The sequence below is a fragment of the Lipomyces tetrasporus genome (genome assembly GCF_029532465.1).
Source record: "Lipomyces tetrasporus strain NRRL Y-64009 chromosome Unknown POJ06scaffold_3, whole genome shotgun sequence".
Taxonomy (NCBI): Eukaryota; Fungi; Ascomycota; class Lipomycetes; order Lipomycetales; family Lipomycetaceae; genus Lipomyces; species Lipomyces tetrasporus.
Genome location: NW_026611598.1, coordinates 980,428 through 1,997,337, shown reverse-complemented (window position 1 = coordinate 1,997,337; position 1,016,910 = coordinate 980,428). Strand labels below are relative to the sequence as shown.

General features: G+C 48.3%; 378 protein-coding genes and 7 non-coding genes across 385 annotated transcripts; 197 read left to right on the top strand and 188 right to left on the bottom strand.

The window, feature by feature from the left end:
* Nucleotides 1-5,721: 5,721 nt before the first annotated feature.
* On the bottom strand, nt 5,722-7,821 carry POJ06DRAFT_249567 (uncharacterized protein). The gene is made up of 4 exons (XM_056187178.1): nt 7,177-7,821; nt 6,686-7,110; nt 6,505-6,628; nt 5,722-6,419 (listed from the first exon to the last, which is right to left on the bottom strand). Exons 1-4 carry the CDS (start codon nt 7,729-7,731, stop codon nt 6,039-6,041), a joined length of 1,485 nt encoding a protein of 494 aa, XP_056045836.1. The 5' UTR covers nt 7,732-7,821; the 3' UTR covers nt 5,722-6,038.
* Nucleotides 7,822-8,181: 360 nt separating this feature from the next.
* Nucleotides 8,182-9,209, bottom strand: POJ06DRAFT_82609 (uncharacterized protein). The gene is made up of 2 exons (XM_056191620.1): nt 8,826-9,209; nt 8,182-8,763 (listed from the first exon to the last, which is right to left on the bottom strand). Exons 1-2 carry the CDS (start codon nt 9,172-9,174, stop codon nt 8,573-8,575), a joined length of 540 nt encoding a protein of 179 aa, XP_056045835.1. The 5' UTR covers nt 9,175-9,209; the 3' UTR covers nt 8,182-8,572.
* Nucleotides 9,210-10,889: 1,680 nt separating this feature from the next.
* Nucleotides 10,890-12,040, bottom strand: POJ06DRAFT_266989 (uncharacterized protein; the record flags this gene model as incomplete). Its single annotated transcript, XM_056189201.1, has 3 exons — nt 10,890-11,608; nt 11,671-11,826; nt 11,881-12,040. The coding sequence occupies 3 exons, from the start codon at nt 12,038-12,040 to the stop codon at nt 10,890-10,892; spliced, it is 1,035 nt and encodes a 344-aa protein (XP_056045834.1).
* A 432-nt stretch (nt 12,041-12,472) lies between these two features.
* Nucleotides 12,473-13,218, top strand: POJ06DRAFT_220848 (uncharacterized protein). Its single transcript, XM_056185616.1, has 3 exons — nt 12,473-12,674; nt 12,728-12,812; nt 12,876-13,218. Exons 1-3 carry the CDS (start codon nt 12,653-12,655, stop codon nt 13,087-13,089), a joined length of 321 nt encoding a protein of 106 aa, XP_056045833.1. The 5' UTR covers nt 12,473-12,652; the 3' UTR covers nt 13,090-13,218.
* A 217-nt stretch (nt 13,219-13,435) lies between these two features.
* Nucleotides 13,436-13,789, bottom strand: POJ06DRAFT_236990 (uncharacterized protein; the record flags this gene model as incomplete). Its single annotated transcript, XM_056185931.1, has 1 exon — nt 13,436-13,789. One exon carries the CDS (start codon nt 13,787-13,789, stop codon nt 13,436-13,438), a length of 354 nt encoding a protein of 117 aa, XP_056045832.1.
* An 850-nt stretch (nt 13,790-14,639) lies between these two features.
* Nucleotides 14,640-15,563, top strand: POJ06DRAFT_294847 (uncharacterized protein; the record flags this gene model as incomplete). Its single annotated transcript, XM_056190485.1, has 3 exons — nt 14,640-14,923; nt 14,979-15,147; nt 15,197-15,563. 3 exons carry the CDS (start codon nt 14,640-14,642, stop codon nt 15,251-15,253), a joined length of 510 nt encoding a protein of 169 aa, XP_056045831.1. The 3' UTR covers nt 15,254-15,563.
* A 4,403-nt stretch (nt 15,564-19,966) lies between these two features.
* On the bottom strand, nt 19,967-21,679 carry POJ06DRAFT_266985 (uncharacterized protein; the record flags this gene model as incomplete). The annotated part of the gene is made up of 4 exons (XM_056189200.1): nt 19,967-20,077; nt 21,291-21,377; nt 21,448-21,560; nt 21,628-21,679. 4 exons carry the CDS (start codon nt 21,677-21,679, stop codon nt 19,967-19,969), a joined length of 363 nt encoding a protein of 120 aa, XP_056045830.1.
* Nucleotides 21,680-22,063: 384 nt separating this feature from the next.
* POJ06DRAFT_236988 (uncharacterized protein) lies at nt 22,064-22,528 on the bottom strand (the record flags this gene model as incomplete). Its single annotated transcript, XM_056185930.1, has 1 exon — nt 22,064-22,528. One exon carries the CDS (start codon nt 22,526-22,528, stop codon nt 22,064-22,066), a length of 465 nt encoding a protein of 154 aa, XP_056045829.1.
* Nucleotides 22,529-22,924: 396 nt separating this feature from the next.
* On the bottom strand, nt 22,925-24,226 carry POJ06DRAFT_194416 (uncharacterized protein; the record flags this gene model as incomplete). The annotated part of the gene is made up of 1 exon (XM_056184951.1): nt 22,925-24,226. One exon carries the CDS (start codon nt 24,224-24,226, stop codon nt 22,925-22,927), a length of 1,302 nt encoding a protein of 433 aa, XP_056045828.1.
* Nucleotides 24,227-24,925: 699 nt separating this feature from the next.
* POJ06DRAFT_194452 (Homogentisate 1,2-dioxygenase) lies at nt 24,926-25,420 on the bottom strand (the record flags this gene model as incomplete). Its single annotated transcript, XM_056184954.1, has 1 exon — nt 24,926-25,420. A coding segment is annotated over one exon (495 nt), but the record flags the coding sequence as incomplete, so codon positions are not given.
* Nucleotides 25,421-25,510: 90 nt separating this feature from the next.
* POJ06DRAFT_266981 (uncharacterized protein) lies at nt 25,511-25,962 on the bottom strand (the record flags this gene model as incomplete). Its single annotated transcript, XM_056189199.1, has 3 exons — nt 25,511-25,629; nt 25,686-25,765; nt 25,868-25,962. The coding sequence occupies 3 exons, from the start codon at nt 25,960-25,962 to the stop codon at nt 25,511-25,513; spliced, it is 294 nt and encodes a 97-aa protein (XP_056045826.1).
* Nucleotides 25,963-27,168: 1,206 nt separating this feature from the next.
* Nucleotides 27,169-28,599, top strand: POJ06DRAFT_266980 (protein kinase; the record flags this gene model as incomplete). The annotated part of the gene is made up of 2 exons (XM_056189198.1): nt 27,169-27,694; nt 27,746-28,599. The coding sequence occupies 2 exons, from the start codon at nt 27,169-27,171 to the stop codon at nt 28,597-28,599; spliced, it is 1,380 nt and encodes a 459-aa protein (XP_056045825.1).
* A 638-nt stretch (nt 28,600-29,237) lies between these two features.
* Nucleotides 29,238-29,823, top strand: POJ06DRAFT_289294 (uncharacterized protein; the record flags this gene model as incomplete). Its single annotated transcript, XM_056190312.1, has 2 exons — nt 29,238-29,560; nt 29,600-29,823. The coding sequence occupies exons 1-2, from the start codon at nt 29,332-29,334 to the stop codon at nt 29,821-29,823; spliced, it is 453 nt and encodes a 150-aa protein (XP_056045824.1). The 5' UTR covers nt 29,238-29,331.
* A 698-nt stretch (nt 29,824-30,521) lies between these two features.
* On the top strand, nt 30,522-31,193 carry POJ06DRAFT_266978 (OPT oligopeptide transporter protein-domain-containing protein; the record flags this gene model as incomplete). Its single annotated transcript, XM_056189197.1, has 2 exons — nt 30,522-30,694; nt 30,773-31,193. The coding sequence occupies 2 exons, from the start codon at nt 30,522-30,524 to the stop codon at nt 31,191-31,193; spliced, it is 594 nt and encodes a 197-aa protein (XP_056045823.1).
* Nucleotides 31,194-31,403: 210 nt separating this feature from the next.
* Nucleotides 31,404-32,025, bottom strand: POJ06DRAFT_274590 (Isocitrate/Isopropylmalate dehydrogenase-like protein; the record flags this gene model as incomplete). The annotated part of the gene is made up of 2 exons (XM_056189622.1): nt 31,404-31,905; nt 31,940-32,025. 2 exons carry the CDS (start codon nt 32,023-32,025, stop codon nt 31,404-31,406), a joined length of 588 nt encoding a protein of 195 aa, XP_056045822.1.
* Nucleotides 32,026-34,790: 2,765 nt separating this feature from the next.
* Nucleotides 34,791-36,167, bottom strand: POJ06DRAFT_274589 (Homogentisate 1,2-dioxygenase; the record flags this gene model as incomplete). The annotated part of the gene is made up of 5 exons (XM_056189621.1): nt 34,791-34,875; nt 34,917-35,465; nt 35,515-35,640; nt 35,700-35,780; nt 36,157-36,167. The coding sequence occupies 5 exons, from the start codon at nt 36,165-36,167 to the stop codon at nt 34,791-34,793; spliced, it is 852 nt and encodes a 283-aa protein (XP_056045821.1).
* A 242-nt stretch (nt 36,168-36,409) lies between these two features.
* POJ06DRAFT_249530 (cytochrome P450) lies at nt 36,410-38,604 on the bottom strand. Its single transcript, XM_056187177.1, has 2 exons — nt 38,023-38,604; nt 36,410-37,972 (listed from the first exon to the last, which is right to left on the bottom strand). The coding sequence occupies exons 1-2, from the start codon at nt 38,389-38,391 to the stop codon at nt 36,767-36,769; spliced, it is 1,575 nt and encodes a 524-aa protein (XP_056045820.1). The 5' UTR covers nt 38,392-38,604; the 3' UTR covers nt 36,410-36,766.
* A 279-nt stretch (nt 38,605-38,883) lies between these two features.
* On the bottom strand, nt 38,884-42,246 carry POJ06DRAFT_220834 (fungal-specific transcription factor domain-containing protein; the record flags this gene model as incomplete). The annotated part of the gene is made up of 6 exons (XM_056185615.1): nt 38,884-39,201; nt 39,244-41,357; nt 41,412-41,668; nt 41,723-41,826; nt 41,884-41,911; nt 41,963-42,246. The coding sequence occupies 6 exons, from the start codon at nt 42,244-42,246 to the stop codon at nt 39,019-39,021; spliced, it is 2,970 nt and encodes a 989-aa protein (XP_056045819.1). The 3' UTR covers nt 38,884-39,018.
* Nucleotides 42,247-43,302: 1,056 nt separating this feature from the next.
* Nucleotides 43,303-43,967, top strand: POJ06DRAFT_249528 (uncharacterized protein). Its single transcript, XM_056187176.1, has one exon. The coding sequence runs from the start codon at nt 43,483-43,485 to the stop codon at nt 43,711-43,713; it is 231 nt and encodes a 76-aa protein (XP_056045818.1). The 5' UTR covers nt 43,303-43,482; the 3' UTR covers nt 43,714-43,967.
* Nucleotides 43,968-46,353: 2,386 nt separating this feature from the next.
* Nucleotides 46,354-47,595, bottom strand: POJ06DRAFT_249522 (uncharacterized protein). Its single transcript, XM_056187175.1, has 3 exons — nt 47,406-47,595; nt 47,025-47,351; nt 46,354-46,962 (listed from the first exon to the last, which is right to left on the bottom strand). Exons 1-3 carry the CDS (start codon nt 47,448-47,450, stop codon nt 46,498-46,500), a joined length of 837 nt encoding a protein of 278 aa, XP_056045817.1. The 5' UTR covers nt 47,451-47,595; the 3' UTR covers nt 46,354-46,497.
* Nucleotides 47,596-48,306: 711 nt separating this feature from the next.
* Nucleotides 48,307-50,454, bottom strand: POJ06DRAFT_280844 (HCO3 transporter family-domain-containing protein; the record flags this gene model as incomplete). The annotated part of the gene is made up of 10 exons (XM_056189907.1): nt 48,307-48,551; nt 48,614-48,687; nt 48,708-48,769; nt 48,824-49,063; nt 49,130-49,273; nt 49,457-49,493; nt 49,583-49,736; nt 49,813-49,972; nt 50,033-50,168; nt 50,225-50,454. The coding sequence occupies 10 exons, from the start codon at nt 50,452-50,454 to the stop codon at nt 48,307-48,309; spliced, it is 1,482 nt and encodes a 493-aa protein (XP_056045816.1).
* A 2,392-nt stretch (nt 50,455-52,846) lies between these two features.
* POJ06DRAFT_82325 (S-adenosyl-L-methionine-dependent methyltransferase) lies at nt 52,847-54,553 on the top strand. The gene is made up of 5 exons (XM_056191619.1): nt 52,847-53,321; nt 53,375-53,479; nt 53,534-53,876; nt 53,934-54,146; nt 54,221-54,553. The coding sequence occupies exons 1-5, from the start codon at nt 53,115-53,117 to the stop codon at nt 54,289-54,291; spliced, it is 939 nt and encodes a 312-aa protein (XP_056045815.1). The 5' UTR covers nt 52,847-53,114; the 3' UTR covers nt 54,292-54,553.
* A 1-nt stretch (nt 54,554) lies between these two features.
* On the bottom strand, nt 54,555-56,226 carry POJ06DRAFT_82319 (sodium bile acid symporter family-domain-containing protein). The gene is made up of 4 exons (XM_056191618.1): nt 55,858-56,226; nt 55,655-55,797; nt 55,509-55,595; nt 54,555-55,438 (listed from the first exon to the last, which is right to left on the bottom strand). The coding sequence occupies exons 1-4, from the start codon at nt 56,141-56,143 to the stop codon at nt 54,782-54,784; spliced, it is 1,173 nt and encodes a 390-aa protein (XP_056045814.1). The 5' UTR covers nt 56,144-56,226; the 3' UTR covers nt 54,555-54,781.
* A 283-nt stretch (nt 56,227-56,509) lies between these two features.
* POJ06DRAFT_82296 (Rhodanese-like domain-containing protein) lies at nt 56,510-57,575 on the top strand. The gene is made up of 3 exons (XM_056191617.1): nt 56,510-56,871; nt 56,934-57,048; nt 57,117-57,575. Exons 1-3 carry the CDS (start codon nt 56,671-56,673, stop codon nt 57,293-57,295), a joined length of 495 nt encoding a protein of 164 aa, XP_056045813.1. The 5' UTR covers nt 56,510-56,670; the 3' UTR covers nt 57,296-57,575.
* Nucleotides 57,576-57,987: 412 nt separating this feature from the next.
* On the bottom strand, nt 57,988-59,638 carry POJ06DRAFT_249504 (arsenate resistance ArsH). The gene is made up of 3 exons (XM_056187174.1): nt 58,950-59,638; nt 58,650-58,848; nt 57,988-58,587 (listed from the first exon to the last, which is right to left on the bottom strand). Exons 1-3 carry the CDS (start codon nt 59,348-59,350, stop codon nt 58,099-58,101), a joined length of 1,089 nt encoding a protein of 362 aa, XP_056045812.1. The 5' UTR covers nt 59,351-59,638; the 3' UTR covers nt 57,988-58,098.
* Nucleotides 59,639-60,932: 1,294 nt separating this feature from the next.
* On the top strand, nt 60,933-64,365 carry POJ06DRAFT_82273 (uncharacterized protein). Its single transcript, XM_056191615.1, has 3 exons — nt 60,933-61,469; nt 61,520-62,136; nt 62,190-64,365. Exons 1-3 carry the CDS (start codon nt 61,219-61,221, stop codon nt 64,289-64,291), a joined length of 2,970 nt encoding a protein of 989 aa, XP_056045811.1. The 5' UTR covers nt 60,933-61,218; the 3' UTR covers nt 64,292-64,365.
* Nucleotides 64,366-64,576: 211 nt separating this feature from the next.
* POJ06DRAFT_249500 (uncharacterized protein) lies at nt 64,577-65,176 on the bottom strand. Its single transcript, XM_056187173.1, has one exon. It carries the CDS (start codon nt 65,105-65,107, stop codon nt 64,802-64,804), a length of 306 nt encoding a protein of 101 aa, XP_056045810.1. The 5' UTR covers nt 65,108-65,176; the 3' UTR covers nt 64,577-64,801.
* Nucleotides 65,177-65,323: 147 nt separating this feature from the next.
* On the bottom strand, nt 65,324-66,181 carry POJ06DRAFT_82259 (uncharacterized protein). Its single transcript, XM_056191614.1, has one exon. It carries the CDS (start codon nt 65,822-65,824, stop codon nt 65,495-65,497), a length of 330 nt encoding a protein of 109 aa, XP_056045809.1. The 5' UTR covers nt 65,825-66,181; the 3' UTR covers nt 65,324-65,494.
* Nucleotides 66,182-66,690: 509 nt separating this feature from the next.
* On the bottom strand, nt 66,691-67,310 carry POJ06DRAFT_249498 (uncharacterized protein; the record flags this gene model as incomplete). Its single annotated transcript, XM_056187172.1, has 1 exon — nt 66,691-67,310. A coding segment is annotated over exon 1 (230 nt), but the record flags the coding sequence as incomplete, so codon positions are not given.
* Nucleotides 67,311-68,911: 1,601 nt separating this feature from the next.
* Nucleotides 68,912-69,955, bottom strand: POJ06DRAFT_82236 (uncharacterized protein). The gene is made up of 2 exons (XM_056191613.1): nt 69,821-69,955; nt 68,912-69,768 (listed from the first exon to the last, which is right to left on the bottom strand). The coding sequence occupies exons 1-2, from the start codon at nt 69,866-69,868 to the stop codon at nt 69,034-69,036; spliced, it is 783 nt and encodes a 260-aa protein (XP_056045807.1). The 5' UTR covers nt 69,869-69,955; the 3' UTR covers nt 68,912-69,033.
* A 77-nt stretch (nt 69,956-70,032) lies between these two features.
* Nucleotides 70,033-72,277, bottom strand: POJ06DRAFT_274575 (phosphate transporter; the record flags this gene model as incomplete). The annotated part of the gene is made up of 3 exons (XM_056189620.1): nt 70,033-71,543; nt 71,599-72,115; nt 72,180-72,277. 3 exons carry the CDS (start codon nt 72,275-72,277, stop codon nt 70,428-70,430), a joined length of 1,731 nt encoding a protein of 576 aa, XP_056045806.1. The 3' UTR covers nt 70,033-70,427.
* Nucleotides 72,278-77,427: 5,150 nt separating this feature from the next.
* Nucleotides 77,428-78,428, bottom strand: POJ06DRAFT_236968 (nucleotide-diphospho-sugar transferase; the record flags this gene model as incomplete). The annotated part of the gene is made up of 2 exons (XM_056185929.1): nt 77,428-78,075; nt 78,132-78,428. The coding sequence occupies 2 exons, from the start codon at nt 78,426-78,428 to the stop codon at nt 77,428-77,430; spliced, it is 945 nt and encodes a 314-aa protein (XP_056045805.1).
* Nucleotides 78,429-79,118: 690 nt separating this feature from the next.
* POJ06DRAFT_294834 (uncharacterized protein) lies at nt 79,119-80,768 on the bottom strand (the record flags this gene model as incomplete). Its single annotated transcript, XM_056190484.1, has 3 exons — nt 79,119-79,847; nt 79,906-80,519; nt 80,741-80,768. 3 exons carry the CDS (start codon nt 80,766-80,768, stop codon nt 79,536-79,538), a joined length of 954 nt encoding a protein of 317 aa, XP_056045804.1. The 3' UTR covers nt 79,119-79,535.
* A 936-nt stretch (nt 80,769-81,704) lies between these two features.
* POJ06DRAFT_294833 (general substrate transporter) lies at nt 81,705-83,844 on the top strand. Its single transcript, XM_056190483.1, has 2 exons — nt 81,705-82,511; nt 82,568-83,844. The coding sequence occupies exons 1-2, from the start codon at nt 81,991-81,993 to the stop codon at nt 83,688-83,690; spliced, it is 1,644 nt and encodes a 547-aa protein (XP_056045803.1). The 5' UTR covers nt 81,705-81,990; the 3' UTR covers nt 83,691-83,844.
* Nucleotides 83,845-84,473: 629 nt separating this feature from the next.
* POJ06DRAFT_274571 (uncharacterized protein) lies at nt 84,474-86,628 on the bottom strand (the record flags this gene model as incomplete). Its single annotated transcript, XM_056189619.1, has 2 exons — nt 84,474-86,328; nt 86,388-86,628. The coding sequence occupies 2 exons, from the start codon at nt 86,626-86,628 to the stop codon at nt 84,734-84,736; spliced, it is 1,836 nt and encodes a 611-aa protein (XP_056045802.1). The 3' UTR covers nt 84,474-84,733.
* Nucleotides 86,629-86,791: 163 nt separating this feature from the next.
* On the top strand, nt 86,792-88,535 carry POJ06DRAFT_82156 (uncharacterized protein). Its single transcript, XM_056191611.1, has 4 exons — nt 86,792-87,052; nt 87,105-87,305; nt 87,368-87,600; nt 87,654-88,535. Exons 2-4 carry the CDS (start codon nt 87,133-87,135, stop codon nt 88,208-88,210), a joined length of 963 nt encoding a protein of 320 aa, XP_056045801.1. The 5' UTR covers nt 86,792-87,052; nt 87,105-87,132; the 3' UTR covers nt 88,211-88,535.
* On the top strand, nt 88,536-90,767 carry POJ06DRAFT_82157 (putative pantothenate transporter). Its single transcript, XM_056191612.1, has 6 exons — nt 88,536-89,079; nt 89,137-89,339; nt 89,399-89,655; nt 89,720-89,917; nt 89,977-90,331; nt 90,405-90,767. Exons 1-6 carry the CDS (start codon nt 88,861-88,863, stop codon nt 90,679-90,681), a joined length of 1,509 nt encoding a protein of 502 aa, XP_056045800.1. The 5' UTR covers nt 88,536-88,860; the 3' UTR covers nt 90,682-90,767.
* Nucleotides 90,768-94,993: 4,226 nt separating this feature from the next.
* Nucleotides 94,994-97,514, top strand: POJ06DRAFT_82055 (uncharacterized protein). Its single transcript, XM_056191609.1, has 5 exons — nt 94,994-95,211; nt 95,266-95,372; nt 95,423-95,656; nt 95,713-96,147; nt 96,202-97,514. The coding sequence occupies exons 1-5, from the start codon at nt 95,152-95,154 to the stop codon at nt 97,268-97,270; spliced, it is 1,905 nt and encodes a 634-aa protein (XP_056045799.1). The 5' UTR covers nt 94,994-95,151; the 3' UTR covers nt 97,271-97,514.
* A 1,946-nt stretch (nt 97,515-99,460) lies between these two features.
* On the top strand, nt 99,461-101,271 carry POJ06DRAFT_194084 (Dak1 domain-containing protein; the record flags this gene model as incomplete). Its single annotated transcript, XM_056184940.1, has 2 exons — nt 99,461-99,932; nt 99,980-101,271. The coding sequence occupies 2 exons, from the start codon at nt 99,461-99,463 to the stop codon at nt 101,269-101,271; spliced, it is 1,764 nt and encodes a 587-aa protein (XP_056045798.1).
* A 352-nt stretch (nt 101,272-101,623) lies between these two features.
* Nucleotides 101,624-104,604, top strand: POJ06DRAFT_82060 (fungal-specific transcription factor domain-containing protein). Its single transcript, XM_056191610.1, has 3 exons — nt 101,624-102,118; nt 102,172-103,308; nt 103,364-104,604. Exons 1-3 carry the CDS (start codon nt 101,975-101,977, stop codon nt 104,528-104,530), a joined length of 2,448 nt encoding a protein of 815 aa, XP_056045797.1. The 5' UTR covers nt 101,624-101,974; the 3' UTR covers nt 104,531-104,604.
* On the bottom strand, nt 104,603-105,566 carry POJ06DRAFT_249451 (Triosephosphate isomerase). Its single transcript, XM_056187171.1, has one exon. It carries the CDS (start codon nt 105,446-105,448, stop codon nt 104,639-104,641), a length of 810 nt encoding a protein of 269 aa, XP_056045796.1. The 5' UTR covers nt 105,449-105,566; the 3' UTR covers nt 104,603-104,638.
* A 2,928-nt stretch (nt 105,567-108,494) lies between these two features.
* Nucleotides 108,495-108,747, top strand: POJ06DRAFT_249448 (uncharacterized protein). The gene has a single exon (XM_056187170.1). It carries the CDS (start codon nt 108,509-108,511, stop codon nt 108,716-108,718), a length of 210 nt encoding a protein of 69 aa, XP_056045795.1. The 5' UTR covers nt 108,495-108,508; the 3' UTR covers nt 108,719-108,747.
* Nucleotides 108,748-109,643: 896 nt separating this feature from the next.
* POJ06DRAFT_82004 (uncharacterized protein) lies at nt 109,644-111,255 on the top strand. The gene is made up of 4 exons (XM_056191608.1): nt 109,644-109,971; nt 110,030-110,618; nt 110,680-111,189; nt 111,242-111,255. Exons 1-3 carry the CDS (start codon nt 109,775-109,777, stop codon nt 110,896-110,898), a joined length of 1,005 nt encoding a protein of 334 aa, XP_056045794.1. The 5' UTR covers nt 109,644-109,774; the 3' UTR covers nt 110,899-111,189; nt 111,242-111,255.
* A 1,150-nt stretch (nt 111,256-112,405) lies between these two features.
* POJ06DRAFT_280823 (uncharacterized protein) lies at nt 112,406-113,514 on the top strand (the record flags this gene model as incomplete). The annotated part of the gene is made up of 2 exons (XM_056189906.1): nt 112,406-113,002; nt 113,086-113,514. The coding sequence occupies 2 exons, from the start codon at nt 112,406-112,408 to the stop codon at nt 113,512-113,514; spliced, it is 1,026 nt and encodes a 341-aa protein (XP_056045793.1).
* A 1,958-nt stretch (nt 113,515-115,472) lies between these two features.
* POJ06DRAFT_280822 (uncharacterized protein) lies at nt 115,473-116,211 on the bottom strand (the record flags this gene model as incomplete). The annotated part of the gene is made up of 3 exons (XM_056189905.1): nt 115,473-115,580; nt 115,954-116,089; nt 116,153-116,211. The coding sequence occupies 3 exons, from the start codon at nt 116,209-116,211 to the stop codon at nt 115,473-115,475; spliced, it is 303 nt and encodes a 100-aa protein (XP_056045792.1).
* Nucleotides 116,212-123,390: 7,179 nt separating this feature from the next.
* Nucleotides 123,391-125,094, top strand: POJ06DRAFT_236955 (Alpha/Beta hydrolase protein; the record flags this gene model as incomplete). Its single annotated transcript, XM_056185928.1, has 2 exons — nt 123,391-123,563; nt 123,627-125,094. The coding sequence occupies 2 exons, from the start codon at nt 123,391-123,393 to the stop codon at nt 125,092-125,094; spliced, it is 1,641 nt and encodes a 546-aa protein (XP_056045791.1).
* Nucleotides 125,095-128,245: 3,151 nt separating this feature from the next.
* Nucleotides 128,246-130,465, top strand: POJ06DRAFT_249424 (uncharacterized protein). The gene is made up of 2 exons (XM_056187168.1): nt 128,246-129,391; nt 129,441-130,465. Exons 1-2 carry the CDS (start codon nt 128,355-128,357, stop codon nt 129,976-129,978), a joined length of 1,575 nt encoding a protein of 524 aa, XP_056045790.1. The 5' UTR covers nt 128,246-128,354; the 3' UTR covers nt 129,979-130,465.
* A 2,161-nt stretch (nt 130,466-132,626) lies between these two features.
* On the top strand, nt 132,627-134,666 carry POJ06DRAFT_81849 (general substrate transporter). Its single transcript, XM_056191607.1, has 3 exons — nt 132,627-133,024; nt 133,077-133,282; nt 133,331-134,666. Exons 1-3 carry the CDS (start codon nt 132,781-132,783, stop codon nt 134,579-134,581), a joined length of 1,701 nt encoding a protein of 566 aa, XP_056045789.1. The 5' UTR covers nt 132,627-132,780; the 3' UTR covers nt 134,582-134,666.
* Nucleotides 134,637-137,577, bottom strand: POJ06DRAFT_249420 (fungal-specific transcription factor domain-containing protein). The gene is made up of 2 exons (XM_056187167.1): nt 137,100-137,577; nt 134,637-137,036 (listed from the first exon to the last, which is right to left on the bottom strand). The coding sequence occupies exons 1-2, from the start codon at nt 137,151-137,153 to the stop codon at nt 134,751-134,753; spliced, it is 2,340 nt and encodes a 779-aa protein (XP_056045788.1). The 5' UTR covers nt 137,154-137,577; the 3' UTR covers nt 134,637-134,750.
* A 1,142-nt stretch (nt 137,578-138,719) lies between these two features.
* On the top strand, nt 138,720-139,806 carry POJ06DRAFT_193545 (uracil-DNA glycosylase-like protein; the record flags this gene model as incomplete). Its single annotated transcript, XM_056184915.1, has 3 exons — nt 138,720-139,015; nt 139,066-139,606; nt 139,660-139,806. The coding sequence occupies 3 exons, from the start codon at nt 138,720-138,722 to the stop codon at nt 139,804-139,806; spliced, it is 984 nt and encodes a 327-aa protein (XP_056045787.1).
* Nucleotides 139,807-141,062: 1,256 nt separating this feature from the next.
* Nucleotides 141,063-141,633, bottom strand: POJ06DRAFT_81663 (uncharacterized protein). Its single transcript, XM_056191604.1, has one exon. The coding sequence runs from the start codon at nt 141,550-141,552 to the stop codon at nt 141,202-141,204; it is 351 nt and encodes a 116-aa protein (XP_056045786.1). The 5' UTR covers nt 141,553-141,633; the 3' UTR covers nt 141,063-141,201.
* Nucleotides 141,634-143,296, bottom strand: POJ06DRAFT_81737 (uncharacterized protein). The gene is made up of 2 exons (XM_056191606.1): nt 143,098-143,296; nt 141,634-143,046 (listed from the first exon to the last, which is right to left on the bottom strand). The coding sequence occupies exons 1-2, from the start codon at nt 143,155-143,157 to the stop codon at nt 141,715-141,717; spliced, it is 1,392 nt and encodes a 463-aa protein (XP_056045785.1). The 5' UTR covers nt 143,158-143,296; the 3' UTR covers nt 141,634-141,714.
* Nucleotides 143,297-144,600: 1,304 nt separating this feature from the next.
* POJ06DRAFT_249413 (uncharacterized protein) lies at nt 144,601-147,362 on the bottom strand. The gene is made up of 2 exons (XM_056187166.1): nt 147,035-147,362; nt 144,601-146,982 (listed from the first exon to the last, which is right to left on the bottom strand). The coding sequence occupies exons 1-2, from the start codon at nt 147,092-147,094 to the stop codon at nt 145,087-145,089; spliced, it is 1,956 nt and encodes a 651-aa protein (XP_056045784.1). The 5' UTR covers nt 147,095-147,362; the 3' UTR covers nt 144,601-145,086.
* A 798-nt stretch (nt 147,363-148,160) lies between these two features.
* On the bottom strand, nt 148,161-149,451 carry POJ06DRAFT_194205 (phosphatidate cytidylyltransferase; the record flags this gene model as incomplete). Its single annotated transcript, XM_056184943.1, has 3 exons — nt 148,161-148,640; nt 148,693-149,039; nt 149,091-149,451. Coding segments are annotated over 3 exons (1,188 nt in total), but the record flags the coding sequence as incomplete, so codon positions are not given.
* A 467-nt stretch (nt 149,452-149,918) lies between these two features.
* On the bottom strand, nt 149,919-151,171 carry POJ06DRAFT_81719 (NADP-dependent oxidoreductase domain-containing protein). The gene is made up of 2 exons (XM_056191605.1): nt 150,907-151,171; nt 149,919-150,853 (listed from the first exon to the last, which is right to left on the bottom strand). The coding sequence occupies exons 1-2, from the start codon at nt 151,034-151,036 to the stop codon at nt 150,150-150,152; spliced, it is 834 nt and encodes a 277-aa protein (XP_056045782.1). The 5' UTR covers nt 151,037-151,171; the 3' UTR covers nt 149,919-150,149.
* A 788-nt stretch (nt 151,172-151,959) lies between these two features.
* On the top strand, nt 151,960-158,019 carry POJ06DRAFT_249401 (nucleoporin Nup186/Nup192/Nup205). Its single transcript, XM_056187165.1, has 4 exons — nt 151,960-152,016; nt 152,080-152,335; nt 152,387-157,390; nt 157,446-158,019. Exons 2-4 carry the CDS (start codon nt 152,161-152,163, stop codon nt 157,967-157,969), a joined length of 5,703 nt encoding a protein of 1,900 aa, XP_056045781.1. The 5' UTR covers nt 151,960-152,016; nt 152,080-152,160; the 3' UTR covers nt 157,970-158,019.
* Nucleotides 158,020-160,070, bottom strand: POJ06DRAFT_249399 (uncharacterized protein). Its single transcript, XM_056187164.1, has one exon. It carries the CDS (start codon nt 159,930-159,932, stop codon nt 158,232-158,234), a length of 1,701 nt encoding a protein of 566 aa, XP_056045780.1. The 5' UTR covers nt 159,933-160,070; the 3' UTR covers nt 158,020-158,231.
* A 468-nt stretch (nt 160,071-160,538) lies between these two features.
* POJ06DRAFT_236944 (uncharacterized protein) lies at nt 160,539-162,059 on the bottom strand (the record flags this gene model as incomplete). The annotated part of the gene is made up of 1 exon (XM_056185927.1): nt 160,539-162,059. One exon carries the CDS (start codon nt 162,057-162,059, stop codon nt 160,539-160,541), a length of 1,521 nt encoding a protein of 506 aa, XP_056045779.1.
* Nucleotides 162,060-163,542: 1,483 nt separating this feature from the next.
* POJ06DRAFT_249394 (uncharacterized protein) lies at nt 163,543-163,716 on the bottom strand (the record flags this gene model as incomplete). The annotated part of the gene is made up of 1 exon (XM_056187163.1): nt 163,543-163,716. A coding segment is annotated over one exon (174 nt), but the record flags the coding sequence as incomplete, so codon positions are not given.
* A 718-nt stretch (nt 163,717-164,434) lies between these two features.
* On the top strand, nt 164,435-173,600 carry POJ06DRAFT_289214 (uncharacterized protein; the record flags this gene model as incomplete). The annotated part of the gene is made up of 9 exons (XM_056190311.1): nt 164,435-164,517; nt 164,573-164,633; nt 164,687-165,761; nt 165,812-170,777; nt 170,835-171,225; nt 171,273-172,343; nt 172,401-173,134; nt 173,188-173,408; nt 173,463-173,600. The coding sequence occupies 9 exons, from the start codon at nt 164,435-164,437 to the stop codon at nt 173,480-173,482; spliced, it is 8,622 nt and encodes a 2,873-aa protein (XP_056045777.1). The 3' UTR covers nt 173,483-173,600.
* Nucleotides 173,601-174,110: 510 nt separating this feature from the next.
* On the top strand, nt 174,111-175,428 carry POJ06DRAFT_81463 (Triosephosphate isomerase). The gene is made up of 6 exons (XM_056191602.1): nt 174,111-174,367; nt 174,425-174,551; nt 174,606-174,690; nt 174,744-174,818; nt 174,871-175,014; nt 175,076-175,428. The coding sequence occupies exons 1-6, from the start codon at nt 174,223-174,225 to the stop codon at nt 175,280-175,282; spliced, it is 783 nt and encodes a 260-aa protein (XP_056045776.1). The 5' UTR covers nt 174,111-174,222; the 3' UTR covers nt 175,283-175,428.
* Nucleotides 175,429-175,573: 145 nt separating this feature from the next.
* Nucleotides 175,574-177,123, bottom strand: POJ06DRAFT_266927 (Metalloenzyme, LuxS/M16 peptidase-like protein; the record flags this gene model as incomplete). Its single annotated transcript, XM_056189196.1, has 3 exons — nt 175,574-176,776; nt 176,831-177,001; nt 177,064-177,123. 3 exons carry the CDS (start codon nt 177,121-177,123, stop codon nt 175,574-175,576), a joined length of 1,434 nt encoding a protein of 477 aa, XP_056045775.1.
* Nucleotides 177,124-177,346: 223 nt separating this feature from the next.
* Nucleotides 177,347-178,723, top strand: POJ06DRAFT_249385 (uncharacterized protein). Its single transcript, XM_056187162.1, has 2 exons — nt 177,347-177,995; nt 178,047-178,723. The coding sequence occupies exons 1-2, from the start codon at nt 177,491-177,493 to the stop codon at nt 178,232-178,234; spliced, it is 693 nt and encodes a 230-aa protein (XP_056045774.1). The 5' UTR covers nt 177,347-177,490; the 3' UTR covers nt 178,235-178,723.
* On the bottom strand, nt 178,724-180,604 carry POJ06DRAFT_249382 (uncharacterized protein). The gene is made up of 2 exons (XM_056187161.1): nt 179,990-180,604; nt 178,724-179,930 (listed from the first exon to the last, which is right to left on the bottom strand). Exons 1-2 carry the CDS (start codon nt 180,560-180,562, stop codon nt 179,166-179,168), a joined length of 1,338 nt encoding a protein of 445 aa, XP_056045773.1. The 5' UTR covers nt 180,563-180,604; the 3' UTR covers nt 178,724-179,165.
* A 727-nt stretch (nt 180,605-181,331) lies between these two features.
* POJ06DRAFT_249380 (uncharacterized protein) lies at nt 181,332-184,498 on the bottom strand. The gene is made up of 3 exons (XM_056187160.1): nt 184,156-184,498; nt 181,971-184,100; nt 181,332-181,918 (listed from the first exon to the last, which is right to left on the bottom strand). Exons 1-3 carry the CDS (start codon nt 184,388-184,390, stop codon nt 181,530-181,532), a joined length of 2,754 nt encoding a protein of 917 aa, XP_056045772.1. The 5' UTR covers nt 184,391-184,498; the 3' UTR covers nt 181,332-181,529.
* Nucleotides 184,499-185,171: 673 nt separating this feature from the next.
* On the bottom strand, nt 185,172-186,688 carry POJ06DRAFT_81378 (nucleophile aminohydrolase). The gene is made up of 5 exons (XM_056191601.1): nt 186,585-186,688; nt 186,465-186,522; nt 186,380-186,415; nt 185,608-186,329; nt 185,172-185,558 (listed from the first exon to the last, which is right to left on the bottom strand). The coding sequence occupies exons 1-5, from the start codon at nt 186,607-186,609 to the stop codon at nt 185,326-185,328; spliced, it is 1,074 nt and encodes a 357-aa protein (XP_056045771.1). The 5' UTR covers nt 186,610-186,688; the 3' UTR covers nt 185,172-185,325.
* Nucleotides 186,689-187,009: 321 nt separating this feature from the next.
* POJ06DRAFT_266922 (chaperonin 10-like protein) lies at nt 187,010-188,095 on the bottom strand (the record flags this gene model as incomplete). Its single annotated transcript, XM_056189195.1, has 1 exon — nt 187,010-188,095. One exon carries the CDS (start codon nt 188,093-188,095, stop codon nt 187,010-187,012), a length of 1,086 nt encoding a protein of 361 aa, XP_056045770.1.
* Nucleotides 188,096-188,356: 261 nt separating this feature from the next.
* Nucleotides 188,357-190,134, bottom strand: POJ06DRAFT_249370 (uncharacterized protein). The gene is made up of 4 exons (XM_056187159.1): nt 189,929-190,134; nt 189,292-189,864; nt 188,910-189,236; nt 188,357-188,854 (listed from the first exon to the last, which is right to left on the bottom strand). The coding sequence occupies exons 2-4, from the start codon at nt 189,845-189,847 to the stop codon at nt 188,616-188,618; spliced, it is 1,122 nt and encodes a 373-aa protein (XP_056045769.1). The 5' UTR covers nt 189,848-189,864; nt 189,929-190,134; the 3' UTR covers nt 188,357-188,615.
* Nucleotides 190,135-190,149: 15 nt separating this feature from the next.
* On the top strand, nt 190,150-194,787 carry POJ06DRAFT_220744 (NUC185 domain-containing protein). Its single transcript, XM_056185614.1, has 12 exons — nt 190,150-190,471; nt 190,531-191,361; nt 191,410-191,641; nt 191,694-192,431; nt 192,489-192,554; nt 192,609-192,785; nt 192,833-193,322; nt 193,380-193,504; nt 193,555-193,764; nt 193,812-193,991; nt 194,050-194,205; nt 194,267-194,787. The coding sequence occupies exons 1-12, from the start codon at nt 190,242-190,244 to the stop codon at nt 194,615-194,617; spliced, it is 3,786 nt and encodes a 1,261-aa protein (XP_056045768.1). The 5' UTR covers nt 190,150-190,241; the 3' UTR covers nt 194,618-194,787.
* A 43-nt stretch (nt 194,788-194,830) lies between these two features.
* Nucleotides 194,831-198,730, top strand: POJ06DRAFT_249363 (armadillo-type protein). Its single transcript, XM_056187158.1, has 7 exons — nt 194,831-195,243; nt 195,324-195,402; nt 195,458-195,915; nt 195,972-196,342; nt 196,395-197,407; nt 197,463-197,594; nt 197,645-198,730. The coding sequence occupies exons 1-7, from the start codon at nt 195,154-195,156 to the stop codon at nt 198,613-198,615; spliced, it is 3,114 nt and encodes a 1,037-aa protein (XP_056045767.1). The 5' UTR covers nt 194,831-195,153; the 3' UTR covers nt 198,616-198,730.
* Nucleotides 198,731-200,285, bottom strand: POJ06DRAFT_220738 (WD40-repeat-containing domain protein). The gene is made up of 3 exons (XM_056185613.1): nt 200,026-200,285; nt 199,870-199,970; nt 198,731-199,818 (listed from the first exon to the last, which is right to left on the bottom strand). Exons 1-3 carry the CDS (start codon nt 200,177-200,179, stop codon nt 198,934-198,936), a joined length of 1,140 nt encoding a protein of 379 aa, XP_056045766.1. The 5' UTR covers nt 200,180-200,285; the 3' UTR covers nt 198,731-198,933.
* A 90-nt stretch (nt 200,286-200,375) lies between these two features.
* On the top strand, nt 200,376-202,031 carry POJ06DRAFT_249355 (dynein light intermediate chain-domain-containing protein). Its single transcript, XM_056187157.1, has 5 exons — nt 200,376-200,521; nt 200,579-200,731; nt 200,778-201,017; nt 201,069-201,308; nt 201,371-202,031. The coding sequence occupies exons 1-5, from the start codon at nt 200,446-200,448 to the stop codon at nt 201,811-201,813; spliced, it is 1,152 nt and encodes a 383-aa protein (XP_056045765.1). The 5' UTR covers nt 200,376-200,445; the 3' UTR covers nt 201,814-202,031.
* Nucleotides 202,032-202,368: 337 nt separating this feature from the next.
* POJ06DRAFT_280804 (P-loop containing nucleoside triphosphate hydrolase protein) lies at nt 202,369-204,982 on the top strand (the record flags this gene model as incomplete). Its single annotated transcript, XM_056189904.1, has 3 exons — nt 202,369-202,414; nt 202,471-202,538; nt 202,604-204,982. 3 exons carry the CDS (start codon nt 202,369-202,371, stop codon nt 204,980-204,982), a joined length of 2,493 nt encoding a protein of 830 aa, XP_056045764.1.
* Nucleotides 204,983-205,393: 411 nt separating this feature from the next.
* Nucleotides 205,394-206,215, bottom strand: POJ06DRAFT_194633 (Spo7-like protein-domain-containing protein; the record flags this gene model as incomplete). Its single annotated transcript, XM_056184958.1, has 2 exons — nt 205,394-205,587; nt 205,828-206,215. 2 exons carry the CDS (start codon nt 206,213-206,215, stop codon nt 205,394-205,396), a joined length of 582 nt encoding a protein of 193 aa, XP_056045763.1.
* Nucleotides 206,216-206,465: 250 nt separating this feature from the next.
* POJ06DRAFT_81239 (histone-fold-containing protein) lies at nt 206,466-207,364 on the top strand. Its single transcript, XM_056191600.1, has 3 exons — nt 206,466-206,696; nt 206,753-207,006; nt 207,067-207,364. The coding sequence occupies exons 1-3, from the start codon at nt 206,648-206,650 to the stop codon at nt 207,193-207,195; spliced, it is 432 nt and encodes a 143-aa protein (XP_056045762.1). The 5' UTR covers nt 206,466-206,647; the 3' UTR covers nt 207,196-207,364.
* A 753-nt stretch (nt 207,365-208,117) lies between these two features.
* POJ06DRAFT_81198 (uncharacterized protein) lies at nt 208,118-209,288 on the bottom strand. Its single transcript, XM_056191599.1, has 6 exons — nt 209,170-209,288; nt 208,942-209,070; nt 208,832-208,879; nt 208,732-208,769; nt 208,596-208,677; nt 208,118-208,521 (listed from the first exon to the last, which is right to left on the bottom strand). The coding sequence occupies exons 1-6, from the start codon at nt 209,210-209,212 to the stop codon at nt 208,445-208,447; spliced, it is 417 nt and encodes a 138-aa protein (XP_056045761.1). The 5' UTR covers nt 209,213-209,288; the 3' UTR covers nt 208,118-208,444.
* Nucleotides 209,289-209,473: 185 nt separating this feature from the next.
* POJ06DRAFT_249342 (uncharacterized protein) lies at nt 209,474-212,066 on the bottom strand. The gene is made up of 2 exons (XM_056187156.1): nt 210,064-212,066; nt 209,474-210,010 (listed from the first exon to the last, which is right to left on the bottom strand). The coding sequence occupies exons 1-2, from the start codon at nt 211,647-211,649 to the stop codon at nt 209,890-209,892; spliced, it is 1,707 nt and encodes a 568-aa protein (XP_056045760.1). The 5' UTR covers nt 211,650-212,066; the 3' UTR covers nt 209,474-209,889.
* A 605-nt stretch (nt 212,067-212,671) lies between these two features.
* Nucleotides 212,672-214,855, bottom strand: POJ06DRAFT_249340 (glycoside hydrolase superfamily). Its single transcript, XM_056187155.1, has 2 exons — nt 212,843-214,855; nt 212,672-212,771 (listed from the first exon to the last, which is right to left on the bottom strand). Exon 1 carries the CDS (start codon nt 214,478-214,480, stop codon nt 213,020-213,022), a length of 1,461 nt encoding a protein of 486 aa, XP_056045759.1. The 5' UTR covers nt 214,481-214,855; the 3' UTR covers nt 212,672-212,771; nt 212,843-213,019.
* On the bottom strand, nt 214,834-216,079 carry POJ06DRAFT_249338 (ADP-ribosylation factor family-domain-containing protein). Its single transcript, XM_056187154.1, has 4 exons — nt 215,909-216,079; nt 215,816-215,859; nt 215,668-215,752; nt 214,834-215,613 (listed from the first exon to the last, which is right to left on the bottom strand). Exons 1-4 carry the CDS (start codon nt 215,955-215,957, stop codon nt 215,195-215,197), a joined length of 597 nt encoding a protein of 198 aa, XP_056045758.1. The 5' UTR covers nt 215,958-216,079; the 3' UTR covers nt 214,834-215,194.
* Nucleotides 216,080-216,145: 66 nt separating this feature from the next.
* Nucleotides 216,146-218,125, top strand: POJ06DRAFT_81140 (S-adenosyl-L-methionine-dependent methyltransferase). The gene is made up of 3 exons (XM_056191597.1): nt 216,146-216,487; nt 216,549-216,735; nt 216,788-218,125. Exons 1-3 carry the CDS (start codon nt 216,266-216,268, stop codon nt 217,879-217,881), a joined length of 1,503 nt encoding a protein of 500 aa, XP_056045757.1. The 5' UTR covers nt 216,146-216,265; the 3' UTR covers nt 217,882-218,125.
* Nucleotides 218,126-218,967: 842 nt separating this feature from the next.
* Nucleotides 218,968-219,535, bottom strand: POJ06DRAFT_81120 (uncharacterized protein). The gene has a single exon (XM_056191596.1). The coding sequence runs from the start codon at nt 219,321-219,323 to the stop codon at nt 219,027-219,029; it is 297 nt and encodes a 98-aa protein (XP_056045756.1). The 5' UTR covers nt 219,324-219,535; the 3' UTR covers nt 218,968-219,026.
* Nucleotides 219,536-219,643: 108 nt separating this feature from the next.
* POJ06DRAFT_193939 (14-3-3 domain-containing protein) lies at nt 219,644-220,393 on the top strand (the record flags this gene model as incomplete). The annotated part of the gene is made up of 2 exons (XM_056184934.1): nt 219,644-219,924; nt 219,991-220,393. The coding sequence occupies 2 exons, from the start codon at nt 219,644-219,646 to the stop codon at nt 220,391-220,393; spliced, it is 684 nt and encodes a 227-aa protein (XP_056045755.1).
* A 140-nt stretch (nt 220,394-220,533) lies between these two features.
* Nucleotides 220,534-221,665, bottom strand: POJ06DRAFT_249331 (uncharacterized protein). The gene is made up of 2 exons (XM_056187153.1): nt 221,304-221,665; nt 220,534-221,254 (listed from the first exon to the last, which is right to left on the bottom strand). Exons 1-2 carry the CDS (start codon nt 221,391-221,393, stop codon nt 220,613-220,615), a joined length of 732 nt encoding a protein of 243 aa, XP_056045754.1. The 5' UTR covers nt 221,394-221,665; the 3' UTR covers nt 220,534-220,612.
* A 24-nt stretch (nt 221,666-221,689) lies between these two features.
* On the top strand, nt 221,690-223,746 carry POJ06DRAFT_249329 (major facilitator superfamily domain-containing protein). The gene has a single exon (XM_056187152.1). The coding sequence runs from the start codon at nt 221,955-221,957 to the stop codon at nt 223,587-223,589; it is 1,635 nt and encodes a 544-aa protein (XP_056045753.1). The 5' UTR covers nt 221,690-221,954; the 3' UTR covers nt 223,590-223,746.
* Nucleotides 223,747-224,543: 797 nt separating this feature from the next.
* POJ06DRAFT_81082 (uncharacterized protein) lies at nt 224,544-225,745 on the top strand. Its single transcript, XM_056191595.1, has one exon. It carries the CDS (start codon nt 224,689-224,691, stop codon nt 225,520-225,522), a length of 834 nt encoding a protein of 277 aa, XP_056045752.1. The 5' UTR covers nt 224,544-224,688; the 3' UTR covers nt 225,523-225,745.
* Nucleotides 225,746-226,041: 296 nt separating this feature from the next.
* On the top strand, nt 226,042-229,747 carry POJ06DRAFT_207975 (SNF2 family N-terminal domain-containing protein). The gene is made up of 4 exons (XM_056185398.1): nt 226,042-226,601; nt 226,665-226,931; nt 226,986-228,732; nt 228,788-229,747. The coding sequence occupies exons 1-4, from the start codon at nt 226,062-226,064 to the stop codon at nt 229,633-229,635; spliced, it is 3,402 nt and encodes a 1,133-aa protein (XP_056045751.1). The 5' UTR covers nt 226,042-226,061; the 3' UTR covers nt 229,636-229,747.
* Nucleotides 229,748-230,224: 477 nt separating this feature from the next.
* On the bottom strand, nt 230,225-231,704 carry POJ06DRAFT_81059 (ligand-effect modulator 3 family). Its single transcript, XM_056191594.1, has 3 exons — nt 231,516-231,704; nt 231,405-231,441; nt 230,225-231,335 (listed from the first exon to the last, which is right to left on the bottom strand). The coding sequence occupies exons 1-3, from the start codon at nt 231,616-231,618 to the stop codon at nt 230,273-230,275; spliced, it is 1,203 nt and encodes a 400-aa protein (XP_056045750.1). The 5' UTR covers nt 231,619-231,704; the 3' UTR covers nt 230,225-230,272.
* Nucleotides 231,705-232,665: 961 nt separating this feature from the next.
* POJ06DRAFT_81039 (uncharacterized protein) lies at nt 232,666-234,021 on the top strand. The gene is made up of 3 exons (XM_056191593.1): nt 232,666-232,866; nt 232,933-232,966; nt 233,049-234,021. The coding sequence occupies exons 1-3, from the start codon at nt 232,806-232,808 to the stop codon at nt 233,539-233,541; spliced, it is 588 nt and encodes a 195-aa protein (XP_056045749.1). The 5' UTR covers nt 232,666-232,805; the 3' UTR covers nt 233,542-234,021.
* Nucleotides 234,022-234,529: 508 nt separating this feature from the next.
* POJ06DRAFT_266904 (uncharacterized protein) lies at nt 234,530-235,921 on the bottom strand (the record flags this gene model as incomplete). The annotated part of the gene is made up of 1 exon (XM_056189194.1): nt 234,530-235,921. One exon carries the CDS (start codon nt 235,919-235,921, stop codon nt 234,530-234,532), a length of 1,392 nt encoding a protein of 463 aa, XP_056045748.1.
* A 2,913-nt stretch (nt 235,922-238,834) lies between these two features.
* POJ06DRAFT_294799 (uncharacterized protein) lies at nt 238,835-241,271 on the top strand (the record flags this gene model as incomplete). The annotated part of the gene is made up of 3 exons (XM_056190482.1): nt 238,835-238,904; nt 238,928-239,011; nt 239,100-241,271. 3 exons carry the CDS (start codon nt 238,835-238,837, stop codon nt 240,893-240,895), a joined length of 1,950 nt encoding a protein of 649 aa, XP_056045747.1. The 3' UTR covers nt 240,896-241,271.
* A 564-nt stretch (nt 241,272-241,835) lies between these two features.
* POJ06DRAFT_249305 (uncharacterized protein) lies at nt 241,836-243,891 on the top strand (the record flags this gene model as incomplete). The annotated part of the gene is made up of 5 exons (XM_056187151.1): nt 241,836-242,244; nt 242,317-242,362; nt 242,434-242,556; nt 242,612-242,884; nt 242,947-243,891. Coding segments are annotated over exons 1-5 (1,013 nt in total), but the record flags the coding sequence as incomplete, so codon positions are not given.
* Nucleotides 243,892-244,100: 209 nt separating this feature from the next.
* POJ06DRAFT_80892 (ribosomal protein L19/L19e domain-containing protein) lies at nt 244,101-245,523 on the top strand. The gene is made up of 4 exons (XM_056191591.1): nt 244,101-244,234; nt 244,576-244,685; nt 244,780-244,939; nt 244,994-245,523. Coding segments are annotated over exons 1-4 (573 nt in total). The 5' UTR covers nt 244,101-244,232; the 3' UTR covers nt 245,295-245,523.
* POJ06DRAFT_80906 (cyanuric acid hydrolase/Barbiturase) lies at nt 245,414-246,978 on the bottom strand. The gene has a single exon (XM_056191592.1). The coding sequence runs from the start codon at nt 246,787-246,789 to the stop codon at nt 245,752-245,754; it is 1,038 nt and encodes a 345-aa protein (XP_056045744.1). The 5' UTR covers nt 246,790-246,978; the 3' UTR covers nt 245,414-245,751.
* A 238-nt stretch (nt 246,979-247,216) lies between these two features.
* On the bottom strand, nt 247,217-250,360 carry POJ06DRAFT_280794 (uncharacterized protein; the record flags this gene model as incomplete). Its single annotated transcript, XM_056189903.1, has 7 exons — nt 247,217-248,548; nt 248,608-248,817; nt 248,867-249,055; nt 249,113-249,457; nt 249,518-249,764; nt 249,833-249,836; nt 249,874-250,360. 7 exons carry the CDS (start codon nt 250,358-250,360, stop codon nt 247,217-247,219), a joined length of 2,814 nt encoding a protein of 937 aa, XP_056045743.1.
* Nucleotides 250,361-250,569: 209 nt separating this feature from the next.
* POJ06DRAFT_249291 (uncharacterized protein) lies at nt 250,570-251,922 on the bottom strand. The gene has a single exon (XM_056187150.1). The coding sequence runs from the start codon at nt 251,773-251,775 to the stop codon at nt 250,843-250,845; it is 933 nt and encodes a 310-aa protein (XP_056045742.1). The 5' UTR covers nt 251,776-251,922; the 3' UTR covers nt 250,570-250,842.
* A 107-nt stretch (nt 251,923-252,029) lies between these two features.
* On the top strand, nt 252,030-253,338 carry POJ06DRAFT_249290 (WLM domain-containing protein). Its single transcript, XM_056187149.1, has one exon. It carries the CDS (start codon nt 252,119-252,121, stop codon nt 253,160-253,162), a length of 1,044 nt encoding a protein of 347 aa, XP_056045741.1. The 5' UTR covers nt 252,030-252,118; the 3' UTR covers nt 253,163-253,338.
* POJ06DRAFT_249287 (nucleophile aminohydrolase) lies at nt 253,339-254,486 on the bottom strand. Its single transcript, XM_056187148.1, has 3 exons — nt 254,280-254,486; nt 254,104-254,174; nt 253,339-254,040 (listed from the first exon to the last, which is right to left on the bottom strand). Exons 1-3 carry the CDS (start codon nt 254,321-254,323, stop codon nt 253,403-253,405), a joined length of 753 nt encoding a protein of 250 aa, XP_056045740.1. The 5' UTR covers nt 254,324-254,486; the 3' UTR covers nt 253,339-253,402.
* Nucleotides 254,487-255,719: 1,233 nt separating this feature from the next.
* On the top strand, nt 255,720-255,807 carry POJ06DRAFT_t28. The gene has a single exon. It is a non-coding gene; the product is annotated as a tRNA-Asp (tRNA).
* Nucleotides 255,808-255,883: 76 nt separating this feature from the next.
* On the bottom strand, nt 255,884-260,479 carry POJ06DRAFT_249285 (Hydantoinase B/oxoprolinase-domain-containing protein). Its single transcript, XM_056187147.1, has 6 exons — nt 260,233-260,479; nt 259,986-260,169; nt 259,925-259,929; nt 258,878-259,860; nt 257,502-258,829; nt 255,884-257,451 (listed from the first exon to the last, which is right to left on the bottom strand). The coding sequence occupies exons 1-6, from the start codon at nt 260,326-260,328 to the stop codon at nt 256,031-256,033; spliced, it is 4,017 nt and encodes a 1,338-aa protein (XP_056045739.1). The 5' UTR covers nt 260,329-260,479; the 3' UTR covers nt 255,884-256,030.
* Nucleotides 260,480-260,924: 445 nt separating this feature from the next.
* On the top strand, nt 260,925-265,251 carry POJ06DRAFT_289161 (uncharacterized protein; the record flags this gene model as incomplete). Its single annotated transcript, XM_056190310.1, has 10 exons — nt 260,925-261,758; nt 261,818-262,141; nt 262,196-262,414; nt 262,481-262,842; nt 262,891-262,990; nt 263,070-263,225; nt 263,300-263,431; nt 263,484-264,056; nt 264,112-264,489; nt 264,539-265,251. 10 exons carry the CDS (start codon nt 260,925-260,927, stop codon nt 265,010-265,012), a joined length of 3,552 nt encoding a protein of 1,183 aa, XP_056045738.1. The 3' UTR covers nt 265,013-265,251.
* POJ06DRAFT_236905 (uncharacterized protein) lies at nt 265,247-265,784 on the bottom strand (the record flags this gene model as incomplete). The annotated part of the gene is made up of 3 exons (XM_056185926.1): nt 265,247-265,303; nt 265,349-265,573; nt 265,659-265,784. 3 exons carry the CDS (start codon nt 265,782-265,784, stop codon nt 265,247-265,249), a joined length of 408 nt encoding a protein of 135 aa, XP_056045737.1.
* Nucleotides 265,785-266,120: 336 nt separating this feature from the next.
* POJ06DRAFT_80684 (SNF2 family N-terminal domain-containing protein) lies at nt 266,121-270,983 on the top strand. Its single transcript, XM_056191589.1, has 4 exons — nt 266,121-266,451; nt 266,516-267,450; nt 267,501-268,165; nt 268,216-270,983. Exons 1-4 carry the CDS (start codon nt 266,376-266,378, stop codon nt 270,662-270,664), a joined length of 4,125 nt encoding a protein of 1,374 aa, XP_056045736.1. The 5' UTR covers nt 266,121-266,375; the 3' UTR covers nt 270,665-270,983.
* On the top strand, nt 270,984-271,778 carry POJ06DRAFT_80685 (ribosome maturation protein). Its single transcript, XM_056191590.1, has 2 exons — nt 270,984-271,311; nt 271,364-271,778. The coding sequence occupies exons 1-2, from the start codon at nt 271,303-271,305 to the stop codon at nt 271,691-271,693; spliced, it is 339 nt and encodes a 112-aa protein (XP_056045735.1). The 5' UTR covers nt 270,984-271,302; the 3' UTR covers nt 271,694-271,778.
* A 1,706-nt stretch (nt 271,779-273,484) lies between these two features.
* Nucleotides 273,485-274,011, bottom strand: POJ06DRAFT_266891 (complex proteins associated with Set1p component shg1-domain-containing protein; the record flags this gene model as incomplete). Its single annotated transcript, XM_056189193.1, has 2 exons — nt 273,485-273,811; nt 273,874-274,011. 2 exons carry the CDS (start codon nt 274,009-274,011, stop codon nt 273,485-273,487), a joined length of 465 nt encoding a protein of 154 aa, XP_056045734.1.
* A 108-nt stretch (nt 274,012-274,119) lies between these two features.
* Nucleotides 274,120-278,066, top strand: POJ06DRAFT_220692 (DNA polymerase family A-domain-containing protein). Its single transcript, XM_056185612.1, has 2 exons — nt 274,120-274,496; nt 274,558-278,066. The coding sequence occupies exons 1-2, from the start codon at nt 274,397-274,399 to the stop codon at nt 277,908-277,910; spliced, it is 3,453 nt and encodes a 1,150-aa protein (XP_056045733.1). The 5' UTR covers nt 274,120-274,396; the 3' UTR covers nt 277,911-278,066.
* A 683-nt stretch (nt 278,067-278,749) lies between these two features.
* Nucleotides 278,750-279,918, bottom strand: POJ06DRAFT_249259 (uncharacterized protein). The gene has a single exon (XM_056187146.1). The coding sequence runs from the start codon at nt 279,780-279,782 to the stop codon at nt 279,081-279,083; it is 702 nt and encodes a 233-aa protein (XP_056045732.1). The 5' UTR covers nt 279,783-279,918; the 3' UTR covers nt 278,750-279,080.
* A 1,240-nt stretch (nt 279,919-281,158) lies between these two features.
* On the top strand, nt 281,159-282,053 carry POJ06DRAFT_194741 (Frag1/DRAM/Sfk1 family-domain-containing protein; the record flags this gene model as incomplete). The annotated part of the gene is made up of 2 exons (XM_056184965.1): nt 281,159-281,299; nt 281,358-282,053. 2 exons carry the CDS (start codon nt 281,159-281,161, stop codon nt 282,051-282,053), a joined length of 837 nt encoding a protein of 278 aa, XP_056045731.1.
* Nucleotides 282,054-282,592: 539 nt separating this feature from the next.
* Nucleotides 282,593-282,675, top strand: POJ06DRAFT_t29. Its single transcript has one exon. It is a non-coding gene; the product is annotated as a tRNA-Leu (tRNA).
* Nucleotides 282,676-283,722: 1,047 nt separating this feature from the next.
* POJ06DRAFT_249255 (uncharacterized protein) lies at nt 283,723-286,857 on the top strand. Its single transcript, XM_056187145.1, has 2 exons — nt 283,723-284,262; nt 284,322-286,857. The coding sequence occupies exons 1-2, from the start codon at nt 283,863-283,865 to the stop codon at nt 286,601-286,603; spliced, it is 2,682 nt and encodes an 893-aa protein (XP_056045730.1). The 5' UTR covers nt 283,723-283,862; the 3' UTR covers nt 286,604-286,857.
* On the bottom strand, nt 286,858-289,215 carry POJ06DRAFT_249254 (uncharacterized protein). Its single transcript, XM_056187144.1, has one exon. It carries the CDS (start codon nt 288,750-288,752, stop codon nt 287,064-287,066), a length of 1,689 nt encoding a protein of 562 aa, XP_056045729.1. The 5' UTR covers nt 288,753-289,215; the 3' UTR covers nt 286,858-287,063.
* A 37-nt stretch (nt 289,216-289,252) lies between these two features.
* POJ06DRAFT_249250 (nucleophile aminohydrolase) lies at nt 289,253-290,597 on the top strand. The gene is made up of 7 exons (XM_056187143.1): nt 289,253-289,343; nt 289,500-289,662; nt 289,752-289,859; nt 289,932-290,018; nt 290,077-290,167; nt 290,216-290,310; nt 290,367-290,597. The coding sequence occupies exons 1-7, from the start codon at nt 289,319-289,321 to the stop codon at nt 290,413-290,415; spliced, it is 618 nt and encodes a 205-aa protein (XP_056045728.1). The 5' UTR covers nt 289,253-289,318; the 3' UTR covers nt 290,416-290,597.
* A 604-nt stretch (nt 290,598-291,201) lies between these two features.
* Nucleotides 291,202-291,275, top strand: POJ06DRAFT_t30. The gene has a single exon. It is a non-coding gene; the product is annotated as a tRNA-Val (tRNA).
* On the top strand, nt 291,262-292,432 carry POJ06DRAFT_249248 (uncharacterized protein). The gene is made up of 3 exons (XM_056187142.1): nt 291,262-291,712; nt 291,768-291,936; nt 291,992-292,432. The coding sequence occupies exons 1-3, from the start codon at nt 291,416-291,418 to the stop codon at nt 292,237-292,239; spliced, it is 714 nt and encodes a 237-aa protein (XP_056045727.1). The 5' UTR covers nt 291,262-291,415; the 3' UTR covers nt 292,240-292,432.
* Nucleotides 292,433-294,477, bottom strand: POJ06DRAFT_249246 (uncharacterized protein). Its single transcript, XM_056187141.1, has one exon. The coding sequence runs from the start codon at nt 294,152-294,154 to the stop codon at nt 292,562-292,564; it is 1,593 nt and encodes a 530-aa protein (XP_056045726.1). The 5' UTR covers nt 294,155-294,477; the 3' UTR covers nt 292,433-292,561.
* A 265-nt stretch (nt 294,478-294,742) lies between these two features.
* Nucleotides 294,743-297,826, top strand: POJ06DRAFT_280785 (uncharacterized protein; the record flags this gene model as incomplete). Its single annotated transcript, XM_056189902.1, has 3 exons — nt 294,743-295,060; nt 295,118-295,799; nt 295,848-297,826. 3 exons carry the CDS (start codon nt 294,743-294,745, stop codon nt 297,824-297,826), a joined length of 2,979 nt encoding a protein of 992 aa, XP_056045725.1.
* A 238-nt stretch (nt 297,827-298,064) lies between these two features.
* Nucleotides 298,065-298,619, top strand: POJ06DRAFT_236891 (uncharacterized protein; the record flags this gene model as incomplete). Its single annotated transcript, XM_056185925.1, has 1 exon — nt 298,065-298,619. The coding sequence occupies one exon, from the start codon at nt 298,065-298,067 to the stop codon at nt 298,617-298,619; it is 555 nt and encodes a 184-aa protein (XP_056045724.1).
* A 95-nt stretch (nt 298,620-298,714) lies between these two features.
* POJ06DRAFT_80600 (uncharacterized protein) lies at nt 298,715-300,102 on the top strand. The gene has a single exon (XM_056191588.1). It carries the CDS (start codon nt 298,809-298,811, stop codon nt 299,706-299,708), a length of 900 nt encoding a protein of 299 aa, XP_056045723.1. The 5' UTR covers nt 298,715-298,808; the 3' UTR covers nt 299,709-300,102.
* A 657-nt stretch (nt 300,103-300,759) lies between these two features.
* On the top strand, nt 300,760-302,440 carry POJ06DRAFT_289147 (MFS general substrate transporter; the record flags this gene model as incomplete). Its single annotated transcript, XM_056190309.1, is given in 5 exon segments — nt 300,760-300,856; nt 300,941-301,361; nt 301,391-301,488; nt 301,541-301,902; nt 301,922-302,440. The coding sequence occupies 5 exon segments, from the start codon at nt 300,760-300,762 to the stop codon at nt 302,438-302,440; spliced, it is 1,497 nt and encodes a 498-aa protein (XP_056045722.1).
* Nucleotides 302,441-302,861: 421 nt separating this feature from the next.
* On the bottom strand, nt 302,862-304,274 carry POJ06DRAFT_80548 (uncharacterized protein). The gene is made up of 3 exons (XM_056191587.1): nt 303,847-304,274; nt 303,592-303,749; nt 302,862-303,528 (listed from the first exon to the last, which is right to left on the bottom strand). Exons 1-3 carry the CDS (start codon nt 304,091-304,093, stop codon nt 303,019-303,021), a joined length of 915 nt encoding a protein of 304 aa, XP_056045721.1. The 5' UTR covers nt 304,094-304,274; the 3' UTR covers nt 302,862-303,018.
* A 607-nt stretch (nt 304,275-304,881) lies between these two features.
* Nucleotides 304,882-306,594, top strand: POJ06DRAFT_236887 (uncharacterized protein; the record flags this gene model as incomplete). The annotated part of the gene is made up of 2 exons (XM_056185924.1): nt 304,882-305,350; nt 305,405-306,594. The coding sequence occupies 2 exons, from the start codon at nt 304,882-304,884 to the stop codon at nt 306,592-306,594; spliced, it is 1,659 nt and encodes a 552-aa protein (XP_056045720.1).
* A 144-nt stretch (nt 306,595-306,738) lies between these two features.
* POJ06DRAFT_266877 (Isoprenylcysteine carboxyl methyltransferase family-domain-containing protein) lies at nt 306,739-307,751 on the bottom strand (the record flags this gene model as incomplete). The annotated part of the gene is made up of 3 exons (XM_056189192.1): nt 306,739-306,827; nt 306,903-307,283; nt 307,349-307,751. The coding sequence occupies 3 exons, from the start codon at nt 307,749-307,751 to the stop codon at nt 306,739-306,741; spliced, it is 873 nt and encodes a 290-aa protein (XP_056045719.1).
* Nucleotides 307,752-308,781: 1,030 nt separating this feature from the next.
* On the top strand, nt 308,782-312,229 carry POJ06DRAFT_80515 (uncharacterized protein). The gene is made up of 5 exons (XM_056191585.1): nt 308,782-309,058; nt 309,128-311,323; nt 311,369-311,580; nt 311,638-312,011; nt 312,061-312,229. Exons 1-5 carry the CDS (start codon nt 308,941-308,943, stop codon nt 312,134-312,136), a joined length of 2,976 nt encoding a protein of 991 aa, XP_056045718.1. The 5' UTR covers nt 308,782-308,940; the 3' UTR covers nt 312,137-312,229.
* A 320-nt stretch (nt 312,230-312,549) lies between these two features.
* Nucleotides 312,550-314,594, top strand: POJ06DRAFT_80530 (ergosterol biosynthesis ERG4/ERG24). Its single transcript, XM_056191586.1, has one exon. It carries the CDS (start codon nt 312,798-312,800, stop codon nt 314,316-314,318), a length of 1,521 nt encoding a protein of 506 aa, XP_056045717.1. The 5' UTR covers nt 312,550-312,797; the 3' UTR covers nt 314,319-314,594.
* A 167-nt stretch (nt 314,595-314,761) lies between these two features.
* On the top strand, nt 314,762-315,872 carry POJ06DRAFT_249230 (uncharacterized protein). The gene has a single exon (XM_056187140.1). The coding sequence runs from the start codon at nt 314,871-314,873 to the stop codon at nt 315,618-315,620; it is 750 nt and encodes a 249-aa protein (XP_056045716.1). The 5' UTR covers nt 314,762-314,870; the 3' UTR covers nt 315,621-315,872.
* Nucleotides 315,873-315,961: 89 nt separating this feature from the next.
* POJ06DRAFT_80478 (uncharacterized protein) lies at nt 315,962-318,738 on the top strand. The gene is made up of 3 exons (XM_056191584.1): nt 315,962-316,553; nt 316,615-317,730; nt 317,787-318,738. The coding sequence occupies exons 1-3, from the start codon at nt 316,152-316,154 to the stop codon at nt 318,447-318,449; spliced, it is 2,181 nt and encodes a 726-aa protein (XP_056045715.1). The 5' UTR covers nt 315,962-316,151; the 3' UTR covers nt 318,450-318,738.
* A 289-nt stretch (nt 318,739-319,027) lies between these two features.
* POJ06DRAFT_236881 (FACT complex subunit-domain-containing protein) lies at nt 319,028-320,784 on the bottom strand (the record flags this gene model as incomplete). The annotated part of the gene is made up of 3 exons (XM_056185923.1): nt 319,028-320,212; nt 320,286-320,645; nt 320,737-320,784. 3 exons carry the CDS (start codon nt 320,782-320,784, stop codon nt 319,028-319,030), a joined length of 1,593 nt encoding a protein of 530 aa, XP_056045714.1.
* A 558-nt stretch (nt 320,785-321,342) lies between these two features.
* POJ06DRAFT_249225 (ras family-domain-containing protein) lies at nt 321,343-322,956 on the top strand. Its single transcript, XM_056187139.1, has 3 exons — nt 321,343-321,535; nt 321,892-322,281; nt 322,352-322,956. The coding sequence occupies exons 1-3, from the start codon at nt 321,502-321,504 to the stop codon at nt 322,564-322,566; spliced, it is 639 nt and encodes a 212-aa protein (XP_056045713.1). The 5' UTR covers nt 321,343-321,501; the 3' UTR covers nt 322,567-322,956.
* Nucleotides 322,957-324,925, bottom strand: POJ06DRAFT_249221 (uncharacterized protein). Its single transcript, XM_056187138.1, has 3 exons — nt 324,507-324,925; nt 324,107-324,445; nt 322,957-324,041 (listed from the first exon to the last, which is right to left on the bottom strand). The coding sequence occupies exons 1-3, from the start codon at nt 324,567-324,569 to the stop codon at nt 323,127-323,129; spliced, it is 1,317 nt and encodes a 438-aa protein (XP_056045712.1). The 5' UTR covers nt 324,570-324,925; the 3' UTR covers nt 322,957-323,126.
* Nucleotides 324,926-325,345: 420 nt separating this feature from the next.
* On the top strand, nt 325,346-327,385 carry POJ06DRAFT_249219 (DHHC palmitoyltransferase-domain-containing protein). Its single transcript, XM_056187137.1, has 2 exons — nt 325,346-326,784; nt 326,843-327,385. The coding sequence occupies exons 1-2, from the start codon at nt 325,700-325,702 to the stop codon at nt 327,264-327,266; spliced, it is 1,509 nt and encodes a 502-aa protein (XP_056045711.1). The 5' UTR covers nt 325,346-325,699; the 3' UTR covers nt 327,267-327,385.
* A 467-nt stretch (nt 327,386-327,852) lies between these two features.
* On the top strand, nt 327,853-330,282 carry POJ06DRAFT_289143 (calponin homology domain-containing protein; the record flags this gene model as incomplete). Its single annotated transcript, XM_056190308.1, has 5 exons — nt 327,853-327,873; nt 327,964-328,019; nt 328,159-328,318; nt 328,376-328,533; nt 328,555-330,282. The coding sequence occupies 5 exons, from the start codon at nt 327,853-327,855 to the stop codon at nt 330,053-330,055; spliced, it is 1,896 nt and encodes a 631-aa protein (XP_056045710.1). The 3' UTR covers nt 330,056-330,282.
* Nucleotides 330,283-330,405: 123 nt separating this feature from the next.
* Nucleotides 330,406-333,836, bottom strand: POJ06DRAFT_80415 (PXA domain-containing protein). Its single transcript, XM_056191583.1, has 3 exons — nt 333,356-333,836; nt 333,154-333,296; nt 330,406-333,099 (listed from the first exon to the last, which is right to left on the bottom strand). The coding sequence occupies exons 1-3, from the start codon at nt 333,719-333,721 to the stop codon at nt 330,510-330,512; spliced, it is 3,099 nt and encodes a 1,032-aa protein (XP_056045709.1). The 5' UTR covers nt 333,722-333,836; the 3' UTR covers nt 330,406-330,509.
* Nucleotides 333,837-335,511: 1,675 nt separating this feature from the next.
* Nucleotides 335,512-336,331, top strand: POJ06DRAFT_249214 (uncharacterized protein). The gene has a single exon (XM_056187136.1). It carries the CDS (start codon nt 335,852-335,854, stop codon nt 336,125-336,127), a length of 276 nt encoding a protein of 91 aa, XP_056045708.1. The 5' UTR covers nt 335,512-335,851; the 3' UTR covers nt 336,128-336,331.
* A 1,015-nt stretch (nt 336,332-337,346) lies between these two features.
* Nucleotides 337,347-339,142, top strand: POJ06DRAFT_249213 (kinase-like domain-containing protein). Its single transcript, XM_056187135.1, has one exon. The coding sequence runs from the start codon at nt 337,453-337,455 to the stop codon at nt 338,950-338,952; it is 1,500 nt and encodes a 499-aa protein (XP_056045707.1). The 5' UTR covers nt 337,347-337,452; the 3' UTR covers nt 338,953-339,142.
* Nucleotides 339,143-343,593, bottom strand: POJ06DRAFT_294777 (mediator complex subunit 13 C-terminal-domain-containing protein). The gene is made up of 5 exons (XM_056190481.1): nt 343,337-343,593; nt 343,085-343,280; nt 340,738-343,035; nt 339,960-340,652; nt 339,143-339,898 (listed from the first exon to the last, which is right to left on the bottom strand). Exons 1-5 carry the CDS (start codon nt 343,379-343,381, stop codon nt 339,249-339,251), a joined length of 3,882 nt encoding a protein of 1,293 aa, XP_056045706.1. The 5' UTR covers nt 343,382-343,593; the 3' UTR covers nt 339,143-339,248.
* Nucleotides 343,594-343,725: 132 nt separating this feature from the next.
* On the bottom strand, nt 343,726-346,699 carry POJ06DRAFT_249208 (P-loop containing nucleoside triphosphate hydrolase protein). The gene is made up of 3 exons (XM_056187134.1): nt 346,322-346,699; nt 344,667-346,260; nt 343,726-344,614 (listed from the first exon to the last, which is right to left on the bottom strand). The coding sequence occupies exons 1-3, from the start codon at nt 346,413-346,415 to the stop codon at nt 343,855-343,857; spliced, it is 2,448 nt and encodes an 815-aa protein (XP_056045705.1). The 5' UTR covers nt 346,416-346,699; the 3' UTR covers nt 343,726-343,854.
* A 764-nt stretch (nt 346,700-347,463) lies between these two features.
* Nucleotides 347,464-348,789, bottom strand: POJ06DRAFT_249203 (uncharacterized protein). Its single transcript, XM_056187133.1, has 6 exons — nt 348,485-348,789; nt 348,018-348,433; nt 347,851-347,952; nt 347,749-347,796; nt 347,607-347,690; nt 347,464-347,553 (listed from the first exon to the last, which is right to left on the bottom strand). Exons 1-6 carry the CDS (start codon nt 348,675-348,677, stop codon nt 347,503-347,505), a joined length of 894 nt encoding a protein of 297 aa, XP_056045704.1. The 5' UTR covers nt 348,678-348,789; the 3' UTR covers nt 347,464-347,502.
* A 199-nt stretch (nt 348,790-348,988) lies between these two features.
* Nucleotides 348,989-352,537, top strand: POJ06DRAFT_249202 (uncharacterized protein). The gene is made up of 7 exons (XM_056187132.1): nt 348,989-349,165; nt 349,220-349,286; nt 349,367-349,485; nt 349,545-349,910; nt 349,961-350,928; nt 351,010-351,096; nt 351,414-352,537. The coding sequence occupies exons 1-7, from the start codon at nt 349,113-349,115 to the stop codon at nt 352,445-352,447; spliced, it is 2,694 nt and encodes an 897-aa protein (XP_056045703.1). The 5' UTR covers nt 348,989-349,112; the 3' UTR covers nt 352,448-352,537.
* On the bottom strand, nt 352,538-354,069 carry POJ06DRAFT_249198 (uncharacterized protein). Its single transcript, XM_056187131.1, has 3 exons — nt 353,101-354,069; nt 352,960-353,043; nt 352,538-352,899 (listed from the first exon to the last, which is right to left on the bottom strand). Exons 1-3 carry the CDS (start codon nt 353,867-353,869, stop codon nt 352,811-352,813), a joined length of 942 nt encoding a protein of 313 aa, XP_056045702.1. The 5' UTR covers nt 353,870-354,069; the 3' UTR covers nt 352,538-352,810.
* Nucleotides 354,070-355,020, top strand: POJ06DRAFT_249197 (uncharacterized protein). The gene has a single exon (XM_056187130.1). It carries the CDS (start codon nt 354,257-354,259, stop codon nt 354,854-354,856), a length of 600 nt encoding a protein of 199 aa, XP_056045701.1. The 5' UTR covers nt 354,070-354,256; the 3' UTR covers nt 354,857-355,020.
* A 228-nt stretch (nt 355,021-355,248) lies between these two features.
* On the top strand, nt 355,249-359,276 carry POJ06DRAFT_194265 (sterol-sensing domain of SREBP cleavage-activation-domain-containing protein; the record flags this gene model as incomplete). Its single annotated transcript, XM_056184946.1, has 5 exons — nt 355,249-355,323; nt 355,382-355,528; nt 355,586-357,815; nt 357,866-358,902; nt 358,959-359,276. The coding sequence occupies 5 exons, from the start codon at nt 355,249-355,251 to the stop codon at nt 359,274-359,276; spliced, it is 3,807 nt and encodes a 1,268-aa protein (XP_056045700.1).
* An 862-nt stretch (nt 359,277-360,138) lies between these two features.
* Nucleotides 360,139-362,961, top strand: POJ06DRAFT_266859 (uncharacterized protein; the record flags this gene model as incomplete). The annotated part of the gene is made up of 5 exons (XM_056189191.1): nt 360,139-360,146; nt 360,202-360,303; nt 360,357-360,486; nt 360,537-360,705; nt 360,755-362,961. 5 exons carry the CDS (start codon nt 360,139-360,141, stop codon nt 362,959-362,961), a joined length of 2,616 nt encoding a protein of 871 aa, XP_056045699.1.
* Nucleotides 362,962-363,229: 268 nt separating this feature from the next.
* POJ06DRAFT_80179 (Ribokinase-like protein) lies at nt 363,230-365,027 on the bottom strand. The gene is made up of 8 exons (XM_056191582.1): nt 364,920-365,027; nt 364,851-364,866; nt 364,608-364,758; nt 364,201-364,542; nt 364,016-364,153; nt 363,762-363,961; nt 363,593-363,706; nt 363,230-363,532 (listed from the first exon to the last, which is right to left on the bottom strand). Exons 1-8 carry the CDS (start codon nt 364,957-364,959, stop codon nt 363,499-363,501), a joined length of 1,035 nt encoding a protein of 344 aa, XP_056045698.1. The 5' UTR covers nt 364,960-365,027; the 3' UTR covers nt 363,230-363,498.
* A 563-nt stretch (nt 365,028-365,590) lies between these two features.
* Nucleotides 365,591-368,092, bottom strand: POJ06DRAFT_249187 (major facilitator superfamily domain-containing protein). Its single transcript, XM_056187129.1, has 5 exons — nt 367,648-368,092; nt 367,493-367,591; nt 367,309-367,427; nt 366,527-367,244; nt 365,591-366,471 (listed from the first exon to the last, which is right to left on the bottom strand). The coding sequence occupies exons 1-5, from the start codon at nt 367,813-367,815 to the stop codon at nt 365,797-365,799; spliced, it is 1,779 nt and encodes a 592-aa protein (XP_056045697.1). The 5' UTR covers nt 367,816-368,092; the 3' UTR covers nt 365,591-365,796.
* POJ06DRAFT_249183 (uncharacterized protein) lies at nt 368,087-372,283 on the bottom strand. The gene is made up of 2 exons (XM_056187128.1): nt 368,663-372,283; nt 368,087-368,604 (listed from the first exon to the last, which is right to left on the bottom strand). Exons 1-2 carry the CDS (start codon nt 372,176-372,178, stop codon nt 368,539-368,541), a joined length of 3,582 nt encoding a protein of 1,193 aa, XP_056045696.1. The 5' UTR covers nt 372,179-372,283; the 3' UTR covers nt 368,087-368,538.
* Nucleotides 372,284-373,872: 1,589 nt separating this feature from the next.
* On the top strand, nt 373,873-374,244 carry POJ06DRAFT_187763 (uncharacterized protein; the record flags this gene model as incomplete). The annotated part of the gene is made up of 1 exon (XM_056184781.1): nt 373,873-374,244. A coding segment is annotated over one exon (372 nt), but the record flags the coding sequence as incomplete, so codon positions are not given.
* A 310-nt stretch (nt 374,245-374,554) lies between these two features.
* On the bottom strand, nt 374,555-379,816 carry POJ06DRAFT_80107 (uncharacterized protein). Its single transcript, XM_056191581.1, has 6 exons — nt 379,639-379,816; nt 379,432-379,462; nt 377,166-379,366; nt 375,078-377,085; nt 374,888-375,021; nt 374,555-374,826 (listed from the first exon to the last, which is right to left on the bottom strand). The coding sequence occupies exons 1-6, from the start codon at nt 379,705-379,707 to the stop codon at nt 374,668-374,670; spliced, it is 4,602 nt and encodes a 1,533-aa protein (XP_056045694.1). The 5' UTR covers nt 379,708-379,816; the 3' UTR covers nt 374,555-374,667.
* A 740-nt stretch (nt 379,817-380,556) lies between these two features.
* Nucleotides 380,557-382,560, bottom strand: POJ06DRAFT_249178 (uncharacterized protein). The gene is made up of 2 exons (XM_056187127.1): nt 381,766-382,560; nt 380,557-381,711 (listed from the first exon to the last, which is right to left on the bottom strand). Exons 1-2 carry the CDS (start codon nt 382,464-382,466, stop codon nt 380,736-380,738), a joined length of 1,677 nt encoding a protein of 558 aa, XP_056045693.1. The 5' UTR covers nt 382,467-382,560; the 3' UTR covers nt 380,557-380,735.
* Nucleotides 382,561-382,684: 124 nt separating this feature from the next.
* On the bottom strand, nt 382,685-386,160 carry POJ06DRAFT_249176 (P-loop containing nucleoside triphosphate hydrolase protein). The gene is made up of 7 exons (XM_056187126.1): nt 386,031-386,160; nt 385,807-385,973; nt 385,012-385,738; nt 384,827-384,951; nt 384,620-384,774; nt 384,371-384,565; nt 382,685-384,320 (listed from the first exon to the last, which is right to left on the bottom strand). The coding sequence occupies exons 1-7, from the start codon at nt 386,051-386,053 to the stop codon at nt 382,806-382,808; spliced, it is 2,907 nt and encodes a 968-aa protein (XP_056045692.1). The 5' UTR covers nt 386,054-386,160; the 3' UTR covers nt 382,685-382,805.
* Nucleotides 386,161-386,390: 230 nt separating this feature from the next.
* POJ06DRAFT_266851 (uncharacterized protein) lies at nt 386,391-386,732 on the top strand (the record flags this gene model as incomplete). Its single annotated transcript, XM_056189190.1, has 3 exons — nt 386,391-386,432; nt 386,487-386,571; nt 386,629-386,732. The coding sequence occupies 3 exons, from the start codon at nt 386,391-386,393 to the stop codon at nt 386,730-386,732; spliced, it is 231 nt and encodes a 76-aa protein (XP_056045691.1).
* POJ06DRAFT_80058 (TIP-1 family-domain-containing protein) lies at nt 386,650-389,424 on the bottom strand. Its single transcript, XM_056191580.1, has 7 exons — nt 389,263-389,424; nt 388,952-389,196; nt 388,707-388,895; nt 388,413-388,656; nt 388,006-388,363; nt 387,550-387,956; nt 386,650-387,499 (listed from the first exon to the last, which is right to left on the bottom strand). Exons 1-7 carry the CDS (start codon nt 389,374-389,376, stop codon nt 387,110-387,112), a joined length of 1,947 nt encoding a protein of 648 aa, XP_056045690.1. The 5' UTR covers nt 389,377-389,424; the 3' UTR covers nt 386,650-387,109.
* Nucleotides 389,425-389,553: 129 nt separating this feature from the next.
* Nucleotides 389,554-392,461, top strand: POJ06DRAFT_249165 (uncharacterized protein). Its single transcript, XM_056187125.1, has 7 exons — nt 389,554-390,666; nt 390,719-391,035; nt 391,096-391,168; nt 391,222-391,455; nt 391,520-392,084; nt 392,145-392,259; nt 392,326-392,461. Exons 1-7 carry the CDS (start codon nt 389,632-389,634, stop codon nt 392,435-392,437), a joined length of 2,451 nt encoding a protein of 816 aa, XP_056045689.1. The 5' UTR covers nt 389,554-389,631; the 3' UTR covers nt 392,438-392,461.
* Nucleotides 392,462-393,873: 1,412 nt separating this feature from the next.
* On the bottom strand, nt 393,874-395,483 carry POJ06DRAFT_79993 (uncharacterized protein). The gene is made up of 2 exons (XM_056191579.1): nt 395,165-395,483; nt 393,874-395,105 (listed from the first exon to the last, which is right to left on the bottom strand). Exons 1-2 carry the CDS (start codon nt 395,258-395,260, stop codon nt 393,954-393,956), a joined length of 1,248 nt encoding a protein of 415 aa, XP_056045688.1. The 5' UTR covers nt 395,261-395,483; the 3' UTR covers nt 393,874-393,953.
* Nucleotides 395,484-396,784: 1,301 nt separating this feature from the next.
* Nucleotides 396,785-398,524, bottom strand: POJ06DRAFT_249159 (Thiolase, N-terminal domain-containing protein). Its single transcript, XM_056187124.1, has 2 exons — nt 398,168-398,524; nt 396,785-398,115 (listed from the first exon to the last, which is right to left on the bottom strand). Exons 1-2 carry the CDS (start codon nt 398,274-398,276, stop codon nt 397,031-397,033), a joined length of 1,194 nt encoding a protein of 397 aa, XP_056045687.1. The 5' UTR covers nt 398,277-398,524; the 3' UTR covers nt 396,785-397,030.
* Nucleotides 398,525-398,942: 418 nt separating this feature from the next.
* On the bottom strand, nt 398,943-402,974 carry POJ06DRAFT_274478 (GNAT acetyltransferase 2-domain-containing protein). Its single transcript, XM_056189618.1, has 3 exons — nt 402,791-402,974; nt 402,576-402,721; nt 398,943-402,523 (listed from the first exon to the last, which is right to left on the bottom strand). The coding sequence occupies exons 1-3, from the start codon at nt 402,845-402,847 to the stop codon at nt 399,412-399,414; spliced, it is 3,315 nt and encodes a 1,104-aa protein (XP_056045686.1). The 5' UTR covers nt 402,848-402,974; the 3' UTR covers nt 398,943-399,411.
* Nucleotides 402,975-403,088: 114 nt separating this feature from the next.
* POJ06DRAFT_274477 (uncharacterized protein) lies at nt 403,089-403,915 on the top strand (the record flags this gene model as incomplete). The annotated part of the gene is made up of 2 exons (XM_056189617.1): nt 403,089-403,298; nt 403,355-403,915. Exons 1-2 carry the CDS (start codon nt 403,209-403,211, stop codon nt 403,913-403,915), a joined length of 651 nt encoding a protein of 216 aa, XP_056045685.1. The 5' UTR covers nt 403,089-403,208.
* On the bottom strand, nt 403,914-404,959 carry POJ06DRAFT_207860 (ribonuclease H-like domain-containing protein). The gene is made up of 2 exons (XM_056185397.1): nt 404,732-404,959; nt 403,914-404,675 (listed from the first exon to the last, which is right to left on the bottom strand). Exons 1-2 carry the CDS (start codon nt 404,914-404,916, stop codon nt 403,985-403,987), a joined length of 876 nt encoding a protein of 291 aa, XP_056045684.1. The 5' UTR covers nt 404,917-404,959; the 3' UTR covers nt 403,914-403,984.
* Nucleotides 404,960-405,003: 44 nt separating this feature from the next.
* Nucleotides 405,004-407,956, top strand: POJ06DRAFT_79963 (WD40-repeat-containing domain protein). The gene is made up of 3 exons (XM_056191578.1): nt 405,004-405,258; nt 405,308-406,530; nt 406,585-407,956. Exons 1-3 carry the CDS (start codon nt 405,130-405,132, stop codon nt 407,810-407,812), a joined length of 2,580 nt encoding a protein of 859 aa, XP_056045683.1. The 5' UTR covers nt 405,004-405,129; the 3' UTR covers nt 407,813-407,956.
* Nucleotides 407,957-409,081: 1,125 nt separating this feature from the next.
* On the top strand, nt 409,082-410,437 carry POJ06DRAFT_207854 (uncharacterized protein). Its single transcript, XM_056185396.1, has 3 exons — nt 409,082-409,547; nt 409,614-409,719; nt 409,817-410,437. The coding sequence occupies exons 1-3, from the start codon at nt 409,253-409,255 to the stop codon at nt 410,178-410,180; spliced, it is 765 nt and encodes a 254-aa protein (XP_056045682.1). The 5' UTR covers nt 409,082-409,252; the 3' UTR covers nt 410,181-410,437.
* A 198-nt stretch (nt 410,438-410,635) lies between these two features.
* On the top strand, nt 410,636-413,104 carry POJ06DRAFT_79826 (uncharacterized protein). Its single transcript, XM_056191576.1, has 6 exons — nt 410,636-410,885; nt 410,943-411,021; nt 411,094-411,114; nt 411,168-411,235; nt 411,284-411,723; nt 411,773-413,104. The coding sequence occupies exons 1-6, from the start codon at nt 410,829-410,831 to the stop codon at nt 412,890-412,892; spliced, it is 1,785 nt and encodes a 594-aa protein (XP_056045681.1). The 5' UTR covers nt 410,636-410,828; the 3' UTR covers nt 412,893-413,104.
* Nucleotides 413,105-414,345, top strand: POJ06DRAFT_79835 (uncharacterized protein). Its single transcript, XM_056191577.1, has 3 exons — nt 413,105-413,441; nt 413,511-413,753; nt 413,809-414,345. Exons 1-3 carry the CDS (start codon nt 413,317-413,319, stop codon nt 414,110-414,112), a joined length of 672 nt encoding a protein of 223 aa, XP_056045680.1. The 5' UTR covers nt 413,105-413,316; the 3' UTR covers nt 414,113-414,345.
* Nucleotides 414,346-414,440: 95 nt separating this feature from the next.
* Nucleotides 414,441-416,330, top strand: POJ06DRAFT_207848 (caspase domain-containing protein). The gene is made up of 3 exons (XM_056185395.1): nt 414,441-415,152; nt 415,203-415,469; nt 415,526-416,330. Exons 1-3 carry the CDS (start codon nt 414,579-414,581, stop codon nt 416,050-416,052), a joined length of 1,368 nt encoding a protein of 455 aa, XP_056045679.1. The 5' UTR covers nt 414,441-414,578; the 3' UTR covers nt 416,053-416,330.
* On the top strand, nt 416,331-418,797 carry POJ06DRAFT_207845 (SGT1 protein-domain-containing protein). Its single transcript, XM_056185394.1, has 7 exons — nt 416,331-416,647; nt 416,703-416,814; nt 416,872-416,959; nt 417,006-417,542; nt 417,596-418,056; nt 418,109-418,230; nt 418,279-418,797. Exons 1-7 carry the CDS (start codon nt 416,434-416,436, stop codon nt 418,551-418,553), a joined length of 1,809 nt encoding a protein of 602 aa, XP_056045678.1. The 5' UTR covers nt 416,331-416,433; the 3' UTR covers nt 418,554-418,797.
* Nucleotides 418,798-419,287: 490 nt separating this feature from the next.
* Nucleotides 419,288-420,881, top strand: POJ06DRAFT_249136 (histidine phosphatase superfamily). The gene is made up of 3 exons (XM_056187123.1): nt 419,288-419,526; nt 419,594-419,633; nt 419,703-420,881. The coding sequence occupies exons 1-3, from the start codon at nt 419,512-419,514 to the stop codon at nt 420,635-420,637; spliced, it is 990 nt and encodes a 329-aa protein (XP_056045677.1). The 5' UTR covers nt 419,288-419,511; the 3' UTR covers nt 420,638-420,881.
* Nucleotides 420,882-423,547, bottom strand: POJ06DRAFT_207844 (CRT10-domain-containing protein). The gene is made up of 2 exons (XM_056185393.1): nt 422,988-423,547; nt 420,882-422,934 (listed from the first exon to the last, which is right to left on the bottom strand). The coding sequence occupies exons 1-2, from the start codon at nt 423,444-423,446 to the stop codon at nt 421,228-421,230; spliced, it is 2,166 nt and encodes a 721-aa protein (XP_056045676.1). The 5' UTR covers nt 423,447-423,547; the 3' UTR covers nt 420,882-421,227.
* A 1,135-nt stretch (nt 423,548-424,682) lies between these two features.
* POJ06DRAFT_79727 (uncharacterized protein) lies at nt 424,683-426,679 on the top strand. The gene has a single exon (XM_056191575.1). The coding sequence runs from the start codon at nt 424,908-424,910 to the stop codon at nt 426,390-426,392; it is 1,485 nt and encodes a 494-aa protein (XP_056045675.1). The 5' UTR covers nt 424,683-424,907; the 3' UTR covers nt 426,393-426,679.
* Nucleotides 426,680-427,880: 1,201 nt separating this feature from the next.
* POJ06DRAFT_266834 (glutathione S-transferase) lies at nt 427,881-428,641 on the top strand (the record flags this gene model as incomplete). Its single annotated transcript, XM_056189189.1, has 2 exons — nt 427,881-428,217; nt 428,271-428,641. The coding sequence occupies 2 exons, from the start codon at nt 427,881-427,883 to the stop codon at nt 428,639-428,641; spliced, it is 708 nt and encodes a 235-aa protein (XP_056045674.1).
* Nucleotides 428,642-429,459: 818 nt separating this feature from the next.
* On the bottom strand, nt 429,460-431,675 carry POJ06DRAFT_249129 (aspartic peptidase domain-containing protein). Its single transcript, XM_056187122.1, has 4 exons — nt 431,522-431,675; nt 431,397-431,439; nt 431,216-431,336; nt 429,460-430,849 (listed from the first exon to the last, which is right to left on the bottom strand). The coding sequence occupies exons 1-4, from the start codon at nt 431,584-431,586 to the stop codon at nt 429,903-429,905; spliced, it is 1,176 nt and encodes a 391-aa protein (XP_056045673.1). The 5' UTR covers nt 431,587-431,675; the 3' UTR covers nt 429,460-429,902.
* A 1,011-nt stretch (nt 431,676-432,686) lies between these two features.
* Nucleotides 432,687-434,730, bottom strand: POJ06DRAFT_79715 (uncharacterized protein). The gene is made up of 2 exons (XM_056191574.1): nt 434,491-434,730; nt 432,687-434,428 (listed from the first exon to the last, which is right to left on the bottom strand). The coding sequence occupies exon 2, from the start codon at nt 434,266-434,268 to the stop codon at nt 432,778-432,780; it is 1,491 nt and encodes a 496-aa protein (XP_056045672.1). The 5' UTR covers nt 434,269-434,428; nt 434,491-434,730; the 3' UTR covers nt 432,687-432,777.
* A 1,304-nt stretch (nt 434,731-436,034) lies between these two features.
* Nucleotides 436,035-437,880, top strand: POJ06DRAFT_274463 (uncharacterized protein). Its single transcript, XM_056189616.1, has 2 exons — nt 436,035-436,544; nt 436,596-437,880. The coding sequence occupies exons 1-2, from the start codon at nt 436,518-436,520 to the stop codon at nt 437,538-437,540; spliced, it is 972 nt and encodes a 323-aa protein (XP_056045671.1). The 5' UTR covers nt 436,035-436,517; the 3' UTR covers nt 437,541-437,880.
* Nucleotides 437,881-437,883: 3 nt separating this feature from the next.
* On the bottom strand, nt 437,884-439,732 carry POJ06DRAFT_249120 (triose-phosphate transporter family-domain-containing protein). The gene is made up of 4 exons (XM_056187121.1): nt 439,487-439,732; nt 439,370-439,437; nt 439,306-439,311; nt 437,884-439,255 (listed from the first exon to the last, which is right to left on the bottom strand). Exons 1-4 carry the CDS (start codon nt 439,588-439,590, stop codon nt 438,168-438,170), a joined length of 1,266 nt encoding a protein of 421 aa, XP_056045670.1. The 5' UTR covers nt 439,591-439,732; the 3' UTR covers nt 437,884-438,167.
* A 1,471-nt stretch (nt 439,733-441,203) lies between these two features.
* On the bottom strand, nt 441,204-442,121 carry POJ06DRAFT_280753 (alpha/beta-hydrolase; the record flags this gene model as incomplete). The annotated part of the gene is made up of 2 exons (XM_056189901.1): nt 441,204-442,036; nt 442,094-442,121. The coding sequence occupies 2 exons, from the start codon at nt 442,119-442,121 to the stop codon at nt 441,204-441,206; spliced, it is 861 nt and encodes a 286-aa protein (XP_056045669.1).
* A 4,949-nt stretch (nt 442,122-447,070) lies between these two features.
* On the top strand, nt 447,071-447,650 carry POJ06DRAFT_249110 (uncharacterized protein; the record flags this gene model as incomplete). The annotated part of the gene is given in 3 exon segments (XM_056187120.1): nt 447,071-447,156; nt 447,159-447,265; nt 447,316-447,650. Coding segments are annotated over 2 exon segments (159 nt in total), but the record flags the coding sequence as incomplete, so codon positions are not given.
* On the bottom strand, nt 447,484-448,006 carry POJ06DRAFT_236839 (uncharacterized protein; the record flags this gene model as incomplete). The annotated part of the gene is made up of 3 exons (XM_056185922.1): nt 447,484-447,738; nt 447,779-447,904; nt 447,935-448,006. 3 exons carry the CDS (start codon nt 448,004-448,006, stop codon nt 447,484-447,486), a joined length of 453 nt encoding a protein of 150 aa, XP_056045667.1.
* Nucleotides 448,007-448,022: 16 nt separating this feature from the next.
* On the top strand, nt 448,023-448,858 carry POJ06DRAFT_79547 (uncharacterized protein). Its single transcript, XM_056191573.1, has 3 exons — nt 448,023-448,058; nt 448,115-448,313; nt 448,371-448,858. The coding sequence occupies exon 3, from the start codon at nt 448,381-448,383 to the stop codon at nt 448,675-448,677; it is 297 nt and encodes a 98-aa protein (XP_056045666.1). The 5' UTR covers nt 448,023-448,058; nt 448,115-448,313; nt 448,371-448,380; the 3' UTR covers nt 448,678-448,858.
* Nucleotides 448,859-449,721: 863 nt separating this feature from the next.
* Nucleotides 449,722-451,876, bottom strand: POJ06DRAFT_79518 (pyridoxal phosphate-dependent transferase). Its single transcript, XM_056191571.1, has 4 exons — nt 451,705-451,876; nt 451,487-451,649; nt 450,474-451,422; nt 449,722-450,410 (listed from the first exon to the last, which is right to left on the bottom strand). The coding sequence occupies exons 1-4, from the start codon at nt 451,751-451,753 to the stop codon at nt 450,096-450,098; spliced, it is 1,476 nt and encodes a 491-aa protein (XP_056045665.1). The 5' UTR covers nt 451,754-451,876; the 3' UTR covers nt 449,722-450,095.
* Nucleotides 451,877-452,199: 323 nt separating this feature from the next.
* POJ06DRAFT_79537 (uncharacterized protein) lies at nt 452,200-453,048 on the top strand. Its single transcript, XM_056191572.1, has 2 exons — nt 452,200-452,655; nt 452,715-453,048. The coding sequence occupies exons 1-2, from the start codon at nt 452,286-452,288 to the stop codon at nt 452,903-452,905; spliced, it is 561 nt and encodes a 186-aa protein (XP_056045664.1). The 5' UTR covers nt 452,200-452,285; the 3' UTR covers nt 452,906-453,048.
* A 143-nt stretch (nt 453,049-453,191) lies between these two features.
* On the bottom strand, nt 453,192-455,035 carry POJ06DRAFT_194646 (uncharacterized protein; the record flags this gene model as incomplete). The annotated part of the gene is made up of 2 exons (XM_056184961.1): nt 453,192-454,776; nt 454,812-455,035. The coding sequence occupies 2 exons, from the start codon at nt 455,033-455,035 to the stop codon at nt 453,192-453,194; spliced, it is 1,809 nt and encodes a 602-aa protein (XP_056045663.1).
* Nucleotides 455,036-458,732: 3,697 nt separating this feature from the next.
* On the top strand, nt 458,733-459,813 carry POJ06DRAFT_266820 (triose-phosphate transporter family-domain-containing protein; the record flags this gene model as incomplete). The annotated part of the gene is made up of 2 exons (XM_056189188.1): nt 458,733-459,664; nt 459,726-459,813. The coding sequence occupies 2 exons, from the start codon at nt 458,733-458,735 to the stop codon at nt 459,811-459,813; spliced, it is 1,020 nt and encodes a 339-aa protein (XP_056045662.1).
* A 415-nt stretch (nt 459,814-460,228) lies between these two features.
* POJ06DRAFT_79497 (tyrosyl-DNA phosphodiesterase-domain-containing protein) lies at nt 460,229-462,848 on the top strand. The gene is made up of 5 exons (XM_056191570.1): nt 460,229-461,152; nt 461,208-461,880; nt 461,938-462,274; nt 462,329-462,379; nt 462,436-462,848. Exons 1-5 carry the CDS (start codon nt 460,652-460,654, stop codon nt 462,617-462,619), a joined length of 1,746 nt encoding a protein of 581 aa, XP_056045661.1. The 5' UTR covers nt 460,229-460,651; the 3' UTR covers nt 462,620-462,848.
* Nucleotides 462,849-463,065: 217 nt separating this feature from the next.
* On the top strand, nt 463,066-474,148 carry POJ06DRAFT_300095 (uncharacterized protein). Its single transcript, XM_056190708.1, is given in 17 exon segments — nt 463,066-463,214; nt 463,319-463,327; nt 463,354-463,413; nt 463,433-463,516; nt 463,568-463,720; nt 463,772-463,921; nt 463,975-464,046; nt 464,101-465,894; nt 465,961-469,830; nt 469,888-470,176; nt 470,232-470,300; nt 470,350-470,836; nt 470,889-471,034; nt 471,090-471,295; nt 471,345-471,541; nt 471,594-471,789; nt 471,838-474,148. The coding sequence occupies 17 exon segments, from the start codon at nt 463,173-463,175 to the stop codon at nt 473,953-473,955; spliced, it is 9,942 nt and encodes a 3,313-aa protein (XP_056045660.1). The 5' UTR covers nt 463,066-463,172; the 3' UTR covers nt 473,956-474,148.
* A 112-nt stretch (nt 474,149-474,260) lies between these two features.
* On the top strand, nt 474,261-477,870 carry POJ06DRAFT_249084 (uncharacterized protein). Its single transcript, XM_056187119.1, has 3 exons — nt 474,261-475,569; nt 475,639-476,753; nt 476,949-477,870. Exons 1-3 carry the CDS (start codon nt 474,407-474,409, stop codon nt 477,482-477,484), a joined length of 2,814 nt encoding a protein of 937 aa, XP_056045659.1. The 5' UTR covers nt 474,261-474,406; the 3' UTR covers nt 477,485-477,870.
* A 2,058-nt stretch (nt 477,871-479,928) lies between these two features.
* Nucleotides 479,929-481,329, top strand: POJ06DRAFT_249083 (regulator of G protein signaling domain-containing protein). Its single transcript, XM_056187118.1, has one exon. The coding sequence runs from the start codon at nt 480,035-480,037 to the stop codon at nt 481,229-481,231; it is 1,197 nt and encodes a 398-aa protein (XP_056045658.1). The 5' UTR covers nt 479,929-480,034; the 3' UTR covers nt 481,232-481,329.
* A 308-nt stretch (nt 481,330-481,637) lies between these two features.
* POJ06DRAFT_79439 (PPPDE putative peptidase domain-containing protein) lies at nt 481,638-483,989 on the top strand. The gene is made up of 3 exons (XM_056191569.1): nt 481,638-481,884; nt 481,946-483,062; nt 483,121-483,989. Exons 1-3 carry the CDS (start codon nt 481,825-481,827, stop codon nt 483,648-483,650), a joined length of 1,707 nt encoding a protein of 568 aa, XP_056045657.1. The 5' UTR covers nt 481,638-481,824; the 3' UTR covers nt 483,651-483,989.
* A 327-nt stretch (nt 483,990-484,316) lies between these two features.
* On the top strand, nt 484,317-486,031 carry POJ06DRAFT_280745 (nucleoside phosphatase family-domain-containing protein; the record flags this gene model as incomplete). Its single annotated transcript, XM_056189900.1, has 2 exons — nt 484,317-484,599; nt 484,653-486,031. 2 exons carry the CDS (start codon nt 484,317-484,319, stop codon nt 486,029-486,031), a joined length of 1,662 nt encoding a protein of 553 aa, XP_056045656.1.
* A 397-nt stretch (nt 486,032-486,428) lies between these two features.
* Nucleotides 486,429-487,699, bottom strand: POJ06DRAFT_193982 (ATP-NAD kinase-like domain-containing protein; the record flags this gene model as incomplete). The annotated part of the gene is made up of 2 exons (XM_056184936.1): nt 486,429-487,205; nt 487,256-487,699. 2 exons carry the CDS (start codon nt 487,697-487,699, stop codon nt 486,429-486,431), a joined length of 1,221 nt encoding a protein of 406 aa, XP_056045655.1.
* A 656-nt stretch (nt 487,700-488,355) lies between these two features.
* On the top strand, nt 488,356-490,070 carry POJ06DRAFT_79418 (Las1-like-domain-containing protein). Its single transcript, XM_056191568.1, has 2 exons — nt 488,356-488,530; nt 488,583-490,070. The coding sequence occupies exons 1-2, from the start codon at nt 488,423-488,425 to the stop codon at nt 489,933-489,935; spliced, it is 1,461 nt and encodes a 486-aa protein (XP_056045654.1). The 5' UTR covers nt 488,356-488,422; the 3' UTR covers nt 489,936-490,070.
* Nucleotides 490,071-490,205: 135 nt separating this feature from the next.
* Nucleotides 490,206-491,884, bottom strand: POJ06DRAFT_236827 (uncharacterized protein; the record flags this gene model as incomplete). Its single annotated transcript, XM_056185921.1, has 2 exons — nt 490,206-491,618; nt 491,678-491,884. The coding sequence occupies 2 exons, from the start codon at nt 491,882-491,884 to the stop codon at nt 490,206-490,208; spliced, it is 1,620 nt and encodes a 539-aa protein (XP_056045653.1).
* A 249-nt stretch (nt 491,885-492,133) lies between these two features.
* Nucleotides 492,134-493,933, bottom strand: POJ06DRAFT_249074 (peptidase M24, structural domain-containing protein). The gene is made up of 5 exons (XM_056187117.1): nt 493,681-493,933; nt 493,425-493,619; nt 492,853-493,343; nt 492,567-492,792; nt 492,134-492,512 (listed from the first exon to the last, which is right to left on the bottom strand). The coding sequence occupies exons 1-5, from the start codon at nt 493,697-493,699 to the stop codon at nt 492,274-492,276; spliced, it is 1,170 nt and encodes a 389-aa protein (XP_056045652.1). The 5' UTR covers nt 493,700-493,933; the 3' UTR covers nt 492,134-492,273.
* POJ06DRAFT_300087 (uncharacterized protein) lies at nt 493,934-495,608 on the top strand. Its single transcript, XM_056190707.1, has 2 exons — nt 493,934-494,454; nt 494,503-495,608. Exons 1-2 carry the CDS (start codon nt 494,051-494,053, stop codon nt 495,587-495,589), a joined length of 1,491 nt encoding a protein of 496 aa, XP_056045651.1. The 5' UTR covers nt 493,934-494,050; the 3' UTR covers nt 495,590-495,608.
* A 283-nt stretch (nt 495,609-495,891) lies between these two features.
* POJ06DRAFT_79396 (uncharacterized protein) lies at nt 495,892-498,019 on the bottom strand. The gene is made up of 2 exons (XM_056191567.1): nt 497,611-498,019; nt 495,892-497,530 (listed from the first exon to the last, which is right to left on the bottom strand). The coding sequence occupies exons 1-2, from the start codon at nt 497,828-497,830 to the stop codon at nt 496,194-496,196; spliced, it is 1,557 nt and encodes a 518-aa protein (XP_056045650.1). The 5' UTR covers nt 497,831-498,019; the 3' UTR covers nt 495,892-496,193.
* Nucleotides 498,020-499,119: 1,100 nt separating this feature from the next.
* On the top strand, nt 499,120-500,564 carry POJ06DRAFT_79272 (NADH ubiquinone oxidoreductase subunit NDUFA12-domain-containing protein). The gene is made up of 6 exons (XM_056191565.1): nt 499,120-499,519; nt 499,578-499,593; nt 499,652-499,700; nt 499,763-499,826; nt 499,876-500,171; nt 500,250-500,564. The coding sequence occupies exons 1-5, from the start codon at nt 499,419-499,421 to the stop codon at nt 500,066-500,068; spliced, it is 423 nt and encodes a 140-aa protein (XP_056045649.1). The 5' UTR covers nt 499,120-499,418; the 3' UTR covers nt 500,069-500,171; nt 500,250-500,564.
* A 2,069-nt stretch (nt 500,565-502,633) lies between these two features.
* Nucleotides 502,634-508,508, top strand: POJ06DRAFT_249057 (uncharacterized protein). The gene is made up of 7 exons (XM_056187116.1): nt 502,634-502,885; nt 503,069-503,558; nt 503,606-504,039; nt 504,097-505,320; nt 505,373-505,468; nt 505,530-506,339; nt 506,390-508,508. Exons 1-7 carry the CDS (start codon nt 502,818-502,820, stop codon nt 508,254-508,256), a joined length of 4,989 nt encoding a protein of 1,662 aa, XP_056045648.1. The 5' UTR covers nt 502,634-502,817; the 3' UTR covers nt 508,257-508,508.
* On the bottom strand, nt 508,509-509,968 carry POJ06DRAFT_249056 (origin recognition complex subunit 2-domain-containing protein). The gene has a single exon (XM_056187115.1). The coding sequence runs from the start codon at nt 509,915-509,917 to the stop codon at nt 508,607-508,609; it is 1,311 nt and encodes a 436-aa protein (XP_056045647.1). The 5' UTR covers nt 509,918-509,968; the 3' UTR covers nt 508,509-508,606.
* A 133-nt stretch (nt 509,969-510,101) lies between these two features.
* On the top strand, nt 510,102-511,755 carry POJ06DRAFT_79232 (arginine biosynthesis protein ArgJ). The gene is made up of 3 exons (XM_056191563.1): nt 510,102-511,088; nt 511,145-511,482; nt 511,544-511,755. The coding sequence occupies exons 1-3, from the start codon at nt 510,117-510,119 to the stop codon at nt 511,575-511,577; spliced, it is 1,344 nt and encodes a 447-aa protein (XP_056045646.1). The 5' UTR covers nt 510,102-510,116; the 3' UTR covers nt 511,578-511,755.
* Nucleotides 511,756-512,323: 568 nt separating this feature from the next.
* POJ06DRAFT_266803 (SecY subunit domain-containing protein) lies at nt 512,324-514,198 on the top strand (the record flags this gene model as incomplete). Its single annotated transcript, XM_056189187.1, has 8 exons — nt 512,324-512,333; nt 512,392-512,459; nt 512,588-512,658; nt 512,712-512,750; nt 512,803-512,893; nt 512,945-513,023; nt 513,075-513,339; nt 513,394-514,198. The coding sequence occupies 8 exons, from the start codon at nt 512,324-512,326 to the stop codon at nt 514,196-514,198; spliced, it is 1,428 nt and encodes a 475-aa protein (XP_056045645.1).
* A 1,014-nt stretch (nt 514,199-515,212) lies between these two features.
* On the bottom strand, nt 515,213-515,295 carry POJ06DRAFT_t27. The gene has a single exon. It is a non-coding gene; the product is annotated as a tRNA-Gln (tRNA).
* A 386-nt stretch (nt 515,296-515,681) lies between these two features.
* POJ06DRAFT_194292 (CTLH/CRA C-terminal to lish motif domain-containing protein) lies at nt 515,682-517,046 on the top strand (the record flags this gene model as incomplete). Its single annotated transcript, XM_056184948.1, has 4 exons — nt 515,682-515,720; nt 515,778-516,194; nt 516,252-516,374; nt 516,432-517,046. The coding sequence occupies 4 exons, from the start codon at nt 515,682-515,684 to the stop codon at nt 517,044-517,046; spliced, it is 1,194 nt and encodes a 397-aa protein (XP_056045644.1).
* An 84-nt stretch (nt 517,047-517,130) lies between these two features.
* Nucleotides 517,131-518,493, bottom strand: POJ06DRAFT_79159 (uncharacterized protein). The gene is made up of 3 exons (XM_056191562.1): nt 518,145-518,493; nt 517,655-518,083; nt 517,131-517,604 (listed from the first exon to the last, which is right to left on the bottom strand). Exons 1-3 carry the CDS (start codon nt 518,302-518,304, stop codon nt 517,216-517,218), a joined length of 978 nt encoding a protein of 325 aa, XP_056045643.1. The 5' UTR covers nt 518,305-518,493; the 3' UTR covers nt 517,131-517,215.
* A 127-nt stretch (nt 518,494-518,620) lies between these two features.
* POJ06DRAFT_249043 (uncharacterized protein) lies at nt 518,621-519,729 on the bottom strand. The gene is made up of 2 exons (XM_056187114.1): nt 519,142-519,729; nt 518,621-519,092 (listed from the first exon to the last, which is right to left on the bottom strand). The coding sequence occupies exons 1-2, from the start codon at nt 519,660-519,662 to the stop codon at nt 518,684-518,686; spliced, it is 930 nt and encodes a 309-aa protein (XP_056045642.1). The 5' UTR covers nt 519,663-519,729; the 3' UTR covers nt 518,621-518,683.
* Nucleotides 519,730-519,814: 85 nt separating this feature from the next.
* POJ06DRAFT_249040 (uncharacterized protein) lies at nt 519,815-521,371 on the top strand. The gene is made up of 2 exons (XM_056187113.1): nt 519,815-521,186; nt 521,239-521,371. The coding sequence occupies exons 1-2, from the start codon at nt 520,230-520,232 to the stop codon at nt 521,344-521,346; spliced, it is 1,065 nt and encodes a 354-aa protein (XP_056045641.1). The 5' UTR covers nt 519,815-520,229; the 3' UTR covers nt 521,347-521,371.
* Nucleotides 521,372-521,999, bottom strand: POJ06DRAFT_249039 (uncharacterized protein). The gene is made up of 2 exons (XM_056187112.1): nt 521,632-521,999; nt 521,372-521,574 (listed from the first exon to the last, which is right to left on the bottom strand). Exons 1-2 carry the CDS (start codon nt 521,899-521,901, stop codon nt 521,512-521,514), a joined length of 333 nt encoding a protein of 110 aa, XP_056045640.1. The 5' UTR covers nt 521,902-521,999; the 3' UTR covers nt 521,372-521,511.
* A 310-nt stretch (nt 522,000-522,309) lies between these two features.
* POJ06DRAFT_79109 (uncharacterized protein) lies at nt 522,310-525,061 on the top strand. The gene is made up of 4 exons (XM_056191560.1): nt 522,310-522,624; nt 522,687-523,126; nt 523,175-524,568; nt 524,626-525,061. Exons 1-4 carry the CDS (start codon nt 522,481-522,483, stop codon nt 524,880-524,882), a joined length of 2,235 nt encoding a protein of 744 aa, XP_056045639.1. The 5' UTR covers nt 522,310-522,480; the 3' UTR covers nt 524,883-525,061.
* On the bottom strand, nt 525,061-527,069 carry POJ06DRAFT_79118 (uncharacterized protein). Its single transcript, XM_056191561.1, has 2 exons — nt 526,764-527,069; nt 525,061-526,706 (listed from the first exon to the last, which is right to left on the bottom strand). The coding sequence occupies exons 1-2, from the start codon at nt 526,992-526,994 to the stop codon at nt 525,240-525,242; spliced, it is 1,698 nt and encodes a 565-aa protein (XP_056045638.1). The 5' UTR covers nt 526,995-527,069; the 3' UTR covers nt 525,061-525,239.
* A 1-nt stretch (nt 527,070) lies between these two features.
* Nucleotides 527,071-528,391, top strand: POJ06DRAFT_79106 (putative methyltransferase-domain-containing protein). Its single transcript, XM_056191559.1, has 5 exons — nt 527,071-527,390; nt 527,458-527,516; nt 527,576-527,900; nt 527,964-528,034; nt 528,087-528,391. The coding sequence occupies exons 1-5, from the start codon at nt 527,214-527,216 to the stop codon at nt 528,346-528,348; spliced, it is 894 nt and encodes a 297-aa protein (XP_056045637.1). The 5' UTR covers nt 527,071-527,213; the 3' UTR covers nt 528,349-528,391.
* A 43-nt stretch (nt 528,392-528,434) lies between these two features.
* Nucleotides 528,435-529,802, bottom strand: POJ06DRAFT_266793 (uncharacterized protein; the record flags this gene model as incomplete). Its single annotated transcript, XM_056189186.1, has 1 exon — nt 528,435-529,802. One exon carries the CDS (start codon nt 529,800-529,802, stop codon nt 528,435-528,437), a length of 1,368 nt encoding a protein of 455 aa, XP_056045636.1.
* Nucleotides 529,803-530,114: 312 nt separating this feature from the next.
* On the top strand, nt 530,115-531,314 carry POJ06DRAFT_249033 (ATP synthase subunit H-domain-containing protein). The gene is made up of 5 exons (XM_056187111.1): nt 530,115-530,272; nt 530,544-530,627; nt 530,688-530,735; nt 530,787-530,806; nt 530,874-531,314. The coding sequence occupies exons 1-5, from the start codon at nt 530,262-530,264 to the stop codon at nt 530,960-530,962; spliced, it is 252 nt and encodes an 83-aa protein (XP_056045635.1). The 5' UTR covers nt 530,115-530,261; the 3' UTR covers nt 530,963-531,314.
* Nucleotides 531,315-531,822: 508 nt separating this feature from the next.
* Nucleotides 531,823-532,329, bottom strand: POJ06DRAFT_79082 (uncharacterized protein). Its single transcript, XM_056191558.1, has 2 exons — nt 532,290-532,329; nt 531,823-532,232 (listed from the first exon to the last, which is right to left on the bottom strand). Exon 2 carries the CDS (start codon nt 532,124-532,126, stop codon nt 531,875-531,877), a length of 252 nt encoding a protein of 83 aa, XP_056045634.1. The 5' UTR covers nt 532,127-532,232; nt 532,290-532,329; the 3' UTR covers nt 531,823-531,874.
* A 1,705-nt stretch (nt 532,330-534,034) lies between these two features.
* On the top strand, nt 534,035-537,171 carry POJ06DRAFT_249027 (uncharacterized protein). Its single transcript, XM_056187110.1, has 2 exons — nt 534,035-534,442; nt 534,509-537,171. The coding sequence occupies exons 1-2, from the start codon at nt 534,323-534,325 to the stop codon at nt 536,879-536,881; spliced, it is 2,493 nt and encodes an 830-aa protein (XP_056045633.1). The 5' UTR covers nt 534,035-534,322; the 3' UTR covers nt 536,882-537,171.
* Nucleotides 537,172-539,255, bottom strand: POJ06DRAFT_249019 (uncharacterized protein). Its single transcript, XM_056187109.1, has 5 exons — nt 539,031-539,255; nt 538,863-538,973; nt 538,717-538,802; nt 537,723-538,664; nt 537,172-537,646 (listed from the first exon to the last, which is right to left on the bottom strand). Exons 1-5 carry the CDS (start codon nt 539,053-539,055, stop codon nt 537,299-537,301), a joined length of 1,512 nt encoding a protein of 503 aa, XP_056045632.1. The 5' UTR covers nt 539,056-539,255; the 3' UTR covers nt 537,172-537,298.
* A 560-nt stretch (nt 539,256-539,815) lies between these two features.
* Nucleotides 539,816-540,260, bottom strand: POJ06DRAFT_280730 (40S ribosomal protein S24-A; the record flags this gene model as incomplete). Its single annotated transcript, XM_056189899.1, has 2 exons — nt 539,816-539,871; nt 539,933-540,260. The coding sequence occupies 2 exons, from the start codon at nt 540,258-540,260 to the stop codon at nt 539,816-539,818; spliced, it is 384 nt and encodes a 127-aa protein (XP_056045631.1).
* Nucleotides 540,261-542,188: 1,928 nt separating this feature from the next.
* Nucleotides 542,189-544,105, top strand: POJ06DRAFT_249013 (hydroxymethylglutaryl-coenzyme A synthase C terminal-domain-containing protein). Its single transcript, XM_056187108.1, has 4 exons — nt 542,189-542,358; nt 542,439-542,541; nt 542,596-543,009; nt 543,068-544,105. Exons 1-4 carry the CDS (start codon nt 542,302-542,304, stop codon nt 543,838-543,840), a joined length of 1,347 nt encoding a protein of 448 aa, XP_056045630.1. The 5' UTR covers nt 542,189-542,301; the 3' UTR covers nt 543,841-544,105.
* On the bottom strand, nt 543,957-545,201 carry POJ06DRAFT_78984 (uncharacterized protein). Its single transcript, XM_056191556.1, has one exon. The coding sequence runs from the start codon at nt 545,178-545,180 to the stop codon at nt 544,185-544,187; it is 996 nt and encodes a 331-aa protein (XP_056045629.1). The 5' UTR covers nt 545,181-545,201; the 3' UTR covers nt 543,957-544,184.
* A 210-nt stretch (nt 545,202-545,411) lies between these two features.
* On the top strand, nt 545,412-546,779 carry POJ06DRAFT_236805 (homoserine dehydrogenase-domain-containing protein; the record flags this gene model as incomplete). Its single annotated transcript, XM_056185920.1, has 5 exons — nt 545,412-545,442; nt 545,504-546,114; nt 546,171-546,469; nt 546,529-546,633; nt 546,707-546,779. 5 exons carry the CDS (start codon nt 545,412-545,414, stop codon nt 546,777-546,779), a joined length of 1,119 nt encoding a protein of 372 aa, XP_056045628.1.
* Nucleotides 546,780-547,406: 627 nt separating this feature from the next.
* Nucleotides 547,407-549,069, bottom strand: POJ06DRAFT_280727 (uncharacterized protein; the record flags this gene model as incomplete). Its single annotated transcript, XM_056189898.1, has 2 exons — nt 547,407-548,819; nt 548,920-549,069. The coding sequence occupies 2 exons, from the start codon at nt 549,067-549,069 to the stop codon at nt 547,407-547,409; spliced, it is 1,563 nt and encodes a 520-aa protein (XP_056045627.1).
* A 1,813-nt stretch (nt 549,070-550,882) lies between these two features.
* Nucleotides 550,883-553,053, bottom strand: POJ06DRAFT_78916 (uncharacterized protein). Its single transcript, XM_056191554.1, has 2 exons — nt 553,044-553,053; nt 550,883-552,931 (listed from the first exon to the last, which is right to left on the bottom strand). Exon 2 carries the CDS (start codon nt 552,855-552,857, stop codon nt 550,947-550,949), a length of 1,911 nt encoding a protein of 636 aa, XP_056045626.1. The 5' UTR covers nt 552,858-552,931; nt 553,044-553,053; the 3' UTR covers nt 550,883-550,946.
* A 1,173-nt stretch (nt 553,054-554,226) lies between these two features.
* POJ06DRAFT_207762 (uncharacterized protein) lies at nt 554,227-557,497 on the top strand. Its single transcript, XM_056185392.1, has 3 exons — nt 554,227-555,510; nt 555,564-556,661; nt 556,721-557,497. Exons 1-3 carry the CDS (start codon nt 554,439-554,441, stop codon nt 557,026-557,028), a joined length of 2,478 nt encoding a protein of 825 aa, XP_056045625.1. The 5' UTR covers nt 554,227-554,438; the 3' UTR covers nt 557,029-557,497.
* Nucleotides 557,498-560,039: 2,542 nt separating this feature from the next.
* POJ06DRAFT_266782 (uncharacterized protein) lies at nt 560,040-560,520 on the bottom strand (the record flags this gene model as incomplete). Its single annotated transcript, XM_056189185.1, has 2 exons — nt 560,040-560,405; nt 560,452-560,520. The coding sequence occupies 2 exons, from the start codon at nt 560,518-560,520 to the stop codon at nt 560,040-560,042; spliced, it is 435 nt and encodes a 144-aa protein (XP_056045624.1).
* A 389-nt stretch (nt 560,521-560,909) lies between these two features.
* On the top strand, nt 560,910-561,960 carry POJ06DRAFT_78904 (dihydrofolate reductase-like domain-containing protein). Its single transcript, XM_056191553.1, has 2 exons — nt 560,910-561,380; nt 561,443-561,960. Exons 1-2 carry the CDS (start codon nt 561,091-561,093, stop codon nt 561,822-561,824), a joined length of 672 nt encoding a protein of 223 aa, XP_056045623.1. The 5' UTR covers nt 560,910-561,090; the 3' UTR covers nt 561,825-561,960.
* A 635-nt stretch (nt 561,961-562,595) lies between these two features.
* Nucleotides 562,596-562,668, bottom strand: POJ06DRAFT_t26. Its single transcript has one exon. It is a non-coding gene; the product is annotated as a tRNA-Thr (tRNA).
* Nucleotides 562,669-563,365: 697 nt separating this feature from the next.
* On the top strand, nt 563,366-566,534 carry POJ06DRAFT_248999 (uncharacterized protein). The gene is made up of 11 exons (XM_056187107.1): nt 563,366-563,856; nt 563,911-564,040; nt 564,090-564,148; nt 564,207-564,265; nt 564,320-564,348; nt 564,407-564,531; nt 564,588-564,812; nt 564,872-565,369; nt 565,423-565,475; nt 565,527-565,732; nt 565,785-566,534. Exons 1-11 carry the CDS (start codon nt 563,475-563,477, stop codon nt 566,419-566,421), a joined length of 2,403 nt encoding a protein of 800 aa, XP_056045622.1. The 5' UTR covers nt 563,366-563,474; the 3' UTR covers nt 566,422-566,534.
* Nucleotides 566,535-568,751, bottom strand: POJ06DRAFT_248997 (major facilitator superfamily domain-containing protein). The gene is made up of 3 exons (XM_056187106.1): nt 567,969-568,751; nt 567,898-567,912; nt 566,535-567,844 (listed from the first exon to the last, which is right to left on the bottom strand). Exons 1-3 carry the CDS (start codon nt 568,272-568,274, stop codon nt 566,687-566,689), a joined length of 1,479 nt encoding a protein of 492 aa, XP_056045621.1. The 5' UTR covers nt 568,275-568,751; the 3' UTR covers nt 566,535-566,686.
* A 999-nt stretch (nt 568,752-569,750) lies between these two features.
* Nucleotides 569,751-571,483, bottom strand: POJ06DRAFT_193751 (WD40-repeat-containing domain protein; the record flags this gene model as incomplete). The annotated part of the gene is made up of 5 exons (XM_056184924.1): nt 569,751-569,799; nt 569,853-570,696; nt 570,755-570,914; nt 570,973-571,073; nt 571,315-571,483. 5 exons carry the CDS (start codon nt 571,481-571,483, stop codon nt 569,751-569,753), a joined length of 1,323 nt encoding a protein of 440 aa, XP_056045620.1.
* A 698-nt stretch (nt 571,484-572,181) lies between these two features.
* POJ06DRAFT_194740 (S-adenosyl-L-methionine-dependent methyltransferase) lies at nt 572,182-575,489 on the top strand (the record flags this gene model as incomplete). The annotated part of the gene is made up of 5 exons (XM_056184964.1): nt 572,182-572,510; nt 572,559-572,588; nt 572,639-573,015; nt 573,071-574,995; nt 575,046-575,489. 5 exons carry the CDS (start codon nt 572,182-572,184, stop codon nt 575,487-575,489), a joined length of 3,105 nt encoding a protein of 1,034 aa, XP_056045619.1.
* A 67-nt stretch (nt 575,490-575,556) lies between these two features.
* POJ06DRAFT_248981 (ATP synthase subunit C-domain-containing protein) lies at nt 575,557-577,160 on the bottom strand. Its single transcript, XM_056187105.1, has 4 exons — nt 576,981-577,160; nt 576,572-576,698; nt 575,989-576,350; nt 575,557-575,931 (listed from the first exon to the last, which is right to left on the bottom strand). Exons 1-4 carry the CDS (start codon nt 577,039-577,041, stop codon nt 575,882-575,884), a joined length of 600 nt encoding a protein of 199 aa, XP_056045618.1. The 5' UTR covers nt 577,042-577,160; the 3' UTR covers nt 575,557-575,881.
* A 353-nt stretch (nt 577,161-577,513) lies between these two features.
* Nucleotides 577,514-579,859, bottom strand: POJ06DRAFT_207744 (chaperonin Cpn60/TCP-1 family). The gene is made up of 8 exons (XM_056185391.1): nt 579,772-579,859; nt 579,639-579,686; nt 579,494-579,579; nt 579,328-579,442; nt 579,048-579,270; nt 578,340-578,995; nt 578,137-578,282; nt 577,514-578,082 (listed from the first exon to the last, which is right to left on the bottom strand). Exons 1-8 carry the CDS (start codon nt 579,809-579,811, stop codon nt 577,720-577,722), a joined length of 1,677 nt encoding a protein of 558 aa, XP_056045617.1. The 5' UTR covers nt 579,812-579,859; the 3' UTR covers nt 577,514-577,719.
* Nucleotides 579,860-580,032: 173 nt separating this feature from the next.
* Nucleotides 580,033-582,060, top strand: POJ06DRAFT_248976 (uncharacterized protein). The gene is made up of 5 exons (XM_056187103.1): nt 580,033-580,135; nt 580,199-580,360; nt 580,418-580,553; nt 580,614-580,741; nt 580,807-582,060. The coding sequence occupies exons 1-5, from the start codon at nt 580,108-580,110 to the stop codon at nt 581,907-581,909; spliced, it is 1,557 nt and encodes a 518-aa protein (XP_056045616.1). The 5' UTR covers nt 580,033-580,107; the 3' UTR covers nt 581,910-582,060.
* On the bottom strand, nt 582,061-583,754 carry POJ06DRAFT_248973 (uncharacterized protein). Its single transcript, XM_056187102.1, has 3 exons — nt 583,388-583,754; nt 582,964-583,324; nt 582,061-582,875 (listed from the first exon to the last, which is right to left on the bottom strand). The coding sequence occupies exons 1-3, from the start codon at nt 583,525-583,527 to the stop codon at nt 582,183-582,185; spliced, it is 1,194 nt and encodes a 397-aa protein (XP_056045615.1). The 5' UTR covers nt 583,528-583,754; the 3' UTR covers nt 582,061-582,182.
* A 2,770-nt stretch (nt 583,755-586,524) lies between these two features.
* Nucleotides 586,525-587,816, top strand: POJ06DRAFT_274411 (uncharacterized protein; the record flags this gene model as incomplete). Its single annotated transcript, XM_056189615.1, has 5 exons — nt 586,525-586,886; nt 586,957-587,136; nt 587,183-587,556; nt 587,619-587,681; nt 587,758-587,816. The coding sequence occupies exons 1-5, from the start codon at nt 586,672-586,674 to the stop codon at nt 587,814-587,816; spliced, it is 891 nt and encodes a 296-aa protein (XP_056045614.1). The 5' UTR covers nt 586,525-586,671.
* A 1,008-nt stretch (nt 587,817-588,824) lies between these two features.
* On the bottom strand, nt 588,825-589,244 carry POJ06DRAFT_266771 (uncharacterized protein; the record flags this gene model as incomplete). Its single annotated transcript, XM_056189184.1, has 1 exon — nt 588,825-589,244. The coding sequence occupies one exon, from the start codon at nt 589,242-589,244 to the stop codon at nt 588,825-588,827; it is 420 nt and encodes a 139-aa protein (XP_056045613.1).
* Nucleotides 589,245-590,625: 1,381 nt separating this feature from the next.
* On the bottom strand, nt 590,626-593,485 carry POJ06DRAFT_193854 (uncharacterized protein; the record flags this gene model as incomplete). The annotated part of the gene is made up of 4 exons (XM_056184928.1): nt 590,626-590,774; nt 590,832-591,351; nt 591,406-592,744; nt 592,821-593,485. 4 exons carry the CDS (start codon nt 593,483-593,485, stop codon nt 590,626-590,628), a joined length of 2,673 nt encoding a protein of 890 aa, XP_056045612.1.
* Nucleotides 593,486-594,036: 551 nt separating this feature from the next.
* Nucleotides 594,037-597,077, bottom strand: POJ06DRAFT_248960 (uncharacterized protein). The gene is made up of 5 exons (XM_056187101.1): nt 595,353-597,077; nt 594,790-595,300; nt 594,592-594,737; nt 594,442-594,541; nt 594,037-594,391 (listed from the first exon to the last, which is right to left on the bottom strand). Exons 1-5 carry the CDS (start codon nt 596,898-596,900, stop codon nt 594,321-594,323), a joined length of 2,376 nt encoding a protein of 791 aa, XP_056045611.1. The 5' UTR covers nt 596,901-597,077; the 3' UTR covers nt 594,037-594,320.
* A 55-nt stretch (nt 597,078-597,132) lies between these two features.
* POJ06DRAFT_248957 (uncharacterized protein) lies at nt 597,133-599,233 on the bottom strand. Its single transcript, XM_056187100.1, has 4 exons — nt 598,934-599,233; nt 598,365-598,746; nt 597,654-598,313; nt 597,133-597,602 (listed from the first exon to the last, which is right to left on the bottom strand). The coding sequence occupies exons 1-4, from the start codon at nt 598,999-599,001 to the stop codon at nt 597,507-597,509; spliced, it is 1,206 nt and encodes a 401-aa protein (XP_056045610.1). The 5' UTR covers nt 599,002-599,233; the 3' UTR covers nt 597,133-597,506.
* Nucleotides 599,234-599,362: 129 nt separating this feature from the next.
* On the bottom strand, nt 599,363-602,135 carry POJ06DRAFT_248953 (uncharacterized protein). The gene is made up of 6 exons (XM_056187099.1): nt 601,936-602,135; nt 601,799-601,872; nt 601,714-601,746; nt 600,855-601,084; nt 600,471-600,800; nt 599,363-600,414 (listed from the first exon to the last, which is right to left on the bottom strand). Exons 1-6 carry the CDS (start codon nt 601,995-601,997, stop codon nt 599,545-599,547), a joined length of 1,599 nt encoding a protein of 532 aa, XP_056045609.1. The 5' UTR covers nt 601,998-602,135; the 3' UTR covers nt 599,363-599,544.
* Nucleotides 602,136-603,078: 943 nt separating this feature from the next.
* Nucleotides 603,079-606,455, bottom strand: POJ06DRAFT_194640 (uncharacterized protein; the record flags this gene model as incomplete). The annotated part of the gene is made up of 3 exons (XM_056184960.1): nt 603,079-604,541; nt 604,578-606,246; nt 606,303-606,455. The coding sequence occupies 3 exons, from the start codon at nt 606,453-606,455 to the stop codon at nt 603,079-603,081; spliced, it is 3,285 nt and encodes a 1,094-aa protein (XP_056045608.1).
* A 358-nt stretch (nt 606,456-606,813) lies between these two features.
* On the bottom strand, nt 606,814-609,088 carry POJ06DRAFT_248943 (kinase-like domain-containing protein). Its single transcript, XM_056187098.1, has 5 exons — nt 608,736-609,088; nt 608,545-608,680; nt 607,826-608,473; nt 607,634-607,777; nt 606,814-607,581 (listed from the first exon to the last, which is right to left on the bottom strand). The coding sequence occupies exons 1-5, from the start codon at nt 608,858-608,860 to the stop codon at nt 607,105-607,107; spliced, it is 1,530 nt and encodes a 509-aa protein (XP_056045607.1). The 5' UTR covers nt 608,861-609,088; the 3' UTR covers nt 606,814-607,104.
* POJ06DRAFT_248935 (uncharacterized protein) lies at nt 609,089-610,444 on the top strand. The gene is made up of 4 exons (XM_056187097.1): nt 609,089-609,268; nt 609,339-609,434; nt 609,497-609,628; nt 609,687-610,444. The coding sequence occupies exons 1-4, from the start codon at nt 609,193-609,195 to the stop codon at nt 610,229-610,231; spliced, it is 849 nt and encodes a 282-aa protein (XP_056045606.1). The 5' UTR covers nt 609,089-609,192; the 3' UTR covers nt 610,232-610,444.
* A 44-nt stretch (nt 610,445-610,488) lies between these two features.
* On the bottom strand, nt 610,489-610,560 carry POJ06DRAFT_t25. The gene has a single exon. It is a non-coding gene; the product is annotated as a tRNA-Arg (tRNA).
* A 1,483-nt stretch (nt 610,561-612,043) lies between these two features.
* POJ06DRAFT_280710 (uncharacterized protein) lies at nt 612,044-614,038 on the top strand (the record flags this gene model as incomplete). Its single annotated transcript, XM_056189897.1, has 3 exons — nt 612,044-612,194; nt 612,593-612,799; nt 612,852-614,038. 3 exons carry the CDS (start codon nt 612,044-612,046, stop codon nt 614,036-614,038), a joined length of 1,545 nt encoding a protein of 514 aa, XP_056045605.1.
* A 634-nt stretch (nt 614,039-614,672) lies between these two features.
* POJ06DRAFT_248930 (ubiquitin-related domain-containing protein) lies at nt 614,673-616,060 on the bottom strand. The gene is made up of 6 exons (XM_056187096.1): nt 615,934-616,060; nt 615,703-615,752; nt 615,604-615,621; nt 615,510-615,539; nt 615,350-615,432; nt 614,673-615,251 (listed from the first exon to the last, which is right to left on the bottom strand). Exons 2-6 carry the CDS (start codon nt 615,718-615,720, stop codon nt 615,164-615,166), a joined length of 237 nt encoding a protein of 78 aa, XP_056045604.1. The 5' UTR covers nt 615,721-615,752; nt 615,934-616,060; the 3' UTR covers nt 614,673-615,163.
* A 515-nt stretch (nt 616,061-616,575) lies between these two features.
* On the bottom strand, nt 616,576-618,745 carry POJ06DRAFT_266761 (glycoside hydrolase superfamily; the record flags this gene model as incomplete). The annotated part of the gene is made up of 4 exons (XM_056189183.1): nt 616,576-618,164; nt 618,221-618,334; nt 618,391-618,585; nt 618,643-618,745. 4 exons carry the CDS (start codon nt 618,743-618,745, stop codon nt 616,576-616,578), a joined length of 2,001 nt encoding a protein of 666 aa, XP_056045603.1.
* A 1,386-nt stretch (nt 618,746-620,131) lies between these two features.
* POJ06DRAFT_78273 (mitochondrial inner membrane protein Mba1) lies at nt 620,132-621,505 on the bottom strand. The gene is made up of 6 exons (XM_056191552.1): nt 621,175-621,505; nt 621,012-621,123; nt 620,864-620,965; nt 620,599-620,812; nt 620,405-620,537; nt 620,132-620,350 (listed from the first exon to the last, which is right to left on the bottom strand). Exons 1-6 carry the CDS (start codon nt 621,365-621,367, stop codon nt 620,238-620,240), a joined length of 867 nt encoding a protein of 288 aa, XP_056045602.1. The 5' UTR covers nt 621,368-621,505; the 3' UTR covers nt 620,132-620,237.
* Nucleotides 621,506-621,575: 70 nt separating this feature from the next.
* Nucleotides 621,576-622,918, bottom strand: POJ06DRAFT_78229 (uncharacterized protein). The gene is made up of 3 exons (XM_056191551.1): nt 622,344-622,918; nt 622,003-622,278; nt 621,576-621,946 (listed from the first exon to the last, which is right to left on the bottom strand). The coding sequence occupies exons 1-3, from the start codon at nt 622,599-622,601 to the stop codon at nt 621,650-621,652; spliced, it is 831 nt and encodes a 276-aa protein (XP_056045601.1). The 5' UTR covers nt 622,602-622,918; the 3' UTR covers nt 621,576-621,649.
* A 97-nt stretch (nt 622,919-623,015) lies between these two features.
* POJ06DRAFT_236778 (uncharacterized protein) lies at nt 623,016-624,398 on the bottom strand (the record flags this gene model as incomplete). The annotated part of the gene is made up of 6 exons (XM_056185919.1): nt 623,016-623,379; nt 623,437-623,688; nt 623,748-623,789; nt 623,840-623,880; nt 623,940-624,157; nt 624,251-624,398. 6 exons carry the CDS (start codon nt 624,396-624,398, stop codon nt 623,016-623,018), a joined length of 1,065 nt encoding a protein of 354 aa, XP_056045600.1.
* Nucleotides 624,399-624,753: 355 nt separating this feature from the next.
* POJ06DRAFT_248919 (uncharacterized protein) lies at nt 624,754-626,239 on the top strand. The gene is made up of 2 exons (XM_056187095.1): nt 624,754-624,994; nt 625,057-626,239. Exons 1-2 carry the CDS (start codon nt 624,852-624,854, stop codon nt 625,856-625,858), a joined length of 945 nt encoding a protein of 314 aa, XP_056045599.1. The 5' UTR covers nt 624,754-624,851; the 3' UTR covers nt 625,859-626,239.
* A 112-nt stretch (nt 626,240-626,351) lies between these two features.
* Nucleotides 626,352-627,298, top strand: POJ06DRAFT_236776 (uncharacterized protein; the record flags this gene model as incomplete). Its single annotated transcript, XM_056185918.1, has 2 exons — nt 626,352-626,859; nt 626,913-627,298. 2 exons carry the CDS (start codon nt 626,352-626,354, stop codon nt 627,296-627,298), a joined length of 894 nt encoding a protein of 297 aa, XP_056045598.1.
* A 416-nt stretch (nt 627,299-627,714) lies between these two features.
* POJ06DRAFT_266755 (type II pantothenate kinase) lies at nt 627,715-629,393 on the bottom strand (the record flags this gene model as incomplete). The annotated part of the gene is made up of 8 exons (XM_056189182.1): nt 627,715-627,766; nt 627,823-628,023; nt 628,076-628,370; nt 628,420-628,480; nt 628,530-628,607; nt 628,664-628,767; nt 628,819-629,125; nt 629,187-629,393. The coding sequence occupies 8 exons, from the start codon at nt 629,391-629,393 to the stop codon at nt 627,715-627,717; spliced, it is 1,305 nt and encodes a 434-aa protein (XP_056045597.1).
* Nucleotides 629,394-629,849: 456 nt separating this feature from the next.
* Nucleotides 629,850-632,481, top strand: POJ06DRAFT_78156 (uncharacterized protein). Its single transcript, XM_056191550.1, has 2 exons — nt 629,850-630,767; nt 630,821-632,481. The coding sequence occupies exons 1-2, from the start codon at nt 630,031-630,033 to the stop codon at nt 632,271-632,273; spliced, it is 2,190 nt and encodes a 729-aa protein (XP_056045596.1). The 5' UTR covers nt 629,850-630,030; the 3' UTR covers nt 632,274-632,481.
* Nucleotides 632,482-632,514: 33 nt separating this feature from the next.
* On the top strand, nt 632,515-635,320 carry POJ06DRAFT_248908 (Nup85 nucleoporin-domain-containing protein). Its single transcript, XM_056187094.1, has 5 exons — nt 632,515-633,155; nt 633,210-633,998; nt 634,054-634,157; nt 634,206-634,341; nt 634,396-635,320. The coding sequence occupies exons 1-5, from the start codon at nt 632,685-632,687 to the stop codon at nt 635,116-635,118; spliced, it is 2,223 nt and encodes a 740-aa protein (XP_056045595.1). The 5' UTR covers nt 632,515-632,684; the 3' UTR covers nt 635,119-635,320.
* A 21-nt stretch (nt 635,321-635,341) lies between these two features.
* Nucleotides 635,342-637,932, top strand: POJ06DRAFT_77971 (uncharacterized protein). The gene is made up of 8 exons (XM_056191548.1): nt 635,342-635,559; nt 635,633-635,936; nt 636,000-636,099; nt 636,149-636,252; nt 636,306-636,757; nt 636,806-636,887; nt 636,938-637,013; nt 637,063-637,932. The coding sequence occupies exons 1-8, from the start codon at nt 635,487-635,489 to the stop codon at nt 637,750-637,752; spliced, it is 1,881 nt and encodes a 626-aa protein (XP_056045594.1). The 5' UTR covers nt 635,342-635,486; the 3' UTR covers nt 637,753-637,932.
* A 1,365-nt stretch (nt 637,933-639,297) lies between these two features.
* POJ06DRAFT_274392 (uncharacterized protein) lies at nt 639,298-641,449 on the top strand. The gene is made up of 2 exons (XM_056189614.1): nt 639,298-639,870; nt 639,928-641,449. The coding sequence occupies exons 1-2, from the start codon at nt 639,520-639,522 to the stop codon at nt 641,188-641,190; spliced, it is 1,614 nt and encodes a 537-aa protein (XP_056045593.1). The 5' UTR covers nt 639,298-639,519; the 3' UTR covers nt 641,191-641,449.
* POJ06DRAFT_248897 (beta-lactamase superfamily domain-containing protein) lies at nt 641,450-643,817 on the bottom strand. Its single transcript, XM_056187093.1, has 4 exons — nt 643,413-643,817; nt 642,682-643,347; nt 642,338-642,632; nt 641,450-642,285 (listed from the first exon to the last, which is right to left on the bottom strand). The coding sequence occupies exons 1-4, from the start codon at nt 643,553-643,555 to the stop codon at nt 641,749-641,751; spliced, it is 1,641 nt and encodes a 546-aa protein (XP_056045592.1). The 5' UTR covers nt 643,556-643,817; the 3' UTR covers nt 641,450-641,748.
* Nucleotides 643,818-644,120: 303 nt separating this feature from the next.
* POJ06DRAFT_248895 (DNA polymerase delta, subunit 4-domain-containing protein) lies at nt 644,121-645,440 on the top strand. Its single transcript, XM_056187092.1, has 2 exons — nt 644,121-644,775; nt 644,836-645,440. The coding sequence occupies exons 1-2, from the start codon at nt 644,373-644,375 to the stop codon at nt 645,051-645,053; spliced, it is 621 nt and encodes a 206-aa protein (XP_056045591.1). The 5' UTR covers nt 644,121-644,372; the 3' UTR covers nt 645,054-645,440.
* Nucleotides 645,441-645,612: 172 nt separating this feature from the next.
* POJ06DRAFT_77849 (uncharacterized protein) lies at nt 645,613-649,601 on the top strand. The gene is made up of 5 exons (XM_056191547.1): nt 645,613-646,035; nt 646,100-646,206; nt 646,296-646,556; nt 646,608-647,588; nt 647,645-649,601. Exons 1-5 carry the CDS (start codon nt 645,812-645,814, stop codon nt 649,348-649,350), a joined length of 3,279 nt encoding a protein of 1,092 aa, XP_056045590.1. The 5' UTR covers nt 645,613-645,811; the 3' UTR covers nt 649,351-649,601.
* Nucleotides 649,602-652,842: 3,241 nt separating this feature from the next.
* Nucleotides 652,843-655,552, top strand: POJ06DRAFT_77837 (uncharacterized protein). Its single transcript, XM_056191546.1, has 2 exons — nt 652,843-653,119; nt 653,173-655,552. The coding sequence occupies exons 1-2, from the start codon at nt 652,994-652,996 to the stop codon at nt 655,420-655,422; spliced, it is 2,376 nt and encodes a 791-aa protein (XP_056045589.1). The 5' UTR covers nt 652,843-652,993; the 3' UTR covers nt 655,423-655,552.
* Nucleotides 655,553-656,742: 1,190 nt separating this feature from the next.
* On the top strand, nt 656,743-658,862 carry POJ06DRAFT_220438 (uncharacterized protein). The gene is made up of 2 exons (XM_056185611.1): nt 656,743-658,337; nt 658,393-658,862. The coding sequence occupies exons 1-2, from the start codon at nt 657,047-657,049 to the stop codon at nt 658,725-658,727; spliced, it is 1,626 nt and encodes a 541-aa protein (XP_056045588.1). The 5' UTR covers nt 656,743-657,046; the 3' UTR covers nt 658,728-658,862.
* Nucleotides 658,863-659,079: 217 nt separating this feature from the next.
* POJ06DRAFT_248882 (SOR/SNZ family-domain-containing protein) lies at nt 659,080-661,179 on the top strand. The gene is made up of 9 exons (XM_056187091.1): nt 659,080-659,503; nt 659,562-659,577; nt 659,638-659,784; nt 659,844-659,857; nt 659,921-660,001; nt 660,054-660,176; nt 660,228-660,426; nt 660,492-660,633; nt 660,688-661,179. The coding sequence occupies exons 1-9, from the start codon at nt 659,383-659,385 to the stop codon at nt 660,793-660,795; spliced, it is 951 nt and encodes a 316-aa protein (XP_056045587.1). The 5' UTR covers nt 659,080-659,382; the 3' UTR covers nt 660,796-661,179.
* A 1,599-nt stretch (nt 661,180-662,778) lies between these two features.
* Nucleotides 662,779-664,780, top strand: POJ06DRAFT_77650 (RNA polymerase I associated factor, A49-like protein). Its single transcript, XM_056191545.1, has 7 exons — nt 662,779-663,159; nt 663,234-663,366; nt 663,426-663,558; nt 663,618-663,783; nt 663,833-664,016; nt 664,063-664,299; nt 664,363-664,780. Exons 1-7 carry the CDS (start codon nt 663,024-663,026, stop codon nt 664,664-664,666), a joined length of 1,293 nt encoding a protein of 430 aa, XP_056045586.1. The 5' UTR covers nt 662,779-663,023; the 3' UTR covers nt 664,667-664,780.
* Nucleotides 664,781-664,837: 57 nt separating this feature from the next.
* On the bottom strand, nt 664,838-665,614 carry POJ06DRAFT_248877 (TPR-like protein). Its single transcript, XM_056187090.1, has one exon. It carries the CDS (start codon nt 665,491-665,493, stop codon nt 664,894-664,896), a length of 600 nt encoding a protein of 199 aa, XP_056045585.1. The 5' UTR covers nt 665,494-665,614; the 3' UTR covers nt 664,838-664,893.
* An 87-nt stretch (nt 665,615-665,701) lies between these two features.
* On the top strand, nt 665,702-668,194 carry POJ06DRAFT_207686 (kinase-like domain-containing protein). Its single transcript, XM_056185389.1, has 12 exons — nt 665,702-665,936; nt 665,997-666,081; nt 666,138-666,189; nt 666,244-666,425; nt 666,483-666,565; nt 666,620-666,802; nt 666,851-666,897; nt 666,956-666,973; nt 667,028-667,175; nt 667,240-667,477; nt 667,541-667,651; nt 667,712-668,194. Exons 1-12 carry the CDS (start codon nt 665,856-665,858, stop codon nt 667,993-667,995), a joined length of 1,512 nt encoding a protein of 503 aa, XP_056045584.1. The 5' UTR covers nt 665,702-665,855; the 3' UTR covers nt 667,996-668,194.
* A 372-nt stretch (nt 668,195-668,566) lies between these two features.
* On the top strand, nt 668,567-671,131 carry POJ06DRAFT_280698 (uncharacterized protein; the record flags this gene model as incomplete). Its single annotated transcript, XM_056189896.1, has 6 exons — nt 668,567-668,569; nt 668,625-668,824; nt 668,881-668,912; nt 668,974-669,236; nt 669,292-669,470; nt 669,520-671,131. The coding sequence occupies 6 exons, from the start codon at nt 668,567-668,569 to the stop codon at nt 671,129-671,131; spliced, it is 2,289 nt and encodes a 762-aa protein (XP_056045583.1).
* A 223-nt stretch (nt 671,132-671,354) lies between these two features.
* Nucleotides 671,355-672,737, top strand: POJ06DRAFT_77543 (uncharacterized protein). Its single transcript, XM_056191544.1, has 3 exons — nt 671,355-672,116; nt 672,180-672,309; nt 672,377-672,737. Exons 1-3 carry the CDS (start codon nt 671,577-671,579, stop codon nt 672,568-672,570), a joined length of 864 nt encoding a protein of 287 aa, XP_056045582.1. The 5' UTR covers nt 671,355-671,576; the 3' UTR covers nt 672,571-672,737.
* Nucleotides 672,738-673,984: 1,247 nt separating this feature from the next.
* POJ06DRAFT_248845 (P-loop containing nucleoside triphosphate hydrolase protein) lies at nt 673,985-679,019 on the top strand. The gene is made up of 3 exons (XM_056187089.1): nt 673,985-674,648; nt 674,702-676,969; nt 677,020-679,019. Exons 1-3 carry the CDS (start codon nt 674,060-674,062, stop codon nt 678,705-678,707), a joined length of 4,545 nt encoding a protein of 1,514 aa, XP_056045581.1. The 5' UTR covers nt 673,985-674,059; the 3' UTR covers nt 678,708-679,019.
* Nucleotides 679,020-681,419, bottom strand: POJ06DRAFT_248844 (uncharacterized protein). The gene is made up of 4 exons (XM_056187088.1): nt 681,246-681,419; nt 680,951-681,055; nt 680,617-680,862; nt 679,020-680,561 (listed from the first exon to the last, which is right to left on the bottom strand). Exons 1-4 carry the CDS (start codon nt 681,267-681,269, stop codon nt 679,236-679,238), a joined length of 1,701 nt encoding a protein of 566 aa, XP_056045580.1. The 5' UTR covers nt 681,270-681,419; the 3' UTR covers nt 679,020-679,235.
* A 2,073-nt stretch (nt 681,420-683,492) lies between these two features.
* On the bottom strand, nt 683,493-688,470 carry POJ06DRAFT_77443 (P-loop containing nucleoside triphosphate hydrolase protein). Its single transcript, XM_056191543.1, has 3 exons — nt 687,757-688,470; nt 685,434-687,701; nt 683,493-685,379 (listed from the first exon to the last, which is right to left on the bottom strand). The coding sequence occupies exons 1-3, from the start codon at nt 688,346-688,348 to the stop codon at nt 683,686-683,688; spliced, it is 4,554 nt and encodes a 1,517-aa protein (XP_056045579.1). The 5' UTR covers nt 688,349-688,470; the 3' UTR covers nt 683,493-683,685.
* A 4,325-nt stretch (nt 688,471-692,795) lies between these two features.
* Nucleotides 692,796-695,264, top strand: POJ06DRAFT_248836 (uncharacterized protein). Its single transcript, XM_056187087.1, has one exon. The coding sequence runs from the start codon at nt 693,007-693,009 to the stop codon at nt 694,906-694,908; it is 1,902 nt and encodes a 633-aa protein (XP_056045578.1). The 5' UTR covers nt 692,796-693,006; the 3' UTR covers nt 694,909-695,264.
* On the bottom strand, nt 695,265-697,910 carry POJ06DRAFT_220413 (PHD-zinc-finger like domain-containing protein). The gene is made up of 4 exons (XM_056185610.1): nt 697,000-697,910; nt 696,600-696,943; nt 695,769-696,545; nt 695,265-695,709 (listed from the first exon to the last, which is right to left on the bottom strand). Exons 1-4 carry the CDS (start codon nt 697,643-697,645, stop codon nt 695,464-695,466), a joined length of 2,013 nt encoding a protein of 670 aa, XP_056045577.1. The 5' UTR covers nt 697,646-697,910; the 3' UTR covers nt 695,265-695,463.
* A 258-nt stretch (nt 697,911-698,168) lies between these two features.
* POJ06DRAFT_248834 (uncharacterized protein) lies at nt 698,169-700,086 on the top strand. The gene is made up of 3 exons (XM_056187086.1): nt 698,169-698,853; nt 698,908-699,257; nt 699,309-700,086. Exons 1-3 carry the CDS (start codon nt 698,308-698,310, stop codon nt 699,985-699,987), a joined length of 1,575 nt encoding a protein of 524 aa, XP_056045576.1. The 5' UTR covers nt 698,169-698,307; the 3' UTR covers nt 699,988-700,086.
* On the bottom strand, nt 700,087-702,147 carry POJ06DRAFT_248831 (CwfJ C-terminus 1-domain-containing protein-like protein). Its single transcript, XM_056187085.1, has 2 exons — nt 700,705-702,147; nt 700,087-700,652 (listed from the first exon to the last, which is right to left on the bottom strand). The coding sequence occupies exons 1-2, from the start codon at nt 702,037-702,039 to the stop codon at nt 700,122-700,124; spliced, it is 1,866 nt and encodes a 621-aa protein (XP_056045575.1). The 5' UTR covers nt 702,040-702,147; the 3' UTR covers nt 700,087-700,121.
* A 38-nt stretch (nt 702,148-702,185) lies between these two features.
* Nucleotides 702,186-703,136, top strand: POJ06DRAFT_300022 (uncharacterized protein). The gene is made up of 2 exons (XM_056190705.1): nt 702,186-702,294; nt 702,359-703,136. The coding sequence occupies exons 1-2, from the start codon at nt 702,262-702,264 to the stop codon at nt 702,824-702,826; spliced, it is 501 nt and encodes a 166-aa protein (XP_056045574.1). The 5' UTR covers nt 702,186-702,261; the 3' UTR covers nt 702,827-703,136.
* POJ06DRAFT_248828 (PLC-like phosphodiesterase) lies at nt 703,137-704,155 on the bottom strand. The gene is made up of 2 exons (XM_056187084.1): nt 704,020-704,155; nt 703,137-703,957 (listed from the first exon to the last, which is right to left on the bottom strand). The coding sequence occupies exons 1-2, from the start codon at nt 704,144-704,146 to the stop codon at nt 703,149-703,151; spliced, it is 936 nt and encodes a 311-aa protein (XP_056045573.1). The 5' UTR covers nt 704,147-704,155; the 3' UTR covers nt 703,137-703,148.
* Nucleotides 704,156-717,055: 12,900 nt separating this feature from the next.
* POJ06DRAFT_248819 (uncharacterized protein) lies at nt 717,056-718,337 on the top strand. Its single transcript, XM_056187083.1, has 2 exons — nt 717,056-717,236; nt 717,300-718,337. The coding sequence occupies exons 1-2, from the start codon at nt 717,211-717,213 to the stop codon at nt 718,186-718,188; spliced, it is 915 nt and encodes a 304-aa protein (XP_056045572.1). The 5' UTR covers nt 717,056-717,210; the 3' UTR covers nt 718,189-718,337.
* A 37-nt stretch (nt 718,338-718,374) lies between these two features.
* POJ06DRAFT_77339 (uncharacterized protein) lies at nt 718,375-719,801 on the bottom strand. The gene is made up of 3 exons (XM_056191542.1): nt 719,392-719,801; nt 718,973-719,336; nt 718,375-718,918 (listed from the first exon to the last, which is right to left on the bottom strand). The coding sequence occupies exons 1-3, from the start codon at nt 719,519-719,521 to the stop codon at nt 718,561-718,563; spliced, it is 852 nt and encodes a 283-aa protein (XP_056045571.1). The 5' UTR covers nt 719,522-719,801; the 3' UTR covers nt 718,375-718,560.
* Nucleotides 719,800-721,574, top strand: POJ06DRAFT_77280 (metal-dependent protein hydrolase). Its single transcript, XM_056191541.1, has 6 exons — nt 719,800-719,965; nt 720,026-720,096; nt 720,171-720,232; nt 720,296-720,402; nt 720,481-721,115; nt 721,175-721,574. The coding sequence occupies exons 1-6, from the start codon at nt 719,898-719,900 to the stop codon at nt 721,240-721,242; spliced, it is 1,011 nt and encodes a 336-aa protein (XP_056045570.1). The 5' UTR covers nt 719,800-719,897; the 3' UTR covers nt 721,243-721,574.
* Nucleotides 721,334-722,226, bottom strand: POJ06DRAFT_248816 (cytochrome b-c1 complex subunit 7). The gene is made up of 2 exons (XM_056187082.1): nt 721,879-722,226; nt 721,334-721,755 (listed from the first exon to the last, which is right to left on the bottom strand). The coding sequence occupies exons 1-2, from the start codon at nt 722,010-722,012 to the stop codon at nt 721,500-721,502; spliced, it is 390 nt and encodes a 129-aa protein (XP_056045569.1). The 5' UTR covers nt 722,013-722,226; the 3' UTR covers nt 721,334-721,499.
* A 206-nt stretch (nt 722,227-722,432) lies between these two features.
* On the top strand, nt 722,433-724,007 carry POJ06DRAFT_248814 (uncharacterized protein). The gene is made up of 3 exons (XM_056187081.1): nt 722,433-722,785; nt 722,866-723,195; nt 723,247-724,007. Exons 1-3 carry the CDS (start codon nt 722,528-722,530, stop codon nt 723,520-723,522), a joined length of 864 nt encoding a protein of 287 aa, XP_056045568.1. The 5' UTR covers nt 722,433-722,527; the 3' UTR covers nt 723,523-724,007.
* POJ06DRAFT_248812 (mitochondrial carrier domain-containing protein) lies at nt 723,989-726,083 on the top strand. The gene is made up of 4 exons (XM_056187080.1): nt 723,989-724,662; nt 724,718-724,861; nt 725,083-725,189; nt 725,251-726,083. The coding sequence occupies exons 1-4, from the start codon at nt 724,395-724,397 to the stop codon at nt 725,776-725,778; spliced, it is 1,047 nt and encodes a 348-aa protein (XP_056045567.1). The 5' UTR covers nt 723,989-724,394; the 3' UTR covers nt 725,779-726,083.
* Nucleotides 726,084-729,673: 3,590 nt separating this feature from the next.
* POJ06DRAFT_77157 (uncharacterized protein) lies at nt 729,674-730,943 on the bottom strand. Its single transcript, XM_056191540.1, has 2 exons — nt 729,961-730,943; nt 729,674-729,900 (listed from the first exon to the last, which is right to left on the bottom strand). Exons 1-2 carry the CDS (start codon nt 730,656-730,658, stop codon nt 729,744-729,746), a joined length of 855 nt encoding a protein of 284 aa, XP_056045566.1. The 5' UTR covers nt 730,659-730,943; the 3' UTR covers nt 729,674-729,743.
* A 5,026-nt stretch (nt 730,944-735,969) lies between these two features.
* On the top strand, nt 735,970-736,041 carry POJ06DRAFT_t31. Its single transcript has one exon. It is a non-coding gene; the product is annotated as a tRNA-Glu (tRNA).
* A 1,609-nt stretch (nt 736,042-737,650) lies between these two features.
* Nucleotides 737,651-740,230, top strand: POJ06DRAFT_77105 (uncharacterized protein). Its single transcript, XM_056191539.1, has 3 exons — nt 737,651-738,450; nt 738,502-739,660; nt 739,719-740,230. Exons 1-3 carry the CDS (start codon nt 737,778-737,780, stop codon nt 740,134-740,136), a joined length of 2,250 nt encoding a protein of 749 aa, XP_056045565.1. The 5' UTR covers nt 737,651-737,777; the 3' UTR covers nt 740,137-740,230.
* Nucleotides 740,231-740,746: 516 nt separating this feature from the next.
* POJ06DRAFT_248790 (carbohydrate-binding module family 1 protein) lies at nt 740,747-742,414 on the bottom strand. Its single transcript, XM_056187079.1, has 4 exons — nt 741,920-742,414; nt 741,708-741,864; nt 740,858-741,653; nt 740,747-740,804 (listed from the first exon to the last, which is right to left on the bottom strand). Exons 1-4 carry the CDS (start codon nt 742,045-742,047, stop codon nt 740,770-740,772), a joined length of 1,116 nt encoding a protein of 371 aa, XP_056045564.1. The 5' UTR covers nt 742,048-742,414; the 3' UTR covers nt 740,747-740,769.
* A 996-nt stretch (nt 742,415-743,410) lies between these two features.
* POJ06DRAFT_266721 (ATP10 protein-domain-containing protein) lies at nt 743,411-744,495 on the top strand (the record flags this gene model as incomplete). Its single annotated transcript, XM_056189181.1, has 2 exons — nt 743,411-743,841; nt 743,892-744,495. The coding sequence occupies 2 exons, from the start codon at nt 743,411-743,413 to the stop codon at nt 744,493-744,495; spliced, it is 1,035 nt and encodes a 344-aa protein (XP_056045563.1).
* Nucleotides 744,496-744,727: 232 nt separating this feature from the next.
* POJ06DRAFT_266720 (CWC16 protein) lies at nt 744,728-745,564 on the top strand (the record flags this gene model as incomplete). The annotated part of the gene is made up of 4 exons (XM_056189180.1): nt 744,728-744,734; nt 744,788-744,817; nt 744,868-744,940; nt 745,000-745,564. 4 exons carry the CDS (start codon nt 744,728-744,730, stop codon nt 745,562-745,564), a joined length of 675 nt encoding a protein of 224 aa, XP_056045562.1.
* Nucleotides 745,565-745,678: 114 nt separating this feature from the next.
* On the bottom strand, nt 745,679-750,099 carry POJ06DRAFT_77045 (ubiquitin carboxyl-terminal hydrolase-domain-containing protein). Its single transcript, XM_056191538.1, has 11 exons — nt 749,743-750,099; nt 749,573-749,671; nt 749,349-749,515; nt 749,165-749,294; nt 748,917-749,110; nt 748,472-748,864; nt 748,049-748,420; nt 747,035-747,990; nt 746,769-746,982; nt 746,296-746,717; nt 745,679-746,238 (listed from the first exon to the last, which is right to left on the bottom strand). Exons 1-11 carry the CDS (start codon nt 749,758-749,760, stop codon nt 745,793-745,795), a joined length of 3,411 nt encoding a protein of 1,136 aa, XP_056045561.1. The 5' UTR covers nt 749,761-750,099; the 3' UTR covers nt 745,679-745,792.
* Nucleotides 750,100-751,384: 1,285 nt separating this feature from the next.
* POJ06DRAFT_76994 (Bestrophin, RFP-TM, chloride channel-domain-containing protein) lies at nt 751,385-754,538 on the top strand. Its single transcript, XM_056191537.1, has 3 exons — nt 751,385-751,426; nt 751,486-752,904; nt 752,959-754,538. The coding sequence occupies exons 2-3, from the start codon at nt 751,550-751,552 to the stop codon at nt 754,241-754,243; spliced, it is 2,640 nt and encodes an 879-aa protein (XP_056045560.1). The 5' UTR covers nt 751,385-751,426; nt 751,486-751,549; the 3' UTR covers nt 754,244-754,538.
* A 528-nt stretch (nt 754,539-755,066) lies between these two features.
* On the top strand, nt 755,067-758,541 carry POJ06DRAFT_248775 (Sodium/hydrogen exchanger family-domain-containing protein). The gene is made up of 3 exons (XM_056187077.1): nt 755,067-755,627; nt 755,692-756,752; nt 756,808-758,541. The coding sequence occupies exons 1-3, from the start codon at nt 755,538-755,540 to the stop codon at nt 758,162-758,164; spliced, it is 2,508 nt and encodes an 835-aa protein (XP_056045559.1). The 5' UTR covers nt 755,067-755,537; the 3' UTR covers nt 758,165-758,541.
* Nucleotides 758,542-760,046: 1,505 nt separating this feature from the next.
* On the top strand, nt 760,047-761,745 carry POJ06DRAFT_236735 (uncharacterized protein; the record flags this gene model as incomplete). The annotated part of the gene is made up of 2 exons (XM_056185917.1): nt 760,047-760,484; nt 760,543-761,745. 2 exons carry the CDS (start codon nt 760,047-760,049, stop codon nt 761,743-761,745), a joined length of 1,641 nt encoding a protein of 546 aa, XP_056045558.1.
* Nucleotides 761,746-762,313: 568 nt separating this feature from the next.
* Nucleotides 762,314-763,978, top strand: POJ06DRAFT_76954 (DHS-like NAD/FAD-binding domain-containing protein). The gene is made up of 2 exons (XM_056191536.1): nt 762,314-763,121; nt 763,189-763,978. The coding sequence occupies exons 1-2, from the start codon at nt 762,578-762,580 to the stop codon at nt 763,749-763,751; spliced, it is 1,107 nt and encodes a 368-aa protein (XP_056045557.1). The 5' UTR covers nt 762,314-762,577; the 3' UTR covers nt 763,752-763,978.
* Nucleotides 763,979-764,382: 404 nt separating this feature from the next.
* Nucleotides 764,383-767,410, top strand: POJ06DRAFT_76927 (peptidase S8/S53 domain-containing protein). The gene is made up of 3 exons (XM_056191535.1): nt 764,383-765,170; nt 765,221-765,300; nt 765,351-767,410. The coding sequence occupies exons 1-3, from the start codon at nt 764,513-764,515 to the stop codon at nt 767,268-767,270; spliced, it is 2,658 nt and encodes an 885-aa protein (XP_056045556.1). The 5' UTR covers nt 764,383-764,512; the 3' UTR covers nt 767,271-767,410.
* Nucleotides 767,411-767,549: 139 nt separating this feature from the next.
* Nucleotides 767,550-769,222, bottom strand: POJ06DRAFT_266713 (uncharacterized protein; the record flags this gene model as incomplete). Its single annotated transcript, XM_056189179.1, has 2 exons — nt 767,550-768,449; nt 768,500-769,222. 2 exons carry the CDS (start codon nt 769,220-769,222, stop codon nt 767,550-767,552), a joined length of 1,623 nt encoding a protein of 540 aa, XP_056045555.1.
* Nucleotides 769,223-770,663: 1,441 nt separating this feature from the next.
* Nucleotides 770,664-771,955, top strand: POJ06DRAFT_248768 (uncharacterized protein). The gene has a single exon (XM_056187076.1). The coding sequence runs from the start codon at nt 770,968-770,970 to the stop codon at nt 771,691-771,693; it is 726 nt and encodes a 241-aa protein (XP_056045554.1). The 5' UTR covers nt 770,664-770,967; the 3' UTR covers nt 771,694-771,955.
* A 1,010-nt stretch (nt 771,956-772,965) lies between these two features.
* Nucleotides 772,966-775,308, top strand: POJ06DRAFT_76909 (quinon protein alcohol dehydrogenase-like superfamily). The gene is made up of 2 exons (XM_056191534.1): nt 772,966-773,239; nt 773,340-775,308. Exons 1-2 carry the CDS (start codon nt 773,021-773,023, stop codon nt 775,152-775,154), a joined length of 2,034 nt encoding a protein of 677 aa, XP_056045553.1. The 5' UTR covers nt 772,966-773,020; the 3' UTR covers nt 775,155-775,308.
* Nucleotides 775,309-776,020: 712 nt separating this feature from the next.
* Nucleotides 776,021-777,417, top strand: POJ06DRAFT_266711 (autophagy-related protein 17; the record flags this gene model as incomplete). The annotated part of the gene is made up of 3 exons (XM_056189178.1): nt 776,021-776,446; nt 776,499-777,171; nt 777,221-777,417. 3 exons carry the CDS (start codon nt 776,021-776,023, stop codon nt 777,415-777,417), a joined length of 1,296 nt encoding a protein of 431 aa, XP_056045552.1.
* On the bottom strand, nt 777,390-779,247 carry POJ06DRAFT_76887 (RIO1 family-domain-containing protein). The gene is made up of 3 exons (XM_056191533.1): nt 778,803-779,247; nt 777,658-778,744; nt 777,390-777,605 (listed from the first exon to the last, which is right to left on the bottom strand). The coding sequence occupies exons 1-3, from the start codon at nt 779,129-779,131 to the stop codon at nt 777,504-777,506; spliced, it is 1,518 nt and encodes a 505-aa protein (XP_056045551.1). The 5' UTR covers nt 779,132-779,247; the 3' UTR covers nt 777,390-777,503.
* An 893-nt stretch (nt 779,248-780,140) lies between these two features.
* Nucleotides 780,141-780,669, bottom strand: POJ06DRAFT_294687 (uncharacterized protein; the record flags this gene model as incomplete). The annotated part of the gene is made up of 2 exons (XM_056190480.1): nt 780,352-780,669; nt 780,141-780,326 (listed from the first exon to the last, which is right to left on the bottom strand). Exons 1-2 carry the CDS (start codon nt 780,643-780,645, stop codon nt 780,141-780,143), a joined length of 480 nt encoding a protein of 159 aa, XP_056045550.1. The 5' UTR covers nt 780,646-780,669.
* Nucleotides 780,670-781,779: 1,110 nt separating this feature from the next.
* POJ06DRAFT_76826 (uncharacterized protein) lies at nt 781,780-783,449 on the top strand. The gene is made up of 5 exons (XM_056191531.1): nt 781,780-781,977; nt 782,026-782,051; nt 782,110-782,269; nt 782,326-782,591; nt 782,653-783,449. Exons 1-5 carry the CDS (start codon nt 781,950-781,952, stop codon nt 782,992-782,994), a joined length of 822 nt encoding a protein of 273 aa, XP_056045549.1. The 5' UTR covers nt 781,780-781,949; the 3' UTR covers nt 782,995-783,449.
* On the bottom strand, nt 783,246-784,689 carry POJ06DRAFT_76877 (uncharacterized protein). The gene is made up of 3 exons (XM_056191532.1): nt 784,494-784,689; nt 783,934-784,431; nt 783,246-783,871 (listed from the first exon to the last, which is right to left on the bottom strand). The coding sequence occupies exons 1-3, from the start codon at nt 784,603-784,605 to the stop codon at nt 783,498-783,500; spliced, it is 984 nt and encodes a 327-aa protein (XP_056045548.1). The 5' UTR covers nt 784,606-784,689; the 3' UTR covers nt 783,246-783,497.
* Nucleotides 784,690-785,406: 717 nt separating this feature from the next.
* On the top strand, nt 785,407-786,884 carry POJ06DRAFT_236725 (uncharacterized protein; the record flags this gene model as incomplete). The annotated part of the gene is made up of 3 exons (XM_056185916.1): nt 785,407-786,120; nt 786,172-786,543; nt 786,600-786,884. The coding sequence occupies 3 exons, from the start codon at nt 785,407-785,409 to the stop codon at nt 786,882-786,884; spliced, it is 1,371 nt and encodes a 456-aa protein (XP_056045547.1).
* Nucleotides 786,885-787,092: 208 nt separating this feature from the next.
* POJ06DRAFT_76777 (Cupredoxin) lies at nt 787,093-788,448 on the bottom strand. The gene is made up of 4 exons (XM_056191530.1): nt 788,078-788,448; nt 787,901-788,017; nt 787,782-787,846; nt 787,093-787,730 (listed from the first exon to the last, which is right to left on the bottom strand). Exons 1-4 carry the CDS (start codon nt 788,234-788,236, stop codon nt 787,301-787,303), a joined length of 771 nt encoding a protein of 256 aa, XP_056045546.1. The 5' UTR covers nt 788,237-788,448; the 3' UTR covers nt 787,093-787,300.
* Nucleotides 788,449-790,257: 1,809 nt separating this feature from the next.
* Nucleotides 790,258-791,760, bottom strand: POJ06DRAFT_248745 (Cupredoxin). Its single transcript, XM_056187075.1, has 3 exons — nt 791,140-791,760; nt 790,907-791,085; nt 790,258-790,850 (listed from the first exon to the last, which is right to left on the bottom strand). Exons 1-3 carry the CDS (start codon nt 791,293-791,295, stop codon nt 790,451-790,453), a joined length of 735 nt encoding a protein of 244 aa, XP_056045545.1. The 5' UTR covers nt 791,296-791,760; the 3' UTR covers nt 790,258-790,450.
* Nucleotides 791,761-792,016: 256 nt separating this feature from the next.
* On the bottom strand, nt 792,017-795,571 carry POJ06DRAFT_248741 (fungal-specific transcription factor domain-containing protein). Its single transcript, XM_056187074.1, has 4 exons — nt 795,140-795,571; nt 795,053-795,070; nt 794,499-794,919; nt 792,017-794,447 (listed from the first exon to the last, which is right to left on the bottom strand). The coding sequence occupies exons 1-4, from the start codon at nt 795,464-795,466 to the stop codon at nt 792,256-792,258; spliced, it is 2,958 nt and encodes a 985-aa protein (XP_056045544.1). The 5' UTR covers nt 795,467-795,571; the 3' UTR covers nt 792,017-792,255.
* Nucleotides 795,572-797,413: 1,842 nt separating this feature from the next.
* Nucleotides 797,414-801,588, top strand: POJ06DRAFT_76708 (Retinoic acid induced 16-like protein-domain-containing protein). The gene is made up of 4 exons (XM_056191529.1): nt 797,414-797,616; nt 797,673-798,587; nt 798,636-798,832; nt 798,881-801,588. Exons 1-4 carry the CDS (start codon nt 797,524-797,526, stop codon nt 801,312-801,314), a joined length of 3,639 nt encoding a protein of 1,212 aa, XP_056045543.1. The 5' UTR covers nt 797,414-797,523; the 3' UTR covers nt 801,315-801,588.
* Nucleotides 801,589-802,391: 803 nt separating this feature from the next.
* On the bottom strand, nt 802,392-802,939 carry POJ06DRAFT_76702 (uncharacterized protein). Its single transcript, XM_056191528.1, has one exon. It carries the CDS (start codon nt 802,833-802,835, stop codon nt 802,548-802,550), a length of 288 nt encoding a protein of 95 aa, XP_056045542.1. The 5' UTR covers nt 802,836-802,939; the 3' UTR covers nt 802,392-802,547.
* A 1,433-nt stretch (nt 802,940-804,372) lies between these two features.
* On the top strand, nt 804,373-807,996 carry POJ06DRAFT_299994 (uncharacterized protein). The gene is made up of 2 exons (XM_056190704.1): nt 804,373-805,142; nt 805,194-807,996. The coding sequence occupies exons 1-2, from the start codon at nt 804,867-804,869 to the stop codon at nt 807,672-807,674; spliced, it is 2,757 nt and encodes a 918-aa protein (XP_056045541.1). The 5' UTR covers nt 804,373-804,866; the 3' UTR covers nt 807,675-807,996.
* POJ06DRAFT_220360 (C2 domain-containing protein) lies at nt 807,997-812,263 on the bottom strand. The gene is made up of 5 exons (XM_056185609.1): nt 811,972-812,263; nt 811,871-811,915; nt 811,264-811,814; nt 809,257-811,214; nt 807,997-809,198 (listed from the first exon to the last, which is right to left on the bottom strand). Exons 1-5 carry the CDS (start codon nt 812,113-812,115, stop codon nt 808,204-808,206), a joined length of 3,693 nt encoding a protein of 1,230 aa, XP_056045540.1. The 5' UTR covers nt 812,116-812,263; the 3' UTR covers nt 807,997-808,203.
* Nucleotides 812,264-813,544: 1,281 nt separating this feature from the next.
* POJ06DRAFT_248733 (kinase binding protein CGI-121-domain-containing protein) lies at nt 813,545-814,241 on the top strand. The gene is made up of 2 exons (XM_056187073.1): nt 813,545-814,059; nt 814,114-814,241. Exons 1-2 carry the CDS (start codon nt 813,592-813,594, stop codon nt 814,204-814,206), a joined length of 561 nt encoding a protein of 186 aa, XP_056045539.1. The 5' UTR covers nt 813,545-813,591; the 3' UTR covers nt 814,207-814,241.
* On the bottom strand, nt 814,242-815,817 carry POJ06DRAFT_248731 (uncharacterized protein). Its single transcript, XM_056187072.1, has one exon. It carries the CDS (start codon nt 815,527-815,529, stop codon nt 814,357-814,359), a length of 1,173 nt encoding a protein of 390 aa, XP_056045538.1. The 5' UTR covers nt 815,530-815,817; the 3' UTR covers nt 814,242-814,356.
* Nucleotides 815,818-816,334: 517 nt separating this feature from the next.
* On the top strand, nt 816,335-818,784 carry POJ06DRAFT_248730 (uncharacterized protein). The gene has a single exon (XM_056187071.1). It carries the CDS (start codon nt 816,749-816,751, stop codon nt 818,741-818,743), a length of 1,995 nt encoding a protein of 664 aa, XP_056045537.1. The 5' UTR covers nt 816,335-816,748; the 3' UTR covers nt 818,744-818,784.
* POJ06DRAFT_248727 (uncharacterized protein) lies at nt 818,785-820,972 on the bottom strand. The gene is made up of 2 exons (XM_056187070.1): nt 819,981-820,972; nt 818,785-819,925 (listed from the first exon to the last, which is right to left on the bottom strand). Exons 1-2 carry the CDS (start codon nt 820,892-820,894, stop codon nt 818,842-818,844), a joined length of 1,998 nt encoding a protein of 665 aa, XP_056045536.1. The 5' UTR covers nt 820,895-820,972; the 3' UTR covers nt 818,785-818,841.
* A 174-nt stretch (nt 820,973-821,146) lies between these two features.
* POJ06DRAFT_220352 (RNA 3'-terminal phosphate cyclase/enolpyruvate transferase) lies at nt 821,147-822,490 on the top strand. Its single transcript, XM_056185608.1, has 3 exons — nt 821,147-821,361; nt 821,416-821,487; nt 821,539-822,490. The coding sequence occupies exons 1-3, from the start codon at nt 821,232-821,234 to the stop codon at nt 822,453-822,455; spliced, it is 1,119 nt and encodes a 372-aa protein (XP_056045535.1). The 5' UTR covers nt 821,147-821,231; the 3' UTR covers nt 822,456-822,490.
* Nucleotides 822,491-825,655: 3,165 nt separating this feature from the next.
* Nucleotides 825,656-826,291, top strand: POJ06DRAFT_248721 (uncharacterized protein; the record flags this gene model as incomplete). Its single annotated transcript, XM_056187069.1, has 2 exons — nt 825,656-825,769; nt 825,790-826,291. Coding segments are annotated over 2 exons (204 nt in total), but the record flags the coding sequence as incomplete, so codon positions are not given.
* A 567-nt stretch (nt 826,292-826,858) lies between these two features.
* On the top strand, nt 826,859-827,231 carry POJ06DRAFT_266694 (uncharacterized protein; the record flags this gene model as incomplete). The annotated part of the gene is made up of 2 exons (XM_056189177.1): nt 826,859-826,888; nt 826,950-827,231. The coding sequence occupies 2 exons, from the start codon at nt 826,859-826,861 to the stop codon at nt 827,229-827,231; spliced, it is 312 nt and encodes a 103-aa protein (XP_056045533.1).
* Nucleotides 827,232-827,316: 85 nt separating this feature from the next.
* POJ06DRAFT_76614 (uncharacterized protein) lies at nt 827,317-828,244 on the top strand. Its single transcript, XM_056191527.1, has one exon. It carries the CDS (start codon nt 827,657-827,659, stop codon nt 828,185-828,187), a length of 531 nt encoding a protein of 176 aa, XP_056045532.1. The 5' UTR covers nt 827,317-827,656; the 3' UTR covers nt 828,188-828,244.
* Nucleotides 828,244-829,295, bottom strand: POJ06DRAFT_76591 (FtsJ-like methyltransferase-domain-containing protein). Its single transcript, XM_056191526.1, has 2 exons — nt 828,874-829,295; nt 828,244-828,815 (listed from the first exon to the last, which is right to left on the bottom strand). The coding sequence occupies exons 1-2, from the start codon at nt 829,214-829,216 to the stop codon at nt 828,301-828,303; spliced, it is 858 nt and encodes a 285-aa protein (XP_056045531.1). The 5' UTR covers nt 829,217-829,295; the 3' UTR covers nt 828,244-828,300.
* Nucleotides 829,296-829,356: 61 nt separating this feature from the next.
* Nucleotides 829,357-830,402, bottom strand: POJ06DRAFT_248716 (Rtf2 RING-finger-domain-containing protein). The gene is made up of 2 exons (XM_056187068.1): nt 830,262-830,402; nt 829,357-830,212 (listed from the first exon to the last, which is right to left on the bottom strand). The coding sequence occupies exons 1-2, from the start codon at nt 830,265-830,267 to the stop codon at nt 829,454-829,456; spliced, it is 765 nt and encodes a 254-aa protein (XP_056045530.1). The 5' UTR covers nt 830,268-830,402; the 3' UTR covers nt 829,357-829,453.
* A 66-nt stretch (nt 830,403-830,468) lies between these two features.
* On the top strand, nt 830,469-831,537 carry POJ06DRAFT_248714 (uncharacterized protein). The gene is made up of 4 exons (XM_056187067.1): nt 830,469-830,649; nt 830,706-830,953; nt 831,008-831,247; nt 831,301-831,537. The coding sequence occupies exons 1-4, from the start codon at nt 830,597-830,599 to the stop codon at nt 831,387-831,389; spliced, it is 630 nt and encodes a 209-aa protein (XP_056045529.1). The 5' UTR covers nt 830,469-830,596; the 3' UTR covers nt 831,390-831,537.
* POJ06DRAFT_248711 (mitochondrial 54S ribosomal protein YmL27) lies at nt 831,538-832,287 on the bottom strand. The gene is made up of 2 exons (XM_056187066.1): nt 831,815-832,287; nt 831,538-831,744 (listed from the first exon to the last, which is right to left on the bottom strand). Exons 1-2 carry the CDS (start codon nt 832,046-832,048, stop codon nt 831,571-831,573), a joined length of 408 nt encoding a protein of 135 aa, XP_056045528.1. The 5' UTR covers nt 832,049-832,287; the 3' UTR covers nt 831,538-831,570.
* On the top strand, nt 832,288-833,188 carry POJ06DRAFT_248710 (multi protein bridging factor 1-domain-containing protein). Its single transcript, XM_056187065.1, has one exon. It carries the CDS (start codon nt 832,463-832,465, stop codon nt 832,913-832,915), a length of 453 nt encoding a protein of 150 aa, XP_056045527.1. The 5' UTR covers nt 832,288-832,462; the 3' UTR covers nt 832,916-833,188.
* On the bottom strand, nt 833,189-835,019 carry POJ06DRAFT_248709 (WD40-repeat-containing domain protein). The gene is made up of 5 exons (XM_056187064.1): nt 834,446-835,019; nt 834,023-834,391; nt 833,590-833,975; nt 833,350-833,533; nt 833,189-833,294 (listed from the first exon to the last, which is right to left on the bottom strand). The coding sequence occupies exons 1-5, from the start codon at nt 834,971-834,973 to the stop codon at nt 833,244-833,246; spliced, it is 1,518 nt and encodes a 505-aa protein (XP_056045526.1). The 5' UTR covers nt 834,974-835,019; the 3' UTR covers nt 833,189-833,243.
* Nucleotides 835,020-835,279: 260 nt separating this feature from the next.
* On the bottom strand, nt 835,280-836,064 carry POJ06DRAFT_248706 (uncharacterized protein). Its single transcript, XM_056187063.1, has 3 exons — nt 835,922-836,064; nt 835,746-835,873; nt 835,280-835,692 (listed from the first exon to the last, which is right to left on the bottom strand). Exons 1-3 carry the CDS (start codon nt 835,936-835,938, stop codon nt 835,574-835,576), a joined length of 264 nt encoding a protein of 87 aa, XP_056045525.1. The 5' UTR covers nt 835,939-836,064; the 3' UTR covers nt 835,280-835,573.
* An 838-nt stretch (nt 836,065-836,902) lies between these two features.
* On the top strand, nt 836,903-838,481 carry POJ06DRAFT_299978 (uncharacterized protein). Its single transcript, XM_056190703.1, has 2 exons — nt 836,903-837,341; nt 837,463-838,481. Exons 1-2 carry the CDS (start codon nt 836,991-836,993, stop codon nt 838,078-838,080), a joined length of 969 nt encoding a protein of 322 aa, XP_056045524.1. The 5' UTR covers nt 836,903-836,990; the 3' UTR covers nt 838,081-838,481.
* A 78-nt stretch (nt 838,482-838,559) lies between these two features.
* Nucleotides 838,560-840,242, top strand: POJ06DRAFT_76399 (Clp protease-domain-containing protein). Its single transcript, XM_056191523.1, has 4 exons — nt 838,560-839,000; nt 839,062-839,099; nt 839,151-839,187; nt 839,236-840,242. Exons 1-4 carry the CDS (start codon nt 838,794-838,796, stop codon nt 840,115-840,117), a joined length of 1,164 nt encoding a protein of 387 aa, XP_056045523.1. The 5' UTR covers nt 838,560-838,793; the 3' UTR covers nt 840,118-840,242.
* An 8-nt stretch (nt 840,243-840,250) lies between these two features.
* Nucleotides 840,251-842,151, bottom strand: POJ06DRAFT_266684 (uncharacterized protein; the record flags this gene model as incomplete). The annotated part of the gene is made up of 5 exons (XM_056189176.1): nt 840,251-840,752; nt 840,953-841,761; nt 841,829-841,908; nt 841,962-842,009; nt 842,064-842,151. The coding sequence occupies 5 exons, from the start codon at nt 842,149-842,151 to the stop codon at nt 840,251-840,253; spliced, it is 1,527 nt and encodes a 508-aa protein (XP_056045522.1).
* A 502-nt stretch (nt 842,152-842,653) lies between these two features.
* Nucleotides 842,654-844,048, bottom strand: POJ06DRAFT_248689 (recf/recn/smc domain-containing protein). Its single transcript, XM_056187062.1, has one exon. The coding sequence runs from the start codon at nt 843,767-843,769 to the stop codon at nt 842,858-842,860; it is 912 nt and encodes a 303-aa protein (XP_056045521.1). The 5' UTR covers nt 843,770-844,048; the 3' UTR covers nt 842,654-842,857.
* Nucleotides 844,049-844,578: 530 nt separating this feature from the next.
* Nucleotides 844,579-844,829, top strand: POJ06DRAFT_248684 (uncharacterized protein; the record flags this gene model as incomplete). Its single annotated transcript, XM_056187061.1, has 1 exon — nt 844,579-844,829. A coding segment is annotated over one exon (251 nt), but the record flags the coding sequence as incomplete, so codon positions are not given.
* A 1,070-nt stretch (nt 844,830-845,899) lies between these two features.
* On the top strand, nt 845,900-847,521 carry POJ06DRAFT_193830 (major facilitator superfamily domain-containing protein; the record flags this gene model as incomplete). Its single annotated transcript, XM_056184927.1, has 3 exons — nt 845,900-846,111; nt 846,167-846,501; nt 846,563-847,521. 3 exons carry the CDS (start codon nt 845,900-845,902, stop codon nt 847,519-847,521), a joined length of 1,506 nt encoding a protein of 501 aa, XP_056045519.1.
* Nucleotides 847,522-848,115: 594 nt separating this feature from the next.
* POJ06DRAFT_76406 (thioredoxin-like domain-containing protein) lies at nt 848,116-850,008 on the top strand. Its single transcript, XM_056191524.1, has 2 exons — nt 848,116-848,399; nt 848,463-850,008. Exons 1-2 carry the CDS (start codon nt 848,257-848,259, stop codon nt 849,799-849,801), a joined length of 1,482 nt encoding a protein of 493 aa, XP_056045518.1. The 5' UTR covers nt 848,116-848,256; the 3' UTR covers nt 849,802-850,008.
* Nucleotides 850,009-850,214: 206 nt separating this feature from the next.
* Nucleotides 850,215-850,803, top strand: POJ06DRAFT_266679 (ribonuclease P/MRP protein subunit; the record flags this gene model as incomplete). The annotated part of the gene is made up of 2 exons (XM_056189175.1): nt 850,215-850,536; nt 850,595-850,803. The coding sequence occupies 2 exons, from the start codon at nt 850,215-850,217 to the stop codon at nt 850,801-850,803; spliced, it is 531 nt and encodes a 176-aa protein (XP_056045517.1).
* A 606-nt stretch (nt 850,804-851,409) lies between these two features.
* POJ06DRAFT_299972 (uncharacterized protein) lies at nt 851,410-852,486 on the bottom strand (the record flags this gene model as incomplete). The annotated part of the gene is made up of 1 exon (XM_056190702.1): nt 851,410-852,486. One exon carries the CDS (start codon nt 852,484-852,486, stop codon nt 851,593-851,595), a length of 894 nt encoding a protein of 297 aa, XP_056045516.1. The 3' UTR covers nt 851,410-851,592.
* Nucleotides 852,487-852,627: 141 nt separating this feature from the next.
* On the bottom strand, nt 852,628-853,525 carry POJ06DRAFT_76308 (uncharacterized protein). Its single transcript, XM_056191522.1, has one exon. It carries the CDS (start codon nt 853,189-853,191, stop codon nt 852,706-852,708), a length of 486 nt encoding a protein of 161 aa, XP_056045515.1. The 5' UTR covers nt 853,192-853,525; the 3' UTR covers nt 852,628-852,705.
* A 4,512-nt stretch (nt 853,526-858,037) lies between these two features.
* Nucleotides 858,038-859,377, top strand: POJ06DRAFT_236697 (inhibitor of growth proteins N-terminal histone-binding-domain-containing protein; the record flags this gene model as incomplete). Its single annotated transcript, XM_056185915.1, has 3 exons — nt 858,038-858,083; nt 858,182-858,429; nt 858,508-859,377. The coding sequence occupies 3 exons, from the start codon at nt 858,038-858,040 to the stop codon at nt 859,375-859,377; spliced, it is 1,164 nt and encodes a 387-aa protein (XP_056045514.1).
* Nucleotides 859,378-860,439: 1,062 nt separating this feature from the next.
* POJ06DRAFT_248668 (major facilitator superfamily domain-containing protein) lies at nt 860,440-862,425 on the top strand. The gene is made up of 2 exons (XM_056187060.1): nt 860,440-860,689; nt 860,749-862,425. Exons 1-2 carry the CDS (start codon nt 860,597-860,599, stop codon nt 862,255-862,257), a joined length of 1,602 nt encoding a protein of 533 aa, XP_056045513.1. The 5' UTR covers nt 860,440-860,596; the 3' UTR covers nt 862,258-862,425.
* POJ06DRAFT_76237 (pyridoxal phosphate-dependent transferase) lies at nt 862,394-864,585 on the bottom strand. Its single transcript, XM_056191520.1, has one exon. The coding sequence runs from the start codon at nt 864,167-864,169 to the stop codon at nt 862,529-862,531; it is 1,641 nt and encodes a 546-aa protein (XP_056045512.1). The 5' UTR covers nt 864,170-864,585; the 3' UTR covers nt 862,394-862,528.
* Nucleotides 864,586-865,211: 626 nt separating this feature from the next.
* POJ06DRAFT_220317 (RPAP1-like protein) lies at nt 865,212-866,266 on the top strand (the record flags this gene model as incomplete). The annotated part of the gene is made up of 2 exons (XM_056185607.1): nt 865,212-865,398; nt 865,486-866,266. 2 exons carry the CDS (start codon nt 865,212-865,214, stop codon nt 866,160-866,162), a joined length of 864 nt encoding a protein of 287 aa, XP_056045511.1. The 3' UTR covers nt 866,163-866,266.
* On the bottom strand, nt 866,267-867,004 carry POJ06DRAFT_248664 (uncharacterized protein). Its single transcript, XM_056187059.1, has 2 exons — nt 866,636-867,004; nt 866,267-866,566 (listed from the first exon to the last, which is right to left on the bottom strand). The coding sequence occupies exons 1-2, from the start codon at nt 866,825-866,827 to the stop codon at nt 866,435-866,437; spliced, it is 324 nt and encodes a 107-aa protein (XP_056045510.1). The 5' UTR covers nt 866,828-867,004; the 3' UTR covers nt 866,267-866,434.
* Nucleotides 867,005-867,017: 13 nt separating this feature from the next.
* On the top strand, nt 867,018-868,667 carry POJ06DRAFT_76240 (uncharacterized protein). Its single transcript, XM_056191521.1, has one exon. It carries the CDS (start codon nt 867,206-867,208, stop codon nt 868,496-868,498), a length of 1,293 nt encoding a protein of 430 aa, XP_056045509.1. The 5' UTR covers nt 867,018-867,205; the 3' UTR covers nt 868,499-868,667.
* A 278-nt stretch (nt 868,668-868,945) lies between these two features.
* Nucleotides 868,946-870,390, bottom strand: POJ06DRAFT_76217 (uncharacterized protein). The gene is made up of 4 exons (XM_056191519.1): nt 870,094-870,390; nt 869,891-870,039; nt 869,284-869,820; nt 868,946-869,226 (listed from the first exon to the last, which is right to left on the bottom strand). The coding sequence occupies exons 1-4, from the start codon at nt 870,152-870,154 to the stop codon at nt 868,966-868,968; spliced, it is 1,008 nt and encodes a 335-aa protein (XP_056045508.1). The 5' UTR covers nt 870,155-870,390; the 3' UTR covers nt 868,946-868,965.
* A 40-nt stretch (nt 870,391-870,430) lies between these two features.
* On the bottom strand, nt 870,431-871,638 carry POJ06DRAFT_248661 (uncharacterized protein). The gene is made up of 3 exons (XM_056187058.1): nt 871,159-871,638; nt 870,990-871,109; nt 870,431-870,932 (listed from the first exon to the last, which is right to left on the bottom strand). Exons 1-3 carry the CDS (start codon nt 871,361-871,363, stop codon nt 870,673-870,675), a joined length of 585 nt encoding a protein of 194 aa, XP_056045507.1. The 5' UTR covers nt 871,364-871,638; the 3' UTR covers nt 870,431-870,672.
* Nucleotides 871,639-871,903: 265 nt separating this feature from the next.
* POJ06DRAFT_248660 (uncharacterized protein) lies at nt 871,904-876,848 on the top strand. Its single transcript, XM_056187057.1, has 6 exons — nt 871,904-873,204; nt 873,257-873,371; nt 873,428-873,508; nt 873,556-873,610; nt 873,664-874,454; nt 874,507-876,848. The coding sequence occupies exons 1-6, from the start codon at nt 872,317-872,319 to the stop codon at nt 876,705-876,707; spliced, it is 4,131 nt and encodes a 1,376-aa protein (XP_056045506.1). The 5' UTR covers nt 871,904-872,316; the 3' UTR covers nt 876,708-876,848.
* On the bottom strand, nt 876,849-878,688 carry POJ06DRAFT_248657 (Golgi phosphoprotein 3-domain-containing protein). The gene is made up of 3 exons (XM_056187056.1): nt 878,334-878,688; nt 877,321-878,075; nt 876,849-877,260 (listed from the first exon to the last, which is right to left on the bottom strand). The coding sequence occupies exons 1-3, from the start codon at nt 878,607-878,609 to the stop codon at nt 877,224-877,226; spliced, it is 1,068 nt and encodes a 355-aa protein (XP_056045505.1). The 5' UTR covers nt 878,610-878,688; the 3' UTR covers nt 876,849-877,223.
* Nucleotides 878,689-879,636: 948 nt separating this feature from the next.
* POJ06DRAFT_280661 (uncharacterized protein) lies at nt 879,637-881,307 on the bottom strand (the record flags this gene model as incomplete). The annotated part of the gene is made up of 4 exons (XM_056189895.1): nt 879,637-880,653; nt 880,704-880,759; nt 880,978-881,049; nt 881,109-881,307. 4 exons carry the CDS (start codon nt 881,305-881,307, stop codon nt 879,637-879,639), a joined length of 1,344 nt encoding a protein of 447 aa, XP_056045504.1.
* A 526-nt stretch (nt 881,308-881,833) lies between these two features.
* POJ06DRAFT_266665 (uncharacterized protein) lies at nt 881,834-882,363 on the top strand (the record flags this gene model as incomplete). The annotated part of the gene is made up of 3 exons (XM_056189174.1): nt 881,834-882,004; nt 882,071-882,284; nt 882,344-882,363. The coding sequence occupies 3 exons, from the start codon at nt 881,834-881,836 to the stop codon at nt 882,361-882,363; spliced, it is 405 nt and encodes a 134-aa protein (XP_056045503.1).
* Nucleotides 882,364-882,767: 404 nt separating this feature from the next.
* POJ06DRAFT_76094 (uncharacterized protein) lies at nt 882,768-884,379 on the top strand. The gene is made up of 5 exons (XM_056191518.1): nt 882,768-883,213; nt 883,262-883,279; nt 883,328-883,430; nt 883,488-884,139; nt 884,188-884,379. Exons 1-5 carry the CDS (start codon nt 882,852-882,854, stop codon nt 884,223-884,225), a joined length of 1,173 nt encoding a protein of 390 aa, XP_056045502.1. The 5' UTR covers nt 882,768-882,851; the 3' UTR covers nt 884,226-884,379.
* POJ06DRAFT_248642 (DUF2407 C-terminal domain-containing protein) lies at nt 884,301-885,375 on the bottom strand. The gene is made up of 2 exons (XM_056187055.1): nt 884,957-885,375; nt 884,301-884,900 (listed from the first exon to the last, which is right to left on the bottom strand). Exons 1-2 carry the CDS (start codon nt 885,296-885,298, stop codon nt 884,514-884,516), a joined length of 729 nt encoding a protein of 242 aa, XP_056045501.1. The 5' UTR covers nt 885,299-885,375; the 3' UTR covers nt 884,301-884,513.
* Nucleotides 885,376-886,392: 1,017 nt separating this feature from the next.
* On the top strand, nt 886,393-887,524 carry POJ06DRAFT_194153 (mitochondrial branched-chain alpha-ketoacid dehydrogenase kinase-domain-containing protein; the record flags this gene model as incomplete). Its single annotated transcript, XM_056184942.1, has 2 exons — nt 886,393-887,408; nt 887,461-887,524. 2 exons carry the CDS (start codon nt 886,393-886,395, stop codon nt 887,522-887,524), a joined length of 1,080 nt encoding a protein of 359 aa, XP_056045500.1.
* Nucleotides 887,525-887,910: 386 nt separating this feature from the next.
* Nucleotides 887,911-888,750, bottom strand: POJ06DRAFT_248638 (uncharacterized protein). The gene is made up of 2 exons (XM_056187054.1): nt 888,482-888,750; nt 887,911-888,416 (listed from the first exon to the last, which is right to left on the bottom strand). Exons 1-2 carry the CDS (start codon nt 888,659-888,661, stop codon nt 888,342-888,344), a joined length of 255 nt encoding a protein of 84 aa, XP_056045499.1. The 5' UTR covers nt 888,662-888,750; the 3' UTR covers nt 887,911-888,341.
* A 127-nt stretch (nt 888,751-888,877) lies between these two features.
* On the top strand, nt 888,878-893,521 carry POJ06DRAFT_248637 (RecF/RecN/SMC). The gene is made up of 11 exons (XM_056187053.1): nt 888,878-889,048; nt 889,108-889,183; nt 889,237-889,275; nt 889,347-889,486; nt 889,548-889,627; nt 889,679-889,757; nt 889,810-890,184; nt 890,238-890,524; nt 890,575-891,129; nt 891,185-891,776; nt 891,827-893,521. The coding sequence occupies exons 1-11, from the start codon at nt 889,034-889,036 to the stop codon at nt 893,192-893,194; spliced, it is 3,606 nt and encodes a 1,201-aa protein (XP_056045498.1). The 5' UTR covers nt 888,878-889,033; the 3' UTR covers nt 893,195-893,521.
* Nucleotides 893,522-893,687: 166 nt separating this feature from the next.
* Nucleotides 893,688-895,448, top strand: POJ06DRAFT_248633 (NADP-dependent oxidoreductase domain-containing protein). Its single transcript, XM_056187052.1, has 5 exons — nt 893,688-893,914; nt 893,970-894,131; nt 894,185-894,511; nt 894,566-894,785; nt 894,836-895,448. The coding sequence occupies exons 1-5, from the start codon at nt 893,744-893,746 to the stop codon at nt 894,982-894,984; spliced, it is 1,029 nt and encodes a 342-aa protein (XP_056045497.1). The 5' UTR covers nt 893,688-893,743; the 3' UTR covers nt 894,985-895,448.
* A 595-nt stretch (nt 895,449-896,043) lies between these two features.
* POJ06DRAFT_266659 (zinc-binding loop region of homing endonuclease-domain-containing protein) lies at nt 896,044-897,738 on the top strand (the record flags this gene model as incomplete). The annotated part of the gene is made up of 1 exon (XM_056189173.1): nt 896,044-897,738. The coding sequence occupies one exon, from the start codon at nt 896,044-896,046 to the stop codon at nt 897,736-897,738; it is 1,695 nt and encodes a 564-aa protein (XP_056045496.1).
* Nucleotides 897,739-898,009: 271 nt separating this feature from the next.
* On the top strand, nt 898,010-899,086 carry POJ06DRAFT_75909 (aldo keto reductase). The gene is made up of 3 exons (XM_056191515.1): nt 898,010-898,356; nt 898,411-898,630; nt 898,681-899,086. The coding sequence occupies exons 1-3, from the start codon at nt 898,273-898,275 to the stop codon at nt 898,827-898,829; spliced, it is 453 nt and encodes a 150-aa protein (XP_056045495.1). The 5' UTR covers nt 898,010-898,272; the 3' UTR covers nt 898,830-899,086.
* POJ06DRAFT_266657 (uncharacterized protein) lies at nt 898,884-899,867 on the bottom strand (the record flags this gene model as incomplete). Its single annotated transcript, XM_056189172.1, has 3 exons — nt 898,884-899,317; nt 899,383-899,543; nt 899,605-899,867. The coding sequence occupies 3 exons, from the start codon at nt 899,865-899,867 to the stop codon at nt 898,884-898,886; spliced, it is 858 nt and encodes a 285-aa protein (XP_056045494.1).
* Nucleotides 899,868-900,288: 421 nt separating this feature from the next.
* POJ06DRAFT_236678 (AFG1-like ATPase-domain-containing protein) lies at nt 900,289-902,652 on the top strand (the record flags this gene model as incomplete). The annotated part of the gene is made up of 6 exons (XM_056185914.1): nt 900,289-900,608; nt 900,672-900,747; nt 900,796-900,929; nt 900,991-901,260; nt 901,315-901,403; nt 901,451-902,652. 6 exons carry the CDS (start codon nt 900,289-900,291, stop codon nt 902,650-902,652), a joined length of 2,091 nt encoding a protein of 696 aa, XP_056045493.1.
* Nucleotides 902,653-903,981: 1,329 nt separating this feature from the next.
* POJ06DRAFT_248610 (uncharacterized protein) lies at nt 903,982-905,440 on the top strand. Its single transcript, XM_056187051.1, has one exon. The coding sequence runs from the start codon at nt 904,187-904,189 to the stop codon at nt 905,063-905,065; it is 879 nt and encodes a 292-aa protein (XP_056045492.1). The 5' UTR covers nt 903,982-904,186; the 3' UTR covers nt 905,066-905,440.
* An 836-nt stretch (nt 905,441-906,276) lies between these two features.
* Nucleotides 906,277-908,082, top strand: POJ06DRAFT_236676 (hexokinase-domain-containing protein; the record flags this gene model as incomplete). Its single annotated transcript, XM_056185913.1, has 7 exons — nt 906,277-906,315; nt 906,361-906,493; nt 906,551-906,576; nt 906,630-906,698; nt 906,759-906,982; nt 907,033-907,259; nt 907,310-908,082. 7 exons carry the CDS (start codon nt 906,277-906,279, stop codon nt 908,080-908,082), a joined length of 1,491 nt encoding a protein of 496 aa, XP_056045491.1.
* A 2,457-nt stretch (nt 908,083-910,539) lies between these two features.
* On the top strand, nt 910,540-913,101 carry POJ06DRAFT_75857 (uncharacterized protein). The gene is made up of 2 exons (XM_056191514.1): nt 910,540-910,693; nt 910,752-913,101. Exon 2 carries the CDS (start codon nt 910,753-910,755, stop codon nt 912,748-912,750), a length of 1,998 nt encoding a protein of 665 aa, XP_056045490.1. The 5' UTR covers nt 910,540-910,693; nt 910,752; the 3' UTR covers nt 912,751-913,101.
* A 259-nt stretch (nt 913,102-913,360) lies between these two features.
* POJ06DRAFT_248596 (putative diphthamide synthesis protein-domain-containing protein) lies at nt 913,361-914,848 on the bottom strand. The gene is made up of 2 exons (XM_056187050.1): nt 914,687-914,848; nt 913,361-914,633 (listed from the first exon to the last, which is right to left on the bottom strand). Exons 1-2 carry the CDS (start codon nt 914,808-914,810, stop codon nt 913,453-913,455), a joined length of 1,305 nt encoding a protein of 434 aa, XP_056045489.1. The 5' UTR covers nt 914,811-914,848; the 3' UTR covers nt 913,361-913,452.
* Nucleotides 914,849-915,212: 364 nt separating this feature from the next.
* Nucleotides 915,213-917,802, top strand: POJ06DRAFT_274299 (uncharacterized protein). The gene is made up of 2 exons (XM_056189612.1): nt 915,213-917,240; nt 917,290-917,802. Exons 1-2 carry the CDS (start codon nt 915,471-915,473, stop codon nt 917,431-917,433), a joined length of 1,914 nt encoding a protein of 637 aa, XP_056045488.1. The 5' UTR covers nt 915,213-915,470; the 3' UTR covers nt 917,434-917,802.
* Nucleotides 917,803-917,836: 34 nt separating this feature from the next.
* POJ06DRAFT_248593 (pyridoxal phosphate-dependent transferase) lies at nt 917,837-919,715 on the top strand. The gene is made up of 3 exons (XM_056187049.1): nt 917,837-918,755; nt 918,804-918,980; nt 919,037-919,715. The coding sequence occupies exons 1-3, from the start codon at nt 917,919-917,921 to the stop codon at nt 919,484-919,486; spliced, it is 1,464 nt and encodes a 487-aa protein (XP_056045487.1). The 5' UTR covers nt 917,837-917,918; the 3' UTR covers nt 919,487-919,715.
* POJ06DRAFT_299946 (PAPA-1-like conserved region-domain-containing protein) lies at nt 919,716-921,481 on the bottom strand. The gene is made up of 3 exons (XM_056190701.1): nt 920,170-921,481; nt 920,012-920,118; nt 919,716-919,954 (listed from the first exon to the last, which is right to left on the bottom strand). Exons 1-3 carry the CDS (start codon nt 921,392-921,394, stop codon nt 919,742-919,744), a joined length of 1,545 nt encoding a protein of 514 aa, XP_056045486.1. The 5' UTR covers nt 921,395-921,481; the 3' UTR covers nt 919,716-919,741.
* Nucleotides 921,482-927,220: 5,739 nt separating this feature from the next.
* POJ06DRAFT_248577 (uncharacterized protein) lies at nt 927,221-927,817 on the bottom strand. The gene has a single exon (XM_056187048.1). It carries the CDS (start codon nt 927,711-927,713, stop codon nt 927,261-927,263), a length of 453 nt encoding a protein of 150 aa, XP_056045485.1. The 5' UTR covers nt 927,714-927,817; the 3' UTR covers nt 927,221-927,260.
* Nucleotides 927,818-936,294: 8,477 nt separating this feature from the next.
* On the bottom strand, nt 936,295-937,115 carry POJ06DRAFT_294661 (uncharacterized protein; the record flags this gene model as incomplete). The annotated part of the gene is made up of 2 exons (XM_056190479.1): nt 936,458-937,115; nt 936,295-936,428 (listed from the first exon to the last, which is right to left on the bottom strand). Exons 1-2 carry the CDS (start codon nt 936,963-936,965, stop codon nt 936,295-936,297), a joined length of 642 nt encoding a protein of 213 aa, XP_056045484.1. The 5' UTR covers nt 936,966-937,115.
* Nucleotides 937,116-937,308: 193 nt separating this feature from the next.
* Nucleotides 937,309-937,942, bottom strand: POJ06DRAFT_280652 (uncharacterized protein; the record flags this gene model as incomplete). Its single annotated transcript, XM_056189894.1, has 3 exons — nt 937,309-937,705; nt 937,762-937,858; nt 937,885-937,942. 3 exons carry the CDS (start codon nt 937,940-937,942, stop codon nt 937,309-937,311), a joined length of 552 nt encoding a protein of 183 aa, XP_056045483.1.
* A 3,238-nt stretch (nt 937,943-941,180) lies between these two features.
* Nucleotides 941,181-945,175, bottom strand: POJ06DRAFT_75760 (uncharacterized protein). Its single transcript, XM_056191513.1, has 2 exons — nt 944,869-945,175; nt 941,181-944,766 (listed from the first exon to the last, which is right to left on the bottom strand). Exons 1-2 carry the CDS (start codon nt 945,027-945,029, stop codon nt 941,412-941,414), a joined length of 3,516 nt encoding a protein of 1,171 aa, XP_056045482.1. The 5' UTR covers nt 945,030-945,175; the 3' UTR covers nt 941,181-941,411.
* A 1,455-nt stretch (nt 945,176-946,630) lies between these two features.
* On the top strand, nt 946,631-948,876 carry POJ06DRAFT_248563 (stress-activated map kinase interacting protein 1-domain-containing protein). Its single transcript, XM_056187047.1, has one exon. The coding sequence runs from the start codon at nt 947,054-947,056 to the stop codon at nt 948,542-948,544; it is 1,491 nt and encodes a 496-aa protein (XP_056045481.1). The 5' UTR covers nt 946,631-947,053; the 3' UTR covers nt 948,545-948,876.
* Nucleotide 948,877: 1 nt separating this feature from the next.
* On the top strand, nt 948,878-951,421 carry POJ06DRAFT_75732 (YL1 nuclear protein-domain-containing protein). The gene is made up of 2 exons (XM_056191512.1): nt 948,878-949,821; nt 949,871-951,421. The coding sequence occupies exons 1-2, from the start codon at nt 949,018-949,020 to the stop codon at nt 951,275-951,277; spliced, it is 2,211 nt and encodes a 736-aa protein (XP_056045480.1). The 5' UTR covers nt 948,878-949,017; the 3' UTR covers nt 951,278-951,421.
* Nucleotides 951,422-953,333: 1,912 nt separating this feature from the next.
* On the top strand, nt 953,334-955,524 carry POJ06DRAFT_248558 (uncharacterized protein). The gene is made up of 4 exons (XM_056187046.1): nt 953,334-953,565; nt 953,631-953,943; nt 953,992-954,069; nt 954,152-955,524. The coding sequence occupies exons 2-4, from the start codon at nt 953,679-953,681 to the stop codon at nt 955,441-955,443; spliced, it is 1,635 nt and encodes a 544-aa protein (XP_056045479.1). The 5' UTR covers nt 953,334-953,565; nt 953,631-953,678; the 3' UTR covers nt 955,444-955,524.
* On the bottom strand, nt 955,525-956,753 carry POJ06DRAFT_248557 (uncharacterized protein). Its single transcript, XM_056187045.1, has one exon. It carries the CDS (start codon nt 956,580-956,582, stop codon nt 955,575-955,577), a length of 1,008 nt encoding a protein of 335 aa, XP_056045478.1. The 5' UTR covers nt 956,583-956,753; the 3' UTR covers nt 955,525-955,574.
* Nucleotides 956,754-959,280: 2,527 nt separating this feature from the next.
* On the bottom strand, nt 959,281-960,688 carry POJ06DRAFT_248553 (uncharacterized protein). Its single transcript, XM_056187044.1, has 2 exons — nt 960,151-960,688; nt 959,281-960,097 (listed from the first exon to the last, which is right to left on the bottom strand). The coding sequence occupies exons 1-2, from the start codon at nt 960,624-960,626 to the stop codon at nt 959,416-959,418; spliced, it is 1,158 nt and encodes a 385-aa protein (XP_056045477.1). The 5' UTR covers nt 960,627-960,688; the 3' UTR covers nt 959,281-959,415.
* Nucleotides 960,689-960,840: 152 nt separating this feature from the next.
* Nucleotides 960,841-963,065, top strand: POJ06DRAFT_220273 (ribonuclease H-like domain-containing protein; the record flags this gene model as incomplete). Its single annotated transcript, XM_056185606.1, has 8 exons — nt 960,841-960,965; nt 961,035-961,171; nt 961,275-961,548; nt 961,602-961,635; nt 961,695-962,062; nt 962,119-962,161; nt 962,216-962,288; nt 962,336-963,065. 8 exons carry the CDS (start codon nt 960,841-960,843, stop codon nt 962,995-962,997), a joined length of 1,716 nt encoding a protein of 571 aa, XP_056045476.1. The 3' UTR covers nt 962,998-963,065.
* A 130-nt stretch (nt 963,066-963,195) lies between these two features.
* POJ06DRAFT_248543 (actin-domain-containing protein) lies at nt 963,196-965,248 on the top strand. Its single transcript, XM_056187043.1, has 3 exons — nt 963,196-963,425; nt 963,524-963,732; nt 963,788-965,248. The coding sequence occupies exons 1-3, from the start codon at nt 963,396-963,398 to the stop codon at nt 964,908-964,910; spliced, it is 1,362 nt and encodes a 453-aa protein (XP_056045475.1). The 5' UTR covers nt 963,196-963,395; the 3' UTR covers nt 964,911-965,248.
* A 1,573-nt stretch (nt 965,249-966,821) lies between these two features.
* Nucleotides 966,822-967,899, bottom strand: POJ06DRAFT_266635 (uncharacterized protein; the record flags this gene model as incomplete). Its single annotated transcript, XM_056189171.1, has 4 exons — nt 966,822-967,469; nt 967,518-967,726; nt 967,781-967,832; nt 967,888-967,899. 4 exons carry the CDS (start codon nt 967,897-967,899, stop codon nt 966,822-966,824), a joined length of 921 nt encoding a protein of 306 aa, XP_056045474.1.
* Nucleotides 967,900-968,138: 239 nt separating this feature from the next.
* On the top strand, nt 968,139-969,187 carry POJ06DRAFT_266634 (Translin; the record flags this gene model as incomplete). Its single annotated transcript, XM_056189170.1, has 6 exons — nt 968,139-968,185; nt 968,251-968,266; nt 968,327-968,417; nt 968,464-968,781; nt 968,832-968,917; nt 968,969-969,187. 6 exons carry the CDS (start codon nt 968,139-968,141, stop codon nt 969,185-969,187), a joined length of 777 nt encoding a protein of 258 aa, XP_056045473.1.
* Nucleotides 969,188-969,250: 63 nt separating this feature from the next.
* POJ06DRAFT_266633 (uncharacterized protein) lies at nt 969,251-972,826 on the bottom strand (the record flags this gene model as incomplete). The annotated part of the gene is made up of 4 exons (XM_056189169.1): nt 969,251-970,212; nt 970,266-971,563; nt 971,633-972,407; nt 972,460-972,826. 4 exons carry the CDS (start codon nt 972,824-972,826, stop codon nt 969,251-969,253), a joined length of 3,402 nt encoding a protein of 1,133 aa, XP_056045472.1.
* Nucleotides 972,827-973,308: 482 nt separating this feature from the next.
* POJ06DRAFT_220267 (uncharacterized protein) lies at nt 973,309-981,818 on the bottom strand (the record flags this gene model as incomplete). Its single annotated transcript, XM_056185605.1, has 14 exons — nt 973,309-973,397; nt 973,459-975,842; nt 975,889-975,940; nt 975,987-976,556; nt 976,607-976,833; nt 976,890-976,993; nt 977,044-977,721; nt 977,768-978,549; nt 978,600-978,696; nt 978,754-978,885; nt 978,947-979,066; nt 979,123-979,451; nt 979,511-981,054; nt 981,109-981,818. 14 exons carry the CDS (start codon nt 981,816-981,818, stop codon nt 973,309-973,311), a joined length of 7,818 nt encoding a protein of 2,605 aa, XP_056045471.1.
* A 937-nt stretch (nt 981,819-982,755) lies between these two features.
* POJ06DRAFT_266631 (uncharacterized protein) lies at nt 982,756-984,456 on the bottom strand (the record flags this gene model as incomplete). Its single annotated transcript, XM_056189168.1, has 1 exon — nt 982,756-984,456. The coding sequence occupies one exon, from the start codon at nt 984,454-984,456 to the stop codon at nt 982,756-982,758; it is 1,701 nt and encodes a 566-aa protein (XP_056045470.1).
* A 227-nt stretch (nt 984,457-984,683) lies between these two features.
* POJ06DRAFT_75480 (chloride channel) lies at nt 984,684-987,909 on the top strand. Its single transcript, XM_056191510.1, has 3 exons — nt 984,684-985,852; nt 985,902-986,410; nt 986,459-987,909. The coding sequence occupies exons 1-3, from the start codon at nt 984,839-984,841 to the stop codon at nt 987,780-987,782; spliced, it is 2,847 nt and encodes a 948-aa protein (XP_056045469.1). The 5' UTR covers nt 984,684-984,838; the 3' UTR covers nt 987,783-987,909.
* A 167-nt stretch (nt 987,910-988,076) lies between these two features.
* Nucleotides 988,077-988,968, bottom strand: POJ06DRAFT_248527 (Pre-mRNA-splicing factor Cwf15/Cwc15). Its single transcript, XM_056187042.1, has one exon. It carries the CDS (start codon nt 988,872-988,874, stop codon nt 988,089-988,091), a length of 786 nt encoding a protein of 261 aa, XP_056045468.1. The 5' UTR covers nt 988,875-988,968; the 3' UTR covers nt 988,077-988,088.
* POJ06DRAFT_248526 (ribosomal protein S5 domain 2-type protein) lies at nt 988,969-990,084 on the top strand. The gene has a single exon (XM_056187041.1). It carries the CDS (start codon nt 989,060-989,062, stop codon nt 990,041-990,043), a length of 984 nt encoding a protein of 327 aa, XP_056045467.1. The 5' UTR covers nt 988,969-989,059; the 3' UTR covers nt 990,044-990,084.
* Nucleotides 990,085-990,248: 164 nt separating this feature from the next.
* On the bottom strand, nt 990,249-991,076 carry POJ06DRAFT_236652 (pinin/SDK/memA/ protein conserved region-domain-containing protein; the record flags this gene model as incomplete). The annotated part of the gene is made up of 1 exon (XM_056185912.1): nt 990,249-991,076. The coding sequence occupies one exon, from the start codon at nt 991,074-991,076 to the stop codon at nt 990,249-990,251; it is 828 nt and encodes a 275-aa protein (XP_056045466.1).
* An 897-nt stretch (nt 991,077-991,973) lies between these two features.
* POJ06DRAFT_194638 (uncharacterized protein) lies at nt 991,974-996,552 on the top strand (the record flags this gene model as incomplete). The annotated part of the gene is made up of 5 exons (XM_056184959.1): nt 991,974-992,576; nt 992,636-994,583; nt 994,637-995,992; nt 996,043-996,368; nt 996,424-996,552. The coding sequence occupies 5 exons, from the start codon at nt 991,974-991,976 to the stop codon at nt 996,550-996,552; spliced, it is 4,362 nt and encodes a 1,453-aa protein (XP_056045465.1).
* Nucleotides 996,553-996,699: 147 nt separating this feature from the next.
* POJ06DRAFT_194433 (inositol monophosphatase) lies at nt 996,700-997,763 on the bottom strand (the record flags this gene model as incomplete). Its single annotated transcript, XM_056184952.1, has 5 exons — nt 996,700-996,900; nt 996,952-997,334; nt 997,385-997,396; nt 997,444-997,593; nt 997,646-997,763. The coding sequence occupies 5 exons, from the start codon at nt 997,761-997,763 to the stop codon at nt 996,700-996,702; spliced, it is 864 nt and encodes a 287-aa protein (XP_056045464.1).
* Nucleotides 997,764-998,740: 977 nt separating this feature from the next.
* POJ06DRAFT_75347 (WD40-repeat-containing domain protein) lies at nt 998,741-1,000,996 on the bottom strand. Its single transcript, XM_056191509.1, has 2 exons — nt 1,000,282-1,000,996; nt 998,741-1,000,229 (listed from the first exon to the last, which is right to left on the bottom strand). Exons 1-2 carry the CDS (start codon nt 1,000,772-1,000,774, stop codon nt 998,884-998,886), a joined length of 1,839 nt encoding a protein of 612 aa, XP_056045463.1. The 5' UTR covers nt 1,000,775-1,000,996; the 3' UTR covers nt 998,741-998,883.
* POJ06DRAFT_248517 (uncharacterized protein) lies at nt 1,000,989-1,002,725 on the bottom strand. The gene is made up of 2 exons (XM_056187040.1): nt 1,001,845-1,002,725; nt 1,000,989-1,001,794 (listed from the first exon to the last, which is right to left on the bottom strand). Exons 1-2 carry the CDS (start codon nt 1,002,685-1,002,687, stop codon nt 1,001,279-1,001,281), a joined length of 1,359 nt encoding a protein of 452 aa, XP_056045462.1. The 5' UTR covers nt 1,002,688-1,002,725; the 3' UTR covers nt 1,000,989-1,001,278.
* Nucleotides 1,002,726-1,003,438: 713 nt separating this feature from the next.
* Nucleotides 1,003,439-1,005,214, top strand: POJ06DRAFT_75309 (uncharacterized protein). Its single transcript, XM_056191508.1, has one exon. The coding sequence runs from the start codon at nt 1,003,519-1,003,521 to the stop codon at nt 1,005,007-1,005,009; it is 1,491 nt and encodes a 496-aa protein (XP_056045461.1). The 5' UTR covers nt 1,003,439-1,003,518; the 3' UTR covers nt 1,005,010-1,005,214.
* Nucleotides 1,005,157-1,007,679, bottom strand: POJ06DRAFT_266621 (mitochondrial inner-membrane-bound regulator-domain-containing protein; the record flags this gene model as incomplete). The annotated part of the gene is made up of 2 exons (XM_056189167.1): nt 1,005,157-1,006,042; nt 1,006,094-1,007,679. The coding sequence occupies 2 exons, from the start codon at nt 1,007,677-1,007,679 to the stop codon at nt 1,005,157-1,005,159; spliced, it is 2,472 nt and encodes an 823-aa protein (XP_056045460.1).
* A 1,280-nt stretch (nt 1,007,680-1,008,959) lies between these two features.
* On the bottom strand, nt 1,008,960-1,010,474 carry POJ06DRAFT_248514 (uncharacterized protein). The gene is made up of 2 exons (XM_056187039.1): nt 1,009,374-1,010,474; nt 1,008,960-1,009,321 (listed from the first exon to the last, which is right to left on the bottom strand). The coding sequence occupies exons 1-2, from the start codon at nt 1,010,180-1,010,182 to the stop codon at nt 1,009,234-1,009,236; spliced, it is 897 nt and encodes a 298-aa protein (XP_056045459.1). The 5' UTR covers nt 1,010,183-1,010,474; the 3' UTR covers nt 1,008,960-1,009,233.
* Nucleotides 1,010,475-1,016,910: the final 6,436 nt, after the last annotated feature.

The window sequence follows — 1,016,910 nt, the reverse complement described above, 5'->3', positions numbered from 1 at the left end:
CCGCCGTGGAATGCAAAAAAAAAAAAAAAAAGGTTCTAAGAATAGTCAATTAGACTAATTGGTTTGGTTTACTGGGGAGAGGTCTGCAAGTGTACTCACGCATTTGTGATTTTGGAGCCCATGCGCCGTCTTTAAAAGTCCATCCACAAACATATATTCGTTACATTCGCAAACACCGTTAGGGTTTGTTGCCTATACAATTTCTATTGGAAGAACTCTTTGTGGAGTTGCCAATAGGCTCCGCTTTTGACTTGATTTTGTGCTCAGGGATTCGCATACAGACTGATTATTGCTCAGGCGGATCGATAAACAAAAATTGCTGATCCCCCCACGGCCGACGCGGTTATCTTCCTCCCGCGTCTCCTTTTCCACACTAACACACGCAAGCCGTTTCTATGTGTCCGGTTTATTGAGTCTTATCATTTACTGCACTATTAACAGGACCTTAATGATTAATTCTTGTTTAGTATGTATACGTACGCGACAGCTTTGCGGAAACCGGGTTGGGATCGCCGGACGAAGAGAAGTTTGAGAGTGTCCTCGCGTTCCAAGATGTGGAGTCTCTTTCCGGGAAGAATTGATGGCTGCGTCCTCACTATCATTAATGGTTTCCCGCATGTTTTAAGTATGATGGATGCGTTCGCACTATCTGTTTAGCCAAGCCGTCCTGTTTCGTTCGCAGGAAGGCTCGATCAGATTCCATAACAAACTCGTCGCGGGTGTGTCTGGAACTGCACTTCTCAGCCTGACAATGCAGCAACCCAGAGTGTCCACCTCCTGGACAATGGCTAACGCCCGGCTCCGGCCGCCGTTTCCGCTACCACCACCGTGATCCCGGCAGACAGGGCTCCGACAATCAGCTCGCGGCTGCTGGCGCATGAGCATGACCGGTAGGGAACTATGGCGCGTGATGATGCGACTGGATGAGTGAACGTCAAACGAGATGGTGGAGGTCAAGGCTGTGAAGCAGGTGTCGCTGGTAACAATAACGCCGACTGGCCAAGCTAGCAGAGAGAGCAACACCGCGAACGCCAGCACTCTTGTGCCCAGATAATCTGCCGCATTCCCCTCGTTCTGCGACTATACCTACCTCTCACTTGCATTGCACCTAGGTCCAAGCACGGCAAACACACAAACGCAATGCAAGCGGAACATTTTTCGGCCCCTGGACTTTTTGACATTTGCGCTCGCGAATTGCCAAAGCCGGTCAAGCACGAGCGACCACCCGTAGCTGTGTATTCGAGCCGTTGTATCTGACACCTGATACGACGAGGCCGCGTGCGGGCTTTCGAGCGGGCTCAGTCCTGTGTGCGATTGGACTGGCAGTGGATGGAAGCTATTTCGTCGAGTTTCGAGATCTTGATGCAGACCGGAATACATGTTGAATCCCATGGATGGGAGGACGGCGCTTTTTTGAATATCACCGTTAAAAAGCTGCGCCTGCTTGTGGCTAGGGAGTTGTTGGTGTGAAGATCTGGCAGGAAACGTGTTTGCGTGCGGGTGTGCACAGCACGCAGGCAGGGATGACCCCAACCACATTGCTGAGCTGGAGGAGCGGCCAGGATGAAGCCACAAGGCTGGTAGAGTTAATTGCAATTGCCGCCGTTACGCCGGAAATAGAGAACCCTGACCCTGATTACTTCTGCAGAAGGTCATAGTCCCGCAGTTTTCTAACGTGATAAGCTATGATGGCTGCGCCAATTGGATGTCGCCTGAACAGACGCTCGCAAAACCATGCAAACGTCGTCCGGCTATATGATGGAAACGAAGACAGGCTATATAATTATAAGACCTTGTGGCAATTAAAGCGAATTTTCTTGCCCCTTGTTGCCCGCAAAGGTTATAGCTCCTTGAGGGTGATGTTCGCGCTACGGGAGGGCGGGAGTCCAGGAGGTCGGAAGTTCAGGGACCACTCATCCGCTGCGCTGTTCACGCATCCGCGGTACACATAATGGAAGTAAGTATATTGTGCGGCCACCACCGACATTCGCTCCTGGCCTATTTCAGGAGCGTTTGCCGCTCATCCAGTGTGTTCTTTTTTTTCCAAATTTTTGTGGTGCTAAATTGGAGGGTGTCCGATCCCGTTCGTGGTAGTTAGCCGGCTGACCTTGCAGTATGGGTTATGGATGCGGCGCATTAACTAGCGTTGACGTTGCCCCTGGTCTGCCGACGGCATTCGTACGTCTCTTTGACAGTTAAGGTCGCGCGGACAGCCGCAAAGGGTACGCTACCCTTATAGCTACGCTCATGAACTTAGCCCTTCGCCTCACCATCCACGCAGCAGCTGTAGGCGCTCACTGTGTCGCTATTACGTCATAACAAACATAAGTAAATGTATCATTCGAACCGTCTGATTTTTCTGATTCCAATGCTGTGATTTTTATTTAATTTCAGGGACCCTAACTTTCGGTGATGTTTCTCTCGCCAGGGTTCAGGGCTCTGGCGACGCGTTTTCGGCACCAAGCTAAGCTTCGGCCGGGTTTTTGGTAACCAACACAGTGTGGAGGCCAGAAAGTCTAAAATTCAGACCTGTTCAGACCTCGATTTGTATAGTGATCACTAGCCCCTGGTCAATAATCGGCCCTCGCCTCCGACCATGCGGCTCATTACTACGACAATTCAGACCTTTCAGACCTTGATCAGGGCCCTGATCACCGACTTATATGTCTAGGGAGTATCCATCTCAATTAGAGCCGAAGCCAGCTCACAATGCATTGGAGAGACAGTCCAATTTAGAGGCTAGAATGTTGCAACGACTGCAACCTAAAAGAGAGCCGCAATCCGATATCGATCGGTACTTTAAAGGTGAAACCATTGACCTTACAGGAGAAGTGTCCAATGAAAAGAGCTGGCTCTGTGCTTGGTGGAAAGCGCATCGAGATGAATTCCCCCGGATGGCATTAGCCGCCCGGGATTACCTTGCAATTCCGGCGTCCGAAGTTGCGGTGGAGAGAGTGTTTAGCAAAGGACGAGACTTATTGGGTCTCAGAAGGCATTCTATGAGTCCGGAAACTATGAGGATGCTCATGTTGCTGAGAGACGGGTATGCCTTTGAGGACGCTTCGCGCCTGTCGTCGATGCCAACAGTACACGAAGGGTTGGCAACATTTCCGTCTTCTTCTTTTCTTCTTTTCTTCTTTTCTTTTTTTTTTTTGTTTGTCTTTCTATACGTACATATGGGAATCTTTCCCTCCTTTTATTCTCTTTTCTTTTCTTTTACTTTTTCGTAGGCAACAGAAACAGAAATAGACAGGGCCATGACTTGCGTGATGCAGTTTTCGGTAGAGTTTCCAACATTATGTAACCTAAGCCAATTAATTCGTTGTTTTCAAGGTGCAAAGTGGCAAAGTGAAAGTCTTAAGTAGCCGAACCCCGTACAGGAAGAGAGTCACGTGCGCTTTGAGGCGATACGATACGATATTCACCCATCATATCGTATAACGTATCGCCTTAAGCGATATTTTAGGCGATATTGATAATATCGCCAGGAATTTTCCTCTGGCGATATCGTATCGCGGACGATACAATATGGCGATATCGTCTTGTTATCGTGTCCAGCCCTAGGCGTATGCAGCAGGATTCAGGGCGCGCGGCTTTGATAAATCAACATAGACAATTCAAGTCTATGCGTTTTTGATTTCGCCCATTGTGTCACTCTCATTCCTCGGGTTCCGGAATCCCACTTTCCGAACTATGAACGCGGGCTGTCTGCTTGCCAACTACCGCTTGATATATAAACTCCGGAATTTCGAATCATCTTTCCGGAACAGGTATAGGACCAAAATTACCTTATAGGTCGTCGATTACTGAACATGAAACCGACCTTGAAGAAGGCTGTCAAAAGCTGGCTTGGAACTGTCAGTTTCCTGGATGTGAATTTTTGTACGAACTAGTATGAGGCTCAGGGACAAAAGATTAGTAAGGATTATGGATGAACAAACAAGTTGAATACTACGTATTACTATTAATTGCATGCAGCCCGGTATTACCAACAATTTGAATTGACTTTGATTGCCTACTGAAGTCGACTACTTGATCATTTAACAGAATGATTGACGACACTCTTAATTCATCACCTAAAGTACCATGAAGTACATGGAAATACTACAAATGTTTCTCTATGTTGAGGGCCTTAACTAACTACGAAGCAGGTGTAAAGGCGTGTATTGCACAACTAGCTATAACCACCGGCACAAGAATATCAAATATGGGGAAAAGGAAAGAAAAGGAAGAGCTTTGCGTACATCCTTTATGCTAAAGTCAAGTGACTTCTCAATACAGGGCCGATGAGAGAATTCCCAAATTTGGCACTACTTATTAGGGCTACAACCCTGCGTCCGCATAGAGCCGCGCTCGCCGTCACAGCAGGCATCAATTACTTACTTGCCTCAATTCTGCCTCAACGAAATCTCGATGATCGAGTCGGTACTATTATGAGGCGACTGCGCAATCATGAAGTCAGTATTGCCTATTATGTATGTCCCTGGGGTTGGTTCATGAGTTGAGACATTATATTTCGAGCAATAATGTCCTCTAAAGACCATGTCTCAACTTGTGAGTCAATCGGATTAGGGTGCTTACGATAATGCGGGTCAGCTCGAGATGGGAATCTGCCGCGCTGATGATTTCCCTCCACTCAGACTCACTTCGCTCCTGTGCATTTAGCAGTTGAACCATATTAAGGTCCCTGATTCTAGTAAAGCATCAGCAAAGAATAGTTGACTGCGAAGTGGAAAAGTTACCGCAGGTACCGCTCTGCGAAATTCGACATCGGTCTATCTGATGGCGAAACAACAATTTCGACCAGCAGAATCTTGCTCCCAGGCTTCATGGCCGGTACAATCTGGCGAATGATCTTGACGCTGTTTTCTGCCGACCAGTCGTGGCAGATGTGACGCAAAATGTAGACTTCTGCATCTGCCACCGGTTGGGGATCAAAGAAGTTATGTGGCACAAACTTCACCCGACTGGTCAATTCGGTGGCAATTGTGCAGCTCCCTGCTCAACGTTCTTGTTTTAAGAACTTGATCTCTTCCTTGTACATGAACAAATTCCTAACTCTTCGGTGACCTAAGGAGGCAGCCCACCAGAAATATCAGCGAGAGTAGGTATCCGTACGCTTTGTATCAATCGCGTCACTATCGAGGAATAGACTAACAACTGCCTCGCGGCAGTATGCTTACAACAATACTATCAATATATTTCGCTCTCTGGTACCAAATTATGGCTCCACTCTCTTCGTACCAAGCATCCATCTCTCAAAACCCTAACATAACAGGGAATTCCGGCGTAGCATTTACACGATATCTTGATAACGATTTGGTGGTATCCATACCGGGTTAGTGGTAAAATGCTGTCCGTCACCTCATTGGGCAGGAACAAACTCCTTCCGGTTTTTCCGGATCACTGTCAATCTGGATAGCAATCGTCAGTCATGGTTGCAAAAAAACGCGCGAGACGCGATGTTTGTGGTGTAACAAGAGGGCCTCGGAGTCGGAGAAATACAGGAACTCCTCTTCGAAGAGAAAATGCGCGTCTGTTATTCTTTAGATAATGAGAATTATATGGGGAAAATTCTTAATTGTCCATTTTATCTACTGGGGAGAATGTCCCCTTTATATTCTACGCTCTCCCTCCCTTCGACAGCCAGGCCGTCCTGGCTTCCCGCTGCTTTACACCAGTGGCGTTATTTGATGAAGCAGACAAATCTACTTAAAAGACCGGTGTCAGAACGCGAAATATACATTGCTTAGCTATTACATAGATTCTTGTCATAGTTGTCGACCCACATAGCTAATAAGTACAAATATTTAATTTTCACAGCAAGTATGTTGAAAGTCATGTTTGCTAGTGATTTATGTGCCAAACTCAGAACAGATACACAGACACACTCTCCTTGCATCCGCCGAACCCTCAGGGTACCCAGCAACGTAATTATCCTCTCACCCGTGCTTCCAATTCATTCAAATCGCAAAATGTGGACGCGAATGATGGCTGTTGTGGTCCATGAAGTGATGTAAGCAAACGACGACGTGAACTCATTGGGACTTATGATTATGGTAGGTTTGTGCCGAGTGTTCAAGCACTTCATCGATCAAACGCTTTCTCCAGACCTTTGTATCGAAAACATGCCCGTGATGAATATTTTCGCACCAGATCACTTTCAGGTGACTTCTCTCCATCTTTTGGTTGCTCAACTTGGTGCAGGACTTCAGCAGATACGTTCTCACTTGCTCCGTATTGACAATATTGTCTTTTTCGGCGAGAAAAATTGTAGCGTGACGGTCGCCAAAGTCCTCCTTCCAAAGAATATTTTCCGACCAAAAGAAGCGGCGACCCAGTGTATGAGCCACGCCAATATCCATTGAGCCAAAATACCACAATAACCACTCGTTGGCGGATTTGGGTTTGCGGAAAACCTAAACATGCGTAACTTGAATCAGTAGATGCTCTCGGCAAACAGAAGCATAAGAGCAAAAAAAAGACTGGATTTGGATCTCTTACGAAGTTATATGCCACATCAGCGTGGTGTAACTGTATTATTATTGGGTCAATTAAAACGACGGACGCGATACTGCCGAATACTACAGGATTGTGCAGAAGATGCGAAGCGATCACAGATCCATATCTGGCAAAGGTGCGGGATTAGCGAACGCTGCCACATTCCAAACGGAGCTATACTTACGAATGTGTTAACAATACGACTTTCTTAAGTCCATGATGGTCTAGAATAGATTTAATTTGATTGCATATCTCCTCCCTTGCCAGTACCGGCTCTGTGATCCTAGAGGACACCTGCAAGATTTCTATCGCAATAATTCCAATATCCCCTTCCTCTCCAGGTCGCCTTTGGTTCAGTTCCGCTAGGAAGTTCACGTAAGGATACAGACCGACCCCAATGCCATGTATGAGGAGTATTGGAAGCTTGTCACGAGCTGTATGGGGACGATGATAGTAGGTGAAATTCTTGACCGGCGAACGATGTGCACTGATTAAGGTCTGAAGTCGAGGTGGAAAGACGGCAAGGCAGCGCAAAGGAGAGCTGTGGTGAAAATGGAATCCATGGAACAGCATAGAAAAAAAGGTGATATTGTCGACCACAATGATGCACTGCATAATAAAAGTGTGTTAGCTTTATGGTAGCATTCTATGCCATTCCACCGGGAAAATCCTCACCATGTACCACACAAGACTTCGGTGAAGTGCTTTCACTTCGTCGATGGTCAACCTCATACACTTGACATTATCAGCCCGCCCTGGGGAGAGCTCCACATTCAACTTTCTTTCAAAAATCGCCAGGTATTCGTCCAGCTCTTCCTCATGAGTAGAATCGGGCGCAGCATTATTCAAGAATGCCCACCGGAGGAAGTCCTTCACGTTCTCCTTGTGGATATTCGTGATTGGGGTATCCATGAACCATTTGGATATGTATCGCTCGTGATCCGAAATACTTTCCTCACATCGAGTGAACAGTTGAAGACGCTTTTCTCTGGACGGTAGAGGTGGATGTATAGCTGGGCTTTGAAGATAGTAAGTCCTGAACAGTAGTGTGAGGAAGTAGAAAATAGTCTCCGCTAGTGCCCAACCCTCTAGGATGTAAGGAAGACGGTAGGAATCAAGAACTCCTGCGAGGATAAGACCGCAATGTAATACGCTGAGAGGAGCAATAGAGCTTAATACAATAATCCAGAACCTTACCCGAATATAGTCATACAGCGAGCTATCTCTCATGTTGAAGTTATGCGAGTAATGCGACTGTAAACCTGCCGTAGAATTCCACCTTATTAGCACAATATCTTTCTGAAAAAAGGAACGATGAATGATGCGGCTTTGCGGCTCGATGGGCTGGCCGTTGTAGCTGGGCCGGTGCATCGTATTTATGTAGGCGACTTACATGTGATAGCTTGCCAAAATGGGCTTGCGGCTCAGTCCACGCAACACTCGGTCAATTCTTGCCATTTTAGAGTCCCTCCCAACTGCGTTCACTATCCAGCCCACGTGGCCTGTCAGAAGTGACGGGCAAGTTTTCTATCGAGCGCATAACAGGGACGAGCAGCTAAAGTCAGCATCCTGTAATGGTGTTGTGCGGCAGGTGACGGTGTATGTGCCGATGGCCAGGGATCTGCGCCCGCCTTAAGTGCTCGAACTGTCAATGAACTCTAAGCAGCTCAAACGCAATGATCAGCATTGCATACGACGTCATACAACTTCGGTCGCCCCGTAATTATCAATGTTTCTTTGTCATGAAGAAGATATTAGTTAACAGGTCTAGACATACAAACGAGCTGCCGGGAATATGCAAACAGACATCGCTCTCCTGCTCTAGCTAGGCGATCGTGCTTGGCTGCTAAGAAATATAATTACCATACGACCTTCTCGTAAACTAAAACCCAAGAAAACAACCACGGCCATCCAGAGTCACACCGCCGATGAGGCGGTCCAGTCTACTGATGGGAATATCCTCAAGGGCTTTGGACCCCGGTCGAAACGCCGGTTCAGTGAACAATGCATGGCCCTGGTCCTCATCGTCAGATCATCTAGCTCATGTTGACAGTGTCGTTCCAGATGACGGCTAGATGCGGCCCAAGTGGTACATCCGTAGCACTAGCAGTACAGCGTTAGCATTAGGGACGACGAGCCTGTGCACACTCTTCAAGTGCTCAACGACCATGGCTTTGTCGACAACAAAGTGACAAAGCTTGCAAATCGCAACCTGCCACGTATTCTCGTACGCCAACCCAATGTCGTCGAGGGTGCGCGGTTCTATAATTGTTAGCTTATCCAGTCGACCTAATAAGAGTTGCGTAAGTCATAGAAAATTTTACCCTCAAGGTTAAGAGTAAGTGACACCGTATCTTGATCCTGCGGTGCGCTATCGTCGGCTTGAGCAGGGGCAGGGCTAGCCGCGGAGTGCACTGGCTCATGATCGGAAGCTCTACAGAATTGAGCCATATGACGCTTCAAACTACCCAATAAATTTATCTGCGCATCGCACTTGGGAGACAAGTACTTGCTGCCGTCTTCAGTAAGAGCGAGGGGATGAGTCTGGCCATCAAAGTCAACAGATGTGACTCTGCGATGATTGCTGGATATGTGCTTCGAGAGTGCACTTCTACTGTCAAATGCCGCACGATTACACTCCGGACAAAAGAATTCAGCAGCTCGTTGAGACATGGCCAAGGACAGAATGTGCAGTTGGAATTATTTGCAGTATGGGAAGGCGGGGTGGTTGTGGATGGTGGATAGTGGGGAGGGCGAGAAGGGGCACTCCCACTGACTTGTATTGCCGTATTCAGTTCTCACATGCTGCGCGACATCGCCATATTTTAACACCTCGATTTACGAGATTGAAAAAAGCAGAAAAGGAGATTAATATTTTTTAATTAATTACAGCAGCCCATTGGGCAATTTATTATTGCGACCCTTTCACTTATTTACTGCTAATTTCTTATTTTATTTTTTGGACCCTTTAAGTTTTTGCTGTTCCAAATTCAACTTCGATTGCTAACACGCCTCCACTATTGAAATTGCGACGTGCTTCTTTCTAATTAACTCTCCGTTTTGTTTATTGCGCAATGTTACACTAATTTTATTGATTTGTAATTTTAATTTGTATCATTTTGTACAGTCTTAAAAAAATCTGGATCTTTCTGACGGTGGTTTGAATTCCCCGCGCTTGATCAGCGGCGTCTTCGATATTTTGGCAATCCGCTCACCTTCCTCGCTGTCCGAAATTTAAGCTTCTAAAAAAGCAGAATAGATTACATTTTCTATTGCATACAAAGTCCAATTTTGTTTGTCCTTTTGACAGTGCTAATTGACGATCAAGTGCATACGGTTACTTGGGCGACCGGCACCCGTGTAATTTGTTCACTTCCGGTATTGGTTGTGCTGTATGTAGATTTCACCTAACCCACCATTGTTTGCCCTTCCGCGCATGCTATCCGGTCGTGCTGAAAGTGGCCTACGTGTCACCCAATTTCGCGCACACACTAAAGAATTTCGTGCACACATTAAAGAATTTCGTGCACACACTGAAGATTTTCGTGCACACATAAAGATTTTCGTGCACAGAGCCCTAACCCTCTCAAACTGCTTCGACAACACTAGAAAATAACTCGCTCAGTTTGTATGATAAAATTGTGGGCTAAATTTATAAAATTCTTAGAAAAATTAGCAATTTAAACCGTACTCTTATTTTATTGAAATTCCCTGATTTGAAAATTCGTGCACAGATTAGTATACAGAACCGCCACCCCTGAACCATGCACGAAAAGTACATGTCGGGCTGCGGCTCATTACTATGAGAATTCGTGCATTCGCGCATGGTTCAGCCCCCTGAACGCCAGCTTATATCTATAGGGCAAGGGTTAGAGCGAGCGCGTCATTGGGTCGCCAGGTAATACCTTGGAATGTGGGGTTAGGGTAGTTCGTAGGCTAGACCTAAAATGGCATAGCTGCGAAAGAGAAGACTTCGGTACCACGGATACGGTACGATCTCGAGTACCACCTCAAAATTTCCGGGCAAGGGTTTTCCTTACCGTTTGTACCGAAATAAGCTAGAATGCCGTTTTTGTTTGCATCACGTATACAAATTGACCCAAATGGAAAGGCGCGGTGTTACCCGGGCGAAGGGGTGTAGCTTTAGTAGTAATGTGGGGGTTGTAGCTTTATTCTGGGCCTTTTTGATTTCCCAATTCGTGTTCAAAACAAACCAACAAAGTTGTACGCTCTTACGGGAGCGAAATTGAATACATTCGATTTTCAATTACCTCAAGCTATTAGTTACGCGTTTACAAGTACATCATTGCTATTTGTGACCTAGACTAAGCTCCCAACTGGAAATTACCACGTACACAGGTTTCAAATATCATTGGAGAAAACCTGAATTACGAGTTTGTGATCGTACCGCCATTTGGATGAAGAACACTGCCAGAAATATAGGAACTATCATTGCTCGCCAAGAAGACTGCCGGTGCAGCAACCTCGCTAGGCTGTCCCGGGCGCTGCATCGGCGCGCTGTGGCCGAAACTCGGAATTTTGTCCTTTGGAATCGTTGCTGCGATTAACGGCGTCCAGATTGGTCCAGGCGCGATAGCGTTTACACGAATCCCACGGCCAATTAACTGGTTGGATAGCGCCCTTGTGAAGGTCACGATCGCTCCCTTCGTAGAGGAGTAATCAAGGAATGATGGACCTCCTTGATATGCATGGACGGACGTCATATTGATGATACTGCCACCTCTATGCATGTGAGGAACGGCAAATTTCGCAAAGTAGAAATAGGAATAAATGTTCGTTTTGAAAGTCAAGTCCCACTGGTCAATATCCAGGTTCTCGATCTCGCCGACCAGATTCTGATACGCCGCGTTATTGACGAGAATATCGATGCAGCCATATTTTCGGGCAAACGAGTCGACGCAAGTTTTTGCAAAGTTGGCATCTTTGACATCTCCAGCGTAGAGCTCGGTTCCTCGACCGGAGTCACGCTCTATAATCTCTTTGGTCGCTTGTGCGTCCTCCTGTTCTTGGGGCAGATACACGATGCCGACATTCGAACCCTCGCGCGCAAAGAGTATAGCGATGGAACGACCGATTCCACTGTCACCTGCAGGAAAAAAGTTGTTAGTGGACACAGTACAGGACGTACTTCGCCTGGGTTTTGCGTACCACCAGTAATCAGCGCGTTGCATGCAGTAAGCTTGCCTGATGCTTTATACTGTGCCAATCGCCCATCCTCTGTCGGAAGTTCCGTCTCAATAGGATGTGGGTGCAAGTGGGATTGCAAACCCGGTCTCTCTTGCTGCTGCTCCGGAATCGCATGGCCTGCCACGTCAATTAGTAGAGGTGATGAATGATATGAACTGGAATGACACTTGCCTCTCTCAAACTGCCCTGGTTGTTGGCCGCTGAATCCAAACTTTCTCTCCAACTTTTTGTACTGTTTCCATAATGAATCCAATGTCAAATCACTGAACAAGCTATGCCTACTTCGATGGCTGAGACTGTAGCAGCATTTCGTACTTATAGACACTGGCATTGTTGATGCCGCTCCTTGACGTATTCTGCAAATCATTTCCTTGAATACGATCCCGGGTCCTGACGTTTGCATAGGATACATAAATGTCATGGTGGGCAAAAAGGCAACCATCATTCATTACATAACGTAATGGTGGGCAGAACTGCAAACCGTCACTCATTCGTTCATCGTGTGGTCATCGGTTGCTGCACAACCATTTTACCACTTGATCGCGTCGAATAGAAGCTTTCAAAAAAACGCGATTTACGAATAATACATTGCTTCCTTTTTGACACTTAAGGCAAAGTGCAATAAATCGGCTTTGATCGACGGCATATTGCGTAACGAAACCTTCGAATTAGACCTTAGTTCGAATTTACAGCAACGATCGTTTCAAGGTTTTCAGTGAGTACTGTCGTTGGGAAGTTTGCCCACTACCTCGACAATCATACCCCACATTCAAAATGTGCCTTTCGTCGATACTCGTCATCACGTCATCATAATCACTGCCTGCCTGGCAATGGATGCCCACCAACGTGTATATATATGTATGAGGACACCGTAAGACCAATCTAAATCAACAAACCAACAGAATACTAAGTCTCGCAAATAAGTACTATTGCAAAGTGAAAAATGGCTGAGAACCGCAACCCAGGTGTGGAGCGACTACGATACCATCCGATCTTACGCTGACTAACTGTCCTACAGGCAGCTTTAGCAACCGTCCCGATGAGGACGTAGTCGAGGCAGCGCGAAAAGGTGGGCAGGCCAGTCATTCGGGAGGCTTCGCCAGGTAAAGGGACATGCCGTTGCAGGAATTTGTCTATTCATAAAATCTAATACGCTCTCTGTTTAGCATGGACCCCGACAAGCAGCACGAGATCGCTTCAAAGGGTGGACGTGCATCGTCTGGCAGCTTTGACCAACGCCCTCGAGAGGAAGTGCAAGAGGCTGGTCGACGTGGTGGCCAGGCTTCGTCTGGAAGTTTTGACCAACGTCCTCGAGAGGAAGTGCAAGAGGCCGGCCGTCGTGGCGGTCATGCCTCTAGCAAATATACTGAGTCCGAATGAAGGGACTTTTTTTTTCTTTAGTGACCGATCGAAAATTGTGAACAAAACTATGAGATACGAAAGGGATCTGGATTATTGTGTATATTTCTCTGGCCCAGTGAATATAGTGTAAAATAAGATATTGTGAATGAATATTCGTATTGAAAATAAAATATAGTTCTGATTGCTTGTGACCTTCTTGGGCCAAGATAAACAGCCATATTTCACATTGTAACATAGCAATTATAGCCGTAATTTATATCATGGAAATTATCAAACCCATACCAATGCTTAGCCAGTAAGCTAGAAGTACAAAATCACCCAGTCAAAAATAGAATAACTGGCGCTCATGAATCCTCAATGTCGATTACGAGACTGCTCTCGGTCGCGATCTGCCTGTCTCTTGAGACTCTTGTGGTAGATCAGATTCTTCGGGACCTTCCGAGTAGCCAGGACCTTTTGGCTTTGCATGACGAAGACGCTCACCTCCAAGTATGTTTTTGGGGTCGACGTCGACATCATCACGTCTTAGTTGTTCTTCAGTATCTGCACTTTCTTCTTTATAAGGGCTTTCCACCGGAGCTTCGTCACTTTGTACAGGCACTGGACCCCCAGAAGTTTGCGATCCCATTGTGTAGCTGTCGTCGCGGACCTCACCGCTGGGGACGTTCTCGCCTCTCTCCATCTGGCGCCTTTCCTCTTCGGTTACTTGTTGCGACATGGTAAATAGTTATTGATATTGAAGCAAGTCAAATGTGAGGGGAAAACGTGAAGTTGGTCAAATCACTCCAGTTGCGGGGGGGGGGGCAAATTGTAGATCATACTCCACAAAGTTATATAGGTCCTTTATTCCTATGACGTCTGCGAGATACAGTGATACTGATTTCATATTGAGTCATGCTAAGACGTTGTAAGGACAGTCCAGGCGAAGATCCGCAAAACTGGCAACACATGGATACAATATGGTACGATCATTTGCGGCGCGCAAGTTGGGATGTTGCAGATCATAGTACAGCTCTGACGGACGGACGAAACCTTAACAAAGTAGTCTGCGAGAGATCGCGGGTCCAAGACTGGTGGGCAAAGTTCAACGCCCGTGGCAATGGACCAATTGCCCTTATCTGGGACTCTAAAGGGAAAATGTGGGTTTAGGATAGACACAAAGTTCGCCGCCTTCCGTTGCGTTGCGTTTGAGTGAGTAGAGGCCCGGATTATTTTGAGATACGGACTGTGGTCAGTGGACTATGTGGTGCCACGTATTTTGAATTGCCATGAAGTTCGATGTGCAGATGTATGGTATTTAGGGCTGTTGACGATACGATATCGGCGATTTTTTACGCTGCGAATACGATATCGGCGAAATAAAAAGTCTGCCGATATTTATTCGTAATTTTATTGGCAGATTTTAGAGCCTGCCGATATCGGATCCGTACCGATAAAAATCATGTGATTATATCACCTGCCCTGCATGCTCCATTGTCCTATCAAAAGCTGTTGATTTCTAGCCAGGGGTACAGAAGTCCATATCCAACTCGCTGATATTTGCTTGTGTAATTGTTTAGGCAACGAATATGGATCGTAGTCCTCGACCCAGCCGCCAGAGGGGCCTGGATTACCGTCTTCTGAATGACGGAAGTGATGAAGAAGCTTCATTCGAAGATCGTATACAGGAATTACATTCTGTCCCCTCGGATGAATTGATTTTTGGCGCTAATAGTCCAGATTGCGAAATCCTTTCTTCTCAATCAATTTCTCAGAATCCTACAAGTCCAGTAACCGTGGATTCCAGTTCTTCCATTATCTCGGAAGATAGTTGCACGATTCAACCTCGCAATATAGCGGCCCGGGCTACTGAGTGGATGTGGGCGTATTTCGAGACCACAGAGTACAATCGGTCGTGGATAATGAAGAGGACCAAAAGCAAGAGGCTCACAGACCGTGATATCCGTTGCATTTATATCGATGAACAGACTGGGATCCGATGTAATTGGAAGATTACAGATTCGGCAAGGCAAACTTCAACTTCAAACATGGCAAGACATCTGGAGAAGCATTCAATCTACGCTCCCGAATCTAGCCGTGGAGCTTCAGGCGCAAAGAAACAGCCTTCTATCTACCTTTTACAAAGGGAAACAGAATCTTACAGTCCAGCAACTTCTCGAAAGGAACCTTTTACGCTGGATAGTTACGGAGAAACAAGCATTTACGACTATTGAATCTCCAGCGTTTCAGCAAATTTTTTGTGATATCCCAGGGATAACCCTCCCTCTCTCCTCACGCCATACAGTTTGGCAGCGACTTGTTGAGGATTTTACAGCACAACGTCTCCAATTAAGAGAAGAACTTGATTCTACTTGCAAGACCATCGCATTATCCCCGATATTTGGACTAGCAAAAACCATCTCCCATTCTTAGGAATTATTGGCTATTGGCTTACCGAGGACTTTGAATACCGAAAGAAGGTACTGGAATTCACTGAGCTCCGTGGTTTACACAGTGGGGATGTTGAAATATATGACTATATTGATGCGCACGAACACACACACATAAACTACAGGTTCCTATGACCTCTATATATACTGGGGACGCTGTCTTCTGCAGTGTGGCGATCCATTCCATCCATTCCACTGAACCCCTCCGTGGAATGGAAGTGGACGGTAAGGGGCAATTTCGCGATGGAATGGATCCACGAAGGGTATCAGTGGAGTGGATGGACAGTGGAATGGACGAATGGATACATTCAAGCTATCTATCTAGCATCTACACCTCGATAACCTCGTTAGCCCCTGAAACCTCCTTTTCTCCCTCCTGACCACCTGTCAACTTCTTCCATTCCTTCAGCGACCTCTCATACGACTCCGGCAGCTGTAGAAAATGGTCCTTAGTTTGAACTAGACCAGCCTTTTGCCAAGAGCGCAGAGTCTGCACAATACCTATTGTATTGGCCTCAAGACGATTGCGCGAACTGTCTAACATTCCACCGCAAGAGGAGAACAATCTCTCGACATCTGCGCTCATGGGCGGAACGGAGAGAACGTCGAGGGCCATTTGAGCTAGCCGGGGATAAAGACTTCGTTTCTCGTGCCAATATGATAACGGATCAACAACATCCTGGTCCGAGTCCAGGTGCAAACGTTGCCGCTCCTCGTATTCGTCTATTGTAGGGTACACCTGTTGAGAAGGCAGTGGTGCCTGGCGACTTTCTTCACGATTTTTGTTAAATTTCGTATGGAAGAACTTCCGCCGTTTGATATCTGACGGCAAGCTGCGTACAGAAGAGATGCTAAGATGCCTGTATTCTGAGTCCCATAGTTCCTGAACGAGTTTCTTTGCTGTATCAATCCATGAAGCTTCACTGGACCACCAATTCTCGAAGTATGCCCATCGATACGCAGGATGAAGGGCAACAGCAGCATAATAAACGGGCGTCTCATCTAACTTCTCGTAATATTCATTCAGCTTCTTCCATGCAAGATTAATGTTGATTTTGAAGTGTTCAGCATCAGGATATCGCATAGCCATTGCCTTCCAATGCTCGAAACGGGTGAGGAGGTGTTCATATGCGAAGACCACGTCCCATATAGTGCCATATGCTTCTGAGAAGCCATTCTTACGGGCCCTGAATTGTCCGTCGCCTTCAAGGACAAGGAGTACATCTTCAATTTCGGTCAGGACGTCATGATATAGTTGAGCCACGATCCAGTCCTTCTCCGTTATTTCGCTTTCATCCCGAATATAAAGGGGCATATCCTCCTTCCGCTTCGATCGCTTGCGAATCGAAGCGTCGAATTCAGCCCGTTGGTTAGCCCAAAGCTCCTCCAGGAACGGCCTCAACTCAAGACAACGGCGTAGCATGTACAACTGAGACAGCCATCGCGTCAGGTTATCCATCACGGTGTCCTTCGGACGGCTAGCTTTAATCTTAGGGTCCTTCGATATATCGAACTCCTTCTGCTGTAAATCCCGTAACAACTGCGTCAAGACATCCGATTTGTGAATAACGACAACGAGGTTATGAAGCTTCCCAATGGGCCCTTTCCGTCTCCAAGCTTCATGGCGAGAGGCATCAACAGTCGAATCGGCGGAAATCTCATCTTCAAACGCATCTGCGTCGTGGCCAAATAGCAGTTGCTTACAAACAAGGTTGAGAATATGACCAAAGCATCGGACTCGGCGACTTCTGCCCTTGAATTCAAGCGCTGTACCAATCGTATCCATCGCCGTATCGTTGTGAGCTGCGTTATCCAGTGTGAAGTACCCAAGTTTTGAGGAAATCTCATAGCTGGCAATAATATCAAGTACGTGGACGGCAATATTCTTGCCTGTATGCCGTTCCACGATTTCTGGGATTCCTAAAACCAGCTTTTGCGCTCGGCTTTCGCTGTCAAGGAAAAAGCAGACGATCCCGTACATTGCGTGTCGATTTCGCGACCGCCAGCCGTCAAACGCTATATGGACCTTGCCTTCAACTCCTCCAAGGACCTCGACCACATGCGCCTTATTGGTATTATATACTTCGAGAATTCGACTGCGGACGGTATCGTGGCAAATATGCGCGTCAGTGATACTGACGAGTGGGTTAAGGTATTCAAGGAGGTCGCGAAAGCGCTGGTTTTCGATCTGGCGGAACGAGCCCTGAGAGTCAATAACCCATGCGACAAGCAACTGCTGGAATTTCTCTCTGCTAAAGCCACCAATCAAAGTACTTGCAATCTGCTGTTCTCGAGGATTGTTTGGGTTTAAATTGAAAAACGACGTGATACTCTTAGACGGCGTCTTCTCCTTAACCTTCACTGGGGCCCTGCGTTTGCCTGTTGGGTCCCATATATTGTGCTCGAAGAAAAGGTGGTTCTCCGCATTCTGGGTTCCAGTTGCAACCGTATTATGAGGTCGGCGCCTCTTCTTGTCGATACAAGGCCGGCAGACCCATCGTCTTTTTGAATCGTCGTCGCTATGTTGAATGTCGAAGCCGTGGCTCCACACCCAGGACGACGTGCTGGCAGCACGCACTGACCTCACATATCCTGGAAACTCCTTCCAAGGGAAGCTGTCCCAGACATCCTGAATATCTTCTAAGGTAGTTGAAGGCGTATTTTCAGTCGTCTCGCTGTCAGTTCTGTATGTTTCTGCCATATTGATGTCTTAGAGTAAGAGTGTTTACATGCAAAGATACAAGAATTACTACGTAGACGCGTGCTGAAACGTCCCAGGGCTAGCCCCTGCCTTCACCCCTGAGGCGTGCTTAACCTCTAAAATCCTGTCCATCCGTCCATTCATCCATTCCACGCCGACTTTAAATGGATGGATGGATTACGTAACAGCAAACAGATGGAATGGATGGGAATGGATGCACGGACCTCCATTTCCATCCATCCATTCCATTTGACCAAATCAGTGGAGTGGATCGCCACACTGCAAAATACAGAAAATATTATTCGTTCATGGATGAAACGGATACGCATTACATCGCTCTAATCTTAGATCCCCGAGTGAAGCAAAATCTCATCTTGAAAGAGCTTGAGGCAGATGAGAACTCTGGCGCCCTCATAATTAATGCCATCCGCCAAAAGCTGCGTTTGATGTACGAATCAATTGATGAGGACTCCCCTGCAAATCTGCCACTCTCGGCGGATTGCAGTAGAAACAATCTGGAGTCTCGGATGCTTCAGAAAGTGCAGCCCCGAAGCCAGACTACACTTTCCGACATAGACCGCTACTTCGATAGCCCGATAGTCACTGTCATCGATACAGTCGATCCGAATTGTGTTGTGCAAGTGGTGGCATGCACATAGAGAGGAATATCCTAGGATGGCGTCTGCGGCTAGAACTTTTCTAGCCATCCCAGCGTCAGAAGTTCAAGTTGAAAGGTTGTTTAATGCAGGACGAGACGTGCTAGGAGTGAGAAGGCATTCGATGAAGGCCAACACAATGCGCATGTTAATGCTCATGAACGACTACTATAAGCATTGATGAGCAAATATATCTATAGTTAACAGTTTCGCATGATATGTCAATAGACGCTGACATCTTTATAAATCGGCCAGACTGCTCGCCCGTTCAAGGAGCACGAAGTTCTGTCAAGTTTGTGGTCTCATCACGTTGATTTCTACATATTGCGATGCAAACCTCCTGACGGTCAATCGGCGAGTAATTGATATCTCCCAGATCACCTGGTGACATTTTGAATACCAGTTAGTCCTAATTGAAGAGATTTTCTGCCGATAACCGATATCGGCGCCTATATGCCGATACTATATCGGCTAACTCCTATGCCGGCCGATATTTATTCGTAATTTTATTCGCAAGATTTGAGGCTGCCGATATGGTATCGGATCGGATATTTTCCGATACGATATCGGCAAACCGGCAAATCGTCAACAGCCCTATTTGGACAGACAAGACACTTTTCTCTGTTGCCATAAATTAATGGATAAGTGTGATCTCCGACCTTGATGGTTTATCGGCTTCTGGGTGGTAGTTGGATACATGTTTACTGAGTTTGGCCTTCGCTGAGAGGACTTTGACCACCTGTAAGAGTCGCATCCGGACGACATGGCTAATAACTTTTCAGTGTTCGTAATTGCTACGACTGGCAGTGCTCATTCAGGTGGATGCGAGCAACTTGTACGAAAGTCCGCAGGTGCCGGTCCTCGACAGTGGCATTGACGTTTTTGTTTGAGCGTGTTCTGTGCTGCCTGCGTATAAGTTTGCTTGCGAACCCTTGCTTTCCAGCCCTAACCCTCAATTAGGTGTTCTGGCTCGCTAATTAGACGTACTAATGATATCCACTTGGCAGTTTGTAAATGTTTTGAAATGTTTAGCCCCGTGGAAATAATTGAATATATCAAAGAATATTTCTGTTGTTTCTGCTTGACAGCACCCGGACATTGAAAGCGAGTTAATTTTGCAGGAAGCTCTTCCGCGACAATCCATTGCCAGCTTCCTCTGGATCTTCTCTCCTCATTCCCATGGACGATTCTTCTGCCTTTGTTGAAATTGCTAGTTGCACCTCACCAAAGGTCAGAGAAGCCAGTCCAGAGGCACGTGACCATTAAGCAAACTTTCCTCCGCATATTCTCTCTAAGCTAGAGTGCCTCGGTGAGGAGCGTATCCATGTGAGAGATCGGTGTTTTCCGAGGTAGATCAGTCTCCACTTCCAGTGTGGTGGGTTTCTTTCTCGGTTTCCTTCCGAGGTGGAGCTACCCCGTTTTTCTGGTCACTGGAGATTGGTTGATCCTGGAGTTGGGTTTGCGGAGAGCTGGCCACTCTCCACTTTCCTGTCCGATCTGGTTAGCGGCTCTGCCGTAGCTCCACTTCTCAAGATCATGAGCTCTGATCTTGTGTCTCTCTGTGTTCTGAGTTAGCCAAATGAGGAAGTTCATTCGGCTGTGTTGGCGGGCGAGCGGGGGAGTTCTGAGTTTAGTTTGTCACCTCGGTTCGAGGTGTTGTTCGTGTATATATAGACTAGAAGACTGGTCATCATTGAGATCAGACTCTCAGCCTCCCTTCTCATCGTCCATTCAGTCCATATAGTCTTTCTCACAATAACCAACTCGATTACTGTATTGCAAGATGGGGAATAAGTGGTTTTGTAGAGATGGGAACGTAAATGACGTCACAATTCACTAGTTAAATGAAACAAACTCTATTATTCAGAAGGGCCAGAATCATGGCGGCCCACACAGCGAGCCATTAATACCACTCCCAGCAAGCAAAATTCTTCGTCCTCTCAGAGTAATAAGCAATGAAATTACCACTCAAGTTTTCGGAATGATTCGAGAACTGATTGCGCTGTTGGATCGCGCGTTCTGGTTGGTTGGTTCCACGTAGGCGAGGTGTTGATCCTACGACAGCTGTGGTTTAGGCAAATTTTTCTAAATTATGTTGCAGCTCGAATGATGGGATGCATAGATGTGCTTCGCGCTCTATTGTCGACGGGAACTCGGACAAGTTGAACGGTATCAAACCTCCCCAACCATTGTCTTACAATTCTAAGGAATTTCCATCGTACCAAATGCGAATCTAATATGCTCGACCGAACAACATGATGATTGATACTACGCAGTGGTTGATATACATACTTAAAAAGAATAAATCTTATTTTAGTATTGAAAAGCTGGCCTCATGGTTTGTAACAGGCCGTAAGGATAGTAGATCATTCCCAGGCTAAGCCTTACTAGGAACACCTCAGGTCACCTAACTATTGAGCGATGTCCGCATACCTGCCTTGACCAACGACGATTCTCTATCTTATCCTGCGTCTTCTTGAAAATGGGATCCTTATTCACCTCTCCCCGATCTGCTTTGACCTAAATAGAATCAGAAACCTTCTGGAGAGCATGCCAAATACATAAAGTGGAGAGAGACAACTCCTCTTACATCCGATTCACTGTTGCTGGCAAGTACCTCGTTCCATTTTGCTTTTCCTTGCCTGGCGAGCTTCAGCTGGGCTTCTTTCTCTTGTTCGTAGATATCCTGTAGGTGGTCGCGGTCTGGTAGAAGTAATCATTAGTCGAGGGAACAGAAATGTTACTAATTACCATATGAACTGAGACGAACTTGTATCATTCTCGTTCAATGCCAGACGCACTGGCAACGAATGAAAGGACATCGTGGCGATAGTGCTCGTCGCCGCGTATGCCGATCGCAGTGTGGTACAAACTGCTACACGGCCTGGGGAAGTAACAAATGCCATCTGATGTTACTGAATGGAGGAATTCCGATTTGGGTGAATTTCTGAGTTAGATATAGAGGTTTTCGCGGTTAACAGTAGGACCAAGATCAAGTACGTTGATTTCATGTGGGCCGAAGTAAAAGGTGTCGATGTGGCACAAGTCGAAACTGGTTGGTGCTCTTGAGCTGGCAGGATGGAAACCTTATAATGAGGGCTGGAGACGGATCGATGAAGGCGTGGTAGGGCTAGGGTTTGCGTGACGACAGGAACTCGAGCTTGCCTGGAGGCCCACGATAATTCTACAAGGCCGGTAGTCAAACTTTAATTCAGCCAATCGTGACGCGTCAATGAGTAACGCATCAATGAATAACTGATGATATTGCTGGGGAATTCGCAGAGGATGTACGGAATAAAAAATGCGACTAGGGCGATGTTGTAGTCGTTGCCAGTCATGCGCAGGTCGTCTTCCAAGCCCTCAATCTTTGCATTTCCAATATTTACACGGTCGATGAAAGCACAGAGATACAGTAAAAACAGCCACGGAACGACGTGCATGTCGACCTTCCACACCAGTCTCTGTTCGAAGATCTTGGCGCTTAGCCAGGCGCTGGAAAAGCCTAGTCCTGAATCGCAGGACTCTGATTCAGGTGGGATGGCCTCGGCACCTCTCTCAAACGTCGAGTTTTCGAGATAGGCGCAAAAGCGTCCGTCATCCGGGTCTTTCGCTATCGCGGTTTCTGTCATGTCCGTAAGGGGGTGAGTGAACCATCTGCTCAGTAAAGCCATCTCACCGAAGGGAAAAATTGCAGTATTAATGGGCATCATGCTTTGTTGAAGCGTGGTATGGACAAGTGGGGTATCCGATGCTTTCACTGCACGCGGTAGTTCCGCGAGTGGATTGTTCGCAGAACACAAGGTGACAGCTCCACCGGCGGCCGAAGCGGATGCAGAGAGATCGACGTTCGATAGCGTGTGCGTGTTCTATCACACTCGGTCCGCCACACGGAGGTTTAGGAGTGTTACCACAACCCATACCCTTTCTTCTCAGCATGTGGGCATCAAGCCGATCCGTAAATTGTAACTACAGCGTCGTCTTAACGACCTTATTTTCCTAACAGTAGAGTATTTCATTGATTACTCCATTATACAGTCACTCAACAGAATAACCTTGCGCGATCCCGATCAATAATCAGGCGCCAGAATAGTCCCAGTCACTTTGCCAAATCCAACCAACCCGGCGCCAGAGCCGTCATCAGCGGCAGCAGTAAACGTTATTGTATCGCCATCCTGCAAAAAAGTTCTGGTCGATTGACCGATAGCAATGTGAACCTTGCCAGCTTGAGACTTCTCCAGAAGCGAACCCAAGGAGCCTGAGTCCTCTCCTGATATTGTTCCTGAAGCAATCAAGTCGCCCGGTCGCAGATTTGCACCTGTCACTGTATGATGCGCAATCATCTGCGCAAATGAGAAAAGCAAATACTTTGTAGATCCTTTCGAGATAACTGCCTTGTCGCCGTCAGTAGTCTGGTAAAAGACCTGGAGTTCAATATCATACACGGATTCCTCGTTCTTCTCCTTCAGATACGGCAGCACGTCGCCCGCGTCTGCAGGTCTCGCCAGAGGTTTTGTCCTAAACGGCTCCAACGCATCTGAGAGGACAACCCAAGCAGAAATGGATGTACCAAAATTCTTGGCGGTAAACGGACCAAGAGGAACATATTCCCAAGCCTGCACATCGCGAGCGCTCCAATCGTTCATCAGCACGTACCCAAAGATATGCTGTTCGGCGTCATTGACATTGATCCGTTCACTCATGTTATTACCCGTCGCGATAAATGCCGCAAACTCAAGTTCATAGTCTAGTCGCTGGGTTGGTGCCAAAACCGGGATCTTAGGAACTGCAGTCGGATCTGGCAAAATCTGGCCGACAGGGCGTTTGATAGGAGTTCCCGAGATCACAATTGACGATGCACGACCGTGGTAACCAACCGGAACATGGTAATAATTCGGATTCAATGCGTTATCTGGTCCACGAAAGATAACGCCGCAGTTGTAAGCGTGATTGCGTCCGACAAAGAAGTCTGTATAATCTCCGATTTCGAGCGGCAAGTGATTTTGAACTGAGGAAAGCGGCAAAAGCGTGCGCTCACGTAACGGATGGTTCCTTTCGAGGAGATCTGGATACGGCCCACTGGCAGCGAGGATATCCTGAATGTAGGTCCTCACCAGGCGATGAGCTGCGCGGCCTAAGGCTCCGAATGCGTTGAGAGTCGGGTTCTCGAAAACAGATGTATTGGTGAATCCGGACTGCCTGAATCCACCTGAGTTGCTGAATTCAAGCAGATCCAGCGCATAGTTGCCGATCGCGACAGCAGGACGACGGTGAGGATCAGCCGCGGTGGAGATGATACCGAAAGGGATATTCCGCAGCGAAAAGTGCGAGTCAACTGGAATATCCAGCCATGATTGTCGAATACTGGTCATTACCATAAATCACAATAGAAATAACGTTCGGCTAACAATTAGACGAGTTCATGGACCAAGAAAGGGGTGCAGAGATGTGATATAATATATGCTAGAAATATATTTTCACGCTGGGACCGGGCCATTTGACAGGAACTTGAAAATGCCCAACAAAATCAATGCGGATTAACGATTAATCCATTGCGGGATACGTTTGGGCGAGAAACTGTTTGATGACGGAATCCTCCGCGATTCAAATAAGTTATACGAATTCACGACATCTAACAGGCCAAGATGTGACGCAAGTGTGGGAATCGAAGCAACTATAAAAAGTGGAGATCGTATGAGTCAGGATTTGGGTTAGCCATGCTTCGCGGCGACGAAGCGGGGAAGCTTTACTTTGGTTCAAAAATCAAAACCCAGAATTGACACATATACGTAGCCGCTAACGCAGCAAGGTCATTATACAAGCACAATAACGTCTTTGTTCTAGCATTCTGCTACGTTAACCACTCTACTTACTTTTCTGCATCTCGTCTTATGCATGAAATCAGCTGAGAATTCAGTTGCTGAAATGACACGCAGACTTAACATCAATCGGAATCAGGTGCAACCAATCGCGTCACTGCACTTACAAATAATCGACAACAGCAGAATCGGTAATATCTGCCAAACCACAATCATTTCAATTTCACTCCGAGGTCGATTGAGCCAGCGCAACTAATGAATGCAGTTTCCAGTTCCATTTCCATTATTCAACAGCGACAGATCTGCTCGTCCATGTTTCGGGCCAGTAAAAAACCTCTTCAAAGGCACCCAGCTATCCTGATTATACGTTTTCTGCACTTTTCTGCACTCCTCCAAGCCCCAGTCAGTCAAGCCAAGCATCATGCAACTTTCAAACATAAAGGCGATAGACCCGGTGCCGACCTTTATCGACCTCAACTCCATGTTGGAAGCCTTTTCGTGGGTTGATGCATCCGCGCCATGGGCGGCCATAACGTTGTGCAGGGAAGCGCCGGCCGGTTGGAACCCTCCACCCTCTTTCGCATCGTAACTGCCGCAAATTAAACCCATAAACTCCGACATCGCGTTGCGGTGATACCATGGCGGGCGGAAAGTATCTTCTTGAACCAGCCATCGTGGTGGAAAAATAACAAAGTCGGCAATTGCAGTTCCGGGATGATCGCTGGGAGCTGTAAGGACTGTGTAGATCACTAAAGAATTGCAACCCTCTCTCTATACAGCAATTGCTCCTAACAAAATATAAATCTTGATTATAATACCCCGGTTGTCGAAGATAGTTCAATATTTCTTCTTCAATCGCCAAATCGTCGGATTTGGACTATGTTCAGTCTGATCCAACATCCTGGTGTTGTCGTCATCGACATAAATGTGTGCGGCAAAGCCATCGCCAGACGTACCTTAACGGACAGCGGTGTCAGCACATGCTAGAAATAGAGTGATCATAATTACGTACTGTCAATCAAGTCGGCTGTTAGATGATTTTTGTCTTTAACATACTGACCGGCGACCTTAGTAGACTTATGCGGGAGTGCACTAACGAGGTTGATTAGTTGAGGCTGCATCGGAAGTGGTGAAGAAATAGAGAAAGTGATAAATGTGACATGCTAGGATTGGGTATTTTCTCATGGACCGTACCGAATGATAGCTTGATCCTTGTCAAGAGTCTGCGCAACCGATATAACTGTGTTCTCACAGAAATCGACAAAGCCTTTGTCCTTTGGCTTAGCCATTTTCCAGATTACTGTTACAGGCAGGCATCATAGTTTGTGGGGACATAATGATATGACTGTGAAATATCAATTACGATAATCTATAAATGAGACGATATAGAAAGTTGGAGCTGGACTAGAACTGCTTAGGGCCGACATTTATAGGTTGGAACTGCTGTCTGAAACGCGACGGTGTGACAATTTTGTTGACAGAGCGTGCCACAAGGCAAATCTCCCCGAAACTGTCTTCAGGAAAGAAGGAGGTCCATGTACTTATATGTAACTAAGAAACACATCGCAGTATATACCAAAGCTCAAGTCATAGCTGCTCTTGGTCCTTGATGTGAGCCGTATCTGGTTTGCCAATGTTTCACAAATGCCCCCTTGTTGCCAACCCGTAGATTACATTCAGTCCAAACATCCATTGCTATAGGGGAAAGCAGGGTGTCAGAAGACACCAAAGTTTAGTGCACATGATCGTAGCGCATCATATACCTGAACGTCACAATGAAACGCATTGCAGGGCCTTGTTATCTGGTCAAGCCACAGCGACGCTGATGGAATCCCACCAAGTTGTAGGTTGTACCCGAAGCTAAGTTAGTTCTGGCTGGATACCTTTCGGTCGAGAAATAGAATATAGTAAGAATAAATAACGCGGACCGTCCTTTCGCTAACGGCTCAATGGTGTCAGTAATTCCCAATTCGGAATAATTTCGTAAACTATAGCTTGCGACGAAATTTTCTTGGTTGATCGATAAGGGTAAGTTTTCGTAGCTGGTTTGTTCTTGATAATTCATTCATAATACATGCCATGTGTCGTATATATATGTGTAGTTGGATATAAGAAAACGACAACACATAAAATATTCAAAGCATAGTACTTGGCATGGAGTGCCCACCTACTTTCAAAATAAACACGCAGTGTACAATCAAGTTGGTGCAAGAACCGACGAACTGGAATTAGGGTAAAATGGGGCAGGAAACAATATTAGGTGCTGTTGTGGCTTGCTACGCCTGCGGCGGTCGAGTGATATCACAGGTTGGCGGCGGCTGTGATTATATTGAATTTGGCCTCAAACACGCGCCTTGACCGAGTGTTTTCGCCACCAACTAATCGAATCTGCGAGAGAGAGGTCAGTGATTACTAAGCTCTATACCTGCATGAGAGCGATTATCCATAGACGATTGGTGTTTGCATTTATCAGTTTACGAAGTTGTAGCACGGTCATGACGACGACACAATCGTCTTACATATTTCGGCCTCCATCGCTGGACAATATTGAGCAAATAGAAGGTTATCGAAAAGGTGGATTTCATCCTGTTTCCATAGGAGACAGCTTTTCTGGAGGAAGATATCGAGTACTTCATAAACTTGGTTTCGGAGGGTTCTCGACTGTCTGGCTAGCTCGAGACGAGCTCAGTCATCGACTTGTCTCCCTTAAAATCATCACCGCAGAGGCTTCGAGCACATGCAATGAACTGAAGATTCTCAAGCATCTCAATGAAATCGCAACATACCACCCTGCGCGTGATCACATTCTGTCCGTTTTCGACGATTTTACAATCGAAGGTCCCAATGGCTTCCATACATGTCTGGTGTCTCTGTTCGCCGGTCCTGATATTGCCCAGATATGTTACAGTCCAGGTCGACGAGCTGGTAGCCGCAGGCTGCGTGGATCTCTAGCTCGAAAATTCGCCAAACAGGTGACACTAGTAGTAGGATACCTGCACTCTGCAGGAGTCGCACACGGAGGTATTGTATATTCTAGCCGTTTGCTTTGACCTTGCGCTGATGCGGCATTAGATCTTAATACCTCGAATGTTCTGATCCAACTTGCACATGCCGACTTGTGGTCGGATCAAGATGTTTATGAACTACTCGGTTTCCCCGTAACTGACGAAGTCCGACTTTGGTCAGGAGAACTCAACAACATGGTGTCTGCACCGGAGTATCTGGTTGAGCCTGCTAATCTGTCAAGCCTTGAATCGAAATGTTTTACTAAGAAGATTCTACTGGTCGACTTCGGCCAATCTTTCATGTTACATTCACCGCCTCCACAGAACGAAGTAGGATACACGATGTCCTACTGCGCACCAGAGCTCTATTTCGAAGGGCACGCAAGTGTTTGGTCGGATATCTGGGCATTAGGCTGCACGATATTCGAGATTCGCGCCGGATGTCAACTGTTTGAAACATTTCTTGGCGGCCCACATGATGTGATTCGGCAGATGGTACAAACTCTAGGCAAACTCCCAGAGCCGTGGTGGAGTTCTTGGGAGAAGCACGATGTCTACTTCGACGAGGGTGGAAAACCGAAAAATTATGGGCCGAATAATACTCGTATGCTGACCGAGCATCCGCTTATTGAACAGCTCAAGGATATAGGCTCAGCAGACAATGAATCGATCACAGATGAGACGAACATCGTGAGCACCAACAATGTTCGTACTGAGCCTGTCAGAGATTCTATCCTCGAGCATCCAGGGGTGAGGCTCACGGAGGAGGAAGTGGAAGTTTTCGAGGACCTCTTGCGCAAAATGCTAAGGTACAACCCAGAGCAGCGTCTAACTCCCTCAGAAATCCTAAAAGATGCATGGTTTACCACGTCATTTGACGACTCCGCCGCGATCAGTGGATCCAACGGGTTGGCCAAATAAAGCACCGATACATTCTTAAGGATTGAGGGTTTGGGCGACGCCATATTGGGCTATGATACCCCACGGCTTGTCAGATACGTGTCATTTAGCATATTTTTGTCTACAAAAAGTCCTATGGCCAAGTGACCAGACTGGGGCTGAATTTTAGACAACGGTGTTTTGAAGATTCTGCTCATTTGTATCGGACTACTTTGAAATCCACTCATAGCGGCCACTCATAGCACGCCGCATGAGCCGCCGCGTTGTTATTCCATGCATGGCTGACATGTACGCAGTATTGAAGTCTAAGCTCGAAGATCATCGTCGCACTTATTTCTATTGACAAACAGAAAGCCAAGATCATGTGTGCAGTCTCGACGTGTTCATCGTACGTTTCGGCGGAAGGGAGGATAACGACTGTACTTTAGAATATTTTCTTGGAGCACTCCGTGAGCAATATGAAGTCGTTTACGCTATGCTTTCTACTTTCACCCCAATTCTCTGCAAACGGACAAGTTTTTTACGTATCGTTGACCCAAACCCTGACCCTGACCCATTGAAAATGGGTGAGCTTGCGGACATGTCGACCCTGACCCTAAGCTAGTAACTCGAAAGAGGCCACGTCGCCAAGGCTTCCTCCGCCACATACTCTATTTTGGCTTGCATTCTGATACTTTCTGGTATTATGTCCTGTCATAGAAGATTATCCCTCCTTTTCTGCATCTCTATTAACAATGGTCTAGTCTGGGAGTTATGGTACACGATGATTTCATGAACGAGAAAAAAATTGAGGTGGATATCACGGCTCATGCTATTGAGCAGCAAGAGTCTAATGGCACGGCAGACGAAGTTGCCCACATGAAGATCGTCAACCTCTTCAAGGCTATGAACAAAACTGGCGACACCGGTGATGAAGACCCGTTGGCCGACCAAGCCTCGGAGTTTCTTTACAAGAAGCTACTGGAGACGAGCCTGGAAGACAGTATCGCAATTTTGTGAGCTCTATTGGACCATTATGGAGATGTAAATTTCGATAACGAGATATACGACAAAATTCAGCTCATGGTTAATGGACCGGAGGCCTACGGAGAAGATATTGATAATTATGAGCTTGACTGCCTACTGGAAGCCGTCGTGATTAGATATCACTCTCCGTACCCAGAAGTTCGAGCAGTCACTGATCCGTTTGATACGGACATGCCAGTCGAAATCATTGTGCATACGTCCTTGGTGCTATTTGGGTAGCGGTTGGCAGTTTCATCAACGAATTCTTTACCTTCCGTCAACCATCGCTTTCTCTCGGTGCAACTGTTATCCAACTCTTTCTCTACCCCTGCGGCAAGTTCACGCAGTTGCTTCCTGATCATGGTTAATGCCGGCGCGTAGGCTTCAAACTGGATGTCGATGACTGTCGCTCTGCGACATAAATTGTTCTTTGGATACGAATGAGTAGATTTTGGATTTGTCTGGCTTATGAGTTTATTTTTCGGCTATGGTCTTGCCGGTATCATGCGCAAGCTGGTGATTTTTCCGGTGAAAGCTGTGTTTCCAAACGTGCTGCCCATTCTCGCTCTCAGCAGGGCTTTAGTTGTCAACGAAACAAAGACGTCGGTTAGCGGCTGGACGCTCAGTCGACAAAAGTTCTTTTCCATGTCTTTGGTTTATCCTTCAGCTATTTCTGTGTGCCCGACTTGCTTTTTAATACATTCAATTGGATGACATGGATTGCGCCCAAGAACGTGACTTTAGCGATGGTTACCGGCTCTTTTATTGGATTCGGAGTTAACCCTGTCCCCACATTTGATTGGGCGGTAATCAACTACGGAGCTCCTCTCGTTTACCCTTTTTTTGCATTTATGAATAAGTTTATCGGCGTTCTCATATCCGGAATTATCATGGTCATTTTGTATTGGAGAAATTAGAAGTTTACCGCATACTTGCCTATGAATACGAACGCAGTCTACGACAGGTATGGAAACACTTACAACGTCTCCAGAATTGTGGTCAACAACAATGTGGTCGAGGATTTGTATCAAAATTACACTCCGCCGTACATGTCAGCCGGCAATTTGGTGGGCAAAGATGGCCTTTGGGCTGTCTGCACTTGTACATTTGTGTATGTCGTGATTAGCGAGCACAGATTGCTGTAGGAGACGCTAAAGAGGTTGGCCGTATCAATACGACATCCTTTCAGAGACTCGCTGGATGACTTTGATGACCCCCACTCACGCATGATGTCCCGTTATCCAGAGGTCCCTGATTGGTGGTATATCACCATCTTTTTCATCGGCATGGGTACAGGATTGGCAGCTATTTTAGCGTGGCCAACTACAGTACCGATTTGGACGGTCGTTATGATCTTTTTATTCAATATTGTTATGTTCATGCCCACTTTGGTGGTTATGTCGCGGACGGGTTATTCAATGGGATTTGGCGCATTCTCTGTCATTCTTGCCAGTTTCAAGGACCCCGGAAATGCCGCAACGAACGTTATTATTCGAATGTGGGGCTACAATATTGACGATCAATCCGAGACTTTTTTCGGGCCCCCTGCCACCGGGCGACATTTTCCCGGCCCAGCTGCTAGCGACTCTGATAGAATGTTGCTGCGCTAATATATGCCTTTTAGAAACCATTTCCTCTAGCAAAAATTTGCGAAAAGGCGCAAAGCAACGCCCTAGCTATATATTTGGCGTGATCGGAGGGTAGGCTGCAATTTGGAGCGTCGGCCCGCCATTCACAACGCAAGAGCTCGTTAACTGAAATTGATTGTGCCGTAGAGGCATATACAAACTAGTCTAACTGGGTAATTGCGGGTATGATATCTAGCAGCATGAAGCAATTTCTACAACGGTGGATTTAGGCAATAAGTCCTTTTTCAAAGGGACGCTATCCGCAACCTGGGCTTCGCAACCCTCTCTAGAAATCCTTCTTTCGGCCATGGTGACGGCGACGTTGAAGGCATTCTGTGTGCTGGCGACGGAGGCGAGGTTCTTTCCTGCAATGTCGAACGCGGTTCCGTGAGCGGGTGTTGCTACCGGGATAGGAAGACCACCCTGGACCGTCACGCCACCGTCGAACGAAAGTGGTTTCATGGCGATCTGACCCTGGTCATGATACATTGTAACTATGCCATCAAAGTGCTCTCGCTTAAGGAAGATGGTGTCGCACGGAAATGGGCCTTGGACGTCGATACCTTTCTCCCGAGCAGCCGCAACTGCGGGGCGTATATGGTCAATCTCTTGACGACCGAACGCTCCGTTCTCGCCATTGTGGGGGTTCAATGCGCAGACTCCTAGGCGCGGGGACTCGATACCGGACTCCCACCTGCGTCCGATTCACGTCAGTATTAACCCTGTACAGTGTGGCGATCCACTCCACTGATTTGGTCAAATGGAATGGATGGATGGAAATGGAGGTCCGTGCATCCATTCCCATCCATTCCATCTGTTTGCTGTTACGTAATCCATCCATCCATTTAAAGTCGGCGTGGAATGGATGAATGGACGGATGGACAGGATTTTAGAGGTTAAGCACGCCTCAGGGGTGAAGGCAGGGGCTAGCCCTGGGACGTTTCAGCACGCGTCTACGTAGTAATTCTTGTATCTTTGCATGTAAACACTCTTACTCTAAGACATCAATATGGCAGAAACATACAGAACTGACAGCGAGACGACTGAAAATACGCCTTCAACTACCTTAGAAGATATTCAGGATGTCTGGGACAGCTTCCCTTGGAAGGAGTTTCCAGGATATGTGAGGTCAGTGCGTGCTGCCAGCACGTCGTCCTGGGTGTGGAGCCACGGCTTCGACATTCAACATAGCGACGACGATTCAAAAAGACGATGGGTCTGCCGGCCTTGTATCGACAAGAAGAGGCGCCGACCTCATAATACGGTTGCAACTGGAACCCAGAATGCGGAGAACCACCTTTTCTTCGAGCACAATATATGGGACCCAACAGGCAAACGCAGGGCCCCAGTGAAGGTTAAGGAGAAGACGCCGTCTAAGAGTATCACGTCGTTTTTCAATTTAAACCCAAACAATCCTCGAGAACAGCAGATTGCAAGTACTTTGATTGGTGGCTTTAGCAGAGAGAAATTCCAGCAGTTGCTTGTCGCATGGGTTATTGACTCTCAGGGCTCGTTCCGCCAGATCGAAAACCAGCGCTTTCGCGACCTCCTTGAATACCTTAACCCACTCGTCAGTATCACTGACGCGCATATTTGCCACGATACCGTCCGCAGTCGAATTCTCGAAGTATATAATACCAATAAGGCGCATGTGGTCGAGGTCCTTGGAGGAGTTGAAGGCAAGGTCCATATAGCGTTTGACGGCTGGCGGTCGCGAAATCGACACGCAATGTACGGGATCGTCTGCTTTTTCCTTGACAGCGAAAGCCGAGCGCAAAAGCTGGTTTTAGGAATCCCAGAAATCGTGGAACGGCATACAGGCAAGAATATTGCCGTCCACGTACTTGATATTATTGCCAGCTATGAGATTTCCTCAAAACTTGGGTACTTCACACTGGATAACGCAGCTCACAACGATACGGCGATGGATACGATTGGTACAGCGCTTGAATTCAAGGGCAGAAGTCGCCGAGTCCGATGCTTTGGTCATATTCTCAACCTTGTTTGTAAGCAACTGCTATTTGGCCACGACGCAGATGCGTTTGAAGATGAGATTTCCGCCGATTCGACTGTTGATGCCTCTCGCCATGAAGCTTGGAGACGGAAAGGGCCCATTGGGAAGCTTCATAACCTCGTTGTCGTTATTCACAAATCGGATGTCTTGACGCAGTTGTTACGGGATTTACAGCAGAAGGAGTTCGATATATCGAAGGACCCTAAGATTAAAGCTAGCCGTCCGAAGGACACCGTGATGGATAACCTGACGCGATGGCTGTCTCAGTTGTACATGCTACGCCGTTGTCTTGAGTTGAGGCCGTTCCTGGAGGAGCTTTGGGCTAACCAACGGGCTGAATTCGACGCTTCGATTCGCAAGCGATCGAAGCGGAAGGAGGATATGCCCCTTTATATTCGGGATGAAAGCGAAATAACGGAGAAGGACTGGATCGTGGCTCAACTATATCATGACGTCCTGACCGAAATTGAAGATGTACTCCTTGTCCTTGAAGGCGACGGACAATTCAGGGCCCGTAAGAATGGCTTCTCAGAAGCATATGGCACTATATGGGACGTGGTCTTCGCATATGAACACCTCCTCACCCGTTTCGAGCATTGGAAGGCAATGGCTATGCGATATCCTGATGCTGAACACTTCAAAATCAACATTAATCTTGCATGGAAGAAGCTGAATGAATATTACGAGAAGTTAGATGAGACGCCCGTTTATTATGCTGCTGTTGCCCTTCATCCTGCGTATCGATGGGCATACTTCGAGAATTGGTGGTCCAGTGAAGCTTCATGGATTGATACAGCAAAGAAACTCGTTCAGGAACTATGGGACTCAGAATACAGGCATCTTAGCATCTCTTCTGTACGCAGCTTGCCGTCAGATATCAAACGGCGGAAGTTCTTCCATACGAAATTTAACAAAAATCGTGAAGAAAGTCGCCAGGCACCACTGCCTTCTCAACAGGTGTACCCTACAATAGACGAATACGAGGAGCGGCAACGTTTGCACCTGGACTCGGACCAGGATGTTGTTGATCCGTTATCATATTGGCACGAGAAACGAAGTCTTTATCCCCGGCTAGCTCAAATGGCCCTCGACGTTCTCTCCGTTCCGCCCATGAGCGCAGATGTCGAGAGATTGTTCTCCTCTTGCGGTGGAATGTTAGACAGTTCGCGCAATCGTCTTGAGGCCAATACAATAGGTATTGTGCAGACTCTGCGCTCTTGGCAAAAGGCTGGTCTAGTTCAAACTAAGGACCATTTTCTACAGCTGCCGGAGTCGTATGAGAGGTCGCTGAAGGAATGGAAGAAGTTGACAGGTGGTCAGGAGGGAGAAAAGGAGGTTTCAGGGGCTAACGAGGTTATCGAGGTGTAGATGCTAGATAGATAGCTTGAATGTATCCATTCGTCCATTCCACTGTCCATCCACTCCACTGATACCCTTCGTGGATCCATTCCATCGCGAAATTGCCCCTTACCGTCCACTTCCATTCCACGGAGGGGTTCAGTGGAATGGATGGAATGGATCGCCACACTGGTGTAGATCTACGGATCAGGGTGATCGAAAGAAACTTAACCAATGGTATTGAATTTGCCGAGATCATACTTGTACGGATAGTTTGTTCCATGCCACGCCACAACGTCAAACGGTGAATGGCTTTGAATTGTCGAAAAAGTTGGCCGTCGAACTTGCAGTACACAGTGTAATCTTCTTCAACGTCTTCGTATGCAGCAACAGGCGCCTCGAAATCGCGTCCATTGGCAAGGCAATTGGATCCAATTGGCCCCAATTCAGGGAGGTTAAAATGCCCTGTGTGGAGCTCGAGAATATACCCGCGAATAGGTCCGGTAGGACATTTGATGCAAAATCGAACACCACGAGGAATCACAACAACCTCCTCCGGGCGCACGTATAAATATCCCATTTCAGTCTGAATATCCATATCACCATGTTGAGGCACAATCAAAAAGTCACCGTCCGCTGAGTATATCGCTTCGTTCTCCATACTCTTACCTGCAGCATAAATGTAGATACCGAGGCCTGTTTTCGTAACAATATCGCCAGCTCCAGCGACCATTCGTAGGCCGTTAATGAACGTGGCGCCCTCGTCAAGATCAAATGGGTTCCAACGGATCTGGTTTGGGATCACATGGAGGTTTGTGGCGCGAGATTTGAAATTGAAGTTCCCTCTGTCTTCAAGTTTGAAATCAGGATGAGAAGCTCCGGGTAGAATGCGATAAAACCATCTATGCCATTTTAGTTCCGGCTTCCAGTCATTGAATATATTGGTCATGCGTCTGCTTGTTCTCATTTCGTGGAGCTGTAAATGCAGTGCCGGACAACTTCTCCGCATAGAGACCATGAGGTGGTTTTTGAGGACTGTTCTGCCCGATGGGAATTGCGCCTTTCACAGCCTCAGTCCTAGGTAGCGTTAGCAACAATTCAACCAGATCATTTAATACCAATGCCAAACAACATACGCATGATAGGAATTGAAGCCAGTTTGGTACGAATACGGATCTAGGGTCTCGAACTTGGTTCCAACCAATTTGAGGGCTGTCCTAAGGATTTGCACTTAGCATATGCACAGTTTGTGCGGAATATAATGCTCAGCGCAGAGCTCAAGTTAATGTCTGTCTATTAAGGCCGACAGACACGAGATGAAATCATTACAGTGCTGAATCAAGTATGTTTAGAGGAAAACAGCTAGTCTGTCGCTGAGACCTTAAGTGCGTTGGAGGCTCTGTTGAAAACACGTCATAGCCTGGCAACTTCGGCCGACAGCGGACTCGTCTAATAGTTGGAATTCCAGATCTACATCAGTGACAAAAGTGCCCCGTGCAGGTAACTGCGCCGTTCGTTTTGCTGGATCGCTGTGACCGGTGATGTCAATCAATATTTCGTATATTAAACGCTGAATAAAGCGCAGGAGCGTACGCGTTAGCCATAGTCGGACAAGGCCTCGTCGTGACTCTTCGGTGGTGGGATGTGTTGTACCAAAAGGCCAATTGGATTCAAGAGCGTTGTCGTGCAACGCGCCGAGGCGCCGAGAAACCATCAATCTCGCGGTGACGGCGCTTCCCCGCTATTTTTTGCCCTTGGCCCACATCGAGAGACATCGCCTCGGACCTTTCCCTTGTCGTACTAAAAGCTGAGTATAACGCTCTGCTTTCTGTTGGAACTTCGAAGACCTGATTCTGAATTGTACTACAATAAAATTAAAGACGTCGAGAACGAGTGTGAGATAATCAATCAATTCTGCTGCAATACAGTTCTTCATCAGCTGCTCTGCTTTAAATCCTAACAACGCAACAAATCGATACTTCTTAATCGTCGGGCGCGCAACTCTTTGATGCCCAACTGGTAGCGATTCCCTATCAACTTCAAGCGCGTGTTTACATCCAAAAAAGGCTCTAACCACTTGACTTTACTTCTTCTTTTACTAACCTGAAGTAGCTCTCATGACCCGATATTATCCGACCCAAGTACACAAGATCACCATTTTCTCACAATCCCAAGACAGACTATTATAGACAAGTATACCCCACTAGTTGGCCGTCACGGGAACATGATTTTTCAATGCCTTCTCCAATGTGTCGGTCTGTCGCGGTCGGAAAACTACTTTATACCTATTCGGCGTGCTGACTAAACTCGTGGGATCGGACAATCCGGTCAAAGGGTCAGTGTCCACCGCCTCGTGCTCAATAATCTCAAATCCGGCGATTATTCTCATGAAGAGCAAGTAGAGCTCGCGACTTCCTAACATATAGCCGGCACACATACGCGACCCTTGACCAAATGTGAAGATCGGCGCGCCGGATTTCTCCAAGAACCTCTCGGGACGGAACTCTTCTGGGTCAGGCCACAAGTCGTTATCCATATTGCAGGCCCACGAGTTCAAGAATATGGCGGTGCCCTTTGGAACCAGCTTTCCATCGACGTAGAAGTCGCGCTCAGCAGCGCGTGGAAGGGCAAGGCGGAGCGGTGTGTACATGCGCAGGAGCTCGCGGACCAGAGCGACCATGTATGCACATTTCTGATCATCAAGAGGATCGCAAAGGGGTTCCTGCTCCGTGAAATACTCTCGGACTGCACCGTACGCCTTCTTCTGAATATCTGGCCGTCGAGCGAGAAGGGCCAGAGCCCACGCCACCAGGGTAGTGATTGTGTCAAGACCGCCAGAAACCATGGTAAGAGAAATAGACATCAGTTCAGTGGCACTGAGTTTTGCCTCCGGGTCAAGAAGGACGTTGGCCTGAATGCAAGGCTTATAGGTCTTATTCGCGATACGCTCGTCCAGTTCACGATTCATGCGGCTAAGATAAACGTCACGGCGGGCACGCATATTCTTGGCCAGAGCAGATTGTCCACTGAATGGGTTCAATCGGAGCAGTGGAATGTAGTCCTGCTTATTGCCCGTGGTACTTCTGAATCGAGACACGTATTCTTCGACTTCTGTAATCTCTTCAAATAGTGGGTCATGAACGCTGTCGATTCTGGTGCCCCAGTTGAGTGTCAAGCTGAGATTGAGACTGAGGTGCTGTATGAGCGGAAGCGGGTCGATGGCAAGCTGGCCCTTGCGTCCAATTTCGAACGCATCTTTGATAAACTCCTTAGTCTCAAGATCGATATGAGGAGTGTAGGTCTGGACGGCAGATTTATTAAGGGCAGTCGCAGCAGCCTTGCGGCGGCGCTTGAGAGACTCATCAAACGGTGATGTTCCAATAGTAAACCCAGCGGTCGTAGAAACGACCTAATTCCGTTAGTCATCGATCCCAATCCTTGGCACCTGTCAGCACGCACCTTGTGGAAAGTATAAAACATAGGTCTCGAAATTGTGGCCTGCGAGTTCGCAACAAGCACCTTCTGTGCCGCCGCCGACGAGTTCAGAACTAAGACCGGGATGTTACCAAGCTGGATTTGGAAAATGGGTCCGAACTTCTTTGCCCAGTTTCTGTACTTTTCCGATGCGTTGTATCTAATCTGTGGGATATTTCCGACAAGCGGATAACCACGCGGTCCATCAAAGCCCCGAACTCGAACGCTTGCGCGTATAAACTCGTTAATGATAATGTACAATAACAGGGACAGCGGGAGGAGTGATATAAGAGAAATGTAAGGGTGATGCAGGACATGAGTCTGGATCACTAATATAAACTCGCCGAAATTCATGGTGAAGGTGCCGTCTGTTAGTTCAGTGACTATGGTAATGAGCTCAATGATCGGAATGCACAGGCAGAGGGAAACCAGTCGGATAACAGGAGAAAAATGAGCAGAACCAGATCTACAGGACTTAAATGCAATATCCCCGACTGACCATACCGGGGTCTCCTGTCGCTGACAGGGCAGTGATTCCCAGGCGGCGGACTTCGGTTCAGCTTTGTGTGATTACTATGAAAAAACGCGGATACGATTCCGCACAACAGATTTCCGCGGCAAGCGTGCGGCGACGTGCGGCTCGAAAAAAGCGTCAACCCTGTCGACAAACTACCCTAACCTGCATCAGATGGACAGCGGAACTTCGTTCACGTGCGTAATCGTCAATCACTTCGCACCAAATCGGGATCGTCGGCGGAAGCTCGTTCTCTTCGCCGACGTCAATACTGTCACAGATCGCATGATAATAGGTATCGTATGATTCGCCATGCACGTCAAACTAAGAGCGTTCCATAAAATAAAATACTTGTGAGATATTTAGAGCACCAAACAAACAAGTACAAAACCCTCAATATATACTTTACAAACATGACGCCCGCAAATTGATGATAACAAAGCTCTTCCGCAAACTAATAAACAGCGTTAAAATAAGTTGTCAATCAGTCTAAACAGTTCATCATCCCATGTAGATTCACCCTTGGCACTCTGAGCTAGCATCTGCGCGATTTGTGCAGCTTCCATACCTAACGGCGTGTATCCACAGCTTATCTGCTCTGGCCTGACCGGCATTTGCGTTACTCGGGCGGACGATGCATGTGCTCCGGACTCCCATGGTTGCCTCGTGTCGGCCAATTCCATGACAGGAACAGTCGAGACGCTCGAAACACTATAGGACGTCTCGGTTTGCGGGTCTGCAGCCATGAAATTAAACAGGTCCGAGATCTCAGTCGACAGATTATGCCCATCAATGGATGATGTAGACGCAGATACGGCGAGAGGACTTACGTAGCCACCTTGTACATATTGCTGATCCTGGTCATCAAGTTGATGCGTCTTTTGGACCGTCTGATTGCCAATCATTCCATCGAACATCGGAGTCTTTGGTGTGGGGGTTTGTGAAGTACGAGCTACATCAGCGGGCATCATCATATGCGGGTCAACAGTAGATGGCTCAACAGAATAGCCACCTGACTGATGAGTAGACACAGGAGCAGCGACTGGTCGGCTAGTGGTCTTAGAATGCACGTGTGCCGGTACACTGGCGGGGGCAGCATTCCGAACCTCCTGATTACCGGAACCATCAATCGGAACCGATGAAGGACCGCCTGCGACAGATGTCCCGATACCATATGCGGTCGTGACTGATCGCAGTTTCTTCACCGTGGCCCACAGCCGGCGTCCAACACGGGAGACCTTTGAAAACAGCTTGATCAAATCGAGAGCCATGTTAAACTCCTGCTTGCAGGGAGCCGCAAAAACGGTCGGCGCATGAATGATCGCAGTAAATAGTACCCCGAGAGCGGACACGAGAAAGTAATTGTAGTGGATCTGGCATGACGCGTACAAATCAGTTTCAAAATGCAGTCGGGAGAGCACGCGAATAGAGTCTAGCGCGATTTCGACGGCACGTAGTGCGTATTGCATATGCTCAGCTATAGTTCTTGTCGAAAACAATACTGGGCGATAGAGATGTAAGAACATTAGATTATGTCGTAAGTAAAGAATAGTCTGTAGTTTGCTAGAAAACTGCGGTGGCGGCGGATGTTGGTGTCCATCATTCGCACTATGCAGCCTTAGTTCAGGTGGCAATGAGTGCTTCCATCGGTGGATGAGAAATTCAATATAGTCAATCTCGTCAGTATTAATTGTGAAGTGGCGAGGCGGATTGAAAGCGCTGACTGTTTTCCACACACGGCCGGCGACTTGGCTGTACTTGATCATTGCGTTAAGGTAAAACGCCCTGACACGCTTATCGTCTGAAATTTCTTCATCGCGCGTGTACGTTTGTGGAAGTTCCTGATCGATGTCTTCGTCACGTAGCGTAAATGGCCTACCGGTGCTAAACGCCATCCGGCGGTCGACCACATAGACACACCAAAATAATGCCCGACACCGCTCTCTCTGCATGGGATCCGGGAACATCTGGAACATCTTACTGGACCGATGCAGACCCAGTTCAATTGCGAGTATCGCGCAGAAGCATATCGTGCGATAGGCAAGCGATTCCAAGTCAGTATGAAACTGATAGTTGTGAATCAGCCATAGTGAGATGAGTGTGTAGAGATCTGCAGTGCCGGCAACTATCTTGCGTTCCGTCATTTTGAGCACTTCTTCGTACAGTTTCCGGCCTTCTGTTACATGGGTCTCGGTCACACTAGTTGCTATCGCCAGTATTATCTTGACAACGGATAAATCCTCCGCATTCGGAAAGTTCAGACCGTGATGTTCGTAATACTGTCGGAAGTCCTCGTACTTTGTGTCCAGCTCCTGTACCTCAAATATTGGATACATGCAGTTAATTTCGGACTCGTAGACCTGAATTAACCTTCTGGCTTCCAGATGGTCGATGTACAAGAATTTCTTATCTTTACTCTTCGACGCAGACAATTTTCTCCTCGCTGTGGTAGACTGATCGTCGTCTTCGACTTCAGACTCTTCCGCCTGCTCCTCGTCGTCGTCCTCATCAGATTCCTTATTAACTCTTGCCTGACCTATCCTCTCCGAGTCCAGCATCCGCGTAGCTTGCTGGAACGGGAATGACGACGATGTCGGACCGCTGAAACTTTTTGCTTCATCCTCACCCCATGCACGTGCAGGCTTCGGCAGAGACGCAGCTCGGCGATTCATGTCCGACGCAGCCGGTGATAGTGTCGACAAGGAACCATATCCTACTGACGTTGACCTAGAGGACCGGCCTGACGGGGTAGAGACACCTGACAATGACTGATCACTAGCAGGCTTCAATAAATTGGGCGGCCGGACTGATGTGCCATGATTCGGTGACATCTGGATATGAGTTTGCTCAAACTGGTGACTTCCAGGTAGTGGAGCTCGTAGAGATGTGAATTGTGCCATCGGTGGCAGTGTGAGATGGGCGGCGGACGTCGTTGGTAAATTTTGGTGAGGAAGTACCAGGCCCGGACTAGACGACGGAGCAGATCCATACACGCCGTTTGCTGCACCATTATTGGGGTCCGAGTACTGTGAGTTTGAGGAGGTGGCGGGCATATTTGTCGAATTATCCTCATCCAGGACCTTAGAGAGCTGCTCTTGCCTATTTTCCGGGTCCCCACTCGGTCAGGTCAGCATCTTACATTAGGGAAAACGGCACGTTCGATGGACTTACACTCCATTCCAAACAATCCTTCGCTGCGTATACTCTTCCAGACCACGATATACGCATTCGAGATTCATTTTAGTACACCGGTCGCATTTGCTCTCGCCGTTACACTACTCAAAACGTCAACGACGGAGTGGAATCGCCGCGTCACGTATCATTTTACACACCTTGACTTTCCGCCTCTTGCACTCAGCACTGTAGCAGCTGTTAGCATGTCACATCGATTAAGCGCCGGCCAACGGAGACTACACGTACCAGGCCATGGCAACGTATTTAGCTCGCTTGCGCTTTCTCCCAGAACCGTCCGGTGTAGTCCCGATCTGACAGTTATGTCCATGTTGTATTTGAGGCGCGGGCGGAAGTCGTTGCAGTGGGGGATTTTGCTGGAGCTGGCCTTGCAGAAAGGGTAGTTGCTGAACCGTCACAGGCGGAGGATGTAGTTGGTGCGGTTTATTGTCGTACTCTTGATGGTGATGAGGTTGCTGCGGCACAGTCGTCGTGTCGATCATGCTATTGATATGCGGCAGCATTATCGTTGCTGTTCCGACCACCCTAGGGGGCAGCTTGTTGGTGGTGCTATCAACTTCCTTTGTGTGGGTACGCGAATGTGATGGAGTTTAATGGCAGGTCAGCGGCGACGATGTTGGACAAAGGCGACAAACAATGGATGCGGCCCTAGGGTGGCTTGTGCACAATGGAGCGATTATCGCAAATTATTCCTCCCACCGTTGCGCTCAAACTGTCCCTCCTCAAGCTTTATTTACATAATAAGTATAGGTCTCTTGAAATTTATCATCTTTATCACGGAACGATCGAAGTTTACACTGACGGAACTGCATCGTTGTGCATGGATTAATCCGCATGAATTTGCCACTGGCTATACTTGGCCAGTAGGGAATTGCACCAATTATTGCCATCGACTTGGATTCGATTATGCCGTTGTACTAAATATGTACTAGACCCTTCTGTAAAGACTATTTACCCAAAGAGGAAACTACTTCTTTTGTGGTGCGTTGAAGTGTGAACAGTCGTCGTCACATGCTTGTACCGCGGAAAATATAACCCTATCCCTTAAGCCACACGTATATGGGCCATCGAGACTTGTATAGTACGTTGAAAGACGCTGATAGTATATTGTGGGAATGGTTGCATTTAGGTTGCCTCACTTCATGAGATATTGCTGGCCGTACTTCATGAGCTACTGAGGCAATAGCTTCTCCGGCGTCGTTACATTTCTTGCAAAAAATGCTCTCGTTCGCGATCGACGGTAGTTGAGCTACTGCATCCGTCAGCGAACTATCAGATGAGTGGACACAGCTTTAGGCTGAACACCACCGGAAACTGAGTTCATAGTCGACATGTCGAAAGCGATGCCAATTGTTGCCCTGAGCTCTCTATCGAACGACGAGATTGCTCGTTCTGCTTTGATAGAGCCAGGCTTGTAAATAATAACCCTGTATCGCGATACTATGCGATAATAAACGATATGCGATACGATAAAGGAGGTAGCGATATCGCAGGGTAAACTTTAAATAATCGCGCGCGCGTGTATTTCTCCTCTTATAAACTCCGAAGTTCTCCTTGTACTTAACTGTCCATGGATCATAACACTCAACCATTTAATATTTATAGATTATAATGGATAAGTTTGACCACGAGTTCTCTGAGTCGACTTCATCGCTTGATAGCGATGTCTTTCTTCTGGAGAACCCACTCCTTCAGAGGGGTCATCAGTCTCGTACAGTCGAAAACGCAAGCTGACTGCGATGACTACTTGGGATTATTCGCGACCAGCAAAGCCTAACGAATCCGAGCGGTCTACGGATGGCCGCAATAAGATCTTCTACTGCAAGTTATGTCTCAATCCATCTTACAGCTGCCAAAGCCTCACCTCGGCGCGATATCATCTCAGTCATTCGCATCAAATTAAAGTTACTGATACGGAAACCAAGGCCAAAAGGCTTCGGAAAATCGTCTACAGAATATATAGGCCATAGCCGAAGAAAAGAACCTAGCACATGCTCGAGAGCAAGAAGCCAATGGACTGCAGGCTGTGCTGAACAAGCGGGTTTTCAGGAGACTCTGGTTCAATTGATTGTCCTGCGAAACTTGCAATATAATGCCGTTGAATGGCCCGAACTCCAGGCTCTATTGATGACGGTCAGTTACACCGTCGAGCCTCTCCTTAGACAGTCACATGGTGACGTGCCTCGAATGATTAAAAATTCTTTCATTGTACATAAGGACACCCTCAAACAGAGACTTCAAAATGCTCTGTCAAAGATTCATTTTTCCGTCGATGTCTGGACCTCTACTAATCACAAAGCTTTTCAAGCAATCTGTGCACACTTTGTCGATGATCATAAAAAACAACTTCAGAAAGCTCTGATTGCGTTGCCTGAACTTCAATCCGACGGTGGCGAGGAGCAAGCGGCAAAGTTTCTCCAAGTAGCGCATGACTACAATCTTTTAGATCGAATTGGGTATTTCACTGGCGACAATCACGGTTCGAATGACAAAATGTGTCGATTCATCGCCAGTGGTTTACAAGAGCGGGGAATTGTGGAGTGGGATCCCGTGCATCATCGAGTTCGCTGTCAGGGACACGTTATTAACCTGGCAGCGCAAGCCTTCCTATTCTCGAAAGATAGGGAGGCCATTGACGAGGCGCTGCGACAGGCAGAACAAGACGAGACTATCGAGATTGATGACAGTCTGGCTAATCGCATAAAGTTAGCAAAAGCAGCGGGTTGGCGCCAGATGGGCGCTCTGGGAAAACTACACAATCTTGCTGTCCATATTCGAGCATCCGAACGCCGATCCAATTGGTTCAAAGGAGTCGCTGGTCAAGCTCTCGGTGTGGACAATGACACCAGATGGAATTCTTGGTATCTGATGCTTGTTACGGCGTTGAAATCAAACGTCCGAACAGCACTTCACCAATACGTTGATAACTGGTATACGGAAGTCAAGGAAGACTACCTGTCTCCGGATGACTGGCAAACCTTGGAGGAGACTGCAACTTTTCTGCAGCCCTTCTATCGCGCAACGTTAGAAACAGAAGGAGATAAAGCAACACTTGATAGGACATTGTATACAATGGATATCTTGGTCAGACACTTTAGGAGGTCTAAGGTTAAACAACAAAGACATAATTCCTAAAATAAGCTAATGAAATTTATAGGAGAAATATCTAAGAAATCCGTTGCTACTTTGTTGTGTTATGACCGCCTGGTATACTTTCGACAAATATTACAGTATGACAGATGTGACTTCAGTATATGCTGCGGCGATTATCCTTCATCCTTCCCGTCGAAAACACTACATCAGGCAGAATTGGGACAGCATATATCACCAGAGTGCATTTGATGCAGTTGAAAACCTCTGGAAAATTGAGTATAAAGATATGGCCACTGTTAACGTCTCAACCATAAGTGCCTCTAACGATCCAGATGTGTTCGATGAATTTGCACGCGACCTCGACGTGACGGCAAGCACTATTACTAGTGATGAGTATGAAGCCTTCGCCAACGATACACCTTTCTGAATTTCTACAACGGCGCTCGAATGGTGGCTGGAAGAGCGCCAAAAAAAACTTTATCCTTCGCTTCAGAGGATGGCTATCGATATTTTATCGATACCAGCAATGTCTTCCGAGCCTGAGCGAGTGTTCTCCGGCGCTCGGCGAACGATCTCTTGGGATCGAGCGAGGCTTGGCGCTGCAAATATTGAGCGCACTGAGTGTTTAAAGAGCTGGCTCCGGAGTAACATAACGTCGGGGCTTGGAATTATCCATGAGGAAACGATGGAAGATGGGCAGAGTGATATAGATACAGATACTTGTTTGTAAATATAGATTTCCGTTATGCGTATCGTTTTATCGCGATACGTTGCGATATCGCGCGATAATGGATAAACAGGCTATGCGATATGCAATAAAGCTGTTATCGCGTATCGCATATCGTTTACAACACTGGCCGAGTCCTCGTAGTTAACATTCTAAAATATATTATTATAAGCTATCCAGTTTAACGTAAATGTATAACGAGCGGCGCATCCAAACGAGCGGCGCACTTTCCACTCGACGCTAACCCCTCCACACTTTACCCTTTTTCCCTCCACATCAAACATGGAATCTTCTTCTAATGAAAGCAAGATCATCCTTGCCATCGAAGCACTCCAAAGGTTCAAAAAACTAAGCGTTAGGACTGCAGCAAAGATATATGGTATTAGTGAAACGACAATACGTCACCGACGTGCCGCCCGACAACCACGACGCGATGCTCCAGCCAATTTGCGGAAATTGACCGACCTAGAAGAATCAGTCCTTGTGCAATACATCCTCGACTTAGCTGCCAAAGGATTTCCTCCTCGGCTGTCTGTTGTGGGAGATATAGCAAATCGACTTCACGCGACACGCGACGCGCCAAGCGTCGGGACGCGTTGGGCTTCGAACTTCGTCAAGCGCCGCCCAGAGCTCCGGACGCGTTTACAGGTAAAGCAGGAAAAACAGGCAAGTAGTGGTCGGAAGCCAAGGGAAGACGCTGTGGCAACTGCGGCGAGACCGGACACAACGCGCGCACCTGTCAGATTGTAATAGAGACGTCTGAGGAAGAGGATTCCGAGTAGTTTCAATTGATTTTAAGCGTTTTGGTGGAATTGTCGCGATGTTTTATAACGTGGGTGTGGGTAAGTGCGTCGCTCGTTTGGATGCGCCGCTCGTTATACATGTACGTTATATGACCCTTGTGTAACATACAGTACAAATCCCTGTCAGTTCCTCACATGATCTCGGCCAGAACAGTGAACAGTACTTTGCTGTCGACCCGGCACCCGTCCCATTGCGTGTGGCCCATCCTGAATCCGCGACGAAGCCTGATATCTAGCTCCATTTTGCTGTATCCTTTTCTATTATGATGGACAATCATTGCAAAAGCGGTAGAGCACGGGATCGTGGATTCTCTGGTAGAAGCACCAATAGCGGTGTACAGCGAAGAGAATTCTGAAAGGTGAGGAGTAGAATCCAAACAATTCTGTGGACATGCGGTGTCTGCCCCTGGCGCCGTCAGTGGCAGTAATGCCGCAGTACCCTGGTTTGGACTCGCCAGATTTGAAATGGGTGAATAATGAGAGAGAGTGGGCGAGCCAAGATGAGGTTCAAGAGACAAGCCAAGGTTTGCCTCGTACAACCAATCATTAAACGGCAAGGTGTCCGCGAGATTGCTGTATGGTTGCGAGCCGGCGGTCTGCAATTATTGTTAGCTGGCACGATGTAACGAATCTGAGATTGTAAAAACCATTTCTTTACCCCGTACTGCGGTGCCTCTGAACCGGGAAACTGTGGGCCCGCCGATGACTGCTCGTGTCCTTGGATTCTAAGCGAGATATTCGAAGCACTAAGTTCGGCATTCATATACATAGCCAGAAACTGTTCATCGAGTCCGAGAGTCTTCAGTAGTTTCCGTAAGATTTCGTTCTCGCGCATGAGCGCTCCTGCGCTAGGCAGGTCCACAGTATTCGGCTGCGTACTCGATGCCTCGAAGTCCCTCACTTTCCGTTCCAGTTCTGCAACATACTCCCGACGGCGTGCTCGACACCTCCGCTGGTTGTCGCGCACTCGAGCTAGGTCATCGGCCTGTCATGTATTACTTCAACGCGAACCTTACGAATATTCTCTGCGGTTACCGACCTTTGATCTTCGATGCCTTGAAGCCATGCCCGACGTCGATGACATGGTAAGAGGCACTTCCGCGCCTGAGCTTTCAGAAAATTCTAAATGAACAGTGAAGCCTCTTTTCTTGATACGAATCGGTTCAGGCGCAGATTGCGCTGACCTGTTGGAGTCGTTGTGGAGACTTATACTCTCCTTGAGTTTGCACGGATTCCAGCAATGACGTACGGAAAACTCAAATGGCCGTCGCTGACGCATTCTCAACCCGCCGCAATCCGCTATGCAACCTTAGGGTTACATTATTTTTTCGACGTTGTTTGCTACAGTAGTCGAGTTGCTGTGCAGCTGTTTCATCGATTGTCCAGCTGTCAGCTGTCCTCATCGGTCGTTTTTATTTTCTCAGAGATCCAAAAGTAAAACACATGCATACGACAAAAACTTAGCAATTACTTGCTTGTGGCTTTAATGTTATTCGTAAATGTGGCTGGGCAGTGAAAGTAGTATCGCCCGCAAATTCCAGATACAGAGGAATACTTCAGCTAGTCCTAGAAGGGACTAGCGAGTAAGGCTCCAAATGTTTTCACTAGGGACAATAATGAGGCTTAAACCAACAATTACTCTTTGGTGCTAGCGTAGATTACGTTTCGGAGACAGCCTCTACGATCCTGAACCCCATTCCCGCGAACACCAGACAACAAATATATACTCCTATACTCCAATCAATCAACACTTTGTAAGTCTTTTGACCCTGTTACTCTACGTCACTGTGGTCAAGGCGCATGGATCTTACAACCCGAGTGTAGCATTCGAAGAACATGAAATTGGAAAACCTTGTCGGAAATCCTTCTCCCTACACGCGCCATGCTTCATCCGTCTCCTATCTGTAATCACCATAACTGCACTGAAATCAGCAATCAAATCACCGATGGATACTTCCCGCCCGCTGTCGCGGAACGCCCCTCTTGTGCTCTGAATATCTGCGTTCGAGTCCGTAATCTTCAGCCTCCACGCCATCGGGCAAGCGGGGAGCGTCGCCTAGACTCGCCAGGACAGCCTTGTTGTTCGCAATAAGATCATCCATGACTTCGAGTTCCTTCTGTGTGAACCATTTCGGGAGGCATAACACCCGGAGCGGGATCAGGAGACAAATGAGTATTGGGAAGCCTTTAGGTGACTTAGTAATCTATGATAGGAAACAGCACCACTCTCGTGTCAGCCACACTCACCTATCGCTGCGATGGTTTCGGAGATGGCGACACAGGCCGCCACTCCGACCAATTGTTGAGATGGTGAGCAAGGGCTCGTCACGCTGGATGAAACGATTCTTCCCTAAAAAGGAAAAACAACTTCCCTACGATCCCATTCGACTCGATCGAGCCCCACTGGTTTAAATGATCTTACTATGCTGTCACGTAACCATGAATCGGATTACATACCCCTAACACGAAGAACACTCCTGCTAGAACCGCTGCAGGTATAGTATGGAAGACTATAAGTAGCGGTCCTGTCATGGTTCCAATAAGAGCCAGACCCATAAGGAAGTGAGAGACTCGCTGTTCCACAACTGCGACAGCATTCACAATAGGTCTCCTTACTTCAGCCCCTTCTCCTTCATCTGTTGCTATGATTGCCAATTCAGTTTCATACACTGTCAACGAGTCGGTATGCACGGGCGCCTAGAAATGCGATTGTCAGCTATCGACGGTCGATAACGGAGGTTGTCGCGACGACTGGGTACGCACCTGAGGCGCAAGTCCATTTGGCATGAGGAGGCCCAAAATTCCTGCAATGAACGTAGTGCAGCCTAGCAGAAAAAAATCCCAGTGGAAGCCTCCAGGTTTCTTCAAGGGAAATTCTCTAGCATGGGCAGTCAGGCTGCTGACATTCTGGCTATGTTGTCAGCACTGGGTCTGTTTAATGTATAGGACGAGTTAACATGGTCATAGTAGAAGAGCAGCATGATGAGGAATCCAAATGGTTGCAACCAAGACCCACTTGACATCCAACTCTCAAAAGTCGAGCAGCCAGCCCCGAGGCTGCGTAGGATAAAAGGCTTTGGTTATAGGTACTCGGCCGATATTTGCGGCTTTCAGATTGCCAGGGATACTTGAAAAGCCCATCCAGAATATGGTGCCGATCTGCGGGAGACGTGTCAAATGCTACCAACTGCCCATTAGACAACACATCTAACTCACAAATCTGCCAGTATGCTTCGGCACCAAGGTTTCCAGATGGTGCTTGATCCCAACTTCTCGAGAGCATATATAGTCGCGAAGTACAAGATTGCAATCATGCAGCTCAGATAGCCAGCAGCCGTCCCTTTTGTCGAAAATTCACTGACACGCTCCTCTACACCCTTGATTATATGTGGCGTCAACAGTTCCATCCACTGAACGACCAAAAAGGACAGCTCAAGCACGCATACCAATATAGATGATGCCGACATACATGCCAAAGGATTCGCTAGAGAATTCAGTCGCATAGCGCATGTAATCACACATGTTCCACAGGGCGACCAGCCAGTGGAAGATGGCTGCCCATATTGCCGTCCAGCACATGAACTGGGGGTAGATTGAAGGATCGTACTATGTGATAATATCGTAGATAGTGTAGTTGAACAACGAGATCAAACCGGTGATACCGACGATGGTAAGGGGTTGGGCTCCAAGTATACTGACGACCATGGCAGCAAGCGCAGAAGAGAAGATTGCCTCGTTGACCCCGAAGAACTCGCCGGTACGGCGATACATGTCGAGAGTGTAGGCCAGAGCAGGAAGAAGGCTGAACTAGTTAGACACCCTTCGGAAAGGATTTGATTGGACCCATCAGGCACTGACTTAACAAAGTACATCCTGACCGTGCTGGCAAACGTTTTATACGTGAACGCGTCAGTGATGTCGCTCCAGTAGTAAGGCAAACGCCTTTTAACGTCGTGATACATGCCCCATCCAGGCCTGAACGGTCGATAGCTCCTCCAGCCTCGAAGGCCATCATATATGTAGGAGTCATGTGTTTTCTCTGGAGTCATCGCCGACCTCGCGCGAGACCCGGCAGAAGGTGACGGCATAACGTAGTGACTGTCGTAAATGACAAAAGATTACGAATAATAGGAAGAAGCGCAAACCCACAGAGGCCCAGCTAAGCTGAACGCAAAAGAGCACCCTTAAGAAGTACCGGCCCGAACAGTTCTGAGTGGTTCAGGGTTAGCCTAAACAACAATCGTCTGCTACTAGCGACGTTCTAAGTCTGTGCGCCTCAAGGAGTTGTCACGCTCGGATTTAAAATCATTTCCCCTGGACTAGCGTATTTAATTGATCTAAGATGCATGGCTTTCGGAGAGGCGGGTGGGTAAGTTACCCGGCCGGGGCGGAGGGCTTGGCCAGAAAAATAAATGACAGTCGTGGTGCGTCGAAGCAGATTAGCTAACATGTTGGAATCCATCATGTAAGGCACTTGCCATTCCAGTGTTGTTCCTGTTTCAGGGTAGAGAGATTCGTCAATGCGCATAGTAAGTATAGCGATTGTGATCGATGGCTCAGCCTCTCCAGTGTGCAATTTATATGAGTTACTGTACAATTTCGTCCTGTTGGATGACGTCGTAAGTTCGTTTTTAACTATCTCATAGGAATGATCGGTACAGAACTGGCCCTAAAGCGCACTGCTCTTGCTTGCTCACGTCAGGTTCATGGAAAACCCCGTAAAAAAGTCAAGACGATGGAAAACATGAGCACACTCAAATTCTTGAGCAATCTTAATTCAACACGCCTCCCAAACATATATATGTGCAGCTAATCTCAGTTCTTACATCATCACTAAGGATCTGAGATCAACCCATGACGTATGGTCAATAGGTTCTTTGGCCTTGTCCCATTCCATTGGACAAATCTCCGACTGAATCTTTGACTGGTCGTCTCCGGCTTCCTTCTCGAGTTCAACTCTAGCATGCGGCTGGGGTTCTGGCAAAAACTTACTCACCATCAGTGACGTATCTCTTGCTGCTACGTGACATTTCCTTCGTGTTTTCTCTACGCCTTCGCTGTTCTAGCATCACAGTTTAACTACTGCAGTATGTCATGGGGCCGTATTTATCCCTCCCTGAAAGTCCCAGATCACAAACAATTAGCTAAGCCACCCTTCGCCGCGTCGAGAAGCAAACTCAGTGACATATCAGCTGCGTGGATGGTGACATATCATTTACTTACTGCGGCGCACTACTCAGGATAACAAAGACTACCCTCGCAAGGACTGCCAAGAGAAAGTGATAATACAGTAGCCTGCCAACTTGGAGTTTCAGGGCAAGAGAGAGAGCCGTTCTAACTGTTCGACATATCCGAACAAGGGCCCTTGTTAACTCACTCGACACTACCACCCATTTTGCGTTCATATAACCATGATCTACCCTGGTACTGTAGTGAGCACCGGTAGCACACATTCAACGCCGTGACAATTGCCAAGGATGTTCTCCCGGCCGGCTCATTGCAACATTGGGTTGTCGAGCTGACTGCAAACAGATTTTTAAATCACATAGCGCTTTACTGCTAATAGTGTTGCGATCTAATATAAAGACATCATATGGAAGCTACTGATGTCCATCTAGCCTAAGCCAGTGAGATCAGAGTCCATATCATGCTTGATGATGACCGTCGCCCGCAATTATGGCCGTAAGGGAAAGTACTTCCACATCCACAGGAATTGACCGCTGTTGTCAGTGTCATTGCATTATTCCAGTGTTAATCAGCTCTTCTATATACCTACCTCCTACATTCGGCAGTGTTCTTATTGCACTTCTCTACACGGTAATTGTCTGTGTCAAACCAAGGGCCCTTGGGCGAAGCCATTCGACTTGGAAGTTCCTGAGTTCCTTTGCAGGTTGTTCATCCTCGGCAGTGGAAAGAATCTGCAATTGAAGCAGACTCCGATGAGCAGATCAATCTGACGGTAAGCCTTAGCTCTACGCAATTCCTGGACAGTGGACATTTTTAGAACAGCAAGCTAAACGAAGATATGCCATAGATAATGCCTCCAAAATATAGTCAATCATAACTTGGCCAGTAGATGTCTTTTTCAAAGTTGATTTTTGTCTTGACTTCAGTTGCTGTTCGTCAGTTGACTGAAGGATTTCTTTGTAAGCGATCTGTCAGTAACAGAATTTGGCAAGAAGGACAAAGTAGAGGAGTGCGCTGCAGGAGTAACTACCGTGCGATATATGGCGGAATCTGATGGAAAACTTCCATTGAGCTTCAACATGACAATAGTGAATTCGCTCAAAATGTACTTGAGATGCTATACATGCAACTCCAGAACGAATAGAGGAAGAACTGGAGACTCTATTCATATAGCAAAATAGAGAAGCACTGTGCATAGTGGTTTTGTAGTGTAGTACAAACGTTCTTGGTCAGTTTGCGGCGTAAGCCCCTCTGCAGTCCTAGAAAACGCAGCTACAATTTGACGACTAAGGATATGATGCCAAGCGATTTAGGTGGTCATGCTACAATGACATTAGAGATATTTTGCGGCTCAGACCAGATACGGCTTCATCATTCTATGACCGAATCAGCGACATATCGGATGACATATCGATGATCAAACTCTGCCGAGGAGCGAACGACCCGGCCGAGCTGAAGCTTTCATTCTGGAATCCAAGGTATAAATTCACAGGTCCGCCTCAAGGTATTGCATAACGCTGAAATCAACAGCCGGGTCTACTTAATTGATCAGAGTCAAAACATGGATTCTGCGGAGACCTACGCTAACGTCAAAGACCACTATGCAGAGATCGCGCGATGTACAGCTGTCGCAGATCACGCAGAGGACTATCAAGAGAAAGTTGCCACCGCTTTTGGATACAAGCTGGAAGACCTTCGGTCCTTACCCAGAAATGCGAATCTAGGAGTTGGTTGCGGAAATCCCCTGGCCACCGCAAATGTTGAGAAGGTATGCTTTACGGCAATGCATTCAGGCGAATGGAAGTTTGACCACACTGATAGGGTGAAACAGTCATCGACTTGGGCTGCGGCGGTGGCATCGATGTCTTGCTTGCGGCATCAAAGGTCGGTCTTGGAGGAAAAGCGGTGGGTGTTGATATGACCAAGGTAAGATACTGTCTCCCTGCTGATTACGGGAATGACAGGGACTAACCTCCACAGGATATGTTGGACCTTGCTCGCCGAAATGCGGAAAAAGCTGGACTCTCCAATGTATCTTTTATTGAGGCTTCCATTACATCTATTCCATTGGATTCCTCTGTGGCAGATTGCATTATCAGTAACTGTGTCGGCAATCTTGTACCCGAACTGGATAAGCCTCTGGTGTTTCGTGAAATGTTCAGACTTCTTAAGCCAGGAGGAAGGATAGCTATTAGCGATATCCTCGCAAAGAAGGCGTTCCCAAGCGAAGTCAAGGAGAATATTTCGCTATATGTTGGATGTGTTGCAGGCGCTAGTGAAGTTCGTGATTATGAGCGGTACCTCAAAGATGCTGGATTTGAAGGCACGCTCGCAGTTTTTTTTTCGTCATTGAGTAACCCAAACTGACCACAATGTTCAGGTGTATTGATTTTCAACACGAACAGCGATCTCAATGTTTACAAGGAAATGTTGCAGGCGGAACAGCCTAAATACAATGGTAGCCCAAGTCGCCCGCAATCACAGAACAGTTCCTGTTCATGCTGCAATGCCGGTTCATGTTGCAGTTTGCAAAAAGGCGAATTCCAAGGGCGTGCAGAGTCTATACTGAAACTCAACTTCAATAATTGGGCAGGTGAGCATACATGATACGCAAAGCTTACAAGCTTAAAGCAATAGTATACAATATATATAACTAACCTGTTCAAGGCTCCTTCCGAGTGTATGCCATCAAGCCTAAGTTCGAGATCGAGCCCGCTATCGCACCCAGCAAGGAGTAAGCTGTCAGGGTTGATCTCTTCGGCGAACGCTGTGTGAATTCGGTGGCAGACATTGTTAGTGATTTAGGAACTGCGTATTTTTCTGACGTTTCGTTTCTGAAGTTCTTGGTGTTGTCTTTGTAATAAGGCTAGGAGCCGACAAGGATACTATAGTGGCATATATCGCAACGCAGACTTTCTAATAAAGTAGTTTAAAAGGTGTTATCGGTACATAATGATATGTTGTGGTGGCTATACCATTCATGTGACTGATTGCGTGACATTGATGCTTGAACAAGTAGGATGTGGTACCAAGAGCATTGGAGGTGCGGACGACATTTATTCCTACTGCCCTAACAGAGACATCTTTTCAGCATCTATTTTCTAACAACACGATGAGTTCCTTCTAAACACGATGAGTTCCTTCTATCACGAACATCCAAACTTAAAAGACTTTGAACCTATGACAACCAATACTCCAAATGAACATCAATACAAAACCTTTAATATTTCAATCCTTCCATCCTATTCGTTTGGCAATGGCTTTGACAACATACACGAGCCCAAGCAGCACTGGAACCTCAATCAATGGCCCGACTGTGGATGCTAGGGCTTGGTCGCTGTTAGGACCAAACGTCGCGACGGCAACAGCGATGGCGAGCTCAAAGTTATTGCTAGCAGCTGTGAAACTTTGGGTCGCGGAGAGCTTGTAGCCAAAGCCGAATCGGTAGGTGACGTAAAGAGTCGCAAAAAAAACAATGATGAAGTACACCATAAGCGGAGCTGCAACCCGGACAACGGACACAATTTGATGAACCACCTGTCGGCCTTGTGAGGCAAACAGTACCAGAATCGTGAAGAGGAGTCCAATGAGAGACCACGGACTCACCCACTTTAGGAAGACTTTGTCATACCAGTTAGGGCCAGCAATCTTTCGGAGAGTGAACCTAGTTATTATCGCCGCTCCAAGGGGTATGCCAAGGAATACGGCAACGCTCTTGGCCGCAGTAGAATATGATAACGGGATCTGACCACTTGAATGGCTTATAACCTTTATGAAAAGGACTGCGAGGGGGGCAAATAGCACCATCTGAAGAAGTGAATTGATAGCGACGAGAATCGCACAGTATTCATTATCGCCGCCAGCGAGGCTAGTCCATATCAGGACCTGTTTGCATCCGCTTGTCAGTTACCACAAATAGAGAATGGGATTAATACGACATGCAAAGCGTACGTACCATGGCGATGCATCTCGCCAATCCGACAATGATAAGGCCCTCTCTGAGCTCGGGCTTGTCCGGTAAGAAAGCCCAGGCTAAAGCCATCTAAGATAGAATTAGCTGCAGATCCTAATTTTCATACAAAGGATCCAAAATTGGCTTACCATGAGAAACGGAGCAATGATCCAGTTGACGAATATACTGAAGGCGATCTGAATCCAGACCTCACGTTTTTTGAAGACATGGTGGAGAGACTCATATCGCACTTTGCAGAGAATAGGATACATCATGACCAGTAGGCCAATCGCTACGGCCTGTTAGCAGATGATAACGAACAGTCTCAGCAACTAAATATCCAGACACCTACCGATTGGAATAGACACGCCCACGAACGTTCCCTTCTGCAATGCGGGACCTGTATTCGGTACGAAGTTACCCAGTATGATACCTATGGCCATGGCGAGGAATATCCATGCTGCCAGGAAGCGATCCAAGATACCAAGGCTTTGGAATACCGACTTTTTAATGACTGGTCCTTCGGTCTCATTGTCTGGTTGCTTCTCCACGTCGCTGGAAGATGGACGGCATTTCTGTGTGGAGACGCGGTCATGCCGGGATTCGTTGTCTAGCGGACAACTAGCGTCAGATGCCATGATCAAGGACAGTATTTTGTGATGCTTGCAGTTCGTGAAATGTCGTGAGGATTGATGAGAAACGGATAACGGTCTATCTTGTACGAGGAGCGGTGGTGCTTTTTATAAAACGAACCGCTGCCGAGCCTGTGCGAACACAAAACACGCAGGTCGCATGAGTAATATGTCACAAGTACAACATGGTCAAAGTTGTGGAAGAGAATACTGCAGAGCTTTTCGTTGCGTCGTCATCGGCAATGGCAACTGCTGTCAAGTTTATAGAATGTCACCGAGAAGCGGGAGACATGTCACTGTGAGGCCGCGATTTGGGCTCCGCCACAAGTGGGGCGGCTCAGGACACTACACCACAAGTTCAGCCAATCGTGTCAGGTTAGTGCCAAGGCTGGATTCGCCGACGGGGCGCCGTGACGTCAAAAATTAATGAATGGTTCGACATTGTTGATGCAACAATGGGTGCTATTTAAAAGACTGATTTCAGATCTTCACCGGATGAGCTTTCTGCCATCTCTGTCACGTCCGATTCATCGATGACATCAGCTTCATCAGAAAATAAGAATGACCCTGGCAAGGTAAAGTCGCAGGCAGAAACTCCTTGGTACGCCGCTTACCCCGAGGCAAGGACTGCGGCCGCCTCCATCTCGCGTGCGGGGCTTCTTGAATGGTTTCGACAGGGCAAGCAGCCAGGTAGAGACTTTCTACTCGTGGACCTGCGTCGGACCGACCACGACGTATGTGTCTTCCCAGCATAATTTGATGCTGATGACGGGGCCGAACTAACACAAAATCATAGGGCGGCACAATTCGCGGCTCCCTGAACCTTCCAGCACAGAGCCTGTATCCAACCTTTCCGACACTCTACTCTCTACTTGCCAATGCCAAAGTGTCCCAGGTGGTGTGGTATTGCGGTAAGTCGGGCACGATATCTGTAATGTTCAGCTGAATGGGTTGGCTGAGTTCTAATGTGCGACAACAGGTTCCTCTCGAGGGCGAGGTACACGAGCGGCCAGTTGGTTTGCAGACTACATCGAGGAACAGAACGATTCGACGTTGAAGAGCCTGGTGTTGGAGGGTGGCATCAAGGGTTGGGCCACTGCTGGCAAAGAGTACACTCAACTGATGGATGAATATGAAGCGTCGGTCTGGGGAAAGTAATGGTGCTAAACAAAGTGCCGAGATGGGCAGCTTGTTAAACACTGACATTCTCTATTCAGTGCCTTTGTATTATAGAGAGTTCTTATATTACTCAAATCGAGAGAGTGCACATTCGCTAAGGGAGGAGGAAGTAAACAATAGCCTTTTCGGACGACTGCTGCGAGCGTATCAACTTCACTTTTGACAACTGAGCCATTTCGCGGTAATCATTTAAATAATAATTTCCCGGGAGCAGCTCGCGAATCTGTATTCTGCTCAACGTCGGACACTTATGTCCTTCTTGGCATAGAGTAAGAGCATTCGGCCCATGGAACAAAAAGGTCTTGCAAAAGTCAATCCTATATCACGCGAAGAACTCGACATTGCTGATCGCAGATAGGAAATCGGCAAAGTTCGAAAGGAATATGATACAATCCTTATCGCATTAGAAAGCCACGGCCCTTAATGCCAACTAAAATGCCTCGTCCAAGTGAAATTTGATAACTGACTTTATTCAGCGTCATGTCCTTATCATGGCAGTAATGCGTCAACAGGACTATACGTGCAAAGCCGCATTCTTTTCAAACGAGGCAAGCTATTGTACGTATTCTTCGCTCATTCCATTGTCCGCAAGTCCCTGAATCGGTGACTACAAATATGTAAACTACGCAGAATTTTCTGCGCTTGAAGCTGGACATATAATCAACCCGCATTTAGCACGAATCATAAACTTTTATTCTACGGTCCCGTACCATTCGACGAAACATATCTGTTTACTGAGTACAGACAATTTAGGCCAACAGTTTCCCCATTGCACGAAATACTCAAATGCCATTGATATCTACACCATTGACAACGTCACTACTGTTCACTGCTCTCGCATTGTCTTCACTCGCAAAGAGCATCTTTTGCTCCCTTAACCTCTGTTCCTCGCGCTCCCTTTTTCCAATACGCTCAGTGCGTTCGCTGAACCGATCTCCGAAAAGTTCAAAATGGGGCCTCATAATAATTGTGTACTTAACCAATTCCTCCATGCAATCCACAAGGCGGTCCCTGTTTCCGCTTGGCATGAGCCTACTCCCCCCTTTTGCGGCATCCGCATCGGTGAATTGCGTGTAGGCTTTGGGGATGGAACTCTGATTTGGGATAGTGAACATGCGCATCCAACGACCTAGGACCCGCAGAGAGTTTACAGTGTTAAACGATTGAGATCCACCGGAAACTTGGGCGATTGCCAGGGTGCGGCCTTGTGTAGGCCGAACACTGCCGGTGCTCAGCGGAATCCAGTCAATCTGGTTCTTGAAGACGGCAGTCTGGCAGACGTCCGATCAGTTAGTGTCTTGAAATTAGTCAGCAAGCATTCACGATAACTCACGAGATTCCCATGCTGTTCTGGTGAGACCCAAACATGGCCGTCGCTCCATTTGCTAAGAGATCTAAGCTCTTGCACTTTCGGGTGGTCGTGTTGCACGTCATCCTTAACTGGCAGTCCCGCAGGATTGAATATGCGGACGTCGCAGCCAAGCCTGAACAATATTCGCGCGGCTTCGAAAGCGAGGAGGCGGGAGTATGACCTGTTCATCGTCAGCGTTAGATATAGCCCACTGTCTAATGGTCTATGTCCCAGAAGTGTAGTTCTTCAGCCCTCTCCGAAAGAAAGATGAAGCGTACTCACCGGCTCCTCATGCTGCCATACAACACTAGAATTTTTAGTCTATCAGTCCTCTTCATCTCGTCTTCGGCCATCTTCATGGCCGTGCTGAGCTCAAGCTGGGCAATCCAGTCGTTATTGGCAGTCTCACACCCCAAGAGAAACGGTCTATAGGCGCTCCGAACTTCTGAATCATCTTCCACAGCCGGAATTGCAAGTGTACGTCCAAGATACGCCAAATCAGGTTCAATCTCCCCGACCAAGCGGGCTGCATTTGTGCTGTTCAAATCGCCACCTGACGAAATGATATCTCCGGCGAGGCCAGATGCCATGGTGCTGCTTCGCGAATGGGAAGAAATCGAACGACTCTGGCTTAGAAGGCGGTGTGAAAGCGCACGCTGGGTGACTCGGACGACGTTGCACATAGCGACGATCCTGGCGAGGTTGACATCTTAACGCGGAACAGATTGACATTGAGCGGCAAAGAGTTATCTTGTCATCCCTGAAATTTGATTGGCCAGTCTAGTGCGAATGGTTGACACTGTGTCGGAGGTTGTTCATGGAATTCAATTGCGCAGACGAATATTTTTTGTATGTCATCGCCAACCATGGGGATGTCACCGCCCGCCCTAACCCTGCCAACGGCATCCCGGCTCCCTTTGGTTGCCTCGAGTGGTTTTGCCGTTTTGACCCGTTCAAGCAGCGACCGATTGCGGTCACATGTGGAACGAAAGCCTTTGGACTGCGGCTTTTCTCCGATGTGATGAATTCGGCTTAGCCTGATCGGGCGGGATTTGCCTATCAGATTAGTTATGAGATGGCTATCCCAACCGATGGCACTAACAGTTAGTCAGTTACTCTGCATTTCAAATTATTCTGGATTTAATGTCTGTTGACGGGGAAAGCGACATTCGGTAATGAATTCATATGATATTGCGGCGCCAGATTGCGACATGCTTGAAGTATTACCCTTTCTGGTTTAAGTTTGCCTGAACTAAGCCGCAAAAGGAATTGCTAAAAGTTTATCAATTGGGACAAACTTAAAATTTGAAAAGTGGAGAATCGGACTTTGTCGACCGCTATACTAGGTCCGCCGCTGGTCAAGTGCAAAACAATAAAGATCGAGTGAATCAAGTATTCTGTTGATTATGCGACATGTTTTCTTGACGAGTTATTGGCGCTAGGGGTCCAGTTCCCAATTCAGTTTACGCTTGTAAATTAGTGTGATAAACAAGGAATTCATCTCGGTGGTTCGAATCATCCGTATGTCACGTCGTAGTATGAACTGGCGATCAATGATTATCTCTCATAGAAATATTCTTTGAACTAACTTTGTATTGCGCACTGGTTGCCACTATGCATTCACGATCGTGGCCCACTTAATTCCTTGGCTGGCTTTCCGGCTGCGATTTTTGCCGGGATGCAACGACTAAGTAGAACCGGCAACGTGCGTGATGATTCGCTGCGAGAGGTGCTCGTCAGGATGAACCAATAGACTTCGGATTTGGAATCCTCAGTTAAGGAAAGACTCTGTGGTGAATGTCTCGGTGCCAAGCGTTGTCTGTTGGTCGGAAGGCATCCATATTTGCACCAGGACAAAAAAAACCGGCCTTTTTTGTAAGTGTAGGTCCATGACTTCAAATACCCACTTCTCCGGTTCATGCCTCTCACTAGCCATTCCACTGACAAGGGAAAACAACACAGCTAAAAATAAGGTAAATCAATTCTCGGACCCTATTATTCCTGCTTAACATATAATAGTTACTGGAAAAGTTCGGCATCGACTGTTACCCGGCGCCTCCATACACTTTCGTCACACCCACACCCTACACACCGCCAAGATGGCTGGATTCTGGGCAATGCACTGTCACGGGCGACCACAACGAGGACTCGCGTTTTTCTGTCTATAAAATGACTTGCCCGCCATCCGACAATGGAAAAAGACTTCCCTCTCAATTTATTTTCAAACCACTACAATGACTGAAAAGGTTGAAGACGTGAATCACGTCTCCGGCCAATCCAACGTACCACTCTCCCGTCCACCCCACTCACTCTCGCACGAGGCAGTCACCGCAGAATTAGGCGGCAATGAAGACGACGGTCTTAGTGAAGCCGAAGCACGGACTCGGCTCGAGCTATACGGCGGCAACGAGCTCGATGACGGTCCTGGCGTCCAACCCGTGAAGATCCTCATCCGGCAGGTAGCCAACGCCATGATGCTAGTTAAGCGCTCCACCCTCTCTCATTGCATTGATTACTTTCTGATCTGTACCTCTAGGTTCTGATACTGGCAATGGCAGTCAGTTTTGGCATCAGGTCGTGGATTGAAGGAGGAGTGGTAACAGCCGTCATCATCCTCAACATTATTGTTGGTTTTTTCCAGGAGTTCAATGCCGAGAAGACTATGGATTCGTTGAGATCTCTGAGCTCTCCTACTGCCAGTGCAGTCAGAGAGGGCAAGGTCGACGTTATCCCTACCTGTGAATTGGTGCCCGGTGATATGGTCGAGCTAAAGACAGGAGACACTGTTCCCGCCGATATCAGGTGAGTGAAGATTTTTTGCGACTAAAGTGACATATCCTCATAGATTATAGACTGATCGAGGCTGTTAACTTCGAAACCGACGAAGCACTTCTTACCGGTGAGTCCCTACCAGTCCAAAAGAATGCAGACGCTCTGTTCAAGGAAGACACCGGCCCCGGAGATCGTTTGAATGTTGCATTCAGCTCTTCCGTGGTCACGAAGGGTCGCGCTCGCGGTATCGTGTTCGCTACCGGAATGAAAACCGAAATTGGCTGCATTGCCTCTGCTCTCCGAGCTTCAACCAAAAAGCGCCGCGCCGTCAAGCGCCAGCCGGACGGCACGGCCCTGCCTCATCGCTACCTAGAAGCGTGGAGTTTGACTGCAGCTGACTTCATTGGGCATTTCCTGGGCGTTAATGTAGGTACGCCGCTTCAAAGGAAGTTATCAAAGCTGGCAATATTGCTCTTCGGTATCGCAGTCATTTGTGCGATTATTGTTCTGGCGGCAAACAGTTTCTCCAACAACTCGGAGGTTATCATCTACGCTGTAGCCACTGGCTTAAGTATGATTCCAGCATCACTTGTTGTCGTTTTGACGATTACAATGGCTGCGGGCACGAAGAGAATGGTGCAGAGGCACGTCATTGTACGCAAGTTGGATTCGCTAGAAGCGTTGGGTGCAGTGACAAGTATGTACCCTCCTCTGTGTTTCCAAGCACTATTGAACTGACGGTTATGACAGATATCTGCTCTGACAAAACGGGGACTCTCACGCAAGGAAGAATGATGGTCAAGAGGGCTTGGATTCCCAGCAAAGGGACGTACTCGGTTGGCAGCTCGGGTGATCCCTTCAATCCCACGCTCGGCGATCTTACCCATACATCTCTTTCTCCGGATCAACTTGGAAAAGAGGACTCTGAAGCTGATGGGGCCGCATCAACTTATGAGGACCTACTTAGAGACAACTTGCCCTTGGAGCAATATCTTAATATTGCTTCCTTTGCCAACCTTGCTCATGTTCATCATTCCCCTGAAGGCAAATGGGTCGCCCGTGGTGACCCCACCGAAATCGCCATCCAAGTGTTTGCCTCGCGATTCAATTGGAATCGGGAACGATTCACCAAGGGTGACAATCCTGCGTTTTCACAGGTTGCCGAGTTTCCCTTCGACTCGAATGTCAAAAGAATGAGCGTGATTTTCACGCAAAAAGACATTGGAAAGCACATGGTTTTCACGAAAGGTGCCGTTGAAAGAGTCCTTGAATCCTGTGTTAGCGTTGGTTGGGATGACCCGTGGCAGCCGACAGAGTTGACAGACGGTCTTTGCGACCGAATTTTGCACAATATGGAGGCATTGGCTTCCCAGGGTCTTCGCGTGCTTGCACTCGCCGGCCGGGAGTACAATGGCCCAACTGACGGCAACGTTAAGCTCGAGCGGGCCGACATTGAGAAGGACCTCATCTTTCACGGCCTCATAGGCATCTATGACCCTCCTCGTCCGGAATCCGAGAGTGCTGTCAAAGAGTGTCATCGAGCTGGCATCTCTGTGCACATGCTAACTGGTGATCACCCTGGAACTGCGAGAGCCATTGCTGCCCAAGTAGGCATTCTGCCGGCCCAACTGAGGCATCTGGCAAAGGATGTGGTCGACGCAACGGTCATGGTCGCCAGCAAGTTCGACAAGCTCTCTGACGATGAAATTGATAAGCTTCCAGTTCTCCCTCTAGTTATCGCGAGATGTACGCCAAACACCAAAGTTCGCATGATTGAAGCTCTGCATAGGCGCAAATGTTTCGCGGCTATGACAGGTGACGGTGTTAATGATTCTCCTTCTCTCAAGCGCGCCGACGTCGGAATTGCTATGGGCCTGGCTGGTTCCGACGTGGCCAAAGATGCCTCGGACATTGTCCTGACAGATGACAACTTTGCCTCGATTTTGAATGCTGTTGAAGAAGGCCGGCGCATGTTCGACAACATCCAGAAATTCGTCCTCCACCTGCTCGCTGAAAACATTGCCCAGGCTTGTACCCTCCTTATTGGACTGGCCTTCAAGGACAGCACTGGCCTTTCCGTCTTCCCACTCGCCCCAGTCGAGATCCTCTGGGTCATCATGATCACTTCAGGAATGCCAGATATGGGTCTTGGTATCGAGGTGGCCGCGCCGGATATCATGGATCGACCGCCTCAAAGTCTTAAAACGGGAATTTTCACTTTAGAAGTCATGCTTGACATGGTCGTTTACGGGTTCTGGATGGCGTGTCTCTGCCTGGCGGCCTTCTCACTCGTCCTCTTCGGCTTCGGCGATGGCAATCTCGGTCAGGGCTGCAATGATTCATACAGCGAGGAGTGCGACACAGTCTTCCGCGCGCGTGCGACTACGTTCGTCTGTCTAACTTGGTTTGCATTGTTCCTTGCATGGGAGATGGTGAATATGCGTCGGTCGTTCTTCCGTATGCAGCCCAAGAGCAAGAAATACTTGACCCAGTGGATGCACGATATCTGGCGGAACCAGTTCTTGTTCTGGGCGATCATTGCCGGGTTTGTTACCATTTTCCCGACGCTGTATATCCCGGTCATCAATCGCGTTGTATTCAAGCACGTAGGAATTACTTGGGAATGGGGTGTTGTGTTCGTAGAGTCGTTTTTATTTTTCTTGGGCGTGGAAGCGTGGAAGTGGGCAAAGAGGGTCTATTTCAGAATGCGCGCAGCACGCAAACGAGGCGGGAGCGACGTGGATCCGGAATTGTCTGTGTTTTCAAGGTATCTGACGCTGAGCACTCAGGCAACAATTGCAGTTGCCGATGAGGAGAAATTTTTCCAGAGAAATTTTTCTAAGGCGGTGTAGTCATATGTAGTGAAAGCATGGAATTTTGACTAATGGGTTGTTGTGCGGTTTTAGTGCGTATTATACTCTTGTGCCTGCTGCTGGCAAGCATTTAAAATGAATAAACATATACTTCTGAATTCTTGCTTCAGAGGGTTCGGCGAGGGTTCAATCATTCATTAATGGTCGAATTGTGGTCCGCCTCTCAATCCTGTTAAAGTTCAAGCAGGAGCATGATCGTTTGGGGATATACACGATTATACATAAGTTAGTTATAGATAAGATAAGATTGTAAATCAAATATCTAAATAAGCTAACACTACGCGATACAACGTTATTTCTCCGACAGTTTCATTCCTATTGAGATGCGTTCCCGATCATCACGTCGGGGCTCTCTAGCATCGTAATCGGTAACAACCTACCAGATTGCCATGGGTTCCGCGACGCCACTGCAGTCTGCACATTTACCCCTCTCTGCGGGTAATAAATGCTGTGATAGGATTTCCAAAATTTCTGTTCAGTTGTCGGATGTTACGATGGTGATCGACCGTATGCCAACTTGATGCTCTCTTGATGCTTCGCAAGAAGGAAAAATTTATAGAAACCGGCACCCAGCAACAGCGGCGCACAGGGACTTGTGACAGCTGCAAGCTTTATGGCGACCTCAAGCTCGATTCCTACACCCCTGAATATCATGATCATGGAGCTGATAATCTGATCTAAAGTGATAGCAGAAAAGCTCTCAATTGCACCGGAATCTTTTGAAATCGCAAAAGTAAGCGCACCATTGTCAAAGAAGCTGATGTCTTGCAGACGAGCAATCCGCAGTGTGCACATCCGAATGCGCCGAACAAAACGTTGACCAAGCTTAAATTTATAGTTTGATTAAGAGATGTTTTCTGAAGCTGCGAATATAAAATATGGTATCATCATATCAGAGACGAGAAGTTGCATTATTTTAGCATCACGTGATTAGACTTAGGGTGCATAGCTTTTGCAAGGGGGTGTAGCTTTATTTTGCCCCTTAATAATATTCGTTAACAGGCGCCGATTCATACGATCCATATCGGGTAGCTCACCAAGAGCGTCAGCACCTGAGTAGACTATACTGTTGTATGGGTATCCAGTAGGCAGCAGCAATGATGATCATACAAACTAGGGCAGCAATATTATTTTCCTTTCCGGCAAGCTAAGTTCGTAGAGAAAGTTGCCGATATCAACGATCTAGTATTTCATCTCCTCATATTCTTCGATATTGGAGGCAATAACACTAGATATTGACTTCGCAGTCTTAGTGCGAGATAAGAGCAGTTGCGAGGCTTCTTTGTCGTCATCCCAAATTGAGTAAATCATCTTATTCGAGCTGACATTCGCGCCTTCTAGGATATCTTCAATACTGTCAGCATCATCTGTATCATTCGCAGAAGTTTTATCTTTAATGTCCTGCTTAACGTTCTGCGTCTTGACAAGCCCATAGTAGTCTCCCCGCCTTGCAATCAATTCTTCATGGGTTCCTTTTTCTAGAATAACGCCACGCTTCATGACAACAATCATGTCGCATTCGCAATGATGGAAACAGCATTCGCAACGATGGAAACACGGTGAGCTATCACAACTGTAATTCTGTTCTTCGACAATTGGTCAAGTGAAACCTAGTACGATTCTCGGGTTCGATACTTTGGCGCGAGCGATAGCAGCTCTCTGCTACTGGCCATGGTGACTTCATAGAAGGAGTTTAGGGTTCAGGGTTTCTTTGCCACTTTCGGCTATCCCATCTAATGAAAACTCTGAAAACTTCTGCTCCGACAGGTATGACCGAGGTTCAAGATCAAACAACATGTGCAAATTCATCTCATAAAACTGTAGCTCGCCATCGAGCTTGGGTGATTAGCTATGGCTGGTTCCGACGACTGCGCGACTTACATGATTCGGGAATACAGCCGCCCGAGCACTTCCATAAGTCAGACATTACTGAGGCCCTTGGACACGCCTATATTGATTAGAGTTTTCACTGCGCACGTCGCGAAATCGCATTCAAACTTACTCAGCCGCAGACCCGGCCCATAAAAATACGGTTGATGTAGCGTCGCCCATTTCGGGGTCCCAAATTTTTACATCCTGTTCGGAGTAGTAGGCCAGCATACCAAAGAGGATCGTATGGTTCGGGCGAGTAATAGTGGACGGTTACAAGTGCTAGTTGGCCTCGTTGCGGAAACCATCGCTGTCAGATACGGCTTGTCTGTAGTCCTCGCCACCGTGGGATTGAAGTTCAGGCAACGCAATCAGAGCTTTCTGAAGATGGTTTGTATGATCATCGACAAAGTGTGCACAGATTGCTTGAAAAGCTTTGTGATCAGTAGAGGTCCAGACATCGACGGAAAAATGAATCTTTGACAGAGCATTTTGAAGTCTCTGCTTGAGGGTGTCCTTATGTACAATAAAATAATTTTTAATCATTCGAGGCACGTCACCATGTGACTGTCTAAGGAGAGGCTCGACGGGGTAATTGACCGTCATCAATAGAGCCTGGAGTTGGGGCCATTCAACGGCATTATATGGCAAGTTTCGCATGACAATCAATTGAACCAGAGCCTCCTGAAAAACCCGCTTGTTCAGCACAGCCTGCAGTCCATTGGCTTCTTGCTCTCGAGCACGTGCTAGGTTCTTTTCTTCGGCCATGGCCCATTTATTCTGTAGACGGTTTTCCCGAAGCCTTTTGGCCTTGGTTTCCGTATCAGTAACTTTAATTTGATGCGAATGACTGAGATGATATCGCGCCAAAATGAGGTTTTGGCAGCTGTAAGATGGATTGAGACATAACTTGCAGTAGAAGATCTTATTGCGGCCATCCGTAGACCGCTCGGATTCGTTAGGCTTTGCTGGTCGCGAATAATCCCAAGTAGTCATCGCAGTAAGCTTGCGTTTTCGACTGTACGAGACTGATGACCCCTCTGAAGGAGTGGGCGTCTCCGGAAGAAAGACATCGCTATCAAGCGATGAAGTCGACTCAGACAACTCGTGGTCAAAGTTATCCATTATATTAATTGGTTGAGTGTTATGATCCATGGACAGTTAAGTACAAGGAGAACTTCGGAGGTTATAAGAGGAGAAATACACGCGCGCGCGATTATTTAAGGTTTACCCTGCGATATCGCGATACGCGATATCGCTACCTCCTTTATCGTATCGCATATCGTTTATTATCGCATAGTATCGCGATACTGTATCGCGATAGGGTTATTATCTCAGAACTGGACTAAGATATGGTACAAGAATGTATTCGAGAATACAAGACTTCTTAACTGATCTTGTACCGAGGACAAGCCCCTCCTTTTATAACTACCAGATCGCTACTACATGTATAAAGGCACGGCAAGGATAAGCATAATCATTACACATAAAACAGGCGTACAAGACAGGATACACGCGTATTGCGTGCGCCTCGTGCGCCGCATAAAATTCCGCATGACGCGGCACCAGGCGTATCCTGCATGACTCAGGGTTAGACATACAAATACCATTTTTTTCAGCGTGAAAACGGTTTTACCACCCGGGCCGAGGGGAGAAGCACAGACAAACCACTGGTCCCGGAGCAACGCTTGAGCGGCGTTTGCTCCTGGATGGAATGAGTGACCCGAAGAGTTAGACATTTTGGAAGATGTTCAACTTTTTAGCTTCGGGAGAGAAGATAAGAGAAGAAACTGGGCACTGATTTGGACGTCAGGGTCAAGGTAGAATAAACAAAGAGGGAGAAAATCCGTCTTTCTCAAGAGATCCACTAGAGCACTAAGCAGGCTGAGCAAACTTTTCGTTAATTATACACGAACATCCCAGCAATTTGGTACAGGTCCCATTATTCCAAGGACGTTTCGCGATCGGAAGGTTCCCCCGTTGCGTACCAAGTCCATTTGAACCCTGACCCGGGAAAGCCGGGGTAGGATCTCAATGTAGGATTCGACCATGCATAAGTCCTGACCCTGATTATGACCCGGCCAACGCAGGTGCCAGATTCAACTAATGGAATTGATGTCGAGTTTTAGATCAACTCAAGCCGCCAATTCGTTTACTACTTTCTTTTTCGTTTTCTTTTGATGTAAATTCATAACTATACAAAATATTGAATACAAACTTATTACGACGCAAAACGAGCAATAAAAGCAAAGCTGTCTAACAATAAACAATCAAACCAAGATCAGCCCAACTAAAAGAACAACGACCTTTCAGAAAACCACAACCGTACAAGCAGAACAATGAGAAAACAAGCTAGCACGGTAATATTTCTCCATAAGAACATTTTGCGACATCCCATGACGAAATAACACAACAGGAGTTATACGGAAAAACGAAACGAACCCGGATGAATAAGCCAAACGGACAAATCCGGAACCCGGCTGACGGGAAGGATATGATCCCAATCATAATCAGGCACGGCATATATATCTTCTAGAGTTAAAAATTTGTCAACAGCACACGCGTCAGGGTCGTCAGGTCGAGTCATGGGTAGGCGGGTATGAGACATCTAACAGAGCGTTGATCAGATTACGAATATTTATTCAAATTTATTAGTTACGAATAGACGGCCCTCGAGTACTGTTACTACACAACGCAATTAGGGTTACTTTTATGTTCAGGGAGTACTACCCAGCATCCTGTAATCACTATTTGTTACTTAAACGATCGGATAATCATGCCGTTCATGTACGTGAAAGCAAACCGCGCAAACCGCGTGCCCAGCCATTATTTCCAGAACCGCAATTAAGCATTTACGGGCGCGCAACAACAGAGTAAGATGGTGGGTCATCGGACGGCGTCGCTTGCTCAACCGCAGCAGTCAAGGCCGGCATCATCTTGCTGGACTCGTCCGGCTCGCGAGTGTCATCAACGTACGGCTCGTCGTCCTCACTACCGGCGTCGAGCCCGCTCAACTGCTTCTTTGTCTTGTACGCACGGATCCATCGGAAAAGGCAGACAAAACTAGCGAGCAAGACCATGAAGAACACGAACATGCACGACTTGGCCACCATCTCGGTCTTGGCCGCCCACTTGCCGGCGCAAGCGTCGGCAAAGCCATATTCTTGCACGCACAAGTCCGACTCGGACGCGTCGTTTTCGGCAAACGGGAACGCTCTGTCGTACGGGGTCGAGAACCCGCAGCACTGAAGCGCCCGCTCGATCTTTCCGATCTTGCAAGACTTGTGCTCAAACCAGTGCTGCCATCTGGCCTCGTAGCACTTGGTTCCGTTCGACCGGACAAACCGACCACACAGACGGCCCAGGACATGACCGGTGAAGACAATATTGCCCGCAACCACAACCGGATAAACAAATCGTCGCTCGGCAAAACCGCGCTGACAGGCAACAGGGACGAGCGCCAGGAAAAGCGTAACGACGGGCAAGAAGACAGCCAGGATCGGGACGACGGGGTGAATGGGCAACCGAAGGCGGATGACGTTAGACAGCTGCAGCAAACCAATTAACTGGAGCAGGATCGTGAGCAGCTAACTTGTCAGCACGCTTTGAATATAACTCCATTCATCGGAGTGCACATACCGCGGACACGGCAAACACCATGCGTTTTCTTTTGCTGGCATCCATCATTACTCGTAAGCTAATCAAGGATATAACAGAAGGAATCTGAGGAGAAACAGCAAATGTCAGACAGATCAGATCTGGCGGGTTTGAGCCCTATATTAATTGCCAGCAAGCTTGCTCCCGCTGCGACATGCAAAACGCGTAATTCAAGTTACGAGCCCTTGCCCACACCATAATTTGCGCACATGGCGGCGCAGTGTCGGAAACCTTGTCGCAGAATCACGTGGAGGTCATCATCATTTACAGCAGATCAGATTCACACCTGCATGAACGTGAAGATTCATACCGATTAAGCAAGTTATCCTACGCGCCAACTGAACCAGTAAACATATCCATGATATAATATCCTTCATATTCATAATTCTCATTAAATTCATAGAAATTTGATTAAATTACCAATCAGACAATTATATTAAGTAAAACTGCTTCCATACCCAGAACCTAATTTTTTGGGGAACCAAATATCCAAGCAAACACATCTATATGTAATCTCGTTGCCAATGATTTACAATACCACAAGGACTAATAAACAGAACGCGAAACCAAAAAGCGAAGAATTATTTCCTTAATTCATGAGCTCGTACTGAGCCTCAAAGTGAGGAGCATTGATAATGATGCCCATCAAAATGCCAGAGATAAGACCAGCGCAAGGCAGGGTGAGAATCCAGCCAGCGTAGCACCATGCGACCATGCGGTAGTTGATGGCCTTGAGGTCATTGTTGCAGAGACCGACGAAAACAGTAGCACCGACAATGCACTGGGTAGTGGAGATGGGGAGACCGAGCTTGGTGGCGAAAATAACCGTGATGGCGGCGCCCAGCTCCATAGAGAAACCACGCGAAGGAGAGTGGAGAGTGAGACGGTTACCAAGGTTGCGCATAATGTTGTAGCCATAAGTCCAGAGACCAATAACAATGGCCACACCTCCATAGACGAGAATCCAGACGGGGACATTGGCCTTGGAGGCGATGGTGTTCGTAGTCCAGACAAGGTAGATAGTGGTGAGAGGACCAATGGCATTGGCGACGTCGTTGGAACCGTGAGCAAAAGAAGCGGTACCGGCGGTCAAAGCCTGGAGGAAAGAGTACAAATGCTCGACCTTGTTGTCATAGTGAGGGACGTTCTTGTTCCGTCGCTTAACATCGCCAGCCAAGAAACCACCACTGCCAGACTGCTGGTAGGTAACAACGTCCTGTCGAATACCGTGAGTCAAGACTCGGTAGACCTTGTACAAAACTCCGAGCGGGTGCCAGATGGGATATTTGGCAAGGCCAGTCTTCTCCTCGGCAGCAAGCTGGGACTGCTCAACGTCGGTAGCGGCGGCAACATTGGACGACTCAGACTCGGACAGGTTCATACCGACCTCAACATCCTTGTTGTCAAGTCCACCCTTCTCGATCGAGCCCGCCGACTGCTCACTCTCCTCAACACGGTGGCCACGGTAGTAGTCTTGGACGACGGAAGTGCCGGGAGGAGCCGGAGGAATCTCACCACGGTTCCACAAGAGAGGGCCAATAAAAATGTGGTACCATTTGATGGTCCAGTCCTCCTTGACGATACGGCGTTGAAGGTAGGGAAGGAAGAAGACGAGATAGATGAGGAGCGTTGCACCGGCAACACCAAGAACGGCTGCAGCAATTCCAGCGGGGGTAAGTTTTGAAACATTCAGCTGAGCACCGGACTGAAATAACAGTTAGTATTAATCTGGCAGTACAACAACAATGGCGAAAACATACCTTCCAGACAATGACGAGAGTCAAGACGGAGGTAGTGAAGCAGAAGTAGACAGGAAGAACAAAAAAAGCATTGCGGAGAGCCTTGTCCCCACGCTCCAAGACAAGAAACTTGGTTATCAAGAACAGGATCGCGGCAAAGCAACCAGCAACACCTGGGGCTATGAACCAGGAGGCAACAATCTGAGAAAATCCCTTCCAGCCCCAGACGACACCATCACCACCATAGGTGGCAATACCTACACCGATAATCGCACCGACGATCGAGTGGGTAGTGGATACGGGTGCACCGATTCTTGTGGCGATCGTCAACCAGGTCGAAGAGCCGACGACGGCGCAGACCATGCCCAACATAAGAGTGGCAGGAGAATCTTCGAAAAGCTTGACAGAGATAATCTTGTTACGAATAGTGTCGGCGACACGGTTACCGAGGAGCACCGCACCAAGGAACTCACACATGGCGGCGAGAATCATAGCTTGCATATAAGTGAGCGACCGCGAAGAAACCGAGGTAGCGAAACTGGCGTGCCAAGTTAGTACAACTGACAGACAGATGATAGCTTGAACAACGGAACTATACTTACGAGTTTGCGACATCATTGGCACCGATATTCCAGGCGTCCAAGAAGGCAAAGATCATGCCAATGGCAAAGAGGTAGTCGAACTGATGTAGGGCCAACATCTTGGGTAATGTGGGGGCGAGCACGAAGAGGCAGGAGTAACAGACGACTACGTGTAGAGCAACAGAAAGAAACCAGAGCATACACGGAAGGCAGACAGGGTATTAAATGAACAAGCGACTGACAGAGCAGAGAGCCAGCCAGAAGGGTCCACAGCGCAAAATTCGATCTGACCATACACATGCACGATGGCGGTCACTTGTGTCGTTGGCTGCCAGTGAGAAAATTTCCTCAGTATTAGACTGGAGTGCCGAGCCCGAGGTGGTGTGGCCTTGCCCAGGCTCGAAGGCTCGGCAGGTCAGGTTCGACAAACCAAATCCAAAGCGAGAACAGGCTGCGATCACGAGTTAATTCAAATACGGCAGGGATTGTGCGGCGCGGTAGCGTTGGCCGCCGGCCACTGAGCGACACCAAACCCGAGGCGCTGACAATTCCCGGGGCAAGACCCCGCTGCGCCGCTCAAAATCATTGCTTGTGGATTCCCCGGTCATCGGCACGTGCGCTTTCGATGGGTCGCGATTGGCTCCTGTGCCGGTCAGATAAGATACAGTGCCAAGTAGAAGCCATTGGGAAAGTTGTCACTAGACCAACACCAACCACCGCGAGTATGTGACCGCGACCGCGACCGTGCGACTGCGGATCTCGATTTGCCAGCGCAAGGGTTTGTAGTTATGTAGCGTTTATTGCCAAACTATGGGTTAAAGGACCAACCTAGGCAGAGAAAGAATTGATGTTGGTGGCGATAGTTGCCCCACTCCTTGCGCCCGAGCAAGTTCTACCAATATCCTGCTGCGGCTCGACCCACGCCCCTAAGCTACAGGTTCTGATTGGTCTAACTTTGAACTTGGCGCCAGGACAACCGGGGGCCCGCTAGTAACAGGGTATGGGTAATTAGAGCTTGGCGCGTGGCCGTTGCACTACTATTAATAATAAGGAATGGGCTTGTCCGATGAGTGCGTGCGAGTTACGCGCGCACACGTGCGCTCTCTTCTCTTCGGCCAAACATCCGTCCAATCTGTCCACATGGTCTGGTTGTATTCGTTCCTTTCGGCGGACGATAACCCTGTCTCGTGATGATCAGCCGTCACATGTTGTGGTGGTGGATCGGACATCATTGCCGAGCGAGGGCGGCGGCTGTGGGCCTGCATTCACGAAACCTGTCAAATTCACAAACATTCGTGACAGATGAAACCTCTTTTTGTTAACATTTTTTCGGTCAAGGACCGGCCAGCACCGTATTCCAATAGCGGCATGACATCACTCTCAGTATCGTAGTCATCGTTGAAGTTGCAAATCAACGAAATCGGCGCCTGTTTCTTCGTACGTGTCACTAGTTCGTATTCTGGTTAAGTCCGACACCAACACACCACCCTGCTAGAAACAAAATTCACTCCAGAGTCCAGACAAATACTGTGATTGATGACGCTTCTATATATGGCGTAACAAGTAGACATGATGGAAATCCGTGCTTCATGTTTCACACTTGACATCTCAAGCCATCACGGCTCGTCCCGCTGCCCGCTGTCCGCCTACGTAAACTTGCCGCTAAGGGTTCACGGCTCCTCGTCCACTCTCCGGCGATGGGATCGGCGAAATCCGCTGTGAGTGAGTGGGACGGGAAGTTGCTACTACTCTACTACTCTAAGTAAGAGTACGTACTGTACCAGCAAACATCCAAGGAAAAACGGCGATAAGCCACGTTAGAAGCGAGCGGGTCGCCTAGTCACATGCTGATCCCTTGTGTTGGTCCGCCTGTCATCAAAGTCCGAAATGATAAGGATCCAACAGAATTATTAATTTAACCGTTGGCGAGTCATGCACGTTTCTGCTGATCGCGGCCGGGCTGATTCAAGGTTGGGGGGGTTAGTGGAGTGCCTGAGGCCGCGCGAAACACAATTCGAAGTAGTCCCACGTGCGGGTTGGTCGCATAGTAACGTGTCCAAACCAAGTTTTTGAGCGCAAATTCGCCATAACATTTGCGCTAAACCCGTTATTGTTCACAAGATATCCAACAGCTGCTGTTTCCTGCTTATTATTTGGTAGTTCTTTTCAATATTTTCTTTTTGCCCACCTCAAAATTTATTGAGATCATTCGGCTTCTTTGCCTAAAGTCCATCCTGCATCGCTCACTCTCCGGCCTATCGCCAAATTATCAAGCTAGACTATCCCCACTCGAATCGCGCTGAACAATACCTGCTGGTACAGGATCGGACAATTCCGGGACCTGGTATCGTCATATTGTAGCTACTGCATATGGACATCGGCATAGAGTTCGATTGCCCTTATGCGCACTGCTTAGCTTATTCGGCGACAACAACATGTGCAAATAATTCAATATTTCGGACTATCATTGCTCAAACGTATGTATAGACGGACAATGAGGCCGAGGTATGAGTCATCGTGTCAGTCATGAGCCTCGGTAATCCTTGAAAGTTCGGAGCCGATGTCGCCGGGGTCCAATGTCATCGCCGACGTCCCGTCTCCGGTGGGTCTCTTATACATCTACGCTAATTAGAGCATCTTTTTGCCTTAGGAATATGCGCGTTCATGGTTTAGTCACTTTGCTCGTCAATTCCGGCCAGGATAATCTCTGAAAGTTGGGTACTTCCGACCAAACAAATGACTGCATGATAATTAGGGTGGCGGACAATAATGCAATTAGCACAGACCAAAGTGGTCGTCGTGTCGAGATTCTCAGGACGTCCTAGGGCGCCGACGACGACAACGAGGAGGAACAGCTTCCATTCTCTCAAGGCGATGGAGCGGCAACAACCGTCCAAAGTTGCGCGTAGGGCCATTAAGGTATTGCATGGGCGTCTCCTTATCTTATAGAGCGCCGTGGGCTTCCGAGGCTAGGAAAGTGATGGAGTTCTTTGACCACTAATCGAACCAACGAAAGTTCTCCATGACATGCTCGACTAATGCGCTAAGGCTGTTGACCGGTATGCAAGGTTTAACAACAGGCAAGAGCTAATCTCGGTGTTCATTCCGTGGACACGTAGAGTCTGCAAACGCCTATGGAAGACGACTTATTCAGCTCAGTCCTCATCTGAGCAGTGCAAACGATCTTACAAAGACGACGCGAAAGGGTATCCTGCAATCTGTCTGGCTTGCTTGATCCCTAATTATGGTCCTTCCTGTACTGTGTTTATTTGCTCGCAATTCTACTGGCACACAGTGCAAACATCAGGGGCGGATTGGCGTCCAAAAAAATGACGGCCTTTTACAATGCCAAAGGTCGTCCAATATGTGTAAGCACCTGATGCAGGTCTGTCACCGGCAAATGCTGAGGGTGAAGGAGCACTAGAGCTCATCCCCACCGTAAGGCAACGAGAAAAAGAACTAAAGAGGATCGATTGAGGCTGCCTGTTGTCGTCACAATTACTACGCACTCGGAGTAGGTCTCCGAGTTGGATTAACAACTACTTCAGCGAGTTCGAGGACCGACGGCTGGATTAGCTTACAATGATGGACTCCAACCGCCCTATATTGGCAAGAACGACATCGTCCGTGCAGCTGCGACAACGCGATTGCTACTGGTCTCGTCAGTTTGCTTCTCAAACGTAACTATTTGGTCAATTGTCGATTTGAGGATTTGAGGCTCTAGTCTGTTTCCTTTCCAAGGTGATGCTGTGCAAGTCATGGAAGTTTTATGACCGGTACTTTTATAAAGCCGATGAATAGTTACCACCGAATTTCCGGAAATGTTTATCTGACTGGATTGTTCAATCACGGACATAGTACTCTTCTTTAGCACCTTGTCACAGTTAATAATTCGAAAATTCGTGTTGTTTAATGCGCCCTAATGTCCGCGGTCAAAATGCTTTGACCTTTGGTGAAAGACTGGATTTTTGGCTTGTGCTTATGACCAGTTCGAAGTCCTACGTGAATAGAAAATACTCTTCTAGTCGGCACAAATAATGAAGTCAGTCCGATGCGTCCGACCTCGCAATAGAACCCACAAACACGTTAACGGCTACTTGGCGGGTCAAGTGTGGTAGGTAGGCGTATGAGCTGGCTCATTTCGCCAAGCTGCAGTATGTGATGAAAAAGCCGATGGCACGCGTGACTCCATTTCGTTTGTAGGGTGCTGAGCAGTGACGACGACAACGAAGATGAAGTCGGCAGCAAAAATCACTGAATAGCGTTTGCGCATTATGAACTCGTTACGAGCAGGGTGAGGTCTAAGAACAACCTTACTCCGCATATTCTGCAGTTCCAGAGGGTTAGTTCGTTGAGTGGTTACGATTTTATTATCTCAAAAATGGGAAATTGTGCTGTTCAAGGCCGGGCTAATTTCGACCTCGTGATACTCAAGCATGGGGTTTTATTGCCGTCTTGCATCCCAGCACAAATCAGACGACGTGGGATACTAGTATGTCTGTAGTCCAAGAGCAAACGGAGGCTGCCGACGCGCCCATGATGCGACGCGACATTAAGGGCCGGAAAGTCACCCGCGTCCCACACGTGAGTGAATAAATCTCTATATTCGACGGTGTATTTAATTGCTCGTTCGGGCCGCAATCGCGACTCGTCAGGATCTCTAAGAATTAACGGGAAACATATATTAGACAAGTAATCCGCAAACTATATATACACGTAACAAATCCATAAGCAACACAAAAAAACCATCATACCGAACCCTCAACACAGCCATCCGTGACGAACACAAACAAAACTCATCCCGGGCGAACTTTTTTTTTTCATTTCCGTGCGCAAACTGCTAACCAAAACGAAATTTCAATGGTCGAAACGATATTGCCGTCCTGGACGCAGTCACGTCACCAAACACAAAACCAAAGCGCGAGACAAAAAAACCCGTAGAAACAAACGAACAAACCCCCCAAGGGAACAAAAAGCCCGACTATCTGACTGTATAATCTGACTGTATTTAAGCACTGGCGTGCTGTATTCTTCGTATTCGTAGTTAAACATCCGTGAGATGATCGGAAGTGTTGTTCTAGACATTATGTTGCCGCCCGCATAGGTCCAATCTAACACGACAGGCGAGGACAGAACTATACAAAAAAAAGCGTGAATATACTGTATAAATTCCCAAGCAATACGAATCCCGATATGCGAAACTCCCTACCAACCAACTAAAACAAAATCACAGGGTTTATTTGCATGCTGATCACTCTGTTGTCACACGCTATTCGCCATATTCGAGATATTTGTAGTTCAACGACGTTCGCGGGTAGTACACCCGTCTGACAACGAGATAGGATGTGAGTCCGACGACAGCAGCGAGCACGAACCCGAGCACAGTGAACAAGAGCCAGTGGCCGCCGAGATACATGATCCATTTGGCATCGTCCTCGTGCCAGCTCGAGCCGTGCAAGTCGTTGAAGTACGCGGCACCGGGCTCTGGCGGCATCAAGATCCAGACCTGCTCGGCGTCAGAGACGGCCCAGCGCTTGTGCTGCTTCCAGATGACGGACAGGAACAGCGGACCGGTCGCGTACATGACGGTGATGTATGGCACGCGCCAGTTGAAGTTGTAGTTTTTAAGCTCGAGCATGACGCGCATGAAGAATGGATGACGCGGGGTCGAGCCCATGACACTGTTTGACACACCAGTGGGATCGGCCTGGCGCACCCACGCCGGATAGGTCAACAGTGGGTCCAGTCGGGACTGGCAGCCCTCGTCGAGGTCGATGTAGATGCCACCGAAATGGTGCAGAACAAAGTAACGGATGGCATCTGCCCTCATGATATTAAACGGATAGCTGTCGTATGTGTCGAGAAACCACGGATACTCGTCAGCAATAAACTGTCTTGCAGACTCGTCAGTCCATAACTGGAAGAATGAGTTAGCATGGGCACGTAGGTGTGTTTTCCACCAGACATATGCACCTTATATTCAAAGTCAGGGTGGCTCTGCAGACAGCTTTCCTGGGCAGCCCTCCACTTCTCGGGGACAGTTTCGTTCTTCCATGTCTGGTGGAGAATCTTAGGAATGAGTTGCGGGTGAGAAGTGACTGGCTGGCCAGTGTCTTTGTCAGTCGCTGGGACCTCGAAGTCGATCGCGTTGTCGTTGACGGAATCGAACAGGAGAGTGATGTAGTCGAAAGTAACGACGACGCCGATGATGACAATGAGACCAAGAATGACCAGTGGGATGGCGAAGGGCCTGCGTATGGCGAACCGCATAGGTGAAGCGGCGAATGTGGCGGAGCGGGGGAGTTGGTTGGGTTGAGATAAGGAAATTCACGCGACGACTAGAACGCAGAAGACGCGGGGCATTCCTTGTAGAGGACAGTCGAGGGTAACAGCTGAGAGTCGAATGAAATATAGGCGATTGTTCGACAGGAAGAGAGTGCACGACACGATGTAAGAGTTGGAAGATGGAGACCGAGGTTGCTGGAGGTGGAAGGCAAAATGAGGCTTTTTTGGCAGCCAGGCAGACAGGCTGGCTCTGTAGTTGCGGGCCGCGTCAGTTCAAGAACGAAATGCGCGGTTTTACCAGCTCAGGAACGGGTGGCGCAGGCCGTACCAGCCTCAGTCGGGCACTCGACGCACGTGACCTCAAACCACCCACCACACAAGACCAACCAAGCCCGTCATCACACATTGCACTATGCCGTATTCAGCAGCTGGACTACCGCTTTTGTACGCTGTGCGGCGCAGTATGGTGGCCAAACTAAGTCAGAAGGGCTGTGTCGCAGTATTCACAAGCACGGTCGAAGGTCCCATCCCGGATCCTCGGGGCGATTGATTTCGCCGCCTCGGTCCGGTTCCAGTTCAGTTCCGGTTTTGGTTCCGGTTGCACCCTGGATCGGCCGTCACGGCCGCCGATCGAGCGATGTCACACAAACCAGCCCCTTAAAGGAATTGCCCACACAGGTCACCGCACAAAAAACAACCAACCAACGCAAAAGTCGAAAAGCCACGGAGACATTCGTGGGCGTGCGGTTGTTTACTGATGGTCGTGTTGTCTACGGTTACTGGCCATGCATGCCCTGGATGTCGATTGCCGACGCATGCATGAATGTCACTGTGGGTCAGCATTGGCTGCTGATGCCTGTATGTGGCCCTACTCGTCATGTTATCGTTATCATTCATATACCCAAGCCACCCCAAGAATGACGTCAAGCTTGACCTCCGATGACAGCTGTTGTCTGCCTTGGGCTCAATCTTCAATGGAAAGAATCAACAACAAAGTTTTATTACATCAATAGGTAGATCTACATTGAACGAATGTACGCTAGCCACATTCCAATAACCGCTTATGACACTGTCGCCGGTGCCTCCTCCTCGCTACCAGATAGTGTGTCCGCCGCTCACAACGATATCACTACCAGTGCAGAACGTCGACGCGTCGCTCGCCAACCAGGCAATAACACCTCTCAACTCATGCACAGCACCAATCCGGCCCAACGGGTTCAAGCTCGCCCAGAATGCTTCCATCTCCGGCTGGTCGTCAAGTACAGCAGCCGTCATCTTCGTGCGGATGTGACCGGGCGAGACCGAATTGACCCGGATGCCGGCTGGACCAAGTTCGCATGCCAGCGAGCGGGCCATCTGGATAACGGCTGATTTGGACGTGTTGTACGCAATCCAGTTCATTTCCTATCAGGTGTTAATGTCCGATGCAAAAAAAAAATCGCTCTATTTTTGACTAGCATACTCTGTTGGTGACGCTGCCGGACATGCTGGCAATCAAAATGAGGCTGCCTGGGATTTCCTGTTGCTTCATCTGCTTGGCAACCGCCTGTGCAGTGAAAAATACGCCGTTGCAGTTAACGTCCATAACCTTCTCGAACATCTCGGCAGGATAATCCGTGCAGTCGAATTCCCTTCCCAAAATTCCCGCCGCCGCTACACACACGTGGATCTTGCCGTCGTTCTCGGCGGCAATCTCGCGGACGGTCGCGCTGATGACTTCCTGTTTGCTCACATCGGACGGCCGATAGTGCAGGGACGAACCGAGTCGCTTGACGTACTTGACCGCGGCAGCAAAGTCGACCGACGGCGTAGCGGGCAAGTCGATCGCGTACACCTTCGCGCCCTGTTCGGCGAGCACGATCGCAAACTCGAGCCCTAGTCCGCCGTTGCCGCCCGTGACAATCGCGACCTGGCCCGGCAGCGCAAACTCGTCGAAAATGCGCGACTTGACTTCGAACGACGGATCCGTCTCGGCCTTGAGCGCAGCATTGACGCCGATGTCTTTGCTGGGCACAGCCACGAGCTTGAGCGGAAATCGAACACCAGACGTGCTGAGCTGCGCTGAGTTGCCATTGGCTCCATTGGTTCCATTGGTTCCGTTGGTTCCGTTGGCAGAAGGCATAGTGATGATTGTTGAAGTGGTAGAATGGTTTATTGTGAAGCAGGAGTTGGGCAGATGAAGTGATGCAGAGCGGGGTCGTAACGTCACGGTCGGTGATCGATATTTATTTTCGGCTACGCAATGCATAATCCATAACAACTGCGCTCGTCCCAACCCACCCTCCAAATTGCATTACAGTTCCGTTCCGGCTCGCAGGCAGTCATGCCGGAAACGTTCTGTCAACAGCATGACCCGGCCAGATTTCGTCTATCCTAGTCCACATTGCGCAAAGTTGTCACGAACCATCTCAACTCCAACAGGCATCGCGCCAGCAGATAGTCGGCATTCCCTTGTTTGGACTGCGCACCCCGCATTGCAGTCAATGTGGAGACGACGAGACTGTGACGTCATCTTCATGCCTCGGCGCCTGGGTGCCACCAAACCCCGTTGCTCCCGTAAGCATTGCCCGGAATTGCCGTTTCTGATTGAACGTTCGATCGAGTCCGAGTTCGATTAAGTGCTCACGCGACATCGACGTTACTCGCTAAGCAGAGAAAATTACTGCGGTAACGATATTGCTGTTCGGTTATTTTGCTAATCGAATCCGTGCGTGTTTTGTGCATGCCGCGTTAATATCAAACTGTCTTAACGGCTGTGCAGGGCCGTGGTAATTGTCCACGCGATGCGCAGACCCGCAGCACTGTATGCACTCCTATTCTTGAGCCTTGGGCCAGCGGACGACGAGAAGCTTGCTCGACCTCTCCATGCCGTGTGCATGCGGGCATATGTACGTTAGCTCTACGTCTGCCAACTTTCAGAATCTATCGGCCGTTTTTTCTGCTCGATCCGACAACCGTTTAGGTAATCGCGAGTGGCAAATCGAATCGTAGACTGCTCCTCGTAGAATTTCATCACCGTCAACGGGTTAGGGATGTCCCAAGTCCGGGGCGGACGATCGCTTCATGGTTAAGCTTTAGACTTTGCGGGGTGCGCGCGCCGCTGCCAACTCAAACCGGGCCAAGCGCGGAATTACTTGCCCCGAGACACAATTCGGAATGTCCAAACTAGGAAGTGCCGAGGTTCGCCTGTGCGGACACTGCTTGGCTCGAGCCTTGTCCTCGGGCGCAAAATCTGGGGGATTCGCCTGCGACCTTGAGTCAGCTCGACAAATCTCAGTCACAGACTTTATTCACGCACCTTTTGTTTGCTTTTATCCTCGTTTGCTAATTCCGGTCGTCCCTCTTCGATCCTTAACATTCACGCTGTAAATTCTGCTATGGTCAAACCCTGATCTCCATATTTCGTCATCGTCATTCGGTGAATCGCTCCATGTTGCCATACCCCGCGTTCGTTTTCGACGCTATATAAACGTCGTCGAATAGCATTTAAATTGCGTCTTCACGGCTTCGGACTTGGCTTGTTTAGGCTACACTTCTCAACTTCGACATGCCTCAGCGATACCACGGATTACGGGGCCACAAACTCAATAGAGCTGTTGCCGCAATCGCGGGCATCGGTTTCTTGCTATTCGGCTATGATCAGGGCGTCATGGGGGGATTGCTCACGCTCCCGGAATTTATCGAGACCTTCCCGGCCATGAGCACCAGTAGCAGCCTCCCGGCTGACGTCCGCGCACACAACTCTACGATCCAGGGAACCGCGGTCGCACTATACGAAATTGGTTGCATGATGGGCGCGATAACGACTATGTGGCTTGGCGACAAGTTGGGCCGACGCAAGATGATCTTTATCGGCGCGTGTATTATGATTGCTGGCGCCGCGATCCAGTGCTCCTCGTTTTCATTGGCACAGTTTATTGTTGCTCGAGTAATTACTGGGTACGGAAATGGCTACATTACCGCAACTGTGCCCATGTGGCAGTCCGAGTGCGCAAAGGCAGAGGCTCGCGGAAAGTTAGTCATGATTCAAGGCGCATTGATTACTGGTGGCATTGCAATATCCTATTGGTATGATCCGCCATATGATCCCTCAATTTCAACTAATTCTCTAACAAATTTTGCAGGGTTGATTTTGGCTTCTATTTTGTTGATAACCAGGTCAACTGGCGATTTCCCGTCGCATTCCAGTGCGTTTTCGCAATCATTCTCGTCTGCACTGTTCTTCAGTTGCCAGAGTCTCCGCGATGGTTGATCCGCCATGGCAACGAGCAGGAGGCAAAGAGCGTCTTTTCCGCCCTCGCGGACATCGACATCAACCATCCTGTTATTGACGAGCAGGTCCGCGAAATCAAGGCCACCATCTCGGCCGAGCACCAGGGCCGAATTCGGGACATTTTCACCTTCAAGCGGGAGAAGCACTTTCATCGCGCCATGCTTGCGTTCTGGAACCAGGCTATGCAACAAGTGACCGGCATCAACCTCATTACGTACTACGCCGCGACAATTTACGAGAATTCGATCGGGCTCTCGCCGCTCAACTCGAAAATCTTGGCCGCAGCAAATGGGACAGAGTACTTCATCGCGTCGTGGATCGCGTTCTTCACCATCGAACGAATTGGTCGCCGCAAGCTGATGCTGTTTGGAGCAGTCGGCCAGGCCGCGACCATGGCCGTGCTCACGGGCACCGCACATGCCGCCGATAACGGGAACACCAGCGCCGGCATTGCCGCCGCGACATTCCTCTTTGTCTTCAACACGTTCTTTGCGATCGGCTGGCTCGGCATGACCTGGCTCTACCCGGCCGAGATCGTGTCGCTGCAAATTCGCGCGCCAGCCAACGGTCTCTCGACGGCCGCGAACTGGATTTTTAACTTCATGGTCGTCATGATCACGCCTGTCGCGTTCAACAACATCGGCGCGTACACGTACCTCGTATTCGCCGTCATCAACGCCATAATGGTGCCGTGCGTATACTTCTTCTATCCCGAAACCGCTGGCCGGTCGCTCGAAGAGATCGACGAGATTTTCGAGAAGAGCAACCCTTGGACACCTTGGGATGTGGTCGGCATTGCAGCCAGACTACCGCGCCATCACGTTGACGTTCTCGAAATCGCCGATGAGGAGAATGATATGGAGGCCGGTGCCAGGAGAAGGCACGCTGGATGGCAGCAAGAGGACGAGGAGGGGGAGAAGCCGGCTGCGTCGCATTCCGATCAAGGCAGTAGCGGAACAACTGACAAAGCTTGATTGTTTATTACGCGAAAGCAAACATATGATGTGGTTAGGTAAAATGATTGAATAAGTCATATCTCAGTCTTTGAATACAGTTGCATTCTTGTCAAGTCCTATAACCCCTGTAAGTATGCGTATATGGCCATGCTGTTCCCACTTCCCCCTTGTCATTGTCCTCTTAGTAAGATTTGGATCCTACCGTCTGTAGTCCAAGTAATCCAGCAGACCACCCCCCCTTGGCCTACTTCGTCAACTAATAAGTAAGAGTTTTAGCTTCTCTGGTGTGAATTGCACAACGCCGTCAACCCAACCCTGAACGGATCTACCATTTACCAGCGCGGGGGGACTAATCGTGTAACTCCACGTGCTCGGTTTTACAGCTACGAGGTCAGAAGAATATTACCCACGTCACCCAAGCCCACAGCAGACCTTCGACATTGATTTATTCAAACAACATAATCCTCTAACTTAAATCAATGCGGTCCCCTGACATATACATTAATATGTAGACATGAACGAACATGAGCGACAGATCCGTCGTGATATTTGTTGACTTTGCCTTTGAGAGAGAAGAGCGACAACGGATCAGTCGACATTGCGGTTGTGTGGGCTTCTGCTGTGAAAGGCAAGTGAGAGCGGCTGGTGACAATAATAATGTTGTCCACAAAGTGTCCGGGTCTGTCCCGCTGGACTCTCAACTATTGCGCCGTTCTCGCCTTAGCCTCTCGACAGCTAATTTAAAAATTCTGGGAATTGCAACTCTGCGAAAAAAAAAAATACTCTATGACCAGATTATGTGGCATGCGACAACTGGTTTTATATAAACTAGTAAATATTTCTACATGAATTCTTTTTACAACACACCGATACCGCTAGGCCAATGAAGTGCTCGATCAGCTTGCCGATCGATTCAAAGACATTTCCGATTACCCTCAGTTAAACGATTCATCTTCCCACCGCAATATCCAAGTTTAGTTCATAAATTAACCATATATGTCTGTCAGATATGTATACTACATATTCGGGGGGTCCAGCAAGGCAATTGTAACGAAAGAAACCTATTTCTCGCCCTCTGAGTTGGTTTTCGGAATTTGCAGATACATCAATGGCGCATGCTGGGCACTCCCGTGCGTATCCGTTTCGCCAAAACTTGCACTGACAGTCGGTCGTTTGATTGTCGCCTTGTATGCTAGGGCAGGTTCCCACCACATACTGACGAGCACCTCCTCTAGCGGGATGCCGTACAAGTGCGATATAGTCTCGGCCGTCAAGACGTTTGATTCTTTGACTTGGTCGTAGATTTGTTGGTTAGGAAACATGATGTCAAATGTGAGCTCATATGGCCCTGCATTTTTGCTTCGAAGCACACTGGCTAGCGACGCAAGGTAGACGAATCCAGACGATGGAGATTGCCCCAGCAAATGTGTGCTCGGTAATTCTGCAAACGTGCCATTGTGTGCTCCATTGGTAGTCTTTGTCTCAGTCTCCAAAGGAGTCGTAGGAGATTTGCGACCAGGAGCGGCGTTTGTTCCAACGACACTATCAACCGTTATTGTGAAAAGAGAGGTTGGGTCTGAAACTGGCATAATATGGTAGATGCAAAATTCCGAGTACGGTCCTAGCGGGATATCGAAAGGCGAGAAAGGCATAGCAAAGTTACCAGCCGTTGCGATCTGATGAGGGTAGTCTCCATGTAGACACCAGATTCTTGCCATACTTGCGACATGGGTCGCCTGTTCTTGTGTCTCTGCCCATGCTTCTCCTACCAGGCAGAGTTCTTTGGATGTGGGATTTGGATCAGGTTCCAAAGACTTCATGATAGCGTTTTTGCCGTAAACGTGTGCCTCAAATTTGAAAGGAAACGCTATGAAATCCTTGAGACGTCTTCTGCCGCGTTCAAGAAAGTCGTCTAGTTGAGAGGTCAGAATCGGATCACGGAACCCGCCAATGAATGCACTTCGATAGCCTCTCGCCCTCGCAGCTTCAAGCTTGATTGTATATTGGGTCTCTGGAATAAATACGGATCCTCGAACACGAACAGTCCGCTGGTCGGGGAGCTCGTTATAGGTAGCTTTGGTCAAGTCCAAAGCTCCACCAGGACCTAGCAAGACGTCCGGACGGCTCTTCTCATAGAGTGTGTGGGCAGCGACTGAATTCTTTGTGCATTTTGCTGCTTTGTTCAAAGGTCTTATGTCGAAGCTATCTCTCCTGACAATGGCCAATGCTTCCTTGCTCTTGGGCTTTGCGCATAATGCACCACACTCCATGATCTTCCCCATGTGATAGGCAATCCCCAGATCGCTGAAGCCTTTCCACATGCAGAACGCCGCGTAAGGTGATGGGTCGTATGATCTGCCGCCAATAATAATATCGAAGTTAGGGTGCTCATTCATGGCTTTTAAGTATGGCTCTAGGCCCATCTGTGCGACGATTCGAGAGGCGTCGTCGATGTCTTCGCGCTGCAGTTCTGGAACAGCAGGCGTACATGGAGTCACTAAGCCATGCTCTAATTTTTCTCTGACTGTATCCTTGTCTACTTCAGCATATATACGGACAATTTCCATAGACCGGTATCCTTCACGCTCGATGCATGCCTCAATGATGTTGAATAATAAATCAACGTGGGAATTAGCACCATCCCCACCTGCTGATCCTGTTAAGAGTCAACACAAGTCCACTACCAACGTACTGATTGAAATGGGCTCTCCATACCAATAAGCAACGGCACCTTGTGAGAATGGCATGCTGCAACCAGGATACTCAGGTCACGCTCATACGACTGGCGCGAGACAGTTGTGGTACCTAGAGCGAGCTTTGATGGCCCACTGTCTGTTGAGCCACTGTCGAGAATGACTGCGTCGACGCCATCCTCGACTGCAGCCCAAAATAACGCTTCGCTGAAGCCGTATCCCAGCATGCCAATCGGCGTCAGGATTCTCAGATCGTCTCTCATCTTTGCAATCAATTGAAAGTGCGTGCGATTTATGCCTGACTGAACGAAAGAGGTTAATTGTCTAAAATCAACGAATGATGATGTATCAATTCAATTACTATGTAAGAGATTTTTGATAGCATACAGCAATCATGAACATCCATGGTTAATTATATATCTTCTATACAAAGTGTTGTGAAGCATCACAAGCAGACGCCGAGGCTCCCGAGGTCGGCTCGAGACCGAATGCGGCCCGATCGCCGACTTAGGTTTCGTCATTCAATGCCCTCCAACTGCGAGAATGGATTGGATCTTGTGTAAATTAAATTGTTATTACTTTCCATACCTCATTTGGCCTCGCCACGTTTGATTGGAAACTCTATTTGACCGAAATTAGGAGCTAGACATTGTCTGATTGGAACACCCTTGTACGGAAGTATTTGATGTATCCTCTTTTGTATTGATATCTCTCCGCTGCATCTCCTGACAATTTCCAGTTTCAACCGCCAGATTAAGAATTGCATCATGTCCACTCGTCCCGCATTCGAAGCTCTTCCTTTGAAGGAAGACCACCCCCCTTATTCCGCATGGGGTTTGTACGGTGAACATGATGAGCTAGGGTCTCTGAACTTGTTAACACAGGAGACTGTGCTTGCCGCCAAGTCAGAGATTGAAACAGGAACTACCATCAGCCTGAAGTATGCATCAATATGCCCCTTACGTCGTGAAATGCATTTTAACCCCTCTCTCTCCCTCTTAGCCTTCCGCTGAACGTTCCAATTGCACCAATGAACCCAGACAGGGGGGCTTTTAAGCATCGCTTTATTGTGAAGCCATTTTCAAACGACGACGAAGCGGTTGTCAATACCCAGAGCTCCAGTCAATGGGATGGTCTGAGACACTTGCCATATCAAGCAAGTAAGACGTTCTACGGCGGTTTCACTCAAGACGACATCAGCGGTCCCGCACCAACGACACGCGGAGGAGTACATAGTTCGTGTGAAATGACCCGCTAAGAGTGCATGGCGGTAGCTGACTGATTATAGACCTCGCGCGAAAAGCAATAGCGGGCAGAGGGGTGCTCCTAGATTTTCGCTCTTGGGCAAACAATCACGGGATTCACTATGACGCCTTCAGCACGTATCGTATAACTCTGGACCAGCTGTTGAAGTGCGCAGAAGAGCAGGGCACTGAGTTTAGGGTTGGCGACATCCTCCTCATTCGGTCCGGTTGGGTCGAAGATTACTATCGTCGATCCCATGAGGAGAGGCTTGCCTTGGGGGATAGAGCCGAGCGAACCTTTGCGGGTGTTGAAAACTCGCTTGAGATCGCCAAATGGCACTGGGAGACTGGATTTGCCGCTGTCGCTGGCGATACCAACGCTTATGAGGCCTGGCCTCCTGAGCGATCAAGCTCCTTGAAGCATGCTTTGCATGAAGTATTCTTGTCCGGATGGGGTATGCCGATCGGGGAACTATGGAATATGGAAGAATTGGCCGCCGAGTGCAAGCGTAGACAGAAATGGTCATTCTTTTTGACCAGTCAACCTTTGGATATCCCTGGTGGAGTTGCCAGCCCGTGCAATGCCATGGCAGTGGTTTAGAAGACGCTTTAATGCAGTGTGCCGATAGTGTTTTAGAAGACTACCTAGGTAGCTAGAGAATTTAGAAGACCCTTGTGCTCTCGAATGTTTTTCGTTCTACGTACGTACTTACTTTATTTGCCCAAGAATTCAGGGCACTGGCGAAGTGAAAACCTAGATATGTCATGACTCATAGGTCTGGCGATCGCGATCAAAGGGAGGAAGACCAAGGTTGTGTGACGTGTGCTCTACTGTATACCACTGACGCGGATCGGGAGAAGCTTCTCGGCTCCGGCCGGCATTAGTTTGCCGTGACGTATCAAGAGTGCCAGCAAGTTTGGGACTCGATGCTTCGACATTTAGATATTTTGATCAGATACTTTTAGGTGTCTAGGACGGACCGACTTCGCAAACACGCCGACTCGCTCCCGACTCGCGGCCGACTCGCTGCCGACTCGCTACCTAAGACTCCGATCCCCGCATGGGCAGAGCAAGGGCTGCCAAGATGTCTACCCCGGAATTTAGATCCTAGTATCAATCAATGCGGGGCCCCACATTGTCAAAATGCTATTAATACGAATAGGTAAACTGTTTCTAATTTGGGTCCCTCTCAAAGATAGTTGAAGTTGAGTTGCTCAGCAGAAAGAAGTTAGTCTCTCTTGACCGCAAACATGGATCATCCTAAAGAAAAGCCGGATGATGCAAGGATTGAGGATATCGAACGTGCAAGTAACACAAGAAGGATATCAGTATCCGAAAAGAATGGCCTTGGGATGCATGAAATGGCAGTCCTCACTGCTGAGGAAATCAAAGCCGAGAAACGATATGTCCTTAAGCTTGACCTTATCGTCTTACCGCTCATAGCGGTCATGTACTTTCTGGCTACACTAGTAAGTCGTTGCACATTCCCATAGCCGACTTTACTGTATTTTCTGACTGTGTTCAAGGACCGTGGAGATATTGGCAATGCAGCCATTGCAGGAATGGATGCTGAATTACGCATAACCCCCAAGCAGCTGAGCCAATGTGTTGCCTTCTTTTACATTGGATACATTGTCTGCCAAATTCCCGGGAATATTTTGATGCGAGCGATTGGCCCGAACATCCAGCTAGGCAGTGCAATGATCGGATGGGGACTGGTAACTACTGTGTAAGACTGTTGTTGCACATTGTTGGCGTGTCTAAAACTAACTCGCTGTATTATTTTAGGATGTGCGAAGCTAAGAACTGGCAGGCGATCGGTGGTCTTCGGGTGCTGATTGGTGCCATTGAGGCATTCATACAAGCCGGTCCATTATACCTGACGCTGTGGTATCGAAGAGAAGAACTTGCAACTCGGGGAGCCATCTTTTTCTCGATGATGGCGGTCGCAGGTAGTATGAATGGTTTGATCGCGTACGGTGTTGAGCATAATCTGAATGGCGTCCACGGTTGGGGAGCCTGGCGATGGATCTTTCTCATCGAAGGTGAGCGTGGCCATATATCGAAACTTACTACTATTGGACATCAATTTTTATACTGGACTCATAGGAATTATGTCTGTGGGCATGGGCTTCGTTGTCTTGGCACTGCTTCCTGCCACACCCGAGACCGCCGGATGGCAATTTACAGAGAAAGAAAAGGAGATCGGTATGCGCAGGTCTAGAGAAGCCTTTAACACACCTCATGCCAAGATTCAGCCGAAACAGCTGATTGCTGTGATTAAAGATCCCAAAGTGTGGTTTTATGGTATGAATCTGTGACGAACGTTATATACCTAGGTAAATTTGGCTAACATGATGATGCAGCCTTTGTATATTCATGCATGAATATCAGCCTGGCGTGCTTCTCCAGCTTCTTGCCCATAATCATCCACCTGCTCGGATACTCGACACTGAAGACGCAACTACTGACAATCCCTGTCTATGTTGTGACTGGAGTATTCACCATTATTGTGTGCATTTGTTCAGACAGATTGCGAAAACGAGGCATCTTCCTGATCGGATCATTTTTGCTGGCGGCGGTAGGTTGGGTGTTACTCATCGTCAGTGACTCCAGGAATCTATCTTTCGGCGGTACATTCTTGGTTGGAATGGGAACGTACCCCTCTGTAGTTCTGATCCAGAGTTGGATGAATTCCAATGTCATTGGATTTACGAAGAGGTATGAAACGTGAATCTGTCCCAGTGGTATATATATTATTTAGGTGTGAAAAATATGCTGACCCCAAGAACAGAGCAGGATCGCTGGCTTTTATTATGGTCTTCGGACAAAGTTTTACGCTCCTCGGTGCGGAAATTTTTAATGATGCCCCGAAATATTACAGAGGTAAAGTGCTCTCGCTTTGTAGTTTGGTTGTTGGGGCTCTTGTTACGATTGTGTTCTTGTTCTACTTAAGACATGTGAATGATTGGAAGAGGCGGAATCAAGACAGTGAGGACGCATCTGAGAAGAGAGCTCTAGGTATGGAGGAGATATGCGACGACCACCCGGACTTCATGTTCTGGTACTAACCTCGCTGTCTTGTACTTATGATATCGACGCGTCGTTGGCCTGATAAAAATTAGGTAGCTGTTTGAGGTTGATTATATAGTTTCGGCATAGGCGCAGAATGCAAGCCAAAAAAAAATCACCTAGTAAATTGATGCTATGAAAATGGACGTTAGTTCGTATGGCCAGTAGTACATGGAGACCAGGGGCTCTTGGTTCTACTTAGGGCTAGGGCTTTGTACAAAACGGCAAACAGGACAAAAGAAACAAACAATGCAAATAATACCCGGCGTTCCGATAAATGCCACCATCCATCAGTCTTTAAACATCAAAAAAGCGTTTTGGATAGAGACAAAAGGCTTTGTTTCTGGCCTGATTGGCCGCCATCTGGACAGGGGCGTTAGTACCAATTCGGCTAAGCGAGACCCTGCAGACCCTCGGGCCTCCAGAACCGTATACAAAGTCCGAGTCCACGAGAAACACGTCAGTCGGCAGTCTCCGGCAGGTCTCCTTGCAGTTATTGGATAGAGAAATAATGATACAGAATAAATTAATAGTCCGTATTTGCAGTGGCAATATGCCGTGTCCGGTATTAAATGAATAATAAACCGTGCGCATATGATATATAATAACTTATAATACTAATGTGTAATATAACGTACATGTATAACGAGCGGCGCATTTTCTCCTCGACGGCCCCCCTCCACACTTGACACTCTTTCCCTCCACATCAAAGCATGGAATTTTCTTCTAATGAAAGCAAGATCATCCTTGCCATCGAAGCACTCCAAAGGTCCAAAAAACTAAGCGTTAGGGCTCCAGCAAAGATATATGGTATTAGTGAAACGACACTACGTCACCGACGGGCCGTTGCCGACAACCACGACGCGATGTTCCAGCCAATTTGAGGAGATTGACCGACCTAGAAGAATCAGTTCTTGTTAAATACATCCTCGACTTAGGCGCCAAAGGATTTCCTCCTCGGCTGTCTATTGTGGGAGATATGGCAAATCGACTTCTCGCGAGTCGCGTCACGCGACGCGCCTCGCGTTGGGACGCGTTGGGCTTCGAAGTTCGTCAAGCGCCGCCCAGAGCTCCGGACGCGTTTCCAGCGAAAGTACGACTACCAGAGGGCCAAATGCGAAGATCAAGTTATTATTCGTAGCTGGTTTGAGCTTGTACGCAATATGTACGCGAAGTATGGCATCGTGGATACGGATATCTATATCTTCGACGAGACTGGGTTTATGATGGGCGTTATCTCGACCGCAACGGTTGTCACAAGCTCAGACGGGCGTGCAAAGGCAAAAAAGGTACAGCCTGGCAATCGGGAATGGGTTACGGTAATCCAGGGCGTCAATTCCCAGGGCTGGACGGTGCCGCCGTTCGTCATTGTTGCAGGGAAAAACCACCTCGCGTCTTGGTATCAAAACAGCGGATTTTCACCCGACTGGGTAATCGCTGTTACTGAGAACGGCTGGACGACGGAATGAGAAATGCATGGATTGGATTCGGCATTTTGAGAAGCATACCAAGCCCCGAACTGATATATATATATATATAAAATAGTCTTGAACATTAACATAGACATTAGTATATAATATATATAACTAATAAGTTAGTCTTTAATATTAATATAAAATAATAACGTGCGTGATAAGCGAGCCGCGCACATTCTACGGCCCTTCCAACGTTTAAGCCCAGCTACGACACAATAACAAAGTCAAGCAATTAAAACTAATCGGAACTATGCATAGTAGACGTTTCTTTATCTCCGTCGCAAGTCCGGGCGTTATGTCCGGGCTTACTGCACTTACTGCAGCGCCGTTGAGCTGGCTCTGACCTCTTCTTCCGACCACCACTCTCACGCGTTTCACGCTCCAGCTGCCCAACAACGTCTTTTTGTGAAGGTCTTGCCCATCTTGTACTGTAAGGGATCCTCCAAGCCTGATGCGTGTCCTTTTGCCCGCCGGCGCTTGCTTAATGATTCATTTGCCTTTTGAAGTGTACGGACTTGTTCGCTGAGGAGGGTGACCGTGCGAGCTAATGCTTGCGTCCGTTTGCAAGCCGATCGACGGCATTATAAATCGGTGTCGGTGAGCTATTTTGATGACAGGCAATGCGACCTTTGATGAATTCAGACTGTGAGACAGCCTCTGTCGGGTTGTGCGGCGTCTGAGAGATCCAAGGGTTGGTGGTAGGGAATGGAAGACGCGGAGGTGTTGGAGTTCGTATCCTGACATCCAATTTGGATAGGACAACTTCAGGGTCCATAGGCACTAAACCTGACCCTCTGAATCCCGCCTTAATATTCTTTTAGTTTATACACGTGTAAAATGCGGCTCGAAAACACTATACGATTACGAGTTACGATTACTCGCAAATCGTATCCATCCCTAAGTCAAGTTCAAGCCACTCCGCGATCTTTTTAGGATCTTCGAAGAGCGCTCTCTGGTAGTCGTACGCGCGATTAAGCTGTGTCTTAAGCATTGGTTGCTGTTTGACGAAGTTCATTGCCCAATGCTTGCCCACGGATCCCGCGTCGCGCTCTGCGAGCAGCAGATTAGCCATTAACGTCGCGTCGTGACGGTCGCCCATCTATTCGATCGCGTAAGGTGGATTCGGGTACATTGTAGATCGTTGCAGCCTGTCGTATGCTTAGCTGAGCGCGTTTTTGGGTTGCTTTGAGGGCTAATAAAAGTCTACGTTCTTTAGAAGCGGATTCCATTTTTTGTGGTGGAAAAATGTCGTGTCAAAATTGATAGATATACGTTGAGTAGAAAAGGGCGGGGCTCGCTTATCACACACGTTATATGATATATAATAAACATATTTAATGCTTCCCCGCGCTGTTGGTTCCAGGCGGATTTTTCTTTGTCTAAAGCGGCCTATCAGAGCCAGCGCTCTCGGTGAAGGCAGCGTGTGAGAAGTAAATATATGAGCTGAATGAACAGTCGAAAAGGGGGCTGAGAGTCTACTTCTCGATATCGACCAGTCTCACGGACAATTCAGGTCTATATATACATGAACACCTCAAATGAGGAGAAACAAACAAACAACTCCTCAAGCTCCCCCGCTCGCCTATCACTACTACCGAATGTACACTACTAATTCGGCTACCTAAGAACAGATCTGAGCTCTAGAGCGGGGTCGTGGCACAGCCAACGATCAGATCAGAATTTGAAGCCTATGGCCGAAGCCGCTCCTGAGGGTTTCGTACCTTCGGCCTTCGGCGAGCTCCAAGGCTCCACCGAGTCTAGGTCGACACGTCGTCCGAGGATGAAGAGTTTTGTTTATTTGTTTTGTAATCAGTTAATGGTTGTAGAGACTCGGACAGAGCCGAGGGAGGCGCGCTAATAAGAAACGCCCGCTCCCCGTCCGCGACCTCATACATAATATTCTAAAATATATTGTTACAAGCAATCCAGCTAGCGTAGCATATAGGGCGATTCTGCCGACTCCTAATAGCGGAGATCGATCGGATCTCCGACAATCTGAAAGCGGGGCTGGCCAATCTCCAGCATCCAGGAAGCGAGGACGGCTCGGCTACGAGGTCTAGAAGCGAAGATTAGCTTCAGCAACCAACCAAATGAAGCTCGACCGAACAACCTGGAAGTGGAGACTACCTCTAGAAACGTATCTTAGGTAAACCCTTAGTGAATACGTCCGCGAGCATATCCTCTGTTGGCTTGTAGACCAATGAAATTTCCTTTGACTCTAGGCGCTCCTGAACAACACGATATCTGATATCAATATGCTTTGACCTGGCATGTAGGGCTGTTACGAATATTCGTAATTGCGAATATTATTCATCTGCTATCTATAAAATGAGATGATAACTGTATACCATGATTTTACTAGCTCTTACGCAACCTGACCCTAACTCTGACCCAGTTGGACGCTACTGTATGTACTCATTGCCTAATTAGTCAATTTTCTAGCTTCTTTAAGCATGTCACGTGATAACTTGCGAATAACGAATAATTATTCGTATTCGCATACTTCTTTAAGCCTGCGAATAAAATTAGCGAATATTATTCGCACTGTATTGAATTGCGAATACGAATAACGAATATAGCAGATATCTGCGAATATTCGCATTCGCAAGCCCTATTGGCATGAAACGTCGGCCATAGATACGCAACTTTATTATCTTCGAAAATAGTCATCGGCTGGAGTTGCGGATAATCGAGTTCCCTGAGCAACTGTCTTGGATGTCACAAGACCCCTTAAGTGTCCACCGGGATGGCACTCAAAGCGACAAAGCTCTGTGGCGTTGTCTACGCGGAGGCCGAGTACATGGCTCTGAGTGCGGCGGTGAAGGAGGCTCTATTACCTCTCGCTAGTTACATCATCGAAACGCGCGGCCCAAGAAAAAGGGCTTGCAGACTTCCGTGCTTGTTCGCCTCCCTCTCGAATGAAGTAAATCCCTGTGGTTGTTCATTGATTTGTATTATATAGTATTCATTCTTTTCTGACCCCCCATCGACACAATGAACCCGCCAGCCAAGAGATATAAAGGAGTGGCGTGCGTGCACTGCCGACAAATGAAGGTAGGCATTGTGTGAATCAAGGAGGACTCGGCAAACAGAAACTCATGCTCTTAGCTTCGATGTGATTCGGGAGACAGATTCCCAGCTCCGTGTTCGCGATGCCACAAGTCTGGCCGTGACTGTTCCATTAATCCGTCTTACAAAAGGACTGCAAGAAGAGAGTACGCCGCAACCGATAATCATCGACCAGGGACGTTGTTGACAGTTGTAGCCGTCTAGATGAACTGGAGCGAGAAATACACGTGCTCCGAAGTAATTTATGGGAGTCATCGACGAGCGTGAATCGTGTAAACGACCCCGTGGATACACCGTCAGTGGCGAACGAGGAGCAGAATGCACGCGGCGCGCCGTCTTCTACTGATACGAGCCCATCGCCAATCTCGGACATTCAAATCTTAGAGCAGACCATGGTGTCTAGGGACCTATTTATTAATATCTTAGATGAGTACGCTGTGTTCAAAAGCTTCTACTGTGTTGGACGACCGTGCTTACTCGTGGTAGATATTACCGATATTACCATCCAAGATTTCAATTTCTACCTCCAAAGGAAAGAGTGCTACAAGAATGTGGTTCCTGTCGCCTACTATTCTGGGCAGTGGTCGCCGTCGCGTCAAGATCCGTCCAGGGATGTACGGAGTTCCGGAAAAGTCTCATCTGGCCGATCAGACGTCTGGCTATGGAGAGTGTTATCCGAGAAACCCCTTCGCTGTCTCTCGTACAAGCGTATTTACTGCTGTGCGTCTGGCCAATGCCCTTCGGGGCGGTCACTGACGACCCTTCCTGGACATACTGCGGGATAGCTACACACAAAGCACAGCATCTGGGGCTTCATCGACCGGATCATCTCAATGAATTTGTGCAGGGGGCAGCTTTTGACCACGAATTGCTCGTGTCGATGAGAAATACATGGCTTGCTTGCTTCATCGTAAATCAAAAGTCCATTTACCCCATCGTTTTATCATATGATCAATTTGCTAATACCCAATGTAGCATCAGCGCCAGACTCGGAATCCCCGCCACGATCAGGCCAGACCACGCAGTTATGCAAGCTTTAAACAGTGACGACTTTTGCAATCCTACATTCCGCCATCTATTGGAATTAGCACACAAGGAAGCCACGTTTTCGGAATTGCTAGGCCAAAATGTCGCTACTGCAGACGGACTCACATCTGACCCACTACCTGTAATCCAAGCCACTGACTTGGAGATTGAGCAATTCGAAATGAGACACAAGTCAACCTGGACGACTGGGGTGGAACGGAGCCTTCTTGGTACCAAGCTTAGACTTTATTCATATGCATTTCTCCGATCTGATAGCACGGTGGACTGTCGAACGGAAGACAGAGCCATAAACAGGACGAGGAGCTTGACGACTTGCTCTTCGCGGATATCTTTCTTTTCGTATCTATCCAAGTGTTATGTGGCAGCTCTGCGGCTGATAGAAATTTCATGTCCAACCGAGGCGACCAATTTGACGGCTCCTGATGAAGACCTACATTTATTAGGACTGTCCAGCGCATCAGCAGCAGCAGCATCGAATTCAACGCTCTTTTGGACTTCTTCAGACGTTTCCAATATTATTTTGGCCACTTTTGTATTATTACAATTCACGAGAAGATGGAATTTGAACGTTGATGACACAGAAGCGGAGAATGCGATAAGTCGAGCTTGGAATCTACTTTCGTCTCTTTCGATTGCCGAGGGGGATCACTACAACCGAATTTGCGACATTATCGAATATATCGGCAAGTTAAAGTGGCCTTCTTCATCAAAATCGGAACAACACCAACAACAACCAACCTTACTTATGAGATCTCGAATGGGTGCGAGCATTGGATGGGATCTAATACATAGCGCGCGTCGGAGATTTGATAGCGGGGGCGCAACTTATAGCAAACAACTGCCCGAAATGCAGCAGTCAGGAGTTTCGTTAAACAGTAATATCAGTGTGGATGCCATGATAGGCTTCCCGGAAATGCCCGGTGAGCGCTCAGCTGCCTTTGACGATATTTTATGGCCCATGTGGGATTCAAATTCGAGACCAAATCATTTATCTTAGGTAACTTGCTAGGCGAGTGGGCGTTAATGATATAACGATTTAAAACAAGACACACACTCGCTCCACAAAGGTCTCGATCATAAACTTGCTAACACCTCGTTCCATACCTCCGCAAGCGAAGGTTCTCTTGCGACATGTTGCGCATCATTCCTCACCATCTACACGTGCTGCAAGGCTATCAAAATATTTCCGACAGTTTTTGAGGTTGTTTTGCAACACAAGGGACATCGTTAGAGCTGGTTAAGCATCGGTGTCGGCGCTTCTACGCAGACGATTCCGTTCATGATCTTGTCTGTCAACGAGATCGATCTCACGTTCCAGTTCCGGTACGCGAACCAGTGGCCCAAAGCGATTCGACTCATGAATGGTGATTTGGTCGACGGCATCGAGACACTTATTACTCACAAGTTTGCTCTCGATGGAAACGTTAAGGCGTTTGAAACAACAGCGGATCCCCAGACAGGGAGCGTAAAGGTCATGATATTGGATGAGGCTTAGTTTAACGTGTATAGATGATTATGCATTTGGCCTTTGTATATTTCAATACGCGTGGTTATTGCCGCCTTTGATAGTCCTAATTAATGACGCCGAAAGTTATGTGCATCGATTAACCCTGAGCCACTTTCATCTCCGAACGTATGGTGCGCGCCGTCTGTCCGAAAGAACCCATTTTTCAGTCATTTGTCTCTCTAGATACGACGTTCTATATACAACTATTCTCTGTGTGCGCCAAGGTTAAGATGCTGGGCTAGTCAAACGATCAGCAATGGAATTCCAGAGTTGCACAAGTAAATGATGTCATGCTGAATGGCCGACAATTCGCTTAGTCATATTTAACGGGACTTGAGTGTGGCGCAATCATTGATAAGTTTCCTGCATGTATATAGAGACTGTGCTTCGATCTGGGGATCTGACCCATAAGCGAAAGTCCAACATTGTCGAGACTGTGCATGACTTTGAATAATAGCCAGCGAACACTCTCCGGCTTCCTTCGATGATACAAGTCGAACTGCATTCCTCGTTAGCCTACAGCCAGTATTTCTATGTGAGAATTACGACCTTTCGGGCGTCCTTGTGAGTGCACATCTGATAAGGTAACTGTAGCTGACGGTTGAACAGCTGAAATGAAAGTCAGCGCTGAAAGTCATGAAGTCTCAATTTAATGTACCATTATTGTTTGTATCCTTCAACATCCATATCCAAGATATCTCTCTCTTCATCACCAGAAAGTCCATCACTAGTACTTGCGCTCTCCAGACCAGTAGGCTCTACCTCGTCATTTTCACCGCCATTGTCGACGCTGTCATCTTCCCCAGTGTACTGGTCATCGCCACAATCATCACAGGGTTAGAAGGCCACAAGCTGGCCAAATTAGCGCGAAAGCAGTTTTGAGGCTGCTCGGTCTGTCTCAAGACATTAATATTAGTCGAGCAGAAAAACACATTCAGTGTAACTATAATTGCTGTGGATTATGAGATGAGTGTTTCTAATTCGACTGTTAGAGTTACCTGACAGGCTACGCAGAACTAATATATCAGAAGATTTTAGACGCCGACATGCCCTCTGCTTCCCCTAATACAATAAAGACGCTAGGTTATCGCAACTTTTGCAAAGGGTCTTTATGGTGTTACTACAGAAAATGGGGTAACGTGACCCTAACCCTGAGATGTAGTCTCCAGTTTCTCTCAATGGCAAGGAACCAAGTGGGCGTCGGTCGCTTTCTTCTCCGCATATTTCGGGTATAATGCGACAACAACTGTCACGACCTCACAGGAAGTCCCTATTTTTGATCGAGAAGAGCAAAATTGCGACGTTCCAGCAGGGACGGTTCCGACCCGGATTCGCAGTGCATGTGCGGCTCAGATTCCCTAAGCGGGGTTGGGTATTCGGCACGGTCGCCGAAGCCGCGCGGATCTTTTCCGGCGGCCCGGCATCTCCTAACGCGGTAACTCCAGTGCCATTGAATTTGGGCATCGGAGGAGCGCCCGCGCTGCCCGCCCCGGATCAAGTTCCTCTGAACTGCACACGTCCCCAAGAGTCGCACATGAGCCGATCGATATCGGAAGTTCGTGCGAATGAACTCGGGGCGCGGAATACCATGTGCTGGGCAACGTATAAGTGCCGCAGTGCGTCATATTTAGATATCTCTATGCAGTCCTTTTCTCTGGTGTCCAACCTCATCGGCAAGATATGGCGACGAAACACTTTTTCCCAGAGGCAGATGGACTGGTTGAGCAGGCGCTGCTCGGTACGGTGGCTTCACACGCGGACCTCGGTCTGCTCTACAAAGATAAAGTCATCTACCACAAATCGCACCAGCGCAACCAGGTCTCCGTAATCTGTGGCGGCGGATCAGGCCACGAGCCAGCACACGCGGGATATGTCGGCGCTGGCATGCTCGCGGCTGCCATTTGCGGCGACTTGTTTGCTAGTCCGTCTGCAAAGCAGGTGCAAAAGGGGTGCATGGCTGTGCCGAGTGACCAAGGACACGTTCTGATTGTTACAAACTACACCGGCGATATGCTGCACTTTGGGCTGGCGTGTGAGAAATTGAAGGCCGAGGGCTACAAGGTCGGTGTCGTCAAGGCTGCGGATGACGTTTCGGTAGGGCGCAAGAACGGCGGAATGGTCGGACGACGCGGTTTAGCCGGGACAATTATATGTAAGTTGTCGCCTCTACCGATATCGTATACCGACTAACGGATCCAGTGAACAAATTACTTGGAAGCATGTCTGCGACCGGCGCTTCCTTTGAAGAAGTTCTCGCACTTGGTGCAGCCGCCGGTTCGAGCCTTGTTACTATCAGCGCCGGCCTCGATCACTGCCACGTCCCCGGACGACCGGCAGCGTACGGCGAGCTCGACTGCACGACCGTCGAAATCGGCATGGGCATCCACAACGAGCCCGGTGTGCGAAGGTTGTCCCCAATCCCGCCTATCGACCGTCTCATCGACGAACTGCTACGGTATATGATCGATCCAACCGACAGCGACCGCGCTTATGTCCCGTTTGATCCAGCAGATGAGGTCGTTTTACTTGTCAACAATCTCGGAGGCATGTCGACGCTCGAGATGCGCGCAGTCACACAGGTTGCAGTCGCACAGGTTAAAAAGACCTACAGCATCACACCGAGTCGAGTAGTGGCCGGTACGTTTATGACATCACTCAACGCACCCGCATTCTCGCTCACGCTGTTCAATTCGACGTATGCTTCCAAACGATGCGGCGTTCCAGTCTTCAAGATTCTGGAATACTTTGACGCCGAAACTGACGCACTGAACTGGCCAAAGACGCATTCCTACAACGAAGACGCAACGATATCTATGGACATCAAACCCGCGTCAGAGGACTCGAATTCGTATGCCACAGACATCCTCGTCGACCCCGATACACTTGACCGCAAACTGCGCAAAGCGGCAGAAAACATCATTGCCAGCGAACCCAAGTTGACGGAGTGGGACACGGAGATGGGCGACGGCGATTGTGGCACTACGATTGAGGCCGGTGTTCTTGCTCTTCTACAAGCCATGGACGAAGAAGGTCTAGCCCGGTCCGGCTCGGTTCTGAAAGTTGTTGACGCTATTGTCGGAATCACTGAGGATCGTATGGGCGGCACACTTGGAGCTGTGTTTGGGATATTCTTTGCCGCACTGTTCAATTCGCTTGTAGCGGCATCGAGTGCCGCACCAAAAGGAACTCCTGTCGAAAAAGTCATTGCGACTGCAACTGTTGAAGCATTAGCTTCTCTCCGTGTCCACACGCCGGCGAAAGAAGGTGACCGTACCGTAATGGACGTCATGATTCCATTTGTTGACGCGTTCAAGGACGGCGACATTGCCGAGGCTGCCAAGGTCGCGAAGGCTGCAGCGGAGGGCACGATGAAGCTGCGGCCGAAGCTTGGACGAGCCACTTATGTTGGTGGACTGCAAAATCGCGAACTGCTTCCACCAGACCCTGGCGCGTGGGGAGTGCATGAACTCATTCAGGGGCTCGCTGAGTAATATAATTGTTATGTTTCTAATGTAATGGCATTCCTAGATTGCATTTCCATAAGCTGTCGTCGTGCTTATCAAGGCGGAAGTCGTCGTAGCATCGATAAAAGATAAACTTTCGTTTATCGCGTACTCGACGCGATTGTGGACAGCAGATAGTGAATTGTGCCATATCCTATGAAAACATTTCCGTATGAGCCATAAGTGTATCAACTATTGCACAATAACCCGGTTTATTACTAAACTTGCACTTGCTCGACGTCCAAGATTTCCTGTGACAGACAAGGTGAAGTAAAGTGAGAATTGAGTTGACTTCGAGTTGACGTCGACCGCTAATAAATTTGACGGGTTTCAGGGTTTAGTAGGGTTTCCGTGCGGAATCTTAAAGACCGCCATTAAGGTCAGGGTAATCCTGTCCAATAAATTGGGGGCTCGCTCGAGCGAGACGACGAAATTTTGTTCTGACCCGAACATTTCGTTTCTTCGGGCAGTCGCAAGGTAGAAACGCCGAGATTCTCCGCAATATTAATGCGGGGTTGACCGCTCGGTCTACCGCCCGCCGTTATGTTCGCAAGTAGCGGCGCGCAGGCCGATGATAGGGTTCGCTTCTCGTCGGCCTGCCTAACAATGACCACCTGCTCGGGTTATCCTTTCTCATCTTCTCTCGGCCCATTCCGATCCTTACCAATTTCCAAGCTAGAAGTCGGGAAAAATGGAGACGAAAATCCGCTTCGTGGTCGACGGTGCGCTGGACCAGTTTGACGATCTTGCCCGCGCTGGGGGCGACAATCTCTCGAACATCGTCCACCGCCAGAAAAGAGTTTCTCGCGCTTGCGGGACGTGCAAACTGAAGAAGGTAAGTATCCTTTATACCAACAGAGCACACAAGCTCCTTCTAAACGATCACAGATCCGCTGTTCAGGAACGCAGCCGTGTGCGGTTTGTTCGGCGCGAAAGATCGACTGCGTGTACCAAGACAAGCGAGGACTCTTCAATCCTGCTGCCAAACGACACAGGCGCGGCACGAGTGTGTCCACGGCTAGTTCGACCGTCAGTCCATCTCCGGACGAATCGACAAAGGCGTCCTCTGAACTTCATGTTACGACGCCGACAGGAGATTGCAATGCACCAGCATCTGATGAACACCTTGTCAGGAACTCAACGACGGGTAGCAGCGACGTAATCCTCTCAAACAAACCCCAAGACGTGATTGAACCGCGTAAAACAGGTCTGCTGATACGACAACCATACTTCCGCTGGCTTGGGCCGACCTCTGTCGCACCCCCAGTCTCTGGCAGCTTTCGTCTCCTCTCAGTCAACGTGAGCACGTCCGGCGCCGGAAAGCCAGTATCATCAGTAATGCCGAGCAACAATGTCGTCGTCGGCCGACATGAGTTCACTCGTCCCCCCGCTGCTGGCGATTCTGATACCGACTTTGCCGCGTCTACGCCCACGACCACTGCGCCGACACGGTCACCATCACCAGGAACGGAGCCAAAACATCCGACGGCGGATCGGAGGCGGTGGAAAGTTGTTGCTGTTCCGTCTAAAGAGACAATTGACACCTTCTACGAGAACATGGGTAGCTTTTTGCCTTTTTTGCAGCGTAAGGACCTCGATGATCGAATATCCGACGGGGTAGCGGGCGAGTGCCTGTTATGTTCCATGGCGGCTATTGCTGAACGCCTCAAGCCCTCGCTGCCGGGTTCGAACGGTGACGAACTATCAGAGATGTATGCCGAACGGGCCAAGATGCTGCTAATCCCACATCTCGCTCTACCTTCCGTCGAGATAGTGTTCGCATTACTTCTCATCGCCTACCACGAATTTGGCGAGGACCGGGATTCGGGCTTATGGTCCTGGTCCGGTCTCGCAATCCGGATGAGTTATGATCTCGGACTGCATAAAGTCTCTGACGGGATTGGCGACGAAGAGCAAATTGCACAGCGGCGGAGGGTGTTCTGGTCGGTTGTTTGTCTTGACCGGTTTATTTCGTGCGGAACAGGACGTGTCGCGACGATTCTGATGGAGCATATAGAGCATGAGGTCAGCCGAGTCGGAGTTTCTGTGCTGAAGTATTGCTAACGAGATCCTTGGATAGGTTGGGCACTTGACCACTGGAGAGCTCATTCAAGTGATGGATGGCAAGCCATTGACAGATCCGTTCCCATATTTATGCCGTCTGATCCTGCTTCTTGGCAAGGTATCCGACACACTGAACCAGTACGCCGGCAATAAACAACGGCGAATGAGCACGTCCTCTGAATTGAGCAATAGCAGTGATCCGGCAGCTGACGACGACATTCAATCTGCACTCGCCGGTTTCCAGAAGGAAATCTCGGATTTCCACGCATCTCTGCCAGCTGATTTGGTTTTCGACGTGCACAATTTCCAAGCGTTTGCACGTACTAATCACGCACAATGTTTTCTTCTAATGCACACTTGGAACCACGCGATTATTCTGGCCGTCTATCATCCCAAGTTAGTCTATCCCCGGAGCTCGGTCGACATTCCCGGCTGGCTATCCAACCCAAACTCAGACCTAACTCGGACGTCGGCAATCAGCATAGCCGACATAATCGCGTTCGCTGACCTCATCGCGCCCAACGCATTTTTGTCCAATCCGTTCACGTCCCAGCCGCTCCTGATGGCCGGCTCCGCGTCCCTGACATTGTGGCACTCGCTCACACTCGCAGCACCAAACAGCCACCATGCCGCCGCCGCGACCGTCCACCGCGCGTTCTCCGCGTGCCAGGACGGACTGAAACGGCTGCAAAAGCGATGGAAGGGGGTAAGCTGGCTGTGCCAAGTGCTCGACTCTCTCGAGAAGTTTGAGCCTGATGTCGACTTGACCCGGGTTTCGGGCCCCAAGATCAAGACCAAAGACATGGGGTTCATTAAACGCGCGTCGATCGACGGCGCGACTAGGCAATGGATTGCAGACGAATTGGGCGGAGAGAGCTTTTTGGGAGTAGTGATCGCGGGCATGACGACGGAGACGACTGGTCATAATTCTCCAGCAAGCATAAAGCAGGAACAGAAGGTTTCGCACCAAGCTAGTATTCCATCAATCGCGTCGTTATTGCACTTCGAAACACCGGCGTTGCGACAGTATGGTGTGTATGCAGATATTAGTCCCAGTGGTTTGATTCCGCAGCAGGAGCAGTTGGGTCCTCCGGATGGGTCGTCGCTATATTGGGGGACTGATGATCCGTTCAAGAGTTTGCTTGCAGGTAACATGAGTTTAGACGAGTTTTTGGGACAGTAATGTGTACAATTCAATGGGTGTATAGTAGATGTATAATACTGGATGTTTAAATCAACGCGAATAATAATCTTACTATTTTAGCGCGAAAGGCGTCCTATTCTTTTGACTCTATATACAACCTAAGTTTTTCTCGCCAAACTTCTTAGATGCAATCTCGCGAACTATGATTTCGAAATTCTCGGGATCATGTCCAAATCTGCCAATAAACATCCCATCAACAGTTTCACTATCCAGCTCGGTAAACAATCCCGGCCCTGCGCTGCCACCGTATATTATCCTGGCCGAGTTTTTCCGTCCGTCCGAATCGAGATATGACCGCAGCCCAGCACACACGGCATTTATATACGCCGTCGGCGCAGGCGCCGGCTGTCCGATAGCCCAGACCGGTTCGTACGCAAACACGACCTGTGAGTCCACCGGGACAGATCTCACTGCAGCCGCCATCTGCTTCACCGAAAACTGTACGGCACAGTCAATGTCGGACTCGTTCCGGTCGACCTCGCCAATGCAAACTACGGGAATCAAACCATGCTTAGCTGCTGCAGCCGCCTTCTTCGCAACATCATCATCGGATTCATGGAATATTCTCCGTCGCTCAGCATGTCCAATCTCGACATACCCAACCCCTAATTCCCGCAAATGCCACGGGGAAATCTCCCCGGTGTAGGCACCGCTGTCTTCCCAAAAGCAGTCCTGTGCGCCGACGCCAGTCGTGTACCGTCGATCTTCTGTGGTAACCAGGGCGGTGCATGCCGCTGCGAGGGAGAGGAAATCGGGAATGAGGAACGTCGTGACGCCGAAGGAGTTGGCCGCTCGTGAGATAGACACGAATGACGAGAGGTATTGTTTCGTTCGAGCGGGAGTAAAGTACATTTTCAGCGACATGCCGATTAGTGGTGTGCGATTTGGAGGCGCCATTTGTCGCTTTGGCTCAGTTCAAGACCTGGTCTGCTGACGAAGCCAGAATTTTTTGAGATAGCTGGTTGATAATGATAATGTGGGGTTCCGCTAGTTTTAATCCCGCGATGAGGCTCAGTCTGACCCGGACAAGTAGATTCTGGGTCAACTGTCCTGTCTAGCTTTCTCATAACCAACTGGCTCGGCTTCTGCCCGATGCGCCAGACCCGAGGGAAGAGTCAATTGACGTAGTCGTCGTAGCCAACGGACCCGGGTCGGTTTCGATGCGTCGGCTTGACTTATTTCAGAAGTGCCGAATGCTCAGCAGATCTGGTCAAGTCCAGCACTTAGGGCCCGATTCTTTTTTTAAATGGTCCCTCCATTTACTTTTTAAATGGGAACTCCATTTAAGGTGGCGCCATTATTTCCTTCTAATGGAAGTCCTTAGATCCGCTTTAAATGCGAGCTCCATTTATACGCTAGTAAAATGGGAGCTCCATTTAACGTTACCTGATTCTTTTTGGGTATTATGGGAGTACCATTACAAGGGGCGATTCGTTTTTTTTCCGAATTTAAATGGGAGGGCCATTAAAAAAAAGAATCAGGCCTTAACAATTTAACTGTGCTCCACTCAACGAAGATTCCTTTAATGTCCCTACTCGGATCGATGCTGGACCACCGAACGCTGTCCAAACTCCTCTCGACTCCCATCAGTGTCTACTAAGGTCGCGTTCAACTCTATCCCACAACCTAAGTCTATTTCCTCAACTGTCTGCTCGTTCTCGAGTTATATTCTCATCCGGCACCTATAATCTACTGTCGATTGGGCCAGAGTTCAACTGTTCAGCTCCCACGATACCTCCCCAGAACCTGTCGATCATCTGTTGCTGTAGTGCTGTTACTCCTCTGTTGCTTTACTCGTCCTCGTGCGGCTGGTGCAGAGGTCGACGGCTGCTCGAACTGCCTGGCGCGACGGCGAGGTAGTGGATGGACGGTCACCATGTGACGGGGCACTCTGGTGGTGTCGGTAAATGCTTTCGCGCACAGCTGGCAAGTCAGACATCCAGCCGGAACAATCACCCGGCCTTGGTTATCAGCTGGGACCAGCCCCGTCCCTGATCGCGGGCTGCAGCCGACCGCGTGGAGAAATTGGTGCAGACGAACGCGAGCGTGAAGTCGTGAGAGCTGAATATCTCATTAGTAGTTAGCAACCTACAAGTGCTTACTGTCCATCACATTACCGTAGCGTATGCCGGTAAAAGTGTAATACAAGATGCAACAGGTCTCGGCCACTATAAGAGAGAGGATAATACATGCTATTAAGTGCATCATAGTGAAATTCCTGTAAAGAACTAACGACGACGTACCATGAAATGAGTCGGTTATATTTTGGCCCTGGATGAGACTGCGTGATTTGCACGATCCTGCCTACATGTGCACCGCCTGGACGGCATCGGACAACATCGGACAACGAATATATTCATCAGCCATTAAACATCCAATGATATGGTATATAATTGGAATAATGCGTTAAAGTAGGCACGCTTAACGACTTCATCCTATAGTGACTGACCTAAGACTCAAGACCCTCTCCCTTCGGCCGAATGGCACATTTGCCCACTATGGTCAGATCACCCACATCGCAGCTGCAATTACATACTGTATTCGTAGCACATTTATGTACGCCGTGGCTAGGGTGATTGATCCGGCGTCACGCTCAGGGTATGTATATACCAGGGGAGTAAAGAGAGCTCAGGTCGAGCATTGTACTTGGTCAATTAACGTTGGACAGGGAAGCTATAGACAATGACATTGAGAGGTCCTCAACCCTGCCGGACCTATCCCTTACGGCTACTGCATACAGGTTCACGGCGCATGCAGCATCTATGGCTCGAAACATGTCTTATCCACCATTACCTGGGCGAATAGTCAGTACACAGCTCTGAGACTGGCGAGCGGTGAGTTGCTCACTGCCGCCATTCTCAAGGCCTTTGTGCATGAATTGCTGTCTCAATGCAGGAATGTAGTCACTGATCTGAGCTCTGGCGTTGAACTGCCGCGACAGTTCGGGAGAGACATGGCGGACGACTATGGGAACAGTACTCCGGTACAGCTTCGTAACCGAGAATAGGAATAAGCTGAACACTCGGCTCCTTCTCGGGATACTTCAGAATAGACCGGAGCTGCAAGGTGAGTATGTCCGAGGAGGCGTAATTGTCAGGGCGAGGTGGAAGCATACGCAAAGAAAGCAGCCAGGCTCTTGGAGAAGCTGTTCATGCTAATGCTGGCGATGCATCTTACCTAAGGATCGCCGGCTAGAACAACAGAGGTGGAAACATGGCTGCTCAGTAACTCAGTCCATAGCACGAGAAGCGTGTACTGTCATCCACGTGGACTTATCTTTCTTGGCCGCTACAACAAGACAACATCGATGACAGGTCACGAGAGGATGATTATTCATCTTGTCCCCCAAGAACTAGAGGTCCTATTTTCAATACTTTGTATACAATGATACATCAGAACATTAGCTCGGTATGTCTTGCAACATGACAACAACTCTTGCTGATATTATATAGAGACCTCATCTATGCCATTTACAAGGCCAAAAATGCCATCATCATGAGTTATAACCAGTATATCTTCACAGAGCCAAGTGGAAGATGGCATGCTGAAAGCTTATGCCGAATCATAAGAGAGCAATCAGGTCAGTCGGAAACCCTGCTAACATCATTGACTACACAATCGCTTCGGCAGGCTTTGGTTGCCTTGCTGGATCGTCACGCATCTGAGCGCGGTTACGAACGCTGGCCTGAATTATGTGGAAGACATTCAAGGCGGACATACGAGCCATGTGGCACTACGTACTATGCAATTGGGACCGACGACCTTCCCGAGACAAACAGAAATGACGTTCATGAGTTCATGAACGTCTCAGATGGCTGGATCGCAGTCCTTGGCTTGACAGCTAGCACGGCAGTAGCTGACAGTACCACTAGAGTCTCAGATGACAGTCAGTGTGGAATCACAAGTCCGTCTGCAATTGGTCAATCGATAACTCAGCCAATTCCAGCAACAACAGCTATGAACCCTGGCGTGACCCAGCAGACAACGACCATCATTAGAGAAACCACTGAGATTGCGGAAGTTTCGAATGCCGATCTTTTCCCTGTCGCACCTGCGACATTCAGGCTACTTCATGATCTGAGAGGTGGCAACGCAAAATTCCGAGATCCCTACCAAGCTGCCGCAGTCCAGACAGTCATCTCAAACCGGGGTGCTCTTATCTTATAGTATTACCAACCGGAGGTGGCAAATCGGACATACACTTTCTTAGTGCACTATATGAAAGGCAGAATGGGCGAACTACTCTCTTGGTAGTGCCGTTTGTTGCTTTAAGGTAATATCTATTGGATCGTGGCAGGGAACTCAATGGTCCGCCAACGTTAAAAGGGAGAGTATTGTTAAATCAGACATTATTTTGGTCTCTGTTGAAAGCATAGACTCAGGTATATTCCGAGTCCTGTTCACGGAGCTTCTGATTAGCAAGCAGGGAAATTCCCTTCTGGCACGCATCTTTTTTGATGATGCCCACACGATTTTAGGACATTGGGACTTTCGTCTAAGCTTTCAGGCCATAACTAACTTGACAAGCCTTTCAATACCGGTTGTGCTCCTTAGTGCGACCGTGCCACCGTGCAAGGTTACAACCGTCCTGATCTCAGAACTATTAGGGCTGCATCAACGATGCGACTGAATATCACATATGCAAATGCTAATGCTTAGTCTAACGTTCATGAATTTGCCGGGTGGAGTGGAGTGCGCTGCGCTGGAAGTGTCCACAGCGCGATATCACCATTTCGTTATTGTGTACGATAATGATGGTGCCCAAAACGCCCAAAACCCTAAACCTGAAAATGGTTGGAGCCCAAACTCTTGGCACACTACCCTAGCCCATCCAGGATAGTCGCGATGTCCCCAGATTTTACCTGATCCAAAACTACGGTGGTAGAGCTCGGCTTAAGAACGCGTTAGCATAAATAGATAGCAGTCCGCTCAGCAACGTGGCAACTTGATAGTTCTCCATTACCTAAGTGTGTACATCTCGCTCTCATATTGTTAACTGCTTAGGAATATGGACGCAGTTTCTCTGGGACGTCCCCGATCTCCTACGGTTATACGTCGCGTGCAAGATCGGCAAACGCGTGCAACAGCGATACGCCCAGATCGACAACCGTGAACAAAAGTCCTTCGCCGGTGAGCGATCTATCAAATGGACACTCGGGTAAGTATTTTAAGCTTGCGCGTTCGCCGGTATCCACAGCATCGAAAGCGGATATATCGAGCGCGATGTCAGTTACACCGTCAAAGGAAAAGTCTCCAGTGCCAGACGAGGAATCGCTTTCGAAATTTGACAAAGCACTAGACCTTTTGAAGAGCAATCCACCAGAGCAGAGACTAGATATTCAGATGCCGTATTCCCAGTTTTTGGAATTAGACGAAAGCTGGTCTAAGATAAAGGCTGAGAGCTCTTTGGACGGCAAGAGGTATTAGCGTGTGAGATGTGATTGTTTCCAGACATTAGCTGATGATTTCGAATTGTAGCTATCCACGTTTGTCATACAACAGTGTCACTGAGACAGTGACTGTGGTGACTGTTCCAAAAGACTTGCATGAAGTTGCAGCTTCTGAGCTTAGACTCCAGATCATGAGCAGTATTCGGGAATACCTCTCTCATCACAGTCCTGAAAGCATAGGCAGAATTGTGGACGCTGGATCTACCGATACACGGGGATCTGATGGCGGCTATGAGCATAGCGTCAAACAGGCAGACGGACTATTTAAATATCGCGGTCGTGGTGCAGAGCCTGTGACTGTGGCATTTGAGGTCGGGTTTAGTGAGAACCATAAGGACCTTCTCGATGACAAGGACATTTGGATCCAAGGTTGTCATGCTAAAGCCTGTGTATTGATATGCCTTACCGAGTCTCCACGATTCCGAAACCCTGCTGATCCCTTTGAGAATATCGGAGACGTCGCAGCAGAAAAAGAAGCTATGAATCTTCATGCGGATGCAACTGTACCCTTGGACGGCTCATACTTCCCTCAGATTATTTACCGCGATCACGTGTGGGCCGGAGGGGTGACAAAGGCATTCATTGAAGTTTGGCGAGCAGACGCCCATGAGACGTTCGTGAGTAATAGCAGCAATGCAGGATTTCGTGAGGCTAGTGCTCACAGAAATGCTATTTTAGCCGCTGATTGAAGAGAGGAGGCCACATCACAATCTCAATCATATCACAACACTTCGCCTTCATGTCAGTGATTTTTTCCAGGATGATGCGTGGCAAGCCCTGGGAATCGAGGATTTCGACATCCCATTTAATAGCCGTATCTACTTGACTCAGCTTCAGAGCGCACTGGTCACTCTGGCCGAAGGGAGGTTTGGCGACTTCATTACAAGGCCACGGTGACAATTCTGTGGTTTAGAGTTGTCCTCCTCGTTGCTCTGTTGCATATTTCTCCTTGCTGCTTTGTGGCTTTGTTCTCTTTTCTATTGTATACGTATAATCCGGTATCGTTAGCATATCTTAGTGATGGAAACTGACCCTACCTTACAATCTCACTATTGAACTTGACAGCGTGAACGCAGCAAGAGCCCTACCATTCAAGGTGGACGTATAGGTAGGAAGATCGCTTTGTAATTATTGCATGCAAAAACCCCGAACAGGCCACAACTTCCGATGTTTGACTGACTTCAAATTGTATGTGACTAGCCGAAACATGTTCACACAAATCTACTAACGTGTAAGTTAGATGATCAACGGTCAACTGTAGCAAGACAAAAAATCCTTTGAGACCCTTCTCCTTGGAGCTACTAACACTCCTTCACATTCCGCAATAAACCTCAAAAGGGATCATAAAGTGTTGACAGAAATAGTTACTCGATTACAGTACAGCTTGACATTTTTCATGGCCTTGACATTCTTGCAAGTACTAATCATCGACTGTAACTCGAGGTACATAGTTGCTAATCCGTCTATTTCAGGGAAGGTAATTTGAAACTCTCCAACAGGGGTTTATTATTGACACCAAGTGGCAACTGGTCGAAGACCCGTTTCGGAGTAAGTTTTCGGACTCCTTTATGTGTGGATCCTTGATAATCGCTAATGATATTCATAGCTTTTAAGTGTACCAACTCGGTTACTTTGATTCTGTGGAAAACTAGCATCATACTTTGCCTTAACAATGAAGAATTGTTGCAATTTCACTGACCCAGTTACCCTGGTTACGACATATGCATGTGCTGACTTACCGCCAGGTAGGAAGGTTATATGCAACGAAGGCGCTATTTTTCAAAATGTTACAGGCATTATTTCATCAGGTGTTTCATCAGTGAATCAAGGTCTTAGCCGTAAGCTCGGTTGGGTTATCACATTTATAGTATTGTTGAACCTAGTGTTAGGCGTATCTGCCAACACTTTTCATTACTTCTATTGGGTGTGTGATGAGGCAGCGACACAGTGAGCGACGGCAACTGCTGCGTGGATGAGTGAGGTTAGGGCTTTGTTAGATCACGAGGAAACGTGGGTGACCAGCTTGGTCAGGGTCAGAGTATGTGATCTAATTGAAGTTTAGTTTTAGCAAGCTTTTAATAAGGGCGGCTATATACTCCGTAATTAACTGTCTTTCTTGGTGAAGCCCCCAGTGGCCGAGCCGCGATTTTTTTGACTTAACCATACAAAAACAGGTGGGGCGGCAAAATATAGTCTAAAACTGCAGGGCGGAGCAAGTTCATCCGAGCAATTCGGCACTTATCGCTCTCTTCCTGTTAATCCCAGTATTTCCCTGCTCTTGTCGAACCGCCTTCCTTACCACAATTGCCATCCATAACCCCCAGAGCTCTTGAAACACACGTTCACTAGCTCACCCCACCCCCAATCCACCCCAGACATGGCATCTCCTTCACTTCCGCCTACAATGCACGCCTGGCTCCGCCGGCGGCGCGGCCCGGCCCACACCGCGCTGGAGCTGGCAACCTCCTACCCCACACCCTCGCTCCCAAGCGCGTCCTCCGCCGAAGTTTTAATCCGCGTATCGCACGTGGCGTTGCAATTCAGCAGCGAGACGCTATTTAAAACCCTTCCCATGATGCCCTTCACAGCGCCGTCCATCCCCGAGCTCGAGTTCACCGGCACCGTGGTAGCCGCCGGCTCCGCGGCCTCGTCCGACGTGCGAGAGGTCGGGACGCGCGTGGTGGCGTACCAGAATATCCCGGATATGGTGTTTGGTCGGGGTGCGCTGGCGGAGTATGTGCGGATTCCGAGCAGCCAGGCTGCGAGGCTGCCGGAGGGGTCAGATATGGTGGCCATGGGAGGCGTGCTTGGGAGTGGGTCGACGGCGCTCAAGATGGCACGCACAGGCGGGGTGAAACAGGGGCATCGCGTGCTGGTTAATGGGGCAAGCGGGTCTGTGGGGAAGGTGCTCATGCAGGTGTGCAAGATGAGGGGGGCAACAGTCGTGGGTGTTGCGAGTGGGGGGAATGAGGAGATGGTGCGCGGGTTGGGCGCGGATGAGGTCTGTTTTCTGCTGCTTGCTGCATGGAGAGTTGATCTACGTCAGGTTCTGGAAGAGGGTGGAGAGCTAACCTTGGGGAACAGTTCATCGACTACCGCAAGCACGACCCGCTGCCGGCCTACCTGGCGTCGCAGTATGCGGCGGAGCCTTTCGACTTTGTGCTTGACTGCGTCGGTTTGCAGGCCCTGTATGTCAACTCGCCAGCGTACCTCAAACCGGACGGCATGGTGATCAACATCGGCTCCATGGAGGGCGTGGGCGCCATGCTCAAGAACTGCATCTTCAACATCTGGTGGCCCACGTGGCTGGGCGGCGTGCCGCGCCGCTATGTCATGTTCTTCACGCCGCCTTCCAAGGACGACGCCGTCGTGCTGGTGAAGCTGGTGGAAGAGGGCAAGCTCAAGATCTCTGTCGACTCGGTGTTTAGTATGGAGGACGCCATCAGCGCCTACGAGCGCATAGCCACCATGAGGGCGCGTGGGAGGGTCATCGTAAAGGTTGAGAGAGACTGAATATGGATGCACCGGTTAGGGATGGTTATGATGGTTGAAGTGGGCCAGATTGCGTGGGATTCAACTGCAAACAGACCTAATAATATGGATGATACATGTACTGACGCAAATAACAAAAACATTAAAAATTCCAATCTACTAGGCAGCAATGACTATCCATGATTCAATACATTTAATAGGATAAAATCGACAGGAGTTAAGTGACTCACAGCCTCTAAACGGACCCCAGTGCTTTGCCACCTAGCAGTCAAGCCGATCCACCTTGTCATTCGTATAAAGCCATGGAAAATGGTATCTGTTGACATCAGCAGATGTTGGAGCGGAATGGGGAGAGCATGTGATTGGTGAATAAAACAGCAATATATTTCCTATGTGCTTCTATAACTATCGATGACTTGTTGACGAGACCCATATTGGGGTACGCGTGATGTGGAGTCCGACTATTGCGCTCGTCTGTCGTGGCGCGGCACGCCGCACTACGTGCCGCAGGACGAGCGGCTCCCACGTCCACTCCTTCGGTGTCGCGTCAGTACTAACACCCGTCGAAGCGTCCAGGGTGTATTCGGGGGCATTTTGGTGGAAACGGTGGCAAAGATTGAGTGAAGTCAAGGGTTAGAATTACTGGCAACGACAGTGCCAACCGATATAGGACGACAGCGCAAGCAAGATATTACAAGTAGCAATGATTATATGTGATATAGAATAATTTTATATAGCGGGGAATATAATTTTAAGTCCGGAAAGGTATAGGCAAGTGCAAATGGAGCGGATTGTACAGGATTACGGGCATCCCAGTTTCTGTACTTCCTCGGCCCACAAATATTGCTCTTGACAGGTGCCGATCGTGAGTGGACTATCGGCAGAATTATATGGACGTGAGAATGACGCAAGTACGCTTGCTTTCAGCCCTTGCCCTTTGGCTCAGTGCGCATTACCCTAGCCCTCTCGGGTCGAGCTCGACTTCTCCACGTTATTACCGTTGCTTACCGCTAATTGTTTCCCGTCCGCTCGAAATGAAATCCAGAACCAACCAAGTTTTCTTGTCGACCGCTCCTTGACTTTTGCTTGTAATTTAGTTTAGCTTCGTCTTCTGTTTCAAGAGCCGTGAGGTTATTATGGACTTCAAGCCCTTGTTGGATGCTCTCCGTCTTGCAAAGTGACCATAACGCGTTCTAAAAGCTGTCTTCCATTCGTCGCCTGGGCATATGCGAAGCCGATAATATGCATCCTTTAAGTCCAGCTTGCTAAACCATTGTGCGCCCGAGACTCAATTCATTATTTCGCCAATCAACAATAAGGGATGTTGAAATATCAACTATATACTCAATATAGTAATATAGGTGCACAAAAGGAAAGTAACACTCTGCAGAGACCAGAGTATAACTCGGCACAGCAAAAGACAGATCTGACGATCGAAGCTTTGCTGATAGCTTGTGGCTAAACCTTGAACAGACATGTGGGAAAGCACGAGTTAGGCCTTTGAAGCCTATTGAGCATTAACTCTGAACCACACTTGAGCCGCACCATCGTAAAAAGGCGATGGCCTTACAAACAATGACCGAGACAATTCTGCAGAACGATGGGATATTACAGTTACCATCCGGGTCTCATGATAATGTGCTCTTGGACATGAGACTCCATCTTTCTTCTGACTGACGTCAGCAAGAGTCTGATGATTGATCATCGTTAACCGATACATTGCGTGGTAACATCACCTGCTGATGTAACTGAAAATCACTACTAGTTAAAGATCAGCAGTTACGACATGAATTTGTCAAATGATCAATCATCGGCGACGTTCAGATTTGGGTCACAGAAAGGCTATTTCCCAGAGTGCGAATTCTTGTATATTTAAAGACCTCTTAATTCCCTTGGGACCGGATGATCAAGAAGTAAGATCAACGGATTACCACAACACCCTTATTATTGTTCACTTCCACTTGCTCATATAAAATTTATCACATCGCAAAACTTGCTAACTCTCCTTTGAGCTGCATTCTTAAACCTGCTGTACTCTGGTCGTACAGCTTAATCAAACGATCCCATATGTAATGGACAGTGCCGCGCTTGCGGTGTGCGGCGTGCGGCGTGCGGGGGAGCGGCGAGGGAGATCGTGTTGGGGGGTTGGGTTGTTGGTTGGTGCCCCTCGTCGGGTGGTGTGTTCTTTGTTGGTCTCTTGCTTGTACGTTGTTGTCTTGGTTTTGTTGGTCTCTTGCTTGCGTTGCGCGTTTGTTGTCCTTGGGTTTGCGTGCTTTTGCGTGTGTTCTACGTGTACATAGGTTAGTAGACGCCTGACAGAGCATAAAAGGAGGGGTTTGTCCTCGCTGTCAGGTCAAGCACGAAGTCTTGTATTCTTGTAATAAATTTGTTTATTCAAGTTTGCCTTCTAGTCCAGTCTGTCCCTCCTCGAGTCCGTGCCCTCGAGTCATCCCGTTACACTTTCGGCGTGGGACTGTCGCCAGGGATCTGGGGCTGAACCTTGATGCTCAGGCTCCCCATTATGGTCGCGGAGGCTTTCATCTCCTCCCGTTCGTCCTTCTGCTGTTCTTCTGGGTTCTTCCCTTCCTTGGCGGGACTGCCCTCGAGGAATTTGAAAAAACCTTTACCCTTCAAGATAAGGGTCATCTGCCGCTTCCACGGCACCCAGTCTTCGGCTCCGTAGAGCTTCCACACTCGAATGTCTCTATCTTTTGACATTCCTCAGGTTTCTTTTGTTTCGCTATTCTTTCCAATAATTGCGCTCAAACAGGGCTCATAACCTGTTGAAATATATGACTATATAAAGCACACACAAAACGAACACTCATTAACTACAGGTTCCTATGACCTATATATATACTTGGGACCTTGTCTTCTGGAACCTTCTAGACATACCATTGGAATCTTCCAGACACTCCATGAATACCCAATTGGCCTTGCGTCCGGCATGAGTCTTCTTCGTCGACAGAATGTTGGCCTCCCTAAACATTCGATGGGTCCATTTCATTTGTGTGTTCTTATAATCTATCGGTGTTGTTCGGTCAGTACCACTCCTTCGTGGGGCTTAGCCTGACGATGCGAAAGTTAGCTGAGTTCTCCTTCACGATAGGGGGACTATCACAATAATTCGACTGACATACTGTAACGACGCTGGGCTGGGCTGGAGCTGGACTAAAGTATAACACACTGGACTGGACTGGACTGGACTAGACTAGACTGGACTGGAACTATTCTTATTGATACAAGAATACAAGACTTGTTCCTTGACTTGGTCTTAGAGGACAAACCCCTCCTTATATACTCGACCAGAACTAAAAATAGACAAACTAACTATAGAACAAAACTAAACATAGGAGCAAGACCAAAACTAAACATAGAAACAAGACCAAAACTAAACATAGAAACAAGACCAAAACTAAACATAGCAGCAAACGCGCCTGGTGAGGCGCAGCGGTTACGACACTGCGGCTCACGCGAAGCGGCTGATGCTCATCGGGTCCATTACAGGAGCCCCCCCGCAAGGGCCAACACTCCGGGTTGGCCGTCAGTGGTTGTTGGTATTTCGCTTTTGCCGGATTCCGCGACTAATGCTATCATGCTTTTGCCTGGCCCTGAATTCGGCGACTAATTCCGGGGAATGGACAAGATCGATCTCGGGCTGCCAAGTCGGGTCGTGATAACCCACCCATTTCACCAAGTATTGTAATCCGCCTCGTTTTCTGACACGAGAATCAAGGATAGCTTCAACCTCATATTCTAAATCATCGTCGACAACGACGGGTGGAGGTGGTTCCTGAATGTGTCCTGGAATTGCATTCTCTGAGGAGACCGGTTCAAGAAGAGAGACGTGGAACACAGGATGGACCTTCATGGACGGTGGTAAATCAAGGCGATAAGCATTGCGGCCAATCTTGTCGAGTATGTGGAACTTTCCGAGCTTCTTGTAGTCGAGCTTAGCCGAAGGTCGGTTCGTTCGAATATGGCGACGCAGAAGCCAGACTTCTTGGCCGACTTGAAAATTGGGAGCCGGACGGTGTCGCTTATTGTACTGTTCCGCTTGACTGTCCTGGGCAAAGAGAATTTCCGCGCGGAGATAATCATGAAGCTGTTGTAAACGTTTGACAAATCTAGAGGTCCGATGTGGCGTAACTTCCGCATTAGCGGGTATAGGAGTCTGAAAATCCAGACGAGGGTGGTAAGCATAGTTGAAATAAAAAGGTGATACGGTTGTGGACGCGGACTGATGGTTATTGTAACAGAATTCGGCGACTGCCAACCAAAATGCCCAATCATCTTGCTGATAATTGACATATGCTCTGAGGTAAGTCTCCAATGTCGAGTTGGTGCGTTCGGTTTGTCCATCCGACTGTGGATGAAATGCCGTGCTGAGACCCTGACTGATGTGAAGCATTCTGCACAAGGCACGCCACCATTGCGATGTAAAAACTGTTCCTCGATCGGAAACGAGCGAACTGGGAAGGCCGTGTAATCGCCAAATATTATCACGAAATAGGCGAGCTAATCCTTCGGCATTAACGGTGTCGCGTGTCCCGATAAAATGAGCCATCTTTGACATTCGATCTACCACGACGAGGATAGAATTATAATTCTCGGATTCGGGAAGGCCCACAATGAAATCAAGAGAGAGATCACTCCATGGTCTGTACGGTACTTCGAGGGACTGCAAGTGTCCAAAAGGAGCGTGTCTGACTGGTTTGATTCGTGAGCACATTGCGCAATTGGCCACATATCTGATAACGAAACGTCGCATAGCCGGCCAATAATAGTATCTGGAAATCAATTCGAAAGTTTTCGCTCGGCCGGGGTGACCTGCCGTTGGGTGGTCGTGGTACGCCTTCAGGATTGACAACTGCAACTCGGTCTCGTTCGGGACATAAATCAGGCCTTGGAACATTAACAGTCCGTCGGAGTTAATTTCATAATCGGCTAAGGAAAACCTATCCGACGACTGACGATCCGAACGTAATAGCTGCATTATCTCGGTTGCTTCTGGATCTTTGTGTAACGCGTCCTTGATGCGCTTGAGGAAATCAGGATCCTGGGGAACTATTGTCACCGGAGCTAGGAAGACATGTGGGTGCAGCACAGTTTGTGCTTGACGGTCGGTCCCTCCCGGAGGGCGATCTCCAGAGCGCCTTGTCAAGGCGTCGGGTTTGACACCCTGTTGACCAGGACGGAAAGAAATTTGGAACTGGAAGCGAGAGAGAAACTCAGCCCAACGCGCTTGGCGACGGTTCAATGTACGTTTCGTCATGAAGTATTCCAGATTTCGATGATCAGTAAGTACCAGAACTCGATGAAGAGATCCTTCAAGATAATGACGCCATTCGGTAAAGGCTTTGACGACAGCGAGCAACTCTTTATCGTGGATGTCGTAGTTGCGCTCGGCGGAGGACATCTTGGAGGAATAAAACGCAACGGGATGCAGAACGTTATTATCATCACGCTGGGACAGTATAGCAGCGACGACAAAATCGGAAGCGTCGGTTTCCACGATGCAGGGACGAGAAGGGTCAAAATGAACAAGGATAGGGGCCGATGTGAAGGCTGAACGCAGGGAGTCAAAAACTTGTTGACATTCATTATTCCACAGGAAATCACCGTTAACGAGTCGAAATAGAGGAGCGGCGAGCTTGGAATAATTGCGGATAAAGCGACGGTAGAAGTTAGCGAAGCCCAAAAAGGACTGCACGTCGCGAGTGCACTGTGGCTGTGGCCAGTCGAGGATAGTCTGAATTTTGGCGGGGTCCATTTGAATACCGGAGGTCGAGACAATATAACCAAGGAAAACGGTGGAGTCTGTAAAGAAGGTGCATTTCTCTAACTTTGCATAGAGCTGAGCTGACCGAAGAGCAGACAAGACAGAACGGACATGTTCGACATGTTCCTCACGAGACGCGCTGAAAATAAGGATATCATCGAGGTAAACGACGACGTAGACATCGAGAAATGGTCCAAGTACATCATTGATTAATTGCTGAAACGTAGCCGGAGCATTGGTCAAACCAAACGGCATGACGAGGTACTCATAATGGCCATATCGAGTTCGGAACGCAGTTTTCCATTCGTCCCCTGCGCGAATTCGGACCAGGTGGTAAGCACCGCGGAGATCGAGCTTAGAGAAATAAGTAGCACCAATGAAACGATCCAGCGTTTCGGAGATGAGCGGCAAGGGACAACGATTGGGAATGGTAATGGCATTCAGTCCTCTGTAATCCACACAGAGACGGAGAGAGCCATCCTTTTTCTTCACAAAGAGGACGGGAGCGCCAGCGGGGGAAGTGGATCGGCGGATGAAGCCTTTTGCAAGGTTTTCGTCGATGTACTCCTTGAGGGCCAGCAACTCGGGCTGGGACATGCTGTAAGTCTTGGAAAATGGTGGTGAAGTTCCAGGAAGTAATTCTATGGCATGATCATGGACACGAGAAGGAGGTAACTGATTCGCAGCTGCTTTGCTAAAAACGTCGATGAAATCTGCAAACTCAGGAGGTAGTGCGGTAGTTTGCTCAGATGTTGAGGGCAAGTGCTCAGAGGAGGGTACGGCGGTGATGGCTGCGATAGCGGCGTCCATTGCTGGAGTATCGAGGATATCAGAGGAGTCGGGACTGGGGAATTCGTCCTCAAGTTCAGACAGAGAGCTTTCACTGGAATCCGAGTCCGAATCCGAATTGGAGGACATGTCTAGACAATGTTCATAGCAATATTGCGACCATTCGACGATCCTGCGCCCCTTCCAATCAATGGTTGGGGGATGATGTCGAGTGAGCCACGGAGCCCCGAGGATTATCTGGTGCTGTCCAAGCGATGTGACATTGAGAATCAGACGTTCCTGATGGTCACCGATGGCAAGACCGATTTCGACTTCACGATCAATCATACCGTTCAAGATTTCGCGACCATCCGCGACTCTGGCCAATATCGGGCGATTCTTAGGTCGGGTTGGAATATTGTGTTCCTGAACAAATGCCTCGGATATAAATTCCGTAGCTGAGCCAGAATCCAACAATACCTGGGCTGGAACAGACTCATTGCCGAAGTTCACTTGAGCGCTCAGGACTGGTCGAGGGTCCTCGGCTTCGTCGGCAACAGAGGCAATGGTAGAGATGGCGGCTGATGATATATAGCTCGAGCGGGAGCCGCTTAGGCACGAGCTTGATCGTTTCCCGACGGGGACAGAGAGTAGAGAACAGAGGTGTTCGCGGGTTCATCGATTGTCAACGCGGCAGACTGAATCTGAAGAGGCTGACGATGGGACTTTGGCTTGTTCTTAGTTGGACATCCGTTTGCGAAGTGACCCGGTTGACCACAATAGAGACACAAGCCTTCTTGGCGTCGGCGGTTCTTCTCGGCTTGCGTGTAACGACGCTGGGCTGGACTGGAGCTGGACTAAAGTATAACACACTGGACTGGACTGGACTGGACTAGACTAGACTGGACTGGAACTATTCTTATTGATACAAGAATACAAGACTTGTTCCTTGACTTGGTCTTAGAGGACAAACCCCTCCTTATATACTCGACCAGAACTAAAAATAGACAAACTAACTATAGAACAAAACTAAACATAGGAGCAAGACCAAAACTAAACATAGAAACAAGACCAAAACTAAACATAGAAACAAGACCAAAACTAAACATAGCAGCAAACGCGCCTGGTGAGGCGCAGCGGTTACGACACTGCGGCTCACGCGAAGCGGCTGATGCTCATCGGGTCCATTACACATACCGTACTGAATCAATAATTTGTGTCAAACCAGGTCTCATTGGACCGGAGCACTGGGAAAGTCTCCTGGTCAATATGGAACCGGTAAAACAAGTTTAACGCCAGAATAAACATGGGGCACACCAGGAAATCCTGATTCCTCATAGCTCCGGCATGATCTACTCGACCATGCTGGTTAGTCTTGCCGTTGCAAAGCAAAACCACAAGAAGCTTGCACTTCGTGGGACCCTCATTTTCTAACGGCAGCAGATATAAATCCGCCAAGTCTATCTGCCGCCTGTTGCTCCCACGTAAGAGCAAATAGTTGCGAAGGAGGAAATCTAGGAGACCCTGTACGCGATCTCCGTAGTTATCTGGTCGCGAAAGTGTCGTATGGGCAACCTTTCTCATTCCTTCGGCGTTGTAACCGTCAAAAATGGAAACCGCACCTCGATCCGCGTAGCTTTCTCGATTTCTTTGATATGCATTAATGGAATATGTCCTGAGAATTGCCTGTACGTTCGCGGTGCGGGGACTTGGATGCGGATTTATGCCGAAGTCAACTTGCTGCTTCCACAAATCTGTGATGGCAGCAACATGAAGTTTTAAGGTGCTCACGGAACACGGCTCTTGTCGATTTCGAGAGCCCTTCTCAATCAGCTTAATCCAATGAGCTTGGACTCAGTTGCCAGTTGCGCATCAACAAACTGGCGTTCGTCGCACCATTCCCGAAGTTGTGCAGTGAGCGCGCTGCTATCTAAACAGTTTTTGGATTCACATTCACTTACGGTAAAGCGACGCTGAATCGGCTCATAGGCTTGGGACGTCCCTACTGGACGAAGAGCATATTTCTGTCGGACAGCGTGCATCTGTGTATATGCAAAAATATTTCATTCTGTAGTGTGAGATCCCCACCAATAGCCGAAAGTTGAGGAGGCACAATAAGGGAACCCTCCATGTTTGGCGTGCTTTCCTCTGAGATGCCGACGCTGGCACTTGATGAAGTCATAACTACTGGTTGAGCCATTTACTAAATCCTTAGATGTGTATGAGTATAGAGTCGTTTTCAATATTGAAAGAAATTGATGTGGTTTTGGTGACTGTTGAAGAGTTGTAACCGGGACGCGACTCACGACTATTTTTTTTAATTGTTAACTATCTGTCTGCGCCTGACAGCGCACTGTCTCGGATATGGGAAAATTTGGCGGATATCCGCATCCGCCACAGCCCGGGACTTGTGCACCTATAAACTAAATTGCTCATCTACTAGCTGTCCGTCTTAACTGACGCAATAATCTAATTGCCAAAAGCATTAACTTGGGATGTGTCTATCTATAGAAGTTTGCGCTATTTACCATAGTCCATTGCGGTGTTTTCTCTTCAAGGCAGTGTTGTTATTTTTAACCTTCGAGGCTGATGCTAGGCAGATCCGTTCAAAGTTTCAACTTCGATATATAATTTTGCATATGTTCGGCAGCTCATCTTTTATGAACATAATTAGTGCATCCGGATTGGCTGAATAGTGGGCATAGCTCGTCTGAGTGTGACCTATTGAATTGTGATGAGGGTTATATATCATACCAGCCGAAGTGAACATAATTAGTTACGCCACATTATTTGAAACTCATATTACGGTGTTTTAGTGCGTTTTGCATTCCGTGCCGGGATCGGCACGTGATAGACGTCAGTTGCCGGCGTCGACGGACAACTGGCCACAAGGTGTCTTTGCTGAATTTTATTGCTGTGTGATTCGCATCGTATCCTAAGAATTTCAATGCATCTTAGTCTGTAGCAGCTAAAATATAATGTCTCGTATTTTCGGCAAGAGAATCATACACGGCGAGTTATATATATGCCTCCGGCGATAAGCCTCGTTGCTTGGCGGGTGTGGAAACGGCACCAGATATCGCGTTGGGCGGAACTGCCGACATCCCGGATCACCGAGACCACCTGCGCCATTACTTGAAGACCTATCCCTTGCACCAATGCATCGCGAGCCACGGTAGGGATTGAATCAGACATTCAACGGCCATCGCCGACCCCGTAGAGACAATCGATCTCCTTATGCGCCCGCCCTTTCCTGACCAATCTTGCTTGTCACGCAATGCCGCATTAAATGTCCAAATACATAGAACTCAGCTTACGTGTCTCACAGTCCTAGAGAATTATCTGCAATGGAGCAAACGATCGATTACAACCATCCGGTCCTGGGTCCGATGACTGGTGTCCTCAAATGTGGGGGCAGAGTTACCCAATTCAGAGCGATTAAATTTGCCACAATACCTGGTCGATTTAGACAATCTGTTCTTCTGCCGACGCTTCCAAAGCGGGACTTTACGACATGGGGGTACGCGATTGAATTGAATGGTGTGATTGACGATTAATTGACGCTGATTGTTGCTCTGTGTAGTCCCGTGTGCCCACAAGCATGGACACCAAACTTCGTCGGCGGCCTAGCGATGGGTGGCCAACTACAGCCCGAACAACGAACCTACGACGAATTCGAGTGCTTGAACCTAACACTGACTGTCCCAACATATCTTCTCACCCAACCGAATCAGGACCCGGTCCCAGTCGTGGCATGGGTTCACGGCGGAGCGTTCAGAAACGGCGGCGGGGCAAATTACGGCCTCGAAGACCCGTACGATTTTGTGGACTGGTCCATCACGATTGGGAAGCCTGTTGTGTTTGTCGGGCTACAATACCGGCTTAACGTGTTTGGCTTCATTTCGTCGTTAGAACTAGCCGAGTTCGCAAGCTTGAATAATGAGCCGATCGGAAATTGGGGATTACGCGATTTGATTGTCGGGTACAGCTGGATCAAAAAATTCGTCCGTGGCTTTGGCGGAGACGAACGTGAAGTTATGACATGTGGCGAGAGTGCGGGCGCGATTGCGATATCTTTGCTTGTTGCCGCGGACGGATTAGACTCGGATCCGCCATTTAAACGGGCGATTTATCAGTCCGGAATTGCAAGTTTGCTTGGACCGGCTTTAGTCCAAACAGAACAGCGCGTCTTTGATGGTATCATAAAGACCATAAGCGGGGATGTCCCGCCGGAGAAAAGGCTGGAGACAATGCTGACGCTTCCCTGGCAGGCGTTCATGTGGGACGCTCTTCCATCAAGTTACAGACCTGTTGTCGACCATGATCTGTTTAAGGAGCCGTTATCTGTTGGAATGACGTGTGAGAGGACGTACAATTGTGCTTGGCTGGAATCATTTATGGCGGGCGATTGTGGGGAGGAAGGCCACTCCTTTAGAGGGGCACTGGGGCTCGACACGGGCAAAGTGATTGACAACTTGAAGAATCGTCTCCAATTAACATTTGGTCCCCAGATCTTTAATCGACTAACCGAAATCGCGACCGAGTTTGGTTGTCCCTCGCTTTCAATCCCTGGTGCGACTACGCTGGTGTCAAAGCAGGAGATAGAAAATGCTGTACATTTACTCGGTGCAATCATGTTCCACGCGTTGCAGTACGCGATTGTGCGCGTGCCTGGATGCGACAAGAGGGGGAAGAAAGCATATCTTTACCATCTTGACAAGAAAAATCCAATATTCACGCCGCAAACGCATTACAGTGGAGTTTCGCACCACTTCGTTGACAACATTTACCTTTTCCAGAGCATGGTCAAAAAAATCGCCGATCAGCCGACAGTTAGGAACGATCCTGCCAAGTTGCTGCGGGAGTGCAACACGGCGCGAAGCATGGCGACAAAGTGGATCGATTTTGCCTATGGAATTGAGCCCTGGGATGAAAATCTGGTCGGCGTTATTACGGAGTTTGGTGAAGGGACATGGGAAGTTTATTCGGATGAGGAAGACGTCCGGCGAAACGGACGCAAGATCAAGGCATGGCTGACGTTAGTTGGATGATTTAAGCCAGTGTGTATGTTACGAGTTAGGTGTTTACAGGTTACTTGCTTAACGTTAGTTTATAACTTTTCACTCAGTCATCTGACAAGTCCTAATGAGCTTCTGGGCTCATAGCTTAATCGCAGGCGTCTGATTGAAGTCCCTCTGTCCGGGGTCCGATTGCTTTGCGGCTCACGAGGCAAAGTAGGGCGGCGTTACAGCAATGAATCTGAGAAGGACGGTCATATGCGAAATTGCTTATCATTGCCGCCCCGCCACCATGCACTACTTGCAATTGGCTCGAATGGTCGTATGATCCCCAGTTACGCGAGTGATGCGTCACAGCAACCAGCCCATCCCTCCTGAGCGGTAGATAGAACATAGCTCAGGTCCCTGCTGCAACACACCGCAAGGTATGCTTGATATCAGTAATCCCACTAGATTTAGAGAGTTACTGTATTTTATGACAAATTCAGAATTAAAAGTGCACAATTGACTGCGAAAGCTAACCCTGAATTAGCTGGCAGAGACAAGGCACAACACAAAACACAACTCGTTGCCAGTCACGATAAGATGATGTCAGTAGCAGCAGCAACTCCACAGTCAAGGACCGCTGAACAGGGTTCGCTGGTTCTTTGTATTGTATATGTCAATTAAATTCTCAGGCGATGGGACATGATTTACCCTTCGATGACGCAGTATGACGTGCGGCTTTTCGCACGCAAATTGTGACGTCGATAGCGTCATATCTCTGTTGCTCAATGCGTCAATACCGACTTCGTTATAAGCAGGCCAAAGTCACAAATATAGACATAGAAAAGTGTAAATAGGATAACTCGAACTCAGACGGATATGAATTGGGTTACATGCTCATGATTCGTCCGCCATCCCGTCTCTTCTCTGCATTGGGTTTCGTACCTCGCGAGCCGCACGAAGTTTATGACAGCCGGATCAAGATTGCCAATGAGGAAGGTGGGATAAATGGATTAGGGTTGTTAGGAGCTTTAAACTCTAACTGTGATAGAGTTTGCAAAGCAATGAATCTACAGTTGTCTAGCAATCGGCACCGTCCGAACTAGCAAAATACATGGTATTTGATATCCATGAGATAAGGAATACAGCGTCAAATATTTTACAATCGTACGAGTCCGGACAGCACGCGACATCATAAAGGTTATCGCAATGTTCAAAATTTAGAGGATGAGAGACCTATTTCAGATCAGTTATATAACCAGCAATCATTAGTCTTAGTAGTCGTACTAGATAAGCGCAAGTGCGAATCTCATTGATAAATGCTCAAATGTGAATCGAATGATGGACACGACCTTGCATAGCAGAGATAAGAGGTATAAGAAAGAGGATGAAAAATATAGCAGCTACATAATCGCAAGTGGATAAGAAGAATATTAATGGGTCGAACAGGACTGATACAAAATAGCATGGGATTAACCCAACTGTTCTCAAATATATGAACTCATAATCATCTAGATGTTAAATACCCTCAGCAGGCATTATCGTCCCCACCGCGACATATGCTAGATAATGTTGAAATATACAAGACCGCACAAAAACCGCGACGGTCTGCCGAAAAATAGAATCGGGAATTATTAGCGCATGCTGTTAAAGTCCTGAATTAATAGCAATCACACGACTTACGGCGAATTCGGCGCTAGCCGGCCCTGGGAACTGTGCCCTGTATGCCGGAAAGTGGCTTCCCATATCTAATGAGCCACAATTCCTCTATCGGCCATCACCGGGTTTAGCTGCAATTAGCAGCATATACGGCATATAAGCCACGACTTTTATATTTCCAGCCGGTAGGAGTGATATGGTTGAAGGTGCTTGCGCCACAGCAGCAAAGATTTGAGTTTAGAGACCGCGATTAGCTTCCGCAAGGAGATAACGCGCCCAGGACGGAAATACTTAAATGCTGATTGGTCAAGTCATATCTTGTACCCTAACCGCTCTGATTGAGTTTGGCATATTGGCATGTTGGAGCTAACCCCGAGCAAGACGAACCCGCGAATTTAACTTGCCATGACGTTTAGCTGCTAATTCGAGCCAACCAGGCATTTGTTGTTCAGACTCTTGGCATGCGTTGATCATGTGAAGACTAGTCTGTAAATCACGCTGAAATTGCTTTTATGTCGGGTTAGCTATGTCGGTTATTTACTATAAGTTTACAAATTCGCGAAACTCTGAGGGGTACAGAATACGTGAGCGGAAACTACAACGTAGATCGCTGCGTGTCTTGATCCAGGACGCGTCGACTGCAGCAGTGTTGGCAAGTCCCATTTGCATCGCACCGTAGATCACCATGGGCTTAAAGGCTCGTAGCAAATTTAACAAGGAATGGGAGTCCTTCAACTTTCTTCTCCAGTTCGGAGCAGATTGCATGGCCCATTGAACCGTTCCGCCCTGTCGATTATCAATCTGGGAGCAGAGCGGGAAAGCCTAGAGAACATCCGGATTGGGTGAATAGAGGGCATAGCTCGCTGAGTGTGACCTACTGAATTGTGATGTGGGTTATATATCATACCAGCCGAAGCCCGGTCAAATAATAGATGGGCGGGGCTATGCTTCTTCGAACCGAAGATGAACTCAACTGGTCGTGACGGAAAGGGCTCGTTATTTGCTTCGATGTTATTTGCCAGTTATGAAGGCGGAGAGGGGGATCTGCAAGGTTTTTTTGTTGTGTTTATGGATAAAAGGCATTATGTCGGCGGCAGTTACGTAGAAATGATGCCGCGACATAACGTTTAGACTATGCCAGAGACAGGATAGTGAAACGATAAGCGGTGAAGATGCAGCTTTGCCGTGTTCGGGAAGCCCGACACTTCGAACGCCCCCTTTCCTCGAGCGGCGATGTGCTTATGTGACACTACTGAACCGCAACCGAAATCGGAAGCAGCTCGCGTATGATATTATTATGATATTTAATTGTGTATTTCTAGACTGCAATGAGCTGCGCGGAGGCAGCGATAACGTCAGTGGGAGCAGGGCTGCTAAAAAACCGGCGGACTGACAAAGCACGAGGGTTTATTGCACGCCGATACGCAGCGCGCTGCCTGTTCTGGCAGCGTGGTGTGAGCGCTCTGATATGAGCCACCCGACTTATCGGCCGCCAGACCCTAAACCTGGCTCTCCCTCAGGTCAGCGCCATCCTGCCAGACGCACCGCCATCATCTTCTTTTATTCCTGCTAATTCCTCTTCCACTTGGCTCTTCTACCCCTCTCTTTATCGTCCTTCATCCCTCCACACGTCCGATCACATCCCAACCATGTCGGAGTACTACAACGAGGCCGATAACATGACCTACACTCCTGACGAGTGGGCCGCCATGAAGCAGGAAGAGTTCGACGATCGAGGACGGGACTGGTCGCGCCAGTTCTACCTATCCTACAACATCATTGTCGTCGCCTTTTTCGCCATCGCCGTCGTCGCTCACTTCTACACTGTTCAGTTCAAGAAGACCATTCGACGAGCAACAAACGAAAAGACGCCATTGATTCCTACTAACAATGGTGCTCCACGACCAGTCTCAATGATTTCAAAGGCTCTTCGCAAAACCACCTCAGTTCTTATTTACCAGCCGCCGGGTCGCTACGCAGAGTCATATGGCACCATGCTCATTATCGCTGGCTACCTAGGGCTCAACATTCTCTACACATTTGTGCACGGTGGTGCCTCGTCTACTCAGATTTTCGGAAATCGAGTTGGTCTCGTCTCAATTGTCAACATGCCCATCCTCTTCTTGCTCGGCTCCAAGACTGGTTTATTGGTCGAGTGGACTGGATGGTCGCATGAGGGTTACATCATTCTTCACAAGCATGTCGGCCGTGTCGTCTGCATCACTGCCATTGCTCACGTTTTCGCCTATTGCGCTGTTATTCCCATCAGCACTCGTGTCCAGGTGAACAATGAGGCTATTGTTGGCTTGATTGCGACTACCTGCTTTGGCATCATCCTTGCCACGTCGCTTGCTCCTCTCCGTGCTCGCCTCTATGAGCTCTTTCTCTATTTCCACGTCTGGTTCTTGGTTCTCCCTCTTCCATTCCTCTTCTTCCACTGGCAGCGCACTAAGCCTTATGTCATCACCTGCGCTGTCATATTTGCCTGGGACCGATTCACGCGCTTCAAGAATGTTCATCACGTCGTAGGTGTTTCAAAAAACCTTTCTGGTGATACGGTCAAGCTTTGCATGAGCCCCAAAACTACTTTCTCAGAAATTCATTGGACCACCGGTCAGTACGTGTACATTTCCATCACCAATCTTGCCAAATTCCAGTACCATCCATTCACGATTGCGTCTCCTCCGTATGTATTATCTTGTTTATTACTCTGGAAGGCTACTTACAATAATTAGTGGAGCTGACACTCTTGATCTCATTATTCGTGCTCGCAAGGGATTCTCCCGGACTTTGTTCAATCACGAAGGCGAGCATCTTGTTAATGTTCATGGCCCGTATGGAAACCAACACTCTTTCGATGGCGTTCGCAAGGTCGTTCTTATCGCTGGTGGTGCCGGCGTTTCCTACACTTATCCAGAGGCAATAGAGATTGTTCGAAGCTTTGAGGCAATTGGTGATATTGCTCCAGAAATCGACTTCCTCTGGGTTGTTCCAGATCGATCGTTTGCCTCCTGGGCTGACCTCGACAATGAGAAATACGGTGTCAACTTCAAGCTATGGGTTACTCAGGAACAAGGTCGCCCTAACGTTCGGGAATACGTGAAGGACAGCCTGCGTAAGGCCGTCGAGGAGTATGGTGGTGACAAGAACATTGCACTCGCTGCCGCGGTCTGTGGACCGTCTGCTATCGTTCGGGAGACCCGCAACGCTTGCTCGGATCTGCTGTGGGAAGAGTACAATGTTGATTTCCACGCTGAGTCTTTCGGTTGGTAAATAGTTTCTTGGGTCTTTAATTTTTTCGCCTGGGTGTTGTCTTTTCTTTTTGATAAAGTTGGGACGGTGTTACTAGATGGTGAATTTTTTGCATTTCGATTCTTAGAGTATCATGCTACTTAGCTGGGTGCCCTGGTATACTTGTTACCTTATTGCCAAAGCAGATGGGCGCGAAGATAAGTTTGCGCATTGCTTTAGGTATCTCACGAACATTTCTCCTCGCATTACGGACGATATATTGTCTATCCTCATATTCCTCACCACATTATTTTTAATGTCAGGCATTATTTGAATTTCTTTGGGATGGTTTTTATTCATTTATCAGGGGTTTCTATTTATTGACCTTGTTATTAGATTTGGTTATACATTACATGGTTTCACATATGGAGTTGTTAATATAGTTTAGAAGTGGAAGGGTTGGCTATTGTGTAGTAGTAGCTTGAGGGATACAGATGCATAATGGATGAAAAGATTTATCATGTCTGCTATTGGTTATTACTACTTGTTCATTATCGTAATTGAGCCACTAGCTATAGGGTATGCTTTGATGGTGGAATAGGGTAACCTCCTGGCTTTGTTGTTATCGCCGGAGGAAATGCGAGCGGTGCACTTGGACGGCTTTTCCGCCGGCCATATCAAATTTGTTGGGCACGTGCTACATGTGGTGTGGCGCATAACTTGTGAGATCACTCACAACTTTGAAATTGCTAAATAAAAGTAATAAAATGGTTTACTGTGCCGGACAGTAAAACCGAACAGTTTGGGAGAGTTAATCCTTACTGAAATACTCAATCTCACGACTAGGGCGGTCTTCGACGTGATTATATTTCTTTTATTATAAAAAAAAGCCGCGAATTGGCCCTCAAATCCACGGCTGCGTACCGCCATGACTTTAGCAACATTCCGAACACTTGATACCGCTCAGGATTTTCGGAATCCGTTGCTGCAGGGAACGGAAGGAACAGTGGCTTTCAGCCCTGGTGATTCTTTCGACCTCACCCTGGACTCGTTCTATGAGGTTGCACTCTCAGTGAAATGAATGACAATCAATCCAAGTTAAAATAGTGTTTGGTTCCCCCCTTTTCCACGCGTTCGAGGTAACGAATCGTTTCGTGATTTATGGCATAACTGTGTGATAGGTTGCATTTTTTGCATGATATGGCTCAGTTCCAAAAATTTCCCGATAGTAAAAGTGCCATCTAATCAAGCAGGCCTCGGCAACTTTTTACTTTCATTTACTGAAATATTGTAAAACTCATATTTTAGGTAAATCTATCGAGCGATTTACGTTTTAGGAGTATATCGATTGGGTGGCGTGCTGTGATGATCCGTGTGTTGATTCTTGCTGTCCCATTCCGCTGCGATAAGATACTGACGGCGTCTGAACCCACAACTGGATTAGGGGGTTTCGCGATCATGGACTGCCTGCCATCCGTGATTCTAAGCTGTCTGGGCCCAGAGACTCAATACTCTCGCCAGTTTCCTTGAACCTGAGGCAGTTTGGCTGTAATTGTGCTGGCTTAGAGGAAATGGTCAAATCCTCTGTTGCTGTGAGTCGATAGTTGCTTACTCGATGATATGAAGTTTCTTTTGTCTGTGAATGCCTTATTATTCAGGGCATTGCTGTTCACGTGTTAGCAGGCACATTAACTGATCAAAATGTTTGCTGCTCTCTTGAAACCTTGCGGTGACCGAATCCATTGACTGACAGCGTCGGACAAATCCCGCTATCGACTTTGTCCTTAAGCTGATCCCTGCCAAAGTCAGAAATGTGCGGCGATGGACGTGCTGATGTTCGCAGACACTATTGGACGCCAAAACCGTGGTGGCTTATCATACAGCGGGAATGCCCAATATCTGGGATCGTAATCTCCTGTCGAGATTAAGGTCAGTGCGCCTGTTAATATTGAATTCGTTCGGAGATTGGAGTCACTATTTTGACATTGCATGCGTTCCTTCTTATCGCCGGTGCTTCTCAATGTGAACTCCATTCGAGTACATCATGGCTGTTGCGACTTTGCCATATCCGTAAATTCACCTAAAACAGCATGCGGAATCAGTAAAAAATCGTCGAGATCATTGATGCATTGTAAAAAGACTCATATTCTGAGCGCTAGTAACCTGTCGCCTTTCAAGCCCATGTTCAGGTGCTGGGAGGTAGAACAGAAGACACATCTCTGGGGCCATATGTAGACAGACAAATGTCGCCCTATCCTTAATACTGAACGCTGCCTTAACTAGGTTCTTGGTCTGCACTGTAACATGTTGCATTCACTTTCAGTTTGAAGTCGACTGTTATTGCCTGCGTGAATGCCCGTTAACCTATTCACAGACCACGATCAATATTTTCCCCAAGCAGTTCGAATGTTTCATCTTCGACACGCCAACGATCCTTGCGTACATAAAATGTAACAATATTTCTTCACTAGCTAAATGGCAAGTGCTGAGTTAAAAGGAAGCACCTTCGGCCAGCTCACCCTAGCTGCTCACATTTTGACGCGAAATTCATTGCGCACAATAACTACTGCTCATGAAGCAAAGACGTGAAATTGCATATTACTTCATTGAAATACAATTACACTCAAATAACCCATTCCGTGCTGGCTTCGTCTTTCGTGCATTGCGAAGTTTTGGGAGTAAGCTCCTAGCGTTTACCAGGGGCTAAGCCGCATGTGATATAGAATCGCGTAAGCTCGTCGTCTTAGTCACCTTCAATAAAGTACGCCTATCTGAATCGAGAGTGTCCAGTACGCTAGTTGATATAGTTCTGCTTGCCGTCAGAGGACAGTGCTATTAAGCAAAATGGCGAGAGGAGCGGCAATAGCGGTCGATCCCAACTTGGAGCAGCGCAGCCTCTTAGCTGTCGCGAACGAGAACTCGTTCGTTATATATGTAGTGATATTCATTTCACTCGGCGGGTTATTGTTCGGATATGATCAGGGGGTCATCTCAGGTATCATAACCATGGAAAATTTTGCCTATCATTTTCCTAGAATATACACGGATGCGTCTGTGAAGGGCTGGTTCGTCTCGACGTTCTTGCTAAGTATGTCGCGTGCCGGGTATATGAGCTTGTAATGAATGCTGACCTGATGCAGCTGCGTGGTATGGATCCTTACTGAATGGACAGATAACAGACCGAATTGGGCGGAAGAATTCAATGATAGTTGCGGTCGTAATCTTTCTAATTGGTTCGTCGTTTCAGACTGTAGCCTTGAATGCCACAATGATGTTCATGGGAAGAGCGATTGCGGGTCTGTCAGTTGGCATGCTTACAATGGTTGTTCCGTTATACATGGCCGAGGTATGCCGCTACAATTTCTTCGATCTTCTAGCTGTTGACATTGTCCAGATATCACCTCCGGAGATCCGAGGCGGATTAGTCGTCCTGCAGCAGCTCTCTATCACAATCGGCATTCTAATTGCATTCTGGATCGACTATTTCTCAAACTACATTGGCGGCACACGTTGCGCACCCGACATCCCCTACGAGAACGGTGTCTCGTTTTCACCATATACTGACATTGGGTCAGACGGATGCCGGCAATCTTCCGCATCATGGCGTCTGCCGCTCGGCGCTCAACTTGTACCGGCAGCGATTCTTGGTGTCGGTATGACATTCATGCCATATTCACCTCGGTGGCTACTAATGCGTGGTCGCGAAGAAGATGCGATATTCTCGTTATCACAAATCCGTCAGAAACCTGTTGACCACCCTGACATAAAATCAGAGTATATAAGCATCAAATCCGAAGTTGTTTTCGAGCAATTGCGACATGCAGAGAAATTTGGCGACGCAAAGGGATGGAAGCTGGAGGTGCTGCAATATGAAGATATCTTATCTAATAAGTCGTCTTTCAGACGGGTGTTTATTGGGTCTACGATGATGTTTCTGGGCCAATTCATGGGTTGCAATGCACTAATCTACTACGCGCCAACTATTTTCGGACAACTGGGTTTAGACGGGAATACCACGTCTCTCCTCGCTACAGGGGTGTACGGCATTATCAACTGTTCGTCGACGTTCATTGCCTTATTCTTGATCGACAAGGTCGGCAGACGAGTTTTGTTGATGTGGGGCGCCATCGGGACAGGTCTTTCGCTCCTCTTCGTCGCCGCCATAATTGGCACACATCATAACAATTTGTCAGAAAGCTCTCTGGCGGGATGGATAGGAATCATTCTTATTTACATCTACGATGTGAATTTTTCGTATTCATGGGCGGCCGTATGCTGGGTTTTGCCGTCCGAGATATTCCCGCTCGCAATCAGGTCAAAGGGAATCTCACTAACAACATCAGCTACTTGGATCAACAATTTCATCGTCGGGTTGGTATCACCGAAAATGCTCGAAACGATCACGTACGGTACATATATTTTCTTTGCGGCGTTTTGTTTCATTGCATATGTGTTTGCACTGTGGTTTGTTCCAGAGACGCGGATGAAGACGTTGGAGGAAATGGATGACGTGTTTGGCGATAGCACGGCAGTGGAAGATAAGCGGCGGTTGCAACAGATCACGCTCGGTTTGGAGAATGAGATTCTGGAATCGGAACTCTTCGGCGTTGAAAGACCCGACCGAGTAGAATTACTGGCCGTGTAGAGTTTTTGTTGTAATGGGCCATTTTGGAGTTGGTAACTTGATTTAGATGTTTGCATATTAATTAACTATTATACAACAGTATCTCATATTAGTCATCAAGCTCTACACTAATCGTACTACGTGTCCCTCGCGGAGGCAGTCCAGTCGCATACATGTACTATTAATCAGCTTAAGTCCAACTATCAAAATTCCCAAAATTAACGCCAGCGCCGGTTCCCGAGCCCCCAAAACTAAACGCATCGTCAAACACACTAGAAGCATCACCACCATCTTTCTCATCCCGGTCCATCTTCGTGAAACTGCCCATAAGCCCCGCGTTGGGATCCTCAAACAAAAGGGAATACACATCGTTTAACCAGTCTGTGCGTTTCTCAAAACCGCCCATAGTGGCAGCTGTCTCGCCGTCTACAGCGGCGCCAGGGGAGACAATCGGTCCAATCAAGCCGTTTATCAATGCAAGGAATTTGTCGGCGAGACCGTTCCGCGACGATACAGCTGCCAATGCAGCCTTCGTGCGCTCAATGTCTTCCATCCATTCTACCGCCCGCGGTGAGTTCGGTTCGGAACAGAAACACAAAAGTGGGATCAATCCTGCCTGGAACAAGAAATACAAAGCGTACCAGACAGCGATTGTCGAAAGCGGCCGATTGGCGATATAATCTTCAACCGACAGAATCGTCTCATGCGCGTTGAGCATGCACTTTTCTCGACATTCCAGCTCAGCCGCTGTTTCCTCGAAGGCAAGGCTTTTCGGGTCATCAAAAAAAGACGAGGCCTGCTCGTCGCCTATCTGAGATTCGGACTTGATGGTCGCTTCTGGTGCCACAGTGGTGTGGGGAGACACAGCTTCGGTAGTGAGTGCAGAAAGGGCAGATTTCTCAGTGGCGTTGCTGATGGTGAGAGCCCGCTGCAGGACAAAAGGACGGTACGCCAAGATGCGGAGGTTCCGGTACCTCCAGAACAGCCTATACCTGCAAAACACGAACCAGTCAAACGTTGGATCAATAGGTGTCGATTCTTTGAACTGATGCGGAAGATCGTTCACGAAAGTATCGACACGAGCCGTCAACGCTAATGATTGTTCTGCGGTAAGGCCTGGTTTGGAGATAAGTCTATTATAGAGCCCGCTTGTCACTCTGTGAAACCGGCACTGAACTATCATGCCAGAGTAGATTGTGATGTCAGTCTCGCGCCCCTTAGGCATCATCCTGGTCTCGAACGTGAGCTCAGAATCGTGAATGTTAGATACTTCATTCACATCGACCCCGCCCACATCTGGCCAGCTGACTGGACGCCCGAAAGTAATTGCCGCACCCGCATCGAACATGTATAATCCCCACCATGCGCGCCTTCGCATTTCTTGCTTCAACGGACTGCTTGACCATCCCGGAAACTCGCGATGTAATCCCAATCCTGTTGCCATACGATGTGCAAGGCCAATAAAATTCCATCCAGAGTTTGGTCGGTTGCGCTTCTGAACATAGTTGCTAAGCAAAATTAGAGCCTGTACCAACGGCAAACTTCCAGTCTCAAACACGTCGGCAGTTAAATGCATTTTCACATTCTGATAGAATGCCATATCCGCGCACGAGGACTCATTCACGAGACACCATGCGCCCAGTGCCAGGACTGTGTTGAACAAGATCTCCCAAACGTTGTCGGCGGGTCGAGCGATATGGCCTGAGTATTGGCCCCTAAACGACTCTTCATGTATAAATGGATAGGAAGTGTGGTATATTGAGAAATACGCGTTAATCAGTGCGTCCGCCACATGTCGCGGGGCTGGAGAAGAATATAAAGGGAGAACTGGAACCCCATAGAGTTCGGTGCTACCATCCGGACCCAATGCTGTGCCAGTCCAGGGATTAATTCGCAAAGCTCGAAGCAACACCGCACTGGATGCAGAACCGAAATATCCGGACCCATGTGGGTTGATCGATAAAGCCGCCATACCGTCCGACAGATCCTTATTCACGAAATCCTGCTCGACCCAGTCAAAACCATCTGCCTCGTCCGGGACTGACTCCTGAATTGGGAGCGGTTGGTGATTGTTCTTTTCCACCTCTTCGCCAAGATCAACTTCCAGACCGCCAGGACTCAAGTCGAGTAAATCATCCAGGTCACTTTTGACAGTCGACCTTCGACGGCTGAGTAGCTCAGGCGACCGGTCACTACTGGACTCCGATATGCTTCCACAAGCGAGCGCAGCCTGAGGGATAGAATTTCCGCTTGTGTTATTCGACAGCAGCTCCTCAATGTCGGCATTAGGTACAAGGTCTGAGATCAGGGCTTCGAGACGTTCGACACGAGTCTCCACCTGAGTGAGGTACTTTCTAGTCAATGGCGACCGGACAGCTCGCGGTGAATAAATACACTCTCGCCTATGTCTGCGACAGTGACCGCAAATAGGGTAGTCCTTTGTGCATTTCAGCTTCCTTCTTCGGCAGGAATCGCACTAGTTCCGAAAACCGAATTAGCTCTTTAGTATGCCTTCCTTGGCAAGTTGCATAATACTTACAGCTTGCTCGATCTCATCCTGCTGTAACCTGCGTCTCTGTGCCGTACCCATCATTGCTCAATTGCACTAGAGTCCAAGTTCCGAGACGACCGAGATATCAGAACCAGCTGGTAACAAGACGGGTCAGACGCGGATTCAATTTTCTACTGCAACAGCGTTGTGTCGGCGTTAGCAATTGGGTGATGATTGTGGCAAGCAGAGCATCACAACGGACGTCCAAAATCGTCGTTTAACTTGAGAATAGTCCGAACGTCAAACCGCGAAAACGATGGACCCCGTAGATTCTACGAGACTCGTGAATGGAAAGGACAAAACTCGACGAGCCCGAGGATGTGTTCAGGTGAAGAGGGTTTTATCCGAGAGAGTGTCGCCGCACCAGGCGCGAGCGGCTAACACAATATTATTGGTGCTCATAATTCTGAGCACTAGCCGCAAACTTCCGTCAGAGACGTAGTCATAAGCAGAACTTGGTTAAAATGTACCACCAGTTGGGTTAGGTCTTTGTGTATAAATACCCAAATGCAGGATTTGACTGGGGCGGTGGGGACGTCTCGTTGGATCGGCCCGGGAAAAAGGGTTAATCCGGCAACATCCTTCCTGTCTTGTCAGGATTAGTTCTCGTCCAGCAGCTGTTTCCATAATATTGCGGCCATCGACACAGTAAGCGAGTTGCGCAATTTTATGGAGTTAACAAGGCATCGCTATGGAACTATTCTTGGAGCAGGATTCTTTCTTACCGGTGACGATAAATATTGGTCAGCCATACCCTACAATTTAGCCTGACCCACGTGGACGTTATAACAGGACACACCGCAATTCCTCCACTTGTCCCTCCAGTAACGCCTGCATTTATGCGCGACAATTGATTCTTCAGAGCAGGTAATACGTATTACGACTTAGGAGCCGTATAGAAAGGCATTTAGTGATTGTTGGACCGGTATCGTTTGTTAATGTCAGAGCTTACGACGATGTTAATTGTCTCTCCAGGCTCGTACCTTCTCTGCCCAACTACAGGCCAATCCTGTTCGTCGTACCGGCTGAATCGTAATTTGCACCCGGTGATTGCGATTCCATAGCCTTGATTGTCGTACCTCAACCCTTGTCGTAGCTGTACGGGGTCCACGACATTGTTGGGGAAGTACAGGGAATGCGACGAAGGGCGGCCAATTGTAATTCTGAACATTATTCTGGAAATATCTCAGCTTGGTACCACAGTGACTTGTCAGTAATACAGGCATGAACTTATTATACATCCTGAAATGGTCAGATTTCACCCTGTGTGGATAACAGAGGCGGCTCCTTTCTTACTCTTTCGTCGATCAGTTGTCAATATATACCTATCATCTGAATTCGACTGACATGTACAGGTTCTATTGTTGAATTTAGGTTTTATTGACGATTGAAATTCTGGAACAATGTAGCATCGGCTGTTAGTAAATGTGCTTGCAGACGCGTCGCGTTGAAGTGAATTCTTAGGCAAAGGTCGAGCCGCACGACCCCATCTTCATTCCAGTTAGAAACTAAGGAAGCCCACATACTCATATGCCGTCGTATCTTGCCCTGGATCGCTGTCCAGTGTCTCTTGTCCTATACTCAAGAATAATCACATCAACGCGTCTAATGTCCGCTGAAATCGCCAAACGAAAAGCCTCTGCTCCGGCGCTCGGTGGTGATACGGTTAAAAAGACGCGTCCTCTTACCCATTTCTTCACGCCCAAGTCTGCCGCAATCTCAACAGAGATAACCAAGGCGGCTTTTAAGGAAATCACTGCTACGAACGATAAAGAGAGCGATGCTGAGTTTGCAAGCGGATCGGTTACTCTTCAGTCAAAAGTGCAACTAGGAATTACAACATCCGGTTTCGACAAGCAGAAGTGGATCGCCAGCTTAATCCCAGAGCAGCGGGACCTATTGCAGTATGATTGCTCATATGTGTTGGTAGTCAAATTATGACTAATTAGACCAGACTGGAAATTTCAACTATGGACGAAAGTTGGCTCGCCGCTCTGAGCTCTGAAATGACTAAGCCATACTTTCTCACCCTCAAGCGTTTCCTCGTCCAAGAACACCGTTCCAATCAGAAGATTCTACCGCTAGCTGCCGACGTGTACTCTTGGTCGCGATTAACTCCGCTCGACAAAGTCAAGGTAGTTGTCATTGGTCAAGACCCGTACCACAACTTCAACCAGGCTCATGGTCTAGCGTTCTCAGTCATTCCGCCTACTCCCGCGCCGCCGTCGTTACGGAATATTTTCATTGCATTGAAGAATGACTACCCAGAATTTGAGATCCCAAAAGCTGGTCTGTTAACGAAGTGGGCGGAACAGGGCGTTTTGCTGCTCAATACGTGTCTCACAGTTCGTGCCCACAATGCGAATTCGCATGCAGGGAAGGGATGGGAACAATTTACAGAGAAAGTCATCTCCATCATCGCTGAGCGACGAAAAACGGGCGTCGTGTTTTTGGCATGGGGAAACCCTGCTGGGAAAAGAGTTGACAAGATTAGTGTGAGTGCCATACTCCCTTGTGCAGTGAGTCACAATGCTAACGGCTGACGCAGAAATCCGTTCATAATGTGCTGAGGTCCGTGCATCCTAGCCCTCTTTCAGCTTCGCGAGGATTTTTCGATTGCGGACACTTTAAGAAGACGAACGAGTGGTTGAAGGAACGCTATGGTGAGGACGCGTTAATTGACTGGAGGTTGTGAGTTGCAATGATACACGCACGAATGGCATTCCGCGAGCATGTACATATAAGCATTTATTGTAGAAAGAGGTTTTGCTAATCATAAGAGACATGTAACATGGTCGCCGTGTAAATCTTAATTAATAGCACCATGGTGATCTGCGTCAGACCATCTTTGAGCCGCAGGTCCACATTAGCCGTCTGGCTTTATCTTTCTTAGCTCACTTCTTGCAGTTGACCAAGTATGGCCCAGACGCGGCCATTCACGACTTCTATTTCAGCATTTGCATTGCAAGAGCTTCTAGTGGAATAGTATGTACGGTACAGCCCATTTTCCTACAACCTCCTAACAAATTCAGTGCCAACATCCGCAGTTTGTGTCCATCGGGCGTCTATGTCTCAGTATCCCCAACGACACCTCAAATATGGTATGGAGTGATATTTGTCCGCAAGGGACCATACGCGGGCGGAATTTTCCGGTTTATACTCTTCTTCCCGGATCTCTACCCATTTGCATTGCCAATTCTCAAAGTAATATCGTCGCTGTCGTCCCATCCACTCGTGCATCCATTGACGTCTGAATTCGATTTCTCGCACGGGGAGAAAAGTTATGAACAGCAATTAATGTACAGGGAGGGCGATCCAGAGCGCGAGTCGATATTTCGAGTTAATGGGCGTGTATTAGCGGGTCGCGTTTTAAGCTATTTCAAGCGATCGTTCAAGTCTGCCGGGTTAGACCAAGCGCCAGGATTGTAAGACAGTACCTGTGAATAGCTGGCCCGTCGCATCACTGACCAGAGACTAGGTATCAGCGGGATCCACAAAGGTTTTGCAAGCTAGCGGCACAAGACGTGGCACTATCCAGAGCGACTCATGTTCTCTACGAAGAAGACGAAAATGGGGATCCTTATGCTGGCGATGAGAACGGGAACGTCATGAACCTGGCTCTAGAAGAGAATACAGTAAAATTCGTGCGCCTAGATCCCGGCATGGCATCGCTTCCATCAACTAATAGTGGCAACATCGCGACCAGTCCAGATAGCTTGGTGTTGTCTGAGAAGGGAAGCGTGATTAGTAGTTTGGGGGAAGTCGGACGTGGCGTTTGGGAAATTTTGATCAGAGAGTCGCACGTGTCTTGAGGGACAGCAGCTCACAAAGGGTATGCGAGTTTCCCGTCAAGTCCTATGATCGTAAGAACATATACGCCATCTATAAACGCAATGTATCGAAATCTTGCGACAAAGCATTGGCGAACCGCTCCAAGAAGGCATGGCACAGTGACTGCAGAATTCCTGAGCTCACACGAAGGAGTATTCGCAGATATGAGTGGACAAATACAAATAGATTAATCGACCGAATTCCATGCTTAGCTCGACACAACTTCCGTACTTGGATACTCAAATGGCACGTTGACCTTTCATGAGCCAGCGTCTTGCCCACTTGCGCGTATCTTCTCCCCACAATGCGGGCATGTAGGTAACAAACCTAGCATCTGTTCGACCATCTTATTGTCGCTGCCGTCTTGTGCGAGAGATATTATTGAGATACCAAATCCGAATCGCTTGTCCAGTTTTTCACATATTCTAAACGCGCAATACTTTTCAAGCGGATCCTCCAACAAGATTTGAGCTTTCATTAAAGGATATACGATATTGGCGGTGCCTATCGCATTTTGAATGCCCATCACATACTCAGCCGACTGACAAACCAGGCGGTTATATCGAGCAACTCGAAGCGCGGTAAGCTTTTCAAACTCCTCGAGAGGCATATTCACGACATCTTCACGCCCGCCTGGAAACTCCTGTGCGCAATCATATGCCGCGCATAGAACTCTCTGGATTCTCGCTAGAGATGCGTAATAGAGTGGAATCACATTCGCCACAGAGTTATTCGCAAATACTAGAGGTGGCTTGAAAAAGTGGGTAGACGACTACTGCTCGTTCGTCGCATTCGGATCGCACTTCTTGTTGTAATCTTCTATATATAATACACTGTCCGGTAAGCAGTCACTATCAATGCCTGAGATGGTCCGCTTGTAATCAATCAGCCACTTGTCCAGTCTGGTTCGCAATTCGACTAAGCCAAAAAATGCAGCTGCAGCCGTCATGCGCTGTTCCAGAGACAGCTTCCCTCTTCCGCGAGCTCTTGGGCGAAATGTCAATATGATATGCTGATACCGAGGAATGCAGAGTAAAATGTCATTCAACGTCTGATGAGGCGGCTTTTGCGGCAATCTCTCAAATGGAACAGTTATCCACTCCGGTTCAGCTAGGAACGAAGGAGCAATGCGGGAGAGGACATAGATTGTGAGCATTGTTCGTGCCGACTGGAACAGAACAGCGGACAAGCCGGTCTTAAATGCGTGTGGACCTCGTCTTTGGAACAGGTCAAGACAACCCTTAATGAGACCGCCCCATGATTCTATAGTACTGCAATAGAAGGCCTCATATAGCCCAAGAAGTAAGCCAGCGGATATTAAATCATCATTTAGCGGCGGCCATATCATGGACCGTGATATCTCGTGGTTTTGGTGACGAAGGGCTTGCACGTAAAGCTGCGTGCCGAAAAGCTGCAAATCACGATTAGACCTAACACGCGAAAAGTGTCCCACCACAACGGCTCTGGAAGCGAATGTCAGTGCGGGAGTTGCGGAGGATATGAAATTGGGCATGGAGGAAATCCATGGGTTGAAAACAGCACCGTCAAATCGCGTTGAAGCCATGAGACAAAAGTGGTCCATAAAATTGGATAGTAATACTTGAAAGTATGCGCTTCCCAATGGGGGACCGGTGGACATGGCGGTGGAGCTGCTGCAAATTTCTGTAGAGGCATCGTCGACATATGCCGATATGGGCTCGCGTACGCCGAATAATGCTCTATCGAGACCTAGAAGAGACTCTTCAACTGGTGTACCATCGGAAGTCGGTGATGATGAAGATGACGAAGCATATGGCCATATATACTCGCTTGTTGCAGATGAAGATGTCGCGCACACAAACGATGTCAATAATTGACTGTCCTGGAAAGGATCCAAAAACTCCTCGCTGCTGTCTACCTTGAGCTGATCTGGAGTGGCCGAAACAATGATGAATTTGTGCTCCATAGAATTGCATTTCCGTCTGTCGTTTTGAGTCGCATCCAATGGCGAGCCAGACCACCTGGAACGTCTATATTGAACATAGCCTCCCGTTCTCAGATTTGGAGCAGAGCACTGCCGCCGCGATCTGATACATTGCCCGCAGACTGGTGCTTGGAGATCACACTAATCTAGAGTTAAAGTCGGAGAAAAATGTGAGGCATAGTGGTGCTTTACCTTGATCTTGCGTTTACGACAAGTCGAGCATCCTCTACTTCCACCAGCGACACCGACCATCACAGAAACAACTCTGATTGCAATTCACCGACTAGATGGCGCAGCGCCGAAGGTCAAGAAATGGGATTGCCAAACGAAAGCAATTCTAAATAGCGCCACGCATTCATGACAACGATAGAACATATCGATATAGGATTTGGTATACGAGGCGACGCCAGCGTACGCGTGTATTGAACTAACTAATGATCGCTTTAGAATGTATGGCTTACCAAGCCGCACCATGCTAGTCCTGATTAGGGAGTTTCTCGGTGGGCTAAAGCCAAATTATTGACTGAGCTGCGGCCATGCTCGTCCACTACCAGTGACATATTTTGATTGAAAGGCAGTGTATTAATATTCGAATTTCAAATTCTCTGGCGAAATACAGCTACAAAGGAAACAAATACCGAAATACGGACGTAAATTGGACAACACGCTTTCATTACAAGAATTGCGCTATATATTTACATATGTACATTGCTTCACTTCAAAATATTACGCTGTATATTTATACATATGATCATCGTGCACAACAGTGCAACGTATTCGGTCTGGCCACGATTGAACCGCTTCAGCTTCAAGCCAAATTGCCGCATGACGTTGTGGACTTCGGCTTTCACTGGTATTTTCTCCTGCTAGCCCAAGCGTCAGGGGGTCTTGTCCTGGAGTGCTCCAAACTGACCGCGAAACGGGGCTATGTACCGTCCACAGAATTCTTCCCTAGTCAACGGGCAGTTGTAGTTCTGTTGGAAAAAGTGCACCTTCAGGATCGGCGTTGAGGAATCCAAGGCCGTCTACCATAAGGCAGTATTCTACGTCGAGATCCGATCTGGGTGTGAGGGACGGTAAGTACGCACCTTTCGGCGATTCAAGAAGTCTGCGTCAAGTATACCTTTTGCGTGACGGCCGCAACATAGCAACATAGCAGTATATCATGTCCGAACTCCCTGTCTGGCTGGTTGTGACGAGAGAGGACAAGACTGGCGTAGGTATACGGACCCGACCGTCAACAAAGCCTCGCCAAAGAACATGACGGCCGAGATCGTCGACGGTTTTCAGACCACTCTTGGATATGAGTCTGGCGGTGAACCTGTCAGAAAAGCCGTATCTTCATTGACGGTTATAGAGCGGATGTGGGGGCCCTGTGACGTCCGTGACTCCGTGAGGCTCAGGTAGGCACGATGCTGACAATAATAGCCACACCCAGCATTCCGGTGGCCGGTGGAGATAACCGAGCTGCAAGCAGTGAAAGGGGTTGGCAGCCCTGAGCCAACGGGAACCCCGGGGACAAACGCGCGGTCACAGGGAGAAGAAAGTGCGCCGTTAGTGGACTCTTGGTGTCCGGCTTGCGACCAATTGAAAGTTACGGGACCCGGTGCAGCCCCGTGAAGAACTTGACGGGTCGGATATGTTCAGCACATTGTAAAGAACTTACCGCGAGCATCTCGACTTTCTCGTCACGGACCGAAGGCCCAAAGCTGGCTCGCAGAGCGTCTTGCATCAGGGTCTAACTCTAACCCTGACATGAGGGCGCGAGGGCGCGAGGGTCAACGTGAGGACGGTCAGGGCCCTTTTGACTGAGCTGACAGGTCGAAGAGACCTATGCGAGGATACAGTCATTATGCAATATCAAGATGGTTTCGCTGGATTCCAAGTGTCCACTAGTTAAACTGGTGCCGCTCGTGTTCCAACCTGAACAAGGTCACCGTATATGGCAATCTTCTTACTGACATAAACGTCTACGTCGTTGTCGTCCCCCAATGATTGCCAGAAAATAACTTTCCGTAGGACTGACGAACGATTGTATTCTATCAACGAGTGGCTCCAAGGCACGCAGAAAAACGTCGCAATGACTCTTGAACTCAAGAGAGCCTGACAAAAGGGGAACAAATATGACATATATACACCAAAGTGCCGAACTCCAAACTCAACATACCACAGATTCTATATTTACATACACCAATTGAACGGAGCTTGCGAGTGCCCAATCAGCTTTCGTCCATTCGGGCGTACCTTCTCCCCACAATGCGGGCAGTTAGGTAACAAATCCACCAACTGCGGGATCATCGTATTGTCGCTGCCGTCTTCTTCAATAGGTATTAGCGAAATAGCCAGTCCGAACCACTTGTCCAGTTTCTCACACCATTTGAACGCCCAATACTTTTCAAGTGGATCTTCCAGGAAGACTTGCGCTAACTTTAATGGGTACACAATATTCAATGAGAAAACGGCGGGGTGAATGCCCACCACATATTCAACCGACTGACAAACCAGGCGGTTATATCGAGCAACTCGAAGCGCGGTAAGCTTTTCAAACTCCTCGAGAGGCATATTCACGACATCTTCACGCCCGCCTGGAAACTCCTGTGCGCAATCATATGCCGCGCATAGAACTCTCTGGATAATCGCTAGCGCTGTGTAATAGAGGGGAACCACGTTCGCGACAGCATTACTGGCAAAGAGCAGCGGTGGCTTGAAAAGGTGGGTAGACGACCACTGCTCGTTCGTCGCATTTGGATCGCACTTCTTGTTGTAATCTTCTATATATAATACACTGTCTGGAAAGCAGTCACTGTCAATGCCTGAGATGGTCCGCTTGTAATCAATCAGCCACTTGTCCAGTCTGGTTCGCAATTCGACTAAGCCAAAAAATGCAGCTGCAGCCGTCATGCGCTGTTCCAGAGACAGCTTCCCTCTTCCGCGAGCTCTTGGGCGAAATGTCAATATGATATGCTGATACCGAGGAATGCAGAGTAAAATGTCATTCAACGTCTGATGAGGCGGCTTTTGCGGCAATCTCTCAAATGGAACAGTTATCCACTCCGGTTCAGCTAGGAACGAAGGAGCAATGCGGGAGAGGACATAGATTGTGAGCATTGTTCGTGCCGACTGGAACAGAACAGCGGACAAGCCAGTCTTAAATGCGTGTGGACCTCGTCTTTGGAACAGGTCAAGACAACCCTTAATGAGACCGCCCCATGATTCTATAGTTGTACAATAGAAGATCTCATATAGCCCAAGAAGTAAGCCAGCGGATATTAAATCATCATTTAGCGGCGGCCGTATCATGGACCGCGATATCTCGTGGTTTTGGTGACGAAGGGCTTGCACGTAAAGCTGCGTGCCGAAAAGCTGCAAATCACGATTAGACCTAACACGCGAAAAGTGTCCCACCACAACGGCTCTGGAAGCGTACGTCAGTGCGGGAGTTGCGGAGGATATGAAATTGGGCATGGAGGAAATCCATGGGTCGAGAACTGCACCGTCGAAGCGCGTTGGCGACATTAAACAAAAGTGGTACATAAAGCTAGACAATAATACTTGGAAGTACGCGTTGTCCAACACCGGGTTGGCATACATGATGTTGGACCGAACTATCGCCTCAATCGGGGCATCATCCACGTCTTCTGCTACAGCCTCGTCTTTCTCGACTTCTGATTTATCAAGAACCTGTATGAACTCGTCGACCGGTGTCCCAAGTAAACTCAACGACGACGACGACGACGACGACGACGACGGACAAGCAGATGACCGAGCGCAATCACAAGCAGAAGTCAATGTCAAGCTCGGACTATTCTGCAAATGCGTAACCTCCTGGCTGTTATCCACCTTGAGTTGATCTGGTGTGGCTGACATGATAACAAACTTGTGTTCCATCGTCTTGTACGCCCGGGTGGCCGTCCGCCGCGCCTCCGAATCCGATTTGTTGTCATACTGAACAGTTGGCGAGATAGGCCGCTTTTCGCGTTTCTTGTGACCGACATGGCTGCCCGTGGTCAGATTTGGACCCGAACACTGTCTCCGCGATCTTAGGCACTGTCCGCAGACTGGAGTTTGAAGATCACACTAACCTAGCGTTAGCGCCGGAATATGCGGCGAGGCAAATAAATGCATTTACCTTGATCTTGCGCTTGCGGCAAGTCGAGCATCCTCTGCTTCCACCAGCGACACCGACCATGACAGGAACAATCTGCAAGTCGCCAACGGAGCGTAGTTCCGCAGATCAAAGACACGAGCTGTATGAACCAGTCGGACATATTCGGCTGTTCTTAAGACCTGACATGCCGAGTCGTGTGAACGGCCATGTTACTATTACAGTATTACTGTAAGCCATGCCAACTGAAGGTCAACGTCAGCCAGCATGAGGCTAGTCTAGATTAGGAAGGTTTTCGGTTTATTGAGTTGTCGACACGAGAGAGATAGGAAACCCTAAACCACAAGTACGAGGACACAAGTACGGTGTTCACGGCACGGCACCCGATACGCAGCGTTCCCCGATTTCCCACCAGGCTTATGGGTTGGGAAGCAGAGTTAAAAGAAATTGCAGCATGTGAGTAGGTCCATCAGGTTCGTTGTGGAGGCTCGAATGCGGGTTTTAACGACTGTTTGATTAGGGGAAATGTCGAAGCGAGTGAACCCTCTCCCTGCACCTATCGGTGTATTTTATTGTCTGTGATTTTATCCGGATCATGCATGGACAAATGCTGACATATTCCAATGCTTGGCATCGGTACATGAAGGTTCTTAACAGCATTGAAAAATGGAAGTAGGAGAGTATCGATCGCGTCAGAAGTCAAAATTTCCGACCAGATCGACGATGATGTATTGGTTGGAACGGAAATTTGACTAGGCTTGCGCTTGCTTACTCGCCGACACAGCCAACATTGTCGGCTGAATTTGTTGCAACCAGTCGGGCTCACATCTAGAAATTACAGAAACCGTTCAAGGAGACCAGCACGAAATGCAATCCATTTTCAAGCAAATGAGATCAAATACGCTTATGAAGTTCAACGGAGCTAACCCATACAGATACCTACTGTACGCAATATGAATCGTATCCAGATCCCCAGGTAGACGAAATTATGGATCCTGATTACTATGTAGTGAACATATTGTACAATCCGTACAATCCGTCATATTCAGCTTCATATTTGCTTCTAATTTTTGATCTTACATCGCACGTGAGACATCGACAACGACTTATTCGTACATATTCCATTGCTTTCCAGCTTACACTTAGACACCTAGACACCTAGACACCTGGATGCATCGGTTGGCGTGTAGCCTTGATTATATAAATATTTGTGCATCGACGACACCAGCTGCAATTGTTCCTCCTTGTTAAGGCTGCTAATGGCGGTATTGAGCACACGCTCGATAGTTATGGGGTGAACGGCAATGAAACTCGTATAGTACATATATGCAAAGAAACCCATCATGTACTGACAATCCATGCGATCGGTGATGCCGCCATGACCTGGAATTGTGTCGCCAAAGTCCTTGATATTGAATGTTCGCTTAAGCCCCGAGGCGAAGAATCCGCCGAATGGAGCCATTAACGACGCAAAGGTTGCCATAATAACAACATGATAGTGGATTGGTTCGATTTCGTATGTTACCTGATTCACAAGTGGAACAAGGAAACGGGGAACATTGAACGTTTGCTTCAGAAAGACGGGACTCGGATCACAAGTCAAGTTGGAAAATGCATTTTCCGAAAAATCCTATTGTCTGTCAGAGCCGATTGCAGAAACGTGCAACAATTTTTGTCCATACAGTAATCGGGCAGATCAAATACTGCCATTTGATCAAGAAATAGCTGAGTAGCATGCCGAAAATAACCGTTGAGATCCAAGCGCCTATGAAGCCCTCTACTGTCTTTTTGGGAGAGATTTTGATAAGGGGAGTGCGGCCGAATGTAATTCCGCATAAATAAGCAAATATATCATTGATGATCACCAGCGAAGCAGGGAGGCAAAACCAGAACATGCCAGACATGATGTTGTTCATCACGAAGTGTGCCTGGACGACAACAAGTAGAAGGGTCATATGAGTGAAGGCAAACTGCGTAAATTGGTATTGATAGTGGCCTTTCTCAAGTGACGAAACGAATATAACAAAGCCTGCGACCGTTAGCATTACGTCCGCTACGGTTGCATGACACGTGTCCATACCCATAATGTAGAGCATGTATGAGATAAACCGATGATGAGTCGCAAACGGTAGCAGGAAAGCGTCAACCAGTAGCACCTCTCGAAAGTAATAAATAACGCTCTCTCCATACAACAAATATATCGTAGATGCTAACAAGTACCAGGTAAGTACCTTTCCGTATGGCAGCTTCCTTTGGCGCGATTTGTCATGCGCCAAGGCAATTACTTCCTTGTAGGTGAGAATTTGCAGCGCAGCGACTAATGCGATCATCCATATGTGGCCAGCAGCTAGCAACGCAGCAAAGCCTCCAATCATAACGACTGTCCATATTGTCCTCACTATGAAGTTTTGCCGCTTTTTTTCCTTTTCATTCTGCTTCAAATAAAGTCAGATATGACTTGGCACGCGACCACGTCGAGAAGTTGCACTGGCGGTTGAAAACAAAGTACCACTATAACTGCACATACCATAACATCCAGACCTCTTTCTTCTCTGTTGGCCGTTGATATCGATTGACCATTTCTCGGACTATTGCCCTTCGGCTTTGTGCTCCGTGGTGATTTGGGCATCAATAATGCTGACGCTGATGATAACGGAGTCGATCGTTTAACCGTCATAGGAGGTTACGAAGTAATAATTTCCAAGATATATTCACGTATTCAAAATTTCTGCTATTCCCAATCCAGATAATGTGGAATGAATGCTCGTGTGTTTGGTTGACTGATCCCGCTGTTACTGGATGTATTTTGCATTGATGAAGAGGGCTCGCACCTGACAAGTGGCTGACCGTTGTAGATTGGCCACTGACCGAGTTCAGGGGTTAATTTGCGGAATCATAATCGTCCCGTCTCCCGATAAGCCCCTAAATAGCAAGTGGACACAGCCAAAGTACGACAAAGGGTGCATATTCTTAGCTAACCGAGACAATCGCAATAAGTTACGAAGAATTAGCTTGACTGCCAATTTACCTTGCACTGCACCCTTCATCCAGGCGGCTGGTATTTCCTATTTCGCCATTTCATATTTCATATATGCTCATTTACCTGCGAGAAAACCCCTACGGCTGCTAACTTAACTATTTACAACCCTGACCTTGTAGGATCCCACGTAACTGGTGCATAGCTTTCAATGTCTAACTTAGTCATATCCTCTTCACTAATAGAATATCCGAATACGTCAAGATTGGTTTTAATTCTTTCTTGGTTGTTCGACTTGGGTATCGGCACTAACCCTTGCTGTAAACTCCATCGTATCAAGATCTGAGCCGGGGTCTTATTGTACTTCTTACACAGCTCTTGAACAACTGGCTCTTTAAACCTTTCACCTCGCGTCAGCGGGCTATATGCTTCCACCACAATATCATGCTCGTTGCAAAACGACACAATATCTTTCCGAGGGAGCCAAGGATGAACCTCCAGCTGGTTCACAGAAGGTTTAATTTCGAGGTCCGGCCAATCAAGTAGCTCTTGAAGGTGGTGAATCCCATAATTAGATACCCCGATTGACTTGATTTTTCCAGCCTTTACAGCTTCCTGCATAACTTTCCACGTCTCGAGCCGCAACTTGCGAGACGACAATGGCGAATGAATTAGATACAGGTCAATGTAATCCAAGTTCGCACGCCTCAATGAATCATTAATAGCATTGGCTGCTAATTCCCCGTGATGGCTGTTCCACAACTTGGTGACGTAGTAGACGTCCTCGCGCTTCGATCCGGTCTCAGAAAGCCATCGGGCAAGCGCACTACCACACTCGGCTTCGTTGTGGTAAAATTCAGCTGTATCTAATTTAAATTATTAATTGTACATATGTTAGCGAGATAGATTAATTCATTACCGATCATTCGATAGCCCGCATGAAGGGCATTGTAAACGGCCTCTTCATTAGCGAGATACGCCCCGAATTCAATTCGAGGGATCGCGGCTTCTGAAGAGAGCTTCAAAGTCGACTGAACCGTGAGAGACATTGTGGAGCTCAAAACTATAGATTGCAAGTAACCAAATGTATTATAAAGAAGTCGACTTGATTTCAAAGAAACCAGCGTTGAAAATCATCGCGAAGTTATCAATCTGTCTCGGACTAAGTCTTCGAGCCTTAGCTCCGGAGTCCGCGTATATAATCATTGAGCTTCATCTGTATGTTTTGATCACCAGCCCAGTCTAGCGTTCTCATACTCTCAATTACATCGCTGACAACATAATCTACAATGGCAAGCTAGTGATATCTTAAAATGGGTTAATTAAGGATAAGAGTCAATTGCAGTGCATTAACGCAGATTCATTATCATTCAACCTTTAACCCGATGATGCGATGGCACCCTTCGAGCTGTATATTGGAAGTTCTCCATATTATGATTAAACTCAACAATGGCAATTTAGCAGTTGTTCTCTCTTTGATAAGATACCTCATACTATTTATGGATTCAGCAACCGTAGTTCCATGGACACGATGACGCTGCAACGCCATTAGCATATATTGCGGAGTTGTAGGATCCCACAATTAAGACGAGTTTAAGTAATCCCAAGACGGCCATGAACTTGTCAGTAATTGCCAATTAGTACACGTCCATGTGCTGCGCTCCGTGGTTCGTACATTCCCCCTGTGAATCACTGGTGAGTGGTGACGCGCGATGGTGTGGGTTATAGTGCTTTTCTCACTTCAAGTTTGCAGTAGGGATTTCGTCTTTTGCAACATAATGAGGATGATATCAACCTTTCGTGTCATTTTCCTGGGCTACAGGCCCGTTCGTGCAAGGTAAGGGGCTCGTACTGAGCCAACCCAATATGGGTTAGGGCAAAATCTCGATGTGGAAATCGTGAACCTAAACAAAAATTCGTTGCCAATGAAGGAGGAATCGAAGTGTCAAACAGGCGGGGTGGAGAGAGTATACGCATTGCATTCACAATAAACGAAACGCCGACAAGTTCGAGTGCGATTACTAGATAAGTGAGTTTGGTAATTGTGAAAATGACCGTCGATGCGCAACTAATTTTGCTAACGAATTCGTAGTTGATCCGCCGTCTGATGGGAAGACGCGCCTCGATCTCGGCCTAGATCGCTTGATAGAAAGAACATTTCGGGAGCGCTGCAATGGCGCAATTGAAATGGTCTACTGCGCCATTGATTGAGCTTCAAGCGCGATTGTCTGTATATGACGGTAGCGATGATACCATTGAGGCTGCAATCGATGAGCGCATGCTTGATCTCAAGAATCTTCTTGCTGTCCCGGGAAAGACTGATGAAAGCAGAAATTCTTTGAATACTGGTATGAATAACTGTCAGTTGGCGAGTAATGGGGGTATGCTAACAACACTAGGGAAGTTGAATATTGACGGCGTCGAATACAGCGTGAATGCGGAGTTCATAAACGAGTCCTGCTTATTGGCCGATGAGCTGTCAATCGACGAAAAAATTGCTGCTCAGTATCTCCAGTATGGAACAGAATACCAGGCAGAGCTTGATCGACAACCACTCCAATGTGCAGTTGTGCTATTTCATACCCGGAGAGCGTTTGTTCTCGATATCGTGAGGATGATCTTGGAGAACGCGGTGCAGGTCGACTTAAGCACGAGACAGATATTCGTCGATATTACGAAGAAGTTGGCTACGAAGGAATTTGTGACGTCGGTCGTCAAAACCATGACAGATATACGGGCCAATCTGCAAGTTTTACAGGAGAAAGAGATCAGTGGGCATTTCTTGGGTCGCGATCAAGATGAATCGTTTGTGGAGAACATCAAATTTCGACGAGATCATGCATATCAAGAGCATGAATCCTTGACTCAAATTCTGGTGCTTCTATGCCAGCTTGGGTTAGTGTCTGTCGATCAAATGAAATCAATACTAGAAGCTGCTGTAATGCTCGAGAATTACGACCAAATTCTGCTTCACTACGCCACTTGTATCGCCGCCTGTTTTGACTCGTTATGCGTACCATTGGATGAAGGCAATAATACAATAGAGAAAGAGGCATTCACAAACGCCCTGAGAATCCAGTCGTACATTTCGGAGAAGCGCCGAAGGCCACCATCAAAACTTGCATACTTTCATGCTGCCATTGATCTGTGGTGGTACGTTTACTTCGGTGGCTTATGCTCTAGGGAGCGGGAGATTGCCTCGGACCCCGCGTCTAAAATAGACTACAGTGTTGATATTTATCGGCCGGCGCTAGAGAGCGTCATGAAGGGAGGAGCCTTGGAATTCATGATGGTTCTCGCTTATGATACATCGGTTGGGTCCGAGTTGTTGACGGATCATGTGGAGATGAGACATCGACTATCGTCAAGGACACTACAGCCTACGTCAATTCATCACGATCCATATGGACCATCGCCATCAAGCCGACCACTATCAATTGAAGTCGCATATAACGTGACGTCCAATTTTGAAAAGAAATTTCTAGCGGTGATGTCAAACTTAGTGGACGCAGTCATTTCAAACTTTGCCGATTTACTGAAAGAGCTTCGGTTTCGAGAGGAAGAACTTGCATTCGGCAACCTTATAATGGAGCAGCCTGAGGCAGATGGCCAGTCTCAACAAAGTGACGAACTTGGAGTTGTCGACTATGAACTAGAGAGATTTTTCATGTTTATTTCATATCTCTATACGGAGCGTCCTGACAGCGCGCTTCCATTTTGGTCAGATGCCGAAGGGAATCTATACGGTTTCATTGTTTGGGCGTCACAGTCCCAGACTCCGCTGATGATTGCCACGTACTGTGATATGCTGGCTTCTATCTCGACGGGAGAAGAATCTGCTTTAGCCGCCCACACTTTCATGAAGGACGATGAGTCAACTGCTGGTAGCGCTATTTCGCGAGATCAGATGACGCATCGCATAAGCTGGGACTACATCTCTGAAGTGTTGGCGTACTACATCATGCAGTTGCAAAACTTCAATCCAGAGCACAATATGTTTGCCTCATCAGCCATCTCCCGTTCACTCATCGGCATTGCTGATAAACCAGAGCTCGACAATGACGAGCGAATGGTTATCTCCAGTTATCTTCGGTTACTGGAGAAAGTTGCAATGTCGAACTCGATTGTTCGTACCGAGCTAACTGCCCGAAATCTGCCTGACTCGTTATTTCACCTTTTGGATTGTCACACACCACTCACTGGAGCCATTCTTAATACAATTCGAGCGTTTTTGGAGGATGCCACTGCCCCTGCGCGACATGCAGTGTGGAAACATTTGGACGCCTATCTACTACATAATCCGATAGTCGTGACTCGAGCGCCCTCTATACTAGCCGGTGCACCAGGTGGATTACATCACATCTCCTTTAACGATAGGTTAACTATTCTGCTTCCGAAGTATGAAGATGTTCTGGCGCTCGTCTCTATGGTCGAATGTCTGACCAAAGTCGCTGCGGGAGACACAATTAATGATCTTCAGTTTCCGGAGATGTTAGGTGCCGCGTATCGTGCTCCATCTGGCCTTCAGCCTTACATCGACTTCGTTATTGATAATGTATTTCTCTCCACACGGGCAGCAGAGTTCAATCCTCATCAGCAACTCGCTTTGCAGTCTGTTTGCCTAAAATTCATCAGAAATTGCATAGAGAACTTTAATACAGACCTCGTGGCCCTGGCGTCAATGCAGTCCGGCGCAGACGTCGGCAGTGGTGGAGTCAATGTTGAAATTGCGATTAAGCCACAGGGGCTCGTGAATTATCTACGCATGCATCCCTGTATATGGGTTATGGAAAAGCTATTCGAAGAACGCATATATACAGTATTGTTCAAGCTGGCAGGATTGGGTATCGATATCATCACTGAGCCGGGGCAATACAAGGTTCGAGCAGCAGAAGTAGTCCGGGTTGCTTTGCAGGTGATCCATAGAATACTTCTGACAGAAGATGTGTATCTCGATGTGATGGAGAGATTCTCGAAAGCAGATGATGCACCAGCTCATATCAGTGGGGGAGTCGGCCCGAGAAGCATGGTTGGACCTGGATCATCACGGGTGCTTATGGGAATGAGAAATTTCGAAGATGCCATTTTATTTCATCTTTACATCGTCACTCAGTTTGCTCTGTATGTGAATGCAGAACAGGTGGCTATTGCATCTGTGGCGATAAAAATTCTCGATATAATAGCTCAGGCGCCTCAGTTTTTGAATCTCGAATATGATATTCCAGCTCCCGGATCGTATGCAAACGGTGCTATTCCAGAGATCGCCGTCAAAACAACGTTTGATTCAGTCGAGTCAGGACGACGGATAGGCGTTAACAGACTTGTTAGCGCGTTGGACACGGTCGAGGAATCAAGGCGTGTCATGTTCGGCTTCATTACGCAACTTGAGCGGCCGGCAGTTCAGTATTCAGGCTGGGACGATGTGGAGGACGATTCGGACACAGCAATCAGTAACCTAAAGCTGGAAATTCTTGAGTTCTTATCACGAAATTTATGCGGTGCTTCGAGCAGAGCTTCTGCTGCAAAGTCAGAACTTTCGTCGATAGACGCAGATCCCTCAATGTTGTCCGATGTTCCGACGATTTCACATTTCCTGCTTGGTTTTAGGATTCGAGACGGTGCAACGGCGGCTAGCACGACGTCTCTTGAACATAATCATGCTCACGGCGGCGTGGACTCACCTGTTTCCCTATTTAGGACCGTGGTGAACATGCTTGATGAAAGTATACTTAGTGTGGCCTCGAGCGGCAAGTACACCAGGCGGACGGCAGCGTATGCTCGAGCAGCTGCGGATATTGTGTATAAACTTTGCGCTGCTAAGATTTCCTCTCCAGTCACTCTCTCGCTCTTGCGATCATCGGAGTTCGACTTTTTCAGGACAAGAGTCGCTGCGGAACCATTGGTCACATTTACTGGCACTCAGTGGGAAGGCTTTACATTCAGAGAGATGCTCTCATTGCCAAATAGTCGAAGTTATGGCAACTTTGACAATGATGGCGCGGAATCGAAACCAGAGTTTGTGCCCGCCGACTCATATGAGGATAAGGCTAGTGATACTCTCTTACAGTTTCTTGCTGGTCGGACATTCTTGCTGGAATACTTTGCAGTAGAGTTACACAGTGTAAGCGATCCGCCGACGTCGGTCTTCGAGAAATATGTACAGATGTTAATCACGATGCGTGGGGTTGAGGGTGGCCAGGCTTCGGTTGACGACTGGATCGCTCCTAGTTTATTTGCTTGTGAGACGGCAAAAGCGTTGGAGTTACTTGATTTTCTCGAAATTGACATTGAGAGATTGGCAACACGTTGGAATATTTCCACTACTTCGGGCCGAGTGCAGGATATTATTGGGAGTCTGAATCAGAATACAGCTTCGGGCCCCAGCGACGTATTGGTTGTGAGCAATGAAGTCAACATGTTCAATGACATTAGGTTGAGCGATACATGCTGCTATCCGCTACCACCGTTGGCTGCAGCAACTCCAGGATCTTCCGACTCATTAGCACCTACGGATAATCTGTACGATTTGGATCGTGTCCGTGTCATACTTGAGCTCAAAGTTCGAGAACAGCAATACCTGGGCCATTTATCGGAGCCAGCGCCAGAGGGTGTGACCCAGCAGATCGAGCGGATTGTCAGCTGTTGTCGACGACACAACGCGATTATATGCCTCCGTCGGGCACAGAGCCAGTGCTTGGCAGCGTGGTGCCGACTTTTACGAATAATTCTGATCGATACTGCGGCTCTTGCGACCAAGCCAGATCGCGTACCCGGACGGGACACGTTCATTCTCGAAACGATGCAGGTTCTCGCTCCGAAACTGCTACACTACGCGCATGTATGGGAGTCGCGAGTTGCGGAGCATTTAGCGTCCGCTTCTGCGGCGCTTGTTTCATCAATCTCGCCGTATCTCGGCCTCAATGACGCCGCGCACCCGGATACTACTTCGTCTGATGAGGAGGAGGAGGACGCGGCAACCGACATTGCTCATACTGTTTTCCGGGTGTCACTTATTGCCGTGCAAAGTCCTCATGCTTCACCGTCAGTTAGAGCAGATTTGTACACGCTGATCAACATTTTCATCTGCAATCACCCTCCGCGCCGACGCGGTAAGCTGTCGCAGCTGCAGCGCACCATTCAAAGCTGCGCCAACGGGTCCGCAGCGTCGGATTCTACTTCGCCAGCCAAGGAAAACAGACTGATTGAACGCGTGGCGACAGATACGGTTTCCGGCGAGGGTGTGACAAGGATTATGGCCATGACCGTACTTCGCGCATTTGCGGCTGTTGAGAATGCTACAGGCCGGTACTTTGTATTGGACGCGTTGGTGCGGTACAATTTATTGCTGTTATTGGTCCGGTCAATTAAGCGGATTGATGAGGATTTGGATTACGAAAATAGAGGTATGTTTGCTAACGATGATTCACATATGGAAATGCGGTAACTGACCAGGAAAAGTGTCAAACTACGAAGTCACGGCCTTCAAAGAAACGCTTGTGTTCCTGATCGAACTTGCACAGTCTCGGGCTGGCGCAGCACAAATCATACAGTCCGGACTTTTCACAGTCATCCAGAACGCAAAGTTCCTAAGCATTGATCCCGACGTGGGAATATTCGCGTACGCATCGTCATCAGCCACGGCAACGCCCGAAGCTGGATCAGCCTGGTTCTGGCCGGCTAGCAGCGTGACTGGGCCAGGCCGCAATGTCTTCTTTGAGCTCGTGGCACCGACGATGCGATTGTTGACGTGTTGCGTGCTGAGCATGGGTCAGCGGAATTTGGGTGTGCTGAGGTTGGTCAAAGACGTGCTTAGCAAGCGGATATTACTTGTGCGTGCGGTGTTGCGACGCGTTGTCGGCCAGGACATTAGCAGTGAGAAGGTCAGTGACGACGAGGACGCCGCTGTTACAGAGGCCGGCAGACTTGTCGTTTTGGTGTCGACTTTGACGGGCGTTTTGGATGACGATGCTGCTACTGTATGATAGAGGGCATGTTGATATTATGTGATTGGTATAGATTGTAAATATTGCCTGTAATTTTATGTATAATATTGCATTGTTTGATGTAGGGATAATCCAAGAAAACAAACTAAACTGGATACCTTATAGTAGCAATGGTTGCGCGACAACTGTGGTCGGTCTCGTTCAAATGCACCAAATTCGCAGCTTAACCAATCCAATCCAAAGCAGCAAAACTCTTTTCTGAAATCTACATGCAATGCCATAAATACTGCCTCGATCTACCCTACCGCCCACCCCAATGAACATTATACTCATGGCACTCGGCCCAGAACTTGTCGACCGACGTGTCGGGGTTCTTCTTAACCTGGATCGTCGGTGCGCCGCTGACCCCGTCGCCATCAAACACGTACTGCTTGACCGAATCTGGGAACCTCACTATCGTGCCGTTGTATTCCACTCCACCGGTCGCGCGGAAGAGATAGTAGAAGAGCATGTTGGACCAGGTGTACGACAATGGGCCTTGGCCGATGTGCATGTAGTCCATGTACATGGGGGAGAACGCGGCACCCATTCTCGACCACTCGAATATCTCGATGCCATGTTTCGTGACCAGGGCCCGTGTGACGCGGTCCATGTTGATCCCGGCCAGGTCCATCGAAGCTGACTCCTTGCGCGCGGTCAACGCCCGGTACATGAGCGGCGTGTCGGCGCCGAACCGGTCGCGAATTAACTTGATGAGTTTTTCCATTCGGGATTTGAAAAAGACAAGTTCGCTCCAGACCAACTGGCGGCCGCCGCGGCCGAGGCCGACCTTGGAAAGCTGATCGTACTTCTTCTTTTTCTGGTCGGCTGGTAGTTCGAGGTCGCCGTCTTCGACGCGGCCAGCTTCGCGGAACACGCGCTCGTCCCATAACCCGGACTGGAAAAGAATCAAATCCGGGCTCTGGCCGTTCATTCCGATGATCTTGTGAAAGACCGGTTGGAAAAGCTTCTCGAACCGTTCCTCGAACGCGACATACTTGACGTGGGGCAACCAGAACCAATCCGGCCGATACGTGTAAAGCGACGCGACGTGCCAGTGGTACATTGTGAAGTTCATGATCGGGACATGGCACGACATTGTCGTATGCTGACCGCCGTACTCTGGGTGATTTGTGATTTCGGCTTGGCTGCCCAAATCGCTACAAAAGAACTTAATCATAAATCTGTCGATCGAGTCACCAAGAATCAGCACTCGGCGGTTGTGGGCCCAATTCATGCGGCTGATGAGGTCTTTGTGCTCATCCTTGAGGTCAAACCGGTCAGAATTCTTGTCCTGGACAAATCTCTGTAGGCGCCGCAGAAGTTTGGTGTAATTGACCAGATCTTTATGCCATTTATGAGGCGAGCGGTTGATGACATCCGTTGGTGGGCCACCTTCGGTGAATTTCACCGGCTTGTCGGTCGGGTAGCGTGCGGAGCTGGGCTCGGGGATATCGAGGAAGTCGGTCTCGAAGTACGGGATCCATTGAACGTTGAGCTCGTACGTTTTCGGTATGTGGAGGAAGCCGGGCTGGCGGTAGGGGTCACTGCATTGTGGGGGCATGACGGGTACTGGCTCTGACTCTGGCTCTGACTCTGGCTCTGACTCTGTGTCTTCGGCTTCGGCTTCGTCGTCGTCTTTTGGCGTCCAGGCTGCTGGTTTCCACGACAGGAGAGACCCAATCTTAGATGCGACGTTGTCGGCCTCTTCTTCGTCTTCGGCAGTGACTTCGGTCTTGCCAGTCGCGGCCACAGCACCCTCCATAGGAGCACCTCCAACTTCTCCTGTCGCGGACACAGGTCGATTCGCATTCGCCAAGGTCGGGGGCTGGAGGGTCTTGCTTTTATTGTCGACTCTGGACGACGACGGCACCACGACCATGAGGAACGTGGCAGCAGCAAACGCGACGAGCGCGATTGCGAACAGTCGCGGCGAAAAGCGCGCGTTCAAAATGCTGCCCATTGGTCCGTCTGCGGCAAATAGAAATCGTATAGGTGAGGCCGAGTGCAATTGCGCTGCCGTTCGTTGTCACGGGAATCCGATTATTATTATTTCCTGCTGTGACTGGGTGCGGCGCGTAGAGGGAGTAGGCCATGGAATTAATCATAACTATAACCTGCAGCCACCATAGCGCGATGCAGCACAAGCCGGGCGGCAACAAGTTGGCTTGCTGCGTCGCATCGCCGTGCCGGGATCGCCAGGGGCGTTGAGACTTGCCGAAACTCAGCCCACTCGCGGTCAATTTTTGGCAGGTTGCAGCAATCAATTTATTTTTATTTACGAAATTTGTGTGTGGCTGTTTAGAACTGTGCAAATGTTATGATTGTGTGCTACGTGCTGATCTTAAGGAAGCGCCTCGAGATACAACGCAAGCTGAATTTGTTCGCAAGTCCAGTAGGCTTTAGGGAGAAGAACAAGATATTTTGTTAGTTCCACAGTTTAGTCACTCTTGGGCGCGCATTTTTGACATTTTACATATTCTGTGTCTAGATCTACCCAAACCAACGCCGATATCCAACTAGAACGAAAGCAAATACACGATATGCCCACATCTCTACTCCCATGGTTTTACCGCCCGCCCAAGTGAATATTGTACTCGTGGCACTCGGTCCAGAACTTGTCGACAGTAGTATCGGGATGCTCCGGTATGTTTATGGTTGGCGCGTTGAGAATGGTTTTGCCGTCCTTGACGTACTGGCCCACAGGATCGGGGAACCTGAGAAATGTGCCGTTGTGGTCGACGCCGCCGGCCGCACGGAAGAGGTAATACAGTGCCATGTTGGCCCAAGTCACCGACAGGGGGCCGTGGCCGATGTGTAAGTAGTCCTGGTACTGGTTCGAAAACCCGCTCGCAAGTCGCGCCCACTCGAAAACCTCAACCCCATGTCTGTCCATCAACGCACGCGATACGCGGTCCATGTTTATGGTCGGCAGATCCGCCTTGTTGGAGTCCCGGCGCGTCGTCAGACTCCGGTACATCATCGGCGTACTCTGTCCGAACTTCTCGCGCAGGTATATTATAAACTTATTCATGCGGGCCCTAAAAAATTCGAGCTCTTCCCACACAAGCTGGCGTCCTTCGCGGCCAAGCCCGGTTTCTTTCCGCTCCGCCGCTTTCTTTTTCCGCGTTTCAGGGTCTAGCTTGTCTTCATCCGGCTCGTTCATATTGCGATAGCTCTCTCTTAACGCGCGCTCGTCCCAGAGCCCCGACTCGAACAAGACCAAGTCAGGCGTATGTCCGTTCATGCCAACCGCATCGTGCCAGACCGGCTTGAACAAGTTCTCGAACCGGTCTTCAAAGGCGACGTACTTGACATGCGGTAGCCACCACCACTGCGGACGAGTGGGGTACATGGAAGCGACGTGCCAGTGATAAATAGTGAAATTTAGATACGGAATCTGGCACGAGAATGTCGTGTGCTGGCCGCCATATTTCTGATTTTGCGTGTTCTGATATTTGCCGTGGAGGTCCTCGCAAAAGAACTGAATCAAAAATCTATCGATCGAGTCGCCGAGGACTAGCAGACGGCGGTTGTGGATCCAGTTTACACGCCGGATGAGGTCCTGTTGGTCGGCCGACAGATCGAGGATGTCGGCAGATTCCGAGGTTCTTCTCGCACGCTCCACGATTGGTTCGTACCGGCGGAGATCAAGTAGCCAGTTGTGCGGGGCATGGGCGAGGATATCTGCAGGTGGGGCCGCGTCGGAAAACGTCGGTTCCTTGTTAGTCGGGTAGTCTGCAGTTGATGGCGGCGGCCTGTCCAGAAACTGGTCGTCAAAGACGACCCACTGCGTCTTGCTGACGTCTTTCGGCACGTGGAGATATCCGGGTTCACGATACGGATCCCTGCAGTGTGGAGGGGACGACTTGATATGCTGGCGGAGACCACTGACGTCTGTGTCCCAGTAGAGAAGAGTCGATAGATCTGAGTCCCTTAAAGTGCCTATCGTGTCTGAGAATCGTGAACCATGAAAATATAGAGATTGGAAAGGGGCCGATCGCGAGATGAAGAAGAGAATAGCCGCCACGAGGACGGCGGCTGGGGCGAGTGTGCGCACACGGGACGACCGGCGGGCGCGGGAGTGCATGGCGAAATGACTGACAGCTTCACTTGGCAGAGAGCTGGAAAAGAGTAAGTTGTGAAGAAGCGGCCATGAAGTGGATTAGGGACGGGCGGCATTGTCGACTAATATTGACATTGACTTGGGCGGAAGCGCTGGCCCGTCCGGTAGTTAGACGCGAATCATAGTAGGAGGAGGCGAGTGTACGCTAAAAAAAGACCCGTGGCAGGGTGAAGTTGAGTATATCCCGCGTGGGGTAAGCGCGACTCACGTCGAAGGATTTGATTGATCCGCCTGTACAAAGGGCCACACAGCTCAATTGTGCACGCCTGCCTCATGTACCATCACTGTGCGTGAAATAGTTGACGCGGCTTTAGCCAGACATGGTACTAACCTGGTCGATGGCTGAAACCAAAGTTAGCAGCGAGAATGCTGTCAAAAGGCGTAATAAGAATAACAGGGTGAGGCTGTGCCGCACAAAGGGTTTCATCCACAACTCCGGCGATCGTTCGGTTAACGTTAGCGCCCAAAAGCTTAATTTCGCAGAATGTCGATCTCGGGCAATTTTGGAAATCAGGGGAACGCCCCCCTGTCCTATAAATTATAACCTGCTGCTTCTTCCAAACACTTGCGCCGGCAGTCCGGCACTATCTCGTCGGAGATAGTGTATACTGAACAAACCGGTCTGATGTCATCGAAAACTATAAATCGCTCGATCAATCGTTACAAAAAGTCGCGCATCTCCTGGCGCCGCGGTCCACTTGGACAATTTTTGTCTAGCCTTGTTGGCCCCATGTCGCTAAGTATATTCTATTCTTAGCAACAGAATCACATCCGTAGTCTTCTGCGACTGCTTAATAGAACATTTCACGGCATCATGGAGTATAGACCAGCAGTTCATGGAAGCATCAAGATATGGCAGCATTTCACACCGGTGAGAGGTATGTATGAGCTAGATCGTGAGCGGCTTATGTTGATGAACACAACTTCAACGGGTTCAGGCGTGAGACCAATTGCCGGTCCGTCGAAAAGTCTAGACACGGGATGTCGCCGCTAAGCGGATTCGCTGTAAGCCAATATCTCCCCAGTTGTAAGAATTCGTGTCTCCCCACTGATGTTCCCTTTATGAGCCGATATGAATTAGCTGCGAACATTGCATCGGCTTATCGGGGCTTTAACTGCTGTACGTAGACTCTGCACTCACTGCCATTATGTGTCCTAACCTTGATATCAGGGCCATCACCATTCACGAATAATTTGCGCCGGCAAACAGTCGTTACTAGTCTCATCCGTAGAACCATTTACTAGGGGTGGACACGAATGACGAATATATTCGCATTCGTACGAATATTCGCAATTCGAATGCGAATATTTGGAAATTTCATTCTTACGAATGCGAATGCGAATAAAAATAAATTATTCGCAATTATTCGCAATATTCGCACATATTAATAAATACATTAAAAATCTCCATCGTTGGCGTACATATCCCTTAACAAAACAAGCGTCCTCATGGTGTCCGGATTAGGGAGTGTCTACGTAGGCCCAGCAAATCCGTTCCGCTGTTGTACAGTCTGTAGGTTGCTACTTCTGATGCAGGAATGGCTAGATAGTCTGGGTTGGTGAAACCCCAGGGCTGTAGGCGGATAGGCGGATTTGGCGGATATGGCGCATAATCCGTATATTCTTAATTAAATTGAAAAAACGGTCAAAATCGAACAGGGTTAGGGTTATAGTTAGCCCTAACCCTTAACTTGCATAGTCCGACAAGAGGTTATTCTAGCACTGTCGTACCGGCTCACATGTAGCGGGGATCACCGACCATATACGTTGCGTCCGCTAAAGCGAGTCCATTTAGAAAATTCAAATATCATGTTAGAGAACTTTGCGAAATTTTTGAGGAAATTAGATATATAATAACTATTAATGAATTTGCAAATTTTTAAAGACGGATGGCGGATCCGTATTCGCCATGCTGTCGAAAAGCGGATAAAAAGGCGGATGGCGGATGCGGATATGGGAAAATTTGGCGGATATCCGCATCCGCCACAGCCCTGTGAAACCCTGCGAATATACGAATATTATTCGCATTCGCATTCGTAGCTGACATTTTATTCGCTGCCAATAAAAGCTCATGCTGCGAATTGCGAATACGAATGCGAATAGAGAAAACCGTATTCGTGTCCACCCCTACCATTTACCATTAGTCCTATATCACGTAGTTGTAACTATCGACTTATATTATCAATCTAGCTGCACTGCCTTTTTGGGGACACACGGTCATCTTCTGTAGCCTGATTCGAAATTCGGCCATTTCGTCGGCTATATTGCTATCTTTGTCATTCGTCAAATCACGTGAATTGAAACTTTAATTTTAGACGTTCGCCGCATTGTCTGTGGATATGGCTCGAAGGACCAACAATTGCCATAGCGTTCCTGTCAAGTCGAGGGTCATATACATGCTGATAGCCTATGAAATTCATGGGTATACGGCTGTTGTCTTATTCTTCTGCGTGACAGATTGCTAATATTGGTGGCAGGATCTGGGACGCTCTCAATGCTAAGCATGCAAGATGCAATCAGAATACTTTCGCGTCTATGGTATGTGTTCAACGCGTCGCGTTTTCGCATTTGATGGCCAAAACGCTGATCAGTTAGAAAATCTCATAAGTGATAAAGTCAAGAGCCGGGTGGACGGACTCCAGACGCTCCGTCGTCTGGTTCTGAATCCCGCAACCTCGGTCAGCCAGGACAAAGGTTACCACAAAATGATCGAGGGCGTGTTCCAGGTTGTCATAAAGGAGAAACAATTATACGCCCGGTCAAATGGGATCAAGTCAGGACAAATTGTCGAGCGGCTGTCACTCGCGGCGTCGGTCTTTCGGACCATGGTCGAGCAGGGAGTCGAGATTTTTAGGTCCAAGACTTTCAATGCGCTGACGAATCACATTGTGCAAGTCACTATGCAGGATAACGAGTTCTTAGAACCAATTGCGTTGGATTATCTGAAGTCGCTCAAGACATTGTGTGGGTACACGGCGCATGTTGAGCATCTGTCTGCCGAAGACTGGACAGATCTGGCGAGCTACATGGCGGCAGGCGTTGCAGTTCAGATCCAAGCCGCCGAGAAAGAGCCGACGCGAAGGTTACGATCAGAGGCGTTTGAATTAGTCGCCTGTTTAGAGAACATGATGACGGCCGCAAACGCGCCGATCGCGTCGTGTGCGCGATTCATCTACACGGCGTTACGCGAGTTATTGTTTTTCTTGACTGTCGAAACCGGTATTCATCGCAACCTGTTGTGGTGTGTGAATAAGATCCTGACGTATACTATCATCAACGATCGCGGTCTCTACGCTGAAATGGTGATGGATTTGACCCCACTTGTCGCGTCGCTGTGGAATGGCAAGACGGTCGCCCTGAAAGAACAGCTAATTGCCACGACTGCGTATATGTACCCCGGCATCCAAACTCTCGCAACAGACCGCATTCGCGAATCGATGCGGAATTTGGTGTATGTTATCTTCACGGAGTATCTTGGCAGGCTACCGCGGGAGATGCTACAACTAGACGACGTCACATTGGCCTCACGTGAGACGATCGGGTGGTTAAGCACGTCGAATTTCTATTTATCGTCCGAGAAGAACATTGTTCCGTGGATGATTCTGATGATTCTTGCCCGCTGCAACGAGTTCATCGAGCCGGAGTCGTTCCAATCGATCTCTTCCGGTGCGTCTGTTTGCTTCTCCATATACTCTTACTTGCTAACAATTTTACAGCAAACTATGTCTCTCCAGCATCCGACTCAGCCCGCAAACGCCGCCGTGTAATTGACTCCGACGCTCATATGATGTCAGAAGACTCAACCTCGAGCACCCACATCGACCAACTCTTCAACAAACTGCAATATTCTCCCGAATCGCAGCGACTCGCACTCCTGCAACTTATCTCGTTCATATTCCATCTCGATCCACGGTCGCGAAATATTCGCAGTTATGTACCGCGCTTGAACACGTTCGTGGCGTCAGATAACAGCAGCATTGCGTCTTGGGCAATGATATCCCTCGCGGCACTGGCAACGTCTGACGATTCCCGGAATGTCGAATTCGAGAGCGACTGGTTTGAATCGTGGGAGTTATGTAGTCGTCGCGTGGCGTCTCATGGGACTTGTCAGGCTAGCTGTCATCTTTTGCGCAAGTTACTCATCTCCGGGGCAGTACCCTACGGCAAAGTGGCAGGAATAATCGATTCCCTGATCCCGTCTGTCGAAACGATCGGGCCAGCAATCGTATGTGACTCGTCGCTTGGATTCTGGGAGACGTGTCTGCGTACGCGGCAGCAGGCCTCGCCAAAGCAGAGTATCGACGCCGCGGATAGGATCGTCAAGTGGCTCTTCGCGAGGATCATGGCGGGCGAGAGTTCGCTGCGAAGGTCAGGGCGTATCTTCAGGAACACGGATATATGTTCTGTCGCGAACTTCTTGCTGAGATGTTGTGGGCGCGAGGTACTACCGACTGTCAAACGGCGCGGTTGGCCCTGTAAGCTCGAGTCTGGAATTATCGAGTTCCTCGATCAATTGGAGAACGATAAGGATGTCATAGATTACATGGTCCTTATCGGCGAAGAAGATTCTGGCGACCCTCGGACGGCTGAAGGCGATTCGTTTGTGGGCCAGTACTCGGTTGCCGTGGAGGACACAATTGTCGAGTCGTTGGCCATGATTCTCGACGACTACGTCTCTATCACAGACACTCAGACGGGTTCTGACGTTGCCGAGAATCAGCTTGATACTCTCATGCTCGCTGTGCTGATTGACTCCAGGATCGGCAAGCTTCATTCCGTTCTGCGCTCGGGAAGTTCGCTCATTCAGACACTCTTCCGCGACATGGCCGGCAGAATCTACACCGCAGATTCAAGACCAGAATATGTCTCGACTGTCGTCAAGTCACTCGTACTAATTGACGAGAGCATGAACTTTCGTAATTCAGGTGACTTGTTTGCCTCGGCTTTGGATCCGATATGTACCGCATTGGAAGGAAAGCTGTATGCTTCGCCTGACAAGCCTGAGGGTAACAACACATCTGGTAGCCCTGACGCGGACTTTGAAATGACATCGCACAAGAGTAGACAGAATATGCTCGAGCTCGGTGACGCGCCGCGAAGGTGGAAAGCGGTTGAGTGGATGGCACGACGGTACAACACAGTCACGCGCTTGCGATCGCAGATTATCCTTGCGTCGTCGAGGGATAAGTACGCAGACATATTGAAATACTTTAAGCGCATGCCGTTGCTCATTTTCAGCATCAATCTGCCAGACTTTTTGGAAGTGCTAGAAGCCGAGTTCATTCCGAATGGGGACACTAATGCGATCGAAATGGCTTTCCGCCTGGTTGGCTCCCGCCTCCTGCCTCGCTACGAATACGAACGCTCAGAAGCCACGGTGGTTTTCTGCGCAAAAGCGCTTAGTGCTACCGCTCATTTGTGGGTTCTGCCCACGGCGAACAATATCGGATTACGCACGATGGCGACTGACATTTATAAATGGACAGTTCGTCTAGCACTCGATAAAATGACCACGTCTTATTTCGTACGATGGAATCTGGCAGTGCTATTGCTTGACATTCGAAGGCTTGATCGCAGTTTCAGAGCAGAGGCGGACATGCCGTCCCCTAGGGCATATTTCCTGCAACTGCTCAAAGACAGCGATTGTCGCGTGCGTTACGAGCTTGCGATGGTGATGTCGGACTTTGTCAAGGAATACAACATCGCGGACCACGCGGCTGTATACGCCGACATTCACGAGTCATTGGATGACTCTGCCGAACATGCAGAGGGCATGATACTCCGTGGTCTGACAATCGCAAAGTTGTTGTCCGCGTCACCGGCAATGGTACGTTCAGCTGTCTTCAATCTCGTGGAAATGGCGGAGCTGCCCGAAATTGAGGAATATGTCGCATATTGCTTTCGGACGGCGGCGTCGGAGCAAGGATTACCAGACGCGCGGACGCTGTTTAATATATTTAGTGCTCAGATCATATACACGCGTTTCGAAACGAACGAGTCTTTTGATGAATTCGGGTTTACGATATTTGGGTATAAATCCAAGAAAGAGTTCTTTGAAAGCAACTATCAAGAGTATGTCGCGCAGCTCGTGACGAGTTTACGGCCCGGACTATTGAATGAAGTCGAGGATCTCGCGCGCTTGCTTGGTATGGACACGTCCAAAGTCATTTTGCAGTCTCTTGCGAGGATAATGTCGTATGCATGCGGTGGGTTTCTGAACGACAGAGAGAAAGTGGCGCGTGTGGTGGCTGTCTTAAAAACGTTCTTTACGGCGGAGGCATTGTCGGAGGTGTGTCGCGCGCGACTGTCAACTGCATCAGCAATCTTGTTGAATATAATGGACGTCAGGAGTATATCGGCTAAAGACTTTCTGGCTGCTGGACTGGAAGGTGCCGCGAAGAGATGGACCGAGTTGAATCGGTTCTCCATCAGAGTCGACTTAGCAGATCAGAACCAGCCTTCGTACGACCCGCGACGAATACTCGCGGCCATGGGACAACTAGGCGAGTTCGGAAACTTTGATCAGAAAGCCCAAGCAGCTAAGAATCAGGTCGGATCGTTTGTATATATGACTCGGCTGATTCTAGACATGCTTTGCAAATGCACGAACGGCGTTCAAAAGTGCAGGGTTATTAGAACTTTGAAGGTCCACATGGCGCTCAAGGATATGACGGCAAAGCGATACCCCGCGCGGATGATCTTGCATGCCGTTGTCCCTCTCATGTTAGTTCCAGAATGCACGAGTGAAATATTCGACATTGTGCATACGCTACTTAGGTCAGAAGGGCTTGTCTACACGAAGCGTCCTGCTCGTCCAGTCTGGAGAGAAGACCTTTTGATGCGGTTTGTGCTCGAGGTCACGTTTTACTTGGAAAGCCTCGAAAGACGTCCGGATTTGAGCGACTTCGTGCCTAGAGATTTAATACGTCGGTTCAGGTCGGATGTAGCAGCAGCAATCCACAAGCACGCGAGTCAAAATAAAAGTATTCAAAAGCACGAACGGTGGCTTCGATCGATGTTAGTTGACGATCCAGACGAAACTACCTGGACGAAAGTGGAGATCATTCCAGTTGTTCTTGATGAGGATAAAGTCTTTGGCGATTCGGGTAGGAAATATGCGTTGAACCTATTAGCGTTAGAACTAGGTCGGTCAGATAGGTCTAGCGATAGTCTACTATCGGATGATGACGATTGCAAACAAATTGCGCCGTCATTCTTGCGTATCTGTGAGGAACATGCCATGCCAGACGACTTCATACTTTGGGCGGCCCGTGTATGCGGACGAGCGTACGCATCAAGTGGGATTGTACCCACCCAGTGGCATGACGACATCCCGATACATCCCACAGACAACGCTTTTCTCGCACATGAAGACCAATATCAGATATTTTCGATTGTGTCTTGCGTACTGGATCTTCTGGATTCCGATGATTCTACGATAGTCAGGCTTGCAGAGGCGACACTGAGACGGATTTTCTTGTATCTAAGAAGTCGACGTGAAATGCAACAAGCGCTTCCTGATTATATTCTAGAGGCAGTATTGTTTGAAGAAACGGATTTGTCACTCGATCGGGAATCAACTAGTCAACCCTCCGAGCTGCCAACAGATATGAAGTTTGACGCTTGGGCGCGGCGCATAGCTACGACTGTATGCTCGGCATTGCAGACTCCACACAGGGCATTTTATGCTAATCTTCCAGTGGTGATCAAAGCCGTTGACGGATTCGCGGCGAAAATATTTCCGCATCTAATGCACGAATTCGTCCTGAATAAAATGAAATCAAAAGAAGTGACAGCTATTTTCAATGACTGCTTCCGCTCAGTGTCTGATGACACAGTAGAGCACGCTTCACTGCTCATTAGAGCTTTTATATATCTCCAAAATCAGCCATTCATCCCGGATCAGAACCAATTGCTTAGGTTTCATTGTATAGATGGACTTGATTACGTCGCATTTCTAAATGCTGCGTTGGTCTGTAAGATGTACAGCGCAGCGTTCTTGATATGTGAATGTGTGTGGAGTACAGGAGGGAGTGAAGCCACACTGTCCAAATATCTTGTACAAATTTACAAAGGCATCGACGATCCTGATGCACTCTATGGTGTTTCGACAGAACCAACTGTACAATCAATTATCGACTTCTCGGAGTTTGAGCATGATGGGTGGAAATCTCTGTCTTATCGGGGTGCCATGCTAGACAACGATATACATCAGGCATCGCGCAACCCTGCCAATCTCCTCGGTGTGTTCAATGCGTTCTCGAACTTGGGCCTTAATGGGCTATCAATGGGAATATCAAACTCGGACATTTTGGGTATGAACGCTTCTGAGCAGATATACGAAGCTTCTTGGAAACTTGGGCAATGGGATATTCCAGTCGTCAATCATGCCAGTTCGCGCCACTCAGTAATCTATGAAGTTCTTCAAAAAGTGAATAAGGCCGCCCTGGACCCTGTTATCGCAGAAAGTCTCACGGCCGATAATTTGGTACGAGATCCGAGTATCGCGATTTTCAATGGCCTAGCGAATGGCTTGAATACCGCGCACAGTGTTCGCGAGGCAATGTATTCTTTGGCTGTGCTTACCGAGGCTTGGGAAATGTGGTCTGTCAACCATCCCAATGATATATATCATATTTTGGATAAGTTTCACAACCGTATGAAATGGACAGAGGAGACGAGGTAAGGAGTGATAAGGAGTGAGCTCAATGCCATTATGGACTTGTCTGATATTGTCAGATTCGCGCACTCAGAGGACCTTTTGCTTGCTCGTCAGATGATGTTCAACGCATTGTCGCGGATAGGGATCGATTCGTTTAAAATGAAGACGGTAGAATTTTTACTTGCAGAGACAGTGTCATTGAAGAACATGACGAGTGCGGCACGAAAGCATGGAGAGCTTCAGAAAGCGCTGTCATTTACTGTTAAGTTCGACAACCTTGCAGAAGACTCGTTCGATGATAGGAATTTAATCCTACGCACGCGAGTGCTGGAAACATCCAACGTGTTGTGCGCGAAGGGAGAGAGATCTGTGGCGATCAGATTGTTGAAGTCATTAGTTGACGAGGACGGGGTTCAAGATCGGTTTCATGCACTTCAGGTTGCCCCTACTACTGTGTTGGCTACATTGGTATGTGATTGAACTCTTCATGTCAACTGCACATACTAACTGCTTAGGCTCAATGGATTTCGACTGCACGGCAAGAACGACCTGACGATATTCTGATGAATTATTTAGATCCAGCTGTAGAAATCGCGGCGGGCCTCTTGGGAGAGGGCACACTCAAGTCCCATGTATATCACGAGTATGCGATATTTTGCGACAGCCAGCTAAAGAATAAGTCCACTCTGGAGGACTTCAGTCGTGTGGATCGCATGAGGGCAGACAAGGTGACTGAGAGAGCACGTCTGAAGGAGATGATCAACTGCACAGATAGTGAAAAGCAGAAAAAGATGTGCAGGTCTCATCTTGCAAAAGTAGAAAAAATGCTAGCAATCGATGATGCGGAGTACCATCGGCTGTTGTCGAACAGGCAGACTTTTTTGGAGAAAAGCATTACTTTCTACTTAATGAGTCTCGCGGCATCTGACGAGTTTGATGAGGATAGTTTCAGGTTTTGTTCCCTTTGGCTGGCGAATTCGGCAGATGACATTGCAAATAGGGCAACAGAGACCCTGATTGATACAATTCCTACTGGCAAAATGGTTAATTGGATTAATCAGCTGTCCTCGCGTTTGTTGCATGAAGACACGCGTTTTCAGAGAGTTTTGCAGAAACTGGTTACCAAGATATGTCGCAGCCATCCGTATCACAGTCTCTATCAGATTTCTGCTCTTACAATGACGAAAAGCGGTAGTGGAGGTGCATCTGCCAGGAATGCCGCTCTGAGAGCTAAGGCTGGGAAAGAGATCTGGTCTACTCTGAAGACATCGCACACATATTGGTCTAGGTACCTACAACCTATTGATGAATTCTGCCAGAAAGCGATACCGTTGTCCAAGTTTCAATTGAAAAACCGCAGTGGGTACAGGCCTGAAATGTTACCTGATCGGTCATGGTGGGACAGGGCAATAAATGGCCTCCAACTGCCGCCACCAACGATGAATATTGCTGTTCGCCCAGATGGCGATTATTCCGCTGTTCCCAAGATGGTCAGTGTGGATAAAGATGTCGGCCTAGCGTCGGGATTAAACATGCCCAAAATCGTGAAAGCGAACACAAACGACGGAAATGTGTATACTATGCTTGTAGGCATCTATCTTTGATTCTCTTAGCATTTTATCGTTCTAACTGTGCTGTACTAGATGAAGGGCGGAAACGATGATCTCCGGCAAGATGCCATTATGGAGCAAGTATTTGAACAAGTGAACAGTTTTCTCTGCAAAAATGAGTCTACAAAGCAGCGAAATATGCATGTTCGTACTTACAAGGTAATCCCTCTCAACCCGTCGTCCGGTATTATCGAGTTTGTTCAGCACACCGTTGCTTTTCTAAACGCAGTTCAGCCACTACATGAGGCTTATTATCCGGACGACTGGAATCATACACGTGCCAGAAACGTTATCAGAGCCGCGCTGGAGAGGAAGGACTGGACAGTTGCTGACCGAGTAAGGGCATACAAAGAAGTAGTAAGACACGTCCATCCAGCTCTGCGCTTCTTTTTCCTGCAGAGGTTTCGAACGCCTCACGAATGGGTTCAAAGCAAGACAGTTTATACTCGTGGAACCGCAGCCATGTCGATTCTGGGTTATGTCCTCGGACTGGGAGATCGTCATTGCAATAATATCCTGCTGGACACGTCTACAGGAGAACCAGTTCATATTGACTTGGGTATTGCGTTCGAACAGGGCCGGCTGCTTCCGATTCCAGAAACTGTTCCGTTTAGGCTGACTCGAGACGTCGTTGACGGAATGGGTATAAGCGGAACGGAAGGTGTTTTCCGGAGATGTTGCGAGTTTATGCTTGATGTGCTACGGCAAGAGGCGGAAAATATCATGACGGTGCTGGAGGTCTTGAAATATGATCCCCTCTATTCTTGGTACTCGTTCCTATTGACCTTTCTGCTTGTATCGCAACTAACTCAGTTACCAGGACCATCTCGCCGCTTCGCATGAAACGATTCGAGGATGTCGAAGATACTGATACGCAATCTAAAGAAGAGACTGCAAGTCCTAAACGAGATGAGTCGGAAGCCGAGCGAGCGCTGCTCGGAACGAGCCAAAAATTGTCAAAAACTTTGAGTGTGGATGCTGTGGTGAACCAGTTGATTCAGCAAGCTTCGGATCCTCAAAATTTGGCGATGCTCTACTCTGGTAAGTGCGGCCTTCCACTTTCTAGTGATAGTTGCATGTTAACCGTTTCCAAAGGATGGACCGCATTTTATTAACTTGTTCCACTGGAGGAACCGTTTGGAATTCGGTCTGAGTTTGTATATATTGAGAATGATCCCCGCGTTAATGCTGGTCCGTTATTCTGTGGCCCTGAGAAAGTGCAAAAGATGCCTCCTGCGCGGGTACAGATTCCTGCTATAGATTAATGGTTGGCTTTGCGATTTTGTATAAGTGTATTATGTCATTTGGGAACTCAGGAGTCTGGGGGTGCATTATCTGCAATTTGGTGTATTCATCTGACACTTAAAAGAAGATTGGTGAACCAACCAACGCCTTCAGATTTCGAGAGGTTTTGAGGTCGTGATTCATCCACCTTTCCGTGTGTTTATTGTATCGGGCTCAAAGGCACTTTCCTCTTACAGCTGGTAGCTGAACTAAGGACTACTATTTCGAGACAAGAGTCGTCAGTCCGTAGCAAATTACTAGTGGATGGGGTTAGGGTGTTTAGTATTGCCGGGTCGGATCCACGTTCCATGTGCGGCACATCTCCGATTTTCATTCCCGTTGAGTTGATTCCAACTGCACACCAATTTCTGCACTTATCAAATAAATTTAAATATATTACAGCTAGTCACAATGGTAAGGTTGTATTTATTAAAATTATATTGGTGGCATTGTGCTCGCTGCGGGGTCCCTGTTAGTGCGATCTCGGGGCCCCGCAACATCGGTTGTTGCTGCGTGGTCGCCTCTCCCTGCTTGCTCGATCAATCGATCTTGTTTTAACATTGCATTTTCTATGAAATACGGGATTAAATGCGCTGACGAACTTTTTCAGGCACGCACATTCTTCGTTGGTGGTAACTTCAAAATGAACGGAACGAATGCTTCGATCAAGAAGATTGTCGAAGACCTGAACGCGGTCGATTTGCCCTCTGACGTCGGTGTGTATGCTGTTTACAGTTCCTTATTTTGTGCTCGATGCTGAGTTGATGTTGCAGAGGTCGTCATCTCCCCTCCTGCTCTCTACATCTGTTGGGCTAAGGAGCTCCTTACAAACCCAACAGTTAAGATTGCTGCTCAGAACGCGTTCCCCAAGTCTAGCGGCGCGTATACTGGCGAAATTGCGTATGTATAATGTGAGACAGTACTGTAACTATGATCTTGACTGACGTTTACTAGCGCTCCTCAGATCAAGGACGCCGGCGCTGACTGGGTTATTCTTGGTCACAGTGAACGTCGTACTATCATTAAGGAGAGCAACGAGGTCTGTATTTTTCCGCTTGCTTGCATTTGCTTTGGTCACTAACAATGTTCCAGTTCATTGCTGAGAAGACTGCTCATGCTCTTGAAAATGGACTAGGGGTTATCCTCTGCATTGGTGAGCTCTTGGAGGTATGCGGCGCATGAAACCTGGGTTAGTGCAATTTGTTGACGAAGAACCTAGGAGCGGGACGGCGGTCAAACTCTCGTAGTTTGCAACCGCCAACTTGATGCTGTCATTGAAAAGGTTAAGGATTGGTCCAACATTGTTATTGCCTACGAGCCTGTTTGGGCTATCGGCACCGGTCTCGCGGCTACTCCCGAGGATGTAAGTGTTCAAAATGCAGATGTGCTTGGAGTTCAAGTGCTGATATAGACATTACGTGCAGGCCCAGGCAACCCACTCTGAGATCCGCAAGTATCTTGCTGAGAAGCTCGGTGAAGATCAGGCCTCGAAAATCCGCATTCTCTATGGCGGTAGTGTCAACGGCAAGAACGCCAAGTCGTTCAGCGCCTGTCCGGACATTGACGGTTACCTCGTCGGTGGTGCGAGCTTGAAGCCCGAATTCGTCGATATCATCAAGAGTCGCGAGTAATTCGGCGGGCCGTCTTTTGCGGCATTTGAATTGGTCGCATCATGGATATATGCTCTAGAGTTAGTCTATTTGTTTTTAGTATAGTAAAGATTGCATGCTTGCAAGCGCGTGGATTTCTGCTAGTAAAAGTAAAATTCATGCCCACTCCTTCCGTTTCGTTATGTACAACAAACGCAACCAAATCGACCTGACTGGTTCTATAGATACAAATACAATGGTATACGTTAGACTGTCAATATGGCAACCATGATATAGTTAATATGCCTACCCAGATCCTGTAATCTGTATATCTTACTTTCCACCGAGACCATACTTTCTGCATTCATCCAACACGTCGCCAAAGCTACCCTCTGGACCCTGCATGATGATGGTTGGGCCATTCTTCGACGTACCAACATTATGGACCTGGCCCCTGAAAACTCTTCGCGCAACATTGACAATGTCCGCCACGGTCAACCTATCAATCTTTTCGCACATCTCGTCAACTGTGACTTTCTTCCCAGTGACCTGAACCTGTCTCCCCAGGTCCTCCAACTCGACCATTTTCGATTCCAAATTCATCAGCAGCGAACTTCTGAGCTGGTTCTTCGCACGCTGGACCTCGACTTTGGACAAACCGCCCGTGAATTTCGACATGCAGTACGCGAGCTGGGAGCAAATGATTGCGGGGACCATTGACGCGTGCGACGGGAGACAGGCGACCATTACGCCAAATAATCCGGAATCAGTGTACGAATGATTAAAGGCCGCGCATGTCTCTAGGAAGCCGTAGCGGTTCAGAACGCTGGTGTACAGACGAGAATACATGCCCTTACCAGGGCCACCGGCCGAGAACGACCCGCCGCCTCCTAGTAAGGTCTGAAGAGTCGCGAGAGCGTAGATATCAGGGTCAGTTATAGAGAGGCCCTCAAATGCGAGATAAATGTGTGCAAGGTCAGGTTGATTCGGTACGTGCTCGACCTCCATTTCGCCTACTGACATAACACCACCAGTGTACTGTGAGACCTCCGTCTGGACTGGGAGAGTACCTCTAGGCATATCTCCAAACTGCTTCATTGCAAGCTCGACGGCGAAGTCGTGGTCAACGCCTACAAATGCCGCTACCATCCGGTCCGGTGTGTAAAACTTCGCTCTGTAATCCTGGACGTCTTCCTTTCGGATACCTGGCAACCGGTCCTCGGGACACAATAATGGTAACCCGAGCGTATTATTCTCATACGCGGCGGTATGCAGCAGTTCAGGCAGAATGAGATCTGGTTTCCGCCAAATCTCGCCAATTTCGTACTCGGCGGTTTCTTTCTGGATTTGGAGTTCCTCGGGTGTGACTTCGGCCCATCGAGCGGTCGCAGACAGGAGCTCGAACATAGAGGCGACGTCTTTATTGAATACTGCTGCTTGATATATTATTGATTCACGCGAGGAAACGCACATGTAGTTGCCTCCCAATTGGCTCAATTTGGATTGCAGGTCGTCGGCAGAATATCCTTTCGTCGCCTAAAATCTCGTAAGCCTCCTCTCTGAAATGCTCCGGAGGAGTAGATATCTAACCTGATATGCTAACCGGTCCATAATATGACTTAATCCGGTATGCGAAGTGCCCTCATACCGCGAACCGGCATCGACATATAAACCTAATGCGGAGAAATGGCCGGGTGGGCCATCACTGGCGACCCGCAAACCATTCGGCAAAGTAGTGATCTTGAACAATGACCGTCGTCCCTATATATCCAGAAATCAGTATCTGATCCAGTTTATTATTTGCGTGCTTAACACGGACTTACATCGCTCGATCCCGATAACCCTCTCCTATTCCCACCGACAACACCTCGTGATGCCGCCATGCTCGGCCATTTTCTCAGTTGCCGATACATATGCCCGCGATCTCGAATAATCTAAACAATATGTTCTATATCTCTAATACCGGCTTCTTAGCCGAGATGTATAACGTGTATTGTCTATTAAGGCTCAAGGATTGAGTCTTCGAAATTAAAATTTTGGTGATCTGGGTTTGGTATCGATTTGTGTGTGGTTCAGCCGCAACTCGCACCTTAACGCTTCCGAGCCGAATCCCCGTCTCTCAGTTCCCGCGTGCTTTTAACATCACATAATTATTTAGAAAGATCTAACTATTTTTTTCTGCATTTGGCTCGTTTCACAAGACGTATAGTTTTGCAGCTGAAGCAAATACTTCACCACTAGTTTAGCGGTATGGCAGCCACAGCTCGCCGAACCAGTCAAATATTGTCCTCTGATTCGCCACCATTATCATCACATTATTCCGGTTCAGTCTTACCGCAAGCCAGGAGACTGGAGACAATGAATCACGAGAGAATTAGGCGGGACGGATATACGGACAATAGGAATGCTAGTGCCACCGCTGGTACTAGCTCCGCGGCATCGCGACGGCGACGTTCCAGGGCCGAGGTGGAGAATGTTGTTGATCTGGATGAGGTCCAGTGTTCTGGATCGCAGCCGAAGCGACGTCGCGTTGTCATTGATGCTGAGACGGAGGATGTGATTGAGTTGAACGATGACTCGTCGCTAGCAAGTGACGAAGATGGATTGGAGGAAATAGATGAGGATGAAGATATTCAGTTTTGGGGGCACCATCAGCCACGAATAGAGAAACCGGCAGAAAGCTCGTCATTACTGAGTGATTTTGCTTGCGTTATCTGCTTTGATCAGCCTGATATCTTGGCTGCTACTACTTGTGGTGAGTCTATCTATTAGCGATTTCTGACCGAGGTGTTAATCGTTGCGAAAGGCCACTTATATTGCTACGACTGCATATTTCGTGCATTAAGCGCCGGCGCGAAAGCAACTGCAACGACAGGAGAGTGCAGCGTCTGTCGACGAAAAGTTTTATATAAGCGCGTTCTGCCATTAGAAATGAAGCTCGGTGAAGGAGAGTTAGACGAGGTCGAGGAAGCTGAGGCTCCAGAAGTCACCTAGTGAATAGGACATATTCGTTCGGAGCAACTATTTGTACATACTTGTATAGCATAGCATTTAACGGATGGGAATTTATGTTTTTTTAGTCGGAATGTACTATACCTGGCTGAAGGGTAAATTGAGAGTCTCAGTGACATTTGGGTATTCTCTTGTGTCATGAGCGTATGTCTAGTCATGCTGCACTTCCTCGAAATGCACTCGTTGTTGGACCGATGATCTCAAGCACTACTCCTGAAGCGGACCGTTCACATGAACCAACAATTGCCACTGACAAAGGATAATGCCAATACAGTCCTATACCTCACACTTAAAGGGAAATGGAAACACCAAGATTCAACGGTCCGTTTCATGGATAGCCTTGTTCTGTACTAACATATTATTGCAGGATCCAACTCAGGCTGAAATACAAGGTAGGGTATAGATATTCAGAAGCTAAATTTGTCTACTAACTTGAATCTGCCATACTATCGACATGCAGTTGTGGCATGCAATCTGCTGTCGGCAGATTCAAAACATATCCATTAATAATATAATGCGTTCAAATCTATATACTATCATCTCTGCCGCAACCATCTGCACACGCCTAGAACAACCATAGAACTGAACCTGAAACATGGGACATGGGACATAACAGAAAATACATATCGGCGCAATGAGGAAAGAAACACAAACACAAGCAAAAGGCATAGATAACGTAACGGGATCACCGTCCATCCAAAATATGACCATCAGCAGAATAACAACAACATAAAAAAGAGTAAACACATAACGCGAAAGCTTGTAACAACCAGAAAACTTAACCCCGAAGACGCCATAACGATATCACTATGTATAAATATATAGAATATATGTAAAATATCTCACGTCCCTCCACTACCCGATCAATAATTCTTTTGTACAATGCCAATGCAAGATCAAGTTCCTTTGGACTTTATACAGTTGTAGGTGTCGAAGAGCCAGTTCCGGCTCCAAGTGAACGAGATTGAATGACCTCAGCCAGGGGCGGCCCAAAGCTATTGGAAACAATCATTCCGTCAAAAACAAAGGGACCAGCTTCATTGGGAGGCGTCATCACGTTCATTCTCGACGTCACGCTCGCAGCGAGATCTTCGCCATCGTTAGCGGCCTCGCCGCTGCTACTACCGCTTCCTTCGTCGCTCGTACTGTTGGCCAGCACTTCGTCGACAACGTCTTCAGGAGACTTTCCTGATCGGTCACTGGCTTCGCTGACTGCGGGCTGGTCTGGAATCTCAACGTCGGCTTCCAAATCGCAAACCGCTCTGCAGTTTGGACACAAAAATTGTGGGTAGTTGCGAATAATAATAGGGCGAATGCACTTATAATGCCAAACATGAGAACACGGCGCGACAAATAATGATTGGCAAGGTGCAACAGAGACAAGGCATATGCTGCACTCTTGCTGTTGTGTCTGAGTAGGTTGGGATTGTGTAAGAGAGCGCAAGCGGGTGTGTGCGGAAACGTTGAAATTGTTGATGCGCTTTTGCCACGATCGGTTAATTTCGAGACGCATTTTGACGCATTTGTAGACCTCCTCGGAGCCGCCTCGGAAATCCATACCGAGCTGGAGGATGTCGCCGTCCTTAATTGGGAAAGCTTGGGATATTTGGCATGCTGGCGACAAACGAATGTGATTCAGAAACGTGCCAGAGGAAGACTTGATATCTTTGACGAACCACTGGTTTGAAAAGGGTGAGAATGTGTCTTACTCGCAATTGACCGTCTTGGTACACATACCTGTCCATTCTCAACCCAAATTTCGGCATGGGTCCTCGAGACAACTTTGCTCTTGAAGACGACAGGCGCATATGCTGCCTCTAGCTTCGATATCTCTTTCTTGTCGGTGTAGCGACCGAGACGAATGACGTTACCAAACTTGCCACGACGCTCGATAGGCTCAAAATACAAAGCCGGGGTTGTGGACGAATGGTCGATGAACGGCGTCATTCTTATCGAAGGTTCTTCGTCCTCAGTTTTGGTACTTGTCTGTGGAGACACAAGCCCCACCGAGCTTGATGGACCGGCAACATCGGCGGCTAAATTAAACGGAGTCGTTGAACCCGAAGCTGGAAGTGAAGCCGAAAGGGACGACTGCTCGGTACCGACGGTCGTCGCACCCGGAGTCGCGAGAGTATGCGATCGCGGACGGGAGGGAGCCCGGGCCGGTACGAGAGTGGGCTGAGACGAATTTGCTGACGAACCTGCGGAAGACCCTGCCGAGGCGCGTTGAAGACGAGAGTTCGAGTATGACCGGAAGGCCGCGGACAATCGCGGTCGACGAGGAGTCGAGTCCGCGGCAACAGATGACATGGCGGTGCTGCTTTGTGGAGTGTATTGAGACTTAGGCGTCTGGAGCCGTCCTGAAACGAGAAACTGCGATAGCAAACATGGAACGACGATGGCGAGACGCGAGGGCAGTAGTTGTGGCGGATGTGGCCCTATCTGCGCCGTCAGTCGGTGGTTACGCCACATGAATGCGCGGGTGCGGCCGCCCCATAGCGACTCTACCTATAGTTAGTGAAGGGGCCGAATTGTTTGTCTGCATTCCGGTAAAACGCAGAAGTAGCTTCAAGTACGCATAGGGAATAAGTGTGTAACATAATTCTCCGGGGATTGGCTGGGGCTGTACAACGACCAAACAAATTAGAACTACATGTATTTCGCACTGCTGGTGCAATTGGTGACCTGACACGCGCTACCTCACTAAGCTGTCTCCTTACCATCTGTCCAATTCACTTATTACAGACTGATTCTGTAAGGCTGCCCCTTCATAATAACCGGCCAGTTCGCCGGTACGTTTGGTTGTCAAAGCTAGCGAAAGCAGACGTATTGGACGACACTATAGGAGATAACTCTTATTTGTTCTCCCGACGCACGTCACGGGGCACCGGTGTGTTTTTAAGCCTCTTAACGCTTCTTATCCCAAGTATTCTGTATAGTGGATATAATCACTCTAATATGCTCTTGGATGTTCAGCCTACAATATCGTTTAGAGCCGCCTTATCGGCATTGGCCGATATTCTCCGACACCAGAAATCCAAGTTAGCTATTACACGAGCCAGGTTACCCCTGAAATAGTCGTAAACCTCGACCCACTGCAGTATACCTTGTTAGTCCACTGCGGAGTCATTGGCCCTCGTTGCAATTCCTTGGAAACATGATTTGACAATTAAATAAGACAGTATATACATTACTAGCAATCCAGAAGAAAGGAGAAATCCACCACGCCTAACCCAAATCCACCCCATGCCAATTGCAAAATCCCATAATAGCACACTCAGGCCGGCTGAAGTCTCGTTGTCTTCTGCATCGCGATCACACTTTCTATTTTCTCAGTAGCCAACTCAAGTTTCTGCTTGCGTTCTTGTAGCTCGAGATGTCGCCGTACTTTCGCGTTTTCCTTGGCAAAATTCTCCATTTGCTGAGGACCGAGACCGTGGCCCAGTCGAGCGTCAAGCTCGCGCGGAAGATGATAGTAGAAATCGGAGAGCAACTCGACATTGAGGAAGAGAACTGCAGTTTGCGTGAGTTTGTCGGCGACGACGTCGAGAAAGATTTCAGGACAGTAATATTTATTATCCTTGCTCTTGCACTGTTTTGATTTGAGAGCCTGCATCCGTAGACGTATGACATCCGCTCTTTTTGTCAGGAAAAGACCTTCCCGACCTGCTATCATGTTAGGAATTCCAAATTATTTCCTAATTGCAGCTATGCTCACCTTTCTCGATCAATGCTTGACTGAATCCGTAAACCTCGTTCGCATCTTCCATCTTCACTACTCCCTTCCGATTCCTTTCCACGAACTTCTCAACCTGCGATAGCTTCTTGCCACCCCCCACGCTCCGCTGTAGCTTGTAATACGCTGCCTCACACTGCCGCAGTTCATCTTTAAGTAATGCAAACGCGTGCTCCCGGGACCTACTCCATTCCCGGTCTTCTACTTCAACTTCATACTTGTACGGCTTTATACAATTCTCTACCTGATCAGCAGTAGAATAAAACCTCGAACTCAAGATCTCCATTGTCGCATCTTGGACAATCGTCTTAACGTATGGATGAGTCTTGAACGCTCCAGAATTGACAAGGTGCTCCATTTCACCTGATAAGGCATTCGAAACCAACGTCGTCGACGTCCGACCGACACCAGACTTTGTTAAATTTGAAACGCACGCGTCGAGTTGTCGATGCCAGTATACGTCATCCGGCAGCGCATTTGGCAACTCCGACACCGGTCGAAGAATAGCCTTAATCGCAATATCGTCTAAGGGAGAGAACGCTGAAGTCGACTCTTCGTCTAGTCTGTTCCAATAACGCTGTGCGAGCAAGTCTAATACACGCTGATCCAGCTCACTCTTCAACATCGCCCGGACTTGCTCACGACCAAACTTGCCAGTAAATTCCTTGAAGCTGAGTTTAAAAGAATCCAGGGACTGCGCAAGATACGACTCAGCAGTAATCGGACGGTCATTGTATTCAACTTTGAATTGATACGCAGTTTCCTCGAGTTCCTGATGGATCGCATCGCATGTTGGCTGCAGATTCTTCGCCATTGTCCGTTCCAATATGCGCATTAGCTTATTTCGGAGATTGATGACGCCAAGAGTGACTTGCTGCTGACCAGTTCGATCATCAGTATCAGTTAGAGCACGCGTAAACGCTGGATGCCGACCAAAATACAATTCCTCGTTCTTAGCGATCACAGACCCAATGTCGCTACTATCACCGCTTCCGCTAAAACGAGAGAGCAACCCGCTACTGGCGCGAGTTGTTAATGATGTCGGCACTTTGCTGACAACCCCGACATACCCCATCTGCAGCGGATAATTTCTGTTCTGAAGCAGATCGACCGCACGACTAGGATCTACCAGATCCAGTTTCGTGATGACGCCGATAGTCCGCTCGCCCCGTGGATCTATTCGCTTAGCCGCACGGAGCGCCGTGGAGTTGGCCAAATCTACATCAGCTGCAGAAATCGCAAGAATGATGTTTGGAGCTGCAATGTACTTGTCACACAAGGACGCGATCTTCGATTTCAGAGACTCTGGTTGGTCTGCTGCAGCTATTTGAATGTAGCCAGGCAAATCTATGAGCGTCAAGTCAGGAACGTGTGGAGAATAGATATTGAGTCGTATCGGATCGTCAGACACGGCTTCAGAGTCGGGAATAGCAAGATTGAGATCTGTCAAAGTCTTTTGAATTTGTGCAAAATCGGTGATCTTTCCCAGCTTCAGCGCAGGAAACTCGCCGTACTCGGCCGCAGCATCAGGCGAATTTACAAGAGTCAGTTCGATTGGTCTCCGCGTCACCATATTGTTGCCCTTCGGCAAAAATTCATGGCCAACGATCGCTTCAAGGACTGACGACTTTCCAGAACTTTGCGAGCCGACGACGACAATAGACGGTAGTTGGACCCGAGTGAGGGACTGACCACCACCACTGGTACTAATTTCCTGCAAGATATTCCGGATCTCAATCATTTTACGCGTAAGGAGCATCATCTGCGCGTTTGTAGCCGCGACTCGTTCTTCCGCATCTTCGTCACTCAGTGCAGCTGTTGCTGCCGCTGCGGCCGCGCCCGCCAATGCAGCCTCTTCCCCACCTCCTCCACCGTCACCATTCTCGTTGTTGCTGCTTTGCTTCACAATACCCTTATTTCGTGTGTCATGACTTGACCCCTCATCGTGTTCGCTCCGGCTACTGTGCTGGCCATCTGACGTAGAACTGTCGAAAAGTCCTTTCAGCCACCTTGGCGTGCTCAAGTTCTCGATCCCATCCTTCACTGACGATGCAGTACTCGTTACCCAATCAGTCGCCTGTTCAATCTTCTTTTGAGTGTAATTCGCAGCCTCTGCACTTGCGTTAGCGGTCATCATCGGGAATCATATGCAAAACAAACAACTCACCTTGAACTTGGTAGTTCACATATGCGATTCCAGCAACAACAGCACCGCCAGCTGCCGCAGGAACACGCACAATCTTACCAAAAAACTTCGTACCAGATGCAAACGAGATTCCGCGAGTCATGGCCGCGTCACCTATCTGTCTGTAGAGGTAGATATTGTGCATGCTTGGTCGCAAACGCGCGTAGAATGGCAACAATGGACGCCGCCGCGCTGCGTAGCGCATCATGCGATACATGATGTGCTATATGACTGATTCGATACAAGTGTGGGGTCCACGACTATTGAGATAATAATCAGAGGAGAACAAAATTAGTCCAGGTGGACTTCGATCTGCTGATGTTGGTCGACAGCGCTGTTGGGAACACTTCCAACACTACGTTCGTATCTGAGTTCCCGTGACTTTGGTTCGACATATATTGCGAAACCATATAGACGGCCCGGCCCCCAATTTATTTTCGCATGTTAAATCCTCTGCACGGCGAAAAGTAAGAGCTCGCTTCTATTATCATTGCGGGATTGATTTGTGATGCTTTATTAAGTAACTTCAAATTTTAAGAGGAATGCAGTGAGAAAGTCCAACTAAATTAGCACTTGAGTCTGTGTATGTGTGATCCCGGCCCGTCTATCCCTGCATCTGCGGCCTAGTGGTCATGTCCGTTCACGAACTCCAGTGTCGATCTTTCATGATGTTCGAGCAAGTGTACAAGGGCGAAGAGATTGTTTGGCCCGGTAAAAGTTGGAGTTACGCGGTATGCTACCATTCACCTTGGATGATCTTGCGCGGTTGTACGTTTTTGTCGCCGAGAGGGTGGATCACAAGCGCTTCAGGACATTTTGCACGCGCTTGTCATAGCTGCTGGTGAAGGCAAGTCATTCAAGTTGCGCGAACAGAAGAATGATTTTGAAGTCGGTTGTGCACAACAGCGAGAAACAGGTATGCTTTGGCAAAATGGACTCAACAAAAACCTGGTCTTTTTGACGGCATGCAGAGATACTACGAGACATGGAAAGCGTACCAAGTGTAATTGTCGTCGTAATAGCTTGTAGTGCTTATATGATTAGCCTCACTAGACTTATAATACATTGTCTTGCCAAACAACAATTACACCCAACGCCAACAACATAAACAATATTACCTCAACCAATTTACCTCGCAGCCGTATCAATAGCTTATACGGTAATGCTGAGTCTCCGTCTGCCCTCTCTCTCGAGTGGTGGTAAATTGACATTAGTGTTTGCTTGCGGCTCGACAATAGGTGACACAAGACCACGGCTTGCAGCAAAGTTGCTGCTACGAGGTACAGATGGATCAGCCTGGTAGTATTCGTCCATTATGGGATGAAGAAGGACGGTTTGCTTATTGATTGTGAGAATTGAATTGGTGGGCACAGTCACCCAGTCACCTAACGAGTCAGAGAACATCGCAAATAAATAAATTACACTGTAGCATACTTCTCTCAAATGTCAATGGCTCGGAAGCAACCAGAATGACGTCTTGACGTCTATCTCGTCGCTCCATCTTGTATTGCCCGGGCTCGTACTCGATGAATTTTGAGCCAGTCGAGAAATGCAGACTGGCTGCTTCCTCAGTTCGAGAAGTGATGTACCTTGTAACTATGACAGACTTGCCATCCGTAACGGCGAAGTTCAATAGAGAAGGCTCGTCATCGGGATCACCCTCGGAGCATTGCTTAGACCAATCCTTGATGTATTGAATCGTGCGTAGCATTGCCTTTCTGATTATCTCATGGCCAAAGCCATTGACGCCGGCTGGCCGAGAGGGGTCGACGCCGAGTTTATCAAGACAGTCAAGGAATAACGCAAATGCCCACTCGGAATCCGTTCCGCCTTGCACGAATAGGAAATACTCGTCCTTCATATGAGACGCAAATTTTCTCTTTATCCGGTGGAAATTTGCGATCTGACCGTTATGCATAAACATGAGCGAGTGGAATGTAAATGGGTGACAATTAGTTTCTGAGAGTACACCAGCTGTAGAGGCGCGGACATGTGCGAACACCATCGACGATTTGGTCTTCTCGGCCAACCGGGCAAGATTCATATTGTTCCATGCAGGGGTAGTAGCGCAGAACACACATGGACCGTCGCCTAGCTCTGGATCTGCCTCTCGGGTATAGTAGCCAACGCCAAAACCGTCACCATTGATTGGGCGTCTCTCAACATGTTAGCATTCGGATCAGTGGAAATGGCAGGATCCACTTACCTAGTGTCTATTCGTAACCTGGAGTCGTATGACTGACTACAACTCCGTTAGCATCCTTAGCTCAATACGAAAATATATATAGTACTTTATAATAGAATGCTCAGGTCTGGTCAGTAAATGAGCAAGCAATATAGGATCCCGTCCTGGAACAGTCAGTTTTATCCACCACGCTCGAGGCCATTACAAAGAATCCCGTAGATCATACCCTTGAAGATAAGAAACCTGCACATTTTTGGGTTCTGTCGTAATAACAGTGCTGCCGTTTGTATAGCGATATGGAAATAGAAGTAGTCGAGCGCACGAGCGACGGCTCTTGACAGGCGACATCACCACTCCGCGGCTCAATTTTAACCGCCATTAAACATGGAGACCCATCATAATAGCGCGGTTTGTCGTATTTCTAGAAACTACAAAATAATAGCAGCCGATTCTATATGCTAGTAAAACCGAATAGTCCTAGTGAAGATTCCTGGCTACAGGAATACATATCTCTGCAAACCCATTCATTATTATGCTACGAACAAACACACCAAAGAGCTACTCTTTCAACGCCATACTCTAAATGCTATGCATTGGTGCAGTGCCAATCGTGCTTTTCTGCAGACGAGGGTCTCCTGGAGAGGCTTATCACTACTGTAACAATTCAGGATGCGGGGTACAGATGATCTTAATGTGTTCATCCTTGTGATGGATTAGCCGACTAAATCCACCGGAAACAGTCTCTGCGATTGGCAATTTCGCCGTAATCATTTTTTCGAAATTCCTGATCTTCCCCTGCTCAAACGCTTTAATCACATCTGCAAAGTCCTGACCAACATACCCAATGGAGCCCATAATCTTTTTCTCCATCAGCAGACATTCATTGGGATGGTATGAACAAGGCTTGCCCCAGATGGCAATATTGAACGCGATACCGCCAGATTTGACGGCATGTAAGCCAGTGGTGAAGGTTGCTTGTACGCCTGAACAGTCGTAGGACACATCGACGCCCTCACCGCAGGTCATTTCGCGGGTCTTCGCGACGACATCATCAACTTGCGGATTGAGGAGCGCATGAACTCCAAACTGAGCTGACTGCTTCCGTCGGATCTCAGCCGGTTCAGAGACAATGATTTTGGCCGCGTCGTGCGCTTGTAGAGCGAGAATGGTCGCGATACCTATTGGACCAGAACCGAGAACTAGTGCGGTTTGGCCAGCCTTGAAACCGCTAAGACGAACCGCGTGCCACGCGACTGAAAGTGGCTCGACCAGAGCGCCAGCTTCGAGTGGAAGATCATCGGGCAACTTGAAGACTTGTTCGGAGGGGACGATGACTAGCTCGGATAAGCCGCCTCCCCATCCTGATAGACCGAAGAAGCCACCGTCGGAGCAGCAATTGGTTCGGCCTTCGCGGCACTGGGGACAGCCAGTGTTACATCGAATCGTCGCCTCGACACAGACGTGGTCGCCTGGCTTGACGCTAGAGACGCTGGAGCCGACTGCCTTCACGATGCCTGAAAATTCGTGGCCCATAACGACTGGGACAGTTTCGTGAGTGAGCGGATGAGGCTTGACAGGACAGAATATAGGACCATCGAGAAATTCGTGGAGATCAGTTCCACAGATTCCGCACCATTGGGGGCAAATTAGCACATCGTTTGGGCCAGTGATCTCCGGCACTTTGACGTCGTTATCAAGTCGCACGTCGTGGGGACCGTAATATCTTAGAGCTTTCATGGTGGTTATCAATTAGCCGTCGTATGGTATACCCAGCAAGACCGTGCCAGTACCACAGAGACAGAAGCGGCACTTATATGTTAATTACATCGAAGCGGGTAAACAATCTCGGTCGACAGGAAGGTTATTTGTCGGGCATCGGTGACACGGCCGTGTTCCGGGGCCAATCAACTGCAGTTTCACGGAAGTCTAGTCTACGTCGAAGTTAGCCCAGTTCATCTCACTCCTCCAATCAATTCGCGTGTTATTTTGCGATGTGCTAGTAGTGGCTGACCAACTTCTAGGGCAAAAGTGGAATGATTCTGAGCTTTGCACCGTACCCAACACGTGATTCTGACGCTAATTTGTTAGCCTACCGCCATTAGCTCTAGTCTGTCGCAATTCTCATGAACGCTATGGTGATTTAAAGTAATTATTAGATGACGCAACGCAGTAATCTGATAATCATTCAATTGTCTACAAAATATGTACTGTGTTTAGAGTTATTCCATTGGTATCCATATTAACCAAATATTTCCAGCTAACTTCGAAATAGGCCCCTGAGATTCTCCAGCTCTTTTTGCCGGTCCGGTTTAATCTCCATGAGATAGTTATATAGCTTTTCAGTTATCCTTTCCCTTGCATTCTTCTTTCCAAAGATGTTTGAAAGACGAAATAGTTGGTTGTTGACCATTGCTTCCACATCGTACCAGGCAGGCATGTCCACTACTTCCACATATCGGAACTGAGGCCGCGGGATCCGAAGAGAGTCACAGAGATCTGTTTACAAAGTAAGTTTGATTCAGCTGGCAGTTAGAGGAAATCGTCAACTTACCGTTTATTACAGAGATCGTGGGGACCTCGCGATGTCGATCTATTGGTATTCCAGCGATTCCAATTTCCTTGACTAACTCATCTTCAACTTGTTTGTGTTTCTCTTGATTCCCTTGCGATTGCCCCGAATTATTGATAGTACTGTCAGTACATAGCGCCTCTAGCGCCAGCCGTGCGGCTTCATTCCTTGCTATTCGTTTCGATTTGTATGAAGCGGACATATCGCCATATGGATGCCCATTCACTCGAATAATACACGCAAATGTGTTTGGAACGTTCACAATATACTCCGGTCTGTCCATGGTCCATTGCTGCAACCCACACAACTCTGGACAAGGAAAAGTCAATCGACCATGCTTAGAAATTTCATTCCAAATGCTTACCATTGAGGTACTTCATCCAACAGGGGCCTCCGTCTTGCTGCATATCCTCTTGCAAAGCAGTAACATAACTTAAGCCCATCTTCGCCACCTCAAACTTCGCCTCCTTCTTTGATTTATATGGGCCCCTTGCAACAAATTCCTCTCTATTAATGACCAATAATGCTGAAAATCCAGACGGTCTAACTGGATCAAATTGGAACAGCGGGGTATATCCCGGGCCCAACTTTGCGCACAATTCATGAAGTTGGGACGTGGCGGCTCCGGGCTCAAGAGTCTCGCTTTCGTTCAAGTCATCGCCTGCATACCCAGACGGTATCGACCTGTAATTGGAAATGTTAAATGAAGCACCTAAGCTATCCAGTGCGTCAGCATTATAGCTGTCGTATTCCCTATGTTCGCCGGAGTCAGAGTCCCCAGCACTGATCTGCGTCACGAAAGGAATGACGCGGCGACGATTCAAATGCACTAAGTTATTATCGTTCTGGCGTTCGGATTTAGTTCCACAGGGCCGAGTCTCATAGATAGCTGGATTCTCTTGTGAATTCTGTGAAGACATTTCTACGACTTTGATACCTGAATCAATCTGGTAAGTCTTACAATACCCTGATAGCCGCACCTTCATTTCATCACGCCTTACCGTATGAAGCCGGCCATAAAAATACAAGAGACGTTCATTTCATCATGCAATATTGTATGAAACTCGCACTAAGACACAAAGGGGAGAAGTCAGAGGAAAAAGTCAGGCGTAAGTTCAATGCTGAGCCCAGGTCATTGCCGAGCCGCACTTCGGCGGCGAACCCGGCCCTAAACTCACAGTGTCAGATTAGCCAATTCAGCTCTGTGGGTCAGACTGTTGAGGTTGTGAGGGCTTGAATCGCATCAACAATCATCGGTAGTTGGATTTGCAGTCGACAGTTGCATGCCTGAGGTTTCTACTTGGAATTACAGAAATGAAATCTTCGGATATAATTGCTTCACCAAGCGGATTTCGCGAGTGGGCTTGTTCGAATTCAGGGGACTTGCTAGATGATGAGATCAGCCAGTGCAACGCACCGACAGTTGATGGAAGTCGAACTAGAACTAAGCCAACACAAGAGGAGCTAGTCAAGGAACTGGAAGAATGCTTCTTTACACCGTCGTTGACGTCGTTCTCGGATTTTTGGGTCAATCTTCTTCAGGAGTATGTTGTTCTTTCTACTCATTTATCTTCTGCATTTAGAAGGTCTAACGATCACGTAGATCCCCGTCATTTCCGCACCAGTCACTGTATACAGATTTATATGGCGTACCAAATAGTATAACCCGCTCAACGACGCGGTTTGTTCGATCAGGTTTAGAAGGTGCGATCATTGGATATGAGGACTACACGAGCCCGGCGCCATTATCCGGCGAAAACTCGAAGAACTCCAGCTCATTTGCCCGACAACCGGCTCCAAAATCAGACTTCGTTCGTGGCAGGGCAGGATTTGTACCGTTTGCTCCAGGAGGTTTGGACGGAATTGCATCTGCGTCATCGTCACTAGAAGGCATTGGAATTGGTGGGATCGTTAAGAGAGACGAGAACGGATTGCTGAATACTGCTCCAGGTTTGCCCAGAGGTATGAACGTCACGGACGACGGGCGACAGAAGGACAATCTTGAAGACTTGGAGGAGTCATACGAAAACGAAATTTCAAAGGTTGAAGATATCCAGCCAGTGCTAATTGTCACGCATCCGACAACCGGAACCGTCGTGGTGAAAGAGAAGATCGATTCGGATCTGATCGATGATCTTTTGCCGACGGAGAGTATTAAATCTTTATTTGAGTCGCCGTTTGGGAAGCCCGGCGATAGCAGGCTACGGGGGAAGGAGTGGGCGCACGTCGTAGATGTCAACACTGACATTGTCAACTTCCATGAACTTGTACCGAAGATGGCAAAAGAATGGCATTTCGAACTGGACACTTTCCAGAAGGAAGCCGTATATCACTTGGAACAAGGAGACAGTGTATTTGTTGCGGCGCACACTTCCGCCGGAAAGACTGTTGTGGCTGAGTACGCAATTGCTATGGCCAATCGAAATATGACTAAGTATGGAATCGGCGTTAACGTTAGATTGCAATTACTAACCTCACCAAGAGCTATATATACTTCTCCAATTAAAGCTCTAAGTAACCAGAAATTCCGTGATTTCCGTCAAATCTTTGATGATGTCGGTATTCTGACAGGAGATGTCCAAATTAATCCTCACGCGAGTTGCGTCATCATGACGACTGAAATTTTGCGAAGTATGCTATACAAGGGCGCAGATTTGATCCGAGATGTTGAGTTCGTTATATTCGATGAGGTTCATTACGTCAATGATCTAGAAGTAAGTTGCTAGAATAATGCTGATAGTCCATACTGACTTCCATCGAAATCAGCGCGGTGTAGTGTGGGAAGAGGTCATCATCATGCTACCTGACCACGTCAAATTAATTCTGTTATCCGCTACGGTTCCGAACACCTATGAGTTCGCCAGCTGGGTTGGTCGAACCAAAAAGAAAGATATTTACGTCATTTCTACCCCTAAACGGCCTGTTCCTCTGGAGCATTTCTTGTGGGCAAACAATCAAATGTTTAAGATCGTCGATTCACAGAAAAAATTCCTAATGCAGGGATGGTCTGACGCCGAACGTGCGGTTAACCCAGTTAAAGAATTCACGGCCACGCAAGGGCAACGAGGCGGTCGCGGCGGTGCATCTGGTGGCCGTGGCCGTGGCCAGCAGATGACTAGAGGTGGTGGTCGTGGCGGATCTGCTAGTGGTCGCGGTAGCGGCCGCGGTAGTAGCTACTTGAACAACAAAGGCGGATTCAGGACAAACAACTCTTTTGACCGCAATATCTGGATAAGAATCGTTCAGACCCTGCATAAAGCAAAGCTTCAGCCTGTTGTCATCTTCGTATTCTCCAAGAGACGGTGCGAGGAGTACGCTAATTCATTGCAGGGGCTTGATTATTGTACGTCCAGTGAAAAATCGCAGATTCATATTTTCATTGAAAGTGCAGTTAGTAGACTGAAGAAGGAGGACCAAGTATTACCGCAGATTTTACGCATTAGAGAGCTTCTTGCCCGTGGCATTGCAGTTCATCATGGCGGATTGCTGCCTATAGTGAAAGAGGTGAGTGTCAATGCTATTCTATGCGGGTCAGCATGAACAATAGCTAACTATATCAAGGTTGTGGAAATTCTTTTCGCGAAGTCATTGGTTAAAGTGCTTTTCGCAACAGAAACATTTGCAATGGTACGAGCTTTGGTTGATCTTCCAATATTATGGTCAAATTCTAACTTGAACCAGGGGCTCAATTTGCCGACTAGAACTGTTGTATTCGCCGGAATTCGCAAGCACGACGGTCGCAGTTTCAGAGATTTGCTTGCTGGTGAATATACACAAATGGCTGGCCGAGCCGGGCGACGAGGCTTGGATACGACCGGCACAGTTATTATCGCATTTGCAGGAGATCAACCCCCTGAGGTACTTCTTGGTTTCTTCGATTTGGTTATCTTTCTAATATAATCCAGGTTTCTATACTTAACAAAATGACTCTTGGTCCGCCTACAAAGCTTCAGAGTCAATTCCGTCTGACCTACAATATGATTCTTAATCTCCTACGCGTCGAGGCACTGAAGGTTGAAGAAATGATCAAGCGCTCATTCAGTGAAAATGCTACACAGAGCCTGATTCCAGAACATGAGAACACGGTCAAAGCTTCTGAGGCCAGTCTGCGCAATTTCAAGCGAGAACAGTGCAGCATATGCGACACAGACTTAGAGACCTGTCATGCTGCGCTTGTCGAGGCTAAGGAGCTAATGACTACCATGATTGAACGTGCCTGTGAGACGTCGTTTGGAACCAGAATGTTGACTGCAAAGCGGCTAGCTGTTGTTCAGACCGAAGAATCATCGAGGACCGTCTGCTTGATCGTGGGTGCAAACGTGCAGCGTCGCACATTTCACTGTTATGGAATGTTCCCGTCAGGTGGAATTGTGGAGCGGAAGCAGAAAGAAGCTAGTGAGTAACTCGGTCACTGTGCATCGGCGTAAACGCTAGCAGACTAACGGTTAGTAGGCGACATGGTCCCGTTCTTACCGGAAGTCAGAAGCGTCCTAGGAGCATTGAAGCTCGACGGTGTGCTCGTTGAGCGAAATATTCCGTTCTCTGCTGTTGAATTCTTCTGCAAGTCTTCGGTTGACGTATGTCCAATTCTTCAACAACCTAAACGTGCCAACGCTAATGTTAATAGATTGATACCTACGGACTTCAGCGCAAGGAGCGTCGCGATATTGTGGCTCTTCGAAACTTTTTATTGACCTGCGAGGATAGAATTTGGGAAGAAGTAGAATGGATTAAAATGAAGAACTATCAATTCGTAGAGCTCTCGAAAAGACGAAATGAATTGAGATTGAAGATCGCTAAGTGTCAGAGCCTTAGGTGTCCACAATTTATCAAACACGTACGTGTTTAATAATTTTAGGTATATGTCCATTGCTAACTAGTCAGTTTACGCAACTGCATGAAGAATCATTGTTGAAGAAGAACATCGCCGAATTGAAGCAGGTGATCTCTGATCAAAATCTTGAGCTTTTACCAGACTATGAACAGCGCATCGAAGTCCTGAAAGACCTGGGCTTTATTGATGAAAATCTCAATGTCGAGCTTAAGGGTCGTGTCGCTTGCGAGGTATGGTCGACAGATCTAATTCGGTCGCTATAGTTGATGTCTAATTTATTCTTTGTAGATTAATTCCGGACATGAACTTATCATGACAGAACTAATTTTGGAGAACTTCTTAGCGGATTATGAGCCTGAGGAGATTGTCGCACTTTTGTCTTGTTTCATATTTCAGGAGAAGACGCAAGTGGAGATTGGCATGGTCACTCCAAGGTTAGATGAGGTACGGCGAACTAACTTCAATTTCTTCAGGTGTGTGAAGTATGCTAACAATTGCGTTATAGGGTAGGAGTAAGATTGTCCAGATTGCTGCTCGTGTTAACGAGGTACAAAGTCAGCATCAGATCTCTATACCCGACGAAAGCGCGTTTGATCCTGAAACTGTAGAGCAGCGATTCGGTCTTATGGAAGTTGTCTACGAATGGGCGCGAGGAATGCCGTTCAATCGGATTACGGATCTAACTGATGTACTGGAAGGTACCATTGTTCGAGTAATCACGCGGTTAGACGAGGTTTGTCGAGAGGTCAAGAGTGCAGCAAGAATCATTGGAGATCCAACATTGCATGCAAAGATGGAATTATCGCAGGAGAAAATTAAAAGGGATATTGTTTTCTGTACCAGTTTGTATCTCTAAATAACAAGTGGAATTTATTCAAGGTATTTGTAGAATCATTTCTGTATAACTAATAGTTCGTTGTGTACATAGCACTGCCCCGTCGCAAATAGATGAAGGTAGATCATCAAAGCTGCGAGGAAGTGCTGGGAAACGTGTCTTCGGATGTAAAATTTTCCATATGTGGGAACAGAAACGAGTTTTGGCAACATTTGACTGCGCGTCATCATCATCTGAGGTTTCAATTTGCGCATAGGCTTGCAAATAACGCACAACTACCTAACGTTTGGCTTTATGCTAGGGTTTTACGAATTTTCTTCCAATCGTTACTGCGGCGGTATACTCGGAATTCGCAAATTCAACCCTTTAAAAAGTAGTTCGATCTCCTGCAGTTGGTGAATTTAGAGGACCTAAATATATATTATTTACTGTCTAGGGCTCCACATCGGTTGGTCTAGCTGCCTGAAAACCTTTACACGGCTTAGGTGCTTTCGCAGCTGGGAATCTTGTTCCAGGAGAGTGAGCAAGTTGCATCCAGGTAGTCAAATTATTGTAATATGGATGTGAATGCTCTACACCATTGTTTTGCGTGCACTCTTGATGCAAATCCTAATATTCGCCGAGAAGCCGAATTACAACTTAGCGAGGTATGGCAGCATATATACTTTTCGCACCAGTTTTAGAATTGGGCGTTCTGTTGAGAGTATGATTTAAATGGGTTCATTAGGCCAGCAAAGCATCTGGATTTATTGGAGCATGTTTGGATATCGTTCAGTCTCAACCTCTGGGAACGGTTCAAATCTCGGGTATGTATACTGGTAGCAGTTGGAATCAAGGTAGTTCTAAAATTTTTAATTGCAGCTGTCGTTTACTTGAAGAACAAAGTTGTCAAAAACTGGGAGTTCGATGATTTCAATAAATCGACAGCCATCCCAGAAGCGGAGAAGCCTGCTTTCCGAGAACGATTGATTCCTGCGATCATTACTGCGCCTGCCCAGACACGACATCATTTGATATCAGTGCTCAACAAAGTCATCGCTTACGATTATCCAGAGAAATGGCCGGAATTTTTAGATCACACGCTCCAGTTATTACATTCTCAAGATGTCCAGCATGTATACGCCGGCCTTGTTTGTTTGAACGAAATTACGAAGACATATCGATGGCGTAACCATGAGATACGGATTTCGTTGGATCGCGTTCTGGAATTGGCGTTCCCGATAGCATTGCAGATAGCGAACTCACTCTTGGCAGAGAATAGTCCATCTGCGGGTGATATGATGCGGTTGGTCATGAAGAGTTACAGGTCTGCTATTTGGGTGAGACCGTGCAACAAATTACGAACATGGAGGCTTGAGAGGTTAACTGTCAGTAGATCGAGCTATCGCCACGGCTGCAAGATCCATCCGCTCTCTTGCCGTGGGGTAATTTATTGCTCCAAGTCGTTGCGAAGGATATACCAGCGGCAGACCTTCCAGAGGATGAACAAGATCGAGAGCTTCACCCTTGGTGGAAGTCGAAGAAATGGGCCTACCGCAATCTGAATAGACTCTTTTCGCGATATGGCGATCCTGCGTCGTTGACCGATAGCATGCAAGACTACAAGGAATTTTCGAAGAATTTTGCTGTCAACTTCGCACCTGAGATCCTGAAAGCGTATCTGCATCAGACTCAGCTGTGGATACAGAATAATCTGTGGCTAAGCCGGCCCGCATTAAACTGTATTCTGGAATATTTCGAACAGTGGTACGTGGATGTCATTCACCTCTTAAACAAGGCATAAGCTTATTAGATCCAGTGTGAAAACGAAGACTACTTGGGAGATAATGAAGCAGCATGTTGAGAGTTTAATTTCTCAAGTGGTATTCCCCTTACTTTGTCTGACTGACGACGATATCGAGCTTTTCGAGAATGAGCCAGTCGAATATATTCACAAGCGCATAGATATATTCGACGAGAGCCCGACAGCGGATATTGCTGCAACAAACTTTTTAGTTACCTTGGCTGACCGCCGACGAAAATCTACATTCAATAGTATATTGTCCTTTATCAATAACGTCGTTGTCTCACAGCAGCAGCATGTCGATAATGAAAGCTATGCCCGAAAGAAGGAAGGCGCTTTGCGGATGATTGGTTCTTTGTCGCATATCATACTTGGCAAGAAAAGTCCAGTCGCTGGAATGATGGAGACATTCTTTGTTCAGTACATCTTCCCAGATTTCCACAGCCCATACGGTTTCTTACGTGTTCGTGCTTGTGAGCTTATTAACAGGTTCTCCGATGCCGAATTCCAAGACTTGAACAATATCAGCTTTATTTACTCCAGTATCACGGCTTGTCTCAATGATAAATACTTGCCTGTGCAAGTAGAAGCTGCCTTGGCTTTGCAGCCCCTCGCTAGACACGAATCAATCCGAAACGCTTTGTCCGAAAACATTAAAGCTACTATGGAAAAGCTTATGCAGCTCACCAAACAGATAGATATGGACTCTCTTCTCGGAGTCATGGAGGACTTCGTTGATATGTTTTCTGCACAGCTGGCGCCTTTTGCGGTTGAGCTAGCAGAGCAACTTCGAGATCAATTTTTGCACATGCTTGGCGAGATCATAGAAAAGCAGAGCGTTGACCCGGATAACTATGATGATAGTATTGAATTTAGTGATCTTGATGAGAAGGCCATGGCGGCATTAGGTATAGTGAATACTCTGGGGACATTACTTCTGAGTTTAGACAATTCTCCGGATATTGTTGCTAGGATAGAGCATGCTATTTTGCCGGTAATCTCGGCTGTATTGGAAAACGAACAGAGTGGTGAGTCCGACCCAATACCGGCATTTTCTTATGCGTATATTAAATGAGACTTTAGATATGTATGGGGAAGTGTTTGAACTCATTGATTCAAGCAGTTTCTGTCTGAAGAGAATCACGCCTAGTCTCTGGAGCCTGTTCGGTCTGTTACACAGAGCCTTTAAGACGACAGCAATTGATTATTTCGATGGTATTTGATGTTGCTTAGTATTGGCAAATTGTATTTACTAAAGTTACTAGAACTCCTACCAGCACTCGAGAATTATATCATTTACGGCGCTGACGAAATGAAAGCTAATCCTAGCTATATCGCGGCAATGATTGACATCATAAACACGGTTTTTGCAAGCGACGAGCGCCTTGGCGCTATCGACCGAACAGACGCGTGCAGACTCGTTCAAACACTGCTCCTCAATTTACGTGGAAGTATGGACAGCTATATCTCATATTTGGTTAGTCTCGCTTTGGGCCGACTGCGAGATGAAACCGAGGCATTGAAGAATAAAGCATATTTGGTTAGCCTGATCGAAATTACAGTGAACTGCATGTACTATAATCCTCTGCTTACCTTCAGGGTGTTGGAAGAAAGCTCTCAGACAGCAAATTTCTTCAACATTTGGTTCAGCAATATGCAGAGTTTCTCCAGAGTCCACGATAAGAAGCTGTCTGTGATGGCAATTCTCGGCATTATAACATTACCCGACGATCATATTCCAGGTAGTATTCGCCCTGGATTCCCGCAATTGCTCCATGGCCTTTTGCAGCTTCTAAAGACCCTTCCCGAGGCGCTGAAGCGAAGAGAGGAATTGTCCAAGGAGTTTGAGGGCGGTGATACCGGATATTACGACGGTGTGGATAGTCTCAATACGGGTGACTGGGATGACGAAGATGAAGACGGCGACCAGGATGATTCTCAGGCGAATGAATATCTTGACTTCCTGAACAAAGAAGCGGCGCGAATGGAAAGTAAGGCGAAATATCAGTATGATGATGAATATGAGGACGAAGCGCTCGAAGAGGAGCCGTTGTACGAGTCGCCGCTTGACAAGTTGAACGTATATATTGCATTCAAGGATGCGTTTGTTGCTCTCCAGCACAGTGCCTCTCGCAGCGAGTTCCTTTCGAAGGAATTGAATGATGATGAGCGACATGTTGTGGAATCTATTGTCCAGCAGGCACAGCGGGATGAGAGCGGACAAGCGCCGCAATGATCTATTAATTCTCGGAGTTCAAATTTGTCGATTATTTCATTACATAGCATTTTACTAGGTCTTAGATATGGGCCGCAAGCATTTGTGATTAGTCTTAACGACCCTCAATGAATCTTATACTTGATTAGTCGGCAGGTCACCTTGAAACTGGATGATGCGGGTTACTAGCAGTAGCTGTAGCCTATGCCGGGATTTCAAAATGCTGCCCAACCCTTCACCACTTATGTGACTGACAATGCTACCTGTCAAAATAAATTCTGACTACATCCGGAAATTATCCTATTATAATACAGTGGTCATAATATCCCCTTGATTTCATTATATCCCTTCAAAACTTTGCCAGCTCTCCCGTACTAGTTCCCACTGTTCATTTGAGGGATCGCCAAGGCCACCAATTGTAACATTTCCTGTGCTTCCGTTAGATGCAAGCCCTTTTGCAACTTTCCGGGCATGCTGGTCCTTCTTTTCTCTGATAGCGTACTTCTCCAACATTCCTTCCGAAGTCCAAATTATTACAATACAATCATCAGAGGCCCACCCTAGTATTCCTCTTCCGATCCGTTGGTCTGATATTCTGGTTGACACAAAACTCCATTCACCAGAAAAATACCGCGGAAGAAGTGGCACTTTAGATAATATATGTCTGCGATTGTTGGACTCAGACAACGGAGATGTATCAAATACATGAAGTGTGTCTTTGTCTGAAATCAATGCAAGCCTGTTGGATGATGGTGAGAACGAAAGAGAATGGACCACAGCCCGATCGATACCCCTGCGAAACTCGTGAAGCAGGGCGGTGTTTGAAGTAGCATGAATGCGAATAATTGTTCCCGTTTCAGATGCACTCGCAATTAGCGACCCGTCGTGGCTTACTGCGACGCATTTTATCCGCCCTTTGTGTGCGCGTACGATGGATACGAGACTGCGTTCTTGCCCTTGTGGAGAAAGATCTACAATCTGAATATGACCTTCTGTTAAGCCGGGGAAAACCAAGCGATTATTTTGTAGCGCGCATATTCCCGAAGGGTTATCTGCTGTTTCGTATACTGAAAGTCTCACAGGCGGTGAAGAGAAGATGTAAACGTAAATCTTACTTCGCAAGCATACAACGATCCTGGTTCGGGATAGGAGCACTTGGAGCACCGGTGACAGAAATTCAAGCGAAAGAGCAGCCATGTTCTTAAGGTCGTCCCATATTATGACCTAAGTTATTAGATTCCGCATTGTATCGATCGTCGAAGTCGTCAAACTCACTTTATTTTGTGGATATTTCGGCGTACGTCCTCCGCCTACTAATGCCAAATAGTTTGTGCGATGCAGCATCTGAACAATACCGATTCCGCCATCCGAAAACTCTTTAAGTCTATATTAGAACTGACGTAATCTAAACCGTAGCAACATTCCACCGACCTCGCTTGACACGACGCTCCATGGGATCAGTGTTAAAAACCTGGAAACCATGCTCGTGGCCGATGGCGAAGCACTCTTGGTCCTGGTTGAAGGCCGAGCAGAGCAACTTCGCCCCCGATGACGCGTTGGCATTCAGTGGCTTATGAAGATTCATTTCTGGCAGTTATGAGCCTGCAAATGGCTTTGAGCACCGTAAATTAAACTGGAAAGCGGCGATGGTCGTGGTGGATGCCCGTCTCATATCAAACCGTCGCAATCCGTCCGTCGGGTTCACACGTTCGGACAGCAGACGCGGTGTAAACTTACAAACGCCGCGCTAAGGCTTACACCCCTTCGCGTCACAATTAAGTCCATAACACAAAATAAACAATAGGGAAGTTACAATTTACAAAACCAGCAAACTTTGCATAATAGAGATCCATGGACATTTGGTCGTCTCTTCTGGTGTCAGCCTCGATATCTAAGACAACCACCTCTAGAACGCTATTACTTCTAGGTAAGGCGCGTGAACAGTCCGTCAGGATTGTCCGGAACTAATTGGCAACTGTACCAGGTGGATCGCCAACTGCACAGAAGTCGTTTATTCAACAAATTGTAACGTCAGCTGGATCAGGGCCATACAGCATCAAAGGACGGCCGTCCCAAATAGCTAACGACTTCGCTCTCGGATACACTTACCTCGATGTCTTCGATCGTGATCAAGAAGGTATAATAAGCCATGGTTCTAAGTGACCTTAGTTAATTAGAATCAGATGTTGTTTTACGATTAAATATATATACATTATCATCAATATATGACCCATATGCAAGGCTGATAGTGGACTTATGGGAACGAGACGAAGTGACTTTCGAGAGTTTATTAGTGACGATTCTGTTAGACTGGGAGGAACCACGACGGTGGGTTCGCGATCTCGCTCAACATATCAGATTTTTGAATAAGCTGGCGTTAAAGCATTTGGATCAGGATGTTTTTGCATCTGGGCTGCGGAAATGTGCGGCGACGACTTTCGCGTTTGTCTGATCTATGGCTAATGATTCCGTAGGTTCTCAGCGATACAGACAGCTATCCAGTATATCATTCACAGAGGCATTGAATTTACCGAGTCGGTCTGCAGAAATTGAAATTCCTCTTGGAAAGGGAGAGTACGATGCGCCTTTAGGAGTAGAGCTGCTGGTTGCTGTCCTGAATTCGGAAAGGATAGAAGTGCTAGAGCGACAGTTTGGTAGGAGAGATGACGAGTTCGACTTCATACAGCAATTTTTGAGGACTGTATTGCTCAAACGTAAGTGAAGGAACAAACCTACGAGGTGATGTGTCTCGGTGCCATAGCTAATGCCATACAAGATGGCGCAGCCATAATATACCTAAGCGCCGACTCGAAGTCGCTATTTCCTTTCCTTTTCTATCTCCTTTCACCGTCACTGCTTTCAGAACATTCCAGAACTATATTAATCGAAGCATCTAAGAATATACAACCAAATGTGGTTGATAGGGACGCCCTGCTTATTCCTTCAGGATGGGACTCGTGGTCAAAAATACTACTCATTAAGGAAGGCTTTGACGTTGATGGGGTCTCATCAGGATGGTCAACCGATGTGCTTATTAATGAGGGTGATATGGAAGGTATAATTGAGGTTTATGAGGACGTCGTACATGCTTTTGGAGGTCCTCCTGCTGGTGGAACCCACAGGGAAATGTCGCACCCAGAGCTTGAGATTCGTACTACGAGTGATCGAGAGTTCTTGAAAGGTCAGTTGGCTGACCTCAATAGCATAGAAGTCAGCTAGGAGAACATAGTAATTGATACTCTAATATACAAAGTTTCGGCGATACGCTCTGCCCTTTCTGCCGCAATTGCAGCTTACGACCGAACAGCAGCAGATTAACCCTAACCTCACAGACATTACCGGCATCGGTCTGCAGAGAGCTCATGCTGAAAAGTACCCGATGTAGCACTTTCTTATCACGCTTTTCCACTTTTTTTTCTTCTCTCCCCGAATCAGCTCACGGCTCAGGATCACCGTGTCTTCGTTCCACATATACATCCATCTGTTTGTTTGTTCCTGACCGATTCGAATTAATTCACAATGGGTACGTTTGCTTTTTTGAATTCTTTCGTGTACTTGGCCGTCAATTAGTGATTTTTTTTGGCGCAAAATCCGATGATGACAATAGCTAACTGGTTCTTTTCCGCAGTTAACTTCACAATTGACGTATGTTACCTTGTACTGAACTTCCGCCGAAATATTACGGGACAAGAAATAGCCTGAATTTTCTCTCGGAGACTGTGAATCATAACGGAAGATCGATACTAATATAGACGATAGCAAATCCGAGGTCTTATGAACAAGGTCACCAATGTACGGAATATGTCCGTCATTGCCCATGGTTTGTACTCCATTTTGAGTCGTCTTCGAAATATATATATTAATGTGTGAGCGTAGTCGATCACGGAAAATCTACCCTTACCGACTCCCTTGTCCAACGTGCCGGTATTATCTCCGCCGCTAAGGTTAGTATTGGCGAAGGAAACGGCGAGCATATTTCAAAAGCGTTATGCTGACTTGAATTCTATAGGCTGGCGAGGCTCGATTCACTGATACCCGTCAGGATGAGCAGGACCGTGGCATCACAATTAAGTCCACTGCAATCTCACTTTTCGCCGCGATGAACGATGATGATGTCAAGGACATTAAGCAGAAGACCAACGGCAATGAGTTCTTGATCAATTTGATTGACTCCCCCGGTCACGTTGACTTTTCATCTGAGGTTACTGCTGCTCTTCGCGTCACTGACGGCGCTCTCGTTGTCGTCGACTGCGTTGAGGGTGTCTGCGTTCAGACCGAGACTGTCCTTCGCCAGGCTCTTGGTGAGCGTATCAAGCCAGTTTGTATTATCAACAAGGTTGATCGTGCATTGCTTGAGCTCCAGGTCACGAAGGAGGATTTGTACCAGTCTTTCGCCCGTACTGTCGAGTCGGTTAACGTGATCATTGCCACGTACTTCGATAAGGCTCTTGGTGACGTTCAGGTCTACCCTGACAAGGGCACCATTGCTTTTGGCTCCGGTCTCCATGGCTGGGCTTTCACGGTTCGTCAGTTCGCTGTCAAGTACTCCAAGAAGTTCGGTGTCGACCGAAACAAGATGATGGAGAGATTGTGGGGTGACAACTACTTCAATCCTGCTACCAAGAAGTGGACGAAGAATGGTACTGATGCCAAGGGCAAGCCATTGGAGCGTGCTTTTAACATGTTCATTCTCGACCCCATTTTCAGAATCTTCGACGCTATCATGAATTACAAAAAGGATCAGATTCCCACTCTCTTAGAGAAGCTGGAGATCTCCCTGAAAGGTGACGAGAAGGAGCTCGAGGGCAAAGCTCTTCTCAAGGTTGTCATGCGCAAGTTCTTGCCTGCTGCCGATGCTTTATTGGAAATGATGGTGCTTCACCTTCCGTCTCCAGTTACTGCGCAGGCCTACCGTGCCGAGTCACTCTATGAAGGTCCTGCCGATGATGAGTGTGCTATTGGCATTCGTGACTGCGATCCTAACGGACCTCTTATGCTTTATGTCTCTAAGATGGTTCCTACCTCCGACAAGGGTCGTTTCTATGCTTTCGGACGTGTCTTCTCTGGTACCGTCAAATCTGGCATGAAGGTCAGAATTCAGGGTCCTAACTACCAGCCTGGTAAGAAGGAGGATCTCTTCATCAAAGCTATCCAGCGAACTGTTCTTATGATGGGACGTTTCATCGAGCCTATTGATGATGTCCCTGCTGGCAATATCGTCGGTTTGGTCGGTGTTGATCAGTTTTTGCTCAAGTCTGGTACTTTGACCACCTCAGAGAGCGCCCACAACCTTAAGGTCATGAAATTCTCCGTCTCTCCTGTCGTCGAGGTTGCCGTCGAGGTTAAGAACGCCAACGACCTTCCCAAGCTTGTTGAGGGTCTCAAGCGTTTGTCTAAGTCTGACCCATGCGTGTTGACGAAGATGTCCGAGTCTGGTGAGCACATTGTTGCCGGTACTGGAGAGCTCCATTTGGAGATTTGCTTGAAGGACTTGGAGGAGGACCACGCTGGTATTCCTCTCAAGATCTCTCCTCCTGTGGTCGCTTACCGTGAAACTGTTAGCGCCGAATCAAGTATGACTGCTCTTTCCAAATCTCCTAATAAGCACAACCGTATCTTCGTCAAAGCTGCTCCTCTAGATGAGGAAGTCAACATGGCAATCGAGACTGGAAAGGTCTCGCCAAGAGATGATTTCAAGGCCCGTGCTAGAATTTTGGCTGATGAGTTCGGTTGGGATGTGACTGATGGACGAAAGATCTGGTGTTTCGGTCCCGACGGCACTGGTGCTAACCTTGTCGTTGATCAGACCAAGGCCGTTCAGTACCTTAATGAAATCAAGGACAGTTGTGTTGCTGCTTTCCAGTGGGCTACCAAGGAGGGTCCTATTTTTGGCGAAAACTTGCGTGGTGTCCGTGTCAACATCCTTGATGTTGTTCTGCACGCTGATGCTATTCACAGAGGTGGTGGTCAGATCATCCCCACCATGCGACGAGTTGTTTACGCTGCTACTCTCCTCGCCGAGCCACGTATCCAGGAGCCTGTCTTCTTGGTTGAGATTCAGTGCCCTGAATCTGCCATCGGCGGTATCTACAGTGTTTTGAACAAGAAGCGTGGCCAGGTCTTATCTGAGGAACAGCGGCCGGGTACTCCTCTCTTTACTGTCAAGGCATACTTGCCCGTGAATGAGTCTTTTGGTTTCACGGGTGAGCTCAGACAAGCTACTGGTGGGCAGGCATTCCCTCAGATGGTGTTCGACCACTGGGCCACTATGGGAGGCTCTCCACTTGACCCGTCGACCAAGCCTGGTCAGATCGTCGCGGAGGCCCGAAAGAGACACGGATCGAAGGAGGCTGTTCCAGGATACGAGGAGTACTACGACAAACTCTAAACAGTTTCGGTTGTATTGTCTTTTTGTTTCCTCATTTAATGTCCGTGCCTTGGGTGTACAAGTTAAGGATCTTTTATTGCCATGGAATTGTAAAGGGGTGACCAAAATTTTATTGAGTGATTTTTCTTGTTATTTCAAATATTTTATAACTCAATACATAATATTTTATGTTGACTTATGTGAATTAGCGTGCTATTCGCGAGTTCTTTTGTAAGTGTCGCCGAATTACTTCAGCATGTCAATGATGATTTCAACGGCTATCAGTCATGCCTATGCATATGCCTATTAGAATTTCATTGCACTCAAGTCATTTAACAAGCTAGCATTGTAGACAAGGGACAATATATTACAAGCAGCCAATAACCGTATGCATTCAACCGATCCGAACCCAAATCCCATGTTAAACAATAATCATTTGCCGTTACCGCTACTACTACCATTAGTTTCGTCATTATATGTACATGAGCAAGGGACTAAACCACTTGCACGAGCCGCCCTCTTGTCATTTTCCCTTTCCCAGTACTCTTGCCTGTACACCTCCCAGCCTTCTCGAAACTCGGCACTAAAGGCCTTTGGCAGCAAGACCAATTTGACTACATCCCCTCCTGGTGGCTTATAATGATAGTAATAGTAGTGATAATATGGCAGCCTTGTAGCGGCGGTCTTTGATGCTAGCGGCGGTTTACTACTGGACGAAATTGATGAGGATCGTCGTCGATGAGAAGCTGTTTGATTGTGATGTGCCTGCGCACTATGCGTCTTTGAAGACGCCGAAACTGCGTGATGAGATGGCGGTGGCGGTTGCGGTCGATACCAAATTCTGTAGAATGCGATATTTAGCGCACGCGTTGCCGCTGCCAGGAGAGCTTTTGAACTGCTGGAATGCGTTGAGACGAGCTTAAGATTGAACTGTCGTAGGCCCTTGTTTGAGTTCGAGATGAACCTGCGAGGAAAGACCATCGTCTTAGAGTATAGACCAGATAAATAAAATAGACTGAGCGTGACGACGCCGATCATGAGGCACAGCTTGTGGATAAGATGTACGTAGGCATAGACTGAGTACCAAATAAACACACCATAGTAGAAATACACTGTCCAAGTCACTAACAATGCGCAGAACAAGGTATATTTATACCGGCGAACACGGAGTGTTATATACTGTGACCGCAACGACTCTTCGAGGATCAACATGTTGCGGTAGATCTGTGTCGGAGAAGATGGAATCGTGTCCATTGGATCAGGCATTGTCATTGAGGTTTTCATGGTCAGTCTCGCGCACCCTAGTCGTGTTAGACTATACAATCGTGACTATAGCCTGAACATGTGCGCGCATGCAACCGTATGATTCTGGTTGATATATTTAGCGATATGAGGTGGGTGCAGTGCTTATTATATGGACTGCTTTACCGCTTGAGCAGATCGCATCGCCTCTCCAGGTTTTCAATTTGCCATGCGACGCAGCTAGTGGGAGTGCGTGCTGACACTTACGTACGCACAGTTTCACAACTACGCAGCAGGCAATCCCACGTGCGGACGGACGAAATCAAACAACGTACGGCGACATAAGTGAAGGTTTCTCGCCTTGATGGCAACCACGCTTCGGAATTGACGTATCTTGCAAATATCTAACTAAAGAACTGATTGGCTGATTGATTCGGGTACATCATGTCTGATCGCGAGGCACCCAGTTCGGATGATCTTTCGTTGCCAAAAGGTAATAACGACTTGTAAGTCATCTTCCGACGCTTTTCTAATATATGCCTTATTTAGCAACTGTGCAGAAAATTGTGTCAGAAATTATCCCCGCTGATCTTGTTTTCTCGCGAGAGACGCGTGATGCCTTGATTGAATGCTGCGTTGAGTTTATAGGATTAATCTCTACACAGGCAAATGATATTGCCGAAGGAGAGGCGAAAAAGACGATTGCCTCTGAACATGTGATTAAGGCATTACAGGAGCTTGGATTTGCGGATTATATCGAACCGATACGGGACGTTATTCAAGAGCATAAGGAAACCCAGAAGGTATTTGTTGACACCATGGTTATAGTCTATTGACGAGTTTGCTGACAGAGTTTGTAGCAGGGACGTGAACGAAAAGTTGGCAAATTCGAAGCGTCGGGTATGACCGAAGAAGAATTGCTCCGGAAACAGGAAGAACTATTTGGTCTTGCTCGATCAAAATTGAACCAAGAGGGAGGGACTAGTGGGTAGTCGGCCGACATCTACTGGGGTGTTTATGCATATTTGAGTTGTTTGCTCTTTAAATTGATATCTGAATGTTATAGATATGTGGCGTACGGGCACTTGTACTGGGATTGTTTTGCCATAGTTTGTTCGAATAATTTTTTAGTGCATGCACGTACAATTTACCCCGCTAAGTACGGATTCTAGGCGCGTATGTGACGATAAATTGCTGGTCTATAGGTCGCGACATATTTATTGATAGGGTGCGTGTACTAAAGCTGACGCGGGAGAGTGTACATATACATGTATAGCAATATTCTGATTGTCTGCATGACTGGCCGGCTTTGTAGTCAGATACATCTCGAATGAGAGACATCTTCGGCTTGTCCAGAAGTTGCCTACCCGTTGCGCGAATGCAACGTCGGGGTGTTTGTATCGTTACAAAAGCCGTGTCCCAATTGGAATCGATTTACTACGGGCTATGTCAACTCAGGTCTGCTGCATTGGCGGCAAATAAGCAAACTGGAGAGTGCGACGTACCGGATGCGTTCCATCTGTATCTACTGTTAATTCTGCCTGTAATTCAGTGACATCCTACTATCTGCGCCTGGGCAATAAGTAGTTTCTCGACAACCGCAATCGTGCGTGGGACGAAATGGTACCTATCACCGTCACATCTCTGTAACTCATTAAGCCGTCTACAATATCAATATAATTTTGGCTGTTTTTCACAACCGGCAGCCCAGTCTCCGCATGGTCATAACTTAGCTGTCACCAAGCGGTCATCATCATTTGCCCTCAAACAGTCAGTCGATTACTCCGCTGAACTGACTACATACGGGCGGTAAGGCACCAGTCTTTAGGATACCCGGCTAAGAGTTATGTAATGAACATGGATAGGCTCACCATCGCGAATGGGCGTTCACGGCGCTGGCCGATCGTGCCGCTTTCATTTGAAAATATTCTTGGCAATTGCCGCTGAGAACGAGCATCATCTTGTATGGTAGTCACATAAAAGATTGCAAATTATGTGCTACACAAAGTCGGACCTGCTAATAGCACCACAAGAAGTAAATGCTTTCGTAACTTTGATAGGTGCATGAGCCAGGATCCCTACTTTCGAACAGTGCGGATCGACTGAGGGCGTGACATTGCGCATAATAGTGGCTTCTCAGTTCATGCTAGGTGTTACATGATTGGTCGCAATTGCAATTCCATCGAATACTCTTAACGTTCACCGCACATACCAGTTTGACTCCGCTCTTTCGCGCCATCATCACCATTTCTCGATGGGATTCAATTTATACGCCTCATACAGCTCGCGATTGAACAACGATATCTCAGTCTCATTCTCTATCGTATTCACGTTACTAAAATTCCACCAACTATATTCGGTAGTAGACGAAGGGGAACGCGGGCATTCATACCTATACCGCATTGTTGCAAAGTTTTGCTGTGATCTGACAGTATCCAATCGTCGTTATCAAGATTTATTATGAGATTGGTAGTCTATTTGTCGTAAGCTCCAAGTCGTCTGCAGAAAAGTGGAAGAAGGAAGAACACCTTTGATCCATGGGCTTTTGTGTACAGCTTTAGCGTATCTAAATGACAGTTTAGTTACACTTCAAAGGTCACGTCACTCAACCCAAATTCTTTAACATACCATACTCAACATTCCGAAGTGCCCGAAACGCGCCTTGCGTCATAATATCTACAATCACCGTCAGCTCCATCCTTCCTTCTCCCATCCACTCTCTCACAGAGGCAACTGACCTTTCTTCGCAAGATCGAGTAATTCACCAACCGTAGTCTTTGTCAGATCAATATCCTTCAGAATCAAGTTCCGTTCAGTGCGGTATTCAAACGATTTGATGACCCGCAGTGTTATAATTGCGTCCGTTGCTACATCATTATTTCCTCGTTAAGTCTTCTATGCAAATTGCACGAACATGTGCAGTTGAAGATATATGTCGGTCATACGAATGCGAATGGGTAACATACCTGGCCGCAATGTCGACGTCAACGGATCGAATTCAGCTGACATTTCTTTCTTGCCAATATTACGCTAGCAGCTCGATACTGAATATGTCAGTGTTGAGGGTCGCTAGGAGAAGGCGCTTAGGAGAAGGTTCACTTCTCTCCCGGAAGTTTGCCCTAACCAAACTGTGTGCCATCCACCGGCCAAATGACCTAACCCTAAGCGGGAAAAATTTAGAGTTTGTAAAAAGACCTAACCCAATGACCGTGCCCCTGAAACCGTAAAACCTTGTTGTCGGACTTCAGCGAACCACTTAGAGAATACATAGAATGTAAAATAATTTGTTATACAATCAATCAGTGCAATAAATTCACCCCAATGCTAGTCATAAGCACATGCAAGATAACGAAATCTCCACATTTGAAAACCGCTCTGCTTCTTAAGATTTCCAACCTTTCCGCACCGTTCAAGTTGAGCAAAATACAAAATGCCAAGTTGCAAAAAGGATGAAATTTCATCGATAATTTAAACGTTAAATCGCTTGAACGACGTACCACTGAAATTGATTGGAATAGCAAAGATGTAACGCCGCAAATTTACGAAAACAGAAAGCTAACCAAAACCCAAGAATGCTACCGATGACACATACTTTTGAATCACATACAAGTGAGTTAACTACTACGAAAATTGAAGATAGCGTACGTTATGATACTCTAACAAAGTGCGGATAAGAAATTAACATTCTAGTAGTTTGCTCGGGCTGGAACGCCGCACGTGCATAGCGGACAATACCACGCGCCGACAATCCGGAGTCGAGGATCTAAGTTGACGCACGACATATGTAACCAGCACGTACATGAGTCACTAAATCATCAGTACGACTGTTGTTTTTGAAAACACGATCGAAAATGACATACCATTGAACCATGGGCGTGCCAAACCAATCATTATAGCCGCACACGCATCTTGTGACACCATCGCCGTCCTTTCCCTTATATTGCAGCTCCTGCTTCTTTGGCGGGCGCCCACGTTTCCTTTTGGGGGGGTCTTTTGGTGTGTCTTCGGCTGGCGAATGCCACATCTGCAGCTGCTGCGCCTGGGACTGCTGCAGTTGTGGCTGATCGTGCAGGGCCCCCAACGGTTGCGTATGTAGACGCTGCACTTTGCCGGCTCGAAGCGGCTGTGACGCAAACGACTCCTGGTGCATTATCCCTGGAGTAAACTGAGTCGGATGAACAGCCATTAAGCTGGACTTCGGAAAATCCATCGAGGAGGCAGGAGACTTTTCACGTGACACAATCTCTCCACTGCTGTCATGGAGCTTCAATTTCCTATGGTGGTGACCAGTACGGGGATGTTTCCTTTTACGTTCGCTGCTATCCACCTTCTGTTGCTCTTGACCGGCCAGTTGTTCGCGGTACTGCTGTAGAAGCGATTGCTGGCGCCGGATAACTTTCGCCATTGCGACACGGGCGTCATTGTGCAGTATACCATCACCTTTAGAATTGAAAATCTCCGTCTCCGCTTCCGAAACCTCGTCAGCTTCGTGATCATCGGACAATGACGGGGAGGTAGACGAGGATAGCGTCGAGATTGATGTCGACGACGACAACATTCTAGAGTGTAATCCAGGCGTTGCAGGCATTGCAGGAGACTCCTTGCACTCAATGATGGCTTGTCCTGTTTCCGACACTGTAAAGCAGATAATTGAGGCGGGGGTAGGAGGCTGGGTGGCAGTAGTTGGCGACAATGACTTGCAGTACTCATCGGTCTGTGACCGAGTCCGTGCGCTAGCCCGTTTCCGTTCTTTGGTGCCGTACATTGCGCTGCTTGACAAAGCTGCAAAGTCGCTCAGAGATCTTTTACCGAGATACGGCGGATACTGGATTGGGGAGCGGAAAAGGGTGGTATAGGTGCTGTGCATGTTGGCCGCCTGCACCTCTTTCTGATCCGGGTAGATCATCGATGGGTCGACGTCGTGCGGCGGCTGGATACCCTGATTCACAAATATTCCAAGTCCGTTTTCCCCTGGGGACGTAAGCGGGGACGAGGACGACCAAGGTCTGTTGGACGAAAGCGAGAGATCGAGCGTGTGTGGTCTCGAGGACGACTGCGGCGTGATGAACGGTCGAGGGACAGTCTTGCTGCCGGTTGTCCGACGCTGATTTGACTGAGGCGTGACCGGGATCTGAGAACGCGGAAGGTCGTGATGTTCCCGGGACGCGGTCGGAGGTGGCGTCTGCGGACCGCTGGCGGCAGGAAGGGGAATGGTCGAGTCAGACGGGGGTACAATGGCGATAACGCCGGCCCTGTTCTTGCGCGGGCGGCCCACTTTGCGTGTCGGCGTGGGCAAGTGTGACGCGGTCGTGGACAGAGACATGGAGGATATGTAGGTATAGTCGTCGAGAGGCTGCTTCATATAGTACTCAATCTGCCCGGGCGATGACGAGGGCAGGACAATCTTCTGAGGAGGCGACGCCGTGGGACCAAGAACTTGGAACATCAGTATGGGTCGAGCGCACGAGGTGAAGCGGACATGGAAGTGAGAAAAGAAAGAAGCAGGGAACCCTCGAGGAATAGAAATGATGATCGAGGTGGTCACCAGCTCTGCTCAAGCAAGGGAATGACTGAACAATCAAGCAGACGCACCGACCAGTTAAGGCTGCCTCAAAAAACTCTCAGCTAGTCGGATCAGAAGGTTCGGGGCACGATTTCGATCCTATGGGAAAGCTACCGCTAGTTTCAATGCGGCACAACGTGAGCTGGCTGATACCTATCCGATGTATATCGCAGTTATTGTACTGTTGACTGAGTAGGCGCGGCTGGAATTGGAAGGATAAAGTGTGCCGATATCACACTGTGACAGAGTTAGTAGTTCCACATTCCTCAAAAGTTTGATGGTAGTGCTCTGGAGAGTTTGTTCAGTTACCCACAATGTCAAAGAACAATCGGAGCCTTCTCAATGCCAGGGGTCGTTGATTGCAGCACTAGCGCCAACTCAATCTGCTCTAGGTGGTGTAACTGTTGTCAGCCTCAAGCGACGTATTGCGATAAATAATATGCAAATTGCTACTGCATTTTACTACAGCCGAAGAATAGCAGACGCTGAAGATAGGCGAAGGCGATTGACGGACATTCTGCAATGTGCGATCGGATGAATTGCGAGTGTTACACAGATCCATTGAGTTTGGCAGAAGCAAGGGACCAGCGAGTCCAAAGTTTATCCCTTCACCCAGTTGCTCTCCCTGGATGGGTTGCCAGCCACCACCAGGATTCTTAGCTGTGACTAGCATAGTACAATGTAAGATATAGTTGTGACAAGGCTGACCTATTCATCGGCGAAAACGTGATGATTTATGGTGACCAGCGACTTGCAAGTCGCAACATGGGAGTCGGTTTTGTGAATTCCAGTTTGTTGGCCATATTTGACGTCATGTTGGCACTGCTAGTTGGTAGCATAGATGGAATTTACAAAGACTGAATTTCCTTGCCGTCCGCCGCAGAGAACGACAGATCCAATTTGCGCTGGCATATAAAAGATACTATTCCTCAATTTGGATATATATGTAGTATTACTGTCTGTATATTGTATTGAAATGTGCGCAACGGGGATATGAGTCTGTGTCTGTCAAACAGTCGTCGGTTAGCTCAGCCTCGCGATGGTCGCAGGGGTCGATTACGTCAAACCGGGCGTACCTTACCCTTGCCGTACCCAGGCATGAATTGCATTGATGATACGCTGACATTGTTCCACTTTGTTCATGTCGAACACAATACTTAGCCACATTACTTCACAATCAAACAGACAAGAGAGCGTTTCATGGTTATAATGTATACTAAAAAAATCACAAGCCACGACGCAAAGTAAGGGTCTTACTGAACAGATTGAAGCAGGGCCTGCGTCCCAGTATCGAATCCCTGCTCAAACTCCCACAAGTACTTGCTGGTCCCATTCCTCTGAACATGCTGCTGTACACGAGCACTCTTCCAGCTGGCCCGCTGTCCGATCCTACTCTCGTCTTCCGCCCAAAACTGCGCGGCGTCCCTCCATCCCGTAAGAAAACCGTCCTGATAGCGCGAGTGCTCCATCTTCTCGCCCTTGGCGTGATCGTGCCAGTAAGCAGCATGCGCCTGAACGGCGAGACGCGCTTCCTGCTCCCCATTCGAAGTTACCTTATGCTTCGTGCGCTCGTGTATCGGTATGCACCCCGAGTTGACCATCTCTCGGTAGTCCCATTCGCCGCCACTTCCCTGCTCAAATTTGTACGTCCAGAAGTAGAATCCGGCCGATTGTTGCGCAAAGCAGTTAAACTGCGCTCTTCCGTATTCGGCACGGAATTTTACCCGATCCGATTTGCTCACGCGGTTCCAAGTCTGCGTATCCAGGGTGCAGCTGAATTCGCCCACTATCATGGTTGTGTCCAGCCATTCCATCTCGGCAGCTGCGACCAGCTGATTCGGAGCCTTACACCTGTCTGCTTCCGAGAAGCATTTATAGACGTGCGTGTCGACTAGCATGCCCGGTTTGTCTTTCACAAACTCTGCGTACTTTCCTCGATCCCATCCGTCCGAGATGACTATAATCTGCGTCGGGTCAATCTCCCTGATTTTCTTGGCGGCTTGTACGTAGTACTTTTCTGCTTCAGCCCCATAACTCGCTTCATTCACCACCTGAATCCCAATAACATTGTCGTAATCTTTCACTTCCCTCGCAATGTATTCGATGCATTCAATAGCCAATGACACATGCAACGACGAACTGAAAAATTTGCCGCCGCCTGAGACTCCAGAATGCGAGTCCGCGTTCGCGCCACCTGGAACTGCGTGCAAGTCGACCAAAACGCCAATGTTATGTGCCTTCGCGAGCTCAAGCATGCGTTTGTATTTCGTCCACGCATTTTCGTATACTCCCGCTACGTCCACAAAGGGAGTACCTCTCACGAAATCAGGACCGAGAACATAATACCCTAACGGCACTCGAATCGCGTTCACATGTTTCTTAACCAGCCAAGTCCAATCCTCGCCGTTCAGGAACGAGTCATAGTGGTGATCCCATTTCGCCCGCGTGCGGTCAAGTCCGATGTCTTTCACGCTGGCAGACACAGCCGCCAGTTCAGAGTCGTCGGACGATTTGTTGGACGAGTGGAGTGATGGCGCGAGCCACTTCTCCAGCATAAACCACCCACCAATATTCGTGCCGACTTGCAGTCGATATTTGAAGATCTCGCGTCGCGAAGCCGGCTGTGAGGGGTATGGAGGAGGACGAATAGACGATCCTCCGATCGCTTTCTCAAACTTCGACTCAAACTTCGACTTTAGCTTGTCCAGAACCATCTTATTACCGCTGAGAGAAATCAATCTGCGGAAGTAGTGTCGAACCTGATTAGAGTGTTCCCCCAGTGATTATATTCGCTGCTGAGCCCACTCTCTGGCTTCTTAGCGACGCCATGTTGTGCTTGAACGACGCTGCGCAACGATGACGTCTCTGGGAGATCTTCGCGTGGAGGTTGAGTACAATAGCAGTCCCACTAATTATGGCCGTGCTGGACTGCACGTGATGCCCATTCGCTGGACATTGAAGCTGCTTCCTCGACCGATTGTATTGTTTCTTTCAGGTTACAGTTTAAGCCGAATGTGAGTATTCATTGGGTGTTTGAAAACTGATTATGGATGGGAGCAAGATGGAACCTGCTATCCGAAGGGTTAGGCCTGAAACGGCTGAACCAACAATGGAGTTATTGATCATGTTTCCCTCGTCGTAGTGTAAATTTATATATGGCCGCTTAGCAAACTTTCGAGTTGGAGTTAGCTAATTTCAATATGATTGGTCACGTCGTGCTCTTTCAATTCATAGCGATGCCATCTGGAAACTAAGCATGGGGTTGTTTGCTTATTGCAATGAAGTACTTAGATGAAATAGTTGAACCAACGATAGATCGACAAACGATGCAAAATCACAAACAACGCCGTTCCGTATACTACTTGTGTCACATAATTAACCTCTAACAAAAATGCCAACATAAACAAAACATTACACGACAGACAGAACTACCGTTTATCTGGCGGCCTGTACTGCTTATTTCTCGCCAGTCGAATCGTAAGCCAGTCGGCTGCTTCCTTAACACCGGTGCCTTTCAATGCCGAAATTGGCAACACACGACTGTCCCTCGCACCCAAATGTTCTGCGATTTTATTAAAAATCTCCTTGATGTCTTCGACCTCAAGACTATCGTCTCGGTCTTGCTTATTCGCGAGCATGAGAACGGGTATGCCTTCCGTATCCTGATGCGTGACGATAGTGCGTAATGTATCCCTGCATTCTTCAATCCGCGCGCGATCGGTCGAGTCCACGACGAAGACTATGGCGTGACATTCTGCATAATACGCTTTCCACAGGGTTCGGAGATTCTCCTGGCCGCCAACGTCCCATATCTTGAGATTCATGTTGTTAATTGTTATATGGCCGACTTGTTCCATGATTAGTAGATATCTAAGACTAAAGCATCACGACGTATACCTACCATTTTGGCCTACTGTGGGAACAATTTTCTCAGGAGAGAGGCTTCGGCCGTCGTTATAGATGCTCTTCAGTTTCTCTAGTAATGTCTAATCGTAACGTCAATATATCTGTGACACGAACAATCCTGCTCCTGTCTACTCTCCACATACCGTTTTACCAGCGTTATCCAATCCCAGTATTAAAACTGAGTATTCTGTAGAAGCTTAGTATCATTCCAGCCAGAGACATTAAGGAGGATATACCTTCTTTCCTGGTTAGTACCAGGTATAAACCTTTCGTTAAATGATACATTATTGTATGTTCCCTTCTTCGCTTGATCGCAGAAGATCAAATACCTTACAATGCCGTCAAATAGCTACTCGCCGTCTCTATATAGTCAGGTTCCTGCGGCTTAAGCTGCCTTGCTGGCGAACGGTGCACGGCAACGCTGATTGTTGCTGTGCGGCTCGATGGGAACCCATCTCACACCATCGATTTTTTTTAAGACTGGAAATTACTTTACGAGGTCTGTTCAAACCTAAAGGGGTAGTGACACGCTGATTTGACTATCGAAATATAATTATGATATATTTGCTTGAGATCTAAGCTCACGATCCGTCATGAACCTCTATCTCGATGCCTCGAAGTTCATTAAGCCGAAAACCTCGTTTGCCAAATCGTCCGCATCCAACTTCTCTGACCTCCAATCCGCAATACAGACGTCGCTGCCGTCACTCAAATCCGACCCGAAGCGCATTTACGCATTGCTACGGTCAACGATTCGGTATAAAGAAATTATAGATGACGTGTTGAACCAGGCTGAGTTATTAAAGCATGAGAAGGTTAGTGTTTTGCTTATTTGCGTGTGTTGTGGAGAGAACGCGAAAAGTGGTAATAGGGTAGATATCGTATAGCCTGGCCATTGTCCTGGTCCACGACTTTTTGATCTCAAAGACGGGTATAACGGCCGGTAAAGGTCCCCTGAAAGACGCGATATTGCGGCACAAGACACGACTGAAAGGAGAATTTACCAAGGTAAAGATTAAACGAGGAATCAGAGATTTGGCGGAGTTCAACTCGAGTAGTAGTGGTATGTATCAAACGAGGGTGTACTGGGTCACAGTGGATTGACAATGAGTCAGATCGGACTATACGTTGGATTCGTGTTAACAAGATACTGTCGTCCTCGCTTCCTGCTTCCCTTCCGTTCACGGAAACGTCAGAATTTCCGCCGCCGCCGGGGACTATTTTCACGGACAAGTACATCCCGCATCTTTACGCGGTCGCTAACTCACACACCCGCAAACTTACCTCAACACAAGCATATCAACGCGGCGAATTAATTGTCCAAGACCGCGCGTCCTGCTTCCCTGCCCACATCCTCTCTCCAGAGCCTGGGGAAATCGTCGTCGATGCGTGCGCGGCGCCGGGGAATAAAACCTCGCATTTGGCCGCGATAATGGGCAATATCGGCAAAGTGATTGCGTACGAATTGAATTCCGATCGGGCAAAGGTATTGCAACGCATGGTTAAGCGCGCCGGCGCGAGCATTGTGCGAGTGGAGAATAGGGACTTTACGGACGGTACGCCGGAGGAGTGGCAGGAGGTTACGAAGGTATTGTGTGATCCATCGTGCTCAGGGTCGGGTATTTTTAGGAAAGAAGGGTTTGTTGTTGCAGCTAGTGGCGACGAGACAGAGGAGCACGAAGAGAATGGTGAGGATACAAGTGGTGACGCACTGAAGAAGCGGTTATTGCATTTGTCGATTTTCCAGACCAAGATAATGAAGCATGCACTGACGAAGTTTCCAAAGGCGACGAGGGTTGTGTATTCTACCTGTTCTATATACTCTGAAGAGAACGAAGATGTCGTCCGGAACTTACTGACCGATCCCGAGATTGCGAAGCTGGGATGGCGGGCCATGACTCGGGACAACGTCATTCCGACTTGGCATCGACGAGGGTTGACGGAACGGTTTGAAGGGATGCGGGGGCAGCAGAGTCCGGAAGAGATAGCGGACGGATGTGTGCGGGCTGACCCGATTGTGGACGGTGGCATTGGCTTCTTTGTCGCAGGGCTCGAGCGTGACGATGCACATAGTCATAAACGAGTGGCTGATGGCGACCATGATGCTGACGAGTGGAATGGGTTTGACGATGCAGTTGACAGTATTCTGATTGAGACTGCGCGAAAGAAGAGAAATAAGAGGAGGAAGAGGAATGTGAAGGGCGTGTGAGATTGTTGCGGATATGCATGATAAGGCGTTTCATACTTTTCGTATTTTCTAAATGATAAACCACCACATACGAGTCTCCAATCACACTCTGTACCGTCGAGGTTCACCACACTAGAACCAGATTCTGACAGCGCATAGTATAAAAGTAAAATACTAATCTACGTTCGGCTGGCCACAAATGAATTCCAGAGTTATCGCGATAGTTGCACGACCGCTGTGCACATGACTTGCTAATTATTGACAGAGTTCTGCTTCAAAATTTCTTGCTGACTATTATAGTATACGGGCGTGAGGTCTTGTCGAACGATCTCTTCTGCATTCGCATCCGCATGCTCATCCTCAGTTAACAAGGCACTACGGAAACAATACTCCTGCAGATCTTGTCCCTAAAGCCAATAAGATAACCAAAATTTAAGCTGACAGAGACAGTTTATAAATCATGAAACAGTTATTCTTAGCAAAGGAATGATTAAATTGAATTGTATATACTACGCTGGTATGGGGATCGAGCAATATTTATCACACCACAGTGCGATCAAGCAGCGTCGCGTAGACGAACGAGAGCGGCTGTGATCTGTAATTTTGCGAATTGTTAATTCTATTATTGTGTATTTGATGATTTGCTGGTAGAAAGAGGATACATTTAGAAAGTAGAAGTAGCCTATCTAGATAAAGAGTGGCACGCAGGCCAGGCGGGGCGATTCGCAGCAGCAAGCAAAAATGGGCGCCAACACTACTCCCCGTTTTAGCTGCGTTTTGCGTTGAGCCCAGCGAAGAGCGCGCGCACGCTTGCACTTAGCGACAGTCCCAGGCAGCCCGGTCTCGCACACATTAACTACGCTCAACGCTTGCTTGCATCCGCAGTTTTCCATCCCCCAATACTCCCTCGACAACCCACCCCCAATAACACGTGGCGCTGCTACTCCTCTTTCGTTGGATCTCGTTTCCCTTAGACCTTTGCCCTTCGCACGCCTCAATCCGGTACGGTCCCTCCCACCCCACGCTCAACCTTAAGTCGCAGCGGAGAAAACATTCGAACGATCACCCTCATCACTCCCTCTATCCACCATGACTTCTGAAGTAAGTGTCAACTGCATTATTTTCTCTATTTCCTTCCCGCCGATCATTCTGGTTGTCCGCAACGCCTACTGTTTGCGCGGCGTTGTGCGATCTGATGGGTCGTCGATCACCGAATAGCGCGCCAAAGACGCGCACATGCTAGCCTGCTGCTTGCGCATGTTTGCAACTATTGATAAAGTCGTCGCCATAGCGTTTGATTTACGGAAACGAAACACTTGATAGAAGTACTTCAGTCCGCAGAAGTTATTGTTTGGATTTTCTGTGTGGTGCTTCGAACTCTGTGTGCATGTGCGAGACATCGCGAATGATGCCGCGTACGTAATTATACATAGAAAGCGAACCAGCGAAACAAATAAGAACATAATGAGGATGACATGGGCGCGGTGCGATTGCAGATGTCGCGCGTGCTCGGCGCTTGCCGAGGCTTAGGATATATGGAGTCTGATCTGTGGAGTTGTGCAATTAAGTCGAATAATACTGACTGTACTTGCAGAGAGAAACAAAGACCTTTCTTGCCAGGCTTTGCGAGCAGGCCGAACGATATGATGGTATGCAAATGGAATGCATTGTATTCAGAAGAGATTATACTAAAATGCAGCAGAGATGGTCACGTACATGAAGGACGTCGCCAAGGTGAGTGACAGTCTTGCTACAGTTCTACTATTATTGTAGGTCCTAACGAATGAAGCTCGGCGCGGAACTGTCTGTGGACGAGCGTAATCTTCTCTCGGTTGCCTACAAGAACGTGATTGGCACCCGCCGCGCGAGCTGGCGAATTATTTCGTCGATCGAGCAGAAGGAAGAGGCCAAGGGCTCTGAGCACCATGTTTCGCAGATCCGAGAGTACCGCTCCAAGATCGAGAGCGAGCTCGAGGACGTATGCGGGGATGTTTTGGCAGTGCTGAGCGAGTACCTGATCCCGCAGGCTGAGAGCGGAGAGTCCAAGGTGTTCTACTATAAGATGTACGTTCGAGTATTATTATTTTGTCCGTTCACTATTGTGATGTATGATGCTGATATCGTGGTCAGGAAAGGAGACTATCACCGCTATCTGGCCGAGTTTGCGTCCGGCGAGAAGCGGAAAGAGGCAGCTACTGCCGCGCACGATGCGTACAAGACCGCGACCGACATTGCGCAGACGGACCTGACGCCCACGCACCCGATCCGTCTCGGCCTCGCGCTCAACTTTTCTGTGTTCTACTACGAGATTCTGAACTCGCCGGACCGCGCGTGCCATCTCGCGAAGCAGGCGTTCGACGACGCTATCGCCGAGCTGGACTCATTGTCTGAGGAGAGCTACCGAGACTCTACGCTGATCATGCAGTTGCTTAGGGATAACCTGACGCTCTGGACTAGTGATCTGGAGGAATCAGCGCCAGCGGAGTCAGAGGCTAAGAAGGATGCGGACGGCGATGAGGAGCTCAAGGATTAAAGATAAAGAATCGTAACTTGTTCGTCGTTTCGTAAGTTATTTGTTCCGCTTGTTATAGTTATGTCGTATGTGCGTTGTGGTCGTATGTTATAGTGGATATTTCATATATATTTATAAAATAATGATAAGAGCTTATTTTTATTTGTGCAATTATAATCCATGGTATTCGCCTACACCGACATACGTTCGATTTCGCACTTAATTACACACTAAAAGCGCTTAGAAAAACATAGCTGCGATTAGGCCCGCAAGCGAGAGAGAGCCGAGACTAACGGGGGCGAGGAGGCTGGCAGCGCCGGTAGAAGTCGCGGCGGCGGCGGCGACCGAAGCCGACGTGGATGCCGTGGACGATCCCACGGTTGAGCTCGAGGCTGGGGAGGACGAAGACCGCATGGTCGACATGGTCGACGCGGACGAGGTGGGCGCGGCCGACGATGACATCCTGGAAGAGGACATCATGGAGGACGACATCATCATTGAGGAAGACATCATGGAGGACGACACCATGGAAGAAGAAGTAGAAGACATCATCGAGGAGGACGACTCAGTCGAGGACGGGGAAGCCGAAGTGGAGACCTCGGACGAAGTGACTGGCGCAGACGAAGATGTCTCGACAGAAGACGTCGCGGGAGCAGAAGACGACGTCGCGGCGGCCGTGAGCAAGGACTCGACGCCGGAAAGAGTGACGCCGGCAGACTGGCACAAACTCTCTGCGAAAGCGACGGTTGTTTGTTGATCAGCTGAGTCGCATGCAGCCGAAACACAGGACGCGATAGTCCTTATGAACGCATCGGCCCTACAGAAGCAGGCGATGTCGAACCCATTACAGCCAGTGGATGAAATGGCGGTGCCGGCGCAGGACTGTTTTGTTAGCGATATCTTAATTGGCTCAGATGGAGACGGGACATACTTGAGCGCATTGCGGGAGATCGGACAAACTTTGGGCAGAAACGACGGCGATGAGGCCGGAGATAGCGGCGGCGACAGTTAGGAATCGCATTGTAACGGTATACAGGCAATTAATTGACTAGAGCTAAGTGGAGTAGAACAAAGAGTAGATATATATTAGAGCAGAGGGAAGAGGAACTCGAGGAGGAAACAAGAGTGGGGCAAACCATGGCATTCGGCCAAGCGAAACATTTGACATGCCAGACGAACAGAGTTCAATAACACTGGGGAGGAAATAGCAGCATGGAGGAGACAGTAACCTAAGCCATTCCTATAGATAGCTAGTGGTTATGTCGACCTCGAGCTTAGCAAAACTGCTTATGGCTAGCCGCGTTGCTACGTTGCAGCCGCATGGCCCCATCGAGCCAACGCCCGACACTTATCGCAAACAATCGCATGGGTCAGCCACTTCGCCTACTTAGCAACGCACCCAAAATAGAAGCCGTAACTAATGTTGGCATTGACCCGAATTACTACTAGTGCTCGGGTTTCTTTATGTCCGACCGAACGATCTCTGTCAAAAAGGCTTGTTTGTCACCAATAAATATGTGTCTGCTGCAATCACTACTGCTTTACCGACCTGCCTACACTGCTCATTAGCGCCATACAAACAATGCCATTCGGGATCCTTGATCCAAAGCTCGCTGCACATGAGCGTGTGCCTGGCACTGTCCACCTCTACGAAGCCATCCATGGCATTGACCAGTTCCCGTCCGCGAACCTCAAGCGTCAGGGAAATATAATCCTCGTTCCGCAGCCATCAGATTCGCCCAATGACCCACTCAATTGGACCACCAGAAAGAAAGACTTTGTCCTCTTCATCATATGTCTCGAGTCTATCATGGCATCAACCGTCTCTCCCATTCTGGCTTCCTCCACAATCGTGCTCGTGCTTTACTTTAAGGAGAACTTCCAGCGGATCGCACTCCTCACGGGCTGGCATCTGGTCGGCGCCGCAATCGCATCCGTCTTCGTCACCGCAATCTTCGTGAAGTACGGCAAGCGCTTCCCCTACGTGTTTGCGTCCGCTGTCCTCGTCGGTTCTTCGGCCTGGGCCGCGGTTGCCACGTCCTACAAATCCTTGCTGGGGGCACGCATCTTGCAGGGCGTCGCCCTCGCCCCATTCGAAGTCGCCGTCTTCGCGTCCGTCGGCGACATGTACTTTGTTCACCAGCGCGGTGTCCGACTCGCGCTCGTCAGCTTGTCTATCTTTGGAACCACGTTCCTGACTCCGATCATTACGGGTACCATTACGAAGCGCATGGGATGGCACTGGATGTTCTGGTTCGTCGTCATCTTCTCGTCTGTCACACTGGTTCTCGTGATTTTGTTTGTCCCTGAACACGTGTATAACCGCGACAAACGGCTCGACACCGATGTTGTCGGAGAAGATGTTGCCGCGGAGGCTGCTCCAGAATCGATCACCAACTCCGACGTGGCCGACGACGACAAGGAAAAAACAGCTTCGGCCGGGCAGCACGAGCAAAAAGAGTCTTACTTGTATTCGCTGAGGCTTTTTTCCGGCAGTAAAACCGCTCGCCCTCTGTGGAAAATATTCTTGCGGCCGTTCGCACTCTTCTTGCATCCAGCTATAATCTGGGGATGCTTGACGCAGGGCACCTTGATCGCCTGGACCGCCTTGATTGGCGTCGTTTTGGCCGCTGTATTCATGGGGCCGCCATTATGGTTCGACGAAGTAGAGGTCGGGTACATGTACACGGGCGCGTTCGTCGGTGCCATCGTCGGATTCGTGCTGGCCGGCGTCCTGTCCGATTTCTGCGCGAAATGGCTCTCGCGACACAACAACAACATCTACGAGCCGGAATTCCGCATCCTTCTTGTCATCCCACAGATGATCTGCGGTTGTATCGGCGTCTGGGGCTTCGGCTACATTTCGTCAGATATGTACAAATACTCGCTGTACCTGCCGCCTTTCTTCTTTGGTCTCGAGACATGCGGCATGATCCTCGGCGCGGTCGCGTCAGCTTCGTACATCACAGACGCCCACCGGGATATTCAGATTGAAGCTTTTGTCAGCATGCTCTTGTTCAAGAACCTGTTCAGTTTTGCACTCACGGACCGAGCGTACCCGTGGCTCCTTGAGTCAGGAGTCAAGAAAGTTTTTACCATTATAGGAGCCGTCCAGCTTGCCGTCAGCGTCGTGACTCTTTCCTTTTGGATTGTTGGGAAGTGGAACCGGTACATCATGCATCGGTACGATCTCCTGCGTATTCTACATTTGGAGTAGGGTGGTATGTAATATAAATTGGGATCTGGTCTGGAGTTTTTTTATTGGGATATGATAATGATTGGCAGATTTTTGGAATGGTTAACAGTTGTGCACTTTTGATTATACAGTAATAGAATGGGTTGATGTCGGTGCATATTATAAGCTTGAATAATCCCGGACCACCGACCCGAGGCGCGCCCGGGTCACGACCCATAACAAATAGAAAATCCCTGCGCATATTTGTACATTACGTCGACAAAAGTATAACACACGTGGGGCCCATTTTAGTAGCCGAAACCCTTGCTCATAGTCTTTCGCCCCACCCAACAAGTCCTAACCCGAATCTGCAGGGTCGAGGCTCAGTCACCTGCCAAGCGCACTGTGATGTTTCTTTCTTCCCCGCCTCGCCTAATTGCACGAATCAGATGGCGCGTGTCTGCGGTCTATTCGTGGTTGAAGGTGGCCATCGCATACAAACGAGAGGTTATACCAGGCATTGCAGTTGCCTCGATTGGTCGCGGACGCGTCAAGTCGAGCAGGATCCGAATACGAGGAGTCGAGGACAACTTCGGATTTCCACTTGCGCCACAACTGACGTGACTGCGGTGCAACTGCACCAAAACCGGTTTAGCGGCGCAACGCTCTCAACATTAAGTCACATGCGGCACAATCGCGAGTGGGCCTCGGCCGTAGGCGGCCTATCAGGGCTCGGTGGGGCGCGGCAGAAAATGCCCAAACTGCATGGTTCCGACGCACGGATAACGCATCAACTGCAGAGTCAGTTTGCCAGTTGCGCCACCATCACGACCGGCCCAAGACGATCATAAAAGCCCGTCCGCCCCTCCTCTGGCATGTTTTGCCAGTTAAGCCATTTTCGCCGCGACGGTTCCAAACACAATACCACATCCGCGCCAACTCTCCCTCATCGTCTATTTTTTCTACAGACGGATAGCATCCTAACTGTCTTGACGTTTTTCTTGGGTTTCTGTCTGGGTTTACGCGTTTGAAGAGTGCGACGATTGTTTTGATGTAAGTTCTTCATCCGGGGAGACACCGCGATCTTTGTCTTCCCCCGTTTGTTCGACGGACACAGTATCTGACATGCCGCAGCTAGACTATGGACGTCGACTCTGCCCTCGCCGCGAACCTCGCCGGCATCGGCGGTCCCCAAGACCCGACCGCAGGCATGCACCATCACCATCATCCGCACCACATGAACATGTCGGCTGCAGTCGCTGCCGCTGCTGCAATCGACCCGGCCATTGGCCTTAACGCCGGCGCGCAGGACGAGATTGACCCTAAGAAAACGTGCATTTTCTGCCACAAGACGTTCTCGCACCCTGGCTCGCTTGGCCGCCATCTCGACCTCAAGCGGGGCACAAGATTGCACCCGGCTGAGCAAGTCGACCAGCTTAGAGGCGATGTAAAGCGGCGCGGCGATATCGTTGAGATTAAAGCTCGACGTGCGCGCCGTGCAAAGGAGTACAATGCTCGCGATGAAGTCAAGGAACGCGCGAAGCTCCGTCGGAAAGAGAAAGAGCGCACAGGCCGTGCGAGGGAAGAGGCCAAGGGGAACTTTCTAAACAGACTAGGTTTGCCTGCGTTGCCGCCCCACCCGTCGTTTCCGTACATGGTCCTGTACTTTTTGCCGCCATCGCAGTGGCCGCATGATCCGCCGACCCAGGAGACGTATAATCAGTTATACTTGAACTTGGACCCGTCGATGCATATTGATGATGATCGATATCTCGACTGGGCATCTAAGGCCAAAGTCGCTTACGATAATTGGGTTGGCCTTCCCAAGAGTAAGAGAGTCGACGTGTGGAACCGCGAGCAGCGGTCGGCAGCAGAAGCAGCATTGGGTACGTTGACGTTGTTTGATCTGGGGCGACGGGAGGAGTGGTTGACGGATGAAGAGAAGAGGATTACTGCCATGGAGGCTATGATGTAGTGTCAAATCGGGATATGGTGGAGTTTACTACTTAGTTTGAGATAAGTTTGATGGTTGGGCTGGCTTTTGTATTTCTATCGTTCGTTTCGTGTAATGTATAGCAAGGAATCCTGTATTTGAATTGACATCTGCTCGTAGTCACCAGCTGGACCATTGCAATTGCTCGCAACTGTGACCTTAAGCGGTTTTCAATGAATGCCATACGAGTTGAATGTGGTCGTCGATTGAGTTAATCTGTCTCTGCACCATCAACTACGTGGATTTTAGTCCAAATAGTCAATTCTGAATTTACCGACCGTTTTCACAGCCATATATTACGATATGCTTAGATGGTGGCGCCTCAGTCGACTATTGTCTGCGCTAGATAAGCGGATATCAGTAGAAAGACTCAAAACGCTTTAAGCTCTGGAATTCAGCTTTGTTGATGCTCTGCGTTGTGGGTTAGGGCCTAAATGCGGGCGGCTCGTGGCGAGATGTTACTTCCTAGAAGCAGGAACGCGCCGCCCAAACACTTGTCCACCAACACACACAACAAGACCATGACTGGCACCTCCTCCCCGACATCAACTGCGTCGAGTACCTCGCAAAGTGTATCGTCGCCATCCACGCCATTGGGGATGCCCAGCACGCCTGGTCCGCGCGTGGTGGACGTGCCGGGACCGGCCGCGACGTCTGTTGCCGCTGCTGCTGGTGGTGATGACGGCGTTATGAACGAGAAGCGGCGGCCGTTGCCGTTCGACACGTCGGTGTTTAAGAGTTCGAAGCGGTCGAAAGCGGCGCCGGTAATTGTTATTGAAGATGATCCGCCGGAGTTGATTAGCTTGCTGAGCGACGACGAGGATACGGACACCCAGTTAATTGCTATATCGCCTGTGAAAAAGAAACAACCACCCACGTCGTCAGTCCAGAAACAGGAACTGCAGAGGCCGAAGTATTCGTTTGCTGATATGTTGAAGCTAAATGATCCAGTGAAGAAGGCGGGGACTGGTCCACGTCGACATGACGCGTTACTGGGGGTGCTTGAAACCAAGATCGTGGGGTTGCAACATTACAACGGGGCTATTATGAGTGGCGATATGGTGAGTGTTCTTTCTCTGTCTGCGCGGGGCAGAGCGATGCCGAGTGTTAACACGGTTCGATAGGTCAATGTGGCCCGCGATAAATATAATCAGTACGACAGCAACGCGTTTCGCGTTGATAACATGAGCGGCCAGCAAGTTGGTCATCTTCCACGCGACATGGCACGCAAGCTCGCGAAATACGGCGACAGCGGGGCTATTCAGCTCAAGGGACGGGTCGTCGGATATCCCGGTGGGTTCGATGTTGCGCTTGATTTGGAAGTTTACACGTACCGGGATAACCTGATTCCTCTCTCTCTCGAGTTCGCTAATGACAGAACCAAATTTGTGGTGAGTATTGTCTAAATTCTCTACACGTAAATAGTGAGGTGCTAATCCTGCTAGTCCCGCGAAGTCGCGGCTATTCGTCAAAACCTCGGGTTTGGCGATCGACGTTCGATCGCCAGCCCAGTGCCTGGTCCGGGCATATCTGGACTTAGTGGGCTTAATGGCCAACCGCCGATGTACGCCAACGAACCCTTGGCGGCCATCCACGGTCCCGTCGACGTCGAAAATCCATACGGACTTCCTCTGGAGCTAATTGGCGAAGTAGGAGAAGCCAACGCTCGTGGCTTCTCAAACGCACGGTACGGTCACACCGAGGACACGTTGAAGAACCTGCCCAAGGCGTCCCAACCACCCCGCATCGCGACCAAGATGCTTGATTATCAGTTACAAGGACTTGGATGGCTATTACAGCACGAACATCCACATTTATCCAAAAAGACGCCGACACAATTCTGGACGTGGGTCCGTGGAAACAGGTTTTGGAACCGCATGACGAATTTCCAGACCGAATCGCCGCAACTGTTCAGCGGCGGGTGTCTGGCGGACGATATGGGTCTCGGCAAAACTCTTCAGCTTATATCGCTTATCTGCAATGATCCGCAAGTCGCAGTGCGAAAGGGGCTTATCAAGACTGACACTACGCCGCAAAAGTACGTTGGCCTGCCATCGTTGATTCTCGCGCCGGTTGGATTAATGTCAAACTGGTCGGGCCAGATTCGCGCCCATGTGGATCCAGATAGTCCGTTGAGGGTGCTGGTGTGGCACGGCAACAAAAAGATTCCGAATGTCAGGTTTGCAGACTACGATGTCGTTATTACATCCTACGGTAGCGTCACGTCAGAGTATAAAGAGATGGAAGCGTTGGCGGATCCCGAGAACCTTAGGCCGGTCAAACGAACACCAAAGAACATGCGCATATTTGAGCAAGCCTGGCGCCGCGTGATTCTTGACGAAGCACACATCATCCGGAACCCTACGACCAAGGTCGCTTTGGGCGTTCTCCGCATCGACGCATACTCTCGGTGGGCACTTACAGGTACGCCGATTATGAACTCCCTGCAAGATTTATTCTCGCTTGTCAGGTTTTTCAAGATGTCGGGTGGTCTTACAGATCGCGCTGTGTTTGAAAGGGTTATAACCCGCGGATTTAATCTCAAGGATGGCGAGTCAGAGACGCGGTTACAGGCGCTCATGATGACACTCTGCCTCCGCCGTCTCAAGTCCATGCATACAATAGTCAACTTGAACCTCCCTCCATTAAATGAATACATGCATACAATCGAATGGACAAAGGCCGAGCGACAAGTCTATGACGCCATGGAACGCGAAGCGCAAGGCGTCATGGAAAAGTATCGAGACGCCAGGGAAGGCGAAGGCAGAACAAAGTACATCTATCTCCTCGAAGCTCTTCTCCGTCTCCGTCAGATCTGCAACCACAAAGCACTGTGCGGTGAGCGAATACGCGGTGTTGCTGACATCGCGGACAAGCCGGTCGTGGAGGCTACACACGACGGTGTCTTGGCATTGCAACTTCTGTTGCAGGCCGCCATCGATAATGAAGAGGAATGTCCTATTTGTTTCGAGACACTGCATGACCCGAGAATTACGCTATGCAAGCATATATTTGGGAAGGATTGCATTGAGGATGTCATCAAAGCTGGGCAGCCGTGCCCAATGTGCCGTGCACAGCTCGGCGACCCTAGGCACTGGCTGGTGGCGCCCATGGACGAGACAAAGTCGAATGATACAGTAGTTGCTGAGGATAGCAGTAGCAAAGTTGAGGCAATTATGAGGATTCTGAAAAGTATGGGCTCTTTGTCTATAGTTTGTAGGTTAGGTCACGACTAACGATATTGCAGAGACCAAAGAGCAAAACGACTCAGCGGCTCGGGACGACAAACCCGTCAAGACAATCGTATTCTCGCAATGGACTTCGTTCCTCGATATAATTCAAGTTCGCCTCGTCGAAGCTGGCATCGGGTTCACTCGAATCGACGGCCAGATGACAGTTCCCGAGCGTGACAACGCGATCCTGACGCTCAACCAAGACAAGCGCATTACGGTCATGCTCGCCTCCCTCGCGGTCTCGTCCACGGGCTTGAACTTGACTGTCGCGAGCCAGATCATTATTAGTGACCTGTGGTGGAACGTTGCCCAGGAGCGCCAGGCTGTCGATCGGTGTTATCGGTTGGGGCAGACGAGGCCGGTGAACGTGTTTCGGCTTGTGATGCAGAACAGTATTGAGCAGCGGGTTATTGCGATTCAGGATGAGAAGGTCGAGCTGGTTGAACGAGCGTTGAACGACGGACGCAAGGCAACGAAGAGCAAGGAGGCGCGGCTGGCGGATATTGAGCGGTTACTAACCTCGACTGAGCAGCGGCAACATCATGCGCCTGCTGCATTGATGAATCCAGCTGAAGAACGACAGAGGCGAGAGAGGCGGCGTCGGGCGCGGGAGGAGATAAGGAGAAGAGAGGCGGAGGAGGAAGATGATTTAGGTGGGTTTATCGTCCGGGATGGAGAAGGTGAGGAAGAGGACGAAGACGAAGACGATGGAGAAGATGACGGTGCTGCAATCCTTACGACTCGACCGGATTCTAGCAGTGATATCGAGGACGATGACGACGACGACGACAACAATACGCGAGGGTCGTCGGATTTATTAAAGAGGTTGACTGCTAAACGGAAAGACCGCATGGGTTCATAGATATAGGTTGCTTACAGCGTGGCTCTTGTACTTTTAGATTTGTGATGGTTTTGTCGTATGTTTCTTAGACATATAATTCGGGGAGGTTGGCAATACAGTTGGCATAAACAGCAGTATTATCTTGACATCAATCAAACGCGTTCGGTCAGGTACGCAATTATATATAGTTAAGAACTTAGCCTGCCCTGGGCAATTCCATAAGTGTCCATCTGCTTGTCCGCTTACATCTATCTATTACTATTTCGAATGCCCGGCTCGCGCACTGCGCAACGTCAAGTACCACCCAAAATCAGTAAGTAACTAGGCCCAGAGTCCGTGACTTCGGCAGTTAAAAAAATCACTTCAAATGCATGCGATAAATAATTTCCAACTGCTTTTTAACTGCCATCTAATTAATATATACGACGCTTGGAAAAAAAAACCATACAATGAACACTACAAAAAGCACAAAAAGAGTCGTTACATTATAATGATAGTGCAGTGGTACTGTAACCGGAAAGTAACTGCGAAAAAAATTTCAGGGAATACGAGCCAAACATAGTCGCAAAGCCAATTGATGAATCGTCACAAATATTACAAAATAGAAATAAACAAAGGTAACCATGGACGACAGATCATGCGTGGGGAAATCACTTTTCTAGTTTCCGTTCTCGTTGTTCCACGACAAGTAAGTATGGTCGCCGAGCTTTCGAGGCTTGATGAGGTGCCGGAGCGTGAACAATAGTCCAAGGACGACACATAATCCGCCGACGACCAGATACGCGATGCCCAAGAACGGGTTTCGGCCACCGACGACGGAGCGAGTGGATATGACGAGGGTCTTGGTGCCTCCGTAGACGGTGGTTGGGAAACGCAAGCCAATGTCCATTTCGTAGATGCCGACCTGCATTGGCGTGCTGTCATTTCGCAGAACAAGTTTGCTGAACGTCGGCAGGCCCGCCGTTCTGATCCAGTTCTGGAGGGACTCCCACTGGGAAATATCGGGCAGGTTCTCGTCGGTGTATCCGTCAGGATAAGATAATACCCAGTTTGGTGGCGGAACAACTTCGGATGCATTGTACTGGGTCTTTTTGAAGCGCTTCTTGTCATTCGACCACGCAATGCCCTCGTCCGTCATCTCATACGTCACATTATCGGTTGTAAAGGGCGAGCCAATGTCGACATTTCCCATGAAAACCGGTGACGAGAAAGTATCGTTGAAATACGAATTGGCGATCAGCCCGCACGGATAGTACGGCTTGCCCTCATCATTGACAATTAACGGCTTACACAAATCATCACTCTTTAAATCCGCCGCACTCTTGGCTTTGCCTTCAATCTGGTCCTCGTCAATGGACTGTACATATCGTCTGTGGTTCTGGTAAAAATTCGTGAGACGATAGTATACCAAGATTGGCGAGGACATTTCGGACTCGACCGCGAATCGTATGCGGCAATAACTTTGCTGGCCTGTTGGCGCACTCTCGTTCACGTAGGTTCGCCACTGGGCGGCTTGCTCCGGTGCGCCGCTGCGAAAGTGCGAGCTCACGTACGGGGTTGGGATCGGTGCAAAGTCTGGGCCGGCGTCGGCGCAGTAGGTGTAGTCTATGTTTATTTCCTGGATTCTATAGCTCGCCCATAGAAGCAGAGCGCCAATTGGTGCGAATATGATGCCGACAGCGAAGAAAATCGGCAAGACAGTCTTTGGCGTCAGAATCGGCCTGGTCGCACGGTTAGTCGTCTCTACTACCAGAGCACAGAGCGATTCTAAAGACACAAAGTCTACTTACTGCCATGCTTTTAATCGTTGCTGTCTAAATGCAGTGTCTATCGAAATGCGCTATTAGAATCCGTGACAACCAGTATTCCAGCTTGCCAACAAACAACTAGGTGCAACATACTCGGCGGCCGCCGTGACTTTGGCTTCTTCTCCGTTGTCCGCACTTGCGTCTCCTCCAAGCTATCCGCGTCGTCGTCAGAATGGTGGCGGTGGATCAACGGCATGGTGTGGTACTATCTGTCCGCGTGAGTATTGATCGAGCTGTGGTTGCTATTTCGGTCGTGCTGATCTATATGTAGAATAGCCGGTATTGCGCGGCTCCGCAGTTATAAACCCCACGTCTCGTGAATGAATTGCAGTTGCGGGGTGGTAAAGGAACAGGTTCTATGCGCGAACTTAGGATTGTGGAGTTAATCCAGAGCGCGTATAAGGGGTGCTGATTGATGAGGTGAGGACGGGCCGACTTGGACGATGCTGCCGTCGTCCCAAGGCGGCGATGCGTTGCGCGTTGCGGCTGCGCCTCCCATAACTTGCTCGCACTAAACACTGAGGTGGTTGAGGGTGTAGGTGGCTCGCCACGCGACGAATAGGGTTGCAGGCAAATAAGCGGTCAGTCGCCAATTAGTTAACTCGCGACGAAGCGAATCTTGATTCATATACTAAAAGATATCCTGCCGACAAGCATACTTGCAGAGTTATTATCTGCCAATGAACCAACAATAGTCTGCGGTACCCAGCAATAAGATGCGACAGGTTGGCATTACTAATATGTAGTTATGTACGACATATATATTGTTTATGGAGACTATTAAGGATATTATCAATCTGAGTTAACTGACAGGTATAGTGATTTTTAACTAGACATGGCTGGTCTACATATCTATCGAGATTGATCAGAGCGTGCGTCGAAAAACACGAACTGCGATACCATGACTGTAAATCCAGACAGCGCAGCAGCAGTTAACAACACTAGAGGTAGACGATGCCAATACCACACTGACTACAGTGGCTGTGCAGGTAGCGGATGCCTAGGCCCATGAAATTGCCGACCGTGGCCTTAATAACTTGCTCCAAGTCTTGTGGTCCGAGGAATAATATCACCGATATTTTCGAGGACCAGTTCGTCGACATATTGGTCGGTTTATGGTAGGAAGCCAGTGCAAAATGGTGGTAGTTAACTGATAACTATGACCAGTAGATTGTGGGCGGATAGAACTTAAAAACGTGACGCAGGGCCAAAGTCAGCGCACCAACTAACGCCGACGGCTGTGTAAATACAAATCCAACACCCGCCCCGCTTCCGCTCGCCATTCACGACTACCACTAGTGCGAAATAACTTGCTATCGTCCGTCTCCCAATTAACTGTTTCTGCTTCTTATCGTTAATAGTCAACCCCTCAAGTCCAACAACATGAGTTCCGGAGGTGCACCTCCCGGTCCACCCCCTTCTGCCGCTCCGCAAGTGCCCGAAGGTACGTACAGGTTATCATACCGCCGCTCTTGGCGATAATCGTGCTGACTGATCCTCGCGATTACAGGCTGGCTTGCAAAGTACGACACAAACTACAACACGTAAGCAATCCCAATTTGTTTGTCTATGGTTTGGCTATGATTAGTTAGGTGCATGGGACTGCGGCTGATGATGGATGGTTAGGTATTACTATGTTAATTTGGCAACCGGCAAGTCGCAGTGGGAAAAGCCGGCCGGTGCAGACGCGCCGCCAGCATATTCATCCGCTCCTCAGGCACACCAGCAACAACATCCACAACAGGTCCAGCAGAATCGAGGCGACCACGGCGCCTATGGTGGTGGCGGGTACGGACAACAGCCATATCCGCAGCAGCATTATCCCCAGCAATATCCGCCGCAGCAGGGATACTATCCACAGCAAGGATACTACCCGCAACAAGGATACTATCCGCAGCAGCAGCAACAACCTATGTACGCACAGCAACAACAACAACAGCAACAACACCAACGATCGGGAATGGGTGGAATGGGTGCCGGAACCGGCATGGCGCTCGGTGCGGCCGGCGGTTTAGTGGGCGGCATGTTGCTCGCCGACGCCATGAGCCCCGACGTCGTTGTCGTGGATCAGGGTGGCGGCGAAGACTATGGCGGCGGTGATTTTGGCGGCGATTTCTAAGCGTTAGCCATATGGCGATCTTTCGGGTTGGGATTTTCGTTGGTTGCCTGTGTCGAGCGCATTTTGCTCTTCATATTCGTTTCAGAGAGCGATCGGAACATTTTGCGCTTCTAGTCCTCACTAGACGTACGTCGCGAGCGCGGGGCTGTCTTGTAACGACAACGCCGGCGTCGCCTTCTCTTTGCCCGCATTACCTACACTGCATCTTTGCTATCTTACAAACGTCGGAATTTTTGGCACAAGTTCATTCTTTTGATGACTTCGAGTTTCATGGTTGTCGTATCATGTTTGCTGCAGTAATTATTTCTTCTTCGTCCTGTCCACCAGTCTTTTAAGCCTCGACTTTCTTGTGATTTCTTTATGTATAGCGGATAACGGGGTAAAATACAAATAGTGTTATACCGTAGATATGCAGCAGCGTGCACAAGCCGCTGATTAAACTTTAACGTTAATTGTCTGACAGGACCGCCGCACGTTTCGCGTGGTGAGTCGGCCACATCAAACCAGCTGGCTTTACCTGCTCACATATTCGTTTTAACCAAGCTTTGGGAATTCGCGACGCCCCGGTAATGACTACTGCCGGGTTGGTAACACGGAGCTGTGATTGCGCTCATGTGATTTCGTCTGGGAGTCGTTCACCCGGTCCAACTACTGCATACAATCTATGGTAAGTGACTGGTTCATCGAAAAAAAAAAAACTGACTATAACAAATGAGTAAACTCTTAAAAATTAAAGCAGACCTTATAGGAAACACCCAGTTAAACAGCAAAACATAAACAAACGGACGCTAATAACTCAGATATAACACAAAAACCTCAGGCAAAAAAAGAGTCCATCATCGATCTAAATTATACCAGGAACGCAAATTAAACATAGGATTAAGAGATGCAAGAATGTACAATGAATCAATATGGATTGCCGTTGTTGTGTGGACTGTAAACAGCCTAGGCTAAGCGATCGGAGTGGCGTATGTACGGGTCGAGCGAGTTAGTCATCATCAAGGTTGATGCTAGGGAATAATTCCCGCCGGGGCACGTCGCTGAGCGGCGACACGACGAGCACGTCTCGATCATCATACTGCCGGACCTGCCGTACTGCTTTGTGCGGCAGGTCGTATGTTGTCGACGGAGTCCGGCCCCGCGCGAAGTCGCCGCCTTCGTCGGAAACGTCGTCGTCGGCGTCGTCGTCTTCATCGGCTTCGTATTCTGATTCCCGGGCCGACGCGACGGAAGACTGCGACTCGCGATGACGAGCATTGTCGGGCCGGTCTTCGTCAAGCGGCTCGTCGTCGATACATCCGCCGTCGCCGAATAGCATTTCCTCCCGGAATTGGACTCGCAGAGCGACAGGTGTTTCGGTAGCAGTCCCTAGGCAGCCCGCCAGGCAAGCCGGGGCGGTAGCTGTGGCGAGAATTCCGACCTGTTCTATCGGTTGCGGCCGGGGTCGTGGGGATCCGTGCCGCGACGACAGCGCCGGACTTGCGGTGCGAGCCCGTGATCTGTAGAGGTACTCGTGGAAGCTTTCTTCGCGCGCCATACCACTAGAAGGTGAAGGCGAGCGTGACGGAGTAGCTGTCGATGGCGAGAGGGAGTGGGCACGGTATTTGCCTTTCGACCGACTGGCGAGCTCTTCGGTCATGCTTTCCTGTGCGCCCGCGCCATTGAAAAAAAAGAATGCTGGGTCTGACAGCGGTGAAGGGTCCGGCAGCATGGGTATGCGCAGGTCGAGCTCTGTAGCTTGCAAGAACAGGTCCCGCTCACTCGCTGCTGCTGCTGCTGCGGCGGCGGCGGCCGACGCCGACGCGGCCGATGCAAATGACGAGGGAGGCGATATCGATGCCGACGACGACATGGACGACTGCACGGACGAGCTGCCATCAGACGACAATGATGTCCGTGGATACTGTGCGTAGTAGTTCAGTTGATGCGTTGCGGAGAAATGCGACTGGTCTGGGGACGGGACGATCGTGGGGTCGATCGAAGCAGTTCCCAAGTACTGCGCTTCGTGACTGAGCGACGAAGACTGTTGAGGTATGAATAGCGGTCGCGCATGTGGATGCGGTCGACGCAATGCGGAAGGCGATAGTGGCGACGGAAAATGGTTTGGCGGCGGTCTGCTCGGACAAGTGGTCGGGATCTGCACTTTTGCGTGCTGCTGAGACCCGGTCGCGAGCGAGGACGACGATGGCGGGGGCGGCGGGTCGGTCGCTATTTGACCCCGGCCACGGTTTGCGGACTCGAGATCGAGATTGTGCAAGCTATGGGCAAGGATATCATGCAGCGTGGCCGAATCTTGTTTGGTGCTCGTGGTTGGTCTTGGAGCTGCCCTGCGAGGTTCTCCCGGCGGAGATTCGGGGAAGAGCTCGCGGTCGACGGGCATGCTGTCGTACCGCAGCTTCTGAGTCCAGCCGAGGCTGTAAGACGAGTGGGACAGAATCTTGACGACGACGACGACGAGGAGATGGAGTTGAAGTTTGCGCGGTTAAACAGTGCGGAGGAGCAGACCTGCATGTAGACGACAAGTGTAGTATATTGGCCGGTCTTGTGAGGCGGTTGGAGCGATTGCCGAGCGCGAGAAGAGGAGGTGGAGAATTATTCTAGGCTAAGAAACGGGATCGAGTAGAGATGAGTGCGAGCGTCTGGCGGTCAGGCCAAGGGATTCACCGTTCGCCACGTAGTCGCAGCAGCAACATCAGCATCAGCAGAGTCAGAGCCAGAGGAGGTAGTGTTTGGCCGGTAATGGAGGACGTCGAAAAGCGTAAGCGAGTGGAGTGGAAACGGACAAATTAATTCAGGAGGCTGGGGGCGCTCTCACGGCTGCAGCTGCTTCCTCTTACAAGCAAGCGTCCAACAGGCCACCGGCACTCCAATTCCAATTTACGCTACCATTTACTGTAGTGGAGTTTTCACTCGCTGTCGATCACTGTCGATCAGAGCCCTGTTGCTATCCATGATGCATTTATTATAATTGCTGGTGGTGCTGCTGGTCGTAATGGCGGAGGGCTGCAAGGTGTAGTAGTGCCTGAATCTCGGCTGCGACGAGTCTTGGAATGCCGCACGCGGGTCTCAGAACAAAGTTGGAGCCGCACGAGGCACTGATGTCCGTGCCAGCTCAATCCGGACTAGCGCGAGAGATTTCACGCCGTGTGCGTCTGCCGTCGTTCTGCATCTTCTCGCAAGTGGAGTCTAGGATATATATATCTGGTTATCCATATACCAGGCCAAACACCTGTGGTCCTGAGGTATCTGATGCACAAGAATCCCACACGATATTTTTTGTGTGCGCAAATCTTGTCCATATTGGTCGCGAGAGTCGTATCCCAGTGGGCCTGGTCCGATTCCGTAAATTCGTCACCTCGCTAACTGCCGACCCAGACCTACGGATATCACCGACAGTGCAGGCGTCGCAATTGCGCGATATATTGCTGTTCACAAGACGTTTCGACGATATGGAACTTTTACTGACTGTCGCGTCATATTTGGTACGCAAAATAGCGGGAAAACGCGCGGGTGGATTCGACTGGCGACGCGTGCCCGCCGTATAACAAACGTTGCCGTGACTGCAGAATCCCATCTCTGATAGCAAGAGTAACTACTTTTTTGTTTTTGTCTATAAAGTCATCTGCGGTATACAAATATTGACTAAACAAGAGCACTGAAAATTCAGAAGTAAAAAAGTGACAAACCGACTGGACATACCGACTGGACATCCAATGGGCCCAATGGCTGACGACCATGTATTCATGTATTCCGAAAACCCGCTCAAAAATATGAGTGTATTGCGTGCGTGCGCCAGGATACTATTACAAAGGACTCAGCTCTTCACGGCTTAAGCCGCTCAACGGTTTGGTCGTGTGGCAGGATCAGAGAGAATAAAGAGCGGGCACTTGATTGCGCCGAAGGGTAGGGATTCGAACAAATATCGGCTAATGCCCAATTCGATAGACAAGATTAGGGCAAGACTGTTCCGTCATCTAGCCCATGTAGAGCACGAGTTAAGTCAAGCCCAAATGCCTCCCAAGGGTCCATCAGCTGCGGCGCCATGTATCCGCTGTACACGGAAGCAGCTCGATGAGACAAATATAGGCGAGACCGAAATCTGAGTCAGGCCACGCACTGAGACATGTCATGGCAAGCCTGAAACGCTGACGACAGAATTTACGGGGTGACGGAGTTGTATTACAATAACGTCACGATGTGGTACTTGCGGGGAGATTGCCCGTGATCCACACATGTTGAATTGTAAGCCGTATTTGATCCTGCCTTGGCACTCATTCGCCAATCCTATTGTTAGCCTATGACTGACCAAGAAGATCACCATGTCCGAATACGAGAAACGCAGATAGCATATGAATCACATGGTTGACGGTCGATGGCGAAGTCCAAGGAATCAGCTTGCGTATGCTATCATAGCCGGAAAGGCGAATCGAAAATTACTCGAGACCATTATTGTTAATAAATTGATGTTATTAATATGATCTCACTTGGACGTCATTTCCTTTCGCGCCGTGCTTCAAGCGCCTCATCGCCTCAAGCATGACAGACGCACCAGCAGATTAGGATCACGACATATGTACAAGCACGAGCGTTCATGACCTCCGTCTTAGAATACAGCGTCGTGATATGGGGGATGGATAGTTATCAGATTATTCTGGGGCCCCGCATTCGTCGGACTCGGATCTATAATGAGCGGATATCGTCTAACAAAAATGCAGCAGAATTGAATTTGTGCCTGGCTGGAATTAGCTTTAAACTGTGGCCGTAAATCGCCTCGTCACCCATACATTTCTTAGAATAGGCTCAATCCGGAAATCTCGCGACTTGCCGAGCGTCGCTAAAAACGCACGGCACCGCACGTGACTGCAAACACATGTGCAGGTCTCATATGCGCCGTAACCGCAATAAGTATGCGGCAAGTACTCCGCAAGTGCACTGTACCACATCTGCTGAGGCGCGTTTTTTCGGACGAATCCATTTCCGGTATTATTCTGGTGCCACTTTTCGTATGTTTGTGTGCTTTATCACCTAACAGTTATTCGGTTATTTGCACCATGGCAGTCGGATCCATCATGGCGGGCAAAGCCCCAACCCTAGTGCTTCGTCCCCCGCTGGACGTGGTGGTTGCTGTTCATCAGCATGGCTGAAGTTGCTCGTCCATCGCGGCCTTTGTCACGCATCGTCACTCTTGTCCCTTTTCGTTCCCCTCGACACCCTCAACTCAAGCGCAACAGCACAGCAACCCGCAACTCGCTGCTCTTCGGCACGCTTGTCCAGCAGCCGCTCCCTTTGCGCGATGTCCGCCGCTCCGCCAACCCACTGGTCCTCGCTGTGGGCCAGTTTCGTCTCGATTTTCATCGCCAGCGGTCCAACTAATCCACCAGCTAAGCTAGTCCCGTCGCGACCTCAACCTCTTCACAAGCCAACCTTGTCCGCACCTACGCATTTCCGCGTTTCGGCGTCTTCTCACTCTGTATGTACTGCTCAATTGAAAATCCGGTTTAATAGACCTGGGAATGAAGGAATTTGTGCTGGGAAAAGCTGTCTAATTGTCACAACAGTCTCACCTCTTTCGACCGGTGGTCTTCTCGCGTCTCTCTTCTCCGGACCCAAGTACTTAGTGTCCTCGTTCTTGAGTGTGATCTTTCCTGCATCTAAGCGCATCGATTCGAAACATGAGCCTGCACCCCTCGTCACCCCGGCTGAGGTCGCCCGTACGAAGTCTACCTCTAATGGGGCCGACTCCGGGTCGCCTGCGACTACACGAACTGCAAACCTGTTCCCTCAGATCATTCTCGACTTCCGCTTAACAGCCACGAGCCCTGACCGCGCCAGCTCAACAAGTCTGTCGAACGTACAGACCGCCACGCCCTGCGCTACTGACCCGTCCGCGACTCTTCTCCAGGTCCACAACGCTGGCGGCGAACTTGTAGGGTTCGACCTCTCAGACGCCGGTATGATGCAGTCGTCCTCCTCGTACATGCTTCAGTTTGCCCCCCAGGTCCAGTTCCAGCCCCAGCAGCAGTTTGTTCCCCAGCTTGTCCCTCTTGACCAGCCGTTACTGAACGCGCCGCCTGCAACCGCTGCCGATCAAGGCGATTTCTTGAACAAACTTGACGAGCTCGAAGTGTACATCGCCGAGATGCGGAATAAGCTCGCCGCCTCTGGGACTGGTCGCACTTCCATTGGCTACGCCGACGATGCCACGTCCCCAGGCTCTGTGCCCCGCGTTGTCCGTCGCCGCAACGAGCGCCAGTCAGTCGCGGCGCCGTACAGCCGTCCGATTTACGCCCCTGTCCCGTCGTATGGGCTTGAAGCCAACGACACCTCCAGCTTTGTTGTCCCGAGTCCGGATCCGACTGTGCAGACCTCGTCTGTGATCCTGCCTCCTAGAACCGTCAACCAGCCCTTGCCGTCGCCGTCTGCGTCTGTAGGTTCGTCTACGTATTCGCCTGCTGAATCGACGACCTGGTCCCCACCTTCGCTCGTCGACGATAGTTCGCCTGCCAGCGGGTCCATTGATGATAACTACACATTCTCTGGCAGCTTTTCCGACCATGTCGACTTCCATCCCGATGTCAAGTTCTTTGACGGCAACGCCAGTCTTGACTTTTCGGTCGCTAACTCGACCGGCACTGGCGAACACGAGCAGTTGGAAGGCGACTCTAAGTTTGTCCCGCAGTTTCAGCCCGAGCAGATGATGCCTTTTAGCACTATGCCTGTGTTCCAGCCGCCGTTTGGTCCGCCGCAGGCGCACAATCACTCATATCCGCATGGTGCGCACCCGCATTTCATGTTCGACGACACCCAGATGTCAGTCGCGCAGGCTCCAGTGCCACACATAGCAGATGTTTCCTCCACGGCATCGTCCTCACCGCGCTCGTCAATGGGCTCGCCACAGGTGTCGTCGCCGACGTCATCAAACAGCTCGCCGTCGTCTTCGCCAGGCAAGCGACATGCACTAGTGCATTCCCGATCGGCATCCCCAAGCCAACCTACGTCTGCACCAACATTCCAATGTCCGCACTGCCCGTCAAAATTCAGAATCAAGGGCTATCTAACCCGGCACCTGAAGAAGCACGCCGTTAACAAAGCTTACACTTGCCCCTTCTTTGATCCAACATCCTCGACACCATGCCACTCAACAGGCGGCTTCTCAAGACGGGATACGTACAAAACCCACTTGAAGTCGAGGCACTTTGTCTACCCGGCCGGCACACGGTCTGACCAGCGGGCTGGTATGCGCGGCTGGTGTGCTGCGTGCGGGATGTTGTTCGCTTGCAATGAGAACTGGGTAGAGAATCACGTCGAAGGCGGAGAATGCCGTGCTTTTCATGGCATTCCCATGTATGGCTGACGAGCAACGTAAATTTGGCATGTGCGGTAATGTTTTTGGTTTATAGGATAAAATATGGTGTTCGTGTTTTTTGTAGGGTTTCCGGGTGGTTTAAATCGTTGCTCTTGTATTACTGTGCTTTGATCTTCCTTGCCACTTCGAATATTAGCTTCTATTCCGTTATGGTTGATATACGTTTAAATGGGATTGTGCTGTACTATTTGCTAAAGTATTTCGGGTTATTGTACTTGTTCTTGCCGCGATAATAATGGTAGTATTTATTATTCTATATTTCGATTGGGGTATATGTACACATTGTTCTGTTTTGAACTTATAGGGTGATTTTATAGGGTGGTAGTGTGATAAATTTTAGTGTGAACCAAGATTTTCCCTCATGGTCGGCAGTGCTCTGTCACTGTGTCCTCGATCGTTAAGTTATGCATTAAATTTTGCTATTAATTAATGACGCATGAGACGCCTTAGCAAAGTTTAGATTTCGCTCCGGATTCTACTTGACACACGTGCTTTGTTGCTCTAAAGCCCAATGGGATCTTCAATTAATGGCTGAGTCCGATCGTGAGACAGGCTCCGTTGCGCCAGCCTGCTCTTTATGAGTACGGCAAAATCATGCAACCACCAAAAACGCTGGATGATGACGTTTTATGTACACATCGTTCGAGCATATTCTGACGATAGTCTGACCGGTATTACAACAGTGTACCTGTCGAACGATTGTAGCCCATTAGATACCTAGAGAAATAGGTACCAATAATTATCGGTTAATTTAAATTCTCCGTCGAGGCCTAGATTTGACCTGAACTTCTCAATCAGCACACGTAATGAGATCGTCCCATATACAAATTACAATGAGGATTATTATATCCCATGGAGACGCCCGTCTGGAACAAGGTGACTAAGCCGTGCTTTTTTTGAGGACTGCAGCCCGCGTCTAATTTCAACTCAAGTGAAGCATCCCTCGAATCCGTGAAAGAGACGGTTTCTTCGTAGTCGACTCCCTCTACTGGCGAGAACCCATTGCACGACGACATCGAAAAAAAGGTACTTTATTAAGAACACTATTTACAGGATATGTCTTCTCCGCTTTGGCAGTTCCGCGAGAGTAATGTTCGGAGCATTGATACAAGTCCCTACACGCCGGGAGGACGTCGAAGGTTAGGGTGAAACGCGAATTGAACGCGTCCGGCAACAAACACAAACAATCCTCGAATGCGGCAAAGTGTTAAAACCTGCGAATTCGTATGTGACCTATACTTGATAGCAGTAAGTCAACAACCATGTGGATAGCGCGATAGACGCTAAGTAACGCGCGGAAAGTTATGATACCGCCGGATTATTTTAAGTTGGCGCTGGTAATTGAATTTTTGTTTAGGACTCCGGATCGTGTGTGTAAGTTCGAAGTCGTGGACATTGACCGAATCTAGGCTATTGCTATTGTTCGAACAAAACCGGCCCATGTCAGTATTTCCGGTATGTTGTTACCGTTGCGGTGACGCGAGTTCTGCAGTGGGCAGTGGGCGTTTGTTTATCATGAATATTAGATTACAAGTTACGCGTCCTCGCGAGCGTGGATCCGGCAGAATTTTGGAAAACGAGATATGACGACACGATACGTGAATTGCGTTACCTAAAGGAGCAGGTTGATATGTTGAAGACGGACACTGGTAAGTGTGTCATTGGCCCCGAGATAGGCGGAAGACGCGTGCTAACTCGGACTAGCAAAAAAACGAAAGGTGAAACAGGGAAACGAGGACAACAAAAGCAGAAAGAAGACAACATCTGTGCAAGACGAGCCTGCAACAGCGTCGCTGACGTTGCTAAGTCCTGTTAGCGGTCCTCAGAATGAGATGTCGTTGACTACCATAGAGCCAATCGAGGATAGCAACGAGAATGTTGACCACAACACTAAGCACAGCCCAAGCAATAGTATTGTCAAACTTGATAGCACACCTGATAGTTCTCCTGCCCTCTACAGTAATGTTTTCGCTTCCGGTAGCGTTTGTTGAAAGCCTGGTTTCATTGGTTGAAATGCTGACGATTCGTGACGCATATAGAAACGCTTCGAGAATCGACGAGAGTACTATTGATGGACGGATACAGTTCCGCATCACGCATCATTGAGCATATCGATATTTTGGAACAATATATTACACCATCCGACGACGATCCGCAGAAAGTGTTGACGCCGCCGTATGTTGTTAAGGTTTTCGGGCTCATTATATCGCGCCTGGAACAGGTCTCATTTCGTACTGCCTATGCAGCGGAAGACCGAGGGTCTGAGGAACCCTCGGGATCTATAGAGAGGATCAAGTTCCAGGAATGCCTGACAAGGGTATTACGTGGTATTCTCCGCGGAATTGCAGTATTCTCCCGCCGTGAGCATTATGGCATGGACGACGGACACGACAACAAATGTCCGGCAGCTGCCGGGTTTGATACATTGCCTGGCGCATACGCTGAAGTATTATTGTCTACCGCGGCCCGGTCTTCCGGTCTCCGCAAAGGTAAGCAATCACAATTCAATACAACATGGCCGTGCTCACTATACAGGGATAATTATGCTCGTCTTGGACCATTTCCTAACCATAATGACTGACCCACACTCTCTTCTCTTTGGATTATCCACGCCGTCAGCCAATATATCTAAAGATCCTCTACTGGAAGTAGCGGCATGTAACACGGCCAGACGATATCTGTTTCTACTCCAGCAGACGACCCCGCATGAAACGGTTTCAGAGTATGCTACGATTCTGTACGAAATTGAACGTGTTTTGTTCGCAGATGATGGAGTGGGTGAGGCTAGTCTTGGAGCGCTTGGGTTTAGGGAAGTTGTTAGAACTTATTGCCTGCTGAGGTGGCTGGATGAAAAGCAACTTGGTTCATAGCCGTATCGTCGCAGGTAGTTTGACTAGCAATGATGACTATCAAAGTTTAAATCAGTCAGAACGTTGAAAGTAACCGGTTGTGTTGTGCAGCGGTTGCAAATATCCGCGTAGGCCTCAAGTTTACGTGCTTCCTAAATAATGCCTAGTGAGCGTAGCAAAACTTAACATTTCAAGGGCAACCTAATCCTTAGAGGTTGAAAGCAGTCACAGCCACTTGTTCACACAAACCCTACATTACACATACACACATCACACCCGTCTTCTAAAACTCGCACCCTAACCCATACCTAATTGTTCCCAGCGTCAGTGTAGATTGTGTGAGACTTTGTGTGTGTGCGCGCAGTCAGCCTAACGCCCAACGCTGCCCTTCTTGCCGTTCTTTTCTTCGTTACGATAGTGTCTCAGCAACTCCGGCCACCCCGTTCATACAGCAACACTTCCGGAAGTAAATCGAAATGTACGTATTGCGCTTTGTGGTTACCGAATTTGAGGGGAATGCTTCAGTGAAAGTGATGTGATGATTGGGCGTGTGTGTGGTGAGACGGACGGAGCTAGGAGATTGCAGGGATACTTTGTGAGAGTGAATAGATGCATTCTGGCCGGGACGAGGCTCGAATTGAATCGTACTGGATTGGTTTTGGCTGGATGCGTTCCAACGAACGATATGGTGTTTGGCACGTTAAGTGGGAGGAGTAGACACGCACAACCAATCATTGCACCATTTTGCCGATCCAATATCTCCGTCTGCTCGGAGCAACATTTATGCGTGAGAATAAGAATGCTAATACGACATGCCAGGTCCAATCTCGTCTCACAGAAGCGTCTCGCCGCCAGAGTGCTCGGCGTCGGAAAGAGAAAAATCTGGCTCGATCCCAACGAGACCACCGCGATTACCAACGCTAACAGCCGTACGTGCCTTTTTAATACATTCATCTGCAGTGCATACATGGACATGGGTTGGGAAATGCAATAGGTCCAGGTGATGTGACTGACACTCCGTAGGTGAGGGAATCCGCAAACTCATTAGCGATGGTTTGATCATCAAGAAGCCCGTCACTGTCCACTCCCGCGCTAGCACTCGTACGCTCCATGAGGCCAAGCGTGCCGGCCGACACACCGGTTTCGGTAAGAGAAAGGGTACCAAGGATGCCCGTATGCCCAGGTATGCACGTTCCTGTTTCTGCGGTGCTCGAGCGAGATATTAACTCCGATCCAGCCAAATCGTCTGGCTTCGTCGCCAGCGTGTCCTCCGCCGTCTGCTCGCCAAGTACCGCGCGGCGGGCAAGATCGACAAGCATTTATACCACGAACTCTACCAGCTCGCCAAGGGTAATACCTTCAAGCACAAGCGCCAGGTTATTGAGCACGTTATTAAGGCTAAGGCTGAAAAGGCCCGTGAGCGCGCGTTGAAGGACGAGGCCGAGGCTCGTCGTGTCAGAAACCGTGCTGCCCGTGAGAGACGGCAGCAGCGTGTTAACGAGAAGCGGGAGGCGCTTCTCCGGGAGGCTGAGGAGTAAGTTTGTGACGTTGAGCAGTAAAAATTGGATGGATATCGATCTAGCGGTAGATGGGATATGTAAAATGAAATGCGTTTTAGGATATATCATATAATATAGTTCTTTAAGCAGTCTTAGTTTGCGTTAGTATTTTGATGTGATTGTAATTCCATGGCATTTGATGTACTGTTCGTAAGGCTCCTGGTGCTTACTGGTGGCACTCTTATCAAAGACCGCTCAGTTTGTGTATTTAAAGCTCTTTGCATTTACGTGGAATGCCATTTTCTTGTCTAAGTCTAGTCAAATACCGAGTCCGAACCAGATCTGTGTCTCATAACATTGAATGCGGATAGATCGCTTGGGTGGTGGCTGATATTAAACGGGAATGCAATATTCAGCGTGTACTCCTACCATGCAATGTACGTAACCACTTGAACATGCAATGTCAACATCTTTCCAGTACATATTTACACACTACTTAGACCCTGTAGACGACGCAAACACTGCCACCGCCCATAGGTCCCTGTCCTTCAGCACCACCACTAACGTACACATCTGTCTCGCCCCAAACGCCGGCGACTAGACCGCCAACAGCAGCTCTAGCATGTCGGGTTCCCTGAATATCGCTGTCCGTCATCATAGTATGTCTTTTGCCTCTCACAAGACCGTCAGTAGAAGGCTCTGCTTTTACAAAAATTTGAACTCGCTCGGCCCCTTCGGGGATTTTCGACGTTAGTTCCAACAGGACCTTTAAATCGATAGCATCCGACATGTACCCGTGAACGGCACGATAAGGGTTGCTAGCCTTCCTCGACGACGCCAAAACAACAACATGGCAGTTCTCAAGCTCAGCACCAGACGAGCAAGACGCACGAGAGGACCAACCCCGTTGCCCATATGATGCCAACGCATCCTCGATTCCATCTTCAGCAACTTCGCCCAATGCCAAAGCAATGCCAACAGCAGTCGCAAGCCGGGAATATCCCATCGACTTGTACGTATCAGACGTAACGCATTCCTTCGTACTCGCGACAACCTTTGCCGTCGTCAACAACGGACACTTAACGAGCACCATGTGTACATCATCTTCCTCGACCTCCAATTCCTCCATTAGCTTCTTGATCGTCTCAGCCGTGACTTTGGCTTGAATTGCCGTACCCATTTCCCACGGCTCAAAGTCTCGAGTACCGCCGACCTTGGCAACAAGACCTTCTTCATACTGCTTGGATCCATCTTCATTGACGTAGTCATTCTCTTTGACGATTAACGACACGTGCGGAGACAGAACACCCTCAGTGCCGCCGGAGAACACGGAAATACCGCCGGAAGCCTCAAGATGCGGATCCCACACTGTAGAAGACAGCATTCGGGTGAAGTCGTTCACACAACCATTACCTTCTGTCTTGCCAATAACAGCCACAAGATCTTCCGGCTTGGTGGATGCAGGTAGTGCTTTGAGCGCCGACACGTCGCCGGGATGCGCGGTCGTGGCTTTGTAAATCGCAATACCTGACATTTATGTTCCTTTCAGAGTCTCCAGTTATGACTCGATCTGGTAGATTGACGATATTTGATGGTCTCTGAAGACAATACCTTAATCAGAAGGGAGGATCCGGTGATGTCGTCCGAGATCCTCTACGAATTTGATTAGCGATAGCGAATTGAGTTTTGACTCAAAAATACAGGCCTGAGGCAGCCCCTGGCCTAATTCGGCCGGGCCGGCGGCCGATTATTTAGGGTTTAGGGCGCTATTAAGTTTTCAATCGCTTCCATCGAATGATGACTTAATGCTTAAAATCGTACTATAATTATGACTATGATGGTACAAACTCAGCCAAAAACAGAAACTCTTCGATTGCGTGACATCTAGTGCCTCACTAGAACTGAACATTGACAGGGGTGGTGTGGTCACGCTCGAGGTCCTCGCACTCGTCGCGCAATTATTACCTGGTCGCAATCATACCTCCAAATCCAGAAACAGACTGTCTGCTTTTCTTATACACTATCGATTCAGATGGCTGTTTGACAATCAGTCTCCCTTCTTGATTCTTTTCACAGTGCCTACTCCCAATTGCAAGTGGATCTAATTCGTCCTGATCTTCCTCGTTCAACACATCGTCGTGTAAATCGAATCGCGGCTTCTTGCTATCGTTAGAGATTGAAATGTCAGTCATGATGGTATCAGAATAAGTTGGCAAAGTTTTTCCCGATGCACGCCGACTTAATCCAGTCTTGAAGCTACCGGAGAATTTCCGCGCCAGAATCCTAGTCCCCAATGAAAGTGACAGTTTCGATAAGGACACCGATATTTCTTCAACCGGTGGAGTGTGTGGCAATTCTTCGCTCCAAATAAAACCTATTGCTGACTCAGCTGATATCCTATCAGATCTCTTTATATTCAAAATGAACATGTGAGGTCCATTGCATAAACATCGTTTGTCTGTAATAGGCGAGTTGGGTGAGCTTGGACGTAGAGACGACAGAATTGGGCTGCATGTCGTGTCTGTCATCGACGTGGCACGTCTGAATGCCCGGTTCAATATTGGTGATCTTGCTGACATCGCAAACTCGCAGCTATGTGGCACTGAAGGCATCCGGGCATCCGGTTCCGAAATCTTGGAGGTAATCGAAGAAGCAGATGCAGGAGAATTGGCAGAAGTCAATAGTTCATCTGCAGACATCAAGAAATGGTCCACATGAATCTGTATAGGTTCTCTAGAATAAACAATGCTAGCTTGACGCCTCAATGACCCAGAAAATCGTCTAGGAGATCGCGGTACAGCTGGCACACCACTACTTCCGCGAGCATCCACAAACAACGGACGCGCAGTAGCTGGAACCAGTGCCGTTGGACCATGGCCGCTAGCCTTGCGACGAGAAGCTTCAAAATCCCAAAGATAGCTTTCCGCACCGTTATTCGCACAAATTAGAGCAAGTAGCTGATCCTGCCAGGTTTCCTTCTCCGCAGCGGATATCGCCGTCAACAGAATTTCGTAGACTGCAAAATCACACTCAAACATAAGCTTCCATGATCTCTGCGACGTTGTTTGCATGCCTACTCCGTTACCTGTTGGCTGTAAATAGGAACTGCATAATGGAATAAGAAATTTCACCGGATATTTGTCGCTCTTCTGACAGTGTGCTAAAACGAGATAGGACTTGAACAGAAAGGCGCCTAGGTAATGAGAACGGGAACTGCTATCCTTCCCTATCCAAGCAACGTGAAGTGCGCCACATAGTGAGGCTCGACCTAAATATTGTGCCTCGAATGCAGGCTTGCTTGTTAGAAACAAACAGCAAGACCAGATATACGACCCTGTAACCTGTAACCTACTGGTTGCTCAAACTCAAGGCGTTTCCACAGCTCAGAGGACGTTGCGCGGCTTCTTTCAGCTCCAAATTCGCTGTTAAGGCGCTTAAGGCTTTCTTTGACTGATGCAAGTGTTGATACCAGAGTTCCATGCGCTTCCGTACTATCCTCAGGCGAAGTGTGCTTACACAGTTCCTGTATTAGCAACCGATATTTCATGACTCTAATAGTCGGCTATAGGTGCGTCAGAGAGCTCATAATACCAAAAGCAACAGAGTAGTACATTTGTAGCAAGGGCGTCCAATGACAAATCTGCTCTTCGGCTCTCCGATTGCGTTGCTAGAGCAGCATTCTCACATCCACGGCTCCAATTTCGCAGCGGCTTCGACTTAGACTCGCGATAGTCTTTCAGGATATGAATGACATTGTTGTAATTCAGACAGTATTGCTCATATATTACGAGATCGGATACCTGCTTGGTCAAAACTGGATCCCATCGCCAAGAAGGTTCACAAAGTGCCAAAAATACCTTCTTTTGTATCAGCTGCGCAATTGTCGCAGCTACCATTGGCGAGGAAACTGATATATTCGGCCTTGTCCAGGTCCATTTGGAAGACTCCTGGCCACCGTTAAATGCCGAAATGATTTCTTTCTCAAACACGGATACATCTGGTTGTTCTTTTCGGGTGATACCAAAATCTGAAATGGCGGACTCTGTGTATGCCGTGCTTGGCGCATACAACGTTGGATAGCTAGCGTATATGGAAGATATGATGTCCTGGTGAAATTCAATCAAAGCATTCGCGCTGTCACGAATATCTGCTGACACGTCCAGATACTTCTTGTCGCAAGATTCCAGTGTCGCCAAGTATGTCTAGCAAAACCCAATAAGAACGCATAGACAGTAAAGATATTGAAACTAGCCTTTACTTACGTTTACCAACAAACGTAGGCCGCTAAGGTAGGATTGTTCCGTGCTTATAAACTCTTCAATACACATCCTCCGTCGTTGCGCCCTCAGGGATTCCGTTGAAGTAAAATCGATTCCAATGCTCGACTGAGGCGTACTCATGAGTGAAGGCAGTGAGTTGCTTGTTTGTGAGTTGACCCGACGTATGATATGCAGATTCGAAATGCTGGTTGCCTCAGACGCATACCCGGCCGGACAACCAGTCTTGTCGCTCACCAGAGATAATGCGATTGAGAAGGTGTCTGATCGCGCGTCGTCTTCGGTTTCTCCTAATCGTACACTACTGGGAATACAGCTTTGGATAAGAAATTCGTCAATACTTTGAGCGGGTAAAATATCGCTTAAGTCTTTATAGTCCGGGAGCCTTGATTCCAAGTCCTTGTCATTATTAGCTGAACTGGACGTTTGAGAGCCCACTGAGCCAGCGGGCGTGAACACTGCATCAGGACTTGAGCCTGATGAACTGTCGGGAGCATTCGGCGAACCTTTCCGCACAACCGCCTGCGTGTCTTGATCCGCAGTATTCTCAACTCGTGGAAACGACGACGACGCCGGCGAAGGTATTGCTATTGATTCAGTTATGGCTAGTTTCGGTATCGCCGGAGGCCACTGGCCAACATCTGGATTAGCAATACAAGTGTCGATATCAGACTTCGGCGACTTGGAATTCTCCGCAACAACCAGCTGTTTATCTGCTTTGATGTAGTCAACGCTGCTGCCATTCTTCTGCAGATTTGTCGGTAGATTCGCCTTGTGCCCAATGGGATTTTCCTGGTAATTGTCAGATTCAAAGTGATATGATAGCATGACCCTAGCATACGTTCGCAATCACTTTCAGCGCGATCACGGGAACATCTGCCAGATTGTTAAGATCAGTGTCGATCTGGTTTGCAAGCAGATATTGCGCTTGCGCATCGCTAACGTTGACAGACAGCGATGCTATGAGTGCTTCGAGATCAGCGGCGACAGGAGAACGATGATCTTCATGTAGGTCTGGTTTCCTGCTGATAGCGTGGACAACGATATCCGTGTTGTGGATCAGTGGGTCGATAGTTTTACTGTCCATTATCAAATATAAAATATATATTCCCGATGCTCGCAGGAAAATAATAATATAAGTGATATGATTGAGATGTAGAGGCCCGACTCTAGTTTTGTTGAGCCAACCCATAAATAACCGGGCCGAATCTCAACGTCGCCTCAGCGATGAGCATGGAATTTGGCATACAAGCCTAATAACTACTACCTTACAAGACAAAAAATTAAGGAGTAGTATATCTATATCACAATCACCGACTTATTTCTCCAGGCTGGCCAAGTCCAAGGCTCTCTAACCATTGTTCGCCATCTTTCTCCGCCTTTGCTCTGGCTATTTGTCTCCTGCGTTCCTGTCGTCTTTCAGTCCACTGATTTCGCACTTCCCTGCTTTTTGCAAGCATTTTCTTTGTTTCCTCCCTCATATTTTTAAGCGCTTCCATTTCCCGATTTCTCTCAGTCTCGTCGTTGCTAAAATTGTAAAACCCCACACCTTTGGTCCGAATCTCCTTGCTAGCATCGTAATGGACCATCAAGTCCTGTGTATCATCTCTTTCTAGAATCGCACGCATAGCCTCTTCGTCACCTCGAAATGCGTTGTACTGGATCACGTCACCATATATCAGATTTTGTGGTTTTTGTGGTTTCACGTCTGAGTCGGAGAGCAGCTTTGGTACCAGGTATTTTGACACCATCCGGCTCCTACCAAACTCATCTGTATACTCCACCAATTCGTCGTCATCTGGTTCCTCACTATCGTATTCCGATACATCCTGGGGCATCAGATCAACGTCCAACACACTGTCAACGAGATTTAGGCCCTTGGTCCGGCCCTTCTTTATTGCCTCATACTGCCTCGCCTTCTTTTCAAGTACGGTAGTAGCATACTTGTCCGATCCCTTTACCTGTTCCTCTGCATGTCGTACTAGGTCCCGTGCATTACGAGCTTCCACGCCTTTATTTGCATCCTGAACTTTCCACGAGGCCCTTGTCCCACTGGTAGCCAGTGGCGTATGCTTCGTCTTGCCGACGGCCGCCTTTTCACGGTCAAACTTTTCCCGTAGGATAGTAAGTTCATTAGATAATCCCAGAGCTGATGACGATGAAATTGTTATAGGGAACTTCCTCCCCTTAGCTGTGTCCGTAGAGTTGTGCGCATTAGTGGGTCTGCTGGGGCTGGAAGTCATGCCGGAATTCGATTGTACGCAGTAATCGACATTTGAGGGAAGCACAAATGAAGTGAGATCTTAATCAAAGACGCTCAACCTGCACTTATTCCAATGATGTATCGGTAAATAGCAGCACCTAAATTGCCTTAAATTGCCTGACTCCCGACTCGTGCGAACACACTAGAACACTTTGTTGATGGCACGTGCAGTGCGCCGCACGACATCGGCGATGCTGACCATTTGTAATTGCGTAACTCATCATCATTCTATAAAGCCACCTTGATTGTGTTCATTCTTGTCAACATACTATTGAAGCAATACCTACTCAACATTAATTTTCTGGTATAGGCTATAGCCAGTAATGTCTTTGACCACAAATAGCGACAACAGCGACGTCGTGCGACTCATAGTGTCTCACAGTGGCACGCATCATGAGATTGTGCTTCCAGTGACATCGACACTTGGGGAACTACAATTGGAACTGGAAGATCTAACCGAGATCCCGCCGTCATATCAGAAATTAATGCTACCGAAATATGGTCTCGCTAAACCCGAGGACTCCGACCGACAACTTGGTGAAATCCTACTCCCGGCAGTGTCGTCAGCGAAACCTACTAGACTGATGCTTATTGGAACAAAGCCGGCGCTGGCAGACATTGTCAAGTCATTGGCACCAAAGCCGTCGCTAGTGCGACAGCCTCGAATATCAGCACCTGGCCGTTCAGGCAAAAGGGGACCGCAGTCTGATCCCGAGTCACAGCATTACACGTTTGATAAGCTTATACCGCTCCCGTTTCTTCCGAATCCAGAAAAGTCACTAGAGTTCCTCGAACGCCTGAAGTCAGATCGAGGTGTCCAGGCCATAATGAAGAAATATAAATGGTCAATTCCGGTCCTGACTGAATTGGATCCCGCTTCGAATACATCCCACGACTCTAAGCTACTCGGCCTTAATAGGAATAAAGGTCAAGTCATTGAATTACGACTGAGAATGGATGAATATGATGGTTGGAGAGATTTTAAGTCTGTGAGGAAAGTCTTATGCCATGAGTTGGCGCATAATGTGTACTCTGGTCATGATCGATCGTTTTGGGAGCTGACCAAGACCCTTGAAAGAGAAGTGGTCGAACTGGATCCGTTTGGCAGACGCGGTCACAAAATGACCGATGAGGAGTTTTATAATCCTCCAGATGAAGATGAGTATCAAGATAGTGGCGGTTGGGAAGGAGGTTCATTTGTCCTTGGCTCCGGTGCAACTGGTGCTAACTCTAATGGGGAAGGAACCACGATTGAAGAAATCCGTCGCTTGTCTCCTCGTGAATTGATGCTCAGAGCAGCAGAGCAGAGGGTTAATAAAAAGAAACGAGGGGGAAGCACGCCGTCACCCGAACAAAGGGCATGCTGAGAGTGATCATAGTTGTACATCATTCTGTTTTGTCTACAACCTAGTATTGGCATGGGTTGGGAAATGGCACTTATTAATCATGGATTAGCATGGAGTAAATTTTTTTTTTTGGCATTTCAGCAACGTAATTTGGAATTTGGCTTGGCTATACTTTGTACTCATGATTGAAATCAAATAACCTGATACATACGTGCTTAACATACAATGCACTAAAACTTCATCTACTCAAGCAGAGGCCATTTAAAGTGCATCCAATCGATCGTCTATTTCCTGTGGGCTCAACTTCCGAAACCTAGGCCCTTGGACATTTTTCACACCTTCAAATCCCAGTAAGTGGTCTGAAACTGGTCCAATCACGCCGATTTCCACCGTATTTCCATTCATCTCACCCTCCACTGACTCCTTCAGCGTCAATAATGCAATGTGAATGGCATCTTCTAGTTCAAGGTCTTCTGTCCACCGTTTCTCCAGGAACGTCTTCGCCGAAGTACTGCCTTTGCCAATAGCCGTCGCCTTCCATGGAAAATAAGTGCCTGACGGATCCACTTGGTACAAGGAGAATCCATTATCGACATCGTGCCCACCTACAAGAAGCGAAACACCATAGGGACGAACACCACCAGATTGTGTGGCTTCTTGCATGGTACGAGCAACATCCTCAACAAGAATACGTGTCGGCGGGTACTCATTGTAAATACGCTTATAATTGGTATGAGACGACTTTCGGGCTTTGTCGACTAAAACACGAAAGTCTGGGCCCATGCCACTGTAGACCATTCCGATGTCGGGTGTGATATTCGAAATCTTGGAAAGCGACGAGGCATCGATTAGATCGGAAGTTGACTTCTTTTCGGTAGCGAGAACCACCCCATTCGAGGCTACGTCAGAGATGTGTTAGATAGACGCGCATTTACAAGATACCTGACTTTAAATATACATACCCTTTATTCCTAATGAAGTAACACCCTGATTTACTGCTTGAAACGCGTATTCGATCTGAACAAGCTTCCCACTAGCCAGCATTAATCAGCATCTTCCGAATCTCAATCACAATCCAAGCCCGAACAGCCTAGTAACGTATCATCTGCTATGTGTAGACTAATAAAACCATGCATACCTTGGAGAGAAAGTTGTCAGTGAGAATGAATATCGATCGGCCATGATGACTATTTCGCAGTACTATAGAGCGCAGGCTATCTTTGCAGGCAGAGAATCCGATAGTAGCACGGTCTAGAAATACGGAACTAGACTTCTAAGTATCTAGCTATGTGATGTATCTTCGTATCTAATGCTGCAAATAGCCGGTGCTGTGTCGGGGTGAAGCTGACAGAGCGCGCGGCTGAGGCTAGCAGTCTTCCCACCAACCTTGCCTCGATCACTGGGTACTTGTGCTTACTTTGGACCTTTGCATCCACTGGTTATTCGTCAGTGGCTCAGTGCATGGTAAGTTAACTAAATATCATTTTCATTTTCCTTAATTGCAGCATTTACGTGGAAGTTGTGGTCTCTACGCTGGATAATTTTGACACTATTATGGCTAGTTATTTTATTCACAGACGTGGAGCAACAAATGTGGAATATTTTACTAACCCTACAACAGATAAGGAAGAACATAAGAATCATTCATTGTATTAACGTTAACAGAATCCTGCCAAGAGCACACAGATAATATATATTGTATAAAAGTAATATCTCACCACCCACTGTCTTAACCCAGCGTGCACTGATCACGAGACCAGATCTGGTCTGCAAAAACAAACCCAGCTAAACGGGAAAGAATATGTAAAAGTAGTGATATAGCTCTCTGCGTAATGACTAACTGACAAGCCATGGCAATTCAAGAAGCAAGTGAAGGTTGCTTCCCCCCGCTGTCAAAACAGTAGGCGACCGGGCAGTTTAAAGCATACGCACGAACATCTAAGACAAAACTAGGAGACCGAGATTGATCATCCACATGTATGTCAGGGTTGGTAATCAGGTGTCGAGTACCACGACAGACACCACACAGAGAAGCCACATATTGGTCATTCTGCTCCTTACAACCAAGTGGTGAAAAATGATACACATATCAAACAAATTTATTTACTGCAGAAGAGTGTACGTATACCAATTCAACAATGGCTAAATATCTATGTGTTAATCCATACCAAGGGATACTTTTATACCTCATCAACTTACCAAAGATTGAAGTCATGGACCAAAATCAGTACTGGACTAATGAAGTGAAAGGCTATTGCCAACACTCGATCAGTGAGACCTATATTGACTAAACTGCTGACGGTAAGCCAATTTTCCATCCGAATTGCTTAAGTGAGCCACTGCGCTGAAGTCAAGAGAAAAATTTTGAAAGTCAGCCGATGATGGTATGATACTTTATCCTTGGTTGGTGTATAACCATATCTAATATCTAGTTGGAAATGCCATATACACCTATTTACTGTTTTATCTAAGTATTTATTTATGTTATTCTTTTGCAGATAACCCCTTAAAGTGCTGGCTGTTTTGACGATTATGCTTTGGCATTCAAGTAGCACGGCCCAATCGTGGATTGTAATTATCGGCAATAGTTTAGTGGCTAGAATTTCCGCCTGTCAGGTACTCGTATCAGCGCGCGGGGGACCGGGGTTCAATTCCCCGTTGCCGAGGTATATTTTTTTTGCGGTCGGCATCGATGTACTTAGAATGGATTCATTTTGCTGTTCTCGATTACTTGTTAATAATTTTGCATTGATTGAGAATACTACTTAGGGTCACTATGTCTTCTCCACATGTTTTACCATGCAGCCAACCTGTGAATTATATTGCTACATAAACTATCCAGGTTCAGCTTGTATATATCATCGTAAAAGCGACGTAGTCGAATTCTATCTAGTTAGATTCCTGAATAGCATTGTATATCGCAACGCTTCCCTGACCACGCCAGTTCGCCCTGGGATCCTTCTTTCTGCCACCGATATCTGCATCTAGATGTGCGGGACCATATCCACCGCCTCCAGGAGTACAAATAATAATCCTCTCCCCAGACTGCATTGAAGCCGTGTTCTTACCACCCAAATTGATAATTCGTTCCTTCTTGCCCCCGTTCCCATCATCGATAAGGCGAACCCATAGATTCAGGCCGCAGTGAGCATCCTCACCCCCTGCGAGGCCGTAAGGGTGATATACACGGCGTTCGGACAAAATTGAGCATTGAACCGGTACTCGGAACTCGATGTCTCTGACGACACCGTCTCCGCCACGATATTGACCATTACCGCCAGAGCCTTTTCTAATTGAAAACTCACGCAGTAAAACTGGGTACCGTCTCTCAAATATCTCGGCATCAGTAATACGAGTATTCGTCATATGGGTATGGACGCCAGAAGTGCCGTGCCAATTCGGCCCTGCACCGCTGCCACCGGCAATGGTTTCGTAATATCCCCAACCACGCACTTGCTCTTCCTGACCATCTAGTTTACCTCCGATTCCAAATGTGAGATTGTTGCAATCGCCTTGAGAAGCCGCACAGGCTTCAAATGCATGGAAGATAACGTCAGTGATGCGTTGGCTGGTCAACACATTCCCACCAACGACTGCTGCGGTAGCTGACGGACTTAAAAAAGAACCCTTCGGGATGACAACCTTAACAGGCTTTAGACAACCTTGATTGAGAGGAATATCTTCGGTGATTAAGCACCGCAAGCAGTAGATGATGGCACTATAGGTCACAGCTTCAGGCGCGTTCATATTGCCGTATATTTCTGGGCCAGTGCCGGTAAAGTCAAAGACTGCAGTACCGTCATTTCCATTTATGTCAATTGTGAGACAGATTAGTGATCCATCGTCCATATGGTCTTTGGCCTGCAGAACCCTGCCCTCGAAGCGCTTACTAAGTTGTTTCAACATACTTTTGACTGAAAGCTCGGCGTTGTCTTGAATGGCCAACATGTAAAATTGGACCACGGACTCAGAATACTCATTAATTAAACTTTCGATCAAGCTAATGCCTTTCTGGTTCGCTGCCACCTGCGCCTTTAAGTCATTGATGTTGTCTGGCAAGCAGCGAGTACCAGAGCAACCGGGGTACTGAGCAGGCTCATGCAGTAGTAGCTCTGTAATCCGCTGCTCATCGAAATGACCTTCAGACACCAATTTCTCGCTGAGAATGGCCGCGCCTTCTTGGTAGAGTTCTCGAGAGTGAGGAGGCATAGATCCGGGAAGGATACCGCCAATGTCCGCATGATGTGCACGTGAAGCAACATAAAAAACAATTTTGTCGCCGTGGAATGCGGGAGTTATGACAGTGATGTCTATCTTGTTAGTAGACATAATGATTATACATTGGACAAACAGAGCATACCTGGAAGATGAGTACCACCAGTCTGAGGGTGATTAGACACAATCACATCACCTTTCTTTAATTTTCCTTTCCATATACTTGCTTGTGTTCGAACCGCAGTAGACATCGACCCAAGATGAACTGGAAGGTGTGGTGCATTAGCAACTAATCCGCCTTGAGCATCAAATAGTGCGCATGAATAGTCCAATCGCTCCTTTACGTTTGTGGAAACACTCGTCTTTTGGAGGGCACGACCCATCTGCTCGGCAATCGCCATAAACCGATGACCAAAAATAGAAAGCGTGATGGGGTCAATCTGTTCAGAATTCGCAGCCTTCTTTGTAGTTTCGTCGCCGATGTGGATAATCACGTGCGTCTCGAGAATAATAGCTGCAGAACCTGGTGGAACAAGTATGGTCTGAGTACCATCTGCAAGAATTGCGGGTCCCACAACCTTTTCGCCCACATCCAGGTTTCCGATCTTATAAATGGGTGTTTGCTGACGACCACCCTCGAAATACACTGTCTTCGTGCTGACCACTTTAGCTTCATTGACAGGGCTCACTTTTAAAGTCTTCAGTTGCTCATCAACACTTCTCTCTTTGAGCTGATAGCTTTTGCCTATACCGCGCACTCTAATGTCATCAACAATAATATCTCTATTCGGCAAAATGAAACCAAATTCTTGTAGATGATGATTAACAAATGCCTTCTCAAAGTCCCATCCTACAGGCTTAATGATCATCAATGCCGATTCTGTACCTTGATACCGCATGTTCAAGTATAATTCGAAGTCTATACGGCCGTCGTCAAATCCTTGGTCATGCAACGATGCACTTGCCTTCTTTTGCAGCTCATCAAATCGCTCAACAAATATTTTTTGAGTCTCGGGTGTGAATATATATGAGCTAGGCTCCTGTACCTCTTGCACTACATCAGCCAACGCCATACCGTAAGCGGAAAGAACTGATGAGTACTTGTGGATTAGTATCTGTGAAATACCAAGGGCCTCGGCTATAGCTACTGCGTGCTGACCACCTGCACCACCAAATGTAGCAAGTCTATGAGTCGATGTATCATAACCCTTAGCTTCAGTGAGAGCTCGGATTGGTCGAACCATGGCCTCGTTGGCGACCTTTATAAACCCATATGCAACCTCATCTTCAGTCATTTTACTTGCATCATCAATCTCGGAGTTAATCTGTTCGGTGAGCATAGCGAAGAGTCTTTTGGACGCCTGGGTATCGACAGGCTCATTCTCTTGAGGTCCGAAAATTGTGGGGAAAAATTCGGGAAGCAAGCGTCCAAGGAGCAGGTTAGCGTCCGTAACAGTCAATGGACCACCTTTCCTGCACTGTATGTTAGGCGATTTCTCTTCTTAGCATAACTTGGATTACCTATAGCAAGCGGGTCCAGGATGAGCCCCTGCACTTTCCGGGCCAACGACAAACAACCCATTTCTCCAGAACAGTTGACTTCCGCCGCCAGCAGCCACAGTGTTGATGTCTAACTGGGGACTCTGGATAGTGACACCGGCTGTTGTGGTCTCAAAGACATGCTCGTAGTGACCCTCCCCATAGCGCGAAACGTCCGTAGAGGTGCCACCCATGTCAAAACCGATAACAGGAATCTTGGTGTTGAGGTCATAGGACGTGAGAGCATATCCTACAACACCTCCTGCAGGTCCAGATAAGATCGCCCGTAAGCCAGAGAATGACTTCACATCAACAAGACCACCGTCCGACTGCATAAACTCGCACCGCGCTCCCTTGCCTGTCTTAGCGGATGCATTTCCTAAGCCACCTTCGAACCCCTTTTCGAAACCAGAAATATACTTTTTGATCTCAGGAGTCAGATATGCGTCAGCCGTAGCAGAAGTTGCACGCGGAACTAGTTTAATCATCGGCATTAACTGGCTTGACAGAGAAATATGTTCAAATCCTACTTTACTGGCAATTTTTCCCACCAATTTCTCATGATCCGGAAACGTGTATGAGTGTGTTAAGCACACCGCAATGCTTCGGAATCCCTCTGCGTAGAGCTCTAACAGAGCAGATTCGATTTCTGTCGACTCTGGACGCTTCAGAAGTCTTACAATCTCTCCTGAAAGCCCAACAACGAGATTTTCGTCATGAGAGACATCAACGGTCTTAAACTTCTCCGGATGCTCGGTATAATCTTCGAGAGTGACACGTTCATCGATCTCAATCACTTTGTGATACAGAACTTCGGGCTTATGGATAGCGATATCGAAGATTTTCGGTCTACTCTGATTGCCGATGATTAGGCAGTCAGCAAAGCCTTTCGTTGTAACCAATGCACATCTTTGACCTTTCCGCTCCAGTAACGCATTTGTTGCCACGGTTGTACCCATTCTAATCTGTGTCAATAGTTAGTAATCCCTAAAACCTCGTCGTCGCCCCTTCCAATAGAAAGTTACTGACTGATTCTAGATATCGCAAAATAATGTTAGCGACTGAAAACAGCGAGAGAGAGAGTCCTCACCAATTAGTCCAGTGTCTAATCTCTCATTGCGTCCAATTGCTTGCCCGGTGTAAGCTTCCAAAACCCGCCTGATTGCCTCCCGAGGTGCATCTTCATAATTCTGCGGATCTACGGATAGAAGTTTGATAACTACTGGAGGATGACCAGGGCGCGAGCCAATACAATCCGTAAACGTTCCACCGCGCTAAATTTATCGATCAGCTTGCTCTACTTTGGATTAATAATTATACACTAAATGTATACTCACATCGATTGCAATCTTAATTCCGCCGGAACCTGCTGGGTTCCTGAAATCAGGCCCCTCGTCTGCAATACGATTACTGCCTTCGAGTGCGAATACCATAATTTCAAATTCCCATTACCGACCAATACTCTTGATCTCCCTTGGCAATATTACAATAGCGACTGGAAAATCGAAGATATCGAAGATAAGAAGCCCTTAACTGACAAATGTGCTATAATAATGTCAATTGCGTCTCAGCCTGTTGATCATGCTTTCCCGGAAGCTGCCCAAACGCGGCCAGTTGAGGCTTACCACAACGATAGCCATTCTTACGTAACTCTTGTGACACAAGACAAAGCTACACCTCAAATTTTTTACAACCGAAACCACGATAATATGATGACTTAGTGACAAACTTATTCTATTAATATGAATTATATTATAAGAGGTTTTGAGCATTGCATTTTGCTTTCTTGGGACGCGGAGTTCTTGATACAGGCCATTCATTATATATTCCAGGGGTTGTGAGGCGAAGTCCCAACTCCAAAGATTAGCCTAACGCGACTGCAATCTAGATTTGAATTCAACACAATAATCGCGACTACTAAAGGCGTTGATCGCATTCAAAGTGGACGTTAGTATAAGCAGTTTGCGATCAACGTGAAAGACGCCTGCGAAGAACTAGCTTAATCCCGGCGCTGGACCAGCACAGAAACATGTCGATAAGCCTAGCACGCGCGGCCAACAGCCAACGTGCCCGCAAGCCAGTTGTGACCAGTGTTACAGATACGAGTGCTTATAACTACGTTGTAAAGTCGTGTTTTTTGGAGTACATTCGCACACCGCGCTCACAGAATCTGTTCCAATGGACCGCCGGCGGCGACACTGTCCCAGTGACTGAGATACAGCTTCATACTTCCTTGCTACGGTGTATTCGCAAAGAGGTCGACAGTTATCCATACTCTTCGCTGCATAAAGGTCGCATTCTGCATGAGATGTTTAGTAGATTTCGTGATGAAGCTGAGAAAAGGGATGTCAAAGAGAGTCTCAAAGACGGGATGTCGCTGCAGAAGATATACGGGCTATTTATGCAATGCTGTGGCAGCAAGAAACTGGAGCCAATGCAAGTCAAGGAATGTACTCTAGCCTTTTTGGCATTCATTGAGTATTGTATAAATAAGGTTCGCAGCCCCGACAAAACTGAAAATGTTCGCAGGATTATATCAGATGTCAAACGATACTACAGCGCACCAGTACAACCGCCTCTGTATCAGGAGGTAGCCTACGTGTTTGCCAAGCCAGAAGGTGCTGTTCGGGAAGATATATTGAATTATGCGGGAAAGTTGACGGAACTGGAGTACATGGACGATGTCAAAAAGTTGCTTACTGACATCTGCACCGACAATGATCGAACAAGCAGCTTCGAGTTAGACAAGGACAGGCAAATCTGGAAGAATGCTGAATCAGAAGCATTGAATCAGATACTTAAGCTTCACCTTGCCAGCAATGTCGGTCAGGTGGATCGTCGAAATAGTGGGTTTCTACGGGAGGTACGCGTCCTCTTCATACACTTTAGTCTTTAGTTGGCGCATCATTCTGATAGTTTAAGGCGGCTTACAATTTTATCCCATCGGATGCAACGACCTACTACCGCCGCGTTTTGATGCTGGCATGTCTACGTGATTTACAACTTGCCAATTCGTTGGACTCGGTAGACTACTTGTCAAAAGAGTCACGGAGTGTACTCATTATGCTATCTACTAACTGGCGCGTGAAAAAGTCTACGAGGGATATAATGGAGCTTGACGTTGCACGAGAACTATACGTAACTAAAAGCATGAATATTTGGGTCATGGTCCATATCTTTCAATTCGTCGAGTCTCAGATGATGAGGGTCCGTATAGATATTAAGGATCCATGGACCGTCCAAGATGTATGTCTACCATTGCTGCATATAATTCTTTTAGCCGTCTATTGACATGTTCAGAAAATCATGTATCGAAACAGCCTGATGACTATTTATAAGTACATGATAGGAACTATCGTCGAACAGTACTCGTCTCTCTTTTTGCCCCCTGATGGACTGGATGCAGACGTCGCAGAAAAGTTTGCATTTATCGATTCATATATCGCTTCCAACGACTTATTCCAAGGAACCGAAAAGGAGTTCAGGGACACCATCACGGTGATACGAGAGAGTGTAAAGGTCGGTTCGCGTCTTCCACTCTGATTAGTCTCGAGTTAGAAAATCGGGAACTGACATTTGCTCTAGTTTGCCGCATACAATCACTTCTTGGGTCTGATCAATGAAAGTAACAACAACTATTTGGTAATTGATAAGTGGCGTGACGTCGTCCGGCAGGCAATCGAAGCAACTAAGCGAGTCAAGGCGCGGTACACGTTGCCGACGGAAGTGGAGGGGATCGACATAACGAGATGGGCCGCAGAGCTACAGGTCGGATCGTGGTGCGCTGCTCAGCTTGCTAACATGGCAGCCGAGTTTTCCAAGGAACAGATTGTGCATTTGAGAACAGAACTGGATAGGGAAGGCACAGATTTGGCGATCGAAGATATTAAGGATATCTATTCCTGGCAGTGCCGCTTACGCAGGATCTTCCTAGCTGAAATGCCAAAGTAAGTGCGTGCCCTGGAGTACGGTCTTACAAACTAATTGAACTGAAGGGCTGTATATCCACTTGATGTTGAAGGCGCGTTATTTAACTATGTGTACCTCTGGTTTGATAAGCGATCTAGTCTGCCGAACGAATGGGTGGACGGCATTGTGAAAGCTGAGAAGGAATGTTTCCATTCGATTGCATTTCGTTGCTGTGTCTGGTCGAAGTAGTCTAACCTTGTTATAGTTTGTTCCCAAGTTCATGGACTCGCAGCCGCAGCAGCGTCATAGCACCTCAGTATTTGATATGTTCCAGATTTTCCATCAACAGATGAGTTTAATCAAGGAATTCAAGTGGCAAAACGAGTATCAGGTCGCAAAACTGTATAATGTTGTCATGCGGGTATGCCTTTCGTTGTTTATTGCTCCAAGTTATTCCTACTTCAGATACAGACACTAACGGTCATGATCTAATAGTCAATCTCTAAAGCAATTAGGCTGTATCTCCAAAATCTTCAAACCAAATTCGTCGCAGACGTTAAACCTGTATCAGGAGAATACAGTGGAAAGAAACAAAAGGGAGATGTTGAGTTGAAATTCTCGTCGGAAGTAAGTTACTAATATGGTTAGATTTAAGGTCGTCTCTGATAATGTGCTGCAGACTTGTGTTAAAATGAACAACGTGGAATACATCAAAAGCAACCTTGACCAGCTTGAGAAGTCCATTAATGCAGAAGCACTGGCTAATCTAATCGCCACGAAGGAACGATCTACGGCTACCTCAAATTTTGTTTTCACTATCGAAGTTGTGGAGGCGGAAGGCTTGCAAGCGTGCGATGCGAATGGTCTGAGTGATCCATATGTTGAACTGTTCGATCAGTCTCAAAAGAGAAGTATCGGACGTACACGCACTATATACAAGGATCTGAATCCGCGATGGAACGAAAGCTTTGAGTATTCAGTTACACATGCAGTTAATATTGGTGCCAATATTTGGGATGAAGATTTGTTTGGGCAACGAGATCACTGTGGTAGTTGCTTATTCTCGTTAAATCCCAAGGAACATCATGATTTTGAGCCTAAGGAGACCTGGATTGATATTCAGCCACAAGGGCGACTGAAGGTGGTTACTGTTATGGAACGTGATCGTGATGATATCATGTTTCATCTCGGAAAGGCATTTAAAGAAATCCAAAGGATTGAAGATTTCATGGTGAAGTCTATTCCCGGCCAGGTGCGTTGCATACCATTAACAGAGGAAGCATAGATGCTAACAGAACCTATTTTAGTTTCGAATGGCAATAAGCGATGAGCTATGCCTGGATACTATCCGTAACGTGATCAAACCTTCGGGTTTTCTCTCATCCATGGCCAAGCGTATACTCCGTCCTAGTGGCTCTGAGGCAGTGTCTACTACGTCGCAGGGGAGCCTCGAAGAACGGATCGGCGACGCGATAGATCCTTTTCTGAATAACTATCTTTTGCCAATTTTCAAAACGCTCGAGTCAACGCTGACCGATATGTTAAAAGTCACAGTCATGCTTGAAACTTGGAATGTGATTCTAGAGCATCTGGAACTGCTTGTAATCCCCCCGCTAACAGCCAAGGCTGTGCAACAGAAGCCGTTATCCGATGACGAAATGACAGTCATAATGAGCTGGGTTAATGTGCGCAACCACTTTCGTTTATATGTAGTATATGGCTGATAAAGCTTAGGTTGAACTTCTCGAATTTTTCCACGGTGAAGGTCACGGGCCATCAATCGAGGCACTGAAAAGCTCTGAGCATTTCAAAATTATAACTTTGGCGAAGCATTACTATCAATATACGGCACAACAGTTGGAGACCGACTATAATGATATGGCAATCCGCAACTTTGAGAGACGTAGCCAAATGAAGCTGCATCCAGGTATCATTGGACGGATGCGCACTGTCCTGGCCCATAAAAATCTGGGCACAATGCGACAGACCGCGAAGCAATTACGGGATGCTAGGGATGTAGACAATACGGAAGAAGTCATTCTGCGTGTGCTCGCGCTTAAAGATGTGGACCGTCGTTTACCGAGGATATTAAGGACAAGAAGACAACAAGCCGACATACGTGCTGTCCAGGCTGCCAGTCGAAGATCAGGACCGGTATTTGATCGCATGCAGAATATGCCTGCTTACAATAGGAATAACGGTGCCTGATGCATTAGCAATATTGAGTTTAAACTGGCTTTGATGGTCACGCATTCATAACTTGCTTTGTTTGGATATTGCGCCATTGTAGTTATATCAGTGGCTTTGTTTGGTCTCACAGGCAATTTGATGTATATAATGTACTATAGCATAACGGTGACCGCACACACCCGTCAAATCAGATCTTAAACGGTGATTATGTAACTATGGTAAGTACAGCTACAATCAATAATTCCAACAATCTCAATCCCTTTCTGATCTAGTTCCTGTAATACGTTCCGTCGTCAACTTTGGCCTATACTATCGGTTAGAGAGATCACAATACCACAACAAAGGAAGACTTACTGCATAGATCTCTTTGAAATCGTCCGAGCCACCTAACTCTTTGAAGAGACCGTTCGGGTACACTCTAGAGGCAGCTGGCTTCTCCGGCATAAAGTATGTGCATATGTAGCTGCCTATTCCAACTGTTGCAAAGAAATAAAGTATTGATCTAAATGCCTGGCCATCTGAAACGAAGTCGTGAATATCTGGAGACCACATATTAAGCACATCGTCATCCTCATGTAGCTGTGCGTAGTAAGTTAGCCGAGTTGGAACAATATTGATGAAACGTGCCAAAGAAATCGTTTGCCAAGAAGTCAGAAAAACTCACTGGATCGTTATAGTTGCGTCGCAATTGCTGGTCGTCGTATTTTTCGTAGGGATCGCGGCTCTGGTTGCTCACGTACGGATACTCGGGATAATCGCCGACCTGTGATGGAGTCAGCAGCGAGTTCATTGAAGAATGAGAGAAATCCCAAACAAACTCTCTCTCGTCCAAGCAATCAGAGTAATTACCAATCGGTCGTCTTCCTCTGCCGACTTAGTCGCGTAGTTTGCACGGTGGAATACCTGTTGTATCCGTTCAGTCCGTTGTACAGTTATCAGGTTCGCGAGAGCAGGTCTGCGAAGAGCATGTGACGCCCGTAAAATTGCTCGTTTTGTAAACATAGCCCAACTAACTGGATTTGTCCCCGACAATCGGTTGCTAATATATATATAACCTGGAGTTGAACGCGACCTCGACTGAAATTACAACATATTCGTCGACGAAGTTCGCTATTGCGTGTGTATGCTTGTTGATTGGTTGTGCAAGGGAACCCTAGCCCTTACGAACTCTAATCGGGTTTAGCGCCTTCCATTCGCCGGTCCCCTAGCAACCCAGCCGCCTGAGCTCAACAACTTTGCATTCCCACGTTATTTTCTGCTTTAGTATGTCCAAAAATATCGCCACAATTGTATAATTTCATGTGTGGATCTGTCACAAAGAGACGCATCTGTTCATGTACTGAACATCGATATTGCGACGCTTTGGACTTCTTAATCGCGAATGGCGCGCTCTGGAGTTACTAGAACTAGTATGCCCCGGTTAAGAACTACACTGCCTAATGGGGCGAGTAAAGTGGGTATGGTTGCCACCTTTCAATGTGTCTACGATATACAATGATTTATATTAATATTTTGCTTTAGAAAGTGGAAATTTAGTAAATGATGGGAGCCCGAAGAGTAGTGGCGACAGTGTCATTGCGTCCGAACGAGTCTTACGGCACACTCCAGCAAGAGGTCCAGCGCCGTCAATTCTCAGACCTCAGAAGAGATCACCATCTTCGCCACTCAAGAATTCTAATGCTGCTACGAATGTGTCATCAAAATCAGAAATGCCACGACGACCTGTCGGACGCCCCCGAAAGAAACACAGTTTGCAACCATCATCCACCGTGAAAAGTAAGCCCGATTCGGTTGAGCCATCACCAAAGCGACTGCGTTCACTTCGTGGTAAATATGCGGCCAACACCGACAAGGCTCGGCATGATCATGCAGAAGGTGATAACACAGTATCAAGTGGAGAGAGTAAACAAGAAGATCAGGAGGACCATGTGCCGCGCATAAAAATCAAATACAGCATTCCCAAACCAATAATCGCACAACCGGCACATATTCCGGCACCTCCAGTGTTCAATTCGCTGGACTTATATCTCGATTCGTTTCGCTCTCTAGAAGCCGATGACGTTACAGAAGAAGTCTTTCATCGTCGTGTGGACGAGGAAGCCAAACTTCGACAGTCAATTGACGAGGCTATAGCTCTAGGTAAACTAAACGTTGACATCGACAGTTCTTCTCAAGGCATTACAGCAAATACATTGAAACGGCCATTTGATCCACCTCGAACCCGTTCGCATCGGGATCATATTCTTTCTCATGCGATTTATCTTTCGAAGCTTGCAGCGGACGAGCGTAAAAATCATAATTCTCGCGCAAAAAAGGTGGCTTCTATGGTGCAGTTGCATTTCAAACGGCTGTCCGGTGCCGATGAGAAAGAGCGCAGGCTAGAAGAAAAGCGCTTGAGGCAGTTGGCAAAACGGACGGCAATGGAGGTTAAGCGGAAATGGCGCTTGGCTGAGAAGGTTTGTCTACTTCAAGTTAACGATACATAAACGAGCTAATAAAGTTACAGGTTGTTCGTCAAAAGTTCGTACAAAGACAACAAGAGCAGCAGCGGTTGGCTGGAAGACTGCAATTAAATTCCATCTTAGACCACTCGACACAACTTCTCGAAGCTCGCAAAGATCAATTACGTGCAAAGAACGAAATTGACAATGATGACAACTCTATATTTGACGAAAGCGAGTCTGACATTGTTCTGGATTCCGAGTTAGATACAACCAGCGTTGAAGATTCTGAGGATGAGCGTATGGACGATTCTCAATCTCAGGTGGAAGTTGAAACTGAGGATACTAAGGAGTTTGTTGTCGACGAAAGTCAGACATCCCGTCGAAGTCTAGGACTCGCAGATCTTTACGGAGCTAGTGAATTGCAGCAATCTCACGAAACAGTTAGTGCTGAAGCTCACGACTTGATTTCTGATGCCATACCGGATGCCGAAAATGAGCCCAAGATGGTGGAGGCGAATGACAGTCATGATACAGAAGCTTCAATTTCCTATCCTGTGACAAGCGAGAACAGGATGACTCCGTCTACTCCCTCCGGCGCTGCTAGAACAAAGATCCCGTTTTTGTTGCGTGGTACATTACGCGAATACCAGCATTCGGGTCTGGATTGGTTGGCTGGATTGTACAACAGTGGTACCAATGGCATCTTGGCCGATGAAATGGGCTTAGGGTATGCATACGACTCGAAATCGACGAAAACCTTCATCTAACACGTTTTAGAAAAACCATTCAAACCATTGCACTACTTTCCTATCTTGCATGTGAAAAGGAAATATGGGGTCCTCACTTGATAGTCGTTCCTACTAGTGTCATGCTGAACTGGGAAATGGAATTTAAGAGATTTGCTCCAGGATTCAGGATTCTCACATATTATGGCAATCCCATTCAACGCAAGGAGAAACGCCGGGGATGGAATAACGACGACTCATGGGACGTCTGCATCACTTCCTATCAACTGGTCATCCATGATCAAAATGCGTTTCGGCGAAAGCAGTGGCAGTATATGATCTTGGACGAGGCCCATAACATCAAGAATTTCCGATCTCAACGGTGGCAAGCGCTTCTCAATTTTAAGGCGAATAGGCGATTATTATTGACTGGTACGCCACTGCAGAACAGTTTGATTGAATTGTGGTCATTGCTTTATTTCTTGATGCCTTCCTCGAAGGACGCATCGTCAGTTATGGCAAATGGATTTGCGAGTCTTTCCGACTTCCAGGACTGGTTTTCACATCCGGTAGATAAGCTCATTGAAGGAAATTACTCTAAACAGAATGATGAAGCGTGGAGTACGATATCAAAGTTGCATAAAGTTTTGCGGCCATACTTACTTCGCCGACTCAAAGCCGATGTTGAGAAGCAAATGCCCGCGAAATTTGAGCATATCGTTTACTGCAAGCTGTCTAAACGACAACGTTATTTATACGACGACTTCATGTCACGTGCCCAAACAAAGGAGACACTCGCGTCTGGAAATTTTCTGAGCATTATCAATTGTTTGATGCAGTTGCGAAAAGTGTGCAACCATCCAGATTTATTCGAGGTTCGGCCGATCGTCACGTCATTCGCTATGGAAAGATCCGCCATCGCTAGTTACGAAATCAAGGAATTGTTAATCCGGAAACGGCTTTTGGCAGAGATGTCTGAAAATGAGGTTAATCTTGAGTTTTTGAATTTGGTCCCCGCAAAAAACGAGCAACTGTCTACAACTCAGGCTAATAGTTCTCGTGTTCTGTGTGCGAATGATGATATTGAGCGGGACTGGGGTACTTTGACGTCCTCCGTTGATCTAGAGTTCAGCACGGACTTCACCTCAATCAGTGGGTACCGCGAGTCTGTTCTCTATCACAGGAAGATTGCAAACGCTGAACGCCTGCGTCAAATATTATACAAGAACCATTATCGATGCGCCAAGGCTCCACTTTACGGCAAAAATCTTATAGAAACGTGCCGGATCAGTGTTCCAAAAGGGAAACGCGAGCCATGGTTGCGGGAATATCCATGTGACAAGCTGGTCTTGTCTGTATGTGACAGAGCACACCTAATGAGAGACGCAATTGAGCATTTCGCTTTTGTTACGCCTAACGTTGTCACGCTGGATCTATGGCGACTAGTATTTCCCGGCATTTCAACCACTATGTATTCTGACATTCGTCAGAAATATGACAATCCGATGCATCAGGCTCAAGTGAAACTGTCGATCGCGTTTCCAGATAAGCGATTACTACAGTACGATTGCGGTAAATTACAGCGACTCGCAATTTTACTTCGAGATCTTAATGCTGGTGGCCATCGGGCCCTAATTTTCACGCAAATGACTCGTGTGCTGGACATACTGGAGCAGTTTCTTAATATTCATGGGTATCGATACTTGCGATTAGATGGTGCCACGAAGATCGAGCAACGCCAGATCATGACCGAGAGGTTTAATAGCGATCCGAAAATTACAGTGTTTATACTATCTACGCGGTCTGGCGGACTTGGTATTAACTTGACCGGTGCCGATACTGTGATATTTTATGACTCGGATTGGAATCCATCAATGGATAAGCAGTGTCAGGACCGATGCCATCGAATTGGTCAGACTCGAGATGTCCATATCTACAGATTCGTATCGGAGTACACAATCGAATCTAATATTTTACGAAAAGCTAATCAAAAGCGGATGTTAGATGACATCGTTATCCAAGAGGGCGACTTCACGACGGACTATTTTACAAAGCTTTCGCTTAGTGATATGCTAGGTAGTGAAAGTGATGAAAGAACGACAGCTGCACTTGATCTGCAGGTCCGCGGTCTCAAGGGCGGTCTTGAAAAGGCACTGGCGCAGGCTGAAGATGAGGACGATGCTATTGCAGCTCGAGTCGCCATGAAGGAGGCGCGCGTTGATGCCAATGATTTCTATGAGCCGGATGCTGGAACTAGCGTTGATCGCGATACCGCTGAAACAACGCCGGTACCCACGGTACCCAAAGGCTCTGCAATCGGATCCAGTGCGGCTACCCCTTCTCGCATGGCAGTTGATGTCAATGGAGAGGATAAGTCGGTTGAAGTTAGTGATAATCAATCAGATCGTGAAGGAGACGAAGACGACGAGGAAGATGATGGTATTGGTAGCGTAGATGATTATATGATACGGTTTATTGAAATGGGCTACTATTGGGATTAGTCTACGATATTCATATGTGCTTAGGGAGTTATGGCGTTTGCGGAGGATTATTTGTGTTCTAGACGATGTGTGTATTTATGTAATATTCATAACGATTTTGTATATAGCATTCTGGCTTGTGCATTAGGGGTACGGCGGATGTATGATAGCGAGTCTAGCAATAATGAAATCTGACGTCATATTCAGGAAGCTTCAGCAGTTAACAAGGCGCCACACAGCGCGTGACGGTTTTTCGAAGGAGATGGCTATGACGTCAACACAGTCCATTACGTCCCTTCAACTCCAACTGCGTAGAAATCTCAGCCTACCGAGGGTACCACAATGATGCTACCGAACTGCGATTATATTGCAAGGGTATCGCACAAGCTAAGGGGATTCGCCTGGTTCTCGGGAGTGTTTTACGCGAGCATCGAACTTGGCGGGGGTTTTGGTTGCTGATCTGCACGCCCACGCCACCTAAGACTGACCATATGACGTGACCGCCCCCCGATTGCGATCTCACTCGGGGCTAGCCGGAGCTCAGTTGTATTTAGAAGGCTAGTTGGTTCCGTTCAGACTCTGCATTTCAAAGCTACTCTCCAGCGCTGGGTTGCTTTATTGATCAGTAGTAAATATCCCGCGACGTCCCCCAAGACAACATGAGTCAAGTAAGTAGAGTAAAGATGTATCCTGTCAGGATAGTCTTTTAACATGTTCTAGGTTTCAAAAGTATTTTATCGTGGTGAAAATGATGAATTTATGGTCGTGATCCAATCGCCTGAGGAATACCGGCGATACAAGAAGGACCCTTCAATCCCACTGATAGATGTCGTTGATTCCTTTAAGGTGTTCGTTACACGGAAATCTGGCACACAGGGTATAATTGATGAGGCGTCACGAGCGATGCTAGAGAATGAATTTGGAACTAGGAAACCTGATCAGGCAATTGAAAAGATACTGAGAGACGGCGAATTCCAAGAGCAGAAATATACCTACAAGTCAAATTACGATTCGACTAATGATACAATGGGAGCGAGAGTTGCGCATTAAGAATACTTGATTGCGGCTACTCAAGATGGTACGAGCGATTAGAATCTCAGAATTTTTGTTGCTGCTGTTGTGGATCTCATAATCAGTATATGTACACATGAGTCAAGGCAATGATCTAGTACTCAGCGCACTGCACCTTAATATAGTTGCACCTGCTGGAAATGACCATATCATGCTCTACGGCCCCTAGCTTGTAGAGCGCCAAGATTCGCTAATCTGTCGGCATTCTCATTACCCATAACTCCAGAATGCCCAGCCACATACGTAAGCTTAACTCGCGCTCCACGTTGTTTGCGAACTTCAATTTCATCGAGAATCTGTTTGATCAAATCTGCGTTTTCTACTGGCTGTCCTTTTGCATTTCGCCATCCATTCTTCTTCCATTTGATGCTCCATTCGTCCACGCATTTAATCGAATATGTGGAATCTGTTCGAATCTCAATATGGCGGAACTTTGGTCCGTCTTTGACTGCAAGGAGGACAGCAGTTAGCTCTGCACGTTGATTTGTCTGCCGCTCGCCAGGCAGATAGGTTGAGACATTTTGGGGATCGTCGGGTCCGTAGTATACGCCAACGCCAGCCAATGCCCCAGAGTTACCATTATTAAGAGCACATCCGTCTGTGTAAATAATTTGAGATGGCTGGTCGAGTCCGTATTCCTCTGTAAACTCCTTGGGCCGTTGTGTTCGCACTCCTGCTCGCGGTGGTACCAAAACGGCATGCTGTCGTTTCTCTTGGTGATACCATTGATGTGCGTCTGCCCAGTTGTCGAATGCCTGGTAGACAGCACCGTCGTACCCCGCGACCTGTTCAACGAAGGTCTCGTAATTGTGATATATGCCTGGTTTATATCCGATAGCCACGACCCACCATTTACTTACTTCCATTACTTCGTACTTCTCAACCTCAGTGCAATACCACACATATGCATCCTCAAATGTTTTGAATGATTTGTACACAGCGCCGGGAAACTTGTCAACTTGCTCTTTGCATTCGTCCCACGTATAGAAGATTCCCCGCTGACGACCATGTACAACCGCGTAGCGTTTGCCTTTAGGAAGCTCGTTGTCTTCGAAGTCGGATAGGTCGTCACAGGATGATGATGAAAACCCCTCCATCCAGTCACGAGCCTTGTCGATATCGTCGAATACTTTCGCTTTTGAGTCATAGTATTCCTCGACCTGAAGCTTAGCGTCCTCGATCTGATCGTAGATACCGGGATTGAACCCTGGCCACTCATTTGTTAAATTCAATAAAGTGTCAGATTGCTAGCTAATCATGTAATACCTTCGCGAACGCAGAAATATTGGACTTTCCGAGGCATAGGTGATGCCGTTGATCTCGATATAGAGCGCACTTGAGCGACGAGGAATGGACGCACCTGACGGGACCAAATAATTAAATCCTGCAAACGCGATACCAACCAAACCACCTCTTCTTGCTGTAGGTTATTGGCTAGAGTGGGGTTAGATGTGATCAGGCTTGAAATGAGGACTATGACTGCAGGGTAATATGTCCCAAGCATTAATTCGATGCCACACGAGGAAGGTAGATGAACGGAACATCATGGACTATATTGAATATTTTCGCACTGTGCCGGCATATAGTATTGAAATGTATAGGAAGCGCGAAATACGGTAGATTACACAGAATACACTTCTACATATAACTAGTATTAATTAACACCCAGTTGGTTTTTTTTAGATACATCTAAATACAAAACAGAGACTTGTCCCAAACACCAAAATATGATACACCAATACAGTACATGACCTCATCATTTCCACCTAGTTAATATTCGTTCCCACTAGGACTGCTTTTCCCATTTGTTTCCGATTTCGTTGAATCCTTTTGAGGCTCGGTACCTGTCTCCGTTGCCTCCTTCAATTCACTGTATATCTGTTGGACCATATCCTCAAGTTTCTTCCTTAAGTCATCATTTCGTATAGAAACATGGTCGTCAATAAATTTGTTCACGTTTCCAAAAGCCTCAGATCTGTTAACTGAGCCTTCTAATAGCGCGGCAGCTTTTCCGCGGCTCCGAGTAGCCAGAGAAGTCGCAGATGAATTAGACTCAACCAGAGATTCGATAGCTGCTATAAGAGATTCATGTGTAGACTAGTCAAACATCATTAATTACCGATGTTCCTTGCCATCGCACCAATATTCAAGACACATACGTTTTCTTTGAAGTCGGTGAACAACGATTTCCGAAGCGAATCAAACAATCCCCGGCGTTTGAAAATCGTTAAAATCTCCTCTGTTGTCGCCGGGGCGCTTTGCTGGGATTTTGCTTGATTTGGCACCTGATCTGCCATTGCCTACCGCGCCTACTATTTTCCTGTATATTTCGAACAGCGAGGTGGACGGCCACAGGGGCTTCAAGAGAAAAGAGACCACTGATTGTATGTGGGGTGCCCAAATGACTCGTATAAACGCTAATCTAGTTTAGTCCTGGAAGACCGGGTAAAAACGACATCGACATCTCATCGGGCCCCCTGATCTCAATTTCCTGACCTCCTCCCGCGTGCCTACTAGTTACGTCGTGGGCCCTCCTACTGTTAGACGATCCTTCGGTTGCGTCAAATCTGTCAGACGGCTTCACGAAGTTTTGAGATTAGATAGATCAATCTTGCGTGCAGTAGCACAAAAGTACGAGTATTAGGACGGCCCTTCATGACTTGACTTCATTACTCTTCGCTTATGATAAAGCCCAGCACAAGTCGCCGCATATCGCGGTACCTGTCAAAGCAATGTACACGTCGACATGTGTGGACGGACAAATCAGGCTCAGCCGGCCACCGTATGTTGTGATCTGATTTTGCTTTCGTAGCTTAGATTAACCAATGATGTTCGCGAGACAGGTGGTACACATGACTATCGTCGATATACGTTGACCAACGATGCCGGCCAAGACTTCCTGCAGTCGCCAGATATTTCACAGGATAGCTTTTTGTCGGAATTGGCATGGCAGAAGCGCATGGATCCGCTCTTGGATGATTTCATGATCGACAGGCTGGCAGAGAGGATAGAGGCCGAAGAAAAGCACAAAAAGTCAGCCAGCGCGCCGAAACGAAAACGAGCACGGAAGCTCAAGGCCAATGTCGAAATAGATCTAAAATCTTTGTCAAAAGCGGAAGCCGAAGAAAAGAAAGTCCCAAAAGCTGATCCAACCGGCGAGCAGCGATTCAATGAGGTCGGCATTCAACAGTTGGCAAACTCATTGCATCGTCAGCTGTTTCCGAATGGTCCGACTGCGCCGTATCCGGACTTAGTCAAATTGTCAAGACAGCATCTGGAGCAGCATGAGTTACTAGGAAAGCAGACTGATACACAACCGCCGCTGACGATGGACCTGCCACCGTTACAAGGGCAAAGCTTGGATGAGCATTTTCATCGAGTCGGAATGCACGTTGCTGAACCCTATTTGAACATGTCGAAAGAATTTGCAAGACTAAATGCTATTCCGCCAATGCCAGAAAGGTGGGTTATTAGGTCAGGGTGGACAAAATATGAAGCAAGCAAGAAACCGGTCAAGGTTTCCCACCCAGATGCAGACTGTTTGGTATTTGACACAGAAGTGATATATAAGGAGTCACCGTTTGCGGTTATGGCGACTGCAGTGTCGAAGGACGCATGGTATTGCTGGATATCACCATGGCTATTGGAGGAATCGGAGAACGACAGGCACCTCATTCCGCTTGGCACGCACTCTTCACCGAAGGTCATTGTTGGCCACAATGTGGGATATGATAGAGTGCGAGTAAAGGAGGAATACAACTTTCGCGCGTCGAAGGCAATGTTTTTGGATACTATGTCTCTCCATGTTGCAACCAACGGCATGTGCAGTCAGCAACGACCAACTTGGATAAAATACCAGAAAAGACTGGCCATGATTGACAAGTTTATCGACACGTCGACGGACATGGAGATGCAGGATAACCTTAGTCAGCTCAAAGAAGAAGAGACGGGCGAACCATGGCTGCGAAGGAGCGCGGTCAACGGCCTTGCAGACGTTGCCAAATTTCATTGTAATATTGACGCCGACAAAGCCGAACGAGATTACTTCGGAATCCTCGATCGGCAGGGTATCCGCGATATGATTCAAAATCTGATAAACTACTGCGCACGTGATGTGCGGACAACATATCTGGTGTACCAGAAGGTACTGCCGTCGTTTCTGGAGGTGTGCCCTCATCCGGTTTCGTTTGCAGCTTTGCGGCATCTTGCGTCGGTCTTTCTGCCGGTCGACCGCACATGGAATGACTACGTCGCAAATGCGGAGAATAAATACCAAGAACTTTTGTCCGAAGTGGAGACGCGTCTGAAAGCCCTGGTGGAGCAGGCCGTTACTCAGAGAGACAATCCAGAGCAGAAGTACAAGCAAGACCCATGGCTCAAGCAACTAGACTGGACAATCAAGGAAGTCCGGATGGTGAAGCCGAAAAGAAAAGGCGAAGTACCGCGACTCGCGAAGAACCAGAAATTGCCGGGATATCCAGAGTGGTACAAAACGCTGTTCGCAACAGCGGACTCGGAAATGAATGTATCTGTCCGGACAAGGATCGCGCCGCTCATGTTCCGACTTTCGTGGGATGGTCATCCACTTGTGTGGACGGACGCGCACGGCTGGACGTTCCGTGTGCAAAAGGACGAAGCAGAGCAGTATCTTAGCAAGAATTTCTGCAAATGCGATGTGTCGGCAGAAGACAAGCTGCATCTTCAGGATGACAATGACGGGGTGTACTTCAAGGTTCCGCACAAGGAAGGTCCGTCCGCACGATGCGCATCACCACTAGCCAAGGGATATCTACAGCATTTCGAGTCTGGCGTGTTGTCATCCGAGTATTCTTATGCGCGTGAAGCGTTGGAAATGAATGCCGCGTGCTCATACTGGATCAGTGCGCGGGAGCGAATTTCATCGCAGGTAACTGTGTGGAAAGAAGATACGAATCTCGGCATAAGCCCTTCGTCGGCGGAAGAAAAGGGCCTCGGCATGATCCTACCGACCATCATTCCCATGGGCACGATAACGCGCCGGGCAGTAGAAGCTACGTGGTTGACGGCGAGCAATGCGAAGAAGAACCGCGTGGGCTCGGAATTGAAGGCCATGATCCGCGCACCGGAAGGGTACAAATTTGTTGGCGCGGACGTCGATTCTGAGGAGCTTTGGATCGCGAGCTTGGTTGGTGATTCGCAGTTTGGGATTCATGGCGGGACCGCGATCGGGTGGATGACGCTGGAAGGCACGAAATCTCTCGGCACCGATCTACATTCAAAAACGGCTAGTATTTTAAATATCTCAAGAAATGACGCGAAGGTGTTCAATTACGGCCGTATATACGGTGCGGGTTTGAAGTTTGCGATTCAGCTTCTACGGCAGTTTAATCCCACGATCTCGGATGCTGATGCTAACAAAACGGCGACAATGCTATACGAGTCGACCAAAGGCGCGAAAGCAAAGCGAGCGCCAAAGAAGTTCCGACGGGGTCCATTTTGGTTTGGTGGTACAGAATCGCTTATGTTCAACAAGCTGGAAGAAATTGCCAACCAGGAGATCCCGCGCACGCCGGTGCTTGGGTGCGCAATTACCGAGGCGCTCATGCAGACTAATCTAGAGAGCTCGTTGTTTATGACATCGAGAATCAACTGGGCGATTCAGTCTAGCGGTGTCGACTACCTACACCTCCTGATTGTGGCGATGGATTACCTGATCGAGCGGTTCAAGCTGGACGCCCGATTGTGCATTACTGTGCACGACGAAATTCGGTACCTAGTCAAGGACAAGGACCGGTACAAGGTAGCCATGGCGCTGCAGATCAGCAATCTCTGGACCCGGGCGATGTTCTGCGAGCAGCTCGGCATACATGACATCCCGCAGTCGTGCGCGTTCTTCTCCGCCATCGACATTGACCACGTCATTCGCAAGGAAGTCGACATGCCGTGCGTGACGCCGTCCCACCCGACAGCAATCGCTACTGGCGAATCGCTCGACATCACGACGTTACTCAGCCAGACTGGGGCAAAGCTGAAAACGAAGAAAGACGTCGATCTGTCGCACTGGGAGTATACGCCGCGCACGCCGGTATTCGACCAGATGGAGCAGCATCAGCAGTTGTTAGTCAGACAGTTGAAGGACAACGCGCCGATTCCGAGTAGTGATTTGAGTTATTTGAGTGCACAAATCAGTAAAGACGGAAAGCCGACGTATAGATAGCTGTGGTTTAATTTTTTTTGCCATTCAATTCTGTTCGTCATTGTTTGGGGGGGAGGGGCCTGTTTTGAATTTGCTCGGTTGTACATTAGACGTTTCGGTGTGCGGTGTGTAAATAAATTAGATTTCAGGCAATTGCTGTCTTCCGACTTGACGATGATGAAACTTCTGGCCGGCACTTGCGTCAGCCCGAGTGGCAGTAGTTGGTCAAGCTGTGCACAGGGAATGTGGAGACGCTTGCTTGTAAGATTACTCGAAGAATTGGCAATAATAGATGATTATTGCTCATGTACACGTCAAGTTATTAGGCCATAACCTGGGAATCGTGATATCGGACCAGCCGCAACCGTTTTAATAGTCTTTCGTACGTTGGAATATCTAACGCTTAGTAATATTCAATTGGCCGCCCGGATAATTAATCGTATAATGTAGCCCATCCCTGCGTTCATGTGACTCAACACCCCCCCCACCCCCGTTTTGGAGCTCGCGTAAGCAGAGTACTTGAGGAATAATGCGTGCCTGCCCGCACCGTCGCCGGGCGAATCATCATTTCCAATGCGATCCAGATCGTGCTCAGAGTCGATCCGACGACGAGAAAGACCAAAAAAAAAAAAAGTAACGTGGCCTGGATGCATGTAAAGCTTATGAAGTTTTTATTCGGCCGGCGGGCGTCTGGAGGGGCGTGAGCGAATGCAGCGGGGTTTTGAGTCAGATGACGATTAGCTGGACATTCTTTGTCTGATTTTCCTGAAACGACGGCGGATGATGCAAGCGATTAAGTCGTCGCGTTTCAGCCCGGCGCCGGACTCTGAGACAGGATGCTACGAAAGACAAAAAAAAAACAAATGAAAAGAATGACAACAATTTATATTATCATGAGTGACTCGTTTAAGCGAAAGAATTGGAAACAATAAAAGCAAAACTCCACGATGCCCATTCCCATCCCTATTTAACCGTTTACGAAAACCACAAACTAATAATCGAAACTAAACTCCAAAGTCCAAAGCCAGCAACGCAGAACAGCAGCCAAATATAAGCGCAAATCATAACCCAATCCTGTAGCTATTCTTTTCATGCACCGATAGTCCGAACCCAAGTTCCATTTTTGCAGATGCTAAGCAAGAAATCATATGTACGTACGATATATACAAATTTTTCCGCTTTATAATTGGTTCAAAACGACACTTCGCCTTGAAGGATTCGCTCACCGGTCGGTGACGGCGGCCGCGCAAACCCCCCTGATAGCCGCCGATCGCGGGGTCGGGTCTCGTTGTTCGCGGCTGGACGTGAGTCGTCGACTGCAGAATCGTTGGTGTTATCCTGGGGCCGGAATCGGACGGCGATAGATTGGCGCCTGTGGTGGTGGTGGTCGCAGACGACGTAGCCTGGGGCGACAGACGACGTCGGTGACTGGTTTGGAGACGTCGGTCCCGCGGACGACGGTGGTGACGGCGGGAATCCACGCGGCTGGGCCGGTTTGGCGGTGCCAGCGCCAGCGGCGCTGGCCAGACTGAAGTTGGCGGCAAACGGGTACTGAAACCGTTGGAAGCCGGCCGGGCTGTGCTGGTCGGGGGAGCAGCCATAGAGGCTCGGCGAGAACTGCATGACGCCGGCATTGGTGGTAGTTGCCCGTCGGTTGTCGATGCGGAAGGATGGGCCGGGTTGGGGTGGAGAGTTTGGCGGCGGCCAGCAGGGGAGCGAAGCGCGTCTGTGGATCTGGGTCGGCGAAATGATCGCACCTTGGGTGAGGGCGGTCTTGGAACCGGTCGGGATTGGGATCGGGATCGGCATTGACTTCTTCGAGGAAGGTGACGACGGGGATGACCGAGGTGGCGACGGGGACGACGACGACATGTTTGAATTGGTATTCTGCATTATTATGATGGCAAGGCAGCAAGCAGAGTACGACTTAGCGATTGGAGAGTGGAAGATAACGCAGAAACAGAGCGAGCGGGCGGAGAGAGATTATATATAAGAATGGGTTAGATATTATTGTATTGGACGATCGGGTCGCACGCGGGGCGAGAGCAAGGCGAGGAACGCGGAGAGCGCGTGCATGAATGAGGTTTATTTCCACCAAACGACAGCGTGATCAAGTGCGGCGGCGGCGTGATCTGCCAAGTCCGTGGGCGGTCTGCGTCGGTGGGTGTGGAACCCTGGCGCCCATAGTGAAGCTGAAGGCCAATGGCAGCAAGCGCCGACTGCAGACACACCGCTGCGGCCTAACTAAAGTTATCTACCACCGTAGCCGAGCACTCAACGCGCGCGCGCACACAAACTCAATTGCTCTGACGTGACCCCGTGCCAAATACTTACTCAATCCGGAGATCGTAGCCATTTCACTAGATGGTCTACTACTAATTGCACCGAGCGTGGTCCGTTCAAGCAATCAGTAGCTAGTGCAGACGATCAATAAATTACTATGTTACCCCCGGGGGGGAAACCCTGCTGTTTGCGATCTCGGCACCGTTCCCCGCAAAACTGCGATGCGGCTTCCCCTGTCGTCGACTCGCAAAACGGCTTTGTCGCGGCCCCGTCACACAAGTCACGTGATGGCCGGGTAACAGCATCAAATGCCATGACGTCAGATTGCCTGGCCGGGATTTTGTTTTGTCCGGTAGCCGGTGGCTTATTCATGTTAATTATTAGGGCACTCGGCAGACGTGTTGCCGGGTCGAGCCGGGCTTACGACGTCTGCGCCGAGCAAACCAACTTCTCCCACATCATCAACCTCAACTAGTAGCATCATCCTTCATTTGGAATTGTCGTTCCGCGTCACGTTGCGCACAACAACTACTATATCATTGAAACCCGCCGGAATTCCGAGTGTGGAGATTTGCGCATGCCGACATTTCCGGGCACGCGACTGGCACGCGAGCTCAGTGTAGACCACAAGTTCGCCGAGAATTGTCAGCCTATGACTAGGTTTTGTCGTCGTACTTCTGGCGCACCGTAGACTTGTTTAACTGCCACACCGCCGCCGCCCGTGCTGATCCGCTAACTCTTTGCCGTTGCTGACTTATCCTGCAGGGTCCAACAACGTCGTCGTCGGCCAAGCTTAACCGCGCCACTCCGCGCACTAGGATAACAAGGACGTCGGGTCTGATAAATCCTTCCTGCTCACCCGACTTGCCTCTGTTTTCTTTACCATCTGCCATATAAATCGCATCGCGCGGTCGCGTTCCCAAACAGCTGATCCCCTATTCTGCTACTTCGTCCACCCTGGATACACCGGCTGAACCGGCTTCACGATGGGAGACGAAAAGGGACCGAATAAGTCGACGTTCTCTATCCTCGAGCATTTTCGGTTTTACTGGATTCTTCCGCTGGCGTCACTGATCGTCTGGTGGGCCATGCTGGTTACGTTAATGGGAGTTTGGGCCAGCGACGGGGTAGGTATTTTCGACATCCCTAGAGACGTGACTGGACCTTGCTGATCTTCTGCCACAGCATCGCCGCTACCCGGGACAGGACGCAGACTCCCACCTCCCCTACATTTCGGACATTGGGGCGTCAGGAGTCAAGCCGTTGTTCATCGCTGGCGACGCAGTTCAAGGCACGCTCTTTGTTCTGGCGCTCATATCTGAGCGGTACCTTCGCCACAAGGGCCGTCTCGAGCGCAACAGATACAAGGCCGAGAAAATAATGTCGACGTTCGCAATCATCTTCGCGATAATAGGCCAAATCGGATTGGTCCTGCTCTCGATCCTCGACACTGACCGACACCACCACGCCCACGTCATCTGTCTCGGCATTTTCGTGGTCGGCATAGGCATTGCGTCGGCGTGCTCGTTTTGCGAATTTGCGATGCTGCGCAAGAAGTACTACGAAGTTCGTTGGCTCCGGTTCTCGTACATTGCCAAACTGGCCTGGTTCATTGTCGCGCTTGGCCTGGCAATCGCGTTTTTGGCGCTCTTGCGCGGCTCGAACCCGAATCCAGGCGCCATTGTCGAATGGACGCTGGCATACTGGTACGGGCTGTTCAGCATCATCCTCGTGTTTGATCTCCTTCCCGCGTCAAAGCGATCTCAGCAGCGGGAGCGGACAGGCGGTTATTTGTTCGGCCTCGATGTTGGCGCCGCCAACAACACCGGGCCCTCCGTCGAGGTGAGCCGCATATTGGGAAACGGCAGCGACTCAGAATAGAGGCAATTCCGACCCGGTCGTGCTCTGATAATGTTACCTTACTCCCTATCTATCGTAAGCCGCATGTATATATAACACCGTCTACATGTTTTGCAAAGTTTCGGGTTGCATCATTGGAAATAACGTTCCACATTTTTGGCGTTTATTTTATTATTGATGGGATTTATTCGGTGCATTTAGCAATTGTCGGCTATATTAGCTGGTGGTCATTTATTACCAATGAATGTATTATGACTTTACGGTTCTGTATATACGCGATATCTAATGTTGCCTGCACTTTTTCATTTTCTTGTCAGGTTTTCGGGGGAACAAAGACAAGTCACCAAATTTTTTAACTTCGACCCTCTTATTGGCGGTAAAACCAAAACTCCTCAATGACCGAAACATCCCATTATCCTCTTTCATCGCATAAACTACAAAGAAAATAACGATTTAACAATTGGAAAATGAACCCGATAAAAAGTCCTGGGTTAGGGCTGCACTAGCCTATATTAACTAGCGCAGGCAGCGTAGCACAGAAGAAGTTCTTGTCTTCGCAAGGCAATCTGGCCGAGTTGGTCTAAGGCGTGAGATTAAGGTTCTCATCTCTTCGGAGGCCTGGGTTCGAATCCCAGGGTTGTCACCATTTTTTTTTTTGGCTTTTGGTGTCGCAATTCACTTCAGAGGTATTGAGCTGGCTTCTTATAGACTGTCAAGTGTCCAGTCGGAACTTGATCTTGAAGCTAGACGACTGGTCTTGTCGACCGTCATCTTGGTAGAGTTTTTCGTACGGAGGAATAATTGAACTTTGTGTTCAGGGTATTAATCACGAGTTCGAAAGCTGCTTCGTTGTTCGCGTCTCGGGTTGGCATCGAACTCGCCCGGGAAATACGTCATTAAATATGTACTGCAGGTATGACAACTGGATGGTTTGGTCGATGGCGTTGTGATAGCACTAATGAGCGCTCTGGAGTGAGACAATCCCGAATCGCCAAAGTCGTCGGCCCCTGCGTCCTTGCCGACGTCCTTTTTTTTTCCAGTAAGACGGTAAGTAATATGTACTAATTTTCAGAGCTGGAGCTCTGTGCTCCCCAGGCTATCCCGAAATGCGAATTGATAGAACAATGGCCAAGGTCGCGATCATTATCCCCAGTGGACTCAGCCGCAGTCTTGCCGTACGTTACACTTGCTGGTAAAAATCGTCATCACACTCAGTGAGGCACTGCCAGATTGCCGGTCTGCACATCTTGTTCGTCTGTTCCGCCTGTGTCGCCACAGCGCTCCTGATATCGCCTTTGGTTACCTGGATGGAATATCGGGTATGCGAAGTCCAGAGTTAAGATTTCGATGCCGGGCCCGACCTTGCGTCATTCCGCATCAAACGCTTGTGTGTGCTCTCCTGGGGATGCTATGGAGGAATATTAGCCCTAACCCCACAAAACCGATGTACTAGTTACAGCGAATTTGTGCCGCTGAATATTAAAATGTAAGAGCCAGAAAATCAACTGTGCCACTATATATATATATATGCTGCCGATCATGACTCGCTAGACTCCTTACAAAAGGGTTTGGTTTGGTTAAACAGCCAAGGATGTGGTTTGCTGGCTAAAATTGCGCCTTCGCCAAATAACACCAAGAAATCCATGGGCTGGATCAGCGATGGCCCTGCGTCTGTCGAGACTTTGTCAGGCGCCGCGCCGATCGCTGGGTTGAGCCTGAGGTAATGCTCAGTTAGTCTAATTAAATCCCCAGATTTCCCACTCCGTAGGATGCTCTAGTCCAACTCGCTCTTTCTTTCTCTCATATTCATTTCTGTCTCTCCAATCCGCAATGCTAGCCACAGGTCCGAATCGTTCAAACGCAACCCAAGAGTGGGTCAACTCGACCACGCCGCCCGCCCGGCGCCCGTCTGCCAACAGACTACCGTCAACCGAGCTCACGACGGACGACCAGCTTCGCAACAGCGCCGCGTCGGCCGCGATTGTTTCCACATCTCAGTCGGCGAGCATGCCTTCCACGTCTTCGGGAAAGCGCGCGTCCGGGAAGCACATGCACGGCAGTTCGCGAGGTAGTAATGCCAGCGAAGGGCCGCAGTCCATGACGTCGTCCAGCAGCAAAGACCTCGCGGCAGCGGGGGCAAAGACGTCGCTGAGGACTCCGCGGGCGCGGTACGCCAATCCGACTGACTTGCCCAGCCATCCTATTGTCGGTGTCGATTTGTCTGCCTCGAGTAAGTCGAATACTATGCGATTAACCGCCCAACCATGGCGAGAGCTAACAGCGAGCCAGACAAGGCTGCCGTGCTAGCGCGCAATGCCGAGGTAAAGTCAATGTGGAAGCCAACCGGAACATCGTCCACCGCTGCATCCGCCGCCATGCTCGCGCACTCGTCGCCCAAGAGCCCCGAGATCTGGAAGCCGGATCCGTCACTTTCTGCCGGCCTCGCAGCGATCCTGTCCAAAGATCCAAAGTACACCATCACGTCGCAGACTGGCAGTGGTACAAAATCGCAAATGTCGAGTTCGCAGCCGTCTCGTCTGTCGGCCGCTGCCGCACAGAAACAGTACGCTGCCAGCCGGCCGAACCAGCCAGGACACCACACGCCGCCATTATCACCCAAGATGGATGCCGTCGGTGCAGGCAAGTACGCAATGGGTCACGCACCTTCGGCAGTAGTGTCTGCACCCCAGTCCCAAGAATCTTATTCGCTGTCCGCCTCGGCTGCGCGCAACGTACCACCGACACCGCCCTCGCCCGTCGAAGTTGATGACTCCCAACTAAGCCGCGGTGCAGCAGGCACTGCTCTCTACGGCAAACAGCCCCGCCCGTCCCACGCCGAGTCTGCGGCCACGCCGTTGATTCAGGTCGGTAGCATGGCAGCTCTGGAGCACGCAGCTAAACGGGCGGCCGCCGCCCGCCTGTCGAAAATCGGCGAACCGCAGCCTGCCTACATCCTCCCGCCGTCACCACGCACAAGCACTCATCGTCCGGTGACAGCGGTCAGCGGCGCCGAGTCCGCGAGCCGAAGAGTGCAACTCGAGCACCAGGCCCAGGTCGACCGCGCCCTGCGTGAGAACGACAAGTCCGACGCCGCAACGAGGCACGAGATGCTGCTTGGCGCCGCGCAGCGGAATGTGCAGGCGAAGCTCGTTGCAATGGACAAGGAGGTCGCGACGGCATCTTTGTTTGGGAATAAAGAGTTTAACGCCATGGCGCTTGCCGTGGCCGAGCAGGAATTTAAAGGCAAACAAACGGCTGATCAGGGCAAGTTTGACGTGGGCGGAGGGGTGCTTCTGACTCGAGAAGAGGTGCACGAGATCGCCCAGAGACATGTTCAACCTGTTTTGGCAGAGTTGAATGAAAAGGCGTTTGAGCAGCGTGAGAGGGATGAAATTGCTAGGCAGGAGAAGGAGCAGATAAAGGCAGAGAAAGCCGAAGAGAAAGCTCGCAAGAAAGAAGAGAAGGCGGAAAAGAAGATGCGCAAAGAGGTTGAGAAGCAGATTCGGAAAGAAGGGAAAGAGGAAGAGAAGCAGCGAAAGCGGGAGGAAAAGCAGCGAAAGAAAGAGGAAAGAGACCACGAGAAGGAGCTTAAACTACTTAACAAGGAAGACAAGAAGAAGGAGAAGAAGGCCAAGCGTGCATCAGCGACTCTCGCCGAGATCTCCGCGGCTGTGGCCGTTCCTATCGCGCCTGTTGGCGTCGGTGAGGTTTCAACGCCAGCTGCACCTACCGAGCACGTTAATGTTGCCGGCGAGGCCCCAACCGGTCCGACCGTCGAGCCCGGCTACTATGCGACACAACAGCCGAGTGGTGAGGGGTACGAGACTCCCATTGAGGGATGCACCACTGCCGCGCCCCCGATGCAAAGGCCGTGTGATGAGGGGTACGAGACTCCCATTGAAGCGTGCCCCACTAGCGCTACAACCGCCGTGCCAGAGTCGAGCGGCGAGGGGTACGAGACTCCAATCGAGGGATGTACCGCTGCTGTAACCGCGGCTCCCGTCTCCGAATCTACTGGTCTCGAATCTGCGATCCCGGCTTTCCCGGACTCGTCGTTCCGAACTGAGGGATACGAGACTCCCATTGAGGCATGCCCGACTACAGCTGCTGCAACCGTTCCGGAAGTTGGGTGCCTCCAGACCGTAAGCACCCAGCCCGCGTTCCCGGAGTCTCCAGTCCGAGACTCGGCATTCCGTGAAGAAGGGTACGAGACACCCATTGACGCATGCCCCGCTGCAGGTCCGGCAGCGGTACCTCTCTCCGAACCTTCTGGCCTGGAGTCTGCGACCCTATTCCCAGACTCACCTGTCCCGGAATGTTCGTTCCCCGGTTCCTCAGTCCGCGGCACAGATGCGGAAGAGCCCTCCAGCGCGGCAACAGAAGAAGATGGTTTCGCTAGTCAGGAGACAGATGAGCCTGAAGTCGAGGACGACATTGAAACAGGGTACGAGTATGTCCGACCAGAGGACATCGTTGACGAAACTTCCGAGCGAGAGGAAGTCGACGAGCCGAACGGAGGTGCTTCTACCCTCGGTTGGAAGCCGAAGGAAACGATCAACCGGGCCCTATAACGTGCTTCTATGTGCAGAGAATAAATAAAGTAATGTAAATTTAACTGTCCTTTTACTTAATTTGGCCTAGTTTGTTTTTCTTTCGTTTGTAACTATACTGGAATGCCATGGTACATTGCTTCATCATTTATGCTTTTATTCAGTGTATTATATGTTTTTATGGCGACGTTGCGTTTGTCATTATGTCGTTCTGTTATCAATCGCGTGTATCACTACTAAGGTGTCTATTTCTGGGATTGATTCTTGGAGATGGAAAATATATGAATTATTATATTAAAGTTAACTTACTGTAAAATTTTTCCCACTAAAATTACAACATTCACATAATACATGACGCCGATGTGAGAATTAGAACGCGAACACAACCAGCCAAACGAACACCATAAGCCAAACGCAAAGTAAACATGACAAATCAAAACGGTCACCTGGCCATACCCATTTTCCCAAGATACTGCAATTTTCATACCCAGTCCTCCTCCGGCCTGATACTGCGTGTCGGTGGCACCGTGCCAATATCCATCTCTCGAATCCACCGCAATCCGTTTTCGGTGACATCCGGCGATCCGACCGCGACCAGCGTTTTCAAGTTGGACTTCTTCAGATTGAGAAACTCGCGGAGCCCGTTATCAGTCACGCTAGTGCCTGACAGATCGAGGTACTCGAGATAGGGTAGATCAGCGATCGCAGCGACGTCGCCGTCGCTTACTGAACTGTTCTTGCTGAGTTTCAGGCACCGCAAGTTCGGGCACAAAAGAACAATGTGCTCCATGAGCTCGGACAGATACTTCCCAAATTCCAAACGAAGACATGATTGCAAAATAAGCGTAGTGAGTTTGTCCTTGTTGCACAGGGTCAGAAGTCCGATTAACAGATTGTTCGTCAACACTGCACCGCAACTGGACATGTCCAGAACCTCGATTCCTTTATACTGCTCGTGAATTTTCTCCAGTCCATGTGCAGACACGGCGTCTGCAGCCGGACCTAAATCGGGCCCGTTCAACATACTGTTCGACAGGTCCACCGCGCCGAATCCTGCCCCCCTCAGAACCAGTCGCCGACAAGTTGGGGGAATAAACGGCACGATCCACATTTTCGTGTACGAGAAGTCCAACTCGACGAGGTTTCGTGACCGGCGCATATCTACTCTGTGCACGAAATCACGCCGGGGATATCGACTTGGCCTGATATTCACGCCCTTGCATGTTAGCACCTCAAGTTTTGGCATCCATGTCGGGATAATATCCAAGCAGTATTGGTCCAGATCCTGTTCGCGTTCATGACCTTTCGGGATCCCCCCAATTCGAAACTCAAGCAACTCGGGAAACGCAATTAAAGATTCAGATTTAGGAGCCCCATACAACCAGTGCGGAACCTCGAGTCGTCGGCGAGCTTCATAGTCTGATCCGCATATCAGGATTCGCAGGTTGGGAAACAGTGGCTCAGAACGTTTAGTCCTGATGAACGCAAACAGCATTGGGATCGCGTGAGCAGATATATGCAGTTCTTCTAATCGGTCTAAAGCTGTTGTGTCGTTAATTCCAGACTCACTCCACTGTCGAATGACAAAGTACAAATTGTCGATCGCGAGACCGCGCAAGGACCACAGATTCGCCGTAGCCGCACCAATTAGCGCTTTCTGATAGGTAGTGCCGATTGCAGTTGACGGTGTTTCGGTAAGGAGTCGCAAGCGCTGGTTTATTACCATATTCTTAAGACGCAGATACGACTTGTCCAGTAATGTCTCGTGCAGGAAAATCATGGCCCGGAGTGTACCGTAGTGGGCGTTCTTGGTCGAATGGCACGGGTACAACACAGACGTCGTCAAGCCTCTGGATTTATGAATGCATGACAGTAATAGATCCGGCGTAACTCTGTCGAGATCGTATCTGCGGAAATCCAAATACTTGTACGTAGCGGGGTTGTTATCGACAAACTCCGATACAGCGAAGTACCAGGATTTGCTAACGGACAGTAACGAGCAGACTAGGGGATATGAGACATATTCAAGAATCTTCTCAAAGACCTCTGGAGGCAGGTATTTCACGGGATCGATTCGAGACGCATGGTCCTTCAGGGCAGTCATTAGCCTGTCGGGGCCCCCTACAAGGTCTGCCGGTCGAGGATGCTCGCAGCTAGGCAAATTGTTCATCCGTAAATTTGGGAACCAAAAAATAGCGCCTTTGCATCCTCTCAGTATTTCACAATACCATTGGCCGCTTGGCGTAGGCTAGATATCGAAGCTTGTGCAAGCTGTACCAGGCTTGAGCGGGGTATCCTCGCCCTTCTCACCACCAGTGCTTCAAACGATTAACTCGGCTGATCTCAATATCAGTGAGACTTGAGAAGGCCGAGGAGAAGGCCGAGCCTTGTACGCACCAATCAGTGTCCGGCTACAACGAACTAGACTGATCCGTAATTGAGAGCCTCAATATCCGAATTCCGACCCACTGAGATACCTGCTACTCATATTCGTAATGGTAATAGCGTGTCTGCAGTCTGGACTTTCGCCCTCGTAATCGCATTGAGTGACATAACGTGCGGCTCATGGCCTCTGCACAGTGACAGATATAGCCTTAAACGCGAAACTGATTCTCCAGATACGCGAACTGGGTTTCAAGCTTCCATCGATCAATCGTAGCCTTCGACTACACCTGAGCGATCAAGGTAATACTAGTCAACGACTAACTTATCCATTTGAATGATCAAACAATAGTCATGTCCGATCCATCATCAATTAACGGTATGATTTGCTTTTTCACTACGCTGATACGATACGTGCGGATACACCAGATCAGTCATTCTTCTGTCATCATGAGTGTCAGCCGCGGGTACCACTATTAGCCTCGATTCGTTGTCCATTTATATATAGAGCAGATCTAACATAGTGAGAATTCAGGTGGCTCTGTTGTTGCCATGGTCGGCAAAGACTGCGTCGCAATCGGTTGCGATATGCGTCTCGGCATGCAAGCGCTGACAGTCTCCAACGACTTCCCGAAGATCTTCCAATTCAACAATGCATTTCTCGGACTAACCGGACTTGCTACTGATGTTATCACTTTGTACGCATAATCGTTTTTGCACTGTGATTACAAGGAGTAATGATTGTGAATTACGGTTATGCAGGTGCTAATTCGTGGATGACGTCTAGGTCCGAAGTGTTTCGATATAAAGTCAACCTCTACAATCTCCGAGAAGAGCGAAAAATCGAGCCAGAAACGTTTGCGAATTTGGTGTCATCCTCTCTATATGAAAAGCGGTATGTTTGTGTGTTGTGGTTGTGGATGTTAACTGGTGATGGGAACTTGCTGACTCCGGGTGGCCGGAGCAGATTCGGACCATATTTCGTCGGCCCAGTCGTTGCAGGAATAAACTCGAAAAGTGGGAAGCCATACATCTGTGGCTTTGATTTGATCGGGTAAGTGTTTTATCAAAACTTGCAGCGCATAGAAGAACTAGCCTAACTGTTATCAAAGATGCATCAATTTTGCTAAGGACTTTGTCGTCGGTGGAACGTCAAGCGAACAATTATTCGGCATGTGTGAGAGTTTATGGGAGCCTGACTTGGTACGTGCTAGTATCGTCGGGACCATGAGGGAGTGCTGACCCGACTAGGAACCGGATGATTTGTTTGAGACTATATCGCAATCCCTACTGAATGCTCAAGATCGAGATGCCTTGAGTGGCTGGGGTGCAATTGTGTATATCATGTGCGTACCTTTGAGTTCCATATTTTTCGATGAGACTGTGCTGATGCCGCGTATAGAACTAAGGACAAGGTGGTTAAGCGGTTGCTGAAGACTCGGCAAGATTAACTGGCTGTGACTTGCTGTGCAGTTTGAGCGGCAAATGGAATTGCTTCGTTACAAGTGATTGGATTGCATGAGTTATGTTAATGGGTTCTTTGTAAGTGTAGATGTTTAAAGGCTAGCATAATAAAATATCGTTGGTTCCCTGGCCAAGGATATAATCGTTGCTATAATATTACTTATAATTCTGGCTTTGTTATGGCAGTACTCCTCCTACGTCGCCATTCTTGCAATGCCTCCTAACGGTCGTAATTCACATGAATGTAGTAAGTGATGTAGTTTCGACTCCAGCATGACCATACCCCATACGCTTCGGTAATCAACTTGACCAGAATATTGTAGTCACCAGCTGCCGGAATACGTAGTAATGCAACTCATTGAACCAATTTTGGAAAAAGAACCGACTGGACTAAGAGTGGAGCTCGACAATGCGGACTGGACTCGAACTCAAAACTTTGAATCTTGATAATCACAAGCTGACTGCAAGACTTCACCAACGATGAGACAGGCCGATAGAGACCCCGTTACATACTCTGGTCACATTTACAGCAGAAATCATAGAGTAAGTTCCTGTTCCTCAATTATTATGTGAGACATTGACTACATTTATGTGTACAAAACATGCAACAAAACGTAAGGATGCAGAGAATTCGTATTTCATTTGTTCAACTGACATACTACTTCACAAAACATAAATCTCACTTCGTATTAATATATACGTCATATTCGTCTCAATGTTGTGCGCACTAAATATGGGATATAAGCGGTTAACGATGTTAATGATCGCAGCTTGGTTCGATGGTCTAGTTGGTCATGGCATCTGCTTAACACGCAGAACGTCCCCAGTTCGATCCTGGGTCGAATCAGTAGCTTTGATTAATTTTTTTTTGGTTACGCTTACTGATTTCGTTTCTAACGACGGGTGCGAAGAATTTTCGTACAGTTAGAAATAGTTTCCGTCTTCTCGAGAGGTGGGCGTTTATAATTATGAACAGTATAGTCCGCCATGGATACAGAGAACGACGACCTGGAGAGCTCGTACGAGTATGACGAAGATGAAGGTGACCAATTGTTGGGATACCAACAAGTCATACGACGTGTTGGCAAACCTGAAGTTAGTGAAGAGGAGTGGGAGGTAGATGGTGATGATGACGATGACTATGACGCTATTGAAGAGGATGAAGTTGAAGTTGAGGAAGAGGAGGAGGAGGAGGAGGAGGAGGAGGAGGAGCAAACCGGTGTCGATCCTGCCGCTGCAGCTGAGCAGCCGGTAGATGACGACAGTATTGAAAAAGATGAGGAGGTACATTCAAACTGTTCTATTTTACTGTCCTAGGCAAGCGCTAATTAAAGCGCAGGTGTTTTACATACCACTCGATCTCTCTGCTGCGCCGCAGTCATTGGACAATATTTCCGATTGTCAAGTTGTTGATCTGCACACCGGACGCCCTCTGATCTCGGTTGGATCACGCGTGTACGAAGGACAATGGGAAGATCTAGTCGGCACAGATATGTTTTTTAGCCAGGGTTAGTGAGCGCATCATACAGTTGCATTATCTAATGTGCTGACAATTTGCAATAGAAGCAGAATTGATTGGAATAAGTCGGCAGCAAGTCAAGCTGTTTCCCGGGAAGCTGGTCAAGAAGGAAGACGCAGACGCGGTTAATCAGGGTAGATTGCACGGTATCGACTGGAGGAACCCAGTAAAGACCAAGAACCGGAAGACAACATTAAACGATAAAATCGCAGAGATTGACCGCAAGAAGGGAAAAGATACGAAGAAGTCTAAAGAGGAAGATGTCGAGATGGCCGAAGCATGCGGAAGTTGAGCTTTGTCCTAGTGCACCTTCATGCCTACCAGTTGAAAAGTACGTGACTATAGTTATGTGGCACCAGACTGCTCGTGCTAGGATCCCGCTGAAAGTCGAGAGGCGACTTCCTGCTTCGCACATATCCTTGTATGCAAGGTGCCAAGGTACCAGTATCCGACCAGGAGTCACTTTTTGATATAAAGTTATCGGTATCGCTGTTCAAAATGACGAGAGTCTATTTACCATTGATACCTTTACATGTAAGGATTACATCATGCAATATACGACTAACACAAATTCAAGTATAGCCCAAGATAATAGCGGCATCACTATATTGTCCTTAGTCCGCACATTTCTTTATACATTCAACCAAGTCCGACGCCCGCACGTCTAAAACTGCGGCTTCCCGATCCTCGATGCCAAATCCAATCAAAACCACGTCGTTAAGATACCCATGATAATAATCACTTTCTATGCCACTCAACTGTGGGTTCTCGATTGTGTAGTCTCGGAATATATTCTTGTCAGCAAGTTCCTGCTGTTTCTCGTGTAGCTTTCTCATCTTCTTCTCCTGCGCGGTTTCCCGCTTCTCAATCTTTTCCTTCTTTGGCTCTTCCGGAGCCTCTTGCTCATCTGACGAGACGTCGTCTTCAGTCATCTGTGACTTCACGGCATACTTCGATTTGTCCATTGAATACACATCTTCCCGGTCTTTACGCGGTCCCTGTCGTGAATCCCATGTCAGCGACATAGTATACAGCACATCCTGCTCATCAGTGCCAGTGTATACCAGCGACGGCGAAATACCGATGACATCGAACGGGAACTGGGCGGTAGTAACTAACACCCGTCGCTCGTAGTACGGTCGATAACCCTCCGCATGCTTGACGTGGATTATAGAGATCAAGACTGTGTTCTCGGCTGTAGCCGTACACGGCCAATTGCATAGAGACAAACGCAAGGTATTGGTCGCTTGTCGCAACGCCACAGCTTCACGATTCTGGGTGAGGGCATTGACACATTTGAATGATCTAGGTGCAAGGTTCCGGTTCTGCCAGCCAATCGATGAATACGTACGTGGATACAAATCCTGTTGAATAAATGTCTGGTTCCGTTCGAACATGAACGTCCAGTTCTGTTCCCTCTCAAGCTTCTTTCCGGGACGTTGCAGCTCGATGGGTTGGAGATGCTGTAGCGGCGGATTTGGGAACCACTCCATCAGTGGCGGATACGCGACCCGAGCATCGACCATCCAGACGCCGATACAGTCAGTTTCGGAGTTGCCAGAATAGGTCAAAATAGGTGTACCGTCTGGCGCAAAGAAAACACGAGGAGTTTGGGGCCCCTTCCGAAGACTAAGGAACAAATGCTCTCTGCATTCTCCAGACTCTACAGTCGTGATCTCAATTCGCTCAGGCTCGGTTGCGCATTGCAATCCCAGACGCTTTGAGATCTTCTTTTGTCCTCGCACAAGGAAACAAGCGTATAAATCGAATGTATTTCCCTTGGCCTCAGCTGCAAAGCCAATGTATGGATACGGCGCTTTCGGCGGAAGCGGAAGAATACTAGGATTGAATTTATAACTCATGGCGTCCTGTCGCGCAGCAGCTGTCTTATCGAGTGTATTGAAACTGATTCGCATAGCAGTCATGAACGGATTGGACACAGATGACAAGATCTTCCTCTTGTCGGCGTTATTGGAAGGACAAAGTCGCGATGGAGTTTCGAGAAATGCTGGATCCAAATCACCAGGGAGAAGCATCTGCGTGCCAGTATGGTGCGCGGGCGCCAGCACCGACAAGAGGAACACAAACATGCCGACTATGACGAGAATAATGATCCCACGAGCTGCTCGAGGCAGTCGCGAAAATCGGAACGATCGTACCGACTTCTGTAATTTCTTTGAGAACTTCTCCTTGGTTGCCTTGTCCATACTGCCGATTTTTAGAAGAAGCGCGAAATCTGATCCAGCCGCCGACGGGTCAATAAACTTCAATTGACTGTTATGTGCCGAATAATTTGCAAATTTATGTTGACTCAGCGTCACTTCGAGCCACTAGCAATCCCGGATCAATCGCTTGACAACATATATACCCGGCCCTAATATCGATCACGAAAATGACAAGTGCACCAGTGAAGAAAAGTTAAATTCGAGCGGGTACCCAAATTCAATATATGCTATACCACAGTGCGAGATGCTGAGTTGAAGTTTAGTCAATGAATTGCGATACTGCAGCGACGGCGGCAGCAAGCCCATATGCTGCAGTTTTCGCAGAAAGGGGCTGCTGCCCCGCACTTATTTAGGTACCGGCGAGACCAATAACTCTTTAGGACCCGTGCTCTCCTTTGTGGCCAGGTTTTCCCAATAAGCACCAGAATAGTGCCGGCATGCGACACAAGACCCTCATTGCGATAAGCAATTTGTAGTAACCTCCCAACCTCAGGGGCTAGCACCAAAAAAAAGTTCCTTCCAAATTTTTACAGACGGTAACGCACTTTATGAAACATTCGATACTGCATAATGCCGGCGGTCAAACGAAAACAAGATGGCACATCTTCAAAACCGGGCTCTAAGTCCAAGTCAAAGACTAAGGGAGCGATCACAACGCCCAGCAGTTTCAGTAAACGACCGTTCTCTATCAAAGGCAGTAAGAAGCAATCTAGTAATGGGAAGTCTACTTCGACACTGAAAACGAAAGACGCGGAACATGTCGCGATGAAGTCTTCGTTAAAACGGCACGACGAAGTTGCAGATTTCCCTAGGGGTGGAGCATCGGTTTTGACACCATTGGAGTATAAAGAAGCAGCAAATGAAGCCGTTAGGGATGTGTTGTTCGAGGTATTTGAATAGCTGCTCATGCGCGTAATTAGTTCGCGAGAACTAACATTGACATAGTCCTCAATACAAGAGCAGCCGTCCAAGAAAGCAAAGACGGATGATAAATCTGATAAAGATACTCGTCGACGTCAAAGACAGATCCGAAAGCAGCAGAAGAGTCAGATACCGAAGGGGGACTCCAAGACTCCATGCATCAAGATTGAGGGTCTTACGTTTAAGAAGCTTGTCCCCGGTACGTTTGTGCTGGGTCAGGTCAGTGAGATCAATGCCTATGACATCGCACTTTCCTTGCCAAACAGTTTGACTGGTTATATCCCAATCACCAATATATCAGAGCAAATCTCAACTAAATTGGAGGCACTCGAAAAGGACTCAGATGCTGAACTGTCTGCAAACGACGATGAGAACGTCGATGATCAAAAATCCGAGGAGACGAAGGAAATCAACGAGGACCAGATTCCGGATCTCAAGACGATGTTCACAGTCGGACAATGGCTGCGCGCTATCGTCACAGAGCGGCAATCCAGTGCCAGTGAAAAGGGCAAGAAGAAGCACATTGAGCTATCAATCAAACCTGCAGCTGTGAATGCATTCGTCGATAAGGAGGATCTAACGAAGGGTCTAGCGCTTCAGGCGTCTATTAAGAGTTTGGAGGATCATGGCGTCATTATGGATGTCGGATTGCCCGAATTATCAGGTTTCATGTCTAACAAAGAACTAGAATACGCCAATTACAAGCGTAAGCGAATTGGAAGCATTTTACTAAAATCAAACTGACGTGATGTAGCCGACCAAGTTGTTGAAGGGCAAACCCTGCTGCTGACTGTTTTGAACAAGCCGGCCAACGGCCGAACATTGACTCTCACTGCTACTGCTTTCGCAAAGCATCTTCCGGCTATGAGTGCCGTTCAAAATGTCGATTCTCTCCTTCCAGGTACACTCGTCGATTTTGTTCCGTCCCAGGTTTCAGCTGGTGGTATGGCGGGTCAGGTTGCTGGTTTAATTGGCGCCACAGTTGACTTCTTCCATGCTGCGTCGTACGGCAGCGAGAAGCTCTCAGACAAGTACCATGAGGGCCAAAAGATTAAAGCTCGAGTGATCTCCTATTTGCCATCTGCTGATGAGAAAAGACTTCGACTCTCACTCTTACCACACGTCGTTTCTCTCTCAATTGTTGGTACCGGCCAGACGGATGACAGTTCAGCAATCAAGATTGCGGCGCCGTTCGAATCTCTTCCTGTGGGCCATATTATCCCTGATGCAAAGATAACGTTTGTTGAACCTGGCATTGGTGCTTTTCTTGAGACTGGGGTTGAACATGTCCGCGGTTTCGCCCACATTTCGCGGCTGTCCGACGGTCATGTCGACGAAATTTCACCGTTATTCGGCCAGTACAAAGTAGGTACGGTTCACGCTGCCCGCATTATCGGCTTTTCGCATGCCGACGGTCTCTTTCAAGCTTCTTTGCAGCCAAAAGTTCTCGAACAACGATATCTCAGATTTGAAGACGTCAAGCCGGGTGACGTTGTTGAAGGTGAAGTTTTCCAGATCGTGGCATCAGGTGGCTTACTCGTTACCCTATCCGACGGCATCGTGGGCCACGTCAATGAGCTTCATCTATCAGACGTCAAAATCTCTCAGCCGGAGCGCCGGTTCCGGCCCGGAATGAAGGTCAAGACCCGTGTGTTGTCCGTGCAGCCAGACAGCAGGCGCATACGCTTGACACTCAAGAAGTCCATCGTGAACTCAGAGCTCGACATCGTAACTTCATACGAGCAAGTCATTCGCGGTCAGACTCTTCTCGGCTCGATCATCAATATTGTATCCAAAGGAGCCATTGTTGAGTTTTTCGGATATGTGACTGCTTTCTTACCGCTTTCAGAGATGAGCGAAGTGAAGATTCAGAATCCAAATGAAAAGTTCATGGTTGGCCAGACTGTCAACGTTAGAGTCGTCTCTGTGCATCCCGAGTTTAGAAAAATGCGGGTTAGTTGCAAGGAGTCTAAGAAGACGAAGAAGGAGAAAAAAGAGCAAAGAGAAAGAAAACTAGCTGCGAAGATGGCCGAGGCGCCTCAGGCTGAACGGACTGTAGCTCCTGTAGAGGAAGAAAAGGATATGAAAGATAGTGAGCAAGAGGATGCCAGTGATGATGAACTAGAGAGAAAGGGTAGTGATGACGAGATGAAGTTTGACGATGACTCTGACGAAGAGTACGAAGATCACGCGGACGAGAATAATACGAGCGATGATGATGCAGAGAGACCAGTTGCAGCGCTCAATGTCAACGGTTTCGACTGGGAAGCGAAAACTCTTGACGAAGCCGACAGCGAGGAAGAGTCCGAGGGAGAAAGTGTCTCAGACGAAGAAAACGTTGAAAAGAGGAAGAAAAGACGGAAACGCAACGCCGTGCAGATAGACGTCACTGGCGAATTGAGCACGAAAGAACCTGAATCAATATCGGATTTTGAGCGGATGCTTCTCGGTAGCCCAAATTCATCTGCGTTGTGGATTCGATATATGGCATTCCAGATCCAGCTTGGTGAAGTTGAGAGAGCGCGAGAGGTCGCGAAACGAGCTCTCAAGACGATAAGCTTCCGAGAGGAGAAGGAGAAATTGAATATTTGGGTTGCATTGCTGAACCTCGAGAATAGTTTTGGTACAAAAGAAACACTGGAGGATACATTTAAAGAGTCATGTGTTTATATGGATTCCGAGGTTATGAAAACGAAGTTGAAGGTAATTCAGAAGCAGCGAGGAAGGAAGTAAAGATCATTCGCCGCTCATGGAAGCGTATTGTACGGTAGCATTAAAAGTTTATTGTGTTCGCAAATCTGTTGGGCTTATTATTATGATAATATTTCGGGTCGATGGGGTTAGGGATGCGACTTTGACCGCGCCTCGCTGTAAACAGAAACGCGTTGCATGGAGTCGTTTTGCGAAACCATGTCTGATATTTTACTGATTGAGCAAGTCTTATCAATTTCCATTGAATGAGTATTTCAAAATGAATTGGACAGGAGGGCGATTGACAAATACTGCCACGAAATTTGGTATATCCCGCAAGAAATCTCTTGATTGCGTGCTGGATCCCATCGGGGTCGGCCATAACGAACGTGCAACAGCGATTGCGCGGTGCAAGCGTCAACAGCGGCATCATTTCCAGCAAATGGCAAGGCTGAAGAAGTCGTATAAGCCTGAATTGTTATCTAGTCGTGGAGCCGGCGGTTCGTCCTCGCCATTGGTCGGACATAGCGGCCGGAAGATTGTCGGTTCTGTAGAATTCAGTATTAATCAGCGCATAAACCACGCAAAGAATGATTCCACTACGAAGGAAGGCTTGCAACGCCTATCAAATAAGGAACTGAGGAGCAAAGTTAGTGATAGTGCCGAGGAAAGAGGACCGACGCAATTGAATGTGGCCCCCGTCATTACCTCCCATTTGGAGACGAGTCCTACACCGACAGAGTCCTTAGCTGACAGAAAACGAGCATTGCTGGAACGGAATGACTGGAGTTCTATATTCCTGGCTGATCCGGTACAGTGTTTAACTTCAACGTGAGATTCAGTCTACTAACCGTATCCAGAAACGACGACGCGTAGAGTATTGTCTTGGGTTTAAATGCCGACAATGGCTTGACCATTTGTAACAGTTCTAACCAGGCGGGTACTTAGGTCTCAAGAAATCCCACACGCATCTAAGAAAGATCGCGCTGCGGAGGCAGATGCCAATGCCAACATATCCAAGTCGATGAGCCCGACTTGCTGTCGGACAGGGGACCCTCACGAAATCAAAAATCGAAGGCTCTCTTCTGGAACCTACGCGCCATCTACGCCGTTCAAAATGGACTACACAGCACGCGGCGTCGCGTCCACTTCGTCGTCTCCATACTCAGCCCTGGCATCCTCCCCTATAAAATATCGGGGACTTGGGGTAGGTAGCACTGTTCAGTTACGCACCGTGATGGAAGACGAGGATAAAGAAAGAGAATATGCGATGCAATTTGGCGAAAGAGGAGGTGTTCTCGACTTGGATGAAGATAGTAGCGATCGCACCCGAGCTTATGACGACGGAAAATACGGAGTTTACGAAGAGGTCAGTAGTGGCATCATTTCAGGTAGTGTTAAACTAGAAAATAGCTTCGGTGAGTTTGGGGGTCTGAAGTCCAGTTTCTCACATTCGCACAATGTGCCAGTCCGCGATACAAGTTTTGAGAGCTTGCATACATCCGGTAGTTTTGACCATGGTGACGACCACGACGACGGGTGGAAGGTAGCCATGACCAGCACAAGTGTCGCAGATGACACCAAGAGCACCAGCATTGCGAATCATGACAGCGAATGCAAGATTTCCGAGGACGTCGCTCGTGAGTGGCGAGAGCTCATTGGCAAGCGTACACAATTCGATAGTAGTACAAGCCCGGCCCTCGATGTCAATATTACTACCGGTGTCCGCGTCGAGTCGTCGGAGACAGACTCTGCAAACGGTGCCAAGCTATATTTGATCGAAGCTTATCATAAGGAGACAGCTGACAGGGAAAACTGGCAAATGTTCCCAGAAATCAGTGATCCGGTGTTGAGCGGCGGCGGAAGCTGCGAAGTGGACTTACCGTCCAGTGCGGTAGAGCGCCAGATGTTGCACAAATTTTAGTATCGGTATAGTGGCAAGGTCCCCTGCCGAGTCATGTTTCGCCTCGGGATCTGGCTATTCATTTCATGGTGCGGCATACTCAACAATCGTAGTGTGAGCCACGCTACATTAATTGCTTCGACTTGCTATGATGGGTATTATTTTCATTCTGAATGGCGATACGAAAAGACGGAAGAACTCGATGATAGATTACTTTTCGTAACACAAGATATATTTACATGCCAATAAACATCACGTACGCGGAAGCAACCGACTCAAGTAGGGGCACTGGCGAGAACACTAAGAATAACGTTATTTTAGCGCGACGTAGTGTCAGGTAAATTACAATGTCAGGCGATTTTTACCTAAGGGCGCCAGAAAATAAACTAATTATCCGAAGACGGATGGCCTGAGCAGCCCGCAAGTGGGGCGCCCTAAAACTACAAGCCACAACTTTATATCGTCGTTCCTTGGCGACCATGATCTAGGTGGGATGGCATCTGTGGCGCATATGGCCAGCACTACGACAATTATGCAGGAGGGCAGATACGATTTACTGCTGGCATCTTCACAAGCGCCGCACACCGGCTGTGCGGATCCTGGGCCAGTTATTCGACATGCTAAATTTTAGTACACCAGTTCCGAAATTTATAGCGAGTTGGTACGACGAGGCTGCAACATGCCCGTTCTTGTACATACATGCTGGCCTTGCTATCCATCGACGTCTTTGAGTGCAATGGAAAGCCGCATCCAAGGTTGTCAGTGCAATGACTTTCCACATGCAACAAAAACAAGAGTGAGACTGGCAAACTGCAATGCGGCGCATTTCATAGTGAAATCTGAATCAAGAAACCATGCCACTGGCGACGGATGCCCAGTCCTGAGAGTCACCTCCTGCGAATGGGCTGGGGTCTTGGGATTCTACATATAAATAGCCCTTCTGGTCTGTTAATATCTTCTCAATGGCAGCAATTGCATTTACAGCTTGCCGATTATGTCTAGTGTGCACACTCGCTCAACTGAGTAATTGCATCAGTTGCTATCATCTAAAACTGTGCTTTTGTTGATTACAATGGCTGATTCATCATTATCTCGCAGTACCACGGTCGGTGAAGACCAACAGGCTCTGGAACTCACGGACACCGATTCGTCCGTTACAAAAGACCGCGGTGTCGCCCAGAGCGATGATCCAATCGCAGTCGTCGAGAAGGAGAAAGCTACTCATGTTCTTGCTCTCGACGATCGGCCGAAAGCTTTCTCAAGCATCGACCTTGGGAAGCTACTTCACAAAATTGATCTCCGATTTCTACCAGTTCTTTCGGTTCTATATCTTTTGTCGTTCCTGTGTCGAGGTACTATTGGTAACGCAAAGACTTTCGGTTTATCCAAAAATCTGCATCTTACAGATAAGGAGTATGCGCTGGCGCTGACCGTATTTTTCTTCTCCTACGCCCTATTCGACGTTCCAGCCAACATGATCCTCAAGAAATTGCGTCCGTCAATCTGGCTTCCATCTGTCATGGTCGCTACATCCATTGTAATGACGCTGACCGGCATAGTTCAATCTGGCGGTGGCTTGATCGCAGCTCGATTCTTCCTTGGTCTCGTCGAAGCGGGATTGTTTCCTGGCGTTACATACTGCATTAGTTGCTGGTACTGCAGGAACGAGGCTCAGTTTCGCAATTGTTTTTCTGCGCTGCTAGTATGGCTGGTGCGTTTGCCGGTTTGTTAGCCTATGGCCTTCACTATATGGATGGCGTCGGCGGGCTCGAGGGATGGCGCTGGATCATGATCATTGAGGGTATGTTTTCTGGAATGGAATGGCCTCGACGCAGCACCTAATGCAATTCTAGGTCTTTTAACTTTCGTCGTCGCTGTTCCATCGTACTTTCTAGTGCAGGACTATCCCCACACAGCAAAATTCTTGACCGCCGAGGAGAGAGCCTTTGTTGAATATCGTCTTCGCCACGATGGCGAGAAAGCCCACTCTGGTGCGGAAATGCCTGAGACTTCCGAGGAGATCGATGCTGAAAATGATGCAGCTGATACAAAGCCCAGATTGTCGTATCTAAAGGACATTTTATTGGACTACAGAATCTATCTCCATATCGTCATCTTCTGGGGTATTGCATGCCCGCTTTACTCGATTTCGCTTTTCCTTCCTACGATCATCCTCAATCTTGGTTACACATCTGCGAAGGCAAACTTGTTGACAGTGCCGATCTACATCGCAGCATGTATATTGGCACTTAATTGTCGCTTACTTTTCGGATAAGTTCCAAAAGCGGGCCATCTTTGTCTTAGTGTCGTGCTGCATCATGATCGTTGGGTTCATCATTGCTGCGGCTGCTCCGGTTTCAATGCCTAGTCTATCTTATGCTGGTGTGTTTATCGCTGCTTCAGGCGTTTATCCCGGCTTTCCAGGTATGGTTGCCTGGTGCTCAAATAACTTATTAGGCTACAAGCGCGTCCTCGGCGTAGGAATGCAAGTTGGTGTCGGGTCATTTGGCGGCGCCATGGCTATGAATTTCTACCGTCCACAGGACGCACCACAATACGTCCTGGGCCACTGCATAAATATCATGTTTGTTTCTCTGGCAATGATTGCCATTGGCATATTATATTGGGATTACTCCTGTGAGAACCGAATCAGAGACAGACTTACGGACGAGGATATTGCCAAGATGGGCAAGACGGAGGAGGAGTTGAGAGCATTGGGCGAGAAGAGCCCCTACTTTAGATACCTGATGTAGTCGTTTTGCCTAATTAACTACTGTTACATACATTTCGGATGAAGCGTTATCTGGGTTTTACATATAGGCTTGGTGGGCTGTCTGATGGGTGATGGTTAGTACATATACTGTTGTTGGTTGCGCTGTTGTGTCTCCTAATCCGCCTGAATCGAAGCTGGACACTTGGTGTATCTCAATGAGCTGTGGACGAATGGTTTCTGCTACTGCAGGCTTTCGATCTCCTGGAATAATCGGCTGTATCCACTTCCATACGCTAAGGATCATGAATTACCATTACACCCTAACCCGATGACATTCTGGTTATATAACTTTATTTGCACTCGTGATAGATGACGGGACAGCTAGTGCGTGGCCATATTACGACAATCAATTCACAGCTATGCGAAATAATTTGTCTGTTTGCCTGGTATCACCTGAATGCTTCGAGGAAGCATCTTTATTCGACATGTATATATTTGAGTTCCACAACCAACCCATAGTTCCACCCACAACCAACCTGAACTTGTATCAACATTAAATATTAAAGAGTCTATAAAGCAAACCACTTATCAGTCAATATCTAGTGATACCAAAACCCTTCACTTTCGTCCCAGTTTCATCCATGCAGGTGGTTTAGTCAGTTTTGAACTACCCGGTACTGGGCTGCCGTTCTGACTGCCGCCCAGTGTTCGTCCAGCGTCGCCCGTACCGCCCAAGGTTCTACTTTTTCCTTTTGTCGCATCTTCGTTGTCGTCTTCCTTCTGCTCACTCTCAAACGTCCGCATTTTTGAAACATCCAGCGCGTCCTTTAATACTTCTTCCCGCAATGGCTTCTTAGGGGGCTCATACCCTTCTCCCAGCTGTTCCATAATTTTTGTCAGGTCCCACACGAAATAGAGAATCTCTCGAGATCCGAACCCTAAATCATCGACTAGAGTCTTAGATGGATCGGCAAGTACCCGTCGCGGCGGTGTGATAAATAAATAAAACGGAATCATAGGATCAACGAGCGCAAAGCGAACAAAGGTCATGATATCCCCAATTGTTTCTGTTGCTTTAAACGTACTGAGTAACTGTGTCTGGTCCGGGAATCGGATTCGAACTTCGCACTTTTAATCAATTTTCATTAGCTGGATTTGCCTCTTTGATCTGATAGAACGCCGAGCATATACCTTTTCTATTTTCGTCCGCTTCTCAGCTTCTTGTTTCCGTCGAAGTTCTTTGGTAAGTATGGGCCCGCCTTCCGTTAGCTTCCGTGACTTGGTCGTCAGGAGAGATTGATACGCTTTAGCGCGGACAGTCGTCATTTCATAAATTGACTCGTCATAATCTGTCAATCCCATTCAGCTATTATGCACAAGGAGTCGCACTAATATATGCAAATAAAGCAAACCGTGTAACAATGTAATCCAATTTGGTCAACTTACCATTAACAGGTTCTGGGGTCTTTTGTGGCGGTAAGTACACTGCCACGTTTCGGTCCCCCGGGGCAGATGTCGTTGCTGACGATGACACTCTGGCAGCATTGGCAAGGCTGCTGGATTGTGAGGTACCTGGTTCTGGTACTGACGCATCCGCTGGTTCGCTCACGTTATTATCCGATGCCGTCGACGATGAGGCGACAGCATTGACTTCCGTCTCATGTTCGTTGGCTGTAGAATCAGAATGCGACATGATCGGCGATCGCTTACTTATCTATCAACAAACCGCGTCAAATTCTATTAAATATCTGCCACTTGTTCTTTGCAGCGGAACGAGAAGAGATCGGGATTGACGATGTAGAGATTTGATCGTGGTGAGGTCCACGATGTCTTAGGGTCTTCCAGAAGTTTAATGCCGGCGGAGGACTGTGGAGAAGCCATCGAGCGGCTCCGCGACCATGAAAACTCGCAGTTTTTATGTGCAATAGCTCTCAACGCGCTGTTCGTTCGATTTCATTAGATTTTATTTAACAGCATAACATGTACATTACGAGAATATTAGTATGCCACTCTTTAAAGCGCGTAATAATGCTTCATTGACAATTACATAATTGCTCACAAGAGATGCAGTGCGGCTGTCGGATTGCCGGATTGACCTGTTACAGGTGACAAGCCATCAGGACGGCAATCTTTCATACCGTAAGTCCAATACTAGGTATCTGTCGCTGCCTGTCGCATCTCTATGCAGTATCCGATATGCCCTTCCAAAACTAGACTTAACGTAACGAAAGTTGGTTTTGCGACCTGTTCGTGCACACACCTCCGTAACCTTCCCAACTACCCCTTCAACCCTTCGAAGCCTTTTCGCAATCCCTCATCATAATGGTGTCCTACACGAGCTACAGTGCACTATATCTCACCCTGAGAATGTAGCCTTCTCACAATAGGACCTCTGAACTTTACGTATTCACATTTCCCAGGGAAATTTTTATGAACGAGGAGACGAGCGCTGGGGGTTCCAGCGGTACTTGGGCGACCGGCATGGCGCACCCAGATTCGCTTCCACACCTAGTCGCCGAGCTGAACACTCTATTCTCGCAATACCGTATTCCAGCGTCAATCCCGGTATATGAACAGGATGATCAAATAGCAACGTGGCAACCAAGTGTCCAGGTCCACCCTAACTCGCTGCTTGATTTATATAATGCGTTGTTCGATCCAGTCATCCCGTTGATGCGTCCGGTTCAGGATACTGTCACCTCCCGCGTCAAGAGTATCAAGTTGTTGATCGGTACTATTGCCCAGGAGATCTTAAGAATGGACCTGAGCTACATTGACCCGTTGGCCGTCATTACTGGGGATGAAGATGCAGTTAGGGAATTACTGCAGGTGGTGGTTGCGGTTGGAAAGATTATGAGAAAGAAGAGTCGGGCTGCACAGATGCAGGAGTATGCGCAGGCCGTGGGCGATGATGCGGACGAGTCGGACGTTAGCATAGAGCCGAATAGTGGTATGGCTGTTGTGCGCAGCTAGTTGTCGCGAAATCTAATGACAGTGAATATAGAATACTCGGATGATCTGGACTCAGATCAAGGCCATGCCAGCGACTTCTCCTCGGGAGTGTCGATAACACAGTGGAAATCTAGAGCAGAGTCCTCAATTAAGAAAATTTCCCCGCTCCATCGATCGTGGCCATCCACTCCAGTAAACAACGATAGTCAACACTCAATGTCGGAAAAGAGATTTGCGAAGATGCTTAGGGAATACTCGCCATTTGGACGTGCACGCTCGCCATCATCATTGTCGATACCCAGGTCTCATCGTCGTACACGATCATTTCCAACTAAAAGTGGTCAGGTCCTGGCGCACGTTTCCACAGGAACAAATAGGATCCATAAGATCCAGCCGTCTCGACAGGATATTCTGCACCACTCATCTGGCCATTTGAGCCGCCCGTTACATTATCTACATATGGCATCGAGAGCTTATCCGACGAGCGTCCCAGTAACGATCGTGACTCCAAAACGATTTCGTTCGACACCGTTGTTTGACAGCATCCGTCAGCACAATTTAAGTCAAAATTTATGGGGAAGTGCCCAGAAACCCACGCTCAGTGACCGCAATGACGAATGGGTGACAGATGATGAAGAGGAAGGAAGTCATCGCGGCACTCCGGACTTCGACGGGGACATTGATCTTTCGGAGACTTCGAACGAGCCGATCCGGCTTCCCCCGTATTACTTGGAGTTGCAGTCACTCTCGCAACCAAACTTATCTGGGCTCTCTTCGTCATATGCAGTTCCGCCTTCATCGGCGAGCAGAGGGGCATATCGCAATCTACGTAGTGTTAACGAATTTAGTGATGTACACTTCGGTTTTACGCGGAACTCTGACTACGTAAAGGAATACAAGCTCGGCGCAGATCTACCGAGTAGGTCGTACCATCACCTTGCGAATTTTCACCAAAAGCCATTGCGATCCCATGCGAATACTGTGATCACACGAAATGAGAATTTCGTGTCCCCCAAAAAACGTTCAAAGCTTTTCCATCTCAAGATTTATTCTACAACTTCGACACCAGAGGACGATGATGTCCAGGACGACGACACCGAGGACGAGAATAGAAGTCTAAGTAGCACAGTGGCGCAGTTTAGGGAAAGTCGAAGGCGGATGACGAGATTAGATGAATCGCGAAGTATGCATGCCAAACGGGAGCGAGAACTACGGCGCAAGTTTATGGGATTGTCTGTTTGATGAGCCAGATTTACGATTTTATTATAGCATTGGGGTGGACTTATATTATGGCGTTAGAATCCGCAAATTACAATTTGTTTGGTGCCATTTTTCATCAATTCATAGCATACCAGTTAACTAGCATCCAATAACAGAAATTGTCCACTATTTGATGAATGGTATAAGCGTACCTGTCGTCTTCTTATAGTCGATGTACTTGTCACCAAAAAATTCTGTCAAGAACTTTTCTTCGTCTGCGTAACTAGTTAGCAATGAAGTTCAACAAAAGGGCAGAAACTCATCCAAAAGAAAATAATTAGCAATCTTACATCGAATCCGATTGTTAAAGAATCGCCAGAGAATGATAGTAAATCCAACAGTCGCGACAGGATTCATCAGGAACAACTGTGTTCCTATCGCCCACCAAAAATATCCAAGATACGATGGATGTCGGGTAAAACTGTACACTCCTGTCGTAACTAGCTGATGCGAATCCGCCTTTTGGTGGACAATAATGTGTGAAAAATTGGACGATGCGTGGATCATCGCCACGGATCGGAGAGTCTGACCGAACACCATGAGGGCGAAGCCTATAGCTGGTAAAATTATGTGTTTCTTAAGATCTCCAAAGAAGGTCCATTCGATAGATGCTTCCACAATGGCGGAGGCATGTGCGATGAAGTACGATGTGCCATTTCGGAATAGGAATGCTGAAGAATTGAGATTAGTATCCCGCACCCTGAAAATTAGCCATGAACTTCACCGACACACATACAATCAATTGTGACTTTAGTAGGATTATATCTCGCGGTAATCCAATACTCCAAGAAATGGAATGCTGTAAGCGAGGCGATGTAGCCAGGTAACTGAAAGTAGGATCCAGCCTTCCACAGTCTAGCCATTGCGGCCAAGCTGAGTGCTAGCACGATTCCCAATATAGCGGAGTGAAGAGCCACCTGGTCCGGTTGGTGGTTCACGTAATTGTAAATATATCTTTCGGCTTGCATTTTCTGCTGCTGCTGTTTGTCATGCAGTCGTTGCCTTAGAAAGTTCTCTCGCTGATAATTGTTGGCGGAAATCTCGGCCGCAATATTCGAGATGTTGGCAGAAAAATGTGACGAGTAGTCACCTGCCGGCACAGTCTTTTCTTGACTGGTCGACGAAATTGTAGAAGTCATATATGTTGAACGTGCGGAAGTCGCCTTCGTGGAGCAATTATCTCGGAATAAGTAAAGCGACAAAGCGATGAATGTTGTGCAATGAGTGGAAACCGCTGCCGTTTGGTGGGATTCATCAGGGATTTAATTCGGGAGCCATAAGTACTTGTGCCATTGGTGGAAATAGCCTTTGTAGGGTCAGGAGATGATGCTGATGTGTGGACCTACATTTGATATCGCATATTGTTAGACGTTATGGGGAACAATACGATGGCGAGGCGAGTGCGTCATCGAATAAAGTGTCTCGAGCCGATTTTATCTTCGCGTTTACGTCAAAGCTAAAGTGACCACGCATCCAATTTAATCGCCTCCGACACCCAGGTGCCTTGTTTCTTAACGCGGCCAATGTGAGATGGATGTAAGAACGTAAATTTTCGTTAATTGGATTCTCCAGACATAATAACCTCGAATGGATTGTAATTTCGACGAATCATGTGTGTTATTCGAAACGATGGCGGATAATACCTCGAAAGACTAAACCGGTACAATTGTGGTGAAATATCAACTTAAGTTGGAGGAGAACCCGCTGACCGGAATTTCGAAGTTCAACCACATCACTTTCTTATATCAGGTGCTCATATCTTATCTGCAATCATTTTGTCATAATTGTTAGGGACTCGCTGTTCTGCTCTATTGAGATTTGCGGTACCACCGACGAGATTATGGTTGAGGCATAAATGCGGCGCCCAGTCTCGAATACATCACTAGCCGACACAGTTCAATGGTGCCAGCCGCAGTCGAGACGGCGCGTTGCCCCATCATTGGGTTGAAGAACAAGTGATGAAAGCCGTCCGAAATATCAAGCGTTCGTACCTTTTGTGCCTTTCTGGTGGCAAGCGCCACACACTTCAGCCGCACGTGCTATTCCAGCGAATGCTACCCTGGCCTGTTGATACTTTTGACAAGAAGCTACGTCTCCTTAAGTCAACAGGGTAAGTACCTGCCCTGCCCTCGAGCTTCCAGAAATCTGGAAGTTTTCACGGCTTCTGGTCGTCGCCCGCTTCTGACATCTCAACAGTAATTGTGTCAGTCGCTCGACATTCCAGTACTTTTTCTATAAAGCGGCAAGCATAGCCGCGTAATAGAATTTCTAAGCACGTATTACACCTTTTTGTAAGCGCTAGCTTCGAAAGGAGCATACCACTCGACTATGGATGACGCCTACGTGCGGTCCGTCGAGGAAGTTGTCAAGGCCTTCGACACCAGCTTAGAGCATGGTCTCACCGAGACTCAAGTCGAGGCATTGAGATTACAATATGGGACAAATTGTAAGTTATTTGAACCGCAATCGTTGCTAATGGTAATCGAATTGCTAATCTTATCTGCTCCACCCACAGCGCTACCCGAAGATCCACCGACGCCACTGTGGCAGCTGGTTCTTGCCCAATTTAAGGACCAACTTGTTATCATCTTACTTGTCTCCGCTGCCATTTCTTTCCTTCTTGCGATATTCGACGATGGCGACGATTTCACGGCTTTTGTTGACCCAGCCGTTATCCTCATCATTCTGATACTCAACGCCGTCGTTGGCGTCCAACAAGAGAGTAGCGCAGAGAAAGCCATTGCAGCGCTTAGCGAATACTCTCCAGCCGAAGCTAAGGTTATCCGAAGTGGCGCTGTTCACCGTATCAAGGCGGAGGATCTTGTTCCTGGTGACATTGTGGACGTTGCAGTTGGCGACAGAGTCCCAGCAGACTGCCGTGTTTTTACCATCACCAGCAATGCTTTCCGCGTTGACCAGGCCCTCTTGACTGGCGAAAGTGAAAGTGTTAGCAAGGATACGGTACCTATTGCAGATCCTCGAGCGGTTAAGCAGGACCAAGTCAACATGCTCTTTTCCGGCACTACTGTGACGGTCGGTCACTGCAGCGCTATTGTCGTCCTTACGGGACCAGCTACCGCGATTGGCGATATTCACACTAGCATCATCTCTCAGATAAGCGAGCCTACTCCCTTGAAGCAGAAACTTGACGATTTCGGCGATATGTTGGCGAAAGTTATCATGGTTATTTGTATTCTAGTGTGGGTCATCAACATTCGCAACTTCAACGATCCTGCTCACAAGGGCTGGCTCAAGGGTGCTATATACTACTTCAAGATTGCAGTAGCTCTGGCTGTCGCAGCTATTCCTGAAGGTCTTGCGGTTGTTATTACAACTTGCTTAGCCCTGGGAACCAGAAAAATGGCGCAGAAGAATGCTATTGTTAGGAGCTTACCCAGTGTTGAGACCTTGGGGAGCACCAGCGTAATTTGCTCGGATAAAACAGGTACCTTGACCACCAATCAAATGAGTGTTCAGAAGGCTGTTTATTTTTCAGACGGCTTGATTGAGTTATCTGTGGAAGGCACCAGCTTTGCTCCTCTTGGACTCGTTAAAGACTCCGTCGGCAAGGTCTTGTCTACTCCCATCAGGCAATCGGCTACGATCTTGCGATTGGCTGAGGTGTGCAGCCTTTGCAATGACGCTGAGATTGTGTACGATGATAAGAGCGACACTTACTCGCATGTGGGCGAGCCTACTGAAGCTGCGCTCCGGGTTTTGGCAGCTAAGCTTGGACTCAATGATGCGAAGTACAAGGGCAATCATAGTCGATCTGCTACGTTTGAGTTTTCTCGTGACAGGAAGAGTATGTCTGTCATAATATCGTCATCAGAGAGCGGTACAAGTGAATTGTTCGTCAAGGGTGCCCCAGAGTCCGTCATTGAGCGATGCACATCGATCTACACTGATTCAACTAAGGTTCCTTTGGTGCCCGAGGTCGTTGCAGAATTCAACAAGAAAGTGGTTTCGTACGGAAAGCAAGGACTACGAGTCATGGCTCTCGCTATTAGAGAAGATATTGGATCTGATCCTCTAGCGCTAACAGCTGAGTCATCGGAGGACTACATTAAGCTTGAACAAAATATGACTCTGATTGGTCTTGTTGGTATGCTGGACCCTCCTCGTCCTGAGGTCCGTGAATCTATTCAAAAGTGCTACGATGCGGGCATCCGAGTTGTCGTGATTACTGGCGACAATAAGCAGACTGCGGAGACCATCTGCCGGCAAATTGGTGTTTTCGGAGCTGATGAAGACGTATCCAAGAAAAGTTATACCGGACGTGAATTTGACGATCTCTCTGAAGCTGAGAAGCTCGAAGCGGCCAGAACAGCTAAACTCTTCTCTCGGGCGGAACCGGCTCACAAGAGCAAGCTAGTCGATCTTCTTCAAAGTACCGGTGCTATTGTAGCCATGACTGGTGACGGTGTTAACGATGCACCCGCTTTGAAGAAGGCTGATATTGGTATTGCTATGGGCTCTGGAACCGATGTGGCTAAGTTGGCAGCGGACATGGTTCTCGCTGATGACAATTTCGCTACCATTGAAACTGCAATCGAAGAAGGTCGATCGATCTACAACAACACTCAGCAGTTCATTCGGTACTTAATTTCTTCCAACATTGGTGAAGTGGTGTCTATCTTCTTGACCGTTCTTCTTGGTATGCCGGAGGCCTTGATTCCTGTGCAGCTTCTGTGGGTGAATTTGGTTACAGGTAAGTTTTGAGATGGCACTGTCTGGGTAACGCTGACGCCTGTAGATGGTCTTCCCGCTACTGCTCTTGGATTCAACCCCCCTGACAACGAGATTATGCACCGTAAGCCACGTGCTCGTGACGAGCCTATGGTTGGCAAGTGGCTATTCTTTAGATACATGGTTATCGGTACTTACGTCGGCTGTGCCACTGTCTTTGGCTATGCCTGGTGGTTTTGTTTTAACTCTGACGGACCTCAAATTTCTTTCTCTCACTTGGTATGCTCTACGTAAGTTATTATTGCTTTGCGAATGGAGCTTACGTGCTTGTCTTAGTCAAACTTCCATAGCTGCCCTGTGTCGTTCCCCGAAATTGGATGCGAGATTTTCTCCAACGAGATGTCTAAGCGGGCGTCTACGGTATCTCTCTCGATGTATGTCAAGTACTACTTTTCATTGACAGGATCTCTAATGCGCTCTTATAGTCTTGTCGTGATCGAAATGTTCAACGCCATGAATGGCCTGAGCTCAACTGACAGTCTACTGGTGCTTCCCCTGTGGAAGAATATGACACTTGTGTATGCCATCATGCTCTCCATGATCTTGCACTGTGGAATTGTCTATATTCCATTCTTTCAGACTCTATTTTCTGTGGCCCCGCTTTCTTTGAATGAGTGGCAGGCTGTATTCTTTATCAGTTTCCCGGTCATGTAGGTCGTTGGTCTTCATAGTCTATGGCTGGCTGCTGACAGGATTTAGTGTGATCGATGAAGTCTTGAAGTTCTTTGAGCGAACAATAGTCGAAACTAGACGGCAAAAGGAGAAACAGCAGTAGAGTTGCTCCATACAGATAGACCCCTAGATGCATTACGGTACATAGAGATTACGATTTCCGGACTGGATGAGCGGACATCGTTGCAGAACGATGATTGGGACAGACATCGGTAACGGGCATAATGGCGAGAGTACAATAGAAGAATTTTGGTGTCCGTTGTAAAGAAAATTTCCATATAATGTCTGTTAGTACTTGATTACGACAATGGTGTGTGCATACTGTTGTATCTCTTTATAGCGCGAGCTATCTTGTTGTTTATATTTATCGTATGTACATTTGCTAATAGATCTGACTACCTGGGATCGCTCCAGGTTGCTCAAACTATGCCGACTGCCGCTGTTGCTCGGCATCGTGGGTGCCGGAGGTTACAGCCAATAGGTGAACTCGAAATTTAAAACTACTGTATCATACTACGAAAATTCCTGCACCATTAAGCGATAAATCTCGGACCGCATCGCCTCATTTGGAGAATTCCGAGTTCTCGGCAATCTTCCTCAGTTTCACCGCATTGAGTGGGGCATCGAGTCTCCGAATCCGAATCCGAATACGAGAGCGAATCCGAGGTCGGTTTCGGTTGTTGACACTTACATGACCGCCTACAATTGTTTTGGTTTCCATTCCTGCCCAGCTGTACTGTACTTAAGGCTCTCCCTCGCCAACTATGGTCACCACGCGTTCTGCTACAGGGAAGACCCCAAAGAAGGTCACGCAACCAGACTTTGTCGAAACTGTGAAGCGCCGCAGATCCATGAAGACAGTCGCGAAAGAGGATGTCGAGAAGCCATTGCTTGCAAACTCCGAAACCAATGGTGCCTCGACCAATGGAAAAGAAGAACATGCAAAAATAGCACCAGTGGACGATAAGCATGTCGAATTCGATTTTGGTGGCCCAATTGGTGTGTCCTGCATGATGGTGTGTTTCCCGTTGTTGATGTGGTATCTCTGGATTTGCACGACGTATTACCAGGGCCAGCTTACTTTCCCAACCGGCAATGAGACTATGCAGGACTTCCTGACGCGTCTTTATGGCCACTTTCTCCATGGCGCATTCCCTGACCTCCAATCCTGGGTAATGGTGTGGGGCTTTCTTATATTCGAGGCTGTCCTTTATGTAACCCTCCCTGGTATTTGGACGAAAGGCTTACCTCTTCCTCACCTTAACAACGAGCGCCTGCCATATTTTTGCAATGCTGTCTGGTCGTTCTACGTTACCATAATTGTTGCTGCAGTCTTGCACATCACCGGCATTTTTCCAGTTACTACGATCGTCGACAAGTTGGGCAGCATCATGTCCGTCTCCATAATTTCTGGTCTCATTCTTCCCTTCATCCTCTACCTTTACGCATACATGACGAACACTCAGCACCGTATGTCTGGCTCGTTTATCTATGACGTATTCATGGGCGCTATTCTAAACCCGCGTATTGGTATCATCGACCTGAAGATGTTCTACGAAGTTCGCCTTCCTTGGTTCATTTTATTTTTCATCAGTGTTTCGACCGCCGTTAGACAGTATGAGAGTTACGGTTACGTCTCCCCACAGGTCGCATTTGTTGTTCTTGCTCACTGGCTCTACGCGAACGCATGCAGCAAAGGTGAAGAGTTGATTGTTCCTACATGGGATATGTTCTACGAGAAGTTCGGATTTATGTTGTTGTTTTGGAATATGGCGGGTGTGCCATTCACCTACTGCCACTGCACCTTGTTTCTCGCTAACCACGCTCCGTCCGAGTATCAATGGAGCATTTACTACAATATCTTCGTGTACTTCCTTCTCCTTGGTGCCTACTATATCTTCGATACGACCAACTCGCAGAAGAACAGTTTCAGACAGCAGATGTACGGCACGTTCACCCAGCGCAAGACCTTCCCACAGTTGCCGTGGCAGGTCATCAAGAATCCCACTTACATCAAGTGCAAGAATGGCGGCACTCTGCTTACCTCGGGTTGGTATAAGTACGCTCGCAAGATCCACTACACTGTCGACTTCATCCAGAGCTTGTCGTGGGCTTTGGTTACTGGATTCGCCAGCCCTTTGCCTTACTTCTATCCGGTTTTCTTCTTCTGCGTATTGAGTCATCGGGCGTACAGAGATATTCAGAGATGCAAGATCAAATATGGAGATGACTGGAAGGAGTATGAGCGTCAGTGCCCCTACTTGTTCATTCCATTCGTGCTTTAAGCATGTCGATTGAGTATGGTATAGCAACAGCCAATAAATGAAGAAAGTATTTGGGACAGCAGATATAAATCACAAGAGTTACCGGGATTGTAATTAGTTTTTGGAAGGCAGGATGTGGCCGTTAACTTGTTATGTCTAGTTGTACCTGATATGTGGTGGGACTGGGAAGTGTTGATAGAGCATAACGGACATAGATTTGTGACGGTTTTGCGATGGGGTCAGTTGTTGTGGTATCTGTTTTTGTACTATCTCTTTTTTGTACTATCTCTTATTGTACTATCTGTTTTTGTACTACTATTAAGTTGTCCTGTTTGTGTTTTGATATTGAGTATTGGTGCGGTATTGGTGCGGTATTGGGAAGTGCTGCTGGAAGGGTTGTTGTAGCGTGGCTACGTCCCACGGAAAACGCGTCGAATTTCTGCGAGAAATCGCAACACTCCATATCAATCTTCACGCACCGGCACGCTTCAGTGCTTGAAATCTGGTACTCTGCGTGCACCTCTACAGTAAGAGCAGGATGAAATAAGGTATACTCTACGGTTCTGAATCCTTATGGACGAGCAGAATCCTGTCCAAGTTAAGCAGGTTCTCGTCCGCAGCCTCATCCGCCAGCTTTCTGAAGTCCTCGATCGCAAGTCTCATATTTTAAGCCTTCCAAACAGTACACAACCAACTACCTGTTCGAATAAGAGAGATGCATCGCACGATATACCACAAGAAAGGAGTGACCCGGGAATTTCGGTGATGGATGTGATGCAGTCATTAAGCAGCGAGGAGCAATCCGTCTTCGTAACGCTGCATTACCTACTCCCGTTCACGTTTATTCCAGCTCTAGATCTTTTAGATAAGGGCGCCGTCGAATTTATTGAGCCTGGTTTCTCCGGCTCATTGACAGAAGAGAAAGACGATTTTGGACCAGTGGGCATGTATCGCGTTAAGTCATCACTTGACGACTACGATCCTCCATATGAGCGAGTACGGACGGGTACATGGACATGTTCCTGTGTGCAGTTTTTCAAGTACGCTGTCAAGATTTCCGAAGTTATGGACGAGCTCGAGGCGTTCTCACATGATCCTGGCGCTCCCCCAGGCGAGAGTGAAGAGAGCGCAGGCGAAATTGAGGATGAGTGGTTTTTAAAGGTAGGTGAATGTGCACATGTTGTTGCCTGCTACATCGCCATGCGCTGCGGAGATAAGGTCAAGAAGTTCGTAAAAAGGATGAGGGCGCGCTCCCTTGATGAGTGGCTCGAGATGTGTGGGATTGCGAACGTCCCGCGTCCCACACATCCTACCCCTATTTAGCATGTGTAGGTCTCTAAGAGACTAGCTATGTACTATAGTAAACTAATAGTGTCTGTGAATAATATCAATCTTGCGATAGCACGTTGTATGCAATCCAGCAGTCTGGTCTGGAGCGGTGCTGGAAGGTCGTAACACCCACCGCGCCGCCCGGACAGACGAAGGTGAGGTAGGGATCGAGTGGAGAAAAGGAGGTGAATATGTGAAAAGTAAAAAGTGAAAGGTGTTAGCATAGTGGAGATAACCGGGATGGACAAAACGGGATGTGTTAAAGGGTAACAGGGTTAGGGCTATACGAAGAAAGAAAAAATTACACTCTCTCCATATCGAGCTGAGCGCTATCTACAACGCAGCACTACACGACAACTACATCGCAGTTGTGGTTATGTGAACCATACCTGCCGGATCTTGCAGCATATTTAATTGTATATATAACTTTTTGTCACCGTTCTTGGGAAATTCTGGGCCTAGTGTACCCGGCTAATTGCCGGAACATCATCTCGGCACGCGCCATCTATCAGCATCCAGAATTAGATGTCGAATCATCCAGCCAATTCTCCGGTCGGCCATCATTCTACTCCACAAGCAAACACACATAAGAAGTCAAGATCTGTAACGCCCTTATCACCGGTAACTACGTCGATTACGGCAGCGCCGACGACGTCGTCGTCGTCGTCGTCGTCATCGCCCTCGTCGTGGCACCCAACTCGACAGGCAGACGGTTCGAATAGCGCCTCATATAGTGGTCCAATAACACCGACGCCTACTTCGCCTGCTTCTTCAACAGTGGGAAATTCGTGGTCGTCAACTGGAGGTAATGTTTCGGCCAATACGACGGTTCAATCTATCGAAAGCAATGTGTCCGAGTCGGTTAATATAAGCACGCCAAGAACGGATTACAGAAGTCAGTCGCTCTATCCGCTGCCTCAGCCAACCGTACGTATCTGTTTTCCTGTGATAGGCATATATCGCCGAAGGATATCTAACGATGGGATAGTGGCCATGGTTTTCAGATCCAAGCGAGCCTTTCCCTCTTCGCCGCGGACGACGGAGGAATCGTGCGCATTCACGAGCTCGACTACAACAGCTTGGAATATTATATGCCAAGTCGATTCCAGAATTGATCGAATTACGAGATGCTCTTGGAATAAAGCTTGAGAATCATATACAACGGCCGGGACAGCAGAAGTCGGATCAGTTAGTGGGGCCATCGCGTACGAGATCGCCCCTGCCTCACGAACAACTGAATGGAGTTACGTCGCTTCCATCGACTCCTATGAAAACTCCTCCTGAGCCAGGAGTACATTTGCGCGCACAGTCAGCGAAATCGTGGGCGGATATTGTTAAGCCCGTGAAACTCTCTTTCCCTGTCACTGCACAGTCAGTCGCACGCACCTCTCCAGCCGTACGTCCTATACAACCACACACAGCATCAGCATCTAGTATACCGACTGAACCCGCATCGCCATCATCCGCATCCTCATTGTCAGCTACAACGCAAATATCTGACGCCACCGAACTAGAGCCCCCTCCTGTCCCAGAAGAAGACTTCGACGGAAAGCCACCGGTTCTCATACCACGAGGCCTCGTAAATACGGGGAATATGTGTTTCATGAACTCAATCCTTCAGATCCTATTATATTGTGTGCCATTCTATTCATTCGTCGATACAATGGGAAAAGAGCTTACACAGAGGTTCAATTCTGAGACACCAATATTGGACTCGTTGATTCTTTTCGTCCAAGAGTTTGATCCGAAGATTGTCGCGCGATTTGGAAATAACAACACGAAGTCGTCGCCATTCGGAGAACCCTTCATTCCAGAATTTGTGTACGATGCGCTGCGGGCGAATACTTTATTCGCTAACATGCGAAGAGGCCACCAGGAGGATGCTGAGGAGTTTCTAGGATTCTTACTGGACGGATTGCATGAGGAGTTCCTTGCTGCGACGCGACAACTGCAAAAGAAACAGGCTAATGGTATCAACGGCGCTAGAAGCCATCGCAATTTTGTCCAGAGGGCTATTGTGGATTTAAAGATTGACGAGGACAATGATGCAGGCGATGGATGGCTAGAGGTTGGTAAAAAGCACAAAGTAGTAGTCACCCGAACTGTAAGTTTGAATTCTTGTGGAGCATAGTACTGGAGCATGGTAACTAATACCGGCAGACTGCTGTGGCACTATCACCGATTACCAAAATCTTTGGCGGTCAGTTCCGCTCAGTTATCTATGCAGCGCATCAGAAACCTTCTGTCACTCTCGATCCCTTTCAGCATGTACAACTGGACATTTCAGATCCCCAAATTCATACGCTTGAAGACGCCCTGGCGAAAATGTCGCAGACAGAAGTCATCAGCCATTACAAGAGTGACAACGGTGACATGGTTGAAGCCACGAAGCAGACATTCTTCGAAAAACTTCCTAGAGTCCTTATTCTGCATCTGAAACGATTCCACTTTGCTGTGGAAGAAGGGTCGGGCTACCCGTCGGTCCAGAAAATTAGCAAGACTATTGGATACAAGCGTGATCTTGTGATTCCTCCTGAGTGCGTTTCGCCCCAGCAGCGGGGAGTACATGGCAGTTACAAGCTCTTCGGGGTAGTGTATCATCATGGGAAGTCAACCGAAGGTGGACATTATACGGTCGACTTGCATTACAAACACAGTGACACTTGGATTAATTTTGACGATGTAAGTATTAAGGAGATCCAACCAGAAGACATCGAGACTGTATACGAAGACGAGTCGGCTATGCGGCGGCGGATAATTATGGGTGGCTCTGGTGACTTGGATGAGCGGACGGCATATTTGCTGTTCTATGAGAGGGTATAGAGCATCTAATTGCCGGATATTTGCGAAATTCGCATTACATTACGTTACATCAGTTTTGTGTTATATATAAGTTATTTTGATTTGCATTTTAGGCAATATTGGGAGCTGCAGGGACTAAAAGCAGGGCTGTGATTTATATATCATGTTTTATTCTTTCTACCGAGAGTAGCTACAAAAAGTACAACAAGAAGACTCTACAGCTGGCATAATCTATATACTACAGGTTTATTGGCTAGGTATTCTCTGGTTTATCAAATGTATTCATGGATGGGATGGATCGGATGCGGAAAGTAGCACTTGTATTGTTGCATATAGTATTCAAGAGTAGGCTTACGATAGTATGTTATACAATTCCGCTTGTTCTTAGCATCAGATCCTGACAGTTGATTAAATAAGCTATCCGAATCGTCACCAAAAACATTCGTACAAAGATCGTACACTATTGTCGCACCTTTCTCGATCACTTCCTATGACAGACATGGTTCCACATTATCCAATTACAAAGACATATTAGTTGACTTTGGTATCCAGCATGATATAGAAGTCCGTAAATGTTCATAATTTCTGATGTTCCTGCACTAATCTGACATATCCTCATCTTCTTCGTCACCCTCATCTGATCCGCCGGAAGCAGATCCCTCATCATCGTCAAACTCAGATTCAGCTTCAGATTCGTCCGACGGATCCAAATCGGAAGCCTCAAATTCGGACTCCTGCTCGGACTCCTCACTACGCTCTGACTCTGACTCGTTGTCCAAGAAACTCCAGCCGCCCTCTTCAAAAAACGAGTGCGGATCCGAAGTAACTGTCTTCATGATCGTAGCCCAGTTCAAGTTTAATGGTCCTTCGGAGTACGGAATCTCAACTTCGTCTAGCCAGTCTTTGACACTGTCTAACTGATCCATAGGAATGGAATTAATGTGTGCAACAGGCCGACTAAAGTCCTTAAACACGAATACCAGATCGAAATTCTTGAGGCCGAACTGAACACGCTCCAGATGCGCTATCTCAATTTCTGCGAGCGTGATCACTAAGAATGGCGGATCAATAAGCTGTACGAGACAGTCTGTAGTTGGTTGGCAAAGAACATTTGCGCGGAATGGGACACCATTGAAGCCAAGCTCTCGAAAGGGAATATCGACATCGAAGCTATCGTTCGAGGCCTCTGAAATCTTTTCGCTGAAGTTGCGAAATTCCTTATTCAAAGCGTTTCTCCGCTTGCGCTCTTCTTGCTCTGCCTCCAGTTCATCCTCATCACCGTATCGGTACTTTCGCTTTCTATTTCCAGTTTCGTCAAACTGTATATCGGAAGCTTCACGGTAAAACTGCACGTCCTTGGTTTTCCGCTTGCCGATCATTATTGGGTTTTTAAGATGTACGTGAATAAGGACGATCAACTCGTGATCACAAGGCTGGAAAAAGAGATGCTTGATATTGCTGAAGACCAAATCGATCTTGTGTTCGGATCGGATAGGTGACTGATAACGCAAACCGTTCTGATGGATCTCAAGTGCTCCAGCGACACGCTTTCCATCCGGCGCAGGCCGCACGAAGATATTGTCTAATCGGATCGCCCGACGGTTCTTAACTTCTATCAGATTATTCTGCTCCACAACGTCTTCCAATTCCTTTTGTTCCAATTCCTTCTTGACAGCATTCTTCTTCATTTCCTGAATACTCCTGAAAATGTCGGTAATACGTTCCGTATCGCGACTCCTGTATGTCAAGCTGTGAACAAAGTGAGCGCTCGCATCCTCGAATGGCTATCACGCGCGTTAGATAACAATTCCACTAACTATAGATAGCTTTGCCATCAAAACTATCAAGAACACGTACCAGGTCGTCCTTCTTTCCCACACCTTGACCAGGAGTCAACAGATTCAATCGAATGTAAACGTACTCGCCCTCGTCGTTCTTGCTGGCATTCTTAAGCGTCGAGATATGAAATGGAACTGGTCGACCACAAATGGGAACAACGACGACCTGATTTTTGGGATCAACTGCGATCTTGAGGTCTTTCACGCCAACAGGAAACTGCGACTCGCGCTTATAGGCTTCGAATCGTCTGAAGACCGCGCGTTTCTGATCATCTTCTGCCTTTAGTTCACCCGCAAATCGTGCAAGGCCCTCTTCTTGTCTTTTTCGATGAAGTTCTTTTTGATGCTCGCGACGCTTGAGTTCGGCGCCTTCATTAACCTATCATTGGACGCGTCAGATTGCTGTATTAAGTTGACAACGCACTATCCATTCTTTGAAGATACATCCGAAAGCGATAAGTTAAACTTACAATCTTCGTCTCATTTCTGAGCTTTGACTTGAGAGTCCTGTCGGCCATTGCGGATCGATTACTGTTGATGGCGCTGATGGCACTGATGGTTTGAATAATGGGTTCTCCCTTATTAAGAGTGGTCAAGTTTTCCGGTGCCAGGTGGTCGACGCGGCTGTGGCGTATTTGGCGACTCGCTTTGAACATATGCGCTGTGCACTTAGATTTACGCGTTTAATTCCCCGAATACGAGCGGCAGCGCTAACGACTAGAAGTAACACCATATTTAGTAGTGGCGGATTACAGTCGCACTGCGCCAGCGTACGCAGCAATTCATGACGCGTCTGCTTTGAATATAGCAAATATACGCATTGTTGCGTACCAATGAGAAAAGTAGGTGTCCTGCAGCGTTCGGTAGTTATCAGTTAAACGCTAGTAGAATCTGCATCCCTGCAGATGCTTCGGTGCAGTCGCCTCCAGGACGCGTTGACCTTGGTTGCGTTGTGGCCCTGGATCCTTGGTGTCGTCCCAATTCCCATGTGCGTATCAGCCGCATCTGTAGCATGTGGTGCTCGCTTAATACTGTAAATAAGATTTTCGAGTGCGCTTATGCCACAAGCACGTCAACCGGACACTTGTCAACAGTGTCAATGTCCCTTCCTGCATTTGACTGCTTTCACGCTGCCCGTCCGTCCCAATCTCGCTTCTTAAACCATATACTCCGCCTCAACCTCATCTAACCTCCTCGCATTCTTACACTTCGCATACATTTAGTAGACTATAGCAATGGCTCAAGACGAATACGACTATTTATTCAAAGGTGAGTAGCAATGTGGGCGAAATCTGGTCCTACGTTGGTGGTGCGTGCCCGCAAGGGGCCAATTGTGCTCCTGAATGCTGGCTTGATATAGGTCAATCAGGGTTGGGTAGCAACCCATAAATCCTTGAATGAACGGCCTACATGGCGGGGAGAATCTAAATTGCTATATAAGGTTATTTGTGGATCGAGTCTACCGATTCAGGCCCCGATTCGATGACTGATGGCAAAGGCATCCCGCTGTGTCTGAAGCTCACCGGGCAATCCTTGTGAATAATATGGACTGTTGACTGGCACGCACTGCCATATGAGCACCGGAGCTTTGAGTGGGATTGTTCGTGGTCTAATGTCTGTCATAGTTGTCCTTATCGGTGACTCTGGTGTCGGAAAGTCGAATCTTTTGAGCCGTTTCACTCGTGACGAATTCAACTTAGAGTCCAAGAGTACCATTGGTGTTGAGTTTGCCACTCGGTCAATTTCCGTAGACGGTAAGACCATTAAGGCTCAGATTTGGGATACCGCTGGTCAAGAGCGTTACCGGGCTATCACCAGTGCCTACTACCGTGGTGCCGTCGGTGCGCTGCTTGTCTATGATATCTCGAAGAACGGCACATATGAGAACGTCAACCGATGGCTGAAGGAATTGCGTGATCATGCCGACAGTAATATTGTGATTATGTTGGTCGGAAATAAGAGTGATTTGCGACACCTAAGGGCCGTCCCTACCGATGAGGCCAAAAAGTTTGCGGGTATGTTTGCATTACCCTTTGGGATTCACATGCGCCGACAAGGATGGTTCTAACATCGTGTTACGTGCAGCCGAGAACAACCTTTCCTTCATTGAGACCTCTGCCCTTGATGCATCCAATGTCGAGCTGGCTTTCCAGAACATTTTGACAGAAATCTATCGCATTGTTTCTGCAAAGCAATTAGACCAAGGCAACGAGACCGGTCCAAGACCAGGTGAGGGTACTACCATTTCCTTCACGAGTTCTCCAGATGAGATTAAGAAGGAAAAGTCGAACTGCTGTTGAAGAGCTGGGTGGTGATGTACGAATGTCTATGTAGGTTTGAATAAACGAGTGTAGTATACGCCACATGATGTTGAAGTAATGAAGCAAGGAAACATTATGAGAAAAACTCAAACGAATGAGTCATTCAGCTCATATGCATCGATGGAGAGAGACTCTGGCAAGGAGCGAAGTTCATGATGAGGATTGTATTTGTTGTGTGTTTCAACGTGTGTAAATGTCAATGACGACTTTGATGACAACATTATAATTACAGATGTCGCGCGAATAGTTTAGGCAATCGAAGCTGTCGCCAATATGGTTGTTTGTCTGGTGCGCTTTGTATTATGTATGTGGGCTTGCTCTGTAATAGGTTCGCCCTTGTCTCATGATTTTCATTCTGTATCCATGGTTCCCCTTATTATAAATGCACCATTATTTATTATCAAATTAAACATAGCTACGACATCTTCTTATCTATGCACAGTTTTATACTAAGGAGACCAGTCCCAGACGATCACGCATGCCAGTAAGCAAAGGCTATTATATCCACAAAAATAACTGACATTGACCTCCATTTGATTCTATTCTGATCGGAATGTACGGTGTCTACCCAGCCCATCGGCTCTGCCAAGGCCCTCCAACTGCGTCGCAAGTTTGTCGACAGCCGCTGCCATCGGGTCATATTCTTGGTCGTTGGAAACTTGTACCAGTCGATCCTGTAATCTCAGTGGTGAATGATGCGTCGACGTCGTAGCATAACTTCTTGCCTTGCCGTTAAGTTGCTGGCGACGATAATTGTCTTCCAAAGTGTCTTCCAAATAGCCATCGCACTGCGGCGACATTTCGTAATAATTATTGCCATATTCTTTTGGCTGTCCGACCTCGCTGTTGTACACTGAGTATGAGTATCTGGAATCTTCAGTCCAACGCGGCGCGTCAAATTGAATCGGGTTAATCACTTGTTGCTGCGGCACAATACTCGGGGGAACAGGAAGCGGTCGGCGACCAGACACCTGCGGTCGGACGGGTGAAGTTGTGTCATCGTAGTCATCATGAGCAAATGCACGACTACTGTAATACTGATCCGGAACGTCTTGGAGGACTGAAGGATCATATCTGTACAGGACTTCGTGGCGCGAAGGAGTTCTGGAAACGTAGTTTTCGCCATCGCAGTCAGTGGAGTGTGACGACAACGGAGCAGTGATCGCAATTCCAGCCCTAGAGTTTGTGCCTGTCGGAGATAATGGAGATGGACCATGTAAGTTGCTTTGTTGAGATGATGAATGCCGGCGATGTGCTGCATTGTAATCAAGTGGCGGTGGACTAGAAGCGACTGATTTGGGCGACGAGTGTGGCGACGACAAGGGTGGCGAGTTCACCACACCAGGGCTTGCTGGCAAAGGACGCCTTTTTGGATGAGGAGGAGGAGCAGGAGGAGACGACAGCTGTTTCTCTTGTTTATGGTATTTCGCCAGCATATTCTTTGCGTGCTCCTTCTATTTTGTCAAAGTAGGATTAGCAATAAGTTTGGCTGACACGAAAAATACCCCAAAACACTTACATTGGGGTAGAACGTCATTTCAATGTATACTTCTCCGGCATATTTCTGACGATAGTGAATTTCATGCCATTTATCTGATATACCTTTCGCAGCACTCTGAAGTATCGATTTCAGATCAATTATGCTATCTCCAATCAACTCGGGCCGAGAGTCGTTGTCGTCGAGAATAGTGAGCTTCATATGCTCGTCCGATTCCAGTACAGGGAATCGCAACTCGTGATTCCACATGGGCCTCTGACCGCCGCGCTTGTCGATTTTCGTAGATTGAGCATTTTGGCCAATTCGTAACGTGCAGTAAGGATCCTGTTTACCAAGTCTACGGCGATTCGGTAAGTTTTTCTGAACGTGTTAGTGAGTTGATCGTTCCTCTTAAATCCAAACACTATATCATACTACATACGGCCTTAATAAGTACTGCAATTAAAGTACCGATTTCATGTGGCGTAGGGATAGAAACCGACATTATTCGTCCCGTGAGTGATGCTCCTCCGGCACATAAAAGGCATACACAGACCTGGACTGGCCCCCAATACAAACACAACCAAGGAAGTCTCTGTTCTCTAGTTCCTGAGTTGCCCGCACTTATTCCGAATTTTTATGCTTTCGTTTCCCATGAAAGTGAAGAATTTGCTGAAATATATCGCGGACGCGAAATAAGATGTTCCAGGTTGATTCCTATTCGTGTTGTGAGCCGAGAAGCTCCCTCGAGCGTTTACGTGAAACAACTTCCCGCGAGTTTCGTTTAGGCTCACTAGTCCAGATCGAGGTAGACATAAACAGAGGGCTGACGCAAAAACCCTTGCCCACAACGCAACCCTGTCGCATACAGTAATCAGTACTAGACTTCTGACGGAAGCACGCATGGCGAGAATAGTAGGCGTTATATACTATTTATGGAATTATCACGATGACTTAATCACGTTAGTCGTTAACTGAGACGACGCATTTACAAACTCGAATGCCAGCTAAAGAAAATATATACGGAATCCTTGAAATTAACTCCATATCTGCACAATCAAAAGCATGAAATACCCAGCTATATATAGCAATAGCTGCATATTGCAGTCTTGCTTTAATATATTATATATGAGCGGGTCCTAAATGGTCCGAAATGAACGAATCTGAAGGGGTTAGGTCTGTCGCAATTGCTCTGGTTAACGAGAGCCGCACGGCTTGCGACTCGCAAGAGGTGTACAAATGCCTTTGGGATCAAACTTCCGGAGTACGTGGGTCTGACATTTTGCTGATTGAATTAAATATTGCAACACGTGCCTTTCCAAACCTGCAAGAATAAGTGCCCGGAAGAAGTTCACCATTCTATGCACGTACATGATATTTTCGATCGCTAACTATAACATCCATAACAGACGAGCGCTCGGCATATGATGCCAAGATTCTGGTGCTGACTGGCGCTGACAGATTGTCTGCTGTATCATCATTGAAGAGAGCTGCGTTTTTATTTTCGACACGACACTGCCAGTTAGTACGCTGCAAGTTTGTCATGAAGCCCCGATATATTTGGTCGGTTTTGCGTTCTGTATAAGCTGTGGTGCATTGCAAGCTTATTGATATATTTATCACCGTTACATCAGCATGCCCTCAAATGCCTCGCAGCCAATACCTCAAGCTGAGAGGTTGCAAATGGGCAGCCCTCGCCAGCTCGAGACGCCTTCTCCTATGATTGTGGCTCAATCTCGTACGCACTCTTTAACTGACAATGGCAACGACTTTAGACTGGCCCGTCTCTCGTCTGAAGCTTCACGTCAACCTCAGGATCGATATTTTCCGCAATCGAGTTCAGACCCTACTCAATCTACTATTGGCAGACAATATACATCGCCGTCGGATAATATTGATCATTCGAATACGCACATACCGAAGCGGAAGGGCATCAGACGATTATTACCACGCCGAGGAGACGAATTATCAGATGAGGAATGGCGGCGTCGAAAAAGACGGCGGTATCGAATGACAAAGATGGTACCGGTCGTGTTAGGTGGCACCATCGGGTATGCCACTTATGTCTACTGCTTTTTGTTTGCACACAACAAGTTGATTTCTGGTGATAGCGGTGGCAGGAAAAGACAAGGCATTGCATTCATGGTAGTGTTTTTATATCTTACAACTACTTTACTTGTTTACTGTACCGCTATAAATTTTATTGGACCAGGACTTGTCCCGAAGGGCTGGGGAAAAATTAAAGAACGGGATTTGGCAGCCAAAGAGATTGGACCAGGGGGGAACGATGGACTAGACCCTGGCCCAATCGAGCTTGCTACAGGTACTTATGGACAGACCCAAGAACGGACAAATGGACCAACTCCGGAGGCGGACCTGGAGAAACAAGCGGTCAGACCAGCAGTCATTGGGAATGACGTTCCGGAAGCGTTTACGTGCGAGTCAGATGGGTATCCACTATGGTGTTCACGGTGCCAGTCAATGAAACCCGATCGTTCCCACCATTCCTCTGAACTCGACCGGTGCGTCGTTAAGATGGATCACTATTGTCCCTGGGTGGGAACGATTATTGGCTTCAAGAACTACAAGCTGTTTTATCTCTTCGTTTTAACATGCTTCTCATTCACAATATTTGTGTTTGTCACTCTCACGGTCTACACTGTTAAATATGCGCACGAACGAGGAGAGGTCATAGTACAGTTCGTCGTGGTAGACGCTTTGTAAGGGTGGCTTTAATATATGGACACCGCCGAGAATTATCTGCTAACAGATAGTTAGGTCTGGCATATTCACAGCTCTGTTGGTCCCATTCGTATCTATGCATACGTACTACATTCTTCAAAATATTACCACCATTGAATATCTCAGCAGACATTACCGACTACAGCTCGTGAGCATTGCAGTCGACGAGAAACACCCGGAATTGCGGGGAATAACTGAGACCGAACTTGGCATGAGACTCTGGGATCGGGGGCCATGGCAGAATTGGAAGTCTGTAATGGGAAATTATGTGTGGGAATGGGTGCTGCCGTGGAATACAACGAACGCGGATGGCTACTCCTTCCAGGTCAATCCGAAGGCAATTGCTGCACTCCGAGAGAAAATTGAGCGCGCAAGGGAATCGAACAATGGAGACGGCCCAGATAGCGCATATGGACAAAATGGCGGGAGGTTCATGGTCATGAGGAGTTTTCGCACATAGCATTGGCGTTTGATGTAGAGCAACGTTAGAGCCAGCCTGGTTTTTGTTGGGTGTTTACCTGTATTCGGGGCACAATGCATTGGAGTTGTGTATCCGGAATGTATTTGTATAATATACATGACATATTCAGGACCCGCGGCAACACCCGAAGGAGTACGGATGGTTGCCCCTGTAGAAAGAGTACAGTTCTCAAAAGGCCGCGCAATACATTTTGCGTCTAACTAATCAAACCTACCGTCAAAATGTACCTCTAATTCTTGATATTTCTGCAAAAATTTCTTGCAAATCAGAATATGGAGAATTACGCTCCATCTTCAAGTGATCTTATCGTGTACAACGATGACGACGACTCAATAAGCAATGTTGCCCTAACCCTTGGAGTAGTGGCTGTGAGTGAACTGTACAGCCACATATTCTCGATGCGGTAATCCTGCCAATCTGTGTTTAGCTGTAAGCAAAGTCGTCATCGCCGGCGGCATCCGTGATTCGAACTTCTCGCGCATACTCATAATAAAGCCGGAGCTGCTGCTCAAGTCCGTTTCCCACCCTTGCCTAAAGATATTCGAAATTCTTAGAACTCTTCGAAATGAATGCCATTAAATTACAGGTACGTTGATTGAATATGGTGTGGGGTGGCTTGGTCATAAAGTATTGTTCTGAGCTCTGCCTTGTTGCTAACACGATTGCAATTGTTTAGCGCAAATTTCCCGACCTGAAGCAGGAGGATATATTTCAGCTGATAAATAACTTTCAGTATGATTTGTTTTTCCTTAATTGAATTTGCATGCCAATTCTGGTTCATGCGTAATTATCGCATATCCGAATCGTGCGACCCAGAGACTTACCGCTTCTCTGCCAAATTGCATGGAAATATCTAACGGTTTGATTTCAGAAAAATTGATATCGATGACAAGGGATATGTCGACAAGCAGACGATTGTGAAGGCTGTTCAAGAGTCTGGTGAGAATGCCAGTTATGATCAGATCAGAGAAACATTGAAGGACGTCGGAGTTGATGCTAGCGGTCGTGTCGAATTGGATGATTACGTTGAGGTGCGCTAATGGCGAACAGTGTACGTGGCGAGGATCAAAATACTAACAATTGCATAGCTTATTTCGAAGATAAGATCTGGTGTCTCCAAGAATCTAGGTGTCACCAAGTCCAAGATTATTGTCCAGGGCTCGACTGCGGGTGTTACACACACTATCAACGATGAAGAGAGAACAGAGTTCACAAGGTCTGAGAGTGATGCGTACTCATTTGATAAGTAGGTTCTGACAGTCATTAGACACATAAACTCGGTCCTCCTAGGCGATGCGGATATTGGAGACCGACTTCCGTTCCCAACGGATACCTTTCAAATCTTCGATGAGTGCAAGGATGGCCTTGTTCTCTCCAAGCTTATAAACGACTCGGTGCCCGACACTATAGATGAGCGTGTCCTTAATAAGGCCAAAGGCAACAAGCGGCTGAATAACTTCACAATGACCGAGAACGCGAACATTGTTATCAATTCGGCGAAGGCAATTGGCTGTGTCGTTGTCAACGTTCATGCGGAGGATATCATTGACGGTCGTGAGCATCTTATTCTTGGTTTGATTTGGCAGATTATTCGACGTGGTTTACTTGGCAAGATCGATATTAAGTTGCACCCTGAATTGTATCGTCTACTGGAAGAAGATGAGACTCTTGAGCAATTCCTCCGTCTTCCGCCGGAGCAGATCCTTCTTCGGTGGTTCAATTACCATTTAAAGGCCGCCAACTGGCCAAGACGGGTGAGTAACTTCTCCAAGGATGTCTCCGACGCCGAGAACTACACTGTCCTACTGCATCAACTCAAGCCAGAGTCTTGCTCGCTCGCGCCTCTACAAACGCGTGATCTCCTCCAACGTGCGGAGCAGGTGCTGCAGAACGCCGACAAGATTGGTTGCAGAAAGTACTTGACTCCCACTTCGCTGGTGGCAGGAAACCCGAAGCTTAACCTTGCATTTGTTGCTCACCTGTTCAACACCCATCCTGGCCTGGAGCCCTTCACGGAGGAGGAGAAGCCGGAGATTGAGGATTTCGATGCCGAGGGCGAACGAGAGGCCCGCGTTTTCACTCTTTGGCTTAACTCGCTTGACGTCGATCCGCCAGTTGTTAGCTTCTTTGAGGACGTCAAGGATGGTGTTATTCTACTCCAGGCCTACGACAAAGTAATCCCCGGGTCAGTCAACCTGCGCCACGTCAACAAGCGTCCTGTGTCTGGAGCTGAAATGTCTCGCTTTAAAGCTGTCGAGAACACCAACTACGCAGTCGATATTGGCAAGCAGAACCGGTTCTCCTTGGTCGGTATTCAAGGCGCTGATATCACTGACGGCAGCCGCACTCTCACTCTCGGTCTCGTGTGGCAGCTTATGCGTCGCAACATCGTTCAGACTTTGAAGAGCTTGTCTAAGGGTGGCCGTGAGATTTCTGACATGGATATCCTGAGATGGGCACAGGACACTGTCAAGAAGGGCGGCAAGTCGTCGACCGTCCGATCGCTCAAGGATCCGTCTATTGCGTCTGGCATTTTCTTGCTCGATGTGTTGCACGGTCTGAAGCCAGGCTACGTCGACTACGACCTCGTGACTGCTGGTGGCAATGACGAGGACAAGTACTTGAACGCCAAGCTTGCCATTTCGATTGCCAGGAAGTTGGGTGCCTTGATCTGGCTTGTGCCTGAGGACATCTGTGAGGTCAGAAGTCGGTTGATTTTGACGTTTATTGGCAGTCTGATGAGCTTGTCGTACAGCGGCGCTTTATAGGCCGCGCAATAGTGCCGATCTTGTTGTCATTATATTTTACCTGTATTGTGTATCTGCTATCGTGTTTGTTTATTATCTTTTTGTGTATTGTAGAACCTGTACCAGTTCAGCGATTTTTTTTTGAATTTGTGTGCTTGTAGCGGGGAGTTTGAATATGCCAATAAGGACGGGTTGGTTCTGTGTGACTACTACCTCAGTAGGTACGGCTCGATGAATAGTCGCAATTAAAATCCTCTCGTTGTGCATACAAATTGCTCTATCTACAGTACAAATACAAATTGGAACAAAGAACCCCTCCGGACGCCAAAGAACATATATCTAGACCAAAATGACACGGAAATCAGTGATTGATGCGCTTCATACCCAGTCCAAAATAATAAAAAAAAACCAAACGAAAAATTCACAACTACGTCGTGCAAGAACGTCAAACGACCGCCATCGAGAAAACGAAAAATTACATTAGTGCGGTCGTGATGCAATCCATGAGTAAGTTGAGCACGAGGCCGCGGGCAATGTTCCGGTCCTGCAGCACGTCGAACACGAACTCGAGCGCCTGGGCCGACGCTCCGGCACCCATGACGCTCTTGATCGCGTCTGGCACGGCGCGAGAGACAAACATTTTCTTTGCCTCGTTCTTGAGCTCACGCGATGATTGCGGTGTTGGTTGTGGCGACGGGTCGCCGGGTGGCGGCCACACCGCGTTCGCGAGGTCGTTTAGTTTGCGTGCAATCTCGTCTTCCTCGGTATACTTGTCGATGATATCCTTTTGGATAGCGAGACGGATGCCTTCGACTGACGAGCTGCCGTTTCGGAGGAATAAGCCCCGCAGGACGGTCAGCAGCGACCGGCGTACGGTCCATGCGTTCGAGAGGAGATATAGTTCAGAAATGGCGAGGAAGATTGTGTCGATAAGCGAATTCGTCTCGCCCTGGGATAGAGGCTGATGGGACGCGATTATGGCTGACCGCCGGGCGTCCTGGTCGAGTCCTGTCCGGGGGCGAGGCTCATCTGCTATACTCTCACGACGGTCGATCGCAACTGACGTCCGCGACGATCCGTAGTCGTTGTAGTCGGGTTCGGACGAAGTAAAAGAATCAGTGCGCGACACGACTGGCGAAATTCCGCGCGTGGACGACGTTCTTCCCAGTGCGGGCGTAGACGCAGACGCAGCGCGGTCAATACTCTTGTGCCGCTGCAGATTAGGATTGTAGTTGTCTGCAATTTCTGATGGCGGTGGTGGTAGATAATATCCGTCAGTTTGCACCAACGTTGTCGTCGACTGCGTGCTCGCTACATCCGACACGCTGGCCAAGCTGTTTGAGCTATAGTTCAACTCAGCATTATACCCTTGAAGTGTGCTGTCTGTATTCGCGTGCCCGTTGGTGATTTGCCGCATGCCAGCCGCCAACCCTGCCAAATCCGGTCCGCTGTTGAGGAACGATTGCCGCTGTCGGAAAGCGTTGTCCTTTGTCCGACTGATGGTGTCAACGGACTGCCTTTTTGCGGCCGCCAAGACGCCCAAGATCGCCTTTCTTGACTCTTTCGCGGACGCGGTTGCCGTGGTGGCCTTTGAGATGGCGTCGAGAACGCCTTCGCCGGCGTGCTTGAGCAGCGGGTTCTTCTGCCACCGCTTTTCGGTCGCCGTGGCTGTCTCCTTCTTGTCGACGAATTTTTTCATTGCCTCGCAATCAGCCAATTCGCGAGTATTGACGACTAATTGCAGGTATGACTGCAGCGTCAGACAGTAATCGGCGCGGGTAATGCTCTGCCACGGCGGGAAAATGTCAGGAAAAGTAGTGAGGCCCGCCAGTGCGGCCAGTTTCTGCAAGACTGCGTGCAGACGCTCAAAGTCAGATATGTTGCGCATGGCCATCCAGCCGGGGGCAGTGCCGGCCGGCTCGATCACGAGCGTGTAAAAGCCGAGCGGCTTGGACGTCAGGAATTTCGTGCTCTGGTTGTTGTCGGCGGACGAGTCGATCAGCATAATGTTGGATTGGAATAATGTAGATGCCGGCAGTTCGACCGGTTTGCGGTTATACTGTGAGTTGACGGGTGGCTGGGACTGTGCCAAGGAAGATTGTGAGGATGACGAGGATGAATTCGCATGAGCCATGTCGGACGACTGGAGAATTTCGTCAAACGTGGTAGCCGGCCGACGGGGCGGTTCGGTATGCGAATTCGAAAAGGGCGGCGAAGACGACGACGACGACGACGTGGTGCCGACCGGTTTTCGCGCGGGCTTATGCGGGGCAAAGCTGCCGGCGGACGACAAGGTCGGCGTCCTTTGATCTTCAGCCGACGACGACAAAAACTCGTCATACTCGGGATCAAACTCGGCCTCGTCGAGGCCGTACGACGCGATATCGGCTTCGTCGGACGCATACGACTGCTGTCTCTGGTTCTTTGGCTGGTCGAGCGGGACGCCGTCCGCGTAACCGTTTTTAGTTATTTCCTCTTTCTGTGGCGGCGGGCCGGGAGCAACTCGGTCCGCGTATCCGTTATTCATGACCGGTTCTTTAACCGGCGAAGGCGTCCGCGTGCGTTTGACCGGCGACAGCGGTCTCTGGTTGTCGTTTTTGCGCGCATTCATTTCGTCGGCCAGGGCCTTGATATTTTCTTCCTTTTGCAAGAAATAAATGATCCAGCGATTGACCGTGTCCGGGTCCGAGAACGACTCGACAGCAGGCTCGAGGACCTGTTTGGCGATGATCTCGCGGGCAAGCAGCGCGACCGGCGACCGCTTCATGTCGAGCACGGGCAGGAGTGTCTGCACGAGGTTGTTTGCCGCATTGCGCAGCTTTGCTTTCTGGATCTCGGCGTCGACCATCTGGGCGAGCGCAGACTCTGGGTTGGCGACAATGTAGTCGTGGATGCCACCGGCGCGGGTCGAGTATGTGGCGGAGACGGTGCGCAGTTCGCGGATGAAGACGACGAAGCTGTTGCATGTCGAGAACAGCAGGACGAGGAAGAGGTCGGCTGGGCGTTTCAGGGCTTGTTGGCCAGCGAAAGCGGTTGCGGTATCGAGCAGGGTTTGTCGACACGCGCTGCACAGGCCCAGTTAGAAGACTATTATAACTGCAAAAATCAAAGGCTCGTACTTTACAAACGTCATGTCGTCGGGTGAGAGATCGCGATACCACGACTCGACGTATTGATCGATAATAATCTCCACGACTCGCCTGATGACCTCGTCGACCGGCGCGGAAACCGTGTATGAGCTTTGGATTAGCGGTCTGAAGTCCTATCGTCAAGTCAGCTTCGGCGGGCGACTGCGGGATTTCGACGTCGTGGCGAACTCACATCATTGAACATCTCAGCTTTCAATTTGCCGTCCTTCTTCCACGGCAATGGTTCCAGATCGAGATCTTTTCCCGGATTAATCGCCATGAACGCGACGTAAATGCCAATCAGCACACCTAGCAGCATGGCGAATAAGGGCACACCGAACAGGCCGAGCAGCAGCGGCACGGCGACCGACGCCCCAACCACGAGCTGTGTGGTGGTCGCGTTGGCCAGGATCTGCTCGGCCTGCTTGTAGTAGTACTGCAAATTTGGACCCGCGCCGTCGTCTGAATTTGCCTCGACCAGACTGCCGTGGCCATTACTGTGGCCCTGCGGCGCCGGCGATGACTTTGCGGCGGTCGCTTGCGCGTCAGTCCCGCTCATGTTGGGGGTGTTGTCGTTTGGCCAAAATGACAAGCAAGGATTTCCAGCTGCAGAGATAGTCAGAAGATAATATATCCAGCTGGAGTGCTGGGCAGTGATGAACAGAACTTACGGCGGAATTTAATTCCAACGGTCCGTCGTCGCGACGCTGCGCGCGTTGCAAAGGCGTAACTGTTATTACGCCGGGACATTAGGGTTCCGCTATTGTTTTATGGCGGGAACGACGACGTCATTATTGTCCCCAGTTCTGCCCAATTCGCTCGAATGATTTAACTATATTAATATAAATTGATTAAAACTAATTATCGTGTTATTTGACCGCGGCAGCACGTAGCAAACTACATGCAAGCTAACTGCTATTCTTAGTAAACTAATACCAGCCGGGAATAGTCTCCGCAATGGAAACCTTAGCTTATGCTCGGTATAAATAGCGCTGAGCAGGGGGGGGCCGGGTTATTTCGTCGCCTGGTTCGACCGAGATCAGCGTGAGGCCGGTTTGCGATGTCGCGTGTAGATCGCGCGCATCGCGTTGGCGAAATAAGCAGAGTAAGAAGCCGCCATTGTGCAGCCGACAGCCTAATTCGGCATTGGTCGAGCTGAAAACTACAATACGATTTAATTTCCGAAGGCTGCAGATCTGTGCGGCCAGAATTGAGAACTATTATCTGTTCGCGACAATTTCTTAATCTGGTCGATGCCATATCGAAGCGACGACTATAGACATTTGGGCTCGCGGCGTCGGTGTCATAATATTTAACGGGTCACGTCGTGGATCGTCACTGCATTATGGCCGCCTGAGTCGCACATAAATTTGCTTGCTATCAATAACTCAGTAATGAGTGTAGATGTGTGCATACGGAGTGATAAGTGCCCGGCAACACACCGAGGAAATGCTATGTATATACCGGGAGGTTTGTCCAGCCTCTAAGAAGAATTGTACAACACCAATAAGGCAGCCGCTTGCCCACTGCTACTTGCATCGAATAAGACCGCATATCATCGCTTCCAAAGTTTAAGCTACCTTTACTGTTCTTTTGACTTCCACACTATCCGAGGAGTCCTTCACGGAAAAGATAGGACGAATGGGGTTGTCTATTATGGTTAGGACGAGATTATAATCCTGTGTAGATCGAGAAAAGGATTGATGCTAGGCGTTGTGCACAGGCTGGACGGAAGGAAGGATATGGAGCGGACCGGCGCCGGTTCTTCGTCGCGTTCAGAAAGCCCCGATCGTTTGGGGCTGGCAGTGGTTGTTTTATTGCCTTTCGGATAATGGTCGTGCGCAGTTTGGATAGCAGGATCGCGGGCGGGGCTGCACTTCTCAGGCTGACGGCAATATCTGAGATCCTGGACCGCTCCTGGCAATATATCAACGGGGTCCTCGTCCCTATGCTATGACGACGTTAATCCCACCAGGTAGATCTAGATGCACAAACGTAGAATGCTCACGTCTTCAACTGTCCTCTGAGCATCAGATGCCGGCTATATCTTCCTCTTACGCCGCCTTTTAGCGTTTAGCAAGGCGCGCGCTTCCTCCTGGGTCATCGGAAATGTCTGCTCCCCTCGCCGCAAGTCATCGAGAGTGTTTATGGTACTTCCTTCAAAAGAATACGGTGCTCGTGTATTTTGCCTTTTCCTCCTTGTAGGTGCTCTGGAATTGTCCTCGTCGTGAGTGATGATCGAGATCCCGAATTAGCGACGCGTACTGAATTCGGCAGTTGGATAACAGTGTGGTACGCGTCAGTCCATACCCGTGAACATGAGTCTCTTAAGGGTGTGGTACTTTGCAACGCGAACACTCGGCCTGGCCGTCTGTCACAGAAAGAAATTTTTTATTTATGCTTGATATTCTCATTGTTGCGTCTGATCCGTATAGCGTATCGTTGCGAGGTACAGATACAATCCTGACGCCATCCGACGAGCCTCTTAAGCCGGGCCGCTATGACATCAGATCAAATTCTCCAATATCCATTTGAGCCGTGCATAACACGTGTATACTCAGGCGCTCGCCCTAATACTCATGGTGCCAGTTATCACGCACTTTCGGTCCCTCTTGGTTCCGGAACTCCTTTGTCGTGAGAGGATTAGGGCGGACATGGTTAGTCTGTTAGTTCAGGGCTGTCTAAGTGTATGACGAATGGAGAGAGAGGGTCTGACTCGTGGATTGACTCTTGCCAGAATGGATTGCTCATGCAGTCAAATATCCACGAAGACTTTGATAGGTTTTGTTTCTCCATCAATCCGGATGATAATTACAAAATAGTTAGTTTTGTTCCCGACGTTTTCGGGCCCACTTGTCGAGCTCCGGACGATGACAGAAGCGTGCGAGATGAGCTCAACGGACCGCAAGCAGCGAAAAGGACGGAGACGGAACTGTTGTTAAGGCTGAATAGTCTGTCCCACTGAATGAAGATCCAGTGATATTGGTGGCTAAACTTCGCCTCCGTTGAACTGCCCTAGACTAACTTTTCGTGATAATGTTTCAATAATGTTTGGCCCGAAACACACAATCTTCTTGGTTCGACTGGACCTGTGTATAGTATAATGATGAATCCCGCAAGTGGTTTCCCCCAGCGCCAGATGCATGTAGAATCATGATTAAGAATATCAACAACGACGTTCATTTTTTTACCGTTAGATTGGAGCGAGGCTAAGCAAGCTTAGGCGGCTCGTGTCCCGTGCCGTCTGCCAGAGTCCAGGTGGTTGTCAATGACGCACTACTGATACGGTCCAGCAGCAATGTGCCATCAATTGTCTCTCACCACCAACGGGGGGCAGGCCATCGTGACTTTGTCGACCGCGCATGTCCCCGAAACCAACGCAATGATGCAGGCGGCGCCTCGCTAGCGTTTACTTTGTCACTGCACAGTGCACACGTGTCCATGGTCGCCGACAGCTCGCAGCTTGCTCATTTGTTTAGCGGCGGGGAGCAGATTGACACGAGGATGGCTTATGCACGGGTCCGCTTTAGTGCAAGCTTATCGCCTCCCGGTTGGCCGGCGAATCAGACGGCGCGGCAGCACTGCTCGGGCCAAACTCTGCATGCTTCTGGAACACGACAACTCTATTGTCAGACCGGACGGAAAATGGTCTACTCCGACAAGTCTGGATTTAATAAACCCCCCGCAGTCGGCTAATCCAGACTCAGTGACACTAATCTGGTCCGCAATCTGCACATAACCGATTAGTGCTGAATACCAATAACTGGGGGGCCGATTGCGCTTGAAGGCGTCGAATCCTGTTCGCCTGTTCGATTAGCCGCGAACAGGACTAAAGCAGAAGGACAAGCCCGGGGCGCGGCAACCGGCAGAAAGGGGCTTGTGACCACGGGCCACGCATACTTTAGCGACTCCGACTTTGACTACGCCGAGTGTGCTATATATATAGATAGATATTAGATATCTTAGACAGATATATAAGCAGTATATTATAATAGTGTATATAATACCACAAAATATGCCTAAGGTGGAAGCACCATACTCCCGCTCGGTTCGCGGTTCGACACCTGTCAGACACGACATCACATGTCCACATGTCGCGGCTAGCCTGATCCGGTCTAGCGTGTGCTGTGGCTTGCATTTGCATGTGCATATGCGCCCGACAACAAATGGCAGCAACTCGGTCCGCTCGATTATACGCTACATACTAGCCAGCTTACATCTATAACATGTGTATATCAGGCTCATGGCGCCCGCTTGCCTCCTCTCCGCCTATCCAATGGAAAAATTCCAATGGTCGCGTCCTCTTCCACTCCGCTTACACTGACTGACAGGTTCGAGCTTCTCGGACCGCTGGGCGACGGCAGTTTTGGCACTGTCACTCGTGCCCGCGTCAGAGCATCCGCTCTCGCCTCGTCGCCGGCACCGTCCCATCTCCAGCCAAACGCGGTCGTCGCCATAAAATCAATGAAAAAGTCGTTCGCCAACCCAGCCGACTATCTGCGTCTGCGCGAGGTCCTCTTTCTGCGCGCCTTGCCGCCTCACGACTGTCTTGTCCGCGCCCACGAAATATTTCTCGACCTGTCGACCTGCCAGCTGCACATAGTCATGGAGTGCCTCGACATGAACCTCTACCAGTACCTTCACGCCCGCAACGGCGTCCGGTTCGACCCGCCCGTCGTCCGCGGCATGCTCAACCAGGTCCTCACCGGCCTGCATCACATCCACTCCCACGGCTACTTCCACCGCGACATTAAGCCCGAGAACATGCTCGTCTCCGTCTCGCCCGGGTCGTCGGTCCCCACTGTCAAGCTCTCCGACTTTGGTCTCGTCCGCGACGTGCGCTCGACCGCCGCACCCTACACCACATATGTCTCGACAAGATGGTACCGCGCACCCGAGATCTTGCTCAAGACCGGCAAGTACGGGCCCGAGGTCGACGTTTGGGCGTTCGGCGCCATGGCTGTCGAAATCATGATGCTCCGTCCCCTGTTCCCCGGCCAGAACGAGTGGGACCAGATCTGGAAAGTGTGCGACGTAATGGGCACGCCTGAGCGCGCCAGCGCTCGCGGGGGCGTGTGGGACGATGCCGACGTCTATGCTGAGCGACAGGGGTTCATGATGCCGACCGGCAAGCTCGGCACCGACCTCTACCACGTCATGACCGCCAACGTCGATACCTCCATCACTGTGGCCGACGAAGTCTCGCTCATCGCTTTCGCCGAATTCGCGACAGCGTGTCTGCAGTGGAACGCCAGCAAGCGGCCGACTGTCGCCCAGGCCCTGAATCACAGGTACTTCAGCGGCAATCCGCCGGCTGCTGCTGTGCGCCAACGCACGGCCTCGGACTCGTCGGCTTATACGACTGCGTCTTTGCTCTCGTCCGGCGACTCGGTATCATCATCAAACTCGTGTTCTTCTGCTGGTACCACGTCCTCGGATTCGTCCAAATCGTCGTCGTCGCTTGACTCGTGCGACACAATCGACTACAGGTTCAGGCCCCAGCAGTACCTGGGCTCGAAATACCGCGTCCGCACCGCCCGCCATCTATTCTCCAAGTCCCGCGACCACCACCAAAACGCGCCCGCCTCGGCGTCCGCAACCGTGGCGCCAAAAGAGCAGACCGCGCTGCCGTCCCCATTCAAGCGCCGTCAGGCACGCTCCGAGTCGCCAGACTCACCCCAGCACCCCCGCCACCACGGCGGCGACATGTCCCAGTTCGGCAAGACGCTCGGCGATGTCATCCATGTCGCCGACGACTCGATCGGCCTAGACGACCATCGCCCGTGGTGACGAATGTGAAGAGAAACGTTTGCTTATCTGCTTTGTTTATTGCATGTATATATACATCTGGCTTGTTGATTTCATCTGGCCAAAGGGATAAAAGGTTTCGGTGTTACGGTTTGCTTTGTGCGGGAAAGTGGGAACGTGTACAAGAGGCTCGGGGAGTTGCGTTTATGGATTATTAGACTTGCATCTGTGATTGTACTGTATTCCCAAAAATGCTTATATACAAATTTTTTGCCAAACCAAAACCGACCTGTACTCTACATTTAACTGATCCCAAACACAATTTTCAAACGGAAACCCTAGAGCAAAAAGCACAGCACCCGCTGCATTTTCTCAACCGCCGCGACATGCCACGGCAGCACGCCGTTGCGCCCATCGCACACGCCTGCCGCCGCGCCGTACGCTGCCAGTCGACGGTACTCGCGTAACAAGTCCTCGACCACCGCCGGCGTCGTGGCACCGCCGCTGTCGAACCCGGCCGACGCGGGCGCGGGCGCAGGCGCAGCGTGCAGGACCGACAGTTCAAGCACGGACATGACCGCGCTGTCGTCTGTGCCGGGCTTGACAAGGTACCCGCTCGCGACCGAGAACCGGACCGATAGCACGTCGAGCGGGTCGAGCCGGAGCTTGTGGTTCATGACCACGCCGTACGTCTCGTCCTTGAGATCCACGAGCCGGCCGGGATCCGGGTCCGTCGCTGTCACTGTTGTCGTCGTGAAGCCGGACGACGTCGGCGTGCCGCTGGTGTCCAGTGCAGCCGGCGTTGTAGACGCCGCCATGTCGGTGCTCGGGGACTCGTTCCTGGGCCGCTGCGGCGTGGCCGCCGGCGTCGAGTAGATCGCCGTGGCGTCTGACGCCTGGTTCTGGACCGACAGACTGGGGTTCGTGTCCACGCACACGAACGTCGCCGTGACGTTGTCTGGCGCGTGCGAGGCAAGATTCATCCACACTAAATTTCAGTCAATCCCGCGCCCGGTTCCTTTTCCCACTCAACCAGAGAAAAAACTCACCATCGAACTCGTCCTGGTCCATCGTGCCGACCTTGGCGAAAACCAGCCGCCACCGAATCCCGACCCGGGGCAACAGCCCAATCGTGCGCTCCCAAATCTCGCCGCAGATATCCTCCCACGACCGCGGAGGCCTTCCCGCGCCGCCGCCGCCGCCGCCGCCGCCGTCCTTGCGCGGCCCGACCAGCGCAAACGGCTTGACCCGCGCCAGCTCGCCGTGCTGGTCGGCCCAGGCAACCGTCACGAACCGGCGGTCGCGAGACCGCCCGTACGCGATGTGCACGCACGTGTTTTCCGCGAACAGCCACGGCGACGGCGTCGGCGTCAGCTTGAAATCGATCCTGGCCGGCCGCGCCCGCGCCAGCGTATACGCCGGATACCGATTCGCGCTCGCGTTGTCCTCGATCGCTTGCGGACGGCACTTGTCGTACACCCCCAACGCAAACTTCACGAGCTCGTACTGCGACGGCACCACCAGCGCGTCCTTCGCGGCGAAAAAACCCGCCGGCAAAACCTCAAACACGACGTTCGAGCCCGCATTCGCATGCGTCCCGCTGCCGAGCCGGTCCACATACTCCTGCTTTAACTGAAACACACTGTGGCTGATGTGTAGGAGCGACGATGGGTCGCTGAAGGGCGAGGCGACGAAAATCACAATGTTCGGCAACCCGTCGACAAAGTCCGGCAATGAGCGTCCTACAACCTATTAGCGCCCGAGACAAACGAAAAAAAAAAAAAAAAAAAAAAAAAAAACCGCCGACACATTCGACCACGCTCGTACCTAGCAAAACACACGTCCTACGTACGTCCTCCAACGCTTCCTCTGTGGTCCGCGCCGTTGACATGACAGGCACTAACCCATTCTTATACTCTCCCGCGTCACCAAAAACAAAATTTCCCAAACTCGACCCCTCATACACTGGCTTCAGCCGCCCAAGGAAGGCCGACGCGGCAGATGTCATGCCCTGACTGCCGGGATATATCATAAAACTGATCACGTCCTTGCGTCCACTCTGCGGCGCGAAGCCAAATATCTGCCAAAATCTTAGTGCCGGCGGGCGAACTTCCAAGACCGAGTTCATCCGCATAAACGAGAAATGCGGCGGGTCGATGTAGAATACGGACTTGGGCGGCTCTGCAACAATAATCGGGTTGTCGGCAGCCGGTACACTGGCCGGCAACGGTGAGCCGGGCAGTCCCACGTCGAATATATCCACTTGTAGCATGAAATTCTGCAACACCTCCTGGTCTTGTGTTGACTCTTTCTCCCCAAAAAATTCACTCGCGGGCGTGCTCGACGTATCTGAAACTAGTGCGTATTCTTGTAGTGAAAGTGGCTGGATCTGGCCGAATATGGCCCTCAAGACACTCACGAACTCAGAGCCACACACGCCTCGAGACTCTATCGGTGGCATGAACGAATCCAGCAATGCACTGTCCCACACCACAAACTCACACAATGTCTGCAAAACATGCTCGATATCCACCCGCGAGCTATCCGCATACTTCTGCAGAAATGATTGCGTCAACCAAGAAGAAGACCGGACGGCAGAGAGCAAGTAGCCATCCCGGGACACCGTCGAATTCGATAGCAATGTCCACCACAGCTGCCGCGCGACATACGTGTCGGACGTAAAATCCTCTGCTGGCTGGTCTCTCCTAGAGTCCGGGCTATCGTGCCTTTTGTCGGGTCGATCCGACCACGCCGTCTTGGAATCTTGGTAATCGTAATAGTCTTTGTCGGATCCATCGTCGCTCTCGTCTTCGCTGTCGGAGCTGTCGCTACGTTCTGCCGGCACATAGAACCTACCACCAAGACTGTATTTGTTGTCAAGCGCGCTTTCCAGATTTGGCCAAAACGTAAGAGGCGCAAATACACTCTTGCGTTTCAGCGGAACAACACCCGCGTTTGTTTGAGCAATAACTTTAAGCGGCGATAGAGGAGGCGTTATGATTTTATTAGCCGGCTCCTTCGAGTCATTTGCGTCTGTGTTGCGTGTTATCGTCTGATTTCGTTCCTGATTCATCTCCAGCTCATCCGTCGTGGCCTCCATAATATGGCCGATATTAAACTCGTTCATGTCGTGATTCAAGAAGTCTGCGTCATCAGCCATGTTCAGCTCATTGTCCGACGTATCGCCAAATAAATTTGAACCGTGATCGTCGTCAAAGAAATTAAAGTCAGCTTCGGTAACCTCCTCCGCGTCTCCAAGCAGTAGTCCATCATCCTCCTCAGCAAGGCCTATCTCTCGGATAGCAGTCTCACCATCATCATCATCAACGGCATTCCACTTGGACGACAACGGATACTCGCCATTTTCAACATCAGCACCAGTCGGCGCTGTCTGCGGACGATTTTGAATCTGAGCTGGATCGGGTGGAGTAGGGTACACTGCGGCCGGATTCTTATGAGTAGCTACGTTTCCCGCGGCATCCTTTTGGCTGAAGGCGCTCGGCGACGAATCAGTAGACTGATACCTCCGCGAAAATGACAGCACAAATTCTTCAACTTCATCTAAAGGATCGCCCATTCGAAACCACTCCATGTCCGCCGCATCTCCGTACGTCTTACATGGCGGCAACATGAAGCACAACTCGGATGGCCAACAACACGTCACAGAGCTCCCGTCGATCCGCACCTTGCACCAGCTTTCCTCGTTCAGCACACGATATCCGGACGACATGTACATACATGACAATATTGTCGATGCGTCTACTGGCAATTCGGTCGATTTACCCGCAAAACTGGCATGAATGCCATTCGGAGCCAGTATCAGTTTCGTGTCCACGTTCGGTTCGGCTTCTGCGGAGGATAGTCTGCAAAGTGTCGTCTGTTGATAATGAGGTACGAGCAATAACGTGCCAGAGGATATTAGACGGAGGTTAAAGTGCAGAAGCGATTGCGTTGGTGATAGCAGAACTGAACCCATGGGGATGTAGTCGTAGTCCGCGGTAAGGTGGCGCGATACCAGACCAGTGAATGCTAGCATTAATGGTACATATGCCGCTGGAAATGCTTGAGGTGACGTAGAATCCGAAATCGTTAGCGTAGATGGTAGAAATGACCCAGTCGATATTTCTAATTCAAGACATTAACTTGAGAAAGCTTACCGCGGAACCGCACGCACCTTTTAGTCCAAACGAACTGTCCGGAACTGCCGGATTCGTCTCGTCGTTCAATGAGAACGTCCATAGCTCCTTATTATGATATGCGACCAGCGATGTCCGTAATTTCTGCCGTAACGACCATTCTGCCAGAAGTATCTTCAATGGCCTCGACAGCGGATCCACGAACACGCAGTACCGAATTTGATCAAACGTACCCTCCTGGTATTTAGCACATGTCGTCCTGAATTTCGATGCTATTGTCCGCAACTTACCACCTTGAACACGTTTGAGAAATTCTTCTCTGGTGATGCTGTCATGTTCGCCGTACTTTGAAACTGCGGATGGTCCAAGTCCAATCTTGCACCCTCATATATCCCGCGAACCTTGGTCAGCAAACTACAGCGTACAATTTATTCTATATCCCATGCCGAGTCTCGATTGTCACTCTTTCTATTGTTTCTTGTCAGCGAACCAAATAGGGTCCTGTATCTTCGACCGTTCCTCCTGATACAGGCACCTATTCTCCGCATTGACCACGAGGTCGGACGCTGTCGCCGCCAAGTTCATAAAACCCGAACCCTAGATACACTCAATCCACAGCACGTAATAGAGCTCGTCCATTAGTCATAAACATAGTAATAGCAATCTAATTGTTCAATGATGTGATCAATATTTATCCTCTATTATAGCTACCAACCAGATCCCATACCAATACCAACCATAATTCCAACTATGTACAATGTAAAATTTAAATTGCAGCCTCCTGATCCTATCTGATGCCACTTCCTCACTACTTCTTACTGTAATACAACTTCTTAATGAGAGGATTCCTTGTCTTCTCCTTATTCTTACTCTTGTTGTACTCAACATATGCCATATCATCACCACCCGCCAAACTAGACAGCGATCCCATTGTTCGTTTCGCCTTTTTGATGCTCTTAACGTACCCACCACCGCGGCCCACGAAATTCTCCGCATCGTCGCCATTCTCGATACCAGCTGCTTCTTCGTTCTGCAACAACACAGACTGTAGCAATTCACGTCGTTCACCGACAGTAGCATACGCCAAATCGGGTAAGTTTTCCATACCCTGCAAGTGCGTAATTACTTTGAACGCGTATCCCTGATCGACAAGGAACGCTTGTCGCTTGGTCGAGTAATACATCTCCTGAGTGTCCTTCGAGACCAAACTGTAAAAAAATGCATTAAATCCTTCGTCGTTGCGTCTCTTCGCTCTCAATATCCGACCAAGTCTCTGTGCTTCTTGGCGTCGGGATCCATAGTGCGACGAAATCTGGATCAAACACGTTGCTTCGGGTAAATCAATACTTGTATCGCCAACCTTGGACAGGAAAATTGTGTTAACTTCTGGATTTAGCTGGAAATTCTGGAGAATATTCATACGTTCACCTTGCGGCGTGCCACCGTAGATGAAAAATTTCTTGAGCTTTTGAGCGTACGCCTGTAATGCGTAAACGTTGTCTGAGAACACAATGATTTTGTCACCGCGCTTCTCGTGATAGTTGATCAAGAATTGACACGCTTGGAATCTGGAACCTGTTAGCACCGGCAGTAATGTTCGATAAATGCTCAACAACTTACTTTTTTGGATTCATAATATACAGTAGTCGTCGCTTTCGTGGAGTTTCATGAAGATACTCATTATAAAACTCAGTAGTCATGGGACACCACACTTCAGCACATTGCACATTGGCAATATGACCTTTGTTGGCAAGGTCCATCCAATTTGCCTCATACAACTTTGGACCAATCAAAAAGTTCAAATCGTCAATTTTATCGTCTTCACGAACCAACGTCGCGGTCAGCCCAAGCTTAGCGTGTGCGGCAATTGTAGTAACAACACGCCTGAACATGGCCGCCGGAACTACGTGTACTTCATCCAAGATAACAAACCCCCACTCGCGTGACGTCAAAAAGTCCATCATTTTCTGCGACTCGTGTGATCGGTTCCTAGTGTTGGCGACCATCGAGTAGGTGGACACGACCAAACCGGCTTCGTTCCTGAACTTCTCTTTGTTCTCCGACGTGAACACTGCAATGTTTTCAGGCTGAATAGTACACCATTGCAGAAACTGCTGCCGCCATTGCATGACAGACACCGAGGACGTGCAGAGCACGATTACACTCTTCTTGATAGTACAAGCTGCAGTAATACCGACCAAGGTCTTACCCGCACCACAAGGCAAGACGATAATGCCAGATCTTGCACGGCCGTTACCAAACATCTTGCTGAGCGACTTTTCTTGGTACGGGCGAATCTGAGTCGACGGCTTGAGATCAATGTCGAGATTTGGATTGCGAGTGTCGTTCCGAAAATCATACTCCTCCAGCACAGGATAATCAATTTCTTGACATCTCTTTTTCACTGGTTCAACTGACTCGTGCGCAATCTCGAAGGAATGAACCGCATCCATGTCGTCATCATCTTCCCGGTCCAGACCGACAACAGACGTAAACAGGTCCTCAACACTTTGGTGCTGCCGATCGCCTTCGGCCTGCCCACCTGCTACAGCGGAAGAATTGCTCCCTTTGTTTGTACCTGGAATAGTCAACTCTCCCATACTGGGCGCCTTCTCTCTAACCAAGCCCTCAACGATTGTTGTGCTGGTCGCATTGTAATCATCGCCCTCGATTCTTAGTGGCCCGATCTCAGGATCTTTTAGTAGCATCTGCAATGTGTCCGCTTGAGGGCTCTCCACGAAATACCGATTATACTTCAAAACAAGCTTCACTTTTCCATAAGATACCGTGCAATTGTTGATGAAATCGATTATATTCTGCGGTACAGCAACTTTGGATAATCTGTTCAAGACTGAAATGATGTCATTCGTTTCCAAACCCACAGACACTGCCGCATAAAGCGAATACGGAGTTAGTTTGTACTCATGGATATGGGTAGGCCGACTGACGGGTTCTGCAATGGTAACGAGAAAATCTTGCGCTTGTTCAGCAAGTGGCGAATAGCTCTCGAGAATGATTCGACCGTCTAAGGGGTTAATCCACAGTGGTCGCGAGGTATGATCGGGCTTGAGCATTAGGTAAGAGAATTCAGCTCTACCAAATACGCGAGATATGCTATCTCCCTTCACGGTGCTGGACGGATCAAACGAAGTCGAGTCGCCTGCATTTGGTTTCTGGGGTGGCGCCGGCTTCACTCGAAGGTGCACTGAGGGAACTATAACTCCGCACTGATTAGCAACCACATCTATTCAATTCCCACATAAATTAGCACTTACGCGAAGGTCTTCCTGTATACTCGTCATCATCGTCCCCAGTTGCTGCGGATTCTGAGCTGTTGTACTGGTCCGAATACTCGTCCTGGCTCAGCATAGCTTCATCATCGTCATCAATGATCAGCGCGCGCGATCTCTTGGCTGCTTGGCGCACTTTTGCCAAACCGAACGGTTAACAAATCCTATACAATTATAACAAATAAATATAAATACTTACCTGGCCTCGAGGAAGTTGCGGCCGAGGACATGATGATAACTCCGTGACAAATGTGAGCGTCGATGAGACTGAACCGCAAGAAGTCGTGTTGCGCAAATGGCGTATAGCTAGCTGAGTTCCACACTTGTGTCATTTTCTAAGGTTCAAAGTTAGTCGCGGTCTCGCGGAGTTCCTACAAGTACAATTAAGTTTAGGTATTTCTCCGAAATGACTTTAAATGTCTGTGCAAGTGAAAAAGAACTGTTACTAAACGGGGTACACTATTTACACTATTCAAGAGCAGAACTCAGCTTATACTAGTCGGCGAGAGGAATTGGAGGCAGCAATGTCTGCAATAGCTCCTGCAGGTAGAGGGGCATAGCTAGCAGTACATGCTCATACTGTGGCCTGGGCCTCGGACAGTGATTCGGCAACAACTAGATAGTTCTAAATATTGGGTAAACCTTGACTCGTTGTTTTGTATGTTCTTGCGTGATATGTGATTATTGAAATATTTGCTGACAATGGCTTAGTGCAGTTAAGTACCAATAATGTCGAAGCTGGCATTAGACAGGGTATTATGACGCACTACAGCTTCCCGTATAGTCGGATGTCACTAATGTGTCAAATGTTCAGAGATCAGCGTTATCGATTCAGAAATTCAGCGTTTGGGAAAACAACTACGTGGCTTAGCTGATGATAGCCACATTCTTCTCATGTATTGTAATGAGTTGGCCGGCCATCTTGTTTGACACTTTCCGGAAATTGCCATTCTGCCGCACAAGTTATATCGATAGGCTATTATGAATCGGGGGATAATCGCATCATGTTGCAGTGGATTGCTTGGGCATACGGAGTGCGCACGCGTGCTATGATCACAATACAGGTTACAGAAGTGATCTACGATGTCAACCAAAAGCATCAGGCAGTCTATATTGTAAATGGAACATTGCATGCGAAATTCATTCATCCGTCCCCTTTTAAACCTCTACTTCTTCTCTTCAGGTGGGTCCTCTGGCTCCGGCGTCGGCAGGACGAACTGCAATGCAAGTCAGCCGAAATTCACTTCCTAAATATACGTAGGAAACATACGTTCTTGGGTCTTTCGTCCTTACCAGGACCAACAGGTTCCCAGACGGTAGAGCCAACCGAGAAATTTCGGAAAGCTTGCGTTAGCTATAGTCAAATTAGTTGGATGTCATGTGGTGATAAACTATTCGACCAGATGACGTACCTGCAAAGGCTCGTAAACAATCCTCTTCTTCTCTTCGTCGTATCGGACCTATTTGCAGATGTCAATGCCAATTTAACGGCCAAACTCTCAATATAATCTAACCTCGGTGTAACCTGTAAGTGGGAAGTCTTTGCGGAGGGGATGGCCCTCGAACCCGTAGTCCGTCATTATTCGTCGCAAATCAGGATGGTTGACGAAAAATACCTACAAATCCGACAGGGTCAGAATTTACTCCTTCCTTCGTTCCGCTGTAATATACAGGCACTTACACCGAACAGGTCGTACGTCTCTCTCTCGTACCAGTTAGCACCTTCGAACAATGGTGTCGCACTGGGAACTGGGGTTGTCTCGGAAGCGTATGTCTTGACTCGGATGCGCGAGCTGTGTCTCACTGACAGAAGATTGTAAACAACATCGAATCGGTGCGATCGTGTTGGGTAATCAGCGGCTGTGATGTCCATCACGGCCTTGAACTGGGCAGCTGTGTGGTCCTTCAGAAATGTCAATACCGGAATGACCGCACTTGGCCCAATATATAGCGTCAGTTCGTCCTTCCACACTGAGAATTTCTGTACAAATTTAGGCAATGCCGCCATCACATAACGGCCGTACTCGTGCAAGCCTTCAACGGTCTCGGTATAGTTGTGCGCAGGGTTGATGACGGGTCTTCGAAGCACGCCAGGATCTGAACTCTTGTTAGTCCCGCGATGCATCCCAATTAATCACAGTAAAGCACCTTCTCGAGGAAGCGTCTTCAAATCCACGGGATAGAGTGGTTCTCCATCATCATTAGTATTGCTGTCGGCAAACTCCTTCGCCTTCGTAAGGACAGATGCTGGACCAGTAGAGGCTAAGCGTCGCTGCACAATGACTCGGGGTCGAGCAATAGGCACGAAAACCGCCGCGTGGGAACGGAGAGATCGAATCATGGATATTCTCAGAAGAAGATGTCGGTGTCGTGGTGCGGCACCTGCTTCCAGATTCACTTCGCGATAAATTCAGAGACCGCGACTCTGCGGGCATGGACAGGCCAATCAATAGAGATGATTTGTGGACACCTAATGATCTGTGATCTGCATGGGTGACAATTTGTGACCACGATATAGACCCTAACCTTGAGGTCACGAATACTACTGTTACAAATTGTTTCTGGGGCAACACAGGCGCTATTCTGGATGTAGTTAGCGCGGAGCTTAAACTACCACGAAGCGCTCCTTACGAATATTTCTTCGCCGCGTTACTTGAGTGCCTTAAATCACAGAGGATCACGTCAGACGAGACACCATTGATATTTCAGATTTACATAATTGTAGAAGTATTTTCGAGAAGCTGTCTTGGTCTTTATCGCATAAAAACTTTCGAACATGTCGCGTCTTGCCCAAGATTCGTTTATTTCCGATGATGAAGAGGAAGTTTGGTACGGGATTGTCCTATCATTATTTGCCTCTGGGGTATTACTAACAATCTTCAGTCCTCTTTGCGTCGAGGAATTTGATATATCCGATAAGGGATTTAAGCCATGTCCATGTGGATATCAGGTATGAATGATTAAATATTTACGCTGCTAGTTGTGGCGAATAGTCAGGGGTGGACGGTTGTGCTGATTTGCATCATCGAGGTCTGTCAATTCTGCTACAACAATATTCGACAAAATCCTCATCTGAATGGCCGTTGCCCTGGCTGTCGAAGGCCGTATGACGACGAATCCGTCGAATATAAAGTTGTCACAACTGAGGAGTACGTAGACGCTCCGCTCTCGTTAAAATCAGGTGACAGGAGCTAATGTATGTCTACAGGTGGCGCCAAGATCATCAAAAGCAGACTCGTCGTGAGAAAGAGAAGAGACAGAAGGAAAGGGAGAGAAAGGAGATTGAACAAGCTTCTCGGAAGCATTTATCGGGAATGCGTGTGATTCAGAAGAATCTAGTGTATGTTGTCGGTCTCAATCCACATATTCCTCACGAAGAGCTTCACAACACACTTCGTGGCGACCAGTTTTTTGGCCAATACGGCAAAATTCAGAAAATTGTGGTTAATCGTCGTAACAACGGAGGAGCTGGAAATGGTGGCATAGGTGTCTATGTTACATACTACAAGAAAGAGGATGCTGCGAAATGTATTGCGGCCGTTGATGGTTCTATGAACGACGGAAAGATTCTGAGGTGCGTTCCATTACGTATAATGAACATTTCTTACTCTAACGGGCATCTAGAGCTGCCTACGGTACAACGAAGTATTGCTCATCGTATTTGAGAAATCAGTCATGCCCGAATCCAAACTGTATGTTTCTGCACGAGCCCGGAGAAGAGGCCGATTCCTATACTCGCCAGGATCTATCAACAATTCAGCACGCCGCCCGTCAAGCGGATATGAAGCCGGGATTGCCGAGAGCTCCAACTATTGTTAAGCCAGCTGTTGCCCCTAAGGCAAACGAGGAATCGCATCCTGACACACCGGAACAGTCGGCTCTGCCGCCAACGGCTTCATGGGCGACCAAGGCATCCCCTACATTCCAAAATTCGAAGCCAAGTCGTCCTCCTACTGTAGCTGGGTCACCACTGAGACCAGTTGCAGTGGTTAATCAAAGTACAGCACCGCAGGCCCAGTCAGAATCGCACTTGCAGTCTCAGAATAAAGCAGTTCAGCAATTGCAGCCTCAAGAGAACTCTGCTGCACGGTCACCTCAGCCTCCAATTCCACAAGAACAACGGCAATCTGTCGCAAATGCGACATCTCAGTCCAAGGTTATTATCGCTAATCCTACATTGTCGCTATTCGAAAACGCTATAAAAATTCTTTCAAATTCTTCTTCGATTAAATTCTCTTTTTCAGCGCAAATGTTGACTAAAGAGGACATGGCTAGCGTCCAAGCTATGCCCCCGCTGTTTGCATTTGTTGGTGATAAGAATCAAAATGGTACAGCGACTGATAAGCAGTCCGAACCTGAGCAAGAGAGACTGCGAACTGCCAGCCATGCTCGCCAAGGCTCGCGGTACAATTTCTCGGCGAAATTGAACAATTCGGAGCACTTACTGGAGCAGCAACAGATGATGCAAGGGGGGTCTATATTAGGCATCCGTCCAGGGAGCACTCCTCCTCCTCCTGGCCTCTTTGGAAACGGGCAGGTGAAAGATGGTCAAGACCTAATTTCTCAATTAGTGTCTGGTGGAAGACTGAAAGGTACTATTTAAAATTGAGATGCACCACTTTGGTGCTCTCGCTTTAATTCGTCTCAAGTGGCTGATGTTCTTGTCCTTTCAGTGTCTCTGCCAAATATTGAACCCTCAGTCGTGGACGAACCATTACGAATTCCACAACCGCATCCGCAAGCTCAATCCCAACTTCAAGGTGTGTATAATAAGGCGTGGTGAGGGATAGGCAATATCTGGTCATGTTATAGGGTCCTTTACTATTCGATTTTGTATTATTTTAGTTTCATTGGGGTTGCAACTTTGCATCACAACAAGTATCCTGTTGTCATTAGTCGATTATTGTATTGTCATTTTCAAGAATTTCAATATATTTGAAGTTAATGATAATTGCTTTGTTTATCGACACTCCAGTATCATAACAAGGACCTTAAAAGTGGCTACATGTTGCCTATCTCTCATACTGAATTCGATGACTTTCATCGTTGCCTGTATGCTTATAATGGTTGACTTTAGGTAGCGGCTCTATCCTCACCGAACCGCAGTCCGCAATTCGCAAGCATTCAGACGACTCAGTGCCTTCACCGAGCGAAGTATATTCGAATACGACTCAAATTGCAATCATTTCTTCCTCTCCATCATCTATCGTGCGGAGTGCGAGTCGCGAATCTCCAGTTCCATCCGGTAGCCACATATCGCTAGCCACTATTCGAACGCCACGAATACCTTCAAGTCCGTGTCCTACTGGGTTGTCTTCAGCGATTACGAAGGGAACAGTTGCACCATCTACAAGATCGAATCTCCCACAAGATGCTTCAAGTCTTGAAATTTTTCAGTCCAGCGCGAGTTTGACGAAGGAGCCCCTATCGGTAGCAAAGATAGAAGTCAATACCTCCAATGCGCTTGCCCTAGCAGACAGACCGGGTTTAAACATGGAAACAACAAACCCACCTCCGCAACAAGCAGTGATGGCTGAATCGTCTGCATCTCCGGTGATAGAAACACCTCTGATAGAATCTCCACCTGAGCGCCCATCGCGACCGACTTCGCCCGCCCCTTCTACAGCGTCGCAAGATGCCGTGAAGAGTAAGAAGAAAGACAAAAGGTCCAAGCGAGTGAAGAAGGGGATAGCTCGTCCTGCCTCATTGGCAGCTGAAGTTCCTGGCGCATCGGATAGTGTCGATGACACCAGGAGCCAAGCAGACACTTCTGAACCTGATTCCACCGTAACTCAACAAGAGAAGTCGGGAGTTGATCCGTTAGAGTTAATGAAAGTTGTCGTCGAAGACTTGGATGGGTCCAACAATCTGACTTTCTTTAAGCAAATTATCACAGGATCTGTGTCTACACCACATTTCGCATTTTCACAGAGCGAAGTAGATCAGGCTGAGGAGAATTGTGCGGACGAAATTACTAGTGAGATGCTGAGCGGTAAGAAGTTAGAACAACTGGAAAGGGAATGGCATGCCTCGAAAAAGGACTGCGAGGCTTTGGAGAAGAAATTGTTGAAGCTGATTAAACGAAACAAAAAGCTTATTTTCGAAGTGTGAGTTTATACTATTTTCACGGTGTTAGGTTTGGTCTTAGTCGCATTCGCCAGGTGTTTCTCTTTATGTCATAGCATGGTCTAGATGGTGTACATAATAATGTGCATTACTACCGTTTGTTCCGTAATCTGTAAAGCTAGCCAGAAATCACGACTACATATGTCTAAGATAATTTTAGTCCCGAACACGACAACAAAGAGAAGTCGAAAGGGAAAAACCACAAAGCAATGCATTCGATCGCCGAATGCGTCCAGACGTAATTTACCGAGTCCGGTCTCATCATGTGACAGATCGAGTATCTGGCGATTGTTTCAACATATGAGAGTTTTAAGCAAGCTCAAAGCAAAGGTGTCAACTCATCTCAAGTCAGTTCTCATTCGCGTGGTCGACGTTATACACATGTTTCGACCGCTTGTAATCTTTCGTCATAGGTCTTCCGGAGTTTATAATTCCGACTATATCTCACATCAGCTCGTTGCATTCATCAAAACGTCTGCTGTAAGTGTAGTAATTACCTCGCCCACCGACATCATCCGGCGACTTAAACATTGACGATTCTCCAATTCTTTTCGCCTTCCCGAACTTCGAACTTTTTAACCCTTTCAGATGTCAGCCGAATACATACTGAAATGTGTATCTGGATACACTGCACATACCTTTACTAGAAAACTCTTGCCATTTGGCTTTTCCTTGGTCAAATGCTTTCTTCTCTACAACTTTGACTGCCTTGGCCGGTCTCTCAAGAGTCATCGCCTTCACACCGCTCAGAGGACCATCAGACAGTTCTGGGGCTTTCCGTTTTGACTCTGCACCGCTCAGTGGCCGCACGCAGCTCAGTGGCATCGTATCCGTAGACGCATGGTCGAAAAATTTCACCGTATACATGGGTTGCATGGATGAACCCGTGATACCGGTGATCTTTGCTCGATGATACTGTTTGTCTCCGGAGAGCCACCGCGCAAGAACAACAGCTCCCGTCTTGAATGTATCTCGTGGTTGAGGTGGTGGGGGAGGTGGTGGCGATACGTTGTGAGAGGAGTCTGGCGGTGGTGGTGGCGGTGGTGACGGCGGCAATGGAGGTTGGGCTTGTCTGGCCTTGGGCAATGATGAAGCAGCCGAGGGCGGTAACGACGACGCATTATCTTGAGATTCATTTGGAGAGCTTTTTAATAGAGCCTTTTGAGCAACTGCCAGGGATTTTGATGGAGCTGTTCTTGGCAGTTTGCTTGATGCAGAAGTGGTCTTTGTGCTCGGCGTAGAAGTAAAGTGCGCCTCCGCCTCGCCCCGGGCCTGCTTCAGCAAAGCTATCAGATCTGTCAGCTCGGATCTCAATGTAAGAAGAGATTCATTATTTGGATCAGACTCTAGTGACTCGTTCACAGCCGCAAGCTGAAATTGATACTCTTCCAGTTCGCGTCTGTCCATGCTGCTGAAACGCTGGATACTACCAATGGTGTTGCGATGCTGTATTTGGTGCCGATCCAGAGCACAGTATGCCCAAATACTCGATAGATAAATTCGTACACTGCCGATTGCTCGCGTTGATTGTGTTGGCTCAAATTCGGCTTATGGCACTAACATCGATCGTCAATTTGCTCGATGCCCTACGCCCTAATTGATGGGTTACACCGCCCTGCTAATATATACTTTTAGGATTCTCCGCGTGTATACAGCTCCATATGAATATCACCCACGAGCTCGAGTAGCTGCGAAAGGTTATGAACCGTTAGTCGCAAATCATGTTTACGCATCAATGCTACTAGTCAGATCTCGTCACTAAATACGTCTTCATAATATGCATATGCTGGAGTCATGGCAGGGAAAGGGACTCCAGTGCAAAGCAACAACCTTTCACGGCGCGCTTTGAGGAAGAACCTGACGTTTAGACTAAACCAGCTACACAGCAAGTTCAAAATCGACAGGAGTCTCGCTGTGGGCAATCAGTTTGAATATATACCAGTGGCTGACGATGAACAGCTCGTTTCGGAATCAGCGGGCTTTATTGCCTATAATGTATGGCGAAAACACGCGGATTCGTTGAAATCAATCTTCCATCTCCCAAGAGCACAAGCATTGATGGCACCCGGTGTGCGCGTTACTGGCGTGTTTCGGAGTCCTGCATTCAATTGGCTTGACATGAATCGGATGAGCATGCAGCAGACATACGATTTCCTGCGAAGGACATCCCATAAGGTATCTCGTGGTCAATTCATTCTGAACTCGGATATTTACAAATTGCTCACAAATTTCAACCATATTCAAGAAATGGATGATGAGGCTATAAGACAATATAATCTTATTCGAGCGAAATGGTTTGCGCAGTTGATGGAAGAGCATGCTAGACAAGATAATTCGCGCGGTAAGAATATTTTGTCTTCAGTGGAAAATGGAACTCCGCAAGGGGGAATATAATGCGAGATGACGACTAAACGATAACATCATTGCGGAAGATAATATCAATCGGAAATGACTTCACATTCACTGAGACGAGACTCGAGAGACTAAGTGGCATTGACTAAGGTCACACGAAGGGCTTGGACGTCAGGGTGCCACAGGAATATATTTCAATTCGTGGCTAGTAATAAAACTTTTGAAGTTGATCATTTTGATAATTCTTTTTATAATCAATATATTTTACCTGAAAATGTTAAAAATATTAAAAATAATATAAATTATTCAGATAACTTTAATATATTTAAATCTAATTCTAATTTTGGTTTATATATCTTTGATCCTATCTGTTTAATTATAGCTTTTAATACTTCTTTATTAATTTTCTTCTGCAAGTACTTCTAGTATTACTTATGACATGCGCGTACCCCGGTAGTGGAGCAATTACCGAGATTCATGAGGCAGGCACATGTGCCATGTACAAGAATGTACGTTGAAGTTGACACCTATTTCGTGGCAATTAAGGAGCTTAATCGTGGGATATAGTGTGGTAAAAAGAGCTTCTTTGGTGCGCAGCTGCCGTGCCCTTATAACGGTCCTGCCGTTCCACCGGATAAAACTACGAGAGCGAAGCTGATTGACGTTTGTGGGTCGAGCTGGGCGTCGTCAGATGTGTGCTGTGATATCGACCAGGTATGTTGAATATTATTTGCGTACACACGACCTTTTAGTGCTAATGGAACAATATAGTTAGAAAACTTACAGACTAACTTGAAGAAAGCTGAGAATCTCATCTCTTCTTGCCCAGCTTGCCAGGCCAACTTCGTCGAGTTCTTTTGCTCCTTCACCTGTTCATCAAATCAGTCAAAATTCGTTAATGTTACAGGTCTCGGAAGAGCAACGTCAGGGAAGGACATAGTGACTGAGCTAGACTATTATGTACAGCCGGACACAGCCATCAAGTTCTTTGATTCGTGCAAGGATGTTAAATTCTCTGCGACGAATGGCTATGTGATGGACTTGATTGGTGGGGGTGCAACTGATTTTCAAGGATTCTTGAAATTTTTAGGCGATGAAAAGCCACTACTGGGCGGGTCGCCGTTTCAAATTAATTTCCCGTGGGACGAGACGCCAAGTGAATTAACACGACTTGAATACTCGGCTAAAATTTGCTCAGATCCAGATGAGCGGTATCGTTGTGCTTGCGTGGACTGTCCTGGGGCATGCCCATCGTTGCCACCAACCAAAGCCGAGAAAATATGCAAAGTTGGAATTATGCCATGCTTCTCGTTCGCCATCATTATTCTGTATTCGTTGGTTTTGATTGTCTTCGTGTTGACCTACAAGTCGATCATCCAATTTCGGAGAGGTCCGTTCTACAAACCAGAACGGTTGAGGTTGCTTCAAGGTAACGGAGGAGACTCAGACGACGAAGAAGAGGGCGACATTGTTGAATCATCCGAGATGGTCGAGGGACCATCGACAAGTACATATTGGTTGCACAGAGCCCTTCAGTCTCGATTCACAACTATCGGCCTATTCTGTGCGCAATTTCCTGGTCTTGTAATCGGACTATCGTTACTTATTGTAGGAATCATGTCTCTCGGTTGGTTTCACTTTACCATTGAGACAAATCCCGTGAGACTGTGGGTGAGTCCTACCTCTGCGCCATACAAAGAAAAGGAATTCTATGACAGCAACTTTGGTCCGTTTTACAGAGCCGAGCAAGCGTTTGTGGTTAATGAAACTGGTCCTGTACTAAGCTACGAAACATTGAAGTGGTGGTTTGAAGTCGAGAGCAATATCGCCGCCCTGAAGTCGCCGATATATGGCATTGCGTTCGATGATATCTGCCTGAAGCCTACCGGTGAGGCTTGCGTAATTCAGTCGGTAACCCAGTATTTTGCCGGCGAGTTTGACAATGTGGACGAAGATGGATGGAAAGAACAAGTCAACATTTGCACGGAGAACCCCGTTGATTGTTTACCACCATTCCAACAGCCGCTCAAGCCTAGCATGATTCTTGGCGGGGTCGAGTCCGGTTATACTGAAGCGCATGCTATGATAATATCCTGGGTGGTCAACAATGGACAAGACGGATCAGCTCTTGCGGAGCATGCGATAGACTGGGAACAAGCATTCGAAGCATATCTCCTCGAAGTCCAGGATCAGGCTGCAGCTCGAGGTCTCAGAGTGAGCTTCAACGCAGAAATTTCGCTAGAAAAGGAACTCAATAAGTCTACCAACACTGACGCAAAGATTGTTGTTATTTCTTACCTATTCATGTTTTTCTATGCTTCTTATGCCTTGGGCAGGATCTCATTCCGCGATCGCTTGCGGTCATTGATCGAGTCCAAGTTCACTCTTGGACTGTTCGGCATCATTATAGTTTTATTATCAGTATCGGCGTCTGTCGGCCTGTTTTCTCTCTTTGGTGTTAAAGTCACTCTGATCATTGCCGAAGTGATTCCGTTTCTAGTTTTGGCTGTTGGGGTTGACAATATTTTTCTGCTCTCTCATGAACTGGAGTTAGTGAACAGCAAGCATTCAGGGGAGCCAGTTGAGCATCGAATTGCAAGGGCTGTCGGAAGGATGGGACCAAGTATATTATTATCGGCTTGCTGCGAGACCATTGCATTTGCTCTGGGCGCTGTAGTATCTATGCCTGCCGTACGCAACTTCGCCATATATGCTGCGGGCGCTGTATTCATAAATGCATTGCTTCAGATGACGATGTTTGTCTCGGCGCTGACGTTGGACCAAATCAGATTTGAGGCGAACCGCGTGGACTGCCTCCCGTGCCTGACGATCGAGGTACCGAGTCCGTCGCAGAAGGGGGAAGGACTTTTAACCACCTGGATCCGCGAGAACTATGCACCTTCAATATTGAAAAAGGAGGCTAAGGCGGTCATACTGATGGTGTTCTGCGGATTGTGCGCTATTGCGTTAGCACTTGTTCCTAAAATCCAACTTGGTCTTGGTATTGATAATTATGCTATCTCTACTAAATAGGTACTAATATTGTTACAGATCAGCGAATAGCAATTCCAAGCGATTCATACTTAGTGGAGTACTTCGATGATCTCTACACCTACTTTGACTCTGGACCACCAGTATACTTTGTTACACGCGAATACAATCTCACTGAACGCGCTGCACAGAAATCATTATGCGGTCGATTCTCAACTTGCAACGAATATTCACTCGCGAATATTCTAGAGCAAGAACGCAAGCGATCTGAGGTGTCTTATATAGCCGAGCCGGCGGCGAGCTGGATAGACGACTACCTTCATTGGCTGAATCCTGCCTTGGAGGAGTGCTGCAGGTTCAAGAAGGGTTCCAAGGATGAAATGTGCTCTCCGTATGCTAGGGAGTGGCAGTGTGACGTATGCTACGCAGATCGGGATCCACCGTGGAATATTACGATGAATGGACTGCCGGAAGGCTCGGAATTTATGAATTTCTTCTCCTTCTGGATTGAGTCACCATCGGACCCGTGTCCACTAGGAGGAAAAGCACCATATTCCAATGCTGTTGTTCCAGATTATGATCGCCTGACTATTAACGCATCGTCATTCCGTACGTCGCATGTCCCACTGCGATCGCAAAACGATTTCATCAGCGCGTATGCTGCTGCGAGACGCATTGCAGAATCGATATCTAGAGAAACCGGGGTGGATGTTTTCCCGTACTCCGTATTCTATATTTTCTTTGACCAGTACGGATCCATTTTCACCCTCACAACGACACTCATTATGGCTGCTGAGGCTGCTATATTTGTGATTTTTTCCGTCCTTCTCGGATCGCTTAGAACTGGTGTAGTTGTAACAGCTACTGTGGCAATGATAGTGATTGACATAATGGGCGTGATGGCTCTGTGGGGTATCAGTCTCAACGCGGTTAGTCTTGTCAATCTCGTCATTTGCGTCGGGATTGGTGTTGAATTCTGCAGTCACATAGCGAGAGCTTATATGGTTCCTAACGTCGACGTCTTGGAATTGAGCCGTTCGCGGTTGAAAGATCGTGACGAGCGTGTGTGGGCGGCACTTGTGAGTGTCGGAGGATCCGTAAGTCCTGACTATTTGATGTGAATATCGGATATCTTAGTTCTCACATTGTTTAGGTGCTTTGCGGAATTACGTTGACGAAGCTCATAGGCGTTACCGTCTTGGCTTTCACGAGATCCAAAATCTTCGAGATCTACTACTTCCGAATGTGGCTGACACTCGTCGTTGTCGCTGCCTCGCATGGCCTGATCTTCCTGCCCGTGGCGCTGTCATACTTTGGCGGCTCCGAGTATAGCATTGAGGATGAGAATGGAGTCTACAGCGATGTCACCACGAGACGGTACCGCTCACTCTTTGAAGAGCCCGAAACAGCTGACAGCGAAGACGACGAAGAGGAGGAAGAGGAGGAAGCGGAGCAAGAAATGCGACATTGAAGCCATATTTGAATGTGAAATTAGAGGTAAATGGCGCTGGTGTTGTCGTAGGTGCGGTCTATCTCACGGAGCATTGATTGATCAATATGGTTTAGCATGTCATGTATGGTGGGCGTTCATAGGGATAATGAGGCAGATTTATATCGATATGTCATACCATTAGCTATGTGTTACCTGCATCACTATGGGTGTACCATCATACATTTAAGCAAATTCTAGCGCGCTCACGCACGTCCAACGGTCTACGACGATCGTGCATTATGCAAGAGTAACTACCTGCGCACCGTCGCCCACTTATGAATTGGAATTAACTATTTGGCATAGATACATTTCCCCATAGATGTATTGAACCGTAGAATATATTGAGCTCTAGATCATACAATCTAATCCTGGTTATATCGTGGATTCATACTCTACCCTTGATTTGATAAAAAGAACATACGGTATCATAGTGGGCAGTTTGGCTTGGTTGCGATGGTGTAAGATGTAAGCCAGGTAAGATATGTGGAGCATGATATGCCCTGCGGCTTTTGACAGTCTGAACTTTGAGTCGCGCTTGAGATTCCAATAACCCACCGACCATCAACATATTTCCTACAACCGTTGGTATGATTCGACTGATAGCCAAAGTTCCCTTTAATCATGGTTATAGCCTGGTCTAATATCTAAGAACTTGGACGAGAGACTACGGTATTATTGACCCCCCAATCTGTCATTGCGACGGCGCTGGTGCTCCCGAGTTGAGCACTTAGAATAGAAGCGATCGAACGTGGGAAAGGCGGCAGGTCTCCTCGTACGGAGACATAGTTGCCGCATTGTCATACATCTAGTTGTATTATCTTGATAGGAAGCTGCAATAGCCATGTCAACGTCAGTATTTAGAAGGCCAGTCAATCATGGTGACGATAGCTAATGGCGATTTCAGAAATTCTCTTCCGGGTGAGATAGTGGTCCTCGAGAAGAAACTAAAGACTCTTTTGAAAGTACGCCCGCCATACCACAAGGATGTCGACACTCTCGTGACTGAGTAAGCCAAGCCAACCTTTTTTCGATCTGCAGCTATTAATGAGCACTCTTCAGATTTCGCGAAACTGTTGAACGCATCATCCTGCAGGACATAACAGCTGCGCATGCGGCTGATCTTGACACAGTACTATGGATCAGAGTGCATCACCCTGTGATCGAACTGTACAAGAAACTGTTGCAGAAGGTTAGTCTTGGAGGCCGAGGATGGAAGAACAGGAGCTAATTAGATCAAAGATCCAGCCCCAGATCAAGGCGAAGCCAACAGAAGCCAGGAAGTTGCAGGACTTTTTTGTAAAGTTTTTAAAGTCCGCGGCACAGTTCTATCGCTTATACATTCAGCATTTGGTTGGCCAGTTTGGTGTTAGGGAAATTGAGCCAATCGTCGTGCGTTTTCATATGGAAGGTACGTGAATATACTTGTGCTGCATAGATTCGCTCTGACATTACTTAAGCGATTCGCTCACCTCGTGCTTTAAAGAAACCCAATGATAAATTGAGGATCCTTGTCGTGCGATCATGCCATCGGGCTCTAGTTTGCCTCGGTGATCTTTCACGCTATAGGGAAATGCACTCTTTTGATTCCGCCGAGAAAGAATGGAGGCATGCACAAAATTATTACATCCTTGCCAAACAGCTCTACCCCAGTCTTGGATTCCCACATAACCAGCTAGCAGTGATTTCGATATTTGAAGGCAGCGTACTATCATCGCAGTATCACTTCTACAGAGCAATCTGCGTGAAAGAACCATTTCCTACTGCGGAAGGAAATCTGGGTCTAGGGTTCAAAAAGTTTATGAATAGCCCAAAGATTGCAAAAGCAGATGGATCTCAAAAGAGGGACGAGAATGCCGTCAACCAGTTACTTGAATCATTTTTGATCTGGCATGCGATCGCCTACAAGACTGGGAGAGCTCCAGGGGATGACACCCTGGAGATACATATTTTGCAGCAACTGCGGGCTGATATCGTCGACCGCAAGGTGACGACAGATACCTTAACAAAGATGGTCTTAATCAATATCTGCGCCTACTACAAAGCCATGCAAGATCCAACGAGAGAGGATCTCGCGACGGAAATGTTGAAATTTAACGTGGCCATGCTATCGTGTCTTCTGAAGGTTCTCAATGGGGAGCTTGAGGCGGTCAGATCGAATGCAACGCCGCTCGACATTCAGACGGAAGGGATTTCTGCCGTCGCGCGTCGCGTATTGTACGGATTGCGGATATATTCTGCCTGGCTGATGGTTAACGCTCAATCAATGACTCGAGCCAACAACGACGGCGAGCAAATTCCGATGTTGTCAGCGCAAGTTAGCGATTTATGGACGGACTACGCAGACGCACTATCCTCGATTGCGGTTTTATTTGGCAACTTAAATCTTGAGAAGACGGATGTACTCCTCAAAGAGGATATCGATCTAATTGGATGCGAGCCCTTGAATGGCGGGTTTCATGGCATAAGAGCGAGGGCAGAAGAGTTGACGTTTGCCGAGATAGAAGAGGTTACAAGTAGGTTGCATCCCATGGAAGAGACACTATTGCGTATTTCCGATCTTCTCACCGACGCGGTCACTCTCAGCAATCGCGAAGAGGTCCCTCTTGTGTTCGAGGAGGAAAAGTTCACATATTATCCTCTACGGATAATGTCTACGCCAGCAGGAACAGGAGCCGTTCCATTGCCTGAATTCAGTTCACAGTCGTTTTACAGCATGAATCAGAGCCAGCTCGAAAGATCTCAAGCAAAGTCCGACCCCGCCATTACTGCCTTTGGAGAAAAGAGAAGCGTAGCGGGATCGGTTGGATCAGAGCCATCTGTGTCGTACATGATGAATGCAATGGTGGATTATCTAGTTCAAGATGACGAGTTGGAAAGTGTTCGAAGGGCAAAAGCAGTCGAACCTGCTGGCCGGACGAATCTGGACGAGGTGGTTTTCGCAAGGTCTCGGCGGGCCAAGAAAGACGCGAATCCGAAAGCTGAGAATGTCCCCGCGGACGTCCCAGACCTCTCCTCTCAGCAGCCACGCGCATTCTCTCCGTGGAATCCGTTAGCGACAAGCACCCAAGCACTGCCACATTACGCGGCACCGAACCCTTCCACGTTTAGTCCGTTTTCGGATGATGGGTTTCATCCCGGTTCTAATGCGTTTCAATTCTCAAATCAGGGGTTCGACCCATTTGCGGCAAGTATTGGCATTCAGCATTCAGTGTCTGCATCGACTTTCGCGAGATCTCCAGTTGTGAGTAGTGCAATTGGTGGAGATGTTCTAAATTCGTTTTCTGTATTCCAACCTTCCTCGGTGCCGTCTTCGGTGAATGAACTAGACCCTTCCTTCCAAGCAATGAGCGTCAAGACATCTCTACCGGAACCAGCCGTACAGCAGCTTAGAAATTCCACTTCGACGAGCTCGTTTGATTCTTCCCGTGGACCTCCATCTGCTACCGTACAACCGGGACAGGTTCGTTTTTTCCCTCCTCAAGTACGACTGCACAAATCGATTGGGGCAACGTCTAAGCGGGCGAGTATCTCACCAATTGAAAGGGTATCTTCATCATCTCCGTCTAGACACGAGCCGAGCCCCCTGCAGCAAAATAATGGTGCTGGACGTTGGTATAGCGAGCCTGCACGACGTTTAGACGAGAACCGGTCACGGGATACCTGACTACAATGCCATCGAGTTCGTGCCCACTCAGTCACGAACACGAGGGTGACAACGACAGATGAGCTAAGATAGTGCATGTATTTTACCTGCTGTGAGCGTCGTGAGAGGGAGTTACACGCGTCATAATAGGGACGTAATGGTTGGATTCCCTAGCAACGACGTCGCTGGGGTTTTTGTGGGACTTGGTTGCCGAGACGTTTACGCAGGATGTATTTTAAATCATGCCTCTTGCAACCGTCGCAAGAATATTTGTGCGCAAAGTAATTTAGATTAGGTGCCTCGCATGTATTAATGGAAGATGGAGTAGCGGATCATCTTTACTTCTTCTCTTCTATTTAAATCTGCGTTGGTTGCCAAGAGCTGTACTTCTTTTGACGTCCTTACGCTTCTTCTATGTCTTACACAAATACACTGCTGTACTACCTACTGTACACCATATAACATCCAATATGCATAACTATTCGGCTAGGAAACGACAAACTAACGCATATATTATCAGTGATCATAGGTGAACTACGGAGTCTTCTTATATGTACTTTAAGCGGAATACTCGATCTTGGGATAAGGATACCTTTGGCACCAATGTTAGATATTTCCCCATATTCTTGAATTACAATAAAGGACCACTTACGCAGGACCACTGAGACGAACAGTCCAGCTCGCGAGCCAGTGACCGACCTCGACAGCCTCGTCAATTGATTTGCCAGCGACAATTGAACCGATGAAGCCACCAGCAAACGAGTCACTACGTAAACGGTTAGGATATACAAGCTCACACATAGTACTCTGTAGATGCGTACCCAGCGCCGTTGGTGTCGACGATCTCAGATGCGGCGATGGGTCGGATGGGGTAGACCTTGGTGCTGGTGACACCGGTCGTATCAGCGGAGACAACAATGGTGGACTCAGCGCCCTGGGTGATAACGACGTAGCGAGGACGCTTAGTGTTGGCCTTAGGGAGCGTTGCGATGGCCTTGGCGATTTCGGTAACGTCAGTGATCTGGTGATTGTCAATTCTACTTCTCCAGAAAAGGGTGCGCGATATGTGACATACACCAAGACCGTGGGATTCGGCGTAAGCAGCGGCTTCGCTCTCGTTGCCGATGAGGATATCCCAGTAAGGGGCAACAGAGTCCATCTGGTCCTTGAAGAACTGGGCAAGGAAAGGAGCGGACAAGTTCATGGAGAACACCTGAACCGCGTCAGCTCGGAGTCAACCCGTAAGTGGCAACAATTTACCTTGTTAGTTTCCGCAGCGTGCTGCCCAAGAGCAAGGATGGCTGGAACGCAGACGGTCAAGTGGTAACCTCCGACATAGTAGAACTGGCAATCCTCAACAAATTTCCAAATTTCGGGGCTCTTGAGGTGATCGATTTTGTAGTGGTTCGCAGCCGAAAGATCGGTAACAAGCGATCGATCTGTACCGGTGACAATGACAGCACATTTGCCGGTCGGCTGGTCTTTCTCGACAAGGTAGGCAGAGTAGAGGCCCTCCTTCTGGTTGGCCTCACGGAGGAGGTCAGAGAATTTGTCCTCTCCCACACACCCGCAGTAAACGACAGAGTCCGGGGGAAGGACGTACTGATGCAATAGTTAGTGACACTCGTAAACATAAAAAGAATTACATATGCAAATTCAAAACTCACCTGAGCGCCACGAGCAGTGTTCTGTGCAGCACCGCCAGCGAGGAACTTAGCGTCGTACTTTAAGATCTCATCGTAAATGGGCATATGCTTCTCCTCGGCGAGGATAGCATCGTTGGCGTTAAGGCCATACTTCTCCAGGAACTCAGTAGGACTATTCGAGAGTTAACCGTATTTCACATATGCCATTCGCTCACCCATTTAGTGGACGTGAACAATTAGCATAAAAGCAAGAACCGAACTAACCACACTGCCTGAATATCTATGGACAATCATTAGCAACCGGTTCTACTCTACAGCACAAACAAAGCGTACCCAAAAGAGGATTTCCTAAGCAAAGAAGAGAAAATGGCATCTTCGATGACAACGGCTGGTTCAATTGACAATTCGGACTGAATTGATTTTATATAGTCTCGTTCTCGAGACCAAGTTTATTTTATTAAAGTTTGGGTCCCTGCAAGCCAATTTAAAGTTCTGCATAAACGTTATAGATGGTGCAAATAAGCCTGTAACATCACAGCAACTCTGGCACCCGCAAGTTTTCTTCATTTTCGAGCTTTAAAATTTTTGCAATTCACTAAACGTTCATCCGTGAATTGCATATAGTATACTCTCAATCGGTTAGTAGGTTTTCATTCCTTTGTCGTTCTATACTTCTTTACGGTCTCTTGGCTTAATGATGTAACATGTTTTTTGAATTTCTTCACCTGAATTTTCATGTGGAATAAATAACATACGAGCTTTTTAATTCTGATTCGTGGCACAAGAGACAAATTTTGTTAGGTTATTGTCCTTCTGATTGTGCAATTGTCATCTAACAGTTCAGTAGGTTTAGTTTCAACTGATTGAGAATTTCTGTGGTAATTGTTGATGTCTTGCTTTCTGTACATTGCATACATTGATGGATGGCGGTTACCGACGTTTGTCTTTCGTCACTTCCCTAGTGACGACGTCAAACGTTTCAGTATTGCATTCTGAACGTGATGTACTGTGTATAGACGCTATTGCAAATTTTCCGTCTCGAATCATTATGTACAATGCACAATGTCAAACTCCGCATTTCGCGGCTCTCTATAAACCATACCCCGATAACCCATGCCCCTCTATGATCTAGAATATGTCCAACTAACCAACAATACATCATCTTACTTAAAACAGCGACGCAAGCCCGGACCTAAAACGAAAAAAAAAATCACGAAGATGGAGCAGTAGCATGTTCATCATCACTCTCATTGCCATCCTCGAAGACGTTGTCAACCGTGTACGATATCCGCTGTCCTAAATTCTCCCTCTCCCGGGACGTCAACCTGTCGCCACCCCATAACCTGACTGCGGCAACCCCGCCTTCGAAAGACATAACCCATACCGCGCAAATAAATAAAATAATATTAAACACTGCCATCAAGATGAACGGTGCTCCGCGGGACCTATCGGACGTCCAGCCGCCTAACTTTGTTAAGATGAGAATGCCAGCCGCGCCTGTGACTGAGTACACGCCCGCGATGGAGCCAGAGTATTCCACCCGCCGTTCGGTGCATAACGACAACGAGCATACGATCGCGCCTATCTGGCCTATGCCTATGAATGTCGCCCACAGGAACGAGATACCGACTCGCGGGTCGTCCAGGCTCGCGAACCCGAAGAACCCGATCGTGCCGATAACGGCTGTTATTGCCAGAGACTTTGTCTTGCCGATTTTGTCGCACGCAATGCCCCATATTGGCGCCGCTACCAGTGCACAGGTTTCAGCAACTCCGGTGAGCATCGCAGAGCGGATGTATGCATCTCGACAGCTGTCTTTGACATCGGTTGTGATTGCGCAGATTCCTTCGCTGTAAAAGTACTGGTTGACGAAAAGAGGAATGAACTAGATCCTGTCAGCCAAAGGTGACTACGTGCGATGATCTTATAATGGGACTTACCAGTGACACGGCAACACTAGCAGCACGAGCAATCAACCCGCCAACATAGGCAAGGAAAATATCTGGCTCAGAAGCAGCCGTGAACCCCTTCAACAGTAACCTAAAATAGCTATTCTTCTTTTCAAGATACTGCTGGCCAAACTCGTGCTCATGTTCGCTAAGCCACTCGTCGTCGTCGAAAGCCGTGTTCTGAAGGACACCTTCATTCGATTCTGTCGACGCCTGGGAGTCCACGCTTTGTCTCCTACTTGACTGCTGGCGGAGCTGGTTTAATCGCTTTCGTCGACGATTGAATCGTATACTTCTTATCCACAATGACAAACTCCTGCTCGGATCCTGGCGTAAGCCGACAAACAAGACTGCACCAACCACAATCGCAACAATGCCGACGATATAAAATGCGCTCTTCAGGGACTCCTCCGGCGACAAATCATACTGTGCTTCTAAGCGCGTCGGAATCGGCAGCAATACTGTCACTGCCATCACGGCCCCCAATCCCGTGCACAATCCGACCAAACCCGACAGTGTCCCGTTTCGCACTGGCGGTGCGGCGGTGCGGCGGTGCGGTGCTTGTTGCTGCTGTCGCTGCTGCTGTTCGAACCATTGTGCGGTACCTGGTTCTTCTGGCGCGAACTCGGCGTCAGCTTCGGTTCCGAATGACCGTTTCGGTAAACGGTAGCTGCTGACTTCGGATAGCAACGCCGTGACCATTGCCGCTCTATGTAAAGATTACAATTAGCTGGCAGCACTTGTGTCTGTAGTAAACTATATCATCACCATACGTTCCAGATCCACCGATCGCAAAACACATTCTAAGCAGGAGAAGATCCGGGTACACGTTCTTCGCTTGTACAAAGAACACCAGGCCAATGCCAACGAGCACATATGCCACCGAGCATACCTTAAAAAACCCCCACAGTTAGTCTCAATTGCAAATCATGATCGCGGCTAGAACCATAGTAGTACCGTTCTGGTGCCGATCTTATCAGACAGGGTGCCCCATAGAGGGCACATGATCACACTGACGAGTTCATCGATAAACCCCAACGTGCCGACATAATCGCCCTTTTGCCTAAAGTCAGCATCTGCACTGAGCCACATACCGACTGTCTTTATCTCACGATATTATCTTTCATCCGCAACAAGACGGTAATGACAAACGACTGCGTAGCATTGAGGTATACTAGAAACGCAATGGAACAGAAACATGATAATAGATAAGCGACGATATTCACGATCGTAACTCCGGACGTGTTTGCGTGTGGCACCGACATTCTTAGCGGGTGCATTATCTTGTTGCACGATTAAGTACAACAATGCGAACCGACACTTGCTGTGGAGAGCTGCGATGGCGGGCGAGGTTGGTCGTGCGTTGACGTTTTGCCGAGTTCTCGCATCGCGGCCGTAAAGTCCGAGGCCGGACCGAATTCGACGGATGGCCGAAGTTGGTCAGCCGCACATGTGCTGCGCTAAGTATCCCTCCCATGCATGCGTCCAGGATAGTTAACCGACGGATATAAAGTGGACGCATCGTATAATTAACCTATGGATATTAAGAAGTCGGGATCAAATATTACTTGTTATTACCGATGTGGTTGCTAAAATATTAAACACATTCCAATTCGCGCCGGCGAACTATATATCTCTACGTACAAGTACCCTTCGCAAGCAACCATCGCGTATTCAAACTAGCCAATCGCTTAACAAAGCAGAACACGGAAAACCACATCAAAGAGAGAACCAACCGCAGATAATACACAAACAATCGTATTCAAAGCAAAAGGTGGAGGAAAACAAAACCAATAATACAGATGGCCAAAACACACGTACTTTGAAAAAATATAACCAATGTAACAGTAAGACAACGACAATTCCCAACACTTAAACCACTTTTGTTACATCCCCTCCGACTGAAATCGATCTGACATGACAAGCATATGACAAGACAAAGCAACTAAAGGAACTCCAGCGCCGAATGCAAGGAAATACTACCATAATACAAACAAGTACATTTATCGGCGAACACCATTTGACGCGGATGCCGGCAGCGCCCGATGCTTATGGAGCTGGTGCACACACTTTAAACCAGCATTAGTCTCCCGAATCCATACACACGCGGGTTCAAAGCGAACTCACCTTATTAATTGTCTGCACTAGCAACGCTGGCTTCAACGGCTTAGACAAGTACTCGTCCATTTGGGCTTGCATGCACCTCTCCCGATCACCCAACATCGCATGCGCCGTCAACGCGACAATCGGCGTCCGCGCGCGCACACCAATGTGCTGCTTCTCCCACTCCCTGATCTTAGTCGTGGCTTCAAAGCCGCCCATGACCGGCATCTGGACGTCCATAAGCACAATGTCGTATCGCTTCTTGCGGACGGCCTCGAACGCCTCGAGACCATTCTCGACAACTTCAACCCGGTGCTTGTATTTCTCGAGGATTCGGACTGCTAGTTTTTGGTTGACGACATTGTCTTCTGCCAATAGAATCTCATACGTCTTTGCGCCGTCGGAGTTGAGCGGCGCGGCACGGGACTCGAGTGCCGGCCGTAGCGCGTTGCCCATATCTTGAATCGAGCACGGCGTGTTGCCGTATGACGTAATCCCGAGATCCAAGCACAACTTGAGATTGACTTGTGGAATGCACGGGTTGAGCAAGACAAGAGGAATGTACTTCAAGTGGTTAAGGGTGCGCAATTTGGCCGCGACGTCGAGACTGTCGACGATGATCGTGTCGAACTTGGGACCAGAATGGTCGACAGGCAGCGGCGCTTCCTCGACAGAGTTGACGACCCACGGTTTGAGCTTGAGCTGACGGACGGCATCCATGAGGTCCTCGGTCACAGACTTTTCGTGGACAGTGTCGATGAAGAGCACGTAGTGATCTCTAAATGGTGCAAGGTTCTCAAGCAATGGGTTCAGTCCACCTTCAGCTTGCTTGACACGGAGCGTAAAGTAAAACTGCGATCCCTTGCCGTACTCAGACTGGACCCAGACATCACCACCCATCAAATTAATCAGCTGTTTCGAAATCGACAGTCCAAGACCCGTACCGCCGAATTTTCGAGTCGTGGACCCATCAGCCTGGCAGAATGTGTCGAAAATGATGTCCAGCTTGTCGTTCTGGATACCGATACCGGTGTCAGACACGCAAAACTCTATCAGCATCTCATCGGGCCCGCAATTGGACGACGGGTGCGTTGCCGGATCCGCGCGGCAAATGCTCAAGGCAACTTCGCCGCTCTCAGTGAATTTGATGGCGTTGCCGACGAGGTTCAAGATGACTTGTCGCAGACGGAACGAGTCGCCGATGAGGTTATCCGGGAACGTGTTGTCGATCTTGTACACCAGGTCAAGATGCTTCTCATTCGCTTTGACTGCCAGCGTTTTCAACGCACCGAATACAGTACCGCGCAGAGAAAACGCAATCTTCTCAATCGTCATGCGATTGGCTTCAATCTTGGAGATATCGAGAATGTCGTCGATAATTGTCAGCAAAGAGTTGGCAAGATTATGCACGATCGACAACATCTCCCGTTGGTACTGGGTAAGTTCTGTATCAAGCGACAGCTGGGTCATGCCGATAATACCGTTCATTGGCGTGCGGATTTCGTGCGACATATTTGCCAGGAATTCCGACTTTGTTCTGTTTGCGAGTTCGGCTGCTTCACGAGCTGCAGTGTTACGCTGGATCGATTCGCGCAGATTGAGAACCATCAGGTTGATCTTAGTCTTGAGCGCGTCCATCTCGCCTGACGCCTCGACCGTAATGAAGCGTGTAAAGTCACCGTCAGTGGCGGAATCGGTGATTTGCGCGAACGCTCGGACTTGTGTTGTGAGATTAGCTGCCATTATGTTGACATTTGTCGTAATTTCTCTCCACAATCCATCAACGTCCGAGACCTGGGCCTGGACACCGAGTTTGCCGTCAATACCGACATCCTTGGCAACACGCGTGACTTCGGACGCGAAAACTTGCAGTCGGTCAACCATCTTGTTGATTGTCGATTTGAGGGCCAGCATTTCTCCCTGAGCATGCACATCAATCTTTCGAGACAAATCGCCCTGCGCGACAGCGGTAGTGACGTCGGCGATGGAACGCACTTGGGTTGTCAGATTAGAAGCCATGACATTCACATTCTCGGTGATCTCTTTCCAAGCACCTTCGACGTCCTCGACCTTTGCTTGGCCGCCGAGAATACCTTCCGTGCCGACAGCGCGCGCGACTTTGGTGACTTCGAGCGCGAAATTTTGCAGACGGTCGACCATCTTGTTTATTGTCGACTTGAGATCGAGCATCTCTCCGCGACAGTTGGCTGATACTTTTTGCGAGAGATCGCCTCCGGCGACAGCGGTCGTGACCTTTGCGATATTTCGCACTTGGTCTGTGAGATTTGATGCCATGGCGTTGACATTGTCCGTCAACTCTCGCCAGATGCCCTCGACGCCTTCGATCTGGGCCTGGCCTCCGAGTCGACCCTCGACACCAGTTTCGCGCGCGACGCGGGTGACTTCGAACGCGAACGTGCGTAGCTGGTCAACCATAGAATTGATTGTTTTTTGCAACTCAAGAATCTCGCCCTGAGCGTGGACGTTAATCTTGCGGGACAAATCGCCTTGAGCGACAGCGCGAGTAACGTCCGCGATCTCACGCACCTGGTTCGTGAGGTTGGACGCCATCACATTGACGTTGTCGGTCAACTCCCGCCACACACCTTCGGTCCCCTCGCCCTCGGCCTGGCCACCGAGCGTGCCGCCAGCGACCTCAGTAGCGACCCTAGTGACTTCGGACGCGAACCGCTGGAGCTGGTCCATCATGCGATTAATCGTCTCCTTAAACTTGACAATCTCGGGATCGAGCTCTTCTTTGTGAACAATAACCTTCTTCGACAAGTCACCTTGGGCGACCGCAATGACAACCTCGCCGATCTCCATCAGCGCCCGTTGGAAAGCGCGGTTCGCGTTCTGGGATCTTCGCAGTTCGCGGTCCAAAATATTTGTATCGACTACCCGTCGCTCATGGGGTTCAAATGACTCTGTGAAGTCGCGGATCATTTCGTGAGCCTGGGCGAGATCGAGCTCGAGCGCGATGACGGTCGTTTTGCGCTCGAGCAGCTCACGCTCCTGGGCCTTGACTTTTGCATTGAGTTTTTCGAGCTCGACGGCCTGTTGGTCGTATTTGAGTGCCAGGTTGCCGTTCACGCAATCGTTCGTAGCGGTCGAAGCACGGGATGTGACGGACCCAGCCTTCGTAGTGCTAGGGATCGGGTATGAGTCTGACACAGCCCGATCTGGTGCGTTCGGGTTACTAGCCATGGGAGCTGGTAGCGGAGAGGTGACGGTTAGAGTAGCCAACGACGATAGCGGAGTCGTGACAGCCGACGATGTGCCAGACGAAGGCGCGGTAGGAGGCGCCCCCGACGGGGTCGACGAGGCCGGAAGTGCAACTGCGGCAGACGCAATCTGTTCAAGGTCACGGACACGATAGAGGACGGCGGCGAGCTCCTTCTCGAGCTGGTCCTTAATGTCGCATGGCGCGCCGGGAAGGACGATAGGCTTGGTCGAGGTGAAGAGAAAGGAGTCAGCGGCAGCCACATTGTGGAGAACAGAAACAACCGCCTGGCAGGTGACGTCGTCGCAGGAACCCATGGCTGAAGCTGCGACTGCTGCTGATTGCAGCGGGCGGAAGAAGAAGAAAAGGAGTGTTGGAAGTGGTTGGTAGAGTTAGTGGGAGGACGTTTGGTCAAGGCCACCAGCGGGGCGACTAAGCGACTAACCAGCTAGCTAGCCATCGACACGCATTTTAGCCAGCGACGAGCGAACCGTGCCACCGGGTCACTTAAGGTTTACACCTGTGGCAAAGCCAGCTGGTTGGCACCACAACAACGAGGGCCCGAATCCGATGCGAGAAAAGAGAAATGTCGCGTGTGCACACAATGCATGACACTATAATTGTAGATTATTCCAATGCAAATGAATGCTGGCCATGGCAGCACTGCCGGCAGTGTTTTCACTGCGAGATCAAAGTTCCATTTCGGTCATGGCACGAACTTTAATGGACCCTGAGGCAGCGGGCGGTACGGTTGAACACCGCCGCATCTGCAGCAATAATTCCATCACGAGCTTCAGTCGCGGATACGTTAAGGTCTGAGTATCAGGAGCAACGTGCTCGCGTGTCTGTCGCAAGTGGGGCCCCGTGAACAGAAGATCACTTAGCCGCTCGTTCGAGGTTCTTCTACCCGTCGGTCAGTCTGCTGCTACTCGGAGTACTCGCGGTAATCTACTGCAATGGTTCTTGTCTGGTGCCTGTGTTGTCCAGCCCGGGTACTTTGGCAGATGAGAAAACCCACACCCGCGATGCAAATATTCCATATTCCACATGCGCCCAGTCACACACAGATGACGCCATGGCAGATTAATTTTTAATACTACGGAAATGAGATCCGGGTGCGCTCGAGCACCGGTCAAGTTTGGTAGGGCTCTCGACCTTTGCGAGGATTGACGACCTTGCACAGGACCGGTTTAATGATACCAGCTACTATTCGCTATAGAATACTACAATATTAATGCATAGTTAATAAAGAATAAAATGAACCCTAGATTGATATTGACGGCCACTTTGCCGACATGGGCCCTGTGCCCAGGAAGTTGCGGCGACACTGCGGCGTCTAGTGGCTGGTGTCGAGCACAATGTGCCCACCAAACTTGCCTGCTGCAACCTGTGCCGATCTCGGTTGGCTATAATATTACGAGAGATAGTTACTTGGATTACTGTACATGAGGGCTACTTTACTGTGTTCTCTCTAAGATGTTATCGCCTTTGTTGCACTGCAGATACGGCTATTTTTAGCCCTGTTGAACGACACTTGCTACCCTATGGATGTCTGACGGCTGACAGCTCTGAGGCCAATAAGGTCCCTAGTTTTCACAAGATCCGGATCGACAAAGTCGCGTCGCTACGGCCGGTCGGCCCCCGAAACACGCTACTGCAATCCCCGCATACAGCAGCCCTGCAGCTCGCGTATTGTGACGGGATATCCTGGCAGAGGTGGGCAGCACGACACAAAACCCTCAGTAGAGACAGCTGAGAACTCCCCGCCGAATTCGTCTCAGGGGACGAAAACGGACAATTATTTACAACTTGAGTCCGTATGCTGCACTCATCGTTGCGTTCTGAAGTTGCTGGCTAGGGATTACATAGATTCGACTGACAGATGTCAAAACGCGCATGTCCGCTGCCGTCATCCGACTCTGGTTCCGAGTCCGACAGCAACGCCTCTGGCCAGTCCGATCCAGCGGCCCACAAGATCTCCCGCTCGTCTCCGTCGCCACAGCAACCGCTCATCCAATGCACCCTCCCACCCCGCTGCACCCGCTCTCCGCAGTCATTCGCATCCTACGCCGCGTTTGAAAGACACTACGCCGCGTCCCACACGCTGGTCTGCACTTCCTGCGCCGCCCGCTCATTCCCGTCACAGCATTTTCTGGACCTGCACTTGTCCGAACTCCACGACCCGTTCGTCGCCGCGAGACGGGACAGGGGTGACAAGGTCTACAGGTGCTTTGTGCAAGGGTGTGACAAGGTCTGTGCGGACACGAGGAAACGCCGGTTGCATCTGATTGACAAGCATGGGTTCCCGAGGGAGTTTATGTTCGGCATTGTCGCCCACGGCCTCAGGCGTAACCAGGCCTCGTTATTGTATCCTGCCAGGAAACCGAGAAATGTCGTCGACAACGACGACGGCGACGACCGCAACGATACTGGCGAAGAGATGTTTCACAACGCAGATCCAAGCATCGACTGTGATGGAGAACCTGACATCGACGAAGCCGTCGCGGCCGTCGAACGTGAATTCGGCGGCATCAAGCTAGTCCCCGACAAGATCAGATTCGGTCGAAAGAGAGGCATTTAGCACGCGTTACCACAAAACCATGCATTTCTGGCGTTGTTGGCTGTCGTGTATCATAAAATTACCTAATCTAATCTTACATGCATATCATGCCGGTGCGGTCGGTACTAAAAAACATTCAAAATCAAAATATGCGCCCGTCCAAAAATGAGTCTGCTGGTATAACAAAGCATTAAAACGTGCAATCCTGTACTAACCCTAAAACCCACTGCATAACATTATGTCAATCTATACCAAACCAACATCCGTCGCAAAAATCCGATCCGAATTCTCAATCATAAACTGAATCACCTGGCTGCGCTTGTGTGCGTCCACCATTTCCCGCGTGCCAGAGTAATCCCGGGCCAACGTAGGCGCAAACACGACTGCAATGTTAAGCGACGTCATCTACTTAGATGTTAGCCCAATCCGACAATGTGCGGTTGAAAAACCCCGACCGTCAACCTACCAAATTCTTGTCACTGTGAGACACCACCCGAGCAAGATGACGCACAATGCATTCTAGGCAGCTCTGATGCGGGCTAGGCAGCGACTTCAGAACCTGCGCAAGCCTGTATATCCTCGTCTCAACATTATCTTGGTCTGCCAAAACAATCAGTATCACCCACAATGTCTACGCAATCAATCCGTGCACCCACCAGCAACTGCAATAAACGCCGTGTACGCGTCATACGTCACGAGTGGAACGGGCAGATACCGGAGATATTGCTTCAGCGCGCTTGTCACACCACAAATATCCCCCTGCATAAGCTCGTTAAATTCATCCTGCCACTTTATCATCTCCGGCGTCAAAATCACGCCCACGGCTGGACTCGCACTTGCTAGCTTATCCTTCTCATCCAGAGACGCGGACGACAAGGACGCCGTCGACGAAGAAGACGACAATCCTTCGTTCGTGAGAGGAGTTAGCGCCCTTCCCAACGACGCTTCGCACTTTTCAAACATGGCTTGGAGCATATCGCTTTGGCTCTTGACACCAGACTTGCGGTATATGCCCTCGAAATCCATCCCCCGGCTTTCAACTTCCTGGATACACCTCGTCACGATAAACGGCACCCGCCGCCCTTCCATCTCCGCTCGTTTCACGATATCAACGCCGAATAAACTAGCTGTCGGTTCATCCGAGACCTTTTCGTTACTGCTGCCTGACACCTTGAACTTCATACTCCGCATTATGCTGACGGACTTGGCAGGATTGTGGCTAATAGTGCTCAACCCGCTACTGGCGCTGCCGCTTGCCGGTATCATAATGTTCAAACCGCCTGTCGTCACGGAATCGGGATCGACACCGTTGGCAGAGCTAGATGACTGGCTGCTCGAGTTCGCTCCATCACCCGCAAACATCTTATTAAATCCCTTCACTGCCCCTTTCGCAACGGCGGCGCCCCCTCGGTGCCAGAACTTCTTCTTGCCGCCACCGTTCGGGATGGAATTATCCGGGTTCACCAAAGACGGCTGAAGCGAGTACACAGGTTGCGCGACCTCCTCCGTCGAGCCATTTGCCAACGCATCTTCAAGTACGGTTGAGATACTTCCAGTAGCACTCAGATCTCGCGGCATATTCTGTGATGCAATCGCAGGCGAAGCAGACGCCGACGACTCCGGCAAAAGAGTGGTCCCAGGCGACGCATTTCCCACAGCCTTTGATCGTCCAAAGTACGTCGGTTTCGAGAGGCCGTCCCTGTCAACCCAAAACTGCTCGCGCGACGGATGCGAGCGCAAGCTGCCAAACAGCCCGCCTCCAGCGCTTGACGACGCAATACTCGGCGATTCTTTGTGTGTCTTGAACCGCTCTTGAATCTGTCGCGTGAGCTCGTTGTTCAAGTCTGCGAGCTGCTGATTCTTGACGTTCAAGTGTTCTGCTTGTTGCACTGCGTCCTCTCGCAACTTTGTCAATCGCAAGTTCTCGTCCAATAACTCGTTCCGCTGAGAAATAAGTTCCTGAATTTCGGCCTGAAGACCATCCTTTGTAGCTTCCATCTCGTCTCGGAACCTCCGAAGCACTTCGTTCGGCATCTCGTCGTGTTCCTCCACCGTGGTGCGACCGCGCATCACCTCGAACTCCTTCCTTACAACAGTCGTCTGCGCTTCCAAATCCGCAATGGTCCGTCTTCGCTCCTCTATCGTTTTCTCCAGTGCGCTAGTATCAGGCTCGCCGATTTTTAACAGCGCCTCAAGCTCCACAATCCGCTGGGACGCACGCGCAAGCTCGTACTTCAACTTGGTAGTCTCGTCATTAACAGACAGCGTCGTCTTCCGCGGCGGAGATAACTCCAATTCGTCGCTGTCGCGAGCACCAAGCACGCTACTTCCCTCGTTCGCAACTATCATGAACGTCGGCACATCTTCCGGCGAGATATACGGCGACGATCGCGTCCATTTATGCGTCGAGTCCGGCGATCCGGGAGTCTGATATGTTGTCGCAGGCGAGGACCCGCCGCCAGTCACGAAACTGCGTAGCGTCGATCTGCTTGGCCTGCGGAGCAGATTCTGAAAGTGCTGCGCCCTAACGCCGATGCCACGACCGGGCGACCGGGGCGACCGTGGCGACGACTGCGCGAGCTGATCTTGGCTGTTGAGAATGTGTTTGAAGTCTTCTTCTAGACTGAAATCCGTGTTGCCTTGAAACGCGGGGAGTGGAATATACTATGCACAGTTAGCACCTATGTAAGCGAAACCACCACCACCACAACAGCAACAACAACAACAAGAAGTGGAGTACACACGTTTGAATCGTCCTCGTCCCTCGGTCGGAACTTGGATCCGGTGTGTGCCGCGCTCCCAACCACAAGCCCCGATGATATTTCCACTGCAGGAGCAAGGCTCTTCGGTGTCTCAGACGACGAGCTATTCGGCGTCTTCTCTGGTGTTCGCGGCGGAGATTTTGTTGATCCCGACTTCGGAGACTTTGCAATGACCCCAAACTTCTTGAATGTAGAGCTTCCGATCAAAGGCTTATCCTTCGCCGCAGAGTCCTTCAGCTTACTACTAAATTGTCCCGAGACGAAGAAGGGGGACCGCTTTTGTTGAGTGCTGGCCTCCGAACCGTTGATCGCCGCAGAATTTTCAGTGCTGCTCTGGCTCAAAGACACGCTATGCGACCGACCAAAGGCCTTTTTGGAATTCGAGAAAAGAGCACTTGCAGCTGTCGAGGCAGATGATATCGATCTCTTCGGTTCGTGCCCTTGGCGCTGTTTGACATTAAGTGATGGAGACGGATCCGTGCTCTCCTCTATAAGCATCGATGAATAGGAGAAATTGCCCTTATATATCGCAGTCTGATTGATTGATTCCATAGGTGGTGCGTTGCCACCATTCGTGCTACTCCGCGACGCAGGCGGGTCGGATGTGGCTGATGTGGCCCCATTAGCGGGTATTTTCAACGACAGAGACGTAGGCGTCGGAACAAGTGACAAGGCATCATTATCGTCACGTTGCTCCTGCTGTCCCAGCCGTGGCTTAGATGATAGTGGCTGCTGGGGAATTGCGGGTGACTGAGACTCTCGACGGGGCGGGAACGAGAAATCTGAAGGAGCACTGGCAACCGATAACGGCGTTGTGCCTGTAGTGAGCGATGCGTCGGTCACTGCGGTCATGCCGCTATGACCGACACTCGCATATGACGTGTCAATGGTGATCGAGCGCGAGATCCGTCTAACTTTAGATGTCAAAAAATTTGCCTTCGACCGTCGGCTACTGAGATCAGACAAGAACCCCTTGGACGAGCGCGTGAAACTCGCCAGTGTTGATGTGGACGCAATTGACGATACCGATGCGCGACGATTTCCATCTTTTGTTGATCCCGCTGAGGAGGAAGATGTGGTCGACGCTGTAAATCCAGCCTGACCCCCATCCTCACTATCCGCAGATATCTTCTCCACATTTGTCTTTGAAGCAGAAGCTACGGAGTCTCGCCGCGTTACGTCAACTGCAGATTCTGTAATTTCCAGAGCGTGATTGTTATCCATTTCATCAATGTCCGTAGGTACATCATCATCATCGGCCGGAACGGCCCGGATCGTCCTCTCTGAATGCAAGTCTGTAGTGCTCGAGGCAGAGGTGACGAAGGAGTCCCGATACGTTTCCAAAATTGCAGACGTCGTAATACTACGTCGTGTGCTGCCCTTTGTACTATCGGTCGATGAGCCACCTGCCGTGAACCTGGGAATTATCTCCGATGGCAATGACGAAGTGACAGCAGCCGCGGCAGATGAAGTTTCTTCGTCCTTAACTTCGGTTGCGATCAACGATTGAGAGTGCGTGCCAGCTGATTGAGTAACAGGTTGATCTGGATCCTTATCAATTGACGCTGCGACGTGAGTAGACGAGGCACCAGTATTTTTCGTACCCTCGGCAGCAACTGCTTCTGCCGTGCTCTGCCGCGGCTCGTCCTTCGGCACTGGGGGGAGCAACTTGTCAAGCACAGGTGGAGAAATTGACCTCCGACCATGGCTAGAGTCCTTTGAAGGTGTGATAGCCATCTTTGCACTTTTCGGCTCCATCTCGGTAGTAGGTATGCTTATTGAGTAGTCGTTGGCCGTATCAGTCGTAACAGTAGATATCGACGGCGTCTTGCTTCTGTTCCGCCTCGATGCGCTCTGCTGCTCCTTCATCTTATTTCTTCTCCGTCTCTCAATCAATTTCTCGTTGCAGCTCATACAGAATATCCCCTGGCTTGTGCGGGCGTACCGTAGATTCTCAATCGGGCGCTTGCAATTCCGGCACTTGAAACACTTCGCACAGAAGGCTGTGTCTTTTCCAGTCAAAATGGCAAGGTCGTCGATCTTCTTGCCGCAAACGCAACATGAATAGCAGCAGTTCCCGCAGATAAGGTCTCCGTTCCCAAGGACGAGTAGATTAGTGTCGCAATCTAACTGCGCGTCGCAGCTGGAGCAACGGAAGCATTCGACGTGCCAGCGGTTGCCGCCTACAGAAATTGCACAAGTTAGCCCATTACACGAAACAGAAGACTATTAGAGAAGCAGAATTTACCAAGCTCAAATGCTCGACCTTCTTCCAGAACCTAGAGCAGGGTCAGTATCCTATAACACTCCAATGCAAACAACTTCTTGTCGTTCCGAGCTGCCAGCCATAAGTCCAATTCACTGCCGCAAATATATCTCGCGCAAATAGTGCGTCATGTGAATATGTGACAGAGGGAGTGTGCCCGGATCAACGACGCACACGAACACCGCTTACCTTGTCGCACCTCTTGCACAGATAGACCTCATCGTCGGCCTCCAGGTACGAATCAGAAGACGAGTCCATGGCTATAGCACGCTGGTCTATGGAAGGCACGAAGACGCGTGGTGAGAATCTCCGGCTGGCGGCGTCTGGCGGCGTATGGCGGAGTCGGTGCTCTTCCTGAATGTAGCTGTGAAGTCCATGAGCTCCAGGAGCGGCATGCGAAGGGCTGTAGCCAATTTAGTTTCGAACCGGTACCTCTTTTGTGCGCAGGGGTAGTTCGGTAAATTGCATCTGCGTTAAGGTTTGAATATGTATAGGATAATCGGCAAAACTGCGGTATGTTTCATTAAAGTGAGAACTTTATCTGTTCAACGATTTTCCGGATGTCCGTGCGCCTGAATAATTGCAACCGTTGAACCGGACAAAATTAGAAACTGCCCAAACAATGCTTGAACCGATGGGCGCTAGAGTTCGCTGCAGCAAACTACTGGTGGACGCGGGGGATGCCGCGCAGTATTAAGCTCAGTACAGTACTAGGCAGGCTAGAGCACATGTATAGCGAGTTTGATATTTACGGAGCTACGAGTATACACATTGTTTACACAGAAAGAGCCCATGTAGTTAGTAGTTTATGTCAAGGGGTTACATTTACTCGGCGGAGGTTCCATTGTGATAAAGTTCGCAACAAGTGTCTCAGAAAAAGAGCATCTCGACTGGATTCGCCGACTTTTACGCGATAATCAAGTCTTGACCCTAGACTTCAACTGCGCCTGACAGATATTGTTTCTCCTCCTGCTGTGACTCGCACTTAGCCACATTCCAGCAGTTCTATTTCCGATCGTTGCAATTGTGGGCGCCGCTGCTACAATGAACTACTAACTTTGTCCAGCGAACAACCAAACAAGCATACCGCTGACCCCGCTTTGCGAACGGCATACTGGTCCAAGCGGCTACAATCCACGTCAGGACAATAGATACAAAAATCGGTCACTGTCTGTCAATAATCGCCATTCTGTCGTTAAACGCCCGATCTATAATCATCTATATACAAAATTATCTAGCCAAATGCACGCCACCACATAATTCATACACGCATACAGTTTAGTACTTTACAACATGCCTCCTAGCACGGCCAATGCAGCCTTAACGCCCCATCCAACCCGTCTATCGTTCGACTTAAAATTTTCCTCGTTCATTTCCCGCGTAAATTGTTTTAAGTGCTGTATCTCATTGTACATCTTCGACCGTAACTCCTCGTCGCGTGTAATAATGATAACATTAGACTCCAGATCTAATGCATGTGACCTACGCGTAAAATTTGACGATCCTATAACAGTGATGCAAGGCCTCTCCTGACTGGGGTCAGCCTCAGGCGGAGAAATCCAAATTCCCTTCGCGTGGTATGTCCACCCGCCTGGCTGATTTAGCACTCCATTTTGCCACTCAAGCAGGTGTATTTTATCGGATTTATGTCTCCTCGCCACCTCCTTCACGAAGTCCTTGGCAAGTACAGTATATGCTGGTGGAAGATATCCCGAAATTCCTGCAGATTTGTAAAAGCCATTCGCTTCTGGTGCGGCCGTAATGATCGTGCCTTCCCTTGGCATGGAGCTGAGAAGCTTGTCACGGTAGTCTGGATGGATATTGAAATACCCCGCCGTAAAGGTCCATGAAAAATGATCTGTTTTAACAACATCTAGCAAATGCTGGATCGCAGGCGATTCTGTAGAAGTATTCGGTGACAATAAAGGGGTAAACTGAGAAACGGGGTACAGAACTGTCACAGTCGATGCATCTTCTAGCCCTAGCTCTCCAGAAGTATCTGTACGTGAGGACCGGATCAGCGGTGTGAGGATCCTCGTAGCGACTTTGACAAACTTGAGAGCACGCTTCGTGGGCTCTGGAGCTGGATTTGTCGATGGCCAGCTCAATCGGAATCCACTTTGCGAATCATCCGCGGAGAGTGCATAACTCAAGGAGCCGACGGCGTCGTATATTCTTTTGTAGTAATTGGTGATATCCGCAGATCTGAAGAGAAAATATCGATCTTGCCGATTAGTGAAGTAGTCATGCGACAAATTCGCCCTAGCACCAGATCAACTCGCTATCACCATTACGTCGAGCCAATAGTATGCCTACCCGGACAGAATAATCTCATCATCAAATCCATAAAGCTTCATATGCTGTAATCCCCAGCCCTCATTGATCCGCTGTGGAATCATTGCCTTCTTCATCCCTCTCAGATTAGGCGTATGAAATAGCCTGACCTCGACACGGTCGCCAAACTCTGCCACTAGGTTGGCCATAAGTGACGCACTTGAGGCATTCGGCGCTTCTCTTGTCCCTCGCAGCGCGTCCATGAGTAGAAACACCTGCAAGTCTGGATTGTTCAACAAAGCCGTGCGCAAAACATCAATTAGCTCATGCTCAGTAGTACCAATATAAAGCGTCGCAAGAAACACCCTTTTCTTCGCCGACGCGATTTTCTGTTTTAGCACCGTGTAAAATTCATCGGGAGTTTTTAATATATCGATTTGCCCACGTTTCAAAAAGAATCGCGGTGCCAGGTCATCCAAGTTCTTCATCAACTTCCGAATGCCGGGATGGAGCGTCGCAACAGCCATCCCCGCAGTCGACAGCGCCAGCGAGGCCGCTGCTCCCGACGTCGCACTTGCTGATGAACTAAATAGGGACATTCCTCGCGCGCGGACTGCAGTTAATGCCGGGGTCACGAATCGCGACGACCGCGGTATTGCCGAAGATGGATGATAGCGATAAATTCGTGAGGCAAGTCCAGACGTCGATCTCGTAAATGGCAGAGGAGCCGGACGAGCAAACATTACCAATTACCGTACAGCGCTCCAGGGTTGACATCTAATTGAGCCTACCAGTTCATCCCGTTCAATTGCGGTCAAGAATCAAATTGTCTGCGAGTGTTGGCCACAAATACTGAATCACAGAATTCACAACTCACAACTCGCTTAAGAGAGTTTACTTCACGATTTGACAATCCTGGTGTCACGTGCAGTGAACTCTGCCACGTTTGTTAACGCAGAATGTCGTTCATCGCTAAATATACTCAGCTTTTCCATAGCTCTTTTATATTACACCCTGATATCATACAAACGTAATAAACGTGCAATTCTACAACCCGTTACTTTTAAACTGTTATACAGGACCTACATCGTGTAAAACGTGGGCTCGTCGCTCAACCCCTTCCTTCTCCGCGTCTTCAAAACAAAGTCTCTGGCAAGCGCTTGTCCACTTGCTGACTGAAGTGGTGGCACAGTCATGTCCTTATCTAGCGGATCGCCAGGAACGGCTTGCCACTTTTCGAACACCAACGAGCAAATCGCCTGACCCTGAGTGGCCACTCGGAGATCAGTCTCAAATCCAAACGAATCGATCACAGGGATGCGACCTTCAATATGCAATAAAGGTGTGCCTGCAATCTGGTCCTCCTTAAGCACATATCCTCGTCTCCGCTGAAGAACAGTGTACAGAGCCGCAGAGCATTCTGCTGGTCCGGTCACAAAGACAGAATACAATGGCTCCATCAACCTTGGGGATGCAGTCATAAAAGAGGAGTAGCACACTCGACGTGCGGTTGGAATAATTTGGCCACCACCACGATAAATGGGTTCGCTAGCAAGTTGCACGTCCATGATACGAAATTTCGTATTGCGGATAGGCTCTTCGCACAAGGGGCCCTCACGAACTGCCCATTGGAAGCCCTGCTTGATCGAATCGCGAACTGAGTTGAGTAATTTCTTATCGACTTCATTTGGCAATGTGTCGTCTAACAAAATATTCGGGCCAGTATCTTCAGGTCCAAAGGCCCAAATGGATCGAGATGCAAGTACGTCCCAATCATATTTCTCTTGAAAGAACTTGCCAATCTTCCGAACAGGCCACTCGATACTGACTGTCCCATTCTCAATATCGTCACCAATATCAGGATCAAGCGGTTCTGCAATGATCGAAATTCTGTTTTTCTTATTTGGTGTTTCGCCGTATGGCTTGATCGACGACTGATCCACAACGGTTTCACAAAATCGCGTCACAGGATCTGAAACCTTGATCTCAATCTCCGAATATAACCGACGAAGATCGTGCAGAACACAGTCCATATATAACTCTCCCGTGCCCAGAATTATATGTTCTCCAGACTCTTCAACCTTGGTTTGCAACAGCGGATAACTCTTGTTCACTTTTCGCAGGCCGTCAAGCATCTTTGGGAGCTCTGAAGGATTAACGGGCTCGACCGCAACTTTAAACACCGATTGTGTAAAATGCTTGATTGGCTTAAAAATGTACGTGTCGTCCGCTAGGTTCCGTGGTACAACTGTGGCAGTCTTCACTATAGACATGTCGATTCCGGCGATCAGGACCCAATTTCCAGCCGGCACGCCAGAAACTGGAATCTTGTACCTGGCTTCGGGTATCCACATCTCAGTGACCGTAGCATGCACCATGTCTTCCTCATCGTCCAGAGAGTAACCTTCACCGAGAACGCGGATCTGTTGTCCACTTCGCAGAGTGCCGCTGAATATGCGGCCAAAACTGTAAAATCCCGTGGCGTCAGTCGTGTTGAACAGCTTGGTGATATGTACAACTACGGGCCCATCCTGGTCACAATTCAGTAGCGACTTTCCGAGTTCTGAGTCCAGTGGCCCGGTATATGTAGTCTCGATCTATCATGGTTTAGTGCCATAAATCCAGGACTTAATGAAGTTGCACAAACCTTTGTCGCCGCATTATCTACCGGTGATGGGACATTGTCCAATATCATGTCCACCAGGCCAGTCGATGAACCAAAAAATTCCTGGCAGACTATCTTCAAAAGAGATTTCGGGTCCAGTTTGTATTGTGAGGGCGTCAGGTATATGCCAAGTCCACCGAGAGTCTTCTTTAGGCTGTCACCGCTCTCACTGAGCGTCTACCGTGAGTGTCAGAAGAATACTCACCAACAAAGCACACCATGTTAACATACGTGTCCGATTAGCTTGTAGAGGGGTTCTAGAATGAAATAAATGAATGTCCGCTTAGTATGAGCTTCCAGACCACGTCGAGTGAACTTTCTGGTGGAAGCATTGAAGTAAATATCTCCCCATAATCGCAATGCAAAATCATCTACACTGACACCACCTGATAATTGTCAGATAATTTGACCGCCTTATTTATAATTTGGCGCACCTACCGTAGACGGCACTATACATCTGGGCAAACGACTTGAGGCTGAAGCACCATCCAAGGCTGGTCGAGGCAAAGCAAACATTGCCTTTCTCTGGCGACAGCCGAACATCTGACCCAGGGGCATATTTTCTCAAGCCTTAGTCAGTATGCAAGGACGAACATATTCTAAGGAAGCCATAGCGCGCATACCTGATGCTCTTATTTACTTGTTCAATGCAGTATCGTAGCTTATAAAATGCGTCCGCCGGAGGTAACTTGAGCTCCAAAATCAGCCGATCTACCTTGTTCACTACCAAAACTAAAGGCAACCGTTCTGACATGGCATGCTGAATTATTTGTTCGGTGTTAACCATAACTCCTTCCACTGCATCCACCACCAACACAACGCCGTCAACAAGCCTCATAGAGGATGCGACCTCATCGACAAAGTTAACATGTCCTGGGGTATCAACAATATTAAACAAATGTGACTTTCCCTTTCCATTTGGCAGAAGTAGCGTCGTCGGTGAACTCTTGATACTGATACCCCGGTCCCGTTCTAGCATATGTGTATCTGTATATCGGATCTGTTCACCGAGACGCTTCCCACCAAGATCTTTGACGTCATGAGTCTCCTGGACCAGCATATCCATTAATGCCGTTTTTCCGTGATGCAAGTGTCCTACTATTGCCACGTTTCTTATCTGTTCGGGAAAGTTCATGAGGTCCATCATATACTCTCTAGAAAAGGTCACCTCGGGTAGATCGGTTTGTTCGACTGCAAACTTCTTCACTTTAATTGGCGCAATTATAGGCTCCGATAGAGGTTGTGTATCTTCTTCCTGGACCATGGCTTCAACATCTGGACCATAAACTTCTTCGGCTGTAGGATAGTACTGTTTATCTTCATGCAGCACAACCGCCGTTGTAGGCTCGTCTAAATTCATTAGACATGTTTCAACAATACGTTACAATCCCTACTAGATTGTGTCCATCAAAACATACTGTCAAGTTCCATTAACTGATTGTCTCCGCCATACTCGTCCGGCTCCGAATATCCATCGTCCTGGTTGAGGTACGCTTGCTCATTGTACTGGTCCTCTTCTTGTTCTTGTCCTTGTCCTTGCGACTCAGCGTCAGAATCACCTGCGTCACCAATAAAATTTCCGAATCTTGTAGAAGGATTAATATAAGCCCTGATTTTATAACCTACACCACAAAGAACATACTCGTCGTATAAATTGTCATCCATCTTGTACTATTTCCCAGTTCCGAAAGTATGCAAGGAGTCTTACAGCTAATCGAATATGTGAAGGCGACTGCCAATAAATGCCTGTATTTGGGATCAAAATACGGCTATTGTTATGCAAGTGAAGTAGTAGGTTTCTTCAAAGACGAGAGCGTGAGGCTGGGAATTGATGTGGCGCGGATTGAAGTTGTGGCTTAGCAGAAGGGTTTGTCAAGGTTGGGTGTGCGCCGCCAGTCATATGGTCGTCAGCAACTTCTAATTACTTTCGACATTCGCGAATTGTCCCCAGCTCCCAATCTGTCTGTAACGTCTGTATTCTTAGTCGAACTGACGATTGACAATGCCATGGAGGGTTATGCTGCAAAGGTATTTAACGCAGAAGGTGAGAATCGGATGTATTTACGGGACCGAGATTCTTGTACTGAACTTCCTTCAGTTACTTGAGAGCGAGGCTTTTCATCAAGCTGTGCGCACTATTCATCGGAGTATAAATGGCGGTCCAGGATTTAGTCAGAATTTAAGTATGTGTCATCTGTCTAATACTTGACCCTCTATGACAAAAATTTAACAGCTTACAGAGACTAGCGCTGCCGAGAATGAAAAGGTCAGCAAGGCCCTAAAATTCGTCCAGATAGTACTTGATGAAATCAAGCAGGCTGCGCGAGGCAAATTGCCCAAATGAGCGTTGCGGTGAATTTTGCTTATTTTAGCGGTTCTTTAGGGAGAACTACAGGCATCGGAGTATACTTCATCAACTGGCGTTCAATGGATCTTGGCAGTAAATATTGTACATAGGTAATATAACAATCTTTGCGATTGACGGAACGCAGCTATTAGTATTGGTGTCACCCATTCAAATTGGGTTGAGAGGAACATATGCCATTTCTCTTAGCTCTCATTAGGTGGGAAGATAGAGACTTCGTAAGCGCGTGCGAAGCAGTAATCTGTCAGTTGGTCATAGATTTAAGTTGTGAGTGATATCGCGGTTTTCATACATGCAAACATTACATGTATCTGTTATTCAGCTTTGGTACATTACTCCACTGTACATAACTCGGTTTAGAGGTTAAAAGAGCGATACAAGGCTCTGGAAACTCTCGTAAAAGATGGCTGTGATAGGGCCCTGGAAAGGTACGCAATCATTTCTGCAATAGTTGCCGATGAATTGAATAAGTCCGCTGCCAAGCCATCTTTGGACTTGACCGACTGTCGGAAGGCGCTGTCGTTTTTATAAGCCTTCTGTACTTCGCGCGACAGATGCTTAGTAATCAAATTTTCAGCTCTAGTCCGCAATGCATCATATGCCTTGATAATTTCGTCGAAAATCGTTCCGTCCTCTTCAAGCCCATCAGGGAGCCTAGATGAGATACCTTCGAGTTCCATGGGAATCTTTTTCTTCTTGCCTTGTGATGCTCTCAGGTTTAACTCATGGTAGAGCTCAAGGAAAAACTAATATCCATCAGCATAATACTCGCATCTGGAATACAAGCAATACGTACAATGTCGTCACCCCAATCATTCAGAGCGTCTCGAATCGTATACGCACTTCCGTACGCACGACATAATCGCTCTATCCCAGCCAGGCCATCTACCATCTTCTTTCGTTCCTCTTCATGGACACCTGACACTGCTCGGACGATCGACGACGTCAAGGACTCGAACGCATCCAATGAAGAAGATATTCTATTGTGGTAGCTGTCGAGAATCGCTATCTGAATATCCATTAAAAATCGAATACGGTGAACAAACGACTTCAGCGGTCTATAGCGTTCACTGATTGTTTCCAGTAGATCACGTAATCGTAACGCTGACTTCGTAGGTTTGGATTCGCTCTCGCCGACCGAGTCGAAGTCGATAACCCAAGCGTCTGGGGTCGTGATGATTTCCTGATACCTAGCCAGAGCAACTAATTGAGGTCAACAAGCAAAAACCTTACAAATCCAAAGCAGACCTACATTCTTTCTCAACTGATAGCCAGCCCTCAAACCATTCGGGCTTCGACATTATATCGCCATAGATGCCATGCCACTCGTCGTGACCGTAAGGAGCAAAAAGATATGTGTCGCGAAGGTGATCGTCAAATTTCATTGTTTCTAGCATTAAATGACTAAACAGCTGAGGTTCATGCATGACCGCTGGAATGAGCGTCTTGAGTTTCCGTCGAACCGACGGCAAATATGCGTATATGAGTTCATGAAGAGCTTCCCGATTTGATAAGTAAAATGATTGTTCCAGGATCCCCTGAACAATCGTTTCCATAAACTGCTCGTGATCTTCGACGGTGGATGTGAAGTGTGAGAAAAACCACTCCGGCTAAATAGGTAATAAGTCACCGTCAAACGTCATCCCAGGGAATACATACTCGGTCGACTTTATTCGTTTCTCGATTTCCCTCAAAATGATATCGGAATCGCAAATCCAGAGGTTCTGTCATAATTTCGAGTGCAATAATTACATCGGGTGGGTCGTTATCACCTACTTTCCCTGAGGCACTGGAAAATTGAAACTGCAGTAGTTTATTGAAAGCTCTGATAAACTCCTCAAAGTCAGCTTCCAGTGACACACGTCTTGGCCAGCCAATTCCGTCGAGTGAGCCACGGAATTCACTAGTGAATTAGTCGGACTATACAGTGACGAAGCTGAATACAGAACTTACGTAGCAAGTTGTTCTCGCAACTCCAACCAAAGAAAATCCTTTGACTGGCACAAGAAGTCGACAAGATGAACAGCCGAGTCCTCTGCTTCGCGATTTTTCTCATATACATCATCCACGAGTTTCACCAGCTCGTTGTACGTCTGGAGCGCTAACTCGGGATCATCCAGGATTGTCGCTTTTGCTGACTCGCTATATAGCTCAAATAAATATACTACACGCCAAATTGGCCTGCTCCGGGTGCTCACCTTATTCTCTGGACTTCACCGAGGACTACAAAATAATCCCTAGCCAGTTCAAATTTCTCCAATTTTGTAACCAAGCCTTGTAGATCATCCATAAACTTCGGTCGCGACCGATAGCTCGCATTGAGCAGCCTATCCTTTAATTTTCCATGACTTGCTCTGAATTCGGTCACTTGGTTGAGTATTGCGTCGGAAGACCTGAACAACGCATCGTGCTCAGCTGCAATCTTTGCCTGAATATCTTGGATCTAATTATGGATTAGCTTTATGAAGACCTTTCTATTTCCAGAAATAGATAGTTGTCGAGAACATGCCTGAGTATTCAGGATGGCCTGCTGGTCCTCTAGACTGGACACAAGGTTATCGAGATCTCCCAAGGCATCAACACTGGGAAGCTTTTCATTGATATATTCTGTTACTGTCCCCATGCTTGTGCGTAATCTTTCAGTCCGTTGTCATTATGGCACATCGTCAGCATAGAACGTTTTGAATAATGACCGCGAGACACGCACTACTTGGAACCAGACCGCCAAACCTTAATTGGACCCCTGATTTCAATCTGATGATTCGGTTGAGCACTCTGGCGTGATTAATCATGCATTTGCCGTCAGACCGAAATGTCAGGCAGCGATACGCAATATAGCGTTTAAACGGCATCTCAAGCAAATAAATGACATTGAATTATGCCCAAACGGACATCAGATGGCGGTAGTGGGACTCCAAAACGCAAGAGAACATCAACAATTGCGACGTCCCCATCATCACCTAGCTCAAAGAGAACGTTAGACTTCTTCTTCGCGAATAAGTCTTCGAAAATTTCACCGGTAGATCATACAAGTGCATTACCGGGATCCTCCCACTCAGAAGCTGAGAATGTGAATGGAAACGCTGACGAAGTATTCGCAAGGAAGTTGCAGGCTCAGTTCGACGCTGAATACCAAGAGCTCAATGTCGCTATAGATAATACCGGCAGGGACGTCGTACAGGATCCTGGAGATTTAACTATACGCGATAAGACTGAATTGCCTGATATCGAGACTGATGCGCTGAAGGTATCTGAGAACAATATCGCCCTTGCCGACCCTAGAGACTATGGAATCCTACCAGCATCACCAGCCAAAGAGATTACGGCCGCAACATATGACTCGATCACTACTGTTGACTTCACAGTGGGCTCTCCAGAGTTTGATCCCTTTGAGAATTTGTCTGCTTTGAAAAGTTTGGCCCCAGCCCCATACGCCCTCCTTACTCATCTTTTCACCCAAGTGGATGCCACTCGGTCACGAATTAAGATCATTAATGGCCTCACCAACTTCATACGTCTACTCATACTACTGGACAAGTCGGCTCTCATAGCTGCTGTATGGCTTTCTACTAATGCCATTGGCCCACCTTACACAGACTTGGAACTGGGCATCGGGGGATCCATATTATCCAAAGCACTAAAAACTGTCTCGGGAATATCAGGGCCAGCACTAAAGACGTTGTACGACAAATACGGGGACATTGGCGATGTTGCATTTGAGGCAAAGGTGTCTGTCCGTACCCTTGTTGATCCGCCTCGATTGAGCATCAAAGGTGTATACGACACCTTAGTGCAGATAGCAGTTGCAAAAGGGAACAAGAGCCAGGATCTGAAACAGAAGCTGGTGGAAAAACTTCTTATTAGAGGGAGAGGCGAAGAAGTCAGGTACCTCACGAGAACATTTGTGCAACACGTATGTACATATCTCTATAAATTGTCAACTTGTACTAACTGTGGACTCGTAGCTAAGAATAGGCGCCGTTCGGACAACCATGTTGACAGCTTTAGCTCGAGCTTTCACATTTGCAGAATATGGCCCGGGATGTGCTCAAGATAAGCTCCAAAAAGCAGAAGAGGTGGTGCGTCAGTGCTACGCACGACATCCTAATTATAACGATATAGTAGCTGCTTTGCTGGAGTCTGGCGTCGAAAAATTGGTAGAAACATGTCCTATGACACTGCATATACCAATTCTACCGATGCTTGGAAGTATTACGAAGGACATGTCTGAAATGTTGTTAAAGGTTGGTAATGAGAACACGGAATTTGCCTGCGAATTCAAGTATGTAACGTCCGTGGTGCTCTACGATGGAAATTTGGAAAGCTAACACTAATGATTCAGATACGACGGCCAGCGAGCACAGATTCACTATGATGAGAGTGGGAAGTTGTCAATTTTTAGTCGGCATCTCGAAGTATGATTCCACTATCGTCTCACGTGGGTGACTGATTTACTAAGCTATAGCAGCTCATGACAGACAAGTATCCTGATCTTGTTGATGTGTTGCGATCGCACAGGGTTATTTTGGACAGCACCAGATCTTTCATCCTGGAGGGCGAAATTGTCGCGGTCGACCAATCCACGGGTGCATTGCGTTCCTTCCAAAGTTTGTCAAACCGTGGTCGAAAGGACGTCCAGATAGCCAGTATATCTGTGACGGTCTGTTTATTCGTTTTCGACCTGATGTATCTGAATGGCGAAGTATGTATAAACATTAATAGATGGATAAGTTTAGGTGGAGTGTAAGTTCTGACTGATATTGTAGTCTTTGTTGAACCGTCCGTTTCGAACCCGACGTGAACTTCTGCGTGGTTCGTTTACTCCCACTCCCCATAAGTTCGCATACGCAGAAAGTATCGACGCTACCCCTCTTGACCAAGATGCGATATCTACGTTTTTCCATTCGTCAATCCAATCAAAATGTGAAGGAATAATGGTGAAATTGCTCGACTCCATTACGCCAACGACGACCGCCACAAATAAGCGGACAAAACCACTTTTGTCTACATATACTCCCGATCTTCGCCATGAGTCGTGGCTGAAAGTGAAGAAAGATTACGATTCTGCCGCAGACTCGCTAGATTTGGTTCCAATAGGCGGATGGCATGGGAACGGACGAAAATCGAATTTCTGGTCGCCAGTGTTGCTGGCTGTCCGCGATCCCGATACAGGCATCTTTCAGGCAGTGTGTAAATGCATGACAGGATTTACAGATGCGATGTACAAAGAGGTTAGGGCGAAGTATGACGAGGATAGTATTAATGTAATGCGTGTAAAACCGGGTGATTTTGAAACACCACTCATACCGGAGTATTTTTGGGTGCCACAAGGTTATTTGTCTTTGTCGTGGACTCTAGATGCATTAGGCTAACATACAGCTTGAATTTTAGAAGTTTGGGAGATTAGATTTGCGGACGTTACGTTAAGTCCTCTCTACTCTGCTGCACAGGGAATCGTATCAGACCGCGGATTGAGTATTAGATTTCCCAGATTTATTCGGAAGAGGTAAGCGTCGTGGGTACTAGGGGACTGATTTTTGTTTGTACTTAGGCTAATGTACAACATACACAGGGATGATAAAGGTATTGAAGAAGCAAGTAGTCCGGCTTTTCTTGCTGAGCTCTACAAACGGCAGCAATCGAGGGGACCTGAGCCCCAGGCACAGGAGCAAGCTGCGGACTAATTGTACGAGAAGTTTTATTAGATAATAATATATATAGTTATGTAATGCTTGGCTTGATATCAACACCACGGAGCTTGTTTCAATCCATAGAGCTTCTGTGCAACTCACAACAAACGCTCCTTCTGATAATCCCGGTGGCCGATTCATATAAATCTCCTCATCAAGCTTTCTATTCAAAAATGCCGTCTGTACATCCATTTGATGTAGATGCTTTTTGCGTTGCCGCTATTGCCACTATTGTTCTGATAGATTCTGCACGCGCTACTGGTGAAGAAGTTTCGTCATAATAAATTCAGGACGGTGTGTGAAACCGAGAGAAGGTACCCTTGAGATACTTAATGATTTGCTTAACTGCTTCGAAATATGTTGAATCAGGACTTTCTGTCAAAGCTAGCCAACTTAGCAAGACTTGGTCCCGCGTAAAGAAGTTTCAACTTGCTCATATATTTGCTGACATCTCCAGCAGCGATGCATATGTCCGGTCACGCAGTCACTCATATATCAATCTAGCCAGTACCGACGACGTAGTGTTGCAAGACCTTAGTGATGCGAACTGGCTGGGTCGGTGCTGTATCTACCAGAGGCATGCGTTTAGGGGATCGTGTGAGATATACAGGGACCACTATAATCATATGCTAACCTGAGCCGCGTGTTCTGCGGCCTGTAGGTCGCCTACGCCTAAATGCAGGCCTGTTATACGAATAGAGCACTGTAATCAGAGGACGTTAATTAACTATCTAATTGTGAAGGATATGGTCATTCACTGTCATTGTTCCAACATGAAGACCACGATTGATTAAAATTGAAGATCAATTTAGTCACTCATTGACCCCGTTATCACAGCAAATATAAGACGCAACATATAGCCAAGGTTATGGCTCACACTTCATTATACCCGCCTCCCTTTCAGCTGCTTTCTAGCCTTGCAAGAGGAGGCACATAAACGCTACGACGAGGAAAGGTCTATTGCCACGAAATCTAACTGCTGACGGCAGGACTGATTCTACTAGCAGTTATCCCCGTGTCGAATACTCTTCCAAAGACTCAACGGTGACAGTAATTACTTGTCAGTCATCGTTGCTGCGAAAGCAGCACAATTTCTACAGGAGTGGATTTTAAACGGGGCACGCAGAGAACTCACTAATGGATCATCACACGAAATAAAATTATTACATTGCAGGACAGGAGACAATAAATCTGTGGTCTATGACAAGAAAACGGAGAAACCCATAGGAAGCAATACAAAACACATGGCCAGGCCATGCCAATGAAACCTGTATTATATGCGACGTAGATGAGAAAAGTCAGACAATAGACCCAATTCGCAACAAAATGACGACAGAAACACAAAAACATGCATGATAAGACAACAAGACCCTAAATTAAAGCTCTATAGAAAAAATATAAAATGGAATTCCCAAAAAGCAACTTTAAGTGTTAACAATAGATACACGCGTCATGGCTATAGATATTGCCGACGACGAACCTAGAACTTTTTCCTTCCAACCACTCATCGTTAATTTTCTGGCTTCCACGGTGGCGGGTTATGAACGTCCTGAGTGCCGCAGAGATCATACCAAGACAAGAACTCGCCGTTAATAGTATAGGCACCGCCAGACTGATACACCTTTCGACTCTTCTCGAGGACTTCTGGGTTTTCACGCTCGCGCGACCACCACATCTGCGGCCACCAAGCATCCATGGCCTTCTTTGGACCATTGAAGTGCAATACGGGTGGAAGTGCCCCCGAGACCTTGTTGAAAGCAAGCATGCGACGCTGTGATGGTGGTTTCCGGGGATACGTGAGAAGATCATCTTCAACAAACATGACGTCGGCATGAGAGAAAGTCATTGTCTGGAACAGGTCGGACTTGTAGTCCACCGTCATATTGAGATTTTGCTGGCCATATACCTCAGCGATATACATCTGGTCAGAGTATACCTCCTCTGGAGGAGCATGAGAGATAGAGTAGTTTGCACGGTCGTAGATTTCACGGAGAATAGATACCGGACCAATCATGTTGCCAGAGTTTAGCCAACGGGGGCGATTGTAGTTGAATCTCTCCCTCGGGTTCGCGACAGGCTTGCGGCCGTCAGTCCAAGGCCCATATGCGTCAGTCGGAAGTGTAGATTCAGGGATGTTGATACAAGCTGGAGAGTTTATCTCGTTCGGCCAGCATTTCTTGTCTGCACCGAAGACAGCAACATCGTAATTGTTCGACTCGGATAACTCGAGGAAGTGCGAAATCAAGTCGTGATACGAAAGCTGATACCAGACATCGAAGCCATCCATAATCAGGGCATATTGGTTGGGTCGCATTCGATGTAAATATTCATCGATACCATTGATCTTTCTGACACGCGCCTGAGGAGCATCGGCATAAACTTTGCCCCAGTTGATAAGTGTGGGCTTTGGATAGTCATTTATCAAAGCAGTGTACAAAGATCGGCAGAAGTTGAAATGGCTGGAAGTCAACGGAATAAGAAACTCAAGCTCCAGTGGCTTTCCGTTCACCGTCGGCTTCTCGTCAGTGATAATCGATTCCCCTGCAGGAGCTGGAGTTTTGCTAGCATTCGCGTCTGCTACAGTGGCTACAGTAGCAGTACTAGAGAGCTTCTCTCGCGCAGAAGCGGCTATAACCGTTGCAGATTGTCTTAAAGAATTGTCCTGTAGCGGCGGTCAGTATTGTCACTGGCTTGCGGTCGCCTAACTTCGCTGACCCGTACCTTGCCTGCCGACAGAAGTAGTATCAGAAATGCAGCCACTGCTGTGCACACGACTACCTTCTTCATAGTATTCGACTTCCTAGCGATGCCGGACATGTTTGGCTGCAACTGGCTGACCTGATCCAACCCGTAACTTTGCTTCTCGAACCGAGGGAGGGATAAGTCCTTTCACGTATAGCCAAGGCAATGGCAGGACGAGGTCGGCTACGGACAAGTACTAGGAGGCTCGGAATAACGACTAGAAGGTGGACGTGTCAAATACAGAGAAGAGGACGAGAGTAGACGACGTGCGGGTTGCAGAGTGAGCGTAGCAGTGCAGTGCAGGGAGGAGAGCCGCGAAGCAGCACGCGGGTCCAAGGCGACCATGCCCGCCTGAGTTTGTCTTTTGCTGCACACTTACTATTCCGGGGTTGTTCGTACGTTGCCCTGTGTCAGTGAAAGCCAAAGGTCCTGTCAGTGATGTGGCATTGCGAGCCGCACCGCCGCACCCTGCGAACCAAAATAGCAATTGTGCAGCACTGTTTGCATCGGCCAAGCCAAGGAAGTAATGTCACCAGCAGTGAGCCGATCTCATGCTCATGGCCACATGCTCATGGCCGATCTATGAAGCAGTGAGGTCCAATTTTTGACAATAATAATGTGTGACATGGCCACTGAAATTTTCGTGCTGCCTTTCAGATGGACGACGCTCACGCTTCCGAAGTAAAATGCCTTTTTCCTTCGCGCTTCCCATCTTTTATGCCCTGCCAACGCTGCGACTGGTCATTCGCGGAACATTGTGAAGTAGAACCACCCACACATTTAAATCAACATTCAACAGCACAACCAACAGTTCAGAGGGGTGTCAAATGTGACACATTCAGCCAGTCCGTACTATATCTCAGTCATGCACGTGCCTACAGTCCAATAACCGAACCGCATACATCCGCGCGCTGGAAGTACACTGCCCCTAAGATAATGACTCTCAAAAGTCTGCCTTCGATGCTATCTGTAGGTTTGTTGATACCTTTCCTGTTGGCTCTCTCCCGCTGATGGACATTGAAAAGAGCATTTGTTGAAATTCTTTTTGCTCTAAGGTGACTATCAACTGTCTTGACGACACAAATCACCTCACGGGACAACTTGCAGCCACGCGGCCCACGCCAGAACGAGAATCTCGATAAATGTAGACATAGGCTGCCCTCATCTGACAAATGAATCAATCACATTTACTGAGTTGACTTCGTTGATTCATGACAACTGTGCAGCAGAGCGGGGCGGGTTACTGATGAACACCACATATCAGAGTGCCAGTGATTGCACACTGCATACGAGTGGTACTGCTCTACGCAGCTGCCATTTGCCGTAGTGTATACTAAGTCTATTGTTTATATGGCAATTTAACTTAATCTAATCTAGATTTGCATCGAAGATCAAATTGATTGACGTTGGTTTAGGGGGCAGTCGTCCTTCCCAAGAAGCCGCCGGCCGTGCGGCATCTTGAGCACTTACACCTTGGATTGCGGAAAAGGTTTGTGCCATAGAAGGATACTATTCTCTATGGAATCGTTCAAAACACCTGCTCTAGTCGCAAAAACTTGAATAGTTGTGGCGACGACATGAAGTTCATCGTGATTCATACTTGCCGATTATTTAATTTTGCTCAAGATAGTTAACTATCTCCCTAAAATCTATTGTGACAATTGTATACTAGCCTAGCAATACAAGACAGAATAAAATGAATAATAGCATTCCAGCATCATGCAATTAAGCCATATCCCACAATACAGTAGTTTTCCGATCTCAACAATCGCGCTTATTTACTCCATTAACGAAAATGTACATCAATGCTATTTACTTCTTTCACCACGCCAGTGTGCCAATCTCCTACATGACCTCGATAGCAACAGCGCTAGCACCACCACCACCATTGCAAATTGCAGCAACACCTATTTTACCGCCCTCCTGTCTCAAAACTGACGTAAGCGTGATAAGAACACGAGCGCCAGAGCAGCCGAGCGGGTGGCCGAGAGCGACAGCTCCACCGTAGACATTGACCTTGTCAGCGGAAAGACCGAGGATTTTTGTGTTGGCGCAGCCAACAACAGAGAATGCTTCGTTAAATTCAAAAAAGTCGACGTCTGAGAGCTCAAGGCCGGCATGTTTGAGAGCCTTGGGGACAGCCAGAGCGGGCGAAGTAGTGAACTTGACAGGAGCCTGAGCGGCTTCACCCCATCCTCGGAGTTTAGCGATCGGCGTCAATCCGAGCTCTGCAACTTTCCTAGCAGAAACGAGTAAAATGGCAGCAGCACCGTCATTGAGTGGTGAGGCGTTCGGTGCGGTAACGGTGCCGTCTTTCTTGAACACAGTCCGTGCAGCCTTCAACTTCTCGACATTCAAGTTGTTAGCCTCTTCATCGACGCTAATGGTCTTGCCAGGTTTTCCACGGAAACCAGGGATCTCAACCGGGGCAATCTCAGCAGCGAACTTGCCGTCTGCGTGCGCCTTCTGTGCTCGGGTGTAACTCTCAATGGCAAAGTTATCCTGGTCTTCGCGAGTAATACTGTGAGTCTCAGCACAAACCTCAGCAGCGTCGCCCATAAATGTGTTGTCGTATGCGTCCTGCAGACCATCCCGCTGGAGACCGTCAATGAGCTGACCACCGCCATATTTGATACCATTGCGGACAGAAACGTAGTGAGGAACGTTGCTCATGGATTCGGTACCACCAACGACAACGATATCAGCATTTCCGGTCATAATAGTCTGAGCGCCAAAGATGAAAGCCTTCATGCCGGAGGCGCAGACCTTGTTAATCGTAGCAGCGACGACGTGCTCACCAAGGCCCGACTTCAGAGCGACCTGTCGAGCGGGCGCCTGTCCCAGGTTTGCGCTCATGACGTTACCAAAGTAGAGCTCTTCAACTGCAGAAGGATCCAAACTGGGGACCTTCGCAAGAGCAGCTTGGCCATGTTAGATTAAAGCCCGAGAGTACGCAATAGCAAGGTCACCTACCTTTAACAGCATGCGCACCGAGATCAGTGGCTGACAGCGAAGACAAGCTGCCTAGCAAGCTACCTATTGGAGAACGGGCAACGGAAACAATATAGACGTCGTTCGGGTTGGTAACCATTGTGAATGTTGTGACGTGGAATGAGATATATAGACTATACCTCGAGACTCCAACCTAAACGTAGAAGTACAAAATAAGGAGATCTCGTTGACGCAGAAAGAATTCGAGACCGACGATATTTTATAACCAAAGTACTGTACAAGCTAGCCAGCTGTGCCTGCGAACTGCAAGTGGCCTTGCGTGGTAAAATGATTTATCTGCTCGTGCGGCGCGTCTTAATATGACTCGGGTCCTGTAAAATTCTGTGATGAGATACTCGCGGGTAATTACTGGCGCGCGCCGTTTTCAGCACAGATGGCGTCGGTAGCAGCCAGCACGATGCCTAGCTGAACTGGATCATTATGCGTATATCTCAGCTCGCACTCCCCAACATGGCTAACACCTAAGTTTGCATCGCAATGCCGGGTCAGCGTATGAATGCATGACTGCATCGGGCATAACATTTTTTTTGCCGCCAGTAAAGCAGCTTTGATTCCCGATAGTTGATTAGTAGTGATTAATATTCTCGGCGATTTCCAGCTAGTGTCTGTTCTTGTGTAAATACTAGCTGGGGTGGACCCGAATACGAACAGTTGGCGACTTCTTGCTTACTATTGCGAATCCGAATACGAAAACAACTCGTTATATTTGTAACTTAAACATTTGTACATTCAAAAATTTTAAAGCCCTTAGGCATGCTCGTTGTTATATAAGCTTTCATCAGAATCCTGCTCGTAGGCGCTAGTAATTCTGTCAGATTCCTAAGGACATTTGAATAAACCAACGAACAAGCACAATCACTATCAGATATATTGATATTGAGGCAATGTCAAGTCCCTCAAACAGGTCATACTATAGTCTATATGTCAGAACGCGATATGATGGACCGAATTAACGTTTAACCACCATAGCGTCTTGGCAAAACTTCGATATTCGTACCGTGACGAATTAGTCGAAATCCTGGAATAACTTGAAGGAAATTTTAAATTTTACTCGTGTGCATCTTAGTAAATAGATATCTGACGGGCATATGAAGCGAATTTGGTCATTTGTACTATTGCCAATTAGAGAGAGGCCCATTAACTCTTATTAACTAATATAAAATAGCCAACCTACATGAAGCGTTTTAAACATGCCAGTCCTCTTTTCACAATATCTAATGCTTCCTGCTCTTCTTACCCTTCTTACCGCTCTTCTCTAACTTCCTCATTTCCTGTTCGTAAACCTCCGTAGCGGTAGAATCGCCTCCCTTTCGCTTCTTGTCCTTTATGCTCTTTACGCTGACCACGCCTTTACCCTCACTCTCAATCCTGCCCTTCAATCTATTCGACAATTCCCATTCCGCAGGATCGGTATCGATAGCATATTGCGACAAGTCCAGAGAATTGATAAGCTCTCTCTGCTTCTCCTTCAACGCGTCCAATACTTCCGCACCAGCATCTGCCAAGTCGTCGGCTAGTCGCTGCGTCAGAGGTGTGAATCCGGAGACCAATTCGCCATTAATAATCTCTTCATCCTCCTCCGCAGGAGCAACGACATCATCCACTTCCCTATTCTCAACAACCCGCTTGCCGCCATCGAACAAGGTAGCTTCTACTTCCCTTTCTAAGATACTTCGGACGAACGACGAGATCTTCCGCACACTCTTAGCAAACATAGCAAGAACCTGGTTACTAGGTAGATTAAGCTCCTTCTCTAATGCAGTGACATCCTTCTTCTGCAAGCCTATGCCCAGCAGAATAGTGCTTTGAATAGCTGACAGCTTCACCTCCTCTTCCTCCTGGTCTTGTAACTCGGTGCCTTCGGATATAATTGCGCGGAACTTGTTTTGGAAATAAAGCTGCGCGATAGGAGGAAGTAAATCGACAATGACGTGATAATCAAGTAGGTTGTTGGCGTAGGATTCCAACCGTTTCAAGTCGTACGGGGAAAACAATGCGTCAAGATCGTTTTTACTGATATATGAATTCTCCTTGACTCCAGTCGATTCTAACACAGACAATCCTGTCACGGCTGAAAAATCTCTAAACTCATAAGCTAACAGCTGAATAAAACGTTTTCTGAAGTCCGATGTGAAATCATCTAACCACTCGACCTCGCTTTCTGCACCACCTGACGGCAAAACCTTGATCATAACGCTGGTATGCTCGCCTGTCAACTCATTCGCGGTCTGGCGAAGGTACACGGGTCTGAATCCTGCCTTCTTCCAAAACTTCAACAACTGCGAGGTTAAGCCATACGAGACACCCATGTAATCCAGTCGCGTCGGTCGCTTCTCGCTTAGTTTCAGTAACAACGGAGGCATGGTCTTTGAATCTCGAATTTTGATTTGTTCAGTCTGTAGGGAGGAAGTAGCTTCCAACTGCTCGTCGGTAATTCTCTGCAACGTTGATTCCCCGTCGCTATCTCGTGTATCTGCCAATGGCGCAAATTTACCCTCGTAGTACTCCGTCAGAAGCTCAAGTGCGCGAGATCCGTATCCCATTTTCGTGTACTCAGGATGCGTGGCAATTCGGACAACTCGAGCACCTGATAGAGTACCGAATTCAGAGTCCTGGAACTGCTGTGACACAATCCATGGGATCAAATCACCGCCTGCTCGCTGTCCGCGGTTAAGGTTGTTCATGATACTCTGCTTCGAGATTTCACCTTCAAGTGCGAGTTGGACGACGCAAAGCGGTTCCGGCAATCGATTATCATTCTCTTCTGTCGGCGGTAGCAGTACAAAGAGCTGATGCGCAGGAGCGTCACTGAGAAGCTGTAGATCATTTGGCGTGTTCTTGTAATGGCTTGCGACGTAGAGGGCCATCATGCGGTGCAAAAACGCCTCAGAAACCGGGTGATACGAAAACAGAGTGTCTCTGTTAACGTAGTAAAGCTGGCATTCTCTGGGATGGGGGAATCTCTTCTTACCACCGGCGGATGAGATACTGTGAGGGATAGTCGCATCAAGGCACAACAACTTGTTCAACCATTTCTCAACAGGATCTCCCGGGGCGTAGCGTATGGGCTCGTTCAGCTCGATTTCACGGAGAGTGCGACTGCCAATACCAGATGCATTGTCCTTGAAACGTGTAGACTCTTTTCCTGAGCGGTCGACGATTGCAGGTCCGTTGGCAGAGGAAATTTCTTTCTTAACTGAAACAGTTCGTGACTGTTCACGGAGCTGACGAATCAGCTTGAGAGAAAGCGATCGTCCCGTGCCTTCGTAGCCATTAATAGTAGATGCCATGAATACCAGATAGGGACCAATAAGCTTTCGAACTAGAGGCAGAGGAATAGCCGCTGCCTCATCAATGACGACAAGTTCGGCCTGACCAAGAACTTGGGCATCAGAAGGGCCAATGTACTGGATAGTCTGCCGGTGTGACCTAAAGACGTTGACACGGACAATTGCCTTATTGAACTCTGGATCTGTAGACTGAAGAATATCATAATCCAAATGCTCGTCGTATCCAAGAGCATCAAATCCTTTAAAAATAAACTCGAATAGTGTCTTCAAGTTCTCTGGACTGGGTGATGTTATGAAAATATTGGAATAACCGTGAGAAACGGCAGCCGCGACAGCTAGTCCCATAGCAGCTGACTTTCCTCGACCTCTACCAGCCGTGAGTGTCACGGTACTTCTGAGCGTCTTCTCTGCTATGGCATCGATGAACGTGGTCACCGCCTTGGCCTGATCAACGGTTCGCGTGACAGAGACTAGCGCTCCGGTTGGCTGAACGTCCTCCAAACTAGCCTTGATTTCTTTCAGCTCGCGAGCCTCTTTCGAGAGATTTTTATCACTATCTTCATCATCCTCGTACACAGGCGGCAATGGTTTAACATTCTTTGCTCCCGAAATTGGTAGTACGTTCAATTCGTCGTCGACTACGAGACAAGTCTCGCATGAACCAAGCGACAATATAAACCTCTCATTAAATCGAGCGACAACGTCATCGTGAGCCTCTGTCCGATATCGTGAGTGAATATCCATAGTCATAGTATACAGTTGCTTCAAGCTAGTCATAGTTTTAAGCAAAATGACGACCATGCCTCCACCTTCAACTGTTTCAATCGTTCGGGCGAGCAGGTTTGGCGTTAACGCTTCAAAATCTTGAAGAATACACATTCCGAAAGTGTTACCGAGGATCTTTTCCGTCTCTTTATAATACACGTATCTGATGTTCTGGAGACTCACAAAAAGCTCAAATGGATCTTCCGAGTTAGCTTCGCGGACTCCCCTCTTTATCTCCTTCTTGAGCTTATTCTCGCGTTTCTTTCGATGACTATCATAATAATTCATTAGAGAGTCCTAAACCAAAAATAATATTGAAGCACCTTGTAAATCCGAGTAGCTTGTTCTTGTACGCCCAGAGCACGGACTTATTCATCTTGATATCAACCGAACTTATGAGGTAATGCAAATTCGGTAACTGGTCACGCGCATGATCTCCAATAATGACGAAGAAACTTCTTTTCCGCTCCTACATTTAAGTAGTCAATTGTTACCAACCGGCCAGACCAAAGAGTCCTAATGCACACTTGGGACTCACTTGAACGCCATTTCTGATCAGTGCGGGAATCCGCGCGTCGATTGCTTTCTTGACCATTTTCGGAACGCGCAGATAATATGACTGTCTGATAAAGTAAATGCAGCAATAATATGCCTAGCAATGATTAGCAAGCTGGTATGGACCCGCTAAGGTATATGCAGGACGGCCTTTTTTTTTAATGACAATTCAAATATAAAGCTTCTCAGAAAATTTATCACGCCTTTTCCCGTTGGGAGGAATAAATTTAAAGTTTGAGTTCACAAAGCCCAAGGTTCTGGAAATCTCACGACGAATAACAAAAGATCCAAAATCAACTTCCACGAGACTTTTTTTTTATGGATAATTTATCGAAATTGAGAATCAACGGGCGCCGAATTGTATATCTCTATTTATCATATACTAATCTCTTATATACGTGATGTCAGGCCGACCACCAACAGAAGCTGAACGAAATCAGGAGGCGACAGTATATATCGGCAACATTGACGACCAAGTGGGAGACTCTTTAGTAAGTTGAACTAGATTCCTGGTACTTATGGATATGGGCTAACGGGTATGAATTAGATATGGGAGCTTATGTTGCAGGCTGGTCCGGTTATCAATGTTTATCTTCCCAAAGATCGTATAACGCAGCAGCACCAAGGCTTCGGATTTTGCGAGTTTCAGAGCGAGCAAGACGCAGATTATGCTTCGAAAATTATGAATCAGATACGCCTCTTTGGCAAGCCGATACGAGTAAACAAGGCAAGCGCGAATAAGCAACGGTCACTGGATGTTGGTGCGGAAATCTTCGTCGGTAATCTGGATCCGTTAGTTGACGAGAGAATGCTGTATGAAACCTTCTCTAGATTTGGTCCATTGATCTCCCAACCAAAGATCGCGAGGGATGACCAATTTCAGTCTAAGGGATATGGTTTCGTATCATTTGACTCCTTTGAGGCATCAGATGCTGCTGTCGAAGGGATGAACGGACAGTTTCTGATGACGAAGCCTTGTACGGTCACATACGCGTTCAAGAAGGATGGCAAAGGAGAACGACATGGCGATGCCGCAGAAAGATTACTGGCCTCTCAGGCGAAGAAAAATAACTACTCGTTGCAAGTCGCGATGGCAAATGGATTTTAGTTTACATTTGTAGTATATACAGTTCGTTGTACAAAAGTCAAATTCGATCTGAATCAATTTGCAAGTTTGCTATAGTCGCCGCGCCGTAAACGACAAATTCTGGCCCATCACAATCGACCTGTTACAATTCAACTCCACCCCTTCATTTTGGACCATTAAGAGCATAATCCTCGCAACTTGTCTGGCGTCTTGTAAACCAGAATGCTCTCTGCCCTCGAACTTTAGACCCCACTTTGCGAGCATTTCTGGTATCCTTCTGAAGGATCTTTCCCTAAAATGAGTCTTGAATAATAGTTTCATATCAATGTACTGTCCGGCCATGTATGCTGGCAGTCGAACTCTGTTGATGCGGCACGACCTTAAGCATAAGAATCTCTCAATATCTGCATGGCCGTCCGTGACCCAGGCGTAATTGCGAGGTCCCAAACGTGACCAGCCATTTGGTGGTGGAGTTCCAACTTGTGGCGGAGGATGGAGCTTATCGGAATGCTTCTTCATAAAGCCATCCAGCAGATGAATCGCTTCTGCGAACGTAGGTGCATGATCAACATCTTCCTGATGGATCCCGGTTAGAGCAACGCATTTTTCCGTCAGCTGGGACTCAAGTGTCGGCTTCACAAATGTGTGGAACTCGTCAATGATTGCTCGTTCCTTTATATCTATTAATATGCACGGCAACTCTATGACTTCATGGGTTTCTTGGCTGAAACTTTTGTCGCCATCGAACGTTGCCTCAATATCCAAACACAGTATGTACCGTCTAAGACCGTTAAGATTAACAATCACTTCATAACACAACGTAGAGCAGACACGTACATCCTAGTGTTCAGATCACTGACAGTCAAATTCGCGATGTTTTGCACCAGCTCATCTGCGTTAGGATCCACTTCTAGAGGAGATAATTCGCTATTACTGGCGCCGTCATCATTGCCGATTGACGAGGATAAGTCGTCCTTTTTGTCGGTATTTATCTTCCGGTGAATTCTCTTTTTCTTTGGCATATCATAACGGTCTAACTCTCTTTCATGACCGTGTCATGAGATCCGCATTGTTCGGAACCGGAAGTTCGTGCGGCTCCAAAAAATCTACAAAAAAACCCACGATCGCAAAACAACCCTTTCATTATTGTCAACGGGCACCGATAGATCGCGGGTCATACAGGAGCTCACCCACACAATCAGAAGTGTACGACAGTGCTGTAGCCGCATTCAGTAATGACGGCTACGGTTAAACACACTGCCATCGGAGCGAATCGAACGCCTGATGCAGCTGCTGCGAGCCCAGATGGTAGCGGTCTGGTCGCATTTGCAGCGGATCGGTATATTGCACTATGGAGGCCGGAGGTAGGGAATCTGTTCATTCGATCGGTAGTTGATTGCTAATAATGAGCAGGACGAAACACATGGTGTACGGAGACTATTAAAGGGTCATGTTGCACCAGTTTCTGCGGTTTTATTTGTAGCCCGAGGACTCATTGCTTCAGGAAGTACAGATGGTGTTGTTAAAATATGGTTAAAAGAAAGAGAAGGAGACGAATTCGACTATATTTGCACGGCAACCCTGCAGTATCACTCACGAGCAGTCAACGCGCTGGCTAGTACACCGGACAGCCGCTATTTGATCGTTGGCGGAGGTGATGCTATATTGTCAATATGGAGCCTGGCAGACATGTCTAATGTGGGTGTACAGCTGCAGCAAGCAATTCAGTTGGATCCTGGACAATTTCCTTTATGTCTAGCGGTGGATTCTATAAATCCAACGCATGGTCGTTCTGCAGTTATATTAGCCATTGGAGCTACGAGCTCACGGATACAAGTGTACGTCTCACAAGAAAATCAACCACCAAATTTCACAAAAGCCGTAATTTTAAAAGGGCACGAAGACTGGGTGCACGGACTGGCGTTCAAGCATTTCAAAGAGTCCGACGGTAGCGACGTTCTATATTTGGCGTCCGGAAGTCAAGATCGATATATTCGTCTCTGGAAGATTCGTCCGATGGACCAGTATCGAAAAGCTCATGAGAGCCATTCTTTTGTAATCTCCGACCCCCTACTTTCGAATACGATATATCAATTCTTTCTGGCACCTAGATCGGAACCCCAGACGGATATTTCGAGCGATTCATATACCTCTTCGCCACTGTCACGTACGCCATCAAAGAATTCCGGGAATGAAAACTGCACAGATGATAATCCCGAGTACGCTATCGTGTTTGATGCATTGCTAATGGGACATGATGATTGGATCTTTTCATTGGCATGGCACCCCTATCCGAGCGATAAGCGTCTGCTCTCTTCATCAGCGGACTCAACGCTTATGATCTGGATCCCGGATGAGACATCTGGCATTTGGACGTCGCAAGCCAGACTTGGCGATTTAAGTATTAAGGGTGCGAGCTCCGCAACGGGTTCGTCTGGTGGGTTTTGGGTGGCATTATGGGACCAACAGCCAGTCCCTCGGTGGATCGCGACAATCGGCAAGTCTGGTGGCTGGAGGGTTTGGACTGCTGAGAGTGAGATTGAGCGGTGGACACCTAAAGTAGCGATAACAGGACATGCGAGAGAAGCAACCGGGCTTGCGTGGGCTCCGGGAGGAGAATATCTGCTGACGACAAGGTATTTACTATACAACGTGCAAGGCGTGTTAGATTATTGACGCAATTTATGTAGTCTCGATCAAACAACTCGATTGTTAGCAGAGTGGAAGCCACCAGGTTCAGAACAGTCCAAGGGTTGGCACGAGTTTGCTAGACCTCAGATCCACGGATACGATATGATAGCAATCACTAGTCTCTCTTTAATCAAATTTGTTAGTGCAGGGGACGAAAAGGTCCTTCGGGTGTTTGAGATGCCGCGGAGCGTCGCCCAAGTGCTCGACAGTTTATGCGGCTTTAATGCGTTGAGATCTAAGGAAATTGACGACGACCAATTGCTTCCGGATGCGGCCAGTGTTCCATCACTCGGATTGTCCAACAAGGCTGTCGCCGTATCGTCAGCTTCTAGTAATCAGGAGGATGACGAGGAGCAAGACGATATGCTAAAGGACTCTTCATCTCATAATTCTCTTCGTACACTGACAACACCTCCGCTGGAATCACATCTTCAGAGGCACACATTATTCCCAGAGATTGAAAAGCTCTATGGACATGGCTATGAAATTTCGTCGGTTGCAGTGTCACATAATGGGAACTTGCTTGCTACGACGTGCCGAGCGAATAGTACAACGCATGCAGTGATACGACTTTTTGACACCACTACCTGGCATGAAATTAAACCGCCACTTGCTGAAGCACATGCTCTTACAGTCACTGCCCTTATGTTTTCTCATGACGACCGATATTTGCTTTCCGTTGGTCGTGACCGATTATTTGTGGTATGGGAAGTCACCGACGAGAGCGCGCGAGAAGTGATGGGCTATTATCAGACGCAGTACAAGGCATTGCGGGGGCATACTAGAATTATCTGGGATGGGGCCTGGGCTCCTCCTGGCCTTGCAGATGGAGCATTGGAGTATGTCTTCGCTACTGCGTCGCGGGATAAGACGGTTAAAATTTGGACAAGTGATGGTCCATCATCCTGGGCACCTAGATTGGTTCAAAGGTTCGAAGATGCTGTCACAGCGGTTGATTTTTGGCCGACGCTAGTGTCTGGAGAAACGCGAGCACTGCTGGCTCTTGGGTTGGACAACGGCCGTATATTCGTGTACACATTGTCAGCTGGGCCAGAAAGAGTGCTAAAGTTGGAGCAACTCGTTGCGCTTGACGAGAAGCTAACACCGTCACTAAGTATATCGCAGATATCTTGGCGGCCACGACTCTCAGGGGCAGAGGAATCAGTGTACGATATGGCTGTCTCGAGTGATGATTCATCAATTCGAATATACTCGATATCAATGTAAATAAGTGCAATTTTGGCTGTAATTATATGGGTTCCGGATGTTGACCAATTGCAATCGTCGCAAATTGGCGATAGTCGTGATCACAAAGATAGTTAATATTGGCAAATTAGATCATGAAATTGAGCACCGGCGGATCCGTACGCTTCCAAAGAGAGGTATCAACCTGACAAACGTTAGTTACCGTTTAGAGTTTCAACATCGTGCGGCTCACCGGTCGGCCGTCAGGCGTCAATAGTCCTGCTTCATACACATTGGTTTATCTAAAGGGTTACTTATATAAGAACATATCACCGCATGGATCTTGACTTTCCACAATCCAGTTCCTTACTACCAGACATCAGCTAAGTAATGTTCTTACTTCGCGGTCAAGTGCGCTGTAGGCGAGAGCATTCTCTCGAGGGGGAGTCGGCGGGAAGGATGCTGTTTTCCCGATGCAATTGTGTTGAAGAAGTTTGCGATATATATCTTTGACTATCTATCACATTGGCCTTCGGATGGCTTCAACCACCGCCCAAATCAGAGTCATTATCTCGCAGAATGGCAACGCTTATGGTCCCAATTTGGATTCCTGCCCACAAGTATCTGAGGAGATCCCGGGAGGTTGTTCGTCAAGGACCGAACGAATCGAAGCGTTAGAACCAACGAAATGGCACATCAACTTGTGAGCCGAGGCAGGATCAGTTTGTACGGAAATCTATAAAATTACCTAAATCATTACCTCATCTCTCAGCATCGAGGTCCCACTTTTACGACTAGGAAGACTGATCTGGACTTATATCTTAAGGAATCATGAGCACTCTACAAGGCTCGGGCGTGAAAGTGCTGGCTGTGACACGGTGGCTTATACGCATGATGTTAATGACGCCGATTCGATTTAACTGAGCAGTCCCCCCATTGTAAATTTGAACCGGACTGTGTGCAATGCAAAGCGAATCAGTGAGTTTGTAAGAGCGCGCGTTATCTAGGCCTATAGTCCATGTTGTGTAACGTATTGCCAATGAACAATCAGTATCCGTGCAACAGATAGTAGATGTAGTCCACAATTTCTCAGGCTACAAAGGTTGAAATAACCCTAATATAAGACTAATATATACTCTTTGTCGGTGCGGTGATCAGGGGCGGCCAAATCTCGCTCTTTTAAACGAGATGCGATGCAAATAATATCTAAGAATAAGGTTATCATCTCATGTCGGCTCGCTCGCTTGCCCGTCCCAGTCCGCACGCAAACCGTCGTGGAACCCCGATCGTTTCACGTTAAGTCTTTGGTGTTGTGGGTTCGGGTTAGGGAGCGTTTTTGCTGTCGGGATCGTGAAGGTCGTAGATTAATTCCGGCGCGCCCAAGTTACATTACAGCTGCACTCGATTTCATCGGCACAGTGCCACTCAACAAGTTCACTGCCCTGCGTCCTGTAACAACTGAGGGATTGTGCATGTTCGAGAATGGCGTCAGTAATTCCGTCCGTGACAACAGCATGCACGAGTGTCCAGACCGTGATTGATTGCCTGCGGCCTCCAGCGTCCCTTCGGTTTACACATGTATACTACAATGACGCGGATCCATGGGCCCATGTGATGGCATGGATATCACTTGCACCTCAGACAATCTGCATTGTTTACCTAACTCTCATTTTTTCGAGGCGGGAAATCGAAACTATCATTTTGTTTGCGGGCCAGCTTGCATCCGAAGTGGCCAATCATCTTCTCAAGAGAATATTACGAGAAGAGAGACCCAAATGCAAGTCCCTATTTTTTTGTGCATACTATAGTATGTTGGCCAGTTCAATAGCTAATGGTGCTTTAGACGGAAGTGTGGGCGACCGCGACAATCTCGGCTATGGACTCCCATCCGCGCACGCGCAATTCATGGCCTTCTACACCACATACCTATGCCTTTGGATGTTCCTACGGTGCGTACATTGCACGGCGATGTCTACTTGATATCTCGAGAGACTTTCGTGGTGGGTTCTGCTCAAATTGTTGCAGCAAGCACTGACTTCTCTCCAGGGCACATCATTTCTCTGCTCAAAAACGCACGTCTCGTACCATTGGACTCGTATCTCTGACAGCGGTCGTCTCATATTCACGTGTCTATCTATTCTATCACACTTGGAAGCAGGTTCTACTGGGATTATTTGTCGGCACTATAACTGGGACGGCATGGTTTGTCGTGTGTGTCGCCATGCGTGAGCTTGGAATTTTGGATAAGATATTGGATTCAGTGCCATTTCGGTCGTTCTATGTTAAGGATACTTCGCACTACCGCTCATTCGTACGAGATGAATTTGCGCAGTGGAGTGTAGGCAGGATCAGTTATCTCACGTATTTTTCATCTCAGAGATTTTATGTCGTGGAACGGAAACTGAGGTAGGCCGATATAAATCGGACTACGAAGTCCAGTCAATTTCCCTGTGATCTGTGTACGATATTTTTTTATACACGTGGTTAGAATGTAAAAGATGTCCGTCGATTGCTAGTAAGTGACAGGGAGTACAAAATTATGGGATCATCGAATTTGTATATAGCTTGAGTTAGGTTGTAGATTTTTGCGTCTCTCGACTGAGTGTTTACGCATGAATAGAAGGGGCCAATGATATAGACAATCGATACGTGAAAATTAAACCTGGGAAAGTAATTTACAGTTGACGGGGAATCAGGCGGTGAAGCCAGTACAAACGACATCGACCTACTGCATCCAAATGCAGCCGTTCGAAGCATTTAACAGCAAGTTGCATAAGTTATCAGAACTGACCTTGGAAATTCATTCCTTAGACCATGGGCAGAGTATGAAATACACATCGTTGTGCTGTTTTTTTCAGAGCACGTGGGCATATTGGCAGTATTCAAAGTTTAACGGGGCAAGTCAACTTAAGTGTCTTGGTAACTCTTTCTCGGGAGCGATAGCGCGGTCGACTCCACACCTACTCTACCGGGCTTGGCTCACGTTCGGGTGCCTGCCACCTCTCAATCGTCTTGCAACTTCTCGACCAGCAATTCCTACGCGCTGTTGAACTGCACGATGGCTTCACAGAAGTCTATCAATGAGCTAGCTGAAGATTGGCTGTCGCTAGACCAGGTAGGACCAAGTTACAATGTATGCCAAGGTCATTGCTGATCTGGGGTCAAACTAAAGAACCCTGACACTAGAAAGGAAATTGAAGATCTTATAGCCGGGAGCAACGTTGCGGAACTAGAAAGGCGATTGAGGAAACGTAAGTAGAATGTTATATATATGTTTCTGCCAATGATTGGTTTTGAAATTTGGACTAACATTACGGTTGTAGGTATCCAATTTGGAACGGCTGGTACAGCTTTTGATCACACTGGAAGCGAGCACATGAACTGACAGTGACTACAGGACTTCGAGCGAAATTGCAAGCCGGCTTTAGCCGTATGAATGATCTCACCGTCCTCCAAGCGTCCCAAGTATGTTCTTTACTCCAACTGTGCGCAAATGTGCTAATGCGTGAGTAGGGTCTAGCTGTGTACGTGGCCCATACTGTGCCGGACGCATTGGAGAGAGGAATTGTTATCGGACATGACCACCGACACCATTCATGCGACTTTGCTCGGCTGACAGCCTGCGCGTTTATCACAAAAGGATTCAAGGTTCATTATTTTGACAGATTAGTGCACACACCGCTCGTACCATTTGGCGTGCAGACATTAGGTGCCGCATGCGGTGTCATGATCACAGCGAGCCACAACCCTGGTCCCGACAATGGATATAAAGTGTACTGGAGCAACGGATGTCAAATAATACCGCCACATGATATAGGTATTGCGGCCTCCATCGAACAAAACCTGGCTCCGTGGGTATGGGATAAAGATCTGGTCAACATCTCCCCACTGGTGAACCGTCCACTGGAATGTGTTGCGGACCAGTACTACAAGGTCCTTGGTAATTTAGTAGAGTGCGTTACACTTTAAATATACGGATGAGATGTGCTAATTTGTACATAGGGGTACGCCGTTTAATCCAGCAATGCGCTTTATGTACACACCGATGCATGGCGTGGGCTTGCCATATGCCATCCGCGCGGCCGCATTAATAGGTGCAAAGCCTCATGTCAACATGTTTACCGTTGCTGAGCAAGCCAATCCAGATCCCGACTTCCCCACTGTCCAGTTTCCCAACCCCGAGGAGCACGGTGCACTTGATTTAGCTATGAAGACATCCGATGGACTGGGTATATCGTTAGTTCTCGCCAGCGACCCTGACGCTGATCGATTCAGTGCGGCGGTGAAGGGTGCAGATGGAAAGTGGATGCAGCTGACTGGGAACGAGCTTGGTATTCTCTTCGCGTACTTTATTTTTCAGACAGAACTAGACAAGTCTAGAATTGCAATGCTTAACTCTACTGCGTCGTCACAAATACTGCGTTCATTTGCGGATATTGAAGGCTTTTACTACGAGGAAACGTTGACTGGTTTTAAATGGCTTGGAAACCGCGCTCTGGAGCTTGAGAAACAAGGATACAAAGTTCCCTTTGCGTTCGAAGAGGCAATCGGATACATGTTCCACGGCTTACACGACAAGGATGGTATTGGAGCGATGCTAATGTTTATTAAGCTGCTGTGTTGGATCGAGGAAACTATTTCAGGCAGTAGCATGACCAGAGCACAGGGTATTATCCTGTGTTTGGAGGAGATATACTCGAAGTACGGCTACTTCGAGGATAAGAACTCATATTACGTGTCACTAGATCCAGCAGTGACTGCAAGCGTATTTCAGTCAATAAGAACTATGAATCCGTCTGTGACTGGAGAATATAGATATCCCGAAACGGTTGGAAATAGAAATGTCACATATTGGAGAGATTTGACCGTCGGATATGACTCATCAACCCCAGATCACGTGCCGCTGCTACCGGTTTCGAAAGGTTCGGAAATGATTACATGTATACTAGATAACAGTGTGCGGGTGACAATTCGGGGAAGTGGAACTGAGCCGAAATTAAAGGTTTATGTAGAGGCAAAATCGACGTCTAGAGAGAAATCGAAACAGCTTGCCGAGGAGGTATGGGATGATCTAGATAGGGAGTGGTTTAAACCGCGTGAGACTGGATTATTAAGGCCATAGCATTTCAATTAGTTCTTGCCGCTTTGCATAGTAATTTTTCACTTCCCGTTGTTTTAAGTTGGCATTTGGCGGCTCATTTTGTTATAGAGGTGCATGCTAGATTATGGGCCCTATATTGTACATATATGGATTCATTGTCCTATACACTGAATGATCTTAATATTTATGTATATTTATAAATTTCCTACACTATTTCATATCAAACCTATAGGGGAACCGAGGCTGGTTGCGACGGACGCGGCTATTGAGACACGTCTGATGGAGTTTGGAAGACCTTTGTTGCGTCGCCTCAGGGGCTGGTCACCTGCACAGTATCGCGCTGATTCGTAGCACTTCGGACGACTCCACGAGAGATAGTTGGTCTTGTCCATTTCCCACAATATCTCACCACTCATTACTCTCTTAATCATAGACGTTCAATATCATGGTTTCGTATTCTCAGGTTCTCCAAGAAGCAGAGGCAAGAGTGAACTTACCAGAATTTAATCCGGTTGGGCTCTTCGGTGACTCTATTAAAGTACAACTACCGGAAGGATTTGTCGATGCTAGGTATGCTGTAATTTTCGCTGTTATTGCGACAGGTCGGGCGCAAGGTCTAATTTTTGATTTGCGCACTAGCGATTTTCGGCAAATTCCTGACAATCAGGAGGTTTTCGTGGCCGCCGACTCGTCCGAATCGTCAGACAACTCGATTATTATTGAACTTGTTGAACGATTGGAATCTGACGACCCCGGCGCTACACCAGCAACTGCGGACATAAATGCAGTGAGGGCGCATTACGACGAAATAAGCTCAATTAATTCCAGTATATCAAGGGCAAAAGTGCTGGGACTGGTCCCGCTGGACGTGTCGACTCTACCGTAGGCCGAGTGGATTGATTTCTTACATGATCTGGACCTAACATGTCATAATTAGACGAACTACTACGGCCTACATGATCACAGGAACTCAAATCGCAGAGAAATGGGGTAAAAACCACAATGCGGATCTGATGTACTTAGTACTCACCCTTGCAGTTGTTCGACTGCCGGACAATAGTACAGATGTGTTGATCTCGTTTAATTCCGCCGTCAAGTGTTCTGAACAGGCTGTGCGACTATTTACAGAGAACGATGATATCGACTCGATTGTGCTATTGCGCATCGGTTTACTACAGGCGCTGTGCCGCAAAGTTGTAGAATCGCTTGAAGTTGTGCACTGGGGTCTCTTCGCCGACTAAACCATTTATTTCATTCGCTCCGGCCCAGGCGTGTAAGTGGCTCAGCCACTGCCCGCCACATGACGCGAGGCTCGTTCAAGCCTTCTTCAGAACGATTTGGTACAGCCGCAGCTGCGCCTCACTGCGGCTCTGGTTGCGTACTTTAGGTGATAGATTTCGGTGTCGCGTGGACTCTACGCGGTTGGTCTATATGTATAGCTATTTTTGGTCTACATAACGGTTGTAAATACTCTGAAATTTTAGCCTAATGCGGACATATGAGTTCCGTGGAGACGACGTATACTTTCTTGCCGCTGGTGGTGAGCCTCATGCGGCGCCACAATTGTGCAGGGCTTGTCGGCCCGCCGGCTCATTTATGAACTTGACAATGCCCAGTTACGCCATTCTCTTCTCTGATTTGGGACTGCGCTTCGTTTATATCAACCAATCGACTTATACAATATAAATATCTATACTGACAGGAACGATGTCTTATCCCGGCAACAATCACTACAGCTACCAGAACCAGGGCGGAGGCGGCTACGGGGGGCAGCAGCCGTTGTACGGGAACTATGAACCTCCTCAGGATCCATCTGCAGGATATTTTGGCGCTCCTCCATCTGGGCCGGCTCCATATGGCGCTCCACCTGGAAATCCTGACGGATACAATTATGGCAGCTATAATCAAGGCGGATATGAGCAGAACAGCGGATACGACCCCCAGGGACCGTATAACCAAGGAGGGTACAGTCAAACCCACGGCCGCTACAACCAGGACAGTTTTACTCCATATCATCAAAGCTATAATCAGGGATATAGTCAGGGAGGTTATGGACAAGGAGAACATCAGCGATACACCTATGCCGGGCCACAGAATCTTCAGCGACCACCAACCGGATATCAGCAGTTTGGAAATGGCGCCCCAAGTGGATATGGCTTCCAGTATTCCAATTGTCAGGGCCGCAAAAAGGCATTGCTTATCGGCATAAACTATATTGGGCAGAAGAATGAGCTGAAGGGCTGCATCAACGATGTGAAAAACATTTCCAATTTCCTGACCCGTATGTACATCATGCTCTTAGTAATTAAAGCATACGCTAACTTAGTACAGAACGCTACGGCTACAAGTATGAGGATATGGTTATCCTGACTGATGATCAAATGAACCCAAGGTCAATTCCCACCAAGGCCAACATGATCAGTGCCATGCAATGGCTCGTCAGGAACGCGCAGCCTAATGATTCGTTGTTTTTCCACTATTCCGGTCATGGTGGTCAGACTGAGGATCGTCATGGTGATGAGGATGATGCATTCGATGAAGTTGTCTATCCTGTTGACTACAAAGTTGCTGGACAGTTGGTTGATGATGAGATGCATGGTATGTGCTCTGATCGTCTATACTCCTATCGATATGCTAATATTTACTGCGTCTAGAAATTATAGTCCGTCCTCTGCAGCCGGGTGTCCGACTAACAGCGATATTTGATAGTTGCCACTCCGGAACTGCACTCGATCTGCCCTATGTCTACTCCACGCAAGGTGTTCTCAAGGAGCCCAACTTGGCGAAGGAAGCTGGTATGGGTCTTCTTTCTGCGTTTAAGTCTTATTCTAGGGGTGACTTAGGCGGCGCCATTTCCTCCATCACTGGAGTCTTGAGGCAAGCCACCAGCGGGGGTGGTTCGCAAGCCGCAGAGTTGACAAAGAGAACAAAAACCTCGCCAGCAGACGTTGTCATGTTCTCTGGCTGTAAAGATTCACAAACCTCAGCTGATTCATTTGAAGCCGGAAGGGCTACTGGCGCAATGTCTTGGGCATTTATCGAAGTCCTCAATCAGAATCCACAGCAAAGCTATATTACATTGCTGCAAAATATGCGTCAACTTATGGCTGCTAAGTACTCACAAAAGCCACAACTAAGCTCTTCACATCCCATTGATACAAACCTCCAGTTCATTCTTTGAGATGCAGAGATGAAATCAACCATTGCAATTTTGATCTTGAGAGCGGTTGGAGTCCGCCATGGTTAATCGTATTATGTAAAGGCGTTTTTGAATGTGTTGTTATGTAATAGGACGGATCTGAATGGGTAACTTGCTATGGTAAGACAAACGCTCGTCGGTAACCATTAGCCTCGTTCTCAAAAAGATGATGTAATTACAAGATGGAACAATTAGCCGCTTTGCGGCCTCATAGGCTATAGTGCCAAGTATATGTGGGGTTAGGGCTAAAATTCCAGACCTTAAAACTCCAATTACGTCTTCATCTATTTGGTCTAATTCGATTCTCCGCCATGGTGAGATCCTTTCCCCCGATATCAGGTTGGTGTGGTAGTAGCTAGTAGCATGGATATATTCTCTGCAGTTTCAGAACTTCCTGATGACTGTGTCGAGTACACTATATTTCTACTCAACACAGAGGATAGTGCTTCCTCTAAGCTTGAGAGGAAAGAGAAGTTAGAGGAAATTGCTTCCGCAGCGAGCGCACTATCGGAACCATGGGTGAGAAAGTATATTTGGCAACGTCAGGAGTTTAAATTGAAAGTTGTGGAACTGTTCGGTGCGTGCGGTATACCCTTGGTTAGTTTTGGAGCCGTGGCTTATGCTCGAATCAGGTGAACCGTGTCTACATGGGGTGACTGAGTTTGGAGAATGCATTGACGACGAGTGGTTCATTGTCTTTATACTACGAGAATTGAGCAAGACAGTTCCTGATATTGTTGTAAAGTAAGTGGAGTGTTGCAACATCGAGGTATTATCGGAACCTAACTTGCGCGCCCGTAGGATCGCGGATAATGACGGCGAGTTTTTACTCATCGAGGCCGCGAATGCGATTCCAAAGTGGCTGAGTCCCGAAAATGCAGATAATAGGGTATGGACATATCAAATAATATCGATCTTGAGACTAATTCTTTTAGGTATGGATATTTAACGGCAATCTCTGCATCATCCCAGCACATAATCCAGATTCGGCAACATCGTATACTCTCTCCGATGCCCTCCAATTCTTGAACAGCAACACAAGCATGCTATATCGACCACAAATCCTTCAGAAAGAAGCATTTGCAAGACTGGAGGAATATCCTCAGGCAGCCAAAGACCATATACAGAGGGCCAAAGTCACCGTGCCGCGTCGCGTCGCCCAGATATTACATCACCATCCTAAGTACATTGCACCTGCATCCGAAGCATTCCTTTTGCGTGATCCAATCAGCATGAAAGTCTGTTCTACGATGCGAAATTTTCCGCCTGAAGATAGCGTTACGTGTGTAGTGAAGTTCACAAGGCTTTTATACGCGCAGTTAAAATCGCAACGGATAATTCCGCCTGCCAAGTTCAAGATGCCAAAGCCGAATGAAGATGGCTATAATGAAGCTGAGTTGGGTATGAAAGTTGCGTGCGGATTTGAATTGCTATGCGCTGGGTCTGGAAAGTCCAAGGTGCGGAAAAATAAGGTGAGCCATCCTGGGTTGTGTCCTACGCGTAGAATATTAATGACCCCGCGCAGGATTATTCTACCGATCCACGGTTTAGGCAGTACGTGCGCATGCTAGAGAAAGAAGGCTTTTTCAAGCGCGAAGCGCCGGGGACACCGCTCTACCAGCAGCTAGTATCACAAGCAAAGGAGACATTTGCAGAATTTTCCGGCGACTCGTACAATGCGTCAGACATTGGTGCAGAAATCGTCAATGAGTTGGACGCAATGGATGAACTGTCTGACGAAGAAATAGCAACTTGGGACAAAACTGTCGACGATGACAAGTGGATGGATATAGATTTCAAGGAGTTTGAGAATTTGCTTGATGGCAGAGCCAGAGCTGGAGTTCAGGACGACGACCGGCCGGAGGATAGTGAAGAAGCAAACCAGGAGATATTGGAGTCACAGCAGAAGGTCAAGTCCATGGTTGATCGTCTACGGAAATTTATGGATGATGAGAAGGCTGGATTTGATGGGGTTGAGTTCGATGAGTGAGTGATTGCTGTGGGCGACTGTAGTGCTTAGTTGCTGACTACACTGTAGTGATATGTCAGATAGTGAGGACGACGAAGAAGATGTTCCATCTTCGCGAATCGAAGAGCTCGACGAAGACGACGAAGTTAACGAAGACGATTTTCTCGAATTTTTCTTGAAGGAGGCTCTGAGTAAGTGCTGCCACACTTGATCCTAAATTCCAACTAACTCGGATGAAGAGCTTTCGCCGGAAGAAATCGAGCAATTTCGAGCCGAACCGTCTCAAGATGTACCTAAAGCAGTCAACAAAGGTAAGATGATGGCCGGCAGCGAAGACGAAAACGAGTTTGACGACGATATCGCTGAGGAATTGTTATCCAAAGGCATCATAAACGAAGGCGAGAATGACGATTTTGAGATTATGAGGAATTTATTGGAAAGTATCAAGCACCAGGAAGGCGGTGCGGGTCCTGGCAGCAATTTACTTGCTGGCCTGGGATATGGAAGTAATTGAGAGTCCAGCATGTATGATATTATAGCTGTACATATTTTAGCTATTCACTTCACTACTTTATATGTTCGATGTGCCAGTATCGTTTGCGGCCATCAATCTATTTTAGGAGCGTATTTCATCTTAATCAAGATAGTTTATGGTAGCCTTTGAAGAGATAAAGCGAAGCGGGCCTGGAGTATCACCGTTAAACGGGTGCTGGTGTAGTTTTCAACATTGGAGTTCTTTAATTCTTCATCCAGAGTGACGCTCTCGATTCCTCGCAGCCTTGGACTGGCTATACAGCTGGATGGGCGGAAGAGAGTGCAAATTGGGTTCTTTAATCCCCAAGGATACCTACAGCGAATCTTCCTTAAGTCTTCACGACTAAGATTCATGCCCCCGACATATCCTCCAGGATGGATAGATCAAGTAATTCTCAAAGACCTCTGACTTTGGTCGAAGGATGTATACAATGCATTGATATGGACTGATCTATGACAAAATACTTGAATCTATCAACGATTCAACTTTGAAACTACACTTCGTAGCTTACAGGTTTTACTGGGTGCTAAAGTTCAGTAGAGCTTAAAACCGAGGCGACAATCAGTCGCACGGGATGAAGTTCCCAAGCATAATAATAATGTCACAGAATTGAGAATAAGTAATTGGGGACAAGTCCCTGTCGGTTAAGGGTTAGCTGACCCAAATGCCTGGGTCGACACGACTTTGCGACGCCAGATTCTCGTGACGTGATGCCCTAACGGAACGCTTGCGGGGAGCACTCCATTTCGCTCAACACTTCTGCGATTTATTTGAAGGTCTGTTCCGAGAACTGTGGCTGCTACTGAATGCGGAATTGAGCAAAATTTCCGGCGACTTGAAGAACTCGGTGCCACGAGCGACACACCACTAACACGGAGCATTCAAGTTCGTGAATTCGCCCGCAGTGGACCACTCAACCGACGAATATAGTAATCAGATGGGGAGGCCGAGAGTATGCACCTACTTGCAGCCGACTAGTTCTTTCGTGGCCAGGGGAGTGGATGCTAACGCTAAAGCAGTTGATTATCCTGGTCCGCCACGGTGAATCAGAGAGCAATTGTACGTCCACATCTCGACACTCAAAGGCTGAAATTATTTCATGTAGAAAGGTACTAAATTTCAGGATAGGCGATAAATCAATAAACCGATACGTCCCAAATCACAAAGTCCCACTCACCGTCCGTGGCCACGAACAGGCCGCCGGAGCAGGCAAACGGCTACGCGAAGTCCTTCTCCCCGGCGAAAATGTCCTAATTTACACCTCGCCTTACCGACGCACGCGAGAGACGACACAAGAGATCGTGTCCCAGCTCGACGGCGTGGATTACAGAGTATACGAAGAGCCGCGACTCCGGGAGCAGGACTTTGGCAATTTCCAGTTCGACGAGGCAGAGATGGCCCGGATCTGGAAAGAGCGGGCGCGGTACGGGCATTTCTTCTACAGGATTCCGAACGGCGAGTCTGCGGCGGATGTGTACGACCGGTGCGCGGGGTTCAACGAGACGTTGTTCAGACAGTTTAGTTCGGATAGGTTTGCAAAGGTGTTGGTTCTTGTTACGCATGGACTTATGACGCGGGTATTTTTGATGAAGTGGTATCGGTGGACAGTTGAGCGGTTTGAGAGTCTGAAGAATGTGAATTACTGCGAGTTCGTGGTAATGGAGCGGCAAGAGAACGGGAAGTATCTCCTTAAGAATAAGATGCGGACGTGGAACGATCCGCTGCCTGATCCGATCATCACGTCGACCACGACATCTCCCGGGACAGACGGGAATTCGATAGAGGAAAAGCAGAATCAGATTCGCAATTTATATGAGCAAGTTCGGAAACAAGAGGAACAGCGCGAAGCGACCGAGCCGGTTCCGTTGATGCAAGAAATTGAGGAACATGCACTGAACGAATATGACATGGCGTCTAGTGGCCGCTTTGATGGAGGCCATGCGTTTGATAGCGATGTCGAAGATGTGCTTGATGACGCCGGCGAAGCAGCAGAAAACGGGATATGTTTGTTGAAGACGAGTCGGGCTAGCACAGCCACTACGGAGACAGAGGTCACTCCATAGGTTATCCATGCTGCCAATTTATGTATTCAGCGTGTAATGGTCATTGGGCGTATAAGATTGGCAATGGTCGGGACTATATAGATGTTTTTGTTGTTCGGTTGGGAACTATTAATTTGCATATTTCGACTTATACTGAATTTAATTTGATGGTTCTTGTGGTTATCACGCTTGTGCATTTTCCGTAGAGAGGCAAAGGTGATGTAGTTGAGATTAGGTATTCGCCATAGAGGCTGGTCACGTAATGATTAATATATCAGATATATAAGATGCAAAAGAAAGGTGTCAAAACCGTTATTCCAAACAATAAAACTCCTGCGCGATATTATTACAGACTGAAAGTATGATTGGTGTTACACACGACAATGACAAAAATGGCAATTGAAAAGAGAATGAGGATCCAAAAACTGCCCAACCATGAATGAAATGTATACTGTACAAGTTAATTTCACCGAAACCGAACGGTGAAGAGAGAGAAAAAAAAGAATGATTCAATTCGTAACTAAAATCGAGAGGACTGTTTTGCAACAGTGTCAAAAGATTTGACCCAAAAGATAGAAAACCTCGAAACGTGGAACAATACATGCGTGCATTTAGAAAACCAAGTCCTCGACGTCTTGTACGTCTTCAATCACGCCGACATCGTTTCGTCGGAGTTGGTAGGTAACGACCGTGCCATTTAGATACATCAAAAACAGCATGAACCTGCGCGACAGGTCCGAGCCATCCGTTTCGACTGCACAGATGTCGAGACCGAGTAACGTGTTGTTTGACGAGAACTTCTTACGCTCAGCTATGACGAATTCTTGCTTGAGACCGAGATCTCCGTTTTCTGTCTTGCAGAGCTTGAAGATAGAGACAAGACCTTCTTGGCTAGCTACGATGACGCATGCAAGCTCTCGAACAACGAGCGAGACGTTCAATCGGTCAAACGAGGCTGTGAAGTTCTCTATTGGTATGCGCTTGCCAAAAACTGCAGGGCAGATATTCGCCAAATATTGTTCTCCGTCTTTAAACGCGACTAACCTAGCCTGGTAGAGAGTCGAGTGGAACAAGACCAGATCGTCCAAGATATACCCGGCCTTGCGTTCCTCGGTCGTAAGCATGGGATTATCGTCATATGACGACGGCGTGTCCGGTGCGGGCTGGCCCGGTCGCGGATCCAAGATGCTGTGCTCATAATTTCTTCGGTTCATTGACGTAACATAGATCCGCGCTTCGTAGTCTTCCAGTGCATCCGTGACTTCTTCGTACATCATGTACGGATACTCATCGTCACCATCGGCATCTTCGCGTCTCTTTCTTCTTGTCGTAGTCATGTACGGACTCCGTGACTTAACTGGGTACGAAATTATCGTGTTCGAGTCCGGCTTATGCAGAGTGCGTCCTGTAGTCGGGTCGACGTCGTCTGTAAGAGGTTTCATGCCGGAGATGACATTAGTATTCGGCACCAATGCAAAATCGTGCTTCCATAACGGTTGACATGACCAGCCTTTCTTATCCAAAAACAGCGAGCCAGAAATGCAGCGCATGGTGCTGATATCCCAAAGCTTGACGTCGCCGTCGATAGATGCGCTCAGCACGCAAACTTGGGTCGTCATGACGTCAGTTGCTGGATCCCGGACCGGCACATCGACAAACCGGATATTTGGGACATTGTTGTCATGAGCGTTGTGTACGACACGGGTGAATGCCTCCGAGTCTCGGGCTCGCTTGGTTTGTGGTGCGGAGGATCTGTACGATGGCTTATTTGGATGAAAGCGGTGTTGTTTCTGTCGTTGGCGTCCGTTGGCGTCAGATGCGTGTTCAGATGCGTCATTGTCTGACGATCCTGGTTCACGCTGGCGCTTCTGACGTCTCTGGGCCCGGCGCTGCTCTTCCCGTGGATCCCACTTGTCGGAGAATCCAAGCTTGAAGACAGTAATGGAGTGGCTGTTGTCTGAAACCGCAATCAACCTCTCGCGGTCATAAAGATCAACACCCCAAGCAGATCGCTCGACCTGCAGGACGAACACTGGCATCGTATCCTTGGCAATGTCACCGGCATTTTCCTCGTCGTGATGTCGCAGTATGCTAGAGGTAGAATACACGATTGCCTGACCAGCATCCGTGAGAATGACTAAATGCTCCTCGCCACCAAGGGTACCAATCTTAAGAGCATTGATAGAGAATAAATTCATCGGATTGTTGGCTCCGAGGATTTGGCTGATCGTCGGTGGATTAGGCTTAGGTGGCGTGATCTGGGTGAACAAGACGAGTTCTGGCCGCGCGGCAGATGCTATCCGAAATACTTTAATTTTCTGGGGAAATGTTAGCTTCCACAGCAGTCGGTAACCAACCTCCTAATAGTTACCTCGCCATCGGCAATGAAGAGAAATCCATAGCGGGAGATTGACAACAAGTTAACACGCCACGTCTCCGGACTATGGAACATGACTTTTTGGCGACCGATTGGCTGTAGATCCAGCATCGCCGGAACATCCTCTTTCTGCGGCGCCCTTGGTGGCGGTGGGACCTGCAGTGGACTGGAGGTGTCGAAGTCGGCAATGACACCGGGCTGGAAACCATGTACTGTCTGTCGAACACGTCGCGCCTCGTCATCTTCCTCATCGTCATCGTCATCGTCGTTGAAGTCATCGTCTTCGTCATCATCCTCAGAGTAGCTGTCTTCGCTATCGTCGTCATCGCCCTCGTCGTTGTTATTGTAGTGGTTGGAGCTGTAGTATGGCCGCGTGCTAGAGGGTTGTTCTTCCAGGGTTTCGGGACTCACGAGCTGCGCCGGTTCCGTCCGCGAGACTACTGTTGATTCCATAATTTTAACACGCGCTCAGGGGGGAGCGAGATGCTTTGCAGAACGACGGACACACCGCATTGGCGAAGAGAGTGCGCAGCTGGAGGAGGGCAAGGTAGGCGATAGGCAGTTTATGGGTTTGGTCCCCATATCGCAAGCGGTTGGGTCGGTGAACTGTCCGGTCTGTTTTGGGGGCGAAAGTCAAAACTGCTTTTCAGCACAAGGCGGTCCGCGCTCGGCAGATTCCAGGGTTAGGTCATTGATTCTGTAATCCTGTTCCTAGGATAGCGCGCTAATGACATCGCGATGATTTTGCTTTTGAGTCCAGAGTCAGACCAGAACTCTAAATACGGTACCACTTCTGGGTCTTATCATGTTCTCTATTCGCACAAAGTTTGTCCACTTTACACGCATGAGACTCCCGGGAATAATGCTAGAAGTGCCTCTGCCGAAGAATGCAGTATCACCGACGTTGTCGTTTGCCTGTCGCGGCCCCGCGGCTTGTGAGGAAGCGCGGGGTCCAGACACGGATCTCGCCGAACTGATCGACGTCAACTTTGTTCGGTGCTAGGCCGCGAACTCTCGGCATGCAGGGCAGCTAAGCGAACTTTAAATAAAGAGCGGCTGCAGTTCTGCGGAACCCAACATAGCAATCTTGCTGCGAGGTAGGAGGACATGCTATTATGGATACGCTGTTCACCAAATCAATGAGCTACATTCAGAAGCCGATACTATGATATGATACGCACTGCGGCTGTCAGCTATCATATCGTATGCAGCCCATCTGATTTTCTGCCTAAGCCACCCACACATATCTCCGCTCAGCCCAACCCGGATGCCTCGGCACACCAGCCGGACGACATGACCAAAAACTTCGCAGCCCCTGCACACTTCTGCAGGGGGTCGAACTGGCACGCTCGTGCGTCGTCCACACAGATCAGTCCATGTACGCTCTACAGGCAATGAATGTTGAGTGCTTGTGTCGTTGTGCCGCTAAGTCCGGCTCGGGATAGACTTAAGCAATCGGCTAACAGGCGAGGAAACTCGTTACGGAAAGTTAATGATATGACTGACTCGTTAGACTTTGCGCTAGTCAATGCAGCTTGTGGCCCACGTGAAAACCCGTACCCTGAGTTTACTTCCGGGCGACCGCACGCATGCTCCAGGGTATGTATCTGCCAGATCCGACTAGTTACAGTATTCTTGTCCAGTATATACTATATAGATTTAAAAGAATTTGTTTCAAGTGATGCGTAGAGCCGTCGTAGTCTGCACTGCCAAATTCACGTGAGCTGGCGCCTAAAAAGCACAATTTCGCCAAAGTCCGAACGTTGTGCCAACCGCGGGAACCCAACGCGACGGATACTACAATAACTTCTACAGCCCGTTTCTCATCATCCCATTTTGGCTCATCCGTGATGTCGCCTTCACGCTGAACCATGCACGCATTTTGACGATACGAATTTTCTAGCAGGATCCAGGATGGAAAAATGCGACAGAATCGAGGCCATTACAGTTTTTGACTATCTGACAACGAGGGCAAAGCTCGAGTTATCTGACGATGGTCCGATGTTGCTAGTCTCAGCGACTTCTTCTGTCTCAGAGATAAACTCGACCGGGGCGACTGCGACGAGTTTTAGCGATCTGCCTGGTTGCTACGAGTATCCTACCGACTTTCTGGAAACCGCCTTGGAGCAAGATGAATTCGATTGGACCTTCCTGAGCATGGTCTCAGCAACCCCGGTCACACAGGCCGAATTTGACTTAGCAGACGAATCTAACCACGTCTCTCGAAACGATTTGAACGACAGCTGGGAACCAGCGATTATCGCGATGGAGGCTGCAGTGAAACGGGATCCAGCAGCCGTTGCCAGCACTGGTGTGGATCGCGCCGCACAACTGACCGGGATCTATCCGAGGTTCAGTGTTCTTTCGCCGTCCCCCAGTGACCACGAGGGTTCTCTGAATGGAATTACCCCACCGAGAGAGAGTGCATTGCAAGAAGAAAGCTTACTTCTCACCCCAAATGCGTCGCCTAGCCATCGCATCTCAACCCCGCTGTCACCAGCCTCGCAAACTGTACGAAACGCTTCCCTGGTGAATACGACCGTCGACGAACGTCTGCAGCCTGACGTCAGGTGGTCACCGATACGCTCTCGTCGGAAAAGGTCAGCAACGACAAAAAAACCGAAACAGAAGGGATATTCCCGGCACATTTCTTTTAACAAACGCGCCGACGCCCACCCGCTGCTGTTACTGGGCGATCGACTTGACCAATTCCTGTCGGTCGAATATCCAAGCCGCATCGATTTCGATAAATGGGCGCATCTTATCATCTGCCACGACTCAGGTCCCTGCTACCCCAATTACTGCAAGCTTTTCGGCGACGTCTTTGGCAACAGTCAACTCGATAATCGATTCGAGAAGCATATCGCGGCAATTAGTCGCTACTATGTCGTCGATATGAGGGATGTTGATGATGACTTCACGGACAAAGATCTCCAGCGGTCCACCAAGGACGGAGAAATGCTGTCTACTCTCGACCGCAGTATTATGGACTTCACATTGTCATATCTCTTTCCTGATCGCAAAAAGAAACTGGAGATTCTTATCAGCCCCATGCCATATTTTGTCGTTCGCTCCAACCAGAACGGGTCCTCTGTCGGCCTCCAAGGAAAACGACTTGCGGAATCACCGAAGAGGCCGTTGAACGTGCATCGATTGTTCGCTACTGCCGCGCTCCACCAAGTTATGCGCAACTCAGCGTCAGCCGATGCACGGATGGTCAGCACGGCGAAGATCCAGTCCGCCATCGCCATGATTTGGCGTAGAATACAACCCGAGTTGAAGTCTCTATTAATTCTCATGCAGCAAGAGTCGGCGGCACTGCATGCTAGTATTTTCCCTGATTATAAGTACAGTCCGAATCGATCGAAGCAAAAGAGAAAGGCCGATGCCATGGAATAAGATACCCCTTAATATTCGATATCATATCTTGCACGGCTTACAATCATTACTAATTTCATATAAGTTTACACTGGATTCTGTTCTTGCTGCACCTCTGATATTTTCTCTTGATGGGCACACTCGATTCGATTATACAGCGTCGTGTAACGCTGTTGGTATTATTGTCATTCCAATTTTCTGAGCTGTATTACTGATTGACTTGAGCGTGTCTCGTTAAGTTAACTGATGCGCGGATTCGGGAGCGGGCAGATGGTTTACCAAGACTTGAATAAAAGAATAAAGAGTTTATTAACGTGACATTATAAGTCAACCCAATGGCTAACCCTCGCGAACTCAAATTAGGTTGGGAAGCAGCCGTTGGCAGCCAAACTTCACCTTATCCCATTGCTACTCGATTCTTCGGACCGATACAATGATTTTTGTCTCTCTAATGCTCGTCCGGCCGTTCCGGGGCGTCGTTGCCGTAGGAATCGTGTATCACCACAGCCACGAGAGACCAAGAGGAAGGGTATATCTTGCAAGAGGCGCGCGGTACGCACAGAAATCTTGCCTGTGCTACCGTGCCGCCTGTGAGAAGGATTGCCATAGGCGTAGACGAGCGATTACGGCATCTGAGACCATGAGGACGCGCTGGGTTTTAAGATTGGGTGAGTCTCAGTTCAGTCCTAGTGAGCCTCATACGTCCGAAAACAGAACACCGCCGATTTTTTAGTGGTTTACTCCGGGATCGGTCAAGCATGGCCGTCTCCGTGTAGGCTCATGTGATGATGACATCACCAAAAATGCGCAAGGCTGACTACAGAACTCACAATTGTTCGAGTCCTCAGACTCGCCCAGAGGTTTAATTAGACCTGAAGTACCGCTCCGACACTCACTTTCAAACTTCTAGGAGCCGGCCTGCTACCTCAGTTGTTCCCGTAGTCGTCAGCCGGAGTACGACCGTACTACCCTACCGTCCTAATTAAGTTAAGTTAATTTCCTCTTTAGGCAATTTAGAAACGCTGTATTGTAGTATTTTGGTATTGTGGTTGGTGTTCTATTCAATTGGTGTTCGCGCTGGGTTTATTCTTTTGATTGGTTTCGTGTTTGCGCTTCGTTTGTCTCTGCTCTATATTCAGGATTTAATGTAACTGATTGTGTACTGATGACACTTTAAGATAATGACGTTTGCTGTAAACATTCGTCCACCTAGCAATTTAAGGTTTCAGGTTTAGGAACATTTTAACTTATGACATTAGGGTTAGGGTTATTCATAATTCGGCCACGATATCATAGCATCGCTTATGTGATACCGTAGGTTGGCCGCCTATTGTGACGGCCCGTCCCTGCTGACTGATGCGGCTCCGGCATAAGACGGGGACCGATGAATGGGCAGATCCTCAGCCACGCCCTTATATTTCCCGTATGAATTCCAGGTTTGCATTCTCTTCAGCTTATAGGCTTAACACTCTTGCGCGTCAACTCTCGTCCACTCCACTGAGAAACAACATGGCAAACAACTTGACTCTTTACACCTGGGGCACGCCGAATGGCCACAAGGCATCCATTACGCTCGAGGAACTTGGCCTCACTTACAAGACCGAGAAACTCAATATCATGACAGACATCCAAAAGGAGCCGTGGTTCCTCGAGATCAACCCCAATGGAAGGATCCCGGCCATTAAAGACGGCGATCTTCGCGTATTCGAGAGCGGAGCTATAATGCTCTACCTCGTTGACAAATACGACAAGGATCACAAAATATCCTACCCGCACGGCTCGGATCTCTACTACGAGATGGTCAGCTGGCTGATGTTCCAGATGGGCGGCATCGGGCCCATGCAAGGTAGGCTGGTACGGTTGAAAGTACATCGTAACGTCACTAACACACGAGTTCAGGCCAAGCAAACCACTTCGTTGCGTTTGCAAAAGCGCGCTCGGATTATGCTATTGAGCGCTACGTGACTGAAACTAAGCGACTCTACTCCGTGCTCGAGATTCGCTTATCGTCTCACGACTGGCTGGCTGGCGACAAGTTCACGCTAGCTGACATTGCCAATTTCTCCTGGGTGCGCGCTGGACCGAACTTGCTAATAGATCTGGGCGAGTGGCCCGGCGTGCAGAAGTGGGTAGACCGGATCGCTGCAAGGGAAGGAGTGCAGAGAGGTCTCAATGTTCCGCCCCCGACAAGGACACCTGAGGAGACGAAAGCGGCGTGGGCGGGTATGAGGAACAGGGTTGCTTCGATGGAGAATACCGACAAGCATTGAGCAATGATATATGCCTAGCATGCTGTCCAGCAGCTGGCCTTGGCTATGGGTCTTGATTCTTTTGTGACTGTGCCCCTCGTTGTTGTGATAGTCGTAGAAATTGCGATGTGGTTGATATTTCAGTACTTTCCCGCCCTTGCTTCATCGAATGGTTATAATCATCCTCAAGACGCATAATCGTCGCTCAGAAGCCACAAGTGTAGAAATGGTCCCCAGTTCTGTATAGAAAACTTATCTACTTTCCTTGTCTAAGGTCAGCTACTGTCAGCCAGCTCAAAAGGGTAACCAGTATTCAGGCAGGTGGATTGCCCCGTCTCTGTTGGTCTCTTGTCTAGTCTGTCTCATCTTGGTTATTTTTCGTTCGTAGACTAAACATGTCTTTCATTTTGCTTTCTGCTTCACATTTCTCACTTAGTTGTTTGTGCTATTGATTTCGTTCGCCTGTGAAGCAAACCTGTTTGTAGGAGGGTTTGGGAATTTGCCGACCAGTGAGAGTGCGGCGGTCCGTCAATCCGTCAATTTCATCAATCAACCAGCTCTTCCAATTGATTGATTGATTTACTAAAGTCGGCCCGATTGGATTGATTGAATTGACGGATTGTCCGTCAATATTGAATTGACGGATTGTCCTGGTGCGAAAAGTCTGCGCCAAAAGCAGAGTACTGATTTTGAGCAATTGATTACGGATCCCAGTTCAGACTGAGAATAAGACGAGTGCAGGAAGTTGGCTGTCCTGTTAATCGGCGTTGACAGCTTGTAGGGCTTTGCTTTGTTGGACGCAACTGACCGAATCTTCCTGTGCTCGATCGACTTGACGTGTGGTCGTGTCAATGATTTCTGCATAATATTGCACGTTATATAAGAACGCTTGCACGTCGCAAGACTTGTAACAAGGTAATTTTCATAATTATGTATATTAGCACGAAACAGAACCGACAAATGAGCAACAAACTAATAAAACCAACAAGATGTCCACACCACTCCCCTGCCTATAATTTACCCCCCAGATACAGCAAACAACAAGAAAATATAAATACGGATATACAAAAGTAATCATTCCTAATGTGAATACTTTCCCGTCTATTCGAAAATTGATAATTTAATAACAGCAAATAACAACGTGATTACCAACACCGTGGATGATCCGTCCCAAAAATAACCCCGACTGTATAATCGTCAGAAAGTCTTATAATCAACGACATAAAACCCGACACGCCAGATGGACTAAACTAAGCGCATAAATTATGAGATATTAATACGTTTACTTAGCCTTGGCCAAGCCGACAGTGTTGTGGCCGATATCGTAGATGGAGTACCATCTGCGGAGGAAGGCATCGCCAAGGATGACAAGAGGGCCGATAGGCTCAGGGAAGTCCATGCCCATGAATGCAGAGATACAAGAGCCCTGAACCTCCATGACGTAATCATTAGCGGAGATGGCGAAGTCATAGCCGCCAAGGTTGAACGAAATGTCGGGGAGCTTGCTGCGGACGTCGCAATCGACGGTGTACTGTCCCTGCCAGTTCTTCGTAGCGCCAATCTCCATGTTGAGGATCTCAGCAAGACCAGTAGGGAGAGCAATGAGAGAGGTACCGGTGTCAACAATGGCACCAGTGTTCTCAAAGTCAGCAACCTCGTCGCCGAACTTGATGCTCTTAAGCTCAACCTCCCAGTAAGCCTTGCGGCGGACAGGGAGAGTGATGATATCACCCTCATAGTAAGACTTATCAACACCGCCGAAGGTAGCAATGCCACCCATCTCCTCATCGACAGCAGTGTCACCGAGATAGAACGAGAAAAGGGGCTCATCAAGAAGGCCCTGGGCAATAGCATTGTAGACGGGAGGCACCATCTTGTTAACGGAGATGGTGTCGTAGCCCAGACCAAGGATGCCATCGAAGCGGCCAAACGCGAAAGCAAGGCCAGGCTCTTGGGTAGCCTCAGCGAAGTCCTGGTTGCTGATGCTAAGGTCGCCAATGGTCAGGACATCGTTGGAGACGAATCCAGACATCGATCCAGAGCCATACTGGATCTCAAAGGCAGTGCCATTCTTCTTATAAGTGGACGACGCAGAAGAGTCGTACTTAGTGTGAAGGTAGCAGGCAATAGAGCCGCAGCTGACGGAAGGAACCCACAAGTTGGACGAACCAGTGTCAAGGATGACCTTGAACGTCTGAGCTGGACTACCGAGAGAGATCTCAGTGAAGTCTATAATTACAATTAGCCTGACATCTAAAATACTCGCTCTGGATAGATAGATGGACGCGCAAGGACGATCCCAAGATGGGCTTTCTCATATCGCCCTTTAGCGCACTGGATCTAGACTCGGTCGTAGCCCTAACCCAACAATGATTACTCACTCCAGCGGCTCTGCATCTTCTCGCATTCGAGTCTCGTGCTAGTGGAATCATATCCGGAACTCAGACAAGAAGATGCTGCACTGATAATCTCTCACCGCATTCAAACCATCGATCCCATAGTGTACAGGTAATAGACGACCAAGCGAGGTTGCCTGTACGTTGCACCACTCTCCTATCCATCCATCCATCCAGTTCTGTCACCAAATGAACTTACACTGCGCATTCAAGAAGTTGGTAAGGGGAACGTTGTGAGCAGCCTCAGCATCGAACTCCTCGCCCTTGTAGCTACCAAGATACTTCTGGCCGAGTGCCTGCATGTGGGAGGTCATGTCGAGCTATACAGTCAAATTCGTCAGAATAGTCGTAAGACCACTATTGGTTTGATGCTTAACTACCTTCGTGAGCTGCTCGGTGAGAGGGATCTTCTTCACATTAAGCCTAGATAGCAGCCTTCGTTAGCTAACCACTCATCACACGACGGAAGTCACGCATTCAGAAACGGAATACCGGGGGAACGTACTTGTGAACAGCGGCCTCGGAAGAGCCCAAGAGGGCACCGAGAAGCAAAAGAGCGGAAACTTTCATTATGTGGGTGTCGTGTGGATGAAAACGAAAGAGAGTGAAAATGGGGCGACAGGGAGGAGAAGGAAAGGAAGCAGCGAGTCGAAGTGCGGTCAGGCGTGGCAGGGCGATTACGACAGCGGCCCGCCTGAGCGGCAAACCCATACCGAGCGGAGTTAGCACTGCCACATAATGAGCCACACTTCGTTGCATCATTGGTGGCTGTGCACTACTTCTCTTATCTTCAGTTGCGTCTAGCCTCTGTCTTGGAGGCGACCATGCGTAGTGCTGAGAGAGCACCCTAAACCAGAGCTATCTCTTATCTGGTGGCGCACTACATTTGTGGGCTTTGCACGTTCATGGTGTATTTGCCGTGTACCAGCCCCTTGTATACCATAATGCTTTAGTCAACTTGGTGCTTACACCACAAACTCGTAATTATGCAAAACGGAACTTCTCAACTGGACGCAGTTTGTCGGTCTCCCCGGCAACCACAACACACACATTGGAACACAGCGTAACATGCGGAAATTCTCCTCCTGTGGCTTTGGAGAATCTAGAAAAAGAGCCTAAGCAGAGACAACGTCGCGTGAAGGAGAAATTGCGATCCAGCCCCTTGGAAGAGATTGTAAAACAGGGACCTGTCCCGTCGCACGCCCTAGGCGAGTCTCCATCGAGTCTAGGTAACTACATATCAATAGGTGGTCGCAATTCTGAGGCGCGCCCCGTCTAACCAGACGACCTGGAGATATCTTAACCGCCAGATAGCTTGACGGAGAAAAATTCTTGATGATATAACTTTCATAATATAAACAATCCCCAAATACTAATCAAAATGATAGATACAAACGTAATTCGTTATCATGACATCATTACAAATAAAAGCAGATATTTCGTAAGGAGATCATAACGGTCATCATAGAAAGTACACGCAATAAATCTTAACACTGCCAATTGTATAAACCTTGAGGCACTCAAAATTGAGAACTTTTTCAACATATGTTTTTGATGTCCCTTCATTATTGTAGATCCTGATGGTGGTCTTCCGTTGAAAACGCCAAAATTACCAAAAAAAAGGTCACCAATCCAAAAAAAAAAAAAAAAAAAAAAAAGAAACAAAAGAAGATCAACGCCCCCTTTCCAAGCCCCCTTTCCGAAGTCCATCCAGTTCGCATTTCACCTTTCTCACAACCACTGTCACAAATCCTGCGTCGCCTACTCGCGTTGTGTCCGGTCCGTGCTACCATGATGAGCCATCATCTCTTTTTGGAGTTCACTCTCTGCAGCAGCTGCCAGGACACCAACAGAGCCAACATCCCACGCAGGGTCGATACCCCGGTGACCACCCCTTGGGGTTGATGCCGCAGAAGAAGAGGAACTTGGATTTAAAATCGGAGGTCCGGTTAGCTGATGATGGGCTTGTGGCCGGGCATAAGGTTCATAACCATGCAGAGTGGCCTCAGAACGATGCCTCGAATGGCCACCGACTCGTTTCCGTGGAATATTAGTTCCTGAACTAAGGGACGATATCGGTGGAAGAGCACCATGACTCAACGAAGGCGAACCGGGGCTCGTGACCGATTGTGTAGGATTGAGCTGTTGTGTAGGTTTCGATGTGCCGGTTTCAAATACTGATGTCGGACGACGCCGCTTGGGCGAGATCGCATCTTCGGGAGCTGGATTCAGTATAGATCGCGTTGGTGACCGAGGAATACCATTTCCTAGTGGCGGCGGGGCCGTAGCTGGAGTAGACGACGATGCCGCAGAGGAGCTTGAAACAGATGTCTGGCCATCTTTTTGGCCACTCGGTCCTTTGTCTTTCTGGCCGCCTGCACTATTTGGTTGCCAATGGTGAAATTGGATGGTAGGCTGAGTTGGTGGGGGCGACGGAGATTTAACGCTCTGAGGCGGTGAGCGATGATGACGGGGTATAATGGCACCAGAGGGAAACTCAACTTGCCGCCCCTGCAGCGGCGGTGTCACCGCAGCACCCGACGAACGATGCTGATATTGAGGATGCTGATGCTGCTGCGTCACAGGAGACTGTTCCTGTGGAGAAAACGTAGGCCCTGCCTGCCCGACAATACCTGTCACTAGTGATGGAAGAGCCGGAACAGGAAGGGGTGGTGGCGGCGGTGGTGGGGGTGCTTGTGCGAGTGCCTGCCCGCCGTGGTGTGCTGACAGTGCCGGTATAGCCTGCGCGCTCTGACTTCGATGGTGGTGTTGATGATATCTTAGATCCGCGCCGGCCGCCGAGGCTTGGAGTTGAGCACGAGCTACTTCAAATTCGTTCTGCTGCTGGAATATCCGAGCCGCATACTCTCTCAGCCACTCGGGCGTCTCTTCAGAGACACCACTACCTATGAATAATAACGGCATCAATGGTGGAGGGACGCCATACCGCATCGCCTCTCTAAACAGCTCCAAATCCTTCTTGCGAATTTCTAACCGATGCTCCTCCTGCTTTGTGCGCTCTTCTTCGGCCCGCCGCCGTTCTTCCTCAGCACGATATGCAAGTGCATGACGGAGTGATTCGTCAGACCCTTGCCAAGGCGTGGGCAAGAAGCCCGGAAGACCGATAATGTTGTCGGCAGCGGTAGACGGACGCGCCACGGGTGCAGAAGACGAGGACTGTGACTGCTGCTGTTGCATATGGTGAGCGACAGGTTGATGGGAATGTGGATCGTGAAGGCTCTGAACGTTCATGATATTATCCCTATATTGCTCCTATAGGCAAGGATGTAGAGATAAATGCGACGAACTAATCACTGGGCCAGAACTGGAATGCTGGAGGACAAGAACTCAAGGGGAACCGTAGATGAGGTAAAAGAGATAAACAATATTACTGAGATAAACATAAGGAGACCTTCAGAAAGATGTTAGCAAGCCTAGAGTCAACGGACTCTCCGGAAGGAGTGGTAGACGCACACGATACAAAACGTTCCGTAGACAACAATAAGATGGAATTTAACACCTGAAGCGCAAATTTGAATCTCGAGAACCAGCTGATAACGAACCAGTCGGTCAGATCAAGAACGGCAACTAGTGGCGGTGCCGGTCAGCAACCAATCCTAAATGCACAACAGCGAAGAATGCGATTGGCAAAACCAGGGCGGCAGTTTACCAGCACGAACTTTTTTGAACAAATGGCGCAAGTTTGGAAGGGATTTAGAATGAAGCTGGTTATTCGGCTGAGTGTCGGCAACGAGCAGAACACTCACCGAAGACAGGATTGAAACACGAACAGATCACACGCGTCCCTAGGAAATCACGAGCAAAAGGCAGAAGAGTGGCTAGCGGCGAAGGTGGGACACACGGCCGAGAATAGTCCTACGTCGAAAGAATTGCGTGCTGAACGGCTTCGGAGGTAACAAATAGACTGCAGGCGGCGGAGGAGGAACTTTTCAAGCCGTTCATGGCTTTGTGATGTGTGCATGCGGAGGGCGGTTGACAATTACCCAAATCGGCGCTTATTGCTTTTTGTCGCTCTAAAGTTACTAGGAGACGACCGCCCCAGCAAGCAGAAGTGCCTTCCCGATCGCCTACGAGCCACCACCTGAGATTATATGCCGTCCTTGGACTACGTGGCTCCAAGCAAGCACTCCGAAGTCTGCCAAAGTTTTTTTTGCTCTTTGTCATGCGTCCGCTCATCACAGAGTTTGCCTATCGTTATTGAATTACCGACAATTGTCTGGATATGTTGCTGGGTTAGTGGGCTTTAGACTGTCGACGACGGAAGGTTCACAGGCGAGGCCCAGCGGCAGATGTTTTCCGCTTGCTCTTTTTGTCGAGGATAATTAGACTTTCCAGTCTGCCAGAGTTCAATCAAGTTCACTGGCGACACCAGATTACATCAGAACACGTCATTCGCATTATCAAATGCCACGCTCGCGTCTCGGGCCGCTCATCAAGTTCACCTGTGACCTATCGCGGTCATGAGCTGGCAAGTAGATGCAGAAGCAAGCCAGGGGCTGCTGAATCGCCGCCTTTCGAGCTGGACAACACGAGAGCAGAACGTGTTGCCGTGCCTTGAACACATTGTGGCACGTGCGGGCCATCACGCTTGCCCAATGCAGACTGACTGCTTCCAGATATGGCCTAGTCCACCCTGACTAGTGCTTGTTTGGGCTGGCCAATTTTCTTCTACACCCCTTGCATCATTAACCTACCCAATTCGGTAGGCGCACCCCATTTTGGCAGACTTGACGTCGTTCCTTTCTATATGAACCCTTGTATTAATACTTCGATCGCGCGGTTGCCTGATTCAGCTCTCAAACATTATTCTACAGGCTGGCAGTTCTCGCAAGGGAAGTCTCCAATTGTCTGACTTGTCACAGCCGAAGTAGTAAGAATATTCCATATTGAGTAATTAGCAGCTCCCGTTGTCTACTTAAACATTCGGTTGCCCATTCACCCATCTAGACCTGAAGCTGGAGGGCCCGAAACGATTATTAAACTCAAGCTAATGCAGACAATTGTTCGGGGAAAGGAAACCCAATTGCCGGTGGCTGAGCGGTCAGATATACAGTCGCCCGAGATGGCCCACCGATTAACATTTATCTTTGCACATCCGGTGAGGAATGAACATGACCTCCTGAATGCTCTTTGTCGATATCGTAATGCGTTCCGCGGTGGCTCTCGGCGTTTGAGGTCGATGTACAAGCTGCACTGTGCGCAAGGCAATTAATTGTAACTCGCGCCGGCTTGCTGGACCCTTTCGATTCTGCCGGGCTGAGCAACCGCCCTTACGTCCACACTCACCACTAACTCCCCAACATCATTGACTGTTAATTACTACCAACTACCGATCCGAGCCATCACTTGCAAACTATATTGAGCTTCTCTTCCATCGCCCTCGGGCTGTGACAAGAAAACTGATATCATCGATCTCATCTTCAATGAATTCAACTATCGAACATATCTTCGACCTTTCTGTGGCTCTTTACTAAATTATCATGCGTCAAAGATCCAGACTTTTGGGGGTATGTCCACTCGGGCTTGATCGGGCAATCTTTTGCTAATTTGTTCCCTAGACCTCCAGATATCGCTTCTTCACACGTCCGAGCCTACCGTCCCCCGACACGATCACAGCGCATGAGCTGGACTCGAATACGACATTGTCGTCGCCGATGCGATTGTCTGATACAGACTTGTTCAAGGATTCTGCCAGACAATCTCCAGTCTCCGATGTAGGACCCTTGACGTCGGTCAGCACAAGCTGCCGTGCTCCGTATTTTCCACCGCTCGAGCTTGCCGAACCGCTTGATGCTGAAACAATGCTTGCGACGATAAGCACCCACATTGAAAATGACGAATCTTTCTGGCGGGCCTCTGACGAGCTAGCGCAGACTATACGGCAGACTATGCGTACTAGATGCCAGGGCACCATTGTCACCAGCGTCTATGCCTCTGACGATTACTACGTTCCTAGTGCCTCAGCTGATGTTTCGATGGGCAAGATTATAGACGCGTCTGGTCTGGACGTTGCTAATGCTAGCGTTTCAACAGTCATAGTCCATCCTGTTAATACCGCTGCTGACTGTACCAAGCAACTAGACACGGCCCTGGTGCAGCCTGTTGAAAATCACTATCCGTCCTCTCCTACGCTGTCGTCTCCTACTGGATCTCTGTTTTCTACCACACCCGAAGAGCTCAGCTCGCCAGACACAGACCAGCATGATTCCGAAAGACTCGACACTTCGTCTTCGTCGCCGGCGCCATCGCCACCCCGCGTATCGCGGCGAATACATTGTTTCCACCATAACCAGTTCGAGCCATACTGCGCCGCGTGCCTCATGGAGCAAAAACAGTCCGTGATCCTTGAGCGGAAACGATTGCAAATCATGGACGCGCTGTTACAATCCGTCGAGGACGAGAATCGCGCGACAACCTCCGCAAAGGCGCGATATTTAGGGTTTGAAGCAGCCAGAATTGTGACGGACATGGTGAGGGGAAAGAAACTCCATGGGGAAAAATAAAATCGTACTGCTCTTTAACTATACCATTTTGATTCGAATAACTGAACCCTGATAACCGCTGATTCCACTGTGCTGGTTCGACTGACAATCAACTACTCACATCGATGTTACTGTATACAATAAACAATGGGTTAAATGTGTTCTTAATAGGCAATCATCAAAACTGTCTGCACCGAGCTATGATCTTGAAAAGCTGTCGATGATTCTGCTGTCTAGCTTGGTTGTGGCCAATATTGGAAACCCTAATTTGTCTAAGCTTAAACCCCACGTGCAGTGATAAACTACAAGTTCGCTCTAGAATTGAAAAGCTTATGATCCAAGCACTATCTTTCGTGAGAGGCGGTATGATCAATGACAGGTAGCATTAAAGAAAAACTTATATCAGTTTATAACTATAGAGAAGCCGCATGCTAAGCCGCCCGACCCATGTAAAATTCGTCACAACACATTTGTAGTCTAACGTTAAATATCATCATGTAACGCTTCCTCGGGTGAAAAGCCTTTAACCAACCTTTATCTATAATTGTGATAACAATATTAACTAACCCAGGATCCCAATTATTTTTACCCATGCCAAACAAATGCAAGATACACGAACCCAACCGTCCGGCGCAGATTAACTCTGCGTCACTTCTTAATCTCGACGCCTCGAACGTAGCCATTCGGCTGCTCGAGACCAACCGCCGACCGTACGTCGTCGAACGCACCATCAGCCACTCCGCCGCCTATCCGCAGCAACTGTGAGTAATAGAACACGACGGCGGCAAGCAATGACAGTAATAGGCATGCTGTGGCGACGCGCTTGCGCGCCCGCTGGGTCATGCTGGAGTAATATTTCTTATATCCATGCTTGTCGGTGGCCTGTGCCAGCACTAGTAGCGGTGAATATCCAAATTTGTAACCAAAAAGTCCCACAAGTGTAATGAGGTATCCAACAACTTGGATCCGCGAGATTGCCGTCCGCCAGAGAAGCGCAGAGACAAGCACAAGAATAATATCTTTGAGGATCCCACACAAAGTCAGCACGAGCGACGAAGTACGCCCGATCAAGAACACAACGGATACATTCAGCATGAAAGCGACAAACGCATTCATAAACAAAGTGCCAACACCCACCTGTGCGAGCGCGGCAAAGGTGAGCTGCTTGCGTTCGTCGGACAGTAGAAACAGGAGCATATTGGCGACAGCGCAGATCGGCGAGAAGTAATAAAGACAGACTAACGGATCCATAGCCTGTCCTTGACCCTTCTTACTGTTGTACACTGTCGTGTCTTTGGCGCCGGATGAATGTAGCAGCCGATTCATCATGACGAGGCGTAGTGCTTCGAACAGAATACCAGCTAACTCAATCGCCACGCCCTTGACCGAAAAGTTAATTTCCCCAAACGATGCGACAAACACTCCAAATACGATTATCCAAATATTCACTAGTAAGTCTAGTCGGAACGATTCTTGCCGCAGAATATATGACACTATGAACACCGCAACTGGCGTGGTCGCCTTGAGCATCTGGATAAATGAAATGTTAAGATACATGTATGCTTGGTTGCTGCAGACTAGCGCAAGTGAATAAAAGATCGCTATTGGCACTATTCGCCGGAAATACACTGTCTGCGATATCTCGAGAGACTGCGGACTGTACACGTTTGTCGTCTTTGACAATATCTGCGTCGCAAGCGCAGAGAACACCAGATGGCATGTGGTCAAAAAAATTGCTGTAACTGTTAGCTTAACTTCGGCAATTAATAGTTTTATATAGACATACGGAAGGCTAAATGCGTGCTGGTTAGCTTTTGACCGCAGATCGCCAGAACAAGCGTAGAACTTACGAAATCGAGAATTGTACAAAATGGCCTTATTAAATAAAATCACAGACGATGAGATCGCAATCCAGACACTACCTTTCGTATTAGCTTGCATTTTCTGTTTCGAATTGCCCTACTTACAGCACAATTGCAGTCGAACTCGTATTCGACTGACTCCTTGACGTCGACAATAAGGGCAGTCCCGCACCGCGGGTCGTTGGCTTTACTTCGTCTCCAGCTCCCATATCTACAATCTAATTCGACAAGATATAAGTCATTAGATGTAGTATGTGAATAAGAATATGCTACCAACGAGCGCGGGAAGTTTTGGGTGGAACTTTATATCAGTCACAGCGATATTCCTTCAAAGAGATCGGGCCGTGTTCGCGGCTTGTCAGGAGGCGATTGTAACCTTCGTAGCTGAGGCTCACGCCAGGAACATGAAAGCGGCGCATTTGTCACGTGATCTAGAGTATTGATAACCCCGGGAGCTGGGTCACAAGCCGAGCCGCACTTAACCTTAACGAGGAGTTGAACCTCTGACAAACCACTTTTATATGATGATGACCACAGTTAAGATATGCGTCAAACCACCTGCGATAATTTGTAGTATGGCGACGTAGCTATATATTTATAGGTTTATACTTATTACTTAATTGTCAAGACTGTAAAATTTCTAATCGTTTAACATTTACTGCCGACGTGAACAATATCCATCCAGTCGATAACAAGGAATATACCGCGGGCGATTTTTGGATTCTTGTATTCTAGTCTAGAATTGTACGCACTGGGTGTTGTTATGACCTTCTATCGAATCTATGTTACAGGCACCCGCCTCCGTCCACGAACCCAAAGCTCGTACTGACAGCACTTACTTCTGCCTTTCTTCTTCTGAAATTGCCAATATATAGTCGAACGCGTCCGTCATAGCTTTGTCCGTAACCCATGGGCTTCCAGTAACGACATCCTTCCATCCACAGCCGACGTCATGAGGAACAGCACTTTCCCGTTATTTATTCGATCTGCGACTTTCTTTGTCAGGTCGTCGGCTGTCTCATCAGAATTTGATGGGACAACTTGGAATACTGTTAGACCGAATCGCGGAGGCGATACAATATTGAATAAATCCGATCGTCGCTTACACTTCACACTTATAGGATTACTGTTAACTGTATTATGTAGGACCTGCTAGTCGACTAACCATTCGGCTCTTGATCATTCATATCATTAGTGTTCGAGCCACTGGAAGTCGCAAAATTGTAATCTAGCAACGATTCCATGCGAACATTTGATTTCAACTTCGCCTTCCAAAGTCGTAGAGCTCTTTCGGAGCCCCGTGGACGTGTCGAGTGTTTGAGATTTTTTCTCGCCTTCCGGTAAATTAAACGTCTTTCGCAAGCGTATTCTGCTGCTCAGCTATCGTTCTATGGTGCGACGGCACTTCCTCCACGTATATCTCTTCCGTAATAACGATACTGTCGTCTACGAAAGTGTCGTCATCTTCATTTTCGATCTCTTCATCGATTTCTACAGCGCCATCCATTAAAGGGTTGCTTGTTTCATTGCTAATTTTGCTGCTGATCAATTATATTATTACGAAATCTCTTTCTCGCATTCTCTTGATTGATCCTGACATCCATATCTCCCTCCCTTGAATCTTGTCTGTTCCATCGCGTACGTAAAAGCACCATCGTCTTCTCGTGTAGCTGAACTTCACCGCCGGCCGCCCTATCGCTCCACGAGGAGCAGATCTCTCCCCGCACCGCGCGTTATGCAGGTAACCCCAATAGTATGAACCAGCAGGCGTATCAGATGTGACGATCAAGAACCACCTGCCCATAAGAAGTCTTCATGCTCTCTACAGCACTTCAAACTCCTTTGGCATCTCACTTCCATCGACCCAGGCTCCCACGCCTTGGGCGAATAGTTCTGGAAGTTGCAAGTCCCACAAGTGAACCGCGTCTCTCACCACAATTGTCTTGCACTCTGGATTCTTGCTACTGAGCACCCTCCCAGCTTCCCTCGTGTCCCTAACACTATCCCGCTTCCCGCCCGCTACGATAGCGATCCTCACGCCGTCAATCTTGGCAAGATCCTCCAAGCTCACTGCGTGCACTGCAGTGTACCCCGCCGTTAGTAGTGCCATGGACTGATTCTTTCGAAACTCCGCCCTGAGGCCTGGGAGCGGTTTCACGCCGATGGGCCACCAGAACATCGTGTCAGTGGCCAGCCTGCCTAACACGATGCTGACCCCACCCAACAGGCGTGGTTGGGACATGACCCATCGTCTGAGCCCGCTATACGGCGCGCACCCGGTGCAGAACAGACTGAGCACCAGCTCCGGATACCGTCGCGCAAATTCCAAACCTACGAAGCCGCCCAGTGACAGACCGACGATGTGCGCTCTGCCTCCCGCGACCTTTGTTGAGATAAGATGGAAGAGCGCGTTGGCAGCGTTTTCGAGGGTCAAGGGAAGGATGTCCTTGGACCCTGAGTGCCCCGGTAGATCGACGAGAATAAGTTCGTAGTCTTTGGAGAGAAAGGGGGTGGTGCGGGAGAATTCTATATGGCAGGTTTCGAGGCCATGGAGGAAGACGATAGGCTTGTCAGAGGAAACACTGCCGTCGGGGTGCGGCGAGGGGGAGAGACGGATGTAGGAGAGTTCTAGATTTGATTGCTTGGAATTGGATTCTTGCGAGGTTATTGTTCTGTTTCAGGGGATCGGATGATGTGGAGGAGTACAGTTACGCCTGGGGCTTAGGAGAGAGTCATGCATTTCCATGCGACAAACGGCATAGGCCACAAGTGTTGAGCTATGGATAACTCCACCGGAGGCTAGACATTTTCAGGGAACCCCTGATCAATGTGGCGCACTAGAACTTATCTGCGTGCAGTAAAGGTGAAGCCGGTTTTGCAAGCGATTGTAGTCAGAGAGGCCTGTGCGACGATCTGTAGAGCCAAGAAGAGTCACGATGGAGCTGTGGTGGCGCGTCGAGGCGGTTGCCAGGTCTCGCCAGCCTGTCCTCCGGCGAAGCGAAGGCGCCTCAGAACAGAGGACTACCATCAAAATGGGTATCAAAACCATCCGACGGACGAGTACTCGTGTAGGGATCGAGCCTCCAGCGGAATGCTGGTGGAACCCGTGCCTATTCGGACGACTCTGGGGTAGCGATGCAGAGTTTTCACTGGAGGGTATTCGGAACGCGAAGCAGAAAGAGTCACCCAACAGACCTACGAATCGATGTCGAAGCTCTTGTTAATCGATAATATTCGCAGCTCCTGTTAAGTGGAGGGGATCCGCGCAGTGGGTATGGGAAAGGGACAAGCTGAGGATGGTTGGGGAGGACGCCGACGTACGAGAGGGAAGAGGAATTCTAGGGGGGACGACACATCTGCCACAGCCTCCATAGGCCCTGCCTCCTGGTATATAGGGAAGCAGACCCTACGGAGCCTCCGAGTGCAGCGAACGGATGAACTCTACCGTAGAGACGGGCCCGAGGACACACCAGGACTACACCGGCGGCGAACCAGCGGCTCCTCAGCGAGAAGCTGGACCAGATACAAGGCGGGCTGGATTTCCAGAACACAGGCAAAGCAGGATATTTGAGAGCAGGCCAAGCGGGCAGAAGAGGAAGAGGGAAGACGGCTGCTCTACTTGGTTAGTGGGAGGGAAAAGCTCTCCTGTGCTGCCTGGCTAGGGGTGCAACGAGAGTAACTCCCGCGAGACGTGGGCGACCTTACGGTGAGGCGAGACCCGGTAAGGCAGTGCGAAGTGGTTCATACGCAGTGTATAATGGAGGCGACGGAGCTGGTTGGCAGCTTGAGACACCTTCTATACGGCTTGAGAGGACGGATGCGCACGTCGGTCTTTAGGGAGAGCATATAGGGCAGTTGGCATGGTGTGCTGATATAGGCTTAAGGAGCAAACAGGGCAGAGGGCGTGAGGGAAGGTTGTGCTCCGGACCGACCCTCCGAACCAGGGGATATATAGTGAGCCTCATGGCAAGAGTCTTGATCACTGGGGGAACGCGTGGTAGGGAGGTTGCTGGCCCTACTTGCATTGTAGTCTACGTGTAGATTTGCAATACAATTCTGTGCCTGCCTGGAAAGCGCCTGGAGAGGATGGCCTACCAGTAGCTGTCTGGAAGGAGATCTGGCCAGTTGTTAAGCATCATGTTCTAGCATTGTTCCGCGCTTCGTTAGTGGAAGGGTTACTGCCTAGTCAATGGCGGCATGCCAAGATCATTCCGCTCAAAAAGCCAGGCAAGGAGAACTATACCATTGCGAAGGCATGGAGGCTAGGCAAAGTACTGGAATCTGTAATTGCGGAACGGATCTCACACACCGTCGAGACGCATGGCCTGCTCCCTACAAACCACTTTGGCGCCCGCAAGCAACGGTCAGCGGAGCAAGCACTCGTATTCTTACAAGAGCAGATCTACACCACCTGGCGGGGAAGGAGGATTCTGGTTAGCTTTGACGTGAAAGGTGCATACAACGGAGTCTGTAAGGAGAGATTGATCCAAAGGATGAGAGCGCGAGGCATACCAGAAGAACTGTGCCGATGGACGGAAGCCTTCTGCTCAGACCGCACAGCGTCGATTCAGATCAACGGACAAAGTTCTGAATGCAAAACCTTCCTCAGGCTGGCTTACCCCAGGGCTCGCCACTCTCTCCAATTCTTTTTCTCTTCTTTAATGCAGATTTGGTACCATCGACAGTCGTGGTGGCGCGATAGCCTTCGTTGATGATTTCACGGCCTGGGTCACAGGACCAACAGCGGAGAGTAACCGGGAAGGCATTGAAGCAGTCAGTGCCATATTCGCTAGCAAATTACACTTACGGGAAAATCCTAAATTCTTACAAGCAAGGGATCATTGTAGACAAATCCATCTGTCGAGGACGCGTCACGTTCGCGTCGCGCAAACCACGCCAATCCGGATTAAAGTGCACGCTATTCTTTTTTAGACAGTCTAAATTTCAAATATAGGATAGTGTTTAGTAGTGTAAACCTTATTTGTGCTGGTACCCACCTGTCATAAGTTTGTTGTTGTGATAATGAGCCCCAAGTACCGCCCGAGTTGATTCAAGCGATAACTCTAGCAATTTTTTAAACAAATTGTAGCGGCAGGCTACAGCACTCATATTTACTAATAATTTAATGTACCTTTCAATCTCAATAAAGGCGATGAGGAGGCGTGGATTTAAACTGGTTGGAACGGGGATGTTTTTGACCGGAATAGGCGAGCCACCGCACGAGAAGGTTAGGGTTATGCAGCGTAACAAGCCACAAAAGTTCGGTGCACATGTAGGACGTCCTCCCCTAACTCTGGGGGCGAATGGCGGACAGCGGCACGGGGCCGGATTTTGACGAAACGGGCATGCAAAAGTGGTACAACACCCTTGATTCTTGTGCCTCCTGGGCAGAAGCGAATCGCGTCCAATAAATTATCCAAAGCTACACTAAACTTCCACAGTGGCCCAGCTGATATGGAGTCCTGGAGACAGCGCTTTTTCAGATTCTCTAGAGGGATAAGAGTTGAGCTACCATATATCAGCCCATATGGCACCATTAGTGTATCTCATCACTTTGGATTTTTACGACATAAAAAGTTACATCCATGTGTCTGATTGAATAATTAAATTTCATACATCTACAACCGTTACGCTCATTTTATAATGGCTCAGTTTAATTGGTAGCATTACCGTCACGTTCAGTCTTGTTGTTGGCAGCTGCACGCCGCTCTTGGTCATACCTACGGCTCTTTAATGGCCCATACACCCCAACATCAAGTGGCTGAAGTAAATGCGAACAATGAGGAGGTAGGATAAGAAGGTCAATACCACTCTCCATACATAGAGCAATCATATCGCTGGTGATGTGGCTAGAATGGCCATCCATAATCAGTAACCGTGGCCGATTTTTAAACTTCTTGCGTGACTCTGGCCCAAATACGTGACTCTGGCTCAAATACTTTCCGTAACCACTCATAACCATGGTTATTAGTCGTCCAGCCGCTAGTACTCGTTGAGAAGCGCCAATCGGAAGGTGTATTCTGCGGAATCCATGCTGCATTGGTATTCTGGGCCATAAAAATAACATTAGTAGTATGGCGCCGCCGGCTCCGTCAACACATTCCAGCACAGTTACCCACTCTTGCTTCCCTGCAGTAACCTTCCAATTCGATTTCTGAGTAGAATCGACAATTATACGCGTAGATTGAGTGTCGCCAACTGCAAATCCTGTCTCATCCATGCTGATCCTGGTCCCCCTCCTCGAGCCCATCGAGCGGCAATTTGAACTCAGGGTGGACCTCAGCACCAGAAGACCAGGTCCGGCAGGTACCCCAACCACGGCCAAGTTCCTTCCACTCACCTGGGGGAATAGAGGCGGGCGGTAGCCATAGTTGGCGGCTGATCCTCGCCGAAATCTCATTCCAGAACGGCATGATTTGTTGCATATTGGAAGGATGCGAAGTGTTGAGAAGAAGGTAAAAGTAAGGATGCGAAGTGTTATAGAGAATCAGACAGAACAGTGGCGGCGGAAACGGGCCCTGTATAATCACAGGCACAGAACAGAAATCAAAGACGCGAGTGTGGTACGTGCTTTAGTGAGCGATCGTTTAGTTGATCTGTCCGATCTCTGCTACGCATTCTCAGACCGCGCTATATTGGCAAAATGTGCATGTGAACTCGTTGTCTAGCTTTGTCCGATCTGCGCTACTCCGCCAAAGCGGAAGACGGGCGAGTGCGGAACGTGGTCTAGTTGTCGCGTTGCTTTTGCTTTTGCTCGTCTTTTTTTGCGTTTGAGACGGCAGGATGGGTGATCTGTCTGATTTGTGCTGCTCGGCTTAATCGGCGCCGAGCTTGGTAGGATTATTGTCACGTTCAGTCTCGTTGTCTCATTTACGCGCGCTGAGAATTGAGTGATTTGTTTATTCGAAATTGCCTGTCCGTGCGCATCGCGAGTGCGGCTCCAGCGGTGAGTCCGGAACGGGATGCAAATCTAACACGCTCGAACGCGTCGCAAACACGCGTCGTGTTCTTCCTGTAATAATACAGAAGTCTGGTGACTTTGACTTTTGGGAGTTTTTTAAGTATATGCGAGTGCTGTGCCAGGAATTGGACTTCGCAGTGAAGTCTATAGACCAGCATGGGCTGGCAGTTGCCGCAGTTCATCTGTCGGGTTTGTTTGATCGCTGTCGACCAGCAATTAATTTATCGGGGCTGGCAGTTCCTCGTGATTTTGTTTAATTATTTAGTTCACGTGTCGGCTCGGCTTCATGCAATTAATTAATATTTCACATTCGAGCCGATGATTGTCTTGCCAAGACTCTGGCGTTACACAGATCGGATGCTGTTGCGCGCTCGCCGACGCGTCCGTCGCAGCGTTTCCGCGACGCGTCAACAACGCGTCCCTGTCTCATCCACAATTCGCGAAACACTAAACGTCCACAGTGGCCCAGCTGATATGGAATCCTGGAGACAGCGTTTTTTCCTCCTCTAGAGGGTTTTGCCAATAGTGAGTGGTTGTTCGCGTCATTGCGGATCAGGAATCCGACACTGCCGGCTGCAAGACGTCTCTGTACTCCAATTCAGTGTAACACGATCGCGCTCGGACGTGGATCGCGCCGTAGACAATAAATTAATTAATTAATTCGAATGCTGACGGCGCTTGCCAAGACTCTGGAGTCGGCCAGATCGGATGCTCGCCCTGGTCGCAGCTTCTGTGCTTCTCGTCTGGTTGTAAATACGGCCATCTTTCCCCGCTGCTGCTGCCCCCCTTCCTCGTCATCGTCTTACGCGAACATAGATTTTCAACTTGACAACGAGAACTAAGTCGCCTGGCAAGCGACACAGTCTGCGGAGAGCCAACAGGGGAGCCTGTAACTGGCTGAGATCCTCTTCGATCACAAGCGAGTATACTTCAGAATTCCTACAACCTGGTCATTTGGCTAACATTAATGTAGGCAGACAGTGTTCTCAAGTGTGGGCAAGAGGACAGCATGGAACCCGGGGTGAGTCTGAGTGGCCAGAGGCAAGCCACTTGGTACACTGCCGGTTCTAGCAGTTCGTCCTCTACTGGGGGCAATACGAGTACGCTGATTCGTTCGCCAGTTCGGGCGATGCGTACTCGACTATGGGTACGGGGGATAAAGTATGGGCACGGGGGATTCGATATGCTGATCGCCTCGAGCAAGGTGAGTCCAAGGATGGCGAGATCCAAGCCACTTGGTCACTACCAGTTCGGGGACGCGTACTCGAATGTGGGCGAGGACAGCCTGGATCCAGCTGACCAATACGGTGAGATCCAAGCCGCGGTAGCACAACTGGTCCGGCAATACGTTCTCATCTGGGGGCATGAGGGGAGTCCTGACGGACTGAGATCCTCTCTAATTCGAGTGCGCTCATTCGCCCTGGAGCAAGGCTAACCAAGGATGGCGAGATCCAAGCCACTTGGACACTACCAGTTCCGGGGACGCGTACTCGACTGTGGGCACGGGGGATAAGGAACGGTGTTAGAATTTTCTCTATCACCATTATATTCCTGTTATTTGTCTATGTATATGTATATGAATATATACATACATATGAGAGGCCAGTTTCTTGGAGCTGGCCGTTGTTACTTGTGACCCATGGCAGGGCGTAACCACCAGACATTTTTGTTGTATTTCTTGCTAACTTTGTATGTCTGGTCGGCCGTCTAATACAAGTAAGTGTGCATTCCTGACGGGTAAATTGGATAACCCTAACCTTCTCGTGCTATAGGTGGAATAGGCGAATAGCTTAATGCACCAAGAGCATTCAAGGTCAAGGGTTAGGCGCGCTAGTTACGCGACGCAAAATCTCACCCCCACGAGACGCTAGATTCAAGGATCGCATTGCACAGCAGGACACACGTTCGTTATCGGAAATGAGCGACAAAGCCAACAAGTGTCCATGCAGCGCAAGAAAGAGCGCCCAATTCGTCAGTCATTATTGTGTCCTTACTATGTCTGCCATCTTACTTAACTATTCATTCTAGTTAGTTCACCATGTCAGATCAACCGTTCACTGAGATTAGTCCCGACGATGCTCCTCACCCGCCGTCGTCTCGTCTGGAGAGAGAGCTCTTGCAGCTTTTCATCAACCTGCATGCTACTCATCCCAACCATGAGATATTTGGGCAACCTGCCAAATCCAGGCCAACCGACCAGAGTTGGGCAATGGCGTGCAAGAGGATCGCCTTCTGGGTTTCTGATGAGATGAAGTCCGACTTTACACTAAATGGATGCTGGATGTCACGAACCAGCAGTTTCGGATCGCTAAGAGGTCTAACCGCAATTATTTGATACATAAGTAGTTGCATGTAGTTAGGCTGATTGCTTTTCTCGCCGATCCAAGTCCACTTCACTGGGCGTATCTATCTGAGAATGGCTTCCAAGCATTTGACACGCCATTCATTCACTCTTGCAATCGAGGAAAGAAAATTGAAGACGGACGCGTAGCCTACTGCATCAATGGTTTGTACCATGGTAGATTTGCAACTAGGCTTGAAAATGTGTTTTCAAAATTGTAACGTGCGCTACACGGCGAAAGACATAGGCACGGAAATAGAGAAAGGGTGAGGGAAGGTGTACGATAGCTTTTAGTGTGGCCAAATATTTATTGATACGAAGCACCTTTACTTATCAATAACGCTGAACTTCAGCAGATGAGTATTCAAATCCGTCTCTTACCTGATCAGCAGAATCATTGGCATTTTGTTTTAAACCGTGACAAACCTTTTGTGAAGGAGGAAAGTGCCCGTCGATTCCGCAAGCGGCTACTTAAAAATCCTAAGGTCTACGCGTTGGTTCCAGTGAATCACCTAATCGAAAACGTCGCTAACAAGGCAGTGACAATCTGGACCCACGGCTGGAAACCTACAGAGACTTTTCGGTTACCAAGGCGGCGCAGTTACCACCACATCGGCCCGGCGTCGACCTGGCTATTGAGCTTCAGTGTGATGAATCAAACATAGCTTGTTTCCTTGTCTTTCCTTGTCTTTCCTTGTCTTTTGTTGTCTTTTCTTATTTGCCTTGTTTGTCCCCGCTACCAGTATACGATCGGTAGCAGGTCAGGCGGAATATAAAAGGAGGGGCTTTGTCCTCGCCGCCAGATCAAGGGAAATATCTCGTCTTCTAGTAATCTAGCCTTGTTCCTTGACTTGCCTAGTTCCTTGCCCAGTTCCTAGCTCAGTACATTGCCCTAAAGTGTTGTCCAGTCCTTGCCCAGCCCAGCCCTGTGACAGGGATGCAATTATGTTTCTTGTTTGAAATACTTACTGATACTCTGAGGTTTACGCAGAGTCATGCTTAAGTTAATGCAAGTAGTTAATGCAGACCACCTGATATTAGTAATGACATAATATACAAAAACTATCCAGCATCGACGTCACTCGAGTATTCCAGAATATACGAGCGGTCACGAGAACAGGTACCAGTATCCTTGAAGATTCCAGCATTTTCCTTTATTCTTTAATATTCCATTTCCAGAACATTCTACATCCGTTTCATGTACGTAAAAGAGCTCGTAGTGCTGTTGAGCCTAGGAACAAGTTGAAGATGAATAACTTTAACTGATCCTGGAAGCTCGCCAACCCCCTTCAAAATTGTCACCAAAGCACTCGCACATCGCTTAAACCTTTCAGTTTTTATGTCGGGAGCGGCAGGGGTGATGTTACAGACACCCCTTCCATGTGCCAGCCTGAGACTCATATTGACGACACTCACTTCTGCCTTTCTTCTTCCGACAGTCTCAAAATATACTCAAATGCCTCTGTCACAGCTTTAACAGTAGCCCACGGACTTCCAGTAACCACACGAATACATGTCTTTCCATCCACAGTCGAGGCCGTCAGAAACAACACTTTCTCGTTATTTATCCGATCTGCCACTTTCCTTGTAAGGTCGTTGGCGGTTTCTTCAGAATTTGATGGGACGACTTGGAAAACTGTTAAACCGAATCGCGGAGGAGCGACAACACTGAACACGTGACTGAATGACTGAATGAGCTTGGTGAAGTGCACGCCAATACCGAGAGTCTGTATCAAGCATTAATATCGCGGACTCACATCTCTGACTGATATTCCGCACACACTACTTACCTTTCGAATATGCTCCTGCATGCCCTTTGCACCATATGTCCGCATGACGAACCAAATTTTCAAAGACCTGAATCTCCGACCCAATGGAATTTGCCAATCCCTATAATCTATAACCAATCCTGAATCAGACGCCTCGTTCCTCAGATACGACGGCGTGATGGACAGCGCATCCGTCAAGTACCTGCGTTTGCGCACATACAAACAGCTCGCGTCAAAATTGACGAGAAGCCATTTATGCATGTTCATATCGAACGAGTCAAAAAATTCCACGCCCGCGAGATAATGCTGGAATTCAGGACATATCAATGCTGCGCCGCTGTATGCTGCGTCGATGTGTTTCCACGTATGCGGGTAGTCTTTCATGGCTTTTCCGATCTCGACAAATTTGTCTACTGCGCAAATAGCAGTCGTACCAAGCGACGCAGTCAAGAAAAATGGTAACAGTCCATTGTCTTCAGCCTCTTTTAACGCCTTGGTAAGAGAATCACCGGTCAGAGCATAGTCGTCTTCAGGATACGTCTTGATGGCGATGAACTTGACGCCAGCAATCAGCGCTGCTTTCTGCGTGGACGAATGCGTCTGATCAGATGCGAAGGCAACGAGTTTTCCTCGCGCAGCAGCAATTGAAGCTTCCTTCTCCTCTTCAGTTAGATACTTTGAGGCAATGGCATCACGCAGATATCTATCCCTTGCAGCAACCATTGTAGTCACTACAGCCTCAGATGCCGAACCCTGAATGACACCGCCGCCTTCCCCATCAGATAAGAACTCTGAGGGCAAGCCCATTTGCTTCGCAAGCCAGTCCAAGACAATAGTCTCCAGCTCAGTGACTGCAGGACTGCAAATCCAGTTGAATGCCGGGGCGGAAAATGCTGCCGAGTAGAGCTCTCCTAGAATAGACGGAAATGAAATATTTGCAGGAAAGAACGCAAGGAAGTTCGGCGATTGCCTGTCATTCTCCGCATTAGTTACTACTCAAGCTCTTAGGGTATATGTTAAAATGGGATACAAACCAGTGCGTTAAACCGGGAACTATTTTACTGTCAAAGTCTTTCTGAATATCATCCCAACTCTCTGGCTCCTCTGGCATTTCAGATGGAAGAAGCCGACGAAGGTAACCTGGTTTGACATCTGAAACGACTTGCCGCTCTGTTATGGTCTTGTAGTAATCGACAACTATAGATATTTGTCAAGATTAAGTAATGACTTGAATAGGCTTTGCTAGGCTTACTGTAATCTATGGATGCATACGCGGCCCTTCTATACTCTTCTGGATCCATGCTGAGTTTCAGATATAATACCTTAACTCCAAAATCGTTGTCTTCTCGTCCCCGTTCACTGGCTGCTTACAGGCATTGATTGGGACGGACGAGGCAATTGCCCGGCATTTAAGGCGTTTTGAAGGTTTGACCTAACCCGATAGTTCCGAAGCCAGTTGTAGGACCTTAATGCAATCGAACAATAGAACTAACACCAAAGCGATACTAAATTCCCTGATTTCATCATCCGTACTGGATGATAATTACATCGTCAGATTAATAATCTTTCAACTGCCACGATTCCACTTTTCGACCTCCCTCAGAAGGGCTTTAACAATCAACGTAGAGGGTTGCGGCTATCGATCCCGGTTTCGCTGTTAGGCTAGCTTAGCCCTACACGTAGCGGCTAACGATCTCAAAACCCGACGAGTCAACCGAAATTCATAGCTACCATGCCTGTATCCGCTACAATTGCGTCTCCGTCGATGGTTTGCTAGGGTCATGACGCGTGCCCGTTAGACCAACAACTTGCGTACAACCTTAGCTACCCAGAATGAATGACGAATCACAAAAAGGTGTGAACGCGCCAGCACCAAGGGCTAAACGCACATCAGGACCGGATGTTACAGACAGTATAGTCACCACAGCAGACGAATTCCTAGAGAAATCGAGTCCGCAGGGTTTTCAGCGACCGTCATGGATGGATGACGAGGCCGTGCAAGAAAAGGTCAAACTTGCACGGCGTCTCGATCGGGGGTTCATAAACGAGAGTATAGTGAAGATCGTGATTCAAGAGTCTATGAAGGGCATGTTTGAACCGTATGAAATGGTGAATATATTCTCGGTCCCGTGCATACGAGAATGCGTCGTGTCGTCATTGTCTGTGGCGAGTATAGCGGGTGCAATTTCGTGGGTTTCATCGCGTAAGGCAGATCTTGCAGTACAAGTAGTCACTGTTTAAACGGCTAATGACTGATGATAGGAAATATTCGACGGTCAAATCTCATCTTTCTTACTTCCGCTATGTTCGTCTCAATTCCATCATATTTCGCTTGTAAACGCCGACTGGGGCAGTTAGAAGTACTTCGGAGCGCGGCTGATTTGGCAAGAGCAAAGGAGCAAGCATTGGCATTACAACAGCAGCAGAACAATCTCACATCTGCTTCAAGATAGTTGGACTAGGTGGCAAGGTTGTGGAATGCCAAACATGTGTCCTGATTTACATCTCCACAATGCAACGTGACGGGTATTGTACATAGACCTCATACACCGATATATCCCCTAATATAATCACAACTGCTCATCATCGTCCATGCTCCTTCTGCGGTGTCTCTTGTGCACTTAATGATACTCGCAAAATCGCTACATATCGTCGATACTTTTCCAGCTCTCTCTTAAGATACAGATTTTTCCGGTGCCAATTGGACGTAGCTCTATGAGTAATTAGGCCGTTCGGTAACTATGTGCAAGTTAGACCAGTTATCACGGAAGATTCCCCACGACAGTTGCATACCTTGTCGATAACGTCCTTCTTTGCCTGAGAATGCTCCTCGATATCGCGCTCCAGAACCTCAATATACATTAACAACGAATTTAGTTGACTACATTCATTAAGTCCACTGAGGACCAAATTCAAAGGCGGCTCTCTCCATTGTCTGATTACACGTGATCGCTGTTTCCTTGATGACCCAACCGTATTCAGCGCATTGCTGCCCCATCCATACTCAATGTTGCCGATACCTCCCTGTAATGGCTCCTTGGAGAGCCTTGCTGCCCAGTAATTACACGTATCCACAAATTCTTCCGCAACCTCGGCGGTGCCGGACTCAAAAATATGTTCAGCGCCACCAGGCAAGGAAAGTATCCAGGTCTGTGTATCGTCTCCATCTTTCCGTTTCCAACTTATTTTACCACTTCCAGAAATATACGAGGCGACAGACTGATTTAGTCGGATGCAGTCTCTCATACTCGCATTCTCGGTCCAGTTGCCACCGCCAAACACACCGTTCCGATGGCTCTGGCTGGGATAGAACTTAAATGTTTTCAGATATCCTCGTTGAACGACAACAAAGATATCTTCCCACGACTGGTTTTTGGCCCTTTGATTGTGCCGATCAAGTCGCCGCCGATGCTTAAGAAGCCCTTCCTTAGCCCACGGTGCCCCTCTGACTTCTGACTCCACGTCAATTAATTTGTCGCTTTGCGCCGCGACTCCTACACTCGACAAACTAGTTGCCGAAGTTGTAGTTCCTATAATCGATTCTGATCCATCAGGAGAAGTTGTCTCGTTCAATTGTAGAGCGCTCTCTTCTTTAATTATCATCTCGCTGACAACACCAGCCAGGCCCACCGGTACGCTGTGAGCACTGTCTTGGTAACTCCATACACTGGAGAGTGAAGTTGCGTTGGAAGAACGCCTGTATGCTCTGGAGTCGTCGATCGATTCATAAACATATGACAGCGAGTTACTAGTAATTGATGCGTGTATGTCGGTTAATGATGAGTGGTGGTGAACCGTTAGTTTTGGGCGAGAGGACGATGATGAAGATGCAGTCCTGTGTTTTCGGAGAACGGAAGGGGACCGGAATGACGATGTTGCGGACTGAGTTATGTATGGCGAGGCGATATTGGCGTCTAGTATACTGCTATCGGCAACACAGTCTAGAGGCATTGCGTAGGCCGCATTGAGCGGGAGGGGTTGCCTGCTGATTGTCAAGTAAAGATTTCGCAGCAACCCTTCCATCCTCGATATCCACACCTTACGGTCGGAAAGATGTGGGCCTCCAGAGACAAACGACTTGTCATCGGGAACACTGCTGACTGAAAGAGCACGCTGGATGTCGTACGGACCTGACATTCGAGCCTGAATAACATTTATCTCCGAAGCGTCATGAGATACCTGCAACTGGTGCAGGATTGTGCTTAGCGTGTTGGTGACAAACTGTTGTCTGGTCAATTTCTTTTGACTGCTGATGTCCGTCCAGTGGTGGTCTGTGTTTAATAGTAAAATGGAGTATGCGAGCGTATACACGACATCTTGAAATCTTAACAGTTGTCCACAAGCGAGTAAGATTGAGACTCACCCTTTGAGTGAAATCCGTGACTTGGATTACATTCGCACCACCGCGTAACAAAGGCGTCCAAAATCCTGTCAATTTGCTGTGCCTCTCCTCGGAGATATATTCGCTCGCATAAGGACCGCAATGACGAAATAATGCTCCTCTCGGTCCAATGGAAATTTGACATATACGCAGTCCGGGCCTCTAAGCGACCGCTATATCCAATTAGCTCCGCATCATACATATTGAATGACACAGGGACTACTTACGGATCGCCAAGCCATTTGGTGAAGGCAGCAGGAGCGATCAAAGTCTCGTGACCGACGAACATGTTTTGAGCGATCTTCACATCGGTCAAGTGTGGTGCAGAATCGGGGGCTGAAGTACCACCGATTAGGTTTGCTTCCGGCGAACATGCTCCTCCTACTGATGAGTTCACAGTCTTTGACAATAACGTCGAAGGCACGAATGCTTCATTTTCTGGTATTAGAGATGTCGGCGTTGGAGGGAGGACCTGGCGGAATAAGCCTTGTTGACTACAAGTAGCACGGAAATCTTACCTTCTTCTTATGTCTAATAAATAAGAATGCTATCTTTGAGGCGAGACTCAACTCCTTGCGCTCACCACGTGCACTACTTTCGCAAAGATCCCCTTCGTCCCGTAGCCTAAGTACCAGTCGTCTGAGCACCATGGCGAAAAATGACTTTGACGAAGACGTAGGACTGACGGTACAGTCATCCTGCGGCGATGCAGGACCTGCTGGCGCATTGCCATTCATATTGGAAAAACCTCAAAGCCAGCAGCTGCCGCTTACTATATTTTGTGGATACATATAGCCTGGACGAGTATTATTCTCATGATGAACTCCAAATTCTAGACACCGGAGACACTTTGTCGGAATGGCAAATAATTGGAAATGCAGTGCATGATGGGTGATGAAACAGGCTTTGGGTGATGGCAAGTCCATAAAAGTCATACCCCTGAATCACATTTCCATTGTGGCAATATGCGTGTTCGATCGCCCAGCCCAAGACTCGACTGGACAATACATCCTTATCACTCTGAAAGCTGATGTAGCACGTTACGATTAACGATTTCGATCTGTTGTATGATGGAAAAGTATAATTACGCTGAAGGGAACTATTACGATAAGAATAACATAGGGACAGGACCGGACCTGACAAATCGGGGAATATGTGTAGAGACACAGCCTAAATTGGTGCAACAGGCATCGTCCACAACAGTGGAAACGGCAGCAACTGAGGCGCAGACAGTGAAATTGACACGAACCAGAATTTCGGAATAAAAATAAAAAAATTTAACAAGTAAGTTAACTACAAAAACTTAATAATATTAGTATACAACTTCTCAATCTGCAGCAGCCAGCATCAGCTAACACCTATTGACATTTTGCGAGTGCACATAACAGAAGCTTAATCTGTGCCCCGGTCGGAAATTACCCTTGTTGTCGCCTCACACTTGGGAGATTTATTTCCAGAGGTCAAGCTGATGCGGCGTGATGCCGCCGACGTCAGATCTGTCGTTGTAAGATTAAGCACAGAGGACAATCAAAGAATTGCTTATTGCTGGTGACTCGAGCAAGGCGGACGGCAACCAGGTTGCATTGGGTTCAAAAGCCAAGGTGATAGTCGTCGAAGATTTCAGGAGGGAGCATACCTCGCTTTTGAGGAGTGAGGATTTTTGAGCGTTGGTACGGCAATGCATGCCGTGTACCCGGTTCCCCATATGCCTTCAGCCTTCGGCGAGCTCTGTCTTATTGTGCCGTTTAAGTTCGACAGCTGCAGCCTAGTAGACTTTGGTCTGCAAGTGTGCGGAGATCATTCCATGTAGCGACGAAGAGGCGGTATATATTATTACCGTTGACGTGTCGAGGCAATAGTCGACGAACGGTTATCTGTCGGTACGTTCGTCGCTGAATAAAACATGAACCTCCCTGTTGCTACTTTTTTCGCGCGCCATATTTGCTTTGAGCATGACGCTCCAGCTCTTCCTACATATCGAAAGGCGGTTGAACTGGAAGACATTGCTCTGGCGCGTTTGTCTCCAGAGAGTCTAGAGCACGCTGATATAGCCGCGTCCGAGAACTTGATATCGATGGCATAATCGCAGTTTGTGCAGTCTCAGCAGACACCGCCGAAGTTTCTTCGTTTGCCCGATCTTTATATCTTTTTTTAGCCGGTGGTGCTAAGGCTTCGTCGGTGACGAGGTGTGGGCTCTGTGCAAGTGTAATGAGGTTCCCGTAAGTGCGCTAGGATATCTCGATATCGTGACTACGATCCCTCGTTGTAGTCGAGGTCCAATCTGGGTACTGCGCGTAGAGAAGGATACAGGGGGTAGCTAATCTATGGTGAGAGAGTTGGTGGAGAGCTAGTATCTGGATTGCGGCCACCAGAATGCGGCATGGTGACTGTTCTGCTGAAAATGACTGGAGAATGCGTTATGACAAAGGGAACAAGTAATTGATTATTGTCGACTGTATATATTTCCTTTTTATGCTTCTACGATATCGCAAATTAATATTCCAATTCAGTTTATCAGCACCGCTGTACAAGCAGTATGCCGTGCCTTTGACAGTTCACGGATGCGGCCGCTCTGAAGGCACTGTTCGGGCGCAAAATAGCCCTTACCCGATATGTCTCACTGAAGCGATGTCGGGACTTGATGAAATCTCATCCCAGTAGCGCTCCAACAATTTAGGAAATCGTTTACTTTGCCAGCCTTTTTCCACTGGACGCAAATGCCACGATTTGATTTACCATTCTCTGCGTAATGCTTTGCTTGACTGCACGATAGCTAACTTTCCAGACGACTCGACCACCTATTTTCAGAGTCGGTCTGATCAATAACTGCGTAGCCACTCGCATAAAGTTTGCGATCGCAACAAGAGCGAGTCACTTAACGAATAAAGTGGCAGAAAAAGCTATCTGATTTGACCCACTCCGACAAAGTGACTTTGTCGGTTTGTTAGGCCTTCTACATTATCATCTGCATAGCGAAAGGACCTTTTAGCTGATGCCAAGGACGTTAGTGACTATCCCAGTTTACTAGAGCAGCTACTTCATGCGAGATATCATAGCTGCTGTTACCCTTGAGTAGCGGTGAGTTCATCACGTCAATTAGTTGCAACAAGAGCAAGCCGGTACGCAACGCCAGACATTGAGTTTGTGGCCGTCGACGTATCTGTCCGATAGATTCGCTAAAGTGTAGCCATCTTTGGTTAGTGCTTTCCTAGACTACCAGCGTCCCAGAGTCCTAGGTGACGAGGTAATAGGAATTGATGAGCTGGTGCGCCATCATGAGCGTAATTTGGTCAAGTTTATTTGCACCACTATTAACCGTAGCTAGACCATCGATGAATTGCTCTCTGAGATCTCGATCAGATGCTGTAGTTGATGCCACGATAGGTTCCTCATTGGCTGCATTTCGTTGATGCTCAGTGTAATAAATAGTCCGACTGTTACAGAATATAGTGGAAGTAGGCGAGAGCGTTACGGGAAACCTCACCAAGGTTAACAGCTGCACTGTCATGGGTGTGGAATAGGAGTAAGATTAGGTGACTCTGGTCGCCGACCTGAGCGTGTGGCAGGGCTAGGGTACGTCTAACTCCTGTGCCTGGCTCCCTCGGCCGCCTGAGCGGTTAGGGTTTTGCTGAGGTCACAGGAGCGCCAAATTAGAGCGGAGCGAGCGTTGCACTCTCGTGTGGTAGCGCACAGGGCAACTTCCGGAGCTATGGTAACCCGGTGCAGTGCTGCGCGGTCAGTCTGAAGCGTGGCTGCTCGCTCCGCTTGCTGCTGCCGCTACTGTTGCTGCTGCTGCTGCTGCCCCCGTCACTCCTGGTTGACCTCACTCTCTCTACGTTATAAATCTACTATCCATTTTTCTCTTCTCAGTCCAACCATTTTGTGCCTCGTCGAAAATAATGGCGTCCGATCAGCCTGTCCTGCCAATTCACAATGCGCCGGCGACAGACAGTCAACAGGATTCGCTTCGTGTCAAGTACCAGTGGTTGGCGGTCTACTTCTTCTTCAACCTCGCGTTAACAATCTATAACAAAGCTGTTCTTGGAAACTTCCCATTCCCATACATTCTCACAGGTATCCATACTTTATGCGGGACTATCGGATGTCTATATTTTTATATGCAGGGTGCATTCACTCTGACTACCCTGTCGGACCGAGAGAACATCACGCTGTTTCTGTTCTCGCTTCTCTACACTATCAACATCGCAATTTCGAACGTCTCGCTTAACCTCGTTACCGTTCCGTTCCATCAAATAGTGCGTGCAATGACTCCGTTCTTCACTGTCATTATCTACGTCATTGGTTACCGAAAGGTCTACTCTACCATGACTTACATTTCGCTCATCCCTGTCGTCGCGGGTGTCGGTTTCGCGACCGCGGGCGATTACTACTTCACCGCGATGGGGTTCATCCTCACTCTTCTTGGCGCGTTCCTTGCCGCCCTCAAGACAGTTGTCACAAATCGTGTCCAGACTGGCCGACTGCGGTTGTCGCCTTTAGAATTGCTCTTCCGCATGTCCCCCCTGGCTTTCGTACAGTGTCTCGTCTACGCATACTTCACCGGCGAGGCCGCTTCTCTGCGGGACTACTGGTACAATTCAATGACAAGCACTATGATGATCAAGCTCCTCTTGAATGGTGCAATTGCCTTTGGGTTGAACGTGGTCTCCTTTACCGCAAATAAGAAGACTGGCGCTCTCACCATGACCGTTGCTGCCAATGTCAAGCAGATCCTCACCATCGTTCTCGCGATTCTCTTCTTCCATTTGGCTGTCACCCCAATGAACGCTATTGGTATCATTCTCACCCTCGTTGGTGGTGCGTGGTACGCGTATGTATTCCCTTTGGTTCACAGCTTGACAGAAGCGCTAGCGCTAACACTGTATGTATAGTAAGGTCGAACTGGAGAACAAGCAGCGAAACTCTGCTGCGTCTGTCAGCCACCCCAAGGACGAAGGCGCTGTGCCATTGAAGGCCTAATTGAAGTCTCTAACAGGTATCATATGCGAATTGGCAGAGACCTGCCGGGTCGCCCCAGACGGGCAAAAAAACCGAAGGCGATTCAGATGAGCTTTAGAAAGATGCAGGATAGCTGGAGGGTTTTGTGGCGTTTATTCTTTCTGCATCATTTTTTTTTGAAATATAGTTTGTAATGTAATATAGCAAACGCTTCCTTGACCTTTTATCTTCCGAATTGTCATTGCCATCACATATGTCTCCACCATGTTCGTTTTATGAATTGGGAGTCATGTTCTTTGCATTCATGTTGTCAGACTTGATTTCTACAACATGAGGGTGTGAAATCATCATTGTTGTTGGCCTGAAGGTACTATGGTTCCTTCAGAACATCCTACTTATGGTACCGAATCTAGCGAAAAATTGGACACATGTTGCAGTGATTGAGAAATCGATTTAATACGGCGAACCACCTACACAGGATCATATGAGGAGTCGTGAAGGCTGGACCAGCCATTATTTTCCCCCTGACAATCGCGCGCATGCGGCGTAAGCGAGGTCCGAATGCACTAATCTCACGTGAATGTAAGAATCGTCATCTGTAGCTCGCGTCCTGTTTAGACGCAATAATTATTGGAAATATTCCATATGTCGAGCTACGAGTTTGCTTGGTGTTGCTGGTGTTGCTATAGGTGATAGATCGGTACACTTGAAGACTGAAGCGACTCGGTTGATGCAGTTAGACTATACGCGAGAACAAGCCAAACCCCGACCCATGAACATCAATTCAAATCACAATCCATAAATTTCGTTCTATAACGCATTACCCGCGACAAATTCTTCGGGCATTATTACCAGCGAAATGCCATTGAAGACAGGCGTAATAGATCTTTCTTCACCTCCTCCCCACGGCGAGTCATCTGGACCTGCGCAATCATCGACGGTTATTGATCTAGACACCCAAGACAAGACCTCTGTGACAAGCACAGCGAATATGCAGCAGCCGCATTATCTCGCCACTCTTGACAGGGCAGCTATGGAGCGGGAACGACTGTTGCGGGTGTCAAAGTCTCTTGGTGGCGGACGGCCGAAACGGGAACGAGAAATGAGCGACGATGACAACGACCTGAATTTGAATGATGCGAGTGTTGACGGTGATGATGGGTCTGCGCAGAAGAATATGCATGTTGATAATGCATTTCCCGCAGTGGTCGCTGATGCCACGAATGGAGGGCCCAGCAAACGCGTCAGGGAGGACAATTCTCTACAACTGCCATATCCCCTGGGTATTGTAAAGAAAACCGCAGTGAACGGATATCCAAGAAAAGGAGACGACATCACGATCGAAGAAGTACTACAACCGGTACGTATTTGATGCCGTTAGCAATAAAGGATCGTTTCCTGACAAGCACGGACAGGCCAAACTGCGAGCGGCAGTTCTTTCAGCATTCCAGTGGCACTACGAATGGATACTGGATAAGGTATTTCTAGGACGCACCCAGCTAGTATTAGTGGTTCCAGCAAAAGGCCATGAAGCTCGGGAGGCTCTCAGATCAATGCTTTCATCTGTTCCTAATACGCGGATATGCACACCCAACATGGACGGTCTAATCAACTGCATGCATTCCAAACTACAGCTTCTATTCTACGACACGTACCTGAGGGTTTGTGTACCTTCGGCAAATTTGACAAATTATGACTGGGGCGAGGGTGATGGTGTCATCGAGAATATTATGTACATTCACGATTTCCCATTACGTGAGAAGAGACATTCTGCTGGTGCCGAAATTGGCCGGTTTGCGAAGGAGTTGATATACTTTGTGGAGGCACAGGGTATGTTTCCGGATATCGTAGATCGTCTGAGAACAGAGGTGCTCTGGCAGAATACAGACAGTGTACGATTTGTGCACTCGATCGGTGGTGAGCACCGAGAGGAGTCGCGGATATGGAGGACTGGATACCCTGGGTTATCCAAGGCTGTAAAAGAGTTGGGCGGGAATGGGCGCACCGAAGCTCAGATTGACTATGTCGTCTCCTCAATGGGTAGTATCACCCCTGTACTTGTCGAGGCCATCTATAAGGCTGCTACTGGTTAGTTTTGATGGTTTTCATTCTTCCGAGGAGTTTCTGTTTAACATGATCTGCCAGGAAAGCAATTGTCGATATCAACATATCCTCGGTCCTCAGAATCTAGCTTTGCACCCATAAAGTCCCGCATACGGGTGTATTTTCCTACTCACGACACGGTTGCTACGTCGAAGGGTGGTTTCATGAGTGCTGGAACTATTTGCTTCTCGAGATCATACTGGAACAAGCCAGCCTTTCCAAGACAGATTATCCGAGATGGAAGATCCGTAAGGCGCGGGTGTCTTATGCATGATAAGATTATGTTTGTTCGATTTGAACATCCTGCCGACTTATCTGATGGGACCCGAGTCGCAGGAGTAGTGTATATCGGGAGCGCGAACATGTCTGAATCTGCTTGGTACGTTGATGCCTCCGTATGTGAGTTGCCGATGAGGTCTAACCGATCGCACAGGGGTAAGCTCGTAAATGACTCTGCTACGAAGCGATTGAAGTTGAACCTAAGGTATTTGAAACTTGTAGTCAACAGCACACGATGACTAATACTAACGGAATCGTTAGGAACTGGGAATGTGGAGTAGTAATTCAGATACCTAAGAGCGGGCGATCAGAAAGCTCCCAAATGAAGAGTGTAGAGGAAACATTTACTGGACTCGTGCCCACGCCGATGGAAACGACTCTGACGGAGTATAACAATAAGCTACCTTGGTTTTTCACAGAAGCTGAGTGGAGGAAATATCACTAGAATAAGCATGGTTGGATTTTGCATTACCACTGGATAGGAAGGGAATTTACGAGCTGCGAACTGATATACGATTTTGAGCACTATTGCGAATTCGCGTCCAATGTACTTTAGGTGAATATTGTGTTGGAGGCTCACAAATATGTACGATGTAAAGACAATTAGTCAGAAGAAAGGTCTATAATGTCCATGCAGTCAGATTGCTGAAAAATACGTAATTCAAAACTCTTGGTAGCGGTTGTGTAGCAAAAACGATCTACAAAGAAACTCCTCATAAGCTGCTAACTAAATATAATCCAGTTTCTGAAGAAGAACAGCCAGGACACCGAGCTGGGTTTGGGCGGTGCGGAAATTTGTGCGACGTCATTACGCATATCGTGTCCCTCTGGTTAGGGTAGGACCCGATGACGGCTCGCGCCGCTGCCCTGAATTGATCAGCCTCGCCCAGTTGAAGATCCGTCTCTCACAATTTCTCGCTTTTTTTTGCTTGCATAGATCGCCGAATCAGTAATTGGGAGACTGGTAACTATATAATCCAGCATAGCTAGTAGCCATTATGCTAGAAGGACTAGTTGCTTCACTGTTGAACCGGTTCTTGGTAAGTTGACATTAGGATCGGCGACGGTTCTCGGAGTTGCTGGTGGCACGTTCGGGCGCACAACACAAGTTACTGTCTATGAGATAAATACTAATGGATACTAGGGAGCCTACGTACGTCGAATTTTTTACTATCGCAGAATTCTGACCTCCTGGTCACTAAACGGTATTGGTTTGAGGTGGTTTCAGACGCTGATAGCGTGTGTCTTGCCCTTTTAGGTCAAAAATTTCGACCCCAAGCAGCTGAACATCGGAATATGGAGCGGAGATGTGAAATTGAGAAAGCTAGAGTTGAAGCGAGAGGTGAGATGTGGCTGGATATAGGCGTAGATGGAAATTGCTGACTCCGTCGAGGCTCTGGACAAGTTTCGGTTACCAATCGACGTCGTTGAGGGTCACCTTGGAGAATTGACTTTGCAGATCCCATGGTCTAATTTGAAGAACAAGCCTGTAAAGATATTCATCGAAAATGTCTATTTGCTGGCGATTCCAAAGGCGAATCAAGAAGTAGGGATCTATAGGCTTCGTTGTTAGAGCGATATTAATTGAGAATTCTAGTACGACGAGGCAGAGGAAGAAAGGCGGAAGCAGATGCTGAAGCTAGAGAGATTAGAAGATGCCGAATTGCTATTACAAGCTCAACCATCGACGATGACTGCTGAGGAACAGAAGAAGAACCAAAGTTTCACAGAGTCGTTGGTGACGAAGGCACGTCCGGATGAACCGTGTCAAAAGAAATTGCGAATCTGACTGACGTTTAGATCATTGACAATCTTCAAATCACTGTTAAAAATATTCATTTCAGATATGAAGACACAATATCTGCGCCAGGGGTATGTTCGCATTGTTGCTCTCATGCATATCAGACCGATTAACCGCCAATGCAGCACCCGTTCGCCCTCGGTATTACTCTTGCTGAATTTTCTGCAGTATCGGCTGACGAAGCTTGGAACCCGATATTCATTCAAGACAACGTTCTCACCACACACAAGCTTTCTAAACTTGAAAATCTCGCAATGTACTGGAATACTGACTCAGAAATGCTCAGTGAACGGTCTGAGTTACAGTCAATACTAGATGCATTCTCAACACTAATTCCACACGACAAGATATTGTCTGGTAAGGCGCCTCCACATCAGTATGTTCTCAAACCCGTTTCAGGTCAGGGCCGTATCACTATACACAAGGGCTCTATATCCTCGATTGCCAACTCGAAGGCTGAGCTGTTTTTCGATGAAATTGGGTTCGTGTTGGACGAATACCAGTATCGAGACGCACTTATGATGGTTGATCTCTTCCATTTTTATATTCGCACGGAGCAATTTAAGAACTTGCGCCCAAAGGTGTCGGTTGAGGACGGTCCAAAGCAATGGTTCAGATTTGCGGGGAATGTTGTTCTGCGAGAAATACATGAAAAACGGCGGCAGTGGTCTTGGGCTTTTTTCAAAGAACGGCGAGATGATAGAAAACGTTACATCGAACTGTACAAGATCAAAGTGCTGGCGGACCCAGCGAATCCGCTAACGTCAGCAAGGGCAGACGAGCTTAAGGCGTTGGAATGGAAATTGTCATTGGAGGATATTCGATTCTATCGAACATTAGCGAAGAGTCAACTTCGAAAGGAACGCAGGAAGCCGAAGATGATTGCTGGCGCGAAGGCGGCGGACACGAATCAGCAAGCCCCTGCTAAGCGCGGATGGTGGGATTGGGCTTGGGGCTCGGCTCCTATCAATGCTGAGCAGTCAAGCAGACCGTCATCGCCTACGAAGGAAATGCCAGAAGATTCAGCTGTTATGACTGATCAACAGCGTAAAGAGCTATACGACGCAATCGAATGGGATGAAGAGCGGAAGCCTTCGGCGGACGTGCTGGAGTTACCTCGTGATGCCGTCAAGCTACAGCTTAAAGTCTCGCTCACCATGGGTAGTTTCGCGCTGAAAAATGATCCGCATGGCGCGGCCACCGAGATCCTGAAATTGCTGTTTGATACATTTTCAATGAATTTCTTACAGAGACCAGATTCCTTCTTGGTCGACCTCAGCTTGCAGGAATTGAAGGTACACGATGGTACCACGCAAGGATCGTTATACCCAGACATTGTCCGATCGAAGACCGCTCGTCCAGGAATTGGTCATCCGCAGTTGCTGGACATCGAACCGGCCGAGGATGACGGGCAACCTGAAAATAATCCAGTTTTCTTCCTCACATTCGAAAGCAATCCACTTGACGAGTCCGCGGACTCCAGATTGACTCTGAAGATGGGAAGCATGGAGATCTATTACAATAAGACGTTCATCGAGGAGATTGTACAGTTTTTCAAGCCTCCAAAGACACATATGGAGAGTTTCGGCGCACTATTGTATGCAGCTGGCGCCACTGTCGAAGGTATCACGAACCAGACCCGGGCGGGCTTGGAATATGCGTTACAGGAGCATAAGACCCTGAATGCCAAGCTGGATCTTCAGGCCCCATTGCTCATTTTGCCGTCAAGTGTGATTGAGCATGACGCACCTTGTCTTGTGCTTGATGCGGGTCACATTAGTATGGTATCTAATTTGGTCGACAAGTCGACCATCAGAGAAGTTCAGAACAAGCAATCAACTCAGTACCGAGAGGACGATTACAAGGCTCTGATGGCCCTTATGTATGATAAGTTTCAGCTTAATCTGGAATCGACCCAGGTATGAACTTAATATTGTACTGTGCGAAAAAGTGATCGTTTCTACGTTACTAACTGGGAGATCCAGGTCCTTGTTGGCCCGAGTGTTGAAGAAACCATAGATCAATTATACAACACGTCAAATACCGTCAAACACTTCCACATTGTCGATCGGATCAATATGACTTTGTTAGTCGAGATATCAATTCTTCCGAACGCGTCGAATCTCACCAAATTCAGAGTGTCTGGTCATCTGCCTGTCCTCCATGTGTCCATGTCAGATGTGAAGTACAAGATCTTGATGCACCTCATCAATTCCAGCATTCCAAATTTATCATTCTCCGACCCAGATGTCGATAGCCGAATAGAGGAGTTGGAGATGGATTTCGGGTCTCCTGCGCGACCGAAGGCTTCTCGTGAGGGCAGTAATAATAGTTCGCAACCGTCACGGCCAAGCGCGTTTACGTTCAGGTCGCAGCCGGATCTCGAGAGGGTAGTTGAGATCAATGATTTCATCGACGCTGACGACGAAGACGATGACGATGATGACACATTCGTTGAAGCTGAAGAAGGATCAAGTGGTTCGGTGGTCAAGAGCGATAACCGGCGAACCCGAAACGGCAGCGCTGATATCAGCTACGAACAGCGTACATTTGAGTTTAACTTTACGGTGGATAGAGTTCAGGGGTCCCTATATCGGGGTGGACCATTTGCTGGAGGCATGTCTGGCGAAATTGACGACGACTTCTCGAAGAGCCATCTGCTTGTCGATGTTATTCTTGATCACTTTGAGCTTATGTTCTATAGCCGAGCGTTTGATATGCATGCTGAGGTTATTCTTGGAAAGTTGAACGTCGAAGATAGAATCGAAGAGAACCCCAATCCGGAGTTCGGTCGATTGATCTCGTCTGATTCTTACTACGACACGAAGACGAGCCAGACTGACCTGGTCAGTAAGGAGTCAAATCTGTTCCACATCAAGTACTCTAAGGTGGCCAAGGAATCTCCAGAGTATTTGACGGTCTTCGAAGGCATCGATCAGAACGTCGAAGTGTCGATTTCCACATTAAATTTTGTCATCACACGGAAGTCAATCCTTACTTTACTTGACTTCCTGGCCTCCACGTTTTCCTCGCCGAATGATGCCGATGACGAAGATCAGATCATTGAAGTAGACGAGTCAAGCGACAGCGAGACCGAGATAGCGTCAACGGTCCATTCGGGCAGTGCTCCAGATAAAATGAAATTAAAGTTGAATTTGTCTAGTATCGTGCTTGTGCTCAATGACGACGGCGTGCGTTTAGCGACAGTAAGGTTCGACCAGGCGGACGTTGGAATATTCTCGATGGGCAAGACAATGCGGGTCGGAGCTCGGCTTGGAAATTTCACGTTGCATGATCACATGAGTGATGAATTCGGCGAGTCGGTGTCGAATCAGTTAGTCTCTATTCAAGGTGAAGAGCTGGCAGATTTCAGATATGAAACTTTTGATCCAAACTCGTTTACAGTGGCTTATCCAGGATATAACGCTTCTGTCTACTTCCGCTCGGGCTCTATCAAGGTCAACTTTGTTGATGAGTCAGTCAAACGGATTTTGCAATTTTTGGCCAAGTTCGCGGAAATGAAGACGCTTTATGACTCGGCCAGAGAAGTGGCTGTGAATCAGGCATCGCAAATGAAAGATCCGGATAAAATCCGCTTCGACGTTATTGTGCGGACTCCTATTCTTGTCTTTTCACGAGATTGTCTGTTTGACAATCCTGAAAAATGCAGCAATGTCCGGACTGATGTTGTCACTGTTCATCTAGGTGAGATGTACATTCAGAACTCTTTCAGCACGCTGGAGAATGGTGTAACGGGACGCTCTACGCCAGTCAACAAGATCCATGCCGGTATTCGACAGACTAGAATCACGTCTGTATTCCACTTCCCTGAAGACGTTGTTCAAGAGCTGCAAATGATCGAGAATCTGGATATCACCTTTAAGATGGTGTATGTTGAGCATACGCCTGGTGTCGACAGACCGGCGCTAGAGATTGTCGGCTCGATGTCAGATGTCAATCTTATCCTGACTGAGTCGCAGTATATATTTTTCATTAGCCTCATGAAGTCATTTTCCACTACATTCCAAGCTCCTCCCCCACAGGAGGATGAAGCTGCGATGAACATGCGCCGCGCAGCTGTATCATACAGCAAGGATATAGACGCTCATACGCGACCCCGAGTGCACTCCAAAGCGTCGGGAACTAAGGTAGCGGTGGGAAGGACCAAAGAAGAAAAGAATAGCAAAATAGCTAGTACCGATGAATTATTCACAAAGATGGATTTTGTATTCCGACTACAGACACTCGCGCTTGAATTGTTCAATGATACGGATGGAGAAACTATCACTTCGACGCCGGCCAGTCTATCGAAGCTTGCGCTTACTGGCACTGATACTAAGATGCGAATGAAATCTGATGATTCAATTGAGGCAGAGTTCCACATCAAGTCTTTCACGATTTATGATAGCAGACAGAGTCAGAAGAATAAGTTCCGCAAGATAGTGCCACCGATTCAACATGATGGTTATCAGTTCATGGCAAGTATTTCGGCAATAAAAAATGATAGCGGGGCGCAGGATGTTACCGCAATATTATCCATAGATAGTCCGCGTTTTATCTTTGCGATCGACTATATTTTTGCATTGAAAGCTTATTTCTTGGACTCTCTGCAGACGGAAGATGACGATGTGAATCGCGATGTTGACGACTTGACTGATTCAGACTCTACTCTGGTTGAGCGAAGCAGCGATAACCGGGATGTGGCGACAGAAAACGAGGAAAGTGCGGTTGCCAATGTTGGAACCGTTTCTCTCGATGTGGATGAGACACCTGCCTTGAATATATCTTTCCGCGTCAATGTCGTTGACGCCTCTGTTATCTTGATCGCAAATCCTCTAACACCAAGTTCCGAGGCTATTGTCCTGCGTATCAAGGAGATCATGATGGCGCAGCAGAATGTGTTCACTCTAATAACCAGACAAGTTGGCATTTATCTTTGCAGGATGGATTTATTCGAAGAGAATCGGTTGAGAATTCTGGATGATTTCAATCTCATCTTGTCCATTGACAACAATTCGGGAGGAATACAGCATAAGATGAGTATCAACATTGGTGTCGATTCACTTGTGCTGCGATTATCACTGCGCGATATCCTGCTTGCCTTGTCGATCGTGCACAGAGCTGCAGAATTGTCGCCGGAGCAGCGAAAGCCGATCCAGAAGCGGTCATATTCTCGATTCTCGTCCAATAAGCGCCTGAAGCTGCAAGCAAGGCGGTCTAACAAGTCGGTTTATAGTTCAAGCCGTGCGCTTGTTTCAGGTGATAACCGCAGCGACAAGCGTGCCAAGACTGAGACCGCAGGAACCTATTCAGCATTATTGAAGAACGAGGAACTAACTGCAGATTTTGATGGGTTAAGACTCGTCTTGATCGGTGGCGTCCACGAGTTGCCATTATTGGATATGTGCATTAAGCAGTTCCCATTCCATTTCCGCAATTGGTCAACGGAGATGGATGCTGATACGAGTGTCGAGATGTTCATCAACGTTTACAACTACTCCAAGTCTGCATGGGAGCCGCTCATGGAGCCCTGGTACCTTGGCTTCCATATGACGCGCACTGTTGAACCAGAGAATCTATCTATTAATTTCAGCTCTCGCAAGACCCTCGAATTGACGGTCACTTCTCAGACTATAGCAATGCTGTCAAATTCTATCGAAATGATGTCCGGTGACAGTGATTTATTGTCTCGACCGCCAGATGCAAACGCCCCATATCGAATCAAGAATCAGACAGGATACACTCTCCAAGTCTGGGTCGACAATGTTGATAACACGGAGTATGCGATGGCCAAGGAGATTGCAGATGGTGAGGAAGTGCCGTGGCGATTTGATGACTGGCGTAAACTTCGTGAAGTATGCACTATTCTGACCATCACTGATATATGCACATCAACTCTAACAATGTTGTAGAATCTCAACGAAGACTCCCAACATGGAACGGTTGGTGTGCGCTTGAAGGACACAAACTTCGACGCAGTTACGCGTATCCAGGCTAATAAGGAAGGCGAGGCGCTCTACGTTCTTCAGCCAAAGACCATGAAAGTTGCCCATAGACTTATTTGCGAGGTCAAGTTGCGAGAAGATAAGGTGAAGCATATCACGTTCCGATCTGCAATGCTCGTGGAAAACAATACGCAAATTCCCATTGATATGCTGGTCGGAGATCCCAATGTAACGAACACGAAGATAATGACAATTGGTAGGACGATCCTTCATTCTCGCCATCCGGTCAGGGCATGCTAATGATCTACCAGTTCCCGGAGAAAGCCAAGCAGTCCCGATAGAACAGTTGTTCGATCAGACGTTCAAGATTCGTCCAGGAGGTAAGTGAAGCGCAAGGACCTTATAAAGAAACAGCGCTGACAGGCTTAGTTGGTCTCGGATTTCAATGGTGTGAAGAGACGCTGTATTGGCGAACATTTATGCAGAAGTACTCGCCTTACTTGACATGCAAGAGCGAGGTGGACGATGGTCAAGAAGATCCTGCATTTTATTTTCAAGTTCATGCGATTTATGACGTATCGGAACCTCTTACGCGTCTTTATCCTCACATGAGAATTCGGATTTCAGCTCCTATAGAAGTTCAGAACCTGCTTCCATATGATTTCACATACAAGATTTACGACAAGAATATACGTCAAGAGTGGTCCAATTTCCTTCGAAAGGGACTTCTCAGTCCAATTCATGTGGTGAAACTCTCGCATTTATTGTTACTTAGCGTTCATATGAAGGACAGCGGTTTTGAACGTACCGACTTCGCGGTCATCAATTCTCGCATTCAGGACGAATTCCAGAAGGAAAACTCATTCGCTACTAGACATCAAGGCGGACAGAAGTTGCATTTGCGGCTACATTATTAGTAAGACAGTCGAAATATTTAATGATATTGAACCCTGCTTACATTGCTGCAGCACCATACCAGAAAGCGGAGGGGCTTTCCGTGTTTCAATCTACAGTCCTTACATTATACTGAATAAGACCGGTATGGATATTCAAATCAAGGCCGGGTCTGTAATTGCGTCTTCGCAGTTTTCATCAGAGGAAGTTGAGGGTGATGGTATGTTGACACATGCTGGGTAAAGGTTGCAGAAGCTGACGATATTGTTCTATAGCCTCGAAAAAGCGAGCCATTCCTAAAATGTTCTCATATGTCTCTGACGACCGGTCTAATCGGGCATCTCTAAGAGTTGGCAATTCAATGTGGAGCAGACCACAAAGCTTTGAGGCAATAGGTGGGAACACTGATGCAGTTATCACATCTAATGATAGGAACAGAGAGATCCATGTTGGCATTCACGTCTCGGAAGGCCAAGGAAAGGTACGTCTTACTGGGTATTATCGTCCATTCCACATTCTAAATTGTGTAGTATAAAATGACGAAGATTGTCTCTATCAGTCCACGATTTATCTTGAAGAACAAACTATCGGAGGATCTGAATATTCGCGAACCTGGATCGTCAATGGTTATGGCCATCAAAGCTGGCGAAGTGCTGCCGCTTCACTTTATGCAGCAAGTTCCTGAGAAGCAACTGACGTTAAGCTTCCCAATGACGGGAGCGCCATGGTATACTAATTTCATGTTGAAGCAGCGAAGGCTATTCTAACTGTGGAAATAGGTCAGCGCCGTTCAATATTTCTGATCTTGGAAGGACTCACGTCAAGGTCGTCAAACCTGGTGAAGGACAGAAGTTGCTGAAGATTGAGATTCTGATTGAGCAGGCGACAATTTTCCTTCATATTGATGTGCAAACAAGCAACTGGCCGTACTCAATACGAAATTTCAGTAACACTGAGTTCACTTTCTATCAGGCGGTAAGTCTAGTTTACTAAGTCTAATGGTGGCAAGTCTAATATTCGAAGAACCCTTACATCACGTACGATGACGATGAAGACATGACCCACCTCAACAACGGCAAGCGATTCCGGCCAATCGTGTATCGCCTACCACGCAAGAGCGTCATGCCCTATGCATGGGATTATCCTGCGGCAAGTCAAAAGGAGCTTGTTATTTGTGCACACGGCGCGGAGCGACATGTACCTTTGGCTGAAATTGGCAATCTGGTGCCCATGAAGCTTCCAGTTATGCAAAATGGCCAGCCTGTGACAATCGACATCAATGTCGTGGCAGATGGACCAATTCAGACTCTGGTACTATCGGACTATGACCCTAGTCGCAGTTTATACAAGCCTAAGTACAATATGTCTCAAAGCAGCTTCTCAAGCTCAACCGGGTCCACCTCAAGTCTTGGAGGATTTGAGGTAGTCGAGGATGATGGTGATATCACGTTCCGTGCTGTGGTCAATCTGGAAGGTATAGGTATTTCATTGGTTAACACACGAATGCAAGAATTGTGTTACATCACCTTCCGTGGGTTTGAGGTCAAATACAACGAGTCCGCCATTTACCAGACGTTAAGCACAAAACTCAAATGGATTCAGATCGATAACGAACTGTTTGGTGGTATATATCCGATTATCTTGTATCCTAGCGTTCTCCCACAAACCGCGAAGGAAATGGAGAATCACCCTACATTGTCGGCATCCATTACTCGAGTTAAAGATGATTCTCACGGTGTGCTCTATGTTAAGTACGCCACAATATTATTACAGCAGATGACTGTAGAAATAGATGAGGATTTCTTGTTTGCATTGCTGGACTTTTCTAAGGTGCCAGGCGCTAGCTGGACTTCTATCGTTGAAGACAAATTGTGCGATGATGAGCTTAATGTCCCCGAACCTGAGCAGTCACCAGCTGGAAGAGACGTGTATTTTGAGGTTCTGCATATTCAGCCAGCACAGATGGATCTGTCCTTTGTCCGCACTGAACGCGTGAACGTCGAAGACAAGACTTCATCGCAAAACGCTATCATGTTTTTCCTCAATATTTTGACTATGGCAATTGGTAATATCAACGATGCGCCGGTGCAACTAAACGCCTTAGTGCTAGAGAACGCTCGAGTATCGTTGCCAATGCTTGCACAGTTGATGGCGACGCATTATGGGCAGCAGTTCTTATTTCAAGTGCATAACATTTTGGGATCAGCTGATTTCTTGGGTAATCCTGTTGGCTTATTCAATAACTTAAGTTCCGGAGTTATGGATATATTCTACGAGCCATATCAAGGGTTTATCATGACAGACCGACCTCAGGAACTTGGTATCGGTTTGGCGAAGGGCGGCTTGAGTTTCCTCAAAAAGTCCGTTTTCGGTGTTTCAGATAGTATTGCCAAAGTGACAGGCAGTATTTCGAAAGGTCTTGCAGTCGCAACTCTGGATAAGCAGTTTCAAGATAGACGACGAATTAGTAGAGTAAGAAACCGCCCGAAACATGCGCTATATGGTGTTACTGCCGGGGCCAACTCATTCGTCGAGGGCCTAGCTAGTGGTATTTCAGGTATGGCTTTAGCGCCTATGAAGGGTGCTTCAGAGGAAGGAGCGGCTGGGTTCTTTAAGGGTCTCGGAAAGGGTCTTGTGGGCCTGCCGACGAAGACAGCTATTGGCTTGTTTGACCTAGCGAGTAATGTCAGCGAGGGAATTCGCAATACGACGACGGTTTTCGATGCGCAGGGTATCGATCGTGTCCGTCTGCCAAGATTCATCGGACGCGACAAGGTGGTTAAGCCGTATAATCAGCGCGAAGCTATAGGCCAAGCTTGGCTGAAGCAGCTGAATGAGGGTGACTACTTCAACGAAGAATACGTTGCACATATGTCTCTCCCTGGTGAAGAACTTGTTGTGATTGTGACATACACTAGGATTCTTCTTATGCACACTCGTCGAATGACTGCACAGTGGGACGTTCAGTTCGATAAATTACAGACAGTTTCCATGGAAAAGGGTGGTATTGCGTTAATTTTATGGGGAGGCATTCAGGGACCGTTTATTCCAATTGCCGATGACTCGGCGAGGCAGTTCTTGTACAATAAGATTGGTCTTGCGGTGGAAGAGTATAATCAGTACAGACAGGCACAGTTGTAGGGATACGTTGACAGAAGACTGTTGTGTTCTATCGTACTTGGACAATTTGCTTGATATTGTAGGAAACTAGAGTAGTTTTTATGGCTTATGCGCAGGAAACTTTGGGCGGTTTCTGGAGGAATTATTTTTGATGGTGACTAGTTGTTGTAGAATTATATTTAGGATAGATTAGCAATAGTATGTTTACCTAAGGAATTTTTTGTTGCCGCTGATGGTCTAGGTTCGGGGGTCCGGTTCGCCGTCATAGATGTTCGACGAGGGATGTCTACCCCTGAGCAAGTGAATTTTAATGGCCCTGTCCTTAATCGCCTATCGTAATCGGCAATCCAATAATATGCTGCACCTGTACACGCACCTATTGAACAGAACTTGATGCCCTGACAGTATATTATAATAGTACTCTTCGAATCGAAGCGGGACCGCGATATTCCAGATAACTGCTTCGTATGCAATGATGAACTGGCTCGCAGCAAAAATGGGCTTACCCGCGAACTCAACTGGGTCATCTAGAGAACGAACATCAGAACAAAACCTGGCACGAAAACCTCATTCTCGAGCTACTAGATCTAATTCGGATTTCAACACAGCAGCCGATTCGAATAGTCATAATAAACACCGCGTGAGTGATGATGACGTGGATGAGATCGCCTTTTCCGGAACACATCAGCCCCGAAAGCGAGGAAGACCACCTACGAAGGTTACGTCAATGGCTTCATCTGCGAATGAATTCAGTAAGAAGTCAAGTGTCGTACGAAATGCTACAACGAGATCAACTCCTGCATCTGCCCCACTTGCAAGAAATGCGTGCTCGACTACAGCGAAGAGATCAGCACCATCTTCACCGACAACTGGGTCTCGGCCAACTGGGTCTCGGCGGCCTGCACGTAATGCACGAACAGTATACACAAGGTGCCCGGTAGCCCAGGAAAATGAGTCACCTTCGTCAGTACGGATAATCCCACCACTTACACGCCAGCATGTTGCCAGTGATGAAGCCGACTACGATGTCGACGGAGCACAAGAAGGTGCCTTACAGGTCACATTGGAAAGGACTAAAGACTTCGATAATGCAGAAGGTGAAGAGACGGTTAGGCATGAGATTGTGTGTGCCCCGTCGAGATTAGCAAGAGTCGTTCGAACAAAGGGTAGTCGGAGTGTGAGCCCGCCAACGCAGACCACTAATGATATGCAGCACTTGATACGAGTTAAGAAGGAGGAAATGACTGAAAGTCAAGATGCTGTACTAGGAACTTCTGGTCCTGAGGGACAAGATCAAGTAGAGCACGATCACAAGTACATCGCCAGCCCAGATCAGGAAAGAGCAGCCGAAAGCTTAATAGAGAATGGAGCAGAAGAGATATCATCAGCATCATCCTCACGGAAACTTCCAGCCACCGTCGACAAGCCGTCCGCTCAGTCGCCATCAAATGAACTACCCACTGCTGCGCCAGAATCTGCAATGTCAGAAACGCCAACTCCGAAAGTTGATGAGTCTATTACTACAACTCGTACCTCTATAAGTGTAACGTCAATGGACAAGATCAAAAGGCGCGTGCTAGCACAATTAAACAGGAAGCTCCCAGTTCCAATTGTTGGTCTAGATGATGCTTATAGGTACGTTATACTCTGCAATAAAATTTGCTAGGCAAGTTATAAGGAATGCAATACGCTGACATTTCATAGAAAAATATATACCCTTCTTGAACAAACCGTCCTAGCACCAACCCTTGATATTGCACTCGGCTCGTCTAAGTTAGACTCACCGTCGTCGTTGCCTTCAAGTACTAAATTTCATGGTGGCAATTCTGCTCTCCTACTTGGTCCACGTGCATCCGGAAAATCTTTGATTATCTCGACTGCGTTGGCTGAACTAGAGCGAAAATACAGGGGTCAGTTTATTGTCGTACGACTGTCAGGTTTTGCTCAAACGGATGACAAACAGGCGCTGCAGGAAATTGCGGCGCAGATCGAGTACGGAAGGAGAGCGTTGGATGACGATGACACTCTGTACGATAGCTTGGATGATGAAGCAAACGAAGATCCAACGAGAATCAGATATAAGCGACAGAGTTCTAGAGTGGTTCTGGAAAGATTGCTGTCACTATTTTCTGGGCGGGCGGGAGTCCGCGATGACAATGACGAACCGTCAAGCAATCAACAGTCACAAATGCAACAGCCCGTCGTTTCTGTGCTAATTATTCTTGATGAATTTGAGCAATTTGCGACGATGCAGAATCGTCAGACGCTACTATACAATCTGCTCGATGTGGCTCAGTCGCCCAGATACTCCTTGAAAACAGATAACCCAGCACCAAATATCTGTATAATCGGCGTGTCCAGTCGCATGAATGCCCCGGAAATGCTAGAAAAACGTGTCAGGAGTAGGTTTAGCCATCGGGTGATAGTTCTTCCGCATGCCGACGACCTAGAATCATTCTGGAGAATTTGCAGCTCAAGCTTAAAGGTGACGAGCACTCCTACGATTGCTATGACGAGGGCGATGGTGAATGCAAGAAGAAACAAAACGGTCCCGCTGAAGAAGTCTGAATATACTATTGACCGGCGCGCGACGGAAGTGTGGAACTCTTATATCGACGATATATACTCATCGTCACCAGAAATACGAAGGTTGATAGCCCGCGCATTTGCCACGTCTAAAGATCCCCGGCAGGTCCACATGCAATTTTTAAGCGCTGTCAGGAAAGCGGGCCAGACAATTCCATTTCTAGCGATTAGTCAAATCGTTGGTCGCGAGATCGATGTTTTGGAGAACGCTGGCATTATGGAGAAAGTTACGGGTATGTGCTATCTTTTTCTCCCGAGACGGAATAACATGAATTGAAACTTTGCCTGCTTTGATGCGCGAGAGGCTTTGATATTGGAAAATTCGGCAGTCGAGAGCCCAATCTTGATGGGAGGGGACTTAGCTGAGCAATAATCAAAATTAGCATTAAATAGACAGGAGATTCGCGGATGCTAACTTCTCCTTTAAGGTCTTTCGGAGTTAAGTTTGATGCTTTTGATATGTGCTGCGCGGGCGGAGATCAAATATTCGACGACGGCCAGCGTGCCGGCGACATTGTCTCCAACGAAACCAGGTGCGATATCGAATACAGAAGGGCCGCAGGAGACAACCACAGAGCGTATTCTACCGGCCTCAAGCAAATCGCTGACATATGTCTCGCGACCTGTTGTCACAAGGATGGCACCCATCTCGTTCACGATTGCATACGAAGAGTACCTGTCACAAGCTGGCAAGACGCGTCTAGCTGAAGCATCTGCTGGTGCGTTAATCACTATGCCGTTCAGAGTTTGGTCTCGCGAGCAGGCTGTTGCGGCATGGGAAGTGCTTGAACGTCGAGGACTGCTTGTCAATGCCAGTGAGACATTAGGCACCGGCAGCACGGGAGGTGGCAGCGCGACGAGTGAAATGCAGGTGCCAGAAGTTGGGTTAATGGAGCTAGGTGAGATTGTTAAAGATATGCGTGGTGCCACAGGTGTCGTGAGGCAGTGGTGTGCGCATTTGTGAGTGCACATCAATACGCCGACCAAAGTAGCACTCGATTACAGATATAAGCACAAACCTGTCTAAGTTAATGAGATCTATGTATAATATGTATGGTGTAGAAATTTATGTGATTCATATTCGTGTGATATGGGTCATCAGTACGACTGGCAATCGAAACATAAACCAATTCCAACTATTGAGGACGGCATTTTGTGTGGAGGAATTTCTGCCCACAGGCAACATGGAACTATTGTCAATTGCCGACCTGATTTTTATGAATGAACCAGATCGTCGCCGACAAACCGACTTCGGATCACCTACGTGTTGAGGCATGTGCCACTTGGATCTCCAATATTGTTTAAGCCTAGAGTCAATAGCAATATGCCATGGGTTCTGACAGACCGAGCGCATCAATGCTGTAGTTGTAATTACCCCTAAACTGGTAGATATATACTTTTCGGCTATGCATATGTTCCCAGCTCTGTTTAGGCGTATCGGACTGTTGGCGAACAGAACATATAACAACAGGACCACAAGCTGGATATGAATCACAGTGTCACAGCAATCTGTCTTGGCATGTGCTTCCAACCTGAACGAGGATTCCTGAATGCCATATATACTGGATCCGGACGACGGTTCACATGTACTGTAGGTGAAGAGATCAAGAGGACAAGGGGGGAGTCAAGCCGGATAACGCCGGAGGGTTATACGGGGGCCAGCAGCTACGGCTTGGCAGCGCACTCTATCTGCGGAACTGTTGGGCAGACTGGCTGTCACAGTACATACACTGTAGCAGACCGAGATGAGGCACGTTTGTCTCTAACCAGCGGCGTAAGTCTGCAATTACAGTTGGGTCGCTGCGAGAGCCGTAAGGATTACTACAGTCAAACCTCTATAACGATACTCGAACCCCGATATAGCGATAAAATAAATATCCGGTGCCGTAATTCTAAAAATTTTGGTGAAAAATCAGTTTGTTATAAGGATTGCCTTCCTAAACAAGATTAGTGCCCCGCTAAGCCGATACGAGGTAGCTGTAAACATTACATTGTACTAACGGGGTTCTAGTGTATTGGGAGAAGTAGCTGCTAGTCCGGAAGCGGTCTAGCGTATCAACAAAGAAGCAAGCTTATGTGCGCGTGGCAGCCTCGTGGTGCGCACGTGCGCAGGGCCTGGCGCCGCACTAGTTACCTATCTGCTGCCAATGCCTGGTGATCGGGAGTCGAAACAAGGGAATCGATATCAGCCCCAATCGCGTGGCGCTCATGGATTCCTACAAGCGACATGCGAAAGTGTACCCCGCCGGATATTTGTAGTGTGGCCTTGTCAGTTCTCCGCTCCTGTCTTCCCGTGTCGTCCACCGCAATCCCCTTGCTGTACGGAAAACGCGCGCAGTGCCTCAATTCGCGCTTACAAGACTCAGGACACGACGGTTAGCGCTGCTCCGGCATTTAGTAGCTCAACTCGGATAGCGCGAACTACTTAAGTCACGCTCTCCGGCGATCCGACAAGATATTACGCATCTTACCGCGTCATAGCGCCTCTAAGACCTCATCTGCTGGTGCAAGTGTGAGACGTACGCTCTCATGGAGCTCCTGCAGCATCCGCCTGTAGCTGCCGCACCGACTTCAAGTGACTCTGTATGCGCGGTCGCAGCAAAAAGCAATAACTACAAGGCCCTGTCTCCAGTCAATATTGAGTCCGACCCTGCCTCCAGTCAATATTGAGTCCGACTCGGCAACGCCTTTCCCCCCCACGATATCATATCCTTCTCCCTCAGTCTCTCCTAAGGGAGACTAGTGGCTGTGGATATCTCCATCACGGTCACTGCCATCAATACAACAATCATTATCACAGCGATCGAGAGTACTGCCAGCGAAATCAGGTCGACGATTTCAAGCACAGTGACCATACATATCATCATCGTGAGCATAAACACCATAGTCATCCTAGCATCATAGCTCGAACGACCATCACAGCGAACGTCGCAGTCACAATAGCTATCGTACTCAACACCATAGCTATCATAGCGAGTTTCTGACGCTGCATTGCCATCATCTTCACCACGTCATCATAGCCATCATCAAGTGTTCTAAGATGCTGCTCCAGGCCGCTCGACTATTGCGTTGCACCGAAGATGGGCGTCCGTTTTATGACGAGTTCACCGCCGTATTCGCGACTCTAATTTCGTCGTTGCCCCTCGAGACACATACTGTCGGCCTGTTTCATGCACGATACGACTTCTCCTTTAGCTCTGAGGAGGCCATGAGCAATCTTACGGAGCTTAAGTTGCAGCAGCAAAACAAGACAATCGATGTCACGGGCCGACTCGTCACGTCTACTACAATTACAACTTATCAAATTGACGCACGCAGCGGTGCCGAGCTAATGCAGCTGTTCCTGAACGCTCGGCTCATTAGGTGCGCTAATGATCCTGAAAAGGGCAAGTTCAAGCATGAAATGCTCTTTCAGTTGACACCAAAAGGCATTGCAATCGTCGATGCATTTAGCCAGCGTCATGGTGTGGCATCTCCAAATGTGGTGGATTTATTGAAGTCGAAAAACAATAGCATGAAGCTTATGTACTTGGAGAGAGACCCGCTCTCGGATCAAATCAGTAGTTCAGAAAGCGTCATACAGATCGTCTTCCAACGATTTGCTGGACATAAGCCAAACACGACGCCAATGCGCCGTGCGTACTCTCACCGCTCGCAGTCGCAACCTCTTGGGGGACATTCCAGTCCGCCATTTGGAGGTCCATCGAGCTCAACTACAACTGTGGCGTTGGGCCCCGGGCACCATCAGACTCATTATGGCACTCCCACTGCCCACTATGACACAGTGTCGTCCATCCTCACGCGAGAATCCATTGATACTGATGACTCCTCTGTCTCTGACATGTATGTCGAGTCTTCAGCTGGAGTGCATGTACATGATTCAAAGCGGGTACATCTGAAAGAGTACAACAACTGCTTCTCCGGCATTGCGGGCAAATTGTGGCTAATGGATTGTACGTCGATCATATTTGTAGCCGAAGCGCAAATGATTCTGGCAGGGTTTCTCAAATACGGTCTTATCACTCCAGCGGATTCTCGATTAATGGCAATGGGAGAGAAATTTGTGATGGAGAAGAACGCATATTACTGCATGTCGGAAAAAGGCAAGAGTTTGGCTGGATGGCCGTCAAGTGGGTCCGGACGACATCATAGGAATGGCTATAAATTCCCAACCAGCAACGATAGCCGTAGTCCGCACCGTCATTCATCTGCCATAGTAGGAGACAATAAACAATCGCGACTGGAATATATTCTTGGGGATCCCGCACTTCGACTGCTCTTCCGAGAACACTTGGCTGAGAACTTCTGTGATGAGAATTTGACGTTCTACTTGGAGAGCGAGAAGCTGCTAGCGCAGTTCCATGACTTGGAGAAAACCCAGATTCCTACGCTGCAGAAAGTCAACGTCTGCCTGTCGGAAGCGTGGGTAGTGTATCACGCGTTCTTGGCCCCCGGATCGGCGTCGGAAGTCAACATTGATGACTTACTACGGCAGCGCGTTCGCGAGCGTATGACTTCAGAGGAGGTAGACACATTATCTATTTCTGGTCTGCAATACGCAGCTTTGATCCCCACCTCGGTCAATAAGCTGACTGAAATAGTGAAATTGCTGAACGAAGTAAGAATGCAGGTCTTCAGGCTCATGGCGTCAGATTCCGTACCGAAATTCATGCGCACAGCGAAGTTTTTGGAATTGGGCATAGAGATTTAGTTGATTTGTTGCTGGGTTGGGAGATACACATTATATGTATAACGTGTAGTTCAGTCCTCGCTGTGAAATGCCTTAATAAATGTATTTATTAATGTGATCTATTACGAAAACTCTTGACAGATCCACTGCTTCAAGGTTCGTTGGTTGCGATCAATGGCCATCATTCGATTTCAAGTCCGTTGCCGACTTCTAGCCAAAAATTAACTAAATTTACTATCCGGAATGTCAACCTTCGCAGCCCATGCTGCTCCCACACGTGTTATACACAGAGCTAAGAGCTGTAACCTTGATCTTCCAAATGTATCGGGGAGTGAAATTGGCGCCGCATACTTCGTGGCGCTCTAGTCTAGGGATATTTTGTGAGTCTGTGAGTCCTGTTAGCGCACGGCTACAGCAGCGCCGTCGCCATCGACGCTCGTGGAAGCCGAGTAAGTCCGGCAACGTCAGCACTCGCCGCAAATTGAACCACCTTCGCTCCTTTCCGTTAGACGTGATCCATAGGCGATTTTGGTTGTAGAGATATCTCTCGGTCTACATAGCATAATTTCCTAGTTTCAGTGATCCTAGGCAGGGCTTGTTAATAGATAGCCAAAATGACCGGATTCCCAGTTAAGCTATATGTTTACGACCTGTCGAGAGGCCTTGCCCGACAAGTACGTATCTTATTGGTCAATATATCAGAGGTGACTAGGCTCCGACTAATTCATTACATAGATGTCGATGCAATTTATTGGCAAGCAAATAGATGGAGTTTGGCACACGAGCGTGACCTATCAGGGAGTTGAATATTACTACGGAGCGGGCGTACAAACGTCAGTTCCTGGAGGCACTCATCATGGACAGCCGCTTGAGGTTGTCGATATGGGCGAGAGCTCACTTCCAGAAGATGTACTATCGGAATACATCGAGTCGTTGAAGGATATCTATCGTCCTGAGAACTACGACTTATTCATGCACAACTGCAACAATTTCTCGCAAGATTTGTGCCAATTTTTGGTGGGCAAGGATATTCCAGCTCATATTACTGGGCTCCCTCAGGAGGTTCTGCAGACTCCGTTTGGACAAATAATGAAGCCAATGATTGAGCAGTCATTGCGGCCCATCACTACCGCTCCTTCAGCTCCGGCTCCCGTTCGGCAACCTCCGCTGAAGCCGCAACCTCGTCATCACGTACTGTACGTTACCTCTGCCAGTCATCTAGAGGAGCTGATTAAGAGGAAGCGCTGTGTGTCGGTTTTCTTTACATCGTCGACGTGTGCGCCCTGCCGGATTGCGTATCCGAAATATGATGAACTGGCGGAGATGTACGGCGACAAATGCGTCTTCGTCAAAGTCGACATAAACCAAGCTTATGATATTTCACAACAATGGCAAATCACAGCGACGCCGACGTTCCAAAATTATGTCGACGGCGAGAAGGTCGATGACTGGAAGGGCGCTTCGCCTCTTACACTGGAGGGTAACATCAATATGTTGATCCAAATCGCATATCCACCGCATTCCCACAGAAAGTTATCGCTGCCGAATATTCTGGGCACTTCGAGTCACCCGATTACATATACCCGCATCCCTCCGCTCGATAAGATCATCGCAAAGCTAGAGATAGCAGGGATTAAAGATCAGATTTTACCGCGCGTTATCACGTTCATAAAAGAACGCGAGGCACATGGGGCACGTGAGGCTGCGCTACCAGATCTGCATTTATGGGCAGCTTTCATACAGGAACAGATCCAGAGAGGAGCAAACAGCGATGCTTTATTCCCAATCATAGATTTATTCCGTGTTGCGGCTATCGACGTTAGGGTCGGCTCATGGTTTGCGGAAGAGTCAGGCAAGTACTCCAGATTAAGAACTATGATAAGACTTGTTCTAATTATTTCCACGAATAGAGCATAAGACTCTACGAAGTGTTATAGAATTTGCGAGTGACGACGAGAAGTCGTACCAGGTCCGCCTTGTTACATTACAGCTTCTATGCAATCTGTTCACGTCTCATTTGTTCGTCCCCCATCTATGCCAGGAGCTGGGGGGCGAACTCTCGCAGTTAACTACGAGCTCGCTGTTAGATGTGCATTCAAATGTAAGATTGGCAGCTTCATCACTAGCTTTCAACATTACGGCGCACGGACAACGACGTCGTGCAGAAGGCGCCGAAGAAGTTCTCGGGGAGATCAGTATCGAGTTAGTTGTTGCCCTGATTGAAGGGATTGACAGAGAAACCGAGTCAGGGCAGACTTTGAGTCGATTATTGACGGCACTCGGGTTATTGCTTTATTGTGCGCCGAACATCCGGGATTCGGAGCTGTTTGCGATTTGCGATAGTCTCGAGGCGAGAGATGTTGTCAAGCGGAAAAAGAATGAGCCGATTGCGGTGAAGGGATTGTGCGATGAAGTTTTGTTACTGCTGGCACCTGAATAGTTTAAAGAGCTAGTGGTTTGGCTGGACAATAGGAGTTAATTTGGATTGGTAGACCCAGGGTCAATAGATATTATTTGACTTGTTCCCGGACACGCTGCTGTACTTGTCACTTTGGATATCAGAAGTCGAATTTGTAGGATACTTGAATTCCTAAGTTGTAGGGCTCATCGACTGCAACAACTTCCAAGATATCGGTTGAACCACATTTCTGTGAACCTGCCTGAGGAATCGTATCTAATAAACACGCATGACTACTCACACGACCGCAGCAAAGGAGACAGATAAGACAGTGAAATGAAAGGTAAAATCCAAATTCCATGTGGCGGTGACACAGGGGCATGTGGCTGTGACGTGCGGCAGCAGATGTGGCTGCGGATGCTGCACAGATATAGTTTCAGCGGCTCATAAATGTGCACTGTGGTCTGCCGTTTAAAGCAGGTGATAGGCGTCCCGCGATTGGTGGTCACATTACTGCGGTGGCTACACAATCCGGTTCGGGCCTGAGCAGCGCTGCGCGTGCGACTACGGGGCGAACCTCCTGACCATAATCGTGCTCCGTAATTTTTCCATACTGCCAGCGCTACAGTTCGTTCGTTAGTCTGTTAGTCCTGTGTCCCATACCATAAGCACGTAGACAAGTTGTCGCCTGCTGCGCGGTCTTCGGCAATGTCTTTCCCGCCTTCTGCTACCGACGCCGATGGTATTAGGCGTCGGCCCAATCTCTTCTCCTTCCTATCCTTCAGATCCAATTCCGAAGACTCGGTCAATACCACGGCGTTCAGCTACGACAAATCGTCTACGCCACCAACAAGACACCAAACTCCACAGGTATCGGTTGTCCAGGCAGCTAAGAGCCGTCTAGGCAAGACTCTCATCATTTGCGTCCTTGTCTTAGTCGGATTGATCGTGTTTCTCAACCCATCAGAATCCGTCACCAAATTCGTTGAAGGTACATTTTCTTTTCTTTGATTATATAGGCGACTATCTCTAATAGAGTAATAGACCATTCACTGTCAAATCTTAAGTCTGGTTCCAGCGCTGTCACCGATGGGGGAGCACCGGGCACCTGTTTGCGGTCGCATGATGGCAAGAAACCAGTTACACAGTATGCTCTAATGGTCGACGCCGGCTCGACTGGTTCACGCATCCATGTCTATGAATTCAGCAATTGCCAAAGCTCGCCCCAACTCGTTCGGGAAGTCTTCGAGATGACCAAGCCTGGTCTTTCGAGCTATCCTGACAATCCCCAGGCAGCCGCGGAAAGTTTGGATCCTCTGCTTGCAGTCGCAATGAAGGAGGTTCCGGACGACATGAAGGCGTGCACTCCAATCGCGGTTAAGGCCACAGCTGGCTTGCGTATTCTCGGAGCTGTCGCCAGCGAGAAGATTCTGATGGCTGTTAAAACTCACCTTGAGAAGAAGTATCCCTTTGCCGTTGTGTCCGGCGATGGTGTCTCCATTATGGACGGCAGTGACGAGGGCGTGTACGCTTGGATCACCACCAACTTTTTGCTAGGCAATATTGGCAGTAAGGAGGATCTTCGAACTGCGGCCATTTTCGACCTGGGCGGTGGTTCGACTCAAATTGTTTTCGAGCCTACATTCCCCGTTTCAAGTTCTGGTGTTCCAGAGCAGATGACCGCAGGAGACCACAAGTACGACCTCAACTTTGGTGGCCGCCACTTTACACTTTATCAACACTCACATCTTGGCTACGGCCTCATGGAGGCTCGCAAGAAAGTCCACGACATTGTTCTCAAAAACGCCATGGCAAATTCAAAGACGGTACCAACGAGCATCGTCAATCCATGCTTGCCCCCCAGCATGCGCCGAGAAGTCGAGGTTGAAATTACTGAAGGTACCAAGGTCCTTGTCAACATGACTGGTCCCAGCGAGCCATCAGCCACCCAGTGCCGCTTCTTGACTGAGCAGGTACTCCAAAAGGATGCTGAATGCCCGGTGCCGCCATGCAGTTTCAATGGTGTCCACCAACCTTCACTGTCCCGAACATTCGCTCGTGAGGATATTTACATCTTTTCCTACTTCTACGATCGGACATATCCTCTCGGCATGCCACACAGCTTCTCGCTCAGTGAGCTTCGAGACCTGACCGGTAAAGTCTGCAAGGGTCAGCCCGGGTGGGACGGATTCGCTGCCATCCCTGGAGCGCTGGAGGATCTGGAAGACAGACCCGAGTGGTGTCTTGATCTCAACTTCATGGTCTCCATTCTTCACAGCGGATACGACATCCCGCTTGATCGCGAAGTCAAGATTGCGAAGAAGCTTAAAGGAAACGAGCTTGGGTGGTGTCTTGGTGCTTCACTTCCCCTTCTCGACCAGGGCTCGTCCGGTTGGGAATGCAAGGTCAAGCAGATCAGCTAGATTGATAGATAGTGGTTGCTTTCGTTATTTTGCTTGCATATAATTCTATTTTTCATTTGGCAGCACGTTGTGCAGAATGACATAGAAAATTGGGTCTTGTTTGATATGAGCAATGCTTTACTAGATATGTGATGAATTTTGGTGTTATATGCTGACCCCCTGCTACTTGTAACTATACAACCAATTTCTATTATACATTATTGATAACGCGGGGACTATTACAATGGGGTTCGCAATAGTTAATCAACAAAGAATACATACATAGAGAATTCACCATCATTCACAGAATGTTATTCCCACCCCTGCCGGTTCCATTAGTTCGACAGCCGCCCTAGCCAACTAATTTTAGTACATAACCAGGCAAAGGCCCTTACCTTGGTAACAATTCGTATTTTCGTCATATATTAGTATACGCCTTCTGCTGTTGCCGTTGGTTCCAGTTCAATGTTTCCCGCAAACTCTCAAACCAGTCACTTCCTATCCGCTTGTTCTGAATCATCGGGAACGGAAACCTTGATGCGCTAATTGTGACGTAATCACCCTCATTGAGTTCGATTCGATCCTTTCCGTCAAAGCTGCACCACACTGTTGTTCGTGCTCCGTATGGAACGCCGACTCGGAGGACAGCGTTGTCGGGCACAACCAGCGGTCTGAATGATAGTGAATGCGCGCAGATGGGAGATACCAGCATTCCCTGGATATCAGGGTGCACCAACGATCCACCAGCCGAAAGTGAATACGCAGTCGATCCTGTGGGCGTCGCGATCACTACACCATCTGCCTCAACGGTCGTCAAGTGGTCGTCATCAACATACAGCTCAGCCCTGCACATCGTGCCTTTGGGACCTCGATCTACAACCACGTCGTTGAGGATACTATAGGTATTTCCTGGTTCATGCGTGACCTCGGATTCGACCGTATCTAGAATCTCGCAGCCAAGATTCCTGGTCGTTGACTTGTCCTTGTCTTCGATTGCCTTCATGACAGTGCATTCGAAGCGCATGCGCAAAGAGACTATGACACCCTCGTCGATCATCTTGCGCACTATATTCTGGTGGTTCGCAAAGTCAAATTTAGTTAAGAAGCCTAGACTTCCGAGATTAAAACTGAGAACTGGGGGTACGATGCGCTGGAATAGCCGGCTAGTGTATAGAACAGTACCATCTCCTCCAAGCTGTAGACCAATTAGCTTATATTCCATCAAATTAAAGACATCGTTCATACCGTAATGACAAGATCAAACATTTGAGGATGCTCCTCACAAAGATCCGAAGTCCAATATTTCAGTCTATCATGACGAGATTTGTCCGCCGATAGCAATTGCTTCTCATTGAACAGCTCGTTCTCCTTTAGCACGTCTTCCACGTATATTGTAAAATTTGGCATCGCTTCACGTATTGCCAAAAGCCAGTCCACAAGGTGGTTTGTGTAAATGATAGTTGATTTATCCCAGATCTTGGTGATAATTAGGATTTTTCGCACGCGCATCTTAATCTTCACGGTACCTAGATACTTGCTCAAATCGCGAACACTAAACGCCATGTCCGCCAATTGTTTCTTGGTCAATAGCCGCGAATATCCCGTACTGGGCGGAAGCTCTCGAACTGGCACGCGATTGCTGGTACTCTTGTTATTCACTTTCGCGAACAACTCCGGCGGCGGGGACATACTCCGACTCAGACGCTTCTGTGGCCCCAATCTCCGGGGGGGTAGGCGGCTCTGCTGTTCGTTTAGTTCATCCGCCGCGGACGCATACCCGCCATCTTCACCCTCTTCTCCAATTCCCATTGTACTTCCAAACAAATCCTGCGACTTTCGCCTCGTTTCGCGCTGCGTATCAAGCAAGGTATGCAGCAGACATCCCCCGTGGGACTTCATTCCAGAGATCTCGTTTTTATTCACCATGGACGCCCGCCTGCGCCGCGCCATGCGATGTCGGGGGTCGACGATGAGTTCAAAGCCTCGTGAGTCGCCTTCCGACGAGGTCGACCTGTTGTCTTCATCGATCGCTTCGCATTGTCCAAGTCCGATTGCGACCGACGGGTCTGGCAATTCGTGTGGCCCGATATCTGCAGCGGCCATGCCACTTGTAGACGATGTAGCTGAATTTTTGGAATGGTTACGATAGTCTCTGATCGCTGTTGCGGACCAGGAGATCAGGACGCGAAGATGGGGAGATTAACAGGAATAAGAGGATGTGGTGGGCTGCCGCAGTGCATTGTCATCTCCACTAATTTGTGTCGATGTCGTCACAGCCGTTACCCGGTGTGTAGTGCGCGTCTAAACTCCCAATTCTCGGTTCCAAAAATTGGCGCAAGAATACATGGAACCCAAGAATACGTGAAAGTTGCAATATTCACATTTACAATACTGCTTGCTGTCTGTCTCGGGATGTCGAGACATCCCAGGTCGGTAGCATACCGTGATTTAGCAGAACTTCAGCAATTATACACCTGGATTTACGATTCCCTTGATGAACGGCCGAAAGCTATATCGCTGGTCAGTCAGTCTGCGCTTGATTATTAATTAGTTGCCCAGTTGACTCTTTCAGGTGAAAGCGTATAACACTCGTGGTCACGTTCCCTACGGAATAGAATGCACGGCCTTATTAATCTCGTCGATTTTACTCGATGCTGCATCTGCAGCCCAAGAGGAAACACTAGCGATTCGACTGTCGTACTCGGCGTCCATAATTCGATTCGTGAATGGGTTTCTTGATCCGCACCAGACTACACAATTCGCGATGCCGCTACACGCGCTTGCTCTGAAAATTGGCATGCCTACAATGTTTGTGGAGTTACGGCATGCGTGCACTCACGAAAGCTTGCCGAGTTTAGATGCTCTTCGACATGCGGCGAAGCAGGCGGTGGAGTGGCTGAGGTCTAGGTATTGGATCCCCGAAATAGAGCGGTTGCAAGATGCTCAGAATGGAGGACCAACGAGAGTTGTCGAGTGTATCGAGGAGTGGATCAAAACGTTTGGCACGGAGGACACTGATATGAGCGACGGCGAGGATGATGACGGCGCCCTTGAGGTTACGCTACCGAACTTTGCAGAAGTGAAGTATAAATCGAATGCTTCATCCGCCAATGGGCGAGCATACTGGCGTATTCTAAAAGTCCTGGCGCAATTATCCGAGCAAAAGCTTGAAGCCTTTAGCACAGTGGGCGTCGATATAATATTTTCACATGGTATCCGCAAAGATACAACGTCATGGAGAAGCTTGAAACTATTTTCACCACTTCTTCAGTACATAGCGCCAACAGTAACGGAAGCATTACTTCAGCGATGTCTGCAAGAAGTTGTGAAATCATACAAGACCACGGACGAATCAGGTTACGTTCCATCACTGCAGCAATCGACATCAGAAGAATCTGCATCGATCATATACCTCGGCAGAGACAAGAGCGAACCTCCGATATTATCTCACGCGCGAAATTGGATTCAGCATATCTTGTCACATACATCCTCAATGTCTGCTGAGCAGTCTGGCAATGCTATCCACGGGTTTTCAATTTCTTACGCCAGATTCGTGACGTTGTGCCTACGACTGAGTCCTCCGACGCCTACTTTACTTGACTTCCTCAAACTCGCCAAAAAGCATTGTTCAAGCGGACGCAATGATCCGATAAATGCATTAGTCGACACCTATGCTAATCAAGTTGGGATTCTATGTACGAAAGTCGTAAGTGGAAATCCCGAGAAGAAGAGAAAAGGAGCGGATGTGGACAAACTAGACAGGACGATTGAGATCATCGAAAACAACGCGGAGAAAATTGCACAATACAAAAGGAAACTTAAATGTGCTAGAACCGCGACAATTGCACATGATGGAGACAAGGAGATCAGCTCTTGGACGCTGTTAGATGGGTCTTGGTCCGCGCGACCTATTGGTGTTTTGTAATCATGCTGGCTGCATGCATTGTTCTTCATCAGTAGCTGTAAAATATGGTACGAAAAGGGGTGGTTTGTAAGCAGGCACAATCTATTCTGATGCTCACGGTATTCCCGCTTTTTCCCTTTATCCTAACAGTACCCGTTAGAAGGATCGCTCATTCACTTCGTATAGATCTAAGGGTCTGTTATTGAGCAGGTGCTAGGGGCAAGTTAACGTCCCAGTACAATAATCTGCGTACTGACAATCATATATTCAGCTGGAGAACATATTTATTCGTCACGTGAAATCATACAACATAATTGTCCTTCCTTGCCTTTTCTCTTGCTCAACGACCACCTTCTCGTCATCAAACCCAAAGAACTCGCCCAACCTAATACCCTCTACATCTTCTTCCACTTCGGATATGTCTTCTTCTCCAATCCGTAACTTCACACTCTCAACAGATTCGTACCGACCCAACGGATATGACTCCAAGTCCCATACCCTAATCTCGGATCCGTTGCTCGAAATGCTGACAGCCTTCCCACGATCTTTCACTTCCACGTGAGCGATTCCAGAGGTGTGGCCCCAGAGCCTCTTTCCTTCGCCTATCGTCAACTCTAAATTTGTACTCTTGACAAGATACGAGATGAGTGTGTTATCTGCGTGCGAAGCTAGTAAAAACGGATGTGAATATGACAGCGACGTAGGCGGCGACAAAGTCTCGTTGAAACCCCAGTCAAGCTCAAACAGGCCCGACGAATGAGCCCTTCTTGATCTAAAAGACCCAGAATTCGTCCCAATTATTGGAGACTCTTTTGGCAGCGAGCTGGCAGCACGAAGATTCACGAGTCCGCGATCGGGATCTAATTCAATTTCTTGTATAGCCACGGTCCAGCTGGATGATAGAAATGGGTGTGAGTACGCAATGGTCGCAAATACACGTTTGTTATAGGCAGCCTTGCGCATCGATAGAGATACTGGACCATGGATAGTTTGTGACTTCAGCGAGCTGACTAAGGTCGCACTTGCAACAGATTTGTGTTCATTTCGATCGGCCGACTGCTGAAACCAGTATATATTCATTATCTGGTTGCGGGAAAGTGTCACCAGAAATGGATACTCATAGACTATTGCAGTGATTGGATCATGATGGCTTACTGGCGAATGCGTGTACAGGAGGCCGAAATTTCGGTAGTCGTCATCTCGAGTTGTAAATATTGCAAAGCCACCGCGCGTAAATCCAACTATTACTGTCACATCTGACTGTCCGGCAGACGAAGGGATTGATTGCGTATGAATATACAGTGCAGAAGGAGGGCCGTAGGCTGCCGCATGACCATGTGCGTCCACATGCGCCCTCGGGATCGCCACCGTCGATTGCAAGACGCCCCTGGCATCCCACGCCCGTAGTCCAAAGTCACTATCAACCGTAAATATTGACCGTCCCCTGAATCTAACAATCAGATTCTCATTCCCGTCGAATTTCGCATCTCGCTTATCAGATGGCATAGATGATACGTAGATCGTCCCAACTGAGCAGCGACCTTTGTGCCAGTTGTATCGTAGCCTGTACAGCGATTTCCATTCACTGTCAGGTTCATGTTCGCGCGTACGATGAAACCATTTATCCTCAGAGAATTGTCGATTCCAGACCCTTTTTGGCAATCGCGGCTCCACAAAATGGGAGTAGAATAGCCGCTTCCAAACCTATAAGGCGGTCAGTGTTTATTCTCCACAGCGGCAGCCGAATAAATTATGAAGCATACCAGTGAATCGCTTGATAGTGTATTCCATTTCTTGGAAACACTGGCACACGTAGCAAGGTCTCCACTAGATAGATACGAGAAGATGAGCAGTAGCGCTTCGTCACTTAGTTTGCAGAAGTAGTCGCTATGCCTAAGGCGCTGCTGCTTACTAGACGGCCCTATATCTTGAGTATCATCCTCAACAGATGATACCTTCCGCTTCGCCATTAGAAGCAGCGAGCCCGAACGTACTACACCGAAGTTGGAGTCAGGATAGCCGCGATGCTATTGTAGGCAATTCAGCGTCGGAAAGGGAACACTGTTGCTCATTGCCTGGCCGTGCGGCGCAGAACTCGAGCCACAGAGTTTGCGTGTATTACTCCGCATGCGTCATAGTGTTTAGTGCGCTTTGTATAATAAGCGATGCAAGAGGTAATACTGATCGCTGCCACTAATAGAGGCCAATTCAGAGAAGTATTTTCTATGATGCATGCATCTGTAACTCCGTTATGCTATAACCAAAAATAGTTCCAGAAGTATCTGAATTTGTTTATTACAATGGCTATTCAACTTTTAAATATAAACAAATTTAATAGAAAAGATCATGCTTCCGCTATTTATTCGGCATCGTTAGCCGTGGCAGCCTCATCACCGTTAGCAGCCGCTTTCGACTTCTTCTTATTTTTCTTCTTTGAGCTGGGTTTCAGCGATGACGCAATAACCTTTAGCAAGTTCTCGTCGGTAATGCTCTTCTCGCTCTTAAACCTGGACAAATCCGGGGTGGCAGGGCCGGAAATCTTGATGATTCCATTCTTGGTGACGGCAATGGTCGTAAAAAACTGGACGACTATCTCGCCTATGCATCAGTTAGCATCGAGCACAGAACATAGTCAGAGGACAATCCTCGTACCCTTCTTGTCTTCGTAGACGTCATATGGTATCAAAAGCTCGTGCTGAGTACACTCCTGAATTCCCATGCGAGCCTTCTTCTCATCCTCTAATGCTCGAGTCGTGAATGGGAAAGGGCCGAACCTCTTCTGAATATCGGAGTAGATGGTTCGGGAGGCTTTAAGCTTCAAGCTGTAAGTATTATCTGTCTTTTTGTAGATGGTAGTTCTAGATTCGGACTTCTTGACCTGAAGTGTTGCCATGTTAGCAAGATCTTGACGCAATCTGAGCATGTTAGGAGGAAATACCTTGCCCTCGCCGGTGGTAATGAGAATGTCAATACCGTAAACCTCCCCCTCCTCGAACGTGACAGTATCTACGCCTTTCTTTTTTCCTTCGCTAGGATTCAAGATAATGCGTTTGGCGCCATCAATGACATTTCGCGTCTGCTGGTGGGACAACATGTCCTCCAAAGGCTTGGTTCCGTAGGACTCCGCAACAGACAAGACGGCATCGGAGACATCCCAGTTCTTGTTACCAGGCTTGACGAGTCGAATGGCAGACTCCGAGGCGTACCAGGCGGCGTTGATGGCATCGGCGACGGGGCCGGTGATTTCTGCAGCGGTGCCGACGACAACGGTGTCAGCCAAAATACCGGCGAAGCCGTCGATGTGGGCACCGAGACTGATCTTCACCACATCACCATCCTTGAGAGTTATTTCAGACTCGGGCTCGGTAGGGAGAGGAGACAAGTGGGTTGCGATGTGATTGGGAGAGACCGCAGTGGGGAAAGCAATGCCTATTCACGGACAGTCAGGACGTTACTAAGAAGATCAAGTGATATTGACCAGATAGCAAACTAGGCCTCAATGTTACGCACCCTTTGCGATGCCCTTCTTGCCCTTGTAAACCTTGGCGGTCTCTTCCTCGATCAGCTTGTCACCAAGAATGCTGATTTCCATCACATTGGCGCCATCGACACAGGCGGCCTTCACCTTCTCCAGGACCTTGGCTGAGATCTCGCCCGCAAGCTTGTACTTTGTAAGTGTATCCGGGTTGGCCAAACTGTAGTCGACTGTGATATTGAGATGAGTTAGCAGTGCAACTGACCGGTCCGTCACAATTCGTATGCGCACCTTCTTCTGAATCTGCCATTGCGAAATCTGTGCTACGGGATGAGGAGTGGATCTGTCGTCCTTAGTTTACGAAAGATCTGCCACTGTGCAGATTCCCGTCACCTTCACGAGTCTCGTGGCAAGTGACGATTGACGAAATAGCCCTAAGTGTAGGGTTGAAGGTGTGGTGCGGCGTCTGTTCGACGTATTGAGTTAGGTTAGGCGCGGAAGTCGGTCGGCTCACGAAGATCGAGAAAGCAATCTCATCGCTTGCGCTCCGAGCTCGCTTCATACCCCACGGCGCATCCGCTTCGTTTCGTCATCGTCCTTCATTTTTGCGGCTCAGAACCCCAGCTCCAGTGTTCTTGTCCCTCAGTCGGTGACCCCCAAGATGGCAGCCCCACCGGGCACCAGCCTTGACCGTTCCTACTCCTCAGCGCGTGCTGTGGCCACCCCTTCCACTGCGGCAAAAACACCTCCAGTGGGGGACCCTTCTTCGACCTCGGACAAACGCAAAACGACAGAGCAGCTCAACTACGAGCAGTACGTCGCCCGCGATGCTCTCCAGGCCGCTGCTTTCAAAGACCACACTGACCGCCACATTTCCTTTCTCCGCCAAAAGCGCCAGGAGATCGAGTACTACGAGGGCCTACGGTTACTCCGTCAGACAAATCCTGGCGCCGTCTTTGGCCAGGGTTATGCCGGCTTTGGCAACGGCCATACCAACTTCAAGGCCGGTATTGTTGGGCCAAGGGATCGGCGGCCGGTGGGAAGAATGTCGCGGGAACTGAGAATGTGCGTGGATGAATTGAGTCTTCGGAGTGACCACTAACTGTCATTTAGAAGTCGGGAAGATATGAAACGACAATCAGAAGCAGACGAGCATCTTGTACCTGTCCGTTTGGACCTGGAATTCGATAAAGAGAAGCTGCGCGATACCTTCACGTGGAATCTTCACGAGCGCACGATTCCGCTGGACATATTTGCCGAAAATCTATGCGAAGACTACACGTTCCCGCTGCACCATGCTCCGCAAATAGCAAGGGCCATCTCGGAGCAAGTCAACGAGTTTCACCCGCATATTTTCGACCCGAATTTTGCGAGGACAGTCGACCCATCACTACCTTATACTGCATACAAAGATGACGACATGCGCGTCATTATCAAACTTGACATCACTGTTGGACAGCACAACCTGGTTGATCAATTCGAATGGGACATAAACGATCCTCATAATAATCCGGAAGAATTTGCACTAAAGTTATGTCAGGAACTCAGTCTGCCTAGTGAATTTATAACCGCAATTGCACACTCCATAAGAGAGCAGACACAGCTGTTCACAAAGTCGCTTTTGCTGGTTGGGCACCCATTTGATGGCCGGCCTGTTGAAGATGACGAAATTCGACGTGAAATGTGTCCTTCGGTTACTGAACTCATTCGGCCAAGGCATCTTCTACGCGACTTTACTCCTGTACTTTACGAGTTATCGGATGCCGAGCTGGGCAAGGCCGATAAAGATAGTGAACGTGAAAATAGATGGAAGAGAAGACAAGGCCGAACTGTTGGCCGACGGGGAGGCGTAGTGCTGCCAGACCTACGTGAGCCAATGCGGACCTTCAGGACACCAATAGTATCATCCGTCCTTCCTGGTGCGGTAGAACGAGCAAAACCGCCGCCACAGCCAGTATCCTTAGACGATGAGCGGCAGGAAACACAGTATCACTCCAGCAGACGAACACGACATAACACCATGGCATCACAACCACCGCAATTCGCACCGCCTGCACCACCACCACCGCCACCTCCCGTCCGCGTCAGTCCGACACCAGGAATCGATGAAGGAAGGTTGATAGTCCGGCTGAAGGGTCCGAAGTTAAAAGAATGGATGATAGCGAACATATCAAAGTTGGGCCCAAATGCGGGCAAATAGATGTAAGATTATGTTTTTGAGTCTGTAACTACCTATTGTATTATTATGGTTATACTGTGCAACATTGTACCTATACATTTGAATAAATTTGTCTGCCAGACGACCATACACTCCATTCAAACGAGTACAGGAGATGAGTACAATGCTATTAGCTGTTTAAACCGCTTTGTGCACCTGTTAGATTGATTCTCAAACATTTTCTAGAACAATAGTCATATCGCTTCAAAATGCACAAGCTCATTACAACAGTAGTACAAAATATATAAATTGAAATGCGATAAATGAGTGACTAGGGTGAGTAGACTAGGAAAAATAAAGAAAAATTACATATTAATTTTGCAAAGATCGCAAAGAGAATAAGAAAGGGAGAAATAGCAACCAAATATTAATACACAATCCAATCCAAAATTAGGCACAATTAAACAACACATAAATCGTGAAACATCTGAAGATTATCACTCTCCAGTTATGTCGCAAGAAGTAGAAATTATATCAAAAAAAACCTTTCTAAAACACAAAATCCAAATGTTGGGAATCACAAACAAAGGCTTCTAAATATCTTATTCTGAAAGCAAACTTTTATACTGGTCTAGCTCTTGATTTTCTACGCGCTTCTATTGAAGATTGAGAACACGTACTGGAACAGCTTGCCGAGAATAGATGTCGAAATGAATTCGTAGATCCGGTCGAAAAGACCGGGCTGTTTTGACTTGGTCGCAGTGTCATATCCCGGTGCTGGAGCAGCGGACGCTGGGGCTGATTCTGGTTCAGCTGGAGTGCCAGCTGGTATTGAGATTGCGGTGTCCATACCGGTGCTGATTTCTCCGGGAGCAGCAGGGTCATTCGGAGATTCGGTTGATGGCTCGGCCGGAGTAGCGGGAGTAGCTGATGCGGACGTCTCAGCTGGCACCTCTGGGACGGAAGAGGGGATTATCGCATCTGGAACAAACTTCTTGTTCGCATCCTCCTTCACCGGCGTAGTCATTTCAGGGGTTGTAATGGTAGTGTTGGCTGTGACAACACGTTCTATGCTAGACATATCGGAAGGAGCGGTCGTATGATCTGGAATGTGAGGAGTCGCTTGCGAACATTCCGCCTCCGACTCCGTTTTGACATCCTCAGGAATATCAGATGGTTTTTGGACAGCAATATCGGGAACGGAATCAGAAATAGTACTTGACTTTAACGCCTCTATTCCGGCGATGATACCGCCGGACGCAATTTCCTTGGCTGCATCAGCAGTCTCTGCGACTTTCGTCGCAGCACTGCTGGCCACCTCAGAGGCCGTGACAATCGCGCTCTCCACAGTCTTGGTAACAGTCTCGGTAATCGATGAACCTGTCTGTTCCGCAGTTGCAGCAACCCCATTAGCCTTAGCCTCCACCGGTGCTTTAGCTTCTTTGGATTCTCCTTCAACCGCAGCGGCAACCTCCTCAGCCTTAGCCTCGATATGTTTAGCAACGTCCTCGACCTTCCCCTCAATTGGAGCGGCTCCTTCTTCGCCATTGGTCTCACCGGCCATCTCAGTATTGGCGGCGTTGGCTACCACGCCATTAGTTTTTTGGACCAGAACATAACCCTCACTAGTAATAACGGACGCGGAAATTTCTGGTCCGCTGGGAGCGGCCTCAGGTTGAGCAACTGGAGCGGTAGGAGCCTCCGGCTCAGCCGAGGGGCCTTCTGACTCAGTGACGGGTGCTTCCGACTCAGCGAAAGCTGCCTCCGGCTCAGCGGCCGGTGCTTTGTGCTCAGTGGCTGGTGCTTCTGGCGCGGTAGCGGGTGTTTCGGATTCGGTAGCGACTGCCTCTGACTCATGGACGGGAACTTCTGGTTCCGTGGTAGCAGCTTCAGATTCAGCTGCGGTTTCAGACTCGGACTCAGACTTCAGAAACTTATCGGAAGTAACTCGGACGACGCTGTTCTCAATGCCATTGTCCCACGCTAAACCACACAATTGCGCCCGGGTTAGCATTTCTGTCGCAACGAATGCAATTCAGCATCAGCTCTGGGGAATTTCTTACCAGTCTCAGCATCGGGAGCCAGCAGCCAGGTACCGTCAACAACATACTTGTAACAGTAGCTCTTGCCTTCGTCCAGTATCACCGTCGTCTCAAACCTGCCGGACGCATCAGTGTACAAAAGAGGAGCCGGGGACCAGCTGTTGAATTCGCCTGCGATGCAGACAGAGTTGGGCAACGGCTGTTGCGCTTCATAGAAAAATAGGACCGGGCCCTGGGACATCTGTGCGGTTGTTGCCGTAAATGTTGCAATGGCGAGACCGGGAAACGAGCTGGCAAGCGAAGAGATTGGGAAATTAGTAACGAGGAGTGCGGAGCAATGAACTCTGATGTGCAGGTCAGGTTGCGGAAACTACGTCGACAAAGAGTAGGAAACGTCACAAGAGCAAAGAGCGATGGTCTTCGCGACGGGAACTTTGTTTACACAAAGTTCGGGTATAAGCGTTCACTGGTAATGTGTACACCGCCAAAGTCGTCCGATAACCCCACTCCACTTCGACGCCGCTTTCACAGGCAGAATATTCCGAGTTCCATTGGTATGTACAGAGCTGTGTATGCACTCGCTTTGACCCGAATAACTTTTGGATTTCCTATCTTGAACTATAATTACAAATCAGACTTATTTAATTGATACGAAAATTGTCATGGCTTCGTATTAGAGACACATTCCACGTGCGTATTGTTCCTGAGCAGCCGGAGATATTGTCCCAGAATAAGTAAGTGATCGCTTCGTAAGGTTTAGCGTCCATCCAAGCCACGCTAATACTAATTATACTATGAACTATCTGAGTTTGGCACCGTCATCGGAAGGCGGCTAAACTCAATCCGGCTTGGTTAGCAGCGAGCTTTATAGCATGCGGCCCAATCTGGACGACGATATAATGTTGCTAGTCGACCCTGTTACACATGGCTAAAGTGAAACATGGGCCTGTGAAGGTACTCGTAAGTATATGGCATATCTTTTGCTCAATCTATCAGTTTCCTTCCTGGCATCTGGCCAACGACAGTCCTAGTAGGTATGTGATTCTAATCTGTATTCTTAGCCGCCCACGCGTCAAGTCTGATCAGTATAATCAGAACGCACGCCTAAAATTTCGTCTTGTTTATAGCATTTGTTTAGTGGACAAACTGGAGAATGAACCCTTCCTCTGCAACAGCAAACGCGGCAATCTCTCTTGCTCTACACTCCATCAACATTATAATCGTAATTAATGAATAGGCTTTACCTTGTTGGCAATCGTCGGAAACGTCGCGTTTCGCCATCATAATCTGCCAGTCTCGAGACAAACGTTCTCTCTTGCATTTATAATGTCTGCAGCTACAAAATTTCCGTACGATCATGTGAATATACTCTCCGTATGCCATTGGCAGGCATTGTATATACACTATCGACCAATCTCGGGAACGATCATTAATGTTATAGTAAGACAATAGTGAAGTTAGAGCTAGCCTTGCGTCAAAGGTTATGCGCTTACTCAGAGCCGCTACATATCAACTGGTAGCATCTATGCATAGTACAGTATTTTCAATATTAGTTAAGTTAACTAGTGGAGTTATCAGAGAATATGGCAAGTGCCATTAGTCCTGAGACGCACGTGATTACTCGCATATTGTTAAGGTAATATTGCCAATATTGTCACCGACAATATGAGCCAATCGCAACCCTCGGGCAACGGGCAACTCTTTGCATTAACGGGCAATCCACCTAAACGAAGGTATAGAACTCACGTCGGTAATAATCTTGCTACCGACCGGGAGAATAATATATCCCGACTACCAAATTTGTCACTAGTAGTTGGGATTAGTCTACAATGTCGTCGAGTTTGATTCGTGTTATTCGCAACATTCGCCGAGTTGGCCTCAAGGATTATTTCCGCCAGCTTAATGCTATCGGTGATACCAAATACGGAAGGTTAGTTTGTTGCGGGGTTCGTTGATTTATGCTTGAAATGCTGACTTTGGGATTGTAGGCTTGTTGGTGTCGATGTAAGTTCAAGTATCCGCAGATTAGCAGTTGTTGGCAGCGCTGAGACTCGACCTCCAGAGATATGGAAACAAGTTTTTCGAGAATACCACGGAAGACGAAATTCACAGTATGTTTGTTGAGGCAGGGGATCGCAGATATTGCCATACGGAAACGCTAACGTCGTGGTAGTGAGAACACGTTGGGTCCAATATAAGGAGTGGTATTACGACGTCTCCCAGATCGAGCCAGGCTGGTACGTACAAGTGTGCAGGACTATAGAGGTCGTAAACTGATTTGAAAAGGCACGGCTGGTTGGGATATCTTGTCGACACTCCTCCTAATCAACTCAGCCCCGAGCAGAAAACTGTCCGAAAGTACCCGACGCCCGAAGTTGTGCCAAATGGTACCGGCACCAGGAACGCATACGTGCCATACTCGACAGTCAAACCCAAGGTCTCGATGTGGTCACCGACAGTGAAGGAGCGGACGGCGTAAATGCATATGGCTGGGATTAATTGTAATTAGATTAGGGTGTTTATGTCAATTTAATTCGATTTAGATTGAGCATAGACTTTGTCTTCCGGGAATTCTTCTAGCGGTAATATGCGTCTGATTCGAAGTGCTGAATTCCGGCCGAGACTGTGATTCCTAGGGGGCTGATAAGTACGCGCTTCAGATATATACTGCTTTCGTATTGATGCGATCTACGGCAACGGCCACATAGTGAACACGAGATGATCGTTTGAGTACCCAATGCCCTGAGAAGTGGTGTCATGCGAATTAATGCGATTCGATTAGGGACATTGCATTCTCAAGCCGCGGTCGGATTTGTCCTATTCATTGTAAAGTCTGGACTAATCTGGAATTAAAAAAATCGGAAAAGTGTCATTCGTCCGCGTCGAGCAGTTGCTTTCGTAGGTCGTGTTTAACAACGGATGCGATTCCACGAAATGCACATATTATGCTCCTTTAGTCAGCACTGGAGTCTATATATTTCTTGTCGCTGACAGTCCCATAGTAAACGCTCGACTCGTCCACAACGCTGACTAGTGTCCAGCGTGTATATAGGATTTATAATTGAGCATTTTTGTATAGGAATATAAGCCCATTGTCAAGGATTATCGGGCCGCTGTCTTCACAGCCGAATATATACCTAACTTGTTCACTAGATAAGTAGAACCCGGGCACGGGCAGCCAATCAGCTGGAGTCTTATCTAGACAGGTATAACAACGAAGTTCGTTCAGATGGATTCGATTGATAGTATCAAAAGCCCCGAAAACTTGTGTTCCATCGGGAAGAATGAGGTGGTCGGAAGTCGGATAAAGGCTCAACAAATATCAATCTTACAGGGCACCTATCAGTTTAAAGGATCCTTATTCATTCGCAATTAATAATTGAAATTCAGTCTCACGTCAAATAGCGCTGCCAGGCTAGCATCAACTCCTTTGTACTGGCCGGACCCGTTGGGACCTGGGACCGAGCGGTAGGTGCACATGGTCCGTGAGCAGATGCAATTGCATTTGAAATATCTTCTGCACTATTTGCAACTCGAATCTCACTCATTATACACGTCCGGAATATCTCACAGATACCCATCACAATTAACGCTTTGCAATCAATTGGCAACAGCACAGCATAGCTAATACGAACGCGTCTTATTTCCGCGGACTACCGGACGCAGCGAGGGAACTGATTGAGGCAGAAGAACGAATTATTGGAGAAATATCTAAACCTAGTTCCAGCTTGTCTCGGCTGTTGATCGTGGTTCTTATCGCAGGAAGTCTTAGCGAGCTACGTATTATGATACGTGGCCGAAGTAGCGATGCAATGCAACGGCGGCTTTCGGGGTGCAGGACGAAGGTTTTGGATTTATCTCCCACCGAACTAGACTTGCATACTGCTAGAGTCATCCGCAGAACAAGCCGTGCATCGCCGCGCCTCCAAGGAAGGTGATGAGTCACAGCTTCGGCGATCGACAATTGAATGTGCCATTTGCCGTCCGGTCACCGCTTGTCGCTACAAGAGAGCTGGGCCGGCCACTTCGCCGCTATACTATGATACTTATTATGTTTGTCCCAAGAGAGCGCATAAGCTCCTTACGCATTCAGCGCATTGGTCGGTGGAGCTATGAGCAGCTATGTTTGGCGACCGGGTCCGAGCTTAAAGCACACAGTTATCTGTCGGCCCTTTATGGCTCCTTGTTATCAGCGAAGTTTTTAATCAACAGATTCGAGCTCCGACCACATTTTGGACGAGCATATATACACTCGCAGGAAATTGAAAAACTTGTTTCTGGAGATAGGACTATATATATGTAATATTGCGTAGTCTAGCTAGGAAGTCTCGGAAGCCGGAGGGTAGAGTCCTTGCTTTTTGCCATGGCTGATTTAGATAACGGGGCGGCATGGGCTTCCAATTACGGGAATTATCTCCCAAAATGGCCTCCAGACTCCGTCGCGTGCCTCGTGTTGCGCCTCACGTACTATGACTAATTTGATCACTTCTAGAGGTAGAATTTTCAATATTGGCCATTGTTCCGGCGTTATTGCAGGCACTGTCAGTCATGGCATAGGGTTCATTGGCATTGAATTGTTCGATACCGGATAGTTCTTATTTCAAGTCAGACCGAATGAGTGTGGGAAATGGTGGGTTGGGTACCTGAGCAGGAGCAGCAATGCATCGCGAGCGGCTCGAGATAACAGGTACGCCGCTCTAGCGGCGTTTCGGAAGTAGCCACCGCGATTGGTGCAGAGAATGACATAACCTTTCTACTCACGCTGGGTCGGACGGGGCGTAACAAAAGACCTGCATTCAAGCATCCAAATTAACTGACAGATTTCTTACAAGAACATGGTTGAGAATATGGAGACTCTGAGTCTTCTATCTGCGTCGTCTGGTGTAGATAGCAAAATATGACCAAGCGGGGAACAGGAACAAGGAAGGACTAGCGACCTATGGGCCGGGTCAGTGGGGTTGTGTTATCAACATTGTCGCAAAGGCCTGACCTGCCAGGAATGTCCCGCTGTAGCCATGATCGTACCTAATCGCAACCCAACTCCCAACTACAAAGCCAAGTCCAGCTCATCCGGGTTCAACCTGAGTCAGAGTCAAGGGCTTTGCAAATTTCCTCGGTCTTCTTATTCAGAAAGCGGTTTGGACTCTGCTCTCTGATTGTCACTCCTTCACGTCGTTCGAAGACGGCCATTGTATTCGCATTCTTTCAGCATTGCGTGGTCGTCGAATATGGACGCTCTAGAATGCCCATCTCCCATCTGGGAAGTGGACGACCTCAACCTGTGCTTCAGGCAAAAGTAAGTGGAATTCTGCGCCATTTCATTGATTGCGATAAGCAATGTCGTCTGCGGTCTGGATTAGTTTAAATATGGGGATCCTGTCCGTATTTTGTACTACATTACGCTGGCTGTGCAAGTTGCATAATCATGCACATTTCATGTACAGGTGTATGTCGGCTAACCGATCCTGCACTGATATAGATACTTGCGGGTGTTATTTCCTCTTGTTGCTGTCGGTCTCTCGGCGGGTCTCCTTTTCTCGGACACGATAAAAAAATGGTGGACACGTTCCAATCGTAATGGGTACATTTCGTTGGACGACGACGAGCGTCACAACCCGTTTCATGGCACCGACGATGGCCCTGAAGCTGCTTTGCTCGAAGATGACGAAGACGCGGATGACTACCAGATTTACAGATTGGCTACGGCCGATCCTAGTCGTCATGACTATGAAGAATATGGGACCCAGCATCCTCACCCGTTGAACAACGAGACCATCGAGGCAGATGATTATAAGGTGACAATTGTCAATCCGAGGGGCGGAAGAATTCGCATTGCTACGGAAGAAGTGCTCCTCTTCTCTGAAGTGGCGCTACACCTTATCGCTATCGCCAGTTTGATATGGTATGCCCCCGCAAGAGAGGACTGGGAGCACTATGGTTTGCGTGCGTTGATTGGAACGCTCTTCTGGGTAAGCACTACCTTGCCGGAAGGATATTGGAATGCTAACATATGCAGTGTTATACGATCTTTCTCGCTAATTTGAGACTGTCAAAGTCATCGGTGTTCATTCCATCTTTCATATGGGCACATATCCTCTTCATCTATATATTCGCTTGGATGTCGGCAGTCATTTCGGTTAGATCGGCGATTATCCATCCTTATAATTGGATCATCGACTACTCTGCGGCAGTTGACTTCGTTCTTACATCTTGCCTGTTAATCATCGGTTTGTGCATGAACCCAACGAGCAAGCCGATATACATTGAATCGCGACACGGCTATGATCCCAACTTGGAACCTCTTGCGGGAATTGCTTCACTGCTGTCGTTTAGCTGGGCCAATGCTATTGTCTGGAAGGGCTACTTCAAGATTTTGACCATTGATGATGTTTGGGACCTCAAGGAAGAGGACCGATCTGGCAAGATATTGAAGGCCTTCCGAAAGGAAATGTAGGTGCATCTTACGTCTATTCTTATCAAACATCCGGTGTAACTCTTTCCTTATAGGAGAAATGCGTCCTTCGTGGTTGGTCTCCTCCGCTACTTCAAATGGCAGCTTACTCTTGGTATCTCGTGGTCGGTTTTCCATTCCTTCTTTGCGTTCGTGCCTAGTATTGTCGTCCGAGTTATTTTAGAATACGTCGAAGAGCCGGAATTGACTCCGCGCAATGTTGCCTGGCTTTATATCTTCTTCCTCATTAGCAGTTCTTTTCTGAATGCCATGGGTAACGGTCAGGCCCTTTGGAATGGTCGACAGATTTGCATTCGAATCAGAGCTATTATCATTGGCGAATTGTACTCGAAGGCATTGAAGCGAAAAGCTGGTGCTGCTCATACCGAAAAGACTGACGGTAGCGAAGACGAAAAGAAGGAAGAGACTGATATCGGTGGTATTATCAATTTGATGGCTGTTGACGCTTTCAAGGTGGGTGAGGTCTGTGCGTACTTGCATTTCTTGGTTGGCGGATTCGTTATGATTGTTCTCTCACTCGTACTTCTTTATCAAACGTTGGGACCCAGTGCCATTGCTGGAGCTATCACTATGCTGTCGATGCTTCCAATCCATTGGTACGTCTCAAAAATCTTTGGTATTTGTCAGACCGATCTCATGAAAACAACCGATCGTCGTGTCCACAAGACGAATGAGGTTTTGAACAGCATCAAGATCATCAAGTTCTTCGCTTGGGAATCACGCTTCTACGATATGGTCAATGAAGCACGTGCCGACGAGCTTCGGATGCTTGCCAGACGATTTCTCATCTGGGCGGCGTCGTCTATCATTTGGTATGGCGCACCAACGATAATCACTTTCGTTACATTTGGATTCTACACAGTTGTTGCTGGTCAGACCTTGACTACTCCTATTGCTTTCAGTTCTCTTGCCTTGTTCAACTTGATGAGAATTCCACTTGACCAGCTCGCCGAAATCTTCACGAACATGCTTCAGTCCAAAACCTCTGTTGAGCGTATCCAAGAATTCTTGGCCGAGGGTGAGACCGAGAAGTACGAACAACTACGAAATGCGAAGCGTACTCCGAACTCTCCATATATGGGATTTGAGAACGCCACTCTTACTTGGGGAAGCGGCACGTCTGCTCGTGAATTCAAGCTTGAAAATATCAACATCGACTTCAAGATCGGTGCTCTTAACTTAATCGTTGGCCCTACCGGTGCCGGAAAGACGTCATTGCTTATGGCTCTTTTGGGTGAAATGAAGCTCTTGAGCGGAAAGTAAGTTTGCGTTAACTGTCATGGCACGAATTATTCTAACACTCGATTGAAGCGTCTTGCTTCCGGGAGCTCGAGTTTTCGGAGAAGAGGCCGAGATTGATCACGAGACTGGATTATCCGAGTCAGTAGCCTACTGTGCCCAGCAAGCGTATGTGCTATTCTTGTTCGTGTATCATATTGACGAGGACATTCTAACACAGTTTATGCAGTTGGCTCCTCAATGACACTGTTAAGAATAACATTCTTTTTGGTAATGAATATGACGAAAGCCGCTATAAGGCGGCTGTGGAGGCTTGCGGTCTCAAGCGCGATTTCGAAATCCTTGAAGGCGGAGATCAGACTGAAGTCGGTGAACGAGGTATTGCTTTGTCTGGTGGCCAGAAGCAGAGAATTTCTCTTGCTCGCGCGTTGTATTCTCCCGCTCGCCACCTTCTTCTTGATGACTGTCTCAGCGCTGTGGATTCGCACACTGCCGTTTGGATCTACGAGAACTGTATCATGGGTCCCATGATGTTCGGACGAACGGTTATCCTCGTTTCCCACAATGTCGCTCTTACCCTTTCTGGCGCTAGTCATGTAATTTACATAGACAAGGGCGCGATTGTTCAACAGGGAAGTGCTGAGGAGATTGTTAGCTCTGGTCTCTTTGGCGACGACGAGCTGATCAAGACATCCGCGTCGAAGGCTGCTTCGCGAAGTATCTCTCGTACGACTTCCGTGGCAAATTTGCAGAAGCAGGTTGATATTGCTGCTGCTGTCCATGCCGCTGAAGAAGCCGAAGCCGAAGTAGCTGCCGTCGAAGCTACCAATGGAACAGCTAACGCCCCACCCGGAAAGGCTGACAAGAAGAAGTACAAGTTAGTTTTGGCGGAGACTCAGCAGACAGGTACTGTGCGGTGGAGCGTTTATCTAGTTTACTTGAAGGCTCTTGGCGGGGTCGGATTTTGGATGAAGACTGCAATTGCTTTCGGTATCTTCGAGTATCTCATCGTTGGCCAATCTTGGTGGATTCGATCTTGGTGAGTTGCCAGCCATATTTTCTCTTGCAATTGATTCTGACTCGTTCCAGGGCTGCTGGTATGTCGGACTTGCAAGATGTCGAGGGTGTCACAACGTCTTTCACTGATAATATCAACGCGCCTGTTAGTGCCTTGTTCTCCGCTGGTGTTGCCGGAGTGATGTCCTTCAAAGATCAAGCCGTTGCTGCTCGGTCAGAAGTTATTGCTCAGGCCTCCGGACGATCGATTTACTACTACCTTGCTGTCTATGGTTTATTTACGATTGGTTATCTCGTCATGTGTTTTCTGCGCGAAGGCGTTGTTTTCATTGGCAGTCTTTCGGCTTCCAAGGATTTGTTTGAAAGCTTGCTGCACCGAGTTATGAGATCAAAACTGCGCTTCTTCGATGCTACTCCTGTCGGCCGAATCATGAACAGATTCTCCAAGGATATGGAAATTACCGACCAAGAAATCGCTCCTGTATTCGTGAGTTTGGGACACGCTATGTTGGCCATTGCTATCATTATCGTTATCGTGACATTCATTATTCCGACTTTCTTGATCGCGGCCATTGTTATTTGCTTGATGTTCTACGGGGTTGTCACGTTTTTCTTGAGTGCGTCGCGAGAATTGAAGCGTATGGAGGCAGTTACTCGCAGTCCAATTTACCAGCACTTCGGCGAGACTCTGGTCGGTGTCACCACGATTCGGGCATACGGATATGAGGACCGATTCCTTCGTGAGAACGAGGAACGCATTGACAATAACAATCGGCCGTTCTGGTCGGTGTGGGCGTGCAATCGATGGATGAGTTTCCGTGTCGACGTGGTCGGCAGTCTCGTCTCCTTCGTTACAGGTATCTTCGTTGTCCTCTCTGTTGGAAAAATTGATAGTGGTTTGGCTGGTTTGTCAATGACGTATGCGGTTACTTTCACGGATGCCTTACTCTGGTTCGTCTGGCTATACGCTATGAATGAGATGAACATGAACTCGGTCGAGCGTATTGATGAATATCTCTACATTGAGGAAGAGCCTCCGGAGATCATTCCGGACAGTCGACCACCCTCCGGATGGCCCAACAAGGGTGCCATCACAGTGGACGACTTGTCGTTGAGATATGCACCAGGTTTGCCAAAGGTTATCAAGGGCGTCACATTCGATGTCAAACCCACGCACAAGATCGGAATTGTAGGACGAACCGGTGCAGGAAAGTCTACAATCGCTTCCGCGTTCTTCCGATTCTTGGAAGCCGAGACGGGAAGAATTGTTATCGATGGCATTGATATCTCGAAGATTGGTCTAAAAGATTTGCGATCGTCTATCACAATTATTCCGCAAGACCCAACCCTGTTCACTGGTACCGTACGTTCTAACTTGGATCCGTTTGGCAATTACTCAGATGAAGAGGTTTACCGTTCACTTCTGCGCGTGCATCTCATCGACGAGATTCCGATCGGTGACGACAGCAACCTTAGTGTGACTGAGCGTCATAAGAGACGCATCGTTCCGTTCTACGATTTGGAAAGCCCTGTTACCGAAGGCGGTGGCAATTTGTCACAGGGTCAGAGGCAGCTCATGTGTCTCGCCCGATCACTACTACGATCACCAAAAGTGATTCTTTTGGATGAGGCTACTGCTTCCATCGACTATAACACCGATGCTCAAATTCAGGAAACTATCCGTGAAGAATTTGCGGACACTACAATCATCACCATTGCTCATCGTCTGCGGTCTATAATTGATTACGATAGAATCTTAGTTTTGGATGCAGGCATGGTGAAGGAATACGACAAGCCTCATACTCTTCTGCAGAAGCCAGACTCAATCTTCAGAAGCATGTGCGCTAACAGTGGTGAGCTGGAGCAGCTGGAAGAGCTGGCCTCGGCGGCGTTCACCGAGCAGGCAGCGCGGGAGGCTCCTTTGGCTGATTTCTCGTAAATTGTTAGAAGGAGGCTCTACATTCTTTGTATTTATTAGTTGTGGCATATAATCGGCTTTTAACTAGCGTATACTGAATGGTTCGGTTTTTGGTTTATTTTGTATGAAATTTGGTCGTACAGAAATCTCTTGCATATGTTCTTATCGCAATGGTCATTTGTCTGCAAACTTATACTTTTTTGTATCAAAATTGGCTCGTTAAATTGTACAGGTTTTGCTTTTCCGAGTGTTTGCGTTCTACAAGCTTGTTCATAAAATTTGTATGTAATTAAGTACATGGTTTACTGTAAAAGCTATCCAACCAACGTATCTTACAAGTTCTTGAGCATATCAGTCAGGTATTGGTCACACTATTCGTTCAAAATATCATCCTCCAGCAATCTCTCTAAGACCTCTTTATCATATGGAGCATATATGACTTCTGTCCCAACCAAATCTTTCGTTGAGTTCAGCATCTCGTGCTCGTAAAACTCAGTCAGCATTGTCCGGAAGTTCAGTTCATTAGTGACGATGAATTCCTCAGAGCATCGTTGGTAAAGCGTCTTGAACTCCATACCAAAGCGTGACGAGTCGTTCCTGCTCTCTTGCGTTTGGCCGAAGTCGTCTTCAATAGATTGTAGCTGATGTGAAATCAAAACACGGTAGAGACCTCTGGCATTCGACGTCAGGCTTTCCAGAACATAACGAATACCGCCATGTCCTCGTCCGCTGTTCCCACGGTTTACATTTCGTCCAGTACCACCTCCCAACATTAGCGGGTCGGAGAATGACGTCTCAGCGGTATACGATGCAAATGTCGTCGCATCGTGCCAAATGAACTTGAAAGAGGATAATTTTGCAGAATCCCATAAAATCGGCGTGTTGATGTGGTCAACGGTCGCGAACACGCTTACTTGATTATGCGTGGCTAATCTAGACAAGGCTGACTGACTTCTGTCGTTCCGAAATGCTTCTCCATCGATATTGTGTATCAAAAGGACTAATTTCGGTTTGTAAGTGTCGTAAGGGAATGGCTTCAGTTCCTGCGATGTAAAAATAAGCGATAAGATATCTGGGATTGCTTTTGGAACTTTGACGTTAGGATCGTCCAGTAAGATCGCAGCCGAACTCGCAACCACCTCTCGTATAGTTGTTGACGGATTATACCCGTTGATAACCAGTACGTTAACGTCGTCGAGGTATTCTCGTGCAAATGACAGGGCAAGTTCCCTCTTCGATCCGAGCCCGTAGAGAACAAGATTGAATCCTTGCGACAGTTCGAATGCCCATTGCGCGAATAATGTCTCGTGCAGTTCGACAAGCGCTTCTCGGTTTGATTTGTAGTATTTTTCGGCCTCTTGAACGTATGTAATATATTCCTGGGAAGTCAGAAGTGGAAGATTTGAAATCGAGTTGGTCGAGAGCACCGGCTTGGTTAGATGCTGATCAAAATATCCGTCCGAGCCGTCCAAGACTATAATTGGAGTATTCCCATGGCCTTGCGCTTTCACAGGCGACTTTTCGGCAATATGGTCTGTTTTTTGCCTCTTAGTAGCCGTCCCTAATTGTTCACTATCACTATACGGCTCTTGATCGCTCAGGTCGGCCGTGACTTGGGGCCCATCGTCCTCCTCGTCACTTCCATTCCCACTCGTTCCAGGGGTGACCGTTCGTGAGACCATTTACGGCCACCGTGAATGGACTTTCCAGGATCTATGGCTATCTCTATGTGGACGTCGACATAATTCTCCATCATCAAATTACCCCTGGCATCCAAACGTTAAATATTGATCACGTGATTTAGTGGGTTAGGGCTTCTTGTTTAGCTTCTCGGTGAATCATTTTTCATTCCCAGTTGGCATTTATCGGTGGACTTTAAAAATGGCTCGGAAATCAATTTTGGAAAGCTTTCGGGCAGTAATATCTCCCGTTCGGCAATACAGTATCAAGCGGAAAGTGCCTGATAAGACCAGATTCATTGCAACTTCTGGGACCTATCCCGAAGGATTCATTGTTAGCGGAACTCATGTCGGTGTCAAGAAAGACCCAACCGCATTTGATCTCGCTTTGATTTTCTCAGAGAAACCGTGTTCTGCGGCGGCGGTTTTTACGCAGAATGCGTTCAAGGCAGCGCCGGTCCAAGTTTCGCAAAGAATTCTGAAGAATACATCTGGATATGGTATTACAGGTATTGTAGCCAACAGTGGGTGTGCAAATGCTGTTACAGGTCAACGCGGCATGGAAGATGCGTGGTCTATGAGCGCTGCTCTGGATCGGTCTGTATTGGGCACTGGGTCGCAATCGAACGAGGGTAAAGCCCTGGTTATGTCGACTGGTGTTATCGGACAGAATCTTCCAATTGACAAGATCGTTAATGGTGTGCCGAATGGGGTTGCAACTGGTGGAAAGAGTCATGAAGCCTGGATGAATGCTGCCAAGGCGATATGTACAACAGACACTTTCCCGAAATTGATCTCAAAAGAGTTTACAGTGAATGGAAAATCGTATCGTGTGGCTGGTCTTGCAAAAGGCGCTGGTATGATTCATCCGAATATGGCTACCCTTCTAGGAATGTTTGCGACTGATGCGCCCGTTGCTCCAAATGCCTTGAGTTCAATCTTGACGTACGCCGTCGAGCGCAGCTTCAACTCGATCTCGGTCGATGGAGATATGTCAACAAATGATACTATCGCGGCGCTCGCAAATGGAGCGGCCGGCGGTGATCTCATTGAGATCGGCACTGATGGCTACGAAATATTGAAATCTGAGATTACAAGCTTCTCAGAGAGCCTAGCACAGCTTGTCGTTCGCGATGGCGAGGGTGCGACCAAGTTTGTTACTATTAATGTTGAGGCATGTATTACGCGTAGTGTGTCCGCAGATGGGGCTAGCTAACGCGAGCATGATAGGACGCTGAAAGTTTTGAGGATGCAAAGAAGGTTGCATCGACGATTGCGACATCGTCGCTAGTCAAAACGGCACTATACGGAGAGGACGCCAACTGGGGCCGAATTACGTGCGCTATTGGATATTCTGACGTCCCTGTCAATCCTCTGAAAACCAGCGTTTCTTTTGTACCAGCAGATGGGTCAGAGGAACTCAAATTGTTGGTTAACGGAGAGCCGGAAAACGTGGACGAGGAGCGGGCTAGTCAGATCCTATCTAGTGAGGATCTCATTATTCACGTCCAGCTGGGAACTGGCGGTGGACAGAGTGCGCGTTTTTGGACTTGCGATCTCTCGCATGAGTAAGTTCCGGCGCTTTTTTGTTACGATCAGGGTAGAGTGGTGTTGCTAATGTCTTGCTAGGTATGTTACCATTAATGGCGACTATAGATCATGAGGCGTCTCTCGAATGCAGGAATCCCCTATGACAACGAAGATGACACGATCTATGTAGATTATGATTGTAATTGTGCAAGCAATGATCGCTATAATTTCTACTAGCATGCATGTCATTCAGTCAAACCACGCTATAGCGATACTCGATCCCGGATATAGCGATAAAATCCGGTGCCGTAATTCTAAAAGTTTGGTGAAAAATCAGTTTATTATAACGATTGCCTTCCTAAAACAAGTTTAGTGCCCCGCTAAGCCGATACGTGGTAGCTGTAAACATTACATCGTACTAACGGGGTTCTACTGTATAAGTTTAAATATATAACTACCTATGTTATATATATATATCCGCTTCTCTAGTCACGCGATGCCACAGATGGTATATTGAACAGTTTCCTGTCCATGCATAAATACGTGAGCTGAGATGATATGATACAAAATCATTTTCCAATCAAGTATTAGATGGTGTGTACAACTGGTCTGATGGTTAACTAGTTCTGAGTGGACCCCACTATCATTTTGTATGTGTGTCCTTTTCAGACGTGGGTACCTCCAATTTGGCGTGGCTCTACGCGCAATTTTGGATGTACCCTTGCGCGCAGTCACATCGCTTCGAAATTGCCGTGACCCAGTCTACACTTGAACTCGAGAGAACCATATATCGCAACACAGTCAGACTAGTATTGATTTCGGCTTCAATCCTTCGCCTTACCTCGGTTTGAGAGTTACCATATTAGTACTGTTATAGATATGAGTGGCTGTATGCAACAATTTGCGTGAGACAGTTGACTTGTATGGCCGCTAACTTGTCGTTTCAGTACGATTCCTCGACCTCGTGAAGCCGTTCTTGCCCATCCTCCCTGAGGTTGCGGCTCCGGAGCGAAAGGTACGCGCATTTGCTTTTCTTTGATGGAATATATGCGCGTGGGCAATCAATCTCCGTTCTTTGGCGCCATCATCATATTTTCGTTGAGTCGGTAGCTCGTTAATGGGTACTAATGGGTTCTTTTCCAGGTCCCTTTCGACCAACGAATCATGTGGACTGGCGTTACACTGCTCATTTTCCTGGTCATGAGCGAGATTCCGTATGCATTTGTGAATAATCTTAATTGAGGCGCAATTGGCTGACAAGGATCAGATTATACGGAATCGTTTCGTCAGATAGCTCTGATCCACTGTAAGTTGACAACAGAAGGGACAATAATGAACCAGTGGCTAACGTCAATTAGTTTCTGGTTGCGAATGATGTTAGCGAGTAATCGTGGAACACTAATGGAGCTTGGAATTTCGCCAATTATCTCCTCTGGAATGGTTTTCCAGGTATGTTTCTATTGTGGAATGTAAAAAGATTGGGTTCTCACAGTATCTCAGCTTCTCGGTGGGACCCATATCATCGATGTCAATTTAGATCTTAAGAGCGACCGTGAACTTTACCAGACTGCTCAGAAGCGTGAGTCCAATATTTGACGTATATGTGGATTCAATCCTAACTATTTCATAGTGCTTGCAATCATTCTCTCTGTTGGACAGGCCACTGTTTACGTCCTCACTGGCATGTATGGTCCTCCCAAAGATCTCGGTGCTGGCGTCTGCTTGCTGTTGATACTCCAGCTTGTTCTTGCCGGCGTTGTGGTTATTCTACTCGACGAATTGTTGCAGAAGGGATATGGTCTTGGCTCCGGCATCTCTCTCTTCATCGCCACAAACATTTGTGAGCAGATTGTCTGGAAGGCTTTCTCACCTACCACTGTTAACACTGGCCGAGGGTAAGTCATGGCTTTGAGGTGAGGCAAATATTCCTAGTTGCTAATATGCTACAGCACTGAGTTCGAGGGCGCCGTAGTGGGTATGGTACACCTCCTATTCACTCGTAAGGATAAGAGACGGGCTCTGAAGGAGGCTTTCTACAGACAGAATCTTCCCAACATGATGCAGTTGTTGTCCACAGTTTTTGTTTTTCTCGTTGTTATCTACCTTCAAGGCTTCAGAGTAGAGATCCCTGTCAAGTCAAACAGAGCGAGGGGACCATACGGAACCTACCCTGTTCGATTGTTCTACACCAGCAATCTTCCCATTATGTTGCAGTCTGCTCTTACCTCGAACATTTTTATCATCAGTCAGATATTGTTCAACAGATTTCCGGATAACTTCTTGGTTCGTCTTCTTGGCACTTGGGAGGCCACTTCGGGCTCAGCTCAGCTTCATGCCGTTTCCGGTCTGGCTTACTACATGCAACCGCCGTTGAACGTCGCGGAGGCTCTTGTTGATCCGATCAAAACTGTCATATATGTCGCATTTATCCTCACGGCTTGTGCAGTCTTTTCCAAGACCTGGATCGAAATTTCCGGCTCTAGCCCAAGAGACGTTGCTAAGCAGCTCAAGGACCAGGGCTTGGTCATGGCAGGTCATCGTGAAGCGTCCATGTACAAGGAGCTTAAGAAAATTATCCCCACTGCTGCCGCTTTCGGTGGCGCATGCATTGGGGCGCTCTCGGTTACTTCTGACTTATTGGGAACTCTCGGAAGTGGTACTGCTATTCTTTTGGCGGTTACCACCATCTATGGATACTTCGAAATCGCTGCTAAAGAGGGTGGCGTAATGCAGGGAATGGGTGATCTGATGTAATATCTAAGTGACGCGAATGTCGATGGGGTACCGAATACGAGCAGCAAGTGTGTGATTGTAGAGCTGCTTCAACCAGGGAGTGTATGTATAAAATAGTATGACGACCAAGCATTGTACTCAAAATGTGACCCGAAATATATAACTAACTTATGAAAAGTCATTTGAATTTTAAAATATAGTTAGAGATTCAGTGCAACGTGGAAAATTGCTGAAAAATTAACACGCAATTAAAAGAAATATGTATTAAAAGCCATTTGAGTTTTAAATATAGGTTGAGCGCAAGCTGGAAAATCGTTGAATAATTAGTTAACTAATTCGTTAGTTAGTGTATGGGGAACCTGTCATATGGGGAACCCGGTCACTAAATTCAAACTCCTAACTTTGACCTTGTCCTACGCGCCAACAATTAACCAAATCCAACACCGACTCGCTCGAACTATTCTTCACTTCTTCCTCCTATTTTAATTACTTCTTCGATTGGGGGCTTACGTGGCCGCCCACGCGGTCGTTTTTCGGTAGGGTTCTTCTCCGCCTCGCGAAAGATTTTCTACACTTCCTCTGTACTAAACACAAATTCGCCAATTTGACCCTCTTACCCTTGGTTCGTTCCTTACGGGTCTGAAGCAACTTCCTACGCTCTTGAAGCTCCTTCCGTAGAATCGTTAGTTCAGCATTCTGACTTTCGACCAGCTGTCCTTCGCTTCGCATATCGCCGAGTTGGTGAAGCAGGGCATTCAATTCATTCTTTTCTAAGGCCCGAATAGCCTTTTAGATATTTCTTCATAGTCCATGTTATACGTTATAGAGTTCGCAAAGTAGTAGTTGGGAATTTTGTGACCGGGTTCACCATATGACCGGTTTCCCCATACGTTACGTTATAATAATTAATTACGTTATAATAACTAATAAAACGTTTTTCGCCAATAGCTTGTAAAATACATTGGTTTCAAACAAAAAAAAAAGGGCGGTAGCCGCGAAATTACGAAAAATATGAGAAGCAAAATATAATGCACAAGGTCCTGCCCGGATTCGAACCGGGGTTAGCGGAAAAACCTTCTATCAGAATCCGCTGTGATAACCGACTACACTACAGAACCTTTGTTAGATTCAGCACGCCCCTCCAAATCATGGCATCAGCTTTGCAAACCCTAACCCTGAAGAGGGCTAGGGTATTTCAATATATGGCGCAGTTCATTATCTTTTCAACCAAAAGAAAATTTAATACATGAATTAAATATAGTTAGTGTTACACTACAGCAAAGTTAGCATAATTGCATTCTGAATGCCAGTGTCGGGTTGTGGCTACATTTGAGTGTACGCATTGTGCTGCATATCCGCACGGTTTCGCGGGGAAGCGCGTAGTCCGGCCTGTCTGAGGATCAATCGTCTGATTAATCAGTACTACCCGTCCACCGATCAGTGGAAAGGAGTAATTGACATAGCCCTACAGCAGAATCTATTACGTTAAGTTTGTATATGCATTATGTCGAAGGACTTCAATCCCGAAAATTATATCTTGCTGGTTAGTACTAAAAGAACAATCAGTCTGAACCTGGTCATCCCACCTAACGCGCAATAGGAGCAAGCCTTATTGCGGCTTCCACAGCAACTTATGAGGCAGAATTTCAAGTCATCTCAAAAGTTCATTGAGCGAGATGTGAACTACATAAGCGGTGCTGCAACAGAGGTGTTAAGTAGTGGCATGAACGGAACGAGACCCGAAGAATCGGTAAAGCAAGTCGACGCTATGATTGGACGGCTTCAAGGATTAAAACGCAAATTGGAGGGACTCAGAGATGAAGAGAACGCGCTTATGGCAAAGTCGAAGGCGAGGTTGAATCATTTACAGGATCTGTACAAGATCAAGTGTGTGGATGATAAAGAGTATGAGCGTTGGAACCGTGTGAGATTGCACCGTCTGCTGGTGGACAATCTACTTCGAAATGGTTATTCCGAGAGTGCGGAAGCTTTGATTGAAGCAAACGAAAGTATTCGAGTAAGTATTTTGGTGGACATGCCTCCGACGAATAGGAACTAATGAGCCTGGAACTAGGATCTTGTTGATGTAGATATCTTGATGCAATGTAAGAAAATCGAGGAGAGTCTACGAAACGGAAGCACGGCAGAATGTCTCGCCTGGTGTCAAGATAACAAGAGTTATCTCAAGAAGGCTAAGGTATATCATTGACGTACTGTTGCAAATGAAAACCATCGCCCGGCTAACAGGATATAGAACGGCCTGGAGTTTGACGTCAGACTGCAGCAGTATATCGAGTACGTACGGCACGGTCGATCCCTCGAAGCCATTGCATACTCTCAGAAGTATTTGGTTCCCAACGCGGATACCAATTTAGATGCTATTCTCCGATCATCGGCACTGCTTGTATTCCCGGCCTCAGATGACGACGACAATCCTTACAAGGACTTGTATTCGCAAGAGCGCTGGAATCAACTTGCGGACTCATTTGTGGCGACGCATCACACGCTTCATGGGCTATCCATGCCGTCATTGCTGCAGATCTCATTGTCAGCAGGTCTATCGGCACTGAAGACTCCATCTTGCAAGACCGGTACTCATCCGATATCATTCGTCAGTAACTACAACTCTTCACTCTGTCCGATCTGCTCGCCGGAGTTGAACGAATTGTCTAAACCGTTACCTTATGCTCATCATGTGCGTAGTTCAGTAGAACCGGATCCAGTAATGTTGCCTAACGGTCGTATTTATGGGCGACACACTCTCCTGCAATTCTCCGAAAAGGCGGGCCTACCCGAGGGCAAGGTGAGAGACCCGACGACTGGAGATGAATGGGACGAGTCTGCTATTCGAAGAGTCTTCCCCAGTTAAGAGGGTCGATGTACATTTTATTTTGGGTTAGATATTATCCACTTGTTGCAGGTTGTTGGCAAAGTCAGGCGTTTGTGTTTTGGGGGCAATTGTGGTATGTGAGATAGAGACGGTTTGTACATGTTCGGCAATGACCTGATCTGCACACTAGAAACACAATGTATAACAATTAGTCATCGTCAGCACTATCTGAGCTCTCGTCTTTCCTTCGTTTTGCTCTTTTGGCATCTTTTCTGTTTCGTCCCTGCTTTCGCTTCAGGTTAGCAGGAGGTGCATTGTCCTTATTGGCAGAATCGATTAACCTAAAGATGTATAACCTCGCGTCTCGCTCTTGCGATTTTTTTGTCGTTTCGCCTATTCCCGATGTTTTTCTATGCTTATAGCCTTCGTAATGGTCCCAGACAAACTTTCCGCTACGAACAGTCTCGAATCCAGCTGCTTTGGCTAACTCTTTGAGGTTCCAAAGCGAATACGGAGGTCCGTCGAACAATGTCACAACAACAGTTCCTCTGGGGTCTAGAATCGATATCACTGATTTGAAAAATCCGGCAAGAAGCTCTAGTTAATTATTAAAATACAGAACACAATGAGTAAATTGGCCCTAATACCTTGATTCTTCAGAATATTGCGGTCTTGATCCGTGATACCGCTTCCAGTATGTGGAAAATTAAAGACACAGCAGTCAAATTTTCGCTTTCGGAGATACTTTGTCTTTGCAAGGGCCGTTGCGTCGACTTTGAACAAAAGTTTTACCTTCTTGGGTACGTCGCTGTGTCCATCGGTTGCAGCATCAGCGTTATATTGTTCCTGCTCTTCGTCGATGTCCGGGTAGTCCTCTTCGCCCTCGCTCTTGTCGTTGTTGCGTTTGGCTGGGTTCTCTGATAATGTGTATTCTTCCAAAAACACAATATTTGTCTCGGCGGTATCTGGGTATTTCTCGCGCAGGTCGTCTCGTGAGTCGAACACGGTCGCGGTAATCCGGTCGGGTGAGCATGAATGCGGTGGTAGAAGTAGAGCTTTTGTGAACGAGAAGTCGCCTGCTCTCCAGTTAGCATACGGTTTGCATGATCACTATGGTGGTAATAGGCATTAAAGTACCTTCGCCGACAAGTAGGATGTCATCGGAGTCGTCGTAAAATTTTAATAATTTGTTAGAGTACGAGGGGCCGCCGCCCCCACGTTCCTTGCCCATGTTCGTTGCTATGATTGGTAGTGGCCTACCTCTTTGATTTCGAATTTTCTTTGATTTCGGTTTCATGTTCTCGGTCAATTAGTGGTATGCATTCAGACACCCGGTGTATGTGCTGGAGTCGTCGGCTGATATTGGTTAGATGAAGGTGAACGGAAGAGTCCATTCACCACGCCCTTAAATTTGTCGTCCAAGCATTTACGCCGATACTTCCATTCCACAAATATACAACATATCAAATATATCCCGGTCGCAGAATGATAGTAATATACCGGGGCAGCAGTGTGGAATATCAGAATGTCCTTGGGCAACAACGACGCAAGATCTAGCAATCATCTAGGCAATAGCATTCTCATGCCAGTCATGAAGTCATGGAAACATAATATCTATTGTACACAACTACATAGCGCCACCACTCCTAGTAATATAAATCCGAACCACTCCAAAATTATTGACTCTTCTCGCTTTTTAGAAATTGTTCATCAACCGGTAATCTTCTATTCAATGCCATATGGACTCGAGTCGGATTCTTCCTCTCTTCCGAGTTAAATTTATTCTTAATCTGACGCCTACTTCGGCCCCCAAACATTTGAGCAATTAACCCAAAATCGGTACCCCACATCGACAGCGCGTCATAAAACCTCATGGTCTCCGCAACGTTCCATCTTTCGACCCGTTCTCGCCGGGACCAAGACGCACTATTTACTCGTCTCTTGTACTCGTCTGCAGTTTCAATGTCTTCCGGCCGAGCCTCAGCGCGAGCATCCCGCTCGTGGCGATCAACTTGCAGTGACTCCTCGTCGACAATAATCTTGCCACCAACAACACGCAGCTTAGGTCCATCAACGGCCGCATCACTAAATCAAGTCAGAAAGCGTAAATCCAGCCAAGTAAGATATGACCTACCCAATGCCCCTTTCCATTAAAGTGGCAGCGTTTTTCTTCCGCTCTTTTTCCTCGGTCTCTTCCCGCTTTAACCGTTTTTGTCGCTCCTCCTCGGTCTCATGTACTGCATTCCGCTTCCGTTCTTTCTCTGCCTGCCTAAATTCCAGGATTTTATCGTACACTTTGCTTTTACGGCCAATGTGTATATCCCGGCACAATTCCGCCATAGTAATCTTCTCCGCATCGATCACTCTCTCTTCGCTGTCCTCAGGCGAAAGAGACCGCTCTCGCCGTCCACGGTGTGTGCCCCGCCCCGGCGGAGGCGACGGCGTGGCTGATAATACTCGTGCTTCATCGACTCCGTCGCTAATAGTATCACTGAGAGGTGTTGAGGGAGCTGACTGTTCCGCGGAAATTTGTCGGGTTTGCTCGAGAGCGACTTCGACCGGCGCAGAGTGTGATGTTGGCGGATGGATAGAGACGGGCGCATGGGCCCTGAACCGCGGTATCCGTGCAATTGGAGTAGGTCCCGGAGGTGCCATTTAGACCGGTTGTCGTGTGAACAGAGAGTTGGAGATGGTCGGAACGAAAAATTGATCTTTAGCAGTCGCCGTTCGCGACTAAGTGGGACGCATGCAGAAATGTAGCGTTGGTTTTTGGGTTCCGCCACGCGCCGACGCCGACGCCATCACCAAACTAGTTCAATCGCATCGATGTATCAACATTCACAGTCTCCCCCGCACATGATTCCGCCACTACCAGATCCGACACCCGTATCCTTGTAACCATTACCTCCCGGAAAGCTACAGGCCATCCACGGATCTTACAATTGTGCATAGACCCCAACCGAATGGCAAATGCTGCGTTCCACAACGACAGTGCTTCGTGCTGCCCGCGCGACCAGACGGTTCGCCGCATACAGGCCCAGAACTGATCCGGAAACTGTGTGTAGATACAGACTGCCAGTGGCGCAAATAGCCATCCACAGAGGCTATAAGTACAATGGGATCATTGTGTCGCCGAACGTCATGGCAGGTCAGTCCGACGTCAGTTAGGGTCAGGTGGATCTAGAGGCTTACGTTGAACTAGGATACAAAATTACGTCCGCAATGCTTTTGGCGGCCATTATAGTTACAGTTAGTGCAGTGTTTATTCCACAAGCTGTGACGGCGGTCGAGGGCGAGAGGATTGACGAGTCACCGGCGGATTGGCCATCATCATGGCGGAAGGAATACAGAATTCTTTTATATTCAGAAAAACATGGGAGCAAAATTGAGGATGTCCTGAAGGGATATAAATCGCTACTTGTAGAAATATTGAAGTCGGAAGGCATTGACGTCAGCCAGAATAATGTGTTAGATTGTCCACCGATGAAATTCACCGGAAAAAGCGATCAATGGGTTTCGGCAGTGGCATACCTGTTCACTAGATGTGCCGACAACTTAGTGACTTTGAACCAGGACACGAAGGCGCTTGATCTGTATCAAAAGAGCCTGGATATATACGGTGGATTGGACAAGCACGTGTCGTTGGCCTATTCCGGTATTGCACAGCTATACACGGATAAGGGAGACCTGAAGGAAGCTGAGAGATTTCGGAAACTGGCCGTGATTGCGGCATGTGAAAAGCCAATTCTTTCGACGTTCGATGTCCAAACTGGAGAGAATGGGTTAAAGGTAATCGATGATCTTGCAGTTGCCAGGATCGACTCTAGCCCCACTGACGTATTTGTCGATGCTGCGACCGAGCTGGCCCTCATATACGTTCAAGACCACCAGAGCGCAAGGGCATTGAGAATATTTTTGTCGTTGGTGAGATTAATCGCAGAAAAGAAAGAGTCGCATTTAGCAAACAACGACAAGTATCCTCATTATAACCCCCAGCTGGCCGACGAGGCGAGGTTGAAATACTACGTATCAGAGACATTATGGGCGCTAGGATTAAGGCACGAGGCACTGGAATGGACACAGATGGCCTACAACGAAGCGGTTCTGTTCTACATGAGAGACAACGCCTCGGTGGAGGTAGCCAGAATCGCCATGCAAAACTTGGCCAAGATTTACAAGGTACGATTAAATTCCAACACGCTTTGCATAACTGGCATCTAAACTTTAGTAGCATTTTGGCCGAGAGGAGGATGCGAAGGAAGCCGCGTTGCAGGCATCGAGAATTAGTCCGGATCCGGCGAAGAATGAGGTTCAATGGGTCATCGGCCACCGACTATAGGACATGACAGAGAAGTATGAAGACATTAGTTACTCTCAAAAGTAGATGCCACATGGAAGTATATATGTACAATTAACCGCGAATACATGACAAAAAATATACCCAGGATCCTAAATATGCCGTCGTGATCTATACAACACCGTAGTCGAACCAAGTCTTAGTCCACTACCAAGTAGCACGCTTCACACCAGGAAGCTCTCCATTCTGCGCCGCCATCCTAAATTGGTGCTGGCATTTGTCAGAACTTCATTCGCAACGTCACCCGACTCAATACTCAATACTCACCCTTGACATTTTAAAATCGCTCAGAACAGCACGACCTCTACCGCTAACGACGCATCGGTTCTTAGGCTGATTCATCCTGGTGTAGTTTGGCATTGTGGCCAATTTGAGTTGGGCTTGGATCCGCGCTCGCACGGGAACGGTCATGTTGTAGGCAATGTACTTCAGTGCTTTTCGCTCGGCTTCGGCCTCGGCAGCCATGTGCCGCTTGAAGTTATCTCGAATAATCCTGGTGTTTACAAAACATCCCGGGGTTGGAATTTTCATGACCATGAAGGCTATCAGCAGTCGCGTTGTGAGGATCGCAGCGGTGATGGGTCGGCTGTAGGATGGAGCCGGAAGAAATCGTGAAAACGTCGAACGACAAGACTGAGGCGACACAACCTTTGTCGTGTCGTGAGGTCGACACAGTCACGTGCTTTGAGCCAAATTCAGTGCGCCAAGCATCAAACGCGGAATGCGCCCTTCAGCAGTTTGTTTCAGTTAGGCATTATAATGGGGTGCAATGCACAGGGAGCTCTACGGACGACAAGGCTTCTGCGGCGCACACCTGCGCTTACACGATGGCGCTGGCTATACCATTTGTATGCGCCGCGTCTAGCGGGCCGTACAGAGGACACCAGAATAATCTATTCTTATCCCCAAATGTTCATTGTTGCTGCTGCCTACGCTTTCTAACTCGTTTGCTTTGTTTCCCATCCTCAGCAGTTGCCGTCCATTCACTCTGTTGCCTGATTGCGCTGCAGTTGAAATCTTCTCCTAACTCTGTTCTATTTGTCATCGTCGTGTGCTCGCTAAGTTTGGCATCTCATCTGTGCGGCGTGACGTGCTCGCCTCAATCGAACGCTCAACATGGACAAGCCGTTTGAGGGGCCCAGATTCCTCGTGGCTGTCCACGACTTCAACAGACGAACTGTCGACGAACTCACTCTTAGAAAGGGCGACCGCATCGAGGTACTCGAAACTGACGACGGCTTCAGCGATGGTTGGTACATGGTATGTCAGCTTCGCATCCAAGAAGATTCGTTGAGCCCTTCTGACGACTTTATTCGCTTTAGGGACGAAATCTCGTCACAGACCGCACAGGACTATTTCCGTATGTATATACTGCCGTTACATCTTCGTCAGAATACATCAACGTGAGGGCCAGTCAGGAGCAGGCGGCTTCACCACCGACTGCCGACGATGATGGCACTTCTGTGTCCCAAAAACACGCGTCCATATACGAGGCATTCAATGATATTGAGCATGCGCTTTCTGGTTTGGGTCCACCGCCAATCAATGGTAATGCAACCACAACGTCAAACGTGCTACTATGGACGTCTCTTGAAGTATCACAATATTTGTCGCAGGAAGGCTTTGAACCCGACGTCTGTGCCAAGTTCGTGGAACATAAGATCACTGGCACGATCTTGTTGGAACTGGAGCTATCACTTCTAAAAGAGTTGGATATAACAAGTTTCGGAACTCGATTCGAGCTGAATAAGGTTATCGAAAAGTACGTGTCCTGCTCTCTTGACCGCTGGTGTTTACTGAACGATTGAAGGTTACGAAAATCTGCTGAATCTGCCCCACAAACAGACGTCAGAGCGGCGTCTTACGGACAAGCTACTCAGTATAAGCATCAGTCTGTACAACCCTTAGATCCAGATAATAGATCACGGCTCTCCGTTCGGGTTCCTGCGCACAATCGACAGCGATCCCGCTCGTTAGACATTCCTCAGGACAGTCGTCACAAGTCAGGCATGCCATCCTTTGATCGCAACTGGCAGCTCCCTCAGTCTCCCAATTTGGCACAGTCTCCGCCACTACCTTCATCGTCCGCAACGTCGCCATTGGGATCGGTTCCAGGTCTAGCACCTACATCTCCAGAGTCACCTGTAGCAATCAGTTACCGACGTGAAGAAGACGCTCAGGATATGGTTGGCTCTATACCTGACAATCAAGAAGGACTTCAGTCGCCAGTATTGGATAGCATTGCTGCAATGAAGACCCATCGATCCACCAGTACGGTTTCGCAGAGCTCCTACGACGAATCGAGGTCGAGTTCCCAGTATCAGCCCAGGACAAAGAGTATCGATGTGCCGATTTCAGAACACGAACGAGAGTCGCTCCAGAATTATCGAAATTCCAGCGCACTATCTGGAGTTACCGATAATGCATTTGACTCTCCGATTTCTAGTGCCTACACAAGTCCCGCCATTGCACAGACGGAAATTCCTCCACGGCACTCACTGATGGCGGCGCCCAATATAGTATCATCTACTCCTTCAGACGTTAATCGAGCAGGGGAAGAACAGCTTGACTCAATTAAGTTAAAAGGTCGTACAGGAGATAGCACTGTCCAAGGACAGATATCACCAAAAAGAAGAATCACTGAGCCACTAAATGGGACATCGACGGCTCAGTATTTTGGACGATCCGAGACTGCCCCTGTTTCGAACACTAGCACGCCGCGGTCGGTCTCATCTGCGTCATTCAAGCCGAAGAAACTGACTAAGCAGAATACTTCAGCGTTCACAGAAGGAAGGCAGACGATTAGTCCGGATCAGTCTGCTGCCAGTGGGGAGTATTCTGGGTGGATGTCTAAGCGCGGTGGAAGCGGTGTCGGAGCGTGGAAGACTCGATTTTTTGTTCTTCATGGAATGAGATTATCCTATTTTGCGTCGGGTGCTGATCGCAAAGAGAGGGGACTTATTGATATCACCGCACATCGAGTAGTGCCAATCAAAGCTAATGAAGACAAGTTGGTCGCGCTATATGCCGCGTCCACCGGATACGGTCGGTATTGTTTCAAGTTAGTGCCACCGGCCCCTGGGTCTCGAAAAGGCGTTACATTCACAGCCCCAAGGGTGCATTATTTTGCGGTCGATAACCGAGAAGATATGCGTGGATGGATGAATGCTTTGATGAAGGCAACAATTGACCGTGACGACAGCGGTAGGTGTTATTTTTTTGTTCGCTTTTGCTCCACATTCATATCTCTAATGGATTTAGTACCCGTCATATCGTCATGTACCACGCCAACTGTGTCCCTTAGCAAAGCTCGGGAGTTGAATGCACTTGCAATGGAAGCAAGAGCAGAAGAGCTTCGAATGAATCTGGCGGGAGCTAGCAGTGATTCAGTCTCATCGGTATCGACTCCCGATCTTTCAGTCTCCAAGGAGTCTGATACTAGCGAACAGGCAGACGCTACTTTCAATTTAGATAGTTTAAAGGGATTGTCACTTGAGGAGAACAAGACAGCGAGTTAAGCATATGTGATTTATGTATACAAGTAATTCGAATTGGATTGTATTATTAGTATTTGTCCTTTTTAACTCCTTACTTGAATAACGAGGCGGTTGCGATGTTTAATGCTTCATGTTCAGCTTTGGGATGGATTGGTATTGGGATTGGTTATAATTTTAATTGGTTTAGGTCGCTTATAGCTTCCTGAGCAAATCGTAACCGATTGTTTTAATATCATGTCGCGTTAGACGACACAACTCGCTGTTCTCTGTAGATTTTCTGTACTGCGTCTTGACGTACTATACGCGGTAATGTTACTGTAACTGTATATACACATCCCGCCGTACAATAACGAGTTCCGCCAAGTAACACCATATAGTCTATGCGCACACGTTCTCATCCGTCTCTGTAGATGCTGGCGAAATTTCTGTCCGCTTGTTTCGAATATTGTCAATCTTCATGATCTCCACCAAAACTGCATCTGTAGCAAACTCCGCCAATGACGCACTTTCAGCATACAAAAACTGCCAATCGCCTGTCATCGTCGTGGCTCTTATCAAATGATGGAAGTTGGTAGTCCAATTAGACCTGTCCGGATCGTCATACTGCTTTTGTAGATCCACTAATTTCAGCCAATATGTTCGTACCTTCTCTAGCTCTCCGACGGAGGAGTAGACAGTAATTAGGATTCGATATGTCACGATGCTCGGCGCAATCTTAGCGGCGCCAATGCCTTGGACCACCGCGTCGACAATGTCGACTCTGTTCCACACGGTAGACAGCTTGCCGATTATTGTGTTGAATGCGGCAATGTGGAACTGGTATTTCAGAGCCTGATTGTAGAGCAGTTGTATCAATTCGTACAACTTTTCTACAGTCTCAGGAGTTGCGAGGGGATATACCTCGAAAAAGTTCTCAATGCAACGGACCATGAACGCATGGTACTGGTTGTTCCCAAACACAGGAGACGTGGTGTATTCCTTCGCCAGCTCAAGAATAGCTGCGTGGTCCATCCGTGCTGCGGCAGCGTTGGTGAAAAATTTGGAAACAGAACTCGCAGGCAATGTTATGCCCTTGCTAAGCGCCTCCCGGAAGTATCCGGTCGCCAGTGCCATGTCGAATGGACACGTTATCATGTACTTGTAAAATAATACCTCCATTGCTTCCATGTGAACGCTGCCGCTGCTACCGCCGCCGAGTTCGCCTTTTTCTACCTTTTTCTTAAACTCTTCCCAAATCGCAAGAGCTCCCTCGGGATTTCCTAGCATACTTCGTGCATAAACCATCGAAACGTACACGCGAGCGAGAGAGTCTTGGCAATTTTGCCGATATTCCTGCAGCAGCATTTCGCAAACTTGCAACTTCTTTTGGCGCACGTCGGCCACAGCCTGGCCGGGTTCGTTCTTAACTTGAGCGTTGACGTACACTTCGATCATTGCGGCATAGGGAAGACCTCCCTTGAGGTCTGATGGCCTGTCTTCCACCAGCCAGTTCCATAAAACGACCGCATCCCGTTGCATGTCCATCTCGTCGTACATTGTCAATATCCGAGCATATATTGTACTGTTATTGTCTCGGTATGGTAACGTGCCCGCCTTCATATCTTCCACTAATTCATTAAGTAACATCGAAAACCCCTGAAAATCTTTATTCCTTGCCCTGCGATTTCCTCGATCTAGTGACTTCTTCTGTGTCACGCGCTTCGAAGATCGTATCGACTGCTGCAGTGCGTGAACCAGATTGTAAATGTCTTTGTACTCAAACACATTCGCAGCTTTCAGATCCCTATATAGCGGCCACACGGCCTGTAAATTATTCACTCGTGCTTCTTGTCGAAATGCATCAAGCTATACACAGTTAGTAACTCGTGCATATGGCTCGACAGACCCAATTGCATGTAATACCTTTGCTCCATATTTCTCTGGCACTTCCCGCAGAATTGGAGAACTCTGAATTCCTCTCGGCGTACGTGTATGCCTTCGTTCCGTTATATTCAACTTCTTACGGGACAGTTCGGTGTAGCTATGTGGGGTCGCATAGAACGTCCGCGCATGCCGCAGTATCGTGGCTCTAATTGAGTGACACCCACACCTGGCGACACCCGCAATGCGCTGCGATATTGTAGATGTGGCCATGGTGTCAGTCCCAGGTTGTGGATCGCATCCGATACAAATTAACGCCTCTTATGTGTCCATTCGCCGCAAGTTTTATTTTTCGGCAAAATTTTCGTTAGTGCGGCTCAAGATTCACGTAGGAACCTAAATGCACAATATCAGACAGCTCAAATTCGACTCGACAACAGTACTGCCGCAGTATCAATTTCAAATATTATACAGACAGTTTTCAAATACAAAATGGCTGACGACCAGAATTCGCAGCTAGTCCGGGAAGGCAGCTCGACTCCTGGTTCGACGAGTAACAAGCGCAAACGCGCAGATTATCGGCAAACGCAACAAGAAAGGCGACAAGAACTGAAAACGGTTGTATTCGAAGGGAACGATAAATCCCAGGACAATATAAAGCTTCCAAAGGTATTAAGCTTAGAGCCGGAATATCTGGGTTGAGTAGTGAAGAATGGGCATTAATATAGCGATCTAGAAGAAGTATTACAGGCAACGTGCGCATTCGAACCCGTTCTCGGATCACTTGCTGGAATAGTATGCCCTCACCAGGTACTCACTGTAATTCTGAGACGTCAGACTAAATTTTCATACAGCCCTATCAGCCCGGGTCATATGGACTGGCACAAGCTCTACCCCGCTCTAATTCCAACAAAGCCAGGGACAGCGACTGAAATAGTCAAGAAAGTCGAGATTGTGGACGTCGGCTGTGGCTTCGGTGGATTACTAGTTTCACTGGCGACCGAATTCCCTGATAAACTGATCTTGGGAATGGAGATCAGAGTGCAGGTCACTCACTATGTCGAGGACCGGATTATTGCTCTGCGGCAGCAACATGCGATCCAAGGGACATATAATAATATTGCAGTCCTTCGAGCGAATGCCATGAAATTCTTGCCTAATTTCTTCGAGAAGGGACAGGTATGTCGAGGCTTTGTCCTAGTAATTGCTGGGATAAATGACAAACTAATCGTTGGGCTATAGTTGTCGAAGATGTTCTTCTGCTTCCCAGATCCCCATTTCAAGCTTCGCAAACACAAAGCTCGCATTGTGACGTAAGGCAGGATTTATAGCGCTATTCAAAGTGTGATCGCTAAATTTGAATAGGTCCACACTTACGTCAGAGTATGCTTTTCTTCTCCGCCCAGGTGGGATAGTATACACCATCACCGACGTTCTCGACCTACATCAATGGATGGTTAAGCATCTGGAAGCTCATGCGCTCTTCAAACGACTCTCAAAAGAATGGGAAGACGAGGATCCTTGTGTCAAGATTATGCGAAAGGACACAGAGGAAGGAAAGAAAGTCGAGCGGAATAAAGGCGATAAATGGGTCGCCTGTTTTGTGCGTCTGGACGATCCCGAGTAGATCCGTTGTATTACACACCGTTTACATTTGACCGGGCGTTGATTCGTAATGAATTAACGCCAGTAATAGACGCACCATAAACACCGTTAGCTGTTCCTTAACGCCATACCCAATTCATACAATTCAATCTGATTTACACTGGTCATATTTCTCCTGTACGTCTCCAATTTCTTCACATTTGGACTAGAGGTCGCACTATTCGATAGTACATGCTGCCGAAACTTGTGACTTTGCAATGCCAAGTTCAATAAATCGTGAGCATTATACATTGCTGTCCTCTCCATTCCTCTAAAATGTGAAACATCTGACCTATAGAGTTTCTGCACGGTAATACTCTTGCTGAGTACATTCAAATGCAGCACACACGTTATGTATAAAGCATTACTACTATCCAAAGCCCCGAACACGACTTCGTACCCATGTGCTACGGCTTTCATCGACATAGTCGCAAACTCATTAAAGTTGACGCTATTCAAGTTGGTAGCTGTAGACTCATTGTCGTCTTTCTTGGTGAATTTGAAATGCTGAGGGTACGTATCGCTGACAAAGTAATCCAATTCCACAATCGAAATAGTGGACCGTTGCCCGCACTCGGAGCTCTGAAATTCTATCTCAGATTCGGGAATCGGATGCCAGTACTTTCCGTTGACAGGTCTGACTGCCGGCGTGTATGTCCTCTGATATATGAAAACCCTGGAATTCAAAGACAGTGCTATTATGCCGAACTTGTCCAACAACTCAAAACTCACGTGGGACTTCGCACGGTCAAATTCTCCTGTTCCAGCGCATACAATGACTCGCTCCAATGTGCTGCATTTGAACTCGATTGATTCACGATCATAGCGTACGTTGCGACAGCTGACAACAGGATCGCCTCCGAGCCTCCAGGAGAACGAGGAAGATGTTTTAACAGGTGATATCTCCTCGCTTCGCAGAAGTACTTGGATGAGCGAGTTATCCGATAACGACCATGCCGAAAATGCTGCTAGGACGGGGAGCTCCGTGCATTCTCCCATGCGTGGGAATGGCTGTTGCGGCGGACTAGCATAGTCAATCGTTCCGGAGGATCGCTTTATTCTCCACAGAAATGCCAAGCCGGATGCATTCACTGTATTGTTTTCCAATTCACGTGGATCGTCCATGGAGCTCGAGAAGAACGATTCATCCACTGAATATTTACTTTTCGGGACATATAGCGATATCAAGTAGAATGGGTATGTTGCTGAACACCCCAGTACCACATGATCCACAAGTTTTCGCCGAGGATCGATATCGCACAGAGTAATACCCTTGAGCTTAGGATCCGGAGTTCGCAGTGCGGAGGATGAGCTGGTCTTTCGGCGGTTGAGGTTTGTAGGCTGGAGAAATTGAATGGTGTTAGATTGCTTTCGCCGCTGCCGATCGCGATACTTGGATCGCGGGTCATAGAGGGAACGACTTGTCAAGTAGTTCATCGAAAGCTACGAATTCTGTTTCGCAGTTCATCTGTCGCGTTCGCGTAAACAAACGACTAAGGCGTCGCTCTGAGTTGGGAGTAAACTATTGATGACTACGACCTGACATAACCGTTCCCTAGTATTCGCAGAAGCGACTAGTTCTGCGAAATATTGGTACCATGACTGTGCGATAAGCGGGCGGTAACGCGACCAATAAACGCACTCTCTTTTGAGACACTAGTCCTAATATAGCCTAGGGCAGCCCACTAAACTGCATCACGTTAGCGCGATTACCCGAAATTTCTGTGGGTGCACAGCACTCTGGCGATTGTAGCGAGAGGTTTAGCTTGACCAGGCTAGGGAAGTCGTGAACAGACTCGACACTTGCGAATTGCACCCCTTTGTACCATCAGCCTTCTTCCACAGAAACATCCTCGTCTTCTTCTGTTCAATTTACAGATTCATCTGAGTATCAAAATGGCTAACGGGTAAGTTGCGATTTAATTTAGGACTTTTGAAGTGATTGTGATATGGAACGATAAGATGGCGACATGGTGATGAAGTCTCGAAGACCTTAAAAGAGTAACAAGTAATCGGCGAAACAACAAATGGCCGTCGATAAAGTGCGAGTCAGCATTTCTCACAATATTTGGGAGGAAATTTTCGGTTATTTGATTATTGTCGATGATTCAGCCATGGATGGAAGAGATAGCGGGGATAGTTCAGACGGGAAGAATACGTGCTGACAGTTCGACCTAGTGCTGAGGTTCTCTACGTTTTGGCGGCCGTTATCGGTCTTTCTCTGGCTACCTGGTTCTTGACTCCTAAGGGCGACAATCAGACGTATGTGTTGAAAATAACTTAGTGCGACTGGAATAGATTAATGAGCTAACGTACTGGAAGCGTCTGGAGGAGTAGCGTTATTTTGACCTTGGCTATGTGCTATATTATGTATGGTTAACCTAAGTTTGATGGTGTTGGAATGTTCTAACTGATAATTAGGTGGGCCCTTACCTACTTGAGTATGTACCGGCACTTGAACTGAAGCTCTGCCCACGACATTGTGAAGATGACTAACGCTAAGTGCAGGCCAACTTCACCCTCTTATTCAGCCCATGCGAAGTGATCTTCGCCCCGAGTTCGCCGAGGGCTACAGTGAGTACTACGGCACCGAGTAAAGTACGGACTTGAAGAAGGGGGCAATATTGTGAGGGATGTTCATTTCAAGCATAGTTTAATGTCATTTAGGGGGGTTATATATTTTATATTTTACATCGCTGGTATTTTCTTTTGTTTCCTACGGCTCGATGGGTGTGAGGTTGGTTTTCGTTTCGTTGGGTTGGTAGAGAAAACAGTTTAGTTGAGTAAGGCGCATTTGCTACGATGAATAGTTTTACGTTGTCAATATAGAATTGTTAAGGGCCTGATTCTTTTTTTTAATGGCCCTCCCATTTACTTTTTTAAATGGGAGCTCCGTTTAGGTGCGGCCATTTTTTTCCTTCTAATGGAGGTCCCATTTAGGGCTCAGGGTGTCATGCGCTTATATTGGAGCTCCATTTTACCTCCATTTAAATGTAAACGGAGCGCCCATTTGAATCCGCACATGGCCCGGATCGGACACGACATTTACGCGTTAATTTGAGGAGAGCATAAAGTTACCCTACAACCGCGTAAACGGGACTCCAGTATATTTAATACTAAAGCTATAGTTACACGCTTCTAATTCTCTCCCTCTAACTTCTCTTTCGTATCAATATTTGATATTCTTGAAATGACCCGTACTAATAAGAAGAGAAGTCACGTTGAGGCTACATGGCCTTCACAGTTTATGGAGCCTCTTGAAGAAGATACAATTACTGTCTCTTCCCCTCCCCCGCCACTGCCGCGAGAAGAGCGTTTGGATACCCCCCTCGTCGTCGTTCAGAAGACCCTTTCGATACTCCGCTACCTATCGCATCTGACTTCGAATCCGGACCAGAGTCTATAGAGATTGGACTTACCGCTGGCTAGAAAGACATGCAGGTGTTAAAATCCTTTATGGATGAGTGTCTTGTTTTACCGTGTTTTTATATAGTTTTTATTAGATTTTTTTAAAACCCCCTTCCAATATGCTGACAGTACGCTACCCACATCTCTTGAGCAATCTTATCCCTAAACTCATTCATAGCTTTAGAGCCTTGAGATTGAGACCCTGTTGTAGCCACCAAAGAAGTTGAATCCCCTGCATTGTCACCAATATCATCACTCAAGTCAACACCTTCCCTTTGACGAATAAAGTTAAACAGGCCAAGGAGGCCAAAAAGTACTAGCCGAATCTGCGTTTGTATTGAATACTCCCCCATCACCGCTAGTATTTTAAATCTCCTCTTTATAACTCCGAATATCCGTTCAATAACGTTGCGTAATGACGCGTGGCGGAGGTTAAACAGCTCCTTGGCGTTCTCTGGCCTAATAATTCCCATATAAATTAGTATGTAAAAGAAGACAAGATAGATAGAAAAGTACTTTAAATTGGCCGGCCGTTGCTCTTTCAAATGGTACCGCACCGATCGATAGGGTGCAAGTACAAACACACTATTTCCATAGCCAGCATCACCTAACCAGTACTTGCATGGCGGCCTAACAAAGCCTTGGGAAGCCTAGCATCTGAGAGTACTCGCTTCTACACCTACATCCTCGAACATTACACAAGATGCTAATTACAAATCGTGACAAACGATTTGTAAGGTATGAACATATGACTCAGATTCGTCATCTTATGACGTGTCGCTGTAGCTTGAAGGTTGATTCTCAAAAGTGGTCAGAAGTGTGGTGTTCGGTAGGCTTCACTAGCGTAAATGGAGTTGAAATGGAGGTCAGACCTCCATTAGCTTTTTGTATGGGAAAAGGTTGACCTCCATTTGAACTCCATTTACGCTAGTAAAATGGGAGCTCCATTTAACGGTACCTGATTCTTTTTGTGTATAATGGGAGTACCATTAGAAGAGGTGATTCTTTTTGTGTATAATGGGAGCGCCATTAGAAGGGGTGATTCGTTTTAGGTTTAATGGGAGTACCATTACAAGGGGCGATTCTTTTTTTTTACGAATTTAAATGGGAGGGCCATTAAAAAAAAGAATCAGGCCCTAGGTCTCGACAAGTAATGATTAGTCCGAACAGGAAAACGAGTACGGAGAAATGGGTGGAACTTTGCTAAGTAGTTGAATCAATTGTTCTCACCGTAGTAATATGCTCATCTATATCATTCAACGGAAAAAGTGATGCCTATGTGTATGCGTGTATAATTCTTCAAATTCATATGACATTGTCACTCTGTGCCTAAGAATGGCTTCCTAGTTAAATCCTATTATATGTGAGAACGAAAATTTCTGCATGCTGACAGTCTAAGCACACTCTGGCGAGTGCCTGGCGACTTTAACACGATGTCAGCCTGCTATTGTTTTTTTGATGTCTACAGATACATATTTCCACGCGGGGCTACGCCATCTTACTACGTTTTTCAAAGCGACCAACATATCTGTACCAAACGGCGTGGAAAATGAATACAAATTTTGTACCGCTTCGCTGTCATATGGCTCTACGCAACGTATATGCCAAACTCGGAGAGTGAGGGACTTGCTTTGACATAACCGCTACAACGCTTAGTCACTCCAAGGAATTTTTTGGTTCGAACGTTCAACTAGACGGTCATTCATTCTAACACAAAAACTTGTAAAACTGGCTTTCATATGTATTTACTAATGCATGTCTCGGATGGGTTGGACCGGGCGCATATATAATATGTACGTGATTAATTCAAATTCAAATACGAAGGGCAGTTCCGGATGAGGGAATATGCGCACCAACTCTGCTGCAGATGGCAAGCTCCATGATGCGCAGTGTTTTGACATTCCGAGGATGACTCTGGATTGCCCGGCCGCGAACACTACAGATAAAGTTTAACATGGCACGTGCACTGCCCGAAATAGCGAAGTGTAAACATGGGCGGCGCGTACACCGCCGAAACGAAATTTGCTTGCATTCCTGACTGACCAAACCGGTCCTAGACTGCTTGCAGGCCCACAGCACTTGGAACCGTGTTTACACCACGCCTGAACTTGCTCCAGGGTCTGCGGCGCTTGACTGCCTAGGCTTTGCTGGTCTAGCCATGAAGAGCTAGTGCGGCTAAATCGTCATAAGCCTGCGTCTGTCTTGAGACTCCTCTACAGGCGCCTCCATGCAAAACACTTGCGCCTAACAGCAGCCAAGAGCCAGCCTGCCTTGCTCCACCATCTGCACCGGTTTACCTTTGCTCGGTCATTGGCGGTTCCATTCCATACACAAACAAGCAAAAGAACCGCTCGTCTGATTCGCGGCTGCCTTCCCTTGTACTCCAGCGCGACCCCACCTCTCACCAGATTACGCGAGACTGGTTCATTCTACGACTCAGGTTCTAACCTGTCCGCGGTGTTTCTTGTCGGCTGTCATACGATCTCGGAGCTGCAGTGGCTTATGATCGAGCTCTAGCAACGGCGGACAAGAAAGCTCTCTCCGCAACAATGTCTCGAGAGCGCGAAACGAGGGCAATGTTGGATCGCATAAATGTATTAGAAAGGAGAGCTTCTCTTCTGCATGCGGAAAACATTGCGGCGTTTGGGGCTAATAGAGAGCTCTTCAAGGTGTGTTTGTTTTAGTTGCACAGCTAAACGCAAACGTAGTTGAAGCTAACGAATCTGCATTTTCAGCGCATACAAGATCTCAATTCGAGCTTGATTGCTTCCGAGAGTTTGGTTGAGCGGCTTCTGAACGGGACCGAAGAGGACGACGAGTCCGACGAAGAATACCATGACGACGACGCCTTCTCCGAATTTGATCCTCAAGAGTCTCGACCACAAAATTTTCAGGCTAAGGGCCACCCCCGCGCCGCAAGACCAAATGCTAACAAAAGAACAACTAGCATAGGGAGTATTACCAGTCGCTTGAATCGGTTTGAAATCTTGCTGGATGAGTTCTGTTCGGAATTTGAAAAGTCGGGCGATGAGTTTTCTCACGGACAAAAGTATCGCCCGAAGGGTAGTCCTCAGTTTTCTATTCGGCTTGATCCTAAAGGACAATCACGACGTACTCGACGAACAGACAACAAAGCAAGAACGCTCAGTCCAATTAATGTTTTGCGCGATATTGGGCAAGCTAGTTCGTCGCCCAAGCCTATTAGTCGCAAGACCGCATCGAACCATTTGTCGCCAACTATTCGGTCACCGACTTGCCTGAAACTGTCGCTGGGAAGCGCACTGGATCAAGGAGTAACGCCTCCCAGTTTTGTCTCTAATAAACCTCGACCGGCTCGCTTGCCGCTTGAGCGGTCCCGCTTTCAACTAGACCAACGTCTTTTACCACTGACGCCTTCTTCTCCCAGCGCTCCGTCGCTTAAATCACCGACCGACTATCACTATCGGAACTCCGTCTCCTCATGTGATACACCAATTACACCTATCTGCCTAACTAAACATCGGCGAAATTCTTCTCAATTCTCGTTTTCAGTAGAAGGGATTTCCGAGAAAGAAGGGCATCGTCAGTCACCACTCAGTCATGCGGAAAAGTCGCCGGTGGAAAAGACGTCAACTTCGGTATCCCCGCTATTGGAATCCGTGGCCGCAACTACGCCAATCCATCCTCCATTATCATCTGTGTGCGCGCGATCGCGTTCCCCCACACAGAAATACAAATTCACATCTGATGAAGACTTCTATCGCTCACCGCCACCTCCTCACAATCTCCAACCTCGCATTATCACCCCTACCGGTGCGAGCACTGCAACCGCCCGCAATGTAAGCGATGATTTCTCGCACTCCCTTACCCAACCGTTTCTGCGAGGTCGGAAATCGATTCCTAGTCTGAATCGGAAGACGTCGACGCTATCGTTATTGAACGGGACTTGCACGAGTCCTTCACCAGCGAGCGCGACGAGCGCGTTGGATACCGATGCAGATATCTTTGCTGTTTGTTCGTCGCCGTCTGGGCGTGGCAAGACAATGTCGGACGCGTTGAAGAGGACGATGAAGAAATATGAGATTCCAGATCGCGTAGTGCACGGAGAAGAGGAGACACATGATGAAACGTGGCAGACAAATACGCAGCCGCACTTTTCGTTACCAATACCGCAAGTGCCGCCGGATGAGCGATGCTCGTCTGAAGAGCGTGCAGAAGTATTATCTGGATCCTCAGAAGGGCAGTCTAATCAGCAACGAGGCATTCGCTTAATATATGCTCGTCTTTGGCATGCGCTCTGGGGACCTCGGAGCCAACCCGACAGTGATCAGCAGACGGACAGTACCGGACCGACTCTGGAGTGTGCTGAGAACGCTGACATGCCCACCCGTGAAGCGGAACAAGTCACTGATTCCAGCTGCACCGCGCAGAATTCTGAACGTGATTTGGGATGCTATACGGAACAATGTGCACCGTACAAAGTTGGAGAGGATATGTCAATCGTGGATGCTTCGTCGCTGGTGCAGCGCATCCTAACTGAATGTGACCCGACGTCCACTGAAGCTGATGAGGAGTCTAATACGTTACAAAATAATGAAACACTGGTCGACGACGTGACAACTTCGCCGAAAGATCCAAACTGCGCTGACGCAGCCGAAATAAGGGAATCCGTCGCGCACCGGTCACTCACGAAACGCGCCTCGTGGATCTTCTCGTACTCAGTACCCACAACGCTATCGACAGATACGGACAGTCAAATGACAGTTACACGCAGGCTAAGTCTGACTTGGATGAACATATTCAAGAGGCCGCGGACTTCAGAGGACTACGTTTCCTTCCCTTCATTTTCCACCTCCCAAGGTATCAGAGGATTGCGCAGCATGACGAACTTAGACAGAGCGAACGCCGACTCGCAAAGCTCATGGCCCAGTACCGCAACAACAATCGTCGGCGGTGGCGGCAGCAACAGAAACTCAATGATTGACGAGTTAAATGCCTATTATACAAGCTTATACGGTACACAGTACGGGAATAGCAGAATGTCGCGAAATTGCAAGGACGCGGTATATTGCACTGCAGTAGATGCAGACCTTTTGCGTGACGCGCTGAATCACCACATTTTCGACTGACCGAGCGCTGAACGTAGGTCGGTAGCGTAACAATTAACAATATCGTGTGCATGGGATCGGTGGGTGGCTTTTTCTGCATAATGGCTTTTGCCTGCTTTTTACACTTTTTGCATTACGATTTGCTCTCATTTGTTCCCGGTGTCAGTTTGCTTTCCTTTCATTTCACGGTACGATATTATTCATCCTTTCAGACTATATTGAATTCTAGCATGGCATTGTATTAAAGTTTTGGTACGCAAAGCAAATTTGCATGCACTTAATGGCGCTGCTTGCGTCTCGGTGTCGTTGGTATGTAAATATATTTTAGTAATTAATCTATCCCAGCATATCATTTCTGTATCCAAATGTGCGGATTCAAGAGCGTATAAATCAATCTACGTATACCTCCACTTTGATACGCGCCGTCATCGGCAAAACCTACTTTTCATCACGATCTATATCATCCATATTCGCGTAATAATTCGGACTCTGCTGGAAATTCCGCCGTGGTCCTGAAACTGGCATGACTTTACTAGCGATCGCCTCGTCGTAGGTCGGCAATGAGTCTGCTGGTGGAGCCGACGACGATTCCGCTGGCCTGGACTTGCCGTTCGCGCTCGTGGATGCGGTCGGCTGTGTTGTTGATAGAGTGCGCTCGACGGCAGGGCCGATTTGGTAGGGGTTCGGGATTGCGGCTTGCAGACGGGCCTCTTCTGTTGCGCGGAGAAGGGCTTCTGGTGGTGAGATGCCCGAGTATACGTTGACATCAAAAGCAAGCGCAACGGTCTACCTCGTCAGCACTACTTCCGTAACCCCAAATGCAATGTAAAGTTCACTCATGAATCAATAAATAAATTCTTACATCAGTGTCGCCATACGGGCCATGGGACACAACTAGAAATATCTCCATCGAATAGTGTCTCCCGATATTGCAAGTCTTAAATGTCGGCGGCACCGTACTTGGCAAAAACGCATTCGACCACTTATTTTTGTCAAACTCCGCCTCGTACACTTGTGGTGCAGGATTCGTCATAGTTGTCATCGGTAGCTTCATATTCTGCAATTTGACGATCGTGACCGCAAAGGCGATGTCTTTGTTGTGTTCTTGCGCAGCCACGAGCGTGTGTGAGACTAGATTGATTTGGAGACTGTGGAGGTAGATTGGTGCAGTGAATTGTTGTTCGGATCGGACGAATAAGCGGAGGGGAATCTTTTCTGTTGGCACAACGATTGGAGGATCTGGCATTCGGGCTTCGACGTAGAATTCTGGACCTGCTTCCCTGAGAAATGACGGACGAGCAGTACTTGTCAGTGACGAGAAGAATCCCTTCTTCTTCTGCGACGGAATCGAGCCGTTAACACGTCCACTGACAGGCGTGTAATTGAATCTGTGCTTACGGCGCACAAAAAACTGTTGACCCGTCGTAGACGGACGTGGTGGTTCGAAGGGGAGAAAAATAAACGGATTATATTGCCGCATATTGATCTTATAGAATGCTGCTTTCTTCACTGTAACTTTGAAGAAATATTTAATTGTAGCTTCGTTCATATCCGACAAGGATGGCGGAAGGGTTGTCTTGATATGTTGCCGAGGGTCCTTGTTAAAATTCGCGCCGTCCGAGAACGTGAACTTCGATATGAAGCTGGATGATTGTAGACAGTTGTTGTTGATCGGGATCCGGAATTCAAAGGGGTAGTAGTATTGTCCTGGAGCGAGCGTAAAACCGTCTTTGCCCGTGCCTTTGGCGTCAGGGAGGTTACGGACGTCCTCTGGTGGGAAAAGGATTTGTGTCACGTACAGCAGCTGGAGGATTAGCCGGTCACTGTACCTGAAGAAAATAGACTATATATACTACCTTATGTGACTCAGTGACGGTCTTCTTAGAATTCTGCTTGTCTCTACCTGGATGCTTGGGAACCACAAGGGACGACCTGGATACGGCTGATCAGACGGTATTAACCATCTTTTCACAACATATCCCACCATCTGCACAGAACGTACCTTCCATTTTGACTTGAATATGCGTTAATGTCTCCTCAGAAGACAAATAGAGGCGTACGTTTCCCTTAACGACGTCCAGGCAGGTAAACGTGTCTCCATGCCGGCGATCTACTACAGTGACATCTTCGTCAGCCTCCAGAATACAAAAAAAAACAAGCTAATACATACACTCAATCGCAACTGAGTTTGGCATACCGTGTTGTGGTGTTACGGTTGATAACAGGATGTTTGACCGGTCGGTGCCTGGCAGTGAGCATTTATGTGGATTGTTCACTGTGAAGATAGCCGAGCGCCATCGTCGGAGACTTGGGCGATCAGCCACCAAGCCTCGAGGCTGTGCGGCTCCGGTGACGCGTCGCTACTCAGGTTAACTGCCTCGAGGCGCTACTACCTTCTGGTCTGGATAGGCTGCAGAAGTGACATATAAATTAAGCTATTTACTATATAGAGGATGGTCGAGTCGTCAGGGCAATGAACGTCGGAATGGAGGCTGGGGCGGCTGCAAAATACGTGCCGTGATGCACAGAGTACATGAGCCACTGCCAATTTGCAACGACTAATACGTTCGCCCTGGAGCAAATATGTGGACGAGTAAGCAATCCAACAAATGACAAGAGCCCAGGCTACCATACATGCCCTCGCGCGTTCATGGAGATGAGACTTTCATACCACTTGCACTCGATAATGGTTTGCAGTCTGATAACTCGTGATGGCGACATCATATATGTGAAATTATGTCAACATCAGCAACACCGAGGACACCTCATCGAATGTCCCTCGCATCCAAAGGTATGCAAAATGTTATCCTCTGCAATATATTGGTTACTACATTGCAAACCTGGATGGCGAAAATGTGAAACCCGGGTTAATAGTTGCTAACAATAACAATTACAATATTTACTTGAGAAACACATTCTACTCAAACAATCCATCAAAACATAAAACAAATGCTTTTACTCCTTGTTTCTCTTGGAAACCTTCTTTCCTGTGCCTCGAGTCTTTTTGTCACCTGAAAGGACATGTTAGTCACCTGTTAAAAGATATCGGATATCGACTGCAGCGCCACTTACGGTTCTTTCTCTGTTTCCTCTGCTGTCTGCTGGCCTTCTCAACCTTAGTGGCCTGACCAATCCTAACGAGACGGTACGCAGGCTCGAACTTCTTCAAATCATCAACGCTGTCGTAGATCAAGGCGAAGCCAGTGGACTTGCCACCACCGAACTGGGTGCGGAAGCCAAAAACCGACACAGCATCCTTCTCGGTCTTGTATAGGGTCGCGAGTCTGTCTCGAATCTCGTCCTTGGAAACATTAGCCCGGCTGGGGTGCAGGACGTCGACGACCATCTGGCGGCGGGCGAGGAGTGCGTTTCGGAGAAATCTGATTCGCTTTATCAGCATATCGTTCTAATTTACACTAATTCCCCCTCTTTTGGCACATAGTTTCACTTGCGAAAAGTCGAAATCAAATCTTACTTTCTCGTGCGGATAGTAACGGAATCGCTCTGCGAAATACATTAGCAGCAAGCCACCAAAAGAATATCCCCAGCTATCCGGTATTGCAATTCCTAATACTTTCTTTCTGATTTGATAAAACTTACCATTTTGCCTTTGTGTATTCGTAGAACGCGTGAGCGAGTGCTATCGATATCAAGCGAGGGGACTCTACACCTGCTGTGGTGAACGGTCGTCCAAACTTTGGACGAGTGGCTTGTGTAGCCTCTTACCGTAGTCGTGACTGCTAAAAAAGTATTATGGAGGGAGGAAGTTTGTAGGGTTAAAAATGTGCCCTAATGCACCGCCGCAACCCACCGTGGCTGGTGAAATTGCACCGCCCAACCCCTGAATCTTACCCTCCGTTTAGGATAATCCCGCATCAGTTTCCATATTCTAGGCTAGAACGTGGACACGAAATGCTCATATTGTGAATTATTTCTCTTGGATGGAAATGGGCTCTATAGCATACTACAAGGACATGCGAGAACGACGTAAAACATATACGAAGACCAGACACAACTTAGAGCTGCACGTTGCGTCGTGTTGACTGCCAAAGTCGTATATATCAACACATTGTCATTGCGGCAGTGGCAGTGGGGTCACTGTCATCGGCACTACGCTAGTATGGTGCTTCCACTTTAGTCGCGACACTTTTCGGCAATTGTACCACCACGTCCAACAAAACTTTCACCGCCACCAGAAATTGTTCAAATACAAAATAAAATAAATCATCGTGTTAATCGTGCCTTTACTTACATTACTGATATTTTCTTACTCTTACATCCGCTATGCTAGATCTGGAGTAGTGTTGTATTATATTTTGCGCGTTGTATGTGTTTTATTTGTGCCTTGTACGTATTTTATGTAATCTTATTACGTATATTCTGCCTAATTCCCACCCTTTGCCATAAGATAAGACTAAAGTGGAAGCACCATACTGTATAGGGTGCGCTGGTGTATTATCTGTATACTCGGTTATGATGTGACGCCCAACATCTAAGATAGCCGAGTACGTGCCCGACGGCGACCATCGTACTTCCACCGGACGAACTGAACAAGAACACGAGTCGTATTCGGCGAGAGGGCGACTAGGCCCGAAACGGCTGCGTGTACTGGCACATACCGTGGAAGGCAAAAGTAAGTCGGCGAGTTCTCTAGAGAAACGTAATATTCTTAAGCACGAACTCCCTAAGTCAAGCCGCTTCCGAGGAAGTGCATTGTATCGGTACGCTTATTGCTGATAATCCGACAGCGTGCTACACATTCTAGGGGTAACATCAATCAGCTAGGAGCAGAGAAATCGCCCGGATATGCTCGGTGCGGATTCTAGAATGTATGCTATCTACTCGTGAAAAATTGTATCTGTGGACATAAAACATACGGGACGACTTCTGTGTACTGGTACGGGTGACGAGACGTACGGCCGTTCTGCAGGTCGCCGGCTCAACAGTCTGGAATCTACGCTCTGGAGAGCTCCCTCCGTGGCTTGCAGCACGCTCTCCATAGTGACCGGAATCCCTGTATAAACCTTATCTGAACACTATCTAATGCTAGATGGATTGATATTTTGGGCAAACATTGCTCGCAAATGCCAAAGTTCGCCCGGATTACTAAATTTATCTGTATCTAATTATATTCTTTGCCTTCATTGACAAAAATCGGGAGAAATGGCTCCGGAATACGGCGTCAAAAATCACACAAAGTTTGCGCTAATGCCTGTCACCTAACACTGGTGAAGTTAGTGCGTGCCTTAGCGTTGACTGGATGCTTGGTGTAACGCAAACTTAACAACACGACCACAAAACTGTAAGCAACTTCATTTGCACACCCAGCTGGAATCCGTGCCGCGCGCCTCGTCCCATATAAGCCTGACCGTTGTCCGTCCGCCGAGTCAACTTAGTTACCAACTCCTCCTCGACTCCTTATCCTCATCCAAGCACACAGAATGACTCGACCTACGGATATCGGCATCAAAGCTATCGAAATTTACATTCCCTCCCAGGTATGTTGCCAGGGGCATGTGACGCGGCGACTTTTGTTTTCTTCAGTGAGCAAGTTGCTAACGACATTTTCGCTCTGAAGTACGTTGACCAGGCTGAGTTGGAAAAGTACGATGGTGTTGCTGCTGGCAAATACACAATTGGCTTAGGCCAAACCAAGATGGCCTTCCCTGACGACCGCGAAGGTACGCAAATTTGGTTGCCCTGTGGATGTACAACTTGACCTAACAACTTGATAGACATCTATTCCATGACCTTGACAGTCCTCTCCTCTCTTATCAAGAAGTACAACATTGACACTAAGAACGTCGGCCGTCTCGAGGTTGGTACCGAGACCCTTCTCGACAAGTCAAAGTCGGTCAAGTCCGTACTCATGCAGCTCTTTGGCGACAACACTGACATCGAAGGCATCGACACTGTCAACGCTTGTTATGGTGGCACCAATGCACTTTTCAACTCCATCAGCTGGATTGAGTCTTCAGCTTGGGATGGCAGAGATGCTATCGTCGTGGCTGGTGACATTGCCCTGTATGCTAAGGGCAATGCCCGGCCCACCGGTGGCGCTGGGGCCGTCGCTATGCTCATCGGACCTGATGCTCCCCTTGTTTTCGACCACGTCCGCGGAACTTACATGCAGCACGCTTATGATTTCTGTGAGTCATAATATACGTTATACGTGCTGGTCGAGTCATCTTTGCTAAACCGACGTAGACAAACCTGACTTCACAAGCGAGTATCCTTACGTCGATGGTCACTTCTCCCTCACCTGCTACACCCGAGCGCTCGACAGCTCCTACCAGACCTATACCAAGAAAGCCGCCAAGAAGGTTCTGTCGCAGCTTAATGGCCATGTCCCCACAGGTATTGACAGGTTCGCTTACGCCATCTTCCATTCACCAACGTGCAAGCTTGTCACGAAATCGTTTGCGCGATTGCTGTACAACGACTATCTCCTCAATCCCGAGAGCATTGACTTTGAGGTCCCGGAGGAAATTAAGGGCCTTGACTACGAGACGTCCCTTACGGACAAGAACGTCGAGAAGTTCTTCCTTGCTCTAGCCAAGAAGAAATCTCAGGAGCGACTCACGCCATCCATGACTGGTCCGACAATGTGCGGCAACATGTATACCGCGAGTGTGTACTCTGGCCTCGTTTCTCTTCTTTCGAACGTTGAGCCCGAGAAGCTACTGAACACCCGTGTGGCGGCTTTCTCGTACGGATCCGGCCTAGCGGCCAGTTTCTTCAGCTTCGTGGTCAAGGGCGACACTTCCGAGATGCGAGAAAAGCTGAACTTTTTGGAGAGACTGGAGAAGCGAAAAGCTTCGTCTCCTGCTGACTACGAGCATTCTATTGAACTCCGAGAAAAGGCCCATCTCGCCAAAGACTACGCTCCTGAGGGAAGCTTGGAAAATCTTGTCGCTGGTACTTACTACCTGACCAAGATCGATAATATGTACAGGCGCGAGTATGCCATTAAGGAGTAATGAAAACTACTTTCTTGACGGGTCTACATATTTTCTTTGCGCATCCAAAATTTGCTATATAGTGACTTTAGACGGGCGGGATCATTTGTACATTTGTTTCGTTTCGTTGGGATTATTCGGTTGAGTTTTGTTTGCGTTTTGCTGTTATGTATGTTCTGCATATCGTCATTAATGCGCCCGGGTACGTATGCCTCCGAAGTTCTGGGGGTCGGGGATGGAGTTACTTTGCTACGTTTAGGACTTAGTGATCGTTAATATATTGGGTAGCTTGCTATACCACAACTACTTGTGTCGTCTATTGTACAAAAGACTAATCGTTATATATCGTCCAACCGTGATGTAGATTAATCCCTCCACCGCCGCTTCGGTTTCTGGGCAGTCTCCCGGGCTTCCAGCGCTCGCCTGTGGTTGGTAGCGGTCCGCCACATGTTCGACAACTTGGCCACACTCTGACTAAAGTCGACATGAATCCGACAATCGTCAATCAAAGCACCCTGCATTTTTAAATATGCGTTCTCACAATCTTGTTTCCTCTCATACTCAATAAATGCATATTGCAGTGAATTTCCAGTCTTTTTATCCCGTATGACCTCGCATGATACGATTTTGCCGCATTGTGAGAAGAATGTGTGTAAGTCCTCGTCTTCTGTGATAGGGTTGAGTTTGCACACGAAAAGGACATTTTCGGGTGGTTTGACTTCCGCATATGGTAAATCGCCGATGATTTCAAGCGTCAGCGCCTGCGCTCTAGCGTCCCGTTCACGTCTTTCGCGTTCTTTTCTTTGCTCTTCTTCCTCCGTGTCTATTGCGTCGGGATTATCGTCGGAGTTGGCGGGCTCCTCGGTTGGAAGGTGCTTGTCAATGTCGGATTCCTGGTCTTCGGTGAGCAGGATTTTGCGCTCGAGGTCGGTTGTTGGCGACTGCGGACGGCGGGCGAGGACGCGGTCTTTAACATTGTCACGTTCATCGCGGTCACGATCGCGTCTGGTATACCGGTCTCGAGATCGATACTCGCGGTCCCTGTCTCGAGCTCGCTCGGAAAATATATGCTCCCTATTGCTATCCCTATGCCTATAGCTCTCCCGATCCCGATCTCGGTCTCGATCTCTATTTCGGTCCAATGACCGATACGACGATTCATACTTTGAAGAACGATACCCGTGCGAGGACGACGCTGAGTCGTGATGTCCTTTGGATGAAGCTTGGTGGCGATCCGAGGAACTATGATGTCGTGACGAGTACCTCTCCCGATCCTTGTCTCTGTCTCCGTGTCGCTCCCGACGTCGATCTCGGTCGCGGGCACGCATATCTGGCGAGCGCGAACGTGTTCTTGAGCTCATGTTGCCAAATTATATCTAGCGGTATTGTCAACTGTCAAGTCATAATGAACTCTTTTCAAGCTAACAATACTAGCCAAGTCACGTGCCACAGTGGTTAGGGCAACGCTTACTTTGGTCTGAATTCGTTAATTTTTGGAGACGCATATTGACCTCGAATATCAATAGTCGCATCTATTCACGTCTATTACGTGTTTTCTGCAACTAATTGATTAGTGTGGTATAGAATCATTCATGTCTCGCGCTGTTAATATTGCAATCGTTGGTATGTACACGATTCTCAAGACTCAACAATCTTAAGAACAAATTCTAACCCATTAATCAAGGTGCCGGCCTTGTCGGCTCTGCCTTTATCAACTCACTACAATCCCTCCGTTCGTCCTCAATAGCATATAATATCATTCTAATTGCACGTTCCTCAAAAGCACTGGTCTCGAAGCAATACACTCCGCTGCCACTCAAAACATGGTCGTCAGACCTGGCGGCCGCGTCCTCCGCATCTGCACTCTCGCCCGGAGATTTAGCTGCCTACCTCGAGAAATCGCCTCTCCCTGTCATTTTAGTTGACAATACGTCCAATGAGGCGTTGGCTCGCGTTTACCCGCTCTTCCTGCAACAAGGCGTGAGCATCGCGACTCCTAACAAGAAGGCTTTTTCGTCTGAACTCGGACTTTGGACGGCTATTTTCAAAGCAGCGGCAAATTTAACCGGCACGGAAAAACGAGGACTTGTGTACCATGAGTCCACGGTCGGTGCTGGATTGCCAATTATCAGCACACTGAAGGATTTAATCGCGACCGGGGACGAGATTGTGAAGATTGAGGGAATCGTGTCGGGTACTTTGTCCTACATTTTCAATGAGTTTTCGACTGCTGGGGAGGGCGAAGTTAAGAAGTTCTCGGAAGTCGTTTTCAAGGCTAAAGAGTTGGGATATACCGTACGTCCATTCCTTGGTCCATTCGTTTCAGTTTAGTAATACTCATAGCGAAATAGGAACCTGATCCAAGAGAAGATCTCAACGGTCTTGACGTGGCGCGCAAGTTGACTATCCTCGCACGACTATCCGGCCTTGAAGTCCAGTCCGCGACCTCATTCCCAGTGCAGTCGCTCATCCCCAAAGCCCTTGACTCAGTCGAAGAAGTCTCCGAATTCCTGGCACGGCTCCCCGAGTACGACGCCGAGACCGAGGAATTGCGAAGCGATGCGGCTGCGCAAGGAAAGGTTCTGCGGTTCGTGGGCAAAGTTGACTTGGGTGACGGTGTTTCTGACCGTGTTAAAGTTGGTATCGAAAAGTATGATCGACGTCTGTGGAGTGACGATTTGCTGTGATGAACGTGCTAATGCGGGATAGGTACGATGGGTCCCATCCGTTCGCGTCATTGAAAGGCTCCGATAACGTTATCGCGTTCTACACGAAGCGTTACGGCAAGAATCCGTTGATCGTGCAGGGTGCGGGGTATGTACTGTTTTCATCTTCGCCGCATTTTCTTTCCTTCACGAGTGGTATAATGCTGACAATGCCATCATAGTGCTGGCGCGGACGTCACGGCTATGGGTGTCCTTGCAGATGTCATCAAGATCGCAGAACGGATAGCAAAGTGACTAGTGGACCACCCCGATTGTGATGCGTTGGAACGGCGATTTGACGCGGGTGGCTGACAATATCGTCGGGAAGTGCACATGTTTTGTTAGACTATGCATAATAAAACTCCGATGCGTACATGGCGGATATACAATATACATGTGGTATCATCTCTAGATCTCGAGTAATTACTTGGCAGAGAATTACAACGTCCAACCGCGATGTCGTGCATGGTTCAGTCGAGGCGTGCGGCGTAAAACCTGTAACCTAACCCACAGCCGAGCGATCGGCGACTGAAACATTTAATCCGCGGGCTAATTGGCTCGATTACGTGCTACATGAGCTGCGGTATTCTACTTGCTATGACTCGGAGATGCTCGTCACGAACTCACGATGTCTTGGAAGAGGAATCAACCGTTGCTGGGGTATGTTGATGACATAAAATTTGGAGTGTCTCATTTTAAGGTTACTGCGAACCGGATGCGTCGAGCAGTCCGAGAGGCAGAGTCGGAATGAGCTAAATCCAACAATATATTTATACACTATGCCAAAATGCATCTATTCATTACTCAAAAATCGTTAAATCCCGTCCCAGCACCCACACGTCTAAACTGTAAGATAATAATGCGTGAAATCTAAGTAGAAATTTACCAGCTGTCTATTCTCATAGTGCCCTTCTCCTGTAAGTTAATATGCAGCTTAAACGCGTCTTTGAGGATATGTGGCTCGTGACCGGATCCATTTCTGAGTGCCTCACTCTCTGCACGGTCAAGGTATTCGGTCAGGATAGGCTTGTAAACGGGATGGGCACACTTGTCGATCATGACTCTGGCGCGTTCACGGGGCGCAAGACCCCGGAGGTCGGCCAGACCTTGTTCGGTGACGACAACGTCGAGATCGTGTTCGGTCTGGTCGATGTGTGTTGCAAATGGGACGACGCAGGACAAGCCAGCAGGATCGACCTTTGTAGGCCGAGCAGACGGGGTGTGCATCACTGAAAGCTTCGCGTTGCGCAAAAAGTCAGCCGAGCCGCCAAGACCGTGGAGCATGCGCGAACCCATAACATTTGTCGAGTTTGCATGGGCGTAGATGTCGACCTCGACGGGGGTGTTCATTGCGATGACGCCGAGGCGGCGGATGATCTCGGGCGAATTGGAGATCTGCTGCGAGCGGAGGAGGAGTTTCTTGCTGTATGTGTCCCAGTTTTTGAAGAAACGGTCGAATCCGTCGGGCGAGAGACGAATCGATGTCGCGGTCGCGAAGTCGAGGTTGCCAGAGTCAAAAAAGTCGAGAAAAGAATCCTGCAGTACCTCAGTCCAGACTGTGAGGTTCTTGAAATTAGCATCGGCAAGGCCGCCGACGACCGCGTTCGCAATGTTACCAATGCCTGATTGCAGCGGATGTAAGCTCTCGGGGATGCGGCCCATCTTGACCTCGTGCTCGAGAAACTCGACCAAATGGTCCGCGATCGCCTTGGACATGTCGTCCGCGGGCGAGTTCGGGCCGGTCATTTCCATGTACTCAGACTCGACAACACCTACGACCTTGTCGAAATCCACCGGGATATACGGCAGGCCGATCTTGTCACTAACGGTCTCGACCAGGAACGGCTTACGGTGGGGCGGAGCTTCGGGTACGTTGATGTCGTGGAGCCCCTCAAAGTTGGGGAGCTTCGTATTGACCTCGATGATAACTTTGTCGGCAACCTGGATGAGCTCTGGAGTGGCACCCACACTCGCGCCGGGAACAATTCCGCCATCTTCGGTAATTGCGGAGGCTTCAATGATCGCGACGTCGAGCGTCGGCTTGTCCTGCTTAAGTGTGTAATATCCATACGTGAGATCCTGAGGCCACATGGACAAATGCTTGTCGAAGAAGAGCATACGGCCGTCGTTGATGGACTTTGAGATGCGCTTGCCGACCTGGTGGGGCGAGCGGCGGAGGATCATATCGAGCTCGGCCCATTTGCCCTCAATTGCGTCGGGGGCAGACGCGCCGACGTAGAGGTTAAACCGGAGCTTACCCTGGAGGTTGTTCTGCTCGACATAGTTCTGCAGGGCCTGTGGTTTTGTTAACGGCCAACTGATCAGACAACACACGAGGACCCTCGCCCCAACAAAAATTCGGCTATCACCAGCAAGCAATTGGGGGGTTACATACGACCGGGACAGCTTTGGGGCCGCCTACACCGGTGAACCCACTCATGCCAATGTGGTCACCGGACTTGAAGAGCGGGATCATGTCCTCAGCCTTGACGAGCTTCTCGAGGAACTTGGGGTTGCGGATACGCGACCTGAGAATGCTGGACATGGCGGGCAGGTGAAAGGTGCGACGAGACGAGCGGAGCGTAAAGGAAACGACCACCCTTTAGACGGAGTCGAGGACCGAAAACAATATTGGAGAGTGTGGAGAGAGCAATGAGGAAAAAGGAATTGTCGGTCGTGGACGGGGCGGTTGGGTGCGCGGTCCGAGAACTGTTCGCCTGAATTTAATTGTCGGCGACGCGACCGGCCAAGGCCGGCGGTTCACGTGATTTAACGCTGTTGTTCTGGGGTCCGGCTTACGGCTCGTCTCTCATGCCGTCGGTAATTCGATTGATCATATACCTGCCACAACCACCTATAGTAGTCATTGCCGCTGCCTCTGCAGCAGAAACGACACTTCCGCGCCCTTTCCGAGTAGTTGCGGGCATTTCTGTGCCTGCCGCTGCATCCGACTGGAGAAGGTAATTTTCTACCAACGTGGGTTAGGGCTTATGTCATGTTGCGGGCGCCCCACAACATAGGCAGACATGTAACAGCTGTGTCCGGTGACGGCCAAGCGTGCCGTGAGCACTGGAGACACGAGGAAAAGCAGAGTCTCTTGCGGGGGGCTGATGAATGTTAGAGGCGTGCCGAATGCCCGGATGACAAACAGAATGGTCGCCGAGTAGTCGCGAGAGACGGATCACCGGGCTGGGGGGCTCATGAACTGTGTGACGCGAGCATTGGCTCCGAGGCGGCTCCGGTGGCTCTCTAACAGTGGGGCAAAAATTACCTTCGCTGCTCGCGATTGGTACACGTTCGGAACCGCGCAGTGTATGTGGCCCAGCTAGTTCGGATCTGGGGGCCGGTTATCAGCGGAACTGTGGAAGCGTTTACTTGTATCCATCCGACGGCCTCTTCGTCCGTCGTCCGACCTTCCACCGGATCGTCCGGCAACGTTGTCTCACTCGCTTCCCCGCACCCCTTGTACGGCCTTCTTCCTGCTGAATAATATCACCGCGCGCGGAGAAGTCGGATCTCCGTACTCACCCGTCGTGCTCGTCAACATCGTCGTATTTATTGCTGTCGTAACGCCAAAATGCGGCAGGAACATGATGCGCGGCGCCGCACCCTTCTTCGCCACTCGGAATTCCGACGCGTAGGCTTTGTCTCCTCGTAATCGGCCCTAACACTCACAATTGGCACAGCTGATGCGTTTGACCGTTCCGATTGACCTGAATAGAAAAGGGCAAGATTGCGACTGGTCTCTGGCCAACTACTAATTTCTGACCTGTTAGTGTAGTCGAGTCATGCACGAATACTGCTGCACTTGGAGTGCCACTCTGCACGACAAATGTTGAATTGGTTCTTGTCATCATATGCTATCTAATAAATCGGCTAGGCCATTCTTCACGCGAACGACTCGGAGCGCCGGTCACCCCATGGTCAGTCTCATTGTGGGGGGTGGGGCTTCCTCGACAGCCAAGAGCCTCATTGGCTACTGAGCTTGGGTATGACGACATAACACATGCGTGGGGAATTAAAGGTATTTGAAAAACCTCAGATGCGGGATATCAACTATACTGGTGTTCACTCGGCATTCAACATTCGCGATCCCTATATTGAGCTGCGCAATATATTACAAGCCAAAAATTCCATTAATCTCGACAATCACAGCCGATATCCCAATCTATTCTCAACACCGAACCCTTTTATCGGCAGCCAAACAAATATATCAAAACCCAGTTACCTGTTATTTTCACCCTATGAACGAATAGAATTATGCAGAACAAGGAATTCGACTATCCCAAACTAAAACACGCAATGTTTTAACCTGACCCAACCGAAACAGACATACCCATAGCGCCATATAACAATAGTGATATAAATGCAAATTACCAAAATCAAACTAAGCCTGGATATCAAGGTGAGCGAAATGGAAAATCAGGCGAATGCTTTCGTCGCTCCGATCCCGACCGCCAGAGTGCCGACCGCCAGTGCAAGACCAGCAAAGATTTTCTGTCGCTTATTCGGATGGTGGAAGTTGTGTTGACACCGGCTGCTCTCGGTTTTATTGTCGCTGTTCTCGATGCCGTGCTCCTTGATGACGATCGCGAATGACGACGGCTGCTGAGAAAGTCTCGATCCTGAACGGTCCATGCCGACAGAGATATCTGGCCCGTTTGTTTTCGCTGTATTGACATTCACAACAGGCTCGTAACCGGGCTCAGATAGCTCGACCAAACCCGGTTCTGACAGCTTTCTCTTTTGCGGGAACGAGGCGACGAATATAGAGTCACCATCGTATTCCGGTCGCGCCGTATTTGCGTTTGCACATGCAAATTTCGGCGATGACGGCTTCCCCAGACATTTCTTTGTCTGCCCAGAACTCAAGTTTGTAGACTCGCTCTGTCGCAGATTGGCGGCCTTTTTAGTAGCCTTCCCTGAGTCAATCGTCGGAAATACGACGGCAAAATTTGGCCCCCCCGTGGCCGCACTCCGCGTGTCGTCCATCAGACCGGGTTGCACAACATTCTGGCATACCATAGACTTTGTGCGGCCCCTCTCGTCTTTCTTGGCACTCTGCATCCTCCCTATAGCGCGCTGTAAAATATCTACGGGAACGACAGGATACTGTCGCGGCAGAAGTGCTTCACGTTGTAGGGTTCTCCGGTCGTCAGTTTTCACCACATCAAAGATGGATCGAGATGGCCAGTCGGCCGCGTAATCGAAGGATCGCTCATCTGGAGTTGGCGCCGGAGATTCAGGCGAGAAAACTGTCGTCTCCGCTTCTGGCGTCGATGTTCCATCCGGAGACATCAACGGCGCAAGCAGTGACGGCCCCTGCTCCGCCTCGTTTCTTGGGCCAGGCGTCATCTCTATATCAGCGGCATGTACATACATTGTCGCAGTCGCATGCGATGAAGAAGATAAGAGCGCTGGTGCAATTGTCGCGCAAGACTGTGTGATTGTCGGTGCGGTCGACGAAATTGATCGTTGTACCAGGAATTCTTCGTCTAACGGTCGCTCGGGTTCCTGCTCGCCGGGGAATAGAAACACACTCGCGTCGCTCCCAGGTGCCATCATGGGTGGGCCGTCCGTAGCTATTGATACTGGCGCTGTCACGGACGGAGCGAGAGGAGGCGGCGTAAGTCTTTGCCGCCCAGGTTCTTCTCTTGTAGCCGTAAGTTGCATCAGTCTTCGTTCTTCCGATGCAGCAGACGACAGAAGGGGCGCAGATTCTGCCCCAACAATACTGTTGCTTGCAAATTTAAATGGCGTTGTAGACGGCGCCAAGGTGTCCATGAGCATGTCTGACATTGTGCGGTCAGATTCATCCATCATCTGCCAATCGAAGCCAACGCTCCCAACATCAACGCCATCCATCATGCCCACTCCAAGGTTGACGTTATCATTTTTCATACTGGTCACGTCGGCGTCGACATCCCACATTCCGTAGCTTGCACATTCATCGTCAAACGGCGACGAGAATTCTGAGCCAGAGGGTGAGACTGGCGATGGTGCGAGAGAAGAGTTTGCTGATGGGTATGCATATAGCGGCGTGGTCGGTTGAGCCACGTTATTTATCGCATGCGCATGCACTGTGGCCGTGAACGGTGGTTGTGGCACTCTTGCCGGACGCTGCTGCCGCGTCTCTCGACATGGACTCTGCATTGATATCGACTGCTGTTGCAGTAAAGACTGGTACGGCTGTATGAGACCTTGCTGTACATGCGACTGTAGCGGCATCGGGAGTTGGACTTGCGTCGGGTCGAATGCATAGCCATATGACTCTGGCTGGAAGACGTAGTGGCCGTCCTTGTTCACCTGCGATTTGGGAGTACTATGACTCATTTCCGGCACATGCGGCGATGCCGATGCAGACGAAGAAGAAGATGAACAAAGGGAATACGAAGTGCGGGAGTTGTCTGCATAGATAGTTAGCGATATATTCAGATCGGAGATCACAATGCCCTCCTAATGTGCACCAGATACGGCTATGCGTCCATGACACTGATAAAACAATCGTGCGCAACATACAGGTATCGGGCAGGCCGGAGTCGTACTGGGGAGGCGCTGGCGCCAATTTCAGGCCGGTAGTGAGTGCAGCAACGCGGCTGTCGTCTCACGGAGGACTAAGCAGCGATAATTGTCAACTGGCCGGATCGATCGGGCGATTGTACGTGTGAGGAGCTCAGCAATGAGATCCCCAGTAGGCCGGCGATCGGCGGTCGGGCAGTCTGACAGTAGCTATGGGAAACAGCAAGTTCAATGACTGTTTTACATTGACACAGCTCAGAGTAGGAAGAGATAAATCGAGATGAACGGTGCCGGAGCCGCCGAGCAAGCTTACAATCAGACCCTGACCCTGACCAGTTAATCTTGGCCCTAACCCAGATACATGTTGCTAGAGCAACGGACGCATGCCCGTCCCGCTGATTGACTTTTTAGGGCTAGGGTAAATCTGCAGTGGCCTCACCGGCACATGTGGCTTGCGGTACAGTTATGGCCTGCCTGTCCGTAATCTCGGCCCGGCGAATGCGTCTGTGCAGTCTGGGGCCGCATTGTCACTATTATGGGCCTCACCACTGCAAGACAGGACACTAAACCCGAAGCGAACGACAGATGGATTGTGAGCTTTTGCCCGTGTGCTCATCGTAATCCGGAGCGACAATGTATCCGTCAAGCGTGCAGGACAGACACGACCACAATTGCTCAGGCGCTTGCGCAGATGCGCGTCGTCACACATACCGCCGCAGCCAACTGGCATCGGTCGGTACATAGTACGAAACCTGCAATAGTTCGCGGGCGCAATTGAGTTTGGAGTCACCGCACCGCTGTCGTCGGTCACCGCCGTCCCTGGATCGCGAATATACAGTGACGCACAGTCAAGCCGTCCATGTCGAATCGGCCAGCGCGGCGTTCCACTCGCAGTGCCAGTGGATAATTGCCGCCGCAGTTATAAATGAATATCGTGTACAAAAATAACTGTTTTGCGGCGCTGTCTCGGTAATACAAGCAACCATCGACATGATACGCCGACTATCGATTCCCGCGATCAGCCGACGTCGTTTGTGGGCCGCGCTAAGTTGCGGCGCCTTTGGGCCACATGCTGAACTCTATTGGCCTCGCAGCGTATTGGATTCAATACACGCGCGCGTCGCAACTGTGCGCGCGATGGGCCTGGTCCGCCCCGCCCCTAATCACTGCTCAATTAAGGCAAGCAATAATCGCTTGCCGGGCCCTCTCGCTCGTCCGTTCCAAGATCCCACCCCCCCCGTCTTCACATACTTACTTCTCTCCCTGCTTCTATTTCTCCTCTTCTCGATTTCTCTACTTACTCTCTTTCTGCTGGCACATCACTCGTCTCGATCCATCTAAATTCACAACTGCTTGCTCGATTTGGCTTAGCCAGTCCGCGTTGGATTTCCCGCCATGGCTGCTCTGGCCGTCCCCCGGCCAGCGTCTCCGGATCCATCATCCATGCTCGGGACCGCAAGGTCTCCTGTCCAGTCAGCACCCGCAACTCCGCCCGCCAGTCCGCCTCTATCGTCACTCGAGAACCGCGACCCACTCGATCTGTCCATGTCGTCCTTCTCGGTCGCTTCCCACGACTTTGACGGCTCTATCCACGCCCCTCAGGCTCAGGCCTCGCTGGTTCTGCCTGATCAGCTGCCACGCCAGCAGCCTGCCATAACTGTACAGTTCCAGCACTTACTGGAATTCCAGCATCAGCAGCACCAGCAGCAGCACCATCACCATCACCATCACCACCATCACCACCAGAAGCATGCGAATGACCAGCAACGCACGGTCGACTCGAGCAGCGATTTAGCATTCTCAAAGTCTCAGAGTCTGGTCTCCGTCGTCGTTGGGTCGCCCTGTCTGGCCCCACAGTCTCCGTCGCGATCGCTGTCTCCAATCTCGCTGTCTCCTCGCCTGCCTCCGTCGCCGCCTTTGTCACTCCTGTTTCCTGCTGTGCAATACCCCGTCATTAGCACAGCACCGCCCGTGCGGGGCATACGAGCCAGTCAGCTCGCAGACGCCATTTCCTATGCCGCTCACCAGCCTCTTCCTCACGCCCAGCACGTGTTTCCATGGCTGCATGGATTGCATCCCGAGAACGAGCTCCAGCTTACGTTCCTCGATCCGTCATGGTCGCATGTGAACGCATGCCCATCGTCGTTCCGCAATATCACTCTCGTCAAGCTCGGCGGTCTAGGGTCATGCAAGCTCCGGGGCACGGTCTCCCATAAAGAGTTCCTGCCTGACGTTTCGTCCGGCCAGGAGGGCTTCCTCAATCTCGATCCCTTACGTGGCGTGGGCCTGAGAAACTTCGACATCCAGGTCGCCAAAGTCGCAACACTGTCCGACATTGTCGTATATTCAAAGAAGGGCCAGCCTACGGATGGATTACTTGGTCTCGCCAAGCGAATCTCGCAGGCGCAGTTGTACCATCGGTCAATCACGCCTGGATGTCCAGAGTTCAACACCTTTATCGTTTTAGGTTGGTTCATTTCGGTCTCACTATCTAATACCTGTTATTCTAACCGCCGCTAGATCCGTTTGAAGTGTTCGAACAGCAGTATCCGGAACTCGTGGCCGTCGCCTCGAACGGGAAATGTCACGAGTTCGCCCGCGATTTTCTGTACCATGAACGGCGCGAGATGAGCGCCATGTCTGCCGCCTCAGAGGTCACCGCTGGTGTGTATCTAGGCAATGTGGCAGACATGGTAACTGAAGATGAATCATGTGATTATGGCAAAGACGACATTGATATCGACGACGAGTCAGGAAAGTGGGATATCTACATCGAATGCATCAGTCAGGCGCGTATCCCGACCACGCAGGACCTGGCCAAGATTGATGAGAACCTGTTTGATGGTTCCTCACAGAACAGGTACAACAGACGGGCCGTGCATCTTTATTTCCCGTCGTCTGGCAGTCTTGCGCTCGGTAACATGTCCGATCGCGATTTGGATGCATTCGTCGACTTTTGCGAGTGGGTATTGCGTCACGCGACCGTCAATCGCCGGAGGATCCTTTTGTTCTGCCAGGATGGCTACACGGAAACAAGTCTCCTTGGTCTGGCATATCTCATGTACACGACCGGCGTGTCTGCCGCGCAGGCCTACGTCGACATGCATGTCAAGTACAAGCGCGCGTTTTTCACATTTCCGGCCGATCTTATCGTGTTGAACCACTTGCAGACGCGATTGCTCCTGCGGTCGCCGGTGGAGAACAGCTGCCAAGCCGGCATTGCGCCCGAGCTCCCGCAGTGGTTCATGCTTATGGACGGAAGCTTGCCGTCCAAGATATTCCCGCACATGTATCTCGGCAATCTCGGACACGCGAACAATCCGGGGCTGTTGAAGCAGCTCGGGATTAAGCGTATCTTGAGCATCGGCGAGGTCATTGAGTGGCGCGCCGTTACTGACGAGGAGTACGAGATGGAGAAGAAAGGTGGCGGCGAATGCGACTCGGACGAGATGGCCGATTGTGGGTCTGGGCGGTCTAGTCGCGAGAGCACGGTCTCGTGTGCTGGACGGGAACGTGAGCCTGTGCCCGGGTTTTCCAAAATGATGTACGTCGACCAAATCCAAGACGACGGCATCGATTCGTTGAGTAGGAGCATTGAGGATTGCCTTGCATTTATCGGTGAGTAGGTCTGGTTACGCAATGTGCCGGAATGTTGCTGCTAACGTGAATAATCACAGACGAAGGACACAGGCTCAACGAGCCGACGCTTGTACACTGTCGTGTTGGTGTGTCGCGATCGGCGACAATCTGCATTGCCGAGGTCATGCGTCGCGAACGCATGTCGCTTCCACGCGCGTACTTGTTTGTTCGGGCCCGTCGTCTGAACGTGATCATCCAGCCGAACTTGCGGTTTATGTATGAGCTCATGAAATGGGAGGAAGAGGAGGCGGCACGGCGAGGCGCGAGCAGACATCGCCGGGACATGGAATGGGCGTTGTTGTGTAAGGAGATTGCGGCAATGAACAAAGCATATATTCCGGGATAATTTGGAGTTCTTGTGGAATAGGCAATATGGCACAAACGGGGTTGCATTAGCATTATTGCGGTCGCTTTGGATTTAGGTGTTGCATTTATGCTATGATTGGAATTGATATAGGCCGGCAGCATATCCTCTCCTTTGCGCTGATTTGGGTTTTGAGTGGACGGTGTTCAGGTACACAAACTATGGATTGGAAATATGACGAGACTCGAGGTTAGGATCATGACTGGATTCGCGGTTGGGTTTGTGATAGCCTTGTCGCTCATTTGTTTCGTCTTGTTCAACGTTGTTTATTCGTCGGCGTGTGTGGGTGGGATATATGTATTGAGATTAAACGGAGTATAATACGGAGTATGTGTTTTGGGGTTTTTTGTTTGCGTTTTGCTTTTAATTCCGTTGTGGGTTGAGGTTTGGAAATAATGGTGCAATGTGGAATTTTTGCATGTTTGTTTAGTTTTGGCTGGTATCTGTTGAGTATATATATGATTAGTTAGCAGATTGTTATAGTACAACCCGATACGATATAATGATATATAATTGCAATCACGATCTTCAGCACATTGTTTACCCCGATCAGAATGCGGCCCCGCCCCGGTCGGCCGGGTGAGATTTGGGCACTAAATAATCATTGCGAGGTGCTTCCGACGCCATCGGTCCCCTGTCGTTGGCATAGACAAAAAACATAAAAAGCAAAAGAATGTTTGAGAAAGATGAAACGTGATGAAACATATTTCTTAGACTTTTGCTTAACCGTGTTGCGGTCTTTTGCAAGACAGATTATTTCCCGATTCGAGACCGGTTTGACGTGTGAGGCGCGGCGCAGCGACTTTCTGCGCTCATGCAGAGATCGATTTATTTTGCTCGGGTGGTATATTCTCTTTTTGGAATTTTTTGGGAAGATACCGTGTAATCGAGTCATGTGGATCGAATGAATTAGCCGCTTAGCTCGCTGCTGCTGCTGCTGCCGCTGACGGATAGCACTCCAACTGGTCAGTCAGAGACACATCGATATGGATCCCGAGTTTATTCCGGCGTCGGCCAAGCGTGACCGAAGGCGATCGATCAGATGTTTCAGGGACAAAATGATGGCCGCCGAGGGTTTTTGGATAAGGCCGCTGATGAAAATTATTGGATATTTATGACACTTGTGATAACTTATTAAATGACAAAAAAAAAAAAGATGGACCCGGCAAAGCCGCTCCTGTATTCCCGCACATTTTCACATGACAATGCTACCTCCGTAAGCGAAGCGGGCAGGCCAGGTTTTCCTTTGACGGGTGGCTTGTGCGCCGCCCGGCTCCAGCCGTATTAGCGGCAAGTTCCACTTCGTGTTGAGCAGCGCAATTCACATTCTCCCGACCGACAAATGTGTTTGGTTTACTCTGAAAAGTGGCAAAACGCAGCGATATATTGATTGGCTCCGGTGGCAGGATCATTGTCGGGCCTGAATCCGCGACTGCGACTGCCGCTGCAGGTTTGTCGCCAGCGTCTTGGACGGACAGGGGTTGGCAGTGTAGTTTGGGAGCTTTTGCGTCTGGCCTGCGACTTGGGACACGAACTGCCAATCGCAGCTAGCGTGACCTCATCATCGTCAGACTAACCAGTAACTACTGCTATAATCACGATATCATTCGACCCGGATCATCCTCACGACCGTCCTAATTATAGAGCCAGAATTAGTCAATCCGCGCGAAACGCGACTACCACCACCGCAACGAAACCTTATTGCCGTCATTGCCGGCTACAAAATGTGCGGTATATTTTTATTAATTGCGAAAGCTTAGTGTCGACTGTCGAGCTACGGCAACGCGGCGCAGAGCGCGTCAGATGCCGCAAGTCCAGTTCGTCGGCCCATGCACACGCTCGTGGGGGCCGCACTGACGCCAGCGTACACCGATAAAGGCCAGCTTGTCATGTTGATGTAATCAGTGGACGTCATTACTATTTCTCGGTATTGACCGACGGGTGACCGTGACCGGGCGGCGACCTAGATCCGTGTGGTAAATTACGCGAGCTTGCCTTGCGGCCCATGTGGTGGTAAGATTTAATTCCCCAACTGTATGATGGAATCTTGCCCGCGAGGCCTCAATCGCCGCCACCGGGCGTGGTCAGCGTGGCCCGCGTTCGTTGGTTCGTCGTTATCGACCACCTCCAGCCTAAGGTTTGATTTTATCGCCGCCATTCCGACGGAACCAGAACTGATCGACATGCTCAGGATCTCGCCTAAGCCGATAAAAGAAAAGCCTGCGTCAATGCACGCTGCACTCACATGTCTCAGTCACCACAAACCCACCCGGGAACAAGTGGGTCGCAGCAATGACGCTTACTTGCTTGGCTTGGACCTGGTTGTGATTTGATCAGTCCATCGTATTGGTTGGTTGATTCGTGGAGCAAAACCGCACATTTGTTTTTCTTGTTCGAAGGCGGGGCTGTATTGATGCACTGAATAGCTTAAGCAATACGACATCTGACGTAGACCGAAAGAATGGCGCCTGTGGATCTGTACCTCGTGTTTATTTCTTCATACCTGGCAACATCTTACCAACCCAGTACAAAAATGTCAAGCGCAGCATGAAATGACCAAACTAATCAGATCATGTCGTCGTAATATCCCGAAACACCACAAACAAACGAATGAACAAACAAGTACCAAAAACAACCCGCCGCCGAACTAATGCTTTCCGTAAACCACTGGCTTTCCTATACCACATGGTGTCTTCCTTCCGCTGTACACAATGAAACACTTTCTGACTTAGTTCAACAGTCCGCGATTGTTATGGTATACAAAGGACATGGCGTTATCCTCAACCGTCTCTTACTCGCCACAATCCTCCAATTTTGAACATGAATCAAAACCATTTTAAAAACCATTTATACCAAATAAAAGTCTAAAACCAAAAACCTTGGCCCAACCAAATCCTAGAGACAAAACCCGAGTTCAAAACCAATGCGAGTAATCGAGAAAACATGCGCGTAAAGCCAGATTATGTACTGGCAACCGGCCAGAATCCAGACCGCTAGCAACCGCCGCCGACAGTGGCCTTGGCTAGCTTTGGAGTCGGCGATCTGACGATTTCCGCACCTGCTTGACATTGCGATCGTTGCTTCCAGACCAGCCGGCGGTAAAACAGGAGCGGTCCTTTCTTTGACGGCAGTGGCGACTGCATCCCGACCGAACTGGTCGTCGTCGTATTCGTGGCCGGCTTCTTTGACGCCACTGACGCCGCCTCGCGGACCGGCGACGACGGCAGGATTGCCGACTTATCTTTCAGCTTCAGCACTAACTCGGCCGCTGAGTGGTCGGCCGTCCGCCAAACGTAGAGCGCAATATCGTACGCGATCAGCATAGCAGTTGGGCCCATTAGCAAAAAGGCAATGACAATCTGGACTAGTTAGCTTGCGCAAAAAACCGTAGACAACTGATCATACCGATATCCGACATATCCACAACTCGATTCCGAACAGAACGTCCAAAAGAATGCTCGCAACTGACAACATCGCCGCTGTACAGAATCTAACCAAACAAGCTCGGAGAGTGTGTGCTGGCAAACAATGACGCAATAAATCAGCAAGCAGCGATCTGAGGATGCCGGAACGGATCTGGTCGTAACAAAGGGAAGGGCGAGTCGAACTTGGGGATACGCTAGAGCTTTATAGGATCCACCGGCCAGGGGATACCACTCAGTTTGTTTACTAGGCCCGCCGTTGGTGTGGTCAGCTACCTTAGTAGGAGTAATGTACCAAGGAGAGGTGTCTGATAAATTAGAATTATTGGCGTACCATGTCGATCCTACCAAAGCCCACGCAACGTGCTTGTTCCGCTTACCCGGCCGACAACCTGCCACTCGGAAGGTGCATATCGACAACCACCCGCGTGCGCCGCTCACACTCCACATTTTAATATCCACTCCACGCCTGCATTAGTAGTATATGGCAAGTTACGTTCCGCCGCAAAGCTGCAAATAAAAGTCTGTTCGCACCGCCAGGATTACTACTCATTGTGCCTGTGCGTAGTATCATGTCTTGTCACAGTCTCCGCCACAAACACTCCATTCACAACCCGCTAGCATGACAGGACCGACTCCACAAACCGCCGCGTCTGCAGCAGTCCAGCTCCCGGTCGCGCTCATTGTAGCCGCAACTCACGGATCACTCGGCATCGGCCGCGCTGGCACGCTGCCATGGCGATTACCCACCGACATGACCTTCTTCCGCCTCGTTTCGTCCGCGCCAGGCGAATCCTCGTGCCAGCCGGCAGTCGTCATGGGCCGCAAGTCGTGGGAGTCAATCCCAAACAAGTTCAGACCGCTCAAGAATAGAGTCAACGTTGTTTTGTCTAGGACCGTGACTGATTTTGGGTAACTGTCAACCTAACCTGCGGCCACACAGCCCGCTGCCGACGCTAACTTGAGCCTTGCAGGTCTGGAACTCATACATTCTCGTCCCTGGCCCAGGCGCTGTCCGCATTGTCCCGCGCCCCACATCCTGCATCCACAATCCCGCCCGTGTCATCCATATACATCATCGGCGGCGCAGAAATATACACCGAGGCTCTCAAACACCCGGCCACGTCGCGCGTCATCCTGACAACCGTCTACGCCGACGAAGACGCCGTCCGATGCGACACTTTCCTTCCTGACTTTCGCCGCACCGGGGAGTGGGAGCAAAAACCGACCGCTGACCTGCGGCGCCTGCTGTGCGAGATCAAGTGTCGTGAGGCCGTCGACCTAATTCCCGAGGACGGCGACAGAGTGAGGGAGAACGGATTGGAGTATGAATTTACGTTGTGGGAAAAGCGGTGAAATGCCAGGCGGCATTATACGATAGCCGTGTATATTATTGTAACTAAGTTTGTCATGGTGTAAATATCTTACATCGTAGGCTGCGGTCGTCGTTGTGTATAGGTCTTACATTCCTAGACTGATTCACAATGACAAGAGCAACACAGGTCAGTAGAGGTACATGAATAACGAATAACGAATACGAATCAAGGGCGATTTCTTGCTTACGAATGCGAATACGTAAGTCGATCCTAATATTCTTAAACATTTGTACATTCTTAAGCTCCAGGGCATGCTCGTTGTGTTATATTTTGTTCGAACGGCTTTTCAAAATCCGCCGTCACCGCCATCATGGATCAGGCGGATCTTATGTCAGATCGCTGACGACGTTTTGAATAAAGTCAATGAACAAAAACCATCCACTATCTGCCTTGTATTACAGCGGCACATCTCCCAAGACCTGAAAATGTCAAGTACTAAGACGCGTTATATGTCAGAAACGCGACATGATCCGACTGATTTAGAGTTGACTGGTGTCTTGGCAAAACTACAAAGTATTATTCGCTTTTCGTATTGCACATTTACGGATTGTTACGAATAAGAATCCTGCGAATACGAATAAGAAAATTTCGTGTACACCCCCACACAGATGTCGTCGTCATCCAAGAGAAGACGATTCGGTGATTGGAAATGTTCACAAACTTATAGCAAAAAAACTGCTACACAGACGTCGTCTTCATCCAAGAGAAGACAGTTCGGTGATTGAATTATAGCAAAAAAAGCGTGCGAAACTGCCTTGAAACGGATTTGAACCGATGATCTCAGCATTACTAGTGCTGCGCCTTACCAACTTGGCCATCAAGGCTTACGAGCTGACTTTCCTATTCGGCAGGTCGGATCTAGTTGGCAAATAGGCCGGGTAAAGCCGGGTAAGCATGGACAGCGAAGGTGACGTCAATCCGAAAGCGTTGCTGGTATTAAGCCGATGAGGAGTAGCAAATAAAAATGTACAAAATATCTAATAACTATACGGTATGCGCCTTGCAAACGAACATTTTTACTGTAACTTGGGCTTGGTATTAAATAGGATCAAAAAGTTCAATATGGATTTTACCCGCGAGGCCGCAAGTAAGGTTCATTGCGAAAGTCAGGGGATATCGTCGCTCCGGATCGTCGTTGCGTGAGTTGGCCGTGGATTGCCTTTGTAGATCGCATACTCGCGGACGGTATGTTAATAAATAATAATTAATTGAAACAGTCTTAAGTGGACCAAGAGGGTGAGAGTGAAGTATGGAGGTGCAATAGTTTGTATAGATGCGTATTGCCGCCATTGGTACCTCTGTTGGATACATCAGGGTCGAAAGAGCAGTAGCAACGATCTTAAAGCATGAGTTGTCATATATACGCAGTTACTGCTATTATTCCTATTGTCATGTCAGAATTAACAGTATCGCTCCATATACGTAGAAAATTCAAAGTTCTTCACACAGGAACCATTGCCGTAGCGGTGCAGCGTCGTCACCGAACGCCCCTGGAAACCCTGGTCAATCAATCAATAATCCCTGGACACTTTCCTGGACACTGATCCGCAAGGCATCCCTCCATCGCGCCCATTTCCGAGCGCGAGATGTAGCAGCCAGATCTCTCAATAATACTGCAATACATAGGATAATGTCGTCTTCGTCGTTAACTTCGCTCTCTGCGCAGCCGACCACGGTGCCAGATCAATCACAGCAGCGACAGACTGGGCCTGTCATTTTTGACTCGGCAGCACACCCCGTAGGGCCACCAATTGCGTCAAATACCCAGTATCGACTACAGCCTCAGTCAGCGGCCCTACCATCCGCGAGACTAGTGCCGAACAGGTCATTGTATAGTCTCCAGACCCTCGGCGGCGATTCCCGGTTGAATACGAGCGATACTCCATGGAGCAGGAACTCGAGCGCCGTGAATTTGCCAAACCAGGCGTATGAGCACGCCGGGCCGGATACAGTTGGTAACGGCGGTGGGCCTGCTGGAAAGACGAACAATGCTACGACTGCTGCGTCAAAGAGTAGGCTGATGCAATCTTGTGTTCGTGCTCTGCCGATCCTAACTCTTGAGATAGGTGGACTCCGCGCCAGGCAAATAAACCAACTGCTGAAACGAGAATGGAAGGACTGGGGAAAGAAACGGAACTACAAATCCCCTACAACAGATAGAGGCGAAGTGGGTTGGGAGCCTGGTATTGACGTGCGGTAAGGAGAGTCGACCTCAACTGCGGCCATTGCGCTCTAACATACTCAGGCATACCGAAGTAGAACTAGGTGAAAACTCGATCGTTACGATCATAGACTATAGTTCAGGTATGTTGAATCATTGGCCGCCTAAATTAAGCGAAAACGGAAGCACTAATTGTGGTAGATCGGTATCGAGTTGTGAACAAGGTCGACAAGTATTCTATTGACGAGTTTCTTAAAGATGTATGTACAAGCGGTACCACCTATCTTCATATCGCCGATACTAACAGAAACCAGACGCAGCCATGGGCGAGCGTCAGGTGGATGTATGTTAACTCTTACATTCGACGACATTGCTGACATTGCGGACTAACACTGGCGCAGCAACGTGAATTCTCTGTCATGGGAAGTCGTTCGATCAATAGCAGCCTTCTACAATCTGCATCCATTAGCCATTGAAGACATGGTTGATATTCCAAAGCGCGCAAAAGCTGACAATTACAAGAATCGTACGTTCGATCGTGCAGCCAATCTTGAAGCTTGATCCACTGACCATGCTATATAGAAACATTCTGTACATTGCCTTTGCATAAAATCGTTAATACCGCCGCAATTGATGCATATTTCGAGGGTTTGCATAAATACTCCTTTATATCGCGAGTGCTAGGCAAAAAGAACAAAACCGAGTCGCTCAAGTCCTTGAACTTGAATTTAGCGAAAGTCATGGCTGAACAGAATATGATGACAATGCAGGAATGGAACAATCCTACCTTGGGCAACAAGTACCTAGGTATGATTATATCTTTTTAATGCCGATTGGGGATTAAGTGTCCTGACTAGACAAACCAGATTCGAAACGAACTCTAGGCAAATATCATGAAGTCGTCGCGATCGAACAGGTCTCAATATTTCTTGTCGATGATCACACAGTGATCTCGTTTTTCGAAAACTCAGCCGATGACATCGAGGGCCCAATATTGTCGCGCATTGCATCGCCTAGTACGCTTCTCAGGGAATACCCAGAAGCTTCGCTCTTACTGCAAGCAATTCTCGATAGCATCGTCGATATCGTACTCAAGATTATATTCGAGTATCAAAAGTACATCGCAGAATTACAGATCGACGTTTTGGCGAGTCCGTCCATGGCGCATACCCGTGATTTGCATATATTATCAGAAGAGCTATCTATGCTGCGCGGAACACTTATGCCGATACACGGTCTGGTCCAGAGTCTACGTGATTACGCAAGTATTAGTAAAGACGTGTATAATGACAGATTTACAGGCGGATATATTTCTGAGTTTGCAAAGCTCTATCTGGCGGATGTTTCTGACCACGTTTTGTCATGTACGTTTGCCGCTCTGATGTTGCGTTTGGGTGAAGCTAATTACTTGAGTTAGTTACTGATAACTTGGATTTGATGCGACACACAACCGAGAATATGATTAACTTGGTATGATCCGTGCGGATAGATATGGAGTACGCCCTCACTCACACGGTCTAGATTTTCAACACAATGTCAGTGCAAGAAAATTCAGCAATGCATCAGCTGACGCTCGTAACCATTGTTTTCCTGCCATTGACTTTCTTAACTGGCTTTTTCGGAATGAATTTCCAGCATTTCGGCGCACTCGAGCATTCGACGATGTACTTCTGGTCCATCGCGATTCCGGTTACTGTAGTTGTTGTTGGTCTGATATCATGGTCGCTGTATGTAGTGGATTGGGTTTTCTTATTCGGGCTTACCTGTTAACCTTTGTAGCATTAAATCGCAAGTGGCCAGGCTAGGACGGTATTACGAGAAACGCGCAATCCGGCAGAAGCATTCGCATCAGCAGTTTATTCTACGCAGGCTCGTGGACGAGGAAAAAAGGAATCAGTCCACCAGCGCGGGATTCAGCGCAAATACCCCGCCGACATATAAGATGTCAGAGTCAAGCAACGGATCTCAGCCTCCGACTACTTCTCAAGACAGTACAGCGTATAGTCGGCATGGCTCTCCGGGTGGTCCACAGCCAAATGGGAATAAGTTGTCGGACATCCCTCTGGAAATGCTCCCCCCCAGATCTGATGGCACCCCGCAGCGAGTTACACCGAATCGGTTCCGCGCACGTTCGCCAAGTCCAACGATCGAGTTTACGCCAGCTTCTCCTAGTACTGGTTTACCGCCTGTGGCGTCCGCGCCGGTCGCAGTACATAGTGATGTGCCTGGAAGTTACGCGTTTCAGAGCGGAAATAGGTCGCCTTCTCCGTATGGCAGACGGCAGCCTATGCAACAAGCTCAGTCGCCGAGTAAATACGCCGTTTTGCACGAAGCTGGGAAATATTTGAATGCGCGTCCAAATGCCTCGAATGACATTGAGAAGGCAGCGTATGAAGATGATCGGGATAGCTCATAATGCACAATAAATGAACTTTTTGGTTTTGGGAACGTATAAGGTTTGGTGTCATTTGGAGTCGAATGTTTGGTTTTCTGTTAGATACTTGCTAACATGGCGACTTTGAACGATGAACGCTTTTTAAGATCTTAGAATTTACTAGGTGTGCGTACACATTTACCCCCTGTCTAAACCACGTACCAAACTCAGCAATTAAACGACACCACATGCCTCTAAAATGCAATCCCTCATCCATGAATACCACATTTAACACAACCAGAAATAATTAATTACTTTCGGTGTCATTGTTACGCCCCTTGCGTCTAATGAACTTACCAAGAATTCTATCCCACAGTCCTGTCTCCTCGACTGTGGGAATCGTAATCCAAATCAAGATCATCGCGCCGATCAGGGCCACGACAAGAGGCTGCAGGACCCAGGCACCTTTGGCTTGCGCCATGGCACCCGTGATGAATGGAAACACGGCCGCGCCGCCTCCTCCGATTGAGGCAGCGAAGCCAATACCAGTGACGTGCAACCGCTTCGGCAGCAGGCGCGTGAGCGCGACCATAACGGTCGGGAACACGGGTCCGAAGAACACACCGACGAGAGCGACGCCAATGGCCGAAGCGACGATGGATGGAGCAAGCCAAAACACGAGCTCAAATACAATTGACAAAAGTAAATAAATCGTTGCCATCGTGTTCTCGCCGATTCTGCCCGTCACGAAGCCTAGGATCATCCTACCAGCTGTCAAGCCGGCCCAGTATCCCGATGCGACAGCACCCATGCTTGCCGGGTCTCCGTGACGCTCGGTGACCATGAAAGTAACAATCCAACTGCCCAGTCCGACTTCGGCGCCCATGTAGAAAAATAAGACGCAAGCCAGCGATATTGTGTACCGGTTCTTCAACGCCTCTGTCAATCGACCTTGCGATTCGCCATCTTCACCAACGCCTGGCGGATGGTCCTTAAGATATTTTGCTGGCGTCTCACCCCAAAACGCATATCCATTGAGACAAAGGATAACTACGCCTATTGCCAGCATGATGAAATAGTAGTAACTCCACAGAAGACCCGACGCTGCCATTGCTGTGGAGACAAGTGGGCTGATTGTCGCGCCGACGCCGTACAATCCATGCATCAGTCCCATAATTTCATTCACATTTTGCAAATCAGCAGCAAATGCGTTCCACGCCGCATCCAATGTACCGATGCCGAGGCCGGCAATACCGTATGCGATGACAGTTACCGGAAGCGGAGGAGCCCAGCAGATGACTGCGTATGCCACACACATAAGCGCCATTCCCAATATTACAGTTCCCCGTCGACCGAACATAATGTGCATATTTGAATTTAAAAATGCCGACGTCATATAACCAAATGCAGGTGCAAGAAAACATAAGGAAATAATGGTGTAATTCTGGTGGTAGTACGACTCTATCTACATTGGTTAGCCAACTAGTTTTCTCGTGAAATTGAGTGAAAAGCGTATACATATAGTAACAATGCCTATGATATAGTTAGATTAGCGTCATTCACAACAGCCAGTGGACATTCAGACTCACGCCAGTCGTCGCGTCGTTCATTCCCATCAGGACGAACCCGAGAAGGATAGCTATCACTCGCCATTTGTTGGCAGGTGGATTATTCCAGGTTTGCAGGTGTTCTGCTCCGTCGTTGTTCCGGCTCTCGGTGAACTCGGTATCAACTACAGATAATTGGCCCGTGACGGTTCCAGGAAGGATGTCAATCACAGCAGGCGACTTCACCGAGGCCAGCTCAGTCATGTCTGCGTCGAGCTCTTCGACATTCTGGTCTCCTTCGTAAAGCGTTATAGGATCATTCGCGGCAGTAGTTTGTTGTCTAGCCATTGTTTGCTCGTTCTGAGGTGGTGTAGCTCCACTAGCAGGAATTGGATAAGTATACGAGCAGCTGATTATTTGTATGTTCCTCGCGGGCCAAAAGTCGGCGCTCGCTGCTGTTGACAGTTCCACTTGGCGCTCGTATCGATCTGCTATTAGCTACTGAGTCCTCAATCCGTCATCTGCCTGTGGTCTGTGCTCGCGCGAGCCAACAAAGGTGAAGTATAAGTACTTTTGGTCGATGCAAGTTCTTATCTGTTCTTCGTGCCACCGTTCGGCTAGAAGAGAGAGCAAACTTTTTCTTCTTCTACACTAACTCAACTAGTAAATGCTTTCCGGCAACACTAATTGGGTAATTTTACACAATCTATAGATTGAGATTGACTAGGCCATAGTGTTATTAGACACAAGCATTGTCCTTCCCGGAGTGCGTGGGCCCGACTCTTGGCGGGCCAATGCCTTGGTAGATTTGTCCCCTCTATCGCGCTTGCGCCAATCGGCCCGAGATTTTGCCCGTTTGTGGTTCTCGGGCCGAGTTGTGTTTAGGTACCCAACTTAAACTGCAATTTTTCTATTAACTAGAGTCTTTTTATCTTGGTCACGCCGTGGCCAAGAGCTGTCGTACCCAGGGGGTCCTAATTCTAGCTACTCAACTACTTTCTCCCCGCGATTTCTTCATGACGCTCGGGTTGTGCAAGCTTCTGGATTACAAATAAACGTTATTAAACGATGTGAAAACAGTCAACAGACGTATCTTGATACGGATCCAATAATAACTCTTTCGATCCAACTGGGCCTCGACGAGACTGCACTTGCTGGTTATCCCATGGTGCTATCGGCGCCAGCTGTACACAGCTTTTGGCCAGCGCAGCCACCAAGTTCAAAAGTCATGGTCCAATTTGCCACTGTATAGCGAATCCTCTGACTTCTTGAAACTCTCCGGACGCACTGGGCACCTATGATCTGACAGTCGCACTGGAAGAAATCCGACTGCCAGCTGTCAAACTTTCGGACGTTTTTAGGCAAGCGCTGGGGTCCCAACGTGACAACGGAAAATTCGTCGACGGTTTATTCCTGGGATTAAATTGGCTCGTGATACCTCAGCAATAACTTTCAATCAATATCCTGGATTCTGCGCAATAAACCCGATTCTATTTACAAACGAAGACAATCGGCAAGAAACTACAAGTACTCCAGTGGAACGATAAAACTTAATGAAATTTCGCGAGAGAATAAGCGGCCTCTCGGGCGGCCAATCCTGCACTATCCGGCAAAGCGCGCGAGACCTAGATAAGCAAGGTTGTAGGATATGTGGATATCATGACAAATAGAAGATCGGATCTGTGCTCTAGCCCTGATTAGTCATTGTATAATATACAATCCACCCTGTGGCACATACAAACGACACGCTCGCAACGCTGGTGCAGTATAAGCTATCGATAATACATATGAATGTATAGGGTGCTATATTTAATATACGAGCTACTAGTCGGCCAGTAACGACTGATTCATTTGCTCGCTGTTGTCCAGTAATCTAATCAGCCAATTAGAACCAATCAAATGCAGAGACGTTGGTCAGATACTTACGAATACTGTTTTATTAGGGTGCATTCACCACCCTTCTCCATATCGATGGCATACTGATAGAAGTAGCCCTCGGACGTAACTACTATGACGTGAGGCGAATTTGGGCTGATGGCTACGACACTCTTCATGCCTTTCGTGGGGAGCTTCACAAATGCAAAATCACGAGCAGGTTCCCACATCTCCGTAACGGCCGTCGGCAAATATCCACCAACCCGGCCAGCTACACTCCGTCCCAATGTCTGTGAAGACCGCCGTATTAGATTCCTCATAGCGCCATTTCTGGTTTTGCCATCCATCATCGCGTCGAAAATGCCCCCGTTCATTCCAGGCGGAGAACTGGAATCTGAACCCATTGAGGAGGAAAAGCTCTTTCGCCTTTCTTCGCCTGACGATGAAAGTGATGGATCTTCTGCGTCCGACAATTTGAAAATATGGACTGTCTCAGTAGCAGAACTTACGCAAAGAAGTGTCGACGAGACATTAAAAGTAATTGAGTATATCCTCGAAGGGTACGAGCCCCTTCGGAACTGATACAACTTCGCTCCTCCCGGGACGGAGAATACTCTCACAATCGTTCCTTTATCAGATGCAGTGGCCAGTAGAGTGCCATCCTGATTCAATGCCACACATGACAGTGGTGCTTTGTGTGCTTCGATGACATTAATGAGCTGCAATGACAAGGCATCGAATATGAGCACGTCACCGGTGCCTGGTTGGAATGAAGGAACTTGTGATGGATGTAATTGGTACTGTGGAGATGCCGGAGACTGAGGTGTAGCTGAGTGTGATGGTGATGGATAAGCGATGTAGCAATTCTCGGATGATGGAGACAGAGCGCATATAGCTAATTCGCGCCCGCACGTTAGTTCTGATCGTACCATATTTAAGCATTAAATAGTTACCGTTGGGATTAGGAGACGTTTCAATTGTATGTAATAGCTTCATGTTACTTATGTCGTAGACGTATATCTGTTCCTCCAAAACTACTATCAACCGTCGTCGGTTCAATTTGACCGCCAACACGGACGTTGGAAATGTGAGTTCGCATATCGTGGATTGTCGCTGCTCATGATCGTAAGTAACCAGTGAAGAACAAACATGATTAATTATATCTTCCGACCTTCGTATTCGTGATGTGCAGCCGACGAGGTGATAGTGACGGTTGATCTCCGATGCCGACCAGAGCGACGAGTGAGGTACAAAATAACATTTCGACAATCGCTAAAGTAATGTTAGCATACCCACAATCCGCATTTAACCGTATATAACCTAGCATATAGTGTACAGAGAGATGAACTAACCTATTCCTCCGTCGGCTAATGTAGCAAAATCACAAAAATGTTAGTATGACCAGGTACATAAACGCCAACTCCATACCAAATGATCTGAGTCGAAATACTAGTATATGCTGAGAATAATCGTGCAAGTCATTCCCTCCATCCATAATCATTTTCCCTAGCACTGAGAATAATATACTCACCCTTAAAGAAGCATTGGCCGAACGGATCGCAATTGTATATTTTGTAACCATGTTTAGTCCCGACCGAGATACAGCTGAAGTCCTGGTTGAAATTCACAAAATTAAGCGTGTCATCAATATTATTACGCTGGGGCTCAGTTGGTGACTCCATTGCGACTTGTCAACGCACTGCTCGTGCTGATGACGAGATCTGTGGTTGTGAAGGCTCCTTTAATCGTAAGGATTGTCCACAGGCTCGCGCTGGACGGTCGAAGCTCAAAGGACGCCTGCGTGAAGTATGCGTTCTACAGCCACCAAAATAGCTAACGAAAGGGGATCGTTCGCATTCGACCATTTATCTAATCAAAGCAACGCCTAGCCTATGTTATAAATCTAGAGTAAGATGCAAGAATAAGAGACAGTTTTATATCGCTAAGCCTTTAATTCTTTAAGATGCACTCAGCTACCTGAGACTCAAGCACGACACTATTATGATGAAGACACTCGTATTCTGGCTCCATTTTGCCGACTCCTTCATTGGGAGTAAGGTTTTTTTGACTTTGTTATTACAAACCTCAAATTTTTGACATGTGAGATGACTTCCGGGTTCTGAGAGGACAGGAAGTGAGACGTGGTTGATACGACAGAAGTGAGAGTTGGTCGAATTCATAAACTGTCCTATTCAAAGCCAGAACCCGAATTTTAATAGGTGAAGATTTCAAAGGATCCTGCAAAGAGATAAGTGATAGTCTCTGCTTCGACAAGGTTGGATCGGTGCAGTGTAATCCAAAAAGAAATTTGATTTCTCTAGCATTTCGTAGCGCCTCGAACGACCGAGCAACCAGTAAGATTGTGGACTCCGTTGCCCAAATGCCAACAAAAAATAAAGTCCTAATTGGCTATAAAAAGGGCAAACAGGTTGCCAAGCTGAACAGCGACAAAGCAATTCAAGACACGAATAGCTCATCAATTGTCTCGAAGAGATCAGTCGAACGACTTTATTATCCAACAACGGCTCACGCAGAGCACACGTCGTCACTAGAAGATGCACATTTCTTTAGATATTTTGTCAAGAAGCCTCAGAGGAGGGCTCCACTTATTAATCGAGGATACTGGATACGAATGGAGGCAGTTCATGCAGTCGTTAAGCAGGCATGTCCTCCACCTGCATTCAAATTCTGCGCACGGCCTTGGAAACAGTTGCTGACATCAATCCACTAGTTTCTACAATCCAATCAAGGAGCAAGAAAGGTTATTGTTAACCTAGGCTGTGGCTAGTATGTATTGTGGTGCGGTTCAATAGATTGGTGGCTGACAGAATTCGCAGCGATCCGCTGCCATTTCAATATCTTGCGAAGATATCCACGAATCGCAGCAAAACCATATTCATCGATGCGGATTATCCAGATTTGATCAATCTCAAAGTGAGTGCAATAGCAGCCTCGGAAGATCTTTCGCGCGTCGTTGGAGACCGACACCACCTGAATGTGTCTAATTCTTCCATTAAACTCGCTAGTTCGTCGTATTATTGCGTTGGATGCGACCTGTCGAATCTTGAAAACTTTGAGAAGGCATTAGAAGCATGCGGAGTCCTCCAGGATGACTGTGATTTGTTGTTCATTGCTGAGGTTTCATTGACCTACATGAATACTGAAGAGGCGGACAAACTTGTACAATGGGCGTCTGGTATCGCCCGAGGCCAAGGTAAGTAGCAACATGACTCCCTGGCTCTTTACACGAGGTTCTGATTCTGGTTTAGCCCAGTTCGCGCTTCTTGAGCAGATTCTGCCTGCGGGTGCTGACCACCCATTTGCACGGACAATGCTCCGCCATTTCAATCACCTGAACACGCCCATTAAGTCTGTGTCTACATATCCTACTGTTGAAGACCAAATTAAGAGATTTGCAACCCGTGGATGGAAGTCGGTAACTTGCACCGATTTGCATACGTTTTGGCGCAACAGTGTTTCTGCTGAAGAGAAAAGCAGAATGGAAAAGATAGAGCATTTTGATGAATGGGAAGAGTTTTTCCTTTTCTGCCAGCACTACATTTTGCTCGTTGCTAGTACAAGTAGTCACACTGCAAATGGCATCGTCCCTGTTTCCATACGGCCGTCCACGATCGATAGAGCATGGACTATCGACAGCGTCGAGTGTCCGTTACTCCGGCGCCGCTGGGGAGCAACGGCGAGTAAGTCTGATACTTCTATTGTCTACTTTGGCGGATTGAGCCCAACTACACGCCTCGACACTAGTGTCCTTGTTACATCGGACGACGATACGCCATTTTTTGTTAAATCTACAACGAGCCCCTCACCTAGAATGTGTCACGCAATAGCGGCTCTTTCACCGGGCAGATTCTTAATGACTGGAGGTCGGGGTTCACCTGCTGCACCACTATCTGATTGCTGGACATTCAGTTCAGTTTCGAATGAGTGGGAACAAACTACGCCAATGCCTGGAGCGCGTTATCGACACGTCATGGCTGCTATTTCTCTCGGACAAGTGATTGTGTTCGGCGGACAAGTCGACGATGCCTCATCTGCAGAGTGGCTACTATTCGATGCGGAGTCATCTTCATGGACGGAACTGGAATGCGAGGTCAAGCTCGGTATGCGTCTGTCACCTGGTTTCTGCTGGTTAGGAAAGTATGGCATTCTGTCCGGGGGTTTTAATCGTTTCGGCGATGTATATGACGAGGTTTATAAATGGTCAGTTTCTGGAAACATGATTATCTTGGAACTAGTCTCGAACCAAATCGTTAAGGACAATCTTGTTCGAGCAGGTTGTCAGATGGTTTCATGGGCCGAGGATTCCGTACTACTGGTCGGCGGCATTCAATCACATGGTATCCTCCAGATAAACGACTCTTTCAAGATTATCAACTTCACCGAGATGTCCACCACAAATATCGAAGTTCATAGCCAAGATAATTTCCCAATGTTGATCGGATGCTCAGTTCATATCACTAAAGATAAGGAAATTGTCGTAGTGGGAGGTGGTGCGGTTTGTTTTTCGTTCGGTGCCTGTTGGAACGAGCTAGCTGTCGTGAGGGCTGTAACTGCGCGTAAGCGACAGTGGACAGTTGCTGTCGGGGCCGACAAGGCTTTTGCGATTGGGCCCGACTTGTCTACCTCTAGGGGTGTGGAAGTGAAGACCACAAACACGACCGTTGTGCAAGAAAGCATAGAAGACACCGTGACGATTGGCGAAATCGGACAGAGAGACCCGAAATCGGTAGAGGACTGGAAGGAGATATACAGCTATGGCATGCCAGTTGTAGTTAAGAAAGCTGATATTGGGTCATGTACTAGCACCTGGACGCCGTACTATGTCAAGGATAAAGTGGGAGTTGATCGTCCGGTGACGGTCCATATCAGCAAAAGTCATGCCATGAATTTCCAGAGGAAGAACTTTCGGTACGACGTAGTGCCTTTCGGAGAGTTCATTGATAGGGTATATGGTGTCAACGACAACGCCAATGATTCCGACGAATTGCTGTACCTACGATCACTCTCGGCGCTGAATCCAAAGTCGAAGACAGCGAACATATCCGAAGATTTCCCAGCAATTGCTACTGACTTTCAGTTACCTCCAGAATTGAGGTTGTTTATTGGAGACAAGGCTTTTTCGTCGCCATTACGCATATCTAGTCCGGGTGTAGGAATGTGGCTTCACTATGACGTAAGCAATACCAACACCGACAGCCGCCTCTGACACTGACAGCGATATAGGTTACTGCAAATTTTTTGATTCAAGTACGTGGGACTAAGCGGGTTCGACTCTATCCGCCAAGCGACGTGTCAGAGTTGTCATTTCCGGCCGGTGCATCCTCGTCGCGCATTCCAAACATCTTTGATAATTCGGGGATCTCGATAGGAAACGTTCATCCTTTAGAGACCGTCATGTGTCCTGGAGACATCATCTTCATCCCCGCAATGTGGCTACATGCGACACTGCCCCTAGAACCAAGCATTTCGATCAACGTATTTTGGAAAGATTTAGAACCGTCGTTGTACTCCCAAGGAAGGGATATATACGGCAACCGGGACCTGAAAGCGTATGAAGAGGGGCGCGCTTTGATCAGGAGGATATCAAAGTCATTCGAGACCGTGCCTGCAGATATTCGGCAGTTCTATCTTGCGCGCTTGAGTGACGAATTACGAAACGGAGATTAACTGATTGCTAATGCCTGACTATTTGTATATGTAGAGAAGACTAGATGAATATTTAATTATATGGTAAATCCTAATGTTACCTTATCTACAACCCCATCTTACATTAATGTAACCCCCAATAACAAAATTTTAGATTATTTGTTATATTTTCGTTCTATAAAACCCACAACTTATTTCGCCCCAACCAATATGACTTACTAAAACACACGAATGTAAAAAAAACACCATGCCACTACCAAAATTAAATAAAAGACATACGAAACTGAAACATGTCATCAATTATGTATACTTCATAGATATGATATCTTTTGAATGGTTTGGAATATGTAAATGCCTTCGTATGTCGAACCCCTTCCTTCCCGCTTCTCGTGTCATTTTGTTTGCTGAATAATTTACTGGAACTCCTGTGCCTTACCGGTCATCAGCAGACCAACAATAAGACCTACCACCCACGTTAATGTCTAGATTTTCAAAAAGACCAGTTTGCTCAATATCATACCGAAAAGACCCAACACGGAACCGAAAATCTCAATGACAAGAATCTTGACGAAGAGAGATGGGTCGGCAGCATCAGCGATGGCAGCAGTTGAACCGGTAACGCCGACGGCGACACCGCACACAAGGTTGCAGAAACCGACCGTAAGGCCACCCCAGAAAAGAGCGTAGCCGGTGTAATAATTCTCGGGGGTGTACAAGTCGGGGCCAACAACAGCAGCGAGCTTGGCGGAGAAAACGATGGACATGATGACACCATAAATGGCGACCACCTCGCAGAAAATGATAGAGATCAAGTTCTTGGTTCGAATTCGTGGAGCCTTGACACCACCACCGACAATGGAAGTACCAGTGACGAAAATACCCCTAAATAAGCATGGTTAGCCGGTTTGACATAATATCACGAGGCGTGTTCTCTCCGTATCGCGTTCTATCCAATTCCGTGTTCGTGGAATCAAAAGCGCATTTCGATTTTGAAATAGCACAGTCGCAGCTTCGCCGGCAAATTAATACCATCGCATCAATGTAATTGGCATATCAATCAAGAGAACACGACCCGTTCTTGAATTGCTGAGTTCATGACGTACCAGGCAGCGCCGACGACACTAAGACCGATGCAAAGAGCAATGCCGAGCGAGGCCCAGGTATACGGCGAAGTAGTCGTAAGGAACTTTCCGACATTAAAATCCTCACCGGAGCCGGTGAACAACATATCTAATTCGAACTGTCAGCTTTCCCTTCGTATTGCTGGTAAAATTTCGCATATTTTCATGCCGCAGCTCCACTGCAAATCTATCGCTCAACATCTGCGTACATCCCATCCATCGCAGGACATTACATTCCGGCATAAGTTCGCGAAATTATTGATATATTTATAGTCCGCGAATAGTATTCATTGCCTGCAATTCCTGCAATGCCGATAAGGGGTAATTTAGAGCGGATAGATTGGCGCAGCACTGCCTGACGAAAACCTTGCGAGAATCGAGAAGTACGTACATCCACCGACGACGAACGCGCCAAGAAGGGCGATAGAACCGATAACAGCTGGAGCACCCATTGTGATAAACTGACGATCGAGAAATGACGGGAAGGGGAAGAAAAGTCGGACAAAGTATACCAGCGAAGGGGGAAGATTGGATGGCTGCGACGAGAGAACCGTGATTGTGGACTGTGGTGGTGCACCTGTGAGCATCTGGCCGTGGGCGAGTGAGCGCAAGCGGGTAATCAGCTATCAAGCCGGCTCCCAAATGTCGAGCTAATCCTGTCCTACAATAGCGTAAAGCTTGTTCGGGTGCGAACTCACTACGGTATTCGCGCTAAGCTATATTAGGGAATATTTTAGCTTTTGTAGGCAACTTAGATGCATTAGCGTTGCTCATGCTCTGTTCACGCCGTCAACCTTGCGCAGAAATGCCGACCAGCCATGATTGGTCGGATGACTCGTTATCGCAACTCCAACACTTCGTGAAACCCTAGCCTTCCATAGACAGGTGCATCTTGTTATGGTGGAGTGTTTCTAAATGGACAAAGGGGTGGCTGAATTAAGGATCCCAGTCTCTCACAATGCACTTGAAATCCTCGACGTGTGGAATACAAAGTATATTATCTACAGATACCATCAATTCTTACAATACATTCAAGCTGCAACAATATCAAATGCCGTAATAAAGGTACATAAACACGTCGAATATATTTATCAGTCAATCATCTCCTGACAGAGCATCCTGCACTGTTTCTAATGGTCTCCGTGAGATTCCTCTTCTCGTCTCTCCGGGTCGACCGTAATCATAGTATCGATTCGGAGGATTGCAATGCACGCCTCCAATGCACTCTTTAATGATCGAATCTTGCTCACGCTGGGTTCCAAGACACCGGCCTTCATCTCGTCCACAACTTTTCCTTTCCAAAGATCAAGCCCGTAATTCTTGTAACCCTTCTTCTTGGAATCTGTCGATGGCGCACTCTGGCTAGTGGCGTGGTACGATCGAAGCTTGGCCACTAAGTCTGACGAATCCTTCGCGGCATTGACGGCCAACGTCTTAGGAATAATCAACAGAGCTGCAGCAAACTCTGCAATCGCAAGTTGTTCTCTGCTTCCCTATAGAAACAATGTTAACGCAATTCGAAACGAAAGCATGCCAAGCTGGCTTACAAGAGTCGTCGCAAAGTTCTCAAGATAGATGCTCAAGGCAGTTTCAACCGCACCACCGCCAGGGACAACAGTACCGCTCTCTAAGGTACGCTTAACAACCGACAGGGAATCGTGAATCGATCGTTCCATTTCGTCCAATTGAAAGTCTGTGGAGAAATCAATTAATAACCAATTGCATAAATGCTAATTATATTTGCGCCTACCATTCGAACCTCTGAGAATAATTGAGCTTGATGTATACGCCTTCGTGCCCTTAACGAGGATACACTCGTCGTCGGAAATACGTTCTTGGGAAACCTCTTCCGCATACCCCAAATAACTGGGCTCGAATACTTCTTCGCCCTCCAGGTTGGATAAGCTGCCGACCAAAGTGGCACCGGTAGCATGAGCAATACGTCGCAGGTCTTCTCTCTTGCACCTCCGAACAGCCATGACTCCAGTCTCAACAAACGACTTCAGACACAGATCATCGATGCCTTTGGTAGTCATAACAACATTGGCACCAGCATTGATGATTTTCTGCACACGTTCCAGGACAATGGTGTTCTCTCTTTTTCTAATTAGCTCCAATTCTTCGGGGTTCTCGATTGTGACGCTGACGCCTAAAGGCATGCGAACTTTCTGTAAATTGATATCGAGACAGGCAATCTTCGCGTTTGGAATACTTGTCTTCATTGCCTGACTGGCTACAGTGCAATTCAGTGCATAACCCTTGACCAAAACTGATTCACGGCTAGACTTCCCATGAGCCTTCAAGATATTGACAGCCTTGACAGGATACTTAGTCTCTCCACGGGTATTGGTAGACTTGACGGCCAAAAGCGCATCAACCACCATGGATGAGAAGAAATCAGAATCGCTGATGACATTAGCCGATCATACGCACAATTACCATGCCAAGCCATGCTCACCTTCCAATAATCTTGCTAGACATGCTAGTTTTGGCAATGTTCTCTAGGACATCCTTTCCAAGCGCGTCAACCTTGACACTCATAACATCATTCAAATACTTGGTCGCTTCTCGAAGAGCGAGCCTGTATCCGGTGATGATTGTGGTAGGGTGAATCTTGTTCTTTACCAACTCATTCGCTCGACGAAGCAATTCAGAAGCAATAATGACGACCGATGTTGTTCCTGCAGTGCATAGTTAGACCATCCACCTAAGGAGGGATACCACCGCGAGTAACGTACCATCTCCGACTTCACGGTCCTGCTGCTGTGCTAGCTCGACCAAGATCTTGCCAGCCGGATGCTCCACATCGAGAAGACTTAAGATTGTGGCACCGTCGTTCGTAACAGTAACATCCTACGTATCATTAAAATCCTGTCCAGCGATACTATTTCTGAAAGTACATACACCAATGTCATCGACCAGCATCTTGTCTAAGCCAACTGGACCCAGAGATGATTTCACGACATTCGCGATCGCTTGCGTCGCCAAAACTATGTTTCAATTAGATCCGATCCTAATTATATTGCATGTTCGTCACAGCGAGAATTACCGTTCTGATCTCTGATGTCGTTACCGCTTAGCTTCTCTCCACTGAGGACTGCAGGTAAGTTAGCGCCATACATAACTTTTACGATAGTAGGGAATATGCCAAGGATCTCTAACACAAGATCTCACAAACTTACAAAGAGTATCAGACCGCGGCGTACTGTATAACTGCGACATTGTAGAGATAGTGGTGATTCTGTTTGAAACCGCAGTAACGCGTGTGAATTCTTTATTTTTTCCAAGCGTCGCGCGCTATGGACCCCTTAGTTTTTTTGAATATGACTCTAGCGTAAATCTAAGCACAAACTGCACGGTTTCCGTACTCACATTTACGCTGCGAACTTGGCCCCCTCGGCCAAAATTTTGAGCCGCGTCTCATTCACGAATCCACCTGCCCGCTTCAATATTTGCGGCGAACAATTCAACTTCGACCTTGATTTTTTTTATTTTAGAGTATCAGTAGTGATATTGACATGGCTCCAAAGAAAGAGAAGGTCGACGGTATGCTTTCTTCTTGATTCAAAGGCTAATTATTGGTTGCTAACTCGCTTCGTGTCGTTGCAGCCAACAAACCGGCTTTGATCGGTATCACTGCACCGAAGGATGAGGATTTCCCATCGTGGTACCAGCAGGTACTCACCAAGGGCGACATGCTGGAATACTATGACGTTTCTGGCTGCTATATCATGAAGCCCGGATCATACTCGGTTTGGGAGAAGATTCAGGGTGGGTGACTCATTGGATGGGGCGCGCGGAGATTGATATTGACTGGCGACATTCTAGCTTGGTTTGACGGCAAGATCAAGGAATTGGGTGTGCAGAACGCTTATTTCCCTATGTTCGTGTCGTCGAAAGTTTTGGAGAGGGAGAAAGATCATGTTGAAGGATTTGCGCCAGAGGTTGCATGGGTCACGAAGGCGTATGTCAATTGCTGTATTCGCTGGTCAAAACGCATTTGCTAACCCTGCATTTGACATAGTGGAAGCACCGATCTGGAGGAGCCAATTGCTATCCGTCCGACCTCAGAAACCGTCATGTACCCTTATTACGCCAAGTGGATCCGTAGTCATCGTGATCTTCCACTCAAGCTCAACCAATGGAACTCTGGTAGGTTAATATTGCTAGCAGACGTGAAACATGACTGCATTCTAACGCAAATTTTACACTGTTAGTGGTCAGATGGGAATTTAAACATCCCCAGCCGTTCCTCCGCACTCGAGAGTTTTTGTGGCAGGAGGGTCACACGGCGTTCCTTACCCGAGAGGAAGCGGAAAATGAAGTCTTGCAGATTCTTGATCTGTACGCTCGCATTTACCAGGATTTGCTAGCAGTTCCAGTCATAAAGGGGCGGAAGACGGAGAAAGAGAAATTCGCTGGTGGTTTATTCACCACTACGACTGAGGGGTATATCGCTGCAACTGGCAGAGGTATTCAGGGCGCTACCAGCCATTGCTTGGGACAGAATTTTTCAAAGATGTTTGGTATTACTGTGGAGGATCCCAAGAACGATGGCGAGAAGATCAACGTGTGGCAGAACAGTTGGGGTCTGTCGACTCGAGCCATCGGTGTCATGGTTATGACTCACGGTGACAACAAGGGTTTGGTTATGCCTCCTCGAGTCGCTCAGTACCAAGTTGTCGTCATTCCATGCGGTATCACCGTTAAGACTACCGAGGACGATAAGGCCAACATTACTAACGGCGTGTTGAAGATAGAGGAAATTTTGAAGACGGCCGGTATCCGTGTAATGGCTGACACCAGAGACAACTACTCCCCTGGATGGAAGTTCTCCGACTGGGAGCTCAAAGGTGTTCCACTCCGATTGGAGTTCGGCCCCATGGACTTTAAGAAGCAGCAAGTGGTCGCCGCCCGACGAGCGACTGGACAAAAGGACTTCGTTGCCTTGGCTGATCTTGCGGAGTCTATCCCTATCCTTCTCGAACAAATCCAGGATGAGATGTTGCAGAAGGCAAAGGCATCTTTCGACTCTCATGTCATCCGGGTCACCAAGTGGGAAGACTTCGTTCCTGCTCTCAACAACAAAAACTTAGTTCAGATCCCATGGTGCGGCGTTGCTGATTGCGAGGAAGAGATCAAGGAAAAGTCCGCTAGACAGGATACTGGTGAGGAGGTTGACGAGCGTGCACCTTCTATGGGAGCGAAAAGTCTTTGCATTCCCTTTGAGCAGCCAGAGGGTATAATTCCGGGCGAGACCAAGTGCGCCGCTTGCGAACGTGATGCCAAGGAATGGTGTATGTTTGGAAGAAGTTATTAAGACCATACGGTGGTGTTGTTGTAGTTGTGTGTTTATGTGTTCTTGTTGACTTGTCAGTTTCCACTAATTTGTATAGAATAGTTTTGCACATTGTTCGGGCAGTTACACTCAGCCTTGTTTTATTAGAACGAAACAATAAAGTATATGGAACCATTTACTGACGGCCATGACACCAATTTAAACAATGCAAGCCCAGAACTCCGATAAACCGATACAGTATCTCGTTTTGTATATGCAATTTCCGCTTCCGTGCCAATCTATAACTGGGGGGAATTATAGCTTGACGTCCTGCCTATAGGGTTCACTCTCTCTGCGCATAAACCGAATGTTCGCAACTTCTTCGTGACCATTCGAGTTACCACCAGAAGCACCGGACCCAGCTGCTGAGGAAGATGCAGGTACTACCGCACCAGGTGGTACAACTGAAGAAGTTGCGAGATTCTGCAGCGCCCACGTACGTCGTTCCATCATTAAGAAATGCATCTGGTGACGAATAGCATTAACAGCATTTCTCATATTCTGGATTTCTTCTTTCGCCCTGACGGTTTGGTTCGTGAGCATGACACTCTGGCGTATTTCCAACTCCCCCAATTGTTCCGATAACCTTTCCAGCTCAGACCGGAACCGCTCGTGCTCGGTGAAAATGTGGAACACGTCGCTGTCGAGCATACTGTTTGATCCGCCAACAGCGATCTGAGCACGCAAAGTCTTATTCTCAGCTTCAAGATTCGCAATTCTTTCCTCTTGTTTGTCGAGAAACGGCGCAAGCGAGGTCAGCACGCATTCGGCAGTGTGGCTATCCAATTTCTCCCTTCGTCCGGACCAGCGGCAACCAAGGCTGTTTGCTGGGCACGTAACGACGGATTCGCTGCATGTGTCTAGATGATCTTTAATGTCTGCCATGGAGAACTCCTTGGAGCAATCGGGGCATTTAGTTGAACGGGCTGTGCACGTATTTTTGTGATCCTATTAGCCAAACAGCCGTTAGAGCGACCAGATCTCCATGGGCCTCACCAAGCCAGTACGATAAAATCAAAAACAAGAAAAAACATACGTCAAGTTCAAATTCAGCTACTGAATCGTGGCAATCAGGGCACATAATGGGTCGGTGAAAGCAGTTAGCGGGATCTCGGTCGATAAAACGTCGTTCGATGAGCTCCGTGCATGCGTCCGAAGGGCACGCCAGCAAGGTGTAACGACATTTGTCCTGTAAATGGTGCCGCAGCAGACACCGCTGAACGGTTGATTTGCATCCCTTATCAACATTCGGGCAATATACTAGTAGCTCATTGACCATGTTCGACAGTATTTTTGGCGGTGGACAAATATCGTCGTCAGATAGGGGACCTCGGTCAACCGGACATTTCTGTGACTGGGCTAGCGCTCTGTACAAGCATACCGAGCAAAACGTGTGTCTATACACAGCATTCGTATTAATGACCGCCGGATAAGTAGATGATGAGAATTATAGAACTCACCCGCACTTAGTGTAGCACGGATCAACGAAAGCGCTACAGCAGATGGGACATACTAGATTGTCATTCAGCGACACATACAACAGTGATCGTATATCAAGTTCACAGCAACTTGTCGTCTTTGAAGACTTTCCTTCCTCCATGGTAAACGTAGAGCCTCCAGAAGGGTACAAATATGCTGTCAAGACGTTGTTGCTATGAGAGGGGCCAAGCGCGTGGAGGTTTGCGGAGACTCGAACCAACTTGAGCTCTGCAGGTTGGGGTATTGGTACACTTCGAGGAAGGGTGAGCTGGCGGACATGTCGCACTCGACCCCATGGATTTCAGGGGCAAATTTGTTAGTGCTCATATATACCGTGCAGTCTCTGAATTACACAAGACCGCATTCTGGATCCCAAACTGGTCTTCAGCGATTTCTTCCTGGTCGGCCGCCATATCGCCGTAGAGAAAATTACCTTCACACTAAGTCGAAAACAACTCCACTAGTAACAATAGGTTTGAACATTAGTCTTTAAATCTGAGATTGCTTTACTCGTCCCTCGCAACGGGTCAGTAACGCCCAGACCCACATCGAAGCCGACTTCTGCGAGATTTCTCGTCCTCGCAAACACCTCCGATGAATCTCTGTAAATGGCTTCCTAAAGAAAGTTCGGATTCGTCAGATTCCAATGGAAACTAATTGCTATCTATTATGCTCATATAACCGATGATGAATAGCTGCGGATGGGTGAAGGATTACAGATAAGGATGAACAATCCAAGTACGGTCAAACCTCGCTATAACAATACTCGACCCCCGATATAGCGATAAAATCCGGCGCTCTCATTCTAAAATTTGGTGAAAAATCAATTCGTTATAACGATTGCCTTACTAAACAAGTTTAGTGCCGCGTTAAGCCGATACGAGGTAGCTGTAAACATTACATTGTACTAACGGGGTTCTACTCTATATCAAACCTATGAGATGGAGATAATATTTTACACGAGCAGCATCTTGAATTAGTTTGACCGTTCTAGGTTCGACTATTCATGTCAGAGAACTTATAGGTTGGCATAACCTCATTGCTGACTCGCACAGTGGTCATGCCAATTGAGAGATCGACATCCTTTAATCAATCTTCAATAGTACTATCCACTAGTGTACACCAGCTATTTGTCTGTTTGTATTTGTATTGAGACTGGTGTATGGTAGTCAAATAAACTATGCAAAACATACTACGACAGACTGTTTTATGCGCGAACATTGGAGCTATTCGTGGTTTTTTTTTTCCTTTTTTTTCCATTTTCTATTCCAATTTCTAGTTGCTATCTGGACTATTCCAGAACTCGTTTGTACACGAAATGATCCATATATTGTGATACCTTACCGCAACGAAGTCATTGATTGTGACGCTGAAATATCCCAACAGGACGTGCCATACAAATTGTCACGCTAATGTCCCACACTGATTATACAAATTGTCACGTGGTGATAAGACGTATTTTGTTAGATACGTTGTGGTAATTACAGTCAACTAGTACTCTGTCACTCACTAGCCGATTTGCGGGAAGTATTGTGACCGACGCTCCGCGAGACCGATGTCGCCAACCCATAATCGCGACATTGTCGCGACCTAATGCAGAACGGCTTGTTGCGTCAATGGTGCTTGAGGAACGGTTCAACGTGTATATTATCAATCTTCTATCATTTTTCGTTACAGTCAATCTCATAATATGCTGCAGCTGTTGTAGTGGAGTTGATGTTGACAAAGTTACTTTCGTCACCACAAATTCTGGTCGGATCTGGTTGGCTTTCGATGGATGGATTAACCAATTACCATGAATCATCGGTGGAAGATATTTCTGTCTCAATTTGGTCTCAAAGCTCGGCAGCCTCCTACTGGCAACCAGTGGGTTAAGGAGTAGATCAGTGCCATTGTAACGATAGAAATTGGCCTTAAACTGAGTCATTATAAAATGAGCGTAACGGTTGTAGATGTATGAAATTTAATTATTAAAATCAGACACATGTATGTAACTTTTTATGTCGTAAAAATCCAAAGTGATGAGATACACTAATGGTGCCATATGGACTGATATATGGTAGCTCAACTCTTCCAATTTGTGCACTTTTCATACTTTAAACCACTAATAACTTGTAGCATAGCAAAATACTTTTAATAGGTAGCCCCTGTATTTGGATGCATGCGGCGCATCCGCGTGTTATGCTGGGCACTTGCGCCGCAGTCAATTCACCGCTTGAGCCGTGCTCACGGGGACGCGTGCGTGTTCTATTTTGACAAGAGAAGAGCCTGTGTTGTGGGTCCGCCAGGCAACTTGTCGACCTTCACACAGTAAGCCACGCGCTTCCTCCTGGGTCATCGTAACTGTCTGCGCCACTTGTCGTAAGACATCGGGAGTGTTTAGTGTTTAAATTACGGTGTTCACGGTGTTCGCGTGTAATAGCCCAGCCGAGACAGGCAAGCGCTAAGCCGTTTCTGTGCAATACTGCCAAAACGAGCTCTCGGGCAATTGGAGACGCCTCGTTTTGTTTCACGCTTAAGGATCATACGTCCGGTAACTGTGACACCTGTGCCGTCCAATCAGTGCGTCTCTGCACAGAACATATGGGACCATCAACGCCGCTGCGTTTAAGCTGCTTTTTGGACACTACAGGACCTTTGGGGCGTAACTGCCGCATTCACTTTCATCGTTCATTATCTACTGGAGATGGCCAGGGCGGCTACGTCACTATCATCACAGCGGGGCTTGTGCCACGGATGCTATATAATTTGGTGTTAGTTATCGTGTTAACGGCTTTCCCATAATTACACAGATTGAGGCGTTGGTACTTTGTACTCTTTCAAAAATGAGGTGCGACATTCGGCATTCGGCTGGCCGAATGGCCTAAGTCGTCACAGGAGTTAGGGCAGAATACCCCTACAATGTGCACCGAACTTTCTGTGGCTCGTTAGGCCGCCATGTCCGTGCTGTGTAGGTCGGCGATGTCGGCCAAATTGCGGCGGGACACCAGTGCTGCAGTGACGTATATGCCATAGAACTGTCAAGGAAATAATGCACTTACGGTCGTAGAAATACAAAATCTCGGCGAACGTCTACCCATGATACACGATAGCGTAAATAACTCGGCACTTTAGCCAAAGACGTGTTATAATCAATTTAGACGAGTGGCATCCTGTGAGTTCGATTTGCCGACGGGGTCCGAGGCATTCGCAGTAACTGCCTAGACTATATTATTGGATACTAATTTTCTGTGTAATTTTTGTTCGACGTGCGGATTAAGGACACATGGATGGCAATGGTACTTCGCCGTCGGCTGGCCGCCTGCTCTTGCTTGCTGATACGACGCTCGTTTCAGTTCTTGAACGCAATCGGCTGAAGTCATTGGATTTGGAGCCATCAGCAGCAGAAGAAGCAGACATTCAGCGAAGTTTACTAGCATTGAGAGATGGCATAGCTACATTGGAAAGAGAGCAGTCTACAGCCGAGAGCGATTCGTCTGCGTAAGTTAGACTGACTGTCAATTTGGCATCGGGACATGGGACGGAATTACTGACAGAATTGCTGTTGTAGGTCGTCGCGATCGTTAAAATCAAGAGAGGACACTTTAATACGACTGCAAAAGCAGTTCGATAAGCTTCTGTCACTACTTCAGGACGGTGGGGCGGACAAGCTACTAGCGCAAGTGTCTGCTCCACGTCCATCACGGCCCTCACTGGTTTACCCTTCAAATGATGAGTATAATACATCAAGGTGCGTATGGTGACGACAGTCTATGGGTCTTGCTGACTCTAAATAGGAGCCGTCTCTTGAATACGTCGAGTCCAAGGACGAGGACACCAAAGACAGTACGCTTTAGTGATAATTTGATCGATGTGCAATCAACTACTCCAGACCCTCTAAGTATAGCTGCAGACGAAGCTCGGAATAGTGCGAGCAACAACGAGGCGCTGTTACAGCAGCAGCGCATTATGCAGCAGCAGGACGACTCGCTCGATCGACTGTCGGAATCAATATCGCGGCAGCGCGAGCTCAGCATACAGATTGGCGACGAACTGGATTCGCATATTGAGCTTCTAGGAGAAGTTGATCGACTGGTGGACTGGGGACAGAATAGACTTGATGGAGCGAGAAAACGCCTTGACTATGTCTCAAGGAAGACTAGGGAAAACAGTACGCACACCGCTTGCGATTTATTTAAACGTTATCGCATAAAATCTAACTCTTGTTTTTAGGCTCGTTAGTTGCTATTATCGTTGTCATCATTGTCTTGCTTCTTCTCATCATAATTCTCAAATGTACGCTTAACGGTTTGCTTTCTCGAACGTGTCAATTATGCTAACGATCTGTTCATTCAGAAAACAATTTACGCAGCGGTTTCAGTTTGGATTGGGCGGATCGGTCGTACATCTTGCGGGTTGGTTCTGTTTTAGCATAAGGAATTCTGCTCTTTGTTTTCAAGTTTTAGTCGCAAGACGCAGGCCAAAAAATTTCCTCACGCATGCGAGTTTTTTGTCGTTGATTTTATTAAGTTAGTTACGTATTTAGCAATTATATCAACATATAGGAGAAGATGTTTTGTGGCAGGCGTGCGTTTTCTTACGCAGTGTTATTCGTGGGATATTTTCTAACAATAGATTTGCAAGTTAGAGTATGATGATGGAACATTTCTCATTCCTCTAAATGAAGCCTCCATAAGATAGGAGTTCGTGCCCTGGCTCTGGTCATGCCAAGCTAATGCGCCAGGTAGCTTGACGCGAATCCCGAACTATGAGGCAAATTAGTTAAAATCAGTATGGCTAGTCTCATACGTTCTGCCGAGTCTTTGCACTGGCTTGCGTATCACGCACGACATGAGCAAGCACCGAACTATGATATGATAAAACTATATATGACTTAACAACCAAAATCAGCACTTATATACACGCGAATATATATAAACCAATCATGACCCCCAATGACTATATGATTGCATGATTCAGAAAATCACAAGTCACATTCCACGCCAAGTAAAAACAGACTTGCAATAACCAAAACACTCACAATAACACACACACATATACATATCTCAAACCCATGAACCTAGATGTACAAACCCCAATCCAAGAGCCCAACCCGATAATTGTATATGCATACATTTTCCTAAGCACATATAGCAACAGCAATTATACACAAAAGTGAAATTAATTATATAGAGGAAAACCCATAGCCGAAAACCGAAGAGTGCCCGTGCGATGATGTAATCGAAACCAACACGAGATCGAAGGGACGCCTTGCCGAACCGATAATAAACGTAACAATACTAGTACATTGAGACACCTTCCCTAACATAAGAGAGCTTGACCAAACTCCTATTCAGCACAACACTGCCCGCCAGACATGCGTAAACTCAAAAACTCCATATAGACTACAGGTATGACAAGTCAATATGGGGCAGATCATTATGACCATGCCTTTCTGCTAGGAGTGCTGTGCGCGCTAGGATAGATCATTTTCGCCGGCGACGAAAGAGGGGGAGAAGCGACCCGCAGGCCGGTGGCCGGGTCGACGATCTCAATTGCCCTTCTCGCGCGGTGAGCCCCTGGTCTTCCGGGCGACATACCCGGGGAGAGCTGTCCTAACATGCCAGAATTGCTGGGTCTAACCTGAGTCTGAAGAGGCGACGACTCAGGGGATCCAGAGGTTGATGATCGATCGGATGAATAAGTCGTAGCGGACTGGATCTCCTCCTCAGACAACAATGACGGACAGAACTCCAAATCATCCTCGAGGTCGAATGCACGACCGGCATCGAACTTGGCACGAGAGTGAAGTACTGCAAGAATGTTAACGATTGCTATTCCAGATCTCTCTGAAGCCATGGTGATGGATCGTGTATTGGCGGTGGCTCTTCAGGAGCATATCTATCATCACTCAAGGGACAGGGAGCACATACGAGAATTGACCGAGACACTCGGCGTGCCGTACGTGTGATATTGATAGCTCATTGTGAGAGCAGAAGGTAAACCGACGTCAGAGTAATAGCATGCAAGAGACCGGTATGAGAGATTGACGTAGAAAGGCCGCTTCGCCAGGCGGAGGGAGCGGGGGAGAATATAAGCAAGAGGCGGTCGCAGAGACTGAGCGAAGACGGTCCGGGATGCGCCTGAGGCTGCAGCAGACTGTTAGGTGATCTGTGATCCGTTACTTCAATTGGTTCGAGAATTTGTGATCCGTGAGTGGTGTGACTGAAATGTGGCGAGCCTCGTGTAATTCTTGTGCCAGCCACGCCCAGCCACTTTTCATGTTGTGTGTAATGGTGAGCTGTGATTTCTAGCTTGTGACCCATCACATCGTGACTCGACCAAGAAAGCCGAGAGCAGCTGTTGTCGTCACCCAAACTTAAAGTGATGTGTCTCTCCGACAAATGCCGACAAATGTACGACCGCCGCTCCACGTGCACAGCTACTCCCATGTCGAAGACAAAACCATAATCGACGTGCTAATCTGATAATCATACACGCATCCCACACGTCTTGGTCGTTCATTCGATCGATATGACATAATGACTTTTTGCGCTTCGTGGATATATTATACTATTATACTATCATAAAGCTATACATAAAACTCCAGGTTCCTGCTACAAACATTTATAACACGGACAAGCAATCAAACAAACCAAACCGTAAAGAACTTTCGCCGCAAGCAATAATACAAAATAACAAAGCCAATACACATTCAGCTCAATACATACGGCATGCATATGCATATACATATTATAGAGACCTTAATTATATACCGATCCATAAAAGCCGAGTCGACATTTTCGCTTGCTGATAACTCAATAAACTGTCAGGCTACCGAGCAGCAATGACAAGGCACAAGACTAAGCAAGCCAATAAATAGACCACAAGTAAAGCAAAAAAAAAGATACAGAATAAATGGAATAGAAAGAAGGAAAGAGAATAATAGGGCAAAAAAAAAGAAAACCTACAATATTCAAAGTGTCAATAGCCAACAACAAACAAACAAAATACGACGTAGACAAAGACCTATTGAAAAGTAACCCTCTTAGACACGCCGCCCCCATAGTTGAACTGTAACATTTGCTGTCAAAACTATAAACACAAAAAACTACCTTCAATTCGTTGAATAAACCCAGCCCGTGCCTAGTCCAACATAATAGTACACAAGCCACAAAGAGCAATGCTTATTCCCGACAGACGGATTGTCGTAAAGGTCTGAGAAATATACACATTATTATCAGGCCCATTGTTGCGACAGTAGCATGTCCGTGGCTTTGATCCATGCAAAGTAAAGAATTTGCTTCAGCTGCAATACATCTTCTTTCTTCTTAACGCGGGCCAGATTACGAGTCTCTTGCAGCAAATTGACACATCTAGGAATGTTTTCTATGACAGACTTAGCATGATAGGCCACTTTTGAACTTGCAGTCACAGGAAACTCACCAGGAGAAACGAAGTCGATCGCAGCCTTAACACATGAAGATATATTACACACCTGGTGCGCGCATCCCGCAGGAATAAACACTGCATCACCAGGCTTCTGCCAGATTCTAAACGGGACCACACCAAATCTCTTCCTGAGCAAAATGAGCTCACCATCTGGGAGATAGAAGACCTGTCGATGTATTGGGTCATCCGTGGAGAACCTTGGCACGACCTTACTCCCTTTAGCCTTCTCTCGCTTAGCGGTCAGGAATGGATTATTATAGGCAATCGGATCCTCCTGCTCGCGCTCTAGAATAAACTGGCGAACCTTGCCACTGTCCTCAGCCTTGAAGATATCCCAGACCGCACCAATTGGCTGCGGTGCATGACTGCTCTCTACGCCCGGGATATTCTTCATTTCTTCCAAGGAACCATTCGGATATGCAAAGGCCATAATATTGACGGCATCAGTGACGTCGAGGTGTAGAGTAGTACTCCCTCGTCCGTTCGGTCCATGAGATGAAGCGTATGCATTATACTACCGAAAGTCAGCTTGCGGTCGATATCCACACGCAAACCAGACCAGACTTACCAATTTTGGACCGAGATCAGGAGGATTGAATTCCTTCGGAAACATCGATGCCAAGTTCAGAAACCCATCGCGTCTTGTATATATCGGAAACGGTAAAGCGTTCTCGAAATCCTCAAACAGTTCCGGGCACACATCTTTCAAGTCGCCATTGGTTGGCCAATCTTTTAGTTTCAAGTTCATCTTCCTGCCGTTGTAGACGCCACTAGCAAAGCCCTCAAAGAAATCTCGAATAGTTTCTTCAAAGACCTGGCCATTGTCGTCTAATAATGCACAACGATCTCTGCCATAACGCTGTATGAAGCCAGAATCAGACCAATCTAACTTGAGACGCTTGCCAGCACCATGGATGACTAGAGGAGTGCCTTCGGACCACTTTGCTCGGAACTCGTCAACAGATAGTTCGCCATCCTGATATTCGATTGGTTTGGTGTTGGAAATGAAAGCATTGTCACTAGGATCGCTTGACGTTAGAGAACTAAATCCAGCAATCTCCAACCCGCCCTCTTTCTTGACAGCCCAACTTGCTGAACTACTTTGAAGCTCGAGATCACCTGGATTCATGGACGACGAGAACGACGGCATCTGAGGCACACGAGAATAAACACTGCTGTAAATCTCCTGTATATCTCCAGGCATCATACGTGTCACTGGGATAAGACAATTTTGCTGATGTCGATTGCCGTACGCGCAAAACTCAAACACGAATCTGAGAGTATTCCGCACGAGCTTTCCATTGTTGTCATCGCCAAGATTATTCCAGTCATCGTAGCAATCAAGACACATTTCGAGACCACAGTAGTAGCACATGTATCTGCCAGAGAATAGCGATGTCCCGCATATATCACATAATGACCTGTATCCCTCGCCTTCTTTCGGTACAATTCGAAGTAACGTCTCTTGCTTCTCTAACTGGAGCTCTTGATCTAGCATGTTTGAAAATGCAGGCGCAATACTGTCCAGAACATAGTTAATATCACCTGCCGATCTCGGTGGAACCGCAAAGTGGACCTTGGCCACAAAGTCGGCCTTCCATATCCGACCCGTGTACACGTCTCCCTCTGACGGCATATTATGACCGTAACTATCGTTTCCATGGCCCAAATTCAACTGATCGCTGAACGCATAATCTGGATCCTCACCGTCGTAGTAAGGGCCGCTGACATCTTCCTGGAATACGCGCACGCCGATGAAGCGACAGGCGCCAACGCCCGATTTTCGTCGCGTGCATGCCCGACATCGCCGAATACCAACGTTCATGCTCTGGCAGTTTTTGGCCTGCACGAACCAGAACATCGACTTATCAGGATTGACAATAATAGGTTTGTCGTTCGCAAAAGGCCTAGACATCACATTAGTATTGTGCTACTGAAGACCAACCCTGATCGAGGGGTCAGAATCGAAATCGAAGCACTCACGGTCGCACTTGGGCGGCCTTTATCTTCTTGCTGGGATCCTTTGATTTCTTCTTCTTTGAGACCTTGCGCTTATGTGATCCCCAGCCGGTCTCGTCCGACTCGGATTCGTCGCCAACGTCCTGGTCAGTGGGCGAGAACTCGTTGTATGGCCGCTTCAGAGCGGGATCAGCGGGTGACCCCATTATGGCGATAGGCGTTGACTGGGACTGATAGTCGGGAACGGGAAGGTCGCCGCCAGGTGGTGGGAGATATATATCAGCGCGGCCACCGTAGGCCGCGGCCTCGAAGAGATTTGTGGTGGCGTAGTAGCTGCTGCCGGCTTGGTTCATTGGTACAGCAGACGCGGCTGACATGAGCGACGGATCAGTGAAGATGGGGTCAATGCAAAGGGCTGCCGGGTCGTATGCGCCCGGTGGAGGCGCTGACACGTCTCCGTAGGACATGGCGCCGTTACCGGGGTAGAGATTCTGACTGGGAACGAGGGGGATCGAGTCCTGGCTGTCATAGGGGCTGGTGTATGTAATTGGACCGCGTGCCGGCGAGGGAGCTGGCATGGCCGCGCTAAAATACTCGTCGGACGCGGTGCGGCCAGGGAGGCCGTTTGCAGACGGGACCCGGACCTGGATCGTGGACGGCGGAGGAGCGATGTTGTAAGGATCCGCCATGCTATTAGTCGATCATCGATGGAGGTCGCCTCGAGAGGAGACTCCGCGGAGGAGCGAAAACACACACAGTTGCCAGCGAGGCAGACGGATCAGGTAGCGAGCGTAGATGGTCGCAAGCGCAGCAGACGAGTCGGAGCGGCAAAACAACAGCGCGGCGCAGTGATCGACGTTGGCCGGAGACGAGATGCTTTGACCTGGGGGAGGTTTTGGGATGTTTGTCGTGCGTGGCTTGGGCGATGATGTCGGTCGGGTCGAAAGTTCTCCCTGGGCGACGGGGCGATGGCGATGGAGTGGGTGGGGGAATCAGCTCATGGCAGTGTCGCCACAAGTTTAGCAAAGATTATGCTCTAACCGTCGTGCCCTGCTTATTTATGCGCCATTCGGAACGCTCGTTTGGTCCTTACCCTATGACGCAATCGCGCAGGCAAGCTCAATAGTTAGGATTTAGCCGTCGAACCTTATCCATTGCTCCCGTGTTCAGACGTACAAATGAGCACGGAGCTTCCGAACAACCAATCTAAGATACGCAGTCGTCATTAACAAGTGCGCACTCGATAGCCTGGTAACCTACCCAAGGCGAATGGAGGAGATCTACCGCACTATTTCTGAATCACACCGGCAGGTAATGCCACTCTGTACAATAAGGCGAGAAATTAATCGTTATTAACTTAAGTTGGAAACTCATGAAATCCGCTTACTCGCATAAACTATTAATGCAAAAGCCACCACAATGCATCCTAATGCCGCAACTACCATAATAATTTGAAACGAAGCCTCTGTGCACTCATTGCCCCTATTTACTAATAATATCCGTACATAAATGGTCGTGAAGATATCACCCAAGATGATAGACCCTCTTGGCTAGCCAAAACGAGATAAGTCCAAACAAGATCAAGCCCAAAGTGACTGCTCTCTGTTAGTGCTGTCCATAGTCATATCAGATCTGATAAACTTACTTGAATAGAACCACGACAACCCCTCCTTCTCCTGCCCTGGGACAAACACGTTCATTCCCCACAAACCAGTGATAATATTCATTGGCAGAACAATCGTACCCTGGTTGCTTCAGTCAGCATCCCGTTCGACAGTTGGAACAATCTACTCACAAGAATCGTCAGTCGTCCCAAGACGTCGTTAGTATCATTGTTCACCTGCGTCATCCCAATATTGATCTGCGCCAAATAGTTTGAATGACTTCGCGAGAGCAATTTCTCATAGTGCGTCAAGTTCTGAACCATTGTAATGATATGATCTACAATCCCGTCAGCACGTCGCGCAACCCGGACAGCAGCCAATCTACGCACCCTGAATGTCACCCAAATACAGACCAATCTCACTCCGTGGAGCAACCTCCCACTGCTCGGTGCATCGCTTGGCGAAACCCTTGATGACATCCGCCTTGTAGCCCAACAGTCTCATAATGCTCATGACCTGTTTACGGCACTCGCCTATTCTCCGAAGCATATCACCCTTGTCTCTAACATCATACTTGATGTTCGTGCGTCCACTGAATATACTAGACGTTTCACTGCCACCCGTACGCCGACGATGCAGTTTATGGCCGAGATCGTCGTGATCTAAATCGCCGCCATCATCCTCATCTTCATCTGACAAATCGCCTGAATGCATCTCCAAAATTTCCGTGTCTATATCCTGCACCTCTTCTTCAATGTCTCCAATCAATGGAGCAAATGCATCTGTCACGTTATCGATAATTGCATAGCAAATCCAATCCGCAGACACGGTCACATAATCCCGAAGCTGGCGGATCCGCCTGCGAACATTAGCAGGATGTGGAGCTGGTCGGAAATGGAACTAATCTCAAGTTAGCACTGTCAAATCTGTGCGGGAATCACTAGTAACGTACACTTAGGACGCCATCGTGGAAAACCACGAGATACATATTCACCGGAACCAATTCTCCCTTCCTTCCAAAATTATTTCTGCGTCTCGACGCATCGTTTCCATATCGCAGACGTCTCTCGCGCGCGGACATTCGAGGCGCAAGTTCGAAACTACGGAAGCAAACCAAGTAGTATGTTCTGAACAGTTCCACTTTCTCCCGCGTTTCTTCCATACAGATATCTTCCGTAGTAAGGGGATGGATGCCAAAGGCCTTGCTTAGTACTTTCATTTCAGCATCCGTGGGGTCTAGAATATCAAGCCAAAATGGGTATGGCCGCGCACGTATATCCGGCATGCTTGCAGGTCGGGAAGCACGTCCTTTGTAAGACTTTATACTTTCGAGACCAGGTCGGCGTCCTTGCTCAGGTGGTGCAGATTGAGGCCGCGATTGTAAGCCTTCGGAGACCCCCAAGCCGCTCTTTTCATCGGGACCGAGTCCGGGCGGTTCTTCAGTTGTCGGCGACGCCGCGAAAGACGAGGGAACGATATCTGGGCTGACTGGGAATAACTCATTGAACGACAGGCCATGGCCTAGCAAACCCGATATAGATTGAGAATGAATTGTCTTCTCTAAGTCCTCTCTGAAGTATGTGAATCTGAACGGGTAACCCAGTCTCTCTGAAGGGTTTCGAGACGGCTCCCTAGGCGCACCAGGACCCTGCCTGCGTCGTTCGGGCACAACAGTGTTGTCCTCAAGATAATACGCTGGACTATCGGAGCCTCCTCTATATCTCGGTCGCCCGTCAACCATCATCAATTCCGGTGGGACTGGAGCACTGGCCGCTTGCTCGGTTTCACTCCATTCAACCAATGCAGAGACATCAGGCCAGATTTTTTGCTTTCCAGATTCCATGTCCATAAAATCCTGCGTCTCCATGGGCACGCAGACGTCATTCAAGGATGTGGTCGACAAGTTCCGTGAGCGTGGTGCTGAGGACGAATCATACTCATTACTGCCATTCTGCGACGCTTCTCCGGCATTTTCCGTGACATAATGCCCGTTCCCGTTAATATCAATTAAATACCCTTCATTTGCCTGTCGCGCAGAGGCCTCGCCGATTTCAGTCGCCCTAGGTCGGACCGCCTGTCTATGATCTACCGAACCCGAAACACTCCGCATCCTGTCCCGCAGTAAATATCTGTCCGTCTGAGGCTCGTCCTCGTGTGCAATACTGTCGCGGCGGCGAAGCCGATTCTTGTTTCGGGTATCAACTGAGCTGCCCAGCAGCGGCATGTCGTCGCCTTCTATATCGCTGTCCGGCGCATACGACGCCGTCGTCGACATTCGTCGCGCGCTGGGAAACGAGGACTGGTAGGCCCTGTGGTCCAGTAACGTTGACGACGCAATAGATGACGCGGAAGAGCTAAGTGGGAACGGGGTTCTTCGTTCTTGAGCCGGTAGGCTGTGTTGTTGCTGCTGATGGGCAAAACCTCTATGGTCCGGTATCACCTCGGCAGCGAAAATCGACCTTCTTCTGACCGGCGCAGATTTGTTCGGCGTCTCGGACATGGTTGAGTAGCTTTATCTGAAGTGAGTCACTACCAATCTAGAGGTGGCGTCGCTGTATTCCTGCTTCAAGGCCAAATTACTTGTAGGTAGCTTGGGAATGAAGAAAGCGGTGTGTTGCCCAGTTGTGACGACAAGCCACACAGACCAACGCACATGGTCTGTGTGGCCGACCTCGAGAGGCTCAAAACTCCCAGCGGCGGTTTTAATGTGTAGGTGGCAACCCATTTTTAGCCATGGATTGACAATTTTGCTGTTATTAGTAACAAGCCACATTGGCCCTGTGTATTACTATTATTTTATGCGTTTTGCGTTCGGGTCACAATCGTCCATTACTATTACACACACAACATCAAAGATCGAATCGCACTAATAAGCACAGTTATATGTAAGAAACGGCAATTACTGCAATGTAACGTGCAACTCCACTTATCGACAAATGCGTCAAAACTAGCCGATGGATACTGTGAATCTTCCCATAATTCAGTAAGTGCAGCTTGCCAATATTAAAAACAATTTACAAAAGACGACAATGAGAAACTATAAAACATGGATACGTAAGCAATCGAATGATCATAATGTATTTAATGAAACCCCTCCAATGTCATATTAGACGGTCCCATCCAGCAATGCCTCGACAGCACCCTGGACGTTGCCGCCACTCCGCCTTAGTGCCCGTACATTTCGATCAAAGTCAAAGAACCCCTATGGCCTGTTAGCTTAGAAGTTGCTGGGCGTGTAGTCGCCAGTACATACCAGTTCATTCAGCTGTCGAAGTTGCGCCTCGTACCGCTCCTCCGGTGGTCTGTTATCCTCTGGAGCAGGTGCACCTCCTCCCATCATCAGGCTGAGCATCTCCGGGGAAAACAGCGGATTCGGAGCCGCATTACCGCCTGCCCCAGTATTGTTGCCGTCAGTTCCTTGGGCTGGAGGAGCTCCCAGCATCGGATTATTAAACAAAGCACCAAATGGATTTCCAGACGCAGGTGCATTGGGAAGTCCGCCCGGGAACAAACTGGCAAATGGGTTTGCAGGAGGACTTGCGTTTGCTCCAGTCGCTGTCCCAGTAGACGTAGGTGTCTCACTGTCACCAGAGTTCGAGGTCTCCGTAGTCGAAGTTCGTCCAGGTTCAGGAAAAGACTGGTTGCCCTGACCAGGAGATCCAAACGGATTCGCTCCAAACATTCTGTTCAAGTTCATCATTTGCCTCATAACGTCGGGGTTGGTCATCATTTGTCGGAACTGCTCGCTCTGCATCATCTGCCGAACTTGCGGACCCATGCCTTGAAGATTGGGGGAGGAGTTAATAATGTAATCTAACATCTGAGGGTTCTGAAGCATCTGATTCATCGATTGCTGAAACATAGGACTGGACATGGCTTGTATCAGTTGTTCTTCTGACGGCGGCGGTCCCATCTATGTCATGTTAATGCCTTTCAATTTTTATTGACTATTAGATAAACGTACACCTCCATCCGGCCCGAACAAGCTAGCACTTGGCAATTGAGCGAGGCCAGCATATCGAGCTCCAGTCAACCCAGCCAAAGGATTTCCGATACCTTGCCCTGCAGCTATATTCTGTGGCACGGTCGGATTGGAAGGCTGAGCCGCGGCGCTCGCACTGGGCGCAGAAGATGTCGGGGGAGCAGCGCTCTTGACAAGATGAATTGTGTGGCCAGATTGGATCTTATACGTAGCCAGCGTTTCGTGGTCTTTCAATACTCTGCCGGAGTAGATTAGTCGCTGGCGATCTTTTGGAATGTTGCATTGTGGTTCTAGTAGCTGCTTGAAGTCTGAGACTAGAAGCGAGGGCGAAACAGAAATTGTGTACTTCTGATCGGCGGAGGACCTGCCAGGCATATAGTTAGCAGGTGTTCGGCTACGGACCGCACTTCAGAGATAGCGGCGCTAATAAAGCGCGTGCCATGTTCCCAAAAACAATATTTCGATAAAATCGCCTTCATATCATATGCATATATTTCATCGCAATAAGTTCGAAGCGGCGGTCCTCATAATTGACAATGATGGCTACTTACTTCACGGTGACCTTGATTTCGTCGCCAGCGGGAGGGGCGGCCGTGCTCTCTGTTGGTGCCTCAGACATTATATTTGTGACCGACACCGAATGTTAGCACTATATGCCTCTAAACTCTCTTTCCAGATATTTATATATATATTCCGTAGCTAGGCAGCCGAAATGCGACCTTCGTTGATCATTAACAAAGTGTGCTGACGAGGATCTACTCTACCTGCAAGAACTGTCAGGTATCTCGACTTTGGGTCCAACTCCCAAACCCAGTATTACTTCGGAGAGAGAGAGACATACTCTGAGGGGCGCAGCGGCTCACAGAGAAGCCAGTAGAAGGATCACAGTATAATACAGCACTGAAGCGTACATCACAGCATGTAATGCATTTCGTTTCGGTAATTTGCAAATCAAAATGCTTCTAATTCCACTAAAACGTGCGTAATTTCTTTCGCGTAGAACAAAATCCTAATGTAATACGTAAATAATAAATAATCTTATTAATTAAATAGTATCTATCCAAATACTTTCTCCCGCAGAGCATCTAAATTCACAATCCCATGATTAAAGTTCTCGTATTATCTCAGCGCAAGTTAATATATGCTCACAACAAAGTAGTTATTAAAAGTGCGCATCCTTGACCAAATTCCCGCTGTTACGAAGTGATTCTTCGTCAGTACATGCGTATTCCTCAGTGGTGTTAATCGGGTCAACAATGTTCATTTCGACAGGCAATTTGAATTGCTTCTTAAACACTGTGAACTTGGTACCCGTTGCCTTTGAATACGTGTAGTACACGACTGCCCGGAGCAATACAGATGCGACAAGGGATATGAGAGAACCGACCGGGGCAGCAACGAAGGCGCCGAATGCGCTCCAATCGTCCCCGTACAGGCCGTTCATAAGCAGCAACAGGGACCCTCCGCCCGAGGCAGAGCCATAGTATATACATCCAAAGATGAAGACAGTGAGAATACCGCCGAGCCCGGAAACAATGATGTCGAAGCCATTCAAGAAGTAGAGGTGTGGGCTCAATCCGAGAAGAATGCTTGGCATTGCTGCAGCCGAAATGAGATCAGAGATCAAGAAAATTTGGAGGACATTAGGCGACTTGAGGGCCACGAAGATTGCCGGAATCATAACAACGATTACCAAGCAACGCACGTATTTGGTTGGCAGCTTGTTACGGAAAATATCGTTCGAGACAGAGGAAACCATCGCTGACTGCAAGCTATCAAAAACGGCAGTAGAGAGGGCAACACCGAAAACAAGAACGAAGCAAACAACCCAGGAAGGCAAAGTTTGGACGATAAGGAAAAAGGCGAGATAAGCGTCTTGAGGTGGATCGCCCGGATATACATGCGACCAGTCAGCAATGATACCTGTAAAGCCACAAAGAGTGAGATAAACGAAAATTACGACTGTCGCGACGGCGCATGCAATCTTCAACTCTTTGTCGTTTCTGGAAGCAAACGTCCGAAGCCAGAAGCCCTTACGACTATTAACCTTCCATTCTAATCATTCCAGCCAAGGCCCGGCCTACATACCGATAAGAAACAATCGTTAGACGCAATAGCAACTGGCAAGATATAGAGTAACTGCCATCCCAGTCGAGTAGATCCGGTCAGCCCAGAAGCAGCAATTTGACTCCGATCAATCTCAATATTGGTTCCCATCGCTATGGAGACAACGACAAGTAGTAGAGTCATCATGACACCCTGAACATTGTCGGTGAAGAAAGACGTGTGAAAACCACCCCATGTCGTGTAGATGGTAGTGACGACACATTCGACAATGACAACCGGCAGACCGTTCATACCAGTCAAAAGCTCAACCAGAGCCTGGATGGAAGTAAGTTCTGATGCCATATATAGGAACTAGAAACACGGTTAGTCATACAGGAGAGACTATTGTCATGCAAGAACACACACCATGGTAAGAATAGTCAGGATGCCAAGATACAGTCCAGCGAAGTAACCAAAACGTTGAAAGACCCACTGGGTTAGGACAAAGCCTTCCGGACAATTCTTTCTAACCAGCGGTCCAACAAAAGCAAAAAGCATAATGGGCAGCGCCGAGCTCAGAGCGTAAACCAGAACGCCCTGGACTCCTGCAACAATGCCAATTTCGGGATACGTCAGAAGTATTCCACATCCCATGGCTAGTCAGAAGCACAAAGACACAGGTTAGACAGGGACATCAAAGCTACAGCAGGTAGAACAATCCCGTAAATTAGGGCGCGGCAACACATTCCTCACGCAAGTATTAACTTGGTCGAGTTCTAACGGTATATATCTCAGCCCGCCACCAGAGCCGCTCGGTCTATTGCGTCTACTAAGTTCAGAGTCCTACATATCCTGGAGAGGTAATATGCGGACCGTCCTGACTTTTTATGCAAGAGATCGATAAAGCAAGGTAGACAAGCACCCGCAGTAGCCACGTTATCATCGTCTGCAAGGTAATTGCAGGACGACGGTCAAAGTTATCATATCTAAACGCGACGCTTATGTTGAGTTAGATAAACATCCACCAAATACACACAAATATCGCTAAGCCTAAAGGTTCTTACAGGTCCATATCCATTCGGCGTCCGCAAGCTGATAATGGACGAACGTTGTACGCGAGATCATAGAAATGACATTCTTCAAGACGAGGGCACGAAGACTGAGACAAAGGATACCAGAAAGAATTTTCAACCAAAGCAGTAGTACGTTGCAGATGAACTGGAAAGTGTGCACAGAGTCACGAGTGACTATCCCATCTGGGCTGTAATACAAAAGAACTACATACCAGAAGCAATGAAATTAAACGCAAGAGGAATAGCTACGCCTCCAGTCAGTTACGTCAATCAAGGGAATCGAGTAAGACTCCTTACCAGGTTGGCTTCTAATAGCGGCAAGGAACTCCTTTCTATTTGAAAATCTCCAAGCTACCACTAAACCAAAAACTCTGCAATATTACGTTAGGCTCGAATGAACGAGTGTCGCAAAGTTCGATTAACAACCCACTCACAAAAAGACACCATAAGTAGTATAGATAGAGGCATTCGATGCCTGCGTGGACGGAATTGCCATGCTGGATATTTGAAAATGGCTTTAACAATAATGATAAAAGGTAAGAGAGCTGAATTCCTCAAATTCCCGGGTAGTTACGAAAATTTTGCTTTTGCGAACAGTGTTCCTCGCAGGTGAGGGGAAGAAAGGCACAAAGCGACATGTAAGTTCCCGGACAGAGTTTAACGGCCGACGGGCGTCCATTAAGCCACCGACGGCAGTGGCTGCCCCTGGCCGGAGCGGCTCAACTGATGGCGTGAGAAAAAATATCGGATGACTTACAGTAAGGAACTCCCGGGTCCAGTATTATCCGCTGACCATCGAAAACGCTTCCCACGCTGGAAGAATCAGAGTTATGTGCCTTACAAATTGCAGACTGATTTTATGCAACAATTAACAATAAGAGCGAAACGGTCGGCGTGAGCGAGTGACGTATTCTAGAGAATTAGGATATGTCGTCCGTCACTCAAACGCTACCGGCTCGCTCCGGAATAAGCATGTCGAAAACAATTATTACTTTATTATACTGAAATGGCTAATACGGATTGCAATCTCGCAAATCAAACACATAACACAACATGCAAATTAGGGCAGGAAATCTCCTATATATCATTCATGTAATACGTCAACAACCAATCATCGCATATATGTAAATAAAACTCATAAATAGAGTAGATTCCGCCACTTCTTCGATCTCAAATCTCGGAGACAAAACTTCCATATTCGCGTGCATTCTGAAGCATCAGAGCTAGCTCAAATCCAATATTAAATGAGCAATACGTCAGAAATATGCACAAAACGCCGGTCAAAAGACGGCATTGTCGGCGAGAGCTAGGTAGCGAAGACTACGCGTGTAACAGCTACCTTATAGACCATTCGACTAAGGCATGAAAATCTGAATATCATAATCCTGGTGACTATCCAGCACAACAACATATTGTCTGACAGGAACTGTGGAGCAACAATCGGAACAACATTCCACACAACACTCGCTAGATAGTCAATCGCCAGGTTCGCCCGCGAGCGGGTTGCCAGTGTTCGTGACTGGCCGATTACGAGCTTCGTAAGTCTCAAGCTGCTTCAGATCCTCCCTGGCAAATAGTTAGCACCGCATCATCCTTGACGATGAACGCATACTGGAAACATACTCAAGCAAATCGATAGCATCGACTACATCGCCTTTCGCCTGTTGAGCATAATAAATAGCCATAGCCATGTTATCCGGCGAAATCAGCTCCAATTCGACCAAATGGCGGGCACACTCGCGTTCCGCGTCACTCGCTTCATTCTCCAATCCAAGACGATTAATATCGGCCCTATCCTGCGCATCGGGGCTGAGCTGCCGCATCTCAATGTACATCTGTGGGCGGCCCGGGTGACGCGAACGAGAGCCAGGGGCGTCTCCAGGGCGTCTTCTAGCAGCTTGAATTCTGCTAGACAGAACAGAGGTATCCTGGCCAGCGAAGCGGGCGCTTGCGCTTCTGATAGAAGGTGCCGTATGATACGAAGGAGCAGCACTATACCCAGAAATTGAAGGCTCATATGATCGTCCGTTGGGATAGTACGCATCTTCTTTAACGCCTTCTTGCAAGATCGCCTGGGGAGAAGGGGGCATTCCCGGTGCATCAGTGTAGCTTCCGCCACGGCTCAATCCAGCCAACGGATCCTGCGCGGGTCCAACATCCTCTACTTCGCCACGGTTAGGCTGGCGATGATAGATATGTCCCGTACGGTCTTGAGCGTGACGGGCGTGACGTTCGTCGCCATCAAATTTGTACCACGGATTTCCAGTGTCGGTCGGCGTGGCCGGCTCCACAATTGGAACAGGCTCCGGGCTCATAGTGGTCTCAATTTGGACCTCATCTTGATACCTTGCCTGTTCTGACTCCATCTCCTCCTCCTCAAGGTTCAACTCTTTGACTGCTTCCGTAATGCTGGCAATGGGGGTTGCAGAACCCCGCAGCTCAGACGCGACTTCCCCCCACTCAGCATCCTCAGATGACATATAATCAGCTGGTGGCGCCGATGGCATTACAAATGACTGTGTTCTACCACTTGTCTCATTGGCCGACGGTGGAGTATTTGGGGTCACGGTTTCAGCAACTTGTGAAGCAGCCGAGCCCACAGGAAGATTGTCAATATCCTTGAAGGCCGACATCGATGGAACCGCATAGTTAAGCACATCCGCATGTCGAGATCTGAACCGCGGGGGTCGAGGGAAAGATGGAAGTGAAGCGTAAGGCAATCCGGTCATGTTGGGTGAGAACGACGTGCCAGTAGGAAATGGAGCATGACGACGTCCATGAAACCAAGGCGGACCAGTACTGGTTTCAACCTCAGATTCCGGTCTCTGGGGAAACCCGTGATGACGATGCCCCGGATACGAGCGAGAAGACTCGTACGAATTGTGATGACCATCCTCAGGGTATGGGAAATCGTGCGAGTGCTTGCGCTTTCCATGCCGGTCCAAATCGGTGTCGCTACCGTGACGCGACAGGCGGGGACCGTGACGGTCATGATGGTGACGATGGTGGGGAACACGGCTTTCATGCTCGTCGCCAGAACCTAAATCACAAGTGCCACGAGGGACTCCATTATGACTCAGAGGGAATCGAGAACCGTGTTGATGCCAGTCACTGGTTGGCGGAGGAGGAGGTGGTGGTGGTGGCGGTGGTACTCCATGGAAGGCCGCACTCGGACTATTATGAGGTGGCGGCGGAGCATGCGGATAGGGTGGGAAGGCTGGCTGGTGCTGAGTCCCAGTAGCAGATTCCGGTCGACTCGAAGGCGTTCTCGGATAATGAGCAGCGTAAGGTGGAGAAACGGGGTGGTCTCCAGCGGACGATGCCGCCTGGACAACACCACCTAGCGGCGAACCGAACTGCGGGGTATGCGCCGTCCCCTGCTGAATGGGGATCTTTCTCGGAAGCTCAGGAGGAGAGGCTTGTTCGCGAACGGTAGCGGTATCTCCGTCACCGTCCTCGCTCAAGATCCCATTAAAATACCTGTCACCAGCGGAACCAACCGATGACGGCGTGACCATGCTTTCATCCGTTTGCGACTGCGTTTCGTCACGTCCAAGCTGAGACGTATTCCACATTTCATTAATTTGATTTAATAAATCGCTGTTGCTCACTTCCCGAGAGTCATGCGAACGTTGAGCATTCACGGATTCATTGAACTGCGCTGCAATCTCTCTCAAACATTGCTGCAGCTGACTTGTAGCAACTTGTGTATTCTCTCTTGCAGCCCGAATTGCCTCCCGCGTAGCCTGCAGCCCAATTTCCGCAGCATCACGGGAAGCAGCAGCAGCATGGTACCCTCCGATCAGCGCAACGTGTCCAATCTGCGCAGCAAAATCCTGGAATGTACTCAGAGTTCTATCCATAGTATCGCGAGTAAAGTTTGAAGCAGACGGAAACGCTCGATCAGCGGCAGTAACATTTTCGGTGATTTTCTCAATTATTCTGCGAACAAGCTCAGCAACGTGATCTGCCAACGCCGGATCCATTTCAAATAATCTCTGAGACGCCGGTTCAGATGAGTTACCGCTGCCGTTTGCAACTTCCTGAAGTTGTTGGATTGCACGGCGAATACTGTCAGAAAGCGTGTCCGCCCAATCTGGAATTGAAGAACAAGAACTACTACCGGATTGTGATGGCAAATCCTGGGCTTGGGTGGCATCCGGTCGCAGAGTGCCCAAGGACGACGTACTTTGCTCGGTATCCACCAGCTCACCAGTAGCCGTATGTGATCTAGTGCTCACAATCTCTGAAAGTAGTTCTTCATCATAGTTACCACGGTCGTAACTAGACGGCATGGACGACGGGGCATCGGACATAGTTTCGGTGTCACTCATCATGTTCTCAAAGGCGGCAATAAGCCGGTCAGAAAATTGGTTGTTGCGAGTGCACACCGGGGAAGCACGCTGTCGCGACTCTTCGTCGTCAGCAGTACTGGCCACTTCGGACATAGATCCCTCAGGCGTAGGGATCTCGGCTTCAATAATGGTATAGTCGGACGATATCGACAACATGGCCGAATCCGTACGCGAAATAGCGGTAATCGAAGGCGTGGCGACAGACTCTGGCACATTTACTGAAGACGCTGGCGTCGTGCCTGAAACATTACCAGAGACTACGATTAACGTATCTGCGCACTCTGAATCATACCACTCTGGACCAGCTTTGGCGGTAAGTGCGAACACGACCGACTTATTCTCAGATTGAAGTTCAATGATACGATCATGAAGTTCGCATGCGGAACCAACCTAACAACCTTTAGCAGAACGCACATACACAGAATACGTCCAGATATATATCGTACAGTAATGCGATCTCCGTCCTCATCAAAGTAGCACAAAGGTGGACCACTCGCTTTCACTGTAGCGTCGTATCTTTCAGAATCTATACGAAGAGGACGAAAATTCCCCACCACGTAGAATTCCAATGGATCGCCTAAAGACGAAGGTGCCGACATGGATGCGTACTTTGATCGTGGCTAGATCACGGTCAGGAACGTTCCGATCGATGACGTAGCTGCTCAGTGTGACAAGATGAAGAAAATAGTACTTTCTGTGGAAACAATGACCGCTGCTAGCAAATTCAGATGCAACACATTAACCCAGACACAAAATCGAAGGCCAGGTAGCGCAAAGGTGGACGACAAGAGGGGAATATCAATAGCGTACAGTGGGTGGCCTAGCCTAAACTGCTGACCGCCAGACAATCGGGCTATCGCCGGCGGGGGGGTTACGCAAGCGCCTAAGCTTACCCGGCGGGCAGAATCCCGAACACGCTCCCAATTATTATCTTACGCTTAATTGGTAATCCGTGGTCTCGAGCTTTGAGTGACAGCCATAAGTTGCCCAACTGAACGGTTTTCATGTAACTTTATAAAAATGTGATCCGCTCAATATTATTTGGCCGGACAACAGTAGCGGTATGTTTTGGAGGGACACATGCACTCCGGTGGATTACAACGATTCCATCTGAATAAAAAACTACCAGCAGACATATTATATACACAAATTTTGAGTTAGTTAATTTCTCCGTTCCATGTTCCATGCAGTACACACAATACAATATGATTGATGCCGCTGTTAATCACCCAACTCCAATGATAGATGCTAATATTGTGCGAACTTCCACTTTTCGCCCACGTACATCGCATATTTCGTTTCAACCCCGTCGGGGATTGGAATACCCAACTTCTCTATGTCTCCCCAAAAAAGAGCTGCTTTTTGAGACGCATAGTCAAGATAATCAAACTGATGCCCTTCCAGGCATTGTGCTTCCGGATTCATATCACCAGCAGGATCCGCTAAGTCCGCAAACCCGTCCGAGTCTTCTTCCGGCTCACGCTCAGTAGGGGCCGATATAATTCCCCACATGCACCAGCCGAGATGAACTGCGGCTCGCCAAATGGTGGTTTCGCGACTAAGTGCGGCGATGTCTCTATCAACTTTGTCGATATCTTCGTATGAATCGAGGCCATGCATCACGTAGCTTTCAATAAACCGTACACGATCCGTCTCGGTAGGAAACTTCTCGCAGTGAATGTCTTGGGGACGGTCTGGATCGTGATAGTCTGACATCCATTCGCACTAATCCTGTCAATAAGATCCTTCCATAAGCCGCCAATGACCGACAACTTACGAAGTGATTGGCTATGTCGTAGCCTCGAACATTGGGGCTAGCGTATTCAAAGTCGATTACCACTAGCGTCTTGTGCTCATTAGCAGGTCTAAGTAGCGGCGATCCAGAGGGTGGCTCAACTCGCAGCAAATTGCCATATTGCGCCTAACAACACATCAGTATAAATATATAAATACCAGTGGCTCCGCTTACATCATTGTGAGCAAATACTAGCCCCTTCGCCACTGTTTCTGGGCCGCCAGTCTCTTTGTCCAGCCAGTGCCTGTATGTCTTGACAGCTTCCATAAACTTCTCCCAGTCAGTCCCTAACACCCTCGTCGTCGACCACGGTGGTCCGAGTACGCCGGTAAACTCCATACCATGTATTTGTGCAATCTTCATATCCAGTTTGTCCAGCACGGCTTTCGCATCAGTAGCCCACTTGTCAAAGTTCTTCCAGACCCCAGGTCCCTGCGATCTCTCGTCGAGTGTCAAGTCGATACCTTCATGCAGCTCCCTCATGCGCTTGGCAATAACGTTGCTAATATCCGGAGACCGAATATCTTCCTTGGTAAGTGTATGTGCCTTTAAGAATTGTTCGAAGCGACCGTTAGTGAAGAAGCCGAGGATACGAGGACCGATATTGCGGGTCGACAACCGTTTCAATACGGCAAGTTCTGTAGCTCTATCAATAATCTGAGAAGTATTGGGGCCGTATACACGTAGCAGTAGTTGTGGGACATGCTGGACCCTCAAAGATGACATGCTGTTCGGACGAGGAAGGGCGGGCTTGCTTAGCGGATCGAGTCCATGCTCAGGATTTTGAAACAAGTATTTCGCAGGAGGAGTGACGCAGTATACCTAAATAGTTAGTATACATCGCGAAATTGCATATCGTGACATCAAATACATATTTGATACCAAGTACATACAGCGTTGGTAAGTGCACCAGATATCCTGGTGATCTTTATCTGAGAGTACTCCGAGACTGGAATGTGTCTCCATCTAACAATTTTTAATCTATGCGTAAGAGCGAGAAGTTCTTTCTTGAGTTGGTCGACAGGTAACCTGCAACAACACTCGTAAGTATAAATCTCGACAGTGATAAGATCCAGAAACTCACTGGTTATCCAAAATATAATCGGTGGTTGGCACATCTTTCGAGGTCTCGTGATCACTCCCCGATTGCGTGCTTCCCCTTCTGCGACGTAATGTCACCCTAGGAACCTTAGTCGTCAAAGTCTCCATACCGGACTATACAAATCTGTATTTGAATATTCTGAAATTGTCGTGTACGACTAAGCGGCGCGAGGTTTGCCGTCTTGAATTAAGCCGAGGTTGTGTTACGACGTCACAATAAATCGTTCGCCAATGGTCAAGGATATGTGCTGAGGAGCTAGCAAGCAGTGTTGTGGCGAAACAATACCATTACCCGGATTCAACCTTCGCTCGAGGTCCACATCCCAGATGTCTTGCACTCAGACATAGTCGCGATCAACGGATCGGACCTACTTACCGATAAATTTGTATTCAGGATATAAGCAAGATTACTAACGAACCAACAATTGTTAGAGATCGCCATGAGTGATAAGACTGGCGGGCGGGTTGTTTTCGTGGGCAACATTCCGTACGATCAATCAGAAGAGCAAATCATGGGTATGTCCAGCCACGAGATTGAATAGTGTGCTCGCTGCTTTTTCGACTATACTCATCATTTGGTTTGTAGATGTCTTTCAATCTGTCGGCCCCGTCGCCAACTTCAGATTCGTGTTTGATAAAGAGACTGGAAGACCCAAAGGATATGGATTTGTCGAATATCATGGTACATTTTCTCATTCGTCAAGATGTTTCATTGATCCTACGCTAAAGTTCGATTACTGGTAGATGCTGAAACAGCTGCGTCCGCTGTGCGAAATTTAAACAACTATGAACTAAGTAATCGCGCCTTGCGGGTCGATTTCTCACACGAATCTTCGATAGGACCGAATGTTCTCACGAGCAATAAACCTCGAGCGCGCATGTCTCTCCATCATGATTTTTTGTACTCGAGCTAAATATAATAACTGCTCAACAGAAGATGCAACCCTGCCACCGTTACCAATAGGCACAGTGCCTGCCCCAAACCTCGCAACACCAGACGCAATATCGAATACCCTCTCGTCATTCACGGCTCCACAAATGCTTAGCATTCTCCAAGAGCTTAAAACCGTGGTTGCTACGAATCCCGCCAAAGCTCGCGAATTGCTCAAAGTCTCGCCGCAACTATCATACGCGGTCGTGCAAGGCATGCTGTTAATGGGTCTAGTGGACGCGACAGCGGTCGCAAAGGCGTTCGAGCCTTCGCAGTTGGTGGGTCCACAGCAGAGAGCGACATCTACACCACCGCCTGCTGCTGGCCCCGGTGTATCGCAACAGGCGTACGCTGGCGCCGGATACTCGTCCGGAAGCCCCGCGTCCCGAACAGGGACTCCTACGGTACCAACAAACATTGATCCTCAGAAGGCAGCTTTAATACGGCAAGTAATGGAATTCACCGACGAGCAGCTTGCTGCATTTCCAGAGAACCAGCGGTTACCGATTGTGGCTTTGAGGGAAAAGATTCGACGGGGAGAGTATTAGACATACGAATTGTGGAAAATGTCATCTTGGGCGATAGGTCGAAATGTGATTCTGTAAATTGGTATCAAATTTTCCATCATGATGCTGTTGTCGATAGCGTTTGGTAATGTAGAATAGAGAGCTACACTATGCAATTTGACATCAAATTGTTCAGAGTATTTACGTGTGATAACGAACGCACTGCCTGGCTTTTCAATCAAAAAGAATTTTGACAATAGGACTTTGAAAATACAAGTATAATACTGAGGAGAAAAAAAAGGTCTAGATGGGACTCGAACCCACAATCTCTGCCTCCGGAGAGCAGCGCCTTACCTTTAGGCCACTAGACCATCTGACTAACAAGAAGGAGAAAATCTGAGCTAGTCGTGCTTCAATAAACCCTAACCCTGGCCAACTGGCTCTCTTTTAAAAACTTCAAAAAACATGAAAAACCCATCCGTCGCCTGAGGCACTGCGCTTTAAGGTTAACTAAATAACGATCCAATGCTATTTTGATCCACATGCTAGGAAACTGCAGCATAAATCCAGTAGCCTTTAGGGTTTAATAAACGAGCCATTCTTTCCACGGAGAATTATCAATTGGTCTGGGCGTAATACCAAAAGAGCTGCCAAGAAACTCTAATGCCTTCACACTTATCGCATAACGGAAACCCTCCTGGTACTATATCGGGGTTCCAGAGAAAATGGCCATGAACGCTGAAAGCCAGCCTAACGCGACATCAGCTACCAGGGATGGAGCATACCAACTCGGAGAGTTTGCGTAGCTCCTAGGTGGTCTGTCATCACTGTTCACATAAAGAAACGTAGCAATGTGGTGTACACTACTCAGGCGTTGCAGGGCAGTCAACCTAGAGGGAGAAATTCACTGGACCAGGAGGTGAAACTCATATATTGAGCTAACAGTGCAATCCAGTCGCCTCCCCTATTGATATCACAGTTGTTTAAATATAGCGCTACTTTAATAACACCACGTTTGAGAGGCGACTGCAAACAGCTTAAGCGTGGTTAATTGACGAATGCTCTACGCAGCACACAGGTAAGTCACGCCCATCAGTACTAGAATAACAATACTTGCAGCAGTCCTAGTGGCTCATCAGTAGGGATAATGAGTATAACGGATACTGAGTAGTGAGTCTGATGACGGACGCAGGACTCGACTCGCACCGCGCCGCCGAAAGCGAACGAGACTTTCGTGGCTAGAACTCAGCAGCATCACGGTATTAATGATGATACTATCATTCTCGATTCGGTACATAGTATGCTTATGTGCGTTGCTTCTTTCGGCGACTGTAGGAGCACTGGAGCCCATTAGCACTGCGCTGGCCGTTTGCGCATCACGAACGAGTCTCTCGCTCCTCGAGTTTGGCTGTGGCTTGCAGCCCTGACCCTGGTTCGCCATTTGCTGCCGCCATGAATTTTTTTTTGGCTCTCTGGATCCTTGGCTGCACGCCTGCGCCACACTTGCGACTGTGCCTGCGCCCTGAGTGTCTCCGGGGGCGTCGCCTCCTGCCTGCTGCTTCCTGCTGCTGCCTGCTGCCTCTGCTGCACCCACCCTCCCTCACTCTTTTGTTCATCCCCTTCCGCATCGCTACTATTTCTTAGTTTTATTTCTTCTTCATCTTCTTCTTCTGCACCTACTACCCTCCTTCGCGACCTTACGTGCGCTTTACTCTCGTTACACCCTTGTTCGTTACACCCTTATTCGTTACACCCTTGTTCGTGTCGTTAAGCGCGACCCCAGATAGCGCGTTTCTTAGCTTAGATCCCGACAGTACTGCGTTTGCTAGGCGTTCCCCAGTATCGTTAACCACAATGTTACTGAGGCCGTTTAATTCTCTCATAGCCCTGCTTACAGCGGTGATTCTCTTTCTCGGTTTTTCCATCCTATGGAACGCCAACGACAGTCCTCCTGCGCTTGTTCCTTTTGCTCCTTCAACCCCAGCGTCCAGGATTTCCGAGTCCGGTACGTGCTTTCTCAGTTATCTTCTCAATTACAGGTGATAGATGGTCTTTGAGGCTGCTCTTGTGGATGTATGATTATTGCCTACAATGTGCTTTTTTGTGACACTGTCGCTTCTGTGGGTGACTTCGCAGTGCATTGCCGTGGCACTTTTGCGTCTTGTCTGGACCGTTCGCGTTTTGCATCGTCTGTCGAGGCATTACCAGTAATACCAATGCCGGTGTTGGGTTGTCGCGTCTCTAGTCATACAATGTACATGTCTGGATTGCGCTGAGATCTGCACACAATGACATCGGTACCCATATACTGGAAGTTCGGCGTTCGTCAAAACTTGGGCGAATCAAGGACCATCTATCATTTACTGTTTGTATCGCTTAAGTGAGGGACTAATAAGTATGAAGTCGCTGGTGAGAAGGAGAAGGTCGATATACAGGCTACTCTAGCTGTCGGCCAGTCAGCTCTGGTCGACGGTAGCGCTCCTGCTTCCGAGCCTACTGAGACTGTTTCGAAGATTGAAGGTTCACAGGAACCCCAGAAGCCTAGTGAAGGATCTACTAAGGGCGAAACTTCCGAGAGTAAGCCCAAAGATCCTCCGAAACCAGATGAATGTAAGAATTTGCTGCATTGTGACTGATGATGGCGCTGCTAATTACTCGACAGCCGGCTTCCTTCCTGCAATTAAAAAGGGCCAGTTGCCCAACCCAATGCGCATTTTCCTTCTTGAAGACGCCGGCTCGCATGAGGAGGTTTTCGGCGCGTTAATTTATGCCTTTGCTCAGATCCCGAACTCGTACATCTATCAATATCTCTTCCGACCGCGATTTAACATTTTCGCTGTGCTCAAGTCTTTCAATCTGAAGAATCTCGCAAAGCCTCGCTTTTCCACGTCAATGAAGCTAAATGAGCAGACGCCTCAACCCGATATTATTCTGGCCACGACTTGCGAGTTCGATGTCACCAGATTGCAGACACAGATGACTTATATGCTGGGAAATGGCAGTTACCTTTTCTGCACGATTCATCATGCCGATCGGTGGCACAATGAGTCTTCGTACAAGTACTACAATGCTATCAAGCCTTGGGTCGAAGCCGATCGGGTCACCTTCTTGTTCTTGTCCGGTCACACTAAACGATATGTCGAGGAGATCGTTCTCCCGTCGTGGGAGCCCAAACATCGTATTGCGGCGACCAAATTCGAGGTTTTCGTTCCGGTGTTTCCTGTCGAGCCCAGCACAAAGAAGGAGATGAGCTTCAGTTTGCAAGGAAACTACGAATCTGTTCGGCGTGACTACAAATCGATTTTCGGGCGGTTTAGTAATTTTGCCAAAAAGAATCCTGACAAGCCGCAGTTCCAGCAGTTGCGAATGCATTTGATCGGTCACGGAAATCACCCTGAGGTGCCAGAGGACATCCGTGAGCGTGTCGAATTCAACGAGGGCCTCGAATTTTTGGAATTTTACAAGATTCTGTCCGAGTCTTTCGCTTTGCTACCTGCTTTCGCCAACGATGAGTACTATGATCGTAAGGCGTCAAGTTCGGTCCCGGCTAGTTTGATTGCCGGCGTTCCAATTGTTGGCAAGCGCCGTTTGTTGCAGACGTATGATTATATGACGGAAGACTCCATGTGGATTCAGGATGACGAAGAGGATGATATGGACGTGATCGGCAGAATCCTCGAGATGTCGGAGCAGCAGATTGAAGATCAGAAAGCACGAACCCGAGAGCGAAATCGGGAGATCCTTGACGAGAACGCTAACAAAGCACTGATGTGGTCACGTACGATCACATACCAGCAAAAGCGAACAGGACAAGAGCCGCTCAGGGAAGGGTGGAACTGGGAATGGTAGTCGTATTACACCGGACATTTCAAAAGACGTATTGAGTCGGGAATTATGGCCCATTTTAGAGTGAGGAAAATTTCCGCGTTTCTTGATTACGATGACCTTGTCCTTCATATTGGGCTTGGTCTATGTGTATATTTACATATGCGAACCTTTACGCATGATATTTGGTTATTCGTGGTTTTCTGGTTTGTCATGTCTCTCCACACACCGACTTTTCTTGGATTTTCCCGCCACATATTCCCTTTCAGTGACATTGTATCAACACTTCCGCCTTTGTATACTTCGTGGGTTTCTACACTGTGTCTTTAATTAATTTCCGCGTTCCTTTTGAAAGTCATTGCAGGTCGTCCGTCATGTTCTTCTGTGTAACGTTTGATCATTGTAGAATTTCATTTTTGTCCATTTTTTATTACATTTGTGACCTGACCGCACGTTGGTGGATATCGTACAGATTTACCGGTCGACAATATTCAGTAAGTTAATGGGATATTAAAAATGAGAATTATGTTATGGATGAATCGGTCTTTCGCAGCCGTCATGTAGTGGGTTAACCCAGATATACATTTGGTGTCTCATAAGTCATAACTGCGCGATATTAATAAGCGTGGGTTTGAAAAGTCGGTAATTAAGGTTCCATTGTCTACTATACTGTACGATTGCCGAGGCGGGCCGGGGCTATTGGACATGTAGTCATGGAAGCATTCAGGCTTGGCTATCGCTCTAGTTAGCATTCCTTCCCATCGCCATAGAACGTCACGTATATCGATATCGACCGAAACAATTATTCTGACTTGTTAATATGAAACCAGTATATTTACAAACGGAAAACCAAATGTCACATCTTATGAGCAAAATCACGCGTCAATCGAAAACACAGCAAACTCGCGCACCCGAACACAACCGTGACGGGCAATATACATCTACTCAAGATCATTCTGCGAACAATAGGGTTAGTATAGTCATATTCTATTCCCGTGCTCTATGTAGCTGATTGGTGGGCTATGATACAAGAGTGATCCATTACACCGCATATCTTCAGCCAGATTTCCCATCTTGCTCACTGGCTACGTTTACTTTCCCATGTACTTCACTCTGTGGCTTACTCCAGGAGAATATGGCGTCACCAGCTTACAATCGACCACCTCGGAGAGCGAGGACTAAATGCAATGTAGCGCCACCTTCGAGGTTGTATTCGCTAGCTGGCTTATCGTCCGCCCTATGGATGACAATAATTAGCACAGCCGCTTCACAATATGCTACTAGATCTCGCAGTCGCACTCGAGATCAAGGAAGCACAGCTAATTGCACACTCACATTTGTTTTCCTCCGTAGATCAGTCGCTGTTGGGACGGTGGGATGCCTTCTTTCTCTTCGACACGCTCCTTAATCCGCGCAACCTGCCATACCTCAATTAGAATTGGCTTTTCGACAAACAAAATTGTTGCGCTCCAATAACCGCGCGCAGGCAAAGTACCTTATCAGTGGGCTCAATGTCCAACTCGATCTAAATACAGCCACGTTAAAAGCTGCCGTCATTTCGGTTCGGCCGCATTAACAACGGTACTGACCTCCTTTCCAGTGAGGGTCTAGTAATGTAGTTAGTTTGGTGTTATCAGAGAGAATGCGCTCGGATACCTAACGCGGGAGCTGGTAGAAGGACTAATTACCTTAACCTTGATTAGCATTTTGACTAACTACTTGTAGGCACGATTATGAGCTGTTAGAGCAGTCAGTTATGTTCCTGGAAAGTGACTGCGTGATCGCATTTCCCTCCTGCTTGCACAGACGAAAGGCCCACGCATAGGAAGATATCAACCGTAGAGGACGCTGCCGTTCACTCAAATGCGTCTCTGGTAGATGCGTCCTAGGCCATTTTTACGTCGCAATTCACTACCTACCTCCTTTTTGTAATTTTTCTGCACTGAAATAGTTGCCAGTAGAATCTCCACGAATAACGACGTCGGTTTACCGTGCCGATGATAATTGTCGATTACGGGAGACAATGGACAATCGATACCTTTGGAGAGCGGAAGCCAGCATCTACGAGCCCCTTATGCACTGTGCTAATCGTCGCGTCCAGTCCGTGTGATAGGAGCTAAGGAGCTATTTTAAACGATCTTATCGCGGTACATACGGCAAGGATTAGTTCAGTAAATTAGTATTACCTACTACATAGCTACGAATACACACTGATACGTTAAATATTCTGTCGTTGATACCACAAGCACAATTCAATAGCGTCCAATGCCCTCTTCTCAAACGCATATCCATAGTTTGGTATGCATACACTAATACACAAATTTAAGACACAACGAATTTTCCCAAGAACGATAAAATCCCAATAATTAGTAATAGTCACATAGCGCCAAATATACAAAGTAGATGACAGGAACAGATATGCTGTAGAAAGTACACTAAATAAAACACACGCCGACTACATTGGCGGATAAAGTACAGTATAGATACATTGGGGACATTTTGATCTTTAAGGTAATATTTGAATTATGCCTAAGCGCCCATTAGCCTTCGTCTGCAAACCATCATGATCCGATAAAATGCAACATACCGAACGACTGTTCAACTTCATATGGTCCGAGGGCCTTCCATCGATCGTTGTACATGGTAAACAACGTGACATTGCCATCCGTCGCCTCTAATATATTCTTGATTGCGATCATTTGGTTCTCTACCGACGGGACGTTATTGTAGTTCGTTAGTCCAGAGCTTGGAAATCCAGTCTCTGTGATAAAGACGTCCTTGCTATTGCAAGCGGCCTTCGTCAATTGGATCTGGTCCAAGTCAAACTGCCCCGCCGTCTCAGGAGTAGCGTATTGGTCAAAGTAAGGCTGTGCGTTTATGGCCACAATGTCAAGCGAGTCCGACGTACAGAGTTCCGGATTCTCGACAAACACATTCGGCGTTTCAGCGGTCGTGATTGGTCCAGTATAGCCTGCGTCCCGTAACTGCGTTCGAACGGAGGTAATTTTCGTCAAGAGATCCGAAACAGTAACAAAGCCGTTAAAAATGGCCTCGTTGCCAACTACAATCATCGAGATCATATTCCAATGGCTGTCCATGGAGGAACCCCACGAAATAAGATCGCTGACGCCACTGTCAATCGAGTCCACCCCCGACGAATCAATCCAGAGACCCTGTATGAGTTTAAGTCCGTACATCTCGGCGGCAGATTCGACGGTACTGAGGGAATTGCAGTCGGTGCCGTAAATGCGGACGGTGGAGATACCTTTAGCTGCGATGATGGCGAGATCTTCGGAGACTTCCTCAGCAGCCTTACAGTTCCCAGAGTCTGTGTACGGACTGTAGGTCAAGGCGTGCGGAATAATGGTCGACACAGGGGTGGAGCTGGAGTCGGTAGTCGCGGGAACCGAGGTGGACGTCATTTCTTCTACAGTTGAAGTGGCGGGGTCTGCGATAGTCGAAAGTGACATCGATGTTGTGATTGTGGACGTTGACGGTAGCGAGGTAGTAGGAGAGACCACAACCGACGACGACGTGGCGTCTTCAAACTCGGTCGAAATGGTAGTCCATGCCCAAGTGATGGTGACCGTAATCGTAGTGTGGAGCGTGGTTGTAGTCGAAGTAGTATCCTGGCTAGATGTCAAAGTCGACGAAGCATATTCACTGGGAATCGTGGTAATGGTTGGCGAGCTGATTTCACTGGAAATAGTCGACGAGGACGAGCCCGCAATATCAGAAGATGTCTGGGACGCGTAATACAATATCGACGAAGATGGAACAGGGTACGTTGAGGACTCGGAAAGCGATTCGATACTGCTGGTCTCGTAAGTGGGTTCCGCAGTGGTAGAAGACGGCGCGTCAGTGTAAGCGCTGGACTCGGAGACTGTGGCGGATGCTTCGGCAGAATCAGTGGATGTCACGCCGGCTTCTGCGCTAGTCCAAGAAGAAGTAGGCTCGATATAAACATTTGAGCTAGAAGACGAAAACTCAAAGTAGCCTTCAGACGTTGAATAGGAGCTAGGTTCGTAGGCGGTCGTTACACTATCGGTCGGTAGAGTTGTAGATGTAGGTTCAGCCACAACTTCTGTTGAACTCGAGAAATCGTCGACAGAAGTCGTCTCGGTCTCGTATGTGACAGTGGAGTACGTAGCTGAAGAAACATTAACAAATCTGATCCAGTCAGGAATAGCTGAAGGAAGTACATACAGTCGGAAGTGGTCCCGTAAGCTGACGTCGTGCTCTCTTCAGGCGAGACTGATACATTTACAAAATCGGTGGTGGTTGGCTCAAGAGTCGTGACGTAACTAGCCGTAACATAATCTATTTCCACAATTAGCAAGCCATACGTGCTATAAATTTCGGTTAGGAGCACATACCGTTGCTAGTAGCAGTGACTGCGTCGACATCAGTACCACTACCGGTCGCAACGGCAATGCCGGTGTTGGTCTGCGTTATCAGTTGAGTGACAGTAACCGTACCAACAACAACGTCGGTAGTACCAGTGTAGCAGCTGGTAACAGTAACATAGACGGGAGGCTCATTGACGGTGGTGTAGAAAATCTCAGGTAAAGCTGGACGCGAAGAATCAGCAAAACGAAGTGGAGCTATTGACAGAAGTGACTACACACCTGCGGCATCTGACCATGAGATGTTCCATAGCAATCCTAGCAGCAGTGTTAAACCCGCCGTCCACCGGCTTGATCTGACTGATGATGGTGACGAGAAATACATGGGCTATTGTCAAATGTCGAGTCCGGGAGCCAAAGGCCGATGCTTTAACGAAGCACACACGTTGATCTCGAACGATGCACCTAATACGCGCAGAAGAAATAAAGAGTCTGATAATGAGACCGTCCAGGACAACAGAGCGTAACAGAAAGGAGGTCGAAAGAACAGAAGGGGTGAAGGCGAAGTTTAGTGTCTAAATAGAGCTGCGGACTTCGACTGGACCGTTGACGCAGATCTGGTACAGACCATGAGCTCATACACAACATGGCAAGGCACGGTACCCGTCTAAGGTCAACAGATCTCATGTCTCTCAGAGCCCGCTGGGGTAACGAAAAGTTGCAGCACAAGAGTCGCGGGCGGCAGGGCAGACTTCTGGATTAGGACCCCGCTACCACCGACAGAATGGGAGAGCAAGAGTGATTTTGGTATGGGAAGGGCAAATGCTAGTCACAGTCAGGCAGATATCAGGCCGGAAGGAGAAGGAGGACCAACCACCTCTGTAGCGTAAATCTTCAGTTACAGAAAATATTCACCTTCACCCAACGGGAAGAAATGGTATGGTACCTTGAACCAGCTTCAATTTCGACGCATAATTACCGGTAGAAATACCAAAAATTAACGACGGGGCTGGATGGAGAGCCAGATGCAGCGAGCACTAGTGGTAGACGGCTCCTGACAAGTTGGCCCACGAACATAGATAGATAGACACTTGCTTTTCAGCCCAGAAGGGTCCAGTGCGGCTCATGTATTCGCGCCGCAACGGGAAAGCGCGCAGCCACGAATGACGCCACAGATCCATTCACTTGCACCCTTGTTGGTAGTTACTGTCCCGCAATTGCCGCCCGCCCAGCCACATGTAGTTTACCAAAACCAGCCACACTACTGCTTTCAGCACTGCTTTAATCGTCTCGTTAATCGTCTAGTCGCTTCCGTCTTACCGGAGCTGAGCTATCTCTGGATCAATTGTTAGTCAGAGATCTGAATTCCAGAACCGAGATGTCAGTCGCCTTTTTGTTCTTGCACGTCGGTACCATGATATGGCCCGTCGTCGACGTTGTTTTCTTGGCTGCCGTATGTTCCTGCGACCTGTCGACTGGCATTTAAATAATGCATTTAGTTACGCCATTGGGAATTCACAAAAAAAAATTATTGACAGGCACCTAAGCAGCAATCACGTTATCGTATTGTGCACTTATTTACAGTGCGCTGCCGGCGCATGGTCTGTCCAAGTTAAGCACAATCATCTAGCATGCACCAACGCCACAGGGTTGTCGAACCTCTAATAATCTTCTGACACCACCAGAAATAAGGTGGAAGTCACATTGAATCTGAGGACTGGTTTATTCATCAAAAGACCAGGAAGTGTATAAATATTGCATGATCGTAAAAGCAGTTCACCCGCTAATCTTCATTGACTAAGCGTAAAAGTGTAAATCGTCTAAGAACATCCAAACTTCCCTTATGTACAATAATTGGTCTACAATGTCAGGCTTGGTTAAAACTTCGGTAGCGCAGGCCTCTTTCGGAAGAGATCCCCCTTGGTCTGCATCGCGGCAAGAACTAATTTCTCGGATGTCATCTGGACCGGCAATGGCTCGGTGACGGGCGCTTTGAGCCAGACATTAGCAACAATTCAACATAATCATTGGACAATGAACTCACTTTCAAATACGGATCCCATAATTCTTAGGTCATCCTCTTGAATGTCATACACGTACACTACGTAGTCAAGCACCTTCTTCTCTTCGAGTTGCTTAGGAATATTCTTATTCTTCGTATAAGTAAGTTCCAGTTTCTATTCCGCAGGAATATTAATTTTTCAACTGCCATAACTAGACAACATTTCTAATAAGTACCTGAAGTGTGTGGAACCTGTATATTAGCTGAACGAATTGGAGTGGTTCATCCTGACCAAGAGCTATCGGAGACACGCTGACACACCGAGTCTTTTCGATGGTATCCTCAAGGGCCCATGACAATTTCCAGTCCTTGTTCATATTCTTAATCCGATCCTTGAGATTCTCTTCGACAAACATCGTACTAAGGCGTGACAAACTCGAAGACTTGCGTCTAGCCAGCTATTAGTGCCTATTGGGGCAGTATAATGCAGCATATACATACGCTGCAAAGAATTTATTCAACTCAATGTATATGTCCTCAGATCGTGTCTCCAAATCCTTGTAGTCAAGTTTGGTTCGATATTTGAGTCGAAGTAGTATTCTCCTATAGTATATTAGTATCTTCGTGTCGCTGAAGAGGATGATCATACGTAAGTGTTTGCTTGAAAAAATGGAGCTGATATCTGCCAAGCGCTTTAAAGTATAGTCGGGTATGTTCAGTGGCCTTGGGAAGATTCTGTCCCGTCGGTGGAATATAGTCATCTAGAACAGTTAACGTCCCTGTCTCCTGGTACTCGCCTGAGTCTCACATACTAGATCCGACGCCCAATTGGTAAGCTGAAATAGTCTGTGATCTATCGTCGGCATATCCGCGTGCTGATATATAGCAACTTGGCTGTAATAATCTGAATTGTGTCGCGAACGGCTTTGATGATTCAAGGAACGGTAAAGGTCTAATAAGTGCCCTGGAAACGGGCACTCGGGTGCTGATTCTCGCAAAAGTCATTTTAACACTCTATATTTTATCTCTCTCTTTGGTGAGCCGGACTTTGCGGGTCAATACGATCGTTGAACAGGCGTCGAAGTTTCTGATGAAGACTTTCACGCGCTCCACCTTTTTGGCGCGGGCATCGCGAGATAACTCTTGCAATGCCGCGCCGCAGGAGCGGTCGACCCCAGCTGATATTATAATTTAGCGATTCGCATCTAATTTACCGCGCTATATTAATATATAGTACTACTAGACCGAGAAATTCTAATTTGTTGTTATATACATCTGCCAAACACTCTACCAGCGTCCTTTCTCAAACACCTTCACACCACCAATGTTCCCATCACCAAGGAAATAATGAAACTCATTCTCGTCGACAATTTCTCTCGCTTCACATGGCTGTCCTCCCTTTGTGATTCTAATTGCGCCCGTGACATCCTCCGCCATACCCGTACTAAGCGACCTTACACTGAAAACAGCGACCGCCCGCCGAACGAGGGAGAATAAATATGTGGTCTGCTCTTGTGCGAGCGTAGACATGCCGTCTAGCATTCTGTCGGCACTGTATGCCGATATTATTGAAATTCCGGAATCCTAATTACAGATCAACCTTCAATACTCGTACTGTACCGCAACGAGGTCTTGCTTACCTCCTGCAAATTGTTCACAAAGCGAAGTATCTCCTTCGCAGTCATTATTCCCAGCGCATGCAAACTATCCAGACCTTCAAAGATCAGAGTGGGCGATATACCTCCAGCTTTCGCCTCTAAAATTGCTGACCTGACTTGGTCTAGCCATGTTGATTTATTGGCGGACTGCAGGTACACCATCGAGTTCGTTTCGGGTGGAGTCGCAACAAATAATTGAGTGAAGCCATCGACGTAAATAAATCGCTTTTCGGTAATAATTGCATTCAAATCAAGACCCTATCGTATCATTAACCAACAAGCACTCCCTCGAATTTGTATAAGCTCTAGATCAAAATGCTTACAGTTTTCCTAAAACATCGTGCATGAAATTCCAAGTCGTGCAAGAATGACACAAAAACGACCGGCCGCTTCTGCGGTAGGCTATCGGACCCGTATAGAGAACCATGCTGATTTGCAATACTTGCCCTGACAAAATGTTGGAGAAGCCATGAACTGTTGGTCGAGAGCGCCGAGGTGACCAGTATGAGTTGAGGGTAAGTCCGCGAAGGCGGGAGATGCGCGCCGTCGAACACTCGTAATAGGTCAGGCAATTTCGACATTGGCAACAATACGCTTAGTAGTACTGCGACGATAATGAAACGATCAATGAAAGATAACGTGCCATGAGAGGAAGTTGCGAGAATTCATTATTAGCATCGTCGAGCGCACTGTTGAATACAAGGTTGTGGTTAAACGAACGAAAATACGGTACACACGTCCACAACCAAAGCACACATACATATATCCATATATAAATAACAACAATTTAACAATGTCTCCCAGTAATATTCATATATAAGAACCAAGGACAGAATCAAACCACTACTTGCATAATTTACACTAATCATCGTCGCAACAGAACGTTGGAATAGGACTATCTTGTCAAATATTAAAACCATAGCAAAACACAATATCAATTCCCTCCAAAAGAAGCCAACGCCCCGACAACATCAAAACATTGGAATATCGACGAGTTATTTGCGGCGAGATGAAGCCTCGGTGACCTTAGGGTCGATGGGAATCTTGTTTTCGTTACCGCTGACCAGTTGTGCTATTGAACCACTACTGGCGTCATAGAACACTTCGCCGTTTCCGCCAGCTGTCGCAGTTGGATCAACCAAGTCGGCGGTAGTGCCAAACAACGCACCACTGTGGTCATCATCCGCTCCCCAAGTTCCTGCATTTCCATTCAAAATGTTGTCCACAATATCGGACACGCCCTGTTCTGGCACAGTCTCAATTGGAGCTGTACGAGACTGCCGATTATTCGCGGAGCTGTGCTTTGGCCTTGTTTTAAATCCTGCAGCAGCATACTTCTCTGGGAAAGCATTTCGGAACCTGCACGAAATATTAGTAACTTCGCGACGGTATCAGCCAACGGTTGTTTGCACCTACCGATCCCGTAAGTCAGTACTACGCCGTTCAAACAGGTTGAGTTCCTCATCTTTTTGGATCTTTGACCAAGACGGGCCGTGCTTGAGGAATCCTTCGAGAAGTCGCGCGTCTTCCTCTGGCGTGAAGCTTCGGCGCTCCTTTCTATTCACTTTCGGTAATGCGTTCGGAAGTGGCGCCCGTTGCCGTCTACCTCCATGGGTAGTAGCGTTAGGGTAAAGTCTTCGATATTCGTCAGGGAAATAAGTGCGGAATCTACGCATGCGCACAATCAGTATTCGAGTCTTTGTCCCGTGTGCACAATATTCACGAACCTGTCCTTGAGATCTACAGCCGACCGGTTGTTAAATGTGAATCTAGTGATTGTTAGCAAGGTCCATCGCACAACGCAACCGGAACAACATACTGAGGATCCTGAAGAATCTTTTTCCAATTTCCGACACCGTACTATTGATAACCAAGGTCAGCCCACCTTCACTCCTCATTCAGTAGGGCGCGTAACATACCGTATTACAGCCCCTCAGTAAGTCATTGGTCTCTGCGTCAGTCCATTTCGTTCTCGTCTTTCTTTTCTGCGCAACGGGCTGCTGCTGTTGCTGCTGCTGCTGCTGCTGCTGCTGCTGCTGCTGTTGTTGATGTTGTTGTTGCTGTTGTTGCTGTTCGTGCACCGTCTTAGTCGGAGCCTTGCGCTTTCTCGCGGTAGGCTGGGCCGCGACTTCGAGCACTGTCAGCCAAAGCACCACAACAAAACTCACACAGTCCAATACCATGTCCCTAGCCAATCCCTTGTCAAAAAAATCAGAAAAACCTCACGTACCAGTTGCGCCGGCGAGATTCTGCGCCAAATTGACTGCGCTAGCAGTATCGCCAATTTCAGAGGTGATGAATGCAGTTGCGAGGTCACTCTGAGAAATGGCCTGAGAGGCGGCTTGTAGATTCGCGTAATTAGAACGAGTGGGTGGCATTTTCTGTCGAGCAGATCTTATACTTCTAACGAACTTTCACGGAAAATCCAAGTAGCGCGTCGCCAGACGATTCCTTCAATGTTTCAAAGATGGATTGTTTATGGAGCGAGGGTGAGGGCAGGGAAAGGGAAGGGAGAGGAATCGGGTTCGGGTTTGCGTCGGGTAGTTATACCCACTGAGTGGCGGACTGTAAATGCGGAGGCAGAGTGTAAGATAATGCTTAACAGCGTGACTAGCGGTGCAGTTGTGCCAACTGCAATTTTAGCGCGGATGGAGTTGCGGGTTAGTGTGACTTTTTCTCGCTGATCACGAGCCTGGCCGGCATCAGTTGTGATTAGCTCAACACGGGCCAATAATCGAGACCAACAACATTCATGTAGCTGCTATTCTTCTATATCAATTCCCACGTACTTTTACAGATCGGACAGGCGTACGATTGCACAGTCATGAATCATGCCAAGAGACTCTAGACTTTTTCGAAAAGAGGTTGTGCCCGATGAGCCAGATGATAATTTCGTGCTCTTGCTTATTCAGGAAGCATTGCAAAAGGAGAAACGACAAGAACGTGAAGGCATCAATGCTTTTATAAAGAGACAGTAAGTTATTTTAGCAATTTCGACTCTGTAAGTGAAGTCATTTGACTAAGGCAAACACACAGGAATCCGAACGGACTAAAACCTAATACCGAATTCCTCAAGCGCGTTGTTAAGAACGCCGACTTTCACAATACCGCGTTACTGAAGAGAGAAGCAGACGATGCGGCGACACGACTAAAGGTATTAAACGAGTTGGAAAATCCGTCTCGGTCGAAGTCTACTTTGTCTCTCCGACCATCATCGAATCGGGACTGGAGTGACGATGGTGACGAAGGCCGAGACAGAAGTTCGAGGCGAAGGCGGCATAATGAGACGGATATGCGCAAGCATTCTTCTCCTAATTCGTCTCATTTGCGACGACGCGAAGAAAGATATTATAGCATGGAGAGGAGTACCCAGTCAGACTCCGGCGACTCGTCGTGGAATATATCAAAGAGTGGTCGCCAAGTAATTAAAAGCTCGCTTCGACTTTCAAAAAGGAAGCGAGATTCTGGTTCCGATCGTGAAGATGGCTACTCGTCCGGGTCTCATCGGCGTCTCAGAGAGCATAAGGACCAATGGCCCAACCACGTCGAAGTCGTTGAGAAAAACGGTCACAGGCACGATGAAAGTCACAGTAATAGCCATTACGAAGAACATCGACATAGATCAAGGCATAGTTCTCCAGGACGGGATGGGGATAGACATAGACATCGCGAGAACCACAGCCAAACTCACCTCGGGCAACACAGTCACACTCAGAGACACAGAAGTGAAAGCGATAGAGACATTCACAGGAGCATGCTTCACCACAGCAATAGTTATCGACGTAAGGACGGGGATGAACATCTTCGACTCAACAGCAAGGATTACGGTGACTCATGACTATGCTTAGTGACAACAGTGACCGGGAGTATTAGAGACGCAACCTACTGATTAGTCACCAGATTCTAGTGCCTCGCATCCGTGGTATTTGGATTACTAGATATGAGTAGCCGATTACTATAGCCTGATGGTATTCTACTGGACAGGTCACATGCGCTCTGAGCAATTGACTATTGGTCGGGAACCAAGTCTGTTGTATGCTACTGTATCACTTGCATGACAGTTTGGGAAGTCTAATGTAATGTAATATGTACGCACTTTCTGCATCGTAATTGGAGACTAGCACGAAATTTAGATCGCTGAATAATACTATGCGTCTCAATTTGCCAATTTGATGATGGAGACACAATACCTTAGTCGGGTAAGGGTTGAGCCGCATCTCATAAAACAGGTCATAAACAAACAATCGCGCGCTAGAATCATACACGCACAGTATAGTGCCGCCACATTTCATAATCGAGCATTCAATACAAAGACGACACGGAGGACAAGAATGTCGACCATCACGGATGACTTCCTATCTCACCACAGTCAAATTCTGGCGGAGTTTACAAACGCGCGACTCAATTTCACAAACCAAGAACACGATTTTAAAGAATGGTCCACGCGGTGCTCCATTGCACTTGGGAGCGGCAGTCCTCTCCGTTCGCCTACACACATGGCGCAGAATATATCCGTTGACTGTTCGAATCCAGCTGCTATTGAAGTCGAGCTGAAGGACTTCAAGGAGTTGTTCTCAAAGTTGAAAGTTACATACTTGGAGCAGGAGACCAAGGAGACATTCTTGCGCGTTATTTTAGATGATAACGATGACGAGGGGGAGACGGAGAACGAGGATTCAAATGAGCGGAAGGATTTGAGGATATGGAGGATTAAAGAGAAGGATTTGGATGAAGCGACTCAACGGAATGCCGGGTTAAAGCAGGTTCTTGTTGACAAGAAGAACGCGCTCCAGGATGCGTCTGATCAGATCACTGCGCTCGTTGGAGAAGTTTGTGACAGTGCGTTTGGTTTCTCTGCGCGTTTGTCGTGATTATGACTGACTATGTTATAGAATACGAAATACTGAAAACAGAGGTGGGTCAGGCTGAAGATATGCTGCAAGAAATAGAAAGTATGGAAGCAGAAGTACGAGAACTAGAAAGGGGCGAAGATGAAGCCGATAAAGACGGCCATCAGGCTTTGTCACTTAAAGAGACTCGAGATCTATACGGAAACCTAATAACACAAGATTTGGAGCTTGATAGAGATATTCATGAACTCAAAGAAGTTATCATCCCAGGTAAAAGGCGAGAGTTGGAAAACCTTACCGCTGAACTTGGAAGACTATCGGAGCTTAGCAAGAGATTGGAGGAAGCGGCGAGACTTGCGGTTGAAGAACGGCAATTGGAGATGAGGCAAGGAAAGACTGTCGCGAAAGAAAATATTGGACGGTGGTAAGTCGCTGTCATAAATGATAGGTTAAACTTGGTTGGTTACTGACAAACTTTGAGGTATTCCAATGTTCTATATATACTGAAGTCGCTACTTTTCATAGATAAAGTACACGTCGACAGAGTATCCGAGCAAGTCATCTTGAGTTTTAAGAATTCCAAGGAGCGAACATTTGAAGTGAAACTATCATTCAACAAAGGCAGATTTTACAACGCTACAATGATTAATCCCTCGACATTACATATTTCACGTGTTGTCGACATTGCCGTCAAACATAACGACGTCCGATATTTTATAGAGGAGCTAAAATTGATGGTTGAACAATGAGCAACCCGCCGTTGTATTAGGTGTAGCATAAGATTATGAGAATATATGTACAAATTCTAATGTCCCGCCTCTATTGCCACTCGCTATATTATAAATTATCTCTTCTCCTCCATGGAATTTCTTCGACCCCAGCCCGTGGGTTGTCGTCTGTTTATGTCAGCAAGAAAATATCAAATGATATATCATTCACTAAATCTACATACTTCAAGAAAGCACCTACAGCCCCGAGATAACCTTCATGCCGTAAAAAGAATGCTTTCTTTTCGCCATTCGACCAGAAGTTAATCGCATATGACAGTGTATTCATGGTCTGAGGATGACCTCGAATAAATGAGCCCCCGAAATAAATGTGTTCCAGGTTGTACCTTTGAGCTTGGAGATATGCAATTTGACCAATATTATTGCTAATATTGTCATTAAAGAGATCATGCAGTAGGTGAGGACGGTCGAACATACCTGACAGCATAAAGCAGACTTCTACTTATGTCCTCGGCTCTAAACCGCGCGGGCGGGGCCACATCCTCGCCATCTTCATGCTCATGCGAAGCTCCATATAATTCGACGCTGTTTCCCGTCTGATCACTGATCTGTACGCCATCGGCAGATTCTAATCGTTTCTTGAAAACCTTACCGAAACTGCTGGCAATCGTGGTTGACTTGAGTCCTATTCGTCCGTAGTCTGAGCCATATATATCACCCACTAGCATGTCGACGTTGGTGTTGTCGCCATTAGCGGCCATATCTAACATTTCTAGATGTTGTCAGAGTATTGCTATGAGCAATAACCTAGTTACTCTTACCATCAAATGATTTCGCTCCAGTTAGTAACGACAGTAGTCCCCAGAGAGTGCCTCCGCCTAGCTATTGTGAATGTTAGCCCGTACTATCGTAAGACTCCTAAACCACTAACCGACGAGCCACCAATACGCTTAAATTGCCGTGGACCAGAAACCATAATCAAGCTGACACCAGACCCTATATTTACAAGCTGAAAAAGAGGTTAGTAGAGGGATAGTAAGCATGGGATGGGATGATGACTCTCACCAGATAAGGATAGATGTCAGCTTTGGCATCCACGAACGACATGGGATTTTGCTCACTATATGTAAATACTTCTGTTGGTATTTCTGTTATGAAGAAGTCCAGGCCTAGTATTATTAGCGTTGCATACAAGAAAATACGCAAAGTATTATACTTACCTACTATAAGACACTCCATCTCGTCTTCGCGCCATATTTCGACGTCCAGCTCCTTTCTCATTCGGTCGTAAAACTTGTATGCACCACCTCCAGTTGCCATAATGTAAACTTTCTTCCTTTCTGTACTGGTTGTCTCGGCGTCTACTGAACCATCAGAGATCGACTGTCGCTTTGCGGAGATAAGCTTCGACATGAACGCGAAGAGATCCTCGACGTTCTCTGTCTCGAACATGGTGAAGTTTAGTCTGCCCCCAATGCTGTCGCCATCACGGGTGAAGTAGACGAGCTTCGCCAATGAGCCGCCGATCTAAAGATGCAATTGTAGTTAGTCAGAGGAAACGAGACGCATATGGCGGACAAGGACGTACATCGACGGCGATGTGGGAGACATCGGCAGTGTGGTACGGCAGGACGATGTCGCGGTTGTGAGTGTTCTTGCCGCCACCGTTGATGTCAGCCGTTCGTAGCCCAACCGAAGAGGGTGGTCTCGAGGGCTCGTCATCGACGATGAACGCACCCTGGACATTTATTCGAATGGCACCCGGATAAGGGATGCTCCGTGGAGAGGAAGGCATTGACAGATGGCGGTGCGTATTATAGAGACCAATTGAGTAAATTTGGATGAGCAGTCACACTGACGAAAACCTTGGAGAGTAGTGGAAGCGTGAATTCCGGTTCTGCTCAGGCGTTGAGCCGAGTACAGAGCGTGGGGAAGCAATTCCCTTGGTGCTTGTCACCGAGGGAGAGGGATAGACAGCAGCGAGGAGAAGCGTTAGGACACGGACGTCTCGAACTGCTGGCTAGTCGGTATAATATTGAGACTGTATGCGGTATCGAGCGCGATACGTGAAAACGGTGCGTAACCCTTCGATAATATAATAGTCGTGTTCGTCGCTGGCTTTCGATTCCTGCCCCGTAACTGTTCTGGTTCCCCCTCTTTGACAGCCGCGTGAATGTCACACAAATGATATCGCGATGGTTAGGGCAAACTCACTATACGGCCGTCCCCATGACAAGACGGACTGCAAGAGATCCGTTCCGCGCGCCACTAGACTCTGATTATTCACACGTTGCCCAACAATTGATCACATTGCGTACAATTCATCATCGCAACCGAGCTGCCGCTTATGTCCGTCTACGCGTTATATTAGAATCCTTGAGCAATATATACTGCGACCGGCTATGTGCTGATCCGCATGGCTCTCCAATTATATGGACGGCAAGAGACCGCTAGAAGACACGGCCAACAGCAAGCGTACCGCTGCCTACCAAACCCATCCCAATGGGACGGTCAATCAGCAAGTGAGTCATAACGACAGTCGCAATTGGCCAAGCTCTGCGGACTCGTCGTTGTCCCATGCACGCTCACCCTCCGTGGCAACAGTTCCCTCGGTGACTCCAACCACCATGCTCGTAACTGCCCCGACTCCCCAGAAATCCCTTCACACTCCGGGTGCCTATCCGTCACGGTTCGCGTTTCCGCTCGTGCGGTCTATCTTCGGCTACGACGAGACAACCATAGAGGTGCTCGCCTCGCTCCAGGACAGTCTGCACAGTGTCGGTTTCCACAAGCAAGATATGAACGAAAAAGAGAGGAAGGTCTGGCGACAAGTTCAAGGCTTTGTCTTGAAAAAGAACTTCGCGGCCCTCGATTACGTCCGCATGTTGTGGAGCACTATCGCGAACCCTGACGAGTCACCAATTACTGCCGGCATAAGGGATCCTGTTTTCACGGTCTTGAAAAGGCATTTAGTGTGGCGGTCCTGGCTTGTGGCAGAGCAGCATACGAAGCTCAAAGGACAAGGGATAATTACTCATCCCGAAGTGCAGAACCGGCAGGCTCAGGCTCAGGCTCAGGCTCAGGCTCAGGCTCAGGCTCAGGCTCAGGCTCAGGCAAGGCTGGGTCGAAGCCCTGATATATCTGCTTCAATTCTGGCACCCGCTTCAAGGTTTGTGGCCTGATACATGTTTCGATAATAGAGCCCACTAATGGAGTTTTTAGCATTAGTTCAACGCAGACCGGGCAACTGCAGCCAACTCGTCCGAGGCAGGAGATAGATTCACCTGGGATTCAAACCCAAGATTTTATGCAGCGGCATTCTGGCATACAGCGAGACACCGCGCTTCTGGATTCTCAAGGGATCGCTCGAAGGGTAGCAGAGAATGCAAACAATGCTGAAGAGGCACAAACAGGTCCGTTCGCCTGGCTCCAGCGACCAGACAAACAGAAACTGCGAGTGCAGAACAAAGTATACGCTAATAGTCGAGGTGACGTCCTTGCATCCCAACTTCCTAACCGCCCGCAACACCAACAGCAACAGAAGTTACAGGAGCAGCAACTGCCTCAGGTTGTCGTTGGGACTAGATTCAGTCAGCGGGCCGTATCAATGCCCGAGCCTGTCATACACGTCAATCCTACTACCGCCATTGCTTCTCGTCAGGCAACGACAACGCAGACAACTACAGCACAGAGTGCGATTATAGAACAATTGCAACAACAAGAACAACACTCATACCTGTCCACTGTCACGAGCCCTAACGTTCGGCCCAGTGCGCAGACGCAATCGATGAGATTGCCATCTTCGCAATCGTCATATAAGATCAAGGCAGCACGTCCGGAGCGCGAGAAATTTTACATCTATCCTGCTTTGAAGTACGTCGCTCCGTCTCCTTTGAGCCCTCAGAAGCTACAGACGGCCATGAGATTTACCCTGTCCCTTCAGCAATACACCAATTGCTTGAGATCGGCTGAATATGTTTATGGGAAGATCATGGTTAACTTGCGTGGTTATCTCGGAGACAATGATCAGACGGTATCCTGGACCGACATGAGAATTACAGTCAACGACAGGTCGTTCGTTGTGAAGCATGGTAACGACAGGCCCGTCAATTTATCGGGTCTTGTCCGACCGGGTTACAATACGTTGAAAGTCGATATGGCAAAGTGGCCCAATCGCTTCCAGAACAACAGTTATACTGTTGCTGTCGAGTTGTGCCCGATCCTTTCGCCAGAAGAGGTTATTGAAATGGCCAAGAGCCATCACATCGAAATCGACGATGCAAAAGAGCAAATCCTGAAAACTATTCGTCCGCAAGCGACTGACCGGGATGGAGATGATGGCGACGATATTCAGTGCTTAACATATTCGTATAAGCTTACATTGAAATGCCCTCTATCAATGAAACGCATGAGATTGCCTGTACGATCAGTGCAGTGCACACATGCTACTTGTTTTGACTTGTATAACTTTCTCGAGATTTCGCGAGCATCGTGGAAGTGTCCGATCTGTCTTGGAATTTCTACGCCTCCTTTACTGGCCGTTGACGATTTCGTGAGATGGCTGATCGAAAATACAGATGAGAACGTGACGTCGGTCACGATATATCCTGACGAGCAGTGGAGACCGGACTTTATCTCAGAACCTGAACAGGCGGATATTTTGGACGATGAGTAGATGTTAGCTGTCCTCTATACTATGTAGGTGTAAGATAGTTGTTGAGCATTATACGGTGTTTGGACGTTTTTATGGAAGTTTGTCTAAATGATAGTATAATGGAATATGTATAATAGTACCTCACTGCACTAGCTTATGCGACAGTAATTAAATGCTATCCAACTTCATTATTAGAAGCCCTGAAGACGTAGGCGCATCAGCTCCTAAGCTATTCTACCGTATGGTGTTGTCTTGTAGTTGTCATGATTTCAGGATTCATGTAAGCGGGCGTTTGGATCAGCCAACCACCACCTCGCATAACCACAGACAACCACAACAAACTTTCAACAGCACGCGTGCGTGCAATCGCGACCGCCTCGACGTCACTCCGATACAATCGTCCTACTCCAAAGAGTGAAGTGATACTAGCCAATGTTTTCCTTCACGCCCTCGTCAACGTCCGGATCTGGGCAGTCGTCATTTTCACCGTCATTTGGCGGTCCGCGACCGATTTTCTCGACCGCACGGCACGTTGGGGAAACCCCTGCCAAAGAACGTAGCGGTGCACCGAAATTGTTCTCATCCCCCATTGCCACTGGAAGGTCCTCTACTGCAGAAGACATAGCTTATATATCTGAGGGCGAAGAAGAAATGGATGACGAGGACGACGGTGTGTTTACCTACGCCTTGCAAGATGCGCCCATAGTTGCTGGTCGACTGCAAGATTGGCAAGACCGACAGCGCACGCTTAAATTTCGCTTACCGCCTCTCTATAACAGCGGCGTTGCGTGGATTGATGGGAAGAAATTAGACGGAGGAGATCAAGTCCCTGTTGTTCCAGAAGAGATGAAGATTTATCCGGCTGAGATTCCCGATTCTGCTTTTTCAGATGAGTATACAAAGGTATTGTCCAGCGTGCATGTTATGAGGTGGTGCTAACATTGTAGCGCGACATAGTTTGTTAAAGATTCGTATGAGTTATACAGAGCTCTCACAAACACGGATCATATCGGCAGACCAATCGACCCATCGGAGAACAATCTCCCGAAATACGCAACTACATTCCTCCAAATGCTAGACGCCGCGCGGCGGCGAATATTTGACGAGCGACTATCGGAAGCATATGTCGTCTGCCACTGCTTATTCGCATCGTATTTCGCAGACCCAGGGACCACGAGAGCGGAGGCATTAATGGAATGGCTGAACCAGTATGATCCGCGACCTACGACTGAAGAAACGAGGGACATTATGACGGCACCACTGCCGTATGATGAACCCGGCTTTTGGGAGTTGGTGCACAAGTTGGCTATGCGTGGTTTGTTCTTCCAGTGCTCGAATTGCCTGAAAGAAGCAGGGGTGATTTACGCCGATTCCGAGTCGAAGAACGCGATGCAAACGGCAACATCGATATTGGAGACCGCACCCAAGGGATCGAAAGCGTTTGGGGGACACAGACAATGGCGCGCACGTGCGATCACCTTTGCCGAACAAGTTGCCAAGCTCTCCGATGTGAAGTTGCGGAAAGGACTCATTGCACTAGCGAATATTTTGCGCGGTGATAACGATACTATTTTGGCATTGTCGGAGTCGTGGCAGGAAGCCACTGCGGCTTTATTTTTATTTCATGATCCAGCCCCTTCACGGCTGTCGGAATATTATCAAAAGGCCGTGGTGGAGTTTCCTGTCGATCTTACGGTTATTTCCGAGGCTGGATGTGCTGCTATAATTGCTGGTGATATACCTAAGGTATCGTCAACATCAATTTTGACTGAGATGATCATTTGTCTGATTTATTGTATAGGCACTAAGCGTTGCTGAGCGATTGGATGTGTGCGTTGCCGCCCATATGGCCGATTTCTGCGATCGCCAGAGGATGCTTGATGATTTTTACAACGTCGCGACATTGTATGTCTGCTCTAGCGAAGATGCGGGACATGCTAATGATATGTGCAGGGATCTACCGCCATTCCGAGATTGGTTATTCATGGCTCATGCGATCAACTGCTGTGCTAATTACGGAACATGGTTCATTGGTGCGGCATACCTCAGAGATACCGAAGGAACCGAAGGGCTGTCTATCATCCGAGAGGTATGAATACGAAATGCAACTGCATTCCACTTGGTGTGATTTTAACGAAAGTAGACGATTACGCATGTGTACCTAGACAGCGAGCGAACGCTGACAGAACTACTGGATATTTGCAAAGAATTACAGTTCGACAAAGAGGCACAGCAAATAGTTATAGCATGGAGCAAGCTGCAATTATCACGGAATCAATTCGGCAGCGCGCTTGAATGGTTGGATTCTATTGGCAACGGTCACGAGATACGCGCCATTGCATGGCAATTACTTGAATCTAGTTTGCTCAATGGCTTGACCCTTCCAGATTCTATTCTGCAACAGTACTTGCCATCGCCGCAATTATGTCCTGTTCTGATTCGAGAATTTATTGCGCCATATGCGATATATTTCGCGTTCAAGAACCATTTGAAAGAAGGCAATATTGTGGATGCGGCACAGTATCTTGCGTCGTTGATACAGTTCTCGTATTTACCTGGGAGATTCTTTGGTGCGCTGTTGGGCGAATTGATTCCGCTGCTGGATCGACGGCGACCGCGGGCGCTGCCGACGGCTGAGTTAATAGCGATTATGAATTGTTTGTATCAGTGGGAAAAGGATGCGGGAAAACGCGCCGAGGGTATCCAGTTCTTGGAAGTTTGCTTGTCTGCCACGCGAGAAGCTACGGATTTGGCAGAGGATGATTGGCGGATAGAATACCCCAACATTGCAGCTCAAGATGTCGTTAAGTTGGTGCGATCGAAATTAATCAAAGAGCTGTCGCGTGCGTATCTGGAAGGGGAGTAACTCGTTTTAAATATAGGTCTAGATGTAGGATACTTGAAAAAATGGATGTACGATTTTGTGAATGTAGTGCTATATGGCTAGTCAGCAATTGAAATGACGAAGTTTGACTGACCTGGGCGGGAAAGCAGGGTCGTCATGTCAGAATGGAGTACTGAGAAGATGCCTGTACACGTGAATGTCTCAGGGTAGACAAAGTTTATCTTGGTGCTGGCAATAGTAAGTACGCACCAGCCGTTTTTATATCCGTACGATTGTTCCACACTAGATCTACAGCACAAGGGTAACCGTAGTACCGTCGCAGCAAGAATAAAGGTTGACAAAATCATAAAATCATCCGAAACTTGCGGGATCAGACCGACTTCGTAGTCATGCTCTGGCTAACCGTGGCTGCATGCGGGCTACTAGTCCTCTCTGGAACCAGCGATGGCATCAGCATGCCAGGTCAGTAATCCTATTATCGATTCAGTGCTACCTCGACGTTCAAATGTCAACCAAGCTAACCTTTTATCAAAAGGATCAGGCAAATCATACGCGGACGGTGAAGTAATCCCATTAATGGTCAACAAAGTGTCCTCAGATTCGACACAATTACCGTACGCGTACTACGATCTCAACTTCGTGTGTCCTCCCAGCCCAGATGTGAAGCGGGTCGGGTTAAATTTGGGAGAGATTTTGCGAGGCGACAGGATTGCGGGGTCGGATTACAACATTGTGATGGGACAGGACATTGAGTGTGGGCATTTGTGCGATGTTGAGGTTGATGCGGCAGGAATTGAGCGGGCAAGTGCATTGATTCGGAATTCGTATGTCGTGGAATGGTGAGTATTGAAATGAAGGGTTGCGAATGTGGTACTAAGAATTGGCTAATGTGGGTTCTGTAGGATTCTGGATAATTTGCCTGGGGCCACTTCCTATGAGTCAATGGACAAGACTCGGAAATATTACGCCGCAGGATTCAAGCTCGGCTTATATGAGAATGATGTATGTGCTTTGACGATATGGAGCGGAAGCTTATGTTGACTGCTATTAGGTTGCATATATTAACAATCACGTCACAATGATTATCAGATATCGCCCGGATGACAGTAGCCCAGGCCAAAATCTTATTGTCGCGTTCGAAGTGTATCCTAAATCGTATGCTATCATAATAGACTCCCTATTGGACATTGTATCTAAATTGACCACAGTGTTCGCAAGACGACTGCGCAGTGCCCCAAGAAGCTCGACAACGCGAAACCGCTCGCTCTCGATCCTACTCAAGAAAAACTGACAATCCCATATTCATATTCGGTGTACTTTAAAGAGGATCGGGACATCAAGTATTCGAACAGATGGGACCTTTATTTCCTCAATTCCTCAGATTCCAACAATATTCACTGGCTGGCGATCATCAATTCACTCATTATCGCGTCATTCCTGACAGCAGTCGTGGCTATTATCATGCTCCGGACACTGTCGCGTGATATACAGTCGTACAATCAAGAGGGCCATGGCGAGAATGATAAGGACTTGCCGGAGGACATTAGTGGATGGAAGCTTGTGCATGGCGATGTGTTTCGACCGCCCGTACACAAGGGTGTGCTAGCGTCGTTGATCGGGACTGGCGTGCAGATGTTTGTCATGGCATTCTCAATTTTGTGTAGGTATCTGTCGACCGATGTCCGGACACGCTGACTGATTATGACAGTTATTGCAGGATTAGGACTCTTAAGCCCTAGCTACCGCGGCGGTTTTCTGAGTATTGCCTTGTTCTTGTTTGCATTTGCTGGGTAAGTACCAACAGATAACCATGAAGATGTGTGAATAATTTATATGGTAGCGTCTTTTCTGGATATTTCAGCGCGCAGCTGTACAAGTCATTCAAGGGCGAGAGGTGGCTCAAAAATGCTCTAAGGGTATGGCACATTATTTGTTGTAATTAAGGCAAGCGCTAAGTATGATTAGACATCAATGCTCGTGCCCGGAATCCTTCTAGGCTACGTTGTTGTGTTGAATTTCTTCTCATGGAGCCAGTCGTCGTCTTCGGCGATTCCATTTGGTACGTTACTGGCGCTGATAGGCATGTGGCTGTTGATTCTCGTGCCGCTAGTCGTCCTCGGAAGCTGGCTTGGCTTCAGACGTCCTGCGGTAGAGTCGCCCACGAGAATCAAGCAAATACCGCGCCAAATTCCACCAACGCCGTGGTACATGAACCTCAAGTTTGCGATCTTCATCGGCGGCCTGATTCCGTTCGCTGTAATCCTCATTGAACTTTTGTTTATTCTCAAATCTGTGTGGCAGGACAAGACAGGGTATTACTACATGTATGGATTCCTGGGGCTGACTTTCTGCATCTTGATGGTTACGGTTGTCGAAATATCGATTGTGACGACGTATTTCCAGTTATGTGCTGAAGACTACAACTGGTGGTGGCGCTCGTTTTTGGTTGGGACCGGCTCCGCGTTTTGGATATTTGGATACTCGATCTGGTATTACTTCACGAAATTGAACTTGTCGGGGTTCGTGTCTGGGTTGCTGTTTTTCTCGTATTCGTTGATTGGGTGTGTGGTGTATGGGTTGTGCACGGGGACTGTGAGCTTTTTGGCTGCGTATTCCTTCGTGCATAGGATTTATATGGCGGTCAAGACAGACTAGGCTATAAGACATGACTTAACTTGGTTGGATTTTATTATAAGTTATATTCGATGGGATTTGGTGGATCTTTTGCGTATTTAGCTTATTGAATTTGGTGGAAGACAATATAATCCGCGGCTCGTTCTTGTTGAAGTAGTAGAAGTGTAGTATGCAAGAAATGGCAGGTTGCAACTAGGCACTGGCGATAGTTGACAAATCACTAGTGTTCGGTATACGAGAAGACTAGAACCTTATCGGTGTTAGTGATAGCTGAAAGGTTGTATTTGGCTCGAGAGATAAATTATAAAACCATTGCGATCCAAGGGGAGAAGCTGACTCTGATTGTCCAGCTTTGCTTAACTGTGCTAGTCCCCTTACCCTTACTGCGTCTTCCAACAATATGTTGCCACGCAGCAACAAGACGATGACAGACTCGTAGGAGCGGCCAGGTTATTATATGTTTTATTCCGGTTTAAGGCAGGCGGTTGTTCGAGTGAATGATTTCGTGTACCCGCCAGAGATAAAATGTGTGACATTCGGGCTTACACGTTAACTTACTGCAGAAGTGAACATCTATTACGTCACAATCATTTAATTAGAGTTGACAGGTCTTCCCGAGACATTATTGGGAGCTAATTCGAAGCTCCCTCCGAGGAAGCAACGACGGTTTTCACCCTCACTACCTAATATAGGCTATCTACATGGGAAGCCAACGTGGCAGCTTAATGGTCAAACCTATTGTACAGTTTGACTCGCGAGAGGTCATCGGATTGGTCGGGCAGGTTCGAGATTTCTAATAGTGTTTTCATAGGAACCGAGTATATTCCTGAATGTATTATGCAACAGCGCCCAAGACCGATAAGGTACTGGAGCCTTGGATTAAAGTAAGTGAACCTGAGAATGACGTCAGACCATGTAAAAGAGTCATCGCACGCTAAACCTTCTTGCAAGCCGCACAGACAGCCGAATCCAAAGATCGCAGCATCATCCGGCACAAACGTCTGATTGAGCGGAGAGTAGATTACATGAGATAGCTAAAATTGACTTCCCGGACGCGAGCTGAAATGTTCCATACCATTGGTTGGGTCTCACGTAATTGGCGACAGGGACGCTTGACGTGCGAGATCCCGAAGGTCGCGACATCTTTGAAACGATGACATCATAAATTGACAATTTCGCGAAGGACCGACCAACACAGTAGCTTCACTCGTAGCCCGTCGTTCCTGGCTGCTCAATTGTTTCGCGCGGCTGTGCGCCAACGACAGCAATTCTTGATTTTTTACGCAATTGTTCCGATCGGGTAGGAGGCGATCAGTAAAAGCAAAGGGCCCGGGCGAAGTAGCATAATCTGGATAGCACTGGCAAACTCTGGAAGGCCGTGCGGCTGTTGCTTTTGTCGCATTCAAAGTCCGCGGCGAATTGCCCAAAACATGGGCGGATTAGGTTTTCACATGGGCGCCATAGTGAATCCTCCGCAACTTTGCTGCCTTCACTTGCGCTCGATCCAAAGCGAGGGCCACCTACGGATTTCTGCAAATAGCTATTGCCGCGGAAATTTGCCCGGTGTACATTGGTTCTGGTCAATTAGTCACTAGCAGGTGCCATGCCCATGTTGCGCACTTCGTAGTTGCACATATACTGGGCCCTTCTGCCAGCTTCCCTTGCTTGTCGATACCATTACTATTTACACTGGCAATTGGCTAGCATTGGTTAACCTTCCCAAGCACGAGACAGAAGGGCCCCTTCCTCGTTATCGGCTGCTGTCTAGTTTATTCATTCTGTAACCATATGCCGTCTCTTTCACTACGACCGCTGCAACCCATGCAGACAGATTCGTCGTCGACCATCTCTTCAGGGTCTTCAGTCGCCGGTCTCTCCGTCGTCTCTTCCTCTTCGTCGTCAGCGGCGCCGCGCAACTTACTGTCTCGACTCGGCCGGAGCTCGTCGCCTAATGGCATGACCGTCGTTATCGACAACCAGAAGCCGTACTACACTGCCGGCGACTGCCTTTCTGGCGCCGTCATCCTGACCCCAATAAGTGACACCGGATTCACGGACGTTCTTATCACTCTCGAAGGCAATGCCAAAACATGGAGCGAAAGCTCTGGCGTTGGCAATCGCATCAACCTCAAGGACACGGTATGTTGTCAATGCCGTAGCTTGCTTTTACAATTGACTAATTGAGCGCGTGACAAGTTCCTGAAAATGTCGAGCCCAGTAGACGAGCACGATTATCCCTCACTCCGCATTTTTCGGGCCGGCATGACGTACACGTTCAAATTCTCGTTCGTCTTACCGGAACACCTGCTCGAAAGCCAATGCGGTCACCTTGCATCCCACAGACACCTGCCGCCGAGTCTCGGTGACCCAAATCTGCCGTCCGAACTCGACGACTCCTCTCCAGATATGGCTCGCATTACGTACCAGATCGTCAGCAAAGTCTTGCACATCAAAGACAACGGTCGTCGAAAATCTGTCCCTTACAGCGCGTCGGCGTCGATAGCGGTCGTGACGGCGTACGTGCCGGATATTCGAAATATTCCGCATAGCCACTACAAAAACCAGGAACTCAGTCTCGGGGATGGCGGATTCACGAGATTTTATCGCACCACGAAGACGTTGAAAAAGGGAATAATATCTAGGTCAACTACGGGCAGCCTGACGCTCGAGGCGTCGGTACTAAAACCATTCATCCACTTGAAAACCGAGTCCATCCCATTACTTCTGGCGCTGTCATATACTCCCGGTGCGAAAATCAAGAAATCTGAGTTTGAGATTCCAAAGGTCGAATCCGTGTCGGTCAAACTTCGGGTTTACACCTATTTCAATACAGTGCCAATGACATACATGCCTCATCCTGAATCAAGAGTGCTGGATCCGCGACTAGGACTTTACCAAGAGAGTTTTACGATTGCGAACTACAATTTTACATCGACTTCGTCACAGCTAGAATGGGCCAAAGAATCCGACTCGCATTATTCATTCAACGCCACCATCCCACTAACGCCGCCGAAACGGCGCGTCCTGGTACCAAATTTCTGGTCTTGCTTTATTGGTCGGCAATATGAGGCCGACGTCACCCTCAAGTTGTCTGGCGCCGGAGGCGGAAACATTGGCCTAAAAATCCCCGTCGAAGTCACGACCGACAAGATCGCGGACCAGGTTCTCAACAAGACAGTATCCCAAGGCGCACATGACGGCGTTCTGGATATGACCCGCCTGCAGGAAGACTCCGGCACCGAGGACGACGACGACCCTGTTCTGGAGGCGTTTTCTACTTGGGCGAGCGGCGGTCCGCTACAGTTGTCATCAGCACAATTCAGACCCTCACTGAATTTTCGTGAGCCGATAGAAAGTCGTCAGCTGGAAGAAGATACTCACACCCTGTCGGTCTGTAGCGACGGGTTGAGCAACAGTTTGCCAATGCATCCCTACGCCGGTTTCGTTTACTCCCGCTAATGACATGCGCGGTGACGCGAACGTGTGCCAATAGGTTCTTGCTTCTTTTGTTTTATTATCTGGCATTGATCGGTCTGGATTAGGAGTTCGTCTTTTCTGTCAATCTTTCGTGCATTGCTACAGTCGGTTTAATTGGTTTATTTCCAAGTTATGAAAGCTATAATGGTTACAATCATTTTCGCCTTTAAAATTTGTTTATTTCACATGTTTTGATGAATACGCGTTTATATGTAATTTTGACGATCAACTAATTCAATTACAGTTGACTCATATACATACACCTTGAGTAATTTATTAATATTTTTACTAAGCGAACAAAAGCAAATAGACCTTGACGCCCGGGTCTTGCCCGTGTCCCTGTATAGTACCATCCCATGAGAAATATTTAAAAGAAAGGTCCCAATACTCCTTTAGCGGCACACGTAGCACGAAAGTAAACAGAGCACATCACCTAACTCCTATGCTTAATGTACAAATCAAGGCCTGGGCCCGCAGTGGCCCGTTGCTGCGTACAGAAGCGCGTGGCCAGGGACCAAATGAGGGTGACAATTTCGCAAATTACCAGATCAATGTATGCCGTCCTTCGAGAGCCCGCAACCGGCCAATGCTCGACACTCTCGCGTCCGGCAACCTAAACACCGCGTCGTCGTCAGATCCGCTGCCCGCCTCGTCAGCCGACCGGTAAGGTACTACGATAGTCCGCCCAAACTCAGCGGCCCAGACCTTGTCCTGCAACCCTGCGGCTACGGCTTCTTGCTCGAGCTTTTGCTTCGGCTCGAGATAATGCTCGTCGCTTAGCATGAACGTGGCCCAGTGCACGCCCACTAGTCTTTTCGCACCGAGATCGATCATGATTTGGACGGACTCAGCTGGATCGACGTGTTGGGGTTGTAGATGCCACCGAGGAGAATATGCCCCGCACGGAACCAGTGCAAGTTCGCAACCGGTGCCGTAGACTTGGGAAATCCCTTTGAAGAGCTCGGCCGAATAGCCGGTGTCGCCCGCGTGGAAAATTACTGGTCGTGTATTGTGCAATATCAGGAACGAGCACCAAAGCGAGCGATTCGAGTCGTACAGATATCGACCTGACCAGTGCTATAGTCCATTGTCAGCATAGTGGGCACGGTGTAACTTTAGAAATACGTACCATGGCAGGGGTACACGCGATTTCCCATCCATCTCGTTCTTTGCCAGGAAGTGGTATCTTGTCCCACCATTTCATCTCTGCAACGCGGTAGATCCCATACCGAGCGAGATATCTCCTCAGACCCACCGGCACTATCCACATTGCAGAATTGCCAATCTTCCTGATTGTCTCGTCTTCAAGATGGTCTGGATGGTCGTGCGACACCAAGACAAAGTCAATCCGTGGAAGATGTTCGAGCTGGCATGGACTAGGCCGCAATCGTTTTGGGCCGATTAATGAGTTGATGATATGGGCGCTGTGTCAGAGTTAGGAGACCTGTCTCGCAAACCTTCCAATACTCTTACCTAAACAACGGATCAGTGAGGAAATTGATTCCATGGCATTGAATGAATATACAGCTCTGTCCGATCCAAGTCACTGTCAGTCTTTCGTCTCGTGGTGGAATGCCATTGGAAATCATAGATCTCGTAGCAGTCTCATCCGCCGCTGGCGAATGGGGTCCGCTACTCGTCGTATTGCTACTTGTATCGGAAAGAGAATGGGCTTCGTGGCTTCCAGCGTGACTAGTAGCATTCGCGACATAGCGTTGGCTGATTGGAGTCCACGAGTCAGCCAGCGTCATACTATCAAACTGGATATTTGTGGATGATCCAGTGTCGGACGAGTAATACACCGCCGATGTGACTGAGCTTGTAAGTCCCATGGGCGATGCATTCCCAGACGGCGACAGGTCTGGATTACTCTCCGTCTTGAGATCACTGCCGGTCGCAGCTACCACAGTACTGGTATCAAACAGAACTTCGAAATCGGGCCGATAGAGGGGAAGCAATTCAGCAAGCAATGTTTTATCTCGGGGCACCCCAGCACGCGGATTCCAACGGATAACTTCGACTATTTTCCAGACGATAAATTCGAAGATGCCATGCTCTCTGTATTCGGGAAACGGGTTAACGAAGCGGCCGCCGACGACAAGAACAGCAAATTGCTCCTCAGGAGATGAGTTTCGCAGACTATGGAACCATCACCCGTTAGCCATAATGTTCGACCATATGCAAAAGTTCGAATTCGAGCTCACATCTCCAAGTCACCACTATCTTTAGCCTGTTTCGCACGTAGACGGCGCCGCTTGATAGCGCTCCAGCGTGCTGTACTCATGTACCCATAGTACAGCGAGTATATGGCGATGACGACGATACTAACATTGATCTTTGCGCCCATGTCGATTGGATTATGTAGAAAAGCGGACTTGTAATTTTGCAGTGGCAGATGACGCGTAGAATGTAACCGACACGCCTGGGGCAAAAACGACGCTACTAGATATACTTTATTGATCTAGACTCCCGTAGGCTGTGTGTATCGACTGCTGCCTCGTAAGCAGCGAATGAAACCTGCTGTAGAGCTGCAGCAGCAAGCAAGCAAGTAATCGAGTTTGACCCAGCTATGCTTGTGAGGTACAAAAATGTTCAGGACTGGAGATGCAGATGCCGCAGGGACGGACGCACGGAGGGCGGGGAGCGGCGGTCGCGCACATGTTCAGTCATTGCAGGTCCCAAACTCCCAACGATTGTCGATGGCTTGTCATTAGAGGTTCAAATGTCACCCACATCAGTCAAGCAGTATTACAGTCGTATGCTTAGTAGCGTCGTCACCAGTGTTATCAGGAATTGAAGAATGTATGCAATTGTTATGATCTGTTTTTATTTCAAAACTTACATCTGATCTATATGCATGTTGTCGAATGAAGTCATCGGTACAAACCCCGAGATAACTTGTAAGCTAATGTCCCGGCCATTTGGTAAGGGTCAGGGTTAGGCGCTCTATTTACGACCTGCCTTTAACGGTTAGCTGATTGTAGATTCGAAGGGCGTTGTCTCACTGTACTACTCAGCGCGCGGCAACGAAGTGGATGCTTTCGATGCACATCCATTGATACAGATCGTTGACTGAGTTGATCTATATCTTATTGAAGATATTGAACACAGACAGCCGTGGCCGTTTAGAGATTGAATGCACGGATCTTGATTAGCTGATTATCATGGCGCCACAAGCGAAGCGATCACGGTCATCGACAACGCATAACAAGCCGCCGGTGAAACAAGTCAGACTTACAGACAGCTTTAGACAGAAGAAAAAGCCGGCAAATCTGCAAAGCGTGATAGACAAGAAGCTGCAGCCTGAGTCGTCGCAGTCCACGACGGATGTCATTTCGGTAACCGCTTCGCCTTCTGACGCAGCCGAAGAACCTGCTCGTGAGATTGACATTGAAGGCGAAGTAGAGAGTCAGGAGCTATCCGTGGCCTCCGAGGAGGATGTAGAGGAGGAAGCCGAGAAGCAGGTCGTTCCGGCGGAGCCAGAAATTGAAGAGCCTCTCGACTATAACGATCCCCAATATGTGGCTTATTTCGAGACTACACAGAAAGTTAACATTGCTTCACCAAGTATGGCGATCGACGTAATTTTCGTTATAGCTTTCGTAATAATCTAATGTTTGATTCTAGTACACCAACAGGGTGTTTCGACTGTGGTGCGAATATTGAAAAACTTCGATTTGACGGCTGCGTACGGTCCAACTGTTGGTATGACGCGGCTGCAGCGATGGCAACGTGCAGAGAAACTGGGACTAAAACCACCGGAAGTGGTTTACAAGATATTAACCAGCAAAGAAGGAAAGAGCATTGATGAATTACGAGAAGGATATTTGTATGACCAGATATAGTTATGTAATTGCGATTGCAGTAGCCGTTCCTTGTTCGCGTCGGTGCTCATTTTGCTTGTAGTTGATGGTTTGGGATGGGATAAATGTGTTTGGCGCTATCGTGATGGTATATATATAATCTATAATCAGATAGTAGTACGATATGGAGGCTTGCCTACTCAATGATCAACCGTCGACAAGCTGTAACGCGATACGCGTGCGAAGCCCAGCGTAGCATTGAGTTAGGTTGGCATCCAAGGGCCGATCTACCGCAGGCAAAGATGCGCACGCTCATTCACTATACGATGACGGCCATATACGTGTGGCATCTTGCGATGTAACGTCCTAGCGCTTTCTTTGTGCTATATATAGATAACAGAATGCAACTGAAGCAGTTCAATAGTAGAAGGACAATACAAAAAATGAAAAGCAATGGGCTAGAACATCATTTATGATGCCTCTATGGTTGGAGTCCTGTGTATTAATTATGTATTCGCGGTGTACGGCTTGTTTGGGTTCGCACTGGGCGTGTTGGGTGTTGCGTGTTCTCGCACCGAAAGCAAGTCCATACGCTATTCCATTCACAAGCTCACCCCGACTTTCTATAGCGTTCCCCTTTGCGGCGCCCTCGCATCGGTATCGTCGTCACTTCTACATAATACTTACAGCATATACTTTCATAAACTCGATCGATCAGAAATTTTGCTAGTTACAGCGCTGGGTGCTGCAGTCTCAAACCTTTTGTCATTCCTACCCCTGGCACGATATCTCCACCAACCATGTCTGCCAGTGATAAGGTCATCAATGACATCTACAGGAAAATCGAGCGCGAGCGCTCCCTGATACAGGGTGCAAAGGCGATGAGCCAGAACACAGGCAACCAGGATGTTAAAACGCGCTGCGAATCCAACATTGCCGAATCTAAGAAGAACATCGCTTATCTCGAGAAGATGCTCCAGGATCTTCAGCTCAAGCGAAGATCGATCATATCTTCTGATACAGGGTACGTTTTGAGATCCTTAACACTTGCAAACCACATCAGGAGTGGTGGTTAACGGTGAATCCAGTGCGGATGATTCGACAGGATTGCCCAGCCCTCCGCCCGTGCCTCAAAAGGACGGTGATCTACCTGGAAGTAGAGCGCCAAGGACCCGGCCGAATTACACAGACCTAGGTATGATTTAGCTGTTGGTATTTACATTCGGCGTCTTGCCGATTCGTGATGGAAAGCTGTGCTGACAATTCTGCTCCGCGTGTATATAGACCTTATTAAATATGATTCGCCATATCTTGGACCTCGAATCCAACTAATGTTACAGCAACTTGAATTCAAGCTATCGCTTGAAAAGAAATACAAAGAGGGTATCGAGAAGTTGGTCAGACTCTACGAAATCGAAGGCGACCGTCGCAACAAGTCTCAAGCTGAGAATCAGAGAATAGAGAGCTCACAGAAAATGCATCTTTTGAAATTGGCACTTAAAAGATACCAAGATATGCACATAGATTTAGATGATGATCTACAAGGTAAATTGATTCTCTTCGCTTTGGATGTCGAGCGTGTTGACGATTGAGTAGATGATACAAGTCCCAGCAATCCGAATATTAGAACAGGATTAAGCGGCAGACTTCGGATTGCAATTGTCGCTATTGAGGCTGTTGATCATGCTGCCACGCAGCGCAACAAGGCCCCCGAAACTTCAGTCATGATCAAAGCCGATGACCAAGCTAAAGTGAAAACTAAACCATCGCGCATCGATAAATGGAGCGACACGTATGATCTCGAGTTGGACAAAGCGAACGAAGTAGAAGTCACTGTTTACGATCGATCTGGAGATCACGATGTACCGATCGGAATCATGTGGATGCGTGTCGCTGATATTGCCGAAGAGTTGCGGCGGAAGAAAATTGAACTGGAGCTCCCCCATCGCGAGTGGGTTCCCGCAGACCAGACGCAGGCCGACCGAGATGCCATACCTCCGTCGTCTGCGATAAGTACCAGCAGCTCATCAGGCTCGACTCGTCCACCTGTTACATATACGAGGCAGTCCGTTGGCGGCAGTAGCAGCCACCCTGGGATTGAGTCCGAGCAGGACTTGTATGTGGATTCTTGGTTCGTCCTCGAACCAACCGGAAGGATCCGAATCAGGGTCAGCTTCATCAAACACAATGTGAACAAGCGACCGCTTGAGCTCGGCAGGCTTGGGCGTCAGGGCGCCATCAGACAACGTAAAGAGGAAATTCATGAAATGTATGGTCACAAGTTCGTGCAGCAACAGTTCTACAATGTCATGAGATGCGCTTTCTGCGGCGAGTTTTTAAAATATTCCGTTGGTTACCAATGCGAAGACTGCAAATACACATGTCATAAGAAATGCTATGCGAAGGTTGTCACCAAGTGTATCTCGAAATCCAGCGCTGACACAGATCCCGACGAGGAGAAGATCAATCATAGAATCCCGCACAGGTTCGAGCCTATTACGAATATCAGTGCAAACTGGTGCTGTCACTGCGGTTATATGCTGCCCCTTTTGAAAAAGAGTGCAAGGAAGTGTACCGGTATGCCATGTTACTCAGTTTTCTGGTTCTGATAGCATGATAGCTAACATCTGTAGAATGTGGACTGACTTGCCATGCTGATTGTGTGCACCTGGTGCCCGATTTCTGTGGCATGTCCATGGAGACCGCGAACACTATCCTAATGGCGCTCAGGAACCAGAAGCCTGTCACTGCGAAGGTAGATCAGGGACATCCGCCACCAATGAATCGACCAGATTTGGTATCTCGATTGAAGCCGGCGCCCTCTATTCAGTCGTCCTCAACACCGAGCTATACAAGTTCAGCCCCATCCATTCAAACTTCTCTTCCGCAAGAATCTCCATCGTCCCAGACTTCTCGGACGAGTTCCAGTGCCTCTAGTCCAGCTGCAGCTGCGGCTGCAGCTGCAGCTATGGGCAAGGCGTCACAGCAGCCGCAGCTTGATCCGTACCGACAAGCGCGAGCAGCTCAACAGCGACCGTATCCGCCGTCATCGCCTTCTAGCTACCGGTCGGATTACTCTGACCATCAATCGCCAATAGCGCTCAACGTCACAGCTCCGCCGTCGCAATCTGCGGCTGCTGCTGACCAGGCATATGGCCGGCCTGCGATGTCGACCCAGCAGCTTCTCCAGCAACAGCAGCGAATGAGCTACATTCAGCCATCTCCAGGACTGGAAGTGAAGCCTGCGCAACGCGTTCCTCGAAAGCCATTGGAGTCGGGTATAATTGCGGACAAACAGGCTGCTGTGTCAGTCCCACAGACAATAGTTTCGAGGAAAAAGATTGGTTTGGATGATTTCAATTTCCTTGCCGTACTCGGAAAGGGTAACTTTGGCAAAGTCATGCTGGCTGAGGCAAAACACAGCAAGAAATTGTATGCCATCAAGGTCTTGAAGAAGGAATACATTTTGGAAAATGATGAAGTTGAGAACACGAGGTCGGAAAAGCGGGTATTTTTGATTGCAAATCAAGAGCGACACCCGTTTTTGTTGAACTTGCATTCGTGTTTTCAGACCGAAACTCGGATCTACTTCGTCATGGAGTACATCAGTGGTGGTGACTTGATGTGGCATATTCAGAAAGAGCAGTTCTCGACTAGCAGAGCGCAGTTCTATGCTGCTGAAATTTGCTTGGGTTTGAAGTATTTCCACGATTGTGGTGTTATCTATCGCGACTTGAAATTGGACAACATCCTGCTTACATTGGACGGCCACGTGAAGATTGCGGATTATGGTCTTTGCAAGGAGAACATGTGGCATGGAAACACAACTGCTACGTTCTGCGGTACTCCGGAACTTATGGCGCCGGAGATTCTGCAGGACCAGAAGTATAGCAGGGCGGTTGACTGGTGGGCGTTCGGCGTGTTGATATACCAGATGATCCTCGGCCAGTCCCCATTCCGTGGCGACGACGAACAGGAAATTTTCGGCGCGATTCTCAGAGACGAGCCTCTGTATCCGATTCATATGGCGCGTAATTCGGTTTCAATTCTGCAGCAGCTACTGACCCGCGACCCGTGGCAAAGACTTGGTGCGGGTGTCAACGACGCCAAGGACGTTATGGCGCACCCGTACTTCTCAAACATCAATTGGAACGACATTTATCACAGGCGCGTGCAACCGCCGTTTATTCCGACGATCGATTCGCCGACCGACACTCGCAACTTTGACCAAGAGTTCACGCGCGAGGTTCCTGTTTTGACGCCGGTGAACACGGTCCTGACGAAGGCCGATCAGGAACAGTTCAGAGGATTCTCGTACATGCGAGCAGATCCATTGTAGATACGTCGCAAGGTCGATGAGATGATAGAGTTACATAATTTACGTGAGGGCTACTGTTTCTATATCATGGCAGAGGTCAATCTCTAAGTTTATGTTACATTTTGTTTGTTTATGGGATCTCAATGCAGTACTAGGCTAAGAAAATCAGTTTGGTTTCGACAAGGACGGTGCTTTTGTCTGCTATATATCGCCTACATGCATGCACATATAAATTTGATCTTCCGTGGAGTTAACATGCTTTTATTTGTTTTTGTGTGTATACTGTATTCATTTATTATGGTTATGCCGGATTCATGGCAGGCGAGTGACGATATGTATGCGCGATACGTTAATGATATTTATGGGCAGAAATACTTCCTGCAGAGTCAAACTAAGAAAATGGCCATACAAAAGTATATTGTTAGACCGCCGATCCGCCAAATGCATGTCTGGAACATCCTCGTGAGCATTGACTATGTATGTGACTTTTCTCTGTCCAGATCGAGGAAGCCAAAGTGACTATCAGACAGAGTCACAGACAGAGTCCCCGTGGGATCGTGGACAGACAAAGCCTGCGACAGACGGGTGAACGTGAGACCGTACGGCTAAGCGAACGAAACAGTAGTGTGGGACTTGACAATATGCCACGCGCGTGCTTGCAGTGGCATTTGCCATATCGGCCCGGTATATCGTTTGGAGCAGAGCGATGATGCTGTTCATGCTATATGAAGAATTTCTTTCTTAGTATTTTAACATAGCGTTGGTAATGATCACGTTGCATTCATTTAAGAGCTGTAGCTATGTCAAACTATCGCGAATCAGGGTCGTTGTAGACGCTATAGAATGTGGGGCTAGGCTAAGGGACGGTGACCAGCGCGGTGGTAATCACATGTGCTCTGTCTGAGTTCCTGGGAGATGGAGGAGGACGTTTTCGCTTGTGCGAATATAGTTTGTGTCGTTGACGCATAATGAACGATTGAGAATCGCGAGACTTGATATGGACATGATATTTGATTCAAAACCTCTCATCTCAGCTTTTGCCGTAGTTGTAAGTGGAGACCGCAAGACAGAGCCGCCGCAATCCTGCCTTTGTCTTCCAATGTGGTCCCACACCTGCTGCGATGCAACATCACATTTCTGCGCGCAGGTACTCTTTCAAGTCCAGGCAGAAAAGATATCACAGATGTCATGAGTACTATCTCAAAATATCGATTGTCAGATTAATCGCGTTTCTCCGTACCAGCAGACGGATCCAGGATTCTACAGAGGAATTTCCGACGCTAAATAACTGCGGCTTCGGCGGCTGCAAGTTCTTCAAATCACGCATCTAACAATAACTTTAAATCCCCAGCGCATACAGTGGATGCGTTTGAATACGACTCGGAAGAGTAGAGATAATTGCTAGCCGTGGCATATAGCGTTATATAGCATCCTGGGTGCATGAGACCGGCGGATCCGCATCGATAATCCTGGCTCAAATCTTGCAATTGCACTTGGGCGCAGCAGAATGCGTCCCTTTTTATGCGCCTGCATGCAGATCCGTTTGTTGGCGAAACCAACTCACGATCTTGCCCCCACGATGTCGAGAAATCGTTCCACATAAAAGGTTGACTAAATTTAATTTACTGACGACGTAGGTGCCGCTTTGTGAAGTTTATGTCAGCGTTGCTTCAGTCATTTGTAAGGTTTATATGAACCCAGGTGGTAATCGACTACCGTATCGCAACTTAGGGCATGCATGACAGACGACGAGGGTCTGTCAGAGTTTTAAGCTGCAGCGGACATTATTTAGAGCCGTTTGTCAAATGACACTACCAAGAAGTTGCCGGGTCTACACAAGGAACAGGAGAAAAGCAAGATGCCGGCAGACAATTAATTAACTGACTAAACAATGGCCGTTTTCTGTCTACTGCTCGAGATCGAAAGTGCTCACATGGTTGTTTGAGATGTAAATGGCAGTTGACCATCTCGCGCGGGAGGATTTGCAGGGGGGGCCGGTATACGGACGGTAGGCCCAAGACCTTCTGATGCGGGATTGATGCATGTCTCATACTGTACCAGACTTCTGGCCTGCGCAAGCGGCCGACTTGTGCAAGGTACGCCAATATTATGCCAAAATGATGGTATATGCAGCTTAGCGAGCGGCAGATCCCGAGTGCACGGTGCTGGTTTAGTGCAACGTGTGTGAAACCTCAAGCGGCTCCGAAGTCCGAACGGCCACCTCGGAGCTTAAACGAGCGCACGTCAAGGCACTCGGCGCCCGGAAGCTGATAAATTAATGAGCTGTAGACGCCAGCCATTCAGACCCGTCCGTAGCTAACGTCTACAGCCACGGGCCGAGAACTTACGGTTACTGCGCATCTTTGCGCCGACCTTATCTAAACTTCGGAAAGAAAATTGATGTTCTTCCTGCTTCATACCATTTCGACCAATAAACCCGAGGACATTGGAGAGCTCGTAGTTTGTATATCTCTGTGCAATTGCATCCCTACCCCATGCGCATGTGACACGACTTGAGTATTTGACGCAGTCTCCCTTTGAGTGAGTGCCGGTTGGCGATTAGTGGACGGCGGAACGTATTGGCCCTTGTGTCGTTGAAGTGCGGCGTCGAACACACGGAATATTAAGAATAGAAACTCCAAGCTTCATCAGTCGTCAGGCGTTAGCGATCGTGACCGTTGACTTGCACTGCATTCGCAAGGAGGGCTAGCCCAGGTAACGGTGGATCAGGTTCAGATGCGCATACATCACTTTGCACCTGCCTCCACAGATCCACTTCACTGACAAACCGGCTGGAAGAGTTCGCTTATCCGCTTCACACCTGTCTGTCACACGGGCTGCTCTCGTATGCACACTCATGTAATTCCCTGTAAAGGCGAGGGAACGGTTTGACCCCGGTAGTGGTTACCGCTCCATACAACTGCGGCCGTCATTGTTCGTGTGCTGCCCTGTGGCGCGGTTTCTCCACTCCTGCTGCTCCTCTACGGGTCCCACTTGGATCCGAGCCGACCTTGGTCATGGCTCTCACCTGCGGCGGTTCGTAACTGTTGGCCGACCAGTCGGCAGCTAGCTGCTGCACCGGTGTCCGCAAGTCTGGCTCACTATCTGTCATTGACGTCATGCTCCACTGCTCTCGGTCGAAGATTCAAGGGCCCAGTAACGTTCTGTCTGTTCCGGGTACTCCGTCACGGTGCTGCTCCTCGATGGCGGTGCCTTCCGTACTCTTCGCCCATGCAGAGTTAATCTTACTGTACCTCAAGCCTTTAACTCTCGCGGCTCAATTCGCGTCCCTGGGTAGCCCCGGTCCCCTCCGCTGCACGCCAGCACCTGGTCATTGCACGCGGTCTCCGAACAAGACTTGAAAGCTAGTCTTCGCTCAATCAGCCACGAGATGCACAACATATGACACGATTCTGCTCGGTCATGCCACCTGTGCTTGGCTCATCATCGAAGTACTGACCCATTATCGTATTAGCCACAAGCTCCCAGCCATCCTATGGATTTTCACCATCGCACAGCAAGTTCTCCACCGTCATAGCTATCTACAACATTTTTTCCCATTAACCTATTCATCTCTGTCGTCTGTCTCCAATACGCATACTCAGATCAGGTTGTTCGATAATCGCATCTTTTGCACCTGAGCTACACCGCTCGGGCGCTGCTAATGATGCTAGAGCTGCGATCATACTCCAGCGGCGAAGCTAAATCGTCTGGCTGTTCCAATTGTCTGCTGCGCTGCTCAACACAGTCAGATTCCGTCACGGCCTTCCGTAACTCGAATATCAAAGAGGTTAGTGAAATTATTCGATAATCTTGCGCTCGTTGTAACACTGTTCCCGGCAGATCATATGCGATCTGAGAAGTCTCGAGGAAAGTCAATCGCTTCAATTCATGTTGGTGCTCGTACAGTCCAGTGCCAGCCAACGCGCCGAAATTTTCACTTCTGCTGCTCTCGATGGTCATGCGTCGTCAATATTGCCAACTGACCGATCAGACCATCTGCTGAAATTGGTTGCGGACCATCGATCTACGTCGACTCGGACCCGTCGCTCGTCAACTGGCATGATCGACCGGACATCGCCACTGCCTGGCAGTGCAATGTTGGACCAGGACGATTGCGAGCTTTGCCCTTTAGGACACAATGTCAGAGGATCAGATGCGATTGGTGTGAATGCCAGCGTGGGATATGAATTGGGTCACGGAGATTGGAATCTCCTTCATGGTAGCGATGTCGATGGAGATGAAGTGAAGCCAATTATTGCATTACCGCGGAAGGGTGCACCAGAGAGATTGAATGCAAGATCTTTGGGAAGGTTCGTGTATGATTCTTCGAGGGTATTATCATCTCCGACTGCTTCTGGCGAGTCATCTAAAGGAGAAACCACGACAAAAGGTGAACAACTGGATCAGGGATTGGTCTCTCCAAAATCGACAGACTCATCATGGTCGTCACAACAGGCTTCACTGACTTCAAATTCGTCCTCTCCCATTGGTCACATGCCGATGGAGCATGCACGGTCAGCCTCGAGGTCCTCGCAAAAGGACGACCTGTTTCTCTCATTGGCGCAGCGCGCACGGCCGCCACTTCTTCGTGTCCATGCTGGCGAGGATCTCCCGTCGGCTCAGCGAACTGACGACGGGCACACAGAGTATCACCCGCTAGTGGTCTGCGACCGGGAAGCGGTGACTGCGTTCTTTGAAGCAAAATTTCGACAACTGCAGCAGCTTGCCTGCAAAGTCGTGGCCAAGGCATGGATTAAAGTCATCGAACCGAAGAAGCAGTCCAATCATCCTTACAACAAGGGCGATGAGTTCAAGCCTGACTGGTGGCCGTCTGAGGCACGTCACAAAGAGCCGGATCATCTTATGAAGCCGGAACGGCTGGTATTGCTCATTAGTATGCTACGTTGTGGGCGGGTTGAGCTCAAACAGCTGCGGGGAGCCACTACAGAGTGCGCTATCAGTATTCCTGCGGAAAAGATGGAAGTACTAGAGGAGATTTATTACGTGGCCGAGATGGAGGAGCGCTATGGCAAATCGGGAACAAGCTCTCAGGCAGAGCAATCGGACGACGAGGGCAGGTCAGGTGCAGATGGAGGGAAGCAATTCTCACACGAAGAGGACGACTGTGCGGTGGTTGTATGGACAATTGCTCAGGAGAAGGCACCAAAGACTGTCCAGGCGGCTGCTGCTGCCGCCGTACAAGCTTCTTCTCGATCATTGACTACGCTCGCCTCGCGGATGCCGGTAAAGCCGTCAAGTCCTGCCAAGCGTTCTAGCACCGAGTTGGAAAGTGGCTCGTCGGATAATCGAGACATCGTCGAATCGCAACGACCGGCAATTCGTCCATGCACGCACATCAAATTTGAGCCTTTAAAGCTGCAGAACCCAGCGCAGCAATCGTCGACCGATCGGAACTTCCACCGCGTTAACGACAACCATATCTCGCGACCGCAGAATCAAGACACGCATGCAGCTCACTATTTGCATTTTCATGGTAATCCGCTCACCGCGGAGTCGGCCTCGGCTGCTTCACTCGATATCTTCACGCCGCGGGACGCTCGCAACGTCGCGGACGAGAGCCAGTTCGTTTACGGACACCGCCTTGTGCCCAAAATTTGTTCGGTCGCGCCGCCGCCGCCGCCACTGCTGAACCACAGGCGATATACTACAGGCTCTCTTCAAGATCTGATATCAGACGCGCCTGCAGATCCATCCAGCTCGGATTCTGATGCTACATTATACGCATTTCCCCAACCTCGACGCCATTCGCAGCAGGTACCGATTGCAACTCAGCCAGGTCTATTCCCAGGGGCTGGATCAACAGGAACGGGAATTGAGACATCGTTCGATAATGGGGACAACTATGCCGGGTTCGTTCAGATGCTTTCAGAAGTGGTTTCATCGCTTCAACCTCCTAAAGCTGGACAATCGGCACCTTCCGACGCACGGGTCACTGCTAACGGCGATATTGTTGGTTCAGACCAGGTCTCGTTCGATAATGATTTGGATAATATTGCCGCTTACGCTGCTGGATATGGAGGGATACCGGCGTCTATGATTGGCGTGTCCCAATTGGGCGGACTAGTCTAGAAACGCTATAGATTGATACACACGAAATGACGACATTATGACCATTTATGGTGCATTTATTTGCAAAACTTACGAACTTTAATGTTTGTTTGGGATTTTCGGCCTTGCCATGTTTATGATTTTACAGATTGTTTGGAAAATGGAATGTCGTTTATATTGATTGAGTTATTGTAATAGGTCTGCTTAACGGTTTTATGACTACTTTAATGAAAAGGGTACATCGCGATCAGGTCGGCAAAGAACATCAGTGTGTAACACGTTCAATGCTGAGGTTGTATCTTCAGCCGTTCAATTGGATAGGCATAGTAGCTAAGGATGACAGCTGTCAACGACATTGACAATTCGTAAGCTCTAAGCTCGATCGCCGAGTGCGAGACCATAGAGAATAGCTTTGTGGAGGGGTCGTGGGACCACGGCGCCCCGCAAATTGGGAGTTCGCGATCATCGGTCGCGATCGGGGAACTAGAAGGGTTGGGGTTAATTGTCAGTCTCACATGAAATCCGACATCGAAATTCTCCGTATGATTCATGATGTGGTCGATTAGAAACATTCCAACGGGTATTCCGAAGCGATGGTTTAGAAATACGTCTACCCAAACCTCAGCCCGCGAACAGAAGCAATACATTGTAGCCTAACAATGCGCAGTCAGTTCAAGACATGTTACCAACAATCTGTTGCCATTTCTCAACAGCACCGGGTTATATTTGCTGTGATGCCACACGTTTAGAGACAACTTAGGCAATGCTATGACTTTGAATATCTCCTAGCTGAAAGATGAAAGGACTTAATCGTTTATCAACATGTCCGGGTGCCGGCGTCCACTTGATATCTGGGATGATAAACGCTGTTGTCTCACAAGCCTCGCAGGACGCTTCTTACCCTAAACCTACATATCAACTAAATTGCGGGGTATAAAGCCAAAATTACTTAACTTTAGTTGGCGGCCAGTTGAATTAAACACAAAAGATCGTCCTTTCGTGATCGCGTGCACGAGCTAAGCTAAGACGAGTACATTTCTGAGCCTTGTTCGGAAACAGAGTATGATCGGCATCGGGATGCTGATGACGACTTAACGGACGAGCATCCTGGGTGTATATACTCGACTTTTAGATGCGGCAGGTTCCCGCGCCTATAATCGCACACAGAAGCATTAGCGTAGAATCGAGCGCGCTGAGGCGTGAGTCGTCTGTAATGGTGGAAAAGCACGCGGTGTCCGATGGTTTGGCATCTCACAGGGGTCTGGGGCATGCGAGGCGCGACGCAAGGAGTCCATTCCGCGCCGTCTCGCGTGCAGCTTCCCCGGCCTGTGTTACTGTTGTCTACCATCGCCGTGCCCACGAGAAAACTCGTTGCTCTTCCCACTTACGCAAAGCTTATGATAATCTGGTTATATCTCTACTACTGAATACTTGGTTATTGACAGGATTCTTTTACTGGCTGATCGCGTGTTTGAGGCGCGCAAACTGCCTACGGACACTATATAAACAATCAAAAGAGAGCGCGTGTTTCAACATCTTGTTTTTTCCGTCCGAGTGATTACATCTCTTTGTCGCGACCATTTTCTGTTCCAGTTGGCAGCAGCAGCTCCTTCATCGATATAGCTTACAGTTGTTCGACGGCAGTATGCCGGCCGTACAGCAAGCGCCATTTTGTGCGGATCCGAAAGGACTATTGACCCCACCTTCTTCTATGACTCTTTTCCACTTACGCAAAATTTCAACTGATATGAGCAACGGAGTCCGGATAGGGAATGGTGTGGCGGCACCGAAAACTGCGGAGAAAGCACGATGGACTCAGGAAAACAGGACAAGTCGAATTTTAAACGATGTAGAGGAATTGAATGACGGCGACGTTGTGAGACAAGATGCACTTGAGTCGATTGCTCCTATTGACATCTCGCCGGACGAAGTGGGGGACAAAGTCAAATTTTATGATTCGTTGGATTTTTCAGATACTGGTCCTGTCGCACAGTTTCTCAAGCAGCAACCGAATGGGATTTCGCCAAATGGTAATCGTTTGGATGAGGGTATGGGAGATAGCAGCAGTGCCGGAAACTCACCGTCCGGGGTTGACAGAGACGTGTTGTTGGAGAGAATGTTGGTCGGCCAGGGTGCACTTCGGAGCCGGAGGTGCGTAAGTGATCCGTCAAAGAAGAAGAAGAAGTCAACAGCAGGATCACCACGGAAGAGGAAACCTAAACAGGAGCAGGATTCTATACCACCATCGCCTTACAGTCCCGTGAGTGATATTAGACTGCAGATACAGTCGGACAACTTAGATGATAGTAGTCCATGGACATATTTGCCACTGGTATTCGCGCTTTGTCCAGCCTTTGTTGGGATCTTTTTCACAAACGGAAACAAAGCTGTGACGGACGTGTTGTTGCTCTGCATCATGACCATGTATCTGCATTGGCTAGTAAAGGTGCCCTACGACTGGTACCAAGATGCTAGAGAGAAGGCGGTTTCTGCAGACATATATCCTCCTTTAACTGACGATCCAGCGGAACGGCAACTCTACAAATTGCGCTCTGAGGCTGCAGCAAAGCTTGCACATTGGGAAATCCTAGCACTTGTGATATGCTTCGTTGGACCTGTACTCGGTGGTTTTTTGTTACATTACCTGCGTGGATCACTTACTTCCGAATCTGCGGGAGGGCTAGTATCGAACTTCAATATTACGTTGTTCGTACTGACTGCGTGTGTCAGGGGAGCTTTGATACTAGCCGAGCTTGTTAAACGGCGAACCCTACATCTGACAGATGTTGCAAGAACACAGCCAAGGTCCAGAGTCGAGGAACTTGAATGCCAAGTTCAATTCTTGGAGGATGAGATCCGACGGCTTGAAGGCGTCATAGGGTCGGCTGCTAAGGAGGCTGGTGAGACATTACGACCTGATGTCGCAGCATTGACACGTAGGCTTGTCTTTGTTTACTTTGTTCGTTGGGACTTATACTGATATCAGAATAGGTGCGATGAGACGCTATGAAAAAAACCAAGCTCTACAGTCTCAGGAATTTGTATCTCAAATTCAGGAATTGGAAAAGGAAATTAGGCGGAACGCAATAAAGGGCAGAACTATGACGGAGTATTCGGTTAACTCAATCTACGGCGCCAACCTCGCAGGCAAGCCCCTAGCGTCACCTGGAGTCACGGCAATAGTATCACCCCCGGGGCGGAAGTATTCGACTTGGGCGCGGGTTTACGCGTATGTGGTTTGGTGGGTGAGTGCGCCATGGAGAGTAGCAAAGTCGATGCTCAGAATTCCTGTCAAAGTATATGCTGCTTTGGGAAGGAGGTTGTAGGTTTAGTACGGCGTTAGGATTTATACTTTATAGGGCGTTTTGTACAGTATTTGGAGTAAATGAAGTACTTATGGAATATTTTCTGGGAGTTAAAGGTCACTTTGGCAGAGCTTTTCTGACTAATAATATTGCGTGTTTTTGTAATTATTTTATAACTATTCCTACGTTTAAGTTTTACACAGTTGGTCGATTGAACGCCACTCCCGTCTCCAGCCAGGGCGAATAATAGTTTCCTCGGGAAACTAAGTTAAGCTATGAATATTTTGGTACTGCAGAGCCTCTCGTCTTCAACACTGTAAATAGGTTGCACGCCACGAGTTTGCCCTAGCGCTTGCCGCCAGCCACATCATGCAGCCACCACAGAAGACCGCAAACTTCGCTATATGGAGGCGTAAGTGAATATGCACATTTAGCGTTAAGGCAATAAGAATTCCATGTTCAAGGGTTTGGTGGGTACCTCTAGCCGTGCAATCCCAAACTCAATTTACTAAACGCCAGTGGCTTTTTCTTCCCGTCGAAGTTATATGTGAGTAACACTGAGCCTCCAATAAAATTCGGCACAAACCCTCTAGTTCATTGACTCGTTCAGCAACGCCTTGCGACTTTAGTATATAGCGAGGATATTTCTCACTCGTTTGCTTGAAGTCAGGAAACCATGTCTGAATTTGCTAACCCTCGCTCTAATGGCACTCCGCGACCGCCCGTCGACCCGTCCGCGGTCTCGTCCTCCAACACATCGTTCACCCTCAAGGCCGGCTTGGCTCAGATGTTGAAGGGTATGATTTATATTTGTATATCTTTTGTCCAAGCACGTTCTCTAAGAGATTGATTTAGGTGGTGTTATCATGGAGTAAGTATTCAGCAGACTAACGCATTCACGCCTCAGTCAGACGCTGACTTTGGTTGCCAGTGTCGTAAATGCCGAGCAAGCTATTATAGCGGAGCGCGCTGGCGCTTGCGCCGTCATGGCTCTTGAGCGAGTCCCCGCTGACATTCGTGCCGAGGGCGGTGTTGCGCGAATGAGTGATCCCAAGATGATCAAGGAGATCATCGATGCGTATGTATTCTCGGTGATTTGATTATGGTAGGATGGGCCAATGTTCTAACGTATTACAGTGTCTCTATTCCTGGTGCGTGATCTTTATGCTTGATTTATATGATAAAGTGTTGGGGGCTCACTGGCTATTGAATAGTTATGGCGAAGTGTCGCATCGGCCACTTTGTCGAAGCTCAGATTTTGGAGGCCCTCGGAGTTGACTACATTGATGAGTCTGGTGAGTTGGCTATTCTGAACATTTATTTGGTCGTCTCTAATAGTCATACCAGAGGTTCTCACTCCTGCCGACCAGGTTTACCACATAACAAAGCATCACTTCAAGGTCCCCTTCGTCTGTGGTGCCCGCAACCTCGGCGAGGCTCTGCGCCGTATCAGTGAGGGTTCCGCTATGAGTACGTTCCTTTCATGCATAAATGATCTACAAATTGCTAATACGCCCTCAGTCCGTACAAAGGGCGAGGCCGGGACCGGCGACGTTACCGAGGCTGTCAAGCATATCAGAACCATCAACCAGGAGATTCGGAAAGCCGCAGGCATGTCTGACGAGGAGCTTTATGTGTATGCTAAGGAACTCGGCGTCTCATTCCACTTGTTGAAGGAGACCGCCAAGAAAGGTCGGCTGAACGTTGTCAACTTCGCCGCGTATGCATCTCCTGATCTAAGAGTTTCTCGTTAATCAAGTACATTTACTAACTTTTGAGATATAGCGGCGGTATTGCTACTCCTGCTGATGCTGCTATGTGCATGCAGTTAGGTTGCGATGGTGTTTTCGTTGGCTCTGGCATCTTCCTTGGCCATAACCCCGAGAAACGTGCCAAGGCCATCGTCCAGGCAGTCACTCACTACAACGTATGGTCATATCGGAGTTTGCTTAAATGTTCTCAGAATAACGTGAATGTGTAGGATCCCAAGGTTCTCGCCGAAGTCAGCACCGACCTCGGTCCAGCCATGGTCGGTCGCACCGTCGAGAGTCTGAAACAGTCAGAGCGTCTTGCCGGTCGTGGTTGGTAAAGAGCGAAGTATGAAGGCATATCTATACGCTTGGCACGAGCTTTTGAGTGGGGTGGTTTGAAACCAAATGAAGGAATATCTGTTGGTTGGGTTTCAGGTGACTCATTGGATCAATAGTGGGGTGCATAAAACGTTCGGGTCGAATTTGGTTAGCACTAACAGCGCTAGAGTTGTTAGATTAATGAATGAGTATGACTACTGCTCCTCGTAGCTACATATAAAAGAGGATCTGTGATACAAATTCTAATCTAACCTTAACGCGAACACTTGAGTCGAAAGCGTCATCGACGCGGTCAGTCATTTGTACCTCGTAGTTACAGATCTAGCATTTGTATATCAGCAAAGATTAATATAATAATGGACGTCGTTGGCGTGAAATCTAGCAATTTGATGTGGAGACGACCGGAGCCAAGGATTTTTACTCTTTAGATTGATGCAAGGAAAGTTTGGCTTTGCAACTTATACTAAACGGTATCGGAAGCTTCACAATGTAGTCTGTAGTCACACTTAGCCAGGCAAGGGAATACCTGTTGGGCAGGAGGAGAGTCTATTAGAGACATAGATCCTTTACCACCAGGGTGGGAGTTATTGATGCAATGACACTAACCAGATCCGAGTCTTAGTAGACACGAACCCTACGTCTACTGCCACCAACCAAAAATCAGATTCGAGTTGTGACAGACCGAGATCGTCTTTCTACAAATACGAGCACGCGAGCTTCTTGCTCCTTGCCAGCGATGCTGGGATCGTATCCGATCTCGGCGTTGTCAAAACGTTGGGTCTGGTGCCATCCAGTACAAGGGGAGGGTCTGTAAATAAGCACGAATAATGACGCAAGTCGGCAAGCTGTGTTGGTTTGAACCCCGAAAGAGCAGTCACGCGTTGGGTCACGACCCCAAGCAAAGGATTGGAGCTCACGTAAAACCCTGAACTTGGGGCTCAGGGCACAACAAACGAGACTCACTGGCTGCCCTGAGCGGCGTCATAGTATAACATCACCGGACTGTCGCACTCTTCTCTCTTTCTCTTTTTCTCTACCGCCACGCATTCTCTTTGCCAACTTTAGCTAAGTTTCTCTAACTTTCCTTAAAGTAAGAATTCAGGTATGTTGTCAATTGTATCTACTAGTTGCGACATGCATATGTTATGAAAGGAAGCTAATTGGGATCAAACATAGGATGCGCGCCAAATGGGTATGTTCGACCGCGGTCCTTTGAGTAGTGCAGACTCTATCGAGTTGCCAAGGAGTCTACTAGCCTAAGCTATAGAGGCAGCTAACAGTTACATTAGAGGAAGAAAAGAGTTAGGAGACTGAAGAGAAAAAGGCGGAAAGTATGTAGAGTTTGGTTATAATATGAAGTACTATTGATTAACATGTTGCACTTATAGGTCAGAGCCAGAAGGTCAGTAACCATCGATAATACTTTGGAATCTTGGTGTGCGTGGTTGGAAATTTGTATATACTAACAATTGGCACAGCAAATAAATGTGTTGTGATTATCAACTTTGTCGCATGATCACTCCATGTCAAGCAGCATCATACAACCACGTGAATTCGAGCAGACTTTTTTTGAGAGAGCGTTATACTCAATTGAGAAAGGGATGGACGATTGCACGGAGTTATATATATCGGAGTGTATGGTTACGTAATTCGTGCGCAAGGATTGTATCGTCGACATGTTTATGGAATTACGGTGCGGTATTCTCGAGGGATATGTCTGTGAAAGGGAATTGGTAGTTGATTCAATGTGGGTTTAGTTAATGGGCATCATGTTGGAAGAAATCACCTTGCGATGTTTCAAAGATGTATTTTAAAGTTGCCGGCCCTTGTAAAAACTGGTCTTTATTTTCACTATCTAGTTACTCTTAAATATTTCTAAAAGATGGAAGTCTACGGCTATGTCCCTTGGGCGTCGTAATTGCTATTGTAGTTGGTCATAGAGAGTTTACGTGACTTCGAAATTTTGAGCTTGAAACTCCACAGTTAAAGGACTGTATCGATCGTCCGCCTCATGTTTTCTCTGTCGCTTCAAGATTGAATATATATTCGTATGCTGTGAACTTTGTAAGTCGGTGACTCTCGGCATCCCAGTAGTAAGTACCGAAATTTTGGCTGTCTCGGAGAAGAAATCTGGCACCATAAAATTTTGGGACTTCTCGGACCCGTCACCGAAGAAAGGACAACCAACTATATTAGCAGCCTTCGAACGTTAAAAAGACACGCAAGGATGGGCGAGGAAAAGAAAGAAAAGAAACGCAAACATCATCATCAATCCAAGGATAAGGAGAAAAAGCGGAGCAAATCTCAGCATACCTTGGATTCGGTGCAAGTCAAAGTCGAGTCGTCCGTGACCCCAGTTCTAGGTATGCTTGCAGTACAATCAAAATGGATCAAATATATTTGTAGAAATGTCACGCTAATGCCGCGAAATGACCAGCTACGTTCCCTGGAGTTTCAGTGCCGGAAGATACGAAGTTTCAAGCATACAGCGGCCCCAAGGGACACTATGTAATTCACGGGGAGACCGAGCGGATGGAGTACGATGGACAGAATGATCCAGACGAGGATTTGTTAGTAACACCTGCCTGGAATTGTTATTGGAAGTTTATAGCTAAGTTTTACTGCCCAGATACTACGTTGGCGTGTACGATCCAGCAACAAGAACCGTCGAGTTAATGCATACACCAGTCATGACCACTACTCGAACAATAAAAGCATACAAGAAGAAGGCAATCGCGGCAGTCAAACAGGCGAATGTTCAGGTACGAATTAAGATTCGCAAGAGTAAGCTGTATAAGTATGAGCTTATGAATTTTGATAGAACCGGGTACAGAGAAATGCGCTCGGCGAGGCTTTCGGAACAAAGAAAGCGAAACGAGTCATCAGTGATCTTGAAAGAAACAAAATCGAGGCTGAGAAGTTGGAGACTTACGCTGATTCGATTGTCGATAATATTAAGACTGCTACGGAGAATCTACCATCTGCCGGTAAGAGTGGCCTGGGGTATTGACTTGAAATTATGGGCTAATGAAATAGATGCGTTGCGAGAACAGCAGTCAGAGGAACGGCCGATTCCACCATGTGACGAGGGTGCCGATGATCTCAATAACATCTATCCTCTTTACGGGCTTGTTAGCAAGGAGGAATTCGTTGCTATTAGAGTTGGCGCTATATTCAGAGAGAAGGACGAAAAGAAGCGGGCTGCGTTATTACCATTCAAGTAAGTAACTGAGACAGGAGAATATGTCTCGAAGCTAATTACTTAGGAATTCTGAATATATCAACAGTAGGGTAGCCAGAATAAACAATGAAAACGAAATGCAGAGATTGAAATTGCTATACTATGCGTCGCTTCTTATGGGATTGTATAATAATCGTCGAATGTCGAACAAGCGGGCGTTACTCCAGAAGTTGAATCACCCCGCCGAGATTTTGGTTACTGGTTTAATTCAGAAGTTTACCGACAGTAAAGTCGGCAAAGTTGGACGAGAAAAGGATGCCTCGTAAGTGCAACTTTAGTTCAATTGGCAACTGCGTTTACATTGATATTAATCGCTCATATACAGTTTCACGATAACGCCAAAAATGGAAGATAAGCTTCTATGCTATCTCTTTGTTACCTGCTTACGAATTGACGAGTACAGTGTTGAGACTCCTCTGTTGGCAGCTGAATTGTCCTTGCGACCTACCAGAGTTCAGGACCTATTCAAAGCCCTAGGATGCAAGATTAGACCCTGCACAAGCGCGCAGAAGGAAGCACTTGGTCTCACGAATGCGGAGGCTGCGAACTATAAGCTGGCTACTCTTTCCTTGCCGTTCAAACTTCCAGACCTTGTCCGACGGCGGAGAACGGCGCAGTCAAGAAGATAGATGATGGGAACGTATTATTATGTCAAATCGATCTTTGAGTGCTTACGCATTTTGTATCATACCGGGATGGGTCTAGCGGCAGAATAAATAGACATATAGGGCGGATAAGCACATGCCCTGATACGGATTTGATGTAAAGAACGGATCTCCAAAACTTTTGGAAGAAATTTAACTTCATGTTTTTACACAATATGTCTAACCGATGTACACTTCTATCCAAACGTATCTTACAAATACAAAAGTTCGTTTACCTCAGCCAACGACGACTTGAGTTCCGCATCACTGCCATCCGCCCCACCACTTTCTAATCCCAGCTCATAAGCTGCCTTTGCTTCGTGTAGCCGTCCCATGTGTTGCAAACACTTCCCTTTCCTGTAATGTGCTTTTGGAAAATTTCGCTTCAAATAGATAGCTGTGTCCGCGTCAACCATGGCATCTCCCCACGCACCCGTTGACATATGCGCCTGCGCTCTATTCGAATACAAAACAGAGAGCTCCTCTCTCGCAAACCCAGACGCTTCCCATGGCGGCCGCTTCAATGCCATTTCAATTGCAAGCGAGTACATTCGGACGGCGTCACTATACTGGCTTTTCTTATAGGAAGCATTCCCAGCATCTTTCAATTTCCGCACTTGATCGTTTAACCGGCCGTTGATCTGATTTGGCGGTGGTGGAACGTCCGCGTTGAGTGCCACCAAATCACGATATAGACTATTTAGTTCGTGAATTTCCTTAGCACGAGATGGAGTGAGATCTTGCTCAGATAGGGCGACGTGCTTTGTGACTTCGTTGAATATTATCGGAAGAAGTGCCTCTGGAGAGTCCATTGTGTGTAATTCGCAAGCGCTAGTCGTTTGCTAATATACCAAATCCCACTCTTGACAGAAACTGTAAATACTGGCTACAGATGTAAGAATGTTCTGTACATGTATGAATGCCATACGCTACGTATCATCCAGGCGTTAGGGTTTCTAACGGCGTGCATGGGCGACAAGGTTAAATGAACAAGCCCCTTCCCCCATAACAGTTGTCGGGCAACGCGTCTGTACATAATTCTATACAGTTCAACATAAGCGCTCAGATAAGTCAAAGCCTAGACGTAAAGAAGTACAACACGAAATTATCTATTGGGAACATCATATGCTCTTTATCTACTGAATTCAGCTTGAATGACAAGGCGCGGCAGTAGATGCTGACGAACTATATTGACGATTCGATGATGAAGTCATCACAGCAATCCACCCAGGCACTGATGCAGGTGGATGAGCTAGTAAGTATTGGTTATTTCCACGACTTTGTCAGTGTACGTTAATATCTGTTATGAATGCAGCCTTTGAATGCCTCTATTGCAGCGAATTCTGAGCGAGAAGGACGTGTTGCGACATTGCTCTTGCGCACCAACAATCAGGAGAAGAGTATGCACTGTTTGGAAAGCCTGATGCAAATCACCCACGACTGATCACTCTAACAGTCCTTCCAATCTATCGCGGAACGCAATTTACCGTCGGAAGAAAGATCACATGGTAAATGGAATCTAAGTAGGCTCCTCACAGTGCCGCTAAATTTCAACCGCGTAGCAACGAAGTCGTCACGCACTCTGCCGTGAGCAATGAGCATTTCACGATTTACATAGTTGTGTTTGACGAAACAAGCGTTCCCTTGGTATACTGCTGGGATCGTAGCAGAAACGGGACATTCCTGAACGGGAAAACAATCGGCAAAGGGCAACGCGTATTGTTGTCGGACGGCGACTTGATAGGTACAATCAGTTCTATCTGTCTCAGTTTGACAGTCTTACCCTAATGACTTGGTGTAGAAATACGTCACGCGTGCGCATTCACGTTTCATCAGAGTAACGAGAAAGTGTTCTATGATTCTGTCTTGGAGACTGATCGCCTTGTATGAGAGATTTTGGTCTGATTTAGGGTCTGTCATTCTAACGGATTACTTAAGGTGATGACAGACTACGAAATTTCGCAACGAGTCATTGGCAAAGGAACATTCGGAAGAGTGTTTTTAGCTACTAATAAGAAGACCTCCAGACAGTTGGCCTGTAAGGTCATTGAAACTGGAGGCAGCGTTTCACGAATGGCGAAAGCGCGAACTGAAGTTGCTATTTTAGAACGACTCTGTCACGTAAGATGAGACAGTATACGTTGCCCAATGCTGTGACTAATGAATTAGCCAAATGTGGTTTCTGTGCATGATACTTTTATCATCGGGAACAGAATGTAACGAGATCAAATTTTCTTGCAAGCAGAGTCATACTAACGCATTGACTGACCATAGATATATCTTCGAAGATCTGTACGCTTTCGGGACTATGCCTGCACTGTTGACTGTTCTCCTAACTCATTGTAGAATTACAGGTGGTGACCTATTTAGTTATCTGATTAAAGGCGAAACGCTGGGACCAGTTCCAGAAGCAGAAGCACTTGTCATAGTATTCCAGATTCTGAAGGCGCTCGAGTATGTACATAGCAAAAACGTGGCTCACCGAGACCTCAAGGTTCATTCCTTACTTGAAAAAGTCCGACGTGTGCCATTCATTGCTGACACTGCGTACATGGCAGCTAGACAATATTCTGCTCGTTTCCCAGAATCCCGGCTCGAGGATTGTACTGGTCGACTTCGGCATTTCTAAGTATGTCATAGGAAGTAGAAGAATGACTACCGTTGTTGGCACTCCGGAGTTCTCGGCACCGGAGGTCGGTTTTGCCGATTCGTTACGTCAAAAGAATCATCGATCTGGCTATGACTTCAAATGTGACTTGTGGAGCTTAGGAATTGTACTTCACATTCTTCTGTCGGGTATTTTATCACATGTGAATATTTCAATTCCTAGGGTTATTCATAGGTCATTATTTTGTTTAGGTATTTCTCCGTTTTACGACTCGACCGAAAATACCAGCAGTATAGCGCGTAACGCAAGGGAATGCCGTCTCAACCTAAATGGAGCTGCATGGGCTAATATTAGCCGTTCTGGTACACCTGAGTGCATGAATTCAATGCGTCTGCGAAGTCTGTCTAACATTACCCCTATAGCAAAGGACTTGGTAAAACGATTAATCTGTGTAAATCCAGACCAGCGATTCTCAGTTCAGCAATGCTTTACGCATCCGTGGATAAGAGCACATATGTCCGATCTTCTTAGTATCTATGAGACAAAGCTCATTAAAGATTGGCAGTCTCCCATGAAGCACCATGTGATCAGCAATGACGTTTCCAACGAGGACGTGGACGTAGAAATGCAAGGCGACGAGCACCGCAAGGGCACTAAACGCAAAGAAGTCGACTGTGACGGTTCACATGTCTCCATGATCCGCTAAGACTTGCTGTCATTTTAGAATTGCTTTGTAGCCTTGTCCATTGAGATGTATGTAATGGACTTGCTGTTTGCTGAGGTTTATCACCGGCGCAGCGATAACGTGGATACTTGCTGTGTGTATATTATTTGTATATCATCACGCTCTACGGCGGCACTAATTAACATGACTTGCGAAGACATTAGCCTTTAAGTTTAGAAACTTGCGAGCTCATATAATACCTTGTTGGGTTGACTATCATACGTGGCAATCTCATTCATCTAGAATCGCATCTTATTGGTGGGTTTAGGTTTAATTCTATACCTTAGTTGGACCTCCATAGTTGGAGTTGCCACATGTAAACCCTATTAATCCCCAAATTTGCGTTGACTTAAGAACTCAATTTCAACCGCGTCGTAATGATTACCCGTCGTGGCCGGGTGTTCCTTCCTTGTTGATCGAAGTATCGCTGACCACACCAAGGCCACCATTTTCGTCCTTACTTCCCTCTTTGGATCAGTATTTATCGCCGCTTCGCCAGGGCGCCGGCATTTTCTTTGGTGATCTTGAATCGTTCTCGTGCTCTGCATATAAGATGGTATGCTTTGAATTCGGCCGAACTGTCTCGTGTGTAATGCTCACTGTAGCCGTAGGACTTCGAGGAAATTGAGGAGCTCGATGGTGTCCGGTTCAGCTGGAACGTGTTCCCGTCTACAAGATTAGAGGCATCGCGTACCGTTGTGCCGATTGCAGCCCTGTACACTCCTATCAAGGAGCGTCCGGATCTACCAATGCTGCAGTATGAACCGGTGACGTGCCGAGCGCCATGCAGAGCGGTGTTGAATCCATATTGGTACGTGAAGTTGACCTCGATGCACACTCACTTGACGCTCACACCTCATCATGCAGTCAATTAGATATTCGGGCAAAACTTTGGATTTGTAAGTAACTTGGGTATGAATTACGCATTGAAAGAACTGAGACTGATTACATTCATACCAGGCCCGTTTTGTTTATCTCGAAACCAGCTCCCAGCCCACTACAAGGATATCTCCCCGCAGTCGCTTCCCCACGAGCTTCTTCCTAAGAGTACCACCATTGAATACGTTTTGGCCCGCCCTGTTCAGTCTCCCCCGATTTTTGTTTTCGTGGTGGATACCTGCCAGACCGATGAGAATCTCCAGGCTCTCAAAGACTCGATCATCGTAAGCTTAAGCTTGTTGCCTCCTACCGCGCTTGTCGGTCTTGTTACTTTCGGCACTACTGTATGCTCAATTGATTTAGTTTATTTTCACGTGGGAGAAGATTAATATGAAATAGGCGCATGTTCACGAGCTCGGTTATGCTGAATGTGGGAAATCTTATGTGTTCCGCGGCAATAAGGAGTATACCGCCAAGCAGGTTCAGGAGATGCTCGGTCTTTTGGCTCCTAGCCTTCGTCCTCAACAGCCATCCGCTCCTGGTCGTCCTGCTCCTCAGACATTTGGTGCTGCGGCAAGGTGGGACTTTAATCATCTCAGTAATTAGCAGGCGTTAATTAGAATTTAGGTTCTTGCTTCCTATTCAGCAGTGTGAGTTCCAATTGACCAACATTCTGGAACAGTTGCAGACTGATCCATGGCCCGTCGCGAATGATAAGAGACCTCTTCGATGCACCGGCGTGGCTTTGGCAGTTGCTATTGGACTGTTAGAAACATCATTTCCGAACACTGGCTCGCGCATTATGCTTTTTGCTGGCGGTCCAGGTACCGAAGGTCCAGGCATGGTTGTTGGGCCTGAACTTCGGGAAGCGATTCGATCGCATCACGATATTGAGAGAGACAACGCGAAGCACTACAAGAAAGCCCTCAAGTTTTACGAAGGCTTGGCTAAGCGAGCTTCCACCAACGGCCACATTGTTGATATCTACGCCGGCTGCTACGATCAGATTGGTATGCTCGAAATGAAATCCTTGCCTAACATGACCGGTGGTACAATGATTCTTACGGATGCCTTCACAACCTCGATTTTCAAGCAGAGTTTCCAAAGAGTTTTCAACAAGGATCCGCTTGGTTATTTGCAAATGGGCTTCAATGCAACTCTAGAAGTATTAACAACGAAGGAGTTGAAAGTCTCGGGCTTGATTGGCCACGCTGTTTCTATGAACAAGAAGTCCGCGTCGGTTGGTGAGACAGAGATCGGTATAGGCAACACTTGTGCCTGGAAGATGTGTGGCATCACACCCAACAGCTCGTATGCGACGTATTTCGAGGTGGTTACTCAGGGTGCTCCTGCCGTGCCTCAGACACCGCAACGGGGATTGATTCAGTACTTGACTTTCTATCAGCACTCATCCGGGACATACCACTTGCGAGTTACTACATTGGCGAGAAATCTTACTGCTGGTGGTGACCCAGCCATTACTCAGTCGTTTGACCAAGAGGCTGCGGCTGTGTTGATGGCTAGAATCGCCGTTTTCAAAGCCGAGGTTGACGACGGCCCTGATGTGTTGCGATGGACAGACAGAATGCTTATCCGACTGTGCCAGAAGTTTGCGGACTACCGTAAAGACGATCCAAGCTCATTTAGACTCTCGCAGAACTTTAGTTTGTACCCACAATTCATGTTCCATCTTCGACGAAGTCAGTTCTTGCAGGTGTTTAATAATTCGCCTGACGAGACAGCTTTCTACCGACACGTGTTGAATAGAGAAGACGTCACGAATTCTCTCATTATGGTCCAGCCGACGCTGATTTCGTTCACGTTCGACCAGCCGCCGCATCCGGTCTTGCTGGACTCGGTCTCTATCAAGCCCGACCACATTCTCTTGCTCGACACGTTCTTCCACATTCTAATTTTCCACGGAGAAACGATCGCGCAGTGGCGCAAGGCCGGATACCAAGACCAACAAGAATACCAGAGCTTCCGGGATTTGCTTGCCGCACCGCGAAACGAGGCAGCTGAACTTTTACTCGACCGATTCCCGCTACCGAGATTTATTGATACCGATGCCGGTGGTTCGCAGGCTCGGTTCTTGTTGTCCAAGTTAAATCCCTCAACGACGCATCAGAGCGGTGGGGCGTATGGCGGGGCTGTGGGATCGGCAGTGGTTCTGACGGACGATGTCAGTTTGCAAACGTTTATGGGCCATCTTCAGAAGTACGTGCTTTCGTTATTGTGATTTAGCTGACGCTCATGGGACGTTACTAACATTGCCTTTTTAGGTTAGCTGTTACTGGCACATCATAAAAGTTGGGATCTACAGGAACAATCAAATAGCGTTGATGTAGTAAGATGTAATTTTATAATGTGCTGTGATATTCTAGTGTTTGTCTCTTTTATACGTACATTGTTATATGTTCAGTTAGAATAGTATAAATTTATTGTTGTAGTTTAAGGAGAGCAGAGTGGCCGAATGTGTACATCGGTTACTGAATGCACCTCGCCGTGGATTTGGTCTTCACGTGCTGGAGCTTGACAAACTCAATTCCCGTATCGACCATACCTGGTAGTTTGATTTGGGGCCCAGCAATACATTCTCTGCCAATTACCACGCATATCCATATTCTTGTTTATTTGCATTTTGATTATTCGGAAGCTTGGATCAATTGGGATCGTTGTGGACGATGATAGACCAAGATCAGTCTCTGTTGACGTCTCCTCTCGCGACGCCGCCTTCATCGCCGCCTTCATTGGCAGCCAGTGACAAGGCAACGTCACCAAGCCGAGAAAAACCAGTTCCAGAAATACCTACTACTGAGGAAATTAAGGTTCGACAAGAAGATGAGGAAGAAGAAGGATACGACATTACGACGACGTCTTATTCGACATTGGGCTCGTCGTTCTCATTACCCACGACTTCATCCAGTCCGACGTCGCCGTCGTTGACAAGATCGACGAGCGTGACTGGACTAAACCAGACGCTTGCAAATCTCGGGCAACAGGAACAGACGGTTGTCACGACGAGAGTAACAGAGCCCGACAAATCGGGAGTGTTTGCGCCATTAGAGTTTATTAGAGATGGGTTTCACAAGCATTTTACGGAGTCCGGAACAGGTGGTGGGGTGTACAGTCAGTTGGAGGTAATCTTTCTTGATCTGAGTGAAAAGATCCTTGATCTTGCTGGGAGACATGCGAAGATGTGCGCGCGGCGGCCATTGCTTGGGGTGGGTTTCTCTATACCATAATTATCTCCTTGTCGGAACAGTGGTGACGCTGATTGATTGCAGGCCTTTGCGACATTGCAAGCTTTGTTTGCTGTCATACCGGTGGTCGTATTTCTTGCAGTTGTTAGCAGTGTTGTAGTTGGGATCATGGCTGTGGCAATAGGCCTTGCGCTTGCCTTCATTCTGGGATCAAGTATGTCCTGTTCTTGTTATGTATTACATAGACGATCGCTGCGACACGACATTACTGACGACTATAGCGCTTGTTTTACTTGGATGTTTGACAATTGCTGTTGTGATGGCCAGTGTGGCGTGGATGTGGAGCGCGGTGGGTATACTTTACCTGCAATGGGGATACTGGGTATATGTAACTTACGTGAAACCGCGCTTATTTTCCCCCAGCGGCGAGGATTACGTGGAAATAGTTGTGAATGGAGAAGGGAAGATACAATAGGTATATATGATGGACTGACAGTACTACGTTTGGATATTGCTTGGAAATATTAGCACATAGATGACGGCCGAGTATATAGTTGCTAATTACGAACTGAGGTTATGATACCAATCTGGTCGAAGTGTTAGTCTCTAGCCCGAGGTAGGGTCTAGCAGTATGCTGGACTAAGGTTAAGATGGAGGACGATTGCGGAGCACAGAAGTAATTGTAGAGGGATTGTCGAAAAGGCGTGTATCATCAAAGAGATACCATGACGTTGAACCCCTACCTACGGCGGCAGTATACATCGGGAAAGCTCGAAATTGTCCGTTAAAGACTCTCCCAACCGGACATGTCAAGAACTGTACAATATTAACGGCGGTGTACTACACGTCTGTTCACAATTGGTCGGCTGCCCGCTGCCGTAAGTAAACAATTCAATTAACACGATGAACCAATTGCATTCATCGTATATCGTTAGAGAGCGAATTGCCGTCTGCAGTCGCACGACCATTTGTGGTTAGTTCTTTATCGGTTAGGTATGAAAAGCCAATGCACGGGGCCGCTCGCGGTCGCGGAGATGTCGGGGACTACGTGCGGCTCACGCACGTTAGTTGATTGCGCTACGGTGCACCAGTTCGGGTTCTCCGTCTCTTATCTCAACGCTACTGTAGGCAGAGAACGCTATCTCATATTCCTGGGTATGTTCTACCATGCAGTGGCAAAGACCGGCATAGACGACAAATCGTACGCCGAATACGCGTGCTCGATTGTTTTGACACGTCTACAACTGTGTGTAATGTAAGAGTCAGAGAAGATAGAACGGGCAGAACTCCGAAATCGGGTCAGAACTCAATATCGTCCGCGCAGTGGCCACGCACACACCGTTGCATTTTGCGTCCCGACCCGGCCATGAGAATCTGACTCGGTGTACAAATTCATAGCGCAAATCAGCTCCATCTTATTTCCGACGATTGCAATCATTGTACCAAATTGACAACTGCAAATTTGGACACAGAAATCAGAATGATGACTGTGGATCGAGAGGCAACCGACATTACTTCTTGTAAACAGGACGGGGGTCACCATCGCCGCACCACGCGTTTTTGGGCTAGGAACCAAATTTTGACCACTATGACCAGCACCGGCAGACTCAAGGGACTAACGTGGACATTGCAAGCCCACGCGTGATCTGTCATAGTCTAGTCGATTGAACAACATGACACGAATTGCACAGAAAGTGTACGGAATAATTCAAGACCGCTCTGATATTCGCAGATAGCACAATCGCCGTCGGCTTCGGGTTTAACACATCCGCGGCTCAGCACGACGGTTATGCCCTATCCGCGCCCGCTTACTCCCGAGGCTTAACCCACAGCATCGCCGATTACACTGCTGACTTCTATAGCCATGCCAGCTTTCGCCTCTCTATCCGATTCTTTTCCTCGCTCTTGCTACTCCTCAGCACATACTCAATCAATTGCACGCTCCCTCACCAGACGTGCCCACCATGCATACTGCGCGTTTCCCGCGCAATCCATTGGGAACTCTAGATTTCCCGACAGTCTCTCCTGCTCTGGATGGCTTCTGCCGCAATGAGGAAGGATGGGGTCCTGTGTCCGAGAACTTCTACGACTTCACGCCATGCTTTTCCGAAGGTGTCCTCGTTGACTTTACGTCTCTCTTTATCATTATCCTGGGCAGCTTCCAGATTTCTCAGCTTTTCAAAGTCAAGCCGGTCCCGACCCGCAAGAATTGGCACTACTACACCAAGCTTGCACTCGTCGGTCTACTTGCTATCACTACCCTCGGATATGCTAAGCAGATGATCAACGTCTACGATGACGCCCTCATGGACGTCAGGCTCTACGCCTCGGTGTTGAATTTCTTTGGGTTGTGTGTCGCAATGTATTTGCATCATCTCGAGCACAACCGCTCGCGTGTGGCCAACGGTGTCCTGCTGTTCTACTGGCTGTTTGTCGTTCTTACCGACGGCGCCCGTTTGGTGGGATTCATCAACCGAGAAGCGCACGTGAAGACTCCAGGATTCATTTCCACATTCGGATTATCGTTCATTATTTCTATCTGCGTGTTTGTCCGTATGTAGCTCGATTCAATCTGAATGTGGCTGATTTCTAACGTTTACTTATAGTGGAGGCGTTTGTTCCCAAGGCACGATCTACATATGAAGCGCTTATTGACGAAATGGATGAATCGCCATTGGACCGTGCGAACGTATTCTCGCGTCTCACATTCGATTGGATGACTCCATTGATGAAGCTTGGATATGAAACTTACTTGACCGAGGAGGATCTTCCTGGACTTGCCAAGGGTGTTAAGACCGGTGAATGCCGTGCCGCATTCGAAAAGTACTGGGTCATTGAAAAGCTTAAGAAATCGCCCTCTATGGTGTGGGCTCTTATGCGCGGTTTCGGTGGCACTTACACGGTGGCTATGATTTTCAAGGTCGGTAACGATGTTCTGGCATTTACTCAGCCTCGCCTGCTCCGACGCTTGATTTTGTTCATCAATACCTACATGACGGACGAGCCCGAGCCATTCACTGGTGGAATGGTCATCGCGTTTGGAATGTTCTTCGTCTCGATCGCCCAGACCGCGTGCCAGCACCAACATTTCCAGCGTGCAATGACTGTTGGTATACAGGTCAAGTCTGCGCTCACGTCATCCATCTATCGCAAGGCTGTCGTTCTATCCGGTGAGGCGAAGTCTCAGAAGTCCACCGGTGACATTGTCAATCTAATGTCGGTCGATGCCCAGCGTCTGCAGGATATCACACAGAACGGCCAGGTCTTGTGGTCAGGTCCATTCCAGATCGTCCTCTGCTTGTACAGTCTGTACGGTCTTCTGGGCAATAGCATGTGGGCTGGCGTCTTTGTCATGGTCGTCATGATTCCCACCAATGGTTTTATTGCGCGCAAGCAGCGAGCGCTGCAGAAGGCGCAGATGAAGACCAAGGACTTACGTACTCGTCTGACGACTGAGATTCTCAACAACATCAAGAGTGTGAAGCTTTACGGATGGGAGAAACCATATATGGATAAGCTGTCGCACGTGCGAAATGATCTCGAGCTCGAGAACTTGAAAGTAATGGGTGTTTTTTCAGCAGTCACGAGTTTCCTGTGGGCATGCGCTCCATTCCTCGTCTCGTGCTCTACTTTTGGCTTGTTCGTCTTCACGTCGTCGACTCCTCTTAGTACTGACATTGTCTTCCCTGCGCTTTCGCTCTTCAATTTGCTCACATTCCCGCTCGCGATGTTTCCGCAGGCTATCACTCAACTTGTTGAGTCGTCGGTTGCGGCCAGTCGTCTCCAGGACTTCTTCCTTGCAAGTGAGCTTCAGGATGATGCCGTCGAGCGAAAAGAAGCTGTTACAAACATGGGCGAGGAAGCTGTTACTATTCGAAATGGTACTTTCTTGTGGGACGAGACCGGAACTCATCCTCCAGCTCTGAAGAACATCAATTTTGTTTCTCGCAAGGGCGAGCTGGCCTGTATAGTCGGTCGCGTCGGATCCGGAAAGTCAGGATTTATGCAAGCAGTTCTCGGGGACTTGTTCAAAGAGCACGGTTCCGTGGTCGTACACGGACGGATTGCCTATGCGTCTCAGGCCCCGTGGATTATGAACGCAACAGTCAAGGACAACGTTACATTCGGATCTCGTTTCCAGGCAGATTTCTACGAGAAGACCATCAAGGCGTGCGCTCTACTTGAGGATTTCGCCGCGCTTCCTGACGGTGATGAGACTCTTGTTGGTGAGAAGGGTATTTCGCTGTCCGGTGGCCAGAAGGCACGTCTCAGCTTGGCTCGTGCCGTGTATGCTCGTGCGGACGTTTACGTTTTGGATGATCCTCTCTCTGCTGTTGATCAGCATGTCGGTCGTCATCTAATCGACAATGTTCTCGGCCCCGATGGTCTGTTGGCTTCGAAGACGCGCATTCTTGCTACGAACGCTATTACAGTTTTGTCTCAGGCAAATAGCATTACCATGTTGCGCGACGGCGAAATCATTGAGCAGGGAACATACGAGGACGTTATGGCTTCCAAGGCGGAGATCTACAATTTGATAAAGGAATTCGGCAAGAAGGCTGTTATGGAAGAAGAAGGAAGTGAGGGCTCCGTCACTGCTGTCGAGAGCGGCGCGTCTTCGGACGATGAGGCCGTGTTGAAGAGACCGAGCCGTCGTGGAAGTGTCAGCACTCTTCGCCGGGCTAGTACCGCTAGTATCAAGCGTCCGCGCATTGTTGACGAGGAGAGCCAGAAACGTTCGCGTCAGGCTAAGGAGCATAGTGAGCAGGGTCAGGTTAAATGGGATGTGTACAAAGAATATGCCAAGGCGGCGAATTTAGCTAGCGTCATATTCTTTATGGTTCTCTTGATAACATCTCAGGGTGTCTCCGTTTGTAAGTTTGTCTTTCATTCATGGCTGAATAGGTTTGCTGACCATTTGTAGTGGGCAATGTCTGGCTTGAGCACTGGTCGGAGATTAACACGGATGCGGGCGAAAATCCCAATACCGGCATGTATCTCGGCGTGTACTTGTTCTTTGGTATCTTCGCTTCAGCATTGACAGTTTGCTACACTCTTGTGCTGTTCATCTTCTGCACAATTCAAGCCGCCCGCAAGCTGCACAACCAGATGGCAGAGGCCGTCGTCCGAAGTCCGATGTCATTCTTTGATACTACACCTATCGGACGTGTCATCAACCGTTTCACGACTGATATCTACCGTGTCGATGAGGTCTTGACTCGCGTGTTTTCCATGTTCTTCAACAACACAATTCGGGTCTGCTTCACTTTGATTGTCATCTCCACCACGACCCCGGCGTTCATGATCCTGATCTTGCCGTTGACTGGTCTGTACCTCTACTACCAGCGCTACTACCTTCGCACCTCGCGCGAGCTCAAGCGTCTCGACTCGGTCTCGCGTTCGCCGATCTATGCGCACTTCCAGGAGTCACTCAGCGGTCTCAGTACTATTCGTGCTTTCCGCCAGATTGACCGGTTCAACAACGTCAACGAGCACCACGTCGATTACAATCTCCGCGCCAATTTCCCGTCCGTCAGCGCCAACAGATGGTTGTCGGTCCGTCTCGAGTTCATTGGCTCTGTCATCATCTTTGCGGCTGCGGGCTTGTCAATCATCAGTGTCTCGTCTGGTGGCGTGCGTGCGGGTTTAGTAGGTTTGGCCATGAGCTACGCGTTACAGATTACGCAGTCCCTCTCATGGATTGTCCGTATGACGGTCGAAGTGGAAGTCAACGTGGTCTCGGTGGAGCGTATCTTGGAATACTCTCGTCTGCCGAGCGAAGCCCCGGCCATCATTCCCAACCGCCGCCCGCCTGCAGCATGGCCAACAGCAGGTGAAGTTGTGTTCGAGCACTACTCTACACGGTACCGCCAGGGTCTTGATCTCGTGTTGAAGGACGTCAACCTGCATATCAAGCCGCGCGAGAAAGTCGGCATTGTCGGACGTACCGGAGCGGGTAAGAGCTCGCTTACGCTGGCGCTGTTCCGCATGATCGAGCCAGTAGAGGGACACATAGACATTGATGCTCTGGACACATCGACTATTGGCTTGAGCGACCTGCGACATAGGTTGGCAATCATCCCGCAGGATTCGCAAGCGTTCGAAGGTACCATTCGGGACAATCTTGATCCTGCTCATGGGCACGACGATACAGAGCTGTGGGAAGTCCTCGAGCTTTCACACTTGAAGGAGCACGTTTCGAGGATGGACGGAGGATTGAGCGCGCGTGTGGCGGAAGGCGGCTCGAATTTATCGGTCGGCCAGCGCCAACTGATGTCGCTTGCCCGGGCTCTCTTGACGCCGTCCAAGGTCCTCGTGCTCGATGAGGCGACAGCAGCCGTGGACGTCGAGACAGATCAGATCCTGCAGGAAACTATTCGGAAAGAATTTAAAGATCGCACCATTCTCACTATCGCGCACAGACTGAACACGATCATTGACAGCGACAAGATCGTCGTCTTGTCGGCTGGCAAGGTCGCCGAATTCGACAGTCCCGAGAATTTGCTTGCGAACCCGAATTCGATGTTTTATTCGCTGTGTAAGCAGGGCGGCTTGGTTGGATCTGACGAAGCGTCTTCTTCTGCTGCGCCATCTTTAGTCGGGAAGGAGTAGATAGATTCCGTCATATTGTTGGGCAAAAAAGTAGATCGTTTACATGGGTACGCTCTAAGTGTCAAAATTTTTTGGTCGTCGATTTGCATTTGTATGGTGTGATAACGCGTGGGAATTTTAGAGTATCATTAGTCAAGGCTGGAATACTTCGAAACACAAAGTTTGAGTATCTGTGAATGACCTTGAGGTCGAAATCATATTTTTGTTATGTCAGCATGTTTGCCTTTTGCCTTTTTTGCCTTTTTTGTGCTTTTTTTTGATTTGAGTTGATTTGAATGAAAGCCAAAACGTACATATATACATAAATTGGAATGTTTTCATGTTATTTTTTGTTTGCAGTAATTGCATCTGGGCGTGTAAATCTGCAAGTGAAATGCCGAATGCAGGCGTACCGGTACCGTGCAGTACGTAGGCTTAAATTCCAGTTCCCAATTCCAAGAGCCAAGTACATCATGAAAATCATAAACCGACTATAACCGCGAACGAAGACAACATGAGTGCAATATATACAGAATAAACGAATGCTGGCTATTGGTCTATGGTCGATTCCTGTGGCAGCGTAGATGCATTTGCCGACATGGGCGATTCGGATGGCGCCGACGTGGTCGGCGTTGGCGCGGGACTTGACGAGGATCCTGCGTCTGCCGCGGTTTCGGCAGCCTGTGACGGCGAAGATGATGGAGCAGGAGGAGCAGCAGTTGGTACAGCAGACGCGGTCGGAGGTCCAAAAGTGGCGACGGGATCAACGGGCGGCACGCCGAGTACGCCGTTCCCCAACGGCACGACATACTGCACAGTCGCCAGCGTGACCCACACGTTGTCTCGTATCTGGATTTGTTGCAGCCCGTTCGCAAACTGACGGAGCGGAAGGATGGCCCAGCCTTGCGGCAACTGGAATCCTGGCGGCAAACTGACTGGCTGCTGTTGTTGACCCTGCTGGCTTTGTTGTGGGCCGGGATGGAAGTAAAGTTGCTCAGGTGTCATTACCTGCGGCGGTTGGTCAGACGCGCCGTGCGAGATTGGTTGCGAAGGTCCACTTGCGTGGTTAGACGCGCCGGCCTGCTCATTGTGGGGCGGAAGCGGGCCGGGAGCAGGGGCGCCTTGCTGCTGCTGCTGCTGCTGCTGCTGCTGCTGTGGCTGTGTCTGGGAGGGATTCGCGCTTTCCAGGACCGGCCGCCGACAAGTTGGACAGCGTTGTTGTCGCTCCAACCAGCTTCTCAAACAGCCGAAATGCAGAACATGGCCGCACGGCAACTTCTTTGGGCGCATGCGCTCGGGTTGGGTGGACTGCTGGTCCGGCAAGCTGGTCGGGACGACCATCTCTTCGCGACAAATAATGCACGTCGGTTCGCGTGAGACTTCTTCCTCCGTAGCATCCGGATACCGACTATTCATCTGCGATGTGGCCTGCCTGTACCGCAAGAAGTCGCGTATGCGGGTCATGAATGACCGCATTGTAAGGTACACGTCGCGGATGATATGCAGCGGTAAACCGTACACGGTCAGAATCAGCAAGAAGAAACCCAAGTAGATAAACAGCTTTACAAAGTCTGTCACGAGGTCGAGGTAGAACATGAACTCGCCCTTGCGTTCCCACCCGTCCACCTCCTCGTCCGCGCGAGCCACGATGCGAAGTTCGATTAGACTCAAGATGTATCGTCCTGTCGTGGCCATCGCGGTCGTGGCCAATATAGCAAATTCAAACGCGAACATGACCATCATATTGGGACCTCGCGTCAGGATATCATCCAATGCGTATCTGATGATATAAATGTCCACGAAATTGAGCAGCCCGAGGGTAACCGAAACCCGCAAGTGAAAGATCAGCGGCGATGCAGGCGCGGTTTGCTCCATCTGTTTTCTAATTAGGTCACAATCCCCGACTCAGACCACATCGATCCGCACTTACGTATTCAACTCGGTCGGCCCCAAGCCAATGGAATATCTTTAAAAACAAGAGGGTTGTAAACATGACTAGAAACCGGGCATCGAACTCGTCGCGAAAGATGGTCATCGCTAGACAGGTCTCTGTAACGGCGTACCATGTTTTCTCATATAAATGCTCGAGCTCGATTACTCGTAGCGGTCCAAAGAGGATTGTTTGTACTATGCGGCCAAGGAGGACTGTCATGAAGATGCCCGTGTTGGCCAGAACCTGTTGCGTGTATGTTAGATTCCTGATTTCGTTCCTATTACGATTGAAAGATCTTGTGAATGTAGAAAAACATGTAATCCACGCATACCATTAGACAGGCATTACTTTGTGCGAGATAGACACAGGCGGAATAGAAATTCGGCCGCCGCTGGAAGGCGGATACAAGGACCGCGGTCGCGAGGACGGTGCTAGTCTAAAAGGCTAAGTGTAAGCTAACAACAGCTACAAGTCCAACAATAATAACATGAAGATAGAATCAATTCCGGCTAAGAAGAGGAACAAAATCTTCCATAATCGACAACGTGGTGACAACAGAGGATCTACTGACCGGTGCCGCCTGCACCCTTACAGCAACTTCGAATCCAACAAATGGGGTTACTTACAGCGCCGTACACGGCGAGACGCATATTTAAGCTGAGCACCGTGAATGAATCCTACTCTTCTCAGTGGGACCGTCGAAGTCTGTACCAATGATTAGTATGCGACCTCGACCGATCAGTCGCATCTTGGTCGTGGAACGTGTGATTACGGCGGTTAGTCTCGGTGATGACACTCCGTGGCAACTATGGCCGCGAGCTTGTCGAATGCCACCTGTTAGAATAGCCGAGCAATCGCAGAATGCAGCGTATTTATGCCTTAAGCCCAACCCACGGCGTGGCACAAATATGTATAGGGTTAGGGCCAGATCTCAGGGGGCACAACTCATTGGATCAGGAAGACCGCTACACTATACAATCATTTACAGGCAAGCAGATCGAAGTCCCCGTGTCCATCAAGAGCATTTACGGGCATCAGTTAGCCGGAAATGGCATACCTGGAAGTGATTGGCTTGAATCTGGTTGATGTGCGTATGGGCCACGAGGCATGACCACCGCAGTCGATTCGGCCATTGGAAATGTTGCATGGCCGCGGGTGACGAAATCGCGAGATAAGCAGTTGAATCAATTAGCCCCTCGGTTATCTTCGGTTGCACTCGCTTCTGCGTTATGGGGCGCTTGGTCCGGCCGTTTGTGATTTGGAGCAACTGCTAGATATTGGTAATCCACGGATTTACAATCCACGGATTTACGGATTTACACTCTCGGCTGCCGTAGGGTCGACGGCAACGGGCACATATTCATAGACGATAAGGCCGCCCAAGGCACACTCCAACAGTGATCCAATCTAAAACGCGCCAAATAATGTCATGCAAGGCTAAGGATGCGTAAGGGGGGAATTAGCGAGCAAAGAGCTCAGTTCTCTGGCTCATCGTGACATTTCTGGGGTACTATAGCGCCGTTCGGGTGCGAGCCCTAGGCAACTAATTGCGGACGGCGGTAGCGAGCGAGCCAAACGCCGCACGGCCACCGTGCATGATGATCTCATCAATCCCCTGCGTAGTTCTATAGTTAGCGTTTTGGTTGTTGTCAGCTGCCATTGGCAGACCAGACACGTCAGCTGGGTTGCCTGCGTATACAATAATAAGCAAGGATGCCGCGTGCGGATTCCGACAGCTCGGCGTCGCCTGTGGCTCGGCGGCGTCCTGGCAAAAGTTACACAGGGTCCAGGTCCACTTGCCACATGCACCGCCTCCGTACCAAGCGCCACACTCGTGGCTTGCGAAACCGGGGTACGATACGACTGAAACGCCGATATCGGCGGTCTGGCAAACAAAGCCACCATCGGTCTGGTAAAGATAGAGTTATTTTTGGATTCAATTGCTCAGAGCATATTTTCAAACTTCACCTTCATTCAATCGACCACTGCGGCGTGACATTTATTACAGTGACCGTTGCGAACCTTGCCAGGACGCTGAGAAATCAAATTTGCAGCGGAACACTATTCTATAATTAGGGAATGAATTCGCTTAACCATTTGAAACGACATAGCGCACTGAGTTCGCCGAACTGCCTACTGTGCATATATCGCTCCTCGAAGCGCGAACAATCGTCAATGTTTATTCAGCGCCGACTACTCGTCAGAGCAATAGATAGGACCGCTGACGAACTTCGCGCCTGCCAGTCGACAATGCGAATTAAATGTAACCGAAAGATGAATTAGTGAGATGTAGTTAGTTGCAGTATTTGAGGTCCGCGCCCACGAGGAGCTTGCCAGCTTGGCCGTGCCTGAATTTGAAAACCTTCGCTCTGCTGGCGCTTCTGCGGCAGTTCCATCGCCCGCGTGCCATTGTTGCTTCCGCCATGCCAACGCGCCGGTCCATTCATCTGCCCAGGGCTACAAAGAACCGTACTACCAAGAAGTGGAACCTCCTGTCTCGTGTCTGTTGTCCTTCTATGATCTCCTGTGGCAATGTGCGCGGCACCATTAGTACTATAAAAGAACAATCTGACCCCGATGAGCTGCAAGTCTGCAATTGGACGCTAATCTGACGCCCACATGCAAATGCATCGGACGGCATCAGGGTCGGTCTGGCAGCGTTAGCTTCGATTGGCGACATAATACTGACTACGCCCTACAATATTAAGAGTAGCAATCTATGAACTCCATTTATAAATATGTTTAGCATCTGTTTCAAGCCCTGGAAGCGTGAAATTTTCTCGAACGTTTTGAGAAAGTCCGCTGAAACGTGTCCAGTTACGCATATGAATCATTATGCAACATTAGTTTGACTGGTGGTACACGTATGCCCAAGCCTTCAATGGTCTGCAATACATTGGACGAAGTGTGGCGCCCTAAGCCCCGCCGTAAAACCTTAACTGTCAGTACCAAACTGATTTGCTCCAAAATGATTTTCCAAGCGCTTCACGCAATGTAAAATTGCCAAACGGCGACCAAAATAAGACCAGTCATGTAACAATCTAACTACTTTTGGCGGAAATTTTTCTATTCATCCTTCGCGACATCTGCTGGCGCGGCAGACGTAGATGACGCTTCGTCGGAACCGACCAAGCCGCCCTGCTTACACAGCGAATAAAACATCGAATTCGGGTTCGCAAGCAAATTCTCGGGACTGTCGAATTCGGCGACCTTGCCAGCCGACAAGACGACGATCTTGTCGCTGTCAATGATCGTGTTCAGTCTGTGCGCGATAGTGAGAATGGTGCGATCTTTAAATTCTTTCCGAATGGTTTCCTGCAGGATCTGATCTGTCTCGACGTCCACGGCTGCTGTCGCCTCATCGAGCACGAGGACCTTGGACGGCGTCAAGAGGGCCCGGGCGAGCGACATCAGTTGGCGCTGGCCGACCGATAAATTCGAGCCGGCTTCCGCCACACGTGCGCTCAATCCTCCGTCCATCTTAGAGACATGCTCCTTCAAGTGTGAAAGCTCGAGGACTTCCCACAGCTCTGTATCATCGTGCGCGTGCGCAGGATCAAGATTGTCGCGAATGGTGCCTTCGAACGCCTGCGAGTCCTGTGGAATGATGGCCAATCTCTGTCGCAGGTCGCTCAAGCCAATAGTCGACGTGTCCAGAGCGTCAATGTCGATGTGTCCCTCTTCTGGCTCGATCATGCGGAACAGCGCCAGCGTAAGCGAGCTCTTGCCCGCTCCGGTGCGTCCGACAATGCCGACTTTCTCGCGCGGCTTGATATGCAGGTTGATATCCTTCAACACGAGATCAAGACCCTCGCGGTACCGAGTAGAGTAGTGCTCGAACACAACTTCACCGGCTCCTGGCCATGCCGCAGGCGGGCGGCGGTTGGGAATGATGGCCGGGGCTTCGCTCGGCAGACGCGCATATTCGAGGATGCGCTCGACCGACACCGTGTTGACCTCGATGTCGCTGGTCAGACGGACGATGAATGCTAGTGAACGAGTCACCTGTAACGCGTAAGTCATCGCCAAACCAACCAAACCTGCGCTCACACCGCCGGACGAGACGTTGACAATAGACAGACCGGCAGTCGCGAAGATAACAAGAGAGCAAGCGAACTCGAGACGGACACCCAACCATCGGCTGGTGTTGATGGACAGGAAATAAGCGCGGAGGTTGTGGTCAACGTGCAACTCGTTCGTAGTGCTGAACCGGTCGCTCTGTCGAAACGCACGGATAGTATTCACTCCGCTAAGGGATTCCTGGAAGTGTGCATAGATCGGTGACCGGGACACAGAATCGAGACGCTTGAGCTCTCGCGAGGTCCGTAGATAGAAGCGCTGGTAGTACAGGTACAGAGCCGTCACCGGCAAGATCAGAGGTATGAACGCAGGTAACGTGGCCGAGATAACAATAAACGTGAAGCAGACGTATATCGTGTCATTGAAGAGCATTGCAAACACACCGCCCAAGACATCATCGATACGGTAGATATCGGTCGTGAACCGGTTGATGATACGGCCGACAGGCGTAGTATCAAAGAATGACATTGGACTTCGGACGATGGCCTCTGCCATCTGGTTGTGCAGCTTGCGAGAGGCTTGGATTGTGCAGACGATTCTCAGCACTAGCGTCTGGCCAACGGCCAACGCTGATGCGACGAAACCAAGGACGGAGTACACGCCAAGGTACATTCCCGTATTGGGATTTTCGCCCACAGCAGTATTAACCTCGGACCAATGCTCAAGCCAAACCGTGCCCACTACTTTTGGTTAGCGCTGTCCAGATCATCAGCTGTTGGGTAAAATAAACTCACACAATTCGAACCCCTGACATCCCGCCAAGAGCGCAATAGATAAAATAACAGCGAACAAATTCGCCGCCTTGGCGTATTCCTTGTAAACAGCCCATTTAACCTGACCCTGCTCACTGTGCTCCTTCGCCTGATGAGAGCGTTTCTGGCTCTCCTCGTCAACTATCTGGGGACGCTTGATACTAGCGGTACTAGCGCGGCGAAGAGTGCCGACACTGTCACGCCGGCCCGATTTCTTCAGGACCGCCTCATCGTCCAGAGACACGCCGCTCTCGACAGTAATGACTTGGCCCTCGGTCCCTTCCACTTCTGTGACTGTCTTTTTGCCGAATTCCTTGATCAGGTTGTATATTTCTGCCTTGGAAGTCATAACTTCCTCGTACGTTCCTTGCTCAATAATTTCACCGTCACGCAACATGACAATATTGCTTGCCTGAGACAAAACAGTGATAGAGTTGGTAGCAAGGACGCGAGTCCTTGAAGCCAACAAACCGTTGGGGCCGAGAACATTGTCAATCAGATGCCGACCAACATGTTGATCAACAGCAGAGAGAGGATCATCCAAAATGTAGACATCCGCACGAGCATACACGGCGCGAGCCAAGCTCAGTCTAGCTTTCTGGCCGCCGGACAGCGAAATACCTTTTTCGCCGACAAGCGTCTCATCACTGTCAGGAAGCGCGGCGAAATCATCAATCAGAGCACACGCCTTGACGGTCTTCTCGTAGAAATCGGCGTCGAAACGATATCCGAACGTAATGTTGTCCCTCACAGTGGCATTCATTATCCACGGCGACTGAGCCGCGTACGCAACCCGTCCGCGCACGACAACGGAACCGTGCTCTTTGAACAAGTCGCCGAGGATAGCTTGCATAAATCCTGACTTTCCGGATCCGACGCGACCGACGATACAAGCCAACCCGCCTTTTCGAGCAACAAAATCGATGTTCTTCAATGCAGGAGGATGATTTCCGCCCTGTTCCCACAAGAAGGTACCATTTCGAATGGAAACTGATTCATCGCCCACGTTTGTAGCAGCTTCTTTTCGCTCGACGGCGTCATCCTGAAGCTCTGAGGAAAGGAAAAAGTCCCGAAGACGACCCGCCGCGACTGACGACTCAATAAACCCACTGACAGAGCGGGGAAGTACAGAAAGTGGTAACGTGAGCAAATTGAAGAACGCTAGCGCAGGAAAGACAAGGTCAGTGGTAAGAGGGGTCGACGACGTGAACACGAAGATACCAAACGTAGAGCACGAGACCAGGAATGGAGCGCATGTCCACATGAAGCTTGAGACGGAATTGTATACAGCCATGACCTTCATGGTCCCGAGCTCGAGATCGTTTCGCACGTGCGAAAGCTTGTCCATATATGGCTTCTCCCATCCGTAAAGTTTGAGACTCTTGATGTTGTTGAGAATCTCGGTCGTCAGACGCGTGCGCAAGTCTTTAGTCTTCATCTGCTCTTTCTGCAACGCTTGCTCCTTGCGCGCTATCAAGCCATTGACTGGAATCATCAAAACCATGACAAAGAATCCAGCCCACATGCTGTTACCGACAAGATCATGCAAATTGTACAAGCAGAGGCCAATCTGGAATGGACCAGACCAAAGAAACTGGGCCATCAAAGTGAAATCATGGAGACGCTGAGCGTCGACCGACATAAGATTGACAATATCGCCGGTGGACTTTTGCGACTTGGCCTCGCCGGAGAGAACGAGGGACTTATGATAAATTGCCGATGTGAGCCCAGTCTTGAGCTTCATTCCAGTGAGCATGGCACAATAGTAGTATTGCTGCTGGAAAGCCGTCTGGCCGAGTGAGACGAAGAACATGCCAAACGCGATGACCAAGCCGCCAGTGAAAGGCTCGGGCTCGTCCGTCGTATAGGAAATGATGAACAAAATCAAGCGTCTAAGCAAGAGTGGCTGAGAGAAGGCCAGAATGTCGCCACAGATCTTAAGAACCATTCCCACGAGGTAGTCGCGACCAAACGCAAACACGAGAGCCAGTGCTATAGACGGAGATGACTTCTTCTTTTGATCGTGCCAATGCTTATCGAAATGAGCACGGCAGTCATCGGTCTTGCAGCCCTTGGCAAGTCCAGGCAGATCCTCGTCGGTCAAGTAAGCCTCGTATCCTCGTTTCATCAACGGATACATCCACGTGAATGTCAGACGCGAGAAAACGTTGGCACGGTCCAATGGCGACTCGTCCATCTCATCAATAAGTGCCTCATATCCAGACCGTGCCTTGGGTACGAATGCCTCCACTATGCGCAGAACGTTAGAAATCAGCCATTTGTCAGATCGACGCCAACCACATACAGACAAACACGCAGATGGAAATAATGAACGAGAATCCGAATGTGGAAATGATTCCTGGGGCCTTCACGTGCGCTTCTCGGTTGATGAATCCAACCAAACGAGCGCCGTCGGTGAGAATGACTAGCAGCCAGTAAACCAGCAAGACACCGTTGGCGACACGCGACCGGTTGTGCTCGAGATGATGCAAATACATTGCGACGCACATCGCAAAGAAATTGAAGACTGTGGCGTAGAGCCTGACGTCCATGAGGGCGTCATCGTAGACGTTGATCATCTGCCTAGCATAGCTGAGGGTCGTGATAGCAAGTAGACCGACGAGTGCAAGCTTGGTGTAGTAGTGCCAGTTCTTGCGGGTAGGGACAGGTTTGACCTTGAAAAGCTGAGAAATCTGATAGCTGCCCAGTATAATGATAAAGAGGGACGTAAAGTCAACGAGGACACCTTCGGAAAAGCATGGCGTGAAGTCGTAGAAGTTCTCGGACACAGGACCCCATCCTTCCTCGTCACGGCAGAAGCCATCGAGTGCAGGAGAGAATGTCGGGAAGTCTAGAGTTGCCAATGGATTGCGTCGCACGGTCTGCGCGAGTGCCATGCTTGGCAAAGGGGGATGCAATTGACAAGGATATTCGCTGACCAGGAAGGGAAATGACAAAAATAAAGAATCGCAAGGCTGAGGACACGCGAACGTAAATCAGCGATTTTGGATCAGTGAGTAATAGTGCGTCAGCATCGACGAACCGACCCTTGCGGAGATTGCGGTGATAAGGGATTGGCTGATCCATATTTGGTAAACATAAAACAATCTTACTACAATCCATTTACCGTCCTTCGACAGAATCAGAAAGGCGGACTTGATATCCGCCGGATGATGCAACCTGAATGATGCTGAATGTTAACCAGCGCAGACTCTTGTAGAGATTTGATATGATCTGTTCTCGAGGGCCAATGCGAAATTAAAATGCACGGGCACTACCAAGAGCGCGCCCGAGCGCAATACAACGCCGTCTAAACCTTAATGATGGGCTTCATCAGCATGGGTTCTTCGATTCTGATCTCTTTATCTAACATGGACAATGAAGCACTATCTGATCGTCGCAAATGCTCTTAGACTGTCTATTCTTCGGGTTTACTGCAGCTTGCGGCAATGAATGTAGACGAGTTCTAGTAGTTTTTGGATGACGTGGTAGAGCTTGTACGGGTTAGTGCACGTGGGTGCTTCTTGACTAGCACGTAAGAGTGATAGAGAAACATAAGTGTAATAGAATATCTTAGCACCGGCTGTTTCGGCGTCTAAATCGTTTCTGACATAGAGTCGCTTCGTGCAAGCGATAAAATGTGTTTCTGCAAACCAGACCGGATGACTATTAATTGATCCCACTGCTCGCAACCTCACGGACAGTCATTAATGTGACGCGAATTTTTACAAGAAAAAGAATCGGCCCTAAAGGAGTTATCGGCTTGACCAAGGTTCTAATTGCCGTTAGGGCTCGCATAGGGCATAAGTCCTAGACCTACGTAGCTAGCTGACCCGGACCGGACCTGACCTTTTGGAAAGCCGGCGTAAGTGTTACTCTCAATGTTACTTCGAAATCATGCCGGCTTAAAAGATCGATTTCATTCAGTATTATGATTGCTATTTCGGGGGTTTGGAAGAGCATACTACCAAGTGAAAGTCGTCTAACCCGACATGTCATAGGGTTCGCCGTACTGTCATTCGGGCCGGGTCTCTCACGCAATTACGGTTTGCTCCGTTCTCGGCAAGCCTTTGTTGGGGATACGTGCGTACGGCGTCTGCTTTGCCATTGCGCAGAAGTCACATGCTTTACCCTGGCCAATATTGTATAGGTGGTGGCTTTCACAATCTGTGGAGGAAAGATTGATAAACTTGCGGGTTTGTTACGATTTCAGATTATATTACAAGTATCTCACTCTGAGGGAGCTATCCGTTTTGGGATAGTCACCGCCGCTGAATTAGAGTCTTCCCGCAGGAATCGCAACTCCCAAGATTCTCGCGGATTTCCGTCGGTACGCAGCGGGACATCTTTTACATGTCGCATATTTCTCCCCGTGTATCGAGAGGAATTTTAGGTAACTATAGCATTTATCTAAGACCGGGTTCTGCTAACTAACAACATTAAATTGCAGGATCCCGCCGGGGCAGACTGTACGAGTATCGACTTCTAAAATCCGCTTCCAAAAGTCCGCCTACACACCCCACATTAACCAGCCTCCCAGTTTTCGACCACGTTACTTCATACTTGAATTACGCAGCTAATTTATTAAGTAAACTAAACGCTAAATAGATCCATCTGACAGCCATTCCGACGAAGATTTATAGTGTGTATACCATCCTTTTGCTTTACGCAGTGACTATTTTTGAAGGGGATTTTACATCTGCCCGCTACTTAGTCTGGTCACTTGGGGGCAGAAAAACGAATACGATGACAACGGACATCAGCCACAAGGTCGCCGGCGCGGCACAAAGCCGTGGCACAGCACGGCTGCCACACTCGTGGCTGATGAGGCCCCTGAATGGCTGAGAGTTTATTTAGAGCGCCACAGGCTTAAAGTCAAATCAAATTATTGTGCCGTTTGGCCTTTTGGCCGCGGGGCACAAGGCGGCACTTTGTGCCTTGACGCCTCACGGCGTTCACTTCTTCGCTTTCTCCGCGAGATCGAGAATCGTGCGTCGCCTCCACTACAAACATACCACATCGCATTGTAAAATATGATGCGAGTGTGAAATGAAGGATCTACCTAAGCTAGGGGTACGGATAACTTGCGCTCGAACCGATCTCAGCCGTCCTCACAATCGCCGATGCCAGTGTCGTATCACGAATGCTAGATCCCCGTGAGGTCACGGCCCGTTCCAGCTGGTCCGAGAACGGAGGCGCCGCTAGTTAGCTAGACCCTAGCATAATCGCTTTCTACTTTCTTCCATGCACTCGAGATATGTGTCGGAGTAATTGTTGGTTTGCTCTCGTTTATCCTACATGGTTAGTGGAGTAAGTCGCGACCACCGCCCTGACTCAACTGTTAACTCAATTGTATTTAAGGCCTAGAGTTTAGTTCCATAAGAATTCACGCCTATTCTAACTATATCTCTCCGCTGCCGGATCGCTTGCGCGAGATGGGCGCCGAGCCTCATAAGCCTCGTGTGGCGCCTCAGGTACACGCAATCGTGGCTTGCACGGCTGGGCGCTGTCCGATATCGGCCTGGCATATTGAATTTGTCCCGTCGCCTGTGCCGACAGAAGCCATAATCACTATTCAGCGCAGCGCAGTTCTGTGCAAGTAATAAGGGAACTACTGACTTCAATCACTAGCTTGCGACTTGCACTGTGGGGGGTACGTTCATCTGCAATTCTTCTAGTAACTTAAATTGTGGATACATATGGTATAAAGATAAGATTTAACGATGATCGGAAGTGAAGATTGGCCAAGCTTATCGGACGACGCCTGTGAAACAAATTCAAATCCTTTGGCGGGTGTGTTCTAGTGTGCGAACGGCCGTTCGAGCTCTTCCATCTGGACGATCGATAAATCAACACAGCTCTATATCAATTGATAAATTTAAGATCGAAGTATTTTTATTGCATATCGCTCATGTATTCCATTGTTGCGGGAGTTCCTTTACCTCCGCTGGTTCACTTCCCTCCAGCTTGGTACAGCGCCACATTATACTTCGCCCCATGGCGGTAAAGTTCCCGCAGGCCTCGGGGATCTATTACCGGCCTCAATCTTAAAGTTAGAAAGACAACCTCCAAGCGATCTTTAAGCGGCTTAACGTAAATTCGGTTGCGAATACAAGCTGGTCGTCGAAGCGAAGTAAGGACTAAATGAAATACCGAGAACTACTGTGCCTCACACTCGTGCCTTTCTAACCGAGGTAGCTGCTGAACGGGACTCTTTCTATTCGACTGGGAAGTCGCGGACGTGACCCAGTATTACTCTCGATACTTTTTTGGGGTACTGGTGCCAAACCAGAGGTTCCGCAGAGTCGGGATCCTTTGTATCTGGCGGACGGCACCAGAATTCTTCGAGAGATATGACAAACCTGTAAATATTGGGGCGAAGCCGGAAAGCCTGTGGCTTTAAGCAAGAACGGACACCGAGGCTGGCTGCCAAAGGCGTACCAGACAATGTACTAACTGCGCAGATCGGAATGACAATACTCCGAAGGCATCATCAACGAGTCGCTGCGGCTGTGCCCAAGCGGCTGTTCTGAGCAATATTCCATTTGACTTCCTTCAGCGCCAGTCGAGGTTACCCTGTGCGGGGAAATAACTCCTCGAGTTTGTGTCTGCACTCTCAAGGGCATCTACATATATACATATATATGTCGCGCCCATCCCCACCGGTCCTGGGCCGCAGACCTCCTGCCAGTAGCTTCCACGTTGTGACACTGTGATAAATCTCGACTCGTCCATTGGTAGTACTTAATCTTCAGTTTGCTGACCTCGCTTAATCGACAATCGCATTTTCGCCGCCCGAACAACTCTATCTTCTTGGTAAGTCTCGCCGAGCTTTTTTTGCTGTCATACAGCCGAACGACTTCGCATCGGCTAGAACGATCCTAGCTGAAGTCACAATTTTGAGTGCTATTGTTGCGAAGCCTTGGTGTCAACGACTACATGATTGCTAACGAACGGCACCTTAGCGGCAACCCTGGCCCACAGCTATTAGTAACGTTACACTGCCGCACGAGGCGCAAGAGAACCCCGGTGCCTGAGCCACAGGTACGGACAACAGCGCCACAAGAGCCACGGTACTGCCGAGCCGACGCGGCTCGAAAGGTACGGCGTCGACATCGTCATAAACGGCCCGAGGCGCCATCGTCATTTTGGCCCCTCCCCGCGCACCCTCCCCACCGCGTCGGATCCTGACAACAAACGTTTATATTTATATCACGTTACAGTCTCGCCCACGCGCACGACTACTCTGATCTCGCTCGTCCTGCTTCCGTGGTTCTTCGTAACCGTCTCGAGGGCCCTGATTGTGTTTCGACTCCCATCAGTCTTTTGGTGTCCAAATCTCCCCGCCGAGTTACACCCTTCCCTCCCGCCGCTCCTGGTCACGCTAACGCTTTCGGCACATGTACACATCTACCGAGCAACACCTTATATATCCTAGAAGGCCATCTCGCCGCATCTCTATCTGGGCCGTTTCAATTCGCAGTTGTAAGGGTACGTCAAATCTCAATGGCATCACCAACCGTTACCTAACGATAGCTCCAGCATATCTTTCCCAATGATTAGTATGTCGTCACAGCGCCCATCAGGCACCCCAAACTTCTTCCCGCACTACATGACTTCTTCGGCCGACGTGGGAATCTCTTCGGGCGAGGTCGTCTCTCTCTCTCGCGACTCGCAGCAGGTGTTGTCCGAGCACCAGCTCCAGCAACAACACCAGATCTACCTCGATATGCTGGCCGCGTCTGTGGGCTGCACCACCGAAATCAACGTCATACCGTCTACTCCGCTTTCCGACATCACGTATTCGTTATCTCATCCCCTACCGCCGACACAACCAGCCCCAAGCATATTGGCGACGGCCATACCACAGCATCAACCGCAGCACACGGACTCAACCCACTCATACTCGGTCTCCCCTGGCCTGCATTCCATGACCGCTTGTTCGTCCCCACAGTCTAGCATCGACATGTCCCGGTCACGATCACCCACGTCAGACTTCGGACAACAACACGTACAGAAACAGCACCAGCAGTCACAGCCACAAGAGAACTACCAGTTTGAGCTGCTAGGCGAGACGGCAGAAAATTTCCTCACTAGCACTAATTTCCAGCAAGGACATCATCAGATCGACACGAATCAGCTGCTTGCAGCGGTGCAGAATTCGAATCAGCAGCAACAGAATCAAGGTCATTATTTCCCTATCGACGCTGCATTCCACTCATCATCTCCAGTTCCTTCGGTTGCGACGAGCGCCAATTCTCATATGTCCGACGACGGATCATTGAATGCGACCACGAATATTAGCGCACCACAGCAAATAGTCTACGGTAATATTATGTCGAACTCCTTATACAAGGTCGAACCTGTTTCGCCCTTGACAACTATACCTGCCGGATCCGTCATGTCGAGCGGGCAAAGTATGACACCGAACATGCCGTCCGACGGCTCTCAGTCCATAGTCCCACTGCAGCAACCGCAGTCACTCCACTCACAGCTCCGCCCGCAAGTGCAGACATTTCAGCTGTCGTCATTATGGTCGGCGGCGTCGTCATCATCCTCATCGCCCAGACAACAGATACAGCTTGACGTTCCCCACTCTCACAATTCTACTCGGCAGGGCTCAACAAAAAGCATTTCGGTTCTACCGGACGGTCGTCGCGCATATTCCGACGTCACAGACCTCTTCTCCACATCAACAAAGCGCTCCCATGACGAGAGCAATGTGTCTCTAGTAGCCACCAAAGTCCCATCCTCGTCGAGTCCCTCAACCAGTGCCGCCTCCTCTACAACTTCCACAGTGCCATCCGATGCATCATTTGCACAGCCGGTAGCGAAGCGAGTCGCCAGCAGACACTCAGTTCCATCTCGTGAAGGCAAACGAGTATGTACGATCTGCAAGAAATCGTTCAAAAAGCTCGATGACCACCTTTGGACGCATTCCCCAGAACCAAGACCACATAAATGCCGTGCTGGATACACGGACGGCAAACCGACATGCCAGTACGTCGCCATGGGATTCGCGCGGGTAGCGGATCGCAATCGTCACGAACTCAAACATTATGACGGCCGATTCGTGTGTCCATTTGGCATCGAGAACTGTCGGATTGGGAATGAACGGTTCGGCCGATTGGACACTTTTAAGCGCCACTTGCGCACAGTCCACGGTCAATCTCTTGCGGCACAAGACGGCAGCAGTAGTAGTCCCGGTACCGTGCCACCTTCGCAGCCTTCTGCACACGGTGGACAAGGTCGACTCCGCAGACGACACCGGACTCGGAGGGTCTCGACATCAGATGAAGTGCTAGAGTGCTATAATTGCAACACGAGTTATTATGGTGTTGAGACATTTATCGGCCATTTGAATGATTGTACATACGCGCTGATGCATCCAGGGGAAACGGATGAACCGGGAGTAGCCGATGAGAGTGCTGATCTCGGAAATGACGATTCGGATTGATCTTCCATTGGGTTCTAGGCTGTTTGTTTTGTCGATTCGGGGTATTTTCACGGTTAGACGAATAAAAAAAGGCTGGGATTTTTCTGCATTGCTGATCGGTTATCTGGATGTTGGTTTGGAATTGACCACGCTCTGAGTGCGTTGTATTATAAAGGTGGGCGGTGGTCGTCTCTCTCGCAGTCTTGTACCTTGTGAGTGTCTAAACTTAATTGCCAGCGAGTAATAAGAGGTCAAATATCATGTCGGACATAAAGATTGTATCCATGAAATATTTAGAAACAATGCTTGATGCGACATATGTGCTTAGGGACCGTACGATTCGTAATTTTGGTTTGGTATCCAGTGCGGTTTAGGTATAACACTATTTAGTACATTCGGAATCCAATTCTATTCGTGCAACTCCAGCTATCGTACAATCAATAAAAGCTGTACAATTGTGCAAACACACTAAATGCAAATTATACAAGTCATGGTAGAGCATCTGCATCAAGCAGAACAAACAAGAACGCAGTCCCACCAACTCCAGCCACTAAATCACAAAATGAGTTAATGCCGTCAAGCTGTAACATTTTCTGTGTTCTGATATACAGTATTAGACGGGACATTCGCTGCAGACGGGTTCAGCAGTCTAATAGAGTCGATGGCCTTCATTTCAACTTCGGCAAGATCAAGCATGGCTGCTTCTCTGGCAACAACTCTTTCGACGATGGTAATCAATTGATCCAAATCTTTCCGCAAGACTTTTGCGAAATCAAGTTTCTTTTGCTCTTGTTCCGGCGTGAAATCTTTATCAGGCATGGACTATTAGGCGTTAGCAACAATGCAATCAGCTTTGAACTGGGTTAAAAACCCTGTCGTACCTCTAATGCAACTTGAAGCCGCTTCAGTAACGTTGCTCCTCTTCGGATTTCTTTCTTCAACGTCCAATACCTACACATCAATGACACAAACTCCTTCCGCTTACGAATACCGTAACGGTTCATTCGGTCGCAAATTTTCTTGTAGATCACATGTGGGATAATCGGCGCCCCCAAGTTGGTCTTCCAGACAACTTTTGTGCCTTCATCGTCCTCCTCAAGACCGGCCGCAGAAGCCGTCAAGTTGGACAAATTCAGCTTGATCCGCGGCAATTCCTGTCTCCGTAACTCATCCGCGTCGGCCATTGTAGCTGCCGAAAGCGCGCTCATTTGCGCGTCAGGATACTCCCTGGTCCCCAAAGTGGAGCTGTAAAACGCCTGCGCCTTCGCAACCGTCGTTCTCAGATCGTGCTCATCCCTATACTCACTCGAGCAATGTCTTTCGCAATACGCTTCCAGGTATTCGTACTCCTCGAGACATGCAGCCACACTGCCGCGCATGTGCAGCTGTAATTCTGCCCGGCGAGCGCATGACACATGAAAAGCAGTAAAGCAACTCTTGTTCATGCATTGTATGCATGCTCCAGTTTTCTGCTTGCAAATATAGCAGACGAGTTTCCAACGCTGCCGCGGGACACGATCGACACCTTCGACAGGTTCCATGTAGACCATATTTCCGACACTGATTTCGGGGAGCCATAATGCGCAAAGGAGGTGCGCCCAATGACCTCTGTCAGTTTGCTTGAAAGCGCCGGATTTATTGGGACAAAATATACATGACTAATACTGTCAGAAAAATCATAGACGCCAATAAGAAGAGTGATGGTCACTCACCACATTGTGACGTGGACCGGACTGGCATCGCCGACATAGCCATTGACCTTCTGGAATAAATGGCACGCCGTAACAATCCTGATGAACGGCCACGTTACACCCATCACAAAACACAATCGCATTACTGTTCTCGCATTCTCCATCGTCGCATATTGCACATTTTGAATCATCATTTTCGTTCAAAGCATCAATTACTGACGGCTTGGTCTTTGGTATCCGCAGTTGAAGAGCGAACCATTCCTTTTCGAGCATAGTCATGACGACTTCAAACAGTAAGCGGGATATCGGTGTGGCAGAATACTTTTTGCGGCGTTCTTCGTTGAGTATTATCAGGAACTGGTCATCTATGAGATCGTAAGTTTACGCCGCTCAATATTACGAACTCAGACGCAATAATTACCTTGTTCATCCATATCGTATTCCACAGTATTTGGATCATCGGGTTCCATGTCAATCTTCTCAGATCGAATATATTCCTCTGGAAGTTCAAACCGGTCTCTCGTCAATGTCCCTGCGACGTCAGCCATTCCGATGGGCAGATCATCCAAGCCGTCACTGATGACACTTCGCGACCGCTTGATCACTTTAAATACCGGCTTATTCAATTGATCATTTAAGCTCTTCCTATTATCCGCGTTTGACACATTCGAATTAACTTGTCGAGGCGGTCTGCCGCGCCCAGTGATGGCACTCTTTCCGGGACGCGAGCTGTATCCGTCAACCTCATCTGCCTCTAATAACATCATTTGCATGTTCAGGTCAAGTTCAGGATGAAACTCCTTATACGGTCGTTCTTCCCTCGGCTTCTCGTCGACCACAATGTGCCGATGTGATGTCGCCGGCGGCGAGCGCGTTCGAGTGCGACGCGATGACGCCCGCGATCCATCGCCGTTCGGATTTCTCCTCCGCGCAATACGTGGGGATGGGAGTCTGAACGTTCTCTCTGTGCCAGAGTCCCTTTCGGATTGCGAACTGGTCGCGGCATCGTTGAATAGACGCAATCGCAGAGGGACGCGCGACGTGGTACTCGTGTTGGTTGCCTCCATTTCTAGGACAGTTCGGGCCAACGGCTACCTATTCATGCTAATAGTGCCAATCTAATGGCATGCCCCATATCACCTTAAAGTTAAATAGGCACAAGCAGCGATGATATTGCAATCTGAGAAGTCGATGCTGTACTGTGTAGTCCAAAGCCAGTTTTGCGCGGTGCCCTTTGCTGTAATCGCAACAGTAACTTTCCGAGAAACATTGAGAACCTCATAGGCTATACCTCTTTGGGGCTAGCTGGGTTCTTGCTCTACTCTCATTCTAACAGATGACAACCGGTTGGTACCGCTTCCCCTCGTAGTTCCAAAAGAGGAATCATTGGTGGAGTCCCTATCTTCAAACAAGCGATTTCACGCGTATCACCTGCCGGCGTCAGACGGACTACAGACTGACATCGCATCCGGGTAACGCAAAAGCGATGGCCACTTCCAACCCTAACAATAATTACTCGCGACGGTTAACACTTCGCCTTCGAAGCCGTTTGAGCTTAAAACAATTTTTCTGACGGCGAACCAGCTGTAGCGTTGGTCAGTTACGAATCATTTCGACAATCTTTGGCTCTGGCCTTTTATATTGCCCTCTTTTACCTTGGTAATAGGTAACGAGGGATCTAATATCTTGCTGTTAAGAAGCTCATTTGGTCAGTAATTGGCACTTTGCCATGTACCGTTGCGGAGTGGTCAGTAGAGGTGCCGATTTGGCGTCGCTAAGGTCCCGTGTGGCCGTCACATCCGGACTGGCATCTTCCCGGCATGCTGGAAAGAATTCGATATCGAGTAATGTTCACCTGACTTCACGAAATACCGCATTGCAGGCTTTGGCTTTTCGATACTCCAGTAGTTCGCCGTGTGCTTCAGGTGGCAGAATTGGATCGGCCGCGGTACCGACGATGACGATATCGCAACTGCGGAGATCAGTTTTTGCCAGCACTAGTTTCTGTCGAGTACTACCACTCGGTGCACAACCTTTCGGCGCTGAAGCTGGTCCCCACCTACGATTGTTTCATACGTCCCGATCTGCGTTTGCGGAAGAACAAAACAACCCCCCACAAAAGTCGCCGTATCAAGTCTTCGTCGACACATTCAGAGAGGAGTGGAGCAAGTCCAAGGAATTGCAGGACAACATTAAGGCTCTCCAAGATGAAACTGGTAAAATGTCTGAGAGTGAAGCGTATAGAAAGGCCAAGGAAGCGTACGACAAAGCTAGAGTATATTGCCAATTTTTGACTTGTGAATGAAGACGTGGACTAACCTATTACTAGTCTGGTACCTCTGCTGCATCATCAAAAACTGCTGAGACTATAAGGATGGCTGGTAAGGTCGTTGGAGATGCAGCGTCTACTGCATGGGACTCTCCAATAGTTAAGACCACTAGACAGGCGGTTAACACGACTGCGGAGACCGTCGACAAGGCAACTGCTCCGATCAGGGAAACAAAGATTTATAAAGAGGTCTCGGAGGTAATTGACGATGGAAGCAGCCGTAGATATGGTGGCTTTGAGGAGCGAGAATTACGGCGGAAGCGACGGGCTGAAAGGGAAGCCAAGAGACTTCAGGCGGAATTGAAGAGTGGCCACATTGCATCTAGTAAATCTCTTACCGAGAACCCTGAGTATGTTCAATTATTAGTCTGTCAGAACTACGCGTCTAACGTTTATAATAGTGCTGGTATGAATGTCGTCGTTCACAAAGATGCCGCTTGGAAGGAATCATGGGAAGAGTTCAAGTCAAACTCGGGCGTGTTCCAGTCACTCAATTCTATTAGACAAAGGATTGACGAATCGGATAACGCATTCATTTCAACAGTCCGAGGAATTGCTGATCGGATAGGAGGTTTCTTTGCCGAAAACGAGTTTGCGCAAGTCACTCGGATGTTTAAAGATATGGATCCAACATTCCAGATGGAGGGATTCCTAAACGAAGTCAGAGAATACATATTGCCCGAAGTTATTGACGCGTATGTCAAGGGTGATGATGATGCCCTTAAGATTTGGCTCTCAGAAGCTCCATACAACATTTGGAATGCGTCCGCTAAACAGTTCAGAGAAGCTGGCTTATACTCGGCCGGTCGCGTGCTTGATATTCGCGGAGTTGATATTGCCAATGCTCGGATATTATCCCCGTCAGACGTTCCTGTCCTCGTTATTAGCTGCAGAGCGCAGGAAGTTCATATCTATAAGAGCGTCAAGACCGGCGAAGTGGCCGCTGGCACTGAAGACCATATTCAGCAGAGCACCTACGCGATGGTCATAACGCGTATCAAGGAAGAGATCGATGATCCTGAGACAAAAGGCTGGAGAATACTAGAATTGGTTAGGGGTCAGACTAGAGACTGGACGTAAATAGCATGTTATAATAAGTTATCAGAAGGGAGACCGGCGTTCTTTGTCCTATCACACGCGGTTCGATTGTAGATTTAATTTTGATGTATATAGTACAATTTTGTATTACAATTCTTCTTAATATGTACATTGAGCTAGTAGCTCGCTCCCTGGTATTCTTCCAGCTGTTTGGTCCAGTCGAACTTGTCCCACATTGTTCGGAAACCTTTCAATCGTGGGTCACTCTCTCGGGTCCAACGAGATTGTCTCTTGATCACGTCCGGTTGCAGATCCAGCATTCCTCCTATTACCTCCCTTGCAAATAAGTCACCTTTCGGCCAGCGATCGGGATCTTCTACGACATGGCCGTAGCCACCGTCAATAGTGAACCACACGTGAAAGTACGGTACTTCTTTCACGAGACTCTGTCTGAATGCTCGTTTACCCAAACCACCCTTTGTTGCATGCTCAAGTGTGTTGATGACCTTCTTATGCGAGCTCCATTCTTCGTCCGACGTCAGCATCGCTTCACGGAAGTAGGCTGACGCTGTTTCAGCTAATTCATATGGTAATGGCACGGCTTCGATAGACGCATGGCGGCGACGACCTGGCGAGGCCGCGTTTTCATAAAATATGACGCCCCGTTTTTGTGAGTGATACATTCGCGCCAGTGACTTCATAAAATTCTACACTTCCTGTTAGCGACTGTATCTTAGAAAGATAATCATTCAGTCTTACCCGAATCTCTTCCCATTCATCGTCATCGCATTCTAATGTACATCTCCTATGCGAGATTGGAATAATGCTAGCTGCTCCAGGACTAAGTTGTGGCATTGTTGGCAGTGACATGTACACGCGTGTACCCGTGCATACGACAGGAGCAATTGGTGGCGAATTTTCAGATTGACATAGCGGACAAGTATCAAGAATACTGTTCATCCGACGCACTTCATCAATAGCCATATTCTTCAGGTCGATTTGGTTACGCTGAACTCTCTTTGCCAGTTTTTCGGCATTTTCATCCATATAATCCAAATCATCCTTAAACTTCTTATCGCGACCTATCCTGTCCGCAAATGAGCGACCTTCACTTCCAAGTGCAAGACCTCTAGTTCGCTTCTCCTCTGCAACCATATCGGCAATGGTCATTTCTTCTTCTGACTTGCGAGGTGCATTCAATACACCACGTGTGTCCATTAATGATAGGACCTCGATTTTATCGTTCGTATCTGCTCCCTCCCCAGTGGCTATGGCCAGAGCCTCGTTGTACTCTTTTTCCAGTTGATCTGCGTTCGGAGCTCGTCGTAATCTCGCTTTGAGATACGCTGCCTTCATTTTATTGAGTTTGGTCTCGTCAATTACACTTGTCGTCGCATTTCGGGAATCATGTAACTGCGAGTGAATAATTGATGTATCTTGTTTCGATGCATCTGCTGAGAGTCCAAACGGTGGCGCTTGGTGCTCTGTTGCGAGAGGCGAAGGGGCTGATGTAGTTGACGTGACGAAATATGGGTCCTTTGCCGATCGGGGTTTTCGGTCCAGTATGGTCTTTTTCTGCCTGTCATTTTCACCTGCCAGAGAAGCAAAGTCAAATTCACCAGGCGGGCCATCTGAAGTACTGGCATTGGATCCCACCATCCACGAATCTCGACGTGACGTATGAGGAGCTGTAGCAGTTGGCGCTTCAGTCTCAACGACCCACTCGCCCTCGTCGTCACTAGAACCACCATCAACAGTATTATCCTCATCTTCGCTTTCGATTTTCTTCTTGTGAGATCTTCGTGGGATCTTTTGTAAATCATCCTCGTTGTCGCTTTCGTAACCATAGTGGCGGGTTCGCTTAGTAGGCCGATCGCTCTTCTCATCGTCATATTTTCTACTACCATGACTTCGTGACTTATCGTAGCTGCTTATATCATGACTATGGCTGCCATGGCTATATTGTGACGACTCATGTCGAGATGACCGGTGTGAACTTCTGCCATTCCGAGATTGGTCGTAGCGATGCGATGCATGATGATAGTGCGAATGAGTAGTCGACGTTCGCGGAGATGAGGAATCACGATCAGTCATGTTGATTATAATTATACGACTAAGGCAGGGCAATATTTCAAGATTTGTTGACTTCCAATGTTAAGGGTCTCCATGAATGTTAAACCCTCAGTAAATTTACGGGGCGCTCTGTACGGTGCGAAGAGCGTCGAGCCGCAGCCCAGAGAGTGTCTTGAATCGCCACGACAGGCTCTGGTTTTAACGTTCTGTCCTCCGAGAAGACGCGAAAGCGCATAACCTGCAATGTCAAAGTACTGGTGTAAACCATGCAAGACTGTAAGATGCTACATGCCGTATATAAACAATGAAGGGATTCTGACTGACTCAATTTGTTGTCCAGTTTGTGCTGGATACGAAGCTAGGGCGATCACAGCATGAAGCTTCCGTACGGCATAAGTCCTCGATGGATCGAACGTTACGAGACCTTCATCGACAAAAGGCACAATCAGAACGGAACGAGAGAGATGCGAAGCGAATATTGGCAGGAATAGAACGATCCGTTAGCGGATCTTCCTCGAAGCACGGGTCAACCACTGCCAGCAAACCTGGGATTGGCCATGCCAGACAAACCGCGCCGACGGTCGGCTCTGTTTCAGTATCCAGGAGTAGTCCTGTATCTGCTCCATCGACATATAAGCCAGGTCCTTCTACCTCTAGACATGCTGGCTCAGCTGGTTCACAGCCATTAGGAGGCAGCCAAGCGACAACCACTTCGAACACGAATAGAATTACGAAGCCACGATCAGGAAGTGGCTATTCTTCAGGTCAGCTGTTCAGTAATGGAAGTAACAATGCTATCAGGAGATAGGAACATTGACTGTGTGAGAGTACGTATGAGATAGCAGCAAGACACACTCTATCGCTTTTCGTTCTCAACAGTGATAGACCTGATGTGGGCCATATCTATGGCATCGAACTCATGTGGTCTACTGGATTGATATTAATCCAAATGACAGTAGCATATGAGCATTCGCCTCGATCTTTGTGGGCAAGGAGATGATGACCCGGCGAGACTCAAATGAATTTGGGAGCATATTTGGAATGTAAGTTGGTGGTTTGTTTATCAATTCATTTGGTGATAGTTTGGTATAATGGATCTGGTGTTATGGGCCATTGATGTAGTTGTCCTATCACGCGGAGATACTTAAGATTTGGTTCCTAGCAACGACATTTTTGACGATGACCCAGTCATCGCTATCCGGAAAATCCATAATCAAAATCCCACATCGGCCCGTCGTGTTCTTCAGCGCGTCGATGATTCCAGATCTCACCGTCTTTGCGACTGCCCTAGGCCAACAGCTGGGATTCCAGAAATTGGCGGCAGTGGTAAAATTTACAAAAAGCGTATTCGAACCCATTTGAGCCGCGCGTATCATGTGCGATTCAACATACTGGGTCTTCTCCTTAATCGCATCTGATGTAGGAAGCTCGCACACATCCTGTACTGCGAGCAGTTGGCCATTAACCATATCCTCTCCCGTTGTGTTATATTTCCATGATGTCGCAGGAAAACCGAACATATCCCACTTCTCATTAGGGCAGCCGAATCGTCGGAACAAAATGGCCCTTCCGCGAACTTCCCCCAATTGTGGAATGCGAGGCTCTAAAAACCACTTATGACGAAGCTGCACAATGTATCCATCCCACAGCATCGCAGATAGTTCGTTGGTTGTCCATTTGAATGGCCCTTCATTCTTGAGTGATATTATGACCGCCTCGCTAGGATGTGCTGAAAGAAATTCGAAAACGTCGCTTAAAATTCGTGATAACTTGACAGGATGCAGTAGAGCAACTGGGAAGGCGCCATGGACGACTTGAAGATCATTTCCGGTACTGATGCAAGAACTGCTGTATGGTTTGGACAATCGTATATCCAGAAACCTGACTCCGTTCTCTAGTTGCTTTTTGATAGACGATCGTTGACATCGGACAGAAGGAACTGAAGCCGGTTAGAATATCTAATGAGGCCGGCCATTAGTCGAGCAATACCTAAACACATACATGAGAAATGGTGGGCAGCTGAATTATGAGTCCCAGGAATAGAAAGGTCCGATATAGACACTGCATCCTGCAACGCGGACATCCATTCCGCCAGCGAATGACTTGGCTCTGGGGGAATAGGTGTCATGATTTGTGACTGATGAACAATCCTCAGTAACTTATTTATGCTGCAAATGCCCGAACGCTAGGGAGTCCGGCGATGCCGGGCACAGCCGCAGGCAACTTACCAATCCAAACACTGTATTAGCGGCTCCTAAACAGAATCGATCGGATGCCATGTTCACTTCGGCCCTTAAAGACTTCTGCATCTATAATTTATAAACAACATTAATACATGCCCTGGACCAATTTATTGCGTAGGTGATCGAGGTTAGGATGTGCGGCTCTAGATTCCTATTTTCGTTTCACCGATCGATCGACTGTTATTTCGCCGAGGAATGACCTGATAAGTGGTAGCAATTTCATAACACAGGAAAGATGATTTTGCTGGCTTGTGGTTGCGCTTTTTAAAATGTCTTTCTCGCGTGTAGATTGTAGTTCATGGTATAAATTAAGAGATACCTACAATACAAGTAGTTAACCGGTTGGAGTGCAGTACTCAACAGCCAAGTAGCGCCACTGATTAAAAGAATCATCAGATATGACGCGTACGTACACTATCGTATACAGGTATACTATAAGCCACTACCAGAATATCGTAGTATGAGCGCACGTCAACTAGGTACGTCGGTCGCCAGCTGCGAGCCGCCTTGTGTAAATTAATAAACTGGTTCGCCGTGAAACCCATTGGGTAAGTAAAGACGCATTCAACATGCCAACTCGTGCCATTATTCGATCGCCATTTTTTTGTTGGGATGTGATGGGGCTGATGAACTACTTCGTTTCCGTTGTGTTGGATTCCGCCCCCGCATTCTCGAAAAATATCTCTCCAGCTTTTCACTTGAGGATCACATGTCGTGCAAACCTTATTGCAGATTACCATCATCACATTGTTGTCTTTACAGCTCCACTCTTAATTGGACTGATCACAAATCAAGTGGACAACTTGGATTCTATAAGCTGTGAACAGTAACTAATACTGTCATTCGCGCAAAGGACAAGTTGGCGAAATTGAATCTTTGCGAATAGTTCGAAAACAGTTGCCGTGGAAAGCCGACTTGCCGAGTGGAATTACTCCTGCAGCGGCTGCCACAGGCGAGATCTACTTACGAAGCGTCGTTGCATACAAAGACCCGGAAATCATGAAACAGTCGGGTATATTACCGGAAGTCGGCTATTGGCCAAACCAATCGACACAGGCGCAGTCGGTGAACCAGTTTGCAACGTCTCGTCTTAGGATGGTGACAAGTTTGAATATCCGTACGATACGTCCCAATACTTGCCGCGTTGAGTGTGTCTTACTGACGTTCGGGTACTATGTACAAGTTCGACAGTCTGGTTGCACTGCACAGAGATGTTCGAAATTCGCAAAGTTTGTTCAAAAACTGCGCGAAACTGCAATAATCATCGATCAATTTCAGCAGGTTCCTCGATGTCCCGACTCCGTAGCAGTAGGCACAAATGATATTATCTGGAATAGAATTTTAGCGTCTATGACTACCACCTACCTAGCCGCTCTTGTCATCAGACGTCGTCCGTCGTACTCTAGTCACCGTTCGACCCTGCCATGCATTAGATACGCGAGACTTCAACGCTTATTAATTAGAAAGTAGTTTGGAACCTGTCGTATGATTACGACGATTATGCGACGACCCCTTTTTCGCTGCAATGATAGGCTGAGGTAATGATATCCATCGTCAATAGCACCATCATGAGTACCGGTCGGCTAGAACTTGACTCGGGAGATTAACGTACACCTACTCTCTGTGCTGTAACGGTTTGGAATATAATTGCATATTATTCCATGAGGTATATTTGCATTATTGCTGTTTGAACCGTCAAATGCTTGGCCACAAAAGCTTTGCAATGTTATATCTCAAACTGTCTAAGAATGGGGCACATATTAATTACATGAGTTTCATATTTATAGACTGCATATCATCTCAACCAATCGCGCTTATCAATTGATTAGTGATTGCATAGCCGTACTCCACTTAATCCGGACTCGCAACAACGGCGAAACCTCGAAATTGCATCTGGTACTAGCCCCATCTGACATCATCTCCAAGACGAATCCCCCTAGTTGTCGTGGACTTCAGTCTATAGCCTGTTGGCTACGTGGACTACAAAGGGTTAAGATAAGCCATTTGCGCTATCGCGGATATCGCCCAAACATCATTCCCTAACAATCGACCGTAGGAAACCAGAAAATCAGAATTTGAGGCAACATAGTTATTCTTCCGAGATAACCGGAATTGAAATGATGAAAGCTGAATAGAAACCTCGGATTGATCAGATTGAGAGCGGCTCCAACAGTCTCAACACCTGATACAAATGTAGTGAAGTTTAGCGCGACTAGCATATCACACTTAGATCGCGTCCATGAAACATTTCTAATATGTAATGTTTAAGTTCCGTGAGAACTTAACCTTGCTCTAGAACGAGGTCAACCTAACAAACTAATCGGTCCAGTCAATTATATATGCACGTCATAACCAACCACAAGCCCTACATATACCTTCTGTGCATTGTATGAAAATATAATTTCCCGGGGATATTGTTCATGTCTCGCAATTTTGTTGATGCCAGAAGTCTGAGCACCGGGGCAGGAAATGTTGGAGCATGGGTCCGATTACCGAAAATGGGACAGAATATACATGAGCTGAAAGTTTGCTATCCTCTATTTGTAGCGAGATCAAATACTGAGGATTCAAGGACCACCTGTGGGAGCGAGCGTGCGATTGAGCGCCAGTACCTCAGCATGGTCCCAGCTCCTCTTGCTCTAAATAGCCGACGACTGCAAAATGTAACAACAATGCCATTCTTTCGGCGTTAAGGAAGTAAGCCAAAACAGATGAAATTGTCGAATAGGCCACTCGCGACAAGAGCTGGTTGGACCTGTCGTCGTCTTGAATTGGATATCTATATATCTTTGGCCATCAACCCCGATCTATAGCTCATCTTCTCGGCTCTTAATAACCAGCGACTCTTTGCTTTGTTTACTTTCTTACGGCCCGCTTATTGTTTGAGACCGAGACACCATTAGGACTGTTGCTATGTGCGTTCGATTCTTCCTTTTAATAGATTTGAGTTGGCAGGACGAAGCGAGCCTTGCATCTGTGATCTGTTCTCCTGATCGCAAACAGAATGTGGCTGTCTTCCGTTTAGTCGATCAAGCCGCCGACTCAGTATATTTATTCCTTTGACGATACTAATCTCGCTTTGATATTCGGATATAAGTCAGTTTGTCATCACTCATTCGGCTATTCTTGGTAACGCAGTCGCTCGATTCTCGTTTGAGTTTGTTTTGACAAAGTTGTTAGAATTCCGGAAGCCCACGCACACCAGATCCAACAACGGATCCCTGAACGGCATCGCCTATGGAAAGTGAATATTCACGCTAGAGGATCTCCTGTTGGTGCAGATGTTACGTATCTTCAATATCATCCAAGATTTCGATGCTATAGATCCGTTACTATGCTAGAATATCGTCAACTGACGGACGCTGCAGTCGCGTTGGAGTAAGGATCCCCCACCTCCCCCCACCCCTCCCCCAAAGGTTGTGAGGCCTCGAGTTGAATTCACTCGTTTGGAACTCAATAATTTGAATATCTTCGACTCAACAGTCGCTTCGTGCGATATATAAATTATTCGGCGGTCTTTGTGTCCCAGCTCAGCATATTGTTGGCACTACTCTACAACTTCAGATATAGGCTAGTTAGACATGCCGACTGGTTCTTTCCACATCTAGACCGAAATCCAGATCAATTTCTATGATTTGCGGGGCCCATCTTCGATTCACATTAAATGCAGACGGTCTTCGGTCAAGGCAAGATAGGGCGAAAAGTTGAAAATCGGGGGCCCGTTTAGAGACTTCAAGATTTGTCTAGGTACGCATTTTTCATGTCCAAAATGCACTAGCCAGCACTAGCCAGCACCGGCCAACCTAGTGCACACTAAATTTCCGTACGTACACAGCCATTTCAGAATGCTTGTTCACAATAATGTTGGAGAAACAGAACAAAGGTGAACTTGAGAGTAATTATGATAATTTCCGGTACTGTTTCCTAGTTACCAGTATCGCGTCACGTATCCGACAGCTAAGGTCCAAACCATAAGTCATTATGGCGCGCGACAGCAAGAAACCGAACAGTAGGGCAGAAAGTGCCAATTTTTGACCATTCCTAAACCCTTGCTTAACTGCAAATCATTCAAATCTCGGCAGCTTCATTTTCATCTGACTTTTGGTAAAGCTATTGAGTTATTTATTTTTTAGGAGGATATCGATGTGTGGCCTGTTGTGATAATCCTGGAAGTTTTTGGTTCTTGATCTCCCGCACCATACACCGGGCAGCTACGGATCCATCCGGCTCGTGGTTTCCGCTAGACCTTATTATGTTTAGACAATTTCATGATCACGCCACTATCACATGATGCGATACTACGGTGCTTCTGTATCCATGTATTCTCCTAACCTAATTAGTCCTCTAGCGGTCACCTAGGCCAATAGTTTCATGTCAATGAACTGCGCAACTACTTCGGAAATTCATATATTACGGTCCGTTGTTTTTGTGTACGTGAAGAGAATATTCCGCTAACTGGTGAACTAACATTTGGCTTGTCCGAGCTAAGATGTTACCCCTGACATCTGACGTCATAATCACAGTCAACTTTTCTCCCTTGTTTTCCGCTACACGCTGGGTTTATTGTTCTCTAAAGTCTTATGTCAATAATTCGCCGTATGAGCTTTCCAATTTTCTACAACGTCAGTGCTGAGTAGGTTTATATCGTGAGTGAACTATCGTGGCCCTAACAATTACAACGAACACTACGCACGCACGCAACACGCAGGCTTGGCGTCAACTCTATCTAACATTGGCAGTCGGCTCCGCTGTAACCAAATGTTCCGTGCATGAAAGCAGTCACACGAGCATGATTTTGCTAGACGCCCGAGTGTGCACGATAATAATGTCTTGTATCAAGCATTTGCAGCGGCCACGAGCGGCCAGACGAGGAACGGGCGAACGGCTCACCGGAACCAAATTTCGTCTTGGACAGGGAAGCGAATCATACCTTCGTGGACAACCTCAGGTAGGAAAGGACGCGTATTGCGAGATGTGGTGCATGTATCATGCAGCATGGCTGTCCGCACCCATGCTGATCTCGCCAACAACCCGAAGGGGACAATATGTTGCCAGTCCGGTTGTACAATTCATTTCATCACTCCTGGTGACCGTCATCGTCGACAGCTTTGAGAAACTTCAAGTTCCAGGCGCGTCATGTTGTGTCCATGGCGAACTTAAATTTGTGGATCCCGCGAGTAAGGGACTGTGTACCCAGTGTACCAAAAGTCTTGACAGGATAGTCAAAGGTACTCTGTGTTTTAAGCTTGTCAGGCCTTCTACGTCAATATTATTGGAGAATCATTGGGCCAACCTTTCCTCTTTGGGACTAGCGTAGTGCACAACATTCGTACCCACTTGCCGACATTTGTACCAGAATCCTCAACGTCCACACGATTTTTGTGCAGTTTATGAACTCGTCTGCTCACTGCAGAAGCACAACGCAATCCTGACGGTGCGCAAATTGTGGTCTACTGTATAGCTGTCAATGCTCGCCCTAACGCGATGTATGTAGCCCTGCAAAATCTCGATGAATTTCGTGGTTGGCATCCCTTTCCTTTACGCCGTAAATTTACGCCAAAATAACCCTTACCCATACACCCCCTACGTTTTCGTCTCGTAAATTTGATCGCGTAATTCATGGATTTCAAGTAAAACTTTAAGGCCAAATTTACGCCACTTTTAAAGTTGGCTTTAGCTTTAAACGGCTACGCGAAACTCTAGATGGCCGCGACCCCTTCCAGACTTGTTTGGCGCCTTGTGTTGTATCATACACTCGAGCTCGGTAGTCATCCATGGTCTAACGACATAAGATAGATAAGTTTGGATGCTATAAGCGCGCTTCATTTGTAAACAAGGACTTACTCGAGTCGGTTCCAAGGAAACGGCTCTTTACCACATTCGTCGTTAGTCTGAGTCTATTTCTTCTTCCCGCAAATTTACGCCGTAAAAAAGTGCTGACGCGACGAATTTTCAAATTATTACCCAACCTTACCTGGGCAAGGGTTTTATTTGGCGCAAATTTACCTCGTAAAAAATGGTTGCTGAACCTCCCTAGTGTGCCGGCCCGAGCATGGTGGTCTCCCTGGCCGCGCCAGTCAAGGTCGTTTCTCCGGATAAATAATACCTTCACCTGGTGTCCGTCATATTGATCAACTAGCTGTGTAATATGATCCATATATCATTGTTTTGCTTCCTGAAGCGGACCACCCACGGATTGGCACAAAGCATGCTTCGTGCATCTTTGTGACGAGTGAGGCCATTGCCACCCATACTTGTCTGCTAAGCAATATAGAAGAAAAATGTAAAAAAGATATTTTGACGCTTTGTCAGTGGAATATTTCTGGCCTTTTGCACAAACCTACCATTTTTCACTGCCAAGTTATGATGGATCGAATACGCGTTGACGATTTGTCTGGCGTGGTCTACCGATTCTAATACCATGCCGACATACAAAATAGGGGGGCTCTCGACTGTCGAGTGTAGACAAGACGGCTGATATTGGATCAATGGTTAGTGTCGCTGTGGTTCAAGATAAGACCAAACGCGTCTTCACATTATTTGAACGCGCTGTCTAGTCGGAGATATTTGCACGCCTGTCGGATTTAATGAAGTTTTAGGTAACTCCGACATGGCGGGTGTGGTGATACGATTGTCGCCAATTAACTGGTTGGCATGGCTACGATGCCATGCGCCCCACCTTGGTCTGCATCTGAAGCCGGGTCTTTGCTTGTCATCCAGAAAAGCAATAATATGTTGGGAAGCGGTTCACATTCGTCGCAAGTTCTTAACTGGCAACCGACACGTTGACGTGACGCCTGTCATTCAAGTCAACATTCGCTGGCCCAGCAAAAGCGACGACAATGGGACAGCCCCTGGTACCTACCGGCTTGCCGCCGAATATGGCGAAGACGCAGTACAGCTACCGTGCGGTGTTTGCCGTTGCATCGGAACTTGCAGTCTGTGCTGACCAAACGATCCTGGCAGGCAATGCGCTTATGTACACTGGACCAATCATAGCTATACCATTATGATGAGCGTGCAATTCCTCAGCGACGAACTGTGGTTATTACAGGGCAGTTCATCGGATAAGACTCGTCGTTGACGGAAACCGTTCGTCAGACGCATATTTCCGGACAACCGTGCCATACATTGCACACAGTCTCTAGGGATACAAGCGAGTCTTCTATAGCGGAAATTGCCAATGCCCCAACAAAAGTTACTGCATCGAAACATCCAAGAATTATTTTTCTAAGTGTGACAGGTATTCGTGGAGACTGACGTCGATATGACATGTCTTTTCGCGGAGTCTCGGATCCGCGATACCAGATCTTCGATATGGGGGATCTGAAGAGATTTCAGCGCGTGTCCAACAGCACGGAAGCTATCTCGGCCTGTACGTTGGGTTGCAAGGGTCCAAGTCTGATCTTGCATCAATGCTATCGGGAGTGAACCAAACATGGCCTGATGGTGACGGTGGGGAAACGTTGGCAAACCGAGAGCTATCCGAGCATTTAACTTGAAGTGGCGGCTTTTAGTAAACGGCATCGCTGGCATCCAGATTCTTTATAGAACCCTCTCCCAGTTTGGTAAACTGAGGAAAAATCGACATACATATATTAAATCTTAACGCTTGCCAGGCAGTAAGGAGGCGGCGTACCCTTTGAAGAAGTGACTAGCAACAGTGACTAGCAACAGTGGCATATAACGGTTCCTATTGATGATGGTGAATACACCGCCGCAATGACATAAACTACCCCAGCTGCGAGCTCTGAAAAAGTGCTCTTTCATAAGCAAATATAATATCTGGCAAACTGCCGCTTGGGTGGGCTTCTTGCCTCACGGCACGTTCCGCTGTCGTTCTTGTCAATGTCCGGTACACTCGGGATGGATAGCATCGGTGCCGAGCTGGAATTAGCCGTGCCCAAGACAGACCATTGATGGCTGGGTAGCCAGTACTTGGGAGCCATGGCATCTGGGAAGTGCATGCAGGAAGGAACTCTAGTATAACAACACGTGAACTGAGAGGCAAGTCCGATGGCCGTTACGCCGCTCGCTGTTAGACCGCAGGAAGCTGTGCGGAAACTTCCTGGATCGCATTGCTGTCATAGGGTACAACAAGGCTTGGAAGCTTGCCGCTTGTCCGTCGGAAGTTGTCTTTCAGAATTGAGCGGCGTGATTCTGATAGACTTTGGTGCAGCCGCAGCCACTCAGATAAGATGCGGGATTAGAGTTGAGATCACTTCATTTGCAATTCGCCACGGTTGACGGTCGTTCTAATTTTTTATTTTCGTCGTTCAACGTTACATGTTTTGTTGGCAAGAGTGATGTCATTCTAGATTGGAGAGCGACTGCGGAAGAAGATTGAAGGTGTCCCGTCTACATGCGGACAATTGGTAGCTGATCGGATGGCCTACTATACGCTGTTCGGTTAGGCTGTTTCCCGTTGAGGGACTTCGATGGCGTTCCGTAAATGGCTAGGCGATCCAGAAGTGGACACAGTACAACCGAACTGGACGACATGCCCAAACCCAGCGCAACAGCTCCACACGTTCATCGTCGCAAAGCTTGCTTCGTGCCGACACCGCAAGCTCAAAGTTCCAACAAAAGTGGACGAGGTTTGCTGCGTAGTAAGACAAAATGCTGCAGCAGTACTGCGCATCGCTTGCCCGATGGGATGGGTGCAGCGACACCGAGCGTTAGTCCTTAATATCGGTGGGTGCGTCGACATCGGTCCGACCGTCTGGCACGGCAGCAGGGAATGAATTAAATTGCAGGATCGCGACTGGACAAAGCATTAAGACGCGCACCAAATTTGCGTTTTCTGTACATTTTCACTGCTGTGCCGGCACTGGGTCCCGGGCCATAGCGAAAAACATTCCGAGGATGCCGAGTTACTTACCGATTAAGTTACAGAAAGCATTCGGTGCAACGTCATCGCACAGCTGATCCAACTGGGCCAGACCGCATACACTGCGACCACTGTAAGGTAGCACTGACTCGGATTTGCCTGGCAATGGCTGGCCGCTCTGGTGGATAGGCGCCGACGGCAGGTGTCCGCGACCGTTTTCGGGGCTACCGAGTGGGGGGCAGGCTCCGGGCGGTCTGGTCTCGCAATTATTATCGACGACAGACATGCTGTAGATTATCAATAGTTCAGGTGCGCAGGATTGTTAAATTAAACACCGCCAAGAACCTTATCCGTTGAGCGACAGTACGTGGCCATTATCGTATATCACCAACCGTTAGGACAAGCAAGCAAGCAAGACGGTGCCGCGACCTATTCAGGAATAGTGAATGACAGAAATGATGACTGTTGACAGACAAAACAAGTATAGTTCCACGATAGCTCGTCCGCCCTGATGGAGGGGAATGCCGTTTTCGCGCGCACTAGAGTTAAGCTTTACCCCCGTTTGCAGGGCCCACATGTCCGAATCCGGAGCGTGTCCCTTGATATCGCATCAGTCAATGTGCGACGTCGGAATTACGGACACTGTTAGTGGCAGAGAACTATTACCAATCACGGTCCAGTCCGATGGTTGGCTTGTAATCGGGTGTTCTAGCTAACCGTGCTGGAATCACAGGAAACGAAGCACGGCGGCTTTGCAGTGCTAACGGCGACACAAAAGCGATAACGCAATCGCATATATATCTGCAATACTTGACAAATTTTTTATGTTGGTCTATTCGTCTGATCGACGGTGTATTATTGGAGACCGCTGGTGGGATGTTGGTTGGCACCCAGGGGCAGGTGTGCTGCAAGCTTGGGCCCAGCCATCTCGCAATAAATTGCAATCATTTTTAGCAGGCTGTTACCACATGGGCGCAGGTTTTAGCGAAACCCTGGCGACGAGCCAGATTGAAGTCTCTTTTTTTTTTTGTTTGAGATCTGATCGCAGGAACGCAAGCTGTCAAAATAGGCTAGCCCGCTTTCATAGTCACGTACGAGCTCGGCTGCTATTCGGTGTTTCTCGACGGATTAATATTATATGCGGCAGAGCTAATATAAATTTTTAGCGTCGGTCTACTATCGAGTTCTTGTCGGGCCCTTCCGTAAACAGTAGTGGATACGTAGCGAAAGGAAATAATAATGGAGCCGACTAGGATTCGCCCGTGCTCCCAAATCATGGCTCGGGCGAGGGTGCAAAATGGGAACGAACGGTGGTGGCCGGCCCACAGGAGCGCGATGGACCCACGTGTTAGCGTTTGCATGCCGCCGTGCTCAACTGGGCCGGATTCGTCGAGTCTTTCCCGCGCACTGTAAGCGAACACGCTATCGCAAGCGCATGCTGCAGCGCCGCCATAGTTGACTTCTTGAGCTAAGATAGCCTGCTGCCATCAGTCACATAATTTGTTTGTGGCGTTGCTGGCGGATCCATAGTTTAGCGCTGTTAGTCATTGCAGAGCAACGTGGTTGAAGATTACCAACTCGTACCAGTGGGCCAGTGAGTCAAGGCCGCCAACTGGATTGGTAACTGGACAGTACACCGTACCTGGCGCGCTAACCAATTCGACCGCACACCGGGGTCCAGGCACGTGGCCATTGTTCCTATCGTCCCACTGCGCATCTCGCATACCAACCGGTTCGACCAAGGCTTCGAACTCGATTGTCATAAATACAACCGCTGTTGCATTGACCGAAACGAGCCAGCGGTCCGAACCAAGGATCCGGATTAGTGGTTGCATGCAGGTCGCAGTACCTTCGGCCGCGATGGGAAAAACAAAGTTCGGATGGCGTCGAGTGGATGCGGATTGGCATATTCGCTTGACCGGATTAGTCGATAGCGGGTTGTTCCGGGCTCCTGCTACGCGTCATTAGCGTACCAAAGATCCACTCAGTCCTGGCTAACGACGAACCACCGCTGACGCATCACGCCACACTCCGCCCACATGTCTGCTTTTCGAATATTCCGACCTGCATCGTCGTCTTGTACAAAGAATCGAATCAACCTGGGATTTGACGCACATATTCGCACAGGCTCTGCAAAACTGGCGTGGAATTTGGGCGCCGCGGCGGGCCCGGTCATGCTGGGGCCACAACAGCGTTGATTGGGCGATCGTAATTGTTGCGGCTAGGGACCTTGTCAAGGTTTGCGGTTTTGCCAGCGCGCTGTAAGGGTTTGCCCGTGAACACATGTCGAGCTGCAGCACCATGTGGGCGAGCTAAGCCTGAAACAGCTTTCTTGCCCGCACCGGGGTCGCATTGCTCGGGATCTATGCTCGGTCAAGAGGCGATGATGGTCGCGGTCTGCATGATGAGGCTCACTCGGGTTCGGTTCGGAAGCCGCCAGTAAATTATGATGGACGCGTGCGCGCTCAAACGCTCAGTCGCACTGGGAGCAGGGAACAACAGTCAAGACGAGACGTGGCAGCGGCAAGACATGTTTCGATGTCGCCTATCTGGGCTCGCTGCTGTGGATTTTATCGATCGTCGTGGTGCGGTGACAATCCACACCGGGTTCCTCTAATTTGGGTTTCAGGCACAAGGAGGGGTCCACGCACCTGCGGATCTGATTGCCCGCCTGTCCAGCGATCATTGGTTTTCAGATCTGAGACGTTTGCTAGCAGTGACAAAAATCACCTGAAAATGATCGTCGCTGAATTGGAATGGTCGGACAGACCCGGCCGGAGCTACAGCCATGGCAAAATCTTGTTTTCGGCATCACGGACACAATTGTCGTGAACGTGCAATCGGTCAGACTGATTGACATGCGCACGGTCGCGAAGCAAGCATCACGGGCATTCCTTAAACGGAAGGTCAGCGTAAATATATTCGACCTAGTCGAACAATAGTCAGCGGTCACGATCTGGCTTTTCAGATATGCCAGGTTGAAAGACGACGAGTTCGCTGCGTTTGACTCAACAAGCAGTCCGCGCACTGGCTGCCGATGATGTAGAGTAATATGCATTCGTGGTAGTTGGACTTTCGCATGCTTGGGCAAGGGCAGGCAACTGTCAAAACCACCATGGGCCCGCAGCATGAGCGCGGGACAAAACTTCCCGCGCGTGCCGGTTGGCAAACAGAACCGACGAGCGTTTCATTCGACCGTGCAGACGGATCCTTGATTGGAGCAAATCTGAGTGTCAGTACTACAGCTTGATGTGGATTAGGCAAGCGAGCCAGATGGTGGAATGTGACAGGCCTCCTACTCCAGTCGATTCCAGCGGCAGCTTTGGCCGTCAGTCCGTCCCGTGTCAATTGTCCCTTCCAACCATAACTACGAATGTACGACGGTACAGAATAATAGTGGCTGCGGTTTTTGTTGGCGCGCTAATGCTGGCGCTAGACTGGAACGGCGCCGCCGGTTGAGTGCGTAGGCGAGCGGGTCCTCCCGGGATGCGGTGGTTGCAGGCTGGCCATGTGACGTGCGCGTCCCGATTGCGTCCCTGGTCTGTATGACGACAGTCTGACTAGCTGCGGCCAACCAGCCATTGTACTTGTACATATTATAGATACAGCGAAGAATTTGCCACCTGAGGTGAGCATACAAAGGCCAGATTATGAGGAGTGGTTGAGTAAGGGATGGTGGGTGTCGGCGGGTGGTACAAATGGCAGCGTGGGTACACAAGAAGCAGCGGAAGATGCCTTTCTTCTGCGTCCGCCGGACCGGCCAGTGCGGGCCTTCTGCTGCGTACCTCGTGCCTGCCATCCAATATGCTTAATGGCCAAACCGGTACCTTCACCACCAACATCCACCAACGCAATGTGACGCAATCGTCGTCCGAACAGGTCGATACCGTCAAAACTCTATCTGGTCGGCCTCGTACCTTGAGATCCGTCCTGCGGGCAACCAACGCTCACTCTCTCCATCTTGCCCAACCCATCCTCCGTCTCCGCATATAATCACTCTTCCATCCTGCCCTTCATGCTGCAGCCGTTTCTACTTCCCGCACATACTATCCAGCAGACTTTGGTCGACCAGACTACCCCCGGACACCACTACACTCTCACGTCTCAATCGCCATCACCATGGACTTGAAGTCAATTGTCGAGCCGTATGTTGTCCTGGGGTCGCTAGGGTCCTTCCTGATACACTTATGCTAACAAATTACGTCCAGTGACTTGACGCCTCCGCAAGATGATCACACCTCGGCCGCCGCCGACGCCGCTTACCTTCGTCGCGTGCCTGACCATGCCGTCCCAACTGCATACTCGTCGACCGCGTCTTCTCCAGACGCAGGGGGTGGTTGCTCGTCCGCTCTGCCCTCGCCAACGCTGTCTCCCCAATTCGAAGAATTCCCTGCTTACACCACCACTAAGCCGGCCGGCCTAGACAGGCGGTCACTATCTGCTCCTGATGTATCGACCCGGTCGCACGACGGGAGAATAGACACCCACGCGGCTCGATCCGGCTCGACTCCTTCGTCGTCCACAAAGTCGCCCGGCTCCAACCGCCGGTACGCCCACATCCTGTCCGAACAGCGGCGGCGCGAGAACATCAACGGTGGTTTCCTGGAACTCAAAGGCAGCATTCCTCGTTGCCGAGGCACCCAGGATTCGAAAGCTGTCATTCTCCACAAGGCGGTCGTATACATATCGTCCCTGGAGTCAGAGTTGAGCCGTGTCAAGAACGAATTGTATGCGTGCCAGCAGCAGCGTACTCAGCTGCCGCAACAGCAGCAGCAGATGATCCCTCAGCAGCAGCCTACGCCCGTGCATTCTCACCGGGACCTACCTGCCGGCCCGGTTCCTCCCCCTCCGGCAATGATGCCTTCGCTGGCGCCGCCACAACCGCATCAGACATATGTCCATCCGTCTCCGCCAGTGTCGTCATTGCCGCCTCCACCACCCCCACCTCATCCGCTCACTCACCCCATCGCGCTGCCCCACATGTCTGCTGGCCAGTACTATCCGTCTTATGCGGGCCCGCATCACCTCCAACACGCTTACGCGATGCCGATGCCGCCGCGCATGACGGCCGAGTGGAAAGTTCCTGGTACAGTGTGAGGGCGGGTTGTTTTATAGAGTGTATTATTTATCTTGGAGTTCTAGACGCGCATCTTAGTTTGGGCAATTCGGTTCTCTTGTATTATATTGTTTGGTGGTGGGGGGGGGGGGGATTTTTATGGCGTATTTGTGGATCTCTTTGGGTAATTTGATTTCTTAATTTTATTCCTAATCTAATACTAAATTCACGCCTGTGCTTGGTATCGACATCAAGACCGACGGCGGCGGCGACGGACGCGGCGGTTCGCTGCTGAGTTCTGGTTCGCCTACTTGACATAGAGCTTGTGCTCGACAATGTATCTCAGCACACCATGCGGCACGATATCGACCAGCGCCAGCCCTTCGGCACTCTGCGTCAACCACAATATCAAGTCAGCACTGTCCTCGCTTACGGCGGGGCAACAGACCGACGCGTTGCCCCCTGACGACACATGTAAATATACATACCTGACCTGTTTGCGACGCCGCGGCTCTGGCCGCCGTCGAACTGACCAGAGCGAGATCAAGGTTTGTCGGCCCGCCGTGGTGTCCGGCGTAGTACGACAAGAGCCATATCCGGCTCGCCCACGCTTGCGGCACGTCGGGCTTTTTGCCGGCCCGAATGTCGTCCACGAACCGGACCTGGTCTGCCGCGGTCCCCCACTTCGGGTTGTCGCGAATAAAACAGACGATCTTGCAGCGGGCCATAAATTCGCCGAGGGCTTGTTCGAGGGTTTGATTGGGATAGTACCTTGTCCAGGTGTTAACATTTCCACCACATCTTAGCGACGACGGACAAACTCACTTTGCATCAAGCAGCCGGATCAACGTGTCGTAGCCCGTAAGGTAGACCTGCTCCTCGACAGCGGGGAACATGCCAAACACGCCGTCCGCCTTATCGACGAACCGAGCGTGTTTGGTAATACCGACGGCAACATTCACCTTGTTTGTATTTTGGCCGCCGCCGACGACGGCCAAACTGAATTGCTCCATCATGGCCAGTCTGTCGGCCAGCGGCGCCGGTGCAGTCGGCTTGTCTGCGTTTTGCACGGCAAGCAGCAGCAACACGTCAGCTACCGAACCAGGCTCCACGATCGCCGGGTTTGCCAGTGTGCGGTTGACGAGCTCGAGATGGGCCATTGTCGGCGGGTTGAATGACGAGTCGAACACTGCGCTTGCCCTGTTAGCTTTCTGCGTGTTGTGCCGGCGATCACAGCAACAGACCTATTAGAGACTTGACTTGCGAACCGGCCGACGACAAAACCGACGGCGACGATGTGTATGCTATGCGCAATGGGTCAGATCCAAGGCGCAGCATATCCAACTGGTCCTGGTATCCTTTGGCCGACGGCATGATTCCGCCCGCGCGCACGGCTGTCGCGAATAATGTTCGGACCCGGTTCCTGTTATGGCCGCGAATGCTCAGTCTTGCTGCTGGCAACACTAGTCCCAAACTTGTCGTCGATAGCAGGTAAGGCAGAAGATCGAGCGAAACCGTTTTTCTTGGCAATCCCGTCCACAGCTGAACTCAACTGAAGAATAACTCCGAGGACTGCTGGAACGACCGCCGATATTTTACCATCGACAGGCGGGTTAGGGCCGCCTGTGGTGCGGCTGCGACAAGGTTTTGAGCTCGCTGGAAGGATTCTCTCCTTGCGGCTGGTTTGCATCTACATTTCACCAGCATCACGACAGTATTCGTATATGACCTACTGGTTGGGATTCAACCCATGACAACCGACCAAACTTCACCCGACCCGAAACGGCAAAAGACAGAAATGAGGATCGGCACTCATAGGTACGACGTTCCGGCGGGCTGGGCTAATGAACATTTCGCTAACTTTTGTTACTTGGCCAGCGGCACTTTTCACGCCGACGAAGCATTGGCGGTGTTTATGCTTAAGTTATTACCAAAGTACAAGGACTCAGGTTCGTGACTGGTTAGGTTGCTTGCTTGCGGCATCTGCCCCTGTCTCAAGTCAGGCTAACACGACAGCGCGCAGCCGTGATTAGATCTCGAACGCCAGACGTTCTCGAGGCTTGCGACATAATTGTCGACGTCCAGGTACGAGCTCGAAGCTCACTGTCGAGATTAGAAACGTTAGTTGATGGTTGGGTTTGGTTGTAGGGCCAATATGACGGCGTCAAGCATTTCGATCACCACCAACGAGAGTTCTCCGAAACGTTCTCGCCCGCGTTCAAAACCAAGCTTAGCTCCGCTGGGTTGATTTACAAGTATGATTTCTACGACTTCGCCCATGCGTACATGCATGTGTGTAATTTCTTGGGCAAAATTACTGACGGCGCGGTAAGGCACTTTGGCAAAAAAATAATCTCGTTCCAGCTCGACATGAACCACGACGACTCGCGGCTCGACGTTTTGTACGACAAGATCTACGCCGCCATGATTGAAGCCATCGACGGCAATGATAATGGCCAGAGCGCGTACCCGGACGACGTCGAGCCCGCTTACAGCACGAGCTCGATCACGCTGCCGGGAATGGTCGCGGCCCTGAATCCGGCCTGGAACGAGGCCTCCGACGACGCGTATTTGGACGCCCAGTTTGACAAGGCCAGCAAGCTCATGGGCGACGTGTTCGTTGACCTGGTCAAGTATTACGGCAGAGCCTGGTTGCCGGCGCGGGATCTGGTAAAGGCTGCGATAGAGCAGCGGTACCAGTTTGATCAGGCCGGCCGGATCGTTGTGTTCGACCAGTTTGTGACGTGGAAGACACACTTGTTCGAGCTCGAGGACGAACTCGATTTCAAGGGCCAGATTATGTACGTGATCTATAGTGACGGCAAGGGTTGGAGAGTCCAAGCAGTGCCGGTGGATCCAAATAGTTTCAAGTCGAGAAAACCGCTGCCTGAGCCATGGCGAGGAGTGCGCGACCAGGCGCTTAGTGACCTGACCGGCATTGACGGTGGGGTATTCGTCCATGCTTCAGGTACGTTTCTAATGGAGGCGAGAGTTTTTGCGACTGCTGAACTGACATGTTTTGTCTAGGTTTCATCGGCGGTAACCAAACGCGCGACGGTGCCTTGCTCATGGCACAGAAAGCTCTCACGCTGTAACTGCGACGATCTTGGGAATCCCAGAGCGTTGCGCGATGTGAAAAAAGGATGATATGTAGCACACGGCTATACTCCTCTACGTTCCTCAGAGATTAAATTGTGGGAATGCGATATATTGAAGCTGTGAAGCTAGTTATGATCAACCTCATTCTTACGCGCACTTAGACAACATAAATCCTTGCGCCAATACCCAAGTGTGCCAGTGCTTGTACAAGTTCTCCTGTAATCTCTAACCCTTATGTCATCGGATTAACATTTTACTTCTTAACAACAGTCATGTTGTCGAAATACTCTCGCTCCTTCATCTCGGCCTCGACTTCTAATATATAAGGCGTGAGGTAGCGCACGTCCTCCTCGGCACTCAAGTACTCGTCCTTGGGAAGGAGCTGGTGCATGAGCGACAACTGGTGCGCCCGTCGAATACGGAAATTTCTGTCGTAGTACTCCTTCAGTGGCAGTCTGTTGATGGCTTTCTGGACAATCGGGTTCTCTTCGGCAATCAGATCATCGTATCTAAACCGCCAGAATAAGTCGTTAGCAATTGTAATCGTAACTCTTAAACGATTCGATCTCGGGGTTGCGTCAACGCGCAGTAATCGAACTGCTGAACCAAAGACGTCCACAATGTGCACATACCTCAATCCCATCTTTCTGTAGCCATTGGTCTCAATCATGAAGCCCTGAAGAGGTGTTACGAGCTTGGCCAATGCCGGCGCGTTGGAGGTGATGTACTTTGCCAAAAAGTAGGTGCGCAAGTAACTTCCGGTCATTATTGCTACCTAATTGTCGGAGGAAATTATTACAGTAAAGAGTCGGCAAGAAAATAATATACACGAGGAAACGGAAGAATGCTGGTCGGCCTCTTTCTTTCTAGCAAACCTCAGGTTTGGACCACCACCACAGCAATTCGACGTCGGGACCGCCCAGGCGAGTTTTGACTTTTGCTCGACGCGGATTGGTTCTTGCACCATGCCATGTTTCCAGTGCGATTATGGCTACACCTTGCCAGGAACTTCTATGCATTTATACCCGAGGGACTTATAACCTAACCCTCGAACTTATGCGACCGGGGTTAACGGCACTATAACCCATTTAGGCATCTGACCTTCCGTAAATAAACTAGGGCATATAGTTGCAGAGTAAACAAACACGAGTGCAAGTGCGGCTTGTTGTGGAGTCAGACTGCAGAACGCCGATCCCCACCAACTTTTGTTAGCCAACTTCGCACTCACCAGTCGCTGATTTGCGATCAAGTTGATACTCCGCTCGTGGCAACTATCGCCCTATGTTCCCCCGGATCAACCGACTCGGAAGATACACATTGGGTCCCATTCGCAAGTACCTCACCATGCAGCGCACATTGAGATCGGTTAGGTCAGCACCGGGCTCGTTGAGGGCTCACTACCTCCACTCGTCTGCTTCGACTCCCAATCCGACCCACGTCCTCAACAAGACTGGCGGCAACTACAAAAATCTTACGCTCGAAAATCTTCGATCGGAATGCAGAAAACGCGGTTTGAAAGTTGGCGGTAACAAGAGTCACGTATGTTGAGCTGAAATGTTATACTGCGGGAATATGTATTCTGGTTTGACATACTAACAATTTGGTTTCTGCTGTTAAAGCTTGTAGATCGGTTGACTATTGACGATGCCTCGATGCCATTCTCAACAGGAGCCTCCAAGCGTCCTACTCGTGACATTCGCGCTGTCGCGCCTTCGGTCCCGAGTATTCCTCCTCAGTCGAAGAAGATCTCGACCGCCATTGTCGGCAAGACCCCTATCGAAGTCGCCAAGACCGAGACGGCGTCAGTTCCTAGGTCGTTGCCTATCGAAACTGTGCGGGCGATCCGAACGACTGCGCTCACGGCCGCGAAGGGTGATGATTCCACTATCGAGTTCTATCGGATGCCGGACATGGGCTTCGAGCCAGTGCAGACTATCGCTATGCCTATCGTAAGTACTAATTGGGCAATCTCTGATGGTGGTATGCGCTAACAAGAGAAGCAGCCAGTGATGCCTGATGATTACTCTGTCAGGACAATTGTGCCAGACGACGACCCTCCGTTTGCCGGGCCAGAGATTAGTCACGTCAGCGGCGATATAGTTGCCGAACCGATTCGTGATATAGTTGACAACTCTAGTGTCGAGGAGGCGAACACTAACCAGTACTCTACGAGACAAGATATTCCTGCGAGGGATAAAAAGGTGCTTGCGTCACTACTGGCCGGTACATTGGCCTGGTGGGGATTGGGCTCTCTCACCAAGAAGGAGTCTTACTGATCGTGTTATGGAGTAATTTTGGAACTTTGTTTTGTCTTTTTTTTGGTTGTTCTTGGAATATTCACTCACACGACGGATATATACGTAAGGGATTCGGATTAATGACATGCTACGATAGAACGTTGTCGGTAGTTTGTATGACTTGCACTTATTGTTTAAATAAATTGGAAACTGGCAATCGTGGATACTTTTTGGGTCACGATGTACGCATAATTGAAGCCATCACATAAATGATTCATAATGGGATTAGAATATAGGATTCGGACGTCTCGGAGCAGTGTGAGCACACAAGGAGAATTTGTAGAGAAGAGAACGGCAAGTCCTCGGGGGATGGACCGGCTTCGCGAGCGCAAGTATTTCGTAGCATATCAGTGTCGATCTCGTTTAGGCTCAATTCAGCTTGAGGAGGGAACTAGCCCCATGATTTACACTCGTTTGCCGCCCGGACTGCCGGCTACCGCGCGCTCAACGGCCCAAATATCGCCGACATGTCCCGAATTTTTTCCCTCAACGAGCTGATTGTCCATTGATCTCGGCCTTATCTCGACCTAGCAGAATCGACGCTTTAGCATACGGCTTTTCGACCTGGTCGGACTGCAGAACAGTGGAATTTGACGCTTGTGTGGATTTGCAAGGGTAGCTGCCCTTTGCATAACGTGCTGTTCGGCCACTCTCGGGGCGCTTTGTTGGGAATCATATCGTCGTGGCAGCGCTATTGAAGTTCTTGAGTTCGCCACGCTTTGCCGTTCGACAGATTACATTTTGAGGATTCGAGAGCAATGTGTGCAAGGCGTTCAAGGCATATAGATTGAAGTAACTGAATTACCAACGGCTTTTCATCACGTTCCAAGTCAAGTCAACAGGGCACGGCAATGGGTGGGCAATCACCGGACGGTACGGCAGTCAAGGAGTTGTTCGCCAGTCAGTTGAATTCGGCGAGAACTGCACAGTCCCTTTCTATATCGGACAGATTAGCCGGGCTGACCGAGTCTTCGGTATACGCGGTAGCAGGCGCTACGGCTGGCGTAGTATCAGGTCTCGTGGTTTGTCCGCTAGACGTCGTTAAGACAAAACTTCAGGCTCAGGGTGGATTCACAAGGTATGGAATCATACATGATCATTATTACGATGGGCTACGAGGTACGTCAGATCCGTGGTTGAGTGCAATCCTGGGTAGTCATTAAACCTCCCGCAGGGACAGTCGCGACCATATGGAAGACCGAAGGCTTCAAAGGGTTCTATCGTGGTGTGGTTCCCATAACATTTGGATATCTACCTACTTGGATGATATACTTTACAGTCTACGAGAGTTGTAAAAAGACGTTTAGTAATTTATGGGGTAAGTACTGAATTGGCTTTATTCCAGCTGTGGTGATTGTCGGACAAACGAGTTCGTGGAGTCTTATGATGAGAAAAATAAAAACTATAGCTCTAGAATTACAATGACTCCTGATTATGTTTTATCTTTCCATATCTGATCTAAGACGCTTGTATTCGCTTGAAATTTGAACTTGTCAAAAAATGGCAATGACATTCAGTATTCTAACGTGTTTACCATAGGATTTAGAGATTATCCCTTCACAGTTCACGTTGCCTCTGCACTATGTGCGGGTTGCTCATCCACTACAATTACGAATCCAATTTGGGTCGTCAAGACAAGATTAATGGTAAGACCGTCCTGCTGTTGATCTGACTTGGATGCATGTTGATTGCGGAAATGATTGCTAGACCCAAAATTCAAACACATCATGGTACTACAAAGGTACGATAGATGCGTTTCGAACGATGTACAAGAAAGAAGGCATAATGTCCTTCTACGCGGGCTTGCTACCGGCGTTCCTTGGTCTGACCCACGTCGCCGTGCAATTCCCCTTGTATGAAGAATTCAAACATTGGTTTGTTCCAGGGCCAGAAGCCGAGCTGTCCGAAACGCGAAAGGTTGGCGGCATCATAGTGGCATCTAGTTTATCCAAGATGTGCGCGTCGATCGCAACTTATCCGCATGAGGTTGTCCGGACTCGAATGCAAATACAACGTGGACTTCCACATAATGGTGAAATGAAGTACAGTGGAGTTTTACAGACTATCACATCATTATTCAAAGAAGAAGGGTGGCGGGTCTTTTATTCCGGATTGGGTACGAATTTGGTTCGAACCGTACCCGCGAGTGCCGTCACATTAATCACCTACGAAGTCATAGTAGATGAGATCAATAGGTTAAAACGAACGAGGGGAATTGAAGAGGCGCCAGTTTAGAATTGGTTTTGTCTTGGCATTAGTATTTCTCCTCTCTCATATCCATATCTTTTCCGGGAACTATGTTTTGTTTTCTTGTATGCACAGGGAATAAGCATGGATAGACAGTGTTCTTATTTCTACATTTGCATTTACGGTTTATGGTTCTTTTTTCAGGAGTGTGAGTGCTTTTAGTAGCTTCTTGAATATTTTGTATTTGCGTTCCAGGTATCAATTGCGTGTCGGATTTACGGACTTTTTTATCGTATTTTGCTTGTATTATACATTGGATAGGGATAACTGAGGAATAAATCTTGAGAAATTATACCGAGGTAGTTCAATCCATACACCACTACGCTGCCTCTTCCTGCCGTATGCTGCAACTGCCAATTGTCGACGTGCTTCCAGTCATGTATAAATGCTGACTTGGCGCTCTACTCTGATACTCAGTACCGAATTTTGCATCGTATTTCTCAGAATATCTTGTTCGTCCAGCCAAATTCGTAGAACCTTACAAATGGCCCAATTTGTAGTCGTGCTATTATAATGGCATATCGACAACGACAAGACTTGAGTACACCAATCACCAGATATCAAAACTATCGTCCGCGAAGACGCAATTCAGTTTCCAGGAGCTGTACTTTTTGCTCCGTGGTGATGTGTTTATACTTGCGGTCGATCTGTTTGATTTGACATCCCCCGTTAATATTCTTCTGATCTCTAACAGTAAGTCATCACTCAGAGCATACCGATTCCGAAATTGCAGCCACAGCATCCTGTTTCGGTCGTTTTGGTGCCGTTAACTGCATGGCGACTACTGTGAACGTCTCATGCAACCAATCTTAGTTACTAGGTAATGAAATACCTCAATACAAAGAATCGTACCATTCCAAGAAAGACGATAGGCAGTATAAGCGACTGTGACCACAACGTATGCATGTTAGTTTTACTCGCTCACCCTGACAAGATACTCCTGAAGTTCCTTGAGTCAGAGACGACTATGTTTACCTTCTTATTCCCTAATGCCTTCCACCAAATGCTGCCAGGTTTCTTCTTGCTTTGTAGAGAAGCTGGTTCATCAATGACGCCCTTTAATAGATCCTCGGCTCGTCTACTTCTAGGCGACATGCTGTGAGTAGTATCAAATATTGATTTCCGGTGATTCTGATTTCACAACGCGTTCTCAAGTATAAGTCGGGATGACGTCTGGTACGGTACGAAACCCACTTACAACCGACCTAATTCGTACAAGAAAAACTCACAAAACCACAAGACTCAACAAACTGGCATAGAAAATCGGTGACGAGTCACCACCGCTGGGAAAATCCGCATTAAAATGGCTTTGTGGGTTTAAATCACCAGCCAAAGATTCAAACTCACAGAACTCGGCAAGGCGACGTTACGGCTAGCTGCAGTTATCACCAGAAGTCTCTTATCAAATATGCATGGTGGCAACCACATGTGTGAGCTGATAGTTTGCATTAACAGCAGCGTACTTGAGAGAAATAGGGGATATGTCATTGGTGTAGTCTTTCTGTAAATCGGACGAGACGAGTTTTAGGCCTAAATCCACGTCATTGCAAACTGCTCGACATTTACTAGAATATACTCGGAATGGGTGGACGAGTTCCTGCTCTATCGGTCAAATTTACCAAGAGTTTGGTTACAGGAAGACTCAGCTACAGAACGAACGCTATACAAATGTATGCTATGATCGGACGGATATATGCAGTAGACATTCTTGTTACTGCCCCAGCCGTTTCTAGGCTTCAATAAGGTATCCTAAACTGGATTAGCAGACAGTGGGTCGCGTCTAGTTTGCAGCCGACCCACCTGTTTAATACCCTTGTAAGTTTCACACTCGCGATCTCGAAACTCTATTTGTCTGTGGTGCAGAATTTCCTGAGAGCTTGAGTTTGCACTATCCGGCGCCACCTACAGCTAGTGTTGGGCCGCGAACTAAAGAGCATTCCCTGCTGGCACATCGATATCTTCCGCGTCAAGCTGCAGTTTGTTGTGCAACCGTGCTGGGACTGACACTGAACACTAAACTCGCTTGGGAGGTAAGCATCGCTACACTCGAGACGCGCGTTGAACGTGACTGCTTTTTGTATTCTTAATCGTCCACCATATGTCAGTATTTCTAGATACCAGAATTTGGTTTCCAGTGGGTTTGTCCCATAATCGCCAACAATTGTCTGAAGCGGTTCGTCCCATCAGTTACCTGTGGCTTATCCAGTAGGTGCAATTAATAGATGTTTAAAGGCGACAATTTCACGCGAGATCAAAAGCGATCCGCATAAATATCAGTAGTTGCATCTGTGACACGATCGCAGTGCGATGAATACAGAATTAGTCCCCTTTAGTTCGGTGGAGCTGTTGTGGTCGTCGTTCAAACGACGCAGTCCGACCCACAAAAAATCGTTAGTAATTCGAGTAACACCAACCCTCGCGCTACAACGCTGACCCGAAACCGCAATCGGGGACGATAATTTATGCTTGCTAACATGAGCACAAAGTAGAGCTAAAGCCATGAATGCAGTACTTAGTGCACCAGACTGCGATGGCAGTTCGGACCAATCATACGGCAGCAAATTCCCGAGCAACGGCGCGAGCACGTAGTTCGGATTCTTCTTATACATTCTAACAGAGTTGTGATTTAAGTTCGGCAGTTCTCCAGCTTAGGCATACCCGGTCAAATCCATCCGATCTGATGAAATCACTTCGCAGTGTGATGCCAAATAACGTGCCTTGTGCCCGTCAGGCGGCAAGGCAGAATGGAACTAATAAGCGTGGCAAAAACCATGAACGTGAGTTTCAGCGTCGGGCTTCGCCGGTAACATCAAACAAGGGCCAAGATGCACGTTTCAGGGCATGGCCATTAACGCCTGCCTTCATACAAATTACAAAATGTCTTAGTTATTCCATTGCCTGTCACTTTATGGGATCGAGAGCATCCTACACAGACTGATATTTAGGCGGACATAGGGACCAGACTAATCCGACTATGGTGCGGCGTCGGAAAGGTCATCCACCCCTGAAACTGTATTTGCGTATGATATGTAACTTGTTTCGAATCAAGCCCGCTGCGGGATAACTTATCATCTCAAAATGGGACAACACAGTTCTTGCTGCGACTCCAGGGCGTCCGAAGCATATTCCATGTCTCAAACACATTGTAAGTCATCATATCGCGATTGAAGCCTGACAAGAACAGATCAGAGTGGAGATCGTAGAACCAAGTGCAAGGATTTAAACCAATTCCGTCCGATACATGCCATATACACCAAAGATTATATATTAGATTACTATCAGGATATTCCAGGAACGAACTCTACCAATTCAGCTGTCAAACAAAAAATTACACCGCGAATATTATATATGCACCAGAAGAGAAAACGACCACCATTCCGAACCCGATTCCTGATCGCCGAATTCCTAGACTAACTCTTCTCAAGACCCATCAAAAAAAGCAGCACAAAAACAAAATCGCTATTAAAACACAACAAGAATTAACATTAAACGCAAATTCACCCTACTTCTCCTTAGTCCTCTTACCAGATATTACACACACCCATTATGGATGGACCCTGAAACACCACAAAATCAATAGACAACGCCAGATTCCCAAAAGCATGACCCGGAGACTATCGACCCCATAGATCCAATAAACTGTATCCAAATGTACGTCCAAATGAACATGAGGATGCTGATCTCATATGCCAATATTATGGCGCCAAAAATCCCAAACATTTCGCCATATGGAACCCAAATCAAACTACTAGTACTTTTCTGTGGCACAATTCAGATCAACACAGCTCCGATACGCACAAGAGACCCGAACTAAACTACAGCAGCATCCTTATTAGCATCGAGTCAACTAAAAATCATTGCGCCGTGGCATACGATGGCGCCATAGCCGTACCTTTTTAGCAGAACTCTAAATATGTCTATAAACGCAAACGCAATTGCAATTGCTCCTGGTCTCAGCGTTTTGAGTTTTCCCCCACGGCAACACCGCCACCACAGTACAGGCATGTATAACGCCCGGGTGCCTGAGTGGACCGCATAGTGACCCATTCCCCCTTAGCCGGGATCCGTCCACAGGACGCAGACAGACATCTAGCACCTGTCTTCTTGTATCTGCACCAGTTAACATGCAAGATCACGTGTAATTGCAAGGCAATCGAAAAGGTTATGTACCTTAGACCGCAAGAGTTGCAGAGCTGGCCCGCCTCGATGGACCAGCTAGGTCTCCAGCATGGTGACTGATCTGATCCGCATGAAATACACCGCCGGCAATTGTGGTTGGCCTGCATTGAGGGTGACCCGGGCTTGGAAATCGGCGACGGTGAAACAGATCGCGACGGACTCCGAAGGCTGGCCTCGACGCGTTCTTGCTTCGGCGTAGCTGCTTTCGGTAGAGTGAAAGCTACGGACTGGGACGAGTTAGACGACGGTGCTGACAACTGCTGCTTCGACGATTGAGTCGGCCTCTTGCTGGCAATGGCGTAAGGCTTTGCAGCCGCGCGCTGTACAAACTTGTAGGAGTGGTTCCGTCGGATCCACGTCTCTATCTGAGGACGCCATGAGTCACGTGGAGCAGTGTCGGGATAGAAGAGACACAGAGACACAGTAGGGAATGGATATTCGTCGGGCTCGTGTTCGCACTCCTGATCTGTGGCATTGCCGGCCTCGTCGCTGGAAAGGCACGCCTCGCTGTTGGGAGTGGGAAGCGGGTTGATTATGTTTCCTCGCTGTTCGAGGATTTCGTCGAATCGGGTACGAACGTCGAAGACACGCTGAAATTCCCGATCAAACTTGTCATCCGCTTGCGACGGAAAACATAAGTCTATGGAGGGATTGGGAGACGGGAGGCCCGAACTTTCAATGATAACCATTGTGAGGTTTTGTCACCAGCAATATATCGAGATCAATGTAGAGTGCAGAATGAGACGCGTCGAGATCAATGGAAATAGACAAAGAGGCCACGATGGACAAGGCACTAGATTGGGAGCATGTATAATCAAGCAGGATGAATAGGTCTAGAAATTGATAGTTATATAGCGACAAGCCACCATGAGGGGACGTTGGTATGTTAAATAAAATATGAGCCGGGAGACGCGATGGCGGGAGTTAAGTGCAACATTACGAAGAAAACCGGAAGGTTTGATTGCACACAGTGGTATCTGTAATCGATCGCAGGCACGAAATAATATTTTGTTTATTCTTCCACCACAGGCTTGCAGGCTGTTAGCGTAAGTTTGAGATGGGCACGCGGATTGTATTATTAGATAGCGCTCGGGAGCTGAGATGAGCGGCAGAGTGGTGGTCTACGAGCGGCGACACCTCGATAGCGCGCTGAGGATGGGTAACTTAGCTGAACCATAAAGATGAACATGTTCGGCCCGCTGCCATGGCAATTTTGGAAACTGCAGGCATGTCGCAAATGATACCGGCGGAAAACCCGCGTTGAAACAGGTTGGATGCTTACCCGGAATCGAAGGTCGCAACTATCGCCGGACGCTCCGACCAGCTAAATTGCATGAAAGAGCTAGCCTGAATAGGCATAACTGGTAGCTGACTGGAAATTACACACCGCGACGCCAACGACGGCCTGGCGCATCGTGCGGCAGGAGTGCCTGGAGAAGCAGCAATGCGGGTCCGGCTCTCCGGAACTCAGCCTTTTTGGAAGTGTATTTCGTGCTACAGCGCCGCTGCTCGTGCAACCTTCCATGTTTCAGCCCTTGATCAGAAGCAACAGGTGTAGTAATATTATTCGCCACGGTCTTATTTTGACTGTCTTCCTCAGCATAAATGTGACTGCCCGCGGATCGAGGCCTGATAAGATTTGACTGCAGCCTGTTGGGGAGCTGTCAACAGGTCAAACCCGAGTTGCAGCTAGCGGTGTAGAGTTTTCCATTCGCGAACCCGGACAACTACGGTACACGGCGGCGTCGGGTGTCGTCGCTCGACTTCGTCGTTTTGGAGACGCCCCTGCCAGAGGGGTCGACGCCGGCCATAGCGTCGTTGCGCCGCCTCGCCTCCTTAAATGTCAGTACGAAAGTTGATCTAGCTATCAGTGCCTGGATTTACGATATTCAGTGTCTATCTCCGGTATTTAATACGAGCTTGCTCAATTTGTTGCCGTCTGATTCGCAATGCCAGATCGGATGGGGCGGGTCCCCAGATCATGAGCTGACTCTCGAAGAGGTATACTGCACTTTGCAGTCTCAAACTCCGGAGTTGCCAATGTAGTCGACAATCACAGACTTACCCGCTCTTCGATGCAGTGGCGTTTCTCCTCATGAGCGACCCAAGGTGCAATCAACAACCTGATGAGCTTTCGGGTCCGTCCTGGTCTGACGCCCAGGCTGCCACTAACTTATCGAACATACCTCGAGAGCTGGTTTGAGCTGAGTTAAAAGGGTACTGTAGCTTGTAGATATTGCAATCTACGCTTCTGTACAAAACCTCGTGATCTTTATTAGTATTGGCTCGAATTGCGAAAACGGTCGATTCTTTTCTAAGTATAATCTTTTCCGAATCCCAATATAGGATGCGTTGGGATCAATGCGGACTTCAGCTGATATGGGAGCCAGACCGAAGCACGCGACCTTCCCGCCGGAGCAACCAAAGCTGGTTAGGCTCAGGGTTAGCTGCAGCAAGTATGGAGGTTGCTCTAGATTTGCGCGCCGGACACGAGCCTGCGACTCCGTGGGCGTCACCGGCGCTGCTGGCTTTATAGCCCCAAGATTGGCTAGAAGTGGCGCTCAGGTACGGTCTGAAAATCATGTCGGAAGATAAGTGTCACACATGGGTTGACGCGGGTATCCGTTGACATATCGCAGGGACTGCCGAAACACACCCCCTGTAAGAAATACCCTGGGTGGATTGTCCATTACACTTATCACGAACAGTGAAGCTTTCATTTCAATAGGTATCCTAAGTCCGCAAAGTGGGTCATCATCATCAGCATGTCTTTGGTATTCTCAGAATTTGGAGAAGCAGTATGTGGCCACAGCCTGAATAGAAGTTGCCATAGCGCGGAAGGCAAGGTGCGGCATTCCGTTTCCAGGATTCCGATAACTTATCGCACTGGCTCAAGGGTAATTAATGATCATGAAACTGGCCCTCTGATCTTGTTCTGCGATTGCGTTGGTGGCCGGAAGGGCCATACAAAAGCTTGCCGCGATTCTTTCCCTGCTTGCCAAGCCGCCCCAGATTTTTGGCCATTTCAATTGGCTGCAGCCGGATTGGGCCCGATTAGCTCAGATTATCCATCATTGCCATTCAAGAGAATGGTTATCTCTATATCTTGAACTTGACCTGCAACCTGTCTCATAATTTCCGGCCGGATTAGTGTCAATCCTCAAGTATACCTGGGACCCCAGTGATGCCTTTGTTGTTATCGCGAAGCTCAATCAATGGTCTTGAGCTTCAGTCTCGTGATATGGCGAGTCTGTGGATCGATATGGGTCACTTGCGTTAATCCTAGTCCCCTGCTTCTAGACTTGATGTTTTCTGATGACTACGCGGTCGGTCAATCGGTGCCTTCTTAATCCCTACAGCGTCGAGTCGTGTCTGGTCAGGCACAATCGAATCCACAACACGCGCCGCGTATTTGACGGGACTTTGACGCAGCGACGACAGTAGATGTGGGCACGTCGTATTTCCACCACGTACGTTATATATCCTAATCGAGCAATATTACATGCTGAAAATATAATCGATCGTTCGTTGCACACGTGAAAGCGAATCCTCTTAATTTATTTTGCCATCGAGTTGTCGTGTGCAAGCCTGTTAGTGTAGGAATCAATGACGCTTTTGGAAAGAAGTCCGTGCATATGCGCCAGTTTGGAGATTAGCAGAGTATGATATGAACCTTCCCGGCATATCCTCAAAATTAAACGTTAATTAGTTTAACCCGACGAGCCTGACCCGACCGAACCTTAATTGCCACTACCTTGCACGCATGTTAACTTTCTCTTTTCAGAAGTTCAAGGCGCGAACCCAGAAAAAGCACTCAGACCTAGACCATCGGCCCATGGCGCTATGGGCCAGCGCTATCGCGTCGGCGCCGGCCAATCAATTTTTTATGATTCCCATTTTGGTAAGTTGGCATTGGCGGGCTAGCTGGAATGTTTTCGTTTAATTCCTAACGCCGTTTGCCTAATGATTGTCGAGCTATCGTCGATATTGCTCGACGCACTCGGATTTAGCTCCCGTTCCGGATGCCAGGATGTTTGGGTGATCTAATGAGCATTCCATAATTCGCTTGCAAGAGCAACGCACTACGCAACTATTAGACGGTGTTCGCAGCTGACTTGGGAATACGCGGCTGATTTTCTGTAAACGACGCGTTTCGGTTGGCGTTATTTTCCCCAGAAACTGATTAGCAAATCTAAAATATCTGAGACCGCATTTAGGTGTCATGGGCAAGTTTCAATCCCAGAGCAAGGCACTCTGAAGTAAGAAACGTGTACTGGCGCGTGCATTGAACAGAAAAATATGTTCGACAATGGCGACTGGGGATCTCGTATTCGCGATCCCTTGGGCGGCAACGTTCTGGCTCGCGGCTTGCTCAAGCAAAATTCCCCTCAGCTCGTCTAAACTTTAGACAATAATTGCAGTTGCTAAAAATCGTTCCAAATATGCAGATACGCCCCACCCGCTCAATGATATTACTTTCAAGCGACGTCTTCCGATCCGCAAATGGTTAGATTCAAGGTTCCCACTCGCGATGACATATCTCATTGATATCAATTCAAGAGGGCCCTCATCTACAATTGTAATGATAATACAACAGAAAGAATCGCATTTATCAATTGATCTCTAATATGCGATCAAGTTCCGGCAAGGCCAAGATCGTTTAGGCAATTTTGCTTGCCTTCAGTATACAGATTTCGTCAATATTGATAAGCGGTCGACTAATTCTTGACGCCGGAATGCAGCACGAATCATGACGTCTTGGTGTGACACTTCAAATTTCACACAGCGAATCGGTATGGTGGGAAAACCGCTTAGCGGCGGAGCGCGACGGAGTTGCCGTTATTGTCACTTCTGGCATCCCCGTCCCATTGACGCCATTAGAGTCAAGCCCACCATAGTTTACGTTAGCGCAGGTGACCAAATTCCAAACGGTCTTAACGCGCTTATTATTGCGACATATATACTCCCCTTTAGAGCACGCGGTAATTTTGCTGAATTTCATCGTCGCGTAGGCATTTTGAATCGCTTTCTGTTATTAAAGATCGGTCGGCTTTAGTCTGCACAAACTAATGCCCAAAAACTTCTAGCCCGTAACAATAGCTTCTAATGTTATTGCTCTTACGTATATATTCCGACGTTGAATACGATATTTCCAATCAAACGCTGATCATTCGTGCGTTACCCTAACCAATCCAAGTGGTCTAAATTTGTGAGCGCACGCGTAACCTTAACCTTAACCTTAACCTTTATTAGGAGTCATGAGTTAGCAATATACCCGGTGCGACACAGTTTCTACTCGGCTCGGCGCGGAACGCTCTAAAAACTAGTGCATCCTTTTGGTCTGTTTACATATAATTAACGCCTGTATAACCCATTGTGCCGCAATATTTCATGGGCTTGGACTTGTACGTGTGATATTATCAGTCTCCAGACTGGCACGGTTGATGTGCTAAATAACCCTGGAAGTCAGGCTGCTCTCGTGTTAGCGAGACTTTAATTATTGTACCACTTCTTTAGCAATTTGCAATTACTAAGTTGCCTCCCTGTCATCAGCAAAATATACCATCTTGTAAAGGAAAATTATAAGTTATTATTAATTTTTATTATTAATAAATTAAGAAAAGAGAGAATAATAAAATTAATTCTTCAATTATCAACTAAATCAACTAAAACTTTATTATTACTAGTTATAACTAATGGTGAGGTCCATTCTTCGTCATTCTTCAGACTTGTGTTAGGCTGTACATCAATCTCACAGAGCTAGTCTGCAGCATGATTATCCGGCATTCAAGATCTTAACTACAATTATTAACAACGCGACGTCCGCAGAGGACATGATCCCTTACAAGCAGCGGACTCTCGTCCCGTCCTATGCGCTGTACTTTATTAACCGAAAGGGCCAATGTTTAATAAGCTCGCATAGGACGGTCCTTGCTAAGGGGTTAGGGTTGTTTAATTGCACATATATAGTGTACAATTTCCGCATTAAATTTGCCTCTTTTCGATATAGTGTAACGGCTAGCACGGTCCGCTTTCACCGGGCAAATCCGGGTTCGATTCCCGGTATCGAAGTCACCTTTTTTTTTGAAACGCCGTTCTGTTCTTTATGCCAGTCTCTAGTTAACTTCGTTTTAATTTATATTTATACAATGGATAGTTATTTGCATTTTGTTCAAATCAAAGAAGAATCGAACTTTCAGTGAGTGAAGGAGCTGGTAGGCCCGTTTTATCTTTCAAGCGTGATCAACCCTTGGCTAATTTGCGGTCGAGCACGCACTGGACACCGCGGGTTGAGAGATCTTGACGCTCAGAGTCCAATGTCAGATCGAGTCACACAGACTTAGCAGTGAGCTGGCACTGAATTGTGCGGGTTCCCAAAATTAGCTCGCCAAATCTCAGCTCTTCGCTAGGCGGCCGCTATCACGTTCGCTTACAATTATCGATGACCGACGCCGTTAAGAGCGGGGTCAATAGTCCCGATGCCAGTGCTTTATGTTCTATGTTTGAAGAACAATAGTCCTAGTATTGCCCGGTACGTCTTCGATCATCATTATTTCAGAGCATGCACTTTGACCACCGCAATCCTGCAGGGCTAGCGGTGAATTCGCCTTCGTCGGATACAGGGTCTGGAATGGAATACCGAGAACTCTTCGGCTGAATGGCATGGGGTACTCCAAAACGCAAATACACTCTGGACGATTTACGTATTAAATCCTCAAATGGCACAACGGAATATAGCTAAACTTAACCTGTTTCTCTGTTTAGCATTAGTCACATGAAAGAAATGCCAACAACATTGTAGGCACACTGGCCACGGCCACTGGCTATTTTCGCTTTATGAATGATTCGCTTTACGTCCTGGTTTAGCAAATAGACCTACAGAGGTTAGGAGAGCGTTCGGAGCGAATTTTATGGTTTGTCATCTCATGTTATAAGAATAGAGATTGTCGGAATTAGTTTAACACGCCTGGCAAGTGTGTGGAGCGGACGAACGCGGAAGTGCACGCCCTAACGCTGCTCAGCATTATTCCCGTCATCAATTTGCCGTAATAGTGCGGCTTAAGCGCGTCAGCGTCGTCGTTGTTAGAGCTTGAAATGTGATGCCTTGCTGAAACTTGGGGAACTTTCCTGACCTCTTTAACCGCCCTCAAGTCGCGGAGGACGCGGTAACACTTGATCCCGTGACTAGTTGTGATCTGTACCAATCCACAACAACACAAAGTCACATATCACAAGGCGCACACAAGGAGAGCAACTCTGGCTGAGAGCTTTCGTTCGCAGACAGCCCGTCCAAGGTTAATTTTTTTCTTCCCTTACGTTCTCGTAGCGAATTCCATCCTGCTATCCTCCACCACAATCACTTTTTTTCTTGATACCTTACGGTATTAGCTTCCGATACTGTGTGCCATAGTCCGCATCTGTTTCTTCCAACTTCATTTGAAGATCCGGTGCGATTGGCCGTTGTCCACCTCCGCGCCTGTGCAGGCTACATATTAATATTGTTGGTCGCCTCCTCTCCTCCAATCCCGTCATTCCTTCGAGATACATTCTCATTCAGAGCTGTCGCTTACGCATTTGGCTTCTTGATCTCTAAATCATTATTCTTTCATCTTACGGTATTAGTTTTTGCGATCACATTAGAACATCGGCTGCGCATTTCGGTTCTAGTCAACTCGTGTGTTTCTGATCTTCCGACGGAAACTTCGCGTCCTTGTCTTTCGCCGTTTGTTCACAGTCGACCAGTGCATTTCGAGGACTCTTGTTTTCAGCATTAGTTTCTTTTAATTATTCAATTCTTTCGAATCACAATGCCGTCTGCATCGACTGTCACGGCTCCGTCTTACGCGTTAGCCGCTGGCGCGAAGCCTGCCACTAACCGTGCGTCATCTTCCGCATCTAAGGACGACTCCCCCAGCATCCAGGGTTCTGCTATTTCATCAACGGTCTCCACGGTCGCCAAAGATGCGCCTTCCTTGTCCAGCGTCGCCGAATCACCATCTAGCACGCCATCACCTGAGGAACCGTTGACCAATGGCAAGCCAACAGATGTCTCGAATAAAGACAAGGATGGGACGTCTACTTCGAATACAGTCGAAGTCTCATCTTCATCGTCTAATGGTTCTGCCGGTGTATCGTCATCGTCTTCATCATCGACAACGTCTAACGCCACCGAATCAGTCTCGTCAGTCGAAGCCACAGCCGCAGTCTCGCAAAAGCCGAATCTTACACCAGCACCCCTACCGTCTGTTAACGTCTGGAAGGTCAGACAAGAGACTATACCTGCTCGATCAGTTCCGTCTTCTAGTGTGGATCCCACACCAGCCGAGTTATCCGCGGCTGCCAGCAATGGTGACAAGGAGCGAAAGTCTTCGAAGTCAGCGACTGTTGCCGATCTAGATTCTAAGGACTGGCCCATAGCGCCAGAGGAAGAGAATATTGCAGAGAAGAAGGAAAATGCGTCGAAATCGGCGAAACGACAAGGTAAATATTTCACCGTGTTCATTCTGCGACCGAGCTGACGTCTTGTTATAGGCAAAGAGAAATGGGTTCCCTATACCCCAGCCTTAATAGTCCCCGCGAAGTCGTCTAATCGAAATAGCAAGCCATTTTCATCTCGTTCTAATAACAGTGGAAGATCGGGTTCGGTCGGAAACACGGAGGGATCTAACTCTGGTGAAGAGCACAATGGCCGTGGCAAGAATTTCGTTCGTGGAAACAGGCAAAAAAATGGCAGCTCCCTAAATGGCACTACCGACAAGAAACCTGCTTCATCATCTTCTGCCTCGAACTCAACCGAGAATAGGGACAAGGATCCCAAAACTTGGCAGAAGAAGCATCACGAGAAGAAAGACCCAGTGAAAGATGAGAAGGATGATGATGTCTCCAAGGACCGTTCAACACGCTCAGCAAGCAAGGATTTGTCGCAGTCTACGTCCGACGGCGCAAATGACACAGCTGCTGCTCAATCTAGCGAAGATCAGCCACAAGAGCAGCCTTCTAATATGCCCAATTACCACGCCTCGCATCTCCCCTCTCATAACCAAGCATTGGTGTCATCTTCACAAGGCTCTGCGCAGAGCGGATCGGAACAGCCTTCCGCGCCGATAAACCAAGGATCGTCATATCACCAGCAACATCAGTCGCATCATTCGCATTCCAACCAGTTCTCACAAGCACCTGCCTCGCATCCTCAGTCAAAGGCCGTTCCTCTTAACAAGAACCGAACGCAGCGGCCATATGGTCATACGAACGGTACTCATCAGCCGAACGGCCATGGCTCTCAGCCAATAAATCGCGGCCCAAGGAACAGTGACTACCACAATGGTCACGGCACTAGTAATGGACAGTCGCCGATCAGTCAGTCAGGACAACCTGCGCCATATCAGAACTCGCGGACTACCCCCAATGGCACGCGTAATAGCTCACCGCGGTCGATACACAGCAACCCGCAATTCCAGCAGCAGCATTTTAGTGGCTATCAGCCTCATCATAGCAGTCACCACAGCAACTACAACCCAATTCGACGGGCTTCTGCGGTTAGTGTGCCAGCATTCCAGCCTGCTGCGAGACAGTTCTATGCTCCTCAGCAAGACTACGCGGCCATGTTTGCTTTCTCACAAGCGTTTCCGCCCCAACCGGCTCTTATTCCAGGATATATTTACGAACCTGCCAATCCCGTTACGGCCCAAGTGTAAGTCCCTTCAATGTGGAATATTGTAAACTATCCAGAAGACTAATACTATGCAAAGTGACTACTACTTCTCTCTCGAGAACTTGTGCAAAGATATTTATCTGCGACGGAATATGAATAGCGCCGGCCTTGTCCCATTGTCTCTCCTCGCTGGTTTCAACCGAATCAAGAGTCTAATTAGCGGTGATATTAATATTCTAACCGAGGCCTGCCGACAGTCGCACAACGCTGAGGTCGTTGGTAACAAGGTCCGATCTCGAGAGCACTGGAGTAATTTCGTCATGCCGTTCAATGAGCGATTACCGCCGGGACAGGAAGAGGAAGCGGAGTCGTCGAGTACTCCCTCGTCAATGCCTGTGTCTTTGAAAGACAGTCCTGCTACTGCTGCAGTATCTACCGTGACGACCCAAGAGTTGCCGGCTTCGGCGCCAGTTGTTATTACACAAGCACCAGTGCCTGCCGCAGCGGCGGAATAACGCGTATCATTTATTGGATTAGGGTTTCAATTACATTTTTCGGTTCGAAGTTTGGTTTTACACGGAAATAAAAAGGGAAATCATACGGCAAAAGTTTTTTTGAGTTGAAGCGGTGGACTTTTCTTCATATCTATCGACATTACTATATTACTCCTAGTTACCGGCCAAAGTTAAATATAGCAATCAATATGTTTATAATGATAGATCGCAGGGAGCGTGTTCCTTTGCTCGTTCGGTCGACATGCGGAAAGAGGTCTTTATTCTATATTTTTATTATGCGAATGTTTTTAAACTTGTATTGTTTTCTCGCGAGTGGTAATGATGTTTGTTCTCATCCAAAACTTGTCTATAAATTTTCGGTCTTGTATGTATGTATGCATATAACTTCTTTATCTTTAAGGAGAAATTTGCATTAATGGGATGCTTGCATGCAGTTTTGTTGGGATTAGCTCATCTCTCCTTTTGACATTTGACGGTCATAAGGGACACGATGAGTACCATTTGATGCGGAGTATTATGCTATGAAGTTAAAGAATGCGTTCTTTGATCGGAATGATTGTAATTAGATTTTATATTTATACAATATTCAACAGTTCGGCTATTTAGTGACATTTGCTCGGTAGAGGTGGGCCATCACAGTAGACACTGGTAGTAATAGTCATTGAGATCTGTTGGCAACGGGTTAGCCTGAACAGTCATTACAAATCAGACTGCAACTTACATTTGCAAGTTCCGACCTTGCATGACGTTTCACCGGAGTAATTGATGCCGCCGCACTGTCCGTACAAATCCACGCCAGTAGGCGAGTTCGTCTGACAGGATCCGGCTGGGGTCTTGATGGTGGTGGTCATGAGGTCCGTGACGGTAACAGTGGATGCGGGTGCGCCTGCAGTGACGGTTACGGTCTTGGTGGTTGCAGTCGAGACTGAGACTGTCACGGTCGAAACGCGGGTGACGGTTACAGCCCCCACAGTTGAAAATGGCGAGGTCGGCATAGCTGAGGAGACGTCGTTAGTCGTAGAGCTTGCTGGGGTACTGGAAATCGTCGCAGAGACCGTCGTCGATGAGGCGCTCGATTCTGGATTCCAAACTGGAGGACCAGGAATAATATATGAATTTGGATCGCTGTTGTACAGGTTGAAATGGATACCGGGATCAGTGTATTTATACGCCCCAGGAAATGAGACGCCAGTCGGAAGCGAAAGCGATCCCGTATCGACAGTGATCTTGATCTGAACACATTCCATGTAAAGTTGGACACCACGAGCGGGAAACTCAGTATAGACCGCATCTGCCTCATGCAAGGCAATGATCTCGGGACGCAAGAGGTACTCTCCCGGTTCAAGGTCGGGAAGGACAACAGAATGACGTCCGCGATTGGCCACCAATTTCTGAACCGCCCATTGACTGCCGTCGTATCCATCTTCTGCGAGTTTGACCCACACGTTCCCGGCACCCTCGCTGGATGTGGGAGCAATATACACAACAATAGGTCCTAGATGGGACAGTGCAATGATCTAAGCGATGATTAGGACTATTCGATGTGTCACCGTAGGCAATATAATTCTCACGTCGTCGTCCATATGATCATGACCCCAGATAAATGTGACCGTATCACCCGGTCGGACAGTCAGTGTCGTCGGAACAGGACGATTGTTGACATTGCATGCGACAGCTGAAGAAGTAAGATCCTTTACGGGACTGTTAGTGGGTGGAGATCGAATGTAACTGCGGGCAGTGTTAGCAGAGGCGTGAGACAGTGCACTGCCCGTCGATTTCGTACGTATTGACTCCATAGATCTGGTCGATGCCGTCGACGGCGATCTCAAAAACTTGAGCATGTGCATCGACTAGCCGGAGCAGGCACGGGATAATAAGCAGTACGAAAATAGAGGACGTAAATGGTTGCATTGCCCAATTGGTGAACGTTGATATGTCAATAGATAAACTGAGAAACGAGCGGATTATGGGTATAAATGTACAAAAGGTAGAGGACAGTGCACACGGATATCTCCTGAAATATATGCTAGAGTATTTGCCATATTAGGCAGCAGGGACCCGGAGCCTCCCGAACCAAATGCCTGTCCACACACGCATGCGCGGTGAGAAGATGTGGACCAGTATGCAGCAGTAGACTTAGACCAATCATAGCTAGTGTACTTTAGACCAAGGCAATCTGACAGCTGATGGGCGCATGCCCAAGTGTGATCTGACAACCTCAGATGCTCAATCAGATCCAGATATGTGGTGACAGGAGACAGAAGTCTTGGCACAGTGGATTGGCAGCAAGAATGAATGTACTGTACAGGTTTATCATGGCTAAACTAGAATTACCTTAAAACGTCCGGATCAGTCTATCAGACCGCATGTCGGACATTGCCGTCTTTCTACCCGAAAATTGCATTGTTAGCTGCCCACTGGTCAAAGGTAACCTCGTGTCATGCAGGCTTCAATTAATGTTATTAGCTTTTGACAGTTGGCGCGAGCAGTACGGCTGACGCCATGACGCACGTCTGTGGGCACTTTCCCTTTTCTGGAACCCTCTGATGCTGTTATCTAGTCAAATCGACAACGCCCTTATGCGATATTTCTTCCGACTGTATCTAATCCTACGCCATAGTATCCCTTTGGCACCGACTAGTCGGACCTAATTGAGCATCAGCTGTTAGTACTACGCAATTGGTCGCAGCTTCTGGTACCTACAGCCGCCGACGGGGCCAGAAAGTACCATTTAAATCGCTGACACACGGCGCTCTAGGCTTAGGCTCCGTATATTTTGGACTGAAGAGTTTCACCTGTTTCAGGCTTTCAACTGGTAACTTAATTAATTAGAGATGCGAGTACCATCTGGTTCCTCTGCAGGGGAGGTCTCTAATGCTGCCCTGGTGACCGAAGACGAACCTGATCCAACCTACTAGAAGAGTCACTAGACGTACCAAAATCTTTTTCTCAATTGCAGCAAAAGGCAAAAATTGGGCAACCAAGCCCCTGAACGCGTTAACTACTCTAATGTGGTGCAGCCTTCTTCTTACGAGCCATCGCTAGCCTTATGATATAGCGTATATAACTATAACGAGTCTATGGCCAAATTAACGCAAGAGGGCCGGGATTTTTGATTGTATTATGTTGGACATCGCCAGATGAGGCATCCAGACGACCAAAACAATATTGTGCTCGTAAGGTTTATTACCCGGATTCAAGACTTAATGTGACACCCACATACGTATATAACTGACTGGAAATTCAACGATTGTGCTTGCTTTCTGAATCAAGAATGGCACCAGCTCCTAGTATATCAGTACTGTGGTCCTTCGTGCGACTCTCTGGCTCGTATTCATCGAAACCTATATGCCAATGTATTACCATTCGGTACCAATGGAGCCGCAATTACTCAATCCAGACCCCTACACCTTCTCCTAACACCGGACCGTTCCCTCCTCCAAAGACATCCGGAGCAGTTAGTTCGTCGACCCAGCTTCCGAAGCCGACTCGAAAACCAATCAATAATCCCGACGTCGCGGCAGCTCTCGATGCGCTCGCCTCGGCCAAGAGGCCGGACAACAATGGAAACTACCTTGTCCGCCCGATCGGGATGATGTCGCCGCCAAAGCCAACTGACAATACTGGTATCGATAAGCGGACATTTACTCAGAAACGGGCTGACTTTGTGGACTATGACAAGCACATTGAAAGGCGACGAGAATTGTGAGTTCTTACGTGTCGGTGTGGCGTGGATTAGACTGACGACAGACCAGGGTCCGCGAATTTTCGAAGTCATATTTCTCGGAAATGCATCTGTACAAGAAGAATATGGGTAAAGAATGGATTGCGCCGAACATGTTTTTTCGAGCAGATAAGGCGCTCTATATGCCTAATTTTTATGGAACAACTCTGGCTTCTCGAAAGTTTACAGACACCACGACAGCACTAAAAGGGCATCTGTCAATTGTGAAGATCTACTCTTCCGTATCAGGCGAAAGACAAGTTAATTCTTATTTCGGATCCCCGGAGAATGCGCTCGCAGATGTTCCGGAAGAGGAAGGGTATCAGATCGTCGATATTACCATTCCGGAGAGCTTTGTGAAGTCTTGGATTTCCAAGTTCTTCCAGTATCGCACGAAAAGGGTGGTAGGAAAGAGCCGGTATAGCAAATTCTTTTATGCTCAAAAGTTACCCGGACAGCTTAACCTCTCTATCGGTGCTGCGAATCGGTACTGTGGATACGTCTATCTCGTCGACCGCGATTGTAAAGTGAGATGGGCTGCTGGTGGATATGCAACGGCAGAGGAAAAGGATTCCATGCAGCGATGCTTGCGTGGGCTTGTCGCGGAGGATCGGGCTCGACAAAAGAAGAACTGAGATTCAGTCTTAGATTGTAAATTTTGTATAGTAGAACGTACATAGTCGTAAATTTGAGCTGCCGAGCCGCCATACTCTATAGGGCAGGGCACAGCCACGTCTGCCAGAGTGAAGCCACCACCACATAGATTGAACGCCACAATTTCATTTGGCTATGACGGCTTTAATATTTACCCACATCTGCCACTCAATATCGTCGTCTCTTATCCATACACCCTGGCACCAAGGCACCATGCAAGGTAAATATTTCGCTGTGCTTCTAGGAACAAGTGGTCTAATTTGTGCTATTTAGGATACAACAAGTACTATCCGCCCGACTACGGTACGTGGTACATAGTTTCAAGTTGCTAGACAAGCATTAACGTCTGATAGATGGCAAATCATCCCTGAATAAGCTAGCGGGCAAGCATTCTCTTGGAAACCGAGCCAGGAAGCTAAATCAACAGTATGTTCCAATCTGCCTTTGCTGTTTCGTTTTCAGCGCTGACTGCTTATACTGCCTAGCATATTAATCGTCCGCTTCGAACTACCCTTCGACATCTGGTGCGAAAAATGCAACAACCATCTAGCACAGGGCACGCGTTACAACGCCGAAAAGAAGAAGGTCGGCGCGTATTATACTACCCCGATTTTCTCATTCCGCATGAAATGTCATCTATGTCCGAATTATCTTGAAATTCAAACTGATCCCCAGAAGACTGAATATAGAGTCATGTCGGGAGCACGGCGAAAAATCACAGAATTCGATGGAGATAAAATTGGTGCAATTAGAGTGGACTCGGCACTTCATTCTAGCAATCAGACGGATGACGAGGTCAGCAGCGATCCGTTTGCGGTCGTCGAGAAGTCGGTTGAGAAGACAAAGCATATGCGTGAATCGCATAAGCGCATTACGCAGTTATATGAGCATACTAATCGGCGCTGGGCCGATCCGTACGAAAAGAATCAAATTCTGCGGAGAATATTCAGAAATGAGAAGCAGAGCAAAGAGGCAGACCTCTCGGCCAATGATTCGATGGAATGGAGGATGGCGAAAGTGGCACATCACAAGAAGAGGAATATGAAGTGATTTGCAATGAACAACCTATATGTATCATATGAGCGGGTTTATGGTCAGGAAATATGCAAGGCTGGTGTTTTCGGGGCTCGGTGTTTGGCTCATGGCTTTCAAATGCATAATATCAAATCTATGACGGTTCAACTAAGCATACTCATATGCGTATCCGTACACAACAGACTGTTCATTAACAAACCTGTTCATTACAAAGCCTAAACGAGGTATGGCAGACACCTAACATTACAATTCCACCAATTGTGAAATAACCTTTTTGTCTTCCGGATTCATCCCGGGTACTTCCGTTGTCAAGATAGCTTGTGTATTTGTAGTTGTGCTACTCGTTGTGGCATCTGATGCAGAAACAACCGGGGGTCTGAAGTTCACAACACGGCCCTCAATGTAGATCTCGTTTAAAACGTTCTCGAACGCAGAGGGGCCTCCTTGTTCATTGATTTCGAGAAACTTGTAGTACAAGAACAGTGCAGTCTTGGCATCCTCGATCGAATCGTGCGTCTCCCTTTGAATGTTCTCATTCAGAAGATACCAGGCAAGGAAGCGTAACGAAAGTTTACTATTTGAGATCAATATTGAGTCAAAACACTGATTTAAGTCAACATACCGTTGCCGTGACTTAATGTAGTACAAGTCGACTGTGTCAATCACCTGATCCTTTGGAACTTGGATATCTGCATGTCACTCTTAGCAATGACGGCTACTTTTGAATTAAATTGACTAAAACGTACTTATCGTTCGGAAATCATTTGCTAATCCATGTCCGACAAAGACGCATCCAAGGTTAAGAAGCAGCCACAGCTTTTTGTACGCGACTTTTAAGGGCACTAATGACTTCTTGGACTTCAGAGGATCAAGGTCACCAATCTCAATTCCAGAAAATTCGGTCAAGTAGTCAACAATATTATCCTTCGTGGTAATATAATCGTCGATAAACGCCACTCCGGCTTTGGGACCTTCACCCCTGATGACCGACACTCGCGCCAAACTGAGTCGACTGGGTCTGACCAAAAGTCTCGTGCCGTCACTTCTGATCTCAGTTTCTTCCTGTTGGAGAGCAACGAATTCGGCATCGATAGCGACAAGCATTCCACCTGTGGGCGCCTCTTCTTTGGTGAGGCACTCATACTCGAATCGCAAGCCCTCACGGTTACTAAATTGAGATTAACAACACTTATTGCAATTGGAACAAATTTGCACATACAAGCTGAGCGTAACTTCGCTGTATAACAAGGATGTATCAAGTTGATCTTTCCACTGCGTACTGTACTCCGTATAAGAGGGCCGACAGCTCTGGTATATCAGCGACGTCGGTGTCTTCCACACATAATCAAACTTCAAGGATTCTGCGGCAGGGAATTGCTGGACTGAAAAATCATTGAACAAATACCACGGCTTCGATCCATCTTCTTGGGGAACTATCTACAAATTAGATTACTGCGACTATTCTCTTATCTACATGTACCTTACTGCGAATCAGTGATACCATATGATTATCAGGAGGGCCAAAATTGACCTCGACGACCATGCCCGTAAGTTCGTAAATCTCGCCGCTGTTGCCTTCAAGTGGAGGTGGCGTGTTATCAGGAATTTGCTTGATCTTCAAACCGTCTTTTCCAATGTCAGCTTGGAACTTCATTGGCAAGAAATTCTTTTGATTCCACAGTTGTCTTGATGTGTGTGTATTGATTGCGGCATTCAACACCAGTACAGGAGCCAGCGACTGAATGCGTTTTGTGGTTGTGAGCATCTGGTAACGGCGGCATTTCTCCCCACACCATCCTCTCGTATGCGTCTTTGACTCCAAGCTTTGCTGCAAAATGTTGCAAAAGCTCGTAGCCTGCGGTTTATTATCCGACCCATTTGAGGTACCACGTCCACTAGAACTGTCGTGCGACTTCGGATAGAGTAAGTCAGTAACATACGTTGTGGCCCGCCGGTGAGTCTCACTGTTACAATTTCCGCAACGAACACTAGTAAGCGTGGTCACACCAGCAACTTTGTCCAACTGGGTAACGAAATTGTTATTGATCAACTCCGATGACGCGATCTCCTTGCTCCTGTTCTCCTGTCCGATCCGCTCCATCAAGAACCGATTGAACGATTGCAGCATAGCACCCAGTGGAAGATGTTTATTGGAAGTCGTCTCATCCTCAAGTAACCCCAGTGCCCCTGCTTGTGGTATAGAGCTTAGTGCGCGAACAAAGTTGTACGCCCGACAGTGTTGGCCCTCTGCTTTGGCTAACATGTCAAACAAGAAGCCAAGTTCGCAGAGGAGACAACTTTCAGATCGACACGAACCAGAAACATGCTTTAGGGCAAAATTATAGACCAACGGAGTGAACCGGTATAATTGTAGTAGTGCGTTTGTATATGAATTTTGCAGATGTGTCTCAAGACCTGCATAAGGCGTGCGGTTGAAAAATCTGTCACAAATCAGTCGATCTCATATTGATTTCTTGCCAGTGTGCCAAGGAGGCTTACCCGAAGTCGAAATCCTCAACGCCAAACTTGCTGTACTTAATTTCGACCTTCTTGAACGACTCAACAGGATCTGTAGTTGCCTCCATAGTCTGAGCCATACCATTCTGAGCCAAGAGTTTGTCTTGTTCACTTCTAAACATAGGCGTCTTCGATTCGGCTTTGGTGTAATTGCTGTATGGCAACGACTCAGTGACATACCGTCGAAGCCGCTTAGGAAACGGAGCATATCCAACAAAGTCGACAGTTTTCATAGTTGAAAGGATTTCTGGATCAATAGGCTCGGACCGTCGAGCGACGTTGAAAACTATATCTGGTGGCCATGCGGAAAGAAGCTTTTCCCGGTAATAGGGCATCCCAACTGTACTCAATGGACTGACTATTATTAACAATCTCTATGCCATCGAAAGAATATATTGCTCTTACACGTCATCCGTGGCCTTCATACTAGGAGTGGTATCCAATATAGGATCATTCCATTCTATTTGCTTCCCAAATTCTGTGAATTGTGACGATTCCGACGTGCCCCATATCTGAACTGATCCTGTGTTTCCCGCAAGCGCAAAATAATCACCAGAGGTCGAAAACTCAAGGCCAGTGACATAGCTGATATTTGCCTGGTAAAGGCACGCGTGCGCCGGATTAAAAAAATCAAGCATCTGAAGCTGCCCAGTAACCGATGAAACAAGACAAGCCGTAGACATTTTTGGATGCATTCGCACATATGCGGCACCTGCTGGAAATGGTACTGGCGACTGTGGACGGAAAGTTCGAAGGTCATAAATATTGAGTAACGGGTCAAGAAGGTATGAAGTCCCTCTGCATCCAAGCATATTAGTCCCGGACGCTCTTTAGTACTCTAATCACGTACCTATGCGTTTGACCACATGTGAGGAGAACATTGTCGTGTGTGTCAAGATCCGCCAAACCACCGGAATGAGCAGGAATTTTGCGAACGATCTGCAGTGATACGGGATCAATCAAGACAACTTCCCCTCGGGTGCTCCCGGCGCAAATTAGACGCCCACCGCGTCTCATGACAGTAAATCCATCGTCAGATGGGACCTAACGGTATTGATTAGCTTACGATCAATAGCCACTTTCAAGGGGCTGGGGCACCTCATTAACTACGGTGCCTCGGTCGACGTTGACTCTGAGCAGACCAGGATTTTGTCCAGCGACAACAACTTCGGACGTCCCACGAGAAGTATAGCTCATACATGTGAGATCCTTCATTTTCTTCTCGTCTCTATACACGGTTAGCCTTAGCGCCATTCACGTTCATTGCTGTCGAGCTGCTCACTTTAGGTTGAATCGCACAATCCCTCGCCGTTGTGTCATCCTTAGAGAGTCCGAATCCAAAGACAGAACACCTCTATCATTCACAAGGATCTGTTGAACAGGTGACGTATGGCCTACATAACTCGTGTATTTCCGCAGCGATGGCCCAGCAAGCGAAGCTATGCGGCCCTGAGAATTTGCCCTGTCAGACACACTTGCTCTTCAATGGTAAAAGTAACCACCTACATTCAGATCACCTGTCCATAGAAGTTCCTGGCTGGTGTCAAACGTCACCGCCGAGATGGCAGTCGCAAACCCGAATGGTTGTGTTGCGACTTGGTATATCTGCAACAGTCCAATGAATTAGCGATCATAGATCCACGCACCACTCAGAAGCGCACAGTGAAAAGGCATACTTCCTGCCATCCTTCCATTGTACAGCAATGATCTATCGATGGGATTACTACGGGAGCGGGGAGTTATGCATATCCAAGGTTCGTCGTCGGTAACGGCCGATTGCAGAGTACTTATATTGATCTTAACCTTAAAAACGCTGAGTACCAAAATCCAACAGATGAACAGATGGCAGTATGCTATTTGGTTGGTCGCATACGAATTGTGGACTGGTCGATATGGATGTGGCAGGCTGTCCACCTAATGCTTGCAGTGTCAGCTCGTATTGAATGGATTTCGACGTCGACGGAGTCATTTGATCTCCCAACTCTCAGTGCTGCAAGCTATGATATCTAAGTACAATAATACTAAGACAGTACTGCGTTTTCGTCCTCTTATTATTAACTCGTTTAGATGTTTAACTTCATTCGTTATTACTAGTTGTCTTAGGAATGCAAAGTAGACTTGCGTATCTAACACACATAATAGCTGTAGGCGACCAAACGCCGGATCCCTTTGTGGACCCAAATGCGACGCATCGAATTATCAGACTACGACGATAAGTCTTGAATGCACTTGCCTTGCCTGCGTGACATAGGGGTCAGGATATGTGACAACTGCAAGCAGTACTTCGGCACAGATCTTAGTATGCAAAATCAATGGAGCCAACAGTTAGTTTACATGACAAATTAAAAGCAGGGCAAATCACGACTTGCAAATCAGTCAACCAGAATACCGTGGCCAATGCTGATTGCCCTACAGTGAGAACAGATAGACATAGCTAACATTGTAAATGTTATATCATACAGGGAATAAGCATAAAATATTTCTGAACCTGAACTAATATCAGGGATTTCGCCCAATGAACGTTTGTTTTCGTACGCGACATTAGAATAAATCATTTGCTAGTTCGTTCGACTTCGTTGTCTGTTCCGCGAAGGGGATGGCTCGCTATCATTACAAATCGGCCGTATATCATTCAGTCTAACGACATTATTGCATTCGCTGTCATAGCGTGTAAGCTACAGCAAACTAATCCACCAGGACCAGCCCAATGAAGTCGTGCTGAACCGTGACTACTTTCTAAGCTGGATTGCTAAATTGGCGTCCAGCGATTCGTCCAAATGAATCATACCGCAAGCAGGTAGCACATCGATGAGACCTGCGAGCGTCATTCTCTCATTTAACATTTAGACTCTATAACCAAAGTTGAAAAATAGTTGATGCAACCAATTTGTGGACGGACACAACTAGCAATTATAGACAGCAAAATATTATTCAAAGGATGACAGGATCTGTCGCCGTACACTAGATCATACAAAGGATAAATGCAGGCTAGCATTGTTTTATGGAAGAATGTGGGCCCATCCCTAAAAACCCTGACAAGAAATTTCTGCCCCTGTGGACCCTGCCCTAATTATAGCAGTAAGCCGAGGCTCATCTTCGCCGATTGTCCATTATATAGACCTAGCATTGACTTGTTTCTAATAGCAGATCTCATGAATTATAGCCGTTGTAGGTTCAGCCGACACAAAGCCGGCAATAGTCGACTCTTGTAGGTTGCAGAATCTCAGGCTCGACTGCTTGTCCACATGACCATCACCATTCGGACTTTCCCCGGAAGCTGCTGATAACAACACGCAAACGCCCGGTCTACGTCCCCGCAATAATTCCGTGCGCCTTAAGCAACTTTATTCGAGACAAAGGGTACGAGACTCTTTGTTGAAGGGTTAATTGTATTGTCCTTATAATCTAACCTAAAATAGCCAGAATCACGTCGGAATTGATTTGTGGCCTAATCGACAGCAGTTGGTACGCTCCCTCCGCGCAATGGACACGCGAAGGCTATTCCGCACTCACACGAGCAGCACGTTGAATTCAGATATCAGTTCTGCCGGATTTTTTGCAGAAAGGAGTCCGCGATCTGCTACGAATGAACATCCCCGGTCATTTACTCATCGTCATTGGCGATCTCCAGCGGGCGACAACGATGCGAAGAAAGACCCTGTCGATCAATTGTCTGCGACCGATGGCCACAAGAAAGGCAGGCGCAGTCGCAGCCGCGCTCGGCGACATGCGAAAGTGGATCACATACCAGACAGAAATGCATCTCGTCGCGAGAGCTTTGCTGATGATTTCGTAGATGAAACTTCCAATAAAACCGCGAAGAGGAGGTTTCCTACTTTCCGGACCAAACTGCTTGAGTGGGAAATCGATCAATTTCTGAATTCTAAGGTTCACGATGATCCGTTTGCTCGCTCAGCTCTGCCTTATGCTCTCCGTTTCCGAGGGTCGATCTTCTGGAACCTATTTCCTCAACTATTGATCGTCGGATCATGGGCAACCATAATCGTGTGCATATCACAGCTAAGCACGAATCTGGGTGTCTCAACGGTTCTGATTACAGTGCTGGGTTTTGTTACAGGTTTGTCTCTATCATTCCGTGTGAATACAGCGTATGAAAGATACAACGAAGGACGAAAATACTGGGCACAGCTAACTGTCACTATTCGCAACTTCTCGCGATATGTATGGTTTCAAATTCCATTACGCAAAGGCAAAGAGAAGGCGGACATATTGATGAAAGTCACATGTTTGAAATTGTTGATTGGTTTCGCCATAGCCCTCAAACATCATCTTCGAGAAGAACTCGGCACGGACTATGATGACTTGAAACCATTCGTTGCATATCTTCCGACATATGCGCGCAAGAGGGCCGAATTGGCTGAGATAGAGGCCAAAAGGAAGCAAGCCGCGAAAGAAAGCGGAGAGGCGGAATTTGAACGATTGCAGGCCATGGAAGAGGTTTTAAGGTCAGCAACTGTTGGAAATCCCGTGTCCCCTATCGAGCCAGGTCTTGTGGCGCTCAGCAGCACTTCCACTGGTGGACCTCCTGCTTTGCACCGAAGAGCCACCATACTTCGAACCATCCAGGCATCAAATGATATCAAATCTAAGATCGTGAATCAGTGGTTTCCAATCGATCCCAAGCTATCAGAGTATTTGCTTGATCGTGAAGATAGAATTTCACGTGCTACTGTCATGCATGGTAATTTGCCGCTGGAAATCCTACAGTTTCTAGCGTATTATTGCCGCGAGATGCAAGTTGACCAAGGAATATTGACTCCGTCTGAGATATCGTTTTTTTTCACTCAGACAAACACATTGACCGATATTCTTACGGGGTATAGTTGATCACACGTCAAGGATTCTGCTCAACTTACTAACGCAGGAGCTAGCACTGAACGAATTCTTCGGACACCGCTTCCGTTGGCGTATAACATTCTTTGCAATCAGCTGGCGTGGATTTTTGTGCTCATGCTCCCATTCCAGTTGGTCTCCGTTCTTGATTGGGTCGCCATTCCCGCAACCGTCATCGCGGGTTACGTCATTCTCGGTCTTGCAGCCATTGGTCTTGAGATTGAGAATCCGTTCGGATTCGATCCGAACGATCTCGATCTCAACCGGTATTGCCAAACTATCAGCGTCGAAGTTTCGATGGTCATGTCTTACGTGCCGTATGCCAGTTCCAGCGCTTGGATGCGCGATAGTCTGAACAAGCCACTGGCACCAGTGTACAGTGGAGATTTCGAGAAGTGCGAGAAAGAATTGGAGCTGGAGGATATGTTCAGGATTTTGCAGCAGACAGTCGAAGATCCATCAAAACAGTGGCACAAGAATGTCGACAAGTTCCAATCAAGTCGTCGGAGTATGGAGGAGAAGAATGACGAGAAGAAGGAAAAGCCCTCCACTACTAGCGTTGCAGTCGATGGCGAAAATGTGGCGGATCAAACCAAGAAGCTACATAGGCCGTCTGTCTCGTCGTCGCTGAGGAGCGCATTATCTGGGAACTCTGCTTCTATTTCTCCGGTGACTAGTCCGATATTGGATAGTAATGTCATATCGTCTGAAGTTATGGGTAGACCTAGTCGGCGAACGTATGAAAGACGGCAGCAGAGTGTTATTCTCGAGGACGAGGAAGAAGAGAGTGAAAAAGCCACTGAAACCACGGTGCGCAGGTCCTGGAAAAGCGATCGCAAGAAAAAGGCAGAGTCAGATGATGAGCCAGACACGGAGTCGGATGATGAGCCAGACACGGAGTCAGATGATGAGTCAGATGTTGACGGCAGTGAGGCCAGTGGTGATGAGGATCCGTTGGAGGAAGCTCAGAAACATCTTCCGCGGCTCGCGCTTACAGTTCCGCAGTTATCGGTGTTATCGCCTGATGTTGTTCGAGACGAGAGGATGTCGTCTCCATCTGTACACTCAAAATTCTCAGTCCAAAACTCACCGCGATTATCTGCTTCTAGTTCGACCAGGGCCAGGTCTCCGGTTAGTCCCAATGCGCTGGACGCAGACAACAGCCTGATACCCACCACCGTACCTACTGCGTGCACCGTGTCAAGCGAGGATTCAACATACGCCGAAACCGACCACAGCACGAAGCCGAAGTCATACGACCTGAACAACGAAGACGATGCGAAGGAAATTTACGAATCTTTGAATTCAGCCAAATTTTTGTAACTCTCTCGAGGTCCGTCGCGTCTTCTCAGTTTGGATTAAAATTGTTTTCCTGCTTTATTTAGGAATATAGGATATTTACGTTTGCGATGATCTGCAGTTTGTAGGCGTTAGTAATGTGGCAAGAAGTTTCGAAAAGTGGGAAGTTTCGACTTTTTGAATGCATTGTTTGGACATTGTTTGGATTTGCGAGCATACCCCATATCAAGTAGGCACTTTATTGTATGTATCTGATCAGGGCATTTAAAAGCTCTTTTATTTGACTACTAGATAAATAAGGTGTAATATCTTTTGTTCCGTTGGTCGGTGTCCTGCGCTCGTGATCGAAGAGGATCTCAGCCAGTTACAGGCTCCCCTCTTGGCTCTCCGCAGACTGCGTCGCTTGCCAGGCGACTTAGTTCTCGTTGTCAAGGTGAGAATCTTTCTCGTAAGACGATGACGAGGAAGGAGGGCAGCAGCAGCGGGGGAAGATGGCCGTATTTACAACCAGACGAGAAGCACAGAAGCTGCGACCAGGGCGAGCATCCGATCTGGCCGACTCCAGAGTCTTGGCAATTCGAATTAATTAATTAATTTGTTGTCTACGGCGCGAATCCACGTCCGAGCGCGATCGTGTTACACTGAATTGGAGTACAGAGACGTCTTGCAGCCGGCAGTGTCGGATTCCTGATCCGCAATGACGCGAACAACCACTCACTATTGGCAAACCCCTCTAGAGGATTTGAAAAAGCGCTGTCTCCAGGATTCCATATCAGCTGGGCCACTGTGGACGGTTACTGTTTCGCGAATTGTGGATGAGAGAGGGGACGCGTTGTTGACGCGTCGGCGAGCGCGCAACAGCATCCGATCTGTGTAACGCCAGAGTCTTGGCAAGAGTGTCATGGCCTCGAATGTGAAATATTAATTAATTGCATGAATAGCCGAGCCGAGCGTCACTATCATCACAGCGGGGCTTGTGCCACGGATGCTATATAATTTGGTGTTAGTTAACTTATCGTGTTGACCGCTTTCCCATAATTACACAGATTGAGGCGTTGGTACTTTGTACTCTTTCAAAAATGAGGTGCGACATTCGGCAAGTCGTCACAGGAGTTAGGGCAGAATACCCTACAATGTGCACTGCGTGATGACGGTAAACCTAAAATCTGTTACATCCTGGGGTTAGAGGGGCTGAGTTGGAATCCGGCCGCAGCATCACTGGAGCGTTGAACGTCAGAGGACTTCGTCCTTACTTTTAGATCCACTCGTCCCTTCCAGTGGTTGGCAATTGCGTCTAGCTTTCTGGAGTAAGGGAAGTATGGCAGCACCGGATCAGTCTGGTGTGTTTGGCGGTTTAGATCCGACCGAATACAACGCATCAGATCCCCTTGTTCTGTTTATTATTCAAGTATGCACCTTGTTCGTTTCCTTGCGTAGCAACGTCAGTGGTAATTATTGACGGATGATGATAGGTTGTTATCATTGTGGTAACATGCCGACTTCTACATTATCCGCTTTCTCTTATCCGCCAGCCTCGAGTGATCGCCGAAGTCATCGGTGGTGTGCTGCTCGGTCCCTCGGTTATGGGTCATATCCCGAACTTCAACGCGACAATATTTCCATCAGCCTCGATGCCTATGCTCACCCTGGTTGCAAATATTGGACTAGTGTTTTTCCTGTTTTTGGTCGGTCTTGAACTCGATATATCACTGGTTATGAAGAATTTGCGCGTAGCAGGCAGCGTGGCGATAGCCGGCATGGCACTGCCTTTCGGATTTGGCGTCGCAGTGTCGTATGGCTTGTATCGCACATACCACCTCGACGATAATGAAAGCAGCCCAATGTCGTTTGGTCTGTACGCGCTGTTCATTGGTGTAGCGATGGCTATTACAGCGTTCCCGGTACTGGCCAGAATTTTGACAGAATTGAAATTGTTGTCAACAAATGTCGGCACGATTGTCCTGTCCGCTGGTGTGTCAAATGATATCGTGGGATGGGTGCTCTTAGCATTGACCGTTGCCCTCGTGAACGCGTCCAGCGGTATTGTTGCCCTCTGGGTATTCCTCGTCTCATGCGGCTGGATCCTGTTTCTGATGTATATTGTCAAGCCGATATTCAGATACGCTGCACGCCGGTCTGGCAGTCTCGATACCGGCCCAACACAGCTCATGATGATCTTCACGTTCTTGCTCGTGCTCATTTCCGCGTTCTTCACGTCCATAATCGGCGTGCACCCAATTTTCGGTGGATTCCTCGCCGGTATGGTCATTCCCCACGAGAAAGTGTTTGCGGTCGGTGTGGCAGAGAAGATTGAGGATATCATTACGCTGCTGTTCTTGCCACTGTATTTCGCATTGTCGGGACTCAAGACGAACTTGGGTTTGCTGGATGATGGCACGACGTGGGGATACACTATTGCGATTATAGTGATTGCTATGGTTACGAAGATCGCCGGTGGCGCGCTTGCTGCGAAGGCTAACGGGCTGTTGTGGAGAGAATCGTTTACTGTTGGTACTTTGATGTCGTGCAAAGGGTAAGTCGATTTTTCGTTCATCATTTTTTTGCTCGCCGCCTAACAATGGGAATAGGTTGGTTGAGTTGATTGTGCTTAATGTTGGCCTCCAAGCAGGAATTTTGAGCGAACGAGTGTTTACCATGTTTGTCGTCATGGCGCTTGCGTGCACGTTCTTGACTACTCCTTTGACAGCATGGCTCTACCCAGTCTGGTACCAGAAGAAAGTTGCGCTCTGGCGACGCGGAGAGGTCAATTGGGACGACGCGCTCGTAGACCACGCGCCGCCGGCGCCAGCTCCCGCCCATGCAGCACGACCTTCAGCGGAGACAGTTCGCTCAGACGGTCCGGCGCTTGCACCACTCAAGATTCTAGTGATGCTCACTCGTCTCGAATCGATTCCGGGAATCACGGCGTTCTTGAAGGTGTTAATTGCCCCGAGCGGCCACACGGCGAGTGAGCAATCCGACGCAATCCACCCTAGTCGCCGATTAGCGATCGAGAAGACGGATTCGATCGGTTCCGTGCAGCAGTCAGATGCGCTTGTGATCCATGGGCTCAAGCTTGAGGAGTTGACGGACCGGACGTCGGCTTTGATGCGCGCGAGCAGTGTTGAAGACGAGGACAGCCCACTTTCGCTGCGGAAGGACCCAATTCTGCAATCGTTCGTGTCGGTCGGCAAGTTCTGGGACCGTAGCCGAATTACCGGTGCGAAGGCGATCATTCCGGACCACGAGTTTGCCGAGTACACTGCGAACAAAGCTACTGATTTGGGTAGCGATATGGTGGTCGTGCCGTGGACCATGACGAGCGAGGCTGATGACGAGTTTGTGACATCCAGGATGGTCCGCATTGTCAAAGGTTTGTATGAATCTGCGACGTGCGACGTGGTCGTGCTGCTCGATCGCGGTTTCGACGACGCGGCGGTCGAACACGTGAACGAAGGAGATAATGCTGCGAACTGGATGTTTGCCCGTGGTGGACGCGGAGAGCGGCATCACGTCTTGTTTGCATATTTTGGCAGCGCGGACGATATCGCGGCGCTCAGGTTTTTGAAAGAACGGGTATTCTGGAACAAGAACGTGACGGCGACGATCGTGTACAGGTTGAATGACGCAGACTCGCGCGACAGTTTGCTCAGCTGTACGAGCGCATACTCGGAGCGGATCGTGTTGGAGAGCGTTGACTCGACTATGACTGACGTGAGCCTGCACTTGCTTGCGAAAGCCAAGGATGAAATCCAGTCGTCATCCGATTTGATCGTGCTGGGCCGCGACGCGGTGGGTGGGGCGTTGACTGGGTCGAGCTCGTCATCGTCGTCGTCGTCGACGCCGGGGGTAGACACTAGACAGTTGGGTGTCCTGGGCGAGTTGGCGGATTGGCTTGTGGCAAGCAGAGTTTCGGGAAGCATCGTCGTTTATCGAGCAAAGTGATTTCTTAGTATTTTGGTTGGCGTCCATCTAGATACACAATGAGAAGTATTTTTGATCACACTACTCGTAATTCGCATTTACGTCGCCGGGACATGAGAATCGAAATTTTGAGAAGAGCTTGATATAGGAAGGGTGCGAGAGCAATGATCGGCAGAGTGGGGCCGCGATGGCTCAGCTCATAGTAATATCTCTCTTTCGTGTTGAATATCCAGCACTATTCCCAGGCAGAGATAGCCGCAGCATCAGGCCCAAAGAGGACTGTGACGAATATGGCCGATGACGTAGAGAGATTAATATCGCACGATGTCAAATATAGAACATTACTACTCAACATCATTACTACTCAACATGGAGACTATTACCAGGGACATTTAAGGGAGGGGGGATTGTAGATGTGTGCTTAGTAGATTTTCTTAAATCTTGAGGTCGGAGTTCGGAAGCTCGGGCGGCACGGGAAATTTGAGTATGTACGCAGTTGGGCTTGGCTAACGTCATACACTGCATATGCTCGATTCCCTGCCGGTGCGGCGTATGCAAACGGCGGAAGGGGGGATAGATTGCATTTCAAACTCGCCAGCAGGTCGATAAACAAGCTTCCGCATACCAAATCAAATCACTTAGTAGCAACACCCTCGGCGTTGGTGTGCTCGCTTTCCGAATCCAGTTTGCAGAATAAATATCGCCAGAAGCAAGGCGGTTGACTCCAAGGTCCATCGAGTTGCGCAAATAAAACACATTGACGTCACGATCAGACCACATTCCCTCGTCGGGGCAACTGAAATATGCAAAGCGTTGCTGCTTCCTCAACGGTCGGTGCCGGCGCTAGCGTCTCCGCCATCTGCTGGGCCCCTCTGACGAAGCAACTCACGTTGAAGCAAACAACTATGCTACGCTACGCCGAACGAGGCTAGGTGAATGCATGCGCGCTCGAGATCCAAAAACCTCGCAGCGCAAATTAGCGAGACCAAGCATCCAAACTCTAAACTACGCACCGAAATTCATCATAATCATGGTATCCGGCGCGATATGTTTGCCTGCGCAGCTGCGGCGTAAGTGCTTATTAGGTGGTGACGGTTATCGCCCATGGTGAGAATACGCACTATATCGTCGGCGTAAGCGAAGCTAAGCAGGCGGCGAATTCCAGTGGAGACGCTGTTGGCCTAGTAATTGCTTGATAACGTCGAATTTAGGGCCATTCCTAGCGGATAGAGGCCGTACAACAGAATTATTCAGTCAGGTGCTGCTGGCCCACGAATTCATTCTATACTATTAATCCTATACAACTCGTGTACAAACCACAACGCATCGCTCGTCTCGTTGTGCCTATTCACGTCCTCAACAGCATTTTGGGCTAACGGCACAGCCGTGCGACGAATGCACATGACGTCGGTCGTTTGTATATGTAAGCTAGCGCCGATAGCTTGGACGGGTGTCGCGTTCGACGCAGATAAGGACGGACACTAGTCGACACCAGTCGCTCGACACGGCTCGACTCGACACGACACGCGGAGAATTTGACGGTCATGACGTCGAGGCAGCGAAGGAGGGGGCGCCACACTAGGCCCAATCTGGCAAGCCCACTTTGGGATATACCACCTTTTGTGCGGCCCGGGCTCGTACCTGGTCCCTGTGGTTAGGGCTGAAACTTTGTTCCGACCCTGACCTCGCTTGTTAAGTCGCGCACAGGTTCCAAGCTCCAGTCGTGGTTACGCTAACGCAGTCCTCGGCCTCCACGCTCGCTCGTTCGTCGTCTTCGCCTCGTTCTCTTCACTTGTTGCTCTCTCTTCGTGTCTACAGTGCGTGCTCACCAACTTTCTGCGCTCTCGTCCTCCGACGCGGCGTCTCGCGCCTTTTGCTGCGAACTGCGCTCTCGATATTCTCGATGTGCTGCTACTCGACTGTTTCGGCTGCACCCCAGCTTGCACTTCCGATGACTGTCCCCCCGGAGTCGAGCACGCTCATGGCCACCGCCGTCCCAATTCCAAGACCGCAGACGAGTTCGCTGTATGCAATGTCGCCGCCAGCCAGCTCGTATGACGGCAGCGCTCCTTCATCGGTGGCATCATCCTCCGCAACAGAGCCCCCATCTCCTTCGCCATATTCTATGGCCGACAGCGCAAACTACTTATCGTCGTCGGCCGACACGCTCGTCGGTTCAGGCACACAACAGCCCAACGGCCGACCTGAAACCGTCCAGCTCATGGCACTGCCGGCAGAGATTTTGAACAGCATTTTTGACTATGTAGTCACGGACCGCCACGACATTCATAAAGCAAAGCTCTTACCTCTGGGCCTGACATGTTCCAAACTGTGCTGCGATGTGAGTTCGCTGGTCTCGACAGATGTTTTATTCGTGCTGACTTCAATGTGTCTGGTAGGTAAACCGGTATCTATACGCCGACATCAAGCTCCACTCGGTCCGCGCATTCAATAAGCTGGTCTCGACACTCCTCTCTTCGTCCTTAACCGTAGCACCACTGGTTCAGTCATTTTCGTACACAGCACCTGGTGAATTCACGCCACGGGCAGCCTCGGGGTATCTCCCGAGCGACCTGACTCCGATCCTTACCCACCTACCCACAATCCTACACCTATGTCCCAATATCGAGTCCCTTGCTCTCGAGAATGTGAACGATGTTAGTCTCAAGGACTGGCAGCACCTATTTCCGGCGTCCGCTGCCGCCATGCAGCGGATTCAAAAGTTCTCGTGGTCGTACTATGCTGGCTGGCGCCGCGGCCGCAATTTTTCTCACGTCTGGTTCCAAGTCTTGGCCCGGTTCGCCAACTTGCGGGAAATCCGGCTGGCCAATTGCGTTATCAACCCCGAGGCAATGAGCAACATCCCGCTAGGCGCGTTCGTGAACGTCGACACTTTGTTCCTCCAGAATATTTGCTGGTCAATGCAGGATATGGAGATGTTTGCCCCGCTCTTACCCAATGTCGAGTACCTGGACCTCATGACCATTAAAGTCATTCCTTCTCCGACGACGCCGTATCATCCACTGCCGCCGATGTTCAAGAAGCTCAAGGCTCTGACTATGGATTGTCCTAGTCGGATATTGTCCACCAACCATCACATCTGCTCATTCCTCGCACCATCGCTACGGACCTCGTTGCGGGCTCTGTCTGTCTCGGGGGGATGTTCGCTGTGTCCCGCGTTCTTCAAGAACCTTAGGATCGACACACTTAGCGTCCACTTATCCCAGCTGCGTTTGTGCCAAGGCTTCGAGTCCATGCGCGAGCTAAACGACGTCGTGGTGAACTGCATTAAGGCAAATCCGTTTACCAAGCGCGCTGTAATCGAAGCACCAAGCTTAGCTGTCGTCGACAAGAACGAGGTCAACCACGGCGGCGTAACCGACATCGGACGCACGGGCCGGTGGGTGCTCGTCGACGTTGATTACCGCGAACAAAAGCAGCCAGGACGGAAGAATATCAGGAAATTCGAGGATAAACCCGAGAGCGCGCATTTGGAACATGGATATAACACACGACATCAGATCCTGGGGATTGAAGAGAAACGTTTACGGGATCTCGAATCTGCATACCGGGAATGCGTCCGACTTTCGTCGCAGTCTTAATTTTTCTAATTAATTAATCATTTAATGTTTGGCATGTCATGACAAAAGTTGATGGACGGCTCGCTTATCTTTTTTTTTTTTTTGCAAAAAGTTATTGGATATAGTTCGCGGCGTATATTCAGCGCATAGTCCTTGTCTTTTTATAGTATGGCATTGCAACTGTGTCGTTCGTGCCATTGGAGTTATAGATGGTTTTCTGGGTCGTGAACATTTTCATTTGGATATACATTGTATTGGTCGGCATACTGTTAGTTTTCTTGGATACTGGTGTGACTTCGTACTAAGTTAGTTTTGTTTACTTTAGTATTTGCTTTGAGTTGACTGATTGCAACTCATTTTGGTCGACGTCTGTACGGATAGATTGATTGGAATGACTGATGTACCGTTAATTAGGTCGGCGATGAGGATATTGATAGGAAAGGGTTGCATAGCAGCAGACGCAATGAATGCATTTGCAGTGTTGTCCGTAATATAAATGGGGATCTATTACGGCAGCTGCGAGATTGTCGTCAGATAGCTCAATTTGAAAAGTACTACTTTTATGCGCATTACTGGAATCATAAATTCAACTGTCATGTAAAATGACAGGTTCTATTATATAAATGGTTGTGCTTACGTTGTCGGTTCTCGGCGTCACCGACTTCTCGCCAGATGCCAGCAGCCGCAATCCATAATTGAACTCGCACCAAAACTTCTTGTGAGCCTGCAGCACTCATCCGAGCCCAAAAGGTGCATCTTTTGTCTCAGGCCTATTTTACAATCCCGTTGATCAACCGTACGACGGAATCGATACGTCTTGTCCTGCTGTCTCCATCGACTCGTATACTCACCAATGGCGAAATTCAAGTTCCCGACAACCTCCGGCCCACCGGACCTGTCCACAATGGCAAAGTACCTGACTTCCGGCGCAGTCCGCAACGTCGTCATCATGGTCGGCGCCGGCATCTCGACCGCGGCCGGCATCCCCGACTTCCGATCGCCCAAAACCGGCCTGTACGACAACCTATCCAGACTGAACTTGCCGTACGCCGAAGCTGTTTTCGACATTGACTATTTCAGAAAACGGCCCGAGGCGTTCTACATGCTCGCTCACGAGTTGTACCCGGGCAAGTTCCGGCCGACCGTGTTTCATTCGTTCGTCAAGGTCTTGCAGGACCGCGGCGTGCTGAGACGGGTGTACACTCAGAACATCGACACGTTGGAGCGGATTGCCGGCGTGTCCGATGACAAAATTGTCGAGGCGCACGGCTCGTTCGCCGAGAATCATTGCATTGACTGCGGCAGCGAGATGGGCAAGAACGAATTAGAGCAGACCATGAACGAAAATAAGATTCCGAGGTGTAAGCGGTGTGGTGGGCTGGTCAAGCCCGATATCGGTAGGTCCTCTCTTTGGCTGCTACATATTTTATCCGGTTGGGCTAACTTGGGGGGTTTCAAAAAAAGTGTTTTTCGGAGAAGCGCTGCCGGCACGGTTCTTCAAACTCATGACAGCCGACCTGCAGGCCGCCGATCTCGTCATCGTGGCCGGCACGAGTCTGCAAGTGCATCCTTTTGCCAGCCTGCCGTCGCAAGTCTCGTGTCCGCGGATCCTGTTCAACCTCGAAACGGTTGGCGATTTTGGCCGACGCAAGACCGATGTCGTGGTCCTGGGCCCGTGCGACGAAAGCGTGCGTGAGTTGGCGGGAAAATGTGGGTGGGGAAAGCAGCTGGATGAGTTGTGGAGTAAGACCGCCATTGTCAAGAGTATCGAGGAGGAGGAAGTTGAGGGGGCAAAGACGCAGAAGGAGGTGCTGGATAGCATTAATAAGGCGGCTGAGGAGGAGACGATGGGTGAGCAGAAAAAGGACGAGGATGCAGGTGAGAATGCTGACAATGTCGGCGACGAAACGTTTGTTACTGCGACAGAGAGCGTAGAAGTCGATGAGGTCACTGTCGCGGCAGGGCAGCTGGAGATCAGAGAGGAGCAACAGAAGGAGAAGGAAACGGCGCAAGGCGTAAGATTGTAGAGTAGAGAGATTTAGAATAACGGCGTCTGGGGGGATATTTATTTGCATGTACTAGATGTGCGGCAGACATTATGTATGGATACATATTTGCGAACATAAACCACTATTTGCTTTGAATCTCTACTTTGCGAGCAGCAGGGAGATAGCCGGGTGCATGGAGATGCAGACATTCCATTGTCCACATTTGCCAATCACCATTCATAAGTATTACGCCAGGATTATTTCAGTAGTTATAGCCCCCTGAAATTTCGCGCTAAACTGGATCTGGCGCGCCAATGTGTCGCAAATGCAGACACCTGATAACAGATAGTGCTTTAAATGCCGAACCCAAGAGGCATCTCCGGGGGACGGCTGCACCGGCTGCAAATTACGCAAGCCTTTGTCTTCTTCGTCAGGGTCGGCGTCGAGGGTCCGAAACCGCACGACTCGATCAGCGGATCCGCGGTTTTAGGGATCGCCCCTTCCTTTTCTCGTTTCTCCAGGACGATAAATACACTGTAGAGGCTTGGTTGAGAAAGAAGACAGATTTATAGGAATTCCAGCAACAGCGGCAATATTAAAACGGTGCACATTCAGTGCGTAGGCTGCTCGTCTCCAGAGTAGTGGTTTGATTTCGCCGCATTGTCCCCGCAACTGCTATAACGGTGATCGTCTCGGACCGCAAATACTCCAATTCGCCAATTTGAGTTGGATTTCACCTGAAATAGTAGGACGGTGATAGCAACGACGGACAGTACGATCAGTTCCAATCCGTTAGAGCGATGGACAGTATCCTGGGTCGGTACAGACGCATCGACACGACAGACTCACCACTGTCAATACGATCTACATCAATACTATTAATAATAATCGCGCTCTCAATAGTCTCAGTAGTGCCGCAATTGGCCGCCGCTGCAGCGACTCCCGATTTACTGTTAGATCCTCGAACCCACGTTTTGCCACGAGAGTATGATGCCCGGGACTATTACGCGGTCGAGATCGATTGGAATCCTGGTGACCTAGCGAACAGCGACTGCGATTTAGCCTGCCGCATTGATGACTTTGCGAACGAAATCGGCCTACGTTTTGAGGAACCCCTAGGCAGTTTGAAGAATCATTATCTTTTCTCGGCGCCCAAATCCATTAGTCACGACGGCGCCGCTCCTGCTGCTGAAGACCATGTCTCGGCAAAGTTGAGAAAGCGGAACAGCGCTGCGCAACCGGTTCAGTATTTTGAGAAGATGAAGACGAAACGGTTATACAAGCGTGACGTACCCGACCGTTACGCTTACGATCAACCGATAGATTCTTCATTGCTACCGTTGAGGGAACTCGAAAAGGCACTGGATATTCACGATCCATTGTTTGAAAAGCAGTGGCACTTGATGAATCCGCTGCAACCAGGGCATGATGTTAATGTCTCTGGTGTTTGGCTTCAGAGTATGTTTAGTATCTCGGGATGCATGGTATTTTACTAACCTATGATCGAGATATTACTGGTGCAGGGGTTGTTACCGCCATCGTTGACGACGGATTGGACTTTGATAGTGACGATTTGAAGGATAATTTTGTATGTCAAGTAAATGACCAAACGATTTTGGACTATGCTAACGATCACAGTTCGCACAAGGATCATTCGACTTTAACGATCACGTCGCATTGCCTAAACCGCGCCTAGCTGACGACAGACATGGAACCCGCTGCGCCGGCGAAATCGCGGCTGTCAAAAACAACGTTTGCGGTCTCGGCGTCGCGTATGACTCCAAAATTGCTGGTATCAGGATTTTGTCGAAAGAAATCACGGACGTAGACGAGGCGCTCGCACTGAATTATAAGATGCAGGACAATCATATCTATTCCTGCAGCTGGGGTCCGCCTGACGACGGCAGGGCTATGGATGCGCCAGGGGTGCTGATTAAACGGGCGTTTATTAATGGTGCGCAGAATGGCAGGAATGGCTTGGGAAGTGTATTTGTGTTTGCGTCCGGCAATGGCGCCATGAATGGCGATAATTGCAATTTCGACGGATATACAAACAGTATATACTCAATCACTGTCAGCGCGTTGGATCGAAAGGGGCTGCATCCGTATTATGCTGAGGACTGCTCTGCGCAGCTCGTCGTCACTTACTCGTCTGGCAGCGGTGATTTCATCCATACCACAGACGTCGGCAAACAGGCTTGCTCAGACTCTCACGGTGGTACATCCGCTGCAGCACCGTTAGCGGCGGGTATTTTTGCCTTGGTATTGTCTATTAGACCGGACCTTTCCTGGCGAGACATGCAGTATCTCGCACTGCAAAGTGCCGTGAAAGTGGACAACCCCGATGCAGTGTGGCAAAAAACCGCCAACGGCAGGGATTACTCCCACCGATATGGGTACGGAAAATTAGACACGTACGCTATCGTGGAAGCAGCAAAGACTTTTCAAAAAGTCAAGCCGCAGGCCTGGTTCGACACGCACGTTGCGCAAGTGCACACGGATATCCCATACGGAAAGAATGGCGTCAGCTCGGAAATCACGATCGACCAGAATGATCTCGTCAACGCTAATCTTGAGAGCCTCGAGCACGTCCAGGTCACCGTCAACATTCGGCACCAGCGTCGAGGTGATCTGTCGGTCTGGCTTACGAGTCCGTTTGGAACCGTGTCGATATTAGCGACGACACGAGTTAATGACAATTCGAACGAGGGCATTGTTGATTGGACTTTTATGAGTGTTGCGCATTGGGGTGAGAGCGGAGTCGGGAATTGGACTTTGACCGTTTATGACACGGAGAAGCCCGAGCTCAAGGGTACGTTTGAAGACTGGACGATGAGGATCTGGGGCGAAGCTATTGATCCCGCCCGCGCGAAACCGTTCCCGATGCCGAAAGCGCCTGCCGAGTCTACGTCGAGTACTACGACCGCGAACACTCCAACCCCTACAACCACAACATCGACAACTACGTCGGAAGCGATTCCGACCACGAGTACGACATCCACGGAACAGCCGGTTACATCTGCCACAGTGTCCGCGCCATCACCAACAAGCACAGGCGACTACGACGACAATGCCGGCGACAGCAAACAAAACGACAGCAACTCGGCGTACTTCAGCTGGATCCCCACTTTCGGTATGTCAACCGACAAAGTCGTCTGGATCTACGGCGCTGCCCTTCTGATCATCGGCTTTATCGCGTTGGTGACTGTATACTTCTGCGTCCAGCGTCGCAAGAAAGCCGGATTTAGGCGTGCAGGCGATAGCGATGGGTATGAATTCCAAGTTTTGAGAAACACGAACGATTTAGAGGCAGGTAACCGTGGAAACGGGAATACCAGAGCGAGTGGGAGGAGGAAAACGAGGGATTTGTACGATGCGTTTGAGAATATTGACGAGGACGACGCGTTTGCCGTTGAGGACATTTTGTCAGACGACGAGGACGATCTGTCTGACGACGGCCATGACTCTGGCGCTGCGTCGGGGAAGAAAGACGCCGGGAAGTCAGAGACGGAAGAGGGTAAGGAACGGTTGTTGGGTGATCAGGGCAGCAGTTCTTGAGTGTAGATTATTGGGCAGCTTTGTAAATACGAATAGACTTTGTCATAGCATATTGTACAAAATATATGGTGGATGTACGATGGACAAGGGCTGTAATTAAGTAAGAGTGACGAATCAAATTTACGCACGAGGGCCACTTCAATTTGGCAAACGTTGCAAAATGTAGTATTGCAACTGAAGAAGTCCATTGAAATTGTACGCCTTAACAACCAATGCATCGATGCAAGAACGCCGTTAATATCCTGTATCCAAACTCCAACGACGGGGCTGACAGCTCCATCAAAATGAGACAAGCACGGCATTCAAATTATGCATGCCAAACAACTCTCTGCGCACAGCCTGCCTTACATTCGCATCCATCTGTCGCTGCATGATCATATCCGGTGTCTCGTCCGAATTATTATCCTCAGTCTCTATGATGTCGTCGTCGTCCGGACTGCCAATTTCCAGGACCTTGAGCTTTCCGTCGACGAGAACTGCGGCCGTGCGATGATCCGAGATGGGAAGGATGCGTGTGATCATTATTGAGTCGCTTGAGAGGCCTCCAGTTTCAGTGCCCATGAGTTCGCGGTAATAGGTCCCGTCAAGTGACGCGTCAAAGCACCGTATGGCACCGTCCGCCGAGCCGGCGAGAACGAGTTCTGACGTCCACGACGGTTGGCAGAGCGAGAGCAGCGATGACCGTGACGCGGTGTATCTATTCACCCAGCGGCTCGGCGCAGGTGTATTCCAAGACGTCGACTGCGCAAAAACATTGCCGTAGAACTCGAGCGTGCCGCGGCCATTGTATTCGCCAGCTGCGACTATGCCGCGGCCATTGGGCATGGCGTGCATGGCGCAGAGGGAGTGAGCGCCTGAGTATGCGCTGTTGAGAATAGCTGGAAACTTGCGCGTGTCGTACGTTAAGACTGAGGGAAATCTGCCAGCAACGGAGACCGTTCTTGGAGAGAAACTGGACGCGAGGACGCAGACTGGATAGCCTGGGACTGCGGCCGTTTGACATCCACCGGACGCAGGAAGACATGACGAGGAGCTCATCGGAAGACGCGTGTCCACGCAAAGAAGCCGATCCTGGGTTGCAACGAAAACCGTCTGAGGTACAGCATGAGGATCTGGGCTGACGGCTGATATAGATTTGTCGACTACTGTCTGAGATACTTTCTGAAGCGTACTACAGTCCTGGATATATTAGCTAGAACCACTTGCACAGCAAAACAAAACTCGCATACCCATTCCTGAAGAACATTATCTGCCGAGATCCAAAGTCGCCGACCACACCTATCAACTTTTACATCACTAGCCGACACCGCGTCAAGCTCACTATTCCGTGTTTGAGCAAAACTAGCGCCGCGGACACTATCCCGAAGATCCCAAATCCTAACCGTACAATCGTCCGCAGTGCCAATCACCATGCCCACACTAGCATCCAATGCGTCGATACCATAAATATTGAAGGACTCCTTAACTGGACCTACAGGATGCAGCGACTGCGAATTGCCGTTCGCAGCCTTTGCTTTCGATGGCAGGACAAACCGTTTCTCGTCCTGGGGGCCCGGGTAGTCGCAATTGTATGATTCAGACATGCGATCAGATGCTGGATATTCCTCAGCATACTCTATTATCGCCTTCTGCGATTTGCGCAGCCCACGAATCCGAAATGGTGCGTTCAAGAGCACATACCGCGTAATGTAGTCTTCGCTGTCAGCGAACTCTGACGCTGCAGTCAATCGCTGCCAAATACTGGCCGAGGAGGCAATGAACTTAATGTATCGCGACACCAGAAACAAGCAGAACAAGTCGCGCGGCTGTAGGAATCGGAATATCAGCGTCAGAATCTCGGATGGCAGGGTCGAGAGAGTCGGTGGCACCATCCCGCCCGACTGCGGGTTGGAGCTTAGCTTCTCATTAACGCTGCGCCGCCGGGTTTTTCTGTGCTCGGACATCGATCCCATAATGATACAATAGCAACTCTGCTTCGGCACTGGCTGCACTTGTTGGATAACGAACATACCACCCTTTGTCTGGGGTGGGAACCGGCAGAGTATTGGCGTATCACCGTGAGCTGGAGGTTTGGGAGATCATCGCTTCGCGCAAGATAGCGATAGCTAAACTTAAATTTGCCGATGCGACCAGTTAGTTGTTTGTGCATCAGTTGTTCTCGTTGTGCCATATTCATAAAGATATAGTCATACAATCAGCGAGGTAACTGTGCATAACATATTAACTAGGTATCTGATACTATGGTTTACGCTTGTTTGCGTAGATCTCGACCAGTAGAATGATTTGCGAGTGGAGTGGACGATCTTGTAATCTAAAGACGGGCCATACAAATATAATGATGGCTACATAATGCCTAGTAAATCCAGTCTAATAATATTGTCAGCCATTTCTAGTCGATAAGGATATTTTATTGACTATATTGACATTGTACCACAGAATTTTATAGTATCGTGTTTCCACATCAAGCTGCCACCACTTCGGGCTCGAAAAAAGAAACTAGCTACAAGCAATCCACGCGAAGCAGCGAGAACCGCCAGACAACTTGAGTCATATACTAACTGTTGTAGTACCTTAGCGGACCATTCATAACTGGTCGTACTCCACAGCAGAAGTGTGTGTGTGGCTGCATCACGAGGGGACTATCTTGACATCAATCGAGAGTAATATTATCTACTGGAGCCAACCAAGTATTCTCCTAGATAATAGACCGATTCGAGTAATCATAAATGCCAAGTTAGCCGGTTCTAGTCCATGGGCGGTACTGGCGAAGCAATGCAAGTTATAGAATACGTCCAAACGTGAGCAAAATTCATTTAATGCTGATCGGCTTAGTTGTTCAGAAAATGCCGTTATTAATTTATGTCGGATGTCCAATTGCGTCATGTCTGGTCATATGCACTACATCAGCAACCTAGGACAAGAGATATTCAGTTTTATCGGTATGATTAGTGCCACGTCTGTGGGCCGCTGTGCCGGATATGAGCGAGTGGATGTGACAGGAACAAGTTGGATCGATCTGTAGTATGTCCAACCAAATGGATTTCCGGCAGTCCCGGCTCCGTGTCTGTAATGTACATTCCCTACACATTCTGAGGCTGATTAGCGCTGTCATTGCTTATCAGGGGTGCATGCGTATTTCGTTCGTAGATGTTAGGACACTTAGGAGGGCATCAATCGACAAGTGAAGGAAGTCGTTGTGGATATTGTCCTGGTCCAGTCACATAGAAGCCCAGTGTTGAAGAATACATTGACAGAGCTGCGGAGTATTCCAGAGTCAAATACGCCACTCGCCAGTAATGATATAATAGCAATCTATGGGGGGACAGGTTACGCGGCTTCCGATCGCCACCGTAGGATAGGAAATTTTCCTGGCTGACCGCAAAAACGTTATTCCGAGATCTACTGCGCTAAACCGAAAGTGGGTTAGCGCAGTTGCAATATCGTTCGAGAATACCTGTGGAATAGTGGAGAATTTGGCGCTAACCCTAATCGGGAAGAATCAAGAGTGGTCCCGTCGGTTACGCATCTGCGAAGGGCGAGCACTTGATTGTGACATGTAGTTGCCATCGTCACTGCGCAACGTACGGCAACTGATAATCTCTGCGCACCTATCTCGCACTCACGACTGTGTTTTTTTTGTTTCGTCGCCACCAACGACAGCTCTCTTACCATCGTCGAGACAGATATTCTTCGCACGATGTCGTCTGCGACCTGCCGCCGAAGCTCGACCTCATCCATATCTTCAGGCTCGCCCGCTTGCTACACACGATCATCATCGTTCTCAACATACAGCGCCGCCGGTCCGCTAGACGATCCCTTGTACGGTCCTCCTTCTCCGTTTTCGTTCGTCCCGCCCTCTGCGATGTCGCTACCATCGTCCCCCGCGACCTCCCGTCCAGCAAGCCCGCGGTCACTGTCCAATTCTCGTAAGACCTCCATTCCTCGCCGCGAGTCCGCGTCCGCATCACTATCAGCTTTTGCGCGCCTGAACCTCGGGCGACGTCCGTCTGTTGCCGAGAGAGCGGAGATGGCCGAGCTAACGGGGCTCAACTGCTCCGAGGGAAACTTCGACTCCCAGAATTCTGAGGAAATTTCACGCGTGGTTAAGCAGATTCTGGATTTTTCTGTCATACGGACCGAAAGAGGTAGCAAATTTTCCGACCGACGGAGGCGGTCGACGTCACACGCTGCGACTGATGAGTTGCCTGTTGGCTTTAAGAGTGGCTGGGGATGGAGAATAAGCGAGTCAGACGGCCGGATAACTAGTCAAGAACGAAACGAGAGCAGGAGTACGAGCCGGAGTCGCGCGCGTACGAGACGAAATGCCCGATGTTGCTGTGAATCCGCATCGTGTGGTGGTGAACGTAGTCGGTGTGGTGTGCTGCGATGTCGGGAAAGAAGCTTGAGTCCTACGAGTACGTGAATCAGAGTAGCGTTAGGTCGTAACTTGCCATATTGAGATTTTCACCAATGTTTCCGGATATAGACTGCTTTGAATGTCGTGCATTTCTTTGTATAATATGTAATGAACATCAGAAGGACGGGTTAATTTGCCCATATCACACGATCCCCTTTTTATTTCCGTTTAGCTGAAGCTTGGCCATCAACGCATCAGATATGTCCGCAAGGAATCTTTTTGCTTATAAATTTATACCAACTACCGAAGTAGCAAACAATGCTTGTCATGTCGGCGTGATGAAAAAGGCCTATCATATTACGTCTACTAGATGGGAACCAGTCCCTTGTAGGATCGCGTCAGCATTACACGGCGTCTACTAGATGGGAACCAGTCCCTTGTAGGATCGCGTCAGCATTACACGGCATGCACACAGTATCTATCCTATCTACCACACGATTACCAACTATGGAGCTGACAAGCAGATTAAACAAAATCCTTTCGGAACGTGGCAGTTTCAGAATTCAGATGGGCACGATTCTAAGGCACGGTAAAAGTTTTCGAGTGAAGTTTTGACATTATGTCGTCAAGATTATGAGTAGGACTGCATCACTGTATTTAATGCCAGATACTAAATAAATGTAGTTGCGTCTGTATAATCTGTATGACAGCATTTCCGTCGTGAATAGGAATTAGGAACGAGGTACCAAAACTTCGAGACGAGCGCGCCAATGTAAACATTAGTCACAGGAGCCCACAGCCGGAAATAAGAGGATCAAACGGAATTATACCCTTAATTGAATGCCATTTCCAGCAATTTGACACGCCATCTTGTTCTGGATCCTAGTTATCGTCTGCATAAATATGGGGGAGAGGGCCAACAGGGAAAGGGCTCTGTCAATTTTGCAGAATATTCTGAGTTAGATCAGAAGTCTAAAGTCAAATAACCGTGCGCCAGCGGCGTGCAAGGCTCGAGACTGGAGGTTACCTTCTGCCTTTGTAAGCTGTAGGAACATAGTACGGAGGATACTGCTGGTTCCTCTGCTGATTATCGCCTGGCTTGTAACTGACTAACTGTTATGATCCGCCGATCAAGAGCATGGCGTCTGCGATTCTAACGATTGCGTAATAGTTAACGCCGTTTTTCACTGGGCCACTTTTTGGGTGCGGCGTCGCGCTGTCGCGACCCGGCGCAAAAGGTCACTGCGATGGTGTGCTCATCGCCGCCACAGTACCCTATCCCTCAAATAGTCGCATCCTTCACCCACCACACACGACGATAAATCGACCGCCTCTCCCCCACCATCATACTCCCCACGCTCTCACAAAGGTGTATTTGCCTCCATCTGCCACCATGTCTGGCTCAGACGTCCCCTATTCACTCCCCAGTGTCGATGGTGAGCGACAGGACAGGAATCCTGCCGCCGTATTGACTCCATTCCTCACGCGACACATATCGCAGCGTCTGTACCCCGAGAGCTACAAAGAGTCCCGCAACTTCTGTTATCGACATCATCCCGCCTTCAAATGCAAGCGACAGGCTGACGAAACTGAGATGGAAGACTTGCAGAGCGTGAGCTTTCCCATTTATTCTTAATTTATATAGTGGAGGGAGATGTGGAGTGGTCGTCATTTTCTTTTAGCGCGGTTATACTAACTTTTCGTCCCGACAGCAACTCGATACTCTACCGCAACAAGACCAGCAGGCAATCACACATGTCTGGAGCATATTTTCCGCTGCTCCCACGCAAGAGCGAAATTTGATCCTCAAGGGAATGCTCTCGCAATGTTGTTCGCCACAACTCTCCTACGTGTCCTCTTTGCTTCGGGACCTGATCCGAATCGACTTCGTTTCTGCCCTGCCACCTGAAATTTCCTACAAAATTCTATGCTACCTCGACGCGTCGTCACTATGTAAAGCCGCTCAGGTTTCCAAGAACTGGCGCAAGCTTGCCGACGACGATCTGGTATGGCACAGAATGTGTGAGCAACATATTGATCGCAAGTGCACAAAGTGTGGCTGGGGTCTACCATTGCTGGAACGGCGGCGATTGAGGGAATCCAAGAAAGATATCGAAAAGCGAATTGAAAACATCTCGCAGCGCACATCTACGCCAGACAGCTTAACGCAAACGGATGCGGCTTGTGCGAGCGACAAGAAACGTTCTATTGATGAGTCTAATGCTTCTGATTCGGATGAGATAGCCGTGAATGATGCCCAGACTGCCAAGCGAACGCGAAGCAACGATATGTCGACCTTGACAACTCAGAATGTACCGCCAGGAAGACTCACTCGACCGTGGAAGGATGTCTACTCGGAAAGACTAAAGGTGGAACAAAATTGGCGCCGCGGAAGATATCAGCTCAAAGTTTTCAAGGGCCACACCGACGGTATAATGTGTTTGCAGTTTGATCATTCAGTTTTAATCACCGGATCTTATGATACGACAGTCAGGGTTTGGGATATTGAAACCGGCAAGCTATTGCGGATCCTAAGTGGTCACGTCCGTGGCGTGCGGGCATTAATGTTTGATGACTCTAAATTGGTTACCGGATCAATGGACCGAACGATCAGAATATGGAATTACAAGACCGGCGAATGTGTCTCAACTCTACGTGGCCATACCGACGGCGTTCTCAGTCTGTATTTTGACGCTACTCTCCTAGCATCTGGCTCCGCAGACAGCACTATTCGGGTGTGGAATTTCAGGGAAAAATCATTTTTCACTCTTCGCGGACATACAGACTGGGTTAACGCAGTTAACATTCATAGTCGGTCTGGCATTTTGTTCTCAGCAAGTGACGACACTACCGTTCGCATGTGGGACCTTGACACTCATGAATGTCTGCGAATATTTAGTGGCGCTGGCATGTCAGGTGTTGGTAACGATCAGGGCCATTTCGGCCAGGTTCAGTGTGTTTTGCCGATCGTTTTACGAGACGAAGAGGAGGATGACAACGAACTTGCCGAGGACGACGACGATGTAAACGAGCAGTACCATCATCACCACCATTACCATCCAACCGGCCATCAATTGGTTCCCGAAGGCGGCGAGTACAAGGAGCAAGAACCCGCGCTCTCTGCCGCGCATGTGTCTGACGATGAAATGAGCCTTCAATCTCCTTCTTCCCCGAGCCTGTCTCGCGCCGCCATTAGAGACAGAAGCCGACGGAGACGCAAGCTTCCGCACATTTTAACCTCATCGCTCGACAACACCATCAAACTCTGGGACGCAAACGCAGGCGAGTGTACAAAGACTCTTTTCGGCCACGTCGAAGGCGTCTGGGGATTAGCTGCCGACACATTCCGCATTGCATCCGGCGCACACGATCGATTAGTTAAGGTCTGGGACATCCAAAGTGGCAGATGTCTGCACACGTTCAGCGGACATTCCGCGCCCGTCGCTTGCGTCGGATTATCCGACTCCCGATTAGCGTCCGGTAGTGATGACGGTGAAGTCAGAGTCTATTCATTTGGAGTCGAATAAATGCTTTGCAAAAGTTGTTCGTTAGTTTTCCGATTCTAGCTATGTTTGTGTACTGTAGTTCATTTTTGATATTGGGAGTAGGACATGGAATTTATGGCATGGATGGTTTGATTTACTGTATATATTATGGATCTGCAGGTATTGGGCATATGGATATTTGTTATTATGAAGCGTTATGCTTGTTTAATACAGGAAATTATGGAGTATCCTATGGTGTGTAGCATTGTCGACGATGACAACCAGTAAATTTTTGCTTAGAGGATCGTATGGTCGTCTTGAAATCGGTGTCCAGGAGCAATTCGGGCTACTCACATCAGAAATTTGAAAAAAGGAAAAGGAACGGGAAACAGGCAAACCAAAGGAGAAACTTCCACCAGTGCAACGAGAAAAACAACTGACCAAAACCACACCGAAAAACGAACCAACGTCACTCCATAAAGAGTCAAAAGAGTGCATACGCAGAAACCCGCGACCAGCCGCGTCCAGAAATTCGCGACCGCAACCCGAGGTGGATTGAGCGGCAACAGAGAGCTAAAGGCCTCATTCTTCCGATCCTTGCCTCGATGAACCAGACGACGAGCATGCCGGTGTCCAGGGACCGCAGTGCAATATAGTACGCCGGCCGAATTCGTAGGCCTGATGCTGTGGAACCGAGTTGACTGTTTCAAAGTCGAGTATAGAATGATGGTACTTTATAGCAATTGGGTCTCGACCATCAAATTCCATTGCTTTGAAGCTGCAAATCGGGTTAGGGCTCGGGGATGACTACGGAGATCTTGGCGCGGATCCATTTAGCACAAGCACACTCTTAAGACGTACAAGTCGTTCTTCTCCATCAGCAAGGTTCATAACTACGCCAAACCGCTATGGAAGCCGACTGGTTCGTCAACGCAAAGCGCGCACTCACCATAGCCGAGCCAATCTGCTCATCCGCCAGTAGTCTGGTCCTGTCCGCACGCGAGTCGCTCGAGTCCGCGTTCGCGATTCATTCGAAGACGCTCTTTCTATCTCGTGAAGTGCATGCGCAGATTGCATTGCTGTATCAAGTCAACGAGACTTTGCATACTACGGCTGGTGCATTCGAGGGCGAATTTCAGGGTAGTTTGGTTGAGTTGGATAGTAGCGGGGCCAGGCTTGATGGGGTGTTGAAGAAGCTGGAAGACACTGTGGTCGATGCTGGGTTTAAAGGTACGGAGGATGGAGACACGAAGCGGTCATTAAAGGATCATACGGACGACGTTGTGGTCGAGGAACTAAAAGCCCAGTTACGGCAGGCGATTGATTATTTCCAGGTCTGCTGCATGCAGTTATTGATACTATGGACGGCCACCTAATTCTACATAGGACTCACATAGAAACATGATTAGCGACCTTTCACAATTTGATGCAGAAATATCGGAGTTGTCGTCCGACGTGTCCGTACTGCCCCCAGCGTCATCAGACTTATCATCGTCCAAGTCTCTTGTCAACTCATTAGAGTCAATTGAAGACCACGCCCACGCTATGGGCGCGCTTCTAGAGTCCTTGGCACATCACTATGATCAGTGCTCACAAGCGCTGATGACATCTAGCACGTCGAATTTGCAAGAAGACCCAGAGCGAGAAGATCTTATCAAAGTCCTGCGCGACGACGCTGCACAGGTGGATGACGTTGTCGAGGAAGTCCGGCAGCGCTATGCCGACATGAAGACACTTGCCGATAGCATCCTCACATTTGCAGCGTCCTCTGCCGAGCACTACGGCGCGACCGCAAAACTCTGCGACGATATATCTCGGCATCAAGATTCGCTCGAGAAGCATCTGTTCGCAGTGCGGCAATTCGCCGATGACGTTGCTGAGTATTTTAGTCGACGGAACTCGCTACTAGATGAATTGGACTCGTTGGTGGAGTACTTTGAGCGGTTCATGCATAGTTATGATGCGCTGGTGCTTGAAGTCGTCAGACGGAAAAATACGCAAAATCGCATGGAAAAAGTTGTGCGCGACGCCCTGGACAAGCTTAAGTTCATTTACGAAGGTATGTTGAATGCTGAAGCGGAGAACATTCATTTTCTAATAGAGAACAGAGGAAATGGCGTCCCGAAAGTCATTTCATGTCAAAAATGGAGACTATCTGCCTAGCGATTTATGGCCGGGTCTTTCTGACCCGCCGATCGGATATGAAATCATTGCCCACGAGATCTCGCCGCTGCCAGACCTCAGTGCGTCGCTAATCGAGCAGGTCAAGAAGCGACTTATCTCAGCTCCATCACTACCGAAATAGTATATATTCTAATATTTATTATTCAAAATTAAGTACTGTATAAATTTCCAACCTAAGTGTATATGTGTATAATATTTACAGTGGTGCTAACGCCGTTTTGAATTATTTAAAAGCTTCTTTTTCAGATGTTTGGGCATTTTCTTGGCGCGTTTCTCTTTCTTTTGCTCTTTCACTAGCTTTTTGCGTTCCTGCTGTGTTGTTAGCGTAAGATTAATGGACATGGGCATCAAAGTGACATACCTTTTTGTCTTCTTTATTTTCAAACTTTTTGCCTTTGAGGACAGTAGGTCGTTCTTTGAACGGCCGATCGCTACCAGATTCCTTACCAGACTCGTAATCTTCTTCGCCAGATCCGTCCTCAGGCTCGCTCTCAGATCCGCTGTGGTCATTGATAGCCAGATGCACGAGGTCCTTATACACCAGTTCATGCCCTTCACCACTCTTGATACGTGCGACATCGCGCTCGACGTCGTATACTTGCTCCAGTGTCTGTGGAATGTACATTTTCCTAAACGTAGCATCATCAACGGCATCCTCCGGCACTGACTCTGTATGCGCTAGCTTTTCTAGTAAATTCTCGAGTTCCAAATCGCGCTCTGCACTCGTACTCATTACTAGCCCAAATAGTTGTCGCTCCGAAAAGCACGCGACACCGTGCTTACTAAAAAAGTCATTCACGTTCTTGATATCCATTCGCAAGAACTCAAGACTGTGTGGATGGTCGTGTTCGACGGATTGCGAGACATCGATAATCACGAGTCTCTCACGGTGGTACAAGATATTGTACTCGCTCAAATCTGCATGCACCAATCGACACTTCTGGTACATTATAATCATGTACGCGACGAGTTGGTGATATAACTCAACATATTTGGCTTCGTCAATTTTAGCGTCATGCAACCGCGGCGACGGCCAGCCTTCGTCATCTCCAATAAAGTCCATCACAAGCACGTGCATTTTCAACGCCAACGGTTTCGGAGACGGGATTCCTGCCTGATACAATCGATTCAGATTCCGCATTTCTTTCTCAGCCCAAAGCTTGACCATTTTCCGCGGATTATGTCGACTGTAGCCATGTCGGAATCGATATTCGCCCGTCACGTATCGATCACGGTCTTTGAACACTAGAATCGAGGTCTTGTAGATCTTGATGGCACGGTGCTCGTGGGCGTCGGTTGTGGCGTGGTAGACGTTGGCTTCCTTCCCTGTGCTTATGCATCCGTTGATTTCGTAGAGTTCGCCTTTGTTGATGAACTTAGCGAGGATCTTGCATGTGCGGGGGTCCAAAACTTGCTCGATTGTCGCGCGGTCAGATTTATCGGTGATCCTAAAGCACCTTGAGTAATTTTTCAACGTCAAATCAACCAATCTTGAATTAGACGTACTTGGTTTTTATGGTAGGGACCAGCTCGTCGACTTTTATTCGGGACGCATACTTAGTGAGGATAGCATTCGAGTCGTATAAAGTCTTGCTGTTACTGTTCCCATTTCCGCCACCAGCGGCACCGTTGTCGTCAATAAAATAACCCGTGTCCTCGTCACTACTATCTAATTCGTCTTCATCATCATCTTCTTCTTCTTCTTCGTCGCTGAATTCTTCTGCAGTGCCGTTGGCGTGCGCCGGCGGCTGACTTGGGACGACGAGCGCGGGGAGAAGTGAATGCGGGAACGTGTCAGTGTCACCGATTGCAGGATTAGTTAGCTCAAACTGCATCGTACTGCTGAGACGAGCCGTTCGAGATATAGTCTATCGAATAAGGCAAGCGTCAAATGTACAAGACCGATCTGTTTCTGCCATCGACATTCGGTTTTAAATTTGAAAACTTTCTGGCAGTGCGGCGTTGGGAGGAAAGTCCCGCCAACAGTCCAAATTTAATAGCTAAACCAGCGACAGATGCGTTTTACTTGTATTGTTACGAACTAGACACCAGCAGATTGGACTCCTAATCTACGTGACTTGTGGCACCATGCTGACTGTTGGAAGAGCTGCGGGCCACTCTGGGATTTAGAAAGACTACTGGCTGCTAGAAGTACCAGCAAGGCTTGAGCCCCCTGACAAGAAAATATTCCGCATCTGTCCATTTATTTGCTTTCCAGCAACCCGTAACATATCATGCGTAGAATTGATCCAGGATTTGTCGAAAGCATGCAAGTAGGTCACGTATTTGGGGGTTAATCTCCTTTTCCGGCCATACTTCTGGTATTGGATTTCTCACATTTTGATTGGCAGCTAGAGTCCTGTAGTTGCAGGTCTGGGTTTGTGTATTTCCGTATGATGCCGATCAAGAGGACATACAGTCCGTTTCGTCAACCACCTTGAACTGTTACCCCACGTTATCAATTGTTGGGGGTTCGGCAAAATGCTTTGTCGGCCATAAACACATCTTGCCAAGGTCCCGCTCTGCCGCCTTTAACTGGTTTGGTAGGCAATTCAGCACAGTCGTTTGAATTATTTATCATTTGAGAAGCAATGTGGACAGGACAATGATGAATGATTTCTATATGTCTATTTCCTAGATACGACGAGTCAGACGGAATAAATAATCTCTGACGCAGATTAAGGGATGATTGAGTTTTGCGTCTTAGGTTCAGGAGGCTGGCTCAAAATCGGTAAGTTAGGGTTTTTTTGCGGGAAATCATGGGGCAATTACCGACTATACCCTTTTTGAAATCATGGTACCAGCGGGTATCACGCTAACCCTAACCCTTTGTGCGTACAAACGCTATGTTATCCACTGTAACAATGTTGACCAATGGAAGACGAAATCTCGCTTGTACGTGGCATCCATGGCGTTCGCTTGCCCGTACACACGCGCCTTTCGGACATCTCCAATTTTGCAAAAAAACATGCCGTCGAGAGTGTTTTCTGGACCCAATCTGACCCGGTACAGATACCCATCTTGGTCCAGCTTTTCCAGGAACTTGACGGTTGACGAGCCATTTCTGACCATGGTCGTACGTCCGATTGTATGCGTCCCGAGGAAGCAATGACAGGCCGTATGTTTTGTTTAGCATAGAAGCAACGGTGTTGAGGGTAGTTGATGAGTCCCGCACAAGCTCAAACATGGTTGCCCTGGCTTCAGCAGTTACCGGTCTGTTTACCGAATACGACAACGGATCAACACCTTCCAGCTGGTGTCCTTGATGCTCGTCTATTAGCTCTGTGACAATCCATGAATCATTGAGCTGCTTCTTGAATCGCACCCTCCATGGACAGTCACAGAGCATACTTACAGCATCCTTTTGACGGACAAGGTTATTCCATACCCACGTATAGATTGTAAGAGGTGTTGGCTGGTACACTTGGTGCTGCTGCTGTTGCTGCAATATGGTCCATTATATATTTTTAGTGTGGGCTGAGAAAGAGTGCTGCAATTGCGGTAGATGAGCTGTTCGAGCGACGAAATAATCTCGATTTACGCGTCTACTAACGCGTTTCATGAAGCGCTCGATTATTTACGTCGTGGTTAGGGTTAGCATGGTAACAATATTACCCCTGAATACTGCTGGATGGATCCCTATCCACCAGATCGCCGAACGTGCCTGCTCTGGTAGGAACGCATGTCTGTGCAATTATCCAGTACCATATTGTCTTGACTACGTTGCGACATTAATTGACAAATGTCCTGACTAGATCACTCACAACGTGAAACCGTCAAGCGATTGTCTGGAACACAGTGAGAAGCACATGATCTGCATGCAGCTCCGTACTACTATTAAACTTTGTGATGCTTTTGTAGTCCTATCCAACTAATTTGTTCACAGATGATCAACTACAATACTAAGGTTCGTAAGTCGTGATTCTGAGTAGTCAAATACGGTACTTCTGTAATAATGTCGGAGGTAGCCGACATTGGTGAAATCAAGAATCTCTGAGCAGACTTCTGCAAACTAACTGATTAGTCAGTTTCATAAAGCTTGCCAAATGACAAATTAAGATAACCTAGTTTGCAAAGTATACGATTCTGTATCAACTAAAGTATTTGTTTACCGTAATATAACTCAAGGTGCATTGCCGAGGAAGCAAGATGGTCAGATGGGTACGCGACGTCATCGCCGTCACGGGTGTCCCCGGATCCGACAAACCCAAGTTCGCCAGCCCATCATCTCGGCTTAGGCGCTTTCCCATACATACATAACAGCACTCTCAGTTGTAGTTTACCCTTCTATCGTTTCATCTCCAAGCTCGAACCGGCCCTCATTCTCCGACCGAAGAGGATTTGCACTCTGTATGTTAAAAGTCTCAAGGACAGCTTTCACATTTGCAAAGCAGCTTACCTCCCAGTCGCAGCTTAGATTTCTCGATTTCATACCCCCGACCTTCGTTATTCACGCAACAAGGTTCAACTGTCGCGGCCACGACACGAATAAATGACTACCAGCAAAAGGCGGACGTTCAAACTTTTTACTACTCTACTCAAGTTATTGAGAGTAAGTTTGCTGCGAGAACGGATTTTGCGGCGTGTTACGGACACGCCCCGATCTGTGGTTGATGTGACAGTATGTTGGCCTTGCTGATGCCGAATCTGTAGATGCGATCGTACGATATTATACTTGAATGTAGGTTTGTGTAGCTTTGAGTCGGAAACTGTATTAACGGTGCGATAGATTACGATGTCTCGGTATACAAAGAGGTGTGTGATCCTGTTCGATGAATCTTCTTCTGCAGGGCCTAAACTGAAGGTGCAACAGGACTTTGACAACCTACGGGATGATCAGTGGTTTAACGACAATAATCTCACGTTCTGGTACGAGTACCTTGAACGATCAGAAGTATACACTAGTCTGGACCACCCAGAATATATTGTCCTATTGCGACCATCCATGGTATTTTTACTTGCGCAGTCGCCAAGTATGTTGGGTTATCGATATCTTTTATTAATGACGTTGTGCTAATACGGGGTGTAGACCCGCTCGACCTGAAAGACGTGTTGCCACCGCTGGATGGCGCACGGTTTATTTTCCTGCCGATTAACAACAATGCCAATGTTGATCTCGCTGAGGGTGGAAGCCATTGGTCATTGCTGGTTGTCGATACCAAAAAGAAGATCGGTTATTATTATGATACATTAGAGGATATAAACGTTCAAGAGGCGGAAATTGTCGCGAAGAAATTGACAACGCTATTGGATTGTGGGAAGTTGACCTTATATTCGATGCCAACGCCGCAACAGGTAAGTTTATCTGGCATCCAATAATGGTCTTGCCAAAAGCATGCTAATACGAATAATGCAGACTAATGGTTCAGACTGTGGCGTAATGGTTTGCATGTTGACGTCGCATGTATTGCAAAAATTTGTGGACTCGGGATCGTCTGCTGACGTAGATATGCACATCGCCGAGGACGCCATCAGTCCGTCCCGTGGCCGCCAGTTGATGTCGTACACAATCTTGGAACTCATATCCAAATATGGCCGAAAAGTCGGAGACAATAAGGACATTGAATTTTCATTTACCAGGAAGAAGGAAGACCAGAGCAGCAGTAGCAGCGAGTCCTCGTCGGAAAATACTGAATCTGGAGAATCGTCTTCCGAGTCAATTCAGATCCCGGTTAAAGTTCTAACAACTCATCGCTAAAGACTACTTTGCATTTTTCCTCGGTTTATTGGTTTGAACGATCGGCTCCACAGTAATGTATACGAGTTGTGTCGTTGGTTATTGGCAGTAATATGCTTGGTTATTTGGGAAGAGTTTGGCTGGAATTTTTGGCATTAATATGCATAATAAAGAATTGGCGAGAGGTAGTTGTTGTGTTTTGTGTTCTGCTTTTGCATTGAGCGTTTTGGGTTCAAATGTCGATAGCGTCATCCACAGAATAATTCTGATTATCGACACATATTTTCTGTTAATGTCTAATGATTTGACTCAGTTGGCAAGGCTTTCCCAAAGCCATAATATACACTTCTTACAGCACAGTATTATGTGAGACCACTACCGTGCTATATCGTTGGTCCAAGCACGTATATATGTATCGGTATCACGCACAAAAAATCTCAATATTTTCCCGAATAATCATGAAACAAATATATACCCATGATAAACATTTTGTTCTTTCTGTAATACAATAAGCCTAGAAAATTCTATACTCTAGAATTTGAAATATTGAACACCAATATATCCTCAGCGCCGGCGGCCTGCAATCTGTCCATGACTTCTGCGATCCGCTTCTTTTCCACCATGCTGCTGACAGCAACCCAACCTTCCTCTTCAAGAGGGGACACTGTTGGGGCGCGATGACCGGGCGTGATTGTGATTACGACATTGAGCTTATCGCGCGGGCAGTTGTAGTTGCACAGCACGTACTTGCCTGCAGCGATGACACCCTTGATACGCGAGACGATGATATCGAGAAGGTCGGGGTGCGTGGGGTGTTGCGAGCCGATAAGAACGGCCGAGGTTTCGAAGACAGTTTCGATTGCTTTCAGACCAGCGGCGCGCATTGTTTCGCCAGACTCTGTACATTACAGTCAGCAAATTTGCCTGCCTTATGGCCGAACTGACAGTTAGAGCACATACCAACCAAGTCCACGACGGCATCAGCAATACCAAGAGCACAAGCAGCCTCAACACTGCCACCAACATACTTTATAACTGTCTTCAACGGTTTCTTCTCGTTTCCATTCACAGCTGGTTCGGCATTCGCGGCCTCGGCCTCCAATTTCCGAAAATACTGTTCGGTAAGGCTGGTAAACGATGTGACGATGCTCTTGCCAACCAACTGGCGAGGGTCCGAAAATGCGCCATTCTCAGGCACCTCGACCTGCAATTTGCACGATCCGAATCCCAAATCAATGATCTCTCGCACGTCTATATTCGACTCTGCGACTTGGTCCTGGCCTGTGATACCAAGCGAGACGCGGCCTTCGCCGACAAACCGCGGGATATCGGCCGCGGGCAGGAACACGAGGGCGATAGGCAGATTTGTGCACAGAGCGATATCAAGCCGATTACTTCGATTAAATTGAATATCTGCACCTTTCAGGAGTTCGAGACACTGCTGATACAGCCGGCCCTCTGTTGGAGTTTATAGTCGTTAATCACAGCCTGCAAATTTCCAAACTACACTTTCACACTGCTTTGCACAGAATAAAACCTGTGAAAATCTTGAAACTCACTCTTCGGGACGGCAAATAACAATCTGTCGTTAAGGTGGTTAACGAGGTCCATTTCTCTCACTCCAAAATGCATTAGTATATCTATCGAACAGGTTAAGGCGGACCGAAAAATTTACGCTGCCAATTAATACTGCGTCGGTGTGGGCGGCTCCACAACGTCGAGTCGGGCGCGGTGACGCGGATTAACTTTAATTGTTCATGAACGTGGCAGACATGAAAGGATGACCTTCGCCAGCTAATGACGACACCCGCCAAAGCCGTCCACATTTTGCTATGCGTAAAATGGAAGGAAAAGATAATAAATACATGGCATCTACATCAAATTCTCGGACTAATTACAGCTGCAATAGAGGATACTGCTGAAATATTGGGAGCGACGTTTTGGGCTACTCTTCCGTTCTTCTTGCCAGCATTTACTTCTCCCGCAATTGTCCAGATATCTGTAGTCTGTATCCTGATGATTACGGAATTTCAAAATACGCTTTGCCCAAAGAGGAATGGTTGCTTGAGGCTCCATGAATCTCCAAGAAATTAGACGTTTGGCCGGTGTGGACTCGCCGAATTCAACTGCACTAGACGGGCAACTCGTATGTATGCCCAAGTTTAAAGTTATATGAGTCACATTTACTCATAGAACAGAATAGGAATAATGATATCATCGTGGTCGGCCTATAGTGGAAAGGATTCGTGAACTTGCCCGGGCGAGTGATCACGTTTGGATGGCCGTTGCAATTCAGTCCAGAGCCGCACTGCCATTACAGTAAAGAGATGTTGGCACAAATCCACTCTCTTAGGCATGGGACCAACTCCTCCTCGCAATGCCTCCTGAAATCCGGTTCTTACGGCGCAAGGATCAGTCAGAACTTAGTTAATAATGCATCGGGTCTTGATCCTGATAACTGAAATCTTCCGGTCGAAATTGCATAAGAAAGTAAATAACGATTCGCTTGGACAAGAACCACCAAATTTAAATACCGCCGACGATCAACAAAGTGAGCAATATGATGTGCGTGACGAGGAAGCCAGCTGTTCGGTATACTTTACTTCTCCACTGTCGACGTTAATTTCGATTTCAACGGCGAAAAGCCGTAGTTCGGCAAGTGGGATGAATACTAGTTCTATAACAGCATGGACCACGTCAGATACAGGCCCGGACGACGAGCACACGGATGCCAACGGTAATCAGCAGCCGTTTGCCTGGATTCCAACGTTTTTCGAATACGAGGCTGACGGTACGGGAATGCATCAATCCAATGAACACTCTTCGCAACACGAACTTTTCCTGTCGCAGGATATCGCACGCATTAACGACGAGAGGCAATACATCATCGACATGCTCTCCAGTAACAAAACAGCTCCTTGTCACCGCCGCGTGATACGCTACAACAATAACGATTCGGCGTATTATTACCGCCCTGAGTACGGTGGCAAGCTGGATGATATTTGTCATTCGAGGCTAATGTTCACGGCATTTGTCGTCAAGCTCGACAGTGTCTTGAGTGTTGACACTGATGTTGCGTTGGCTATGGACAATGTGCCGAAGAATGTTAGACGGAAGTATAGGGTGAGAGCGTCGAATAACCTACACGTATGTATTCTTGATCACAGTTTGCGGTCCACTTTAGCTAACGGTATGCAGAAACGGAGACCACGAGCAAGGCCGCAGTCTACGAAGAAGCAGAACGAGACCGCAAAGCGCATGCAGTCTGATATAGCTCTGAGACTGCGAACCGATATTTCTTCGACTGGCCGGACTAGAATCGATGTGGGCCGCCAACGCAGTGGCACCAATAGTCATTCAACCAACCTTCTTGCTGCCAGTGGAACCAACGTAGTGACGCTTGAAAGCGTCAATGGACATGCGGACAAAGAGCAGCTGGGGGCGGACTCATTAAGTCTCGCATCTAGAGGACAAAGAACAACTCCGCAACCAAATACCAGTCGTAGATGGACTCGCAAGGTACTACTTGGCTGGTCTGACTATCTAGAGGCTCAGCTACACAGGTTATTGGTATGTCGGTTTATTATACACAGACAATGATCATCACTTCTAACGCCGCATTGCAGCGCAAATCGCCCAAGCGTGGCGAATACAGGTCGGACATCTCACGGTCGCAACTGATCAGTTCAAGCTTCGCGCTAAGTTCAACTGTTGGGTCACGTCGCACTGGACTGCGACTATCGGAAGAAAGCAGATTAAGTACAAACTCGCAAGCGACGGCACGAATACGAAATTTCGTTTTGACGGTGCGGCGCTTGACGGTGTCTGACGACCCATGTTTTAATCTTGTCGCACACACGAGCGGAAGCTTTTTCGCCTCCACACCTGTTTCTAGGAGTTTCGAGGACTAGAATGGTATGTGTGGATGATGACAGAGACACTACGACGCTGGAATGATTGCCTGATCTGTTCTCGATTTCTGCTGTTTGATTTGGAATTGGTACAGGTTGCAGACTGTATTTGCTGGTCACTGTCAATATTGAATCCTCTGCTGTTGGGAAGAGACTGCAGGCAACATATACAACGATAACATCACTTTTGGCGTACTATTTTGAAGGTGATTTGGTACGTCAGCGTGACCGGACGTTTGAAATATGGTATTGCCAATGCAGCGTACGCAGTGTTTACGCACGAGCGCTGGGAGCCTCTATCACTATGTCTATATATGGCCGGCTATTAAAATCTATATTTTTACACCAGTCTCCTTCTACGTTATCCTGAATATTTTAAATTAGTTACTACTCGTAGCATTTTTTTCATAAGCCCACTATGCAAGAAGACGGAGCCCGCCGGCAATCACTGCCAAAAGGACGGCACTGCCAGCAATATTAGCATTACTCGCACTGGCGGATGATGACGTAGCAGCAGAAGCGCTGGAGGACGCAGAAGTGGCGGTAAAGAAGGTCGTCGTCGCGGAGCTGGTGGATGCAACCTGTGTGGTGACTGCGGTAGACGTCGACGCGGCTGAGGACGAAACGGAAGAGCTCGACGACGAAGAAGACGTAGACGCGACCGAGGACGCTGCAGAACTGCTCGACGACGGTGAAGACACGGGACTTGTCGCGCCAACGGTTGTGTTGCCGAATTCGACTGCTGGGGCTAAGTTGCGCGACAAGTTCTCGGCAGCAGAGCTGAAGTCCGCCACAGACTGGCCGTCTCCGGGGTTGATTACGCCGACCATTCCGGTCTGGCAGTGACTATGCGAATGTTAGAACGATGTCACACTCCCAATAAGGTGGCCGACCTACAATGCTTCTGGGCAGTAGAACCAGATAGGATCGGTGGTGTCAATCCGAATTGTGTAAGTTGGGTTCTACATGTGTCAGCGCACTGCTTAAATGCTTGGAATTGATAAATATAGCCGTACATAGTTTCTAATTGGGGTGATTAAGCCAGAATAAAGACCGGTCTTGCCAGCACCTTCTGTAGAATCGGAGTAAGGTAAGCACGGAGAATCATAGCTAGCCTGAGCGACACCGTGAGTCTGTAACATTGTTTAGTCGAATGCTTCAAAATATAATAATTCCGGCAAAAGGGCGCTCACGCCACTCAAGAATGTGAATACGACAAAGTCGCCGACTTTCGCGCTAATGGCGTTCGGAGTATAATCGAGAGCACCTTCACCGACAGACACGTTGTGGACTGTGTAGGCCATAGACGTACCCACGGACAGCGCGAGAGAGAGTAGGTATGCGGACTTCATAGTGAGTTCGAATTAGATGGAGATATTGCAATTAGGGCGCAACAATTTCCCAGAAGTCAAGGAACAGCCTTCAGGATGTCTGCCGAGTTCATAAAATGTTGTCGGAGCCGTGAACGCCCTAGAATAGTCTATGTATACTCAGAACAGTATCGCGTTAGTAATGAGATGCCCAGGCTGCCGTTCGCAAAGTCCATCCACATAGGCCAGCCGAGAACGCGCCGAGGCCTCGACTGTCCGACAACGAGGCTGCCAATGCGTTCTGCCAAGATCGCGCAATATCGTCCCGCCCTGCTTGTGCAAATAAGCGTTTCTACTCCAAGAAATACCCAAAACGCCGTGCAAGGCGGCTCGGCAACAACGGGGGGTGTGGACAAATCGTGTGCTTAATGGTCAATCATAGGTTAAGTCCGATGCAAAAGTTTATATGCAAAGTAAAATCCGTACTAACTATATCGATGCATTTGATTATCAGATCATGACAGTCTTGATAGAGAAGAGCAACTCGATTGGCCAGGTTACGGCATGGGTGGTTCGACAGGTTAAGGCAGCGAGCCGCAAGGAACAACAGCTTGGCCCACGTGCGTCAACGATGACGACTGACGAGTCGGGCGCCGCGGCATCCAAATTTAGGGTTTATGCCAAGCATGGATCTGTACCTCGGACATAATATTGATTACAAACAGTTTGCCTGTAACTTATAATAGTTGCCTGTATAATAGTTCCCTGCAGCAGCTACACCAAATTCTTTGAATCAAATCCACCGGATTCTAGAATTTCTGCCACCGTAAGCTGCGAGTCATACTGCATACCAATTCAACTTCAATTCTAAGGTTTTCGCCACACTGCTTACTGCCAGGGTCTATCGTAAACTCACAATGGAAATTGTAGACGGACATCAGAGCCAGAGGGCCGGGTACCGTCAAGTCTAACTTCTCCCCACGCATTTCCGCAGACACCGCCACAGTACTGCGTTTAACCATGTTTCTGCATACAGGAAGCATGCCATGCGGACAGACTATATGCAAGTCTCCAGCAATCAATACGTCACAAAGTTCGTCGGAGCCATGTATAAACAAAGTGCTGATAAAGCGAGTTAGACAGAGGTGGAAAGTGCGTGCTGTAATCTCAGTATCAACTCCTGTTTGGTAACAGCATGACAACGGACTAAACTGTGTTTCCGACTACGTCTTTGGCCAGTCGGCCAGCTCAAGCCTTCTTCTAATTGCAACCTCGTTGCACCAGAGCATCATGCTTGTGGCAAGCCCGGCGCTTAGCATCCCGGTATGAGCTTTCGACAGTTCCGGTGTGAGCCTCCGACCACGACTGATCACATCTGCAGGACGGCTGTTAACTCTCCATAGTTAGTTCAAGGTGCCGGAAAGCCCGTCAGAGAGACAGGAGCCTCAACAAATGCGGCGTTGCTCAGTGGGTTAGGGGTAAGTAGCTACTGCCGGCCATGTAGTTCCCCCCCCCCCCTCCCCCCCCCCCCCCCCTCTTTGTCACATTGAGGCAGAGCAAGCACTGCGTTGCCTAGTTTAGCCGGGAATTGAAAGCAACGCGGATTGGATTGTTAAACGTTCTGACGAAAGCGTTTTATGCTCTATGCTTCACAATCTTCATCGGCCGGTAATTATGCTGGTCGCCGACGAGAGCCAAGAAACAAACAACATCTGCAGCGACCGCGAAGAGCATAGCCCTAGCAGCATTAATCACAAGAAGTTGCGAAAGCAGCATCGTGTCGTACCCGGACCTTCTGTACATGTCAGGCGCCAGTCGGGGTGCTCACGAGTGGCCATCCGGAAATACAGCCTCTTTGATTTCTCTTTGCTGTTCCACGATTCGTCATGAAGTTTAGAGTGAGACGGGAAAGTCCTTGGAATGACAAGCTCACGACTACGATGCATCTTACGAAGATATGTCAGCTGCCTGCCTCAGCAGTCCATGCATGTCCGTGAAATACCATGAGACTTAACCATGATATGATAACTCCCGGGGTGCAATCAATGTGTAGGCTAGACAGCGGCTAAGCGAAATACGTAATTAAAACAACACAGGATGTATTCCAGCCCTTCGGTACCTGAAAGTTTAATGTCTTGTACACAACCAACCTCCAGAATAAGTTATCCAGACAATTACTGACGCGAACACAAAATTAACTTTGCTTGAATCGAATTGCAGCCGCCCAGGACCAAATGGCGGTTATTGCCTTCAATATCAGGCGAGAATCCTTGCAAGTACAAGAGCACCAGCCACGAGTAGTGCTGCGGCATTGATTGCCAGTGTGCCGGCACCCGACGTCGTCATGGCGGAAGCTGCGGGAGAACTTGTTGTCGCAGTAGTCATCGTAGTGATCGATTCGGCGGTGCCTGATGCGGACATAGACGTCGAAGCTGATCTCGAGGTAGTAGCAGATGACGGCATAGTAGCAGATGACGGCATAGTAGTAGATGACGGCATGGACGATGACGAAATTGTAGATGACGGAATAACGACATCACCAGCGGGTTCCGACGGCGCTGAACTTGACGACACGCCTGCCGCGGCAGAGGAAAAATCGTTCACAGTCTCATCCGATGTCGGATTGATTGCACCGACCATACCGCCCTGGCAGTGCCTAATCAAAACGTTAGCGCCTGTAGCAACCATAAGTAACATCAAGCGACGGCATACGAGTCAACTGGGCAGTAGAACCAGAGGGGATCCGTGTTGTTTACTTCGATGGTGAAAGTGGGTGTGTCGGACCCAGACGGTGTCATGATGCCGGAATAAAACACAACGTCATTGCCGGAGGACGCGGAAGAGAGCGGTACACAGGGAGAGTCGAAGGCCGCCTGCGCTACTCCGTGAGGCTACAATACTGATCAGCACAAACAAAAGGAACCCCGTATGTAGATGCTACCTACGCCGGACTCAAAAGTGAAGCGGACAAAATCGCCGGCTTCAGCCATTACAGAGTTCGGGTTGAACGAAAAGCCCCTGATGACTACATCATGGACTGTGAAAGAAAGGGCGGGGCCGGCCCAGAGAGCAATATGGAGACCGTATAGAAGCAGCTTCATAATGACTGACCCAGCAGCAAGTTCGATAATATCTGGACGACAGATTGCAAGTAGATCACTCCACAGAATCACAGCAGAGATATCGAGCAAATAAAGATATCACAAGGCGGATCCCCAAAACCCATCTAACGCAGCGCTTTATAACCTTCAGCCAGACGAGAGGGGGCCCGAATTGAAGAAGTCGTCTCTGGGCAGTTGATGCAGATGCACAGCCTCGCTCAAGTGACATGATGCTGGAGATCAAGCTCAATGCGGGGTTTTTGCTTATTGCTCCCCCTGTCTTATCCGGCCGGCCAAGCGACGCCTGTCGATTTGGCTGCCGACCCACTACTGCCACTGAGCAGGTCTGAGTAAGGGAATATCATTGCCTGTTCGGAATAGCCAAATATAGCTACAGTCTAACTTGCTTCATTTCCAGACTTGCAGAAGAGCGATGTCTTCACGAATACGAGTGAGACTATGAATTTAGACACATGATATTGAGTTACGACGGATTAGGCGTGAGACGAGTCACTTCGGCGAGGCAAACTCGTGTGCGACACGTGCGACTCGTGCGACACATAGCCGCACGGCTAAAATGAACTTTCTGTGTTACCACGCCTCGCTAAAGCGCGCTTGTAAAAACTGAATCTATGAATGGAAAAAAAACAGAGGCGGATCGGGATCGGGCCATTCAGGTCCCTCGGGGCACAGTAATTCCACTATATAGTATCACGATGGATTATAATAATCTAAGTAATATTTACAAACCTGTCGACAATGACGGTTCGAACGGTTTATGTACAAACCACACGTACAATATTTAACTTACATGCACCAAACAAACTGCTATAGCTCGCAACACCAGCGGTCTCTTAATAACATACAAATGACCCAACAATATTAAGTAGTATACAAAGTAAATTCCTATGCAACAGCGTATCGTATCCAAACAAAAATGAGCCTTTTTTTGACCAAAATCTACCCGTAATAACTCCCACCAATACCATTTCCGTACCCACCAGAGTCCCGGTCTTGTCCTGGATGACCCTGACCCGATGTCGCAGGACCGGACGGCACGACGCCGGCTGCGACCGCTGCAGCGGCCGCGGCTGCAACTAGAGGATTTTCTTTGCGCTTGGACGAGTACGACAATTTCTCGAGTGTCTGCATCTCCGTGAAGACGTAGTCTTGCCAACTGAGTGAGCCGTCCAGCCAGATAGCTGGTGCGACACCACCCGGACCGTTGTTAACCGCAGCGCTGGTTGGTATGCCAGCATGTCCCGGGGCAACAGACGTAGTGGCAGCCGCAGCTGCAGCGACGGCCGCGGCTTGCCAGATGTATGGCGACGCCTGGGCGGTCGTTGGCGGAACTTGCTGCAGAACCTGTTGCTGGTGTGCAGACGGATCGTAAATTGGGGCATGTTGCGGGGCATATGGAGAATGTGGATGTGACTGCGGAGGATAGGCAGTGGCCGCCGGAGGCGCGTATGGAGACTGTTGGTTATACGGCTGGGCGACGCCGTCTATCGAAATATTGGAAGGTGTTGGCGTTCCCGATGCGGCGGCTGCGGCTACAGATGCAGAAACAAGGTGGGACAAGGGACCAGACATTGAATGAGCCAGACCTTGCTGAGCCTGGCTTTGCTCCATAAGATAAGCTTCGTTGGACATCGCATACTGTGACGGCATCATCGGCTGTGCGTGTACTGGCTGTGGCGGTGGAGGCTGTTGCTGCTGTGATTGATGCTGCCATAGTTGAGGCTCCTGTCGCTGTTGGTTATGGTAGTAGTACTGGTTATGTCGTTCCTCCAGCTTCCTAACAGTCTCGTCGGACAAGGCACTGACAACTTCACGCATCTTGTTGTTGCCAACATCTGTACCCAGCGAGATTGCAATCTCGTCTATAACACTCAACGTAATCGCGGCGTCCTCCTTGACCCTACTGATTTCGTCCATCGTGATGTCTTTCGCCGACCACGCACCGTATAAGATTGTGAAAAGCGACGTAAGCAGCACCGAAACGTTATACCATGTCGACTCGACGTGATTGATCTTCATCAAATTATTCATTGTATGCAGCAACTCTCTGGCAATGCCGACTGACATATTCCGCGACTCGTCATTGAACGCCTGGTTGTTCGTGGTCGAGCCAGATGGATGACGGATGAACAAATGTAGCTCGTTCACGGTAAGCCACATGATTCCCGCATATCGTTTGTCCCGTAAATCACCAGTGCTGTCCGACGGCTTCCAAGTCAAGCTCTCGGGCAATTGTGCCTTCCATTGGTCCAGTTCAGCCTCGAACTCAACAACTAGTCGCTCGTACTCGTCCGCCGAAGGCTTCCTGACTGCGTAGAACGTTGAGTATACGTTTGATGAAATCCTTGTCAGCCCAAACAGTGCCAGGCCGGGCAAGAACGAGCAGGGCTTGTCGATTTTGGTGTAATCCGTGCCATCGAGATACTCGTCGTCGACGGCCAGTGGCAGCTCTGTGTCAAAGTTCCTATTGTTTAGAGCCAGCGGCCGACCAAGCCGGTTTGAGATGGCGGATTCGAGTGATAGCAGGCACCAGAAGACGCGCTTCCGCAGCTGAGATTCGCGAAGGGAAAGGGATCTCGCGGGGCCTAGCGATTGCAGATTTTCTCTGTGCAGACCGAGCTGAATTGCGATCGTCATGGCCATCCGACCCAGAGCCCATGATGACTGAGGACGAGGCGAAGGTCTCAGAAAAACTAGGATCAAGACTAGTGCTTGGACTGACGCGAGATCGGGTTTGTGAAAGAGATCGTGATAATATGGAATAACGCGGCGATAGAACGTATCGGATACTGGTGTGTAATTGTCGCGATTTTTGTCCATCTTGCGTTGATAAAGATCGATCGAGGACGTGATTAGCGCAAACACCATGTTGACAATGACTGCTGTCTGGGCAGACGGCACATAGTTTTCGTCACTGTATAATTTATTAATCTCCTGAAGAATCCACGATTTGCTAATGACTGGAATAACAGGGTGAATGACAGCAATATACGATTCAACATATAACTTTGCTTCCTCGTACGATGGGAGCTCCATCTTGGCAGGCCTGGGTGACGAAAATATCTCGAAGAAGTTGGTATCTCCGAGATTACCAGGAGCCAGATCACGAAGATTTATGCGGATGCCAAAGACTATTTCCCGTAAGACAAAAGAACAGAGCGTTAGATAAAAAGGCCGCATACTTGACAGAGTGGCTTCATCCCAGGATCCCACCCGCTGATCAGGCGACGTCAACCGCTCGCCGACATAGACCGGCAGCCGATTGTCGTCATTCTTCCTTTCGGCGGTCTGAACAGGCGGCAATGTAATCGACGTCAGTGTCTCAATTGACGGTAGGACCGTTGGCGATGAATGCTGCTTTAAGGCTGATATCTGCTCAGGGCGTGGTAAGTTGGCGAGATCAATAGAGGGCACGAGGCTGACGAGGACACTTTCAAGCTCCTCGACCCGTGACCTGCAAGACGAGACTTGTGATTCGAGAGACTCGACGTAACCTCTCGGAACTGCACGACGGGAGTTGAGATCCGTGTTTGTACAAGCGACTCTGGCAAGCGTACATGGTGTGCAGGAGCCAGTGGTGGCATTACACTTGATTTTTCGCAACTGTGAATTAGGTTAGTACGCCGGTATCGCAATTGGTGGTTGAACATGTCGATGAGGTATTAAGGGGACGGTCAGCAATACGACGCAAGGCGCGGATGGCCAGTCCGCAAGACGAGTTGAAGGAAAAACGTACTTTACATCTGTCACAAGCCTAGAGTTGGAGTAAATTGTCAGCTCTTGATCTGGCACGGATAAGAGAAGAACCCCCGAGTATACACACCTGACCGGTTCGACTACTCTTTCTCTTGCTCGGGACGGGAGACTGGCCGGGCGACGCGGCAGAAGATGGGGGAGTCGCACTTTGATGAACGTGGGAGTTCTGGCGAGTGTGTTCTTGATGTTGTGGCTGGACCTGCTGCGGAGACATTGAGTGTTGCCCGATGCCAGGCAACGACTGTGGATGCTGGTGCATCAATCCTGGAGGCGGCGGTGGTGGTGGAGGAGGAGGAGGAGGAGGTGGTGGGGGAAACTGGTGCGCGTGTTGGTAAGAACCACTGGCGGGAGATGTAGGCATTAATCGCGCGTCGCCGCGCCCGTCTCTGGACATTGCTGACTGCGTTGCCTGCGCTTGGAGCGGAGGGTTCGATAGCAGGAGCGAACACCGTGGGCAGTAGCAAGGGAGGTAGGTGACAGCGGGCGCAGTGAATAATACTATGGATGCGAAGCAATAAAAAACCGGTGACGACGAGGCAAGTGCCGGCGGAGGAGTGGCAGATTATTAGTCGCAGCCCTATCCCGCTCTCCGTTCTCCGCGCCCTGCCTCGTCCCGTATCCGCCAGCCGCCCGTGGCTGGTGCAGAAGACCGCGTGTTGGGCAAGTTGCGGCATTACAGCAAACTGTCCGGAGAAGACACCGCAAATGTGGAAAATGTGTGTGCACGGTGTGACGCTAGTTGCCGAGATCCGCTGACACAGGGCCTAACCGGCGGCTCAGGAGCGCGCACCGCCACGCCGCCAGGGCGCAGATAAATCGCACATGACTAACCGCTGCCAACTAACTAACTACCTAACTAACTAACTAACTAACTACAAGCAACGTTGGTTAGTTAGCTCCGTGAGGCAGTGGTGGCGTGAGTATTTGACATGAGTCCGGTAAAGTTGGGCGGCAGCCGACAACTTCCGACTCTTTTTTATTCCTGCCATTGCCATGTGGCGTATTCACAACTAGTGTGCATCGTCCACTACAGCACTACAGAACTACGAAAACGATCCATGGATCCGCATCACCAGCAGAGTGGTAAGTGGGGGCACAAAAGCGATGTGCGCGCCGCCCATGCAGAAACAGAGACCCAGAACCACAGGACGCATGAAGCTAAAATTTTCGGGGGCGCGGGAATGGCCGAATTCTATCACTGAGCCACGTCTCTGGTTCTGTTTATGCGTCTAAGTTAGTTCGAGATCTTGCTTCTGCATATTCATACGATGGCGTTTGCAAGCTGCGACATAACAATGTCGACAATTGACATCTGTCAAAATATTTCTAGATGCTAGTCCATGTACAGTAAGTATTATCTGTCGCCGGTTCAATTCGACATTGGTGGGCGGAGCTCTGCATGTGTGCACTCATCCAAAGTCGACATCATCGGGCCGGACGAGCGCGCAGACCAACCCTCGTGGCCTAAAAGCACGCAGATGACGCGAATAACTCTTCCTAAGAGTGCCCTGCCGACCATGGAAGTCTGTTTTCCCAGTGCTGCTCACATATATGTGCCTGGCACGTGGCATTTAGGTTAACGCGTAACGATCTACTGTACTCCAATAGAATCTATCTCATTCCCAGCCACCAGCCAGTGATTTTATGTTTACACGGCAAACCGATAACCCTGGCCGCCCGAAAAGTCGTCCATTGCTCTGATGTCTTGAGCGCCACCCACAACTGGTCATGCAAGCCAAGATTTCGACAGTCCTGCTCCCCATCACCATATCTCGAGTTAACTATCAGCTCTGTTCGATAGTCGTCCACGAATGGCGTGTAGGGAGTAGCAGTCGTTGTTGGGGACAAGTACCACAGACTGTGACCCGCCTATGCTTCCGCCTCGGTTCACCCTGATTTACCTTCACTGCGTCCGGGTGCGGCGCGATGGGCTATCTTGGACTAACTCCACAACGTTCATCATCCCAATTATTTTAGCTAACACTCACGCCGAGGCGCGATTGCATAAATTCCGGAACACTTCTAGGAACGTTCCTGCGGCGCCCGTCATCGTAGGAAACAAAACCTGACATAACCCTTGGTACTTGCTGCGCCCTTGATTTCGGTTGCTTTATGGATAGTTGTAGTGTTTGGAAGCGAGGCTAGGTGTCCCCCCTGTTCTGTAAAGCTGCACATTGATCTATAGGCAGTATACTAATAGCACAGAACGAGACATTGGATATGTAATTAAATAAGCATCTCTATTACCGCGATATCCCTGCTAGCATTCGAGCCTGTGGCTGTGCTGTGTTCGATGTGGCTTGATTCGCGATGCAGTTTGTACCGTTTAATCGATTTCTAAGAAATTCGCGACAATGAATTGCCAATGCTGCGACGTATTCGAATAATATATAGTCCGAGAATATAACCCCATTCTCCCCTATCGCGCGTGCAGCGCATAGTACGTGACCCATGTCGTTCTGGGGGTTATGGCGCCGACCGGCGGCGGTTGCAGATGACAAGCGCGGAACGGCGGCGATTGAGAAAGCATGGATTTCGCTTACGGTAGGTTCAGTAGGATAGCTTTGCTACAGTATTTTGCCGAGAGCTAACAGGGATAGAAAGAGGAAGAAGCACTACGGGATGGGTCGGATCCACGGGCGCAAGACAAAGTCGCCCGGCACATTATGGAGATTGCGGACATAATCCGAGCAGAAGAGCAAACTAGCACGCAAAGGATATCTCTCCAGTACGCTCTTGACCATGGTCTCTTCACAAAAATCGCAGCAATCACCCAATTGTGCGGGCCGTCGATCATCAAAGAATCGGTCGCGGCATTCTCAATTCTGATTAAGAGCGGCGAGGAGGACTTGATGAGCAATGACCAGGTTATCAAGAGCATAGATATTTTTCTGTGCGAGCTGGCAAGGAGTCGTGGTGAACGCGTGTTGGAGGAGGAGTTTGCCGAGATGCTGTTTTCGGTTGCGTCGAGATTGAGGGCTGAACCTCAGAGCTTGATGAAGTGGATTCATTCGTCGCGAAGTACTCCAGTAAATGACATGCCTGAAGAATTACTGAATGGTAGATCATCAAGTGAATCTAACTACCAGTCACCGGGCGAGGGTCAAAAGGTGGAAGATGAAGACATGCCCGAGATGGTGTATGAGCTGCCGCCTGAGTCCAATACTGACAATCAGCTCGAAGGATCACGATCTGCGCTTCCTGAATCTCACATGTCTGCTGAACATGTTATTACAGAAGACGCACACAGTGCATCTATAGACACTGAAGCAGACATTCCTGCGCATGTGGCCGAGCAGGAAATTGAGAATACAACTGGCGACGAGAACCTTCAAGACGAAGTGTGCTCGAAAGTAGAGGGTCTAGCACACGAACAAGTCACGAATAGCTCGAGGTGTAACGAAAGCCTGCAAGAGGACGAGGACAACCCTGAAGCAGCTAGTCGGAGCAATATGGACGATACTGTCGACATAATCGACGATCTTATCAGGGACCTTCACATTGACCAGAAAATTGTACAATCGGATTTTACATTTTGCTACTCCTGTACTAACGGTCTGTAGAACGACTTCCCGCTATTTTACTTCCTTCTCGAATTCATTCACCACGATGGCCGGGCGGGAGAATTCGCGCGCACAGGATTGCTTTATATTGTCGAATCAGCGTGGCCGTCGTCGCCTCTTGAGCAGTGGATCATTGACAGCGATTTTGGAACGCTGATGGCATCTGGGCTGGGTGCTCTGTACAGCCAACTGAGCAGGTATGCCATGAATCGCATGTATGGCAGCGGCCGTCCTAACTAATGTAGGACCATGCTTCGCGCATTCCAGACAAAAGCAGAGCCCAAGGTCGTGTCCATGGCCAAAGAATCAGAACGCAAGTTTGTGCCAGTTGCGATTGGCGAGAATGCGCCTGGTCAAGACGATCCCCAAGAGATCGAGAGCAATAAACTTCATTTGCAAATGTTTTTGTCGTACTTGGAGTTCTGGCAAGATACACTGAGCCACTGTCGATCGGAAGCGATCCGGAATACGTTATTGGACAATTTTGAGACCTTGTTCTTGAAACAGTTGCTTGTTCCCTCGCTGGCAGAGAGCGCGGACGAGGAAGGCAGCGTTAGTGGCGGAGCAGCTATTGCAGTATTAACGTATCTGCGGGCTATTTTCGAAAGCTTGGGTCAGAAGGATATAGTCAGCTTGATTTTGTCATCGCTCATTGTCAACAAAGAATCGATTCCATCAACGCGGGAGCCCAAGCCTCGTGCAGTGTCAGAATACGGGTCAGAGGACGGTGTGGATGAGCGAATACCGATCAAGATGACTGCGACGTCGTTCAGTATGGTCGATCTCATTACCGACAGTTTGGAGTCATCCTCGCAGGAGACCATCATTGCTGCATTACGACTAGTGTCGACTCTGGTCCGCAAGCATTACCCGTACACGTTGAACACATTATTCCAGGTCACACAGCTTGCTAATAAATTTGCACCTACTGTCACCCCGTTTAACGTATATTCTCAAGAAATTGACTTCTTCCTCTCGCTCATGCCCGCCAACGAGACTGAGGAACTAAGCAGCCAAGTGTACGACAGCTATCTGAAGGACAGTCGACTAGCATTAGAATCGCATGCATATCTCCCGACTAGTGTCGCGCATTCGGAAGACGTGGATGACGTCGTGACGCAGTACTTGACGAGCGAACAAATGCCAAAATTGTACTCGCATACGCTCAATGTCGACGACCACACGTGGAATGATTTACTGCGGCTATTCTCACTATTTTTCGCGAATAGCGTGGAACTCAATCTTGTCCTGACCAGGGTGTTTATCGATTTAGTCTCCTGTGGCTGGATATCATTGCGTGGCTGGATGTTAGTAAATTTGAGAGATGTCGAGGTGTCCCATGTGCGCCCACAGCTAGATAGTGACGACGACGACAATATGGTAGGAGGGACTAATGTGGATGTTCGTGCGGATGATGATTTGCAATCGGACGTTGGCATGCAAGGGTTACGGGAATATGCCGACGACATGTCGGATTCTGAAGACGAGTACTGGGGTACAACGCCGGAAGAGCGGTATGAAGAGACTACATTCAAGAGAATGTCGCCGATGATGGACGTGCTGCAGGCTCTTAACAAAAAAATTGACGAATACCGTCAGAAAATACCGGTTTTCGATGATAAGCTTGCCGAACGGAGGCAAATGCTGAAAGACGACGACGACCAGATTGGCGATCCTGCCGCAGTCGCGTTCTCGAGCCCGGTAGCCGACGCGAGGGCAAAGGCGCTAACCGCGGCAGAGTCGAAGCGATTTTCACTGTCGCCGATGGACACGCAGCAGCGGGCGGAGCAGATTTATTGGTCATCTTCGACGACTTCGTCGCCAGCGCAGTTGCGGCAACCAGTCGGTTACCGGTCTGTGTCGGTATCTAGTCTGTCCGAGCCGCGGTCCGCCACGCGGTCGTCGACTGTGCGCTCACGACCACCGCAGCCGCAGCCGCAGACGTCGCCATTAGCCTTCCGTCAGCATCGACGAGCGGAGAGTATCGCTGGAGAGCTCCCGTCTGCGCATTCCAATCCGCATCGGTCAGTACACAGGCGCTCTCAGACCACATTCACTGGTTCTCCGTTCTTGTCGCCGACGTCGACAATCCAGTCGGATTTCGCGACGCCGTTGCGTGGGCCGCCAGTTCTTCGAACCATGAAATCTCACGACTCACTTCGCGCTTTCGAGTCCTTGATGTCGTCGCCACCACTAGAACGCGTTTCGTCGACCACGGTACAGGCAACGACGCCGGCATCGTTCTCGGCGTCGCGGTTCTTGAAAGGCAATGACTACGGATCGTCATTGAAGGCGGCCAACAGGCTCGGTAGCAGCCCAAGCGAGTTTGCCAGCTCGTTGCTCATGAACGATGATATTCACGATCCGTTTGCGAGTGAAGATGAGGCTGACGGGCGTGTTGAACCCGCTGGCGCTGGAGAGGGCAAGAGGGACCGAGGTATTGAAATGGATGATATCGTTCATGATATTGAGTACGTTCCTGCCGTGATTCAAGTTATGGGGCCAGAGACGGGGAAGAGTCGGTACGTCAGCGTAGCCCATTTACTGGGAAATGTTATTGTTTTTGAAGTGAGTGTATTTGGACCGGGAAATTTTTTTTTGGTTGCGAATGTTGTGCTGACTGGGAATAGGAATTTGTCAAAGAGCTTACAGCTATGGTTCAAGTCCGGAGTACACTGATTGATCGAGTTGATTATGGATGGCCGCGGCATAGAAGTCGCCGGCGATAACTGTATTGATTCGGCACATTCCCGAATTTTGGCATGCCAGTAATGTCGGTTGCATTGCGATTCGCAACCACATAGAGATTGATGCGGCGCAATGGCTGGGAATTGAGCATGGAGTTATGTAGCAGCCACTCTCCACGACGCTGTGGATGCCACAATGTCAGCTCGCTTTGGGTGGGTGACTCGTACTGCTTTAGACTCTGACGACCGGTAAGAATGCGAATAGGTCGAGGCACCGACCGTTGTTTTACAGGTACCTCGCAATGATACGCTGTACGGCCCAGATGTGATAATGAGGATCTTAAGCATAAAGAGAAACGTTTTTCTGTAACAGATTGATTCAATATTAGCCCACCGAGCGCATGAACTGGATCTGAAGCGCTGTAAAAATGAACATTTCGGCCCCCGAGATCGGTTGAAACTCAAGCTGCTTTTTTTCCGGAAGATGCAACAATACGGTCAGCGTACAGAAAATGCCCCTTTAATTGTGATTACACTATTCAGTTATTCTCGCGCAATAAAATAAGATGCAGGCCTAGTAGAACCGCAGAGTAGGGAAATAGTCGCAGAACCCATTTCGAGCATTCTAGCCAATGCAAGTGTTGTGATCGTCACCGCGTCTACAGCGGGGCAATTACTGTAATTAAGCTTCGACGACAAAATAGCCCTGACCCCAGACTCTGAGATGTGCGGCTGTCGACCTACGTCCGACACTCACTCGTCGCGTTGCTTTTGTCTTAAGGGTTCTCATCGTTTCTCTCATGTGTTTTATAAGTGGATATGTAATTTGCTCATTCTTATCTCACTGTCGTTGTCAGCATCTCAACGTTTTGACTCATTTGGGTTTGGGTTTTATATCGTGTTAAAGGGTTAGACTGGATATGCCTTGTTACGCTAGGAGCAAACGCGACTTAGTAATATTGTAGACCTCAGTTTCGCATTTTTCGATTGCAAGCATCATGCAGGTATCGACAATTCTAAAGCATTTGGAACTGAATTTATGCAGAACTTTATAGTCTTCGCGAGATGGATCTAGTGACGGAAGGAGCTTCATCCAGTCTCATGCTACCACTCGCTCTTTGACAATCGTTCCTGCCAGCAAAAGTAATTCCTAACTTGAGAACAGTTCAGCTCCCATTCTCTTCTGAAACCTTCCACCATATCAGTCGCGGGCGGGATGACAACATCAAGACGCTGGTTCTTCTCCTCTCAAGTTGACTAAAACCCCCAACTGACGGAAAATGCTACCGAGGGAGCTCATATCGTCCGTCACCATTGCTCGGAGCTCGACATATAGGAGCAAGTATCCTTCCATGTGGTTTTGAAGGCATTGAGACGGAAAGCAACCATCCTGATTAATGGAGAAGCAAAAGCTACCAAACTGCCGATGGATATTGGTCTGCACAAGTAGTCCATTCTGACAAGAGTTACTCCCGAGGTCATGCTCTCCTCTAGATTGGTAATACAGCGGCATGAACCTGAATCAACAAGTAGTCGTGGGAGACCGGAAAAATGTGGGCAGCCTCAAAGCCGACGCAAAATTCGGTGTCTTCGACAACACTGCCAGTTATTACGCACCTTCCGTCTCTCGCCTGTATTTTTTTGGCGCAATATCTAGAGTCTGATGACATCGTCACGGAGGACATGCAGCGCGAATGGGAACGGGGCGTCGCGATGAAAGGTTCAAAAGTGTAACAGGAGTTTCTGAAAGACCAAACTGGGCTGGTGGAGCTGATGAAGGGTACATTTATTCGGAGGATCACGTCGAGGCCGCTGTTCTGAGTCTCGACGACTAGAGTTTATAGGCAGATGTACAGATGGCATTGTAGTATGACTGCAGCGACGGGAGACGATGTCGCTTTCCATCACGATGACAACGTTGATTACTTGGAAAACCGTGATGAATATTGTCACTTATGTAATCGTCCAACAGAGCCGTTGTAATTGCGAGAGGTTTGCGATGTTAGAAGAGGTTAAGCAGGGAAAGTTGTGAGAGCGTAACGAATAAGTATTGTGGACGGGGCAAAACTCATGCAGTTAAGTAGTACCTTAGCGCTAGTCCTAGGGTGAGGGGTATTTGAGCGATCGAGTATCAGTTGGATAGAGCCAAATATAGAGTAATAGAGGATGATTTACAGGCGAGCTACATTAAGAGTGAGGTGGACTACATAACTTAGCTTGAGACGCGATGTCCTCGATGTAATACCGTAGGTGGCTTCTGGGTGACAACGGCTACTTACGCTCGTCTCAAAAAGGAATGATTTCTAGCTGCCCGATGAATCTCCAAATTTGTTATTGTAAGTTACTTGAACTTGAATTACTGACTCTGCCCGGAATCTACCGGAGTTTGCATTTAGATTTCACGCGAATTCACGCCGGGCTAGAACGCATTTGACTTTACAGGTGCTGTTGGACTGTAGGGTTCCAAGTGAAGTCAAATTTACCATCTTGTGGTAGGACTATGAATTGCATGCAAGATTTGAGTTTGCTTCTTCTCGGCTAAGGGCATGCGCCGCGAAAACGATGACGTCATACCGCTACAATTCATTTTGCGCGGTTTGGCTGAGTGCATTTCATACGTTGGACGTATATTCGGCATATCGCATATTTGGCTGTAGACTGTGTGAGCAATATCCAGGGACAGTGCTAGAGTAATGAAGATTTATTCCCAAAAAATATGTCGTACTCGGCCAGGGTGCGATGAGAGCTTATTTGGCAAGGCTGAACCAGGCGATGACAACAGTCGACCTGAAATGGACGCGGCGTCACAGTGTCGTGCTATCCGCACTTTAGGGTAGTAATGACAGCCGAAGAGTCATCAATGAATATTATCATAGCAATAGCATCGTTTTATTATTGATTGCTCGCGCAAGGTGCCTTAGACAGCAAGTCGACTGGTAGGATCATTGAGCGGGCACGCGCGTTCCGGGTAACCTTGGCCTGGCGGGACCCCGCGACTTCGATTGTACGCATGATTCACCCTGTTGGAGCAGAAGTAACGCCAGACCCCCCCAAAGAGCAAAAGCAAACCAAACCACTGCGCACTCACCGGAAATCTTCACCGTTTGCCCGTTGCATCTTCGAGGCACATCACCCAAGCTACAGCCAATCATTCCGGCTCGCAACTCGTTTCATTCGAACGTGCGCTATATCCGTGCTCTCTGCACATAGACGTTAATGTGGGGACGGTGAATTCGGCCCTGCGGAGCTTCAGTTCCTCACTCTTGGAGAGTTTATTTGCCCGCGATTTGCATTTGCTGTTACTGAATTCCAGGCTGGCAGGCTGGACAATTTAGCTTGTGGAGGAGTCAGGTTGTCGCAAACTCTACGGGCTTATCGGCGTCGATTGAGCACGATCACGTTTTGCGACATTACCGCATACCTTCGTCGATAATTGGTGTATTGGCCAAAATATTCCACGCCCGCTTAGGAAGAGCATACCGCTGACATAGTCGCACCCAGTCGAATTGCACATACTTCACCCGCTTGCAGCGTATATCAGAGTATGAGTAGACCAAGCATTTCGCGACGGAGTTCCTCGCGCAGCCGGTCACACGCCACTCCGGCGTCAATAGCAGTCCCATACGCGGGTGCGCCGTCATTCAAGTCGCATGCTCCAGCGCGACCGTCTCCCCTATCGATGCACGACCAGAACGGTATGCCGCTGGAGATAATGGATCGATTACGGTCTTTCCCGCTATTTGCCTCTGCGCCAGACGGGTTCTTAATGGCAATCACGAGAAGACTGAGGCCGCAGTTTTATTCCCCTCAAGATTACATTGTGCGTTTGGTTATTTACATGATCCGTGGGGCTGACTAATGGATAATGTAGTTGACGGAAGGTGAAGATGCGAGAGCGATGTACTGGATCGTCCGAGGCGCTGTTGGTGTCACGTCCCGAGATGGCGAGAGTGTGTACGCGGAACTGACGGCTGGTGCGTTTTTCGGTGAAATCGGTATTTTGTTCAACAGACCGCGAACTGCGTCCATCGTGGCCCGGACGAAATGCATGGTCGTCGTTCTAACTGCGGAAGCGCTCAATGAAGTTATTCCACAATATCCGGATATCGAAAGGGCGATTAGGGAAGAGGCACAGGAACGGCTAAATATATTAGAGAAACAGAAAGCAGCAGAATTGAATAAGAAGCAGGATCAGGCCGCAACTGACCCTACGACTGCCGCGAGTGCTGTGCCGGGTGCACCAAAACAGATGCAGTCGGCACCGCATCGAGAAACACCATTTTCTAATCTCATGATTCGGGATTTACTAAAGGATCTGTCGCTCTTTAGGTCGCTACCGCCCGATATGCTACATACGCTCGCTTTATCGGTCGAGCCAAAACGGTACTCGCCGTTCGAATATATACTTCGCCAGAATTTACCTGGACGAGAGATTTTTTTTATAGTATCAGGGACTGTGGAGGTGCTAGACGAGCTCTCTCAGCACGTGAAGGCTCGATTAACCAAAGGAGCGCATTTTGGCGAAGTCACATTTTTGTCGCTGGCCTCCGCGCGGACGGCGTCGGTGCGGTCGGTGACGATGGTTGAGTGCTTGGTATTGACAAGCAATGCACTGAAGAGCGTGATGGAGAAGTATCCGGCGATTTTGGAAGCAATTGAAAAGACTGCACGAGAACGAATGGCTACCACAGAGACGAGTCCGCCGTCGAGTTCGAGTTCAAGTCATGCCCCTGCAGCGGATAGCAAGAGTCTAGCAACAGAATCTGACACTGCCGCAGAAGCTGAGGAAGGCGAGTTGGAGAAGCCACTTGATCCAGATCCATATTCTCAGGCGGGCGCCCACATTGACTCGGTCGAGGAGAACCCAAGCGCGCTCACGGTTCCGCTCATGTCCGGGTCACCGTTATTGTCGACAGATAGCATGAACCGGCTGAATTTGGGGTCATCAGCGTCGTCAGAGTCGTCATCAGCTCTGACCTCATCCTCATCGTCAACCTCGTCCTCTCGATCGCCGTCGCCGACAATTACGACGACGGCATCTGTGGATGACGATGGAAATACAGTCGTCAAGCATCGGCGGCACTCAGCGCGTCGTCAGGCGTCTATGTCTGCAGATAGAGTGTACAAACAGCACAAGCGTGCCCGAAGGGCAGGATCTCAATTGGTCGCCGGCAAGTTTCCCGACACAATCCTCGTGCACATCCTGCGTAACTTGCCGCTGCGAGATCTGGTGCATCTCCAACGTGTATGCAAGCACTGGCGCGATCTCATTTTGCACTCGTCCAGCATCCTCACGAAGCTCGATCTGACTACATACAATACGGTAATAGACGACGTGACGATAAAGTCCATCTCCGCGTTTGTCGGTAACCGACCACAGGTGATTGATATTTCTAACTGCTTCCACGTGACCGACGAAGGATTTGCGCATCTAGTCGCCTCGATCGGCCGCGACATTCGCATATTCCGCATGAAGTCAGTGTGGGATGTGTCTGGAATGGCAGTTATGGAGCTCACTGTTCCTTCGATAGCCCGCACGCTCGAAGAAGTCGATCTATCGAACTGCCGCAAGATCGGAGACGCCACACTCGCGCGCGTGGTCGGCTGGGTTGTCCCCGAATCGGCGACCTCGCTCCACGGCGCCCCGCCACCAGGCACAATCGTCGGCTGTCCGAATCTGAAGCGGGTATCGCTAAGCTACTGCAAACACATCACCGACAAGTCAATGCACCACCTCGCCGCTCATGCCAGCTCGCGGCTCGAGGTGCTGGATTTGACACGCTGTACGACAATCACTGATACTGGGTTTGGATATTGGTCGGCGCGCCAGTTCCCGCGGCTCACGAAATTGTGCCTCGCGGATTGCACTTTTCTGACGGACAAGGCGATCGTCTCACTTGCGGCTGCCGCCAAAGCGCTCGAGGAACTTGATCTGTCCTTTTGCTGCGCGTTGTCGGACGTCAGCGTCGAGGTGCTCTCGCTCGGATGCCCACTCTTGAAATCTCTTAATCTGGCATTCTGCGGGTCGGCCGTCTCGGACGCGAGTCTGCGCGCTGTCGCACGGCATTTGCTCGAGCTCCGAACACTGTCCGTCCGTGGATGCGTGCGGGTGACGAACGCCGGCGTCGACGCAGTCGGCAGTGGCTGCGTGAACCTGCACACGCTCGACATCTCGCAGTGCCGCAATGTGAACCTCGACGCGCCGCCATTGCTCGGGATGCTTGACTCTGTCAGGATCATCGGGTCGTCAAGGTCTGAATTTGACGAAGACCGCGCGGGCGGGAGCGGCAAGGTGAAGACGCACGGGTACGGCGCTGCTATGTGGCGGCAGAACGTCAAAGTTATTTTTTAACCGTGGTCATGCGAGACGAATTTGCGAGTTTCTTTTTGGGTCTGATAACGTTTTGGAAACCGGAGTTTTATCGGGGAGGTTGGATCGGTTTAAGTTGTAAGTGGGACGTTGGGTTTTGTTTTTTGACTATTTTTCTATCTGGCAAATGATTCTATGGTTTGACTATTTTGACCTTCAGTTCAGTTATGGATCAGTCGAGTCACAGCCGGGTTGTTACGTATGGCGTTGGCCCGTGTATATTAGTGTACATTTAGAGTACAAAACCTACAAATGATCTTTCGCTCTACGCGGGCACGATCGTAGAACAATGTCTGTGATAAGAACAGGACAGTTTCCATTTATCAGTTATCACGAGCGATATGAAGTACAAAGCGTCTGCTGTCGACAATGAACCAAAAAAAATGAGCCAAAATAAACTCGAACAAAAGTAGTGATAAGCGTACACCAAAATAATTCAAACTTGCAATTTTTTGCCAGCCCCCCAAGAAAGTAAGTAACATACATTATTCCATAAACTAATTCAACGAGATTATCTCCCATTCTTGCCGGACTGGATACTGCTCGTGTCGTCAGGCGACGATTTGTCTTTGTCTCTGGACTTGAATCCGTGTTTGAAAAACGACGCGCCCTTGCCGACGCCGCCAGCGACCATGCCAACGCCTTTGATGGGCGCGCCGGCGACGGACGTGACGACCTTGCCGGGGACGGCGAATGTGCTGCTCAGAGTAGCAGTGCCTTGAATCGTCCGCATGACATACTCGGGCTTGAACCTCAGTTCGAGCCGGATCTGGCCGGACTTGCCGTCGAGGTTCTCGATCTGGGTCACGGTCTTGAGCGGCTCGAGTTGACTGATATCGATCGCCGCGGCGCCCAGGAAGTCGTCCTCGCTAGGACCCATGTCCCAGTCGAAGACCTTGACCACGAATTTCGCGCTCGCCAGCTTCGCTACGGGGACCTCGAAGAGCTCTCCCCAGGCAGGATTGAGAGTTTTCTTGACGACCTTAGTTTTGTACGTTTTCTCGCCGTTTAGCTCGAACAAACAGTATGGATCAGACTTTCCCCGGCGGTCTGCGGCAGGTAAGTTCGTCCCGTCGAGAATCTTGACAGACAAGAAGCCCTGGTTGTTGTGGCCCTCGTGCGGGTCGAGCGTCATGAGCACGGGCACGTACCTGAACGACATCGTGAGCTTGTAATTCTCGCCTGGGTTCTTGGGCGTGAAGTTAATCGTCGCCGGTCTGTTGAAACCCTGCTTGACGTGGGCCAGGGTCGAGCCCGTCATGGACGCCACGACGCAGTCTTCGTCGTCCCGGAGCGCGCGTTCTTTGGTTGTGAGCCTGATGTGCATCTTAGACCACTCGAGTTCGCGGATGAGCGCGTCGCCGACTTCTTCGAACCGGGCCACGCGGTGGTGGGCCATGCCGGAGACGTAGTTAGGGTATAAAAAGTCGTCAAAGAAGATCTGGACAAACAGATCTGACCTCGCAAAGTCTCCTTCGATAATCTTGCACACCAGTAGACCGGAATCTAGCAACGATCAGCATGACGAATTACCCAACCTAATAGTTAGCAATGTGGTACATACCATATTTGAAGAGCTCATTGGGACCGAGTTTGAGCCGGGGGGGAGCGACCTCTTTGCCTTCCGCGTCGACAGGCTGAGCAGCGGCGGCCGCATCGGGCTTATCGCCATTGACAGCCTCGGCGACCTTCTCCTTATCAGGTGCGGCAGCAGCCTCGGCCTTGGTCTTCTCTTCCTCTTCGATCTCATCGGGATCCATAACGTTCAAGCACGGGAAGAATGACACCGAGTAATACAACATGCCCTTTGGCGACCGTCCTGGCATGACCAGTTGTCCCGACCGCACCGTCTGGTCCATAAACTCGACAAACTCGCCCATCTCGTTCTTTTTGATAAAGCTGTCGGCATTAAGAAAGATCTTGCCCAAAGATCTGTCCTTGCCGTCACTTTCGGAATCCATAACATCCAACTCTATCTTCTCGTTCGGCCCTGTAACAGTAGCGTACACGATCTCGTCCCACTCGGGGTTTAGATCGCCGTGGATCGTGATGGTGCGGGCCTTTTGGTAACTGTTGACCATGACTCGAACGTATGGATCAACCTTGCCGACGGTCTCGAGATTGCGGAGATCAACCGCTTTTTGGAAGTGGAATCGGAATACACCGATCGGAGGAACATAACCGCCTGTGCCGGAGACACCCTTGACAGCGACGGGCTTGAACTGGGCCGTGATGCGGGCTCGGCCGCCGGGCGAGAGCTTGAACCAGTCATTGCCCTTCGCGTTCTGGGCTATAATGTCGTCGAGTGTGGCCTTGTACGTCGCAATAGTGCTAGTGCCGGAAATATCGCGTCCGTCCTTGATGGTGAAAGAGAGAGTCGTGCGTTGCTTGTTGGTAACGAGCAACTCGTGGGCTTCATCCCAGATCGGGGTGTTGGTACGCTTCAAAATCCTGGTCGAGTGCACTTCCTTGCCGTCAACGGCGTAGATAGCAAACGGATTGAGGCCAGCGCTGGCGAATCCCTTCTTGGCGGCCAACTCGAGGTCCTTAGCCTGGTGAAGCGTGAAGCGGACAATACCAGTATTGAGCTGTGGCGGCGGCTCTACTGTGCCGTCCTCGAGCGTCTTGCCGGTCAAGACCGGGAAGAAGCGAGCATCGAACACGATTTCGCCTCGCTCCTTGCCGTTGTTGATGACCTTGCCAATTATATTCTCCTGCTCGGGATCCTGTTCAAGTACCTCGAGCGGGAAAGTCACAGTACCCAGTGATCTGTCCTTGCGGACGTCATTGAAATCCAAAACTTCCATTGTGAGAGCATCGGTGAGGGAAGTGACCAGTATGAGCTTGGTCTCGTTCCATTTCGGAGTCGTCGTATCACGCTTTGTGGACGTCCGGGAAACCTCTTCCCCAGCGTTGAACGCAATCTTGACGTACGGATCGACGGTGTTACCTATCATGTCACTGCCCTTGAGACGGCGACCGTTGTAGATAGTAAGCGCAAGGACGCCGACCGCGGCGTCTGCGGGCGCGCCCGCAAGCATCTGCTGAAGATTGAGCGAGAACATGTTAGGCTCGTAAAACATCGGACCGAGAGTGCCGTGGACCATGGACTTGATGAAGCTTTCGAGACCAGGCAGAAAGTTGATATCAACTCCGAATGTCTCGCCCCCGATAGGCTTGAGGACGAAATCAAAGTAGGGGGGACTCCTGAACGAAACGCCAACGGTCTGGACGTGGGGGAAGGACGTAATGAGCTTAAGTTTGACCTGAATTAAGCCCTTGAAGGCCATATCTTGCACGAGAACGGGCATGCCAGCGGAAAAGATACCTTTACCGACACGGACCTGGAGCTCGACGAGGGGGTTGATCTTGTTCTTCAGCTGACGGGACGTAAGATCTTCAGTATCGTTGGGAATGAAAGAAAATCCCCAGTCCATGACGATGACATCTTCCTCAGTCTTTGGGTATGTGCGGACGAGATCAATGCGAGGAGGCTTGGTGCCGAGCGTGAAGCGCTTTAGCCTGATCTAGTTAGTATTTTTGCAAATGGAAGAGTAAATGCAGAACATACTCAAGGCCATCGATCGGAGGAGGAGTTTTGACGCCAGACAGGACTTGGTTGGTGGTCTCGATGACGGTTTGGTTCAAGGTCGGCAGATAGATTGCCCAGAACTTGACAAGGAAAGAATTGAGCCACTCCATGGTCTCGGCATCAGTCTCGAGCTTGACAAGAGCACCCTCACGAGCGACATCATCTCGGACTCTGCGACGGACGCGGAGGATCGACGTGCGATAATAGGTCGATGCGAAAGCCATGACGATAACGATCCAGAGAATGCCCCCACCTAGACGCGCGATCAACCAAGACACGAACGAGGTGATGAAGATAACCGCAGCATTGTGGTACCAGTCGCCATAGAATTTGTCCTTGAGGTAGTATTCAAGAAACGTGACGCGATCCCGCAAATCTTCGTCGATGTACTCATCGGCAATGTCGCCGATCCAGGAGCCGATGGCAGGCTTGACCTTCTTGGCCGGTTTTGGATCAGGGACTTCATTGGTGATTTCACGCTCACGGTGCATTTCCCAGAGTGGGTCCGGAGGAGGTGGAGTGCGTTCAGCCTGGGAACAGAAAAGTCAGCGACAATTAATGTGACGGACGACAGCCAAACACGAACCTTTAGCTGGCCGAATGTCGCAACATCGACGGCCTTTTCGGCGGCCTGGAGCGTCAATTGATTAGCTGGATGCGGGACAAGAAAGAAATATGGCAACTCACATTGCCGACGAGGCCGACGGTGCCAGTCACTGCACCGGTAGCGACACCTACGGTACCACTGACGACATTTGAAGCAGTAGAGATGCCGGGGATCTTGCTGAACCTAGACTGTGATTTGCCGTTAACTGAACCGTTGGAAGCCATGGTTCAGAACAGCCGTGGCTGGCAAACAAAAACAGATGAGAGTGAGAATGACGATCGGAGAGGAGCAAAGTGAGGGGCAGTTTAAAAAGTAGAGGCTAATTCCATGCATTAATTGAGAGGGGAGCTACGTTGAGTGGGAGAGATGGGCGGTGGCTGGGTTTGGACCGGAGGCGTAGGTTAGGTGTACGACAGAAATGTGCGGCGTGCTCAAGTACCGCTATTGGTAGACAGACGGTATCGTCGGCGTGCGGCGCGCGGCGGTCGGTGATGCCATCCGGAGTGTGACCTCATCAGACAAAAATCTAATAATACAGTAGAACCCTGTTAAGCCGATATAATGTTTACAATCATGTGCATAATGCGTATCGGTTTATTAAAATGGATTGATAGTCGTGAGGCGAATTTTTACTGAACCGGCTTAACGGGGTTCTACGGTAGCGACAGCCAGTCGATCGCACCTGTCCAGGACTGTTGCACGTGACGCTGCTAACCATGCTGTGCAGATCAGCACTTCGTCACGTTGTGGTCCCCTTGATTTATGTGTCAATACTGAGCATAAAGTTCCGTACAAGTCACCGCATTAGTGAGAACTCCAGCCCCGTACAGGGCAGGAACAACTATCACGGCGCAAGAGCAAACGTACATTCGGCATATCTGCAGCACTCCGCGAATTCACCGGGGCACCTAAGAGCTGCCGAATGTCTGCCGGATCGGCCTCGGTGCTCAGTAGCTGAGTGTAGCCTTCCGATTTTCTTGGGTTCGGCGGTCGTCTCGGCCGACCCGCGTAAATGAATACCCTGGAGGTAGGGAGTGCCGCAAGCTAAGCACAGGGCAATCAAGCCACGCACTAAACGTGCAGACGCAGCCTTCACCAACCGTTGCATGCAAAGCGCTGCACACAATGCGTTCTAGAACACAATATATTGATACGGAGGATATAGAACTTAATCTTAGCCCCATTCCGAAAAAGCGCGAGAAGCAGCCTTGACTGCTCAATCCGTCCTACAGGTTCGACCTAACGGAACTCGGCCCAACCCCGTCGTCCTATGATACAAGCCGTCCAATACGCATTTACGTAGTCCTGCGGCACCCCTGAATCCGGAAGAGCATGGTATTATTCCGTAAAGTTCTCGGTCTCCTCATCGTGCGCTCTGTAGAGTGTAGACTGGAGTCATCGCATAGCTATAAATATATCGAGCAGATAGACAGGCGCACGTAATTTCTTGTTCCTCCTTCGTCTACCCATAATTTCAATTTCCAAAGGCATCCGCCCAACGGTCCTTACGCGGTGCAACCGTGCAACCCAAAAAATTATTCGTCACCACTTCACGCACTCATTACCAGGCTTCTGGTTAGGGTATATCACGTGACTGGGTTAGGCTGTGTTGCCCATCGACGGGTTTTGACAATACAGTATTCTCCTTCTTGCAGTATCCTCGTCATCAGCTATCCACACGGACGCAATAACAGCAAAACATGGAGCCTGGTTTAACCCTTCGGCTCCCTCAGTTTCCACAAAGCGTCGTCCATGTCGGACTGTACACTTCCGTAACCAACGCGGCCACAATCCGGAAAGAACTTCTATCCGGCAACACGCGGTATTCCTATGCGTTTGTTGATCCGCGGAGCATGCTTTCGGTTGCGCACGTTCTTGCTGCCGTCTATCGTGCGCTGACCGACATGGAAGCTGGTGGACTGCGCACGAGAACGCTGAGTTCGGAGGTTGTGTTTGCGTTGGGAGGCACAATGAATATTGCCGACACATTGCGGCGGTTTGGCATTGCCGACGACAGCGACAGCTTGCTTGTTGTCAAGGTCGACACGGACCAGACGAAGCGGAGTAATTCCGTGTGGGCCGAGCTGGAAGAAATTATTCAGGGCACGAGTATTCCAGTAAGCGACGAGAATATTGCCCAGTTGACAGACATAGAGACGGTCAGAAAGGTAGCATAACTTCCGTTCGTCGGGTTATAAATTTTGTCATGGCTAACTTGCTAGAACTACAAACTTCAGCCTGGAATATCACTCGTCGACAGAAGTGAAGCAACAAAAGTGGTGGCCGGTGCGATTGCATTGCGTGGATATCTGTAAACAGAGTTATTGACAAGCACAAGTGTACGATAAATTGTTCGAATATATTATACCGTAACACACTCCAAATTACTCAATTACTTGGAACATTCTAGCATTTAATAATCGTCCCTCCCAATTTATATACAAAATGCAACTAATTGAATAATCTCATAGATCCTGTAGAAGCCTCTCCCGCAGCTGCTTCTCAGTCGGCACTGAGGTTTCTTCCCTGACAGCTTTCTCCAACCCCGTAGCCTTGCTCTCGCTAGACTCTTGCTCAACCTTCTCCAATCCCACCTTGTCATCTTCGTCATATGCTCCAAAGACTGCAAACGTGCTAACACCTACAAGAACATCGTGCCCAGCCAGCCGTGCGGCAATCCAATACCAAATCTTGCCATGCGTACCGGCTGCCTCGTATATCTTGGCTGGATTCCCCGTCGCAGCACTGAGTGACACAATAATATTCCCATACGCGCCCTGAGGATCCCATTCGTCCGGTGAAATCGACCGCAGCGGCGAATCCGACGGCAGTTTGATAAGAGAACGGAACGTAGCCGCGGACGGAGTGTGTTGCTTGTGATGTGTTGGTGGGAACGAACCACTATGCTTCTGGCCGTGGTGGCCAGGGAAATGTTTTGACACGATCTTGCTGATCGGCGAGACTTTCTTTCGTTCTGGGGCAAATGGTTCCGGAGTAGTGGACCTAGAGAGACTGTTATCATGCTCGAAATCATCAGACACTGTCGATGCTGACGAAGCCGACGTATCTCGAGCCAACGGTTGTCCTTCCCCGTCTGATTCGTGACTGGCGTCGCCTGTCTCGGCACGCCCTACCAGTCCAATCTCTTCACCGGACCATTTAACCGCAAAGACTTCAAACGGCGCCTCGACTCGCGACGAGAAGAACAGTCGCGGCTCGCCGACGGCATGACCATCAACCGGTATCGGCATCAGCTGTCTCGGGCTGTCGTCGTACTTCGTTATTTCATCATCGTTTCCTGAGGGCGACACTGGGTCCGGCAAAGTATCACTGATGCTATCGCGTCTATACCTCCCAAAAATCGAAATCAATATCGCTGGAATCTCACTAAACGGCACGCGCGAAGATTCCGGAATATGCCAATCACTCGCATGTCGCAAAGTAGCCGCGTGATCGGCAATAAAACTTGCATCAGTTGCTTGCGCCGGCAGCAACGACGATTGAGGCGTCGCGCCCGACGAGTCGGACGTCGAGGATGTCATGCCCAGATTATTGAAGGCGGATTCGATGCCGGTTTCTTGCGATCCAGAGCTATATGGCGGCAGGTCAGAGGAAAGGCTGCTTGACGAGGGTGACATTGGGTCGATAAACGACAGATATCTAATGACGGAGATGAGTGTGAATGGTCATTTGTAGACGAGATGATGAATACGCGAGTGTTTAATATAAGCGGCCAAGCCAACAAGCAGCTGACGTTTACGCTTAGGCGCAATCGCACCCCGTACCCGCCATGGTCAAGCCCGACCAATCGCACAGCTTCGTCCCAGTCTTAGCAGACAAACTGAATCCAGTTGCCGGATTCGGAATGTATCGCCTGCTTGGAGCTGCCTGTTTGTAAAGTGTTTTGGAGCCCGCGGGTAACAGGGAATATGGGGAGACTAATGACGCGATGGGAGTGACGTCACGATGGCGTCAAGCATCCCAGCGGGACATCCAAAGTCGGGATTAACTTGAGTCCGGACTCCGACTAACGCTGGGTGATTCTTGATTCTCGTCGGAACATTCTTCGCCCGATCTTTATATCGTACTCGTCGGCTAGTATCGATCATAATCTCGGGACTGGAAAGTTAATTGGAAGAATGAGGAGGCCAAGACGTCGGCGAAAGCATATTAGTTAGACGACAAGAAGTCAGCCTAAACATGCTCTAGCAACTGTCTACGGTATGAGCCCGTGACATACTATCAGCTTAAGAATGACAGGGTAGAAATATTCTGTTTAGATCATTCCGGCAGTTGAACAGAGCCAGATTATCACCTTAGTATATACGTAATGAGCATACGATTGCCGAGTCGGACATGCATGGTTGTGATACAATGGTTCAGGGGTTAGGGCGCACATAGACAAGCCTGCTACCTAAAAATTTCTATGTACTCAAACCTCCAGACCAACTAAATTGGCGACATCCCAGAGGGATATAGCATTCACTCTTTTCTGCATCAGCATGGTGTCGAATTCATGAGATAAATTGTTTAAGGTAATACAAACTGTTCTGCTTAATTTATGTATCCTGAGCTGCATTATTACATTGGCAATGCTCAGGTCTCTGAAGGCCTTGGGGTTTTTAAAGACTGCGGAAACTGGTCATTTGAAAGGTTTCCGTGTCCGAGCATTGCAAGATTAATTCGTCTTTGCGACGTGTAGCTTACACTGCACGACCGATGTGTTTGAGGCGGGCATTGCATTGAAATCGATGTTCGTTATAGAAGATTCGGGACATTTTTCTCCTCTGAAAAGGGTTTTTATTGGTAACTAAAAGGGAAGGAAAATGTTGCGAGTGACTAACATGTTTAAGCTAGATGAAATCTGTTGCGCTGGTATCTGGGGGAAAAGATTCCTGCTACAACATCTTGCATTGCATCAAAAATGGGCACGAAGTCGTGGCCTTGGCAAATTTACATCCTCCCCTTCCCCCGTCGATAGACAGCGACGAAAATGACGTGATTCACGAAATGGACAGCTTCATGTACCAAACCGTGGGGCATTCTGTACTCAGTCTGTACTCCGACTGTTTCGGAATCCCAATGTATCGAGCCCCGATTACTGGAACATCAGTCACCACAAAACTGGATTATGCTACAACGGCGGCCGACGAGACTGAGGACTTGTACACTCTTTTGCAAACAGTCAAGACTGCACATCCGGATATTGAGGCAGTCTCGGTGGGCGCGATCCTGTCCACATATCAACGGACTCGTGTCGAAAACGTGTGCTCCCGTCTCGGCTTGACGTCTCTGGCATATCTGTGGCGGCGTAATCAAGCCTCGCTCTTCGACGAAATGATTCAAGCTGGGATCAATGCTATTGTCATCAAAGTTGCTGGAGCAGGTTTAACTGCTGAACAGCATCTCGGCAAATCGTTGGGACAACTGCGCCATCACCTTTTTAAGCTCAATCACATGTATGGAAGTCATATATGTGGCGAAGGTGGTGAGTATGAGACGCTGGTACTCGATTGTCCATTTTTCGGTAAGAAGGTGGTTGTAGATGAGACGCAGATTGTGAAGGATGATAATGGTGATGTCGCGTATTTGAAGTTAAGAGCGCACGCGGAATATAAAAATGCAATTGCCAAGGATTGGATGGACAAAATTGCCGTTCCTCCACTGCTGAGTGAGTCATTCCTAGGCATATTCGATAGCTTGAAAGGCACAGATATCGGGGAGAATGATCCAGCGGCAGTGAGTCCTCCGTCCATAGTACCTGAGCTATCCATCGGAATCTCTCCAACCACTATTTCAGTCGCAAACGTTACTGCAGCTAACAGTTCAACCATATCCGACGAGATTGCGCTCATTTTTAAGCAGCTGTCAAATATCATGGCATCCTTCGGAATTACAGATCCATATTCTATAACGTCCATCACATTCCAACTTTCAGATATGTCCACGTTCCCGACTGCAAATGAATCATACAAGAAATTCTTCACGCATCCTATCACAAAACCGAATCCACCATCCAGAGCATGTATTTCCACGCTTCTCGCCTCGTCATGCCGTGCATCGTTGTCATGCACAATTACTCGAGTTCCGGAGGCGAGATCCGGCTTGCACGTGCAAGGACGGAGTTACTGGGCACCAGCAAATATTGGACCGTATGCTCAAGCGTGTACGGTTCAGGAATGCGTATACCTGGCTGGTCAGATTCCTCTGATTCCAGCTACCATGACTTTATACAAAACCGAAGGTGTACTTGGACAGGCTGTGCTTGCTATGCAAAATCTTGAAAGAGTAATGGACGCGGTTGTCGAGCGCCCATCCGAAGGGGATGGTGGGAAGTTTTACTACTTGATCGCATACACCTCGTCGTCGGCAGCTGCCCAGGCGGCCATACACGTTATGAACCAAAGAGGTCATGAGTGCGGCGTTTTTGCTGCTGTACTTGTTGGACTACCTGTGGGCGCATGGGTGGAATATGGCGGTGTTGGTATTAACACACGGTATCTAAGCTCTTGCGCCGATGGCGACGCCGACGAGGACGATGAGTTTAGAGTCAGTCATAGCAAACATTTTGGGATCGATCGTGTTGAGTATGGAACTGTCTATTATGAGAGTTGGTGCTGCGACGATATCATTTCCCAAATAGCCAGTCATGTCGAGACGAAGGCTGGTGACCTACTGTCTGTCAGTATTTATATCTCTTGTGGAGTCTCGACCTCCGGCGACGTGTGCAAGCGACTCAAAGAAATAGTAGGCGAGAATGTATGCATGGAGATCGTTCATGTTAAGTATGTGGTAGATAAAAGGTGCATGGTTCGGAGTTACGGAGTTGTCGTAAGAGGTTATTTGGATTAAGTGGAAGGCTCTGCATATCTATATCTGATATTGTTAAAAAATGTTTGAAATAGATATAAGTTACACCAGTCTATTTACAGATACCCGTCTACAAAATCCTACAAAATCGATCCTCTGCTTCTTCGCGACTCCGCATCTGCCGGATTATTCCCTTCTCTTCGACGGATCTTTCTAATAACATCCCTCCTCCTTCGTTTTGCTTTCCGCATCCATTCACCTCTCTTCTCATAAAACTCTTTCTCCCAATCCCGTCTGCTTAATGGAGGCCGCGTAGGTGCTCGGCTAAACTGCGTCTGTGCATTCAGGAACGCAGAATCTGAATGCGGGAACAGCAGAGGTAGGTTCTCGAAGGACCTGGTTGTCCTCTTGGGATATTGGATTTCTGGATGCCCTCCTCCGGCCGGTGGGGAAGCATTTTCTTCGTTAAGTTCCTCCATCTTTGATTCTATAAGCGGCGATGGCGACCGCATTGATTGTTCAGCATTATTACCATCGCCTCCTTCTGAATCGTCTTCTTCGACGTCAAAGTCGGATACATCTGAGCTTTGAAATAATGAAAAGAAACCTTTAGATCCGTCGTTATTGAAGAGGGAGCGAAGACGTTCCGTAACGACATTCTTCATTGGTCCGCGAGAAGGTTCTTTTTCAAGCCCCTTCGTTGATGCGACCGTCTGTTTGGCGGTCTCGTCCGCCGTGTGGTCCAGTTCAGAGTCAGACCCGGACGAGGACAAACTGCTGCCATCGCTGTCTGAATCAGTGTTAGACGGAACGTTCTCCTCTGACGAGGTATCTGAGTCATGAGATTTGTCGCCATATTGTTCCTCATCGGATTCGTCAGAAGTTATGGCCGCAGAAGAATCACTACCGGCATTCTGGCCCTGCTCGCTGTGTGCGTCAGATGCTTCCCGCTTTCTTTGTATACTCATTCCACCGGTAGCTGCCATGGAATTGGATGACTCAGCATCGACAGACATACCGCCAGAAACTGAGTCCACTACACTCGATGTATTGGTGACAGTTATCATGGATTCGTCTGCCGAGTCGTCATCAATTGCTGAAGCATCGTCCAGGACGTTAGTCGGCACAGTTTTCGAGGTCCCAGATATAATGTTGAAAATAGCGTCATCGTCATCCTCCTCAGAGTAATCAAATTGAGCTTTATTTATTGCGGCGGCAACGTCGCTACTCTCATTAGCTTTAGTCGACATGAGATTCCTCGAGTATGAAGTTATCTTACGTCTCTGGTTTGTCTTCGCCAAACATATCTTGCAAAATCTTCAGACTCTTTTCCTTCTCTATGCGCTGTATCCGGTCGTCCTCTGTCTCTTCCTTGACTGATTCTGAGCTCAAAGGTACTACCTCAATCTCAGTATCCTCAACCAGTGAGTCGGCCAACTCCCCGTTCTGAAGTTCTACCTTCAACCTTGCGACATCATCAGTGTTCACTCGTTGTTTCTTAACGATCTCAATTACGTCGCCTTTCCCATTCGCCCAGTGCCCCACAGTCACGTCGATGCCTTCTTCACTCCCGTTATCCACAAACTCCCATGACAAGTCACTGACATCACCACCCCGTGCCTTACCCCACAATTTCTGCTTTTTGCACCTTAAAACCTTTGCTTTGTTGCCGATCTTGACTCTAAACGTCGGCGGACTTTTTCTAAAGTCTCGTTCGGTCGCTCGCAATCGTCCTCTCTCATACTTGCCAAATTGATAGTGCCCCCTGCGAACATGATACAATACACGCTGCAACAATCGCTGCTCTCTTAACGCCAATGCACGACGTTTGAACAATCGTGCTTCATCCTCGTATGGCATTTCTTCTTTGTTTTGCGGAATTATTAATTCGGCACGAGTACGATAATCAGGTGCTCTCGCTTCCTCGATGTTGAGGACCGCGCCTTTAAATTTGGTACCATTAAGTGATCTTCGTAAGGCACCGTATTGTTGCTTTGTTAGTGACAACGTGATGAATGCAAATGAAGTGTCCAATGTAGGCTTTTTGTGAATTGAAATCTTTGAGAGTGGAGCGCCGAAGATAGAAAGCCGGCTTACTAAGTCGGCTGGATCCTCTGCGAGAGGTGGTGCCAGCGGCGAAATATGCAGCCGTACCGGTCTCTCTTCGTCAGACGATTGTGTTGGCAACGACATTCTATAAAACAGACTGCATGCCTGTTCACTATCAGAAAATAGAAGACTACTGTGCCTTCCGTACCGGTTTCAGGAACGACGTCGACAAAAAATTCACGACAGGTTCCTCTCAGGATTGGTGGACCCTGACCGCGCACCAAATGCGCAATAAATTCAATAGATAAGGTCGTAAACAGGAAATTGCTTTTGGCATAGGGGCTATGATTTACTCCCAACGGGTTGAAAAAATGAGCCCCACGAGATTTTCTTCAGCTCAACTTACAGAAAAATATTCCGCAATTTACAAAGCAAGATACGAGTGCCGCTTTTATAACAGATTGGATAGCTAAAGGAGAGAATGGTTGCGCCACCGGTTTTATATAGCGGGCATGAGGACTTTCGTATGCGACTGATACTGGCGACGTTGTCTGGACGGGCAATCAAGATTGATCGGATCAGATCTGACGATATGGAGCCAGGATTGAAAGGTTAGATACTGTGACGAGTTGGATGTGGGCACACAATTACTAACATGTGAGTAGACTATGAAGTGTCATTTCTTAGACTATTGGAAGCTATAACAAACGGCAGCGTAATTGAAATCTCATATACTGGTATGTTCCGTCAGGCATTCGATGCGTGCTGTACGGGCTAATCAATTATAGGTACCGCTGTAGTTTACAAACCGGGTTTGATAGTGAATGGCGCCATCACGCACAACTGCCCTCTTTCGAGAGCGGTCGGCTACTTTCTCGAACCCATCCTCCTACTTGCGCCATTTGGCAAGGCCACATTGTCTCTCACTTTGAAAGGTGTTACCTCTAACGGCATTGACCTGGGCGTGGATACAATACGGACAGCACTATTCCCTATTTACAACAAGTTTGGTATCATGCGGCAAGAGCTACGGGTGATAAAAAGAGGAGCACCGCCACAGGGTGGTGGAGAAGTGAATGTGTTTTTACCACATGTGGTCCTGCAGCCGACGACTCTCCACGCGGCCGTGAAGACGCCCCCAATAGTGAAGATACGCGGGGTGGCATATTCCACCCGTGTCAGTCCTGCGAGCGTGAATAGAATAATTGAAGCTGCCAGGGGCGTGTTAAGTGCTACCGGCTGTGAGACGTTTGTATACAGCGACGTCGCGAGAGGCGAAGAATCTGGCAAGAGCCCCGGATTTGGTGTATCGCTTGTTGCAGAAACACGGTCAGGATGGTGCTACACTGCAGAGTCTATTGGCGGGCCAGGTGAAACGCCGGAGGATGTTGGTGAAAGAGCGGCACGAGCACTGCTAGAGGAGATTGCCTTTGGTGGCATGGTTTGTCGATGTCAAGTCAAGTCTTTAATTGTCTTAATGGTCGTTGGGAAGGAGGACATTGGCAAGGTACTACTAGGAAAGGGAGTCATTGATGAAGGATTCGTTCGACTACTGCGAGATATAAAGACAATGTGGGGAACCGAAGTCCGAATTAAAGAGCAGGAAGCGCTGGACGAGGAAGATGAACAAGCCGATGGACCAGAAGAATATGTTGTAAGCATAAAAGGTGTAGGCTTTGTAAATAGTACTAAAAAAGCTGCGTAGTAAAAATCCAATGCTAATTGAGCAATATATATATATACTTGTTCCATCATCCACATTGTACTCTTGAGAAATAAAATGGAGCTGTGACACATTGCTGCATTGTCTCAACCATCATGCGAATACGAACTTGTTTCATGTTCAGCTAGGTACAGGAACCGAAACTGGTCGGTTCGTAGACCACCATTGTCAATGGTCAAGCCCAGGACTAGCGAATAGCGATAAGCTCGTAAAGCGGCAAGAGAGCACCAAACGCAGTCTGAGTACGCACGACTACCGGAGAGCCAGATACGCCTTGGTGCCGTGCCATGTAGCAGAATACGCGTGCGGCGCATGAGGCGCACGCACAGTATGCGTGGAATAGGCAATTGTGCTTACGCTTTGTTTTTGTCCTTGCCGTGCCTTAGAGCACGTATTATGCATTTAATAAGGATCTGGTAGTTATAAAAGGAGGAATTTGTCCTCGCTACCACACGAGTCAAGAAGTCTTGTATGTTCTCAGAATATATCCTTGTACCATCGTCTTAGTCTAGTCCCGCCCTAGTCCAGTCGAGTCCAGTCGAGTCCAGTCTAGTCCAGTCTATGTCCAGTCTAGTCCAGTCTAGTCCAGTCTAGTCCAGTCTAGTCCAGTCTAGTCCAGTCCAGTTGTCAGGGCGTGGGTAAGGAGATGATGCAAGATACGTCTCGTCCAGTCCAGTCCTAGTCAAGTCCAGTCAAGTCCAGCCCCGTTACACTGTGACTGTGGTGGTCTTCGGAAGGTGTGACGCCGTTTTAAGACCGAAGAGCAGGCACAGCTGTCGCTCTAAATTTTGCTTGGCGATCATCATCATCTAACTGATCCTCTAATTGTCAGCGATGGCGAAGAATTCTCAATGACAGGGTCAGCTGGTGTGCGTGTCCTTTCGAGTTGCGGGGATTTGTTCTGGCTTGTGTTTTGGTCTTCGTGTCCTTTGTTTTTGCTTGCGTGTTCGTTTGTGACCTTCGTTGTTACTTGCGTGTTGCTTTTCTTGGCTACGTCATCTAATGTGTATACACATACACACAAAATATAAAAGAAGGGCTTTGTCCTCGCTGTCAGGTCAAGAACGGAGTCTTGTATTCTCGACATAATAAATTTGGTTGTTCAAGTCATTTCCCAGTCCTGCCGGCACTCCAGCCGCGTTATAATGAGCGACACTGCTGCTAGGAGGTCAAACGCAATCACTTGAAGCTCTATCGTGCTCCACTTGCCTTTGATCCATCCACCGTATCCGCAGCTCCGCGAGCTGTACCGGTTGACCCATATTTTTTGGGGTTGTGGCTCGGTGATGGCAGGGCTAATTCTACGGCAATTGTGGCCTCGGACCGCGAGGTTCCTGTCTGGTTGCAATCTTACGTTGACCGACTCAACTGTTGAAAATGATCAACCGAGTATCAGCAGCAGCAGCGGGGAATCGATCCTGCTTATCGATTCGGCTTAGTGCTGACTAAAGCTACTCAGCGTACGTTTAGCACAAGCTAGTAGTGTCACCAAGTGAAGGGATTATTACCCCTTCAGCTTAGTAGTTCCCCACACTGGGGTTCTCAGGGTTCGGGTTGACTGCGTCGCTCGTTTGCGCATTTCATTGTCCAGCTTAAAGCTTGATATGGGGCCAGGTTCCCAGAGCTAAATTGAAATATCAGGAAGAGTCTCCAGATGATTTGCTTAATTGCTTTCTTCTATCCCGGTCCCGCCCCCGGCTCCGCCGGATAATTTTTGGACGTGCAGGTCTTGGAGGATAGAGTGAGGCGTTTTGCATTCGTGGCGTTGGCGTTGCTCGTTGCTTGGAGTTGGCTGTATTATTAGTGTATAATTTATATCAGTGTATAATATATATATTACAAAAATATCCATAGGATAGTTCACTGTAAATAGTATCAACATTTAGCCTATCTATAATTTAGCTAGCTGGGAAGGTATAGCATTTTGGAGCGAGACTTGGAGTTTGGAGCCAGACTTACATCTAGGGGTGGACACGAATACAGTTTTCTCTATTCTCATCACGGATACACGGATAACGGATCTATCCGTGGATATCCGTCGCGGATACGGATACGGATAGAGAATATGCGGATATGGATACGGACACGGATAAGGTAATATTGATTAGTCATATCCGCGGATATATCCATGGATATCCACGGATACGAGTAACAAATACAAATGTGTAAACTAATAATACTGGGAGAGATTAAGTGAGTTGCGATTTGCGAAATATTCAGTTGTATAGGGAACGGAGGTCCAATGAATCCAGAATTTGGTCGCGCACTTGGCTGTGAGCGGAGGGAAGCTTGAATCAGAACACGGATCTGATTAGTCGCAACTGTTTATATACTGGGTTAGGTTTGTGTCCGTTATTGAATGCTGGATATATAGCCGTTTGAAGCCCAATGAGTGGTCAATATAGTCAGTCGTATCGTAGGATCATCATCTTTCCATAGTCCTGGGCTCCAAATTAAAAACGACTGAGCAAAAGCCCCTTCAAGGTCACGTGAGTCGTATCCGTGGATATTACGGATATCCGTGGATACTGCGGATACGGATACGGATAAAGCCAATATATCTGGATATGGATACGGATACGGATATAGATATTTTACGCGGCGGATACGGATACGGATAAGGAAAAATTAGCCTGGATATTATCCGTGCCGATCCCTACGCATATTCGCAGGGTTTCACCCAACGCAGACTATCTAGCGACTCCTGCATCAGAAGTAGCAGTCGAGAGACTGTTCAACAGCGGAACGGATTTGCTGGGCCTACGTAGACATTCCGTAAGTCCGGACACACATGAGGACGCTTGTTTTGTTCAGGGATATGTACGCCAACGACGAAGATTTTTAAGGAGAAACATTGGAATCTTACCCGCTATTCCTCTTTGGGACTAGCGTAGGTATTCCTCCGTACCATTTTTTGTGGCCAGAGGCCAGGTGCCATAAACGCGAGTATAACGCGTTACAACTCGATATTTACGCGTCAAGAACTAAGCCGTTTGCCATAAATAACTATAGTGCATTCAACTACACAAAAGGCAATATCATTATGGATCAATTCAGAGTTGAAGAACAATGCCAACGCGTTAGCCATCGGCCAGCGTCCAGCGTTCAGCGTTTTACAAACGATTGCAAAGCCAGAAGTTATGTGCAGCAATAAATATGCTATATCCAATAATTTCGCAGTGAAAAACGGTTGGGTAAAAAACAAGGAAAATACATTTTTACTTGTTTGCAAATGCAGCGGTAAGGAACGCAACACACGTAACCTTCCAGCGGTGGTAGGGACACGTGGAGTAATGGTATGACGCGTCACCAAGAGTCGCGAAGCATTCTTTCTCATTGTCCCTGGAGAGTGCGCTTCAAGAAACAGCTTGATTACCTGTGGGTAATCACTGAGTTAATCGGTTGACATCAGGGTCACCCACTTGAAGGGATTGATCCTTACGCATATGCGGAAAACAGATCGTTGAACGAAGAAGCCAAGCAGGCGGTCTTAACTGGACACAACAAGCGCACCTGTCCAAGAGTGTTGAAGTTACCAATGGCCAACGACACCGGAGAAGGCTCTTTACCGGTCCACAACATCGGTGAAGATGGAAACAAGGATTAGTGAGAGTGGGAGTGACGAGGTACGGAGGAATACCTACGCTAGTCCCAAAGAGGAATAGCGGGTAGGGTTCCAATGTTTGATGTATTTATTAATAATATGTGCGAATATTGCGAATAATTACGAATAATTTATTTTATTCGCATTCGCATTCGTAAGAATGAAATTTCCAATTCGAATTGCGAATATTCGTACGAATGCGAATATATTCGTCATTCCTGTCCACCCCTACTTACATCTTAGAAATTTCCAGGAATACAACGCCTTGGATTCATGCAACGGGGCTTGTACTCAGTACAACGGGCTGTAAGTAACGATGCGAGCGCGTCAATTTCGCTTTGCACTTTGGTGATAGTCATGGTAAGGCTAAGGGCCTCGTAAATGATTCGTTTTTATATTTGTATCATAGTATGATATAGTATACCGAATCAAGTGTCATAAGCCGCATCGGGGCCAGCGGGATAAGGTAGATCTCGGTGTGTTGGCTCGCCGGAATCTTTTCTTCTGGTTTTGTTTCGGCTTCCTTGGCTCAGAACATCTCTTCTCGTGTTCCTGTTCCTTTTCGCTTACCGTTCTTTCCCGCATTCTTTCTCGCGCTTCTCTCCGCGCTCCGTCTCCGTTCTTTCCCGCACGCCGTTCCTTCCCGTGTTCAGTTCTCCGCTCTTTTCTTTTTCGCGTTTCTTTCTCGCGTGGCTTTCCTGTAGAGTATGGTTTTCTATAAAGGATCCCAGTCTCACTCGGTGCATTCTATCAACTCCCTGACATTCACCATTTCCACCCAATGAATTCTAATAGCCAGTCTGCAGAACTGGTGAGTATACTTTAATCTCCAGGTGCCTGCTGTGATGCTGATTGACTGAACCAGTGGATAGGCCGGCCTCCATGAGGATGTTACAGCTGTTATTCGTTACCTACTCTCCCTCACTGATGGCATGCCAAGCAGTCGCGTGGGTCCAGATTTAGACGACGCCGTAAACCATGCACGGAATATTCAAGATTTTTTGGACAGCTTCCAACTGGTCGTGAATGAGTACAGATCCTTCCAGCAGCTGACGCAAGCCCTGAGCCTCTCAGACCCGCGTCTTGCCATCAGTGCGTCGGCAGATGACCCGTCAGCACCTCATATCTCCCTTGTTGTAGATTTTGTTCTTTAGTTAATCGGATCTTTGTTTTGTGCCTAATATCTTGACCAAGTCCAAAGCCCCTGTAACAGCAAGCGCCGGAACAGCGTATATGAGGACCGCCCCCGGCGCCCCTGCCCGTCGGTTAATATAAGTCTAAAACACTACATCTTTGCCATCCGCAATCCCAGATTAGTGGTGCGCCCTTACAGGTATCAACTGGATGTGCACATGCTGACCGCACTAGAAAAATCTATGAGATCTAATTCCCTCGGAGACACAGGAATTAGTCTGTGATTCCCCAGCCACTTCATAGCTGGTCATTCTTCCTCCACCCACATCACCATTGTTTTCATCACTCAACAGCTATAGGCCACCGGGTGATCTTGAGCTTCACGACAAAACGTTATCTGGCGCGGCTGGCACGAAGCTGAGGACCGCGTATGTAACGAACAGTGATGTCCTTCTTCGCGTGCCGGCATGTAGGACCAGGGTTACTTTTCACCATCCCCTTCCTACCTCGATCATCTATCTACATCCTCCCTCGCCGCCCCTCCGTCCCTCATATGCCTTCATCTCATAGAACTACTCTCTCGCCCTTCACCTCCCTCTTCCCTTCCAATTCACTAATCAACCGCCATCCTAACTCTTTCTCAATAATATCTTCTGTCGTAATTTCCTTACCTCGCAAGTGCGAGAAGATGAATTTGGAAAAGACTTATTATTCTCATGATGCCCGCCGCCCTTTCGCAGTCTCCGACGCATCAGCTGGCGAATACAGAGCAATAGAAGTCAGCGGAGGCCACTTCCAACTCGCCAACCGCCTTGTCGTCTATAACGAGTGTCCTGTCGGTATTGCTACTCAGGATGCATACCTTCGCAAGAAGTTCCACGGTACTCGCGAGCACGTCCTTACTTCTTTTACTAAACTGCAAACGAGCTGCGTGGCATTATGGCTAAGCTTGGATTCCGCACTATCGACGAAATGATTGGTCGCGCGGAGAAGCTGAAAAAAGATTGCATGATGCGATAGTGGGTAGTTTGATAAATAAGTCGAATTATAGAGGCTACGTCACATTGTTTCGTCTAACTCCATACATATTCATCGTAGGGTTCCATTCCTTTTCTTCTCTAATGCCGTTTTATATGGTGGTGCCGTTGGCTTTTGTACTGGTTCTAAGCTAATTCTTTGAACACCTTTCTCAAGCTGATATGTGGCATCCGCGTCGTAATCTGATAGATCTCCGCATGCGATAAACGGGGCAACCGCTCCTTCTCTCCTTCCTGCAATGGTAGACTCCAAATCTAGTGGGAGTTTCATCTCAGCGACCTTCAGCGATTCAGGAAGCCATCCAGGTCGTGGTTTGTAGCCCTCGCATACAATGAATGCTTCCAAGGACGAGGCTCGCGAACTTCGTGGCTTGGCGCAAGTGACCTTATCGAATAGAAGAGATAATTGCGAATATAATAGATCGACGTCCCTGCCTCTGAATATCTTTGCTACGAATTTGCCGCCTGGTCGGAGGAGATTTGTCGCAAGAGTCAGTGCCGATAATAAAAGCTGCGCCTGGATGTATTCGTCTAAATCGTGCAGACCCGTCACATCAGGCGCACCATCTGAAATAACTGTGTTGGCAATATTCTTTCTCGGAAAACCAACTGTTTAAGAGCTTACCTGAGCAAACAATATCCGCGGGTTCGCCGCCAAATAATTTCAAGACATTAGTCAAAGTCGAAGGATGAGTGATATCAGCTTGCAGCGTAATAACACCCGGTAGCGGCGCGATGGGTTGTAAGTCGACGGACACAATAGTAGCTGACCCTTCTGGTAAAGAACGAGAAAGCACTTGACTCCAAGATCCTGGTGCCGCGCAAAGGTCTACTACTCTGGAGACACCTTCAAATAGGTGAAATTCTGAGTCCAGTTGTAGCAGCTTGAATGCTGATCGTGCTCGCCATCCTTGTTCCTTAGCTTTACGGTAGTAAAGGTCACGCTTGTCTTTGCTACATTTGCCCATTGTGTTATTTTATCAGAAATATAGCTAAGGTCTGGCAAAGGCAAATTACTCAGGCACCAAATTGTCCCATAAATTTCTGCAGCCGCTATGGCGTGCGGCTCGGCGGCGGCGACGACGCTAAGAACTCTCTCTTGAGTTCACCCACGACGATTGATTTTACGTGAAGTAATATAGATTTTCCAGTATATGAAATGCAGTACTAATCTACATCGCTAATCATAAACAAACCCAACCAAGTTACGCCTTTAAATACAAGTCCTGAACTGCCTCACTTCGTTTCCTGCCATTGATACTCTGCTTGACGCTCTCCAAGACCTTTGTGGTCATCCGCAGCGTTTCTTCATTGCGGATTATCTCCATAGATTTGGTCTTCTTCTTGTCCTTCTTCTCTTTAGAGTCCTCTCCGTTTTTCCGTTTCTTCTTGTTCGACGTAGACTTCAACGAATGTGCTAATCCTTCGCTTATCAATCGATCCATTCTAGCTTTATTAGCTTCAACATCAGCCTTTGTCGTCGGATTGATCGTTACGACATTAGCCTTGCTATACATCGATCCACACGCCAGGCAGTTGTCTGTATCGATTTCCCTGAAAGCGCTCTCCGCAAACACATGTCCACACTCTGGCAGATACACGAACTTTGAGCCGCCAGCCTTCAATTCTTTTCCCGTGACAGGACAGATCCATTTGCCGGAATTCTCGTCTTTTGTTATTTTCAATTCCACGACATCCTTAAGACTTCTAATGTGCGGCACAGTCGCGTCGCCATCACCGAAATTCTCCGGCGAGATTAACCATTCCAGTACCGAATCCTTATTATATAACCTGCCCAAATAGTCGCTGACGATGGGCAGTTGTAGTGGCTTTTTGCTTAGTATACAGGTACTCCATACGAATGTCGCGTTCAGTAAGTTTTGCTCGAAGAGTTCGGACGAGGTGCGCTCGCCTTTAGAGGATTTGACCAGTTCGCGGCGAGTCGGGATCGAGCCGCCGTCGTTCTAATCTGCATTAGCGTAGTTCAATATGTCGACATTGTAAACTACTTACTCCCATATCTATAGCAGTACGTATGAAGATATCCTGACAAATCAAGAAAGAAGTTGATGGAATAGATCTCAATATCAAGTTGGGACTCAGTGGTCATGTGCACCTCCTTAGGCACGCTTACGCCCTATTCAGAATGAGAAGTCATTAGTAAGAACCTTAATCGCGAATTTGCCAATTGCACGAGTTCAAAGTTTAAGTTCCCATTAGGTCAACCACTATCATTCTCATCTGTTCTTTTTCCATAATTCGATCTTTAAGAACTCGGTGGCGATTTTGCAAGACTTCATATTTTTGTTTGTTAGACAGGACGTGATTGGAATATACAAATATACACAATGGCGAACTACTTGGCATCAATTTTCGGAACAGAGCAAGACAAAGTGAATTGGTAGGTTTTGATCATCGCTGTTGTCAGTGGAAGATATCTAACTAACAAAATATTAGTTCTTTCTATTACAAGATTGGAGCATGCCGACATGGGGACAGATGTTCCCGAAAGCACGTTAAGCCATCATACTCACAGACGATGATGTGTCCGAACATGTATCAGAATCCTGCATATCAGCAGGGGAACAAGCTGAACGAATCTCAAATGCAAAATCACTTCGACGCCTTTTTTGAGGATTTCTTTTGTGAGGCTGCGAAGTATGGAGAAGTGGAGGAGGTAGTAGTCTGTGAGAACAATAACGATCGTAAGTTACATTGATTTTCTCTGCCACGATGGCGAGTTACTGACGTTATATTAGATTTGATCGGTAATGTTTACTGCAGATTTAAATACGAAGAGGATGCGCAAAAGGCTTGCGATAATTTCAATTCAAGATGGTATGCTGGCAGACCTATATACGCCGAGTTAAGTCCAGTCACAGATTTCCGGGAAGCCTGTTGCCGACAGCACGAGACCAAGGAGTGCATGCGTGGCGGATTTTGCAATTTCATACATTCCAAAAAGCCCAGTGCGGATTTGAAGAAAGATCTCGAACTATGTACGTATGCTATTTAGTTAGGTCAGTCGCAGATATACTAACTTTTCTCGAAGCTCAGTTGAAGTATCTGCAAATCCGAGGGCGCGACGCACGATCTGTTTCGCGATCTGCTTCTCCAGAACCAAAGCGTCGGTTTGCCTAGAAGATTAGGCGAACGGACTTTCCCGGTTGGATATGTATCATTGAATGTTAGTTGTAACGGTACAGAGTAGTCATTGGGATTTCTTGTGCTTTTAGGCTGAAATTGTACGATATGCGGTTCTATAAAAACAATATAATACATGTACTATAACCCATGCCACGATATATACCCCAGCCCAAGTTTATCCACGTTCAACCCAGGACTCGTTTCGTCGTGATTCCGGACTTTCGTCGGCGCCATAAATCAAATATTCTTTGTACTTGTCGATGTACAGCTTGCCATCATATGCACCGTATTTGTATCCCTTGAACTCATTGAGGACTGCAGGCAGTACATTCGACACGTATGGACCGAGCTATAACAAAATTGTTAGCTATTCTTCATTGCAGCACCGGTAAACATAAAAATGCATGTACTGTACTCACCTTTGTAGTAGCTAATCCCTCTGGTACAACATAAGTCCGCACTTTATGGTAATCTATGATATATTTCCCATGTTTTGTATGCCATCCCATATTCGCGGAGCCAGTGCCCTTATAAAAATCCTTGTTGCCATTTTTGGTAGTGAGCCTGTTTCTTCGTCCCTGAGGCGACTTGCGCATTTCTGGTATTAACCGATCCTTAAAGAACCGTAAGCAGTTAACGGTCGTCGGCCTCATCTCTCGCGATCAAACAATGGGGTATAAATGGACTTAACTACTGCTCGACGAACTTATCCAATTCAAATGTGCCTAATTCCTGTGCTCTAAACGCTGATGCTGTTACTCCATCGAAAATAGCGCAGTGCATTAATTAATGGCATAAATGCACCATTGGTCTACAAAGTTGCTAGAATCTTCTCAAACATACCCTAACTAAACCCTCTCTGCAAGTTTCCAGTTCAATTATGAAGTTAGAAACGAACTTTGATATTTTAGACGAGCTCCAACAAAGGTCGCACGACTGTACGTTACTTGTTCTTGTCTCTCCACTCAAAATCGGCGCTGCAGTTTGACCCAAAGGCACTGAGCTTTTTATACTCCTCGAAGACTGTCTTTTTGTTCTACATCTACGAGCTATTTGAATTGTAAAATATGGGCGATACGGACTGGGACTCAGTTACCTTCATCGGGCAGAAGGCCAACAATCGCCACAGCGTGACCGCGCGCTCGAACGCAGAAATAAACGCGGCTCGACGCTCCGGCGGCGTAGTCTCGACTGACAAAAAGTACGGTGCGGGAGCAAACAAGGCTCTTGGTACCGAGGGCCAGAGATTAGCAAAGATCGATCGGGAAAATGAGGTCGCGCCACCACCAAAGATCGACTTGAGCGTCGGCAAGGCGATTTCGAAGGCGCGTGCAGACAAGGGGTTTACACAGAAGGATTTGGCAGTTAAGGTTAATGAGAAAGCGAATATTATTAACGACTATGAGATGGGACGGGCCGTGCCTAACCAGCAGCTCTTGGGAAAGCTAGAACGTGCACTCGGAGTTAAGTTACGAGGGAAGGACATTGGCTCTCCTTTGGGCGGCCCGAAGAAAAAGTGAGAAAGCACCGTTAGAATAGAATTCAAAAACATTTAACAAGATGCGACACAAGCAAGGATATTGGATGGGGACTCGAGTATATGGGTCTTTGGTCGGTCTTTGCACACATTGTATATTTGGGACATCTGCAATCGAAGGAGCTGGTTTTTCTCATCGGAGTCAAATGTTTTAATTGGTTTAGTGCTTTGGAAATATGTGTTATCTTTGGGAGGACTTCTGGACTTGTTCAAAGATCGGTTATACGTTAGACAGCATGAGAAATTAAACAGATTATAACTCCATATCTATCATAATACCGTCCAGAACTTCTACCACCAAAATGGAATTACTAAACGTAGAGACAAACTTTGCCACTCGCAGTCCCACCAACGATCCAGTTCTATAGCAGCACCGTTAGCGAAGCACGGAATGTACGTTGTACAATTTGTTCGTACCTTTGTGGGATGAAACTGGCAAGCAGCCGGTACGGCTGAGACAAGGTCCGCGTTCCCTAATCGGGCCAATTGAATACCATCTGCTGTATAGACGTCCATATATCGGTTCATGTTTCCAATCACGAATTTCTGGATCTGGTCCAGTGGATTCTGTTGCCAGCGTGCTCGCAATATTGTTACCCACCTAATCAGTTTTAGCCCGCTTTCCTACTATGAGAAACTACACACGACAAGACGCACCTTCCAGTTTGGCAATTATGCCTGATTGTCGATGACGGCGTCAGTTCTGCCGGTGCCTTAAATGACTCAGACCACGTCGCCGAATCCTTAAGATTAAAGATGTTGATCGTATCGTCGTAGCCATTACACACGATGCCACCGTCAGAATTCCAGGACGTGCAACTTATGCTTAGTCTGCTATCATATCTCGTTAAATTTTTCGCCTGCAGTTCGTGGCTTCTGGTTTTCTTGATTGTCCGAAAATCCCATAATTGCATGCTCCGATCCAATGATGCGGTGGCGCACATATGAGGGGCTCTAGGATGTAATGAGAAGCCACCAATTTTCTTCTCATGCAATCTATACTTTGTGATATCTTTTGGCGTCCGCAAATCTAGCCGACCGACCTTCATCCCATTAGCAGTTGCGCCTGGCAATATGAGGAGTCTCCTACCTCTCCTTCCAAAGTAGAGAAATACATCAGGTTCTGGTCCGCAAAGTGTATTTCGCTTATAGCATCAGGCTCGCCGCCCAACTTTCCATAATATATTTCTGAGCTGACGCCGGTCTTAAAATCAACCGATCGTATAGACCCGTCGTAGCTGGACGTGTAGACCTTTTCCGAGACAGACGGCGCGAATGTGAAACTTGAGAGTGTTCTCGCGTGGACTTTGAAGAGGTAAAGTTGTGGGAATTCTTCTTCGTCTTCGTGCGAGACTTGGTCAACGTCCCAGACGCCGAGATGGCCTATTTTGTCGCCGGCGAGGACTAGTCGTTTTGAAGATGAAGGGTGAAAGCCAATGTTGTAGATGCGATCCGGGGTCTAAGCCAGTTAGTTAATTCCAGCAAAAGTTTCACATTAACTCGAAGGACGCACGATTTTGATGTCGTTAGGCTCAAACTTCTCGAACAATGTCATGGTACTCAGATCCTTCCTCAGCTGAACAATGTTCCCAGCAATAACCTTTTCCTCTTCTTGGTCCGTCGCACCGTCATCAAACCTCCACAGACTTGCAAGGGCCTCAGGCGCAATATCCTCAAACTTGATATCTCCACCAACTCTCTGTCGTTCGGCCTTGGCTTTCTCCAGCGCAGCAGTGTAATCCTCCTCAGTTTTAATCCGCACAGCTTCAGATTCCGCCTGAAGACCCGCCAATCGTGCTGACGTCCGCCGTGGAACAGGCCTTTCTTCCTTCTTGACAGTTTTCGCCTTTTTAGCTGCAGGCCGAGCCTTTTGCGCTGGTCGCTTGTTGGCTGGCTGCGACGGCGTGACCCTTCCGAGACCGGCGCTTAAGCCGGCGAGTTCGAGGTCCCGGATGAGTGCGTTGTTGCGCTCAATATTTGCGCGTCGCTGACGCTCGTATTCGTTAAGGCTACTGTCTGTGTCCGCCATGGCTGTTATCATACAGCGTAGATTATTTCTTCGTAGAGTTTGTGGACTTCAATAAAGTAGATAAACGCGTCTTTGCGGATGCGCGCCAAATGCTGATTCGCGTCATAAAGGTGTAGTTACCCGGACTTTCTGTACATCAATGCTGATGCATATGACTGACTATGCACATGCAACGACCGCATTATTCGTTAATGCTAGCTGAGCATAGTATACGTGATGTAGCAAATGCGAACGATTTGTTGCGCGTAGCCGTGGTATCGGTATTAAGTTAGGTGTCCGAGCTTGTCAATAAGAGTACGGTGATTGATACGTTGGCCAGTTCGGCTTTCATACACGTAAATTATCACTTTTCAATCGTATGTGTGGGAATGCGACGTAGAACACAGTGAATACAAGGAGAAGTGTATTCGACAAATTGCCGTCAATCACCGGGAGGCGTCGTGGTCACGATAGGACCTTTACAACACATATATACAAATCAAAGTGATCAAGACGACCGACAGAAATACTCGCTTCAGCGAATAGAAAGCGTTGATATATGTACAAAAGATCTGGTCTGCCAAAGCAACTATATGGCAAGGCAAAATGGTGCAAGAGGGCGATGCCAAGGCGTTAAGTCCGACTCTGCTCTTCTCTCTCGCGGCGAAGTTTGTCAACGGCGTCTTCAGGTACCGGAGGCATGGGGACGTCGCTGAAATCGTCCGAACCCGTCGCAGTCGCAGCATATGTATCTGCGGATCGTTAGCATTTGACTGTTGCGCTGCAAATACTTTTTAAGGCGTACATATACCACCCACAATGCCGGCAATGACAATACCCGTAACAATATTCCGCTGAGTGTATCTACTCCGGGCTCTTAGAAGAGCAGGGCTCATGCGGGACGACGCATCCTGGTATTTATTCACGCCCCATCTGCAGTAGTTAGCAATTGTCTTGCGCAAAAGTTGCATCGGACCGTGCCTAAGTTGACTATGCATTATGACGACTTCCACCTCAAATAGTCACTGATTCAGGAGGATTCTGACGCGGATTAACGCAGTGCGATGCAATGTACAGTGCAATCAAGAGTGGTGAGGTACTGAACCATGTTCGGAGAGCGATGGTGACCTGCAATGATTCTTTGTTCTACGATGCGACGCGGATAGGGGATTATATTATGTATGTCGTTACATTTATGCACTTAGCAACGTTAGACACATATGCAGGGGCAAAGCATACAGGAACTAGTCGTCGCCATCAAATGTTTCTCCTTTCTAAATTGCAACATTCTCCTTTCTAAATTGCAACATTCATCATATATTGTACATAAGCAGCGCTTGGGAATGTTGTCGCGTGTGTAAGCTTTTGACAGCGAGTTACCGAAACAGGAGGAGCACTTGAGCCTGGTGCCACTGGTGCGGCTAGATTGGACTTCAAGGTGTACAAATTTGGGGTTAAAGCGCCCTGTCAGTGTCAAGTCGCTCGACGACGGTTGAGGAACGGCATTTACTGTTGGAACTAATATTCACAGGCTTAATGAGGATTACGTCTAACGGCGAGAAACACATACGCGTCCAGGCGCTTAGACCAACTGTTATGCATGCCGTTGTTTATCGTGCCGCACTAGAGCTCGCAACCTCTGGCACTGCGTTCCTTTTTTCAGCAGCAACGCAACGCCGGCGATGCCGCCGCGCTAGCCCACTCACTGTTCGATTGTGCGTTGTGTCGTAATTCTTGTAATATTCGCCTGGAAGAGGAAACGTGCGATAGGAGCTCACGCCGTATATGGTTATTCAGGCATATCGTAGGCAAAATTAGCGAATGGGATGCTGAGCAAGGAACGTTGCCTGTCGCGGGTGCCAGGCGACACAGGGCGTCGACTTGTGTCGACTGTCGCGCTCGAGAGATCTATGACGTGGGTCGCGCGTCTCGCCGATGCTTCGTCCTGTCATATACATCACCCAACTCTTTCTCCCGCACGATCTCCGTCTGCCCTCGCGGTCTGCATCCCTCTGTCGCTGACGCCTGCTTCTACCTGTTGACGCTGAACATGCCGTTCGGCCCTCCAGCAGCGCTGGCGAGACGCGCCTGCTCCAGTTACTGGCTTCGCCTCATTTTCCTGGTCGTTTTCGCCTTCACCACGCTCGTATCGGCCGGGTCTGACCCTCGCAGTCCGTTACTGGGAGACTGTTCGCCGTCTCAGCGGTCGTATCACGTTCTCAAGACACGTGCGACGTCCTCCTCACCCTCCTCTTCTAGCTACAACAATACTATCGTACCCTACGCCTTCGACTCGAGTCTAGGGACGAACTTCACTGAAGAATCCTGCCCGGCCTTTTTTAATAATTTTCTTGACGACGAAAACTTTATACAATGCTATCCCTTCTCTTTTTTCCTACAGGTTAGTTACGCGATCTGTTTTCGAACGACGTTGCTATTTTTGGCAACCGCATATTCCCGGCCAACATTTCCTCTATTTCTGTCCAAACTTACTGTTCAAGTACTCACGATGTTTTTACTAGAACTCTGAATCCTTTTTTCAAATTGTGAGGCAAGGTGCTTTTAAGCTCTCAAGCGCAATGGACATGATCTGCGCGGTCAACGCGACACAGTGCTCGACACTGATGAACGACTACGCGAGCCAGCTCACTGCGTCGTCAAATTGCGCGACCGACTATCAGCTCGAGAACCCGCTGGTCAGACAGGCATACAATGCGTTCACGTCCTACAGCATGCTCTACTCTTCCGGCTGTCTGCAGTCCACATCAGGCTCGTACTGCTACGTGGACTCTGTCACGAACTCGACCAATCCCGGCGACTCGTATCTCTACTACCTCCCTCTCGACGTGTCACTTCCTGGAGGCACGCGAGCGGGTTGTTCTTCGTGCTCGCAGGACATCATGTCAATTTTCCTGAATTTCGCAGGTAACTCGTCGCTTTCCATTTCTCGGACCTACGTCCCTGCCGCGCAACAAATCAACGTCTATTGCGGACCAAACTTTGCCTCAACAGCGGTTCCGGTCGACAGAGTCTCAACGACATCGTCAGTCAGCTTTGCGGCCGCAACAGGGCACGCGCGCGACGCAGCGGTGATCGCTGGCGGTGCCACGACGTTCGCGTACCTGTTCCAATTAATATAATCGCCAAGCCATCATTGCATTTCTTTACGCCATCACGATACGATATGAAATTATATGACTTCCTTCATGGCCTTGTCGAAATTAATGGGTTACGTAGCCGGCGTTCTTGTTAGCTTGTCAAATCGGACAGCATGTATTATATGGGATTCTTTACACGGAGTTAAAAAGGAGGATTTGGATTAGAGTCAGTCTAATATTAGATTTAAGTGGAATGAAAAGTCTTTGCTTCCGCAGAATTTCTGATGTGCATTCTTTGCGAGATACATGAGTTTGGATTCATGTAACTTTATGTGTATTATATTGGACATCATTTGTTGTTAATGTGGTTTGTAGATTTGTACAATTTTTGTGTATTTTGCATTTCAGATGTGATCGTATAGAATGCTATTAATGAACATAAATCCTCAATTCACAAATGATGGCGACGTCAGGCATATTTGATGATTAGAAGCGTAGTGGTTGTCGATGTTGTGGTATGGCCGAAATCATAGTAAACCGCAGACTCACTGTGAATTAGGGCAACCATCACAATAACAGTAAATTGCCGATAACCGGATATTGCATTTACTATTCACGCGCTGAGAATAGATTAGATCTGCCAATTAAGTTTCTTTTGGCCAGGATACACACGGGATAGACAATACTGAAATATTCGCACGGCCAACGACTGCTGACTTAATTACCACTGAAAGCTCACGCACTACCTCGACGCGATGATCCGACGAACTCCATTGAAGCCGAGTAAAGATTTGATATCTCAGATCAGCAGACCGTGTTCACCATGGCAAACAGCTATCTTTTCAAGCAGGAATATCGGATTCAAGACGTTCCCCGGCAACAATGTCGAACGGCGGGCCATCCGCAATAGTGGTCCCTGTACCCCGCAGTCGATCCATGTGCCTACAGTCCCAAGTCGAGAGGTGTGTTTAGCAGATGAGATGTGATCTGAAACGCAATACTGATGGTTTTGTTCTGAATTAGAAAAATGGAGGGACGATTTATTTCGACATCTTCAGCAGGTAAGTGCATATGCAACCCCCCACCGAGTCCCGCAGACTAACGAGTCGAAGGCTACTGAACGAACGCATCATAATGCTCTACAGCGACGTAAGTCCGTCTCCACTGCCCCGTCGGATAGTACTAATGGTTAGACAGATCAACGACTCAATGGCGGCAGTCATTGTCTCGCAGCTCCTCTATCTAGAAGCCATGGACCAGACAAAGCCAATATTCATGTACATCAACTCGTCCGGCGGCGAAATGCACGCCGGCTTCTCCATAATCGACACGATGCAGTACATCAAATGCCCGGTCTACACTATCTGCGTCGGTTTCGCGGCGTCAATGGCGTCGCTGATTCTAGTTGCCGGCGAGAAAGGGTTCCGGTACGCGCTTCCGAACGCGTGGATTATGATACATCAACCAATTACAGGGATGCAGGGTAAAGCCTCCGACCTTGCTATCCAGACGAGGCAGATCTTGCGGATGCGCGAGCAGGCGAATCGGTTTTACCAAAAGCAGCTCGGCAAACGGTACGAGTTGGACGAGATCGCGGCCATGATCCAGGACGATAATTACCTGGACCCGCACGAGGCCCTCCAGATTGGGTTGATTGACGAGGTTATCTCGTCCGCAAAACAGGTACCGGGTAGTGACGGTGGCGACAAGAAGGACCAGAGTACTACTATGCCTCCGCCGCCGCCGCCGACTTCAGTCCCGTTTGCGCCGGGGCCGAGTGCGCCTCCTGAGTCGCCGACGCCCAAAGATTTCGACTCGTCTACCAATGCAAACTCATCTCTGCTGTCGGCCAATAGGTTCTTAAACGATGAAGCGTTTTCACCGGCGAGAAAAGTATCGATGTCGTCATCATCGCTTTCTTCAACTTCGTACTATTCTTCGCGTGCACCATCTTCCGCGCCGGTGTCGTCATCAGGGTCCGCCGGTCTACGCAACGAGAACGAAAGCGAGGATGAACGTGGTCCAGGACTCACACACTTACCAAGTGACTGGTGGAGGAAGCTGTTTTCGGTCAAGTAGATCCACGCATCGGGGGGGAAATTTTAATGTAAGATATAGAGGATGTATACAACAATTTGTGCAAACCTTTTAGTCCTTAACAGCAGTATATATACATTACACTCCTATAATACACCTAATCAGCCCGGCACACTTAGTAGTCGCTGTCGTCGTCGTCGTCGTCCTCGGCCCCCTCATCGTCAGCGAAATCCGATGTCAGGGAACGAGGTATCCATTGTCGTGGTCGAGTGCGATATCGGTCGGAATCGTCTAAATCGTCGTCCTCCGCATCGTATCCACCCGCACTACTGTTTCCGCCAGCGTACTCGTTCCCATCGTCGTCGGTGCCGATAATATCATCCAACGTTGCGCCCATTTCAATAGACCTGTCCCCGTCGTCGTCGGCAAACCGCTGATAACACCGGTCATAATCGTACTCGTCGAAATCATCCGCGTCGACTTCATCATCGACTCGGGCATGCGAATCTAACGAGGACGACAAAAATGCATTCTCCTCATCGCCTTCATCTTCATCAGGGTAGTCGTTTCTGTAAAAGTCCTCTGCATTCGAGTCTTCGTCGTCGGAACGGACCTCTTCGTCTTCGTCGTATTCGTCATATAGTAGGTCCTCAAAATCAATGTCCGAACTGTAGAGCCTAGTTCATAAGCTGTAAGCAATGGTAACATTTTGCGTCACTTAATGTGAACCAACGATCGCTAACATGCATCACATCTTTCAGCCATGCCATAAACGCATGCAAACTGAGAATCTGTAGATACAGCGAAATTATATTCTTACCAACTATATCCGAGCGATCGCCGGCCAGAAGACAAAAATACAAAAGGGAAGACCTACAAGAGCCCGTATTGACCACCGTCCCAAGCGTTGCCCAAGAACTTTTCTCTGTAGTATACGTCGTAAACGTAATCTTCCATCTCTGGATCCGCGGTAGCGTCACCGGAGACTAATATCCTAGTAGGATCACTGCCAGCCTTAGCTTGCGATTGCTGGGCAGCAGCTTCGAGCTTTTGTGCCAATATTTGGTTCTGCGCCGCCATGTGAGATTCTGTGCCAGTGATATGTCGCGCTTTGTGTGCGGGTGACGTTGCACCGGATATTGACTGCTGTTGCTGCTGCTCTCTGAGAGCATCGACGACAGTATGATGATGTGGCCGTTTCAGCGCAGTAGAAGGTTTACTATCATCGTCAACTTTGTTAAGCTGCAGATACTGATCTACCATTTTCTGCAATTCGTCCTCATTGGCTGTCGCCATCTGATAAGATGAAGTAGGCGACAGCGAAAGCGATGCGGTACTACTCCGTCTGCGTCGTGGAGGCGCAGCCGAGTGCGGAACTGCTATCGGACGCTCTCGGGGACTCCGATCCAGGACCTTGACTTTCGGGATCTCGTTGCGCTTTTGAGATACCGGCACGGATTGCTCATCAACCTTAATCGGCACTGGCGAAAGCTGTTTTTGAGGCTGTAGTTTCGGCGTTGGTGTTGTGCGCTCTGGCGGTGGCCGTATTCTTGCCCTCTCATTGGAATCAAGCGGCGCACCCTCAGCCTGTCGTTTCCGCGTCGGAAAACGGAATAACCGAGCGGGATTCAAAACCTTTCGCGCTGCTTCTTTCAAGATATTGGATACTTCTTTTGTCTCCTCTTCCTGTATCATAACAATTCCAGATCAGTCCAGAACATCCAGATATATATGATGCCAACTAATTGCATACCGGGGGCTGGGGAGGCGCCTCCAAGAGAGTTATCGCACCAGCATGCCGAGGCGCTTCTTCCGTCGCTGCTAGTTTAAAAACTAATGGAGGATTTTAGCGATTGTGTTGAATAAATGCGATTGATTGTACGCACCATACGAATTTGTGCGGCTGCGTTTGCTCACCGAGCCTTGCCCGAGGACTATCGACAAATTAGCTTCACAACGCACTTTAACAGAGAGCAAAATAAGCATACGTAATGCTTGCAGGGGATCCTGATTCCGCTTTCGTTTGATCCGCACTATATGGGGAGGAAGTGGGGAGGATGTTTGTGGAGTCGACATGTTGCGACGCAACTGCTTCAACTGTAGCGTCAAACAAAACTGCAGCGATGTAACTGAAGCTGCAAAACTTTCGTCGTGTTGTAAACGAGGAGAGCGGGATCAAGCGTAGTCTAATTTGTTAGATATAATTTGATAACGCCGGTGAATCGGCTGCCGGGGCGTTTTTGTAGTTAGCGCGGCCGTATTATGACGCCAGTTGTGTCTGTCAGACGGGAAGGCTGAGCGGACTCCCCGCCGCCGTCCACGTCTTGGCCCGGGTAAGCAAAGCGAGGCACATGGCGATCCGGTAAGGGTTACGTGGTCGCGGTTAAGCTCTCTCGCCAGATATCACTCGTTGTTTAGTTTGATTATGATACTCGCCTATTTAGCGTCAGGTGGCCGGCGAAAGTCACGGGGCTTGTCACCTTAGTTCCCTCCTAGACGAATGTAACCCGGGCTATGATCGGGTGTGATCGGCATATAGTTCGCCATAAATGCACGCCATTCTGCCGCCCCACCGACTCACATAATTTTCTATTTTATGACCATTGGTCTTTGAATTATACTGATTGACGCAATTAATTATCTGCTGACTCTTCTGGCTTCTTCTGTGCTATACAGCGAAAGGATCTGTCCGACGTCTTAATTTCCCTGCAGCTTTTTTCATGCGCCACCTCTTTGCACGGGAAATGTCTTTCACGGAATATTTGCTGTGCAGCTCGTCCAATTAGTGACAAAGCCTATAGATATGGCCAATGTCATTTTTGCCGAGCTCGATCGCTTCGCCGTCCGGGCTATAGCCTGTCAAGAATGTTCGCACGCCTGGGTCCAGAGATATTAATCGACCAGAAGACGGCCCGTCGAGAACCCGCAAAGGCATTGGTACGCAAAGGTAGTAGTGACCGGTAGTCCTTTGGTAGACAAGCCTGCTGTCGTAATTCAGGTCGTGTGGGAGTGGTTCAGCGCTTTTCATTTTGCGAAGAAACGCGTACTTCCCCTTCACTCTGGACCAGTGTTTATGATGTATCACAATGCTCTCCTGGCGAGACTTTCTGCGAGATCGGTGCTTAATCTTGAACACCTTCTTGTCATTTGTGTACCTGGCATGTGCGGAATCATATGCATTGAGAAGGTCTTGCATGGCGGCGTTCCTAATGTCGTATGGGGTTTCCAACACCCACGGCTTGCCCATGTTGTCAATTGCATCCTTGTTAAGGAACGCCGCTCTTAGGTCCTTCTTGTTTTTTGCAACCTCCTTCTTTTCCGCGGCATCCAAACATCGGTTGTATGTCCAGCGTGCGGTGCCGAACCAGTTTCGAAGGATCGCTTTCTGCTCTGTGGTTGGATATAGCCTGAAACGTCTGACCTTCTCTGCTTGTTGTTTCTCTGTTTGTTCTTCCTCTCTCTTTCTGCGTTTTACTGCTCTTTCTTTCTTATCGACTGTCGTGCATTCCGCAGTTGATGCCGATAGACAATCAGTGATTGGCTGGTCGGATGCAGACCGTTTACAGGTTCCCCAGCCTTCAGTTACAAGTTCGCCAGTCCATTCGCGTTCGATCAGATTAAGAGAAGGCAGCCACAGTGTGCGACTGATTCGAGCGGAATCTTCATTCCAAAATGGCTTGGGAACAATTTTCATATTCGGAGTATTCTGTTCGCCGACTGCAACGCAAGGGCAAGGAGGAGCTTGAGGCTTATCTATACAAGCAAGTCAGTTATTTGAATGCTAAATCAGTGGTCCGGATACTTCAACTTACCCATTCCGCTAGCGGTTTCCATGTCAAGCTGTCACAAAGAAGACAGTAGTGGTGCGAGCAGGGAGATGTGTATATAGTTGCCGTTCAGCGGCGAATGCAGCAGAGGCAAAGGGGACAGAAGGGGATATTTATAATTATATGAGAGGCACAGGTACCGGAAATATGATGCAGGTTTTTCGCGAGTGATTTTTTACTGCTGGGCTCGTGTCACTCAGCGTTTTCTTTCTACCTATATTCGATGATGATCTCTACAGGCGTGAATCGCAGCCCAAATATAGTATCTGTTAAGAAGATCACTACTTTAAGAAGATCACTACTTTATCATTAGGATGATTTAGAGTGCAAGCTAAGACTGCTACTTCTTCAAGTTCGTGTAATCACGCGCCTACGACGCAAAACATCCAGCCAGCCATAGGTGGGCACTTCAGTCGCCAACCACTTGTAGGCCGATATCTTGACTTTTCCACGGTAAGTTACTGAAAAATATATTTTCTGGTCGTCATGCATACTAAATTTCAGATGTCATATATTTGTTCAGGAATTGCACGCATTATCTGATTACAGTTATCTCCGCTTGTGCTGCCCACCATCAATTGAGGCTGAGCTAATCCTTCGCAATTTGATAGACTCAAAATCGCCGGTTTGTCATAGTTATCCGATTTCTATAATTCTATCATACTGTTACCAAGCGATGCTGGTCGACAAATATCTACGGAAATTAGGGGCTCCGCGAGCATTCCCGGTGGGTACTGGAAACGTTAAAGGAAACGCGAATGATGAATTCGAAGAATGGATAACCCATTTGAGCGATAATCTTGCTGATCCGGCCAATGTCAGCGAGATGGTCGACATTAGCGACTCCGACGACGAGGAAGTCGAAGATGTGGACGAGGATGCTGACGGTGCAGATTCACTAAACCTTTCGAATACGACTAGTGCGAATATTCTAGTTTCACAGATACGATTAACTTGAATCGCATAACAAAGTAGCCAGTGCCCGCTTAGACCTAACCCTGCATCCGTCGGAAGTCTCGAACGCACCCTTTATTTAGTAACTTTCATCGAAACTTCGTCCGCACGTGAGCTCACACATACATGCACATACCAGGCATGAATATGCCCCTGAAATCCTTTGTGTGAGGTGAGGTCACCAATTGTTGAACGGAAGATTATCCAGTCAAATGGCCACAGCGACGCTGTTAGGGAAAAATTCCTACTGTGGCCAAAACTTCTGTGTCGACAAGTGCGTGTTATATTAGTGCCTCTATAAGTAGTACACACACGACCAATGTATAATCGCCATGAGAGCGTACGGAATAGTTCAAATTACGTTATGTTCCCAGGCCGGACGGAGTGAACAAGTATTGCCGAAACGAACGTCACAGAGACCGTCGCCGTCATGAGATGATCCTTTCGGTGTCAAAATGGCGCCGAAATGACATAATGCCCACAGTGTCCCATCAACGAGCCGCCGCTCTCAGGGCGGCTAGGCTCCAAAGGACTATGGCAAGACCCGTTATCTGTGCAATCGACCGCGGCCATGTCGCACTGCAAAGGGCGGAATTCCCGCTACTGCACGTTTCGGACTTGGCCATGAAAGCTTGTGTTCTGGGCAATCAGAGGCTAGCCTGCAACCCTGTCGCAAGGCTTGCGCGAATTCGACCCCTCTCGAACCAGCGAGCAGCGAGCGCTCGAGGCTAACGATGTATCCTTCCCTGTAGAAGAGACCTTGCAAAGAAGCTTACTTGATAATAGCTTTGGCCCTACGCTTCCTCCGAGTTTTGGACGGATATGATAATCGCGCATTCCCCTGCGTGGCGTAACTATCGGGTCCGTCACCTGCCAAAATTTGGCTCCACGTATGTTGCTCAATTTGCTGATAAGATACCATTGTACCGTTTGCCGATACCTGTCATGCCATATATCTGTCGCTCCCCTCCCTGCTCTTAACCACTGTGTACAAGGCGAGTATGGCAAACAACAACGACGACAAGGAGGTTTCCACCGTCACGATGGTGGCAGGCTCTGGCGAAACTGTTCCTGATCCACAGCAGAAGACAAGAACACGGAAATTGCTGGAAGGATGGCATTGGTACCGCCCTGGAATTTCTCGAGAGGAAAAGATTCTGGTCTTCAAGCTTGACTTGTCGATCTTACTATTTGGATGCCTGTCAACATTCACCAAGACATTGGACAATCAGGCACTAACCAACGCTTATGTCACGTATGTTCTAATCCAATTGTCAATCTCTGATCCTCCGTGCTAATGTGTCTGCCAGCGGTATGCGGGAGGATATTGGCCTGACAGGCAACGACCTCAATTACTTGAACGCCGTGTACTATTCTTCATATCTCAGCTTTATGATTCCTGCAAGCTTCATGTTGACGCGTCTTCCCATCTCTAAGATTCTCCCGACCATGGAGATTCTTTGGGGAGTCTGCACCTTTGGTTGCGCGTGGGTTCATAACTTGACGCAACTGTACGTCTGTCGATTCTTCTTGGGCGCAACTGAGACGGTTGCGTTTACCGGTGTCATCTACGTCATTGGATCGTGGTATAAACGTGATGAGCTTGGCACCAGAATGGCACTTTTCCAGATATCAGCGCCATTAGGTTAGATATCAATTTACTAATTTTGTATTATTCTTTATAATTATATTTTTAACAATTTTAGGTTCCATGATTTCTGGTTATCTACAGACTGCAGCCTATACCCACTTGAACGGTAGGCATGGTATTGAGGGATGGCGCTGGATGTTTATTATCTGCTTTTGCATTACCTTTCCGTGTGCAATAATCGGCTATGTCTGTTTCCCGAACCAGCCTAATAATACAAGACCATCCTGGTTGCTGAACCACAGCGAGGTCGAACTTGCTAATAAACGTTTGGAAGAGGAAGGCGTCATGAAGATGGAGAAGAAAATCAACTGGCGAGCGTTGACGCGTGTTCTGAAGGGATGGCCGTGGTATTGCTTTGTTTTCGCATGGTGCCTCTATGACCAGAACCAATATTGGGGAACCACTCCTTTCTCTTTGTATTTGAAGGCAAGTGATCGGCACTACTCTCCTTCGCAGATCAACGACTACCCAACTGTCGGTAAAGGCATTGCAATTGTCTTAACAGTAATTGGTAGCTACTACTCGGATAAAACTGGAGATCGATTCGGACCTACTTTACTTGGAGCAATATTGGTCGCATCTGGGAGCATTATTCTGGTCGTGTGGAATGTTCCTGAGGGTGCTAGATTCTATGCGTTTTTCATCGACGGAGCGGAGACGGCAATGAGTACATTCCTAATGAGTTGGGCATCGGACGTGGTCAAGCACGATAGCGAAGCGCGATCAATCATCACTGCGAGTATGAACTGCATCGGGCAAGTGTTTCTTGCCTGGGTCCCGATCTTCACCTTTAATGTGGCAAAAGCTCCGAGATTTACTGTAGGTTTTATTTTCTCGATGGTTACGGGTATTGTGCACGTTCTGCTAGCCTGCCTAATTCAGGTGCTGGATGTGAGGAGAAAGCGCAAGGAAAATAAGCGCATGTTGCTGATTGAAGCGCGGAATGACAACAAGACTGACGTGTTTGATGACGTGGACGTAGAAGGGTCTGTTTCGTCGAAAGAGAAGCAGTAGTCATGTAATATAATTCTGGTGTAACTTATCTAGTGCTCTGTATAATTAGCATTTTCAAAAATAGTGGTGGATACGATTTGCGAGTGATCGTAACTCGTAATCCTATAGTCTAATACGATTACTATACGATTGGTCGCAAAAGTTTACGATTAACTATACGAGCAGTGAAGTTGATTGCTCGCAAAAAAATCGTATAGTTACATTGCTACACCTAATCTTGATTATATTTCAGAGGCCAGAGGTTTCATGCGCAAGGGTAATAACCCTACTTGCTAATAAGGAACACGATTAACTACTTTACGATTAGTTACTTTACGATTTTATACTACACTATACGATTACTTTACGATTAGAGCTCCATTTTTTGGGATTAACTTTACGATAATCTCAAAAAGTTTACGGTACCGTAATCGTATCCACCCCTAACAAAAATAGTCTCATTGACTATCATACTGGCTGTATTTGTCACGCTTAGTCGTACTTGTTACCAGTAGGACTGTAGCTGGGGGTGGCTGACATCAGCCTTCGATGCCGCAGTTGATTTTTCTCAAGCAGCCGTCTCGACTTGGCTTAGTCAAAATATTGGGAACAAGTGGCCTTGGTGCACGTGACTTGCCTTCGGCCAAATTAAAGTGGTTGACGCGCTCTATTTCAGCCCGATCCTTCCTTACTAAACTACGGGCATAAGATTCGGACTAGACTGATCTGATTGTCGTTTGTTCCTACATAATAGTAATGAAGGTCTCTTTAATCTCGACAATTCTGGCGGCTGCGTCGATAGCAGTTGCGTCTGACGTCGTCAGCTTAACGAAGGACAACTTCGAGTCTTTCATTGCCGAGCACCCACTTATCCTTGCAGAGTTCTTCGCCCCATGGTGGTATGTCGATCATTATCCTAGTAGCGATAATTGGGTGTTTTACTAACTTGATCTGTGTTTCAGTGGACATTGCAAGGCTCTGGCTCCTGAGTATGAGCAGGCTGCGACTGCCTTGAAGGAGAAGCACAAGGACATTGCCCTCGCGAAGATCGACTGCACTGCCGAGAATGAACTGTGTAACAATCAAGGCATCGAGGGTTTTCCAACACTCAAGGTCTTCCGAGGCTTGGATTTGGTATCGCCTTACACCGGCCAAAGAAAAGCTGATGCGATTGTCTCGTACATGGTCAAGCAGAGCCTACCAGCTGTCTCGTCCCTTGACAAGGACACTTTGGAGAACTTCAAGACTGCTGACGAGGTTGTCCTTGTTGGATATTTCAGTGACAATGCTTCTAATCAGACTTTCACCAAAGTTGCGGATAGGTTGCGTGACAGCTACTTGTTTGGCGCCACTGCCGACGAGAAATTGGCCGCGGCTGAGGGCGTCGCCGCTCCCGCTGTCGTAATGTACAAATCATTCGATGATTCTAAACTCGTTTTTTCCGGTGACTTCACTGTTGATGGTATTGTTAACTTTGCCAAGGTCGAGGCTATGCCTCTACTCGGCGAAGTCGGCCCCGCGACCTACACCGCTTACATTGAGTCCGGCAATCCTCTCGCATACCTCTTCATCGACAAGCCTGAGGACAAGGAGAAGTTCACCGAGATCTTGCTTCCGTTGGCTCGCAAGTATCGTGGCGTGATCAATATTGCCACTATCGACGCGAACTTGTACGGTCAGCACGCTGAGAACGTCAACTTAAAGCAGGAGTGGCCCGCGTTTGCAATTCAGGAGATTGCAACCAACTACAAGTACGCATACGACCAGGCCAAGGAAATCACGAAGGAAAGTCTTACTGAATTCCTTGGGCTGTTCGACTCCGGCGACCTCTCTCCCACAATCAAGAGCCAGCCTGCTCCTGAGACCCAAGAGGGCCCAGTTTACGTCGTCACTGCCAACACTTACGACGAAATTGTTCTTGACGAAGACAAAGATGTCTTGATCGAGTTCTACGCTACCTGGTGCGGTCACTGCAAGAATCTCGCTCCCAAGTACGAGGAGCTTGCGAGCATTTTCTGGAACGATGAAGAGCTTAAGTCCAAGGTCGTCATTGCCAAAGTCGACACTCCCAACAACGATGTCCCGGATGACGTTCGCGGATTCCCCACCATCAAGTTGTATCCTGCTGGTGACAAGGCCAACCCAATTGAATACCAAGGCGACCGAACTGTCAAGAGTCTCGCAGACTTTGTCCGAGATCATGGCAAGTACGGAATTGACGGCTGGGCTGTCGCCGAGAAGAAGACCGCGGAGTCTATCCTGGAGTTCGAGGAGGATACGGCGGAGCACGATGAGTTGTAAGCTTCGTGGTTGCGATTACATGTGACAAACAACAACAGGTATGATAGCAAAGGCAAAATTGTGGATTGTATTTGGTTCAAAGTAGGGTAAATCAAAACATCAGCTTTAGGATGGTAGATTAAATCGAGTTGTACTATTAACGACCTATATTGGATGGAATCTTGTTGTTACTTTTTGTGCTTATTTTGTCAGTTGGTCCTTTATTCAAAGAGTAACGAATATACATACATACATTTTCTAGGTTATTATTGTGAGATTCGGGTTAGGGTGTATGCGCAAATAAATCAAGTATGCGTAAGTTAAGGCAATAATTTTCTAGGGGCGCATTCGCTCGTTGCTATGCTCTTGTCTCGCCTAACGTATCTCACTTCGTGACTGAGCACACGAGGGATTAGCGGTGTACTTCATAGGACATGGTTCGCTTCAAGTCGCGTTACATTCTTTTCACCGTTCATTATCCTGTCCTTACCGATATGGACGACATAATTCCGCCGAACGCCGGCGTCACTAACATACCATCACGATTTCAGACTAGGAGAGCACCGCCGTTGTCTGACAGAAATATATTACCAGGCGGCAAGGAAGGAAATTTAGGGAAAGACATTAGGACGCTGTTACAGAGGCGACCGGCACCGGCAGGCGTGGCATTTAATACAGTGAACGCGGCTTTCAGGGACGCTGTTAATCGAAATTTTGGAGATCTCGGGGCTGGACTGGTTAGAGCGAGTGTTAGCTGTAAGTAGTTTGATAGCCTTGGTTTCGTACTGTGGTGGCGTGTTCTAAATTATTGTAGTGAAATATTTCTCGGAGGCGACGTCTACCGGTATAATACGTGTCTCCAGAGACCACTATCGGATAGTGTGGGCTGCGCTCACATTCCTCAACGAAATTTCAGGAGTGAAAGTTATGATTACAGTGGATCATGTATCAGGGACGATGAGGAAGTGTGAAAAGGTGGCCATATCGAAGAGTATCAAGGTCGTGCGAGAGCTGAGTGGCTAGACGGTATTTTGATGTACGATACGGAGTGGGATAAATCAGTTCTGTTTAGGGCTGTCATGTACATTACTGGATGTTGGGATTAATATAGGTACAGAGGGCCACTTAACGATCCAATTTTCTTTCTGCGTACCTAGCTGAAACCAATAACCATGCAGCTAATGGGTACGATCGATTTATAGGTGTGAGGCGTTGTCTGTCGTGTGATGCATTTGTTTCAGACTAAGCTAGTGCCAGCAATGTGGGCTCGATTCCTGAGTCTAAGGCAGACAGCGCATGGGATTGGGCAACAATTATCGCTATATTGAATGAGTTCGATGAGTATGCGGTATCCAATTCGTCCATAACTTTCTTGTGCAAATTTTGTGCAGCTATTATAGCTTGCTGCTGTTTGGTGATATCATAATCTGATCCTGAGCCTTGGAGTATGGCGGTGTTAAGTTATGACTACGCAATTGGAGTGCCAAGCTTGTCCTTAAAACCACCTTGAGAACGTCCAACGAAGGTCCAACCATATTACAGCTCCAAATCCGCATAATACCAATATCCTACAATTGCATCCCGGAACATTTTAGAAGAATGTATTTGTAACTATAATCACAGCGTGTCCTCAGTTATGCAGAATGAATCAGAAATCTGGAAGTCGAATATCAGGGGTGTCTCCTCTCGACAAAATCCCGCAATATATAATTAAACGGCGCTGTACAGCCTTGAATCACACGCCGAAGCTGAGCAACCCGGTGAAATTGATATTGTCTGTTACCAACAACGACGACACATTGTCGTAGTGCACTAGGTCGTTAAAGAGTTGTCACCCATAATAGATAATTCATTGGTGGAAAATAAGTATGCGTCGTCGTCGTACGCGTATTCGTTGTCCATGTTGCTGCATAATAACGACACCGAATCCAATGATGTTACAGAATCTGGACGATACTCATATCGAGACGGGTCTAGATCGGCGAAGGCTGGAGGTTGCGGCGGTGTCGTTTCGGTCAGAGATTGAGATTCAAGTGTGTGTGTTGGACGAGGCATGTCAGAAATACTGGTTTGCGGAGCAAAGAGGGCAATGTGCTCCAACTCTGTTATATGTCCTGACCGCAGAAAAACTATCGATTGCCGCTTGGTACTGTTATCACCAATCTCAGAAACTCCAGTGGTCGGAACCTCCTGGAGTGATTCTGATGATGATGCAAATCCATAGTGCTGCAGTCTTGCTCCGTGGTCTAAGAGTGATAACGGCGCTATTCCCAAATCTAATGGCACCTGACGATCAATTTCGTCTTCGGTCAGAGCCGCAGGAAGAAAATTTGGGTTCTCGAGAGATAATTCTCCTGCCGAATCTGACGATGAATAACGTGCCGAGGGTATAGACCAAGAATAGTTTGTAGCCGTGGAAGAGGAATAGAACGATTCTGCTTCCGCACCGTCATCGCTGTCAGGATCCATAAGCGACAGCAAGAATTGTAGGAAAAGGCTGTCGTTCTCAATAGCCTCCATCTCTTCATCAAGTAATTGCTCGGCCTCAAGCGCTTCTAGTATAAATTCTAGAGACGGTGAGTTAATTTGTATGTCTGAGGATAATGTCGATGCTGATCCACTGGTGGAATCTGAGACCGCGACTGATATTTCACTGCAAAGCGAGTCGAGAGATGATAGCGACGACGATAGGCTTCGTGTGGCCATTGGCGTCAATCAAGCAAGTAGTAATTGGTGGACAAAGCAAACTCGATTGACGTAGAGTCTGACAGGCGCGACAGCAGCTGGTGCTACCACTACTGTCGTACATATATAGAATTCCTATGAACAAGGAATCGTCATCGTCAAGGCAGTCCAACCAACGCCGCCATGCCTGCGGCTCATACTGTGCGGGGATTAACTCGCCAAACCCTTTACAAACGAATATCAGTAAACTTGCCCTAAACCTGTAATCATCTTGCATGGCGGTCGACCTTCACCATGGACGCGCATCCACCAAAATATCCACGCAATGTTCCGAGCCGCGTTCACATCTCTGTTCCAAACTGTATGACACTTGTTGCAGAATAGTACAGGATGGAGAGATGGTCCCTTGGCTCCATTTGCATCACGTTGCGCGTGGATATGAATTAAGTCTGGCGCTGTTTGACAGGTTCCCCCACCCTCATCCTCTTCGTCGCCGAGACCCGTCCTATCTCTCTGCTGCTCATTGTGTTTGGAGCAGACTCGACTCGTTCGATACTCGTCTACTGCCACCACAGTAGCATACCACCGAAGATGCTTGCGCATCTTCTTAACTGGCGCAGCTCTTTTTCCGTTCATTGCCGACCCAAACTGACCATCGCCGTAAGCCACCACTTTTGCGATGCGATAAATTTTGGATACCGCAATGGATAGTCTCCGACTACTCATCCAGGAGTCGGTATCACGCGTCAATTTGGTCTACAATTTTGACTGCGAGACGCCACATGAGATGTTGGTAGCACTCAAGCAGCGTGTCGCACCCACAGATCGCGCAAGGAAGCTTGAACTAGCTAGACAATATCAGGGCTTACGAAAACTTCCCAAAAGCCAAGACATTGACGCATGGCTACAACAATGGGAAAGAATTTACAAAATGGCCCGGCAGCTCCAGCTTCCGGACGTGGTCGACGACAGACCTCTGCATGACTTCCTGGATGAAACGTCGAAAATAGAAACATTATTAAACTGCGAAGTCGAAAATAGAAACATTAGGTCTCTGGCGGTAGCGCAGCCAGGGTCCTAAACGTCAGGACACTCAGGGCCGGCGTGAGCGGCGCCGTGATCCTGACAGGTCCTTCACCTCATCACGAAGACGATTCTTAAATTCGAAGACCTTAGATGCGTCATCCCAGTTAAGAGTTGCCATAATGCGAGTAAACTCGGCGAAGTAAACGGTGCAAGGACGGTTGCCCTGCGCCAAGCGACGAAGTTCTCGCTCAGAAGTAAGCCGAGCATCAGGATCACCAAAGGCACCTTCGAGGAATGCTTTGAACTGAGCGTAAGTCTCGAACGGCAGCTTGTCCTCCGTCATCAAGGAGGCGTATTAAGAGAACGCATGTCCCCGAAGATAGGAAGCTGCGTAACCGATCCTTGCAGCTTCGTTTGGGAACGCGGCCGATTCGTGGTAAACTTCAACGCGAGCTGTGCGAAAAGTCACGGAGCTTGCGGCGATTGCCGGAAAAATACTCTGGATCCGCCGTCTTGGCGGGCCTCATATTCGACGTATCCCAAACTGATGTTGACATGGTTGGAAGCAAGAAGTAATAATGTAACGGGACGAGACCGGACTAAGCTAGACTGGGACTGGGACTGGGACTGGACTAGGGAAAATGTGTGCAAGACAAGATTTTATTACAAAAATACAAGACTTCTTGCTTGGACTGATAGCGAGGACAAACCCCTCCTTTTATCTTCTGTCAGCCCAGGCGGTGAACTGTGAGAGTTCACTGGTCAGGAACCCTAAATACTATATGGACGTGAAAAGCTTGAGGCTTATGCCGATATAGTTAAGATAATGTGAGAGTTCACTCATACCAGATCCTCAAGAAGGATTCCTGACATGAACCCAACAGCGAACACGTAACACGAACACAACCAAGAAGGCCACGCAAACAAAACCAAGAAGACCACGCAAACAAAACCAAGAAGACACGCAAACAAAACCAAGAAGGACACTTAGGCACGGCCAAGAAGGCCACGTACGCTCTCAGCTGCACGACGGTTATCGCGTTCCTGACAGCTAGCGAGGTGTAAGGGTCGACGGGAATTGCACTATATGTTACGTGGAGCTGAATGGCTTGTAACGATATATTTTAGAATTTTATCAGTGAGGACTCGGACGGGGAACGAGCGTTTCTTATTACTCCTCCCTCGGCCCGGTCTGAGCCTCTACAGCCAATAAACACTAAATGATTACAAAACAAATAAGCAAAACTTTTCATATGCGCGGACGATGTTTCGGCCTCGAGTCGGGAGGGAAGAGGCCAATCTGTTGTCCATCCATATGATCGAGGACCCCATCGAACTCCCAGTGCGGGTCGTCGTCCACACGCTCGCCCTGATAATGCCAACCGTTGTACGCCCCGGGCCGGGATCAGCCCGGACGCCAACATGCCAGCGAGGATCAATGTCCGCAGGGATAAGCTCCTGATGAGCAACTATCCTGTGCCGACACGGCAGCCTCCAATTCCACCAGGTTGAGCAGGTGCATATACAAGCATACCATCTTTCGTGGACTTGTGTCGCACGTATACCGTCAGGTCCCTAAAGCCTCGTTTTCTGCCACCTTTGTCTCATCGGCATGCGCTGTGACACCGACTATGGCGGGTCTCCAAGGGAATGGAAGGTGTGCGTCGGCCCTTGTAGAGTTGATCCTGTTTGTCTAACCAATCTGTCGCATCGTTGAAGGTCAGGGTCAGCAATTGCGATGGAGGAGCTTATTTTCGCGAAAAGGTAGGGGGCTCTAACGTGAGCGAAAGCCCTGAGCTGACGAAGATCACTTTCGACGTCGCGAAAGTGAGCGAAGTCATAAATTCGCTGATCATCGTCGATGTCGACTATAGCATGGTGACGATGCAGGATGGTTGATGATGAACCTGATGTTTGACGAGCGCAGGGATGGCAGGATCGTAGAGACACTCCCCAATAAGCAAGGGTAAAGTCCGAAATACTAACTTACTGAAAATTTTTGCAACAAAATTACCTCTGTACCCGCGGTACCCACCCAAAATTTCCTCGCCGATAGCAGTACTACTAGGAAGCTTACCCTGAAAAACTCTAACATTGCGGGAAAGCTATAGGTTCGGTAGACGTAATCGTTGATGCAGGCAGTGGTTAAAGGAAGCTGTCTACATCTGTTATTCGGTGGACTAGGGTTGACCCGCGGGCGGGACTAACCTTTAGCCACCATAGAAAAGGGAAGGAAAGGGTGACGAAATTGCAAGCAGCCATATATTGGGCGCAAGATCATGGCTTCCTTTTTCTTCTTTTTTCCTTTCTTCGTTTCGTTGTTTGCCTATTTATTTTTTGTATATTTGTCCGTTTCGTGTTCCTTTCGTTCCATAGTTTTTCGCCAGTACATGCATGTAAATAGCTTGTAAAATACAGTGGCTTTCAAACAAAAAAAAAGGGTGAACAACAATTTGGTGTTTGTGGAGATCCGTTGATCTTATTTCTTTATCATCTGGTGACTTTCCGGTCCCAAGGGAATTGAGAGGGCTTTAAATACACAAGAATTGGCACTCTCAAAAATTTTTGATAATAATAATGTAATTCACTCCTCCTCATATAACTTAACCGTGCGCCGTCAGATACAGAACGCATAGTGACATAATCCATATTGACGAATTCATCGGCCACCAATATCCACCTTCATTCGTCATTAACAATCGGGTGTACACGATTTGCCGCAAATACTGCTATCGACCGCTATATTAATGAAAGATGCTGTTCTGCGCGCAAACCAACTGCTCGATAGTCCCCGGCATATAAAGAGAGACGAGTTAAGTCAAACCTGCACAGTGTAGCCATCATCGGAACACGCTTAGTATCACTAGGTCACTTGGTGACACAGTCATATGGAACATTAGGTGCGATGATAGATCATATTTTCATCGAAGTACTGGAACACCCGGAAAAACAAGAATATTGTTATTGCGGACTAGAAGAGACATATGAAGTTACCAACACGTCAGCGAGCATTGCAGTTATTTTGCTGTATTGCGCCATCGAGTAACGAGGCTATCGTCTCGGGATTCTCCCTTTGCAATTTGAGAATACACCAGTCGAGAATGTAAGCGAGAGTTCGGCCTGTGACGATTTCGGCGTTGATCGACTAGCGTGCCTGCGACCTGCTGCATCGCGCTGGTGCAGTACACACCGATGTCGCTGTCATCATCGCTCCGGAGTTGGGTTCAGTGCGCAGAGGCGAGGGCACAGAGGGAGAGAACAAGAGGACCTGACGACGGTGCAGTTGTAAGGCGAATGAGAGAAGGCCGTCATTCTTTTCAAAGTGGCTCTCGACCTCATTCTGAGTTCTCGAGAGCGTGAGCATGCATAGCGAATCAAACAGATCGGATTGCAGGACAGAAAACTACCTATCGCAAGAGGTGAGAGATTATTTGTTGGTGTTACTGTCTAATTCAGAAAGATTGAGCAGGGTATCGACATCAGATACTTCGGATGGCCGCGTCGTTGCAGTGATGGGATAATCGCATGTCCATTCGCGTTCAATACAGTTCAGACACGACGGTGGCTCGAATCCGAACTCCTTCTTCCTTCAAAACTGAAATTTTCGTTACCAGATTCAATTAAGGTCAGCAGCGCAGAGAACAATATTTCGCTGCCATGCTGAGGAAGAACATTGCCATTACGACCGGCTCGCTGGCGAGGTGGAGTATGACAAGCATCTTGAGATTGCTGAGAAGTTGGCTTTCCGTCAAGGTGCCATTTTGGTGCGTCTTATGCCATATATTTGGATGAAATTACTGACATAAATATTCTTCGCTGGTCGGCTGTCTTTGGTTTGTGTCTACTCCAATACGCACTTGCATTTGTGGAAGGCTCAAATCCTCGTTTGGGGTTCAACAGACGTCAGCTCTAGTATTGCGGTGGCGACGTCCCTGATAGTTGGACCTTTCCCGCCTGGTCAGATTTTCCTCGATCGTCAGTCTGTCATCGACCTAACGTCTGAAGGCGCAATTCGACAGTCCTTAAAGGGGATAACAGGCTCAATGATGTCAAGTTCAATCCAGAGGCCACTGTATTGGAGAACATAAATCTTAAGATTTCTGCTGGGAGCTTGTCGGGGCTGGGCTTCCGGTTCGGGCAAGAGCACAATTATCGCTCTTGATGGCTTGATCGGATCCACATACGACCTATTTTGAGAGGAGTGTCGAGAGCACTGACGGTTGAAATTTCGGCTAGCAGGCCGGGTAACGATTTCTATCGAGACTTTCAGCCATTGCCATTGTCATGCACCTTTCAATATTCTTCGGGTCCATAGCGTGTTTGTAATCGTCCTTTACAGAGCGCCACTCAATGTGACGAGGAATCCGATCTTGCCTGTAAGCCTTAAACCTAGCAGTTCACTGGCATAACCACTCGAAGCCGTTTCTGTCGCGATTGCGAACGCCATCGGCTTCAAAGCCAACAAGTCGCCACCAATATTATAATACATCAAATACTGTCAGCCATCCTTCAAGAGCAGATTAACAGCTTTCGAATAAGTGCAATTATGTCTATGGATGCGGCCTATGTGCTGGAGCAATTTCAACAAGACTGTAGGAGTGTTTTCTTTCGCCTCGTAGGGGCTGCTTGTCGGGTTGCCCCTAGAACTAAAACTTATGTTTGTCGTACATGTTTGGCTAACGTATGGTAGTGGCGAATGTCCCGGAAGAAGTAGCGCATTATCTGGAAGAGATAAAGACGAAGGATATTAAATTATACAACCTAAAGAAGCGAATTCAACATAATGATAATGCGATACAAAAGCATATCCGTGCTCATGGGTCGTTGACCGAGAATCCTAAGGAAGCCCAGTACAACACCAAAATCATTGCGGATTTTGAGACTGCGATGAAATTACAGGAAGAGAAATGCGACCTGGCAAATAAATTGAACGATTTGGTATGAGTGCTTGCAAACTTCGATTGGGGTGCAATATAACCAATTATTTATATATTGCTGGCTAACTGAGATACATAGGTTGTGCGTCATTTAAAGCGGTTGGATATCGAAATCAAGAAACTCCAGAATGACGGAGTATTAGCACCCAGCACAGAACCAATTGTTTTGACTGCCATGCGTGCGTTATCGACTGTGCCCACCGCACATAGCACTATGCAAGGTGGTGTCAGTGCAGCTCAGGCTACTGCTGCAGCTGGCGGGCATCATCATCATCTCCATCAGAAGCGATCGTCGCCTATGCCGCAGGGCGGTGGAGTAGCGCGGGGTGCGACACCAGTCGATGTCCCGACGAATGCGGCGTCAATGACTGCCAGTATGCAGCGACCGACTAAAAAGCAGAAGATTGGAAGCGGGGTCTCGTCGATGAAGGGAACTCCCGGGGTTGGGCATGCTGGGAGCCCAATGTCGGCGGCTATGCTATCCGGACAGGTGACAGGTGCAGTCGCGGCAGGCATACATTCTGGTGGCGGCACACCTGGAGACGTCGATTATGCTGGCGGTATCGGTGATCAACATAGTGCTGCAGCCGCAATAGTGAATCAAATTGGTCGGTCAGGTCTTGTGCCAAGATCAGCTGTGAATGCCTTGCCAGTAGGCAACCTCAAAGGTAGCACTTCCGCGTCCATGAACAGAAGTAGTCAGAAATTATCCGCGCAGCAGTCAGCAGAAGATGAAGAAGAAGATGAGGAGGAGAATAATGACAGCGCTCTGTATTGCTTTTGCCAGCAGGTTTCCTACGGAGATATGGTTGCTTGCGATAATCCAGATTGTCAGTATGAGTGGTTCCATTATGGATGCGTGGGATTAAAGGCGCCGCCGTCTGGAGTTTGGTACTGCTCGACAACTTGCCAGGAAAAGGCGCAGAGCAATAAGCGGGGGCGAAAGTAGGTCATAGATGTAAGGAATAGTGTCATGTCATATGTTCGGAGGGCGTTTCGGTTGGGTCATTGCAATATCGTGTAGAATAAAGTGTTGATGATTATTTTTGATTGCGAAATCTGAGTGTGTAGGTAAGACTTTCAACCTGAATCACCTTCATCAACCGCGTGCTCGCTCTCGCCAATGAGCTGAAGAGCGCAGAACTTCCTATCCACGATCTTTTCCAATTGATGGTACTGATCAACGGGGTTAACCCGTTTTGACACGCTGATGACGATTTTCAAACCGACAATTAATTCACTCACGTGGCACAACGCAAACTGCCGCAATTTTACAAACTCGAAGTTGATGGTGAGTATAACGAAACTGTCGCATCTAGAGAGTCGGGCTAGTCGTTTACATACGTTGAAAATATTGCGGAAAACTCATAAGGGACGTTGTCGCAAACTTGGGCCAAACCGCAATGGCGATAACTATCATAAAGAAACACAAATCGTCAAGATCGCACTCAAGACGGCCATCGTCGGCAAAGCGAGCCCAAGCAGCTTACCTGCAGCATCAGGTGTTGAAATACAGGATGCAGATAGTAGTACTTTCTCGGCCTATACCCGGGACGAGTTGCCAAAGTAGCACGCACAAAGATGATGACGAGACATAATTCCTTCATGAAGATGACACGGACTATATGGTGGGTTTCCCTCATAAGGAAGCTCTTCCGAATTCAAGTATTAATCCTCCTACGCTTACAGGACGACATCCTGCCGGCTCTGAATTAATTATTAACTCGGGGGCGACATCCAACGGTGTGACAAAAGATGATGTTGAGCAAAAATCGAGCCACGTCGAATATACTTAGCCAATAATTCCTTTGTGACCTCAACGATTGCTGGAATCATTTGTCTCTCTATTAATAATAATATGTATTACCGGCACAATGCTTTACACCTAGACAAGAGTCTGCTCTCTATTAGTGAGTTAGGGGCTTGCTGATAACCAAATAAGGGTGACTTTTCATGAGCCTATGGAGCCCTAGCCCTCCATCACTAGCAACGGGCCCTCCGTCACTAGCAGCAGAGTCGTTCCTCGAGGCTTCTTCCTTCTACATACAGAAGACAATTTCTATTTGACCCATGCGCCTTCACTGAGTAGTTAGCGTTCATTATCTCGCCATCGCTACTTCGTCGCTCCTCTCCTGGTTGGCAATTTGCCATCGCACTTGGTAGACGAAATGCCTCACTACCTTGATATTCCTATCTCTAGGAGACTATTGCAAGTATTATGCGCTTTTGTGTGGTGCTTGACTGCCGCGGGCCCGATTTTCGTACGTGTTTCTTGTTGTAAATTACGTGAGACCCTTTTACCGACTAGTACATTCGCCAGGGTTTTGCTGCTCTTAAGACCGTTTGGCTCCGCGAAGGTGTATACATGGACCGTTGTACGCCTGAAGAGAACGAAGCCGGCTTTATCTGCTCGTCTCGTGAGATTCGAATCAATTTTATCTTTACGTGTGCTTCAGCCGTTACCAACGTTGCAGGTGTTATTGTTGGAGCCATTCTCGATAGATACGGTCCTCAAATCTGCGAATATGCTGGTGGTATTTTGATTTTCATTGGCGCTCTGATGTTGGCATTTGCCGACACGATCAGTCTTTTGGATCTGTATGTCTGGGGCTACATTATTCTTGCATTTGGTGGTCCCTTTGTGTTCATTTCGTCATTTCACTTGTCAAATGCCATCCCGGCTTATTCAGGCCTTATCTTGGCCCTGCTAACCGGTGCATTTGACTCGTCGACTGGTGTATATCTTGTGTACCGTCTGATCTACGATGAGACTAATGGCCGTTTTCATCCCAAGGCATTCTTCCTACTCTATCTTATCGTTCCTCTTTTCATTCTCGTCGCCAGTGCTACCGTTATGCCGAAAGATAGCTACAAGCCAGGTGGAAATATCGCAAAGTTCCTTGAGGAAGACGATGAGATTGACTTGGCCGACGCGTCCAGCATCCTGGCTTTGGACGTTGATTCGAGAACAGGCGGCGTGGACACGCTACGCCGCGACAAGACTGCAGTCGACGGTGGAATTGAAGATGCGCTCTTGAGCGAGCAGGCAGCCTTGCTCTCTGAAGACGACCGACGCCTGAATCAGAAAGATTTGTTCGAGTATAATGCGGAGGAGATGGCCAAGCTCAGGATATCTGGTGTCTGGGGCGTTCTTCATGGCCGTAGTGCACTGCAGCAGATCCGTACTCCGTGGTTCATGTTACTCTGCTTGTTCACCATGATTCAGATGCTGAGATTGAACTATTTTGTTGCTTCCATCCGTGCTCAGTACGATTTCATCTTCCAAAGCCCGGATATCGCCCGCCGCATCAACGAAGTCTTTGATATCGCGCTACCAGTAGGTGGCGTCATAACCGTCCCTATCGCTGGATATCTACTCGACCATTACTCCATGGCTGTCGCACTTGGCGTCTTACTCGGCATGGGAACCACAATGGGCATTCTCGGAAATTTCCCGTCTCTGATCGCTGCGTACGGTAACATTGGTATCTTCGTTATTTACAGATCGTTGTTTTACACTACTACCTCGGACTATAGCGCCAAGGTATTCGGGTTCGACACGTTCGGCAAGGTCTACGGCCTCATCTCGACAATATCGGGAGTATTCAACTTCGCCCAAAGCGCATTCGATCATCTTACACATGAAGTTCTCGGTCGGGACCCCAGGCCTGTGAATGTGGGTCTTCTACTACTGTCAACGTCGATCGGTAGTCTGTGGGTCTGGTACGTTGCCGCTCAAACAAAGAAGATCAAGAGGTCTGCACTTGAAGCTGAAGCCCAGCAAGCCACCGTGCTTCGTATGCCAGGATACGCTTCGTCCGAGTATTAAACTATGTCACAATAGATCTATTGACGTAATTGGCATTGGGTTTGGGATGTCTGTTGCTGTTCTGGGTAGTAATTAGCGGGCGTACGTTGTTTTGTAATTTGATGCATGTGGATGACTGCGTTGCTCTATGTACTTTGCATGTCGGTTTTGGATAAACTTATTTAGAATTGGTAATACATAATGTAGCAATGACCGCAACCTATGAATTAATTACATAATGACACTGAAATAAGTCATATCTATGTACAAGCTCAATCACCCAGTAATCCATCTACACCTTATATAAATTGTCCAAGAACCCTATTGCTAGCTCATCCACGACGCCATTCGTACTGATACTTCCCGCAACACCATATAACATCGCAGTATCGCCCTGCTGCGTCTTTTCCCCGGCAGTGGTGTTCTCTTCGACTTGCGCCACAACTTCGCGCAAATCAGAAACCAGTTCCGCCGCGGAGGTTACCGTCAGCCGTGTGCAGGCGATATGAATCGCGGCCGGATTCTGCAGCGCCGATAGATGCCATCCCTTTTTAAGCAAAAGGTCCGCGATATCGTAGACGTTCAGACTGTCGGACGAAAACGCGACCACCGAGCCAATAGGTTGTCCGAGGACGTAGATACTTCGGAACTCGTTCTGAATAGCAAGCCGTATTCTCCGAGCAGCAGAGACAATGTTTCGACATGACTCGATATAACCGTTTTCGCCAATACGCATTAAGCTTGCCCAGCAGCCAGCCATAAGCGCCCCTGGTCGTGAACCCGCCATGGTCGGAGAGGCGTACACACCACCGGACCAATCAGTCGCCAGGAAATATTGGTAGCGCCGTAACTTTGCGTCACGGTACATGATCACGGAGCTGCCCTTTGGAGCGAATCCATACTTGTGCGTGTCGCAGGATATCGATGTAACGCCCTTCACTCTAAAGTCGAACAATGGCACGGTAACAGTAGGATCAATTTCGTTGTATACTATCTCCATAAACGGCACAACGAAGCTCCCAAGACACGCGTCCACGTGCAGTGGGATGTTATGTTTTAGAGCTATCTTGGATAGTCCCTCGATATCGTCAATGACTCCGTGAGGGAAATTTGGCGCAGACCCAGCAATTAAGACTGTGTTCGAGTTGACAAGGCGATTAACGGCATTCAGGTCAACTTCGTAGGTAACAGGATCCAGAGGCACGTGTCTGAGCTTAATACCAAAGTAATACGCTGCTTTGTCAAACCCAGCGTGGATGGTGACCGGAGCGACGATTTCAGGTTCGGTAATGCCCTTTTCATACCGCCCTTTCATCTTTGCAGCTAAGCAGGCCATCAAAAGCGACTCCGTACCACCAGATGTCGACGTACCAACTCCGGATTCTGGCGCATTATACATCCGCAGAACCATAGCCACAACTTCGGCCTCCATCTTTCGAACACCGGGGAAGACATCCGGGTGAAGTTGATTTGCGACTGAGAACATTCCGTAGGCCTCGGTCTGGAGTTTCAGAATATCCTCACCACCGTGGTAGACCGCACCAGAGACTTTACCTTCTTCCCACCGGGAGTGCTTCATGTTCGCTAGTTCATGCAATTCACTCATTACCTGCTCATCGGTCCACCCCTCCCTTGGAAGTTCCAAGTAACGTTTGATACCAGGCCCCCGCGGAACCATATCCTCTTCCATGCGCGTTAAAGTCTTGTTAAGCTCCGCGTTGACCTTTTCGCTGATACCTGGCAGTGTCATCATAAATCTGAAGAACTTTCTGACGGAGAAGTTGTACAAGTCCTTGAGGGTACCAACGATACCCCGAGCTCGTAGCTCCCTGATGGATTTGGCGGCAAGACGAGCGGTGAAGACGACAAACACTGCGGTACTAGCCGTTCGAAAGCTGAGATGTATCAGGACTGGGCTTGGTCTGTTTGACATATTCCAGCAACACTTACCTGGTCGAGGAGATCATCTTGAACCACAAGATTTGAGAATGTGCCACGGTGAACAACGCCACTCGGACAGCCCTGCCAGCCACATGAATTACGGAGCCGGTAATGTCGGACTGCATTTAGACTACTTGTGCGTCGATACTCGGTCGGGATCAGAAAAAGTCGCAGGCTCCGTATTTCGAGTCTGGTGAAGGTGAGAGGTATCCACTCGATTGGGACAAGTTGTGGCGAGATTGGGCCCCTCTCGCTTGTGGCCCGGCGAGATGATTTGAGTTTATGTTGGCGTATCGCAATTGTACTTCGTTATAGAGATTCGCTGTTCTATTAAATAAATGTCGACGTAAGAGACGGCGTCCGCCGGTACAACACCCTGACTGCGAACAGCAATCGCAGCCACTGCAGGAGCTATCTAGCAATAACGGATTGTGTTGTTTTTTTGTGACAATTGTTCTCTCGTTGGGTGACTGCTTTCTCTATCTGCAATGTAAATCAACTTGGCGCGGCATCGTCTGATTCTCGTCCTCGGCATTTCCGGAAGACAGCTGTCTTATTTTGTGTCAATCTGAATTTAGGTTATGGTTGCTGAACAACAACGAGCATGAACTTTCCACGTCTTCATGTTTCCGCCTAAAGGTATCACCGGACTGTGCACTAAAGTCACGTGAGAGTTGCGGCTGGCTGGCCATTTTCTGCTGGCCGCGCGAGTCGATACAATCATGTTAAGCTACTGTCAATTTGAAACGTTAGAGTGGACTGGTGCTGCAAGAACTATTATTCAGTTTTCCTGTATGTTCTCATAAATAGATCTGCGAATTACAATGGATATCGTCCGCGATGTGTTCGAACGGTCAGTCTTGAAGGGTTCGGATGTCCCAAATGAGTCTCATCCCGAAGTACCTCAACCTCCACAGTCGAGAAAGCAGAAATCGTTATGGCAGTCTCGGATGAATGCGAATGCTAATAAAGGAGGTACAACTCCACAGTCGGGAATAGGTCCTCGGAGCGGCGGATCTACCACTCGTGCTGGCATGACTACTGCAGCCACCACGGCAGAAGCAGCAAAGATTAGCGAAGAAAACGAGGAAAGGATAGCAACCATGACACCAGAAGAAATCGAAGCAGAGAAAGCTGCATTGGAAGCTTCATTACCACCTGGGCTGATATCTCGTATTTTAAAGCGGGATCCGTCCGCCGCTGATGCCATCCTGTTGAACAGTGCTGCTGGAGCCGACAACAATGTGATCATTGCGCCAAGTACGTTCGATATTAAAGAGACCGGTAATGATCCACATGCTACAGAAGGCGGACAAACTCCCGATCAGGAAGATATTGCGCCAACAAATAGCGATGGCAACCCAGCTATTGCTCCGATTCATCCTGAATCTCGCGAATATTCCACCCATTTCCCGTCGCCAATTTCTACCGAGTTAGACCCAGACGCTCCAAACTTTCTTGAACTGCTGCATAAGAAATACTTTCCGGATCTTCCTGTTGAACCATCACGGCTCGCATGGATGAAACCAGTAACAGATGAAGAAGATAACTCGTCGCCGTACAATCCTCAACAGGAGTCTGTCTCTCCTGCAGATATCCGATTTGATTTCCATGGTGATATTATTCCTCCGTCAAAATCTGCTTCACTCTCTACGACACTCGGACTGCATCATCACTCAGACTCTCCCGGGTATGCTGGTTACACGATACCTGAACTATCACATCTCTGCAGAAGTGCTGTCCCTGCGCAGCGCGCTATTGCCGTACAAGTTATCGGTCGCATTTTGTACAAGCTTGGAATCAATCACTATGGCGAGTATGTAGGTGATGCTCTGTGGGATATTGTCGAGCACACTCGCGTAGTTGAATCCTTGTACGAAGCGGCAGATGAGAAGAAGACGCGCCATGTCGGGTTACAGACTTGTGCTGTTGAAGCTCTTTGGTTATGGAAAAAAGGAGGAGGTAGAAGGCATAAGACAGATTAAGAAGCCAGGGTTTAGTCTAGCCATGTTGTACATAGTTTACTGTACTTGGTTAAATTCGCCATGCGCGTTGTGATCCATGGAAGACATCCACGACCTATGACCTATGCTGTTCAATTGTCTTTATTGCCACAGTCGCAAAGTCACACTTTTAAAATGCCAGTCTATATACAAAGCTGAAACAATAACAACTCGCTCCCAATATTCCTTAGCATCTATCCCATCGTAGTATACTATGCAACTATTTACTCAGTTGCGATTCTCCATGTTTCACATCAATTCGACACGAAAATTTTGACCTTTTGCCAAAAAGTTGGTTCTACTGGCCCATTTTCAATTTCTTTCGTTAACAACTCGTAGTAATCTGGCTTGCCTGCTGGTTTCATAAGCTTGTCCGATATCGGGTACTAGATTGCAACGTCAGTCACCTGAACTACACGAAATGCAACCTATCCAATTCCCTACACTAGACCTACCATTTTCTTGTATTTATTGTCCAATAATTCTTCCATTGACTTCACCTGAAGCTCCAGCCTCAGAATACCGCCAGTTTCACCAGATTGCCGCGCAACCAGATCGTCCTTTAGCAACGCCTTGAAGTCCAGTTGGCGCCTGAGCGCGTCTTTCGGCCAAGCCTCAATTAATGATGCGTACCGCTTCAAACTCATTCCGACGAATGCCAGTAGACTTCTTCCATTCACTTTCGGCCAGGCGGAGTATGTATCTAAAAATTCGGAGTTGCGGTTAGGCCCAATGATGGCAAACTAAATTTTGTAATTTTGTGGCGGGAACACGGACCTTACAATCCCGCCGCAATGGTACGTCGATGTGCTCAATTAAACCTGACGCTTTCTGGAACGCGCGAAACTACAATTTCAGCATGAACAGCTTAACGCTCATCGCGACGCTCTGCGATCATTCGACACGCCGCAGAGGGGCCACTTCAACTCCTCGTGATTAACATTTATATTTGCTTTCAACCAATCCGCTCAATTAGCACCGTCGTACATAGTAGCTGGTTTTGCTAAATTATCATTCCGGCCGCAATGTCCAGCAGCGGTGGGTCGTCAAGCAACACGCTTTTCGCACTATTAAATCCGACAAACGACACACCTGCTACATCGTCGCAACCTTCCCCGGCACCAGCGTCGTTCACTGCCTCTCCACATAGCCAGTCGATATCGCCCCCATTCTCTCAGCAGCATGGATATTATGCTCCTCAACCGCAGCCACCACCTCAAAGGGCGTCGGCATCCCCGTCGATAGCGTCCCTGTTGTCCCAAGAAGACACGCCGTCATCACGATCCAACACTGCTCACACACCCACCCACAAATCAAATGGCGACCAGCCCAGCGGCCAAGTTGCTGTGGCCTCTTTATTATCACCTTTACCAGCATCAGCTACTCCCGCTCAGGCTCCTCTAAAGTCGCCCGAGCCAATAGCCACGGCAACTACCCCCAAGTCATCTTCGGCGTCTACCAGTAATACTACCGCAGCTGCTGCTGCGCCGCCTACTCCCGCTACGAAGAAGCTAAAGACAAGTTCGGCCTCTTCGTCGTCAAGCGCGCTTTTACAACTAGGCATGGGTTCGCCAGGAGGAACACAGAAGCGCAATCAAGACGACGCTCCTACCATATGCCTTCATGTCCCACTGAACGGCAAATCGAATGTCGTCGTCAATTTTTCGAAACTGGCTGAAGACAAGTATGGTTGGGAATCTCTGCATCCAAGGATAGCGTCAACTGCAGCCGAACTCTTTGATGAAGACGGTGTGGATGCAGACGAGTCGGATGAGTCTGGCGGTGACGATGATGAGAAACCTGGTGGTGACGACGACGAGAAGCCAGAAGGCGCCGGTGACGAACCTGGTAACGCGGGATCGACTACCAAGAAACCTGTCAAACGAAGGAGGACTGACGGAAAATACGGACGCTATGATATCAACGATCCATTTATCGACGACTCGGAGTTGCTATTTGAGGAACAGGCTGCAAGTACTAAAGACGGATTTTTCGTCTTTTCAGGACCGTTAATTGCAGATCATGATCAAGTCAGAATTGAACGTGCTGATGGCACTATCAAACGGCCAGGGCGTGGCAGAGGTGGAAGGGGCGGCGGAATTGGTCGGGGTGGAAAGCGAGCCGCGGCTGCAGCTGCTGCAGCTGCCGGAGATGCTTCACATACGTCGCCTGTCGCTATTGCTCCAGCTCCAGGCGGTCAGGTCCTCGCTCCTGCTGCGGCCGTAGTTCCACGGAAGAAGAAAGGCACTGCCAGTGCAGCAGCTGCCGGGGCCTCACAGTCGCCTGGGCCACCGGCGCCGGCAGCGCCAACGACTTAGTTATCAAGCAAGTATCTGTTTTAAGTTGACTGTTGGCAATAATGGCGCAGTTTGCGGATGTTAGAAAGCATTGTTATTAGGATTAGTGTATATGTATAATAGTTGTGAGGTGAGAGGCTTATGGATTGATGCACATCAAGGATTTGAATCGGAGTTTACGAGAGCTTCGATTTGGTTTCTCTGCAAGTATGCTCTATCCTTGGGTGTAACATTCCGCAATTCTGGTCTGTAATGAAATTTCTGTTACGCAATCGTACTGGAATATGAGTTACACTTGGCTTGCTCGGCAGTCTTCCACTCAGGTTGTGATTCATTCATTCAGAGTATCGTGCAAAGAATGCCGCATTTGTCTCAGATTGCTTTGCCTTCACAATCCATATTCCTACGGCCCTCTAAGCCCGTATTTGTCATTGTCACTTTGCCTTTGAGATCCTTTTTTTACTATGTCAACAAAAAGGAGACGACTGTCATTCGGCACTTTTCTGCTCATCGTCGCCTTCAAACACAATGTCTCTTGATAGGGCCGCATCTATTATCCTCGTCATGCGATCATGTACTTGCCGCTCATCGGTCGACTGTGACAGCTCGATAATCCGCTCGTAATGCTTATCTGTAAATTTTGTTGTCGTGTCTTCGTCTATAGTAGACCAGTTTGGCGACTGCCCGGCAGGATTGTCAAAGTCATCAAGCGATTCGGTAAATGGGGAGATTGCAATTCGATCGTTTGCCTATTACAGCGACATCAGTAACGCGACCCGGGTCAATTGTATCCGGTAACAACGCACCTCATTGAATTCAACCTTTGCAAATATCAAGTCATCGCTTTTTTCAATAATGCGGCCTCCAGTTTCACCCAATAGAATATCGCTATCACTAGATTCATGCACTCGGACCTGGTGTGCCCGTCGGACCACAATCGTCGACGTATTTACTCGTGATATATGTATCGGACCAGATATCTCCCCGACAATTACCAGTATGGACTTAGAGCAATCCGTGACTTGCACATTACTTATCACCGACGTCGCCAATGGCACAAAGATTATACTTTTATGGATTTGAGATATGACTAGGCTTGATGCCGCTGGTAGAGTCTGAACTGTCACAAACTTACTGTCAAGCCTCCGCACCTGATGAACTGCGAAACCCGGAAATTCTGACACTTGCAGGCCCGACTTTGTCGGCTTTGACACGCGGCTGTCGGCCTCGTTGCCGTGACCATTCAAAGCGACCTTTCGACTCCGAGTCGAAAATGCGAATTTTGATTTTGGCGCAACTCTTTCCTTCAGCGCATGAACCTCCTTTGTTAATTGATCAACATGCTATTGGAAGATCGCACAGATCATTAGCATACAGAAATCGTAGGCATAGCATCGGAAGCATAACACTTACACTAGCATAGGCTCGCTGATCGTATGGGACCAGGTATACCTTGGCATTATGTACCTCTTCTATTACTGCTGCTAGTTTCTGATCAATTGCCTCTATTAAATCCGTAGGAGGCGAAGGAATGGGATCTGTTGCAAGAAGGGCATCCAGTTCTACCTTGCGACAATTAGCGAATCTAGACGCGACACGGAATAACCCGACATTACCTTGCTTCGCTGTGCGAAAGCTGATATAAAAACTCTGCTGAGTCTGATGCAGCTTAGACATATTTTTGCTATAGAGATATCAGTACGAGGGTGCGATCTGCGACAACGCTGTAGATCTCGCATAAATTGTGAGCCGCGTTCGGAGTTACAATGCGTGCCAATTGACGCGAGCCTGAACTTTGGTGTGTGCAACATGCAGGTTACGTTGGGCAAGCTAATAATAATAATCCTCCACGAATTTGTTGCACACTCAAGCAAGCAAACTTGCTAAAGATTCAACCGCGTGCGTCTAGCTAGCAAACGCTGCCCGGCGCAAAGCCATCGTTTGCTCTGAACGATGACACTTAGCAAACGTACGATTCGAGGCTGCATATAACAGTCAAATGCTATTGACTACTGTTGCCAAAAAGCTTCTATACTTTGTATTTAAAAGGTTGAAAATATTTGACAACTTGTCTCAACCTCAGAACACGATATTCATTCCGTATGACCCCAAATATACACTGTAACAATGACTTGACATCTAGACCATGACCGATAAACTACTCCATACTGTTTTCCTCGTGCAACATCCTCCAATTACGCCTCCTCAGAAGATGGTACCGCTGGCTTCCCGTTTGAATAGAAAACACCCCTGCCCTCTCCAACCTTGCTTATTGTCTCAGATAGTGGCACACGGTCTCTCACCATCCAGAAGTCCGACTGTGGGCCGTCGCTCTTAGAATGATCAACTTCGACTTCCTTGGAAAAGCTACCGAACATCCCGCCTGCCCACCGAGAGAGACCCAATATTGAGCCGAATAGAAGAGATGTGAATACAGTGTTGGTCACGGTACCGGCTACCACGGTGTCAGCAATCCTGCATTTTTGCACCCCAAACAAACGAATCAACATACCTCTGACACCAATAAGAGCACCTGCAGCCAAGCCGCCGCAAAAATTGTTCCAACCATCCTCTCGCTCTCGCACATTTGACGCTGCGACTTCGACAAACTGATAGGCACAACCGACTGAGCCTACTTCAAGTTAGACAAGTAATCGCCCGTCGGCAACCGAACAACATACCTAGGAAAAAAGACTCTTTCCCAACACGAATCAGTGATGGTATTAATGGTGCCCGGAAATGACGAAAACGTTCCATGGCAGTCGCATACGTAAGTCCAATCCCGAAAGATGGAATAACAGCCTTGGATGTTATCACCAACGCATCTCTGGGTTCATACGACGGATAATCGTGAATAGGATAAACCACTTTTGGCACTATAGACATGATGACTGATTACTGTAATTCGGGTTGTGGTGGATATGCGAACTGCCGTTCAGTTTCGCGTCGACTCCGAGCTGCTAGTGACGACGCCAATACCTGATTTTGGAAAGCAAACAAATTAATAAAATTAAATTGATCACCAAGACGTGTCGCAAATATATCCTCTCCCCAAGTCGTAGTAGACAAATCGCAGAACTCTTCCTCGTGAGAGTGCGAGCGGTAATAGTTACGTTGAAAATTCGAGTTTCACGAGTAGTAAGTAGTATGCTCGACGTATGTGAGCAAATCTATATTATACGCCCAATCAGACGTGCTCGATTTTGTTTGGTCCACTGACACTGTAGTGCCATCGCAGTTGCGCGCATTTGTGGTTTTATTCGCTTGTTGATTGTTGTCAATAAGCCACAATTATTTTACCACTTCTACCTCCATAGCTCTCATATTTGTGCGCACTTGTGCCAAAAAAGCAAGAGATTCGTTCGTGGCTGCCCAGGGCCCTGCCACAAGCTCCGTACGCAGGAAACATGTCGTGCAGCAGACAGAGTCTAGTGAAATTGTTGTCGAAGAGCTGACGTCATCCAGACACATGCCTAGCCCCGGAGCTAGGCTACTAGGGATAGTTTTTTCCAATATTTTACTCTGCAGATTTCCGGGCATAAATCTGCATTTTAGAATAGATTCCTCGGAATTGTCCAGTATCGGTTGAGATCAGTCGGGGTTGGCGGGGTTGCTCGTCAAAAAATCTTACACGTGGTTCAACAGTCGGTTGTTCAGTTGCTGACTACTCTATAATTTATGATTTTATGACAGCATATCCTAATTGTATAATCTGAACGCTCAGGTTCGGGTCTGGCGTGTTTCGGTCGTGCAATTGTATGAATACCGATCAAGCGCCAATTGCATCAATCAACATATAATTGATAGAGACCGAGCAGTACGTCTAGTGCATCGGCGGCATGGCGACACTTGCACAATATCCTGGGAAATCAGCACCGCTGGTAATACAGCAGATGATGCATTATCTACCCGGATCGGCTTCTATTGCACTTCCAGTACCACAGTTTCCGAGTTCTGGCTCTGGATCATCTGCACTCGTCATTCCATATCGGTCTGCCAATGAGTTCCGTAATCGTGTGTCCGACAGCCATAAGAAAATGAAGACAGTGCATATTCCGTTATCTTCTCATGTGCATCATTTCATTTCAGGTAGTTTGAGCTCGAAATCGGAGCGATTAGATACTCAAAATGCCGAAGACCCGTCTGGCAGTACGGCTATGGAGGGGTCATCTGAGGCTGACGAATGCGACGAGATTAGACTGATATGTTCTCTATGCATGTATCACTGGATCATTAAAGCGGACAAGAAACACGCGGGTGATTGTGGTTCTACTCCGGCCAGCATTCATCATCTGATTCCGACAGGACATTCTTCCCAGAAAATTCCAAAACATGGAATGAAATCTGATGAAAACGAGGAAATAGTTATTTCGGAAGATTTCACACTGACGTGTGCCATATGCTCGACGAATGTGTACATAACTGTCCATAGTCCTCGATTGAGTGAGGAGATTATGTCGACATTCAAGCAAGACGTTATAAAGAGGCGCATTGAATGCTTTGAGAAAGCTAGAAATGAAGCTATGGCTGCCGAAGGTCAACCTGAGTTTGCCCCATTGGCCATGCCGACGTCGCAGCAGTCTTATCACACGTTGTTTCGTATACTAAGCGATCCTCTGAATCGCGAGTCTGGGCTAGAACCTCGCACAATTCGCCTTGACAATCTCTCAGTTAACACTAAGATCGATCCAAGTATCTTGAAGCATTTCTTCTTTAAGAGTGATATGGTTAGTTGCAATGACTACCGCATTTTGACCAGCCTGGCTGATGTGCCCACAGGAGGCTGGTGTTTGGCGACCGCCAATGGTTAACGAAGACACCCCTGAGTCCAAGAAAATTAAGAGAGTGTTAGAGGATGCAACGATGGAAATTGCAATTATTGCACGACAAGAGAGTATGTATAGGTAAAAGTAGTTACGGATCACCATTCCACCAGCTAACAAAGTACAGGCAATAATACAGCAAATCCATATCAAATATCAACAGATAACGAGCTTCGGACAATTAGAAGTATTTTGCAATGCAATGGCTGTATATATACCTGTGCTCCTGCGCATTCTCATCTAACGATTTCCCAGACCCTACTACCGTGCTTAAGCTCGGATATGTGGATCCCACCACACCTGTGTCATTGTAAGTGGTGCTATTCCATATTGTTAGAATTATCCTAATCGCGTGCTTGTTAGATGTTGTGCTAGTTTGGGCGCCGTACCGGATTTCAGCGATAGTCTTCTTCTCCAAACCTTTGACAGACAGAATGCATGCGATCCTGCAAATTCAGCTTATTACCTCGAGTGCTTGCGTGAAATTTCGACGGCTAGAGAGTCAGAAGAGCTTCAGGTCCGTGTTGTTGAACTGCAATCACTTGGTGCTTTGACGCGTGATGACTTGCGAAATGCATTTGCAGAGTTTGGCATAGACGACCCTGATTCGTTTAACGACGATTCTATCATTATTGGGATTTTTAAAGCTCGACTGCAGGACGCACCGGCGAACGCCTCGAAGTTGAAATCTGCGCTTCAAATTATAGCTGATGCTAAGGGCAGTGCCGCGATTAGTGCGTTTTTACAGGCCGAAAGCTTGAATGAGGAGCAGAGTTATTCGACACTTGGAGTGACTAAAGACATCCATGACGATATGATAATATCTTCATACGAGATTAACAAAGACTTTCCATCTAAGACGGAAGTCATGAACAGTGCTTTAGTCGTGCTTGCAAAGACACGAAGGAGTTCTCGATTGTTGAGCTACGTCGAAGCAAAAGGCTTAACCGGACCAGTACCAGACATTAATGCAGCTTATTCGACATTAGGCGTCCAGAGTAGCATGGAAGACAGTCACATTGTTACGGTATTTGAGATTCGAGTAAGCGACAATCCAGATGAGATATTAGCGATGCGGAATGCTTTGAGGTCTATCACGCAAGCTCGGAAAAGTCCAATGTTGGAGCACTTTTTGCACACCGGGGTTGTTGATTGTAAGTTCAACGTGCAGGATTTATATCCCAGGCGACAGCACTGACCATTTAGTGACTATCGAGCCCGACGCGTCGGAAACAGAACCTGTAGGTCTACGCAACATTGGCAACACATGCTACTTGAATTCGCTATTGCAGTTCTACTTCACTGTCAAGCCCCTTCGTGAGATGATACTATCGTTCGACGATTCCCAGAAAGAAGACGTAGCCGAGGCCATCAGACGCGGAAAACGTATCGGAGGTCGTAAGGTTACGGAGTGGGAGATCAACCGAGCGCAAAAATTTGTTAGCGAGTTGGGTTATCTTTTCAACGATCTGATCATGTCTACCAAAGGCGCAGTTGCCCCAAGACACCAATTAGCATATCTTACTCTTGTTAGTTCAAAAGAAGCGTTACAAGACATCGAGCGTCGGGAGATTACTGATGTGGCGATGGCTGATGCAGATGCACAGGAACTCACGACAACTGTGCATCCTCCATCTATTACGCTAGAAGCAACTGAAGTCGCGGATAGCCAAAACTCGGTCCCTGATGTTGTTGATATATCGTCAGATGAGGACGGCGACAGGGTATTGGGTAAAGAGGATGAAGACGTGGTCATGAAAGACAAAGAGAATATCTCGCCTTCCAAGAGCCAAGATGACAGGGTACATCCCTCTTCGCCTACCGAACGGCGAGTACTTGGAGAAATTGCAACCGTCAACGCTGATAATATAGCGGCATCTGCAAGTTCTGCCGAACTAGGGGACATGACCGTTACACGGGAAGTGGTGTCTTTGCACTCTCAGTCAGGGTCTGACACAGAAACAAAGGCAGATGAGGTCGGTGAGGAACCCAAGAAACCATTACCGCTGTTACCCCCACCGGAGTCTATGACATCCGCTAAATCTCCACCCACCGTACCGCCACGTGAGGATTACATGAATCTTGGGATGCAACAAGACGTGACCGAGTGTATCGATAATGTTCTTTTTCAAATTGAGGCGGCTTTGAAGCCATATAGTACCGACGCGGATGGCGAGCAAATTGATCTTGTAAAGGATTTGTTTTATGGTAAGACAAAGCAGACCCTTGAAATTGGAGCAGCTGCTAAGGCGTCCGCAAACGGTGAGTTATCGTATACATATGTGAATAGTGACGCCGTTTCTGTGCGGACCAAGGAGGAGCGATTTTCACATATCATCGTTGACGTTGCCGCTGGTCCTCGAGATATTTACGATGCACTTGGTGCTTGCTTTGACGTTGAGACGGTTAGACTTGATGGCCACTCAGCCCGCCGGTATGTCACTCTCACTCAACTACCCCCTATTCTGCAGATTCAAGTCCAGCGGGTCCAGTATGATCGTGAGCAAGGCCGTGTATTCAAGTCTAATGCTCCTTTGACGTTCGACGAAACGATTTACCTTGACCGGTTCATGGATTCCTTGCCGTCCGACCAATTAAGTGGTGCTGATCTGAAAAAGCGACGGGAAGAAGTATGGGGGTGGAAGGAAGAACTGAGGCGGTTGGAAAAACGTAAAGAGGATCTGACTGCCGTATGGGACAAGCAGAACGACTTGACGGCTCCGCAGACTCTGAAGGCTACGTGCGAGTGGCTTCTGCAAGTACGTGACGCCACGACCGGTATCACAGCAGCCGTGGACATGGACACACCTATCCCTTCTTCGGACGAGTTGTTGCTGGAACGTCAGGACGGACTTGGAGAGAGTGCTGAAGACATGCAAGCGAACGCCACCCTGACTGATATCATATCAGATCTACAATCTGAAATGAAAGCCATGGAGGATAACATTCCTGAATTTGACAATCAAATCCGTGATTTGAATGCCAAGCTAAGCTCCCAGTATGCCGATCTGAAAAGTCTGGGATACCGCGTGCACTCAGTATTTATCCACCGTGGACAGGCCACATTTGGTCATTATTGGATCTATATCTACGATTTTGTCGCCAAGAAGTTCCGGAAGTACAACGATGAACGTGTGACCGATGTATCGGAAGATGAAGTGTTTCCATTTGCAAAGGACAAGGCCGCACAGATGTCCGTGGCGAACTTTGATAACTCAGCTGCGACACCTTATTTCCTCGTTTTTGTCCGAGAAGACCTTACCGATAAACTGCTCGAAGCTGTCAAGCGAGTGTTACCAGTGGAGCCTTTAGAGAAATCGCCAGGGACGGTGCCGGCCGAGAAGAGTGAGGAGACCAAAGTAGACGGCGAAGCAAGGTCACGGCCTCCAACGCCTCCGATTTTGTAGATGCATGTATAGATCGTATGAGGTGACTCATGCAATTTTCATGTTGTGTTATGTATTATTTGTAAACCGGTATATGTGCATGTTGGGCAGATTTTGAAATGATAAATGTATCATGAAAATTCATTGCATCTGAGATGATGAAAGTTGGTCAACGCTCTCGGTGGCATTTTCGACCTGACCATGCATACTTAATGCGAAACGTTTGTTTCATTTACAAGATAGACCATCCAACTATATATAGCTCAACCCCCTAGATACTACTCAAATTCCCTCCTGCCAATCTGTAACATATGTGCCAACATCAAAAATATTCTTCACAAATACTTGTCACATGCAGAAATGCGTTTGCACCATTCCATTCTTGTCGGGACGATGTTCAGGACTTACGCGAAAAGCAACGATACAAAGCACAGACACAAATACGCTATTAAACAAGGCAGAAATACCAGAGACAAAATTGAAATGAATGGACGCGAAGATACTGTGCTGTGTGGATCCAACACAAGTGACCTTGGCCTATAAAATCGAATCTAACCTGGTAAAAACGCTTAAACTATACATAGTTAGTATATAGCAGATAGTATATATAGCGTTGCGGATACGCGGCACTTACGCGGCAGCAACTACTTCAATTTGTAGTTCCTTATCCTTGTTCGCATTCAGCTCGTCAGAAATTTCTTGTGCTAAATTGATTCCAATACTACCCGATCCTCCGGGCTTACTTGCAAAGGGCCATTGCGAATAATCACCAAGTAGTTCATCGACACGCCCAAATGCTCTATCGCGAGCATCATGGCTTAGATTTGATAGTGAATTCTCCAGAACATTTGCAGCGTAGGCAGCGCAAACCATGGCAACGGTCCGAAGATATGGAAACGGAACATCCTCGGGAACGAGGGAAGAAGCATTCAATACGACTGTCTTTGAAGTAAGAATGTTGATAGCACGACGCCGAATCTCGTCCTTAGCGCCAGTATCGGACACAGGATGGGTGGCCATGTCGAATAACAGGAAATTACGCTTCTCAGTCCGGAGAATTCCCTTGTCGACAAGACCTTTAGCTAGACGTTCCCGGACTTGTTTCAATTGATATCCGATCTTCATCAAGTTCCAAGTTTCACCAGACATGAGGTCGATCCACGCCGCCACACTCATCTTTTCGCTGCCTTTCATCAATTTTAGCGCTTCATCGAGGAGAACTTCACCAGTAAGTCGTTCATCGATAACTTCGATTAGTCTGTCACATAAAGGCAGGCGTCGGCGAGCGGGGTCTCTCTGCATACTAATCCGTCCCCGGAATGCGAGCTCTAATACAATACATCCTCGAAGAGCATATGAAATATTGTCGTTCCAAAAAGACAGATAGCCCTACACAATCAGTTAACAAGGCACCTGGAGAAGACAAATACATCCATCTCCAATAACAAGAGCCATAATTTGGGACAAATTGCAGCACCAGTTAGGCGTGAGTCAGATTCGGCATGGCAAACCTGCCATTCTTTGATGGATCACGGATACACCCACGACCCGAGCGCCAGGCGCAGGCCACAATCAATGCCAGTACAACTTCGAACACAAATAGGCGGCAAGGGGTTTATCATTAACGTAATAAAAATCATTACCCACCTGCTTATCTTTCAGTCCCATCAATAGTACCTCCTCCATTAAAGTCAGTCGGGGCTGTTTGGAGCGCTCGTCACCGTCTTGAAGATCTCGAGGATCGAACGCAATTCTATGACCATTTTCACTGGCAAAGCTTTCGGAGTGATAATTTGATGGATCAGGAGAAGCAGGGCCGGGCGATACTGACGATAGGCTATTGTTAGGTATCGATCCAGCAGCGATCGTGGACGAGCTATTATTGTTGCTGGTCACGCGGCGGCGTTGTAGTCCAGACGACATCTGCACGAGCTGGCGGCAATTGCTGCGAGTGTGGCCGAAGGTCAGGGCAAGGCTTGGTGGGGGTTAGCAGGGGGACCGGGGGGGGGGGGGGGCAATTGGGGACGTTGTTGACGCTGCACGGTCGTAAATTGCAGCAACTTTAGATGATCAAGGCAGCGCGTCGTGGTGTATCGTCTGTGTTGCAGAGGGTTAGGTCTTTGAAGGTATTCAGGTTACGCCGACTCGATACGCGTTAGCGAGCGACTTTTACAAGCGGACACATTTTAGAACAACATGGGCACGTATATTTACAATTTCACGTCAATTATCTTCCGACTTGACTGGCCGTGAACATGTATCATTGGCTCATTGCATTTTCTCTTGCCCGAGGGAATCTCTTCAGGATAAGTTTGATCAGACCTTGGAGTGATAATACTTAATCGCAAATAATTGCTTGCTGAAAAGGTTGTCCGAGTAACTTACTACTTATACCATACAGAAAATAATAATGTAAAGGGAAGACGTTTCTATTGTGTGTCAAAGTGTGAAGCATCAGAGATCGATTGAAACCTACCCACCCTTGGTGCAAACAGCAACCACTTTCAAGCCCGGACGTGGTTTCAAAGCCGGTTGCGATTCGGGTTGCGTGGGTTGTGTCTTATAATGGGCGCTTCTTAGGCGTGCCCCTGCATCTTAAGCCAATCATGTAATAATTGTTAGATTGGAAATTATTATTATTATGCGGGCACTGACGTCAACGACTACACGAGGCGCACTACTGCAATCAAATCCATCCATGCGACCACATGCCGCATTTGTGGGTACTCAATTAGTACGGGCGGATAATCTCTCGAAGGCGTACACTTTTCGTTCACATTATCAATCACACCAGCACACAAATCATTCTAATATTTCGTTTCATGTCGTTCCCAAACATATTACTCCTTATCAAATACACAACTGTCGATACGACCTACTATCGCAAGAACAGTCACATAATCTACCATTTCTTGCCGTCATCACCCTCCTGGTCTAGAACTGATGTCCATTACAACAACATTTTCCGTGGGTCCTCGATAAGCTCCTTAATCAACTTCAGGAAGGTCACCGCCTCCCGACCATCCAAGAGCCTATGATCATAAGTAAGAGCAAGGTACATCAATGGTCGGATCTCGACCTTTCCGTTAATTGCAACAGGTCGGTCCTTGATGGCATGGAGACCAAGAACAGCGGTCTGAGGAAGATTAATAATCGGAGTTCCCATCATCGACCCGAAAACACCGCCGTTAGAGATAGTAATAGTGCCGCCGGCCATGTCCTCGATGGTGAGTTTGTTGTCACGGGCCTTAGTGCCGAGGTCAGCGATGGCTTTCTCCACCTCGATCAATGACATTGTCTCAGCGTTTCGGACCACGGGCGTAACTAGACCCTTGGGGGTAGCAACAGCAACGGAAATATCAACGTAGTCTCTGTAAACGATGGTGTCACCGCCGTTCGGACCCTCAATCGCACCATTCACAGCGGGAATGTCTTTTGCAGCAAGGCAGACAGCCTTTGAGAAGGCGGACATAAAGCCAAGCTTGACGCCGGTTTTCTTTAGCACCTCATCCTTGTACAATTTTCTGAACTCGATCAAGTTGGACATGTCGACTTCATTGAACGTAGTAAGCGAAGCGGCAGTATTCTGCGACTGCTTTAGGCGCTCAGCAATACGTAGACGCATGCGGTTCATCTTGACACGACGCTCCTCACGGGAGCCGAATGGGCTAGGGGCAGCTGGTGACGCAGGAGCAGGCTCGGCAGCTTTGGGTGGTGCAGGAGGGGGCGGTGGTGCAGCGGCCTTAGGTGGCTCTGAAGCAGCTGGCTTCGGGGCCTCTGGAGCGGGAGCAGCCGGTGCAGCCTCTTGCTTAGGAGCCTCCTTCGAGGCCTCGGACGACGAGCCACTGCCTCCCGATGCCTCAGTATCGATCTTGAACAGGTCCTGGCCAACAGTGACAGTAGACTCTTCTTCGGCCAAAATTTCGGTGATAACACCAGCTGCAGGAGCATTGACGGCGACGTCAATCTGTCAAAATAATAAGCAGTTGCGCGGAAATCACTAAAATGTATAATTACCTTGTCCGTCTCGATAGAAGCCACTTCCTCATCCTGCTCGACATAGTCTCCAACCTCTAACAAGCAACATTAGTACCGCACATACAAAAGAAAGCTAAATGCATATTAGAGGACAATGACGGGTTGCGAAATTCTAGACAGAACTTTCTACGCAGCCAGATATGATCCGATGATCTGTGGTGCCTGCACCACCAGATATGCAGCGATTATCTATTCCTCGGAAAAGGTGCTTAAATAGGAAATTTTTTTGCTGCTTTACATAAAATTCACGTACTCTTGACCCACTGTTTCAGTGTGCCTTCAGTGATAGACTCAGCCATGGCTGGAACAGGAACAGTTGTAACAGCTGCATGAAGAGCTACGTTAATATTCAGAAACGTCTCATGGTGAAACTGAAATACTTACCGTATGTTCGAAGGGCAAATTGACTTGCCACCGATGGGAGGACGGACGACCAAGGGACGAGGGCGGGTCTGGCGGAGGCGGCGATGGTTCGCCGAGCGAGAGGCTTAGCCGCCGCGCGAGGGAATGTCGATGCGGATCTACGGCCGAGAGCAGTAGATACGGAATTCCGGATTAGCCGGGAGGAAATTGACCTGATCATGGCTGTTGAAGCAAGCGATGCAGTCGCGGCGGGAATTTTGAAGGTGAGTATGCCTGAGAAGGGAAGTTGAGGTGAGCCAGCAATTGGTTGGATATAACAGGAAATGCCAAAAACAGCCGGCACGCGCTCGGCGTAAGCCAGCAAACAAGTTTCCGATCATGACCCGAACCCTGTCGTGGGCACAATCATCCGCACACATCTGCAACACCAAAGCACATTTATGCCCTTTCCGCACCTCACGCAGTCCTACCGACGCCTCACACGCTGATTGGCTCCTCCACACTGTGGCGCCTCTGTGGCGGTGCAACATTGCCCATTTGTTCAACCTATTTTGGTGCAACAACGGCTTCTTATGGGAGATCATTTCTGCGGGAATTAGGGTTATTCTGGTACTTCAGGCGCCCAGAATACCAACATTGGGCGAGCGACTCCCTCTCGGCCTGCCAGGCCACGAAAAGCGAGACGGCCATATCAGCTTTCCCCATCACCGGAGTACAGCGCATCGGCGGGAAGAATAATATACAATATGTCTTCAGTAGCTCCGTACAGTCCTCAACACGTCGCGTCGATTTACAGGCGACTCCTGCGCCTTTCACTCAACTGGGCGGTGCGTCGTGACATCTGGAGGAAGCAGGCTCTTGAAATTCGAGCCAATTTCGACGCGAACAAGAATGTAACAGATCCCAGAGAGATTAGGGTCAGTGAATTTGAACTGTTTGCGGCCGATAATGGTATTTTGCAGCGTATGACTTATATGTAATAGGCATTGATAATCGAGGGTGAACGTCAGCTCGCAATAAATAGACACCCCGATCCATATATTCCTCCTTCACGACCCGGTGGTATGCTACAGTTACTTCAACTATGCAGTTCCTGTGCCACAATTTTGGAGTGGTTCCTTGAGTTGGATTGTGGTATTGACATTGATGATACAGGTTCCAAATTCGAGCGTAACGTTCCACCGCGCCTTGACAAGCGTAAGTTATTCGTCCGATCCACATTATTCTGGATAGAAAAGTACTGATACGATACGTAGCTATTGATGGTGATTATTAGCATAATCATTGTATGCATATTGAAATTACGTTAGATTATTTGAAACGCAGATAGGTTGATATCAGGACTCCAGGAGGCATTGCAAAGTCTTTGAAACGAGCTAGAATGGAAGGGAGAGTGTGTGTAATATATCGGAACTACGTTGAATGTGTTGGGGATACACCTAGATATTCCGCTATCGGTCGCATTGTCATTGTAGATTAGGCAGAATTCTCGAGACAGTTACATCCATGCTTTCTGATGCAGACAGATAATTACCTAGAACGGTCCTCCGTAAAGATCATCTAGAAAAAAAATGTATCATCTGAGGCGAAGATGTGCCTAAAAGTGAGAGTAGCAGCTACCAATTGTGCATCCTAGAACACCTACATCGCCTGGAATAAACTTGACTGCGGAGCAGGCGCGCTTGACAACTAATTATTAGTGTACCAGCAAGACACACCAGAAGTCTGCCTAAATTTTCGTTCTACTCATATCCTCTCGCAGGTATGAAATCAGGTAAACATACATTGCAAAATACGCATCGATCAGAACAAGGCAGTGCGAATCACTCTCATTACGAGTCTTCCAAAGAGCATTATCATGGGCATCATAAGTATGGCAATATTCAACACCGAGACCATTACCAGCACCATCAGTATCATGACAAGCAACACGACGGTGCAGCAGTGACTAAGTTGATACCAGGTCCTTCTATTACCGACACCAAAGGGAGCCCCGAGTTGGGCGGTGGAATGATGGGAGAAAAGGCGGCACTGAGCACTGATTCAGAGGACCAAACTCTTGCTCCAAGTGTATTACCAAGTAACGCTGTGCAATTCTTGTTTTTACTTGGCGAAATACTTAGATTGTAAGTATTAGATGGACCATGGCCAACAAGTTACTGACCCCGATTTAGGCCGCTCAATACAGTTTGGTATACTTCCATGCGCACTTTGCCATCATCTACATGCTAACTTTTTAGCATCGCGTTAGTGTTTGCCCACAAGTACCACGCATTTACAATTTCGGCTGGCCAATTGGCTGAACGGGCCGAACAGCAGTATCCCGAATTAATTGACGAATATGTAAGATACTTGCAAGTGTTGATTGCCTGCTCTCTCCTACATTGACAAATGCTGCAGAGTTTAAGTATAACATGTCTCTCTTTGGCGACCAAGTCCACAGAATCACCTCGTCGTCTTCGCGAATTGTTGGTACCAGCGTATCACCTACTCCACGGTTCGTCTGCGCCGCGACTTACATTCCCGTCTCATGCGTACGACGCTCTTCGGGCCGGCATAGTACACTTTGAGCTAGTTCTTCTCCGAATATTAGACTATGATACAGGCATAAGGACAGCGCTATCGTCCAACTTTTCATTACTAGAACGGACCCTGGACCGTGGGATTTCGGCGCACGTCTACGGCGTCAATGACCTCGCAGACATCATACGCGGATCGATGCAGGAAGGGTCTACGACCACAATCTCTGCAGCTAAGCAGGACCAGGAATATGCGAACGAATTTGGCATAGTTTGCCTACATTCCACAGCTATTGGCCGAACTGCAACGGATTGGATATTAGTTTGTTACCAAAGAGAGGAGATTGCATTGAGTTTCAAGCCGGCTGCGATTGCGGCTGCCTCAACATATATGGCGATATTGAGAAGAGGCTATGCATTCGGATGTTCGATGGAGGCATGGGTTTGTCGTGTGACATGTAACGGTCTGGATAAGCTTGAGGACGAAACAGTCGAGGATGAGAACTCCGAAGACTTGAAACAGCAAATTATTGGTATGTTGTGCACACCATTTTTGATTGAATCTGCTTTAACTATTGAAGATCTTATATCGAAACTGCGGACGCTGCCATTCAATTGAAGACCATAAATTTCAAGTGGAGTAAACAGGCGTGTATGATACGTAGATAAGAGAACCTTTTATGTATAGTAGAATACTTCTGTAATTATAAATTATAACTGACGTATAAATAACATATATGCAAGGCTACCCAAACTCCGTAAACAACCCACGATTTAAGCGTAAAAGCGCACGCATTTCTCCGCGCCAACCCCCCTTCTTCCCGATCCGATATTTACCTGCAGAATCCGTATCGTAACAAAGGAATAGTTATTCGCTCTGTTCATGGTCACTACCAGCAGCCAGCAGCTAGTAGTATACCCTCAAAATGGCAAATGACACGTTTATTATTATGCCAGCTATTATAGCCATCTGCTGTCGCTTTGAAAATATGCTTCCTTCTCTCAGAAAGAACAGGGCGAGCAATCCCAAAAAGAAACCAACGACAGTACCCACCAGAAGATCCTCATACACTCCAACAGGACTGCCGTCTGGTAGAGTGTCAGGTGCCGATGCACCTTCATCTATCCACCTCTCTTCTAATTGCCTAGCAGCATCAGAATCCGTTCCCGCTGCTACGCCATGCAGATGGCTAAATTGGGCACGTAACTGGGCAATGTCTTGATCTGAAAATCCGGCCGAACGTAATCTGTCAAACCCTAAAGGCTGAGGAAACGTCGATGGGACCTGGTGGCTCTACTTTCCCGTTAGCATCTAGCATGCACTAACCAATTCCTTTATTGTATGCATACCCCAGTATCTGATTCTCGCAAGAGCTCCTCATCAGTAAGCTGATCGCCAACGGAGCAGTGCAGCCATATCGTAAGTGACTCCCCTTCTTCTCCAGCAGGTACGCTCGCCGTCGCTGCAGTGTGCTGGTCCACAATCGATCGTACCATGGGTGACAGATCTGTGGCGTCAGGTAGGACTCGACCGGCATGAATAAGTCGAAGTCGCCGGCGCGCGGTATCGGCTGGCCGAGCCTTGCGGATCTGACATTTGAGTGCTGATACAGGAAAGGATGTGCCGGGCGCGGGTAATGGTATCCGCAAATCTGGAATTGAGGTTTTGGAAAAGCGTATAGCGAGGGACATCGCGTGAATTTCTTTTGCGCGAAGGACGGCCGGTCGTCTAGGTGTAATTATTATGTGGCGATGTTGATGGCTAATGTTGATCCCGTGGATTAGCTGTGGGAGTTACAATTGTTGCTTAGCCAGACATTAATCACGTGAGCAAATACCTGCGCCACATAAAGTGGCTGGTGCGGCGCCCAGCCGGCCTTGCGCGGTGGCGCACGTTTTTGTCGAGAGTTGCCCCGGAAAACCTCACGCGAGCTTCCCAGATTCGTGGGGCTCGACAAAGCAAGGCGCGTTAAGATTCAGCTAGCTCGCAATTATCAACACTTATAGCAGCAAAGTTTGGATTTCAGTCGCGCTAGTCAAGCGTTCGGAAGCTTAAAAGCCCTCAGCGCTTCGCACTGCCTCTCCGCATGCCAGCCGATCTGTTGCCGGCACTCCCCAATGCTCTTAATTGGTATTTTTATTTTTGTCGCTTTCTCACAACTGACTGCAGTCTCAGGCTCTCACCAACATTTAGTCAATACATGGGTCAATTTCGCTGCCGCGAACGGGCCAGCTGATCACGTCTCCATTCGTCACCGTATTCCCGCTGGTACTTCCTCGTGAAAGTCGGGGAGGTGCCGTTGCAAATATGTCATGGCGGCTAACCGACAAGTTGGCCGAGAAGATTAATCACTACTCGTCTTTTCCTGCTACTGCTGTCAGCCTGCGGCAAATGGTATGTGTTTGTATTCCACATATGCATCCGTCTATTCATATCCGATGTCTGTGAACGTCACAGTGTGTCCAATGAGTTTGTCAATGAGGTCAGCATTTGGCTTCGGCTGTCGGCATAGATGTCGGATATTGGACTTGTGGTCTTATAGCCTCTGAACTGATATTAACATCATCTTATTGTAAAATAGGTCCAATTTGGACAACATCCTTCTGCAGGTATATAACTGTTTAGTTACTACTTTGCCTTTTGACATGGTCACGAGGAAGCAGCAATTTTGTTGACACTTGCAGGCACGCTATTCCGCGGAGCTCAGTTCCTCAGCGAAGAACTTCCGATTCGACTTGCTCATCGTGTCAAAGAGCTTAACAATCTGCCCGATGGACTCTCTGAGATGCCATCAATTCAAAAGGTTCGCAATTGGTATGCCCAGTCGTTTGAAGAACTCACCGAGTTACCACACCCCAGGATTCCCAATGAGCTTAGGGAGCTTCTGATTAACGCGCAGCGAAAGAACAGTAATGGCGAGCGGAATGGCAAAATGCTACTTCAGAATACAGAAAATCCGTCGCTGGTAGGAGAAGACTATCGCCCGATTGCACGGAGGAATAATGTGAATAGCCGCAGGTATTTCGTCTTGCTTGACGACAACATAAAATGGTCCCCAGAGATATACCAGTACAATAAGCATTTCACGAAATGCTTATCTATTATAAAACGGAGGCATGATCCAGTTGTGACTACTGTCGCGCAAGGTATTAACGAGTATAAACATTCGCGACAACGCATGCAGATCGACAGTAGCATACAGTCTTTCCTGGATAGGTTTTACATGTCGCGAATTGGCATCCGAATGCTGATTGGCCAGCATATCGCGCTTAACGAGGAGCCTTCGCGGGGGAATTATGTCGGAATTATTTGCACGAAGACCAACGTTCGAGAGCTTGCTCAAGAAGCCATCGAGAATGCAAGGTTCATTTGCGAAGATTACTACGGCCTTTTTGATGCTCCAAAGGTTCAACTAATTTGCAAGCCTGACTTGAACTTTATGTATGTTCCGGGTCATCTTAGTCACATGCTTTTCGAAACGCTGAAGAATTCTCTGCGAGCCGTTGTTGAGACCCACGGATCTGAAGCGGAACGGTTTCCTCCTGTGAAGCTCATCATCGCCGAAGGAAAGGAAGATATTACTATAAAGATATCAGACGAAGGTGGCGGTATTCCCCGAAGCGCGATTCCCTTGGTTTGGACCTATATGTATACCACTGTACAGTCTACACCGTCATTGGATCCAGATTTCAGCAAGAGCGACTTCAAGGCTCCTATGGCTGGCTTCGGATATGGCTTACCTCTGTCACGGTTGTACGCTCGATATTTTGGAGGTGATCTAAAACTTATTAGTATGGAAGGGTATGCAGAGCTTTAAACATGTATGCCTTGGATCTGCTAATATGCTTCATAGATATGGAACCGATGTGTATCTGCATCTCAACAGATTAAGTAGTACGTCAGAGCCGCTACAATAGAAATATGCCTCATGTACTGGTGATGCTGGCTACATAGTTATAGACGACCTACATCTTTGAGTCCGTGCGATCATCAGTATGAGCGACAACTAGGAAGAAAGAACATTCTGAGAAGTCGTCGTTGAAATTTGTATTTATCTTCGGAGTGAGTTGTAGTAGTGGCATGGTTTGGCACTTGTCACATCCTGGTGTTTCACTTTAAGCTTGCTTTCAGCCAGAATTGGGAAACTTGCAGCATTCTCGGCGGTCTATATTGTATTCATCATCTTGTGTTTTCACTTGTATTTTAGGTGGTCCAATTCTACGCCTCTGCTTGCATCATGCCAGGGCTATTAGTGCAATCCATCTGCATATATGTCGCTGAACGTACAGGGCAGAGTATTAAAATACGTGTGTAGCTTTACTCAATAATTGTCCACGAATACACTAAATATGCGGAGAATCAAGAAACTAGCGGGAATGCCGAACGCAATAATAAACGTTGAGTTACTGTAGGTGGACAGAGACATTCTCCAAAACTCGTAATACAATATTATGTAGGTGTATGCGCATAGCTCCTCCTAAACAAGCATAGCGAAAGAAAACTCCTGGTAACGGTACCTTCGTAAATGGGAACCAAGTCAAAATCCTCGCAAGAGCTCCAAGGAATCTTCGCCCATAAATATACCTAGCCTTGCCGACACCCGAGGAGACGACTGCCGTAGAGTTGTGCAATGATTCATCAAACTACGCCATCCAGCCAATAGCCAACTGGCTAGACGCGACCTCAGAATGCATGAATTAGTCATGCATTGTGTATATTATTACCGAGATTCTCTTATTTTCGCCCCTTTGCTGTCGATTGCGATGTAGTGAGTCCGCGAAGGAGTTTGTAGCGTACTTGTGCGGGGCTCTAAGGAACACAGTTAATATAGTATCCTCGGCGACATGCACAGATTCGATAATATAGGTACTAACGTCGTTTCCTGCCACCGCTCTCATGGCGACATAATCCCACGAATCCAGGCTCTTGATAAGTGCTTCCCGACGGTCAATGACTTCATAACTAAGGGCAGGAGCCGGAACTGGATAAATGGTGAAGGGACGACCCCGGGTGCCTTCTCCCGTTGAACTCGATGTCGACGATATCGCTGACATTAGCGAGTGTATAAGAAATGCTACCTGTGCCGCAGCAATTTCTGTTTTACTGATACTGCACCAAAGTTTGACGCCTAAGGTATGTGCTATGATAGCATACTAAAGATCTAATTGTGATCGATGAGACGTGGGTTTAGGGCAAAGCAAGAGTTTAAGCCATAAACGCGAAATATTAAGTGCATAGCAATCAAACGCGTGAAGCCGCACCGACCTTGTAGAAGATATCAACGGTTCTCTTACTCTTAACACTCGACTTCGTACTTCTTTGACCACTCTATCCAGTTTAGACTCTCATAGCCATCTAGTTTTACTGGCCACTGCCAGTTTGTTGCTTGATTGGCCAGATTTCAGGAGCTCATTTAAACCTTGAAAATGCATATTAAGCAGGCGCGTCACACTTGTGTATAGCACATGACCAGGCGACCTTTTAACTAACACATATGTAGCTGGTCATCCAAGGATTTAAATCCTACAAAGATCAAACGGTCACCGATCCGTTTAGTTCACGACACAACGTCATTGGTAAGCCGATCGCGGCTGAATGAATTATACTCAAGAGCTGATCGATTGCACAGTCGGCCGAAATGGATCGGGTAAAAGTAATTTTTTTGCAGGTGCGTACTTTTAAACTTGGAGTTTTGGTGAATAATTATATGGATGAGAGCACAAGCTAATGTGGATCTAGCGATCCGATTTGTGCTGTCCGACGCGTACACACATATGAGTCGCGAAGAACGACAGTCTCTACTACATGAAGGTTCGGGAACCGCGGTTATGAGTGCATATGTCGAAATTATATTTGACAATAGCGATAACAGGTTTCCTGTATGTGTCTGGTTTGCAGACGTTCTCATTTGGATGTGTTGCTATAGCTGACTGCTCCCAGACTGGGCGAGATGAAGTTGCCTTGCGACGTACGATTGGCCTCAAGAAGGATGAGTATTCTTTAGATAGGAAGAGTGCTAGGTACTGTAATTATTAGAGAATTATATAGCACTCATAACTAATATGGGGTAGTAAATCCGATGTTATGAATCTCCTTGAAAGTGCCGGCTTCTCCAGGTCAAATCCATACTATATCGTTCCACAGGGAAGGGTATGTGAATGGATTCTGTTGCATTTGATGCGCAAGGGCTAATTTAATACAGATTACGGCGCTGACCAATGCAAAAGATGCAGAACGTCTGGCCCTACTAAAAGAAGTTGCCGGTACGCAAGTCTATGAGCATCGACGCGTGGAGTCCCTTAAAGTTATGGCGGAATCCAACGCTAAACGAGAGAAGATTGATGAACTGTTACAGTTCCTGGAAGACCGTCTTAATGAGCTCGATGAGGAGAAGGACGAGCTGCGTGAGTTCCAGGAAAAGGATCGCGAGAGAAGATGCTTGGAGTACACATTATATGACAGAGAGCTTAACGAAATTAATGCGCATCTTGATGAAATTGAAGATGAACGAATTAGAAACTCACATTCCAGCGATGATAGATTGGGAATGTTTGCAGAACGTGATCAGTTGATCCAGGTGAGCTAAAATGCACGGTAGATCGCATTTGGTAAGCAGCTAACACCAGAAAGAATCTCGAGCAAGAAATTGCGACGTTAAAACAGGAGCTGTCGTTACTTGCGGTCGATAAGAAACAGCTAGAAGAAGAGCGCAAGGATCTGATTCGCACGCAGGCACAGGCTGAAGTGCAACTCAAAGATCTCAAAGACAACGAGGAGGAATCGAAGCGTTCGTCTACAAAACGGCAGCATGACCTCAAGGATGTTATGCAGCAAATTCATGTAAAAGAATCTCAAATAGCTGAGTTGACACCAAGGTATATTCAAAGCCTGCAGGCCGAAGCTGAAGCTAAGAAATCGTATGTGAATCTTATATACTTGGTAAATGCGATGCTAACAATATATCTAGGCTCACTGACGCAGAAGATCAGCAACAACGCCTTTATGCGAAACAAGGCCGTAATGCTCAGTTCCGTTCTAAAGCTGATCGTGATAAATGGCTAAACAACGAAATTGCTGATATTCAGGGTACCGTGTTACGGCGCGAAGAGATGCGTCGAGACTTGGAGAGCCAATTGGAGAGCATGACTACTCAGTTAGAGAGCGTGCATTCATCAATTGATGAAATCCGAGTTGCGTTAGAATCCTCGCATGGCTCTCTTGAGCAACTGCAGGTTCAATATACAGAGCAGAAGCAGAGACGAGACGCGCTGCAAGATGAGAGGAAAGAGTTGTGGCGTGAAGGGGCAAAGTCTGATTCAGCTCTCGACAACGCCAAACTAGAGCTTGAGAAGGCTGAGCGTGCCTTTGCTGGTACTATGGACCGTTCTCAGAGCGCCGGTCTCCAGGCTGTTCGTCGTATAGCGAAGACTATGAACCTTACAGGAGTTTACGGACCGTTGTGTGAGTTATTTGAGGTTGATGACAAATATAAAGTTGCAGTTGAAGTCACTGCAGGAAACAGGTACTTATCATCCCTGATGTTTAGCTTTATTGCTAGCTCTGACAAGGAGCATTAGTTTGTTCCATGTTGTGGTCGACAACGATGCCACTGCCACCACGATCATGGATGTGCTCAATCGTGAGCGCTCCGGCCGTGTCACATTTATGCCTCTGAACAGACTGAAGCCCAAGGCAGTCGATTATCCAGACACTGACGAGGCAATTGCACTTATCAAGAAGCTGCGATTTAGTGCCGAATATTCTAAGGCAATTGAGCAGGTCTTCTCCAAGACTATTGTATGTTGGAATTTGGAAGCTAGTGCACAATATGCTCGATCTCACAATTTGAACGCGATCACACTTCAAGGTGATCAAGCTAATAAGAAAGGTGTCCTGACTGGTGGGTACCATGACAAGAAGCATTCTCGTATTGATGCTGTCAAAGCCGTACGTACTGCGCGTGAGAACTATGAAAATATGCATAGGAGGGCTTCAGACATTAAAAGTGATGTGGAGCGGAAGGACCAGGAAGTCACATTGGTGATTGGAACTTTGAATAAGCTCGAGGCTCAACGACAACAGTTAGTCCAAAGTCTGGGATCTATGAAAGAAACACGGCGGACAAGTAATGCTGCTGAAAGCAGTTTGCAGGAAGTTATTACTACGAAGGTATGTATATGCAGACGTTGCACGGTGTATTTATTCTCATGGTAGATTAGCGACGAATGCTTGACAGTACTGTCTCGGGCTTAGAATCTCTCAACAAACAGTTGGACACTCTGAGGAATGAACTGGATTCCAAATTCGACAGGAATTTAACGCCAGATGAGGTTCGCCTACTCGGCGAACTGAACTTTCAGATACAGACTCTTCGAGCAAGGGATGCAGAGCTGGCCACCGTGCGTAGTGCAATAGAGCAAGAGAAGGTTGCCGTGGAGCTTGATTTACGACAGGTACTCTACATGCAGCGCGATCAGCTACGGGCAGAAATGATAGAACATGATATTGCAGGAGAAAGCGATGCCACATCCGTTGCTACGAGTTTAGAACAGGTCCATGACGCTATTGCACGCAACGCCCAGAAACTGCACGAACTCGAGAACGAAAGCGAAGATACAGAGGCTGAACTTGCTGCGAAGGAGGATGAGTGTGCTAAACTTCAGACTCTGCAGCTGGAGGACGCCCGATCGATCGAGCGCCAACAAAACAGTCTAGAACGGAGCATGGCCAAACGCGGAATACTGGTGCAGCGTAAAGATGACATCAATCGGAAGGTCCGCGATCTAGGTGCACTGCCAGAGGAGGCATTTGACCGTTACAAGCAGCTAAAGTCTGAGTCGGTACTTAAGCGTTTGCACAAGCTTACAGAGGATCTTAAAAAATTCAGCCATATCAACAAGAAGGCATTCGAGCAGTACACAAATTTCACGAAACAGCGGGAAGCATTGCTTGCTCGACGAGAGGAGCTTGATAAGTCTCAGGCCTCGATTGAGGAACTCATCCAGGTTTTGGATCAGCGAAAGGATGAAGCCATCGAACGCACGTTCAAGCAGGTATCAAAGGGCTTTGCGGAAATATTTGAGAAGCTCGTTCCTGCTGGACGAGGAAGGCTGATTATGCAGCGTCGAATGGATAGGGATTCCGAGATCCACGATGACGAGGAATATTCAGATGATGAGGATGAGAGACGCAAAACGAGCTCGGTAGAGAACTATGTTGGTGTTGCTATCAGCGTGTCCTTTAACAGTAAGAATAACGAGCAGCAGCGCATCGAGCAACTTTCAGGGGGCCAAAAGTCCCTTTGTGCGCTCGCTCTTATTTTCGCGATTCAGCAGTGCGATCCAGCCCCGTTCTACTTGTTTGACGAGATCGATGCAAACTTGGACGCGCAATATCGCACGGCAGTTGCCTCGATGATCAAGGAACTGGCGGAAAATGGGCAGTTTATTTGCACGACATTCAGGAATGAAATGATATACACTGCTGACAAGTTTTACGGCGTACTATTTAATAACAAGATTTCGTCTATTGCTTCAATTACTCGGGATAATGCGCTGACGTTTGTTGAAGGTGAGCAGCCACACTAGAGGTGATTGTAGGATATTGAGCGGGTGAAATATTGCTAGGCGATATTAATTTAATTGTGTTTCTAAGTGAAGGCATTCAAGGGGGAATCTAGTTATTTATTTTTGTGTATATTGAGTTGCGAGTTGAGTCTACTGTACTAGCTGATGTAGGTTTGACAAGACCACGATTAAGCGAAACCGATATTTTAAGCCTGAGTCATTGGTTGGATGAGTCACCATTAGCGGCCATTACACGATCGCCCTATACCAGATACATTATTTACATACGGATAATAGTCATAGTAGTCTACTTGAGCGGGGTCGAAAGAGATTTGAACAGGGGCCAAGCGCGAATATACTCTGGGCGCGGCGGCTGCGAAGCGCAAAGTCCGAAATGCACTAAAACGTAGTCAAGCGCGTGGGGTCGACAAGTCGAGTCGACTCGATCGATCTTGGCTGCTGGGGCGGCATAAATATTTCGCCAGTACCCCGCCAGGCCCGTTCCCCCCCCCCTCCCAAGGTCGTGCATCCACGGAACGGAATCGCCAACTTAGTATTAATTTCTACACAATGACTGAATTTGATCCCAAGGACATGGAGTACCGATTCCTCGGTAACACTGGCCTCAGAGTGTCTGTTCTCTCGTACGGTGGGTGGCTAACCGTTAATGACGAGAGCGACAGAATTACGAAGGAATGTTTTGAGGAGGCCTGGAAACACGGCGTCAACTTCTTTGATACTGTATGTACTCACGACAATTCCTGGGGCTCTTCCGTCGCATGCTAACTTGCAACAGGCCGAAGTCTACTCGAATGGCGAGTGCGAGACTGTCTTCGGCAAAGTCTTCAAGGAGCTCGGGTGGACCCGATCGGACTACGTCGTGTCGACGAAGTTGTACTTTGGCTTTGGTGAGAAGAGTCCAAACGGTCGTGGTCTGTCTCGTAAGCACTTGATGGAGGTATGTGGACTTTGCATTGGCTAGTTCAACCGCGGTCACTAAGGAAGCTTCAGGGTATGGACAAGTCCTTGAAACGACTCCAGATGGACTATGTCGATATTGTTTTCGCCCACCGTCCTGACCGCGACGGTGTTCCCATGGAGGAGGTTGTGCGAGCGTTCACACAGATCATACAGGATGGCAAGGCCCACTATTGGGGTACCAGTGAATTTTCGGCGTTCGAAATTGAGCATGCCCATCATATTGCTACCAAATACGGCTTGATCGCTCCTATTGCTGAACAGCCCGAGTACAGCATGCTTAAACGTGATCGTTTTGAGGCCGAGTACTATCCTCTGTATAAGCTCTATAAATACGGTACTACTATCTGGTCACCTTTGGTGCGAACATACTTTGAGTCTGTGAAGTGTTGGACATGTATTAACTGGTCACAGGCAGGTGGTATCTTGACTGGAAAGTACAACGATGGCTTTGCTCCTGGGACTCGATACGGAGATGCTACCTCTCCTCTTATGAAGATGATCAGATCCCGATACGAGACTCCTGAGGGCAAGGCTAAGATTGAGAAAGTGAAGAAGTTGACATCTATTGCTGAGGAGCTTGGATGCACTACAGCCCAGCTTTCTCTTGCGTTCCTCCTGAAAAACCCGAACGGTACGGTCATTCGGTCATGAGATCCCGGGCTCGCTAACTTAATATCATAGTCTCTACGATCATTACTGGCTCCACTAAGGCCGAACAGGTGAAGGAGAATATGGTCGCGCTAAAGGTCTACAGGAAACTTACAGAGGAGCACATCGAAAAAATCGAGAAGATCATGGACAACAAGCCTGATTACTTCAAGTTGTTCTAAGTCTTTCTTACGTCGGCGGCGTCCATGACAGTTTGAATGTATAAGTTGATGTGTACTATTTCAAGCTATTATACAAAGTGAATGCACAAAATGTTTTTGCGTCTTGCGTGGCTGTTAGGAGCTCATTCAGGGGGGTTACTCTTAATGTAATTCTCTCTCCAATCTCCTCTTCAGCACCACCGAACTTTCCTTCTAAATCTTTGGGGTACTTACTGAATTGCCCGGCGGTGCTAGCGGGCGTAGCCCCCGGCGTGGCTGGTGCCGGGCGGGTTGCGAAATTGGCCCACTTCCGATTGTAGATATCATTTCATTCCGTCTTTGCAGGGTACGGATAATAAAAGTTTGTTGTTTGAAATCTATCTAGACATCTAGTCGATAACACTATGTCTGCGGGACCCACAATGTCCTTCGGCGTAGTTATTAAGTCGACAAAAGTAATGCCATTCTTCTACCCGCAACCTATCATCAAAAATCACCGACTACGACAATCCGATGCCGGATAAGAAAACTCCTGATTGAACGTCTAAAGATCTAATTATAACTCTAAACAGAAAAAACACCACCACAAGCCCCTGGCGAACTGAGCAAGTGCTACCCTAAACCAAACCAGACAAAAATTGTTACTGCCAGGAATTGAGCAGACGAGCATAACTACGACATGACTTCGGAACTATACGGATTTCGTGTCCTAAGTTCGGGCCTGACACCCCAGGACACACCGAGATTGTTGAACATTATGTTGCAACATAGCCGAAATGCGGTGGCCCACGCATGATGTCTCAGCCGCTATAGCTGAGGCGTGAAGTGAAGAAGCAGCCGCATTGTGCCGCATTGTCATGACAATGCTCAGCGACAGACACCAGGCACCAGGCACCAAACTCGGGGTGGTACACTAACTCTGACACGGTGCCAAGGCGCATCTCGCCTGGGGCTACTCCGGGCCCAGAAAAGTACAACTCCGTGCTATTTAACCTGGTGACTCTCTCTTGTTGAGTAAGCATGATCTGCTCGCTACCTTTTACTCCAGCACTCGGACTCTTATCTTGCACTCTCGCCAAAATGACCGCCACTAGTGTATTTGACAAAATTACGCAGGAGAAGGCGAACGAGATGATTACCCAACGTCACGTGAGAACCACAGACCTGGGATGTTGGGAGTCGAACTCGAAGGCAGACCCTCGAGGCTACGTTCGTGTTAAGGTGTATGTATGCGGGGAAGAAAAACACAGTGCTAAAATCCACCAAATATCTCTCATTGCCTCTAATCGACGGGATGAACTGAAAATGACCCTTGGTCGCCGTGGTCGCTCCACTTATGATATCTCGCACCTTTGCCATAACAGCAAGTGCTTTAATCCGGAGCATTTGATCGTGGAATCGGGCACCAACAATCGGAGACGCAAGATTTGCAACGGGCAGAAAATCCTGGTACACGATGGGTTCAGTTACCACCCGTGTCCACACGGCAAAGTTGAAAAATTGCGAAAATGCATCCTGCCGCTGCACCATCTGGAGAAAGATAACACGCCGAACTCTGGCGAGCAAACATCAGCAGCAACCACACATCCTCATCCAGATGACATAGCGACACTTGATGCTGATGCTGACGACTATGACATGATCACGCCAAAAATGGCGCAGAAGCTCCTCGACCGTTATCGCGGCGAAACTACTGGGCTTGGATGCTGGCTGTCAAAGCTGAAAGTACACCCGGGGCATAGTTCCAGTAGGGTCATCCTGAAGAACCTTCCCGTCCGTCCTTCTTTGAGCCGAGTTGCCCTTATTGCGACGAACCGACGTGATGAGTTACAACAATCTCTGGGTAAGAGGAGTTACTATTTAGTAACACACCTCTGCCACGATAACCGGTGCATCAATCCTGAGCATATAATCGTCGAGTCAAGAACAAACAACCATAGACGGAAGACGTGTATAGGAAAGACTGCCGTGGTTCGCGAGGGAGCCACCGACCACCCATGTCCACACGGCAGCGTCGAGAAAATGCGCACGTGCATTTTACCTGTGGAGCATGGACAAGATGCAGTGGCGACCAGTGAGGAGCGAGATGCATCAACAGAACCAACTCCAGCTCCGGATCTGAATGATGAAGCGACAGAAGACACCAATGCTACTACGGGCAAGCTCGATCATATTACGCCCATAATGGCGCAGGAGCTAGTTGAGAAATATCGTGCCGTCACTACCGATATCGGATGTTGGGAGTCGGGCTTGAAAGGTGGTAGGTATGGTCGCGTTTTAGCAACCCCACTGTTAAAGTCACATGGCGTCAGTCCTTTTTTGCATCAGCTAGCAGTTATCGCAACCAATCGAGGGGATGAATTAAAGAAGACTCTGGATAGGTCGAGTAGGTCCCGCTTTGACGTCTCGCACCTCTGCCATAACGGCAAGTGCTTTAATCCGGAGCATTTGATCGTGGAGTCGAATGCAAATAATTTGAGACGCCAAACTTGCAATGGGCACAAGGTGATAATTTATGGTAACTTCGCGTATCACCCGTGCCCACATGATGGAGTTGAGAAAATGCAGAAATGTATTTTACCTACTTTGCAGTTAGAAGCTGGCCATCACGAAAATGACACCATGGAGTTGCTGGGCAACGGAGACCTGGCCTTGAATCCTAGTGAGACAGAAGACGGATCCGATGTCGCTATCGCTTTGACAGACGACCATGACGACAACGACGACAAAAATGTCAGCGACGTGCCAAGTCTAAGATCCGCGACCAGTACCTAGCGATGGGCGTTTGCTGTTTGTTGCAAGATCAGGATGGCAGCGACACAGGGGAGACGGAAGGGAGCGGCAGAATTAATTGGTCGGTGCATCATGTCGCGCACGATTGCCAGTGTAATGTATTTGATACGGAGGCGGAATAAGCAATTCGCATTCGAGCCGGTTAATCACGTAACGTCAACTTGGTCAACAAGTTTACACGGTAGAAAATTTACCCTAACCCCGTAAATTTTAGTGAAACCCTCTTTGAGGCCCTATTCACCAAGTTTGTCAACTGCTCCAAGCCTCACCCTAAGACGCGTCCGTCATTGCACCTTGAGTCTTCTGTGCGTCCTTCATTATTTATTGATGTGGTTAGCGTAATACGTTTTGTCACGTTCTGCAGCTTGTCGTCGGTGCACGTGACCGTCGAAAAGTTAACAGTTGACGGATTGCGACTCCAGAGCTGAGTGGTCCGCCTTTGAAATCGAGCATGCGCACCATATTGCTACCAAGTACGGCTTGATAGCCCCTATTGCCGAACAGCCCGAGTACAGCATGCTTAAACGTGATCGTTTTGAGGCCGAGTACTATCCTCTGTATAAGCTCTATAAATACGGTACTACTATCTGGTCACCTTTGGTGCGAACATACTTTGAGTCTGTGAAGTGTTGGACATGTATTAACTGGTCACAGGCAGGTGGTATCTTGACTGGAAAGTACAACGATGGCTTTGCTCCTGGGACTCGATACGGAGATGCTACCTCTCCTCTTATGAAGATGATCAGATCCCGATACGAGACTCCTGAGGGCAAGGCTAAGATTGAGAAAGTGAAGAAGTTGACATCTATTGCTGAGGAGCTTGGATGCACTACAGCCCAGCTTTCTCTTGCGTTCCTCCTGAAAAACCCGAACGGTACGGTCATTCGGTCATGAGATCCCGGGCTCGCTAACTTAATATCATAGTCTCTACGATCATTACTGGCTCCACTAAGGCCGAACAGGTGAAGGAGAATATGGTCGCGCTAAAGGTCTACAGGAAACTTACAGAGGAGCACATCGAAAAAATCGAGAAGATCATGGACAACAAGCCTGATTACTTCAAGTTGTTCTAAGTCTTTCTTACGTCGGCGGCGTTAATGACAGTTTGAATGTATAGTTGATGTGTACTATTTCAAGCTATTATACAAAGTGAATGCACAAAATGTTTTTGCGTCTTGCGTGGCTGTTAGGAGCTCATTCAGGGGGGTTACTCTTAATGTAATTCTCTCTCCAATCTCCTCTTCAGCACCACCGAACTTTCCTTCTAAATCTTTGATATAAGACTCGCTCATCAGCTTTCTGCAATAAAAAAATTGAATCTGCTCATCGCACCCCCCGGCGCTCATGTATATGCCGCCGTCATGGGTATACAGCGGTATGATGTCTTTCGCCTTGATCTCGAGTCCACATTCTTCTTTGAGCTCGCGCTGAGCAGTGAATGACAAACTTCCACTCTCTTCAGCGCTATCATCAAGGTCGAACATTCCAGCTGGAATCTCGGTGACACTCATTGACGCGGCCGCAACTCTCGGCTGAACTGTTAATATAACCTTGGCTTTGCCTATTGAATTCGTCACGTTGGTATCTATGCATCTATACACGCTGTCGTCAAATAGGAATACGTACTGTCGTCATAATCAGCTGGATCCTCAGCCTCTGGATCATGTGAAGGATAAACCAACAACAATATGGCGACACTCTGACCTCGAAGAAAGACAACACCAGGCAAGCGTCGCCCATAATCATCTTCGACGATTGCCGTGAATTTTAAGAACCCCAATTTGTCCCTAAGAAATTGAATGCGGTTAACAATTAGCCATAAAACAAGTCGTGACATTAAAAACACACTTCGCTTTGCCAAAAAAGTCTGCGCTCTGGATATCTACTTTCTTAAGATGATAAAATGTCGCGTCGGTGCTTGTGGCTCCACCTTTCACTGGAGTCGTCAGCAACGATTGCTGGACGCGAGCAAACCATCGTACGAATGGTGGAAAGCTGTGGACTTGCTCAGCTGCGAGTATAGCGGTGAGATGTGCTGCTATCTCGATGCGAACAGACTTGTAGAGGAAAGTTACTGCCGATGCAACTGCTTGCTTGCCTGGTAACGACATTGTGCCTGCTAATGTAGACTTGCTGAACTTTGGACGCGACATTGGCGCTGATTGAGTATCCAAGTCGACAGAGGACGTTGACATCATTTGTCGACATGCATATACCTAAGCTTCAGTGCGGCGGGCTGATAGTCAGTGCATTGCCGCACCGCGATGAGTTATAGTTTGTTCGGCAATAAGTTAGTTTGCTTAAGATATACGGAGCGGTTTTCTTTAGTACCCGGGCGCAATTTGCTGTCGCTGACTGACTGCCGCCAAGTGTATTAATACCGCGGTGGGATATGACGTGGCAATAGTGATCGAACTCGGCGTTCTCGCCGAAACCTGAGCGAGTGCACATCAACGTTATTATCCACAAATTAACAAAATATCCATCGTAACCCTGCAACGACGGTTCATATTCATTATCCGAGTCGGCGACATGGTCGTCGTTATGGTACAGCATCCTAGACTCAGCACTCTCCTTCAGCATTGTCCGCGCCTAACGATTGTTAGTGCGAGGTCCGCCAATCGAGAGGGTACAATTTTAAAGACATGTCTGTCCACCGCACACCCTTCGCAACTTAGCCGAAGATCTTTCAGCACGACCAGAGCTGGACAGCAGAATAGCGAACAGCTTGACCATAGCGTTTGTGGTACGGCGACCCAGTTGACCATCACAGATCCGCTGGTTCTGTATCGACTGTATGTCGATTCTGGACGAATTAAGCCTGATGAAGCGCAGCATCGTGCAGCAATTGAGTGAGCTGCTTCCGAGTTTCATAACAAACATCAGATCCAATGTCTAACGAACAAAGGTTTCAGAAGCTGTACTATAGAGTCAAGGATTACAAGCCTTCCGGGGGTTTCAAGCACAAGTAAATTGACGTCGTTGTTGGAGGTATGAATGTAGACTGTCTTCTTGAGCAGTTAGATAACAAAATACCAGGACTCAGATATGGAACGGTCCACCATTTGGAATTCGTCCGAACGGCAGACACTCTCGCTTATCAAGGTTCTGTCTGACGAAGAGGAGGTCTTTATGGTTCAGGCTCCACAAGGGCTCATGGTCCATGGAGGAGTGTAGGTCGTTGCAATCCTCCCAATCATGTCAGTGAAAGAAATACTAATAAATTCATTGCAGTGGTAGTGGGAAATCGATGTTGATGGACCTCTTTGCGGCATCTCTTCCACACGAGTCCAAACGTCGATGGCATTACCACGCATTCATGCTTTCCATATACGCACGCATATACCGCGAAGGACAGCGCAGTCAAGAACTAAAATACCTTGGAACAAATTCAAGGAAGCGAAGGTTTAATTTGCAGAATGACTACGTGCTAATGAAGATCGCCAGGGACTTAATTGACGAGAGCGCGATTTTGCTTCTCGACGAGTTCATGTTGCCTGATATGTGAGTGATTGGCTTCTACATTGTTTGGTAATATATTATTGATCCCCTCTATAGCGCCTCCGCGAAGATCGTGAAGACATTATTTACGTACTACTTTAAGTTGGGCGGCGTATTGGTTGCGACATCGAATAGGTTGCCAAAAGGTATATTATGCGAGTAGAAATGTGAAGCAGGTGACTAAAATTTCCAGAACTCTACTCTGCAGACTTCAAGAAATCGCAGTTTCGTTCATTCTACGATATTCTTCAGGCCCGCTGTGTGTCTTATGATATGCGCAGCACCAAGGACTGGCGACTTCTATTATGTGCAGAATCTGAGAAAGGCACAACGGAAGATAAGATCAAGCGATACTGGGTACGAGGAGAAGAGAGCGACCAAGAGTGGATAGACACTATCAACGGAGTGTGTAGAACGAAGGATTTCAGGAAGGAAGGCACGAGCTCGGAGTTGTTTGTCTACGGCCGCGCACTGAAAGTGCCGTTGCAGAAAGATAGGATTGCAGTGTTCACTTTTGATGAGCTATGCGATGCACCACTAGCTGGCGCGGATTATATCACACTCGCCTCAAACTACCATACTCTGGTCTTGGATGACGCGCCGGAACTTCCCGTTCTGAAGAAGAATCAGGCACGACGATTGATCACCTTATTGGATGCATTGTACGAATGTCGCGTACGGCTTATTATTCGTGCAGACAGGCCGCCAGACGACTTGTTCTTCCCAGATGCAAAACTGGGTAAAAATGCCGTCGAAGATACAGCCATAGGCGAGAAAGTGTCCGACGCCGATTCTCTTGAGCTCGAGATGTACTCCGAGGTTGATCTCGACTTGTCTACGCCATATCGGCCAAACGTGTCCTCATACCAAGTCACCGAAAGGATAGTTTCAGATTCTAAAGATGGCCAAAGTAGCATCGCAGAATGCGACAGCAACTCACCCACAATACAGCAGAAAGACTTCACTAGTGTGTCCGCGTTCACAGGAGAAGACGAGCGATTCTCATACAAACGCGCGATTTCTCGCTTGAAGGAAATGACTGGCTCAGACCTCTGGTGGAATGAATCAAACTGGATGCCACTAGATCCGGTAGCACGAATATGGGAAACGTCATCTACAGTTGAATCGGCTGGTGCAGTCGGGGCGACGTCGTCAAATGTGCTCCAGCTCGATGATGCGGACAACAACTCTATCGGCGCTCACGCTCATCCTGATGGTTCTCTAGAACGTACCTTTACACATGGCACTTCGCCGTTTTGGCGCCACTGCGTGCCACCGCCTAAGTTCAGTTTCGTCCATTTCTGGTCAACTGCGATGTGGGGACCAGGTAAACGCAGGGACAAGACAACGCAAAAGTGGATGAGGGGTGCAGATGCATATCGGTCGAACGTATAAATTCTTTCTTCAATTTGGAAGATTTATGGCGCTGACGTCCTGAAGGTCTCGACGAGAATATAAGATGGGGCATGCTACAGAACGCAATGATGTGATGGAGAGTGCCCTTTGCCATTCTAGATCTAGTGTTGAAGTTACAGTAACGCCTCGCTACGCCGAGACCGTATTCTGGAAATTCGTTTCAGGCCGTAATTGTTCGAAAGATGGACATCGGACACATCATAAGGTCTCCTAACCAATAAGACATGACAAGCTTCTAAAATTTCTACTTTAATGGCTTAGGCCTTAGGTCTGCACGATCATACGTGGCAAAACGCAGCTTCCATGGAGAGATTTCTATCGCCAAGTCATACACAACAAGCTCACGACAATACGTATATCGATTGATGCTGCTGACGCATTCCTCCAATTACATTTCTTGCAGAGGCATTGGTGGGCCTTATGCGATATGCTGCGGACAGAAGGATATCGAGGCAACAAGCATTGGAACATTACAACAGTATGAGGGAGATTAGAAAGTCATACAGATCGGAGAGTTGTTAGCAGTCAGCGATTATAAAGAAATGACCCGACAACTCCAACGAAATCATATCAACTTTGCTGACGTTTTACGAAAGACACGTACGATGTGGTTTATGATAACAGTTACAGAAGAACCCCGTTAAGCCGATTCGCTGTAAGCCGATAACCCCGTTAAACCGATAGTATTTTCTGTAAAAATTCGCCTCATGGCTATTAATCCATTTCAATAAACCGATAACCTCGCTAAACCGATATGAAATGACTGTAAACATTACATCGGCTTAACGGGGTTCTACTGTATTGCATATTGCATAATAAAGTCGGATCCTCCAGGGGTTATTCTCAGGTCACGTGTGAAGTAATGCGCACCTATCTCAGCGGGTTAGGGGTAAATAATTGAATTGCGACCATGTAGACATGACGTAATTCTCGTACTTATTAGTTATCGATATGCCATCTCTCTCTTGCAACAGAATTGCCCAGTCATGAATACTGTTTCGTGGTTACAAATATGGTATCGGTTTCTTCGTCCCGTCCGGAAGGAACTTGGAATCTCCACATAACGTCTAATGCGAGAATCATGCAGCAAGGTGTCATATGGTCGAGCATACTGCTAAACGCAGGAGTCCATTTAAAATCTGTGCACAGTGATTTATATGGTGGTTGCATGCGTTGCATGCGTTGTGTGCTTATGAGGCAACAGCGTGGTCAATATGGAGCGCGATTTTGAAAATGACCGAAGCCACCAACGTCCCCTTCTCCTTGTCTTGGTCGTCAGGATCACAACCTCCGATAGTTCACTGGGGAATCAACTACAGTTGGCCTGAGTTCTGATTGACAGCTACAGGCGAGATAGAATGGTTTTGAATTATTTCGTGCTGACAATCGTCTATATCTTGTTTATTTTCATTCCACTATTCAGTCTTCCAATCGCGATAGTTACAGTTCTCATCCGCATCCACCTTGACGAAGACAACAGGTCGATCCGACGTGGTATCTCCGTCTAACAGTCATGTGGCATTTCCTTCTCCTATTCCTCGTCGCAAGTCCAATAATCTTGTACGCTATTCTCATTATCGTTTTTTCACATTCTCGCTACAGTTCATCCCTCTATCGGATGCCAGAAGGTTTGCATATAAAACTGGTGGCACAAACAGATGACGTTGAACTAGCAATCGTGCCGTATGTTGGACAAGAGAGTAGTACATCGGTCACACTTGTCGATGGAAATACGCTCTCGTCCATTTCAACAATAGATCGTACAGCCAATATTGAAAAGCGCGGAGCAGTTGAAGATGGAATATACAATCACAGACAGGTGGACCTGAAGGAAATACTGAACAGCGAGAAATCCCTTCTTCCAGAAATGGTCAACGAGGGCAGAGATCGGCCAGATTCCAGAACATATCAAGGCAGGTGCAGCCTCGGTGTTAAACGAGTCCCTGCATGCTGTGGCAGAGTTAGAACGCGCCAGTGGCAGTACAGACAAGGATTGTCTGCATTACCATGCAGATTCGGCGGCACAAGTGATCACAAGCGCAGACTTATAGGGTGCGGGATGAATACGACAATGACACAACACATTAAGTATTCTGAACGCATTCCAGTCCCGATATTCATCGCCGGTCGTTGCATTGATGGAGATTGGTCCCCTTCGATAGTTGTCAACGGCAACCAATTAACATTTAACGACGAGGTCGAAGCTATGGAATTGTATGCCCGATATCGCCACGGCATGGAAGAAGTTGAGTGTCAGCACAAGCAAGCTGCAGTGAAGACAACGAGAAATAAAAACGTGAGAATTCGAATAGACAAAGATACCGCATTGACGATCGTTGACGAGGATCCCAAGTTTTTGGACTTCCCGAGAGGACAAAAGCGTAGACACTGACGAATGTTCTAGTTCTGGAAGGCGTGTGTAAAGAGTCTTATGTATATATATGCCCGCATTCTGAATGTATTCTATAGTGCATTTTTGAGCATTACGCTAGATGAACAAAAATAATGACTAGTCGAGTAGACATGTCAGAGCCACAGAGGTCTTCTAATTAGCACAATTATCGAAAGCTGCAGGTTGAGAGAACTGACAAATCGTCAGACCTAGCTGGGCATGGCAGTGGTCACAAATAGCGGTTTCTCGCTCTTCGCGCCACTGCTATGATCCCAGTCGGCTGCCAGCCGGTCCGGCATGCACCTGCCCGCAACAGACCGTTTACGCTTCCAAAAGTAGTAGCGAGATAGCGAAGGGCGCATACATGGCAGCATTGGCAGCGTTGGCCGATTGAGCCATCGAATTTTTAATATTCCAGGTTGTAAATCCGCCGCCGACGTCTTAGATTAACGGCTGTTAGCGGAAGAGCGTTTTTGGATTCCGCAATTGGCATGCAAACCGCGCGTGGGGCCCACGCTGCGTCCGCGAGACGGTTTGCTGCACGCCGATTTCTCACTTTGTGGATGACCTTCTGCTGCTAGGCTACTCCTACGCTGTTCCCTTCATGGATAAGGAGACAGATAACAATCAAGATAGATGTTAATTGGACGCGGATAGCTACGCTCTTGTGCATTCACAATTGTGTCAGTTATGACGCAGATCACTGTCATATATCGACTCTCGGCCATGCGCAATTACTGCGCGACCGTTTGCTGTACACTTCTATCTAACAATCTTATTGCTTCTCGTAAGCTCGTGGATTTCTAGAGTGCCTCTCCGTAGGACTACTGCAAGACAGTGGGCCCGAACCACACCGTCTCTGCCATCATGCATGTCGATCGCATACTTAGCAATTCCACGTATTATTTGATTGGTAACATAACTCTTGATCCCACAGCCGGACAGTATGCGTAAAGTAATAACATGTATGACAACGAGAAGCGCTTAAAAAAGTATACAGACGATTGAGTCTTGGAGCGCACTACAGTCTTAAACCGTATATCTCGGCACATTAGGGCTCGTCGACCACCAATACAAAAATAAAACTGCCGTCGATCGCCGCGCTCTCCCGCCGTATCAACTTGCTCCGCGTCCAATACTCCGCAGTGCCCATTAGAGCTCTAGCTTAATAAATATAACTTGACAGTACATAAGAGAGTACAATAGTCAAAATGGTTCATTTAGGTCCCAAGAAGCCGCCATCGCGCAAGGTAGGCTTTATGATTACTGGCTGAATTTTCGAAAGACACTGACAGGCCGCAAAGGGTTCGATGGCAGACGTTCCGCGCGATCTCTTGGAACAAATTTCTCAACTGGAGACTCTCTTTACTGTCGATACTCAGAAATTATGTGCCATTGTAGATCACTTCATGAAGGAGTTGGAAAAGGGTAGATTCTTGTTTGGTCTACTTGATACTCCGCTGCGCAGCTAACTTGTCTTAAAAGGGTTGTCCAAGGAGGGCGGCAGTATAGTATGTCGAAATGAAATGGTAATTGAGTTCATTACTACGACTAACAGCGATAGCCCATGATCCCTACCTGGGTCATGACAATGCCGGACGGCAAGGAGAGGGGCACCTATCTCGCTCTTGATGTATGATTCTCAATATTCTTTCAACTCATCTTTGCAGCAGATAGCACTAACATATGGTAGATGGGCGGGACCAATCTCCGGGTCTGCGAGGTCGAGCTCCTTGGAAATCGCGATTTCGATATTACTCAGTCCAAGTATCATATGCCTCCGGAGATGAAGACCGGATCTTCCGAACAGTTGTGGGACTACATTGCCGACTGTCTCCAGGCATTCCTGCAATCGCACCATCCAAGTGACGCTCAAAAAGAGCTTTCACTGGGATTTACGTTCAGTTACCCTTGCACGTAGGTACAATGTCGGAATTTGTAAGCTGCTGCGAGCTGACTTCTTCCAGACAAACGGCGATTCATAATGGCGTACTGCAGCGCTGGACAAAGGGTTTCGATATCGATAACGTGGAAGGTCATGACGTCCAGCCGATGTTGGAGGCTGCGCTCAAGCGAAAGAATGTTCCCATCACGGTGACAGCCCTCATCAATGACACTACGGGGACTATGGTTGCGTCTAATTACACGGATCCTGAGACTCAGATGGGTGTCATCTTCGGCACTGGTTGTAATGGTATGCCAGGGGATTTATACTGTGCGACAGAACAAGACTAACATACTAAGCTGCGTATTTCGACGTAGTTAAAAATATTCCTAAGCTTGAGGGTCTTGTCGACCTTGATCCTGAGACTCCAATGGCAATTAACTGCGAATGGGGTGCATTTGACAACGAGCATGTCGTTCTACCCCGCACTAAGTACGATGTCCAGATCGATGAAGACTCGCCACGTCCTAACCAGCAAGCGTTCGAGAAGATGATTGCTGGTCTGTACCTTGGTGAGATCCATCGACTTGTCATGCTTGACCTCCATGAGCAGGGATTTATTTTTGAGAGGAAGGATGTCGAGAAGTTGAAGAAGCCATACTCTATCGACGCTTCTCTGCTATCCCAGATCGAGGAGGATCCTTTCGAGAATTTAACTGAAGTTGAGGACCTATTTTTGTCTCGGTTTGGTATCCAGACTACGGAGCCAGAACGAAAGCTACTCCGACGTTTGGCGGAATTGATTGGAACGCGATCTGCACGTTTATCTGCCGCCGGTGTTGCAGCGATCTGCAAGAAGATGGGAATTGAAAAGTGTCATGTGGGCGCAGATGGTTCCGTGTTCAACAAATATCCTCATTTCCAGGAACGAGGCGCGGAGGCGTTGGCGGACATCTTTGGATGGCACCACATGCCTCCGACACATTATCCGATCAAAGTCCAGCCCGCTGAGGATGGTAGTGGTGTTGGTGCGGCGTTGATCGCGGCTCTGACATTGAAGAGAATGAAGGAAGGGTTGCCCGTTGGTATGAAACCGGAGTTTATTGAAAAACTCGCGCAGGAGCATAAATAGCTTCTTCAGTAGCACCTGATATTGGTTGAAGACAGTTGAATTACAAGAAAAATATATGATTAGTTTAATAGTTGTCGTTAATACGTCGTAGCTAGCGAGCAAGAGAGCCACTGTTGCTTGCCCACCGTCCAAGGGTCATCATGTTCCATGAACCGTGAAACCAGCTGATATGTTATCATTGGCCACGTTAGATTTTCTACTCGTCCACTGTACATGCTGCACAAGAATCTACTCTCTGCGGGCACACGAGGAAAGGTACAAAAAAGTGCAGGGAAAAGTAAGACTGACTGGCATTGACGACTAGATGTTCACGATGACAGAGATCAATCATCAATGGAAACCGGCTAGCGCATAAGATATGAAATATGGACGAAAGTAGTATTAGGAATTTAACAGACATATGGCGGACGCATATTGGTCATCGCTACGTACGGTCGGTTGCGAGCTAAGTCGATCTGCATGTGGTGGAACACAGTTCGATTGGTGACGACGACCAAAAATAACTGTTATGTCTAATTACAAAAATTTAAGGCACGTAGCCCACGTACTGACGTACAACCACTACACTTTGTCAATCGACTTCAACCAGATGACCAGGTACCAGCAAAGCTGGTCATGGAGAAGACTGCATGGCCAACCTGTAGAATCAAGATGGCATGAGAATCCACCTTTGGCATGGGTAAGGGCGAGTAACTTTGGCACAATCATGTTCATGTCGCCGGCAGAATGCGGCATAAGTGGAAAGGAATAGTGGCTCGAGCACGTGCAAGAAACTCGGACTGTGAAGTACGCGAGAACTGTGGGCTTGGCGGGAGGCCGAATCACAGGCGAGGATTTGAATTTGCACGGCCTAACGTTATTGCAGCGCGCTTTGCCGGAAATGGAAAGGAAATGGGCACAAACGCAACGAGGGTTCGACGGGGGCGCTGCGTAAGAGGATAGCCCTGACCCTATGACAGACGTTACTATCCGGCGATTCCCACCCTGCGGATCTTGTTCGCAGCGCAGAACCGCGAGAGTCGAACTCGGCCCTTGCTCTATGCCGGCCGTGCTAACCGAGTCGTGGCCATAATTCTTTACGTCGCTGCAGAGAGGCCATTAGCAAGGTGTGCCTAAGCAGATGGAATATCTATCGGTAGTTCAAGCGTGGTAGAGTAGTTTGCCCGACATGTTGCGATCAAATAAATTTCTGCATTGTGAAGGCTCTCCCATCTACGTAGGAGTCGTTCGAACGGAAGGAACTCCCACACATTCCCCAGGTTATAGCTAAGTTGGCCGGGTGTAGCAAGGCCTAACCTCTGAGAGTCACGTGCTCGCGGCGACTGGTGCAGCTCGGTGCTTGGATAGCTGAGTAAGCAAGTGCCTCATAGAGTATCGCCTCGCCAGGTCAACAACAAAAACAAAGCAACACGTGCCGCGCGACGCCTCGAATGCAAGACGCTAATTCGAATTCGGCATGGTGGTACAGGTAACGCGCCGCCTTCCAAGTGCATAATGACCTGGGCCTAGACCCACGCTCTCGCTTGCTTGCCCACGGCTTCGGCCCTTGGTACGGCTGTTACCGAGCCAAAACTCCTGTACCAAATTGATTTTGGCCCTAACCCTCATCTGTCGCTCATGCTTCAGCATCTCCCGCGCCGACGTTCGCGACTAGCTCTCGCGCCAGTCTTGACAGTCGCAACTGAATCGCCTTCGTTCTCGCTCATCATTTCTCCTCCGCTTCCTCTTCCTTTCTTTCTTGCTGCCTCTTCTCTCTGCAACTTTCTCGGAGTTAATTTTCTCCAGAATTAGTCGTTTCTTTCATTAATTCTTTCTGTATTTGCCTCGAGTTCCAGTATTTGATTTGATCTGTCCTTTTCGTGAGCTTTGATCTGTCCACTGGACTCCAGGCGATTTTTCATATTCCGGTCATCATTCAGCTCAGTTTCTTCCCATTCAACAATTCACAGCCATCCCATTGATATTGTTGTGTTGCATACTTCAGGTTGCCGGTTGCCGTCAGATTTATTTGTTTTGCGACGATTCAATCGTGCCCATCGTCATTCGGGCTGATCCGTGTGTTGGCTCTTCGTCATTCGGCAACATCTTTAGTGACCACACATCATCGTTTCCATTGAAGGCGTCATTGCATTTGTCTGATTGCATCACTCGGTTCCTTGGGCTCCTTTTCCGACCTGATTGTGAGTTTATCTCAAAAATTAAAGAGAGTACGCCACCGAATTTTCGCGCTACGCCCGACTTCTCAGCTATAATCGAGGGGCAGACTATCATATCTGCAGCCAGAACGAGCTGCTTCATCATTACAAGTCGTGAATAGAGGTTGGCGTCGATTTTCACTCAAAAATCCGCATATATCTGAATTATTGGTACGTGGCGCCCCTCTAGACCTCCTAACCCTATGGCCTTTGAATTATAGCCCTAACCCACGTGTCAAGGGATCGGCTCATCGGCGACTCACATTCGCTAACCTAACCCCACAGATCACGGCGGTCGCTCAAGTTCTCAGATACACAGAATATATACAGAATACAACAACTCTCATTTTTATGTGTGCAGTTGCAAACAACTCGCCCAATTGTTTGACTCTAGAGCATTGAATTACATTTTGAAGGTGTGTTATTTCTTTGGAGCGACGCGGTTCGAACAGTGCTCACATGGTGAACCCCTAGAATGCCGTCACCGGCGATATCATCTATAGGGCATATGCCAGCACCATCTTTCTCTCCTGAACTGGCACCATTCCAATCTTTATCTCCTCCTGATAATTCGCAGCTATCGTCATCCGCGAGTGTGACTAACGGAGGCGGCAGTGTGTCATCGCCTACCAACAACTCTTCATTTCCCTTACGCGTCAAAAATTTGCCAAGGGATCTGTCAAGAAGGGAGTTCAATTTAATATTCACGTTTGCAAAAGATTACATTGCGAGCGAGTTGGTCCAAGTCCCGCAGGATGACTATGTCGGTGGTTCGTCGCTCTCTGGAATAGCGTATTTTAAGAGCTACAGTGCTGCAGTTGAAGCCCACGATGTGTTAGATTCGCGGTCAGATTTGTTTTACGATCCGCCCAATACTGGAAGTTCGCCAGTGTCGGGCCCACTAAGCAATGGTGCAAGTAGTACAGGAACGACTACAGCGACGTCGTCACCGACTTACTATCCGCCAATAAAATGTGAATTCCCGGAGCTGAAGCCGCAGCCCACGTTGTCGACGTCGTTTGATCACCATCATATGCCGCATCATTCTTCTGTTTCAGGTACACCGTCTCATACCGCATATTCACAACTGCCTGCCACCTCTAGCGCCTCTGCATCCGTCGCACCGTTTGCGCCATCTGTCTCGTCGTTTCCTGGACTTAGCAGTCTGTCGTCGCTCTCGGGACCAGGTGGACCATCAGCTGCAGCTGGGAAGTCGTCGTCACGCTTTAACTTTCCGTTTGAGTCGCTTTCGCCGACATCTCCGGCAGCTGTTCCGCCTGTTCAAGAACCGGAACTCTACCAGGACCTCAACATGTTCTCACCGTCTTCTACTTCACCGCGAGGAACATTTTCGTCAGGTCCTGGGGAACTACAACGAGTTAGTGGGAAGTCTATGCTGTTGGAGTCGGCTGGTCGTGATAACGAAGAGTACGAAGACATGGTGAAGGACCCGTTATCATGGATGCGAGCAAATGGCGCCTCGTCTTCACCCCAAGTTCCAGGTCAGCCGCCACAAGGGCCCCCGCCGGTTCCACAGCAGCAGCAGTGGCAGCAGCCAGACCGTGCGCGTCGTAACACTGCCACGTCGGTGGCAATTCCTACTCGTGCTTTCAGCAATCTCTCATTGAATCCGAGCCAGCCGCCACCATTTCCAGCTACAGGGGCTGCACCGGCGACTCCAAGCTCGGCATTAGCACCCGCGGGTCAACCTGCAACGTCGACGGCCCCACAGCCTCCTACGCCGCAAGGTGCGGGACCTGCTCCATCAACTTCGTCTCTTCATGCGCTGCAGAACGGAGGCCGTGTGCTACCACCGGCAAATCCAGCCGACCAAAATCCACCGTGTAATACGTTGTATGTGGGAAACTTGCCCATGAACACTTCCGAGGACGAGCTGAAAGCACTCTTCAGCCGTCAACGTGGTTATAAGCGCCTCTGTTTTCGCACGAAAATGAACGGACCAATGTGTTTTGTTGAGTTTGAAGATGTTGCATATGCTACACGAGCTTTGACTGAGCTTTACGGCCGTGGATTGTCGAACAGCGTCAAGGGTGGTATTCGTCTTTCCTTCTCCAAGAATCCACTTGGAGTACGGTCGAATAGTAACAACAGCGGTAGCAGTGGTAATACCGGAGGTACGAATCAAAGCAACGGTGCGTCGGCGCAAAATGGAAATATCTATCCTCAGCACCACCATCAGCATTCGCAAGTACCCGCACAGCCTCCAGCTGGAGCACCTGGCCAGTTAGGAGGTATCGCTAGTTTACCTATACCGCCAATCATGCCGCCCCAAGGAGTACATCAGTCGCAGCAGGTGCAGCAGCAGCAGGCGTCTGCGAAAATACATCCGTCAGTTCCTCCACAGACATCCCCTCTTCAACAGCAACAGCCGCAGCAACAAGTCCAGCAGCCGCAGCCAATCAATTTGGGCGGAGGCATGGGTATTGGCATGGGTATTGGCACCGGCGTTTAATTTATTCTCATCATAATGGTCACATAGGATTCATCATCGGATTGTTCATCATCACATGGTCATCGTTTTTGTTTTGATCATCACTACCGGCGCGAATTATTAGTGAGGCGAATTAAAATGTGTATTTGGGTCTCATTTTTGCAAGTCATTCGGCTTATTGTGTCATCTCGAGGTTTTGTATTTAGTGTGTCAGCATAAGTAGATATAAGATAAGGCGGAAGTGAGAACCTCGTCAGTTTGCTTTTTTTGTGGATTTCTTCATTCTTTGCTTTTGCTTGCGATAACTTGATTTTATATAGCACTATTTGTTGAGTCTGGCGTGATCGGTGTTCTTCTATTACATATCTGTTCCTTGCTTCGATATTTCTTACATATATTTTGGCTTTGGTTTAAAGTACCGTATTGTTATTATGAATCGAAACATTGTGATGCAACGCGTTGGCGAGTGAGAATACGTACATTGGACTTTTGTTTTGTGGAGATTTACAGATATTGGACTCATTGCGCGCGCGACTTGTATATGGATTACGGTATGGTCAGTCATTTTGTGCATGCTTCGATGGTTGGAGTGATGTTTTTGCGTTCCGTAATTGCTATTGGTTACTGGGTGTCTTGTATACATATTTATTAAGTCACAAATTCATACAGAACTATTACAGTGCCGAGTGAGATCTACCAGACGAATGCATATTTTCTACAGCATTAGCTGAAAGTTCGTCCTAGTCCGTCCTTTGCATAATAATCCATGCGATAACCTTCACCTTGTCCGCCGACCACGGCATCCAATGCACTCCACATTTCCGCGTCTCCGAATGCGATGCATGCCTCGTATGGGGTTAACAACGGCTTGGCGAATGCATATCCCCAATCAATCGAGAGCCGCGGACAGGCGACCTGCACGAAGGCATCTAAATGCTCGAATTCGGCTAGCTTTTGAGGAAATATCTCAGATAGTAGAAGCAGCGTATAGTCGATTCCACGATTGACTAAGTACCCTCGTATCTTGTCAAATGTTGCATAGTTTCCTTGGCGTCCAAGTGCTCCGAGAATCAGGCCGACGCGCCTGGCGGATTTAGCAGCTTCTATAGCATCGTACCGGACGTGTAACATTTCCCCATGCTCGTATTCCTCATTTGTGAATTTTCGAGAATAAGGGTCGTATCTGTAAGCTGCAATGCCTGGATTCTGTATCATCGCCGCCTCAAGATGGAACCTACCGTCGCCAACGTAGACGATAGCGTCTGTTGCGGATGGATCTATCTTTGGAGCAGTGCACCCGAGGATCTCGCCACGCGACAAGGGCGAGATCTGAGGAATTTGTATATCTAGGCCGATATCGTCCGCGGCTGACATAGCTGCGTTCCGAGCAGCATGTAAGGCTCCATTGAATTGGATCGTGCCAACCAGCGTGAGGCGTGTACCACGGTCGAAATTCTCTTTTAGAGTGGCGATGAGGTGCTGCTCGTTGATCGCAATCGAGACGAAGACATAGAGAATGCGCATCTGGGTCAAGTCCACGGGGACCAAACACGAATGTGCATAATGAATCAGCAAGTCGCAGCCTAGAGCCTTGGCGGTGAAATCATCGATACAGCAGGCACCGTAAGTCACGTCACCCATAATCACACAAGATACTTCATGTCCGGCAAATCGTTCGATAATGTCTGAAATCACGCAGGCAAATATGAGAAGTCCTTCGGGCATTTGCAATGCGACACGTTTATATTTATGTCGTCGGATGTTCCATATACACTTATGTATCTCGAAGTCGTAGTTGGCCGGCAGCAACGAGGAAATTGCAGAGGCCAGGTCTGGGTCGTCGAGAATTTCCGGTGGAATCTGGTTAAAGAGCGGCACTTTTGATTTCCGCGGAATGCGAGTTGCTGTGATTTTGCTTTAGCAATTAAGTGAATAAACAGAGCAGCGATTCACCTACTTATGAATGCCTTTGAACCGTCTTGATTGACTCTAGCTTTGCGACCAGCAAACCGCCGTTGGACTGGCGGCTCGTCCGATGGCCTAGAGTCAACTATCTGTCTTCGTAGTTCGACTGAAGCCATGTTCCACACGTTAATATCAACCACACCGGGAACTAAAGTGACGGGCCGATGAAGAGGTTCAGGCTACGAGATCTAACAAATCTTACAACAGGGTAACTCCCAACCCTCTCCCTCTGGGTCAGATGACACGCAACCAACAGATGAGGTCAAATTGTTCGTTCGCTACGCCCTTAATTGCAAATTCGCAATAATTTTGCTATGCTTGTATTTATATTTTATTCAGTGTTTCTGGCCGTGGAAATTAATAGTCAAATAGGCACGCTCGAAGCTCTGTGTATGGTCCAGGCTGTGTGGCATCAACAGATCCAGGGGCTGTGCGGCGCAAAGGACGTCCTTAGCCTCACATGTATTGTGCTCAGTAGATCACATACTAGGAAGGACTCGGCGTCGCTGTCCACATAAGCGATCTGTGAACGAATGTGTCTGGCTGAAGCGGTAGGTACACCAAGCCACCGGCATCTACGTCTGTACGGGGACATAGTTCGGCAGACATCACGATCTGGTTTCTTGTACAGATGTGTTTGATGTGTTCGACGCGCGCCGCTTGTGGTCTGCCCTATGTATAATGATCTAACGCTCACAAATCTGCAACTGCCTATTCAAAGCTCTGTTCGCAATCAAACTGTCGCCATCACAGCTTCGCAACACGCGCAGTAATAGATGGACCGAAAAAGAATATGGGTCCGGCGCCCCAATGGTGCAGCGACTACAGTCCTTGTCTCACCGTCAGACATCGTTGACGATTTGAAAACGGCTCTAATCATGAAGTATGCCACCTCTCTAGGAAGGACCCATGACGCTCCTGACCTATCAATCCGCATGCCTCATGCCAACACACCGTCAGGACAGCACTCACCTCACGGTCGACGGAAACGGAGAGGCGATACTGTCCGACGAGAGCTGGCTGCAGCTCTGGATCCTCATGCGTCCTCGCAGCACCACACACATCAGCCTGGAAGCCCAAATGATGAGGATGATCGGGTTCTGCAGCCGGACGAGGTTGTGTTTGCTCTTCTCGACAAATTCTTTCCAACTGGGATGAATATGCACGATGCATTCCTAGTCGAGGTTCCCGACGACCATATGCCTGTGCCGTCGCATAGAGTGCCTGTTACTGGTGTGCTGACGCCTCAAGAAGGGGTCAATTCAGATGATGAGCTCGAATTTATGAGAGGGCACATTCCAGATGTATCCCACGCGCAATCTACCCAGTCATTACCTGAAGCAGCTACGTATCATCCACATGGAACCCGCCACGGGTTGGAAGTTCTTGATCAACAGCAACGGGCATCGAGTGCGGACCCATACGGCGCACATTCTCATTTGCATCAACACGGTTCTTTTCGGCAATCACACGGGCATGTACATCGTAAGCAGACTGGAAGCTCTGCAAGCGGAAGGTCTGGGTCTGGTGCAAACGGCTCCGCCCAGTTACCAGTCATAGTGCCAACCTCGGTGGTACCTCAGGTCGGTACGCAGTCGCCGTCGCATCCTGGACCGCCTAGGCCGCAACCCCAGCCTATTCAGCAGCATGTTGATGCACATCCACTTCATACAGCCAGTGCGCGCAGCGTCGTTGATGACGACGGGCGGATGGGCCGTGCGCAATCGCCCCATCGAACAGCGTCGCCGCTCCCGCATCCGATGTCCCATTCTCAGCCACATACCCATTCACATTCTAGTACAGTTACACCTACACAGCAGACTCAGGCTCAAAGTCATGCGAATGTCAAATCGCCATTGCAAAACGTTACGCGGTATGAAGACGATGGTACATCCACTGCAGTGGCAGATACTTCCGACGTTGAAAGAGGCACTGTAGTTACACAAATCAACGGCCATAGCAAAGAATCCAAGACGGACACGTCAGACAAGAAAGATAACACAGATGAGAAATCTGTAAACGGAACGGGTCTAAAGGAGAAGAGCTCACGGCACAAGGAAATGGCCTCACAACATCTATCGTCAGGTAGCGGTTTGCTCTTCGACGGAGTTGTGCCCCCGGTAAAGGTTCTTATTGTCGAAGATAATATAATTAACCAGAAAATCCTCGAGACATTCATGCGAAAGCGAAGGATCCGGTCAGGCGTTGCCAAGAACGGTAAAGAAGCAATCGAGAAGTGGCGCGAGGGTGGGTACCATTTGGTGCTCATGGATATCCAACTCCCTGTTTTATCCGGTATCGAGGCGACGAAGGAAATTAGAAGATTAGAACGGCGGAACAGGATTGGAGTGTTTGTGGATGAAGATGCTAGAAACATTAAGGAGGAAGATGTGTTGCCACCCCAGCGATTTAAGAGTCCTGTTATCATTGTTGCCCTGACCGCGAGCTCGTTGGATAGTGATAGGCGGGAAGCATTAGCAGCTGGATGCAATGACTTTTTGACCAAGCCGGTGAATTTGGTCTGGCTAGAGCGGAAGATCACGGAGGTGCGATGACCATTTATTACTTTGGGTTACGAGTTCTGACGACTTTTAGTGGGGATGCATGCAAGCTCTAATCGATTTCGAAGGATGGCGGTCATGGAAGGGAAGCGACGATGCGGAGAAAGAGACAAATAGTTCGTCAACATCGGCCTCACGGACGTCGCGCCGACCAAAGGCAGTAATGCGTTCCAAGTAATTGTTTGTGCTCAATTTGGCAATGTAGAAGCTAAGAAGAGGAGTGTGGAATTCGAGTTTAACTTTTTTTGATGTTTGGCCTGTTGTACCTACAAACTTTGTAGCGACGGCCATGTTGGTAATCTTGTTAGTGCTAGTATTATTTATGCTTGAGTACTTGTTGCGCTGCGCATTGTGCTCGCGTTGTTGTTACTGTAAATGTAGATATGGATGGCTAATTCCTTGAGCGATAACGACTGCTGCGGTTCGTTGAGAATGTCGGTCGTTGGGTAAGGGCTAACTCCCGCGTTTGCTTTCTTATAGAGCGCAGATAGATGTGAGATAAGGTACAAGTGCGATGATCACCGTAGCTAACTCGTCATTTCTCGGGGCCCTGACGTGCTTAACCGTTTGAAGGTTTCACGGGCCACATTAGTTAATCGATCCTGTACAGAGCTAGTTATTTGAATAGTTGCGCGGGCCGCGAGTCTACTTCACGCATTTCGCATGCTATCCCCCGTGAAAGTGTCTGCGTGCCTGAATAGCCCTCGCCCACTCGTGCTCTCCTGCCACAGCTGCCGTCGTCCTTTGTCTTTCTCGCCAAGTTTTCGCCTAAGCCGAACAATGACAGCTGCGACGGCTACAACCACCACCGACTCGAACGCCGCCCCGAAGGTGACTTCTATAAAGCTTCCCAAGCCGTCTGCCAAGATCGCAGGTCAGGCTAAGGACGTGTGGACAATTGTCAATGAGGCCGCAGCCGAAGCCCAGGCATCGCTACCGTTTCCAGTCCTCAACCTCGGCCAGGGATTCTTTTCATACAATCCGCCCGACTTCGCAATCAAGGCTGCCCAGGACGCTCTCAACGATGTATCCTGTAACCAGTACTCGCATACCAAGGGCCGTCCGTCACTGCGCAAGGCTCTTGCCGCAGCCTACGAGCCGTCGTTCGGTCGCAAGATCAACTGGGAGACCGAGGTCGTGGTTACCAGCGGGGCCAATGAAGGCATGTTCTCGGCATTCACCGCTTTTCTCAGCGACGGCGACGAGGTTATTGTTTTTGAGCCTTTCTTCGATCAGTATATATCCAATATCCAGCTTCCCGGCGGGAAGGTGGTCTATGTGCCGCTGGTGCCGCCTTCGGACAACGATATTCGCACAGTCTCGTCCTCCGAATGGAAGATTGATTTCGAAGACCTGCGGTCGAAAGTCTCGCCACGCACGAAGATGATTGTTGTCAACTCACCCCATAATCCTGTGGGCAAAGTTTTCTCTCGCGAAGAACTTGAAAAGATTGGGCAGATTGCTGTGGAGAACAACATCATAGTCCTGTCAGATGAAGTCGTACGTCTGTAACTTCAGTCCCGAAGTTGCTATGCTAACCTTGAACAGTACGACCGACTCTACTACACCCCATTCACCCGCATGGCGACTCTGTCGCCTGAACTCCAGCAGCTGACGCTCACCGTCGGATCTGCCGGAAAAACTTTCAGTGCCACTGGCTGGCGTGTTGGTTGGCTCATTGGCGACGCTGAGCTGATCAAGTATGTTTCCGCCGCGCATACCAGAGTATGTATGACATTAGCTACACTTGCCTTGCCTAGACGTCTTGCTAACGTCAATAGATCTGCTTTGCAGTGAACAGCCCACTTCAAGAGGCAACCGCCGTCGCGTTGCAAGAGGCCGCGAAGCCAGAGAACACATTCTTTGTGGACCACGTCGAGGCGTATAAGCGCAAATTTCGGAATTTTAACAGAATCTGGGATGAGCTAAGCCTCCCTTACACTGACCCCGAAGGCGGGTACTTTGTTCTGGTCAACTTCGCCAAAGTAAAGATCCCGGAGGACTACCAATTTCCGGAAGACGTCACCGTTGGTCGAGCGAAAGATTTCCAGATGGCGTATTGGCTTATCAAAGCGATTGGCGTTGTCACAATTCCACCAACTGAGTTCTACCTTCCGGAACACGCGCATCTTGCAGAAAAGTATCTCCGATTCGCTGTCTGCAAAACGGACGATTACCTTGAGCAAGCTGTCGAGAGATTGCGTTTGCTGAAGCCTTATATCCAGAATTAGTAATCGTTAACCCGTCGCGGTGACAATGGTATGTATTATGCATTGACAGAATGTTTTATTATTTTAAAAGTTTTATCATGAAACAGGTGTTTGCTTAGCGATCAGAATGGGTATATGTTACACATGCTAAATCACTGGCGTTGTATAGATTCGGTGTCTGTTGTTTGCAATTAGAGTGCTCAGTAGACCACCAGTATGGTAAACTCAAGATATCATTTGGAAAATGGGCACATTCATCTACATATCGTACAAATACTATAGTAAACTCTCTGGAATACCTAAAACTACTCCGCTCTTACTGGATATCCATCGATACATGTGTTTCGTCGAATATCGTTCTGTGATAATTACGCGTCGAGTGTCCAATTCATCATCTGCAACCGACGTTCCAGGACTACCAATCGCACTCCTGAGTTTGCCTTTCCGTTTAGGAGCTTGCTTTTTAAGGAGCCTATTGATTGTGTCCATCTATCACCACTATTAGTGCCTGTCATATAAGCAAGCTAATACTTAGGCGCACAATACCTTCTCTTCCTCACGTCGTTTCTCGGATAGATTCTTTCGTCTCCGAGCAGTTTCTGTGCGTCGCAGCATGAGTTCGTCCTCAGTGAATATTTTCTTCTTCGTACCCTCTTAGGCACAGTTAGCATCTACTTAGCTTCTACTGACATTTGTCATCATACCATTCGGTAATTCTTGCAATTCCAATGTCTCATCCATCAATCGTGCTCTTTGCCGCTCTGTCAGTCGCGAATAGTCAGTTGCAATGTAGTCGGTGTCTACATCATTATCTTGATCTTCATCCACTTCCTCGCTGTCACGTAAGATCGTATCACTAGCCTCGCTTTCAATTTCCGAGGTCGGTTCACTCAACTGCCGTTTCGCACTTAGTAGAGACCTTTGCCTGCTTTGCCGTGTAGAACTCGAACGTGGCAATTGTCGCTTGGATTTTCTGCTATAATCCTCATCGTCATCGTTGTCCTCACCTTCCACAGGGAGATCTTCAATCTTGTCTACATCGTAATCTTCTTCTTCTTCTTCTTCTTCTTCTTCTTCTTCTTCTTCTTCTTCTTCTTCTTCTTCTACTACTTCTTCTTCTTCATCTTCTTCATCTTCTTCTTCTTCTACTTCTTCCTCCTCTTCCTCTTCTTCTACTACTAGCTCTTCCTCTTCTTCGTCTTGTTCTTGTTCTCCTTCTTCCTCATCCTCGTCCTCGTCTTCCTCTTCCTCATCCTCCTCCTCGCCCTCCTCCCCGTCTTCGACGTCGACTTCTTCTTCATCTTCTAGTTGGAGTGCAGAATCGTCCATGTCTTCCTCTTCCTGGTCGTTCACAATCTCCTCATCCTCCATATCTGATGTTGCTGGCATATTGATCTCTACGTTCCCTTCGTCACCATCTTCGTCGCTCTCCGCCTCTACGTCCTCGCTCTCCTCACTGGTGTCTTCATCGTTGTCCGGATCGTCATCGTCATCGTCATCGTCATCGTCACCGTTATCGTCACCGTCATTGTCACCGTCATCGTCTTCATCATTCCCACTGTCATCGTCATCATCCGAAATGGCTTTCGACTTGCGACCATTCAGCATGGATAAGTTCATCACAGAGTCCTCATAATCCGCATCTCCATCTCTCATCTCACCCTCATCATTGTCTTCCACAGAACCCGACGCAGACTCATCGTATGCATCCAAATCATTTTCTTCCTCGGACGAGCAATTATCATCGTCACCCTCTAAATGCCCACTTCCCGGGACACCACCTTCTTCACCTTCATTATCGACGCTGCCTTGGCTGTCGAGCGACTCCTCAAGCTCAGACAGATCTGAGGACTCATCGCTGGCGCTCAGATCAGACTTGGTATTGGAGGTCCGTCCATTCGCTCTTGCTGCAGATGCAACCGACGACATCTAGAAAGCTAGGTTACTGGTCGCTAAGACTGTGCTCAAAGAAACAGGCGAATAATATTATTGTGTGAACCCCAGACTCAGTATTGGTTACGGGACGTCACGATTATTTGGGAGGTCCACCGACTGACCTAAGGGTAAAACCTTAATCGGAATGAGCCGCACAGATTAATGTCTTCGGTCTCGTATTACCCTTAAAGAACCCAAAAATAAAATAAATAAAAATAACCAAAAATATAAAACTTTCATCACGCACGCGAGAGTATATAGTAATAGTCCTGGTTTCTGCGACTTACTGAATTCTGATCTTGCAGCCAAAGCAACTACTGCTGCAGGCCTATATGCCATCGTTAGTAGACTAGGCACTCTTCTCCAAATAAGTGGTACATGAGGTTTTCGAGCTGCTTGATAGCTAACAGTAACAGGAAATCAGGAATATGCTACCTGTTGGATATTTAGCATATGTGGGAGCTATATGTGGCTATTTTTTGGGCTCATTGTGTCGATGGTATTGATTGATAAGCACACCTTTCCTTCGACATAGCTAGTGAGAAGTGACCGTCTATCTCAGTGTTTCATTCTTAGCATTTTGTGGAATTATCTTGTTTATTCCTCTACGTGATTCAAGCTCTCAAGTCTCAACCTTGAACGGTCTCGTGTAAACGATCGAAGACGAATGCACTGCCATATTGTTATTGTCATCATGTGCTTTCGCTGTTCATACTCTTTGTCAAACAGAAATATGTCTGGAACAGCATTGAGGACGTCTGGTAGTATGGAAGTTGGATACTGGAAGGAGACATCGGAGATCTCTAATTGGATCGGATTTTCTCTGGGTCATTTGCGGTCCAAGGAAATGTGGGTCTATCAGTCAGTATGCAATATAACGTAGATGTATAACGAGCGGCGCATCCAAACGAGCGGCGCATCCAAACGAGCGGCGCACTTTCCACGCGACGCACCCCCTCCACACTTGACCCTTTTTCCCTCCACATCAAAACATGGAATCTTCTTCTAATGAAGGCAAGATCATCCTTGCCATCGAAGCACTCCAAAGGTCCAAAAATCTAAGCGTTAGGGCTGCAGCAAAGATATATGGTATTAGTGAAACAACCCTACGTCACCGACGTGCCGGCCGACAAACACGACGCGACGTACCAGCCAATTTGCGGAAATTGACCGACCTAGAAAAATCAGTCCTTGTCCAATACATCCTCGACTTAGCTGCCAAAGGATTTCCTCCTCGGCTGTCTATTGTGGGAGATATAGCAAATTGACTTCTCGCGACACGCGACGCGCCAAGCGTCGGCGCGTTGGGCTCCGAACTTCATCAAGCGCCGCCCAGAGCTCCGGACGCGTTTCCAGCGGAAGTACGGGCCAAATGCGAAGATCCAGTAATTATTCGTAGCTGGTTTGAGCTTGTACGCAATATAATCGCGAAGTATGGCATCCAGGATACGGATATCTATAACTTTGACGAGACTGCGTTTATGATGGGCGTTATCTCAACCGCAACGGTTGTGACAAGCTCAGACGGGCGTACAAAGGCAAAAAAGGTACAGCCTGGCAATCGGGAATGGGTTACGGTAATCCAGGGCGTCAATTCCCAGGGCTGGACGGTGCCGCCGTTCGTCATTGTTGCAGGGAAAACCACCTCGCGTCTTGGTATCAAAACAGCGGATTTCCACCCGACTGGGTAATCGCTGTTACTAGAACGGTTGGACGACGAATGAGAAAGGCATGGATTGGATTCGGCATTTTGAGAAGTATACCAAGTCCCGAACTGTGGGTGGTTATCGTCTGTTAGTCCTCGACGGCCACGAGAGCCACCACTCTGATGAGTTCGAGGAATACTGCAAGGAAAACAACATCATTACCCTCTGTATGCCTCCTCATTCCTCTCATATGCTCCAGCCACTCGATGTTGGGTGTTTTAGCCCGCTAAAGAAGGCATATGGTCGGCAAATTGAGGATATGATGCTGGCTCACATCACCCACATTACCAAGAACGACTTCTTTCCTGCCTTCCGCGTTGCGTTTTTCGCTGCAATGACCGAAAAAAACATCCAAGGAGGTTTCCGAGGTGCTGGACTTATTCCATTCGACCCCGAGAGTGTGATTTCTATGCTCGATCTCAAGTTAAAGACGCCAACGCCTCCAAACTCTCGCCCTAGTACCCCCCCTACCTGGGTTTCCCAGACACCTAACAACCCAACCGAAGCCTCATCGCAGACCACTTTCATTAAGAATCGAATTGCCCGTTCATCAAAATAGCTCCCCAACCTCAATCTACGAAGCTGTTGACTAGTTTGCCAATGGTACGTCGAAAATGATGCACCACATTGTTGAAGGCAGAGAACCAGATCCTTCGGCAAGGAATGGAGGAGCTTAGCAAACGCCGGAGGGCTAAAAAAACACGTCTACAGCAAGGAGGATCACTTAGTCAACAGGAAGCACAAGATTTTCAAGACGACAGGGACATTGCGCAACAGGTAAAGCAGGAAAAACAGGCAAGTAGTGGTCGGAAGCCAACGGAAGAAACGCGCGCGCGGCGCTGTGGCAACTGCGGCGAGACCGGACACAACGCGCGCACCTGTCAGATTGTAATAGAGACGTCTGAGGAAGAGGATTCCGAGTAGTTTCAATTGATTTTAAGCGTTTTGGTGGAATTGTCGCGATGTTTTATAACGTGGGTGTGGGTAAGTGCGCCGCTCGTTTGGATGCGCCGCTCGTTATACATGTACGTTAACGATGATTAACATGTATATCACACTTACTAGATGCACAATGGCTTTTTGTATCTGAGGATCTCAAGGGTCTGTTGGTCCTGTAGATCCTAAGTTAGATCTTAGCCAATATGACTTTGGATAATGTACCTTTATTACTAAGACGTCTAAGTACGAAGATAGATTATAAATATGGATTGTAAGTGACGGTAAGAGAGTAGCACTTATGTACCGCCATGCCTTCCGCGCATAGCCACGAACATTCTGAACCCGAATACTGCTCAGGATTTTCGGAATCCGTTGCTGCAGCGAACGGAAAGAATAGTCGCATTCAGCGCTGGCGGCTCTTTTGGCCTCACCCCAGACTCGCTTTATAAAATTGCACTCACAGTGGAATTTCGGATACAACGAGGACATATGCCCAGAACCCACTATAAATAACATCTTCAATACTAGATTTCTGGGCTCAGAAGTCTGGCTGATGCGCAAGGACATGAACAGCACAGCACATGTTCTCCGCATTTGATTTTTTCCCACAAGATTTGCGCAGCCCCTCCTTCCTCCTTCCCCAGGTCCCTTCCCCGAAAAATTGCTTTGAGTCCCTTTTTAATGCCTCTCTTCGTTTCATCGATGTGGTTCTCGTCATAGACCATCGGCTGAACGAAATTGAAATCGTCGGTGAAATTATCATCATCATCCGCTGGTTTCTGATATTGAAATTATCATCATCATCCGCTGGTTTCTGATATCGCATCAAGATATTCGCCCCGGCAATTTGCCTCTTCGATTTTGCTGGCATTGCAGCGGTCGCTGAGAGAAGACTGTAAATGGCGCTCTGTGAATAAGTTAACAATTTCATCAATATTGTTGTTAACAGCCTTCGACGCGTCGACGTGACTATAACTAACTTAAACTTCGCGTGCGCTATGGCATAACTGCGTAGTGTTCATTTTTGTGCATCACGTGATGCGTGTCGAATTTTTCCGGTCTCATAGTAAAAGTGCCCTCACAAAATCAAGTAAATCTCGGCGGCTTTTCATTTTCATTTACAATTTTAATGGTAAATCTATCGGCTGATTTATTGTTTAAGAGGATATCAATGCGATGGTGTGTTGTCATGGTCCTGGAAGTGGAGTGAAAAGAGTGGTCGGTGTCCTTGCCATATTACTTTGCCAAATGCTTTTGTGTGTTCTGTTGAGAGCGAACACCTCATAGAGTACTGAATTCAGGGCTGTAAGCGGATAGCCGGATAGGATATCCGTGCGGATGAGGATCCGCCGTACTTTCAAACGGCGGATTCATATACGGATACAAATTTGCCAACTCCCAGATCGGCGGATATATGGCGGATAATCAAGAGATTACCTAGTTAGGAAGGATTGAGGCAACCCCTCTACATAGAACGTTCAAAACCTACTCCTGCTGTGCACTCATTTTAGCAAAAATCAGCGCAACCTGAGTATTAGTCAAATTGCAAGCCGAAAAGCATGCAAGTGGCGCAACATTTACAACCTCTTTTCGCACAAAGTAATTGGGACGTTTGTAGCGAGTGACCATACGATCCATTTTTGATCGATCTGTTGGCACAGAAGAAACTTAGCTGTAAGACTCCTAGTAGAGAGGAATAAGGGGAACTGAAGATGGAGGCAGTAAGAAGTTTGCTGTAGATAAAGGTCTCTTTGATGGCCATCCTCCCAATCTGATGTAGGAATCGGAATAGACCATTCCTAAACAGGTTAATCCGAATATACCAATCCTATATAGGTAATTGAGGCGGATTGGCGGATAAGGCGGATATCCACCAGATATCTGGCGGATGAAGATCAGCGGGCGGCGCGATCATCAAACTTTCGATCGGCGGATGAAGATACGGGCCGCCACCTTTGCGAGGTGGATGGCGGATGCGAATAAGGCAAAATTTGGCGGATATCCTTTTCCGCAATAGCCTTGGACTACTGATGAAAACGCTTTGAGCATCGTGTATAGTCTGTCACCTTAATAATGGTGCGTTTCATCCGTAACTGAGTTGAAAAGGATCAAACAATGTGGGAAATCAGCATACGCTTTGGCGCCGTTAGGAACAATTAGATCGTCACATCTTGACATACACAACTGTCGGTCTTATGCAGAATAAACCCGTATATATGCAAAGTCAGCCGCACTTAAGTTCTACTAACTATTTATTAATTGTCACACTAAGATACCCATAATCGGCCGAGTTTGAGAACAGTTGCAACCACTTTGCGCTAACACTTGCAAGCATGTTACGTAGGCAAAAGATATGCAGCGAGCAATAGAAGTTTAGAAAGAACTCACTGCAACGAAATTAAATGAAACAACTTGCAGAACATTAAAACCACATTATTTACAAACTTAATCAAAATATTACATTATTAAGGTTCGGACAGCTCGCTGCTCTCTGAGCAGTAATGCACAGACACAAGAGAGTGCCGATTATAGCCGCCGTCACAGCCAGGGTCGGTACACTCCGGCGTCTTGCACGTTTTCCGCGCACGAGAGTTTGCGGATTGGTTCTGTGCCGATCTAGCATGGTCCTGCTTCGCTCGGAATCGTCCAGGACAATTGTCTTGGCCACAATCACGATAATGGCGTTTTCTGGTTAGTTAGATGTGGCTGTCTCTGAACAGCTCTATAATTTCACACTAACGGCTTTACAGTGAATTTACACCTCGGCGCCACTTAGAGAACAGTCAAACCTTTATTAGAGTTCAAGGAAGTCTGATTCTCTTGAAGTCGCACAATCGGGACAACGACGACGGTCGAGCACCGATGCGAGATCTACAGCAGATCACGTTTAATGCCGCGGGGATCTACTATACGGTCTATACCGCCACATGACTGATGTTCCTTACGTCACTAGACTAAGTCTGTTTGTTAACAGATCTACAAGGTTCCTTGTTAGACAAGGCCAAGGAATAATTGCCACTACGGCTAAGTAAGATTAGACTCAAGTATCTGCAGATTTGGAGGTGTAATTCCCTTTGGGACGTAAGGTCTAACGATCTTACGGAACTCCAGGGAACCCCTTATCGTTTCATAACTTCTAACTATCTTCCGCCGCTACTCATATATCGCGGAGTGTCTCCCCCCACGCTCGATACGGATTTGAGATCTTAAAACGTTTAGAACATACGAACTATGCCCCGTAGTTGACGGTGCAGAAATTTCCAGATTAGTAAATTTGGTGAAGGCTTTGGGAGGGAGTTCAGAGCTTTGCTCACAGTATGGAAATGTCGCGCATTCGAGGCAGACTCCTGCAATAGCGAATCACCTTGAGCTTCCTCAAGGTGAGCGAAGACAGCGTGGTCCTTAGCACATGCAACGATGGTATCCAAGGTCGGCGTAGTAGAAGCACTGTGAGCCTCGAGTTTTGTCCGAGGAGAGGCGGTTCTATAGGGCGGGCGCTTTGCAACTGTCAACAACGACATTAGCGCTGCCGTAGGTAGGCGACCTTGGGTTCCAGGGCGATCGGATGAGGACAGATGCGTGCCCGGAGTTTTTTTCGGGGAGTCGATTCGGCAGGACGCTTCTTGGAGGAATGCACTCCAAAGCCGTAGGAGATGACAAGGGCGCATCTTCAACTAAATACGAGTACAGTTATTGCAATCACGATGAGGCAGTCACGATGAGTCATTTTGAAGGGAGCTTCAGAACTCCGCAACTTCGTCAAACTTCTTACGTATGCTCAGGACCTCCAGCGGGGTCCTAGATAATAAGTGCAGATGACTGCACGGACGAAGTCACGCATATGGAACCAGGGCCCGCTACCGTATCACAAGGGCGACGACACATTCGTGGGCTTAGTGATGTTGTGGGGGTTTCTTTTTCAGTTGAAAATTGCTTGTATTTCTACAAGGGGGATAGCACATTCCAAAATTTCTCTTTGACAGCCGGTCGGCTCGTCTGCTATCCTCCCAGTAGAAGCTCGCCGTGCGTCTCGCAGGGCTCAAAGCCAGTATGTAAAATCGTCGACGTGGCAGATCATTAAACTGCAAGGGCAGAGTCTCTAACAGGAGTATCAAGTCTTAATGTATTTCGTGTGTCAATGTGCAGTTTCCGCGTATGACGAATTTAGACCCAGGTAGCCGATTGGGCATGCACTGACTTTATTTCTTAGTTTTAGTAGACTGCAATTACTTCCACTTGACTTGATTTTTCAATAGTTGACTTAAATTATTTTCTTCTAGACAAAAAAAGAATTCTAGTGAAGCCGAACTATTCACGAAGGTGCATTATCTCCAGTCAAGGAATTTTTAGAATTGTTTTTGGAGCTGAAGTCCAAGCGAACCCAAAAGTCTACCAACCGTTACGCTACACGCAACCGCTGAGTTGTGCACTCCAGGCATAAAGTAATAGTGACCAAACTCACTAGGCCGGCACGAAGGTAACTAGAATTGAGAGATGGATAAGCACTAATAAAAACATAGCCTTCCAATCAATCCCTCAAGTATTCCACAGCATATCGCCTACACTATCTACATACACTAAGTCGTTATTCTGACAGTCTTATTTTCAAGGCGTCCGAGAACAACACCGAACAAATTTGCTATGCAAACTAAAGCCCAAAAGGCATTCTAGGGACAAATTTTTCGATGTGGAGCCTTTCTTTATTTAGGATGCTCCTTGAAGCGCCGGCCGCTCCGGTTCATTCAACAGGATGTCGGAGCACTCATCAATGCAGCTGCAACGGAGGAAACAAGGCTACTTTAGCTGAGCGTGACCGCCGAACGTCATTCATCTCGTGTGCCAGGCTGGCTCACTCGCTTATGAAGTACGTTAACTACAAAGCACATGTAGGTTATACTCTTACTCAAGCTGATACGATCAGGCACTCGGTCAGTCGGCATGCCAATGCGACCTTGGATGAACGTCACAGTCTTGAATCGAAATCGCAAATTGGACTTCTTCTGAAAGTGCCAAATCTGTCACGTCGAAAGAGAGGGAGGGGGGGGGGGGGGGGGGGGGGGCCGCGATAATTTTATTCGCGTCTTACCGAGCTCGGCCAATGAGCTCAAGGCTCTTGGGGTAAGGGCTTCAATGACTTCTGGCGCCGCTTTGTTGGAATCGTTCTGCGTCTTCTTTGGGTTTCTTTCGTGTCTCTTCGGTTCCCGCCTTGTCCCTTAATGGATACGCGTTGTTTTGTTTGATTGTAATATTGGGCTAGTACTATGTGGCTGTTCGTGCGTAATATCTCGTGTGTAATGGGTTCGTGTTCCCCGCTCGTTGGCTTTGTTCTTTGTTGGCTTCGTTTGTTCCGGTCCGTTTACTTGTCTTAGCTGCTGGCTCATTCGACCTACGTACAAGTAAAGTCTGACTGTTACAAAAAGAGGAACTTGTCCTCGCCGATAGCCAAGCTTGTATCAAGTCTTGCACTCTTGTTAAATAAGAATACAAACTTTGACGCCTTAGTCTAGTCAAGTGCGTCCTCGTTACAGTCACGGAATGAATTCCCGTTTTCACACCCTGGTAACCATTCTCAAGTCATCTATCGAAACGCCACGGTGGCGATTCTTCAACATGTACAGTACCTACTGGCAAGAATCGAGACATCTGATGAAGCCGGTAGGACCCTAACATTTGCGCGACCAGAGGCTGTCAACAAGGGGGAAAATAACAGTACGATCCCAGAAGGCCACGGCGTTCTCCTTTTGTTGGGCCAGTAGAGCTATGAACAGCCATTGAGATAGCCACGTGATACCCCCTTTTCCATTAAAATAATGGCGTGTCTTTTCCAATGTCTACGTTAGCTTCATAATTTGCTTTCTAGTGAAGGCAATTGGTGAAGTGGTCAAAAACACATGTGCTGAGTTGGGTAGGGAATGCGAAGGATAGACGCGTTTTCTGAATTTTGACGCGACTAAATCTTGCGGAGGTTTGCCCATACAGTTACGTGAATTTAGGTATTTGATAATTTGGTGGTCTGGTGGGCAGCCTACGAGAACGAGTTCAGTTCTGCTGACGATTTGTGGGTTTGGTGTGCGACTCTGGTAAATTTGGCGCTACAGGAAGGCACTCATTGACGTTGTCCAAGGTTTCCTAGAGGAAAACAAACCACCCATTTTTATATACATGTGAAGGTTTGTATGTCTCTGCCTACTCATCCTTGGCCACTGTACATGTGGACATGTCCTACCGTTCTCACTGTGTATTTCAAGAATTGATGCATACCAAATTCACCATTGGGCCAACCGATTTCGCTCGTGTCATTTGCCGATGCACGATGCCAGTCAGCTTCAATCGACGTTCTCTGACACGCATGCTACCGCATGGCATATTCTGCACTCATGCGCCGAGCGTCCTCTCTTGGTTTCTCACGTCTATCTGCTGGCTATCAGATTGTCAATCATATTTGTCACGGGACAGTCTTGTCGCTACACGTGTTCGAGCTAATGATGAGATGGTTAGCGCGTGAGAGATCGGCTACTTGGTACTGGACTCTTTAATCATTGAGCATTATCCTCCGATAGAATAACAAATGAGCGATCGCTGAGCACAGGCACTTCCACTGGGTTACAATGGTCACCGATTGCGCAGAGGAGTCGTCTGTACTTCTCCGAGCCTAGGAGTCCGATATGCGTGCGGCGCCGGAGCCGCACAGTGCCACGCCGCACCACGCCGCACGTCGCCCGAACTTCATTCTGGCGAACCACATGTAAGCAACTGGGTAGTGTGATGAATCTCGGTTGATGACTGACTCTATCACAAGGCTGCAGCCACGTATCGACGACCGGAGTCATCAGAGTTCAGGGGGTGCTTGAGCAATGATCGGTGGCGACTGCATGCTCCTGAATCAGCCTCTTTTTGAAAGTAGAGAGCCTTGTTAGGAGTCTTACTTGGTTAATAGATAGTGGGAGATATGAGAGATAATTCAAGATATTATCATTGACTACAAAGCCTTCTATGAACGTGGGACAGACCCCCATTACATATCCCTTGAGTATTCGCAAAAAAACACTGTTCATGACCGTCTTCGCACTCGACTTCATACATGTATCTTTGCTGTGCCAGTCCTGCCGCTTACTCCCCCTCTCCTGTCTCATGGTGTAAATCTATATCACGTATGAACGCCTTCTCCGACCGTACAACCAGCCATCACCCCTACTGCGATACTCTATGCCCGATCTCGTTCAAGTATTTGCCGTGCCGTGTCCAATGGACACTCACCGTCCATGCAATGCATGACGTAGCCCGTACCCTACATGTACAGTTGTCGGTGCTAACTGCTAGTTATAACAACCTCGAGAATTTGTCTCTGCGTCGTATTCTGTAGAAAAGATGAATTAGAATGTGGGGGTAGTCTATTACAATTGGATTATTCAATCAAAACACAGTTCCTTCCGTAACGAATAGATGCCTGTGACAAGCACGTGACCCTCTGGTCAGTTTCGCGTGCCTTCTGCCCGGTCTCGGCGCACATTGAATTACGGAGGGTCCGAGCTTTGTAGTCCGAGCAAACCCGCGCTGAGCATTGGTTGGCTGCGTGGCCACCTAACTAGCATTCAAGATTTGAACAAGAGAAGGGTTTGTCGAAATTCAAGGTGTGCGAGCTGATCTACCCGGTTCCAGGAGGATATGCAAGCTTCTTGTATGTAAATCAAGACACTAGGAGAGCTAGTGATTGTGTGTTCTGCATCGCGACATACAGCTTCAAATCATGCGCCATTACCATGAGAACCTGGCAACGGGACATGGCGGGTTTGCAGCTACGTACCCCTCGATGGCAAGATCATATTTCTGAAATTGCAGTGTTATTGAAACATGAATTACTTAAAAAACGAATCTATGGTCTTGACGAAGCGGTGTGAATAGTAAATTCCTACGTTGTTCACATACTACAAGTATTAACTTCGGCGGACGTGTCCCATTATATGCATTCCATCCTATTCCGCGGTGTCCTACTTCCATAGCCAAGCGCTCGTGTCATCCAACAATGCGTTGTGTCCTTGCTCCAGCTGTTTCTCCAACATTTACGGCCCGGTCTGCACCCGACGAACTGCTGCTCCTTGGCCATGCATGCCATGTCCACCGGCTCGGTACGAATTATATTTGCACGCGCCCGTCGTGTTGTCGCGGTTAGCATGTGGGATGGTATAGCTTACTTATTGTTGGATTCTTGAACGGTGGCGTGCTCCTCTAGCTAGCAGTGCGACGGTCACCCACCCGACATGGCGTGCTTGATTGGCGATCCGAGACTCCGACCTGAATTGAAGTCAGGATGAACACTCTTCCTCATTCAGGTCTGGGACCTTCACTGGCTATTCTCGATGGATGTGTGTCGCAGGTTGGCAGCCGGATGATGACTGCATGAGCTTCAACACTTTTTACTGGCCGAAGATGCGTCACGACGACCGCAACCTTGTCCGTGAGAGTGATGCAAGACAAAAAACCACCAGCCCGGCTGTTACGCCCCTTACCCATACGGCACAGAGCATGGAGCTCTGAGTATGGAGATCTGTTCCGAATTCCGATTACCGAACATGGTCATCATCGGGTCATGGTTGTCGTCGATAGGCTCACCAAGATGGTGGTGACTATTGCTAGTATTTACTTACAATGCTTAGAACATCGTCAATGCATACGTCCAATACGCGTCATACCTTTCCAGACTGTCTGGTGTCCGATCACAACTTTACGTTAAGTAGCCATGACCTTAATGCCCTTCGGGAGATTTGTAACATTCGCTCCATGATCTCAACGACTCCCTCGTATCACATGGGAGGCTGTTTAAAAAGACAATTCTACTCTCGATATTTATAAATGTGTTACTGTTCAAGCTAGCTTCATAGTTCGCACTAAACAATAACTACTGTACATGATCTACGTCATGGAACATGATGGTGATGGTAAGCCGACGGGCTGGGCCTCACAGAGCGAGCGCTGGTGAATTGAGAGTCGCTGTGAGTAGAGCCACGACGACTATCCTGTTTAAAGTTAAAGTACCCCTGACTCAGGTACCACTGAACCGCATCATCGTTCATGAGACGACGCTGTACATGATGTTCAAGGACACGTACAGATCACTAAGACAGTAATGCCGTTGTGGAGTCGCATGATGGAACATCATATGTCACACCGCATGTATAGAGGACTGCAACTGATCATTTGTGCTAGATTACAGTGTCCTGCGAAAGTCATGTACCCCTGAGGAACAAACCACAACTCCCGCTGCAGGACGCAAGTTAAAATTCGCAATTTCCACCCTCATCAACACAAACCATCCAAACACTACGGCTACTTCATATTTGTCGTATTACGGCTTTACAGTAGCTATTACTGTTGGAAGTAAAGCCATGCAAAGGTTAGGGGAACTTAAAAAGGAAAGTTACAAACCCTTCGCTCGTGGCGAGCGTCATTTTCCGATATTCAGGCAAACATCTAAACAATTGGAACGAAGGGCACGATTTACTCATCGCCGTCGTTGATAGGTCGGCTGCCGGCTAAACGTCCAAAGTAATTTTGGTTATGCAGATCATCCATTGGCACATCCGTCACCGGCACCAATATCCTCAACTTCCTCCACAATATTTGCACCACCCATACACACCCGCAAACTACTAGAACTCGTTTCCTCCACCCAATTATCATCTTATCATCAGCTACAGCTGCAACTGCTTCCAATATAATCAGGTCGCAAACATCCTCAACAGAATCAGATCCTTTTTGAGTATCTTGAGTGCAGTGTACGCCGCGAAGTCAACGGTGAATGCTCTGGAGGTTTGACTGGCAGGTAGTGTACTAAGGGGAATGGATACGATTTAGAGGGTCTACAAAGCATCTCCGAGATCGGCTGGCAGGACTCGACATTGAGGCTGGTATAGCGCAACGATTTGCCCAACCTACATAAAGTTGATGAATTCATCTAGCCTACAGGTGCCAAGCAATACTTCCGGTCACCAATCTTTTCATTTAGCAGCATATTCATCCCCAAACATAAGCTGTTCGGCGGTCCAGTCAGATAAGCGAAGCAGCAAGTAGTCCCTTAGAGCTAGTCAACACGCGCATATTTTACGTACAAATTATACGGAAACTTAGCCCTAACCCTTGAATTTTAAGTTTTTCCGCCGCGTCGTACCTACTCAATTGGGCTTGTGGCTATAGCCAAAAAGGCCTAGCGTGTCAATTGACCCCGTCGCCTTGGATTCAGCCCGCCCGCTCAGCTAGCGCTCAATAGGTCTCAAAACCTGGAAATAATAAGTGCGGAATCGAAGTGAGGTAAGCTGACTTTTAATTTGGCCTTGGTCGAAACTGCATCACCTGCCGATAAACAATTGGTAACTTGCATGAAAGCATCCGGAATCCCAATTGTGCTGAATGGTGGCATATTGTTAGTGCTAGTAATCATAAAAACTAAGGGACGGGTCTTCGTCTTCGTTCGACTTCGTGCGTTATTTAGATCAGCGTCGGAGGAAAGCCTTTTTGTCTGGCTTAAACATCAGCAATCTTCCGGATAATGCGGTTTGTAAGAATGTACCTTTGGCGTCTTATACTGCGTTTCAGAAGTAGAGCCAGTATAATGATTTGAGGCGGACGCGTTGGTAGGATAACGGTTACCCCGTAACTGGTTGGGCCCAGTCTGAATACTGCTAACGTTAGATGGGAGAATTGAATGCATGCATTAGCTGAGTATGGGTTACCGCTTGGGAAGAGTTAGGGCCAATTTTCGTGACTGGTCACCGACAATCAGCCGATCAGCAATTACGCCTTCCGAAGCCTAATGCCGGCGCAAACTAGAACATGGCAGAGCGAAGAGAACGACGAAGACGACAGATGAGCGGCTGTGCCGTGCGGTCAGCCGGAGAGTTCGAGACGCACATTGTCAGGTTCTTGAACGATGCGATCCTGTGACACATACCAGGGCCATGATTTGAGCCCTCTGTTGAAATGAACAACTGGCACCCTACAGTAGCGGCAATATAGTAGAACACCGAGTGCAACAGGCCATGGTCCATCTATCATTGGCCGTATGTGCTTGGCTCCACTACTGGAAGGATACCGGAATGCATTCCAGAAGGGACTGAAGGTAAAGTGATAGGACCAACCGGTCGAAGGTTTCCGTGAGTGGCAGCCGTGGGATATAGATAATTTTGAAACGTGGAAGTCAAGGGAACTAATATGAGAGTAAATTCTTACATTGTCCATATATGCGAGTAGCAACATATAAATGATTAATCCTAGGGATAATATCAAAAATGCCATTTCGCATCGTACCCAGCGTACCTGGCACTAATCTCCGGGGGGGTCCCTGGTACCCACTCCCAAACTTAATTTGCTTGTTCGCTATACTATGAGCGCGACGCGTTCTGGGAGCGGCTTCTCGAATGTTGTTTGTCCCTTGTTTTCTTTGGTCTTGTATAGTTACAAATACGTTGGTTTTTCAGAATAACAAGCACTGGCCGGAGTAGGGAGATCGTCAAAACATTGTGTGCATTGTATGAGGTCTCTAGACTTTGATCGCATGAGGTACGGTCAATGTTTGGGAGAAATCTGCCAGGTACGCTGGGTACGACCCATAATGGCGTTTTTGATAGGGTAAACGTCCAAAATACCACTGAACCTTTTTTAAAGGAGAATCATGGGGCTTAAACCAAACCATTCCTCTTTGGGACTAGCGCAGTGTACACATTTCGTACCCACTTCCGAAGCTATCGTATCGCCATCAAAGTTTTTAGGCTTGCAATAATGATGTATTTTGACCTACTACACTTAGTTCTAGTTCATATGCCCATGTCTTATCGTCGCTTTTGTATGTCTACATTAGTGACAGCACGTCAGCCCACATCACCTCAAATGTAGAGTCGTCGTTGTCACTATCTGTAAACCCTTCGTGATCGTCTCCTTGCTATCGTTCTGGGATAACGGACCAGGGCCTTCAATTCCTCGTGGGTATTGCTTGTTTAATTTTGGATATGAACGCCGATCGTGCCCAGCTCTATGGCATGATCCACAACGCCTAACTTTCTCTATCCGGTCAGACGATTGTTGGACGATCTCGGCTGATGTCTTGAGCCTCCGCGTTCCCTTCGGACACCCCTTCTCGGTATCGCCGCCAGTGGGTCCTTGAGAACTGCAAGCACGACCGGGTCAATATGCTGCGAGAGGACATTGATAGCAGGGAGTGCGGTCTGAACTCTCCAGCGAGTGTGAATGGATGTGACATCAATAGGTAAGCCAAGCTCTATCTAATGCGAGCACGGCAAAAGATAAAGGCTCCTGATCGTACAACTGCATTTCTCCGTCGTGCCATCTTTTTCCTGATGCTGCAACTTCTTCGCCACTTCTGCATACACCATCTCTAGCGCAGATCTGGATATTGCCGTACACAACGTTGAAGTCTCAATCTGGTTTCTGATCTCCAGTCGTACAAGCAGGTTCTTATTCGACTCAATGACACTAAGCTGTTGTGAGCGCTCAGTCCCCTTACGGTTTATTATCTTGGTTGCTGTGTGGAGTGTTCCTGACGATGAGGGCAATGCACCTTTCAATGCACCATAACTACCTTCAACTGTGGAGGTGGTGCGAATCCCAAAGTTCGAATACTTTTGTATTTTGATTTCTGCCCATGATTCGCACAGACCATTTGCCCACCACTGGTCAAAAAAATAGTTAGCAGCCGGTATCGGAAACTTGTCCTTCAACTGCTTTAGCTCTTCCTTCTGACAGGTAGCATCCGTTGAGCTTGCAATTTTTTGAATCTGCTTCATGAAGATGTCGAAGTCGGCAACACTGCTGAAATATTTCCGGCAGTTCTTCATGATATTTTGCTCGACATGCCATCTGCAGAGCTGGTTAATGGTCGTCGGAAAGACTTCTATCAGAGACTTCATCATGGCCTTGTCTGCATCTGTGATGATCACGCTGGGTGCTTTAGCCGGAAATACGATGTCCTCTGTTATAAATGTTAGGTTCAAAACCGCGAGTTGGAGTCCAGCTTCTCTCAGTTGACGTAGGACCCAAGTGTATGCACTAGTCTGCTCACTGCTGATGAAGCACAACGCGATCCTGACTGTGCGCAAATTGTGGTCAGCTGTAACAATATTGACTAATGGCAACCGGAATCTGTTGGTTTTATAGGTGGCATCCATAATCACAATTTGTCCATACAGACGCGCCTTTTGAACATCCTGAGGCTTGCAAAAGAACAATGCCTCTAGAGTGTTGTCCATTGCCACCCTAACGCGATATATGTAGCCTTCGGCCTGCAATGTCTTGATGAATTTTTCGCTGTTGATCAGTGCCTTTCTGAGTATAATCATATGATCGATTGTACACATCTCTGCCCAGCAAGGACAATCCGTGTGTAGTGTTTAGCACTGACGCAATTGCGTTAAATGATGCAGTAGAGTGCTGGACAAGGTCGAGCATGGTTTCTCTGGGCGCGGCGGTCAAGGGTCGGTTCTCCGGATAAGCTCTTGGATTAATACCTTCAAGCTGGTGTCCATCATGCTGGTCCACTAGCTGTGTAATAAACCATGTATCATTGAGCTGTTTCTTGAAGAGCGCCATCCAGGGATGGTCACAAAGCATGTTTCGTGCATCTTTGTGACGAGTGAGGCCGTAGTCATTCGTACTTCCCTTTGTCAATAGAAGATTTCCGGTGTTGAAGGCTTCCTGGCACATTTGCACAAAAGCAACAGTGTCTTTTCTTTGTCTTTGTCAACACCATTTTTCACTGCGAAATTGTGATGGATCGCGTACGCGTTGACAAATTGTCTAGCATGGTCTACCGATTCCAATACCATGCCACACACAAAATGGTATGGTTATTGACTGCGGGCGTAGGCAAGAAATCTACTGCTGGATCCATGTCTAGTGTCGCTGTGGGCAGCAGAATGATGCGATGATAATTGATGTTCAAGATATGGCCAAACGCGTCTTCACATTGAACGCATTGTTTACTTAAAAGCTATTTACACCCTACTCGGATTTAATGCAGCTTTAGGTATCTCCGACGTGGCGGTGATGGTGATACGATAGTGGTAGTGTCGGAAGTGGGTACGAAATGTGTACACTGCGCTAGTCCCAAAGAGGAATGGTTGGTTTAAGCCCCATGATTCTCCTTTTTAAATTTCCAAAATACCACTGCCCGCGGTACCCGCAGCACCTCGCTTGCGCGTACCTCTGCACCAACGGCGTGCCCTCCTTTCGCTTCTTTCATAGCAAACATAAAAGCCCTTTTGTCAGGGGCCCTAGTTGATACTGATCTGTACTCTGCGGCGAGTGTACGCTTGCATGTTGTTCAAGCACCGCAATTATTCTTCAGGGTAAGCTGCATCGAGGAGTACTGTTGTCGGTGCGGAAAATTGGCTGGGTGCCGTGGGTACGGCCGGCAGGTATTTTGGACGTTTGCCCTTTTGGATATTATGAAACTTTTCAGTGGCATTTTTGACATTATCCCTTAATCCTACTATCCGGCGACGTTGTGCTAGTTTTTATAAACGCAGGACAAATCTCCCGTTGTATACATATCAAGTCTTCTGTCTGTTTTCGTGTACTCATCCTTGCTCACTGTTGCATATCCACATGTCCTACCGCTCTCACTGTGCCTGATCTGCAAATTCACCATTCGACCAACCAATGCCCCCATCTTCGTTGCCTGTCCAGTCGACACTCGATGATGCACCACATGGCATGAACTGTACCCATGCCGAGCCTCGTCTCACTTCCACCTGCTGGCTATCTAATAGCCGACTAGTCATGTTTGCCACGGACAGGTTTATTGCTATATGTGCTAGAGCTAATAATGAGATGGTTAGCTTGCGACCAATCAACTACTCATTATTGGACTCTTGAATCATTGAGCAATCCCTTCATATAGCGAATGACGTGCCATCGCCGAGCACATGCATTTCAAGAGGGTTGCTCAAGAGCCTGGGACTCCGAGACGCGTGCGGCGCCTGAGCCGCACGTGAACGCGAACCACATGTGGAGCAACAGGACGATGACCGGATTCAGAGCACATACTTTCAACAGATTATGGGGTCCCACGCCTGCCATGGTTCTAAATGAAGCGACGGCTCCTTGAGGACACCATTGCTCCGAGGTATATCGGAATCCCAAGTTACCGCTTGTTTGTCTCGGAGTTGCTGCTCACTCACCGAGAGAAATGTCCTAGGTTATGCTAAAGGAATACCAGGAATAGAGTCTGGTGAACATACGTTGCTTACTGTACGACCCGTAGTACTTGCCACATAGTTGTTCCAGTGGTCCCGGACGTACTGCAGGCGTACCGGACGTACCGGAGAGCTTACCTGGACCGTAACTCGGACCGGACCAACATGGACGATATCTAGGTATCAATTTATCGTCGTAAGAGTCACTACTTAGTTTTAGAAATGTAAAAGGAAGGGAAGAAATTACTTCGCGGAGATGCGACGGGAAGACAACTTTTTGAGAACGAACTATTCTGAGAGTGAAAACGCCTTTTAAGACTTGATCAACGTAGATATCCGAATCCTTCCTATCTGTATGGTAGTAATACCGTACCCACGACTTATCTGCTAGGGCTGCGTACTCGTTCGTGCCGCTATTCGTTGTCAAGCAACTTTGTATCTGAGACCATGCCTTTGCCGCAGGCAATCTTTCCCATCTCTCTTATTTTTCGAAGCCCATCTAAGTTGCAGAAGCGGTTAGCATGTGAGAGGTGGCCTACCTACTTCGTATCTGTTACCATATGTGGTAATTAATTACTTGTTGCATTGATGGTCCACTACCTCCGCCGTACTCACTATAGCCCAGGGAAAACCGACTTACCGAACGCCTTCGACAATTGCTAATCATAACCGAAGCTGACTGACTGAATGAACACGTGAGTCGGAGAAGTGCTCGAGGTCGAGCAGCGATCATAGACACAAGACGATCGCCGCTATCGCTGTGCCATAGTGAGGCACGGAGTGTAGCTGCACACGCCGCACAGATTTGTACAATCGTTCTGATCGTGACAGCTGGTTAAGCAAGAGGATGGTGACTTGATTTGGAACGGAGTACGCATTGTCAACACTTTTAGTTGGGACACGTAGATTGAACGTCTTGCATATATATAGTCTAGAAGCTCTCTCTCTCGAATATGCATCGGTGAAGAATTCAGTTATCCTTCTGTGTGCAGAGTCTCACCAACGACCTCAGTCTCATTCAAGCTGTTTAACCACAGCCGCTCACTTCCACCTCTACATTTTACATTTTTACAACCTTCCAAGTTGCAAGGCTTTCTTCTGCTTGTGAATGTGTTCGAACTACGATGTTCTATAGCTTCCCAGCCGCGTTGGTCTGTAAAAGTCCGTGCCAGAGCCAAATCGCCGGTACCCCAGTTAACAAGTCTTCTACTCTTAGGAATAAGAATATCTTTTGTATGTATATTGCATCCCGTCCAGTCCAGGCCGTCATCTGTACACTAGCTAGCCATTTGCCTGTGTCATGTTTGCTGTCAGTAAACCAAGGCAGAGGATCTAACCAGAGGATTGCCGAACTGCGAGAAGGAAGACTGGCCCAGAAAGTTGGAAGAAAGTCAAAGTGAAGACAATCGACTCGCACATGAGCAGAAATGGCAGAAGCGGGTAGAAGGTCATCTGCTTCAGGGTTAAATGGAAAAGCAAATCACAGTAACAGCGGCTGTATGTACGAATGTCACTAGAGGCCATGACTTTCTGTTATAAGGCTAGCGCTACTTGGTTGAGAAGCCCTGTGTGCATTTCTACATGCCATAAACTGCAAACGGCCTGCGGTGAAGCCAGGATTACCCGCACGCATTGGAAGTATGGAAATAGATTGGTACATCCCGTGCTGTCCCGCTCAGACTACCTGATACTGTCCTGGTAGATGTCATGTGCACATGATATCTGTTTGCTATGAACTGATGTATGCCCTGTAGCACTTTCTAAGTCATGATTAAGCATACTCTGCTATATCTTATTAGTGCATGCTCATGAAGCACACATCGGAGTTATTGTACTAGACCAAAAAAGGATTACTATAACCCACGAGTAAATAGCTAACATGATACTCCCAAAAACTACTGTGTATATCAATTGAATGAAAATGCAACCATGACACAAAATCGTCTGTACAATTCACATGCAATCAATGAGAGGAAGGACAATGAGCAAAATTAACATGCACACATACACCATATATGTGCCAACCAGCTACAATATGTAACAGGAACTCAAACCAAGCTTTTGATACCTTACCATTCCAAGTACTTTTAACGGTCCCGACAAAGCAAACTATTAGGAAAACTTGATATAAACGAGTCTATGCCATTAAAACTATAAAGATCGTTAGACAGAAAGCTTCCAGACTAAAGTTTCCACAAACTTGCAACTCACACTCTGTCTTACATTATTCTGAACCTGTTGGCGCGGAGGTGGAGTATATACCGGAGTTACACGTCCAAGGTAAGTTGAGTACATTAGGTGTGAGCTATTCAAAACTGGACTAGAAGCCTGTAACTGCTGTGGGCTGACTCCCTGCCCGCCAACCAGTGGCATTCCTCTGAAATGCTCTGGTGTGTAAGGAACCGCGTGAGTCTGTGATGGCGATGACAGACCACGAAACTGTTCCGCATATACAGCGCCAGGAGGAGAGTTCGGTGCGTAGAAGTAGGGCGATTGTGATTGACCGCTGCGAATTTGCTGTTGCACCAAGGACTGTTGATAAGCAGAAGGATTGACCATTTGGGACGGTGCTGCATATTGTAGTTCAGGAGCGCCGGTCGCTGTGAGTCCCAATTGCTCCATATGCATCGCGAGATAATCCATAGCGGCAGCATCCGGTTGGGTGGACATATAGTCAAGAGATGCCGGCTCATATATAGATGATCCGTAATATGGCAACTGCTGCACATGAGCTGTTGGCTGTGCATGGTGCTGGCCAAACTCTCTCTGATGTCCATCACCATATGCACGTCCGTTATGAAGATGAGGGTTGTGGATATGATGGTGATGATGGTGATTAGATGACCTATTAGATTGTCTAGCGGAGTGTTGCTGCGCTCCATTCACACCTCCAGAGGCTGTTGTAGAACCGTTACTGCGCGTCGACAGTCCGACCTCATCCATCAAGCGACGGTATCCCTGAGATGGATGAACCTTCAATCTAACAATAACATTTCGGACCGCAGCAATAGATCTCTGCCGAATGTCGGCCTCCAGAAACGGTGTCGTGAGAATTTTGTAGATTACTGTCGGACCCTGCGAGCTGTCTCTCAGAATCTCCTCCAACGCAGATTCATCTGGGTTGAGGATGAGTGCCTCAAAAATTGCTCGACGTGCCTCAGGCTCAGCGCGATAGTTGACCACTTTGAGTACCGTCAGCGATGCAAGCTTATGGGTACAGAGAGTGACTAGATGAGGAATGAGTCGAGGCGCAAGAATACGGTGCCGATTTGGCAATGTGCAAGTGTCCAAAAACCACGTTAATAATAGTGCACCGTTCGCGTTTGTCGCCAGCTGAACAGCATGCAACGTAATTGCAGCAGCGAGGACACGCTGCTGTTCTTTGTTGGCATAGTGACTCTCGAGGCAGGCACGCATGGCACGAGCACCAAACCTTCCTTGAGCGATGTCCCAGAATTTGTTTAACATTGTCTCGAATATAAAATCGTTGTAAGGCGATCCAAATCTCAAGCAACACTGCAAGACATAATTTCCGAACTGGTCGAGAAATAAATGGACTGTGTAGGGCCGCAAGCTGTTTACAATGACCTCCATCTGCTCCTTTGTCTTAGCGACGTCTATAACCTTCTGTGCCGCCCAAGTGCCGTTCTTGTGAATACCCAATTGTGCAAGATAAGGGGCTAGTCTTTGAAGAATCTTCGTCTTCATTTCCTCTGAGCAATTGTCGAAAAGTTTTTGCACAACAGTGTTACCCAAATAGTCGCTAGCGAGCTCTACAATTTCATCGTGCATGTCATTGGCGGCTGCTTCTATCTCTGAGACTGAACAGGAGCCACTGTCAATTCGCTTTCGAATATCGCGCAGCTTTGGAGCATCGTACACACGGTTAGGATTAGGATCCGGAAGCGTAGGCAGATCTTCAACGAACGATGTGAAGGAAATTGCATTCGAGAGATGGCTCCTGATCCTTGAAAGTTCCTCCTCGTCTGCACCGTACTCCCTCACAATTCCAATCATATCAAATTCCATGTCGCAAAGCGTGCGATTCGGGATTGAGATAACTTTTTCCAGCGTCGTAGTATCCTTAACCGTATATGAAATGCCGGTCGATTCATTACTCGCGCCGGACTCCAGAATATTACTGGTCGACGGAGTAGATTGCTGGACGAGTTTAGCGAATCCTATTTTCAATGGACCTGTGCCGGGTGCAAGCTCAGTACCGTTTAATGCAGCTTTGGCTTGAATAGCCGCATCGATATTGGTGTAATTGATAGATCCTGAGGACTTATTGGACAGAATTCTCGCCGATTCTACAGTTCCATACTGACTAAACATGCTGGTCAAAGATGCAACTGTCGCAGTTGGTGGGATATTTCCAAGCCAAAGTGCACGTGTCGGTCCAACGGACTTGTCGTCCAAAGAGTTTATGATAGATGACTCATCAGCTGTGCCAATACCACCATTTGAAACGCCTGCCGAGTGGTTGATATTCTGCGTATAATCTAGCCTTGACGGCACTTGTACAAAAGCTTTAATTCTTGACTGTAAGTCTGGTCCAGTAGTTGTTCGCGATCGTGGTCTGGAACTGACAGCGTGGAGGCTGCCTAATTGGCCGAGTTGATCCAAATCATGGTGTTCGTCCATTTCTTCCACTAATCCCTCGAGGGCAGCGCCGCTCTGATTCTCGTCATACCTTTCCGTAGCATTCACAGAGTAAGACCGTAACCTATTGACATCCGTACGGAGCCGCGACATTTCTGTAAGGAACGACGGGTTTGTAGACGCTGATGAAGGTGACGGACCATTCGACACGGTTAAACGTCTCTGGATTTGTTCTAAACGCTCTAGCGACTGCCCATTGATGACATTGAACGGCGGAGGATGAGGGGTGTCTTCCAGACCGAGGTAATCCAACGTACTGAGCGCAGGCAGTTCATGATCTGAAGGTATATTTTCGGAAGTGTCGTTCCATGAATTCGAAGAATATAGTGACGAACCGAAAGCGCCATAGATTGGCCGATGCGTGGGAAGATTGAGCGACCCAGACCGGTAGCGCGACTGCGCACTAGACTGATGAGTTACGTTGGGAGAAGAAGACGACAGTGCTACCGACGAAGAAATATGGCGGTCCAGCTGGTCCTGACGCGTGCTGTAAGGCGAAGGAGACGGAGCGGCCGTAGATAAAACGGATTGTGACAGTAGGCCGTTGCCGAGAGGATTGAGTAACTGGCCGCCAGTTATGGACGATGATGATAGACGAGAAGGTAGAGTTCCAGCGCGGGCACGTTGACGGAATGCCGGGCTGAACGTTGACGGTGAAGACGATGAAGACGAAGTATTTCCGACAAGATCGGAACCAAGCCCAACGCCTCCTGCCAGATCGGCAGAATGAATTGAAGCAGACGCAGATGACGGGTTATCAAAGGCAGACTCGCGTTCTCTCTTAGGTGACACCAGATGTGAGTTGGCACCTAATTGTGGCCAGAAAGACATGTCCTGGACCTGAAGCTCGCGAGCACTAAATGAACGATTAGTTGCCGTCGTCGATGGCGAAAAATAACAGGCAACCAGCAGCAAAAGAGGAGCATCATAACATATAAGCGAAAGAATATATACGCACCGCTTTGCAATATATCGCGGATCGAAAGGCGACGGCGACCCAGAGCCTATTCTTAACGATTGTGCACGACTAGACTCGCTACTGGGAGCATCTGCTGGCGGCTGTTGCGAACGCTCAAGAGCAGCTGCAGACGGAGATGACCGAGAGGAAAGGTTCGCCATAGATAAACCGTACAGAGACTAGCCAACGGAAATGAGGACGATGGCGCGCGGGAGGCGTTGACAACGAAAGACGAACAAGGATGGATACCGACAAGAGACCAGACTTAACGCGCCAACCTGAACAGAGCACGATTCAGTCACCCGGATGACTCGCCAAAATAACCCAACAACACACGCACTCACAACACACGCGTAGAGGCGATCAACGGCCGTGCCCTTTGCAAGCCGATGGCAGCGCCGAAGACGTAGCTATCCTAGGAAGTAGAATTGTGACGCGAATCCCAGCGAAGTGGTTATAAAGTAATGAAATGGGATCGTATTGAGGAATACCGGCCAAGGCAGAGAACAGCGACGAGCGCGAATTCTGTGGCAGAGGAAGGAGTTGATAGCGATGGAATGGATGTAGGATGATGAGCTGGTCGATCTGTAGATAGTGTGGTGAGGTAGCCAGGTGCGTATTCAGTTGCAGTGGGAACTGGGAATAGCACAAGAGTAGGAAGCCAGAGACACCCGATCAGCCCAACCACTCTGGTTCGCCAACAAAGTTATTCTTATTCCTCCAAGGGCAAAATGAGTTAAGTAACTACGGTGAAACTTGTAGTGATCCAATATTTTTTACGTAGATCCAATATAATAATGAAAGCAATTGTATTAAACTTCGATTTAATTTACACATATTCGCCTAAGCGAACAGCAGCAACCACACTGAGCATCACCGAATAAAATAGTCCTCAGAGAGGACGAAAGCAAAAATTACAAAGCCCAGACTACCCGAAGATAGTTGGCAGCCGCAGATAATCCGCTCTGTGCAATGCAGACTCCGCAACCAGTTACCGAGAATTCTTGAGCTCCGGTAACGCTTTCAGGTAAGTATGAAGAAAAAAGAAAAGGAAAACCTCACCACTGCTGACGGCGGGGACAATTTATAGGCCCCGCTTGGCCTCGACAAGCCCTAGCTCGGTGAGTCGAAGCCCTACGAAGCCCTAACGCGTCCACAGCCAATTACAGCAAAACGCTGCATCATGCGCCACTCTTCCCAGCCACATTGTCGCTGTGGCTGGTTAGGCATCGGGGTTAGCTTGAGCTTGGAGCTGGAAGACAATAATAGGACCTATAGCACGAGAAGGTTAGGGTTATCTCATTTACCCGTCAGGAATGCACACTTACTTGTATTAGACGGCCGACATACAAAATTAGCAAGAAATACAACAAAAAAATGTCTGGTGGTTTCGCCCTGCCATGGGTCACAAGCAACAATGGCCAGCTCCAAGAAGCTGGCCTCTCATATGTATGTATATATTCATAGACATATACATAGACCAATAACAGGAACATAATAGTGATAGAGAAAATTCTAACACCGTTCCTTATCCCCGTGCCCACAGTCGAGTGTCCAAGTGGCTTGGATCTCGCCATCCTTGGACTTACCAAAGATGGCTATAGTTACAACCAGACGAGAAGCACAGAAGCTGCGACCACGACCATCCGATCTGAATTAATTAATCAATATTTTGTCTACGGCGCGAATCCAATCGTGTTACACTGAATTGGAGTACACAGACGTCTTGCAGCCGGCAGTGTCGGATTCCTGATCCGCAGTGACTCAATATTGGCAAAACCCTCTAGAGAATCTGAAAAAGTGCTGTCTCCAGGATTCCATATCAGCTGGGCCTCTGTGGACGTTTAGTGTAGCTCTGGATAATTTATTGGACGCGATTCGCTTCTGCCCCTGAGGCACAAGAATCAAGTGTGTTGTACCACTTTTGCATGCCCGTTTCGTCAAAATCCGGCCAAGTGCCGCTGTCCGCCATTCGCCCCCATACTTAGGGGACGACGTCCTAGCACCGAACTTTGGTGGCTTGTTAGGCTGCATAACCCTAACCTTCTCGTGCTAGGTGAACAATAGCGGCATCGTCTGGATTGCATGTAGCCCGCGACTGCCTTCAAATGTTGCCATGAAGTACTGCTAGAGTAGACTTTCGCAATCCTTTGCAACAGTAGCACTCGTTCCGTCGGCGGTCTCGATGTCTCTGCTGCATGATCGCAGCTTTATTCTTTATAACCTCCGCAGGTCCTACCTTGATCGCATCCAGGACGGCGTCGGCGAGCGCGTCATTCATATTGATAAAGACCTCTATTCTCGGGCATGGGCCGTCGACTCTACTTCCCGTGTTGGACCTGCCATTGCTGATCCGCCTCCTCAGTTTAACCCAGAGTTCGAGTATTCGCCACCTATCCCAAATTTCGTCGAATCTGACCGCATGCACTCGACGTCGACACCAGACACACCTGCCTTCTATGCCCGGGGAACTGTCCTAAGCTTTGGAGAGTTGGCGAACGCCATCGATGGCGTTCGACGAGGGATGCATAAGAAGATACGGGGCGACGCCCTGCCTGATGAAAGATCTGAGTCCGACTTTGATGACGACGAGAGCGAGTTTGAAAGTGACGACGAGGAACACAATGACCGAGGCGACAATGAAGACAACGACCGTGATCGACATAAGCCGACCGACTACCATCCATCTCAGGTCGACAGCTTCGGCCAGATGAACGATGACGAGAACGACGAGATGGAAATTGAAGAGTTACAGAGGGCTGCCAGGCAAATCAAATTCTCCAAGATGCCTGCTCGCGCCAAGGACCTCATTCCTGACGTTGACCAAATGTTGTCAACCTATATTCAGACAAATAATCGCAATCACCATCATACTAGGCAGCAAAGCGGAAAGACGTCCGACACTGAGTCGAACTGGCAAGGGGAGGAATCCGATACCGTAAACATTGGTCTTGCGGGAAATTCAGAAAGTAAAGGGATTGCTTTTTTGCAGTCTTCATCGTTTCGGCGGACTGCCGCATTCGACAGGCGATGGGGTGATATTTCAATGGATGAGAATGTATTACAAGGTGAACGTGTTAATGAGACTGACGCCATAAGTGGCACGGCTACTCCGGTGCTTCCCCAGCCCTTTTCGGCTGATTTAGGAAAAAAGGACGTGGTGGGAATTGCGCCTTCCAACGAAAGTCCGCTGGAGTCTACGTCGTCTAGGGACCTTGCACGTATTTCCGTTAGAGTGCGGGATGTATCCAATTTGACTGCTCTCATCCAGCTCTCCCAAGACTCAGCGAAAAATCCGTTCGAGATATATACGTCAGCTTCCGGTGTCGGTGAGCTCAAGCCGTTACATTTAAAGCTATATCGTCCAACTAGTTCATCACCAAGCCTTCCGTTCGAAGTAGTTGTGAAGCCCTACGTTACGGTCGCTGATACCATTGGGTACGCGCTCTACAGGTATTGGGAAGAAAAGAGAACGCCCGAGTTGACTGAGGACGAATGTGACGTTAAATCATGGACTCTCAGAATCGTTGAAGAAGACGGCGAGCCCGACAGAGACTTTCCTGCTCTGGATAGAACGAGGATTATTTCCGCGTTTAGCTTCGACGAGTTTGCGTTGGTTGAGGCCACACCGTCCCAGGTGAAGGAGAATCAAAAAGTGACGGCTCTGCGGCAATAATACAGTGCAAGATAGATGGACGAGCTGAGAGGTTGCTGTAATATTATAAAGGCATTTGTGTGTTACCGTTATTGTTATGGGACAAAGGGCATTTGGGTTAGTTGGGATTACTAATATAATACGACACTTGAGGTATCATATACTTACAGCAGTTGGGGGCATAATTATCTACTAATCTATTCCTTTTATTTCGTAGTTTAAATCTTTTGTACTCCTAAAAATGCCTGTCTCTGCTGACCGATACGATGCGTATGGTATTTGGCAGGCAGGGGTTCCGCAAAAAAATTAAGTTTCGGCCATCGAGCAAATCCAGTTGTAAAGCCACAGGAGGTTAATCACTTGTCAATCCTATTCACAGAGCACGTTCACTTGGTGCTCGATTTCTGTGCTATACTACTACTGTTGGCTCAGATTTTCCAGTGCTCGCTGCTAAGAACATCGGAGGAAAAATAACACATACGCTCGTCCCCCAAATGCCTGGCAGTAGGTATCGATCCCGGTCGCGGTCACCAACTGGCTCGGAAGACGACTTAGATGGATCGGAACCTCCAGAGCCAGTTGAACTTCTGGTTGCCGGTCGCGAAAAGCGGTCTACAGCTGGAAATCGCCTGAGAGGACTATTGGATGTTGAAGAGTCACTCGCAGAAGACGACGATGTGAATGGACTTTTTGCGGAAACCGACGATGACACGGATTTCGCGAGTGGCGAAGAAGAAGGAGAAAGAGAAGGTGGAGAAGAAGAAGAAGAAGAAGAAGAAGAAGAAGAAGAAGAAGAAGAAGAAGAAGAAGAGGAGGAGGAGGAGGAGGAGGAGGAGGAGGAGGGGGTTGGACGTGAGGGCGAAAGTGGCGAGCACAAGGCTCTTAGAGACCAGCCATCTCCAGAGAATGCGATCGGCAAAAAAAGAAAACAACCCGAAACTGCTAAGGATGATGATATGTTTAGTGACTCTTCTGACTTGTCAGACGAAGGTCCTGGGAGTGCTGATGAATCGGATGCGGGAGAGAAGGAATTGATGCGCCAGGAGAAGCTGAATAGGGCACGCATACGAAAACGACAGGAGCAGCGCCTGGTTGGGTTTGCTGCCAAAAAAGGAAAGCCTGCAGAAAGGACAGGTGGTGAAAGCTTAAAGGATGAGCAATTAGCGACGAAGCGGGAGAAGACGACCAGAGTCAGCGCGTTTCAAGCACCTGAGGTGGTTCGGTCTAGCACGCGCGCTCACACAGTTAGAAACAAAACATATGTTCTACAAAGATTACAAGAGCAGGAGAAACGAAAGGTACGTTACGTCAATGGCACAACAGACTGAAGCTAACAGATTACTGTAGGCTAGCAATGCTGTACATCACCAGCCGAAGGCAAAAGAAGTACTGACGCAAGACGAACGGATCCAGCGTGCTAAGCTTATTGAAGAGCGTAATGTGGCGTCTCTCAATCAATTTTTTGAACAAGAAGTCATTCGCAAGAAGAACCAGCGGGCTGCAATGTTCGCACTGCGACAGATAGAACTGGGCCCTTTCGTTCGGTGGCGGAGTGTCCAAGTTAACCTACCAGTTGACCAGAAGTGCCTAATTGTCGAAGAAATTGAGCAAAATGAAAAGCCAGATGGTCGCAAGAGAGCTTGGAGGAGACACGTGGCGGAACACGATGAGGCAAAGTCAGAAGGGGCTAGACCTGAAAAGAGGAAGTACACCAAGAGGGCCAAGTTGGACTTTACTGCAAGTGCTGCCGAAGTTCGTGGCAACAATGAGAACGCGACTAGTAGTACCCTAAGCGTGCCAACCAAGTCTACTAATGGGCATGCAGCGGTGCCTGAACCACCTCAACAGTTTCAGGCCTTGCCAGCAAATGATGTGAGGGTGCGAGATATAGTCGCGCCCAACGTGGATGATGATCGCACAAATCGGGAAGATAGTCAGCAGACCGAGATTCAAGACTTTGGGTCCGTTGGGATGATGTCTTCGCCTATGAAAGTCGCGGAACCGTCGCAGATAAAGTCATCAACGACCGCCGATGGAAAATGTAAGTCGCAAGATGGGGCGCAGCCTGGGGCCAAGCCGAAGGATGCGGATAGTCAGCATATTGCGATCGAGCACAGCATCGATGGTAACGCGAATGAGACACATCCTGCATTGAAAGTGGAGGATGATAACGACAATGGACTTAAACCCATCGTCAAAACCACCACGGTGGATAAGAGGATAGTTGAGGACGTGTCCGTCAGGGGATTGATCGCAGACGACAGGAACAACCCTGATGTGATGGAGCCTGAACCTGAGAATTTAGCCTTGGATGAGATCTTACCGATAGTGGAGACAAAGCCAGAGCCACTGCCGGCGGTGGACATGGTACCTTTTTCGACTGAGCTTGTTTCCTTGATGGATTTTCCATCGGATCAGAAATTGGACACCACGGCGGTGCGGTCGGCGCTTTTGGGATCGCAAGCTTCTTCTGGGCGGCCACCTCCAAGAGCCAAACGACATTTATGCCCAATCACAGGCAAGACTGTTCGGTTTAAGGATCCAGTTACCGGCGTTTGTTACTCAAGTCTTGAGTCGTTTAAGATCATACGGATGGTTTTGTCGGGGGGAATGCCATGGAACTCTGCCTTTGGGGATGGAATGTATTATGGTGTAGATGATGCCGCAGCGGAGTGGCTTGTTCAGCAACCGGAAGAGAACGACGCTGCCAGTGCCGATGTGACCACCGTTACAGCATCAGAATATATACAGTAGTAACAAGCACGATTGATATTGCGAGATCATTGTCATCCGTATCATAGCATGCTGGATATTAGGAGCTCTTGGCGGGTGATGGGTATCTGGTTACTTCTGCCGATGCCGTGCATGGCTAAAATAGTAAGAGGATTTTCTAGGCGACAGAACAACATCACTCAAAGTGCACTGAAGGACCAACGCCAAAAGTGCATTGAAAGACCAACCCCGCCGAGCGTTTAGCGGCATATCCGTTGGCTGCGAGGGCGTTATATTTAATATTGCTTCTGCAGCATTGTCGTGGCTGTATGTGTATTCAACTCGGTTACGTCAAAAGTGCCCTGACAGTTGGAGGTCTAACAACGGCAAGGTCCTTCATTGAAGATGATTACGTTGATTATTCAGATCTTGTTCACACCAGATGGAGAATTTATTTAGGTTTAATTGAATTAGCAAGAAACATCGCAGCTTCTTGTTGAGCTAGTACTTTACTCTTGTTTACGGAAGCGACCAACGACAAATGTCACGATTTGCCGACGCTCATGACACTATCCTCATATTGGGCAATAAAGTTGCGCGATATCCTTTGTCTCTCGGGCCAGGAGGAACTAGTTGATCCAGGAGCGTATTGTAAGAAGACATTTGTTTCGCGTCCTACCTCTTACTCTGCAAGAGTCGATCTGTAGCTCGAGACATGAAAGCAGGGTTTCAGGCTCTGCAAAGTTCATGGTGCCAATTGGCTAGTATTATTAGCTGTGTTACATACGACATGCTTATACACGAGTGCGTACTTGCTATCAAATGCATCGTCGTGTCCTTTCCAGTCGAGAAGGAGAAGTCGACATGTGTCAAGTAGCACAGTGTATCATAATAATTTATTTCGAAGCGATGGGTAAGATTGACCCACCCAAATAGGGATAGTTTGAAGACATACAAACATACACTTGTATTAAACGGCCACCAAACCCCGGATTTTGAACATTACGAACAAATGCCGAGATCGGGTGGTTCCATCCTGCATGCCATCTGGCAAGACCAGATGACAAGGAGACAAGGCTCAGCGCACATTCCCTTCTGATAGAAGGGCGACTACTTGCCCGAAGGTCGATGTGCTCGCATACATATAGAATCTATCTAAAGGAACATCCATTTGGACAAAGGTGTAAGGAAAATTCCTCCATGCAAAACAAAAACCCAGTGGGAAAACAAAGAGTCCCGGAGGTAAAACCTAACACTGTTCCTTATGAGCATGTAAAGGCTCCCCTCTTGAGGCCTGTCGACAAGGCGTCGCTGGGACCGGTAGTGTAGCTGGCTGCGCGCAATAATATGGCTTTCGTCTCTGCTTCCACATGTGCACTGTCACGCCCCTGGCTGGCCTCACCACTTGAGCCGCACTATCCTCGTACTACTTTGCGTTTCTAATCGATGGCACCGGAACCGAGAGGCGACCCGGAGGCTCGCACGGTACACGGAACACGGAGCACGGAATGGCAATCTCAACTGAACTACACATAACACGGATTCACCAGTCGCCAGACCGCCGGCTATTTCTGTTTTCTGTGCCTCTCGTCTGATTATATCCCCCACTTGCTCTTGCCGCTGCTGTTGTTCCCACTTCATCTTTCCTCGCTCCCAGAATACCGTTCATCAACTTGCATCTTCGATAATGGCTCAACAGAAACGACAACAGAAGCCACCACGACAACAGCACCCATTACCATTCTGGAACAGCGGTTCAGTACAAATCAGTCAGCGGCTGTGGTTGCCCTCTTCCTCCTGCCACGCCGAGAAATGGGGGTCGGAACCAGTTGCCCACGGTTGGGCCAGTTGTCTTCGGTGGTCGTCTACGACGGAGGTGAAGGAACCTTCACCTCAAACCTACGGTATTGATACTTTTTCACTCTATCCCCTAACCCAGGAGAGCTTGAGTGTCACCCCTGCTCCGGTACGCCGATCATCACTCAAAATTTGGCTGGGCTCATCGTACCTCTTGATCTCTTCCGGCATTAGCCAAATTAAGTTTGGTGCCTTTCTTGTGGCATGCAAACTTGGTAGCGGACAGGGCACTAAGCATCGCGTTACGTAAATGACCAGACCGGAATCTGGGAGACTGCTGGGGTCGAGGTCAGGCTGAAAAGTCTACGGAAAGCACACGTATTAATTCGTTATAGTCACAGAATGCTGTTCGCTTGTGTTCTGTCGCTATTGTTGACTCTTGTCCCGTAACTCACGACTTCCACATATATCATATCCATTCAATCTGACGATCGGACTTGGCCACCGTGTCTTCACAGAAATGACCGAAAATCGTATCACTGCTCTGCCCAAGTTGGATGTCGACCGTCCTGTTGCTGATATACCGATTCGTCTGCAGAGCACCGGTTCCGAGCTCCAGTCGCTGGAATACGACGGAGGAAGTTCAATGTCCAGCACAACATCCAGCGGGGCAGATAGCTCCTGCGAATATTACCACGCTTTCCGGATCGAAGTTCTTGACTCTTCGGCGAGTAGCAAGCGACTTGGGTCTCAGCCCGATTCCCAGGCCGTCATCTTGAAGCCTCTAGCTGCGTACCGCGAAGAGAAGGATTTGACGCGGGAATGCCAACACAGAAAGGATGTGGTGATGGACAATCACATTAACGGTAGGGTCGTGGTCAAGCGCAAAGGGCATCGAAAATCCAAAACAGGTATGCGTCCTTGTGTATTGAATAGTGCACACTTCTTACGCATCGTAGGATGTACTACATGTCGTCAACGACGTGTAAAGTGCGACGAGCAATTGCCTGTATGTGCTAATTGTGTCCGACACAGAGGTATATCATTATCATGTCATTCGTCCCGTGTTCCATTTTACGCACGGCAGATTGCACGATCACTTGCTAACGGTCGCCGCAGTTCGATGTGACTATGAAAACCTCACGCCTGCCGAACTCCGCGACAGATATCTGGCTCAGCTCGTCGACCGTGTGAGGACATATTTGATGCGTCGTACGCTTGGTCGCGAGCGCCCATTTACGGCCCTTAGACCATTTCAGGGTCTGTCTAACACAGACATGAGATTACTGCAACATGTAACTATGCTGGCCAAAGATTTCATTGCAATCCGTCCAGAGCATGGTGTTATTTGGAAAGAGGTAGCAGTGCAACATGCACAACGTGATCCATTCATCCTGCACGCTTTCCTTGCGCTCTCGTCCGCCCACACAGGCTATATAGTGAAGAGTCCTGATTTATACCGAGTCGCTCTAGAACACAAAACAGTCGCTCTCAGAGGTGCTCAGGAGGCGATATCTAATTTCAGTCGTGAAAATGCGGAAAGTCTGCTAGCAGCATCAGTGCTACTTTGCTATCAGACATTTTACACTGAGGACCGAGATCCTTCAGGTGGATCCGTATTTGCCGGCCTGGCTCAGGGCATATACACTGTGCTTATGGCGATGGGATCATGGAGAGATGAGTACCCTCTTGCCACATTGTACTATTACACTGTTCGTCCAGAAAATTGGCCGCCGCCTTTACAGCCAGAAGATAATATAGCACGACAAGAAATATTTCTCTCGTTGCGCACTCATGCTTCTCGCCTTGAACCTCATTGCCAAGATTCTGTCTCTCCAACGAGAAGACTTTGTTTCAACGCATTGATACACGAATTGGACATCTTTATTGGAGGTTTAATTGGCGGAACTTTCGACTCTTTACCTGTAGAAGAGCAATTCATGTTAACAGAACCATTCGCACGGTGGCAGAAATGTTTTGTCCCTTCTGAAGCCGGACCCAATAATATGCCAGCTGGACATAGAAACGAGGAAAACGCGCCTGTTTCGGATACCATCTTGCGCGTGTATGTATCAGACCCAGTCACACGGCTTTTATTTGCCTACTTCTATTGCGTGGGTCTTTTGATTGACGGACTCTGGCCGTCGCTACGAAGAAGCGGTTCATTTCTGGTCAGATTAGGACCCCTGGAAGCTATTTTGCGTGGATTGCAGGCCCGTCCTGAGTGGTGGATGAGTGTCGATGGGTACGCGTTCTTTGTCCGCAGAGTGGTAGATTGCTACAAAATAAGGTCGTGGGTTCCGGTCTTAGACCCGGCAGCACAAATAGATTTACCATTACGAGTTGCAGAAGTCCTATGGTACGGAGTTTCAGAATCGTGGTCGTTAAACACATTCAACGAGGGCGCTTGATTCATTTCGGTACCTGATTACGGCGTTCTGCGGATTGAGCTTCTTTCTTTAATATGTATTTTACAATCAAATCGTATGGTGCTCTTGACTGAAGTTTCTTCGAGACTTTACGCCATAATTCCAGCGCTCAATTACTCTTGTAATCCCATACTCATCAAATCCGTAAATTCGTCTTGAGATATCCCTGAATCGTGAGCCAATTCACGCAAACTTCGCACAGTCCTTAGTATATGAATATGCACAGGCGACCTACCTGCAGCCTTTTGTGGCAAGTCACTGGACAATGCCGTCGTCACATTGTCATACCGATTGTAGTAATCGTCATCTTTCACCTCGCCTGTGTGAGATTCCTGTTTAGGCACAAGCTCTTTGTCTTCGCTTTCGCCCTCAAGTTTTTTGTCGTACTCTCCCCAATACGAGTCATCGTCATCGTCACGAATCTCCTCGCCTTGCTCATTCACCGTCAATCCATGCACACCAGTGATCACTTCGCTCATATCCATTGCCCATGTCCTGGCTCGAAATTCCCGAAGATAATCCAAATCACCAAATCCACCAGCGTTACTGTCGACTAGTGCTAGTTTCACCTCATTTACCCTCCACGCTCGTTCCGCGTTATCCCAGTTCCATACAATCTCAACTCCGGTTTCGGGTAGCCACGCGGATGCCAGGAACGTTTCAACGTCCGGTCTTGCAAAACCCCTGATCTCCACCTTACCATTATCGTCATTCGCAGAATGCTGGTCTTGCGTCTCGCCAAGAAGTAAATCTCGAGACTCGTATAGTTTCCGAGCCAGTATTGGGCCTAATTCAGGCACAGGCGCAGATGATGGATTTGGCCAGGATAGAAGTTCTGCCCATTGGTGGCGGACAGTTTCTAGAATCCTGTCATTGTCAAAATTCTCTATGGCTATGTCTGATTTATTGAAAGAAAATGATTGAATATTAAATGCAAGACGAGCTCGCAAAAGAGGATTCAATTGTTGTAGAAATGATGGTGAGAGACTAGTTGACACTTCGGGTCGATCTCCAGATGGAGTGTTGTCGTTAGTAGTATCGGGTGAGGGAACATGCCTCAAAAACTCAACAAAGAGATTAATCAAGTTGGGTTCTGGCGGATTTTCCGACGTCGTCGTCATGTCGAATAGTTCTTTCAGATATAGCCAGAAGGTCGCTCCGGAACTGTTGATTCCCGCTGGTCGTCCGTCTGGTCGTCGCTCGGGACGCAATTCATTGTGTGCGGCTGAGTCCGAGTTTGAAGAGCTGTCATATAACTATGTGTACGCTATTAGACGGTACCAGACCCAACGTTTGAACATCAAAACGCCGAGCAAAGCACCCTCACGTTGTTTGGGCACGCCCCGTGCTTTTGAAAGTGAACTTATGTCAACTGTCACTTTGACATCAATCACTGAATATTCTATAGGTGTCTAGTGCACACTAGAAGATTCTTATGTGAGAGATTATGCTGATTGATTAGACTTGATTGCGTAGTCATATTCTATGATACTCTACGAGGAGACGTCGGCAATCACATGCGAGGTCTACTCTCAAGTATATAAGTAGATAATTGAAAATTGTTAGACACGATATTGGAAGGAAAACGCAGTGGAAGTAAAGTTGGATGGGTTGCTGGAGTCCGCAGCTTGATTGATTAAATCCATGTTACGTATCCAAGGTAATTACGGCATTATTACATTTATATATACATCTTGAAGGTCTACAACTGATTTCTTGATACCTCGCTCTTTAGATGTAGCGTTGTCTCTCGACTCGCCGTCATTAGCATCAAGTCTTATGGCGTATACTTCTCTGAGCTTTACTTCGTATGCCTTATGAACTTTATTGCACATTTGTTACAGCTATCTATGTCTTGAGACATAGTTGTTATTTCAACAGATAGGGAATCCGTGAGTTTTAGCAACCCCTCTCATAGCTCAAACTTCACTGCGCATCTTTTGTCTTCAACACCCTGCCACCATCTGCTGCCTTGAGAATTTTGGCAAAATGTCACCTTCTTGTACCTAGCTGCTCCGGCCTCAGATGCCTTCAGGAGGTCATCCATATTGAAAACGCAGAAAAGTCCGGTTGGACTAATTCTGGTTTTGGCTTCGGACGTAAAATAAATTACTATTATAAGCTATTCAGCATCTCTGCGGCCGCTTTGTTAATCGCCCTGGCTATCAAAATCTTACTCAATTTAGGGACCCCCTCACCTTTATGGCGGGCAGACATTTGTTGTACGTACAACGTGCCGTCCCAATCCACTTTATTCGTATTTCGTTCTCTTCCACCGTGGGATACAGTCTGAACCTCTTGACCTTTTGCGCAGGGACGACCTCGAGGCTGTATCCTTTCGGGATTCTGAACCCAAAGTCGATAATCCACTGGCTCTAGATCTCCGTGCTCAAGGTACAACTGCCACTTGAAGTATTCGGGCTCCAGAGAATCGCCATCGGCAAGGATAGGCTGAATTGTATGAGCACATGGCATTCCCATTGTTCTAGTGAAGACACCTGTACAAGGACGGAGAGCGGTTGTTGGAGTTAAGTTGAATTGCTTCACTTTTCCCATCTTGGGCCACTTTGCGGAACTTTCCTTGCCAGTATCATCCACTAACCATTGAAGCGATCGTGTATCTTAGTACAGGAAATTCACCTAAGGCAAGTGTCCTAACCGCGGGCAATCGGCTCCAAACCCATTCATCGGCACTGTAAGAAGAAGAGGACTGACAAAATGCGGAACCATAAGAAGAGGCAGTGACAAAATGGAAGGGGGTTCAGGAAGATCCGCAAGATGATCGTTAGACCTTCGTTACGTCTCCCAGAGGTATTGACAAGGACTATTTATGTACATGCTCAATGCCTACAAGACCCGATACCCCTCTCTTCTGAATGATAGTATTTTTTCGCTGTAGCCAATCTTCTACAATCATAAGGCTCTATCGTAGAATATGATTTGCGTCATATTCCGTCCTCATGACCCCGAACGGCATCACTGTGCAGGTGCTCTCTAGCAAGTCATCTTGATCATCGTGTAGCGGCCCCTCACCTGAGGAACGATGTAGCGGCAAATCGATACCTGAGCCAGACTAAACTCTAATCAGGATAGTCGATGTGGCTCTAACACACACTACAGTCAAACCTCGTCATTCACTCCGCACTCACTTGGTGAGGTCCAGCCCGGCAGCTCACCATGACTAGTGGCAAGTATCATGACATAGAGATCACCTAGAGTGACTGCCGTTGCCTTGGCGCAAACTATATAGCGTACACTCTTACTGAGTTACTGTCTAAGTCGAGGATATAGTTGTAATGTTAACAGAGGGCAACCACAGTTACTGGCTTAGTTTGCGCGGAAACGCTGTTCCAGAATGATAAGGGACATCTCTGTTGCTTCGTCTGTTGTGATTGCTGTTGCACATCCATCTCTACTGGCGCACGCAGACGAAGCAAGGAGATGAAGAGTTCGTATGTAGTAAGAATCTGACATCGTTAGTACCAAGAATCTGACATTGCTATTGGCGCACGCAAAAGAAGTAAGTAGATACAGAGTACGTGCGTCGCAAGAATCTGAATTTTCTGTCGTTGCATCAATTCGAGCTAGCAAGCATTGAATGTATAGTAGAACAATGTGGGTACGGAGGCGAGAGGGAAGATAGAGAAATCAAGCGGGATTGCGTGAACAGGTGGAGATATTATTGGAAGCCATAGAAACTGAAAGAACGCGATCGCAGTTCATATGCGTGTGCAACGTTGAAGAAATGGCGCACGCAGGGTGTTTTATGTACGGCACGATATTCTACGGAAAGGTTCCGCTTTAGGTACGCAATTGAGTCAGACCTTGCTGAGAGGGTTTAATTAAAATCAGTGCCCTATAACACAGTAAATGGAATACATTCCAAACAGAAAAACCAGTATCGTCACGGAATACCTCTATGATACAAAACCACCCAAATCTTGTGTTCGTACATTACAAATAGCTAACCAGTACACCCATAGTTATTGTCTTCTTAAGTCGTGTCCATAAATTATCCACAATACGCGCCAACCGAGCGCGATTCTCCCGCACAGACAATGCCAATGTCACCACAATAATAGTCAACAGTATCTCCAGTAGTCTCCCAAGAACATACGGTCGTCTACAAGAGCGAGCCAAAAAGCCCCACAAACGTGCTATCTGAGAAACTAGCTCCTCTTGCGTTGATAGCGCACTATACGAGTCCATAGGGACGCGAAGTTCGTCCTTGTCATTCTCGCTCTTGCTAGAAGCAACCGATAGAGACCTGAATGGCGGCCCTTGCTGATTTACTTCCGCATGGTTATTTTCTTTCTGCTCCTGCCTTCTACGACGCGACCTGCGTTGCTGTTCTTTGAATTCTCTCTCAGCTCGCGCCTCACTGGACTTCTCCTTTAGCCGCTCCAAGGCTCTAACCATATCTCGCCTTTTATCAGCAGAGAGCTGATTATTGGACAGCACAAACTTCCTCGCATCGTCCCACTTCTCACAGGCTGGAAGAATGACCATTGCGTAGAATTCCACAACACGAGAATAGGCAGGAGTCCCTTGGACTACCGGGTTCTGCTGAATGTAATTCTCAAGCTTGACGCGAACCGCGTCAAGCTTCGTAGTATGCCGCGTGCAAAGTAAAGTTCTGCATCATACATATTAGTGCACCTTAGAGGCAGGATCTATATACCTACTTACAACGTAAGGACCATATCCGGAGTCAAATTAGACAACATCTCAAATGCCTCGGTGATCTGATCCCATATAGCACACTCACGAACCAGCTTGTCAAATTGAATTATCTCAGTCCTACTAAAGGCATCCTTCAGTCGTTCCGATGGCAAACGCATAATACCATCCAGCAATGCGAGGTAGAGTTTCCAGATGTGATTTCGCATATAGTCGTCCATAGAGTCATGCAAAGTTGACCTCGTGATTAGTGGCAAAACCGTCGTATAAGCGTCGGCAAACTGTCGATTAATAAAAAAATATCTGGCCTTCTTGTATATATGGCGGACACGCGTAGAAGGCGTGAGAGTCGACATGGAAGAGGAGGATGCAGATGTGGTGGATGACGATAGTGAAACGGTGCTGGGTTTTATGCCGTCCATAGGCTCACCATGGAAATCATGGTGTGCAAGACCGTACGGTCGCGTTTCCTCTGTGCGCATCATTCACGCTGGTGTTCTTAATAATGATAGAGTAGAGTAGAGTTGTGGCCGATATAGCGGAGAAGTGTGCGGCGTTGGAAGTGTGCGACAGGCGGAGGCGGCCCAGGCGCGTGAACGCGCCACAGAGTGGCAGTGACGCTGCGGTATTTCGTTCTCGACATTTCAGAAGCGAATGGTGGGGGTAACGGCGAGCCCTGATTGCGAGGTCCAGAGAACAATGGATATAGTCTGGGAAAATTATTATGAGGTGCTAGGTGACATATATTCTCAGCTGTCGGATGCTTGTTTCGTGTCGATTGATTGCGAATTTACCGGGTTGCGGCTTGCGGAGAGAGGGCCTCGGTCCAAGGAAGGTCTGAGTCAACCAGATGCTGATGAAGAAGGCGACGAAATTCATGGTGAGGAAGGAAGTGCGACCGCCTCGGATGGGCCACCTGCTGATCACTTGGCGAATATCCAATCCCGTTACTATGACTACAGGATAGCTGCAGAGGCATTTCAGATAATTCAGCTCGGATTATGCATTGTGCAGGCAGATCAAGATATCGGTAAGCACAACTGCATTTTGATTTTATCTATGCGGAACTAATAATAGGATGATATAGGTGAATATGTAATGCGGTATGTACTGCGGTGAAGGGTATGCCGAAGGACAACCGCTAATTTCGGGCAGCCCATATAATTTGTATGTGTCACCGATTCTGCCACTGAAGTTTGGTGTCGACAGGCGGTTTTTGTTTCAATCATCGGCAGCCTCTTTTCTTCAAAGACATCGATTCGATTTCAACAAATGGTTGGCAGGGGTTCCATACTTGAACAGAGAAGAGCAGAGGGATATCGACGAGCGACAACAGCGGTTCGTACTGCAACAGTTTGAGGACATCAATGTAGATCAGAGCGGGCAACAGTTTCTGGACAGTATACTGTGAGTTCTCCTGGATCTCGTCGATTTTGAGTCGTGCTGACTCGCCAGCATAGGCCAAGCTTGGAGGCTTGGGCTAATGATTCAAATGTAAGCGCAAATATCTTCTATATATAATTCTTAGAACTATCTAGCTTACGCGACACCAGCCAGAGGCATCGTGGTTCAACATTGCCGTATCCAATTCGTATCAGAAACGCATAGTTCATCAAATGCTTCGCCAATCTTATCCGCACTTATGCGGGCTGGGCCGTCACAATTTTATCCAAATACGTCGGAAGAGTAGTAACAATTCGACGGAGCATGCGAAGCGCGTTGAGAAATATAATAATCTAATGTCTGAAGCGAATGAGTATGCCGGAGTTCGACATATCTTTGACCACATATCGCGTGCCAAAGTACCCGTTGTTGGGCATAATGTATTCGTGGACTTAATTAATATATACGCGAAGTTCCTGGGCTCATTGCCGAGCTCAGTCGAAGATTTTGCGCATCAAGTGAATTCGCTCTTTCCTACGTATGTATCCCGCATGAGTGAGAGCCGTCCAATTACCTGCTAAATGTCGTACCCAGTGTCATCGACACTAAATATTTCGGGACAATGAGCGATGTCGACGTAAGTTGTATTTGGCTAATTGTTGAGCCCAATTAAGCTAAGTTCGCAACCTAGGAAAGGAACGCACAGCACTCAAGTATGAAGGAAATGTTGGACGAGCTACGATCAGTTGTTTACCCCGTATATTGTATGTTATCTTGTACTGCTATTGCATTCCTGCTGATTATACATTAGCAATTCATCCGGAATTTACAAAATATGACAACAGCGAGTATCGGCACGAGGGAGGCTGGGATGCTTGTGAGACGGCCAAGTTGTTTCTGAAACAAGGAGGAAAGTTTTTCTATTTGGATGTCGAACGCGCCCCGCCCTCACCGTACAGTTCAAGCGAAAGTGAGAAAGGAGATGAAGAGATCGGAATCGAGGCCGACATTGATTTGACGACCGACTGCCACGGCGATGCGAGTAGTTCGCGCCGCCGGCGACTCGGATCTAGCCAGGGTGAGTCCCCAGTGACAGACGATATCATTATGAGCTTCTCGCGGCCGAGGCGAGAACGAGGAGTCGGTAGCATGGAGGAGACGTTGCAGGCCGATGAACAGGACTGGGAGGTTCCTGGTAGTGACCATCTAGGTGATGCTGAGGATCAGTGGAATGCTGATCCAAGTGCGCCTGGCAATGCCTGGGACAATTTTCAAGCCGAGCACTCAGGATCTGTCCATGATGTTGACCGAGTGATGGTGGATATTACTGACGCAGTAGAACCTCTACCGCCACTTCTAAGTGCTGGCGAGTTGAAGCCTATTCTGCCCCCGCTTTTTTCATCTGTGTGGGACCCGATTGCTAATCATCTCAGAGTAATGGGTACCAATGAGCGCGTACTAATTTTGAAATAATTTCCTGTCTGCGATCACTATAGAGAATCAATATGTCATTACTAAAAAAGCTTATTAATTTGCGGAGATTTTCTGCTGCTATATTGACCCAGACTGTGTGGATGTGTAACGCACTTCAACTCAAGGGTTAGGGCCAGATTTTTAACTAAGCGTATCACTTGCCCGAAGTGGGCTCAACCCGAGCCGCGCTTGCCAGACCCGCAAACAAACTTACCAAATTTCGTGCGTACCAACTTGTACTCCGATCTCAAGCGACAGGCAATTCATTAATCCAGGAGACTCGTACCAGTGCACTGTGCAATATTCTGCAGCGTGCTAGAAGAATAGCCGCGTAGTTACGATTCGGAAACAGAAGGGTTTTGCTACTTCGACTCCAAGTTCGAGACAAACACTTGAAAATGCCTCCATTTCGCGACGAGGTTGTCTTTGTAAGTGGGGTCTATACATATATGGAACGGATTAATACTATATGATAGTACTGATGCGTTCGTTGTTGGTTAGGAAACTAATGATTCTACTTGTCCAGGTCATAACTACGGGATCTCAAACTACCAGAGTTCAATATGGTTTGCCGGAATCATTAACCCCAGCACAGAAGGCATTTCCCACACGAGTGTATAACACAGTTAATGGCGACGGGAAGGTTTCCTTTTCGTTAGAAGGAGCGGAAAGTGACGCGATCTATCCCATAAGAAGGGGCGAAATACGACATATGGAGGCATTACTCTATTTAATGTATGGGGTTTATTTTAGAATGAATAGTGCATTGCGGACTGACAATAACTTTCAGAGAGACGTGTTATCGAACGACAACAAATGCGCAGACCGATTCGCCATTTGCGCCAATATTGTTAACGTGCAATTCTGAATGGCAACCGAAACAGATCGAGGAAATAATCACCTATATGTTCAAAAAGGTGCACGTTCCTGCTATCACTATTATTCCTGAGGCTCTTGCAACGCTATATGCGTACGGGTTGCAGATTGCGTGCGTTGTTAACGTCGGGGAGGACAAAACGGAAATTACGCCAATCATTGACTTCAATATCGTGGAAAGTGCACAGGCGGTGGTCGAAATTGGTGGGAAGGACATAAATATAGCACTACAGTCGTTATTGCCGAAGTTGCAGCCGTACCAGATCGAGGAGTTGAAAAAGTCACCGATATACGAGGTTCTAAGCGACAAGTCCATGAGCTTTTTTGGAGAACCGAGTGCGCCAGCGACGTCTTCGGGAGATGATGAGGGTGTTATCGATGTCGCCGCAATTGTTGCTGATGGCAATGCGAGGGAGATCCTGGCACAGCGAGAACAGAAGAAAAGTTCTAAGCAGTCGGAGCAAAAAAATTCGGAGATGGCGCGAAATTCATTTATTGACTCGAAGGGGCAGAAGGTGGAGGTTGGAACGGAAAGATTCCTGGGTACAGAAGATATGATTGAACGGCTTGCGCATGAGATCGGCAATGTTATTGGAAAGTTGGATGATATCGCGAGACGTGGAGATTGTTGGGAAAACATTATTCTCGTCGGCGGACCGACTGCCATCAAGGGATTCGTGGATGCAGTGCTGTTGTCGCTCCAGGAGCACTTCTTAATCACGCGGGGAACGACTTACTCTGAATTGCCATCAGGACTGAATACGCCGGGGTATGGCACACCACCTGCGACACCGGCGGTGTACGGTCAGACTCTTGGACACGGACAGGTGCCTACCACGATTAGGATTACCAAAATGGCAGACTACTTTATTGGATGGAAGGGCCACACGTGGGAAGATGCTCCATTTTTGGGCAGTCAGATTGCGGCTAAGCAGATTTTTACACCCGGTATCGCCAGTATCGACGGTGCATACATCTCACGTGAAGATTTTGCGGAGCGTGGGGCCCGAGAGATTTGGAATCTGGGCTTGTTTTAGATGCGTCAGATTGACTACTATCCATTTTTAAGTTAAACGTGCTGATGGTGATCCGTGTGTATGTACGATGAGTGTTCTGTACGATAGTGTGTCTGAAAATTGGAAGTAAAGCGAAATTGATGGATTGATGTTATTAATAGAAATCTACTTGTCTCTCGCGAATTACACTCTTCTCGCCCTTCGCAAAGAGCATTGCGACTGGGCTGAGGGAATATAGCGGACTGACTGATGAGACTTAATCTCTGGCCGAGAGAGAGGATATCGACATTGAGAATCGATGACATAGCGTTAGTCAGTACTCATAACGAACGCCACTTCAACAGTAATGATGACAATGCCATGTGTGACCTGTAGGGGTGGACACGAATACAAGTTTCTCTATTCGCATTCGCATTCGCAATTCGCAGAATAAATTTTTATTCGCAGCGAATAAAATGTCAGCTGCGAATGCGAATGCGAATAATATTCGCATATATGCAGGGCTTCAAAAACCCGAACCCTGACGAACACGGCCCCTGGTTCTATAGCATCAAACTAACATGTATTTTAATCAAAACCTCACCACCTGTATAGCGAAGTGAGAGCTAGAGACTATATCGCGATTCCCGCGTCGGAAGTGGCAGTCGAGAGACCGTCCAATAGCGGCAGGGATATGCTAGGCCTTCGTAGATACTCAATAAGTGGGACACTATGAGGAAGCTTGTTTTGTTAAGGGAAATGTACTCCGGCGATGAATGAAGAAAGTGCGGGTTTGGTTATTTGTAGCGTAATGCGCTGGGCCTTTTGTGGCGGGTGTGTGCCGGTGTGCCAGTAATATTTGCGAATATTGCGAATAATTGCGAATAATTGTTTTCTATTCGCATTCGCATTCGTAAGCATGCAACATCCAATTATTCGCATGCGAATTGCGAATATTCTTACGAATGCGAACATATTCGTCATTCGTGTCCACCCCTAGTGACCTGAACAGAAAATTTCGAAAATCTCCAGGTCTAGGACTGATGGTCTCGGATTTTTTATAGTGCCCCTGAGGTTTCTTTTTGGATGCTGCCGTTACGGTGACTTTGGAAAATCATATCCTGGATGACCAATCACATGTACCTATATCTGAAGCGGAGTTACTGCAAGGATGGTACTCATGAACGACTACTTGAGCAAAGCATGGGTCGGAAGCATCACCATCTCATTAAAATGGGCAATTTTGATGAGTCATGAGACTCTGAATACGTGGCTACCTGCTAGTGACATTTAAAGGTTGCTAAAATTATATTATAATCTCCTCAGTCGATTGCCGCAGAGCGTTAGATGGAATAGTTTAGCATGTTCTATAGGAAACAAGTCTGTTTTATTTTGCTATTTATCATTTCGTTAACTAATTATAATAACTGTGAGAAATCTACTCAGATTGGTTATATGGTTCATTAATATACCGTTGGCGTAATCCGTGCCTTGTAGGTTTGTACATAGAGCGGCAATACTCCCGGACGAAGTTGACGGTCGTGTAAAAACCTCCTTTGCAAGGGTTTTGTCTAGCTAATTAGTAGCCATGGGACAAATCCATTAGTTTTAGATTCTTCGCATATAGCAATAACTCAATGCTTGGTAGTCGTCTGTTAGGTACCTGATCTGCATTGGTCTTTACAGAGCCACACATCAACGAATATTAGCCATAACAAAGGATATGTAATGTACAAGTCAAACCTAGAGCGGATAATGACACCTACAAACAATACTATTAACTGAAGCAGCGCACGTCTTGTAGCACTTCCAAGACTTAAAGGAGAAAATCGTAGCAGCTGTCCCATGTGTTTTTTTAACAACAAAACCCAGAACCCAAACCATGCGCCGCATTATCTAATTATTGTAATTGCGTACTTTTCAATGTCTCAACTTTGCAAACTCTCAAGCTTATCATCGTCTATTAACAGCCGTAAACCCTCCGCCAAACGATACGTCTTCCATTTCTTCGTCTTCTTCTTCGACTGTCGTGTGCTCGTCTACCTGAGACATAGGAATCGTGTCTACGGTGTCGTCCACGATCGGAGTCGGCGAGGAAACTGGTGGCATCGCACTGTTGTTCGCTACATTGCCTGACGCCGACGTGACAGGCGGAACGCTGCCTGGAGGAACATACGCCTCCATCTCTCGATTATAACGAGCCTTTTCAGCATCATAGAGCTCATAATAAGGTTTCCGGCCATCATCACCTAAATCACGCCATGCTTCAGCCATTGCCTTGGTAAGATCGAAGGTCTCGCCAGGCTGAGACTGTTCTAATTGCGCACGCACTCGTTCCTTTTCATGATCACAAAAGATAATATATGCATTCTGCGGTCGCTTGGGGGCGTTCGGATCGCGCTGAGTGTGATGTTTCTTCTTGGCGTGATGAAGGCCTGTCGTTGGCGCATTAGAGGATGAGTTTGCAGATTGCGTGTGATTGGTCTTGGATGTAGTTCCGTTGTTTGTAAAGGCGGTGAACCCACCCGTTGTCGACTCTCCGACAGGTGACAACGAGCCCTCAGACTCTCGTCTTCGGTGTCGGAAGTGGATTCGAGGCGGCTATATCTGGTCAGCAACAGCCTCTGGATACAGAAACCGTTAACATACTGATGGCGGAGGTGACGGACTTCCCTCGGAGTCATCCACTTTGAGGAAGGTGCGCTCCTCGAGCTTTTCCAGCAAGAATGCACGCTCCAAGCGCATGCGCTGGACAGCACGTTTTGCCCTGGCCAGCCGCAGCGTGAGAACGTCGTTCTGCTCCTCGATTTCGCGGATCCGTTTCTTGAGATCTTTGCATTTCTGGCGGTATTTGATTTCTGAGACGAGAATTAGTCATCAATATACGCTCGATTGCGCGTCAAACTACACACCTTCCGATTGAGGAATCGAGGGCGGCGCCGCGAGTCCCCCCCTCGGGGGTTTCTGCCCGACAAAGGTTAGCCTGATGATGCGATGGAGGTGACTGCGGATAACTTACTTTGCTACTCATGGGCGCGGAAGAACTAGTAGATGGGAGCAAATGAAAAGGCAGACACAGAGGCAAGTGATCAAGGATATGGTGATTGCGATCGTGAGGGCGATGGCGATACGATCTGGCAGGCGCCGACGCCGCCGTTATGGGGCATCGTGGGGCTTCCGACACAAGACCCGTTTGCTGACGATATAACTTATGCTCGCCAAGTTAATTGGTAACTTATATCATTCTTCGCAGTCATGATGGAAATCACCATGGATTTGGAGATATTCAACAAGTGTCAGGATAGCATAGATCGTGAGTACGTACTGCAGTCGACTAGAAGGTCAGTCTGTGTAGTCCACCGCTGACATTTTTCGTGTTTAGTTCTGAGATTCGCGAGGTACATACATGCTAGCTATTTGCTCCCTCCCATTACAGAACTAAATACAATCTACATCAGAATATTCGTAATCTCACGAAAGCAATCGACCAACACATACGCTCGATCGTCTCAATTTTGTCCACAGCGCACTCCTCCGTTCCGTCCTCATGTAAGAAATTATTCTTATATTGCGTCCGCACTACTAACCGCATCAGTTCCTACTTTTGCCGCTCGCACTTCCAAATCCTTCCAATTTCTGAAAGAAGCGATCCAGAATCTTGCTGCCTTGGCCTCGCAGCATCCGTTTTACAAGTACAACGCCCTCTGGAGCCGGACTCTCCAGAATGCTGCATTTGCGGCTTTCTTCAGGGACTGGCTCGTTAACGAGGGAAACTCCTATAATGCCTATAACTGTGGAAGCAGCAAGCAAGACAAGAGCGATCAACCGGTCGAGACTGCCACAGAGAATGAAGATGTAACAGCAAGAGTTGGTCAACTGACCAGTCTCGAGCGTGTCTGCGAGACGTTGGGTGGTAAGTCAGTTCGCGATTTAGTAAACGTAGGTGTAACGATGTAATTGCAGTAAAACCCGGTCTGGAAGACGAGAGCGCATTTCATCTGACGCTAGAAGAGTATCTTCAAGCCACAATATCTCTCATAAGTGAACTCGTACGTCGCGAACTTGAGTTTCGCAGGGGTAATGCTGACTATGCCATTCAGTCGCGTCTAGCTGTAAACTCGGTCATCATGGCCGAGAATTCCAACTACTCCACGCCGATCCGCATCAATTACTTCATCAAGCAGCTCCAAGCAGGATTTTTAGTGCTCAACCTCAAAAACGACGCACTGCGCAGTCGAGTCGACTCCATAAAATATGACGTCAAGAAAGTTGAAGAGGTCATCTACGACTTGTCCCTGCGTGGTTTGATAAAGAAATGAACATCATATGTATTATACATCACACTATTGTACATCAAATCATATCATACAAACGGAAATATATCAGTAAGGCGAATTTGTGGCAATCTCCGTTTGCTTCTCACGCCATTCTTGAGCCAAGTTCACAAGTTTCCTCACATTCTCAACTCTACTTGCAAAGTACGACTCCAACGCTGACCGTGTGGTGAACGCTCGCTGCGTCATGATCACTCCGACGGCTTGCATGATCCGTTTGCGAACGTCGTGCAGAAACATATCTGTGTCCGCGGTTGCATTGAGCGCCTCTTGCATTTCCGTACTCAAAGCATCGATAATAGCCTGATCTACTCCCCCGACTGTCCCTCTCCGTGATGGCGGCAGCGGTGGCGGCGTACTGCTTCCGTCTACACTTCCTTTTGATGACGTCCCGGACCCAATGGATGCTTCCGGTGGAAGGGGTAACGCGCCCAGTGATAAGCCTTGTGTGATTTTCTGACTCTTTTTCATCAGTTCGACTGCCTTCTCCGACTTTCCGTTCTGCACCAGCACGACTGCACGCTTTAGACACTCTGCCGTCAGAATCTCGACTCTCCGCTGCCCCAATCGCGGATTCGCAGACGTCGCCGGCGGGCAAATGCTCACTACCGACTGTTTCCGCTTTTGCTCCGGTTGCTGTTGCTGTTGCTGTTGCTGTTGCTGCTGCTGTTGATGCTGGTGCTGAGTTGCTTGCAGCATCAGTATGACGAGAAGCGCACCGGGCTTGACTCTGTGTCTCTGTACGTTTGATGAAATGCTGAATTGAGAGAACGAAACTTCCGCCTTCAACACCGGAAGTTCTTCCACGCTTTCGGGGCGCTCTCTAACGGGATAGTCGAGCGAACCGTTGCGGCGCCGGACCGCAGCTACAGAATCTACTGACGACCTCGAATCCTCAACATCGTCGTCGCCAATGGACTTCAAATCCGACATCATCACATCCCAATTGTCCAATGGTTTGAAAGAACACGGTTTATGATACGGGGGAATCGCCAGCTGGACGATGACATCTAAGACCTGGATCAGTTTCATGTCTATCGAACGAGAAACAGAACAAAGAAACCTTTCGATTCACCAAATGCCGCGTCACCGAGCAAGACCTCGGCTTCTCTGTCTCCGTTCCTGAGAATATGCGACAAGCTACCTTCAACCTTCAGTATCCGGCCGTTGCTCTCTTCTGGGATTTTCAGCAGCACCTTCACATCTCGATGTGACAGTCCGAAAGTCAGACCGAGGCATCCGGCAAGGCATTCCGGAATTAGGTTCCATTCCTTGATATACGTGTAAGTTCCTCGGGAGTTACTGCTTATCTCAACTAAATCTTCAGGATCGTGACGCATGCCGATCCCGAAGCAATGTATCAGAACCGATGACGAGATGGCATTCAAGCAGAACTCTTTCACCGATTGTCGATATGCTGTCTGCTCGAGCGCCGACAGCGACATCTGGCCGTTCGGAGAATCGCTAATCAGGAAAATCGAGGATATCGGGTTCTGCGACGTCCGCGATCGGAGAAGCTCCAATGCCTGCTTGGCACCTTTCAACGGATTCGCCCGTGAACCGGACTTCTTGAGCGACGACAGCTGTGATATGATTGAATCCCATCCGTCCCAAGACTTATTCTTCAGGCCCCCCACAGTCACGTTCGATGCCCCACGAGACGTGTAAGCTACTAGTCCAACCCTGTCTCTGCCGCCAATCGACTCGATTATAAATGTTAATGCATCCTGGATTGGCCCTAGTTTGCTATTTCCCATAGAATCGGCCACAGGGACGGCAATGACCAAGTCGACAGGAATGTGCGCATTGAATGGCAATACTCTAGGGGACTCGCCGACAGGAGTGTACGGTGTGGTTGGAGTTAGGGCCTGCGCCAATGTTGTAATGGACGATAACATCGATGACTCTGATCCGCGCCCGTTCATCCGACCATTTGGCATGCCGGGCGGAAGTTCTGACAATGGTGGGGACGTCGGGCTTAGGGTGACATCTTTCGCAGAGGGTACAACACTATCGTCCAGATTTATTAAGGCCAGCCGCCATCGCTCTCGCTCGACATCATCTCTGAATGTCAGAATCAATTGTGGCAGTTCTTTAACTGAGAGATTCAACACAAGATTGTAGTTGCTATTGTCATTGTTCACAGAGACACTGACTAAATGCTTCCGGAGGCACACGAAGCTTTTAATACTCAGGCGATCGCGTGATGGCTGGCTGCCGGGAGACACGTTCTTGTCCGGAAAATCCTCGACTTTTTCCTTTACGCAAATTAGATAGTCACGAAATAGATAGCAGTCCAGGACCTGCCACGCGTCCATGTAGCTGACACATAGCAGTCCCCACAGTCTGACTTTACCAAATCTTCACAGCAAAATTAGCCATTAATTCAGAGCCTATGAATTGATTGAGAATAAGCTGAAATCTACATACGAGGTGATATCTAAGGACTTGTATTTCTCCACTTTCTCCAAACGCGATTTTAAATAGTGAAGCACACGTTCAGCAGAGGTGAAGTCCTCCCACCTTGATTTTGGCAATGTCATTAGCCTGCCATTGGGTGACTCTGCCGAGAAGGCTGAGACGCCGGTTGTGATGCAATTTGGGATCTCAACGTGAACAAGACAGCTCAAACACTGCTCCTCAGTCGACCTTATGACAGCAGGAGTGGCAGGCGTCATATACACCTTTGGATCAGGAATGCGAGCCTTGGGCGGAAGAGGTGGCGGGGGGGCCAGTGGAGGCAGCAACGGCGAAAATAATGATGGTGCGTCCGAAACAGATTGCTTTGGAATTGCAGATGGTGCTGCAGCCGGGGCAGTTGATGATATGATTGCATTCCGCAGCGTTTGATTCTCAACGGCGAGAGCGGCCGGCGAGTGTTGTACTGTCTTCAAGGGCTCGCGCGGACCTTCCCGCATTACGCCAGCTGCTGCGAATGAGGAAAACTCGGCTTGCTGTTTCAAGTTATTGAGACTGGACGTCTGCCGAAGTTGCAATGGCTTCGTGAGCGGAAAATCACCGACGGTGTTGGCTCCACTCGAGCTCGATGGCTGCTTGGAGAACATTCCATGCGGGGGCCTCTGAAGGGGAGTGTCGGAAGTCGGATCGCGTGTCGAGAACGACGCCGCCGCGTTGTTGTTCGTGCTTGTGAGATTGAGACTGCCATGAAGACCAGGCTCTTCGCGTGGAAGGCCGATAGATTTTTCTAGCAGCAATTAGCGTTCATGTTTGGTACCAAAGGCGAACCCAGCACTCACTTGCAGAATTAAGGAGGTTCCCGTGCCGTAGAGGGTCAATCTGAATGACGGAATCGCATATCGGGCATCTGATCTGAGGAACGTGGCGCTTGTCGTGCTTATGTCCATTCACCTGAGCAGGTGAGTACGCCGCGTTGGCGATCATTTCGTCGACGGCCTCTCTGAAGACCTCTTTGAAGCATGCCTCGTGGCCGACGTGGCCGCAGCCGAACTCAATGACGCGCTCGCCCTGAAAAGAGTTCTCGAGAGGCTCTTCGCACATGGCGCAGGGTACGCCAACGAGTGCTCGCCCATGGGTGGAAGGTTGCTGATGGCCGTGTTGGTCGTGCGCTCTCTGACGCGCCGGAGCATTGCCTGGAATGGCCATTGCTATCTTCACTGGAACAAGATGAGAAAGCAGGCGACAGGTAGGTAACTGAAGATGCGAAAGAAAACACAGTTCAGATCGTAGCAGAGAACAGGTCAGAAAGTAGGGGTCATCACGCGAGAGGTCCTGGCGTGGCGGCCGCGACTCACGCGACAAGCGAGCGGAGTAGGCGGACGAGGACAAGGGACGAGTGAAGCCGCATTCATTCATTGTTAGTGTTCGTAATATTGTGTATTTCGTCAGGGGCGGCCACATCTCGCATAATATGAAGTGTCATCGAGGCCACGTGCTGCGCCGCAACCCTTGCCCGCAGAACCGTTCTGGACCTAACTTGTTCACTGACATATCATTGACGAAGTTACCTTAAAGCACATAGTTAAAGTATAATATGTACACCAACCGATCCATACTGCAATAACACCCGTATATCCCATAAATCATGTATTCCCGCTTCCAGCAAGTATGTACAATACGGTTGTCGTCTATCCCATCGCAACCGTTTCCTCCAACTCCATCAGATATCCTTCGTCAAGATCGCTGCCGCCGTCACCGTCCGATGTCCAGTCAACTGCTACGTGGTTAGTTTCCATCGCTCCGTCTTCTGTCTACTAGCCGCGCAAAACAACACGTACCAGAATTGGCCTCTTCGCTTTGCACGTGCATCGCTTCCAGGTCCTGTCGCAATTCCTCTATCCGAACAGTCATATCATCGTCATCCAGTACACGTGCACATGTCCGCAGAACATCGCTCAGATTATCGAAATTCAACTCCTCCGCGTTCAATCGAACTTTTGGGTTGCGATACTTGCGCTCCACAAGTCCAAAGATGCTCGACACCAGGCGCATGGTAATCTGCAAAAATGATGCTCGCCGACGCTTTGTCCGCTCGTGCTCTTCCGCGGTCTCGCTCTCTACAGATCTCGGTGGTTGATTTAAATGTCTGCTACCTGATCGCTCCAGCAACCGGGGAGCACCCTCATGTGCCGATGGCCGCGGCGAGCCAATACTCTCCTCCTGCGCCTCGGCTGTGTCCTGAGCCTCTCCGGGCAGCTTCTCTGCAGTCAGAGCACATTCAAGTAACGCGAGTTGCTCTTCCAGTGCCAGTGCTTTGCTGAACAACAGCCTCTCAAGATTGCTTTCAGCCGCGTCTCTCACACTCTTACTCCAATGCACAAGTAACGGTGGCGCCCAGACATGAACCTGCGTGAGCATCGACTTCTTCATCGGCTCTGGCACATCTGTCTGCACTATTGTACGCGAAATGAAATCCACAAATGCTTCTCCGGAAAATTCACTCGTGCTCTCCAGATTTCTAAATATCCGATCCGTCAACTGATCACAGTCCCGCTGAGTAAGCTGAAACGCACTAGACAAACGCAACATGCACATCAAAAATGGCCCCACATTGTCTGCATTATCGGCCTCAAGACCGAGCGATACAGTATTGAATATCAACCGTGTCGTCTGGCGGCCATCCAGGCGTTGAAATAACTCAATGAACTTCATCAGCAGGTCCAAAGGACAGTCAGACTCAAGCTGCCGATACAGGAACATCAGACAGTTTTTCTTCGCACCCCGGGAGAGCAACTCAACCTCGCCAATCGTCAGCGGAACCGTATTGACAGCTTCTTCATCGCTCAAGTCCGCCGGACACCGGTCAAAGATCGAGTCAGCATACTCTTGATCAAGATCAACTCGATGCAACATGTGCGACAAAAAGTTCAAAATCCCTGTGTACGACGGCATCCGTTTCTCATTCAGTCGCAGTTCGAGCCACGCGGGTCCCGGCTTCGATGCCAAATGTCGGTCGTCATAAAACGCAATCAGCGCCTTCTGCAAATACCCAGAGTATATGTAAAATGCGCATTCCTGCGGTCCAGTTCCGGCGATATCCGACATCAACCCATAGTATTCGTCCCAAGCTCGGGACATAATCGAGACATTGGGAATAATATCGCCCAGTTTAGTAAAGAATCGGTACACTAGATTGCCTGACTCGTCCTCATCCGGATTCAGCAGGCACTGCAGCCATATTTGCAGCGATCCGTACACCTCCGGTGCATTTTGGCGGATCGTCAGTAGGCACAGCCGTACTAACCTAGATACACCCTGTCGGACCTGAGCATTCGGGCACCGAATAATTAAACTTCTGAGCTCCGCATCGGAGTCCGCAAGCCATGTGAGAAATGCCACGCAATGACGGGCCTGAGAGATGAGTGACCGTTGTATAATAGCAATGAACTGGTCCACTTCCTTCGCATCTTTAATCCGTGAAACAATCTGATAAAATGTCTTGAACAGCAAAAGATGATAGTCATCACATGGCCGTTGCAAACTCAGTAGATCAATGTCCTCGTCGGTCTTGGCCTGGCACAGTCGCTGATAGCAGGCCAGCACAAACTGCATATGCTCAGTGCCAAATGCAGTCCATTTCAGTGCCAATAGTTCATTCTCCCGACAGATCTGTTCGTGAAGCGAATCTGGACATGAATACGGCTTTGCCGACCAATTTGTTTCCATAATCATTTTCTGGCTATCGGAATCCCCCTTCGTCGCGCGTTCGTTCAGTCCTCGAGGCTTGATACGGTCGTAGAACAGCATATAGGCCGAAAACGGCTTTTCCATCACATCACCGGGAACATCCGAAGTTGTGCCCCCAAAACAGGTGTTTGCAATCATATTTGGATCAAATTGAGACACCTCCGCATCATTGAACTCGATCCATCTATACTTCTCGCTCGAAGCAGACTTGTTCAGAATATACGAGTAATAATGCCCAGACTCCGCGGTCCCGCTGTGAACCAAAATACCTACTAATCGGAACTTATCATTGTCGCTCTCAGAGGCGGAAACGTCGGGATCCTGCGAGAAATGGCTGAACGTGAACGGCTCAATATCAATCTCCATGGGAAATTCGAAGTGCTGGTTGATCTTGCTTCGTTGCATCGTCTGAAGATCAAAGTCGAAGCGCTTAAGGTGGAAGATTAGGTGGTTCGGGACATCTTTCAGACAGATTCTATCTATATTAGAAATGCTACACGGTGCATCGAAGCTTAGCCTACCTTTTCTCAGCTTCCACATGCGCTGAGCACTGCGAACACCAGTATTTATTGTCTATTATGTTAGAAACGTGCAAATCCCATGGCACAATTATACCTACCGCCTTCCATAGTCTCGCCGTCAACATACGAATTCAAACTTTCCGTCAAATTATGTTTGCCTTTAATGTCGCATTGGATTGCCGAGAATGGCTCGGTGCGCTCAGATACGTGATTGCATTCCTTTGACTTGATCTGAGTCAGTAACGACCCACCATAACAGTTCCTGACCTCAGCCTTTTTGGTCGGGTCGGAAATCTGTCCTTCGATTCTGTCAAGCAAAAGGTTGTAGAATTCGTCCACGTCCATTTGCACAGTTATGTCTATTGGCTTGTTTTCGAAATCCACGATCGATTGGATAAATGGTCTCGTGTCAAGCATTTTCTGCCAGCTATAACGTAGATAAGCAAACAGTCTGACCAAGTTCTCTAACAAGACGCGTTGGCTTGGCGAACGAGAGTTATCTTGCGACAGTCCAAAGATGTAACCTCGGAATTCCTCATTCATGTAAAGTTGGTTAACAAACGAGTTCACGTAGCATGTGTTCGCAAGATTTTGTAAGCCGACGAAACCTGACTCGGCACGAAGCCAGCGCGCGCGATCAGTATTATAAGAATCATGCAGCACCCCGTCTGTCTCATGTTAGTGATTGCTCAATAAAATCACGCAATTATAGTCCTACCCTCCGGGAAGAGCTTGAGCAGATGCGAAACAACTTTGTTCAAATCCCAGCCATTGTCAGTGAATAGTAGGATCAGTTTGTAAAGGGATAGCCTAGTGTCAGCAACAACGCATCCGACGGACTCTGTGAGAGCGAACCCAGCTTCAGAATCAGGTTCGATGCCAATCACTCCGCAATCTTCGATTCTAGGGAATAGTAGATTCATAAACGTGGAAAGAGAAATTTTACTGCCAGATATTAGTCATCCCAGACTTCTCAGACATGAAACTATTATATAACATACCCCATGTCAGGCCGCCGTTCCTCGTCCCGTCGACATTCAATTGTGCATGCCATAAGTTTACAATAACCATTTATGATATGATCGGGATTTTGGTCGAACAGTGACTAGATCTGTCAGTGTGCAGCTCAAACGACGCCTATATGGTGAGTCACACCTCAACAGGCCTATGCTCCTTCAGTGACCTATACCACTTCATAAGGAGGGTGCTCTCGTCAATCTCGATCACCGTGTTTCCCAGTAATGATTTCAAGAGAAACTCCGCAAGCGTAAATAAAGTGGCAGCTTGTCTCCCGCTCTCGTCGTTCGCCTGAGGCAGGATAGACTCAACTATCCTCCAGAAATACAACAATGCAGCGTTTTCCGTCGTAGTACCTTGTTTCGCTAACAAACCTTTAATATAGTCCGATATCGCGGCACTGTAATACGAGCGCACTGACTCATCGCGAGTGAATAGCAGGCACCGCTTAAAAACGTCTTTCCAATTATTGCTTCCCTCGACTGTTCTCCATATCCGGTCGTCGCGCATCGACGATATGAGTAAGACATCCAAAACACGCTCGGAGAGATCTTTTGACGTGTCGTCAGCTAGGTCAGCTAGGCTTGACACAAATTTGTCGATATCATCTTCAATGGGGAAATGATGTTGCGAGAGCGCACTGGACCCATTTTCGCGGAGTAAAACCACTGTTCGATTCAAAAACGTGCAACGAACACTATTACGAACATCTGGCTTGGAAGTTGACGCAAGAGCAGGATTAACGGCAAGTATCAGGAGCTGTGGAATGACGAACTCATAACAGTGTTGAATCCATCGAGTATCTAGTTTATTCTGCTTCCGTTAGATATTGCGACCCCAAAGGTATCTACGAACGGCGTACCTGTTGATAAAGCGAATATACGCACTGAAGAATATAATCCGAATACAACGCTCGGAACGGTTGCTGGAGCGGAAATAATTCATTCCAGCTTGCGTTCACTTGTTCTGGATTTAGGAAAACCTCCAACAGCTTGGGTGCAGGGCCAAGTTTCCGAACAAAATTCCAACTCCAGGAAGCGTAATCATCGGGTAACTGTAAAAGCGCATAGAATCTGTCAAACGAGTCCATAAGTTCGCTCTCAGCGGGCCGTAGGCTCTTTGCCAGAGTTTCTGAGAGATTATGCGGCTCATCCAAGCGGACATCAGCTTCTTCTACAACAAGAGGCTTTACAGTCTCCGACCGTCCCAGCTCTGTAGGAGCTTCTTCGTCATTTGTTGCTTGCGGGCGCTTCACAACCATGACCGCCGTAACATCTCTAAAGCCAGTGTCCTTCAGCAGTTTTGGGAAATCTTTAGCACGAATCTCACTTCCCATGACGAACATTCTAAAGCTCGTACCGCTGACAATGCTTGAAATCTGTGAGTATAAATCAAAGGTAGAGTTTTCGTCGCCTAACGTGAGGCTTTCGATCGCGGATGAAAACTTGTATGCGTGCCATTGCAGTTTGATAGTAATAGTCTTTCCTTTGATCTCGCACTGTCGCACACCTGCTGCTTGGAGTTTGTCCAGCACAGGCTGCACCTGTTGCCGGTATGTATCCAGAAATATGTCTAGAAATTTTACACCCCGTTTGTAGACAATCGAAGCTGTCGGCTCAACTCGAGCAGGCGATTGTGCAATAGCTAGTCGCGATTAGCTGCGTATAATAATGTCAGGAAGCTTCCACTTATACCATTTCCAGCCTCATTGATAGCATGCACACAATGCCGTACCAGAGACCGCTGGCATTTGTCAATAACATCTGGATGAAGACACTTGATGTGTTTTGACTATATGGAGGGTCAGGTCCAATCTGACAACTGTTTAACCGACCTCCTACCACGTACCTCAGTAAAGCTGGAAATCATGACATCACAGCAAGAGGAGAGACTCTTGTGATCTGGCGTATTTAAATAAAAGTGCCACAAAGTGTCAAATCCGGGAATAAGGTAATTGTTTTCACATAGCCATCCTTCCGCCTGTACAAACGTCATTAACAAACCGCTGTACCCACATTGCCATGCTGAGATCGCTACATACATCTGTTCCGCGAAACGCGTAATCCAGGTGACTTATGATAAATTGGATGCAAGATGCAGAGAGCAGTTGCGCCGGAAGCTCCTTAATCTTCCGGAAACAATGTTCTATAAATGGGCATTCCTACTTGCCATTAGCAGACCACAAACGCGCTGTTGACAAAAATCATCGATTCATACACTTCCCACGGTATCGGAGATATTAGCGAGTTTCAACCATAGATTGTCTAAAATATGCGGACTGTTCAATTCGTTTGCGCCCAGAGCATCCCACAGCATCTCCAGATCTGATGCCGTAGATATACAGCCAGGCGCGATTTTAAGAATCTCAGCCAGAGAATCTTGCCGCAATATTGCGTTCAGCTCGTATAATTCCGGTGATTGCAGGTGCCGTTTGCAATGTGAAGCCCATTCTTTGACATCCTGAACCAGAACGGCGTGATATGCATCGCGATCCAAAATCGCGTTAACCTGGTCAAGATTGTAATCACTGGCATCGTCCAATGAATCTTTGCATCCCTGTTAGTTCTCCTGTGCCACTGCATTTGAACTATGAAAGCAAACGTACGAAAAGCAGACTTGATGTAAACCAAATCTTTAAGTGAATCGGGACCGAACACCTTCAAAGATTGCACCGAGCTCTCCAATAAGGAAAGCCTTGCTGCGGCACTAGGTCCGAGTGTCGCTAGTTGGCATAAATTCTGGATCAAATTATCCAACAAGTCCGCCGGTTTCACTTTCATGGACTCTTCCGCTTCTATGGATACATTCCCCACGCGCTTGATCAACTGTAGTAGTATGAAGTATGGGTTCATCGGAAGTACTTCAATCTGCCCGCCGCTCGGCAGCTTTTGGCAATGTGAATGGTACGAGCTCGTAATTGAATCAATCAGTTTTAATATGACAGGTTCCAGCCTATCCAGAGGCATTCCCAAGAGCTTATCCGTCATCCAATGCAGCCATTCCACTGTCATGAAATGTGTCAAGTGGATGAACACGACGCAAATGGAATTGAATAGGGCCACACTATTGCCGGATATCATTTCATTCCAAAGACAATTCAAATCCTTTTCCGAAATCACGTGCAATACTGTTAGAACGGCATATATTGTCGGGGCGAACTGGATAATGTAGATGTTGTGTGCTTCTGTGCTCACGAGATACTCCGTAAATCTTGTTGCTAACATAATGGCTGCACATGAAGTCATGATATGGTGAGAGTACTCCGGATGAGCGTCATTGTACAGGGCATTCAGGTCCTGGGTCAGTTTCTTAATACCGTGCAGTTTATATTCGGCCCGAGGTGATTGGAAGAATTTGATCCACCAGTACAATTTTCGGACAATGTGTCCGAACTTTCGGAGCTCATCAACGGGTACCGAGTCAGCAAGCTTGATGATAGGATGAGTCGCGGGATGAGTACTGAGAATGGTGCATTCCGGTATTTGAATGAGCACGTAAAAGAACACGGATAATTTATCGACGATGGCGTATATAATCATGCGATCTGGTGCATGATGTGAATCGGTAATTCGAACCAGAGTGCTCTCAAGCAAGGCAAAACATCGAGATAGTTGTGCAAGTGGGAATTTGAGGGTAGCAGTCCTGTCTGCCGTGTCGATAGCAGAGTAGGCCGATGACAATTCGGACGAATGTGATGATTCTTCTTCTGTAGGCCATTCCATATCTAGAGTCTGACAGTGCTGATACAGTGTCCATGACAGTGTGACTGCAATTTCAACATGAGGAATCATAGCAGTCAATAGACCCGGATTAATCCGCGTATCAGGTTTCGTAACTTCGGCCCACAGTGCTGCAATTGCATCGATTCCGCGTTCATTTGCAAAGTGAGGAAGAACAGTAGCAATCGCAAGTATTTCCTCTCTGTCTGACTCGAAAACTGATAGCAAGCCGTCCCGCGGTAGGCCGAACACACGGACAAGAGCATGCGCGAATGGCAAAGATAATAGCCCCTCCGGTGTCGCAGATCCGTTCTTAACGGTTGCCAGATCTTTGTGGAAGGTGTAAATTGCCACTTGGTTATACCGCTTAAAGAACGAGATAACCAAGTCCTCGCCGCCCTCATTCCAGAACCTGTACGGCAATGGTTGTCTAAGCTCTAATAAGCATCGAACCAAATGTTCACGTTTGATCGGTAATACTCACATTCGGCTCAAAAAGTCATTTACTATCTGAGGAAGTTGTGCGAAGAAAGCAGATCCCGAAGCCCAGAATTCCTCCTTATGAGGCTCGTCGAGGCTAATAAACTTCTGTATATACTCGTTTATAGCAATCAACCAGTCCCGTGGTTCATCAGTCTGCAGTGTCCGTTTGGCCTCAAATATGCAAGCTTCAATACTTAAAGATTCCTCTGCGCTACCGGCACTACTGGTGGTCAATATGAGCCGTTCGATAGTTGTCAATGGCTCTGGGTCGTCGATACTCTCCGCATCAACTGTGTCGGGGCTGCCGGCAAAACCGTTCACCACGCTTAGCGATCGCCGCTCGTCTTCACTGAACTCTGCAACGTTCATCCCATCTGTGTCCGGTACTGACTTCGTTCCAATGCTCTCTTGGAGAGTGTCGACAGTGGTGGTCGATGTATGGACCCGATCAGGGACCTCTATACCTTCTGCCGGTTCTACTTCCTCTGCAATTTCTATGGCCACACGTTTGCGAGGCATCATCTGCTCCAATTCCATAGAATCTCGTCTGTTCATGTCTCCGGACTCGCCAGCCTTTTGGTCGGACACGCTTTGTGGAGAAGTCGGGGACGCGACTGACTGGGCCGTTGACGAACGCGATACAGGCGCCGGCACGTCGGTAGGAGTTGGTATCCGTGCGGGTGGTGATCTCGTAGCTGAATTGGATGCCATATCGATCCAGTCAGCTCTGATTCAGTCAGAATCGCTGATAGTTCAGTTTTGCAACCTTTTGGCTATGGATAGCCCGCTTTTATGCTGCGACGCACGCAGATGTATAGCATATACAAGTCAGACTTGGCCCCTGAAGAGTACCGCCGGATTTAGCCCCGGATTGCGAATCCTCCAAAAATGCTCGCACAAACAGCAAATACTGGTGGCATATATGTTCTATTGCGTATGGATGGTTGTATCCAGTGTGATCTAATTACCGAACTGAGTCTTCAGCTTGCAAGATCGCGAATACTAGTTGGTATCGCGGAAATGACAATACGATGTGGGTTAGGTTAATTTGACCCCAACTTCTTGGGAATTATTATGTCGTCACCATGGCACGCTACTGCATTACTGTCGGCAAGTTCCTCCAAATATTCCCTGAAATGCAACAAGCCCGCGCTCCCAAGGCTAGGGCTTGTTCGAAGGGAAAGATGCTGGGGTCGTGGTTAGGTTCTTCAATAGGTGAGACTATGCAAGTGAATGATTGGAATGCCGCACTGGAGAAGTGCGTATTGATGTAAGAATATGTGCGTAAGGTGAATTTGATGCGCGTTGTTTTCGTGGAAGAGATGAGACAGACTAGAGCCGAGAATAAGGATGAAGCGCGAAGTAGAAGTAGAGCACAGGTGACTACTTAATCATTGGAAATTAGTCCTTCCGAGATTCTACTGCTTCGTACCCTACGTTCTCTGCTATTAAAAATGTCCTTAAGCCCTTGGCAATCTTGTGTATCATACTCGCACGAGGAAGTGCGACATCATCTGGTTTTGTCTACATTTATGAACTGGACACTAGTATGTCCCCCTGAATCTCACGCGGTGGTGACACCGGACACATGCGACAATATGAATCGTGACAGTCTCTATATTACAAATATAAGCAATGTGCCGAGTAGTTACAGTCGACTGCTTGTTGTCGACATCGATCGAGTTCGATCAAACCACCATCTAACTATGGCTTCCGCGCATACTGAAGGTATATCCCCTTTCCGGACCCGTTCGGCTATGACGTCTCTGTCGCCATCTATAGTGCTTAGCCAAAACGGAATCCGGTCAACCGGAACACAGCTCAACGTTGCATCCACAAATATTCCAGTTAAAGTGGGCGTGCTATGGCCACGCAAGAGACTTCTTATCGATGGCAATAACACATCTTCGGCAAGAACAGGCGCGGCAGACGATAGTACACCGCTACCGGGGGCCAGCGCGTTAGCGAGAGCGCGTATGGCGGCGGCGAACTGGGTGTCGGTGATCTCGCGTTTGTCATACAAATCAATCACTCGTGGAATATACGTTCCCTTGACATATTGCACATTCTCGATCGCCAGTGCTGGTACATGTAACGATGCCAAGACGACCGCATGAGCAGCCTCGTGTATAGCTTTGCTGACCATTGTACCATCAGCAGCCGTTGAGCGACAAGCGACAAGTGACTTCGCGGGATGAACTAACTTCGTGAGCTGAAGAGGAGGAAGTGGAGAGGATACGGGAGACGATAATAGAATCTTTTCTGCAGTATTGAGCGCAAACAGACGTTCCTGTTCCTGTGTCGTGTCTTGCAGAGCGTCAATTAGATCCTCCATGTTGTCGCCGTTGTTGTATGCGATTAAGATGCCAACGGCAGCAGAATGCAGATACGACTCGGCAGCAAAGCCAGCAAGAGAAATACCATAGATTGCGGTCGAAAGATCTCTGAGTATGAGTATTATAGCCTTCGCAGTCGCAACTTCAGCAGCGTCGCCATCTACAAAAATGCCAAACGGCCGAGTGGCGCGAGATTGGAGGCCATCGACAAGGCCACATAGGACGGCGACAGCTGCAAATGTCGACTCCTTTGCATCCGATAATGCCCTGGCTTGCGAAGTCGCGGCAGAGATGATTGACAATGGCCCATGGCATTGCTGCGGACCGCCGGATGCTGCCATGAATTTGAAGATCCGGCCAGTGAATCGCGACAAAGGACCAGCGACGGCAGACACGTCTGGATGTCTGGGAACGGCGAACAGAGCTCGAACCAGAATGGTCGTGAGCAACGGCGTAGCATGTATCCGGCTACGGTGGCGTGGAGATAAGTGGTCGTAGCCTGTGGTTGCGCAGATCGAGATCGGCAGGTCATCGTGACATAGATCGCCATCCGCAATGACATTGAGAGTATCCACAAAAGCGCTTTCGACTTGTGGAATAACAGCCAGTGGCGTGGATGTTAGTATGCCGGATATGGCATAGAATTGGTGAGATTGCATGTGATGGCACGACGCGATGCCGCCGAGAAGGGCGAGGACGAACAGTGTGGTGTCTTCCTTCCGATCAGCTTCGGCCGCCGCGTGTAGCTGTCGCCTTAGTCGGGCTTGCACTATTGCCCTGAAGCAATCGGCTACGATAACGCCGGTTGGTCTTGATCGGGAGGAGAGCGTGACAAATGACTGGGACCATATGGCCGGAGAGAGCAGTACCATTCGCGAGACAGCAGCGACATCGCGGGCATATTGTAGACTCGGAACGATGTTGACGGCATGCTGGAGCAACGACACAGTGTACTCGCAACCGGAATCTGGCGCCGGAAACTGCAAGGCGGCGAGAAGCGCAGTGAGGTCCATGATTGTAGATGGAGACAGCCGTATGTGCACAATGCGGAGGAGCCGCGGCCTTAAGTGGAGGTTGTGATTCATCACGTGAGGTTTCCGTGATCGGCAATTGTGTTTGGTGATCCGCTACTGATTGTCAAAAACGCGCGATGGCGTCAGTGCGCCTGTTCGCGTGCCTGGGCGGCGGTGCGCAGGGACCTGGCCACCCGGGGACTGGTGTGGCTGGTGTGGCTAAGCGCGTTCGCCAACGTTGGTTTCGTGTTTCCAACGGCGCGAACTTGTGCGACCTCCGGAATCTCCTTGTGCACTCGTCCATTCCAGCAAACGTTATCGCGAGCCCATTCCGTCGCAGTGCCCTCCTATCTATCGCACAGGCAAAATACACCACATTTGCATGCCCTCCGAGTCCGTTCCTCTCATCTCGCGCGCGCCATCTGCCGCGTCAACGGCGGCCACGGTCTCGACGGCGGCCACCGTCGACTCCGAGACACAGACCCGTTCGCCGGTCCGGACCTTCGAGCCACCTGGGTCGGCAGGTTTAGTGCTGCCGCCTACCATCCGCTTTGACCTGCACTCGCCTGGCATCACACCCCGCTCGCTGCACACCCACGTTCAGACCGCACTTCACACCAACCAGCGTCTGTCGCTTCCGGATATTTTCGTTCCGCCACGGCCTGTCTCCGTCCTCACGGCCGACGACGCCTCGGACCAGGCGTCCATTCCCCTGTCCGACATCGCGTCCAGCGATGAACACACTACCACCACAGCAGCGACTGCTGCGTCCATCGCCGTTGCCGCCGACGCCAGCAAGCGACTATGGTACGATGACTTCACTACAATTGACTGGGTCCACGACTATATCAAAGAGTCATTCCGAGTCAAGCGACTACGCGACCTGCCTGGTTTTCGCGGTCGACTTATCCGCGCTCGCGATGCTTCACAGGGCTGGATTCTGATCTTGGTCATTGGCTCCAGCGTCGCCTGCGTCGCATATCTTATCGACGCTGCTGAACAACGCGTGTTCGATTGGAGATCCGGCTATTGCGGCACAAATTGGTTTCTACCAAAACATGACTGCTGCGCCGACAGTGGCGACACTTGCGCCGCCTGGCTAGAATGGAAGCTTGCACTGAGAGGCTCGGCGTTAGCAGAGTACTCACTCTATATTACTCTTTCCGTCGCTCTGGCTCTTATCGCCGTCCTCCTAACCTTCACGACCGCTTCTACCACTCCCTTTCCAAAGGCACCTTCTACGGTAGCCGGCAGCTCACGAGGAATTCCTTCAGATACAAACGCCAATCTTGCACCTGGTGCACCTGTTAGTGTCATTAGCGAGGCGCACAAGGGGCAGCCCGCCGCTGCTCCCAGATCGATCATATATACAGCTGCGGGTAGTGGAGTAGCTGAGGTAAGTCGTCATAACTGGTTTGCAGTTTCTTGATATTGACATGGAGCAGGTCAAGACCATTCTTTCTGGATTTGTCATCAAAAAGTTCCTGGGGTCTTACACCCTGTTTATCAAATCAATCGCACTCGTGCTCTCAATCTCATCCGGACTGAACGTCGGCAAGGAGGGTCCATATGTCCACATTGCGTCCTGTGTCGGAAACATTGCTTGTCGCTTCTTCTCAAAGTTCAACAATAATGACGGAAAACGCCGTGAGATACTATCAGCTGCGGCATCTGCTGGCGTCGCCGTAGCCTTTGGTTCTCCACTTGGCGGCGTGCTCTTCTCGCTCGAGGAGGTGTCTTACTACTTCCCTCCAAAGACGCTTATCCGATCATTCCTATGCGCCGTTATATCTGCCCTAGTTTTGAAACTTTTGAACCCGTATGGTACCGGCAGGATTGTCATTTTTGAAGTATCGTACGATCACGACTGGCATGCGTTTGAGTTTTTAATCTTTGTTTTCATTGGTGCCTGTGGAGGTGTCATTGGAGCTGCTTTCGGTCGACTAAATGTTTGGTGAGTTAATGCCAACTTGGTCACTGCTGTCCCGCTGACAATTGTTAGGTGGACACGTATCTGGAGACGGAACCAGTTCATCAGCCAGCATCCCGTCGTTGATATAATTTTCATGGCGGCCGTTACAGCTGCTATCTCCTATTTCAACGTATACACTCAAAAACCCGCTAGTGAATTGCTCTACGACCTCGCTCGCACTTGCACGTACAGAACCGCGTCGTCTCTTGACAGCAGCCTCGATTACGAGGAAGATGATGCGTTGTGCCCAACATCGATGGCCATGTACGCTTCTTCTATCTGGTCGCTAACTGCGGCGTTTGTAATCAAGTCCGTCTTGACTGCAGCGACAATCGGTCTCAAGATCCCTGCGGGTATCTATGTTCCGTCAATGGTCAGTGGAGCCCTGTTTGGAAGAATCGTTGGTCTTTCAGTGCAATGGCTGCAATACAAAGCGCCCCACCTGTTCCTATTCTCCTCGTGCCCAGCTGGAAATGACCCTCGAGCTTGCACCATTCCCGGTGTCTACGCGATTGTCGGTGCGGGTGCAGTAATGGCTGGTGTCACGCGAATGACAGTTACGTTGGCTGTAATTCTCTTCGAGCTCACGGGTAGTCTCGATCACGTCCTGCCAATATCGGTCGCGATTCTCATTAGCAAGTGGGTTGCCCAAGCACTAGAGCCAAATTCCATCTACGACGTCGTTATGCACAATAACAACTTCCCGTTCCTCGACAATCAGCGAACTCCGGGCTTTTCACTCACTTTGCACGAGATCGTGCCCAAGGCGACTATATCATCCACCAGTCCAGTCATTGACATCAGTGACTCTGCATATATATCTGCTGCAGCGTTGCGCACAAAGTTGGAGGTACTGCAGATGTCTGGAGAGCTTGATGGCTCTTTGCCAATACTTCGCAACCAGGTCCTTGTGGGGCTGCTCCCCGCGCCAGAATTGGAGTATGCACTTGATAAGATAAAGGAAAGAGATGCGAATGCGTCCGGCATACAATACAACGACTTGGCCGATGTCGCCGACAATTATGAGAACATGTGCCATATATCAGCAGATGACCAAGAGATACAGCGATTTTACTTTGACAGATCGTCGCGGCATTCTCAGTCTTCGTTACATACTAATGGTAGTAGTGCTAGTATCTTTACGGCCGCGGCGGATCTGACACCATTCGTGGATCGCGCACCGATCAGTTTGGATATTAACTCCCCACTTGCCATGGTCCACTTAATGTTTGTTCGGTTAGGTCTTCGTATGGTGTGTGTTGTGGAGGACGGAAAGTTTTGGGCCGTATTGCATAAGAAACGGTTTATTGAATATTGCAGATTTGGAGACGATAACATGGATACTTGGTTTTAAGTTTGTAATGGGGCAGGATTTGCATTAGATTGCTATTGCATGCCAAGCGCTAGTGCTGTATATTACATTGGTAGTACACAGGCGCGTGTGTGTCCTGTACGTTGGATTTGGCATGTATATCTCTGGGAATTAGGGCGCGTGTGTCTCTTTTACGTTGGATTTGTCGTGTATATCTCTGGGAACTTGGGTCGTGAGGAAGGGGATTTGTTGATGCGTTTTGGATAATTGTTAACGGATTACGTTCAAAATTACCATGCGCAAAGTAAGAATGAGTGAATCTTACATATACAAACATATGCTCGATGCCTACTTTACATACTTGTTCATAAACTTCCGGTGGAAATCTGACCTTAACATATCGTTTATGAAGCCTCCTTTCGGCTTGTCGTCAACCCCTTTGGCCTGGTTCTTAAAGACAACCTCCTCATCCCATCTTTTCACCGCTTTACCCGAACTGACAAACCCGTCGTTAAAGGACAGCAATGGGTTTCCTTTAATTGCTTGCTTCTCGCGTTGAGCCGCCTCCTCAGCCTGACGTTCCCGTTCCTGCCTCTCTTTCTCAGCTGCCCTTTCCCGCTTGATCCGCTCAAGTTCTCGCATTAATTCCGCTGTCTCGTCTTCCTCATCCTGTTCGTCTTCGCTTTCACTGTCCGATTCTCGCTCGCTTCCAGTGTCGGAACCCGAATTCTCGCCGTCACCTTGAACGTCAGACGCCTCTTCATTTTTCTCGGCCTCTTCCAGAATCATCCTCCGCCGTTTTTGTTTCCGTTCTTCTTCGTCCTCGTCCTCGTCTGCATTGCCTGCCTCAAGCATTAGCTGTGATGCAGAATTTACGATCTTGCGCCCCTTCTTCTCCGCATTTGCGGCCTCTTTAGCCAGCAACTCCCGCTTCATGGCCGCCCTTTCCCACTGCCGCTCTTCGGATGTAGCAGGAGTAGTCAAGTCTTCACGGTCTGCCACGCCGCCCTGCCCCCGCTTTCGGTACTTCAGCTGTGTATGTGCCGGGAGCATGCGGCTATGATAAATACGCGTTGGCGCCTGCGAGTCCTTGCCGCGCGCAGTATCGAACGTTGGTCTATGTGCTGTAGTCATTGTATTGTATTATCTGCGATGTGTATAGGAAGATGTGGTCGTGAGACGGAGGTCTTTGACGATAACAGTGCTCAACTGAAGGTTATGTGTGAGCCGGTGGTGGAGTTTTTGCGATGTCCCAACCGCAACCGCTTGTGTATCATAGCCAAAAATTTCGGTCAACTTCATATTATTGATCAATCAAAATGCCACGGGATTTAACACCGTCGACAATAGAGAACACATTTGTGCTTAAGGCTCTAACCGAGCGCATTCGGCTGGACAGCCGGTCCTTTAATCAGCTCCGGGATCTCGACATTTCGTTTAGCTCAACCGAGTATGGCGTCGTGGACGTCAAACTTGGAAGGACTCGGGTCATCGCCAGGATTTCGGCCGAAATAACACAGCCATATGCTGACAGACCGTACGATGGCTTGTTTATAATAGCAACAGAAATCAGTCCTATGGCGGCGCCGACTTTCGAAGCTGGTCGCAAATCGGAAGATGAGCTTGTGATCTCTCGAATTGTTGAAAAATCAATCCGCAGGTCAGGAGCACTTGACACCGAATCGCTGTGTATTATATCTGGCGAGAAGTGCTGGGCCGTCAGGGCCGATGTGCATTTCTTGGACCACGATGGCGGGCTGATGGATGCAGCTTGTATTGCGGTTAGTGCTGGGCTGTTGCACTTCCGTCGACCAGATATCACAATCGAAGGCGTTGGCAGTCGGAGAGAGGTTATTGTGCATCCGATAACGGAAAGAGTACCAGTTCCGCTGGCAGTGCTGCATGTACCGGTTTGTGTCACATTTTCATTCTTTGACGTTCGAAGGGCGTCGTCCGCTATTTCTGGCCGGACGAGGAATGACGAAGCGAAGGACGTGGACGATGACGATGTTGAGGAGGAGGACGATTCGTCTGTCGCAGTGCTTGTAGATGCTACATTACAAGAGGAACTTCTCCGGCATGGATATATGAGCGTTACTGCAAATACGAATCGTGAGATCTGTCAGATTCAGAAAGGCGGAGACATGCCAGTCGACGTCGGCGTTTTGTTATCATGCTCGGAGGCTGCTATTATGGTAGCTGAGAAAGTAACCAAGCTCATAAACAAGAGACTAAAAGAAGATGGGGCCAGACGGAATGTTGGGAACCTGTTAGTAGAAGCAAGGGCCGAAAATGATCGATAGATTTTGGAGATGTACCACTTTGTATTATTAATTTGTAACATAGCTTCGCATCGGCAATTAAAAACTCGGCTAGTTATTATTGTACAAAGACTACTAGTACAGAAAACCTTTTCATGCAAGCTGATTTCAACCAGTCCAACGCAATCGTGCACGTAAGCCAAAGTGTCAATTCTAAAGCACAAATCCATATCAGCGCTTAAACAGATCACGGTGACATAGGCTTAGCAGCAGCTGCAACGCTTCCACCGTCGTCGTCTTCCGCCTCGTCGGACTTGTAACCGCGTTCACTTTCATCGGCATTGGCGGGCGGGCCATCTGTCTGAACTGATTCAGACGACTGGGTCTTACTATTGACAGCATCAATAAACTCTTCTTTTGGAAACCTGACATAAAAGTCATCCCACTCCTGCCTAATCTTATACTCCGCTTCTTCCACTTGCTCTGATATTGTCTCCGCTTCCTCTTTTCTCAGAATATTCGGTTTGTAGTATATAATCGGAGTGGTGTCAGTCTTGAGTAAAGCGGCATTCTGCCGCATGATTGCAGTCCTGCCATTCAACGCAGCTTGAGTCCTCCGAAACTCAGCCAGTCGAGTCCGCTTAAGCCGCTCTTCGCGTATCTGTCGTTCCATATCGAGCGACTCTTTCATCTGCGATTCGCGCACTCTTCTCTCCACTTCCTCGCGCTTGTTTGCGATTTTTGAACGACTCGTGTCTTCCTGAAACTTTCCCAACGACGTGAGAAGCATTCCAAACATGCGCTTATTCCGGCCCTTTTCCTCAGCTGCGACTATTGTCGGATTTCGCCGTATCCGTTTGGGTGGCTCCGGCTCCGCAGAGACGTCGGTTTCTGGAGGGCGACTATCCCTATTCCCAGGGGTTCTAGATACTGAGCGCGAAGGGGACGACGTCCGCGATTCCGGGTGCCCTCGCTTCGACGAGAGCTTGGCTTCTGGTTTGACGACAGTGGATTGAACTACTACAGTGGGCGAAATGACGATGGCGCTCGTATCCGCATTGTTTTGTTCACTCATTGTTTTAGTGCATTCAAAATATCGACCACGGACCGGGTGGCAAGATTCCCTGCTAAATTTGTTCAGTCGTACTGGTTGGCTCGCTGTCGTGTACGTTGTGAACAATTATGAACGCCACGGAACAATCAACTCGTATGCTCTATCTCGGCTTCCGTCAATGTTGCAGTAGCTGTTGTCGGGTGCGATCCTTTTATAGGAGAATTGGATCCCGCTTGGCCGTAGTATTGGAAAGCCAATGGAACAACTGATAGGCCAAACCACTGCAATTGAATAAACTCCGTATATGAAGCTTGCTCGAATGAAAATAGACTGCCACCTTTATCCGCTAGTGGATGGGAAGTCACTCGTGTCAATTGTGTGTCTGCTACATATCGAAATGAGATAACTAACTGGAAGCAGTGGAAAATTGTCGTAAACCCTAAACCACATACCCCTGAATTTTTGAGAAAGGGCAGTGTCCTCAACGTCACGCACAATTTTACACAACCAGCAGCAAACATCAGAGAGCTGACAGCACGTCTCCGGATGGTGTATTCATACCTTACGCTAAAGACAAAACCATGACGGTCAGTATACTATCAGTCTTTGCGAGATATTGACCCCTGAAATATTGGTGGTGCGGATTGAGCTTGGTCCTGCAATTAGGTTATCCCGCGATCACGTTGTCGCGTTGGGACATCTCGACGGCTGGATCCGCCCAAAGATGATGATGGCTGGTCGGTGGTGTTTGAACGCCTTGCCCAAGCGCACGCCTTTTCTAATTAACTAACCAGTTCTCTGTTCGTCGCCAGCGAGCTCGGTAGAGTCAACTCGCCGACGGCATCATCAGTTCGAGGCTCGCAGTCTCGGACCAGGGGCGCGTCTACCAAACAGCGTGCTCGGCCGTTGTACGCCACCATGTCGACTCGTCTTCTAGTGTTTCTCTGTCTTGTCGTGGGCTTTGCCGTTTCTGAAGAGATCTCATCGACCACTTCCGCGGCGCTTGTTGTTCCCATCAATGCCGCCGGCATGCCCTCGTCAGTAATCACAGAACCGCACGGTTCTCCTGGCATTGTCAACAAGGTGATCTGGCTGGGTCCACGTCTCTTCTTCCGGCTATTAACAGTCTGCGCCTACTATGTTCCCGCCCAAGTGCTTGCACTACTGGGAACCTCGTTCAGTATTACACTTTCGTTCTCGTCCCTGCTCATCATAATGGCTGCCTTCGGTACCGTAGTCTGGGCCGTTGTGCGATACAAGTATCTCAATGTTTACTCTCGGCTTCCAGCCGAACCGCATCGACAAGAGCCTAAGCTGGACATGATGTTCTATCCTAACGCACTTCAGCGCCAGTATGAAAAGCCAGGCTTTGCGAGCTATTTGGATGAATTTTTCACGGGTATCAAAGTCTTTGGATACTTGGAGAAGCCGGTGTTCAATGAACTCACCAGACATGTGCAAACGAGGAAGCTCATTGCGGGAGATACTATGCTTCTTGAAGAAGAGAAGGGCTTCTGTATAGTATGTTGTCATGTCATTGCAATGCTCTTTCATCCGAGTTTGGCATTAATCAGTATCAGGTTGTCGACGGCGACGTTCAGATCTACGCCAGAACTCATGACCAAGACCACAGCCACAATGAGGCCGAGTGTGATGCAGAAGGTGGTTATCAGTTACTAACTGAGGTGAAGAACGGCGCTCCAATGTCTTCCCTTTTCACTATCTTGTCTCTCTTCACAGAGGACATCAAGATCGCAACACCGGCCGAACGGCCCCGGTCGGCCACATCTTCCGCCGGCCATGATTCATTGTCTGAGGAGACGTTACCAATTCCCAGCGATCCCCTGATCGCAATAGTAGGGTCGCCAAAGCTACTACCTATCCCAAATATTCCCCCCTTGTCCGAGAAAGTGACTAGTACTGTATTGCCCGAAGAGGCTAACACTAATTTGTCCGTGCGGCAGGAAGGCAGCCGGGCAACGCACCCGACCGCACCCGGAATCATTGCACGCGCGTCTGTGGACTCTACCATTGCAATCATTCCCGCGGAAGCGTTCCGGCGCTTGACACGCAAGTATCCAAAGTCGGCCGCACATATCGTCCAGGTGATCCTTGCCAGATTTCAGCGGGTTACGTTTCAGACTGGCCACAATTATCTCGGCCTTACGCCTGAAATCATTAAGACAGAAATTGCATTTAATGAGCTCACACGCTACGAATTACCGAATTATCTGGGTGAGGATGCTGTCGCACGGATCAAAGCTCAATTTGAAGCTAGGCGGCCGGCCTCCGAACAAGACAATGAAACTGCCGTGGAATCAGATAGCAAAGTTGAAAGCACGCGCAGTATGGGCGAACTGAAAGTCTCCAAGAATCCGAGTCGGAGGCGAGGCTCAGCATTTAGCCCTGTGTGGAATCGAAATGACAAATTGGAGCACGACGTCGATTTTACTAGGGTCTTGCCTGGCGATTTGGTATCCAACTCGTCGTTGTCGTGGCGCGGGGGTACATCTCCCCTGTCATATACACTCGCCCCTTCGCCGTCGTTGATGTGCACAAGCCCACCTGCACGGCCTACGGTACATGCGAAGGTCTCGACGAGCTCTCTAGCTTCGTATGGAGAGTCAGATTTCAAGGACACGCAGGAGCGAGACAAGATGGCTGCCGTTAAAGAGGACAACGGAGACGAAATCGACACTTTTAAACAAGCAATACTGGAATGCATATTCAAGGCCCTCGGCGTTTCGCCAGAGTCATTGGAAGGAAAATCACCGATTTCGACGTCTGCAGAGACAAGTCCTAGACTATCGGCGTATGAAAGCCGACGAGCGCAGCAAAGGTCTATATTTAGCGCCCGCTCGACTGGCCTGGGGAATCTCGGGCCACTGGCGTTCGATGGCATTAACGCTAGTTTTGTTGATGACGAGTCTGTTGCGTCTAGTTTTGCGCATCAATGCGGACCTGCGCAAAGCTATAATTCAATCAAAGCTGACCTTCTTAAGGACATTGAAATTGTGCATTTCACTGCTGGATCTCGGATCGTGAAGCAAGGAGAGCCTAATCTTGGCCTTTACTACGTTATTGACGGATTTCTTGACGTATGCACTCAGGACCGACCTGGAGAGTACAAAACAATATATACGATTAAGCCCGGCGGTATAGGCGGATATCTTGGCTCTATTTCCGGATACAGTTCTTTTGTGGATATTCGTGCTACCACCGATGTTTACATTGGCTTTCTTGCCAAAGAGGCCTTAGAGCGGCTGGTGGATCGCCAGCCAGTCATTTTATTGACAATGGCCAAGCGCTTGATCAGCATTTTGTCAACGTTAATTCTCTATCTAGATTTTGCTTTGGAATGGGTCCAGGTCGAAGCTGGCGAGGTATTATATAAACAAGGAGATGAAGCAGATTCAATCTACATCGTTCTCAACGGTCGTATGCGTGCTATCAAAGAGAGCAAAGGCGAAATGGTCCTCGTCGGCGAATACGGCCAGGGCGAGAGTGTGGGTGAACTGGAAGTTCTCAGTATGTTCATTCTTTCTACCGGGCGCAGTCGACAAGCATCTAACGTACTAAAGCATCATCGAAACGGCCTTCTACTCTTCACGCAGTTCGCGACACCGAAGTAGTGAGATTTCCCCGCATGCTATTCGAGAGCCTGTCAATGCGACATCCCGCCATAACAATTCAAATATCTCGTATAATTGCATCTCGAGTGAACAGTCTTGTCAACAAAGAGGTGACAAGCCCGTTAGAAGTTCCATCAACTGCTCCAAAATCTGGCAACTTTCGCACGGTTGCCATTGTTCCCGTCACATCTGGCCTTCCGGTGAAGGAGTTCGGAGAAAGACTTGCCAAAGCCTTCACCCTAATTGGGCAAACGAATGCGACGTTGGACCAGGCCGCAATCTTGAAACATCTTGGACGTCACTCGTTTAATAAATTTGGAAAGCTGAAACTTAGCGGGTATCTGACTGACTTAGAGGAGCGCTATCAGAAAGTTTTATACGTTGCTGATACGGCAATCAGTTCGCCGTGGACAGTCACATGCATTTCTCAGGCTGACTGCATCCTACTACTGGCAGATGCTGATGCTGATCCGTCTATTGGCGAATACGAGAGAATGCTCATCGGTATGAAGACGACGGCCAGGAAAGAATTGGTACTCCTGCATCCAGACCGGTATGTTCCGGCAGGACAGACACAAGTATGGCTAAAGAACCGTATCTGGATCCATTCCCATCATCACGTGCAGATGCAATTCCGGAACACAGTTCCTCGTCCGACGACGCCGCATTTTGGTGCAAGATTCAGGGATTTGAAAAACAAGGTGCAGACGACACTGCAGACAGAATTGCAGAAATACAGGCATGCTCCTCGTCTTTCTCCAGCAATGCCGGTGTATATCAGTAGCCAGACACACAAGAATGATTTTGCGAGACTGGCTCGGTTACTATCCGGAAAGGCGGTCGGCCTTGTCCTAGGCGGAGGTGGGGCACGTGGTTTGTCCCATCTCGGTGTTATTCGAGCTCTCGAAGAGGCGGGCCTCCCGATTGACATCGTTGGGGGCACTTCGATTGGGTCATTTGTTGGAGGTCTATTTGCTCGCGATGCAGACATTGTGCCTATCTTCGGCCGGCTCAAGAAGTTCTCGGGTAGAATTGGAAGTCTTTGGAGGATGTTCTTTGATCTGACGTACCCGGCCACAAGCTACACTACTGGCCATGAGTTCAACCGCGGCATCTGGAAGGCATTTGGTGATGCTCGTATTGAAGACTTCTGGTTGCAATACTTCAATAATACGACAAACATTACGCACTCTCGTATGGAAATTCATTCTGCCGGATATGCTTGGAGATATATACGTGCGTCCATGTCGTTGGCTGGACTTTTGCCACCGATCACTGATAACGGTAGCATGTTGTTGGATGGGGGTACGTCCCTGAGAACCGAATTGAATGGATTTTACTAACTTTTATGGAAGGTTACCTTGACAACTTACCGGTATCTCATATGAAGTTGCTTGGTACCGAAGTTGTTTTTGCTGTCGACGTGGGAGCCATCGATGCCACGACGCCTATGACCTGGGGCGACTCACTATCTGGGTTCTGGGTGTTGTTCAACCGATGGAATATATTCTCTCGTCACCCGAACGTGCCCAGCATGGCTGATGTCCAAGCGCGGCTAGCTTACGTGTCATCGGTTGGCGCACTTGAGAAGGCAAAGGCTCTACCAGGATGTATTTACATGAGACCGCCGATTGACCAATATGCCACACTCGACTTTGGAAAGTTTGAGGAAATCTATGGAGTAAGTTTCATCGGCGTCTACATAGAATATTATCAGGAAGCTGACTGATGAATAGGTGGGATATGAATTCGCGAAAGACTTCCTCAATAACTTGCAGCGGGAAGGAAAGTTCCCACAGATTGCTGGCGTGTCGCATTTCGACGGCGTATCTCGACGCATAATCCAACGCCGAAATTCGATATGATCGATATGAATATAGCTTGAATTAGATGAGTAGTATTTTTAGGGCATGGTGTTATAGTGTACAATTAATTCTATGTTCAAATTTAATGTATAATTTATGTTAGTGCATATATTTACCTGCACAATGAATTACGATTTGCTGCATCGGTTAGTACTCTAGTTCACCTTCTATAGAGTCCCAGAAATCCTCGATAAATTGCTCCGAGCCATCACCGCCTCGAACAGCAAGGTATATACGCTGATCGACTGCCGGCTCCCAAATACCTGGGTTGCCGCCGACAACCCGGCCACCTGCCTCGGTGAGGATCACCCAACCGGCACATACATCCCACGCGTAGCATCCACCTTCCTACAAAAATTAGTCAAATCAGCGTCAACTTTAATGGTATTTTCGACTCACCCAATAAGCATCTAACTGTCCAGCGGCCACTGCACACATATTCATAGCGGCGCTACCCAGCGATCTGAATCCATGAACCATATTCCCGTCCTCCGCTGCCAACTTCTTAAAAGTGTCCGTCTTGACTTCGAAGTTCACGCCTGAGCGCTGGGTGCCCCACTCGATTCCGATCAAGGCGTTTTGCAGAGTGAGTTTGCTTCCCACAGGCGGTTCGCGGAGCGGGAGTTTCTGCGTGCCGTTGAGGAATGATCCCCGGCCCTTAATCCCGGCGTACATGAGGTTCAAGAACGGGTTGTATACGACGCCGACGACCGGGTGGCGATTGATAGCAAAGCCGAGCGATGTGCAGCTGAACGGGAACGAATGAATGAAATTTGTCGTGCCTGATTAGATTAGTTACGTCATGCAGCCTGGTCCCACGCCAGTAATTTACCATCAATTGGATCTATTCTTGTCAGATTCAGGTTGAAAGCAACGGTCAGATGTACTTACCGACAATAAACGTCGGCTTGTCGGTCAATTTTGTAACACCGGGCACGTAGCTCTCCTCGCCCATGAACTCGAAATGAGGGTACTTTTCAGCGCATATCGTGGCGACAAGCTTTTCGACCGCAGCATCGGTCTCTGTGACCAAGTCGACGGCTGTCAGTCAATAGTTAGCTTCTGGCCTTGATCAGCGACGGTGGAGACATACAATTGACCTTGTCGTCGTAGCTGGTCTTCCCAGTATTGGAAGTGATGAGCTCGCCGGCTTGCTTTGCCAGATCGACTAGGAAGTCTCTGATTTCAACGAGATCTATATTCGCAGCCATGGTCTATGCGTTTTGTTACCGCGCTGCGTTAATCACGACAGAATATCAATTGGCTGGTGTAAACGTTGAGGATCACCGACTGTGAAGTTCGACGCTGTTACAATCAAAAGCGTGCGGTCATACCCCTGAATAATACCGCGAATGCAGCGAATAACGTCATCGAAAGCCACCATATGGCCGCTGTAGGCAAACGTTCATCACAATCGGGACCATGGACTGGTCGGGTAGCAATCTTGGGAGTCAGATTCAGATATTTATTGGGCACACGCGAATCGGTACTGAAGACAAGAACTTTATGGGTCGAAGCAACTACCAGAGCTCATTTTCGAGCAATACAACAATTCGTCGTCATACACGATCGAGCAGTTCTGAGATCAGTGACAAGAGACCGACAGAAGCGAAACGATCATCGAAGTTTGACCAGAAGTCAGGTATGGGGACCCGTCGGCATGATGCTCAGTAGCAAACTGCTGCTTGAACATATCCATGGCGATAATGCCACTGATAGAACCAGTGTCGTAACCGAAAAGGATGCATCCATTTTTGACCGTAGCCTGGTTTAAGTCAGCGTCCTTCTTGGCACAAAGAATAGGGGTGCGCTAGTAGGACACGTCGACATACGAATGAAACCTTTCACAGTCATCAACCCGGTCTACAACATTCCGATGTACACTGAAACTAATTGATTGCACGAGAAGCATGGCCTCGGCTATCATTGTATAGTCTATTTTGATGAGATTGCGTATCGTTTTCTCCATTTGTTCTCGGCACTTTAACTTTTAGACAGGATGACCTACCTCCGAGTGTGACGAAGATTATACTGCGAGTCATCATTGAATGTGTAAACAATGTAAACGACTGTTAATTCATTAATATAAATTCGTGTATGGATTGATCCTAGATGTACAAAGAAGCAAAAACCAAACATTTAGAAACCCGAACTCGCGATATAGCGTAGCATGATCTACTACAATGAGAAACCCAATACAAATTATCACAGAGTACGCCGGCCAAAAGCAGACAGTATTAACACCCATACAAACACCATACCGTAGCGCAACATACCCAAAACGTAATCGATACAGCCCGTATGTGTGCAACAAATGCAGTGCAGATTTTATTAAAGTTCCCAATCTTGCATCCGCGGAGCAAAGCTAATTACTTCCATATGCGTTCTATTCTGGCGAGAAGCAAGAACGACGACCTTCTCGTCTTCAAAAGCGATTCTCCAGACGGCTTCGTACGTGCATGGAAGATCTCGGATATGATGACCCGTTTTGACGTTCCAGACCTTCACGCGGCCATCACTGCCTCCAGTGACGATCCTGTGCTCATCGAACTGGAGCGTCGTGACAGAATTGTCATGCGCCGCAAGCCGGTGGACACACGCCATCCGCTTCAAGTCCCACACTCGGGTAGATCCGTCTGAGCTCCCGGTAACCAGTGTGTCACCCAGCATCTGCAACTGTCCAACAAGAGATGTGTGTCCTTGAAGAACCGCAAGGCATTGACCCGACTCTGCGCTCCAGATCCGGACCGATGTGTCGAGAGAACCGGTAGCGATCTTGACGCCGTCAAATGCCAACGCGTAAATCTGCGAAAAGTGGCCAGCAAGAGTGTGCAACAGGACGCCACGGGAGATGCTCCAGACCTTGGCTGTGGTATCGTAACTTCCGCTGACGCAAATGTCGCCATGGACTTCGAGACAACGGACACTGGCCTGGTGCCCAAGCAATACGTGCTTGCAAGTACCGGTTTCAATGTCCCACACACGTAAGCTGGCGTCACGAGAGCCAGAAATCGCCGTACGACTGTCGCTCATCTTAAGACACCGTACGGTGGAGGTGTGGCCGTGTAGGACCATTTTGCACCGACCAGTCTTGAGATCCCATACCCTAACATCGCGATCGCAGCCACCAGACACGAGGGTGTCGTCCCAGGGCATGATGGCCCAGACGCCCATAACATGGCCGGTGAGGGTATGAATGAGCCGGCCGTCGGACGTGAAGACATGGATTCGTGAGTTGTCCAGTGCAACGACGACATACTTTCTAGTCAAATGCAGGCAGGTCACGACGCCCTGGTCGGTCGTGACGTGTCGGGCAGTGACCAAACCTCCAGTCAGCCATGCAGAATCGACCATGTACCTCTGTTTGAACAAAGTTCGATAGGATCGTGGTCGGATGTTACTGGAGACGACGGGGATATAAGTCGATTCCATCATGGAGAGCTCACCGTCGTGAGTTGTTGTCGAGGTGACCGAGATGGGCATAGCCGTAAGGGGCGTGCTCGAAGTTGGCGGAGATGAAACGGAGATCGTAGTAGTGACATTTGGCGAGTTTTGCGGAAGCGAAAACGCAGCGGGATCACCATATGCTGGGGTATGGACGAACGGCGGCGAGAGCTGACCTTGCGTTGCTGGGATATACTCTCGATCAGATGACGGCTTCTTGTAGTGCAGTCGTTCTGAAAGTCATTAGTGGGCAACATCACATAATAGAAAAAATGCAAAGCATACCGCAAAGAGTTTTCCATGTTATGTCATCAGAGACGACTGCGGCCCAGCGCCTGGACACTTGGGCGGCGCGGGCAAGGGCCTTTGGGTCGTCGATGTGGGAGAGGATGCGCAGACAGATTTCATTCGGCAGTACCCTGAAAGGGTCTTTCTTTAGGAGCGGAGAGACGTATGCAAGTACAAAGGAGAGAGTTGACGTGTCGCAGGCGTCCAGTAGAGCGGACAAGAGTGCTTCGCGCTGACTTCTTGCGATGGCGGAGAAGTCGCGCGCAAGATTAGCGAGCGACGCGGAATACGGGTCTTCAGTTGGCGCCGGTGATTGCGATGTCTGAGAGTAGAAGAAGCCACTGCTGAACGGACCGGGCGACGGCGCTGGCGTCGGGGGCTCAGGGAAGGCAGCCGAGTGGGACGGGGGCGAATGAGTAGGTACTGGCACCGAAACGGCGATCGGCCGCGAGGCGGCGGGTGAGGAGGACAGCAGGCCGGAGCCGTGCATTATCGGACAGTAAGACTGGCGGATTAGCAGACAGAACGCATGTATAGAAGTGCTGCGTTGTAAGATGGCGGTTGGGGATTATCGAAGGAGCGGGAGGGCGAAAGAAAAAGTCATTTTCTGGGAGGCGAGTCAGAAAGCGGCGATAGCGCATTGTGCCTTGTGCGTTATTTTGGCAGGGGTTAGTGACTCGCACTCGACATGCACCGTTCCGCGCCGACCAATTGTCGAATGTGTTGTCCGCTGCCAGTATGCATTAATAAATTGATGTATTAATGTTATAATAGTAGTATATACTGTATATGCATTGCTAATTATACATTAATATGTTCTGTCCGCATTCTGCAAGATGCACGGTGCGATTGTTTGAGACGTTCTGGGGGCCGCACAGTATCATACATTATTCCGCTTTTATTAATTCCGCACTACAAATATATGTACACACAGATCAAGCCATAATAAAACGCCGCAAATATTCCGAGAGTAAATTAAGCAATGCAAGCTAGATCACCTCGCCTCAGCAACCATGTCCACGACAATGTTTATCAACGCCACGAGAATCTCCGCTGCAATCAAAATAATAACCACAAACTCCAAGTATTCCTCGTGTGCGTGTCCAAGCTGCTCTTTCAGCATCTGCAGCAGGTCTGAAATAACCTCCAACCGCTGGTTCAGAACAGACACGCGCTGGTTGATCTCGAGATAACTTTTCGTGGCCTGGTACAAGGGCTCCAGCTGCGGCTCCGACCACATTAGTTCCGGCGAATCGATAATCGAACCATGCAAATTAATGTTGATCCGCAGAATAAACAAATCTCCAATCTGCATCATAATCTTCTTGCGCGACATCTGAACTTTGCCCGTTCTCGCTATACCTATCGGAATATCCTGTGTGGTCTTGATAGTATGATCAACCAGCTCTTCGAACAACGAGATCTTGACTGACTGTGCGATAGCATGCGAAATCGAGAGCTTGGTCATATAATTTGATGCATCTCGCAGGGCAATGAAATCATTATAAATCTATCCCTGTCAGATTTGCCATCGTTGCACCATAAACCATTTATACATACTCTCGGGTGATAGGACTTTGTCACGTAGTAGTTGAACTCCTCAATCTGCACGTCTTGCGGTGCCAGCTTTTCCAGCTCAAATCGAGGCATTTCACGCAGAAATCTTTGCTCCTCTTGCACGGCGAAGCCCCACAGAACAACGACTCCATACTCAAACACAAAGATCTCAGAAAACTGTGCGATCCCGATCCGGATCTCAGCGCCTTCCGAGTCTAACCGTACCAAGTCCTGCTCCTCTGGCTTCTTCAGCAAGCCGTCCGTGGGCGACCCGTCTGAGCTGCTACTTCCATCGTAAGGTATTTTTGTGCCGGCTGGAGGGGGCTCGTCATGTCGATAGGAGTATACTGAATACAGACACTCATCAAATAGCTTTGGAACTGCCTTATGCGCTTTTCTGGTTTGAAGATACCGTGCAAACTCTTTCAGTCTATAAGATGACGCGGTGCAGTATGCTGTAACTCGTGGGAGCGTCCTCCGATCTGCCTTGCCGAGGCGCTCTGGATCCCTGTAAAAATTGTCAGGCCCGGAGGGAAGAGGTCGTTCTGGCCGTGCCTGATCCGCATGCGATGGTGGATTCTCAGGTAATAGTTTCAGCTTCTGAACAATTTTCGAGGTCCGCTGTGGTCCCTGTTTTGGCGGGCCGAGACCAGGCGGAATGGCAGTAGGAGGTCGGCGGCCTGCGAAAGATGGCCGTGCTGATTCTGATCCAGACGAAGCGTCCGTACGGGAGCTTTGCCCACTGGGCGGCCTTGATCCAGACACGAGGGAGGTGGATCCGGACGGACTTGGAATCGGACCGCCGTACTGATCGAGAAGCGGTGCGTCTTCGTCTTCTCCGTACATTTAGTTGCTGATTTGGCTGGTAGCTGGACAGTTTAGAGATGTACCATGTGCGGTTTAATTCGGCCCGCTTGATGGAGTGACAACCCTAGCCTTCCTGCTCTCGTATAGAACGGCACAAAGGGTGCGCCAAGCACACCACAAGCCCCACAACCACAACTCTGTTGTTCTTCTGCATTTTCTTCATCACCCACAAGATCCAGCTACGTCCATTATGGAAATGCATTGCTGTTGTTGGCAACAGCTGCGATATACCAGGCCAGTCCCGTAGCGCTCCCACTAACGTCGTGTGACGGCCATTATAAATTTAAACTTCCAGGGGTAGCGGCTAGGGTTTAATGGCTTGTATGTCAGTAGTCGCCTCGCAACTCACGATTAGAGATAAGTATATATAGCTGTAAAGATATACGGCAGCATGCAGTATACTGTAGGTAGCATAAGTTGAGTATTTCCGATGGCGGGCATTTCGTAACTAGTCTGAAGGGTCAGGGAGTGTGCAGTCGTCATATAAGGACAACCGCAACCCTGGAACAGTTCCCTCCTCACCTTTTGCCGATTGATGAGCACAGGCGAGGCTCATCAGGAGTCGCGACCCCTTGTCCGTTACCAGTTCTCCATCATACCAACGAACTCTCGCGATTGCTGCAACTGTGTTGCATATTCTTTGTGCCTGATGCATCCAATACACTGTACGGGAAGCTCACTCTGCATAATATTTGGCTTGTGATTATCGACCGGGCCATTAAAATCTCTCTGTATTGCCCGCATCTCGATATATTTTCTCCACGATTGCTACTGCGCATACACGATCGGTTTTAAGATCAGTCCTGACATATGGCCGGCTCGCCGCAGCGCAGGGCGCAGTTTATTATTGTCGCAGCCTTGCTCTACTCCCTCTACGTTCTCAGCCGTCTTGTCCTGCCGAAGCGCCTTGAAACGAAGCAGTTGACGCTTCCTGACATTGGTCGACACACCAAGTTTCAGCTGCCGCCTTATTTTCAGTCATTGGAAGATGCAGGCATCGACCCTGCAGAAGCAATAGCAATATTGGAGACCCCTGAGAGCGAGCAAGGATCACGGCAGTCCAAGAGAATAAAGAAGTTTGGTAAACAGGTGTCTCGGTCGCTACTATATTCCCGGCATCCAGAAGAAAAATATATAGAGATCCTATGGAGATGCAGAACGGGCGAGCCTCCTGCAGCTGAAGTTTTTGACTCATTCGTTTCGCTAAAGCACAAGATTTTTGAAGTCAGGGTTGCTTCGGAACGGTATCCCATGACCTATAATCCTTCAATTATCGCACTCCCCCCGTCCTCGCACTATCCGTTTCTAATTGTGGCACGCGTCCGTGGTGGTGGGTTTTTTCAAGAGTCATTAATATGCGAAGGAAAGTACATCGACGAGCCGTTCATAAACCCATGGGGGTTCGAAGTCATGAACAGGCTAATCGGTTGCGCCACAAATCCTCGTGTGCTTGTCGTCCCTCAGACTCCTGCTCGCGACTGTACCGGTATTGACTACATGTCTGATGTCCCCGGCTACCATGATCCGCGGGTCTTCTGGTCAAATACCGGCGCCCCTTTGATGATGTTCAACCAGCAATCTCGATACGGATGTTTCGGTCTGTGGATAATTGATCTCCGTTCCGTCTATCCGTCTCTACGCTACAGGGTCACTCGTGGTTTGTTGAACCAATACCCGACGGTCATGGAGCTAACCCGAACAGAGGGCCGGCAGCCCATCGAGAAAAATTATCTCATGTTCTACGACGCAGAGACCGGCTCAGGCTATGTGCAGTACGAGCTACGAAACGGTTCCCGACATTTCTCCAGACTAGTAGGAAATGGCCTGACAACGTCAAACATGACGAGCCCGTTAGAAAAAACGTGCATCCACGAGGACGCAATCTGGCACCAGGCCACAAACGCCATCAAGATCGTGCTGTGCGATTATGGCCAATGCGAACCGGAACCAGAAAATACCGTGTACCTCGCATTTCTCCACAGAAAAGAAACGCCAGAGACATTCAAAGTGCAATACAAGCGCTACGTGGCACTGTGGAAAGCAACTGCCCCGTTCGAGATGATCGCATTTGGATCCAAGCACATCCGATTCGATAACGAAGACGAGTGGGAACAAAAATTCAATGTCGAAGGCAAGTTTCTGTACACGGTCAGCGTTGCTTGGGAGACCAATATGAACCGCTACGAAGGGTATTTGAACGAGAACGTCATCGTCAGTCTTGGAGTCGGCGATCATGGCAACGCGGCCGTGGTGATGCCCGCAAGGGATTTACTGATTTGCATGGATTCGTGTCGAGTCTAATCAGTGAATTGGAATTTAGGTTCAAGGATGTTTTGCATATTAGCATTCGTTGATATTAGGAGTTTGAATTGCCTTGCAAGCTTAACTGGAACGGACGTAATGTTTTCGCTCGTCTTACATTATCTGTCATGAAATCTACTGTACAAATTACCTTCTACTCAGCATCGTCGCGCCCACGGCCAAATCAACGGCCGCCGTTGCGAACCTCTGGAGTTCATCCTCGGTATGCTCGCTGCTCACCTGAGGATCGAATTCTAGTTTTGTTTCGATTCGCCGACCATCAAGGACGCCACCTTCCACAATGCAATACTTAAGAATGTAATTCTTATGGCGATACTTCAACTCCCTCCGCTGTTCAAACGACTTGAACAGGTACCGGACCGTTCCGTCTAACGGTTTTGACTCATTCGTTACCACCTCTGGCGACGAATCTTCCACCTGCGACCAATTCTCGTCATTGTGGATGGCAACGTCCAACGTCGGTGGAATCCTGACGACTTTCCGATTCAAAAGATCAATATCCATCTTCTCCAAAAAGCTCTTAATGCCCACTTGATCCGTAGAGACACGCCCTGCCACCCGTCGTCGGAATCGCACGTCTAATTCCTGTTGCTGCAAACATAAGTCTATCACGGCATCACTCTCTTGGGCTCGCACAGACACCCCATTGGTCTCCGTAATCCACTTGTCTGTCGTCGGAATCGTCATCTCAATAGGCGGGTAATCCGTAAAGTTGGATGGGTGTGCGTAAGGCGAGGGCACGAATCTGAGAACGACGTAAGTGTTGATTGCCGACTGGCCGCTATGTGGCATGAGCTCTAACAAGTGCCGCGGAATCCGATCGACAGACTCGCCGACCGAGATGCCTGGGCCAGAAATGGAGGCATTCATGGTAGCGAACTTGTCAATCAAGCGCGTGAATATCGGCGAATTCTCCAAAAACATGTACTTTTCGGAGGAGCGTAATTTAGACTTTCGAAGTCTGTCGGCGTCGTGGCCAATTTTGTTTTCCTCGTGGAGCGCGTACCCGAATCTGATATTGAATTAGTATGGGCCAGTAAGAAACAACAAAGGTGATTCGCACGTGGCAGTGTATTCCGGTGGATCCAGGACATAACCCTGATGATTCAGGAGCACATCATCCTTCGTTAACTCGTTCAGTTTATTAAAGACATGAGCAAAGTAAAGCTCATCGGCATCCAATTCATCTTGCTGCGAGTCGGCATCTGCAGCAGTTTCATCGGCTTGCGGACTCCGCCCCTCCTCCTGTTCAGCAATTCCTCTGATCAGCGAGCGAACAGTGTCGCTGACTATCTTATCAGCATTTTGGTTCGGGTGAAATCCAATTAGCTGCTGGACATAATCGCCATCGTCTTTCGGATCGATGAGTTTGTAAGTTTCACACTTCATCTTTGCGCTTTCCCGCGAAATAAGCATCGGATACTCCAACACGAACTCTGAGACTGTACGTGAGTTATCAATGTATGGGCGGAGCTTCACAGAGCGCCATCTCGTCCACTGACTACTCCTAAAATCCCAAGGCAAACTTTCGTCCTCGTGAACTCGGGAGAAGGTAGTGTCGCTTAAAACAAGCGATCCTGCACGATAGAGAAGCTTTTGCCTCTCACGGCGGTAAAGGTTCAGCGACAAGATGACAAGCCTTCGCGCGACATCAATCCGCGACGCCGTCAGGGATGAGATCCGAAGTGTTGTCCGGTCAATCACATCTACCGCACTGCTGGTCAATCGCGAAATAACACCCAGCGGAATAGCGTCAATAGTAGCATTTGACTCATGCGACAAACACGAAAGATCAACTGTAACATCTATGATGTTCCTCAAGACATGCTCAAGTTTGCTTATAACTATGTGGGCAATCTCCTCAGTTGCACGAACAACCAGAGTTAGGTTGCTCGGACTAATAACGACTTCGGCTCCAAGCTTCGACCACTCTCGTGGAAGTTTGGCATCTTTGGAAAGCATCAAAACAAGTTCTCGTCGTTCCTTAAAGTAGTGCACGCGTTCGGTTAAGAGATCGCGTCGAACAGTCCCAGAAATCCGTAGCTGCCACACCTTATCCATAATGAACTTGATAGCCGCTGCTTTTGACGATTCTCGATCGCCATGCAACTTCGCGTATTTGACTAACTGATCTCGATTAAATGCCCCGTTCAGAATCTGCTTTGTCTGTGCGTATCGCTTCTCCGACATGACATTCGAGCTAGGGCGCAACTCATTAATCGACTCTACCAACGTTTCCGAGCCAGGTGCTTCCTGCACTAGTAGTTGCATTGCGCTCGAGTCTATAATTTCAGGTTCTATTAACTGTATTGTCGAGGTGACTGCAGTACGCTTTTTAACGAATCTGCCTTGGTCGATAATAATAATGTCGTCCGTGTTGTCGCTCATCTGGACGTCTTCATTCACATTAAATTGTTCCTCATTCTCGAGGCCGTCGGAATAAGTCGGATGACTACTTTTGCTTCGCTCAGCAGTATTCAATTCTGTTAACCGATGCCGCTTCCAACTCTGTGGTTCTTGAGTTCTCCGCAGCGGCTCTTGGTCTGATTGAACCAACCAGGGCTCCTCTATCTGAGGTGGCCTACTTGCAGAATTAATCCACCGCACTCCACAGCAAGCTCCTAGCCCCGTTGTCTTTGACGTCGTCATAGTTGGCGCAAATGCACTTAATGATGCACATCGGCTAGATCCAATGACATTCGCCCGAGCACATCGGCATGATCTGACCAGCACGCGTAACGGCCGCGCCTGCCATCCTAAAGTCATTTGTCGTATGTCAACCTGAAGACCAGCCCGTATGGGTGCAGGGGTCGGTAATGGCCGAGAAGTGGACGACTCCCAATATATCTGGTGGGAATGGTCTGCATTCGTACAAAGTGCAACGAACTTTGACTAACTCTCTTCTCCTAGATCCGCATAATGCACACGCGACCAAACAAAGGGAGTAGCTGGGTAAAATCGTCTATGCAACTAAATATGCCTTGGAGACCGACCCTTCTGAATTCCGACTGGAAATTTTGTTGCGAAAATTATTTACTGAGGTTTGGGACCGCAACCCGCCCCCGTGAAGCGTTACCCTAGCCCAGTGCCAATTCCTGCGTCCAAATGCCCCGCTTGAACTTCGGAACTTGAAAATAATTAACCTACGCTTTCATGAGCGTTCTTTAGTATATGATACAATTTTGACACTTATCGTTTGGGCGTAGAAAATGCCCAAGGCTCCATATTGCAAGGCTCCATATGCTGGTGTAAACAGAGAAGGGCACCGCCACCTCTACCATATGCGCGCTTGTCGTTAATTATAACATTAATTCAACATATGATGGATAACTGCAGGGGTAGACGCGAATAACATTTTGTACGAATGAGAATAATTGACGATTTCTTGCTTACGAATGCGAATAAGAATAAAATAGTTTTATTCGTAATTATTTGTAATAACTTATTCGTAAATATATTAAGCAGTAAATATATTAAGCACGATGAGGGCGTTTGAACGAGCCAACAGACAAGTTATCGACCATAGCTGTCGGAAAGAATTTCGCATTATCAGACCGATTTTTACTGCTGGCGAGAGGATTATAGTAGTATCTGGGGACGAGTCAGAACTCGAAATGACTGGCTAGTTTAAAGTTTGGCCATTCGCTAGCGTCTTGGCAAAACCTCGTATATTATTCGCAATTTGTATTCGTCGTCGACATTTTATTTGATAGGAATGAGCACTTAATCTAGGAAGTACGAATACGAATGCGAATAGAGAAAATTGTATTCGTGTCCATCACTATCCAGGATAAGAGTGCGTTTGGAACTTTGGAACTCACTACGACTTTTAGTGATCAGACAAATCACAACCCCTGAGCGGATTGAGCATCGTTCGAGGTTACCACAGGTGATGGCTGCGTGATCACCAGCTTTACAACAATTTAGAAGTCAGAAATCCTACTTGTATTCATTATCAAGGCTAGACATATAATGCAAACTTTTTCATCATTCCCTTTGACTAAAGAAACCCTTAGCGCAAACCGTTCGAACTTTTTAACTACACCATATTAACAAATTACATTTTTTAACCCAAATACTTTTACACGACCAATAATCCCATTTAACCAAATACAAAACTTTAAAACAACGTAATTGGTTGAAGTGTACAGTGTGAGTAGAAATATCGGATGACCGAGTGATGTCGGACGGCGAATCGAACGCTTAGATGGCTCTCCACAATGAAAGACCGACGACCAAACTTAGCAATCCTCCGACTAGCGTGAGGAATGTGACCGTAACGACACCAAACCTGCTAAAATTAGTATCAAAATATATAAGCAAATATGCAAACTATAACATACCTCATGATTCCAATACCCCAGATCGATCTGAGGATACCCCTGTACAAGCAAACGAAAATAACCGCGCTAATAATTCCGGCCTGTCCAACGTCCTGCAGACTTAGAAGAAGGGAGAAGCCCAGATGGTGCAGTAGTGCTGACGTCCGCCAAAGGAATGGGAAGTACGTGGGTAGATCGAGCAACGACGTGCCGATGAGTGGCGCGATTGGATCCTCCCGCTGACGCTGGCTGATGGCTGCGGCAGCCGAGAAAGTAGCGGCCGGGTGTGGCTGATCTCCGTGCTCGCCAGGTGACAGCAAGTCCTGCTCTTCGGGATCTAGTGACATGTCGATTTCGGAAGCGTTGTCGCGAGGGTGGTCGGCGTTCGCACTTAGCGCTGGGACAGCCGTCTCCTCATCGGAGTCATCCTCTCCATTGAGACGCGAATATCTGTACTGTCGAGGAGGTACAAGCTGGTAAAGAGAAACTGCGCATTCGGCCACTGACCAAGAAAAGCCAAGGATATATGCCGGATGCCATGTAGCTTTGGGAATAGGTCGAAGGAGAAGGAAGTGAACAATCTCTTCAACAACGCCAACAAGGAAAAGAAGCAGCGACGTCGTATATACACTGCTCAGTGGGAATAGCGAAAGGAACAACCGCAGTCCCAGCAAAACGCAAAATCCTGTGAGACCTAGAATGATAGATTCCAGGACGTCGACAGGTGTGACAATCGCACCATGTTTTGGCAATGCGAGGGGAAGCAGGAGCAAGCCGTGGAGAACCCCGAGGGCTGGCAACAAGACAGCGAAGTACTGGGAGCGCTTCATTCCTTACACGACAATAATAATAGCTGTCCCGGGATAACCAGGAGTGAAATAACACGATGCTGGCGACAAAACGGAGCGTGGTAGGGCGGCAAAGCAAAGATCAAAGGAGCGAAAGCGCAAACGGTGGCAGGCAAGAACTCGTCCGAGAACGGCATGAGTTCAGATCTTAAGATTTTTCCACTCCTGTGATCCGAGACTGTGACTTGGGAGTATTTTAGTGGGGCGACGTGTGTGAGTTGTGAACTGACGCAAGCTTGGGCCCGATGGCGTCTGACTCGTGCAACAACAATACCCTAACCCTCAACGGGGCAAGGGCACACAGAGCCGCCAGCCAGGGTAAGGGTGTTTTGACCAATCTACTCTGCAACCCGCTGCGACGCCGGGAAGTGCGAGCCACCGCACGAGAAGGTTAGGGTTATGCAGCGTAACAAGCCACAAAAGTTCGGTGCACATGTAGGACGTCCTCCCCTAACTCTGGGGGCGAATGGCGGACAGCGGCACGGGGCCGGATTTTGACGAAACGGGCATGCAAAAGTGGTACAACACCCTTGATTCTTGTGCCTCCTGGGCAGAAGCGAATCGCGTCCAATAAATTATCCAAAGCTACACTAAACTTCCACAGTGGCCCAGCTGATATGGAGTCCTGGAGACAGCGCTTTTTCAGATTCTCTAGAGGGATAAGAGTTGAGCTACCATATATCAGCCCATATGGCACCATTAGTGTATCTCATCACTTTGGATTTTTACGACATAAAAAGTTACATCCATGTGTCTGATTGAATAATTAAATTTCATACATCTACAACCGTTACGCTCATTTTATAATGGCTCAGTTTAATTGGTAGCATTACCGTCACGTTCAGTCTTGTTGTTGGCAGCTGCACGCCGCTCTTGGTCATACCTACGGCTCTTTAATGGCCCATACACCCCAACATCAAGTGGCTGAAGTAAATGCGAACAATGAGGAGGTAGGATAAGAAGGTCAATACCACTCTCCATACATAGAGCAATCATATCGCCCGTGATGTGGCTAGAATGGCCATCCATAATCAGTAACCGTGGCCGATTTTTAAACTTCTTGCGTGACTCTGGCCCAAATACGTGACTCTGGCTCAAATACTTTCCGTAACCCCTCATAACCATGGTTATTAGTCGTCCAGCCGCTAGTACTCGTTGAGAAGCGCCAATCGGAAGGTGTATTCTGCGGAATCCATGCTGAATTGGTATTCTGGGCCATAAAAATAACATTAGTAGTATGGCGCCGCCGGCTCCGTCAACACATTCCAGCACAGTTACCCACTCTTGCTTCCCTGCAGTAACCTTCCAATTCGATTTCTGAGTAGAATCGACAATTATACGCGTAGATTGAGTGTCGCCAACTGCAAATCCTGTCTCATCCATATTGTATATATGTAACGTGCGGTTGCACTAAAAGGGTTCAGGGAGGGATCACTATAGCGTAGCTAGAAGAAGTATGCAAGTTGGGGGGGGGAATGTCTATTCGACTGAAGTCTGCCTCCTCCTTGAAGATCAGAGGCACCTTCTTATAGATCGACATTTGAGAGACCGGGTGATTCCGGAATCTCCTATGTGATGTCGATAATACAAACTATAATTTACACCACACAATATCACACTGTGATATGTCCATTCCCCTGTGATATATCAATCACACTTGACACCTCAACCACCCAGTGATATATCCATCACCAGTGACATGTCAATCTACTCCGGGGAAGAGGGGGGTTGTTACAACTATCTCCCCCTCAAAGGCTTTCGTCCTCGCAAGCCTGAGTTCATGAAACACGCATTCGCTGGACTAAGTCGTCCATGTAGTGGGAAAACCGACGTAGCTATAGCTATTCTTTCGGAAAACCACTACAATGTCTCTCGTACTCACCCCTTCGTATTCCCCCTATCCACCTCTTCCTTCCGCCTCTTGCCTCGGCGGGATCTCTCAAAACTGCGAATAACACGGTGGGCATTGGCCATATCCTCTTCAGCAACCCATTGGTTGTACTCTGAAGGCCAACCTGTCCACTTCACCAAATAATGAGCCTTGCCCTTGATAGCCCGCTTGTCTTTGACCTCTTCAACTTCGTACTGATCAGGGTCTTCTTCAAGCTCAGGTATTGGCATTTCATCATTGTCATCTCTCGAATGGTACCTCTCTATTAACTGAACCGGAAACACATCATGGAGTCTGGAATACTGCTCAGGCAGTGACAGTCTGTAAGCTTGTGTTCCAATGACTTCAGTCACTCTGAAAGGCCCAATAAATCTCGGCTGAAGCTTTTTATTCTTCAGCTTCAGATTGCGAGTTGACAGCTTCACAAGACTACCTCTTTTGAACTCAATTGGTGTGTGTCTCTGATTGTAGTACTTGATTTGTCTTTGCTGTGCTTTGATGAATTGATCTCGCAGTTTTCTTCGAAGTTCGTGTAGCTTTTTGATTCTGTCTTTGGCTGCGGGTATCTCCCCCTCGGGGACGTCGTCCGCGACGTCGACATAGAATTCGGGATCATAACCGTACATAGCTCGGAAAGGCGACATCCGGAGTGTGTGATTCAGACTATTGTTATATGCAAAAGCAGCTGTTGGCAATAGCTTGGCCCAATCAATCTGCTCAAGATTGGTGAACGCTCGAAGGTAAGTTTCAACGATCCTGTTGAGAATTTCTGTTTGGCCATCCGTCTGGGGATGAAAAGCTGTAGATAATCTGCGCTTGACCAATGAATGGTAGCAAATTTCTGCCCAAAATTTACTCGTAATTCTTGAGTCGCGATCAGTTACAATACCAGCTGGAGGTCCAAACTTAAGCTCTACTTCCGTGTGTATGAGCTCAGCCAACTCCGGTGCAGCAATGTCATCTCTGATTGGAAGAAATATAGCCATCTTCGTATACCTGTCTACGATGCCCAAAATTTACTCGTAATTCTTGAGTCGCGATCAGTTACAATACCAGCTGGAGGTCCAAACTTAAGCTCTACTTCCGTGTGTATGAGCTCAGCCAACTCCGGTGCAGCAATGTCATCTCTGATTGGAAGAAATATAGCCATCTTCGTATACCTGTCTACGATCGTCAAGATCGCATTATAGTCTTCAGTTCCCCGCATGGAAACTGGCAGCTGAGTAATCAGATCGATCGAAATCTCCTTCCACGGCCTGCTCGGTGGTGGTAAAGGTTGCAGCTTACCATATGGCTTGTGTCTAGGAGCGGCATTTCCCTGGCAGACAGGACACGTTTGAACGTACTCCTCCACGTCTTGCCTCATGCCCTCCCATTTGAACTTGCGCTGCAGCAATTCCAAGGTCTTTTGAACACCCCAGTGTCCAGCGATCTCTGCGTCATGGTGTAATCGCAGAAGCTCGTGCACAAGACTTCGTTGATTAGGGACCACCAGTCTCTTCCCTTTGTAGAGCAACACTCCGTCGCTCTCACATTGGAATGACTGTCTAGTTAAAGGATCTCTCCTGAGATCTTTAACCACTCGCTGGCAGAAAGGATCCTCTTTCTGCGCAGCGGCCACCAACTCTCGCAGTCCTATACTAGGCATCTGCGTTGGTGTCTCGGCTTGGACCGCAGCCCTTGCCCGTCTCCTGGTCAGGTATTGCAACTTGACCAGTCTCAAGAGGTGATCAGCCTCTACCCCATTTTCTAGGGGTGCCTCATCCAGAGGACTTCTCAAGAGGGGATTAGCCTCTACCCCATCTTCTAGGGGTGCCTCCTCTAGAGGACTTCTTTGTTCTTCATCTCGGGGCCGTAGCACCCTATTATCCAATTCCTCATCTTGGGACCGCAGCACCCTCAAGCGATGTGGAATGATAATCTGTTGTACGCGGGCAATCTTCGCCTCCAGCGTAGCTAACAATTCTGAAGATGGATCCTGGAGAACTTCGTTCCGCCTGGATATCATAGTTCGTGACGGCGCATCAGCGGGGTTCGTCAACCCTGATCGCCATTTAATCACAAAGTCATATGGCGTCAGGTAATAGCACCATCGTGCTTGCCTGCCATTAAGTCTTGGTTGTTTCATGAAACCCTGTAGGTTATGATGGTCAGTTAACACCTCAATAGGGTACGCACTGCCTTCCAAATAATGTCGCCAATGCTTGAAAGCTTCGACAATAGCCATCATTTCTTGATCAGGGGTCCCGTAATTCAATTCAGGGCCCTTGAATTGTTTGGAATAGAAAGCGATAGGGTGCCAGCGCCCTTCAAACAACTGTGACAAGATCGCTCCCAAGCCGAATTTTGACGCATCTGTCTCCATTCGAATTGGCCGATCTGGGTCAAAGTGCCGTAGCAAAGGTGCTTCCTCGAACGCACTAAGCAATTGAATGAATGCCTTTTTCTGTGCCTGGCCCCATTCCTTCTTAAAATCTCCTGTCTTCTTGCCATTCTTACTGCCCTTCATCAGGCTCGTAAGAGGTCGAGCAAGGCTGGAATATCCCTTGATGAATCGCCTATAAAAATTGCAAAACCCTAATAGCACTTGTACATCCCTAAATGACTCAGGAGGGTTCTTCTTCCATTCTGAAATGGTTTTGACCCGGCTAGGGTCCATCTTGACTCCTTCTGGATTAATGATGAAGCCGAGAAATTCCATTTCCTTTTGGTAGAACTGGCACTTTGAGGGTTTGGCATATAGCTCAGCCTGCCGCAGTCTTTCACAGACCTGGCGGAGGTGCTCTGTATGCTCTTGCTCGGATCGGGAGAAAACTAGAATATCGTCGAGATACACTATACAGAAATCATCCACCAGTCCCCGCAAGGTATGGTTGATGTAGGCCTGAAATGCCGCGGGTGCATTAGTCAGCCCAAACGGCATCACCAAATATTCGAAATGACCGTATCGCGTGCGGAACGCAGTCTTCCATTCGTCTCCGGGCTTGATTCTGATGCGATAGTACGCATCCTTCAAATCGATCTTGCTGAATATGGTAGCACCGTTTACTCTGTCCAAGATCTCTCCAATCAAAGGTAAAGGATATCTGTTCTTGGCCGTGACACTATTCAATCCTCTGTAGTCCACACAGAGTCTCAGGGTGCCATCCTTTTTTGGTACAAACAGAATTGGAGACCCGGCAGGGCTCTTTGAGGGCCGAATAAATCCCTTCTCAAGATTCTCTTCCAGATATTGACGTAGAGCCTCTAGCTCTGTCCGTGACAGCGGATAGAGCGGTCCAAATGGAGGCTCCTTGCCGTCCTGTAACTCGATGGCTAAGTCGACTCCTTCGCGATTCGGTGCCAATGTGGCAGCATTGTGCGCTGAGAAGACGTCTCCATAACTAGTCAGTTGCTCCGGAAGGTTGCCCTGGCTCTTGTTGTCACTCTCATTCTCGTCAGGAACATTTTGAGCAACAAGGGCATACACCTTCGGGCTACTTCTCAGCCTCTTCTGAAATCGCTTCGAAGACTCAGCCTTAATGAAGGACTTGCCGCTGATGTTCAGGTCATATTGCCACTTATTTCCGCCCTTCTCTTCAGTTCTCAACGAGACTGTAATCCCAATCTCCGCTAAAGTGCGTTCTCCAAGCAATAATGGAGCATCACTCGACGCTTTCTCAACTGCTAAGAACGGTCTTGTGTAGGAGCGAACAATTCCCTGATAATCGGTCATCTCCCAGGAAACCCAGAACGCCCCACAGGTCCTTGGCCTTAAAGTTCCCGCTCCCTCTAGAAGTTGAGGGTATTTCTTGATATAGGGCCTCAAGCCATGTCGTTTGGCAAAATCAATTCCAACAACATCCACTTCAGCACAGGTGTCGAGGGCAATGTCAATGTCTTCTGCCCCTGCGCTGCTGATAAATCTGCCCCTTGTACGCAAGTATCGTCCAATGCGCATCTCGGGCTCTTCTCTAGGGCAAGGAGAGAGCCCTACTCGTTTTCCGAATCGGTAAATTCCCATGCCCGCTCAGCCATTCTATCGTGGCCTTTCTTGCGTCTACTTGCTCTGATTGTCTTGATGGTTGGCGTCTCTTTCTTTGGCATAACTGCCTTTTTGTCATGGAGGTCCTTTTCTTCTTTTCCATGATCGTAGGAAAGATGCTTGCTGCTACCACAACGATAGCATATCTTCTCACCTTTGTTATTCTGCCCTGATGCAAACTCCTTCGGGTATGACTTAGCATCAAGTCTTTGTGGCTTGTTCTTTTCTTTTTTCTGATCAGAGGGTTGGTCCTTCTCCTGAACCCTCTTGCCACGATTGAACGACAACGAATTGCTCTGATGCAAAGTTGTCTTCTCGTCCAATAAATCTCGACCTCTTGTCTTCCCTTGCCTTTTCAAGCCTTCCCACATCCGAGTGGCAAGGGCAACCATCTCTTGTCGCGTCTGCGGCAGAGGATTTACCCCACTCAACTCAATAACTCTCTGTAGATGTGGCTGTAGCTTGCTTAGAAAGTCCATGGCCCTTGTTCTTTCAGTCGTGGGCTCCAACTCGACTTCCAAACTGGCCAAATAGGCGTCAAACGACCAGGGAGACTGATCAAAACGCTGTCGCGCCTTGGTCCACTCTCCATAAGTGTTCAGCTCAAAGTTACCATGGTCCCGAACTGTTTTCTCAATCCAAGCGATGAATGTCTTCCAGGCATATTCATCATCAGGATGCCGGCGTATGTGGTTATTCCACAAAGTCTTGCAATCTTCACCAAGGTGCATCAACGCCTTGATCACCTTCGTGCGGTCGTTATCATACTTGTACGGCGCTCCATCGAATGCCCGA

Bases quoted from the DNA above. Each gene is read 5' to 3' on its own strand.
- POJ06DRAFT_249567 (XM_056187178.1), bottom strand. From the start codon at position 7,731: ATGAGAGATAGCTCGCTGTATGACTATATTCGGGTAAGGTTCTGGATT. The intron at 7,111-7,176 runs GTGAGGATTTTC...TTTATTATGCAG, and splicing joins GAAGTCTTGTGTGGTACATG to TGCATCATTGTGGTCGACAA. The intron at 6,629-6,685 runs GTAAGTATAGCT...CACCTTTGCCAG, and splicing joins GTCGTATTGTTAACACATTC to ATATGGATCTGTGATCGCTT.
- POJ06DRAFT_82609 (XM_056191620.1), bottom strand. From the start codon at position 9,174: ATGTCTCAACGAGCTGCTGAATTCTTTTGTCCGGAGTGTAATCGTGCG. The intron at 8,764-8,825 runs GTAAAATTTTCT...TAACAATTATAG, and splicing joins ACTTACTCTTAACCTTGAGG to AACCGCGCACCCTCGACGAC.
- POJ06DRAFT_220848 (XM_056185616.1), top strand. From the start codon at position 12,653: ATGGCTGAGAACCGCAACCCAG. The intron at 12,675-12,727 runs GTGTGGAGCGAC...ACTGTCCTACAG, and splicing joins GGCTGAGAACCGCAACCCAG to GCAGCTTTAGCAACCGTCCC. The intron at 12,813-12,875 runs GTAAAGGGACAT...CTCTCTGTTTAG, and splicing joins CATTCGGGAGGCTTCGCCAG to CATGGACCCCGACAAGCAGC.
- POJ06DRAFT_249530 (XM_056187177.1), bottom strand. From the start codon at position 38,391: ATGAATTTCGGCGAGTTTATATTAGTGATCCAGACTCATGTCCTGCAT. The intron at 37,973-38,022 runs GTGCGTGCTGAC...TAACGGAATTAG, and splicing joins TGTTTTATACTTTCCACAAG to GTCGTTTCTACGACCGCTGG.
- POJ06DRAFT_249528 (XM_056187176.1), top strand. From the start codon at position 43,483: ATGACTACTTGGGATTATTCGCGACCAGCAAAGCCTAACGAATCCGAG.
- POJ06DRAFT_249522 (XM_056187175.1), bottom strand. From the start codon at position 47,450: ATGTCATCGACGTCGGGCATGGCTTCAAGGCATCGAAGATCAAAG. The intron at 47,352-47,405 runs GTCGGTAACCGC...AATACATGACAG, and splicing joins CAAGGCATCGAAGATCAAAG to GCCGATGACCTAGCTCGAGT. The intron at 46,963-47,024 runs GTAAAGAAATGG...CAATAATTGCAG, and splicing joins CAGAGGCACCGCAGTACGGG to ACCGCCGGCTCGCAACCATA.
- POJ06DRAFT_82325 (XM_056191619.1), top strand. From the start codon at position 53,115: ATGGATTCTGCGGAGACCTACGCTAACGTCAAAGACCACTATGCAGAG. The intron at 53,322-53,374 runs GTATGCTTTACG...CCACACTGATAG, and splicing joins CCACCGCAAATGTTGAGAAG to GGTGAAACAGTCATCGACTT. The intron at 53,480-53,533 runs GTAAGATACTGT...TAACCTCCACAG, and splicing joins TGGGTGTTGATATGACCAAG to GATATGTTGGACCTTGCTCG.
- POJ06DRAFT_82319 (XM_056191618.1), bottom strand. From the start codon at position 56,143: ATGGCATCTGACGCTAGTTGTCCGCTAGACAACGAATCCCGGCATGAC. The intron at 55,798-55,857 runs GTAGGTGTCTGG...AACAGGCCGTAG, and splicing joins GGGCGTGTCTATTCCAATCG to CGATTGGCCTACTGGTCATG. The intron at 55,439-55,508 runs GTACGTACGCTT...GGATGCAAACAG, and splicing joins TGGCGAGATGCATCGCCATG to GTCCTGATATGGACTAGCCT.
- POJ06DRAFT_82296 (XM_056191617.1), top strand. From the start codon at position 56,671: ATGACATCAGCTTCATCAGAAAATAAGAATGACCCTGGCAAGGTAAAG. The intron at 56,872-56,933 runs GTATGTGTCTTC...ACAAAATCATAG, and splicing joins TGCGTCGGACCGACCACGAC to GGCGGCACAATTCGCGGCTC. The intron at 57,049-57,116 runs GTAAGTCGGGCA...GTGCGACAACAG, and splicing joins CCAGGTGGTGTGGTATTGCG to GTTCCTCTCGAGGGCGAGGT.
- POJ06DRAFT_249504 (XM_056187174.1), bottom strand. From the start codon at position 59,350: ATGTGCAACGTCGTCCGAGTCACCCAGCGTGCGCTTTCACACCGCCTT. The intron at 58,849-58,949 runs GTGAGTACGCTT...GACGATGAACAG, and splicing joins TATGGCAGCATGAGGAGCCG to GTCATACTCCCGCCTCCTCG. The intron at 58,588-58,649 runs GTGAGTTATCGT...GACGTCTGCCAG, and splicing joins CAGAACAGCATGGGAATCTC to ACTGCCGTCTTCAAGAACCA.
- POJ06DRAFT_82273 (XM_056191615.1), top strand. From the start codon at position 61,219: ATGGCAGTCAGTTTTGGCATCAGGTCGTGGATTGAAGGAGGAGTGGTA. The intron at 61,470-61,519 runs GTGAGTGAAGAT...CATAGATTATAG, and splicing joins ACTGTTCCCGCCGATATCAG to ACTGATCGAGGCTGTTAACT. The intron at 62,137-62,189 runs GTATGTACCCTC...CGGTTATGACAG, and splicing joins AGCGTTGGGTGCAGTGACAA to ATATCTGCTCTGACAAAACG.
- POJ06DRAFT_249500 (XM_056187173.1), bottom strand. From the start codon at position 65,107: ATGTGCACACTGCGGATTGCTCGTCTGCAAGACATCAGCTTCTTTGAC.
- POJ06DRAFT_82259 (XM_056191614.1), bottom strand. From the start codon at position 65,824: ATGATTGTTGTCATGAAGCGTGGCGTTATTCTAGAAAAAGGAACCCAT.
- POJ06DRAFT_82236 (XM_056191613.1), bottom strand. From the start codon at position 69,868: ATGATGGATGCCAGCAAAAGAAAACGCATGGTGTTTGCCGTGTCCGCG. The intron at 69,769-69,820 runs GTATGTGCACTC...CTGACAAGTTAG, and splicing joins TGGTGTTTGCCGTGTCCGCG to CTGCTCACGATCCTGCTCCA.
- POJ06DRAFT_294833 (XM_056190483.1), top strand. From the start codon at position 81,991: ATGCCTCAGCGATACCACGGATTACGGGGCCACAAACTCAATAGAGCT. The intron at 82,512-82,567 runs GTATGATCCGCC...CAAATTTTGCAG, and splicing joins GGCATTGCAATATCCTATTG to GGTTGATTTTGGCTTCTATT.
- POJ06DRAFT_82156 (XM_056191611.1), top strand. From the start codon at position 87,133: ATGTCCACTCGTCCCGCATTCGAAGCTCTTCCTTTGAAGGAAGACCAC. The intron at 87,306-87,367 runs GTATGCATCAAT...TCTCCCTCTTAG, and splicing joins GGAACTACCATCAGCCTGAA to CCTTCCGCTGAACGTTCCAA. The intron at 87,601-87,653 runs GTTCGTGTGAAA...GACTGATTATAG, and splicing joins GACACGCGGAGGAGTACATA to ACCTCGCGCGAAAAGCAATA.
- POJ06DRAFT_82157 (XM_056191612.1), top strand. From the start codon at position 88,861: ATGGATCATCCTAAAGAAAAGCCGGATGATGCAAGGATTGAGGATATC. The intron at 89,340-89,398 runs GTAAGACTGTTG...GTATTATTTTAG, and splicing joins TGGGGACTGGTAACTACTGT to GATGTGCGAAGCTAAGAACT. The intron at 89,918-89,976 runs GTATGAATCTGT...ATGATGATGCAG, and splicing joins TCCCAAAGTGTGGTTTTATG to CCTTTGTATATTCATGCATG.
- POJ06DRAFT_82055 (XM_056191609.1), top strand. From the start codon at position 95,152: ATGAACCCGCCAGCCAAGAGATATAAAGGAGTGGCGTGCGTGCACTGC. The intron at 95,373-95,422 runs GTACGCCGCAAC...TGACAGTTGTAG, and splicing joins AAAAGGACTGCAAGAAGAGA to CCGTCTAGATGAACTGGAGC. The intron at 96,148-96,201 runs GTCCATTTACCC...TACCCAATGTAG, and splicing joins TGCTTCATCGTAAATCAAAA to CATCAGCGCCAGACTCGGAA.
- POJ06DRAFT_82060 (XM_056191610.1), top strand. From the start codon at position 101,975: ATGGAGACGAAAATCCGCTTCGTGGTCGACGGTGCGCTGGACCAGTTT. The intron at 102,119-102,171 runs GTAAGTATCCTT...AAACGATCACAG, and splicing joins GGACGTGCAAACTGAAGAAG to ATCCGCTGTTCAGGAACGCA. The intron at 103,309-103,363 runs GTCAGCCGAGTC...ATCCTTGGATAG, and splicing joins TGGAGCATATAGAGCATGAG to GTTGGGCACTTGACCACTGG.
- POJ06DRAFT_249451 (XM_056187171.1), bottom strand. From the start codon at position 105,448: ATGGCGCCTCCAAATCGCACACCACTAATCGGCATGTCGCTGAAAATG.
- POJ06DRAFT_249448 (XM_056187170.1), top strand. From the start codon at position 108,509: ATGAACCCTGGCGTGACCCAGCAGACAACGACCATCATTAGAGAAACC.
- POJ06DRAFT_82004 (XM_056191608.1), top strand. From the start codon at position 109,775: ATGTCAGTTACACCGTCAAAGGAAAAGTCTCCAGTGCCAGACGAGGAA. The intron at 109,972-110,029 runs GTATTAGCGTGT...TTCGAATTGTAG, and splicing joins AGCTCTTTGGACGGCAAGAG to CTATCCACGTTTGTCATACA. The intron at 110,619-110,679 runs GTGAGTAATAGC...ATGCTATTTTAG, and splicing joins CAGACGCCCATGAGACGTTC to CCGCTGATTGAAGAGAGGAG.
- POJ06DRAFT_249424 (XM_056187168.1), top strand. From the start codon at position 128,355: ATGTCGGAGTACTACAACGAGGCCGATAACATGACCTACACTCCTGAC. The intron at 129,392-129,440 runs GTATGTATTATC...TACAATAATTAG, and splicing joins TTCACGATTGCGTCTCCTCC to TGGAGCTGACACTCTTGATC.
- POJ06DRAFT_81849 (XM_056191607.1), top strand. From the start codon at position 132,781: ATGGCGAGAGGAGCGGCAATAGCGGTCGATCCCAACTTGGAGCAGCGC. The intron at 133,025-133,076 runs GTATGTCGCGTG...GACCTGATGCAG, and splicing joins CGTCTCGACGTTCTTGCTAA to CTGCGTGGTATGGATCCTTA. The intron at 133,283-133,330 runs GTATGCCGCTAC...GACATTGTCCAG, and splicing joins TTCCGTTATACATGGCCGAG to ATATCACCTCCGGAGATCCG.
- POJ06DRAFT_249420 (XM_056187167.1), bottom strand. From the start codon at position 137,153: ATGATGGGTACGGCACAGAGACGCAGGTTACAGCAGGATGAGATCGAG. The intron at 137,037-137,099 runs GTAAGTATTATG...TTTCGGAACTAG, and splicing joins AGGATGAGATCGAGCAAGCT to TGCGATTCCTGCCGAAGAAG.
- POJ06DRAFT_81663 (XM_056191604.1), bottom strand. From the start codon at position 141,552: ATGCCTCTCGAGGAGTTTGAAAAGCTTACCGCGCTTCGAGTTGCTCGA.
- POJ06DRAFT_81737 (XM_056191606.1), bottom strand. From the start codon at position 143,157: ATGGTCGGTGTCGCTGGTGGAAGTAGAGGATGCTCGACTTGTCGTAAA. The intron at 143,047-143,097 runs GTAAAGCACCAC...ACTCTAGATTAG, and splicing joins GTCGTAAACGCAAGATCAAG to TGTGATCTCCAAGCACCAGT.
- POJ06DRAFT_249413 (XM_056187166.1), bottom strand. From the start codon at position 147,094: ATGGTCGGTGTCGCTGGTGGAAGCAGAGGATGCTCGACTTGCCGCAAG. The intron at 146,983-147,034 runs GTAAATGCATTT...ACGCTAGGTTAG, and splicing joins GCCGCAAGCGCAAGATCAAG to TGTGATCTTCAAACTCCAGT.
- POJ06DRAFT_81719 (XM_056191605.1), bottom strand. From the start codon at position 151,036: ATGTCTCTCACGGTTCAGTCGACTTTGAAGCTCTCTTCAGAAGCCGCG. The intron at 150,854-150,906 runs GTAATGAATTAA...AATTTAAATTAG, and splicing joins TGCGGGCTATCGAATGATCG to ATACAGCTGAATTTTACCAC.
- POJ06DRAFT_249401 (XM_056187165.1), top strand. From the start codon at position 152,161: ATGGCGCAATTGAAATGGTCTACTGCGCCATTGATTGAGCTTCAAGCG. The intron at 152,336-152,386 runs GTATGAATAACT...TAACAACACTAG, and splicing joins CAGAAATTCTTTGAATACTG to GGAAGTTGAATATTGACGGC. The intron at 157,391-157,445 runs GTATGTTTGCTA...GACCAGGAAAAG, and splicing joins TTTGGATTACGAAAATAGAG to TGTCAAACTACGAAGTCACG.
- POJ06DRAFT_249399 (XM_056187164.1), bottom strand. From the start codon at position 159,932: ATGGGCAGCATTTTGAACGCGCGCTTTTCGCCGCGACTGTTCGCAATC.
- POJ06DRAFT_81463 (XM_056191602.1), top strand. From the start codon at position 174,223: ATGAAATACGGGATTAAATGCGCTGACGAACTTTTTCAGGCACGCACA. The intron at 174,368-174,424 runs GTGTGTATGCTG...TTGATGTTGCAG, and splicing joins CGATTTGCCCTCTGACGTCG to AGGTCGTCATCTCCCCTCCT. The intron at 174,691-174,743 runs GTCTGTATTTTT...ACAATGTTCCAG, and splicing joins TCATTAAGGAGAGCAACGAG to TTCATTGCTGAGAAGACTGC.
- POJ06DRAFT_249385 (XM_056187162.1), top strand. From the start codon at position 177,491: ATGGCAGCCACAGCTCGCCGAACCAGTCAAATATTGTCCTCTGATTCG. The intron at 177,996-178,046 runs GTGAGTCTATCT...TCGTTGCGAAAG, and splicing joins CTTGGCTGCTACTACTTGTG to GCCACTTATATTGCTACGAC.
- POJ06DRAFT_249382 (XM_056187161.1), bottom strand. From the start codon at position 180,562: ATGTCATCTGTTGCCGCGGACTCGACTCCTCGTCGACCGCGATTGTCC. The intron at 179,931-179,989 runs GTATGTGTACCA...TTTTCAAACCAG, and splicing joins TTTGGGTTGAGAATGGACAG to TGGTTCGTCAAAGATATCAA.
- POJ06DRAFT_249380 (XM_056187160.1), bottom strand. From the start codon at position 184,390: ATGTATCGCATGATGCGCTACGCAGCGCGGCGGCGTCCATTGTTGCCA. The intron at 184,101-184,155 runs GTGAGTTGTTTG...ACGCAAGTGCAG, and splicing joins TGTGAACTACCAAGTTCAAG to AGGCTGCGAATTACACTCAA. The intron at 181,919-181,970 runs GTGAGCATAGCT...ACATGATAGCAG, and splicing joins TCAAGCATTGATCGAGAAAG to GTCGGGAAGGTCTTTTCCTG.
- POJ06DRAFT_81378 (XM_056191601.1), bottom strand. From the start codon at position 186,609: ATGTGCAGGTTTCTTATCTTCAAGG. The intron at 186,330-186,379 runs GTAAGTGGATCC...ACATGTTGAGAG, and splicing joins AGGTTACGAATAGACACTAG to ACGCCCAATCAATGGTGACG. The intron at 185,559-185,607 runs GTATGCTACAGT...CTGACTCGTTAG, and splicing joins GCCATTGACATTTGAGAGAA to GTGACTGGGTGACTGTGCCC.
- POJ06DRAFT_249370 (XM_056187159.1), bottom strand. From the start codon at position 189,847: ATGTCTTCACAGAATTCACAAGAGAATCCAGCTATCTATGAGACTCGG. The intron at 189,237-189,291 runs GTAAGCATTTGG...TTCCTTGTCCAG, and splicing joins TTGGATGAAGTACCTCAATG to AGTTGTGTGGGTTGCAGCAA. The intron at 188,855-188,909 runs GTAAGTTGACGA...CTTTGTAAACAG, and splicing joins CACGATCTCTGTAATAAACG to ATCTCTGTGACTCTCTTCGG.
- POJ06DRAFT_220744 (XM_056185614.1), top strand. From the start codon at position 190,242: ATGAAATCTTCGGATATAATTGCTTCACCAAGCGGATTTCGCGAGTGG. The intron at 191,642-191,693 runs GTAAGTTGCTAG...CATCGAAATCAG, and splicing joins ATTACGTCAATGATCTAGAA to CGCGGTGTAGTGTGGGAAGA. The intron at 193,992-194,049 runs GTATGGTCGACA...TATTCTTTGTAG, and splicing joins AGGGTCGTGTCGCTTGCGAG to ATTAATTCCGGACATGAACT.
- POJ06DRAFT_249363 (XM_056187158.1), top strand. From the start codon at position 195,154: ATGGATGTGAATGCTCTACACCATTGTTTTGCGTGCACTCTTGATGCA. The intron at 195,403-195,457 runs GTATGTATACTG...TTTTAATTGCAG, and splicing joins GGGAACGGTTCAAATCTCGG to CTGTCGTTTACTTGAAGAAC. The intron at 196,343-196,394 runs GTACGTGGATGT...TATTAGATCCAG, and splicing joins CTGGAATATTTCGAACAGTG to TGTGAAAACGAAGACTACTT.
- POJ06DRAFT_220738 (XM_056185613.1), bottom strand. From the start codon at position 200,179: ATGAATCTTCATAAGCCACTGAATGCCAACGCGTCATCGGGGGCGAAG. The intron at 199,971-200,025 runs GTCGGTGGAATG...ATAGACTTAAAG, and splicing joins GGAGCGTCGTGTCAAGCGAG to AGTTTTCGGATGGCGGAATC. The intron at 199,819-199,869 runs GTGAGTTTGACG...CTAATAACTTAG, and splicing joins CGAAATATCCACAAAATAAA to GTCATAATATGGGACGACCT.
- POJ06DRAFT_249355 (XM_056187157.1), top strand. From the start codon at position 200,446: ATGGACATTTGGTCGTCTCTTCTGGTGTCAGCCTCGATATCTAAGACA. The intron at 200,522-200,578 runs GTAAGGCGCGTG...CAACTGTACCAG, and splicing joins TAGAACGCTATTACTTCTAG to GTGGATCGCCAACTGCACAG. The intron at 201,018-201,068 runs GTGCGGCGACGA...ATGATTCCGTAG, and splicing joins TGCATCTGGGCTGCGGAAAT to GTTCTCAGCGATACAGACAG.
- POJ06DRAFT_81239 (XM_056191600.1), top strand. From the start codon at position 206,648: ATGTCTGATCGCGAGGCACCCAGTTCGGATGATCTTTCGTTGCCAAAA. The intron at 206,697-206,752 runs GTAATAACGACT...TGCCTTATTTAG, and splicing joins TGATCTTTCGTTGCCAAAAG to CAACTGTGCAGAAAATTGTG. The intron at 207,007-207,066 runs GTATTTGTTGAC...AGTTTGTAGCAG, and splicing joins AGCATAAGGAAACCCAGAAG to GGACGTGAACGAAAAGTTGG.
- POJ06DRAFT_81198 (XM_056191599.1), bottom strand. From the start codon at position 209,212: ATGTCAGCTGAATTCGATCCGTTGACGTCGACATTGCGGCCAG. The intron at 209,071-209,169 runs GTATGTTACCCA...ATAATGATGTAG, and splicing joins GACGTCGACATTGCGGCCAG to CAACGGACGCAATTATAACA. The intron at 208,678-208,731 runs GTGTTCTTCCTT...TACGACAAATAG, and splicing joins CAAAAGCCCATGGATCAAAG to ACTACCAATCTCATAATAAA.
- POJ06DRAFT_249342 (XM_056187156.1), bottom strand. From the start codon at position 211,649: ATGTTCCAAGTTCTTGGTCCCACGGCGTCGCCTCCTCAGAAGATTGTC. The intron at 210,011-210,063 runs GTATGTCATTTT...CTGATGATTTAG, and splicing joins GGCACGCCCATGGTTCAATG to TGACTCATGTACGTGCTGGT.
- POJ06DRAFT_249340 (XM_056187155.1), bottom strand. From the start codon at position 214,480: ATGGTTCTGGACAAGCTAAAGTCGAAGTTTGAGTCGAAGTTTGAGAAA.
- POJ06DRAFT_249338 (XM_056187154.1), bottom strand. From the start codon at position 215,957: ATGTATCATTTAACGAAAGGTTTATACCTGGTACTAACCAGGAAAGAA. The intron at 215,860-215,908 runs GTATATCCTCCT...AAGCTTCTACAG, and splicing joins GGTACTAACCAGGAAAGAAG to AATACTCAGTTTTAATACTG. The intron at 215,614-215,667 runs GTAGGTATACGT...TCATGGAACAAG, and splicing joins TCCCACAGTAGGCCAAAATG to TCGGCCATATAACAATTAAC.
- POJ06DRAFT_81140 (XM_056191597.1), top strand. From the start codon at position 216,266: ATGAACCTCTATCTCGATGCCTCGAAGTTCATTAAGCCGAAAACCTCG. The intron at 216,488-216,548 runs GTTAGTGTTTTG...GTAATAGGGTAG, and splicing joins AGTTATTAAAGCATGAGAAG to ATATCGTATAGCCTGGCCAT. The intron at 216,736-216,787 runs GTATGTATCAAA...ACAATGAGTCAG, and splicing joins GTTCAACTCGAGTAGTAGTG to ATCGGACTATACGTTGGATT.
- POJ06DRAFT_81120 (XM_056191596.1), bottom strand. From the start codon at position 219,323: ATGTTCTTATTTGTTTCGCTGGTTCGCTTTCTATGTATAATTACGTAC.
- POJ06DRAFT_249331 (XM_056187153.1), bottom strand. From the start codon at position 221,393: ATGCGATTCCTAACTGTCGCCGCCGCTATCTCCGGCCTCATCGCCGTC. The intron at 221,255-221,303 runs GTATGTCCCGTC...CTAACAAAACAG, and splicing joins ATCTCCCGCAATGCGCTCAA to TCCTGCGCCGGCACCGCCAT.
- POJ06DRAFT_249329 (XM_056187152.1), top strand. From the start codon at position 221,955: ATGCCATTCGGGATCCTTGATCCAAAGCTCGCTGCACATGAGCGTGTG.
- POJ06DRAFT_81082 (XM_056191595.1), top strand. From the start codon at position 224,689: ATGGACGTCGACTCTGCCCTCGCCGCGAACCTCGCCGGCATCGGCGGT.
- POJ06DRAFT_207975 (XM_056185398.1), top strand. From the start codon at position 226,062: ATGACTGGCACCTCCTCCCCGACATCAACTGCGTCGAGTACCTCGCAA. The intron at 226,602-226,664 runs GTGAGTGTTCTT...ACGGTTCGATAG, and splicing joins CTATTATGAGTGGCGATATG to GTCAATGTGGCCCGCGATAA. The intron at 228,733-228,787 runs GTATGGGCTCTT...ACGATATTGCAG, and splicing joins AATTATGAGGATTCTGAAAA to AGACCAAAGAGCAAAACGAC.
- POJ06DRAFT_81059 (XM_056191594.1), bottom strand. From the start codon at position 231,618: ATGCCGTTGATCCACCGCCACCATTCTGACGACGACGCGGATAGCTTG. The intron at 231,442-231,515 runs GTATGTTGCACC...GCATTTCGATAG, and splicing joins AAAGTCACGGCGGCCGCCGA to ACACTGCATTTAGACAGCAA. The intron at 231,336-231,404 runs GTAAGTAGACTT...CCGTGCGACCAG, and splicing joins CAACGATTAAAAGCATGGCA to GCCGATTCTGACGCCAAAGA.
- POJ06DRAFT_81039 (XM_056191593.1), top strand. From the start codon at position 232,806: ATGAGTTCCGGAGGTGCACCTCCCGGTCCACCCCCTTCTGCCGCTCCG. The intron at 232,867-232,932 runs GTACGTACAGGT...TCGCGATTACAG, and splicing joins CGCTCCGCAAGTGCCCGAAG to GCTGGCTTGCAAAGTACGAC. The intron at 232,967-233,048 runs GTAAGCAATCCC...ATGGATGGTTAG, and splicing joins TACGACACAAACTACAACAC to GTATTACTATGTTAATTTGG.
- POJ06DRAFT_80892 (XM_056191591.1), top strand. The intron at 244,686-244,779 runs GTACGTGCCTTT...GACACTCCGTAG, and splicing joins GATTACCAACGCTAACAGCC to GTGAGGGAATCCGCAAACTC. The intron at 244,940-244,993 runs GTATGCACGTTC...ACTCCGATCCAG, and splicing joins AAGGATGCCCGTATGCCCAG to CCAAATCGTCTGGCTTCGTC.
- POJ06DRAFT_80906 (XM_056191592.1), bottom strand. From the start codon at position 246,789: ATGTCAGGTATTGCGATTTACAAAGCCACGACCGCGCATCCCGGCGAC.
- POJ06DRAFT_249291 (XM_056187150.1), bottom strand. From the start codon at position 251,775: ATGACTTCCAGCCCCAGCAGACCCACTAATGCGCACAACTCTACGGAC.
- POJ06DRAFT_249290 (XM_056187149.1), top strand. From the start codon at position 252,119: ATGTCTTTGACCACAAATAGCGACAACAGCGACGTCGTGCGACTCATA.
- POJ06DRAFT_249287 (XM_056187148.1), bottom strand. From the start codon at position 254,323: ATGGCCGATCGATATTCATTCTCACTGACAACTTTCTCTCCAAG. The intron at 254,175-254,279 runs GTATGCATGGTT...AATGCTGGCTAG, and splicing joins CTGACAACTTTCTCTCCAAG to TGGGAAGCTTGTTCAGATCG. The intron at 254,041-254,103 runs GTATGTATATTT...TCTCTGACGTAG, and splicing joins TACTTCATTAGGAATAAAGG to CCTCGAATGGGGTGGTTCTC.
- POJ06DRAFT_249285 (XM_056187147.1), bottom strand. From the start codon at position 260,328: ATGGTATTCGCACTCGAAGGCAGTAATCGTATTGCAGACGAGGGGCCT. The intron at 260,170-260,232 runs GTGAGTATACAT...CGATAAATTTAG, and splicing joins GAATTAAGATTGCAATCGAT to CGCGGTGGAACGTTTACGGA. The intron at 257,452-257,501 runs GTATGCTCTGTT...CTAACAAGATAG, and splicing joins TGGTGGTACTCATCTTCCAG to ACATCACTGTCATAACTCCC.
- POJ06DRAFT_80684 (XM_056191589.1), top strand. From the start codon at position 266,376: ATGGCGCGCTCTGGAGTTACTAGAACTAGTATGCCCCGGTTAAGAACT. The intron at 267,451-267,500 runs GTTTGTCTACTT...ATAAAGTTACAG, and splicing joins AATGGCGCTTGGCTGAGAAG to GTTGTTCGTCAAAAGTTCGT. The intron at 268,166-268,215 runs GTATGCATACGA...AACACGTTTTAG, and splicing joins GCCGATGAAATGGGCTTAGG to AAAAACCATTCAAACCATTG.
- POJ06DRAFT_220692 (XM_056185612.1), top strand. From the start codon at position 274,397: ATGATAAAGCCCAGCACAAGTCGCCGCATATCGCGGTACCTGTCAAAG. The intron at 274,497-274,557 runs GTATGTTGTGAT...TTCGCGAGACAG, and splicing joins ATCAGGCTCAGCCGGCCACC to GTGGTACACATGACTATCGT.
- POJ06DRAFT_249259 (XM_056187146.1), bottom strand. From the start codon at position 279,782: ATGCAGAATACCAATTCAAACATGTCGTCGTCGTCCCCGTCGCCACCT.
- POJ06DRAFT_249255 (XM_056187145.1), top strand. From the start codon at position 283,863: ATGCTAGCCACAGGTCCGAATCGTTCAAACGCAACCCAAGAGTGGGTC. The intron at 284,263-284,321 runs GTAAGTCGAATA...ACAGCGAGCCAG, and splicing joins TGTCGATTTGTCTGCCTCGA to ACAAGGCTGCCGTGCTAGCG.
- POJ06DRAFT_249254 (XM_056187144.1), bottom strand. From the start codon at position 288,752: ATGAACAATTTGCCTAGCTGCGAGCATCCTCGACCGGCAGACCTTGTA.
- POJ06DRAFT_249250 (XM_056187143.1), top strand. From the start codon at position 289,319: ATGTCCGATCCATCATCAATTAACG. The intron at 289,663-289,751 runs GTACGCATAATC...GATGACGTCTAG, and splicing joins GCTACTGATGTTATCACTTT to GTCCGAAGTGTTTCGATATA. The intron at 290,168-290,215 runs GTACGTGCTAGT...TGACCCGACTAG, and splicing joins GTTTATGGGAGCCTGACTTG to GAACCGGATGATTTGTTTGA.
- POJ06DRAFT_249248 (XM_056187142.1), top strand. From the start codon at position 291,416: ATGGATACAGAGAACGACGACCTGGAGAGCTCGTACGAGTATGACGAA. The intron at 291,713-291,767 runs GTACATTCAAAC...ATTAAAGCGCAG, and splicing joins GTATTGAAAAAGATGAGGAG to GTGTTTTACATACCACTCGA. The intron at 291,937-291,991 runs GTTAGTGAGCGC...AATTTGCAATAG, and splicing joins AGATATGTTTTTTAGCCAGG to AAGCAGAATTGATTGGAATA.
- POJ06DRAFT_249246 (XM_056187141.1), bottom strand. From the start codon at position 294,154: ATGGACAAGGCAACCAAGGAGAAGTTCTCAAAGAAATTACAGAAGTCG.
- POJ06DRAFT_80600 (XM_056191588.1), top strand. From the start codon at position 298,809: ATGAGCCCGACTTGCTGTCGGACAGGGGACCCTCACGAAATCAAAAAT.
- POJ06DRAFT_80548 (XM_056191587.1), bottom strand. From the start codon at position 304,093: ATGTCGCATTCTGATTCTACAGCCAACGAACATGAGACGGAAGTCAAT. The intron at 303,750-303,846 runs GTAAGTTGACCA...TGGGATTGACAG, and splicing joins GACCCCAGAACCTGTTAATG to ATTATGACGAGTCAATTTAT. The intron at 303,529-303,591 runs GTATATGCTCGG...ATTGATTAAAAG, and splicing joins AGCGGACGAAAATAGAAAAG to TGCGAAGTTCGAATCCGATT.
- POJ06DRAFT_80515 (XM_056191585.1), top strand. From the start codon at position 308,941: ATGGATGACGCCTACGTGCGGTCCGTCGAGGAAGTTGTCAAGGCCTTC. The intron at 309,059-309,127 runs GTAAGTTATTTG...CTCCACCCACAG, and splicing joins ATTACAATATGGGACAAATT to CGCTACCCGAAGATCCACCG. The intron at 312,012-312,060 runs GTAGGTCGTTGG...GACAGGATTTAG, and splicing joins TTTATCAGTTTCCCGGTCAT to TGTGATCGATGAAGTCTTGA.
- POJ06DRAFT_80530 (XM_056191586.1), top strand. From the start codon at position 312,798: ATGGTCACCACGCGTTCTGCTACAGGGAAGACCCCAAAGAAGGTCACG.
- POJ06DRAFT_249230 (XM_056187140.1), top strand. From the start codon at position 314,871: ATGGACGAGCAGAATCCTGTCCAAGTTAAGCAGGTTCTCGTCCGCAGC.
- POJ06DRAFT_80478 (XM_056191584.1), top strand. From the start codon at position 316,152: ATGTCGAATCATCCAGCCAATTCTCCGGTCGGCCATCATTCTACTCCA. The intron at 316,554-316,614 runs GTACGTATCTGT...ACGATGGGATAG, and splicing joins ATCCGCTGCCTCAGCCAACC to TGGCCATGGTTTTCAGATCC. The intron at 317,731-317,786 runs GTAAGTTTGAAT...TAATACCGGCAG, and splicing joins AAGTAGTAGTCACCCGAACT to ACTGCTGTGGCACTATCACC.
- POJ06DRAFT_249225 (XM_056187139.1), top strand. From the start codon at position 321,502: ATGGCTCAAGACGAATACGACTATTTATTCAAAG. The intron at 321,536-321,891 runs GTGAGTAGCAAT...TGTCTGTCATAG, and splicing joins ATACGACTATTTATTCAAAG to TTGTCCTTATCGGTGACTCT. The intron at 322,282-322,351 runs GTATGTTTGCAT...TGTTACGTGCAG, and splicing joins TGAGGCCAAAAAGTTTGCGG to CCGAGAACAACCTTTCCTTC.
- POJ06DRAFT_249221 (XM_056187138.1), bottom strand. From the start codon at position 324,569: ATGTCGGTTTCTATCCCTACGCCACATGAAATCGGTACTTTAATTGCA. The intron at 324,446-324,506 runs GTATGTAGTATG...TAACACGTTCAG, and splicing joins TTGCAGTACTTATTAAGGCC to AAAAACTTACCGAATCGCCG. The intron at 324,042-324,106 runs GTAAGTGTTTTG...TTGACAAAATAG, and splicing joins AAATGACGTTCTACCCCAAT to AAGGAGCACGCAAAGAATAT.
- POJ06DRAFT_249219 (XM_056187137.1), top strand. From the start codon at position 325,700: ATGCCCTCAAATGCCTCGCAGCCAATACCTCAAGCTGAGAGGTTGCAA. The intron at 326,785-326,842 runs GTAAGGGTGGCT...ACAGATAGTTAG, and splicing joins TTCGTCGTGGTAGACGCTTT to GTCTGGCATATTCACAGCTC.
- POJ06DRAFT_80415 (XM_056191583.1), bottom strand. From the start codon at position 333,721: ATGAGCGGGACTGACGCGCAAGCGACCGCCGCAAAGTCATCGCCGGCG. The intron at 333,297-333,355 runs GTGAGTTCGCCA...ACTTGACGATAG, and splicing joins AAGCTGAGATGTTCAATGAT to GACTTCAGACCGCTAATCCA. The intron at 333,100-333,153 runs GTACGAGCCTTT...GGGCCTGTGCAG, and splicing joins GACGACATGACGTTTGTAAA to CGCGTGTCGACAAACCCTGC.
- POJ06DRAFT_249214 (XM_056187136.1), top strand. From the start codon at position 335,852: ATGACGAATGGAGAGAGAGGGTCTGACTCGTGGATTGACTCTTGCCAG.
- POJ06DRAFT_249213 (XM_056187135.1), top strand. From the start codon at position 337,453: ATGGTCGCGTCCTCTTCCACTCCGCTTACACTGACTGACAGGTTCGAG.
- POJ06DRAFT_294777 (XM_056190481.1), bottom strand. From the start codon at position 343,381: ATGACAGCATCACCAGAGAAGAATTTCTCAAACGTGTTCAAGGTG. The intron at 343,036-343,084 runs GTGCGTGCGGTT...GTCTTGAATTAG, and splicing joins CAGTTCGTTTGGACTAAAAG to AAATATCGACTGGGTCATTT. The intron at 340,653-340,737 runs GTACGAGCGTGG...AATAGGTTGTAG, and splicing joins TAGGACGTGTGTTTTGCTAG to GACGCTCATTGCCGGACTTT.
- POJ06DRAFT_249208 (XM_056187134.1), bottom strand. From the start codon at position 346,415: ATGCTGAGCCAGGACGAGTATTCGGACCAGTACAACAGCTCAGAATCC. The intron at 346,261-346,321 runs GTAAGTGCTAAT...GCGGAGTTATAG, and splicing joins GTATACAGGAAGACCTTCGC to TTCCCTCAGTGCACCTTCGA. The intron at 344,615-344,666 runs GTAAGTTGTTGA...AACAGGTTCCAG, and splicing joins TATATTATGAATCCAAAAAA to ATTCCAAGCGTGTCAATTCT.
- POJ06DRAFT_249203 (XM_056187133.1), bottom strand. From the start codon at position 348,677: ATGATTCGATCTCTCCGTTCCCACGCGGCGGTTTTCGTGCCTATTGCT. The intron at 347,797-347,850 runs GTTAGATTATAT...ATCTGCAAATAG, and splicing joins CACTTACAGGTTACACCGAG to GTCCGATACGACGAAGAGAA. The intron at 347,554-347,606 runs GTATGTTTCCTA...CTTGCATTGCAG, and splicing joins AGGACGAAAGACCCAAGAAC to TTCGTCCTGCCGACGCCGGA.
- POJ06DRAFT_249202 (XM_056187132.1), top strand. From the start codon at position 349,113: ATGTCGCGTCTTGCCCAAGATTCGTTTATTTCCGATGATGAAGAGGAA. The intron at 349,287-349,366 runs GTATGAATGATT...TGCATCATCGAG, and splicing joins CATGTCCATGTGGATATCAG to GTCTGTCAATTCTGCTACAA. The intron at 350,929-351,009 runs GTACTATTTAAA...TTGTCCTTTCAG, and splicing joins GTCTGGTGGAAGACTGAAAG to TGTCTCTGCCAAATATTGAA.
- POJ06DRAFT_249198 (XM_056187131.1), bottom strand. From the start codon at position 353,869: ATGGACAGACGCGAACTGGAAGAGTATCAATTTCAGCTTGCGGCTGTG. The intron at 353,044-353,100 runs GTATGTGCAGTG...GACATCTGAAAG, and splicing joins GCAAGAGTTTTCTAGTAAAG to GGTTAAAAAGTTCGAAGTTC. The intron at 352,900-352,959 runs GTAATTACTACA...TGTGAGATATAG, and splicing joins GGATGATGTCGGTGGGCGAG to TCGGAATTATAAACTCCGGA.
- POJ06DRAFT_249197 (XM_056187130.1), top strand. From the start codon at position 354,257: ATGGCAGGGAAAGGGACTCCAGTGCAAAGCAACAACCTTTCACGGCGC.
- POJ06DRAFT_80179 (XM_056191582.1), bottom strand. From the start codon at position 364,959: ATGCCATTTTCTCTTCTTTGCTTAGGAAATCCTCTTTTGG. The intron at 363,962-364,015 runs GTATGTCACATA...GACAATCACCAG, and splicing joins CCGAATCCCACGGTCTTGGT to ATCACTGACGTTACCGAAAT. The intron at 363,533-363,592 runs GTAAGTGGTCCT...TTGGTGCCAAAG, and splicing joins GTTCGTCTCAGTGGTCCTGC to GTATCCTTATCCCAAGATCG.
- POJ06DRAFT_249187 (XM_056187129.1), bottom strand. From the start codon at position 367,815: ATGCACCCGCTAAGAATGTCGGTGCCACACGCAAACACGTCCGGAGTT. The intron at 367,428-367,492 runs GTACTACTATGG...GGGTTTTTTAAG, and splicing joins ATAAGATCGGCACCAGAACG to GTATGCTCGGTGGCATATGT. The intron at 367,245-367,308 runs GTATGGTGATGA...ATCTTTACATAG, and splicing joins GCGATCGGTGGATCTGGAAC to AGCGGCAATGGTCACGGCGT.
- POJ06DRAFT_249183 (XM_056187128.1), bottom strand. From the start codon at position 372,178: ATGGGTTCCTGCGACGACGTCACCTGCCAGGCGGTTGTTTCTGTTCTC. The intron at 368,605-368,662 runs GTGAGTTCGCTT...GCTGGTTTAAAG, and splicing joins TAGTGCAGACAATTAATAAG to TGTGTGCACCAGCTCCATAA.
- POJ06DRAFT_80107 (XM_056191581.1), bottom strand. From the start codon at position 379,707: ATGGACTCGTCTTCTGATTCGTACCTGGAGGCCGACGATGAGGTCTAT. The intron at 379,463-379,638 runs GTAAGCGGTGTT...ACCCTGCTCTAG, and splicing joins TGTGCAAGAGGTGCGACAAG to GTTCTGGAAGAAGGTCGAGC. The intron at 377,086-377,165 runs GTGTGTACTCCA...AACTGTGCATAG, and splicing joins GGGACGAGGACGATTCAAAC to TATATTCCACTCCCCGCGTT.
- POJ06DRAFT_249178 (XM_056187127.1), bottom strand. From the start codon at position 382,466: ATGTTTGCTCGTCCGGCTCCTCTGCCATTTACGAGATCGACGTCTGGA. The intron at 381,712-381,765 runs GTAGGCATACTA...ATCTGGTGCTAG, and splicing joins GATGAGATTATTCTGTCCGG to GGCGAATTTGTCGCATGACT.
- POJ06DRAFT_249176 (XM_056187126.1), bottom strand. From the start codon at position 386,053: ATGGATGACAATTTATACGACGA. The intron at 385,974-386,030 runs GTATGTTCTTTG...TCCTTCTACAAG, and splicing joins GATGACAATTTATACGACGA to ATTCGGAAATTTTATTGGTG. The intron at 384,321-384,370 runs GTTTGTGCAACT...AAACCATGATAG, and splicing joins TAGATAATGCGGCGACAAAG to ATCGAGACTACATATACCGG.
- POJ06DRAFT_80058 (XM_056191580.1), bottom strand. From the start codon at position 389,376: ATGGGGACAGTAACAGAATATATCAATGAAAAGCTTCCCAGTGTTGAT. The intron at 388,896-388,951 runs GTGAGCACCCGG...TGAGCTATATAG, and splicing joins GGTGAAGTCCAGAGAATAAG to CGAGTCAGCAAAAGCGACAA. The intron at 387,500-387,549 runs GTACGTATTGCT...GATGGATATTAG, and splicing joins ATGATTGGGGTGACGACATT to TTTTTCCTTGAGCTCTACCA.
- POJ06DRAFT_249165 (XM_056187125.1), top strand. From the start codon at position 389,632: ATGCCCAAACGGACATCAGATGGCGGTAGTGGGACTCCAAAACGCAAG. The intron at 391,036-391,095 runs GTATGTAACGTC...CTAATGATTCAG, and splicing joins GAATTTGCCTGCGAATTCAA to ATACGACGGCCAGCGAGCAC. The intron at 391,456-391,519 runs GTATGTATAAAC...CTGATATTGTAG, and splicing joins TGATGTATCTGAATGGCGAA to TCTTTGTTGAACCGTCCGTT.
- POJ06DRAFT_79993 (XM_056191579.1), bottom strand. From the start codon at position 395,260: ATGTCCGGCATCGCTAGGAAGTCGAATACTATGAAGAAGGTAGTCGTG. The intron at 395,106-395,164 runs GTACGGGTCAGC...CCGCCGCTACAG, and splicing joins TACTTCTGTCGGCAGGCAAG to GACAATTCTTTAAGACAATC.
- POJ06DRAFT_249159 (XM_056187124.1), bottom strand. From the start codon at position 398,276: ATGGTTACCAACCCGAACGACGTCTATATTGTTTCCGTTGCCCGTTCT. The intron at 398,116-398,167 runs CTGTTAAAGGTA...CTTTAATCTAAC, and splicing joins CACTGATCTCGGTGCGCATG to ATGGCCAAGCTGCTCTTGCG.
- POJ06DRAFT_274478 (XM_056189618.1), bottom strand. From the start codon at position 402,847: ATGGTCAAGAAAGCAATCGACGCGCGGATTCCCGCACTGATCAGAAAT. The intron at 402,722-402,790 runs GTGAGTCCCAAG...ACTTAAATGTAG, and splicing joins TGATCAGAAATGGCGTTCAA to GAGCGGAAAAGAAGTTTCTT. The intron at 402,524-402,575 runs GTGCTTCAATAT...TTATTATGATAG, and splicing joins AAGCTACTCGGATTTACAAG to TCATCGAAAGAAACGCGAGA.
- POJ06DRAFT_207860 (XM_056185397.1), bottom strand. From the start codon at position 404,916: ATGCCAAAGAAAAAGAGAATTCACCGGAAGATAAATACCGACAAAAAG. The intron at 404,676-404,731 runs GTACGTGTCTGC...TAACGGTCTTAG, and splicing joins AGTGATCTGAACACTAGGAT to ACGGTACATACTGTGTTTGG.
- POJ06DRAFT_79963 (XM_056191578.1), top strand. From the start codon at position 405,130: ATGACGGCTACGGTTAAACACACTGCCATCGGAGCGAATCGAACGCCT. The intron at 405,259-405,307 runs GTAGGGAATCTG...AATAATGAGCAG, and splicing joins TTGCACTATGGAGGCCGGAG to GACGAAACACATGGTGTACG. The intron at 406,531-406,584 runs GTATTTACTATA...CAATTTATGTAG, and splicing joins GAATATCTGCTGACGACAAG to TCTCGATCAAACAACTCGAT.
- POJ06DRAFT_207854 (XM_056185396.1), top strand. From the start codon at position 409,253: ATGGCGTCAGTAATTCCGTCCGTGACAACAGCATGCACGAGTGTCCAG. The intron at 409,548-409,613 runs GCAAGTCCCTAT...ATGGTGCTTTAG, and splicing joins ACGAGAAGAGAGACCCAAAT to ACGGAAGTGTGGGCGACCGC. The intron at 409,720-409,816 runs GTGCGTACATTG...ACTTCTCTCCAG, and splicing joins TGCCTTTGGATGTTCCTACG to GGCACATCATTTCTCTGCTC.
- POJ06DRAFT_79826 (XM_056191576.1), top strand. From the start codon at position 410,829: ATGGCTTCACAGAAGTCTATCAATGAGCTAGCTGAAGATTGGCTGTCG. The intron at 410,886-410,942 runs GTAGGACCAAGT...GTCAAACTAAAG, and splicing joins ATTGGCTGTCGCTAGACCAG to AACCCTGACACTAGAAAGGA. The intron at 411,022-411,093 runs GTAAGTAGAATG...TTACGGTTGTAG, and splicing joins AGAAAGGCGATTGAGGAAAC to GTATCCAATTTGGAACGGCT.
- POJ06DRAFT_79835 (XM_056191577.1), top strand. From the start codon at position 413,317: ATGGTTTCGTATTCTCAGGTTCTCCAAGAAGCAGAGGCAAGAGTGAAC. The intron at 413,442-413,510 runs GTATGCTGTAAT...TTTGCGCACTAG, and splicing joins GAAGGATTTGTCGATGCTAG to CGATTTTCGGCAAATTCCTG. The intron at 413,754-413,808 runs GTAGGCCGAGTG...TGTCATAATTAG, and splicing joins CTGGACGTGTCGACTCTACC to ACGAACTACTACGGCCTACA.
- POJ06DRAFT_207848 (XM_056185395.1), top strand. From the start codon at position 414,579: ATGTCTTATCCCGGCAACAATCACTACAGCTACCAGAACCAGGGCGGA. The intron at 415,153-415,202 runs GTATGTACATCA...AACTTAGTACAG, and splicing joins CATTTCCAATTTCCTGACCC to AACGCTACGGCTACAAGTAT. The intron at 415,470-415,525 runs GTATGTGCTCTG...TACTGCGTCTAG, and splicing joins GGTTGATGATGAGATGCATG to AAATTATAGTCCGTCCTCTG.
- POJ06DRAFT_207845 (XM_056185394.1), top strand. From the start codon at position 416,434: ATGGATATATTCTCTGCAGTTTCAGAACTTCCTGATGACTGTGTCGAG. The intron at 416,815-416,871 runs GTAAGTGGAGTG...GCGCGCCCGTAG, and splicing joins GTTCCTGATATTGTTGTAAA to GATCGCGGATAATGACGGCG. The intron at 418,057-418,108 runs GTGAGTGATTGC...ACTACACTGTAG, and splicing joins GATGGGGTTGAGTTCGATGA to TGATATGTCAGATAGTGAGG.
- POJ06DRAFT_249136 (XM_056187123.1), top strand. The intron at 419,634-419,702 runs GTACGTCCACAT...ATTTCAGGATAG, and splicing joins CGGTGAATCAGAGAGCAATT to GCGATAAATCAATAAACCGA.
- POJ06DRAFT_207844 (XM_056185393.1), bottom strand. From the start codon at position 423,446: ATGGAATCAACAGTAGTCTCGCGGACGGAACCGGCGCAGCTCGTGAGT. The intron at 422,935-422,987 runs GTAACTATTAGG...ACATTTCCCCAG, and splicing joins TCTTCATTGCCGATGGCGAG to AAAATTAAAGTATTTCGGAT.
- POJ06DRAFT_79727 (XM_056191575.1), top strand. From the start codon at position 424,908: ATGGAAAAATGCGACAGAATCGAGGCCATTACAGTTTTTGACTATCTG.
- POJ06DRAFT_249129 (XM_056187122.1), bottom strand. From the start codon at position 431,586: ATGAAAGTTTCCGCTCTTTTGCTTCTCGGTGCCCTCTTGGGCTCTTCC. The intron at 431,337-431,396 runs GTAGTTAAGCAT...TTGACTGTATAG, and splicing joins TCACCGAGCAGCTCACGAAG to CTCGACATGACCTCCCACAT. The intron at 430,850-431,215 runs GTAAGTTCATTT...TTGTAATTATAG, and splicing joins CAACTTCTTGAATGCGCAGT to ACTTCACTGAGATCTCTCTC.
- POJ06DRAFT_79715 (XM_056191574.1), bottom strand. From the start codon at position 434,268: ATGAACGTTCAGAGCCTTCACGATCCACATTCCCATCAACCTGTCGCT.
- POJ06DRAFT_274463 (XM_056189616.1), top strand. From the start codon at position 436,518: ATGCGTCAAAGATCCAGACTTTTGGGG. The intron at 436,545-436,595 runs GTATGTCCACTC...TTTGTTCCCTAG, and splicing joins AAAGATCCAGACTTTTGGGG to ACCTCCAGATATCGCTTCTT.
- POJ06DRAFT_249120 (XM_056187121.1), bottom strand. From the start codon at position 439,590: ATGGGAGCTGGAGACGAAGTAAAGCCAACGACCCGCGGTGCGGGACTG. The intron at 439,438-439,486 runs GTAAGTAGGGCA...TACGAAAGGTAG, and splicing joins AGTTCGACTGCAATTGTGCT to TGTCTGGATTGCGATCTCAT.
- POJ06DRAFT_79547 (XM_056191573.1), top strand. From the start codon at position 448,381: ATGTCAGATCAACCGTTCACTGAGATTAGTCCCGACGATGCTCCTCAC.
- POJ06DRAFT_79518 (XM_056191571.1), bottom strand. From the start codon at position 451,753: ATGGATCCAGAAGAGTATAGAAGGGCCGCGTATGCATCCATAGATTAC. The intron at 451,650-451,704 runs GTAAGCCTAGCA...AAATATCTATAG, and splicing joins GTATGCATCCATAGATTACA to TTGTCGATTACTACAAGACC. The intron at 451,423-451,486 runs GTTTGTATCCCA...GGAGAATGACAG, and splicing joins GTTCCCGGTTTAACGCACTG to GCAATCGCCGAACTTCCTTG.
- POJ06DRAFT_79537 (XM_056191572.1), top strand. From the start codon at position 452,286: ATGAATGACGAATCACAAAAAGGTGTGAACGCGCCAGCACCAAGGGCT. The intron at 452,656-452,714 runs GTAAGGCAGATC...GACTGATGATAG, and splicing joins AATTTCGTGGGTTTCATCGC to GAAATATTCGACGGTCAAAT.
- POJ06DRAFT_79497 (XM_056191570.1), top strand. From the start codon at position 460,652: ATGCCATTGAAGACAGGCGTAATAGATCTTTCTTCACCTCCTCCCCAC. The intron at 461,153-461,207 runs GTACGTATTTGA...AAGCACGGACAG, and splicing joins TCGAAGAAGTACTACAACCG to GCCAAACTGCGAGCGGCAGT. The intron at 462,380-462,435 runs GTATTTGAAACT...CGGAATCGTTAG, and splicing joins CGATTGAAGTTGAACCTAAG to GAACTGGGAATGTGGAGTAG.
- POJ06DRAFT_300095 (XM_056190708.1), top strand. From the start codon at position 463,173: ATGCTAGAAGGACTAGTTGCTTCACTGTTGAACCGGTTCTTG. The intron at 464,047-464,100 runs GTATGTTCGCAT...CCGCCAATGCAG, and splicing joins ACACAATATCTGCGCCAGGG to CACCCGTTCGCCCTCGGTAT. The intron at 470,837-470,888 runs GTAAGACAGTCG...ACATTGCTGCAG, and splicing joins CATTTGCGGCTACATTATTA to CACCATACCAGAAAGCGGAG.
- POJ06DRAFT_249084 (XM_056187119.1), top strand. From the start codon at position 474,407: ATGATGAACTGGCTCGCAGCAAAAATGGGCTTACCCGCGAACTCAACT. The intron at 475,570-475,638 runs GTACGTTATACT...GACATTTCATAG, and splicing joins GGTCTAGATGATGCTTATAG to AAAAATATATACCCTTCTTG. The intron at 476,754-476,948 runs GTATGTGCTATC...TTCTCCTTTAAG, and splicing joins CATTATGGAGAAAGTTACGG to GTCTTTCGGAGTTAAGTTTG.
- POJ06DRAFT_249083 (XM_056187118.1), top strand. From the start codon at position 480,035: ATGAAGCTTATGTACTTGGAGAGAGACCCGCTCTCGGATCAAATCAGT.
- POJ06DRAFT_79439 (XM_056191569.1), top strand. From the start codon at position 481,825: ATGACCGGATTCCCAGTTAAGCTATATGTTTACGACCTGTCGAGAGGC. The intron at 481,885-481,945 runs GTACGTATCTTA...TTCATTACATAG, and splicing joins CGAGAGGCCTTGCCCGACAA to ATGTCGATGCAATTTATTGG. The intron at 483,063-483,120 runs GCAAGTACTCCA...TTCCACGAATAG, and splicing joins ATGGTTTGCGGAAGAGTCAG to AGCATAAGACTCTACGAAGT.
- POJ06DRAFT_79418 (XM_056191568.1), top strand. From the start codon at position 488,423: ATGTCGAGACATCCCAGGTCGGTAGCATACCGTGATTTAGCAGAACTT. The intron at 488,531-488,582 runs GTCAGTCAGTCT...TGACTCTTTCAG, and splicing joins GGCCGAAAGCTATATCGCTG to GTGAAAGCGTATAACACTCG.
- POJ06DRAFT_249074 (XM_056187117.1), bottom strand. The intron at 493,344-493,424 runs GTGCGTAACATT...GTCCGTGAATAG, and splicing joins CAAGAAGGGCATCGCAAAGG to GCATTGCTTTCCCCACTGCG. The intron at 492,513-492,566 runs GTACGAGGATTG...ACTGATGCATAG, and splicing joins CGTCTACGAAGACAAGAAGG to GCGAGATAGTCGTCCAGTTT.
- POJ06DRAFT_300087 (XM_056190707.1), top strand. From the start codon at position 494,051: ATGGCAGCCCCACCGGGCACCAGCCTTGACCGTTCCTACTCCTCAGCG. The intron at 494,455-494,502 runs GTGCGTGGATGA...ACTGTCATTTAG, and splicing joins ATGTCGCGGGAACTGAGAAT to AAGTCGGGAAGATATGAAAC.
- POJ06DRAFT_79396 (XM_056191567.1), bottom strand. From the start codon at position 497,830: ATGTCCCAGGGCCCGGTCCTATTTTTCTATGAAGCGCAACAGCCGTTG. The intron at 497,531-497,610 runs GTAAGAAATTCC...TGTGTGGTTTAG, and splicing joins GGCTCCCGATGCTGAGACTG to CGTGGGACAATGGCATTGAG.
- POJ06DRAFT_79272 (XM_056191565.1), top strand. From the start codon at position 499,419: ATGTCGTCGAGTTTGATTCGTGTTATTCGCAACATTCGCCGAGTTGGC. The intron at 499,701-499,762 runs GTATGTTTGTTG...ACGTCGTGGTAG, and splicing joins CACGGAAGACGAAATTCACA to TGAGAACACGTTGGGTCCAA. The intron at 499,827-499,875 runs GTACGTACAAGT...TGATTTGAAAAG, and splicing joins TCCCAGATCGAGCCAGGCTG to GCACGGCTGGTTGGGATATC.
- POJ06DRAFT_249057 (XM_056187116.1), top strand. From the start codon at position 502,818: ATGGACGCTCTAGAATGCCCATCTCCCATCTGGGAAGTGGACGACCTC. The intron at 505,469-505,529 runs GTATGTGCTATT...CAGTTTATGCAG, and splicing joins GCCTACTGTGCCCAGCAAGC to TTGGCTCCTCAATGACACTG. The intron at 506,340-506,389 runs GTGAGTTGCCAG...GACTCGTTCCAG, and splicing joins TCTTGGTGGATTCGATCTTG to GGCTGCTGGTATGTCGGACT.
- POJ06DRAFT_249056 (XM_056187115.1), bottom strand. From the start codon at position 509,917: ATGGTCTCACGAACGGTCACCCCTGGAACGAGTGGGAATGGAAGTGAC.
- POJ06DRAFT_79232 (XM_056191563.1), top strand. From the start codon at position 510,117: ATGGCTCGGAAATCAATTTTGGAAAGCTTTCGGGCAGTAATATCTCCC. The intron at 511,089-511,144 runs GCATGTATTACG...CGAGCATGATAG, and splicing joins TTGTTACTATTAATGTTGAG to GACGCTGAAAGTTTTGAGGA. The intron at 511,483-511,543 runs GTAAGTTCCGGC...ATGTCTTGCTAG, and splicing joins ACTTGCGATCTCTCGCATGA to GTATGTTACCATTAATGGCG.
- POJ06DRAFT_79159 (XM_056191562.1), bottom strand. From the start codon at position 518,304: ATGAAACCGAAATCAAAGAAAATTCGAAATCAAAGAGGTAGGCCACTA. The intron at 518,084-518,144 runs GTACTTTAATGC...ACTGGAGAGCAG, and splicing joins CATCCTACTTGTCGGCGAAG to GCGACTTCTCGTTCACAAAA. The intron at 517,605-517,654 runs GTATTAGGGCCA...ATAATTAACTAG, and splicing joins CAATATTCTGAAGAATCAAG to AGCTTCTTGCCGGATTTTTC.
- POJ06DRAFT_249043 (XM_056187114.1), bottom strand. From the start codon at position 519,662: ATGGCACCTCCGGGACCTACTCCAATTGCACGGATACCGCGGTTCAGG. The intron at 519,093-519,141 runs GTAGGTCATATC...GACTTGATTTAG, and splicing joins TTAATGGAAAGGGGCATTGG to TGATGCGGCCGTTGATGGAC.
- POJ06DRAFT_249040 (XM_056187113.1), top strand. From the start codon at position 520,230: ATGCTTTTGGCGGCCATTATAGTTACAGTTAGTGCAGTGTTTATTCCA. The intron at 521,187-521,238 runs GTACGATTAAAT...AAACTTTAGTAG, and splicing joins ACTTGGCCAAGATTTACAAG to CATTTTGGCCGAGAGGAGGA.
- POJ06DRAFT_249039 (XM_056187112.1), bottom strand. From the start codon at position 521,901: ATGGTCATGAAAATTCCAACCCCGGGATGTTTTGTAAACACCAGGATT. The intron at 521,575-521,631 runs GTGAGTATTGAG...GACAAATGCCAG, and splicing joins GCGATTTTAAAATGTCAAGG to CACCAATTTAGGATGGCGGC.
- POJ06DRAFT_79109 (XM_056191560.1), top strand. From the start codon at position 522,481: ATGGACAAGCCGTTTGAGGGGCCCAGATTCCTCGTGGCTGTCCACGAC. The intron at 522,625-522,686 runs GTATGTCAGCTT...TATTCGCTTTAG, and splicing joins TCAGCGATGGTTGGTACATG to GGACGAAATCTCGTCACAGA. The intron at 524,569-524,625 runs GTAGGTGTTATT...TAATGGATTTAG, and splicing joins AATTGACCGTGACGACAGCG to TACCCGTCATATCGTCATGT.
- POJ06DRAFT_79118 (XM_056191561.1), bottom strand. From the start codon at position 526,994: ATGGCCACATCTACAATATCGCAGCGCATTGCGGGTGTCGCCAGGTGT. The intron at 526,707-526,763 runs GTATTACATGCA...AACTGTGTATAG, and splicing joins CAGAGAAATATGGAGCAAAG to CTTGATGCATTTCGACAAGA.
- POJ06DRAFT_79106 (XM_056191559.1), top strand. From the start codon at position 527,214: ATGGCTGACGACCAGAATTCGCAGCTAGTCCGGGAAGGCAGCTCGACT. The intron at 527,517-527,575 runs GTATGCCCTCAC...ATTTTCATACAG, and splicing joins TCGGATCACTTGCTGGAATA to CCCTATCAGCCCGGGTCATA. The intron at 528,035-528,086 runs GTAAGGCAGGAT...AAATTTGAATAG, and splicing joins CACAAAGCTCGCATTGTGAC to GTCCACACTTACGTCAGAGT.
- POJ06DRAFT_249033 (XM_056187111.1), top strand. The intron at 530,628-530,687 runs GTATGTGTTGAA...ACGTACTGGAAG, and splicing joins CCTAAGGGCGACAATCAGAC to CGTCTGGAGGAGTAGCGTTA. The intron at 530,736-530,786 runs GTATGGTTAACC...ACTGATAATTAG, and splicing joins TTGGCTATGTGCTATATTAT to GTGGGCCCTTACCTACTTGA.
- POJ06DRAFT_79082 (XM_056191558.1), bottom strand. From the start codon at position 532,126: ATGGGGGAGTATTCAATACAAACGCAGATTCGGCTAGTACTTTTTGGC.
- POJ06DRAFT_249027 (XM_056187110.1), top strand. From the start codon at position 534,323: ATGTCTCGAGAGCGCGAAACGAGGGCAATGTTGGATCGCATAAATGTA. The intron at 534,443-534,508 runs GTGTGTTTGTTT...CTGCATTTTCAG, and splicing joins CTAATAGAGAGCTCTTCAAG to CGCATACAAGATCTCAATTC.
- POJ06DRAFT_249019 (XM_056187109.1), bottom strand. From the start codon at position 539,055: ATGCCAAACTCAGTTGCGATTGAGT. The intron at 538,665-538,716 runs GTAGTATATATA...CTAATCCTCCAG, and splicing joins CCGTCACTGAGTCACATAAG to CTGCTGTACGTGACACAAAT. The intron at 537,647-537,722 runs GTAAGAATTTAT...CTGACGAGGTAG, and splicing joins GCCCGTATGGCGACACTGAT to ACCGTTGCGCTTGCTTTTGA.
- POJ06DRAFT_249013 (XM_056187108.1), top strand. From the start codon at position 542,302: ATGACTCGACCTACGGATATCGGCATCAAAGCTATCGAAATTTACATT. The intron at 542,359-542,438 runs GTATGTTGCCAG...TTCGCTCTGAAG, and splicing joins AAATTTACATTCCCTCCCAG to TACGTTGACCAGGCTGAGTT. The intron at 543,010-543,067 runs GTGAGTCATAAT...AAACCGACGTAG, and splicing joins GCAGCACGCTTATGATTTCT to ACAAACCTGACTTCACAAGC.
- POJ06DRAFT_78984 (XM_056191556.1), bottom strand. From the start codon at position 545,180: ATGAGCTCAAGAACACGTTCGCGCTCGCCAGATATGCGTGCCCGCGAC.
- POJ06DRAFT_78916 (XM_056191554.1), bottom strand. From the start codon at position 552,857: ATGAGTCATAGTACTCCCAAATCGCAGGTGAACAAGGACGGCCACTAC.
- POJ06DRAFT_207762 (XM_056185392.1), top strand. From the start codon at position 554,439: ATGGCTGCTCTGGCCGTCCCCCGGCCAGCGTCTCCGGATCCATCATCC. The intron at 555,511-555,563 runs GTTGGTTCATTT...AACCGCCGCTAG, and splicing joins CAACACCTTTATCGTTTTAG to ATCCGTTTGAAGTGTTCGAA. The intron at 556,662-556,720 runs GTGAGTAGGTCT...GAATAATCACAG, and splicing joins GGATTGCCTTGCATTTATCG to ACGAAGGACACAGGCTCAAC.
- POJ06DRAFT_78904 (XM_056191553.1), top strand. From the start codon at position 561,091: ATGACAGGACCGACTCCACAAACCGCCGCGTCTGCAGCAGTCCAGCTC. The intron at 561,381-561,442 runs GTAACTGTCAAC...TGAGCCTTGCAG, and splicing joins AGGACCGTGACTGATTTTGG to GTCTGGAACTCATACATTCT.
- POJ06DRAFT_248999 (XM_056187107.1), top strand. From the start codon at position 563,475: ATGTCGTCTTCGTCGTTAACTTCGCTCTCTGCGCAGCCGACCACGGTG. The intron at 564,041-564,089 runs GTAAGGAGAGTC...TAACATACTCAG, and splicing joins GAGCCTGGTATTGACGTGCG to GCATACCGAAGTAGAACTAG. The intron at 565,370-565,422 runs GTACGTTTGCCG...TACTTGAGTTAG, and splicing joins TTCTGACCACGTTTTGTCAT to TTACTGATAACTTGGATTTG.
- POJ06DRAFT_248997 (XM_056187106.1), bottom strand. From the start codon at position 568,274: ATGGCTAGACAACAAACTACTGCCGCGAATGATCCTATAACGCTTTAC.
- POJ06DRAFT_248981 (XM_056187105.1), bottom strand. From the start codon at position 577,041: ATGGGTGCTCCAGCTGTTATCGGTTCTATCGCCCTTCTTGGCGCGTTC. The intron at 576,699-576,980 runs GTACGTACTTCT...AGTTCGAATTAG, and splicing joins CGCGTTCGTCGTCGGTGGAT to ATATGTTGTTCACCGGCTCC. The intron at 575,932-575,988 runs GTATGATATTGA...CGTGGGTGGTAG, and splicing joins TTCCGTGTTGGGTCTTTTCG to GTCTTATTGTTGGTCTGCTG.
- POJ06DRAFT_207744 (XM_056185391.1), bottom strand. From the start codon at position 579,811: ATGTCGCAGTTATACAGTACGCCGCGGTCTGATACTCTTT. The intron at 579,580-579,638 runs GTAATTCTCGCT...ATTGAAACATAG, and splicing joins CGACATCAGAGATCAGAACG to TTTTGGCGACGCAAGCGATC. The intron at 578,083-578,136 runs GTAAGCCAGCTT...TTGTTTCTATAG, and splicing joins AGAACTTTGCGACGACTCTT to GGAAGCAGAGAACAACTTGC.
- POJ06DRAFT_248976 (XM_056187103.1), top strand. From the start codon at position 580,108: ATGGCTCCAAAGAAAGAGAAGGTCGACG. The intron at 580,136-580,198 runs GTATGCTTTCTT...GTGTCGTTGCAG, and splicing joins AAAGAAAGAGAAGGTCGACG to CCAACAAACCGGCTTTGATC. The intron at 580,554-580,613 runs GTATGTCAATTG...CATTTGACATAG, and splicing joins GTTGCATGGGTCACGAAGGC to TGGAAGCACCGATCTGGAGG.
- POJ06DRAFT_248973 (XM_056187102.1), bottom strand. From the start codon at position 583,527: ATGGAGGAAGGAAAGTCTTCAAAGACGACAAGTTGCTGTGAACTTGAT. The intron at 583,325-583,387 runs GTGAGTTCTATA...TGCTGTGTATAG, and splicing joins CCGTGCTACACTAAGTGCGG to ACACACGTTTTGCTCGGTAT. The intron at 582,876-582,963 runs GTATGTTTTTTC...TTTGGCTAATAG, and splicing joins TAGCTGAATTTGAACTTGAC to GATCACAAAAATACGTGCAC.
- POJ06DRAFT_248960 (XM_056187101.1), bottom strand. From the start codon at position 596,900: ATGTCCGAGACGCCGAACAAATCTGCGCCGGTCAGAAGAAGGTCGATT. The intron at 594,542-594,591 runs GTGAGTAGATTG...TGAAGCAACCAG, and splicing joins TGGGACGACTGACGATTCTT to GGTACGATTGTTCTGCCAAT. The intron at 594,392-594,441 runs GTAAGTTTATCA...AACAGAGAGCAG, and splicing joins GTTGTCGTGGTTCTATTCAA to TCACTTTGGGCTTGATCTTG.
- POJ06DRAFT_248957 (XM_056187100.1), bottom strand. From the start codon at position 599,001: ATGTCTGAGGCACCAACAGAGAGCACGGCCGCCCCTCCCGCTGGCGAC. The intron at 598,747-598,933 runs GTAAGTAGCCAT...TATGCCTGGCAG, and splicing joins GAAATCAAGGTCACCGTGAA to GTCCTCCGCCGATCAGAAGT. The intron at 597,603-597,653 runs GTATGTACTGGC...AACAGGCCATAG, and splicing joins TTCGACAGCTGAATGAACTG to GGGTTCTTTGACTTTGATCG.
- POJ06DRAFT_248953 (XM_056187099.1), bottom strand. From the start codon at position 601,997: ATGGCAATTCCGTCCACGCAGGCATCGAATGCCTCTATCTATACTACT. The intron at 601,747-601,798 runs GTAAGGAGTCTT...CTGGAGGCGTAG, and splicing joins CGCTATTAGAAGCCAACCTG to CTATTCCTCTTGCGTTTAAT. The intron at 600,801-600,854 runs GTGTGTGTTCTT...CCGTGTTTCTAG, and splicing joins TCCTGACTATTCTTACCATG to TTCCTATATATGGCATCAGA.
- POJ06DRAFT_248943 (XM_056187098.1), bottom strand. From the start codon at position 608,860: ATGGAGACTTTGACGACTAAGGTTCCTAGGGTGACATTACGTCGCAGA. The intron at 608,474-608,544 runs GTATGTACTTGG...CTAACTATTTAG, and splicing joins CTGGTGCACTTACCAACGCT to GTATACTGCGTCACTCCTCC. The intron at 607,582-607,633 runs GTAAGTTGTCGG...TGACAGGATTAG, and splicing joins ACGACATAGCCAATCACTTC to TGCGAATGGATGTCAGACTA.
- POJ06DRAFT_248935 (XM_056187097.1), top strand. From the start codon at position 609,193: ATGAGTGATAAGACTGGCGGGCGGGTTGTTTTCGTGGGCAACATTCCG. The intron at 609,435-609,496 runs GTACATTTTCTC...GATTACTGGTAG, and splicing joins TGGATTTGTCGAATATCATG to ATGCTGAAACAGCTGCGTCC. The intron at 609,629-609,686 runs GCATGTCTCTCC...ACTGCTCAACAG, and splicing joins GAGCAATAAACCTCGAGCGC to AAGATGCAACCCTGCCACCG.
- POJ06DRAFT_248930 (XM_056187096.1), bottom strand. The intron at 615,433-615,509 runs GTACTTTGCCTG...GAGGTATGGCAG, and splicing joins ACATTGAGCCCACTGATAAG to GTTGCGCGGATTAAGGAGCG. The intron at 615,252-615,349 runs GTGAGTGTGCAA...TGTCATCCATAG, and splicing joins ATCTACGGAGGAAAACAAAT to GGCGGACGATAAGCCAGCTA.
- POJ06DRAFT_78273 (XM_056191552.1), bottom strand. From the start codon at position 621,367: ATGACTTTTGCGAGAATCAGCACCCGAGTGCCCGTTTCCAGGGCACTT. The intron at 621,124-621,174 runs GTATGTGAGACT...TAACTGTTCTAG, and splicing joins CCAATTGGGCGTCGGATCTA to ATGACTATATTCCACCGACG. The intron at 620,351-620,404 runs GTGAGTTCATTG...TCTGGCTCAAAG, and splicing joins TATGGGATCCGTATTTGAAA to CGCCCGTCACCGAGCCATTG.
- POJ06DRAFT_78229 (XM_056191551.1), bottom strand. From the start codon at position 622,601: ATGTCGAAATTGCCTGACCTATTACGAGTGTTCGACGGCGCGCATCTC. The intron at 622,279-622,343 runs GTAAGCATTTTG...ATGATACGATAG, and splicing joins CACGATGTTTTAGGAAAACT to GGTCTTGATTTGAATGCAAT. The intron at 621,947-622,002 runs GTAAGCAAGACC...ATCTGTAATTAG, and splicing joins TTGTGAACAATTTGCAGGAG to GATTCCGGAATTTCAATAAT.
- POJ06DRAFT_248919 (XM_056187095.1), top strand. From the start codon at position 624,852: ATGCCAAGAGACTCTAGACTTTTTCGAAAAGAGGTTGTGCCCGATGAG. The intron at 624,995-625,056 runs GTAAGTTATTTT...GCAAACACACAG, and splicing joins AATGCTTTTATAAAGAGACA to GAATCCGAACGGACTAAAAC.
- POJ06DRAFT_78156 (XM_056191550.1), top strand. From the start codon at position 630,031: ATGGACGGCAAGAGACCGCTAGAAGACACGGCCAACAGCAAGCGTACC. The intron at 630,768-630,820 runs GTTTGTGGCCTG...TGGAGTTTTTAG, and splicing joins ATTCTGGCACCCGCTTCAAG to CATTAGTTCAACGCAGACCG.
- POJ06DRAFT_248908 (XM_056187094.1), top strand. From the start codon at position 632,685: ATGTTTTCCTTCACGCCCTCGTCAACGTCCGGATCTGGGCAGTCGTCA. The intron at 633,999-634,053 runs GTATCGTCAACA...TTTATTGTATAG, and splicing joins TTGCTGGTGATATACCTAAG to GCACTAAGCGTTGCTGAGCG. The intron at 634,158-634,205 runs GTATGTCTGCTC...TGATATGTGCAG, and splicing joins TTTTACAACGTCGCGACATT to GGATCTACCGCCATTCCGAG.
- POJ06DRAFT_77971 (XM_056191548.1), top strand. From the start codon at position 635,487: ATGCTCTGGCTAACCGTGGCTGCATGCGGGCTACTAGTCCTCTCTGGA. The intron at 635,937-635,999 runs GTGAGTATTGAA...TGGGTTCTGTAG, and splicing joins AATTCGTATGTCGTGGAATG to GATTCTGGATAATTTGCCTG. The intron at 637,014-637,062 runs GTATGGCACATT...AAGTATGATTAG, and splicing joins GGCTCAAAAATGCTCTAAGG to ACATCAATGCTCGTGCCCGG.
- POJ06DRAFT_274392 (XM_056189614.1), top strand. From the start codon at position 639,520: ATGCCGTCTCTTTCACTACGACCGCTGCAACCCATGCAGACAGATTCG. The intron at 639,871-639,927 runs GTATGTTGTCAA...GCGCGTGACAAG, and splicing joins GCATCAACCTCAAGGACACG to TTCCTGAAAATGTCGAGCCC.
- POJ06DRAFT_248897 (XM_056187093.1), bottom strand. From the start codon at position 643,555: ATGGGCGCAAAGATCAATGTTAGTATCGTCGTCATCGCCATATACTCG. The intron at 643,348-643,412 runs GTGAGCTCGAAT...ATGGTTCCATAG, and splicing joins GATAGTGGTGACTTGGAGAT to TCTGCGAAACTCATCTCCTG. The intron at 642,633-642,681 runs GTAAGAGTATTG...ACTCTGACACAG, and splicing joins CTCACTGATCCGTTGTTTAG to CGCCCATATCATCAACTCAT.
- POJ06DRAFT_248895 (XM_056187092.1), top strand. From the start codon at position 644,373: ATGGCGCCACAAGCGAAGCGATCACGGTCATCGACAACGCATAACAAG. The intron at 644,776-644,835 runs GTATGGCGATCG...GTTTGATTCTAG, and splicing joins AGTTAACATTGCTTCACCAA to TACACCAACAGGGTGTTTCG.
- POJ06DRAFT_77849 (XM_056191547.1), top strand. From the start codon at position 645,812: ATGTCTGCCAGTGATAAGGTCATCAATGACATCTACAGGAAAATCGAG. The intron at 646,036-646,099 runs GTACGTTTTGAG...CGGTGAATCCAG, and splicing joins ATCATATCTTCTGATACAGG to TGCGGATGATTCGACAGGAT. The intron at 647,589-647,644 runs GTATGCCATGTT...TAACATCTGTAG, and splicing joins GAGTGCAAGGAAGTGTACCG to AATGTGGACTGACTTGCCAT.
- POJ06DRAFT_77837 (XM_056191546.1), top strand. From the start codon at position 652,994: ATGATGCTAGAGCTGCGATCATACTCCAGCGGCGAAGCTAAATCGTCT. The intron at 653,120-653,172 runs GTTAGTGAAATT...TGTTCCCGGCAG, and splicing joins GTAACTCGAATATCAAAGAG to ATCATATGCGATCTGAGAAG.
- POJ06DRAFT_220438 (XM_056185611.1), top strand. From the start codon at position 657,047: ATGCCGGCCGTACAGCAAGCGCCATTTTGTGCGGATCCGAAAGGACTA. The intron at 658,338-658,392 runs GTAGGCTTGTCT...ATATCAGAATAG, and splicing joins TGATGTCGCAGCATTGACAC to GTGCGATGAGACGCTATGAA.
- POJ06DRAFT_248882 (XM_056187091.1), top strand. From the start codon at position 659,383: ATGTCTGAATTTGCTAACCCTCGCTCTAATGGCACTCCGCGACCGCCC. The intron at 660,177-660,227 runs GTACGTTCCTTT...ATACGCCCTCAG, and splicing joins CAGTGAGGGTTCCGCTATGA to TCCGTACAAAGGGCGAGGCC. The intron at 660,634-660,687 runs GTATGGTCATAT...GTGAATGTGTAG, and splicing joins AGGCAGTCACTCACTACAAC to GATCCCAAGGTTCTCGCCGA.
- POJ06DRAFT_77650 (XM_056191545.1), top strand. From the start codon at position 663,024: ATGGGCGAGGAAAAGAAAGAAAAGAAACGCAAACATCATCATCAATCC. The intron at 663,367-663,425 runs GTTAGTAACACC...TTTACTGCCCAG, and splicing joins AATGATCCAGACGAGGATTT to ATACTACGTTGGCGTGTACG. The intron at 664,300-664,362 runs GTAAGTGCAACT...GCTCATATACAG, and splicing joins GGACGAGAAAAGGATGCCTC to TTTCACGATAACGCCAAAAA.
- POJ06DRAFT_248877 (XM_056187090.1), bottom strand. From the start codon at position 665,493: ATGGACTCTCCAGAGGCACTTCTTCCGATAATATTCAACGAAGTCACA.
- POJ06DRAFT_207686 (XM_056185389.1), top strand. From the start codon at position 665,856: ATGCTGACGAACTATATTGACGATTCGATGATGAAGTCATCACAGCAA. The intron at 666,426-666,482 runs GTACAATCAGTT...GACTTGGTGTAG, and splicing joins GTCGGACGGCGACTTGATAG to AAATACGTCACGCGTGCGCA. The intron at 666,803-666,850 runs GTAAGATGAGAC...CTAATGAATTAG, and splicing joins TTTTAGAACGACTCTGTCAC to CCAAATGTGGTTTCTGTGCA.
- POJ06DRAFT_77543 (XM_056191544.1), top strand. From the start codon at position 671,577: ATGATAGACCAAGATCAGTCTCTGTTGACGTCTCCTCTCGCGACGCCG. The intron at 672,117-672,179 runs GTGGGTTTCTCT...GATTGATTGCAG, and splicing joins CGCGGCGGCCATTGCTTGGG to GCCTTTGCGACATTGCAAGC. The intron at 672,310-672,376 runs GTATGTCCTGTT...TGACGACTATAG, and splicing joins TGCCTTCATTCTGGGATCAA to CGCTTGTTTTACTTGGATGT.
- POJ06DRAFT_248845 (XM_056187089.1), top strand. From the start codon at position 674,060: ATGCATACTGCGCGTTTCCCGCGCAATCCATTGGGAACTCTAGATTTC. The intron at 674,649-674,701 runs GTATGTAGCTCG...GTTTACTTATAG, and splicing joins TTCTATCTGCGTGTTTGTCC to TGGAGGCGTTTGTTCCCAAG. The intron at 676,970-677,019 runs GTAAGTTTGTCT...GACCATTTGTAG, and splicing joins ATCTCAGGGTGTCTCCGTTT to TGGGCAATGTCTGGCTTGAG.
- POJ06DRAFT_248844 (XM_056187088.1), bottom strand. From the start codon at position 681,269: ATGCGTCTCGCCGTGTACGGCGCT. The intron at 680,863-680,950 runs GTATGCGTGGAT...TACACGCAACAG, and splicing joins AAAGTAATGCCTGTCTAATG to GTTCTGGCCAACACGGGCAT. The intron at 680,562-680,616 runs GTAAGTGCGGAT...ATTAGAAAACAG, and splicing joins GGGCCGACCGAGTTGAATAC to ATGGAGCAAACCGCGCCTGC.
- POJ06DRAFT_77443 (XM_056191543.1), bottom strand. From the start codon at position 688,348: ATGGCACTCGCGCAGACCGTGCGACGCAATCCATTGGCAACTCTAGAC. The intron at 687,702-687,756 runs GTATGTGGTTGG...TTCTGCGCATAG, and splicing joins TTCCATCTGCGTGTTTGTCT to TGGAGGCATTCGTACCCAAG. The intron at 685,380-685,433 runs GTGAGTTTATTT...AACCAAAAGTAG, and splicing joins ATGTCAGGGGTTCGAATTGT to TGGGCACGGTTTGGCTTGAG.
- POJ06DRAFT_248836 (XM_056187087.1), top strand. From the start codon at position 693,007: ATGATTAGTATGTCGTCACAGCGCCCATCAGGCACCCCAAACTTCTTC.
- POJ06DRAFT_220413 (XM_056185610.1), bottom strand. From the start codon at position 697,645: ATGGAGGCAACCAACACGAGTACCACGTCGCGCGTCCCTCTGCGATTG. The intron at 696,546-696,599 runs GTGAGTGACCAT...TGACAGTATTAG, and splicing joins CCGGTCCACGTCACAATGTG to TCATGTATATTTTGTCCCAA. The intron at 695,710-695,768 runs GTACGACAGGGT...AACGCCTAATAG, and splicing joins GGCTTCAAGTTGCATTAGAG to TCCATGCCTGATAAAGATTT.
- POJ06DRAFT_248834 (XM_056187086.1), top strand. From the start codon at position 698,308: ATGTACCGTTGCGGAGTGGTCAGTAGAGGTGCCGATTTGGCGTCGCTA. The intron at 698,854-698,907 runs GTATATTGCCAA...ACCTATTACTAG, and splicing joins AAGCGTACGACAAAGCTAGA to TCTGGTACCTCTGCTGCATC. The intron at 699,258-699,308 runs GTATGTTCAATT...CGTTTATAATAG, and splicing joins TCTCTTACCGAGAACCCTGA to TGCTGGTATGAATGTCGTCG.
- POJ06DRAFT_248831 (XM_056187085.1), bottom strand. From the start codon at position 702,039: ATGACTGATCGTGATTCCTCATCTCCGCGAACGTCGACTACTCATTCG. The intron at 700,653-700,704 runs GTAAGACTGAAT...CAGGAAGTGTAG, and splicing joins ATGAATGGGAAGAGATTCGG to AATTTTATGAAGTCACTGGC.
- POJ06DRAFT_300022 (XM_056190705.1), top strand. From the start codon at position 702,262: ATGTCAAAGTACTGGTGTAAACCATGCAAGACT. The intron at 702,295-702,358 runs GTAAGATGCTAC...TTTGTTGTCCAG, and splicing joins GGTGTAAACCATGCAAGACT to TTTGTGCTGGATACGAAGCT.
- POJ06DRAFT_248828 (XM_056187084.1), bottom strand. From the start codon at position 704,146: ATGACACCTATTCCCCCAGAGCCAAGTCATTCGCTGGCGGAATGGATG. The intron at 703,958-704,019 runs GTATGTGTTTAG...AACCGGCTTCAG, and splicing joins AGCTGCCCACCATTTCTCAT to TTCCTTCTGTCCGATGTCAA.
- POJ06DRAFT_248819 (XM_056187083.1), top strand. From the start codon at position 717,211: ATGGACTTGAAGTCAATTGTCGAGCC. The intron at 717,237-717,299 runs GTATGTTGTCCT...AATTACGTCCAG, and splicing joins TTGAAGTCAATTGTCGAGCC to TGACTTGACGCCTCCGCAAG.
- POJ06DRAFT_77339 (XM_056191542.1), bottom strand. From the start codon at position 719,521: ATGCCGTCGGCCAAAGGATACCAGGACCAGTTGGATATGCTGCGCCTT. The intron at 719,337-719,391 runs GTCTGTTGCTGT...GGGCAAGCGCAG, and splicing joins GCAAGTCAAGTCTCTAATAG to TGTTCGACTCGTCATTCAAC. The intron at 718,919-718,972 runs GTGAGTTTGTCC...CACCTGGACAAG, and splicing joins ATCCGGCTGCTTGATGCAAA to GTACTATCCCAATCAAACCC.
- POJ06DRAFT_77280 (XM_056191541.1), top strand. From the start codon at position 719,898: ATGACAACCGACCAAACTTCACCCGACCCGAAACGGCAAAAGACAGAA. The intron at 719,966-720,025 runs GTACGACGTTCC...TTACTTGGCCAG, and splicing joins ATGAGGATCGGCACTCATAG to CGGCACTTTTCACGCCGACG. The intron at 720,233-720,295 runs GTACGAGCTCGA...GTTTGGTTGTAG, and splicing joins ACATAATTGTCGACGTCCAG to GGCCAATATGACGGCGTCAA.
- POJ06DRAFT_248816 (XM_056187082.1), bottom strand. From the start codon at position 722,012: ATGACCGGAAGTTACTTGCGCACCTACTTTTTGGCAAAGTACATCACC. The intron at 721,756-721,878 runs GTATGTGCACAT...CTGGCGGTTTAG, and splicing joins TACAGAAAGATGGGATTGAG to ATACGATGATCTGATTGCCG.
- POJ06DRAFT_248814 (XM_056187081.1), top strand. From the start codon at position 722,528: ATGTTCCCCCGGATCAACCGACTCGGAAGATACACATTGGGTCCCATT. The intron at 722,786-722,865 runs GTATGTTGAGCT...CTGCTGTTAAAG, and splicing joins TTGGCGGTAACAAGAGTCAC to CTTGTAGATCGGTTGACTAT. The intron at 723,196-723,246 runs GTAAGTACTAAT...TAACAAGAGAAG, and splicing joins AGACTATCGCTATGCCTATC to CAGCCAGTGATGCCTGATGA.
- POJ06DRAFT_248812 (XM_056187080.1), top strand. From the start codon at position 724,395: ATGGGTGGGCAATCACCGGACGGTACGGCAGTCAAGGAGTTGTTCGCC. The intron at 724,862-725,082 runs GTAAGTACTGAA...TGTTTACCATAG, and splicing joins GACGTTTAGTAATTTATGGG to GATTTAGAGATTATCCCTTC. The intron at 725,190-725,250 runs GTAAGACCGTCC...AATGATTGCTAG, and splicing joins TCGTCAAGACAAGATTAATG to ACCCAAAATTCAAACACATC.
- POJ06DRAFT_77157 (XM_056191540.1), bottom strand. From the start codon at position 730,658: ATGGTTATCATTGAAAGTTCGGGCCTCCCGTCTCCCAATCCCTCCATA. The intron at 729,901-729,960 runs GTACATAACCTT...TAACTGGTGCAG, and splicing joins TGCAACTCTTGCGGTCTAAG to ATACAAGAAGACAGGTGCTA.
- POJ06DRAFT_77105 (XM_056191539.1), top strand. From the start codon at position 737,778: ATGCCGTCTGCATCGACTGTCACGGCTCCGTCTTACGCGTTAGCCGCT. The intron at 738,451-738,501 runs GTAAATATTTCA...GTCTTGTTATAG, and splicing joins GAAATCGGCGAAACGACAAG to GCAAAGAGAAATGGGTTCCC. The intron at 739,661-739,718 runs GTAAGTCCCTTC...TACTATGCAAAG, and splicing joins AATCCCGTTACGGCCCAAGT to TGACTACTACTTCTCTCTCG.
- POJ06DRAFT_248790 (XM_056187079.1), bottom strand. From the start codon at position 742,047: ATGCAACCATTTACGTCCTCTATTTTCGTACTGCTTATTATCCCGTGC. The intron at 741,654-741,707 runs GTGAGAATTATA...ATCATCGCTTAG, and splicing joins ATGATCATATGGACGACGAC to ATCATTGCACTGTCCCATCT. The intron at 740,805-740,857 runs GTAAGTTGCAGT...CGTTGCCAACAG, and splicing joins CAAGGTCGGAACTTGCAAAT to ATCTCAATGACTATTACTAC.
- POJ06DRAFT_77045 (XM_056191538.1), bottom strand. The intron at 749,111-749,164 runs GTGCCCCAGCCC...CAATACCGTTAG, and splicing joins GAGGCACCGTAGTTAATGAG to GTCCCATCTGACGATGGATT. The intron at 748,421-748,471 runs GTAAGAGCAATA...AATAATAGTCAG, and splicing joins ATGAAGGCCACGGATGACGT to TCCATTGAGTACAGTTGGGA.
- POJ06DRAFT_76994 (XM_056191537.1), top strand. From the start codon at position 751,550: ATGGACACGCGAAGGCTATTCCGCACTCACACGAGCAGCACGTTGAAT. The intron at 752,905-752,958 runs GTATAGTTGATC...CGCAGGAGCTAG, and splicing joins TTGACCGATATTCTTACGGG to CACTGAACGAATTCTTCGGA.
- POJ06DRAFT_248775 (XM_056187077.1), top strand. From the start codon at position 755,538: ATGGCAGCACCGGATCAGTCTGGTGTGTTTGGCGGTTTAGATCCGACC. The intron at 755,628-755,691 runs GTATGCACCTTG...GGATGATGATAG, and splicing joins TTGTTCTGTTTATTATTCAA to GTTGTTATCATTGTGGTAAC. The intron at 756,753-756,807 runs GTAAGTCGATTT...CAATGGGAATAG, and splicing joins ACTTTGATGTCGTGCAAAGG to GTTGGTTGAGTTGATTGTGC.
- POJ06DRAFT_76954 (XM_056191536.1), top strand. From the start codon at position 762,578: ATGGCGAAATTCAAGTTCCCGACAACCTCCGGCCCACCGGACCTGTCC. The intron at 763,122-763,188 runs GTAGGTCCTCTC...TTTCAAAAAAAG, and splicing joins GCTGGTCAAGCCCGATATCG to TGTTTTTCGGAGAAGCGCTG.
- POJ06DRAFT_76927 (XM_056191535.1), top strand. From the start codon at position 764,513: ATGGACAGTATCCTGGGTCGGTACAGACGCATCGACACGACAGACTCA. The intron at 765,171-765,220 runs GTATGTTTAGTA...CCTATGATCGAG, and splicing joins CTCTGGTGTTTGGCTTCAGA to ATATTACTGGTGCAGGGGTT. The intron at 765,301-765,350 runs GTATGTCAAGTA...TAACGATCACAG, and splicing joins ACGATTTGAAGGATAATTTT to TTCGCACAAGGATCATTCGA.
- POJ06DRAFT_248768 (XM_056187076.1), top strand. From the start codon at position 770,968: ATGTCGTCTGCGACCTGCCGCCGAAGCTCGACCTCATCCATATCTTCA.
- POJ06DRAFT_76909 (XM_056191534.1), top strand. From the start codon at position 773,021: ATGTCTGGCTCAGACGTCCCCTATTCACTCCCCAGTGTCGATGGTGAG. The intron at 773,240-773,339 runs GTGAGCTTTCCC...TCGTCCCGACAG, and splicing joins AGATGGAAGACTTGCAGAGC to CAACTCGATACTCTACCGCA.
- POJ06DRAFT_76887 (XM_056191533.1), bottom strand. From the start codon at position 779,131: ATGCAGTTTGAGCTAACTAATCCTGCAATCGGTGACACTGACACGTTC. The intron at 778,745-778,802 runs GTACGTCTAATT...AAGGTGCTTTAG, and splicing joins GTCCCTACCATAAAAACCAA to GATCACCGATAAATCTGACC. The intron at 777,606-777,657 runs GTATGTCACTTT...ACAACACAGCAG, and splicing joins AAAATAAAGAAGACAAAAAG to GAACGCAAAAAGCTAGTGAA.
- POJ06DRAFT_76826 (XM_056191531.1), top strand. From the start codon at position 781,950: ATGCGATCGTACGATATTATACTTGAAT. The intron at 782,270-782,325 runs GTATGTTGGGTT...TACGGGGTGTAG, and splicing joins TTTACTTGCGCAGTCGCCAA to ACCCGCTCGACCTGAAAGAC. The intron at 782,592-782,652 runs GTAAGTTTATCT...CGAATAATGCAG, and splicing joins CGATGCCAACGCCGCAACAG to ACTAATGGTTCAGACTGTGG.
- POJ06DRAFT_76877 (XM_056191532.1), bottom strand. From the start codon at position 784,605: ATGCATTTTGGAGTGAGAGAAATGGACCTCGTTAACCACCTTAACGAC. The intron at 784,432-784,493 runs GCAGTGTGAAAG...AAACTCCAACAG, and splicing joins CAGGTTTTATTCTGTGCAAA to AGGGCCGGCTGTATCAGCAG. The intron at 783,872-783,933 runs GTATGTGCTCTA...TGTAATGTACAG, and splicing joins TGCCGTCGTGGACTTGGTTG to AGTCTGGCGAAACAATGCGC.
- POJ06DRAFT_76777 (XM_056191530.1), bottom strand. From the start codon at position 788,236: ATGAAGTCCGCATACCTACTCTCTCTCGCGCTGTCCGTGGGTACGTCT. The intron at 788,018-788,077 runs GTGAGCGCCCTT...ACAATGTTACAG, and splicing joins TATTCACATTCTTGAGTGGC to ACTCACGGTGTCGCTCAGGC. The intron at 787,731-787,781 runs GTAGGTCGGCCA...ACATTCGCATAG, and splicing joins TTCTACTGCCCAGAAGCATT to TCACTGCCAGACCGGAATGG.
- POJ06DRAFT_248745 (XM_056187075.1), bottom strand. From the start codon at position 791,295: ATGAAGCTGCTTCTATACGGTCTCCATATTGCTCTCTGGGCCGGCCCC. The intron at 791,086-791,139 runs GTAGGTAGCATC...TCAGTATTGTAG, and splicing joins GCTTCACTTTTGAGTCCGGC to CCTCACGGAGTAGCGCAGGC. The intron at 790,851-790,906 runs GTATGCCGTCGC...CGTTTTGATTAG, and splicing joins TTCTACTGCCCAGTTGACTC to GCACTGCCAGGGCGGTATGG.
- POJ06DRAFT_248741 (XM_056187074.1), bottom strand. From the start codon at position 795,466: ATGTCCAGAGACGGGCGCGGCGACGCGCGATTAATGCCTACATCTCCC. The intron at 794,448-794,498 runs GTATGCGGCCTT...TACGGGAAATAG, and splicing joins GGATGAAGCCACTCTGTCAA to TCTTTGGCATCCGCATAAAT.
- POJ06DRAFT_76708 (XM_056191529.1), top strand. From the start codon at position 797,524: ATGTCGTTCTGGGGGTTATGGCGCCGACCGGCGGCGGTTGCAGATGAC. The intron at 797,617-797,672 runs GTAGGTTCAGTA...TAACAGGGATAG, and splicing joins AAGCATGGATTTCGCTTACG to AAAGAGGAAGAAGCACTACG. The intron at 798,588-798,635 runs GTACAATCGGAT...AACGGTCTGTAG, and splicing joins TTCACATTGACCAGAAAATT to AACGACTTCCCGCTATTTTA.
- POJ06DRAFT_76702 (XM_056191528.1), bottom strand. From the start codon at position 802,835: ATGCCGCTGTATTACCAATCTAGAGGAGAGCATGACCTCGGGAGTAAC.
- POJ06DRAFT_299994 (XM_056190704.1), top strand. From the start codon at position 804,867: ATGAGTAGACCAAGCATTTCGCGACGGAGTTCCTCGCGCAGCCGGTCA. The intron at 805,143-805,193 runs GTGCGTTTGGTT...TGGATAATGTAG, and splicing joins ATTCCCCTCAAGATTACATT to TTGACGGAAGGTGAAGATGC.
- POJ06DRAFT_220360 (XM_056185609.1), bottom strand. From the start codon at position 812,115: ATGGCTTCCAACGGTTCAGTTAACGGCAAATCACAGTCTAGGTTCAGC. The intron at 811,815-811,870 runs GTTCGTGTTTGG...TTCTGTTCCCAG, and splicing joins CGACATTCGGCCAGCTAAAG to GCTGAACGCACTCCACCTCC. The intron at 811,215-811,263 runs GTATGTTCTGCA...TAACTAGATCAG, and splicing joins CCTCCGATCGATGGCCTTGA to GCTAAAGCGCTTCACGCTCG.
- POJ06DRAFT_248733 (XM_056187073.1), top strand. From the start codon at position 813,592: ATGGAGCCTGGTTTAACCCTTCGGCTCCCTCAGTTTCCACAAAGCGTC. The intron at 814,060-814,113 runs GTAGCATAACTT...CTAACTTGCTAG, and splicing joins ACATAGAGACGGTCAGAAAG to AACTACAAACTTCAGCCTGG.
- POJ06DRAFT_248731 (XM_056187072.1), bottom strand. From the start codon at position 815,529: ATGTCACCCTCGTCAAGCAGCCTTTCCTCTGACCTGCCGCCATATAGC.
- POJ06DRAFT_248730 (XM_056187071.1), top strand. From the start codon at position 816,749: ATGAAATCTGTTGCGCTGGTATCTGGGGGAAAAGATTCCTGCTACAAC.
- POJ06DRAFT_248727 (XM_056187070.1), bottom strand. From the start codon at position 820,894: ATGTCGTTGCCAACACAATCGTCTGACGAAGAGAGACCGGTACGGCTG. The intron at 819,926-819,980 runs GTAAGATAACTT...TAATGAGAGTAG, and splicing joins GGCGAAGACAAACCAGAGAC to CGACGTTGCCGCCGCAATAA.
- POJ06DRAFT_220352 (XM_056185608.1), top strand. From the start codon at position 821,232: ATGGTTGCGCCACCGGTTTTATATAGCGGGCATGAGGACTTTCGTATG. The intron at 821,362-821,415 runs GTTAGATACTGT...ACATGTGAGTAG, and splicing joins TATGGAGCCAGGATTGAAAG to ACTATGAAGTGTCATTTCTT. The intron at 821,488-821,538 runs GTATGTTCCGTC...AATCAATTATAG, and splicing joins AATTGAAATCTCATATACTG to GTACCGCTGTAGTTTACAAA.
- POJ06DRAFT_76614 (XM_056191527.1), top strand. From the start codon at position 827,657: ATGTCCTTCTTCGCGTGCCGGCATGTAGGACCAGGGTTACTTTTCACC.
- POJ06DRAFT_76591 (XM_056191526.1), bottom strand. From the start codon at position 829,216: ATGGGCAAATGTAGCAAAGACAAGCGTGACCTTTACTACCGTAAAGCT. The intron at 828,816-828,873 runs GTAAGCTCTTAA...CAGTTATTTCAG, and splicing joins CGCGGATATTGTTTGCTCAG to ATGGTGCGCCTGATGTGACG.
- POJ06DRAFT_248714 (XM_056187067.1), top strand. From the start codon at position 830,597: ATGGCGAACTACTTGGCATCAATTTTCGGAACAGAGCAAGACAAAGTG. The intron at 830,650-830,705 runs GTAGGTTTTGAT...ACAAAATATTAG, and splicing joins GAGCAAGACAAAGTGAATTG to TTCTTTCTATTACAAGATTG. The intron at 830,954-831,007 runs GTAAGTTACATT...ACGTTATATTAG, and splicing joins CTGTGAGAACAATAACGATC to ATTTGATCGGTAATGTTTAC.
- POJ06DRAFT_248711 (XM_056187066.1), bottom strand. From the start codon at position 832,048: ATGAGGCCGACGACCGTTAACTGCTTACGGTTCTTTAAGGATCGGTTA. The intron at 831,745-831,814 runs GTGAGTACAGTA...ATTTTGTTATAG, and splicing joins AGGGATTAGCTACTACAAAG to CTCGGTCCATACGTGTCGAA.
- POJ06DRAFT_248710 (XM_056187065.1), top strand. From the start codon at position 832,463: ATGGGCGATACGGACTGGGACTCAGTTACCTTCATCGGGCAGAAGGCC.
- POJ06DRAFT_248709 (XM_056187064.1), bottom strand. From the start codon at position 834,973: ATGATAACAGCCATGGCGGACACAGACAGTAGCCTTAACGAATACGAG. The intron at 833,976-834,022 runs GTAGGAGACTCC...AATGGGATGAAG, and splicing joins TCTCTACTTTGGAAGGAGAG to GTCGGTCGGCTAGATTTGCG. The intron at 833,295-833,349 runs GTACGAACAAAT...GTGCTGCTATAG, and splicing joins GCCAGTTTCATCCCACAAAG to AACTGGATCGTTGGTGGGAC.
- POJ06DRAFT_248706 (XM_056187063.1), bottom strand. The intron at 835,693-835,745 runs GTACGCCTTAAA...AACGATCCGCAG, and splicing joins CGGCATTGTGGGTGGTATAT to ATACATATGCTGCGACTGCG.
- POJ06DRAFT_299978 (XM_056190703.1), top strand. From the start codon at position 836,991: ATGCCGTTCGGCCCTCCAGCAGCGCTGGCGAGACGCGCCTGCTCCAGT. The intron at 837,342-837,462 runs GTTAGTTACGCG...TGTTTTTACTAG, and splicing joins CCTTCTCTTTTTTCCTACAG to AACTCTGAATCCTTTTTTCA.
- POJ06DRAFT_76399 (XM_056191523.1), top strand. From the start codon at position 838,794: ATGATCCGACGAACTCCATTGAAGCCGAGTAAAGATTTGATATCTCAG. The intron at 839,001-839,061 runs GTGTGTTTAGCA...GTTCTGAATTAG, and splicing joins CTACAGTCCCAAGTCGAGAG to AAAAATGGAGGGACGATTTA. The intron at 839,188-839,235 runs GTAAGTCCGTCT...ATGGTTAGACAG, and splicing joins TCATAATGCTCTACAGCGAC to ATCAACGACTCAATGGCGGC.
- POJ06DRAFT_248689 (XM_056187062.1), bottom strand. From the start codon at position 843,769: ATGAAAATTGTTCCCAAGCCATTTTGGAATGAAGATTCCGCTCGAATC.
- POJ06DRAFT_76406 (XM_056191524.1), top strand. From the start codon at position 848,257: ATGAAGGTCTCTTTAATCTCGACAATTCTGGCGGCTGCGTCGATAGCA. The intron at 848,400-848,462 runs GTATGTCGATCA...TCTGTGTTTCAG, and splicing joins GAGTTCTTCGCCCCATGGTG to TGGACATTGCAAGGCTCTGG.
- POJ06DRAFT_76308 (XM_056191522.1), bottom strand. From the start codon at position 853,191: ATGAGTAGTCGGAGACTATCCATTGCGGTATCCAAAATTTATCGCATC.
- POJ06DRAFT_248668 (XM_056187060.1), top strand. From the start codon at position 860,597: ATGCCTCACTACCTTGATATTCCTATCTCTAGGAGACTATTGCAAGTA. The intron at 860,690-860,748 runs GTACGTGTTTCT...TACATTCGCCAG, and splicing joins CTGCCGCGGGCCCGATTTTC to GGTTTTGCTGCTCTTAAGAC.
- POJ06DRAFT_76237 (XM_056191520.1), bottom strand. From the start codon at position 864,169: ATGTCAAACAGACCAAGCCCAGTCCTGATACATCTCAGCTTTCGAACG.
- POJ06DRAFT_248664 (XM_056187059.1), bottom strand. From the start codon at position 866,827: ATGAGTTTGAAGCGGTACGCATCATTAATTGAGGCTTGGCCGAAAGAC. The intron at 866,567-866,635 runs GTAGGTCTAGTG...GTTGCAATCTAG, and splicing joins ACAATAAATACAAGAAAATG to TACCCGATATCGGACAAGCT.
- POJ06DRAFT_76240 (XM_056191521.1), top strand. From the start codon at position 867,206: ATGTCCAGCAGCGGTGGGTCGTCAAGCAACACGCTTTTCGCACTATTA.
- POJ06DRAFT_76217 (XM_056191519.1), bottom strand. From the start codon at position 870,154: ATGTCTAAGCTGCATCAGACTCAGCAGAGTTTTTATATCAGCTTTCGC. The intron at 870,040-870,093 runs GTAATGTCGGGT...GTCGCAAGGTAG, and splicing joins CTTTCGCACAGCGAAGCAAG to AACTGGATGCCCTTCTTGCA. The intron at 869,821-869,890 runs GTAAGTGTTATG...ATCTTCCAATAG, and splicing joins ATCAGCGAGCCTATGCTAGT to CATGTTGATCAATTAACAAA.
- POJ06DRAFT_248661 (XM_056187058.1), bottom strand. From the start codon at position 871,363: ATGTCTATAGTGCCAAAAGTGGTTTATCCTATTCACGATTATCCGTCG. The intron at 871,110-871,158 runs GTATGTTGTTCG...AACTTGAAGTAG, and splicing joins GAAAGAGTCTTTTTTCCTAG to GCTCAGTCGGTTGTGCCTAT. The intron at 870,933-870,989 runs GTATGTTGATTC...ACACCGTGGTAG, and splicing joins TGCTCTTATTGGTGTCAGAG to CCGGTACCGTGACCAACACT.
- POJ06DRAFT_248660 (XM_056187057.1), top strand. From the start codon at position 872,317: ATGGCGACACTTGCACAATATCCTGGGAAATCAGCACCGCTGGTAATA. The intron at 873,205-873,256 runs GTTAGTTGCAAT...ATGTGCCCACAG, and splicing joins TCTTCTTTAAGAGTGATATG to GAGGCTGGTGTTTGGCGACC. The intron at 873,611-873,663 runs GTAAGTGGTGCT...CGTGCTTGTTAG, and splicing joins CCCACCACACCTGTGTCATT to ATGTTGTGCTAGTTTGGGCG.
- POJ06DRAFT_248657 (XM_056187056.1), bottom strand. From the start codon at position 878,609: ATGTCGTCTGGACTACAACGCCGCCGCGTGACCAGCAACAATAATAGC. The intron at 878,076-878,333 runs GTGGGTAATGAT...CTGATTGTGTAG, and splicing joins TGGGACTGAAAGATAAGCAG to GGCTATCTGTCTTTTTGGAA. The intron at 877,261-877,320 runs GTAAGTGCCGCG...AACTATGTATAG, and splicing joins ATTGAAGTAGTTGCTGCCGC to TTTAAGCGTTTTTACCAGGT.
- POJ06DRAFT_76094 (XM_056191518.1), top strand. From the start codon at position 882,852: ATGAAATCAGGTAAACATACATTGCAAAATACGCATCGATCAGAACAA. The intron at 883,431-883,487 runs GTAAGATACTTG...CAAATGCTGCAG, and splicing joins CCGAATTAATTGACGAATAT to AGTTTAAGTATAACATGTCT. The intron at 884,140-884,187 runs GTATGTTGTGCA...TAACTATTGAAG, and splicing joins CTTGAAACAGCAAATTATTG to ATCTTATATCGAAACTGCGG.
- POJ06DRAFT_248642 (XM_056187055.1), bottom strand. From the start codon at position 885,298: ATGTCCCTCGCTATACGCTTTTCCAAAACCTCAATTCCAGATTTGCGG. The intron at 884,901-884,956 runs GTATGCATACAA...ACGGGAAAGTAG, and splicing joins TGCGAGAATCAGATACTGGG to AGCCACCAGGTCCCATCGAC.
- POJ06DRAFT_248638 (XM_056187054.1), bottom strand. From the start codon at position 888,661: ATGTCAGCGATATCGTCGACATCGAGTTCAACGGGAGAAGGCACCCGG. The intron at 888,417-888,481 runs GTTAGTACCTAT...TGTGTTCCTTAG, and splicing joins GAGCGGTGGCAGGAAACGAC to AGCCCCGCACAAGTACGCTA.
- POJ06DRAFT_248637 (XM_056187053.1), top strand. The intron at 889,628-889,678 runs GTACTGTAATTA...AATATGGGGTAG, and splicing joins TTAGATAGGAAGAGTGCTAG to TAAATCCGATGTTATGAATC. The intron at 891,130-891,184 runs GTACTTATCATC...AAGGAGCATTAG, and splicing joins GAAGTCACTGCAGGAAACAG to TTTGTTCCATGTTGTGGTCG.
- POJ06DRAFT_248633 (XM_056187052.1), top strand. From the start codon at position 893,744: ATGACTGAATTTGATCCCAAGGACATGGAGTACCGATTCCTCGGTAAC. The intron at 894,132-894,184 runs GTATGTGGACTT...AGGAAGCTTCAG, and splicing joins CTCGTAAGCACTTGATGGAG to GGTATGGACAAGTCCTTGAA. The intron at 894,512-894,565 runs GTGCGAACATAC...AACTGGTCACAG, and splicing joins CTACTATCTGGTCACCTTTG to GCAGGTGGTATCTTGACTGG.
- POJ06DRAFT_75909 (XM_056191515.1), top strand. From the start codon at position 898,273: ATGCTTAAACGTGATCGTTTTGAGGCCGAGTACTATCCTCTGTATAAG. The intron at 898,357-898,410 runs GTGCGAACATAC...AACTGGTCACAG, and splicing joins CTACTATCTGGTCACCTTTG to GCAGGTGGTATCTTGACTGG. The intron at 898,631-898,680 runs GTACGGTCATTC...TTAATATCATAG, and splicing joins CCTCCTGAAAAACCCGAACG to TCTCTACGATCATTACTGGC.
- POJ06DRAFT_248610 (XM_056187051.1), top strand. From the start codon at position 904,187: ATGTGGCATTTCCTTCTCCTATTCCTCGTCGCAAGTCCAATAATCTTG.
- POJ06DRAFT_75857 (XM_056191514.1), top strand. From the start codon at position 910,753: ATGCCGTCACCGGCGATATCATCTATAGGGCATATGCCAGCACCATCT.
- POJ06DRAFT_248596 (XM_056187050.1), bottom strand. From the start codon at position 914,810: ATGGCTTCAGTCGAACTACGAAGACAGATAGTTGACTCTAGGCCATCG. The intron at 914,634-914,686 runs GTAGGTGAATCG...GCAAAATCACAG, and splicing joins CGGTTCAAAGGCATTCATAA to CAACTCGCATTCCGCGGAAA.
- POJ06DRAFT_274299 (XM_056189612.1), top strand. From the start codon at position 915,471: ATGGACCGAAAAAGAATATGGGTCCGGCGCCCCAATGGTGCAGCGACT. The intron at 917,241-917,289 runs GTGCGATGACCA...GACGACTTTTAG, and splicing joins TAGAGCGGAAGATCACGGAG to TGGGGATGCATGCAAGCTCT.
- POJ06DRAFT_248593 (XM_056187049.1), top strand. From the start codon at position 917,919: ATGCTATCCCCCGTGAAAGTGTCTGCGTGCCTGAATAGCCCTCGCCCA. The intron at 918,756-918,803 runs GTACGTCTGTAA...AACCTTGAACAG, and splicing joins TAGTCCTGTCAGATGAAGTC to TACGACCGACTCTACTACAC. The intron at 918,981-919,036 runs GTATGTATGACA...TAACGTCAATAG, and splicing joins TTTCCGCCGCGCATACCAGA to ATCTGCTTTGCAGTGAACAG.
- POJ06DRAFT_299946 (XM_056190701.1), bottom strand. From the start codon at position 921,394: ATGTCGTCGGTTGCATCTGCAGCAAGAGCGAATGGACGGACCTCCAAT. The intron at 920,119-920,169 runs GTATGATGACAA...ACTGTGCCTAAG, and splicing joins ATTGCAAGAATTACCGAATG to AGGGTACGAAGAAGAAAATA. The intron at 919,955-920,011 runs GTATTGTGCGCC...TAGTGGTGATAG, and splicing joins AACGACGTGAGGAAGAGAAG to ATGGACACAATCAATAGGCT.
- POJ06DRAFT_248577 (XM_056187048.1), bottom strand. From the start codon at position 927,713: ATGCGCCCTTGTCATCTCCTACGGCTTTGGAGTGCATTCCTCCAAGAA.
- POJ06DRAFT_75760 (XM_056191513.1), bottom strand. From the start codon at position 945,029: ATGGCGAACCTTTCCTCTCGGTCATCTCCGTCTGCAGCTGCTCTTGAG. The intron at 944,767-944,868 runs GTGCGTATATAT...TCGTTCATTTAG, and splicing joins CCGCGATATATTGCAAAGCG to TGCTCGCGAGCTTCAGGTCC.
- POJ06DRAFT_248563 (XM_056187047.1), top strand. From the start codon at position 947,054: ATGTCTCTGCTGCATGATCGCAGCTTTATTCTTTATAACCTCCGCAGG.
- POJ06DRAFT_75732 (XM_056191512.1), top strand. From the start codon at position 949,018: ATGCCTGGCAGTAGGTATCGATCCCGGTCGCGGTCACCAACTGGCTCG. The intron at 949,822-949,870 runs GTACGTTACGTC...AGATTACTGTAG, and splicing joins AAGAGCAGGAGAAACGAAAG to GCTAGCAATGCTGTACATCA.
- POJ06DRAFT_248558 (XM_056187046.1), top strand. From the start codon at position 953,679: ATGTCCAGCACAACATCCAGCGGGGCAGATAGCTCCTGCGAATATTAC. The intron at 953,944-953,991 runs GTATGCGTCCTT...TACGCATCGTAG, and splicing joins GCATCGAAAATCCAAAACAG to GATGTACTACATGTCGTCAA. The intron at 954,070-954,151 runs GTATATCATTAT...CGGTCGCCGCAG, and splicing joins TAATTGTGTCCGACACAGAG to TTCGATGTGACTATGAAAAC.
- POJ06DRAFT_248557 (XM_056187045.1), bottom strand. From the start codon at position 956,582: ATGACGACGACGTCGGAAAATCCGCCAGAACCCAACTTGATTAATCTC.
- POJ06DRAFT_248553 (XM_056187044.1), bottom strand. From the start codon at position 960,626: ATGATGCGCACAGAGGAAACGCGACCGTACGGTCTTGCACACCATGAT. The intron at 960,098-960,150 runs GTAAGTAGGTAT...TGTATGATGCAG, and splicing joins CCGGATATGGTCCTTACGTT to AACTTTACTTTGCACGCGGC.
- POJ06DRAFT_248543 (XM_056187043.1), top strand. From the start codon at position 963,396: ATGCCTCCATTTCGCGACGAGGTTGTCTTT. The intron at 963,426-963,523 runs GTAAGTGGGGTC...CTACTTGTCCAG, and splicing joins TTCGCGACGAGGTTGTCTTT to GTCATAACTACGGGATCTCA. The intron at 963,733-963,787 runs GTATGGGGTTTA...AATAACTTTCAG, and splicing joins GAGGCATTACTCTATTTAAT to AGAGACGTGTTATCGAACGA.
- POJ06DRAFT_75480 (XM_056191510.1), top strand. From the start codon at position 984,839: ATGCCCTCCGAGTCCGTTCCTCTCATCTCGCGCGCGCCATCTGCCGCG. The intron at 985,853-985,901 runs GTAAGTCGTCAT...GACATGGAGCAG, and splicing joins CGGGTAGTGGAGTAGCTGAG to GTCAAGACCATTCTTTCTGG. The intron at 986,411-986,458 runs GTGAGTTAATGC...GACAATTGTTAG, and splicing joins TTCGGTCGACTAAATGTTTG to GTGGACACGTATCTGGAGAC.
- POJ06DRAFT_248527 (XM_056187042.1), bottom strand. From the start codon at position 988,874: ATGACTACAGCACATAGACCAACGTTCGATACTGCGCGCGGCAAGGAC.
- POJ06DRAFT_248526 (XM_056187041.1), top strand. From the start codon at position 989,060: ATGCCACGGGATTTAACACCGTCGACAATAGAGAACACATTTGTGCTT.
- POJ06DRAFT_75347 (XM_056191509.1), bottom strand. From the start codon at position 1,000,774: ATGCACGGCTCCGGCCTGCTGTCCTCCTCACCCGCCGCCTCGCGGCCG. The intron at 1,000,230-1,000,281 runs GTATGCTTTGCA...AATGACTTTCAG, and splicing joins AACATGGAAAACTCTTTGCG to AACGACTGCACTACAAGAAG.
- POJ06DRAFT_248517 (XM_056187040.1), bottom strand. From the start codon at position 1,002,687: ATGTACGGAGAAGACGAAGACGCACCGCTTCTCGATCAGTACGGCGGT. The intron at 1,001,795-1,001,844 runs GTATGTATAAAT...TGACAGGGATAG, and splicing joins CAAAGTCCTATCACCCGAGA to ATTTATAATGATTTCATTGC.
- POJ06DRAFT_75309 (XM_056191508.1), top strand. From the start codon at position 1,003,519: ATGGCCGGCTCGCCGCAGCGCAGGGCGCAGTTTATTATTGTCGCAGCC.
- POJ06DRAFT_248514 (XM_056187039.1), bottom strand. From the start codon at position 1,010,182: ATGAAGCGCTCCCAGTACTTCGCTGTCTTGTTGCCAGCCCTCGGGGTT. The intron at 1,009,322-1,009,373 runs GTATGTTATAGT...TAATTTTAGCAG, and splicing joins TGGGGTATTGGAATCATGAG to GTTTGGTGTCGTTACGGTCA.